Source organism: Ambystoma mexicanum, chromosome 10 (assembly GCF_040938575.1).
Source record: "Ambystoma mexicanum isolate Mex_15411 chromosome 10, UKY_AmexF1_1, whole genome shotgun sequence".
NCBI classification, from domain to species: domain Eukaryota; kingdom Metazoa; phylum Chordata; class Amphibia; order Caudata; family Ambystomatidae; genus Ambystoma; species Ambystoma mexicanum.
The window spans coordinates 1,698,370,085-1,699,523,517 of NC_090932.1; the positions used below are offsets into that span (position 1 = coordinate 1,698,370,085).

General features: G+C 48.5%; 1 protein-coding gene across 2 annotated transcripts; it reads left to right on the top strand.

Moving 5' to 3' along the window:
• Nucleotides 1-112,560: 112,560 nt before the first annotated feature.
• Nucleotides 112,561-604,882, top strand: SLC15A4 (solute carrier family 15 member 4). Of its 2 annotated transcripts, none has more exons than XM_069620125.1 (8): nucleotides 112,561-113,693; nucleotides 209,581-209,876; nucleotides 320,741-320,909; nucleotides 328,956-329,021; nucleotides 379,506-379,680; nucleotides 428,088-428,243; nucleotides 536,506-536,664; nucleotides 603,055-604,882. In XM_069620125.1, exons 1-8 carry the CDS (start codon nucleotides 113,097-113,099, stop codon nucleotides 603,201-603,203), a joined length of 1,767 nt encoding a protein of 588 aa, XP_069476226.1. In that variant the 5' UTR covers nucleotides 112,561-113,096; the 3' UTR covers nucleotides 603,204-604,882. The 2 variants fall into 2 exon arrangements, with proteins under 2 accessions (XP_069476226.1, XP_069476225.1); XM_069620124.1 differs by having other exon boundaries at nucleotides 112,563-113,693; nucleotides 320,738-320,909.
• The last annotated feature ends 548,551 nt before the right edge of the window (nucleotides 604,883-1,153,433 follow it).

The following is a 1,153,433-nucleotide window of genomic DNA, read 5'->3' on the forward strand; positions in this document are numbered from 1 at the left end:
GAGACACTCAGGGCACAAATAGAGAAAAGTAGTGAGAGCCTCAGGGGAGAAATGGAGAGAAGCACCGAGAGCCTGAGAGCACAAATGGAGAAAAGCACCGAGAGCCTGAGGGGGGAACTGAATGCGACGTCCAAAGACGTTTGTGCTGAACTTGCTGCTGTGCGCCGTGTGCTCTCGGAGCTCTCACAAACCCTCAGAGACATGCATGGACGCGAGCAGGCAGAGACGTCATCCGTGGCAAGTTCCGTCCAGGGCAGCCCCCAACGCAGATCTGGCAGGAACCTGCGCTCCACGGGCAGGGGTGCCCCTGATACCCGTAGAGGGGGCTTGCAATAGCGTCTACCCACGGGCAGCATGCATATTTGGACACTGGTGTTGGGGGGGGAGGAAGTAGGGTGGAGGGGGTGTGTTGGGCTTCACTGGGTGGCGGGTCCATAGGGTGTATGAATCAAATCACATTAACAATACAGCACTTCATTATCATCCAATGACATGTGTGGACATTGATATTTGCGTACGAGGCCTTCATAGGCGTACAGTCCACTATGTGCCTGTACTACACACACACAGTGCCACAGGTCCCCTTTCCGTGTAATAGGCACCATGCGTGGTTGCTAGAAGCATGCATCTATGATGCTCTGTCGGATTGCACGTGCATCCTGTGCCTCATGGACTCCTTGGGGTGCCTCCACATCCCCACCCTCATCATCATCATCTTCAGGTGCATGCAGTACAGCGTCAGGGGGCATGGGCACATTCCTACGTATGCACATGTTGTGCAGCATGACACATGCCATGACCATCTTAGAAACCCTCTCATGGCTGTACATGAGTGCCCCGCCAGACCTGCTGAGGCTGCGGAAACGAGCCTTCAGTAGGCCGAATGCCTGTTCAATGACCACACGGCTACGTGAGTGGGCATGGTTGTAGTCCTCCTCATGCTGGTTCTGTGGGTTCCGGATTGGTGTAAGGAGCCATCTCTTCAGTGGATACCCGGCATCACCTGTATGGGACGAATAAAGGGTGTCAGTGGAATGATAGTGCTAAGTAGCCCCCCCCCCCTCCTGCAAGGTCATTGACGCATCAAATGGGCCACGATGTCATGCATGGAATGAGACTCACCGAGTAGCCAGGATCTGTGCCCTGCGTGTCGCTCCATGTAGCGTGGTATTCTTGTGTTCCTCAGGACCATAGAATCATGGGTAGATCCTGGAAATCTGGCACAACAATGCGTAAAGATCTTGTTGGAGTCACACACCATTTGCACATTGATTGAATGAAATTGTTTCCGGTTGCGGTACTGGACCTCCATGGCATGTGGGACAACCAATTCAACATGGGTGCAGTCGATGGCACCAATGCAACCCGGGATGCCGCCAAGTGCATGGAATCCCACCTTTGCGTTGGTAATCTCCTGGTACGTGCGTGGTAGTGTGATGTGGTCGTCGGCGTGCTTCAGGAGGGCATCGTGCACTTGGGAGAGTGTCCGTGAGAACAGTGGCTGTGAAATGCCATGCAACTGTCCCACTGTGTGCTGGTAGGTGCCTGTGGCCAGGAAGTGGAGTACAGACACCACCTTCAGTAGGGGTGGGATGGCGGTTGGGCTATCTATCATGCTCACGAGGTCAGCATGTGTCATGTCCACAATGGCGATTATGGTGTCCCGGTCCAAACGGTAGAGGGTGTGGATCTGCTCAGCAGTGAGGTTGAACGGATCAGCTCGGAGGCGTGGGATTGCGGGCCGCCTGCGTGTTGGTAGTGGCAGTGCTTGTGGGCCTTGCTGACCCTGCCTTGCCCTCCTCCTCCTCCTTCTCCTCCGTCTCCCCTGTGCGCCCGGTTGTTGTACCTGTTGTTGTTCGTCGTCTTCTTGTAGTTGTAGCACTTGCAGTGCTATCTGGTGCCCCAGGCCCAACATCGCTAGTCCTGCCGGTAGCATTTTGGAGTGGGAGTGGTTGTGGGAGGGGTTTGGGTCTGCTATATATGTGCTGTCGGCCTGTATGGCCTCCACCTGTGCTGATTGAATGAATCTGTGGCGGATGCAATCCCTTCTGGCCGAGCACGTCCCGCACGTAAGGCTGCATTTGGCCGCATGGCATCTTGGGATTGGAATCATGTATCAAATCCCGATGGCAGTGTGATGTACTTTGACTGATTTTCATGCTATGCTCCCATTGTTACACATGCTATGATTGCAGCCGCTTACATACCTGTGAAGAGTCAGTGGTATGTAGGGCTCGATCGATGGCCGACCCTCATGCAGCACAGTATCGTACTTCACCGACGGGCGTGGCGTCCCATTTGTGATTGCAGCCAGTTAGCATTATGACACACAGCCGCACTACATTGATGTAATTGTGAATGCAAGCGTTCACAGAAGCCTTTTCGACGTAATGTTGCAAGTGAGGAATTCGAAGGCCAGGATTTTTGGTTGCGAAGTAGCGGTGAGGAGACGCCCACAGGTCTGCCTGGAAATGTAACGTTCTATTGTTGAATGTCCTTGGGACAGGGCCCATAACGAGCAAGCAATGAATGACATGAATTGAATGGGATGCGCAATAGCGTAGTGGACGATAAGGCAGGACGTTCCCAAGTCCATCTAGCTTCACGACACTACAGATCCGGCCAGGAGCACAGTGGTTTTTGCAGACTGCATTACGCACAGACGCGATGGAAGTTTCACATATTATGTGAGTGAATGTTCATGCGTTTTCATTGCGGGATGAGGGAATGATGAATGGATGCATGGACAGATGATTCCATTTAGGGTCTGCCATGTACATGTGTTTTTTGATTCAATCCCCTTCCCCTGCGCTATGTGATGCAAGGCTGCCATAGTGGGACTTACGTCTATCTGCCCTTGTCGGATCCTCCCTGTCTCGACGCGCCTTCATACACTTGTGTCTAGGCACGTTACTAATCCCATGTCATGGGTTCTATCTTGACGGACGCATGCACAGTAACCGACGTTGCCAATGGTGTATTAACCTCGATTGGTTTCGTTATGTATCGATACTGATTTAGGGGTGTGTATATTCCTTTGGAGTGGGCTAGCATGCATATGGGTGTGGATTTGGTGTGTTGAATGAAGATAGTGATGCATCATGTGTCCTGTAGTGCAATCGGTTAATTTGTGTTTCATTTTGGTGACAGGTATCTCCTGCCCTATTGCAGATGCCATCTGTACGCCACTCCTCCAGATGGATTTTACTCTCGACACCTGCAGCTTCGGGTGAATCAGTGGAGCACCATTACGATCTTATGGGACGATCGCCAATGGGCCACATGCCCTTACGCTGTTCTGGTGGCTAGGTGCAACATTTCGGCCTTTCAGCTGGACTAGTGCCTGCCTCATGGGACGGACCTGCGGTTCTTGCCGCTTCCATGTTGCCTTTTGGAACGTTGATGTTGGCCCTGTGTGCCATGATGGTACAGGGCGTCACACAAGTGGAAGCTGGTCAATTATTGCAGATGCAGCCCTCGGTGATGATGGATGTTTTGGTGTTATTTTACAAATTGCTGTGAGGCCTTTGTCATTTGGATGTGCATTTAAATTGTATTCCGATATTTGGCGTGTTGCGTTATTCTTTGCAGGTGATGTGGCGATTTTCGATTTGTGGCGGTATGTATTGCGAGATGATCTGCATTGTGTTCCGCCTTCTGAGTTGAGTTGTGTGGTACAGTACTGGCCGCTTTTGCCTACGTAGCACAGTGTGGTCACGGATAGGGGCTGCCATTGTGACTGTTTACATGATGTGCTGTTCAGGGGCGGGGGATTGGCTTTTGGCCGACTGGTGCCTGTCAGCCAGGTCGATTGATGGTATGATGGGATGTTCAGAATGTGGCTGGTCACAGGTGCCTGTGTTTGCGTGCGTTTGTTGGAGGGGGACTGGGGTCATGTCCATTGGAATAGCTTCTGTATTGATGCCATCTGTGCCCTGCAGCTCCCATCGGCCCCTCTTGGGATGTGCCTGGCTGCTCAGTCACTCTGCCAACTTGTGTGGTACATGCTTCTGCTGATGGTTGGTTTGTTTACTGGCAAGAGTACAGGGCTGGTGCAATCCCCCTCAGGATGCTGTTTTGGATGTTGCCTTGCGCTGGTGGCAAGCGATGGGGGACTACTGTTGTTTTGTGTCATGTGTTCTTGATTTCCATTTTGATGTCTTGTACCTTCACATGCCTGTGCTGCATCAGTACGGCTATGGTGACATGCCGTACATGGATGCCCACTCACGGGGCGCTTTGAACACCTGCATGCATTTCTACGTTGGCATGCATGGGTGAATTGTAGATTTCACTGGTTGCATGGTGTGAGTACATTGCGCCTGCCAGGAGTTGTGCAATGTGGCCAGGGAGTGGAGTACAGGCACTCAGTGGGCCATTTACGGTTGGTTCACGATGCCGTATTTCTCGCCATGGCGGGATGGTCCATTCCGCCATGCCTGATGGCGTTAGGTACATGTCCGCTAGGGTCGGAATTGGCGTACCGTTGCACCATGGTGGTGTTTGCGGTTTGGCATGGTGCGCGCGCGCGTGCTTAGTGCAGTTAGCGTTGGCGTTCACTACGGTGTCGCTAATGGCTTCGTACTTTGCGGTGACGGGTCATAGTCGCACCGAGCGCTTTTCGATGGCGGTATTGCTTTTCCGCCATCGTTTTCCCCTTTCCGCCAGGGTCGTAATGAGGGCCAATAACAAAAATGTCCAAAAACTCACTCAAAACTTCCTGCATAAAAAATTGAAATGCTGCAGGAGCATTACACAAACCAAAAGGCATAACCAAATATTCAAACAATCCAAACTTAGTTCGAAATGCAGTTGTCCACTCATCCCCTTCTTTGACCCGAATCAAATGATAAGCTCCACGTAAATCAAGCTTGGTGTAAACCACTGCTGTCTTTACTTGGTCCAACAGTCCAGAAATTAAAGGGAGTGGGTATCTGTTTTTAACTGTCACCTTATTCAATGCACGATAATCAATGCATGTTCTCAGCGTACCCTCTTTTTTTAGGCACAAAAAACAATGGGGATGAGACGGGTGATGTGGAATGTCTAATAAATCCTTTCTTTAACATATCATCCAAATACTCTCTCAAATGTTGATTTTCAGTTTCCGTTAATGCATATATTCTACTACATGGTAATTTAGCCCCAGGTTCCAACTCTATGACACAATCGTATGGTCTATGGGGGGGTAGTTGTTCCGCTCCTCCTTTATCGAACACATTCACATACTCTTGATATTGCACTGGAACCTGTACTCCCACCGCCCCCACTATTTGTACTGCTGGTGGTTGATCTGCCAAAAACAATGCAGGGCTCACTTCTTCTTCAATGTGACCCATACATTCAGTATTCTCAAAAAATATCTCTCTAGCTACCCAATCAATTCTTGGATTATGCTGAGTTAACCAAGGAATTCCTAAAATAAGACCGAACTGGGGAGCTGCGATGAGATCTAGTACAATATCCTCCACATGACCAGACTGACACCTCATTTCTAGGGGTTGAGTTTGCTGACAAATGGGTCCCGAAATCAAAGGTGACCCATCCACCGACTGTACCCCTTCCACTTGAGTCTTTTCCCTCAAAGGCAACCCTAGTCTTTTGGCCAAATCAATGTCAATAAAATTTCCAGTAGCCCCTGAATCTATCATGGCTGACACCATCTGTTTATTACAGGCAAAAATTAAAGTTACCAGTATATACAAATGAGAATTACCTTTTCGAGAAGTATTTGCTACCCACGTGGGGAACTTTTCTACCACTGAGCCCGACACCTTTGTTCCCCCTAAGGCCGGCCCAATCCTTTTCCCGACTCGCCCTTGCTCTTATCTCCACTCCCTACCTTCTTAGGAGTATTTGGACAAGTACGGATATAGTGTCCTGGTTGACCACAATACAAACATAAATTATTAGCCTTTCTCTGTTCCTTTTCTGTGGCCGATAATGGTCCCCTAACCCCTCCAATCTGCATAGGTTCCCCTTCACTGTTTCTGTTGTTCACCCTACCTCTATCTAATCGTACAAAAGGTACCACCTCTGATTTTTTCCTATCTCCCTTTCGCTCATTCATTCTATGATCCAACCTTAATGCTAAATCAATCATAGCTGTACATGTGTTGGGTTGAGGCTCTACCTGTGCCATGGCGTCTTTTAATTCTTCCTTCAATCCCTGATAGAATATAACTGTTTGTTTATTCTCTGGCCAATCTGTTTCAATTACCAGTCTATTAAAGTGGGTCACATACGAAACTAAATCTCTGGTACCCTGTTTTAGCGCCAATAACTCCTTGTCTTGCGCCAATGATACTTCCCTCCGATCAAATAATCTACTGAATTCAGCCTGAAAATTATCCCAATTATACAATAATTGATCATCTTTTTGTACCAAAGGCATCGCCCAAGCAGCTGCATCTCCTGTTAGGTATGAAATCACAAAAGCAGTTCTTGCTTGCGTAGTCTCAAAGGCCGATGGTTTACACAGAAAATGTAATCTACACTGGGTCAAAAACGTCATGTATTTCTTTGGGTCCCCAGAAAACCTTTCAGGCGATGCCAAAGGCACACTGCTGGGTGCTTGAACCACAACAGTGGGCGTTCTGTTTCCTGTTCCACCCGTAGACGACCCTGCTTCCTCCAGTGGAGTCCCTTGTGCTACTAATCCTTGCACTTGATTCTTCAAAGTGCTAGATTCCTGCCTTACATGTATCAATTCCACCTGAATATCTTGTAGTACCTTTAACACTTCTGCTAAAGAAGGAGGGTTATCCATTTGGCCTGGGTGGTTCAGTACTCCCGAATTCGGGGGCTGTTGATTCTGTCAAAATCTCTGAACTTAAGGGAGAGTGGGTTTCAATCCCCTCTCCCGAACCACAGAAGCCGAATGGATCGACCCCTCCCACCGTGGTTGGCACGGGCGCCTGACTATAGAATTACAGGTAGCCACGTGGCAGCCAATGGGGGGAAGACGGAGTTAGGGAAAGGGGATGGGACAAATAAAGGAAAGGAAGGGAAAACAAAAACATATACAAGCAAAGAACACCTAATTAATTGAAGGAACTCTTCAATAATTACTCCTGCAACCTGACCTGACTACTGTATTAATCGTAACATTACAAAACCTTGTGCATATACAAAAAACCATCTGCATTAGAAATCATAACTTGTCAACAGTGCGTGCATAATGAACAAGAAAGTATTGACCCACACAGATACTTCATAAATCATGAAACAATGTACTTGGAAGGCACCTAGTATCCATGTTAAAATGCCTTCTAGCAAAAATATCTCTCTTGTGTCCAGAACATAATATCTCTGGCAGAAACCTCCAAAACTAATTAGCTTCAAAAGATGGAGGCACCATTAGTGTGTACTTAACTTAGTATCCGGACTTTCTTCAATAAATCACCCGGACTCAAATGAAAGTTACATGGCATTTCAAAAATCACCGCCACAGCCCCGCGAAAACATAAATGCATTGAAAGTTAGTGTTTTTTCCCAAAATCACCGCCGCAGCCCGGCAAGTCAATACACCTAAGCACCACTTAACTTTATGGCCCGGGGAGTCATCCGTGACTGACCCGGACCTGCAGGGAATGAGGCAATAAGAAAAGTTTTCACCGCCGCAGCCCGGCAAGTAAATAAACATAGGCACCACTTAACTTTATGGCCCGGGAAGTCATCCGTGACAGACCCGGACCTGCAGTGAATTACGCAGTAAGAAAGTTTTCACCGCCGCAGCCCAGGAATCAAGATTACACACGGCATAGCTAGCGTGACTCCTTCACGCCTCTTCTAAGTGTTCTGCTTTGCTCCTGCCTGCTGCCGTCGCCGCCGCCCGTGCTCTCCAGTCATTAATCAACAGCACTGAAGCACGGGCGAGCGGCCGTTAAGAAGACCCGCACTAATTGCAGATCACTCGCAGCTGTGACCTAACGGCCCAAGAAACTACACTTTCCCCATGCCTACTGGGAAGTGTAGTTTATCTATGCCGTACCTGCTTTCTTTTACCCCACAATCCTTTATTCCTTACAGGTGGCACATCACATGTGTTCATTAAGAGACAAGTTCTCAAAGAATTGGGTTTCGTTTGTGCAAAATGCACTTGTTGATGCGGATATCTCAGTTGAGTTTTTGCTGACAAATCCTCTTAAAGCTAAAACGCAATTGTATCGTCATGATTTGATCACAACCCAACAGCTCCACACACGTTATGTTGATTATGATCCAAATGTGTTTCCTCGTAAGAAAATTAGACAAATGAGCGTTTATCTTATTAAATGTCCATCTGCCTTTGTTTGTGCTACCATGATGAGAATACGACTAAACTTGTGCCCGACAAATCAAATTTTAGCTAGACGAGGAATCATTTCGAAAAGTGAGGCTTTCTGTCGATTTTGTAATAATGAAAGTCAAGTAGAGACATTAAGTCATTTAATTGTTCAATGTATCTCTTTGAGCGGTTTGAGAGAACAATATTTTCGAAATTTAATGCAATTCTCATGTTTCCGTTTGTGTAATGAAATTTGGATTGCTTTGATTACAAGCGATAGAATTGCCATACATGTTGCATTAACTCAATTTGTACAAACTCTACTACCCTATGCTCCGGAGTCCAGCGAAATCTGAGTACTTCTTTAATATTTAGGTGGTACCAGAGATTATTTTATGTTAAATTAATAATGGTACCAAGATTGATTTTTTAAACTGAATAGCAATACAATTGTAAAACTGTTGTAGATTACAGATTGACTATAGGTGCTATTCTTTCATGATTGATGCTATAGGACTGAATTTTAAATTTGAATGCGATGTAATTTGAAGCAATGATTTTATGTGTTGTACGTTGTTACATGACATCAACTGTTGTGAAAAAATGTTGTTTTTATTGTTAATTTTATATAAATGTAATTTTCATAAATGATAATTTGAAAGGTTGAAATTTTCAGCCGTGTCAAATAAAAAAAAAAAAAAAAGGAAAAAAAAAGAAAATAAAAATTACAAGTTTGGATTTAATTGCTTTCTTTTTTCTCTCTTTTACTTCTCTGTTGCTAGCTCTGTAGTACAGTCTTTGTTTTATTTGCTTTCTTTTCTTTGCATTCTACAGTTTATTTTCCTCTTTATTCTGCTCCCTGTTCTTTCTGGAGTTCTAAGTCTCTTAAATACAGCGTTCTGCCGTTACCAAATATTGGGCCTCATTACGTGGTAGGCGGTAAGTAACAGCCCTTACCGGCATTGGAGCAATTAACGTGTCCGTGTAGTAACCAGCCCGCTAATTGCGTGCCATTACGAGTACGCGGGCACGAGCTTTGCGACATGCCGGTAAGGACATTACCGCCATGCCGCTAAAGACCCCAAAAGCGCCCTTACCGGCAGCAAAGAAAGCGCTGATAGCACTACTGCATCCATGGATCTGGCATTAGCGGTCATCGTTAAAAGCGGCCGCCGTTAATAGCGGTGACCGCTATTAGCGGTGACCGTAAATAAGCGGAACTGGAAGTATCATCATCACACAGGAGCGGGAAAGAGCATGGCCGCCAGCTTTAAAAACACAATCCAATGCCATCCTCAGCCCCCAGGACTTGCATCACCACTACAGCAGCCCCAACTTCATCCAACACCACATCAGAATGCCCAAGGCCCTGAAGCAAGGTGCTGCGCGCCAGAGCAAGGAACGTTTCTCAAATGAGGAACTAACTATCGGAGGTTGTGTTTGCGCAAGACATGCAGCGTCCCGCCCAGATAAAAAAGAAGGAGATCTGGGAGGAGGTGGCACGCAGAGTCAGTGTGGTGGGCTCCACCCCCGCACTGTAAAGGATGTGCGCAAGTGCTGGGATGACCTGTGCCTCCGTGTCCGGAGCATACTTGCAGCCAATAGGAGCCAGGGCATGGGGAGAGGTGGCGGAGGAGGCTCCCCGATCAAGATGACACACTGGGAGGAGACAAGTGCCAGCACCATTGGCATAGAGACAATCGAGGGAGTGGGAGAAATGGAGCGTGGTGTGCCGTCATCAGCAGATGGAGGTGAGTGTCCACACAAAAGCATGACGTCCCCTAAATGTGACACTGAAATCAGCCAATGCATGGGGCATCACACACACATGAACACAACCCTGCCCATATGCTGTGCACATCCCCATCACATCCCCATGCATGCATCCCCTCATACACGTGTCCCCCAGAAGTATGCCTGTGTGACCGACCCATATGACAAGCAACCTGTATGTCACAACTCAAAGTCCAAATGCACAGAACTGCAGCAATACCAACATATGCATCATGCTCGTTGAACCATCACCGATGCTGTTCCTCTCTTGGTCCCCCACAGGCTCACAAACTGACAGTGAGGACCATGACACACGCAGCACAGGCACCAACACCGATGAAAAAGGCCAGGGGCATGGAAGGAGGCACCAGGCCTAGCTGGACCGTCGCAGAGGCCCAAAGCCACTCATGTCGATACATCACCAATGCGTGAAAGGGCGACCGACAATGTAATGGCACCCACACCAGCCAGTCCAACCACACAAGAGCCACTGGCAGAAGACTCACTGGCCCTCATTACGACCCTGGCGGAAAGTGACTGACCGGACCGCCACAGCGTAAATAGCGTTTCCGCCATTGCACGATGGAGCAAAGTGCGGCCCATTCCGACCCATCGGGCACGAGCACCACGGCATGGCGGAAGTGCAAAGTCCGCGATGGCGGAAATGACCCCAAAACGGCCCACACCGCCGCCGTACGGCGCCCTAGGTGCAATACCGCCACCCATCTTAGCGGACACCGCAGTGAGCGCCAACCGGAAAGTACGGTGACCGGAAATATACGGAAACGGAAGTAAAAACATGGGCCCGGAACGGGAAACATCCCGCCGTACACCTATAAAACCACAAAATCCACACAACCACTAAAAACACTACCCTGAGACACACCCCAACCCGTCATCCACCCTAGCGAAACCAAGAAAAATGGGAAAAGTAGCGAAGAAAGCGTGCGACCGCAAGCGGCAGGTCCACTTCTCCCGTGAGGAACTCACCGTGCTAACAGAGACCCTCCAGGAGAATGCCGCCGCCGTCTTCTCCACGCAAATGACCAGGACGGCACTTGCGAACAAGAAGGCCATATGGGCTCTGGTGGCACAGCGGGTAAGTGCGGTGGGGACCGCACCCCGCAACCCACAGCAATGCAGAAAGCGATGGGACGACCTGCGGATACGCGTCCGTAGCATACTTTCTGCCAACCGCAACATTGCCACAGCCACCGGGGGAGGATCGGAATCACCCATCAAGTTGACCCCCTGGGAAGAAATCTGTGCCTCCACCATTGGAATGGAGAGTATAGAGGGAGTCGGAGGGATGGAGAAAGGAGTGCAGACATCCGAAGAATCAGGTAGGTGGCCCAAATAAAACAATGCCAAATCCACAATGTCCAATCATGTGAAGTACCATGTGTCCACATAGTGCAACAGAAACACATGGCCAGGAGAACGTCCACACACATTGGCCTGATAGCGCACTTTAAAACACACAATAAATACATAAATAATTAAAAACCCCAAAAACACCCACTACACGTGCAGCAGGCACACCCTAACTGCAGGCTGCCAAACAACTGCACCCTCACTCCACACACAAATGAAAGCACCTCCAAGGCCCCGACCCAAATCACCCTCAGGTACCACCCCAATGCATGTGATACATTGCCATTCCAATTCCCACAGACCCATTAATAACGCTCGCCCTCCTTTACTCCACCACAGGGTCCGATCCAAACGACGAGCTTCAGGACACCCCTACCAGCACACCTGCAAAGAGGGCCAAGACCAACGGCCAAAGACCCTCCACCTCAGCTGCACGCATCAAGACACGGCAGCAGCACAAATCAGGTGGCAGCACAGAGGAGGGAACATCAACAGGCACCCCAGCAGCCAGCATGCCCACAACAGCAGCACCACAGGTCCCCCCAATGGATGCCACAGAAGGCACTGCCTCTGGTGGCAGCAGCACCATAGGTGACACCCCATTAATGGCAGCATGCTCCGACACAGAAGACGGGGATGTCGAAGTCAGATCCATCCATGACCTGTCCCAATCCCCCTGTCTGTCCCATCCCGTACACCATGAGGATACCACGCAGGGGCACCCACAAGACGACGACTGGCCATCCCCCACAAGCCCTGTGGCAGGGCAACATGAGGCGAACAGCCACTCTGTGACACCACCGCAAATGGCCATGGCCCAGCAGAGGCAACAGTCCCTCGACCAGTTAATCGTGCAACAGCAGCAACTGGCCACGCTCCTCAAGGACCATGCCGATGAATGTGGGGGCACTAAGGCAGACATAGAAACATCAACTGAGACACTTAGGGCAGAAATGGAGAGAAGTACAGAGACACTAAGGGCACAAATGGAGAGTAGCACCGAGAGCCTGAGAGTCCAAAGGAGAGTAGCACCGAGAGCCTGAGAGTCCAAATGGAGAGAAGCACCGAGAGCCTGAGAGTCCAAATGGAGAGAAGCACCGAGAGCCTGAGGGGGGAACTGCATGCGACGTCCAAAGACGTATGTGCCGAACTTGCCGCAGTGCGCCGTGTGCTCACTGAGCTCTCACAAACCCTTAGGGACATGCATGGACGTGAGCAGGCAGAGACATCATCCGTTGCAAGTTCCGTCCAGGGCAGCCCCCAACGTAGATCTGGGAGGAACCTGCGCTCCACAGGCAGGGGTGCCCCTGATACCCGCAGAGGGGGCTTGCAATAGCGACTGCCCACTGACAATGAGCATCTTTGGACACTGGTGTTCGGGGGGGAGGTAGGAGGGTGGAGGGGGTGTGTTGGGCTCACTTGGGTGGCGGGTCGATAGGGTGTTTAACATGATATCACATATGCCATTAACAATGCACGATCAACCAATGAGATGTGTGGACAATGATCTTTGTGTACTAGGCCATCATAGGCGTACAGTCCATATTGTGCATGTACCAGACACACACAGTGCCACGAGTACCGTGTCCATGTATCAGCCACCAGGCGTGAGTGCTAGAAGCATGCATCAATGAGATGCTGACGAATGTCACGGCCCTCCTGTGCCTCGCAGACTCCTTGAGGTGCTGCCACATCCCCACCCTCATCATGACCATCTTCAGGTGCTTGCAGTTCTGCGTCAGGGGGCATGGGCACATTTCTACGTACGCACATGTTGTGTAGCATGACACATGCCATCACCATCTTTGCAACCTTCTCATGGCGGTACAGGAGTGCCCCGCCAGACCTGCTGAGGCAGCGGAAACGAGTCTTCAGTAGGCCGAATGCCTGTTCAATGACTACACGGGTACGTGAGTGGGCATGGTTGTAGTCCTCCTCATGCTGGTCCCGTGGGTTCCGGACTGGTGTGAGGAGCCATCTCTTCACTGGATATCCAGCATCACCTGTATGTGGACGATAAACGAATTATGTGGAATGCCATTGCTACGTACGCACACCCCCCCCCCTTCCTGCCAGGTCATTGCCGCATCACATACCCCACATCATCATGCATGAAATGAGACTCACCGAGTAGCCAGGATCTGTACCCTGCGTGTCGCTCCATGTAGCGTGGTATTGTAGAGTTCCTCAAGACCATAGAATCATGGGTTGATCCAGGGAATCGGGCACAACAATGTGTAATGATCCTGTTGGAGTCACACACCATTTGTACATTCAGAGAATGAAATTGTTTTCGGTTGCGGTACTGGGCCTCCATGGCATGTGGGACGACCAATTCCACATGGGTGCAGTCGATGGCACCAAGGCAACCCGGTATGCCGGCAAGTGCATGGAATCCCACTTTTGTGTTGGTAATTTCCTGCTCCGAGCGTGGTAGAGAGATGTAGTCGTCTGCGTGCTGCAGGAGGGCATCGAGCACTTGCAATAGTGTCCGTGAGAACAGTGGCTGAGAAATGCCATGCAACTGTCCGACTGTGTGCTGGTAGGTGCCTGTGGCCAGGAAGTGGAGTACAGACACCACCTTCAGTAGGGGTGGGATGGCGGTTGGGCTATCTATCATGCTGACAAGGTCAGCCTGTGTCATGTCCACAATGGCGGCTATGGTGTCCCGGTCCAAACGGTAGAGGGTGTGGATCTGCTCATCAGTGAGGTTGAACGGATGTGCTCGGAGGCGTGGGATTGCGGGCTGCCTGCGTGGTGGTAGTGGCTGTGCTGGCGGCCCTTGCTGGCCCTGCCTTGCCCTCCTCCTCCTCCTGCGTCTCCTCCGTGCGGCCGGTTGTAGTTGGTGTTCGTCTTCTTCTTGGAGTTGGAGTACTTGCAGTGCTATCAGGTCCCCCAGGGCCAACATCGCGAGTCCTGCCGGTAGCATTTCGGAGTGGGTGTGGTTGTGGGAGGAGACTGGGTGTGCAATTTATGTGTTTTCAGGCTGTATGGCCTCCACCTGTGGTGATTCATTCCACCTGTGCAAACTGCTCTCCCCTTTGGCCGAGCACGTCCCGCACACAACGCTGCAATTCGAGGAATGGCATCTTGCTATTACAATCATGTATTTGTACCCGATGGCCGTGTAACATTGGTTGATATGTTCATTCGGCTATGGTCCCATTGTTTCACATACAATCTTTGCAGTCGCGAACAGACTTGTGAAGGCTCAGTGGAACGTAGTACTCGAGTAACGGTGGACCCTCATGCATCACTGTACCGAGTTGCAACGACGGGCGGGGCGTCCCATTTGTGAGTGAAGGCAGTTGCCATTTTCACACACAGCCGCACTAGATGGATTAATTTGTGATTTCAAGCGGCCACAGATGCCTTTTCGACGTGATGTTGCAAATGAGGAATTCGAAGGGCGGCGCTTTCGGTTATCAGCTGGCGGCGAGGAGATGCCCACAGGTCTGACTGCAAATATAACGTTCTATTGTTCAATGTCCTTGGGACAGGGGCCATGGCGAGGATGCAATGATTGATATGAATAGTTTGGGATGCGCAATAGCGAAGTGGACGGTGAGGCCAGACGTTCCCAAATACATGTTACTTCACAACACTGGAATAACGGGCTGGGGCACAGTGGATTTTGCAGGCTGCATAACGCACAGACTCAATGGAAATTTCACATGTTATGTGAGTATGGAAACAGGCGTTTTCATTACGGGATGAGGGAAGGATGTATGGATGCATGGACAGATGATTTGATACAGAGTTTGCCATGTACAGGGCTTCTTGGAATCTATCCGCCTCCCCTGCGCTATGTGATGCAGGGCTGCCATAGTGGGACCAGCGTCTATCTGGCCTTGTTGAGCCCTCCCTGTCTCGACGCGCCCTCAGACACTTGTGTCCATGCACGTTACCAATCCCATCTGATGGATTCTGTTTTCACAGACGCATGCACAGGTACACTCGTTTGTGATGGTGTTTACACCTCGATATAGATAGTTATGAGTCGCAAGTGGTTTTGGGGTGGTGATGATCCTTTGGAGTGGGCTAGCATGCATATGGCTGTGGATTTAGTGTGATCATTGAAGTGAGTTGTTCGAATGTAGTTCTGATGGCCATTCTGTTCTTTTTCTTTTCTTTTGGTTGACAGGTATCTCCTCCCCTTTTGCCACTGCCATCTGTATGCCACTCCTGCAGATGGCTTTTACTCCCGACACCTGCTGCTTCGTGTTAATCAGTGGAGCAGCATTACGATCTTATGGGACGATCGCCAATGGGCCACATGCCCTTACGCAGTACTAGTGGCTCGGAGCAACATTTCGGCCTTTCAGATGGACTAGTGCCTCCCCATTGGGACGTCCCTGCGGTTCTGTGCGCTTCCATGTTGCCTTTTCGTACGTGAATGTGGCTCTGTGTACCATGAAGGAACAGGGCGTCACACAAGAAGTAGCTGGTCATTTCTTGCGGATGCAGCCCACAATGGTGAAATGTGTTTTGGAGTTCATGGCCTAATGGCTGTATGGGCTTGGTGATTTTGTTGTGCATTAAATTTCTATTCTGATATGGGCCGTGTAGCGTTCTTCTTTGCAAGTGATGTGGCATATTCCTATTTGGGGAGCGATGTATTGTGAGGAGATCTGCATTGGGTTCCAGCTTCGGAGTATAGTTGCGTGGTACTGTGCTGGGCGCGTTTGCCTACGAAGCCCAGTGAGGTCAGGGATGAGGGCTGCCAATATGACTGTTTGAATGATGTCATGCTTAGGGGCGGGGGATTAGGTTTTGTGTAACAGATGCCGGTCAGCCAGGTGGACTGGTGGAATGATGTGATTTTCGGAATATTGCTGGTCACAGGTGCCTGTGTTTGCGTGCGTTTCTTGGTGGGGGACTGTGGTCATGTCCATTGGAATGGCTTCTGTATTCGTGCCATCTGTGCCCTGCAGCTCCCATTGGCCCCTCTTGAGATTCTTTTGTTCGTTGGCATGCATGGGTGACTTGTACATTTCACTGGTTGCATTGTGACTTCATTGCACCTACGGGGAGTTGTACTATGTGGGCAGGGAGCGGTGCACAGGCACTCAGTGGGGCCGTTTACGGTTGATTCGCGATGCCGTACTTCTCACCATGGCGGAATGGTACTTTCCGCCGTGCTTGATGGCGTTAGGTACATGTCCGCTAGGGTCGGAATTCGCGTACCCTTGCGCCATGGTGGTATTTACGGTTTGGCATGGCGCGCGCGCGCGTACTTGGTGCAGTTAGCGTTGGCGTTCACTACGGTGTCGCTAATGGCATCGTACTTTGCGGTGACGGGTCATAGTCGCACCGAGCGCTATTCGATGGCGGTATTGCATTTCCGCCATCGTTTTTCGATTTCCGCAAGGGTCGTAATGAGGGCCACTGTCCGCTGCCAACAGCTCGGTTGGAGATGGAGCTGCCACGTCACCCCAGTCTGATGTAGAGGTACCATGCCATACACCTGTAGGACAGCGCACACCCAGGCCGCAGCTGTCAGCCCACCACAGCCCACGCCCCACATCCAATGCCAGCGGCCATGAGCTGTCTGATGGTGGATCATTGGCAGGGAGATGGAGTCCCATGGACAGGTCACCTGATGGCAGACACATGCCGCAAGCTGCGCCAAGACCAACCAAAGGCAGGGACAGAGACCAGGGAATCAGCCTCATCCAACAGTGCCAGGAGGAGCTCACTGTGCTGGCTGGACAGCCTTTGAGCGAGGGTGCCCTGGCGAGGGAGGAGTCTCGGGAATATGCTAAGGACATAAAAATCACTATTGAAACAAGTACAATACGCATTTGCAATGAGTTGGCAGCTGTGAGGCAGGTCCTCAGCTGCATCGTGGATGCAATGGAGAGCCAGCGTCTCGCACAGAGACTGGAGCAACCAAGCACCTCCTCCTCTGCCAGCTCCAGGCAGACCAGCCCCCTGCGCAGGTCCGCGCGGACCTTGCATCGGCCAGACTTGAAACCACCCAATGGTGGAATAGGACGTTGAAGTAGGGGCAGCCTGTCATTGGTGACTCTTGCACACTAATGCTGCACTGCCGTGCACGCCATGTTTGGGGGAGTTGTGGGGGGAGGTGGGAGAGGGTGTTTGGGGGAGTTATGGGGGGAGGTGGGAGAGGGTGTTTGGGAGAGTTGTGGGGGGAGGCGGGAGAGGGTGTTTGGGGGAGTTGTGGGGGGAGGTGGGAGAGGGTGTTTGGGGGAGTTGTGGGGGGAGGTGGGAGAGGCTGTTTGGGGTCGAAGGTTCATGCACTTCCTAATCACTTAATGGTTAATACACCCGTTGTGTCACGTACAATCACATGACTGGACATTGATTATTGTGTATGTGTGCTTTATTGGTGAACAGTGCACAGTGTTCATGTCCCCCAAACACCCAGTGTGCTGAGTCCCACATCCATTGCACCCACTTCATCCATGTGTTTTAGAAATATTGGTCTATCAGATGCTGGTGCACAGCACGTCCCTCCTGTGCATCGCCACCTGCCTGACGTGCAGCCCCATCTCCTCCCTCCTCATCCTCCTCGTCAGGCGGTTGCAGTTCAACGTCAGGGGGCAGAGGTACATTCCGTCTGATGCACATATTGTGCAGCATGACACATGCCATGATGATCTTGGACACCTTCTCATGCCCGTACAGGAGTGCTTCACCGGACCTGCTGAGGCAGCGAAACCGTGCCTTCAAAAGGCCAAATGCCTGCTCGATCACCACACGGGTACGGGTATGAGCACGATTGTAGTCCTCTTCGTGCCTGTTCTGCGGGTCCGGACATGGGTAAGGAGCCACCTCTTCAAGGCATAGCCAGCATCACCTGCATGGGTTCAACAATGGTTATGTGTAAATGATTTCATCAAAAGGAACCTGTACCTATGACACAAAAGCATGCATTGATTTCCTGTGCTCATTCCCATATACCTGCATGAATTGAGCTAATCAAAGTAACTGCAATGTGTGAAGTCACATGATTGACAGGTGTGCGTAGCATCATCTAGTGGATGCAGGAGTGTCCTATTCCTTGTGTGTGTTCATGCACTGTGGTTGCCCACGGCAGTTGTTGCCATGATCTAGGTGATGTGTAGTTAATCATATTCTTTGATCCTGTCACCGTTGAAGCCAGACTCTTGATGATCTGCCATTCCACGCTTGATGTCCCCATGCTGGCATGCTGCACTTATGTGGTAGTGTACGAGTGAAATTCTGTATATTGGCTTAATGTGATTCCTTTGTACGCACTAATGGACGCATGTCCGCTGTGATGCTGTTCATCGGTCATTTGCATTGGCCATACTAACAGCATGTCACTGCATTGTGTTGCAGGGGCTACGGTCTGATTATGTGCAGTGTACATGTGGATGGCTATGGAATGTTTGCAGTACTGGCTTGTTGTCATTGTTGTGCAACTTACGTCTTGCATTTTGGTTTCAGGTGTCAGGTCCAGTTTGGCCTGCTTTGGGCACAGTGTATTGGAGTATGGGCATTGTTCATTCTCTCACCTAATCTCAGCCAGATGAAGTATGCACCCCCGCCCCATCTCAGCCAACTGAAGTATGCATCTCTCCCCCCCATCTCAGCCAGGTGAAGTATGCATCTCCCCCCCCCCCCATCTCAGCCAGGTGAAGTATGCATCTCCCCGTCCCTAATCTCAGCCAGGTGAAGTATGTATTCCCCCCCCCATCATCTCCCCACATCACACTGCCATGTGCTTGCCATGCAACTCACCGAGTAGCCAGGAACGTTGTCCTGCATGTCGCTCCATGTATCGTGGTATCGTAGAGTTCCACAGAACCATTGAATCATGGGTTGATCCTGGAAATCGGGCACAACAATGTGTGATGATCTTGTTTGAGTCACATACCATTTGCACGTTGATGAGTGGTATAGCTTGCGGCTGCAGTACACTGCCTCCATGGCATGTGGGACCACCAATTCCACCTGGGGGCAGTCGAGGGCACCGATGCAACTTGGGATGCCTGCCAGTGAATGGAAGCCAACTTTGGTGTTGGAAATCTCCTGGGCAGTCCATAGTAGGGATATGTGGTCGCTTGTGTGCTTCAGGAGGGCATCGAGCACTTGGTTCAGCGTGCGTGAGAATAATGGTTGTGATATGCCATGCATCTGCCCTAACGTGTGCTGGTAGGTGCCTGTGGCCAGGAAGTGGAGCACAGACACCACCTTAAGTAGAGTGGGGACGGCGGTACAGATGTCTATAAGGCTGACAATGTCGTTGTGTATCATGTCCACAATAGTGGTGATGGTGTCCTGGTCTAGACGGTACAGGGTGTGGATTTCCTTATGGGTTAGGTTGAATGGACTGGCTCTGATTCGAGGGATTGGTATGACTGCCTGCACTGGTGGGGCATGCTGTGCCTGTCTCATCCTCCTTCTCCTCCTGCATCTCCTCTGTGCTGCCTATGGTTGTTGTTGTTGCTGGTGTAGCAATGCAAGCATGTCCTCCAGCGCCAGTAATGCTACTAGCATTGGAATCATTTTGGTGTGTGAATGGGTGTGGGAAGGGGTGTGGTGTGCTCCTTTTGTGCTGGCCCAGTGTACATTACCTCCACCTGTGCTGATTGTGTGCACCTGTGGCAGTTGAAAGCACTGCACATGGCCTTTTACGGGTGGTTCGCGATGCCATTTCCGCCATGCCGGTATCCACTTTTAGCGCCTTCTTCATGCCGCTATTTGCATTTCCGCCTGACTTGTGATGTTCTCCCGTTTACGCCATGCCGCTACTGCCGGCATGTAGGGTTGCGTGACCGCGCCCATGCCGCTATTAGAGGTACCGTCGTAATAGTCCAGAGAGGTTAACGATGCCGGTACCGGCATCGTTTTTCCCTTACCTCCTACCTCGTAATGAAGCCCATTGTCTTATTTATATGAGGGAACGACCACAGAACTAAGCAAGTTTGAAAAATGACCGCCGAGAGTCACTCGGTAATTGGCAGTGCAGCTTCTTTTCCGCTTACAGAATCAAAGTTTTTTTCCTTCCTCTAAACACCTCTGAATCTGATGCTGGCAAGTCAATATTACGGTCTCTCATTCACTTTCACAGCTCTGGATTCATGTACCTCCTCTGTGTCATCCCTTCTCAGCTTACTTGCTTTATAACTTATAATAATTAGGCATCTCCGGAGCCACTGGTGGTAATGGCTGAATGGCAGTTTCGAGGATTTGTTGTTGTGTAGTAGCGTGATCATGGCCCATATCAGATCTTAAATCAGCCACTAACTGAAGCAAAGCAGCCAGGGTCTCGTTGGGGTCCATGTTAAAGAAGGCTTCTGATTCTGTCAGAATTCCTCTTCACAAATTTGAACCTGTAGTGTAGAAGAAGAATTCTTCCCACCAATGTACTCCTTTGAATGTAAGAAATACACAGTGCAAAGGAATCAATTAATTGAAAGAATGGATAGCCCACAGAGACCACGTGGCTGTAGGAGGAAATATAACACAATTAGTACCAAAAGACTGATGATTGAAAATCACAATTCTAATCTAAACCCAATAACACTAACCTGAGTGAACCGAATAGGAGGAAAGTACTACCACGATCAGGTTAAGAAGAGAGCCCAGAGAAGTTCTGAAAAAACAATATTCACTATGAGTACAACTCTGTGCCTAAGAAAATAAAGATACTGAGCTAAATTAGCTTTACCACAAGAATTTCCTTACCAGGGAATATCCATGAGTGAATCCGTAGAATGAATGAGACGAGCGACCTTCAGCTATCCACGATAAGAAACGGTAATCTCACGGTGCGGGGAACAGTTCTTCCAAGAGTTCAAATTCCCGCGTTGCAGTAGAGGCTGTCCCACGGCGCAGCGGAGGCTGTCCCACAGAGCAGCGGTGGCTGTCCCACGGAGCAGCAGAGGCTGTCCCACAAAGCAGCAGAGGCTGTCCCACGGAGCAGCAGTGGCTGTGCCACGGCGCAGGAAAAGAATAACTTGTGAGTCACTCTAATCCAGGAATAGGAAAGTCAGCACAAAGTACTAGGAAGATACAAAAGCACACGAGACGTAAATTCAGAATCCAAAAAGATTAATCCATAAGCCGGTCCAAGTCCAAATATACCTTGCGTGCACCAAACAACAGTCAAGGAGATTGCGAAAACGAAATCCAGGTCACAGAAGCCAGAAATCAAGAAACCATGAAAAGCTATGAGGAGAAGTCGCCAAAACAGTAGGGTAATCCAAAGCCAAAAACAAGTACAATTCCGGGTCAAAACACGAGGAAAAATTGTAGAATTACGAGACAAGAAAACAGAACGCCAAAATGCTCAATCAGAAGCGCTGAGCAACTAAGGAGGAGGGGCTAAATACCCAAGTACACCTGATCAACATTGTGTTCGTGCACAAACGTTACCCCTCCGTAGCAACGTGTCACCAAGCTTCCATGGCAACCTCCAGGCTCCGCCACGGATCGCGTTTCTGGCAACCAAATGCCGTTGTCCCAGCGCTTTCCTTTGTTTGGCTTGTCTTGCTGCTGAAGGCACACGAAAACCTCTTCGCAACTTCCCATGCCTGACACAGACACGATAGTGTCAGATCGAGGATCTCAGTATACCTCTAAGTTCTGGAAAATTTTGTGTCGAGAGTTAGGAATAAAGAGGTCTCTCAGTTCTAGATCTCACCCACAGATCAACGGCCAGACGGAACGCCTAAACCAAACGTTGGAAGGGTACCTACGATGCTTTGTCTCCGCAGCTCAAGATGATTGGTTGGAATTGCTTCCATTGGCAGAATTCGCATACAACAACACGTTTCATTCTGCACTGAACTCCACTCCTTTTTATTGCTCCTATGGATATCACCCGTCATTCTTACCTTCCATCTTACCTCCTTCTTCGCAATGTCCAGGAGTCGACCAAATAGTTTGTGACATCCAGGAAGGACATAGATTGGCCCGCCACTCACTGAAAGCAGCCCAGGACCGGGCCAAGCGGTTTGCTGACCGTCAAAGGAGACATATACCTTCTCTCCAGGAGGGAGAATCGGTTTGGCTAGCTTCCCGTTTTCTTCCCAAACACTTAGTATCGTCCAAGTTGTCTCCCCGGTTTTTTGGTCCCTTCAAGATCCTCTCCTTAGTAGGATCATCTGCGGTTCGATTAGAACTGCCTCGCTCATGGTCACGTATTCACCCAGTTTTCCATGTCTCGCAGATTAAGCTGTACGTTCCTGACCGCTTTGCTCAGATACCCAAGAGTCACCCTCCTCCGATCAACACCGAGACAGGTCTAGAATATGAAGTGGCCAACATCTGCGATTCTAGATACAGACGAGGTCGCCTTCAGTTCCTTATAGACGGGAAAGGGTACTCACCCTCAGAAAGGACGTGGGAAGATGCTTCAGGGGTTCATGCCCCCAAACTGGTGAAAATTTTATTTCGATTCCATCCCGGCAAGCCGGGTTCGCCTCCCCTGAGGAGGGGTCATACTGTTACACACTATCATCGTTGGTCGTGGTGGCAAAGCAGGAGGATAGGAAGAGCCGCACATAATACTATTCTATCTCTTCCCAAAGCGTCAATCCCTACTTCAGAAAGCAACGGTCTAGTTGTTTCGCGTACGACGGATTCACTCACATCGGATCACGTGACAATGCACATGACGGCTCACATGACCCCAGATAAGGAAGGAAGAGCCACCAGCAGACGCGTCGCTACTGCCTTTACTGACGCTCCGTGAGTTTGTTACTAGGGTTCCTTCCACAGTGCTTATTGCTTTGCTTTTCCTTCGTTTCTCTAACACTGCCCTGTTCTTTCCTCCTAAAACACACAGACACCTCCCTCGCTCATTATTCATCTCCACCGATCTCTCGGATAGAGAGGTTCTTCCAGCAGCAGTGAATAATCCTATACTCCGACTATTCTTTAGCCCTTTACCACTCACTCGCTTAACCATCCTGCTCTTCTCCTTCTTTGTCCTCTTAGTTCCTCTGTTCTGATAAGAGCGAACGGATTCTTCAGATTGCCGGAAGCACATCAGAACATTCTTTCCTCACTAAGGACTTAAACCTTGATACATGGTACATTTCCCCGCTTACTTGCAAACCTCGCTCCTCACTGTAGCTTCCTGTACTGACGCTCACCTGTCTCTCTCTTTCTAAAAGAAAGGTCATCGACCCTCCCTGCGTTACAGACCGATTAGAGGAATCCTTTCTGACTCAACACTTCCTTCCGAAGAGTTCCGGCTATCCAGGGTTTTCTTCCCCAGGAGGGTTTCCCTGGGGGTTCCGCTTCCCTCCTCACTGAGATTACCTGCAGGGAGAGAGGGAGCGGGGCATCCAGGGAGATTTTCCGATATCTGCCTGTTGTCTCGATTGTGAACTGCAGTTGCCCAAGTTAGTGAACTCAATCATTGAATACTATACAAGTCGCCAGAGTTGACAACCACCCCGAAACCGATGATCTTGCCTCGCCTCCTGGCATGGCCCCACTGCCATCTCTGACCTCGCCCTCGGCTTCGGCGTCCACGGCCTGGGGAGAGCGGCTCCAGCCCGCGGACGCTCACCCCCGCGGTGCAGTCCAGAGGCGGAGCCTCGGCTGGGCCGGGAGGGAGGAGGGGCTTTCCCTCTGAGTGACACCTCGGCCCTAGCACTGGGCTTGAGCGATCTCCCGGACGAGCAAGCAACTCTAGCAGTAGGGGACTCCTCTAGCAAGGGGGGCGGAGTCCCACCATGACAGCAGCTAACATTAAAAACAGTGGGCAACAGTCAGAAAATGACAGCCCGAAAGGCAACACAATCTAAAGCACCGTATAGAAGAACAACCAAAAAATTTAAAAAACTGAGCGTCTCCAAGCCAGTTGCATCAATAACCACGCTCAAAGAGTACTTTGGCCGAAAAGGACGCCAGGTTGGGGCCACTCACCAAGACATTTCAAATGCAGAGTTACTGGTGATTGTAGAAGACACTGTAATGCACCTTGCAAATCTAAACATTCCCCCCATACCCCCTCCAAGCAAAGAATCCCTTTGCCCACAAAATAATCTTGACGCAGTGCCAAAGTTGACTAGCCCAAAAGCTCCACCAGACCAACCACGCCAACTGCCAGAAACAGGGAGTGAGCAAAATAAGACAAACACTCCCCTCCTAACAGAATCTGGAACATACCCAGAGAATCCCGAGACGCCCCCTTCGCTACAACCTAGCACAGGAGATATCAATGGCGCAGTCCCAACTGCAGGGACACCAGAACAGATGCATCCTCTAAAGAACACAAGCAACCAATTGGAATCCGACCGAGAAGAGAGGGCTCACAGAGAGAGACAGAAAATAACTTTTACATCTTTGAGGAGGCATCCACCTCCGACACACACCGCCTTTAGTTCACCATTACTTGAAGCAGCAGAGAAGAGAAAAAGCCCACACCAAGCGATGTCATCAAGCAACAGAGACACGAGTGTGCACACCCCTATGGCAAATAGATGTTTGAGTGAGATCTCAAACAAACCGATTCAGGACACTCCTCAAAAGAAAATGGACCTGATGACAATACTTTCTACAGTGACAATCGCTCTGGCCCCTTTTGGGAAATTGTATGAATCTCTTAACGACTCATAGAAAGACCAAAACACGCTCATAGCTTTTATGCACACCAAGCTTACCTACCTAGAGGGATTAGTGATGGCCAAGTCAAGAAACCCTCAGTGGTAGCTACTAACCACTAGAGAAGAAACACAAAATATCGCGAAACCAAGTACTGAGACCAACATTCGCGAAGACGAGCCCAAGGCAACACGATCCCAGCACACCCTAACAGAGGCTATACTAGCTACCACTTCGAGCCTCACACTCAAATCGGTGAACACCGAAACATTGCATTTATTGGGGAGCAACACCAGACCCCATATGGAAGATTCGCATTTGCCTACTGCCTCCCTACCTACGAACTCACAGACTGGTCTACCAGGCGGAAATCGGGCCAATTTGAGCGACAAAAAATGAAAAGGAGACGTAGCACAACCAGTGAATGAAAGCCCAAAACAGAAATCCACCTCTACAATCTTCACCTTCACGACTGATCACATCTTCCCCACATTCGACATCTTTACTCACAAGGGCCCAACCCAAAAGGATTCTAAGAAGAAGATGCCCCCAAGACAAAATAACTCAACTACTGACCACAGGGAGGCATTACCAGCCAGGAGAGGAGCGAGTAACGCAAAACCCACCTCCACTCATAAGGAAGGTTCCACAAGTTCAGGGGGAAACAGCATCTTGTTGGAGTTGATGGTGCGGGTGGGGGGAGGAGGTGGGGTGTGCATGGTCATTCCCTGATGCACCCGAAGGGAGGGAGGCAAGGGTGAGGGAAGCTGGCCAAGTCGGGGGAGTTAAAAGTTTTAAAATCAATAGTCATGTCGCTATGAACAGTACTGGACTTGGAAGTGCAAATAAAGATAATGATAGACATGGTAATTACGGATGGCACACAACACACCTATGGGCAAAGGACTGAAAATTAAGCTGTTAACTTGGAATGTAAGGGGGCTCAATAACCCGGGTAAGGCTAGGAAAGTGGGTGCATACGTGACAAGACACAGTTGTCATGCTGCAGCCATGGCGTCTGTGGACCAAGTGGAGAATGGGGTACCGTTCCATATAGAAACAGCGAATTGGGAAGCACATTTTGAACAACCAAAGTTGTGGTCTAGTCTTCTACCAACATGGCAGTCGACGCATGCAGAGTTCCTATAACAACATACGGAACGTTATGCACTGTGCGTCGTATCGTTTCCTCTAGGTACCCGCTGCTGCGTTCCCGCAGTTCCTCTGCTGTGCTCTTCAGCCTTTTTCCTTCTTTAGGGGCTGAGTTCCTTATCCCTTTACCCCCTGCCTCACTACCTTCTGCAGCTTAGCTATCGCTCGAACCTCCTTTCGAGTGCCTTTCAGCTTGCTCCTTTCTCTTCCAAGAACGCACCTTGTTGCTGTTTCTTCGGTGCTGCCGCTTTTCTGTTTCTTTATTTCCTTTCGGATGGACTCTTGCCGTCAATATTTTCCTGTGCTCCTGCACACACTAAAACCGCTCTGGTATTCTGCTTCATTCTGCTTCTTACCTGTGCCACTGTACTCTCTTACGCCGCTCTGGTGTTCTGCTTTCCATATTCTCCACTTTTCCACCGCAAGTAGAGCGCAGCTTCTCAACATCCTTATTTCCATACTCAGATCTAATTTACCTGGGTCCTGCTACGTGGGTTAGACGGTCTGCCCTTTCCAATAAAGGTGTTTTCCGATGTTTGGACTTCCTTACACAGAGCTACTTGGGTCTCCTTGTTGCCAGCTTCCAGTCTCATCAGAAGGCCAAGAAAGAGAAAGACAACTTAAAGCCGGAAGTCGGATGAACAAGAACATCCATAGGGTTTTTTTATGCTAAGAAACTTTTTCCCTGTGCCTGAGGCGGGCTCCCTGGTGTTCCCTTTGGCCAGGTATATTGTCCTGTCAAGGTGGCCTCCGGGGAGCCGTCCTTACTTACACGAGAAGAAATCAAGGGGCAAGAAGAACCAGGAAGAAAGGAAGCATCGAAGAAGAGAATCTTCCGAGACATTGGCCAGTTCCTCGACAGTTCCTCGACAGAAGGAGGTGAGCAGTGGTTATGGGAAGGTTCTTCGGTCAAGGCCAGTTTGGGCACAACCCGCAGATATTGATGCTCCAAGAAACACATGCATTAAAGAAAGTGAATGCTGACTTTATTACCAGTTGAGGCCGACCCCGCACAGGGGAGTCCTTACTCTTATACAACCATCAGTAGGCTTCCGGTACACAGACAGTAAAATAGATCCATTGGGACAACACGTGTTGGTATGGGGGGAAATAACTGGTCACTGAGTGGTTCTACGGACCCAACAAAATCGACGCGGAATTGTACAAGGCCGTATTAGATATGCTCATCCCACTAGATGAGACATGGGTGCTATGGGGAGGAGATTTTAACACAATACTCGACACAGCATTGGACAGGTCATCCGATACTCCCCAGATGCTCACGAAAGCTGCTAATACCCTCCATCAGATATTGTTACAGTTACCTTTGATTGATGCTTGGAGAACACTCCACCCCTTAGACAACCAATACTCATATTACTCTACGGTACATGACTCTGAGTCTCGGATCGACTATCTGTTCCTGACCACCTCACTCTCGAATGTGGTGTTGAGTTGTGATATTCATCCGCACACACTCTCGGATCACTCCCCGGTCTCTCTGTGTCTTGAACTTTGTGATGTCCCCCCACATGCTAAGCACTGGAGGATTCCATCTGCTATCCTTAAAGATCCCAATGTGTTTGAATCCCTACATACAGAGATTGCAGAGTTCTTCGATATTAACAAAGGCTTCGTTAACACTCACGCAACACTCTGGGAAACCTTCAAGGTCTGAGTTTGGGGTATCCTCATGGCCAAAACCACGGGGTTCCTTAAATCTGTTAGGAAGGAATTGAGCCAGGTAGAATCCCGGTTACGAGAGCATGAGAAGAGCTGTAGTATTACACATAACAAGGATACCATGGCAGACATGAATAAACTGTTAAGCGACTTCCACAAATTGGCTGACAGGGAATTGCAATACATGGCCACCCGAGCAGGAGCTTGCAGGTGACAAAGCGGGAAGATCCCTGTCTAACATGCTGAAAACAGAAATCTACTGAAACCCATCGCTAGTATCCAAACAGCAAATGGTGTGGTGGTGACTCAAGGGGAAGAAATAAACGATTCTACATGGAATTGTACTCCAATAGAGATGAGAGGACAGCTGGGGAGACGTCTGAATATCCACGTAGACTAGGGCTCCCTGTGCTCCCACCTGAGGCTAAATCCTTGCTGGATCTACCAATTACCAAGGAGGAGATAGTAGATGCTTTTAAGGCCTTAGCATCAGGGAAAGCCTCTGGATCCGAAGGCCTGGGTATTGAATTGTATAAGGAGTGCCACGGAGAGCTAGCCCCTATCTTGCTGAATGTGTGGGAAGAGGCTATGGACCGGGGCACACTCCCGGATTTGATGCGCAAACCCATAATAACTGTATTACTGAAACCACTTCGCCCCCCTCATAACATGTCCTCATATAGACCCCTTTCCTTGATCAACACAGATGCAAAGATATTCGCCAAAATACTTGCGACAAGCTTCTCCCCAATATGCCCAGGTTGGTCCACCCGGACCAATATGGTTTTATTTCTATGCAGTCTACAGCCCTCAATCTGCATAGGTTATTCGGGGTAATGGCACAGATATGCCCGAAGGGAAAGGCAGCGGTAGCTGCGTTAGACGCCAACAAGGCATTCGATTCTGTATCCTGGGAATATCTATTCTCTGAGCTTGAATGCTTCGGGCTGTGTTCATTATTCATAAGATGTGGCCGACTCCTCTACACCAACCCAGGAGCGGGAGTCCTCACAAACCATACCTTATCCATGCTTTTCCTTAAAGTAGGGGCACCAGACAGGGCTGTCCCCTTTCTCACATACTTTTTGCCCTAACAATCGAACCGATGGCAGCGTTTGTGCGCAAAAACCATGGACACAGGGGCGTCAGAATGACTGGCCCACCTCATATTATATCACTTTACGCGGACAACACTCTTCTTATATCCGAGACCCTGAAGTAAATTTAGAACTCATCATGGAAGACATACATGAGTTTGCACTGTATTCTGGATATAAAATCAATAACTCTAAATCAGAATTGTTCCCACTCACACCTGCTACCGAATGGCCATCAAATATTAGTGTATTCAAATGGACGCCTGTCTGGGTTCGCTATTTGGGCATAATCGTGTCCAGGGAAAGACAACCATTATATGCGGATAACCATGAAACTTTCCTACAGTTGCTAACTGTGAAACTCCAAATTTGGACCCACCTTCCCATCACTTTATACGGGTAGATAGCACTCTTTAAAATGGTGGTCCTTTGCAAACTTCTATACTACTTTAGCAATGTTCCCCTCTGGCCAGGAAGAGTATTTTTTACTAAACTTCAATCCTTGGCTACCTTATTTGTATGGGGTGGAGGAGCTGTGAGGATGAAATGGAACAAATGGGTGGAAACATACGCGAGCAGTGGCATCACTGCACCAGACTTCAAGCTTTACTACTTAACGGTACAAGCTGTTTGCCAAACACTGATATAATCAAGAAGATACCGCCACACATATCCCGATAGAAAGATATGCAGCATCCCCCACTGATCTCCGCTCTGTCATGTTCAGTACACGCCATAAAGACTCCTGGATTTGACCCCGTTAGTGTCACTGTCCATACTTGGTCCATGATATATAAGAGAATCAACATAGAGGTTCCTCAGGAGCCCAAAGCCCTGCTCTGGCGCTTCCCCGGAATCTCCCCCACATTCGATAAAGCCTTACAGAGAACCTGGGAGACCCAGATAAACAGTTGAAGATGCGGGACATGTACCCTGGTGGCAAATACGTAAGTATAGATGACTTTGTGAATACCATCGGGGGAGGGCAGCTGAAATTGCTCCAATATCATCATATGAGGGCCGCTTTCGATGTGAGATGGCTGATGTTCCCAGAAGAACCTATCATACACAAGTGCATATGAGCCATAGCATCCGGGGATGGTGCGAGGGCAGGGGTTTCCAAACTGTATGCCCTAGTACAAACACATTCCCAATCCCTGAACACATCAAAACAACATGGGAGTCAGACCTGGGTACGACATTAGGTGAAGAACAATGGCACAATATTGCCAACTAACAAAAACAGTCTCTCTAAACGCCAGCCTATGCATGATTCAGTTAAAAATCCTCAACCATCTGTACTACACCCCTGTTCAAATGGACAGTTTTACGGAGAACTGTTCGGAGGAATGCTTGAAATGTGGTGACCCACACGCAAATGCTTTTCATATGTATTGGGCATGTCCTCTGATTGCCGTGTTTTGGGGCAATTTTGCTGAGATTATTGAGAAAATAACACAAATTCTGGTCTCTCTCACTCCCCTGAAATATCTTTGTGGAGACATTGCTAAGGTGGCTGAGACCACGAGAAGGTGTTTCAATGTGACATGTGCTGTTGCCAAAAAATGTATACTGAAATGCTGGAAGACCACATATGACCCCCCGAACAGACGATTTCCTCTGAGAGTTGACATTTGTAAATGAATGTGAAGTACAATTTGTAATGACTATGCCTGTAACAAACCAACCAAAGATATATGGGCTCCTTTTAGAAGCTATCTATGTAAGAGGTTATCTGATAAGGACTTTTCCCCTGCCTCCTCGTCATGATTTCTTAATTCCTACATGTGTATATACTGTGTATATACTAATGGTACTACATTGCACTGTAAAGCATATTATTGAATTGTGTGAATATCGACATGACCATCAATAAACAAAGTTTGAAAAAATAAAAAAGTCTCTTGCCCTAGAGGGCCTGATGCTTTCCACAACAAACAAACATACAGTTCTGCTTCACGTATGCTTTGGGTGACGGCTTCACCCCTGAGTCTCCCTTTTGTGGGCATAACCCTTCAGACCTGACAGAGCCAAGTGTGACTAACATGTGGAGAATATAGTCACGTGGACATACAGGAGTATATATGGAACCTGATCAAACCACGTATAGCTCACTAATAGAGAATGTAGTGTAACACGGACAATGTAGAAACCACATTATAAGGTTTAGGAAAATTCCAGCAGGGCTCAAATTGATGAGCAGGAGACAAGCTGAGCAGATTCAGGCTGCACACAGAGCCAGCAGTGTGGGACATGACCCGCAGCCAAGGTCAAGAGATACGGAAGACATTCCAATCCCCAGACATCAAAGGGACCAGCTGCAGAAAAAGGGAATACATCCTCATAATTCAGAGCTGCAGAGCTCAATTCGGTGGTCTCTAAACACGTGATACACTGAAGCAGACAATGGACAGTGATCGGTGGTGAGAAAGGAGAGCTGATCACAGGCATACAGTCACGAACTGCAACAAGTATGCAACAAGTGTTGAGCCGAGCAGGAGAATATTCTAAGGCAAAGGTGGTGCACGCAAGTTACAATACAGACATATAGGCGTTCTCATCACCTTGAAAAAGTACACAGTGAGCTGAGAACCGTTTCGGGTCCCAGGCCTGGGGATGTCAGCTCCAGCCAATCACAGTTTAGTACCCTAGGGGTGAGTAGCAACGGGCAAGAACCAATGATAATTCCACAACACTGCAACAATGTTATAGTTAGTAAATTGAGGATGGAACAGGCTAGCCACCTGACATGGAAGAGCCAGTAGAATAACATATAAATGTACACATGTAAGTTATTATGCTCCTGACGGCCAATCCCATGCCACAATAGGTTTTTTGGAGAGAGGCCCAGGTATTGACGGAGCAGTGATGTGTTTCTAAGACAAAAGTGGCCTGCACGCCTTTTGCTGTGTGACATCCTGGAATTGTTTCTGAGTTCTTGTATCGATTCTTGTTGGTTTTTGCTGTAATAAACCACAGTTTGAACTTGACGTTGACTGAGCCTTCCGTGTATTTTGGGGGAGGGTGTTGGGCCCTCCAAGTCCGTGAACTTTGAGTATCCCTTTGGCATACCTGGGAGTTCTCCCCACCAAGTTGGTAGCAGAGAGGATGGTTGGCTGCACCAGCCTGGCACCAGGTCGTCTCCCCCGCTGGGGAACCTGAGAGGCTGCAGGTCTCAGATTCAGTCTGATCCTTGTTATCTCCACCAACCCCCTCCTCACCTGAAGTCTTTAAGGCTGAGGTACCGTCTGAATCAAAGTCCCAGGATTCATCCGTTGGTATCTCCTTTCTTCTCTGTCTCCAAAAGTCGCTGGGCTTCTTGTGCGTCCTTACCCCTGGTTTGGTGCGATGGGTATGGGCTCCACTAGAGGCCACTTTGCCTGAGATGCAATTTGCCTGGCAGTGGGGACCCCAGGGAGCCCACCCCAGACCAGGGAAAAAGCCTTGCCGAAAAAACCCTGGCAGGTTGTGATATCTTGCTGGAACTACTGATCCCAGAATGCACTGAGAAACTGAAGGAGTAGACAATGTTCACAATAGCTCCAAATAAATACTCCAGAGAGCAGCAGCTGGATGCAGGGAGTCCGGAGGGGCTAGGTTGCAGAAGAGTAGCAGGTACCTCGCAAGAACTGCGAGTAAGGAAAGAGGGAGTTTCCAAGAAGGTAAGCCAGTAGAGAGCATACAGAGGAACAGCTGTCCGAGAACGGCAGAAACGGAAAGGGGAAGCCGTTCGAAAAGCGGCCAAGAGAAAAAAAAAGGAAAAATACACGCGAGCGCTGGGAAACACTTTCCAAAGAACTGGAAGTTGCAACGCGAGTGCGTTAGCAACTTCCGGGAATATAAAGTCAAAAGACTAGAACGCGCATAGCGATTCCAGGGAAGGAGTCCGTCTTCTACCTTCTTTCCAGTCTCCATCTTGGGTATAGTCTCCACGGCGGGCGAGTTGTGACAGTATGACCCCTTTTCAGGCCTCCACCCCCTGGTTTTCCGGGATGGAGGTGATGGAATCTCCGTAGTAGACGAGGAGCAGAAATGTTCTTAACTGGTTCCCATGTGCATTCTGACCTTGGGTATCCTTTCCAAAAAACCAGGTATTGCAGTACACCTCTTTTGTATCTGGAATCCATAATGTCGGAAACTTCATATTCCTCAGTGGTCTTTGCGGTCTTTTGAGGGGATTTTTTCGTCTTTCGGGAATGAGGGTCCTCAATATATGGTTTAAGGAGTGAGGTATGAAAGACAGGATGAATTCTTTTGAGAATCGGGGGAAGGTCCAGTCTATAAGCCACAGGATTGATCTTGGCTGAGATACGAAAGGGCCCAAGATACCTGGGTGCAAACTTTCCTGGATGAACCCATCTGGGTAAATACTTGGTGGATAACCACACCTGCCTTCCTACTTCCCACTGAGGGTTTGGGCTTCTCTTTTGATCTGCCCATCTTTTACAGTCTTGTCGAGCTTTTGCGAGATTGGATTCTGATACTCGGTGCATCCTCTGTATGGTATCCAGTAGATGATCCACTGAGGGTGTGTTTGTAGGAGGGATACCAGAGAGAGGTATATGCTTTGGGTCATAACCATAGGTGCACTTGAAAGGACTCATACCTAGGGAGGTATGTCTTGTGTTGTTATAAGAGAACTCGGCCATGGGCAGAAGATGGAACCAGTCGTCTTGTTCTTGGTTACAAAAACACTGTATGTACTGTTCGAGAGAGGCGTTCAAACGTTCAGTTTGCCCATTGCTTTCCGGGTGGAACCCTGAGGAAAGAGATGTCCTGATTCCTAATGTTCTGCACAGAACGGCCCAGAATTTGGACGTGAATTGAGCACTTCTATCTGAGACTATATTGGTGGAAATCCCATGAAGCCTGACTATGTCCTTCAGAAAGACTTCTGCAGTCGTGCTGGCAGCAGGGAGTCCTTTAAGAGGAGAAAAGTGAGCCAGTTTACTAAAGGAATCGATTGTGACCATTATGGCGGTGTGTCCACAGGATTCCGGCAGCTCCACTATGAAATCCGTGGATATCTGCTGCCAAGGTCCTTCGGGCTGTTTTTCTTGTTGTAGGAGTCCTAGGGGTTTGTGGTAATCGTACTTGTTTTGAGCACACACAGGGCAGGCCTTTACATACTCCTTCACATCCTTAGCCAGGAAGGCCACCAAAATTGACGGGATGTTAACTCTAGTGTGGCTCTTTGGCCCTTGTGTCCAGCAGAAGGAATATCATGACACCAGGACATTGCTTGTACTTGGAGTTCTCGGGTTGGTACATACAAGGCTTCCTTTCTAAAGAGAAAGTTGCCCTTCCCCTTCAAATCCATTTCTGAGCTCCTATTGTTCTGTTGTTCCGCCTTAATCCGTCGCAAAAATGTGTTTATGGTGGCGATGAATGTCTTTCCTGCTAACATGAGTTCCTGTTCTGGTAGATCTCCTGATTCTTCACCCATACTCAGAGAAAGGGCATCTGCCAGAGTGTTGTCCTTTCCTGGGAGATAGGTGATCGCAAAGTCAAATTGTGAGAAGAAATACGCCCACCTGGCATGTCGTGAGTTGCAGCATTCCATCTTTTGAAGGACTTTAAGGTTTTTATGATCCGTACGGACCAAAAACGGAACTACAGAGCCTTGTAGAAGATGTCTCCATTCCTCGCACGCTTGTCGGATGGCCAGTTCCTTTTCTAACACAGAATAGTTGCATTCACTAGTGGTCAACGTGCGTGAAATATAAGAGACAGGATGTTCTAAGCCGTCTTCCTCCTTCTGTAGTAATGCTGCCCCGATAGCACCGAGGGAAGCATCAGTTTCCACTATGAACGGGTGTGTTTGATCTGGTTGTCTGAGGATCGGAGCTGTTACAAAGGATCTTTTCAAAAGTTGGAAGGCTTGTTCAGTGTCGGAATCCCAGAGGAATCTCACCCCTTTTTTCAGAAGATTGGTGATAGGAAGAATAATCTCAGAGAAATTGGGGATAAACTTTCTATAGAAATTCGCTAGTCCTAAGAATCGTTGGATTCCTTTGACATTAGAGGGTACAGGCCAATTTGTAATGGCATCCGTCTTGGCTGGATCCATCTGTATGTTATCTGCAGATAATGTAAAACCCAAATATGGTACTGTGGATGCCTCAAATATGCATTTTTCGGGTTTAGCTAGTAGACTATTTCTCCTTATACTTTGTAAGACTTCTGTTATCAAGACACGATGTTCAGCCAGAGTGGCGGAAAAGACAAGAATGTCGTCTAGGTAAACGACCACTGAGGAGGAGAGCATATCTGAAAACACATTGTCCATGAATCGTTGGAATTGTGCCAGTGCATTGACCGGTCCAAAAGGCATTACTCTATATTCGTAATGTCCTAGAGGTGTCCGGAAAGCCGTCTTCCACTCATCCCCTTTGCGGAGTCTTAAAAGGTGATAAGCTCCTCTCAAGTCTAGTTTGGTGAAGACCCGGGCACCCTGGACGGCTTCAATGATGTCCTTCATCAATGGCATAGGGTGTCTATCTCACACCGTAAGACTATTCAGACCTCTGTAATCTATACAGGGACGTAGTTCTGTTGTTCCTTTTTTGGGAATAAAAAAGAGAGAAGCTCCTGCTGAGGAAGATGACTCTCTAATGAGGCCGTTCTCTAGGTTGGTGGCAAGGTACTCTTTCAGAGCTTCCTTTTCAGGTAGTGACAACGGAAACATTCTCCCGAAAGGCACAACTGCTTCCGGTGTCAGATCGATCTTGCAATCTTCTCTGCGATGTGGTGGCAGAAGGCGGGGCTTTGTGTCTGTGAACACATCTATGAATTCCTGATATTGGGCTGGTATCATGTTGACACTGAAGGAAGGATGCAGTGTTGCTTGAATGACCGGGGTGATTTCTGTTGTTAAGCAATGTTGATCGCAGTACTTCTGATTTGAAGTCTACTGTGTTCAAACTCCAATCAATGTGGGGATTGTGCTTTCTCAACCAGGGAATTCCCAGTATTACCGGAAAATGTGCCGCCCTGATCAGATCGAATGAGAGGTATTCCTGATGATTAGCCATCTTTATGTTCAACTCCTGTGTTTTGTGGCTAATGGGGCCTGATGTTAGTGGGATACCATCGACTCCTTCCATCGGTATAGATCTGATCTTCGGGCGTCTGGGTAGGAGTTGTTCCTTGGCCCACTTGTCGTCCACAAAGTTGCCAGCCGCTCCACAGTCTAACATGGCTATGCACTCCACAGAACCTGTTGGTTCCCATTCTATTTGTACCTTGATCACCATAAGACTGCAACAGTCCAAAGCCAAAGGCTGTGCTAAGTGACAGGGATTTATGGTGTTCACCCCTTCCCTTTCCCTGTTTAAGGATGGGGTCCTTCGTTTCCCTGTCTTCTGGGGGGTACTTCAGGGCAATCTCTTAATAGATGGCTGTTTGACCCACAATACATACACAAGCCGAGGTCCTTTCTTCTCTTGCGTTCGCCGGTAGATAGAGGTCCTCGTGTCGATAGATAGGTTCTTCCCTGGATCTCTTTTCAGGTATCGAAGAGGGGTTTGGTCCTGATACAAAAGTGCGTGGTCTTCTTCTTTCTGCCTTCCTTTCTGCCATGCGGAACTCTACTTGTAAGACTAAGGAGACCAGGTCTTGGAAAGAATTAGGTCTGGCAACTCTCGCCAGTTCGTCTTTAATGTCTTCGTGGAGTCCTCTTCGGAATATAGTCTGTTGGGCAGTTTCGGGCCATCCAGCTTCTGCAGCTATCTTTTGAAATTTCACAAGGTACGTTTGGACATCAGATGACCCTTGTCGTATGTCGAGTAGATTTTCAAAGGCGGAATACAAGCCCTCCGGTCTCTTGAACCTTTCTTTTAGTCGTTGTGTGAATAGGCCGTAATCGATGAGAACCGGATCTGAAGAAGTAATAAAAGGCGTAGCTCATGCCAAGGCGTTGCCTGTCAGATTGGATATTAAGAGCCCAACCTTGGTTCTGTCTAACTCGTAGGTTCTGGGACGAAAGGTGAATTGGATTGTGCAGGCATCCAAGAATTCTTTTAATTTCTTTGGGTCTCCATCATATTTCCCACACGACAAGGGAAGAGGAGGTAGTTCTCCTCTGTTATCATCCCGTTGAGGTACCTGTTGTCCCACCTGTTGAACCTGTTGCTGTAATGCCGTATTGTCAGCTCTTAGAGACTGTACTTCAGCCGTCAGGGCCTGGATGGCATTTACCATTTCTTGGTCTTGTTCTAGGGAGGCCATTATCTCTGGGCGTTGCAATCTCTCAGATTCAGTCTGATCCTTGTTATCTCCACCAACCCCCTCCTCACCTGAAGTCTTTAAGGCTGAGGTACCGTCTGAATCAGAGTCCCAGGATTCATCCGTTGGTATCTCCTTTCTTCTCTGTCTCCAAAAGTCGCTGGGCTTCTTGTGCGTCCTTACCCCTGGTTTGGTGCGATGGGTATTGGCTCCACTAGAGGCCACTTTGCCTGAGATGCAATTTGCCTGGCAGTGGGGACCCCAGGGAGCCCACCCCAGACCAGGGAAAAAGCCTTGCCAAAAAAACCCTGGCAGATTGTGATATCTTGCTGGAACTACTGATCCCAGAATGCACTGAGAAACTGAAGGAGTAGACAATGTTCACAATAGCTCCAAATAAATACTCCAGAGAGCAGCAGCTGGATGCAGGGAGTCCGGAGGGGCTAGGTTACAGAAGAGTAGCAGGTACCTCGCAAGAACTGGAAAGAGGGAGTTTCCAAGAAGGTAAGCCAGTAGAGAGCATACAGAGGAACAGCCGTCCGAGAACGGCAGAAACGGAAAGGGGAAGCCGTTCGAAAAGCGGCCAAGAGAAAAAAAAAAGGAAAAATACACGCGAGCGCTGGGAAACACTTTCCAAATTACTGGAAGTTGCAACGCGAGTGTGTTAGCAACTTCCGGGAATATAAGGTCAAAAGACTAGAACGTGCACAGCGAGTCCGGGGAAGGAGTCCTTCTGCTACCTCCTTTTCAGTCTCCATCTTAGGTATAGTCTCCACGGCAGGCGAGCTGTGACAGTAGGACCCTCGCATATTTCGAGAAGACGGGAAACGCGTGCCTGTGAAAAGGCCGTCAGGAGCCAGTTGGAAATCATCCTGGCCGAAGTAAGTGAGGAGTCCAGGCAGACCAGGATGGGGAAGTGAGAACCTTCTGGAGGAGTCTGCAGCTGATCAGCACCAGCAGACCACGGAGTGTAAGTATTGACCCAGTCTAACGGCAACACCAAATCTCAACCTGAACTAGACATACCACTACTGCTAACGCCACTCATTAAACCTAATACAAAATGTCTACTTCTAGGCGATCGGAATCTAGGTTGTAATGATCCCCTAGACCACAAAGCAGAAGCACTATTGTCATAAATCACCAATGTATCAATTGAAAAGGATACGGTAACCAAAAAAGGATATAATTGGTAGGGCTCTTCCGGATCCTATTTTCACACAACTTGATTGTAGGTAGGTCAAATTAGACCTTCCAAATGATACAACTCTCTGACTGAATGAAACAGGCTGAGAGATGGATCACTGGAAAGGGCGTGGGAACTGTATAGGAAGTATGCCTAGGATAGATAAAGTATCATAAGAAACTGTCCCAAACTCAAATTACTAAGATAACACAGTATTAGCATTAATTCTGACGCTGACCTTATGGCAAAACTGAAGTAATCCACGAAAGTCTCTTGAAGAAAACCAGGAGTTGAACAAACGACAAAGGAAGGGAAGATTAGTAAGGGAGACTTATCCCGAACGGCACGAGGCTCTCGCTAGATACCGGGTTGGTACACCACAGGATAGCGTCCAAAGTACTGTGCACAATCACCTTCCAATAGTTCATGAAATACTTCCTTTCCCACGAAGAACAAAAATTAGAATTTCACCTGTTAACTGTCACAGGTACCAAAGGTTCAAAGTAGTTCAGAAAACCACGTGCAGGATTGCACGCGACAGCATACACGCAGCCAGGCCAGCCGCGCTTGGAGACAGCGTTTCCGTGTGGAGATTTAGCACGCAAACTGGATACACGCAGTCTAGGACAGCCACGCTTGAAAACAGCATCCGCGTATAGAGATTTAGCACGCGAACAGGATACACGCAGCTCAGAACAGCCGCGCTTGTAGACAGCGTCCGCGTGGAGATTTGGCACGCAAACAGGATACACGCAGCTGAGGACAGCCGCGCTTGCAGACAGCGTCCGCATGGAGATTTGGCACGCAAACAGGATACACGCAGCTGAGGACAGCCGCGCTTGCAGACAGTGTCCGCGTGGAGATTTGGCACACGAACAAGATACACGCAGCTCAGGACAGCAGCGCTTGCAGACAGCATCCGCGTGGAGATTTGGCACGCGAACAGGATACACGCAGCTCAGGAATTAGCGCATGGAGGAAAGCACGCTCCAAAGGCCAAAGAAGTTGCTGAAGGGAATGCAAGGACGCAGGTCCGGAGTTCAGCAACAGAACGCCAACAAAGAATTAATCAGAAGCAGCAATCGCCGTTTCCATGCTGCTTATGTACGTACTGCCGTGCTACACGTGATGGAACTAAGTCACGTGAATTTAACGACGTGAAGAATGCAGACGTCGTTTACCGGGCAATGCATCGAACAACCTCCATTTCGAATAGAATGGTCTGGCGGTTCTATGGGCGTAACTCATTTTGTATGGAGAGGTCGTTCCTGGTCCAGAGATATGTCCAGCAGGCATGACAGTGCCACCCCCCAAAGGAGCAGCCTCTCCCCTTTTCGAGTGGAATCGCCTTAATAAAACAGGAGCATGAATGTTAGACAGAGGTTCACAGGATCTATCCTCGGGAGCATAACCTTTCCAATCCACCAGATAATACGGCTTCCCAGACCATAGCCTCATGTCCAGTATGTCCTGTACTTCATATTCGTCTGACCCTTTCACAGAAATAGCAACAGGCCGTATAGGCAATCTAGCAGCATCAGAGCACGGTTTGATGAGTGACACGTGGAATACAGGGTGCACTCGCCACCGTTGTGGCAATGCCAGACGGACAGCAGCCGGATTTATAACGTGGAGCACTTCATATGGCCCGATGTATTTAGGCAACAATTTCTTTTTTCCGGGTATCCTCAAGTTTTTAGTGGACAGCCATACCTTCATACCTGCTTTGTAGACAGGTGCAGGGATTCTATGAGCATCGGCATAGGTCTTATCTCGTTTTTTAGCTTGCTCTAATTGCTGCTTAACTTTCGTCTGTAGACTCTTTAGATCTCTAATATTACGTCCTGCTGCAGGAGTATCCAAAGACAAACTGGAATCCAAAGGAATGGATCAGGGGTGTTGCCCATACAGAGCATAGAAAGGAGAAGTACCCATGGCACTATGCTAGGAATTATTGTAGGCGAACTCCATTGCTGGTAAGACATTGAGCCAGTCTGACTGAAACTGCAGGCACAAACTTCGCAGATATTGTTCCATAGTGCTATTGACTCTCTCAGTCTGTCCATCCGTTTGAGGGTGATAAGCACTAGACAACCTGTCATCAATTAGTAATGCCGAATTTCGTGCTCTCCAAAAACGTGACGCAAATTGTGAGCCCCTCTCAGTGATTATCACTGAAGGTAGCCCAAAAAAACGGAATATATGCCGGATTAATAGATCAGCCAGACCAGCAGCTGTTGGTAAACCAATACAGGGGATAAAAAGTGACAATTTTGTAAAGTAGTCCACCACAACCCATATGGTATCGTAGCCTTTGTTTCTTGGAAGTTCTACCACAAAATCCATTGATATCATGTCCCATGGTTTTTTAGGAACAGGTAGGGACTGGAGTAAACCTACTGGTTTGCCAGGAGTGTTCTTGCATTGACTGCATACAGAACATGTTGAAACATAATTTATAACATCTTGTGTTATAGACGGCCACCAACACCATCTTTTCAGCAACTCTAGGGTCTTCTTCTGTCCAGGATGGGCTGCAATCAAGGAATCATGACCCCAACTGAGGGCCTTGTTCCGAGTGGTAGAAGTTGGTAGATAGAGCACTCCTTGTTTGAAAGGCAAACCATTGTATATATCAATATTCAATTCCTGAATCAATTGTGGATTTAGTTTCACCCACTCCTGTAACTCGTTTTTTAGGGAAGGTTGTGCAGAACAACTACATATCACGTGATCTGCCAACAACTTATTTTGCACCGATGGTTCTTCCTTCACCTCTTCACCGATGCGAGACAAAGCATCCGACTTGACATGTTGTCTGGCAGGGCGATAAGTAATTCGGAAATCGTATTGAGCAAAAAAGACATGCCATCTGGCCTGTCTAGCTGTAAGACATTTCATAGTTTTGAATGTCTGAAGATTTCTATAATCCGAGTACACCAGCACCTGATGTTTGTCCCCAAGAAGATGATGTCGCCATTCTCGGCTAGCATCCTTGATTGCAAGTAATTCACGCTCAGTGACAGTATAGTTTTGTTCATATGAGGTAAGCTTATGTGAGAAGAAAGCGACTGGATGCTTCTCCTTGGTTTCTGCACAAACTTGCGAAAGTACAGCTCCTGTAGCGACACTGGAAGCATCTGCTTCAACGATAAACTGACAATCCGGATCAGGATGTTGAAGTACAGGTGCAGTGATAAATGCTTCCTTTAACATCTCAAAAGATGCTTGGGCATTCTGGTTCCAACAGAAGGGAACTTTGGAACTAGTTAAAGCTGTCAATGGGGCCACTGTTTTGGAGAAAGAACTAATAAATCTGCGATAAAAATTTGCAAACCCTAGGAATGACTGTAATGACTTGACATTGTGTGGAACGGGCCAATTCAATATGGCCTTCACTTTGGAACGACTCATTCGAACACCTTGATTGGTAATGTCGTAACCCAGAAATTCCACTTCTTGTGTATGAAAGACACATTTCTCGGCTTTAACAAAAAGCTTGTTCTCTCTCAGTCTTTGTAAGACAGCTAACACGTGTTTAACATGTTCTGGAAAAGACGATGAATATATCAAAATGTCATCCAAGTAAATCACCACGAATTGGTCCATCATATCTCTGAAGATATCGTTCATGAAGAACTGAAATGTGGCGGGAGCTTTACAAAGACCAAAAGGCATCACTGAATATTCATAAAAGCCGTACCGCGTCTTAAAAGCGGTCTTCCATTCCTCTCCTTCGCGAATGCGAACCAGATTGTAAGCACCGCGCAAGTCCAGTTTAGAGAAGTACTTGGAAGTTCCTAATTGATCTAACAGAACATTTATCAGTGGTAAAGGGTACTGATTCTTTATGGTGATGTCGTTAAGAGCCCTGTAATCAATGCAAGACCTTAAATCTCCTTCTTTCTTTGGAACAAAGAATAAAGGAGAGGCAGCCGGCGATTGTGATGGCCGTATAAATACCATATCAAGAGCTTTATCGATGTATTCTTTCAAGACAACATCTTCTTTGGGAGTCAAAGAATAGACTCGACCAGTAGGGATTTTAGCTCCAGGAATTAGTTCAATTGGACAATCATACTGCCTGTGTGGAGGCAGCTGTTCTGCCTGGCCTTTGTCAACCACATCAGCAAAATCTGTATATTCACTTGGTCTATGTGTACCGCTCTGATGTACCACACTAATAGTGGAACTTCCCTCCATAGAGGCCAAAATATATGATTTATTTGACACCACCTGACTGGTAAAGCAATGTTTATTGGAAAAAACGGAAGGATATTGGATCAATCCTGTAACCCAGTCAATGGCGGGATTATGAAGAGTCAACCAAGTAAGTCCAAGTAATATTTTGTATTGAGGAGCCGCAATGACATCTAAGACTATTTCCTCCGAATGACCATTTGATAAAGTCATCTGAATAGGTAAAGTCTCCTGAGTTACCATACCGGAAATCAAGACCGATCCATCCACAGTATTAACAGTTTCAGGTTTGTTCTTGTCTATAAGGGGTATAGAACATTTCTTGGCATATGTGATATCGATGTAATTATTAGTGGCTCCAGAATCAACCATAGCTTTGGAAACCAATTCTTGATCATCAAAACGTAAAGTCATCTCAACAGCTATAGGTGCGTGCGTTGGAAATGTAATGGAGTCCGATGTAACACTCGACACAGGGACTCCTGCTACTGTCGAGTTTTGGCGTTTCCCGAAGGCTTAATTGGTCTTTTAGGACATGCCGCCAGTAAATGCTCAGATGAACCGCAATACATACATAAATTATTTTTTCTTCGGTTCTCTCTTTCTGCTCTAGACAACTGGCCTCTCACCGCACCAATTTGCATTGGTTCAGGATCATTCGAAGAAGCTGCCGGTGTATCAGAACGAACCGGTGCATGAAGGAAAGGGTTTCTCTCTCCTTTGCGGGCATTTCTTCGAGCATCAATTTGTAAAATCAAATCAAGAAATTCTGAGAAACCTGTAGGAACCACTGGGACCGTGGACAAGGCATCTTTGAGTTCTTCTGAAAGACCCTTGTAGAAAACAGTCGTCTTCTTGTCTTCCGGCCATTGAGTTTCTGCTGTTAATTGGTTGAATCGGGCGATGAAAGCCAACAGAGGTTGAGTGCCTTGTTGTAGATTCAGCAACTCCAGATCTGTGGCTTGAGTAGCGTAGGGCATATCAAAGACTTTGTTCATAGCAGCCAAAAGATCATCGCAATCGTACAACAAGGGGCTATTTGAATCCAATAAAGGATTAGCCCAAGCAGCCGCTGTACCCCCCAAATGGGAAAGCACGAATGCTGCTTTAGTAGTTAGATCGGGAAACGAATTAGGTCGGCAAAGGAAATGAAGTCGGCACTGATTAACAAAAGTTCTATAGGTTTTAGGATCACCTGTGAACCTTTCCGGGGGAGCCAAGGGAAACTGTGTTGGCATAACCACTTTAAGAGTTTCCTGTGATAATGATGGTGTCGTAGTCCCAGATGCAGTGGCTACTGGAACCTGCGCTCCCTGAGGAGTGGCATGCATGGCATCTTGCATAACATCCATTCAATGCCGTAGCATGTCCTGTGCCGTAATCATTTAATTTCTCAAGTCAGTGATTAAAGGATCCGTACCCTCCATGACTTCTGATTCTGTCATAAATCACCAAAGTATCAATTGAAAAGGATACGGTAACCAAAAAAGGATATAATTGGTAGGGCTCTTCCGGATCCTATTTTCACACGACTTGATTGTAGGGAGGTCAAATTAGACCTTCCAAATGATACAACTCTCTGACTGATAAAACAGGCTGAGAGATGGATCACTGGAAAGGGCGTGGGAATTGTATAGGAAGTATGCCTAGGATAGATAAAGTATCATAAGAAACTGTCCCAAACTCAAATTACTAAGATAACACAGTATTAGCATTAATTCTGACACTGACCTTATGGCAAAACTGAAGTAATACACGAACGTCTCTTGAAGAAAACCAGGAGTTGAACAAATGACAAAGGAAGGGAAGATTAGTAAGGGAGATTTATCCCGAACGGCACGAGGCTCTCGCTAGATACCGGGTTGGTACACCACAGGATAGCGTCCAAAGAACTGTGTACAATCACCTTCCAATAGTTCATGAAATACTTCCTTTCCCACGTAGAACAAAAATTAGAATTTCACCTGTTAACTGTCACAGGTACCAAAGGTTCAAAGTAGTTCAGAAAACCACGTGCAGGATTGCACGCGACAGCATACACGCAGCCAGGCCAGCCGCGCTTGGAGACAGCGTTTCTGCGTGGAGATTTAGCACGCGAACTGGATACACGCAGCCCAGGACAGCCGCGCTTGAAAACAGCGTCCGCGTGTGGAGATTTGGCATGCGAACAGGATACACGCAGCCTAGGACAGCCACGCTTGATAACAGCGTTCGCGTGTAGAGATTTAGCATGCGAACAGGATACACGCAGCTCAGAACAGCAGCGCTTGTAGACAGCGCCCGCGTGGAGATTTGGCACGCGAACAGGATACACGCAGCTCAGAACAGCCGCGCTTGTAGACAGCGTCCGCGTGGAGATTTGGCACGCGAACAGGATACACGCAGCTCAGGACAGCTGCGCTTGCAGACAGCGTCCGCGTGGAGATTTGGCACGCGAACAGGATACACGCAGCTCAGGACAGCCTCGCTTGCAGACAGCGTCCGCGTGGAGATTTGGCACGCAAACAGGATACACACAGCTCAGGACAGCCGCGCTTGCAGACAGCATCCGCGTGGAGATTTGGCACGCGAACAGGATACACGCAGCTCAGGAGAGCCGCGCTTGCAGACAGCATCCGTGTGGAGATTTGGCACGCGAACAGGATACACGCAGCTCAGGACAGCAGCGCTTGCAGACAGCGTCTGCGTGGAGATTTGGCACGCGAACAGGATACACGCAGCTCAGGAATTAGCGTGTTGAGGAAAACACACTCCAAAAGGCCAAAGAAGTTGCTGAAGGGAATGCGAGGACGCAGGTCCGCAGTTCAGCAACAAAACGCCAATAAAGAATTAATCAGAAGCAGCGATCAGCGTTTCCACGCTGCTTATGTACGTACTGCCGTGATACACGTGATGGAACTAAGTCACATGAATTTAACAACGTGAAGAATGCAGACGTCGTTTACCGGTCAATGCATCGAACAACCTCCATTTCGAATAAAATGGTCTGGCGGTTCTATGGGCGTAACTCATTTTGTATGGAGAGGTCGTTCCTGGTCCAGAGATATGTCCAGCAGGCATGACACTATAGAGTGCACTCAAAGACATGGCATTCACACAACTTGTGAACGCCCCTACCCACACAAAAGGAAGATCACTAGATTGGATATTACCACTTAACACTACAGTCTCGATAGATTCCATTAACCCAATACCCTGGTCAGACCATCATAGTATAAACTTCACCATCCTATGCAACAAACCAGACCCACCAAAAACGGTTGTCGAAGAATCTTATGTAACAAGAAACATCCATATACTTACAGCAGAAAACCTCAACCCTCTATTAGCCACCTCCCTTAACAACAATATGATTACTGCTAAAGAACCCAGTGTTCTGGCGGACCATTACCATAACTGTCTCACCAGCACAATTGATACTCTAGCACCTTGCGTTAATAAAACCAAATGCAAGGACAAACAGTCCTCTTTCTGGTTCAATGAGGAACTAGTCTCACTTAGATGGATTAAAAGATCACTCGAACACTGGCTAAAGAAAACCCACACCCTAGAAGCCTTGGAAGCATTCAACTCCGCAAACAAAACCTACAAATTAGCCATCATTGCCCATAAAGCAGATGCCTTTAATGCCAGAATCAGGAATGCATCCTCCGACAGCAAAGAGCTATTTACCATACTCAAGGAGCTGGAGAACCCGATCCCCATAATTAACCCAGTGCAACCAAGCAAAGATTGGTGTACCACATTCCAAGATGCTCTTGCATGAAAAATCAAGCTACTACAAAACAAAATCATCTCTAAAAGAAATCTCCTGTCTGAGAAAACACTCCAAGGCTAACCAAATCACCACTAATCTAGAAAACACGACCCCTCCCTTCAACTTCACACCAGTTTCCCAGGATATAGTACTCAATACAATATCCAAACTTAAAGCCTCCAACTGCAAAGGAGATAACTTTCCAGCACAACTAATTAAACTCTGCGCCCCCACTCTCACACCTATAATTACTAATGCTTCTTTTCAGACCAATCAGGTCCCAGTCAGCATCAAAGCGGCTAGGGTCACCCCTGTACTAAAAATGCCCACTCTAGATCTACTAGTGCCCACGAACTACCGGCCCATAACGACTGTCCCATTCTTACTTAAAATCATCGACAAAATAGCCTACAACCAAATACAAACCCACCTCGAACAAAATAACCTGTTAGGAGCCAGACAATCAGGCTTTAGACCCAACCTTAGCACCGAAACAGCCCTCCTGGATCTGAAAATCCAACTGGACACCATTAGATACTCAGGAAAATTAGCCACCCTACTGCTACTGGACCTATCAGCAGCATTCGACCTGGTAGACCATGACAAACTATGTGAAACCCTAAAAAAAGATTTCAATTTCTCCAGTAACGCCACAAAATGGATCAAATTCTTTCTAACTGACCGGACATCCAGAGTTGCCATCGGAAACTTTGCAGCGGACCCCATAATAGTACCCATAGGAGTCCCCCAGGGATCCTGCCTCTCTCCCACCCTTTACAATGCATATACCAAACTCTATTCTCGGCCTTAGACGATATGGGTGTCATCTACACCAATTTTGCAGATGACACCCAGATCCTCATTCCCATTACTGGTGACTATACCCAAGACACCGTCACCATAAACAAAGTATATTCTATAATCCAAAACTGGATGGCCCTCAACAGCCTCTGCCTTAACGATGAGAAAACTGAGGTCCTCATTGTGAGCTCCCAAAATAGAATAAGCACCCTCCACCCGGACTACTCGCATATTAACATTGATGGTACACTGATCCCAGTACTTAACGCTTGGTGTCTACATAGATGCCAACCTTTCTATGCGCAAACAAATAGCAGCCCTCTCCTCGTCCACAGCCTATACAGCAAAACTCATCGCACTCAGCCGCTAATTGCTTACCCCCTCAAATTGCATCACATTGGCCAGAGCTCTGATTTTAACAAAATTGGATTATTGTAACATCCTCTTTCTGGGAACCTCCAAAACTAATTTAAACAAAATCCAACTATTACAGAACAAAGCCCTTAGAGAAGCACTAGGATTAAAGAAATCTGAACACATATACAGCATTAGAAGAGAAAACCACTGGCTGCCAATTGAAGCAAGAATCACATTCAAAACCCTTAGTATCGTATACAAATGTATCACCAACAAAGCGCCTAGCTATCTCAACAACTCCATTAAGAAAAAAATCTCCTGTAGGTCACGGAGATCTAACAAACTGGCCCTCCTAGAAGTTCCCCAATACAAATACAGCAGAGCCGGAGGAAGTAGCTTCAAAGTCTTAGCCCCATCGCACTGGAATGCACTACCCCTTAGCTTGAAAAATGAGGACTCCTTACCAAGATTCAAAAAAGCACTGAAAACTTGGTTATTCAATAAATATTAATCGCTTGAGTCCTACAGCTATACAGCTAGGGGTCTCCTTCAGAACTGCAAGTAGTGCTGAAACAAATTGAGAGTGGCTACCTGTCTAAATGTAACTCTGTATAAATAATTTGACTATTTGCTTGTGTAACCCTAGCTAAAAAATGCTTGATATGACTGTACTACAACACTGTATAATTTGTGACAACTCACCTGTATTTTCGCCGTGATACCCTCGGGTCTGGGCGAGTAACAAATGTAATAAATAAATAAATAAATAAATAAACTGTGGGTGTGAGGGTCGGCATTGAGTATTGTGGATTTTTGTTTAGTACCGTCTGTCACGCCGTCCATCCCGGGCTCGTCGCAGTCCACTTACCTGATGCGGCATGCCACGTCCTGGAGGATGTACCCCCGCTTTCGCCTGGGAAGTACTGGACGGTCTTGGGCACCAGGTGCTCCCGTGCCTTTGGGACGCGTAGCCTTGCGCCTGAGCGGACGGCCCCCGGCGCTTCCGGGTTCCCGGGGCGTGCCGTTCCGCGCGTGCGCGGTCGACCGCTTCCCGCTTTCTGCACATGCGCGGTGTTCGATGCACTCGGCTGTGACAGCTCTGCTGTCCAAGCCTCACCTTGGGCCTCCCAACGCCTGGGGAACAACACGGCTTGTGTTCCAAGCCTTACAGGTGTTGGGGGCCATATTTAAGGAGGCCGGCAGTTCGATCAAATTGCGTCTCAATGCGGTTTCATTCGGATTGTCGTTTTTCACTCCTGTATCAGCTTGTTCCTATTCCTGTCTGCCCTGCCCGCTCCCAGTTCCCTCCTTCTGTCCTTGGTCCTGTCCTTCCCTTCCTGGGTTGGGGGTCCTCCTGCTTCCTTGTTTCGGGCTTCCCTCCTCTCTTCCTGGGGTGGTTCCCCTCATTTTCTGGTTCTCTGGGTTCCTTGGTCCTTCCTGTGTCCATGCCTCTGGCCTGCTCCTTCATTGCTGTCTGCTATCATCCTGGAAGTTTACCACTGGAATTCGGCTCGCCTTCATCTTGATCCAGCTGTCATCAGAGAACTTGAACCTAAACACCAAGGCTCCCCCTGTCAGTGCTTGCACTGTCCTGACGCCACGCTAATCAGGGGAGAGCGCACCCGTGGCGTTGGGAGCTGATTCGCCTCTTTCCAGTTCCTATTTGGGCAGGAGTTGGGCTGGTTCCCCGCGTCACCCACCACACCTACTCAAGACTCCTGGCATTATGGCATCGTCTACAAAGTCAACTACTGGACGAACAGGTACGCTGCGCCCAAGTGACGCTATCTATAACACTGTCAGGTATTTTCAAGGTATTTTCTAGCATTGTCAAAGTTCACAGGGACAGGAGCAGAGGCAGATGTCCCTTTTCTATGTTTAGGGCACATTCGGGTTTTAATGGTAAACGGTTCTGGTGAATAAACTATTGACTCAAGGACACGGATGACAGAAGATATGTAAATTGTGGTTTTCCTGTCGGTTAGGCATTTTAGCTTGGGTCATAGATGACAGTATCTCAATAAGGGTTAGCAAAGGAGCTGGCCTAGATTGAGGAAGGTGAGTCGACTGATTAAGTCTCCTGGAGTGAGACGTTTTGCACGCTTAGTGACGCAGTGGGTAAAGTTCGATCACAAGAGACCATTGGTATAATCTGCCTGGAGGCGGAAAGACAGCTGTGGGTTTTTTGTGTGGTTTGGGAGTAACGGGATATAACAGTGTATGCGCGGTATTTGATTTTTTCTGCACTACCTTGGTCAGTAGATTGGTGACGTCACCCATAGGGTTAGAGCATAAGACAGTGAGGAGCTAGTTTTGGAAAACCAGGATTGGCAGACAAGGTGAAAAAGTGGTGGTGTGTGGAAGGCGCATACGCAAGATTGTGGGTCTTCCTGAGGAGGCAGTGGATGTGAAGGAGGTGCGGTGCGCGGAGCACGCCTGATAAATTGTGGAGCCAGAGAGGCTCGTAGAAACTGAAAATCATTGTAATTATATTGTACCTTTTTTCCCTAAACAGCGGATTGTCGAAACCCTCGACTTAAGGTCAGGTAAAGGCATGAAGGATGTATCAAGGGAGGTGCAGGGGAACACGCCCCTTCAGCACTTGTGTAAGACACTCCCGCCCTATAGGGAGGCGATCTTTAAATATAGCATAGAATGGTCCAAGAGTACCAAGGGAAAGTTAACTAAACCGTGGCACCTTGTGGAAGTTTCTCCAAAGTCATGCAGCAATCACTACTGACACACATACAGGGTGTTACTCACCGGTGGTGAGAGTACGTGAGACAGGAGACCAGGAGTGTGAGGTTAGATAGTTGCTTGAAGAACTTGGGTTGGAGCCTCCACCCGAGTCTCCTCTCTGTGAGGGATAATAGCTCTTTTTTATGATATGACCACTTGCTGGAGGTTGTACCAGATAAGGGGACCGATCACCCAAAAGAGCAGGGAGAACGCACCGCCACGGACCCAGCTGCAAAGAAAAGGATAAAAGGTGAGTATTAGCTAAGGCAAAACCCCCTTCCCCTATCTACTTGGAATACCTTAGCAGTCTCCCTTAATTCAGTAATATAGACTGGAAATGACCTAAAGAACAGAAGGAGATTAGGCTCTAGTCTAGGCAGACAGGGGATATGAGGTGTAAAGATATAGAAGCTGGATCTTACCAGTGGATTTAGAGTAGAACTATGGATATCAGTACAGAACACAACTTAAGGTATAAAACAACAAACAGGAATGGTTAAGAGGGAAGCTATACCCGAGCGGCACGAAGGTTGCACTGATTTCGGGATGGTGTACCAGAAGCAGAGCATCCTCATGTGCACTAGTCAACTTCGATATGGCAGAAATCCGTAAAAGCAAAAGTCAGAATTGGGTACAGAGAGTGTCTTATCAGTATTCACTAGGAGAAGTGGATTTAAGTTAGTCCAAGCTGCCAGGAGAGTAATAGGAGCTATGGTAGCAGAGAACAACAGCAGAAGCAAAGGTAAGGTAGTCCGTGAGCAATTTCAGCCAACTGGTACACAGGTGGGCAGTAACAAATACAAAACGTTACCAGAGGAGTCCGTGAGACAGGCAAGTATTCCGATGCACAGGTGGGTGGTATCAATGACAAAAATGTTTCCAGAGGAGTCTGTGAAACAGGCAAGGATCGATAGACAGACCAGTAGGAAACAAAGGCAGGGTAATCCAAAGAAGTCTGTTCAACAAACCAGGTCGGTACACAGCAGGTAAGGAATATTATGAGTACAGCAATGAAGACGTAACTTCAGGATTGCTGGCTATAACTCTAAACAGAAGCAGCGTTCTGAAGCCCGACACTGCTTAAAACAACAAGGAGGCGGCACTGCAGGAAACCGAGGCTCCGGCTAAGGCATCCAAACTACAGTATTGACTCAGGTTTTCTGGGTAATGTAGTTTGGAGCCGCTATTTTCCATGGCAGCTTCCATTGGGTATAGAAAGGAGCATGGCAGTGCCGTACCCCCTTATGTAACGCTACAACCTTCTTGTTCTTTGTGATTTGTGTATATAGGGGCTTCCACTAGCCCTATGTGCATGGGGGCCAGGGTGGCATTATGTGGACGCCGAAGTGGGCGGCGCAGCGAACGCCGGATTGTAACACAGGGTGCCTATAAGGGGAAGAAGTTAGCAAAAGGCATGGTCATATATGAACTGTGGCGCATGTTCCAGGAGGTCAAGGAGGACCAATAATATCCATCCCAATCCTTGAGAAAGGAATTTCTATTATTGGTAAAGGGTTCAAAGGGGCAGGCAAGAGAATGTGAGCACTGGTTTTCTGACATATTTCACATGTCTGAATAAAGTTTTTTTTATATCAGCATGGATACCTGCCATGGATATGTGCCTGGGTCTTAGATTGTCCTAAATGTCGCCATGTCAGATGAGAATATGCAATTTTTAGTACGACCTTTAGGTGTGTTTTAGGGATTACTAACTTTGTTTTACTGCCTTCTGTGGGTGTGTCCTTTATATGTCAGTAATCCTTGTTTTAGGAAGAAAAAAGGACTTCTCTTTTCTACTTCATCTCCTTCGGGAATTGCTTGTAGGAAAGCCTCATCGAGAGCTGGATCATTTCACAGAGCGAAGGCTAAGTCGGGACAGATGGTAAGCTCTCCTTCCCTTTTCTCTGCAGTCGAAAAAGGTTCATCAGCTTTCCCAAATGTTATAAATCACCATGTTGTCATAGTAGATGGCTCAGCATTCAAACACAGACCAGCTGTGGTCCAGGTGGAACTTGATTGTACATAGATACAAATGTACATGAACCAGTTTCTCTTGAGTATATACAGTGGTACATTAGACAGGACAGGAACAAGGATATGTGTTTACAAGACATATAGAAGGAGCAGACCCACCGGCCATCCTTGCATACCCAGGTGAGGCCCCCAACTGACACTCATGGAACATTCACTCACAAACCCACTCAACATTCTCCTGAGCTGCTCATCATTCATGCATCAACATTCTGATAGGAAGCACTCCTGGCCAGTGACAATACAAGACTTACAATACAACATCTCACTTTCATACCGAATCACAACACACAACACCAAAGCCCAAGATACCTCTCTCAGTATCTTCCAGCACACTCTCTTCAAAACGATGAAATAGAGCTTTCTCAAGAATTCCCTCTGCAATTTGTCCCCACAATGTACCTTAAACTGAATTTCACCATGGTTCTGTAAGAGAACCTTTATGTCTCCCTGGAAGTCGGGATCAATGATGCCTGCTGGAACGGCTAGACCAAACTTTCAGGCTAGGCAGGATTTTGGGGCCAATCTGATATAACACCCAAGAGGGGGTATTAAGACTAAATTTGTGGGAATCTTTCCTCTTTTCCCTGAAGGGATAGTAGCTTCTCTGCTGCTACAAATTTCAAAGCCTATTGATTCTTTTGTGGGTAAGGATGGGTCTGAGGCTCTATGACTAAGCTTCTAGAATTTTAGGGTACGCCAATTTGTTTCAATTGAGTCATATCCCACATCTGACACCACATGTAAGGAAGGCATGGCACCAACAGTACGACAGACACAAGTGACCACAGTTCAAGGGTGTTTATTGAATGGTATGATAAACGCCTATCTAAACGGGCATATGCTAAAACAATGATTGCCATTCCTTACCTCTAAATGCAAATAGTGTGGGAAAAAATGTTATGAAAAAGAAAGAAGGGCCCCGGGATCTAACCCAATGATATTTTTATTCCTAATAGGTCTGAGATGCTAACTGTAGAGATCAGACCCCATAACACTTAGTGGCGCAGGACCACAAAAACGTTTTGTTTTTAGCACTCTCAACATAAAAAAATAATAAAAACATTTGGATAATGCCCAATGAACGCGGGGGCCATATGGAATCCTGTTAACCACGCTTTTGCAACCAGCAGGGCCTTTACGACGACAAGTTGTCGAAACGCACAACTGTAACTGTAATATATGGACTTTGTAACTATCTGTTTGATGTAAGTGAACCAAATATATTTTTAGGTCAAGCGCAAATCGCCAGTACTAACCCACCATATGCAGTTCTCATAAGGAGAGGTTAAGGGGAGTCTCTCTCAGTGCTGACGTTGCAGCCAACCTACTTGACATACCCACAGCTAGAGCGCACTCAAATCATGGCTGTACCCCAACCTAATCCCAGTGTTCAAAATGATGTGTCAGGTTTTCAGGCTGTTGGACTTCCTTCACCACATTTATTAGCACGGGATAAGACGGTTTGTCAGTGGAAAGGTCTAGGGGACTTTCCTCCTTGCAATCCTCTTCGGTCTCGCCGTCTTCCGCCTCGTATTAAACTGCCATCTTGGAACTGCTGCCTCCTCGTGTGCTTTGCCTTGCTCAGTGTGCTATCGTGCTCCGCCTTTTATCCGTGTTGGGAAGTGTGATGGAAGTCAGGTGTGTGTAATGATCAGTAATTGCTTGACTCTGCCTGACCATTGCAGTGGGACATGTCAGTTATACGGCTCAGGTGAGAGTCTGTTTTCCCTCACAGTGAGTTGTCCGCGAGCAAGTGTTTATGTTAAAAAGGGGGGGATTGAGATCCTATGTATCCTACCAGGTAAGATGGGCTAAGGGTGTCACAGGGAAGAGGATACTGCATCTCGCCGTCCTGGGGCCCACTTCCACTCCCCGAAGACCCCCCCATCCAGTTAATCATCCCGCACTGGTCCACCCCCAGGAATTGGATCCAAATGTGATGGCCATGTCCTGGCCACCTGGATGACAGATCCCTGGGAACTAGTGGGAACCTTCAGGTGTCTCACAATGTCCTAGCAGGCGTTATAGATCCAGACTTTCGGGAAGTGTGAGAAACCGGAGGGTATTCTCCCAAGTAAACCTCAAGCATCCCTTATTCAGGTGTCCTGGGAAGGGCCAGTGCTCTCAGATCCCTACCCTGAGGGTGGACGAGCGAGGGAGGATCACCTGGGTAGGTGAGCCCGGGGTTGTGCTTGGGGAAATACCCCAGTTGAGATGCAGTGTTATACCCAAGAATAAGGTGAGGAGGACGGAATCCCTGAGGCTTTTGTAGGCTGTACCTCATCTGCCACCCTTCCATTCATCACGTCTCTCTTGCCAAAATCCAACAAACCCTCCATATATAACAAATCCCCTAGGATCTCAAACCCTGTTGCATTTAGAAACTACATCTCCCAGAATCCCTGTTTTCCTGTGTTCTACCCGAATACTCCAAGTCATTCTCCTTCCCGTCCCTCTGATTATTATTTCCTGCACTCCCAATCTGCTCAGACAAAACACTACCGTTCACACAACCCCCTGTTCATTTCATGATAATAATCCCGGTCATTTCCTTTTGTTTCACAGACCCTACCAATCTCAACCTTCTGAATTTACCGACCCCGCTAGGAAGAAGAATGTAATTCCTCATGTCACCCCCCACCTTTTCCGACACAAACACTTTTTCACACCGCAGAAAACAACGGACTGACACTAGAGTCTTTTACCTGACATGTCCCGACAAAAGAGTCAGGCAGCGTCAGGCAATTGAAAAGAATCATGCACACCTGATGGCCCTTTCTCTTCCCCACATGGATAAAAGGTGGAGCATGAGAGCGCACTGTAAGCAAGTCCAACCGCACAAGGTAGCAGCAATTCCAGGACGCAGCTCAAGAGGAGACCAAGGGCGGCAAATCCTAAAAGGACGACAAGGAGGCAGTTGCCATTGTCCTTTTCAGCCCAGAACTGCAAAGCCTCCGAAAGAAGCAACAGAAGAGCGGGATTTACAGCTGACGTTTGGAGTAGCAGATGTCAACGGTGCACAGGGGCCTCCCACATTGATAGCGCAAGCGGGGAGGCAAACTAGCTACCTTGGCACTATCCTTAACTCCAGAGATCAGAGAAGCCAATGGGTTCAGCACAGCCGGTGTGTCAGAGGAAGCTGATAGCAACCCAAACTGCGTTGAGCCCAAGGTTGCAAGTGGCAAAATTTTTGAATGCAAGGATTTGATGAACAAAGAACTTGTGTGTTTAGGAACTTTAAAGAAAGCCAGTTAAGGTCCAGGTGCAGAGGGGTCTGGCGCCACGTGGGTGCTCAGTTAAAAAACTCTGACCAGGACCTGTTTTGAAACTGCATGTACCAGAAGGCCCTGGGAGAGGGAGGCGTAAGGCATCAGAGTGGTCCTTGAGGGGTCACATAAAATCCCTTGTAAAATTGAAAGTCTCTGACTCATTGCTGAAAGAAAGCTAGGGGAAGGGAATCCCCGCTTTCTGAGAAGAGTGTGAGTAAAAGCATGAACTGTGTTAAAGATGGCTGTGTGGACCCGACGAAGGATGCCAAGGGGAAAGCTAAGAAGAATGAATCCTGCATTGTGTTAAATTAAAGTGAACAGTGAAATTGGCAATTGTGAACTCGACGGAGGGATGCCTGCAGAACGGGGCGAAGCATGATGCCTGATGAACATTGTGTTGACAAAGAGTGACCCGGACAGAGGGATGTCCATAGTGCACTGTTTAAAAAGACATTGAGATGTATGACTGCGAAAGGCGGAATTATCTTTGAATACAGATCATAGGGAACCCGACGGATAGAGACTAACATTCGAGAGGGGTCTGAGCCCAGAAGAGGGGGACCACTGGGGTGTAGAATCATCACCAAAAAAATGTTAAACAGACGAGAAGGGTCTGAGTCCGAAAGAGGCGGATCCAGGGATGAAAAGCCATCATCCACTGACACGTAAACATACCAGAGAAAATTGTTTAAAAGTGAAAGCCCGTAATGAACTCGATGGAGGGAGGTCCAAGTAGAAAGAGGGATCCGAGCCTGGCAGAGGGAGAGCCAAGGGGCGATGAACAATCGCCCAAGGTACAAGATTATCAAAGGAACATTTGTTTGTTTGTTGTTTTGGTGCAGCAGGCCTTCTAAGGCTAGAGGCTTTATAGAAAGGAGACTTGACCACTGAAGGTCCTGGTATCATTCAATGGAACTGTGACCATGTGCTAGCGAGGCCCAGGAGTGTGCTGTGCTCAGAAGTCCCGCTATGTCCCGTGCTTAAAACATGGGGAAGGGATACCCAGCTATACCATCCTGACTTATCATTTTGTGAACACTTCTTTCTTTTCTGATGAACATTATCCCACACTCTTTTTTTAAACATATTTGTAAGGATTGGCAATATTTTTTTTTTTACTAAAGGCCCTTTTTATTTGACAAGACGCCACTAGGGTTGCCTTATTATTATTTGATGGTCGTAGCTTGCTCCCATCTTGGATTAAGGTTTAGATTAGGTTTTTATCTTACCAATTGCAAAGTTTAATAAACACCCTTGAACTGTGATCACTTGTGTCTGTCTTTACTGTTGCCACCATGAGTTCCTTGCAGGAGACATAAAAGTTATTTTACAGAACCATGGCGAAACCCTGTTTGAAATACGTGGTGGGGACAAAATTGCAAAGGGAATTCTGAGAAAGCTCTATTTCCCCGTTTGAGGAAGAAACTGAAGCTGAGGAAACTGAGAGAGGTAACGTAGGCTTTGGAGAGGCCGATGAGACAGGTAACACCGGAGCAAAAGGGGAAGATGAACGTACCATCCTTCCCGATCTAGCCTCCACCCACAAAATGATCCAGTACTCACAGAGGCTTTCTTGCAAGTGATTCTTGAGGGAGAAGGACAAGAAAAGGGAAGTCCCTTTTTCTTCCTGAAACAGGGATTACTATATAGAAGGGAAACCTCCAGGGAAGGCTTAAGTAAGACTCAATTACTAATACCCAAAACCCATCGCAAGATCGTGCTAGAGATTGCACACTCTCACTTGACAGGGGGACACTTGGGACAATCTAAAACCCAAGCTCACATCAGTGGTAAATTCTATTGGCCGGGTGTCCATGCTGACATAAAGAACTTCATTCAGACATGCAAGATATGCCAAAAAACCAGCACACATATTCCCCTACCTGCCTCTCTAAACCCACTTCTGATAATAGAAGTTTCTTTCTCTAGAAATGGGATGGATATTATTGGGCAATGAATATGTTCTCATAATCGTTGATTACGCTACCCTGTACTGTAGGCGAGGCACAGTATCACAAGTATGACACTGGCACAAATGGTACAGTTTGCAAAGCCTTTATTGGAGTTTATTTCTTTTTACAGCCAAAATAATAGCTGTAGCTTCAGAAATAAAAGCATATTGTTAATTTGCATAGTGTGGACAAATATATACATAATACAAATAAAAACAATTGTGAAACTGATGTAACAACAGCAGTTATCTTATCTTAGCGGAACACCATTTTTTACAATGCCTTCCACAGTCATGTTTTTTTCAAAGAAAAGTTTAAAAAAGAACTTTTGACAGACATTGCAACCGTCCCGACTTAGGTGGGGGACTTCGGATTTTTAAGTGAAAAATATTGCTATTTTTCACGTTCTCTCACCTCTGTCCCGATCACTTGCGGTGTACCCCAGGGCTCATGTGTCCCCCCCACATTATACAATGTATTCACCAAGCCTTTGTTCAATGATCTGGACCAGCTGGGTATTACCTACACTAACTATGCAGATGATACTCCGATTCTCCTGCCACTTTCTGGGGATTATGGCAAAGATGTAGCATTGGTGAACAGGGTGTATCTCATCATCCAGGCATGGATGGCAACGCACGGCCTCTGCCTGAATGATGATAAAACAGAGCTCCTCATCCTGGGCACCCACCTAAACCTTAAGAAATTAGGCCATGGATATTCGTTGTTCGCCATTGATGGAAACATCATCAGGGTAGCCAAGGAGGTGAAAACCCTTGGCTTTTACCTTGACTCTACTATGTCCTTTGACAAACAGGTGAAATCCTTGGCCACTGCCACTGCTTAGACCTATAAGCTCATCAGGGCAGGTTGACCATTCCTTTCAAATGGCAGTTGCATGATCCTGGCAAGAGCACTGATACTCTCTAGGCCAGATTACTGTAACGCTCTCTACAGTGGCGCCAATAAGGCCATTATCCAGAGGTTACAAACACTCCAAAATAACGCCTTAAGAGCAGCACTTGGTGTGAATAAAAGAGAACATATTTCCGCAACTAGACGCCAATATAAGTGGCTTTCCACCCACAACTAAATTCTTCTAAAAACGGCCTCCCTTACCTATAAAGCATTAAACAATGCTGCCTCTAGCTACCTCATAGACAGACTCCACAGAAGAACGTCTATCAGACCGACTAGACCCAGCAACACAAACTGCTTCACTGTACCAAGATTCTGAATCACCAAGATTGGTGGCAATAGATTTCCCGTGAAAGCAACCAAACTATGGAACTCCTTGCCACACCAGTTTAGAGCAGATCAACCGTACTTACAATTTAGAAGTAATTACATTAAAATGCTCAATTCAACTGACCACTAGCTTGTGCTACTGCACTAGCCCCACCCAGGATTCCTTGGACTATCCCTTCCATCTCACCCTTGATTCTGTGCCTGTCGATCCTTCCTGTGCATAACCTGCTTTAATCTGTATATCTGTATAAATCTATTATTGAAAACCTACCTGTAACTATAGATGTCTCATTGTAACTATGCTTGTAACTTTGTAAGCTTTGCATCTTCTTACTGCTTTGCCCGTTACCCTTGGTTCTGGTGCACATTAGAAATAAATGAACTAACAAACAAACTAAAATAATTCTAGCCTCAATGTATTCCTATGATAAAATTTACATCTCCCGATTTCTCTGATGAAATCTCCCTCCCAGGTGAGTCAGAATGTTGGAATGTATGTTTTGAAAACAATATTTCTACCAATTACACCTGGGAAGAGATTTGTTGAAGTGCCTGAATTGCAGACTGCTCTCAAATACTGGCTTCTCCACTTAACTCAAGTGTGTGCTCCTGGTCAATTCAGATCTTCAACACATTTGTTCCAGAAAGTCATAATTCTATTAAAGACACAGAGGCAAAGGATTATGCTTCTTTTTCCATTTTACTACTTCAGCAGCAAATGTACAACCAATAAAACATGAAAACAAAACTCATAAAAACTACAAGAACCATCATTTTTGAGTCTTTGGTAGTTCTGTTCTTATTGGTCCTCAAACTGGCCACATGATAACCTTAACCAATCAGCATAGTCCTTCTCCTTAAACCACACTGTTCCTCTACTGCATTTCCTCTTTCTTTGCTTAGTCGAGAATTCGTCCAGTGAACTTTGCAATCCTGTCCATTCCCTGCAGATACGTCCTCAATTTCTGGATTGTTTGTTGTCCGCCACCGCACCTAATAGAAACATAAAGTAACCGGTGACTGTAAGTCGAAAGAGGGTGGGACAATCGTAAAATCAACCACAATTTCTATCTATTATCTTATTGTGCATTTAACAAATCTATATCACTTTAATGTATTGATCATAACCGTTTCAATACTTGCAGAAAAAACATGTAAAACATTCCATCACTTCTTACATTTCATTATTGTTATTACGATTGATAGGGTGGGATAATCCTTTCCCTCTATGTCTTTAATTGAATTATGACTTTCTGGAGCGAATGTGTTGAAAATCTGAATTCTATGTCAAGACCAGAGGCTCGGATTGTGCTTGTTCAAAGCTTACTCACCACGAGCGATGCCACACTTTCCGTTGGTTAGAAATGGAATGTTTTAAAAGTCGATTCATTCGACCAATCTGCCGACCTCCTAATGTCCTCCACTCTGGCTCCTATGTAGAATGCCTTGGTAACCATCGCTCCTCTTGCTGAGTGAGCCCCATATTTTACTACGTCAATGCCTGCCTGCTCCATCACCCATCTAAGCTATGGTAGCCGGTGTTATGGCCTTAAAAGGTAACTGAGATACTCCTGGAGGTCTCACTTCCCTTGTCATATCCATATATGCCGCTAGGCATCTGACTGGGCATAGTTTTGGTTGTCCCAGAAAAGATTTGTAAGATATGGACCTCAAACCTGTCTTAGTCCTCCTCATTATGAGGAGGGTTTCTCCGTTTGGTGATACACTCTTCCTGTTGATCTCTAGTGCTTTAACGTCTGATAACCTTTTACAAGCCAATAGACATAGTAGCATGGCTAGCTTGCCTGAAATATCCTTTCTGGATAGCTCCTGATTATCTGGTCATGAAAGAAATAATTTCAAAACTGTGTTGACATCCCACAATTGAGAATATTTTTCACTAGGGGGTCTATTCATCTTTACTCCCCTTACTAGGCTACAGATCAACGGATGTTCGCCTATCGCAATCCCTTCGATCATAGGGTGACCTGCCGATATCGCTCACCTGGCCGTATTGATTGTTCTGTATGCCTTCCCTTGGGCTGCCAACTGTGCTAAGAAATTGGCTACATGTACTACATCTGTTCCATCGGGATGAATACTCCTCTCCAAACACCAGCTACTCCATCTAGCCCATGCAGATTTATAGGCCCTGTTTGTTCCTGGTGCGCAGGAATCGTTAATTATGTTTTCAGCCTCATTCGATAGTCCTGGCCTAACCGAAGATCTCCTGAAATCGCCCATGCGATTAGGTTGAGTCTGCCTGACCTCACTAGTGGATGGCTGAGGTCCCTAGGGTCTTGAATAATGCATTTGTGACTGGGTAGTGCCACTGAGTTGTGGTGTGATAATTCCAATAGACTGGGGAACCACACCTGACCCCTTGTTACACTTCAGACTTCCCCGCGGGCATCCTTGCAAAATACAACTTCTTTACAGGCTCCTCTATGGTCCAGGTACAAGCTACCATGGCGTCTGTACAAACGTCGACGCACTCCAGGTCACCTGACACGTCTTGTACGTGGAAGACGTACAGCAAGCCACGCCCCTCTTACGACTATAAAACCACAGTCTTCCAAGGGGCTCATTGCTGCTAATTAGCGTTACCAGCTACACGCGGTTTTTGTACCGTTTCCTCTTCGTATTTCCTTACACAAATCCTTATCTGAACTCCTGGTTTTGACCCTTTGCCTGACTTTTGGATTGCCTCGTCTCATCCTTTATTCCTGTCGTGCTCATCTGGTCGTTGGACTCGGAACGCTACTGGATATGCCTCTCTTCTTTGGTGGTTCTTCCCAGCTGCCGCTCTGCTCTTCAATTGCCGTCTTCTATCCGGATCATCTCAACAGCTACTCAGCTATACTCGTGTACTCAGGTACATACCTATTGCCTTCCTTGGATATTGTCTTCTGTTGGATTCTGGGACATTGAGTGTCTTTTCTTGTGATTGCTCTTAAGTGCACATGAACGCCCTCCTGAACTGCACCAACCCGGCACTAGTGCGTCCCTCGTGCCGTTCGGGGTTACTTACCTGTACTAACTTCCCTGTTTGTTATTTTCTCCTGTCGTTGTCTTCAGAATCCTGGACTCCTCTTACTCTACTATCTTATTTCAGGTCAGTGATTATCAATCCTATAGCTATAGTGGTAAACCGATAACGAATTAGTTCAATTCCACTCATTTGTGTTATTCTTCATTTAGATCATTCCCGGGGAAATTCAACTCCACTCCAATATCTATATAGGTAGTTGTCCCATCATTTCATCTGTTCTAATTACTTGCATACTATCAACACTGTCTAATATCTTGGTATTCTTTTGCAGCATTGGTATTGGCGGTGTGTGTTCTCCCTGCTCTTTTATTCAATTGACATCTCTGCCTGTTCTAACTAAAACAGCAGAGAGGTACATTGTGGAAAAGAGCCCCTCTTTGAGGAAGCCTGAGTCTTGTACTCACGGGAGCTGGGATGGAAGGCTGAGTTTGGAATCTTATACCACCAACATCTCCAAGGTCATTATCTCTGTATCTTCGGCCTACTCGGAGTGGTGAGTAACACCCCTCCAATCCGGCGTAATTAGAACTAGCAATACTTTCTGCCGCTTCACCTGGGCTAGTGTCCTCGCTACCATGGAGAATGGAGGAAACGTGTAGTTTGTCTATTGGCCCTATGTTTGCAGGAAGGCGTCTTTCGCTTCTGCCTTTGGGTCCGGTCTCCAGCTGAAGAACCAGGTTAACTGTTTGTTCAGTCTTAATGCAAATATGTCGACCTGGCATGGTCCCCAATCGAGTCATTAGTTCTTGAAACACCTCCTAGTCCAGCTTCTAATCGCTGGCGTCCCTGAGGTATCTGGAGTTCCAATCGGCCACCATGTTCTGATGGCCCCGCAGGTACTCCGCTGTCACTGACACTTTCCTCTGAAGACGGAGTTCCCAGAAATCTTTTGCTAATTCTGCCAGTAGTCTGGTCTTGTCCTGCCCAGTCTGTTTATATACCTGACTGTCGAGACATTGTCCATCTTTAGCAGGACACAACATTGTGCCCTCTCTTGAGTCCAGCATTTCACTGCAAAGGACCCTGCTAGTAACTCCAGACAGTTGATGTGGAGAGTCGTCTCCTGATCCGACCACCTGCCCTGTTGACAGGTTCCCGCATCGGGCTCCCCAGCGTCATCTGCTGGCATCGGATTTGATGACCAGGTCCGTGGATGAGCCAAAAATGGCCCTCCCATTCCATGCATTCATGTGGTGTAACCACCATTCCAAATCTTCCCTCACTTCTTGGGAGATGGTAACATTTATTTCGTATGAAGCGCCTCTCCTAAGGTGTCTGATATTTAACCTCTGTAGTGCCCTGTAATATAGTGGTCCTGGAAATAACGCTTGGATCGATGACGCTAGTCGGCCCACTAACCTTGCGATGTCACTCAGTGACATTTCTCCTCTCGGTAAGGTGTGTCTTAAGTGCTTTTTGATGTTGTTCACCTTGGCAATGGGTAGGCTGAGAGAGCCCTGAATAGAGTCCATTATGAATCCCAGAAATTCCATTGGCTGTTTCGGAACTATTTTGGATTTCTCCCAATTTATTAGGAACCCCAGGTCTTCTAACAATTTTATTGTTGACTGCACCTGTACTTGTAGTGTTTCTTTCTCCGGACACATCAGACATATATCGTCTAAGTATTTCCTGACTCCTGCGGTGCGTCACAACTGGATTCAGTATCTTGGTAAAACACCATGGTGTGGATGCCAGGCCGAAGGGCAGACATCGAAACACCCATGTCTACTCTCCCCAGATGAACCTTAGGAATCTGCAATGTTCCTCTGCTATCCGTATAGTTAGATATGCGTCCTTTAGATCTATTGTGGCTAGCCAATCTCCTTGAATTAAGGTATCTTTTAACAGGTGTTTCCCTTCCATCTTGAAGTGCCTGTACACCACAAACTCGTTTAAACCATTCAAGTTTATAATTGATCTTATCTTGTGTTTCCCTTTCACAAGATGTCAGTACCTGTACTTGGGCTCACCATTGGAGGCTTGGAATGTCTCTTTTTTGTGGGTTCAGGCTTCCCGCATTTCTTAGAAGTGTGGGTCTCGTGGAGGTAAGGACGGGTTTCCTCCGAAGCCACTCTGTTGAGTAGTCAGTTGGGGGTTCCAGCCCCAGGTGGAGCGGTAACTCACTGAAGCACTAATCCCAAGGATGACTCTGTCTGACTGTAGTTCAACAAATCCAGGGAGAAGACAGGATCCACAGGAAGGATTAGGAGCAGTCTGAAGGCAACCGCGGTAAGCTCAAAGGATCCTGAAACCCAGGAAGGAGTAAGAGAGGTCTGAAAGCAACCGCGGCAAGTATGAAGGATCCGGAAGCCAGGAAGGAGTAAAAGTGGTCCGAAGGCAACCCGCGGCAGGACTGCAAGGAATCGGCGGAGGCCGAACACTCCAGGAAGTGGAGAGAAGGAAGGAACCACTGGACAACGGTTCCGAGGGTAAGCGAACAGGAATAAAGGGTAAAGCAGCATCCGAAGAGCTCAGAAACTACGGAGCGTTGAGACGTGCTGTACCACAGGGGCGGGTTGCTTATCAAGCTAGTGACGAAGTCCAAGGAGCTAGACCACAGATCTCACACGGCGCCCGCCATGTTCGAGGGCTTTGAAGACCGCCGTGGTACTGTGCAGGAGAGAGCAAGAAGACCAGAGGGGGCAGTACCGGGGTTTCATGACAGTATACCCCCTCCGAAACCTCGAACCCCCAGGCTTGCCAGGGTGTATCCGATGGAATCGTTGTATCAATCTAGGGGCATGAATGTTAGAGACAGGCTCCCAGGTACGATCCATAGGTGGGTATCCCTTCCACTCCACCAAATACTGTAAACGTCCTCTCCTGTGTCTAGAATCACAGATCCTGGAGACCTCGTATTCGATCTGGCCTTGGACGAGAGGATGAGGATGTCGAGGAGTGCTCTTGGTGGTCTAGTGGTAGGGTTTCAACAAGGATGCATGGAAAATGGGATGAATCTTGTTCCAAGCCGTGGGTAGACATAGTTGGTAGGCCACAGGATTGATAATCGTGAAGGGTCCGTAGTATCAGTGTGCCAGTTTGTTCGGTCTTAGGTGCCTGGGTAAATATCGGGAGGATAACCAGACATACGCATGTTTCTTCGCATCTCTCCTGGCCATGGTCAGGTGATTTTTGACGTCCTGATGTGTTGACACTAGTTGCGCAGTCCAAGAATCTACAGATAGAACAGGGCTTGTCGAAGGTAACACCAAAGGAAGCACAGATGGGTGGAATCCCTGGTTACAGAAGAAGGGGCTGGTCTTAATCGCTGCATGCTCAGAATTGTTGTAAGCAAATTCAGCAACCGGGATTAAAACAGACCAATCATTCCGCACCCTGGAGGCAAAGCATCTCAGGTATTCTTCAAGGGTTTGATTAACCCTTTCGGTGATGCCATTAGTCTGAGGATGGTATCCAGAGGGTAAGGCACATTGGATTCCTAGTGCCTTACTGTTACTCACGGTTGTGTTGGCCAGGCCGGGGCGTTGCTCCCACCTCGAATCAACAGACAGGAGGGAGCGAAGTTGAATAGTTCAGCCCAAGCTGGGGTGATCCCACTAGGGGTTTCCCAGAACCAGGCCTCCTCAACTTGAGGAGCTCTTTTAGGCAATACGGCCCTCTGTCTTAAGAAACCCAGACAGAGGAGTTGATTCCTCAAAAGAGCGGGGATGTCCACACTGCAGAACCAATGCTGTAAGAAAAAATGCAAGATATTAGATATCAGGATGATATAACCTCTTCAATAGGATACCCTAAAAGAGTGGCTCTACCTGGTAGGGTTGGACAGAACAACAGTAGGGTAGTGCCTTTTTAGAAGAGCTACAACTAAAAGAGAAAGGGAGATGGGTAAGGTCGTCTATCAAATAAGTCAGAAAGATAGTAACCAACACTGAATCAGCTTACCCAAGGTAGAAGAGTAAAAGGACTTAAAGAAACAATGGCGGTACAAAATAAAAAAAAGGAAGGGTTAGTAAGGGTACTACTTCCCGGACGGCACGAGGGACGACAACTAGAGTCGGGGTGGTGCACGAATCAGGGTAGCGTCCAGGAGTGCACGTTTGTTCCAAGAGTGTCTTTATCAAACAGCACAATCCAAATAAAGTATAGTTCCAAAGATGTAGGTATCCAAACAGAGCTGCTGCAGGGTTGGGTCATATAGTTACCACAGGAGAGGATGTCCAGGCAGGGGCGAGGAATTGGTTAGAGCGGAAGACAGTAGTTAGATGGAAGGAGAGTAGTGTACTGATCTAGATGAAGCGAAGTGGAATGGTTTCCCAGGTAGCAAGAACTTGTCCCCAAGAGCAGAGTAGGGAGCCAACCGCCAGAGGGAACAGGAGGAAACAAGATCAGAGCGTCCCGAGAGACGCAGGTAATTGAAAAGTGAGCAAAAGCTCTAATGCGTCAAAGATGCAAGTCCGGTTCGCCAAAACACAGAAGGAGCAGGCTGTAGCAAGTCGAGTAGGCAAGCAAAGTTCAAAATACAATAAATCAGCCCAAAACGAAGCAGGATACAAGAACGCTAATTAGAAGCGGTGTTTTCTGGGAAGCGAACGCTTATGTATGTTTGTTAAGGGGCAGAGTCTGCCTCGCTGCGTCCCGATCAGCTGACTGGGCACGTGACCTGTTCGAATCCTGGCCCGGGAAACGCTAAGTCTCCACGGCAACTGCCAATGCTGCAGGAACGAAGCGGCAAGTCACCCTTGCCTGCGGGGAGGAGACAGAGACGTAACACTTACAAAGATGTTTCCAAAATATCGAGATATACTGAGGCCCATGGTCTGAAATAATCTTAGAGGGAAGTCCATGCAATCGTAAAATGTGTGTCACAAAGATGACAGCCATCTCTGGTGCAGAAGGCAATTTCACCAACGGAGTAAAGTGGGCCATATGAGAGAAGAGGTCTATGGTGACCATTATGGCGGTGTATCCTCTGGAGTGAGGCAGGTCTACTATAAAGTCTGTGGCTATGGTTTCCCAGGGCCGGGATGGTAGGTCTGGCTGGAGGAGCAATCCTGCTGGTTTCCTGCTGTCGGTCTTGTTCTGATTACAGGTAGTACATGCCTGGATATATGTTTGAACGTCCTTGATCATTCTTGGCCACCAAAAGTTCCTGAATAGAGAGAAGGGTGCACCTGATTCTGTGGTGTCCGAAATGAAAGGTGTCATGGCAACAGTGTATTATTCGATTCCTCAATGGTTTTGTTGGAACGACTAGTTGTAAGCCTCAAAAAAGGTACTCGTCCCTGGTGTTTAGGGCCCATGGGTTGTTTTCCTAGAATTCCATCCAGAGATCTGAGGTTGCAGTCTCGGTCTTGAATGTGTCCAAGAGGCTATTAGCTTGGGCACTGAATACAGTGTTAGGGAACATCCTGGGAAGAGCGTGTGTTTCTTCTGGTGGATAATCTGGACGTCTGGATAGTGCATCTGCTATAACATTGGAGGTTCCTGGAATATGCTGGATACGGATCTGATATAGAGCAAAGAAGAAGGCCCATTGCGCCAGTCGGCTGTTTCTACATTCCATGGACTGAAGGACCTGTAGGTTTCTATGGTCTGTTCGTACCAACACAGAGTGAGTGGCACCCAGGAGTATATGGCGCCATTCCTTGAAAGCTTGGCGAATGGCAAGTAGTTCTTTCTCCAGGACTGAATAATGAGTCTCACAGGAAAGCAAGGTCTGGAACAGATAAGCTATGGGATGTTCCTGGCAATCAACAGCTTCTTGTTTTAGAACCGCCCCAATAGCATATTCTGAAGCATCTGTTTCCACTGAGAAGGGTCTTGTAGTATCCGGTTGGATCAAAATGGGTCCCTGTGTGAACTTCTCCTTCAGAGTTTGGAAGGCAGCTTCATGTAAGGAGGTCCACCGAAAGGAGGCGTTTTTCTTGAGTAAAGACACAATTGGTTGAACGATAGAGGAGAATGAGGGTACTAACTTTCTGTAGAAATTTGCACGACCCAGGAAGGATCGAATTTGTTTTACTGAGCACGGAAGTGGCCAGGAAGTGATGGCTTCAACCTTAGCTGGATCCATTGCCACCCCTTGGGGGTTTCAAGATGAAACCCAGGTAACATCCCGGGGAGACATGAAATATGCACCTTTCTGGTTTGGCTAACAATCGATACTCCCTTAGTCTTTGTAAAACTGATCAGACATGTTCTTGATGCAGGGCTGGATCATTTTAATACACCAGTATGTCATCCAAGTACACAATGACAAAAAGAAACAGCATGTCAGATAAGACCCTATCCATGAAGCGCTGGAAGATGGCAGGGGAATTGGCGAAGCCGAAGGGCATGACCAAGTATTCAAAATGTCCAAAGGGTGTTCGAAAAGCAGTCTTCCATTCATCGCCTTCTTTTATTCGGATTAAGTGATAGTCTCCTCGTAGGTCTAACTTGGTGAATATCACAGCACCCCGAAGTGCCTCTAGTATGTTTGATATAAGCGGCAAGGGATACCTGTCTTTCCGGGTACATTGATTCAGCCCTCTGTAGTCGAGACAGGGTTGTAGTTCCTTAGTGTCTTTTTTGGGCACGAAGAACAAGGAAGCTTGTGCTGGGGACTTAGATGGATGGATGGTTCTGTAGCAAGGTTGGTGTCCAAGTAGTCTCGTAGGGCCCTCTTTTACGGCTCTGATAGAATGAAATCCTGTCAAAGGGAATGATCGCATTCTCTTCAGTATCAATGGCACAGTCTTCAGGTCTCTGAGGAGGCAAATATTGTACTATGGCCGATGAAAAGACGTCCGAGAACTGGTGATAGGCTTCTGCTAACTGGTTGATGTTGGATACGGTAAGGGGGTGGTTAGATTTTCCGTTTTCCATAGATTCAGCTGACCGTGCTTTTTGGGAGAGGCAATGTGACAAACAGAATTTGGATCCTAGAAACTGTGTTCCGGCAGCCCAGTTCATATAGGGGTTATGTTTTTGTAGCCATGGCATGCCCAGGATCATTGGATAGTAGGCTGCCTTTATAATATTGAACCGTAGACTTTCCTGATGGTTGTGGATTGAGAGCAGGATTTCCATGGTTTGTTGGGTAATAGGTCCAGAAGATAGAGGGGAGCCATCGATTCCTTCGACTGCCTGTATGATATCCTTGGTTCTCTTGGGAATTTGTGCTTAAGGGCCCACTTATCGTCCATAAACATACCCATAGCTCCACAATCCACCAATGCCAGGACTGAATGTGATACTCCGGTGGTGGGAGTCAGGGTTACCTGAAGAACCACCAAAGTACATCTCGACAAAGGATCCAGGGAACGAGGGGCACGCCGGTTTTTCGGCCTCCCGAAGCTGGGTTCCGTTCAGGATCCGGAGCTGGCGTTTCCCGAACGCCTAGGTGGAGCTATAGGGCAATTCCTCACTAAGTGCTTGTCTGAGGCACAATACATGCATAGGCCGCTGTCAAATCTGCGATTTCTTTCTTGAGAGTTTAAGGGGCCTCTCATAGCGCCCAATTACATTGGTTCTGGCTCGGCAGAAAGGGGATCCCTGAAAACAAGAGCGGATGGTGGTGGTTTCGGAGGGGAGCTTCGTGATTTCTTCTTTTCAGCCTTTCTCTCCTGCATTCGGAAATCAATCTGTAGAGATAAATCCAAAAGAGCCTGGAAGGATCCTGGGCGGGCTATCCTGGCCAGCTCATCCTTCACCTCTTCATTCAGGCTGTGACGGAACAGGGTAAAACATACGTCTGGAGACCAGTCAGCTTCTTTGGCGAGCTGCTTAAATCGGGTGACTTATGACAACATGTCTTGGGTACCTTATTGGAACTCCAGCAACCTCTCTTGAGCAGAATATACCCGGTCTAGGTGGTCAACATGTCCTTGAAGGCTGAAATGAAGCCATGGTAATTGTCCAATAATGCATTCCCTGCGGACACCAGAGGAGTAGCCCAGGCTAGGGTATTTCCGGTGAGATGAGATATTACAAAACCCACCTTAGCCCTGGGAGTGGAGAAATAATATGGTTTGAATGTGAAATGTACCAGGCAAGAATCCAGGAAGGAGCAAAGTGTCTTAGGGGTGCCATCATATTTGTCCACAATGCCACCCACTGAGGCACTTTCCTGATAGGCTGAGTCCCGGAATAAAACCAGTTGTTTAAGGGCTGCATGTCCTGCCTTAGGGTTCTGGACCTCTGTGGATAATTCCTGCATTCCTCGTAAGAGATCTTGTAAAGCAGGATCCATCTCGGGCGTTATGCTATGTAGTGGGCATCTCAAACTGTCAGTACCTGTACTTGGGCTCACCTGTGGAGGCTAGGAATGTCTCTTCTTTGTGGGTTCAGGCTTCCTGCGTTTCTTAGAAGTGCGGGTCTCGTGGAGGTAAGGACGGGTTTCCTCCGACGCCACTCTGTCGAGTAGTCAGTTGGGGGCGCCAGCCCCAGGTTGAGCGGTAACTCTGAAAGCACTAATCCCAAGGATGACTCAGTCTGTCTGCAGTTCAACAAATCCACAGAGAAGATAGGATTCCCAGGAGGGATTAGGAGCAGACTGAAGGTGACCGCGGTAAGTTCAAAGGAACCCGGAAACCCAGGAAGGAGTAAGAGCGGTCCGAAGGCAACCACAGCAAGTATGAAGGATCCGGAAGCCCCGGAAGGAGTAGATGCGGTCCGAAGGCAACCGCGGCAGGACTGCAAGGAATCGGCAGAGGCCGAACACTCCAGGAAGGGTGGAGAGAAGGAAGGAACCACTGGACAACGTTTCCGAGGGTAAGCGAACAGGAACACGGTAAAGCAGCGTCCAAAGAGCTCAGAAACTATGGAGTGTTGAGACGCTCTCCATGTTGCCAGTTTCTACCCCTTACTCAGCCCCTTGATGGGAAGAAGGGGGTCTGTCTTCGATCCTCCTGATCTTGCCACTGCATTCTGTCCTGGTAGGATCTGTTAAAGTGGAATCGCCCAGCCGAGCGACCCATGCCTCGGCTGGCCCTCCCAAAAATCGGTCTCCCAAAAACTCTCTTGAGTGAGGCCTGTGCCTTATCCAGCATAGGAGTTAGCGAACTTTGTTAACTCTTTAATAAAGGAATCTCCGAAGAGTATTCCCTTTGCGGTCGACGCCGACTCAGAAGAAGCTAGTTCACTTAGCTTCGGGTCTATCTTTACCAGAAGAGACCTTCTTCTCTCTGTGGTGATCGCGTGGTTGGCGTTGCCCAACATACAGATTGCCCTCTGGGCCCACCCGATCAGAATCGCCGGGATCTACTGGCTCCCCTTTTCTCTAGCCTCTTTGCAAATCTGTAGAATCTTAGTGAGGGACCCTGTCATGTCCAGCATTCGGTCCTGGCATGATGGCCAGGACCTATCTAGACCTTTTCTCACGTCCTTGGTGTACTTGCTCATGAACGTGATCCTTTTGTCATCGATTTCGGGTGTATCCGCTGCACCCTCTGGGAGGTGAGGTCTAGGGCATTCCGCTCTCCTCTTACTCCCAGCTTTCTTAGCTAGGAGCGCCCTCAGGCGCTTTCTCAAGTAGGCCGCTATTTTCTTTGGCGGCTCCCATTCAGAGGACCTTGGGTGGATCAGTGCCTCAGGATCAAAATCATCACCTGCACCATCCTCCTCTGTCTCCTCCTTCCTCTTTTTCTTTGGTGCTTCATGGCCTTCTTCTGAAGAAGATATGGAATATACCTTTTCCTCTGAATATTCTTCCTCCCAGTCCTCCTCTCCCTCATCAGAGGTGTCTTAGGATTTGTCCTGTCACCTGCTAGGCTCCGCCTTTGCTCTTACTCTCCTACTCTTACCACCCTTCTTCTTTGGTGGCCTGCAGACTGCTTTTCTCCCCCCTTTTGTTTTCCCCTGTGCCTTTAGCCCTTTGATCTCCTCCAGGCCTTGTGAGAACTTGAGCCAGTCCTCCATCAGAATTATCTGCTGTGGCCCTTGTCCCAAAGAGGCCCCCAGGGCTTTTTGGAGGATCTGAGTCATCTACGCATGGCTCCTCTTCTGGCTAATGTTAGCCTTTCCCTCATCACTAGAGGAGCTCATGTCTGCACCGAACACTGGGGAGTTTTAGACTATTAGCCAGGAGTCTTTATAATCTCTTGGCGAATGAAAAAGAAAAATATATATTGTATTGATTGCCTGGCCTGTCGAGCAGCGGCTCGTCCCGCGCTGCAGGAGCAGCTCTCCCCTTCCAGCCAGCATGAAGGTAAGCCCGAGGGCTTCACTCTGATTGTGCGCGGCACGATCAGCTGCTAGCATATTCTCCGTTCGGAGCGTGCAGTTCCAGTGCTGTATTGAAGCGCCCCCATACGCACAGCATACTGAAGTGCATATCAACTCCATCAGCAGTTTTTCAGTGATTTTCGAATTTTGCATCTTCCGTAACCACGATGGTTACAGCATTCTAAGATGGCTGCCAGATGATTTGGGCGGCAACCCCCTACATCGCTGCTGATTGGCTACTCGCCCGCTTGATTTTCCAATCAGGCAACGCGGACAGGCGAAGCCGGCCTCCTCCACAAAGGCCAAGTAACTAAGGCTGCTGACTGAGCCGAGAGCTGCTCACCCTCTTTTAGTGTTGTTGGCTCTGCACCCTTTCGGCTACCTACAGCGCCCATAGCAGCCCTCGTCCTTGCAGTGCGCCGAAGGACTAACAATTACATGACCCCCTCCACCTTAACCACATCCTGGAAGTGATTGCCTGGTGAGACTTTTTCTTTGCTGAGTAACTACCCCCACATTAAGTGCTTACCCACGCTAACTTCCATCCAGTGCTATTTCACACTGTAACTGCTTTCTTACCATATCCCTTCCAACGTGACGTTGAGCCTCATCACACAACATGCTGTACTGCAACATGGAAGGTTGTAATGTATATTTTTTTATCTCACGCTATGGTTAGCCAGCCCCTCCTAGCTCATTAACCTATAGCACCAGCATTTGTGTACCAACTTTAGCGTGCTGTCGGAGCTCGACTCACAATACTACTTATACCTAGCCTGCCTGTTATTGTGATTTGCACCTAGCGTGCCTGCTATTGTGATCTGCACCTAGCGTGCCTGCTATTGTGATGTGCACCTAGCTTGCCTCTTATTGTGATTTGCACCTAGCGTACCTGTTATTGTGATCTGCACCTAGTCTGCCTGTTATTGTGACTTGCACCTGGCCTCCTTCCAGTTATAGTGAATTTGCACCTATCCCACCCTGCTACTGTGACTTGCACTTAGCCTGCCCTATTTCTGTGATCTGCACCCAGCCTGCCCAAGACTGTGAAGCATTCAGTGGTTCACGATTTCTTTCAGCCATGTTAGACTGGTTAATCTTCACCATGTTCCCATTCGGCATTGTTCCAAACAGTGTACTCTGTACTGGTAGTCACTTCCTGAGCCACAAAAACTGCCTCTTCAAACTGGCCTGCAACTGGCACCACCCTATTCCATGCCCTGCGGCCTTCTTACCTTCCATGCCACCTTTCCCACCCATTCTAGATTGTGCCCATGACACTACGCCTAATAGCACCCTTTGCCCAGAACCCAGTGCTACCATGCTTTCATCGGTTCACCCGCAGACCAATACCTCCTCAGAGAAGTACGGTACCCGTCCCATTCTAGGTAGACTAGACTCTATCGTCTGAGATCACGCACCGTAGCTCACCTCACCTCAGTCCTTAAGACACCCAACCAGCCCAAAGCCTACCTGTGTAACAACCAGCCCAGGCCAAAGCCTACCTGTGCAACAATTAGCCTAAAACACCCTCTGCTCCAACCACCGAACAAACACCCATTATACCATACAAACCAATGCCCACGACCGCTTCAACCTCTGATCAGGATCCACAGACCAAGCTTAAAGGTGCACTTATCAACGCTCGATCTCTAGGAGCCCATGCAATTGAGGTACATGATCGAATCATTGAACAACAACTAGATCTACTAGTAGTCACCAAATCTTGGCTTCACCAATCATCTGGACCTCTACTAACACTCGCCATCCCTCCAGAATACAGCATTCTCATAACAGATAGATCCCACAATCATGGTGGCGGTGTAGCCATCATAGCTAAAACTATTGAAGAAAAGATGCTCCACACTTGAGGAACTGCGCCACAACGTTTATTGTGGAAACTGAAATGTATTGATTATAATGCCCTTTTGGATAACACGTGTTTCGACACACCAGTGTCTTTTTCAAATCAGGGATGGTGATAAAACTAGTAAGTGTGTAGCCGAATTCACAGTGAAAACATGTATCAGAGATCATGATGAACCGTCAAACAGCCAGTGACTCTACCTTGGATTTCTTAGATCTCACCATATATGCGATGAATGGCAAATTACTGACAAAAACTTTCCGAAAACTAACTGAGGCAAATTCAACCCTCTTTGCAACTAGTTGTCATCAACGAACAGTAATAAAAACATGCCAAAGGGTGAATTTGTGAGAGCCCGTAGAAACTGTGGCAATACTAATGACTTTAATGAGGAATGTGATTTATTGAAACACAGATTTCATCAGAGAGGTTACAACGAGAAATATATAGACATGGCATATGCAAAAGTTGATACCATGAATAGGGATGTAACCCTAACACCTAAGAATCCTAATCGATCAGAGAAACTCAACAAAGTCAGCTTTATTACAACATTTTCACATGATAACTTTGAAATTAGAAAGATACTAAACAAGAATTGGCATTTGCTCAAACTGGATGATCATCTCAGAGATCATATCGATGAAAAACCCAAACTAATTTTCAAAAAAGCAAAATCTTTGAAAAATATACTCAGCCCATCCCTGCTCCCTGATTTGCCAATACCAAGCCAAGAACAATGGTTGCCGAAGAAACCGACAGGATTTAGGAAATGTGGATCGTGCAGCATGTGCAAATTAGCACACCACAACACAGAGACTTTTTCTGATTCAAGAGGAACTACTCTCAGGATCAAAGATACCATCAACTGTCGCAGCAAATACATAGTATGTGCCATAATATGCACATGTGCACGTGTATACATTGGGAGCACCATAAGAGAACTCAGGTGTAGAATACGTGAGCATATTTATACTATGAGCAAATCTGATTCCACACTACCACTTGCACAACATTGGCAAACTAACATCAATTGGATGATAAAATGAATGTGAGGTTCATTGGATTGAGGCAAGCCTCTCTAGGTGAGAGGGGCGGTAACAGAGAGATCCTCCTTCGCCAGATGGAAGCTCGCACAATTTGTAAATTTAGAGCAACAGAATTTGGCCTGAACCAAGACCATGAAATGGCGTACTTCCTCTGAGGGGGAAATAACATGAACTTTTTTAAGAAATGCATTCATGTGTTCTGTTGTTACTTTAACTGTACTACAATGCTATATGTTATTCCTTGTTCTCGACTAGCATTTATAATACTCAAGTATTTTGAACCTTTTGGCTGTGCAGTAAAATTGTCTATATGATTAATTTCATGTAATCTCGGGGATGCAAACACATGACTAGTGTGAATGGTACTGTGTTCAGCCGTGCCCCCATCACCTTTGTCACTTTGTCACTTCATCTACTACTGCAGCTTTGTTCTGCTCTCTGGCAATATACTTAGATATTTATTGACACATTATTTTGCCTTTCACCATCACTTTGCCCGATAACAACCGTTTATAGTATTTCACCTGACTTTGTTGATCATCTGTAGATTTCAGGTTTAACTTTCTTGTTTATTTCCAGCAATGCCGTCTCAGCATGCTAAAACTACAGCCCCATGGGGACCCTTTGTCTATTTCAACGATTCGCATTCACTTTACCATAATTTGAACTCATAATATGGCGCTCATCTATTTTGCCTGACTCTCCGAGTAGGACTTAATGGACATAGAAATAGGACTAGGGTTGCCTAGACAACCCTTGTAAACTTGGGAGAAACTGCTTTGCCGACCGACCCAGACGAAAGAAGATTGAGTACAAGCCGGAGGTAACCTGCAGCACAATTCTTTTGTGCTTTCAGCACTATTTTGTTGTGATGTTTCATCATTATGGAATCTAGCGCATTCTGTCCCACGGCTGCAATTCGAGCAATGTGCTGCCTGTGTTTGGATCAGAGTAAGCGCATATTTTATACACGTAACTACGGCGTTTTTGAACATACCATTATTTGGTCTACCAATACATTATTTGAATTGTTTTGTCGCGTTCCAGTTAAACGCTGTATAGCATATCAAGTATTTGGCCGTGTTTGGATCAGAGTAAGCGCATATTTTACACACGCAACTACGGCGTCTTTGGATTTAGCATTATTTGGTCTACGAGTACATTATTTGAATTGTTTTGCCGCGTTCCAGTCAAACGCTGTTCAGCGTATTAAGTATTCCACCATGCTAAACTTGTATAATCAAGGTCATTTTAATCTTGGGTAATTCACTATTGTAGGATTCTCTACTTAGACATATAGTTTCATTAATACGCAATGTAGGAGACTTTGATAATATTGGACTTTTTCAATGACGAGACACACGTATTTACTGTCTAAATGTGATATTTTGGCATGAATCTCAATAGGGGGATTTAACCCATGACTTTCTGTTCTACTGAATTGAAGACTTTTGATTTGGAGTTTAGGTAAGGCCTCCATGGGCACACTTCTACATCAATTACCTTAAGTAAGATTGACTTTTTTGTCTAAATAATGCTAGACACTGACCTATGAGTATGTACTAATGCATTGTTTTTTTTAGCTTTGTGCTTTCTTTTTTACTTACCTTGAACCACCTCCCCTTCATCCCTCCTTATTTCTCTGTGACTACTTCTAATTTAATTTAATTTTAAAATGTTTTGCTTAATTTTTTGCTTTCATGGTTTGATTCTATATTGGTTTGACTGTTCATCATGATCTCTGATACATGTTTTTCACTGTGAATTCGGCTACACACTTACTAGTTTTATCACCAGCCCTGATTTGAAAAAGACACTGGTGTGTCGAAACACGTGTTATCCAAAAGGGCATTATAATCAATACATTTCAGTTTCCACAATAAACGTTGTGGCGCAGTTCCTCAAGTGTGAAGCATCTTTTCTTCAACTGTTTTCTCAAGGGGTAGGGGTCAAAAGCCCCTTTTTTGCCCCACACCAACTGCGACACCTTTTTGAATTGTAATACTTAACCAGGCGCATGGAAACGTTTTTCGTAGTTGGTACAAAACAAAACCCCACCAGAGTGGCACAGCTAAAACTAGTCTGCACCTTAGATCCTGCCCCATCGAAGACATCGCAGGCCATGAACTATTACTAGTTAAACTTGCGGCTAATGATAAAACCATGATCAACTTCATAGTGATCTATAGATCTCCCAACCCTAATAGTCATCCAGAAACAGACATAACGCTGCTACACTCTCCACTTATCAAACCTAATACCAAACGTATCATCCTTGGAGACCTGAATCTAGGATTCAATGACAGCCATGACCCCAAAGCTGAAGCCTTTCATTCTGCACTTAAGGATATGAACTTCACACAACTGGTAAACGCCCTCACACATATAAAGGGGAGAACATTAGACTGGATCCTCTCTCTCAACACTATGATAGTTATTGAATCCATCTCACCCCTTGACTGGACGGACCACCGCAGCATTAAATTCATGCTTAACTCTTTAGAATCCCGCCCCCCTAAAACTAATGCAATGGACACTTATGAAGCCAGAAACACTCGTAAGCTCACACCTGATATTTTTGCCCCCATACTCAGTGAAGCGCTTGCTACTATCTGGGTCTCCACTGATAACCCATATATCATTGCTGACTCTTACCACAAATGTCTCACCGCCACTAACAACGCTGTTGCACGTTTAACAATAAAAACATGACGTGCTGATAAAAGAACCTGCTTCTGGTTTAACAAAGAGCTGGTCTTGCTTAGGAGAACTAAACGTGCCCTTGAACACGATTACAAAAAACACTCCACTACTGAATCAGCAAACGCCTTCCAGGCTGCAAATAAAATTTACAAAATAGCTATCATCAGGCATACAGCTAATGACTACAATACCCGCATCAGCAACGCATCATCGGACTCTAAAGAACTTTTTTCCATACTAAGAGAATTGGAAAATCCCACCCCGACATTAGTCACTACCAACTCGAGTAAAGAGTGGAGTACCACCATACAAGATGCCGTAGCTGCTAAGATTGCACTTTTGCAAAACAAAATAATAACCAAAAGACAACTACTAGCCGAAAAACAACACTCTTTCCAACTCCAATGAGAATTCCAATTTGGCATTCCACTTCACCCCAGTCACTCAAGAACTAGTGCTCAACACCATCACCAGGAACAAAGCCTCCAATTGTAAAGGAGACACCGTCCCAGGACAAGTAGTCAAATCTTGCGCTCACACCCTCACACCGATTATAACTAATTTTATTAATGCCTCCTTTAACTCTAACCTAGTACCAGCTAGTATTAAAGAAGCCTGGGTAACCCCCCCCTACTAAAAAAAACACTCTGGACCCAGCTGGGCCCACAAACTACTGTCCTATAACAACAGTACCTTTCCTGCTTAAAATACTAGATAAAATAGCCTACACACAAGTTCAAGCCCACTTGGAACAAAACCAGCTTCTTGGAACCAGGCAATCTGGTTTCAGGCCTAATGACAGCATGGAAACGGCCCTCCTGGACCTGAAAATCCAGATGGATTCTATCAGGGACTCAGGAAAGCTTTGCGTTCTCCTACTGCTGGACCTCTCTGCAGTGTTTGACCTTGTGGACCATGACAAACTATGCTCCACCCTAGCCAAGGACTTTAATTTCTCCAAAGATGCTACTACGTGGATTAAATCCTTTCTAGCTGAACGCACTTCCAGAGTCTCCATAGGGAAAGAAGCTGCAGACCCAATCGCAGTCCGCATTGGAGTTCCCCAACTCTCCTGCCTTTCACCAACCCTATACAACACTTACACAAAGCTCCTCTTCTCGGCCTTAGATGATATGAGTGTCATCTACACTACCTTCGCTGACGACACCCAGATCCTCATTCCTCTCTCAGGCAACTACTGCCAAGACACTTTGGCCATCAACAAAATCCATGCCATTATCCAAAACTGGATGGCCCTGAATAACCTTTGTCTCAACGATGAGGAAACAGGGATCCTCATTGTGGGGTCCCAAACCAAAATAGGCGCCCTCCACCCGGACTACTCCACTATCAACATTGATGGCACGAGGATCCCAGTACTCAAGCATGTCAAAACTTTAGGAGTTCACCTCGACGCTAACCTCACAATGGCCAAACACATAAGCATGCTCTCATCATCCTCTTCCTATACTGCTAAATTAATTGCACTAAGTCGCCAATTCCTTACACCAACTAATCGCATCACGCTGGCTAGGGCATTGATTTTATCAAAGCTAGATTGCTGTAATGTGTTGCTACTTGGAACTTCCATCTCCAACCTCAACAAATTACAAATAATACAAAACAAAGCATTACGGGCTGCGTTAGGAATAAAAAAATCAGATCATATCTCAAAGATTAGGAGAGATTCCCACTGGTTGCCGTTAAAGCCAGACTTATCTTCAAGACACTGTGCATCTCCCATAAATGCCTCTACAAAAAAGCACCCATCGATCTACACAAAGCCATAGCCAAAAAGGAAGCCACCAGGTCATTGAGATCCAATGACAACTTGCTCATGGCAATACCCCGCTACAAAAACACCAGAGCTGGGGGCAGCAGCTTCCAATACCTGGCCCCGAAACACTGGAACTTCCTCCCGCTCAGCATCAAAAAGAGGAATCCTTCCAAGGTTTTAAAAAACTGCTAAAAACCTGCATCCTGTTTTGCATGCACTATTTCTTTCTTTATTCTTATTTCTTTCTATCTGATTGACTGTACAATTTTATTGCAAGTACTTGACTATGTCATGCCTAAGTGTATCTGTAACCACGCCGTGATACCCCAGGGTCTGGGCATGTAAAAAGTGTAATAAATAAATATATATATATATATATATATATATATATATATATATATATATATATATATATATATATATATATATATATATATATATACCGTGGCCATGTAGTTATGGTTAAGTTGGTAGGAAGAGCACTAGTTGGGCAGCTTATAACTTTGCTCCCTCTGGACGAATCCTCACCAAACTTTGCAAAAAAAGTATATGGCCCACTCTGAATTCTTTTGCAAAGTTTGATGAGGATTCGTCCAGGGGGGGAAAAGTTATAGGGGGGTCCCAAAACTTTTTTTCCCCATAGACTGAATGGGAAAAAACTTTGCGCACGGCTACAGCCCGAACCGCTGGACGGATTTACACCAAATTTGCGACAGGAGCGGCAGCCTGGTCCCAAAAGCGTGCTTTTGCAAATTCAGTGTAAATCCGTCCAGTAGTTTTTTTAAAAATGACCAAACTGTAAGGCAAAAACATTAGTGATATCTGTGTTCGCTTCGCGGACGGACTTCCCTGTTCGCTCCGCGGACAGCACCCCGATTGGCCCATGGCCTTGCGTCATGTCTGCGGACATGTGACGTGTTCGCTGATTGGACGGCGAGGGGCGTGGAGCGCGTCAGATTTTCTGTGGCGCCCGCCATCTTGTATTCGCCGTCGACCGCGTACAGCGCGGTGAAAAGTGGATAAAAAATTGTATTTAGTGCCCTGTGTTGGTGTGTAAGAGTGTTTGGGGAGGGTGGGGGAGTATGAGATAGATTCAATGTTTTGTTTTTTTATGTGCTAGACGTTTTTGTTGCGTTCGATTTGTCCGCGGAGGACACGGCTGTTCTGACATTTTGTAAATAAACTAAATGGTGGGGTGTTCAGAGGACGGAGTATGTGTCATTTTTGTTTGCAAGGAAGGTAAAAATGAGTTATGAACACTCACGGTGTACTTAATTGTTCGTAAATACACAAACTGGGGGTGTCCTCAGGACGCTGTCCGTATTGTAATCTGTCTAATTGAATGCGTTCTAAGAACACTCGCTGTGTCCCGAAATGGTTGCAATTACACAAAATGGGGGTGTTCTGAGAACGTTGTTTGTATTGTGTCACAGCCCACAGATCCTTTCCCTGGGATCACCTCACCTGGATCTTCACTGTGGCTGGGTACCTTCTGTCTCCTTCTCCGCTCCTTCGGGGGTTTCTCTTCTTCGCCTTCCTTCTTTAGAGATCCTTTCCCCTTCTTACGTTCAAAGAGATAGGGACGGTCTCCTCCCGAGGCCACCTTGACCGTTGATGAAACAAAACAGTCAAGTGAACCCTGGGGAGCCCGCTCCTTCAAAACAGGGAAAAAGCCTGAAAGGCAGGAAAAACCCTGTGTAGCTGCAGATGATGATGGCCGGGTGGATTAGAAGGTCCAGAGGCTGGTATGGTCTTGCAACAACGATCTTGATTGTAACTCCAATGGATAGCGGCACAGTTACTGGGCTTTCCTTGGGAGGAATGAAAGAGCCCGGGAAGGAGAGGCAGAGGGTGAAGCCGCTGAAGAGGACTTCCGCAATACAAACGGAAGCGTCCAAGGAAGGACGAAGGAAAGATACACAAGAACAAACAGGGTAAGCAATGGAAAGGCTCTACCGGAGAACAGGTAAGATCAAGGAGAGCGAGAAGTCAGAACGAGAGAGAGAGCGAGAGATGATGAGCCAGAGTGAAAGAGAACGAGTGAGTATGAGCGAGAGAGAGTGAAAGAGAGCGAGTGAGTATGAGTGAGAGAGAGTGAGAGAGAGCGCGAGAACGGAGATGAAGTGAAAGTAACCCCGAGCGGGTGGGAGCCGACGAGTCAGAACCCAGCCGCGGGGAGAGACAGGTCTGCGGCAGCGCGAGGCTGACCACAGAAACAGAGCTAACCAAAGCCGGGAAAAGTAGACCGAATAGAATAGCAAGAAAGACAAGGGAGGAGAACTGATACCCGGCGAGATGGCTAGGGCAGCAGGGAAAAACAGGGAAGCAAAAGGGAAATGCTGAGAAAGGGGAAAAACTAGGAAGGCACTGGAGAGGAACAAAACGAAAGTCAGCGAAAGTGAGTTGCAACGCGACTCGCAGGGGGCGTGGCCTCCATATATGCCTGCAGCAAAACAAAGGCTGGACCGCTAGCGGACAAGCCGTAGAGACCTAATAGCGCCTCCATCTTGCCCATAGCTTCCATGGCCGCAGCGGTGTGACAGTATGCCCTCTCCTTATCCCTTCTCCTCCAGGTTTCTCTGGGTGAAGGCGATGGAACAGTCTAAGTAGACGTGGGGCGTGAATGTTACGTCTGGGTTCCCAAGATCGTTCTGCAGCAGAGTACCCTTTCCAATGGACCAAATACTGTACGGTGCCATGTCTGTAACGGGAATCCAACAGCCTCTCCACTTCATATTCTTCAGGGTCAGGATCCTCGATCCTTGAGGAGGAGAGTCCACGACGACTCATGGGATCGGGATGATAAGTTTTCAGAAGAGAGGTATGAAATACAGGGTGAATCTTCTTCAGACTAGGTGGTAGTCGTAAACGAAAGGCGACAGGGTTCACCTGAGACAGAATAGGGAATGGACCTATGAAACGGGCCGAGAATTTTCCTGGGTGAACCCAACGTGGGAGATATTTGGTTGATAACCACACCTTAGTTCCTACTGTCCACCTGGGATTAGGTGATCTCTTCTTATCGGCATATTTCTTGTAGCGGATCCTACTAGCCTCCAACTTCTGCACCGCCTCCTTTTGGATGGAACGAAGATCATGAAGGCGTTGATCAACCGAGGGCACAGTTGTAGGAGGTATTCCAAAAAAAGGTTTGTGTCTCGGATGATACCCGTAGGTAAAGAAGAAGGGACTAAATCCTGTAGCGGAATGTTGGGTATTATTGTAAGTGAATTCAGCCAATGCTAGATAGGACTGCCACATGTCCTGTTCCTGATGGCAGAAACAGCAGAGATATTGTTCGAGGGTGGCATTTAAACGTTCTGTTTGGCCGTTGCTCTGGGGATGGTAACGAGAAGATAAAGCTCTCTTTATTCCCAACGAGCTACATAACGCTGACCAAACACGAGAGGTGAATTGGGCCCCCCTATCAGACACGATGGTCCGGGGCAGGCCATGTAATCTCACCACATCTCTCAGGAATACTTCGGCCGCAGCAGGAGCAGAAGGCAGGCCAGGCAAGGGAGAGAAATGTGCCATCTTGCTCAGGGTGTCTACAGTCACCATGATAGCTGTGTACCCCCTAGAGGGGTGAAGATCTACAATAAAATCAGTAGAAATATGTTCCCAAGGTTGAGATGGTAGAGGTTCTTGTTGGAGCAGGCCTAAAGGTCAGTGAGTGGTTTGCTTGTTGGCTGCACATACTGGACAACCCGTCACATATGCTTTAATGTCTTTTATCATTGTCGGCCACCAGAAATATCTAGAAGCCAAATGTAGGGTTGCCCCTTGGCCCTTATGCCCAGCCGAAGGAAGGTCGTGGCACCAATACAAGGCTTGAGTTTGAAGTTCCTTAGACGGTAGATACAGTGCGCCCTGATGAAAGTACAACATACCCCTCTTAACCAGGAGTGGTTGGTACTCCGATGACACTTCGGAACGACTGGTAGCAAGCTCAACATCTTGCAAGAAGGAGCTAATCATTCCCAGGATTCTCTTGCCCACAAGTATTTCATCCTGGCCCTGATTCTCTTGGTACTCCAGACTCCGGGAAAGAGCATCCGCTAAGGCATTGTCCTTTCCGGGAAGGTATGTTATTTCAAAGTCAAATTGGGAAAAAAAATAGGCCCATCGAGCATGTCGGGAGTTACGACACTCCATCTGCTGCAAAACCTTCAGATTCCGGTGGTCTGTACGGACCAGAAAAGGATGGGCAGCTCCCTGTAATAAATGTCTCCATTCAATGCATGCCTGGCGGATCGCCAGTAGCTCTCGTTCCAATACTGAGTAATTCCTTTCACTTGGTGTAAGCGACCTGGAATAATATGCAACCGGATGTTCCACTCCATCCTTGCCAGTCTGTAGGAGGGCGGCTCCAATTGCCCCTCCGGAGGCGTCCGTCTCTACCACAAAGGGGAGAGATTGGTTAGGTTGCACTAGAATGGGAGCTGTCGTGAAGGTCTTCTTGAGTAACTGGAAGGCTTGATCGGCATCATTATCCCATTAAAACTTCTGACCCTTCTTAAGAAGACGTGTGATGGGCAAAACAATGTCAGAGAAATTAGGGATGAATCGTCGATAAAAGTTGGACAGACCCAAAAACCTCTGTATCTCCTTGGGACTCTTTGGAGTAGGCCATCTAAGGACTGCCCTTACCTTTTCGGGATCCATCTGTACCCCCTCCTTTGAGAGGATGAACCCTAAATATGACACTGAGGCAGCTTCGAAGACACACTTCTCTGGCTTAACCAGGAGCTGATTATCCCTTAACCTTTGGAGGACCTGAGTGACATGCCTTCGATGTTCTGAAAGGGAAGAAGAAAAGACCAAGATATCGTCCAGATAGACCACTACAGAGGCATATAACAAGTCCGAGAAAATCTTATCAACGAAACGCTGGAATACGGTGGGGGCGTTCACCAGACCAAAGGGCATGACTCTATATTCAAAATGCCCCAGAGGAGTCCGAAAGGCGGTCTTCCACTCATCCCCCTTCCTTATTCTCAGCAAGTGGTAGGCTCCCCGAAGATCTAGCTTGGTGAAGATAGAAGCTCCTTCAACAGCTTCAAGTACCTCCTTTATAAGGGGCATAGGTTATCTATCTCGAATAGTCAAGCTGTTCAATCCCCGGTAATCTATACACGGCCTGAGTTCCGCGGTACCCTTTTTGGGAATGAAGAACATTGAGGCCCCTGCTGGAGAATGAGATTCTTGGATCAAGCCGTTTTGTAGATTAGCATCTAGATATTCTTTCAGTGACCTTCTTTCTGGTAGGGACATAGGATACATGCGCCCAAAAGGAACCGATGCTTCAGGCTTCAGATCGATGGCACAGTCCTCTGCTCGATGTGGGGGTAGAGTACGGGGTAGTTTATCTTCAAAGATCTCGGCGTACTGCTGGTAATACGGAGGAATCGTCTGAACCACAGCCGAGGAGGTTGGAATTGTGACTCCCTTCCCCTCAAAAGGAGATGCCTGGGGTAGACACGAAGCCGAGCAATACGGCGACAGAAAACAGACGGTGTTGGCAGACCAGTCAATCCTGGGATTATGTTTGCGTAGCCAAGGTATGCCCAGGATGACAGGGAAGTGGGCAGCTCTAATTACATCAAAGGTAATCTGTTCTTGGTGCTGAAACAAAGACATGGTGGCTGGACCGGTCTCCTTGATGATGGGTCCGGATGAGAGAGGGGCTCCGTCTACACCCTCTACTGGCAAAGGACAGTCCTTTTGATGTAGGGGAATAGCCTGTTCTTGCGCCCACTCAATATCAATAAAGTTTCCTGCAGCACAGCAGTCCAACATAGCCAAGGTTTCTAGTGAAGTGAGAGATTCAAAAGTAAGATGAACCGTAAATACCATAAGTCTATGGTCCTCTCCCGACACGTCCTGTTGCCTAGAATTGCAGGGATTCTTCAGCACCGCCCGGTTCCTTTCCCTGCTCAAGACCGGGGTGATGCGTTTCCCGAGCGTCTCGGGGGTACCTCGGGGCAACTCCGAAGCAGATGCTTCGAGGATCCGCAGTACATGCACAGACCTTGGTCTCTGCGTCTCTTCCCTTCCTCGGGAGTCAACGGACCTCTAGTTGTTCCTATTTGCATAGGCTCTTCTGTCTGTGGTCTGGTAGGGAAGTTTGCCGTGGGGGTTCCTGCAGACTGATGAAGTCTAAACTTCCTTTTTTCTAACCTTCGCTCCTGCAATCTGTATTCCAACTGCAAAGACATCGTGACCAAATCTTGGAAGGAGGCAGGACGTGCCATCCGAGCAAGCTCGTCCTTGAGTTCATCATGTAAGCCTCGTCGGAAGAGGGTCTGCTGTACAGAATCCGGTCACCCCGCCTCCGTAGCCAATTTCATAAATGTGGAAGCATAAGTCTGGACTGCCCACAAGGTTGGAGACCAGAAAGCCTACCTTGGCTCTGTCGAGTTCATAAGCCTTAGGACGAAACGGAAAGTATATCATACAGGCATCCAAAAATTCTTTCAAGAGTTGAGGACTGCCATCATATTTCCCAAAGGAGAATGTCAGGGGAGGTAAGTCGCCTCGGAAATCCTCTCGAGCAGCTACCTGTTGGCGTAAGTTGATATTCTCTGTTCTGAGGCTCTGAACCTCTGCCTGGAGGCCTTGAATCGCTGTCACCATCTCCTGGTATTGCTCCAAGGAGGCCATAGTAGTTGGGTGGCGTTGCAAACTGTCACAGCCCACAGATCCTTTCCCTGGGATCACCTCACCTGGATCTTCACTGTGACTGGGCACCTTCTGTCTCCTTCTCCGCTCCTTCGGGGGTTTCTCTTCTTCGCCTTCCTTCTTTAGAGATCCTTTCCCCTTCTTACGTTCAAAGAGATAGGGGCGGTCTCCTCCCGAGGCCACCTTTACTGTTGATGAAACAAAACAGTCAAGTGAACCCTGGGGAGCCCGCTCCTTCAAAACAGGGAAAAAGCCTGAAAGGCAGAAAAAACCCTGTGTAGCTGCAGATGATGATGGCCGGGTGGATTAGAAGGTCCAGAGGCTGGTATGGTCTTGCAACAACGATCTTGATTGTAACTCCAATGGATAGAGGCACAGTTACTGGGCTTTCCTTGGGAGGAATGGAAGAGCCCGGGAAGGAGAGGCAGAGGGTGAAGCCGCTGAAGAGGACTTCCGCAATACAAACGGAAGCGTCCAAGGAAGGACGAAGGAAAGATACACAAGAACAAACAGGGTAAGCAATGGAAAGGCTCTACCGGAGAACAGGTAAGATCAAGGAGAGCGAGAAGTCAGAACGAGAGAGAGAGCGAGAGATGATGAGCCAGAGTGAAAGAGAACGAGTGAGTATGAGCGAGAGAGAGTGAGAGAGAGCGAGTGAGTATGAGTGAGAGAGAGTGAGAGAGAGAGAGCGCAAGAACGGAGATGAAGTGAAAGTAACCCCGAGCGGGTGGGAGCCGACGAGTCGGAACCCGGCCGCCGGGAGAGACAGGTCTGCGGCAGCGCGAGGCTGACCACAGAAACAGAGCTAACCAAAGCCGGAAAAAGTAGACTGAATGGAATAGCAAGAAAGACAAGGGAGGAGAACCGATACCCGGCGAGATGGCTAGGGCAGCAGGGAAAAACAGGGAAGCAAAAGGGGAAATGCTGAGAAAGGGGAAAAACTAGGAAGGCACTGAAGAGGAACAAAACGAAAGTCAGCGAAAGCGAGTTGCAACGCGACTCGCAGGGGGCGTGGCCTCCATATATGCCTGCAGCAAAACAAAGGCTGGACCGCTAGCGGACAAGCCGTAGAGACCTAATAGAGCCTCCATCTTGCCCATAGCTTCCATGGCCGCAGCGGTGTGACATATTGTTCGTTGTCAGGGTGAAAGTGTTTTAAGACCACTCCTTTTGTCCGCTAATAGTACAATTTCCTATGGGCGTCAACTGACTTTTTGTCCACTAAAGAAACAATAAATCCGGCTGGTGTGCGCCTACATTATGTGATAATCCTATGACTGGCGCTATTGACCTGGCTGACTTGCTTTTGCGACACTAAATCATATCTCCCGCCCCTAAGCCTGATATTATCAAAGCATTCATATTCCCCGCCTCTCTCCGTGACGTTACAGGGTGCGTCATCAAACGCCCCCAGTCCTCTCCAGTCCTAAGTGACTTTACACAGAACCCGGAAGACAACACATATTATTTCACAACACAGCGCGCCACAATTCAGAATATGAAACAGTGATTTAAAAGCAAACAGCAAGATTGTAAATTTTGTAAAGTACATTTATTTGACATCAAATGTTTAGAGAATATTCAGCAATTTGCATTTGTCTTTGTTGTCGATCCGTAAAAGTTCATATTGAGGCACGCGATGTTCCTTTGCGGTACAGAGGGTGTTAGATCAGCTTACAACTCAGTGCGCCACAATTCAGAATATGAAACTGTGGTTTAAAAGTAAACAGCAGGATTGTACATTTGGTAAAGTACATTTATTTCACATGAAATGTTTAGTGAATATTCAGCGATTTGCTATTGTCTCTGCTGTCGATCAGCAAAAGTTTATTTGGAGCCACGCGTTGTTCCTTTTCGGTAGATAGGCTGTTGGTTTATGATAAAAGCAGTAAATGGTCACTCTGATAATCGGAAGATTGCTCCAAAAACGAGCCATTAGACCACCCTATTGGTTGGTATGTTGTTTGTAGCCGCTAGTACTGCGTAAGGGCATATTGGTCCTTGGCGATTGTCCCATAAAATGGTGAGGGTCATGAAGTTGCATATATGGACCTGCACCTGGCAGTTGAAGACCCCATCCGCTGGAGTCTGTAAATCGTGACATAGGCAAAATGGGGCCACATACCTGTTTTAAAAAACATAAATTAGTCTCACCAGCCGATCTTCATTAAAAATCATCATTTTATTTATTAGGGCGTGAAACTATTTGCTATCGAAGATAGTGCAACGGAGTATGTTAATAATAAAATAATAATATTTTCCCATTCATATAGTGCTAATTATTAACCACGGTGTGTGGTGCTCATTTATCGACCACGGAAGGATGAAAGGCTGAGTTTGGCTTTGCCGGGATTCGAACTTGCGTTAGCAAGCTGTGCATGGATGTCAAAGCGAGCGTTGTACTCGCTCTGCCATTTGACAGGCTACAGTGAAGTGGCACAGCGAGTAGTGCGCTTGACCCCCTATAGACCGGTTAAATTATTTGTATTAACCCACCCTGTGTCGTCTGCCTTTTTCAGAGCCCTCTAAAAAACAGGGGATCAATTTGGCGGTGATAGTGCGCGGTAGAAAACATTATGCCACTTTCAACGAACAAGTTCAACTTGAGCAGTCTTTAATGCTACGCTATTGTAATTATATTTGGTATAAAATAATCTAAAGGGTTACTTACAGTACAATTGCAATTTCCATTGTCTACGAGTGGTGCAGTCCCAAAATACGAGTCTGTGTGTGCCAACGATCTTTCGCATAGTGATATAATATATAAAAGTGGTTTTGTTTCATAAATTTCATCCTTATCTTCTCTTACGTTTTAGCAACACTCCTTCAAGAGAAGTCTTTCATCACAATCTCTGTCTGTCAATGTCAAAACACGATACAACCTTATAGACCGCTTCGTGAGTCTCTGCGGGGCCCGAGACAAAAATGGAAGCAGCTGACCTTCACTGTGAACGAGCATAAATTCTTACTTTGCAACATTCTGTGTAAAGCCATCTGTGAGAAGTTGGTTTTTGCACGCCATGTTTGTATATTGTTTGCGTGATATTAAAAAAAGTTTGTTTAAGGGACGTTATGGTTCTAAGTACAGCCGAAAGACCCCTGAAAATCGCAAGTTATGGTAAGCTATAAAAAATAACTTGCGCCACCACCGTGCACTGCTAAGACTAACACCCAGGACATCAAAGATGACATCGCAAATGTCATTGATGAAATCACTGATGACATCACATGTGTATGTACTTTTCATGGAATTTGTGTACTAGGGATTTTTATTATAATGTTGCGAAAAAAGTGTCAAGGATATTGCAATAAATATACCATTATTAGTGCTTTGAACGATGCATTGATATAAATAGCATTGTATTATGGGATTCTATCTAGTATACTGAGCTACTAATGGAGAAACATTGCATTGTGTGCAGAGTACAAGATGAAAGTATAATATTTGTAATGTTAATATGTTGAATAACGAAATGATAATTGTCCTGAAATGTTAGAAAATTCACAAAATGGGGGTGTTCTGAGGACGTTATTCGTATTGTGTGATTGCTTAGCTGTATGCAATGAGGGAATGGCACAGAGAGTAAAGTGGACGCCGTCCGCGGACACCGCGGCTGTTCGTGGACAGGGCGTGCTACATCCGGGTTTTTCCAGGAAATCCAACATGGAAAGAAGACTGTACGGATCAGCCAATCATATGTTGAGGTTGTGGATTTGTGTTGAAAGAGACTGTGTGTGGTGAAGATGGCAGAAGTGGAGAAAGTCAGGGTGTTGGTGCTCAGAGATATGTTTGTGCATGGTTTACAGCAGTACGCTGAATGCAGGCATGTTGCAAAGAACTTTGATGTGAAAGGAGTGGAGGTGGTGTGGAGCACTGTGCCTGATTGCAATGTACAGGGAATTGTACAAGTTTGTGAGTATATGCCACGATGAACAGTCCGCATGTGGTAGTTTTGCTCTATGGTGCTTTTTTTTTAATTATTTATTTGTATTTAATCAAAATTAGATTTTTACAAGAGAAGAAGAAAACTTTCTTTGTTATCAACTGAAGAGAAAAAAAAAAGTCTACCGTTTCCTGTGTACACTGGTGCGCTCATACCGCTGGTTGATTGAGGGTTTCGATTGCTGAATTTTTTTGCAGAATTTTCTCCAAAGCAATGTCTATTAGCTTGGAAGCCGCTATTAGCCATCTAGTTTTGGCACCCGTGATCAAACGATTCCACCAGACATTGTTGTCGATGACATATGATGATTTGGACATAGGGCCGAGAAAGGCCTCTCTTTCGTGGTCAATTGAAGGGCAAGCCATGAAAAGATGTTTGATTGTTTCTGTGGATTGAGGATCTCCACAGTGTCTGCAGGATTTTTCTTTTGATGTGGCCCGAATTGCCAAGACTTCTTGAGTCGGTAGAAGATTTAAACAGGCTTTGAGTAGAGTTCTCATGAGGCGCTTAGTCGGATATTTCAGACAGTACTCCATTGGTTGCTTTAATTTGTTGTAAATTGGTGGCAGGTGGGTTAGTAACTTGTTCGTAGTTGAGTTGTTGTTTGTTTTTATCCAATCCAGCCATTCCATTTTAGATTTTATTCTCATGGGATTCTGAATTAGTTCCTCTTCTGAGCAGGCTATTTCTTGCAGCGTAAGCTTTTGTTTCTCAGCCCAGTTGGTAAGGGATTTGCTTGTTCCCTTCGATATTTCTTTAGAAATCATTTTATATATTTCCAAGCTGTCTTTGTTCCGCAGTTTCCTGTAGAGCTGAATCGTGCTTTGCGCAACTACAGCCTTCAGGGAGAGTAGGGCGAGTTTGCGCCTTATAGGAGCCACTGCTGTCGATTTGGGTAAGGCTAGAGTTGTTCTCCAGATGAAACCTACTAGCTTTGCCCATAGGGTCATAGGAATGGAAAGATTTGCGTCCATGCTGTATGTCAAGGCTGGAATTATTTTGGACTTATAAAATTAGATTGCAGAGAGAAGACTGAATTTACCATATTTTCTGTCCACTGCGCGTAGTTGTGCTGTTAAGTTTTTAGTTTTACACCACAGGATTTTCTGCATGCTAAGAGATTTTTTCGAACTGTCGATGGTTACTCCCAAATATTTGAATGAGGGTTCTATTTCGATTATTGATTGGTTCAAAAACCACTTCAACGATTCTTTTTTCTTACGACCTTGCTTTTGAAAAATCAATATTTTTGTTTTTGAGTTGTTAATCTCCAGATTGTTCTCCTTTGTGTACTTTTGCAGATTGTCCAGTTGTCGTTGGAGACCCACCTGGGTGTGGTCTAAAATGATGAGGTCGTCTGCATATAGGAGTCTGGCAACCATTGTGGTTCCTATTTTCGGAGGAAACGATCTAATTGGTTCTTGTGAAGTTTGGAAATCACCGAGAAAAGAGATAAAAAGAGCTGGAGCCAAAGGACAGCCTTGTTTGACTCCTCGATTGGACGGTATAGGATTGGAGAGTAGTCCACTGTTCTTTAGCCTAACTGATATATGAGTATCCGTGTGTAAAGCGATGATTTGGTCGAGAATCTGACTAGGGCAATTCCAGTTTTTCAGCTTGGCCCACAGTTTGGCTCTGTCTACTCTGTCAAAAGCCTGAGACAAGTCCACAAAGGCAAGGAAGATTCTCGGTGCTCCAAGCAAGACCTTTTCTTTTAAGATGCTTAGGATCATTAAGTTAGCCGCTGTGCTAGCATTTTTTTGGAAACCGGTTTGGAGAGGGTCCATTGCTGGCGATGTTGTTGTCCAGTTCCGAAAGTGGGTCAGGAGATAAGTGGCAAAAACTTTTCCGATAGTTGGAGGGGTCTTCTCTCATGCCCTTTTTGAATATCGGGACGATAATTGCTTGTGTCCAGGAGCTCGGAATTATCCTTCGTTCCTTGCAGTGTTTGAATATCAGGCTCAGGGCTGCTGACCACGCCTCTGGGTATTGCTTCAAGTCGGTGTTAGCTAGACCGTCCGGTCCAGGTGCGCGCAAAGGTTTCAGTTTCATGATAATTGACTTTATATCATCTGTATCGGATAGGTCGACCCAGTCGGATTTGGTTGGTGGATGTGCCCTCTCAGTATCTGAGGGAGGATGATCAAACAGTTTAGAGAAATGGTTAAACAAACATTCTTCCGGCACAGCATTTATCATTGACAGATTTGGATGAGATTTCATATCGTGGATCAGTTTCCAAAATTCTCGGGTTTTTTTGTTAGCTATGATCGTGATCATGCTTTCAGCATCAGCTTGATAGAGTAGTGATCTGTTGTTTCTTAGCCACTGTTTATATGCTCTGAGCTCCAGACGGTAAGATTCCCATATGCTAGGGGAGTTCATCGTAGTTGCGACTTTTTTTAGTTTTCTTAGGTGGCGGCGTCTGATCACTAAAGTCCGGTTGTAAGTATGGGTATAGTTCTCACTTCGGTTGTCTAACCTTTTCTGAGGTTTTTTGAACTGCAGGAGCAGAGGGATGTAGCTACTCCTGGATGTTGCATCATTGGGTTTAGTATCCATGATGAGAGTTTCATAATCGTTAGTCAAGCATTTGATGTCGTTGGCGTTCATGCGTAAACAAGAGAGCTGCGTGTTCACCTCAACCGGGACATTATAGAATTGCTGGTCATATCTCTTGGTTCTGCATGTGAGGTTTAACAGGTTGTGGTCACTGCTTTCCGTTCTGATTACTTCAAAAGACGCAATGCTTGAGTAAATATTTTCTGCAACAAAGATGTAATCAAGGGTTGCTGTAGATTGTTTGCGCTCCCATGTCGGAATAGTGAGATGATTATTGACATTTACGGCGTTAAGAAGGTTTTTAGAGTTCATTAGCGAAAGCCACAGAGTTCCTCTTTCTGATGCTGGCGTGGAATCAGTCGCTTTAAGGCAATTGCAGTTCAAATCTCCACAAACAAGAATATTAGAGGTTTTGTGTTCAATCATTATTTCGTCGATGGTATTGGCAGCTTCATCACAAAATTTAGCGGACGACATTCTTTGAGGATTCCAGTAGGTATTAATAATTGCCCAGATTTCGGAGTCATTTTCGTTGTTCGTTCTTACAAGCACTACCAAGAAAGCGTAAGTGGCTATGATTGTCTTGATGATTTGTAGATTAGACCCAGTCCGGATGGCTATCAGGAGGCCAGAAGATGGTCTGCCAAAAGGCCCCGTTAGCACCGGCGAGATCGCGATGTTATAGCCATCAAGTGCCGGTTTATTCAATAACGACGTTTCTTGGAGGCATATAATGTCATGGATTCCCAGGTTGTAGCTGCCAATTTTAGTTAGATGCATGTGGCCTCTAGTGTTCCATGACGCTATGGATAAAGTAGCATTCATATGGACTTCATTTCTGGATTCGGGTCGCCGACGTGGTGAATTGGCTCCCCTTGTTTGCTGCTATTTCTTTAGACCCGGAGTAAAGGCATTTCGGAGCCAGGACCACATATCCTTTGTTGATGTAGGGTATCGGTGTGTCGTAGACTGGTCTACGTCTTGTTTAGGTCGTAGATAATGTGCTGGAGATGGTGATCTTTGTTCGTTTCGGCGTGCTGACAATGTATGCGATGGCGAAGTTGATCTTATATGATAATTCCAATTTCTTGCATCATTCCTGTCTTCCTTTCTTTCATTAGCATAGCTGTAGTGTCTCGAATGAACAGTTCTAGATGGGACTATCCCCGACGTTCTAGTTTCATGATAGACTGGTTTATCCCAACGAGGCGGTGTTCTTCCCCGTCTTCTTGATCTATACAAATCTTCAGTCTGTGATTTATATCTATATTTTTTTACTGCCGGCGATTTATTGCTTTCCATCTGGCTCTTGGTGGTTTTTTGAGACGGGATCTCAGTAAGGATGAAGCCCTCTTAGGCCACTTTTGCGTAAGCTTCTTGGGGGATTGCTTGAAGCGCCAAATTCTTAATATGGAGATATGCTTTCGCTTGCTTGTTTCTGTGATACGGCTCTATGAGCGTAAAGTCGTCAGATTTTAGTGTGTTAAGTATGTCGACCTGTCTGAGAATTTTGAGGACAGTTCTTCTATTCAAGATCATGTAATGGTCTTCTGCCGATTTTTGTTCGATCGTGAATAGGCGCACTGAATCACGGATCTTGCCGTTGGTTCTTACTGAGGATTCATGTTGGTATTTGGTTTTCGCCACTTTTTCCTTGTAAGGAGACGATTTACTTGAGATGGTAGATTTAGTGGATTTTAATTTTTCATACAGTTGGTTGATACTCAAATCACCCGCCAGGTTAGGATCAGTCTCACCCTTGCCAATGTGGCTAGGTGCAGATATGTTTACTTCTTCTTTTCGTAGGGGCGATTGCGTTTCATGAGGATTTCTGTCGCTGTCTCCCGTCACAGTATCAAGATCAATAATTTCTGCTGGGTCCTCATATTGAGATACATCCATCAATGAACTTTGGCAGATGAAGTCCTCGACAGATCGAGGTGATTGGATAGTGTGGTAGGTGCCAGGTGAGCCATTTTCGTATGCCGTCACTTCATCTGTAGAGTAAATTCTGATCTCTTTAGAGATTCCCTTGAGAGAAGATGGTGGCTCTATTGTGGGTTCATTATATCTCTTGGACGAATCTAGTTGAGGACTTTTTGTTAACTTCAATAGAGGTTGATTTGACGTTGAGGATAATGTTTTTTTGGAATTGGCTTTTGTAAGTCCCGTTTTCGGTGGTGCAGTTTTTCTGTGGGGTGATTTACTTTTTTCGTTAAGAAAGAGCGGTGCTGTTTTCATAGGTTGTGTTTGTGGTGAAGTCTGAGTTTCTTTCTCATCCAGGGAGCTTTTTTCCGGGTTTGTAGTTTGTAGCAGTCTTAGTTTTTCTTCCAAAACTGATAATTTCAGGTCCCAGGTTTCTCTATGTTTCTTATTAGTTTGCTCCAAGGCGGTAATAAATCCTTCTACAAATATCAACTTTGTATGCATCATTGCTGAAACTGTGATGCTGTCCTTTAATGAGTCGTTAATATTTTCATAAAGCTTCCCAAAAGGAGCTAGGGATATTGTAATAGCCGACATGATGGTTGCTAAGTCGTTTTTTTTAAAGGAGAGTCTTTTGAATTTGGGGGGGTTATTTCACTAAGTCTCCTGTTCCTTGGCGGCGAACGTGGATGTGGTGAAGAGTGCAGCAATTGCTCTGGAGAGAGTAGATTTTCATCTGTTTGGGTAAACTGGTCTTGGTTTTTCGGTTTTTGCATTTGTTGTTCCAGCGGCAATTGCGACTCTAACTATGTCTCCGGAGGTTGCTGGTTGTTTGGGACTGAAGGAGACAGTGGAGCATTTTTGCTGACTGTTTTTTTTTTTAGATGCAATTCAGCGATTAGGGGCAGCAGTACGCCAGTTCGATCTTTCCCTTTTGGAGGTGTGAAAGATTTGATGTTATTTGCAGCCTCCGTTGTACCCAAGCTAGTCATGCTCGGTGGTGGTAATTGCACAGGTTTCAGGATGTCGGACATAGAGTGTAGGGTGGTTTCTTTTAGATTCGGTTTGGTTTTTTCCGCTTGGATTTATTCTGGACATTGTTTAAATTAGAATCGTTTTTGTTGGCACCTGAAGAATCCATTACTTTTTTGGGATACAAGGATGTTTTTCTTGCCTTGTTGGCAGGGGGGAGGTCCTGTATTGCTTCCAGGATTTCTGCATCCGAGAGTTCATTGACCTCATCCAATTTTCTTTTACATTGTTTTTTAAAAAAGTCTTTTAACGCCGATGATAGCAATGGGCAGGGTAGAATTTTTTTCCCTGTATCTTTTTTCTTATATTTCTTTTTAGGGTTTTGTGTTTTGAGTTGAACATCACGCTTTGGGTTCTTAGCGGCTATTTGGGATGCGGGAGATTCAGAGGCCGGTTCTTCCACAATTTCCTCAATATGTTAATTCAATGTGTTGACGTTGCAGGGTTTAGTTGTTCTAGGCTTAGAAAGGTTTTTGGGACTTGAATGGTTTCCGGGATTTTTTTCCCTTTGTGGACTTATTGAAGGTAAATGTTCGTTGGTTGCGTGAATTTGGGCCAGGATTCTGACCGGTAGCTGCGGACTGTTTTCATGATTGCTGATGGGCTCTGGTAAGTCAGTTGCAGGCTCATCCAATGCGGAGGAGATTGCCGCTGGAGTAGACAGAGCATTACCAGGGGCAGCGGCGGCGCAGCCAAGAGGAAAGGGTTTCGGCATCGGTACTTGAGGCTGCGTCTCTGGGTTTGTGTTCGTAGTTTCGCCTCCGTCGTCCTGTGGCCTCCCCCCCTCAAGACCGTCCACCCGGGCTGCGAGCACAGGGGTAGATGCCGGCGGTCCTCCGACCGCCGAATCGTCCGCACCTCTCGCCATCGTCGGAGCCTGGCGGGAAGGCTGGGCAGGCTGGACGCCGGTACGGGAAGGGGATGAGGGGGAAGAGCCCCGCAAGGCAGACGGCGAAGAAGTCGAGGAAGGCGCCGTGTCCTGGAAGCTCGGTGAAACCGAAGGGTTGCCAACACAGCGTCCCCTCCCAACTGGGGAGATGAAAGGATCCGAGGTAGGCGCGTCATGGTTAGTTGAAGGATGCGAGAAATTAGCTGCCTCCGCTTCTGTAGGTTCTGTAGGTTTTGCAGTACTGGATAACAGCTCCGTAGGCGTCAAACATGATACATGAAGAGAACGGTGGCCCCCACTGAAAGGGTTTTCGAAATCAAAACAGGTTTTCAGGGATGACGGGGTGCTACCAGAAAAATCGCTGACCAAAGGTGTCAGAGCAATGATCCTTGGGACCTTCGGTTTTGTAGCCGGATGTTTCATTGACGTGGCATCGACACATTTAAAGTTACTTCTTAGAAGTCTTTGCTCCACTGAGCAATCTGGCCGCACTTGTTGCGCTTCTTGCGGACATGTAGAGATCATTGAGCTTTCCTGTGAAGGGACTTCACATGAACCGCGAGGCTTCATTTTCGGAAGGTCGCAGAGCACTGACATGCCGCGGACTGCTGATGACTGCCTCTACCTCGCCTCTAGCTCCGCTCGCCGCTCTGCTCTGGAAACAGGTATTTAGTGGGTCCTCCCACTGTAGAAAGGATAGAGAGGGTAGAGAGACTGCTGATGACTGCCTCTACCTCGCCTCTAGCTCCGCTCGCCGCTCCGCTCTGCAAACAGGTATTTAGTGGGTCCTACCACTGTAGAAAGGATAGAGAGGGTAGAGAGACTGCTGATGACTGCCTCTACCTCGCCTCTAGCTCTGCTCGCCGCTCCGCTCTGGAAACAGGTATTTAGTGGGTCCTCCCACTGTAGAAAGGATAGAGAGGGTAGAGAGACTGCTGATGACTGCCTCTACCTCGCCTCTAGCTCCGCTCGCCGCTCCTCTCGCCGCTCCGCTCTGGAAACAGGTATTTAGTGGGTCCTCCCACTGTAGAAAGGATAGAGAGGGTAGAGAGACTGCTGATGACTGCCTCTACCTCGCCTCTAGCTCCGCTCGCCGCTCCGCTCTGGAAACAGGTATTTAGTGGGTCCTCCCACTGTAGAAAGGATAGAGAGGGTAGAGAGACTGCTGATGACTGCCTCTACCTCGCCTCTAGCTCCGCTTTCCATTTGGGCAACGTCAGTGACCCTACTTTGTTGGCTGATTTGGAACGCTTGGTTCAAGCTGTAATGAAGATCCTTCCAAATGCGAAAGTAATTTTTTCTGGATTACTACCTAGGGCAATATGGGGCAATAATTCAGTTTTTTGTCCTCAGCAAAACATTGCTAGGTGTGTCATCAACCGAGGCATGTGTGCCTTCATGGTTAGAGCTGGTATGTTCTTCTGTAACAATGAGAATATTGATGCCAGTAATGCTGTTAATTTTAAAGAAGATGGCATTTCGTTATCTTTTACGGGAAATGCCTTTCTTTTTGGAATGTAAGGGTTGCTTTGGAGAAGGTTATGTAAAGATTTTAGGAGTAAAGTAAGAAAAAAAACAAGAAAAAAAATACAAAATAACAGGTGTCTGTCAAGCATCTGTAAAAAAAAAACGGCTCTTTTCAGAGCCAACTTCAAAGGGGAAATGGGGCACAATATTTTAATTTACATTCACCACGCTCAGATTTTCGATGTGTCCGCGGACATGGCGGTAGCCCGCGGACATGAAAATCACTACGAGGGGATTAGTATGTTCTATGTTACATGTATATGAAGTCAGGGATATTATGGTTAAGTTGTGCTACTAAAAACCTATGAAATTCAGTGAAAAAACGTTGTTAAAGGGACGTTATGGTTCAAAGTAAAACCGAAAAACCCCTGAAATTCGGCAGTTATGGTAAGATAAGCAAACATAACTCGCGCCGCCACCGTTCACTGCTAACACTAACACCCAGGACATCAAATATGACATCACAAATGTCATTGATGACATCACTGATGACATCACATGTGCATTTACCTTTCATGAAAAGTCTGTACAAGGGATTCTTAGTGTAATGTTAATAAAAAAAGTGTCAAAGATTATTGGAATAAATATCAAGTGCTAATCAGTGCATTAAGCTATGCATTGATATAAATCGCATTCTATTATTAACTTCAATCCAGTATACTAAGGTACTCATGTAGAAACATAGGCATTGTGTGCAGCATACATGATGGAGGTGCAATATTCATAAGCTTGCCATGTTAAATATTGAAGTGATAACTGTTTTCATATTAGAGTTTTGCGTACAGTGAAACTTGTGATAAGTAGGTAATAAAACCCACTTACTACATAATTGCATTATTATACACAAATCACAAAGAGACAACACCACATACAAATATGAATATATACAAGGGAATTGAAGTAGGAAAAAGAAACAGCAATAGTAGCAGAAAGTGTTCATAACCTAACTGATTACCTTTATGGAGAGAAATGATTGCTCTGTTTCAAAACTGTTACTTACCCTATCTATATATATCACATGATGTGCCTGGACCCTAAGGAAAATAGTGTGAGTACAACAAATAAAAATATGAGCATATACAGGGAAAGTACAGTAATAAAAAAACATCAAAAGTATCAGAAAGTGCTGATAAATCTACTGATAATTTTATTGCACAAAAAGGATTGCTGTCTTTCAAGGTTGTGACTTCTCCTATGTATATTTTTCATATGATATGACTGGACCATAAGGGAATTATTCTAAGAACATACTTGAAGGATAAGTCTACGAATATAGTGTAATTTACAATTTTTAGTTCCTGACTGTTACTGAAGAAAATCATGTGGCCTAGATATGTCAGGAAAGGAAAAAAATGGAGAGCCAGCCACGTGATGTCATCAGTGATGTCATCTTTGATGTCCTGGGTGTTAGTGTTAGCAGTGCACGGTGGCGGCGCGAGTTATGGTTGCTTATCTTACCATAACTGCCAAATTTCAGGGGTTTTTCGGTTTTACTTTGAACCATAACGTCCCTTTAACAACGTTTTTTCACTTTTTCACTGAATCTATATATATATATATATATATATATATATATATATATATATATATATATATATATGATATATCAGGTTTTACCTGGGACTGTGCCCGTCACTGTTTTGTTGCAGTATCTCTCTCTGGCCTGCAGGGGCGGTGTGATCTGTATTCACAAAGTGCGATTAAACAGAAGGTTGCGTTTCCGAAGCAAACGTGTGGATTATGTCTCCTGATTACTGGAGTTCAACGATTGTACGGATATGCTTTCGGAGCGATCGCAATAACGTTATCTCACTTTCCTAATGGTCCGCGAAATGGTGGGAGCGCTGGAACTAAGTAGTCCATCGCACTCCCCCTTTCCGTGACCGTAGAGGCCTCTGTGCCTCTCTTCAGAGGTTGCGGTCGCTGGAGCACCAGCGCCGTCGCGACCGCAATTTAAAACATTCATACACTGCTGCGGATATGCTCCGCCAGTTGTCTACGTTGTGCGTGCACATGCAGGTTTGCTTTTCCACACACAGGGCCTCATTACGACTTTGGAGGCAGCCATGCCCTTAATAAGGGCATGGCTGCCTCCAAAATCGTGTCCGGGTCCCCTGAATCGGGAAATACGGGGAAATTCCGACTTTGGAGGGCCTGGTATTTCCTCATTCAGGGAACCTGGACATTCCCCATTCCCATTTGAGCCCCCATAGGGCTCAATGGGAATGGGGAGGGAGCTAACAACGGCCCGTTAATAACGGGCCCGTTGTTAGCTCCCTGCTCCACTCGCGGGACCCGCTCTGGACGTCTGGTAAAACCAGACGTCCAGAGCGGGTCCCGCGAGGGAACCTCGTAATAGGGGAGAATGGGATTAACAGCGCCAGCACCATTACTGGCGCCGTTAATCTCATTCCGCCCGCCTTGTAATGAGGTCCACAGTCTCTTCACATGCATTCAATAAGAAGAAATTAAAAGGGCACTTAACTTGCTGCTGAGTAGCAAAGAAAGAGGAAGTGAAGTAGAGGGACAGTGTGGTTTAAAGGGGACTATGTGTCAAGGAGTTCCCCCCTTCTCACCTGAGTTCGATCTTTGCTGGATTTCTTGGTCAATGCCTTCTTGCGAACTGATTGAGTCTTGAATAAAGCTGCACGAGTCTCTTCCGACTCCAGCGTGCGTTCAAGGTTCCGGGATGCAGGGATCCAGGAGTCCGGAAAAGTAACAGGGTGCGCAACAAGCACACGAGTCCAGGAACCAAGAAAGGTAGGAAAGGGACAAGGATGGGGTAAGCTGGAAGAAGCAGGGATACAATACCACGAGCTACGGAGCACACGTCTGCTCGCTACTTCGCAATAGCATTGAGACGCGGAGGGCCGCGGGGGCGTGGCACATTTATGGGACGTACAACGTCCGCTGTGAAGACTGGTGCGAGGCGTGTCATGTGACACGGCTATGTTGGAAGAAACAATGAATACAAGCCCCGTACCGATAAGGACCAGGCAGTCCAGAAGGGGCGCGTTCTGCGGGTCATGACACTATGCTGATTGGTTAATGTTAGGTGTGACCCTCCCATGTGTATTGCCCCTTTAAGGGGTTGTGTCCCCCCCAAGTGTATGGGCCATGTTTGCGTCATGGCCCAAGTTAATAAAGGGAGCTCCTGCAGGCACGTGAATCAGAACGGCTGCAGACTCCAGAAGAGGAGGTTCTGAGTCTGTCTCTCATTTCATGTATTCTGCAGGCCTACACGTGGAGGCCCAGGCCTGCAGGCCCTGATGCCGTGGGACCCTCGTGCCAGTACTGTGGCAGAGGTCCGCATGGTCAGGGGCCTGGCAGGCTGTGCCCCCACCCCAGGTGGTGCTGATGCCCCATAGCGCCAAGTGGTCTGCCGGATGTCCAGGGCAGGCCCCAACCCCCACAGGCACTGGGCCTGTGGGGTGCTGATGGAACCAGCACCCAGGGGCGTGTGATGTTTTCTGCAGGCCAGAAGGTGATGGGGGGCCTGCAGGGTGTGCTGGGCCAACAGGGCCCCCTTGCTCAGCGAGGCACAGTGCAGCAATGATGAGACGCGACCACTCTGGATGGTGCATGAACCCGGACTGCCATCCTAACGGCAGTTCCGGTGATTCCTTTATTTCCGGGTGCCACGTGACCCGGAAGTATCTGGGCACGTGACATCACAGGGCGCCTGCCGGATGTCCATGGCAGGCGACCCCCAACAGTTAAGGTTGTTATGTGGTCAGTTTGAGGACCAATAAGAACAAAACTACCAAAGACTCAAAAATTATGGTTATTGTAGTTTTTATGAGCTTTGTTTTTCATGTTTTATTGGTTGTACATTGTTGTGGCCTTAAAGGATGACAGGATGCTGTAAGGGGTTTCAACTGTCTTTATTGTAAGACAAACGGGTGGACCTTAAACTGCCTTAACTCGCGACAAACATTTACTCACAGTTCGGTTCAGTTCAACTTCATGGCTTCCCAGTTAACTTACTGTGGGAAGGGTGTGGACAATGATGGCACGCTGCAAGCTTCTAGGGCCCCCATGTAGCCTCCTGTGGCTGTGGACCTATGCCCTAGAAGCTGCGACTGCAGGCTGCTCAAAACCTCCTGTTATTGCCTCCTTATCAGGAGCAGCGCTGTGGCATGACCTGCTTGGTCTGCCGCTGCATCAACACTGGCGGGAACGTTTTCCCGTGGAGCGTGGGCTCGCAAGATCACGTTAAGCGGAGATCTCGTGAGAACACGCTCCCGCAATCACGTGATGTCCCCACACACCTCCTTTGCTGGGAAAAGGATGGATGGTCATTCCTTAACAAAGTCTGCAAACTTGCTGGGCTTCCTTCTCTCTCTCTGAGGTCTGCTTAGATCTGTATCTGGGGCAGGATTGCTGGAGTACTCTTGAGGAGGTGTGGGTGATTCGAGTTCTCCTTGTCTTGTTCTTCGCTGTGCCTCCCTGGGTGTAGTTCGAGAGTTAGGGCTTGAGAACTCATTGCCATGGTGTGGCTCCAAGGCATCTCTTTCTGAGAGGCGAGGGCTTTCGAATGTCCCCTGGCGGTCTTGATCTTCTCCGGTATCCCAGTGTGGTTGTTCCATGTCTTCCTTCCTGCGGTACATGGCCACTCTCTCTAGATTCCATTTCCTTCCGTCGCTGGTGCAAATGTGGTTTGACCCTCTCTCCATGACTTCTATGGGACTGCTGTATTTGGAGCCAGTCGAAGTGTCTTTGTGGGGAAGGCGTATTTTCACCAGGTCACCTCTGTTAACTGCTGTGTGTCGAGCGGCTCGACGCAAGTCCCCTTGGGTCTTCATGGCTTCTTTGTTGCGCTGCATGCAAAACGCTACGTCATCCATGTCCACGTCTTCGTCAGCCCTCACTTGATGGAGCCAGGGTGGTACCAGTGAGGATGCTGCCCTTCTCCCCCTCAGCAGATGGAATGGCGAACCACCTGTGACGGCGTTGGGGGTGTGGCGGTGGGCTGATACAGCTTCCTTGACTGTCTTGTACGGGTCTAGGCCCGAGGCATGAGCCAGTTGTAGCGCCCCTTTGATGAAGCGGTTTGCCCGCTCAACCAGGCCATTGGCCTGTGGGTGGTATAGGCCTGCTCTCCGCTGTCGAATGTTGTTGAGCTTGAGAAATTTCTCCATTTCTCGGGAGACTAGCTGGACTCCGTTGTCTGTGACGAGTTCTTCTGGTAGACCTTCCCGCTGGAATACGGCGGTGAGTGCTTCAATGACTGTGCTTGTGGTGATGTCTGAGGTGAAGTCAGTTTCCACCCATTTGGAGAAGTAGTCGACCATGACTATCCTGTATTTGTGTTCTGGGGCATGTTGTCCAGGGGCCCAATGAAATCCAAACCTAGTTTTCATCACACCCCTTTGGGGACTTCGGTGGGCAGCATGGGGGCTTACCTCACGGCTAGGCGCTTGTCACTGTTGGTGAACTTATAGCACCTTTCGACCATTTGTCTTATGTCCTGGTCCATGCCTGGCCACCAGTAGGTGTCGCGTATCCTGCGTCTGGTCATGTTGCATCCCAGGTGGCCTGAGTGTGCTCTGCACAGTATCACCTTGCGGATTCCGCTAGGCGGGATGATTTGATCGCCTCTGAGGATGAGACCGTTCATGGTGGTGATTTCCTCGTTCACTTTCCAGTAGGGATGAAGGCCTTCGGGGATCGCTCTCTCGTTGGGCCATCCTTCGCGAACCCAGGTACTAACGTGCTGTAGGGCATCGTCCTGTTCGAACTCCTCCTGCCAGTGGCGCTCACTCAGGTCCATGTACTCGCCGTTCCTTAAGTCACTGATGGAGGCTACGACACACTCATCTTCCAAGAATGTGGTACCGGGGGCGCTTTGGTTCAGGAGTCTGGACATGCAGTCCGCTTGTGTGTTTTTCCAACCCGCAATGTGGGCTATCTCGTATGTATATTCTTGAAGCTTTGCGGCGATCCTGGCCAGCCTCGGGGTGGCAGTCTGGGTGCCGCCCGGGCTCAACATGTGAATGAGTGGTTTGTGGTCGGTGATCAGCTTGAATCTCGTCCCCCATACGTACGATTTGAAGTAGTCGACGGCCCATGCGCATGCCAACATTTCTTTCTCAACTGTGGAGTAATTCTTCTCCGATAATGACAGCGCTTTGGATGCAAACGCCACAATATTCTCAGTGTCTCCCTTCTTCTGGGTCAAGGTGGCCCCCAGGCCATACTCGCTGGCGTCTGTGGTAATGCAGGTGTCCCATTCAGGGTTGTATGGTTTCAGGCACGTCGCGTGTAGAGTTCTATTTTTGATTTCACAGAAAGTTTCGTTCTGTTCCGGGCTCCAAGAGTAGGCTGCCCCCTTCTTCAGAAGCTCCCTCATGGGAGACTTGGTCTCGGAGAATCTAGGGACGAATTTGGCATAGTACTCCGCTAGGCCCAGGAATGAGCGTAACTCCTCTTTGGACATCGGAGCCGGGGCTTCTGTTATGGCCTGCATGAGGTTCTTCTTGGGACTGACGCCGTCACTTGAGATGCAGTACCCAAGGTATTCTACCTTGATCACTCCGAAGACGCATTTTTCATGGCGTAGGTGAATGGCCTCCTCTTGAAGCCTGCTCAAGACTGTCCTGAGTGCCTTGTCATGAGTCTCGTTGTCTTTGGCATACGCGAGGATATCATCTTGAAAGAAGGAAACATTCGTGAGTCCTTTAAGTAAGGAGTTCATCATCCTCTGAAATGCAGATGCTGTCGACTACAACCCAAATGGCACGCGGGTATATTGGAAGGTGCCGAAGGGAGTGATGAACGCTGTCAGGGGGCGGGAGGATTTGTGCAGGGGAATCTGGTGATAATGATCACGCATGTCCAGCTTAGAGAAGATTGCCGCCTCTTTCATCATGAGGACGATTTCGTTGATGCTGGGGAGTGGAAAGCTATCCGTGATTACCTCTAGATTGAGGCTTCTTAGCTCGATGCAGATCCTGAGGTCGTTGCTGGATTTCTTTTTGACCAAAACTACTGGACTCAGCCACTCTGAGGATTCCACGGTCTCGATGGTTCCTTCTTCGACCATCTTCCGAAGGTGGGCATCCAATGCGGGTCTCGCTGTGGCAGGTACTGCCCTGACTTTGTGTTTCACCGGGATCGCGTTGGGTTTCAGGCGAATCTTGTGGACAAAGTTTCTCACCTTCCCTGGGTTCTCAGAAAACAGGTTCGGGAACATCTCCTTGACATTTGGCGCTGCTCCTAAAGAGACCATGAGTACCTGTTCCGGAGTGCTGGGATCTAGTTTCATGCTGAGTTTGTGTTGATCGTCCCATCACAGCACGGCTGGGCCTTTGGGTGAGAAATACACTTTGGGTTGTGGTAGACCTCCCTTTGAAATCGATCTGGGCTTTGATGTAGCCTAAAAGGTCGACAGTTGCACCACCGAACACCGTCGGTTTTTGCCTGGTCGTTCTGATCTCTACTTTTGCTTGTCCCATCATCTCCTTGTATGTGTTGATGGGGAGGATAGTGAGGTCAGATCCCGAGTCTGCCATGACGCGCGTTTCCATTCCGTCAACCTTAATGGTGCAGTGCGCTTTTCCCTCCGGGCATGGGGGGCGCTGACCATGACGACCATGGGTCTGTCCTGTAGATCGTCATCATTGCTTGAAGCGCAGTCACCATCGACACGGGAAACAGTTTTCTCCCGCCATGTGCATGCCGGAGCCACGTGACCAATGCGTCCGCACTTAGAGCACTCCTTATTCCTGGCGGGGCAGTCGTGATCATTCGCCATGTGCTTGGTGCTGGCGCATCTATAGCATTTGGGTGCCTCCTTTTGCCTGGGACCTTTGTCTCTGGGGCCGTCGCGGGACTGCTTGTCTCTGCGCCCTCTCCATTGTAGTGCCGCAAGTCCGGGCACGGGCAGGTGACTTCCCGCCTCTTTGCGTCTGCTGGAGGTTTCTTCCTCCGCCCTGGCAATTTGGATGGCCTTGTCAAGGGTGACCTCCTTTTCTTGTATGAACTTGTCCTGCACTTTCCTAGAGTTAGTGTGAACGACGAGCATGTCGCAGATGACCTGTTCTGCGTTTTCGCCAAAGGCGCAAAGAGAAGTCAGCTCCCTCATCCTGGTGATGTAGTCGTCCACGGGTTCGCTCCCTTCTTGTTTGCGGGTGTAGAACCTCAGCCTGTGCAGTACAACGTTCTCCTTATATAGTGAACCTCTTCACAATGCGACGAGTCGCTTCCTTGTAGACGTCGTCATCGTCGTCATCATCGGTCGCAGGTATTGCCTTCAAACTTGCAAAAATGCGCTGACCTTCAACCCCCAATGCATTTAACAGCATCGCCCTCTTCCTGACGGGGGCATACCGCGTGCCGCCCACTGCTTCCAGATAGGTGGAGAAAAGGGGCTCCCACTACATCCATGGAATTGCTGGTGTCCCTGGTGAAGGGAGAAAGGCAGGGGGCGGTGTGGCGCCTTGCATGGTGGGTCCGTGGGTATTTTGATATCCTCGTCGCCAATTATGTTGTGGCCTTAAAGGACGACAGGATGCTGTAAGGGGTTCCAACTGTCTTTATTGTAAGACAAACGCGTGGACCTTAAACTGCCTTAACTCGGGACAAACATTTACTCACAGTTCAGTTCAGTTCAACTTCATGGCTTCCCAGTTAACTCACTGTGGGAAGGGTGTGCACAATGATTGCACGCTGCAAGCTTCTAGGGCCCCCATGTAGCCTCCTGTGGCTGTGGACTTATGCCCTAGAAGCTGTGACTGGAGGCTGCTTAAAACCTCCTGTTATTGCCTCCTTATCAGGAGCAGCGCTGTGGCATGACCTGCTTGGTCTGCCGCTGCATCAACACTGGCGGGAACGTTTTCCCGCGGAGCTTGGGCTCGCGAGATCACGTTATGCCGAGATCTCGCGAGAACACGCTCCCGCGATCACGTGATGTCCCCACATCCGAGCCTTCGGTCTTGACATAGAATTCCTTTTATGGCACTATGCTTGATCTGCCAAAATTAGAAGTCTATACAAGGTATTCAACCAGCACTGTTTGATACTTGAAAAAAGCCTCTGTAGAGATATCGCGAGACCCGTGAGTCTCGCGAGATCTCGCCCGCGGCCGGAAGTGCCGCCTCCACGCTCCGAGCGCGGATTACGTGAAGATTAGGAACGGAGCAGCAACGGGAGCAGGACGTGTCCTGTGTGCTCCTTCCAAGCACGGGCCCCAGAGCACACATAAAGACTTATGCAGCATGTGCTAGTTATGGCCACAGTTGTAGGGCCTGTTGCCCTTTGACATTATTCTTTAATGCAAGTAAAAGCAAAGTCATTGCATGCTGTGAAAATAAAGGCATCTAAGAAGATAAGACGCCTCCTGTCTTATGTGAAGATATTATACAACATAATTGGCGACGAGGATTACAGATAAAACCCGCGCAGAACCATGCAAGGAGCAACCCCACCACCGCCCTTCCTACAGACTCCAGGTAGACCTGCCATTCCGTGGCCACAATGGCAACCATTGTTCATGACGTATGTCGAGGCCTTGGGCGGTGCGGGCTACTCGGCGGCGAGACGCAAAGCAATGTTACTTAATGCCCTGGGCGTCGAAGGGCAGAGAGTGTTTGAATGTCTCACCCCGGGGCAAGTGGCTGCCGACAACGACAATGTTTTCAAGGAGGCTGTCAGGAAGATTGTTAAGAGGTTCGCCAGCAAAGAGAATACGGTCCTGCATAGAATCCGGTTCTACAGCCGCAAGCAAGAAGCCTCAGAACCCGTTGACGATTATGTTACCAAACTGCGTGAATTGGCGGCGCTTTGCAACTTTGGTAACAATGCAGAGAGCCTCATCTGCGACATGCTGGTAGTTCACACCAATAGCAGGAAAGTACAAGACAAGTTCATTTTGGAGAAGGAACTACTACTGGATAAAGCGATTGACATAGCGAGAGCAGTTGAGGAAACAGCCGGGAAAAGGAAAGAACTCGCTGGAAGCCACAGTCCCGCTGAAATACAAGCTGTGGTATTCCGACCGAGGAAAGAGAGGCAAGTACCTGACACGAGAGAAGGGAAATGGGTGAAGAAAGAACCTCTGAAATGCCACAGGTTCACAAGTACAAAACACCTGGCGTTCGACAGAGAGTGCCCAGCCAGAGACAAAGAGTGCTCAGTATGCAAAAAAATTGGTCATTTCTCGGGTGTGAGTCGTTGGCGCAACAAGAAAATCATGAGCGTAAACACTGACCACAACACGGAGAGGGAATCGTCATCTTAAGACGAAGGGAGACCTACAGTTATCATGGTGAACAGCCCACGGACCAGAAGAGAAAAACCCCATTGTGCCATCAAGATCAATGGGTTAGAAACAAGAGTCATGGCTGATTCAGGGTCGGATCTCACCATAATACCCTGCGTACGTACAAAGAGATGGTGGGGACAGAAAAGGTACAAGTGCTCACCACACGACACAGGCTAACGGTTTTTGGCGGGGCTTCAATAGACCTACTGGGATACATTAATGGAAAAGTGGAGTTTAAAGGAAGAGAGACCACCACCAAAGTCTACTTCAGTCAAGAAGGTCCGGCAGTATTAGGATGGGACGACCAGGCTAAACTGAAAATCAGACTGGACCCCAGCACGGAAGATCAGGTACTGTCGGTCAGTGGGAGCAGTGCGCCAGTATTAAAAGGAGATTATCCTAAGCTATTTTCGGAGGAGCCAGGGCACATCAAGGGCTTTGTGCACAAAATATTGCTCAAAGCCAATGCCGTTCCAGTCAAACACAAAGTAAGGCCAGTACCTGCAACTGCGAGAGACACACTCAAATGTCAATTAGACAAAATGAGGAAGGATGGCATCATCGAAGAAATCGAGGCCTCTGAGTGGCTCAGCCCAGTTGTACTTATTAAGAAACCGAACTCAAAAGAGCTAAGGGTCTGTATCGATCTTCGCAGCCTGAACGTAGAAGTTATCACGGACAGCTACCCACGGCCGAGCATTAATGAGTTGATCCTCATGATGAAAGAAGCCAAAATATTCTCTAAATTGGACATGAGGAACGCGTACCACCAAATACAACTGCACAAGGAGTCCAAACCTCTCACCACTTTCATAACCCCGTTTGGCACGTACCAGTTCACCAAGATGCCATTCGGCTTATCATCCGCTGCTTCAGCGTTTCAGCGAATGATGGACGCCCTGCTACAGAAGGTCAGAAATGTGGCTTACTTTCAGGACGACATTCTTGTCTATGCAGGGGATGAACAGACACACGACGCCACATTGAAGATAGTTCTCACCAAACTGCAAGAAGCCGGAGTGAGATTAAGATATGTAAAATGCGTATTCAAGGCGAAAGAAGTCGAGTATTTGGGGTACAAGATATCAGAGAAAGGCATAAATCCCAAACAAAATTTGATGCAGGCCATAACTAAAGCACCAGAGCCCACCAACAAAGACGAAGTAAGATCATTCCTCGGGTTGGCGGAATACTATGCCAAATTCATCCCCAAATTCTCAGAAACCTCAGCACCGCTCCGGGAACTCCTTAAAAAGGGATCGGAATACATGTGGCAAGAACCCCAGAAGAAAGCGGTGGAAAGCATAAAACAACATATGGTAGAAGCGCCATGCTTGCAACCGTTCAACCCCGAATGGGGTACGGTCATCACAACAGATGCCAGTGCATATGGACTAGGAGCTGTGTTAACTCAGAAGAAAGGCGACACGGAACGTGTGGTAGCTTTTGCCGCGAAAGCTTTATCATCAGCCGAACAAAACTACTCCACCATAGAGAAGGAGATGCTAGCGTGCGTATGGGCAGTGGAACATTTCAGAACATATGTGTGGGGCACAAAATTCAAATTAGTTACCGACCATAAACCCCTAATCCACATGCTCAGCCCAGGCGGCACCAAAGTGTCAACGCCCAGATTGGCACGCATAGCAGCCAAACTGCAGGAATACACTTTCGAAGTACAACACATTTCAGGATGGAAGAATTTGCAGGCAGATTGCATGTCAAGATTGCCAGAGGACAAGGATAAGGCCACTACCTTCCTGCAAGAAGAATGCATTGTAGCATCCATTACAGATCTCAAGACACCAGACTACCTAGAACTCAGTGAGAAACACTGGGGGGAAGAAGATAGAAAGGACCCGACCATGGCGAGAATTAGAGAGTGGATCAGGAGCGGGTGGCCAAATGAAAGGGCAGTTCCAGAAGGAATGAGACCTTATTGGAAAATAGCAGATGAAATTTCAGAGGCAGACGGAATAATCATGAAAACGGACCAAATAATCCCACCCACGGGCATGAGAAAAATCATTCTCTACAGAGCCCATGCGGGCCACTTGGGAAACACCATGACACGTCGAAGAGTGAGAGAAGCCTACTGGTGGCCGTCCATGGATCAAGAGATCCGCACCATGATCGAGAGATGCCATGAGTGTCTCAACAGTGACAAGCGTCTAAAGATAAGACAGGCGCCCCTGATCCCTACGGAAGTCCCAGAAGCGGTGTGGTGAAAAGTAGGTCTAGATTTCATAGGGCCATTGGAGGCGATGACGCCCGAACATCGGTACGGCATAGTGCTAGTGGACTACTTATCAAAGTGGGTCGAAGCCGAGTTTGTTCCCAACATCACCACTGCAACAGTAATTGAGGTCCTCACAGCCATCTTCCAGAGAGAAGGGCTCCCCGATGAGTTAGTAACGGACAACGGTGTACAACTGATCTACAGAGAAATGGAATTGTTCCTGAAGAAGCACCACATACACCAGAAGAAAGCAGCACTATATCATCCCCAAGCCAATGGGCTTGTCGAGAGAGCCAACAGATTTATCAAGGGGGCTATCCAATTAGCTACTGCATCAGGGATGGACCCTCTCAAAACCACAAAGGAGGCCATAGCAGCTCACAGGTTAACTCCCAACGGGATCACCCAAATTTCCCTGTTTCGCATGTTGAGAGGGAGGAGAGCTGCCTCCACATTAGTGCCACCATGGTTGGCCAAAGTAAGAGAAGACGAAGAAGTAGACATGTCGGAAGTGGTATGGAGAATAGAAACAGCAAAGCACGCATGAAAACATGGAGTGATAGAAGAAGAAGGACCAAACAAGGGTCAGATGTTAAAGAAGGATACTGGATCAAAATACGGCTACCGACCAAGGATCAACTCACGGGCTCACGGTTCAGCAGACCCGTAAAAGTGATTCACCGAGGATCCAACCATGTCCGCACTGAAGATGGATGCACATGGAACATGGAAAGAGTGGCCTTGTTTGAGAAGAGACAAGAGAGAGAGAAGACTGTCGAAAGATCGGAAGCCGAAGGAGAAATGAACCATGAGAGAGGGATAGAAAGGGAGCCGGCGGCCGATGGCAGAGAAAGAGAAGAAACCGAACTGGAAGCGGATGCACCCGCGGTAGAGCGAGAGGAGGAGCTGCAGGAGCTACACACTGAGAAAGGTGATCGCCACGGAGAGAACACAGAAGACCGGTGAGATACAATGACTATGTCTTACAATGAACTGCCTTTGCATTATCAGGGGGAGGTGTGTAGAGATATCGCGAGACCCGTGAGTCTCGCGAGATCTCGCCCGCGGCCGGAAGTGCCGCCTCCGCACTCCAAGCGCGGATTACGTGAAGATTAGGAACGGAGCAGCAACGGGAGCAGGGCGTGTCCTGTGTGCTCCTTCCAAGCACGGGCCCCAGAGCACACATAAAGACTTATGCAGCATGTGCTAGTTATGGCCACAGTTGTAGGGCCTGTTGCCCTTTGACATTATTCTTTAATGCACGTAAAAGCAAAGTCATTGCATGCTTTGAAAATAAAGGCATCTAAGAAGATAAGACGCCTTTTATGTGAAGATATTATACAACAGCCTCACTACTGATATTTGCACATAGGTATTAACACTGACAATTCATATACTAGATGTGCAGTTTGTCTCCCCCTCACTGGTGGAAACGTGTTTTAATGAGACCTTTGCCTTTCTATGATCTCATTTTCTGTAATATTACTGATGTTACTATTTATGCAAATGAGGGGGGCCCCCCCAGAGCCCACATATCTTTAATGCCCATCCTGCCCTTGAAAGGATCCCGGGGAGGCTGTGCACAGACATTGAAGACGGACTGCCCTCGGCTCGGCGGTCAAGTGCGTCACTGGCACTTCCGTAAACAGCGCATGCCGCACCACGTGCAGCTGTTGCATGTAGACGTCGATTACGAGCCAATCGCTCTCAAGGGACTGGGCGGTCGGCGCCCAATCCAGTGAGAGCTGGTGGGCGTGACTCCACGGGAAGTTCCAGTGATTGGCAATGTATACATAGAGATAGAAGAAGGACACACCGGGGCGTCTGCCCGCGTCTGTCGGGTTGGGGCACCATGTTGAAGTGAAACGTGGGCGGGCACAGAGCGAACGATATGAGTGAGTGGAACTATCGCGAGGTGACATCTAATTTCCCCTTCTGTAATATTTATTGAAGCCTGGTTTACTAAGATAACGTTGAAAGCCGTGTATTGAGAATACACCAGTCACTATTTCCGCGCCTACTATGAAGCCACTTGGTGCGCGGTTTCGGATTGCGTAGAGTCCGGAAGCGTGGGTCCTCGTTTCCGCATCTTTTTGGCTCTTCCCCGCCACCGCCTTTACCTGGGTCCCCTGTCTAAGATGGCGGCGCCCTTGCACCGCCCGGCCAGGCTCCGCCCCCTGGCCAGGCCCCGCCCCTCCCGGCCAGGCCCCGCCCCCCGGCTTCTGGCCCAGCTGAGTGCCAGGAAGTGTGAGCTGTGCTGGAGCTGCGGGAGGGAGCCCTGTGGCTGAGGTGCACCTGCTGAGGCCGGAGCGAGCTTCCCTCACCCTCCCTCTAGACTGCCCGCACTCACTGCTGGTGGGATTCCCTCCCTCCCCCCACCCTCCCAGGGGCCCACTCCAACATGCAGCTCTCCTAACCTGCCTCCTTCCACTTGCGCCAGCTAACCCCCTCCCTGAACACAGCCTTCAGGGTCCCTGCCTATTGTGCCCCTGGCAATTCCTCTTCCACAGGCTCCCTCCCCCACCCTGGTATCCATCCCTTCCACCCCTCCATAGCGCTTCACAGCTGAACAACTGTGACCCCACTCTTGAGGTCGACCTTCACAGTTCCTTACAACACTCTGTAGCCCCTCCAGTGGCTGGTTCCTCCCACATACCCTGGCCCACCCTTGAAACCCTTCTTCACGCTCCATTCTACTCACTCCTGTGGCCACTGCTTGAGCCGCCCCTTGCCCGCAGCCATGGAGCGCGCTTCAGATGAGCACACCCCTTTACTGGGTACTAATAGTGGCCGCTCGGGGTCTTCGTGGGGTGCTCCTTCCTCATCCTCTGGACCTGCTCTGGGCTTCACAGGGCGCCGCTTGGCTTGCGCCGCCGTGCTCCTGTCTGTGCTCTTGGAACGCACTGCCTTCTATGGCTTGACTGCCAACCTGGTGCTCTTCTTGAACTTGCCTCCTAACTCATGGGAAGGGACCAAGGCCAGCCAGGCTCTGCTGCTCTTCATGGGCCTCACCTATTTGGTGGCCCCGTTCGGAGGCTGGATTGCTGATGCCATTTTTAGTCGGTTTTGGACAATTCTACTAAGTATGGTGCTGTACCTGGTTGGCATGCTGGCCTTCCCACTCATGGCTGACTCAGAAAGCCGCCTGATCTTCTGTGGGGAAGTGCCCCTGACCCTTGTGGAGGACTGCTCAACCCCTAATGGTACTACCCCGCCTGCAGATTGCAATGGTGTGGGTGGTGGCTACTGCGCTACCACAGCCTGGATTGGTCTTGCCATAGTCGGCCTTGGAGTGGGTATTGTCAAGGCCAATATTACAGCCTTTGGAGCTGATCAGGTAAGAACTGACTCCCCTTTTATTTGTAAAGCACTCTGTTGCTTCCTGAAGCAAGGCCTGTGCTTAATATATACCCTGATAATAATTCATGCTGTCTAATAATCAGTCAGGCTGGTACAAGGCCCACCAAACTGTTGCTTAAACATTAGCTTAGTAAGTTATGCGTTATTTTTCCTTTTCTTTCAGTCAAGCTTATTTTAATTTCTATCCTTTTGTCCCCAATTGAGTTTCTTGCAGATATATCACAAGTATGGGGGCGACCTGCTAGCTGGATTTTAACGCAACCCCAGGTGTGCCCCTCTCTTCTGTCATTCTCACCAATTTTCATGACCACCATAATCAGACTTTGGGTAAACTTGTATTCACAGCATGGCCAGTAGAATAACGATTAGCGGGTAGCCGAGAAAGGCAAACACACAGGGTAAATAAAAGTAGTCTGAAGCAAGAAGCTGGGAATGGCATATGTTAGGGTTGCAGTTTACTAAAAAGAATTCAAAACATGCACGAAGAACATTTTCTGCATTTTCATCAGAATGAGAAATTCCCCATTGCGACATATCCTCTGCTTAAGTACCTGTCCCCTTTGCTAATTCATGTTGATGTTGACACCAGCCCCTTTCCTTCTTCCATCATCCTAAGGGGTTTTTGAATGTGTCTCACACAATGAGTCCCTGCTGTCGGTCTGCACCCTAGTCCTTACCCAGCCGAAGAACTCTCTACGGATCAGGGCTTGGCTACCTCTCCCACTACAGTAGGCTACCATTGGCTCGTCAACCCTAGGCTGATGGTGCTGCTTGTTCTAGTTTCGGAACCCTACTGCCCTTTAGGCTTCTGCAGTTACTTTTAAGTTTCATCTCCTTTGTGCAAAGCTGTAGTTTTGAGTGAAATCACTTCTCAAATCGGAAGCAATTCCGAAAACACAGTGGAGATTACCACTGGTGTTCAGCATTATATCTTGTTACAAAGAGTCGTTGTGGCTTGTTACTTGGAGGTCCACCCAGGTGTATGATTGTTCTCTTCACCAGCCAACGTTTGCTCCACGCTACTCCTGCTCGGGCCTTGATTCTGGGGTGACATCCATTCATTTTGATCTTGACAGAGTCTCATAGCAGAGAAACATGTTATTACTTCGCGTTACTATCAAGGGGTTTCCCATGTGCTTGCTGTTGCCCCTGTTTAGTTTCAGTGTTTACACAGACTAGTCCTAAAATGGTGTAATGCCTGTCTGATTTACTTATGCCTGGGCTTCTTGGCGCTAACAAAGGTGAATCATTGGGGCGCTCTGTGCGATTGTATGACTGCATAGGCTCGCTTACAGAGAGTCGTGTGGATGCCCTGACACTGCAGTGATTCTGGGAATGTATTCTGCATCGCAGTCGCATTGACTTGTTCCCTGGGTCTAGGGAATTTCAATCAAGTGATTGATGGCAGTTTTTGCGCTAATGCCTTAAGAAGCTATGGGTGTCGCTGGCATAAACATTTTAAATCCAACCTTTGGTAGAAGACTGTTCAAGACGTGAGTTTAGCTTCTGAACAGAACCAGGCTAAGGGAAGAATGCTGGGGTGGGAGGCAGAACGCCACATGTAAGATGTAAATGGAGGAATGGCTGCCTGCCAGCGGGTGAATGTTAAGGTCAACCCTCGCTGTCTCATTGTTGGTTCTGAATCTGCCATAGGAGATCCTCGTCCATGTGTTGGTTGCATGATCACTTTCAAGAAGTTGAACCACGTTTGGCGGGCTAGGTAACTGGCAAAAGTGGGGTCTGAAGTGATCACACCCTTGAGTGGTGGCACTTGTGCTTTTTTAAAACACTAGCACGTGGCCAGATGAGAGAACCGGTTTCAACACGTACAATATCTGGATGCTGCTTAGTGTTTCAGCCATTGCCAATATCTTGGAGTCACCTCTTCAGCATTGGACACAGTTTCTTCCAGGGTAACATGGCTGAGTTTAGTTAACCATAATTGCTCAGTACGCAATAAAGAATTTGTATTGTGGTCTTGGCCAGGTTGACTATTTGCCAGATTCTGCAAAGGGTCCCGAGGGTGGAGGGTGGAGTGGACATTTCCAGGAATTATCAGAAGACTTCCCTTGAGGATTTGGGCCTTCACATCTAAAAGCATAGCAGCTCTTTTTGATTGTCTGTTTGTTTCTTTGTTTGTTTCACAGCTCATTACTTTGTCTGTTAGGAGATGTGCCACACGCAGGATTGTGAGGGCCATGGACTGTGACGGATGTCTGTGACAGATGTCTGCAACGTCTGCTGCCCTGTCTGTCGGTGGACAGAGGGTACAGGAGCTAACAGAAGGCATCTGTCTTTGCTGATGCCATGCAGGACAACATGCAGTTGACCAGGCAGCACATCTGGGGGCCAGGGGGAGACGGAGAAATCCAGCTCTGTTGCCCCCACAGAGAGCTTGTTGGTCAGCACCCCAAGGCACCGCACAGCACACGTGCTAGCCCCAAAGGTGCTGGGCACACCAGCAAGGGATAGAGGCCACATAAGTGACTGGGCATGTGGTGTTAGGCACAAGGTGTGTGTTGGGGATGGTGTGGGGGAGGTGGGAGGGTGCTATGTGCAGTTCCACAATGATTATCAGTTCACTTGAAGCAATGCTTGGGCATTCCTTTTTTGTGTGCCTGTGTTTAATACTTGATGTGACAATCTGTACAGTGGTGCATGAATACTGCTCAGAAAAACCATACGTCCATCCCTGGCCTGTGCCCGCCCACTGTGTGGCAGGGCATCATCCACAGACAGGATGTCTGCCTCTTCAGGGGTTAGAGGGATCATATTCCTGAGGCACATGTTGTGCGGCATGGCACAGGCAAGCACACTTTCCCGCACCTTTTTTGGCTTATACATCAATGCTGCTCCAGTCCGGTCCTTGAAGCGGAAACGAGCCTTCAGGAGACGGAAGGTCCTCTCCATGCCTGGTCTGTAAGTGAACCTAATTGTAGGCCACCTTCTGTGGCGTCTGTGGATCCCATGCGGGTGTCATGAGCCGTGGTAGCTGGGGGTATCCAGAGTCCCCTGCAAGGACAAAGGTCACAGTTGTCGGTCACAGGGCATTTAGGATGTGCTGCCCTTTTACTGCGGCATGTTGATGGACATTCTGTGCATGCATTTGGACTGTCGTCCTACCACATGCCTTACTTTCACAGTACTTGAATGTGGGATATTCAGTATTCACATTGTTCTGTTACACCATGCACCAAGCTCACAGCCAACAGGTAACGATTACAGGGTCTATGATTGACATGGCAGAGTGCTGTGATGCCTGTTCAGGGTCTGTGCATTGCTCTCATCCACGTGCCATGATGGTTGTTTAGTTGTACCTCAGCAGGTTTCTGTTTCTGCATCCATTCAGTGATGGCATCCTCTACGAGGGTGCATGACGTGCCTACTGACAGTGTTACTGTACTTTGCTGCTCTGTTACACTTTGTGGTTCAAGGAGTATGGGTGTTGCATTGTGGTACCTGTAGTCGTGTGTGTTTCAACTGCGTATTTTGCAATGTGATGGAACATTGTCCATTATGTCTTCGTCCTGTGGTTTGTAGACTGTCATTAGTGCAGTCGGAGGGAAGGTCCTGCATGTACAGGGCCTTGACAGGGCATGCATTTTTCTGTTGTGACTATGCACCTCCTGCCCCCTTCGCCATTGCTGTACTGTAGTGCTGCACAATGAAATTGTGTGATGGCAGTAGTACTCGCCCACTATCCACGTTGTTTGGCCTCTGGGCCTCTCCATGTTTGCAGGCAGTGTACAGTTGCGCAGGACCATGGCATAGTGTGTGGAACCAGGGAAGCAGACACAGCAATATGTGATGTGATCTGGATTTTGAGGGAGTGAAAATGCTTCCTGTTGCACTATACATATTCCTGTGCCTGGGGGGGGAGGCATCAACGCCACACAGGTGCAGTCCAGGGCAGCAGTGACATTTGGCATGAGGGCAATTGTATAGACCTGTGCCTTCAAGGCTTTCTCCCGTGCTGGCGTGGTGGGGAGGAAGATATATTGGTCCAAATGGAGCAGGAAGGCTTCCAGCACCTGTACAAGCACATTCGTAAATGTGGGCTCCTCAATGCCTTACAGCATGCTCATGGAGTGCTGGAAGGTGCCAGTTCCCAGGAATTGCAAAATGCACCTGCTTCAGCAGCAGGGCCACAGCTCTCCTGATATCGTGTTCTCTTCTTGGATTAAGCTGTGCACTCATCTGCGGACTCCCTGTTCAGCCGGTGCAGGTTGACTAGATGGTTGTTAGTTATGGTCCATGGCGAGGGCCTGTCCCGGGTATGGGCGCTTGGCTTGCGTGGCGTCTCCTCCGCTTCGCTCCACCCAGTGCTGGTTTTCCTGCCTGTGTTGGTCCGTGAGCAGCTGCATGCCCCAGGTACAATGGCTAGCAGCAGCATTGTTTTGGAAGGTGTGCACCTTATGTAAAGCTCTTGAGTGGATTGGGTGCACCAGTGGCTTAATTTGTGGCACCAGTCTGCAAGGTGGAGGTAACAGCGCTGTGTTTTTTTGTGATATTTCCACCCAATTTTGGCAGTATTACCTCCATGAGCCAACTTCTCGTACAGCTTTTGTGCCATCAGCGGAATTAACGTTGATGGATGGTATTACCGTTGACTCATTTGGTGGGATGGTAATTGTTGCTGTAATTCCGTGACCACCACTTTTACCGTATACCATCCAATTCGTAATGACCCCCATTGTCTTGTTCAGGAATTTTAAAAACAGTGCAAAATATCCCTCTTTCAGGTTTGTAGTCTCTTGACTCTGGTACACAAGGGTTGCAACAAAATAAACTAAGTTCCATCTCTGTTATTCTAGTATTGTCCAACTTATAATCTGTTCTCTTCCCCCTTCTCGGGTCCTTGTTTTTCAGCCCCAGGTGGTCTATGAGCTTGGTCAGCCCTGTTTTGTCATTTTCTTCCCCCACGTAATCTGCATACCTTTTTTCCAGCGGCGGGATTCAGTATTGGCATCAGAGTGTCTGGTTCCTGCTGATCCTCACCCTTGTTCCCTCTTTGGGATGCACGGTCAGTGTTTCGACTTCTCTTCCTCCCAGTCAGGACTTTGGCATTTGAGCACTGAGATGACAGTACTTTGCGATGCTTCTCTGCTCGCTTCCTGTCTCGGTGACCTCTGTCGGTTTAGGGTCCTCACCATACAGCAGTGTACCTCGCTGAGCCCTTGCACCCACCCATTACGTTCTTGGTGAAGTTCTTGGCTCTCGGACAGGACTGCTGCTTTCCTTTGCATCTCTGCACGGCAGCCGTTCCATGGTATCTGGCGCAGTCTGTCTCTCTCAACTGACTACCTCCTGGCTGTAACTGCCTCTCAGGTGTAAAGACAAGAAGTTCATTGGTCGCCGGCCTCTTCAGCAGGTGAGAATGAATACAGGTCCGTAACCAAGCCATCCACCTTAACGGGGCTTTACACATTGTGAGTTATTATTATATGGGAATTGAGGATGTTAACTAACATTGAAGTCTGAGAAGGGACTGGGAGGTGGGATGGATCCGTGCATTGAGCATTCCTTCTCACCAGAGTGGAGGTGGGGGTCACCCCAGTGGGATGCTGCTTGCCTGATCCCTAGCGAGGGTATTGCATCGTGGTCTCACCTTCCTAGTCCCAAAGCGGGTTGCTCCGCCTTGGGGAGAAGGGACCAGTTACCTGGATTTGTCACAATATCTAATAAATAATGTGCCCATGCACAAGTGAAATTTGCTAAAACCATCCGCTATGTGCATCAATGGATTAGCCATTACCAACTGTATCGGACTGTTGCAGTAATTCACTCATCACCCAGTCAGTCAAACTCGCTCAACTTCGGAGGCACATGTTCACCGGTAGCTTTGTTCCATCCAGTACCGATTCCTTCAACTTCTTGGGAACCATCCTGACATTCTGTTGGATGCTGCATTGCCTTGTGTAGTGGAAGCTTTTGTGGAAAGCCAGGTTTCAGTAAGGCAAATTATGCTCTGCTGGTCTGTGCACTGTTTTGTCGCTATTCCAGCAGGCCGCCTTCACCAGGTGTCTGCTTTTAGGAGACTGAGTTGTTGGCAAAGAGTCTGGCTTTCCTTTCGCTTGGCCCGGTGAGCACAGCAGTCCCCAGTTTGGACCTTGGCAGCTCCTTCAGAGTGAGGCATGGAAGCATTATGTTTGCTTGGGGTTTAGGGTTTACCCCCACACCATTGGCACATTCTCTTTAACACTGCTTTACTCTTTCCCTCACTACTTGAGCACAGTTGGTAGACTGCGCGTTTTCACAGATGGCACATCACTTATCTGAGACTCAATGCCAGTTTAAGGGTCTTTCTTGATATGATATGATGTCATATGGCATTTGTAACGCGCCTATATACAAGTGGTTCAAGGTGCGACGAGGCAGGGAGGGGGGAAGAGGGGAGGACAGACAACGATCGTACTAGGCCAGGTGTCATTCAGACCGCGCAAGTGCAGGGGTAGGGGGAAGGGAAAAGTGCAGTACAAGGTAAGTAGAATAGAAATAAATAGATAAATAAATAAATAAATAGGGCCAGCTGGTGGCAAGTGCAAGGTAAGTGCAGACAAGTGCTGGGAAGGGGGGGCTGTAGGGATACAGAGAACAGTCCCGCAGTGCAGGGGTTGCCAGGGAGGCAGTGCAAGTGGAGAGTGGCAGGGCCCAGGACCGAGGTCGGTGAGAGTGGCCAAGTTTCAGATTCAGTGCAGAATTTTGTGAAGAATTAGCAGGGGAGAGGGAGAGAGAAAGCAGAAGCAAAGAGGAAGGTTTTGAGGTGCTTCCGGAACCGGAGATGGTTCTCCTCGAGTTTTAGGGAGGCAGGAAGGCTGTTCCAGAGGGAGGCTCCTGCCGCGGAGAGAGATCTACCCCCAGCTCGTTGCTTCGAGAAGCGGCTGACCCTGAGGGAGTTGGAGACGGATGAGCGAAGGGCTCGGGAAGGAAGATATTTAGGAATAGAGAGTTGCAGGTATTTAGGCCCCAGGCCCCAGAAGGCCTTGTGGACAATGCAGATGGTTTTGAACTTAATCCTCGCAGCCACTGGGAGCCAGTGTAGAGATTTCAGTCCTGGAGAGATACGGTCCCTTAGCTTGAGGCCAATGACAAGTCTCGCAGTTCTGTTCTGGATGAGTTGCAGAGGGCGGAGAGTGGAGGCAGGCAGATTAAGATAGAGACTGTTATAGTAGTCCAGCTTCGAGAGAATCAGGGCTCGGGAGACAGTGAGCTTCTGGGGGAAGGAGAGGAAGGGAAGAATACCTCTAAGGAGGTACAGCTGGTAGCGTGACTTCTTAGAGACGTCAGATATATGAGGAGAGAAGGAGAGTGTGGAGTCGAAGATGACCCCGAGGTTTTTTGCCTTGCAGGTAGGAGCAGGAAGAGGCCCAAGAGAGGCTGGCAAGAGAGCTGCAGGGAAGGAGGGAGTGGGTGTGCCGATGAGTAGAATCTCAGTCTTACTAGCATTAAGGCGGAGGTCGTTGGCAGCACACCATTCCTGGATAGCAGACAGACAGTCAGAGATGAGGGCAGGAGAGGAGGAGGCCGAGGGTAGCCTGAAAATGAGCTGGGTATCGTCCGCTTAGCACTGAAAGTTGGGGCAGAGGGCGGCGATGCAGTGGGCAAGAAGTGCCAGATACTGGTTGAAAAGCCAGGGAGAGAGATTAGATCCCTGGGGAACACCACAGGTGGAGAAAAAGATGTCAGAGGAAGAACCCAAGTTGGACCTGGGAGGGCCTGACCAGTGATACCCAGGTTATCGCGGAGACGGTTGAGCAGGATGGCATGGTTGACAGTGTCAAAGGCAGAAGAGAGATCGAGCAGAATGAGAACACACGGAGTGTTGGAGTCGAGGTTCAAGAGCAGGTCATCACGGATGTTCAGGAGAGCAGTTTCCGTGCTTCTGGCCGCTCTGAAGCCGGATTGGTGGTCATGAAGACTACCAACAGCTTCAGCATGGAGGTTAAGCTGGGAGATGGCCAGTTTCTCCAGGAGCTTGCCCAGGAAGGGAGTGATGGAGATTGGGCGATAGTTAGCCGGGCAGGAGGGGTCGGCAGAGGGTTTCTTAAGAAGAGGGTGCACAAGGGAGTGCTTGAGAGGGGATGGGGAAGACTCCAGAGGCGAAGGAGTGGTTGCAAAAGTCAGCCAGGGCAGGAGCCAGGGAGTCGATGTGGTCCTTGAAAGTTTTGGAGGAACAGGGGTGAACCTGTTTAGACGAGACTTTCATAGATCGGACTTGTCTGGAAACTTCGTCAGCAGAGAAAAGGGGAAAGGCAGAGAAGGAGGGAGGAGGGGTGGCTGCAGAAGGGCCGGAGGAAGAGCAGGGAAGCGAGGGAGGGAGGTGATAGGAGGAGAGTGAGGACAGGATGTCCTGAGTTTAAGAGATGAAGTGAGAGGCCAGTGCAGTACAGAGGGCCTGGGAGGGGACAGGAGAGGTAGAGACTGCAGCAGGGGTGGCAAGCTCCTTGCAGATTTTAAAGAGTTCGGCCGAATTGTTAGATGCCGCAGAGATGCGGGCTTGGATAAGGGCTCTCTTCTTGGTGAGAACGGAGAGACGGTATTGCCTTTGGAGCAGGCGGCAGGCCAGTTTGTCAGAGGATGAGCAAGAAGCACGCCATTTCCTCTCTGCCACCCTGCACTTGCGTTTTAGGGTGACGAGATCCGAATCATACCAGGAGTTACATTTGGCTTTGGGCTTCAGGCGGATTCTCATGACGGGGGCAAGGATATCAAGAGTATCAGAAATAGCAGAGTGGAGCAAGGAGAGGGCTGTGTCAGGGTGGGAGTCAGCCGAAGGGGGAGGGGAGAGAAGGTGGCAGCGAAAGCCTCAACTGACACGTGCTTCATGGGTCGGATGACCGAGAAGGTGGGTGGCAATGATGAGGGTGGCTTGGCCTGTGGGGTAGGGAGGGTGAGGTGGGAGGATAGGAGAAAGTGATCACTCCAGGAGAGAGGAGTGGAGAGAGGGACTGAGAGGGGAAGGTCAGAAGAGATCAGAGCATCAAGAGTGTGCCCTGCAGAATGAGTAGGCCCAGATGGGAGAATAGAGAGTGAGAGAGAGTCGCAGAGGTCACGAAAGAGTCCAGTGGGGGGACAGGAGGCATCTAGGTGGATGTTGAAGTCACCAAGAAGGAGGAGTTGAGTTGGGTGGTAGTGGACAGGAGTGAGGAGGAGAGGTCAGCCCACTCAGAGAGGAAGGAGGAAATTTGACCAGGTGGCCGATAGATAGTAGCACGGTAAGGGAATGGCTAGGAGAGAGAGAGAGTCGGCAGACAAGACATTCAAAAGAGGAATAGGAGTGACAGTGGCAGGAATCCACTCAGGGAAGATAAGGGCAACACCCCCCCCTGCACGGTTGGGCCTGGGCACGGAGAGGATCTTGTAACCGTCAGGTAGGAGTGTGTCAAAGCTGGTGACAGAGGTGGCTGTGAGCCATGTCTCAGTGAGACCGAGGACGTCAAGGTCCAGTTCCTCAAGAAGGTGACAGATATCAGAGGAATGCTTGATGGCAGAGCGAGAGTTAAGAGTGGCAATGTGGAGAAGGTTGCCATCCTTGAAGGACTTCCGGGGAGGGGTACAGATCAGAGGTACGCCCTGCGGAGGTGTAGAAGGAGGTGAAGAGGGGGCAGGGAGGGAGGGTAGAGGCAAGGTAGCCGAGGACGGAGGAGGGGGGACAGCAGGAGAGGAGAGGAAGTTGATGAGGCGAGGGAAGCGTCTATCAAAGAGGTGAAGGTTGGCCTGAGGGCCTTGGACCAAGACGCCCCATTAGCGTAGACATTAATGATGGCCTTAGAAGAGTGGAAGGGGGCCAAGAGGACATCCCAGCGGGTGCCACCATTAATGGGAGAAGAGGAAAAAGGAGAGAGCACAGAGACCATATGAAGGGTCCATAGGTCAGGCGAAGGCACAAAAAAGAGGATGTCAGTGAGAGTTTCCTTAGAGCAGGCACTAGTGTAGGTGTCAGCGATAGGGAGGCCTGGGTTGGAGACCAGGATGTCCTTTTTAAACTTTTTCCTACCGGATTTAGTGAGGAGAGCAGGATAGTCAATAGAGAAGCAGTTAGAGAAGATAGGCGAGATAGAGAGCACCATAGAGTAGGAGGGAGTGGGGGGGGGAGACAGACGATGTGAGAGCCTGCAGACAGGAAGAGAGCGGCAAGCACAAGTTTACCACATTTAAGAACAGCAACAGTAATGCGTTTTAGGTACACAGTGGAGAGTCCACCTAAGTTTGAGAATCCTGCGAGGGGAGAAAAACCCTAGTTTACCGCAACTGTGGAACACAGTGAGGTGAAGACACCATGCGAATGCAGTGGCCAGGCGTAGGTGGGGTGGGCAGGGAGAAGGAGGTGAAGGCAATTTGAACTTGCGTCTTGCGTCCCCTGCGGACACCTGCAGACACACGGGGAGCCGCAACTGTAGGAGTCGCCCTTGGCCTTGGGGCCCTTAGCCGCAGGGGGCTGCCCAGAAGGAGGTGGTTATAGGAAGAGGGAGGAGAGGAAGGGGAGGGGGTGGTGTGGGCAGGCAGGGAGGCGGGAGGGAGAGGAGAACCAGGAAGTGGGAGGGGAGGGGAGAGCAGGCACAACAACGCGCTCTGAGCGCAGATGTAATTTCACCATTTTTTTAAAAGGAGCACACAATGTACTCGCGGATGCCCGCTAGGTTCGGGCAGGGCTTCACAGGGCCTGCAATTCCCTCAGGGCTTCCGGCGACCGCTCTCCCAGGCTCAGCTGAACAAAGAAGCGAGCAGGGGGAGCGGGCGTCGAGTAGCTAAGAAGGGAGGCGGTCAGGCAGCCAATCAGAGTGGGTGGTGGGCGGGCTTGGAGGCGGGAGGGAGAGGAGAACCAGGAAGTGGGAGGGGAGGGGAGAGCAGGCACAACAACGCGCTCTGAGCGCAGATGTAATTTCACGATTTTTTTTAAAAGGAGCACACAATGTACTCACGGATGCCCGCTAGGGTCGGGCAGGGCTTCACAGGGCCTGCAATTCCCTCAGGGCTCCCGGCTCAGGCTCTCCCAGGCTCAGCTGAACAAAAGCTTGTGTGGACCCAAAGGTCGTACCTCTTGTCTCCCTTGGTATTGGCTTGCTAATCAACGCGTCCAATACTCTGGTTCGTGCTACCGAACAGTAACCCCACTGTGTAATGTCTGTTTTTTTTTTTTTCTAGAAGTGTTTCCCTAAGCTGTCGGCTACCTCTCTCCCTCAGGGACTTCCTAACTGTCTCTACTCTAATCAGTTATTGGTGTTCTAATGGGGCAATTGGGCAATAGTGCCTTACGCTTACTGATTTGGACTCGGCTAAGTACACTCACGTTTACAACCTCCTGCTACTCTTCCTGCCTCCTCCCTGAGATCCACTATCCCATTGATGGTTTATTCCTTCCTCTCACCTCCGCCCTTTGGCGTTACTTCTCCTCCCTGTTGCTATTACTCTCCTCCTCATTCTACTGCTCTCCTCCATCCGCTATTCCTGTCCTCACACCGCTGCGTACGCATACGCCCTCTGTCACAAAGTACCTTCCACTTCATATCCACTCCTTATAGTAACTACTGCCACACAAACATGCAAAATGACACGGCAAAAATGCTCTACTCTTTCCCCTTTGCTTGTCTCTTGGTCCTCCAACTCCACTTATCTCGCTCAGATAGCCTACAGGCTTCTTCTTCCTGTCCTCTTCCTTATTCTTCCCCCTCTCTGGATTGGCCAGCTGTTCTTGCCCAATCCTGCTGCTATGTTCCCTCCTGGTATATGCATGTGTGAGGCAGAGTAAAAGCATCATCCCCTTTTCCACGCAGGACCGTCAAAGGCCAGAGAAGTCCAAAGTTCCTGCCCATGGTTGGGAGTTTGGTAAGTAATGCGGGAGAGGGTGGGTGCGCGTTGCCCCCTTCTCTCATCATTCCTGCTTGTATTGGGAGTCTCTTCTATTGCGCGAGTGCTCGCTGGTGGGTTTCCACCTTTCTGCTGTGTGAGCCAGGATGTGGTGGCTGTGTGCCACGAATGTAGGTGATTTGACCAAATCCATGTTTTTGAAAGAGTGAAGTGACTGAATGTTTTTATTTTTATTTTTTTTTTACTGTGGGGGGGAGATCCCTACCTTTTATTAATATCTCTTACCCCAGTCCCACATATAGTTTATTTAAAATGTTTTTTTTCCAGTAAAAACATTTAAAAAACAATTTGGTCACTTGTACGGTATCGGTGTGCCACTGTGGAAGTCTCTTCACCCCGGGAGGACCATGCATCAACTGGGCATTGTTTGCTCGCTGGGCACGTGTCCTCTTTTGATTCTCTGTGTCTCGACGTCTACTCGCGGAACTGCCACTCGCACCTTTACTTTGCTGCTGTCTTCCCACACTGGCTTGGCAGATTTTGGATGAGATGGCGACCATCAGCACCTTCGGTAAGACTAGAGGCTGAAGTCTGCACACACATATACTGGCACAAGGAAGGTATGGGTGAACTGAGATCTCGTATGATGGGGCTGTCTTCCTCCTCTGAAGAACTCCCTGGTGTATCCCTCAGGTTTGACTGAGGAGACTTCTCGCCTGTGCCTGATAAGGCCAGCTTTCTGGCCTTGTTACAGTGTACACCTTGGTGGGCTAGGGGATGTTTGGAGCTTTCCTCTTGATTTCCTTTTGGAGGATGGAAATGGACATAAGCTTGTGCGATGGTGTTGGACAAGCCGACATTTTAGATTAACGTTTTCTATCTAATAGGTTTGGTCATAGGACTCCCAGTCTAACTGTTACACAGTCGCGGTTATGGTGATTGCGCCACAAAGAAAGAGTTCTCATCACCTGTCCCAGCACTACAGTCTCTGAAGATCTCCGCAATTATTATTAAAATCTTTCCGGCTCTGCCTGAGCTGTTTCTTTGGCATCTTTGTCCAAACGACCTCTCCGTCTTCACCCCCTACCTCCCCCCACCCCCCAAACAAGCATCTACTCCTTTCTTGTGATAATTATTCTCAACTCTGGAGAGACATTTGAATGGGCATCCATCTCATCGCATTATGGTGACCATCCAGTAAGAACTGCATGTCTGCCGGTTGCAAGGGACTGTGGCTGTGCATGGCTGAAGCGGTCTCCAGAACTACGGTGATGAACTCGAGTGGAGGTAAAAACATGGGCTCATTTTGCACTACTGACCAGCTAGCAGGACGCAGAGTTGTATTTTAGGGGGAAGAATGTTGAGTTGACCAAAGATCTCCATGTCTTGGGAAAACCGGCACTTGCTGCAAACAATTCGATCTGCAGAGGCTGTGTACTAATGGGAAATCGTAATCTAAATCTCCCAATACTAGGAATGACTCCCATTAAACTAAGGATAGGGCAGTATTTGGGTGTCTTCTTCATGGTCTGAGTTTCTAGCCTTTGCCATTCATCCCTTTTCAGCGACTTCTCCGCAAGGCTTGAAATTAGGATGTGTTGAGCAGATGCCTGGTTACCGGTCATCCCCTAAAGCAAATCTACCTTGTGTGAGATGCAAATTGTAAAAATAAGTGGATTGTACTTTCTGGTGATATCCTGTTGGACAACAATGTCCTTGGTTGAAACCATTATTAAATTGAATACATTGTGAGTATTGAAAATAACAGGAACAGTTATTTGTTATAGAGAACCCCATGCCCCCTTATGTTTTCATGAGATGAGACAGGCTGTGAAGACATTTTAAACATATGAACTATTCTAAAATAAAATAAGGCCCATCTCTCCCTGTATCGATGAAGTGCATGCTTGGGGATGCCCCCGCCTCCTGGGGGAGGAGTGGGGATATGGATCCTGTCGTGGGGAGGGGGCAGCCAGAGGGGCATCCCGCTTTGTGGGATGTCCCTCGAGCGCCCCCTGCGGGCGCTGGGAAATCCTCTTAGTGGTGTCAGCCCACATTGGCCCCCCTGCCCTTCTGTCGTGGGAGAGGTAACATACCCTGAGAACATAACCTACAAACCAATAATAGCCAGACGCTAGTTTACATTTTTGGAAATAATAGGTTACAATTTTATTGGAGCATACAACACAAGTGGCAGTCCCAGCCCTAAAGCATCATGGTTCACGACCATACTTTTCAAAAGTGGCCCAAAAGCGGGGAAAAGTTCTGGATGTTCTCGGTGTCACCTTCCTGCCCCATGCTGTCGCAAGGCACCGGACATACGCTCCAGATTTGTTCTGCAGAGTACTTCCACCTCGGGCCACTGAATTTTGCAGGTGAGGAATCTCAAGTGTCCATAAGGGACTCAGTGGTCGTCGTCCGACTTTGGCTCGAGTGCGGCCATGGGGGGGAAACCAGCCCACGGTTCAAGCCGCGGTGTTACTCTCCTCCCCGGCTAGGACTGCCCCGAAATCTTCCGCTGCCCCCCCATTCCCCCATGCCCTAGGCAAATTACCATCGCTCTAGCTGCACCCGGCCTTCAAGAGTGCCCCCAGGATGGCCGTGAGGAACAGGTCATTCCCTTTATCCGACAGATGCACTCCGTCCGTCGTATAGTGGTAAGGGAGCAAATTTAGTAAAGTGTGCCTATCTTTCGATACCCTTGTTGAGCCTGCACCTGGACTTCTCCATGGCCCTGTGCGAGTCCCCCCCCCCCCTCCCCCTGCGCCATTGCAGCCTGGGCACCATTTCCGAACAGATGACTTTGGTGCCTGGCAATTCCTGTGCCAGTGCGCGCAGGCCCACCTGGATCTGCACCCATAGTCGCTCCCTTCCCATGATGGTGAGGTCATCACCATCAGCACCCTGAGCTCAGGCCACCACTGTAACTGTCTGTGCACTGCTGGTAACCATGAGTGCCACCTCATCCCTGATGCCCCCAACCAGACAACATTGTTCTTATCCATTCCTAGGTGGTGGGACTAGAAAGAGACTGTGCTCCAGTCCCTCCCCACCTTTTATGTAGTCCCCTGGGCGTGCCGGAAGTGCTTGCCCGGGGACGCCCGCACCTCCTGGGGGAGGAGTGGGGAGATGGATCCTGTCGAGGGGAGGGGGCAGCCAGAAGGGCGTCCCGCTATGTGGGATGTCCCTCAAGCGCCCCCTGCAGGGGCTGGCACATTCTGTGAGCAGGCCAGCGAAGCTTGCATTTGAATGAGATGATCGACTAGACTGCCACAGACTTAAAGGGGGAGTTTCCATGAACGTACAAGAAAATCTACAAAAGCGGGCACTAAAACGCTGCCAAGTCCACCGAGTTGTAGTCCCGCGTGGAGAAAGTGGTTGTGGTTTAACCCCATTTTAAAGACATGCCGTGGGAGTAAAAAAGAGAAGCAGATTAGTGAGGCATGAGTGGCTGACCAGCACAAGGGTAAGGATATTTAAGCAGGTGTCAGGAATTGGGAGTGCCCTTTTTTAATTCTTTTTTTTTTTTGCATTTTTGGGTGAGGTCAGAGGTGGAGGATGACCAAGAGGAAGGAAGGTGCAGCGGGTTGTGTAGGAGATTGTTGGAGCAGGAGAGGTATTGGCGTAGTAGTGAAAGTGGTTCAGCAGTTTGAGTGTGCGTGTTTGTGTGGCCAGTGAGTAGAAGTTGGTGTAAGGAGTGACTGAATTTAATCGTAGAGTGGAAGGATGTTTATGTACTGTGGATGGTGGAATAGCAGGTGGGAGGGAAGCCGGAGCGGCAGCAGGTGGTGGGAGGAAAGCAGGAGCCGCAGCAGGTGGTGGAAAGGGAGCAGGAGCGGCAGCATGTAGTGGGAAGGGAGCAGGAGCGGCTGTCATGAACCGTCGTCTACGTCCTTTCTGGACCTCCTGGTCCCTGACTCGCAGGGGTTTGCATGCAGTTATCCTTCCAACATGGCCGCCTGGAACGGAATGCTCCGGATCAGTCTATGCGTTCCACGCTGCTCATCCTACAAAAGAGACACGCCCCCGCGCATCTCAAAGCTACCGCTACCTGTAGTCGGACGTTCCATCGGGGCTCTCGCTTGATTCCATGTTCCTAGTTCCTTGAATTCCCCTCTTGTTCCCTTCCCTCTCCAATCTCCTGGAAAACCTTCCGCACTTGAGTCACCGTCCTCGTGCCTCCGAGCGTACCTTAATTACTTCCTGGAATTACCCTGGACTTTGTGAACGCTCCTGGAAACTGAACCGCTACTCTCACGCTGGACGCCGAAGAGCGGCGTTCGGGTCTATACAAATCCCGGACCGTAAAGAAGAAATCCCAGAAGGTCGCAAGTACACAACAGAAACCGGTGAGAAGGGGAGAGACTTGTGACAGCGGCAGCAGGTGGTGGGATGGGAGCAGGAGCGGCAGCATGTAGTGGGAAGGGAGCAGGAGCGGCGGCAGCAGGTGGTGGAAAGGGAGCAGGAGCGGCAGCAGGTGGTGGAAAGGGAGCAGGAGCGGCAGCAGGTGGTGGAAAGGGGGCAGGAGCGGCAGCAGGTGGTGGAAAGGGAGCAGGAGCGGCAGCAGGTGGTGGAAAGGGAGCAGGAGCGGCAGCAGGTGGTGGAAAGGGAGCAGGAGCGGCAGCAGGTGGTGGAAAGGGAGCAGGAGCGGCAGCAGGTGGTGGGAAGGGAGCAGGAGCGGCAGCAGGTGGTGGGAAGGGAGCAGGAGCGGCAGCAGGTGGTGGGAAGGGAGCAGGAGCGGCAGCAGGTGGTGGGAAGGGAGCAGGAGCGGCAGCAGGTGGTGGGAAGGGTGCAGGAGCGGCAGCAGGTAGTGGGAAGGGAGCAGGAGCAGCAGCAGGTAGTGAGAAGGGAAAAGGAGCGGCAGGTGGTGGGAGGGAGAGCAGCAGCAGGTGGTGGGAGGGAGAGCAGCAGCAGGTGGTGGGAGGGAGAGCAGCAGCAGGTGGTGGGAAGGGGAGCAGGAGCAGGTGGTGGGAAGGGGAGCAGGAGCGGCAGCAGGTGGTGGGAAGGGAGCAGGAGCGGCAGCAGGTGGTGGGAGGGAGAGCAGCAGGTGGTGGGAGGGAGAGCAGCAGCAGGTGGTGGGAAGGGGAGCAGGAGCAGGTGGTGGGAAGGGAGCAGGAGCGGCAGCAGGTGGTGGGAGGGAGAGCGGCAGCAGCAGCAGGTGGTGGGAGGGAGAGCGGCAGCAGGTGGTGGGAGGGAGAGCGGCAGCAGCAGCAGGTGGTGGGAGGTAGAGCAGCAGCAGCAGGAGGTGGGAGGGAGAGCAGCAGGTGGTGGGAGGGAGAGCAGCGGCAGCAGGTGGTGGGAGGGAGAGCAGCGGCAGCAGGTGGTGGGAAGGGGAGCAGGAGCGGCAGCAGGTGGTGGGAAGGGGAGCAGGAGCGGCAGCAGGTGGTGGGAAGGGGAGCAGGAGCGGCAGCAGGTGGTGGGAAGGGGAGCAGGAGCGGCAGCAGGTGGTGGGAAAGGGAGCGGCAGCGGGTAGTGGGAAGGGGAGCAGGAGCGGCAGCGGGTGGTGGGAAGGGGAGCAGGAGCGGCAGCGGGTAGTGGGGAGAGAGCAGGAGCGGCAGCTGGTAGTGGGGAGAGAGCAGGAGCGGCAGCTGGTAGTGGGGAGAGAGCAGGAGCGGCAGCTGGTAGTGGGGAGGGAGAGCAGCGGCAGCAGCTGGTAGTGGGGAGGGAGAGCAGCGGCAGCAGCTGGTAGTGGGGAGGGAGAGCAGCGGGTGGTGGGAGGGGAGCTCTGTTGTGGGGGAGGCAAAGGAAAGTAGGTGGGCGGGAGAGCAGTAGTGAAGGAAAGTGGGTGGAGGTGAGATGTAGGCGGGATGGTAGAATTGAGGCAGGAATAAGGAGGTGGGGGTAGTAGCCACAGTAGATGGAAGTAGCTGGTCCTTCACGATTGCCAACATTGTGGAGTCCCACAGAGTGAAAGTGTGCCCCATCTCCCCATTGTAACACTACCCTTGTGTTGGAGCGAGGTTAGCTAGAAAACCCTGAGGGAGAAACATTAGACACTGGCCAGGGTTTACGGACTCTTGGGTTAGGGAGGAGCACTGTGGGCAGACTAGATTGAGAGAAGGACGGCCCAGGCCCCACATCAATACACACAAAAACCCTTGAACTGCCTGTGACTCTGTGATGTCTGTGGCATCTCTAACAGTACTAGGGAATGACCAATGCGATGTCAACATTGGGAATGTTTAATCGAGAACTGATTGAGGTCTGACAGTGACTTGATCCTGTCCTCAAAATTTGTGATGAACAAAATTGACTTTTTATGATTGTAACCAAATTGTGTCAAATATTGTACTTTGGGGATAACACTTTAAAGTTACTGGCCATGAACAAAAGCCATGGACTTGTATTAAATGCCTGAGATTTCAAGATTCTGTACCTTGTTACATTGGACATCTCCTTTCTCAGAGGACAGAGGCAATTAAATAGTTGGGCTTCTCGGGTCTTGAAATGAAATGTACTTTGCCAGTACATGTGATTCTACACATGGTGGTCGGTGTGGCTAGCCCTTTCTGACCCTCTGGAGATGCTGATCATGGTAATCTTGATGCATCAGGTCATCAGCCACTCTGAACAGGCCGTCCTTATAGATTTCTGATTGCTTTGCTGTGTGGCTGTTTGTACAGTGGAGCTTGTGTGGGTTTAAAGGAAGCAGATGGATCATTGAAGTCCTGGCCTGCACTTGGGTAAACTGCAAAACCTACTGCAGAGTTAAACATTGGTATCAACGCAGTGTTTATTAATCGGGGTAATCCATGAGCGAGAAGCGCATATGTTATGTTAAAGGATATTTATACCGTGCACTGCCCCACCGGAGTGGTGCTCTGGCAGATCTGAAAAGCAAGAGGGAAGGGTAAGTTAGTAGGACTGAGTGGGGGAAAGAGCAAGAGAGCTGTGATGTCCTGTTGGCAGCTTCAGTTCGGTTTACACTGTTCGCTGAGCTTTGGTGTGTTTTTTGGTGGCTAGCCTTCATTTGCTGTTTGAGGATACCTGTGGTTTGTTTTGTTGTTGCGGTGTAGTGAAGTGCTTTATCAGTTTGTGCTTTAGCGGTATGGTTGTGTGTAGTTCAGAGTTTGAGAGGTGTACGCAGAGGTGGGTGAGTTTTTTATTTTATTTTATTTTTTGTTTGTTGCAGTGCTCCAGATAAAAGTGGGAGTATTTTACTCCTTATTTTTTTAATTTGGGAGTAAAATGATTTTTTAGGGAGTAAAAACGTAAGTCCAATTTCCAATGAGTATTTTATAAGCAAGTAAAAATATTACTGTAAAACAGAAATGTTTTTGTAATATTTATTTCTTTGCACCTAGTTATTCCTGCAGATTAAAAGATACATGTTTACTATTTTAACTGCCTGATTGGAAGAAGTAGTTAGTTCCTGTGGCACTACGTGTACTACTGGTCCAAACATATCCCTGGAGCTGTGAGGGTGAAAGCAGGGGCGCAAGATTCCACATGTCTTTTCCAATTTTGTTGGGAGAATTTTTACTCCCCACTTTTATTTTTTGGGGAATATTTGCCAATTTTCAGAGGGTAAAAGAGGCCGATACACTCCTTATCTTATCTGTACGGCTGATTAACAGGGTTGGTTAGTGGCATAATTTTCTAGATCGAATGCATGCTAATATCCACAGTTCCATCTAGAAGTGACGCATGCTAATATTTACAGTTCTGTCTGGATGTGATGCAAGGCTGATCTCCGCAATTCTACCCCATACATAACTGCCCCAAATGTAAACTGCGGCTAAGCCAATTGGTTTGATGCAATGTTTGGTAACTGCACCCATTTAGGCTAGTTACAAAAAAAGTGGGGCAAATGCTGACTATGGCTGATAAGCAATAAGTAGGCTGAGTGCCTGAGAAATAATATGCTTTCTTTGGCTTGTATCAGTTTAGAATCATATGCTATGCGTAGGCCAACATCCAGTGAATGGTGCAGAGTATACATTTTGGGTTGTTTCTGAATTCGTAAAGGGTCTTGATGGGGGCGTTCCTTTAGGTCAGGAAAAGTCTTGTGTACGGTTACGCGTCCTCCTTCATGAGTCGACGTCCTCAGATTGTGTTTTTCTGCCATTGGTTTGGAAAACACACTCACTCACTCTCACTGTTCCAGATCCTGAAGTGTGGGCTCTACAACCAGTTTTCCTTGTTATTGTCCCTTCCCACTTAATAGTCTAAACTATTCATCCTTCACGCAATCCTTTTCTATATAGATCAGCTTCCTTCAACCTTACTGTGAATTATACCTACCACAGTTTATTGTACTTCATAATTTTGGGCTCAAGTTCATCATGTCTCCTCTTCCTTTACAGCTTACCTTATTGATGTACACACGCACAACTCTTAGTGCTGACAATCTGGCCTGGCCTAAACCAGTTATCTCCCCAGATACAGGGAGTGTTTCCTACAAAGAAATCTGGTGATTGCCAGCTTGAGCTCCTCTTAAGATCATCACGCAACCACACACCAACTACATCTAGACCATGCATCGTCCGGTCTAGATTGTGCCATCACATTAGAGCCTTGGAATTATGCTGGGTGGCACATTTCAGAAACGTCATGTTTATAGAGACCTAATCTGATTAAGAAACCATATGAACTAACCCTCATCCCAAGTGTTTTTAACCTTACAGAATTAGTTTGTCTGCTAGCTAAACCTCTTTCGTATTTCCTCCCAAAAATCCAAATACTGCAGAGCTGGAAGGTTTCACAATGTGTCCTATCTCTGACAAGGTCCAGGCACCCGAGGAAGACTACAGTGGTGATTTGTATGGTAGAAATATTGGATAACATTATTTTTAAATGACTCCTGTGGGATGGTGGGGGTGAGAACCTCATGGTCTCCCATACTTCACTTAGGGCTCCCTCACTATGCTCAGTCGCTTGTGCGATATGTTAATGTCCATCTGCTAACAATATTCACCAACAGTCACTTACCTGGACTCTTTTACAATGCAAGTTCCGCCTTTAGGATCTACCTGTCTCTCCAGCACCCCTCCACCATTAGCAGAAGTAATTGCGCTGAATGTTAGCTATTGCGTATGGTGGTGGCTCATACATTTCGGAGAAAGGGACCAGGCATCCCTTTGGTTTCTACGCTAGGTGAAAGACTCTAAGGTTTGATTATAAAACATACATCTTTCACCTAGTGTTGCACTCCTCTTTGACATCATGTTTATCATGTGAACTTTGCATGCACTGTGGCCCCTGGCTGGTATGGGAAGTTTGTGGCGTTGCCACTGTGCTGCTTATGAGAAGCGGGGTTCCCCCTGAGCAGGGTCCACAGGAGGACCCTCATATTTTTACACCAGTGCTGTGGTTGTGTAAACTTTGTGATGGACACAGATGGGGCTCTGTGCACAGTGTTCTCTAGTGCCATGATTGGTAAGAATGTGGGTTGTACTTTCATTTGACCCATGTTAAAAGTACACCATTTTGGGGTGGGTGGAGTTTAAGGATGTCTTTGGGGAATGTAAAATGTTCAAACCTGGCATTAATCAAGGAGGATATGGTGATGGCAAAATTGGCATTGTAGGTTATGTGTTCTATGACATTGGATACAATGACTGGAAATTAAATGAGGGCCAACGTTTATATGGTGGAATCTGCAGCACCCATTCTAGGATGGATTCAGCAAGGAGAGTTACAGATTAAGTTGCATCCTGGGGAAGATTACGTTTTCTGTATTGGGGTGGACAAGAGTAGTTGTATGATTAATGCCTACCCAACGTTGATTAAGAAGGAGCTGGGGTTGTTGGGCAAATTTGTGCATGAGATGGTTGGAGGGTGCTGTGCCCGTGAGAAACAAGGTGCGCAAGTTACCTGTCACAGTGAGGAAAGATTTGGATTTAAAATTAGAGGAGATGGATATCATAGAACCCATCGAGTTTGCAGAATGGATTTCTCCAATGGTTCTGACAAGGAAATCTGATGGAAGAATCAGGATACGCGTGGATTTGAGGCATGTGAATGAGTTTGTGGTGGCTGATTGTCATCCTTTACCTAATTTGCAAGATATGTTAACATTATTGGGCAAGGCAAGAGTTTTTTCAGCACCCTGGATATGGCGATGGAGTATCATCACTTGAAGTTGCATAAAGATTCAAACATCTACCAGCTTTCGTAACACCTAATGGGTTGTTACCTACGCTCACCTTTTATAAACAAAAGGTGGTAGCGGTCCTGACGTACGGAGCTGGGGCACTCCTAAATCCCTCTTGGGAAATATGGGTAGTCTGTGAAGCCTTTTTTTGGTGAAAGATCCTTAGACTACCAAATTCTTTGTCTGTATTCACAATAAGAAACAAACTAAGACTACAATCACTCGCATCAACAGTAATGTGGAAAACCAGCTCCCTCTTTTGAAAATGTCTTTTAGGTTCACCGCCTGCACCTTTTGAGATCCTAATGAACCCCCGGGACAACAAAAGAAAAGAATCTCCAGCTTTGGAAAACAAGATATAAAAACTTCCTAGAGATTTGCAGTATTACGATTGAAACACTTAAGGAATATCCAAACAAGGCAAAGAGGATCCTCCAAGAAAAGGACTGTGAATAAACCCTAGAAATGAAAAGGAACAACAACCTCTGCCCTAATATTATATGGGAACGAAAAACATTCAACGATCCATCTCCGTATGAGAAAATTCCCTTCTTCCCCCTGGGGGGGTGTGGGCGGAGGGAGGAGAGAGAGGAGAGAGGAGAGAGAAGAGAGATATTTTCGAAAAGCAGATTAAAATACAAGATGCAAGCTGTTGTTTCTGCAAAGATCCGGATTCCCTACAAACTATCAGACATTGGATTCTGAATTGTCTTCATCTGAGGGAACGAAAAGAAAAGGCTATGGGATGCTATGTTGTGTTGTGTGACTTGACCCGGGAAGAAGAATACTGGGAGAGACTATTAACAGTGGACAAAATTGGGCTGACCATTGAAGCATTAAAATTTGTAGAATCCCTGTTGATGGACCTACAGGTCTGCAGTCGAAGGCCCTAATGGTGGAGGGACTAATAGCCTAATTGACTAAAGACTGAAGTTAAGCAGGCTAATTTGGTATATGTTAAAGGTTGAAAACGTGATTAACCAATAAAACATAAAAAAACAAAAAAAACAATGGGTTGTACCAATTTAAGAGAATGCTCTTCCTTTTAGTGAGTGCCTCTTCCTTTTAGTGAGTGCCTCTTCCTTTTAGTGAGTGCCTCTTCTTTGTTCCAGGGAATAATGCTCTCTTAAGGGAATACAAGTGGTTGTAGCATTCCAGTATGAAGTGTTGATCTATGTTAAGAACGAGAAGGCGCATGATCTGACTCTGAAGGAGGTTTTAACGATTTTAGAAGGTAGCAGCATGACCCTTAAAGGGTAAAAAGGTATGTTTGTTGGGAATGAAGTAGAATATTTAGGATACTGCATTTCAGGGCACAGCATCAAAACAGAACAAAACAAAGCCATATTGATGCAGTATAAGGAGCACCCGCTCTCGTGAATGTAGAACAGTTGGTCATTTCTGGGGTTAGCCCAGTTTTAGTCGAGATTTGTGGATCTTTTTGCAGACAAAACAGAGCCCCTGAAGAGATTACTTGAGAAGGGTACAGTGTTTAAGTGGACTGAAGAGGAAGACCGATGTTTTCAAGATATTAAACAAGAAATTAAAATGGCTTTACCGCTCAAAAACTTTGAGAGCGGTAAAAGATGTGTGGAGTGTGAATGCGAGCAGTTAAGGTTTGGGTGCTACTCTATCCCAGAAGGATAATGGATAGTTACGAGTGGTAGCACACGCGTCTAAAACTTATTGGTGAGTGAAGGAAGTTTTCAGTTATTGAAAAGTAGACCCTGGCATGCAACTTGGCAGTGGAACATTATAGGATGTTTTTGTGTGGGACAGAATTCACTATCAAACTGATCACAAGCCACTGATACATTTATTGGCACCAGGAGGGGGTATGAACATATCGGCAAGACTTCAGAGACTTGTATACAAACTTCAAGGTTACACATAGAATACATTCCGGGTAGGGACAATGTGCATGCCGACTGTCGAGATTACCCATGGTGACATCTGAAGATATTAAAGAGGAGTGTGAAGTGGCTTGGATAGAAAATGAAGAGCAGATAAATATGGAAGTTGGGTGGCTTGGTGAGAAGGCAATTTCAAGAGATAAATGGCGTGAAGAAGGAAGGAAGGATGAGGCTTTGACGCAATCCAGGGATATTTTGTAAAGGGTTGGCTTTCAGAGAGAGCTTTGAGGGGTGACCTAAGCTCAACGAGGAACATTGCAGATGAAATTTGTGTTCAAGGTGATTGCGTAGTAAGAGGTGAGGTGTTCATTTCCCCCCCTTCCCCTCCCCATGTGATTGAGAGCGAGAATAATCAGAGTTGCGTATGAAGGCCATCTTGGCATTTTGGCTACCAAGAGAAGAATAAGGGCTGACGTTTGGTGGCCGAGTATGGATCTGAGATGGAAAAAGTTGTGAGATTATGCTTTCTGTGCTAAAACAGTGACATGGGCCTAACTACAAGAGCGAGTCCGATGACTCCTGTGGATTTGCCGGCAGGACCATGGAAAAAAATAGCAGTAGACATAGCAGGCTATTTCCAGCTATTTCCAGGTATTGCCAGAGGATTGCAGATGTTTGGTGTGCGTGATGGACTATTACTCAGTGATCGGTTGTTCAACCCACGAGGGAGGTGAATACTCTGAATGTTTTGACTTGCTCAGAGAAACTATTCGAGAGTGAAGGTGCACCAGAGAAGATTGTTGGACAACGGAGTGCAGTTTAAATTGCGTGAGATAGGACATTTTTGAGTGACCATGATGTGGACCTGGGTGTACATCCTTATATCCTCCTCAATCCAATGGTATGGTTGAAAGCTTTAACAGGAGAGTGAAGACGTTGGTCCAGATGTGTGTGCAGAATAACTGCAGCTTCAAGAGAGATGATTAAATTCCTTGTCGCTTACCGAACTACTCGCCACAGTCAGACGGAAGTCTCTCCTTTCCAATTAATGCGGGGTAGACTGTTCTGCAGTCGGTTGTGTACTGGATGGTTGAGAGATGAAGGTAGACAATACAGGTGGGACGAAGCAATGCAAAGAGTTATGTGAGAGAGTGAAAGTCAAACAGAGTGTGCAGAAGACGACGTAGCGATAAGGTGCCAAAATGCTGGGTATTGAAAAGGAGGTTGGGTTAGAATAAAGCTGCCAGGGAAAACTGTCAAGGGGTTGTCAAGGTTTTCAAGTCCCAAAAGAGTGGGCAAGTGTAGAGGTGTGTGCGTATATTTGGTAAATGGGGGGGGTGGTGGGGGGGAGGTGGAACATGAATAGGACTACATCTAGCAAGGGGCAAGGGTGAAAGTAGTACATGGGATGAAGGAATGTGTGGTCCATGGTAAGAGTCGGTGAACCCTCGCAGAGTCTGAGCAGAAGGACATTGATGTTGTTGATAAGGATTACGTACAAGGCAATGGTAGTGAGGGTGTGTCAGAGGAAGGGAGTGATTAACATGGATCTCAATCCAGTGGAAGATCAAGATCCTTGTTGAGGGGGTTTGCCTGTGAAGTTTAAAGATTATTGAAGTACTCGTTCTGTTCTTGTTGTCAATGAAAAAAGGAAGATGTGTTATATCTCTGGCTTGTGAAGGTCTCGCCTGCGCGAGCCACCGAACATTTGTGGAATGACGGTTGGGAGGCAGCACTTGTGAGACTCTCTTCTGCCGGCTTCCACCTCTGCTCCTTACTCTAAACTACTTAAATACACTTATCTTCGCTTATTCATTCACCTCCCCACACCGACCTATAAAAAGCACCCAGGGGACTGCATTGATTGCACCAAAACAAACGTTTGATAGGAAACCACACTTCAAAATAGGAGTGAAGGGGAAAACCACCACAACGCCTCAACATTCAGGGACAGAAAAGCAACGCCTTGAAAGAAGGGGAAAATCATTTCTAACATAATACAACCATCACAACCAGTCTTCTGCCAGCCACGCGCGAGAAATGGGCCCTGAACAAAAGGAGTCGGTCTCCTACAAACATTTCCTCCATTTCAGCAGCTCTTGGGAAAAGTGAGCACGAAAAGGGAAGATAGGAACGCAGGTCTCGTCACCAGAGAAAAGGGGGCGCGGGCGAGTACTAGTACGACCAGTCTGCAGTGGCAAAACAATAGCGCCCAGACTGCTGCTGCACGGCAGAGCACAAGTCTCTTGGGCAATAAATGCGGGTATGACACCTGGAAGTTTGGCTTTTCAAGCCCAGCTTTAGAGGGCGAAATGATGAAAATACTCTCCCATCCAACACTGACTTAAACCTATTGATTGACACAAACCTTCAGTGACTCCATGGCTAAGGCGATGGACACCATTGCCCCCCTGAAACTACGCAAAGACAAGCCAAAAGCTCATCTGAACTCATGGTTCACCCCTGGACTCAAATTACTCCGAAAAAAGAAAGCTAAGGCACAACTCGCATGGAAAACCAACCCCTCAGTGGAAAACAAATCCAACCTCACGAACATCTCCTCTCTATACAAAAGCGAGATAATTTGTACCAAAAAAGATGTATACAACACCAGGATTGCTCAGGCAGGGTCCTCCACTAAAGAATTATTCAAAATTCTGAAAGAACTAGAAAACCCTATTTCACCTCCAGACACCTGCTTGAAAGACAAATCCTGCTGCATCAGCATCCAAAACGCCCTCAACAACAAAATTACAGGACTCCAAACTAAAATAGAGGACAAACGCCAACAACTCTCCAATAACAAGGTCACCAACCCTAGCCCACCCACGGCCAACAATACTAGCTCTGGCTTCTCGTTTAAGAAAGTCACCACGGCTGAAGTCCAAAAAATCATCACCTCCTTAAAACCATCAAACTGCAAACGGGACAGCTGTCCCGCCCAGATCATAAAAGACACAGCTAGAGAGCTTTCCCCCTTCATCACCAAACTAATTAACCTATCCTTCATCAATAATTCAGTCCCCAGCAACCTAAAACAATCATAGGTTCTCCCACTCTTGAAAAAACAATCCCTCGACCCAGCCATACCCACCAACTACAGGCCCATCACCACAGTCCCATTCCTACTAAAAATCCTGGACAGAGTCGCCTACATCCAAATTCGGGAATACCTGGAATCCAACCAACTGCTAGGAATACCTCAATCTGGCTTCAGACCTCAACACGGAACAGAAACTGCCCTTGTTGATCTCAAAAGACAGATTGAGGAAATTAAAGACAAAGGCAATGCCGCAATTCTACTCCTCCTAGACCACTCAGTGGCCTTTGATTTGGTCAGCCACGAAATCCTCTGCAATCACCTAGCCACCGCAGCTCACTTCTCCTCTTCTGCCATCACCTGGATACAATCTTTCCTGGCAAATGGAACCATGCGGGTCTTCTCAACAACAGCAGCAGCAGACCCCATCCCCATCTCATGCGGGGTCCCACAGGGGTCCTGTGTATCCCCCACTTTGTACAACATATTTACAAAGCCTCTATTTGACCAACTGGACCGTCTGGGTGTCACCTACATGAATTACGCAATGACACCCAGATACTCCCCACCATCACAGGTAATTACCAAGCAGACGTCACCCAGATCAACAAAATATTCTCAATCATTCAGGCATGGATGGCCTCTCATGGCCTCTGCCTGAATGATGAGAAGACTGAGCTCCTCATCATCGGCTCCCCCAACAACCTAACTAAACTTAGTCCCAGCTACAATAACATCACGATCGATGGTCACACCATCCCTATTGCCAAAAGCGTGAAAACCCTTGGCTTCTACCTGGATGCCAGCACTAACCTCTCCAAACAAACCAATATGATTGCCTCAGCCTCTGCCTATACAGGCAAGCTCATCGGGGCCAGCAGACCTTTCTTATCATCCAACAGCTGCCTCACTCTCGCCAGAGTCCTCAAACAATCCAAGCTGGACTACTGCAACAGCCTGTACCTAGGTGCTAATCAATCTATAATTAACAAACTACAGGTACTACAAAATAACGCCCTGCGCGCAGCCCTAAACATTCCCAGGCGAGAGCATATCTCCACTGCCAGGAAAGCCTGCAAATGGCTCTCCATATGCCAGAAAATTGACTTGAAAACCATCTGCCTCACGTACAAGTCCCTTAATCACCTAGCACCACCATATCTAGCTAACAAATTCACCATGAAACCTGCCACCAGAACCACCAGATCCTCCAACACGCTATGTTTGACAGTGCCCAGATTCCACTTAAAAAGAGCCAGAGGAACCAGCTTCACAGTACATGCCTCCCACCTCTGGAACACCCTACCCCTCAACATCAAAACCATCGAGTCCTTCCAGATCTTCTGGAAGCAGGTTCTAAACTGGCTCCTGACCAAAGAGTAGTACTACTGACTCCTGACCTCACATCGCCCGCTTGGTAAACTGCTGCATGTATTGTTAATGACTGCATATTGAAATTGCACACTATATGTATATAATATAAGTATGTATGTATGTATTAATTATGTAACACATAGATATTTATCTATTATGTAACCATCTTCTTAAAGCGCCCATCTACCTCCTGGGTTTGGAGCGCTATACAAATAAATAAAACAAACAAATACGAAGATTCATCTTGCACCTAAGGAATAGTTGGTATTTGGAATATGAATCCAATACGATGGATAGCTGTCAAAACCACCGGTTACCCTTTAATAAAATTGGTAGGTTTTTGACCAGGGTCACACACTTAGCCTAGAGGGGAAGCCGGGATTTTAAGACCAGTCCTGGGTAAAGCATTTGATTGCACATCTTCTCAGGGTATTTGGAAAGAGTAGGTTTTTAATGTTTGACTTTCAAGAAGGTATTTTTGACAAACAATGCCCAGCAAAGCGAAAATCAAGCCACAGCATAACAGAAGGGAAGCTTGTAAAAAGGAGATGAGCCGGCCCGCCAAATGTTATTCTTATGCAGAATGGGGTAAAGTAGTACTGGCTGACTGGTGTGTCAACAACACCAAAGCTCGAAGTCGGCGCTTTTGGCAGGAAGGCAGTCAGGGCGCTGCCACATGGCTCGGGAGGTGGAATTGCAGTGATTTAGGTTGGCCGGGGCTAGCCATGGCTGGGCCCCATTAGTCTCCAAAAAGTGGTGCTGAGTCTGGGCTGTGCCGGGGCCCCCGGGCCCACCACATCACAGCGGGACACATTGTCCCGCCTCGGCCGCCATGTGAGATGCGCCCACCATTGAGTCAGGCAAGCTGACAGAAGTGCCAGCCAGACGCAGCATCGCTGTGGCTGGTGGCACATCTGTCAGTCACTGTAGCTTTCTCTGGCGACCCCCTTGCGCGAGGGGTCACCAGAGGAAGTTACTGTCCTTTTTGTTTCACCCTCCCCAGGTCACTGAGGCGTTTTTAACCCTCTGCGAACCTAGCGACGGCGTGACATATTTCGAGATTTATAAAAGATGGCTTGACGAGTGCACAAACCATAGTAAGGGGAGTACATAACATAGCATTTATAAAATTGTGTGCACTGTACTATGCAAGCCATCTTTTATTAACATAGAAGTATGCAACATATTTCTATATTTGTAAAAGATGGCTTGCATAGTACACAAACCATAGTAAGGTACAGACACCAATATATAAATGCTTACATACATTTATATATTGATTTGTGTACTTTACAGGCCAAGCCCATCATGCAAGCCACAACCCCAAATGAGGGCCCCCTCTCAATTTCTTACCCCACTTAAAACCCTGTGGTAAACGAAGGAGTGGCTGAAATACAATTTAGATGCATGCGTGTGGAGGGCCCTGCTACATGGCGTTTGGTTGGTAGTATTTGGGGCAGAAGGACAGGCTTTCCCCCACGGAAGCGGGTCGCAGGCCACTGAGAGCCTTTTTCATCTGCCAGGCATGGGCTTGGCTCCCACGACTCCACGGGGGGGGGGGGGCAGAGTCCAAGCAGTAGCACTACTCTGTTGAGCTGGGCATGCAGGAGGCCATTTGTGTTCCTTTTTCTGCTAGAGCGGTATGCGCTTTTGGTTATGGCACCTGCATGAAGGGCAGTGCCATTTCAGCTAACAAGGGGGGAGAATGTTTGCATTTAGTAGGGTTGTGGATTAGAAGGGAACAGGCTTCAGATCCCTGCAAGGCCAGCTCAACCTTTTGAGGTCAGAAAATGAGTACCAGTTTTGATTGGTTAATAATTTAATATAGTAATATATTTAAATGGGTCCTATATAAAGCGCTTTCGAGTAAAGGTAAAGCGCTACATAAAATAGATTAGTACGCTCAACACATGATGGTAAATAAACCCTCTGCATACCGCTCATCGATTCGGGTGAACGCTGTTTCATTACGCACCTAAATTACCCTAGGAAATAAGTGTACAGGTAAACGTCAGCTTGCCACAGGGCATTGCTGGTTGATGCTGTGAGGGCAAAGCTGGGGCACGGAAGAAGTATCGCATACAGGCCTATGGTGTCACATAGTTGTTTAGTAGGCAGACCCCCCCCAGTGCAAATAGCAGCAGAGCCCCATTATGCACACTGTTGAATGCATTTCATTCGGTATTTTGCCCAGTTTATTGATATATGGTGGGTCATTTTCAAATGCATAATCCCATGAAACGAGGCAAAGGGGCTTCCGGGTCATGCCACTTCCAGCACCAAATTGGTAAGCTTCAACATCTGGATGACCTTGCGGTGCTTCAGGACCGCGGAGAGACAGGAGTCCTTATTCTCCTTGATCTCTCCGACAGGCTTACGCAAGCAGATACATTGGGTCCCACCCTTGCATGGTTTTGTTCTGTGTCTGATGGGTCGTTCTCAAACAGTCTTGCCAGACCCGTCATTCTTCGAGAGTAGAGCTTTGCTGTGGAGTCCCTCAGGGGTCGGCTCTCTCCCCGTTCCTTTTTAATTTATATGTACGGCTCTGACCAACCTTATCACTGCATTCAGAGTTCTTTATTACTCCTATGCAGATGATACTCTGCTTATATTTCGGCTAGATTCCCTGCAGACTGCCCCTCCCGAGAGATTGCAAGACTGTTTTGAGAAAGTGGGAATCTGGAATCTGGGCAGCCAATTTGCAGCAATTAAATAGTAGTAAGACAGAGATGCTTGTGGTTGGATCTCATGAGAAAGAACTTTTTTTGAATTCTCGCTACTGGCCGGATTCTCTCGGGTCCCCGCCCATCTCCCTGTGATTCTGTAAAAAGTCTTGGAGTTAAACTGCTACCTAACGGGTCTCGAGAAGCCCAGATTTATGCCATTTGCAGTACTGGGTTCGGCAGATTAAAAGCCTTAAGAAAAATTCTCCCCTTGCCCCCTGCTGAAAATCGGACAACCCTGGTGACATCCACTGTAATCGGTTCACTGGACTATTGTAATGGCATCTATTTGGGACCACCCAAGTATCAGATTCAGTGTATGTAGGTTCTACAGAACGCTGCAGCACGCCTGGCGCTTGGGGCACCCCGCCTGACTCCTTCCTTGCCTCTGTTACGTCGCGGAGCACTGGTTCCCTGTGGCGGGTCGCATTGAGTTTAAGATCTTGTGTGTTGCTCACCGAGCCACCCACAATGTGGGCCCTCACTTGTTGAAAACTAAGCTGCAAATGTACAGCCCAACGAGACACTTGCACTCGGACCCTCATTAGCTTCTTAGGATCCTTGTATTATGTCGTAAAGTACTGGTGGCCGCTCTTTTTCTGTGGTGGCGCCCAGCCTATGGAATGCTCTTCCACTTGACCTAAGAATTCTGGCTGATTATTCTTCCTTTAGGAGAGCCTTGAAGACTCATTTGATCTTTTTCTCCCACGATGTTAAGACACCGGTATTTGTGTTTTTTTTTAGCCTGCCCCTCCCATCTCCGTTTAGTGCCTAGATGCCCTTCTGGGCCTTAGTTGCGCTCTATACATTTTAAATCTATATCTGGTTGGCTTGTCTCAGTCCGGGTGTGTGCCCTTTCCTGCGTCTCATTTATAAGGTGGTGTTTTCGTGAATTGGGATAGAAATAGACACCAATATAGAGACGTGCAGGGAGCCAAAAGCAGCTCCCGAAGGGGGTTGGGATGAAAACAACCAGGATCTAAAAGCGAAGTAGCATCCATACTCCCCCCCCCCCCCCCAGTGTTCAAGCCCGGCACATGGGGGACGCCACCCTGTCAAGGGGCAGGGGGGGCATCAAGCAAACCAGTCTCTGCTACACCCCATGCAGGAACTGACTAGCTCCCAGCACACAGTCCCACCCTACCCCCAATTCAAAACCCTGTCTAAAAGGTTAATATAGGGGACACCAACAGTAACGGTAGAATAGAAAGAGGTACAAATCGACGGAATGGCGGGGGTGCTGATGAGCCCAGCTGGGTGGCCTTCTCACATGGTTAAAAATTCTGGCGTCCAAAGGCCCTGTCCCAGGCGCACCGTCCAGCAGAGGAAGTTACATAACTAAACAACACAGTTAATCGGGGACCGTGCCAGGCAAAAGGTAGCTTAGGCGATTACAGGATTTCCAAAAGCCAAAATAGGACTACCGAAAAACAATTGGGGTTCAAAGCAGAAAGAGAAGGGACAGTCGGAGAATTATAGTCTGACTGCCAGGCCCAACTTCGCAGCAGGGGGGTCATACCCCAAAGAAAGATTTCTTCCAGAAGATCAGCCTGAGGGTTACAAAATCATAACTAAACACAAAAATTGGGTTTTTGGTTTACGGCCCCTTGGCCAAAGGCATAGCACAAGCACGGGTTGACACTGCTGGAAACCTTCCTCGCATGGCCTTCCTTAAAGAAAGCGGTCGCAGAGTTGAGCAATGAAAAGCTGATCGTTTGGTCAGATAATATGGTGGGATATTGCATCGGCAACAAAAGAACGTCGTGCCAATGAGGGCTGAAAGAGCTATGGGTAAGGAGCATAATGTCTCTGAACTGCAGCATAGGAATAAGCACGTTGCTGGAACAGGGAAGGTTGTTGCTGATGCTTTATCGCTTTCCAGATGATGCCAGAATTGCCAAAAGATGTTTGGGAGTGGCTGACTGGGAACTCATGAAAACAGCTGATTGGTACATGACGAGTGGCCGAGGCCAGTAGCAGAAATGAGTGGGCGACAAATGCACCTCCAGAGCAAGGTGCCTACCAAGGCCAACTCCCTGTGCGCCACTCGGAGGCCCCCACAAGGTTCTTTATGGAGCTGCCTAAAAGGACAGCCAAGCAATACAGTAAGTGCCTGGCTACAGCAAGAGAAATTAGAAATGTTGCGAGACATATGAGATGGAGAGTGACAAAGTTGTTACATGGGCGTGTAGCCAGAATAAAAAGAAAGCATGGGCTAGGAGGCACCTATAGACCATAGCATATGTTGTAAAATTGGTTGGGGGCACGTGGGAAGAACCATCCCACAGTGCACTGATAGATTATGCTTTGAAAGTGTGGGGTAAACTCGAGGGGCCAGCGAAAGACAAAAGACTGCTCCTGAAGTTTGAAAAGCTAAAAAGCAATAATGTTAAAACAGTATCGGGTAATAATGTCCCCATACTAAGGGCCTAATTCACAGAAGCGTATTATAATAGCAAAACCCCATTGGAAAACGTTCTGTGAATTGGGCCCATAATGTCTCCATACATAATATCGCAGGGAAAAGCCGATGGCAACATTATATATGGTGACATTTATGCATGGGGACGTGTTGCGGGGGTGTCCACCGCATGTTCAATGTAATAATGTCACTAATTCTTGCAGAGACATTACATGGAACCGTTAAAACGGGGTGGAATATGTTCACACGTATGAGCCCAAGTATTTAGGGCAGGGTTGCGCTGTCCTACTGTGGGGACCTCGGGGTTAGTGAGCGGATAGCATCTAATACAAGGGCCAATGATGGTTTGGCCATGTTAGAGGTGCGCATGGGGCAGGTCTGCATGACCATAGAGATGAGAAAAACAAATCAAGAAAAGGTAGGTCGATCAAGCGATACTGCAAAAGGATGGGTTCAAGCTGCGCGTGTAGGCACCGGAAATGATTTCCTTGCAACTCTTCCCCCGCTGCGGGACTAGTTCTTAGTACACAGGGATGGAAGGCTCTCTGCCATTTCCAGTTCCAGGCCACACTCAGAGAAAACTATGCCATGGCTGGCAGGGGCAGCACAGAATAGGGAATAGGAGCAGCCACAGCTGCAGGGAGTGGGGATGTAGGCCCACAAGGGATCAAGAAAATAGGGGGATAGACTTTGGGGTGGTTCAGGCGATACATGAGGCCAGGTCTAATTTAAACAACAGGGGGGGAAGGGGGGTCACCGTGTGAGCAAAGAAGGGCAACTTCCCATTCTTGGCCCTTCTGCACAAAAGTACAGAACTGTGATAACACTGCACACCTGTTTGTTGGGAAATAAACACAATACTCCTGTTGTGCCATTAGTATTATATTTAATAAAAAGCCACAGGTTTTTTATTGCCAACACAAACAAGAGGCTGCCGATTTTTTGTGTGTGTGCAGTTAGTTATATATACAAACTTTAAGCACATTTAATACACTTAAAATGTATCTAATTAAAATACAATTTACTGCTTTAAAATCATTTCATAACATTTAATTCTAACCTTTTTTCTTTCTTTTTTTGTATTTCTTTCTTATTAGTGGTTGGCTTACAATAAACCTTTCACTTGTTAAGTACATCCAAAAAAAAGGTACATTTATATAAAGACAAGGCCGGGAGATTTCCGTGCCCTAAAAAAACAGAAACGTCATCCACAGTACACAATACACGTTGGCCAACGTCAATTCCGAGCCAAAGCAACCTGGTGGGAGGCCCTATTTACTACCCCATCATAAACTCTGTTTAGAGGTTCAGTGAATCTCATTGGCCAATCCCTGGAAAATTCTATCCTTTTTAACTACTACATTACTTGACTAACATCCTTCACTGCCAAATATATTGTGCCCAGTTTATGTAATACTGTATAATGTTTCATGTCCCATAAAGATAGCGGTTCCACAACCTATGGCTGAACACCGATATTGGAAGAGATTGGGCCATCGACATTGGGCGTTGAGGCCTCCGATTGATTGATAGAACATTGGTATGGCAACATATACTGTTATATGGTGCCCTCTTCCAACTAAAGTTGGTTAACTGAAGCTCCTGTGAGTCCCGGGTGGTAAGAGGGGGGGAGGAGTGCCAGCAGCATAGTATGGACTGACGAACTGTGGGGCAAGAAGGGATGTTCCAACCCCCCCCCCCTTCCCACCCCACTGATGGACCTGCTCCCTTGGAAGGTGATTTTGTGACCCACCCGGTGGGAGGACAGCTGACAGGTTTGTGATCCCCATGTGCTCTCTGGGGACGCTGCACCACCCACTTAGCAAGCGGATGGAGTGAACAGTCCTGTGCCGGGGTGCATTGGATAGTGCCCCCCCCCCCTATTGTGCGGCACCTAGTATGGACAATCCCTAACGGCAATCACAAATGGAACAATTTAGAAAGGCGCAACAATTTATAAATGCGGTTCGGCATGTTCAGGTGTCTGCTGCGACCCCAAGTACCTCTGCCATTGAGGTATCTGCTTTGAACCCTACCCTGTTGGCTGTGAAAGACATTACTGATAATCTGGGTACGAAGATTGATGCTCTCACGTGCAAGGTTGAGATCTCAGCGGTACAGATAGAGAAGTTGTGTGGTCGCATGTCTGCTGCCGAACAGAGAATCTGAGACTTGGAGGACAAAATTGCTGGATTGCAGAAATAAGTTGCCCTCCTCCAATAGACCTTGAAAAGGGACATGGTGAAGAATGACAACCTTGAGGGTTGATCGCGGAGGAACAACTTGCGCATTCTGGGGTTGGCTGATTCAACCACCATTGATAACTTGGGAAAATTGCTCTTGGAGGTCTTGGATGGCCCGTTGGTCTCCAATATGTTCCTGGTGGTGCGCACACACCACTCCTTGGTGGTTAGACCACCACCAGGAGCCCCTGAGCGAGCTATCATATCCAGGATCTTCAATTTTAGGGACCGAGATGTGCTTCTTAAGGCGGCAAGGGAGAAGCGTGACCTGCGGCATTGGCTCAACGACGATCAGGATTTTCCCCAACTTTAGTCCACAAGTCCAGGAGCAGAGAAAGACATTTCAGGCAGTAAACATTCCGAGGTAGAGAGGTTTGGTATGCAATGCTGTTTCTGGCAAGTTGAGTGATTCACAATAATTCATTTTTTTTTTTTCCCCCTCACCGGAATCAGCTGAGCGATTTGTAGCTGGTCTACAAGACCCGGGTGGGGGGGGGGGGGCTCCCCGCATCGCTCACCCTGCTGATCGGGGACCAGTTATTGTTGTGACTTCTCTTTGGGTTTGTCCGGCTCCTTTGCATGGAGGGTGCCCGCACTGTGCCGGGTGACACTGGTGTTGCTTGGCCAACCTGGGAGGCTCATTATCGTGCTTGGTTGTCTGTCATCTGGAGCTCCACCAGCTGCGGTGGTTGCCCTGTTCTTTGCAGTAACTGCAAGTGGGTGGGATTTGTTGTGTTTAATGTTTGGGGTCAGGGATGGGATACTTGCCGGTCTATTTGCATTTCTGGCATGTGTGGGTGGGTGGGGTGGCAGGGGTTTGGGGTGCGGTTTTGTTGACAAGTACGAACAACACAGCCGTTTTAGTTCTGGTTTCACCTCAATGCTACAATCTGGTTATGTTTACTATTGGACCCATGAGCTATCTCGTGCCATGTTGATTTGAAAGCCATCTGTTGACCTTGTTACCTTGAGTGATGCATATAGTTGACCCTGGTTATACACCACAGAGTGTTTGTTTTGAGAATTTCTGAGGACCTTTGTGGCTTTGGGCATTGGCCATCTAGGTGTCTTAGAATGGCGTCTCCTCGTGACTCCTGTACAGCATCTAGAGACGGAGCCCCAATACACACTGAAAGTGTCCCAATGTGTCTGGAGTCTTCTAGAAAAAAGGTTGCCAAAAATTGAGTCTCCTTCTTGTGGTGATTTGTTTTAGCATGGTTCTTGCCCAAATTCTCACTCTTTCTAGCATCTGTAAGCTCCTCTTCTCGGAGTGCCAGCAATTCTCCCATGTTGTTGAATGTGTTCTTTGGCAGTCTCGCCTCTCCTCCCCACTTACATGCATGCATATCGTAAAGGCACAGTTTCCAACTGCTGGGTTTTTGCATTCATCTGCACTGTGCTTTGCAGAATGCCTAAGCCTTTTGCAACTTGGAGAATATAATTTACCAAGACCTGCATATGCAATCCCACTCCAGCTTTTCATAGCCAGCCCTCTATGCTACAATTCCCTCCCCACACCAACCACTTGCCATGGTTACTGCTCCAGTATCCGCTACGGAAGTGCTCTGTACATGGAAGATTGTGCAACCATCATGGAACATGCAAGACACCCTTCACCCCCTAACAAGCCCATCCCAGAGGCCTCCAGCTGAGCACGCTCTAGAGTCCGCCCCTATTCCAGTTCTCCTTCAACACTTTACATGTTCACTGCTAACTGTAAATATTGCCAGTCCCCACGACCTGGATAGTAGTAAGCCAGTAATGCATGTTTCCAGTCACAAAGATAGTAAGTAGTAAGCCAGTAGTAAATGGTACGTAACCCTCTGTGTCCATGCAAAGCCTGCCTGTAGCCTGTACTGATGTACGGTGCTCTGTTTCTTCCTGAAGGAAACCTCTTGCTCCATAAATACCCAAAGTCTGCAGAGTCTGCAGCAGTTAGTGGCGATCTCCATCGATATTGCCCTGCCCGTTGGACCCAGTGATTATCAAGACCTGGATTTGATGGACCTAGTGGCTGAAACGAGGGCCCGAACGCGACATCAAACGTGGATTCAAGCTTAGGCGATTGCTACAACATCTACGCCTGAAGGGAGGAACAAGCCCCAGTCATAATCGCTGTTTCAGAAAGTGAGGTGAGACTCCCCCACCCTCGCTCCTTTTACCTTGGCTCTTTACAAAATGTTACCCTTGGCACTAATTAAGAGGTCTATGACTTCCTGTTTCGATATAACAGACGAGGAGATGTTGAGAGTGGAGGAGGAGCAGGGGGAGATCTTTCTCTATCTCCCCAGAGAAGGGGCTACTACTATGGAAAGTTTAGTACCAAAGAACCAGTAATCACACTCCCAGTGGATCCAACAAGTCTGTGCAATAAATCCACAAATTGGTCAAATGTGTTGCAGTTGTGACCGGAGCCCCCTATTGATCCATCCAGGCCTCGACTAAACGCTCTGGATCAATCCGAGATTCTGTTAGCTGAGAAGGTGGCACGTGTGTCCCCCTCTCTCTCCGACAAAGTCTCCGAAGCGTCTAGGAACTCCCCACGGGTAAAACTCTCGGGGAGTGGTATGGACAAAATGACCAAGGCTATGTCTAGCTCCTTGCTGGCTCTAAGGTTATCGCAGGATAATGAACTTATTCAAGCCTCTCTAATAACAAGGCCAGCTGGAAACTGAGCAACCATTCTACACAGGTGTCGAACCTGTTAACAGAGCTAGCTTTTCCCATCACGCAAATGAGACAATGTCCAGCAGCCTCTAAGGCCCCTGCCCCTAAGGGGGAGGCTGTTCAGATGGATGAAATAACCGAGGTGGAGGACATGGCGCTCCGTGCTGTTAATTCATCTCCATTGGTGACAGTCTCTACCCGATGGCTGATCAACGCAGATTGATTTTTTTTTTTTTTTCCGCCCTTATCCTCAGCAATTACATCAAATTGTACGTATGAATCATCGAGATCCAGACTCAACAACTCGTCTTCTCTTCAAACATTTGGGCGCAAGATCTGCAAGGAGGGGGAGCTCTGATGCCTCAAATTCAATGTATGATTGTCAGCACTGTCAGTTTCTTTGGCTCCATTCATCAAATTGTATGAAGCAATCAATGAGGATTTTAAAGACCAAGCGACTCTCCTAGCGATGGTCCATTCAAAATTGATATACATGGAGTCATTTACGAAACCCAGTCCAAACTAGACTTCATCACGAAGCAGACCAATCAAAGAAATGGCAAAATAGATTGTGTGAAATAACGAGAGCTGATCGGGAGGACAGTACTGCAATGATGGAGGCAATTCTTGATTCCCAAAAATGGACTAGAGTAATGACTGACTCAAGAGGCAATCAGGAGTTTATACATGATGGCAATTGCGATAACATTCCTCTCAAAGGAGATGGGGGGTCAAAAACAAAAAACTCAACCCACACCTCCGGGACCTCTGTTCCACAAAGCAATAAACCGAAATTTGTGTCCAAACCGGGTTACAGGTCATAATGTGGAGGACCCAAAAGGAGATAGAATATGCATCAATAAGCCTGAAGGAAAAAATCAGGGCCCCCTTATAGTGACAGGCTATCCTGATGCTAACGATACAACTTATTTACTACCATCTCGAAAGAGCTTCACAGAGGGTCACCAACGGGAAGCTCCAGAGATAGCCCTAGTGGAGGATGCAGGTCCATTACAGGGCAACTCCACTAACCCAGAGTCGGTATTCTCCATTTTTGGAAATAAGTTTGAGGCAACGTGCTCTAAGCCTTCGATTCGACAACAAAAAAAGTACCTTCATCTAGGAAGTCCAAATCTAATGCCTCTAGAACCTTCGTAATTAATCTGAAGTCTCTCCAACAACCATCCAACTTTGTGATTTATGCCAGGGAACATTGCCAGTGCAAGAAGTGAGAAGTCATTCTCGATGAAAGAGGGCTGGTTACCCAGCCCAGAACTTACCCTCCGAGAGAGCTAAGGTTCTTGAGCTCTGAAAATGGAGGTTTCGAATCGACTTCTTCTCTGGAATTTTCAGTCTTCTCAATCGAATCGATGAGTCCCTTGAAAGGAGTCGGGAACTGGCTGGTACCCAGCAACAAGAGGATTTCCTCTCCAAGAATAAACAAGAGCCTCCTTTTGGCCGCGAAACAATTGGAGACCGGCACCACCCCACCACGAGAAGTGAACTTTTTAACAGTGGCCGAAAAAAGGTTGATGGGGTAAAGAAAATTGCTATACAAAGCCCCCCCACCGTGTCAAGCAGTGGTGACCAAACATACTGGAAACAAAAAAAGAAGAAATCGAAGGAAAAAGACCTAAACCAGAGACAACCATATCCCTAGAGTGCCGGACACAAGTAAAGGATGACTTGATTTTGAATAGACTTAATGTAATGATCCTACTGCATCCCATACCCACACTATGCTCAATAACCTCAGATGACATCTTGGAATTTGTTAAAGAAACCCGAACTGACTGCGTAGTGTTGCATGTACGATCGGAGATAATTAAAAAAAAGAAATGAAACTCTGTGGGAGGCGGTTTTAATGTTTCGGTCTCTTGGATTTCAGCTAACTCAAGAATTAAACTATGAAGGCCCCTGGCGTGGACCATAATATGAACAGAGATGTATTAAGGGGCAATCATAAAACAAAACTGGACAATTTAAGGGGGTTGAAAGAATACAGAGGACTTGCCACTCAAGTGGGCGAAACTGAAACTAACACAGATGACCATTTGTTCAGACAAGCAATTCCACTGAAAATCGCCCTTCCGAGGGCGTCAAAGGAAGACCGGATATGATGATCTCCACAATCCTGAAACATCAAACGAAGAAGATTGGACATGGATCCAGACAGCCCTAGCCCCTTTGAAATATAATTAACACAAGGATTCAGAGACGAGGCCCATACTGCAGATGGGCTCTTGGAACACTTGGGGATTTACTCACCTTCTCAACAAAGATGGTACAGATTGGTCCCCATTTCACGTTATATGGCTTCAAGAAACATGATTGCGAGAGCCCCCGAGGTGCAATGGCTACATTCCATTTTTAAATCCAGCACTTAAGGGTCGTAGTGGTAGACCTTTTTCGGGCTTGTTGACACTGATTAAAATATTCTGTGTGATGAAATACCTGAAACACACCACTCCCAACCCTTGGACCCAAATATTGACGGTTCAATGTATGTATGCAGATCCTACTCTGTCGACAATTATGGTCCTCATTAATGTGTATTAGAATCCGGGCAAGTCAGAAATGACCAGTTCTTGGGTGGGGTAATGAAGGGGATTGACTAAGCCAGGCTAGAGTGGGAGGACCCTTTTATTATACTTGGTGGGGATTTGAATATCAGATGTTTTGACATAGAAGTTCCTTCCGCCCAATCTCTGGGTAACTCACATGGCATCAGTTGATTAAGAGTTAACTCTTGGTGCCAAGAAAGGAGAGCTCCAGAATTACCGATGTTGACATCTCAGCTAAAGCCACATGGAGAGGGGGCTTAGCTAGGGCCCCCTCAGACTACTTTTTTGTTTCTAGTAATGTCCAGAGAGAAGTCAAATTGTTGGTAGTTTTGGACATGGAATCCAGTGATCAATCAGTCTTGCTGGGCATGTCCGTTTAAATGGAAGTGGGAGGCAAAATGCCGGAGGTCCAGGTCTCACAAGGGCGTAATAGGCTCTGTTTGAATTCACAGGTTGTCACAGAGATGACCATGGTCTTAAATTCGAGGCTGCAGTTAAAAGATGCAGACCTAAAGTACGCGCCCTTATTGGCCTAATACCAACAGCGATCGCAAAGTGGGTAAGCCAAAATTTGTTAGAAAACATAGGTTTGACGTAAAGCTGGTACAAGAATGCAAGAAATATAGAGCGGATATGAAAGCTGGAAGTCACACTCACTTGGTTAGTCTAATCCAACAACAAAACGCAAGCAACAATATAAGAACTGGCTACGGAGGTTCCGAGCAGAACGTATGCAAACTGAAGGTGAGAACATGCTTGAAGTTCTTAGTAAGAAGAATTCTAGGCTAACCTGGGAATGGATTAATAAGATGGGCACCAGTCAGGAAGCCTTACAGACCGTAATGGTTGATGAACAACAATGTCTTTTTGATACAGACCACCCCTGTACTGGAACTGTCTGATTCACCCCCCTGGGCCTCGGACCTGGACAAACAAATCTTAGATTTAATTATGAAATTAAGTACTTCCAGGGCACCCGGATCTGATGGCCTTTCCAACCACATCCTAAAACAAGCCCCCAGAGAGTGGGCTGAATCGGCCTATTCCTTATTTGGCAAATTTCAAGAGATGTTGTCCGCCTCATGGGGAAAAGGCTGGGGTTATACTGATATTTAAAAGGGGTCTTAGAACTGACCCCAACAATTACCACCTTATAACCTTACTTGTGACCGTAGGGAAAATCTTTGCATTGGTCTTATTAAAGTGCCTATCAAAAGGGGCTAGTGATTCAGGCCATAATGATCCCTGTCAAACGGGATTTGTTAAGTGGGATAGGCACCTCCTTGAACTTTTTCCTATTGAACCTGCTCAAGCTCCAGACCATCGGAGAAAAGACCAAGCTGTATATTGCGTTTGTGGATCTGGAGAAGGCAGTGTTATCAGGGAACACCTATGGGACAAGCTGAGGGACTGGAACTGCCCTGCAGACTCAATAGAGGCAATGAAAGAGCTGTATACAGGAACCTCGATCCAAGTCCGCTTGAATCAACAGGGGCTTCGGTCTGAATAAATTAAGATTGATAAGGGTCTAGAACAGGGATGCTCACTAGCACCTATCCTTTTTAACCTATATATTTTGGATATGGAGATATCCCAAAATATGGTTAGAGAATTTCCACCAAGATCAATGGGATGACAATACCATGGATCGTATACGCGAATGACCTCATCCTGATAGCTTGAACCCCTATAGGTCTACAAAGGCACTTAGAGCTCAAAGTATACATGTCCCCGAATGACTTAAAAGTAAATGTTAAAAAGTCAAAGATCATGGTAATGAACAACAAAGCAAGGAACCAAAAGCAGAAGTTCAGATGACGATTAAATCAAGAATCTCTAGAATGCATTGCCCCTATTATCTGTTATGGGAGTGTGTGTAAACCAGAGCTTGGCGGAAACCCTGTGGGCCAACCGGCGGTTTGGAAAACGTTCTATGATTCCCCGGATTACTTTTTACAACCAGACCGCTATTCCTATTCTCTCCTGTGGGGCAGAGTTGGGGCTCAATTTGCCATGGCAACTATGGGAAATCCTAGAGGGCGTGTTTTGGAAACGAGTTCTGCAGCTTCCTAGAAGCCTACCAATGGCCTGTATTAGATTTGCACTGGGCCTCCTGTCCTTCTATTCTGTATCGATTTGCAAGTCCTTAACTCTGTTTCGAACAATCCTAATGGCGCACACTACCATCCCCCCCCCCAGCTAACTATCCTGCGATATTGGAAGGAGAAAGGCGCAAACTGCTTGACAGAATGAAACTACTCTACGGCCCTTCTGATATCCAATCTAACGATGGTGAAAGAGAAACTCCAATGACAGGATTGGATATTAACACAGGAGAAACGAAATCCGCCATTTCTAATGAAGGACTACGTAGTGTAGCGTAAGGCATTAAAAGTGGTGCCCAATGTATTTGAGGAAATCCCCATGCCCAGTAATACGAGGGCTTTTTATAACCTGTACTTCGCTAATGAGATGATGGTGGCACGGAAACAAATGGCTCAGAGCGGAATTGCACGCAGGTTCTGCCAAATACTAGGAGAGTCGGAAACGTTCAAACATTTGATGAGCTCTTGTGTAGGACTAACGGAGCCCACACCAGCACTGGATGAACGGAGGCTGAAGATCCTAATGGGTACAAATCAATCGCTAGTATTCGCCGTGGTGACGTTTTTAAATTAACTTTTTACTGATAATTTGATGTGATGTAATTCAAGGAAAGAGCAGGCAGTCACGTGGGGGTAGGAATATGGATTACAAATGGTTCGTGACTGGCTGTCGAGGTGTGTGTATAACGTGAATGCTTGGAAACGTGTTCAAGGTTTGTCTAATAAAAATAACATGCATGAAATGTTCCTTCTATGTTCACGGCAGGGCGGGCGGGCGGGCACTTTTCTGAAAGTTCTGTTCTGCTCGTTGTCTGCATGTGCACAAGGTTTCCCCTGCCAGTGCCAGCATGTAGCAGAGCGGGTCTGCTGCAGAGCGGGTCTGCTGCAGAGCGGGCGGATCTGCTGCAGAGCGGATCTGCGTGGCTAATACTTGAACTATGGTCAACTGGGAGTATAACTTGCATATGTCTTTAAGCAAGCAGGAATGGATGAAAGGCTGAGTCGCCCCACTGTGGGTGCTTTCATCTCTTGGCCACATAATGCTGCTTCTGCGGCTGCTCATCTTGGCGCCGGACTGTCCTGCTGTGAAGTAGTGGGACACGCACCGCTCCTGGTTCATTAGGGGGCGGGGTGTAGGATGAACTCCAAACCCATGACATGACTTTCACGGCAAGAAATCCACACGCCAAATCCGCAGGTCCGTGCACCTTTGAGGTTTGCGGATCACGTGCCCCCGGATTGTCATACATGAAGAATGGGATTTGAGGGGGGCAGAGCGGTGGGGAAAAGGCGCCCCCAGTTGCCACGTGTCCTTACTTGCCTTTTGCTCAATATTCCTTATCGCTTGGTGCGACCTTGTGCCCGTCACTCGGAGTTTGAGTCATTTTGGGAGACAGCCCTCTTCACATGAGCCTTGATCCTTTGCTCTCTGCGGTGCACGCTGTGTGTGTGTTTAGGGCCCCCTTTACCCCGCCCCTGTTAGGGGTGACCAGTTCTCTGCACACCCTTTGGGATGTTGTCTGCTCGCTTCTATTGCAGGTACTCGCTGAGCTACCAGCGGCCACTCTGCTTTGGGCCTAACTTTACCGCCGTTCTCCCAGGGCTTCTGGTGCATCCTTGCCGTCTCGGGTCCACCTTGAGCTGAGGGCTTGCACAAATCTAGAAGATGCCCTTAACCCAGCTCCCCGAATGTGCCCTTTGCCACCCTCTACCTGCTGCTGCAATCTCTGCTGTGTGACCACGCCTCCTGGTGGTGTTGTGGTGTCGCAGCACCTCATCGCCTATGCAGATTTGCTGTGTAAGACAGATGGCGTCTCGCGATGAGGACTCGTCCTCCGTACAAGGGAATAGGATTGTTTCCACTAGGGTAGCCTCCTCAGGCAGCGTGCAAGCTTCAGGTTCCGGGGACTGACTCCCTTGACATCCAGTCAGTTTCAAGGAGTGCTCTTACAGGAGGTCAGAGGCCTGTTGCTTCTCAGCCTTGCAGAGGGCAATTCTAGGCGAGTGGGCTTCGGCTGTCCTTTGGTCCCCGGGCCCATAGGCACCATGTGAGAGCATCATCTCCCTCAAAACTATTCCAAATCCTTTCATAAAATAATTCTCCAGACTGATATCGCGAGAGATGTCCCTGGTGAAACGAGTGGTCCTGGCAGTTTCTCTTATGGCCACTGTAGCACCAGGCCCACCCGAGCCGTTACACCAGTGTTGGAGACCACCTGTTTGGTCCCTGTGCCTACTTCTTCTATACCACTCAGTGACCGGAGTTGGCACCTGGCCCCTCTGGAAATGCTAGAGTTGAACACATTCTCTAACCTATGTACATTACCCACTGTTGTAAGGGTGTTGAAGGAGGAACCTGACGCACAGGTGGCATGGTTTTGTGTATAAAGAAAAGGTCCTCACTGCCTATCTTCTAAGAGGGGTTTTCCTGTCTCAAAACTAATACTAAAGGGTCTCGTTGGAATGTCTGTCAAAGTAATCTCCCCGGTCCTGTGTCACAATCTACTTCTATCCCTCACACTACAATTAAAGGGTACACTAACAAAGTTCCTTCTTCAGGAGAATGGCTCCCTTCTCCTGCTTCTCAGATAGTGTCCATAGGATTCATCACATCTCGCTCTAGTTCAGAGCATGGATGGTCCTTGTTGGTGTAGGGCAGTCTGGTAGCGGGCCTGCTCTAGTTCCGAGCACGGATGGTCCTTGTTGGTGTAGGGCAGTCGGGTAGCGGGCTTGCTCTAGTTCCGAGCATGGATGGTCCTTGTTGGTGTAGGGCAGTCGGGTAGCGGGCCTGCTCTAGTTCCGAGCACGGATGGTCCTTGTTGGTGTAGGGCAGTCGGGTAGCGGGCTTGCTCTAGTTCCGAGCATGGATGGTCCTTGTTGGTGTAGGGCAGTCGGGTAGCGGGCCTGCTCTAGTTCCGAGCATGGATGGTCTTTGTTGGAGTAGGGCAGTCGGTAGCGGGCCTGCTCTAGTTCCGAGCATGGATGGTCTTTGTTGGAGTAGGGCAGTCGGGTAGCGGGCCTGCTCTAGTTCCGAGCGTGGATAGTCCTTGTTGGTGTAGGGCAGTCGGGTAGCGGGCCTGCTCTAGTTCCGAGAATGGATAGTCCTTGTTGGAGTAGGGCAGTCGGGTAGCGGGCCTGCTCTAGTTCCGAGCGTGGATAGTCCTTGTTGGTGTAGGGCAGTCGGGTAGCGGGCCTGCTCTAGTTCCGAGCGTGGATGGTCCTTGTTGGAGTAGGGCAGTCGGTAGCGGGCCTGCTCTAGTTCCGAGCGTGGATGGTCCTTGTTGGTGTAGGGCAGTCGGGTAGCGGGCCTGCTCTAGTTCCGAGCATGGATGGTCCTTGTTGGTGTAGGGCAGTCGGGTAGCGGGCCTGCTCTAGTTCCGAGCATGGATAGTCCTTGTTGGTGTAGGGCAGTCGGGTAGCGGGCCTGCTCTAGTTCCGAGCATGGATGGTCCTTGTTGGTGTAGGGCAGTCGGGTAGCGGGCCTGCTCTAGTTCCGAGCATGGATGGTCCTTGTTGGTGTAGGGCAGTCGGGTAGCGGGCCTGCTCTAGTTCCGAGCGTGGATGGTCCTTGTTGGTGTAGGGCAGTCGGGTAGCGGGCCTTCTCTAGTTCCGAGCGTGGATAGTCCTTGTTGGTGTAGGGCAGTCGGGTAGCGGGCCTGCTTTAGTTCCGAGCGTGGATGGTCCTTGTTGGTGTAGGGCAGTCGGGTAGCGGGCCTGCTCTAGTTCCGAGCGTGGATGGTCCTTGTTGGTGTAGGGCAGTCGGGTAGCGGGCCTGCTCTAGTTCCGAGCGTGGATGGTCCTTGTTGGTGTAGGGCAGTCGGGTAGCGGGCCTGCTCTAGTTCCGAGCATGGATGGTCCTTGTTGGTGTAGGGCAGTCGGGTAGCGGGCCTGCTCTAGTTCCGAGCATGGATAGTCCTTGTTGGAGTAGGTTCATCTGGTAGCGGGCCTGCTCTAGTTCCGAGCATGGATGGTCCTTGTTGGTGTAGGGCAGTGTGGTAGCGGGCCTGCTCTAGTTCCGAGCATGGATGGTCCTTGTTGGTGTAGGGCAGTCGGGTAGCAGGCCTGCTCTTGTTCCGAGCATGGATGGTCCTTGTTGGTGTAGGGCAGTCGGGTAGCGGGCCTGCTCTAGTTCCGAGCATGGATGGTCCTTGTTGGTGTAGGGCAGTCGGGTAGCGGGCCTGCTCTAGTTCCGAGCATGGATGGTCCTTGTTGGTGTAGGGCAGTCGGGTAGCGGGCCTGCTCTAGTTCCGAGCATGGATGGTCCTTGTTGGTGTAGGGCAGTCTGGTAGCGGGCCTGCTCTAGGGCAGTCGGGTAGCGGGCCTGCTCTAGGTCCGAGTGTGGATGGTATATTTGGATTCGTGTATTTATTTGTAGAACATGGGTGCCAATTTTGATCCGTAATACATTGGCACAGTTGCAGATGGCGCAGGCGACACCGACGCGAGAACACTTTATGTTGCTGTGGATCAGTGGCACATATACCAGGGACACAACAAAAGAACATTAATGTGCACCACAAGCCGCCCTACGGTAAAGTGGAGTACTCAAGTACTGCAGCACTGGAGTCTGCTCAGGTCCTCCATCTTGGCACTTACACGAAAGCAGGACAAGACCTGCCCTCGTAGAAGTGCTCTGGTGGGCATTGACCTCTACTGTAATCCTGGCTACCTTCCACTGGGGGGGCAGGAGATTGAGTAGTGCTCCCCCACTGGAGTTCCAGGGGTCGGGGCGCACTGCTGCTGCCGCTGCTGCTGCTCCAAGGCCTGTGCATCGCATCATCTCCCGCACGCTGTTTGTCCTGAACTCTGTTGCTTCCAGTGCGGTCACATGATGCTGAATCAGGGGCCATATTTAGGCGCAGTCACAGGACTGTCTGTCACTGGGACACAAGGCGAGTGAGGCAATGCCAGGGCTGAACAGGCCCTTTCTACAGTCTCTGTGCTCTCGGCCTCCTCAGACAATCGCAGTGTGTTTCCAGTTGCTTATTCCGGATCTGTGATTTGGTTATTTGAGGGTAAACCAGGCGAGGCGCCCTGTGACAGCTGCCTCGCAGTTTCCATAAAACGTGTGTTTAAATAGGGAAACGCATCCATCTGAGTAAATGTTCGTTCTATTACGTACTGGCTGTTCGTTGTTAGAACAGAACTAAAAAGAAAACCAGACCCATTTATGCCAACATTTCGGGCATTGAGCATTCAACCATTTTTTTAAAGGTTTTTTTTTAAAGGGGTCATTTCCCCCAGAATCCTGTAGTAGTATATACTGACTGTGTGACAGAGTAGTGGACCTGACGGGTTCGTGGTTTACGCAGGACTCCTATATATACTTTTTAAAGATGTCTTTAAAATTCAGCATGCAGCCTATTAACTTATTGAATACATAACTTCTATATGCTTTTATGAGCCTCAAAGGCACCTACAAAATGTACTGCTTAATGATTTTCCCCCAGATATGTCCATGGGTATTCTTTTTATTTTCTTCTTTAAATTAACAATGGACCACAGCAAGGTTGACATCTCCATCTCCAGAAGTCCTGGTATCATTACTTGATAACGTTTGATAGCGTGTGAGGCTAGGGAGATGAGCCCGCTCCACAACACCCTACCTAGGGGTCGAGGCATGTGGGGTCTCACTGGGAGAGACTTCCCCAAGCCTCCTGCCCTTTCGGAATAAGGACTCCTGTTCCTGTGAGGAACGCCCTAAGAAACCTTTCAACAGTACCTCTTGAAATGCATACAGTAAATAAATTCACAAAGAAACTACTAATGTGTGTGATTGTCGTCAAAGTGATTACTCCTTTCACCTCTTACTGAGATGATGATGAGGACAATCTGTGGCAGAGTATACCATACAGAAGCAAGAGAGGAAGGAATATGAGATTACGCCGGGGAAGTCCCACGGCTACGTGATGACCGAAAGGAGTCGAGATAATGCATGGACATTGAATGACTTGAATGAGAATCATTACTGGAGTGTTCATACTTACTACAGGATAAGAGAGGGAATAAACCCCCAAGACCAGAATGTTCATATTGACGTCAAGTCAAAGAAGGTCTTATCGGAGAGGAGAAATGTCATAGAAGAGAAAAGCCTGAAGAGAAAGTTGAAACGGAGAATAAGGGCCAAGGCCAAAGAAAAACTAGAGACTGGACTATATGCCAAAGGGCAGAGTCCTAAATGTTGGATAAAGTTACCTTGGCAAAATGGAAGGATAATTACAAGTAAAATAAGTCCAGAACAGAACATGAATGGAACCGACAATTGATGCATAAGAGAGAAGAATCAGAAGTTGAATAACTGTTGGGATGTCCCAGGGTAGGGAAGAGGTTCACGGTGCGCACGTCATATTAGAACAATGGTGAGGCTAGGTTACATGCAATGTTCACCTAATGTTGAAATTTAACATGTGTTCAGTGTAGGTAAATGGATTGGGATACATTTTACTTTGTGTTTTTAGTTTGGATTCATTTTAGATTTGCATCGCATAGCAACATGATGGAAGACATGGGGACACAATGTAATTGTGCAATGTACAACATGTAGTGCTTGGAGAGGGAAGCAAGGAGCTTAATGCATGAAAGAAAGAGAAGTCCGCAAAGGGGAAAGCCACTGTGAGGAGTGCAGTAGTCCTGAATAATGTACATGTGGGAATCGATAATGGTTTAGATTGGAGACTTGTTCTGGGATATCTTGCTCCACTTCTGTGGCTGCCCCTGACGCTGCATTGGCACCACACGGTGCAGCTATACCATCTTTGTGCCGGCGAGGGACCTATTTCATCATGGCCGCCATGTGGCATCATCAACAGCTGATTGCTCCTTCCGGGCTTGCCGGAGGAGGCTCGCAGTGATTGGCTGGCCATTGATTCATCCTCCCAAAGGGCCTCCTGAAAGGGTCTTATCCCCCTCCCCCTGTGTTACCCTTTCCGGCCCTGCACAGGCTGAGAAGGCCACTTCCAAACTTTTCGATTGAACAACCACGCTGATGTGACTACGGGGGACACATGCTCTGGCTAAGCAGCCTTTTTCCACTATTGTAATGCCTCTAGACCCCTTGTGGTCACTTCCCCTCAAACCCACGTCTTCACTAGCGTTCACTCGCACAACCCTGCCTGACCTGTCTTCTTGTTTCGACCGGATCTTTACACTGCACTGCACCTAACTTCCACCTCTTCACCGAGATGCCCTGCAGTTGCCTTCCTGCTAACTCTGTCTACCAAAACTGGCTGCCGATCTCCAGGATAGCATTCCATAATGCCCCCCTCACCACAGTATATGTAATGTGCACTGTGCCTAAGTGATCAATTTCTGCCCTTTGGTGTGCTGCAGACTGGCAGCTAGCCTTGGACCGCTCTTACCTTTCCACTGTAATTCGCCACCACCTGCATTGTTTTTCTTGTGCTTCCACTTATGCAACTATTATCTTTCTGCTGCATTTTAGTGCCTGCCTGAAAATCAATTTTAGGTGTGCCTTTTAATCTGCGCATCCACCATTTTTGCTGCATTTTAGTGCATTGTGGTAAATTTCAAATGTAGGTGTGCTTTTTAGATCTGTACATCCCCCCCTGTCTCCGTCGGCTGCTAGGCCGCCTGGTGACTTTGCACGTGCATTGTGCAGCCTCTCCATCTGTTACTCTTCTCCACTTCAATGGCACTTTCCATCTCTCCCATATACTCTGTTATTCTATCACCTATCTCCCTCTCTCATGAAGTCTGGAAGAAAAACGTTTTAAAAAGATCTCTTGGCCTCTAATCCTGGCCTTCCTATTGCTGGCCCCTACGTCAGTGCTACTTTCAGCCAGACTATCACTGATGGCCTTTTCTCTGTCACCTCTTCAGACCTATGGACCTATCACCTGATCGCTACCCTCTCCCTTTTTTCCTCTTCACCCATTAATGGCAGCACTAGATGGGAAGTACTCTTGACGCACATCTCATCAGCTACGTGCATGATTAATGTCTAGCACAATGGCACAGTCATGGTCAAGGGTCCTCAACCCAATCTTTCTCTTTGACCGGCACCTGCCAACCCTAATCAACTTCCTACCTTGCCCTACTACTGTCTTTCTGTCTCTCTGTCTCTCTGTGTCTCTCTCCACCTCCTTCGCCACCTCTGACGGGTGTACCACCTCCCTGTACTTCTCCTTGGAAAACCTTCAAAGGTGGAGACCGGCTACACTTATCCACTTTGAACGCTCGATCTGCTGCCAAACATTCTTCCGAAATCTGCCTCCTTCTCGAAGACTTTGATCTCAATGTCCTTTCTGTCACTGAGACGTGGTTCAATGCCTGCTCAGTCACTGCTTTTGACTCCCTTCTCCCTGACAGCTGCAAGATCCTCTCCACCTGGTGGTGGAGTAGACCTGATCTTCCCTGAGTGGGTCCCTAACTCTATCATACCCACCCACCCAGCCCTACTCCTGCTTTGAAAGTCTTGTCTACAAGCTTGCTGTCTCTCCGACACTCGCTCTCCCTACCATGCCACTCTCTATAGGCCCCCCTTGCTCTGTGTTCGTCTTACTTTCTGAATAGGCTGACTTCACCTCCTCCCTACTGACATCTACTTCTAAACTCGTCCTCCTTGGAGACTAGAACATTCACCTTGACTCCACTGTTCCTGCCTTGTCACTCTTGCGTGATCTCTGTACCTCTCTTACTCACTATTCTCCCCTCCGGCCCGACCCACTCTTCCGGATACACTCTTGATGCGTTCATCCCTGCTGATCTCCCGGTCTCCAACCCTCACACTACCCTTCTCTCCTGGTCTGACCACTCTCTCCTCTCTTCTTCTCATCTGGGACCTCTCGGTCCTCTGAATGAGCCTCCACCAGCACTGCCAGACTCCTTCAGGGTCATCCAACCGATGAAACAGTGTCAGCTGCTGCCTTTGCCGCCACCTTCATCCCTCCTCTTGACTCTCCCACTGGCTCTGTCCTTGCCAATCGTCATCTTACTATCACTAACACTCTTGAAATTCTTGCCCCCATCATGAGTATCCGCGGGAAACCTGCATCCAAGCATAACAGCTGGTACGACTCCAATCTAGTTGCTCTGAAACTTAAGTGCAGAGTCGCTGAACTGAAGTTGCAGACCTCGGGCTCATCCTCTGACAAACTGGCCCATCATCTCCTCCAAAGGCAATACTGTCTCTTTACATTCCAAGAAGAGGGCTCACAACAAGGCCCATATCTCGGGAGCCTCTAACAACATGGCTGAACTCTGCAAACTCTGTAAGGAACTAGCCAATCCATCTGAAGTCTCCACCTCGCCTCTTCCTTCTCAGGCCCTCTGTACTGCACTGGCCACCCATTTAACCTCAAACTCAGGACATTCTGAGTGGTCTCTTCTTCCCCTTCCTCTACTCCTCCCCCTGCCTCCCTTGGCCTCTCTTCCACCCCCACTGTGAGGAATTCGACCATCGACACGGGGAGTGTGCGCTCGCATGGGCTTTTTGATTTAAAAAAAATAAATAATGAAAATGAATGATGGGTGATCAACTTCCGAAAATGTGTGAGGCCATTCCGCACATTTTCCCTGCTCACTGCACACAACGCATAGTCACATGTACTCCAAGAGGACACAGCCTACAGGCGCCGTCCTCCCCGCCATGTTCAGCTGGAAAGCATCTCAAGAAGGGGGAAGGCACACCTTCCCCCGGCCATGGCAGCCTAATTAAAATATCAAAGGCCCATCGATCTGCCTCCCTATTGTCTAGTTCAGCTGGTGGCAGGTCATACTAATGAGAAATAATTATGGCAAGCCTGCGAATGGGCTTGGTCGCAGTACAGTCAACAGGAAAGCAGGGCTAACACCTCTTTGGTATGCAATGTGTCAACTAGAAGCTAGTTCCCACCCCTCTGTATGAAAGGCAGCGAATGACATGTCTGGGTCCACTATTTACCGTAGGCAACCCCTGCAGAGCAGACCCTTTCAGAGGGAGAAGTATCTGATTTAAGGGAGACAGAAAGTCTGCTCTCATTACAAAATTCAAGGGAGACCTGCACTTTGATCAAGAGTCACAGCGGGCTCAGTTAACCAGAGAGACACTTTGATCTACAACAGGCAGGAAGATGGGTGGGACTTGGGAGTATATTTTGTCACCCCTTACCTTTCCTGTTGCAGAGCACCCTGGTTTTGACCTCATGCAGATTGTTGGTGGGGATCCAGGATTGGTTAGTTAATGTAGGCTTAGCCTGCACCAATCACTGGGGCCCATCTGGCTTTAAAAGGGGCTGAACCCCTCACTTAGCAGATCATCCGACGACTTCAAAATGAGTTAGAAGGAGGACTCATTTGAGCCCTGGCTTAAGGTATAGTCTGCCATAAGTCTTCCGCCAGTGAAGGAAGGCCAGGATTTCCTAGAGGGAAGCAAGATCCTACCCTAAACATCTCCCAGGCAACAGAGGGCGATACCAGACTCAGAGGTCCCATCCAGCAGCTCCAGAACCGGTACCCAGCCAGCACACAGTGTGCCCTGCTAGGTTCTGCCAGCAAGCTTCCTAAGTGGGAATGGCCAGAGTCTCTGAACAAAGGACAAGGCTGTTGCCTGCAAATACTCTCCTCAACTTTGGGCCGTCCGCCTTGAAAGTACGCCACAAGCCCTGTGAAGAAGCTAGGAGGAGTGCCTCACAAGCATCAACCAGTGTCCATCTTTTAAGGACATTTACGAGGCATTGAAGTCCCCGAACCGCGACAGGCTGCCGCCTGACTCCTGTCACTCAAGCTGTCCGAGATGCCTCGACCAGCGTTCCAGAACCGCCAACCAGCAGAGAGAACGATTCTTGACCCGGAGCTGCTGTGTAGGCCAGCCTGCAGCTGTCCGTCCAGCCTGGCTTACCAAACTGCCTGCCGCCTGATACCCACAGCTGTCTCGTCCAGCCTGGGTTGCCAAACTGCCTGCCACCTGATACCCACAGGTGTCTCCCATCTTTAACTCTGTTGCAGGAGCTGCAAAGCGTCCTGGAACCGACTTGACACTGCCGAGCATCTAGAACATCTCTCCAGGACCAGGTACATTGTGATTGTGCCCCCCTGGTCCTTCTCCAAAGGCCCCTTTGACAGTTAAAAATTGCTCCCTTGGTGCTGAAACCAAATAACCTTGAACAGTAACACTGATTGCTTTACCGACTACCCTCTTGTCAGTATCCAGAGTGCATCCCTTTCCTTCGTGAAACGTCTGTCCTCTGCGTTCCTTTACAGGGTGGGTTTTATTTTGTAGAGTGCTAGATCTGTCTGTAGTAATAATAATAAAGTAGATATTTTAATACAACCTTAACTGGACAGTCCCTTTTATCATTGGGTAATTGTATTTTCGCTGTGTTGCAACTAACCAATGATCCACAACCTTGCTGAGATAAGCCAGCCGTTCCGTTCACGTTGCCAAAAATTGGACAAGGAGGTTTATAATGTACTTGTATTCCAATCTGTTCAGACCCCTTCTGGTGTACTAGAGGTGTGGGGCTGTTTGATGGTTTAGAAACCGATATTCATCCCTGGAGCACTGGTGCCCCGGAAGTTGATTCATCACACCCACCCCCTCTCTCCTCTTTCTCACCTATCACAATGGATGAGATCTCTAGAGTAGTCCGCTCTACGGGTGTCTTCCCTGTTCTTCCATAACCATTAAGGACAACATATCCCTCCTCGGTCCTGCAACCACTTCTTAGCATCAGACTCTTTCCCTTCTTCTCTCAAGCACTCCTTTGTGCACCCCCTCCTACAAAAAGCCTTCAGATGACCCCCCCCACCCCTGTGTCCAGCCAACTACAGCCCTATCTCTACTACACCTTTCCTTGGAAACTACTGGAGAAGTTGGTCTTCCCCCGACTGACCAAACACACAGCTCGTTGGCTGTTTACATGACCATCAATCTGGATTCCGAGCATCTACAGGCACATGCTCTCCTGAACACCCGTGAAGAACTACTTGCAAATCTGGACTCTAATAACTCCCCTGTTGTTCTCATTCTCCTTGACCTCTGGTCCGCTTTTGACTTTGTCAACCATTTTATCCTCATAAAGCGGCTAAACGATACTCTTGGTATCTCACACCGGATTGGTTGATCTCCTTCCTCACTGACCGCCCTTCCCAGGTCCTCCTGGGCTCCTTTTCCTCCTCCTCCACCACTCTCGCTACACGCAGTGTTCCCCAGGGCTCTATCCTCTCACCTTGGCTTTTCAACATCTACCTCGCACCTCTTTCTCACCTGATCTATACCTTCTCTCCTATTTTCCAGTGTTAGGCAGATGATGCACAGGTCTTCAAGCTCCCCTCTTCTTTCTCTGCCTCCTCTCATCTCGGACTGCCGGTCTGCTATTCACTCTTGGTGCAACTCCAATGTTCTCTGTCTTCATTTCAGTAAGACCGAGACCCTTCCTATGGGGATACCTGCTCCCCAATTTCCTCCTGTACTCTGCCGCCTTCTATGGACTCACTTCCCTCTCCTTCCACGGAGGCCTGAAACCTCAGGATCATCTTCGACTCCTCTCTCTCCTTTACTCCTCACTTCTTGGACCTTGCCAAGAAGGCCACTTGCAGGCATTCTCCCTTTCCTCACCTTCCCCCAGAAGCTTAATGTCTCTAGAGCCCTAGTCTTCTCCAGGCTGGATTACTGCAACAGCCTCTACCTCAACCTACCTCTTTCTCCATTCCGGCCTCTTCAACTAATCCAGAATGGGGTTGTGAGACTTATCCTTGGCCTCAAGCCCAGGGACCGTATCTCCCCAGCTCTAAAATCTCTTCACTTGCTCCCGGTGGCTGCAAGGATCAAATTCAAGACACTTTTGCATCATCCACAAGGCATCCTGGGGCCTGGGGCCCGGGGCCTCGCTACCTGCATCTCTCCTTCTAAATACTCTCCTTCCAGATCCCTTTTAATCTTCTGGCTCCAACTCTTTGCTGATCACACGTTTCTCTAAGCAGGGGGCTGGGGGCAGATCTTTCTCTCTCTCTTTCTCTTTCTTTTTCTCTCCTGTTGCCTCCCCAACGGGCACCTGTGGCACTCGAGACCTTAATCGCACGCCCACCCCACCCCCTTTTTCTCTTTTCCCCCTGGGGATTGCTGTTTGGTTTATTTTGTTCCCTTCCCTTTAGCCTTCTGACGCTTTGAAACGCTGTCTTGTTGTATAAGCGCCTTATAAATATCCAATAAATTAAATACATATTAGGGAAATATGGGGTTTGTTGCGAGTACATGGAAATATCGCAGATAGCACCCAACCCCATAGCCGGGTTTAGTGTAGACCACATAGAGTTTGGTTTGTAGAGGTGTACTTTACATGGCATGAAGGGTTTAATGAGCAGCCACGCATGGAGGCATGAAGCAAACCACGTTTGGGCAGCTTGGTTACTTGAGGCGGATTAAATGAAGTGCCATTGGGTCATTTGTTTACGATTAGATGGCTTTGTGGATATGGGAAAATATAAATCTTCCTAGGGGCACAGTCTTGTTCATTCTGGGCAAATGGTGAGATGAATTGGGGTTGTTAATAAAACATGTGGCAGGGGAGCTGGAGGGCAGAGTTTTCCAGTGTTTTAATGCGTTTTGATTGGGACCTTAAGAAGATGAGCATGATGTGTGCTGAAGGCTGTATGATCGGAGATGGTAGTTGCAAATAAGTTGGTGTGCAGGAATGCAGAAGGAGTAAACGTGAGCCGCCAGCATGCCTGTAATGATAAGATATGTATTGCTTGATCAAAAATATGGTTTTGTTTCTCTCCCTCCTCTGTTGGAAGGGTTCTTCTAAAAACATTGCACATCACAGGTATTGTACCAAAATGCTAAATTTCACACTGCACATTACACTGCAATTATATGTGAGGGGGTGGGGTTAGGGTAATACATATGAGGGGAGAATGGAGGTTTGAGGGGGGAACGCCCCCGCATATAATTGCGGTGACATAGAAAAAAAAAATAATTTTGACATTTTCGTGTTTGTGATTAACCCCCCCACCCCCAAATTGGGGATCTAAATTTAGGGGCGCTGAGCTCTATTTAGCTCCTGGTAAAGATAAGTGCTCCTTGTAATCACTTTAAAAGTCCAAGGCAGGAGCTGGTTTCAGCTCCTGCTGAATTAACCTCCTGGGAACCTGCATAAATCACACCTGTCAGCCTAATCGTTTCCCCACCCTTAAACTCCCGTGAGCCAAGACAAAAGTTGCTTCTAAATAAAACTGAGCAAGTTAGACTATTGCAACACTCTGTACTTAGGCACTAGCAAGCATAATTTAAATAAGTTACAAATGTTGCAAAATAACGCCCTTAGATCGGCCTTAAACATCCATCGCTCGAACCACATCTCCGAAGCCAGACGGGATGCTTGGTGGCTCCCTATCCAAGATAGGATCACTTTCAGGACGTTGATGATCACCCAATAAGTGCCTGGCTAATCTAGCCCCCAAATACTTAGCAGACAAATTCTCCAGAAAGCAATCCTCCAGACCCACCAGGACCTACTACTCTCACTGCTTAAACATCCTGAAGTTTAAACAACACAAAGCTGGTGGTTCTAGTTTCCCGGTCCTGGCAGCCAAGGTATGGAATTCTTTACCCCTAGAGCTCAGAATGGAACAATCTTTCCTCTCCTTCAAAAACAAGGTAACGACCTGGCTCTTCTCTGAGCTGCTCTAAGAACCTAGTTGCTCTTATCCTCCTTGAATGCCTAAACTGGCTCGCACATGCCCAAACAATTTGCCACCCCATTACCAGGACAGTCGCCTAGATCTGTAACACTGGACAATACTGGAGACTCATAACCTGCTGAAGTCTTGCGTCCTGATCTGTAACACTGTACAATACTGGAGACTGATAACCTGCTGAAGTCTTGCGTCCTGATCTGTAACACAGGACAGCTCTCCACCTCCTCCATTGCACTTTTTACTTGGCTACTCAGGTATAGCTGCCCCTGTTTCAGCATTGCACTGTACCGTTTTTGTAAGCCTTTTTTCCGACCATTTTGTTAATATGCATTGGTATGGTGTAACGATTTCCGTTTTATCAAGTAACAGCGCCCAGATACCCTGGGGTTCGGCGCGCTATATAAGCAAATAAACTAAACTAAGTGTGCCTCCAGAACCCAAAGCTTTAAAGATTCACACACCAAGAAAATATATAAATTATAGAACCAGCCTGTGCACAAGTGACACTTTCCTTTCTTGTATTAAACGTGTGTACAATTTCAAACGTTTTTCCTTCAGCCTTGATTTTAGAAGAAAGTTGTCAATTCCACTCCTTTTTTTTTTTTGTTTTTTTTCTTTTACAGGAAAGCAGTGACAGTACTGATATTTCCTGTAAAGCCATTTTTAGAATGCCTATTACATATTTTCTTGCAACACTTAGGCTGTAAAAGTATATTATAAACGGCTACACAAGACTATCCAATTACTTGCTGCAGGAAACACCACTGATTTTCTTTATTAAAGTTTGAGCGTACTATAGCTCTAAATGAAGAATAAAGATTTTAAAAAGCAGGTGTGGGTTTTTCTTTAAAATCTCTTCACTTACACGTTGACTTTTACATTATTGTAATACGCTGTGAGGCACGGATAATGCCAGTTACAGAATAGTTACAAACTATGCCTGAAATTACAGCTGGACAATTGCCTTAATGAGACCTTCCACTGTAACATTAAACAGAGTTTACTGATGAAGACGTCTAACATTTGGCATTTTGTTAAAGTGCTCTTTCTGAAAACATTCCTGCTGCTGGAAAACACACTTTGCAAAAAATGTCCTGTTTCCTTCTAATCTCTCCAAAATGTGCATTAAGTCTCATACATGTCAATAGAAATCTCAAGTCGGACCAGGACCTTAATGTTGGGGCAACACATGTGCAACAGGTTGCCGGCTATAAAAACTATTTCCCATGCAAGTATGCTGTATATGGCTCCTAAGAGAAACCACATTCGGCCAGATGCCTTTTCTAAATTACGGTTTACTAATGTTTTGGTGGTGTTTAATATTCTTTGTGGGTTAATGCACGCAATGCAGAGGTTTTAAATCTGTAAAATCTATGTATGATTTTGTTTTTTAAAAGGTTTTTTATTTGTAACGTGCTTACGACAGACTTAACCATATTGAGGTGCAGATGGAAAATACAGTTGCAAATAGTTAAGGTGTAGGGTGGGGTAGACATAGGGTGCAGGAACGGGAACAAGGTGGTAGCAGAGAAAGGGGCAGTAGCAGAAAGAAATATGTCAGTGAGGGGATAGTAAACAGAAACCGTGTTCTAGTGACCGTCATGGGTGTAGCGGCAGACATGAATAATGACCGTGTGAGGAAGCAATAGGGAGGCTGGCATAAGAGTAAATAAATGGGAAATAACTATGATATGAAGCTCAATTTCACAAGATCATAATAAGACAGTCGGTAACAGAGTGCAAAACAGAGCATTTTCAGGTGCTTATCACAAATTGGAAATTAAAAGAAAGTTTACCAATGTTTCAGGCTTTACAGAGTGAATACAAAGTAGCATCCCACAGCCATAAAGCTTTTTGTCTGATAACCTTTTGATGTCTGCAGAACGTTATTGAACAAATTTTTTATACGTACACCATCCTAAGAAAACCTTTTGAGACTAACAGCTCCTGGGTCAGATGAATAACTCCTGGTCCGAGGGAAATCGTTGACACCCAGGAGCTAGTTCCATCTCCTGCTTCTTGATTCTGAATTCCAACCCCTGCGCACTATTCACATGGATTCCACATCACGCACTTGGTTAAAGGTTTCTTTCCAAATGGGACAAGCGATACATTGAGTTGTTTTTAGATAATAAGGAGATTGTTTTTGTGAAAAGAAAGCATGTGGGGAAGGGGATTGTGTTTTCTCAATTCAATGTGCCCAACGGCGTCCAAAAATTTAGGGGGATTACATTTCCTTGTACAGGGTTAGCCAATGAGATTTTGAGGGTTGACTTTGTAACACAATGTGATTACGTACATTGTTCAAATGTGTGTAAAAGCTGCAATTTTGTTGAGCACTGAAAGGAACTGTTAGTTTTCAGCTTCACAAGGCTGACTAACCCTTTCCGGCCAACAACATGCTATAAACTTGCTTTCTCCAGCATGGGGTCTGGCATGGATTCACATGCTCATGAATATTCCCCGTCGTCAGGCTGGGAATCCTCGGTAAAGAAAAAACCAGTATCAGTTTCGTTTCTGATCTGTCTTTCGTAGTAATAACCAATCACTGGTCTCTGCGTCATACTGACCACAGCCAATGACTGCCCTCTACCTAAGCACCGCCTCTTGCAGCCATCTTCAGATTTTTACCGCACGTTCATGTGTTGGGATCCTCGTGCTATTGCTCTCGAGCGTTCGTGCTATTTTTCGCGCTTTTTCACAAAAAACTTCGATTCTTTCGGTCAAAAGAGCCTCAAGCTCCACCGATCCTACATCCGATCAACGGGGACCCGTGTCGGATTCATCTGTGCCCCTCAAGGGTGAAGATTTCGTCGAGCTACGCTTCGGAGGACTCCAGAAGCTTCTCAGGCCCGGTCTCGGAGATGGCCCAGGAGAAGGGAAGCTCGACGCCCGGAAAGCTGTTCAGGGTCTGCCCTGGATGCCAGCTGCAGAACGTCTTCAGGGAGGACGAACACTCTTTCTGCCTTTACTGCCTTCATGAGGACAAGATGCACGTGGAGAAGGACTGTGCGTTTTGCGGCAACATGTCGGAACGGACCATGAAGGACCGCCATCAACGTCTCGCCAACTGGCTGGAGGGTAAGAGCCCGTCTGGCGAGAAGAAGAAGAAATCCGAGCGGTCCGCTGGCACCAGGAGCGCCGAACGGTCGGGCTCTACGGGCGCCAGGCAGGGCGCACCCTCCCCGGCACCATCAACCACGAGCCAACGCTCTGGGTCGGGTAAGAGGAAGGCCGAGCACCCGGCGAAGCTCCTGGAGAGGCCCCGGTCGAGCTCTAAGGCAGAGGAGGAGCGTGGCAGTGCCCCCTCCCTCAAGGATAAGGCGGTGAGCGCACCTAAGGTGGTGAAGGCCTTGATCCATCCGACCAAGCCCTCTATCGAAACGGTCGCGGCGGCCCTGGCTCAGCCTGTGGTGGCTACACCAGTGGTGGCGACCTCAGGGCCCAGAATCTCCCTGCCTCCGCGGAGGGAGTCTTCCTTTGTGCCCATCGAAAGGACCCCCGTGAAACCCTCCATGGGGAAGAAGAAGGGGGGGCAGGGCGTCGTCGTAGATTCGGCCTCAACCTCAGAAGAGGAGCTGATCGAGGTCTTAAGCCACGGCCTAGGCGTGGAAGAAGGCCAGCCCGTCGGAATGGACCCCGACGCAGGTGACGACGACGACATCGTCGAGGATACCGACGGGGCCCCTGCTCGCCCGTCGGATTCCCCTCTGCCAGCGCCGCAAGACAACTCGGCGGCCATTTTGTTGGCCATACAGTCCTTATGCTCCGAGATAAGGACGAGGCTACCGTTACCGACGGAGGAACCTCTCCCGTCGGGGGATCCAGAACCGGGACCTTCTGGTGTTCCCCCCACCAAGAAAAGAAGGATCCATCCACCACCTCCTTTTCAACCGTCGCGCCCCGTCCAGCCCTCCTCCCCGTCCACCCGAGGGGATGATACGGGGACTGACACGGCAGCGACGGGTACGGACGACGAGGCATACGACGAGGATTTTCCGTCGTCGCCTCCCACCAGGGCTTCTCCGCCCGACGAGATCGGATCTTTCCACTCCATGATCTCCAGGGCTTCCGAGCTTTTCCAACTCTGCCCTGAGGAGAAGAAAAAGGAAGGCTTCCTTTATCAGCGGCGCGAGGCCAAGAGGAAGACGGTCCTCGCAGTGCCTCTGTTGGACGACATTTGGGATGAGGGCCTTTCCCTCCTCAAGAACCCTTCCACGACGCCAGCTAGAAGAGACCGGTACGAGAAAAAGTACCGGGTCCCGGACACGGCCCCCCTATGCCTCCGGGCGCAGCCTACCCCGGACTCCGTCGTCTCCGCGGCAGCCAGGAAGAAAGCGGGGGGGGGGTGCGGCCTCCACATCAACTGGATGCTATGGGACGTAGAGTCATCTCGTCGGCAGCGACGACGATTAAAGCGGCCAACGCCTTGGCTATCGTGGCCCGCTACGACAGGGAGCTCTGGTACAAGATAGCTCCCCTGCTGGATTTTCTGCCGGACGACAAGAGGGCGGAGGCCCTTGAGATCCTGCAGGAAGGTGAGGTGGCGTCGGACCACGCCATCACCGTGGCGACGGACATCGCCGACACTGGGTTCCGCCAGCTGGGCAACGGCGTTTGCCTTCGACGTCGTGGATGGCTCAAAGCTACAGACTTTCGGCAGGACGTCCAGACCAGAGTCCTGGACATGCCTTTCGACGGGAACAACCTGTTTGGGAAGACAGTGGACGATTCCCTTCAGGCCATCAAGGCGGATACTGAGACGGCCAGGGCCCTTGGAGTCCTGCAGCAACGACGAACGCCCTTTTGGAGCGGCGGAGGCAAGGGCGCCTCCAAAGGTTCCGGCGGCGGTTTCGCTTCCTACCGTCAAGCGGCCCGCTCGTCGTCGCAAGAGGCCTACAGAGGACGAGGCAAGTCTAGCGGACCCCGCCGTCGTCGCCAAGGAGGTCAAGGCGGCAAGGCCGCGTCCAAGCAGGATTGAACCGGCCGTGGGGTCGGGCCCCCACCGAAGCACCCCGGTGGGAGGCCGGCTGGCGGGCTTCGTCAGCGTGTGGGAGTCCATCTCCACCGACCGTTGGGTGCTGGACGCCCTGGCCCGGGGCCACGCGCTCGAGTTTCAAAGAAGGTGCCCGCGCGTCCCCCCCGTGGCCAGGAAGGAACTTCACGTCCCTCAACTTCTCCTGGAGGTAAAGGCGATGCTCAGAAAGGGCGCCATCGAACTCGTCCCAAAGAGGCTTCGGGGCTCCGGAGTCTACTCGCGATACTTCCTCGTGAAGAAGAAGACGGGAGGATGGCGCCCCATCCTAGACCTGCGACGTCTGAACAAGTTCATCAAGGCGCAGAAGTTCCGGATGGTCACCCTCCAGCACGTCCTGGGTCAGCTGGAGGAAGGAGACTTCCTATCGTCGTTGGATTTGGAGGATGCCTACTTCCACATTCCCATCCTAAAGGGGCACCGAAAATTCCTCAGATTCGTGGTCCAAGGGCGTCATTACCAGTTCAAAGCCCTCCCCTTCGGACTACGGTCGGCACCCAGGGTATTCACCAAGTGCCTCGCACCGGTGGCGGCGCAGCTGCGCCGCGAGGGGATTCACGTCTACCCCTACCTGGACGACTGGCTCATCCGCGCCAAGACGAGGGAGCTCGCCGTGGTCCACACGGCAAGGACCGTCCAACTCCTCACGGACCTGGGATTCTCCGTGAACTACGCCAAATCCCACCTGGTGCCCGCGCAAGTCGCACTGTTTCTGGGAGCGAGGCTCGACACAGTGTCCCTTCTGGCCTCCCCGTCGGAGGAGAGGACCAGGACCATCTTGGGCAAGGTGCAACGGATGTTGGTGGCCGACGCGGCCAAGGTGAGGTCCATCAAGTCCCTCCTCGGGATGATGTCTTCCTGCATCTACCTCATTCCCATGTGCAGGCTCCGGATGCGCCCGTTGTAAGAATTCCTGGATGCGCGCTGGATCCAGACGACGGGCAGCTTCGAGGAAAGGATCAAGCTCGACGAGAGTTTCCGACGAGCGATACGGTGGTGGGGCACCCGCGCGCATCTGAAGGCGGGCATGGACTTCCAGACCCCAGCCCACCAGGAGACTGTGACCACGGATGCCTCCCTGGAAGGGTGGGGAGCGCACACCGAAAATCTGCACGCAAGGGGACTCTGGCTCCCGACGGAGAAGTCCCTGCATATCAACGTCCTGGAGCTACGTGCAGTGTTTTGGGCCCTCAGGTCCTTCCTTCCGTCCCTCAAGGGCAAGGTGGTGAGGATCTTCACCGACAACACCACCACCATGTTTTACATCAGGAAACAGGGCGGAACCAGGTCCCCAGCGCTGTCCAAGGAGGCGCAGGACCTGTGGCATTGGGCCGTCGCCCAAGGGATTTTTCTGGTACCGTTTCATCTGGCAGGGATAAAAAACACCATCGCCGACTCACTCAGCAGGGAGCTGCGCTCGTGCCACGAGTGGGAACTACGGCAGGATCTGGTGGATCGCCTCTTCCGACGGTGGGGCACACCCCAGATCGACCTGTTCGCGACGGCAACGAACACCAAGTGCCGGAGGTTCGCCAGCAGGTTTCCCCAGACGAGGAGCATGGGCGATGCTTTCTCGTTCCCCTGGGAGGGCCTGTTCCTCTACGCGTTCCCTCCCTTGCCTCTGCTAATCCGGCTCGTCAACCAGCTCAAGAGGTCACGGTGCAGGATGATCCTCGTCGCACCTGCGTGGCCGAGGCAGATATGGTTCCCGGACCTTCTGGACTTGTCAGCGTCCCCGCCGATCAAGCTGCCGGCGGACGCGGATCTACTCTCCAGGGAAGGAGGCGCCATCCTCCACCACGACCCGAAGTCGCTGAACTTGCAGGCCTGGCTCCTGCAGCGCTAGAGTTTGGAGGATACGACATACCGGCCGATTGCAGAGAGGTTCTTGCAAAGGCCAGGGCGTCCTCGACTCTTAAATGCTACGGACACAAATGGAAGAGGTTCTCTGTCTGGTGCCACGCACAGAAGATTAACCCTCTACGGATTACGGCTCCCCAAGTACTGCCGTACCTGCTGACGCTGGCCAAAGCTGGTCTGGCACACGCGTCCATCAAGATTCATCTTGCTGCGATCTCCCGATACACCAGAACCACGGGGCGGACGTCCTTGTGGTCTCATCGTCTGGTGAAAGAGTTCATGAAGGGACTGTTCAGATCGTTCCCGCCGGTGAAGGCTCCGGCCCCGGCGTGGGAGCTCAACGTGGTGCTGACCAAGCTCATGGGACCTCCGTTCGAGCCTCTGCACTCGGCCCCGTTGAAGTTTCTATCGTGGAAAACAGCTTTTCTTGTGGCCATCACCTCCGCACGACGAGTGGGAGAGATCCAGGCCCTTTCCTGCAAGGCCCCGTACTTGACTTTCCACGACACGAGGGTAGTGCTCAGGACGCACCCCTCCTTCATGCCCAAGGTGCCGTCGGACTTCCATCTCAACGAACCCTTGGTGTTGCCTGTGTTCTTCCCGTCGCCTTCGTCGCCGGCTGAGAGGACTTTGCACTCGCTGGATGTGGCTAGAGCGCTGAAGTTCTACGTAGACCGCACGAAGTGTTTTCGGAAGACGTCACAACTCTTTGTGAACTTTGGACCTGTCAATAAGGGGAAGGCTCTCTCGAAGGCTTCCATTTCCAGATGGCTCTCCGGCTGTATCATGTACTGTCATCGGTTGGCAAACCGACCGCTGCCTGGCCGTCCGAGAGCCCATTCCACCAGAGCGATCGCAGCTACCACGGCGTTCCTATCTGGTGTGCCCCTGCTGGACATATGCAGGGCTGCTACGTGGAGGTCGACGCACACCTTCACGAAATTCTACTGCGTCGACCGGGATTCCAGGGAGGAGTCCAGGGTCGGCCAAGCAGTGCTGCGCAACCTGTTCGCCTGAGGTGAGCCTGGTGAGGAGGTAAGATGCTTAATGTTGAGTTTATGTGATGCTTAATGTTGAGCCTTTGCCACCTCCCGTGGTTGTGCATGTGTGTACTGCTATGTATTCTTTATTCATGAGCATGTGAATCCATGCCAGACCCCATGCTGGAGAAGGAACAAGTTACTTACCTGTAACTGTTGTTCTCCAGCATGGGTCTGGCATGGATTCACATGCGAACCCTCCCGCCTACCCCTCTGCGGCTCTTCACTTGGTCATACTGCCACTTCACGTGCTTCCAAATCTGAAGATGGCTGCCAGAGGCGGTGCTTAGGTAGAGGGCAGTCATTGGCTGTGGTCAGTATGACGCAGAGACCAGTGATTGGTTATTACTACGAAAGACAGATCAGAAACGAAACTGATACTGGTTTTTTCTTTACCGAGGATTCCCAGCCTGACGACGGGGAATATTCATGAGCATGTGAATCCATGCCAGACCCATGCTGGAGAACAACAGTTACAGGTAAGTAACTTGTTCCTTTCTGACTAGGTGCGTTTGCTCTCCGTTGGAGCTGTTCTTTTCGCATTGGATTTTGGAGTTCCCTTCCTACCCAACGCTGTAACAGAACTGTATGAACTGATCAGTTACCAGTAAGTACTTGAGGATAGTTAACTGAACTTTGTGAAAAAATAAATTCTCCTGGATTTGGTTGTTCTGATAGTGGTATGGTTAGAATAGGTTAGTTTGGACATTGGACAGATTCTGTTTGGACTCTCACTGACAAGCACATTAGCTAGTTTTGTTAGGTAGAGAAACCCCATGGTATAGGAAAGCTAAGCATGTATTCTTTGGTTTGATAAAACTTTCAGTGAGATGGACAATCAAGAGGCTGCATCCTTCTTCAGACCTGTGTACTGAATCAGTAATGATTCCCCCAGAATACCTGCCCTGGGACCCTTCTAATGTGACCAGGGAAAGGCAGATGCTTTCTGATCCTGACCTTGGGGGTGGTGTTCTGCAGGAGGATCACATGAGGCGGGAAGCAGGTCAGGGGGAATGCGGAAACCCCCTTATTTAACTTTTCCCCAAAGCCCCACTCTCTTCTTATGGCTTATTGTAAAACAACCTAGTTTTTTCCCTTCTGGACTTGAAGTCCCATCATTTCCTAAGTACTGGGACGAAAAAGAGGCACAATGTTGCAGGAATCAACAGTTCATTAATGCCGATGACCCACACCCGAGGTAGACTGAGAGGCTTAAAAGACCCCCTCACAAGCAGGCCATAGAGTTGACGACGTTGGTGAAGAGTAGAGGAAGTCGGAAGCAGAAGCAGTGTGGTTTGTGCTGGCATCCCAGGCAGATGCTGGAGGAGAGAGAAGACACTGGGACCATTGCCCTCTGCTTCCCAAGCTCTCTTCATTGTATTTCACTCAAGTTTCTCAGCAATTACTCAGTTCTCTATATTTCTTAATTCGTTTTTTTGTGTTTTGTATGAATAGCCTTTCTTTGGCTCCACTTTACACTGCTTTTCTTTATTTTGCTCACACTTCAATTTGTTCACCTTTTCTGCTGCACAATATCCTTCCTTGAGACTTGCAAGGGTTTGCCCATTGTTCAGAATTCTTCAAACACTTGTCTTTCCTTATACCCGGTCACTCTGATACAGTGCTTCACACCTTTGTTCGGCGACTTTCAACAGCGTGCTCTGCACACGACTACTCCGCTACACTGTATCCAGTCACTTGCGTTCACTCCCGCACTTGGTTTCTTAATTAACTGAAACTACTGGTCGCTCTGTGGGGTCTTGCTGCTTCTCTGCTTGCACACTTTCTTCCCTTGGGCACTTCGGGCCGTTTCTCCACCCAGGAGACAAGCACTCTGCAGCTGCCAGTTAGGGACCGCCTGCTCACACGGCCTCACTTCAATACTGCTGCCCGCTCACCAGAGACTCCATTCTCTCACCATGCTCCCGCAGATGACCTCGCTCTGCTTCACTATTGCTTCTTGGCGTTCCGGTTTTCTCCGCTCCATGACAGCCCGGCTTGGTTTACTTTCTACTCCTCTCCCAACACCTTCAGTTTGCACAGGACATTCTCCTTTAATACCGCTGCCAGTCAACGATACGTTGCAGGTGTGAGATATCTGTAACGCTCACCTGATTCCCGCAGAGGCGCCGGTCTTGACTGGGTGAATGCTGTATCTTCAAAGGTGATGTGTAACACACGGTTGGCTCTTTGGGCTGGACCTCTGTGCACTGTATGTCTGACTCGAAGAGTAAGATGTCTGCAGATAGAAAATATGGGATTAATGAACTGGGGTTATTGGGTGTCTCTCTCCTCTTCTCTTCTCCTGTAGAACCCCAAAGGTTAACGCCCTCACCTTAGGTAAGTGAACGGCGAGCTCTCCATCTGCCTCGGGGCAGGGTGCCGTAACCAGTTTCTTCACTGGATAAGGGTGCAGGCCTCTTGACCTCAGAGGACTGCTGTCCGTGGTTAACTGCACGAACGGTAAGTTCTGGGCACTTCAAATGTCTTAAAAGTCTTTTGTAATGATATCTCTTGTTTTGCAGGGTTCCGGCGATGGCGGATGGCGGGCTTATGAGAGTTGAGGATCGAACCCGCGTGAGGAATAGAAGCGCCTGGAAGCACGTAAGTAAGCGCTTGAAGCCTGCTTCACGATGCGCACTAACTGTCCCTTTTATCTTGCAGGTACAAGTTCGGAGCTTTAGAGAAGCTGAAGGGTGCTGGAATACCCACTGGATTCGGCGTGGGAAGGAGTAATGGCACGTGAGTAATAAAGTTGCCCAATGTCTTTAAACGCACCTTCTTTTGTCTTTCAGATGCGGGATGCAGCGCCGAAGGCCTCCGGAGCGTGCGAAGATCTGGTAAGCTTTTGTCTTTCAGATGCCGGAATGCAGTGCGAAGACCTCCGGAGCATGCGAAGAGTAGGTAAGCCTTTGTCTTTCAGATGCCGGAATGCAGCGCGAGGCGTTGGTGACAGCCGATGGACCAGGTAAGAGATGCGCGGCCACTGAAGACCGTAGTGCTAACCTGTTCTTTCTTTGTCTTTACAGGTGCTGCTGAAGACTGGATTCCAGGATGGTAAGCCTTTGTTCCCTTAGGCCCAGGATCAGAAGCAGAAGACTCGATGAGCGTTCTGCTGCAGAGAATGCAGAATAACTCAAAGCAAGATTCATCCATCGGGTGTGATTTAAATAGCCTCCTGTAGTGCTTAGGTGTCTCCTTCCACAGCCACGCCTAGGTAAGAAAAGAGTTCCTGCTTTCCAGAAGAGTTCCAGTGTTCTGAACCTAGGGAGTGGCTCCTGCCCCACCCAACAGGAAAAGTAGTCCCAAACAGAAGAGGATCAGGGGTTCAACTGGCAGGTAAGTAAGCAGCATGGTCTGCTGCAGGTAAGTCCACCCAAGCATTATGAGCCCGGCGCTTCCAGCGCTGGGACTGGGCATCTTTATGAGCCTGGTGCCACTGGCGCCAGGACAGGGTCCAAACGGTCCCAATTGGGACTGGCTGGCACTCGGAACCGGGGTTATGGGTCTGCTTCCAAGGGAGTCGGGCAAGTCCTGATCTTTTGGAAGTAGAGATCATGACAATATCGGACTCAATTGCCTGAAACTATTAACGGGACATGTTTGAGTCCTAGTATTCCTCCATAGCTCTCTTCCTTGTCTCAGACCATACTGGCATTTCCTAAGGGAACTATGCATTACTCTTTGAGGCTTCTTCCTCGTTCCAGTACTTGGTGTATTTTCAGAGGGTATGACAGGATAGGAATGGCAATATCCTACAAAGACTGAGGGAGAGCAGGGTTAATCACTGTCAGGAAAGGGGGCTGTTACCGTGTCTCGTCCTCTGGCACCCTCTTCCCAAGGTGATCCTACCTTACTAGTACACCCCCGGGTCGGGATCCAAAAGCAATGGCCCTTCCCTGGTCACCTGAGCAGAAGATCCCATGGGCAGTAGGTGGAAGAGTGCCTTTAGGTTTCTCACAGTAGATCGTAAAGTTGCAGGATTGAGAAAGCGAAGTAAGTATGGGGTTACAGGTGGGTCAAATGCAACACGCAGCAAGGTATCAGAGACAATCAGTGGATGCAAGTCGGTACACTGAAAAAGAGATGGGGGGGATGATCATACAAGCTATGGAGGGCAAGAAAGCAAGATAGGATAGGGCTGAGACAGACAATAGAATGGGAGAAAAGGTAGGAATGCAAACGCAGCACAGGCAGGGAATGCCAACTGGAGGTAAAGCTGCAGGAAAAAGGGAAGGAACAAGAGGTAGCATAGAGCAGAGAGTAAACATACAGACATGGAGCTGCAAGGATACAAGAGACGTGGTGAGGTAGTGGCTACGAGACTGGAAAGGAGGAAAGCTCTGGGGCAACGCGCTCGCCTTGGAAGCAAGAAGGCGCAGAGCAACACAGTTTCGATCCCCGGTCCGTGGTTCGTATCCTCTGGGTATTAATCACGTTATAAATGACCAATTACAATTACAAGTGAGGAGGGTTGCAGACAAGGTTAACAAGGCGAAGCACCGCACAGGGGAGAGTGGAATTGAATCAGAGGGAGCAGTTCGCCATTAGTGTAGGGCGGGGGCCAACCAGAGTGGAATCCAATAGCTGAGATTAGTGGTGCATGGTAAGAAGGAAGAAGGAAGAAGGAAGAAGGAAGAAGGAAGGGCAGGGCCAAGCATAATAGGTAGAAAGCTATCGTGGGAGCTGATTGGAGAAGGCTGCACCCGGCGGTGCGAGGAACAAAAGGAGAGTGGATAGACTGGGAGGGGGAGCAGGAAGAAACCACAGGAGATGTTATCGGAATTAAGCCGGGGGCACTAGGAGGTGCTTGAGGGGAGAAACTAGAAAAAAGGGGGGGAAATAGCAAAGCTCAGGAGGGGGCGCGCTGATTGGCATGAGCCAAGAATGGGCTGGGTGGGGGTGGAGGGGGGGTCTGGTCAATGCAGGAGGAGAGAAAAAATAATTTCAATATGGTCCTCTCGATGCCAGACAGGGAATAAAAGTCCTTGGTGTGGGCCTTGGCGGGGAACCGGCTTCATCTGCCGGCTGCCGTGGATTGTCCCAAAAAGGAGGTGGATGCTCAGTCGGCTGCGGTGTAAGCCGGCTGGTAAGAAAAAGCCCGAAGCAACCATACTCTCAACCAGTTGCCATAATTGCAGCAAGAGTTTTATGGTGCTAGGTATTAACAGAGGTTCAGCAGAACTAATGCCACCCCCCACCCCCCTAACCTCCTCCCTCTTTTTTTTTTTATGAAGTCCATGCTGTTTATGTTGGCAGTCCATTCCACAGGGCACTTTCTGGAACTGTCACTCCGGTGTGGGACACGATCGACTGGAAGGGAGCAACGTGCAACACATTTTCAAGGGTTGCCGTCATGCTGGTTGACATCCAATTGAGTTGTAACAGATTTCAGATCAGCTGTAACTGATCTTGGATGGCAAAGGGGAGAAGTGTACTTTAACTTCACAAAGAGCAGTCTTCGAATGGTGAAATTGGTTGCAAACAGTAGTGGAGCTGTTAATCGTAAAGAATAAAAGCGGTGGAACTTGGCTCCCGACTACTCTCTTCGACCACTAGTTATGCAGCAACAGGCATAATTAGCAACTATATTGCATAAGTGCTTCATTTCATTTACATGGAATTGTCCCGATTGCTTCTTCCAGTTCTTAGTCTCCTGATACATTGGCACCTTTGCGACAAGGAGAAGATGCATCAAACGATACTAGGCGCAAAAGCAAACTCGAGGGTAGCAGAGGGTGGAAGCATTCTGGGAGTGAGATGGAAGGCGAACGAAAAAGCAGGAAGCAAGAGTCATTCCTTAAGGACAGTCACTTAAGACACTATATATCAAAAGACTTGCACTCGGGAGTATACAGAACCTGAGCAAGGCTTAGATATCCGTGATCCACATTCCAACCAGAGGTGCAAGAAGGTCCTTGAATGGCTTAGGAGAAGAAATGGACCCATTATGGCGGAATGAAACTGGCATCTGCCTGTGTGGGAAGACTGAAGACCAGGTATGAGGTTCTGAGAGAAGGAAGACCACTCTGAAATGTAGCTCACAAATTAGATTTTCTGTCCCTAGTTTTAGTGCAGCACTGTAAAGACTGTAGGTGGGTGTCTGTACTCCTGCTCTCTATACGGCAGAGGAGAGGCACAAAGGACCCCAGCCAAGATTCTATATTGGTAGCAATGAACAAGCAATCGAGGCCTAGCTTCTCAGGAGGTGATTCTGGCTGGTTCTTAAGTACAGTGTAGTCCCCAAGCCCGCACAAAGGAATGTCCACACACTGTATTAGTTAATTCAGTTGTTAAATAATGTTCAATGTTATATACACTATCACGATAATACACTTTGTAAATGGTAAATATATACAGTTCTAGGTGGTTCCCCTATTACTCTGATTCCATTGAAATACCTCAACTGTACTCAATTCAAACAGCATACGTATCAACACAACAAAACGATATCAACCATTGATTTAGGAGGAAGACAAGTTGGTTAGACAATCGGCATACTACTGGCCCTGTTTACTAGGCACAGTTCTGTATGAGGATCCCCCCCCACCTGGGCAACCTGTAAATGACAATGCACTACAATTGTCTATTAAAGTCTTATCTTCTATAGTTCTGCAACCCAAATGTACCTTGTGTTGTAGAGTTCTTCGTTGGGGAATCGACGGGCCCTTCTTGAGTGCACTCCCTTTCAGGCAGGAACCACGGGTCGCCGAACTTCTGAGATGAAGGAAGGGTGAACGTTGTTGTGGAGGGAGCAGCTTCGATCATCGTGGTGCTCGTTGGCGAAAGCTTGTGAACGTCCTGTGAAGAGGCGTGTGGTGTGCCTCAAAAACAAGGCTTCATTGCTGCAAAGAGTCAGTGAAGAACTTTGGCCCAGCAAGGGCGTAAGGGCGTCGGGTCGTCGCGTCTGGCATCGGCGAGCAGGACAGGACCACGGCTGGCTTCAGTAGCTTCATTGGCGTCTCTGAGGTCTTTGGATGGCGGGAAGCCCACCGGCAGATTCTCCTGTCGTCAGCGGCCTTGACTTTCTCCGGCAGGATGAAAGCGGTCAACTAGGATGAACAAGGGAGTCCTTGGCTGAAATAGTCTTAGGCAAAGGGGAGCACTGCATCTCCGGTTGGCGATGGCGGTCGTGGACGGCTGTCTGGTGCTTTTCTTTGTTCTCCTCAGCGGTCCCCTTCTCCGGTCGGCAGCCTTTCGTAGGTCTGTCTACCAGGGAGCTTTGGCAAAGATCAGCTGGTGTATGATGGTCCCTCGTAGCTCTGGGAGAGGTCTCCTAGCCAGGTCCTCTCTTGGATCAGTTCTTGAAGGCACAGCAGCTTTCAGATTACACTGATGGGAACCGCGGTTCTCCTCCTCCTTCTTCCGGCTCGGCTTTGAGTAATCAAGTATCAAATTCAGCTTCTGAACGATTTCTAGCAGTGGGAGGCCCCCAGATATACTAGTTGATCTCCCATTCATTCTGCTGGGTCACACTCGGGCAACCAATCACTCAAAAGGGCATTCAGGCAATCAGTCAGCCAACCAGGCGCACAGTGCATTCAGGCCATTCTTCTCCATCCAGACACTCTCCACGGGATGTGGATTCAGACAAGTACCCAGCCATTCAGCACTACACACTGCATTCATACCAGTTTTGGGCAGGGCTGTCTTAGTTATTGTGTCAACCACCTGATATTAGACATCCATAACACAGAATGCGTATTCATCACACACTCCATTCACCCAGGTCCCACCCCACGGGCGTACCCACAACATAGTCATTGGGAAGGCTCCAGCCAGTCTGGCCTGGACGTCCCCACAACACCATATATGGGACTTCCACCCAACAGCCAGTCAGGGGGAAGGGACAGAGTCAGGCCACAGGGCCCATCTTGTTTCCTACCAGGAATCCACTGATTCTCATGACGGGGCATGAGCATCCCAAAATGGAGGACACTCAGGGCACCTGTCAATTCAGCAAAAGCTGCCACCAGCCCGTACCCTGCTCTGTGGGCCGTACTCTCACCCATGGGTGCCATAAGGGTATCACAAGGGTCTGCTCACCAAACCAAATACAGGAAGAGCCGCACCGCCAGGAGTCCCACGTGATCTCCTGCGTGGAAAACAAGATGGAGCTCACATAAGGCAATAATGGACAAGGATTTGGAGGCCCTGTCCCTCCGATGCATGTCCAGCATCACAAGCACCTCTTATCCGAATGGAGGGAAAGGTTCACCGCCCTGAATGTGAAATCCTATATTTAAAAACTTAGTGTGTGTAATCACAAATCTGTGTAGCACAAGTATTATCAGGTGTAAATATTATCCATAATAACTGCAGGTCAGTATTTTGTCTTTTAGTTTTACTGATCTACATTGTTATCGAGCTAAAGGATGTAGTTGATGTCTCTCTAGATGAGGAAACGAGTCCACTAAGGGTCTCCTGGCTTCTGTTTGTCCACAGGACTGTGCCCAGGTCCTATATTGCAGCTGCTCTTCGCATCCGCTGATTGGAGTTGGCTTCTGAACTTGCAAACTCACCTTTCTGGGCTCCTTGGGTTGCTTAGACCAATGCTCACCATTTGCTTTTCTTGTCAATAGTCACATGCTTTATAGACTGCTCTTTTCAGCTTGCAATGAACTCAATCACTGCTAGTTCCTTATACATTGGTGTTAGTCTGACCATCCTACATGGTGTCTGACTCTTAATACCATTTGCCCCACTATTAGCATATTTTTTTTAGTGCGCGGTATCTCTCACCAGAGCTGGTGCATTCAGTGTTCGCCGGCGGAGGTCAGTGGTATTTCATTTGTCATCTCGTATCCTACATGTTGTTGTTCTGGAAAAAAAAATGTGACTAACAAATAAAATGTGTCTGTTTCTACGGCTGCAGAGTACACCCCCCCTGCTCCCCCTCATCCTTCTTGTGCTTCTCTGGATACTGTGACGAATTGAGGGAATTTGTCCCTACTCCCCAAGAACAGAGATTTGACTTGAGGAGAAAGTTAAAATGTGCTATCTGGAAGAAAGGGAAATTCTTTTTTTTATTTTTAATATGGAAATCACTGATCCACTGTGACGATTTTGTTAAAGGAGTACTTGTCAAACAAGGGATCCACTACAGCGATTACCTTAAAGGAGTACTTTTCAAACGAGTACGGGAAGAGAGAAACTCGTACTGAAGCCGGGGAGGTCCCCTTGTAGCGTAATAGAAGCAGGAGGACACAGAGCCTGTAACATTCAGTTGCCTTGGACCTGCAAAGAAAACGCTGGAAGCCTGGTGTGCCCGTGAGACGGAAAGCAGTGATGACTGAGAGTTGGAGATTCAAAATCATCACGGTAGGCAGGCTGCCTGTGCAACGGCACTGAAACCCTGTGGGGTAGCCACAACAAATGTCACAGGTCTCTGTCAAGATATCGAGAAGCCAGAAGAAAGAGGGAGAGTAGTACGGCAAGGGGTCTAGCATGAACAAACCGAGAGGGAGAGGGAGAGCAGGAGAAGGTTCCTGGCCCGAAAAATCCCTCAGACGTTCCAAAACAGTACAGAAGGTAATGGGGAACCTGGGAAGCACTGGAGGCCAAAAGGGACTTATTATATGCTCAAAGAAACTTGTCTCAGTAGAAATGAGAAATGCTTGGAATCGAAGTTAAGAAACCTGAGTGGTCGTAATGAAAGTGGGGGGGGGGGTGGAGATCCCTCACAGGGAGACCAAGAAGACGAGGATACCCCTATCCTGGGAAGAGGGGGAAAGTTAACTCCAGGTAAAGAGCCAAAGCGTGCAATGCTACAAATAAAGAATATGGTGAACTGAAGGCCAAAATAAATAAACTGACCATGCCATGAAAAGCTCAACCCTTAAGTGTCAAGGGAACTGGAATCGCACAGTAAACTTTACTTCGACAGCTCATGCAAAGCCTATTAAGATTGATCCAAGGATACGACAAGAGTCAAGGAAACTGTAAGTAAAGTCCAGAATCTCTTGAGTGAGCTACACAACTTGATAAGAAAAGTTACGGAAGACTATTTAAAAATTGTACATTAACAAGACGCCTAGAGACTAAGAAGAAAAGTGTGTGCGAAGCACAGACCGGGAGAAGGGAGTCATTCTCCTGACCTTAGTTGAAGTTAGTGGTCGGGTCATTTGGCATTCGTTTTTGGACAGCAGACCTATTCCTGTATATTCAGATGACTACCTTAGTTATTCATATAGGTAGGGAATACCCCATAGCCATAGAGATGGTCAGGCATTCATATTATTTAACCAATACACCTTGCAAATGTACTCTGAGCCCGTGTTCTCCTTCTGATCCATCATACTACCTTGCTGCACCTTAAGGCACACATGTTCAAGAAGGCCTGCATCATCCGGAAAGCAGTCCTAACCAAATTACCACTCAAGACCTCACCAGAGTGGAGCTCTAATAGTTTGGTGGAAAAACGAGTAAACTGTCTCTCGGACAAGTTCCCTACATCTTGCCGTTCACTCTTCTCAGCCCTACTTCTCACCTTCCTGAGCTCCTACCTTTCTATGTGCCGCCTAACCATACCAGCAACCTCCATTACCCCAGCACCCTACGTGTACTCCCCCGGCTGCATCCCCTAAGCACTAGGGATGTAACGATATTGATTGTTCAGTGGTATAACCTGCTAGCAAAGTGACTGTATACCACAGCTCTCGCGACACTGAGCATGCTGCTTGAAAGTGACGGTATACCACAGGTCTTGCGACACTGAGCATGCTGCTTGAAAGTGACGCTATACCGCAGGTCTCGCAACACTGAGCATGCTGCTTGAAAGTGACGCTATACCGCAGGTCTCGCGACACTGAGCATGCTGCTTGAAAGGGACGGTATACCACAGCTCTCGCGACACTGAGCATGCTGCTTGAAAGTGACGGTATACCGCAGGTCTCGCGACACTGAGCATGCTGCTTGAAAGTGACGCTATACCGCAGGTCTCGCGACACTGAGCATGCTGCTTGAAAGTGACGCTATACCGCAGGTCTCGCAACACTGAGCATGCTGCTTGAAAGGGACGGTATACCGCAGCTCTCGCGACACTGAGCATGCTGCTTGAAAGGGACGCTATACCACAGCTCTCGCGACACTGAGCATGCTGCTTGAAAGTGACGCTATACCGCAGGTCTCGCAACACTGAGCATGCTGCTTGAAAGTGACGCTATACCGCAGGTCTCGCGACACTGAGCATGCTGCTTGAAAGGGACGGTATACCACAGCTCTCGCGACACTGAGCATGCTGCTTGAAAGTGACGGTATACCACAGGTCTCGCAACACTGAGCATGCTGCTTGAAAGGGACGGTATACCACAGGTCTCGCGACACTGAGCATGCTGCTTGAAAGTGACGCTATACCGCAGGTCTCGCGACACTGAGCATGCTGCTTGAAAGTGACGCTATACCGCAGGTCTCGCAACACTGAGCATGCTGCTTGAAAGGGACGGTATACCGCAGCTCTCGCGACACTGAGCATGCTGCTTGAAAGGGACGGTATACCACAGCTCTCGCGACACTGAGCATGCTGCTTGAAAGGGAAGGTATACCGCAGCTCTCGCGACACTGAGCATGCTGCTTGAAAGGGACGCTATACCACAGCTCTCGCGACACTGAGCATGCTGCTTGAAAGGGACGGTATACCACAGCTCTCGCGACACTGAGCATGCTGCTTGAAAGTGACGGTATACCACAGGTCTCGCAACACTGAGCATGCTGCTTGAAAGGGACGGTATACCACAGGTCTCGCGACACTGAGCATGCTGCTTGAAAGTGACGCTATACCGCAGGTCTCGCGACACTGAGCATGCTGCTTGAAAGTGACGCTATACCGCAGGTCTCGCAACACTGAGCATGCTGCTTGAAAGGGACGGTATACCGCAGCTCTCGCGACACTGAGCATGCTGCTTGAAAGGGACGGTATACCGCAGCTCTCGCGACACTGAGCATGCTGCTTGAAAGGGACGGTATACCACAGCTCTCGCGACACTGAGCATGCTGCTTGAAAGGGACGGTATACCGCAGCTCTCGCGACACTGAGCATGCTGCTTGAAAGGGACGGTATACCACAGCTCTCGCGACACTGAGCATGCTGCTTGAAAGGGACGGTATACCGCAGCTCTCGCGACACTGAGCATGCTGCTTGAAAGGGACGGTATACCACAGCTCTCGCGACACTGAGCATGCTGCTTGAAAGGGACGGTATACCACAGGTCTCGCGACACTGAGCATGCTGCTTGAAAGGGACGGTATACCGCAGCTCTCGCGACACTGAGCATGCTGCTTGAAAGTGACGGTATACCACAGGTCTCGCGACACTGAGCATGCTGCTTGAAAGTGACGCTATACCACAGGTCTCACGAGACGGAGCATTCATTTCTTAAAGAATCTGACAGTCATTTTTCTTTGTCTATTGGCTTGGAGCTTACGTGCACAGGCATGTGGTTGGCACTCCCAGATTTCAGGAACCCGTGTTTTGTACATTCTTTTGTGGTGCTTTGGATTCTTGTACAGCAGACCGTTCGCTTTTCGGGCTGCACATTCCTACATCAACGTTAATCATTTGTTGGTAATGGGTAAACCCTTCAGGGTTGCTTAGGATGTCTCTTTACAAGCAATGAAAGAGCTGTTGCCCCAATGGGACATGATTGGCATAGCTGCTTTTCTCAGCGCTTCTACCCGCGCGTTGTAGAAGTATCCACCTCAGAGGTTCATATTATCCAGCTCCATACTAATTTAGAGGGAAGGGTAAGGCACAGCCCAATAGCTTTCCTGAAACCAAATGGCTTGTCCAAGATCACACGGTGCCACTTCTCTAGTTAGGAAACATACACCCACCCAACCTGGCGCCATCACATTGCTTGTATGTCAAATGCATCACCAAACAGTACATGTTGTAAACAAGCTGAGGCCTCGGAGGGTATTCTACTCCTGCCTAGATCCGCTATTAAATGTGATTATTCAGATCTGTGTAAGTTTCTTAAATGAAGGGTGCATTACTCCATTTTGCATTTTTACTGGACCACTGCCCAGTTTCATGTGAAAGTTTTAAGATCAGAGGTGATGGCTGAAAGGTTTAGAATGAATCGCCAGAACATGTCTGAAATTGCTTGTGGTCTCGTGCAGAAGGGATGTGACCTTACAGGTCTGGCTGGACTGTCCTTTTTGGGGTGGGGCCAAGCCTGATTTGTATATGGTCTTCCCCTTCTGTAACGGTCTGGAGGTTGCCCAGAGCGATGCCAGAGGTTAAGATGCATTCTAAACCGTCCAGCCACACCTACTTTGTTTTACCGTGTCAATCTTCTGGCAAGTACCATTTATGTTTACAAAATTAAAAAAGTACATATGTTGTAAGGTTTTGCATATGTTTGTTTACTTAACGTCAGATAGCGTCAATTCATTTTGATCAAGTTGCCAAGCACTTGCTAGTAACCTTTTGCCCACATTGCAGGCCAGCTTCAGAATACTTTGCTTCCCCCAAACCTCGATGTTGGCACCACAAAGAATTGATGCCTGGCTTCCAAAGCTACATGGATAAAAACAAAGTCATATAGTGGCGTTCTTCTTCACACATGTAGTGAAACGATGAAACGTGCATTTCTGGTGTTCAAATATTTCTGAAGGCTTCTGTTTGTGAATTGTATTATTAACGCTTTTGGACAGTGTTCATATTCTGGTGGTGGTTGCGCTCTGTGTGAAAGCTCAATCATTAATTAATTAATTCATTCATTCATTGGGTGAAACCAGGGCAACTCTTTCCAAGTTGAGTATGTCACTGTGTACTTGCTTATGCATTTACAGTCCTTCTCATTCCCTGCAGTGATGGAGCCATGTGCAGTATCGGCTCGTTTTGGGAAGGCCTTGCAATGCTTCCTTGGTGGAGGTTCTAAACTCTGCGTAAAAAGGACCAACTTTACAGAAGGCTGACGCGAAGGAGGCCCGCCCCGCACCGCCCCTGCAGTGCCAGTCTTTTGCCCACCCCTCTTTCAGTTCTCGGGGTGGGTGTGCCCCCCTACCCGCCACGCCGCTAACCTCAACGGGCTCAGGCGCACCTCTGCCGCGCCCTCTAAAGACAGACATACATACATACGTACGTACAGGATGCACCCTAATGTACACGGCCTTGTGGGCGTAGTGCTTTAGGGGACCACAATCCCTTTTCTTTTCTAGTAAAGAACATTCTCTTCTGCAGTGCATCAGCACAGCTGACAGAACATCGCTCCCCTTTCACAAGTCTAGGGGGTCCCCCATCTGTGAAGTGGCGTGAAGTAAATGCAGGTCCTGGTTAGAAAAGCAAGACCTTCAGGGTCTACATACTGTCCCTCTTATGTACTGCACTCGGCCGCTTGCACTCTATGAATCCCAGACATACTCTACTCTACTGAGGATTCCCTACCTAGCCTAAAGGCTAAGGGAAGGCTCTCTAGCATGGGGGTAAAGTGGCGCTCCCTCTAACCAACCAACATTCAAATAAAGCCTCGCTTGCCCTACTCTACCAAGGATTCCCTACCTAGCTTAAAGGCTAAGGGAAGGCTGTCTAGCATGGGGGTAAACTGGCGCTCCCTCTAACCAACCACCATTCAAATAAAGCCTTGCTTGCCCTACTCTACCAAGGATTCCCTACCCAGCCTAAAGGCTAAGGGAAGGCTCTCTAGCATGGGGGTAAACTGGCGCTCCCTCTAACCAACCAACATTCAAATAAAGCCTCGCTTGCCCTACTCTACCGAGGATTCCCTACCTAGCCTCAAGGCTAAGGGAAGGCTCTCTAGCATGGGGGTAAACTGGCGCTCCCTCCAACCAACCAATATTCAAATAAAGCCTCGCTTGCCCTACTCTACCAAGGATTCCCTACCTAGCCTAAAGGCTAAGGGAAGGCTCTCTAGCATGGGGTTAAAGTGGCGCTCCCTCTAACCAACCAACATTCAAATAAAGCCTCGCTTGCCCTACTCTACCAAGGATTCCCTACCTAGCTTAAAGGCTAAGGGAAGGCTCTCTAGCATGGGGGTAAACTGGCGCTCCCTCTAACCAACCAACATTCAAATAAAGCCTTGCTTGCCCTACTCTACCAAGGATTCCCTACCTACCCTCAAGGCTAAGGGAAGGATCTCTAGCATGGGGGTAAACTGGCGCTCCCTCTAACCAACCAACAGTCAAATAAAGCCTTGCTTGCCATACTCTACCGAGGATTCCCTACCTAGCCTAAAGGCTAAGGGAAGGCTCTCTAGCATGGGGGTAAACTGGCGTTCCCTCTAACCAACCAACATTCAAATAAAGCCTTGCTTGTCCTACTCTACCGAGGATTCCCTACCTAGCCTAAAGGCTAAGGGAAGGCTCTCTAGCATGGGGGTAAACTGGCGTTCCCTCTAACCAACCAACATTCAAATAAAGCCTTACTTGCCCTACTCTACCGAGGATTCCCTACCTACCCTCAAGGCTAAGGGAAGGATCTCTAGCATGGGAGTAAACTGGCGCTCCCTCTAACCAACCAACATTCAAATAAAGCCTTGCTTGCCCTACTCTACCAAGGAATTCCCTACCTAGCCTAAAGGCAGGATCTCTAGCATGGGGGTAAACTGGCGCTCACTCTACCAACATTAAAATAAAGCCTTGCTTGCCCTACTCTACCGAGCATTCCCTACCTAGCCTAAAGGCTAAGGAAAGGATCTCTAGCATGGGGGTAAACTGGCGCTCCCTCCAACCAACCAACATTCAAATAAAGCCTTGCTTGCCCTACTCTACCAAGGAATTTCCTACCTACTGAACAGTTGTAATTACATTCTTTTGGCAGTCAACGTTACATTGAAGCTGCTTGCTTTGGTGTACATGAGTGTTCATATACAACACACGAGTGTATATGAACACTACCATTTATACCAAAGCGAGCAGAATGCAACGTTCAAGCTGCTCGCTTTAAATGGAAGTGTTTATATACACCATAAAGGTGTACATGAACACTTTCTTATACACCGCAGTAAGCAGCTTCAACATCCTGCAATGTTGAAGCTGCTCACTTTGGGGTATAGGAACTGTTAATCTGTGTTCTCGGCAGCATTTTCGTAAAAAATAACGAATCTGTCATTATTTTACAAAAATGCTGCCGAGATTGGCTTGCGCCCGTAACAGCTTAAAACAGGCGCAATCCTCACAGATCACTGTCGTGCTCGAAGAGGATGCCCAGGACCACTTGAGAATAGCAGTGGAGCCTGGGCGTCCTCTTTTGGCGCAGTGAATCGTGCTGTTTAGCACCTTCATTGCGCCAAGATGAGAATATGGGCCTCAGTCTTCAAAGCGAAAACATAATTAGTCCCACACGACCACTCTTTAAGGTAGATTTTTTATACTTGATGTACTGAATGTAATTGTATTCCCGGGTAGTATCAAGGAGGCGACTTCCCGCGAGAAACACAGTTGGTCACACACAACCTTCCATTGATGCAGTTTTCACTTGTAACTCTTGCAAGATGTTAAGTTTTTGGAATGTTTTCAGTAACGTTCCTTTTATACAATTAAGGACATGTGACCACTCCAGTAATAGGAACAGTGTTTGGATGTATTGGTCTTTAGTTCTCATGCGAACACTACAGCTTTCAGGATAGGCACGCGTGTTACATTTCCATTCTTAACAGTTTGTTTGAGAACAAATAACAACTTCTACTCACTTTTAACTATACACAAGCCACTTTGGAGCTGGTTACTGAGTGAATCTGAGTGCTGTGCTTCATTCACCGGCTTCAGGGACACTGCGGTTATGGGCTGCTTTGCTTCCCCGACTTCCTCAACCTCTGCTACTACTTTGGACTCACTTGGGACCCGCACCCTTCTCCAGCACAGGTCTCTGAGGTCCGGCCACAATTCCTTGAGACCTATTGAGACAAATTTGAAACACCTGAAAAGACAGCCTCCCTGATGATTGTTAGAGACATGAAAGCGCTTGGAGGAGAACAGCAACTTGAAATGCAGCAGGTATCTAACACTGGGAACCAGAGTGCGCGCCTCACCCACCCTCTGTTTTTCTACAAAATTGTCTCTGGTCCGACCACCTTAGTTGGGGGTCTCCTTCACTCTCGAGACCGTCGGCTTGCCTTCTGCTTCTGGCCTTGGGCTCCTGCACGGTCAGGGTTCTGCAATCACAGCAGCTTGAGTCACATGGGGGAAAACCTCTCCTACAGCATGTCTTCCTCTGCAAAGCCTCGGCAATTCAGGTTTTGAGAACAAAAGAATTGCCCGACTACTACATCTACATGCCGCTTCAGCCCTCTTCCTCGTCTCAGTACTTCTAGGATTCTGGGACATGTAGTCTGTTTTAACAAAGTGCATTTTGTATGCTTCTTGATTATTTATCAGGTTACATTTAATTCCCTCAATACATTTAACAGAGGGGCTGTAGGTTTTAACTTTTATAGAGGAAGATGGTTTAGAGAAGATTACATTTCTGCAATCCTTTGTAGTGCGTCTTTGGAATTGAGGAGAGCATTTAGGAAGGAACCAGGGAGGATAGCTCAGTGGCAACGTGCTCGCCTTGGAAGCAAGACAACACGAAGCAGCACAAATTCGATCCCCGGGTCCGTGCTTAGAAACCTATTTGGTATTTAAGCGCGTTATAAATATGCAACTAAGACAACAACAAAAAAATTACGTAACAGCGCCTCGATGCCCACGGGCTGTGTGAGCGCTTTAATAAATGTAAAAAAATAAAAATATATTTTTTTCTTTTAAATACCAAAAAGTGTCTTTCTTTTGGTATAATGTCCTTAGATTTAATGGAACATTGAGGGAAATTAAAATTACAATAAGCCATAACCTCTTTTGGTCCAGTGGTAAGACTCTCCCTATCAGAGGAAAAACACCTTGTCTTGTCCCACAGTCTCCTCACTATCCTGGGCCCTGTCTCCACCCAAGTGATCCTCCTGCAGTACAGTCTCGGGTGGATCGCTCAGGTGCAACATGCTCGCCTTGGAAGCAAGACAAGGAGCACCATAGGTTTGATCCCCCGGTCCGTGCTTAGAAACCTCTGGGTTTTGTATTGTAGTGTTGTATTGTTTATTTATTTATAGGGTTTGAAGTTTGTTGATGTTAGGTTTACTGGTGCCTAGGTACAGTGCATTGCAGTATCTAATTTGGAGAGGATGAGGGCTCGCGCTATGGTGGTACAGCTGTCTGTGGATAGGTATGGTTTACAGGCGTGAATACGTTTGCAGGTGTAACTGGTTGCTGAGGCTGTCGCATTTACTTGCTTGTCGAGGATGAGAGCTGAGTCTAAGTAGAATCCTAAGATTTTAACTTCCTTGGCTACCTTGATTTTGATGCCATCAATCGTGATGGAATTGTACAGATGGGGTGTTTTAAGTTTGCTGGTAGACCCGATGATTAAGAGCTCAGTCTTGTCGTCGTTAAGAAATAGGCCATGTGTGGCCATCCAGGTTTGGATGCTTTGGTAGATTTTATTTATGAGGCTGGTGTCCTTTTTCATAGTCACCCTGGATTGGGATAAGAATCTGGGTATCATCAGCGTAGTTGGTATGAGACCCCTAGTTTGTCCAATATATCAAAGAGAGGCTTTGTAAAAATATTGTACAAAGTGGGGGAAACACATGACCCTTGAGGGACTCCACAGGTGATGGGGACTGGATCCGCTGCTGATGTGGGTGAGAAGACTCTTATGGTTCTCTGGTCCAAGAATGAGTTTATCCACGCCGTGGCTTTTGTGGAGAAGTTGGCCGCCGATTTGAGGTGATTAGAGAGTACCTTGTGATCTACCAGGTCGAAGACAGCTGATAGGTCTAGGAGTAGGAGAATAGAGATGTTTCCTCTATCTTTGCGCTCGTCTAGTTGGTTTTTAAGATCAAGGAGAGCCGTTTCGGTTCCATGTCTCGGTCTAAATCCTGATTGTCTTGTCCCTAGTAGATTGTTGATCTCCAGATAGGATTGGATCTGTAGATATGCAGCTTTACCTAAGATTTTGAGGAGGAACGGGACAGTTGTTATGGGCCTATAGTTCGTTGGGACATTGGGGTCCAGGTTTGCTTTTTTTAAGAGCGGTATTCCATATAGTGAGGCCTGCTTCCACAATAGTGTTGGCTATGGTGGAGGCATTGAAGTCTTTTAGTTCCTTATAGCCTAAGTTAAAATTGCCTAGTAGAATGATTTGTGTTCCCAGTTTGGCATTGGTGTTTAAGAGGGTGGTTAAGTCTTCTTCAAAGGTGCCTAGTGGACCAGGGGGTCTGTAGATAAGGTGTACCGTGATAGTACGTGAGGCCGAGATTTCTAGTTTTAGGGAGAGTAGTTCAGCTGACGACATAGTAATGCTGTCTATTTCTTTGATGGTGAGATTGGCTTTTAGATAAGAGCTATGCCTCCTCCTTTAGAAGTTTCCCAATCTTTTCTGAAGATGGTAATTTTGGGGGTATCATAAGGGCAGGGCCAGCAGCTTTGTGTAGCCATGTTTCAGTAACTGCTAGGAAGTCGAGTTGGTTACAGGTGATGATGTCAGCAATTTCAGAGGCGTGGGCTGTTAGGGATCTGGCGTTGATGAGACCTCCCTTGAGGTTGTGTTATTTTAGTGTTATTGCTAATGTGGACCTTGTTGGGCAAGGTTTCAGAAGATTTGGTACATGTTATTTGATTGCAGCTAGGTTTCCTTTTGTGCGTGTTTAGCCTGGCATGTATTAGTTCCTTCTTAGGGTGGCTATGAGGTGGGTGTGCACATGGTGGTTTGGGAAGTCTAGTGCCTAGTCTAAGGCTCCTTAGTCCGGTACGCCAAGCCTGATTCAGTTGGGACTGGGTAAAGGGAGCAGGCTGTTGGGGTGGTAGCTGTGTCTTTCTATTAAGCACGTTATAAATAACCAATATCATATTGATACACCACCCCCAGGGTTGGGATCAGGATGTGTTTGCCTTCCCTTAGTCACCAGGGAGGACACTTAAGGAAGGGTTTCAGTGAGGGTTCTGCAGGATTATTCACAATTCTTTCTTGCAGTCTGGTGAGTAATATTTTCCCCAGATTTTAGCTGTGGTGCTAATTAGGGAAACAGATCAGTAAACACAAGTGAATGTTAATTGCCTGTGCTACTGGTACCCAATTTAAATGGCACCTATAGTTTTGTATGGACTGAAGAAAGGTCCATGTGTTTCCACTGCCACGCATTGGTGAAGATGAGCTAGTCATGACTGATTGCCATCCAGGATCTGGGCAAAGACTGACATGTGCCTCTCATCCAGACAACAATGGACTGCTGCTTCCAGCCCATGGGTTAGAACACTTCGCAGAACTACCTTCCGGTCCACTCTGGGCTCTGATCATATACAAATACTTATTCTTCCAATCCCATGAGGCATGGACGGGTGCTCAGGTGGAGGATCTAGTCCTCCGTAGTCTTGATTAGAATAGTTTAATGACACTTCTATGCTTGCTTTGTGATAGCTTGATAAAAGATGGCCTTGCAGCCGAACCCAGCTAAATGTGCCCGAACTAGGAGCTCTGCCCATTATTTGGGTAAGGTTAGGGGTCGAAGCAATCGGGAGATCTTTGGGATAAATGCTTAGAGTGACTAAGGGTTTCTCTACAACTAAACAGAATGTACCTTTATATTATTATGGTATTTGCTGGTCAAGTGGCACAGCGAGTAGAGCGCTCGCTGAAGAGCCTGCCAACCCAGGCAGGTTCGAATCCCAGCGGGGCCAAACTCAGCCTTTCATCCTTCCGAGGTCGATAAATGAGCAGAACACACCGTGGGTAATAATAAGCAGCGCTCAGATACCTGAGGGTTCGTAGCGCTATATAAATGCTAAATTATTATAATATTATTATTTAGTGCAGACCTACCTTCGAGAAGCAACAGAGCGCGTTACAGAGGTATTCAACCATACAGATACACAACAGAGCACTTTACAGCCTTTCCTGGAATGTTCTAAACAAAAGATGTTGGGATGGGCCAGATGAAGTCAAAGGGTTTCCTTTCTAATACGGATAGCGTGTGCCCTCAGTTTGCGATGCTCTGGCTCCACCGCAATGCTATAGTGCTCAGCAACTTCAGTAGTGCAGTCACAGGAATATAGTGCAAAGCCACTTATCTTGTGATCCTCAGTCTTGAGGGAACGGCTCCTTTGCTGCGTCTTGGCTCAATTTACAGTCGCGTGGAGTTGGTGCCCAGCTGTTTTTGCCTGCCACAATTCACTTTCACCAGGCTTTAATGCTGAGCCAGTAGGAGCGTGCAGTGCTCACTTCCTGTTCCGGGGTACGAAGCACAATTGATACTGTTCCATTTCACTCTTGAGGGATGTTCTGCCCTTCTCACTGTCCAGGACAATGGCCCTCCCACTATCCAGCTGCATCTGTCCCTTCAGCTCTTTCATTCGCGCCATCCTGGCGAGCTTGCCAAGCTTACCTATGCCCATTGAAGCTTCTAGCTCGCCCACTCTGTTGCTCTGCTGCATGTTGTCTCTCCTGCCCTTTCTAATACACTCGCTTTGGCCTTTTATAGTCTTCTACTCTGCATTCTGTAAGGACTCTTCTGATTGGTTCTTGCCTCTTCTGCAATGTTGGTCTATCTACATGCATCTTTGTGGTTGGCCACATCTGCTCCAAGTCTCTAGTGGCCCAGTCCTGGCTTTGCTCTCCTCTCCTGTGACGACACCACTCCCTGAATCCCTGTCTGCTCTGGGGGACATGAGTGCTCTCGGTTTTGAGTTTCCATCAGCCCATTCTTGGATGCGACATGGCAGCTTTACTGTGTACTTTCCATTGCTCTTTGAGTCCGCATCACTGTGGGGGCTTGTCCCGCACACCACCTTTACCCACACCCCGGCCCACAGGGATCACTTCTGGCTTAAGGGACCCTTCGCTATTTTTTCCCCAGGCACTCAATGTTTGTCTCATGTGGAACTTTCTGCTAGGCAGTCTTTGTGCGAGTCTCCTGGAATCCTCGCGTTGGAAGTCCAGGTCTTGGATCACTTGCTGTGCCAGTGGGATCTACTATCTCTGGTGGGTGAGGCCACCTTCCCAAGAGTGCATGTAGGCAATGGCGATAGGAGTTTGATAAGAGGGCAATGGTACAGCATCACATTCCAGCCTCCTGTGTCTAGGGCTACTCCTTCCCAATCAGGGTCTTACAGTGACTTCCCTACCTGTACCCCTCGTTGGTATCTCGCAGCTCTAGCTATTGTCCACTCCTCCCTCCCTCCTCCTCACATTGTCTAAGTGGTTGCCTGGAGTTTCCCAGCAACCTCTCCAGTCAGGTTACTTTTTTTCTTTTTAGGCCCCCCTGCCCTTTTCTGCGGGACATACGGGCATAGACTAAGCTCTCAGGCCGCATTAGGAGTTGTAGGCCCTGAAGAGCTAGTTGAATGCCCTTGAGCCTTTACTCGGTTTTTCGGCCCCATAACTCCTGGTCTGCTCCTCTGGCTAGGACTATAAAGGTGTATATAGTGTGCAGAGTGTCAGAATGCAATGTTCCAATTCTACAACCACGCGGCTCATTTCCAGAACTAGTTCTCTGCGACCGCCCTGACAGACTTATGTACTAAAGCTGCTTTGCTGGTCACAGGAAAACCTCATTGGGGACTAACTTTATACTTTCTAGAACAAAACTGGTTATAATAGCTTTGTACACACATTATCTGGTGTTCCGGGCCTGTAAACCTTGCTGTGATCAGGCCTTTAGGTCTGTCTTCAGGGCCCATGCCAACGGGTATGCTATACGCTTGCGCCAACAGAGGAGAGGGCCTTAATTACTGTTACAAAGCCTGTGCCTTAATGTTTAGTGTCTTCTTTAGACAACATTCCACCATTGCATGATTCTGAACTCCTCCTCTAATTCTTTTGTTTATACTTTGCTTTTGCCCATTTCTCTTTTTCACACTTTTGTATTTGTTTTTCTTTGAAATTCGGGGATGTTAATTTCAATCAAAAATGACTTACAACAACATATTTACACATTCTGGAATCATTCCCATGAAAGTTGCTTGTACAGTAGTACAAAGATGAGGGAACACTTTGAGGGTGTAATACGTGCGGAGGCAGTGGTGGGGTCAAGTAGGGCAAATGGTAGAGAGGATAGGGGAGCTCTCCTTTTAGTTAGTAAAGTTTAAGCCGTGCCTCCAAGCGATCCAAAGTTGGGCTAGTTTTGATTGTCATTTGCAGTGACTTTCATTGGTGGGGCACAGGGAGGGTATGGGACAGTGAGTTTGGGTGCAGGACCAGTAGGGAGATGTACAGGGGGCGCAGGGAGGGTATGGGACAGCGAGTTTGGGTGCAGGACCAGTAGGGAGGTGTACAGGGGGCGCAGGGAGGGTATGGGACAGCGAGTTTGGGTGCAGGACCAGTAGGGAGGTGTACAGGGGGCGCAGGGAGGGTATGGGACAGCGAGTTTGGGTGCAGGACCAGTAGGGAGATGTACAGGGGGCGCAGGGAGGGTATGGGACAGCGAGTTTGGGTGCAGGACCGGTAGGGAGGTGTACAGGGGGCACAGCGAGGGTATGGGACAGCGAGTTTGGGGGCAGGACCGGTAGGGAGATGTACAGGGGGCGCAGGGAGGGTATGGGACAGCGAGTTTGGGTGCAGGACCAGTAGGGAGGTGTACAGGGGGCGCAGGGAGGGTATGGGACAGCGAGTTTGGGTGCAGGACCAGTAGGGAGGTGTACAGGGGGCGCAGGGAGGGTATGGGACAGCGAGTTTGGGTGCAGGACCAGTAGGGAGATGTACAGGGGGCGCAGGGAGGGTATGGGACAGCGAGTTTGGGTGCAGGACCAGTAGGGAGATGTACAGGGGGCGCAGGGAGGGTATGGGACAGCGAGTTTGGGTGCAGGACCGGTAGGGAGGTGTACAGGGGGCACAGCGAGGGTATGGGACAGCGAGTTTGGGTGCAGGACCGGTAGGGAGATGTACAGGGGGCACAGGGAGGGTATGGGACAGCGAGTTTGGGTGCAGGACCGGTAGGGAGATGTACAGGGGGCACAGGGAGGGTATGGGACAGCGAGTTTGGGTGCAGGACCGGTAGGGAGATGTACAGGGGGCACAGGGAGGGTATGGGACAGCGAGTTTGGGTGCAGGACCGGTAGGGAGATGTACAGGGGGCACAGGGAGGGTATGGGACAGCGAGTTTGGGTGCAGGACCGGTAGGGAGGTGTACAGGGGGCACAGGGAGGGTATGGGACAGTGAGTTTGAGTGCAGAGGAGGATCTTTAGGAATAAGATGGTGTGTAAACTGAGATACAATCAGACCGGTACTGAGGAACCAGACCATTGATAGCTTTGTACACTAGGAGACGGAACTTGAAAAGAGAGTGGTTGTACATGGAGACCCAACCAGCATGATGTGGGGGGAGGATCTGGGTAGATTGTAGAAAGTCCTGGTAGCAAAGGTGAGGACTTTGGAGGAAGGAAAAGAGCAGGCCAAGGTGTAGGCTTGAGCATTAGTCCGCTGCGGAGTGGCGATTAGTTTTTGTAGAGTGGTTATTTAAAAAGGGCACATTTTCTGAATGTTGAAGTTAATGTGATCAGCAGGGGCAGTGATGAATTGTTGCAGTCGTAGATCACTATCAAAGAGGATCCCAATGAGCCTTGGGTCGGAGTGCAAGAAGGTCAGGCGGGAAGGAGAGAGGCGTGATGATGGTAGGGATGACATTGGAAGCTGAGAGTCAGAAGATGTTCCTTTTTGAGAGTTTAGCATGAGGTTGCGGAGAGCCACCCAGTGACAAATTGTGGTGAGACAGTCGTTATCTGTTCTAGAGGGCTGTGGTGAAGGAGGTCAATGAGAAAATGTGAGTCCTCAGCAAATAGGTGATAAGATCCAAAGGATGAGCAGTATTCCTAGTGCAGAGGTATAGAGGGAGGAGAACAGAAGCCCAAGGACTGACCCTGGGTGAGGTGGGGAATGGGGGCAGAGGGGACACCAACAAAGGGGTTGGGGTCAGAGATTTGCGAGTTCCAACAGATTTTGAAGGATTGACCTTCCAGGTAGCAGGCGATTCAGGCCAGAGCAGATTTGTGAAAGCCAAAGGCTCTGGCGAGTGAGGAGGAGAGAGGAGCGGTCGATTGTTGTCGGAAAAGTCCAAAAACATACCTATAGAATAGAGTTTGAAGTGTTATGCATTAGGGAGAAAGTTGGGTGCAGTCTCTGTGGAGTGTTTCCTATGGAGGCCAGATTGAAGTGGATTGCCAAGGCCATTATCCTCCAGTTACTTAGTGATCTGGTCGAGGGCTTCCTGCTGAAGTGCCTTTGAATAATCGGGAAGGGGAAACTGAGAAATAGTTTGCTGGGACGTTTGGGTTAGCAGAGGGTTTCTTCAATAGGGGTCAGGCAGTTGTAGATTTGAATGAGGGTGGAAGGTGCGAGGGAGACCAGCAGAGGGAGAGGTTAAAGAACTCAGATGAGGGAAAGTGATTGAGAGCATGTCTTTGACCATTTGGGAAGCAAATGGATCAATGGGCGCACACGATGGTTTGACACTGCGAATGATGGGTGCACTTTAATAGGGGAGAAGTAGTGCAGAGTAGAAGAGATTGGGAGAGTGGATGGATGGATGGTTGGAGGGATGGTAGAGAAAGGTGAGCTGCAAGTCTCACATTTTTGAAGAGAAGTAAAGTAATTAGCTGAAAGGGAGGAGGTGATGGATATTGGCTTGGGAAGTGTGAGCAAAGATTATATGGAAGAGAAAGGTTTGCAGGGGGTTTGCGAAGAGGTTAGGTTTGTGAAGTAGGAAGATTTGGCAGAGTCCAATGCAGAGTTCAGGGCAGCAGGGGAATATTTGTTGTCTAGAGGTAGGGTAAGGGTCTGTAACTTGTGAGTGGTGCAGGTGACAGTGCATGTTTGTGATCCAAGGCTGAGGACTGGGACGGGAAGGTGTGAACATGCGAGCAGAATAGCAGAAGTCCTAGAAAGCCTGGCCAATGGAAAGAAGGGAGGGTTCCTCGCATCGTGATATGGGACAAGAGTCCTTCCTGAATTTCCTCTGTCATTGAAGAGGGGAAATGAGGAATAAAAAGTGGCGGGACCAAGATGATCCGAGGGGGCAAGAGTGAAATTAGTGAGAGAGGCGAGGACAAGAGTTCTCACCAGAGTGGGTAGGCGTGGAGGGAGTGGTCAAATAGCAGGGAGTAAGTGTAAGGCATGTGGCTGAAGTCCCCATGCATGACTAGGGGGAGGGGGTGAAGGTAGTGACTCCGGGAGAGGGAGGAGGTGAATAGTGGGCTCATCGTTTTTACCAACCTATACAATACATTTAAAAAAAAATAATTAAAGGAAGAGTTTGTCAGACATTGGTAAAGGGGCATTGTTGAGATCCTTATTTATAAGGAACTGTTGGGGAGCAGAAGTCCCAGTCCCCTCAGCGATTTAGGACGAGACAATTGTAGAAGAAGATGTTGTAGGGGAGCTGGGATAATGGAGGGGGGCGGAGGGTCACCCATAGAAGCTGTATTTTAGTGGAAATGTAGTGAATTCTGGTATTCACGTCACGTGTCTCGGACTCCATTTTTGAAGTTAGACGTCATCTTAAAATTCAGGCCTCGCGCAATAGCTCTGTCAGTACGCTTAATCCCGTGCCAAGGGTTAGAAGGGTCTGCATGCGTTTTCTGCTTGCAGTCCCGGCAGCCCTGCAGAAGGTTAATTTATTGAAGACACACAGTTCTCCATTGTGTCTTATCATTGGTGCATGTAACCCAGAAGGAATGTGCCCTGCAATGTCAAGAGGGGGCCGGAATCGAGCTATCCCACGAGAAGGGGGGAAAGAGGGCTTCAGGCCTTCGCCAGCCCAGATCTTAAGTTATAGCGGGCCGGGCCCCCCTAGCCCAGGACACAAGCATTTGAGTGCACTGACCAGCCCAAGACCCCGGGCCAATCGATCGGGAAGGTGAGAGAGTGGTGATGGGCTGCCCCCACTATCGGTTCATGTGATTTGTGCTGCAAGGTGCCAGGGGAGAAGGTGACATTTAGACTGCGGGTGGGAAAGTTGTGGAGGCGCCGGCGTGTCTGAGATAGGGCATGGTTTCACGTAGTTGTGAGAAGTTATCATGACCTCGAAAGTAGCCACCTCACTCATGTCCTTGGTACCAGGTGCACCGTAGAACTATGAAAAAATGAATTGTGTAACTAAATTGCCAAGTTAGTCTTTTGACGGAATAAGATTCCCACGTGGAAGGAGATGGACAGAAGATGCTGGGCCCAATCATTTGGCATCCCGTATGGAGAAGGCTATATGGGTATAAGGTCGCACCAACCAGATACATGTATTTGTAACCTATGTGATGTACGTCACTTGTGACACTGTATCTTTAAAACCCCTTGCTAGTGCTGTTTATGTCAGAGCGCTCCCTGGCAGCAGAGTTCTTTGCTGGCATGTACTTGTTTTTTTAATGAGATTAAACCTTGCTCTCCTTTCGAGAGGTGTGCTTGGCCTTTTTTCCCCCTAGTGGTTTGTATTTTTCTGGTGTGAGTGTTAAGGGGCTACTCCCACATCACCACTCTTCCCAACAGGTTGGGGGAGAGGGGGTAGAAAGTATAATGGACACATTTAAGGAAGTGCTGGGGGTTGGTTTCCTGATGGGACCATGGACTTGAGCTCTTCCCTGCTCCATTTGGGCTATATGATTCAGTTCGTTCAGTGAATTATAGGATTACTCCATTTAACTGCGAGTCGATGTGAAGAGCTGCTTGTGTAGCAGTCATCAGGTTGAACCAGGTTTCTGTAACAGCAAGGAGTTAAAGCAGTGGTCAGGGATGTAGGTAGGCTTGTTGCAGAGGGGTTGTGCATTCCACAGGCCAAGTGAAGGAGAGCTAGGAGGTGGTATATGGAGCAGGTGTTGTGCAGCGGTTGAGCGGATAGATTAGGGTGGAGATCCTGGGAGCATGTGTCTTATTTGAGGGGGGACAGTGCAGGAGGGCGATGGGGAGGCCAGAGAGTGATGCAGAAGATGCACCGCGTTGAGGCTGAAGGCTAGGATAGAAGAGGAGGGGAAGAGCGAGTAGGAGTAGTTGAGCTAAAGCAAGATGCCTGATGATGAAATGGGCCATTGGGGGACAATGGAGAAATGTTGCATCCCAAGAGACATGGGTGAGCTGAAAAGGAAGGGGTGGATGGTTTGCTGAGAAGCAGCAGGTGTTAGTTCTCAGTTGGGCTCGAGTGGGGCTGTAAGTAACCAAAAGACAGTTAACCGGCCCAAATCCGCAATGCTCCTTGGTCATGAGGTCACGCAAGCCGTGTGGTGACTGTATAGTCAATGGGTGGAAGGATATCCATGTGTGGAAGTCCAGCTTGAGCAGGAGTTCTGGCACGAGGCACTTTCTGGCCCCAACAGACCCAAACAGGGAGCTGCCCTTTGCAGCTTTTTGTCCTTGGCTGGATGCACAGGCAAGACTGAATAAGGGGGGGGGCAGTGTGTCACATGTCCCTCTGGGAGCCAATCCCGGTGCTGCTGATGGCTTCCACACTTGAGGGGAGAGACCTGGGTCTTGTCAGTAAGCCCAGGGAGCTTTGCTTTGCAGGCAGGACCTTCGGTTGGTGCACAGGGTCCACTGGCAAAGCTTATTATGATGGCATTGGGGGTTTATTGTCCATTATCCTTCTTATGCACCCCCTTCTTCACTTCGGGCTGATAACCCCTTAGGCACTCCTCTCCTCCTGGGCTTTAATGTCTCAGTACAGTTGTTTTTCCTCTTGTTAGACTGCAGCATCCCTGTTCTAACACCATGGAAGTCTTCACTTGGATGCTTCTCCTTTGTTCTTTTCACTGTTTTCAGCTCTCTAGCCAATCAGTCTGGGCGGTGCAGCAGCAGGCGTGGGCAAGCTCTGTCAGGGCTGCACCAGGTGAATAGCAGTGGAGTTCTGAGCACCAGGCTGTATTGTGCCAATTGGCCAGCTGTATTGCGCCAATTGGCCATTGCTGCAGTTAGAGGACCTTGCCCTTGGCTCTGGGGCACTACCTTGCCAATGTTCACCTGCCGCAAGGTGGCTTCCTCTGGAGTGCGTGCAGGCAAACCTTGTTTTAGATTGGAATTTATCGGAGAAAAATAACTTTTAAAAACTAAGAGTAGCGTTTTCTAGCAACACTCGTTGGAAAGTAGCACTTGTGAGAAGCAATGGTGCACTCTGTGTGTAGTGTGATGGGCCACAGGACTTCCCAGCGAGCTAGACAAGGATGCGCCAGAGTGCTAGACAAGGATGCGCCAGAGTGCTAGACAAGGATGCGCCAGCGAGCTAGACAAGGATGCGCCAGAGTGCTAGACAAGGATGCGCCAGCGAGCTAGACAAGGATGCGCCAGCGAGCTAGACCAGGATGCGCCAGCGAGCTAGACTAGGATGCGCCAGCGAGCTAGACAAGGATGCGCCAGCGAGCTAGACAAGGATGCACCAGCGAGCTAGACAAGGATGCGCCAGCGAGCTAGACAAGGATGCGCCAGAGTGCTAGACAAGGATGCGCCAGAGTGCTAGACAAGAATGCGCCTCTTCACTTTTTGATTTCAGTTTTAAACAACTATAATAGTTTGCAAATTGTGTCTGAGCCCTGACCTAGAAATGCCTTTTGAATGGTGATGCCAACTCGTTTACATGGGGACGGAATTATATAACAGTGGACGGGCCAAGAAAGTGGGTGTTTAGTGATTGGCGCCTCCTTGTTGTGCTGACCTCTCAATATGGTCAGTCGATTGGCGCATGTTCCCATTTGATGAATTCTCTCGTCCGTCCCTTGTTTGAGCTGCACTGATTACAGAAAAGCGCTCATGTATAAGGGGCACTCCAACATGAGCGTCCTGCATCTTCATACCTGTTTCAAAGACTTGAAGGATCCTAGGGTGGTGATGAGAACATGCACAGATTAAGGGATGGCCACCATCCAAAAGGGAAAGGAGGTCTCTATACAGGAGCTTTAGCCTGGGGGGGGAGGCATGGATGTGCACCCCCTCAGCTGGACTGAGACTGAGGTGCCCTGTGATGTCAGCCCTTTCATCTGCTACTGGTGCCTTACGCTCCTTTTAGTGGTGGCTAAGAAGGAGGGACAGTCCTTGCCTGCGGTAAAGCAAGAGGTAGAAATTGCCAAAGGTTTTGTAAATTGAATCGCATGGATCAGATTTGTGAAAGGATCGGATAACCAATGAAATAGCCATACGCCTCCTGTCACAAAGCGGAAGCAGCAATAAGTGGACAAGAAGATTCACAAGTATAAAAGGGGTTTGATTAGTTTTTTTTTTTAAACGAACTTGAAGATGCAAATTTGCGTAAAGGAACTAGGGGTTCTTTCGTATAACAGACCCCGTTAATGTGTTTGCTGGTTTTATTGTTTTTCTGGTTTAAATTCGAGTTTGTTGTGCATGTTATTTTTTGGACTGTTGGCTGACTTTGAATTGATGACCATACAGTTTGCCTGAAAGATCTCGTCATCGGCTCTATCTGTTTGGACTTTTCCCTATAGGTGAAGGATCGCGGATCGGAAGCGACGCGCACATTCTTCAATTGGTTCTACTGGAGCATCAACCTTGGTGCCATAATTTCTCTGGGTGGGATCGGGTATGTGCAGCAGAACATCAGTTTCCTGATTGGCTACATCATCCCTGCGGTGTGCGTTGCTGTCTCCTTATTGGTCTTCCTGTGTGGCAAGATCTTCTTCATTACAAAGCGCCCTGATGGCAGTGTCTTCACGGAAATGTTCAGGATCTTGGGGTACACTTGTTGTGCACAGAAACCTTCCTCGCAGCCTGAGACCAGCGGGTATGTAAAAATGAGGGGTATGTAAAAATGAGCTTTGCCCTTTGTTTTCTTGTTGACGTATACTGATCTGAAGTCTTGGATGTGTGTATTGTTGACAATGTCCTATCTTCGTGTTTCTTTTTTTCTGCTTCTTCGTCACACACGTATGTTTCCATTTCTCTTGTATGTTTAATTTCTGTAAAGGGCCATTGTGGTGTGCTGGAGTAGTTCACATGTTGCTGAAAGTGGATCTTGAACTGCTGCTGGCAGAAGAGCTGCCCACTGGGGGTGGGGGTGTGTGTGTGTGTGTGTGTGTGTCTGTGTCCCTTATTCACCGACCGGCCAAGTCTCCTGAGGTGGTGTTTCACTCCTGTGGAGTCACAAGCAACCATCAATTCTTCCACTGCGTGGATCTGTTCCGTCTTCTACACAAGGGTTCCTGTTTCATGTTTCTTGCATTTGGTCTAAACTGTGCCTAGTTAATTTCTGCACCCAACGTCTCAATGGTTTATGGAGGGGGATTATCCTTGTGGTTTTATCCTTTGCTGTGTTGTCCAATGGACTCACCATATCGGCAGTTTGCGGGAGTTATTGGTTTCCCCTCAAAAGCAGCCAATCGCATGATGCAGCGGAATGGTCTTGCATTGTTTAACGATTCTGATCCAGATTTGCTTGACCTTTTAGACTTTGTGTAAGCAGCACAAGGGAGGTGCAAATCTAAGATCCCTTTGGTAGCTCCTGATTTGCTGCATTGCAAGTCTCGTGTCTGTCTCCTTTGGAGGGAATTGCTGCACCTCTTGAGCTGCTCCTTCCGCCCTTTGCTGTGCACGGGATACCTGTGTGGCAGTGCCCGGTAGCTCCGGATTTGCTGCATTGCAAGGCTCGTGTCTGTCTCCTTTGGAGAGAATTGCTGCACCTCTTGAGCTGCTCCTTCCGCCCTTTGCTGTGCACGGGATACCTGTGTGGCAGTGCCCGGTAGCTCCTGATTTGCTGCATTGCAAGGCTCGTGTCTGTCTCCTTTGGAGAGAATTGCTGCACCTCTTGAGCTGCTCCTTCCGCCCTTTGCTGTGCACGGGATACCAGTGTGGCAGTGCCCGGTAGCTCCTGATTTGCTGCATTGCAAGGCTCGTGTCTGTCTCCTTTGGAGAGAATTGCTACACCTCTTGAGCTGCTCCTTCCGCCCTTTGCTGTGCACGGGATACCAGTGTGGCAGCGCCCGGTAGCTCCTGATTTACTGCATTGCAAGTCTCGTGTCTGTCTCCTTTGGAGGGAATTGCTGCACCTCTTGAGCTGCTCCTTCCGCCCTTTGGTGTGCACGGGATACCTGTGTGGCAGCGCCCGGTAGCTCCTGATTTGCTGCATTGCAAGTCTCGTGTCTGTCTCCTTTGGAGAGAATTGCTGCTCCTTCCGCCCTTTGCTGTGCATGGGATACCAGTGTGGCAGCGCCCGGTAGCTCCTGATTTGCTGCATTGCAAGTCTCGTGTCTGTCTCCTTTGGAGAGAATTGCTGCACCTCTTGAGCTGCTCCTTCCGCCCTTTGCTGTGCACGGGATACCTGTGTGGCAGTGCCCGGTAGCTCCTGATTTGCTGCATTGCAAGTCTCGTGTCTGTCTCCTTTGGAGGGAATTGCTGCACCTCTTGAGCTGCTCCTTCCGCCCTTTGCTGTGCACGGGATACCAGTGTGGCAGCGCCCGGTAGCTCCTGATTTGCTGCATTGCAAGTCTCGTGTCTGTCTCCTTTGGAGAGAATTGCTGCACCTCTTGAGCTGCTCCTTCCGCCCTTTGCTGTGCACGGGATACCAGTGTGGCAGTGCCCGGTAGCTCCTGATTTACTGCATTGCAAGTCTCGTGTCTGTCTCCTTTGGAGAGATTTGCTGCACCTCTTGAGCTGCTCCTTCCGCCCTTTGGTGTGCACGGGATACCTGTGTGGCAGCGCCCGGTAGATCCTGATTTGCTGCATTGCAAGGCTCGTGTCTGTCTCCTTTGGAGAGAATTGCTGCACCTCTTGAGCTGCTCCTTCTGCCCTTTGCTGTGCACGGGATACCAGTGTGGCAGCGCCCGGTAGCTCCTGATTTGCTGCATTGCAAGTCTCGTGTCTGTCTCCTTTGGAGAGAATTGCTGCACCTCTTGAGCTGCTCCTTCCGCCCTTTGCTGTGCACGGGATACCTGTGTGGCAGTGCCCGGTAGCTCCTGATTTGCTGCATTTAAAGTCTCGTGTCTGTCTCCTTTGGAGGGAATTGCTGCACCTCTTGAGCTGCTCCTTCCGCCCTTTGCTGTGCACGGGATACCAGTGTGGCAGCGCCCGGTAGCTCCTGATTTGCTGCATTGCAAGTCTCGTGTCTGTCTCCTTTGGAGAGAATTGCTGCACCTCTTGAGCTGCTCCTTCTGCCCTTTGCTGTGCACGGGATACCTGTGTGGCAGCGCCCGGTAGATCCTGATTTGCTGCATTGCAAGGCTCGTGTCTGTCTCCTTTGGAGAGAATTGCTGCACCTCTTGAGCTGCTCCTTCTGCCCTTTGCTGTGCACGGGATACCTGTGTGGCAGTGCCCGGTAGCTCCTGATTTGCTGCATTGCAAGGCTCGTGTCTGTCTCCTTTGGAGAGAATTGCTGCACCTCTTGAGCTGCTCCTTCTGCCCTTTGCTGTGCACGGGATACCTGTGTGGCAGTGCCCGGTAGCTCCTGATTTGCTGCATTGCAAGGCTCGTGTCTGTCTCCTTTGGAGGGAATTGCTGCACCTCTTGAGCTGCTCCTCCCGCCCTTTGCTGTGCACGGGATACCTGTGTGGCAGTGCCCCAGCCTTGTGTTTGGCAGCATTCTTCCACTTGCGCTTTTCTTGCTCAACCTGTTTGTAGAGTTATTCTACATGTGTCCCAGGCGTGTTCTAAGCGTTCGATTGTTGCCTTCTCTGGCCTCTCTTTGCCCCTCTTTTTTCTTTACTTTTCTGCCTTCTTTGGCTTCCTTCTGACTTACTACGTTGTGGAGAGTTTCTAGATCCTCCTGTTCGGTTCAGAAACCTGACGGCATGAGGTGCCTTCAGAAAGATATCTTTACCCATGTTATAATTGCACCCAGCTTTGTGCCTTGGAGGTGATGGTGTTGGCATCTCCTTGCCCGTGGCTATTCTCCAGGCGTTACTCTACTCTGACAGCCTTGGCCACTTGGAGTGGCCCCTTCGACTCATTTTTTTTTTTTTATAAACTTTTTGTCCATGATGGGCCCTGTATGTCCCTGGGGGCTCACTTTTAGCTTGGGTGGTTTTTGGAGTCTGTTCGTCATTTTAAGGCGTTTTTTTTAGATTTTTGCTTCCACAAGACTTCTGCTCTTCTGCCCACTGTCTGCAAATTCAGCTCTCCGTGGAGTGGCGCCAGCTCGTCTTTTTTCCTTCGGCTGAAGGTATTTTCAGATGTTTTTCTCGAGTGGCGATATTCTGGGGTGGCCATTATTTATATATTTATACACAGAAATGGAGTTTATTTCTTAATTACGTTGTTGACTTGATAGCTACACTCGCACCTTCAAATACAACGTTTTGTGGGCAAGCAGGTGTATGCGGTTAAGGAAATGCTCTGTTTGCGTTGGCATGGAAACTGCCCCTTTCTCCTCCCTGCACCATTAAGCTGCTTTTATAATTCTCTCCGCAAATGTTGCCTAAAGCATTCTCCCCTTGGTGGGTGGCTGGGCTGAACCCGACCGCCTTTCATGTGTTCTCAGCGTTGTTTTCTATCCAAGTGCTCACTTTGTTTAAAACTAATAGTAATTCTGACTTCCTCTTGAGCTGATCTGCCTGCTGTCGGGTTTTCATTCCCTGGGAGTTATTTCTTTCCTAGGTTGTCGCATCTTTCCCCCATCTTGCCCTCTTGTAGTAGAAGCGCACACCTTCCTTCGCCTCTTGTGCACGACGAAGGCAGCCAAAGAGAGCCAACGCTGTTTGTTCTGTTCATTGGGAGGGCTCCGACATGACATGCACAGGCCAGCTGTGGAGCCACGCAGTTTAGTCCAGGAAGGCTTTATTGAACATATATACACTATATATATAAGACCCAGTTACTCTCAATATGTACAGTACCCGTTCAAATAGTCACAGTGCACATTACAGGTAAAGAGACGGCTACAGACCCACCAGCCATTCTGTCACTCCCAGCTCAGGCCCCCAGCTGACATCCATAGAACACTCGCCCACAACATTCCCTCAGCATTCTCCTGAGCTGTCCATCAGGCCTACATTAACATTCCATCAGCATGCATTGCTGGTCAGTGATGCAACACAAGACTGACTTACATTACATCATCTCGCTTCCATAAACATTCACACATCACACCACTGTTCTGGCTCCTTTACGTCTTTTCTCCATGTGAAACATCCCTAAATGAAATTAGATGCGAGGTATGGGCAGTTTCCCTGCAGCCTCTGAGGTTTCACAGACATCAAGTGCCGAATGCCCTCTAAGGTGAGAATTCGTGACGGGCCACTTTTTAATTGAATGCGTTGTAAACGTCTTAATTCTGGGGATTGCGGGCAGTGGATGCAGGTTTGACCAGGATGACTTTTTCTAGAAGTACTCATCTGATAATTGCGTCCACGCGAGTCCTGAGGTTCACACGTCACTAGACGAGGAACCGAGGGATCCCTATGGAATCTTGCGAGATGGGGCCCCTGTGCCTGTAGCTTTGCCAGTCACTGTGCTCCTTCCCATGCTTTGCTTTCCTGCCACCTCATTTGGGGGTGCTGAGGTTCACGCACCTACACGAGGAACCGAGGGGTCCCTATGGAATCTTGCGCGATGGGGCCCCTGTGCCTGTAGCTTTGCCAGTCACTGTGCTCCTTCCCATGCTTTGCTTTCCTGCCACCTCATTTGGGGGTGCTGAGGTTCACGCACCTACACGAGGAACCGAGGGGTCCCTATGGAATCTTGCGCGATGGGGCCCCTGTGCCTGTAGCTTTGCCAGTCACTGTGCTCCTTCCCATGCTGTGCTTTCCTGCCACCTCCTTGGGGAGTCATGAGCCGTACTCGGGTGCATGCGGAATGGGGCTAATTCTACTTCACTCGGCCACATGACTTGTTTGACAAGAAAGCTCAAATGGCCGTAGTGTGTGCACGGTGCAGTGTGTACCCACTAGTGCCAACTGAATTTAGAAGAGCACTTCAGGACGTCCAGTGGAGGGTGAGTAACCACGGACACTGGTGTACGCATTATAGGGAAGGGGGCCTCCATGAATTAAACTATTTACCATCATTCCCCCTACCACTCCATACACATATACATAAGCATGTCCATGTCTTTAAAGAAATGCATTTTAAAACGCTTGTTGTGCTTTGAAGGACATCCTGTGCACTGAGGCCTACACGTGTGTTGCAGGACACAGGACTGATCTATACCCGCTACCTTCAAAATAAACCAGCACTTCACGAGCAATAAACGCATTACTGGAAAAGCAAACTATAAAACTGTATTCCTCTCGAAGAACGCAGGAACGCGTGGCCTGGCGATGTGCTTTGGGGGCTGGCGAAGGGGTGCGAAGGCCTCTAGGTAAGAGTTGAAGGTAGTCGCCCTTCACCTGATGGAGGCGCACCTATAGGAGCTGTAAAGGTCTCCCTTCCTGGGCAATGGGGCAAAGAAGCTTGAGACGTCGCCACCCCATGGACTGAAGATGCGATGCTGCTGCGTTAGTGTAAGGGGCTGCAGCCTTTGGATATCCGGGATTCATCGAGAGAGCCAGAGGTTGCAGACCCCTGCTGTAATGTGCCCATGGCTCTCGTGCCTTCAGGGATTATGATAAGAGATTGGAGGGGAAAACTCAATCACGGGGCCTGTAAGGAAATCCCCTTGTCGCAGGACCCAGTGGGGTTATTACCCAGCCCTCGAGCCTTTCCCAGCCCGCCTTCATCCAGACACTGTCTAGGCCAGGACCAGGAACTCAATTCCCTTCAGATCCCATCCACATATCCCCTGCCGCGGAGGGACTACGCTGCAAACGCCTTGTAGAAAGGGCCATCTCTCTCTGTCTGAGCAGGGAACGCCTACCCCATCGCTGTTGGGGACCTGGGGGGGGGGGGGATTCTACTTTATCTGCCAGGTCACCTCTATGCCCCCACTACCCTGCCCTGTGCCAAAGGGGTAAATACTTGTGCCCCCATATTGGCCTTAGTTGAGGGGTACTTCAGTGGGTGTCTTCTCTCCTCCCCATTGTCTTCCAAGTTCCATGGTGGTAGTTACCAGGGTGCCACTGGAGCCTGCACCCTTGGGAGCAGCTGAGCACCACTGGAGCCTGCACCCTTGGGCGCCGCCTAGCACCACTGGAGCCTGCACCCTTGGGCGCCGCTGGGCACCACTGGAGCCTGCACCCTTGGGAGCCGATGAGCACCACTGGAGCCTGCACCCTTGGGCTGTGTTCCTCGCTCCTGCGCATGCCCTCGGGATCTGAATGTGCTCTGCTGCCAGGGCATACCCTTAAACAGCAGTAGGAAAACCTGCCCCTCGAGCACATCCTTCCCATCACTGATTTTATTTTAATTCCATTTACTTTGGAGGCAAAAGCTCAGCCAGTCCAGTGGCCCCTTACCCAACCCGTTCCTTGAAACGGGTATTTGCGTGTATTTGCTAGTGCCACGTGGCACAGCTCTTCTTGCATGCTCGACTGTGATGCACGACTTTATATGTTGCTCTGTGGGGCCTTTTGCGGGGTTCTCGTCCTTCTGGAAAGTCCCAGGGATCTAGACCGCGACACACGCTGCTATGCACTCGTTGACCAAGACTTGCATAGTGTGGCTCCGCCAAGACTCGCATTTAAAGGTGATCTGACCAAGACTTGCATAGTGTGGCTCCGCCAAGACTCACATTTAAAGGTGATCTGACCAAGACTTGCATAGTGTGGCTCCGCCAAGACTCACATTTAAAGGTGATCTGTAACTGAATCGGCATCAAGAATGTTAGTGACCTGATAGAGGTCACGTGTGGGACAGCAGCCTCAAATGCACCAACATGGTCACGTGTAGGGCAACAGCCTCAAGTGCACCAACATGCTGACCGAGGTACTGCAACACACGTACAAGCAAAATGCAAGCATCACACATTTGTATTACAGATAAGTGACGCATACATTGCTTTATTTGTATTTATTGAATAGCAGGTGTTCGTTTGAACAACGACGACGTGCAAAGTATATAATAAAGAGCGAAAGCAGTGCCAGGGTGAGGTGTCCAACACAGAGCCTCGCTTGGGATGGCTCGCTTGAGGTGCCCAACACAGAGCCTCGCCGCTTGGGATGGCTTGCTTGAGGTGCCCAACACATCCTCGCTTGGGATGGCTTGCATGAGGTGCCCAACACAGAGCGTCGCTTGGGATGGCTCGCTTGAGGTGCCCAACACAGAGCGTCGCTTGGGATGGCTCGCTTGAGGTGCCCAACCCAGAGCCTCGCTTGGGATGGCTCGCATGAGGTGCACAACCCAGAGCCTCGCTTGGGATGGCTCGCTTGAGGTGCCCAACACAGAGCCTCGCTTGGGATGGCTCGCTTGAGGTGCCCAACACAGAGCCTCGCTTGGGATGGCTCGCTTGAGGTGCCCAACACAGAGCCTCGCTTGGGATGGCTCGCTTGAGGTGCCCAACCCAGAGCCTCGCTTGGGATGGCTCGCATGAGGTGCACAACCCAGAGCCTCGCTTGGGATGGCTCGCTTGAGGTGCCCAACACAGAGCCTCGCTTGGGATGGCTCGCTTGAGGTGCCCAACACAGAGCCTCGCTTGGGATGGCTCGCTTGAGGTGCCCAACACAGAGCCTCGCTTGGGATGGCTCGCTTGAGGTGCCCAACACAGAGCCTCGCCGCTTGGGATGGCTTGCTTGAGGTGCCCAACACATCCTCGCTTGGGATGGCTTGCATGAGGTGCCCAACACAGAGCGTCGCTTGGGATGGCTCGCTTGAGGTGCCCAACACAGAGCGTCGCTTGGGATGGCTCGCTTGAGGTGCCCAACCCAGAGCCTCGCTTGGGATGGCTCGCTTGAGGTGCACAACCCAGAGCCTCGCTTGGGATGGCTCGCATGAGGTGCACAACCCAGAGCCTCGCTTGGGATGGCTCGCTTGAGGGGCACAACCCAGAGCCTCGCTTGGGATGGCTCGCATGAGGTGCACAACCCAGAGCCTCGCTTGGGATGGCTCGCTTGAGGTGCCCAACACAGAGCCTCGCCGCTTGGGATGGCTTGCTTGAGGTGCCCAACACATCCTCGCTTGGGATGGCTTGCATGAGGTGCCCAACACAGAGCGTCGCTTGGGATGGCTCGCTTGAGGTGCCCAACACAGAGCGTCGCTTGGGATGGCTCGCTTGAGGTGCCCAACCCAGAGCCTCGCTTGGGATGGCTCGCATGAGGTGCACAACCCAGAGCCTCGCTTGGGATGGCTCGCTTGAGGTGCCCAACACAGAGCCTCGCTTGGGATGGCTCGCTTGAGGTGCCCAACACAGAGCCTCGCTTGGGATGGCTCGCTTGAGGTGCCCAACACAGAGCCTCGCTTGGGATGGCTCGCTTGAGGTGCCCAACACAGAGCCTCGCCGCTTGGGATGGCTTGCTTGAGGTGCCCAACACATCCTCGCTTGGGATGGCTTGCATGAGGTGCCCAACACAGAGCGTCGCTTGGGATGGCTCGCTTGAGGTGCCCAACACAGAGCGTCGCTTGGGATGGCTCGCTTGAGGTGCCCAACACAGAGCCTCGCTTGGGATGGCTCGCTTGAGGTGCACAACCCAGAGCCTCGCTTGGGATGGCTCGCATGAGGTGCACAACCCAGAGCCTCGCTTGGGATGGCTCGCTTGAGGTGCACAACCCAGAGCCTCGCTTGGGATGGCTCGCATGAGGTGCACAACCCAGAGCCTCGCTTGGGATGGCTCGCATGAGGTGCCCAACCCAGAGCCTCGCTTGGGATGGCTCGCATGAGGTGCACAACCCAGAGCCTCGCTTGGGATGGCTCGCATGAGGTGCACAACCCAGAGCCTCGCTTGGGATGGCTCGCATGAGGTGCACAACCCAGAGCCTCGCTTGGGATGGCTCGCATGAGGTGCCCAACCCAGAGCCTCGCTTGGGATGGCTCGCTTGAGGTGCCCAACACAGAGCCTCGCTTGGGATGGCTCGCTTGAGGTGCCCAACACAGAGCCTCGCTTGGGATGGCTCGCTTGAGGTGCCCAACACAGAGCGTCGCTTGGGATGGCTCGCTTGAGGTGCCCAACACAGAGCCTCGCTTGGGATGGCTCGCTTGAGGTGCACAACCCAGAGCCTCGCTTGGGATGGCTCGCATGAGGTGCACAACCCAGAGCCTCGCTTGGGATGGCTCGCATGAGGTGCCCAACCCAGAGCCTCGCTTGGGATGGCTCGCTTGAGGTGCCCAACACAGAGCCTCGCTTGGGATGGCTCGCTTGAGGTGCCCAACACAGAGCCTCGCTTGGGATGGCTCGCTTGAGGTGCCCAACACAGAGCGTCGCTTGGGATGGCTCGCTTGAGGTGCCCAACACATCCTCGCTTGGGATGGCTCGCTTGAGGTGCCCAACACAGAGCCTCGCCGCTTGGGATGGCTCGCTTGAGGTGCCCAACACAGAGCCTCGCCGCTTGGGATGGCTCGCTTGAGGTGCCCAACACAGAGCCTCGCCGCTTGGGATGGCTCGCTTGAGGTGCCCAACACAGAGCCTCGCTTGGGATGGCTCGCTTGAGGTGCCCAACACAGAGCCTCGCTTGGGATGGCTCGCTTGAGGTGCCCAACACAGAGCCTCGCTTGGGATGGCTCGCTTGAGGTGCCCAACACAGAGCCTCGCTTGGGATGGCTCGCTTGAGGTGCCCAACACAGAGCCTCGCTTGGGATGGCTCGCTTGAGGTGCCCAACACATCCTCGCTTGGGATGGCTTGCATGAGGTGCCCAACACAGAGCGTCGCTTGGGATGGCTTGCTTGAGGTGCCCAACACAGAGCATCGCTTGGGATGGCTCGCTTGAGGTGCCCAACACAGAGCGTCGCTTGGGATAGCTCGCATGAGGTGCACAACCCAGAGCCTCGCTTGGGATGGCTCGCTTGAGGTGCCCAACACAGAGCCTCACTTGGGATGGCTCGCTTGAGGTGCCCAACACAGAGCCTCGCCGCTTGGGATGGCTTGCATGAGGTGCCCAACACAGAGCCTCACTTGGGATGGCTCGCTTGAGGTGCCCAACACAGAGCCTCACTTGGGATGGCTCGCTTGAGGTGCCCAACACAGAGCCTCGCCGCTTGGGATGGCTCGCTTGAGGTGCCCAACACATCCTCGCTTGGGATGGCTTGCATGAAGTGCCCAACACAGAGCGTCGCTTGGGATGGCTCGCTTGAGGTGCCCAACACAGAGCGTCGCTTGGGATGGCTCGCTTGAGGTGCCCAACACAGAGCCTCGCTTGGGATGGCTCGCATAAGGTGCCCAACACAGAGCCTCGCCGCTTGGGATGGCTCGCTTGTGGTGCACAACCCAGAGCCTCGCTTGGGATGGCTCGCATGAGGTGCCCTACCCAGAGCCTCGCTTGGGATGGCTTGCATGAGGTGCCCAACCCAAAGCCTCGCTTGGGATGGCTTGCATGAGGTGCCCAACACAGAGCGTCGCCTGGGATGGCTTGCATGAGGTGCCCAACACAGAGCGTCGCTTGAGATGGCTTGCATGAGGTGCCCAACCCAAAGCCTCGCTTGGGATGGCTTGCATGAGGTGCCCAACACAGAGCGTCGCTTGAGATGGCTTGCATGAGGTGCACAAGAGATGGCTTGGAACAAATGAGAGGGACTGGAGGGCATACCATTGGCCCCTTTTTAGCCAGTATCTCCACATTTACAGTACAGAGTGGTCTTGCGGGCAGAATACAAGAGAAGTGGGCCGGTGATTAGTTTGGATATGAGGGTCTGGAGCTGGGGGGGGGGAGGGGGTGGGCTCCTTCTGCTGCTAGCAGGTGTAGTTGGAGACACAGTTTGGAGAGCTGCACTGGAGAGAGCTGGCCTTGATATCTAGAGGAGAGCATGCTAGTGTAGTGGGGCAAGAAAAGGAGCAAAAGCAGCTGGAGGAGGGCAGATGGGCTGTGATGAGATGAGTGGAGAGTTCAGTGAGATGGAAGTCGGCCAGGTAGTGAGGAGCAAGACCATAGATTGATTTATAGCGGAGTATCGGGAATTCTCCATGGCTGGCTGTCCAGCCTGGCGATGGTAGGTAGAGGTGGAGTGAAATGCATGTATATTGCAAAATGGAGGAGTTCCGTGTAGCAAGAGTAGAGGGGTAGACTAGGAAAGGCCCGCACAGTCCAGTTTGTTGTGCAGAAGAGTAGAGGTAAGCATTGTACTTGCGTGCCGCTTCAGGCGAGGGTGGGGTTTTCCCATGTTGAGGCAATTGTACCCGACTTCAAAGGTTTCAAGTCTGTCAACGAAAACCCCAGTTTGTGAGTCTTGGGTGAAGGGTCGAGGACATCGTTGGGGGAAGAGATGGGAAGAGTGGCTTTGGCGTTGGGGGCAAATCGACAGAGGAATTCAGCATTTGGGTACACGAGCTTGAGGCAGCGAAGAGCCATCCAGTGGTGGATGGAAATCCAACCGTTGGAGATGATAGTGATGAATTAGGGGCCAAAGCATTGAGTGCCATGAGCAAAGATGCTACCGTTAAAGCTGAAAAAGGAAGGGAGTTTGTGGACGAGTGATGTGTTGTACAGGATGAAGGGAAGTGGCCCTAGGACTGACCTTGAGGAACACCCACTGTGCACGGTGGCGGGGGAGCGCTCGAATCCCATGAGAGAGGGGGGGGGGGTTAATTGACACCAAGGAGGGACGGCACTTAAAAAGAGGGTGGGGTGATCCATGGTGCTGAATGCAGCAAAGGGTCTAGAAGGATGACAGTGGAGGAAAGTTAACTGTAGGAAGTGGCAGAGCCATTGGTGATGTGGTTGAGCGCAGTAGACTTGTTTGGACCACAATCCTGATTGGAGGGGTTAGCTAATAAGTGTACCTCGAAATAGTTGTGTGTTTGAAGACAACTCTGGAAGATTGAGTGGTAGAAAAGAGAGGGATATATTGGTAGCACGAGGTGGTTCTTGGTTTCTTTAGGCAATGTAGCCCTGCAGGTGTTTGGTGGCAGACTGGGAACAGACCACGAGAGAGAGAGAGAGAGAGAGAGAGAGAGAGAGGGAGAGGGTGAGCGAGCAGGTGCATAACCATTTGTGGTGGAAAGGGGCGGGGGGGGGGGTCTATAGAAGCGCATGATGGGTTGGCAGAGGGAAGGATTCGTAGAAAATCAGTGGGTAGAGATGAGAGTCTGGGGATGATGGGAGAAGAGGGTGTTGCATATTTTGGGTTTTTTTTTTCAGCGGGAAGTAGGAGACGAGGAGACTCAAATGGATGCCCTTTTCCTGAACTTCCTGAACTTCCCCTGCTCTGTATTTTCTCGCCCCCTGGCATTTTGAGCGACGTGTGTGCTGCCTGTCTTTTTAGAGTATGGTCCCTGGCATCTTCCTTTCGCATTCCCCCCCACCCCCCTGACCCCCTCCTATTTGCTTGATCTTCGTCCAATTGGTTTTCTTTCTTACTTACCGGAAATGTTTAATTTGTCAGGAAATGTCCCTATTTGTTTTGTCCTCTTATTTATGTTGATGCATTTATTGAAACCATTTTATTTTGTGTGCAGATCTCCTAGTTTGTTTTTGAGTTCATTTTAATGTTTAATACTAATATGGTTCTTTAAATTGTTAACTTTCAATATGCTAGCAGCGTATATACCCTCGCTGTGCAATCCCTTTGAGGTGCTGTGTAATATTAAAACCAGACGTTGTCTTTCTATCTAAAGTCTTAGAACCTATGATTTGCTTACATGCGCTTTCTCTGCTCTTTCAATAGCCTGTTACTTTTTGGTTTAATAAGGAATGTTTCAATCGTACTTCAACTTATTAATCTTCATGAACTCTGACTGTTCTCACTTCATTTGCTCCATAAAGAATTTGTTCTGTTGCCTGCATAAGTTGAGATTTTGCTGCTTAGTCTCAATTTGTTAAGCTGAAACCTGTGCAGTTCCCTCTGGGACCACTGCAAAAGATTTAGGACTACAGGTGTTTGGCAGTAAACCCACTTGGTAGCAGTCTGTACCACACAGATTCACTTGGTAGCTGTGGCTGAGCAGTCAGACTTCCCTCAAGAAGAGTTAGGCAGTATGTGGAGTATACAAAATAGGGCAATGTACACAGTAGAACAAGCAGACACGGAACATAGCTTGGGTGTAAAGATATATAGTTATTTATTTATAAAAACACATCTATGAAAAACACACTGGCACTAATACGGCAAACAACTTCAATTACTATAAGTATCTCACTCCTCTAACAATAGTTCGACAAGTCTAGGTTCAACGGCACCACTTATTTGCAGACAGAGGTGAGTGCTTTAATCTAGATGGCACTCTAATATTCGTTAGAACGGGAGAGAAAAGGCAGGGTATGAAACCAACTCGGTACCCACTCTTTTACAAAGCAAATGCAAGGCAAGTAAGGCAGGGTCTACTGTGGATCACAAAGTTCAGAGGTCAGGCCCATTCGGAGAGAGGCAAGGCGATATGTCCCAAAAAGTATCACAGTGGAAATGCAGTTCGAGTCTTTGTAGCAAATTGTTACAGAAAGGTTGGACCAGTTTAGAACAAAAAGTTACGAAGGTCTGGAGGCGACCCAATGGAGAGGCAAGGATTAAGACACCTCACGCTAACCGTCACAAGGGAAGCCAGGCGCACACGGTACCTTGTATGTGGAGAGACCGCTCCGGCGGGGGCATATGTTCCTGGTGGTGGATGCAAGTCGGGGCTTTGCCAAGAGATGAGATGATCTCGTCGTCGAAGGAAAGTTGAAGATAGTTGCACCACCAGGGAAGAGACCAGCTGCGGAGTGCTCCGTCACAAGGCACCACCTTTTGGTCGCGGTACGGGCTAGTGGCTATCCGGTTGCCGGGGTGCTCAGCACGGGCAATTCGACCACTACGCCCTGGAAGCGAAGAAAAAGCAAAGGGACTGGTTGTTCCCACCAGTCAGGGGAAGAAGACTCTCCAGCCGGGAGATCTCCTCTGTCGTTGGGAAGTGGTGAGACGGTTCAGCAGGGCTCCACCGGAGGTTTCGTCGTTGCAGGTTGGCTCAGCTTTACCCTCGTCTGATTCTTTGGTCCTGTGACGACTTCTGAAGATCCAGTCCCAAAAGCCCTGCTTTTATACAGCAAACCCCAATTCATGCAGCCTAGCTGTCAATCAAAACACGCTAAGCGGTGAGCGGGGTGGCTCACCACTTGGGCCAATCACACCAGAGTGCAACTTGAGTTGGCAAGGCAACTCAGTCCAGGGTGCCTAAACCCCCCCCCCCCACACCCCCTGTGGTACCCAGACAGAATGGCACCACTTTGGAGGGTTTCTGTGCAGAAGCCCGCCAGAACTGGAACAAAGGGCTCAACTTTGGTTCGGAGTTACAGAGGTGAACACAGACGCCATTTTAAAAACCGAGTTCTGGCAGAAAATACTGACCGGTAGATTTATTTAAGACAAATAAACCGGCGGTATGTTAGAGACTAACAGGAAAAAGTATTAGCTTCCAACAATGGGAAGAATCCCATAGAATTATATTCGGGTCGAATATAACAAGTAGTTTCCACTGCCACCAGCCAAAACTCGACAAGGGGGGGACGGGACAGTGCCCCCTCGAATAAAAGACCCAGGGATAATCGAATTACCCCTACTAGTACGTCCACAATAGGATGGTTTGTACTAGTTCTGTTAGTAAATTTAGGTCTAGTAAAGCCAATGGCGACTTTACATGCCCTGGGAGACAGTAGTCACTCCCAGGGTATGGAGTCTATGGTAGCGATCCTCTAGGATGCCCCAGTGTTACGGCACGGAGGGTGCGGTGTGAAACACATGAGACCCTATGGAGTAAAAGACCCCATAGCCCATAGAACACATTGACATTCAAAGGAATTAACCACATTCATGTCCAAGAGTGGGAGAGAAGAGTCTCACTCTTGGCAGGATGGACAAAAACAAACTCCAGAAATCCAGCAAAGCTGCAGGGGGACTCGCTAGGTTAGGAAATGCAGCCTAAACAGAGAATTCTCCCTAACACTCTTGATCTTAGTTGCAGAATGCTTCCGATGGGGGCATGGCCAAATAATGATTTACTTTTTCAGTAGTGTTTGAGGTCCAAGTGCCTTGACATTAGAAGTTAGTCTATCGAAGGACAGCCTTTATGCATTTGTGATTAGGTAGGAAGTGTCCCCCATGGCCCTTGTATGTGCTGTGTTATGATGGGTTGGTTTGTTGGTCTTCTTACGGGGAGAGAAGTGTTATGATGGGTCTAGTGTCCTCGTGCGTGTAAGCTGATGGAATGTGGGAGTGTGGTGACGTGATGGGGTTCTTTCAGTGGCAGTTGAGATGGGTGCTTGCCGGATGGGATGCCGGTGCCCTCACACAAGGCTTACGTTGTACCTCGAATAAATACACATAAACGTACTGGAGGCTTGTGTACGACTCATCTTAATTCTTACACGCTGCTTGCTCTGTTTAGAGTGCTACCTTACTGTTGTCCTGCGTTTGTGGCTTCACACATTGGTAATGGAACATCATTTTGGCCTGCATAATAGATATTTCTCTGTTTGGTTCTAAGGTTGTTGTTTCTTCATCTTTCCATGATTTGGGGTTTTCATGTGATCAGCACTTCATGTGTTTCCATGGAGAAATGATCTTCCCGGTCTCTTCAGTTTCCACTTCCCTTATGGCCCACAGTACGCGTCATGCTGTCACTTCTCCCCCTGGACACTTTGCACATCCTCTTCCTCAGTGTGCGTCATGCCATCACTTCTCCCCCTGGACACTAGGCGCGTCCTCTTCTCCCAATGCACGTACTGCCTTCACTTCTCCCCCTGGACACTAGGCGCGTCCTCTTCTCCCAATGCACGTACTGCCATCACTTCTCCCCCTGGACACTAGGCGCGTCCTCTTCTCCCAATGCACGTACTGCCTTCACTTCTCCCCCTGGACACTAGGCGCGTCCTCTTCCTCAGTGCGCGTCATGCCATCACTTCTCCCCCTGGACACTAGGCGCGTCCTCTTCTCCCAATGCACGTACTGCCTTCACTTCTCCCCCTGGACACTAGGCGCGTCCTCTTCTCCCAATGCACGTCATGCCATCACTTCTCCCCCTGGACACTAGGCGCGTCCTCTTCTCCCAATGCACGTACTGCCTTCACTTCTCCCCCTGGACACTAGGCGCGTCCTCTTCTCCCAATGCACGTACTGCCATCACTTCTCCCCCTGGACACTAGGCGCGTCCTCTTCTCCCAATGCACGTACTGCCTTCACTTCTCCCCCTGGACACTAGGCGCGTCCTCTTCCTCAGTGCGCGTCATGCCATCACTTCTCCCCCTGGACACTAGGCGCGTCCTCTTCTCCCAATGCACGTACTGCCTTCACTTCTCCCCCTGGACACTAGGCGCGTCCTCTTCTCCCAATGCACGTACTGCCATCACTTCTCCCCCTGGACACTAGGCGCGTCCTCTTCTCCCAATGCACGTACTGCCTTCACTTCTCCCCCTGGACACTAGGCGCGTCCTCTTCCTCAGTGCGCGTCATGCCATCACTTCTCCCCCTGGACACTAGGCGCGTCCTCTTCTCCCAATGCACGTACTGCCTTCACTTCTCCCCCTGGACACTAGGCGCGTCCTCTTCTCCCAATGCACGTACTGCCATCACTTCTCCCCCTGGATACTAGGCGCCTCCTCTTCTCCCAATGCACGTACTGCCTTCACTTCTCCCCCTGGACACTAGGCGTGTCCTCTTCCTCAGTGCGCGTCATGCCATCACTTCTCCCCCTGGACACTAGGCGCGTCCTCTTCTCCCAATGCACCTACTGCCTTCACTTCTCCCCCTGGACACTAGGCGCGTCCTCTTCTCCCAATGCACGTCATGCCATCACTTCTCCCCCTGGACACTAGGCGCGTCCTCTTCTCCCAATGCACGTACTGCCTTCACTTCTCCCCCTGGACACTAGGCGCGTCCTCTTCTCCCAATGCACGTACTGCCATCACTTCTCCCCCTGGACACTAGGCGCGTCCTCTTCTCCCAATGCACGTACTGCCTTCACTTCTCCCCCTGGACACTAGGCGCGTCCTCTTCCTCAGTGCGCGTCATGCCATCACTTCTCCCCCTGGACACTAGGCGCGTCCTCTTCTCCCAATGCACGTACTGCCTTCACTTCTCCCCCTGGACACTAGGCGCGTCCTCTTATCCCAATGCACGTCATGCCATCACTTCTCCCCCTGGACACTAGGCGCGTCCTCTTCTCCCAATGCACGTACTGCCTTCACTTCTCCCCCTGGACACTAGGCGCGTCCTCTTCTCCCAATGCACGTACTGCCATCACTTCTCCCCCTGGACACTAGGCGCGTCCTCTTCTCCCAATGCACGTACTGCCTTCACTTCTCCCCCTGGACACTAGGCGCGTCCTCTTCCTCAGTGCGCGTCATGCCATCACTTCTCCCCCTGGACACTAGGCGCGTCCTCTTCTCCCAATGCACGTACTGCCTTCACTTCTCCCCCTGGACACTAGGCGCGTCCTCTTCTCCCAATGCACGTACTGCCATCACTTCTCCCCCTGGATACTAGGCGCCTCCTCTTCTCCCAATGCACGTACTGCCTTCACTTCTCCCCCTGGACACTAGGCGCGTCCTCTTCCTCAGTGCGCGTCATGCCATCACTTCTCCCCCTGGACACTAGGCGCGTCCTCTTCTCCCAATGCACGTACTGCCATCACTTCTCCCCCTGGACACTAGGCGCGTCCTCTTCTCCCAATGCACGTACTGCCTTCACTTCTCCCCCTGGACACTAGGCGTGTCCTCTTCCTCAGTGCGCGTCATGCCATCACTTCTCCCCCTGGACACTAGGCGCGTCCTCTTCTCCCAATGCACGTACTGCCTTCACTTCTCCCCCTGGACACTAGGCGCGTCCTCTTCTCCCAATGCACGTACTGCCATCACTTCTCCCCCTGGACACTAGGCGCGTCCTCTTCTCCCAATGCACGTACTGCCTTCACTTCTCCCCCTGGACACTAGGCGCGTCCTCTTCCTCAGTGCGCGTCATGCCATCACTTCTCCCCCTGGACACTAGGCGCGTCCTCTTCTCCCAATGCACGTACTGCCTTCACTTCTCCCCCTGGACACTAGGCGCGTCCTCTTCTCCCAATGCACGTACTGCCATCACTTCTCCCCCTGGACACTAGGCGCGTCCTCTTCTCCCAATGCACGTACTGCCTTCACTTCTCCCCCTGGACACTAGGCGCGTCCTCTTCTCCCAATGCACGTACTGCCTTCACTTCTCCCCCTGGACACTAGGCGCGTCCTCTTCTCCCAATGCACGTACTGCCATCACTTCTCCCCCTGGACACTAGGCGCGTCCTCTTCTCCCAATGCACGTACTGCCTTCACTTCTCCCCCTGGACACTAGGCGCGTCCTCTTCCTCAGTGCGCGTCATGCCATCACTTCTCCCCCTGGACACTAGGCGCGTCCTCTTCTCCCAATGCACGTACTGCCTTCACTTCTCCCCCTGGACACTAGGCGCGTCCTCTTCTCCCAATGCACGTACTGCCATCACTTCTCCCCCTGGACACTAGGCGCGTCCTCTTCTCCCAATGCACGTACTGCCTTCACTTCTCCCCCTGGACACTAGGCGCGTCCTCTTCCTCAGTGCGCGTCATGCCATCACTTCTCCCCCTGGACACTAGGCGCGTCCTCTTCTCCCAATGCACGTACTGCCATCACTTCTCCCCCTGGACACTAGGCGCGTCCTCTTCTCCCAATGCACGTACTGCCTTCACTTCTCCCCCTGGACACTAGGCGCGTCCTCTTCCTCAGTGCGCGTCATGCCATCACTTCTCCCCCTGGACACTAGGCGCGTCCTCTTCTCCCAATGCACGTACTGCCTTCACTTCTCCCCCTGGACACTAGGCGCGTCCTCTTCTCCCAATGCACGTCATGCCATCACTTCTCCCCCTGGACACTAGGCGCGTCCTCTTCTCCCAATGCACGTACTGCCTTCACTTCTCCCCCTGCACACTAGGCGCGTCCTCTTCTCCCAATGCACGTACTGCCATCACTTCTCCCCCTGGACACTAGGCGCGTCCTCTTCTCCCAATGCACGTACTGCCTTCACTTCTCCCCCTGGACACTAGGCGCGTCCTCTTCCTCAGTGCGCGTCATGCCATCACTTCTCCCCCTGGACACTAGGCGCGTCCTCTTCTCCCAATGCACGTACTGCCTTCACTTCTCCCCCTGGACACTAGGCGCGTCCTCTTCTCCCAATGCACGTACTGCCATCACTTCTCCCCCTGGATACTAGGCGCCTCCTCTTCTCCCAATGCACGTACTGCCTTCACTTCTCCCCCTGGACACTAGGCGCGTCCTCTTCCTCAGTGCGCGTCATGCCATCACTTCTCCCCCTGGACACTAGGCGCGTCCTCTTCTCCCAATGCACGTACTGCCATCACTTCTCCCCCTGGACACTAGGCGCATCCTCTTCTCCCAATGCACGTACTGCCTTCACTTCTCCCCCTGGACACTAGGCGTGTCCTCTTCCTCAGTGCGCGTCATGCCATCACTTCTCCCCCGGGACACTAGGCGCGTCCTCTTCTCCCAATGCACGTACTGCCTTCACTTCTCCCCCTGGACACTAGGCGCGTCCTCTTCTCCCAATGCACGTACTGCCATCACTTCTCCCCCTGGACACTAGGCGCGTCCTCTTCTCCCAATGCACGTACTGCCTTCACTTCTCCCCCTGGACACTAGGCGCGTCCTCTTCCTCAGTGCGCGTCATGCCATCACTTCTCCCCCTGGACACTAGGCGCGTCCTCTTCTCCCAATGCACGTACTGCCTTCACTTCTCCCCCTGGACACTAGGCGCGTCCTCTTCTCCCAATGCACGTACTGCCATCACTTCTCCCCCTGGACACTAGGCGCGTCCTCTTCTCCCAATGCACGTACTGCCTTCACTTCTCCCCCTGGACACTAGGCGCGTCCTCTTCTCCCAATGCACGTACTGCCTTCACTTCTCCCCCTGGACACTAGGCGCGTCCTCTTCTCCCAATGCACGTACTGCCATCACTTCTCCCCCTGGACACTAGGCGCGTCCTTTTCTCCCAATGCACGTACTGCCTTCACTTCTCCCCCTGGACACTAGGCGCGTCCTCTTCCTCAGTGCGCGTCATGCCATCACTTCTCCCCCTGGACACTAGGCGCGTCCTCTTCTCCCAATGCACGTACTGCCTTCACTTCTCCCCCTGGACACTAGGCGCGTCCTCTTCTCCCAATGCACGTACTGCCATCACTTCTCCCCCTGGACACTAGGCGCGTCCTCTTCTCAATGCACGTACTGCCTTCACTTCTCCCCCTGGACACTAGGCGCGTCCTCTTCCTCAGTGCGCGTCATGCCATCACTTCTCCCCCTGGACACTAGGCGCGTCCTCTTCTCCCAATGCACGTACTGCCATCACTTCTCCCCCTGGACACTAGGCGCGTCCTCTTCTCCCAATGCACGTACTGCCTTCACTTCTCCCCCTGGACACTAGGCGCGTCCTCTTCCTCAGTGCGCGTCATGCCATCACTTCTCCCCCTGGACACTAGGCGCGTCCTCTTCTCCCAATGCACGTACTGCCATCACTTCTCCCCCTGGACACTAGGCGCGTCCTCTTCTCCCAATGCACGTACTGCCTTCACTTCTCCCCCTGGACACTAGGCGCGTCCTCTTCCTCAGTGCGCGTCATGCCATCACTTCTCCCCCTGGACACTAGGCGCGTCCTCTTCTCCCAATGCACGTACTGCCTTCACTTCTCCCCCTGGACACTAGGCGCGTCCTCTTCCTCAGTGCGCGTCATGCCATCACTTCTCCCCCTGGACACTAGGCGCGTCCTCTTCTCCTAATGCACGTACTGCCTTCACTTCTCCCCCTGGACACTAGGCGCGTCCTCTTCCTCAGTGCGCGTCATGCCATCACTTCTCCCCCTGGACACTAGGCGCGTCCTCTTCTCCCAATGCACGTACTGCCTTCACTTCTCCCCCTGGACACTAGGCGCGTCCTCTTCTCCCAATGCACGTACTGCCTTCACTTCTCCCCCTGGACACTAGGCGCGTCCTCTTCTCCCAATGCACGTACTGCCTTCACTTCTCCCCCTGGACACTAGGCGTGTCCTCTTCCTCAGTGCGCGTCATGCCATCACTTCTCCCCCTGGACACTAGGCGCGTCCTCTTCTCCCAATGCACGTACTGCCTTCACTTCTCCCCCTGGACACTAGGCGCGTCCTCTTCCTCAGTGCGCGTCATGCCATCACTTCTCCCCCTGGACACTAGGCGCGTCCTCTTCTCCCAATGCACGTACTGCCTTCACTTCTCCCCCTGGACACTAGGCGCGTCCTCTTCTCCCAATGCACGTACTGCCTTCACTTCTCCCCCTGGACACTAGGCGCGTCCTCTTCTCCCAATGCACGTACTGCCTTCACTTCTCCCCCTGGACACTAGGCGTGTCCTCTTCCTCAGTGCGCGTCATGCCATCACTTCTCCCCCTGGACACTAGGCGCGTCCTCTTCTCCCAATGCACGTACTGCCTTCACTTCTCCCCCTGGACACTAGGCGCGTCCTCTTCTCCCAATGCACGTACTGCCATCACTTCTCCCCCTGGATACTAGGCGCGTCCTCTTCTCCCAATGCACGTACTGCCTTCACTTCTCCCCCTGGACACTAGGCGCGTCCTCTTCTCCCAATGCACGTACTGCCTTCACTTCTCCCCCTGGACACTAGGCGCGTCCTCTTCTCCCAATGCACGTACTGCCTTCACTTCTCCCCCTGGACACTAGGCGTGTCCTCTTCCTCAGTGCGCGTCATGCCATCACTTCTCCCCCTGGACACTAGGCGCGTCCTCTTCTCCCAATGCACGTACTGCCTTCACTTCTCCCCCTGGACACTAGGCGCGTCCTCTTCTCCCAATGCACGTACTGCCATCACTTCTCCCCCTGGATACTAGGCGCGTCCTCTTCTCCCAATGCACGTACTGCCTTCACTTCTCCCCCTGGACACTAGGCGCGTCCTCTTCTCCCAATGCACGTACTGCCTTCACTTCTCCCCCTGGACACTAGGCGCGTCCTCTTCTCCCAATGCACGTACTGCCTTCACTTCTCCCCCTGGACACTAGGCGTGTCCTCTTCCTCAGTGCGCGTCATGCCATCACTTCTCCCCCTGGACACTAGGCGCGTCCTCTTCTCCCAATGCACGTACTGCCTGGAGATTACGTTCTGGTTGCTCACCCTCTTCCATGTTTCTGATGTGAGCAAGTATTTATATTCCACTTCCAACACATCAAGTGTCTCAGATACTTGGGCGATTTATAGCTAAAATGCCCTTTCGATATGAAGACTTGAAGCCTTCCCCACTAATCCGTGTGTCGCATTTGCCACTCTGCATTTTATCTACTTTGTGGACCCTGGACACATGGTACACATGGTGAACCTTTTTATTTAAATGATGAGAGAAAATGCTTGGCTTGCTCTACTGCTATCGGGAATAGTCCCTGCCTAACGGACCTAAGTAAGGGTGCTCGTCTGTCAGTAAGAGTCCAAACAGAAATGTCCACTGTCCGAAACCTTACTTCTAACTTGCCGTGTCACTATGTAATCAGTAAAGATTGCCAGTTTGTATTCTCTCTGGCATGTTCCCTTTTGGGTTTCTCCAGGGTTTTCTCCACAAGAAAAACATATCTTTTTGTGTTCTTAAAATTAGTCAATAAGTAACATTGAGCCAAACTCTCACGAGGCTTCTCGTGAGCTCCTATGGCGTGTAGTACACATTTCCTATTCGTTTCCTGGTGTTTGCCTGACTTCCTGAGGACTTTACTGTCCGTCTATTTCCCTTCTGAACATAGTCTTACATGATTCTAGCTCTTGTTTTCAGATCTATGCTCTCCTTGTACTGAGATCTGCCTCTGTTAAGACTTGGTTTCCCTTGCTCCTCCTTTGCACTATAGTGGTTCCAATACTCCTGGGGCATTTCCACTGGTTTACCCCCCCTCTCTTGTTCTCTTCTAATGCTGGACTTTGTACTTGAACTTAAGCTGGAATGGCTTTCATTGCCTGTTCCTAGAATGTTCCAGTTTTTGATATTTGTAACATTTGGCAAAGTCCTGATTTCCTCCCAGTACACATACTCCTAGTTTATTAGGATTTCTATATTTGATTTCATGTTTAGTGTGTAGTGTTACCTCACCCTCTCTGGCTCTACCAAGTTACTTTCATTCCTGGGATTTAGATCCCTGGGATCTGTCATCAAGGCCGAGCGGCTTCTCTCTGGTTCTACTGCCATCTTCCTGACTCTGCACGGAGTCACTCTGAGCATCTGGTCACCTCGGGTTGTTCAGCGTTACTCATCCGTTGGGAGTTTTGCTTCTCCAGCTCCTATTGGTTTCAGAATCGTATGTCGGGCTCCTGGCCCACCACATATCTCCCGTGGTCATGCTTCCACGATGGATGGTCTCCTGGACTCTGTCGTGCTAGCGGATTCGCCCCTGCTTATAACGCCAATCTTACAGCGTTCGCGACTGGCGTGCTCCTCCGCTGACAACCGCGGACTCTGCAGTTCTTCACTGCTCTGCCCCTCCAAGGCATAGCAACGTCTGAGGACTTCCCCTCCTTATGACTCTCTCTCCTCTTTCTGAATCGATTTAGTCTATTACATATTCGTCAGAATGCAAATGGGTGGTCAGTTTGTCTTCAGATTTCATAGTCTAGCATTATCTGAAGTCAATAGAAAAGTAGACCTTTTGACTTCGCATGGAAGATTATCCCGTATGAGCAAATACAGTTGCTGGTATATCGATATCCTCATGGGAATGAGTCCTTGTCCCCTAGAGTGGAGTCGCTCCTAGTGAGGCCCCACTTGCCCAGGCCCCTAGGGAGGGTCTTGTGTAGTGGGCTCGTCTCCCTAGCCTCTGGCTCCCCCTTGGGGAGAAGGGATGAATACTATCAATTTGTCGCACTACACATAATCTCAAATTGTATGTTCAGTCTAACCATTAGTTCTCTGATCTATTGTTGATCTTTAGGAAAGAAGGTGGCCTTCAGAAAACCTAACGAATGAATGTGGCAAGAAACAATTGTGAATGATAATTCATCAGATAAGCAAGTCGGTACTGTATAAATATCATATTATGAATCCTAAATGATCCTGGTTATCCCTGCTCTTTGATGTATTTCTTCTTGCCCTATGTATCCTCCCAAGATATTAAGGAATGTGTGGGGTGATGATCGGTTATATCTGTCAGTGAGGTGTCATCCATTGCTTTAATTAAGCAGTTATAGGTTATATTGTTCAACTACTTCACTGTCTGAGCTGTTGAACTCCTTTACGCTGATGCATTCTCAATGTTTGATAACCTTCCCCTCCTACCAGGGATCTTACAAGCAATTAACTAATTGTTTCTCCTCCTCATGCATGTCTCTTCCTTTCCCGGTGTGTCTCTAATTTGGAAGCCTGTTGTGTAGTGCGTAGTCACTGTCACATGCTCTTGTTTGAGGCATTCCTACAGGCTGCTAAAAAGGGAACTAATGCATGCATATTGCGCTGTTGTTGCAATAATGTTCCAGGTCGAGCCACTTTACAACACCAAATATTTACTTAAGCACTTTTAATATTGCTGTTGAAATGTCTGTGAGGGAATGTGTTTGTGGCTGAAACTACCAGAAACCTCAAAAGGCTTATTCAGCACAAACCTGAAATCCGCACATGGAAGGGGACCTTTTTCTGAAAGCAGTCATGTGAGCCATCCACGCTGTAGTGACAGGGGAAAAAGCTTCAAACAAAGAACTTACTGGATTGACCTTTCGCATCGTTTACCTTGGTGTGTGGTCAATACCCTTAATAGTTTTTTCTGTCTTCATTAATGGATAGAGATGTAGTTTAAACATACAATATTGGTTAAGCTCTCCGAGTTTACATTTCTATGAGGACGTCTTGGGTGCGGTTCCTTCATTTGGTATGTTTTATGTTGATATATTTCTTGTTGTGACCTTAATTCGATAGCAACATTTTTGATTTACTTAAAACAGTAGGAAAATCTATTCTAATTAACAGATATGTTGTGCTTGCATACCAAATAACTTCTATTTGTAGCAATGCCGGAACAAGACCCAATTGTTGAATGTAGTTGAATAACTGATGACACAAAGATGATGTTTTTTAATCGCCAGTTCACACACGTGGAAACATGCTGTGGGCAGACATATGCATTGGATTCTGATCGATTTAACTTGCAGCTCTCATCCCAGGGTGGATTCTGGCACCTGAATAAATAACGATGCGGCTGGAGACTACTAAGCAAGCTCCACGGTGGTGTGCTGATGAGCTCTACAAAGCCCCCAACCTATCAAATCAGCCGTCTACCTGATGTTCTCGTATTGTTACAGAAGCGAAGCCCTCTGTGATGTGCCCTATTTATATATTGTTGATTTTCCCTGTGCCAACTGCAGTGTAGACATTATGCTGTGGGGCGCCAAGAAGGTGGGCGGGGGATCATTCCCATCTCTTGGCACATTCTGATCAGGGTAAGGGAAGGTGGCATGGGAGCAAGGGGCAACGTTCAATCAATCGCACTAGAGTAGGCTATAGCCTTCCAGCAGGGGAGTACTAAGAAGTGGGTTGGGTGGGCGAGGCAGGCGATGGCCTGGACACCAGGTGCAAAACTTAGTACAGATGGAACAGTGAGGTTGAGCAGCTGGTCAGAAGAACCCGCCCCGAGTGAGTACTTGTCCAGGCAAGGAGAGCCATTGTGGCAGGAAAGTTTGTTGGAAGAAGTTTTTATTTATATGCTGAATTTAACAAAACCTCTTTTGTTGTATGTTGACAAGGTAAGAATTGCACAGGCAGGCACCCTTGCGCTATTGCCATGATCTTGTCAAAATATGGGGACCTTTTCCACGCTGGGGCAGGAGGAGAGACATGGGGAGAGACGTAATAAAGAGAAGGTGGGTGGAGTTGAACAGAGGAGAATAGTGCAGGTGAAGACTGGAGCTTGAGCAGGCCTTGCAAATTATTATAAATCCCACTAGACCTACAGGGTGAGTTCCTTTAGTTTACATACTCCACCTTGGAGAAATGCACTCGACCCAAGGTGACAAAATATTTGCCAGTGCATTTTGTAAAATGGAGCACGTCGCCATGTGCACACTTCATATTTGGTGCAATGCTGCCAAGCATGCACAGTGAAACTTGCATTTTCCAGTTTCTGCAAACAAGGTGGGTTGGTAGTAAATGCAAAATAAGTGTCTAACTTCCCCATACTCGCCAGCAAGGTTGACTATCCTGCAATTGGTGCTCGCCCTTAATAAAAACTACTTGCCAATGCTAGTGGGCTAGTAGATTTTGCGAGCCCTGGGTTGAGGCTCTGACTGCAACCCTATAGCCCTAACATTGTTGACAGTTTAGGGTCAGTTTAGTAATTCCTTGAGGAAGATTAGATCGATAAGGCGTTTGCCTTTAGGCCATCCCAATAAGTTAGCCAAGTTATTAGACAGTAGAGATTACTGTTTACAAGAGTAACTTGGGCTAGGGAGGAGGTGCCAACAGACAGGGAGAGGGAAGGAGAGAGAGACTTAACATGCTCCTCCAAACACTCTTCTCCAGCACGGTGCAATTAATTAATCCATCCCTCTGTCAGATTACTGAAATCAACCTTTCTTATCAAACCAGTCTACTCATGTTGTCACAATTCCTGTTAGTACCCATTTAAAATGCCCATGGATTCTCTTGGAGAGTCAGTACATATTTGTGCCAATTTTCTAAGCAACAGACGAGCAGGGAAAAGTTCTTGCCTACTAGAAGTATTTTTGCACCTGCAATGAAATTCAAACACCAGACCATGGAAACAAGATGAGCATTCGTGGCTAACAATTCCATCTCCCACTGGTCATGGACGACAGAGAAGTACCTCCTGTTCTCTATGGAATGCCATTCATGCCAGACTCCATTCTGTAGTTGGAGATGTTTGTGTTTGAAGAACAAATGCAGTACTCTTTGTGAGTAGTAGATCCCACTTTTTGCGCATGTGAGGGTGTGCAGGAAACCAGGAACTATGTGATGCTAATTATCCACTGTACTGACCTCGCCAGAACTCCCAGAGTGAAGGGGATTTCAGCAAATATGGTTCAGTTTGGTTAGGGACGCTAAATAATGGCCATCTCAAGGTTAGAGATTTAAAGAGTAAAGTCCTACTTTATAATCTTTCACAAGTTAAAATAAAGCAGCAGTTCTCACATTTCACATCAATGGATTTTGTTTCCAGTGACACATCCACTTAAAAATACAAATGAGGTATTCTGAATATGGACCTTGTTGAGGCACCATGGATTTCGGAGTACACTTTGAGGACCTATGTTTTTATGTCTCTAAAAGTAAACATCCATAAATAACGTAGATGAAGATCCAATAACTTTCTGGTGGCCGTTTTCATGATGCAATCAATACCATGTCGGACACCATGGAAGTTATTGGTGCGTTTTGATCACATAAGGCCAGTCCTACTTTTTGGTCCCTCGAAACGTACACATGTCCACTTACTATTCGACTTGTTTACAGTTCTGCCAAGAATGGGCTGAAACATTAGCCTCTTTTCTTGGGGAAAGTGAAGTGGTGTTAGTAGAAGGAAACGCACTAGGACGAGAATGCAATCGGTGGCATAATGGTCTCTGTCGAAACTGAGGGAAAATACGTCCCATCAAGAGGCCATTCAGATAGGTGTTTAGATTTAATGTCATCAACGGTGAGTCCTGAGCCTTTGGCTGTTGTGATGAATCCAATGGAGTCATCACAGATTCCCCAGCGGTGAACTCCTCCCGTGTGGCCACGGGACGGAAGCCGCTACCTAATCCAGACCCTTGGGTTGCTATATGATGGAGGATAACTTGGGAGGAGACAGCTACCAAGGAAATGTCGTGACTTCATTGGTGAGACGCAGTATCCCCTGCTTCCTATAAGGAAGACCTCTAATTCCCAAGACCTTAAAGGTCTATTGTCAGCTGTTATTTCCCCCTTGTATAGGAAATAAAGAAACCTCTTGCCAATACTCTTTAGGTTAAACTCCTGCAAGTATCAAATCTGAGTTACTGCAAATAAATGAAGAACACACCAGTTCGAAAACAAATCTATAACAAGAGTTTATTCTCGCTTTAAGAAAATCCAAGTTCAGCTATGTCTGCGTACAGTCATGGAGAAATTGAGCAATTCACATGGGGGACAGGCAGCCTTAAGTACACTTCAAATTGGCTTTGGTTGCTGAAAAATAATACATAGTTTACGACCCAAGTAACGTGGGCATTTTCCATGGCGACACATGGTAATTCGCTCTGCGTCATCTCTGTACAATTTAAGTTCACCACATTCTCATCACAAGGAGGTAAGTAGGCATTCCTTGCGCTTCATTATCACTGTTTGTCTTACACCAAAAGGGCACTTTGCATTTCAGCTCGGTAGTTCAATTAACATTTCCTCTCTAAAATGTGCATGGTACATCATGTTTTCTAAGCATGAGTCGTGTGATTAGCTTCAGAAAGCAGAAGACAGGAAAGAGCATAAACTACCATTTATCTTTGTCAGTGTGGGCCTGTTCCAGGTTCGAGCCGGTAAATTCCATTAGCTAAGCATTCCTCACAGAGACAAGTTTGCCAGCCTTTCAGGCTGCGATCATTTTCTGCTTTCAAAAATGAAAATCCAGTAAGGGAGCAAATAAACCGGAATGGATGGAATATGAGTGACACACTTCAATATGTTTGCCTAGGCTAACACAGAATACCACAGAAGAGATGCATTTTCACAAACCCTACTTTTAGCCTAAGCTAACACATTGAAGTCATACATCATCAGAATCATATATATCGATAGCCATGAACTGTTTGATTTCCACATACTGCATGATCAAGGCATTAGTTCTATCAACAGGGGATAAGTTATAGGTTTCAATTTTTCCTGAGCACTAGAGCAGCAGTTCCCTAGTATGGACCCTAAAACTGGCAAACACTGTATGCAACAGAACAAGATGACTCCAATGAAAATGGCAAGTGCCGAAAATATCTTCCAACCAAAGGTTATAAACAGATTCCAAGCTCATGTCCCAATGTTCCAATCTCCTTCATCGACATGAATTTCAGAACTCTGTGTATGTTATCTTTTGATAGCTTGGAACACATTAGGGGAGGAGCCGGGTATGTAAATGCAACCTGCTGACCTGACCATTTTGCAAACTCCTCCACGCTCAGCTAACATGACATCTAAGACCAGTCTGTTCTGAAGAGCAACTAATCTAATAGCCTGTTGGTCTAACGTCATATTAAACATTATATCTGTGGTTTCATTAATGGTTTTCTCTAATACTCTGTTTTCTAATATCTCTGAGTTTATTATTTGTTCCCAAAATGGAATTGTGAATTTTGCTATGTCCCCTCATAACTGGAGAGCTGTCGTCATCGAACCCTCTCCTAGGGCGATGTTTCAGTATTTCTGCTGTTGATGTAATGTGTACTCCTGGCAGCAAGATCCCCAAGTCGCATGTTCCCTGCCAATCCTTGGGTAACCATGTATAGTTTCCCACAGACAAAGTAAATGAGTCCCCCGAAGTATAAGGGCCTTGTCTCGTTTATCAAAGTTGCAGTGTGCATACATTTGTCATATGTACCCATATCGTATTTATTTAAACAAAATGGTACTGTATCAGGATCATGGCTGATGGTGTAGGATGGTAGAGTTGCGTCCCTATTTCCTACTTGTGACATTCTAAATTATATCATTTATTGGTAGTGTCTAGATCTTTTATCTGTATATTTCGTAGAGGTAAGCCCTGAGGCGAAAGGGCAAGGTGATTCCTGTGTGGTTGTTTGGCGAGTGGCAGTGGCGAGGTGGGGCTCTTCCATCAAAATATAAACCCTTACAGAGCCCAATATGATCGCCGGCAACACAACCGTCCTATCCCCACGGACTCGAACGCAAACAAAGCGCTGCGCCAGGAATGAGGACGTTATGGCAGAGAGATGGAGACAATCCCAGGCTAGTCGCTGTTACTCCTGTGCCTCGACTCTGAAGAAAGATCTACTCGGGTACTTGACTATAATGATTACATTATTACTGCTGCTGGCGCGAATCATACCATTGCTCCTGAAATTGCTATTTATTTACAAGTCTTTCACAAGACGAATATTGACTTATCATGCACAGAAAACATTGCACTTACTTCACAGATTGATGCTGTGCTTGTACCGAGTGCATCGCGGCGGCTGTCAGGGCTCGACTCTGGCCTCCAGGGGGGGGGGGGTGACTCCCTTATGAGTGGAGCTGTGCCGGAGTGCCTGTGTACCTTGGCTGCGCGGGCTGTTGAACATGTCGGCGGGAGCGATGTACATGTGGCGGCCGGCTTGGTGGGAGTGGCTCATGCGGCTCGCCCGCCGGTTGTGCTTCCTGGTGTGGGCTGCGAGGCAGCCGGGGGGCCAGCAGCTCTTGAAGACGTGCATGAGCTCCGCAGTTTGATTACCGACTGCGTCCAACCGCGGGTCTTCAGTTTCGTGGCGGCTCGCCCGGCTGGTGTGGAGGCTGTGCTTGCCGTTGACGATTGGGGGGGGGGCCCATCCCCTTGGACTCCGGCTGCTCGAGCAGGGCTGCTGTGGTACCATTGCAGCCTCTGCCGGTTCCATTAGACCTCGCTGCTTCGAGTGAACAGCTAACTCAGGTAGAAACGTTCGGTACTGCACCCTTGTCGGATGACCATATTCCTGCATGTAAAGACGCACACGCCTTTCCCAATACTGCCTCAATAGACCTTTGTTCTGCCGTGATGCAGAACCCCGCACAGACATCAGCAGCCAGTTCAGAGCAGAGAAATTCTTTGGATGTGGTAAATACGGTGTTACAGAACCTGCTCCAAATAAATAAAGCACGTACTCCAAACCATCTACCTGAACTAATTTTAGAAAACAAGGGGGGCACCAGAATGTCCTTAAAGAGAAACAAAAACAGACTTTCGATCCCCAACCAGGATATCTGGCCAAGGGTCACATATAAACGCCCGAGACTAAGCGAAGGGCACTCTAATCAAGAGGTGACTCAGACTTCTCTGACGACTGTGCTTGACTCTCCAAAAAAGACTTTCCAGCAATCGGACCATTCATGTTTTAAATCAAAATGATGCATTAAACATATCTGACTTGAGACCCAGCGCTGTTTCAGTCTCAGATGATTCTTCAACATCAGACTCTTCATTTGTGGATCGGCCTTTCCCAAATGTAAGGAGGTCTAACATGGCTACGCTTCAACAAAAACAATTTACCAAAGACTCAATTCCTAGTCTACGGGCTTCAAAATCTACATGTGACCACGTGCCATTCAATGAACTACAAGCTCTGTTAACCTCTTCAATGGCTATCTCAATGGTGCCATTCACAAAACTATGAGTCCATCAATGACAGTACTAAGGATCTAATAACCCTGGTAGCATTAATGAATTCTAAATTGATACATCTGGAAGAATCGCAGTCAAAACAAATTAACAAGCAAGGAGAGGTATTTCACAAGATGACGACCTTACTCTCCTCTGTGAACGATCAAAAAAGAAGCGATGCACTTGACGAAAAACTATTGGCAGAGGTTGCAAAAGAGGCTTTGGCGCTATTCCGCCATAACCAGAGGCCACATCTCCGACATCTCAACCTCCAGGTGCAACGGTCTCAGATACTGACCGCCACAATCCAATTCAAGTATTGGCAAAAGACGTTCAGCCAACATGCACTGATCAAGACGGGGTCTCTGACGTCTTACAACTTAATCCTGCTCTGCCCACAGTGGGGACGGCCTCAAATGACGCTACTGGAAGGGCGCGAAAGTCGAAAGAAGGAAGAACTCCAAGTTTAGAAACTGACACTGGAAAGATGAAATCACCAGCTGCTTGCAGGTTGCCTACGAACAGCGGAACCATTATTTTTGATGATGTAGACACTACTGTCTCGCCGGGAACTGCGGCAGAGACTTCTTTGAACAGTGCCTTTCTTCAGGCAAGAAGCACTGCTAATTTGGCCCAACTTAGTGTGCAAGTTGCATCATCCTCATCACTCCCCAATGCTGTGGAAGTGGTTGTTGAATCCGCCCATCCCAAGACCGTTGATTTGTTTTCCTTCTTCAGTGGTGGCTCTCGCCCCACTCTGTTAACAACAAAACAGATACAGCCTCACAAACAACAAATAAAGAAACCCAAAAACCTTCCAGGGAGGAAGATGAATCGAGCGTGTGGGGCCCGAAAATATTTGCGGAACATTAAAGTGATCCAATATGTAGAGAAGGCGAAAGCACCCAATACCTGCCTTCCTTTAAAGACATCTGAGAACAAGACTACAACGATTGTTCCACCACCGATACTACCAGAAAAGGAAGTCATTCAGATCAACAATGCCTTGCAGGATAGTTCGGATGCATTATTGGACCTATCCGCGTACAACTATCCAGAATGTGAGGATAGTGAGAAGCAGCCCGCCAGGTCTACAGCGAAGGCTGCATCAGACAGTCCCAAACCACAGGAACCAATGAGAAAGGTTACACTTACCTTGCCAGTTGACAGCGGTGCCACGCTGCCTAGGAAAACCGCGTCACTTCCTCAGACGGGCTGACTAATGACAGAGATGTGATTAACAGCGAAAGAACATGCGCAATTATTGTTGAAAACGTTATTGACGTGGCAAACGACACTCTGCCGTTAAGTCCCGTGTTCCACACCCTACAAGAAAAAAGGGCCCTAATAAGGGCTAACCTACAGAGATCTACCTTGCCTATTACAAAGCCTGACCAACTGTCATCTGTTGGGGTAAGTGCTGGTTATGAGAAGTCTTCTAGTAATGATTTAATACCATCACTAAAACGTCCACCACATGGGAGCAAGGACAAATATGATACGGAGAGATCTGATAATTCCACCGTTACAACAAAGCCCCAGAAAAACAAAATTCATGAAATCAACATTCCTGTATCAAAGATCTTGATTGAGAGAATCGACTCTTGCGATAATTTGATCTTGAATTGCATAAACGTGATAAAACTTCTACACCACATTCCCCAATTACGTGCATTGAGTTCTCAGGACGTAAAAATTGTAGAGTTCCCTGATGAAAAACGGAACGATAAGGTGATTTTACATCTAGCATCAAACATAATTGCAGGAGCAATCCTAGAGGCCGCAGACGCCTTATTCTCATTGGGTTTTGAAGCCTACAGTTTCAATGAGTCAACTGGGAAACATGTCATGGAATCTGTCACCTGATCGATCCTCTCACACGAGGTAAGGATTGTTCGATCCAATCACTCAGAACGAGTGCTTTGCTAATTCATCTAACACCAAGAAGGCAGTTGATAAGCAGAACTTTGTTCCTCAGAAACCACATGGCATCTTAAAACTTGGGTTGCCGAAGGTTTTGTTTTCTGAAACCCACCTCGATGCTTTGAGTAGTAAAATGGATATCATTAGAATCACCATAAATGGAGGAATCAACTGCGAGACTGCTGTGAACACTCCATCAAGCACCCCGATTATTACGGATCAAATGGACAATTGGAACTGGCTCGCAAAATCCTTAAACAAAAATAGATTAAGGTAACGCCAGATAGAGGATCACAATCCATCATGTACATTTATATCATGGAACATGAGAGGATTTGTACATCTGCTTAATTCAAACTGGCTGCAGGGAATTCATGTAGCTTGCTTGCAAGAGACATGGATGAGTACCCTACCAGTGGTCTCTGAATTCGAAGGGGCCCTCAATCCTGCCATTACACTAGAAAAGGATCATCCTATGGCAGGGTTGGTGACTCATTAGGCGATCTTTGGGTTACCATCTCTTAAAATCGACAAACTACTCTTCTTGCATCCAGGTGTCCGAGATTGGGAAACACCATGAAATAAAGGCCTGCTATATATAAGGGCGGGCTCATCTTCTTTCATAGACCAAATCTCGACAATCATTGACGACTTGATGGAATCTACAATAAACGTAATAATTTGTGGTGACATTAACATAGACTTCTTTAAACCGCTAAAAGCACATAAAGCAAACCTTGTAAAAGAATGGCTGGAAGAACTAAAAGCTCGGGACTTAACAATGCTAAATGGATGTACTTGTGGAGATATTTCACCTGGTTCAACAAGGCGAGCTAACATCCACTATTGACTATATGTTTGCATCAGATGCCCTCCACTCCCTAGTCAAATCTTTAAAGGTGGTCCACATGTTTAACAGTGACCATGACATGCTTAAAATGGAGTTTTCAACTGTCAATAATAAGCCTGGTCTAGAGGGGCAACCACAGGTGTTGGTGGAATCCAGTAGAATAGGATTGCGGCTGAACACAAACGAAGTAGCGCACTTATCAGAGCAATTTCACAGAGACGGCACAACAGTGGAATATACACCGCTACTATCGGTGTATAAAGCAAAAAACATAGGCTCAGAAACTTGGCATTCAAAAACACCCATTACTTTGACCTAGGGGTGATGAAGAGGAAGCGACTGATGCGGTCGACGATCCGGAAAAATAAAATGCTCCCGCGCCATGTAAGAATAGCGGAAAACCAGCTGGCGAAACAAAACTACAAAAACTGGCTAAAAGGCCACAGGCACCTACTGGTACAACACGACGCAGAGAAGATGCTGATGTGCCTAAAAAACAAAAATAGTGGAGATTTTTGGCGCATTATTAACAATCTCGAAGCACCTCAAACGTCACTCCAAGCCTGTATGGTGACGGAAGCTGAATGGCAGACGCATTATGAGACTCTTTACAGCATACCGAACGTCACCCCAGTTCTATCTACCCTATTGGAATCATCTTGGGACACACAATCTTCAAAAGAAGACATTATGGCCATAATAAAAAAAGCTAACAATTCCAGGGCCCCTGGACCAGACGGTCTAACGAACTTCACAATCAAGCAACATCCTGAAATCTGGGCAGATGTGTGTCTGGAGTTGTTCGGAAGGATAAGAGAACAGCAGACTCCTAGGTCATGGAAATCGGCTATCATTGTGCCCATTTTTAAGAAGGTAAACAGAGCCTGCCCTAAAAACTACTGTCCGGTGGCACTGCTAGATGTTCTTGGTAAAATCTACGCTACAGTGCTACAAAGAAAACTGATTGAATGGACAAAAAAGGCAAATAGGATAGACACAAGACAAGCTGGGTGTCATGCCTGCGCCATGGGCGCATCCATTTACGCTCAATTTGGACTATAGGTTTATCATTTATTTACAACAGACTCTTGGATCCATCTATATTTACTTTGGGAACTTTGTTTCCCATTTGCGAGACTTTGGTGCTTTATTATTATTTCCAACAAACTACGCATACCATAATGCACCTGGCTACAAGCATCGATTCCTGGCTGTTCCTATTGGTTATCAAAGGAACTACACCCCCCAGAAGCCCTAGGGACTTGCCCTGCTTCCACCAGCCCAGGAACAGAAAGGGAGGTGGCCGATTGCCTGCAGGTGTGCTTCGCCAGGTGCAACCAATTAGCCTGCCCCTGTGCTGGGCAAGGCAGTAATAAAGGCTGCTGCCTGCAGTGGCTCAGCCTCTTGCATCTGAGAGTCCTTCCTCCACCTTTTGCATCTTCCTACGGATCTTGTATGCTGCTTACCTTCACTCCTGCTTGGACCCTGCCTTGTTGCTTGCTCCACCCTGCTGCCTCCAGTCATAGCCTTCCAGGCTCCCTGCCTCACAGCCCTGCTCCTCTGGGCTCTCCACATTGCAGCCAATCACGCTCTGCTGCCTTCCAGCCTCCGCCCTTGCCCTGCCGGGCTCTCCACATTGCAGCCGATCACGCTCTGCTGCCTTCCAGCCTCCGCCCTTGCCCTGCGGACCCTCTACATTGCAGCTGATCACGCTCTGCTGCTTTCCAGCCTCAGCCCTTGTCCTCTGGGCTCCCTGCCCTGCAGCCTGCCTCACTCCGGCTGCCTTCAGCCCTTGTCTTCTGGGCTCCCTGCTCTGCAGCCTGCCTCACTCCGGCTGCCTTAGCCCTTGTCCTCTGGGGCTCCCTGCTCTGCAGCCTACCTCACTCTGGCTACCTACAGCCCTTGTCCTCTGGGCCTTCCTACTTTGCAGCTTATCACGCTCCGCTGCCTACTACCTACCTTTTCCGCTGGGTTCTCGGCCTAGCAGCCCTCTACAGTCCTCTGCTACCTTCTACGTTCAGCGGCCCTGCCCCTCAGGGTTCACTCCTTACTGCCCGGTCCTTACGGGATCCTTGCCGTGCAGTCTGCTTTACTCTGCTGCCCTAAGCCCTTTTCCTCTGGGCGTTCTACCTTACAGTCCTACTCCTGTGGACTTACTCATTGCTTTCCTGCTCCTCTGAGCTCTCAACCTTGTTCCTTACTGTCCTCTGCTATCCTATCCTGTTACACGACTTTCCTTTCATTTCCTTCTGCTAGTTTGCTAGCCTTCTGCTTGTCTGTTGGTTCCCATCAGTCAACCTCTGCCCCTTCCCTTGTCCTGTTTCTACATTACAGACACCCAGAGCTGCTGTTCCAAGTCATGAGCAAACAGCGTGGGCCTCTGTTATAGCAAACTGTGCAGAAGGCTTGAGTATTTCCAAGGTTCGTGGAATACTCTTTTCCTATATCTGCATACACCCCAAGAGGGAATTCATTCTGTACCTTTTCCTTGCTACTCTTGCCTACTCTTGGTTCTCTTTCCTTTCAGCTGTGTGTGTGCTTCTCTGTCCACTTTATTTAGGCACAACCACCCAAACCCTTTTTGGGTGTCCTGTGCCACTCTTAATAGAGTGCCATCCCTGATAGAATGCAAGAGCCAAACATTTCTTGTTCCATAGGCCGGAAAGGCACACACAGACCAAAGATGCTTTCCTTTCGGGTTAAGAAACCTTTGCATAAACCTATGGTTTCCCTAAAGACAGCAAACAAGAACCTTAGTCTAAAGGACAGTCTCGCCTTAGTAAACAAAGATTTACAAGCACGGTACTATACTCACTGGCTAGCTGACCCTTCTTCCATGTACAATTATTATGACATTTGCGACTATGACCCGCAGTCCTTATCTGTTGCAGAGCTACAGCAAGATAATGAATTCTTACAGATCTTGTTAAACCAAACAGTGAAAAACACTCCTGCGTCTTCTGACAAGCCTTCTAACACCGCAACAGACAAGGGTATAGCACTCATTGTGGGAGACTCTAAACCAGAATACGCTGTTGCCAGAGTGATATGCGCAAGATCAGCTTGGCAAGCTCCCCAGAATGCTGGAAACCCTTATTTGACAGGACAAGGCAGTCATTATCCTGAGGTTTGTGCATCTGGTCCTGGGTACAAAAGACCTATCCTAACCATCGGTTGTCTTAATGCTTCCACAGTATCTACTAACCACAATAACCCTAAGGTCAGTCTTCCCATTGCTACAACCGAATTTTCTGCCACACCAGCTTCTGAAGCTTTAGATCAAACTAATGATACTTACCTGCTACACAAACAACTCCTACGCCTTAAAAGAAAGACCGAGGATCCTCAATGATGACTTTGTTTATTTGCATTATAAGAATCTTATGAAGGGACACAAGTCACCAGACCATCTGACACTATGTCCAACACCTGACATCTTATCTTTAGAGATCGACATGATAAGGCCTGGAATTGCCATACAGAAAAGTTTACAGACTTATACCAAGCAGATCGAAGACCTAAATATAGCTTATGTATCCCTTCTAAAGACTGACACAGCTCTTTCACCTTCCAGCCACAGAAACTCAGGTTGTTGTACTGACAGAAAAGAATTAACTCCTCCGGTGGGTCAAATCACGCACACAGCCATTACACCACAAAACAAGGGTGGTCTTCTGATTGGAAATCCCTCTGAGTCAAAGGATGGTTCCGCCCTCACCCTTGCCTATTGTCCAGTACTCACACTTACAACCTCTTCTGATATGACAATGGCAGCTGAAGAGACTGGCGCAGTTCACACCGAGCATGCTGAGTTGGCAAGCGGGGCTTGCCAAAGTGTGGCTGTGCTATCAGACAACACTCTTGAGCAATCAACATCTTCAGTTTCTTCGATACCCCCTGAATCGCCAGTGGTTGTGGTACCCGATCCACCAGTAGTTGCAACACCTGAACTGTCTGTAGCTGCTACAGCACCCGAACTTCCAACTGCAATTCATGATCTTCCTGCTGCTGTGGTTCCTAAACTCCCTGCCACATTTGAGACTCCTCAAGTCTCTGCTGCAAATCTTGAGGTTGCTATAGCTACTGTGATTCCTGAAGCTACTGCTAATTCTGATGCTCCCGATGCCCAGATTTCTACTTCCTTCGCAGCTGTGCTCGCTGCAGCAGAATCCTCTGCTACACAACCTGATCCCTCAGCACCTTCTCTTCCTGATCCTACATCCGCCATGTTAACTGTTGCAAAGTCAGCAAAGGGTTTTCCTGTTAAGACTACTGCTCCAGTTGTTCCTGCTGGTGTATCTATGGCACTAAGACTGCCAGACTCTACTCTACCAGTCTCGGGTGCGTTCCAGCCCGCTGGCTCTCTCATGACACCCACACACCCAGTTGCTACAGCCTTGATACTCTCTACAACCATTCAAGATCTCACTGCTGCTGTAACCTCTGATCTGTCTACTAATCATGGGAAAACCGCCGCTGTGACTCCTGAACTCTCTGCGGCTAACCCTAACGTTGTCATTGCTGCTCCCGATGTCTTGGAAAGCCTTCCTAAAGCTACCAACTCTGCTGTACCTATGGCTCCACTTTCCAGCACCATATTGTTGCCCGTCAAAGCAAAATCTATCATGGAGCCTGCAGCAGTTTTTCACAGTTCCTCTTTTCATGCACACACAGTTGGGGTCTGTGTTCCAAAGACTTCGTCTATTCTGATTGCTACATCAAAGGTTCTGAACATTGGTACTATCTCCGTCATTCAAGACTCTCACCTTGCAACCCGTTTCTGGTGCTTCAGGATGTGCCTTTTTGGATTAAGACTCTTGTACTTTGTGACAGACATTCTTCCTGTAGGTCGGTCTTCAGGGAGCCTGGAGAGGGGCCTGGGGAGGGGCATACTGTCATGCCTGCGCCATGGGCGCATCCATTTACGCTCAATTTGGACTATATGTTTATCATTTATTTACAACAGACTCTTGGATCCATCTATATTTACTTTGGGAACTTTATTTCCCATTTGCGAGACTTTGGTGCTTTATTATTATTTCCAACAAACTACGCATACCATAATGCACCTGGCTACAAGCATCGATTCCTGGCTGTTCCTATTGGTTATCAAAGGAACTACACCCCCCAGAAGCCCTAGGGACTTGCCCTGCTTTCACCAGCCCAGGAACAGAAAGGGAGGTGGCCGATTGCCTGCAGGTGTGCTTCGCCAGGTGCAACCAATTAGCCTGCCCCTGTGCTGGGCTAGGCAGTATAAAGGCTGCTGCCTGCAGTGGCTCAGTCTCTTGCATCTGAGAGTCCTTCCTCCACCTTTTGCATCTTCCTACGGATCTTGTATGCTGCTTACCTTCACTCCTGCTTGGACCCTGCCTTGTTGCTTGCTCCACCCTGCTGCCTCCAGTCATAGCCTTCCAGGCTCCCTGCCTCACAGCCCTGCTCCTCTGGGCTCTCCACACTGCAGCTGATCACGCTCTGCTGCCTTCCAGTCTCCACCCTTGCCCTGCTGGGCTCTCCACATTGCAGCCGATCACGCTCTGCTGCCTTCCAGCCTCCGCCCTTGCCCTGCCGGGCTCTCCACATTGCAGCCGATCACGCTCTGCTGCCTTCCAGTCTCTGCCCTTGCCCTGCCGGGCTCTCCACATTGCAGCCGATTATGCTCTGCTGCCCTCCAGCCTCCGCCCTTGCCCTGCCGGGCTCTCCACATTGCAGCCGATCACGCTCTGCTGCCTTTCAGCCTCCGCCCTTGCCCTGCCGGGCTCTCCAAATTGCAGCCGATCACGCTCTGCTGCCTTCCAGCCTCCGCCCTTGCCCTGCGGACCCTCTACATTGCAGCTGATCACGCTCTGCTGCTTTCCAGCCTCAGCCCTTGTCTTCTGGGCTCCCTGCTCTGCAGCCTGCCTCACTCTGGCTGCCTTAGCCCTTGTCCTCTGGGGCTCCCTGCTCTGCAGCCTACCTCACTCTGGCTACCTACAGCCCTTGTCCTCTGGGCCTTCCTACTTTGCAGCTTATCACGCTCCGCTGCCTACTACCTACCTTTTCCGCTGGGTTCTCGGCCTAGCAGCCCTCTACAGTCCTCTGCTACCTTCTACGTTCAGCGGCCCTGTCCCTCAGGGTTCACTCCTTACTGCCCGGTCCTTACGGGATCCTTGCCGTGCAGTCTGCTTTACTCTGCTGCCCTAAGCCCTTTTCCTCTGGGCGTTCTACCTTACAGTCCTACTACTGTGGGCTTACTCATTGCTTTCCTGCTCATCTGAGCTCTCAACCTTGTTCCTTACTGTCCTCTGCTATCCTATCCTGTTACACGACTTTCCTTTCATTTCCTTCTGCTAGTTTGCTATCACCTCCTTTCCTGGATTTGTCTGTAGTATCTTCTCTTGTACTGTTTGTAGACCCTTTTGTACAGAGCTTGTCTGTTGGTTCCCATCAGTCAACCTCTGCCCCTTCCCTTGTCCTGTTTCTACATTACAGACACCCAGAGCTGCTGTTCCAAGTCATGAGCAAACAGCGTGGGCCTCTGTTATAGCAAACTTTGCAGAAGGCTAGAGTATTTCCAAGGTTCGTGGAATACTCTTTTTTCCTATATCTGCATACACCCCAAGAGGGTATTAATGCTGTATCTTTTCCCTTGCTACTCTTGCTTACTCTTCGTTCTCTTTCCTTTCCGCTGTGTGTGTTCTTATCTGTCCACTTTATTTGGCACAACCACCCAAACCCTTTCTGGGTGTCCTGTGCCACTCTTAATAGAGTGCCACTCCTGACAGAGGGTTTGTCAAATACGTTGGATGTTCGTTGAATTTACTTATTCTGAACTTGTTGAAGATGGAGGCCTTTACGTACCAACACTAAAGTTTATCTTGCCTTTTATCAATTTCTCCCATGCATTTGAACCATTAACCGCGAAATGCTGTGGAATAAGCTGCAACTATGGGGCTGCCCACCTGGCTTGGTAAATGCAATTAAAGATCTACACACAGATACATCGATTCTTATACGACTGGACCAAGCAGGAACGCTGTCTAAAGAGATCAAGACGTATAAAGGAGTGAAGCAGGGTTGCTCTTTGGCTGCCGCTATATTTAGCCTTTTTATATCGGACATTTGAGATGCCATAAACTCTGTGCGATCTTTTCCTCCCAAACTCCATATGTCGCATATTAGCTGGCTGTTATACGCAGACGATTTGATTTATACTGGATTTAACAGCTATTGGCCTACAGAGAAAGTTAGATGCAGTACACAAATACGTGACCATGAATCAATTGGAGATTAATACCTCCAAATGCGAGATCATGGAGCTTAACAACTTGAGGACAGCTCGAAACAAGACCAAAAGCAAAACTAAATGGAAGCTGGGCCACGATTCGATAGGCGTGTCAAGCAGTGTGAAATATCTAGGCATGCGGATAAGCTCTTATATAAATGATGGCCCATGGATCATTGCAATCAGGAGGAAATGTCTTCAACTCGCCAACCAAGCGTTGCTTATAAACAAAAACATTTGGAAGGTTTTCGCTAATTCCAGTTCGAAACTTTTACCAACAAAAGGTTTCTCCAATCCTAACGTATGGAGCTAAAAATGCGCTGGGATGTCCCGAAACCTTATGGGCTACACTGGAGAACATGTTCTGCTCCAAAGCATTGAGCCTGCCAAAGGGGCTATCCACGGCATATATAAGAAACAAATTGGCACTAACTTCATTGCATGGCAGAATTTGTTGGAACCTCTTGTCTTTATTTCGTAAAGCACAGAAACACGAGAACATTCCGCAGTTTCAGATTCTACATGACATATCTTCTGAGGGTCATACCATGGTAGCAATGTGGGCCATACGCTGTGAAGACCTTCTCGTGGAATTCGATATTACCATGGAAACATTGCATGACAATCCGGATGCTGCAAAGTTAAAAATCTGGCATGCTGACTGGGCGGCGACATGCGCTCAAAGATCCGACAAGACACTGATGGCTGATGTACCGACTGAAGCGAGGGCATTTAATGTCCTACAAAGGTACATAGGCCTGTTCCCGAGTGCAAACGCAAGGAGAGTGTTCATGCTGTTCAGACTGAACGCCTTCAAAACTAGAGTGCGGCTCAAAGTATGGGATCGTAATGCATCCTTAGATACAGCGTGTAGGTTATGTGCATGTGAGGTAGAGACCCTCAAACATGTGGTATTGTTCTGTAGTAAATTGCGAGACGTGCGATCAATCCATCTGGGCTCATGGGCCGAGGACCATCCTTCACTATGTGCCGACGAATGGTGGGAGAAAATGTTCAACGGGATCGACATTAAGTTGATCCTCCCACTCGCATCTTTCTTAACCGTGATTGAGAACTTGTTGAAACCGGACTTACCTCAATCTTAATTACTGGGTTGTTAGAAAGATGTAACAGTTAATTTGGGTTTTGGCAGGATTGGGTGCAATCAATGAATTATGTGCAGGAATTGATGTTTCTAACAAACATTTTTTAAAGGTTTGTTTTTAAACCAATAAAAATATAATTAAAAAAAAAAGAGGCAACATTGGTTGTGCGTTTATTAGCAAACACAGAGCATCCTGGAGGCAGCAACACTTGTCGATCAAATTCATTGATGTTTGTCCCATCAAAGTTACCAGTGGTCCCATTGCAAGGCATAAAATAAGCAGTATCTCATCGTAACTTGCGATACAGTACCACCAAGTTGCGTTTATTTGTTCAATCGTGTCGCACACACTGCAATATGATTTTTAGAGCGGAGGCAGCACCTGCTTGCTTGTAGGGCTGCAGTATTGTTTTCACTGTGCTCCGAGCTTTCCCGTCGGAGGCAGAGGCTCTCGAGCTGGGTTGAAACATTATATCATCCATGTGCCCAGCCCGAGCCTCGCATACACGTTTCTGCCAGTGGAGAGTGATTCTAGAGGGATAGCAGACGGAGTTCGTGCATCTGCTGCTGTGTGGTAATGGAACTACTAAGGAAGAGGGCAGAGGCAAGCACATTGTATTATAGCAGCACTGGTGCTGTCTTTCTCTGTTCAGCGCCTGCTGATGAACGGGAACAGCCGCTCATCCGTGAACTTTGTGCATACGTTTCATTGCTTCAGTGAAGGGACCTACACATTCCGAGATCAAACACCCTTTCCTTGAGGGCTTAAACTCGAGGGTTGGCATTTGTGGGTATAACTTGTGGAAAATTCCACCTGAGGCTGAAAGTTCTACAGGGCACCAACAACATTAAAACACAGTTGGAGTTCAGGGCATTCATGTGTTTTGCAACAAAAGTGCCTGAACGTTTTTAAACTCTTCAAAGCACTTCCACTCTGCTCAAAGTAAGCAATATGCAGCGAAATGTAGCGGGCCTCGGGCAAATGGCCTGAAATAAAGCGGGTGATAGACTCGAGACTAGAGACCCAAAACACCAAATAGTAGCACTTTCTAGTCAAGACTCTGGGGCTGTCTGGACACAAGATTCAAGAACAGTGACACTCCACAGGTGGCGTTCATGGTCAGGAAATTGTGTGCGAGACCTGCAGGCACTGCACACAGAGACTGCCGTGGTTGTGCTAAGGCGTCTGACCTCTGTTCCCACATACTACTCCTCCAGGATGTCTACCATCCACTTTGAGTCGCCGGCTATCATTAAATATATGACTGCAGTTCTTGTGTGAACCATCGCTCAGCAATCTTTTGCCATTTGCGTAGTATTTGTGTGCACGCTCCAATAAACATTTCTGCACGTCCCTGTCCATTGGTGAAGCAGTTTGCACGGTCCACTCAGACCAAGAATCCTGGCATTGAAGAGTTCTAGCACTGCTTGCTGTTTTAGGAAGACCAAAGTGGCTGTATAACCAGATAGGGTGGTGTAAGCAAGATCCATCCAAGGGGAGGCAAAACTATGAGCACAGCAAACATGAATTCCTTTCAAAACATGCATGATGGATAATCACGTGATGAGAACGGCACAAAGCTGCAGCCAGAAAACTAAATATAATCCCATCAACCGGTAAGGTCCTATATATAGGAAACAAAGTGATTGATAAAGTATAGACATCAAATGGAAGAGCTGCTGTGGAACACACATGAGAGCCCACAATCCTCAGTCCCAACAAAAGTGCGAGCACCAGGATGTTCCCTATCGAGACAGTCATGAACCAAACGCCCATGCTTAAATGTGTGTGTGTGTGTGTCTTACGGATACACGTGGGACCTAGTACATTTCACAAATACGAAGAATATGCCAATTTTACATTCTGTGCAGAGAGAAAAGAATACCAACTTCTTGCACAATTATATATCGACTACGAGAGCTGTACATCACAGAACTGCTGCTTCATACGCGAATAACAAGTGCCCATTGCCTAGAGGTGAACAATAGTTTGGCTTTCAATGCAACATCCTAAATGTGGCAATCAAAAAACCGCATAGGCCTGAGAGCATTCAAATTAAATGCAGAGCATACAATGTGACTTTATGTGAACTGTATTTTTGCGATCACTTTGTGTAAATGAAGTTTTAAAAGGCAGGTTTTGGTATCAAAAGACTAACTCCACTGGGTAGCCTTGGCACAATGCTTTCTCTTCAGTTCCTTTCACAGCCAGTTACACGCTTTCTAGACCAAAGAGCAGGTATCCTGATAGTGTCCTAACATAGCGACAATTTATAAAAGACTGCATGTTTTATATACACAAACATTAACAGTTCCTTCCTTACAAACCGTCCCCATCTCTCCCTCTATACACTCTTTTACATGCGTGCAGTTACCGACCTCTCATTTCTAACAAACTTTCATATCCCATGTTCCACATGCAGCCTGTCCACTCTCACTTGCTATTTGATTAGTGTTTTTTTTATATTAAATGTTTTAAATGCCCGATTTCCCACAAGCAGTTAGCAGTCGACATTCACACTGGTTGATGTTTTGCATCTTGCAGTGTTGGTATTTACCCCCAGAGTGCTGCAAGCAGATACCCATAAAGGAGTTCATGTTTTCCTTCTGTTGTTCTTAGTCTACTGATAAAGAGAGTAAGAGACAGCCAGACTCACTCCAACGAGTGGGGGGTTGGAGGGGGGTGGATTGTGCTGACCCTCTATCTTACCTCGCAAGGGGCATCTGTCCCAAGAAAGTGAAAATGATGCGTGGCACTGTTGGTGGATAACTGCTTCCCCCAAGACACAGGATTACAATTTGTGTCTATTATTGGTACCGTTTTGTCCCAAGGTGAACTTATTGAGATGGAAATCGGGTTACTGTTGGGTTAGTTAGCGGGTCTACAGAGACTTCCTGCAAGAAATTCAGAATGCCTCGTAGTGCTAGTGACCATGAAAAGCAAAGCATTACAGAGGAAGTTCTGCTGCGGTTCAGGGGGCTAACTTTACTGGCGTTCACCCTCCACAGTCTGTACTAGAGTTTCTTCTGCTTTGCTGTACCAGGATTGGCTGTGTGATCTGACCTGACCAACCTCTGGCAGCCCTGGTGACTAAGTAGTACGAAATGTAGGCAACTCCTTTCAGGGCTGCCTGGGCACTCCATGATGCCCGGTATGGGAGGTTTCCCGCCCTGTTGGTGCTGTGCACTGCCATAACAGCACATACACCATCCATCAAGCTCTGACGTGGTACACATGAGCCTCAAGGGGGAAAATCAATGAGGCATGGACTGGGTGTGAAAAGGCTGGTGATAGAGAAAGTGGCTGTTGCAGGAGGCTTTAGGACCCAAGGAATCTGACTTGTCTGATATAAGGGTCCAAAATCTAAAAGACAATTCAAGATATGCTTTTGGACACTTCTCATTTGCTCCCATTATTATTTATTTAGGGTGGGGAGGGTATTGTGAACTGAGACCAGGCCTTAAACAGAGTATTTATTATCAGGATACCATTAGGGTAGCAGAGAATTAACCTTCCTTTCTGTCCTGATCGAAAACAGCAAGGCGTTGTCACTGCAAATAATTGCTAATCATTTAAGCTGGATTGCTAATCATTTTTCTTTTATTTAGCAATCTCGACTTATTAATTTTGCAAAACTAATTTATGCCTTGCATCATTTAATTTGCCAAAGAATAGAGCTGTAAAAGAAGCATAACAAGCAGTTGACAATGGTAGTTGATATATGTACCAACCTAAACCTTTCTCCCCATGCTGTGGGAGGTGAGAACATACCCAGCAATTTGTTCTGTTTAGGATAGCGTGTGTATCATTCATAATACGGATGAGGGGGTTGAGGTACCCCTCCCTGTGTTCGAGATCAAGGTGACGAAGCGTATGTGAGTGTATATAGAGAGGAGACCGGGTAGTGGAGCTGACCGTAGGTAAGAGGACGTGCGCTTTCCAAAAACCATAACACAAGTATCTGTATGATCATAATAGATGCTACAATAATTATGATTATGCATTTGTCTCTAGTGGACCATAGTCCTTTAGACCTGTACTTTCCAGTGGCAATATTTTCCATGTCCTCATTTATATGCGCCCCAAACAGTGGCATAGTCTTTCAGTGTCCGTTAAGAAGCCTCACTGAAACAGGCTCTATAAGTTCATCCGTAGGTGGCAACTAACATGGCCGATCTTTCTTGTAGTCTTCTCGTTCATGGCCCCGCTCTTTCTCCAAAACGAGCGTTGTCGCTTCTTTGGGGGGAATAGAGGGAACAATAGTTGGTTTCTTGTGGGTGCAGTAGTTATACCACACTTTCCCAACTACAAAATGACATCCTCTAGCTAATTCTGTGCTCAATGGTTGTACATGCTCACGCCAGGCACAGAGTGATCTGTGAACAAAGGATCAATATCCGAAGAAAGTGGTGGACAATCGGGCTGCTTAGGCTCAGGACCAGGACAGGTGCCGTCACTGAAAGTGTGAGGCACACACTTGGTTTCAAGATGCTTTCCTCCTTCTCCCATTTGTCATAGGGTAAAGGCAAATCACTCGTTTCAGGTGTGCTCCATGAATCCAGTGCCTCTTCCCCTCCACTCGGACAGCCGTCTGAGTAGCCAGTAGCACCAGATGGGGACCTTTCCAGCGAGCAGCACAACTGGATTTTTGCTCGTAGTCTTTCACCAGTATGTAATCACCAGACCGAATGCAGTGACAAGGGCCCATGCATATATCCGGCAGTGCTGCACGAACCTGTTGGTGAATCAAACACAGATTTTGAGTTAACTGGTCACAGTAATCGGACAATAGTGCTTTTGCGATATCTGACAATTTCTTAGGCCTGGGTGCGTTCCATACATTATTATCTGGTCTCCCCATCACTATTTCATAGGGAGAACGTCCTGCTTTTGCCTGAGCAGTAGTCCTCCTAGATAACAGTGCTAGTGGTAGGGCATTGGGACTTTTCAGTTTGCTCTCTGCACACACCTTCGCTAACTTGTTCTTGGGTATGCTGTTGTGGCATTTAATGAAACCCACACTCTGTGGATGCCTTGCAGAATGGAAACGGGTTGTAGCCCCTCAAATACCTGTAGTATGATAGCGGCAATAAAATGAGGTCCATTATCGGACCATATTACTCTTGGTAACCCAAATCTGGGAGAGTTTGTTTTATTATTTATAATGCGCAGTTATACCCCGGGGTATCAGGGCGCAGCATTTACAAGAATATGCAAAGCTTAGTTACAAAATATAAAATGTACATGTTTGCAGAGGGAGAATATACAAAGCAGAAGAGGAAAACAGTCAATATATACAAAGTAAAAAGTGGGCACACGAGGTGACACAGTGTGCGGATTGCATGAAGGGGTAGCCTTGGCACTTAGCTATCTTGGTGGTCCTTCAGTTTCAGCCACGAGACTACCTTAGAACGGTAATTCAGGTAAGGCATGTCTACTCTAAGGTTGGGAGGCAAAGAGTTCCATAATTTGGCTGCTTTTACCGGGAAGCTGTTACCTCCTATGGTGGCAAGTTTGAAGTTTGGGACAGAGAGGCAGTCTTTGTATGCAGTTCTGAGGGGTCTCGAGGAGGCTTGTCTATGGAATCTGTTAATCAAGTAGATCGGGGCGGCATTGTTAAGAGATTTGTAGGTAAGTGAAGCTGTTTTTAGGAGAATTTTAACATGACTTTTGCAGTGGACATGGCAGTATTATCTTTTAAAGGGAAAGCCTCAACCCATTTACTAAATGCACATATCACTACTAAGACATACTTGTAATTTTGGCATCGCTTCATCTCAATGAAGTCGAAATTAATCACATAGAATGGCATGGAAGGAGGTCCAAAACTACCCTTAGGTGCTGGTGTTCCCTTTCCAATGTTGTGTGTTGTAGACAGATCATACAGTTATGAACTAGTCATTCTGCAATTTTGGGAATGTTGTCATTATTCCATACTGAGTCTAGATGTTTACAGATACCTTTGGCACTGACGTGAGCTGGTCCATGTGCCATAGTAACAGCTCTTACATAAGTGTTGGGCAGCCCCCACCTCTGTTTCTTATGAGCAACCCTCACTATCCAACCCTGCTGGGCCAGAACCCCATAGTTCCATCTCCTCGGCTGTGGCTTCGACCTGAATTTCTTTCACGCTCCTAATGCCCTCTTCCATCATTCCCGTCTCAGCAACCCACCTAGCAGAGTTCAACACAGACATTTTTGATTGTGTCTCTGTGGCAGTTTGTTTGCCTATCTTGTCTGTGAATGCATTCCCCCTCCCAATATCGTCATTCGTCTCTGGTGTGCTGCGCATTTCATTATGGCCAATTGTTTAGGCAGAGCCAATGTTGATAATAGTTGCACTATGCAAGGACCATGTTGAATCTTAGTACCATGGGAAGTTAAAAATCCCCTCTCAGCCCATAATCACCCAAAGTTGTGAGCTACTCCAAAGGAGTACTGACTGTCAGTATAAACATTTACTCAGAGACCCGGGGATATCTCACACGCTCTAGGCAAAGTAATTATCTCTGCAGCCTGGACAGAGTTGTGAGGAATTCTCCTGCTTGCAATATTTGTGTCTATGGTGGTAATTACATAAGTGGCGGTAGAAGTGCCGTCTGGGAGCTTGAAACATGAACCATCACAAAATATTTCTCTATCCGGGGATGGTAAGGGTGTGTCACTTGGATCAATCCTCCCTTTGGTGTCTTGTTCAGTGACATAAAGACAGTCATGGGGGGGTTGTGTCATTAGTACTGTCCTCGTTTAGAGGAGGTGAAAGTTCTGCCGGATTCAAAGAACAGCATCCCTTAATTTTGATGTGGGGTGCAAATAATATTAGCTTGTATCTCGTGAGCCGGGCAGATGTGAGATGCTGAATTTGCGTTCTTTTCATTAGTACATCTACCGAGTGAGGCACCATCACGGTGAAGGAGTGAACCAAAACCATGTCTTCACTCTGTGTAACTGAGGCCGCGGCAGCAGCCGCAGCCTTGAGACCTTTCGGGAAAGTGCATGCAACCGGGTTTAACGTGGTGGGAAAAATAGCTGCATGGCCGGTTCCTTCCTCCATGTTCCTGTGTCAAAACAGCCAAAGCACATCCATCTCTCTCATGCACAAGCACACAATTCTTGCTATAATTTGGTGTGCCCTTAAACCTGTGCGGAAACACAGCACAGTTTTGAGCAGATCAAAAGCGTTTTGACAATCCGTATCCCAAGCTAGAAGTTACGCTACATCTTTCCTTGTCAACGTTAACAAAGGTGTAATCAAAAGTGAAAGCCCCAACTAGTTTTTGTGTATTTGGTATTGCCATATCAGAGATGCTTTGCATTCTCTCAGGCGCAAGGCGCCTTCCCTCCTTTGACAGGAGATAGCCAAAATAGGCGAGTAGAGTAAGAGTAGAAAATAAAAGTAGAAATTTGGCCAACGGGTGATCCTCTTTAGAAGAGCTTTAGACATTTCCAAAATAATTGATCATATGATGGCATGTGTCAAGCAACTTGAAACTAAGGAGGTCAAACAGGCTGTTTGCACCATTTCTCTTCTAGAGCCCAAAAGGTGTCTCAAAAACAAGAAAACCTCCTCTAAAGGGGATGACAAAAAGGCTTCTGGTTCAAAACCTTCCTCATCTACAAAAAAAATGCTACAGGTGTGACAGCTCCTCTCATTTAGTGAGTAATGCCTCATGTCCTGCAATCGATGCACAGTGTGCCAAGTGTGGCAGGAAAGGCCATTCACAAAATGTTGTCATAGTCCCAACAAAAAAGTAGTTAAGGAAATAAGTGGTAACCCAGAAAATGAAGCGTCAGAAGGACAATCCTCTGAGGAAGAATCTTCTGGTGTCACTTGGTCTGTATGCAAGGTTGGGTGCAACACTGATGAGAAGCAACAGGCCATAGTAATGATTAACAAAACTCCTGTGAAAATGCTTATTAATTCTGGTTCCGATTATACCATCATCAATAAGGAAACCTGGCAAACCAAATTTATCAAGGTCAGCCTAAGACCATCCCATGTTAGAGCCAGTGTCTATGGTGGCTCAAAGATTACTATGCTACGCTGGTTTCATGGAACAATTCAATGCAAAGGAAAATATACTAGAAATAAAGTATGTCTCTGACAGAGGTGGTTGTCGGTTTTGCCTGTACCAGCAACGAGATATGGGACTAACAATAAACCCGAAAGTTCTGGGCTGTGTTTCTTCATAGCCACCACACCAGAGGAAAACATGAGCAATGTATTTAGGAATGAACTTGGTTGCCTCAAAGGTACATATCATGCAATTAATTTGAAGAAAGGTGCTATTCCAGTCATTGCAAAGGCAAGGTGTGTCCCAATTGCATTAAGAGAGGAAGTCCTTGTAGAGATTAACAAGTTAATTGAGAATATCGTTCAACCCATAGAAGCATCGGAATGGTGCTCTCCAGTAGTAGTTGTGAGAAAACCCAATGGAAGTGCCAGTTTATGTGTAGACCTCGCGGTGCTCAGCAAGAGCGTGTTTGTAGATAGTTTTACTCTCCCAAACATTAGGGAAATGGTCTCCCTTATATAAGGAGCTAAAGATTTTCCCACCCTTGATGTAGTGTCAGCCTATCACCAAATTCTATTGCACCCCAAATCCAGAAGCCTAACTACATTCATTACACAAGATGGCACATTCCAGTTCAAAAGGATGCCATTTGGTTTGATATCTGCTGCAGCATTCTTTCAAAGGATGGTGAAAGAAACATTGGGTGACATCCCAGGGGTATTATTTGGCCAACAGGACATTTTGGTAATGGGGACAGAGATCATGATAAGCTCAAAATAGTGCTGAACAGGATAAATGATGCGGGGTCCACCCTACAAAAAACCAAGTGTTGTTTCAGAATGTCCCATATTGACTGTCTGGGTCACCGACTATAAGATAAAGCGATGTCTCCCAGGGAAGGGTTAGTTTCTTCAATCCTACAATCAAAGCCCCAAAAAACAGATAAGGGGCCATGTCATTTCTAGGATTAGTTGAGTATTACTCGAAGTTCATAGGAAACTTTTCAGATAAATGCTCTAACATTAGGAAGCTGTGCAAGAAGGGTCAACATTGTTAATGGAATACTGAGTGTGAGAGTTAATTTTCTATGATAAGAGTCTATTGTGAATGCTCCCATCCCCTCACCATTTGACCCTAGCAAAAAGACACTTACATCATGACAGACGCCAGCAGTACAGGATTAGGTGCTGTTCTCATGCAAGCCTCCAGACGTGGGGATAACATTGTAGCTTTTGCTTCTAGAGCACACGAGGTGGAACAGAGATGCCCTGTTATAGAAAATGGACTCTCTCCATTTCATGGCTTGTTAAACAATTCAGAACATTTATATCGGGCAGGAGGTTTTCCATCATCACCGACCATAACCATTAGTCTCTGTATTTATTTTGAAAGGTTTAGATAGTGTCTTGAGAAAAATAATGAATTGGGTCGCTTCAATACAAGGACATGACTTTCCCATTAGCCATGTGGCAGGTAAGGAAACTGTCATAGCAGATTATCGTTCAAGGTTTTCAATGTATGTGAAGTCGACCCAGAAGAACCAATACAAGAGCTGTTCTGGGTATGTGGTGATTCAATAACTCAGGATGAATGGAAACACAGTTGCAACAAGTAACCAAATGTGCACTCAATGATTGGACCGGTTGGTCACATGGACTAGAAGCATTTCATGAAATTAAAAATGAACTTTGCACTGAGGCCATAAACGTGGTAAGAGCAGGGAAAATCATTCCCCCAAGTGGTATAAGAAAAATAACAGAGGTAGCCCATGACAGCCACATGGGTATGTTGAGAACTAAAGGCATGCTCTGTGCAGACTATTGGTGGCCAGGGCTGGATTCAGAAGTAGAGAATCGTATTAGAAATTGCCCCACTTGCGGATCATCAGACAAGGTTCTGAAGACTTGTATACAACCCTTGAAATCAATAGAAATGCCCAACACACCTTTGGAAATGCATTGCTCAAGCTATCCTAGCTCCCCTAGCTTCCAGAGAAGGGAGAAAGAAGTATGTGATAGTCATTGTGGACCTCTACTCCAAATGGGTGGAGGTATAGATATATTCCAAAGGGAGGGCATACCAAAAAAATACTTATGGACAATGGGGTCCAATTTGCATCCAAGCTCATGAATTTTAAACAATATGGGGATTGAACACCATAAATCAATAATATTCCACCCCTCCATCAATGGTAACCGAGTGTTGATGAAAAGCATTCACGTGTCAATACGGGGTGGCAAGAATTGGGAGAATGACATCGAGAAGCTTTCTTTACCATACAGATGAATACCATGATCTTGGAGCCCTTTGGGTAACATGCATGCAATGGATGGGGATGCAGAACATCTGAGACAACATATAATAGGACCAACTCAGGAAGATGGCAAAGTTTACTGTAATCAATTGTCTAAAACAGGGAGTTACAAAGGACATCAACGGACGTTTCGCTTGAGCTCTCGGTTCATTACACGTAAAAACACATTTATATACTAAAACACGTGATGTCATACTACATGGCAAATGAGGAAAAACCTATGAGTGGTTGTGATAGGCTCATAGGGAACATCTAAGTAGTCTTTCTATAATGGATGGGATTGTGGTTGGATATCTACTGTCAGGTGGACAATTTATGCCCACCTCTAAAACATGTAATCTTCAATACTGTTAAGTACACAGTATATCATTGGCTCTCAACTATAAGGCCCTTCGTTATATGGCCCTCTATAATTGGTTGGCACGCTTGTGCCATGTCTGGAACATTTGGTTCAATTAGCAGCACGTGTGTTCAGACCTAGGTGCCAGCAGTTGGACATGACTTTGCCTCCATACCCAATTAGCCCAACGTCTCATCACCCATTCCTTCTGCCATGAAGATTGCCTTTGAACTAGGCCTTGCAGAGTATTCTCGTCGCTGTGGATATAAGGGAGTGCAAGCATGCACTATTCTGTTCTAGAACTTCAAGCTCAACTCTATTTTCACCCTTGGCTCACGTGACGGGAGACCACGGTTTGGTCCATTTTGCAGCATTTAAATGTCTTAAATTAATAAAACTTGGCACGCTTGGTGTTCTTTCTTTGCACCTTAAAGAGGGATGATTCAGCTTCTGATGTTCGATACCAGGCCAAACAGCCTCGCCATTCGTATTGACAATCTCGGCTAATTCTTGCTGCGACACAGTTCTTGGCTTTTCGTCTCCATGGGACCGGGCTTACTATGACACCGATATCCAGATTCTATAGAATGGCAGCTTCGCCTGCAGTCTATTCACTACATATAGCCAGATTCTAAGATTATGTAATCTTTTTGCGTTGCTGCATCTGTACAGTTAATGAACGACTCACATTTTCTGCAGTGTCACATACGTGCAAACATCTTTTTGCATATGAAAGCTTACTCGATTCTTTACTTCGCCATCAGTTTCTATAAGGTCCATGCATCCTCTTTAGCCAGTCATTTCAGGCGTCACGTTCATCTCTCGTGACGTTACCAGCTCCTCTTTCTCTCGTTTTTCATATTGCTTCAGGGAGTTCCTCCCTCAGATTGTCGTTTCTTCGGGAATACATTTGATAAGGTTTTCTCAGCAGGTACCTTCTTTCGAATATTCGCCATGCTATGGTCACAACTGCTGGTGTCAAGCATTTCCCAATCTCAGGTTTACAACATACAGGAGGTAGGAGGAGAGGGATTACCTGCAGAGGAATGTAGCTGGTCCTCTACAACCACATGCCACAACGGGGATAATCCAGTTTGAAGTGTGAAGGAGGAGGAAAGCTACAACACATGTATGCCCCACCCCCCCTAGTTGGGTAGAATGAAATTAATTGAATGGAGGGAAGTGGAACTAAAGAGAAGAATTCAGAAGAAAAGTGAAGCAGCAAAAGAATGGTATGATAAATGGTTCCACACAAGTGACTCTTGTTGAACATGGGGAACAAGTGTGGGTTCGCGGACTAGTGGCGGTGCTCAAAGGAGAGGGTAAATTATCTTGTCCGTTCAGGCTGGATCGCTGTTTAGATGTTGCAGTCATACTAGATGGTGGGCGAATCTGGAATAAAAGTGGAATAGCAACTCGACCCAATATGCATATAGAGGAAGGGAGGCATCTTCTATCTCATTCCTACTGTGAATGAAATGGCGGTTTTCATAATATTGATGTAAAAGTACACTTACCTTACATGGTCATTAATTACTATTGAGTAAGATGCATCTTAATGCCTGACTGATTCTAGCAAACTTGTTATGATCCATTTACCATGAATGGGCATAACCACCTTGGTAAATTGATTCTGTTTCCAACTGTATGCTGTGAGAAACCTGAGGGTCTTCTCACTTCTATTCCCTTTGGATCCTCTATGCAGGTGGCCAGGGAAAGGCCATCGCTTTTGGATCCTGCCCCTCGGGGCGTACACGCGAGGGAGGATTACCTGGATGGAGGGTCCTTGGGGACTGGACGTGAGAGACCCATGGGTGGGACACAGTATTCTCTATCCTCCCTTCAGAAAGAACCCGAAACGACCGAAGTGGTTATGGGATATTGTTAATCTGGTTCCCTGGTTTCTAAGAAGGGTAAACGACATTATCAAACCAGACATGTTAAACAGAGGAAGAGAAATAGTAGGGATAGGATAGTTCGTAACAAATCATGGTATCCCCCTTATCCTCATGATAACAATTTTAACCTTCTCCTGAACTTTATGTGCCATTTTAAGTGTTCCTCTTTATCCCCCCTTTAAAATACATTCAAGTACTGAGACAAAGAAGAGACAATGGAGAGTAGAAGATATTACTTCTCAACATTTTGGTACTGGGACGAAGAAGATGCATGAAGGTGAAAGGAAGCGCCCCCAATTTCAGCACGATCCTCCCCGCAATGAGAGACAATAAGGGACTCTCCCGTAATGGGAATAAGGCCAAGACAGAGTGCGGGTGAGCGTAAGTAGGAGTTTATCCAAAGAATAGGGCATGCAAAGAACTCTGCAACCTCCGAGAGCGCTCTGTCTGACAATAGCAAAGACAGGCGTATTTCTAATACAAAAAACGTCATCAGAACCTACACACTATAGGGGGCACAAGTTAATTGGGATTGGGTGGCGTCGACTAACTATAGGTGTTGCTGCAGCGTGGTTGGTCTTGGCGTGAGGACGTCACTGGTCAGCCTCGTGGGTTGGGTTGGGCCTGGCAGGCCAGCTTGAGGTCATCCGAGCGGTGTTGGTATGCTGGGGCAGCCTGTGACAAAGATGAATACCTTTCCTGACTCGTTTGCCCTAGGCCATGCACACTGCAGTTATTCAAGAAACGACATTTAAGTTCATCAATAAATCGCTCAGCAGTTTATCTTATAAAATAAATGCAACACATGAGGAATGCACCTCGTGAGAGGTCTGGTGGTTGTCGGTTGGGGTGAGATTTACCTGTGTCCTATTGACCGGTATTTTAGGTCGAGGGGCTGGGCTCTGGGGCCTGAGCCGAATGATACATGTCTGTCTGCTGCGTTAGAAGTTATTATATAAATGGGTCTCTGTGTCTTGTCCCAGCGTAGGGGGTCGTCTTTGCACGGGGTCATGATTCTTGGGGTGGTCTAGGGGGGTTGTGGGATTTACGAGAGGGTGCTGGTAGATCTGTGGATTCAAACGTGGGTTTATTACCGTGCTGTAAATAACACAGGTGGCGGGCTGTGGCCTTGGGTGCGGTACCGGGGCCTCTGACTCTCTGAAGCGGCTCCAGCTTGGTTGGGGGAGGTGAGGGAGCGCGGCACATGCCTTAGCTTCTTCATCTGGCAGGCTTCGTAGGGTGGGAGGGAGAGTGGCCTTGCATATATTCACCAGGGTTTTTTCCTCGTGCGTTGCCGACTTTTGAATGCAGAACTTTTATAATGTTTTGCCTTATTTTGATCTTATTTAAACACACATCTATATTTCAATTTCGTTACACATTTCTTTAATACATTCGGTCCGAGTACCTTTTCATTACATGGTATTATATCTACTACAGTGTTTAAGTATTTATATACATTCGACGGTGCATGAGGTAGAACTATATTATGGACCACAGAGAGTGACGGTTGCCACTATGGGTGACTTAAGAAGACATATAGGGGTTCATGTGTCTACATATGACTTAAAGACACTTTCTCTGTGATCTAGCAGCATTAGTACAGTCACAATGTGAAGTCATATAATATTTCACTTTTATGGCTACTTCATAGTTTGCAGATTCTGTTTAAGAAGAGTAGTTCACTAATACCACTACTTGAATTCATTTCTGCGTCGCCCTGGCCTCGCGGACCAGGTCACACGGGGTGCAGTATTACATTGTGGATAACAGACTGTTACAGTGTTAATATCTGGTGTTAGCTCGTACCCAACTTTCTCATGGGAACGCGCTCGCAGCGGAACTGCCATGGTGCTGCGGCGGCAGAGATGCATGAAAAGGCCCTCCAAAGGTGGGGGCCGCGCTACAGTGCGCTGAACTCACGCCATCTTTGCTAGACAAGATGGCTTCTAGGCCTAACTGAATTTTGGTATATGCAGGGAACGGATACGTGTGGGCAATGTCGTCGGCGGGTGAGCCCTCCTCCACCTGGGCCCGGGTGGCATGAGGGGACGCCCACCGAGTCATGGTCCTCACCTGGGGAGAAGGCTGCAGGTGAGGAGGGCCTCGCGGCCAGTCCTCCCCTACAAAGGTCAGGCATGTACTACTAATGAGTCGGGCAACAGTAATTGATGGGACGCACCTGCAATCCATTATTGAACTTCAGGTGTATAAAATGAGAGCATTGGAAGAGGAGAGCAGTGGAAGGAGCAGTTGTGCTGGAGCAGAAGTAGCCAAGACTTTGGAATGCCTGTTGAGTCCCTGGAGAGCCTGCCAGAGAAACAGTGCAGGTCGCAGAAGCCCCTAGAGAAAACGCAAACACGGCATCGGCGAGGCACAGCATGATCGCCGGGGAGTTCTGCGAGGAGCGCCCGGGAAGCAGGCTTTCCTGCAGAGTGGGAGAAGCCATGTGGAGGAGCGACAATGCCCGGGTAAATGGTGGGGACACTTTACTCACCAGGGGGGGGGGTGCTCCGAAAAACCCATGAACACCACAGCGGGATATGGAAACAAATGAACTTAAAACATATAGATACGAAATGAACGAATTGAATGAAGTTTCTCCTATTGAATACTGAATTGAGTGAAATAAGTGAAAGTAACTTAACGCCTTGAATGAACAAGAAAGGAGACATTTATTTAAGCAACAGTAACCCTTATTGAATACCGAAGTGAAAGAAATAAGCAAAGGTATACTTTATCAAGGGAAAGCCATATTTACAAGCAGTGCTGGGCATTGAGCCGGCTCTCGGCGGATCTGAGATCTGGCAGCAGATATGGAGCCGGATCTCGGGTTCCGGCCAGAGTCAGCCACCTAAGCCCATGAACCGCGCTGAAATACCTAAAATAAACCAAAAAAAGCACCAGCGACGGCAGTATTGCATTTTATCACGGCTTTGGCACTGGTGTCTAATGTACAATGCTCGCTACATGTACAACTGATTCCTTTCAGTTGTACATATAGCGAGCATTGTGCATTACACACCAGTGCCAAAGCCGGCAGTAAAAGGCAATGCTGCCGTCGCAGGCACTTTTTTTCTTTCTTTTTCTAAGTATTCCAGCATTGCTGGATGTCCACTACGAGCTCTGCCCCCTCTAGACCACGCCCTTCCCCAAATTTCTCCCCAGCCCTTGTTGTTGGATCCCCCACCACATTTTTTCCATTTCCACCACTGTTTACAAGTGAAAACAACATCTTTGGCAACTTCAACCACTGATCTTAATGCTGGAAACAACATTTGTGATAACGTGGTGAAGCTGTGGCTTACGAAGCTGCTTGTTGATCAAACAAACTTTGAAAGAAACGTGGAAGTACGCGGTTGCGTGACCTCAAGTGGGTGGACCATGTGGTCTGAAACTGCGCCAAGACCAGAACTTCTATATGATGAATTAAGACTTATTGAAGCAGAGGCTGGGTTCCTGATTGTGTGACCAGTAATGGGAGGAGCCTGTGGTCTAAAACTGCACCAAGACCAGGGAACCCCTACAAGCTGCCAAGGAAGTTTGCTGTGGTTAAAGAAGGAAAACAACAAATGGCGAACATCCGACTTGGGCAAGGGAGCCCTGTGTATTAAAGTCTTGATCTACACATAATGCTTCAAGATACTTCTTTTTGTGTTATATTTGAACATTGAACTTGGGGGAAGTAAACCCTAGACCCTTATCCTTGCAACCGTGTGGAACTTTGTCTTCAAGTCTAAACGAAGGTAAATTGAACATTGTGGTGAACTTATTAACATTGGGGAAAGAGAAACTGAAAAGTAAGTCAGAGCTTGAAAATGGCTGTTTTATTTTTAATCACTGTTTAGACTATTGTTCACATCCCTGCACATTGTTTTGTATTAGATGTGAGGGCAAGTATAGGTTTTGGACACAGACTTTCCTTAGCTTCTTTAGGTAGGGAGGTCCCACCTTAGCCTAGGGCAAGATGGGCCTTATTTCATCCTGACATTTTCTTAATAAAACATTGTTAACTGTGTCTCCGTCAATGATGCCAACCTCACAATGCATAAACATGTGCTTGCATGCCAGGTTTAAAGGTGCACCTTGTAACAAAATTTTATAACAAATATCAACAAACCTGTTTGTAGTCTCGGAGGAGATATGGAATCCTTCTTAAGGTTCCACTGTGCTATATATTGGTGCCCATCTCACCAGATGCTTCGATTTATTTGCAGCAGGAGGGCTTCATTCTTTTACAAAAAATAAATACTTCGAGGGGATTGTGTCCTCCAATGTATTCCACATCTATGACAGGTAATGGCCACAGCTGTGCTGCTTTGGAAATTTTTTGGCAGAGGGCGTCCTGCGTTGATGACATCGATCAGTTGTCCCTCAAGGGCCTCCGTCAAGGGTAGAAGTCACCTGATGTTATATATAGGATGCACAGTGCCCGTAGCCTCAGTTCCGTTTTTTCCGCAAACCTGTTTGCTTCGGAATCTCGGCACGTTCTATTCTTATTTCGTGTACAATGTCATCTTCTACTACCCGAAGTCGGGCTTCAAGAAATGTCGGGGCTGCGGTTCGAAGATGTCCGTCATGGACCCGCATGACATCTGCCTCTGGTGCCTCGGCGAAAGCCATACCACCGACGACTGCGAGGATTGCCAGTCCCTGATGTCTAAGGCCTTGTGGGAACATAAGGGGATATTGAAGGTAGGTAGGGTGTCTAAGCCCTGTAAATCGAAGTCCGCTGGGCTTTCGACCGATGACTCGAGGGGCAACTCTCCACGTCGGTGAAAATCCAGGGGGTCTCGGTCTGGGAGTGGTTCCCGCCATTCCTCTGCCTCGTCGAGGCATTCTAGGAAGCGCCGTCACCGGTCACCTTCCCTGTCCTCGTCGGAGGAGGACCCTGCCAGACGGTTGACTTGTCCCACCAAGTCTTCGTCGCTGGCCGAATGGAATGCATTCCACCAGCAGATGATGGCGATTTTCGAGTTGCAAGGCAAAGTTCCAGCCGCGCCTTCAAAAGGAGCTGGCGGTGAACAGGCTTGGTCCACCACTCGCACGCCTTCGGGCTCGGGCGGTCGGCATGATCATCTGGAGCCGTCGAGGTCCCATCATCGAGGCCATCGGAACCTGTGAAGCCTTCCAAGAAGGCGTCGATGCCATCGGCACTGTGTCCGTCGAGGGGCTCTCTCGAGGCTCTGGCCTCGAAGAAGTCTTCGGCGCCTCGGTCGACGCCGATTCCTTCAGCGCCCTCGACACTGTTTGTGGAGGAATTGACAGAGGTGCCGCTGAGGGCAGTGGAACCTCTGAGGAAGGCTGCCAGTAAGTCTGTGAGGCCTGTTTTTGAGCCTTTTTCTGTTCCTCCTCCTAGATTGGAGTTTTTCCAACCTTTACAAGATATTTCAGAGGTTGAGGAACTGTCTGAGGAGCTGGCCTTGCCTGTCTGTGCCTCCTTATGTCCCTGATGACCTTTTGTCTGGGTATAGCCAGATGAAGGAACTCTGTCAGTCATTGCATGACACTAGTGGCCTTGACACCTCTCCGGAGGTGGAGTTTGGCCGACCTGAGCCTGGAGCGCATGCGGATTCCTCCTATCAGCGTCTCATGTCAAGGGTGATGGAATACTTGGGGTGGTCTGCTCCACCTGTTGATTTTGCTCAGGATAATTTGACGGACATCCTGGATCAAGGTCCGCCCACTGACCCGGTGTTGCCATTTCTCATGGCTTTGCAAAGGAGGGTGGCGGCAACTTGGACTGCTCCGGAGAAACTACCGGCAGTTGGTAAATCACTTCCGAAAAAATACTGCCCATCCAGTAGGGACCCCTGCTACTTGTCGATGCACCCTTCTCCGGAGAGTTTGGTGGTGCATGCGGCTGCAGCCTCCTCGAAGCATGCTGCGTACCCTACCATCCCTCTCCGATAAGCGCTTTAATGGTTGGGCGAAGAAGGTATTTTCGGCTGGGGGTATGGCATTGAAGTTGGTCAACTCCACTTGTGCCTTAGCGAGATGTACCCACACTCTGTGGAACTGTGCGTATTTGGCGGCTGAGCATATTCCCGAAGGGGAAGAAAGGGATGGTTTTCTAGCCCTCGTGCAAGACGGCAAGGACGCCATGTGCGAATCCCTTCATTTGGGTTTGGACATGGCAGACTGTGTCAGCCGGTCCATGGTTGCGAGCACCGTAATGCACAGGTTTGCGTGGTTGCGGAAGTCAGGGTTTGCTCCGGATGTGCAAGCCCGTCTTCTGAACAAGCCCTTTGATGGTGTTCATCTATTTGGCAGCAAGACTGACGAGAGCCTTGAGAGGTTGCAGACCTCCAAAGCTGCAGCAAAGTCTTTGAGCGCTGTAGTACATCAACCTCCGCCTTTTTGTCCTAGGGGACAGCAATGGAGGGGAGGTTCCTTTCAGTACTACTCTTCCTTTGGTAGATCGAGAGGAGCTGCCAGTCAAAGGCGCCACCGTAGGAGTACCAGGGGTGGAAAGCAAGGTATTCGGGGTACCAAAGCCTCGGGGTACCAAAGCATATGATATGATATGGTATGATATCATATCATATCTGGCAGTTGCCTCTTTGCCCTCAGGCACTGCCGCAGCCGCGTCCGCTCAGTCATGAGGCCATGTCCCATGATTCACCGGGTGGGTGCAGACTTGTGCAGCATGTTGGAGAATGGCGGGCCATTACTTCAGATGTGTGGGTTCTGGAGATTATAGCCCACGGATACTGTCTTCCCTTCCGGCAGAGGCCTCACGACAATCCACCGGGGAAGCGCTCTATGAAGTGTCCGGATCCGCTACTTGCGCAGGAAATCCTATCTCTGCTGGAGAAAGGCGCAATAGAACTGGTGCCTGTAGCGGAGAGGAACAAGGGATGGTATTCCCCTTATTTTTTTATTCCGAAAAAAGACTGGGGATTGAGAGCCATCATGGACTTGCGTTGGTTGAACAAGCTCTTCAGGATGGACAAGTTCAAGATGGTAACACTTTCTTAAGTCCTCCAGGCCCTTCAACTTCAGGATTGGTTGGTGTCTCTAGACCTCAAGGACGCTTACTTTCATATGCTGATTCATCCCAAGCACAGGAAGTACCTGAGGTTCGCAGTTGGCGCCTTGCATTTTCAGTTTTGGGTCCTGCGTTCGGATTGACCTCCGCCCGAGGGTCTTCACCAAGCTGATGGTGGTAGTGGCAGCGTATCTCCGGAAAGGGGGGGATTCACGTCTACCTCTACTTGGACAATTGGTTGATCAGGGCGCGCTCTCACGAGCAAGCCCTGGATCATCTGTCCGTCACCTGCCACTCCCTTAACAAGCTGGGCTTCTCCCTCAATTTAAAGAAGTCACATTTGACCCCTACCCAGCGGCTCCAATACATCGGAGCAGGGCTCGACACATCCCTGGGGCAGTGTTTGCCTCCTCAAGTGAGGGCTCATCACATTCTGCAGATGGTAGTCAAGTTTCAACGTGCCCAGAGTCTCCCGGCGTTTGAATTCTTGAGGTTGCTATGTGTCATGGCATCCTGCATTTTCCTGGTGCCAGAGGCCAGGCTGCGGATGAGATCCCTGCAGTGGGCTCTCAAGATGCAGTGGTCGCAGTTCTCCGGCAGGATGTCGGATCCCGTTCAGATTCCGACCTCGGTCGCCTAGGATCTTCTATGGTGGGCCGACGAAGGCAATCTGATAAAGGGAGTACCATTTTGGCAACCGTGGCCGGAAGTGACAATCGTGACGGACACATCCCTCACGGGTTGGGGCGCTCATGCCAACGAGTTGACAGCCAGCGGACGTTGGTCTCTGTCAGTCCAGACTCCACATCAATCTGTTAGAGCTGAGGGCCGTCAGGTTAGCCCTGGAGGCTTTTCTGCCATCTGTGCGTGGGAAGAATGTCCTGATTATGACGGACAATACAGTGGCCATGCACTACCTAAAGAAAAAAGGGGGGTCAGGGTCACTCCCGTTTTGCAAGGAGACAATGCAGCTCTGGTTTAGGGCCATCCAGCAGGAAATTTTGATCTCGGCAGTTCATCTGGCCGGAAACGAAAATGCGGCGGCAGATGCTCTGAGCAGGCAGAGCACGGTCTCTCACGAGTCAGAGCTGGCTAAAGAAGTTCTTTTGGAGATCTTCACCCTTTGGGGAACCCCACAAGTGGATCTCTTCGGCCACCAGTGTCAACCGGAAGTGCAAGAGATTCTGCTCGCGGGAATTTCCCCCAAGAGGAGCCTTAGGGACGCGTTCGCAGTGGAGTGGTCCTTCCCACTGCTGTACGCGTTTCCTCCAGTCCCTGTCATTCCTCCAGTGTTGCAGAGGTTACGGGGGTTCGGTTCCTGACTGATCCTCATTGCTCCTGCTTGGGCCAGGAGAGCGTGGTACCCAGACCTTCTAGACATGTCCATCTGCCCTCTACGCCGTCTTCCCTTCCGAGACGATCTGCTCTCACGGTAGGGCTGTCGAGTTCTCCATCCGAGGTCAAGTCTCTCAGCCTTCATGCTTGGTATCTGAAATGTTGAGGTATAAGGATTGGGACCTCCCAGAAGACGTGATGGAGGTGTTGCTTTTGGATCAAAGGAGACAGTACCAGGGACCTGGTACTGAGGAGTTGCTTACCCCTCACTACTCTATATCAGAGCAAGGTTGGATATAATCCTAGTCACACATACATATAATTATCTAACAGTAGTCATTCGTGTCAGCCAGACAAAAGACCGAGGGTAGAGAGAGGAGGCATACCTGAGAATAATTTTAATTCAAAATTCAGAACATTAAAAAGCTACAAAATACAACATGTGTACAAATATAAACAGATACAAGTGGTGTGAAATAAATGGGAAACAAAACATATAAGGCAGGGCTTCAGGGGGCAGAGAGCCTTAGAGAGAAACAAAAACAGGTGAAATGGCTTAATACACCTTCATTTTCTAATACAAAAATGTTGCAAAATGGCAAAATTCAGCATTTGCTGAGATATAAAGTGTCGACATGTTTCGGCCAATCGTCATATGGGACATTTTCTCAAGTGTCCATACAGAATCTAGTTGTAGTGGCCATCATCAGGACAAGATATTTCTTCAAATACAGCCTTATAAGTGATTCGATGTGGGTATCATGCACATCTAAAAAATAATTCATATATATATAAAAATTAATCACAATGCATGAAAAACATTTACATATATCTTAAAACTAAGTAACAGTAACAATGTAACCTTTAATCTTAAAAACTACCCTATATAGGCTGTTTTAATAGCCCAGCATATTTTTGAAAACACACTCCAATAGTGTCATGTGCCCCGAACACATTCAAATACATGCGGTGCAACATGTCCCAGGAGTTTTCCAGTGGGAGCATGAATTTGTGTGACATAGAAAAAATGGATCCAACTCTTACCAGTAGCTACTGAGTAGAGTGTGATCAGTGGAAAAAACCATCCATGGCTCTTGTACAGACGAAAGTATAGCACGATCTACTTGCTACAATGGTCGTCCAGAGGATTCAAAGTACGCTCTACATGAACGAGAAAATTTATTCCCAGTGTAAGTTTCATTTTATATCATTTTGGGCCCAAATCTGTTTTTAATATAGTTTGAGGCAGTATGTGCTGTTGGCAGTCACTGAACCACAGGTTTACATAGGTTGACATATTTTCTTTCTAACCTAACCTGAGGACAACTAATTATAGGATATTTTAACGTAATTACTTCGATATTTATCATTTAAATGGTGTCAAAAAATGAAAAAACAATGAAAACACAAATGTATCACGGGTCAAAAGACTAATCATCTATCCTAACATGGCATCAGAGTTATTGTTTCAAAAAGTGGAGAAAAGAGAGGAGTCTGGCCCTTGTACAAGAAAAAATGTGTCGCAGTGCGCACCTTTGTTATTCCAGAACACAGTCGCCAGCGGTTTTCTAATGGGCTACGGGCACGGTTGTGTCAACGTAATGCAGCCAAGTGGAATTTATACCACGCAAGTCCGAGACAGTTAAACGGTTAGTTCGCAGAAAATCTGCAAGATGTAGAAAGAGAACTAATCAGCTTAGCAGCTCGGTAGGAATCGAGCACATAACTTTAAACACGGTAAAGGACCAACGCTTACCTTGGTATCCTGCAAGGGCCTATGGGTCCCCTTGTCATCACCGCTGTGTACCAAATGGTCAGAGCGGTGTTGCGGGAGGAGGCCTTTAAATACGTGTATCAATCACGTGATATTAGGTAGAACCTTTTTTTTCTTTAAAGGTACAGTGTGTGTCCCCATCTAATACGGGGGAAAAAACACAACCTGGACTGCAATTGTCCAAGTGTAGAAATGTTCCACAGAGATCTATACACACAAAGTAAATTAAAAAATAAATTAAAAAGAAAGCCCTTGGACGATGGAGTGTCCCAACAGGAAAAATATAACTCGGAACACGTGGTGTATACACGTGTTTGAAGGGAGCTGATGAAAAAATGAGTCCCGAGGAGAGGTCTGAGCGTATTAGCGTCAACCCCTCACAAGGTAATCAAATCACCCGGGGTCAGAAAAACGCACCGGGGTCGTAGAGTGTCCGATGGTGAAGTGTCTGTAGATTATTTATCACGTCACGTAATCAGGTTATTCCATTCCACCGAGGAGTTGAGCCCCTGATTAACCGTATTTAGCGTGTATATCAACCTTTGTTCAGCCCGGCTAAGAGACAAGTCTCTATTTCCTCCTCTTGGTGAGGAGGATATTTTTTGAATGACAAACCATTTGAAGTCCGTGTAATGGTGCTTAGCTATGGTGTAATGGGAGACCATGGGTTTATTCTCGGTTTTGTTCTTTAGGCATGACCTATGTTCGCAGATTCTAAGTCGAACAGGGCGGCTGGTTTTTCCTATATACAATAGGTTGCACGGACATTTAATTCCGTATATCAGCCAATCTGAAGCACAGTTGGAGAAAGATCTCAAATTCCAAACTTTGCCGTTTAGGTCAATGGACTTGCAATTGTCTGTTAGGTCACAAACTGAGCAGTGGCCACATTTAAAATGGCCCACTACAGGAGGAAGATTCCACAAAGTGGATTGTGCTGAAAGGGGGCGGGTGGCAGGGTACGTATGGACCAAAAATTCTTCAACGTTTTTTTGGCGCTTGAAAGCAAACCTCGGTTGTGGGGGACTAAACTCATCCGTAGTGGTGTTGCTTTTGGCCAGAAGGCCCGCAGCGAAATCCCTGTGCCGTTGGAGAAAGTTCTGTGACTGGTGCAGGGTACAGAATGTGGATCCTTTCCAATGTTCCATTCCTTTGGTTTTGTCTTTTTTGCTTTCTTTAGCCCACAAGGGCCTAAAAGTGGGTACCATTAAGGGTTACCTGGCGGAGCTGTCCATATTTAAGCGCTCGTCTGAGGAATGTTCTTATTTTAAGATTCCTTTTGATTTCCCAGTTTCTTAAAGGCATGGTCTAGTAAAAAATTTTTATTGCCCCTATGGGTCAGCCATGTTTTTTTAAGCCGAAGTGGCTCGATTTTAGAAATCTTTCCTATGGACCTTACCCGAGTTTTCGTCCATTAAACGCACGCGAAAACAAGCACCAGGGAGCCGCCATTTTCTGATAATCCTATCTTTTCCCCGATCGCCCTGGCTGACCTGCTTTTGCGGCACTAAATCAATTCCCCCGCCCCTGAGCCTGTCATCAGCAGACTCGTACCGCCCATTTCCCAATGCCAAAGCACGTCTCGTGTCAACATTCGCTGCGCTTCAGCTAATGACGTGTCGCCATGGAAATGGCAGGACGCCTCTCTCCTCAATAAGTATAAACAGACCGTTTCACAACACACAGCAGCCGATTTTCAATTCCATTCCTCTCTCTGTGTTACTTTGAGTATTCTGTGACTCGTTTCAGTGCTCTGGTCAGCTACCTTCGCCGCTTGTAGCCCGTGTGAACAGATACCAGTACCACCGCTATAAATTATTTTAGTTTAACACACAATGGCTACAATAATGCCCTGCATGTACGAGCCCGAGTATACCGAGGAGGAACTACTGGAAAGGGAAGCAGGCGAAAACGATGGGGATTCGGACGGCAGTTGGCAGGACGAATCAACAGATGAAGAGCCTGGGCCTAGTCGAATGGACGGCGTCTCCACCTGGTGCACATGCAATCGGTGCGAGCTAATGCCAACTGAGGACGAGAACTGTTGCTGCCGAGAAAACTCGGGATGCCTGGCCTACATTTCGGAAGGCGAGCCACGACCGCAATGCATCACCGAGCTGCCAGACTTCAGGGCAGCCTGCCTCACACGGGCCGTGTTGAGAATAATGATGGTGCTTATGCACGAACTTCGAGCAACTGTTCGTCCTCGTAATCCGAGTAACGAGTAAGTATACTCTGCTTGTCATGCCACTCCTATTTCATGGTCTTCTACTATATCCAAAATTACATCTACATATCATTGTAACGCATGTAAGTCGTTGAATAGTGTTCATTGTCTAGATAGCATTTGTCCGTGTAAAATGCCATTAGTTACAAGAATTGTCATTGACAACAAATGTATATTAAACTTATCTTGGTAATTTAAAAACAGTTTGTTTCATTCATTTTCACAGGTGGTACAGGCTGGTGGCCTATTGTTCCTTTACATGGTGGTTTCACGGGAGGCTTGGACACCGCGTTCGAAGAGTGATACCCGCCTGTGCCGTTCGTGCCATTAGAGAAACGTTCCTGCGTGACAGCGGTCAGTACAGGGGATTTTCTCTCGCTGTGCTGCAACCTGACCTGTATAATCTTTAAAGTCTTGTATTTTTGTGTCATGAAAATAAGATACAAAATAAAACACCACATATATTTTAACAACGGTTGTCTCGCTTTTTTAAATGAATCGAGTGTCTCTCCATTCAAGGATGGACGTCAGACATCTGTGCTCCGAATGGGTGAAGGTCTGGTTGCTGTGAAGCAGGGTGGTCACTATCTATCTAAGCTAACATAACATATTCTCGATAATGCATGCACTAAAACACACTTGTTCAAAGTCTTTCAGTAGGTTATGTCTCTATAAAAGTCACACATATATCTATACTAACATTTACCATTGGATTATACAGTCTTGACCACTATAATACACCGGTTGAAGTGTGGGTCTGTGCTCACAAGAATCTCCGGTATGTGGCATTTGTTATTGATAAGCAACGATATACTATCATTGATATAAAGGCGATATACTGTATATTGATATAAAGGCAGTTTGCTCCGGTGGATGCGCGCTGGCATTGGGGGCTGTCAGGGGCGCGAAAGGCCAAGGTGGCAAACTGCATGTACACTTCAAAAAATGTCCCACGCCAAGGGGCCATCGGTCACATGGCCTCCTCAGACCCCGTGTCTCCAGGCAGGCCTCCCCCTCAAGCAGGCCGCCCCCCTAATACCACGACATACACACGTCATTCATTCACAAACACACCCCAGTTTCTAATACTTTAAAAACCACTCGATATGTCTCATGAGAACATCTTTGTGCTTTGCAAGTCAACTCCTGAACGTGCTACCTGGGAACCACTGAGATCTATGCTAATCTGCTCGTCGTCGTGCTATCCGTGAACTTCTGTGACCGCTTCGAGCATACCCATCAGTGCGCTACCTGTGGCCATCCACCTATTCTCCCGCAACATACTGCTCTGCTTGCTGAATCCAACTGTTTGTTGGTCAAGCTAAGGCCATGTATCCTGGTCATATTTCGCAGATTTTTAAATTTCTATCTATTTTCGAGTAGAGTACACAATAGTGCTATGTTCATTGGTCTCATTGGTATTGACTTGAGTTTCCATTGCTGTGCTATCAATAGATCTATTTATTTTCATCTGTGTCTATTGTCATTGAATTGCATCCTTCGGGGATCCAGTCTATAATGTAAACATGTTTCCTTCTCGTGCAAGAAAGAACATCCAAGGGACGAGTCACATGTTCAGATTTCAGTCACATCAATTATACATTTCTGCAATTTATGCAAATACTAAGCAGCACATAATGAACTGGTATAGTTCCTGCGATCAAAACAAACCTTGCATTGATCATTGTATGATTCATTTACTTTTGTATCAAATCTTTACTCTTGAAGATTGTATAATAATGTTGATATTTACTTTTCAGATTTATCAACAATACCTGCCTGTTTGATTAGCGGTTGCCCTTCGAGGACCCATGCGAAATCTGAAGGAACTACAATGCATGTATTCCCGAAAACTGTTGATCGAATAAGAGAATGGGTTAGACATTGCGGATATCCACTGGATGAGCTGCACCTCCTCAGAGGTATTCTTCCCTTCCTCTCCTTCCCCCAGAAGCTCACTGTCTCCCGAGCCCTGGTTCTCTCGAAGCTGGACTACTGTAACAGCCTCTATCTTAATCTGCCTGCCTCCACTCTCCGCCCTCTGCAACTCATCCAGAACAGAACTGCGAGACTTGTCCTTGGCCTCAAGCCCGGGGACCGTATCTCTCCAGGACTGAAATCTCTACACTGGCTCCCAGTGGCTGCGAGGATAAAGTTCAAAACCCTCTGCATTGTCCACAAGGCCTTCTGGGGCCTGGGTCCTAAATACCTTCAACTCTCTCTTCCCAAATATCTTCCTTCCCGAGCCCTTCGCTCATCCGCCTCCAACTCCCTCAGGGTTAGCCGCTTCTCGAAGCAACGAGCTGGGGGTAGATCTCTCTCCGCGGCAGGGGCCTCCCTCTGGAACAGCCTTCCTGCCTCCCTGAAACTTGAGGAGAACCATCTCCGGTTCCGGAAGCACCTCAAAACCTTCCTCTTTGCTTCTGCTTTCCCTCTCCCTCTCCCCTGCTGAACTGCTAATTAATTTTCACTGAAACTGCACTGATCCTGCAACTGGACCACTCTAAACGGCCTCGGTCCTGGGCCCTACCACTCTCCACTTGCACTGATGCCCTGGAACCCCTTTGCACTGCGGGACTGTCTCTGTATCCCTACAGCCCCCCCCCCCCCCAGCACTTGTTCTGCACTTACCTCACACTTGCCACCAGCTGGCCCTATTTATTTATTTATTACGTACGCCACTTACCTTGTACTGCACTTTTCCCCCTCCCCTTCCCCTTGCACTTTTTCCCCCTCCCCTACCCCTGCACTTGCGCGATCTGAATGACACCTGGCCTAGTAGGATCGTTGTCTGTCTCCCCTTGTCCCCCCCTCCCTGCCTCGTCGCGCCTTGAAACACTTGTGTATAGGCGCGTTACAAATACCATATCATATCATAAAGTAGAGTCCAACAAGTCTTACAGGACAAGAGGGGTGATCGATACCGCATCTGCAGCCGGCACTTTTCCTTGGACATGTACACAACTTCTTGGGTAACCAAGAAGAATAAACGGCGAACGACACGGAAATTGCGCGAAAACGCTATTCCCACTCTATTCGTCCACATTCCGCCACCGGTGAGTCAAGTGTCCGGATTTAGCTTTCGGCCTTGCGGTAGTGTGTAGCCGAATGGATTAATTGGTATTGTAGGTGTTCTATCCCTTGTAATAATTTCGATATTGATATGAGTGTATCGTTTTTTTAATAATGACATTTATCAATATATTGTCAGAATGTACCAAAGTATTAACTGAAAAGGATACAATACTCAAAAGGATACAGGAGGTAGGGTCTTCCGGATCCCTGTTCACACGATTTGATAGTCGTGAAGTCAATTGAAGACCTTCCAAATGATACAACCCTCTGGCTGATAAAACAGGCAGAGCGATGGATCACTGGAAAGGGCGTGGGTAAGGTATAGAAAGCCAGCCTAGGACAAATTAAAGTATCATGAATAACTGCTCCAACCTGAGTATGATGAATTAGATAATGACAGGAATGTTCACACTGACCTTTCGATTTGGGTAGAATAATCCAGAAGTCTCTTGATGGGTTTGAATGAAGAACAAACGACAAGGAAGGGAAAATTAGTAAGGGAGTCTTATCCCGAACGGAACGAGGCTCACGCTAGATACGGGTTGAATTCACCACAGGATAGCGTCCAAAGTTCAGTTCAATGTCACCTTCCAATAATCCTTGAAAGGCTTCCTTCCCACTATAGGGATCAATCCTTCTGTTAATTCCACAGATGCAGGAGTTAGAAGTACACGCGGTTATAAACAGCCACGAAGAAAATAACGTTTGAAGACAACGTGCGCGTGTGGATTTACACGCGGGCAGGATTTACGCAGCCTTGGCCAGCCGCACTTGAAGACAGAAAGCGCGTGTGGATTTTACACGCGGGCAGGATTTACGCAGCCTTGGCCAGCCGCGCTTGAAGACAGAGAGCGCGTGTGGATTTTACACGCGGGCAGGATTCACGCAGCCTTGGCCAGCCGCACTTGAAGACAGAAAGCGCGTGTGGAGTATACACGCGGGCAGGATTTACGCAGCCTTGGCCAGCCGCGCTTGAAGACAGAGAGCGCGTGTGGAATTTTACACGCGGGCAGGATTTACGCAGCCTTGGCCAGCCGCGCTTGAAGGCAGAGAGCGCGTGTGGAATAACACGCGGGCGGTGTTCCCGCAGTCCGGAACAGCCGCGTTTAGAGACAGCGTGCGCGTGTGGAATTACACGCGGGCAGGATTTACGCAGTCCGGGCCAGCCGCGTATGAAGACAGAGTGTACGTGTGGATGTACACGCGGGCAGGGTTCCCGCAGTCCGGACCAGCCACGCTTGAAGACAGAGAACGCGTGTGAATTATCACGCGAAGGAATAGCTCCAGGAATCAGCGTGTGGCGGAACACACGCTATTGAAGGCCCAAAAGTAGCTGTAGAAATATGCCAGGATGCAGATCAGAGGTTCAGCTACACAACGCCAATAGATTCAATCAGAAGCAGCGAGTGAAGTTTCTACGCTGCTTAAATACGTAATACCGTAGTTCACGTGACGAAGCAAAAGTCACGTGAAGTTAGCGACGTGAAAAGTGCAAACGTCGTTTTCCCGGTAACGTATCGAATAACCTCCATTTGGAGTAGAACGGTCTAGCTGTTCTACGAGCGTAGCGTCCAGCATGCATGACAGTGCCATCCCCCAAAGGGACAACCTCTCCCCTTCTTGTGTGAAAGCGCTTCAATAAAGCAGGAGCATGAATATTAGAAAGAGATTCCCAGGACCTATCTTCGGGACCATAGCCCTTCCAATCCACCAGATAATATGGTCTACCAGAACGTAGTTTCATATCCAGTATGTCTTGTACCTCGTATTCATCAGAACCCCGCACAGAAATAGCAACAGGCCGTACAGGCAGTCTAGTAGCTTCAGAGAATGACTTAATGAGTGACACGTGGAATACAGGATGCACCCGCCATCGTTGTGGCAAAGCCAGACGTATAGCAGCAGGATTAAGAACTTGGAGCACTACATACGGACCGATGTATTTAGGCAACAATTTCTTTTTGCCTGGAATTCTTAAGTTCTTAGTGGATAGCCAGACTTTCATACCAGCCTTATAGACAGGTGCGGATACTCTATGAGCATCGGCATAGAACTTGTCACGTCGTTTAGCCTGCTCCAATTGCTGCTTCACCTTTCTTTGTAATCTCTTCAGACCACGAAAAGTACGGCCTGCGGCAGGCGTGTCCAAGGATAGACCAGAATCCAGAGGTATTGATCGGGGGTGTTGTCCATAGAGAGCATAGAACGGTGAAGTGCCTATGGCACTATGATAAGAGTTGTTATAGGCGAATTCAGCCGCCGGCAGTACCGTGAGCCAATCCGATTGGTATTGCAAACACAGACACCGCAGATATTGTTCCATAGTACAGTTGACCCTTTCAGTCTGTCCGTCAGTTTGAGGATGATATGCACTGGACATTCTATTATCAATCAGTAATGCAGATGTTAAAGCTCTCCAAAAGCGTGACGCAAACTGTGAGCCCCTGTCAGTAATGATTACTGATGGTAGACCAAAGAAACGAAATATATGTTGGATGAATAGTTCAGCCAGAACAGCAGCAGTTGGTAAACCAATACAGGGAATAAAAAGAGCCAATTTAGTGAAATAATCCACTACGACCCATATGGTATCATATCCCTGATTTGGGGGGAGTTCCACCACAAAGTCCATAGATATCATGTCCCATGGTTTGTTAGGGACAGGTAGGGACTGGAGTAAGCCCACTGGTTTACCAGGAGTATTTTTACATTGGATACATATAGAACAAGAAGATACATAGTTTATAACATCTTTTGCCATGGATGGCCACCAGCACCACCTTTTGAGCAGATCCAGTGTTTTCTTCCGTCCAGGATGGGCTGCAATCAAGGAATCATGATTCCATTTGAGGGCTTTATTCCGCATTGAAGGAGTTGGTAGATAAAGTACTCCTTGTGTGAATGGTAAACCGTTATGTACGTCCAGATTCATATCCTGGACTACTTGTGGATGAATTTTTACCCACTCTTGTACTTCGGTTTTTAGGGATGGTTGAACCGAACAACTACATATTACATGATCTGCCAACAGCTGAATCTGTACTTGTTTTTCTTCCTGCGCCTCTTCACTCATACGGGACAAAGCGTCCGACTTAACATGTTCTCGGGCAGGACGATAGGTGACCTGGAAATCGTATTGGGCAAAAAAGACATGCCATCTGGCCTGACGGGCCGTAAGGCATTTCATGGATTTGAATGCTTGGAGATTTCTATGGTCAGAGTACACCAACACCTGTTGTTTGGCCCCAAGAAGATGATGACGCCATTCTCGGAAAGCATCTTTGATAGCCAGTAGTTCCCGCTCAGTGACGGTGTAGTTCCGTTCATATGAGGTGAGTTTGCGAGAGAAGAAAGCCACTGGGTGTTCCTCCTTGGTTTCTGTGCAAACTTGTGAGAGTACTGCACCAATAGCGACACTGGATGCATCCGCTTCAACGACAAACTGGCGATCAGGATCCGGATGTTGAAGCACGGGTGCAGTGGTAAATGCTTCCTTCAGCTTTTCGAATGCTGCTTGGGCATGTTGGTTCCAACAGAAAGGAACTTTAGAACTAGTCAAAGCCGTCAAAGGAGCTACTGTTTTGGAAAAGGAATGGATAAATCTGCGATAGAAATTCGCAAAGCCTAAGAAAGACTGTAGTGACTTGACATTATGCGGAATCGGCCAATTCAAGACGGCCTTTACCTTGGAACGACTCATTCGAGCACCTAGATTGGTAATGTCGTAACCAAGGAATTCCACTTCCTGTGAATGAAAGACACATTTTTCGGCTTTCACATAAAGATGGTTCTCCCTGAGTCTTTGTAGGACTGTAGAAACATGTCTGACGTGTTCCGATAAAGATGATGAATAGACCAGAATGTCATCCAGATAGATAACCACAAATTGGTCCATTATGTCTCTGAATATATCATTCATGAAGAATTGAAATGTGGCGGGAGCATTGCACAGACCAAAAGGCATCACCAAATATTCGTAAAGACCATACCGTGTCTTAAAAGCGGTCTTCCATTCGTCGCCTTCACGAATGCGAACCAAATTGTATGCACCTCGCAAGTCCAATTTGGTGAAATAACTGGAAGTGCCTAATTGATCCAATAGAACGTTTATTAGTGGTAAGGGGTATTGGTTTTTGATGGTGATATCATTAAGTGCCCTGTAATCAATGCATGGTCTGAGATCTCCCTCTTTCTTAGGAACAAAGAATAGAGGAGATGCAGCAGGTGATTGTGAGGGCCGTATAAAGCCCATTGCTAGTGCTTTATCAATGTATTCTTTTAACACATCTTCTTTAGGTGTTAGTGAATAAACACGGCCTGTAGGAATTTTGGCACCAGGAATCAATTCGATAGGACAGTCGTACTGTCGATGAGGAGGTAATTGTTCTGCCTGGCCTTTATCAAAGACATCAGCATAATCAGCGTATTCGCATGGTATGATATTGTCGCATTGATGTACAACGCTGATAGTTGAATCCTCCACCATAGAGGCCAATATGTGTTGTTTATTTGACACCTCCTGACTGGTAAAGCAATGTTCATTGCAATGAACCGAAGGATATTGGAGCGATCCCGAAACCCAGTCAACAGCAGGATTGTGAAGGGTTAACCATGCAAGACCAAGTATGATCTCGTACTGTGGAGCAGCAATAACATCGAAGATGATTTCTTCTGAATGATTATTCGATAACGTCATCTGAACAGGTACCGTCTCCTGGGTTACCATACCAGAAGTCAAAACAGATCCGTCCACGGTGTTCACCGTTTCAGGTCTTTTTTTGTTTACAAGGGGTAAGGAACAGTTCTTGGCATAAGTGATGTCTATGTAATTGCTGGTGGCTCCAGAATCAACCATGGCCTTGGAAACCACTTCTCGCTCATCACAACGTAACGTCACCTGAACTATTACAGGTGCATGTTTAGGAATGGTACTGGAGTCCGATGAAACACTCGACATAGGGACTCCTGCTATTGTCGAGTTTTGGCGTTTCCCGCACGCTTGATGGGTTTTTTAGGACATGTTGCCAATAAATGCTCGGAAGAACCACAGTACATACATAAGTGGTTTTTTCTTCGGTTCTCCCGTTCTGCATTGGACAATCGGCCTCTCACGGCGCCAATCTGCATGGGTTCAGGGTCGTTAGAGATGACTGCTGGTGTCTCTGACCGCCCCGAGACTGGCATGAAGGGCTTTTTCTCTCCCTTTCGAGCATTCCTTCGGGCGTCGATTTGTAGAACCAAATCGAGCAACTCTGGAAAACCCGTAGGAACCACAGGAACTGTAGATAAGGCGTCTTTCAGTTCTTCAGAAAGACCCTTGTAGAAAACAGCCGTTTTCTTGCTGTCAGGCCATTGGGTTTCCGCCGTCAGTTGATTGAACCGGGCAACGTAAGACATAAGGGGTTGGCTGCCCTGTTGTAGGTTAAGCAACTCTAAATCTGTAGCTTGAGTAGAGTAACGCATGTCAAAGACTTTACTCATAGCAGTCAAGAGATCGTCACAATCGTACAACAAAGGTCTATTTGTTTCCAACAAAGGGTTAGCCCAAGCAGCAGCTGTGCCCCCTAAATGGGAAAGCACGAAGGCTGCTTTTGTGGTTAGATCAGGAAAAGATGTAGGACGGCAAAGAAAATGGAGTCGGCACTGATTTACAAAGGTTCTATAGGTTTTGGGATCACCCGTGAACCGTTCCGGAGGGGCCAAGGGAAACTGAGTGGGCATAACCACATTAATAGTTTCCTGTGGGGGTGCCGTAGTCCCAGATCCAGATGCAGTAGCCATCGGCGCCTGTGCTCCCTGAGGACTACCATGTAGGGCGTCTTGCATAACGTCCATACGGTGCCGTAACATGTCCTGTGCTGTAACCATTTCGTTTCTCAAATCGCTGATCAATTGTGTCAAAACAGCTAAAGGATCCGTACCCTCCATGGCTTCTGATTCTGTCAGAATGTACCAAAGTATTAACTGAAAAGGATACAATACTCCAAAGGATACAGGAGGTAGGGTCTTCCAGATCCCTGTTCACACGATTTGATAGTCGTGAAGTCAATTGAAGACCTTCCAAATGATACAACCCTCTGGCTGATAAAACAGGCAGAGCGATGGATCACTGGAAAGGGCGTGGGTAAGGTATAGAAAGCCAGCCTAGGACAAATTAAAGTATCATGAATAACTGCTCCAACCTGAGTATGATGAATTAGATAATGACAGGAATGTTCACACTGACCTTTCGATTTGGGTAGAATAATCCAGAAGTCTCTTGATGGGTTTGAATGAAGAACAAACGACAAGGAAGGGAAAATTAGTAAGGGAGTCTTATCCCGAACGGAACGAGGCTCACGCTAGATACGGGTTGAATTCACCACAGGATAGCGTCCAAAGTTCAGTTCAATGTCACCTTCCAATAATCCTTGAAAGGCTTCCTTCCCACTATAGGGATCAATCCTTCTGTTAATTCCACAGATGCAGGAGTTAGAAGTACACGCGGTTATAAACAGCCACGAAGAAAATAACGTTTGAAGACAACGTGCGCGTGTGGATTTTACACGCGGGCAGGATTCGCGCAGTCTGGGCCAGCCGCGTGTGAAGACAACGTGCGCGTGTGGATTTACACGCGGGCAGGATTTACGCAGCCTTGGCCAGCCGCACTTGAAGACAGAAAGCGCGTGTGGATTTTACACGCGGGCAGGATTTACGCAGCCTTGGCCAGCCGCGCTTGAAGACAGAAAGCGCGTGTGGAGTATACACGCGGGCAGGATTTATGCAGCCTTGGCCAGCCGCGCTTGAAGACAGAGAGCGCGTGTGGAATTTTACACGCGGGCAGGATTTACGCAGCCTTGGCCAGCCGCGCTTGAAGACAGAGAGCGCGTGTGGATTTTACACGCGGGCAGGATTTACGCAGCCTTGGCCAGCCGCGCTTGAAGGCAGAGAGCGCGTGTGGAATAACACGCGGGCGGTGTTCCCGCAGTCCGGAACAGCCGCGTTTAGAGACAGCGTGCGCGTGTGGATGTACACGCGGGCAGGATTCCCGCAGTCCGGGCCAGCCGCGTATGAAGACAGAGTGTACGTGTGGATGTACACGCGGGCAGGATTTACGCAGTCCGGGCCAGCCGCGTATGAAGACAGAGTGTACGTGTGGATGTACACGCGGGCAGGATTCCCGCAGTCCGGACCAGCCACGCTTGAAGACAGAGAACGCGTGTGAATTATCACGCGAAGGAATAGCTCCAGGAATCAGCGTGTGGCGGAACACACGCTATTGAAGGCCCAAAAGTAGCTGTAGAAATATGCCAGGATGCAGATCAGAGGTTCAGCTACACAACGCCAATAGATTCAATCAGAAGCAGCGAGTGAAGTTTCTACGCTGCTTAAATACGTAATACCGTAGTTCACGTGACGAAGCAAAAGTCACGTGAAGTTAGCGACGTGAAAAGTGCAAACGTCGTTTTCCCGGTAACGTATCGAATAACCTCCATTTGGAGTAGAACGGTCTAGCTGTTCTACGAGCGTAGCGTCCAGCATGCATGACAATATTCTTTTTCGATTTCATACAACTGTGCTGTATTGAGCATTTTTCAAGTATTCTGTCGGCTTACATGGCTATTTTTAATATTGGCATTGAATTATCGATCATTAATTGACCTTTACAACTTCTTGACTATCCCTTGAATCTGAAGCAAGAACATTCTACATCCTTGACGTGGTCGCAGTTATCAACCACTTCTAGCGCGTATCAGGTAATCTTACTAGGCTAATCCACTACAGACTTGTTTTATGCATGTCAAGTAATAGTTTTATTCTATCGTGTAATTATTTTACCAAATGTTTGGTTACTGCTTTCCAATTGATATACACCTTAGTTATCGTCCACTGGTGTTTGTTTTCAGTTATACTTAGTGTTATCCATACTAATGCAAGTACTGTCTTTCAGGGAGATGCTGAAGCATCCGCCACATCTACAACATTTCTTGATGTTTTTCAACATCAGGAGGTATGGATACTGACAGCTCCATCGAGCATCATCATCAGAGCTGGAATTCTTGTCGTTTGATTGTTCTACACAATGTTTCATTCGTGGTTAGCCGTTGATATGTACCTGTGCTGTCGACCGCAGGTGTGTTTTATGTTTTCACAATTGTAATCCTCACTAATGCAAGTACTATGTTTCAGGCAGTTGATGGAGCGTCAACCCCTGCACTTGATGCAGAGCCTGACATTCAAGTATACGAATCGGCGCAACAGCTTTCGGAAGTGCGCACTACATTTGCAACATCCATATATATTCTTCAGCAGCACGAGGTATGGATAATGACAGCTCCATCATGCGTGATCATATAACGTGATTCCATTTGCTATACTTTCTTCCCTATTAACGCAAGTGCTGTGTTTCAGGGAGACGACAAAGCTTCCACCACAATCACAACATCTCATTTAGATGATGCAGATGTAAAGGAATCGTTGAAATAAGTCGATGAAATGTGATCATATTTGGATTTTCCTTGATTCTTTTGGGACAATGCATCATTTGCGGTTATCTCTTTATATGTACCTGTGCCGTCGACCCCAAGTGTGTGTTGTGTTTCCAATATTGAAAAGCATACTAATGCATGTACTGTGTTTCAGGGAGATGCGGATGCCTCCTCTCCAATACAACCATTCATGGCAGTCCATGCAGAGCCAGAGGTATGGATACTGACAGTTCCATCGAAATAGATCATCACTGGTCGAATACTTGTCGTTTGATTGTTGCACACAATGTTTAAATCGTATTTGGCTATTGAGATGTACCTGTGTGTTCGTCCTCACGTGTTAACAATATTTTGATACATAGTAATGAAAGTACTATGTTTCAGGGAGACGATGGAGCCTCATTCCGTGCTGTCTATGCGGATACAGAAAATCTAGTCGTTGCAGCGCAAGAGGAAGGGAGGACATGCAGAAACGAATCGGAGCTACAGCGTGCAGAGGTTGAAGGTCGAGTCAAAAAAGTTGCAAAGAAAAAAAAACAAAAAAAGGTTAGTTACAAACAGTTCATAACTTTAAAAAAATGTTTGTTCTGGGGACTATTTTATGTTTTTTTTCCAGTCAATTGGACTACACTTTGGGCCTCATTACACGGATGGCGGTGAACCATGGCGCTATTAGCGCCATGGTTCATGCCGGTAAAATACCGGCACCGCCTTGGTGGAAAGGGGAATTACCGCCCTATTCCAAGGTTGGCGGGGCGGTAATTCCCCCTTCCACCATTGCCCTTCCCGATTCCCATTTTTGCCCCTTAGGGCTCTATGGGAATGGGGAAGGCGCTAATTACGGTACCGCAAATTGCGGTACCGTAATTAGCTCCCTGGTCCCTTTGCGGGTTGGATTTTTAACGCCTGCAAAAAGCAGGCGTTAAATCCCCCAACCCGCAAAGAGACCTCGTAGTAAGACGGTAAGGATTTACCGGTACCGGTAAAATACCGGTACCGGTAAACCCTTACCGCCATCCGTGTAATGAGGCCCTTTATCTTGTATTTAAACTGAACATCCCTTTTCCAATCTCTCCTCCAGTTACCCGTGGGTGTCAGAACTATACACACACAGACAGTGAAGCGAATGAGAGATGTGGCTTGCCAGACAATGTACACTGTGGAGGAACTATTAATTGAGGCGAGGCATGTTCAAGCTAGAGATGCTCATGTCCAATGGCCAGAACATGAATTAATTGTGTTTGGAGACTACAGCAAAGTTGCATTGGACCATAGCTACAGTGCGACCGCACCACCACAAGAAGATGTTATTGAATGTATTGAAGATAGCTCTGAAGTAGTTGCAGATCAATTTACACAATCTACACCCGCCAAAAATTTGCCACCAAAAAACCTGTCTACATTGTTGTGATCTCCCATCAATGTTGAAGTAATAGATGTTGAAATGACAGAGAATGAACCAGCCGCAGCATCCATAGACGCATCAGAACTTGATATCCGCGATATTACTTTCCAGTGTGTTGAAATCTCCACAACGTCAAAGGCCGAAACAACGTTGACGCAGGATGACAGTCTAATGAAAGAGAGCAAATACATTGCATTCGACAGTTGTTTGATGGAAATTAGAAGTATGCTGAAATGTGTGCATTCCATTAGAGGGAAAGTATGTGGGAAGCCATTGATTAATGTGACTCGTCAAATAAAAGGCAGTAACGTCAAAATAAATGCCGCCTGTAGATTAAATCATAGGTTCTCATGGTCTGCACAACCGATGCTGGGGAAACTGCCAGCAGGCAATCTACTGTGTGCAGCTGCATCACTTTTTAGTGGCTCCAGTTTTAGAAAGTTAGAGGCTTTCTTTCAGTTTGTGGGACTCCATTTCATTTCTAAAGCGCTGTACTACACATACCAAAGTGATTATCTGTTTCTGGCCATTAGTGATGCTTGGAAAATTGAACAATTGTCTCTAGCAAGTACATTCGAAGGCAAAGGTTTCAGGCTTGCCGGCGATGGACAGTGCCACAGCCCTGATTTTCTGCCAAGTACTGCACCTACCACTTTCAGGACATGGATAGTAAGAAAATTGTGAGTTCGGTGGTCGTGCAGGTAACACAATGTACATCCTCCGTGGCCATGGAGAAACTAGGTTTTATAAAATCAGTGGAATATCTACAATCGAGGGGAATGCACATCGACCTCATAGCCACGGATAGACACGTTTCAATTGCCAAGACAATGAGAGAGCAGTTCCCACATATTTAACATCAATTTGACGTATGGCATCTTGCTAAATCAATCAATAAGAAAATCTCGGCTGCAGGGAAAAAAAAAAAGGTTTTGAAAGTATTTTGCAGTGGTCACATTCTATCACCAATCATCTTTGGTGGAGCTCAAAAACTTGTGAAGGGTCAGTGGAAATACTACTTGAAAAATGGCGGTCACTGATGCACCACTGTACCAACGTTCACCGCTGGACAGCAAATGAACATTTCCACCAATGTGAACATGGCCCTTTGTCCCCAGAGGAGGCACGGAAGAAGTGGTTGATTCCATCTTCACCGACACACAAAGCCATTGAGAAGATTGTTTTCAACAAAACTCTATCAAGAGATTTGAGAGGACTGACAGAATTCTGTCACACAGGAGATTTGGAGGTGTTCCACAATATGTGCCTAAAGTACAGGCCAAAGCGCTTGCATTTTAGCTTTCAGGGCATGAAACATCGCACTCTACTAGCGGTCTTGGCCCATAACAGCAATGTCGGACGTGAACAATCTAGGACTAGGGGTAAAGTAAGGATGCCTCGCTACACTAAGGTGTTTTCAAAACGAAGTAAGCAATGGCTGATCAAACCAGTCTATGATGAAATGCAGTTCGACTTTGTGAAAGGCCTTATTGTTGCTGTGTTAGAGAACCACAGATCTGGAATTTTGGACGTTTCTGTGCAGAGCAGTGATCCATTGCCACCGAACATTGCGACTGTTCCATGCCCACCCGAAGCACAGCTGATTGTGAAGTACAAATCCCGGTTTAAATAATTGCAATACGATTGTCTTTTTGTAAATAAATGTTATTGTACAGTTTACCTGTAAACCTAACTCCTACCTTCACCATCATGGGTGGCGAACACGCTGGGTGTCGTCTTTGAATTCTCTCTATTCACCTCACATATGTGTATGTATATATTTTTCTCATGTCTCATCTCATGTAAATGTAAATGCTGCGCACTGTTAACGGAGGGGAGGCTTGCGTATTGCAAATAATAAAACAAACAAACAATAAATCTCACTTTTAACTCAACTCCTGTGGTACTTTATACTTTCCCTGACCTTCTGCCAAAAATTAAATGTCTCAATTTGGGCTGCAAAGCTCGCAGACAAAGGGGACAAAATTGGGGCACTTAGAACGCGCCAAGCGGGCCGTGGGATTTGGGAGAGAAGCCAGTTCGCATTTGCACATTGAGGCGCACTACATAGACGGATTCTAAACTTCAAGTTCTCACAGATGCCTATACTACGTGATGTTGCTAATAAAGAATGCAAAGGACAGCGCCCAGATGAGGCCCACAAGTCTCACTGGAAGTCTAAGGGTCTATTGTTTTTTGACCTTGAGACAGGGACCATGCCGAAAGAACTACATTTGAAGGGAGTGCGCAATAACGTAAGAGACGATAAGGCAGAAAATTCAGAAACTAGACCGAGTTTCATTTTATGTCAGTATACGAAAAATCGTCAAGAGCACGGTCCGTTTTACAGACTGCATTACGAGGAGACACAATGGAAATTTCAAATATAATGTAAGTAAATCTTTACACGGTTTTATACCGGAATGAAAATTTAATGAATGGATGCATGAATAAATGAATGAATGAAGAGCTAGGAAAAGCAAGTAAAACTGTTCGTAGTGGGCACATGAGCATGCAGGTCCACTGGTCTCACCGATCTCGGTCCTTGGCCCAGCCACTTTTCCCTGCACTGCCTACCTGCACTACGGGACTGTCTCTGTATCCTTCAGCCCCTTCTCCCGGCATTTACCTTGCACTTGCCACCAGCTGGCCCTATTATTTAATTTGTATTCAACTAACCATGTACAGCCCTTCCCCATGCGCGATCAGAAAGACACCTGGCCTAGTAGGATTGTTGTCTGTCTGCCCTTGTTCCCCACCTGCCTCGTCACGCCTAGAAACACTTGAGTATAGGCGCGTTACACATGCCATATCGTATATCATATCATTCCTCACGCATGTAGACTGTCGTTTATCATTGTGTGTTGGCCTCGATTTATCTCGTTACTTTTCGCATTGATTTTAGATACGAACATACTCCATTGAACTATCCATGCAAGCAAATAGTTTCTGATCGGCCGTAATAAATAAAATGAGTAATATTAATGAGGTTCGGCTAGCGAGACTAATTATCATTTTTTTGTTTTCATAACAGGTATTTGATCCCTTTCTGCCACTGCCCTCTGTTTCAGGCACCGGCGGATGGATTCTTCAGCAGACACCTGCAGCTTCGTGTCAACAACTGGAGCACGATCACCATATTATGGGACGATTGCCAAGGGCCCACATGCCCTTACGCTGTACTAGTGGCTAGTTGATGGAACAGCCTTGCGGTTCACCGTGCTTCCAAAGTGATTCTTTTTACGAAAATGAACACCCTGTGTACCATAAAGGAACAGCGCGTGACTCAAGATGAAACGGAACCGTTATTGCGGATACAGATTAAAGAAAATAAATGGCTTCCGGAGTTCATATGTCAATTGCTGAATATTCTCTAAACATTTAATGTCAAATAAATGTACTTTACCAAATGTACCGTGTTGCTGTTTCATTTTAAAGTACAGTTTCATATTCCGAATTGTGGCGCGCTGTGTTGTCAGTTGATCTGTGTTGGTTTCCGGGTTCTGTGTGGAGTCGCGTAGAAGACGACTGGGCGCTTGCCTACGCAGCACAGTAACGTCATGGGGAGAGGCAGGGAATATGAATGTTTTGATAATGTCAGGCTCAGGGGCGGGGGAATTGATTTAGAGCCGCAAAAGCAGGTCAGCTAGGGCGATCGGGGAAAAGATAGGATTATCAGAAAATGGCGGCTCCCTGGTGCTTGTTTTCGCATGCGTTTAATGGACGAAAAGTCGGGTAAGGTCCATAGGAAAGTTTTCTATAATCGAGCCACTTAGGCTTAAAAAAACATGGCCGACCCGTAGGGACAATAAACATTTTTACTAGACCATGCCTTTAAAGGACTAACTAATGTGTTTCCACCGTCGCCTTTCCAGGTGCCGGGATGGGATTTGAATTTGGTTTTAAAGTTCCTAATGGGAGCTCCGTTTGAGCCCTTACATTCTTGTCTGTTGTGACTGTTGTCCTTTAAAACTGTTTTTAGTTGCGGTTGTTTCCGCATGCAGATTGAGTGACTTGCAGGCACTTTCCGCCAAGCCACCCTTGACTGCTTTCCATAAGGACAGGGTTGTCCTACGGGTTTGGCCTTCTTTTCTCCCAATTTGAGCCAGAAGGTGATTCTTCCGGCATTTTATCCTCCTCCACATCCTAGTAAGGACAAGGAGAGGCTCCATAGGTTAGATCCTAGGAGAGCTTTGAGTTTCTATCTCTCACGGATGTGCCGGGTCAGAGTGTACAATCAGCTCTTTGTTGGTTATGCTGCAAGACGCTTGGGTCAGGCTGTTTCCAAGCAGAACTTGTCCAGATGTATCATTTGGGCGATCTCAGAGTGTTAACGTTTGGCGGGAAAGGACCCTCCAGTAGGCTTACGGGGTCACTCTACTAGGGGTGTGGCTGCCTCCACTGCTCTACAGAGGGGTGTTCCTATTCGCAATATTTGCGAAGCAGCCACATAGGCCTCTGTCCATACTTTCGTGAGACACTATTCCTTGGACTCCGTCCATGGGCAGGATTTGGCCTTTGGTAAGGCAGTCCTTTATTCAGCCATTTGATTGGGCATTCTAAAATTCTAAATTGTAAATTCTTTTCCCACCTCCATAAGTTGGTACTGCTTTGGGGGTCTGTCATAGAGGTGGAATACGTCGGAGGACACAATCCCCTCGAAGAACAAGTTACTTATCATATCTGGTAATGTTCTTTTCGATGGGATGTTCCTCCGACGTATTCCACATCGCCCTCCCAGCCTGCCCCTCTACTGAATTTCCTATGCGATTGCAGCTTACGTTTCCGCAAGGCTATCTGCAGTCATACTGGCACACGTTCTGGGGAAAAAACTACAACTGAGGTTACGGGCGCCGTGCGTCCTATATATAACTTTCGGTGACGTCGACCCTCGATGGACAACTCATCGACGCAGGACTCCCTCTGCCGAAAAGTTTCCGAAGCAGCACAGCTGTGGACATTACCTGTAATAGATGTGGAATACGTTGGAGGAACATCCCATCGAATGAACGTTACCAGATATGGTAAGTAACTTGTTATTCTTTTTTGGATAACTCAACTGGCTCCTGGAAGTCCCTGACTTCAGACCCCCATCAAATCATGAGTCTTTTGTCAAGTGATGTGCACATTTCAGAATAGTTCGGGCGTGCCGGAAGGAAATCGAATTTCTGCAGCCTTACAAGGATGCCGAATGCCGACCGGGTGGGGGGTGAAATGGCTATTAAACCTAACAATAGTAAGTCTGGGAGGTGATCTGTTGCTATTCCTGAAGAAAGCCAAGCTCAAGCTCCAGGAGGGGGACCTGCTGGGAATGCTGAGAAGTGTAGTGTCTCAGAGAGACAAAATCTTCCAAGAAGCAGGTAAACCCTAAAATGTGGAGAAGCCTATCACTTCCCTAAAGCCTCAGTAGATAAAATCTTCCCTTACTCACAACTTTGGTGGGTGTTGCGTTGTTGCTGGCACCTGCCATGGTCAATCACATTGTGTAACTTTCCTTTAGGAATCTGGTGCTGTGCAGCCAGGGATGTCCACCCAGTTTGTGAAGTGCTCTGTGGTTGTTTATGGTGGGTTCCAGGGAGTGTCGCCCATCCCACCCCCATTGCTCCCCAGTTATTGTGTGAAAGCAAAAAGAGAATATCGAGGCTGAGTACCACAAAAGGAAATACACCAAATGCGGGTTCAAAATATACACAGATCTTAATTCTACAACTTAAGTTTTCAAAGAACAAAGCAACAGATGGCTATCAGGCTCTCAGTACGACACAGCGAATACCAGCCCTGTTCGGTGTGTGCAGTGAGTGGGACTGTACATCAGAATATGCACTCTTTTTATACAGTTTCGTAACATGATGTTCAGCCCCTCTGTAAGTTAATAATTCCCAATCTAGGGTTCGTGCCGAGTTCACCTCTGACTTGCCTAACTATATGCATATGGATCACCTTCAGTTTACATGTTCAACAAGTCACAATAGCAACAATATATTCTTGGATCTAACATAACCCTTAGTACATATTTTAATACAATGCAGTATAACAAGTGTTCACGTTTAGTATTTACACAACATTGTGCTTAATATATGTTCACGGATTAGTATCGTTGGTACAGGTAATCCTCTATCCACAGGTCAACGAAGGACAAGGTCTCATTACATGACCCTAACATTTGGCCTGCGGGCAGTTTAATGTTACCAACGAAAGAACACTGTCCACCATTTTAGAACACAGGGTGACTTTGGAGCGAGAATCAAAATGGCGGATGAACCTAAGACTGATCTAAGGTCAAGACCTTGCATCGCGGATTTCCTCGCAGAGCGACTTGGCCTAGGCCAATATATATACAATCAAGAGGGTATAATACGATTTCCCGTTCGACAAACCCTCCTTTTGGCCTATGCCAAGCGCTAAACTACTTCTAGTCACTCTACGAATAACTCCACGTCTCAACGTCCATACACCCTGAATTACTATCGGAGATATCAATTGCCATTAGGTCAGTTAATAAGATTTCTTTCAACACATATTCATTGGAGTCCTTGTCTGGGGCATATGCCTTGTGTCCTAATGTACCCATCGCCTGTGCGCAACATCCCCCTAGCATTGAACATATACCAGGAAGACATTGTATACAACAACAAAGAAACACAACTCCTAAAATGATCAGCAAGACCAAGATCGCAAGAAGTCCCAGAAACGAGCACTAAGATCCCAGTTTCCCTCGGGAACATGCACTTTCTGAGCTTAAGACATGCAGATTCTGTATTGCCTTGAAGATAGTTGGGGAGGAATCTGGCGTGAAAACACAGCAAGCAGACCCCACTAATTTACATACCCCTCCACGTTCAGCCAGGATGACATCTAATGCCATCCTGTTCTGAAGTGCTCCTAACCTTATTGCTTTCTGTTCTAAAGTCATATTAAGGAGTATGTCAGTGGTCCGGTTGATGGTTCTCTCCAGTACTCTCGCTAGTCTCCTGATATCCTCGGAGTTCATTATTTGTCCCCAAAATGGAACAAAGGATTTTGCTACGTCTCCCAGAACTTGTGCTGGAGTGTCGCCATTCTCGTCACGCCGTGGACGAGACTTTGAAACTTCTACGGTACTAGCTATAAATACCCCAGTTAACAGGATCCCTAAATAACAAGTTCCCTGCCAGTCCCTGGGTAACCATGGACATGCTACATTACCGCAAACAAAGTAGACAGGTTCGTCTACATACAAAGGTTTGTCCTCCCCAGTCAAATTCGCAACGTTGGCGCACCCTTTAAAATCACCCATTGACTGAGTACCATTCCTCTGTATGCAGAAAGAAACTGAATCGGGGCTATGGTTAATAGTGTAAGAAGGAGGTGTGGCATCCTTATTGCCTATAGGAGCCATCTTGAAGGAGATCAAAGATTAAAGAGGACGGGACAGTGTATCAGAAGGCCTAATGGAAGCAACATTTGGCTTACTCCTATTTGCAAAGAGCGAGCAAACCAAGGGAGTCCGAACACGTTTTTCAAACTGATTCAAATTAGTCCCATCAAAGTTCCCTGAGATGCTATCGTTCCAGCGACCAAAGAATAGTGCTCTAAGAGAATCATAGCATGCAGTTGTCAAAGGTAGAGGATGAATATACAAACCTAGCCCCTTATCCCTGTTGCGGTAAATGTGAGCAGGCCCAACAATTAGATTTATTGAAGATGGCATGTGTAACATTCATGATGAGTAATAGTGTATTATTATGATATTTCTGTCTGTGCTGAGAGTCTCTAGGAGATAGAGTGTGCAGATGCACGAAAGGAGTAAAAACCATAGGTACATTTTCAGTCGTCAACAAATTCTCAAGCGGATGTATTTCTTCTAGATACCAGAAGCCTAAAACAACAACTATTATAAACCCAATTAACATTATTACAAAACAGCAGTACATTTTTGGGGCCCAAACAGTTAAAGGTTCATTTCCATAGCTGGTCACACAGTCTTTCCCCTTTTCCATACGAGTGGGAGCATTTGCAGGCATTATAGTCTTCAAACGAACGCACCAATGTTATTATCTGGCGACCTCCAGGCTGAGCGTTTTCTTAGTCCTTCCACAACCATAGCCAACAGAATCCCCTTTTCAAACAATTAATCGGGCCAGAAAAACAAGCCCTTGATGACTTTCTTCTCTGAGCGCACAGCCGAACTGTGCCGTAAGTCTATTTCCTTGGACGCAGATCGTACCTTGTGATCCCTGGTACTGATTGATCCGTGAACAATGTGTCGTCACTTCCCACTGGAAGTGGCGAATGAGCGTAAGCAAGGTAAGGGGCACAACTGGGGATTGCCTCCGGAAACAAAATGGTCGGAGAGTGTGGGGATATAATGGCTGTTTCCCCAGACCGCACAGGATCAGGAAGAATCTCTGATGCACACCCAATGCTGTTTACTGCTTCGGGATCGTTGGTTGCAGTACTGGTAAGGGGTTCTGTATCTTCTGTAGCGTGTGGCACTGGTTGTGGAATCCTCTTGGTGTGCGTCGCGTGGATCCAATTTTTCCGGCCTGCCACCCGCACCGCAGTCTGTGTGACCAGCAGGACTTGGAAGAGGCCCTGCCAACGAGGTGCAAGGCAAGAAGATCGCTCGAATGGCTTTACGAGGACCCACTCAACAGGCCGTGTGCTGTGACCATGGCCCTCGTATCGTATAGGTAAAGCCTATCGCACCTGGTGATAAATCAAATACACATTTTTAGTCAACTGGCTACAGTAAGCTGAAAGAAGTACATTCTCAACATTTTGCAAAGAACGACATTTCGGAACATTCCAGATATTAGCAGGCCTCCCCATAACCACATCAAAGGGAGAGAGCCCAGTCTTAGTTTGAGGGGGTCATCCGCATTGATAACCACACGATCGGTAAGGCGTCCGGCCACTTTAGTTTGGTGCCGGCACACGTCTTAGCGAGCTTGTTTTTTATGATGCCGTTGTGTCTTTCCACTAATCCGGCACTCTGAGCTTGTCTGGCCGAATGGAACCGTTTATCGATATGCAATCCCGCACATATCTGCAGAATTACAGCAGCGATAAAATGTAGACCATTGTCCGACCAGATGACTCTTGGTAACCCGAACCTTGGGAAGTACTCCTTTAACATAGTCTTTGCAGTTGTCATGGCTGTAGCGTCTTTAACAGGAAAAGCCTCAACCCATTTACTAAAAGCACAGATGACAACTAACACGTACTTTAGATTATTACATTGTTCCATCTCCATAAAATCAAAGTGGATAACCTCGAAGGGGACAGAAGGTGGACCAAAACTTCCCCTAGGAATTGATGTGCCCTTTCCCACATTATACTGCAAACAGATCATACATTCCTGAACAAAGCGTTCAGCTACTTTAGAGATTTTATCATTTACCCATACTTTTTCCAACATTTTTGTGATTTTACGAGCACATATATGTGTGGGACCATGAGCCATAGCAACCATCATCATAATGTATGCGTCAGAAAGTAGCCACTTCCCTTCAACTCTGTCCACCCAACACCCAACGTCAAGTTTTCCCAAGCCCTCAGCCCAATTCTTACTCTTCTAATATGGCATCGGCTTGGATATCCCTTACGGAATCAATACCCTCATCCATAGTACAGGCATGTGTGGCTTCCCTTGAAGTATACATGTCTGAAGAGAAATCAGTGGCAGTCTGTTTGGCTATCTGATCAGCAAAAGCGTTCCCTTTTCCTACATCTACAATCTTCTGATGCGCTGCACATTTTACGATCGTACGGCTACTCAGCGCTATTCAGCTAGCTATCAAGGAGCCATGCTTGATTTTTGTACCATGTAAAGTCAAGAACCCTCTTTCTGACCAAAGTCATCCGAAGTTGTGAACCACCCCAAAGGCATACTGGCTGTCAGTGTATATATTCACGGTAAACCCTTCGGAAAGTTCACAAGCTCGAGTCAATGCTATAATCTCTGCAGCCTGCGTGGTGTTATGCGTGATTCTCTTGGTTTCCACGACTGTGCTCAATGTAGTGATTGCATAAGCAGCTGTGGATGTACCATCCGGAAGTTTGAAACAGGAGCCATCGCAAAACAGCTCCCCTTGTGGATTGTTCAAAGGAGTATCTTTCAGATCAATTCTACCCGCTGTCTCTTGTTCGGTAGTGTAAAGGCAATCATGTGACTCTTCATCACTGCAAGCAGTACCTTGCGGGAAAGGTAAGAGTTCAGCTGAATTAAGAACACAACACCCCTAATTTGTATGTGTGGTGCAAACAAGATCAATTCATATCTCGTCAACCGTGGGGAAGTCCCAAAACCGGTGCCAAGTACAATGCAGTCTTGAGCAAATCAAATGCACGCTGGTGCTCCATGTTCCACGGCAATGGCAAAGAAATGCCCTTCTTCGTCAGAGCCAACATCGGCTTACTCACTAGTGAAAAGTTGGGGATCCACTTCCTACAGTAAGAAGCCATTCCTATCAAGACTTTAACTTCTTTCTATGTATTTGGGACAGACATGCTAGAAATGAGTTTTATCCGTTCAAGCATCAACCTTCTTCCCTCCTTTAACAGGAGATAGCCTAAATAGGCGACCTCCTGACAACAATATTGAAATTTTTTAAGCAAAGCTTTATGTCCATGTATATCCAAATGACTAAGCAACAACACAGTGCCCTCCTTACAAGCGCTCTCTGAGTCAGCAGCTAAAAGCAAGTCATCAACATATTGAAGTAGTGTACAATTAGAGGGCAACTCAAGGGTATCGAGCTGCTCTTTCAAAGCCCTACTATAAATGCTCAGACTTTCTATGTAACCTTGCGGTGCACAAGTGAAGGTAAACGAACATCCCCCTAAGGTGAACGAGAACAGATATCTACTGTCCTTGTGTATAGCAATACTAAAGAAAGCATTCTTTAGATCCATAACACTAAAGTAAGTAGCTGAAACCGGGATCATGGTTAATATCGTCGTCACATCAGCCACAATTGGAAACTGTGGGGCGACGATATTGTTAATTGCATGCAGATCAATTATAAAACGAAAAGGAATTGCATTATCGCCTTTTTTGTACACGGGCAAAATCGGGCTATTGCACAAACTACCTGCAATTTCCTCAATCACCCCTCGATGCACAAAGTCAGAGACGATGCATTTCAAAGCTTGCTCACCATCGACTGAAATCTTATACTGTGGAATACGTGGCAGCTTTACTCCATGTTTCAAGACAATTTTAACAGGCTCAATTTGCAAAACACTGACCTCATTGTCGTCAATTGCCCACAAACACTCCGGAACATCACTAAATTCTGGCGGCAAAGGTCTGGTCAAGAATTGAGAGACAGAAAGTTGCTGTGGTGAAATAGTCAAACACACTCCATTAGAAGAACAATTAATTACTGCATTTAATTCCTACAGCAGGTTCAACCCCAGCAAATTCTCTCCACAATTTGAAGTCAAAAGGAATGGACAATGGTCCGTAAAGGGACCCAAAGAAATGGGTACTGGCGAAGAAACCGGACAAACAACTGGTGTGCCAGAAAACCCTACAGAAACATTGGTTTGCCCTGACAGTGGAATGATTGGAACCCGAGAATGATCAATGGAACACTTCTGTGCCCCTGTATCTATCAAGAATAGATGTTTCCTATTTCCCACTTTCATTTCAACGTAGGGACCTTTCTGATTAACGGGAATAGGCATTGGTTCCAAACCCTGCTTTGGGCAATCCTAGCGAGACAGAATGTCGTCAAATGGAAGTTCTTCAGAGAGGTAAGCGGCAGAAGGATGATCAAAAATATTTCTAGTATCCACACCTGATGCCTGATTGTCCTGTGAAAAAGGTTGCTGTGAATCTTGTGAGAACTGACCTCTACCAGGGCCCCCTACACCCGGGTGACCTCTGGATTGTCTACCCATATTCCCAAATGTGTTATTTGACCTCTGTCGGAGGATCGGGCATTGTGCACGCCAATGACCCTCTTGCCTACAATAGGCACACTGGTTAATGTTTACAGGACCCAAGGGCACATTTCCCTGTGGAACATACTGACCTCTGAATTGTGCATTACCCCCTCTAGGTCCTCTAACAATTTGCTGTAATAATGCATTTGTCTTCAAATCGCCTTTCCTCTTTTCAACTCTTTCTTTTTCATGATTGACACAATTCTCGTAGTACTGAGCCTTGTGCAGTACTTCTGATTGAGACTTTGCTTGCCAAGCGCTCTCAGAAGACATAATTTGCGAGTGGATGTCAGGCAGTAATCCACGCACACATTTGTCTACGAATAATCTTTTCCCAGACTCTGTGCCTAAGTCTTGTCCACTGAAATCCGAAAATACCTGTTCGAACCGATTAAAGAACTCGGTAGCACCTTCAGACTTCCCTTGAACACAGGCAGTAAGCTTGTCCCAAATAATTCTCTTTTCGGGAATTATAGTTTTCAATTTCACAACTATTCTGTCAGGTAAAGTTAGTATCACCTGAGGCGGTCTTTCGACAGCTGGCCTTTCTCCATCAAGTCTAATTATGTTAGTCCATGTGTCTCTGAGTCCTGCTACATCGTCTATAGTTCTAATCTGTTTCCACAAATATACAGGCAGAAGCACAGGAAATAGTCTATCACTTAAGGTGTATATCGATGATTGCAAAACAGACTCTATTTCTTTGTAGAACCCTGTCGGATTCTTCCTAATGTCGGGAATGGACTGTTTGATGGTATTCACTTCCTTTCTCGAACGGGATGTGAACAAACTGCGACACACAGCGTACAGGAATTTCATAGGCCTGCGCACCCGTTCCGACATCTGCTGGAACCTCGACTTTTGGGACAAGTGTCAGAGGAACCTCTCTCATAGGCAACTGAGAAGTAGGCAACTCCGAACGCTTACTAAGCAACAGAGCCAAATTGAGCGCTAAAGCAGCCGAAGAAGTGTCAAACGAAAAAGCTCTCTTGTAAATACTCAATAACTCTGCGGGACAACACATCTTTCTTTTTACACACTCATCCTTTAGGTATTCTACCATTACCTTTAACACTTTCCTCTGCATTTCTGGCGTATACTGACTATACATGTTATATACTTCAATGGGAGTTATCGATAAATCTGAAATCCATCTAATCGCGTCTTTCGTGCAAATTTGCGCTGCCTCAAATATCGATTTACGGCAAGGAAGGAACCGTTTTTGTACGAACATAGTACCCAAACGATATTCATCTTCATTCTGTAACCTTTCCAGCTCCCTTCTATACTCAAGTACCCTCTCAACATGCTCTTGCACTTTTTCCGCGGTGTCTCTAGAAAATGCTGAAGTATTTAAATCCCTCAATCCTTGTGGAAGATCTATATCATTTAGTCTGTCGCACATTACACATAAATGAATCCCTAATCCCTCAATAAAAAGGTTTTTCTCAGGAAAACTGTCTGTATTATAACGTGTGGCAAACACTAGCCTGATCACCCTTCTCCATGCAATGCTTAGCCCACGCAATTAACTCACGTTTTTTCTGAGGAGACACAGTATTACGAGTGAGAACCCTCGATCCCGTTCGCAGATCTGCTACAAGCGGTGTAGAACCACTTGGACGAGGGAGAGTAGGCCAGTTCAACGGAGGTGTTGGAGGAGCAGCGACAAAAGGAGGACCAACAACTGGAGGAGGAGGAACAATCGGAGGAGCAGTAGGAGGAATAACAGCAGGAAGAGGAACATACAGAGGTGGCGCAGTGGCACCAGGCCTTCGTTCATTCAACAATTTATCGATAAGTTTGTCAGAAACATGAGTCTTTAGAAGGATAGATTTTCTGGATACCAAGTGAGAAAGCCCTATCCATCTTCCTAGCTGACTCAGATTGTTTATTTTGGTCCTAAGACAACGCTTTTTTGCCGTTCGTCTTATGACGGCGCGCATGCTTTTCTCTACTCTTAAGCTGCTGTAAAGCTTCTTTCTTCCAATTCTGTAATACATCAAATGCTGCAGGTCTAGCTTTTTTTCTTTAATAATATAGATTCTAAATACTCAATACGAGGGATTTCAAAACTACCATTTATTGGCCACTGAAGTTCAGAAGCATGTCTAGTTTGACTGTGCCAAATATTATTAAATACTATACTACCAATGCCGTGCTTACAGTACATAGTACACGCCGGCGACCCCTCCATTGGCACCGGTCGGCCAAATTCCTAAGATTGCATGTCACTGCGGAATAACGCCCTGAAGCAGGCAGACAATTTCCGAGGCATATCAGAATACTGGTGTTACCTGGTCAGTAATTGAACTCGCGAGTGCAATGTACCAAAACAAATTATCAGGATACTTCAGAATTGGGTCACGACTCACCTGATCAAATCCTAAGGAGGTCCGATCGGATTTCAAAATTTTCTAACAAAGTTTACCTTGTTTTTGGTGATTTCGGCAAATCTGCCCGCCTCGATATGTGGACCCTCGTCAAGATGCCGACTTGGACCGCGTGCTCACCGTCCAGGGATCGGGGTGTGCAGCACTGCTGAGGTGTCGCTTCTCTTTCAGGAAAGGGGCCCCTTTTACACTGTCCTATCCCAGTCCAATAGCCGCGTCAACCTTCAACGAGCTGGCATCAATCTTGAGGGTCCCTATTCGGGCACCATCTGTGAAAGCAAAAAGAGAATATCGAGGCGGAGTACCCCAAAAGGAAATACACCAAACGCGGGTTCAAAAGATACACAGATCTTTATTCTACAACTGAACAGTTTTCAAAGAACAACGCAACAGATGGCTATCAGGCCCTCAGTACAACACAGCGAATACCAGCCCTGTTCGGTGTGTGCAGGGACTGGGACTGTACATCAGAATATGTGCTCTTTTTATACACTTTCATAACCTGATGTTCACCCCCTCTGTACGTTAATTCCCAATCTAGGGTTCGTGCCGAGTTCACCTCTGACTCGCCCAACTATATGCATATGGATCACCTTCAGTTTACATGTTCAACAAGTCGCAATAGCAATAGTATATTCTTGGATCTAACATAAGCCTTAGTACATATGTTAATACAATGCAGTCCAACAAGTGTTCACGTTTTAACATTTACACAACATTGTGCTTAATATACGTTCACGGATTAGTATCGTTGGTACAGGTAATCCTCTATCCACAGGTCAACGAAGGACAAGATTTCATTACATGACCCTAACATTTGGCCTTCGGGCAGTTTAATGTTACCAACAGAAGAACACTGTCCACCATCTTGGAACACAGGGTGACTTTGGAGCGAGAATCAAAATGGCGGATGAACCTAAAATGGTGGCTAAGACTGATCTAAGGTTGGGACCTTGCATCACGGATTTCCTCGCAGAGCGACTTGGCCTAGGCCAATATATATATATATATATATATATATAATACAACCACAAGGGTATAATACGATTTCCCGTTCGACAATTGCTACTTCCACTATAATGGGTTGGTGCTGGACGACCTATACATCATAGATTTGGGGTTATGAAGAATAGGGAGTCTGCTCCATGTTTTGTTACACTAGCATATCCCCAGATGAGACACCTTGCCACCTCAGGACCATTTGATGTCACTTCAATTTAGAAAACTGTGGCAATGCCTCAATAGTTTTTCCAGTCAAGGTGAAGAACTCTAGCACTGCAGTGGGCTTACACTGGGTTCCCATTGCAAATGCCCCTTCAGCTACAAGGTTGACTCGTAGGGAAGGGGGAAACACGCCTACAATCCAGTGACGGTTTGCATCCATCTTCCACGCTCTGGAGAGACCCCAGGGTAATGCCGCCTTTTCAAGCTTAGATAGGCCCTGTCCAAAAAGCTTCTGAAGTCGAATTGGCAATGGAAGACTATTCCTCAACCACAATGGGAATCACTTGGGAGATGAGGAGAAACAGTGGGCCGAGTGAGGTGGAAATAACCAATCACTGATGGATGTGTGTGAGTGCACGGGACCACCCATCCAACGACAGCATGGGTGCCAGGAGTTGACTCATCACAGTGCACCCTAAACAGGTGATCCTAATCACTTGCTGTAGTGTGTACACACCATGCTACTGATCTTAGTGAGCAGAGGCGTCTCGAGGTTAGGTCAAGACCTTACAGGTGATCCTAATCACTTGCTGTAGTGTGTACACACCATGCTACTGATTTTAGTGAGCAGAGGCATCTCGAGGTTAGGTCAAGACCTTGGTGGACTGGAGGAAGATGTATAAGCTGAACAGTATAGCAGAGGGCCAGCCACGAAGGAAGTAGAGCATGCTGAGGCCATTGCCCAACCAAAGACAGAAAAAGTCAAGAGCCTGCTGTGGGCTATAGCCTCGGGCCTGCCAGAGGTTAGACCTTGAGCAGAAGAGAATACCACGGGCCTGCTGAGTGATATATCCCTGACACTGGCAAAGACCATACATTCATTTTGACATTTGTATAGCGCCTTTCACCATAATTATGGTCCCAATGTGCTGTTGCTTGAACCTCCTCTGAGGTACCGGAGTGCAACATTTTGGAGAAATGGGAGGTGCTATTATGCGTGTGTGCATTTCAGCCATTAAAGTTATGAGAGGGTGGCCAATCTTCTAGACACCCATGTCTGAATAGCGCGCAAATGGGTAGAGCTGAGGTATATTATGAGCTAAAGGGGGGTGGATTGAGTTTAAGGAGATAGTTATGTGGGCAGCTAGTTAGAACTTTTGTCAATAAAGGTAGCTTTAGTGTTATGGCCGAGGTGTTGTGCAATAGTGTTTGTACTTTATTTTTTTATTTAAATAGTACAGTTTACTAGTAAACTTTTCATTTATAGAAATTTTTGATTGCTTTCCTTTCTACGACTGTGTCATTTGGATCTATCTGTCACTGTAACTTAGTTTCTTCTATTTAGTGTCTTTATCTAGTTCCAATATGCTTCTGGGAAATTGAGTAATTGTGAAGATAAGTTTGTTTGATTTTTCCGTTGAGAATTAGTGCCTATCTTGCTTCCGAACCCATGGATTCTGAAGAGATGTTAAATAGGGCGCCAAATCGAGTTCTTTGAGGGGCTAGTTTTTCTCATTTCATGAAAAGATGGTATAGAGTTTCTGGTATTGTGTGCTCTTTACAAAAGCGGCAATATTGTTCTGTAAAAGCAATCGATCTCAAATTGGGTATGTAAGAGCGTGTTGGTATTGTATTAATACGTATTTTCATATATGTTGCTCTGTTCTTGTCTGGAAAGATCATCAAATAGTTGGTAACTCATTGATCACTTGTATGTACTATATATGTGTGTGTGCAGGGTGTGGAATGAGCCTGTGCCTTGCGCTAGGTTGCGACGGTGCGGTGTGAGAGAGGAGAAAATGAGTTGGATGAAATTCAGGATGTAGTCATTTGTACAGCTATGTACAATGAGCAGTGCTACGGTTCACAGACGTTCTAAGTGTCATGAAAACATAGTGCTCACCCTCTGAGAGGATCTTAGAGAGAGAATTTGCCATCCTTAGTTCCTTCTGGTGCGACCAAGTCCCCCTTTCATGTTTACTTGTGGTGGCATGGCCCAATCTCTTGTGCTTTTGAGTTACATACCGTGCTGACTGTGAGAAAGGAATCCGATGTGCCCAATTGTTCTCCTTCCGGTTGATCAGACTGAAAAGCAGAGGAAGCCCATTTCACCACTCTAGCGCTGGGACGAAGAGGAGTGTGTCAAGAGTCGAGCATGTCTCCTTAATCAAGGTCAGGCAGACCCAATTGAAAGAGCCCACCTGCAACCTGTTAATTGGTTACAGGTGTATAAAATGAGAAATAGAGAACACCAAAGAAAGCAACAGGGAGGCCTGTGTGGGAAAGACCAGCTGGGACCCTTCAGAAAAGGAGGCAGCCGTGGTCGGACTGTGGTTGGAGCCAGGTCACCGGTATATATCCCTTGAGGAATTGCAGGACCCAGAAGGATCAGGCTGTGTCATTGCCGCACGCCTGGGAACCTCTGTGACACTGAGCGAGCAGCAAGAGCGGCAAGAATGCCAGGAGAAGACCGGACGCTGCCCGCGTCGATGAAGCCTATAGAGTTGTGGATGTCCCGCTTTCAGAAGTGCAGAGGAAGCAGCGGAAGCCACCGAGAGGAGACGCCTGAAGACTGGGAGGATGCTCGCATACCGGGGCTTTCCTAATGGACCATAATTAACTGTCAGTAAAATGAAACAAAACAAATACCTATTGAATACCAAACTGAATGGAATTAAGTAAGGTGACTATATGCTGAATTCTGAACATATTGAACAACAAATTGAGTGAAACCAGGAGACTAAACATATTTTAGTATTAAATGGAATGAAACCTTGTGGGCAAAGCAGACAACCGAGATCTGCCCAAGCGCCTATGTCACAGTGAATGACAGGAAAGGGTGCAAGTGTGAGAGAACACTGTAAAAGGTGGGTAAGAAGTAAAATAACCCCCAAAGGGAATGCAGTGCGGCAAGGCCAAAGACTGGCAAGAGGTATGTGACATGTGATGGCAGCGCCATGAGGCTGACGTAGGAAAACCAGAGGCATGTAAAGCATCACATAAAGCCAAAGGTCGATAAAGCGGAACCAAACTTTAGGTGATTTGGCACAAGAACGGCTGCCAAAGAACCTGTGTGGGATGAAGAGCCCAGGGATCGTGGGTGCCGCGACATGTGAGCGGTGGACCGGGTGGTCTAACAACTGTGCCTAGACCGGTGAACCCTGAATGCCTAAAAACAAAGACATTGTGGAACAAACCCATAAGAGTACTGCACGTGAATGGATGAGGCCTACCGGAAGGCGGGTCAAGTGGACCTGGAGTGCTGTGAAACCTTCTGAAAGACAGGAGCAAGTAGAAGGGATGAAGAGGAAGTCTTGGGGAAGGGAACCCTGACACTTGAGAAACCATGTGTGTTGTCTGGAAAACAAAGCCTCAAGTTCTTTTGATTTTCTTTTTTTTCAAACTCTTTTTATTGGTGGCAACATAGGGATACATAGCACATTTCCGCCCGCACCACACATATACAAAACAAATTATAGACCTCATGGTCATGATATTTACATCGAATTAAATAGATTCATCATCATCAGAGGAAATATTACATAAGTAAGTTCTGAATGGGCCCCATATATCTTTGGGTTTGCAGGTTGAGGGTCGGGTCATTGCAAACTGTTCTTCTGATTCATTTACATGCGTTAATTCACAAAGAAATTCATACTGGGTGGGCCCTTGTTTTTCCATTTCAGTAGGATACATTTTTTAGCAATTGCACATGCAACATTAAACAATCTTCTAGTTTTCTCGGGACATTTGCCAATGTCCCCAAATAAGTATTTTTGGGGCTTCAAGTCTGGGGGAATCTGTGTAATTTCTTCCAACATCTCAGCAACCTCCTTCCAAAAGCTCGCCACCACCCGACACTCCCAATACATATGGAAGTCTCCTGCCCATGGCATATTACACTTGGGGCAAGCATCCGACACCTCAGAGGTAAATTTTGCAATTTTAATTGGGGTGTAATATAATCTGTTCAGTATTTTGAATTGGATTAACCGCAGGCCACGTTCAGGGAGACCTTCTTAGTCAATAAGCAATATCTATTCCATTTCTCGTCTTCAATGGGTACCTGTAAGTCCCTCTCCCATTTTTCTTTTATTTGGTTTATTGTGGGGGTGTGGGCTTGCACCGCTGTGTACAGTCTAGAAATTCCCAGGCCTCCTGCAGTGGTCACCAACTGTACACATGGGTGTGGCTGGGGTTCGTCAGGAAATAGCAGCCGCTTTCTCTGAAATGCTGACCGCATGCGGTAATATTGAAGTGTCCTGAGTGGCCCACCTCCCAACGCTCTCAATAGTTCCTCCAGGGACGCAAATTTACCATTTATGAACATATCTCCAATTTTCATTTCCATGTTGGGGTCCCAGGATTCCTGTATTGTGCTGTCATGCGTGGGGGGTATGCCTGGGTAATTCCAAAGAGGTATCTCTGGATTGTAGGGTGCTTCTAACTTCAGTCTTCTATATATGGCCTCCCATGCTTTAACCGTACAGCTAACTGGATTGTATTCGCACGTGTCCCTGTACTGTGTATCAAAAATTACTGATTGTATATTCGTGGGGTGTGTGGTGTATTCCTCTATCAGCGCATGGGGTGTCCCCTGCGTGGTATCATACCAATGTTTTGCAAATTGTGCTCGAGCCACATGGTAATATAGCTCAAAGTCGGGAGCTGCTATACCGCCAGTGGCGTATGACTCAGCCATCTTTTCCCAGCTTATTTTAGCAGTTTTGCCATTCCAAAAGAACGTCACCACTATGGAACGGAGCTTGGCGAAGAAGGTTCTAGCCGGCCATATGGGAATGTTAACAAACAGATAAAGCAGCTTGGGCAGGATTATCATTTTAAGGACCACCACCCTGCCATACAGTGATATCGGCAAACGCCCCCACATCTGGAGCTTCGTGGTGATGGTCTGCAGTGTGGCCTCATAATTGTCCAGGTATAGTGTGTTCCTATCCTTAGATACCAGGATCCCCAGGTACCTGATGTGTCGATCCGCCCATTTAAGTCCGTGCAGCACTTCAGGGCACTCGGTGGACGGCGTGAGTGGGAATATTTCGGACTTGGCTCTGTTCACCATGTACCCCGAGTGGGCCGAAAAGTCCTGTATCCCTGCCATTATGGGTGCTATATTTGTCTTGGGTTCGCGGATATATAATAGTGTGTCATCGGCATATAGTGAGATTAATTGGATGGACCCCTTTATATTTATGCCTTTGTCAACGTGTCTCAGTCTCACCGCAGCTGCCATAGGCTCTATAGTCGGTGCAAACAGCAGGGGCGAAAACAGACGGCCCTGCCTGGTGCCCCTGCCCAGTAATAATAGTTCAGAGATGGACCTATTGGTCAGAACTCGAGCCCCCGGTTCAGTGTATAGTAGTTTTACATATCTAATTAAATTGGGCCCCATCCCAAATGTCTCTAGTACCATAAGAAGGTAGACTCAGGACACTGAGTCAAAGGCTTTCTCAGGATATTGCAGCTGCGCTTCTCTTGGTGTCTATTTGTGCCATTAGACCGAAGAGCCTACGGAGATTCAGGGCTGTGGACCTGGCGGGAATGAATCCATTTTGATCGGGGTGTACCAGTCCGGGAACCGCTGGTAAGAGTCTATTGGCCATTACTTTTGCGAATATTTTAGCATCCGTGTTTGTGACGGGGGTCTGTAGGAAGCCACATCAAGAGGTGGGTGTCGCGGCTTGGAGAGCACCGTGATCACCGCCTCTCTCATGGATGGGGGTAGTATATTGCATTCGAGGGATTCCTCCAACACCTGGAGGAGAACCAGGATGAGCTCTTCCTGGAATTCCTTATAAAATTCTGCCCCTATCCCATTAGACCCTGGTGCCCTTTCTGATGACAACGTTTTGATAGCTTCCGTGACCTCATCTGCCGATATCTGCTGATCCAACGCTAGACGATCAACCTCTGGGAGTTGGTGAAGGTTGGAAGCCGCAAGATAGTTTTTAATGTCTGTGAGCGATTTTTTGTTTATCTTGGTTAGAGTATAGCTTGGTATAAAATTTGACAAATTCTTTGTTTATCTCATCTTCCCTTAAGAGTACCTCCCCCTGTGTTGTTTGTATACTAGTTATTTGGTTGGGTTGTTTATCATACTTGAGAAGATTAGAAAGTGTCCTGCCAGCCTTGTTACCCTCTCCGTACCTACCTGCGCGCATAGGGGCCGCCACGTATTGCACTTCTCTAGCGGCCAGCTTATCGAATTCCTGCAGGTGTGAGTGTATGTCCGCTAATAGTTCCCTATTCTGTGTTCAGGTATAGTTTTCCTCTAATACAGCCAATTTATTTTCAATGTCTGTTAATTCAACGTGCACGCTCTTTAGCATACCGATGGACTTGGACAGCAGTACCCCACTGATCCATACTTTAAAAGATTCCCACATAGTGGAGTATTTGCCCACCGTTCCCACATTATTGGTAACAGATTCTGCTATCTCAACATGTAGTGCTTCCACCACCCCAGGGTCACCCAGCATTCCACCTGGCATTCTCCATCTTTTAGCGGGACAAGGGGTGTCCTGAATCCTCAATTTTAACATCACTGGAGAGTGGTCCGAGAACGTACGGGGCAAGATTTCGCATTTCTGCAGCATAGAGGACATGACCGATGAAACAAACCAGTAATCAATCCTGGACTCTGAGTCATGAACAGAAGAATAATATGTATATCTCCTGTCTCCAGGGTGTATCACGCGCCATGCGGCCACCATTAACTATGAAAGAATGTCAATCAGGGTTGAGGCTGTTTTACTAGAGGCTCTAACGACCCTGGAAGACCTATCCATTACATGGTCCAGTGCCACCTTAAAGTCCCCTCCCCATATCACATTAGACAAACCATAGGCATTGATCATCTGGTATATATTCACATAGAATGCCGGGTCGTCTATATTAGGCCCGTATGTATTAACCAGAAGAAGTTGTTGTCCAGCGAGCCTGCCCCATACAACCACATATCTTCCCTGTTGATCCACCTTATGACCCTCCAGCCTGAACCCCAAGCTTGGGTGCATAAGAGTAATTACCTCTTTGGCCTGAGTAGAATAGTCTGTGTAGAAACGCTGGGTTCCCCATTTGGGCATCAGGTGTAGGTTACTGCTTCCCATTCTGTGTCTCTTGCAGCATCAGTATCTTAGGATCATGTCTAGAAACATAGTTAGCAATTTTTTTGACTTTCACCTGGTTATTCAGTTCCCTTACATTCTATGTAAGCAGTTTTATTCTCATCCCGTCGCCAATATTTTGTGATAACAAAGTTTCCCAAAGCCATGACCCATTAAAGTTGTGCCATCTGTACCAGCCGATCGGCGCTACTCCCAATGCGACCACTTTTTTTTAACATGAAACAAACTGTTAACCATAGTCAAACTATAACCTGGGTCACTCTTCTCCTGGTGACCAGAACTTCTCCCTTCAGTGAAATCGTTTCCACCATAAATCATCCCACTCCCCCATCCTCCCCTCACCCACCCACCCTCATCATCACCCCCAACTTGACGAAGTACCCAAAGTAACTTTTGGATCATTCTAGGGGTAGCCATGTTGCTTTACATGACCACCCAATCGCCTTCGCAACTCCGATAACCATATGGAGTGGAGCCATCTTGATCATTAAAGCGTCAGGACCGTAGCCCTGATGGTGTAGTAGTGTAGAAAGTGTTTTGACTAAATATGTACCTTAATCTTCTGGTCTGGGTCTGTCGTTTTGAGCCGGTCTATCTCCTCCAGGTGGGAGTGGTATGGAAGCCTCAATATATTGTGTGGCCTCAGCTGGGGACTTGAAGAAATGCGCCCTACCCGCATGCTGAATCCTCATTTCGGCGGGGAAAATTAGAGCGTATGGTATTTGCCGTTCTCTTAGGAGCCTTTTGACCGGTTTGTAGGATCTTCTACTTGCTTGAACCCCGGCCGAAAAGTCTGGGTATATATGTATCCGGTTTCCTTCATGTTGTAGTGTTCCAGCCTCCCTAGCCATACGCAGGATTAAGTCTCTGTCTCTATAATTAAGGAGTCTCGCAATTATTGTACGTGGTGGTGCACCGGGCTTGGGGCCCGGGGCCAGCGTGCGGTGTGCCCTCTCCACCAAGAAGTGCTCGGAGAATGCTTCCTGGCCGAACATAGTTTTAAGAAGCAGTTCAAGTTGTATTTCCATTTGGCCTTTTCCAAATGTTTCCGCCACGCCCACCACTCGGATGTTGTTTCGCCTCAATTTGGATTCGAGGTCTTCACATTTATTTTGCATTTTGGACATGGCCCCTTTGAGTTGGGTGATATCACGGCTATGGTGTGCGATTGTATCCTCGTTGATGCTTATTCTATGTTCTGTTTCTGTTACACGCTCACTCTTTTTTTCAACCCTGGCCTTTAGGGAGCCAATGGTGGACACTAAGTCATCCAGCTTTGTATTGACTGCCCGAAATCCATCTTGTACGATTGTCGTTAGTCTATCCTCTTTATCACCATTCTCTGGGTTCAGTGCTTCATTATTGTTAAGTATATCTGCAGCGGTGGTTTGTGTTTGGCTAGCATTGTATACGTCCATAGGGCCTTTTTTCTTGCTGTTGGGGGTTTTGCCCCTTTCCCTGTTTTTTGGGGTTCGCCCATGTCGCTGCACGTAGTATGCTCTTGCTATAATTCCCTTTTCCCTGGCCGTAGCCCGTGTTTTCCTCTTATGGGTATATCACAATGTTCCGCTGTGCCACCTGGATCCTGGTGTGTGGGCAGATGGCCTACCAATTCTGATGGACTGTGTCCTCCCACGTATTAATTTGTCAAACTTAATAGTGTAACTCTGAGGGTCCTACAAGAATTTCCAGTGTCCAGGTCAGCCAAACCGCCAGGGCGAGATTCCTACATGCCGTGCCCGTATGTTCAAGGTAGCATCTTGCCCAGATAACACCCACTGCTTAATCAATGGAAGATGGGGGGCCAAGTGTATCCGACGCGGCCCGCACTGCAGTGGTGGTTCAGCTTATGGGTGGCCTTCTGGTTTAACGGGAGCACCAACCTCCCTCCTTCCCACCATCTACCAGACAAACCTCTTTCTCCTGTAGTGTGTAGGTCGGGTGTGGGTCACGGGCCAAGTCCTGTATATAGGTTCACCACCAGCTCAGTTCTTGCCGCAGTATGCTCGTATATTTGATGTTCAGGGCCGCAGAGTCGCCAGCAGGGTCCAGTATTTTGACAGATGCCTGCTTACAAATGTGCCGCCCTCCCGTCTATATGGACAACCTAGGGTGGCGCCAGGCACGGTCCGCCGCCGACTTGGGGCGGGTGTGGGCCGCACCCCCCGCTAGGATTGCTGCGAGCGTTAGCCCGCAGCAGTTCGGATAATCGGACGTGGCCGAGTGTCCCACTGTCTGGTCTTTTCCGCAGCCGCTGTGCTGCAGCTCCCCTTACTTGGTGTATGGCGGGCCATGTCTTTGCTCCGCCCGGTCCCAGAATCTCTCGTGGAATCGCTGCTCCACCGGTCTCCGACGGGGCGCCGCAGGGTATGGAGTATCTCTGGGGTTCCGCAGCAGTCGCACTACGATGGTGCCGACGCGGTCTCCTCTTCTCGGCCGATGTGCCTTTCGGAGCTCTGTCACCAACCACAGGGCGCTGGCTGCACCCACTGGCCCCGCCTCTACCCGGCCCAGTGTAGGATTGCGACCGCAGCCTCCCGTTACCCCCTCGCGGAGCCTCTAGACGGATCGCGCCCACATTAGGGGTCGGCAGGACTGCAAGTCGTCAGAACTCCAGCGCCTCTAACCGCCAGAGCCTTGAGGCTCTACTCCAACCTCAAGAGGTAAATATACAAAAGCACACGTGGTTCTGGATGGTTGCGCTAGCCTAAATGCTCATATTGCATTAGCAAGGATAGGTTAACAGACTTCAATTCTATTACATATAGAAACACCCAAATTAGTTGATGCGCTTGGCTGACAGCAATTTACAGTGGAAAGTAGTGTTCTCATGGTTGGGGTGACTGTGTATATGGTACCCTCCGCCTTGATTGTACAGGCAAACTAGACTATTTTACTGCACAGTGGCTGCCTGGACAATTAAGGCGGAGGGTACCATGTACCGAGTCGCGCCCACCGTGAGAACACTACTTTCCACTGAAAAGATTTCTTAGCCTTACCAATCAGGCCTTTATAGCACCTAACTTTGCCTTGACAAAGACAGTTTGTCGAAACACGTGTTGGCTGTAGGGCTGTATTGTTGACTCACACCGAATTAAAATTGTTGTTAAGCAAGCGCATCAACGAATGTGTGTTGTTCTATATGTAACCGAAACCTGCTAACGCCGCCATCCAGAGCCACAGTGTGTTTTCCTGTAGATGTGGTGGCAAGTATAGGTTTTGGACGCAGGCTTCTAAGTTGAACTCTTTGACTCAGACTTTCCTTAGTTTCATTCATGTAGGGAAATCCCACCTTGGCATGGGCCAAGTTAGACCGTCTACTATCCTGACATTTTATTTTATAAAGTATTTTGCTTTGAACTACTTCATGATGCCTGCACACGTCACAGTATGGAACTGTGCTTTAGCTCTCCAGCTTGTGGGCTCTTGGAGAGTTATATATCAATCATTGCTATCTATGATCCTGAAACTGATCTGCTTATTTTTCAATGTGTGGTATTCGCGTGGCTGCGCCGCGTTTTCAGATGTCCGCCACTTTGTTGCCTTTTTGGGTATTCCTTTATTTTTAGAAATTTACAAATTTAACGGGACTGAATGTTTGGTCATCTGTACTATGGAGAGGTGGCTTCCCCCATCTACCCCCGAGGAGAAGGGATGGGGTATTACCCTCTTATAGGTCACCAGAGCTGCTTCAATTCAAAATATTCAGATGGTTGAGTAGAGCTTCTTTCAACCTTTTTGCTATTCCCTTCTTGAATCGGACCCATGGAGGGTTTAGTCCACTACATCGGTCATCTCCAGTGTTTCTGCTGTGTCCTCTTTGGCTTTTCTTACCTAATAGTCGGAAGAGTAAATCTTAGTGTTGAGCTGGGTTTTACGTGCCGTAATTTGCTTGTAAACCCTCCAACTCTTTCCTCTGCAGGCATTAACAGCCACTTCCTATCAGTTGGGGGCCTCTCCTATGCTCTTTGCTGTCCGAGATTCCTGAGGTCCAGAGCCAAGATCCCTTTTATGTCGAGACGCTTTTGCAGATCATCCTGTTGAATCTGAGAGCAAATCATACGTCTGTCATATGTACAGCTCAATCATTTCAAGGTATGGCAGTAAAAACAATGCAGTGCACCTTTGCAGCAGTTGATAAATCCATCCTTGTGGTGCCTTCCTGGTGCATGGCCCTTTTGACCTCTCTTGCTCCTGGAGGAGGACAGTGGGCCTGTGCCAGGTATAGCCATCCTGTTTTCTTGTAGCATGGAGTCCATAGGAGGGATGGATCGAAGAGTAGGTTGTTAGTTTCTAATGGAACCAGATGTAGCGTGATGCTCCTGACGTTTAATGTTAATGGTGCTTTTCAGAACAGACATACACTAGAAACTCTAGAAGGGAATATTTTCTCGTTTCTGCTGAGGTTATTCAGTGTTGGATAGTTAGCATTTTTTATTTTAAAATTAATATTACATATTTTATTTAGTGATCCAGCTGGCCAGTGTCCTACAACTTTTTAAAAAACATGTATACTATTTTCCGTTTGTTAATGTGTAGGAAATAAGATTAAAATCTTTCCAAGTACAATGAAATATCAGATAAAATCAAATTGGGTTGGATATAAACAAAGATTAGAAGAATCCAACCGACCTAAAGAGTAAATTGGGATCCAGCAGCTCACAGCCTTGGACTCTTAATGTGTGGGTGGGTTTTCTGGGCCGTCACTGAAACATTGCACTGCTATTGCACCATACAATATCCGAACTCCAGGAAACCAGAGCTAACTGGGGAGCTGGGATGCTGGGCACAGAGGCGTGCAGATCTGAAAGCCTTCTGACTAATAACTTGCGTGTGTCTTGAATGAGTCAGTGACCCAAAAGGGGAACTCTTCTGCCAACATTTCAGGTCTTGTGCCAACCCCCTCTCACCGGGGACACTTTCAGTTCCAGAATGACAGTGCTGAACTATGCATGATTCCAAGGTGGAGGCATGCAGTCAATGTTGGGGGGGAGGGGGTCACACTGGCTGTACACACACACACACACGTCATAGGTGGTAAAGAATAAGAGATACATAGTTATACATCAATGTGTAAGGGCAACTAAGCCCCCTATTTACGTGTCGCTGTCACAAGAAACACAAGTGTGTTTATTCAACAGATTAGTCACAGGACAAAAAAATCAAACTACATATGAAACAGGCAAACCAATACATCTAAATACAGCATGAAGTGGTTTTGCTAACTAGTGCACTATAAGTCACATATATTATGCAGAACTTTACGTTTCATACATTTTAAGACCGTACTATGGATCTCGGACACAAAATATGTCAATAACAATATTGGCAATTAGAATAAATATCCTAAAAGCATAATGACTCTTCGGGTGTCGTTGCTGAGAGATATATATTGGATTCAAAAGTGAACAAGGGTCAAATGGTTCACACACTAGTTTTGGTGATCAAAGATATGAACACGCCTTCCCCAGTGCGCACCGGACTCCTACAGTAAACCGCGTCTAAAAAGACTGTGTCCATGTGACCCCCTACACGCGCACATACGCATATACATATTTGTGTCGGTTGTTTTCACCACTCTTATTTGGTGCATATTTTGTTTGGAGGTTCGGTATGCATTTCTGATGGTTTATACAACACTGCACTTGGTGCTTCAGTGCATGCAACTCGTTTAATTGTGCTTAACTAGGTGCAGGGGCTTTCCTTGAGCCCTCTTGTGCTCCCGGACTTCTTTACTCCTCACCAGTCCTTTAATGTTGGCATCTTTGGGAACGTTTGTGTTGGTTTTTGCACGGACGGGGATGGGTGAGGCAATGGTATGCGTTTTGGTTTAATTTATTACATGAAGCTTACATAATTGCTTCCAGTATTGTGTCTGGAGACATTTATGCTGGAGTAATAGCATTGCCTCATTAATGATGGGTATTCTTGACACACATATATGCGGGTGTTGGGTGTCACATGGGCACCCACATGGACACTAGTTGGTCTACCTGGTCCTGTGTGCCCGGGCGGACTCGCGCCATCAGTTGACTGCACCTTCATCCTCTGCAGATGTGTTAACTTGTTTGCAACACATTTTAGAAAGAAAATACATTTGGCTGTTTTATATGTATTGTTTTGGCTCTTTAATAGGTAGTGTATTTTTTTTTTGTTCTGTGAATAGTTTGTTGAATAAACACACTTTGTTTCTTGTGACAGCGTACACTTATATAGGGGATTTAGTTGGCCTTACACATTGATTTATAACTATGTATCTCTTATTTTTTACCTGTGAAGTTGTGGTGTGTGTGTCTGTGTGTGTGTACAGCTAGTTTGTCCTGGACTTCATAGGGACTTCAGGACCCATGGTGTTTTTTTCTAGTTGGGGGATCACACAGACAGTTGAACGAGAGGTACATGTGTGGCCAGCCTGGTTCTCCCCAGCAACGTGTACTTAAAGCAAGCAGTTACCAGTATTTACTGATGGGGGAGGGGGGTGTTGGTGGTCACGGGGCCTGCAGATGCACTGACTGGAGTTAAAGGACTGACCATAGAGCCTTGTGCCCCCTACTTGCTGGCACCGGTGGTGGAGATTTGCTCGGCAGCAACTCATAGGACTTTTGGAAGGTGTAGGATCTTGGCCTGGGTGCTCTATCTGAGCCCTGCTGACCATGGGGAACTGGGTGTTCTTGCCACTCACACATAGCTTTGTACAGGTGGTCTCAGTCCAACATGTCGGAGAGAGCCCTACATTTCCGTGAGGTCATATTTCTGCCCAATCCAAGATAATTGATCCCGATTCCTCTTTTTTCCAAAGGAAGCTGCAGGCCAGCTGGCGACATAAGAAGCGTGCTCACCTGTTGCTTCTGGTGTGCTCTCCTAAACTTGCTTTGTATTTGACCCCGCCTCTTGCTTTACCTGTTGCCTATGTTCCCTCCTGGTTTAGTCCTTGCCCTGTGTCTTGGTCCCCTTTTAATCCTGCCCCGCCTCCTGTCTAGGTGATATTTGTCCTCCTGTGTGCACCTGTTCGTAGTTCTCCACGCCCCCTTTTGTATACTCTTGGTACCTGTTGCTGCCTAGTCTACCAAATCTCCCGAGTGCATGATGTTCATCGGAAGTGTTTTTTGTGCTTGTTTTGTCTGTCTGGCTGCACACTGCGCCTCTTTGATTTCCTTCTCCTTCGTCAGCGTCCTCTCATGTCTACAGTGCCTGACCTTGACACTGGTGTGGGGCCCATTACAGCAGAGTGAAGGCATATGCTACCAGACCAGTCAAATCCTCAGTGTAAAGAGATTTACTTTTAGTTTTAAGTTCTTTTTTGCCTGTTTCTTCAAAAGGTGTGCCTCTAAAATCTTATCTTGACTAAAGGGGTGCTACGTCGCCTGGCAAAGCAGATCCATGATTTGTGTAATCTGTGCAACACTGACCGTCCCCGTCTCTCTGATTCAGTCTTCTAGCAATTGCAGTGCCTTGAAGGCACCATGACACATTTGGGTTCGCAGCTGCCGTCTATGGATGGTCGTGTGGGCGCGCGCACACATACACAGACACAGACCCATACACACCCACGCCCATACACACACCCACGCCCATACACGCACACACACCCACGCTCATACACGCACACACACCCATACCCACCATGGATCCGGAAATGGATTGGGCTTGGCCCGGCTATCCCTACTCATGTAATGTGAAGTGTTGCCCCCACCCCTCCGCTATCGGAGCACTGATCACGCAGCCCCATCGTTAGAAGGTGAAAGCCACCATACAGTCTGTACTGACCCTGCGTGTCTTCTTCCAGCAGTGAAAACAATGGAGGCGGCCGGCGCACGCCCACGCCAAGCGTGCTGGATATGGCAAAGGCATCGTATGGAGGCCCGTTCCGGGAAGATAAAGTGGAGGACGTGAAGTCGCTGTGCACGATCATCCCAGTCTTTTTGGCCCTCATCCCCTACTGGACGGTGTATTTTCAGGTGCGCAAGTGATCATGGTTTGCCTGTAGTCCACATTGAGTCCCTCATCAATTCTCCAGTCTGGGGACCTCTGTGTCTGGTTAACATCCTAACGAGTCTGTCAAGTACAAAACAAGAGGGAACATTGAAGAAAAATAACCTACATATTGGATTGTTATTCATTTTTGGGTACTCTGCCATTTGTTTTGAGGTTCTGAAATTTGATACAATGGTACACTTTTAAACTGTAACATTTCAGCACAGCTTTGTACCTGAAATTAATTTAAATGGATTGGTTTGAAATTCACATTTTTTCTAAATGCCTTGTGGGCGCTGTCCGCTAAACTGTCCAACTTATAACTAGGGACAGCACTCTGCAGTTCATGGTTTCTACTGGTGCTGTTCAATAACTTAACATTTATTACCAAAGTAGAAATATGTTTATGGTATGGATAATGGTGTTTTTAAACTTCTATTTTGTTTCATTTGTTGAGGGGGGAAAATGTGTTCGCATCCAGGACAGTCCTGCATCGGGTTTCTTAAAATAGAGGGGAAAGTAACGAGTAACCGGCTGGTTACTGGTCAGTTAAAGTCCATGTTTACACTGCTGCAAGAGACCAGCTAGTCCTGCAGGGGCAGGGCTTTGTAGGCATATTGAGTACGATCCCTCTACACTGGGCGGAGTCTAAGGAATGAGTATTCGTGTTTTGGATGTGGGGTAGTGAGGTCCAGTGGTAAGGGCACAGATAAAGAAGGTACATTTGGGCTCGCCCGCTGCACTCCCCAACATCGCAGTTAGCCCAAGGGCAGTGTTGTTGGAGTTACTTATTTAAACTGTAGAGTTGTAAGCGCTTAAAGTGCTCCTTCAGTGAATGAAAACATTCCTAATTCAGGATCGAAAGAATTCCTGGTTTGTGATGTTAAAATCTCCTTATAGCTGCCCCTGCTGCTGCCGCCGCCGCCACCACCACCACCACCTTGAGTTTATAAACTAATTGTCCAAATACTGCCTTCCTGATGGCGTTTTAGGAAAAACAACCTGCATGTTTTTTGTGTGTGTGTGTGTATTTCTGAGGCTTGTGGAATCTGCTTGGATCACATGCTATGCATAGGCCGACATCTAGTGGAAGCTGCAGAGTATTACAGTTGTTGTTTTCGAAACTCGAAAAGGGACGTCGACAGGGTGTGCCAGTAATACTATCCCTAGTGTGTCATCCACTGTACCCATGGTCCTTCACGTGTCGAGGTCCCTCAGATTGTTTTATTTCCGCCATTGTGAGTGGTCGCTTCTCGCAGAGTTCAATTTCGGCTGACGCCATTTACTTATGAAAAGTTTAAATATAGTTACTCTTTCGAATGGATTGTGTCCTCCCACGTATTACTCAGCTTAGCTATTCCTTCTCTTCAGCTTTGCTGCTTTGGAAAAAAAAATCCACACCAGGGAGCACTGTGCTCGAGGTTGCGGTGTATTGATGTCGCTCAAGGGCAGCCGTCGAGCATCAGCGTAATCCGCAGTAAAAGGGCTTGAGCCGCGCCCGTTGGCTTCAGTTCTGTTTTTCCAACAAAGCTTTTGCTTCGTGTGTACAAAGATGGTCCTTCGGTTCGACAATGTCTTCATCTAACCAGTCTACCCCCAAAACTGGTTTGAAAAAGTGCCAGGAATACTGGAAGAAAATGTCAATTCGTGATCCCCATCGAGTTTGCCTCTGGTGCATGGGTCTGGACCATTGAGTTGACGAATGCGGTTCCTGTCAAGCCATGGCCAACAAAGCTCTCAAGGACGAAGAGGCAAATTGGCAGTGGCGGAGGAATCCTTGAAGTCCGCTTCGAGAAAAAAGAAAGACTCAGTTGAGTCTAGTAAATCCTGATGTAAATCGAAGAAATCTATGTCGAGGAGTCTGCCTTTTTGAAGAAGAGAACAAAGATTTACGACAAAGAAGTGGCGTCACTTATTTCCGTCGTCGTCGTCTGACACTGGGGTTATCAAATGTCCCACAAAGAATGATTCCCCTAAGAAATGGGAGGCCTTCAGAGCCTCTACGATGCAAATCTGTAGAGCGCGGCCCAGACCCCCTGGAAGAAATTGCGTGAAGGCCATGCCCTGGCTCACTCAAAGAGTGACAGAGGGAGGTCAGAGACTAGACGCTCTAAATCCAGTGAAAATTCATCGAGGGTGTCGTTGAGAGAAACCTCTCCGACACCTCACAAGAAGAGCAAAGCACTGGTGCATAAATCAGGCATATATCAGACAAAATGGCGTCGGGTACCAAACCGCCATCGAAGTCTGTGTCGAAGGTTTTCTCGATGCATCTGTTGAAGACCTACTCGTTGCCAGTGCCGAGGACAGCGTCGACCGTTAGCTTGACGGCGCTTACATCTAAAGCTCCTTCGAACGTGTCGAAGCCTGCGTTGACTAATTCGATGCATTTGTCGAGGTCAACGCCGATTCGGGCGCCCATATCGACGCCTTTGTCGAAGCCAAGATCTATTCCTTCACAAGCCACGGGTAACATTTTTCACCCTGTGCCTAGACAAGACTTTCAAGTCCATGGCTTCTATTTACGAAGAAAAATCTTCTGAGGAGGATATTTCCCCTGCTGGGGTAAAATATGGTACAAGGGAGGTTCCTAAGGAACTAATTGATCCTCACTCCAAAATGGCTGACCTCTATGAATGTCTGCAAACAGAGTGGTCTAGATGCATCTCCTGAATTGGATTTTGATAAACCCGAAACTTCTGACCATGCAGACTTGGGATATAGGAACCTTATGAATAGGGTGGTGGAATTCATGGGGTGGAATAGAAATTCCCCCGTTTATGAGCAAGACGACATGACAGACATTCTTAGTGGAGGTCCTCAAAAGGATCCTGTCCTTCCTTTTCACAGTGCCCTCCAGAAAAGGGTTATGGCCACATGGGGAAACCCTAGATTCTGGACCAGCGGTAAATTAAAAATTTGCAGGAAAATACAGACCCTCTTCTTCTGACCCTAAATACTTAACTAAACATCCTACCCCTGAGATTTTAGTAGTCCAGGCAGCCACTTCCACTTGCCAATCTGCATACCCTTCAATTCCCCAGATAGGAACGATAAGAAAATTGATGCCTGGTCTCACAAGATTTTCTCTTCGGGCAGCATGGTCTTAAAGTCAACAAATGTGACTTGCACCCTTGCAAGGTTCATATACACCCTGTGGGATTGTATTACTGTAGCGGCTGAACATATTCCTGAGGGCGAAGAGCAAGATGGTTTCCTTGCGATTGTGAAAGATGGAAAGGAGGCTATGGGGGAATGCCTTCACTGGACACTGCTGACGGCATCAGCAGGTCCATGGCTTCTAGCACTGTGCTACGCAGATTTGTGTGGCTGAGAAAGTCTGGTTTCGCACCGGATGTGCAGGCCAGACTTCTCAATATGCCATTTGACATCTCGAGGTTGTTCGACAGCAAGGCAGATGAAAGTTTGGAGAAGCTGCAGACCTCTAAGGCGGCGGCAAAGTCACTTGGCGCCTCCATACGACAACCTCAGCAACACCCCTAGTCAGGGCCATATTCCTGGAGGGGTCGTCCTTTTTGTTTTTATTCCTCATTTGGAAGAGGAAGAGGACAGACCAGTCAAAGAGGACAAAGGAAATGTCCTCGTGGTGGACGAGGAAAGGGTGCTAGATCAGCCCCAGCAGCAGAATCTGTCCCCTCAGCTGCTGCTACAGCCGCCGCAAAGCCACTCTGAGCTCTTGACCCACAAGACCCCAGTGGGAGGCAGGATCTCTCAGCACCTGAACGAATGGCGGGGCATTACTTCAGATGCTTGGGCACTGAAGACAGTAGCCTGGGGTTACTGTCTTCCCTTTCAAAAAAGGCCTCGGGATCATCCACCGGGATAAAACACTATCAGAATTCCAGATCCGCTCCTGTTGCACGTAATTTTAACCCTGCTAGAGAAAGGTGCAATAGAACATGTATCTGTAGCAGAGAGGAACAAGGGTTGGTATTCCCCATACTTTCTCATCCCAAAAAAGGATGGAGGATTGAGACCCATCTAAGACTTAAGAAACTTGAACAAGTCCCTCAGGAAGGACAAGTTAAAGATGGTAACCCTTTCTCGGATCCTTCAGGCTCTCCAACTCAAGACTGGTTGGTATCATTGGACCTTCAGAAGGCTTACTTTCATGTACCAATCCATCTCAAGCACAGGAAGAACCTGAGGTTCGCGATTGGCAATTCTCACCATCCGTTTTGAGTTCTGCCATTAGGGTTGACCTCCGTCCCGAGGGTTTTCACCAAGCTGATGCCAGTAGTGGCAGAGAGTCTCAGAAGAGGTGGGATTCATGTCTACCCTTACCTGGACGATTGGTTAATCAGGGCACGTTCACCCAAACAAGCCTAGGAACATCTGAACATGACCTGTCACTTCCTGCACAGACTGGGTTTCTCCCTCAATTACAAGAAGTCAAATATGATACCATTCCAAAGACTCAATTCATCAGAGCAGTCCTGGATACTTCCTCAGGCAAAGCCTCGCCTCCTGAGGTGAGAGCTCATCACATTCTGCAGATGGTAACAAAGTTCCAGAGTGCCCAGCGTCTACCGGCCTTCAATTTTCTGAGGTTGCTCGGTCTCATGACATCCTGCATTTTTCTGGTGGCAGAGGACAGATTGAGAATGAGATCTCTTCAATGGGCCCTCAAGACTCAATGGTCCCAGGTTTTCGGGGGATAGGTCAAGTCTTTTGTAAGTTCCGGCCAGTGTGGCTCAAGATCTTGTATGGTGGGCTTGCATGGAAAATGTCGTCAAGGGAGAATCTTTTTGGCAACCATGGCCAGAGATAACAGTAGTGATGGATGCCTCACTCATAGGGTGGGGAGCCCACATCAACGATCTGACAATCGCAGATCGTTGGTTTCCATCGGAGTCCAAACTACACATCAACCTTTTGGAGCTGAGGGCAATCAGACTAGCGCTGAAGGCCTTCCTGCCCTCTGTCCGGGGAAAGAACGTCCTGATAATGACAGACAACACAGTGGCAATGTACTACCTTAACAAGAGAGGAGGTGTAGGGTCACTACCACTGTGCAGAGAGGCAATGCAGCTCTGGTTCTGGGCAATGCAAGAAGGAATCCCTCTGTCAGCTGTTCACCTAGCCGGAGAGCAGAACACGGCGGCTCGGTCGCCCTGAGCAGGCAGAGCAGTTTCTCACAAGTGGGAACTAGCTCGGGAAGTCCTTCGCCCTTTGGGGAACCCTACAAGTGGATCTGTTCACGACCAGTGTTAACAGGAAGTGCAAACTGTACTGCTCAAGGGAATTTCCTCCAAGAGGAGCTCTAGGGTACACGTTCGTAGTGGACTGGGAATTTCCACTCCTCTACGCATTTCCTCCAGTCCCCGCGATTCCTCATGTAATCAGGAGGTTGAGAAAGTTCAGGAAAGCCATGATCTTAATTGCTACGGATTGGGCCAAGAGGACGTGTTACCCGGACCTTCTGGACATGTCCATCTGCCCTCCAATACGTCTTCCACAAAGAGAGGATCTTCTCTCGCAAGAGGAAGGTCGGGTTCTCCATCCAGAGGTCAATACACTCAGCCTTCACGCATGCTTTCTGAGAGGCTGAGACATACGGATTGGTACCTCCCGGATGACGTAATGGAGATTTTGCTTTCGGCCAGAAGGCCAGCAACAAAATCCTTGTATCGGTGTCGTTGGAACAAGTTCAGTAACTGTTGGAATGATAAGAATGTGGACCCATTCCTATGTAATACACCTATGGTACTTTCTTTCCTTTTACACTTGGCCAATCTGGGGCTTCAGGTTGGCACAATAAAAGGATATCTGACAGCGCTATCTATTTTTAAGCACTCATCAGAAGTGTCTTACTTCAAGATACCTTTGATTATCCAGTTCCTGAAAGGTCTCACTAATGTGTACCCTCCAGTCTTCAGGTAACTGTGTGGGATTAAAATTTAGTTATAAAGTTCCTTACATGTATTCCCTTTGAGCCCTTCCACCCTTGTCCACTAAGGCTCCTTACTTTAAAGACAATCCTTCTATTGGAAATTACATCAGCCTGCAGGCTGAGTGAGTTGCATGCTCTCTCTTGTAAGCCTCCTCCCACCATTTTTCATAAGGATAAAGTTATTCTTTGGGCCAAACCCTCGTTTTTACCTAAAATAGTCTGACATCTGTCACAAAAATCACTCTGCCTTCTTTTTATCCACTTCCTCTTGCAAGTAAGGAGGAAGAACGGCTGCGCAGACTGGATCCCAAAAGGGCTCTCAATTTTTATATAGCTAGATTGGCAAACTTTTGGCAAAGTGACCAACTTTTTGTCGGATATACTGGACATAAATTGGGCCTAGTAGTAACGAAACAGACCTTATTCAGATGGATAATTTTGGCAATTACTGAATGCTAAAGATTAGCTCGCAAGAGCCTCCAGATGGGCTAAGAGCTCATCAACTAGGGGCATGGCAACTTCCACGGCTCTCCAGAGGGGTGTCCCGGTACAAGATATTTGTGCGGCCGCCACCTGGTCGTCTATGCGCACTTTCGTGAAACGCTATCCTCTGGATTCCAACTCATCACAAAAAATATAAATTGGTTTTACGTACTCATCCTAGGTTCTCCCTTAAATTAATTTTTGAATTCCATGTCAACCAATCTGTTGAGCTTCAGGCTTTCTTTCAGTAACCCAACTAGCTCAGCTGAGATAAAACTCCACCCACTGGATGTGAGGAGGGCAGTCCTTTACTACATAAACAAGACCAGGCCGCTTAGGAAAACAGAGAACAGAGCAAGTTCCCTATTAGGGAACTCCCGTCTCCTGCACACTATCTGGGGCTTATGGAGCCAAAGTATTCAAAGAGTATCTAATAAAGGTATTTGGTATAGTTTTTGGTTAGACTTAAACCAAGCGTTAATTGAAGCAAGTGTTTTTTTTGCCTAACATAGTGAAAACATAGAGACAGTTATAGAATAGATAATGAATATCTTCTTTTAAAAATGAATATTGCAATTGAATGTAAATTATTACTATCAATTATTCAACTAATCTAGAACATTGTTTAACCTTTTTTAATAGTTTTAAAGTTTTGAATTGCATATAGCCCCTGAAGAAGAGAATAACTCTCGAAACGCGTTGGGCAATCCTGTTTGGACCAATAAATCCTGAACTAAAGATCACAAGTTGTCCTTTGTACTTAAGTGAATATCTATTCTATAACTGTCTCTATGTTTTAACTATGTTAGGCAAAAAAAACACTTGCTTCAATTAACACTTGGTTTAAGTCTAACCAAAAACTCATTATCAAACAAGACACTGCCTTTTACACCAAGAGCTCACTCTGCACGGAGCACTGGGGCTACTCTGGGTTTATCGCAAATGTCCCCTTAGACAGCATTTGCAAAGCAGCTACATAGAGCTCAGTACACACTTTCACTCAGCACTACTATATTGACACCCATTCCAGGGCAGATACACAGGTGGGACAATCGGTTCTAAAACATCTATTTGCCACTGCTCCTTCTCACGACCCACCCCCTTCTCCTAAAACTGCTCACTAATCTATGCATAGCATGTGATCTAAGCAGATCCACAAGCCTCAGAAGGGATACATTACTCACCGTAATCGTATTTCTGATGCTTGTATCTGCTTAGATTCACATGCACCCACCCTTCGTCCCCTGAGAGAATGTGCATAGATGTTATGAGCTTCTGTTATCTATCTGCTTGGATACACCTGTACTCATGCTACACTTCATGTAACCTAATGTCAGAACAAAACAATCTGAGGGACCTCGATGCATGAAGGACCATGGGTACAGTGGACGTCAAACTAGGGATACTATTCCTGGCACGCCCTGTCGACGTCTCTTTTCGAGTTTCGAAAACTTTAATATTCTGCAGCTTCCACTAGATGTCGGCGTATGCATAGCATGTGAATCTAAGCAGATACAAACATCAGAAATACGATTACTGGGAGTAATGTATTGTTTTATATATATCCTATTGCAAAATGTGTGCAATCAATTCAGAGAAAGCGTGATGTACCATGTGTTTTCAACCATTCCAGATGCAGACCACCTACGTCCTTCAAAGTCTTCACTTGAAGATCCCAGTGTTTGCCAATCCCGTTGCGGTGAGTTCAGCACCTTTCTTCGTTGTGATTTGATGGTGCCAATGAGGGTGGGGAATCTTTGTTTGACACATGCAGGACCATCGTATGCAGGATTCCTTCTTCCTAGTCTGTAATCTAGCAAGATTACTCTGTGCTGGCTGGATTCCAAATGTTAGTGTATGCTGTAATGAAAATGGAAAGCAGCTACTTTGAGGATTTTGTTGTTGCACCTGCATGACGGTAGTCCTTCATAAAACAGGTTGTTCTGCTACATCCCTGGATTTACCGGGAGCGAAACAACTGAAAACAAACATACAGCGATTTCTAAACACCGACGATGCTGAGGGTGGAACAGTTCTACATACTGTTAGAATGGATTTCTAAACTCTGGCCTGCTGGACAGATGTTTACGAGGCCATCCTTGTTAGTGGAACAGGAAACACTTCTGGGAAGATAGCCAGGCCAATTCCTGGTAGCTTGGAGAGCGGTCAAGGCTACGTCCAGGAGGGGTGAGAGTGATATGAGGGCTCCTGAGAGCACATACAGTGAAACACCTGGAATTAGAATTACACAGTAGTATACCAAAATATATTTGCATGCATGCCAGCAGTGATCCAATCGGGGACCACCGGGGTCCTCATGCTCACCATACACCCTGGCACCAGTAATGCGGATTGGGACCCGACAGTCCGAACTCACTTCCTGGGGGCCTACACATGACCTGCAGGGACCCACGAAAGAAGCAGCTTTCGTGGACAACTGCATACCCAAATAAAGAAGTCCAAGACCTGCAAGGCCAGGGGGGAAGGTCAAGTGACAAAATGGGCAAAGGAACAGACAAAAGACCTTGTGGCATAGCCATGTTGGGACACTAGCCACAGTCATCAGCAGAATGTGGTAAACGTGCTACTGCTAGGTATAAAGATACCAAAATACAAGAATAAACTACTGCTGCCATCAGTCTGCTCCGATTGCGCAGCACTGTGATGTACTTTGCACAATGATGAAATGTTACCACCAAGTGGAAACAAAGTCGAAAGACTAAGAGAAACAACGTTTCGCAGCTCCGACAGCCTGAAGGATGTGTCGGTTTCCCCATAACAACGAGCAAAAGCCAGTGCAGGGAAGTCAAAGGCTTCCCTGCACTAAGTAAAATTCAGGTCAGATTCAAAAATGAAAAGCAAAACGTTTGGAGGGCCATACAATTGGAGGGAAAGTTGGTATGAAGGAAGATCTTTCCTAACACATAGAATGCTTAGATGGTGTTAACTTGTGGTGTCTACACTCCAATCTATGACACCAGAACAACATCCGCAATTCTTTACAATGTGAGGCTGCCAAAATATAACTCGACCTATTTGTCAAATTAAACAGGTTGGGAGAATGCATATTAGGTTAAGCAAATGACTGCCAACATATCACAGTGGCCTATCCGGCTTTGCTGTTTAAAAATTGAATATTTCTATTTATTTGAAGAACGTGGATGCACATTTATAGATGGCAGAGGCGTTCCGGAAAGGCTGCCTGTACAGAAACACAAAGAAGGGAACAAAGGATGTGCAAATTTCTAAGGGTGCAACGCAAGTGGGACATTAACGGGTGAAAAAGCAACATGTAACTTGCGTGGATAACATTAGCCTGGGGGGGGCACGAGTGCTGCAAAAGAGTGCTGCACAAATATACAACATTGCATTATTACACAGCACTGGATGAAGTGGTGGGGTCTGGTGAAGAGGATGAGGGATTATGCTCCCTCTTTGGTCAGTAGGTGAAGTTTAAGCCAAGCTTTGAACAGATCCGGTGTCAATAGCATTGATTGTGGTGGGCAGTGGGTTCCAATGGAGCAAGGAGAGTATGGAGGAGGTACAGAGGAAGACGGATGTGTACATCTATACTGTCAGCCAGGTACTGAGGAGTAAGACAGTTGATGGCTTTGTTGACAAGGAAAGTGAACTTGTAAAGGGAGCGGTACCTGGAGATCCATCCAGCATGGAGTAGATTGGTAGAAGTGGGGGTTGATCTGGGTAGGTTGTAGAGCTTGCGGGTAGCAAAGTTAAGGACTTTGCCTAGAGAGAGGAAGGAATAGAGAAGGCTAAGGAGTAGGCATGATCAGAAGTCTCATTTGTTTAGCCCAAGTTAAGGAGATTAGAATTTTCGTAGTGTGGTGAGTAAACAAATTCACATTTTCAACAGAGGCAGTGATAGTGTTAAATTGTTGGAAGTTGGGGGGGATTTTTAGAAGAGGATCCCATGGTTGCCATTCCTGGATGAGGGAGCTAGAAGTTCAGGCAGAACAAGAGATTGGAGAGTTAGAGATGGCTTTGGAAGCTAGGAGAAAGATTACTTGCATTTTCGAAGAGTTCATGAGGCAGCGGAGCGCTATCTTGTGACTAATTGCAGCGAGACATCTGATCTGTTCCAAGATTGCTGGGCTGAGGAAAGGAGAAAATGATTTGAGTGCGGTCTGCAAAGAGGTGGTAGTGAAAGCATAGGGCAGAGGTCAAAGGAGAGGAGTTTAAGTTCCAGGAGATTTTAAAGGAACAACCATCCACTTAAGAATGATTTTGCAGAACTCAAGATTCTGAGTGAGGAGGAAGGGCAGAAGTGTCTTTGGTCCGAAAGCGTCAGCGGAGTGGGCTTACCAAGAATGCCAGATTAAAGTGGATCTCCTAGGGCAGGGGTTTGCTGCTCCTTCATCCCTCCTGCTGGTCTCTGTCTTGCACCTCCTCCTCTGACCTCACCTGAATGACTTGCATGTCTTGCTTCCTGTGGTTTGGTACTCTGTCCCATGCCAATCTGGCCCATCTTCCCCACACTGGATGTGTTGAAAGCAGTAAAGGTTACAAGTAGCCGGCCAAGGTCCACCTACTTACTCTGCGTGGACCCTACAAGGATAGTAATGGCTGCACAGGAAGTTGAATGTCCTCATTCGTGTTAGGGCGCCTTGTTCCTAGTCCCATGGCTGAGCGCTTGTGTACTTCTGTTACATCCATGTTGGTCTACGGGTACTCTGTGGTGGCTGTGAGTGCTCACTGTTATTACTCGGCAGCATTGCCAGGTTCCTCTGTCTGCCGTGCAAGAATGTTATTGCTGCCCTCCTCGCTCCACTGGTCTTTCTCTACTGGAAGTGGATCGCAAAACATTGGGTCGCTGTCTGCTGGTGCACGTGGCCTTTCTGTGGCTGGTGTGTGGTACTCGACAAAGTCTCTCACTTTGCTGTTTCTTGCGGCTTCTTTGCTCTAATGGTTGGTCACTAGAGAAAATGCAAAAAGACTGGCAAGCGGCTTGTCGCAGAGGTCTGGCATGAGACAAAGGTGGACTGCTGAGATAGACTGGCATGTAGGGGGCAGGAATTGAGGCCCTCAACTGTCACTGTCCACCTCAAGGGTAGGACTGGCTCTGTATCACATGTTACATACAACAATTAATGGTGCCTGTTTACCGGTCTTGATGATTCAGTCCACAAATGTAACGGAACAAGATAAAGATCAAGACCCATGTGTCATTGTGCAGGCGCCCCCTCCCGAGGGATGCCTCTGCCATTTGCAAATATTACAAGTCATTTCTGATTGAAATTGACATCCATGTTCTTCAAATAATTAAAAATGCAAAATTCAAATGAAGGTCGGGCGTGTGCATAGCCGACAATTTGATTTAGACAACTGTGCTTCCGCTGTTGCCTAGTCATTCCAAATGGCTGTGCAGTCATGGCCATGTCTTCAAGTTAACATCGGCATGTTCCTTCTACTGTCATGTTTTGGTTTTGGACCACACATCTTGTGTAATCTGGCGTGACTGTCATTAAATTGAAATTGTCAAGGAAGAATTTATTTGAAGAATGTCAAATAGCCATTGCTTTCTTGCCTTGCAAAAAGGCGCTTTACTGCAAAGTCGCTGTATAGTTTGAGTAAAAGAATAAGAAAGTGAGTGTATGGTTTGTTTTTGTATTCCTACTGTGACAAATGTGGTGATGTCAACACTTCTTCCCTTTGGAGAGCCCATTCTTTACTTGACGGAGAACGGAGGTCTATGCCAGATAGTTCTCATAGAGGAAGTGTCAAGGGTGAAATCCTTGTGAAAGGAAGATCTCTACTTAACAATCGGGGTATCCATACGGGATCTGCGTCTACCCATGATGCAACCTGCCACTCGGCCCTGTCTGTCCCCTTTGGTTCACACTTTTCTCCCGTTGGCTCTGGTTCTTACCCCACAGTAAAGGAGACTCAACCTTTAAGGAAGTTGCCTTGTTCCTTTCTACCTCACAGGTTAATAACGGGTTCTGATGACATCAACATGAATCCTTGTGACGTCATCATGTCATTTTTATAACTTTAAACCTACTGAAACCCCAGAACCAGATCTCCTCCGTACCATCAGCTTTTCTGTCACTGGGTATTGTGAGAAACCAAAGGGTGTCTCGCCCGCTAGTTCCAGGGATCTCTCTCTCTCTCAGGAGTCCAGGGCACGGCCATCGCCTTTGGATCCAGACCCCGGGTGTGGACCAGTGTGGGAGTATCACCTGGGTGAGGGGTCTTCGGGAAGTGGGATAGAGGCAGCCGATGGTGATGCATGGTATTCCCCTTTTTTTGTTAATCTACCCCATACTATTTTTTTAGGATTTTTCGAAGGCCCATCTCCATTTTACACCAACACTGGGACGAGGAAGAGGGTGACTGAGAGTAACCAAACTAACTCTCACATCATACCTGACATGTCCCATTAATCTGGTCAGACAAAGTCAGGTACGTAAGTGCATACACCAGATACCAATTGGCTCTACTCACATTAATAAAAGGCAACACCTCAAGACACACTCTGAGCAAGGCAGAACACAAGTACGAGCAGAACGTCTGGGACAAAGGCACACCTAATGGCGCAGAGCAACGGACATAGGGACGAGAGCAGCTGGCCAAAATCCCCAAGGATTCCCTACTGGAGGTTGTTGACTCCACACCGTGAAAGACACGCAGAGAAAGTCAGATCCCACAAGTGGAGATTGCATTGTGTTTCAAGGACTCCAGCGACCCTCCTGGGTGAACGGCAGAGTTGGGGAGATGAGGCCAAGCCTGTGGTACTAACCTGGTCTCGTTAATTGAAAGTAGAAAAACAAGAAAGAAGCGCATACAGTTGGTGATTTGGAAAGCGACCCGAGAGGCCGGTGTGTGTTAAAGTGAATGAAGTAGCAACATCATATCACAAGTGAAGGATGCACGAGTGTGGATGAGACGTGAAGAAAGGCAATCCTTTGAATGAACTTTGAAGTAAAAGGCAGCTGTGAGATGATTTTATTTATTTAATTCTTGTAAAGCGCTGTCTTCGACCGTAGGCCTCGGAGCGCTACAATATAACCAACAAATGAACATAGGACATAAAATGGACTGACAAATTTCAGGGATAAAACAGATCCAATTAAATGACAATCCTTAAGTTTGTGTTGGATGACCCACTACCAGCTCATTAGTTATTAAAAAAGGAAGGACGATTACGCCGGCCACAACCAATAACCATACAGTCTGACCAATTTGGGGACCACTCCTTGATCTGCACTTTTCACAGGAATCGAAGGTCCATAGTTCTAATACGACTTTCTCCGATTTTCGATCGTAGCCAAGCCAGCACTTTGTTCTTCTGCGCTTCTCTTGGTTCCGGTTTTTCTATTTTGTTAACATTAATGATGACAATATTTCTACGGTCTGTAGCCCGTTCCTTTAAAACAGGGTCCAAGATCTCTGGCATCGAGGATTTCCTAATACACAAGTCGCTATTCAATGAGGGACAGAACAGTTTTTTCATCAGCATCTTGGATTCCACAGATTTAAAAGAGTTTACGGTCACTTCACCGGTAGGAGTGATGGAATTATGCCGAGTGACTAGACTAGGGACCAGGCATTGGAGTACTTCGTTGGTAGCCACGATGTTAGTAGCATGATTTAGATCAGTCAGGCAGCTTGCATCCGCCTTGTTTGGAACTAACTGTATGCTACCGTTATCTGTTTCACTCTTTATCCAGCCCAGTGAGCTGCCAAATTGTCTTGTTGAAGGAATCAACCCATATCTGAAAGTCCATATTGCTTTCACAGTTTACTGAGTCACTTATAATTCTCTCCTTAACAATCCGAAAGTTACTGATGGCATTTGGTCCTTTGGCACCAAAATTAGGGTTCAGGCAGACTTGCACAATGAGCACGTCCATACTTTTGGAGATTGGGTGCATAGCATCATGAATTACGGAGGTTTGTTTGTTTGTTTGTTTTATTTGGTATAGCGCTCCAGACCCAGGGGTAAATGGGCGCTTAAGGATAGGTTACATAATTACAGTAAATAATCAGTTATACAGTTGTGGCGTTAAGATGCCAAATATAGAATGTACAGGCAGGTAGTAAGCACATTTCAAAGTATGTACAATATATACAGTTGGTACTGATCTTAGTCAATCTATTCAAAGTATGTACAGTAAATGCAGTTGGGACTAAACTTAGTTTATCTGAGGATTTCCTTCTTCAGAAGCCAACTAATGACTGATCTCCTGAACAGTTGGAAGGATTTGGTCAATTTAATACTCAGTGGCAAGGTGTTCCAGAGTTGAGGGGCAAGGACACTAAAGCTTGAGCCCCCCGCTCTTTTGGCGGAGAATCTGGGCACGGTGAGGCAGAGAGTATTGGATGATCTGGTGAGTCTTGAGTTAGGCTTGAAGGAGAGTTTGTTGGTGAGGTACGGGGGGGCAAGGTGATTTAAGGCTTTATAGGTGAGGCAGAGGGTTTTCAGGTCGATTTTTTGTTGGATAGATAACCATTTACAAGATATTCTTATGTGGGAGATGTGCTCTCTCCTGGGGATATTTAGTGCTGCTCTCAGCGCATTATTCTGGAGGATCTGAAGTTTCTTGATTATAGCTTGGTTGGCACCAAGGTAGAGGCTGTTGCAGTAATCAAGCTTAGATTGTATGAGGGCCCTCGCCAGAATGAGGCAGCTGTTTGTGGATAGAAAGGGTCTACAAGCCCTAATTAATTTTCCTGTGTAGGCGGTAGCTGAGGCGGTCATATTAACTTGTTTGGAGAGGTTGGTATTGGCGTCTAGGTAGAAGCCTAAGGTTTTCACATGATTTACAACTGGAATGATGTTGCCATCTATGATGAATTTGGAGTAGTCAGGGCTGAGTTTCTGGAGGTTATTGCGGGAACCGACCAGGAGGAGCTCGGTCTTCTCATCATTCAGGCAGAGGCCGTGTATGGCCATCCATGCCTGAATGATGGCGAAGATTTCGTTGATCCTGGTGGCGTCAGTGTTGTAGTTGCCAGTGATGGTGAGGAGTATCTGGGTGTCATCTGCGTAGTTAGTGTAGGTGACACCCAGATGGTCCAGTTTGTCAAAGAGGGGTTTAGTAAAGATATTGTAGAGGGTAGGGGAGACGCAGGACCCTTGTGGGACACCGCATGTGATGGGGATGGGGTCTGCTGCAGCCACAGATGAAAAAACCCTCATGGTTCTGTTGGCTAGGAAGGATTGTATCCAAGTGACAGCAGAGTGTGAGAAGTGGGCAGCAGAAGAGAGGTGGTTGCAGAGTATTTTGTGGTCGACCAGGTCAAAGGCTGCTGAGAGGTCTAGGAGGAGTAGGATGGCTGCTTTGTTGCTGTCCTTGATGTCATCAATCTGGCTTTTGAGGTCAACAAGGGCTGTTTCTGTTCCATGTTGAGGGCGAAAGCCAGATTGACGCAGGCCTAATAGATGATTGGTCTCCAGGTAATCTTGGATTTGTAGGTAGGCGACTCTGTCGAGGATTTTTAGCAGGAAAGGGACCGTAGTGATGGGTCTGTAATTAGTGGGTATGGCCGGGTCGAGAGATTGTTTTTTTAGGAGGGGGAGAACCCAGGAATGTTTCAGGTTGTTAGGTACAGAATTGGTCGAGAAAGATAAGTTTATTAGTTTGGAGATGAAGGGGGCTAGATCTCGTGCAGCATCTTTGATGATCTGGGCGGGGCAGCTGTCCCCTTTACAATTAGAAGGTTTGAGGGATGCTATGATTTTTTGGATTTCAGGTGTAGTGACCGGTTTGAAAGTAAAGCCGGAGGTGTTACGGGTCAGGGTGGGTACGTTAGGAATGAGGGCATTGCTGTTGGAGAGTTGTTGTCTTTTGGCTTCAATTTTGTTTTGGAGACCAGTAATTTTATTGGCGAGGGCATTTTGGATACTGGTGCACCAAGGCTTGTCCTTCACGCAGGTATCGGTAGGAGGGTTAGGGTTTTCTAGTTCCTTCAGGATGGTGAAGAGTTCTTTAGCCGACGATTGGGCATTATTTATTCTAGTGTTGTAGGTTTCTTTTTTGGTGCGGATTATCTCTTTCTTATAGAAGGAGGAGATGGTTTTGAGATTAGATTTATTTTCTGCAGTGGGGTTGGATTTCCATAAGGCTTCCATCTTGGCTTTCTTTTTTCTTATAGATTTGAGTTCTGGTGTGAACCAAGGGTTCAAGTGGGCTATGGGTTTACCTTTGCGTTCCTTTAGTGGTGCAATAGCATCAATGGCGCTGGTGAGGGCATCATTGTAGGTGTTGACTAGAAGGTTCAGGTCGGCGGTGGTAGGCAGTGTGTTTAGAGAGGGGAGGATCAGAGGTGTGAGGGTCTCCGCTGAGATGTTGCGCTTGTTTCTAGACAGGCAGGCTGGTGCACAGGGGCTCTGCTTGGGGTTGGGATTATTTAGGTTGATTTCAAATGATATGAGGGAGTGGTCAGTCCATACGAGTGGTTGTGGGGCTTTGCAGGTGATATTGCAGTTGTGGGCTGCGATCCAATCTATGGTTCTACCTTTCTGGTGGGTGGGTAGTGTAACGACTTGAATGAAGTCGTGCTCGGATAAGGCATTGGCCAGGGAGGCAGCTGGAGAGTCGTTAGGGTCATTAAATCCTAAATTGAAGTCTCCTAGAATGATATTTTGGGAGTGGGGTTTGGTATTCTCTGCTAAGAGAGTGGTAATGTCTTCCTCAAAGGATCCTGTGGGGCCTGGGGGTCTATATATTAGTTGCATGGTAATGGTACTCTTAGGGGTGGTTTGTACTTTGTAGGTGAGGTGCTCGCAGGACTTTAGCGGGGGGGAGGTGATATGTCTGAAGTCGAGTGAGGATTTGAAAATGATAGCTACCCCTCCTCCGCGAGCATTAGGTCTGTCTGCTCTGAGGATAGAGTAGTTGTCGGGGACGGCTAGTGTGAGGTAGGGTCCAGCTGCTTCATGTAACCAAGTTTCTGTAGTGGCAAGGAAGTCGAGGTCTCCTGATAGGATAATGTCAGCAATTTCGGTGGGGTGGGCTACTAGAGATCTAACATTGAGTAGTGCACCTTTTAGAGCAGTTGTGTTAGTGGTCTTAGCGCTTTCCTTAGTGGTTGAGGTCTTAGTCATAGGTTTGGTAGGCAGTTTGCTAGATGTGGTGGGGAGTCTATCGCCAAGTCTATTATTGCGGTCTTGGAGGGTGGGGTAGGTTGTGGGGCAGTGATCTAATGGGTTGGGAAGGAGAAAGTTGGAGGCAGTATGGTTGGCATTTGTTGAGTTGGTGCTGTTAGGTGGGATGTTGGCTGGTGTGGCCTTGCTTTTAGCGATGAGTTGTTGGTGAGGGGTGTGTGTGAAGGGTGGAAGGGAGGGGAGGAAGGGTGTGGGGCAGGGGATGGGGTGGTGCCTAGGGCAGCCTAGTTTGGCTAGTCCATTGTTGTATGGTATGTAGCTGTTGTTGCTACATGGCGTGTTATTGTTTAAGATGCAGAAAGGGAGCATGGTGAGTATGAGCCAATGGATCATAATTGGAATAGAGGAAAGCGTGGGCAGTTTGGTTGTTGACACAGTAAGATAGGCAGGGGCAGGGTTCGAGCTGGCTGGTGTGGTGCGGATGTGGGCAGTTTCAGTTAGAGCATAGGCGAGGTTACAGATTGAAGTTGCTGTTATAGTGCAGAAAGGGCGGTTTCAGTAATACAGCCACAGATGGCACAGGCTAAAATCGAGATTATAGCTAGGGTGCAAAAGGGCAGTTCAAATGAAGCAACACAGGTAGGCACAGGCTAAAATTGCGAATATAGCTGGGGTGCAAAAGGGCAGTTCAAATGAAGCAACACAGGTAGGCACAGGCTAAAATTGCGAATATAGCTGGGGTGCAAAAGGGCAGTTCAAATGAAGCAACACAGGTAGGCACAGATACGGCTCATCCGTGAAAATAGCTTGGACTGCTGTGGAAATGCCCATGAGCTTACCTTTACACCCAGCAGGGTGAAGGTGAGGGTGGTGCTGCTTCTGCAGCTCGGGGGGGGGAGCAAATAGCATATGAGCACTCACCAAAGGGGCTAGTGTTCAGATCATGTAGCTGTTCTTAATGCGCACAGTTAGGCGAACAGGGGGCAAACAGGGGCCTTTGTATGGCCTTCGTGTGGCTGCCGGCGCTTCCGCCTGCCGGCGGATGTGGGCGGTAGAAGTATGCGCTAGTTACCTAGCAACGAGGCAACAGCCTCGCTTTGGCGCCGCGCTGCGCCCGGCATCATTAGGTCAGGCAGTGCGGGTCAGGCAATGCGATAGCGCGTCGCTTGCTTAGTTAGGCCAATAGATACAAATTCTTCAGGCAACGTGTGGGCGAGTAGGTAGGGCCTTACCGGCTGGATGGCCCAAAGATGAACAACTGGGCCGCATGAAGGTGTTGGTCGCCGCACGATGGAGCTGGCTGCTGCTGGGTAGAAGATGTTGTGGGTGAGGAGGGGCTCCTGCCCTCTCCTCGAGGTGGCTGCTACGTGGATTGCTGAGGCTCCAGGGGCAAACAGGGGCCTTTGTATGGCCTTCGTGTGGCTGCCGGCGCTTCCGCCTGCCGGCGGATGTGGGCGGTAGAAGTATGCGGTAGGTAAGGCGGGGTTGAATTTCCAGAGGGTTATCAGATGTAAAGATCTCAAAGGATCCAATAATGTTGCTTTGTTGTTCCCTGTCGGACATGCAATCCTTTTTCACAGTCCGTCTAGTGGTCGCAGAAGCTAAGAGTTAACCGGGAGCATCAGGCATTGGTTCCTTTTTCTCATTTTTAGACGCCGTCTTCTCTGGAGACTTCTAACCTGAATATCAAGCATTCAGTTATCACCTGGTGTTGCGGGGCACAACTAGTCCATCCTGTGGTGATTGTAAAGGGGAACCTACTATATTGCTAACAGATTTAGAAGCCTCAATGCCCACAGTGGCATGACTTACCAGGGTTGGAACATACGTCTATTGGACTCTGTGCAATTTTGTGCACTCATGATCTGGTAACAGGCATTTTTAGTGTGGGGGAAAAGTTTACAAACACAGAGGGATCAACAGAAACTCCCCATTCCTACATGAGATGGAGGAAATTAGGGGACTGGGCATGGAAGAAAAAGAAAACTGACCGATTCCAAGTGTGGCTAAAGTGAGCCACCAAAAATCCCCAAACGCCACAAGAGCGCAGTCAACAGTAATCCCAGCTTCAGGTACAGGGACTTTGCCCTACCCTCTACTCTATCCCTTACCCTGCATGACGTGACACTGGAAGACGGGACTCGCCATAAGCTGGTGAGGAGTCGAAATCCAGACGCTGCCACCAGAACCTGTAAAGGGCTACCGAGCCCACCAGCAGCCCCTGCTACTGCCTAACCACTGCTCCTGGTCCAGGCTCCGATGAAGTTTCCTTGCAGGAATCTAAGTCCGAGAGCTCTTGGCAGCAGCAGTCACACAGCAGTCACATGCAGGTTTGCTCCAAAGCTTTAGAGGAAGGGGCCCAACGCCGTCAAGCTGCACCAATGTCAAATCATCATGATGGAAGGCGATCATCAGCAATACTAAGTAACAAAGTGGTCCGGCAAAAGGAACTAGCCCATTCAAAAGTCTCAGTGAAAGGTACATTGGTTGGAGCTATAAAGCGAAGTGAATTAAGCAAGAGTAAACGTGAACTCTGAATCGAAGTTGTCCTGCAGTGGTCTGTAAAAACCACGTACATTCGAAAGTCTTTGACATCCGGGTGGGGTCCTAACCCAATTGAGGGAGGCCCAAAGTATGATAAGTTTTGGGAAGGGAGCCCCGCCAAGTTTGGGTTGAATTGCGATGTGAGAGGTCTGTGCCCGGCAGAGGGGGACCTTTGTGAACTTTACATTGGAATACAATTTTGAGTTAAGAGTAAGACTTTAACGTGGAAGGCCAGGCGCGCCTCGATCCACGGTTGGAAACTGCTTAGAGTGTTAGAAACCGAGCCAGTGTGTAATCCTGCCTACAAGGGCAGCCTTACTCCGTGAGGTTTAACGTGAGGAGGAGAACTGGTTCTACTATCTTTATTCTTTTGAACACTGATTTTTCCTTTTCATACATTTCTTCTTTTTACACTTTTTGTACAAGCGATAGGGCAGGTATTAGGTTTTTGTTAGCATAGGCCATTTTGATTTGACAGACTCCACTAGAACTGTTTTATCGTTTGATGGTCGAGACTACTCCCATCTTAGTTATAGGGCAGAATACGAATTTCTTCAACCCCAAGATTTTCAATACAATTTTTACAAATTGTATCCATTGTGTCATTGTCATACTTGCGATACCATGCCTTGACTACATAATGGAGAAGGAGGGCAGGATATTCATACTTTGACAAGGAAGAGGAGGAATGGTGATAGTGAAGAACAAGACCGCCATACTGTGACCAGGAAGTCGCACGAAGCCCGTACTTACCTTGTGCCAAGCCAACTATGTGCTGTAGCTTTTCAAAGAACTCTTTCGCGCAGCGTGCGATAAAAAGCAATGATGGACTGACCAATGTGCCAGACGTTGGTGCGGGGAGCCGTGAGCAAAGGCTGAAGCTGCAGGTGATTACGGGTTACACAAGATGACAACACGCTGCCGGCCTCCCACTGCAGCAGGTATCTGCTGGAGGTATCCCGAACGGAAGAAAGGGCTGAGGGTAGCCTGCCACCACGTGAAAGAAACAAACTGACCCTTGGACAAGCAACGCCAACAGCTGCAGAGACAGACCCCGAGAAGACAAACAGCAGGACGCTGTGTGCAAATGGAAAACTAATGAAGACTAAGGAGGGTCAGTACTGCGGAACCGCTCAGAACTTCCCAAAACATCTGACGAGTCCCAAGCAGGCCAGAGGAGCGGCCAAGAACTACAAGGACCAGAATTCCTATACCTCAACAACAATGCAGGTAATCGGGATACTCTGGGTATGCTGTGACAAATGGGAGGGAGATTGAGAGGGGTCTGGGACCCTGAGTGAAGCAAAAACAGTTGATAAGGATACATGTTTGTCAGGAGACTAAAACAAGCTATTGTGTCACCACATTGCGAGTCTGGGTCCTGCACCCGTAGGAGAATTTGAGAACAAGAGGGTCTGGGACCCCGAGAGCAGCCGAGACAGTACATAAGGGAGAATATGCTTAGAAGTAGAGTAAAACGAGCTATTGCAACCACACATTGCGAGTCTGGGACCTGCGCCCACATGAGAAATTGAGAATAAGAGGGTCTTTAACCCTGAGAACAAAAGAGACCGATCAGAAGAAAGCCTGTGCTTGGAAGGAGAGTACACCAAGTTTATATAATACAGAACTGAGTCTGGGACTCACACCCACTGGAAATAAGAGTACAGTGTAGTGCATCCAAGAAGATGTGGGTCTGGGACCCATGGAGATAACGGATGGAAAAGTAGAACCAGAAGGAATCTGGGGGAAAGGAGCAAAACCCTAATCCTGGAGTTGAACATTGTGGAACGTTTATTTTGTTGTTTTGATCACTAGAGACACTGAGTACATTTCTTTCAACAAGAACTGCCATTACCACTTTGCTTTGTAAGAGAACGCCCTTACACATTTAGTTCAGGGTATTAGTGTTCGGGAGTCGGCCTTTGGCACACAATAGTGACGGGAGCTCTTTTACTTCTCATCCTGACGCTTTCATTAGTTTCCTTTGAGGTAGGACCCAGGCCAACTATGCGCTCTAGCTTTTCAAAGACCCCTTTCGCGCAAAGTGTGATTAAAAAGCAAGGATGGACTGACCAATGAGTCTCTTGGCTCAGACCCTTTTTTGGTTGATTAAGGTTTATACACAAAACTATGGCACTTCTGTATGCGGGCCTTACTTCTGCGTCCTAAAACCTTACATGGTTGAGTACAAATTGGAGCAGGAAGTGTTGGTGAAAAAAAGAAGGAACTGAAACCCTGTTTGTGTTCTACATGTACAGTCTTGGGAGGGGGGGATGGGGGAGGTTTAAATCCCCCCCCCACTCCTCTTTGAGCACTTTGTCATGCCCTATTTCCATGGAGCAAAGATTCCTACTGATCCTTCCTGAATTATAAATTCAAGTGTGTTACGGATTTTCTTTAGTATTTGAAAAGTATTTAATGGAAACACACTGGAAGCACCTGATTCATGTTTATCGTGGCCCATTCAGATGGCCCTTCCCCCAGCCCCCCCATTGACACCAGATCGATGAAAGCTCTCGAACTGCTTGACTGTTTGTTAGTCTTCAAGATGGCCGCCATCTGTGACATGTCTTGAGCCCATTCTGCTGAGCGGAAGAAAAGGTGCCATATGCAGGTGGCCTGCTGCTTTGGAACAGGAGCTCCCTGTAAGGAGACTTCAGAAATGAGTTGCTTAGTGACTGATGGGCACATGGGCTGTTAGGCAGAATTGTATGCAGTACCCTTTGGGAACACTACACACAATTAAGACTACAAGTGACAGTACAATTTCACCTTTGGTACAAACCTGTACTACAGTTATAGTGTTAGCAGTAGCGGAGCAGCCAGACTTATCTCAAGAGTAAGTGAGCAGCACACATAGTTACACAAAGGACCGCAATTGCTATGATTCAGGCAAACACTGACTCAAGGTTTCTAAGTAAAAGAATATATATTTATTCACTTATCAGTTGTATAACAGTTCCCCTTTCTAAGCAAGTCAAAAATCACAATCATAAATACACCACACCACTTCCCTTAAATTCCAGACATGTTAAGCTCACAAATTAAGTGGGAGCAAAATGGCACTCCAGCAATTTAAAAGGGAGGGAAAGACAATGTTATTAGGCAAAATCAACAGGCAAGTAATCAGGGCAATGGAACATGAGAGACTACAGTGAGGAGATCGGATAGAAAAGGCTTAGGGCCAAAGTCAATAGGACAATAGTTCGCTGTAATGTTCGTGGCACAGATTCCAGACGAGGTTGGTTGGTAGAAAAGTTAGTTCGAAGAGAAGGACAAGCCCTCGGATTGGAGAAAGATTTCAAACACTTTTCAAAACGGACAACCGGATTTGCACAGTACCCTAAAATGGAGAGGGAGCTGTAGCTGAGGCGGACGTTCCTTATGGTTCCTGCAGGCTCACGGTTCCTGAAGCGACTGTCGGACTGACACGAAGTAGGAAGACTGGAGGGTCCTGCGCCACCCAGGGAAGAAACCAGCAGCAGAGCAAAACAACAAATAAAAGGTGCGCTCCTTAAAACCCAAGCAGGGTCCGACCCTCCTGGCTATCCGGCCCACTGGAGCTCTGTACAGCGAATTCGACCAGAGGAGGGGTCCTGGCTTGCAGTTTGGGCAAACGGGTTTGTCCCACCAGTTTAAGGGAAGAAGTTTCCTGGAGGATCTTCTGTCAGATTTGAAGATTTGGACCTGCAGCAGAGCTTCACCGGGCGGTTTAGTCGTGGTAGGGGTCCTCTTCTTCCAGTTCCTCATTGGTTCTTTCGTTACAGTGGCGACTCTGCTCTTCCAGTCCCAGAGGCCTGCTTTTTATGCAGTTTTCCCCCATTCATACAGCCTGGCTGTCAATCACACAGCCAATTAGACAAGAATGCGACTTGGGTTGCTAAGGCAACCCATGGCAGGGGTCCGAAGATCCCTTCCTCACATCCTGCCCCTCTAGTCTATCAGGCGCCTTAAGGAGGGCTTCTGTGCAGAAGCCCGCGAAAAGACAGCGAACAAAGGAATCATCCCCCGTTTGGCACGCAGAGTAAAACACGGAGCCAAAATAAAATGTATTTGGTCAAGCGGGTTTATGTTCGAGGCTACTATAATAGCCTAAAACAATACCACGTTTATATAATATAATCGCGGTAGGAAAGTTAGGGTAGTTACCACTGCCACCAGCCAAGTCTTAATGTTAAGGGAGCGAAACAAGGCTCCAAGAGGCACGACAAAAAGGGATAAGAGTTAACCCTTTCCAATACTCCATGTAAGATGGGATGTACTGGGTTTGTGGTTTAAAGTGAGTATATAAAGTTAATGGCAACTTTACATGTTTCTGGGGGACAGGAGTCAGCCCCAGAAAAATGGAGTCAGTGGGAAGTCTCAAAGACAACCCTGTGTTACTGAACTGAAGGTGTTGTGTAATGCACACAAAAAGTGGTGCACATGGAGTATGTGAGGCTCTAGTGCCCAAAATCACACAAACGGTAAACAAAAAACGCACAGCAAAACACATGTAAGTGTGGGAAAAAGGCTCACACTCTTACCAGGTGAAAAAAATAAATCCTAGAAATCCAGCAAAGCTGGTGGAGGAAATCGGCCATTTATGAGATTTCTCTCCAACATGCGCACCCACCATTCACAGAGCGGACTGTCCCCATACCAGGGCTGCAGTGTAGGCATGAGAAGAACCAGGTCCGGTGGATTTGGAGTGCGTAAGACACTGCCTGTACTAACTCAAGCTTTGTTCTAGGGGCCAAATGACTTCATGAGGTGGAGCACGGGAGCCAGACTTTGTGGGTATCCTGGTGTGTTGGGGTGACGTTCTCTTTAAAATGGACATCCTTCCACTTTCATAGGAATCAATGAAGCAACGTAAAGACACATTGTTGCGGCTATTAGAATGCCACCCCGAGCTGTCCGAACCTTTAGAATGTTTTTTAGAAGTCCAGTCACTATAGTCAAAGGTGTACTTTAGTCTTAACTAAGAAGCTTCTGTTGAGGAAAAGGAAGTTTCTCCTGCAGAGACGGTGTCTTTTGGTAAGGTCAATAATCTGACGTTGTCGAGAGGAGTTGCCCGGGGGACTATCTGGGTGGAAGCCAGAGCCAGTCCTACCCCCAGAGGGGGATGATGGCAGTTGGGAAGGCCCCAGTTCCTGTCCTCTTCCCATGTTGCCTGCATGTACGAATGCTTGCCGGTGGTTCTCTTGTTGTTCTAGGCAACCACAGACCTCAAGTCAGAGTGGACCAGGCTCTGTATTCCAGTCTGGATGTTGTCCATCACTGGACATAGCTGCCATGCAAAGCAGCGTGGGATTCCTGCGGACGCGAGGAACGAGACATGTAGACAGTCGCCATCTGTGCATGACTCGCTCGGCAGCCATCCCCGAGCCCATTAAAACTCTGCCACGGGGCGGCAATTGGAAACCCCCAAAACCCTTCCGAAATGTTCCTCTGGCTTTGCTGTGGCCCCCTGAAAGGAACTGCAACATTTTTCCATGTGGGTTGCCATGACTCTGGCATGGTGGACTGGCATTTCAAAAACTGGGCTCCTTGGGGCCCCTCCCTTGTTATGGATTCAGATGCTTGTACTCCTAGGGCACGGAAACTGGGCAAGATTAGTTAGGGGTTCAATAAAAATGGTGGGAAGGATGGTGGGGATAAGAAGGGGGACAGGAAACTGGAAGATGTGGGTTGTTCGGCTGAGGTCCGAGGTGGGGGAAGCGGCAGACCAAGAGACGGATGGTGGAGTCTGTGGGCGATTTGGAGAAAACATGAGTTATTGGTTGGGGAGAGCATGTGGTGATGTATTGGGAGTGTGCTTGCAAGGTGGGTTAGTGACCGTGTTAGATTAAGTGTAGGGAGAAGTGGAGGGTGGGTGTAGGTGGCATGGAATGGTGTGGAGTGTGGAAGTGTAGTAGGACCGGGTAGGAGAGTGGAACGCCTTGGGGCCTGGAGGAGGAAATATCAGGAGAGAAGGCGGGATGGGGTTGGAAGGAGAAGTGTTGCAGAAGGAGGATAGAACAGCTGGGAGAGAAAAGGAGTGGACCATCAGGGCGTGAAAGGAAGAAGTGGGAGTGTCTGAAAGGCCCAACCCTCAGAGCTAACCTGAGCAGTCGAGTAGGATTAGCCTTGGAAGTCCCGTGGGGGTTTGGGGGATAGGCAGATAAGGTGATTGCATTTAGGCCACCACGGACCATGCACAGTAGAACATAGACAGTAGGGGCCAATGGGAGGGCAGTATACAGGCCTGCAGTTACTCGGGGACACCAGCCCTTGGCCATCCTGTGCTCCCGCCACAGAGCAAGCAGCAAGGCATCCTCCAGGTAGTAGGAGTGTTGGAAACTTCCACCCAGCTGTTCGGGAGGGAGCACCGCCGCAGTGTCCTCTGTTCAGATGTGGCGCCTGGAATCCTCCGATGCCGTCAGCCATGTGGCCCGGGAAAGCTTGGGTTCTAGCTGTAGTTTTCTTGTCTTCTTGCAAACTTTCTAGCAGTTGGGGGCCGCCAAATCGTGGGAGGTCACCACATTCAGGTTTTTGCAGGCTTGCACCTGGGCGATCACACAGGATGACCATTCAGCGTTGAATTCCACAAACACTGGTCAGACCGGTCTTGGTCCCGGTGGCCCCAGGCTTCCTGGGTTTAAGGTAGCCAACTGCATATTTGGGCACATGTTTTCTTTCACACAAGGACCTCAAGTTTGCCAGTGAAATCCCTTTAGGAATGCTACTGCAAGGAGCTCTGTAGTCTCATGCATTCAACAATGCCTGAACTTGCCAAGCTTCCTCGCTGCCACCCCTGTCCAGCGTGCACACAGCTATGCAATGTGATGGATAAGCAACCGAGTCAAGTAACAGAAATGCATGTAGCGCCTAGAGTTTCAATGCAGCGACCTGAAACGGTAGGACTGTGCGTCTCACTAAGATTTCCCAATTTCTGGAATCATTGGAATAGTTGTATTGTATGATATTCTGATTGCTTTAATAGGCCTCTCTATACAGGCCCCCCAAATTGATCAGGGGTTCTGTCCCCAAACTGCATACTGTGATGTTCTGTTTGCATTGATAGCCTTCTCTCCCACTATACAGTTCTCCCAAACTCATCAGGGGTTCTACCCCAAATTGTATTGTATGATATTCAGATTGCATTGGTGGGCCTCCCACCCACTATACAGGCCTGCTCCCAAACTGTACTGTATCCTATTCAGACTGCACTGATAGGCCTCTCTCTCACTATACAGGCCTGCTCCCAAACTGTACTGTATCCTATTCAGACTGCACTGATAGGCCTCTCTCTCACTATACAGGCCTGCTCCCAAACTGTACTGTATCCTATTCAGACTGCACTGATAGGCCTCTCTCTCACTATACAGGCCTGCTCCCAAACTCTACTGTATCCTATTCAGACTGCACTGATAGGCCTCTCTCTCACTATACAGGCCTGCTCCCAAACTCTACTGTATCCTATTCAGACTGCACTGATAGGCCTCTCTCTCACTATACAGGCCTGCTCCCAAACTCTACTGTATCCTATTCAGACTGCACTGATAGGCCTCTCTCTCACTATACAGGCCTGCTCCCAAACTCTACTGTATCCTATTCAGACTGCACTGATAGGCCTCTCTCTCACTATACAGGCCTGCTCCCAAACTCTACTGTATCCTATTCAGACTGCACTGATAGGCCTCTCTCTCACTATACAGGCCTGCTCCCAAACTCTACTGTATCCTATTCAGACTGCACTGATAGGCCTCTCTCTCACTATACAGGCCTGCTCCCAAACTCTACTGTATCCTATTCAGACTGCACTGATAGGCCTCTCTCTCACTATACAGGCCTGCTCCCAAACTCTACTGTATCCTATTCAGACTGCACTGATAGGCCTCTCTCTCACTATACAGGCCTGCTCCCAAACTCTACTGTATCCTATTCAGACTGCACTGATAGGCCTCTCTCTCACTATACAGGCCTGCTCCCAAACTCTACTGTATCCTATTCAGACTGCACTGATAGGCCTCTCTCTCACTATACAGGCCTGCTCCCAAACTCTACTGTATCCTATTCAGACTGCACTGATAGGCCTCTCTCTCACTATACAGGCCTGCTCCCAAACTCTACTGTATCCTATTCAGACTGCACTGATAGGCCTCTCTCTCACTATACAGGCCTGCTCCCAAACTCTACTGTATCCTATTCAGACTGCACTGATAGGCCTCTCTCTCACTATACAGGCCTGCTCCCAAACTCTACTGTATCCTATTCAGACTGCACTGATAGGCCTCTCTCTCACTATACAGGCCTGCTCCCAAACTCTATTGTATCCTATTCAGACTGCACTGATAGGCCTCTCTCTCACTATACAGGCCTGCTCCCAAACTCTACTGTATCCTATTCAGACTGCACTGATAGGCCTCTCTCTCACTATACAGGCCTGCTCCCAAACTCTACTGTATCCTATTCAGACTGCACTGATAGGCCTCTCTCTCACTATACAGGCCTGCTCCCAAACTCTACTGTATCCTATTCAGACTGCACTGATAGGCCTCTCTCTCACTATACAGGCCTGCTCCCAAACTCTACTGTATCCTATTCAGACTGCACTGATAGGCCTCCCACCCACTATACAGGCCTGCTCCCAAACTCTACTGTATCCTATTCAGACTGCACTGATAGGCCTCTCTCTCACTATACAGGCCTGCTCCCAAACTCTACTGTATCCTATTCAGACTGCACTGATAGGCCTCTCTCTCACTATACAGGCCTGCTCCCAAACTCTACTGTATCCTATTCAGACTGCACTGATAGGCCTCTCTCTCACTATACAGGCCTGCTCCCAAACTCTACTGTATCCTATTCAGACTGCACTGATAGGCCTCTCTCTCACTATACAGGCCTGCTCCCAAACTCTACTGTATCCTATTCAGACTGCACTGATAGGCCTCTCTCTCACTATACAGGCCTGCTCCCAAACTCTACTGTATCCTATTCAGACTGCACTGATAGGCCTCCCACCCACTATACAGGCCTGCTCCCAAACTCTACTGTATCCTATTCAGACTGCACTGATAGGCCTCTCTCTCACTATACAGGCCTGCTCCCAAACTCTACTGTATCCTATTCAGACTGCACTGATAGGCCTCTCTCTCACTATACAGGCCTGCTCCCAAACTCTACTGTATCCTATTCAGACTGCACTGATAGGCCTCTCTCTCACTATACAGGCCTGCTCCCAAACTCTACTGTATCCTATTCAGACTGCACTGATAGGCCTCTCTCTCACTATACAGGCCTGCTCCCAAACTCTACTGTATCCTATTCAGACTGCACTGATAGGCCTCTCTCTCACTATACAGGCCTGCTCCCAAACTCTACTGTATCCTATTCAGACTGCACTGATAGGCCTCTCTCTCACTATACAGGCCTGCTCCCAAACTCTACTGTATCCTATTCAGACTGCACTGATAGGCCTCCCACCCACTATACAGGCCTGCTCCCAAACTCTACTGTATCCTATTCAGACTGCACTGATAGGCCTCTCTCTCACTATACAGGCCTGCTCCCAAACTCTACTGTATCCTATTCAGACTGCACTGATAGGCCTCTCTCTCACTATACAGGCCTGCTCCCAAACTCTACTGTATCCTATTCAGACTGCACTGATAGGCCTCTCTCTCACTATACAGGCCTGCTCCCAAACTCTACTGTATCCTATTCAGACTGCACTGATAGGCCTCCCACCCACTATACAGGCCTGCTCCCAAACTGTATTGTATCATATTCAGATTGCACTGATAGGCCTCTCTCTCACTATACAGGCCTGCTCCCAAACTGCACTGTATCCTATTCAGACTGCACTGATAGGCCTCTCTCTCACTATACAGGCCTGCTCCCAAACTGCACTGTATCCTATTCAGACTGCACTGATAGGCCTCTCTCTCACTATACAGGCCTGCTCCCAAACTCTACTGTATCCTATTCAGACTGCACTGATAGGCCTCTCTCTCACTATACAGGCCTGCTCCCAAACTCTACTGTATCCTATTCAGACTGCACTGATAGGCCTCTCTCTCACTATACAGGCCTGCTCCCAAACTCTACTGTATCCTATTCAGACTGCACTGATAGGCCTCTCTCTCACTATACAGGCCTGCTCCCAAACTCTACTGTATCCTATTCAGACTGCACTGATAGGCCTCTCTCTCACTATACAGGTCTCCCAAACTTAGTTTAGTTGATTATTTGATAATGCGCACCAAAACCCAGGGGTAGCCGGGCGCAGCAGTAAAAGAATGCTTAAGCTTGGTTACATACAGTAAATGCATACATGTTATAACAGTATTTACAGTGCAGATATACATCAGATCACACAGGGGGGAAGGGGAAATCTGTTACAGTAGAGTACAAGTTTCAGAGTATTTACATACATACATAAATCCAGGGTCAAGGCCGGGGACCGATTAGTGGGTGTCATTAGTCTGGAGCCAACTTTTCACTTTACATCTGTATCTAGAGTAAGGTTGATCATCTCTTAGTGCAGACGGAAGTGCGTTCCAGGCCTGGGCAGTTCTAACTGGGAAACTTGGCGGGGGTTCTGTCCCCAAAATTGCATTGTTTGACATTCAGATTGCATAGTTAGGACTCTCTCCCAGTATACAGGTCTCCCAAGTCCATCAGGGGTTCTGTCCCGAAGTTGTATCAGATGATGTTCGGATTGCATTGAGGGACCTCCCTCCCACTGTACAGGTCTCCCAAAACAATTAGGGGTTCTATTCCAAAATTGCATTGTATGACAGTCAGATCGCTTTGATAAGTTGTATTATGTGATATTCAGATTGCATTGATGGGCCTCTCTCCCACTACACAGGTCTCCCAAATTTGGCATGGATTCTGTTCCCAGAGTATATCGTGATATTCGGATTGCATTGGGGGGCCTCTCTCCCACCGTGCAGGTCTCCCAACTTTAGCAGAGGCTCTGGTCCCAAACCGCATTGTGTGATATTCAGTTTACATTGATAGGCCTCTCTCCCACTATACAGGTCTCCCAACTTTAGCAGGGACTCCGCTCTGAATTTTTTTTTTGGGATTCATAAGGATTACAATACTCCTTAGGGTCCCTGCTACCATACAAAACTCCAGAACATTGTCAGAACTAGCCTCAAGCACAAACTTAGCTTAGCCACCTTAACATACTCCCAGAGAGGACTAAACCGTGATAGAATAGTCCCAACCGCCCTTATCCTTTCAGAGAGACCTACACAGACAGCACTGAACTTTGACCTACACCCCTGACAACAGTACGCCCAGCACCAAAACCCCACCAGACAGCGCTTGGAGGACACACACACCGACCCACCATAAAGAACAGACGGCACAAAAGCTCCCAAGCCTACCAATACAAGAAGAAATACCAGCACTCCCATCACAAGACACAGCAGCCAACCACTCACCGGCACCTCCGCACTGAGCACCAAAATGCCCCGGACCAGAAAGGGACGCCGAGAAAGGGCACAAGACAAGGCCACACTGGACACAGGCACACAAATCCAACCTACCACCGAAGCAACAACCTCAAATAGAAGAAACACAACGCCAAACACCAAAATGACCAGAACAAACCTCCAAAGGGAAGACTCCCTATATCTCACACCATACCTCGCAACAACCCCAGAACCAGGATACCCCAACGACACAGAGACATCAAGACATACAAAATCCCGAGACAACCAGAAAAAAGACAGGAACACCCAAGAAGACGGTGGCCAGAGTCCGAGCCCATCACCCCATACATCACAAGAACAGAAGGACACCCGCAACACCCGCGCCATACCGGACATAACGACAACGAAGATCTTAACCAACAACCCAAACATGAACCTAACTGACCAATTCAACGAAGAAGCCTTCACGGACCTTCACCAAACCAGCACAAACGTAGAAGCAACACCACTGAACAGCCAATCTTTCAATCTAGCAAACTGCCTCAATGAAGATGCAGCCTCCGCTGATCCTCATCCACCCCCAGTCAACGCCAACAATGATGCACCGCAGCCAAACAACCACAAACCAAAACAAGGTACAACCAACAAGCAAAACCACACCAATAAGATCCACTGCAAGCTCATCAATGCAAGAACAATGTCGAAACATGCCACTGAGATATGCGATCTGCTCTGCGACGGAGGGATCGACATCCTATTTGTAACAGAATCCTGGCTAGACGACAATTACAAGATCACCCTCAACAACTGCTTACCTGAATACTTCAAATGCGTCCAATCAAACAGAAAAAGCAAAAGAGGGGAGGGCTGGCAATCATTCACAAGGAACACCTGGATATCAAACTGGAAGACCCACTAATCATCGATAAATGCAAATCCCTAATCATACGTCTAGCAGTAACATCCAAAACAAACTTGAAATTCGTACTAATATATAGACCACCAACCTACGATGCAACCTTCGTAGACTCCTTCACAGAAGCAATCACCGTCCTAGCCATCAAACACAATCACCTGATAGTCCTAGGAGATTTTAACATCTGGTTTGAAGGAGAAAGCACAACCATACAAAAATCGCTAACCAGCCAACTAGCAGCAATGAACCTACAACAACTAGTCAAAGGAGCAATCCACTCGGCAGGGCATACACTTGACGCAATCTTCACTAACAAACTACTTCTCACCACGGCACCACTAATTCAAATACCCTGGAGCGACCACCTCACCATCCCCTTCGTAATCAAAATGACCAGGCCAACAATCAATCAACCAGACAAAACGACAACCATGAGAAGAAATTGGAGAACCATCAAAAACTCCAACCTGCATGAACTCCTGGAGCTTAACAAAACCACACCCAACATTAATGAAGATGATAACCTGGACAAAAAGGTAACCCTGCTGCATTCCTGGATTATAACTTCTATAGACAACATCGCCAAAGAAATACCCCTCGCTTCTTCTAATAAACGGTCTATGGCAAAATGGTTCACCCCATTACTTTGCACCATCAAAAGAAAAAACCGAAGACTAGAACTTGATTGGAGAAAACAGAACGATGCGGCGAACAAACTAAAATTCCTAAAACACAATCGGGCTTACAAAAAGGAAATACAAAAAGCAAAGAGGAAACACTACGACAACCGAATCTTCGAAGCACCAAACACCCAAAAAGAGCTCTGCAAAATCATAAACTAAATCAAAAACCCTCCAGGATGTAACAACACACCGACTCCGTCCGCGAAACTCTGCAACGACCTTGCAGACCACTTCAAAAACAAAATCGCCAACAAACCATTCAAAGCAGACCGTCTGATCTGACCACAACCCCAACCTACACCCAGGTGGAGCACCCAAACAAACTACAAAGCTTTACAAAAATATCAGTGGAGACATTCGTCAAACTGGTGAATGAAAGCAACAACTCGGGGTCCCCGGAAGACCCATGCCCACCAGAGATATACAAATCAATTCTTAAACAAGAAACGGCCATGGAATATCACAGGAATGTCCTCAACCACTCCATCGCAACTGGGAAAGTGCCACAAGCCTTCAAAACTGCATACATCAGGCCACTACTCAAAGATACAGCAGGAAACGTAGAGGACCTCTCCAACTACAGACCTATCTCAAACATCCCCTATACAGCCAAGCTGCTCGAAACGTACATATACAAAACGACCCAAGAGTTTATGGAAGAGCATGGCCTACTAGACCAGGCACAAGTTGGCTTCAGACCACTGAGAGGAACGGAATCGGCTCTACTCTCAATATGGGACGATCTAAAAATCAACACAGACTCGGACAACAGCACTGCCTTGATACTCCTAGATCTCTTGCAGCATTTGACAGTCGACCACAACACCCTCATAACGAGATTAGAAACACTTGGCATAACAGACACCGCCCTACTATGGATCAAATCTTTCCTAACAAACAGAACGGAAACTGTATGGATGAAACCCTTCAAATCCAGCCCGAGAAATTCCACCTGTGGAGTACCACAAGGATCATCCTTCTCCCCGCTACTATTCAACCTCTACCTGTATCTACTTATCAGAATCATCAAAAGCCACGGCCTCATCTGCTACAACTACGCTGACGATACTCAATCTTCAAAATACAAGACAACCCGGAAAGAAACTCAACGCTAGAAAACTGCCTCTGCAATGTATTCTTCTGGATGAACTCCAATTCCCTCAAAATCAACCCAGGCAAAACTGAAATAATGATGGTGAAGGCGAGCGTCCCCAGATAGCACGATCCTCCCCACAATGAGAGACAATAATGGACTCTCCCAAGATGGGAATAAGGCTAAGACAAAGTGCGGGTGAGCTTAATGGGAGTTTATATAAGTCAGAAATAGGGCATGCAGAGGACTCTGCAAACTCCGAGAGCGCTCTGTCTGACACTAGCAAAGACAGGCGTATATATTTACAAAAAGCGTCCTAAGAACCTACACACTATAGGGGGCACATGCTCGTGGGGATTGGGTGGCAACGACTAACTATAGGTGCATCTGTGATGTGTTATGCCGTGGTTGGTGGACGTCACTGGGTGCCAACGTGGGACGGGCAGGACAGCTGTGCTCATCCAGGCGGTGCTGCGGTGCCAGGCGTGGCCAGTGTCATTGATGAACGTTTTCCTTGGCTTTCTGCCCTAAGGGCCACGCACACCCCATTCATTCAATACCGCAATATTATCTTTCCCTGTAAATCCTACAATAGGTTATTCTACAGGTTAATGCAACACAGGAGGAATGCACCTAGAGTGGGGTCCTTTGGTGATACATCAATACATGGTTACCATCATCCTGTTGACCGGGTATCATAGGTCACGAGGTTGGGTCTCAGGGCAAGGGGTGAGCTGTCCAAGTTTTCATGTCTCGTTAGAAGTCATTATGAATGGGTTCCTACAGTGTTGCTATAATATTGGGTGTCCTAATTTTACAGGGGCCACTAACCTGGGGTGAGCTGGTGGGTCGTGGAGCCTAAGAAAGGGCACCTTTTGGCCTGCGTTTATGGCCGGGGTTTACTGCTGGGTTGTAAATAATTCAGGTGGCTGGTCGTGGCCATGGGAGCTGCGGGGGAACGTGAATGTTTGAAGCGGCTCCAGCCGAATTGGGGGAGGTGAGGCAGAGCAGCCCGGGCCTCTGCCTTTCATCTGGCAGGCCTCACTGGAGACGGAGGGGAAGTGGCCTTGGATATGCCCACAATGGTATTTTCCTTGTGCGTTTGCAGGTTATACAAAAAGACATAATAATTCATATACTGTACAATACTCCTTGAGCTTTTCCTTCAAAGCTTACATGTCTACATTGTTAGTGCCTTTACATGGCCATTTCAAATGGGTTACCTATACCAATGCTGCTATTAACTATATGCTAAGTATTTAACACCCATGACATTTTGTTACACTCTATGCATGCACGATAAGCGAGGTAGTATTAAGGTTGGTGGAGCACGCAGGAACAACTGGCCAATGATACTGATGGCAGTGACACATGGCGAGCTTGAACATTCGAATACATTCTATGCGTTTTCTCACACAATTTACATGAGCTCCCAATGCGGTTGCACTTGTTTTCCTTTGCACCCTGGCAGCATTAGTTCAGTTATGGCATAGGGCCTTGGAGTACATTCTTCTCGGAGAAACATATAACATAAAACCCCGGGACACTTCTACCATTTGCGCATAGCTACAGGGATATGGGTATTTCAACCAGAATGCCACATGAACACACATTCTGCCATCTTCATGGAGTTTACATATTTTATCACAAGGTCGTGGAGAAAAGAGTTTTATCACAGGCAGTTTGCAAATTGGTATTTAGGGTCTCTACTTCTGCCGGGGGACCATTTTACAGTTCTTTTCCACCCCGGCCCTGCTGGCCGGGTCATACTGTGGACAGTGATACACTGCGGAAGGTGAATGTTACAGTGTTTGTTTCGAGCACTAGCTCATGTCCGCCTGTTCGTGGGAACGGGCTCTCAGCGGATCTGCCAGGGAGCTGCGGCCGCGGGGACAAGTGAGAACTCCAAGGGTGGGGGGCCGCGCTGCGGCGCACAGGGGCTCATGTCATTCTGGTTTCACAAAATGGTTTCCAGGGCCTAGCTTAATACAGCACGTTTGGCCAATGTTTCAGCCAGTGGTTCACCCGCCACCTGGCCCCTGGTGGCAGGGGGGACCCCCGACGAGCCATGGACTCCACAAGGGGGGGACTGCAGGGGAGGGGGGTCTCTTGGACCTATCCTCCCATACATTTGTCACAAAGAATGGAGGAGAAAACCAATTCATCCCTTTGCCAAGGGAACTCGGGACTACCCCAGCACCCTCAGCGATTGTAAAAAACCTGGGGGTTCTGATGGACAATAATCTCACGCTAGAGCCACAAGTAAACGCTCTCCTCAAGAAATGCTTCTTCCTCCTGCGAGCAGCAAAGAGAATCTTACCGCTCTTATCGTTCACCAACAAAACGACCACCATCATCGCCCTCGTCATGTCCAAAGTAGACTACGCCAATAGCCTATACCTAGGCATGCCTGAACGACTCCTAAAAAAATTACAACGCATTCAAAACGCGGCAGCCAGACTACTTCTGAAACTACCCCGAAGAGAACACACTGCACTAGCGCTGAAAACACTACATTGGCTACCAATAAAACCACGAATAAAATTCAAAACAATGTGCATTACGCACAGAGCATTACACAACGAAGGCGCTAAATTCCTAAGAGGCAAACTTCGCCTACATCAACCAACAAGAACGTTCAGATCAAGCATTGATATCCACCTGGAACCGAAGCCATATTACAAAAGAAAACTTGGAGGAGCCTCCTTCTCTCACCAAGCCCTGAAAACCTGGAACGACCTTCCAAAGTACATACATAACACAAGAAACCACCTATTATTCAGGAAATTAGTCAAAACCTGGCTCTTCATGTCATAACTAGAAAGACTGGGCACAGGGGCACCGACATAACTAAAAACATCAATGAACGTAGAGCGACCGCGATACGCACTGATCAATCAATGGGAAAGGCTGAGATAAATATCCCACGGCATACTAAAGGACCAAACGGGAGACAGTCGCAATACGACCAAAGACAGTAAACATAGCAAACTAAGACAGAAAGACTAGAACTAATCATCTTAGAACAAAACATATAGAGGGAAAGGAAGCACTGTATCACGGGCCCAATGCAATGGGTGAGAAACAGAATGTTTCATCACTACACACGGTACACCGATACAAAGCAGGAAGCACAATGCCCCACCACACAAAACTACAACTAAACATCAGTCCCAAGGATGTTCACCCCATGGAAATCAAAGAACCAGTCAGGACAGAAGGATACGGACGTCTGAATACACAGGCTCACCAAGACGGATCCACTAGGACAACACTTCAACATGACCCCGATCCTGAACCACTCAAAGCCTTAACCAACCAAGGTCACACTAGATCACCTGAGAATAGATATCACCCACCCAGTCCCACACCTGAAGATTCGGTTCAGACGCACCCACCAATCCAAACTATACTCAATAGGATACAGTTGGATCAGCGCAACACCACAAAATCGAGTCGGCCCACGAGGAACCAGCAACATCCGAACCCACAGGTATACAACTCTAACAGAATCATAAGTCCTGAACCAGGATACAGACCCCACTAACCCAACCCTCAATCTTCTGCATACTTAAACCCACACAAAACCACACAACCATCTCTCCCAGCAATCCGCACCCACTTTACCACACCGCATCAACAACACATAAACTTCACCCACAGCACTCGAGGCCTTCATCCGATACTAGCACCAAAGCCCAGCACTCAGTGTATACCGAGCTGAAGCTGCCAACAGCACACCACTTCTCCCACTCTCCTTCTCCCCTCCTCCCGACTAACCCTACCCCACCCTTCCTGTTTACAGATCCGCCTGAGCGCTTGGGGACCAATTCCGTTGGTGATGGTGCGCTATACAAGTACCGCTAACATAACCTTTAATAAACGGGGAACTATTCCTATGGGTGTCAGGATGGGTTAATTCAAAGTGGGGCACGAGTATATCTAAGGGTTCACTGGTCAGTCTCCAGGATATAGCGCCCAGTGCTTCCAGTGTGTAGATCAGCCCATGCTTCAGGGTGCCTTCCCGATACCGCCTACTCCCTCCTACCAGCAGGCATGTCTTCTTGCCTCTCTAGGCTCCTGGTCAGGCTGGGATAGTGTGCCATTGGGTGAGCACACCCTCCTCATGTGGTAGGCGGGTACAGAGGTCGGTCAGGACACTTCTTTAATGATTGGCTCCTATCTGTGTCAGTCCCTGAACACTAGGTTTGCTGGAGGAGTGTTGGGGACCCCTTCTTGCTATTGCAGCACACCTGGCGTTCAGTTTCCCCCTAGTGTACAGTGATTCCTTGCATACATGACTTGGTCAAAGAGTTGCGTTACTAGTTTGTAGAAAGGAATGGGAGATCCTGGAGGAGAGACCTATTCTGCATCTCGCAACGATTTCATATCCAGTATTCCACATAGCGCTTCATGCCAGGCGCCGCCCTCTTCTGAGCATTTTAATGGCTCTTCTTGCCAAATGCATTGCCCTCCTCCAGTCTTGTGGTATTCAATGACCACCATTTATTATGTAGCGCCTATCTACAGCCTGGATGTGCTTAGTTAGCCTTATGGAATCAACTGGGAACATACCCATCCACCCGAAGTCTTGGTGCATGTAGAATGTGTATGAAGGAGCATGAAGACCCACCTGGAAGACTTGTGCATAATAGGTCGCACCTAGTTGCATAAAGCGATTGTTTGCATTTAACTTGCTGCATTCCCCGAGCAAGCTCCTGCTTACTGGGGAATACCTCCTACCCGGGAGTTGTGTGATCCCAATACACAATGAAGGATGAACGGCTGAGTCCACCCTGCCAGGACTGGAACTTGTGCAGTACATCTACTCCCCCCACCCCACCCCCCCTCTCGCCCCCCAACCTCTAGGGCGTGAGCGCTCCAGCCGTGAGGTCGCCACCTGGACATGGATCCCAGAGTGAGGCGGAGAAGTGCCCAGAGATGCCCATTGCTGGCTCTGAAGGGGCATTTCTCCTGTGATTAGGGGCTGCATCGCTAGATGCACCCCTCCTTTCTAGGGCTGGCGTTTGGGCGTGTACAGACCTGTCTGTGCAGCTGTGGGCCTCTTTGGGAAGTGAAACTCGCAGGCACGTTCGCACTGGTGCCAAAAGGCGCACCGTCCGAAGCTAAGCCGCCCCTCCTTTAGAGCGCTTTATAGTGTAATAAAACGAGCGCATTGGAGTGGATGCCCCCCGCAGAGCGAGGACTTCCTAAGGGGCTCCCGTTTCCCCAGATAGTGCCATGGTGAACATTCCTACCACTGCCAGGCCAATTTATATTTCATTTGGTGTCTCTTGTGTAATTTTTCTTTTTGTAGGTTCCTGATATGCCTGTAGATTATGTTTTAAATTAGTTTAGCATTGTTTATTTTAGGGAAGCAGAATATCAAGCCTACAGATGGCGCAGGTCTCCATGGCAACCTCTTCTATGGCCGAAACCCCACCCTCTGGCACCCCACCCCCGGGCCTTATTACCATTACCCCTGAAGGGCAAAGGCTTCATCCTCTGGGACTCTGTCCCACTGCACCACGAAGGCTTCATCCTCTGGGACTCCGTCCCACTGCACCACGAAGGCTTCATCCTCGGGGACTCCGTCCCACTGCACCACAAAGGCTTCATCCTCGGGGACTCCGTCCCACTGCACCACGAAGGCTTCATCCTCGGGGACTCCGTCCCACTGCACCACGAAGGCTTCATCCTCTGGGACTCCGTCCCACTGCACCATGAAGGCTTCATCCTCGGGGACTCCGTCCCCCTGCACCATGAAGGCTTCATCCTCGGGGAATCCGTCCCACTACACCTTTGCGCCTCTATCTGCCGATACGTCCTTCCACTACAACTTCAACACGCCATCCTCTGGAACGACTCTACACCTCCCCTCCCGTCCCCAACCAAGTAATACCTTGTTGAAGCTCCAGGCTGGGCATCTTGAAATGGAGTCTGTATTTGCTCAGATTCCTAGGGGTGGAGGGATTCCTCTGACTCTGCAGGTGTGGACCCTACTTCTGCCTGACCATCGCACCCCTAATTCTGCTACAAATGTGGGCGGATGCCTAGGACCGATGCACCCTCACGCTGCAGGACTTGATTATTTTTGGAAACCTGCCTCATTAAGGCTTTGCCACTGATTGGATGTAAATGTGGAGGTCCTTTGTGCCGCTGTAACCTTCTCAGCGGTTACAGGCTAATGTATAATGCTGTCTAGGACATAATCCCACATTTAATTAATACATTTTAGCAAACTGATTTTAGCACAGTGCTTATGGGACGAATCGACAGAATGAGGGAAATGACCAAGTAAGGATTCCATCTTGCCTCCCTTCACTTGAACCTCCCCAGTGTTTGTTGGCTATATGGGAATTGGACATGGCAATCGGGTACAGGGTCCCTTTAAAGGGGATGGCTTGGTTTCTGAACTGTATTTGATGCCACCACCTGATAAAGGCCACGACAAATGGAATCTTCCTTTCCATTCCAGGGAGGAACCTAATTACAGCCGGACAACAACCAAGGAATCCGCTGGAGAGTGAGAAACGCTGGCATGCGCAGACCTGCAGAGGCAGGAGTCGCGCCCTCACAGGAGGAGCTGATGGCCAAACATTGTGCGTGGTAGGTGGAGACCGAAGACAGCTTGCGGAGTCCTGCTGCTGCTTCCACTAAGGCGGTACCTCCGAGGAAGGAAGCAGAACCGAACGAAACTGGACATGCCATCGTGTTCTTCCCTACAGAGCACTGCCGCGATTGAGAAGGTATGCAGCAGTCTCTGAGGAGCAGCTGCGGTGTGATGAGGCTGCACTCCATCCCACATGGGGCTAACAACCCGAATACCCCAGTAGGGGGTGAGGGAAGTAACGAACCAAGACAAGCTTTGCAAGCCCACAACCCCTGATGGGTTGAGAATACAAATAACCCAGGAAGGGGAGAGAAAAGCAAAAACCACAGGCGGGATGACCAGACCTGCAGCCCACCCGGGCTGAGAAACTGACTACTTCTCAAAGGGGGTAAAAGGGAGAAATCAAACCCAGCGGAACAGGATTGGAGTCTTCACGAGGCTAAGACTGTGAACAACTCGGGGACAGCAACATTTTGTTGTTGTGAATATTGACCTAGCCAGGCCAAGAGTACACATTCCGGAGAAGACCTAAACCAGAGACTGTTCGGACTACTTTATAAGGCCATTGTCTGAACCAGAAGAACAGTGGAGAGACATTTGTATGTTTTCTTCTTTTTTTCTGTTGGAAGCATTCTGCGAAGCCAAGAGCTGGAAGAGAACATCTGAAGCCTACATTCTATGTCTTTGTTTCTTTGTGAGCCGGCCTTACGATACCCGTTGCCGTGTAGCATAGAGAATCTATTTGGAGACCGGGATTAGAAGAGGTTTTCTTTAATTTCTTTAAAAACCATCTGGATCAAATATTTCTTCTTGTCCATCCCCTATATCTAATTGACCACACTTAGTAGAATGTGAATCTGAGGATTTATATTCACATTTAGGCGATCCACCCTGGAAGTGCCAGCTGTTTTGGGCTGCTGTCCTGCGTTAGTGGTCCGAGCTAGGGTAGAGGAGTCCCTGCCAACTAGTATGGCACGCTCCATCAAGGCTTTTCAAATGTTGGAAAATAAAGTACCCATTCCACTTTAATTCTCCTCACAAGAATAGGCTGCTGGAGAGCGGCTGCCGGAGAGCGGCTGCTGGAGAGCGGCTGCTGGAGAGCAGCATGGAGGAGAACGGCTGCTGGAGAGCGGCTGCGGGAGAGCGGGTGCTGGAGAGCGGCATGGAGGAGAAAAAATGCACACTACCCTTTTTCATTTTTTTTTTTTTAAAGAAAACTGATGCAACGGAAGAAGGGACATCCGTCTGGGAAGGTGGACATGCAATGGCAGATGAAGCCTCCATAGGGTGTCTCACCTGCTAGTTCCCGGGGATCGATCTCTCTCAGGTGGCCAGGGCAAGGCCATCACCTTTGGATCTAGACCCTGGGGGTTAGGCAACCAATGGTGAGACAAGGTATTCCCCCACTATTTAGTTTATCCAACCCATCCTATGTTTTTAGATAGTCCAAGGTCCCAACTCCCCCCATGCAAAGACTGGGCTGAGGAACAAGGGTGACAGAGAGTAACAACAACATTAACCTTCACACATTGTACTGGACATGTCCCGCTAATCGGGTTAGGCAAAGTCAGGTACCTGATACCAATTGGCTCTCCTCACACGAATAAAAGGCAGAACCCCAAGACACATTCTGAGCAAGGTGGAACACGAGTACGAGCAGGGCTTACGGGACAAAGGCAAACTTGCTGGAGCAGAGTGACAGACCAAGGGACAAGAGTAGTGGGTCAAAAACTCAGTTCCCTACTGGAAGTTGTTGCTTCAGACAGGCCACGAAAGACATGTGGAGAATGCTAGATCCCACAAGTGAAGACTGCCTTGTGTTTCAAGGACGCCAACAACCCTCCCTGGTGAACGGCAGAGTTGGGGAGGCGAGGCCAAGCCTGTGGTGCTAACAATGACTCGGGAATTGCAACATCAAGAAAAGAATCAATCACCCGGTGAGTTGGCAAGCGACTTAAAAGACCGGTCTGTTAGAGTTTGAAGAAGCAATATTATAATCGCAAGTAATGGCTCCACGTGTGTGAATGAGATGCGAGAAAAGGCAGACCTGTGAATGGACTTTGAAATAAAAGACAGCTGATAAAATCAGCGATGCTAAGTAATGGAGTGGTCTGGTGAATAAGCCCACTCAAAAGTGTCAGTGAAAAGTATAGTGTTTGAAGCGGTAAAGCGAATGAACAGCAGACGTGACATAAAGAAGTTTAACTCCTAGAGAAGGGGAAGGTGAAAGTTGAACTGTAAACTTTGAGTCAAAGGGGTCCTGCAGTGGTTTGTAAAGAAAGCCACGCACATTCGAAAGGCTTCAACCTCCGAAAGTGGCTTTGCCTGACGGGGAGACCCGAAATAATTAGGTTTTGTTAGCATAGTTCATTTTGATTTGACACACTCCACTAGGACTGCATTATTTATTATTTGATGGTCGAGACTACTCCCATCTTAATTATAGGGCAAATACGTTTCTCCAACCTCAACAATTTCAATAAAGGTTTTAAAAACTGTACCCATTGTCTCAGTGTCATACTTGTGATACCATGCCTTCCCTACAGAAGATGGGCATGTACTAGCAGAAGCCTCCATTCAGAGCAATGTGTTGCCGGGAAGATGGGCATGCACTGGCAGATGAAGCCTGCATTCAGAGCAATGTGTTGCTGGGAACGTGGGCTTGCACTGGCAGATGAAGCCTCCGCATGCACTGGCAGATGAAGCCTGCATTCAGAGCAATGTGTTGCAGGGAAGATGGGCATGCACTGTCAGATGAAGCCTGCATTCAGAGCAATGTGTTGCTGGGAAGATGGCATGCACTGGCAGATGAAGCCTCCATTCAGAGCAATGTGTTGCTGGGAACGTGGGCATGCACTGGCAGATGAAGCCTTCGCATGCACTGGCAGATGAAGCCTGCATTCAGAGCAATTTGTTGCCTGGAACGTGGGCATGCACTGGCAGATGAAGCCTGCATTCAGAGCAATGTGTTGCCGGGAAGATGGGCATGCACTGGCAGATGAAGCCTGCATTCAGAGCAATGTGTTGCTGGGAACGTGGGCATGCACTGGCAGATGAAGCCTCCGCATGCACTGGCAGATGAAGCCTTCATTCAGAGCAATGTGTTGCTGGGAAGATGGCATGCACTGGCAGATGAAGCCTCCATTCAGAGCAATGTGTTGCTGGGAACGTGGGTTTGCACTGGCAGATGAAGCCTGCATTCAGAGCAATGTGTTGCCGGGAAGATGGGCATGCACTGGCAGATGAAGCCTGCATTCAGAGCAATGTGTTGCCGGGATGACGGTCATGCACTGGCAGATAAAGCCTGCATTCAGAGCAATGTGTTGCTGGGAACGTGGGCTTGCACTGGCAGATGAAGCCTCCGCATGCACTGGCAGATGAAGCCTGCATTCAGAGCAATGTGTTGGCGGGAAGATGGGCATGCACTGGCAGATGAAGCCTCCGCATGCACTGGCAGAGGAAGCCTCCATTCAGAGCAATTTGTTGCCGGGAACGTGAGCATGCACTGGCAGATGAAGCCTGCATTCAGAGCAATTTGTTGCCGGGAACGTGATCATGCACTGGCAGATGAAGCCTGCATTCAGAGCAATTTGTTGCCGGGAACATGAGCATGCACTGGCAGATGAAGCCTGCATTCAGAGCAATGTGTTGCCGGGAAGATGGGCATGCACTGGCAGATGGAGCCTCCATTCAGAGCAATTTGTTGCTGGGAATATGGTCATGCGCTGGCAGATGAAGCCTCCATTCAGAGCAATGTCTTGCTGGGAAGATGGCCATGCATTGGCAGATGAAGCCTGCATTCAGAGCAATGTGTTGCTGGGAACGTGGGCATGCACTGGCAGATGAAGCCTGCATTCAGAGCAATGTGTTGCTGGGAAGATGGGTATGCACTGGCAGATGAAGCCTGCATTCAGAGCAATGTGTTGCTGGGAACGCGGGCTTGCACTGGCAGATGAAGCCTCTGCATGCACTGGCAGATGAAGCCTGCATTCAGAGCAATGTGTTGCCGGGATGACGGCCATGCACTGGCAAATGAAGCCTGCATTCAGAGCAATGTGTTGCTGGGAACATGGGCTTGCACTGGCAGATGAAGCCTCTGCATGCACTGGCAGATGAAGCCTGCATCCAGAGCAATGTGTTGCTGGGAAGATGGCATGCACTGGCAGATGAAGCCTCCGCATGCACTGGCAGATGAAGCCTCCATTCAGAGCAATGTGTTGCTGGGAACGTGGGTTTGCACTGGCAGATGAAGCCTGCATTCAGAGCAATGTGTTGCCGGGAAGATGGGCATGCACTGGCAGATGAAGCCTGCATTCAGAGCAATGTGTTGCCGGGATGACGGTCATGCACTGGCAGATAAAGCCTGCATTCAGAGCAATGTGTTGCTGGGAACGTGGGCTTGCACTGGCAGATGAAGCCTCCGCATGCACTGGCAGATGAAGCCTGCATTCAGAGCAATGTGTTGCCGGGAAGATGGGCATGCACTGGCAGATGAAGCCTCCGCATGCACTGGCAGAGGAAGCCTCCATTCAGAGCAATTTGTTGCCGGGAACGTGAGCATGCACTGGCAGATGAAGCCTGCATTCAGAGCAATTTGTTGCCGGGAACGTGATCATGCACTGGCAGATGAAGCCTGCATTCAGAGCAATTTGTTGCCGGGAACATGAGCATGCACTGGCAGATGAAGCCTGCATTCAGAGCAATGTGTTGCCGGGAAGATGGGCATGCACTGGCAGATGGAGCCTCCATTCAGAGCAATTTGTTGCTGGGAATATGGTCATGCGCTGGCAGATGAAGCCTCCATTCAGAGCAATGTCTTGCTGGGAAGATGGCCATGCATTGGCAGATGAAGCCTGCATTCAGAGCAATGTGTTGCTGGGAACGTGGGCATGCACTGGCAGATGAAGCCTGCATTCAGAGCAATGTGTTGCTGGGAAGATGGGTATGCACTGGCAGATGAAGCCTGCATTCAGAGCAATGTGTTGCTGGGAACGCGGGCTTGCACTGGCAGATGAAGCCTCTGCATGCACTGGCAGATGAAGCCTGCATTCAGAGCAATGTGTTGCCGGGATGACGGCCATGCACTGGCAAATGAAGCCTCCGCATGCACTGGCAGAGGAAGCCTCCATTCAGAGCAATGTGTTGCTGGGAAGATGGCATGCACTGGCAGATGAAGCCTCCATTCAGAGCAATTTGGTTGTACCACCAGCTGCGGATGTTAATTGATGCTTGTGATGTATTGAGTTATGAACTTTAAAAAGGGTTTATGGGCTCATTTTGAAATATTTGAAAAGTTCACTCACATGTAATTTAGTGTGCATTTGGGGGTGTATGTATGTTCGTTCTGTGCGAAGTGTAGATGACTATTAATCGTGTGGGCATTTTCTGCAGGCCTGCAACCTTTGTCGTGGTGCACTTAGCACAGCCTAGAAAGCCTTGTGGTGTAAAAACGAGTATTTTGAGATCACGTTTAACCGTAATCCACACAGAAGTAGTTCTGGCAAAAAGGGGGAAGGGAGATTCCGCCATTCGACTGTGTGGAATGTGTAGAATTCCCGAAGAAGAGTCTATTGAGCATCTACTCAAGGTCTGCAAGGGTACCTGATGAAAGATGTGGCTTTGACTCCAAACATTATATTCCAGAAACCTTCTGGAATAGGATGATTTCTGGACACGCGCAGGGTCTGACAAGGTTTTAGAAACATGTAATATTGTCTTCTAAACAGCCACACAGGTTTCCTCTAGTTCTAGTTCTCTCCGTCTTTTTTTGTTGGTAATTCTTTGATTAGAAAGTATATGATTATGATTTAAGTGAGCAATTTGGGGAGAAGTGTGAGAGAAGTGATCCTTATTGAATCTGATCACATTTTAGATTGGAATGTGGAATTTGTTTTTTAAGAAATTTTAATTGCTTCTTATTAATGTTTCCTGTCTTGTTTTTTCCTTTTATTCTGGTTTTCGTTTAGTCGTATTTTTTTTTTTCATTTTTCCTTTTTCTTTTTATTTTTTTTACTGCTGTTTTAATGATTGTTTAATTTTAATCGCTTCATTTTCATTTTTTTTTCTCTTTGGTTGAATTTGAAGTTTTATTTTATTTATTTTTATTGATTTGCATTTATAAAGCGCACAGAGCTGCCCTGATGCATTGTGTCACTGTTACAGAAGGCTTGAACTTAACATAGGTGGGATGTAACACTCAGCAGCAATAGTACAATGACAGAGTAAGAGACAATGAGGTTATACGTTGCTGTGGTTACAGTGCAAGCATAACTCTGGATGTTGGCTTAGAAACATAAGCGGAATGGAAGGGTTTTTGTGAAAGGTGGTGTATGATTTTTCATTCCTTAGTGAGGTTGGCAGGACGTTCCAGTTTTTGGGTGTGAGGTGTTGTAAGCTGGATCCTCCAGCTCTAGTTCTTTTGAACGTGGGAACATAGATCTGGTTGGCGCGTTGTGCTCTGGTAGGTCTGATCGAGGCGTTGAGGGTGATTCTATCAGAGAAATAGGGTGGGGCATCTAATGTGAGGCACCTATGAGTGATGGCCATGGCTTTAAAGAGTATGCGTTCCTTTAGCGGTAGCCAATGGGCATTTTTCCTGGCTTGAGAGATGTGTTCCCTTTTGGGAATAGTCAGCGCTGCCCGGAGCGCGTTATTTTGTGTGATTTGGACTTTTTTTATGTTGTTGACAGAGGTGCCTTGGAAAAAGGCATTACAGTAGTCCAATTTGGTACCTATTGTAGTGGCAGTTTTTGGTGGAGAGGAAAGGCTTGACTGCGTTGATCACCTTGGTGGTGAGCGCTGAGGAGGAGGCTATGGCGTTGACCTGGCGGGACATGGATAGTGAGGCATCTAGGTGAACCCCTAGGGTTTTGACAGTCTTGGAAACTGTGATGATGGAGTTATCGATGTAAAAGTATTTATATTGTGGGCGGAGTTTGAGAGTTTCGCTGGTCCCTACTATGAGGATCTCGATTTTATCCCCATTTAGTCAGAGGCCGTTGGCAGCCATCCAGGTTTGGATGGCTGTGTAGATTTTGGTTAGGGCTGTCACATCTTCTTCATAGGTCCCTGTTAGTGGGAGTAGTACCTGCGTGTCGTCCGCGTAGTTGGTATACGCTATGTTGCGACAGTCGAGGTCATTGAAGAGTGGAAGGGTAAATATATTGTAGGGTGTAGGGGCGGTGCAGGAGCCCTGCGGGGCTCCGCAGTGGATGATAGTAGGGGTTGCCGAGGCAGTGCCTGAAAAGACCGTCATGAGTCTACCTTTTAGAAACGAGGCCACCCAGGCGATAGCATCTGGGGAGAAGTGTGCTTCATTTTTTAGGTGCATCCTTAGGATATCATGGTTGACAAGGTCAAAGGCGGCGGACAGATCCAGTAGGAGAAGCAATGCTGGTTTGCCTTTGTCCATTATGTCCCTAAGTTGTATTTTTAAGTCGAGTAGGGCTGACTCAGTCCCGTGACCTGGTCGGAAGCCTGACTGTCTTTTACATAGGATCTTGTTGTTTTCAAGATATTCCTGGATTTGTGTGTAGGCAACTTTATCCAGAATCTTGAGCAGGAACGGCACAGTGGTGATGGGCCTATAGTTTTTTTTTTTTAACTTCTTTTTATTGGTTTTACAACATAACATAACCCCCTTTCTTCCCTCTTCCCTCTTCCTCCCCCTTCCCTCTCCCCAAAGGCAGCCGCAGTGTGTTTATGGTCCGATGCCTCTTCGGGCCTGGCTCAAACAGATGTCGAGTTTATAGTGGGGGGCCGGTCTCTTGGCGACCTCCCTTCTTTCCCCGGGAGTTTCCTCTGCTTTCGTCCATGTGTGTATTCGCTGGCCTTTCCAGGTAGGATTGCATTGTTCAGTGTGTGCGTTGGTCCTGATCTCGTCTCCTTCTTCCCATTTCTTCCCTTTCTCTAAGTTATGTGGTGCCCCGTCGGCGTGGGCGGGCCAATTTCTTAATTTCCTGAGTCGCTTGGGTCGTCCGTGTCATCCCTGCTTCTGCTGCCAAACAGGTCCTGCACCAGAGAGTTCCATGCCAGTAGTCTGGTCCCACTGTTGCTCTCCCCCTTTTGCGTGGCTCTCGCCCAGACTGCTGTCTCTGCTATTGCCCATTTTTGTAGGTCGGCCCACCAGCCCTCCCTCGAGGGGCCTTCGCTCTTGTTCCATGCCATCGCTATGCGGCGCTTCGCTAATATTGTCATCAAGTCTTTCATTTTTGCCACATGTGACATCTGCCGGTGCCCCCTTGGGAACAGGCCCAATAAATATGTTGCTGGCGATCTTGCCGGCATATGTATATCTGCTGTCAGCGCCTTTTCTTTCACCATATTCCAGAAGTCTGTTATCTGCGGGCATGACCAGAACATGTGCACCATGTCGGCTTGTTCGTCTCCGCAGCGCGGGCAGCACCGGGTCTGTCCGTCTCCCATCCTCGACATTCTCTTGGGAGTTAGGTATGCTCTATGCACTATGTAGATTTGCAGTTGTCTAAACCTGGCGTTCCTGGACACCTTTTTTGTGTACGTGAGGACTTTGTTCCATTCCTCATCTTCGAAGGGTTGTTGTAGTTCTTCCTCCCATTTCGTTCGTGCTTTTAATGTCTTTTTGTTGGTGTATCCCAGTAGTTGCTCGTAGAGTCTGGACACAGTGTGTCCTCCCTCGGAAACATCATACCATGCATCTAGTTCTCCTTCGGTGTCCTCAGGCTCCGGCATGGTGTTCCACCTCTCCTTTATTGTCCGAACTAGGCTATTGTACAGGATGAATTGGCCCCTGTGTACATCTTGTTCATCCATCAGGGTCTGGAATTCAACCCATTGTCCGTCACGCCACAGGTCCCCTACTTGTGCTACTCCTCTGTCCTCCCATTGTGCTCTATACGTGGCCAGGCTGGCCACTCGGGTGTCTACCAGCCCCGCCAGTGGGATATGTCTTGAGCAGGGGTCTCGTATGCCTTGTGTCTTCCAGGCTCTTTTCCATAGTGTCCGGTCTAGTTGGGCTATATTGGGTAGGTCTTTGGCTTGGGCGGCTTTTATCCATAGCAGTTCTCTCAGGTGGTATCTCCGGAGTGTTGGTCCCATAAGTATTGTGTCTATCGAGGTCTCTTCACCCAGCCATCTCACCACAAATTGGAGTTGTGCTGCCAAGTAGTAGTATTCAAAATCTGGGAGTTTAATGCCCCCCCATTCGTAGCTTCTTTGTAGTGTGTCTAGTGCCACCTTGTTTCTCCCCCCTCCCCACAGGAAGGTTCTCGCCATGGTGTGTAGGTGTTTGAAGAAGGACCTTGGTATGTTATATGGGATGTTTGTAAAGTAATATAAGAGTCGGGGTAGGACCGTCATTTTTAGCAGTGCCGCCCGGCCTATCATGCCCAACGGCAACGTCTGCCAGAATTTCATGGCGTTTTCGATTTTGTCTAGGGCTACTTGTGTGTTACCTGCATGTGTTTCCATGGTGTCGTGGTAAATGTCCACTCCCAGGTATTTGAAGGTGTTCGGGGCCCATGTGATACCTAAGTGCGGCAATTGATCCGTCGGTATTGCGCGTAGGCCTGCCAGGGGAAACAGTAAGGATTTTTCCCTGTTGACCACTATTCCGGACAGCCTACCAAACGCGCGCAGCGCCTCCAGCAAGTCCTGCAGGTGGGTGCGTGGATTCTGTATGTAGAGGAGTATATCGTCTGCGTATATGGATATCTGGTGTATTTCCCCATCTATCTCTATGCCCATTTCCTTGTAGTGCATTCTTAGGAATACTGCGAACGGCTCCAGGGCCAAAATATATAACATTGGGGACAGGGGGCATCCCTGTTTTGTGCCTCGCTCTATGCTCCATTCCCTAGAGACTTGTCTACCCGTCTTGACTCTTGCTCTCGGGTCCTTGTATAGTAGTTCTATCCATCGTGTAAACCCTCGTCCGATCCCGTAATGGGTGAGCGTTTCCAGGAGCCAGTCCCATCCCACTGAGTCGAATGCTTTAATTGCATCTAGTGAGGCTACGGCACACTCCCCTCCCTCTTGGTTCGTTTTTTCTATAACATAATGGAGTCTGCGTAGGTTCCAGGACGTGTTTCGTTCTGGCACGTACCCTGTCTGGTCTGTGTGGATCAGGGTGGGTAGCACTCTTTTAAGGCGGTTAGCTAATGCCGCCGTCAGGATCTTAGAGTCCTGGTTTATTAGGGAGATCGGTCTGTAGGAGCCGCATTCGAAGGGCGGCTTACCTGGTTTAAGGATCGGGATTATTATAGATTCTGACATGCTATTCGGGAGTCTTCCTTTCTCATATGCTTCTTCTAGTGTTTCTAGCAGTCTCGGGGCTATGTCGTTTTTGTATTGTTTATAAAATTCCCCCGGGAGCCCATCTGGCCCCGGAGATTTCCCTGTCGGCAGCTGGGCGATCACGTCTGTTAGTTCCTCTACAGTGAGAGGGGCGTCTAACATTTGGGCCTGTTCCTCCGTCAATTGTGGGAGTCTGATTTCCGCGAGGGCTTCCTCTAGGTCCCCTTCTTCCGCCTCCCGGACCCTGGAGTATAAGTCCTCGTAAAATTGCGAGAACACCTCGTTTATTCCCTCTTGGGATCTAATCACCTCTCCCTGTCTATTTTGAATTTCATTAATCGGCTCCCGCCTAGTTTCCTGTTTGGTTAGCCAGGCCAGGAGCCTGCCAGGCTTGTCCCCCTCAGCATGTAGTTTCTGTATATATTTCCCATAGTCGAGCCGCCCTAATCTTTCCCAGGTCTCCGCACACTGTTGTCGCAGGGTGGTGAGGTTCTCTCGTTCCGCCCCTTTCTGCCCCACTTGTCCTTCGGCCTTCTCGATTTTCTTTTCTAGCTCATCTAGTTGTGCTAGGGTTTCTCGCCTGAGACCTCCCATTTTCCCCATCGCCTCACCTCTGACTACCACCTTAAAGGCCTCCCAGACCGTTCCTGTGCTTTCCACACTACCCACATTATGTTCGAAATAGTCTTCTATTACGTTTTGGATGTGTTCCTGGAAGCCTACGTCCGATAATGCCTCTGCCCTTAATCTCCACGTGGGTATAGGGGCTCTCCTGTGTGTGTGCGCCCATGTGATTCTCAGGGGGGCGTGGTCAGATAGGGTTCGCGCGTGTATGTGTGCCTCAGTAAATTCCCCTAGTGTCTCCTTGCCCGTAAACAGGTAGTCTATCCGTGTGAATGTCCCATGTGGGGCACTATAGTGCGTGTATCCCCTCTCTTCCCCATGTACCTTCCTCCAGATGTCTTCGAGGTCGAGTTGGTCTAGTGTCTGTCGTAGTGCTCTCGCTGGTGGCGCCGCTCTCTTGTACTTATTGTCCGACCTGTCCAGCCGGGGGTCCAATGTACAATTGTGATCGCCTGCCCAGATCATCGTTGCATTCCTGTACGGGGCCAGCCGGGACGGAAGCGTCCTGAAGAAGGCCGTGGCGTCATGGTTGGGAGCATAGGTATTCACCAGGCATATCTCCCGATTTTCTAGCATCCCGTGGACTACCAGGATTCTGCCTTCCACGTCTTTTTCCTGGTTGATGAGCTGGAATGGGACACCCGGGGCGACCCAGGTTATTACTCCCCTTGCGTAATTAGAATATGTTGCACTATACATCTGACCTCCCCATTTTTTCTTTATTTTAGCTTGTTTTTCGGCCGTCAGGTGCGTTTCCTGCAACAATGCAATGTGGGTCCTGGTTTTGTTCAACCAGGTATAAATTCTCAGCCTCTTGACATATGCATTCATCCCTCTGACGTTCCACGTGACAATCCTCAGGTCATCTCGGTCCTTGTGGGGATTAGCGCTCGCGGTCTGTTTTTTCCCATGGGCCCGCTCAGTGTCCTATTCTCTTGGTTTGCTCTTGTCGGGGATTTGTGTCCCTTTCTCTGGCTGTTGAGTTTTGAATCGTCTATTCGTCCGCTTTCTCGGGTTGGTTCTCTTGCTGTTGGCTGCACTCTGTTGTGGACGGTCTTACCTTGTGCTTTCCACCAGCTCTTTGTTTGTGGGTGCTGCTCCCTGAATTTGCTTTTCATGCCGATTCTTTGTGTGTGACAACTGTTGTTTCCTTTTCTGCTCTTCTTCTTTCCTTGCGGGCTTAGCCTTAACTTTCGAACTATTATAACTATTAACCTAAATAACATCAACAAACGCCCAGCCTCCCCCCATCTGCTCGGGCTCCACCGCTCTCCAGGTGCCGCGTCTTCCTCCTCGGGCATGCCTGTCGCGGCGTAGTGTCTTGAAACTGACACTATAGACTTTGTTTTTACTGGGGTTTCTCTGTGGGTCTTGGCGGTTCCACTTCCCCGAGTCTTGTGCTCCCTTTGTAAGTCTCTTTACTGTAGGCTTTTCAACTTGGAGGCTGTCGGTTTCCCCATTTCGTTATTTCCCGGTAGGGTGTCTCTACCGCCTTGTTCCCGTAGTGTTGGATTCGCATGTCATGTTCAGTTCTAGTCCCTGTTTTGCCGGGGGGGGTTTCTGTTTCGCTCATTTCTCTCTGCTAACTGCGGAATCCCTCGTTGGTTCATCCACTCCTGGGCGTCGGTCGTTGTCTCGAAGATCTGTGTCTTTCCGTCATGCAGTATTTTTAGTTTGGCTGGGTACAGCAGCATGAATTTCACCCCTGCCGCTCGAAGGCGCTCTTTGGTCTGCCAGAACTGGGCTCTCTGTCTTTGTACGAGAACCGTATAGTCTGGATATATTGTTATCCTGGCCCCGTTTCTTGTTATGTTCCCTCCTTCTCTTGAGAAAGTCAGGATTTTTTCCCTGTCCTTGAAGTTCATGATTTTTGCTATCATTGGTCTTGGTGGTGCTCCTGGGCGCGGTTTCCTAGTTAGCGCCCGGTGTGCCCTCTCTACTACGAAGCCTTGGGACAGGGTCTCAGCTCCCACTTCTTGGATCAGGAGGTTCTCTATGTAGTTCGTGGGGTCTCTACCTTCCTCCCCCTCTGGCAGCCCCACTATGCGTACGTTGTTGCGCCGGGCCCTGCCTTCTGCGTCTTCAGCTCTGCGTTCTAGTATATTGATTCTCTCCAGTGCCTCCGACATTTGTGTTCGCGAGGTGGTTACTTCCACTGAGTTGCTCTGTACTTGTTGTTCTACTGTTGTCATCCTCTCCGCCAGGTTCCTCGTATCTTGTCTGAGGAGTCCTACATCCACCATCACTGCGTCCAGTTTGCCTTCTATCGACGTCTTTAACGCCCCTATGGCTTCTAATATGCTGCCTTCCACTTGCCTGATCTCTCCTTGCGTGGCGTATGGCTCCGGCGTAGCTTTCTCCCCTGCCTCCGGTTGCTGGTCATCACTTTTGCGGGCAAATGTCTCCATGACTGTTTGTCTTCCTCTGCCGCTTTTTGGCTTGTCTGGCATGCTGGTACCTGCTACTCTTGGCTTGCAGTTAGGTCCTGCTTGGTCAGGGTCTGTTTGCGCTTCGGTGAGTTCTTACACGGTCCTCGCACTCACTTTCGCACTTTCCTGCGTGTGTTGGCTTTTAGTGAGCGTCTTCCTTCTGTTTCTTTTCCCCCGTTGTCCGTTTGCCGTGTCTCTCTGTAGTGTTCTCTTCCCGCACGCCTGTGGGTACTTGCAGTCTGTGTTTAGCGTGGGGCGGCTCTTCCCCTAGTCTCTGCCTTTGTTCTGGTGTTATGGCGGGGGGTCCATCGTGTCGGGTGGATTTGTGGCTCGTAGTTACTGTTGAGGTACTGCCTCGTGAGTTATGTTCTCTCACCCGCTTACTAGTGGTCTTTGGGGCAGCCGATTGGGCCGGGGTCTGGGTCTGTGTGTATTTTTTTTTTTTCCCCCACACCTCGTTATGTCGGTGGCTACCTCTCTCTTCTGTGCTGTCCTTGTTGGGCCTCTGCTCCCCTCGCAGGCTCCGCAGTCTGTCTCTTGTTTCCCCGGTCTTCGATCTGATGACTCGGCGCTGCCTCACCTCTCAGGATCTCTCGCTGCTCTGCCGGGTCTCCGCTGCTGCTGCTCACCTCCGCGTCGGCAGGGGAGGGCTCTTCTTCGGTCCGATCTGTGGGCCGCCTCTCATTCATGGGTCGCGACGTTTTTACCTTCTCCAGTTCGGTGCCACGCGATTTCTTGCAGTGCTCGGGCTCCTCCTTCGCCTGCTGCCGTCGGTACCTTGTCCTTCCGCCGCTCGGGGTGGTGCTCCGGTCCTGCTCGGGCCGGGTGTTGGTCCGCTGTCTCCCTCGGCTCCGCTCTGTACCGGCAGGGAAGGGCTCTTTTCGGTCTGGTCTGTAGACCGCCTCTCGTCCTCCGCTGCCTCGCCTCTTGGGATCTCTCGTTGCTCTGCTGGATCTCCGCTGCTGTAGTTCACCTCCACGTCTGCAGGGAAGGGCTCTTCTTCGGTCCGGTCTGTGAGCCGTCTTACGTTCTCCACTGCCTCGCCTCTCGGGTTCCCTCGTCGCTCTGCTGGGTCTCCGCTGCTGCTGCACACCTCCGCGTCGGCAGGGGAGGGCTCTTCTTCGGTCCGGTCTGTGGGCCGCCTCCCGTTCTTCACTACCTCGCCCCTCGGGCTCACCTCCGCGTCGGCAGGGAAGGGCTCTTCTTCGGTCCGGTCTGTGAGCCGTCTTACGTTCTCCACTGCCTCGCCTCTCGGGTTCCCTCGTCACTCTGCTGGGTCTCCGCTGCTGCTGCACACCTCCACGTCGGCAGGGAAGGGCTCTTCTTCGGTCCGGTCTGTGAGCCGTCTTACGTTCTCCACTGCCTCGCCTCTCGGGTTCCCTCGTCGCTCTGCTGGGTCTCCGCTGCTGCTGCACACCTCCGCGTCGACAGGGGAGGGCTCTTCTTCGGTCCGGTCTGTGGGCCGCCTCCCGTTCTTCACTACCTCGCCCCTCGGGCTCACCTCCGCGTCGGCAGGGAAGGGCTCTTCTTCGGTCCGGTCTGTGGGCTGCCTCACGTTCTCCACTGCCTCGCCTTTCGGGATCCCTCGTTGCTCTGCTGGGTCTCCGTTGCTGTTGCTCACCTCCGCGTCGGCAGGGAAGGGCTCTCCTTCAGTCCGATCTATGGGCCGCCTCCTGTTCTTGAGCCACGCCGTCTTTACCTTCTCCGGTTCGGTACCGCGTTGCTGCGTGCAATGTTGTCTCGGGTTCTTCCTCCACCTGCTGCGGTTGCTGCCTCGTGTTTCCGCCGCTCTGGTGGTACTCCGGTCCTGCCTGGGCTGGATGTTGGCCGGCTATCTCACCCGGCACCGCTCTTCTCCTTCGGTCTTTCTTCATGTGTTGGGACGCGGGTCGCTATTTCAGCGTTGTGCGCCCGCCATTTTGTTGGTGATGCCGCGCGTCTCTCCCTCTTCCCGTTTTCACTCTTCCGACCTCCGTTTTTCCTCGGGTCTTCTCCCGTGTGTGCCTTGGGTCTTCCGGTGCCTTTTCCTGGCGTTTGTTCGGTTTTCTATGCTGTATTTTCGCCTTTCTCAGGATCGTTAGTCGGATCTAGTGGGAGCCTCTCGGAGTCTGCTCACGCTTGCATGGCCGCCAAACCACGCCCCGTGATGGGCCTATAGTTATTAGCAACTTCTGGGTCAAGAGTAGGTTTTTTTTTTTAAGAAGGGGGCGTACCCAGGCTTCTTTTAGACTATCTGGAACTGTGTTGGCGTTGAAGGAAGCGTTAATGAAGGATTTGAGAAAGGGGGTGAGTGTTTTGGTGCAGTATTTAATGAGACTGGCTGGACAGGGGTCTCCTTTGAAATTGGATGGTTTGATCCTGTTCATTATCTCAGTGACTTCTTGTTCTGTTACTTCCCTGAATTTGAAAGGGGTTATGGGGGCTTTGGTGGGATGGGGCAATGGGCAGGAGGTGGGCGGGTGGACGGAGGTGGTGGTAGGTTCAAGATGTTGTGATAGGTTTTTGTGGTGCTCCTTGATTTTAGCTTGTAAGAGTTAGATTTTGGTCAATAGGGCAGATTGTATGGAGTTACACCAGGTTTGGTCTTTATCAATATCTTGTGATTTGGTAGCTGGTGTGGTGAGTTCTTTGAAGATGGTGAAGAGTTCTTTGGATTTGGAGCTTGCGTTAGCAATTCTTTCATTGTAGGAGGCTGACTTGGCTATGATTATGGACTTTTTATATTTAGAGGTGATTAATTTGTAGGGGGATAGTGTGGCTGGGGATGGTGCTTTCTGCCAGGAGTTCAATGCTTTTCTTTTCTGAGAGCGGAGTTAAGTTCCGAGGAGAACCAGGTGTTTGAGTGTTTCACTGTTTTGGCTTTCTTATTCTGTAAAGGGGCGATGGTGTCTATGGCAGAGCTTATGGTGCTCTTATAGATGTCTGCAAGCTCTGACGGGTTGGAGTATTTAAGGTCAGTTGTGGGGGTGCTGAGGTGTGGTGTGATCTTGTCTTTGGTAAGATTTCTGGCGCATCTTGCCAGGGCTGGGGGGATGGGGTTTGGCTTTTTGGTCTTAGATGCGGCTGGGATAAAGAAGTGAATGAGGTGGTGGTCTGACCAAGGAATCTGGGTGATGGAGCTTATGTCTATGTGGCAGTTGTGGTCGGCAACCCAATCAAGGATGCAGCCTTTGTTATGTGTGGGTGAGGTTATCTTTTGGTCAAAGCCTAGTTCTTTTAGGGCTAATGAGAGGGATTTGGCTGGCTTGTCCTTTTTGTCGTTGTAGCCTAGGTTAAGGTCACCTAGAAGGATGCTTTTGGAGGTGAGTTTAAGGTTTTCTGTTAGGGATGTAGGTGGTTCTCATGGAACTCCGATAGTGGGCCAGGTGGGCGGTAGACGAGGTTGATGGTGATGGTGGAGTTGGGGGGGGGGAGAGGGCGATTTTTGTAGCGAGGGATGTGTGGTATCACCCAGGTTGGATGGAATGTGTCTGGTCTTTCAGGATGAGTGCTATCCCACCTCCTACTGAGGAGAGGCGGTCTTGCCTGATGATGGAGTAGCCCTGTGGGATGGCAAGGTTGAGGGCTGGCCCTGCGGCGCTGTGTAGCCAGGTCTCGGTGATGGCTAGAATGTCAAGGTCCAGGTTGATAAGGAGTCCGTGAATTTCCGTGGCATGAGCAGGGATGGATCTAGCATTTGAGGGCACACTGTAGGGTCCGGGATGAGGAGGGGGTGGTGTTGTGAGGTTGGGTTGGGGTGCGCCAGGACTGGCGTGGGTAAGGATGGATTGGCCGAGAGGGTGGGCGTTTCTGTGGTTGTGGCTGAGATGGGTGATGGTCGGGTGTCTGGAGCGGAGTCCCAGGAGCTGGTTCCTGATGTTAGTGGGTCTAGTGTATGATGTTATGGTGGGTGGAGGATGGGTAGCTGTGATGCAGCTTTTAGTGAAGGACGGTAGAAAGTAAGTGGGGGGAATGTTGGAGAGGAAGATGAGAGGGTTGGATGGTGGGCTGGTTGCTTGCGGGTGACTCATGGTGAGCAGAGATAGAGGGCTGTGATTGGATGGCAATGCAGCTGGATAATGGAGGTGGCGGTCCGGAGGGGTGCAGCTAGGTGCAAGACTTGGCAATCAAGGCCATACAGTCAGGAGCAAAGTGCAACAAGCGCTGGCAGTGGGGTGCAGCTGGATGCAACACTCGGGAGTCAATGCAGCACAGGCGGGCTCAAAGTGCAGTTGTCAAGAGGGGTTAGGGTAGCAACTGTTGCCCAGGCACTATTAGTGTTGCATATGGGTAGGCTAAGAATGCATGAAGCTAATAACATAATAATGAGCATCAGATTTGATTCAATGTGGACAAATGAAATTATGGTGTTCCGATGCACCGAAAAGAGCCTGGTGGTGCTCCGGTGTGCTTGGCACAGGAGCTGGGTGATGCTTTCAGCCACCCTTGGCAGAGTCACGTCTTGCACCGTTGACCTGTTTGGGCTTGCTCTCCACATCACTGCTTGGAGGATGCTATCTAATGCTGGTGTTTGTGCTTCAGTTCCAGTTGCCTGCGGCCTGGCTGACCATGTTCGACGCAGTCCTCATCATCATCCTCATTCCCCTGAAGGATAAACTGGTGGACCCGCTTCTGAAGAAGAAAGGCCTGCTGCTCTCGTCTCTCAAGAGGATCGCCGTCGGCATGTTCTTCGTCATGTGCTCTGCCTTCGCTGCTGGTAAGGCCCGTGTCCTCGTTCTATAGCGCCTGTGCTTTTGCCTTGGGGCTGCCTGCCGTGAGGGGTTACTCTGAGACACTGTTATGAGTTTCATCCTACATAAAACATTGTTAAATCATTCAGATCAGTTTTGTAAACTCAACTGGAGTTATGTCTGTGGTGCACAGAAGAGAAACCTTTCACAGTGGGGGTAAGCGGGTGAAGCACCTTGTGGTATTATGAATGACTGCCAGAGCGTTGTTGAGGGTGGACATTCTAAAAGCAAGTCTGTGTAGGCAGGAACAGTGTGGCTCTGGAGGCTAGAGCCGTGTTTATGCCTCTGGAAAGATTCCACAAACTGAACCATCTAATGCAGTGCAGGGAGACGGCATGGATACCCTTCAGAAGTCACTCCAGCGGTGCAGGGAGACGGCATGGATACCCTTCAGAAGCCAGTCCAGCGGTGCAGGGAGACGGCATGGATACCCTTCAGAAGTCACTCCAGCGGTGCAGGGAGACGGCATGGATACCCTTCATAAGTAAGTCCAGCAGTGCAGGGAGATGGCATGGATACTGTTCATAAGTAAGTCCAGCAGTGCAGGGAGATGGCATGGATACTGTTCAGAAGTCAGTCCAGCAGTGCAGGGAGACGGCATGGATACTCTTCAGAAGCCAGTCTAGCATTGCAGGGAGACGCATGGTTACCCTTCAGAAGTCAGTCCAGCGGTGCAGGGAGACGGCATGGATACTCTTCAGAAGCCAGTCTAGCATTGCAGGGAGACGCATGGTTACCCTTCAGAAGTCAGTCCAGCAGTGCAGGGAGACGGCATGGATACTGTTCAGAAGTCAGTCCAGCGGTGCAGGGAGACGGCATGGATACTGTTCAGAAGTCAGTACAGCAGTGCAGGGAGACGGCATGGATACCGTTCAGAAGTCAGTCCAGCGGTGCAGGCAGACGGCATGGATACCGTTCAGAAGTCAGTCCAGCGGTGCAGGCAGACGGCATGGATACCGTTCAGAAGTCAGTCCAGCGGTGCAGGGAGACGGCATGGATACCGTTCAGAAGCCAGTCCAGCGGTGCAGGGAGACGGCATGGTTACTCTTCAGAAGCCAGTCCAGCATTGCAGGGAGACGGCATGGATACTGTTCAGAAGTCAGTCCAGCGGTACAGGGAGACGGCATGGATACTGTTCAGAAGTCAGTACAGCAGTGCAGGGAGACGGCATGGATACCGTTCAGAAGTCAGTCCAGCGGTGCAGGCAGACGGTATGGATACTCTTCAGAAGCCAGTCCAGCATTGCAGGGAGACGGCATGGATACCCTTCATAAGTAAGTCCAGCAGTGCAGGGAGACTGCATTGATACTGTTCAGAAGTCAGTACAGCAGTGCAGGGAGACGGCATGGATACTGTTCAGAAGTCAGTCCAGCGGTGCAGGCAGACGGCATGGATACTGTTCAGAAGTCAGTTCAGCGGTGCAGGGAGACGGCATGGATACCGTTCAGAAGTCAGTCCAGCGGTGCAGGGAGACGGCATGGATACCGTTCAGAAGTCAGTCCAGCGGTGCAGGGAGACGGCATGGATACCGTTCAGCAGTCAGTCCAGCTGTGCAGGGAGACGGCATGGATACCGTTCAGAAGTCAGTCCAGCATTGCAGGGAGACGGCATGGATACTCTTCATAAGTAAGTCCAGCAGTGCAGGGAGACGGCATGGATACTGTTCAGAAGTCAGTCCAGCGGTGCAGGGAGACGGCATGGATACTGTTCAGAAGTCAGTACAGCAGTGCAGGCAGATGGCATGGATACCGTTCAGAAGTCAGTCCAGCGGTGCAGAGAGACGGCATGGATACCGTTCAGAAGTCAGTCCAGCGGTGCAGGGAGACGGCATGGATACAGTTCAGAAGTCAGTCCAGCGGTGCAGGGAGACGGCATGGATACCGTTCAGAAGTCAGCCCAGCAGTGCCTCGCCATGTTTCCGCAGGACGGTAAGAAGAGTGGTGCTGGTCCATTACGAGGATGTGCTTCTGTGGGTTGGGGAATTTCCCATAGGTGTAGGGGCACCCTTTTGAGTTTAGGGCCTTGCTCTGTGAAACCTCTATCACTGCTGATAACTTTCAGGGCAGGGCTTATTTGTCCTGGTAATCTGTGGAGAAAAGGCCTGTCATGTTTTCTGCAATGGGTCATGGTATCTGGAACATGGTCGACACAAGTGGGTAGTTGAGGTTGCAGGCTGTCGAGCTGGCTTGGCCTGGTATGTTCTGGGGCGCCGGCCTGGCAGCTATTTGGAAGCTGGTGTACAGCCCTTTCTCCTAGACCAGCCTAGCATTTGTTATGGAGCTGCTACCAACAGGATGATTCTTGCAAGCAATGCATCAGCGCCACTTTCAGAGCACTCTCAATTGATGGTTTTGTTTTAGATATTTGTGAAGTGCATACTGTCTTTGTAATGGCTCCGTAGTGGGTTGGAAGGCCCTTTCGGAAGACAGTAGTGTGTGCAAACATGAAAATAAAAGAGCTTTTCGTTGCATGTGAACAGTAATTGGAATTGAGTTTCTATTTAGTTACTGGATGTCTGTTTGGCTGTCTTCTCAGCAAAGTACAGAAACAGTGCTGGCCAGTTTCATGGCGTTTCCTGAAAGATGCTTCTCTTTCACCTATCTGGAGGGTGGGCTTGGATATGTGTTCCCTGGAATCACCAGGGTGTAGGGTACCAGACTGTAAAGGTTTTCATTGGGGTTGGGAACTCTGGCAAAGCGCAGCACATGGTAGAATGTTCTATCTCACCACCTTGCGGTGTGGCAGCATGTTGTTGCCATGTTTCCTTTGGTATTTTAATCCTGGCATGCAGGTATAGTTACCTATGTACCTTCTAGTTTACATAGTTTTTGGATTACTAACTCCTCCTGGTACCTCTGCCCCGGCCTCCTTATGGGCCGTGCTGGGACTGTTGATAGCTTTGGCCGCCATTACCCTTGGCTGATTTGTCACCTGCAGGTCCATGCTTGGTCTTCTTACTGGCCTCCTGCCGCGACCATCAGTGTCCTCCCTCCCCTGGCTTATTTATGTTTGCAGGGAAGAGCCCCCATCCCACGCCTTCACTTCACAGCCAGTATTCAATTTCTTGTCTTTTTCTTATTATAGTCTTTCTTTTCTATTACTTTTTTCTGTCCTCTATAAAGTTTGTCACACAAGTCATTGTGTACCGTTTATACCAATAACCAGTGAAAAAGCCTGCGTAAACGGGCTAATGTGCGTATAGGAAGACATTTTCAGAGTGCAAATATATTCTGTGGTAAATTTTAACATTTATGTTAATAGAAAAAAATGTAAATTATCTTGTAGCCTTTTACGTAGAGGAGTAGTAAACTCAAAGTAAATCTCACAGAATCCGTCGAAAGTTCAACATAGGCCAATTGCTGTATCTGCTCCTCATTGTCTTCGATTCCATTTATGGGCTTTGGACTCAAATATATAATGCTGAGGGATGTCGGAGTAATACAATGCACGTGCCGCATGATCCAAAGTAGACATCAGATCATACAATAAAGTGAAGTAAAAGTTTAAAACGCGCATAAGAATATTGATATAATACCAAGATATATTGCAATTAATAATTATATAATACAAAAGTACATTGGAATCATTTTTTATTTTGTTAGGTAAATAGTGCTTAACTTGAAGAAGGCTGTTAAAGTTGCATCTCTGTCTTGGGCCTTTTCTGACGCTAATTGTATGTTAAGGTTATGTTGTGATGTGCTGAGGTAAAGTGCATTGCAGTAATCTAACTTTGAGGGTATAAAGAAGAGAATGAAGCATTCAGGTTATTCAGGTTAGCCGGTGAGCCTAGAAGGAGCAGCTCTGTCTTTCCATCATTAATACAGAGTCCGTGCTTCGCATCCAGGCTTGTATGATGGTGTAGATGTTGTTAAGAGTCTCACTGTCTGCAGTGTAGTCGCCGATGATGAGGATGAGTATCTGTCATCAGCGTAATTCGTGTAGGTGACACCCAGGTAATCAAGTTCATAAAAAAGGGGCTTGGTGACTACATTGTAGAGAGTGGGGGACCCGCAAGATCCCGGTGGCACACCGCAAGTGACGGGGGTTGGTAAGGCAGAAGCAGACAGTGCAGAGACCCTCATAGATCTGTTGTTAAGGAAGGACTTAATCCAAGCATTGGCTTGGTCTGAGAAGTTTGCAGCAGCAGACAAATGTTTGCATAATATTTTAGTGTCTACCAGATCAAAAGCTGCTGAGAGGTCGAGTAAGAGGAGCAGAGCTATTTTGCCTTTGTCTTTCAGTGTCTGGATTTGGTTCTTAAGGTCGATGAGGGCAGTTTTGGTTCCATGCCTAGGTCTGAAGCCGGATTATATCATGCCTAGAAGGTTGTTCGTTTCCAGATATTGTATCTGCAGGTACTCAGCGCGGTCCAAGTATTTTTAAAAGAAATGTGACCGTCGTAATGGGTCTATAGTTAGCCGGGTTGTTTGGGACAAAAGAAGGTTTTTTTTAACGGCTGGAGAACCCACTCATCTTGCAGGTTGTTTGGTACTGTGTTAGATTTAAATGAGGCATTGATAACAGATGTAATGAATGGGGCTACTTCCTTGGCAGCTTGCTTGATGAGGAGAGCAGGACATGGATCGCCTTAACAGTTCGAAGGTTTAGGTTTCTGAATGATAGTTTCCACCTCTTTAATAGAAAGTGGGGAGAAATTAAATTGCGGTTGAGTTCGGAGCAGTCACTGCTCTGGATGAGGGATTTCTTCATTATTATTTTATTTTGTAGCATGGAGATTTTATCTTGGAGTGCGTTTTGTCTCTTAGTGCACCATTGGGTGTCTTTAATGCATGTGTCTGCAGGCAGAGCAGGTGATTCTATCTCCTTCAGTATATTGAAAAGATTCTTGGTGTTGGACTCTGCTTTGGCTATACGATCATTAGAGTTGTATTTCTTGGCTTGGATTATGGCTATTTTGTAGTTAAAGGAGGCTGGGGAAAAGTTGGCTTTCTTTGCTGCAATGGGCGTGTTTTTCCATAGTGACTCAGACGTTCTCTTGATTTTCCCAAGTGATTTGAGATGGGGACTGTACCATGTATTGAGGTGGATGCGTGGTTTGGATTTGCATAGTTTCATGGGCGCTAGTGTATTGATCGCTTTGAGAATGGTGTGATTGTATAGGTCGACTAGTACGGTCGGGTCTGAAGATGATGTGGTAGAGTTGGTGATTGACTGTAGTAGTTGGTTGAGTTTGTCAAGTGTTAGATTAAGTTTGTTCCTAGTCATCGTGACTGGTGCTTGAGTCGTTTGTGGGGTAGGTGAAACGGTTTCATTTATGTTGAACCGGATGGGATGATGGTCGGTCCAAGCTCAGGTGGTGTTAGAGAGGGTCTCAATATTACAATTAAGGTCAGCTATCCAAACGAGGATTCAGCCTTTATTCTGAGTGGGAGTCAAAATACAGTGGGAAAAGCCTAGTTCGGACAAAGTGTCCTTCAAGGCGTAGGCTCTTTGATCATTAGGGTCATGTAGACCTAGATTAAGATCGCCCAATATGATGTGTGATTTATTTTTGGAATTCGATGATAATAGGTGTGAGATGTCGTTTTCAAATGAGGTAGTTGGACCTGGTGGGTGATAAACGAGGTGCAGAGTAATGGTGGTGGTAGGTTATGTGGAGACTTTGACACAAAAGTTCAGCTGAGGAAATGGGAAGATTAGTAATTTTTATGAAGCCTATTGATGTTTTGTGTATGAATGCCAGGCCTCCCCCTTTAGAGCTGCTGGCATCCCTGTCTTCGCAGATAATCGAGTAATTATCAGGAATGGCAAGGGCAAGTGAGGGGCCTGAGGCTGTATGCAACCAAGTTTCCATGATTGCAATGAAGTCGAGGTTGTGTGAGGTTATGATGTCTGCAATGTCTAAAGCATCTGCCTAAAGGGATCTGGCATTGATGAGGGCAGCTTTTATGGGTGGTAAAGTATTGAGTTGATCGTTGGGTGATTTCAGGCTGGTTTCTGAGGCATGTGAGGCTGCTGGGATGGCTGAAGTACTTTTTATAATGGTGGCTTGTACGTTTAGTTTGTGGCGATGACGTGTACATCTAGAACTAAGTTGATGGTTTCTATAGATAGTAGTACAGGGCTGGGTAGACAATGCAGTTAGTATGTATACTTGGTGTGGTGTATAATTAGGGGTAGCTGGGTGGACGGTGGAGTGTGAGGTTGTGTTGTTGGGAGGAAGGGCTTTCGGTGAATGTAGAGCTTTGTGTAAGGTGTCAGTACCCAGTGGCCTTGTCTTGAAGGGCGTAGTGAATGCATAGTCAAGACAAGGTGGTAAGAAGCTAGATGGTGGTAGGTTAGGTGATAATGTCAGCCAAATGGTGGGCGCCATGGGGTCGATAAGGGGATGCTTGTGTCTCACAGGATGGTAGAGTTGGATGAATACTGATATTGGTACAGCGCAGTAAAGCAGACGGCCCAGTATGCTTGTTAGTGATAGGTGGTGTTCTTTCATGGCTATGCTAGCTGTTCGTTGACCAAAGTTAAGATCAACACAGTGATAGCCCGATGCAATGAAGACGCTTTGAATGGTTGAATGGTTGTGACGATCAGTCTGGGACCTGAAGGGAAGCAGACATGTGACCACGGAGCTGTGAAGGAAGCCAGAAGGGCATCTGCATACTCCAGAGTGGAAAGTGGGTGAAAGAGCCATGTCACAGAAGCGCAAACCGGACTGGAGATGCTGGAGAGAACTGATGAGTCATCCCAAAGCTAGTGTGGACCATGTGGCGTTACAGCGACCACGCCAACAGAAATTTGAATGTGATACCATTGTTAAAACTACAAGAAGATTGTTTGAATGTAGAAAAGGCAAAGTACAAACCCTAATGAGCTACGGATGCATGAGAGCAAGTGTGGGGACACGTTTGAACAAACATTACCCCAGACATATATACCAAGCCAAGTATAGGCAGTGTTAGTGATGCAGAGGAATTATGAAACGTACAAGACGTCCTGGCAAGGAAAGGACACCAGGCAATTGAATCACAAGTGAAGTCCAGGCAGGGGAGTATACCAGGTGAATTGCAAAGCTACCAGAAATACTAAAGAAAGACAGTGTTTTCTAAACGAAGGCGAAATGTGTGTTAAAGAAAGACTGTTGCAGAACTTGTTTCCTAAACTGGAACCTTGTGAATCAAGGAGACACACATAGGAACTGTTAGTAAAAGAGACAATTGCCATCCTCTTTAAGAGTCCAGGGGAAGGGGACCACCCTCTGGATCCAAGGGTTTCCACCTTGGGGAACATTTTTGTTGGACATATTCTTATTTTCAGTTGTGAACACTTTTAGCCAAATAGCAAGTTGAAGACATTTTCTGAGGGCCAGGATGGGACATTTTGGACACAAGGTCGGCTTTTCCGTTTCTGATATCCTGACACAAATGGACCCTACGTTTTTGGTTTTTAGGTAGGGAACTCCTGTTTAGAATAGGGTCAGACAGGCATTTGCCCCAACCAATTTTCCTTTAAATAAGTTTTTAACCAGAAACATGACAAAGATAATTGTTGTGCTGGTGTTTCCAGGCAATCACTGAGTTGAAGAACTGCATGGGTCTTATTAAAGTTTTATATCTAGCAATAAAGGGGGGGGACAGAATAATTGGTGGGATCAGGGGGCATTAGGTATGAAACTTGATCCCAACAGCATGGAACAAGTGATGGGTGCATATTCTACACAAGAAGGTGCGCAAATGATACCCTGAAGCATTGTGAAAAAATTGGGAAGGTCAACGCTCATGCATGTAGGTTTGGTTTGGCGCTCCTAATAAGCCACATGGCAAGGGGAATACCAAGACCTCAGAGAGGTATTGTAATGAACTGTAGAGCTTAATAAAGGAGAATATCCCTGAACCTATCAACTTAGCAGAATGGTTGAGTCCCATTGTAGTTGCAGAAAAGAAAAACCAGACGGTCTAGAAATGTAAACCGAAGGTATCGTAACATGAACATGGTTTTCATCATGCTGTTGATCCTCTTCATCGCACACATGCTACACTGTGCGGGTTGGGTGTAGCTGTTTGCCATGGTAGGTCCATCTGCCACATACTGTCAGATTGATCTTTTAAGTCGGAAGTCCCAGTTAGGGCTTCTACGGGCACTTTGTGGGGCTTCACAACATATTGCTCTCCCCCACCCTGTAGTTTATTGGTGTCTTGATATATTTTTGGTGGCCAGAGGGACTTATCCTGAAGTCCCCCTACCATATTGTCCTTTTGTACCTTGTGTAAGGCTGTGGGTTGCTGCAAAAGTCCAGAAGGTGGTTGAAGTCTCTATTACCATCCAGTTCTTCAGGTAGGAACGTCAGAGGTGGCACCAGCTTGTTGTCTCTGTCCTGGGAATGCTTGCTGCTGCCTTCTTTTGTTCACCCTGCTGCTAGGAGCTGTTGTCTCAGGTTTCCTCTTCACCCTGAAGTCTCCCTCGCTGGATTTCACTCCTGGCTTGAAGGTAGAGATTCTAGGAGGAGCCTTTGTTTTTTTCCTTAGTTACTGGGGCCTACGTTGGCCCAGGGCTTTAGTCCTAAGAAACTGAATCCTGAAAACTGCATTTGTGGGAAAGAGATGTGCACTCACTGGGTTATTTTCAGGCACTGGAGATGGTTTTGCCAAAACAACTGACTGGAGCACCTACCTTTGCATTCTGGGTCGGGTGATTATTAGAGAGATTCACCCCCCAGGTGGTTTCCCTGGCCCGTGGTTGAGATATCTGGGAGGTGAGGTTTTGCTGTGATTCCCACACACTTCTTGTCAGGATTGTCCTGTTCCGCTGCGTCTTACTCTGGGGCCTGGGCCCATCTTCCGACCTCTGGAACAAGTCTCCTGTAGCCTTCCCGGGGGTTGCCCGTTGCAGAATCTGCCCCTGTGTTGATCAGTCGGACTACCCTATTACCCTAAAGCGGGTGGCCCTTTACCTTTCCCATTCATTCAAATAGAACTGTAAACGTACCTTGAACTTTCCAAAAATTGGGGCACTTGCCTGTCCCTGGCAATTTTTCCTTCAATCCCAAGGAGTTCGGTGAGTTCTGGACCAAATGGCATTTTTGGTATTTGCCTGTGATTTTCAGTTGATTTTTAAAGTCTTCATATGCATTTCTTCCATGGGACTAGGGACGATTCCAAGGAGATTGTCCCCTCTATAGAGGCGTACAAGTCACTATTAGTCCCCCCAAGACTCTAACACCTTTATGGGATATGTGGGAGCTAGGAGTTTTGAATACCCTAGGATCCCTTTTGTAATGGGAAACTCGACTTCTGGCCCAAATGATCCCTAGTTCGGAGAGAAGACCGTGCGGAGGGGGACCAACCAGCCCTTTGGAAGAGTGTCCTTGAAAGAATCCATCAGAAGAGCGGCTCCGCAAAGCCTGTAGAGTTCTGCGCAGGGTGCTCCAGCACAATTGGTGTGGTGAGGACGTGGCGATCTGCGCTACAGGGGTGCAGCAAGGTGCTGCGGACTGACAACTGGAGGAGTCATGCCCAGTTGCACAGACGCAAAGTACTTCAGAGCACCAACGAGTAAACCGAAAGAGAAGCCGCTGACTGGTCCCTGCACGGAATGAGTGGGCTAGTAGTCGCCAGCTGCTGATGCAGAGTACAGATGAAGAGTTACACCACATTTCTCCTGAGGAGGACCACTCGTCCGAAGCAGGTACGTGGTGGCTCCAGGGGACCGGGAAGCAGGTGGCAAAGCAAAGGAGAGGGAGAGAACCGAGAAGCATTTTTTAAAGACGTCCTGACCTCGTGACGAGCACCCTTTTACTTGGAGTAGGGTTGGAGTGGTAGATTTTGTGCAAGCTGAACATCTAACGTCATGTGTCCATCCATCTCCTGATTCTGACCTACACCAGTCTGCAAGTGTAACATTGTGACCATTTATAGAAACTTTAACTATATTTTTTCCCTTGATGTATGAACCAGTTACTGTTGCTAACATGTTTTATTAATTCATGGAAGCCTTTGGGTTGAATGTACAACTGTTTCATCAGATATGATGCGTGCCTGTGCATTAATACTTGTATAACGCCTTGGGAGTTCAAGTGAATATGGAGTACTGTTTTAGTCTTATGGGATTTATTGAATATTTGACACCGATTGGTAACTTACCACTGGCTGCAGTGCCTTCCATATATACCAGGGTTGGCATGAGTCTGTATGGCACTGTACTGTAGGATGCAGGCCCATGGGGACTTACCTGCTTGTTTGATCTGATAGTTCACTGGTTCTCACACGTTATTTTATGTTGGGTGCTTACTCTTGGTAAAGGATCCACAGACACTGGGGTTAGGAGAGTTCTTGTATAGACTTTACTGTTTTTATAATTTGCTGGAATACTGTGTATTAATACCCAAAGCACGTATTTGACCTGATAGTATTAAATGTGTTACTTTTCATTCACTCCCTGGGAAAGATGCTCAGCCATTCAGGTGGCTGGAAGCTCGGCCGAGAACACAGTGTACCCAGCCACCTGAGGCCCTTCCCTGGGTGCTTCTATCTTGATTGTTGGGTGGCACTAGGGTGCTACACCCTGTTGGCTCCTCACCAAGACTTCTTGCATCCTTACCACGCCGCCTACTTACCTGCTGAAGTGGTACTTTCTGGTCTGTTTGTGGTGCCCTGTTCCTTTCTCATCACTCACCTTTAAAATAGAAAATGCACTATAAATTCTATTTACTATGGCAGGGGCTATCTTGATTTTGTTTCTTTTTCATGGGAGATTGACCTCCCGCAGTACTATGCTGCGAGTCTGTCTCCCATGAAAATAAACATCTATTTGCACCCCTGACGGAGCCCCGGGTGGCTGGTAACACGTTGCTTGGGCTAGTCGGCAGTTACTGGTCGTGGATGCCTCACGATTTATTTATTGAATTGTGTCGTTTATAAAGCGCGCTGAACCGGGAGGCATCAAGGCGCTGTTACAGTTGCAGTTACACACATGTAGGGTTCATAGTCAGGACAGTAGATCTACAGTATTAGTTATAAACATGCAGTGTTCGAGGTCATAGCAGCGTGTAAACGTGAACCCAGACATCATTATGCGAATAGCCATGTTTTCTGTGATCTCCTGAACGCCCTATACGATTGTTCAGCTCTCGGGTAGGTGGGAGTATGTTCCATTGTTAAGCTGCAGTGGTGGGAAGTCTGAAGTTCGATTGTTGAAGTCTGTTGGTGTATGCCACTCGAAGGGGTCTGTCCGATTGGGCTCTGGAACTTTTCAGGAGGAGTAGGAGTGCATGTTTCCCCTCGTCTCTCTCGTCAAGCTGGTACTTCAGATCGAGCAGGGCAGATTCCATGCCATGGCCTGGGTGGAAGACAGACTGGCGACTTTCCAAGAAGTGTTGGATTTGGGTGTATGCTTCTCTGTCCAGGGTTTGCAGTAGAAAAGGGACTCTGGTGATGTGCCGATAGTTGTTGGGGACAAGAGGGGTCAAGCACAGGTTTTTGTTTTATTGAGGGGAGTCGCCAGGCTTCCTTGAGACTGGAGGTTACTCGACCAGAGGAGAAGGAGGTATTAATGAATCTACTGATGAAGGGGGCCAGAGCTTCGGGGCAGTCCTTGATAATGGAGGCTGGGACATTTCACCTTTTGCGAGGGTGATTTGTACAGTATATCAGAGTAGTCAGGGCCATTTTAAGCACTTTGGGGGCCGGTGGCACGGACACCTCTGGGGGCCCCCCCCTCCAACAGACCAAAGGAATTAAGGGATATAGAATATCTAGTGCGCCCCCACCCCGTGTGACAATAACGTCCCATAGCTTGATATGCTGCCCCGCAGAGATCAAGATAAGCCTGGCAATCCCCCTTTCAGATACCTTACCCTCTTCATTCATGTTGTGACAGAGTGATCAACAAGTAGCATTTCAAGGAGAACATTAGCAGTCCACGACAAGGGTACTTGTGTTCAAGCATAGGTACAGCAAACATTTCATCTATACCAGCCACGTGGAAGCTATACTGGACATAGTATAACTGCAGGACACCGATTTTATGACAAAGGTGCACATAATCCAGAATAGTCAAGACTCGGATTAGCTGCCTCAATGGGAAGCAAGGATAAAATTCCACATACCATAGCATAGAGAGTGGATGACGATTTGAAGATACCAGGAAGGTGTTTGTATCCAGACAGAGATTAGAAGTGGGACATGGTTTTCAAGCAGTGTTGCCATTCGAGAGCAAAGAAACAGGTGGCTGTGGTGTGTAATATATCAATGCTCACTATCATTATAGAGGAAGCAACACTATATATAACCAGTGAAACCATGAGGGAGTCTTTTTTAAAGATCGTACCCTAATAACGAAATCGCTCTGAGGGGCTGACAATTTTGAAAGGTATAGGGACTTGCAATTTTGACTGGTGATTAAATACAAGATTAAATGAGATGCCCAGGATCACACATTGATTAAGAGGTGAAGCTGGGATTTGTACCCACTCTGCAATTTTCTGCTATTTACAATTTCCTTTCTAGTTTTTACCCTGAACTAAAATAATCCCATTTTACAGAACTGACTTGGAAAATATGAAAATCACATAACCCAATATAAACATTTTAAAAAACAATGTTATAGAAACATATTATGCAAAATGGGAATGATTCTAGCTTCATTGTCTCCATCAAGCATATAAATATCACCATACTAATGATTATGATATTAAAAGATTTCAGACAGGTTTCTCTTTTGTTTTTTAAAGCTTTAAATACACCACAAACACAGGCTTGGGCAATGTCATTTAAAAACGTGCAGAAAAACCTTTGGATTGCACAAAAAAGCAAACTGTTTTGTTGTCAAATAAGCATACCTTAAAATATGCTTATACGAAGCCTGCAATATCTAGTCTGCTCCCTTCCGCCTAGAACTCCTTACACTCAAACGGCCTACATGGTAGGAAAGATCAGGTAATTGGCCAAACAAAGCCACCAGTATGTGAGAAGCAAAACTTTTCATAGAAGGCAGTACAGTACTGTCAGTGATGTGATTTGTCCAGGATCACTGTATCGTCTGCTGGCAAAGCCAGGTGCATCAGTGAGTGTCTGCCGGGTGTCCACTGAGGGCCTGTGTCATTTATATATAGCGATAGCGCTCTGTCGCAGGAATTCCAAATTTCTGTTGTAGTGTCTCGAATGAGAGAGAGGAACCGTCGGTTATGACATCACCTACTGTGGTTATCCCGGCCTCCACCCACCAAACCCGTGAAGCAAGTTTCTGCACTTCTGTGAGCATATAATTGTGCCACAGTGGTTGCGCCAGAGTTATCTTATTCCCCCAGCCTATGTGGGTATGTGCCTGCCTCCAAGTAACCGCGATATGTGCTAACATCGTTTGTGGAGGGGGTCTAGGGAGGGTTTGGTACAGTGTGCCGAGTGGCAGGGTATCTTGGGTGATGGACATCTCTGCTTTAATGTGTGGGAGCTCACGGTCCCCGTGGAGCAGATCATTGACCACTGTTATCTGGCTAGCCCAGTAATAGGACCTAAGATGCGGGACTCCAATACCCCCCTCCCAGATGGACCTTTGTAGTGTAGTTAACGCAATACGGTGTTGCCCGCCTTTCCATATCAGTTTCCTGAGGAGGCGTTACACTCGGATGAATTCTGAGTTAGGTATAGCAAGTGGGAGGTTCTGCCGCACGTACAGGAAGCGTGGGAGTGCCATCATCTTAAAGAGCGCTGCCCTACCCATAAGTGGGGGGAGGAGCATCCAATGTTTAACATCTTCCGCAAAGCGATCGGTTAATGGATGCAAGTTACGAGACACAAAGTCTACGAGGTGTCTGGAGACCCATATACCCAGGTATTGAAAACCCTCCCTCTCCACTCGATATGGGGCGTCTTGGGGAATTGGCAGGTCACCCCCTCCCTTTATTGGAAAAAGAACCGATTTTTCCCCAGTTTACTTTCAAACCACTGAAGTCACCAAAGGCCGTCAGCATCCGGGTTATTATCGGGCATGCCCGGTTTGGGTCACTCGGGTAGATTAATAGGTCATCCGCGTAGAACCCGGGCCATGTGGCAGTCTGTTGGAGCAACTGGGCCAGCGGGTCAATTGCTAAAGTAAAGAGGAGGGGGAGGGATAGAGGGCAGCCCTGCCACATGCCCCTGCCCAGCGGGAAGGTCCTGGAGGGGCAGCCATTTACCCTAACCTCTGCCTGTGGAGCTTCGTATAGAAATTGAACCCATCTGAGAAAAGTTTCTCCAATACCCATGTGCCTCATCGTCGTCCCATAGGTTTTCCCATATCACCAAATCAAACGCTTTCTTGAAGTTAATCGCAAGAAGGGCGAGTGGCGGATTGAGAATTGGGGCTCATTCCAGCAATAGGAGGAGTCGGCGTAGATTCATTCTTGTTGACCTATGTGGCATGAAGCCGCACTGATCAGGGTGGACTAAGGAGGATATGACCAACTGGAGCCCGGTAGCTAGTACTTTGGCTAGAATTGGGGGGTTGCTCTGTTTAGGAATAACCACGATGCTGGCCCTTCGCAGGTCCAGCGGAAGAGTGCCCTGTTCACTGGCTGCAAGGAACATTTTGGGGAGGGGGGCCGCCATCTTATTGTTGCCTAGCCTTTTCCATGTCTCGACCGGGAATCCGTTAGGACCCTGCGTTTTCCTGGATTGTCGCTGGGTCATGGCCTCTGCGATTTCGGTTTCGTCTAGCTCTCTAGCTCTCTATCAAGGTGCATTCTCTGCTGCTTTGACAACTGCGGGAGCACAATCTTGTCCAAGAAGGATGGATCTGTTGGGGATGTTTGGGGCCCTATAGAGATTGGCAAAAGCCTCTGCTATATCCGGGCCTGTTTGGGCCGGCCCATTCTGGCTGTCGACAGTCTGTGCCCCTCTTCACGGTTCTCCAACCAGGCCAATAGTTTGCCCGCCTTATCACCACATTCATAGATTCTAGTCCTTGACTGCATGTTTGCCTGTATTGCATTATCTAGTGCCGTATTGTGGAGGGATTCTCTAGCCTTCAGAAGAGAGCAATGTGTCTCCGGGGTAGCATCCGATCTAGTTTCCCCTTTCTCTACCTCTCCCTCTGCCACTTTCCTGTAGTGCTCTTTTCTTTTATTGCACGTCCAGGCAACCATTTCCCCTCTAAGCACTGTTTGTGCCTCCCACAGTATGACAGGGTCCTCTACAGTGCCCGCATTTATTTCAAAATATTCATTGGAATGCTCAGTAATATGTTCTATGAATTTGGGAAGACCCAAGTAGTAGTTGTTCAGCCTCCATGTCTTGGGAGGTAATGGCCGATCAGTGCGGAGCATCATCTCCAAAGGAGAATGATCGGAGATACCGCGGGCGAGCAGTTCTGCGTTGTTTACCCTGTATGCCTCGGAGGTCGGAAGAAAGAAATCTAGCCTGGATGAGGATGCAAGGAGAAGTCTTGATCCGTGGGATGGAGTTCCCTCCACACATCAATTAGGCCTAACGTGGATGTAAAGGTCGCCAGCTTTGTCGGTATATTTGGGTTGCCATTCCTGATGTGGGTCCGGTCTCTAGTTTAGTTTGTTTAGTATAAGGCGGCCTGGCCCTAGGGCAACTGGGCGCTTGCCATGGTTAATAGGTAGCAGGTAATATATACATGGTTGTTGTAATACAGGATAAACATTTCCTATGCATAGTTCTTGTAATACATGTTCACAGTTTGTGCAGTCCGTACTTCTGATGAAACTTCCTGGTCAGACGTGGTGCATGAATGTTCTCACTGGGCTCCCAGGATCTATCTTGCGGTCCAAATCCCTTCCAATCGACGAGATGATATAACTCGGACCTAGAGTATTTACAATCCAGAATACCGCTGACTTCGAATTCTGGTTCGCCGTTAAATAGCATGGGTTTTTGTGGTGTCCCAATCTGTGTACCGGGTTGCATTGGTTTTAAGAGGGACACATGAAATACCGGATGGATTTGTATATTAGGTGGTAAATCCAGTTTGACAGCTGCTGAGTTGATGATTGCCTTGATGGTTTAAGGTCCTAAGTATCGAGGATGAAGGGTCCGGGTTCCCTTGATGGGTACCAATCTAGCGGCCAACCAAACCTTGTCTCCTACTTGATAGTCAGGGGCTTTCTTTCGGTGTTGGTCGGTGAATTTCTTTTGTTTTTTCTTGGCCTGAATGACATGTTCCTTCTCCTTTTTGAAAGCCTGAGTGATAGTGGTTTGAAGAGTCTTCACTGCTGGGATTTCCAAGCTGGCTGGAAGGTCTAGTTCAGAGGTACGTGGGTGTGTGCCATAGAGGGTATAGAAGGGCATTTGTCCCGTGCTTGAATGCAAGGAATTGTTAGATACGTACTCGGCTATCCATAATAAGTCCTTCCAATTCATTTGTTCATGGTGCAGCATGCACCGTAAATATTGCTCAAGAGTCTGATTGGTCCTCTCGATTTGGCCACCGTTTGGGGATGGTGACTGGTAGATAACCGGACGTCAATCTGTGCCATTACCAACACTATCTCCAGAAGTTGGATACAAACTGGCTGCCTTGATCAGAGACCAGAACTGATGGGAAGCCATGTAGCTTAACAATGCCCTCCAGGAACACTTTTGCTAAAGTGGATGCGTCTGGGAGGCCTTTGAGAGGAATAAAGTGTGCCATCTTTGAGAATAAGTCCACGACTACCAGAATGGTATTAAACCCTTGACTGGGAGGTAGGTCAGTGATGAAGTCAAGGGAAAGAGTGTGCCATGGAGCAGGAAGAATGTCCAATGGTTGTAGGAGACCAGATGGTTTTTGTGATTTATTTTGTGCGCAGACACTGCAGGACTGAATATACTGGATGATGTCCTTACGCCAGGTAGGCCCCAAAAGTTCTGTTTCACTCTAGCTAGGGTTTTGGCGATCCCAGGGCGCCCTTCCATCAGTGAATCATGATAACCTGAAATAATATGTTGTTGTAATTCCTTCTTGGGTACATATAGACAATCCCTAAAAAAGGGTAAGTGGTCTTTGATGGAATATTGTTCTCCTTGAGTTTGCCATGCAAGGAAAGCATCAGGGTTCATTGTCCGTTGAATTTCATTTCGTAGTTCTGATTGTGTTAAGGCTGTCGTGATACCCAAGAGTTTGTCTTCAGGTATAATGAGTACTGGGTCTGGAGTTGTATATACCATTTCATTAATGCCCATACGAGATAATGCTTCAGCCTTTCCATTCCAGACCCCTGGTCGAAACGTGATTACATAATCCTATTCGGCGAAGAAAAGGGCCCACCGCAATTGGTGCGAGCACTGGGCCTTGGCTGTTTTAAGATTTTGCAGGTTTCGGTGGTCCGTGATAACTGTAATGGTGTGTCTGGCCCCCAGAAGATGGTGCCGCCAGGCTTTAAAGGTGGATTTGATAGCCAGGAGTTCTTTGTCAGTGATGGCGTAATTAATCTCCATAGGTGAGAACTTTTTCGACCAGAAGACCAAAGCATGTTGCTGGCCAGTTTCTGGGTCTCTCTGTGAAAGGACAGCCCCCATTGCCATACTGGAAGCATAAGTTTCCACGACGTAAGGGAGGTCTGGACAAGGACGTCGCAGGATTGGAGTGGAGGTAAACCTTTGTTTAAGTTCCTGAAAAGCTTTTTCTGCTTCTTTGGTCCAAGCGAACCTTTTAATGTTTTTTCGTAACAGTACTGTGATCGGGTGCACAACCTGAGAGAAGTCTGGGATGAACCGGCGCTAGAAGTTTGTAAAGCCCAGCATGCTTTGTACCCCTTTCAGAGACTTCGGTGATGGCCATTTCAAAATGGCGTCTAACTTGTGCACGTCCATTCTGATGCCTCCTGGAGTAAGGCTAAAACCAAGAAACTCTACTTCAGTGACCTGAAAAAAGCATTTCTCAAGCTTTGCATATAAGCGATGTTGTCGGAGCTTGGTGAGGACTGAACGATAGTGCCTGATATGTTCTTGTTTCGGGGCTGAGTACACTAAGATGCCGTCTATGTACACTAAGGCGCAGACGTCAATTAATTCTCTCAAGACGTCATTTATGAAATATTGAAACGCCGCGGGAACGTTGCATAACACGAAGGGCATGACTTGATATTCATACAAGCCTTATTTGGTACGGAAAGCGGTTTTCCACTCATCTCCGCTTCTGACTCGGACCAGGTGGTACGCTCCTCGAAGGTCCAATTTGGTATAAATCTGGACATCTTTGACTTGGTCTAGCATTTCAGGGATAAGTGGCAAGGGGTAGCTGTTCTTCACTGTGATCTGGTTTAATGCGCTGTAGTCAATACAAGTTCTCAAGTGCCCTTCTTTCTTCGGTACGAAGAACAAAGGACTGGCTGCCGGGGACTTTGATGGGCGGATAAATCCATTTGCAAGGTACTGGTCTAAATGGGATTTAAGATGAAGGTTTCCTGGTTCTGTAAGTGTAGATTCTGCCGCAAGGGATTTGTGCACCAGGAACAAGGTCAATCTGACAGTCATAATAGGGCCTGTGCAGCAGCAATGTGTTTGCTTGTTCCTTTCGGAATACATCCTGGAAATCGTGGTATTCACTTGGTAAGGTATTAGTTACTCCCAGGGTTGATACTGTCGCTCCGGGAGTCATGGAGATACAGAAGTCGGGTTTCTGCTCTTGATAATAGCAGGCAGGGGAGCAGTCGCTGGGGATGGTTAATTTCTGTGCCCGCCAGTCTATCAAAGGGTTGTGAGCAACTAACCATGGCATCCCTAGTATTAGACGGAACTGAGGTGCCTTGATGAGATCGAACAAAATAGACTCCTGATGTCCATCCTGGCACAGCAAGGTTACCCCGGCTGTGCACTGGGTTACTGGTCCGGAAGCGATTTCTGTCCCATCCACGTTGGTTACCTTGTCCATGGTCGGCTTGGAACATAAGGGAAGCCCCATCTCTGCTGCCAGCTCTTGATCAATATCATTTCCAACTGCTCCGATGTCGATGTATGTTTCAACGGCATGCATCCTTGACGACCGTTGGTGGTTAATTAAGATCACTGGTATTGCAAAGTGCGAGTTCAGGGACTCTTTCCTCTCACTCGACAAACTGACCTCTACGTTTGCCGAGCTTGGTAGTTTTCCGATTCCTTAACTTCATCCTTTTCTGTAGCCCCGACTATCCTCCTTGGGGGTTTTACTGGGCAGTCCTTCAGGAAATGTCCTGGTTTTCCACAATACAAACATAGTTGTTGTTTTCTTCTTTTATCCCGCTCTTGTTTTGTTAACAGAGGTTGTATCCCTCCGATCTGCATGTGTTCTACAGCGTTTTCTGGTACACGAGATGCCTTGGTCGAAACATACACTGTCCGAGGGTCCGCTTTGGACCGGTCTGCTTTTCTTTCCTGCAACCGGTGGTCTAGCTGCACAACCAAATTTATAAATTCGGTACAGTGTCTGGGGGGTGGGGAATCAACCACCTCGGCGAAGACATCCTTTAATTCTCCTCGTAAGCCTCAATGAAATAACGTGGTTCTTTTGTTTTCTGGCCACTTAGCTTCGGCAACCAGTCTATTGAAGGTAGTAATGTACGTTAACAAGTCCTGATTCCCCTGTCGGAGGGATAAGAGTTTGTTGTCTACTGCTTGTTCTTGGGTATGGCAAGCAAAACATTTTTCCATTTCTCTCTGGAACCCCCCAAAGTCATGTAACAGAGGATCATCATGGGTCACCAACGGCACCGACCAGTCCTCTGCGCTTCCACTCAGGTATGACAAAACAAAAGCTACCCGAGCTTGGTCGTTAGAAATGCTCCAGGGGAACTATTCCAGGTAACGTGATCTGTACTGGAGTGGGGGTAGTGGATGGTAAGGTGGGATTTTGCATCATTGGATTGCTCCCAGGCAGAGGAGTCTGTCCTGCCTGTGATTGCAAGAACTGCCTACCGATCTCCTCGGTGCGATCCTTGGTCACTACCAGGTCTCTCCGGAGGGCATTAGTCTCTTGTCGGGCAGAATTAACCTCGGCACGAAGTTCCCCTAACAATTGGGCCAATTTCCGATGTCTCCATGGAACCCAGGTGGATTAGTTATGGTAGGCTTTGCTTTCTGATGCGTTCACCTGTTGTCCACGGGGACGCCACCCACCCAGGTTGGTCGCTGGTATCCTTCTCAGTGGTTCCCAGATGTGGCCAGCGGGGAAGGTTCTGCCTGAAAATACAGGAGGGCTGTGTACAAGACTGGCCGACCGAGGTAAGTTTCCTCCCACCACCCTGTATGACTTCAGCCCCTCTGGGCCCTCTCCTCACCTTGTTGTAGAATTAGGCATGCTCCCCGTCCTGCCTTCTTGGCAGGGGCGCGTTGTCTTTCGTGGGCGTGTGCGGTCCAGTTACTTCACTGAGGCCGGACCTTTTGATGTCTTTCAGGTAGGTCTTATTGCTGTTTTTTAGTATTGTGTTGTTATTCCTGCATGCATTTCTTAGTTTAATAATGTCTTTTTCTCCCTTAGATATGCAGAGCTTCAGCGTGGTGAATTGGCTGAGTTGGGCCTCGCCGGTAAATGAGGGTGCGTAATGAGCGCTATGATGCGGTAAGTAAGCGCTATGCGCAGCGCTGCAATGTCTTGCCTTTGCTAACCTGTTTTCCTTCTTTTCTCGTAGGTCGCAGTGTTCTCCCTGCGTGTGTGGAATTCCAGAGCGATGCCGGCCGAGAGGCGACCAGCCAGGTAAGCCCTTTGAGCAATTAGTAGTTTTGTAATGTCTCTAATGGCTTCTTTAATGTTGTTGTTTCCTTCCTCTTTCAGGTCTTTCGGTCCGGGAGGCGTGCAGATCCAAAGGAAGCTGTTCACAGGAGCTGCGAGCGGATAAAGATGAAGACTGCAGGTAAGATGCTGCTGCTAATTATGTTCCTTTTGTCTCCTTGCAGGTTCTGTTTCTCCGATGCTCGTGGGTATAGCTGGACACAGTGAGCGTCACGTTGCAGACTGCAAAGTAACGCGAAGCGTGTTGTCTAGTTCGGGTGTGGTTTAAATAGCCTGCAGAATGTAGTCCAGGTAAAATAGTACCTAAGCCACCACACCCAAAACACTATGCCGCATAGCTTGGTTCCTGAGAGCCAAGCTATGTGGATGCCTCCATGTTGGCTGAAAGCCTCAAATAAAGTAGTTCCCTGAACACATGTCTTTCACAGTGTATGAGCCTGGTGCCATAGGTGCCAGGACTGGCCCCAAGAGGGCTTTGGAAGTGGATGCCAGGCCTTATTAGAGACCCGAGTCCTGATCCCACCTGGCAAATGGGTTTGCCAGTGCGCATCTGGGATGAGCGTTGTGACAGTATATTCAGTACAGAAATAGCAAGTAGGATATTTACAGTATAATTGCAACAGAAGAAGTTAATGCAGTTATGTTGGCTATGTAAGTCTATAAATATATATGTGCCGGTGTCTCAGGAGAATAATGGGTGCGGGATTAGGCATCATTGGCAATAAGCCAAGTTTTAGCATTTTGTCCATCGGTGGAAGCATGGTTCGGTTCTGAGTGCAAGTGGTAGGGAGTTCCAGAGTTTCGAGGCAAGCACTGGGAAGCTTAAGCCACCTGCTCTTTGGAGCTTATGTCTGGGAATATTTAAGCAATGGGTTTGGACTGATCTGGTTGGCCGAGATGAGATGTTAAGGGAGAAGTTGTCAGCAAGGTATTTGGGGGCTTGGTTAGACAGGCACTTGTGGGTGAGGGACAGTGTTTTGTACTCAATTCTTTGTGGTACAGATAGCCAATGGGTGGAAAGTCTCAGGTCTGAAATGTGTTCAGAATTTGGTATGTTCAGGGCTGCTCGGAGAGCATTATTTTGAACAACTTGGAGCTTGTCAATTTTCTTTTGGCTGGCGCCGAGATAGAGTGCATTGCAGTAGTCTACTTTGGAGAGCACTAAAGTTCTGGCAATGGTTGTGCAGTTGGATGTGGATAGATAGGGTCTGCAAGCGTTGATAAGCTTGCATGAGTAGGCAGTAGAGGATGAGATGGCATTGATGTGTCTAGTCAGGGTGAGCGAAGAGTCGAGGTATATACCTAGGGTTTTTACATGGTTAGATAAAGAGGTGTTGTTGCCGTCAAAGGTGAATGTTTGGTAAGGTTTGTCAAGGTTGTTGAGTCTGGATTGGGAAGCTAAGAGAAGAAGCTTTGTCTTGTCGTCATTGAGGCATAGTCCGTGCTTGGCCATCCATTCTTATATGATAGAATAGATGTTGTTAAGGACTTTGTCAGTGGAGTAGTCGCCTGTTAGAGGGATAAGTATTTGGGTGTCATCAGCATAGTTTGTGTAGATGACACCCACATGCTCCAGTATGTCGAATAGAGGTTTTGTAAACACATTGCATAGTGTGGGCGAGACACAGGATCCCTGTCGGACGCCACAGGTAACGGGGGCTGGTTCAGCGGCAGCATTGGGTGCGAAGACCCTCATGGATCTATTGTTAAGCATTTAATCCAGGTGTTAGCTTTGTCGGAGAAGTTGGCTGCAGAGGCTAGGTGTTGGCAAAGAATGTCATGATTTACTAAGTCGAATGCGGCTGATAAATCAAGAAGGAGTAGGAGGGCCAGTTTGCCATTGTCTTTTAATCTGTCCATTTGAGTCTTGAGGTCGACCATAGCGGTCTCTGTACCATGTTTAGGGCGGAAGCCAGATTGTCTTAGTCCAAGTAAGTTGTTTTTCTCTAGGTGGTTCTGGATCTGCAGGTAGGCTGCTCTGTCCAGAATTAAGAGGACGGTCACTGTTGTGCTGGGTCTGTAGTTAGTGGGAATGCTAGGGTCCAGTGTGGGTTTCTTGAGCAGTGGTAGGACCCAAGAGTCCTTAAGATTGTCAGGTACTATACTTGAGGTGAATGAGGAGTTTGAGTGAGGTGATGACAGGGTCTAGTTGTTTGGCCGCGTCTTTGATTACTGGGGCTTGGCAGGTGTCGCCTTGGCATTTGGACGGTTTCAAGGTGGATATTATGTCTTCGCCCTCTTTGGTGGTGATAGTTGAGAATTCGATTGAGATACTTTCATCTGTTTGTTTGGATGGAGGGGATGGGGTGAAGTTATTAGCAGTTATAAAGCTAGCTTTCTAAGTTTTTCGATTTTTGCTTGGAGCATGGCAATTTTGCCAAGGAGGCCTTTTTGTATATTTGTGCACCAAGAGATATCTTTAGTGCAAGTGTCAGGTATGGGTGATGGAGATTCAAGCTCTCTCAGGATATTAAAGAGTTCTTTTGTGTTAGATTTGGCCTTACTGATTCTCTCATTATACACATTATTTTTAGTTTGGACGATGGCTTGTTTGTAGTTGTTTGCGGCTGAGGTATAGGACATCTTCTTGATGATTGAGGGGGGAGTGTTTCCATACTGATTCGGCATGTCTCTTGTTTTTCCAAAGTGTTTAGTTCAGGGGTGAACCAAGAGTTGAGGTGAGCGCATGGTTTGGCTTTGCGTAATTTAAGCGGCGCAACAGTGTTTATGGCTTTGATGATGGTTGAGTTGTATAGGTCTACTAAATCTGAGGTGTTGGCAATAGCGGGTGTGAAGTCGATGATGGGTTGGAGCAATGGGATTAATTTCTCAGCTGTGATGTTTTTGCTATTTCTTGTAAATGCAGGTGGGGCATTGGTAGTCGGTGGTGAGGCATGTTTGTTTTTGTTGATGGTGAAGGTGATCAGGTGGTGGTCAGTCCAGGCATAGGGTGCGTTGGATAAAATGGTGGTATCGCAGTTGAGGTCCGCTAACCAGTCAAGGGTTCTCCCTTTGTTGTGTGTGGGTTGTGAGATGTGATAGCTAACACCATCTCAGAGCTAGGATTCACCTATCATGTTTGCTTTGTCATCTTTGGCGTCGTCGTAGCCGAGATTGAAATCGCCTAGAATGAGTATCTGTGAGTTGGGTTTGGTATTATTAGAAAGCAGGAGAGCGATGTCGTCATTGAAGGAGGAGATGGGACCAGGCGGTCTGTAAAGGAGGTGGATGGTGGTAGTATTTGTGTTGGTTGTGGATAGTTTGATGGTAATCAGTTCAGCAGATGGGAGTGTTTGGTTGGCTATGTGTCTGATATTAAGAGCGGTCTTTGCTATAAAAGCAACGCCACCGCCTTTAGCTGTTTATCCAGGCGGAATATGGAGTAATCCTTAGGGATGGCTAGCGCAAGGGCTGGTCCTGATGTTGCGCGGAGCCAGGCCTCAGTGATAGCTAGGAAGTCAAGGTCATTGGAGGTGATGTCAGATATGTCGAGAGCATGTGCGGTTAAGGATCTTTTGTTAATGAGGGCACCTTTGATAGTTTGGATGGTATTGCTCATTATATCATTGAAACCCCCCACTGCCACCAGGATCCACAAATCCATTTGTTGTTGCGGCAGCAAGGTGATCACGTCTCTCAAAAGACCCTCCCCCAGCCCGGGCGGGGAGTATATCGCCGGTATGGCTAATGTCTCTCCCCAAAGCGTGCCCTGCACCATCACTAACGGACCGCAGGGGTCCTGTTCCACTGCACGAAATTCGAACGGAAGACGCTTGTGGAGGGGGGTCAAGACTCCCCGGGATCCCATGGTGTAACCTGCATGAAACGCTAGGCGATAATTGGTTCTACAGAAGAACTGGCAGGTCAAGCCTGCTAGGTGGGTCTCAGTGAGGAGGGCCATGTCAGGGGAGCGCCTGTTAACGAATTGACCAATGAGGTGGCGTTTGATGTTCAAATGCTGTTTACGTTCCAGGTGAGAAGTTTAAGGGCCTTGTAGCGTTCAGTGGTTGTCATTGGAGTCCGTGCATTCTTCATGGAGGGTCTATAGTGGTTCTGTGTTGGCATTTATGTTGGAGAGGGTGAAGTGTTGTGCATGGTGAGCGACTGGTGCGTCTGTAAGTGGAGACACAACGGTTGCGCGAGATGGGAGGATGAGTAGCAAGTGCAGAGTGAGTGGTGGCATCTTGATTGGCAACAAACTTGTGTAACATCCCCAAAAGTAAACTGTGTAGAACAACTTATCTACCCCCCTCCCCATACTTCTCCCCAACCTGAAATATCTGTTGCTCGAACTCTACTGGCGAAAGAAAAACTATGCCGCCAGATCAACGTAAGTGGTTTAAACAATTTCTGATTTCCCACAGACTTACTGCTCCTACTGTGAGTCAAGTGTCTTGAGTCGGGGGTAGTGGTGTCTGCCAATGGCATGGCTTTATTGGCAAAGGGGACGTATGACCATCATGATCATCAGTCCGAGGCCAGGAGCGTCACCCTGTTGTTCAGGTCAGATGCATTGTTTCAGAGTGTTTTGCTGAGAAGAGATTGGCCTCGGAGTATGCCAATATTTCACATCTGTTCTTAAGTCAATCGAGTGCCATTCTTAAAGCTGCTAGGCAACTGCATCTCCGTCCGGTTCGTCTTGGATCCCCGGTATAGGCTGTCGGGCAGATCTTTCTCACCTCGGACGGGGTCCTGGTCTTCCCCTGGGTTTCGGGTTGGTCCTGATCCAGTCCCCGTCCATGTGGTTCTCTGCCCATTTCCAGGCTTCCTGTGGATCAGTGAAGTGAACGTGCTGGATCCTCAACTGGGCTGGGAAAAGTAGCCCATATTTCACATTCATGGAGTGAAGCTTCTTCTTTAAGTGTTAAAAGGATTGTCTGACCCTCTGGACCTCGCGGGTATAATCCGGAAAGAAGGCAATTCTGGTCCCTTTTGTTCGGGCCATTTGCAGAATAGCATCTCTGTCGCGGTAATTACTAGCAATGACCGTTCTAGGGGATGCACCTGGAGTCGGGCGACCCGCTAGTATTCGATGCGCCCGTTCGACTGAGAAGAAGTTTGAAAATGGTTTTGGTGCAAAGAGATAGCTCACTGCTCCAGGAAGAGTTCCATGCTAGGCTCCTCCGTCCCCTCCGGTAGGCCAAGGATGCAGATGTCATTACAACGGGATCTGCCTTCTCCCTTGTCGACCTTCATCTCCAGGGTCTTCAATCGGGTCAGCGCTTGTGACAGTTGTTGGTGCACCCCTCTGATATCGTCCTCCACCCTGGATACTCGTCGTTTCACTTCCCCCAGTCTGGGACGAGAGTTTCTGGAGATCGTGGCGAAGGAATGATGCCTCGGCAGAGATGCCGTCCATGCGAGAGTTGGCGATAGCGGCCATCACGTCTTTCAACTTCAACGACTCATCTAGTAGGGAGGAGTCCACTTGCGGTTCCGCGTCGACCGATACAGTGGGTGTACTTGTGGCGTACTGGTCCATGGTGCGTGGATGTTTTTTCACTCTTGTCCTTGCCCATGATGCTGCTCAGTACCGACCAGCCGTGCATTGGGAATTCGGAATGTGTATCCTGCTCCACTCCAAAATCTGAGCACCTGTGTTGATTGCGTTTCATGGTGCCCTGTATGGCGTCTTAGCTGTGGGTGGGTGCTGCACTGGTTTCCCTGAGCACTTCTATGTTGATCAGACCACTCTCTGCTGGCATGTGTAGAGTCACCATGTGCCCTGTGTGGTCATCACCCGCATGTGTGTGAGGCCGTCGCTCGTAGGGTTTAATGTTCTGGGGGCGCATCCGGGCCCCGCGGCTTGCAGCTGTCCCCTTGGGCAGACGCGGTGGGTCGAGGTAGATTTAGCCCCTTCACTCCCTTCGTGTCTGTTTTAATTCAAGAATTCAGTGTAGGTGGGAGGAAGTGTGGGGGGTGCCGCTGTGACTTCCGCCAGGTGGTAGGTGCTGTCAAAGGTCCTGCACATATGCCTAAATAATAGGCAATGCACCAGGTTGACCGCGTCCACCTGCCTCTCCCAACCGGTGAAGGTGGCTACCGCTGGGCCTTCTGGCAGTATTCGCGTTTCATACACTTGAATAGGGAGCAGTCGGGTGCAGCCAGGGGTGGGCTACAAGTGCGGGAACGGGAGGCACCCATATCATATATCTGCCAATTTGGAGTAATGTCTTTGTATCTGACTGCATCTCCTCCTCACACCCAGGTATAAGCCTGGGCGTTACACTCCTTTGCTGTTAATTTAACTGGGAGGAGGGCTTGTTGTTGCTTCCACTGAAGGCTTGTTGCTGCAGGGATTCCTCTCGCCCGCGCCGGCCGATATTCTTTCCAGATGTCCCCTGGGAGCCCGGGCCGCCCCCACCAATGTTGTGGCTGTCAGTGTCTCTTTTTTTTTTCAACCAACAGGTGCCACCATCCCTCCAGTCGGTGCAGTTCCCTTCTGGTTACAAGAAAGCAGATTTGTCTGCTAGCAGGGTTAGTGCGGGAGAAGAGAGTGCACACTCTCTTCGTTGATGCTTCTTTGCCTGGGGAGGTGGTAAGGCAGTGCATGGTAGGGGGGTCAGGCGCTGCGTTGCCGGCGAGGCCCTGCCTGCCCAGGGTGTATCGCAGCTGAGCACGTTGACAATGTCTGAGGAGGGGGAGGATGGGGTTACCAAACCCAGAGGTCATCCTAGACAGTGACCTCCTTATCCTCCTTATCTGCTGCAGATCCCTCTCGGGGGGCCTGTTGTACACATCCACAGGGTGTTTTCCACTAGGTCGTCCTCTCCCACGCGCCTTTACTTGAGTGCTCGGGGCGGTCTCGACAGTCTTTGGTCCTTCTCTTCACCTCAGGGCGGGTGTCTCTGGCGGCAGGCTGGGGTCCCAGGGAGAACCAGGCTTACCCCTCTGGTCTCTCAGGTCAGTTGGTTGGTAGGTTAGGGGGCTGCCGGCCCGCATGACGCAGTCATGCCGGTCCACCTCCCTGCTAGCGCACCTTGGTGCAGGCGGGTCCAGCAGGAGGCGGAACCACAGCTAGCAGCCACTCCAGCAGGGCTTTCTCCAGCGCTCGGCGGTCTCCCACGATTTGTTTCACCCCACCGCAGCACTCCAGCCCGCTGTGGTCCTCCAACGCTCGAAGATCTGATACCAGGGTGCCTGTGGAGGATTCCGACCCGCTGTGCCTCTTCTCCACTCCCGGCACTGATAATTGATGTTGAAGCGGGCGGATTACGTGGAGCGTCGGCTTCTTTGTTTACTGAAGGCAGTTCACCGTGGCCATTTTGTTGGGGTCTTCCACACCGGGCGGCACTCGGATCGGGATTGCTCCTCCGGGGTTGTCTCCCAAGTTCTCAATCTTTCGTCGTTTGATCAGCAGGCACTCATCTCTCTGCACATATGTTTGTATGGTGTTTCAAGCTGCCAAAACAGGCTATTTTTAGGATGATTGATGGCGGCAAACGGAGCGTTTCAGGAATCGCGTCTTCTCCACTGGCATGTTGGCCATGCCCTCCCCCACTCCGCAGAGGCTTAATATTGATGTTTGCGTTGTTCCTGCCCTAGATGCCCAGTAGTGATGTTTGCACCGTGCCTACACTAGATGCCCAATATTGATGTTTGCACTGCCCGAGAGGCTTAATATTGAGGTTTGCGTTGTGCCTGCCCCAGAGGCGTAATATTGATGTTTGCACTGTACCTGCCCTAGATGCCCACTACTGATGTTTGCGTTCTTACCTGCCCCAGGGGCCCAATATTGATGCTTGCATTTTGCCTGCCCCATCTTTTTGCCCTCGCATCTAACCATATAGAGGCCCACCATTAACATCTTCCTCCTGCCTACTCTGGTAACACCCTTACTGCTCTCATGGCTCACCAGACACCACCACGCTCAGAGAACATACCCCCCACACCCTTCCTACCCTCCTTCTTTTGTGCCCCCCCGCACAGCTTGATAGACACACCCTGTGTCACCCACCAGCCCACCCATCAGCGTATCCTCTAAGGCTATCCTCTACATACGCCCCCTGCCCCCTCATGCCCTGCTCTCCACAGACCTACCCACACAAGAAACCAACTTCTAGGAGTCCGCACCAACCTCAAACCACTTGCACACAACCCAAAGCTCACACCCCCCACCCACCACACTTGCGCTTAAGACACCCCCCTATGCTAAGGCATCCAAGGAACCATCTTCATCTAAAACAGTCACCTCGGCCAAAGTTAGCATGACCAATTTAGCACCCATACCAGAAAGCCCACACGCACCACTCAAATTAGCCTTGATCAACACTAGAAACCTCTTAGCCCACGCCACTGAGATTCACAACCTGCTCACTGATCTAGACCTAGGTATCCTCACCCTTACAGACACATGGCTGCATGAAGCATCAGGCCCCGCCATCTGCCTTGCACTACACCTGGTGTTGTCCTTATGGAACATGGTATACCCAACAAAGGCGGTGGAGTGGCGCTCATCGCCAAAGACTCCCTTACCATTAGACCGATCAGCTCATCAGTTGACGAGCCACTGATGCACTATCGGTCAAACTTACCCTCTCCCCCAACGAGACTATTACCATACATGCCATCTACCGCCCTCCGGGCCCCCTACTAGACTTTCAAGCAAACCTTCTCCACCAGCTAGGGGATTACTTGAAAAACAACAGCAAAACCATCCTCTTAGGTGACGCCAATCTTGGACTTGGAGACCCCAAGGACGAACGAAGCAGAGCCCTTGATAAAGCACTCCTTGACTTAGGCTTCATTCAAAGAGTCACCGACCCAACCAACATCAAAGGACGCATTCTGGATTGGATAGCAGGCCACAACTGTGCTGTGGATATCGGCTCAACCACCCCCTGCCCCCGGACCGACCATTTCCTCATACACTTCTATATCCCCACCAATCCTATATCCAAGCCTAGTAAACTTACTCCCCCGGCCATGACCAGATCATCCAGGCTCCTAACTAAAGAAAGGCTAACTCCCGCCTCTTAGAGGCTTCAGCCCCCTTTCGCCGCAGACCCTGCTACACTGGTAGACATGTACAACTCGACCATCAAAACAGCCACAGACGCCATTGCACCTCTAACCTAGAAAAAAGCCAAAACTAGGAAGCACTCTAACTCTTGGTTTAAAAAAAATAATTAATAAAAGCCCACCTCAAACGCTGCCCGAAGATCAAACACCACAGGCCCCAACACCCCACCCAGACAACAAAGAATCCTTCTCCTTCATACAAGTCACCAAAACTGAAGTCCTAGCCATCACGAAGCACATTAAACCCTCCTCATGTAAGGGAGATATCAGCCCTGCGTCACTTATAAAAGACTGTGCAGGACCCCTAGCACTGCTGTTCACAGCCTTCATAAATGCATCACTCTCCTCAGGCATCGCCCCCTCCCCCCCAAAGAAGCCTGGGATTGCCCGCTTCTTAAAAAGAAAAAAAAAAAAAAACTTTGCTTGACCCGGACATGCCACACAACTACAGACCCATAACCACTGTCCCATTCTTGCTCAAGATACTAGACAAGGCAGCATACCTCAAGATACCCAGGATGTTATTGTCTTCAAGGAATTGTTGTAAGAGGCAATCTGGTTTCCAGCCACACCACGGAACCGAGACTGCCCTACTCGATTTAAAAATTCAAATAGAGCAAACCATGGATAAAGGTAAACCTGCACTGCTCCTACTCCTTGATCTGTCTGCAGCCTTCGATCACGTAGATCACAAGACTCTATGCAGACACCAAGGAAGCAGCCCACTTCTCCCAACAAGCCACCTCCTGGATCGCCTCATTCTTGGAGGGAAGACGAGAGTGTTCTCGGACCAGGCATGCGCCTCCTCCACCCCATCCACAGCGGAGTCCCTCAGGGATCCTGTACCTCGTCCTACCTCTACACCATCTTTACCCTCCCTTCAATGACCTTGACGATCACAGCGTAGCATATACTAACTATGCCGATGATACACAAGTGCTTCTCCCATTCACTGGCTTGTACGAAGAAGACGCAGCCACACTCAGCAAGATCTACGCCGTCATCCCGGCCTGGAAGGCGGCTAACGATCTCTGTCTCAATGGAGACAAGACCGAAATACTACTAGTAGGGCCCAAACAAATCCTTGACAAGTTGGATAGTAAATACCCCTCGTTCAACATTGACAACACTAGCATCACCATATCGGCAGCAGCCAAAACCCTAGGAGTATACCTTGCACCCAACTCTATCCATGTCACGGCAAGTCCGCGCCATCGTCTCATCAGCCGCACTAACAAAGATCATTAACGCTGTCAAACCCTACCTCACCCCTAAAAACTGCATGTCCATTGCCACAGCCACTGTGGGGGCAAGGCTGGACTACTGCAACATCATCCAAGAACCCGAGGAAACTCCAAACCACACAGAACAATGCCCTCAGAAGAGGCATTTGCATTCCTAAGAGGGAGCACATACCACAAGCCAGGCGGGACGGCCATTGGCTCCCTGTTAAAGAACACATCCTCTTTAAAACCCTCTCCATCACGCATTCCTGCTCATCAAACACAGCACCCCCTACCTCTCAGAAACCATTCACTGCGCCACCTCTGAAAGACCCAAGCGTGCCCAGCACTGCAACCAACTTATAGTTCCGACCTTTAAAAGATACAGAGCAGGAGGCTCGAGCTTCACAGTACTAGCCCCAAAAAACTGGAACACGCTACCTCTGGCACTCAGGAAAGAAACCTCCCTCACAATCTTCCACAAGGCATTGAAAACCAACTCTTCCAATAACCTTTGTCTCATTACAACCAAATGTTTTTGCTAGTGCCTAACGCATCACACCTGCGCATCATTGCGAACACTGCGTTTGCTACTGCCAAACGTAGCACACATTCTTACTGTAAAGTGCTGTAAATCTATATGCAAATGTTGTTAGTTTAAGCAAGTATACTGTAACAGCGCCACGATGCCCAAGGGCCGATGTGCGCTTTATAAATGCAAATAAATAAATAACATTGACTATCGCCTTTCCTCTGTGCACGTCGCCTTTTAAATCGCCCCATTTAAACACCGAGGTCGGCGTAGAAAGGGAACCATCTGGGCCTTGCACGTTAAGAGGCGAACTGACGAATGCATGATTTCTCAGGAGTGGTACATTTCCATCTTAACACGCCTGTGATTAATGGAAGCACTCCAGGCCACAGAGTAATGTAATGGCCTGGCGCTTCGGAGAGCCAATGATTGCACGGCCGCCGCTGATTGGCCCTAATGAGCATCTGCTCTGTTTACACCCTGCACTTTATTGTGAATTCTCAGCAGCGGTATTTAAACTTGCCCAAGTGGAAAATAAACCTATTTTGATTAGCAAGTATTCGATCCAGTCCTTCCCTGGAGTTTGCCTGCCAGACACTCTGTCAAGAGGTCTGTGTGTGTGTGTGCGCGCGCGGAAACTGTAACCCACGAGAAAACGATTGATTTTAAATAGCAATTTTTCTATTTTTTTTTTTTTTTTTAAAAAGCAATTGTAGATGTATTCATTTAATACAAGGTGCATTAAGTTTCAAGAACATGACACGACATAACTGGCGTATTTGTGGAGCGCACATTCACCCCCACAGGGGTATCTTGGCGTTGTAGATCATTGTTAATCAACTCGGTGCCTCTGGTTTTATCGACCTCGGAAGGATGAAGGGCTGAGTGGGCTTGCCAGGATTCGAACCTGTGACCATGAGTTCAAACAGACCCTTATAGTGGCCTTAAACCTTTACCTTGCCAAGAGCTACCTGCAGTTAAGGGCCGATAGGTGGGTGCTGCTGGCCGGTGCTGCTGGGGTGCACATGTATGAGAATTTGTACCAAGATTTTTTTTGGGCCCTTTATTTCCTCTTTATGAGAAAAAGGAATAATAACATGTGATTTGCCATAATATTAATAACTCCAAAAACCTCTAATTATTTTGTATTGGCTGTCGCCTAAAAATGCTCAAGCACATCGCAATGTAGGCAACCTATGGCGACATTCAGTGTGAAGGCTGTCCATGCCATTTATCCGGCAGCGCTCAGCAATCTGGTGTGACGCTTGAAACCGCAGCAGCACCCGGGCGCTGTCACACAGGGCCAAGGGTTTCATTTCATGGAGTTGGTCTCAGAAAGGCAGATTGGCTGAGATGGGCAATCCCATTGGCTGATGGTGCAGATACTCTCCTGGCCATAGTGTTTGCCCCTAACTGCACACCTGATATGGCAGAAGTACATTCAGGACAGTAGACTCAGCCACAGGAGTCACTTCGCCCGTCACAAGGACACCATCTGTAAAAGGAATAACTGGTTCCCCCCAGTTTTTAACGGGGGACCGGTAATGGAGATGGGGAGTAATGATTAAAAAAACAAAGTATATACCGGCTACCCCTCCCTTCTAGCACCTTCTTGTTTGCAACATGGGTAGAAGACTCTTAAGCACATGGTGATTAGGCATCCACTGGTCCTGACTCGCACATCATATCATGGAGTCTGATTGTTTTTAATAACAATCAAATAACATTACAAACATAAAAGGAACGTGTAACGGAAACCCAGGGCCTCATTGCGACCCTGCCGGTCCGGAAACAACGGTGGCGGTAAAATCACTGCCACCGTTGTTTCCCGACCGGCTGATCAGGAGTCCTGCAGGCGGGAGGTGTCACTCCTGCCAGGTCTGACCTGGGGGGTTTAACACCACCCGCCTGCAGGCGGAAATGGAAAAACTGGCTCCGTCGTAGACCGAGCCGGTGTTTCCATTGTCCCCATCACCATGGAGTCCTATGGGACTCCATGGGAAAGGGGACTTACACAATTCCACCACTGGAATTCCTGGGTCACCAGGGTCGTAATGACCCGGTGATTCAGAGAATCACGGAGGCGGAATGGTAATACGAGTCCGGCGGTAACCTGCCAGTTTTCTGGCTCGGTTACCCCTGAGCTCGTAATGAGGCCCACAATCTTTTAAGCAATTATTGATGGGGTTAGTAAAGGTGCTCAACCAATGAATACTTCAAATATATCAGAAAGATCAAGTGGCCTGTTTAACACATGAGACAATGCTGGTGTCTCTACTCCTGTGGAAACTGAGTTCAACACGTAATTCATTACATAGTAGTCCATCTACTCATATGTTTCACCAATGCTTCTATACAGAAGAGTAATGATGTATGAAAAACATGCCTCTCTTCTCTGGATTGTGAGAAATCTGAGGGTATCCTCACTCCTGCTCCTCCTGGATCCTCTTCTCAGGTGGCCAGGGAAAGGCCATCGCTCTTAGAGCCCGATCCTGTGGGTGCAAAAGCAAGGAAGGATCACCTGGGTGGAGGGTCCATAGGGATTGGGAGAGGGGTTCCCACAGGAAACATGGTATTCCCCTTTCCCTATTGAAGACCAACCTAACCCTCCCCCAGCCTTTATGCACTACTGTAAGCCAGCTCCCTTAATTTTCCATCTGACCGTACTGGGACGAGTAAAAGATGACTGAGAGTAATGAACACATTTCACCACTGTAGTACTGGGATGAAGAAGATGCCTGCAGTGTACTCTGAGAGTCGGGCATGTCCTTTTAATTATAGTCCGGCAAGCCCAATTGAGAATCCACACCTGCAACCGGTCAAGTATTTGCAGGTGTATAAATGGAGAACCAGAGAACAGCGGAGAGAGCATCAGGGAGGCCTGTGTGGGAGAGACCAGCAGGGGACCCTTTCTGAGAGGAGGCAGCCGTGGTGAAACCTGAGAACAATGCGCAGGACCTGTTGTTAGGGAGAATTCTCATCTATGGCTAATTTCCCTCACCTAGTGAGTCCCCCAGCAGCTTTGCTGGACTTCTGGAGTTTTATTTTTTCTTCACTTGGTAAGAGTGATAGCTTTCCCCCACTCTTATCTGTGTTTTGCTATGTGTTTCTACCTGTTTTTTGTGATTGTGGACTCTGAAGTACACCACTTCAGTAGCCCTCTTCTTTTTGTGTGTCACACAGCACCTTCAGTGCCGTGGCACAGGGTTGTCTTTGAGACTTCCCTTGACTCCATTTCTGAGGTGAATACCGTCCCCCAGAAAAGGGTAAAGTTACCATTAACTTTACCTAGTCAATCTACCACAGATCCAGTAGACCCCATCTTCCATGGAGCACTAGAAAGGGTTAATTTGTATCCCTTTTTATCTGTACCTCCTAGAGCATTGTTTCGCTCTTTTAACATTCAGACTTGGCTGGTGGCAGTGGTATAAACCCTAACGTTTCTACCGCGATTATATTAGATAAACGTGGTACTGTTCTTGGCTATTATATTAGCCTCGAACATAAACCTGCTTGACCAAAGCGTCTTTCTTTTGGCTCCGGTTGGGTTTATTCGCCATTTCTTTTTGTTAAAGTCCTTCTTGTGTTTTACTTTGCGCGGCAAACCAGGTTCGCCTTCTTTGTTCACTGTCTTTTGACGGGCTTCTGCTCAGAAGCCCTCCTCAAGGCACCTGGGTGTCTAGGTGCGCTGAATGTGAGGGAGGGGTGTAGTCACCCCCTGCACAGGGTATCCTAGGAAACCCAAGTCACACTTTGTCATGATTGGCCAGGGTCGTTGTCCGGGCTGGACAACCCCCCCTGCTGGGTGATTGACAGCCAGGCTGTGTGAATGGGGTTTTTTCGCATAAAAGGCAAGGCTCTTGGGCTAGAAGTCAGAGAGTCGCCACTGGAACTACAAGGAACCGAATAGCAGCGGAAAGAACGACGGCTGCTGCAACTACCCTGTCCCGGTGAAGCCCTGCTGTAGTCCTGAGCTATCTCCCCTTCAACGACTTAGAGAAGATCCAGTCCGGAGTCTTCTTCCCTTGAGCTTGGTGGGGATAACCAGCTCATCTTCTACAGCCAGAGAATCCTCTTCCTTGGTTGAAATCGCTGCACACTGCTGTAGTGGTCCGGATAGCCACCTGAAGAGCCTCTCCTGTTTTTTAAGGAGCACACCTTTTATTCTTCGTCGCTGCTGCCGGCTTCATCCCTGTGTGGTGCAGACCCCCTTCAGACGTCCTCCTTCACAACGAAGCTCCAGGAATCGTGTGTCTGCGGGAAACCAACAGGAACAACTGCCAGGGCACCAGCTACAGCATGGGAACAAGGTACTGTGTTCTACTTGAGGAAACTGGGTGAATCCCTTTTCTTCATTTCCAAGGCTTGCCCTGGTCTTCCCTCCTTCTTATAACTTTTGCTTCCGAACATTGACTATATCGAAGTAACTTTGACTACGTTGAATCGTGAACTGTCTATGTGATCTTCGGCAACAGGCCCTGGTGTCTTTCGACCCCGACTCCGGCCCTTTGACTTTTGAACTCCTGTCTCTTGAGCGTTTCTTGATTCTGCCTGCCTAACCAAAATATTGCCTCTGATTTCTGCCTCCAACTCCCTCTGGATATCTCAGGTGCGAAGTGTGTTTTTGCCCCGGTAGCATTTTAAGTCACGGATACGCGTTTATTTAGTAGACTGAACTGTCAAAATGTGATCGCAATCGTATTCACGGTAACGTGTTTAGTTCGTAACACCGGTTCATTCAAACACAGGGTACTTACCTTGAGACTTACTGTACAAAGTGAATTGGTTAGTTGTAGTATATTTAACGTGTGGTTTTTATTGCAGTTTTTATAGAAGTGTGTGTTTATAATGAATGGTTTAAAAATAAATGTACTTATATTTTTTTACCTGAAACCTTGAGCCAGTGTTTTCTTGAGTCACAGTAATTGTGGTCCCTTTGTGTAATCTCTGCTACTGCTCAGATACTCTTGAGATAAGCCTGGCTGCTCCGCCACTGCTACCACTCTGACATAGTAGTACAGGCTTGCCCCAAAGGTAAAACTTGTATTGCCATTTGTAGTCTTAATTGTGTGTAGTGGTCTCTATTGGCACTGCACAGGATTCTACCTAAAACCTGTGGCGCCGAAGGCCGAGGCTAGCCCACTGACCTCTGATACAGAAGGAAGCTGCATGAGACGCAGGGGAGGAACGCTGAGTAACAGTGAGTGTCAGGGAAATCCACTCAGCTGTGGTGCTCCTAGCCGGCTGCGCACAAGTAACTAAGTGAATGGACACTTGAAACTAATTAGAATTATGCCTTTTGAATACCGAACTGAATGAAAACTTCATATTAAGCATGTTAAATTGAATGCAACTTTATGGGCAAAGTAAATAGCAGATGACAGCCAAAGGAAAAGTGCCCATGTGAAAGAAACACAGAAAAGAGCGCAAGTCTGCAAGAGTCCTGTGAGGAATTTGACTATCTGCACGGTGGGTGTGCACTTGCCTGTGCTTTTTTGAAATTTTATATGAAATAGAATGATGGTAGATGTGTGGGACTGATCTGTACATATTTTCCTATGCTCTCTCCATGACGAATGCATAGACCCGTATACTCTGGGTGGACACAGCCTACAGGCGCCGCCTTCCCTGTCAAGTTTAGTTGAAATGTGACAGCCAGGAGTACATCCAGGCATCTTAAAAAGGGGGAGGAGGCAAAACATTCCCCTTGCCATGGCCAGCCTAATTAAATTACAAAGGCTCCATGGATCACCCCTATCCTTTGTTGGCCCTGTGGGATGGTGGCAGCAATTAAACATAATTAGCATACTAATAGAGTATACGTCAAACGAGCACACATGGGGCCTAGCTACTGTGGCTAACAAAAGACGGGAAAATCCCCAACAATATTTGACATGCCACTGTGTCAACCTGAAGCTGGCTCTCACCCCTCAGTATCACGAGCAGTGAAGTGTCATGTCTGGTACATGTGTTTACAGTAGGAAACCCTGCAGGGGGACCAGATTCAGAGGGTTGGAGTATGCGATTTGATGGAGATAGAAAGTTTGATCTCACCACAACTTCAAGGGAGACCGGTCTTTAATCAGGAACCACAGAGAGTCAATTTAACCAGACAGATCATTTGATCCACAATAGACAGGAAGATGGGTGGGATTTAGTACATGTTTTCACCCCTTTACCTTTCCTGTTGCAAAGCACTCTGGTTATGACCTCATGCATGACAGAAGATTGTTGGTGGGGACCCAGGATTGGTTCATTTAGGTAGGCGTAGCCTACTCCATTCACTGGGGCCCATTTGGCTTTAAGAGGCCTCTCCCACACAGGCCTCCCTGTTGGCTCCTCTGCTGTTATTTCGCTCTCCCTTTATACACCTATAAAACTTGACAGGTTGCAGGTGTGGATTCTCACTTGGGCTTGCCTGACTATAGTTAAAGGGACATGCCTGACCTTTTTAAAGCACTCTACAGACCTCTTCTTCATCCCAGTACTTAAGTGGTGAAATTAGGTTTTAGTGTACATCACTGTTAGTCGCTGCTTCCTCGTCCCAGTACTCTGAGTGAAAATGTGGTGAAAGGAGGGGAAGGTTTTACAATAGCCTGTATAGGCCGGTCGAGGGTTAGGTTGGTTTTCAATAAGGCAAGGGGGGGCTGGTGGGGGTCCCATGTCTCGCCTTTCTCATCCTTCACCCTTCTCTTCTTCACCCTCTTTCTGGTGCTTCTGGATTGGGAACGTTTCCTGTCATTTTCTTAGTCAATGGAACAGGGATAGAGGGTTCTTCATGAAAGGGAAATGCAGAACATCGCATCTCACCTGTGGACATCTCTTCCCCCATGGCCCCAAGGACCCTCTACCGAGGTGATCCTCCCTCGCTTCTCCACCCACAGGATCAGGATCCAAAAACGATGGCCTTTCTCTGGCCACCTGAGAAGAGGACCCAAGCGGACTGGATGTGAGGACACTCTCTGGTTTCTCACAACTGTCATAATCTATCTGCTGTAGAACTGCAATTTTACTGCAACTTGTGAACTGCCAAAGGGAAACCTTTTTATGAAAGGTTTTGTGTAACAGAATCCTGTGCTAGCTGCAGACTAAACCTGTGATATTCAGGGCACACCTTGCAGTCTAAAGCACACAGTCTTTACTATATGGAAACTACTGGTCAAAGTAGCGCACCTCTTTCCATTGAAATGTAGCCCTTTTCTACTCCGTCAATTCATATTACCATCAGACACTCCAGATAGTGATCGCCCAGAATCTAGGTATCCTGCCTGGCAGGAACACTAACACCTCAAAGGGTTTGACGATTGATGCCAGAAGACGGGGTTTGACGGTTGATGCTAGAAGGTGGGGGTTTGACGATTGATGCCAGAAGACGGGGTTTGACGATTGATGGTAGAAGGTGGGGGTTTGATGATCGATGCCAGAAGGCGGGTTTGAAAACGTGAAGTCCTCTGTGCTCCACAGGAAAAAGGACCATTTGCAAAGCCAGAAGACCAACCCACAAAAGGTTATGTACAGAAGCGCAATGTGTTGTGCGTTAGGCTCCCGGATATGCGGCCTGCCGGCTGCAATGGGGATCATCCAGGAGCCGCAGCAGGTAAGTGGAATGGGTGGGGCTGTGCATGGAAAAGGGGCGTGCCACCCCCCAAAAAGAGTGGTGGGGCTGGTACAAACAACCCCACCAACTACCTGTGCAGTGGTTGCCTTCACAGGCTGGATTTTGCATACTTGGTCTTTCGTTCCTGGCATAGAGACCCCAATCAGAACTGAGTTGGCTGGGCAGAAAATGGCAGGAGCAAAGCGATGCGAGACTGTCCCTCCAGGAAGGAACACGAGCAGTCTAAATGTCACACTGGTACATTTATCTTGGTTATTCTCAGTTATGCGCTGAACCACATGGCGTAGACTTGATGAACACTGGGGTTAACTCTACAACACCAAGTGATGGTTGCTGAGTACTGACACAAGCGCACAGTCCATTCCCTTTGCGGTTGCAGACCCAAGTACAGTTCAGGAGTGCTCTAAATATTTGGACATGCCACAGCTCCCTGTCATGACATGAAACTAAAGGAGCCCTCCAAATCACCTTGAAACACATGTGCATAGGCGCATTATAAATGGCTTATCTTATCATATATCACCATACCTTGGCCCTCTTAAGAGATCCTTTCTTTGGTTTTCAGAAATCCTTTACAATGTGTCTTCAGTGTCCATCAGTGGAACAAAATCTTGCAAAATATGTGAGGCCCAGGATCCTGATCTAAGGCTGCCAAGAAGATGTGAGCATGAAGTAGTAGTAAGAACTGAAGCGTTGGGCTCTGGTGACGACATCTTGGCTTGATCACAGGATCTCAGCATGAGCCTAGATCCCTCAGAGCCTTGTTCAGACAAAGAGTAGACCATTCATGGAGATTTGAGGGAGCAAGTAACATGGCATCGACTGTGAGGAACTCTACCATCCGCACGGTGGGTGTGTGCTTGCCTGGGCTTTTTGCCTTTATCATTAAATGGAATGATGGTAGTCCAACCTCAAGAAAATATGTGGGGCTAATACACACACATTTTCCTATGCTCACTGCACAAAAAACTCCAGTCCCCCCGTTATAATTATTTGGGATATGACAGCCGGGGTACACGATGCATCTCAAGAAGAGGGAACACCAAATCTTCCCCTGCCATAGCCAGCCTGATTAACTAACAAGTGCTCCATGGATCCACCCGGGTCTTTTGTTGGGCCCTGCAGCTGGTGGCAGTGATTAACATACTGAGAGTGTACTTCAAACAGGCCCACAGGGGGGCTGGCTTCAGAGGATAACAAAGGAGACAGGGCCTGCTACCTTTTTTTTATATTTTTGCCAGGAACTTGAGGTTGGTCACCTTAAGTTACCTGGGGATCCCAGATGTGGACCCCTGGCTCACTGTGCTTAGAGAGGCACAACCACCCCTCACTGATGAGGCCTAACCAGGCTGAAACACGTGTTTGGGGTTGCTATTGGTAATCTTGTTCAAAGGAGGTTTGCCTGGCATTTCGGTGCTGGACTGCCCTTGTGGGAGGGACAAAGACTTGTATGCCTCCTTTGTAAAAAGTACAGTGAGGAAAAAGCGATGGCTGCGGACTCAGAGCAGGTTATCATGTCATGTTCTTTCTAGAAAGGGTGCCTGATAGTTTTTTTGTAAATGAGACGGGAATCCCCCAACAACTTTTCATATGCAACTGTGTCAACCTGAAGCCAGCTCCCACCCTCCGTATCAATTGACAGTGAACTGTCATGTGTGGAACTGCGTGTTTACAGTAGTCGTCCCGCAGGGGGATCCCATTCATAAGGTAGGATAATGTGGTTTGCAAGAGCAAGACAGTCTAGTCTCGCTGTAGCTTCAAGGGTGACCTGCCGCTTTAATCGGGAACCACAGAGAGCTCCATTAACCAGATAGACCCTTTGATCCACAACAGACAGGAAGATGGGTGGGACTTAGAATCACATGTTTTCATTCCTTTACCTTTTATTTTGCAAAGCACTCCGGTTATGACCTCAGGCATACAGGAGATTGTTGTTGGGGATCCAGGATTGGTTCATTAACGTAGGCTTAGACTACACCAATCCCTGTGGTCCGTTTGGCTTTAAAAGAGAGCTGACCACTTCACTTGGCAGATCATCTGAAGACTTTGCAAGGGGTAGCAAGAAGAACTCATTATTGGACCCTGGCTGAAGTTAGTCTGCCTTGGATATTCCGCCAGTGAAGGAAGGCCAGGACCTCCAAGAGGGAAGCAAGATCCCTCCCCTAAACATCTCCCAGGGAACAGAGGAAAAAACGGAACTCGGGGGACTTTCCAGCCGCTCCAGAACCAGCACCCAGCCAGCACGCAGCGTGCCCTGCTAGGCTCTGCAGCAAGCTTCCTGGACAGGGAGTGCCAGAAGGTCTCTGAACCTACAACCAAGGACAAGGCTGTGGCCTGCAACACACTCCTCCGCTATGGGCCGTCTGCCTTAAAGGATGACACAAACCCAGGGAAGAAGCTGGGAGAAGTGCATCAAGAAGCATCTACCGGCGGCAGCCTTAAGGGATGTTTTTGAGCCAGTCTAGTACCTTGAGCTGCAATGCTGACTGGTTTCAATCCACAGTCGCTTAAAGACATTCGAGAAATCTCGACCAGTGCTTCAGAACCAGCATTGAGACAGCGATTCCTGATCCTGGGCTGCCGTGTAGTCCAGCCTCGCTTGCCGAACAGATTGCCACCGGATGCCTGCAGCGGGCTCCCATCTTGAACTCTGTCACAGAAGCTGCAAAGCACCCTGAAACGGACTCAACCCTGTCAAACACCAAGAAATTCTATAAACACAAGGTACATTGTGGTTCTGTCCCCCTGGTCCTTCTCCGAAGGCCCCTAGTGACACTTTGTGACCCATTGCTCCTTTTGTGCTGAGGCCAAGTATCCTTGAACAGTTCAGATTATTACTTTACCGACTACCACAGGGACGTCATTTAGGGGTTGCAACTGCTATAACTGAGGTCTCCCTTGCTACCCCTAAAAAAAAAAAAAAAAATTTAAAGAAGAAAAGTGTTTTTTTTTAAATGTTATTTAAATGCAAGCTCCTGGGCTGTGGCCAGCGCCATGTGGCTCTTTGCTTCTGGAGTGGCTAGTTGTCTTGTTAAGGCCTCTTAAAATAAGATGAACAGGGTTTCCACAAGTCTAACACTCTCAGCACTGTCCCTAAATAAGAAAAAATAGGAATACCAAATAATGTGGCTTTCTGGAATTCTATACAATAATTGCTAGACTCATGAAAGGTTTATTTCAGGCACACTTCAGGGGTTGAGTCACTGAATTAGTCTGTTCTTAAACACCTTAACGCAGCCTTTAGTCCATCTGAGGTCGATGAATGAATAGCAACACGGGGTGGGTGATATTGGGTGTATATTTCTTCTATGTAAAGTGCTTAAGCGTAAGTGCTATAGAATAACAGTTCATTATCATTTGGCCATGGGCGCCTGCTTGCATTCACAGTAATTCGGTAATATGGCCCATACACACTGATCTTAACAATACATATGGCGATCCATTCTTAAATGGCATGTATGTCACATTATAGTGATATCGTAACCACATTTTCCGTAGTGTACTTGGGAAGAATGCTGCGTGATGCCATTTCCTGTTTTGTTAAGGGGTGAAAGGTCGCATTCCATTGCTTCCCGCGAAATCACTTCAGAGTGGGTTCAAATGACATCACTGTCATCAGAGGTCAAGGGTCGTGTGATGTCACTTCCGCTACCCCTGGCATTTTGGTGAAATTACGTCCCTGGACTACCCTCTTGTCAGTATCCAAAGTGCATCCCTTTTCCGTCTTTGAAACTGTCTTTTCTCGGCATTCCTCTACAGGGTGGGTTGTATTTTGTAGTGTTGCTAGAACTGTCTGTTGTGATTAATAATAAAGTAGATATTTTTATACAACCTTGACTGAACAGTCCCATTCATTAGGTAATGATTGTATTTTCGCTGTGTTGCAACTAACCAACGATCCACGACCTTGTGGAGATGAGCCTGCCGTTCCTTCCACGTTACCAAAATTGGACAAGGGGGTATATAATCTGCTTGTTTTCCAATCTGTTCCAATCTGTTTGGGTCCCTTCTGGTGCCCTAGATGTGTGGGGCTGATTGATGGTTTAGAAACAGATATTCGTCCCTGGACCACTGGTGCCCTGGAAGTTGATTCGTCACACACATTGGCATGACCTGGAATGAAGCTGGATGCTGACATAATCTGGAGAGACTAGTGATTGTTTCCATGGTTGCAGAGTTTGTGTAGTTGCACGTCTTTCTTCCAACCTTTATAGCGAGGCCTTCTTCTAAATATATTTTCATGTAGGAAACTGAAATGAATGGACCCAGGGAAAGCTCATGCAGACCAGATCACCCAGAAACCAGTATTGAGGGTTTGCAACACTTTTGCATACGTTTCTTGAAAGAGCTGCTGTAGATCAAGTTGAGCTTTACATTGCTTAACGTTTCCTTTGGTGGCTAATCTTAGTAAATGATTACTCTGAATGGTGTAAAGGCCAGAGGGCCAATCCTGCATTTCCACGTTACTTTTAGAGCACTCTGTTGCTTTACTCACCAGTACCCTGTGTCGGCCTTAATAAAGCAAGCGGTGTATACATGGTAGCATCTAGTAAGGAACTGGCAGCTACCTGGGCAAACTGGCTAGGTGTATGTACACGGTAGCACCTAGTAGGGAACTGGCGGCTACCTGGGCAAACTGGCGGCTACCTGGGCAAACTGGCTAGGTGTATGTACACGGTAGCACCTGTACACGGTAGCACCTAGTAAGGAACTGGCGGCTACCTGGGCAAACTGTCAAGGTGTATGTACACGGTAGCACCTAGTAAGGAACTGGCAGCAACCTGGGCAAACTGTCTAGGTGTATGTACACGGTAGCACTTGTACACGGTAGCACCGAGTAAGGAACTGGAAGCTACCTGGGCAAACTGGCTAGGTGTATGTACACGGTAGCACCCAGTAAGGAACTGGCAGCTACCTGGGCAAACTGGCTAGGTGTATGTACACGGTAGCACCTGTACACGGTAGCACCTAGTAAGGAACTGGCGGCTACCTGGGCAAACTGTCTAGGTGTATGTACACGGTAGCACCCAGTAAGGAACTGGCGGCTACCTGGGCAAACCGGCTAGGTGTATGTACACGGTAGCACCCAGTAAGGAACTGGCGGCTACCTGGGCAAACTGGCTAGGTGTATGTACACGGTAGCACCTAGTAAGGAACTGGCGGTTACCTGGGCAAACTGGCTAGGTGTATGTACATGGTAGCACCTAGTAAGGGACTTGCAGCTACATGGGCAAACTGGCTAGGTGTATGTACACGGTAGCACCTAGTAAGGAACTGGCGGTTACCTGGGCAAACTGGCTAGGTGTATGTACATGGTAGCACCTAGTAAGGGACTTGCGGCTACCTGGGCAAACTGGCTAGGTGTATGTACACAGTAGCACCCAGTAAGGAACTGGCGGTTACCTGGGCAAACTGGCTAGGTGTATGTACATGGTAGCACCTAGTAAGGGACTTGCAGCTACATGGGCAAACTGGCTAGGTGTATGTACACGGTAGAACCTAGTAAGAAACTGGCAGCTACCTGGGCAAACTGTCTAGGTGTATGTACACGGTAGCACCCAGTAAGGAACTGGCAGCTACCTGGGCAAACTGTCTAGGTGTATGTACACGGTAGCACCCAGTAAGGAACTGGCAGCTACCTGGGCAAACTGTCTAGGTGTATGTACACGGTAGCACCTGGTATGGAACTGGCGGCTACCCGGGCAAACTGGCGGCTACCTGGGCAAACTGGCTAGGTGTATGTACACGGTAGCACCTAGTAAGGAACTGGCAGCTACCTGGGCAAACTGGCTAGGTGTATGTACACGGTAGCACCCAGTAAGGAACTGGCTGCTACCTGGGCAAACTGTCTAGGTGTATGCACACGGTAGCACCTGTACACGGTAGCACCCAGTAAGGAACTGGCGGCTACCTAGGCAACTGGCGGCTACCTGGGCAAACTGTCTAGGTGTATGTACACGGAAGCACCCAGTAGGGAACTGGCGGCTACCTGGGCAAACTGGCTAGGCGTATGTACACGGTAGCACCCAGTAAGGAACTGGCGGCTACCTGGGCAAACTGTCTAGGTGTATGCACACGGTAGCACCTGTACACGGTAGCACCCAGTAAGGAACTGGCGGCTACCTAGGCAACTGGCGGCTACCTGGGCAAACTGTCTAGGTGTATGTACACGGTAGCACCCAGTAGGGAACTGGCGGCTACCTGGGCAAACTGGCTAGGCGTATGTACACGGTAGCACCCAGTAAGGAACTGGCGGCTACCTGGGCAAACTGTCTAGGCGTATGTACACGGTAGCACCCAGTAAGGAACTGGCGGCTACCTGGGCAAACTGTCTAGGCGTATGTACACGGTAGCACCCAGTAAGGAACTGGCGGCTACCTGGGCAAACTGTCTAGGTGTATGTACACAGTAGCACCTGTACACGGTAGCACCTAGTAAGGAACTGGCGGCTACCTGGGCAAACTGTCTAGCTGTATGTACACGGTAGCACCCAGTAAGGAACTGGCGGCTACCTGGGCAAACTGTCTAGGTGTATGTACACGGTAGCACCCAGTAAGGAACTGGCAGCTACCTGGGCAAACTGGCTAGGTGTATGTACACGGTAGCACCCAGTAGGGAACTGGCAGCTACCTGGGCAAACTGGCTAGGTGTATGTACACAGTAGCACCTGTACACGGTAGCACCTAGTAAGGAACTGGCGGCTACCTGGGCAAACTGTCTAGGTGTATGTACACGGTAGCACCCCTTAAGGAACTGGCGGCTACCTGGGCAAACTGGCTAGGTGTATGTACACGGTAGCACCCAGTAAGGAACTGGCGGCTACCTGGGCAAACTGTCTAGGTGTATGTACACGGTAGCACCCAGTAAGGAACTGGCGGCTACCTGGGCAAACTGGCTAGGTGTATGTACACGGTAGCACCCAGTAGGGAACTGGCAGCTACCTGGGCAAACTGGCTAGGGGTATGTACACGGTAGCACCTAGCACCTAGTAGGGAACTGGCGGCTACCTGGGCAAACTGGCGGCTACCTGGGCAAACTGGCTAGGTGTATGTACACGGTAGCACCTAGTAAGGAACTTGCAGCTACCTGGGCAAATTGGCTAGGTGTATGTACACGGTAGCACCCAGTAAGGAACTGGCAGCTATCTGGGAAAACTGTTCAGCTCGTGGTGTGCAAATTCTGGTTCTAGTCTTGATAAAACTGCTCCCGAATACACACGCTTGCAGACTTCTTGCATTTCCTCATTTCCATAATACTAGTTAAAAAAAAGTGTAACCTGTTAGTTTCTTTTTTGCTTTTACCAGTGAACACCAATAACGGATCCTTGATTTTGTGGTGTTATTGGTCAAGCAGGTCAAGGTAGAGTGTGGCCAGCTAATTTTCTTTGGACACCTACCAAACGTGGGTGGGAGATGACTGCATTGTGCATATGTAGTGAGATATGTAGGGTATGTGGCAAGCTTTTCAGATTGTGTGTAGGCCAGAGCAGTAGTGGGTGATGGTCCCAGTAGCTCACACTTAGAGTGAGAATTCCTTTCACAGTAGATCTGCTCCTAGAAATGGCACGGGCAAATTGTGGGGGCCCCTTTGATATGCATGCAGATTTATCAATACTCGCACTGGGGTGCCTCTCGAATCTTGATTCAATTATGTTGATGTATTCATTGAGCTCTATTTTGGTTTATTCATTCGGGGAGCTCTATTTTGGTTTATTCATTCGGGGAGCTCTATTTTGGTTTATTCATTCTTTGAACTCTATTTTGGTTTATTCATTCATTGAGCTCTATTTTGGTTTATTCATTAGGGGAGCTCTATTTTGGTTTCATTTGGTGAGCTCTATTTTGGTTTATTCATTTGGTGAGCTCTATTTTGGTTTATTCATTCGGGGAGCTCTATTTTGGTTTATTCATTCAGGGAGCTCTATTTTGGTTTATTCATTCAGGGAGCTCTATTTTGGTATATTCATTCAGGGAGCTCTATTTTGGTTTATTCATTCATTGAGCTCTATTTTTGTTTATTCATTCATTGAGCTCTATTTTGGTTTATTCACTGATTGAGCTCTATTTTGGTTTATTCATTCATTGAGGTCTATTTTGGTTTATTCATTCATTGAGCTCTATTTTGGTTTATTCATTAATTGAGCTCTATTTTGGTTTATTCATTCGGGGAGCTCTCTATTTTGGTTTATTCATTCCTTGAGCTCTATTTTGGTTTATTCATTCAGTGAGCTCTATTTTGGTTTATTCATTCGGGGAGTTCTATTTTGGTTTATTCATTTGGTGAGCTCTATTTTGGTTCATTCATTGAGCTCTATTTTGGTTTATTCATTCATTGAGCTCTATTTTGGTTTATTCATTTGGTGAGCTCTATTTTGGTTTATTCATTCATTGAGCTCTATTTTGGTTTATTCATTCATTGAGCTCTATTTTGGTTGATTCATTCATTTGCATCCAAGCCACACAGTTACGTGAGAGGCTGTATGAGAAACCAGGTTAATATGTGACATGTTTACTTTTTAAAACGGACACCCTGTGCCAGGGTCAACTAGTGCGAAAAGGACCTCTCGACTCTTTCGAAACAGACACCACAAAGCAACCACACACACTGCTCCGGCTTCATATGCTGTAGTCTTCCCCCACATACCTGGAGTATATATGGCGAGACTGCAACACAACACAACACATTTCTGGTCTTGGCCCTACCATTGCTTAGAAGTGTGTTTAAAAGACTTATAATTAGTATGCCCAGATGAAGATTGATGCGTGAAATGGTTGGACACTGTCGACTCTGTCTGTTGGGCAACTTATTTTTGTTCGTGCAGCAAATGCGCCAGACCTGTAACCCCCACGGGACGTTCTTTTCCATTCACTGGATGCAAGCCCTCCCGCCTCACTTCATTTCTTGTGCCACATGACCCCGATGTGTGGGGCATCCAAACCATTTAGAAGTCATTTGTAGCCATTTTAAAATGTATTTTTTTTTTTAAAAAAAAATTAAGTGCTGGAGTTGGCTGCATGAGTTGGTCAAATTGCGCATTATGAACTAATGGTTTCAAGTAGCAGCAAAGGTAATTTGTGAGTAATGAGTCCCGTTGTGTAATCACTTCTAGGCTGAGGTGCTTAATGGAATGAACTCTCTGAAGCGTGCAGCCGAATAAGCTTTTTTTGTCACGTCAGCAGATAAATGTGCTCCCGAATAGGGAGGGCAGGAGTTCAGCCTAGATGGCGTGTAAATGAGCCGGGCTGCGTGGCGTACACAACAGCATGCGTGTCCTCGGCGTGTTAACACGATCTCATCCTGCACTGTGTAATCCTGACTTTCTTACTCTTCCAACAGGAATTCTGGAGAGCAAGAGGCTTGACATTGTTCGCGTGGATGAAGTCATCCAGACTATTGGAAACAATACCTACTTTGCTGCCAACTTGTCCATCTGGTGGCAGATCCCTCAGTATGTGCTGATCGGCTTCAGCGAAGTCTTTGCCAGCATAGCAGGTAAGGCTCTCTTCTCTTCACCCAAGGGAATGCTGCTTGCTTCTTTCCAGTGCCGGCTTCTCAATCGAGATTCGGTCATTGCCATCTGTGGGCCATTGAGCAGGGGTACACCTTTGCTATTTGTTGGCCAATAATCTGAGATTCGGTCATTTCCATCTGTGGGCCATTGAGCAGGGGTTTGTGCCCCAATAATCCGAGATTTGGTCATTGCCATCTGTGGGCCATTGAGCAGGGGTTTGTGCCCCAATAATCCGAGATTTGGTCATTGCCATCTGCGGGCCATTGAGTAGGGTTACACCTTTGCTATTTGCATAGCTCCCCACCTCTGCCTTGTATGGGGAGAACGGGAAGTTCCATGTTTGAAGAATGTGATCCTATATCCTTTCATAACTTAGTTTATGGTACCTACATTTAGAAGTATTCGGCACAGAGAGACTCTGCATTACTGTACTCCTCCCCCACCTCCACTGGCCCTAGAGTGGTTTTCAAGGCATTTACTTATGCATTATTGTCGTCGTCCTAAGGCTAGCATTGACATTCCTACTCGTCATGATAATCGGGGCTGAAATCCCTCAAAGGATCTGTTTGACCGTTTGCCTGCTCAGGGATCCATTTTATGCACCAGCTGAAATGTTTTAGAGAAGACTCTCAAATGCAGGTCTGTTAGGTCGGCCCTAAACCGAACACTCCTGGGCAGTGTAGCGATTAGCGCCAGAGCAATTTGGAGACCTCATGCTTTGGTAACGTGCCAGCTCTGGGAGTTGGACCCAGATTTGCCAGCACCTCAATCTGCTGTGCTGTGATTATCAAGGATAAGGGTCAGATTACTCTATCCAAGCGGTAGTTTTCCGCATCCTGCTGTCTCAGGGAGGTTGCCCTTGCTACCAATGCTCCTTGAATTGGATGGTCAGACTGGTCCGTCTGCTACGCATGTCTCTACTTCCTGGAAGCATGCTATATCTGGACTGGACGATCTGTAGCGATCAAGAGTAGCATGTGACTGTTGTCATCTTCTCCATGAAGATGGGCCTGTACGGAACTTCCTGGCCTCTGAATGCCACCAGAACCGTGTTAGTTGCCGCTAGTCCAGAGTTCCCTAGCCTTCACAGTGTCCTTAAGAGTCTTGGCTGAACAGGTCCCCTGGTGGAAAGCTGATGCTCTAGGTTCCCTGCACGCGGCTTGTTGCTTAAACGCTGCTACTGTTACAGCAAAACACCCTACTCTTGTGTTTCTGGCAGGTGCACAGAAATACCTGGCTGATATTTTAGTCTGTCTTGTCTTTGCTTTTTGCGTCTTGACTTGCCGACACTGGATATGTCCAGTTAGTACCTTTTGGCATCTGTGAAACATGTGGCTGCCTCACTGCTAGGACCATACTAATCGGCTGTAGATGTTGTGGTGATGTCTTGAAGTGACTGCTGTTGACCCCATGTTAAGGATCTGGTCTGTGGCTCCTTTCCTGTAGAAGGGGCTATGAGTGACCCTGTTTGGGTTGTCCTGGCTTGGCCTAGACCACACCTAAGTGACTATGGTCATGAATTGGGCATACGTGTATCACCTGCTTCACTTATGTCATGCAGTGCTGACACATCAGTCGGCAGAACCTCCCATACTATTCCGTGAGCATAAGCCATCACGGAGACCATCTCCTCTTCACCTGCCGAAAGTCGAGGTCATTGCTACGGCATCTAAATCTCTCTTCTGGCTTTGGACTTCATGGCCCACTTCTTTTCATCTTCACTTCAACCAGGGCTTGGGAGGGGGACGAAACCATGTTATTTGACATATATATGCAGCTGCTGGGCAGTAGCATCCCACACGCCGGTACACAGAGGAACTCTGCTTAATGTGTAAAGAAATAAAAGGCCAAGGCCCACTTTATTTCTAGTTTGTCTGTGACACATCGGGAGGGCAGCTCCCTGCCACTGTTGCCACTATCACAACTGTTGCTGACAGTCTCAACATATTCGGGGTTAAAGCTGTAACTCATACCAGTCTATTGGGGTTGGTGGATGCTAGAACTATCGCAGATATGCGGTTTTACAAATACCAATCAACAGAACCCAAAATAACATAACATGCTAGTGTTGTCATGAAATGCCAAATGGTGAAGTGCTTCTATAACGCATGATCAACTTCAACCCTTTGCTGAGGTTCTTTAGTTGGCAGCTGGAACGTATTGACCGTGTAGTGTAGCCACAGGAGACCGCAAACCTGCTTTCTTCATATGGCAAATTGATGTACAAATCAGGTACTCATTACTCGGCATATCAACTTTCTGGTCAAACATCGATGCAAGATCTTCCTGCGTTTATTAGCAGTCAGGACACGCACTGCTCCTCGGCAATGTCCTTTCCTCAGGCGTTGCCGCAGTGTTGGTGCTGATAGCTGTTCTGAAGTCAAGCCACGCTGCTGTTGCAGTGTTTCCGGTTGCTGCAGGAGTGGATCTGCAACCTAACTGAGGCAGTGGGCAGGCATAACCAACCCTGGCCGGTACCCAGCACGGTCACCTTCCAGCTCATTCATGAAGATGGATAACTGGGACTGCCAGTGTAGCTCATCGTGTTTGAGCTTCAGTGAGCCGGCCCAGCTAGCAGAGACGCATGGCCAGTCCACGCTGTTGAGTGCCACTAACCGACTGCCAGATGAAATATAAAGTGGCCAAAACACTGCATCATAATCAAACTGTCTGAGACCAAAAGTGCTCTGGCTGGAAAATGTGTGCCAGGACTGGTCCCTGGCATAGCCCCCACATGTTAGGCACTCTGTTGCATCCTAAGAGGTTGCACTTGGCGGAGGACCCCTCCCCGAGGAACTCAAAAACTGCATGTTCTTGGTGGATGGCACAACTCGCCCACCATTTTAATACACAATGTTTCTTTTGTTGCAGCAATTGGATGTTTTTTGTTCTTTCTCGAGTTGTACATCCGGCGCATAATCTGCAGGTGTACGCAGCTACACGTAGTCCTCTATTAACCAGGGCAGCAAAGACCCACGACTTACTGTCCTGGGAACACACAATAAACCAGTGGCTACTCTGCTTCCCTGGTCCGCTGTAGTTTAGCGGCGCATAATCTGCAGGTGTACGTAGCTGCACGTAGTCCTCTATTAATCTGGGCAGCATGTTTCCTTTGAGACACACAACTTCCCCTCTACTCCTGTCCTGGGAACACACAATAAACCAGTGGCTACTCTGCTTCCCTGGTCCGCTGTACTTTAGCGGCGCATAATCTGCAGGTGTACGTAGCTGCACATAGTCCTCTATTAATCTGGGCAGCATGTTCCCTTCGAGACACACAACTTCCCCTCTCCTCCTGTCCTGGGAACACACAGTAAACCAGTGGCTACTCTGCTTCCCTGGTCCGCTGTACTTTAGCGGCGCATAATCTGCAGGTGTACGTAGCTGCACGTAGTCCTCTATTAATCTGGGCAGCATGTTCCCTTCGAGACACACGACTTCCCCTCTACTCCTGTCCTGGGAACACAGAATAAGCCAGTGGCTACTCTGCTTCCCTTGTTCGCTGTACTTTAGGGAGCGCTGAAGAACTTTTTATCTTTCAGCTTCTCTGGATTTTTTGGAGCCGCTGCGTTGATAGCCAGCCCTTCTCTGGGGTGGATTTTCACTGTTCTTGTGTTGGGTTTTCTGGTTCATTGCTTTTATATTGCAATTTGAACCCTATTTATTTTGAAGGTTGCTGGATTTGATCTGTTAATAAGAATTCTCAGCTTCCCATTGCTCTTTGAGGTTGGATTACGCACTTGAAAGTGTTTAAATATAGTTGGTTGAAGATAGTCCTTTTGTGGGGAAAAAACACGTATGTGGCCAGCATCTGCAGGCTGCGGTCCAAGACATGCACCACGAGAGGGGCCTTCAAGCGATGATACCCATGCATGTTTGGGCACACGATAGATGTGTTCAGGGGGGTGGGGTCAACTCTCTGGGAATCATCATACAATGGTAAGAGAAGCCCAAGCACCTTTATACTAGCCTTCTGTAGCCAGGCCCCGTGTTTCTGCTACTGAAGTGTCCCCTTTTATTTAGTTACTCATTATTTGGACCCCCAAATGCTTCCAGCAGCCCATGCCTAAATGCTGGTAAAGCATCATGGAAGAGGTAGTCCAAAACATTAGGAAGGCAACAGTATAAGTAACTAGGCATATTTTAGCTAGTTTGCACCAACTCAACCATGTATGTGTATGTATGTATGTATGTATGTATGTATGTATAAGTATTTATAGAGTGCGACAAAGACCCTAAGCATCAAGACGCTAGGGCAGAACCACCAGAGAGGAGAGCAAAGCAGCCCACTTAGAGCAGACAAGTTTTTTGGCTGCTAGCAGAAAGTGGATAGGGCCCGAGTTCCTGACATGCAGAGGAAGAGCATTCCACAAAGCCGGAGCCAACACTGAAAAAGATGAGCCTCCCACACGAGAGCGTCGAATGCGAGGGGCAGTCAGCAGAAACTGACTGGCCGAACGGAGGTCTCTCTTAGGTTGGTAGAGAGACAACTTCGACTGAAAAAACAGAGTGAATAGCGCAATGGACTGTACAAAGGACCTTGAACTTAATCCGAGTTCTAACGGGCAGCCAATGAAGAAGATGAAGTAAGTCCTGAGAGTGGGAAAGTCTAGGGGTGCTGAGAGTCAACCTAGCCGCCACATTCTGGAGGATCTGAAGTTGTTGGATCATTACCTCTGGCTGGCCCAGATAGATGCCATTACAGTAATCAATTGCACCCATAATAGCAGCAGTAACAATTTTGCTCCTGGCTTCGTTGGAAAGTAATGGGAGCACCTTCTTCAGAACTCGTAGTTTCTCAAAGCCACTCCGGCAAACCAGAGATTTGCACCTCTCTAGAGCCTGACGTCATGATCTTCATTCAAAGACTTTTAACAACAGTAGTGTATTTTGGGCAGGGTCCCAGGCAAATAGGCCAGTAGTCAGAAGTCCAACTATTGGATGCCTGGCCAATCACTAGTATATTGGTCTTTTCTCCGTTCAACTTAAGCCAGTTTTCGGACATCCAATGACAAACCACTGAGAGGCAAGTTCTCAGAAGTTCAAAGGAGCTCTGCATGCATGAAAAAATGCACACCAAAGCTGGCAATAAGCCTGGCCATGACAACCAGGTATAGGTTAAAAAGCATAGGGGAGAGAGCTGATCCCTGAGTGACTACACAGTCAAATGCCATAAGGGTGGGAAGTAACAGGAGGGAGAAACACCACTTTTGTGCGGCCAGACAGGAAAGAAGAGAACCATTTCAGGGGCACTCTTAAAAAACCAGCATCCACCAGACACTTTAACAATTTCTGATGGTCGATAGTATCAAAGGCCGCGGAGAGATCGAGTAAGATAAGAATACTGTCTCTCCGCGGTCTTGTGCCAGTGCAATGTTATCGTGGAGTGCGATCATAACTGATTCTGTACCCCTCCCAGGTCGAAAGCCCGCCTGGAATGGGTGGAGAATGTCACTGGCCACAAGATGGGTAAGAAAGCTGGGGGGGTAACAATGGATTCCACCAGTTTAGTCAGAGTGTGGAGAAGGGAAATTGGGTGGTAATTTTCTGTTGCTGACGGGTGCAGGTGAGGCTTCTTAAGCAGCGGGGAGACCACAGCATGCTTGAGAGAGGGGGCAATGAATCCAGTAGTACATGCAAATTGACACGCCTCAGTGAGCAAAGGAACCAAATTCGAGGAAGGATCCTGCAGAATGTACAGGGGAATAGGGTCCACGGGTGAAGCAGATTTAAATTGTAGCAACGCGTCGGTTACTAAAGCTTCCGTAATAGTAACAAAGATAAACGGGCTAGAGCATTTGGCAACCGGACAATTCAAAGATTCAGAAGTGCCAGGTTAAATACCCCTCTCAGTACATAGCTTTTCTCTTATAGTGCACATTTTATTGTGGAAGAGTAAGGCAATCTTGGGTAGAGTTACAGAACGTGTTCATCTGTGCTGCCCATCACCGCTGCCACCCCTCTGTGTCTTTGCTACTTAGTAATTTACACACTAATTGGGGTGGAAGGGTTGGAAAAGTGCAAATCAATCCCGCCCCTATTGGCATAAATTACTCTGCATTTGTCCATTTTTCCCCCTCACAGTTGCTAGTTAATAAACTGAAGGAAATGAGTCTCTTTGAGTGAATACCCGGGTACCCTGGACTCTGCACATGCATCTTTGTCTCAAAACTCTAACTCTGGCACAATTTTCCATCCCATCCACTAGAGGGCTGTGGGCCACATATTGCCAGTGTACCGATTGTCTGACTAAAAGTACTGACATTACTACAGTAGTGCTTAATGTTTCTATTTACCACAGTACAATACCTTAATATCTACACCCCCGAAACAAATGTCAGAATATAGAGATTGTAAATAAGAGGTTCTCTCTGTGTCCAGGAAATCTTTGGTCTCGGAACTCAAACTAGTAACTAATACAGAAATGTAGAAAAGCATATTTGCCACTTTGCAGCATTTCCGAAAGTGCAAAGATCATAGTTCCAAATGTTTTTTTACTGGGTTCAGTTTTTAAAAAACTGTTACTCTAGCAATTTCTTTTTACTGAAACACTTTTGTTTGGACCACATTTTATATCTATACCCCTTATGAATGCAAAGACCTCAGGATTCCCAACTTTTTCAGTACAGCAACAAAACATAGTAACGGATCGCATAACACAGCTCTGGTCTAAACTCATTATTTAGCACCTTAAGGAAAGCGTGATCCAGACCCAGGGATGAGATGGATTTACTACAATGTTCTTAGTCCAACAGATATAGCCCCTAACTTGCTGTCGTATGGCGCAGCACTCGTGTGGATATTGCGCATTGATTGCTCTGCTAGGACAATCTGCCCCCCAAGAATATTGCGCCCTGATCGCGCACTGGCAGGTTGTTGAGATCTAGTGTATAACAAACACCCCATGATGTGGGAAGCCTTTCTTTTATACTCTTGCCTTCTGATTCCTTGGGCTGGGAGGATAGCTCTGAGGCAACACTCTTGTCTTAGAAACAAAACCATGCAGATCAGCACAGGATCGGTACCCGGTCCACACTGAGAGGCTGGTCTCTGGAATTTTTTATTTTTGTTACTTTTCTAGGTTTGGCTTACTTGGCAGGGAAAGCTTTAAAAAAGGCAAGCAACCATCTTGAAGTCAGGCAAAAGGGACTCAATACTTCTGCGCTACTCACTTTGCGTTCCCACTTTTGGTGCCCAGCAGACCTCTGCAAAGCATCTTGGCCGGCTGCCGCTCTGCTCTGCTTCCTCTGTTCCTCAACATAATGGATAATGGGCCCACGTCTTCCCATTTTTGTCTCATGGATGGTACCATGTGACCTCCATAGGGTGTGAATTGATTTGGGGTTTTTCTGTTATTTGTTTGTTGGTTTGAGGCTCTTATCAGAGTAGTCTTCCTTGGATCGACATTATGGGAGTAAACGCTAGGCATGGCGGCGAAGCTTATGGTTGTCTAGCACAGAGCACTGCTGCTCTGCAACTCTTATTTTTTGACTGCAGGGTATCTGGAAGCATACTTGGTACACATGTCTATTCGCTGTGCAGGTGTGACCGCTAGACTTAATGCGAAAGCCAGTTTTTCCCCGTAATCGCCACTGAAGGCTCCATGTTCTGATTGCTGTCTTCCGCTGAAGTGCTTTTGGCTTGCATATCCTAACTGTAAAGGAATACTGAGACTTATGTTGTAACCATGCAGCGTGCGTGAGTATGCTTCCGGGTGGAGACTCTTGAAACGAGGCATGCAGCAAATTCCTTGCTCTCAATTCTGCCCTGCTTTTTAAAACTAATAGTGCTGTGTCTGAAGGCATCATCTGTCAACCAGCGACTCTAGTATTAGAGAACAGATATCCCCTAGTGCCATAAGAGCCAGGTTACATTGGCATATGCCCAGAGCTAGACTCTTGCAAGGGCCATCACTTGGTAGTCTGACTGTGATAACCATGGCACAGGAGGGGCATGTCTAGATAAGGAGGGTGAAGACCTGGTCCCACAATCGGAATTCTGTGTTCTACTGCACCTTTTGGTAATGAGGACATAGAAATACATTGTTGGCTTTACTGTGATCTGGGCACTGTGGTTTGTCCAAAGGACCTGGATATGGTGATGACATTTCTTTTTAGTTTTTTAAAAAAAGTTTACATTTTTTTAAACATATTTTTATTAGTATGTCAACAAATACAGTTCATCGCACTATTTTACAGGGTTATTTAGGTAATTCATAAATATTTTGTTTAACTACATTTTGTTAAATATACAATTTTAAGTAAACTTTACAATCAAATGTACCCCCTTAGACACACTAAAAAACTTTCCATTTATGTAAGCAGTACAATAAAAATCTAACCGCAATTTCTTTTAGGACACATACACAGATACTAGACTTCACACAGACAAACACCAGACTAATCCACTAATAAAGAAGATAAGGAAGAAAGAGAACAAAAAGTAGAAAGAGAAGAGAGAGGAGAGAAAAAAGAAAAAAAATATAGGGAAAGAATCCCACTCCGCAGTACTATCCACATCTTAGATATTCAGTCATATAAGGTATTGAATGGCCCCCATACCGAAATGTATTCCTCCTCTTTCTCCTTTGCCTTGAATGAGAGTTTTTCATAATTGGATAAGGTCTGTAATTCCACTAACCAGTCTTCCACTGAAGGCTTCCTCCTAGTTTTCAAGACCCGGAGAAGAATCTCATTGCTACTAACCTAACCTTATTGATCCAATTGTTGTATTTTATAGAATTTTCTACATCTATCCCGATGCAGAAGTAAGATAATATTAACCGCTGATCTCTTGGACAGCTCCAAAAAAAGGTGTAACAGGGTACTCCTGTCATTTCCACAGCCCAAGCATAAATCGTCCATTTGCAGTTTACATTTATACATCTTAATCGGTGTCCGGTATACCCTACCTATTTTCTGTCTACTCCCAATTTGGCACTCACTCTAAGTATACCCTTCCAATCTTCATCCGTAAAGTCTATATTTACTTACACTCACCATGCTTCTCTGTTTTCCCCAAGCCTCAACATGTCTATTTTCCAATTGCATAAAGTTCATGTATGTACGTGCATTATACTCCTGTCCCGAAAGTAACTGACACAAATCAGGTTCAACTCCCATGGAATCATTGAACATATTTTTTCTGAGGTTAATTAATGAGACTAAATCAACGCATCTGCTTCTTTCTCTTGCACGCAGATCATATTTTCTCTGCATTTCCTCAAATGACAATAGACGATCGCCATGAAGTATATCTCCCAGAGTCCAAATACCCCTCTTGACCCAACTATGTCAGTTAAGGCGTCTATTCTTGAGTTGCAGCGCCTCATTATACCATAGTTAAGCATCCTCACTAAATCCATTTTCTGTTTATTCTCCCCAAACCACATCCAAAAAACTTGTCTAGTAGCCATTATTGATTTCGGTTTCAATCTATTGGCCGACAATTCCCCCATAGTATAGAGGCTTTTCAAATGCTATGGACTGCAAATATTCCTTTCCATGCGCAACCAAAGTGCTCCTTTAAAATCACCGTCTTTATAATGGTAGGAGCCTTTCTTAAGCAAAAATGCCTTACAGTATTTTAGCAAGTCTGGATAACCAAATCCACCCTCTTCAGCCTTTTACTCAAACCCAATAAAAAACATTTCAAAACTTTATCAATCTGTAATATCTGCTTTTTGCTAATTAATAACAGAATAGACTGGATAATATAGAGCACTTTTGACAGTAAGACTATCTTAATGGCATTGATTTATGCCCATAAAGAAAGTTTAAATCCTTCCCATCTTCTTATAGAGTAAGTAATTTTGTCTAATACCTTATCTATGTTGTTGCATAATTTTTTAAAAATCACCTATGATGTGTATACCAGGGTATTTAACACCATCAGGGGACCATTTACAATTCCACAATTTTAGAATGTTTTTGCTATGAATTTTCAACAGCGGAAAAATCTCAGTCTTGTCCCAGTTCACTCTCTGACCAGATAGCCTACCTACTTCCTCAAACATCTGTTCTACTAATAATCCACATACTTCCGGGTTTGACAACAGGACTACCATGTCATCTGCATAGCATACAATTGTAACCTCTATCTTCCCAACACACAATCCCTTAATTTTTTCACATTGCTTAATATAAGCAGCTAGTTGTTCAAGTGCTACGTCAAATAAAAATGGAGACGGAGGGCATCCTTGTCTCATGCCTTTAGTAAGTGAAAAAGACCCAGAGTTCAAACCATTCAGTCACTCTTGCTTTGACCTCATGGTGAATACATTCGATCTTTCTCATAGAAATTGGCCCAAAACCCATTATCTAAAAATCTCCAATTAACCCTATCAAACGCTTTTTCTGCATCAATAAAACCCTATGATTCCCTTTCAGTCTTTATTGTAATGCATCCCAATAACATTTAATACAGTCCTAATGTTGTCATGTCCACATCGCCTTGGAATGAAGCTCACCTGAGACTCATCCACCAAATTCCCCAAATTCCCCATAAGCCGATTTGCCCAGATTTTTGTAAATATCTTAAAGTCCACATTTAGCAATTAAATTGGTCTATAGTTCCCACACTTTTTGTGATCTTTACCAGGTTTTGGAATAACAATAATTATGGCGTCTGTCATTGATCCACATATTGTTTCTGTCATTAAAAAAATAATTAAAAAGTACATAAAATTGTCGACGGTTGACTTGCACATTTTTTATAAAACTCTGAGATGATCCCGCCTGGCCCCAGTGTTTTCCCATCTTTCATTTGTAAGATGGCAGTATTAACTTCTGCAGTATATAACAAGAATGCCACTGAAAACAGCTACCCGCCTCTACACATGCTGGGTGTACCTGGTTGCAGTCATATTGGTCAAAATGATCCAAATAGGACAAGGGAAAGGAATAGAGAGTATTAACTTCTGCTACATCTGTCATAGATGCAAGTAATAATTTTTTATCCCATTTCAATCCTGTCAGTTACTTTATTAAAAAAAAAGTCTGCAGATCTGTATTATTAGGATGCAGATCTTCCTTGCATAGTTTTTCATAAAAGGATCTAAATGTTTCACAGATATCTGCACTTCTGTGAAACGATTCTCCTTCCTCATTTTCAATAGATGAAATACAAGTATCAGTCATTAGACCATCAAGCTTATTTGCTAAAAGTTTACCATTTTTGTCACCATATTCCCAATATAATTGCTTTGTATAAAACAACCCCTTTCCTGCATATGTCTGCTCTTGATTCCTCAATTCTTCCTCTAGTCTTTTTAATTTAGACTTATTTTTTAATTCTGATTCTACTTGCACATCAACAATTTTTTAACAGTCCCATACTATCTTTACATCTGCCGAACCGGTATTTTACTTAAAATATTCCATTATGAAATCATCTAGACCTTTACCTATTATTGAATCTGTAATGGTATTCGCTTGCATTCTCCACCTGTTATTTTTCCTACATATACTATTCAAATTAATATTTAGGTTATTAACGCATGGTCTAAAATACTTCTCTCCCTAATACTAGAACAAGACGTCTGAGCAACTAGTTTGTCACTAATCAAAACAATATCTATCTGTGAGTTTGAATTATGAACCATTGAGTAAAATGAGTATTCTCTATCTCTTTGATGAAGTACCCTCCAGATGGCTACAAGATTGTACTTAAAAGCAAACTGTTTCAATTCTTCACTAAGTGTTTGACCATTGTACCTGCAATCTGATCTCCTGTCCGGTTTACTATTCATCACTAAGTTGAAGTCTCCACCCACAATGATAACTTCTCCCTCCATCTCATTCAAACGACTATCCATCTACTAAAAAAAGTTTATATTTGGTGTGCATGTAGCATATACTGTCCCGACAGTTATTTTCTTCCCATTATATATCACATCAATTAATAGAATGTCCTTCTTGATCTTTTACTGTCTTTTCTATATTAATTGGTAATCCTCTTCTGAACAATATGCTAGTTCCCCTAGATTTAGAGTCATAATAATTTGAAACCACTTGCGGATATCTATGATTAGACATGTAATCCCCAATTTGTTCATCTAAATGTGTCTCTTGAAGCAATATCACATAACCTCTTCTCCATATTCGTGCCAAAACTTTCCGCCGTTTGATCACACATCCAATGCCTTTAACGTTCCACGAAACAAAGTTTAACAGATTAATATTTCACTATAGAAGTATTAATATCCTTATCTGCAGATATGAAATTACCTTTAATAGGCTTATACTTTCTATCTTTAGAATCAATCGTGAGACAAAAGTATCCGACAAGAAGTGGGAGATGGAGAAAGAAGGGAATGAAAGGAAAGAAAAGAGGAAATTAAGAGTGAAGTAAAAAAACAACACCCACACACACACACAAAACAATAAACACGCATAAATATTTATCTGTTCCAACAACCGTCAGACTTGTAATAATCAGCTTTATATACATCCAAACATATATCCCGATTATACTCACCAGTCGCCCCAGACCAGTTTTAACACACATTAAACTTTAATTCCTTTCCTTACTTCTAAGCAAAAACATCTTTAAATCTACCCCCTATTTAAGTATTTATCTCTTAAAAACTTTTTACCTATCTTATCTATTCTATACATTTAATTAATAGGCCATGCCTAGCTGCAGATCATTAAAAACACACATCTGCACTCCATCGGCTCCCCTATTAGACCACTTACACTTTCCATTTCCCATTTGCATTAGGCAGTTAAACCACTATTTCCTTTTTCCAAAAAACTCAGTTGCCTACCAATAATAGCAGCTTTCCAAAACCACCTTGTATAGAATTGTTGCATATTGATTTATGCACCAGATCATTTTGCAATATCATTCTGCAGACGATAGCTAGTCGGCATATTGCTAAATGTCTCCCAGCTACCCTATCCATAGCACCTAGAATAGTTCACTCTTCATAACCCTTAATGTCATCAATGTTTTTAGCCAATACCCTCCATCCACTCCTATACCACACATGTTCTTTTAAAGCTCACTCAAACCCTAAATTGTCAGCACTATCCTTTATAGCCTCTGCAATGTTAGTATACTATAAAAAGTAAACTGCGGTCTCTTACCAAACTAAGAGAAGAGTATACACTTTCGCTTTCTAACATGGCATAAGTTTGTGAGAAAATTAAAATCATTCCTGTCTAAGTCACTTCACAATAAATAGTATGCACCTTCAATGTAGAGCATAGATCACACGTTTTTAGAATAATAAACATTCATAGGGTCCATCCAATATCCTATCTTCTACAAAGGCCCATCATTAGAATTATGTATAGATAAAAACATTCGATGGACTTTACCTCATATAGGTTTCATAAAACCATTTAGGAATCAGTTTATACAACCAACCACAGTGAGTCATATTCGATCATCTATTACCATTACTTACATGTTTTTATTCTATATCTACCACATTAAGGTATCATTCCTAAGTTCTCAATGGAACATATCTTCCAAGGAAAGGCATAAGATCAGATGTCACCTGCACCAGATACACCAGGCCCAGCATGGGTAAGACGAGACTGAGAACTTCCATGGTGAGCGGGAATTACTATCCCAAATGAAAACTGTCCCCTTGAGTCATCTGTACAAGTTGTATTCAGCAAGTTCAAATTTAATATCTGCTCTCTGATACCATGTGGGCCAGTTAAATTCACACTTCAGAGCATCTTATATGACAAAACTGTGCATTCATAATGTCATTTTATCAAACTCGGACCTAGATCATAAAATGTAGTATCCCATTGTTAGTATGCTCTACTCATCCTTCACCAATATACGCCTATCCTGGATTTAAACATTAAGATCTCAAGCCATGTCGCATTTTGTTGCTTGTCTAGTTCCCTGTTAGTTCTGTAGTGATTTCGTATATCTCATCCATAGTTCTCTCCTTACAGAGACTGCGAGCTAGTCACACAACAGATGTTAGTTAATTAACTGCCCGTTCATGGCACATCACCAATTAATTCAGCACGTCTTTCCTCCCATCCAAACAGTATAAAGTACTGGTCCAACACGATCCGACCGACATATCAGTTGACTGCCCTTTAATTGAGCGGATTCAAAGAGTATTGCAACACTGATCACAGGCAGTCAATTTATGCAGACCTATCATGGAATGCAGTCCCAAATCTCTGTAGCATTTACCTTTTCCTTTGAATTCCACATTGAAGATGCGCGTTGACGTCCTCTCCTCATCGCATCCAAGCCATACAGAGACAATATAGAGCCACACTATCACTGTGAATCATGCAAACATTCACAAAGAGAGTCCAGGGACCCCCGTTTCACTATGCTAATGGATCAAGCCATATCCTTATAAACAGCAACAATCGTGTACCATTTGCCCGTTTTCCATCTCAGGGATCATTCTCACGTTGCAACCTCATCACGTGTACAGTATTATGAGGGTAAGGTGCTTTTTTCCAAATCACTCTATATGCAGAGCTGGGAAGATAAATCGTACACGTATAATGCCGTATACTTTCAATTACGTTTGTAAAGTTCTAAACAGTTACAGTAACGGCAAAAAAGGCGGCGGCCATCTTAATCATTAAATATTCCAATTAAATAAATACTGAAGTGCAAGAAACAAAAAAAACATTGAAATGAACCATAACAATTCTGAAAAAGGAAAAGGGGTTCAGTTTGTTTTCCAATCCATAGTCAATGCAGCTCAGATCTTCCTTTCGTCTTTGTATTTGTAGATTTATAATCTGATGAAGTTCCCTCCATTGGATCCAAATCCAAATCTGTCACAAATGCTTCTGCTGACTTACATTCACTAAATGTATGCAACTGTCCTTCAACCACAACTTTTAAGATGGCTGAATAAACCATGTAATATTTTAAGCCTTTTTCCCGTGCCTTTACTTTTGCCTTATCAAACGCTTTCCTTTTTTCCAGGACATCCTTACTCAAATCCACAAATACCATAATTTTCTTTCTTGCCCAAGCAAGATCATTTAGTTCACTGGCTTTTTTTATAATGGGTTCTTTCACTGGTAATCTCAAGAACTTTACAATAATGTGTCTTGGTCTCTCACCTAATGAGGGTTTAGGTCCAACTGCCTGATGCGCGCTCTCTCTCAATTTCCAAGTTGACAGCAAAGTCCAGCTTCAGTATATTTGGTAAATTATTTTGCAGAAAGTTAATTGTGTTGTCCCTCTCTGCATTTTCTGGAACGCCACCCAGACGGAGATTATTTCTTCGGGAAAAATGTTCCTGCTGTGACAGTTTAAAAGTGATCTGTTTATTAATTGTTTTTAAGCCTCTAATCTGATCCATTAACTTCAGAGTCCTTTCATTTACAGCACCCGGATGTATTTCAGCTGAGTTCACCCTCCTGGTCACTGCTTCAAATTTCTCTTCTAACTTAGAGAGCTGCCTTTATCTCGGCTATATCCAATGTCATTTTGCTAAGCAAATCCAAGAGTTTATCCTCTGTTCTCTTCCTTGTCTTCCTGTCGCGCACCTTTCTGCCTCTTGGCTGGTTGTGCAGATTCAGGGGTACCTGGCACAGACATTTTAAAGTAAGGAGATCAGCTGAGGCCTAGGGAAGGAGCACAGCAACCAACCTGCCATTTCCTGGAGCTGCCAGTTCTACAATCCAAATTGGTGATGACATTTCTAAGGAGTGTTTAATTAAATAGGAACATTGCCTATTTGTTCCCTGCCTATGTAAATAACTAAGGTGCACATCAGTCTCTGGTAAATCTCCAAATTAATAATTCCGCTGTCCAAAAACTAAGCCTAACTGACCCTGCCACTACTCTAACAAACGAAGGTCAGGAGGATGCTTCCCGTCTCCTGATTCTCTTCGAGCAATGTTTCTCCTTCTGAGTTCATGCTAAAGGAATATTCTTAAGCACTCCCTTGCCATCCTCTCCGAGTTCTCGTAATTCTATCACCAGGACTTTATGCTTTTCCTTCGCGCTATGGGTTGTTCTCCAGGAACTCCCATTTGCACTTTGTGTTATCCTTTGGTTCGGGCTAGCAGGTCTTTCTTATGAGTGGTGTGCTGTATGTCTCCTCTACCCCCTTACTTGCTGGGGTTTCTTTTGTGTATCTTTTCTCTTGTGGTTGTCTCTGGACTTTACATCATAGGCTTCTTTTTTGGGTATGTCCCATTCTCTGTTTTTCAAAGCTGGCAATACTTTCCCTCCTTGCCAGGGTGTTGGTTGCCAGATACTAATGATCTGTTTCTCAGATTCAATTGTGATTTGGTTTCTCATATTATTAAAGTTCACCTTCATCAACTTTACGTTAAATTCTTCGTCAATTTAACCGGTAGAGTTTCTCTTATTGAATACTGGTTCCCTGGCTGCCTACCATTCTCTCTGCTACCTCTGGTCTTACTGGGGAACTTCTCTGGGGCCTGCACTTGCTCGTGATCTTCTCGTTCGTTTTGCCTTTCGTCTGTTTGTTTCCACTGATTCGTCAATCGCGAACCTCTCTCGCTCGGCGTCTTGTTATTACTGCTGCTAAGATGCTTGTTTTCTGAATCCTCAGTCTGATGATTTTGGCGTTGTTGGACATGCATACAGCCCACTGCGAAGTCGTCATGGTCATGCGACCCCTGGGATAGGTATCCCCCTCTCTACCATCTATTGCTGCGGACACTTTTGAAAGTTGCAGGCTTACTGTCTTTCCTTGACTACTCCTCTCTGAGGCGATGAGCCTTCAGGGGGCCTCCCCTGCTTACATATGCATCTCCCTCACCTTGCCTTTGCATGTCCCCCTTTTACAGTTCTCGTCCTAGTTGAGTGGATGTTTATCTTCAAAGAGACAGAACCCCTTTCCCGGTAGCAAAATATTTTAGCTTTGCCTTCAGGCAAGTGTCCAGATTTTACATTGTTCTTCAGGTCAGACAGTCCCATGAATATCCCTATGGGGCTCACCTCTCTAGCCTCCCTTGGGGAGAAGGGACGTATTCCCTTGATTCGTCGCATCACTAGGACATATTGGGCCATTAAAGATCATTTGCATTTCTAGGAGGTCGACAGGATGGTGAGGTGGTGGCATGAGAGCAGAAACCAGACATTAAGAGCGTAGGGCCACTATTACAATGTGTAATGCTGTGACGAAAGCACGAGAGGGGGGGGGCTTGGTGGTCTGTTGGGATAGACTAGAAGGGTGGGGCTGACAACTTAGGAAGGCTCCTTCAGTCACTATTGGGTAGGGATGAAGTCTCGTTTTGAAGAGTTCCAGTGGCTTTAATGGGCAGGATAGGAGCATTTCAGGGGGGTGGGAGCTGAGAGAGGGAGCCAGATGGGAACCAGATTGGTTACAATCTGGAGGCCTGGATCCCCAGGACTGTTGGGATACAGGGAGAGTCAGAGAGGCAAGTCTTGAGTATGAGAATACAGTGAATTGCTGACAACCATGTAGTGGGGGGAACCATGTGTGGATTTTAAGAGGAGGAGCAGGAACTTGAAGTGAGCAAGTTTGCCCACAGAACCATCCAGCATATTGTCAATGCAAAGAAATGGCGGAGGATCTGGGTGGACGTTGAACCTTTGAGGGGTAGACAGGAGTATATATGTATGTTGGTTTTCTCCAGCATGGGGTCTGGCATGGATTCACATGCTCATGAATATTCCCCTTCATCAGGCTGGGAATCCTCGGTAAAGAAAAAATCAGTATCAGTTTCGTTTCTGATCTGTCTTTCTTAGTAGGAACCAATCACTGATCTCTGGGTCATACTGCCCCCCAGCCAATGACTGCCCTCTCCCTAAGCCCTGCCTCAGGCAGCCATCCTCAGATTTTTACAGCACGCTGAAGTGTTGGGAGTCCTCGTGTTTAGCTCTCGAGTTCTTTTACTGTGTTTTCACGCTTTTCCAGGAGAATTTTTCATTTTTTCGGTTTAATCGAGCCTCAAGCTCTACCGTTTATGCTTCCGATAACGGGGACCCGTTTCGGAATTCTTCTACGCCCCTCAAGGGTGAAGTTTTCGTCGAGTTTACACTTCTTGGAGGATTCCGGAAGATCTGCGGCCTACCTCAACGGACATGGCCCAGGACAAGGGGAGCTCGACTCCCGGATCCAAGCTGTTCAAGAACTGCCCTGGATGCGGATTATATAACGTTTTCAAGGAGGACGAGCATTCGCGATGCCTCTACTGCCTTGGAGAAGGACTGTGCGTTCTGCAAGAACCTTTTGGAACGGACCAAACAAGATCGTCTTTCCTGCCTCGCCACCTGGTTGGAGAAGGGCACAGCAAATGAGAAGGCGAAGAAGAAGTCTGAGCGGGTTTCTAAGTCCTTTGAGGGCGCCCTGGCGACGGGGGCCCAACAGAAGGCCAAGCACCACGAGTCCGCGCGCTCCAGGAGCACCGAAAGGTCAGGCTCTTCGGTTGCCAAGCAGGGCGCTACTTCCCCGGCACGTTCGACCACGAGCCAGCGCTCTGGTTCGGGGAAGAGGAAGTCTGAGAACCCGGGTAGGCTGCTGGAGCTGACCTGGTCAAACTCGAAGAGGGAGCGAGGTGCTGACCCTCCCACCCAAGGCGAAGGCCCAGGACGCACCTAAGGTGGTGAGGGCTTTGATCCACCCGGCAAAGGCCTCTATCGAAGTCGTTGCTGCGACCCTGGCAGAGCCGGCTGAGACAACGCCAATGGAAACGGCCTCTGTATCCCTGCCGCCGCAGAGGGAATCCTCTTTCCAGCCCATCGCTAAAACCCCCGTGAAGCTCCCAGCTGAAAAAGAGGGGGGGGGCCGGTGGCCATTACAGACTCGGAATCAGCCTCTGAGGAGGAACTGGTGGAGACCGAGAAGGGTCTCAACGAAAGGTCCATAGGCCTCAATGAGAGGTACAGAAACCTCAACGAGAGGTTTGAGAAGGTTCGATCCCAGGGGACGGTCCCTGCTGACGTGATCGAAGATAGCGACGACGAACGGGGCCCAATGGAGCGGCCATCCCGTCCGTCGCAGCCATTGCCCGAGCTCCAGGATAGCTCGGTGGCCATTTTGTTGGCAATCCAATCCTTATGTACCGAGATAAGGACGAGATTACCACGCACCCCGACGGAGAAGCCAGAACCAGGGCCGTCGGGAAGCCCTCCGAACAAGCGGAGGAGAGTCCACCCCACTCCGCCCTTCGTTCCTGCCAGACCGGTGGACCCCTCATCCCCCTCGCCGGGAGAGGATACGGCGATGGATACGGCGACGGGGACAGACGATGACGGCGGCGATGACACAGCGGACATCCCGTCATCACCCCCCCTCCCCACGGGCGTCCCCAGCCGACGAGGTTGGCGCTTTGCACACCATGATAACCAGGGCCTCTGAGCTCTTCCAGCTCTGTCCTGAAGAACAGAAAAAGGAGGGGTTTCTGTACCAACGACGAGAGGCTAAGAGGAAGACGGTCCTCGCGGTGCCTTTACTCGACGACATCTGGGACGAGGGGCTTGCTGTCCTCGAGAACCCTGCCACGACACCCGCCAAGAGAGACAGGTACGAGAAGAAGCACCGAGTCCCCGATGTCTCCCCCTTGTACCTCAGGGCCCAGCCCAGACCGGACTCGGTCGTCTCGGCAGTGGCTAAGAAGAAGGCAGCAGGCACGGCGGCTTCAACTTCCACTTCCCCGCCGCACAGCGAGGGCAAGAAGCTGGACTCCTTGTCGGCGGCGACGACGATTAAGGCAGCCAATGCCTTGGCGATCATGGCCCGCTACGACAGGGAGCTCTGGTTCAAGATAGCTCCCCTGCTAGATTTCCTGCTTGATGACAAAAGGGCGGAGGCCCTAAAAATTCTGCAGGTGGGCGAGGTGGTGTCGGATCACGCCATAACGGTGGCGACGGACATCGCCGATACCGGATTTCGCCAACTGGGCAACGGCGTGTGCCTCCGACGACGGGGATGGCTCAAGGCGACAGACTTTCGCCAGGACGTCCAGAACAGAGTGTTGGACATGCCGTTCGACGGCAACAACCTCTTTGGTAAGGCGGTGGATGAGTCTCTACAGGCCATCAAGACTGACTCTGAGACGGCCCGGGCCCTTGGGGTGCTTCAGCAGCGACGGCCCTTTCGGAGCCCCGGAGCCAGACAGGGTGCCTCCAAAGGATCCAGCGGTGGCTCCTCCGCTTACCGCCAGGCGGCCCTCTCCTCTTCCCAGGAGGCCTACAGAGGTCACGGCAAACAAGGGGGATCCCGCCGTCATCCAAGGCGGAAAGACCTCCTCCAAACAAGACTGACCCGGCCGTGTCGTCGGGCCCCCACCGAAGCACCCCGGTGGGAGTCCGGCTGACAAAGTTCGTCAGCGTGTGGGAGTCAATCTCCACTGACCGTTGGGTGCTGGACACCCTGGCCAACGGGCACTCGCTAGAATTCCAAAAGAAGTGCCCTTGCATTCCTCCCGTGGCCAGGAAGGTGAATCACGTCCCTCAACTGCTGTTGGAAGCAAAGGCGATGCTCAAAAAAGGTGCCATCGAGCTCGTCCCCAGGAGGCTCCGGGGCTCCGGAGTGTACTCAAGGTACTTCCTCTCCAGAAAGAAGACAGGCGGTTGGCGCCCCATCCTGGACCTGCGTCGGTTAAACAAATGCATCAAGGCGCAGAAATTCAGGATGGTCACCCTCCAGCACGTGCTGGGACAGTTGGAGGAGGGCGACTTCCTATCGTCGTTGGACCTGGAGGATGCTTACTTCCACATCCCCATTCTAAAGAGGCACAGGAAGTTCCTCAGGTTCGTGGTTCAGGGACGCCACTACCAATTCAGAGCCCTACCGTTCGGATTAAAGTCGGCACCCAGGGTTTTCACCAAGTGCCTGGCACCAGTGGTGGCGCGGCTGCGCCTGCAGGGGATCCACGTCTACCCCTACCTGGATGACTGGCTAATCCGGGCAAGGTCGAGGGAACTCGCCGCCGATCATACGGCGAGGACCGTCCGGTTGCTCACGGAGCTGGGGTTCGCCATCAACTACCCCAAATCCCACCTGGTTCCATCGCAAGTAGCACTGTTTTTGGGGGCGAAGCTCGATACAGTGGAGCAATTGGCCTATCCTTCAGAGGAGAGGACCAAGACCATCCTGGGCAAGGTGCGGTGCCCGTTAGCCACGGACGTGGCCAGGGTGAGGTCCATCAAGTCCCTTCTCGGGATGATGTCCTCATGCATCTACCTTGTGCCCCTTTGCAGACTTCAGATGCGTCCGCTACAGGAGTTCCTCGACGCCCGCTGGTTTCAGGCGAGGGGCTGCTTCGAGGACAGGATCCCCCTCAACGAGGAGTTCCGTCGGGCGATCCTATGGTGGGGCACCCGGGCTCACCTCTCGACGGGCACAGACTTTCAAACCCCGGCGTTTCAAGAGACAGTGACTAGGTACGCTCTGGAGGGTTGGGGGGCCCACACCGGAGATCTTTACGCAAGAGGCCTTTGGCTCCCGGAGGAGAGGTCTCTTCACATCAACATCTTGGAGCTCCGAGCAGTGTTCTGGGCGCTCAAGTCATTCCTCCCGTCCCTCAAGGACAAAGTGGTGAGGATCTTCACAGACAACACCACCACGATGTTCTACATACGGAAGCAGGGGGGCACCAGATCCCCAGCCCTATCCAAGGAGGCCCAGGATCTGTGGCACTTGGCCGTCGCCCAGGGGATGTTTCTGGTTCCCTTCCACCTGGCAGGAATAAAAAACACCATCGCCGATCACTCAGCAGGGAGCTTCGCTCGTGCCATGAGTGGGAACTGCGCCATGATCAAGTGAATCGACTCTTCCAACGATGGGGCAAACCCCAGATCGACCTGTTCGCGACGGCGACGAACTCCAAGTGCCAGAGGTTCGCCAGCAGGTTCCCACAGCCGAGGAGCATGGGCGATGCTTTCTCGTTCCCTTGGGACGGCCTGTTTCTATACGCGTTCCCTCCATTGCCGTTGCTGCTCCGCCTCATCAACCAGCTCAAGAAGTCCAGGTGCAGGATGATCCTTGTCGCACCGGCGTGGCCGAGGCAGATCTGGTTCACGGACCTTCTGGACTTGTCAACGTCCCCGCCAGTCAGGCTGACGGCGGACGCGGATCTTCTCTCCAGTGAAGGAGGCGCCATTCTCCACCACGACCCACAGTCGCTGAACTTGCTGGCCTTTGCTCCTGCAGCACTAGAGTTTGGAGGGTACGATATCCCGGCTGATTGCAGAGAGGTTCTTGCAAAGGCCAGGGCGTCCTCAACTCTCAAGTGTTACGGTCATAAATGGAAGAGGTTCTCTGTCTGGTGCCGTGAACAGAAGATTAACCCTCTGCGAATTACGGCCCTTCAAGTGCTGCCGTACCTGTTGTCGCTGGCCAAGGCTGGACTGGCTCACGCCTCCATAAAAATAAATCTGGCTGCCATCTCCCGATATACCAGGACGACGGGACGGGCGTCCTTGTGGTCTCATCGCCTGGTGAAGGAATTTATGAAGGGACTTTTCCGATCATTCCCGCCGGTGAATGCTCCTGCCCCGCCGTGGGAGCTTAATGTGACCAGGCTCATGGGGGCCCCATTCAAACATATGCATTCGGCGCCTTTGAAGTTCCTGTCATGGAAGACAGCGTACCTCGTGGCCATCACCTCTGCACGACGAGTGGGAGAGATTCAGGCCCTATCTTGAAAGCCTCCATACTTGACTTTTCATGACACGAAGGTGGTGCTGAGGACGCACCCTCCTTCATGCCGAAGGTGCCGTCGGACTTCCACCTCAACGAGCCCTTGGTGTTACTAGTTTTCTTTCCGTCGCTTTCGATGCCAGCGAGAGGACTTTGCACTCGCCGGATGTAGCTAGAGCGCTGACGTTCTACGTGGACCGCGACGTCACAACTGTTTGTGAACTTTGGGTCTGTGAATCAAAGGGAAGGCTCTCTCGAAGACCTCCATTTCCAGATGGCTCTCCGGCTGCATCATGCATTGTCACTGGTTGGCAAACCGGCCGCTGCTCGGCTGTCCGAGAACCCATTCGACCAGAGTGATCGCTGCTACCACGGCGTTCCTGTCTGGTGTGCCCCTGCTGGACATCTGCAGGGCTGCTACGTGGAGGCAGACGCACACCTTCACAAGATTCTACTGCGTCGATCGAGACTCCAGGGAGGAGTCCAGGGTTGGCCAAGCAGTGCTGCGCAACCTGTTCGCTTAAGGTGAGCCTGGTGAGGAGGTAAGAGATGCTTAATGTTGAGTTGTTTTATTCCTTAATGTTGAGCCTGTTGCCACCTCCCGTGGTTGTGCATGTGTGTACTGCTATGTATCCTTTTATTCATGAGCATGTGAATCCATGCCAGACCCCATGCTGGAGAAGGAACAAGTTACTTTCCTGTAACTGTTCTCCAGCATGGGTCTGGCATGGATTCGCATGCGAACCCTCCCACCTACCCCTCTGCGGCTCTTCACTTGGTCATACTGCCACTTTATGTGCTACCAAATCTGAGGATGGCTGCCAGAGGCGGGGCTTAGGGAGAGGGCAGTCATTGGCTGGGGGCAGTACGACCCAGAGATCAGTGATTGGTTACTACTAAGAAAGACAGTTCAGAAACGAAACTGAAACTGTTTTTTTTCATTTTGCAAGGATTCCCAGCCTGACGACGGGGAATATTCATGAGCATCTGAATCCATGCCAGACCAATGCTGGAGAACAACAGTTACAGTTAAGTAACTTGTTCCTTATAAAGCGCACTGTTTCATCTGTAAGGTATCTTGGTGCTATCGAGAATAACCTATCAAAGAAACCAATTGACAAGCTGCTATATTAGATGGACGAACCTGCACTTTCCAGTAACCTTTTAAAGCTTTCCTGAATGGCAGTATTTTATTGATTTGTCTAAATTATTCTAGAAATCTGTGGTTTTTAGCCTAAAGGTGTTGCCTGCTATTATTGCTTTACGATACTTAAGGGACAAGATAGTGTACGTCCTCATCAGGCATCGTGGGTGGTAATACTCTATCCGGGAACAGGTTTTTGTGATAACCATGTATTATTTTATGGGTCGAGTACATGCTTTGAAATACAATCCTTTGCTTCACTGTAGCCGAGACAGCGAGCCTGGCACAGGGGCTACATCCTCCTATTGTGTCAGACCGACTGGAAGTCTTGCAGCTGCATTTTGTACCTTTTGGAATCTAGAGAGATTGTTGGGGCGAAGGCCAATATAGGTGCAGTTCCTGAAATGCAATCGGGAAGTAATACATACTTTGATAGTATCTTGATGATTGGATGAAAGGTGATATATGATATGATATGGCATTTATAACGCGCCAATACACAAGTGTTTCGAGGTGAGGTAATGCTCTGCTTCATTTTCAACATTGCAGATACTTGCTGTGAAAGGTGACTACCATGCCAAGCTTTCTCACATGAGAAGGGTCGGCTCAACTCCCAACGATTTTGGCCCAAACGTGTAATCCCAGGGAGAAATGTTAAGCAATCAGTTGGGGTTTTGGTTTTGGTTGGATTGATTTTAAAATAGTTATCATTCAATTCCTAATAGCTAACATGCAGTTTTTAACATTGCTGGCTGTGATATTTATTCCTCCAGAAAACTTAGACTAGCCGAGTATCGTTAGAATAATAAACGAGTAATATCCCCTGACTACGAATGATGTAGCTTTGTACAATAGTCTGGTTTGCTGAGCTTTAGAGTCTTAGTCGAGTGGTCTGAATGGTGCAGTTGGATTTTCTAAGGTGAAGGAGCTTGGCTGCAGTGGCCATGATGAACTAAGAGTATTCGCTCACTGTCGGACAACCACAGGGTTACACGCCGTATGTAAGAAGGCCAAGAAGTGCGGTTGGAGACCGTGGGAGAAGGATCGGAGAACTTTGTGTTGGAGTCTGGTAGAAAGATGGCATCCATCTTTGACGAGTTGTGCATGTTGCAGCGTGCAGTCATTCAGTGGCGGATGAAGGGAAGGAAGGCGTTTCAGCGGATACGTACTCAGTGCTGGCTGGGAGTGCAGTCTGTAGGTGGGACACTGCTTGTGAAGCTCTCTCATGTACAGGCACGACTGCCCACCAGTCTAAGGTTCTTGTCGATTCTTTGTTCTCGTTCTACAGACTAGCGAGCAAGTGGAGCAGCAGCCTTGGGAAGAAAGCTACTTTTCTGGCAACCAGTGCGAGTTGTGCTTGTTCCCAGGAAAGGCCTTGATGATTGGGTGTCAGAGGGATTGCTTCTCAGTCCTGTTCCCAAATGTGTAGTCCTGGGTAACATGACAAACAACGGTTCTGTAAGTTGATTTGCAAAAGGGATAATAAAACTCCTGAATCTGGTTTATACCCTTGATGCTCTGATTAAATGAGGCAGGGTGTCTTAAAGTTAGAAGCAATATTTTTAAGGTGCAATGAATCTTGTGCAGTCATCACTGAACCTCAGCCAGAGATCTCCTCCCATGTGGCCAAGGGACGGCCGTCGTTCCCTGACCCTGGGGATGCTATTATGAGGTAGAATCACATTATGTTTTAAAATGTATTTTTATTGCGCCGAACAGCCTGCGGGCATCGAGGGGCGTACATTTAGACGCTGACATACAACATTTTATAGGACATCGGATTTCTGATTCTGCTTCTAAACTAATTGATTTTATTTTGAAAATACTAGTTTTTAGTTTTTTTCTGAAGATCATGTAGTTTTCCTCTAGTCTTAGTTCAATCGCTAATCCATTCCAAGTCTGGGCTGCTTTTACGGGGAAGGATCGCCCTAACCCATTAGCTCTTTTAGCTTTGATGCACTCTGACCCTTTGATCTTAGAGAGCTACTCCGGTGGTGTGCAAAGGGCGATCTGTTCCTTAAGGTAGGCGGGTGCCTGTCCAAATAGGCAGCGATGTACCAAGGTCCTAGTTTTGAATGTGATCCTGTCTTCTAGTGTTAGCCAGTAAAGTGCTTTCCTATTTGCTGTAATATGATCTCTTCTGACCTTCTGTCTAACAAATCTTACCGCGTTGTTTTGGCTAGTTTGGCACCTAGTTATGCAGCCTTTACTTGCTCCTAACAGTAGGTCATTTCCATAGTATAATCTGGAGAGAATCATGGCTCTTTCAATGGTTGTGCTGTTCTTTTCGCTTGGGTACAGTGTGATATGTTTGAATAGCCTCAGATAGTACTGGCATTATTTTTGTTCGGATTGGTGACATGCGCGTCTGCAACCAGAGATGTCTCTTAAGTATATCCCCAATGTTTTACTTTTTGTGAGACCTGGATGAGGGAGTTTTTGACTTTAAAAGTTATGAATTCCTGATTTAGCTTGGCACGTGCTAGATAAGATTCGAAAATCAGCTTGATTTTGCTCCCGTTCAGGCACATCCAGTTGTCTTTCATCCAGGCCTCTATGGTATTATGTTTGTCACCCTGCTGTTATCGGTGTTGTGACAACCACTCCGCTCTACCGCCAGCGGAGTGTCAGCTGTATAGTTGGTAAAGTAGGCTCCACTTTCGTCAAGCACTGTGCAGAGACACCTCAGATATAAGTTAAAGAGAATGGGGGATAAACTTGCCCCTTGCGGTAGACCACAAATGATAAGAATTGAGCCAGAGAATTGCCCCCCCACCCCCCCTCACCCTCAATGGATTTTGGATCTACATTCCAGTAGGACGGAGATCACCCATCTGATAGCTCCTTTGGAACAGTTACCCAAGTGTGCTAAGGCCCATTGTTGATGATCCAGCATATTGAACGTGGCTGATAAATCCAATGACATGTACATGCTCTCTTTACCCTTGTCCAGAATACTGAACATGTGTGTTTGGAGGCCCATCAAGGTCGGTTCGGTACTATGGGACCTTCTGAAACCAGATTGCTGTTTATGAAGGAAGTCATTTGTTTCTACACATGTTTGTAGCTGGGAGGCCGCCACCTTGTCCATAGTTTTCAGAAGAAAATTGCAATTACTGATTGGGTGAAGATGGCCAGGGTCCTTCTGGTCCAGACCTGGTTCTTTTCACCAGTAGTGTGACTGTAACTTTTTTAATGGCCCCTGTGATCCTGCCGACTCTGAAGGATGCATTCACCATCCTTGTGAGAAAAGGGCAAAACATTTCCTTATTATCTAGAATCAGTTTGGGTGGCAATAGGTTTTCGGCACAGGATGTCTGTCTCATAGTAGACAGGAGGGTTGGCATGTCCTTTGTGATGATGGGGTTGAAGGCAAATGTGTTTGTCGCTTTTTGCGTCAGATTTTGTTGTCCGGGCCAGGCCACCTGAGTAACACTTATCACCTATCTAGCCTTCAGAATGTTGTTGTTAAACGCCTCCTCAAACCTTTCGCAGTCTTCTTGAGATGGTTGAAAGGGGGGTGGGGGGGCGACGACAAGGCCTTTGGTTTTCTATAGATTTCAGGATCTGAAATAATTTGTTTGTTGAGTTAGAGGCTGATGAGATCTGTTCATTAAAGACGTTTTTCTTTGCCTCTTCAATGTTTTCTTTATTTTGTTTCTCTAACTCCTTCCATTTGATCTTATTGGATATTTCTAAAGCACACCAGACAGAATAAACCATGTATGGATGCAGATGTAGACTATTAGATGGAGTTTCAGAGTATTGATTCATAGTGCATCGTTTAAATATAAAAATAACCTAAAAGAAGGTTTTCAGGGTCTTTCTGAATAGTATTAAAGATAGAGGACCTAATCTCCAACGGTAATTGGTTCCATAATTTCGCACCAAACACACCACATCTTCTGTCTCCCCCAAAGACCAGATTAGACCTTGGCACACAGATCAGGAATTGGTCTATAGAGCGGAGATCTCTGCGTGGACAATAGCGAATTATCTTATCCACAAGGTACCCCGGAAGCAGTTCCATCAAACTCTTGTAGACAAGACATGGCACTTTAAATTTAATTCTGTCCTCTACCTTTAGCCAGTGTATGGATCTTCGAAAGGCAGATGTACAATCCCTTCTATTCAGTTGTCCAATTAGCCTGACTGCCGCGTTTTGAGCTCTCTGCAATCTGGCTATCTGTTTGACTGGGGCTCCTGCTAACAGGCTGTTACAGTAGTCGAGGCGGGGGGCTAGTCATGCCTCCCACCACTACTGCCTGGTCTTCAACCGGAATAAAAGGAAGTACATTACGCAACACCCGGATTGCGTACAAAACTGCTTTAACTTTGGCCCCCTCCTGGGCCTCACTACTGAGGTTTGATTGCCATATACATCTCAGATTTCTGATCCTTTCCTGGTTCTCTTCTTACCCGTCTAGCCGCACATTTGCCGTATCCTGGGGGGGCAACACTTCTCCCCCTTTTCCTCTCGGTCACGGAGTTCCACAAGGCTCTGTTCCTGGTCCTTTTCTTTTTTCTCTATATACTTCCTTTCTTGCTCCTGTCATCTCTTCTTTCGGAGTGTCACATCACTTCTATGCAGATGACACTCGGCTCTTTCTCGACCTTCACACCAGACATTCACGCCACTCTTTCCTCCTTACTTACTACCATTAAGTCATGGATGCCCTCTCATTTTCTCACCTTACATGTCGGAAAGACGCAAGTAATTTTCTTTCCTACTTCCACTCTATCACCTCCTTCTCCTCCTTTTAATCTCTTTCGCCCCTCTACTCTGCTGATCTCCCCTACTGCCCGTAATCTTGGTCTCTATCTTGACACTAACCTCTCCTTTGGCCATCATATCTCTTTAACCTCTCACGCTTTCCACCATCACCTCTTTAATATCTGCAAAATTCGTCCCTTTCTGACTTTTCATGCCACTAAGCTCTTAGTCTCGTCCCTAATTTTTTCTCGACTTTTCTACTGCTCTGTTCTACTCTTTTGTCTCCCTCGCACTGGCTTGGCTCCACTCAAATCAATTCATCATTCCTCCATCTGCTCGCTTTGCATATTATCCTATCGTGACTCCATCTCTTTTTCTCTTGAATCTCTTGGATGGCTCTCCTTTCATTCTCAGCTGAAATTCTATTTCCTCTGTTCCTTGCCCTGATTCCCTCGCTTCTCTTCTTTCATTCTATTCTCCTTCTCATCCTCTTCGCTCTGCTGGACTCTTTTTACTCCCTGTTCCACGTGCCCCTTGTGCTCAATCTCGCTTTCGATCTTTTCAACTGCTGGCTCCTCTCCACTGGAACCTTCTTCCACGATCCCTTGATCCATAACCCTCTTACTCTCTCTTTCGCTCCTCCCTAAAATGTCACTTCCTTCAGTCTCCTGTTTGATTGCTATTGTCTGATCCCGAACACAATTGTTTACGCTGATTTTAATGTACTGTTCACTGCTTCTTTGTGAAGTGCTTTGGTAAAAAGCGCTATATAAAATTCAATAAAATACAAAATACAAATCTTATTATATTGCAATTGTTCCCCCAAAATCAATGGGGGTGGTTTCTGTCTCTCTGATACCATTTTACCATTGGGCTAAACTGTATCAACTCAGTCTTAGCACCATTAAGCTGGAGTTGGCTATCTGCCATCCACCCGTTACGCTTGTTAACTGTTGGGTGTCCTGACCCACGTTTGGACTATTATGCTGCAACATTTGGTGCTGTGGCCTTAGGAAATCCAAGAGGGCGGAAAAGCCCACATTTGCGCCAGAATCCTAGAGAACCGTGCAGTTTTGCGCACAGCAAAGTGGTCCCCTGACCTGCCACCCACCAGTGCGAGCGTGAGGGGCCAGGAGTGCCCTGAGTGAAATGTGTGCCAAAGGAAAAACAGCAGTGCCAGTGGCTAATAAAAAAAGCGCTTTGAAATTACCTTTTGTTTCTCTGAAATGCAAGCTAAAAATGGCTATTTTAAACATCACAAGATATTCAAAAATCTCAATGAACACCAGCAGGCATTTGGCAGAATGTATTCCTGTGTGCATACTAAATTTGGAAAGAGAAAGAGCCCAAAACAATGTTCATAACAAAACTGGCTGAGCTGTGGGTGTCAGCAGCTGAAGTGAAATTGGACTGAAAGACACTAAAATCTAAATTTTTAAAATAAATGAGTGACCTACTGTTGAGCGTCACATAGTTTGCAACTGTTGAAATGTCATAGTTTTGAACTTAGAATCAGCGTTCTAGCTGCATGTGTAAAAATTGTCAGTTTGATTTGAATGTAGAAAACTGGGAACTAATGTGATATTTAGCTGAAGCCTGGCTTGAAGAGAGTGAATTCTGCCCTGCAACTACCCCCGACAGGAGTGAAACTTGCTCAGCCACTCTTCCCAGGCCTGGCTGCATTCTGCTGCCCCTGCCAAAAGGAGATGACACCTCTCTGATTGAAATAGGGGAGGAGCACCTGGGGACTACAGGAAACTAAACAAAGGACTGTCCCTGGCTCGGGCAAATGTTATATTAGGGGGGTCGTAAATCGGAGGGGCACTGCATCTGTGAGCAAGCTGAGCTTGGGGGAAGTGAATAAACCAGAAATTCCACGATGTGCTTTGGAAAACCACACCCCTTTGGGGCCAGAGCATGATTTTAAAAAGATGGATAATGCATAGTGCGGACTTGTAAAAAATTATATAAATATCATTCTTGTGATTTTTCTGTGCACATTTTAAGAGGTGTTAGGACCCTGTGGTATGTTCTTGGGGATAGTAGCGGAAAAAAGGTTGTTACTCCAAATGTATGCATGTTAAAAATCTGACACTTTATCATCTGAAACCCATATCCCTGGTGCACATTTGTGTAAAATCTGGAAAGGTTTAGGGGTCGTTATCTGGATGAAAAGGGGAGAATTCTGTCATAAGTGGACACAACATCTTACAAAGACCTGGATCGGATGGTTTGGTGCTACAGAAAATATATTAACTGGACATATAATATTAGAAAAATGGTACATAGATAAATATGTATTTGGATCAGAAATAGATTTGTGTGCAATTTGACAATGGGAAGATCCTCTGACCATAAACCTACCTCATCACTCTGACTCACAACCCAGTTCCCCCAATCAAGGGAAAGAGGAGGAACTGGCCAATGATAAGTTGAGAGGCTTGGGCATAGAAGATGAGCCGACCCTCCCACTTTCTAAACACATAAAAAGAGCCACTGGAAGCCAGATAGGACTTTTCTCTTTTTTTCACTTTCTGCGGAGCATTTTGACAGACAACTCCACATCCTGATTTCAGACTTCACATCCAGAAACTCCAAGAACTCTAGAACCCAACAGCTGAACTCCTATCAGCAGGCCTTCAAAACCTAGCAACCAAACTATTCAGACAGCCAGGCTGAGCTGTCTGATTCTGGCTAAAACCCTGTGCCAGAAACACCCAGAAATCAGAGCTGTACCCTGAACCAGAGACCAGACCGCCGTGCAGTGCCAAGAACTTTTGTCAGAACCAGAGATCCAGACCGCTGTGCAGTGCCGCTAGGAGAGCTGACCCAGATTGCTGTGAGCAGAACCAGGCCGAGATCGTCGGTGGCGAGAGAACTGCCAGGAGTTCAGTCCAACCGGTTGACCCGATCCGTGACAAAGTCGCATTCCTGTCCAAAATCTAGTGTGAGTACCCAGCTAGCACTGTGCCAAAACCAATCTTAGTTTAAAATAATCTAATCCAAACTATTTTAACCTATTAGAACTGCCTCCTAGAATCGTGTCATTCTGTCATCTTTAAAACTGAAAACTCATCTGTCATTCTGAAACTGTGATTTCATTTCTGAAAAACTACCTTCACAAAATCGTCCGTATCTCCGGAACCGTTTGTGCTATGAGCAAGTTTTGATTGTCATCTTAAAATTAAGATTCTAAGCTTTCCAACGAACCTAAAACCGACTTACTACCCCTTATAGTGCCTCCGTAATTGCGCTCGACGCACGCGACTAAATTGCCGCGATTTGACATTTTGCTTCATTTTAGCCACGGGTAAAAATATTTGTCTTTGCCTCCGTCCCTGAAATCTATTTTCAACCTAATAACCATCCCTGAATCATTGATGGGGCTGGCCTGAGCTGATTCAAAGTATCGATCACCTACCCTGAACCCCCTATAGGGAATTAAAAGCATGTTTCGCATATTTCTCACTTAATTGCAACCACATCAAAGTATATTGCCTGTGTTTAAAACTCCTACCTGTTTTCCTCTAAGCTTGCTAGGGGGGAACTGAATTATATTTTATTGCATTCCTGAGAACTGTGTGCTTAAATTCCATCTCTTCACATTGCATAAAGGGGGGAGTGAATTGCTACCAGGGGGAAAAGTGATTACATTGTTTTGGTTGAAATCATATCAAGTTTATTTTCTGTACTGCATTTCATTCATCATTGCATTGTCTTTGAAGCCATATGAGCATTCTCAGCTACTTTATCCTCTCTATATCAACTTCTAAGCCATTAAAAAGGATGTACCACTATAACATTATTCATTGTTGATCAACATCATATTCTCAAGTGTGATATCAAATATTAATTTATTATAAAAGTGTGATATAGTTTTAATTTTCAAATAAACCTTTTAATTTGCAAAACAAACCTACTTCTTGGCTCAGTGGGGTCAGGGGGATTCTAAGAGAGGGGTGTTATATAAGGGTTGTCATCCAGAGTAAACGAACTGGACATAAAAATACATCAATAAGGGCTTCCATCAGCATCCCAGACTGGGCATTGACTTAGCTGTAGTGTTGAATTGAAGTCGCTTACATAACACACAGGTTGATCTTGTCAAAAGTTTCCTCCATAATATTTATCTCAATGTAAACCTGAGTATCATCTGCATAAGGGTGAAACCGGAGACCATACCCGAAATATCTCAAATGCAGGGCGAAAATATAAATTGAAAATCAGCAGAGATAGGGATGACCCTTGGGTACCCTACAGTCCAAGGAAATCCATTCCGAAGTAAAACCTTCAAGCACCACTCTTTGCATCCTATCTTTTAGAAATGATCCAAACCATTATTTTACTAGTTGCCATGCCTCCCTAACCTTCATGATACATTGTATCATGATGTGGTGTTCCACCGTATTGAATGCCGCGGACAGGTCCAACATTAGTAGGACCGTAGAACCTTCCTTGTCTGCAGCCTTCAACAGGTCCTCATGTACATCCATAAGTGCTGACTCCGTCCCATGATTGGGACGATATCCAGATTGAAGTTTGTCTAGTAGATTTTCTTTATCTACAAATGCCAGGAACTGTATGCAAACTACCTTTTCCAGTATCTTGGTTGGCCAAATTAGATTGGCAACTGGCTGCTATTCTTTGTGTTTCTGCATCCAAATTAGACTTTAACAACAGTTTTACTAACACCTTTTTAAGGGCTTGGGGGACCTGACCCTGCTGTAACAATTTATTTACAAATAGTGTCATGAATGGTGTTAAGTTATTAGCCAGGCGTTTAGCTGTACAGGATGGCATTGTACACGACAAGTCATTTGTGGATTTCGGTTGTAACAGTAGTGAGTAGATAGTTTCCTCATCTACCGATTGAAACTGGAAACTCTCTTCCATTTCCTCCCCCACTTCATCTCCTTCATTCTCAGTCTCCCACAACTTCACAGTTCTCCTCTTGGCAATGGCTTATCCACCTGTTTTCCATTGTTCTCTTCTCTTTTTAATTTAGTTGTCTCTGAGCTGAACCATTTTTGGTGATTTGCATTGGCCCTTGCTAATTTGGCTTTAATTGGGGCCTTCTGGTCAACTCTTGTATTTGTGTGTTGTATATTTGTACTATTCTCCAGCATTGGGTCTGGCATGGATTCACATGCTCATGAATATTCCCCGTCGTCCGGCTGGGAATCCTCAGTAAAGAAAAAATCAGTTTCGTTTCTGATCGGTCTTTCTTAGTAGCAACCAATCACTGATCTCTGGGTCATACTGCCCCCAGCCAATGACTGCCCTCTCCCTAAGCCCCGCCTCTGGCAGCCATCCTCAGATTTTTACCGCACGCTCAAGTGTTGGGAGTCTCGTGCTTTAGCTCTTGAGTTTTTTGCTGCGTGTTCACGCTTTTTCAGGAGATTTTCTAATTTTTTCGATTTAATCGAGCCTCAAGCTCCACCGTTTCTACTTCCGACAACGGGGACCCGTTTTGGAATTCTTCTACGCCCCTCAAGGGTGAAGTTTTTGTCGAGTTTACACTTCTTGGAGGATTCCGGAAGATCTGCGGCCTACCTCAATGGACATGGCCCAGGACAAGAGAAGCTCGACGCCCAGATTCAAGCTGTTCAGGTGCTGCCCTGGATGCGGATTGCAAAACGTTTTCAAGGAGGACGAGCATTCGTGATGTCTCTACTGCCTTCATGAGGACAAGACGCATGTGGAGAAGGACTGTGCGTTCTGCAAGAACCTTTCGGAACGGACCAAACAAGATCGTCGTTCCCGCCTCGCCGCCTGGCTGGAGAAGGGCACAGCAGGTGAGAAGGCAAAGAAAAAGTCTGAGCAGGCTTCTAAGTCCTGTGAGGGCGCCCCGGCAACAGGGGCCCAACAGAAGGCCAAGCACCGCGAATCCGCGGGCACCGGGAGCGCTGAAAGGTCGGGCTCTACGGCTGCCAGGCAGGGCGCTACTTCCCCGGCACGTTGGACCACGAGCCAGCGCTCTGGTTCGGGGAAGAGGAAGTCTGAGAATCCGGGGAAGCCGCTGGAGCAGACTCGGTCGATCTCAAAGGGGGAGCGAGGCGCTGACTCTCCCCCCAAGGTGAAGGCCCAGGATGCACCTAAGGTGGTGAGGGCTTTGATCCAGCCGGCAAAGGCCTCTATCGAAGTGGTCGCTGCGACCCTGGTGAAGCCGGCTGAGACTACGCCAGTGGAAACAGCCTCTGGGCCCAGAGTATCCCGGCCACCGCGGAAGGAATCCTCTTCCCAGCCCATCGTTAAGGCCCCCGTGAAATCCCCGGCGGAAAAAGAGAGTGGGGGCGGGGGCCATTACAGACTCGGAATCAGCCTCTGAGGAGGAGCTGGTGGAAACCGAGAAGGGCCTCAACAAAAGGTCCATAGGCCTCCAACGAAAGGTTCGAGAAGGTTCGATCCCAGGGGGCGGTCCCTGCTGACGTGATCGAAGATAACGACGATGACGACGAAGAGGGCCCAGTGGAGCGGCCATCCCGTCCGTTGCAGCCATTACCCGAGCCCCAGGATAGCTCGGCGGCCATTTTGTTGGCAATCAAATCCTTATGTACCGAGATAAGGACGAGATTACCACGCACCCCGATGGAGAATCCAGAACCGGGCCCGTCGGGAGGACCCTAGAGAGGATTCGGCGACGGATACAGCGACGGGGACGGACGATGACGGCGGCGGCGATGACACAGCGGACAACCCGTCATTACCCCCACCCCCACCGCGGGCATCTCCAGCCGACAAAATTGGCTCTTTCCACGCCATGATAACCAGGGCATCCGAGCTCTTCCAGCTCTGGCCTGAAGAACAGAAAAAGGAGGGGTTTCTGTACCAAGGACGAGAGGCCAAGAGGAAGACCGCCCTTGCGGTGCCTTTGCTCGACGACATCTGGGACGACGGGGTTACTATCAAGAACCCTTCCACGACACCCGCCAAGAGGGACAGGTACGAGAGGAAGTACCGAGTCCCCGATGCTGCCCCCTTGTGCCTCAGGGATCAGCCACGCTGGAGAAGAAGGCAGCGGGTGCGGCGGCTTCAACTTTCACTTCCCCGCCCGACGGCGAGGGCAAGAAGTTGGACTCTATGGGACAATGAGTCATCTCATCGACAACGATTAAGGTGGCCAATGCCTTAGCGATCGTGGCCCGCTACGACAGGGAGCTCTGGTTCAAGATAGCTCCCCTGCTACACTTCCTACCTGACGACAAGAGGGCAGAGGCCCTAGAAATTCTGCAGGAAGGCGAGGTGGCATCGGAGCATGCCATAACGGTGGCAACGGACATTGCCGATACCGGATTTCGCCAACTGGGCAACAGAGTTTGCCTCCGACGACGAGGATGGCTCAAGGCGACAGACTTTCGCCAGGACGTCCAGACCAGAGTGTTGGACATGCCGTTTGACGGCAACAACCTTTTTGGTAAGGCAGTGAACGCGTCTCTACAGGCCATCAAGACTGACTCTGAGACGGCCCGGGCCCTTGGGGTGCTTCAACAGCGACGGCCCTTTTGGAGCTCCGGAGGCAGACAGGGTACCTCCAAAGGATCCAGCGGTGGCTCCTCCACTTTCTGCCAGGCGGCCCGCTCCTCTTCCCAGGAGGCCTACAGAGGTCGCGGCAAGCAAGGTGGATCCCGCCGTCGTCGCCAAGGAGGTCAAGGCGGCAAGGCCCCCTCCAAGCAAGACTGACCCGGCCGTGTTGTCGGGCCCCCACCGAAGCACCCCGGTGGGAGGCCGGCTGACGAATTTTGTCAGCGTGTGGGAGTCCATCTCCACCGACCGTTGGGTGTTGGACACCCTGGACAACGGGCACTCGCTGGAATTCCAAAAGGAAGTGCCCTCGCATTCCTCCCGTGGCCAGGAAGGAGAATCGCGTCCCTCAACTGCTGTTGGAGGTAAAGGCGATGCTCAAGAGTGCCATCGAGCTCGTTCCCAGGAGGCTCCGGGGCTCCGGAGTGTACTCAAGGCACTTCCTCTTCAGAAAGAAGACAGGCGGTTGGCGCCCCATCCTGGACCTGCGTCGGTTAAACAAATACATCAAGGCGCAGAAATTCAGGATGGTCACCCTCCAGCACGTGCTGGGACAGCTGGAGGAAGGTGACTTCCTATCGTCGTCGGACCTGGAGGATGCTTACTTCCACATCCCCATTCTAAAGAGGCACAGGAAGTTCCTCAGGTTCGTGGTTCATGGACGCCACTACCAATTCAGAGCCCTAGCGTTCGGATTAAAGTCGGCACCCAGGGTTTTCACCAAGTGCCTGGCACCAGTGGTGGCGTGGCTGCGCCTGCAGGGGATCCACGTCAACCCCTACCTGGACGACTGGTTAATCCTGGCAAGGACCAGGGAACTCGCCGTCGAACCTACGGCGAGGACCGTCCGGTTACTCACAGAGCTGGGGTTCGCCATCAACTACCCCAAATCCCACCTGGTTCCATCGCAAGTAGCACTGTTTCTGGGAGCGAAGCTCGATACAGTGGGGCAATTGGCCTATCCTTCAGAGGAGAGGACCAAGACCATCCTGGGCAAGGTGCGGCTACTGTTAGCCACGGACGTGGCCAGGGTGAGGTCCATCAAGTTCCTTCTCGGGATGATGTCCTCATGCATCTACCTTGTACCCCTTTGCAGACTTCGGATGCGTCCGCTACAGGAGTTCCTCGACGCCCTCTGGGGGCGACGGGCTGCTTCGAGGACAGGATCCCTCTCGACGAGTTCTGTCGGGAGATCCTATGGTGGGGCACCCGTGCTCACCTCACTACAGGCACGGACTTTCAAACCCCGGCGTTCAGGAGACGGTGACGACAGACGCCTCTCTGGAGGGTTGGGGGGCCCACACCAGAGATCTCCACGCAAGAGGTCTTTGGCTCCCGGAGGAGAGGTCTCTCCACATCAACATTCTGGAGCTCCGAGCCGTGTTCTGGGCTCAAGTCGTTCCCTCCGTCCCTCAAGGACAAGGTGGTGAGGATCTTCACTGACAACACCACCACAAGGTTCTACATACGGAAGCAAGGGGGCACCAGATCCCCAGCCCTATCCAAGGAGGCCCAGGATCTGTGGCACTGGGCCGTCGCCCAGGGGATGTTTCTGGTTCCCTTCCACTTGGCAGGAATAAAAAACACCATCGCCGACTCACTTAGCAGGGAGCCGCGCTCGTGCCACGAGTGGGAACTGCGACAGGATCAAGTGGTTCGGCTCTTCCAACGATGGGACAAACCCCAGATCGACCTGTTCGCGACGGCGACAAACTCCAAGTGCCAGAGGTTCGCCAGCAGGTTCCCACAGCCGAGGAGCATGGGCGATGCTTTCTCGTTCCCCTGGGACGGCCTGTTGCTATACGCGTTCCCTCCTTTGCTGCTCCGCCTCATCAACCAGCTCAAGAAGTCAAGGTGCAGGATGATCCTCGTCGCACCGGCGTGGCTGAGGCAGATCTGGTTCCCGGACCTTCTGGACTTGTCAACGTCCCCACCAGTCAAGCAGCCGGTGGATGCGGATCTTCTCTCCAAAGAAGGAGGTGCCATTCTCCATCACGACCCACAGTCGCTGAACTTGCAGGCCTGGCTCCTGCAGCACTAGAGTTTGGAGGGTACGATATACCAGCTGATTGCAGAGAGGTTCTTGCAAAAGCCAGGGCGTCCTCGACTCAAGTGTTACGGTCATAAATGGAAGAGGTTCTCTGTCTGGTGCCGTGCACAGAAGATTAACCCTCTGCGGATTACGGCCCCTCAAGTACTGCCGTACCTACTGTCGCTGGCCAAAGCTGGACTGGCTCACGCCTCCATCAAAATACATCTGGCTGCCATCTCCCGATATCCCAGGACTACGGGACGGGCGTCCTTGTGGTCTCATCGCCTGGTGAAGGAATTCATGAAGGGACTGTTCCGATCATTCCCGCCGGAGAAGGCTACTGCCCCGGCGTGGGAGCTTAATGTGGTGCTGACCAGGCTCATGGGGGCCCCATTCGAGCCTATGCATTCGGCGCCTTTGAAGTTCCTGTCATGGAAGACAGCGTTCCTCGTGGCCATCACCTCCGCACGACGAGTGGGAGAGATCCAGGCCCGATCTTGCAAGCCTTCATACTTGACTTTTCATGACACGAGGGTGGTGCTGAGGACGCACCCCTCCTTTATGCCCTAGGTGCCGTCGGACTTCCACCTCAACGAGCCCTTGGTGTTACCAGTTTTCTTCCCGTCGCCTTCGACGCCGGCCGAGAGGACTTTGCACTCGCTGGATGTAGCTAGAGCGCTGAAGTTCTACGCAGACCGCACATAGAGTTTTCGGAAGACGTCACAACTGTTTGTAAACTTTGGGTCCGTGAATCAAGGGAAGGCTCTCTCGAAGACTTCCATTTCCAGATGGCTCTCCGGCTGCATCATGCAATGTCACCGGTTGGCACACCAACCGCTGCCCGGCCGTACGAGAGCCCATTCGACCAGAGTGATCGCTGCTACCATGGCGTTCCTGTCTGGTGTGCCCCTGGTGTGCCCCTGGTGTGCCCCTGCTGGACATCTGCAGGGCTGCTACATGGAGGTTGACGCACACCTTCACAAGATTCTACTGCACCGATCGGGACTCCAGGGAGGAGTCCAGGGTCGGCCAAGCAGTGTTGAGTTTTGGATGTAATGCTTAATGTTGAGCCTTTGCCACTTCCCGTGGTTTTGCATGTGTATACTGCTATGTATTCTTTTATTCTTGAGCATATGAATCCATGCCAGACCCCATGCTGGAGAAGGAACAAGTTACTTACCTGTAACTGTTGTTCTCCAGCATGGGTATGGCATGGATTCACATGTGAACCCTCCCACCTACCCCTCTGCGGCTCTTCACTTGGTCATACTGCCACTTGGCGTGCTACCAAATCTGAGGATGGCTGCCAGAGGCGGGGCTTAGGGAGAGGGCAGTCATTGGCTGGGGGCAGCATGACCCAGAGATCAGTGATTGGTTACTACTAAGAAAGACAGATCAGAAACTAAACTGATACTGATTTTTTCTTTAACAAGGATTCCCAGCCTGACGACGGGCAATATTCATGAGCATGTGAATCCATGCCAGACCCATGCTGGAGAACAACAGTTACAGGTAAGTAACTTGTTCCCTTTGTCACAAGTGTCGGTCTCCGAAATAACTAACATGATCTTTCCGAAGCACTGCTCTAGCAGGTCTGGTGTGATTCTTTTATTTTTTTTTAGTATTTTTTTTTTTAGTTTAAAGTTTCTTCCGGATATCCTTTTTATGATAATCTTTTCTTTTTGGTATTAGTTTTTTGTGGTCATATTGCGATGTCTAAATTACAAGTTATCTCCCAGTCCAATTGGTTGCCTTTCACTGTGGTGGGTTCTCTGTTGACAGCTATAAGGTCAATGGCATTTAAACCTTTCTCGTGTATCGGTGCTGCTCTGCCCTTGTCATTTCCCCTCCATCTATTTAAGTCCCCAGGAGAAGTGTTCCTTCGTTCGGGCCCTTAAGGTTATTTAGCAATTGAATGATTTCATCGTTGAAGTCTGATATTAGTGAAGGATGTCTATATAGCACAATGATATTGAGACAGCTATTATTTGACGGTGTGTGTTTGAGAAGAAGGATTTTGCATCCTTGGCATAAAATGGGTGATGGAAACATGTAGGTTATCTCTTGCTATGATTGCGCACACCCCCCCCCCCCCTCCATGTGCTTGCTCTCTGTTCTTACAATAAATTGTAAAGCCTTCGGGGACTGCTATGTCTATGGTGGGTCCACATGGGTCCTGCAGCCATGTTTCTATAAGGCATAGGATATTTATGTTTTCCTCAATAAAATAGTTGTGTATACATTGTGCATGATTATTTAAGGACCTGGTGTTACGTAGGGCTCTGCCGAATAGCATATTTAGTATTCGGCCAAATACCGAATAGTTTGTCAGCTATTCGGCCGAAGCCGAGTATGAGGCCTAATAGTTGCTTTATTTAATAAATCGTGTTCCAAACTTGCAAAAACACACTTATGAAAAAAAGCACCATCTCCTCTACCTATTGTGAATTCTTAATCTTGCTCTATGGGCATTGTCCATAGAAACAAATACGGCTCACTTTTCAATTACCCTCGTCACTCCTTCCCGCCAATATACAAACCTATGCACCATATCATTCCTGATAAAATATCAGATAAGGTTAAACTCAGGACTTAAGGGAGGACTATGATGTACGCAATGGGAAGTGACATGACAGTGAAATATGCACATTGTATTTTCCAACTGAAGAAAGTGCACATTGCATATGAACAATCACCAAAAGAAAAGATTTTCCTGTATTGTTGCAGGCTAAGTATAAAAAGTGAGCACCTTTTATGTCTAAGAATCTGTAACAAAACATGCCCTAAAGAACATATTACAAAATGAGAGGTTTTACAGCTGTGTGATAGCAATTTATCTGGTCTTGTGGCTAAGTGTCTGGTCTAATTCTATTCAGTTTTGAAAACTGGAATCTATATTTGCCTTTCTAAGTTCTTGTTGCATTGTATTCAAATGAGAATGACACAGTATTCGGCAACAGCCGAATAGCAAGAAACTATTTGGCCGGAGCTGAATAGCTTTTTTTCAGCCGGAATTCGTCCGAATACTTACTCAAAGCCAAGGTTCGGTACACCCCTAGTGTTAAAGGCATGGTCTAGTAAAAATGTTTATTATCCCTACTGGTCGGCCATGTTTTTTTAAGCCTAAGTGGCTCGATTTTAGAAAACTTTCCTATGGACCTTACCCGAGTTTTCGTCCATTAAACGCACGTGAAAACAGGCACCAGGGAGCCGCCATTTTGTGATAATCCTATCACTTGCCGCATCGCCCTGGCTGACCTGCTTCTGCGGCACTAAATCAATTCCCCCGCCCCTGAGCCTGACATTATCCAAACATTCATATTCCCCGCCTCTCTCCGTGACGTTACTGTGCTGCGTAGGCAAACGCGCCCAGTCGTCTTCTACGCGACTCCACACAGAACCCCGAAACCAACACAGACCATCTCACAACACAGCGCGCCACAATTCGGAATATGAAACTGTACTTTAAAATCAAACAGCAACACTGTACATTTGGTAAAGTACATTTATTTGACATTAAATGTTTAGAGAATATTCCGCAATTGCCATATGAACTCCGAAAGCCATTTATTTTCTTTTATCTGTATCCGCCATGGTACACAGGGTGTTGCTTTTCGTTAAAAGAAGCACTTTGGAAGCACGGTGAACCGCAAGGCTGTTCCATCAACTAGGCACTAGTCCATCATAAAGGCTGATAAGTTGCTTCTAGCCACTAGTACAGCGTAAGGGCATGTGGGCCCTTGGCGATCGTCCCATAAAATTGTCAGTGTGCTCCAGTTGTTCACACGAAGCTGCAGGTGTCTACTGTAAAAGCCATCTGCTGGTGTCTCAAACCGATGGCAGTAGCAGAAGGGGAGCAAATACCTGTTATGAAAACAAAAAAATTATAATTAGTCTCGCCAGCCGATCTTCATTAATATTACTCATTTTATTTATTACAGCCGATCAGAAACTATTTGCTTGCAAGGATAGTTCAATGGAGTATGTTCGGCTCTAAAATCAATGCGAAAAGTAACGAAATAAATCGAGGCCAACACACAATGATAAACGACAGTTAATCTACATGTGTGAGGAATGATATGATATATGATATGGCATTTGTAACGTGCCTATACTCAAGTGTTTTAAGGCGCGACGAGGCAGGTGGGGAACAAGGGCAGACAGACAACGATCCTACTAGGCCAGGTGTCTTTCTGATCGCGCATGGGGAAGGGAGGGGGGGGGGTAAAAGTGCTGTACTTGGTTAGTTGAATACAAATTAAATAAAAGGGCCAGCTGGTGGCAAGTGTAAGGTAAATGCCGGGAGAAGGGGCTGCAGGATACAGAGACAGTCCCGTAGTGCAGGTAGGCAGTGCAGGGAAAAGTGGCTGGGCCAAGGACCGAAATCGGTGAGACCAGTGGACCTGCATGCCCATGTGTCCACTACGAACACGTTTTCCTTGCTTTTCCTAGCTCTTCATTCATTCATTTATTCATGCATCTATTCATTAAATCTTCATTCCGGTATAAAAGCGTGTAAAGATTTACTTACATTATATTTGAAATTTCCATTGTGTCTCTTCGTAATGCAGTCTGTAAAACGGACCGTGCTCTTGACAACGATTTTTCGTATACTGAACTGAAATGAAACTCGGTCTAGTTTCTGAATTTTCTGCCTTATCGTCTTTTAAGTTATTACGCACCCCCTTCAAATGTAGTTCTTTCGGCATGGTCCCTGTCTCAAGGTCAAAAAACAATAGACCCTTATACTTCCAGTGCGACTCGTGGGCCTCATCTGGGCGCCAGCTGAAAATCAAAGCCGCTGTCCTTCGAATTCTTTATTTGCAACATCACGTAGTATAGGCCTCTGTGAGAACTTGAAGTTTAGAATCCCTCTATGTAGTGCGCCTCAATGTGCAAATGCGAACTGGCTTCTCTCCCAAAGCCCACGGCCCGCTTGGTGCGTTCTAAGTGCCCCAATTTTGTCCCCGTTGTCTGCGAGCTTTGCAGCCCAAATTGAGGCATTTAATTTTTGGCGGAAGGTCAGGGAAAGTATAAAGTACCACAGGAGTTGAGTTAAAAGTGAGATTTATTGTTTTTGTTTGTTTTATTATTTGCAATACGCAAGCCTCCCCTCTGTTAACAGTGCGCAACAGTGCGCAGCATTTACATTTACATGAGACGAGACATGAGAAAAATATATACATACACATATATGAGGTGAATATAGAGAATTCAAAGATGACACCCAGCTTGTTCGCCACCCATGATGGTGAAGGTAGGGGTTAGGGTTAGGGTTACAGGTACACTGTACAATAACATTTATTTACAAAAAGACAATCGTATTGCAATTATTTAAACCGGGATTTGTACTTCACAACCGGCTGTGCTTCGGGTGGGCATGGCACAGTTGCAATGGATCACTGCTCTGCACAGAAATGTCCAAAATTCCATATCTGTGCTTCTCTAACACAGCAACAATAAGGCCTTTCACAAAGTCGAACTGCATTTCATCATAGACTGGTTTGATCACCCATTGCTTACTTCGTTTTGAAAACACCTTAGTGTAGCGAGGCATCCTTACTTTACCCCTAGTCCTAGATTGTTCACGTCCGACATTGCTGTTATGGGCCAAGACCGCTAGTAGAGTGCGATGTTTCATGCCCCGAAAGCTAAAATGCAAGCGCTTTGGCCTGTTCTTTAGGCACATATTGAGGAACACCTCCAAATCTCCTGTGTGACAGAATTCTGTCAGTCCTCTCAAATCTCTTGATAGAGTTTTGTCGAAAACAATCTTCTCAATGGCTTTGTGTGTCGGTGAAGATGGAATCAACCACTTCTTCTTCCGTGCCTCCTCTGGGGAGAAAGGCCCATGTTCACATTGGTGGAAATGTTGATTTGCTGTCCAGCGGTGAACGTTGGTACAGTGGTGCATCAGTGACCGCCATTTTTCAAGTAGTATTTCTACTGACTCTTCACAAGTTTTTGAGCTCCACCAAAGATGGTTGGTGATAGAATGGGACCACTGCAAAATACTTTCAAAACCTTTTTTTTTCCCCTGCAGCCGAGATTTTCTTATTGATTGATTTAGCAAGATGCCATACGTCAAATTGATGTTTAATATGTGGGAACTGCTCTCTCATTGTCTTGGCAATTGAAACGTGTCTGTCCGTGGCTATGAGGTCGATGTGCATTCCCCTTGATTGTAGATATTCCACTGATTTTATAAATCCTAGTTTCTCCATGGCCACTGACGATGTACGTTGTGTTACCTGCACGACCACCGAACTCACAATTTTCTTACTATCCATGTCCTTAAAGTGGTAGGTGCAGTACTTGTCAGAAAATACAGGGCTGTCGCACTGTCCATCGCCGGCTAGCCTGAATCGTTTGCCTTCGAATGTACTTGCTAGAGACAATTGTTCAATTTTCCAAGCATCACTAATGGCCGGAAACAGATAATCACGTTGGTATATGTAGTACAGCGCTTTATAAATGAAATGAAGTCCCACAAACTGAAAGTAAGCCTCTAACTTTCTAAAACTGGAGCCACTAAAAAGTGATGCAGCTGCACACAGTAGATTGCCTGCTGGCAGTTTCCCCAGCATCGGTTGTGCAGACCATGAGAACCTATGATTTAATCTACAGGCGGCATTTATTTTGATATTACTGCCTTTTATTTGACGAGTCACATTAATCAATGGCTTCCCACATACTTTCCCTCTAATGGAATGCACAAATTTCAGCATACTTATAATTTCCATCAAACAACTGTCGAATACAATGTATTTGCTCTCTTTCATTAGACTGTCTTCCTGCGTCAACGTTGTTTCGGCCTGTGTCGTTGCGGAGATTTCAACACATTGGAAAGTAATATCGCTGATATCAAGTTCTGATGCGTCTATGGATGCTGCGGCTGGTTCATTCTGTCATTTCGACATCTATTACTTCGACATTGATGGGAGAACACAACAATGTGGACAGGGTTTTGGGTGGCAAATTGTTGGCGGGTGTAGATTGTGTGAATTGATCTGCAACTACTTCAGAGCTATCTTCAATACATTCAATAACATCTTCTTGTGGTGGTGCGGTCGCACAGTAGCAATGGTCCAATGCAACTTTGCTGTAGTCTACAAACACAGTTAATTCATGTTTGGCCATTGGACATGAGCATCTCGAGCCTGAACACGCCTCGCCTCAATTAATAGTTCCTCCATAGTGTACATGGTCTGGCAAGCAACATCTCTCATTCGCTTCACTGTTTGTGTATGTATAGTTCTGACACCCACGGGTAAGTGGAGGAGAGATTGGAAAATTGATGTTCAGTTTAAACACAAGATAAAGTGTAGTCCAATTGACTGGAAAAAAACATAAAATATTCCCCAGCACAAACATTTTTTTAAAGTTATGAACTGTTTGTAACTAACCTTTTTTTGTTTTTTTGTCTTTGCAACTTTTTTGACTCGACCTTCAACATCTGCACACTGTAGCTCCGATTCGTTTCCGCATGTCCTCCCTTCCTCTTGCGCTGCAACGACTATATTTTCTGTATCCGCATAGACAGCACGGAATGAGGCTCCATCGTCTCCCTGAAACATAGTACTTTCATTACTATGTATCAAAATATTGTTAGCATAAAACACACGTGAGGACGAACACATGGGTACATCTCAATAGCCAAACACGATTTAAACATTGTGTGCAACAATCAAACGACAAGTATTCGACCAGTGATGATCTATTTCGATGGAGCTGTCAGTATCCAGACCTCTGGCTCTGCATGGACTGCCATGAATGGTTGTATTGGAGAGGAGGCATCCGCATCTCCCTGAAACACAGTACTTGCATTAGTATGGTTTTCAATATTGGAAACATAACACACACTTGGGGTCGACGGCACAGGTACATATAAAGAGATAACCACAAATGATGCATTGTCTAAAACAATCAAGGAAAATATAAGTATGCAGATTTCATCGACTATTTTCTCCGATTCCTTTACATCTGCATCATCAAAATGGGATGTTGTGATTGTAATGGAAGCTCCGTCGTCTCCCTGAAACACAGTACTTGCATTAGTATGGTTTTCAATATTGGAAACATAACACACACTTGGGGGCCGAACGCACAGGTACATATAAAGAGATAACTACAAATGATGCATTGTCTAAAAGAATCAAGGAAAATCTAAATATCTAAATTGGATGTTGTGATTGTAGTGGAAGCTTCGTCGTCTCCCTGAAACACAGCACTTGTGTTAATAGGGAAGAAAGTATAGCAAATGGAATCGCGTTATATGATCACGCATGATGGAGCTGTCCGTATCCATACCTCGTGCTGCTGAAGAATATCTATGGATGTTGCAAATGTAGTGCGCACTTCCGAAAGCTGTTGCGCCGATTCGTATATGCATGGTCCTGCTTCCACTTCCCCCTGGAATTACTTGAATGTCAGGCTCCGCATCAAGTGCAGGGGTTGACGCTCCATCAACTGCCTGAAACATAGTACTTGCATTAGTGAGGATTACAATAGTGAAAACATAACACACCTGGGGTCGACAGCACAGTTGCACATCAACGGCTAACCACAAATGAAACATTGTGTAGAACAATCAAACGACAAGAATTCCAGCTCTGATGATGACGCTCGATGGAGCCGTCAGTATCCATACCTCCTGCTGGTGAAGAACATCTAGAAATGTTGTAGATGTGGCGGACGCTTCAGCATCTCCCTGAAAGACAGTACTTGCATTAGTATGGATAACACTAATTATAACTGAAAACAAACACCAGTGGACGATAACTAAGGTGTATATCAATTGGAAAGCACTAACCAAACATTCGGTAAAATGATTACACGATAAAATAAAAATATTACTTGACATGCATAAAACAAGTCTGTAGCGGATTAGCCTAGTAAGATTACCTGATACACGCTAGAAGTGGTTGATAACTGCGACCACGTCAAGGATGTAGAATGTTCTTGCTTCAGATTCAAGGGATAGTCAAGAAGTTGTAAAGGTAAATTAATGATTGATAATGAAATGCCAATATTAAAAATAGCCATGTAAGGCGACAGAATACTTGAAAAATGCTCAATACAGCACAGTCCCTGTTCCTATATATATATATATATATATATATATATATATATATATATATATATATATATATATATATAGCGTTTGTGGGTTATGAAATCGAAAAAGAATTTATTGATAAATGCCATTATTCAAAAAACTATACACTCATATCAATATCGAAATTATTACAACGGATAGAACACCTACAATATCAATTAATCCATTCGACTACCTACACACTACCGCAAGGCATAAAGCTAAATCCGGACACTTGACTCACCGGAGGCGGAATGTGGACGAATAGAGTGGGAATAGCGTTTTCGAGCAATTTCCGTGTCGTTCGCCGTTTATTCTTCTTTGTTACCCAAGATGTTGTGTACATGTCCAAGGAAAAGTGCCGGCTGCAGATGCGGTATCGATCATCCCTCTTGTCCTGTAAGACTTGTTGGACTCTACTTTCCAGCTCATCCAGTGGATATCCGCAATGTCTGACCCATTCTCTTATTCGATCAACAGTTTTCGGGAATACATGCATTGTAGTGCCTTCAGATTTCGCATGGGTCTTCGAAGGGCAACCGCTAATCGAACAGGCAGGCATTGTTGATAAATCTGAAAAGTAAATATCGACATTATTATACAATCTTCAAGAATAAAGATTTGATACTAAAGTAAATGAATCATACAATGATCAATGCAAGGTTTGTTTTGGTCGCAGGAACTATACCAGTTCATTATGTGCGGCTTAGTATTTGCATAAGTTGCAGAAATGTATAATTGATGTGACTGAAATCTGAACATGTGACTCGTCCCTTGGATGTTCTGTCTGGCACGAGAAGGAAACATGCTTACATTATAGACTGGACCCCCGAAGGATGCAATTCGATGACAATAGACACAGATGAAAATAAATAGATCTATTGATAGCACAGCAATGGAAACTCAAGTCAATATTTATTTATTTATTTATTCGCATTTGTTGAGCTCACAGGCAGCCCGGAGAGCATTGTGACGCTTGTTACAGATATGAAAATGACGTGTTGTACATACAGTGAATTCATTACTTAGTTGCAAGAGAAGTGTAGTAGCTACAGGAGAGGAGGAGAAAAGAGTAAACGACACAAAGGAAGAGGAATTAGTTAAACTAGGTGGTTTTCAATTTTTTTCGGAAGGCAGTGAGAGAGGTTTCTGCTCTGAGCGTGCTAGGTAGTGCATTCCATAGCTTAGGGGCAATGTAGGGGAAACTTATTCCACCTGCTCTAGCTCGTTTGATGCGTGGGACCCTAAATTGGTTGGTGTGGCATTGCCTAGTTGGTCTGGTGGAGTGAGATCTGGCTAGCGTATCAGACAGGTATGAGGGTGCAGACAGGTTGATACATTTGTGTGCGGTGGTAAGTATTTTGAATGCAATGCGCTCTTTGACAGGTAGCCAGTGTGCTGCCTTTCTGGCCTGCACGATGTGGTCCCTTTTTGGTATATTGGGAGCTGCTCTTAGTGCATTATTCTGTGTTGTTTGGAGTTTATATAGAGATTGGAGTTGGAGGTGCCAGCCAATAGCGCATTACAATAATCTAGTTTGGCTCCAATGGTGGCTCTGGCAATAGAAAGGCAGTTATCTTTGGTTAGGAAAGGTTTGATGGCATTAATGAGCTTAGTGCTCAGGGCGGAGGCAGAAACAATGGAGTTGACTTTCTTGTCCATGGAGAGTGAGGCGTCAATGTGGACTCCTAGTGTTTTAACAGATGGTAGAACTGGGATGACACAATTGTCTATGCAGAAGTTGGTGCAGAGTGGGTCGAGGTTCGTGAGAGTGGATTTTTGACCAAGGTTGAGAATTTGTCTTATCTCCGTTAAGACATAGGCCGTTCGTGGCCATCCATGCTTGGATGGTGGCGTATATATTCTGGAGGGTGGATGCGTCTTGGTGGTAGAGTCCTGTGAGCGGGAGGAGCACTTGGGTATCGTCAGAGTAGTTGGTGTATGTGATCCCAATAGCAATGAGACCAATGAACATAGCACTATTGTGTACTCTACTCGCAAATAGATAGAAATTTAAAAATCTGCAAAATATGACTAGGATACATGGCCTTACCTTGACCAACAAACAGTTGGATTCAGCATGCAGAGCAGTATGTTGCAGGAGAATAGGTGGGTGGCCACAGGTAGCACACTGATGGGTTTGCTCTAAGCGGTCACAGAAGTTCACGGATAGCACGACGACGAGCAGATTAGCGTAGATCTCAGTGGTTGCCAGGTAGCACGTTCAGGAGTTGACTTGCAAAGCTCAAAGATGTTCTCATGAGACATATCAAGTGGTTGATAAAGTATTAGAAACAGGGGTACGTTTGTGAATGAATGACGTATGTATGTCGTGGACTTAGGGTGGCGGCCTGTTTGAAGGGGAGGCCTGGCTGGAGACATGGGGTCTGAGGAGGCCATGTGACCGATGGCCCCTTGGCGTGGGATACCTTTTGAAGTGTACATGCTGTTTGGCACCTTGGCCGTTTGCGCCCCTGACAGCGCGCATCCCTGGTGCGAACCGCCTTTGATAGAGGGGGTGGGATGGATGGGCCTGGGGCGTGCAGATAAGGCACAGGAAGACTGCTGAATGGAGACACACTTATGTGGATTGCAGGGGGGCGGCCTGCTTCAAGGGGAGGCCTGCTGGAGACACTGGGTCTGAGGAGGCCATGTGAGCAATGGCCCCTTGGCATGGGATACCTTTTGAAGTGTACATGCAGTTTGGCACCTTGGCCTTTCGCGCCCCTGACAGCCCCCCATGCCAGCGCTCATTCACTGGCGCGAACCGCCTTTGATAGTATATCGTTGCTTATCAATAACAAATGCCACATACCGGAGATTCTTGTGAGCACAGACCCACACTTCAACCGGTGTATTATAGTGGTCAAGACCTTAAGGCCTGTATAATCCAATGGTAATTGTTAGTATAGATATATGTGTGACTTTTATAGAGACATAACCTACTGAAAGACTTTGAACAAGTGTTATTTAGTGCATGCATTATCGAGAATATGTTATGTTAGCTTAGATAGATAGTGACCACCCTGCTTCACAGCGACCAGACCTTCACCCATTCGGAGCCCAGATGTCTGACGTCCATCCTTGAATGGAGACACAATTGATTCATTTAAAAATTTAAAAAATCGAAACAACCGTTGTTAAAATATATGTGGTGTTTTATTTTGTATCTTATTTTCATGACACAAAAATACAAGACTTTAAAGATTATACAGGTCAGGTTGCAGCACAGCGAGAGAAAATCCCCTGTACTGACCGCTGTCACTTGGGAATGTTTCTCTAATGGCACGAACGGCACAGGCGGGTATCACTCTTCGAACGCGGTGTCCAAGCCTCCCGTGTAAAGGAACGATAGGCCTCCAGCCTGTACCACCTGTGAAAAGGAATGAAACAAACTGTTTTTAAATGACCAAGATAAGTTTAATAAACGTTTGTTGTCAATGACAATTCTTGTAACTAATGGCATTCTGCACGGACAAATGCTATCTAGACAATGCACACTATTGAACGACTTACATGCATTACAATGATATGTAGATGTAATTTTGGATATAGTAGAAGAACATGAAATAGGAGTGGCATGACAAGCAGAGTATACTTACTCGTTACTCGGATTACGAGGACGAACAGTTGCGCGAAGTTCGTGCATAAGCACCATCATTATCCGCAACACGGCCCGTGTGAGGCAGGCTGCCCTGAAGTCTGGCAGCTCGGTGATGCATTGCGGTCGTGGCTCGCCTTCCGAAATGTAGGCCAGGCATCCCGAGTTTTCTCGGCAGCAGAAGTTCTCCTCCTCGGTTGCCATTAGCTCGCACCGATTGCATGTGCACCAGGTGGAGACGCCGTCCATGCGACTAGGCCCAGGCTCTTCATCTGTTGATTCGTCCTGCCAACTGCCGTCCGAATCCCCATCGTTTTCGCGTGCTTCCCTTTCCAGTAGTTCCTCCTCGGTATACTCAGGCTCGTACATGTAGGGCATTATTGTAGCCATTGTGTGGTAAACAAATTAAAATAATTTACCGAGATGGTAGAGGTGTTCACACGTGCTACAAGCGGTGAAGGTAGCTGACCAGAGCACAGAAACGAGTCACAAAATACTCAAAGTAACACAGAGAGAGGAAACGAATCGAAAATCTGCTGCTGTGTGTTGTGAAACGGTCTGTTTATACTTATTGAGGAAAGAGGCTTCATGCCATTTCCATGGCGACACGTCATTAGCTGAAGCGCAGCGAATGTTGACACAAGACGTGCTTTGGCGTTGGAAAATGGGCGGTACGAGTCTGCTGATGACAGGCTCAGGGGTGGGGGATATGATTTAGTGCCGCAAAAGCAGGTCAGCCAGGGCGATGGGGGAAATGATAGGATTATCACAAAATGTCAGCTCCCTGGTGCCTGTTTTCGCGTGCGTTTAATGGACGAAAACTCGGGTAAGGTCCATAGGAAAGTTTTCTAAAATCGAGCCACTTAGGCTTAAAAAAACATGGCCGACCCGTAGGGACAATAACATTTATTACTAGACCATGCCTTTTAAGTAGCTCATTTAATCTCCGGGGTGTTATTTACCCTATTTTTTGGCATCTCTTCCTGTGTGTTCATTGATTATCAAGGAATTCATTTGTGGATTTAATTTAGTAATTCCAAGGGACATCTATTTACGGCCCCTTCAGTCTGTGTCTGAGCAGTTTTTTTCCCCATCTGTCCTGACCACTGTTTGCTCTGCTGAGTGATGTTGTGTCTATTTTGCTGTCACCTGATAGGAAAGCACACCTTTCCATTAGTGCAGATTGCTCGTACTCCTGTACCGTGCCCAAACGTGTTAATCTTTCCAAGTCAGTCAAGAATTTCAAATTCTTTAGATAACCGATAACTAACTTCTTCTGTGCTCTCGCTGCAAATCGCCCAACACACTTAGGGCCTCATTACGACCCTGGCGGAAGACCATGGTGCTGTTAGCACCATGGTCCATGCCGGTAAATTACCAACTCCGCCACAGAGAAAGGGGGAATTACCACCCCATTACAAGGTTGGCGGGGCGGTAATTCCCCCTTCCTCCATGGCCCTTTCGCATTCCCATTTTTGCCCCATAGGGCTCAATGGGAATGGGGAAGGCGCTACGTACGGTGCCGCAAATTGCGGCACAGTAATTCGCACCAAGGTCCCTTTGCGGGTCCCTACTTTAACGGCTGGTCTACACCAGCCGTTAAGGTCGGGTCCCGCAAAGGGACCTCGTAATTAGGCGCTAATAGGTTAACGGCGCCACAGCCTTTTACCCCGCCGTTAACCCATTAGCGCCTGGGTCGTAATGAGGCCCTAAATAATGTACAGTCAACAATATTTCCAAACTGCTGCGCTCTAGTTGTGAATGCACAGCTTTGTCCACGATTTCAGCAATAAATCAGTAGAATCTCCCTGATGGGTCAGTCAAATCATACAATTCCGTTCCCCTGCCTGTGACCAATTTAAATTGCACTAGCACTCTCTAGTAACTCTTTTGGAAATATGCAAATAGTTTCCCCCGTGCTTACAAAAATAAACTAACCTCATGAGAAGAGACGGCTGTCAGGGGAGGATGGTGACCCCATCAAGAGAGCTGGGATATTCTTCCCTTTCCAGAGAGAAAGATCCCACAATTTCTAAACTCTTAATGGCTAGTTATCACTATAAAAATCTCTCCCATTGTAAAACACAAAATACCTCTCCTGAAAAACACTCTAGGCAAAATACCATTCACACATCATATATACATAATGCACACATAACATCGCCTGTATCTGTGCTAACCAGAAATCCTAAACAAAATCACCTTGGAAGTCCTATAAATCTTATGGACTCCAACGCCCATAAAGCCTCAAGTTCTAAGACGAGGGAGAAGGAGTTAATGTGGATCAAAGGAAACCCTAAGCTGAACATGTGGGCTATTTGTGATGAGGTCAAAGTGTGTGGGACATTTTAAAAATGGTGTCCGCATTGGAGGAAAAGTCAAAAGCAGAAAGGAAGAAAAAGCAGAACCGAGGGAGAAGGCGGCGGCAGCAGCAGCAGTGGAACGGACCGTGCTGGAGAAGGCAGGTGCTTTCAGACTGCTGCCCCCAAGCAGTAGTCAACGGCTTGGCATGAGGCCACAGAAGACACAGCAGGCACCGTAGGAGAGCTGCTGAGAAGCTGGCAGCAACAGCAAAGTTACCGGGAGCTCTCCCGTGTCCAGAAGCAGCAGGCTTAACGGCGGGTGAAAGTGGAGCTGAGAGAAGGTCTGCAGAGTGGGAAACGCTGTCCCAGAGTAAAAGCTTCACGGCAGTAACCGGCCACAGATCAGGTATGCTACCAGACACCGGTGAGTCTTCCCAGAGATGTTGGGGGCCACGGGACATACCGACAGTCATGTGAGCCATTAGGAACTTATTTTGAATACCGACCGAGTAGAATACAAAACAGAATTTGCCCATATTCTCATCTATGCAATGTCAATATAGGAAAGATTGGTGCAAGTTTTGCCAAAAGCCAATTAATTACTAGTGAAGGAGTTAGGACCGAACTTTATCAAGTCTCCATATATGAGATATCAATGTGGGGAAAGTTGGAACAAGTAGTAACTTAAGCCAAGAAAGTATAGACAGTGAAGCGATAAAACTGCTATACTGAAAGACAGTCCTGGTGAACAAAGGGCATCAGACAGTGAGCATCTGCGGAGAAGATACGTGCAGAGAAGCATGCCAGGGGATCGGCAAGCCCCAGATAGGGACTCCTGGCAGGGGAGTACACTAGTGAAATACACAGAGGAATAAGACATTGTGGGCAGATGCCTAGCAGGAGAGTATATCAGGTGGTCTGACAAGCCTACTAAAGGATTATACCAGGAAGTCCACAGAAGTAAGAAAGAAATGTACTTATTTCTGCAGAACACCTGGCAAAACAAGTGAATAAAAGACTCTAGAAAGACTAAGAAAACGGGCAAGCGGAAGCTGTGAAATTGAACAACCCCCTGCCCCTGTTAACATCAAAATACCTGGTGGAAGGATATAAGCAAGGATTCTTGATTGATGAATACATCAGGTAGTCCTCTAAAATATTAAAGTGTTTATAAGAGAACCCTAGATGGAACATCTCATTGTGAATAAGACCCCTTTGGTTTGTGAACTCAGTGCCCAGAAACCTAGATTGGGCTGAATGGTCTGGAACATATTGTTTGTGCAGAAACGTCCTGAACCGGGTATAAGGAACCAAATAAGTGGCTGTTTGAAAGACACTTTTGCCATCTTTAAGGAGCTATTGTTTGAAGAGACACGTTTGCCATCCTACCTGAGACATCAAGGGACGGGAACCACGCTATGGGTCCAAGGATTGTTTTTGTTGTATTTATCTACTTGTTTTGAACACTTTTACGAAACCTACATTGGGGACACTTTCCTTACACCCTTAGTTGCTCACTTCTGGTGTGAGGGTCTGATTAGTATGTTTTAGATACAAGAACAGTGTATCTAATTTTGACGAAAAGACACAGGCTGATCTTTAGTTTTAGTTTCCTAGGTAGGAAAACTCTCTTTAAGCTAGAGGCAGAGAGGCCTTTGTCCCACCTTTTTATTTCAATAAAGATGTCCGATGTTTAAAATAATAGCACTTTCTGGCTGCCTCTCCTTATTGACCCCCTCACATAGGTGACCAATGTGGTTTGAATCAGCTAAGGACATTTACAGTAATCTGTGAAAATACTGCAGAAATTACTGGAAATCTGAATATGACGAGTTTTTTGCAACAACTTTGTGTAAATAAATGCGGGGGCTCCCCGCACCCTTTGCCCTCACCCACTTTCCCCCGTTTTAATGTATACGCCAACACAACTTCCAATCTATATTTTCACATAAAGTAGTGAGAAGCATTCAATATTTTTGGATTTACAGTAATGGGGTGATGCATTTAACAGCACAGAGCCCCTGGGAGACTGTGTGGGAAGCCTTGTATACCCCAAACAGAGGCAATATTGGGGTTATCCTATGCAAGGTTAAGTTGAAATCCAATGTGCTGAGGCTCAGGTCGTGCAAGATCTCTGAGGAGTTAGGTCTACCACCATTCTACATACCACCTCTGGAATATTGTGGCCTGCTCTGGTGAGGCACTTTGATTATTGGATTCTCCTCAGGTGGCCACATTACCAGGAGGAGGGTGGCCATTTCGGGACCGTGCAGTCATTCGCATCTGCTGTCTTGCATGAATTTGGGTTCCTCACGTTTACTAATTTAAGGGTACATAACCCGGAGTAAAGACTGGACACTGTTACATGAGCGGAACCTTGAGTATCCTGAAGCTAGCGCATAGAAGTCAACAGACTGGCCCACTATGGCGAAGAATTCCTGTAGAGCTAGCAGCAGAATGCAACACCAAGGGGAATAGCCACTGCTCTGCTTACAGGCGGACCCTGGAAGCCCATCGGCAGACTGAGATGACCGGGCGGCCCTTGGCCTCTTCGGCTTTTTAGAATTCAAATATGCGAGATGTTCTACACTTTGATTGGGACCCAAGTGCTGTATTTGTGCCTCGGAAAGCAATATGGCTTCGCAGGTCTTCTCAATTTTGTTAGAGATTGCCAAAGAGTAGAGCGATTGAGCATGTTTCATGTTGTGTGATCGCTATGTTACAAGGACTCGTAGAGTGCTGGCAAAGTGTTGGGGTCTACTTGAAAGAATTTAATAATCCGAAAATATATTCTTCTAACAATGGGTAATCATTGGTGAGACAGTTCATAGAACTCCTTGCCAGGAGTGGGGGCGCTACCACTCACTGTAAGCCTCAATGAAAGGAGGAGCCTGTGGAGTTGAGTACGGAGTGTTGTCCTACACATCTTGCTGTGAATTGGGTGGAGGAACAGGAGGTGCATAAACATTTCCTTGAGTGTTCCAGGGGAGTGTATGGTGCCCCCCAAGTAATGCAGTGAAAGGACAGTGGCAAATCCATGCAGACCTGCTCGGACACGCGTGTGCACTGTAGCTGGGCGACACTCTGGGAAGGCTGAAGACCAGCTCAGCCAGTGATCCACATAAATAAGTGCAGCAGAAAGTGGAGGTTCAGGCGAGCGGCTGAAGAGCATATCCCACTCCTCCAGTGTTTATTAAGATTCAGAAACCTATTTCAACAGTGTGTAGATGTTGTATGTCCTAAATGTCTGCACACCTCCGTATTGACGTTTTCCAAAGCATGGTTACTTGGGCGCGTTGATGTGACCATGCACAGACTTGGCGAGCTGTCAAGCATCTTACGAGAAATTGTACGGTTGATGAATCTGGGCTCCTGCCTCAGGACCTGCACGGCCCTGATAATGTGGCCAAGCCGACTTTCCCCAAAGTGAATCTGCAGCAATTCCTATAAACCTCTTCTGCTAATTGATGCTGGAAATGGAAAGGGCAGCCATGCTGATAGAGGGGCTTGCGTGGATCTGAGGCTCAGGGTGGACATGTATGGGGTGGGGGAGCTAGGGTGCAGAGAGATGCCTAGACTCCTCTTGGGTGAACTAATTACAACCTAAGCGTTCAACTGAAATGTGCATTAATATGGAATCCTACATGGCCTGCTGCGATCCTCTAGCAAATTTTCTAAAATGTTATGATTCACTTTAAGTGAAAATGATCAACTGTCAGAGTTATTTAAAATCAGTGTGTTGCCGCAGAGGTGGTATAATGTTGATCCTTATAAATAAATCAGATTTACCATTACATATTGAATTATTGCAGGTCCAACATTTATTCCATAAAGCCGCTCCAGTGAAGTCGGACTGTGACTGATGCCATGTGGGTCACTGACGTCCAGGTAGCCTTCTCTGGACAGCTGGACATCCGGGTGCGGATCTTGCGCAGAGCACATTGGTTATCCGGGAGCCTTGCCCTACTAGGCATTGGTTACCCGGGAGCCTTTCTCTACTAGGCATTGGTTATCCGGGGTCCTTGCTGTACTAGGCATTGGTTACCCGGGGTCCTTGCTCTACTAGGCATTGCTTATCCTGGAGCCTTTCTCTACTTGCCATTGCTTATCTGGAGCCTTTCTCTACTAGCATTGGTTATCTGGGATCCTTGCTCTACTAGGCATTGGTTATCTTGGAGCCTTTCTCTACTAGGCATTGGTTATCGGGGAGCCTTTCTCTACTAGGCATTGGTTATCCGGGGTCCTTGCTCTACTAGGCATTGGTTATCTAGGGTCCTTGCTCTACTAAGCATTGGTTGTCTGGGAGCCTTTCTCTACTAGACATTGGTTATCTGGGAGCCTTGCTCTACTAGGCATTGGTTACCCGGGAGCCTTTCTCTACTAGGCATTGGTTATCCGGGGTCCTTGCTGTACTAGGCATTGGTTACCCGGGGTCCTTGCTCTACTAGGCATTGCTTATCCTGGAGCCTTTCTCTACGTGCCATTGCTTATCTGGAGCCTTTCTCTACTAGCATTGGTTATCTGGGATCCTTGCTCTACTAGGCATTGGTTATCTTGGAGCCTTTCTCTACTAGGCATTGGTTATCTGGGAGCCTTTCTCTACTAGGCATTGGTTATCCGGGGTCCTTGCTCTACTAGGCATTGGTTATCTAGGGTCCTTGCTCTACTAAGCATTGGTTGTCTGGGAGCCTTTCTCTACTAGGCATTGCTTATCCGGTAGCCTTTCTTTACTTGGCATTGGTTCTCCGGCAGCCTTTCTCTAAGCATTGGTCACCCGGGAGCCTTGCTCTACTAGGCAATGGTTATCTGGGATCCTTGCTCTACTAGGCATTGGTTATCCGGGAGCCTTGCTCTACTAGCCATTGGCTATCTGGGAGCCTTTCTCTACTAGGCATTGGTCATCCGGGAGCCTTTCTCTTCTAGGCAACGCTGATATGGCGTTATAAATGCCATATCATACCATATACTAGGTATTGGTTATCTGGGAGCTGTTCCCTACTAGGTGTTGGTTATCCGGGAGCCTTTATCTACTAGGCATTGGTTATCCGGGAGCCTTGCTCCACTAGGCATTGGTTACCCAGGAGCCTTGCTCTACTAGGCATTGGTTACCCGGGAGCCTTGCTCTACTTGGCATTGGTTATCCGGGGTCCCTGCTGTACTAGGCATTGGTTATCCGGGGTCCTTGCTCTACTAGGCATTGCTTATCCTGGAGCCTTTCTCTACTTGCCATTGCTTATCTGGAGCCTTTCTCTACTAGCATTGGTTATCTGGGATCCTTGCTCTACTAGGCATTGGTTATCTGGGAGCCTTTCTCTACTAGGCATTGCTTATCCGGTAGCCTTTCTTTACTTGCCATTGCTTATCCGGAGCCTTTCTCTACTAGCATTGGTTATCTGGGAGCCTTTCTCTACTAGGCATTGGTTATCTGGGAGCCTTTCTCTACTAGGCATTGCTTATCCGGTAGCCTTTCTTTACTTGCCATTGCTTATCCGGAGCCTTTCTCTACTAGCATTGGTTATCTGAGATCCTTGCTCTACTAGGCATTGGTTATCCGGGAGCCTTGCTCTACTAGGCATTGGTTACTCGGGAGCCTTGCTCTACTAGGCATTGGTTACTCGGGGGGGGGGGGGGGGGCTTGCTCTACTAGGCATTGGTTACCCGGGAGCCTTGCTCTACTAGGCATAGGTTACTCGGGGGGGGGGGGGGGGGGAGGGCCTTGCTCTACTAGGCATTGGTTATCCGGTAGCCTTTCTTTACTTGGCATTGGTTCTCCGGCAGCCTTTCTCTGCTAAGCATTGGTCACCCGGGAGCCTTGCTCTACTAGGCATTGGTTATCTGGGAGCCTTTCTCTACTAGGCATTGGTCATCCGGGAGCCTTTCTCTTCTAGGCAACGCTGATATGGCGTTATAAATGCCATATCATATCATATACTAGGCATTGGTTATCTGGGAGCTTTTCCCTACTAGGCGTTGGTTATCCGGGAGCCTTTATCTACTAGGCATTGGTTATCCGGGAGCCTTTCTCTACTAGGCATTGGTTATCCGGGAGCCTTGCTCTACTAGGCATTGGTTATCTGGGAGCCTTGCTCTACTAGGCATTGGTTATCCGGGAGCCCTGCTCTACTAGGCATTGGTTATCTGGGAGCCTTGCTCTACTAGGCATCGGTTATCAGGGAGCCTTGTTCCATTAGGCATTGGTTATCCGGGAGCCTTGCTCTACTAGGCATTGGTTATCTGGGAGCCTTGCTCTACTAGGCATTGGTTATCCGGGAGCCTTGCTCTACTAGGCATTGGTTATCCGGAGCCTTGCTCTACTAGGCATTGGTTATCTGGGAGCCTTGCTCTACTAGGCATTGGTTATCCGGGAGCCTTGCTCTACTAGGCATTGGTTATCTGGGAGCCTTGCTCTACTAGGCATTGGTTATCCGGTGTCCTTGCTGTACTAGGCATTGGTTACTCGGGGGGCCTTGCTCTACTAGGCATTGGTTACTCGGGGGGCCTTGCTCTACTAGGCATTGGTTACTCGGGGGGCCTTGCTCTACTAGGCATTGGCTACTCGGAGGGCCTTGCTCTACTAGGCATTGGTTACTCGGGGGGACTTGCTCTACTAGGTATTGGTTACTCGGGGGGCCTTGCTCTACTAGGCATTGGTTACTCGGTGGGGGGGGGGCTTGCTCTACTAGGCATTGGTTATCTGGGAACCTTTCTCTACTAGGCATTGTTTATCCCGGAGCCTTTCCCTACTAGGATTGTGATCCTGTTTCCTGCTGGATAATGAGAGCCTGGGAAAGTACTAGCCTTATTGGTGGCATTGACCCCACTGTGCGGCATGCTACCATCGATTTATATGCCCTCTCAGTAAATTGATTTTCTAAACCGTGCGGATGCAAGTGGTGGTTTGATGAATGTTCCAAGGATGTGAAGCAGGTCTTAATGGTTGGTCCTAAATATATATGAAAGAAAGACTGTGCATTGTAGAAAAGATGGTTTCCCCAAGACAGACCCTTTTGCACAGTAATAGCTAACGAGAACCTTGTAGTATTGTAGAGTCTGGGAACAGTTATACATGCCTGGCACGGCTAGTCTTTATTTATTTTTATTTTTTTCTCCGTTATTGTGAATGGCTCTTGTCTGTTGGGGGAAGTGGAGTTTGGGCGCAGGTTCATTTAGTTGGCCATGTAACTACGGCAAGGAATTCCCTTTCGCAATGCAAAGGCAGGTAAAGCCTTGGGCTTTGATACAGTGCTACTCCATGTAGGTACATTTGTCAACTGGGATTTGGCGACCTAAAACCATTCCGCCTGCTAAATCCAGCTTTAACTGACAGCCATGATAGGTTTATTGGCATTGTCCTATCTTATCGTGCATTTGTCTAACACCTGCTGCCATAAATTGTAGCTTTGAAGCGCTTTGCCTGTCCGAGAGGCGAAGGCGGAGTATGGTACAACACGCAGTAGTGGCAGGGAGAAGCAAAGACGGGGAAATAGTTGGGATGTGGGGGGAGGATAGAAGATGTTCAGGAAGGCATGGGAAGGAAAAGGTGGGAGGGCGAGGTTTATTATGGGATTGAACTGGGGGAGAAGCACCAAAAGGAGAGATGCCCAAAGAGATGTTCGGAGCATGGTGAGCCTGGCCGTGTTGAAGCCATGCCCAAGAAAACACATACAACAAAGCCCTTTGATTTACTTCCATAGGCCCCCAACATTTGGGAGGGGTTGTGCGTCAGAAATCTGAATTTGACAAGTTTAAAAAAAAAAGCTGGCCGAAAAGCAAACAAATCAACCTCCGAGCTCGAAATTAAAATTGGATAAGTAGGGGTAAAAGCAGCTCCCCGGTAGTCAGCTACGACCACTGACCAGTAGCGAACACTAGGGAATGAGGAGCTATTACATAGCGCCTTGCAGATCTAACAGCGTTGTAAGATGGAGACATATCATTTTGGAATTATTTATGACCCCCTTCTGCTTTAAATGTCGTATAGCTGTGTCCTAATGTTTATTTATAGATTGCAACAAATATGAGGTGCATTCACATAGATGTGTTTGTTGGGCACCAGTTGGTCTGGGAAGCCAAAATTAGCGCCTGCTACCTGTGGGTGTTGTGGCGGGTCGGAAGGACGAGTCCGACACACTCTGAACTTGTTAACTTTCTTTTATTAAACTTAGAAAAGGCCTATCTCGCCCTATTGCTAGAGTAATTTCCCTGCCTTATCAGGATCTCCAAATTAAATGTCCTCAGCCCTAAACCCAACTCTACGTGACCCTACCACTAATACAAACCACTAAAGTGGGGCAACAGAATGTCTCCTCTCCTGGTCGTTTTCATTTCCATTTGTGCCTTCTTGGCTGCGGCTTTCTCACAGGGGTTTTATCTTGGCTGTTTATTTTGTCAATAAGCTAAATATCTGTTTTAGAAATGTTGGTTATGCTGATCTTCTCTTATGCGCTCTGTTTCCTTCATGAGCTCTTGTAGCTCATCCCAACTGGTTATTGGTCTTTTACACTTTTTAGGGTTATGCTTGTAGCAATTCTCCTGAAGATACCGTCTCAGTCTTTACTTTGCTTTCAGGTTTCTCACATTCTTGAGATCCAACCTTTCTTAGGTTTTGTAATATTTTATCTGTTAGGAACCCCCCTCTCCTTTGTTTTCTCTGCTGATTTCTTTCTCTTGTTGTTTAATTCACTTGGCAAATTCAAATCATAATTCTCATTACGCCTGTATCTGGAGTGTCCTCCCCACTATACAACATTAATCTCCTGTGGTAGTTTCCCCTCTTTCCGAGGTATACGTTTCCATCTTTCCTTTATTTCCCACTCAAACTTGTTTGTCAAGCGCTTTATCTGTTCCTTGCATATCAACTTATTTGCGTTTCCTGTTTGAATGTTGTCCTCAGACCGTTCATGCGTTTCTCGCCTTACAATAGGTTTCCCTGGCGGCCTCCCGCCTCTCCCGTTCGCCCCTTGTACATTTGCCTGTCCAGGGAGATTTCGCGGGAATCAGTGCTCTCGGGTAACCAGCTTTGCATTCTTACTTCTTGGTCTCTGGTTTCACCAATGCTCCTTTACTCACGCCTGTCGGCTGCTGTTGCCGAGGGACACTGGCGGGTGGGACCTGTTTGCGTCTGCTGCAATGGCCTCAGCGTTGTTCGATGAGTGTTAGGCCCATGAGAGGATGGTCATAGTCATGGCACCACGTCAGACAGGTCTTCTCTCTTGGTCCTCACAATGGCTTTCCTGTGGTTTGCCACGCCGGCCCTCTGGCATCCGTAGCTGGCGTTTGCTTTTGGAACTGCTGCAGGTTCAGCAGCTTCCTCCTGGACGTCTATCCAAGGCGTGAGTACATCAGGGGTCTTTTCCTGCGTACTGTACTGTGTCTCCTTGTGATGCACTCATCCCAGTTATATACAGATCTCTTCTTAAAGAGATATTTTTTATGGAAGATAGTCCCATATATGCTGATATAGGGTGTGTGGTCTAGAGAGTTCCTTGTGGGAATGAGTCCTTGTCCCCCAAGGAGGTCCCCCTCCCACCAAGCTCCCACTTGTCCCGATCACTGTGGAGGTCCTTGCAGAGCGGGTTTATCTCCCTAACCTCAAAGTGGGTGGTTCGCCCCTGGGGAAAAGTGACAAATACCTTTTGATTAATCAGTGTCCAGCTAACCAGGCTCTTCTAGGCTACACACAGGAGCTTAATGGCTCCCGTTACGAAGCCGGCAACCTCTTATTTTCTTAGTTTTTTTCATTTGTCATCGTTTCCACAAGGTTTTTTCATTTGATATACTTGACCAAAACACTAGGTTTGTGCTTGTGGGTAGAGTCAAAAGCTGGTCTTTGCCTCAGCACTGGTCGGGCTTGTGAGCCAAGGCATGTGGAAACAATACCCAAGACAGCAGTCAAAGCCCATCTACTTACTCCCCTAAGTGTATGTCGTGTTAAGTGAAGAAGGTGCTGGATTTAGCACATAGTGAGTATTAAGTGGTAAAAAGCACAGCGGACCAGTCACTCATTCTGGAAAAATACAATTGGGGGTTTGACCAACTACTCCATCGACATTTCATGGAGCTCAGCACCGACTTGGAGAAAATCCAAACGGAATAGGTTTGGTGTAGCTCTGAAACCCTATATCGGTTAGACTAAAAAAAAAACACATTAATGTATAACCGCATTCCCTCTCATAGGACGCAGCTCTGCAGGTCTCGGGGGTGTCCAGAATCCCATGGCCCACAGAACTTTAGGAGAGCAATAGATGTTTGAGGGCATAACCGCAATCCCCATTGATGCAACATTTAAGGGCAAGGAATCGGAAAAGAATATAGCAACAACTGAGCAGATTGTGCTGTTTAAATGGGGTAATTAATGGGCCCAGTGAACTGTGTTGTGATCACAAAGTTGTTGTGTTCCCAAATACATCTTTATAGTTACCCTTGTATTCAACAGATTTAATCTTTCTTAATATGCCTGACACTGTTGTCTGCTTTTTGGTTCTTTTGTTTATTCCAATTGTGTTGAGAGTGTGGGCATTGCTACTGTCATTGTGGTCGTAGCTACCAAGAGCAAGCTAATAAGCCCCGGCGCAGCCGTCCTTCAGGGCCCCAGGCTACATTACCCAGAAGCCTGTGCCTCATTGCTAGGTGCATACTGCACGCAGGGCTGGCTTCATAAGACACACCTCCCACTGGGCCAGGTGCTGGCTATTGATAGGTGGAGGGCGTCCCTGAAGCTCCTGGAGAAACGTGGATCGTTTGTTTATTTTGGCCGCTGAGAAAGCGGTGAGCCTTCTGAACAATGCTTCCCGGGCTGCAGCGGTGATGCTTCCCGGGCTGCAGCGGTGAGACGGGAGAGTTGCTGTGAACTGGTGCAGTGCTGGAGTCGGAGTTGGATATTGCCTGACAACGTTTGCTCGGGAGTCCTCATGAGGCTCCTGAATAAGTGGCCTTGTTGAATGCTAAGCATATTCTCAGAATGCGCGGGGCATTAAGTCGTCATGGGGCAATGTTAGGAAATAGAAATAAGTGACTGTGTTACGAAAGCCAAGTTGATGTGCAGCACACAAGTGACATGTTGGTAAACCCTTCGGGAAGCTTTGTATCTTGCGCAGGTTCCGTTGCAGCAAAGTGATGGTTGCCTCCGTGTGTGAGAGGAACACATGGAGGGGGAGGACACAAGGTGTACTGAGCGATGTGCTAAATGCTGATCAAGACATTCATGTGTTATCCTTTCACCAATTCATCGTGTTTCCATTGTCCATGCCACGGTTATGTTTTATGTTGCTTGCGTGGGGTGTGTGGTCAAATACCGCCAGGATTGGACACGAGAGGTTGTAATTGAAGTCAAGTCTGTGAAGAGATGTCGGTGTTTAAAGTACATGAGATAAGGGCGTGTGCAGGCTGTCACAGAGTCACAAATAAGAGTGATTGTGTGTCTAAGGATATTCTTTCCCTAATTCTCCCGCATCCTATCCAACTTGCTACCCTAATCCTCCTTCCGGTTTCCCTACAATCCCCTTAACCATCTACAACCTCTCCCTCATCCCCCTCGCCCTCCCACTGGTTGCCTCGCTGTGGGGTCGTATACATTTCGGCTTCTGTGGTTCGGGAGCGGGTATCAATATCCTTCCTTTCTACGGGTTGTGACAAATTGCAGCTATATTGATGACTGCAAACGAGGTGAGGTTTTTTCTGAGGAACTGAAAGTGAGGAGCTTTGGAACATTCTCTTGGCAGGTGTGACACTTGGGGCCCCTCTGTTCTGCCAAAATATATTGGGCATTCAGATGGCTGAATTTATTGGCGTGTTGACTCACCGAATATGCTATGTAAAACGTTTAAACGGAATCTCTTGTTCACAAAATACATGAAATATATGACACTGTTGTCTGGCAGGTGGTCATTGGCATCCTGCTGGCACCGCCTAGACCTGCAGTCTTAGCGTTTAGAGCGAAGACTGATTTCTCGCTGTCTGTTTCTAATGAATTCCTCATAGTTCATGCTTTATAAATCATTCTACCCCTCCACTCACTACCTCACTGCCCAGTGTAGGGTAAAGAACAGGAATTGGCCGATGCACCAAGCAACTGCTCAAAATGCCAAGTCTGCCTGGACGCAGACTTTCTACAAGCACTGCTGAGGTTTGTTGCACTAAGTGTATGGTTGATGGGCATTGCCATTGAATTATGCGGTGATAACCGCTGCGATTACTGAGTTCAGAAGCAGTAGGAATGCAGCTTCTTCGGAATTGGCTGCTGGTGTAGATTGTTGCTTTGCTGTTAGCCAGTCAGGCATGAGAGTATCCGGGCAATCATCGATGGCCCCACAGGAATCTGAATCCGTTCCCACCCCAGTATTGACACCCTCACCTGCTGCTTTTATCCACTGCTACACTTTTACGATTGGCCCCACTCACCTGCTGCGATCTGTTTCTCTGGCCTGTCTCGCAATCAGAGCCTTACGCTCTACTTTTCTACATCCCTGTCTTTTCTGCCAATCTAGTGGCATGGTCATCAAGAATACACTTCCTTTGCAAAGCCACCACGTGTGCCCCTTGCTTGGCGGCCACATTGGAATGGCCCTTTTTCATTTATTTTTTATTCACTAAAACACTGCCCCAGTGGCACCCAGTGGCACCCAGGCCAGTGGCTGGTTACATGCAACATTATTTTCCCACCCCCTAAGCTTTGCTCTGGGTCCATGAGTCAGGCCTCCCCTTGGGGCTCTTTAGCCACAATATTTCATGGGGGTCCAAGCAGTAATGCTTAATGAATTGAAGCTTGTAGAAATTCTTTGATTCAATGCAATGCTCTCTGTTAAATGGTGCAAGGTCAGGATTGTATTTTGCATTTAAATGTCAATTATTTAATGTTAAGCATGCAAAACAGAATATTCCGAGAAACCTGCTGTAATGAAAGGATAAGGTAATTCAATGGAGCTACGGTATTTATGCTGAAACGGAATTTGCAGACTTGTACAACATTAATTTTACTATTCTGCAAGAAAATTAGAGAATAGATGCAAATAATCTGTTAGTTAAATATTTTACTATGCCTACACTTCATTAGATTTCCATTACCAGTAAAATGACACACCAACCTTTTCATTTTTCATGCACCCTCGATATTGTCAACTTTAAACTCTGGAAGGTTTGACGAATGGACAGAGTTCGTCCCTTCTCCCCAAGGTGTAGCACCTCCTGTGATGCTACGGAGGTAAACCCACCTGCGGGACCCTCCCTAGGGGTAGAGGCACGTGGGACCTCACCAGGAGAGGGACAAGGACTCCCCAAGGCTGGATAGATTGTAGCCGAAATGGGATGCTCAAAAGAACCCGAAGATATAAAGTTTCAAGAATTGGACAAGGAAGCACCTAACCAATGCGATTATCTTATGCGAGACGGGCATATCCCTTTAGATAAAAGTGGCCAATCTAATGAAACAAGGAGGTTGACAAGTCCTCTGTGAGAAGGCACCGAGAAGCAGACACACATGAGTACGTACGTAGGTGTGGGGGATCTCCCCTACTACGTCACACCTAAGGAAGACTGAAAGCCTGCAAGTTTCGAACTCGCCAGAGAACGCAGTGCAGGACGCCCGTGACATTAAGAACCTGAAAGAGAAGCCAGCAAAGAAAGAGCCGGCAAAGAAATGGTGGCGAGACCTTGTACAAGCAGCCGTGGTGGATCGTCCTTCCACAAGTGTGATGCTGGAAATGCATCTGAGGGACAGGGCCTCTGAATCCTTGTCCTTTACTGCTTTTTATTGTGTGTTCTGTCATGTTTTCTGCCCAGGAGTCCATGTGGGACTCCTGGCAGTGCAGCTCTCTCTTTTGGTTTGGTGAACAGACCCATGGGATACCCTTATGGCACCCATGGGTAGGGGTACAACCCTGTGCCCCTAGTGTATTTTTTTGGGCACCTGTGGGTGGCCCCAGAGCAGGGTATGGGCTGGTGGCAGCTCCATGCTGAATTTGACAGGTGCTCTGGGTGTCCTCCATTTTGGGATACCCCAGCCCTGCCATTGGGATCAGTTGATTCCTGATAGAAAACAAGATGGCCCCTGTGGCCTCTTGCTTTCTATTGCCTGTTATCTTGTTTTCCCAAAGTCCTGGGAAGCCCCGACTCTGTCCCTTCCCCCTGACTGGCTGTTGGGTGGAAGTTCCATATATGGTGTTGTTGTGAAGGCCCAGCTAGACTGACTGTATGTTGTGGGTACCTCCTGTGGGTGGGACCTGGGTGAATGGAGTGTGTGACCAATATACACTCCTTGTTGTGGTTGTCTGGTTTCTGGCATGAGAGACAAAGACTGAGACAGCCCTGCCCGAAACTGGCCTGAATGCAGTGTGTAGTGTTGAATGGCTGGGTACTTGTCCCAATCCACATTCCTTGTTGTGAGTGTCTGAAAGGGAGGAGTGTGGCCTGAATGCACTGTGTGCCTGATTGGCTGACTGACTGCATGAATGCCCTTCTGTATGATTGGCTGCTGAGTGTGTGCCAGCAGTGTGGATGAGAGGCAGAATAGTATATCTGGGGACCTCTCACCACTGGTAATGGGTCAGAAACGTCAGGAATGTTCAGGAATGTTCAGGAACGTTCAGAAGCATCCTGGAGCTGAGTCTCCACTCTAAGAGTAACTGGAACTGCTGATCCTCGACGTCCAGCTGGAAGAAGAAGACTTGCTGTGGCATTGGCTTCGACCGATCCGAAGGCTGCCGAAATCGTCGAAGGCTGACCCGAGAGAGGACCTGGTAAGGCGCCCTCTTCCCGTGCTCCGAGGGACCATCGAGCACCGCTCCATCTTCGCCGAAGCGCCCTGGAAGACAGACCCTTGAAAGGCTGTCGACCCGAGACGGGACCGCCGAGGAGATCGAAGTGAAACACCCGGACATCGCCGCCGTCGAAGTCCATTGCCGTCGACCAGGGTTCGCAGGTTTGTGTAACCGCTGGAGGCCCGTCGAAGTTGTGTTGCCCAGCCGTGGGAACCACTTGACGCCGTGCCGCCAACGACCGGAGCCGTCCGCTCCTTTGCCTAAGAACATTCGAATCGAAGGACTCCCTCGTCCGCACCGTCGACCGCTTTATCCTGCCGGAGAAAGTCGAGGACGACCAACGCGCCGAGGAGAAACCTGCCGGTGGGTTTCCCGCCACCCGAAGACCACAAAGACTCGAACGACTCGACGCCCTTGCTGGGCCTCCGTCTCCACAATCTTTGCGGTCCAGAACTATTGTCACCGAGGTGCCCCGCACGCCTCTGCCTTGCAGGATGCCGACGCGCCGACCAGCACCGCTCGGACGAAGCTGCCGCCTCATCGACGCCGTTCTACTCTGTTTATCGACGGACGTTCGACGCCCCGTGCCTCCCGCTTGAAAGGGAAGGCATTCAAGAAGGGCCGTCGATTCCCCGTCGCCGAACGCCGAGTTTCTCGACGTTTCTCGACGATCCGTGACTCCCGCTTGAAAGGGGGTCGCTCAAGAAGGATCTGTCGACGCCTCTTCGAAGAACTCGACTCCACCAGGTACATTGGGGGGGTAAAAACATTATCGGAGGGAATAAGACTTGCAGAACAATATATGGACTGGGCTTGTGCTATATCTTTATTTTACAGGTTGCCCAGGTGGGGGGGATCTCCACACAGAACTGTGTCTAGTGGTAGGGGCCAGTATTCTGCCTATTGCTCAACCATCTTATTTTCTCTCCTCTCTCTATTGCTGGTTTCACTCTATTGATCTGTGTGACATTGTTACAGTATTGTTCATGTACTTTAATGAGGTCTAATACAAAGGGTGGTACCACTTTAGAATTGTATATATTTGCCATTGTTGATTTTCCTGAGTACAAAGTGAGTTATTATGATAAGTGTACATAACCTTGAATATTGATTATATAAAGACTGTGTTCTAACCAATACAGAGTGTGGACATTCCTTTGTGGGGGCTTGGGGACTACACTCTACTTAAGAACCAGCCTGCATCACCTCCTGAGAAGCTAGGCCTTGATTGCTCGACCATTGCTACCGTAATAGAGAATCTTGGCTGGGGTCTTCTGTGCCTCTCCTCTACCATATAGAGAGCAGAAGTACAGACACCCCCCACCGGTCTTTTTTCACAACAAACTATTGCGGAGACCACCAGTAAAAGCGAGTCGATAGATGTCCAGTCACACTGTCCAATACCGGGACACTTCAAAGAAGCAAAGGAAGGCATAGAGAGAAATGCCAGCGAACGAAACAAGCAGTGATCTGTGAGCCGAGGAGAGGTGCCCGACCAATGAAGCTACCAAGGACATCTCCCATCAGGAGCAAAGGTAACGGGAAGCACAGGAGGCACCCAGTTCATCGTTGTGCTGCATGAACCAATAGTTTCTGACAAATGTGAGACTGGCTGTATTTGGAAACAAATGAACTTCACTCGTATTGATACTAGAAAGGAACCTTTGAAAAGCTAAAAAAAAATGCAATGGGTTGAAATACCCTGGGGAAAGTAACTAACACCTTTGCAGATTTAAAAAAAAAAAAAGATAACTGAAATTTAAACCCTTGGTATTTTTAACATAAGTGTTTTCTCTAGCAGCAATTTGGGATCTCTGGAGGCCTTAGACATCCTGAATTTAAAAGTGGAAACATCTAATTGATGTCACTATTTCTTAGTGAACACATTACACTCGGGTGTTCAGAGGCTGAAGCTCGTTCCCGAGAAACAGTGACAGTGTTACTTTGTTGCTCCAGCATTTAAAAAAGAAACAGAATTCCTGTACCTAAGCATCTAAAACAATTGTAACCAAGTCAACCCCATAAAAAACACGTTTGTGTCTAGGGTTAAGTTGGGAACCAATAGTGTTATGTCAAGGCATCATAAAGTAGACGCAGGTAACCGGTTCAAGAGTGGTCCTTAATAGTTTTATTAACTTACAAGGCGGGATGGTGTTAGGGCTAACTTGCCGTATGCTAAGGTGGGAGTTCCCTACCTAATGAAAGCTAAGGATAATCTGCGGCAGGAAGTCGAAATCAAATGACTGTCTGTGTCCAGAACCTTTACTTGCCCTCACAACTAACTGTATACAATGCGTAGGGATGTCGGCATCAAAATTAATAGTGTTCAACATAAAGTCCTGAACTTCTTCCAGCTCTTGGCCTGTAATCAGTGTTTCCTTCCCCAAGAGTCCCAGTTCTTTTGACATCAGTACTTTTTAACTGGTTTACATATTGTTCTGTTTCTTGACTTCACAATCACATAAGCGGCTGTTGCAAAACACAAGCTTTTTTTATGGCTACATTATTTGTCGCGTTCCATAAAGGGGGCACTCCGTCTAGGCACAGTTGTCGGTCCACCCGTTACAGGTCCCGCAACCGATGACCTCTTCTTGACTGATTTCCATTAACAATTGGCCACTGCCTTCCTTTGACAGTGAAGCCTATTTCTTTCCTCAGTGTCGCACTCTACAGTGGCATGAGTGGCCGCAATGCACTTTGTTACACTTTCTGTATTCTCCTAGATCTTGCTGATACAGGTTTCCTCTCAACCTGCAGTTTGTTAAACTGTTTAGCTTCATCAATACTTGATTTCTCAACTCATACCCTTCTTGGTATTCGCTTGGCTTTGCCAACACTTGTAGCTCAGACAGTTCATTCTGTGACGTCTGCTGCATGCACCACTTTCCTTTCACTGCGTTCATGAGTGCTCAAAGGTTGTTTGCGCCATTCAAAAGTGCTTATAATGTCTTTCAAATTAGTGTTCAAAAGTACTTCTTTCGGCAGTCAAAAGTACTTGTAACAACTTTGTTTCATCAGTATTCAAAAGTGCTTGTTTCAATTTCTCTGAGGGCTCCGGTATGAGAGGCTCCCTGATTTCACTCACCGGTTGCCTACGGCAGCTCTCTTTGGTTTCTTTCCACTGCTTGTTCTGCTTTCCGCCTTCCACTAGCTATGCGCTTCCCTCGCAGTAGCCACAGAGATCACTGCTCGCTCTCCTGTTAACCGACGGGGGCTGTAGTGCTTTGGTGCCCCACAGTTCCTGCTGCGTGCACCCGACAAGGAGTGCGGCATGACCTCCAGACCCTTTCGCGGCCGGCTGCAGCATCCCTTTCATCTCCTCTTTCGCTCAAGCACGTTTGCTTTGCTCCAGCCCACTTCTCCTTGTGCCGTGCGTCAATCATTTTTATACCTTTTAGGATTGGTAAATGACTGCAGGTGTGGGTCATTAAGGTCAATTGCCCGACTATGGTGAAAGCAGTTAGATGGACATGCAGGCCTGTTCCACTGGTACACCTTCATAGCCCTCTTCGTCTCAGTAGCAGTGGTGTTGGGGGCTATTTGAATTAAGAAAGTAAGTGTGTATAACTTTCTTGTCTCCTCCTCGTCTTGGTATGTGACTGATCAATATAAGGCTGATATGCGTTTCTCACCCAAATGAGGATGTGTCCTCCTAGTTGGTCTCATCCTTGTCCCAGTGTTGAGGTGGTGTTTCTGTGGGACATTTTGGAGGAAAGGAAAGGCTGACAGTAGCCTACGAATTCTTGGGGGAATAAATGGTTCATTCTGAAAAGGGAATGGGGTATACCATGTTTCACCTCAGGACATCCTCTTCCCCAGGCCTCATGTTCCCTCCACCCAGGTGGTGCTCCCTTTCATCTCCACCCCCAGGGTCAGGATCCAATGGCGATGGGCCTCTCCCTGGCCAACTGAGAGGAGGATCCCGGGGGAAAAGAAGTGACGCCCTCAGGTTCTTCAGTTACCAGTAGTGTCCAACATTTCAGATTCCAGCCTGTCCTACAGCAAGAGAACTATGTGTGGTGTAAATATTGTCCTCTCATGCCTACACTTCGCTGTTTCAGAGAAAACAGTGTTTTGTTCCTATTTGAGTTCGAGATCTGCTTTTGAGAAGGGGGAGTTGGGCTTCAAGTTAATTATAATTTCATACCTTTTTGAATTCAGCAATGTCCATTTGTGTGACTATATTGTGGGATGTTTTATTCTGTTGTCTAGACTAGTTATTCATATTTGTTCTGTGTATGGATGTTTCTCCAAATTGGAATGAAAACATTAGTGAGACACTAGCAGGTAGCACATTTTTGTAGACTAGGTGCCTGCATCCAGTTAAAGATTGTGGGTGACGTACCTAGCATTTTAAGTGGGAAACAACCTTCAATTCCTTAATTATTTGTTTGTTTTTCTTTTTTTGTGTGCGTTTTATTTGAGTTTAAGTAAAACAAAATATTCAGATTAAAAACAGCCTGGTTCTTGCGCCAGATTGTGATGGGTTTATTGTGCTGTGGGGTATTATTAGATCAGGGATATTTCTCTGTTTCTCCAGCATGGGGTCTGGCATGGATTCACATGCTCATGAATATTCCCCGTCGTCGGGCTGGGAATCCTCGGTAAAGAAAAATCAGTATCAGTTTCGTTTCTGATCTGTCTTTCGTAGTAGTAACCAATCACTGATCTCTGCGTCATACTGACCACAGCCAATGACTGCCATCTCCCTAAGCCCCGCCTCTGGCAGCCATCTTCAGATTTTTACTGCACGTTCAAGTGTTGGGATCCTCGTGCTATTGCTCTCGAGCTTTAGTGCCTTTTTTCACGCTTTTTCTTAGGAAAATGTTCTCTTTTTCGGTCAAAAGAGCCTCAAGCTCCACCGTTTCTCTATCCGATCAACGGGGACCCGTGTCGGATTCTTCTACGCCCTTCAAGGGTGAAGATTTCGTAGAGCCACGCTTTTGGAGGACTCCAGAAGTTTCTCAGGCCCATCTCGATCATGGCCCAGGAGAAGGGGAGCTCGACCCCCGGAAAGCTGTTCAGGGTCTGCCTTGGATGCCAGCTTCAGAATGTCTTTAAGGAGGACGAACACTCCCTTTGCCTCTACTGCCTGCATGAGGACAAGACGCACGAGGAGAAGGACTGTGCGTTTTGCGGCAATATGTCAGAGCGGACTATGAAGGACTGCCATCTGCGTCTCGCCAACTGGCTGGAAGGGAAGAGCCCGTCAGGCGAGAAGAAGTCGTCCGAGCGGTCTTCTAAGACCTTTGAGGGCGCCCCGGCGACGGGGGTCCAACAGAAGGCCAAGCACCGCGAGTCCGCTGGCACCGGGAGCGCTGAACGGTCGGGCTCTACGGGCGCCAGGCAGGGCGCATTCTCCCCGGCGCCATCAACCACGAGCCAACGCTCTGGCTCGGGTAAGAGGAAGGCCGAGCACCCGGCGAAGCTCCTGGAGAGACCCCGGTCGAGCTCGAAGGCCCCATCAGAGGGGGAGCGAGGCGGTGACCCTCCCCCCAAGGAGAAGGCAGTGAACGCACCTAAGGTGGTGAAAGCCTTGATCCACCCGGCCAAGGCCTCTATCGAGACAGTCGCGGCGGCCCTGGCTCAGCCTGTGGAGGCTACACCAGTGGTGGCGACCTCGGGGCCCAGAGTCTCCCTGCCACCACAGAGGGAGTCCTCTTTCATGCCCATCGACAGGACCCCCGTGAAACCTCCGACGGAGAAGAAAAAGGGGGGGCAGGAGGTCGTTGTGGATTCGGCCTCAACCTCTGAGGAGGAGCTGATCGAAGTCTTAGGCCACGGCGTTGGCATGGAAGAAGACCAGCCCGTCGGGAGGGACCCCGACGTAGGAGACGACGAGAACGTCGAGGGTGCCGACAGGGCTCCTGACTGCCCGTCGGAATCCCCTCAACCAGTGCCGCAAGACAACTCGGCGGCCATTTTGTTGGCTATACAGTCCTTATGCTCGGAGATAAGGACGAGATTGCCGTTACCGCCAACGGAGGAACCGCTCCCGACGGGGGACCCGGAGCCAGGCCCTTCTGGGACCCCTCCTCCTATGAGAAGAAGGATTCATCCTCCACCTCCTTTTCAACCATCGCGCCCTGCTCAGCCCTCCTCCCCGTCCACGACCCGTGGGGATGATACGGGGACTGACACGGCCGCGACGGGTACAGACGACGAGGTTTACGACGAGTATCTCCCGTCGTCACCTCCTCCCCAGGCTTCCCCGCCCGACAAGATTGGATCGTTTCACGCCATGATCGCCAGGGCATCCGAGCTTTTCCAGCACTGCCCCGAAGAGAAGAAGGAGGAAGGTTTCCTTTATCAACGGCGCGAGACCAAGAGGAAGACGGTCCTCGATGTACCTCTACTCGACGATATCTGGGATGAGGGTCTCACCCTCCTCAAGAACCCATCCACAAGGCCTGCGAGAAGGGATCGGTATGAGAAGAAGTACCGGGTCCCGGACGCGGCCCCCTTGTGCCTTCGGGCACAGCTGACCCCGGACTCGGTCGTCTCCGCGGCGGCCAGGAAGAAAGCGGGGGGGGGGCCTCGGACTCTACGTCAACCTCCCCGCCAGACGGCGAGGGAAAGAAATTGGACACGATGGGACGCAGAGTCATCTCATCGGCAGCGACGACAATTAAGGCTGCCAACGCCTTGGCTATCGTAGCCCGCTATGACAGGGAGTTGTGGTACAAAATCGCCCCCCCTGCTGGACTTCCTACCAGACGACAAGAGGGCGGACTCCCTAGAGATCTTGCAGGAAGGAGAAGTGCCGTCGGACCACGCCATTACGATATCGACGGACATCGCTGACACTGGATTTCGCCAGTTGGGCAACGGCGTGTGCCTTAGGCGGCGTGGATGGCTCAAGGCAACTGACTTCCGTCAGGACGTGCAGACCAGAGTCTTGGACATGCCGTTCGACGGGAGCAACCTGTTTGGGAAAACAGTGGACGATTCCCTACAAGCCATCAAGATGGACACGGAAACGGCCTGGGCTCTTGGTGTTCTCCAGCAACGACGGCCGCCCTTTCGGAGCGGCGGAGGCAAGCAAGGTTCCGCCAAAGGTTCCGGTGGCAGATTTTCCACCTATCGTCAAGCGGCCCGTTCGTCGTCGCAGGAAGCCTACAGGGGACGAGGCAAGTCGGGCGGACCCTGCCGTCGTCGCCAAGGAGGACAAGGCAGCAAAGCCTCGTCGAAGCAGGACTGAACCGGCCGTGGGATCGGGCCCGCACCGAAGCACCCCGGTGGGAGGCCGGCTGGCGAGCTTTGTCAGCGTGTGGGAGTCCATCTCCACCGACCGTTGGGTGCTGGACGCCCTGGCCCAGGGTCACACGCTCGAGTTTCTAAAGAAGTGCCCGCACGTCCCCCCCGTGGCCAGGAAGGAACATCACGTCCTTCACCGTCTCTTGGAGGTAAAGGCGATGCTCAAGAAAGGCTCCATCGAGCTCGTCCCAAAGAGGCTTCGGGGCTCCGGAGTTTACTCAAGATACTTCCTCGTGAAGAAGACGGGAGGATGGCGTCCCTTCCTGGACCTACGACGACTGAACAAATTCATCAAGGCACAGAAGTTCCGGATGGTCACCCTCCAGCACGTCCTGGGCCAACTGGAGGAGGGCGATTTCCTGTCGTCGTTGGATTTGGAGGATGCCTACTTCCATATCCCCATCCTAAAGGGACACCGAAAGTTCCTCAGATTCGTGGTCCAAGGGCGTCACTATCCATTCAGAGCCCTTCCCTTCGGATTGAGGTCGGCACCCAGGGTGTTCACCAAGTGCCTCGCACCGGTGGCGGCGCGGCTGCGCATGGAGGGGATCCACGTCTACCCCTACCTGGACGACTGGCTCATCCGAGCAAAGACGAAGGAGCTCGCCGCGGAGCACACGGCGAGGACCGTCCAACTACTCACAGACCTGGGATTCTCCATAAACTATGCCAAGTCCCACCTGGTGCCCGCGCAAGACGCACTGTTTCTGGGAGCGAAGCTCGACACAGTGTCGCTTCTGGCCTCTCCGTCAGAGGAAAGGACGAGGGCCATCTTGGGCAAGGTGCAGCGGGTGCTGGTTGCGGACGCGGCCATGGTGAGGTCCATCAAGTCCCTCCTCGGAATGATGTCTTCTTGCATTTATCTCATCCGCCTGTGCAGGCTTCGGATGCGCCCGTTACAGGAGTTCCTGGATGCTCGCTGGATCCAGACAACGGGCAGCTTCGAGGACAGGATCTCACTCGACGAGAGCTTCCGACAAGCGATGCGCGTGGGTTCCCCACCACCGGATCTGACGGCAGGCATGGACTTCCGGGCCACCAGGAGACAGTGACCACGGATGCCTCCCTGGAAGGGTGGGGAGCGCACACCGAAAACCTGTACGCGAGGGGCCTTTGGCTGCCGGCAGAGAAGTCCCTCCATATCAACGTCCTGGAACTCCGTGCAGTGTTTTGGGCCCTCAGGTCCTTTCTTCCGTCCCTCAAGGGCAAGGTGGTGAGGATCTTCACTGACAACACCACCACCATGTTCTACATCAGGAAGCAGGGCGGTACCAGATCCCCAGCCCTGTCCAAGGAGGCGCAGGATCTGTGGCATTGGGCCGTCACCCAAGGGATGTTTCTGGTGCCGTTTCATCTGGCAGGAATAAAAAACACCATCGCCGACTCGCTCAGCAGAGAGCTGCGCTCGTGCCACGAGTGGGAACTACGGCAGGATCTAGTGGACCGCCTCTTCCGACGGTGGGGCACACCCCAGATCGATCTGTTCGCGACAGCGACGAACTCCAAGTGCCGGAGGTTCGCCAGCAGGTTTCCCCAGCCGAGGAGCATGGGCGATGCTTTCTCGTTCCCCTGGGAGGGCCTATTCCCATTGCCGCTGCTGATCCGGCTCATCAACCAGCTCAAGAGGTCACAGTGCAGGATGATACTCGTCGCACCTGCGTGGCGGTGGCAGATATGGTTCCCGGACCTTCTGGACTTGTCAGCGTCCCCGTCAATCAAGCTGCCAGTGGACACGGATCTTCTCTCCAGGGAAGGAGGTGCCATCCTCCATCACGACCCGAAGCGCTGAACTTGCAGGCCTGGCTCCTGCAGCGCTAGAGTTTGGAGGTTACGACATACCGGCCGACTGCAGAGAGGTTCTTGCAAAGGCCAGGGCGTCCTCAACTCTTAAATGCTACGGACACAAATGGAAGAGGTTCTCTGTCTGGTGCCACGCACAGAAGATTAACCCTCTACGGATTACGGCTCCTCAAGTACTGCCGTACCTGCTGACGCTGGCCAAGTCTGGACTGGCGCACGCTTCCATCAAGGTTCATCTTGCTGCGATCTCCCGATACACCAGATCCACGGGACGGACGTCTTTGTGGTCTCATCGTCTGGTGAAAGAATTCATGAAGGGACTGTTCAGATCGTTCCCGCCGGTGAAGGCCCTGGCCCCGACGTGGGAGCTCAACGTGGTGCTGACCAAGCTCATGGGACCTCCGTTCGAGCCTCTGCACTCAGCTCCGTTGAAGTTATTGTCGTGGAAAACAGCGTTTCTTGTGGCCATCGCCTCCGCACGACGGGTGGGAGAGATCCAGGCCCTTTCCTGCAAGCCCCCGTATTTGACTTTTCACGACACGAGGGTAGTGCTTAGGACGCACCCCTCCTTCATGCCAAGGTGCCGTCGGACTCCCACCTCAACGAACCCTTGGTGTTGCCTGTTTTCTTTCCGTCGCCTTCGTCGCCGGCTGAAAGGACTTTGCACTCGCTGGATGTGGCTAGAGCGCTGAAGTTCTACGTGGACCGCACTAAGAGTTTTCGGAAGACGTCACAACTTTTTGTGAACTTTGGACCTGTCAATCAGGGGAAGGCTCTCTCGAAGGCTTCCATTTCCAGATGGCTTTCCGGCTGTATCATGTACTGTCATCGGTTGGCAAACCGACCGCTGCCTGGCCGTCCGAGAGCCCATTCCACCAGAGCGATCGCAGCTACCACGGCGTTCCTATCTGGTGTGCCCTTGCTGGACATCTGCAGGGCTGCTACGTGGAGGTCGACGCACACCTTCACGAAATTCTACTGCGTCGATCGGGATTCCAGGGTCGGCCAAGCAGTGCTTCGCAACCTGTTCGCCGAAGGTGAGTCTTGTGAGGAGGTAAGAATTGCTTAATGTTGAGTTTTGGATGTAATGCTTAATGTTGAGCCTTTGCCACCTCCCGTGGTTGTGCATGTGTGTACTGCTATGTATTCCTGAGCATGTGAATCCATGCCAGACCCCATGTTGGAGAAGGAACAAGTTACTTACCTGTAACTGTTGTTCTCCAGCATGGGTCTGGCATGGACTCACATGCGAACCCTCCCGCCTACCCCTCTGCGGCTCTTCACTTGGTCATACTGCCACTTCACGCGCTACCAAATCTGAAGATGGCTGCCAGAGGCGGGGCTTAGGGAGATGGCAGTCATTGGCTGTGGTCAGTATGACACAGAGATCAGTGATTGGTTACTACTGCGAAAGACAGATCAGAAACGAAACTGATACTGATTTTTTTTCTTTACCGAGGATTCCCAGCCTGACGATGGGGAATATTCATGAGCATGTGAATCCATGCCAGACCCATGCTGGAGAACAACAGTTACAGGTAAGTAACTTGTTCCAAACTAATTAATCATTAGCAATATAAATCTAGTCTATAGAAGTCTTTAAAGGCTGTAGCTGCTTGTTGGCTAGTGTACTTTAGCATGCATGTACTCTTTTTCCATAGGGGAAAACGCACATTTTCAGGTGCTTTTTGTTTGCAGCATTAATGAGGGGATTATTTTAACTTGTAATGATACACACACAACACCAAGAAAGTTTTTAAAAGGGTTGGAAAACAAAAATGTTCACTGAAATGTGAAAGTGGAAAAGTCCATTTGAGCCAAATCACACATTCCGCAACGCCACCTAGTAGTCATCACTGGAAATTCACCTCCAGTTCCGAACCACATCAACAAGGCATTGTGGGTATGCAAATTAGCCCAAATGCAAACCTTTTTCTCCAGGAAATTCTGTCTTTTAGAGGGCAGTGCTGCTTTATACATAACCTTGCAAAATGTCTGTCTTGGGTTGATTACGCTGTCGGGACAACTACTTACCTGATTTCACTCATCAGTGCAGTATAGTCCCGACAGCGTGAGAATTGACTCAAATGGACTGCTCTACATACGTACGTACGTATGCATGTATGTATGTATATATATATAGATATATAATTTCTGAGGCTTGTGGAATCTGCTTGGATCACATGCTGTGCATAGGCCGACATCTAGTGGAAGCTGCAGAGTATTAGTTTGTTTTTCGAAACTCGAAAAAGGGGCGTTGAACTAGAGCGTGCCAGTAATACTATCCCTAGTGTGACGCAGGATCTGCACCCAACGCCCACATGGTGACAGCATCCAGGCTTGCTCCACTGTTGCCAGGCATCACGCCTGCTTCTGCGCAGGATCTGCACATAACGGCCACATGGGGACAGCATCCAGGCTTGCCCCGCTGTTGCCAGGCATCACGCCTGCTTCTGCCCAGGATCTGCACCTAAAGCCCACATGGGGACAGCAGCCAGGCTTGTTCCACTGTTGCCAGGCATCACGCCTGCTTCTGCCCAGGATCTGCATCTAAAGCCCACATGGGCACAAGAACCAGGCTTGTTCCGCTTTTGCCAGGCATCACGCCTGCTTCTGCCCAGGATCTGCACATAACGGCCACATAGGGACAGCATCCAGGTTTGTTCCGTTGTTGCCAGGCATCACGCCTTCTTCTGCGCAGGATCTGCACCTAAAGCCCACATGGGGACAGCAGCCAGGCTTGCTCCGCTGTTGCCAGGCATCACGCCTGCTTCTGCCCAGGATCTGCACCTAAAACCCACATGGGGACAGGAACCAGGCTTGCTCCGCTGTTGCCAGGCATCACGCCTGCTTCTGCCCAGGATCTGCACCTAAAGCCCACATGGGGACAGCATCCAGGCTTGCTCCGCTGTTGCCAGGCATCGCGCCTGCTTCTGCCCAGGATCTGCACCTAAAGCCCACATGGGGACAGCATCCAGGCTTGCTCCGCTGTTGCCAGGCATCGCGCCTGCTTCTGCGCAGGATCTGCACCTAACGCCCACATGGGGACAGCATCCAGGCTTGCTCCGCTGTTGCCAGGCATCGCGCCTGCTTCTACGCAGGATCTGCATCTAAAGCCGACATGGGGACAGGAACCAGGCTTGCCCCGCTGTTGCCAGGCATCACGCCTGCTTCTGCCCAGGATCTGCACCTAAAACCCACATGGGGACAGCATCCAGGCTTGCTCCGCTGTTGCCAGGCATCGCGCCTGCTTCTACGCAGGATCTGCATCTAAAGCCGACATGGGGACAGGAACCAGGCTTGCTCCCCTGTTGCAGGCATCACGCCTGCTTCTACGCAGGATCTGCATCTAAAGCCGACATGGGGACAGGAACCAGGCTTGCTCCCCTGTTGCCAGGCATCACGCCTGCTTCTGCCCAGGATCTGCACATAACGGCCACATAGGGACAGCATCCAGGCTTGCTCCGCTGTGGCCAGACATCACGCCTGCTTCTGCCCAGGATCTGCACATAACCGCCACATAGGGACAGCATCCAGGCTTGTTCCGCTGTTGCCAGGCATCGCGCCTGCTTCTGCGCAGGATCTGCACCTAAAGCCCACATGGGCACAAGAACCAGGCTTGTTCCGCTGTTGCCAGGCATCACGCCTGCTTATGCGCAGGATCTGCACCTAAAGCCCACATAGGGACAGCATCCAGGCTTGTTCCGCTGTGGCCAGATATCACGCCTGCTTCTGCCCAGGATCTGCACATAACGGCCACATAGGGACAGCATCCAGGCTTGTTCCGCTGTTGCCAGGCATCACGCCTGCTTCTGCCCAGGATCTGCACCTAAAGCCCACATGGGGACAGCATCCAGGCTTGCCCCGCTGTTGCCAGGCATCACGCCTGCTTCTGCCCAGGATCTGCACCTAAAGCCCACATGACGACAGCATCCAGGCTTGCTCCGCTGTTGCCAGGCATCACGCCTGCTTCTGCCCAGGATCTGCTGTTGCCAGGCATCACGCCTTCTTCTGCGCAGGATCTGCACCTAAAGCCCACATGGGGACAGCATCCAGGCTTGTTCCGCTGTTGTCAGGCATCACGGCTGCTTCTGCCCAGGATCTGCACCTAAAGCCCACATGGGGACAGGAACCAGGCTTGCTCCGCTGTTGCCAGGCATCGCGCCTGCTTCTACGCAGGATCTGCACCTAAAGCCCACATGGGGACAGTATCCAGGCTTGTTCCGCTGTTGCCAGGCATCGCGCCTGCTTCTGCCCAGGATCTGCACCTAAAGCCCACATGGGGACAGCATGCAGGCTTGCTCCGCTGTTGCCAGGCATCGCGCCTGCTTCTGCCCAGGATCTGCACCTAAAGCCCACATGGGGACAGGAGCCAGGCTTGCTCCCCTGTTGCCAGGCATCGCGCCTGCTTCTGCGCAGGATCTGCACCTAAAGCCCACATGGGGACAGGAGCCAGGCTTGCTCCCCTGTTGCCAGGCATCGCGCCTGCTTCTGCGCAGGATCTGCACCTAAAGCCCACATGGGGACAGGAGCCAGGCTTGCTCCCCTGTTGCCAGGCATCGCGCCTGCTTCTGCGCAGGATCTGCACCTAAAGCCCACATGGGGACAGGAGCCAGGCTTGCTCCCCTGTTGCCTGCATCGCGACTGCTTCCAGCGCTTTCCAGCTAAGATTTTGGAATTGGTTGTTAAACCTGATTTAGGGGCTCTCTTGCTTCATCTTGAAAATGCTCACACTTCATGTTCAGGTTGTAAATCGTTGGATCGAAGCCCCCCAGCACTGTTTAAGCGGCTGCTCCGCCCCCCTGATTGCATTTCATTTTTCAGAAAAGTTCGCTCTTCGAGTGCACATGATTTCTCGCAGCCCAGCTCTTGCTGGCAGCTTGGAAAAGTGTCTGGAATTTAGATTCCTTTTATTTGAAGGTAGTTATTTGCGTTGAGCTAAGAATCCCAACACCGTTATCTGGGCGGTGATTGACCAATGGGGGAAGAGCATTCCGGGATGGACGGCGTCTCTATTTAATGATGCCATGCTCTTGACCGTGCTGATGGCGAGCTCCGAAGCGGGTGCGGGTCTGCTGATGAGCGAGCCTAATCCTCGAGTTATTGATCACTGCATCGGGCGCACCTATGGGCACATCTCCCAGGCTGTCCATAGGTGATAGTGGGCGCTTAGGTGGGGGGGGCGCATCTATTCAGCACCCCTGTCCCCCAGGGCGCACCCTGGTCCCCGGGGTGCACCCTGCTGGTCATTTCCTTGGTTAGGCCCCGTGGTCTTGAATGTTCTGGACATCTGTTTGACCTGCCCAATATCCGCTCCGTTTTGGCTCTTGCCTTGTGTTTGCTGACTTCCCAGTCTCTGCTTCTTTGCATAAGTGCTGTCCATGGCACCAGTGTTTGAGTCTTTGACCTGTTTTGCGAGCAGGTCCCTGCCGCTGTTTAGGCCTTGCTTTTCTGCGACCTGCCGTATCCTGTGGTTGTGGGGGGAGAGAGGAGGTCCATCTCCTCCGGCAGCCCCGGCTGCCCCTGGAGGCTCCTGGAAGGGTAAGGAAAGCCTCACGGTGGAGGGCAAAACGTTTCAGGCAGCTGTGAGGACGACATTAAGACCCAGTAACACGGAACAGATGGGCAGTGCTCGGCGTTCAGGCGCAAAGGGCTGGCGAAGCCAACGGGAGCATGGTGAGAGGGACAGAAAGGATGGAGTAGCAAGAGTCCAAGAGTGAAAAGCAGGGAACCAGGGCAGCACTGCACGCCACGCGCTGCCCCCATCCCTGCAGCAGTCGGAGGGCCCAGCCCCTCTCCTCCCCCCCAGTGGGATTTACCCCCAGGGCAAATGAAATGAAGGGTAACAGTCCCATATTCCCAGCCAGGGCTTCCTCCCAGGAGCATTGCCCTGCTGCACGGCGGGCATCGGGCAAGTGGGACACGTGCGTCACCACCGTGGCGAGCATAAAGCGCAGGCCGGTAGGAATTACCTAATCTGGAGGGGACTCCAGGTGCAACTGCCGGGCCCGGGGTTACATGCGCAGCGTTCATGCAAGTCTGAAAATACATCCCAGGCGGGTCATGCGCGAGTGTTGAACCCACATGCCTGCTCCCATCCAAGAATTGCTCCTGTAATCCAGAATGCTCATTATGACGACACGACTGCCGCACTGCAGGGGTGCATGGATGAGCAGGGGCTGAGCAGCCTACTCAGCCCCACGCTACCACTAAACGAGCAGTGATCCCAGCGGCACAGCTCGACAGGTGTACGTACAATGGTTACAAAATAAAATAATGTCCAAACAAAGTTCATTACAAATATGAGGCCTCATACGGGTCCGGCGGTAACCGCTGCTGGTGCTACCGGCTGGTTGCCGCCGGACCCGTAAAAAGGCACCGGCGCCTGACTTCCAAGAGCCACCGACTCATTACGAGTCTGGTAAAGCCGGGAAGTCGGGCACTAGTAAATTTGTTAATCCCCACTCCAATAGATTCCCATAGGACTCTATGGGAGTGGGACACGGAAGCACCGTTGCCAACATAAAGGGTTTGCCTGCCGTGTCCGCTGAGCCTGTCCCGAATCAAGGGTGCCGGCAAACTTGTCATGAGGCCCATAGATTTTTTTATCAAACAATACGGGCACTTGCCCTCTGTGTAGCTGTAAAAAGGCGACTACTACTAAGGTTTCAGAAGCATCGCCGGCTGGGCCTGGACACCGGCCTGGTTACTGGGGCCTAAGGTTTCAGAAGCATCGCCGGCTGGACCTGGACACAGCTAAGGACAGGCCTGGTTACTGGGGCCTAAGGTTTCAGAAGCATCGCTCGCTGGACCTGGACACAGCTAAGGACAGGCCTGGTTACTGGGGCCTAAGGTTTCAGAAGCATCGCCGGCTGGGCCTGGACACCGGCCTGGTTACAGAGGCCTAAGGTTTCAGAAGCATCGCCGGTTGGGCCTGGACACCGGCCTGGTTACTGGGGCCTAAGGTTTCAGAAGCATCGCTGGCTGGACCTGGACACAGCTAAGGACAGGCCTGGTTACTGGGGCCTAAGGTTTCAGAAGCATCGCTGGCTGGACCTGGACACAGCTAAGGACAGGCCTGGTTACTGGGGCCTAAGGTTTCAGAAGCATCGCTGGCTGGACCTGGACACAGCTAAGGACAGGCCTGGTTACTGGGGCCTAAGGTTTCAGAAGCATCACTGGCTGGACCTGGACACAGCTAAGGACAGGCCTGGTTACTGGGGCCTAAGGTTTCAGAAGCATCGTTCGCTGGGCCTGGACACAGCTAAGGACAGGCCTGGTTACTGGGGCCTAAGGTTTCAGAAGCATCGCTGGCTGGACCTGGACACAGCTAAGGACAGGCCTGGTTACTGGGGCCTAAGGTTTCAGAAGCATCGCTGGCTGGACCTGGACACAGCTAAGGACAGGCCTGGTTACTGGGGCCTAAGGTTTCAGAAGCATCGCTGGCTGGACCTGGACACAGCTAAGGACAGGCCTGGTTACTGGGGCCTAAGGTTTCAGAAGCATCACTGGCTGGACCTGGACACAGCTAAGGACAGGCCTGGTTACTGGGGCCTAAGGTTTCAGAAGCATCGTTCGCTGGGCCTGGACACAGCTAAGGACAGGCCTGGTTACTGGGGCCTGGTTACTGGGGCCTAAGGTTTCAGAAGCATCGCTGGCTGGACCTGGACACCGGCCTGGTTACTGGGGCCTAAGGTTTCAGAAGCATCGCTGGCTGGACCTGGACACCGGCCTGGTTACTGGGGCCTAAGGTTTCAGAAGCATCGCTTGCTGGACCTGGACATAGCTAAGGACAGGCCTGGTTACTGGGGCCTAAGGTTTCAGAAGCATCGCTCGCTGGACCTGGACACAGCTAAGGACAGGCCTGGTTACTGGGGCCTAAGGTTTCAGAAGCATCGCTTGCTGGACCTGGACACCGGCCTGGTTACTGGGGCTTAAGGTTTCAGAAGCATCGCTGGCTGGACCTGGACACAGCTAAGGACAGGCCTGGTTACTGGGGCCTAAGGTTTCAGAAGCATCGCTTGCTGGACCTGGACACCGGCATCGTTACTGGGGCATAAGGTTTCAGAAGCATCGCTTGCTGGACCTGGACACCGGCCTTGTTACTGGGGCCTAAGGTTTCAGAAGCATCGCCGGCTGGTCCTGGACACCGGCCTGGTTACTGGGGCCTAAGGTTTCAGAAGCATCGCTTGCTGGGCCTGGACACCGGCCTGGTTACTGGGGCCTAAGGTTTCAGAAGCATCGACGGCTGGGCCTGGACACAGCTAAGGACAGGCCTGGTTACTGGGGCCTAAGGTTTCAGAAGCATCGCCGGCTGGGCCTGGATACAGCTAAGGACAGGCCTGGTTACTGGGGCCTAAGGTTTCAGAAGCATCGCTTGCTGGACCTGGACACCGGCCTGGTTACTGGGGCCTAAGGTTTCAGAAGCATCGCTGGCTGGACCTGGACACCAGCCTGGTTACTGGGGCCTAAGGTTTCAGAAGCATCGCCGGCTGGGCCTGGATACAGCTAAGGACAGGCCTGGTTACTGGGGCATAAGGTTTCAGAAGCATTGCTTGCTGGACCTGGACACCGGCCTGGTTACTGGGGCCTAAGGTTACAGAAGCATTGCCGGCTGGGCCTGGACACCGGCCTGGTTACTGGGGCCTAAGGTTTCAGAAGCATCGCTTGCTGGACCTGGACACAGCGAAGGACAGGCCTGGTTACTGGGGCCTAAGGTTTCAGAAGCTTCGCTTGCTGGACCTGGACACAGCGAAGGACCGGCCTGGTTACTGGGGCCTAAGGTTTCAGAAGCATCGCTTGCTGGACCTGGACACCGCCCTGGTTATTGGGGCCTAAGGTTTCAGAAGCATCGCCGGCTGGGCCTGGACACCGGCCTGGTTACTGGGGCCTAAGGTTTCAGAAGCATTGCTTGCTGGACCTGGACACCGGCCTGGTTACTGGGGCCTAAGGTTTCAGAAGCATCGCCGGCTGGGCCTGGACACCGGCCTGGTTACTGGGGCCTATGGATCAGTGGCACTTTGATTCTTGGGGCACAACAGTACGCAGCAAGTTCTCCCCATTTCATAACCTTTTTATTTTCCATTTTTGTGCCCATTGAATGTATCCTGTGCTTATGTTAGTCCAACATGTTAATACGTGCCGGTCGTATTAATCGGATCTTGATGTATATTTGGCATAATATTTTCTTTTAGATAATTTGTGATTTTATGAATTGATATTTTAGTGTGTCTTTGCGCTGACTGGTGTGTTTAGCGGAGCAATTAATGAGTTCCTTGTTTTACATTCAAGTATGTATATATACATTGTACGAATTTTTGTGATGTACATGTTTTGCAAATTACATCTTTGCTGCTCTGTTACCTGGAGTGTGCACTGATAATTGGAATGTATTCGTCTTACAATCTGTAAATTGATTGCACACGTATGTTGTATATATCTGCTCCTCTTTCCAACGGCTTAACTGATGAATTGTATTTTGCAAACTTTTAATAGCTTTGTGCCGAATAAAAGTGACTAGCTGCCAAACAATTGTAAAATAAAAATAAAAACTACCCAGGAAATAAAACACTGAAGGGAGACTTTTGTGAAAGGGCACTCTGGGTAGAAGAGCGGTGTTCAAGCTATTGGCAGCAATGTCACTGTTTTTTTTTTTTATTTTTAAAACATATCTTTATTAGTTTGCATGAATACATCGAGAATTAACCTTGAAACATAGTTAACAAACCCTTCTACCCCCCCCTTCCCTCCCCCCGGTGTCGGAGAGCTCTAATTGTCTCTGGCTTTTATTAGGCATTGAAAATGTCTGAGACTTTAATATTATGGGGGCACCACTGTTCCATAAAGTCTGACTGGAGGTATTGCAGGGTCCCTTCCCATTCTTTTCCGAATTTGTGTCCGGAACCTTGTATTTTGTGGGTGATTTTCTCCATTGTAATGTGGGCCCATACTTTTTGCAGCCATGTGAATTTCAGTGGAGTATCCTTGCTCTTCCACTTCTGTGCTATGGTGGTCCATGCAGCGATGAGTAGACCTGTGAATGCTCTCCATTGTGATCTACTGTATAGTCTTGCAGTGTCATCCCTGAGTCCACATAGCCAGACCTCTTCCCCAAGCAGCCCCACATCCGGGAATACTTTGCCCAAATCGTTTCTAATTTCTTCCCAGAATGGTTTAATACCCTCACAGTCCCACCAAATATGTCTCCAGGTACCCACTTCATCACATCCTCTCCAGCATAGATTTGACACGTTTGGGTACATGGAGTGGAGTCTCTCTGGGGTGTAGTGCCATTGAGTCATAACTTTGACCCACATCTCCCTGGTTTGTGCCGAGCGGGTCATCTTGGGGATCTGCTTCTATAGGTCCTCCCATTGTCTATCCGTTGGTTCTTTCCCTAATGTTCTGCCCCACTTTATTCTATAGGACCATTTAATGTCTTCCCCTTGTGTGTTTATGAATTTATATAGAGTTGCCACCCACTTTTTTTCCCCCGTGTTGGATATGAGGTATGTCTCAAAGGCAGTGAGATCTCTGGTTGCTGCTTCCGTGATATTCGGGGAACTTAGCCAGTGTTTCAGCTGCTCATATCTATATCTCTCACCTTTTGGGGGGTTTGAGCCCGTAAAAAAGGATTCCAGTGGGATAATTTCCTTGTCTGCAAACATTTCCCCTATTTTGGTTATGCCCTCCTCTTCCCATCTGTCAAATGCCCCTAGTTCCGTCCCCGGGGGAAATTGTGGATTTCTACAAATGGGTGTAAAGGGTCCCAGTTCCGTGGTCATAATACCTGTTCGTGTTTGGCGGTCCCATGCTTTTAGCGTGGTCCTCATAATTTCGCTAATCCTCAGGTTTTCATGTCTGTGTTGCCTCTGTTTCCAAAGGAGTTCAACCAGTGGGGTCCTAGCTACCGCCCTATCTTGCTTGGCCCATATCTGCTGCGGGTTCTCCCTTACCCATTCCCTCAGGACTTTGAGCTGTGCCGCCTGATAATATTTTTTAAAATGTGGGAGCGCCATCCCCCCATCCCTGGTTGGGGCCGTTAGGACCATTTTTGCTATCCTGGGGGTTTTCCCTTTCCATATAAAGGATGATATTAATTTGGTCAGGGTCTTGAAAAAGGTGTCGGGGACTCCCACCGGGATAGCCTGGAAATAGTATAGGACCCTTGGGCGGATCGACATTTTGATAGTTTGTATTCTGCCCCACCACGAAATCTGTAGCGGGTTCCATCTTGCTAGTTCCTTTCTAATGTTTGCGATTAGTGATGGGTAGTTTTCCCCGTAGAATAACTCGATGTTATGTGGAACCACAATTCCCAGATATTTTATGCTACTTTTTACTATTTTGAGGTCCTGCAAATTGGCTTCCCTTTCTATGTTTGCGGTGTCTCCTGCCAGGATTAGGATCTCTGATTTTTTCCTATTGATTTTTAGACCCGAGATGGTTCCATAGTGTTCTAATTCCCTCACCGCTACTGCTAAGGTTAATTCGGGGTCCTCTAGGGTTATTAGCATGTCATCCGCGTAGGCGATCACTTTATGTTGCTGTCCCGCCATGTCTATCCCTTTGATGTTGGTTGACTCCCGTATTTTTATTAGGAGTGGTTCCAAAAATAGAGCATAGAGTAAGGGTGAGAGGGGGCATCCCTGTTTCGTGCCTCTTGATATAATTACCTTATCCGTAACCTCGCCGTTAATGATAATTCTACTGGATGGGGAGTTATAGTTCGCTCGGATGCTCGCAATGTACTGTTCCCCAAACCCCATGCACTTCAAGATTTTGAACAGGAGAGACCATTCGACTCGGTCAAAGGCCTTCTCGGCGTCTACAGACAGAAGAATCGCAGGGGTGTGGGATATGCCTATTTTTTCCACCAGGTGGGCGAGTCTCCTTGTATTGTCATGCGTTTGTCTGCCGGGAACGAAGCCTGATTGGTCTTCGCCGATTAGTTTCGGGAGTAGCTGGGACAATCTTGTGGCCAATATCTTAGTGTAGATTTTTGCATCTAAGTTAATCAGGGAGATTGGTCTATATGACGCCGGATTCGTTGGATCCTTACCTGGTTTGAGGAAAACGAATACTTTCGCTTCGTTCATTGTGGGAGTTAAATTGCCATTCTCTCTAAAGGAGTTTAAGAGCCTGGTTAATATCGGGGTCAGAATATTTTTTATAGAATTGGGCCGTAAACCCATCTGGGCCTGGGGCTTTGTTAACTGGGAGTTCCTTTATTGCTTTCCTGATTTCCTCTTCACTAATAGGGGACTCTAACGTTTGTTTCTCTTCTTCTGAAATTTTCGGTATCTGTAGGGCCTCTAAATATGAGTCTTGGGCGGATGTGTCTGGGCGTTCTGTGGAGTAGAGAGTTTGATAGAATTGTCTCAGTGTTTCCCCCATGTCATGTGTGCGTGTATGAATGTCCCCCTTCGCATCGCGAATGGCCTTGATCGTTGTTTCTTTCTGCTTTGTCCTGAGCTGTCTCGCCAAGAGTCTATCCGCTTTGTTTGCTTTAATGTAATATCTCTGTTTCAGATAGAGTAGGTTTTTTTCTGCGCCTCTCGTCCGTAGCATCTCCAGTTGGCCCTGTGTGTGTTTTAGTGATTTTTTCAGTATCTTCGTGGGGTGTGTTAGCATTTTTTCTTGAATGTCCTCTATCGCCTTTTCCAATTCCCTTTCCCACTGAAACCTTTGTTTGTCTCTCGTAGATTTCAGCGCAATCATCTTTCCCCGCAGTACTGCTTTGAACGCGTCCCAGACTGCGCTCAATGCTACCTCCCCTGTGTCGTTTTGTATAAAGTACTCTTCAATCGCTTCCCTGATTGACTCCCCGGTTACAGGGTCCTGAATCAGATCCTGCGGTAGCTTCCATCTCCACAGCCCATTCTTTCTCCCTGGGAAAGTCACGTCTAGCCAAAGGGGGGCATGGTCTGAGAGGGCTATTGCTCCCTTGTCTACATCTTGTATTTTTCCCAGCAGGCCCACCGACACCCAGAAATAGTCTATCCTGGACATGGTGTTATGGACATGTGAGAAGTGGGTGTAACCCCTTTGTTCGCCTTTTCTCTCCCTCCATACATCATTTAGGGCCAATTGGTCCATTTGTTGTCGCAGGCGCTTTGTAGGTGCCCCCTGGCCTTGTGTTTTACCTGTACTCCTATCTAATTGTGGGTTCCACGCCATGTTAAGGTCCCCTCCCAGGATCACATCCCCCCTCGCGAAGACCTCCAGTTTTGACAGAGTGTCCCTGAGGAAGCCATCCTGCCCCTGATTGGGTGCGTATATCGAGGCTAGTGTGATGAGAGATCCCTCGATTTCTGCATTGGCGAAGGCGTATCTGCCTTCTTTATCTACCGTTATGTCCAGAAGTTTGAAATCTTTCCCTTCCTTCGCCGCAATCAGGACCCCTGCCTTTTTTTCCTTTGCCGTCGCTTGTGCCCATATTTTGTAACCTTTTATCCTTGTTTTCTGTTTATCCCTTGTTCTGATATGGGTTTCTTGAAGGAGTAGGATGTCGGCCTTCCCCCTTTTGAACTGTTGCTCCAGTTTCGCTCTTTTCGTTGGGTGGTTCATCCCCCTAATATTGTACGAAAAGTGGCGTATCATCCCCATGCTGTATTGTTCAAGTGCCGTTGCTTCGGTGCGCCTGTGATGCATGATTCATTAATCAGAGTTCTCCGACTTTTCCCCCTCCCTTGAACTCCCTCGCCCCCCCAAACATTAACTTTAATCCCCAACGAAAACTGTCCCCCGAGTAGGGCAAAGGTTCCTATTGACGCTAGGGCGTTGCGCCCTTCGCTCCCTGCCCTCCCATCTCTCAGGGGGTATGTGGTGGGGATTCCTAAACCCCATTGTTCCATTGGAGCTTACCGAGTTCCAAGCCGCCTGGGCTCAGCCAGACCGCCTTTAGTGTATTGTCCGTTCGGCGCAGCATCCGCGCCCCCCCCACCAGGTTCCGGCGTCTCCATACCCAAATCCGTTCCCTCAGATATACTTTTATTGAGTTCTTCAAGGTATTTTCCTCCTTGTCTCCCTCCCCGTCATTGCCTTTTTCTGTTTGGCTGTTTCCCAGCCCATTAGCCTTTTCGTTCGCTCACTCCTGTTAGCTGCTTCCCCCCGCTCCGTCTCCCCTTCTGGTAGCCCCAAGGTGCTTAGGCCTTCTTCCAATGTTGTCACTCTCCTCTGTTTCCCTTCCCAGGAGAATAGGAGTCCGAATGGGAACGTCCATTTGTAGCGGATTTGTTTTTCCGTTAGCACTTTCACCAATGGGGCCATTGCTCTTCTTTTTTGGAGGGTAACGAGAGCCAGATCCTGGTACAGTTGGATATCTTGCCCATTCATTTTGATATGTTCCATTTCCCTGGCCCTTCTGAGAATCTGTTCTTTCTGCGGTTAAGATGAGAGGGCCACTAGGACATCGCGTGGTCTTTCCCCTGGGGCCCCCGTTCTTTTTGGTCCAACCCTATGGACTCTGTCAACTCCGATGTCTTCTGTTTCTTGTACCCCCAGAATGTCTCTAAACACTTCCTTTACCGCCACTTTCAGATCTTTGTCTAGTACTGTCTCCGCCATGTTCTTGATTCTGATGTTGGAGCGTCTTGAGCGGTTCTCCAAATCTTCACATTGTAGTTCAATGTTATGTGTGAGCGTCGCCAATTGTTCTTGTGTCTCGCTAATCTGTCTCGTGTCTTCTTCAAGACCTTGTACTGCTTTCTCCGCCACGTCGGTTCTCTCTTCGAGGTTATTTATGTCTATTCTCATGTCTTGCACCACTTGTTTTAGTTCATCCTTCATGGTCGCAAACTGCTCTTGGACTGTTGACATGAGATTTTCCTGCAGGTTCATGAGCCAGCTTTGCATGTCTCCCTTAGTCAGTGGTTGTTGACTCTGGGAGATAGCCTCTGCATCGCCCATCGGTTCTCCCTGAGTTCTCCCCCTTGATTGCGTTGACCCTTCTGTTGACCACAGTTGTAGTATATCTGCACCTTGTTTCGACGTTTGGGGTGTCTGTGGGGTGGGGTTCCCCTTACCTTTTGCTCTTGACATTGTATTGTGCTTCGTTGGGGTGCCTGTGGGGGGCCGTTGCGTCGTCGTGTCCCCCTATTGTGCTGTTGTGGGTGGGGGGGAAACCCTGGCTTGGTGTGGTATCTGCTCCTTCCCACGTCGGCCCGTCGGAGGATTCTCTAGTGGCTGATTGTGGTTACTTTTCGGGTTTTCCCCCCCGAGACCCCCACCCCGGTTGTTGTGCCCTCTTGGGTCGGGCTTTGTGGGTGGTCGGTCGTACGAGCCCTTCCGCCGGCCTAGGCCTTGGTGGGCCTTTGTTGTGGAAGATCCCTTCTTTTGGGCCCCGGGGGAAGCCCAGTCCATGTAAGGGCGGATGGGAGGTTTATTTGTGCCCCCCTCCCCGGGCCGGCTCACCTCTATTTTTTCGGCTTCTGTTCAGGGCGGCCCCCGCTCCTCCTCTCCAGCGGTCCGCCCCGTTCACCTTGACGTCGCTTCTCTCCTGGGGCCCCCGGAGCGAGGCCCCGCTCTGCCTCCGAGATTGTAGTTCGCGGGCCGCTTCCCTGCGTAGCTTTGCCCTGCGTGCCGATCCTCTGCGCGGGAGAGCCAGGTCCCACTCGACCCCGGTGGGGGAGGGGGCGGCCGCGCTTTCTCCTCGTTTCCTTCTTCGCGCGCCCGCTCAATCGGTGCTCCAGCTCTCCCGGGGGGAGAAGGCGGGGAGGCCTTCAGCTGTCCGTGGGGGATGCGGGGGGGGGGGCGCGAAGCCGGCCGCTGCTGCTGTGGGTAGTGCTTTAAATTGGCGGCCCTGGCGGAGCGTCGATTATGTGCGACTGTTCTCGCCGGCGGCCATCTTGGATCTCCGCAATGTCACTGTTTAAGGATATGTCTTTGAAGAAAAGGGTAGAGAAATGGAGCTTAAATGTCACTATGGTCCCAAAAAGTGGACCAGTGGAACAGGACCTCGTCATAGTCTCTTGATTCTTCTCCTCTGCATTCAACGAGATGTTAGCCGATGCAATCCCACTGGCGTTCTCGGTTTGAAGGTGCAGGATCCCAAATTCGAGAAAGTGAGACATTGGCTCAGAAAGGTTCGGAACTGCGGTCTAGTCTGCAGCGAGACGGTTGATCAACTGGCTCAGTGTTTGAGACGTCAGTGTTTGAGACGGCAAGTTTGATGCCTTCCAGCAGTCAATTCCTCCCATGATGGTGAGCATTTGATCGGGTCTCTACAAGACCAGCCACTTCAGTGGGTTCACCCGTCCTCTGGATGGCTCTGAATGCAGCAAGTTGTTTGAAGATGTGTGGAGGGGCAAGAGTAGGAGCACATGTGGCGTGGCAGCTCAAAGCGTGCCTAGTGTGGTGGATCCGACTTGAAGATGTATTGAGGTGCAGCTTCTGGACTTCTGGATTGCTGCGAGCCCCAATCCAGGGACTCTGGAACAAGTTAATCTTTCTGTTTTGCACTCCCATTCCAGGCAGCCTGGTTGACACCGACAGGGGATCATACACCTCCACTCAACAGGGTCCTGGTTCCAGTGCCGCAAGAAGTGAAGCGTGGGTTCACAGCAGTTTACCCCAATGTTCCATGGTTTCCGTGGAGATAGTTCGGAGACAGAGCTTTTCTCTTCCTCTGATGCCTTTTGGTTTTCCCTGGCAGAGGACCTCGGGATTGACTGTATTCCCAACTGAGGACCATTGCGTTCCTCTTGTTCTTATGAGAGTCCAGAGATGACTCAAAGAAAGGGGGGTGCCTCTGCTTTTTTCGGGGGATTAGTCCAAAGCAAGCCTGCTGTAAGGGTTCCAATCCAGGCTTTTTGCCTTCTAACATTGTGGGTGGAGTAATTTGTGGGGGTGGGCGGCAGGAAGAGATAGTGCCTGAACAGAAGCAAAGATGGTGGAACACTGCTCTCAGGCCACCTTTGCCGCATGGCCACTCTAGCTCTGCACCCCTCCCATTACTGCTGACTTGAAAGGGACTCCATTGGTCGGCACCATGGTGTGAGTCTGGCTTTGCCTGTTCTGCCCTTGAAGCATCAGTTCCCCAGAGACCTCCGAGGGGAGTTGGGGGGGGGGGGGCGGGGGGGTCTGGTGGGGGGGGGGTCCTGTTGCTTGGGACGAAGGTGCTGCCCTTCCTCCACAGGCATTAAACAATCCGCATCATGGCGGTTTCTCGACAAAGCAGATGTGGAAACCGTCAGATCTGACAGCAATAAACACCAGCCCAGTCACAGCTGGGCCCCGCTCACAGAGCTGATACCAGTGGGATATCCAGTGGCTGTGACTATCATTTAGTGCTCTTAGTCTCTTTCTGCAACCGAGCATGGCTGACTTACCTGCCACCAGACTGACTAAGACATGCACATGTTCGGTTTGGGAACTAGTGAATATGATTAACGTGCAACCTCTGCCTGCAGGATCTTTCATTGCAGCAGCTGTCAGGAATGCAGGCAGCCTTTAAGCCTGCCTTGTGCCATTGCAGGGCTGGTGCTGAAGGTGTCTGATTAGCCTGGCCTAGGTACGTATTTGCACTTTCCTTTTGAGATGGAGTATTTTTGAACGGGGGTCTGATTTGTAAACTTTCCTTTCAGAACATTATTACGTGCATTATTTTAAATGTATAAAAAAATATCTTGGCCTATTCCACCCTTACCAGATGACCCTTCACGCATCATGAACACACAAGTGTCGCTCAAGAGCTATATGGAACCTTTAACAGTGTGATGCTCCATGTGTCTGCTTACCATATGTACTGCTGAAATAAAACGGCGGTAATCTTGAAAATGGCAGAGTGCAGCTCAGTGTGCCACTCTGTCAGCGGAGCATAGCCATGCCAATTTGCACATTGCAAAGGCATTTTCCAAAGGCTCCTTTTACAGGTGGCGGGTATGGAGTGCACAACAGGGTTCGGTTGGAGGGAGGGCTACAGGATGTCTATTAAACTGGCAGGAGGGAAATCTAATCAGCACAGTGGAGGTTCCTGAAAGGGGCTGTCAGGAATTAGAGTGGACGCGGATGCAGGCCAGATGCAGAGGACATATGCTAAGAGTCTGCTTACAAGTACGTTCATTGTGCTCCGGTTGGTCGGTCAGCAGAATGCGACCTCTCAGTGTCAACAAAAGCATCCCTCACTTGGAACTGCACGAGTGTCCAAAAGCAAAGTTCTTCAGTCCTGGCGAAGCTGCTGTCATGAGCTCCCCCAGCAGCTTGGCGCAACAACACCGACGTGGAGAGTCTGTGCAGGGCGCCCCAAACGGAACAAAGGCGAGCCACGCACCTTCTTTCACGATTCAATCCCTCCGGGCCCTCTGCCTTTCAGCCAGCTCTCAGTCCCTGGGGCCTGCTTCATGCATCAATCTCGTCTGTAGATTGATGTAGAGGGGGGAGGGGAGGTTGGGAGGCTCTCGAGTTTTAGTAGAGTCTGTTGCCTGGAATCATGTCCAGTGTTGTCTGGAAGCCAGCCTTTCAAAAAGCCCTGAATCGTAGGTGGACAGGGTGTGTATGGGTCTGTTGCTAGATTTATCCCCCACTCCCTTTTCAGGGTCCTTGTTCTACAACCCAGAAGCTCATTCCTCCAACCCCTAAGCTACATGCTCCCCCTTTTCAGGTTCAGGGCTCGTCTCTCTCGACGGCACCATCTCATCTATATCGGAATCAGGGGTACCTTCTTTCTTTTAGATCTTATCCTCCTTCCACCACCTGTCGTAGTGTTTGCTTCACCTCTCCTTCATTCTTTTCCTCTCAACATCTTCTCTGGGATCCCTCTCACGCCACCTTTTTCCTGCTTACCCCCTTTACCACCAGCTCCTTTAGGCACCTCTTTCTCTGGGCGCTGCTTGCCTTATCTTCTCCAGCTCCTCTGATCACCACCTCCGTATCTGCAGTTCTTTGAGAACCTCTGCCTTTTCCTCAGCTCCTCAGCACTGCCTCCCTCTTTCGTCTTTGCTGTGGCTTGTGGTCTACATTGCCGTGGCCTGTGGTGGTCGTCCTGGTTTGCAGGACGAGGCAGGCTTGCAACTGATACCTGAGCAGCCTTGCATTGGTGTTTCTCTGCAGGTTTGGCTGGTAGGTATTCGCTTTCGGCAGGATTTACTCCCACTCCCCCTCACTCCCACACTGTTAGCAAGTATTCTTTATTTGGGTTGGTGGCGTCCTCTCCCACCAGGGTCTTGCCTTGACTTCACGTTCTCTGCTGTTGGCATCGTACAGCATGGCCCATGCCAGCCTCTGCGGCTAGGCTCGTAGTAGGCCTCGCACTGTAACCTGTCCCTTTAACCTGGCTTCTCCTTTGCTTTGCCCACCTATGATCGCCGACTCCCTTTCTCGCTCCCAGTCTCTGCTTAACCTTCATATCTTACAGTTTCTATCTTCTCCTTCTTGACCTTCTCTCACTGTTTGCACAGTCTCTAACTCTTAGTACTGCACCGCCTCTCCCAGGGTCACTGGCATATCCCCCGTGACATCAGGAGGCTTCTGCTTGGTTTTTATGCCTGTGCTGATGGAATGATCACGGTAGTGAGGGCTCTGATTCGTAGCTGGGCCACCCCATTAGCTGCTTCTAGCACGATTTGGCCTTTTCACCTACTTCCCATTAGTGTGGCCGCCATGCATGGTCCCATGCAGGTGTGCATATTTCAATATCGAAGTTGGGCTTTGTGGGCCTATGCTACAAATAACCTTTCTGCCATATAGGACCATATAGGTGGTATTAAAAAGGTGACTTGTGTACAAGGAACTCTGGCCTCCCTGCAGTTGAGTATTTTTGTGCTCCGTAGCCATCCCTGCAGGATTGTTCACGGTGTACGGTTTTGGGGTCTACAATATGATTTCTGTTTAGCTGGCCGTTAGCTTTGTGGCTGGAACGTGCACCGGCTTCTTACCAGCAATACTCGCCTGCACCTGAGCACTGTTGATGCAAGGCATGTAAAATAGATATTCTCGCCATACGTCTGGCTTTGGGACTGAGAGAAGACTGGTTCTCCCTTGTTTGAGCTGGCTTTTTCACTACTTCAGATATTGAGTGTGATGGGGGAGCTGGTGGATCCTCCTTATACCGCTGACGAGGGTCGCGGCACATGCTGGTGGTCCCCCAGATCTGCAGAGTTCACCAGCACTACTCCCTGCCTAATGAACAGTTCACCTTGTGTGACCGGGTCTGTAACCTGGCCCTGTCAAGAGGGGTATAAGGACCCATCTCAGCCTGGGGTGGGAGGCCTACCAAGCCAGAGCCAGTCTTACCCCAGAGGGGGAAGAGGGCAATTGGGAAGGCTTCTGTTCCTATCCCTTCTCCCTATGCCTTGATTTATTAGCGTGGTACTGATCACCCCATACCTGTTTTACACAATGCTGTCCAGCTTTACGTTGTCTTGTAGGGCACTACAAGTCCCAGGGTGCCAAGTGGGGAAGGAACAACTATGCGGCCAGACAGGAAGGGAAGGAAGGGAACGTGGGAGGGAGCGAGGGGGCAAGGGAGCAGAGAGCTATTGTCTTCTGGAACAATCCAGCACATCACCAACACTACAGGACCCAGGCAAATGCAACATCTGAACTGTGCATAGAGCATTTGCACCTCCTATAGTGCTCACAGTCCGAACAAAGCAGACTTGTTACTTACGACTGGGCCGCTGAGTAGGCCCCATACTGCTCCGGCGTACCCTCATGTGAACTGGGACATTGACTATGGTGAAAGCGAGCCGCCATGGTCAAACACTGGCGGACCTGCGTATGGAAAGGAGTATGGCTTCCGACCCCTTTTATGCTGTTAACCACTTGTAACCCCTTCTGGAAGTAGAAGATGGGAAATGATTCGCCTGGGAAATGAGCATGGGATAGCCAGTGGAGGAAGGTGAGGATGATAAAAGGGGCCACAGAAAGTTGTGGGTTGTTGGCGTGAGGTCAGAGGAGGCGGCAGATCAAAGTGCCAGAAGGTGGAAGGACGATCTAAATCCAGCGCGCCCTTGAGCCCGGGACGTAAGCCATCGACCTCTGGCGAGGGCTCGTTCGATGACATTTCATCAAAGACTCCTTCGAGTCGAGGGTCTAGCCCTTCGAGGGCATTGTCTGCAAAACAGACTCCATCGACACCATTGGTTTCAAGGCAGTAGCCGTCGTTGCTGTTGAGGTCGTCAATGTCTCCAGTGTCAAACGTCAATGCCAATGATGGCGAAGAAACAGTCGACGACAGGCTTGATGCCATCGATGCCTTTAGCAAAGCAGGTGGAGAAAACCTAGAAAATATTTCTTCAAATCTTTATCTTCAATATATGAAGAGCATGAGCCTTCTAATGCGGATGGTACCCTTAACATGCCAGAGGCCCTGGTGTCAGAAGAGTCCAGGTTGAAGGACTTATGAGACCCTCCCGACAGCCAGTGGTGTGGATTCATAGCCTGAATTTGAATTTGCAAAACTAGACCCTTCAAACCATGCAGACGCCTCCTATAGGGAACTCATGATGAGGGTGGATGACTTTCTAGGCTGGAGCAGGCCTGCTCTCCCATTTGAGCAGGACAATTTGACAGATATCGTGGACCAGGGGCCACCAAAGGATCCTTTCCTTCCTTTTCACACTACCCTTCAGAAAAGGGTTAAGACAAATTGGGAGGCTCCTGAGACAATTGCTGCAGTGAACAGGAACCTCACCAAAAAGTATAGGCCATCTGGCAGTGACCCCAAATATTTTCCAAACCCCCCCACGCCAGAGAGCCTGGTGGTTCAGGCAGCAATGTCATCGTCCAAACGGGCTGCATTTCCCATTTTCCTTCCTGACAGAGACAATCAGCAAGTGGATGCTTGGGCAAGAAAGATTTTTTTCAGCGCGAAGCATGACTTTAGAATCTGCCAACACCAAAATTCACTTTCACCCTGTGGGATGGTATAGTAATGGCGGCGGACCACATTCCCACCGGGGAGTAAAGAGACCGGTTCCTGGCTATCATTAATGATGGATAAAAGGCAATGTGTGAGTGCCTACAGTCAGGACTGGATACTACTGACAGCATCAATCGATCCAGGGTGACAAGGTACCGTACTACGCAGATTTGCATTGAGAAATTCAGGATTTGTACTGGACATGCAGTCCAGACTTCTCAATATGTCTTTTGACGGCTCTCAGCTGTTTGGTAGCAAGGCTGACGAAAACCTGGAAAAGCTGCAGGCCTCTAAGGCGGCGGCAAAATCACTTAGCGTTGCAATCAGACATCCACAACAATCTTACCCCAGTGGATCTTCTTGGATGTTTAGGTCCTTTCGCTTCTATTCGTCAGTTGTTAGAGCAAGGGGACGGGCTAGTCATAGAGGCCAAAGAAGATTCCCTCGTGGTGGACGAGGGAGAGGTACTAAGTATGCCAAAACAGCAGTTGCTTTACCATCAGACACTGTGCCAGCCACCTCAGAAGCTCTGAGGTCTTAATCCACAAGACCCTAGAGGGAGGCAGACTGTCTCAGCATCTGCAAGAATGGCAGGTCATTACTTCAGATGCTTGGGCATTAGAAACTGTAGCCCAGGGTTACTGTCTCCCATTCATAAAAAGACCTCTGAATCATCTACCGGTGAACTACTCACTCAAAACTCCAGATCCCTTCCTTATACAGGAAATGTTGAGGCTGCTAGAGAAAGGTGCTAAAGACCCAGTACCTGTAGCAGAATACAACACAGGGTGGTATTCCCCACACTTTCTAATCCCAACGAAGGATGGGGGATTGAGACCCATCTTGGACTTGAGATGCTTGAACATGTTCCTCGGGAAGGACAAGTTCAAGAAGGTGACCCATTATCAGATCTTTCAGGCCCTCAAGCTCCAGGATTGGATGGTGCCATTGGATCTTCAGGATACTTATTTTCATGTGCCTTGGACATTCAGAATACTTACTTTCATGTGCCTAACCATCACAAGCACAGAAAGTACCTGAGGTTTGCTGTTGGCGGTTTTCATGATCAGTTTCTAGTTCTGCCATTCGGGCTGACCTCATCCGAGGGTTTTCACCAAGTTATGGTGGTTGTGGCAGTGCATCTCAGGAGAGGGGTGATTTACATCTACCCCTACCGGACGATTGGCTGATCATGGCACGTTGTCTCAAACAAGCCCTGGAACATCTCAGCATAACCTGCCACTCTCCACAGATTGGGGTTCTCCCTCAATTTAAAGAAGTCCCACATGATGTCATCACAAAGACTCAATTTCATCAGACCAGTCCTGGATTCATCCTTTGGAAAAGCCTCGCCACCCGAGGTAAGGGCTCAACACATTCTGCAGAGGGTCACCAAATTCCAGAGTGCCCAGCGTCTTTCGGCCTTCGACTTTCTAAGGTTGCTTGGCCTCATGGCATCCTGCATTTTTCTGGTGCCAGAGGCTCGCCCGAGTACGAGATCCCTCCAGTGGGCTCTCAGAACTTGGTGGTCTGAATTCTACGGCAAGATGTCAGACATTCTTCAGGTTCCGAGCGGAGTCGCGCAAGGTGGTGGGCCTGCAAGGAAAACATTCTGGAGGGAGAACCTTTTTGACAGCCATTGGCAGAGATAACTGTAGTGACAGATGCCTCACTCACAGGGTGGGGGAGCACACGCCATTGATCTGGCAATCAGCTGTGGTTGGTCTCCATCGGAGGCCAAACTACACATCAACCTTTTGAAGCTGAGGGTGATGAGACTAGCGCTAATGGCTTTTCTGCCTTCTGTATGAGGAAAACATTTCCTGATAATGACAGACAACACATTGGCTATGTATTAGCTCAAAAAGAGAGGCGGTGTATGGTCACTGCCACTGTGCAGAGAGGCGATGCAGCTCTGGTTCTGGGCAATTCAAGAAGGAATCTCTCGATCAGCAGTCCTCCTAGCCAGTGAGGAGAACACAGCCGTGGACGCTATGAGCAGGCAGAGCACAGTCTACCACGAGTCAGAGTTAGCTCAGGAAGTCCTTTAAGAGATTTTCACCGTTTGGGGAACCCCTTGGGTAGATCTGTTCGCGACCGGTGTCAACCGAAAGTGCAAACTGTTCTGTTGCAGGAAACCTTCCCCAAGAGGAGCTCTAGGAGACGGGTTTGGAGTGGACTGGGAGTTTCCACTCCTGTGCGCATTTCCTCTAGTCCGCATCATTCCTCACATGATCAGGAGGTTGAGAATATTTGGGAAATTCATGATCCTAATTCCTCCGAATTGGGTAGGGGGACATGGTACCCAGACCTTCTGGACATGTCCATCTGCCCTTCAATTCGTCTTTCACAAAGAGAGGACCTTGTGTGTACCAGAAGGTTTCTTTGCGCAAGGGAGTGCAGAAGACTATGGTGGAAGTGAACAATGTTAGCAGCAGGCAGCCTGGGTGTATGCATCAACTGTATGATTTCTTTGGAGTTAGTAATATGCGAAGTGTGCTGCGTGTCCCCAATATTTAGTGAAAAGTGTGCAGTAAGTGGGGTAGTGCAGAAAACAAAAAAACACTTTGCAGTGTACACAGTGGCAGGCATCCTACTGTTGTGCATCCATTGTGTGTATGATATGCAATTGTATTCTCCACCATTCGTAATGCGCATACATACATGTCTAGCAAAGCACAACGAGGCAAAGGAAGGCAAACCGAGGGGAGACGGAGACAATGAACGTAGTAGACCGAGTGTGATTTAGATCGCCCAAGTGCATGGGTGGAGGGAGGGGAAGGTACAGTACATGGGAAGACGGAACAAATGACAATAAGTAAAAATATGGGCCAATTGTGCCAAATGTACCGATAGGTGCACACACAAGGTGGTGGATGCACTGTTAGGCATACAGGAAACAGTCCTCATGTGCGGGGTTTGCTAGAGAGCCAGTGTAGGGGTTTGCCTGGCAGGGGGAGGTGACATGGGTTGGACATCAGAGTCGTCAGGTAAGTAGTGCAGATTAAGTGTACGTCGTGCAGTTAACCGGGGAGATGAGCAGAAACACCAGACGCAAAGTGAAAGACTTTGAGGTGCTTCTGGAATCGTCGATGATGCCCCTCAAGTGTCAAGGAGGCAGGGGGCATGTTGTGGAGGGGGGCCTCAGGTGAAAAAAGTACATCTACCAACAGTTTTTTTTTTGCCGAAGCTCGTGACACTGAGGGAGTTGGAAACGGATGAGCTGAGAGCTCGCCCACGCAGATATATAGGGAGTTACATTTGAAGGTATTGTGGTCTCAGGAGTCAGAAGGCCTTCTGCATAATGCAGAGTTTTCTCACTTTACTCCTCGCAGCCATTGGGAGCTATTGGCGACATTTCAGTGCAGGAGAGATACCATCCCAAGGCGCACACTCCTCTTCTGGATGCGTTGCAGAGGGCGGAGAGTACAAGGGTGCTGATTTAAAAAGAGCCTGCTGTAATAGTGCAGCCTAGACAGAAGTGCAGCTGTGCAGACGATTATCTTTTGGAAAGTTCCGTTCGCTGAGTACGATACATTCAATGCTGCTATTACTGCCATTTTTGTACAATTTATGTAGAAGGTGAGTTAGTGGGAAAAACTTTTTGTAGCATTTTGGGAAGCAAAGCAAGGAGTTCCTCTGTTGATATTACACTGTATGGTATGGGGCAATGAGAACGTTGAAAGCACATATCACTAACCTGCCACTTTATGGTAGGGGATGGGGGAAAAACACAGTGTGCCTCTAAAGACCGTAATGGACGCTCAGTGTCAGATACCATGCGCAGAGGCACTTTTAAGAGCCGCACCTTATAACAAAGTGCCCCTACCCTGGTTGCACGTTATGCCCCCACGCTCACACGCAGCACGAAAGCCATATCCGGGCATTTTCAGGAAGGCAGCGATGGAAATGGGACTATGCAGCCATAGGGAACGCACAATAAGATTTCTGTGTATGCAGAGGACTGTTGTACAGAACTGAAACTGTTACATGGAGAGCTCTTCAATGTCATTGGTGGAAGCACGTGGAACTTTTTAACAGTACGCAATGACGGCGTGCTGCAAAGAACAAACTTGAAATGGAAGAACGAATGTTTCTGCTTCATTGGGACATGGCCCTCGCTGTCCTTGGGGAAACGCATGTGCGCTTAATCCCCTTTGCCGCTAGTTACCCATGCGATTGGGACAATGGGGAATATTGCAGCTGCAGTTCCATGTGTTGCAACAAGGTCTGTTTATAATTTTGTCCATTATCGGGGTACTCAGCCGGAGTATCATTGTTGCTATTAGTTGCAGACACACTGTAGCACATCAGGTTTGGTCTATCATTGCTGAGAGGGCAAACCTATGTGGCCTGCTACTTTCTTCAGCAAATCTGCAAACTGATTGCACAGCACCTCTAGGGTGTGCCCTTTTGATTGTTGCAAACCATAATAAATGTGCAATGGCACATTGTGGTGTCTAAGTGTGTACTTTCCCGAAAAACACTCCGTAGTTTGCTCAACCCTGCACTTCCCACTCTTTGAGGGTCTGGCGCCTGTCCCCGAAATAAGGCCTCACGCCCAGTGTGGGTGCGATCGCATGGTGACGTCGCTACTGTTCTCCTTTGGGACGGCTGTCCGCTGCATGCGTTTTGCACCAAATACGTTGTGCGCACGTGCATGGGTGTCCTATGCCCACCGTTGCTTTTTCTCTACTGACTAAAAGTGTGCCACACGTGTGCCCACAATTTTGGGAGACGCTGGGTATTTATAAGTTACAGCAGGTGGGATGTTTATCTGCATAGCTAACTGTAGGCTGTGGGTGGATACCCCTGCCTAATTAACGTTCCTTTGTATGCTGCATAGTGGCTATGTCCACAGGACACAGAGGGACACATACACATGCGTGCACGTCCACTGCACAAAAAAGTTTTGAGTGTACACGCATTGCTTGGTGGTGGACAACATGCAGACGTGCAGAGCATGCTTGCGGCATATGGATATCTCCTTTGTCATTGCGGATAGGTCGGGCAGCTGCAGTGTACGTAGGATACCTACCTTTTTCTTACTTATGGTCATTGCAATGAGGACTGTGTGCCGCTGAGTTAGAACCCCTTTTCAGGTACAAAAAAAATAACCACTCAAACAGTCAGCAACATTCTCATTACTATTGTTTCCTTGTACACATGCATATACCCTATTTGGAAAGGAAGGGGTAGCAGAAGTACTTATTGTGGGGAAATGGGGATTTGCACACTTTGGTTGTGAGAGGAGGAAGAGATTGATGTAGTACCGTAATGTCTCCCATGAAATGCTTTGTGAGGGAATGGCGAGCTCCGACATGGGGAAGGAGTACACACGCAGGTGTGGCAGTGCTGTTATTTTGTCCAAATGATATCCTTGGTATGCACCCTTTAAAGCAGCACAATTGTTCACCAATTCCTCCAGTTTGACTTCCCTGCTGTCCATTTCCCTATGCATAGAGTTTCTTTCCTTTCCTATGCCCGTATGCTGTTGTGGAAGGGTTGCCGCTTGTACTGCCTTAGTTTCCTTTCCAATATGTTGTTTTACTGAAAAGAAAATGTGTTTGATGTACATGCAGCAATATATATTACATATTGTACAGTTCACAGCAATGTGCGTACCAATGAAGTTACTATAGAAAGTACTTGCGTCATGAGGGAAATTTTCTTCCTGCCACTTTAAGGTGCTTCGCATTGCTGCATTACACCAAGACACGTTATGCTTCCGTGCCATTGCTTACTGCAGCACCGGTGCAATTATTTAACATACTTTAGAGTCCTTACTAAATTGTACTGACTTTCCAATAGTTACTGTGGTTGTTCGTTTTTTGTTCCCCTTTAAAGTAGCAGTGTGGTAAGATTGGCATTGCCGCGCCCACTGTAAATTGTGTATAAATTGTATATCCTACCACCTCTATGCTCAGTTATATCGACAACTTGTAAACTATGTATATGCACCTATAATTTATACTCTGATGTATTGGTCCTAATGCTTCCAACACTGTAACCTCGTTGGATTAATTTACTGCGTGCTCTGTAACTTAAGTTGTATACACCCCTCTTGTTGCTTGGCGCCCTGCTACCCATGGGTTCTGTCACGGCTTCAGCTTCCAGGCTCAGGAGTGGCACGAACCAACCTACCCCTCCAGGGTCTTGGCGCCTGCAAGTTAAACTTACACAAGCTTCTGCGACCCAGGCGGGGAAAGAGGGTTAGGATCTCGATGGTTGGATAGGTTCCGTAGCAAGGGTAACCAGTGAGAGGACTAGGAAAGGGGAGGTAGTTAGGGAAGGGGACATATGATAACACAATGCAACAGTTGCGTATTCACACACATTCACAATATGTACAATCCCCCCCCCCCCACACCCCACAACAAGGGCTAGAACCAGAAAGAGACTTATCTCAGGGGGTGAGTGCTGGCCTCCTGCCTGCGCACTCTCAGGTCCAGAATCCGGAGCAGTGTTATTGCTGAAAAGAGAGTGGGAATTACCATCTGCGTGTTACATCACACACCAAACGTTACATTCACTCTCGCACTAGAGGTTAATGCACCCTTAACGTGCTCGAGTAGTTAGGTACATGCAGCTGTTAACATTCCTCCTTTACGAGCAGATTACAGCCGCGCGTGGCTCCGCGTCCGCTATTGCCCAAAAATATAATTGCCACTAAAGGGCTCCTGCGTAGCAACAACTCGTGTTGTATGTCACACTGAATAAGTTGTAGCCTCTCAGGTAGCCGCGTAATCATGAACGGCTGTTAGTGGGTTAAAACATGCTTGACTACGTGCTGCATGGTTCCTATAGTTTGCGCGTAGGTCAGATTTGCAGACACTATGGCGTTAGTATTCAAGGCTTTTCACTTAGCTTGCTGGAGCAGGGGGGGAACATGAGAAAGTTGGGCAGAGCCCCCCTGCGCGTACCCCTGACCGCAGCTGCTGGTGGAATCCTCTGACTCTCTACGGTTCAACAAAGCGCTGCGCGCCTTCCCCCAGACCCGCTTACGCTGCCTGTGGCTTGCGGTACTTATCTGAAGGGCTTGAGGGGCCCAGGTGGAGGATGAGTAGGGCGTGGCCCCTCGTGAGCTTCCCCTTGCTCGGAGCTCCGGAGAACACGTATTCTCTGGTTGCTGTCCTGAGCACAAGCCCCGTGCTCTCGATGATCTCTTGCGCATGCGCACGCGTGCCCCGCCCGACGTGGGCTGCAATATGTAGTTCTTGGGCCGGGGGTGCTTGGGAGATGTAGTCCGTGGGCTGTTTTTCCTGCAGAAAGGACATAATAGTCTTTTGTATGGCAGTATTCTGTTTTTAGAGGCATGTGTCTTCATGGTGCTGGTTGCCATTAGTTTCTGAGCCCTTCCCAGCACCGGAATACTATGTTTGTCACCGTGCCCCATGACAGGTTAGATGCGCTTTACAAATAATAAAAACAAACAAACATTGGTGAAGGCAGACGTTCCTTCTGTTGATGCATTACGTTATGGTGTACTCCTTATGCCTTTGACCTGTTTGCTTCAAAAGTGCACAATTTGCAAATATACTGTGTTTTCCCTGACAATTTTTGCGCATGATGCCATTTGTCTGTTAGTTGCGTTTGGTGATTGTTACCACTAGGTAACAGAGCACCTGCCTTCCTCAGCCGGTTGGATGCCACCCGATCTCTGCAAACACACACTGTCCGCAACTACTGTCTGCATTAACCTGGTGCCAGCAGTTGCACAATGTTGCACAGTCCTTCTTTACCCACCAAGGGTATCCAGCTAAAAACCAATGAAATTTACTGACACAAAACGTTGTTAAAGTGACATTATGGTTACAGGTATGCAAAGAATGCATAGAAAAACAAATAGTATAGCTTTTGTGCCCCACCTGGGGGAGGGCGGACATGGGGTTTAATGGCCTTCCAGCCCGAGCATTGGTCTGCCCAAGTGAAGCAGGGATTGTGTATTCTCACCCGCTGTTCCAGCCACCTGATTGGCTTAGCACCCTGCCCCTTTCTTTCAAACATCGGACATCTGGGACTCTTTAAGAACAATGGCAGCCAATTCTAAATAAGGCACATGCATATTAATCAACTTTCAGCAAATCACAATGTTAGTCTCGTACAAAAAGAAGGGATAGTAACACATTACTAGGGTGCGTGTGTTTCATTCCCTGTCATTCCCTGTCATCCATCCATCCATCCATCCCTCCCTCCCTCCCTCCCTCCCTCCCTCCCTCCCTCCCTCCCTCCCTCCCTCCCTCCCTCGTAAGCTTTGGTCCATCTTCAAGTCCTTTCATGCATCTCTCAGCACTCTCCTCTTATTCGTTCATCACTCCTCCTCATCATTCCTGCATACTCCCTCCATCCTCGCATCCGTGCCCACCTCTCCTGCACCCTCTTTCCCCTCCTGCTTTCAGCTTCACAAATACCTGCTCTACCCAAGTGTCCGAGCAGGAGCTCCTAAAATGGCCAAAACCATTGACTTTGCCCACGTTTGTCTGAACGCTGGATCGATCATTGGGCTGTGCTTGTCCTGCTCCAAAGGCCCAGGCTCAGAAAGGAAGAGTGAAACAGAAGAACCGAACCGGACTGGACTGCAGTGCAGGGGGGTGTGACTGGGGAGGTGGACAAATCGAGAGTGAGATGCAACGGGGGAGACATAAATAGAAAGTCAAAGGCATTGATAACTATGCCAACAAGAGGGGGGCCCATGGAGTGAGTAATAGAAATGGGTTTGCGGGCCAGGCATCCCATCCCGACTAAGCCCTGACCCACGGATATTCTGTACTTTCCATTTAAGACACTGCACTTCACAAAGCACCAAAACGAATGCTTCTCTGGAATTGAGAACTGCAATGTTTTAGTTTCTTTGATCCACACCTTCTTAAGGTGCCTCTTCATTGGCTTTCGTAAGCCTTCTTCTCCTGGACGTCCGTGATGATCTTCCCTTGCAGCGTCGATCAGATCAGCCCGCGTCTTTCTCTTGGCCCTGCAGGAGTGATCACCTGGCACCACTGGGGTGCACCGCAATCTGTAAAGGTGGCTGCTAATGCCCCCTGGTTTTGGGTCTTCGCATCCCCATTGGGCCTGGTCTGGGGGAACCGAGAGGGCCCCCCTTTTCACTCTCGCATGGGCTATCAAGACTTTGCTGCTGGAGTATTTCAGCCCCAGTGCCTACCATGGCAGCCTGTTGTGTGACTCTTCATATGCATGCCATGCTTTGCTGAAATTGTGATGCTGCGCCCTTTCTAGTCCAGCTGTGTTCAGTGCCATTGTCAGCCAGCATTAGTAGCACTGCCTCTATGGCACTTTGAAGTCCGCCTGTGACATGTCCTCTCACCACGAGAGCTCCAGCTTTAACTGAACTGTTCAATGTAGATTTGGGGAGCATGGAGCCACTTTGCAGATAACCCCTCAGCCATGCCCTCATCCCACGGTACCAATGGTGACTCAAGCGAGCGGTCCATTTGCTGTTCTGAGACCTGGGTTTAACCGTGTGATGGCTTCATGAAGTGATTTCCTTGCCTGCTTGGTGCCAGTCAGTGGCCTTCTAACTCGCGTCTCCTTTTCTTCCTTCCAGGCCTGGAATTTGCATATTCCGCAGCCCCCAAGTGCATGCAGAGCGCCATCATGGGTCTCTTCTTCTTCTTCTCCGGGGTCGGGTCCTTCGTGGGCTCTGGGCTCCTGGCGCTGGTCTCCATCGACGCGATTGGATGGATGAGTAGCCACGAAGACTCTGGTAAGGCATGGCTACTCAGGTGGGCTGGGAGCAAAACTGTGGGGCAGTGGGTGGGCGGCACAATGAATACCTCTCTAATTCAGGAGGGCAATATAGGTTCTGTGCGATTTAATATCGATCATATAACGACGCAAAATAACGCTTTTAAAAAAGTTATCCATTTTTTTTTACATTTTGGAGAACCCCTGTTTCCCTTTTTGAAAGCCCACCACAAACCTCTCCCTGCCTGTTCAACTCCATAACTCCACCCCGCATATATGTTTAACCAAAGAATGATTATTGTTCGTTTCGTTAAGAATTGATTAGTTATTTTGGATTCGTTTAAATAACTGCATACCAAAATATGTACTCTAAGCGCTAGAGGTGGGTATTGCAGGGTGTTGCGACCTTGCTCGTGCATGTCAGGCATCGGCTTTCACCAGTGGTGCAACATCCAGAGGAGAGTAACTGTTGAGGAGAGAAAGTTAATCAACTCATTGCTCTTCACAAGATGGCTGCCTTACATCCACTCATATCACAAACACGGAAGGACTCCTCTTAGTGCTTACCTTTCAAAACGTACAGCCAGTCACCCCGCAGAAGAGCTAAGCTTACCCTGCAGGGCTTACTGGAACTCGCACCTTAGGTTGTGGTGGCGTGCCGCCTGTCTAACACGGATAGACGAGAAATGCTACTAATCGGCTTGCCTTCTCTATACTTCTATTGAAATATTTATTCCAAAAAGTTGTCAAGAAAAAGGTCTACTTCAGCTTGATCCACTGATGAATTGATAAAGACAATATTGGGCCTCATTACGAGTTTGGAGGTAGCCATGGCTGCCCCCAAACTCTGGTCCGGGTTCCCTGAATGGGGCAATACCGGGCCATTCCGACCTTGGAAGGCCTGGTATTTCTCCATTCAGAGAACCCAGACCCGGTCCATCCCATCCCCATTCGATCCGCCGTAGGGCTCAATGGGAATGGGGAGCATGCTAACAGGCCCGTTAATGACGGGCCCATTGTTGGCATGCTAGGCCGCTCGCGGGACCATCAAAGGACGTCTGGTAAAATCAGGCGTCCTGAGAGGGTCCCGTAAGCGGACCTCGTAATGGGGCGGTAAGGGGTTAACGGCTCTGGCACCTTTACCAGCGCCATTAAGCCCTAACCACCCACCTCATAATGAGGCCCAATCTTTTTTGTGTGATTTTGTTAAAAATATTACATTCAGGCATGGATTTTACCAAATATGTATTCCACCCTCAACTGACTTTGTATGACACTTCACATAATTAAAAATTGAATTTTGTAATGGATTCTTTTCCTCCCACAGATTCCTCATCTATGACAACCCCATTCCAATGCAGCTATTCTCTGAAAACTGTTCCTTCGCCAGGGGCCGTGTCAGGGCTACATGTCGGCTCTGTCCAAAGCCTCTACACGCCCCATGCTGGACACGACGTCTGGGTCAGTCTATATAATGGTGCCGCAACCTGTGACCTCGGTGCCTTTTTTGTGCACTATGTTCACTACTTGGGAACACGGTTGTCGAGCTTCTACTTTTTTTAAATGCTGCCATGCCTACTCAGTGGAAGGCCTCGGCTTCAAGTCATGTGCGGATTGGGATCAGCAGATGTCTGCCTCGGATCCACACCAGATTTGTCTATACTACTTGGGCGAGGACCATGACACCCAAGGTTGCGGGTCCTTGCAGTCCATGCACCCGAAGGCAGTCCAGGAAAGAGCAGCAAAGAGCTTCACATTCCTGCACAAGCTGAAGGGTGAGGCTCTGCAGGGTCGGTCGGTCAAGCTCGCACAGCACGGAATGGCGCGCCGAAGAAAAAGCAGCTCCCCGCAAGGAATAGGAAAATAAGCATCGAAAGAGGTCCCGGTCCCTGAGTGAGTCCTCACACCAGCAGTAGTCTTCCTCTTCAAAGAAGAGTGACTGTTCCCCGGAGTCCCCCTGAATGTCCAGTGCAGGTAACCTTTTTGACCCATTCGTCCACATCAGAGGAATGGGAGAACTTTCACCTGAAGATGTTGGACATCTTCGGCATGGCAGGGTCCCTCCGTGTCTGTTGGCGAACAGCAGGGGGAACCACTCACTCATGCCTAAATGCTTGACTCATGACAAAGAAGGTAACCAGGTCCCCTTTGGACGTGAAACCATTGGTTCCAGAGAGGTGAGTGACTTCCTGGAAGACTTCTACAGGGAAAGTGAAGGCCTGCAATGGGCCAGTGGCCTCGACATCTCCTCAGAGATGGACATTTTACCAGCTCCCACTCCAGGAAAGCCTCAAGTTACCTTCCAGTGTTTGACGATTAAGGTGGCCAGTACTTTGGCACTATCTGCTCAGTACAAACTTTGTGATATTCTGGTCCAAGCCCCCAAGAAAGAGGCACTACCTCCCTTCAATGTGGCAGTTGAAGCCCCTGTATTGGAGGTTGTGGGAGACACCAGCCTCTGTTCTGGCAGTGAACAGGGATAGGATTATGAAACTCTGCCCTTCTCTGTCAGGCCTTTCTTACCTCCCATGCTTCGCCTGATAGTTTGGTGGTTCAGGCTGTGACGGCTAATCTGAAGATTATTTCTTCTTTCCTGACCCTTCCAGCAGACAGGGAGAGTAAGAGGTGTGATGCATGCGATAAGCAGGGTATTTGTGTCTGGCAGTCGTGCACTGTGGGCTGTGAATGCACCATGGCAACGTTCTCCTTCTCCTTTGGACAGTGGTGGCTAATGCAGGCGAGTATGTCCCAGAGGGAGAGATGAGGTATGGTTTCCTATTCTTAGTCTCTGATGGCAAAGAGGCTGCACGCCAGATCCTGCAATTCGGATTGGACACGGCAGACTGCGTGGCAGGTCTGTGGCCACTAGCACAGTGGTCAGACACCACTCGTGACTGAGGACGTTGGGGTTTGCAGAAGACCTCCACACCAGGCTGTCGGACATACCTTTCGATGGCCAAAACCTTTTTGGAGCGAAGGCTGACTCCTTCCAGAAAGTCCAGTCGTCTAAGGCAATTGCTAAATCCTTGGGGCTAGCAGTGGGGCAAGGGATAGGGTGGTGTCTTGGGCATGCGAGTTTGGCTAGCCATCCATGTAGGCTATGTAACTATTACCGCTGCAAGGCACATTCTCCAGCGTGATGCAGAAAGGGAACATAAGAGCGAACAAGTTGTGCATGGTCTGGCTATGGGGGTATGTATTGCTGGAGGCTTAAGTTGTAGAGCAAGTTGAATGAGCAGCCCAGGCAGAGGCTTGCAAATAGCTAGTTGGGTCCGGATAGGGGGCAGACCTATAGGGCAGTATCTAGGCTCAGAGTAATACCCTCAAGCTAAGGTGCAGTGGGTACCAGCCAGAGGTTGAACAAACCACCACCACATTTGGTAACTGAAAACTTTGCTTTGTAAGGCATACAAGACCCTTGGGGTAGAAGACCTTTTGTATTAGGTACCTTGATTTGAATTGTATCCATTCCGCAACTCGAAACCAGTGCCATTTTAAATAATCGGCCAATGTCTGTGCCTTTTTTGTGGTACACATTGAGGATGCAGGTCGAACTTTTTTCAACTGATCTTTTTAATTAACATAATTTGATTATTGTTAACGACTATATTGGGGACATTCTACAACTAAACCCTGACTTCTCAATGGTTGAACTCTTCCCCTTCCAGCCTGCCCAGGCTAGCACTGCCTCCCCTTCTCTCAAGAGAGCATCAGCAGCCAAGTCTGCTTCTTCTGGGTGAAAGAAACAGAGTTTACCGCAGTCCCTTTTATACTCCTGAAGCTTTCCTGTTGTTTCTTTGCGGCTCCCTGATCAGTTATTGCACAGGCTACTGTGTCTTCTTCCCTGGGCAATCACTGGTAGTCTATTAGCCTGGTTGAAGTATTGGTTAATTACTTTATTGGTACCCTTACCTTTGCGGATCTGTGATGTTCCGAAAGCATCCATGGCTTGCAGCACCACCTTGGAAGTAGTATGATCTGTGACCATGGCTCTGCATTTTCCCATGTTCTCTCTGACTTAGGTGGTTTGCCGTCCCGGTCCTTGGACTGCTGTTTCTTTGTGAGGTGTTCTAGGAACTGAAATCCTCTGGTTGATTGCCCTAGGAAGAATCTCCCTAGGGCTACTGGTGTGGGTGCACAAGGTAAGCACACCTCTTCTGACCAGCTTTGGGCTGCTGGGCAATGTAGTCTGCAGCATTGTCAGTAACTGTATGTGGCAAAATGGATTCAGGAAAATGCTCAAGCACATTTCCTTTCAGGGTGGGAGGGGCATAAGGCTCCATTGAGACAACCTCAAATTACCCTATTCCTGCGGTTGGAGGTCTGCTTCAGCCCACAATAGAATTTTGAGAAGCTTGTCTCTAGGAGGTAGTCTATGGTGAAACTCCCTGAAGTATGTTGCCACAAGGGTTACTGTAGTTTGTATTCATTTATTCGATCTGGGAGACATTTGCTGCTGTGACGGCCCTCACAGAGGGACCACTTGCATTCTGGGTTATGTAAGGAACTCATGGTGGCAACAAGTGAGACTGTCAGAATTCCGGGAACCTGGTTCCGCGTTGACCCGTCGTGAAGAATATATTTCTTCCTACCAATGTGATTCTCAGGAGTACGAAAGGACAGTCTAAGAATCCAATTGATCGGAAGATGGTGTAGAGTCGTTGGGATCGTAGAGCTGAGCGGCCCGCAACTTCCCGGTAGATGATGGTTCCAGGTTCCAGCCAACGACTGCAGAATATTATACTGATTACAATCAAATACACCCCTTTCAAGAGAACACGTAACAAAATCTCAACAGACTAACCTGCAGAAAACGGTTTAACCAGAAGTGTTTCATGCAAGAATGTCCTCTATACTGGGGTACTCTGGAGACCAGAAGAAGAGAAAAGACAATCAGTACCAGAGAATGAGTGGAAGAAAAAATGGTAAGGAAAGGTAGGTTTCTTACCCTTTTTTCCCTGGAGGTGAACGTCCCTGGCAAAGTCCTTCTTCTTTCCTGTAGGAACAGTGTGATGGTATCTGCCCTCTGTTCGGTGGACCAAACAATCCAAGGTGTAAGAAGTCACTAGTCCAGCAACCACCTATTCCCGCCGGCACGAGGACGCCTAAAAGGTGCTCAGGAAGTCTCTAGTCCAGCACCAAGCCTGTACCCGCCGGCACGAGGACGCCTACAGCACCCTGGGGAAGGACAGGGAAGGAATTGGAGAGGGAAAAGGAAGGAAGGAAAGAACGAAGGTAAGAGGTCTCCCAAGCTTCGAGGTCCGATTTCGACAAAACCAAATCACTAGGCAAGAATAATCCATAAACAATCCGAGGTCAAGATACAAGAACAGGTAAGGATAATCCAAGAGCAATCCAGTAAACGTAATCCGAGATCAAACAAAACCACAAAATCTGAGCAAGAAAAAACCGCTGTCACTATTGGATCAGAAGCAGCGAGAAGTGGGCGCCAGATCATTAAGTACTTGAAGTACCGGCACCAAGATGGTCACGTGACCCAACACGTTTTCTATCACGTGGAAGATGCTGCGTCCACTGACGTAGTCTCCATGGCAACTTCCACGTGAGGCGTCGGGAACGCAGTTCCCGACGCAAATGTGTTCCGTGCGTAGAGCGTGGATACCGCAAGCCCGCCTTCTGTATGGTGGTATAACGGGACAGAAGCTTTTGGTGAGGATGAGACAAGTGAACCGCAGGGGTGATACAAGACCTGGAGCGTTTTCTGACAGTATCCTCCCCCAAAGGACCCCCATGCCCCCGAGAGGCCAAAAATTGGGAAACCAACAACGGGGCATGCACATTCTGCTCCGGTTCCCATGTCCGATCTTCCGGACCGTAACCCTTCCAGTCCACTAAGAAATACCTGGTACCACGAGAAACCCTGGTATCAAGAATGGAATTGACCTCATACTCCTCCACCCCTTGAACCAATATCGGAGACGGAGAAGCCGGTATCCTGGTGCTGTCTACACAAGGCTTAACCATGGACACATGGAAAACCGGATGTATCTTCCAAGAGTGCGGAAGTTCTAATTTGACCACCAATGGACTCAAGACGTCCTTTATAACATAAGGACCTACAAAACGTGGCAACAAGCATCGTCGACCTGGAATGCGTAGGTTCTTAGTGGACAACCATACCCGTGTCCCTGGAATGTAGACGGGTGCAGGACGGCGATTCCGATCCGCGTACTTCTTCGCCTGTTCTTGTGCTTGTTTCAGATGTTCCAGCACCCTATCACGGACCAGAGACAAATCTTTGATACAAGATTGAACTGCCGGACAATCCTCAGGTAGATTCCAATCAAGAGGAAGGGTGCGTGGGTGTTGCCCATACAAGGCATAGAATGGCGATGTTCCCGTTGATGAATGGCTGGAATTATTATACGCGAATTCCGCCAAAGGAAGAACTGCTAGCCAGGATTCCTGATGTTGAAGGATGAGACACCTGAGGTACTGCTCCATGGTAGCGTTAACCCGCTCTGTTTGACCATCCGTCTGGGGATGGAACGCTGTGGAACACCGTTCATCTACCCCCAAAGAGAACATTAGATGTCTCCAAAAACGCGACGTGAACTGGGACCCCCTGTCAGAAACCACAATCTCAGGCAACCCAAAAAACCTGAAAACATGTCGCAAGAACAACTCTGCCAGCTTAGCAGCTGATGGCAGGCCTTGGCAAGGCACAAAGAGAGACATTTTAGAAAAGCTGTCAACCACCACCCATATGGTATCAAACCCATCAATCAAAGGCAACTCCACCACAAAGTCCATGGTAATCATCGCCCAAGGTCTGGCTGGCACTGGTAATGGTTGTAATAACCCCATAGGTTTCGCTGAATGGGACTTACACTGGGCACAGATGGCGCAGGTCAAGATATATTGCGAGACGTCTCTTCGCATGGAAGGCCACCAACACCAGCGTTTGAGGAGTTCAAGAGTTTTCTGGGAACCAGGATGCGCTGCGATAGCAGCGTCATGACACAAAGAAATAGCTGTACACCGGGTATCCTGATCAGGCATATAAACTCGACCCTGGACATAAGGAAGACCATGCAGAATATCCATGTTATAGTCTGCCAGTTCTGTGGGCTCTTTATCAACCCAGTTCTGGAGCGTTGACTTCAAAGTGGGTTGTAGAACACAACTACAGACCACTTGTGTAGGTAATAACAAAGACCCATCCTGTGGACGTGAACCATCATTACCCAGGCTTCTGGATAGCGCGTCCGCCTTGGAATTCAAGACACCTGGGCGGTAAGTCAAACTAAAGTTGTACATGGAAAAGAATTCATGCCAACGGGCATGTCTCGCAGTGGTGCACGTCAGGGACTGCAACGCCAACAGGTTTGTGTGGTCAGTAAAAACCTGGACCGGTAATTCCGTCCCAAGGAGATGATGACGCCAGATCATAAATGCGTCTCTTACGGCCAACAATTCCCGTTCAGTAACGGTGTAGTTACGTTCATAGGGCGTTAATTTGCGCGAATGGTAGGCGACTGGATGCAACTCCTTGGTATCAGCGCAGGTTTGGGACAAGACAGCCCCTACCGCAACATCCGAAGCATCAGCTTCGACAACGAATGGACGTTTGACATTTGGGTGTAGCAACACCGGGGCTGTAGTGAACGCGGCTTTTAAAGACTCAAACGCTATTTGGGCGTTATCGTTCCATAAATAAGGTTTCTTGTTACTGGTCAATTCGGTGAGGGGTGCAGCAATCGAAGAGAATTGTCTAATGAACCGCCTGTAAAAGTTCGAAAACCCCAGAAATGATTGTAACTCTTTCCTTGAAGTTGGTACAGGCCAGTTTAAGACAGCTTTCACCTTATTGCTACTCATCTGCACTCCTTTATTGGTGATGTCATATCCAAGGAACTCGACCTCACTCGCATGGAATACACATTTTTCCAGTTTGACAAAAAGACGATGCTCCCGCAAGCGTTGTAAGACTTGTGAAACATGACGTACATGATCTTCCATGGATGGAGAATAGATGAGTATATCATCTAAATAGACAATAACGAATCTGTCGATCATGTCGCGTAGAACGTCGTTGATGAAATTCTGGAATGTGGCCGGGGCATTGCAAAGCCCGAATGGCATCACCAAATACTCGAATAGGCCATATCGTGTCTTAAAGGCTGTTTTCCACTCATCCCCTCGACGTATCCGGACCAAATTGTACGCACCCCTTAGATCTAATTTGGTGAAGAATTCTGAAGACCCTAACTGATCCAGCAAGACAGAAATCAACGGGATCGGATATTGATTACGGATAGTACCTGCATTGAGTTCCCGATAATCAATACAAGGTCTTAAGTCCCCCTCCTTCTTGGGTACAAAAAAGAGCGGTGAAGCAAATGGAGAGTGAGAAGGCCGAATGAAACCTAACTCGAGGGCTTTATCCAAATATTCTTTAAGGACGACTTCTTCCTTTTGTGTAAGGGAATAGATACGTCCCGAAGGTGTCTTGGCATCCGGTTTGAGAACAATGGGGCAATCATAGGGCCGATGAGGCGGCAGGATCTCTGCTTTCCCCTTGTCAAAGACGTCCTTATAACTTGTGTATTCGACAGGTAATACGGTGTTAACAACAGCTCCGATTGTAACCACAGAGTTCAACAACGCCCGACTAGGAGCTTCAGGTACTTCATACATGGACTCTAGGGAACTGCAGGATCGAGGGCGTTGCTGAGCACTGAAAGCGATAACCCCGGTCTCCCAGTTAACGACCGGGTTATGAAGCTTGAGCCACGGTAAACCCAGGATGAGTTTGTATTGCGGTGCCATAATGACGTCAAACGTGATGATTTCCGAATGCTCGGCGCCAATAGTTAACAACAACGGAATGGTATGTTCAGTAACAAGCCCCGAAAGTAGGGTTGAACCGTCAACCGCATTGACTACCTCCGGAACACTTTTTGACAACAAGGGAATACCCCATTTCCGAACGTATTGGGCATCAATGTAGTTACCGGTTGCCCCTGAGTCAAGAACAGCTGCAGAACTCCAAGGAGTGACCTGATCGTAACTCAACATGACGTCAATGTAAAAAGGCGTGGACAACGAGGAACCCTGCAGGGAAGAGCTCGGCGTAGGGGTTCCTTCTACGACCGGGCCTTGGCGTTTCCCGACTTGCGGGGTCTCTTTGGACATGCACTAAGCAGATGAGTAGAGGAACCACAATAAAAGCACAGATTGTTCCGTCTACGATGTTCTCGTTCTTCTGTCGTTAGCGGGCCCCTAACTGCCCCAATTTGCATAGGCTCGTCACCGCCAGAAACAGGGATTGGGGATATAGTGGTATTGACCGTAATCATTCTCTTCTCCCCCTTTCTTTCGGTACGTCGGGCATCAATCTGGAGTACTAGATCCAAGAAATCAGAAAAGGACGTAGGAACCACCGGAACCGTAGCTATGGTATCCTTTAACGTATCCGACAGTCCTTTATAGAACAGAGCGGCTTTCTTATCTTCCGGCCAACCAGTTTCAGCCACCAACTGATTGAACTTAGCCAAATACGATAATAAAGGAGTGTCCCCCTGACGGAGATTCAGCAATTCCAGATCCGTGGCCTGAGTCTTGTAGCGAGTATCAAACACCCTCGTCATAGCACTGATCAATGCATCGCAGTCGAACAACAGCGGACTGCCTTGTTCCAACAAAGGATTCGCCCAAACCGCGGCCATACCTCCAAGGTTAGATAAGACAAAGGCTGCTTTAGTAGTCGCATCAGGAAACGAGGTAGGCCGACACAAGAAATGCAGTCTGCATTGGTTAATGAATGTCCGAAAGGATTTTGGATCCCCAGTAAACCTTTCTGGGGGAGCAAGCGGGAACTGAGCGGCCATGTACACATGCGTAGAATCAGGTCTGACCGAAGGCCCTGCCTGACCTGAAGCGGAAGCGGAGGCCAAAGATGGTATTCCTGTAACCACTTCCCTGATACCAGCTTGCATTTCATCAATGCGCCGGTGGGTGTCAGCCTGGGTGGCCGTCATATCGGCACGTAGGTCGGCCACTAACTGAACCAAAACGGCCAACGGGTCATTCGCGGCATCCATAATAAGGCTTCTGATTCTGTCAGAATTCCGGGAACCTGGTTCCGCGTTGACCCGTCGTGAAGAATATATTTCTTCCTACCAATGTGATTCTCAGGAGTACGAAAGGACAGTCTAAGAATCCAATTGATCGGAAGATGGTGTAGAGTCGTTGGGATCGTAGAGCTGAGCGGCCCGCAACTTCCCGGTAGATGATGGTTCCAGGTTCCAGCCAACGACTGCAGAATATTATACTGATTACAATCAAATACACCCCTTTCAAGAGAACACGTAACAAAATCTCAACAGACTAACCTGCAGAAAACGGTTTAACCAGAAGTGTTTCATGCAAGAATGTCCTCTATACTGGGGTACTCTGGAGACCAGAAGAAGAGAAAAGACAATCAGTACCAGAGAATGAGTGGAAGAAAAAATGGTAAGGAAAGGTAGGTTTCTTACCCTTTTTTCCCTGGAGGTGAACGTCCCTGGCAAAGTCCTTCTTCTTTCCTGTAGGAACAGTGTGATGGTATCTGCCCTCTGTTCGGTGGACCAAACAATCCAAGGTGTAAGAAGTCACTAGTCCAGCAACCACCTATTCCCGCCGGCACGAGGACGCCTAAAAGGTGCTCAGGAAGTCTCTAGTCCAGCACCAAGCCTGTACCCGCCGGCACGAGGACGCCTACAGCACCCTGGGGAAGGACAGGGAAGGAATTGGAGAGGGAAAAGGAAGGAAGGAAAGAACGAAGGTAAGAGGTCTCCCAAGCTTCGAGGTCCGATTTCGACAAAACCAAATCACTAGGCAAGAATAATCCATAAACAATCCGAGGTCAAGATACAAGAACAGGTAAGGATAATCCAAGAGCAATCCAGTAAACGTAATCCGAGATCAAACAAAACCACAAAATCTGAGCAAGAAAAAAACGCTGTCACTATTGGATCAGAAGCAGCGAGAAGTGGGCGCCAGATCATTAAGTACTTGAAGTACCGGCACCAAGATGGTCACGTGACCCAACACGTTTTCTATCACGTGGAAGATGCTGCGTCCACTGACGTAGTCTCCATGGCAACTTCCACGTGAGGCGTCGGGAACGCAGTTCCCGACGCAAATGTGTTCCGTGCGTAGAGCGTGGATACCGCATGCCCGCCTTCTGTATGGTGGTATAACGGGACAGAAGCTTTTGGTGAGGATGAGACAAGTGAACCGCAGGGGTGATACAAGACCTGGAGCGTTTTCTGACAGAGACAGACACAAGTGATCACAGTTCAAGGTTGTTTATTAAACTGTTTGCAGGTTGGGAAAATGCCTAATCTAAACCTAAATTGAAGATGGGAGCAAGCGTTGAACAGCAAGTGAAAATAAGGCAGTCCTACTGGCGTTGTGTAAAATAAAAATGGCCTATTTTGCAATGTTTTTTCAAACTGTTCATAGTGGACATCCCTCGGTCGGATTAACGTCTGTCAATGCACTGTTTCTTGGGACTTAAGACTTTGCCCCTTCTCACTGGCATTCCACGGTCAGGTTCACTCTTGCCTTCGCTTTTACTCACTGGCATCCCTCGGTCGGGTTCATTGTGTGTCTTGATTAGGGTGATGGTGGCTCACATCTCTTGACTTTCAATTATTGCGAGATTTACATCCCTTACCTTCTCACAGTTTGTAGATCAAAGTCTTTCAATTGTATGGGGATTTCACTAGACCTCCTGTATGACCACTTTGACCTCTTTTGGCAACTCTCCTATGGTCTTTTGTAACCGGTAGTTTTGCTCAGATGGGGATCGATCAGAGTCTCTTGAGTTGGCACCCACGTGGTGCCGGTTTCCCTCTACAGCTGGTCTCCCCTCAACACTTTTCACAGTTTATGCAACTTGTTTCATACTTGCCATTTTGCGCTTCTCATTCAACAAAGCCTGGTTCTTATCGGTTCTCCCCTCGACTCACCGGCTGTGATGAACTGCCTGGCTTTTGGCTTCAGTGTAGTCAAGGCTGGTACTACGGTTGCGGGAGCTTCCCTCGCTCCTGCTTCTCGGCGTAGGCTTTCCCCATGTGCCGTTGACATCTGCTGCATGACACTTGAGCTATTGTTCGCGTTCTTATACTCTCTCTCTCAAAGGGTCCACGGCCTGAGATGAAAAGGGCAAGGTCGCTTCTCTCCACGCCACCCTCTCATTTCCCTCCGCCTTTCTCCTTCTCTTGAACTGCTGTGCCTGGTTAGCTGTCTCGTTGTGCTGTCTGCCGTGCTTGTATTGTGCTCTCGCTCCACCTTTTATCCCTGTGGGGAAATGGAAGGCTGTCATGTGTGTGTGTGTGATTTAAGTCAATTGCTTGACTTTGCCTGACCCTTTTTTTTTTATTTATTTTGGTTTTTAGCAAACATAAACAATAACAGTCTGCTTTCATCAAGCAGGAAACAAACGTTACGCAGTACGTTCACAGCATATGCAACTTTCACAGAGGTCGCTTGTCGGACAGTCATTGATAGGATTCATCAGCATCAGATTTTATTTCGCCGGGTGTACGTGATGAGTTGCGGGAGGCGAGCTGTATTGACGATATCTCTTGTGGGATCAGGATTGAGAACTCACAGAATCAGGGGCAGAGAGTAAGTAGTTGACATAGGGGGCCCAGATATCAGGCGGTCGCGCATGTAGAGGAAGGGTCCGAGTGAATTCAGTATCTAGGTCTTGACAGTATAAAATATCTTTCTTCCATGTTGTAAAGGAGGGAAGGGGACCTCGGCCCCATGCCAAGGCTATCCTTCTACGGGCGAGCACCAGGAGCAATAAAGCTAATTTCCGGATTGGGGTTTGGAGGTGTTTTGTCGCAGATAAAAGTGCGATGGTCGGGTCGGGGCCTAGTGTTTCACCTATTACGTCACTTGAATGCTGTAGAACTGAGGACCAAAAGCGGGCTATTCCTGGGCAGTGCCACGCTAAATGGATGAAGTCAGCAGCGGGGGCGCCGCATCTTTCACATTGATCTGATGTTCCGGGGTGATGTCGATGTCTCTTTTGGGGTGTGTAGTATGTTTGGTGGACAAAGTTAAAATGGATCTGCTTGAAGCGGGTGTTCAGGGCAACTTTTTGAGTCTGTCGGAGGATATATGCCCAATCGTCGTCGGGAATTGTGGTGTGAAGGGCCGCTTCCCATCTCTGCTTTGCCTTTCTGGTGGTCCCCGATGTGTCAGCGGGCAGTGAGCTGTAAATTGTGGATACTAGCCTCCCCTCGCCCCTCGCCTGGATCACATTGTGAAGTAGGGTCCATGTTGGCGGTTGTTTGGGGAATGTTGGGAAGTGTGCCTGTAGGGTGTGCCGTAACCTAAAATAGAGAAAAATATCCAGTGAGGTGGTGCCGCCCCTCTCCCTGATCGCCTGTGGGGTTAGGAACATCCCCTCTGGAAAGAGGTCTCCGATTGAGCGAATATTAGTTTTATCAAGCCATATTAGAAAAACCTTCTCATTGGTCAGGGGGATGCCCGGGACAAATTTGATGGGTAGTAGAGGGGAGTATCTCGTTTGTATTTCGTATTTACGTGCAATTTTCCCCCAGATGGCATATGAAGACAAAACTGTGTTCAGTGTGTTGTAAGGAACCGGGAGATTGCTCAGGATGACCGCTGTTAAGAGGTCTGGGGAGGCCAGGGCGCGTTCGACTTGTACATGTGGGCGGACGTAGTCAGTGGCATACCAGTGGCTCAAAAATTGGGCTTGTGCGGCCCAGTAGTACTTCTCGATATCGGGAAGTGCCAGGCCCCCCTGTGTTATTGGTAAGGTCAGTGTGGTATATGCAACTCTAGCGGGTTTCCCAGCCCAAACTAGATCTAGAATAAGGCTTCTGATTTTCTGAAGAAATGATCGTGGGAGTATCAGGGGTATGTTCGTAAACAGATAGGAGTTTAGGGAGAATTATCATCTTAGTTAGTGAGACTCTCCCCCAGAGCGTTAAGGGAAGCGATTTCCAACGTTGGATGCGCTCCTGAAGGGAACGAAGTACCTGCCCATAGTTATCCTTGAAGATCTCCTCGTGCTGAAGTGACATGAGAATGCCAAGGTAGCGAACCCCGGTGCTTTCCCATTGAAATCCGTGATCATCCCGAAATCTGGAGGTGGCTTTTGTAAGCGGGAATATAACCGACTTAGAGTGGTTTATTTTGAGGCCAGAAATGCCGCTAAATCGGATCACCTCACGCATGATTGGGTTAAGGTTGATTTGGGGGTCTTTAACGAACAGCATCACGTCGTCTGCATATAGGGAGACGATCAGTTTATGTGGGCCGAGGGTGATGCCTCTGTTGGCTCGATGTGTTCTTAGCCTGGACGCCAAAGGTTCCATGACCAAGGCAAATATGAGGGCCGAAAGAGGACATCCCCGTCTAGTACCTCGTTCTAATTTGATGCCTGGGGATCTTGCAGTGCCGAGGGTAATGTAGGAGCGGGGGTCCTTATACAGCAGTGAGACCAATTCAATAAAGCGTTTTCCCAGCCCCATTTGCGTGAGTGTTGCAAAGAGATACGGCCATTCGACAGAGTCGAAGGCCTTCTCAGCGTCTAACAAAACTGCAGTAGCTTGGTGTGTGGGGTCAAGTGCTGCAATGACTCCAAACAGTCTGCGGATACCATATGTGGTGTTACGACCCGGTATAAAGCCGGCCTGGTCACCCAGGACTAGTGCGGGCATGAGGGGGAGGAGACGTTTTGCTAGGATCTTGGCCAGGATTTTGTTGTCAAGGTTAATAAGTGATATCGGCCTATATGAGGCGCAGTCGTCCTGGGGCTTGCCTGCTTTGTGGAGAAGGACTACATTGGCTTTACGGAGGGTGGGTGGGAGAATTCCTCGCTCTAAGGCCTCATCATACACTTGGAGGAGTAGCGGGGCCAGCGTGGATATGTGCGCTTTGTAAAATTCGCCGGTGAGACCATCAGGGCCGGGGGCTTTGGTGTTTGGGAGAGATTTTATTGCCTCAGTGATTTCCTCTTGCGTGATGGGGTTATTCAGTGGTTCTCGGAGGTCATGTATCACCCAGTACAGTTCGGAGTCGTTGAGATAGTTCTGAAGCTCTTCGGGGTTTGTAGTGATTCGAGAACTATACAGTTCCTGATAGAATTTATGGAATATGGTCACCATTTCCTCGTCAGTATATGCCAGGTTCCCTTGCGTGTCTTTGATGCATTCTACTCTAGGGAGTGCCTGATCCAATCTCAGAAGGTGAGCGAGGAGCGCCCCAGGTTTCTGTCCCTCCCCGTATTGTCTGATCTTATGCTTGCGCCCCAGGAATTTCAGTTCACGGTCGGCTGTCTCATGAAATTTTGACAATTCCACTCGTAGCTCGGCCTGGGTTTGTGCGTCCGGGGATGTTGTTAATTTGTTTTCGAGGTTTTTAAGGCGTTGTTCACTATTTGTCAGTTCACGCCTGATCAGCTTCAGGATGCTATTTTCTCTGGCCATGCATTGGCCTCTCACGTAGCATTTTAGAGTTTCCCATAAGGTTCCAGCTGAGTCCACTGACCCCTGGTTTATTTCAAGAAAGGTGGTGATATCTTGTTGAAGGTCGTCTGCAAAGACCTGGTCAGAAAGCGAGCCCGTCTTGAATCGCCAGCCCACGGGTATCCTCGGGGTCGTGGATAGTGTAAACTCAAGTGTGACCATGGAATGGTCGGAGAGCGAGCGTGGCAGAATAAGGCAGGGGCCCCAACTGTATGGACTGTGGATGGAGACTAGTAGATAGTCGATGCGGGAGCTGGTATTGTGCACCGCTGAGTGGAAGGTGTAGTCTCGGGAGTTCGGATGTAAGTGTCTCCATATGTCAAACAGCTCATAGGACTGACGAATCTCTGTGACCTGGCGGCTGGCCTTGGAAATACTGTTGCCTGAACCATGTGATTTGTCGAACTGGGGGGCCAGGGGGGTGTTAAGATCTGTACCCCAAATGATTGTGGCAGAGGTGTGGGCGCCCAAGTTTGACATGACCCAGTTAAAGGAATTCGGTCCGTCTACATTGGGGGCATAGGTGTTCACCAGAATTATTTCTTTCCCAGCAAGTAGGCCCCGCACCAACAGAGATCTACCCTCCTCATCTTTCTTGGAGCTGATCAGGCTGAAGTTGGCTTTCTTGTCGATCAATATCGCGACTCCTCTCGCATATGAAGAGTACGAGGAAAAGTATCTATGACAGCCCCATGAGCGGGCCCAATGTTGCTCTCTCGATGGCGTGAGGTGAGTTTCTTGCAGCATGACGATATTGATTTTGTGGCGCCTTAAATATTGCAGAACTTTCCGGAGTTTGGAGGGCTGGTTGCCTCCTCTGATGTTCCAGGTTGCGACTTTAAGTGTGCCCATCTTGCAGCAGTGGAGATGTGGAACCCGGTGCCACACTGATCAAGTGGATCGGATAGTGTTCAAAAGCGTAGAGGGGCTGATTGTGCAACATAGGTTTTGGACAAGTGATCCGCGATCGTCGCATGCTCGAACGTAACTGGTCAACGGGGGCCAACTTAGTAACTTTGAAATCCCATCCCTGCGTAGGCAACCCCCAACAGGCCCACGCTGTGTATACCCTCCCTTGCATAGCCAATCCAAAATTGGACCAGGTCAACGGAGGTCCCTCCCTTGAGAACAGCTCTGAAAACATTGCAGTGCTGGGGGCGCTAGTAGCCCACCAAGAGGGTGCCGGGCCCCCAGTAACGACAGTAGTTCATCCCTGTGGTGATCATTGTGTATTAAAGATAAGGGTGTAAAGGAGCTCGTCACTCATGTGTGAGATTCTGTGTCACGGAGGGTTTCTTCTCGCACGATCTTCACGCCTAGGTCTCGGATTGTTGCCAGTGGTCTTGCAGCCAGCCCGATCTAGATACTCACTGGCCTCGTCTGGGGAGTTGAAAAATTGCGCCTTTCCTTCGCGTTGAATACGGAGTTTCGCCGGATATAGCATGTAATAGAGGATCTGATTGTCCTGTAGGCGTCGTTTGATGGATAAGTAAGATCTTCTTTGCGCTTGGACTGCTTGAGAGAAGTCGGGGAAAAAACTGGACGCCGTCATATTGCAGATTCCCTTTGATTCTGGCCGCTTGTAACACTGCATCGCGATCTTTGTAATTCAGCAGCCTTGCTATTATCGGTCTTGGGGGCATGCCAGGTGCCGGTCTTGTATTTGGTACTCTGTGCGCTCTTTCTATGACAAACAGCTGCGATAGGGTCTCCTTCCCGAACAGGGTTATGCACATTTGTTCGACGAAATCTTCCATCTTGCCTGTGATTTGTTCTTCTCTAATTCCTGTGATCCTGACATTGTTCCTCCGAGAACGGCCCTCTAAATCTTCGTTTTTGGCGCTCACAACCTTCATCTGGGTTTCAAGTGCTTGGACCCGAGTGGTCAGGGCCGCGGTCCCATCATCCAGGTCGGACACACGTTGTTCTACGTTGTCGAGCCTGTCGGCATGTTTATCGAGTCTATGTTGGAGTTGGTCCACTTTGGTCGACAGGGTGTCTAATTTCCATCCCAACCCGCTGATACCGGTCTTCAGATCCATCAGGATCTCCCTGATGTCTTGGTGGGGTGTCTGGTCTTCGGAGGCTCCAATGTCCTGTGTAGGGGATGCAGATCTGCTATTGGATGCAGTTTTATGTTGAGAGTTGGCCTCAAAGTGTAGCTTCTTCTGGGTTTTGTCTAGTTTTCCCATGGTGGCCAGTGAGAATATTGGATACCAAAGAAGAGGTATGGTGAGCCAGGGAGGAGAAAGCGTCCGGTTGGACTCCGAGTTTGGGGGAACCAGCTGGTTCAGCTGCGGTTTGCCTGACGTTGTCGTGCCAGTGGAGCGTGGCCTCGGAGCTCACGCAGGATGCGGCTTCAGGGAGCACACTTCAGTGTTCATTCACGGACAAAATGGAGCTCTAAGTGAAGTTTTCCTTCTCCCACTATTTACTTTGGGAGGGGGTATGGGGGACAGGCTTGCCTCCCAAATCGCGCCAGCGGGCGGAGACCCTCGGTTCCTCCTCTGGAGTGTGGTATCGCCAGGATCTTCGGCTGGTACAAATCAGGATGGTCCTGGAGGAGTTGCAGCTCAGGCATTCAAACGCGGGCCTCAGCGCTGTCCCCGGCTCCCAGGTTCCTCTCGGAGTCGCACGCAGAGGGCGAGCCGGCCAGAGAGGTCTCGCCGGGGCTACTCCGCGGGGGATCACTCCGCCACCTCAGCGTCCTCACGTCCGGACGCCTGACACAGAAGGTGCTGGTGTGGGGCGAGGAGAGCGAGGGCTACCACGCCCGGATGATATGTTACCCCGCCCGCCTCCGGCTGCGTCCCCCTACCTGGACTCCGCAGGACTTCGGGCCGCTGCGGGGACGGAGACCGCCCGGTCTCTAGGACGCCGTCGCGCCCACGTCCACCCGCCCTCCTCTGCGGCTCGGCGCGCAGCTCCGATCGTCTGCTGCGTATGCTGGCGCGGATACACGGGAAGACACCCCTCGCTTCTGGCGGCGATAGGCAGGCCCCAGACCGCAGGCAGGAGACCTCGGGCATCAGCTATCGGTTTGGCATGGGAGTCACACCAAGATGTTCCGCAGGGTGTCGGGAGTGTGCACAGCTGCAAACTGGATAGGTTTAGCGACCACAGGGGCTACGATGGATCAGGATTCATTGGAGCCCAACGGAGCTCTCTTAGGAGGCGGCCATCTTGGGTGGCCCTCTAGCGCCCTCTCGACTTTGCCTGACCCTTGTGTCAGGACATGTCAGGTAAACAGTTTTACTATAAGTCTGTCTTTTGGGTGGTAAAACAGTGTTCATGTCGGAAAGGGGACGGGTTGGAGTGTCAGATTGTCCTACAGGGTAGGATGGGGGAAACAGTGTTATATGGACTTAGAACCCTCGGTTTAGAGGGGTTTTGAAATGGACGGGAATGACCGGGGGTTTTATTATAAAATAAACAAGGAGGATTGTGGGAATGGTAGTGTTTTATCTGGGCAGGTTGGGAGTGCGGGAAATAATAGAGGGACGGGAAAAAGACTGACTGGGAGTTTTTGGGAAAGATATAGGAAGACAGGAGTTCGGAGAGAGGTAGGTTCCAGATGTATCGGGGTTTGGGCTCCTAGTAGGTTTACCAGAGGGGTAGTGGCGATTAGATTTTATTAAGGACACTTCTTTGCGTGGAAGGGAGGTAGAAGTGGAATAACCAAGGAAAACCTCAGGGACTTTGTCCCCCTCGCCATCCTCCTCGCTATAATACAGCGCCTCACCTTGGATATTCCCCGTAGCATAACCCTGGTTTCCCCCGCCCAGGTGATCCTCCCCCACTGGTCCACTCCCAGGAACTGGATCGAACAGCGCTGGCTGTGTCCTGGCCCCCTGGATAAGGGATTCCCGGGCTCTACCTGGGAGAATACCCTCAGGTTTCTCAGTTACGACTTTTGTGGATTGGCCTTCCCATTGTGTAGCTGTGAGCGCATTGAGGTGTGTGTTCACACAAGTCGTACTGTCATTTGCATTATTTTGATTACACCAGGGAGACTCTCTTGCAGCTGGGACTAGCCCTAAAGAGCTGCTACTTCTGTTCTGGGATAGGACTTTATGGATTGTCATTCGTAAAGGGTAGTTGCGTGTGGATGAAGCCATGTGGTATGTTGGTCCCACTTTGTGGTTGGACTGGGGTTGGACTTTGTTGCACATTCCCTATCATTTTTGTGGTGGGGTAGATCTCTGCTGCTGGGTTGGGGATGCTATTGTATTTTCTGGGGATGCTGCATGTCCGTCAGTCCTCTTGTTGATTCGTTGAGTTACCAGCTTGGGTTTGCCTCGTTGCAGTGCTTCCAATCGGAGGATCTCCATTCATGACTATCTTTCAGTATCCCACGTTCATTCACATGCATGTGGTCCGATAGGCGAAGTCTCTCACTGATTTCATAATCGTGTGCATTGTGCACCCGTGGTGTTCCTGAGCAAGCTTTGGCTATCTCTTGGTGAATGCTTGGTGAGGGCTGTTCCTGAACAAGGCTAGAACTTGTAAACATGTTAGTTTTCCTTGAGAGCCCTAGGGTGGGAAAGGTGTTGGGTTTGAAATATCTGAATGTTCCTAATGAGGCTGGATTTTAAGCAGTAAAATGTGCAGCTGTCCCTGTTTCGAGAGGTTTATGCAGTTGTGTATTTCAACTGAAGAAACTTGATTGTGTAGTTTCCTGTGACGGCACTTGGAACTGTCTTGTAGAAGTACACACACACTCATGCTCTCAGTTGCAGATTGTGAGTTCGCAGTGACAATGAACTCATTTTATTTAACGCCTGCTTATTACTTTAATCACCTCAATTTTCCAATGTAAATTGGAAACAATTGACATAATTACCCTTTTACTTTATCGTCTTGTTATATTCGCCACATTCCATGTTAAGTTGTATAGACCTTGCAAGGTGTATTCACCTATGTGTAAAACTGCGGGCACAACGGCATAACCCTGATGGCGGTGTGTTCGTCAGAGTGGGGTCACGGTGGTGGTCCACGATCATCCCAGCGGCTTGGCCTCTTCCGTGCTCAAGGATATGTTCTTGCTGCATATTGAAACATTGTTTCTGAAGAAGCAGGTTGCTAATCCAGCATTTGGTCTTTGCTTGCTGCAATAGATGCTTTTTTATATCCATCCTCCCCGAGCAGGGGCAGTCGGCGAGCTGCGGCTTATAACTGCACTATAACCATGGCCACGTCTGGGCTCATGATGGTAAGATCTCTGCAGCAAAAGGATATCCTGCAGGCCGGCGCAGTCTGCTGTCGGGAGTGGCGGGCAGAGGTGATCTGAATCCCGATCACATATCCGATTAGTAATAGATATCCTGGGAGTGCGGTGCGGCTTCTGCTCCTCTTCCTGGTGTTTCAATGCGACCATACGTGCAATTTTTATCAATGGACACAGCAGCGGATCTGAAGAGTTTTGTATTCAAAGAGATATCATTATAGACTTCACATAGGCCACGCGTGATTCAATTTGGAGAAGGCTGTTAAAATGATCCTATTTCCTTCTATTGTTTTGCTTGGCCATCATTGGCCCTCCAGAGAGAAAGTGGAGCGCTATGAAGGTGCATATCTAATGGATTGAGGGCGCAGTGCCATGGCATGGCCTGAGATGTTGCCCGGAGCCAGCCCTATCAGCTTTTGCCAGATGTACAAGTCATCAAATGTTTCTATCTCTGTAATGCTAGCTGGCGTCCCTCATGAGCCATCATTCAAACTTTTAACACTCAGCAAGCTCCGGTCCTGTCAGGATAAATGAGATCTAATCAAGAGCGCCAGTAGCTGGCGTCTAGGGAGAGTCAGACAACCATTCACAAAATCTTGTGCCTTGCGTTCTAATGAGGGAATGTCTCTCATGTCGATTCCTCTTGAATAATCATATTGCATCAGTGGTAATGCTATGCTTCTCTGAAAGGCAAAGGAGGGGTCTTTGAAGACTAAAGCAGAATAGAGTGTTGTCTGCCCTGTAACAAGTTATGTCCTTAGCTTCGGACCCGCCAAGTTTCACCTGCATGTTCTGTAATGTTACTACTTAGTTGCATGCTCCTATCCCTCTCCCTGCTTGCCAGCCTTCACCCCATCTTGGTATTTGTATTTTTTTGTAACAGGATTGTCAATTCCGAAAAAGAAGTCACTTACAGAAACACATTTACAGATGGCGGGGGCGTTCCCACGAAGGGTGCCTGTACAATAGCACAAAGAAGAGAACAAGTGGTGAGCCACTTTGAGGGTGTAGAACGTGGGACATATTCCAAGCGACCAAACAGAGAACATATATATATATATATATATATATATATATATATATATATATATATACACATATACACACATATATATATATATATATATACACACATATACATACATATATATATTATATATATATATGTATATGTGTGTATATATGTATGTGTGTGTATATATATATATGTATATGTGTATATATATATATGTGTGTGTGTGTATGTAGCATGGGATCTGCCTAGAATCGCATGCTTTGCATAGGCCGACATCTAGTGGTTAGTGCAGAGTATTGCATGGCTTGTTTTCGTAGTTCAAAACGGGACATCGACAGGGTGTGTCTCTAATACTATCCTAGTGTGATGTGTACTGTACCCATGGTCCTTCACGTGTCAAGGACCTCATTGGTTTTCTTCTGCCATCATAGTCGATCATAGTATGGAGTTCCTACTTTAAAGCTAGAGCTGCCCGTGAATGTCTCGTTGAGACCGAGGACATCGAGGTAAAGTTCCTCCAGAAGGTGGCAGATGTCGGAGGAGTGTTTGACAGCTGAACGAGAGTTTAGAGTGGCAATAAGGAGAAGGTTGCCATCCTTGAAAGACTTCCGGAGAGGGGTACAAATCAGAGGTACCCCCAGCAGAGGTGTAGAAAAAGCCCGAGGGGGGGGGGGCAGAAAAGGAAAGGGGAGAGGTCAATGTAGCCAAGGAGGAGACAGCAGGGGAAGGCAAGGAAGCCGTGGAGGGAAGAGAGGGGACAGCAGGAGAGGAAAAGAAATTGATGAGGCGCGGGAAGTGTCTAGCGAAGAGAAGGTTAGCCTGAGGGCCTTGGACCAAGATGGTGCCATTCACATAAACATTAATAATGACCTTAGAGGAGTGGAAGGAGGCCAGGAGGGCGTCCCAACGGGTGCCACCATTAATGGGAGAGGAAGAGAAGCGAGAGAGCACAGAGACGATATGTAGAGTCCATAGGTCTGCCGAGGGAACGACAGAGGATGTTGGTGAAAGCTTGCCTGGAGGAGACACTGGTATAGATGTCAGCAATAGTGAGGCCTGGGTTTGAGACCAGGATGTCCTTTTTAAACTTCTTCATAACAGATTTAGTGAGGAGAGCAGGATAGTCCATAGAGAAGCAGTTGGAGAAGATACAAGAGAGTAGGTAGGGAGAGGTGAGAAGAGGCAGGGGGAGGGAAGGGGAGAACACTAGGGAATGACACGGGGCAGGTTGCAAGCAGACGAGACCGAGTGAGACTAGACAAGTTGACAATAGGACAAGACGACTGACACTTAGATTTTAATGACTATCACAATGCAACTTTTTAAAAAAACAGGAGAAAAATGCACCTAAGTTTGAGAGTCCTAAATATAGGGGAAAAGGCCTAGGTTTCACAATGCAATTTCAAACACTATCACAATGCAATTTTACAAACAGGAGAAAACGCACCGAAGTTTGAGAGTATGCCACATGGTCAGGTGTGCAGGGTAGAGTGAGGTTCCAAACCTAATCCGGGCCATCCTACCTGCATTGGACTTTACTGATTCACGGTGCATCACCCTTTCTGAACTCTCATGTTGGACTTCCTTTACATCTTGTACTCTTGGTGGTCCTGAATCATGTTGTTGCCATCCTCATTGTGTATCCTGGCTTGCAACATTGTGTTACTACTGACTTCTGCAATTGTATTCACTCTCCTCTCTTGCTTCTCCACTCTTTTTGACTGCTTACTCTCTGTTCTCTCCTCCTCTCCCTTTTCCTATCTTCTCCCCTTACTTTCTTCTATGCACTTACTATATCAGAATTGTTCCTGGCCCTAGTATGATAGCAACCTCGTCTGTCTCCTCCCCTTCCCCTTACGTCCCCCCCACCCTCTCTCCAGCACTATCTTAAATGTCGTCAGGCCTAGTACGATAGTCGCTTTTTTTATTCCTCCCCTCCCTTTATGGACTTTCATATCTTATCCTACCATATCATATCAAGTAGGTCTCGCTCCTCTAGGGGCATAAACATCGCAGCGGGTTACTGTGTCTGAGTGGGAATGCCTGATGCACCCATGTATCGTTGGATAGCTTGTGCCATTCGCAGAAGAATAAGAGCAGCCCCCCTCCCGCTTTTGGGACACTCGCGCTCTGGGTACTCTCCACCTGCTGCGCTCTGTTGTCTGTAAGCTTCCCTTCCTCTGCGACCTCTGGGAAAGTTTGCTCTGGACGGTAAGAATGTATCCTGTTGTCTATTCTCCCAGTACTGGGCTCGGGACCTTTGGGGTCTACGATGCATCCCAAAGCGACGGACGTTCGACCAGATGTCGTCCGGTCCCTGTGAAAACCGGTCCCGGGAAGATCTTGCTGATGGAGCTTTGAGTCTTCTCAAAGGCTGAGTATGTTCCCACAAACTGAGCCATCTCCTTAGGGACGGCCTCTCCGAAGAGCAAGCCCTTTGCTCCTTCCCCTGCTTCGTATGAAGCCAAATCACTGAGTTTGCTATCTAGTTTCAGCAGCACTCCTCTGCTCCTTTCCGACGAGAGAGTGCAGTTGGAATTGCCCGTTGTGCCCAACTCCCTAGGGCCTGTAAGTCTACTGGCATTCTGTATCTTTGGCCCTTTCGGGTAGATCCATGATTTTAGCGAGAGGACCTGCCAGATCCAACAGCTTGTCCTGCCAGCCTCTCCAAGCCCGGTCTCCACCTTTCCTAATGTCTTTAGCTGTCTTGATGATGAAGGTTACCATTTTCGGGTCCAGATCCAGACTGTCCATTCCTTTGCCTGGGAGATCAGGCCTAGGACATTCTGCTGTCATTTGGCAATGCACCTCCCTGTTCAATGGTTTCCTGATATGTTTGGACATATACCTCGCCGCTCTGGGTGATGGCACCCATTCGGTGGAATTAGGGTGTTGAATTGCTTCTGGGACGAACATGTCACCCAAACTCTCTTCCTCTTCTGGAGGAGGGTTGTCGATATTAGGCTCAAGAAGGGCCTCCTCTTTTTTTCTTTACCTCCTTCGTCAGGTGAATAATCACCTTAATCTTGCTTCCTTTCATTGTTCAACCCTGGGGTAGGAGGTCGAGAATCTGGCACTGTCACCTGCAGCACAAAGGCTTTCTTTAGCCTACTGACAGGATCGACCGCCTCTTGGGGTCTAATGTCTACCCCTTCTTTGTGGCACGTGGTGGTCAAAGAGGATGTCCGTTTGTCCCAGGACTCTTTTAAAGCTAAGGGATAAATCCTTGTCCCCCTCTGTGGGCTCTTCTACCCACTTCTCAGAACTCCACTCTGGGGAGGTGCTCTGTGACACTTTAGGGCCTTCATAGTGTGCCATTCTGTGTGGTTGAACTTGCAAGCTGCTATGGAACTCAGCTTGTGCAGCGGCCTCTAGAGTATTTTAATGCTAGTTTTATATTTCTCTTTTCTTTTTTTTTCTTGGTTGCAATTCAAATGCTGCGTTTTCGTGCTGTGTGTGCTCCGGAGCTGTTATCTTGAGGAATGAGGGCTGGAGGCTGCCGGGAGCGACGCAGCGCGTCGTTTGCCCACAGGGTCCCAGTGCCCTGCTGCTCTTGCGTTCTTGTTGCAGCCGTAGAAACAAATAATCTTTTATGTGATCGAGAGAGTGGGCGGGACCGATTGCCAACTGAGAGCGTGGCTCCGGCCCCGGCCTCACCTTGAAAATCAAACGCTAACTATGCACGCGTGCGCTGACAGGAACACTGAAAAGATATATTTATAAGCTCGAAACTCTGACTGGCATACATAACGCTAATGCTTACTCATGATTTCTGAGTAAAGCGCTCTATAAAACTTTCTATCAAGGGATATTAGGACTTGAAATATATTGGGAAAGATTCACTTATCTCAGTGCAGCAACAAAGAAAGAGGAAAGGACCCGAGAGAGAGGTCTACTTCTACACAGGGACATGCTCTGATAGGTTCATGAGAGCAGCCTCAGGACTACCAGATGCAAGAGGCTCATGGGATTTGTAGTTTTATGCAACCTTTTGAAACTGAGACCTTTTTGGTTTCCTAAGCTCCAGAAGATCTTCTAAGTAAACAAAACATGTGTTGAGTTTAAAACATTATAACATTTGAAGTGCAGTGACGGAGTAATAAAGAAACGCATAATGCTCGCCTCCTGCCTTGACATAGAATAGGGTTTGTCTTTTGTTAAATATGCTTGTATTATCATTTTGTATAGAAATACTGCTGTTCGGTGCTGATTCCTGTATGTTCTATTAATTCGTACCACCTGACCTTTTTCTGCATATAAGTGTAATTCCCTTTGGTCTTGGAGCTGCGGGACACCTGCTTTTTCAGTTTTCTCACAGAAACCTCTGAGAAATGCGAGCTGGAATCAAAGGTTAACCCCAAGTACTAATAGGGGTCCCTGGAGAACAACCCCTAAAGAGAAAGGAAAGCCCAAAGACCTGGTGAAGAACTCATACAGAGGTTGGCAAGAGAGTACTTAAGAATATCCTATTAGCAAGGAGACAATCGGGAGAAGGGAGGCCTTCTCCTGATCTTAGTTTGTAAGAATGATGGTATGTCAGTAAGTCTTAGTTTTTGGACAGTGGACTTATTCATTTGGACATTTCCTGAAGACTGACGAACACTGTAGTTATTTACACAGGCAGGAAACACCCACATAGAAAAATGGAAAGAACACTCATTAGAAATGTTATCAGCGCGTCCTTCTGGCCGCCACACCTGCCATGCCCCCATTTCTGCTATTTTAATTGATTGAAGTGTGAGCGATACAGAAATGGGCTGCAGTGAAGCCGATCATGCCCCACTGGTGCTCTGGTTTCACTCGAATGGTCTGCTCCGCCTTCATCGCTGACTAGCTGGAGTCTGCGGGACGTGTGGAGCCCTGGATTTGTGTGCTTGAGTAAATAGCATTAATTTGCAGATCTCGCTCGTTGCCAATCAAACCTAAGCAGATGCTGCTCATCAGATGAATACGCTCACATCTTATGATTCTAGTCGCTGAGCGTGAATTCCTTCAGGCGTTTCATCAAGTTTGCATGAATTGTAATAAATGATCTGTGTGCATCAATATTACTCAAAACTCAAATATATTGTGTCTTCCAGCAATTATGCCTGAGAATAGAATGGACGCTTCTGGGTGCCCGCTGAAATAAATGAGTTTCCTCTGCTTGCTGTGACCGCTGATTTATTGACTAGAACGTTACTTTATATAGAGTGCCATAATTAAGTTTCCAAGCTGTGTAGCTTTATCAAGCATTCTAAACTAACCTCCATCCAGGTGGCAAGTGTTTTTGATGAGTATATATTTAATTTTGAAATAAGTTTGATGCTTCCGTCAGTGGCGCCTTGCATCCTGTTCTTGGTACTGATTTCACACCACGGACACACTGCGCACAGCATTGCTCTACTGATGTACCCCAAAAATCAAGTGCAAAGGGCAGGAAGAACCCTGCGATAACAGTGTGTTAAATTCAGTGCACATTCTTTTTTTAAATAATCGGCTTAACTTGTTCTAATCCCTCCCTGCCAGCTCTCTTTTTGTTACTTTATGCAATTACCCATGTTTTACTAGCGCCCTCTGCTGACTCTTCTACGTTTCATCTTCAATATTGAAATATTCAGAAGACCTTTGCTCAATCCTCTTCTCTCTCTGTCAAAGCCATCTCCTTACCCAGATCAATACTCCTAAATGTCTCTCCTTCTTATTTCTCTTGCTAATCACATGGCCGCCCACTCCGATTCCGTGCCTGCGTCTCTTATTAGAGAGATTATTGCACGGAGCGCGCCTCGGCTCTCTCCTCCATTATTACTCCTGTAATTGGTGTCCCTGTTGCATTTGCAATCAGGACTATTGCTGAATTCCTTCAAAGTAGCACCAGGAAGCCCTCATTTGACAATCATTGCTGATCGCCATCTTTGGATTTTTGCTTTTTCCTTATTGACCAATGCTGCTTGAATTGTTCACCTGCCATTGCCTGTTTCTCTCCTTGTTTTCATCAGGGCCACTCTGGCAAGACTACACCTCTTTCCGATTTCCTACATCAAGCTCGTGTTGCTTAACTTTCCTCTTCCCTAATTTTATTTCATTTCTGCAGCTTTTGATTTTGGATTTCCGGGCACTTGCTTCCGTGGATATTTATAGAGCTGTTGGGCGTGGCTTTCTTTGTATCGGCCTACTTTCCATATGGGACCCCTCAAGAGTCAGTTCTAGGTCCACTTTTCTTTCCCATATGTTCTATTCCATTGTCTTCGATCATTGTTTCTTGGGGTTTTGATTCTTTCCCTTACATTGGTGAAACTTAACATTTTTTACTTTTCCTTCTTTTTCAGATTATTTTCATCACTATCTTTGGAGAGTCTCTCTAGAATCACAAATTGCATGAGACATGCCATTGGGAGAGTGGTGCAGGCCTTACAAGGCAAAACCTGATGTCCACCCTGCTCTCCTTCCACTGGCTTCTAGCAGACTGCGCCCATGTCCTTTTCCTACATAACCTCTCTGTTGCGGTCAGTCGTTCGGCTGGTCCAGAATGTCTCGGTCGGTGGAGCTGAATTTCTTGGACGGTCGCTGCCTCTCCTGGTTATGAGTGGCAAGAACTTTTGGTAAAGAGAAAAGGCTGCTTGGGACACTCATTTCACCTTCCTTAGGATGTTGGTTGGCAGTCTGGCTGCTGCCTCAAACCTCACTCAAATGTTCTCAGGTCCTTTTCTCCCAAACCTCTTGGAACTCTGCCCAATGGTATTAATGGCCGATATTTTTCAGGCAGAGGCAAGAATCTCTGGGTTTTTCTCCCAGAAATGTAACCCAGTTTCTCCCACAAATGTCAAACTCCTCCCACAGTGTACACAGCCACAGGCAAAATAAACCACCACCCTTCTGCCCGTGTGGACATCGCTCACCTGGAGTTGAAGCAGCTTCATAACTTCAGTTTCAGAATGATTCTGAAAGTGTAGTGGTACTCTTACATCCCATCCCCTTTCCTCCATACTTTATCGGCGTCCCTCGCTAGGGACGGGAACGGAACCTTTTCTTTCCCCTTTAAATTTAATTTAGTGCTGGGGCCCCGCCCTGGGAGCATATGCTCCCCTGGCTCCGCCCACCGGCGCCACACCTCAGTTATCTTTTCTGCGGCGACAAGAGCAAACCTGCCTCACCGTCGCTGTGGTTGAGGCCTTTGTGTGGCCCATAATCTCATGCGCGATAAGTCTTCACTAGGAATATTTGTCCCAATAATTGTTGTCTTTAATTCCTCTCTTCTGTAGGACACCATCCAGCTGTGCCTCGGCCCTCCCCGGCGCATGTTGGCCGCAATGGGTTTTAGTAGGTGCTCAGCCTGTGATGATTCTTTCCCTATGTCAGACCTGCACGTGCTCTGTCTCTGGTGCCGAGGTGATGACCCATAACTGGGGAGTTTGTACAGCGTGCAACGCACTTAAACCCTGGTCACTGAAGACCCGGCTGGCGAGGTGGAGAGAGCTGTTTGACAGATCTCCTCTGGACCATATAAAGGAGTGCGTAAGGAGAAAGACAAGACCAGTATCTTGTTTTTTTTCTAAAGCACCCCGCCAAGGCGACTCCTTCCCCGGGAAGTGACCTATTGGGAGGGGCCTAGTAGGCTCTGTTACCAGCAAGGGTACCAAGTACCTGCCTCGCAGCCGAGGGGTCCACGGATCCTCCCAGTCCCTTAACTGAGGGGAAATGCGGCTCTGATGCCAGGCCAGTTCCCGAGGGGCTCTGCTCAGATACCAGGATTATGCCTGAGGGGGCGGCTAAACACGATGATAAAGGCACTACCAGCGCCATGTCCGAAAGCAAACGGCTTGCCAGGTCTACACCCAAGTCCAAGCCTACACGATCAGACCAACAGGCGGAGGCCGAAGCCAGTACATCCATGGACTCGCAGGCTATACGTGGGGCGGAACACGACAGAATGGCTGCGCAACCAGTCAAAATGGCAGCACATTCAGAAGCGCGCCATTCAAGTGAACCCCAGAGGCCCGTTTTCACTTTAATGGTGGAATGGTCTCCCATGGCCACGTGCAGGTCACATGGTGCACCTCCTACCGAATCTCATCAGGGCGAGTGCGCAACACGGATGCAGGCTATGTCCGGAGCAGACACAGTGCAGGGAGAACTCAGCTGTACATGCTGATCCAGACGGCTGTACCAGTGCAGGATTATGCCTCTTCAGCATGTGAAGAACTTTTTTTGACAAATTCCTCACGCTCATGAAATTGCCACAAATGGGCAACATACTCTAGGGACTCCTTCAGGACAAGACCTCGCCTATGCTCCCTCAGCCGCCAACTCCTGTACAACCACTGCCTCCAGTACACCCACTGCCTCCAGTACACCCATTGGCTCTGGTAGTCACTGGCTCCAAGTACCTCGTGTACTTGTCACAGTTCATGGGGACCCCGGCCCATGCTCAGCCCAGCAGCATGGCCCAGTCTCCACCTCCTGCAGACACGCAGGACACAGCGGACCAGGCCGACACAGATGATGTTGAGGAGGAGCAAGACTCTTCCTCCTCCGCAAGTGCTTTCCATGACAGATTAGCCAGACTGGCGGAGTATCTGGGAATTCCTCGGCCACAAAAGGAGCAGCTTGGGGGCTAGGGGAAGGGACCTGGCTTAGGTATTAACCATCTGCTCATTCACCAGATTGTGTATACTGCTACAAAAGAACGTGGAGGCCCTGGCTAAGAAGGTCTGGACTAAACCCCATTCCACTCAGCGAACCAACAAGCAGCTGGATCAAAAATACAGGCAGGCAGAAGGTGATTCTCTCCTCCTGTCCGTACACCCAGACGCACTCGTCGGTCATTGCGGCAGCGTCATTGTACGCCAAACTGCAGAATTCCACATCAGCATCCACTTTGGCCCTCTTAGGCAAGGTGGAAAAGGTCCTAGAGGCCTATGGGAGAAAAGTGTACTCAAAGCAACTCTCCACCTACATCAAGCCAATGCAGACGCCATGCTAGCTGACGCACATCAAACTATAGATGGAGATTGCTGAATTCCTACCAGACCTGACGGTTCAGACAGGCTTGTTTCAAGGCCGGTCTTGCAGAAGCAAATTGGTGGCACCTGACTTATTGAAGTCCTCCATGGCTCATATTGATACAGCCGGAAGGGCCATCTGTGTGGCTATGGACACGAGGCGGATGGCATGGCTCAAGGCCACCAGTTTCAATCCGGGCGTACAAGACTGTGTCCTCGACCTCCCATTTGAAGGAGGTGACTTGTTCCACTCTTCCACTGATGAAGAGTTGGATATGAAAAAGAACAGCTCTCAGACAGCCAAATCACTGGCAATACTTGCAAATCTGGCTTCTAAGAGCTTTGGGCTGGGCCAGTCACGCTCTGATAGAGGTCGTACCTTTGGCGGTTTTAGGGGCTTCCAGGACCGCTGTACTAGACGGCCCAACATGACCCCCAGCCAACACTGGCAACGAACAGCAGAAACCTACGCACAAAGGCACCTTCCAGTCCCACCTCCCAAGCACCAGCCTCCGGGGGAAAGAAGCAATGACGGGGTCATCCAGACCCACAGCTCTCCGGTGGGGGGCAGGCTTGCTCTTCACTTTCGGCCCTGGCGGACACGGTTCGCGGACCCGTGGATACTCTGTGACAGCCCAGGGCTTCTGCCTTCCCCTACCACAAGTCCACCCTTCCTCCACCCCTCCAATAGATTGGGACGCCATCTCCCCTTGCAGAGATCCACTCTCTCGTAGTGAGCGAGGCAGTGGAGGAAGTCCCTCTCCACCCACCCCTCGCAGAGAGGCTTGGTGTTTTACTCTCATATTTTTGCAATACAGAAGAAGAACCAGGCTTGCGAGTAGTCCTAGATCTGTCCTTAAACCTTTATCTACCCCTCCAAAAGTTCAAGGTGGTTACGCCAGCACTGATAGCGGAGTCTGTGTGTGGGGGAAACTGGACGATTTTGAAGCCCCATCACTCCTTCTTATGGTTTCAGATCATGGGCTCGCACTTCCAATACAAAGTCCTTCCGTTTGGGCTCAATTCACCCCCAAGGGTGTTTGAGACTCATGAATCCGGTGGCGACACTATTCTGGTCAGAAGGCCACCATGTATACCCATACTTCGACGACTAGTTGGTTTGCGCGAGTCGCCAGCGGAAGTCGACAATACAGCAGCCAGCCTAATGCATACGCTCTACGAACTGGGGTTCCCCATCAAGAAGTCCCAACTCCAGCATACACAGTCCTTGACCTTCTTGGGTCTCAAATGGGATACAAAAGCAGAGATGATGTTCCCCAACGCGGACAAGGTTGCAGTGATCAAAGCTGCAATGCAGCATTTCCTCAACAGGACGGTGACCCAACACTTGCTAGGGATTATGGCAGCCTGCCTCCTGGCAGTGCCTCACACCACTCTCAAAATGAGGAGGCTGCAATTAAAATTTTCAGCCTCATGGAGCTAGGAAGCTGGGTTTTAAGCAGCATTAGTCACAATAACAACGCATCTTCACCAGGACCTACTAGAGTGGAGGATGGACACCAATCTCATGGCGGGCAAACCATTCCGATCACCTTGACCAGCATAGTCCATTACAATAGGTTCCTAACTCGAGACTTGGGGAGACACCCTGGGCAACCACAGTGTGCATGGCCTATGGTCTTGACAGGACCATGACGAGCACATCAATTGGCTTGAAATGATGGCTATATCGCTAGCTCTAAAAGCTTTCCTCACGGTTATCCACAACGCCCAGTCTGCATTCAGACAGACCGCTCTACCTGCATTTACTACCTCAACAAATAGGGGTCACCAGATCGCCACCCATGTGCCAGCTAACTGTCGATATATGGGAATGGGCCTTACCGAACAACATATGGCTTTCGGCAATCCACCTTCTATGGGAGTCCATCCTAGAGGAGGGCAGCCTCAACAGATTGGTGGTCGACAACTACAAGTGGCAGCTGAATGGTGGCAATGCCAGATAGACCTATTCACCACCATGCACAACAGGAGGTGGATGGGACGGGGCAGAGGATCACTGGGGGATGCCTTGCAACTTGAGTGGAATGGCATGTGGGTGTGCGCATTCCCGCCAACTGTCCTGATCCACAAGGTCACAGAGGCACATCAACTACGCCTCCTTTTGATAGCGCCATGATGGCCTGCCAGACCCTGGTTCTCAAAGCTCCTGCAACTGTCGAATCAACCATCTGCTCCCCTCCCAGTGAGGACAGATTCACTATTATCCCAGCGAGGGGGTCAGTAGTGCACTCCTCCAAAAGAAATTAGCCATAGCAGCCTGGTTCCTGAGCATATAACCTTGCAGCAACTCCATTGAACGCAGGACAACCTGGAGATCATCCAAAGAGCAATAAACGCTTCTAATAGGAGCCAGTACAGAAGCAAATGGACCAGGTTCTGCCTGTGGGCCAAGGAAAGGGGCTTAGACCCTTTGGGGCGCACCCTCAATCACGTCCTATCATTCTCCACACATCTGGCACAGTCAGGGGTGCAGGTTGACGCATGACATACCTACCTGGCAGCCATAGGTGCATACAAATATTTGGGCGATGCCTTTTGACTGCAGGGTTGGAGGTGAACAAAATGTTATCTGGCAGGACTAACCAGGTTGTACTCCCCTGTCAAATGCCTGCATCTGGTCTGGGACATCAACGTGGTTCTGGGCGCCCTGGCCCATAAACCATTCGTAGATATCAGACTGGTCATTATTAAGACCATGCTCCTGCTAGGCCTTACCTCGGCACGCAGGATCAGTGGCATCAGAACCATATACTGCTTTTCATTGGGACCAGGTGGTGCTCCGGACACACCCCTCATTTCTCCCAAAGGTAGTGTCGTCCTTTCACCTCAATGAAGAAATAGTCCTTCCAACATTCTTTCCAAATCCGAAAGATGAAGCAGAAAAGGTGTTGTAAGTGACTTCAATCCAGCAATCCAACGAAGTCCATGCCTAGTCTGGGATGCCCAATGGAAGCCCTTATTTATATATTTTTATGTCAAGTTCTTAAATCTGGATGATGAACCCTTATATAACACCCCTCTCTTTGAATCCCCCCGACCTCACTTGAGCCAAGAAGTAGGTTTGTTTTCCAAATTAAAAGGTTTATTGGAAAAATTAAACAATATATATATATCACACTTTTATGAATAAATTAATATTTGATAACACAATTATGAATATAATAGTGATCAACAATGGGTAATATTACAATAGCACAATTATTTTATCACTTAGGAGTTGGTATAGAAAGAATAAGGTAGCAGAGAATGCTTTGTATGGTTTCAAGGAAATGCAAGATGGGAAAGAATGCAACACATACATAAACTTGATATGAATTCAATCAGAGATAATATGATCACTTTTTCCCTTGTGACAACTCACTCCCCCCCTTAGGCAATATAAAGAGATGGAAAGGAGAGCACACAGTTTTCAGGAATACAATCAAAATGCAGTTCAAATTCCAGCCCCCCACCCCCCTATCAAGCTTAGAGAAAACCGGTATGCTTTTAAACAAGCAAAAATACTTTTAAATGTGATTGCAATGAAGTGAAAATTATACTAAAATGATTTTAATTCAGTAAAGGAAATTCAGGGTAGGTGATAGGGTAGGTAGGTGATATTGACTTTGATTTGGGACAGGTCAACAATAGCAATGATTCATGAGTGATTATCAGGTTGAAAACGAATTCCAGCAGTGGAAAGCAAGAAGCAGCTATTTTTACAAGTGGTGAAATTGAGCCAAATTGTAATTCGCTGCACTTTTTCCGAGTGCGTAAAGCGCGATTTCAGAAAAACTGGAAAGCTGAGGATCTTAGCTTTAAAATGACAGTCAAATCTTGCTTGCGGTTCAAAAGATACGGATGTTTTTGTGGAGGTAGATTTTCAGAAATTAAGTCAAGATTTCAGGATGACAGATGACACTTTTACAGCTTTGAAATCACAGAATGGACACACGATTTCTATGCAAGTCTGGTCAGGTTGAAATGGTTTAAATAAGATTATTTTAGACTAAAAGATTGGTCTTGTACAGTTCTTAGACTGGATACTCATTCCTAGTTTTGGACTGGAATTGGAATGGGCCTGGGACTGCACTCTCGCCACCGGACGGTCAGGCACTGGTTCTGCTCACAGCGCGCTCTCTGGTCTGCTATCGGCACTGCACAGCGGTCTGGTCTGGTCGGTCTGGATACAGCACTGCTCTCTGGGTCTGGTTCTGACACAAAGTTCTAGCCAGAAGCAAAACAGCTCGCCCGGCTGATGAATAGTTTAGTTAGGTTGCTGGATTCTGGGGCCCCTGAAAAGAATTCAGCTTTTGGGTTTGGCCCCTGCTTAAGGTTCTAGACCTGGGTTCTAGAGTCTGGTCTCTGGATCTATCTGGAATCTGGAGTCTCTGGAGTCTTTGTCTGGATCTGGAGTCTTTTGGCAAGGTGCTGTCAAGAAATCGATTGAAGAGTGGAAAATGAATCCCTATCTGGGTCTCAGCAGTCTCTTTTTATGTCTTTTGAAAGTGGGTGGGAAGGCTGACTTTCTATGCCCAACCGTCTGAGGATTTGATAGGTTAAAGGATTTACTGTCCTCTGACTGGAGAATGGAGTAGTGAGTCAGAATGAGTCATCAGGTATCATCTTTATGGCTGACGGAAAGAACACTCCCCCTTGCATTTACTTAGAAAACAATTTTTCATAACCAGACATGCTTCCCAGATACACAGGTTCTTGAAATTACATGTACACATCACAGATTAATTAAGACAGGTCTCTGTTCAACCCTGATCTTTCTAAGAGTTTGGGTTCAGAAATGACAACTTATTCGCGATTTTCGTGGGTTTCGCAATATTGGGTTCGCACCCAACTTTACACAGAGGTACACACCCTCTCTGCGCATATTACAGTAAGTTTTCATTTTTTTAGCATAAACACAGCAGTGACAATATTAATAATTACGGGGCTTGGCCTCAGAACATCCCACAGCGTCCAGCTTCGTCTTAAACCGTGAGTGCATTTTTCATATTAAGAATCCCCAAATTGTACATTTTTGTCCGCTTGATACAATATTTTATAAGCAATTTAATAAAACATACATTTGCTCTCAATGGAATTCACATCTCAGTCTGGTCTGCCCCTAGAAGCTTGGTGAGTCAGAAGGTCACATGTTTTGTCTTCCTGCCAGAGCACTGGTGACAGTTACACCTCAAATCAGCATATCCTATTCATCTGAAGGCCCCGGGAAAATCTCCTACCTCTTAATCAACAGGACCTTGTGATTTCCTGTGCTATTGCTGAGAAGACTAGGTGTGAAGAGTTCTCGTAGACAAGCAAGTCTTTTGAAGTCTCAGCTAACTCCGGTTACTGTTTAGCTTCTGAAATACAGGTCTCCTGTCAGAATTTATATCACCAGCGTCGGTCAGTGGCAAGCACCGGTATTGCACCCATTTTTGACAGCTGTCTATCTTTAAAAGGGGATTTTACTTTGATAGCATATGATTCTTGCTGATATTGTATTGATGTGGATCCTTGCAGTAGAGTAATGTAGAACACCCAACAAGAAGTTGTATCCTTTTGGTGGTTTTGTGAGCCGTGATTTTAGCAATTTTGACGATCAAGAAAATGAATTCCCAAACAGCTCTGGGTTGCTTTTGGCAATTAATTATTGCTATTCCCAAATGTTTTCAGGCTACTATGTGTGTAGCCCAATGGTGGTTCTAGGCAGTGATCTCCTGTGTTCACTGACATGGCAAAAGTGGGTGGCAGCCTATTTTTCCGATTTTTACTGTGCATTTTTGGATGATTTCTGGTGAGCAGCATGCTTTCCGGTGGCCACTCTAATGTTTCTGCTGCCAGCGATGTTGTAGGGCTTGGATGCGTGGGTGAAAACATCCCACAAGCCCCCCTCTTGCGATGGCCATTCTGAGCTTTCATCGATGGAACTTCGCAAGACTGGGATGTCCGCCCCATCATCTTCTGATTCTGCAGATGGCAAAGTTCAGCATCTTTTCCTCCATCAGGGTGGATCAATCGGTTCTCCTCGCCGGTCCTGATGGGAGTATTGGGCGGTACTCCGGGCCCCTCGGATCTTTGCTCCCAGTCCCCGGGTCGTCCTCCTTGGGCAGTCTCCATGGTTTCATCTCTCCTAGGATGACAAAGCAAAAGCGGCAAACATATTCGTAGACATTTCCCCACCACTATTAATGTAGTGGGGTGAACATATACATTTTTTTTTATCAGGAGACATTTGCATTCTTATTACGGTATTTCATACACTATATGTGGAATATTTTAGGGTTGGAAATGTATTATTCTGGAGCGGCCCCCTCTGGGGTTCCAGAGGACTGCTCCAGTTGCTGCAGAGTGTGCCTGGGATGGCAACACTTTAGCTGATTAATGTGGACCCACTTATCTTCCCCCTCTGCCAAACTGCCTTTTGGGGTGCGGATCTTGTAGGCGACTGGTGAGATCTTGTCTACAATTTCAAAAGGTCCCTTCCAAGTAGGCAGAAATTTCCACTGTTTGGCCTGGTTCCTTTGGAAATTGTACAGATAAACCCGGTCTCCTACATTGTATTCCTTTCTGGTGGTCTTCAGGTCATAGTGGGTCTTCATGCTATCGGCTGATCTTTCTAGATTTCGCTGAGCATAGGCAAAAGCATGTTGAAGGTGTTTCCTTAAATTCTCAACATACTCATGAGTTGTGGAGGCATTGATCAATGTCTGCTCTTGGGTCCTGTATAACAGATGATGGGGAAGCACCATCCTGCGTCCAGTTATCAACTGAAATGGTGACATTTTAGTTGCAGATGAAGGGGTAGATCTGATGGCCATTAGGACAAGAGGTAATCGGATATCCCAACTTGGCCCAGAATCTGCCACAAACTTTTTTAATATGCTCACAATGGTTTTGTTGTAACGTTCTACTGCTCCCGAAGAGGCTGGTCGGTAAGCATTGTGTAGCTTCCTTTTAACCCCAAGTATCTCCCACATCTTTGTCATTACTTCACTGGTGAAATGGCTACCCCTTTCTGACTCAATCCTTTGGGGTAGCCCAAAACGCGAAAAGATATGGTTGATCATCAGGGCAGCTGCTGTTTCTGCCTTGCGGTTTGGGGCCGGGAGACATTCCACCCATTTAGTAAATAAGCATGTCACAGTCAACATGTACTTCTCCAGCATGGGGTCTGGCATGGATTCACATGCTCATGAATATTCCCCGTCGTCAGGCTGGGAATCCTCGGTAAAGAAAAAACCAGTATCAGTTTCGTTTCTGATCTGTCTTTCGTAGTAATAACCAATCACTGGTCTCTGCGTCATACTGACCACAGCCAATGACTGCCCTCTACCTAAGCACCGCCTCTGGCAGCCATCTTCAGATTTTTACCGCACGTTCATGTGTTGGGATCCTCGTGCTATTGCTCTCGAGCGTTAGTGCTATTTTTTCGCGCTTTTTACAAAAAACTTCGATTCTTTCGGTTAAAAGAGCCTCAAGCTCCACCGATCCTACATCCGATCAACGGGGACCCGTGTCGGATTCATCTGTGCCCCTCAAGGGTGAAGATTTCGTCGAGCTACACTTCGGAGGACTCCAGAAGCTTCTCAGGCCCTGTCTCGGAGATGGCCCAGGAGAAGGGAAGCTCGACGCCCGGAAAGCTGTTCAGGGTCTGCCCTGGATGCCAGCTGCAGAACGTCTTCAAGGAGGACGAACACTCTTTCTGCCTTTACTGCCTTCATGAGGACAAGACGCACGTGGAGAAGGACTGTGCGTTTTGCGGCAACATGTCGGAACGGACCATGAAGGACCGCCATCAACGTCTCGCCAACTGGCTGGAGGGTAAGAGCCCGTCTGGCGAGAAGAAGAAGAAATCCGAGCGGTCTTCTAAGACCTTTGAGGGCGCCCCGGCGACGGGGGCCCAACATAAGGCCAAGCACCGCGAGTCCGCTGGCACCGGGAGCGCCGAACAGTCGGGCTCTGCGGGCGCCAGGCAGGGCGCACCCTCCCCGGCACCATCAACCACGAGCCAACGCTCTGGGTCGGGTAAGAGGAAGGCCGAGCACCCGGCGAAGCTCCTGGAGAGGCCCCGGTCGAGCTCTAAGGCAGAGGAGGAGCGTGGCAGTGCCCCCTCCCTCAAGGATAAGGCGGTGAGCGCACCTAAGGTGGTGAAGGCCTTGATCCATCCGGCCAAGCCCTCTATCGAAACGGTCGCGGCGGCCCTGGCTCAGCCTGTGGTGGCTGCACCAGTGGTGGCGACCTCAGGGCCCCAAATCTCCCTGCCTCCTCGGAGGGAGTCTTCCTTTGTGCCCATCGATAGGACCCCCGTGAAACCCTCCGTGGGGAAGAAGAAGGGGGGGCAGGGCGTCGTCGTAGAGTCGGCCTCAACCTCAGAAGAGGAACTGATCGAGGTCTTAAGCCACGGCCTAGGCGTGGAAGAAGGCCAGCCCGTCGGAATGGACCCCGACGCAGGTGACGACGACGACATCGTCGAGGAGACCGACGGGGCCCCTGCTCGCCCGTCGGATTCCCCTCTGCCAGCGCCGCAAGACAACTCGGCGGCCATTTTGTTGGCCATACAGTCCTTATGCTCCGAGATAAGGACGAGGCTACCGTTACCGACGGAGGAACCTCTCCCGTCGGGGGATCCAGAACCGGGACCTTCTGGTGTTCCCCCTACCAAGAAAAGAAGGATCCATCCACCACCTCCTTTTCAACCGTCGCGCCCCTTCCAGCCCTCCTCCCCGTCCACCCGAGGGGATGATACGGGGACTGACACGGCAGCGACGGGTACGGACGACGAGGATTTTCCGTCGTCGCCTCCCACCAGGGCCTCTCCGCCCGACGAGATCGGATCTTTCCACTCCATGATCTCCAGGGCTTCCGAGCTTTTCCAACTCTGCCCTGAGGAGAAGAAAAAGGAAGGCTTCCTTTATCAGCGGCGCGAGGCCAAGAGGAAGACGGTCCTCGCAGTGCCTCTGTTGGACGACATTTGGGATGAGGGCCTTTCCCTCCTCAAGAACCCTTCCACGACGCCAGCTAGAAGAGACCGGTACGAGAAAAAGTACCGGGTCCCGGACACGGCCCCCCTATGCCTCCGGGCGCAGCCTACCCCGGACTCCGTCGTCTCCGCGGCAGCCAGGAAGAAAGCGGGGGGGGTGCGGCCTCCACATCGACTTCCCCGCCGGACGGCGAGGGAAAGAAATTGGATACTATGGGGCGTAGAGTCATCTCGTCGGCAGCGACGACGATTAAAGCGGCCAACGCCTTGGCTATCGTGGCCCGCTACGACAGGGAGCTCTGGTACAAGATGGCTCCTCTGCTGGATTTTCTGCCGGACGACAAGAGGGCGGAGGCCCTTGAGATCCTGCAGGAAGGTGAGGTGGCCTCGGACCACGCCATCACCGTGGCGACGGACATCGCCGACACTGGATTCCGCCAGCTGGGCAACGGTGTTGGCCTTCGACGTCGTGGATGGCTCAAAGCTACGGACTTCCGGCAGGACGTCCAGACCAGAGTCCTGGACATGCCCTTCGACGGGAACAACCTGTTTGGGAAGACAGTGGACGATTCCCTTCAGGCCATCAAGGCGGATACTGAGACGGCCCGGGCCCTTGGAGTCCTGCAACGACGGACGCCCTTTCGGAGCGGCGGAGGCAAGGGCGCCTCCAAAGGTTCCGGCGGCGGTTTCGCTTCCTACCGTCAAGCGGCCCGCTCGTCGTCGCAAGAGGCCTACAGAGGACGAGGCAAGTCTAGCGGACCCCGCCGTCGTCGCCAAGGAGGTCAAGGCGGCAAGGCCGCGTCCAAGCAGGATTGAACCGGCCTTGGGGTCGGGCCCCCACCGAAGCACCCCGGTGGGAGGCCGGCTGGCGGGCTTCGTCAGCGTGTGGGAGTCCATCTCCACCGACCGTTGGGTGCTGGACGCCCTGGCCCGGGGCCACGCGCTCGAGTTTCAAAGAAGGTGCCCGCGCGTCCCCCCCGTGGCCAGGAAAGAACTTCACGTCCCTCAACTTCTCCTGGAGGTAAAGGCGATGCTCAGAAAGGGCGCCATCGAACTCGTCCCAAAGAGGCTTCGGGGCTCCGGAGTCTACTCGAGATACTTCCTCGTGAAGAAGAAGACGGGAGGATGGCGCCCCATCCTGGACCTGCGACGTCTGAACAAGTTCATCAAGGCGCAGAAGTTCCGGATGGTCACCCTCCAGCACGTCCTGGGTCAGCTGGAGGAAGGAGACTTCCTATCGTCATTGGATTTGGAGGATGCCTACTTCCACATTCCCATCCTAAAGGGGCACCGCAAATTCCTCAGATTCGTGGTCCAAGGGCGTCATTACCAGTTCAAAGCCCTTCCCTTCGGACTACGGTCGGCACCCAGGGTATTCACCAAGTGCCTTGCACCGGTGGCGGCGCAGCTGCGCCGCGAGGGGATCCACGTCTACCCCTACCTGGACGACTGGCTCATCCGCGCCAAGACGAGGGAGCTCGCCGTGGTCCACACGGCAAGGACCGTCCAACTCCTCACGGACCTGGGATTCTCCGTGAACTACGCCAAATCCCACCTGGTGCCCGCGCAAGTCGCACTGTTTCTGGGAGCGAGGCTCGACACAGTGTCCCTTCTGGCCTCCCCGTCGGAGGAGAGGACCAGGACCATCTTGGGCAAGGTGCAACGGATGTTGGTGGCCGACGCGGCCAAAGTGAGGTCCATCAAGTCCCTCCTCGGGATGATGTCTTCCTGCATCTACCTCATTCCCATGTGCAGGCTCCGGATGCGCCCGTTGCAAGAATTCCTGGATGCGCGCTGGATCCAGACGACGGGCAGCTTCGAGGAAAGGATCAAGCTCGACGAGAGTTTCCGACGAGCGATACGGTGGTGGGGCACCCGCGCGCATCTGACGGCGGGCATGGACTTCCAGACCCCAGCCCACCAGGAGACTGTGACCACGGATGCCTCCCTGGAAGGGTGGGGAGCGCACACCGAAAATCTGCACGCAAGGGGACTCTGGCTCCCGACGGAGAAGTCCCTACATATCAACGTCCTGGAGCTCCGTGCAGTGTTTTGGGCCCTCAGGTCCTTCCTTCCGTCCCTCAAGGGCAAGGTGGTGAGGATCTTCACCGACAACACCACCACCATGTTTTACATCAGGAAACAGGGCGGAACCAGGTCCCCAGCGCTGTCCAAGGAGGCGCAGGACCTGTGGCATTGGGCCGTCGCCCAAGGGATTTTTCTGGTGCCGTTTCATCTGGCAGGGATAAAAAACACCATCGCCGACTCACTCAGCAGGGAGCTGCGCTCGTGCCACGAGTGGGAACTACGGCAGGATCTGGTGGATCGCCTCTTCCGACGGTGGGGCACACCCCAGATCGACCTGTTCGCGACGGCGACGAACGCCAAGTGCCGGAGATTCGCCAGCAGGTTTCCCCAGACGAGGAGCATGGGCGATGCTTTCTCGTTCCCCTGGGAGGGCCTGTTCCTCTACGCGTTCCCTCCCTTGCCTCTGCTAATCCGGCTCGTCAACCAGCTCAAGAGGTCACGGTGCAGGATGATCCTCGTCGCACCTGCGTGGCCGAGGCAGATATGGTTCCCGGACCTTCTGGACTTGTCAGCGTCCCCGCCGATCAAGCTGCCGGCGGACGCGGATCTACTCTCCAGGGAAGGAGGCGCCATCCTCCACCACGACCCGAAGTCGCTGAACTTGCAGGCCTGGCTCCTGCAGCACTAGAGTTTGGAGGATACGACATACCGGCCGATTGCAGAGAGGTTCTTGCAAAGGCCAGGGCGTCCTCGACTCTTAAATGCTATGGACACAAATGGAAGAGGTTCTCTGTCTGGTGCCACGCACAGAAGATTAACCCTCTACGGATTACGGCTCCCCAAGTACTGCCGTACCTGCTGACGCTGGCCAAAGCTGGTCTGGCACATGCGTCCATCAAGATTCATCTTGCTGCGATCTCCCGATACACCAGAACCACGGGCCGGACGTCCTTGTGGTCTCATCGTCTGGTGAAAGAGTTCATGAAGGGACTGTTCAGATCGTTCCCGCCGGTGAAGGCTCCGGCCCCGGCGTGGGAGCTCAACGTGGTGCTGACCAAGCTCATGGGACCTCCGTTCGAGCCTCTGCACTCGGCCCCGTTGAAGTTTCTATCGTGGAAAACAGCTTTTCTTGTGGCCATCACCTCCGCACGACGAGTGGGAGAGATCCAGGCCCTTTCCTGCAAGGCCCCGTACTTGACTTTCCACGACACGAGGGTAGTGCTCAGGACGCACCCCTCCTTCATGCCCAAGGTACCGTCGGACTTCCATCTCAACGAACCCTTGGTGTTACCTGTGTTCTTCCCGTCGCCTTCGTCGCCGGCTGAGAGGACTTTGCACTCGCTGGATGTAGCTAGAGCGCTGAAGTTCTACGTGGACCGCACGAAGGGTTTTCGGAAGACGTCACAACTCTTTGTGAACTTTGGACCTGTCAATCAGGGGAAGGCTCTCTCGAAGGCTTCCATCTCCAGATGGCTCTCCGGCTGTATCATGTGCTGTCACCGGTTGGCAAACCGACCGCTGCCTGGCCGTCCGAGAGCCCATTCCACCAGAGCGATCGCAGCTACCACGGCGTTCCTATCTGGTGTGCCCCTGCTGGACATATGCAGGGCTGCTACGTGGAGGTCGACGCACACCTTCACGAAATTCTACTGCGTCGACCGGGATTCCAGGGAGGAGTCCAGGGTCGGCCAAGCAGTGCTGCGCAACCTGTTCGCCTGAGGTGAGCCTGGTGAGGAGGTAAGATGCTTAATGTTGAGTTGATGTGATGCTTAATGTTGAGCCTTTGCCACCTCCCGTGGTTGTGCATGTGTGTACTGCTATGTATTCTTTATTCATGAGCATGTGAATCCATGCCAGACCCCATGCTGGAGAAGGAACAAGTTACTTACCTGTAACTGTTGTTCTCCAGCATGGGTCTGGCATGGATTCACATGCGAACCCTCCCGCCTACCCCTCTGCGGCTCTTCACTTGGTCATACTGCCACTTCACGTGCTTCCAAATCTGAAGATGGCTGCCAGAGGCGGTGCTTAGGTAGAGGGCAGTCATTGGCTGTGGTCAGTATGACGCAGAGACCAGTGATTGGTTATTACTACGAAAGACAGATCAGAAACAAAACTGATACTGGTTTTTTCTTTACCGAGGATTCCCAGCCTGACGACGGGGAATATTCATGAGCATGTGAATCCATGCCAGACCCATGCTGGAGAACAACAGTTACAGGTAAGTAACTTGTTCCTTATTCCCCCTAGAGGAGCGAATCACGGGCCCGATATAGTCGACTTGTAAATCTGACTATGGCAGTGTCATCCCCCTCTTTTGGAGAGGCACACGGTGTGTGAGGGATGTTGGCTGAAATTGTGCACACACAAGACACCCCTTCAAGTATTGGTCGAGGTCCTGCCCCATGTGTGGCCAGTATGCAACCTCTCAAGATTTCAAGTGTTGTCAGAAACCCCCTATGACCGGCTGTGGCCGCATCATGGGCGTGACTTAACATCAGGCTTCGGAATGAGGTACGAACCACCCACTGATCATGACCAGCTTGGGATTTCCTTACCGACAAACAGTCTTGGATTCGGAACATTTTTGGACATTTCATCAACACTCTGAGGTCCTCTTTCCCAATGTAATCGGTATCTGTCAGGAGAAAGTTCTCAGGGTCCTCAATATGTTGGTAAAACTTACCAATTTTTGGATCCCCCTTCTGAGCCGTAATCAAATCAGCATCTGGGGTCTCCTTACTCCATTGTGCAGTTGAAAGATTATTGTGAGCATTTGTCTGGGACCTAGTGATAGCAGTGACCTGGATTTCCTCCAACAGGGACTCAATCTCTATTAGATTCCCTTGGATGGCCCCGGTTTTGGCCAGCTGAATAGCTAAGTCATTTCCAGTTTTGTCTGGTCCCTCTACTTTGGAATGACCCTTGATCTTTTTCCAGTAGATGGTCATCCCATTCGAGGTGACCAGATCATCAATATTTTGGATTAACTTCCCATGTTTCAAGGGTTTGTTATTAGCACATAACATGCCTCTGGTTTTCCAATTAACCAGGTGCTCCACGAACCCGTTCCGTACATAATCCGAATCTGTGATTATGACCAGTTTGTGGAGTTGATGTTGGACAGCAGTGAGGATGGCTTGATGCACAGCCATCAACTCTGCCACCTGACTACTTCGGGGACCAATCTTGTACCCAGCGGAGGGTTCTGGGGACTCATTCACCCATTCATTCCCTACGCCGGCCACAAGTTCTTTTTCCCCGTTGTTGTCAACATGGTAAGAGCATCCATCCACATAGACAGTGGGCATTCCGTCACACTTGTCTTCTTCAAAGACTTTGTGTGGGGAATTAAGGTATGCCTCCATGTTGTCCTTGATTTTTAGACTTTCGTCCTCGAGACAGTTTTCTCTGGCACAATCATGCAAGTCAGCCAGACCTTGCGCGAGGGGACACTTGTTTTGGCCATATCTGACCTCCACAGGAAAGCCTTGCATTGACAGATTCCAGGAAGTAATTTGGGAATTACTCACATTTCAAGCCAGAATTCTGTCACTTTGGAGATATTGCAGGGGCTGGTGTGGAGTCTCCACTATGATGTGTTCCCCCTGGATAAACGGGCAGTAATTCTTCAATGCCCACACCATTGCCAGGAGTGCCTTCTCACAATCGTTGAATTTTTCCTCCACAGAGGATAAAGTTTTGCTCGCATAGGAGATTACTTTATTGACCTTGTCCTGCTTTTGATATAACACTGCAGTCAAGCATGTATTGGAGAACCCTGTCTCCAAGAAAAACTCCTTGTTTCTGACAGGGTAAGCTAGGCAAGGCACTTGTGAGAGGCTTCTTTTGAGTAGTCTCACTGCCTCAGCTTGTTATGGACCCCATTCCCACTTGGGCCCCCCTTCAAAAGATGAATCAGGGGTCTAGTGATCTCTGGTTAGCCCTCAATGAACTTTCTGCTGTAATTAATCAGTCCAAGGAGGCTCCTTAGTTCCCGCAGAGTTGTAGGGTCTTTCAGTTTCTGAAGTGCTTCCACTTTCTTTTCCTGGGGACAGAGACCCTGAGGAGTAATCTCATGCCCCAAGAAATTAACACGGGTTCTACACCACTGTGCTTTCTGAAAGGAAAGTTTTGCTCCAGCGGCCCTGAACTGTGTCAGAACATAACGGATCTCCGCTATGTGTTCCTCCACAGTTGAATTTTTGATGAGGACATCATCTACATAAGCCAGGTTACCCCTCGCACCCAGGTCGGGCATGGCCATGGCCTTGTGTAGGAAAATGTTGAATTCATTGCCGGAGTTGAGGTATCCGAAGGGAGTCCGGGTCCATGTGTACTGCTGGCCCCCAAAGGTAAAAGCCAGCTTGTATTGGTCCTCTCTACTGACCGGCACCATCCAGTATTAATTGGTCAGGTCTATTGCAGTGAATACCTGTTTCTCCAGCATGGGGTCTGGCATGGATTCACATGCTTATGAATATTCCCCGTCGTCAGGCTGGGAATCCTCGGTAAAGAAAAAACCAGTATCAGTTTCGTTTCTGATCTGTCTTTCGTAGTAGTAACCAATCACTGGTCTCTGCGTCATACTGACCACAGCCAATGACTGCCCTCTACCTAAGCCCCGCCTCTGGCAGCCATCTTCAGATTTTTACCGCACGTTCATGTGTTGGGATCCTCGTGCTATTGCTCTCGAGCGTTAGTGCTATTTTTTCACGTTTTTTCTCAAAAACCTTGTTTTTTTTCGGTCAAAAGAGCCTCAAGCTCCACCGACTCTCCATCCGATCAACGGGGACCCGTGTCGGAGGATTGGTCTACGCCCCTCAAGGGTGAAGATTCGTCGAGCTACGCTTTTGGAGGACTCCAGAAGTTTCTCAGGCCCATCTCGGTCATGGCCCAGGAGAAGGGAAGCTCGACGCCCGGAAAGCTGTTCAGGGTCTGCCCTGGATGCCAGCTGCAGAATGTCTTTAAGGAAGACAAACACTCCTTTTGTCTTTACTGCCTACATGAAGACAAGACGCACGTGGAGAAGGACTGTGCGTTTTGCGGCAACATGTTGGAGCGGGCCATGAAGGACCGCCATCAACGTCTCGCCAACTGGCTGGAAGGGAAGAGCCCGTCCGGCGAGAAGAAGAGGAAGAAATCCGAGCGGTCTTCTAAGACCTTTGAGGACGCCCCGGCGACGGGGGTCCGACATAAGGCCAAGCACCGCGAGTCCGCTGGCACCGGGAGCGCCGAACGGTCGGGCTCTACGGGCACCAGGCAGGGCGCACCCTCCCCGGCACCATCAACCACGAGCCAACGCTCTGGGTCGGGTAAGAGGAAGGCCGAGCACCCGGCGAAGCTCCTGGAGAGGCCCCGGTCGAGCTCGAAGGCGGAGGGGGAGCGAGGCAGTGCCCCCCCCCTCAAGGAGAAGGCGGTGAGCGCACCAAGGGTGGTGAAAGCCTTAATCCATCCGGCCAAGGCCTCTATCGAGAAAGTCGCAGCGGCCCTGGCTCAGCCTGTGGAGGCTACGCCGGTGGTGGCGACCTCGGGGCTCAGTCTCCCTGCCACCGCGGAGGGAGTCCTCTTTTATGCCCATCGACAGGACCCCCGTGAAACCTCCGACGGAGAAGAAAAAGGGGGGGCAGGAGGTCGCCGTGGATTCGGCCTCAACCTCTGAGGAAGAACTGATCGAGGTCTTAAGCCACGGCGTTGGCGTGGAAGAAGACCAGCCCGTTGGGAGGGATCCCGACGCAGGAGACGACGACATCGTCGAGGGTACCGACGGGGCCCCTGACCTCCCGTCGGATTCCCCTCTGCCAGTGCCGCAAGACAACTCGGCGGCCATTTTGTTGGCTATACAGTCCTTATGCTCAGAGATAAGGACGAGACTGCCGTTACCAGTGGAGGAACCACTCCCGTCGGGGGACCCGGAACCAGGCCCTTCGGGCAGCCCCCCTCCTAAGAAAAGAAGGATTCACCCTCCACCTCCTTTTCAGCCGTCGCGCCCCGTTCAGCCCTCCTCCCCGTCCACGACTCGAGGGGATGATACGGGAACTGACACAGCCGCAACGGGTACGGACGACGAGGTGTACGACGAGGATCTGCCGTCGTCTCCTCCCACCCGGGCTTCCCCGCCCGACGAGATTGGATCTTTTCACTCCATGATCGCCAGGGCATCCGAGCTCTTCCAGCTCTGCCCTGAGGAGAAGAAGGAAGGTTTCCTTTATCAGCGGCGCGAGGCCAAGAGGAAGACGGTCCTCGCGGTACCTCTACTGGACGATATTTGGGATGAGGGCCTCGCCCTCCTCAAGAACCCATCCACGACGCCGGCTAGAAGAGACCGGTACGAGAAGAAGTACCGGGTCCCGGACGCGGCCCCCTTGTGCCTCCGGGCGCAGCCTACCCCGGACTCCGTTGTCTCCGCGGCAGCCAGGAAGAAAGCGGGGGTGGGGGGGGGTTTGCGGCCTCCACGTCACCTTCCCCGCCGGACGGCGAGGGAAAGAAATTGGACACGATGGGGCGCAGGGTCATCTCGTCTGCAGCGACGACGATTAAGGCGGCTAACGCCTTGGCTATCGTAGCCCGGTACGACAGGGAGCTGTGGTACAAGCTGGCTCCCCTGCTGGACTTCCTACCGGACGACAAGAGGGCGGATGCCCTGGAGATCTTGCAGGAAGGTGAGGTGGCGTCGGACCACGCCATCACTATTGCGACGGACATCGCCGACACTGGATTTTGCCAGTTGGGCAACGGCGTGTGCCTTAGGCGGCGTGGATGGCTCAAGGCTACTGACTTCCGTCAAGATGTACAGACCAGAGTCCTGGACATGCCGTTCGATGGGAACAACCTGTTTGGGAAAACAGTGGACGATTCCCTAAAAGCCATTAAAGCGGACACGGAGACAGCCCGGGCTCTCGGGGTTCTCCAGCAACGGCGGCCGCCCTTTTGGAGCGGTGGAGGCAAGGGTGCCTCCAAAGGTTCCGGCGGCGGATTTTCCACCTACCGTCAAGCGGCCCGTTCGTCGTCTCAAGAAGCTTACAGGGGACGAGGCAAGTCAGGCGGACCCCGCCGTCGTCGCCAAGGAGGCCAAGGCGGCAAAGCCTCGTCTAAGCAGGATTGAACCGGCCGTGGGGTCGGGCCCCCACCGAAGCACCCCGGTGGGAGGCCGACTGGCGAGCTTCGTCAGCGTGTGGGAGTCCATCTCCACCGACCGTTGGGTGCTGGACGCCCTAGCCCAGGGCCACGCGCTCGAGTTTCAAAGAAGGTGCCCGCGCGTCCCCCCTGTGGCCAGGAAAGAGCTTCACGTCCCTCAGCTTCTCCGGGAGGTAAGGGCGATGCTAAGGAAGGGCGCCATCGAACTCGTCCCAAGGAGGCTTCGGGGCTCCGGAGTTTACTCAAGATACTTCCTCGTGAAGAAGAAGACGGGAGGATGGCGCCCCATCCTAGACCTACGACGGGTGAACAAGTTCATCAAGGCTCAGAAGTTCCGGATGGTCACCCTCCAGCACGTCCTGGGTCAGCTGGAGGAGGGCGACTTCCTGTCGTCGTTGGATTTGGAGGATGCCTACTTCCATATTCCTATCCTAAAGGGGCACCGAAAATTCCTCAGGTTCGTGGTCCAAGGGCGTCACTACCAGTTCAGAGCCCTTCCCTTCGGTCTACGGTCGGCACCCAGGGTATTCACCAAGTGCCTTGCACCAGTGGCGGCGCAGCTGCGCCGAGAGGGGATCCACGTCTACCCCTACCTGGACGACTGGCTCATCCGAGCCAAGACGAGGGAGCTCGCTGTGGAGCACACGGCAAGGACGGTCCAACTTCTCACGGACCTGGGATTCTCCGTGAACTACGCCAAGTCCCACCTGGTACCCGCGCAAAACGCACTGTTTCTGGGAGCGAAGCTCGACAGTGTCCCTTCTGGCCTCCCCGTCGGAGGAAAGGACCAGGTCCATCCTGGGCAAGGTACAGCGGATGTTGGTTTCCGACGCGGCCAAGGTGAGGTCCATCAAGTCCCTCCTTGGAATGATGTCTTCTTGCATCTACCTCATTCCCATGTGCAGGCTCCGGATGCGCCCGTTGCAGGAGTTCCTGGACGCGCGCTGGATCCAAACGACGGGCGGCTTCGAGGAGAGGATCACACTCGACGAGAGTTTCCGCCGAGCGATCCGGTGGTGGGGCACCCGCGCGCATCTGACGGCGGGCATGGACTTCCAGACCACCAGGAGACAGTGACCACGGATGCCTCCCTGGAAGGGTGGGGAGCACACACCGAAAATCTGCACGCGAGAGGCCTCTGGCTCCCGACGGAGAAGTCCCTCCATATCAACGTCCTGGAGCTCCGTGCAGTGTTCTGGGCCTTCAGGTCCTTCCTTCCGTCCCTCAAGGGCAAGGGGGTGAGGATCTTCACCGACAACACTACCACCATGTTTTACATCAGGAAACAGGGCGGAACCAGGTCCCCAGCACTGTCCAAGGAGGCGCAGGACCTGTGGCATTGGGCCGTCGCCCAAAGGATGTTTCTGGTGCCGTTTCATCTGGCAGGGATAAAAAACACCATCGCCGACTCACTCAGCAGGGAGCTGCGCTCGTGCCACGAGTGGGAACTACGGCAGGATCTAGTGGATCGCCTCTTCCGACGGTGGGGCACACCCCAGGTCGACCTGTTCGCGACGGCGATGAACTCCAAGTGCCGGAGGTTCGCCAGCAGGTTTCCCCAGCCGAGGAGCATGGGCGATGCTTTCTCTTTCCCCTGGGCGGGCCTGTTCCTATACGTGTTCCCTCCATTGCCACTACTGATCCGGCTCATCAACCAGCTCAAGAGGTCACGGTGCAGGATGATCCTCGTCGCACCTGCATGGCCGAGGCAGATATGGTTCCCGGACCTTCTGGACTTGTCAGCGTCCCCGTCAATCAAGCTGCCAGTGGACGCGGATCTGCTCTCCAGGGAAGGGGGTGCCATCCTCCACCACGACCCGAAGTCGCTGAACTTGCAGGCCTGGCTCCTGCAGCGCTAGAGTTTGGGGGATACGACATACCGGCCGACTGCAGAGAGGTTCTTGCAAAGGCCAGGGCGTCCTCGACTCTTAAATGCTACGGACACAAATGGAAGAGGTTCTCTGTCTGGTGCCACGCACAGAAGATTAACCCTCTAAGGATTACGGCTCCCCAAGTACTGCCGTACCTGTTGACGCTGGCCAAAGCTGGACTGGCACACGCGTCCATCAAGATTCATCTTGCTGCGATCTCCCGATACACTAGAACCACGGGGCGGACGTCCTTGTGGTCTCATCGTCTGGTGAAAGAGTTCATGAAGGGACTGTTCAGATCGTTCCCGCCGGTGAAGGCTCCGGCCCCGGCGTGGGAGCTCAACGTGGTGCTGACCAAGCTCATGGGACCTCCGTTCGAGCCTCTGCACTCGGCCCCGTTGAAGTTCCTGTCGTGGAAAACAGCGTTTCTTGTGGCCATCACCTCCGCACGACGGGTGGGAGAGATCCAGGCCCTTTCCTGTAAGGCCCCGTACTTGATTTTTCACGACACGAGGGTGGTGCTCAGGACGCACCCCTCCTTCATGCCCAAGGTGCCGTCGGACTTCCATCTCAACGAACCCTTGGTGTTGCCTGTGTTTTTCCCGTCGCCTTCGTCGCCGGCGGAGAGGACTTTGCACTCGCTGGATGTGGCTAGAGCGCTGAAGTTCTACGTGGATCGCACAAAGTGTTTTCGGAAGACGTCACAACTCTTTGTGAACTTTGGACCTGTCAATCAGGGGAAGGCTCTCTCGAAGGCTTCCATTTCCAGATGGCTCTCCGGCTGTATCATGTACTGTCACCGGTTGGCAAACCGACCGCTGCCTGGCCGTCCGAGAGCACATTCCACCAGAGCGATCGCAGCTACCACGGCGTTCCTATCTGGTGTGCCCCTGCTGGACATTTGCAGGGCTGCTACGTGGAGGTCGACGCACACCTTCACGAAATTCTACTGCGTCGATCGGGATTCCAGGGAGGAGTCCAGGGTCGGCCAAGCAGTGCTGCGCAACCTGTTCGCCTGAGGTGAGCCTGGTGAGGAGGTAAGATTGCTTAATGTTGAGTTTGATGTGATGCTTAATGTTGAGCCTTTGCCACCTCCCGTGGTTGTGCATGTGGGTACTGCTATGTATTCTTTATTCATGAGCATGTGAATCCATGCCAGACCCCATGCTGGAGAAGGAACAAGTTACTTACCTGTAACTGTTGTTCTCCAGCATGGGTCTGGCATGGATTCACATGCGAACTCTCCCGCCTACCCCTCTGCGGCTCTTCACTTGGTCATACTGCCACTTCACGTGCTTCCAAATCTGAAGATGGCTGCCAGAGGCGGGGCTTAGGTAGAGGGCAGTCATTGGCTGTGGTCAGTATGACGCAGAGACCAGTGATTGGTTACTACTACGAAAGACAGATCAGAAACGAAGCTGATACTGGTTTTTTCTTTACCGAGGATTCCCAGCCTGACGACAGGGAATATTCATGAGCATGTGAATCCATGCCAGACCCATGCTGGAGAACAACAGTTACAGGTAAGTAACTTGTTCCGACCCCTGGATCTGGGCCAGCCCTTGGTCAATGTAGGGAAGAGGCCATCGGGAAGTATGGACCAGTTTGTTGAGATCCCTACGGTCGGCGCAGAGTCTCCACTGGCCGTTTGGCTTCAATATCCCCAGCACCGGATTATTGAAGGTGCTGTGGACTGGACGGATTATCCCCCGGGACTACAGGTTCTTAATTATTTCAGTAAGGGACTCCATGGATACGAGAGGCAAGCGATATTGCTTCACAAACACTGGAGTCATGCCAGGGTCCGTGGGAATTGTTGTTGTGTGGATGTCGGTGCGACCACAGACATATGAGTCCACCGCAAAGATCTTGGAAATCCAAGGAAACTTGTTTCAACTTTTGCTTCTGCTCCAGAGTCACACAGGCATCAGCTAGGTTGAGACTCTCTTCAACTATCTGCCTGAAGCATGGAAAGACTTCTGGTTTTGCTATCTCAGCGGCCTCCTCCAGCTGGGTGGAGAAGTCCCTGGTCAGAGTGCTGATTTGGACTGGAGGCTTCAGGTGGGAAAGGCAGCCCTCATGGACCTGGAAAATCACCTCATCCCTCCTGAAGTCACAAGTCACATCTTCCTTACCATAAGGGCAGGAAGTATACACCAGGAAGTTCCCCCCATGCCGGATAAAGATCCTGTCTGGTGTTGTGTTGTCATCACTTGTCAAAACAGTCCTTGGGGATTGGTCCTAACAGTTCATTTCCTAGATCAATGGAAAAATGTCGGTCATCAACCGCCATTCCAATAATGGTGCCTGCGGCTAGAGTAATACTCTTTAAGTCGCTGTTATCCACCTCTATTGGAATGGTGTCATGTTCTATATTGACTAATGGTGTTGGGTTTACCCCCAACCCTTGCTGTTGAAGAGAAGCATTTAGATGGATATAAGCATCTGGGTTTTTCAATGTTTGTCCTCTTTTAACTTTCACTTCCAGGGAGAATTGTCTGGTCCTTTCTGGGATGGTGACTTCCTCTTTAATCTGAATTTCAACTGCATAAGGTAGCAATTGAGCTGACCTAAATGCTTTTTCTGGATCATCAAAGCCCATGGGAATATCCGCTAATCGGGACCAAGCTTTGAAGTTTATTAGGTCCAAACTAATGGCAAAGCGATTGAGAATGTCACTGCCTAAGTAAAAGGCGGCAGTGACGTCTCGCACGACCCAACAATTATGGACTATGCTCTTGTTGCCAATGGAGATTTTGAGCATACACCTGCTTGGCAGGAGATGTTTGGAATTGGGTGTTTCCAGATCCATTTCCCATTTGTCTATCAGTTTGAATGTGGGAATGGCTGGATCTTTTGGTAGTTGGCGGAACATGGCTTCGCTGATGAAGCTCTTACCATTGTTCACGCACACTCGGGCGAGAACAGAGTTCTTCCCATCATTTAACTGAACAGGGATGAACAACTGCTCTCCAATTTGTTGAATATCAGCCAGGCTCTCAGCTGATTTCACTTCTTTATAGACTATAGGACTGGGAATGTCTGATTGTGGATTGGTAAAGAATTTCAGAGTGTTTCCTTCCAGTGTGAAATACCACCTTAAACTGGAAGGAAGGTTGATTTTCAGAAATAGAGAGGACCCCCCATCACCAGTCTGTTGTCCTACTGCTATTACTGTCACGTCTGTCACTTTTGGTTGTCCTGGAAGTGAAATTCTACTTGGTCAGATTTTTGTTCAACCATGTGGCATGTGCCGTTTAAACTAACATGGTTGACACTCTGTTTTAATTTTATTGGTCGGCTAGTCTGGGTCAGAGGACCTTGTTTACGCAATCTATTAGGGGTGACAACCTTCTCAGGAGGTCATTCCCTAGTAAACAAGGGGTGCCCTCTGGAGTCACTACTCTGACCGGATGTTTCACCTTGTGTCGCCCAATTTTAATGTCCAAATCTGCAGTCCCCTCGACGGGAATTTCCTTCCCGTCAAAGTCCTGAAGTTGTCCAGGAAGAGAGGTGAGAGGAATCTGGTAATTCTCCCCCCTTCCTGCATTTAGTTCGTCAAAGGCCCTTCTGGACAGAAGGATAGCTTGGGATCCAGTGTCCAACAGTGCCAAAATTGTACCCTGCCCCTGTACTTGTACCGGGGCATAGCATCTTCCCTCCTTCTCCGCAATGGGGCACAGATTATGCACATTTTTGGGCAACTGGTGGGCTAATTTCCTGGTTTTGGACATTGAAAGAGAAGAGATTTGGACAGAATTCTGTGGAGAGTCTTGGGAATCAAAGAAAAAGTTGGCAACTGGAGATAGGAGACGTTTTGAGTTCCCCTGGTTCCGGTTCTGGGCCACACCCCTGACCCCCCTTTTTGGAGGCAGTCACCAGGATGGGTTTGAACCAGGGGATTTTCTGACTGTTGGTTCTGGGATTGGATGATGGGCGGCGCTAGCTCAGTCCCCACATCTACCCAGTCTGGATATGAATCCCTTTGGACCCATTTTTCTTTGGGAGGAGTTCCCCCATTTCTGAAGGAGAAGATCCTCTGAGGATCCCTCTCCCTCAAATTGGAAGATCTGTACCTCCTCCTCAAAGTGGGTCTGTTTGGGTCCTTTGTTTCTCCTACCTCCTCTCTGCTCCTTGGGTGGCAGACTTTCAGGGGTAGGAGATTTTGTTTCCGGTTCCTGGGTTTCCAGGGGCTGTTTACAAGTGGGGAAGGAAGCTTCCTCCAAGGCTTTACACCCCCCTTCCCCTTGTGCCTCCTTCCTGGGAACCGGTGGGTTATCGGGGTGCTGCCCCCGTCATTGTTCTGGAGCACCAGGCCCAGAGTTTGGGGGATTCTGCGCCGGCATGCTCATCTGGGGGGGTTCTGCTGAGCCCTCAGCATGCGACCCAGATCCTGTGCCATATTTTGGACCTGGCGCTCTAACTGTGAAACCCGCTCAGGCTGATACAGGGTTCTGTTTTCTCCCCTGGGCTGATCCCGGGAAGGGTAGCTATCCCTTCTCTGGTAGTACCCGGGGTTGGGAAGATTTGGGTACCCCTCCACCCTTGGCCTCCCCTCTCCCGGATTAGGTGGTCTGGGCTCAGGGAAGTGGGGAAAGAAGGATGGATGATTTTGGGGATGGAAGTTGGGTGGATACCTGGGGAAAAAAGTTCTGCCAAGGATTTGGTAAATTTCTGCCCTCCTGTGGGAAGTTAGGAGGGAAGTTCCCTGGGTTAGGTGCTTGGCCGGATCCCCCCCCTTGGGCTGGAGGAGGCCACACATAACCTAGGATGGGTCGGTTTCCCTTGTAGCGGGGACTTGCATAGTCAGGGGAGTGAGGGATCCCGTCTGTGGGACTACCTCCTTGACTCCGTCTGTGACTGGCCCGAGGGCCTTCTGGGCTTGGAATTATTCTGTGCAGGCAAGTTTTTAGCCCCCCCCATCTCCAAATCTAAAATGGGGGCAACCGTTACCTCTGCCACCTTAGCAGCAGCAGGGGTGCTGGTCGGTTTGGGGTTTTTCTAAGCATTACTTTTATTTTCTATGGGCTTCTGCACCTTATAGATTCGGGTGGCCTGTTCAATGACCCAGTCTAGTGACCTTTTCTCATGAAAATCTCTCACTAGCTAGGTCATGATGTATTTGGGCAAGGCATGGAAAAACGTATTTACAAACTCTTTACTGTCTGTGCGCACCCTTTTGGTAGTCTGCGCAAAAGCACGCTTCAACTCCTGCACACATTCTTGTGGGGCCTGATCCTCCCCACATTGCAAATTGTAGGCTGCCTTGCGATCCTCTTGGGGATTTCGGTGAACAGAAAAGTGTTTCAAGATGGCTGCCCTATATGTGGACCATCTTGAATGGTTTTGGTCCTCCAGCCCCGCAAAGAAACTGGAGTATTTTGGGGAGAATGTCCATTTTACGTATTGAATGCAGCTACTGCTGTTTCAAATGGAAAGTCTCCATTTGCTCAAAGAGCTCCAAGTGTTCCCAAACAGAATACTTGGAGTTCTTATGATAAGGAGTTATGACGCTCCTTATTGCTTTGATCTGTTTTAAGGGGTCCTTAAGCAAGGCCCTTTTTGCCTTATTGGCCTTATTGGCCTTCTTGGTTCGGGTAACCCTGGTCCATTCATCCTCTGACTCAGAAGCACTGCTCCCAGAGGTGCCCGTCTAATCTTCCAGGTTTTCCCAGATTCTCTGAGCCTGGGAATGGCTGGCAGAATGTGGGGTCCTAGTCTCTTGTGTCCTGGGATGCGCAGAGGAGTCTTCAGATTCCTCCTTGCTGCCCGGATTAGATGGGTACCCCCCCCCCACTGACCTAACTGGGCGGAGGTTTTCAGAATGCCCTTAGAGGGCCTACTCTCTCAGGGCTCCCCATTAAATTGCACTGTACTTGGGTGCCCATACCCGGATGCCCGCCCATCCATTCCTGGGAGGTACTGGCCTATGAGCCCCATACTTCTGACTGGATAGTAATCTGCCATCCCCGTGGCCCTGGGCTCATGTGCGCCAGGGGACATGGGGGTGGCAGAGTCCAGGGACTGGGAGAGATGGAGGCCTCTGGTTCTAGGGCTCCTGAGGTTATGCTCAGGTGTTTCCCTTTCCCAGCGAACCTCATCTCTATCAGCCCCTGCTCCCTGTTGCCCTGCCAGAGCCTGTGCTTTCAGTTCCTCAATCAAGGCCTTACTAGACTCTATCAATCTCTCCTGCATGGATACCTGCTGCTGGAGCCCATCATTGTGCTGACAGAGATCCTCATTCTCTCTCTGTGCTTCCTGGTTTGTCCTGGAGTACTGGGCCAGTCTTTGCTGCAGGAGGGTTACCTCCCGGGTACCGTCCCTACTGGCCTGCTCCTTTCTTGCCAGACCATCTTCCACCCTCCTGGTGTGCTCTAACAAGTTCTGATGCTCTTTTTGGAAGTCACCCAGTCCCCAGAGGGCCAGGTGATTTTCTTCCATTTTCTTTTTTTAAGTGGCAGACTTCCTGGCCTAAGGTATCCCTTTCCTGAGTAAGAGCCTGCATCTGTGCCGCCAGGCCGTCCCTCTGCCTTTGAAAGGCACCAGCTTTCTGGTGCTCTTCATCAAACTCTGCCTGGGTTTCCAGGTCTTTCAAAATCAATGTATTGCTCTCTGCCTTCTCCCTATCTAGGTGACTTTGCAGGGTGACTACCTGCTCTGCGCATGCCCTGTTGAAGTCCAGTTGTTGCCCCAGCTTTTTCTGGCTCTGCAGTGGGGAGTCCAAACCTTTTTGGTACTCCTTCTGCAAGGCCAAAAATCTGGTATCCTGGTCTGCCTTTTCCTGTTGCAAGATATCCATGTCCTCTTTTATTTTAATGATATACTATCTACTATCATTTTCTGACTCCTGGCTCCTGTGCAGCCTCTGCTCAGAAGAGTCCAGGTCAGATTGGGCCTTCTCTAATGCCATCAGTTGCCTATTTGCCAGATCTTGGCTTTCAGCACATTTGTCCTGTATGGCCCCCATATATAAATATAAATATGCTGCTATCCTGACAATCGTGTCGTGCTCATCCTTGGCTTTAGGGGCCATATATAGTTCACTCAGGTCCACGTGTAAGGGGCCCTGATCTCTCCAGATATCTAACTCAGTTGCAGTGACCTGTTGTGTGATTGCCTGCACCCACACCTTCTGATCCTGTTCCGTCCATTCGCCTCTCACAAATAGCTTATGTAAGAGGTGCTCTCTGGCTATTTTGATATCTACCATATGTCGTCATTCTGGAAATTGATTTCCTTCCTGGCTTACAGAAGTTTGTATTTTATTTTGCAAAACAGACCGTTTCTTGAGAGTGTTCCTTTTTTTGAGGGGTGCTTTTACAGCGTAACGCAGCGTGTTGATCCAACAGGATTTATGTATCCTATCAGTTAGCACACTGTATTAAGCTTCACAAGTGGTAGACATCCCGTTACAAGCCCCCACTCTGTAAGTGACTTCAATCCAGCATCCAACTAAGTCAATGCCTAGTCTGGGATGCCCAATGGAAGCCCTTATTTATATATTTTTATGTCAAGTTCTTAAATCTGGATGATGAACCCTTATATAACGCCCCTCTCTTTTAATCCCCCTGACCTCACTGAGCCAAGAAGTAGGTTTCTTTTGCAAATTAAAAGGTTTATTGGAAAAATGAAACAAGCAAGCTTAGAGAAAACCGGTATGTTTTTAAATAGGCAAAAATACTTTTAAATGTGATTGCAATTAGGTGAAAATTATGCTAAAATTATTTTAATTCACTAAAGGAAATTGGTAGGTGATAGTGACTTTGAATTGGGACAGGTCAACACTAGCAATGATTCATGAGTGATTATCAGGTTTAAAACGAATTCCAGCAGTGGAAAGCAAGAAGCAGCTATTTTTACAAGTGGTGAAATTGAGCCAAATTGCAATTCGCTGCACTTTTTCCGAGTGCGTAAAGCGCGATTACGGAAAAACTATAAGGAGTTGGAATGTCGTTTTGGGTTTGTTGGAAAGCTGAGGATCTTAGCATTAAAATGACTGTTAAATCTCGCGGTTCAAAAGATATGGATGTTTTTGTGGAGGTAGAGTTTCAGAAATGAAGTCAAGATTTCAGGATGACAGATGACACTTTTACAGCTTTGAAATCACAGAATGGACACACTATTTCTATGCAAGTCTGGTCAGGTTGAAATGGTTTAAATATTATTTTAGACTAATAGATTGGTCTTGTACAGTTCTTAGACTGGATACTCGCTCCTAGTTTTGGACTGGAATGGGCCTGGGACTGCACACTCGCCACCGGACGGTCAGGCACTGGTTCTACTCACAGCGCGCTCTCTGGTCTGCTATCGGCACTGCACAGCGGTCTGGTCTGGTCGGTCTGGATACAGGACTGCTCTCTGGGTCTGGTTCTGGCACAGAGTTCTAGCCAGAAGCAAAACAGCTCGCCCGGCTGTTGAATAGTTTAGTTAGGTTGCTGGATTCTGGGGCCACTGAAAACAGTTCAGCTTTTGGGTTTGGCCCCTGCTTAAGGTTCTAGAGCTGGGTTCTAGAGTCTGGTCTCCGGATCTATCTGGAGTCTCTGGAGTCTTTGTCTGGATCTGGAGTCTTCTGGCAAGTTGCTGCGCAAGAAATCGATTGAAGAGTGGAAAATGAATCCCTATCTGTGTCTCAGCAGTCTCTTTTTATGTCTTTTGAAAGTGGGTGGGAAGGCTGACTTTCTATGCCCAAACCTCTGAGGATTTGATAGGGTAAAGGATTTACTGTCCTCTGACTGGAGAACGGAGTAGTGAGTCAGAAGGAGTCATCAGGTATCGTCTTTATGGCTGACGGAAAGAATACTCCCCCTTGCATTTAATTAGAAAACAATTTTTCATAGCCAGACATGCTTCCCAGATACACAAGTTGTTGAAATTACATGTACACATCACAGATTAATTAAGACAGGTCTCTGTTTAACCCTGATCTGTCTAAGAGCTTGGGTTCAGAAATTACAACTTATTCGCGATTTTCGTGGGTTTCGCAATATTGGGTTCACACCAAACCTTACACAGAGGTACACACCCTCTCTGCGCATATTACAGTAAGTTTTCATTTTTCTAGCATAAACACAGCAGTGACAATATTAATAATTACGGGGCTTGGCCTCAGAACATCCCACAGCGTCCAGCTTAGTCTTAAACCGTGAGTGCATTTTTCATATTAAGAATCCCCAAATTGTACATTTTTGTCAGCTTGATACAATATTTTATAAGCAATTTAATAAAACATACATTTGCTCTCAATGGAATTCACATCTCAGTCTGGTCCGCCCCTAGAAGCTTGGTGAGTCAGAAGGTCACACCTCTTGCCTTCCTGCCAGAGCACTGTTGACAGTTACACCTCAAATCAGCATATCCTCTTCATCTGAAGGCCCCCATTGTTCCTTTCTCCAGGCTGCAGGGAACCTCTCCTCCCTCTTAATCAACAGGACCATATGATTTTGTGTGCTGTTGCTGAGAAGACTAGGTGTTAAGAGTTCTCATAGACAAGCAAGTCTTTTGAAGTCTCAGCTAACTCAGGTTACTGTTTAGCTTCTGAAATACAGGTGTCCTGTCAGAATTTAGATCACCAGCGCCGGTCAGTGGCAAGCACCAGTATTGCACCCATTTTTGACGGCTGTCTATCTTTAAAAGGGGATTTTACTTTGATAGCATATGATTCTTGCTGATATTGTATTGATGTGGATCCTTTCAGTAGAGTAATGTAGAACACCCAACAAGAAGTTGTATCCTTTTGGTGGTTTTGTGAGCCATGATTTTAGCAATTTTGACGATCAAGAAAATGAATTTCTGAACAGCTCTGGGTTGCTTTTGGCAATTGGTTATTGCTGTTCCCAAATGGTTTCAGGCTACTGTGTGTGTAGCCCAATGGTGGTTCTAGGCAGTGATCTCCTGTGTTCACCGACATGGCAAAAGTGGGTGGCAGCCTATTGTTCAGATTTTTACTGTGCATTTTTGTGATTTCTGGCTAGCAGCCTGCTTTCCGGTGGCCACTCAAATGTTTCTGCTGCCAGCGATGTTGTAGTCCTTGGATGCGTGGGTGAAAACATCCCACAGTGTTGCCTTGTCTTGATGTCAGGAGAGCACTGAGATTCTACCTGGACAGGACAAATGGCCTCCGCAAGTTGGATGCATTGTTTATCACCTTCGGCGGATCAAAACAAGGGTGTCGGGCTTCAAAAGCCTTGATAGCTCGGTGGATGGTTATGACCATTCACGAAGCCTATGAAGGGCAGCGCATGAGGTTACCAGCCTACGTGCATGCTCCTGCGGTCAGAGCCAAGGCAACAGCAGTGGCCTTCCAAAGACACGTGCCATAGCAAACTAACAGCAGAGCGGCCACTTGGGCTACCCTCGCAGCCTTCTGCAAACATTATTGCTTCAACACCAGTGCGAGATCATACACAGCCTTTGGCCAAGCGGTCCTAAAAAATGTAAGGTATGTAGCGTCTCTCTTCCCAGGGGCTTAAATCAGTGGTAATCACCCATACAGTAGCGAGGAAAAGGAGACGGGACGTAGGATTAATTATAAGTTGCTTAATGTAATGACTAACGTACCTCTAGTCCATTGTCCCTGCTCCTCATACGTCCTACCATCCCCCTAAAAGGCAGTGCTATTAGGCAAATGCAATATAGCTGACGCGACTGAGGTGTGGCACCAGTGGGCGTAATCAGGGGAGCGCATGCTCCCAGGGCCACGCCCCAATTCATTTTAAAGGGGAAAGACGCTTTTTCAATGAAAAAGGTTCCGTTCCCGTCTGTAGTGAGGGACGTCCATACAATATGGAGGAAAGAGGACAATGGACTTGGGAGTACATTAGTCACTACGGTGAGTAACTTATCATTTTTTTACATGAAGTGAGGGGCAGGAAAGCTAAAAGGTGAAAGTGCCCCATGAAGCTGGCCTGAAAGAGTGCCAGGCTGTGGGAAGGTGAGGAGAAGCATGCCGAGTGCATGAGTAGGGCTATTGGGTGGACAGTACATAAACACAGACATGTCCAATATCTGTTGTAGGAATTCAACCTTGTTCTTGGTTTGATCATTCTTTGCTTACATTTGATATTCGAGTGGGCTCTCTGACTACAACCAAGTCTAACCGCACGTTTATGCGCAGTCGTGATTTAAGAAACATCTTCGCCATTGTGCCTTTTCTTACAGATCTTAATGTTGGTTTTAAAGAAGACTCAAGGCCTGATTTTGTTCTCAATGCTGTTTATACACAGTTATCTACTGCACTGGGCGTTCCTTCCCCTTTGGTCACAAGGAAAGGGCGTCCACGTACACTGCAAAAAGCTTGGTTCACTGAATATTTGAATAGTCTCAGGACAATTAAGCGGAAAGCTGAACATGGAAAGGCATCTTAAATGGCAAAAGAATGTACTTTATGTGCATTGTGCAGGCAAAGAACAGTTGTGAACAGTTCTCTGTGCTGCGTGAACTTGAGACACTTCTTTCCAATAATAACTTGCCTGAGTACTGGGTGGTGTTCTTGCATTGAAGACCAACTTCATGGCACTTCAGAATAAATGCAATGTTGACACTTGTTTCTAGAGTCATCTTCTATTTTTGAAAGTGCAGACACTGCTCCTCTTTCATTTCATTTTAGAGAAGTTAATGAACACGAGGTTGCAGAAGCCCTGGAGATTCTGAAACCTACCACCTGCTCTGCACATTTTTGTCCAGCTTTTTGAATTAAGGAATGTGCCCCTCCCTTTACTACAATGCGGTGTGCTTTTGCCAACTCTTCTTTTAGGAACAACTTTCTTCCCACTTTGCTTAAATATGGTTGCTTAACGCCACTTCAGAAAAAAATGCTTTTTTGGATGCAACTGATTGGGTCAATTATAGGACGATCACTAATCCAATTTTTTTTTCTTAAGCTTCCTGATTATTTGGCATGCAAGCAAATGCAGGGTTATATTGATGGACACAACATTTTGGGGTTACACCAGTCTGCTTACTGGAAGTCTCAAGGAACTGAAACCGCCGAGCTTGATCTTCAGTCGGCAATTCTTCAGCTGTTCGATCATGCCAAGGCAGGTCATCTTGTTTTTCTTGACCGGTCGGCTGCCTTTGATCTTGTAGACTTTGAGATCATGGGTGACTGATTAATCAAGGTCGGCATGTTTAGTCCTGAAGCTTCTAGATGGATAATTGCCTTTCTGAAGGATTGAGCAGCCTGGGTGGTGCTTGGACAGATTTCCTCTCCCAAACTTCCTCATGATTGTGGTGTTCCTCAGGGCTCCACTACGGCATCACTGCTTTTTAATATCTTAATGAAACCACTTGATGATCTTTTGGATCCTGATGTGGCGTTTGAGAATTTTCCATATGGCGCCCAGATGTTAATGGGATTGTCAGGCAACTATGAAACTGACTCCACAGCACTGAACCAGGTCTTTTCGAAGGTACAGATGTGGATGAATGCTAATGGCATGCGTCTCCAGGAGGAAAAACGGAATGACTTTTACTTGCAACTGCAATTAGGGCGAGATCTTTTGGGGAAAGGTACGATTCCTTCACTGTTGAGGTTTGTTCTAGCCAGGCCTTGCGCAATGCGAAATCCCTTGGTGTCACTCTTTACACCACCATGTCTATGGCCACCATTCGTTTTTATAGTTATTAGCTCTGACTTTTAAGAAAATTAAGTCCTTTGTTGTAAAAATTGAGACCTCCAGGACTCAGCGCCATTAGGTTTGATTTTAACGAACAATCAAACAAAGAATTGCCCTCTCTTAAATTGATTACACGTGTTTCGGCTCGCCAGAGCCTTCCTCAAATCAGGGCCGTGGATAACTTGAAAAATCCATATGACTGTTGTCAGGTACGTAATAGTGGGGTCAAATCCCCAAGTTTAATAATCCTTCTATTTAGAAGCCGACGTGTGCGATTCTAAACAGAAGGATTATTGAACTTGGGGATTTGATATGCTCGCCTGGTTTGATGCTTGTGCCTCGTTTGATGCTTGTTCCCGCTATGGAGGGATGGACTCTTGTTTCTTGTGCTCTTTGAATGATATGCTCGCCTGGTTTGGTGCTTGTTCCCACTATGGAGGGATGGACTCTTGTTTCTTGTGCTCTTTGAATGATCTGCTCGCCTGGTTTGGTGCTTGTTCCCACTATGGAGGGATGGACTCTTGTTTCTTGTGCTCTTTGAATGATCTGCTCGCCTGGTTTGGTGCTTGTTCCTACTATGGAGGGATGGACTCTTGTTTCTTGTGCTCTTTGAATGATATGCTCGCCTGGTTTGATGCTTGTTCCCGCTATGGAGGGATGGACTCTTGTTTCTTGTGCTCTTTGAATGATATGCTCGCCTGGTTTGGTGCTTGTTCCCACTATGGAGGGATGGACTCTTGTTTCTTGTGCTCTTTGAATGATCTGCTCGCCTGGTTTGGTGCTTGTTCCCACTATGGAGGGATGGACTCTTGTTTCTTGTGCTCTTTGAATGATCTGCTCGCCTGGTTTGGTGCTTGTTCCGACTATGGAGGGATGGACTCTTGTTTCTTGTGCTCTTTGAATGATCTGCTCGCCTGGTTTGGTGCTTGTTCCCGCTATGGAGGGATGGACTCTTGTTTCTTGTGCTCTTTGAATGATCTGCTTGCCTGGTTTGGTGCTTGTTCCCGCTATGGAGGGATGGACTCTTGTTTCTTCTTCTTATCTGCTCCGAGGTCTTTCTCAGGTTTTTAGCACATTACAAGAAAATAAACAATTGCATAAAATAAATAATTAAATCTCTAAAATTGTACTAGTGCAATTGCGCATTGCCAAACCTGTTCATCACGTTCATGTGTGCCTTCTGACCCCCCCCCCCCCGTGCCCCCCCTGCACCTGTCCTACCCGTTTGAGAAATAACCGTATGTAAATTGCTAATCTGTACATCATATCTCTGGATGCCCCCTTCCCATGCGCCACTGCATCGCCCTCGCAATACCCGACTTGGCCTCATCAATGCAACCCTTGTGCACGTGTAGAGGGGGTAGCCTGTCACGAGAGCCTGTCACGAGCTTGCCTCCGCTACTTGCGCTGTTTCTCCTTCTGCGACACTTCTGGTAGAAGTCAGGCCAAGCCATCAAACCAAAGCAAAATCCACTGACTGCCCTTGTGATGTCTCGCACTCTCGGATAACACATGTTTATAAGCGTTTTAAAAACAAAAAAATACAAAAGTTGTGATTTCTGCAAAGAATCGCATTGACCCAGCGCCCCTCGTGTCAAAGCGGTATTAGCATGACGATACACATGCGAACATGCATTGATAAATTCCCCAACCTTTTCTTCGTCGTAATATTGCTTTCTCTCCAGGCATGTGCCAGTCTGCACAGCTCCACAAAGAGACACTGGCTTCTCAGCTCCCTTTTCCCCCCCCCAATCTTTTTCCAGAATTTTATTTCTGCATTTGTCCCGATAGATGATGAGGATTGGTTATTTATAACGCGCTTATTACCCAGAGGTTTCTAAGCGCTGATCCGGGGATCGAACCTGTGGTGCTTTGCGTCAGTCTTGCTTCCAAGACGAGCGTGTTGGCCGTGACCTATCCCCTCGAGATCCTGAGGCCTAAACATATACATTCCTATGATGACACAGCATGAAAAGAAATGACTACTTTTTAAATGCTATCCTGCACGGTAAATGGCTTCCAAATGTATGCTATGTTTTAAATGTGTGGTGGTGAGGAACTGAGTTTTTTAAATATAATAAATTCATCTAATAGCAGCTTTGCTTTCCTGCATGGAGTCTACACAGCTTGTAGGAAGGTCGTTTTTCTGAGTGATCTCTTTTCTCCGCCTCCTCTTATAATAAGTTTAGTTATGGCCCTGGCCCAGGTACTCCAGTGGCGGCGCGCTGGAAGCCTGCCATGAGCTATTGTTCCTTGCACGGGTAGCAATACTCTGAATGCATTTACTAATGGAAACTTAACCTCCCAGCATTCAGGGCACACTCTTGAACAGGCCTGGGTGTCCTTCGAGGAAGCAACCTCGAGGAAGAGGAGCGGCATCCAAGGCCCATCTCCCAATGCGCTCAGCTGGTAGGGCCTGTATCTGCTCCTCTCTAAAGCAGGGCTGGGCACTATGGTATTAGCAAGGTCCGATGGGGGAGGGCTTGATTTGATACTTATTTAGTGCCTCTGATATCCTTTAGCTGTGGCGCAGAGGGGCGGTACAGATGAGGTCGCAGTTGTTTATAAATCCCAGACCTACTCAAGACCACACTAAAGTGCAAACGGAGCGGTGTATATGGGGGTAACCGTGGAGGAGGGAGTTCCGGAGTGCGAGAAGTAGGATTCCCTCGAGTGATTGGAGATGTTCGTTGAAGAGTAGGGCCTTCCAGAACTTCCTGAAGTGTAGGATGGCCGGAGCCACGCTTATCTGCATTGCTAACTTGGCAGTTCTTTTCCAGTCTGGCAATGTCCTGCCTTCTGGTGGTCCAGTGGCCTCCAGAGGGTGAGTATATCTCTGGGGTTGAGTGCTGTTTGGATGCGTCTGCTTTGTTGGTCATGCTGGCTGTATTGAGCATGATGTGTGCTTGACGGTTTCGCCGGTCTGAAACCAGCATGTCTTCTCGCTTTACAGGGCTGCCTTGAGATGGATGGAACTTTCTTGATTACACCCCCATTTATACTGGTGTCTCCTCTTGGTTTCTCTGCAGGTAACATCAACCACTGCTTCCTGAACAAGTACTTTTTCCTGCTGGCGGGCATTCAGGCGGTGACCCTCGTACTCTTCCTCATCGTGTCGGTTCGATTTGATCGCCAGAAGTCCCGAGTAAGCAGACACTCCCCGAATGGAAGGTCCTGACCCTAAATCCCAAAGCACATCCACGCAGTCAGAGACTGATGCTTCATTGGTGAAGTAAGGACTGGCAGCAGAGTCTCAGTGTGCATTTTTGAGACATGTTTTCTGGGTCTAATGCTCTGCGCTTTCCCGTAGAGCTGCGCTCCTCTCACCCCCTTCTTACTGGCTCTCTGCCTCACCTGCGCAGTGATGATTCACGCCACGGCCCTTCATAGGGCGCATCCCTGTGTCTAGTGTATGCTGGAGGACCCTACGGCCGCTAACCATGTTCTGCCTCTACTTGTTGGAGAGGTCTGAATTTGAATTCATACAGTTTGTAAAGCAGGAGTAACCGGTTGGATTGCTTTGAGGAACAGATAGTACCGGAGATTACTTGCATTTGGAAATAGTCTGGGATTCCAACTGATCTCCTTGCGTGGTCTATATTTTTAGGCAATCAAAGATCCTTCTTAGGAGGTGAGTTGGTCTACAATTTCTTTCTAGTCACCACACCACTCCATACAGAGTTCTCAAATTGTGTGCATGCACACACATGCACGAATTGTGCAGTGGGTGTCGGCAAAGGAGAGATTGATGGCTGTAGATAGGGAGGGTCAGGTGGGCCACATTGTGGAACTGTTGCGGCCCACTGGCCTTGTATGTACACCTGAAGCAACCTTTAGACATTGATTTTTTGTGAGTCCTCTTGTGTCCAGGTGCCTCCATCCTACACACACAGACACGCGCACACACACACTCACACACACGCTTCATTACCCACATTCATCTCAGTGTTTCTATAGCAGTGTTAGTTCTATGTTCTTAAGTTGAGAGACTGTTTAGCTCATGTTATAAAGGGGAGTTGCTACTATTGGAGGAGGCAGGCTTTAGGCACATACACCTATTTTAATGTAAACTATTTCATTGTTATTGTATGGTGTTCTTATATACCTATAGGATGTTAGTCTTCTTTAATTTAAGGTGACTTGAAATTATTTTCTGCAAGTTTTTCAAAAGGAATCACTGTGTGTGTGGGGGGGTGATAAGACCATAGGTCTCTGAATGTGAACACATTTGTTCTTTAATGACCATGGACACCTGCGGTCACCATTAAGACATTGAAGTAATAACGTGCAATATTTGGCCCTGCGCCGCCCCCCCGACTGTTTCTGCATCAGGGGTCTGTTCATGGCACTTTGAGCGGGACTCAGGGGCCAATTCCCAGGAAACTGCACGGTTCATCGGCACTCTTTGGGGTACCTCTGAGGCCACTTGGGGAGACCTAGAAGCAGACTTTGGCACGTTGCAAAAAAATGAGGTCTAGCACGTTGCAAAAAAATGAGGTCTAAAAAAATGAGTAATATTGTAAAATAACGTACTGATTTAATCAACTTTTAAAGTGTTTACTGGCATCGAAAGGGTGCTTCATTGGCGGTCTGCATTTTTTAAAAGATATGTTTTGTTGCTTATGTTTTAATCAGCTGAAGAAATAAATTAATGTGTCAAATGTGTTTTTCTGTCTAAATTTGCAAAGTGCATCACTGATCTGGGAGCGCGCTAAAAAGACATTCGAGGATTGTGTGATTTGGAAAAATGAAACCTTTTGTTTTGTAAACTGTATTTATTCACTTGGTGAATTTTCTTTTTAGAAGGGGCGTTAACCAATAGGAGATCTTATTTTCAAATAAAATCTTTGAAACGAACGTGTTGTTTCTTTGCTACTGTTTCTTTGCACTCTGTTTTTGTTTGACGAGAGGGTAACCTGTGACCAAGCTTTTGAAAATAAATAGAATTCCTGGTTCACTTGGTTTGCATACATAGGGCCTCAGTATAAGTTTGGCGGTCTGGAAATACTGGTGCCGGTAGCAACTATCGGCTTACTTTGCGGACCCCCAAACTGTGAGACCTGCCGGGAATTCAGGTCCCTACTGGCAGTGTTATCCCTGAACACCCGGCACCGGTTCTCAACGGTGCTGGTGCCACAGTGTCCCCATCCCGTGGACTCCTATCTGACTCCACGGGAATGAGAAGTTACTGTTCCACTGCTCATGGCGGTAGAACCGGTGTTACGGGTTCGACGGTAGCCTGCCGACTCGTAATGAGTGGTTTTCCCGAATCTGTCTGGCATTTGTAGGTATTTCCCAGTATTCTAATAGTGCGGTGTTTGGTGCACTTGGTTTATTAACATCAAGCCCTTAGACGATTGCACCCACAGACTCTAAACTCCATTAAATGGTGGTCTTGCGATAACATTTGCTTCAAAGTTATCAAGACTAACGTGGTCCGATAATGATCAAACTCCTTCACACACTGTTTACAAAACCACCAAGTTTGTTAACCTCTCCAATGTGCTAGGGAGCAGGCTGGAAGTGGTTTGCCTCAAAGCTCTGTAAAACTGGTAAACTTTCCGGTAGCCCCCCATCTAACCACAGTCAAGGAACCGGTTTTTGCAGTCGACTGCTTTACCATATTTTACTGTGACAAGTTTGAGGCAGGTAGAGTGTGGGGTGGGGAGAGGGTATGAAATATGGGTTGGGGGAGGCGGAGAGGGAATTGGGAAAAGAGCAGAAAATGAGCTACGGTGGGGTTTGGCCACCCATGAAAAATCCCTGTGGAGAAAATTCAGCAGAAGGTCCTCTGCTGCAGTTACTGTGGGTAAATCCAACTGCTCTTGCTCAACACAGATCATATGCACCATGTTGGGCACCTCTTCTAGGCTGAGCTTCAGAATCCAAGCAGATGTTCAGCGGTGTATTCTTCCAGTCCAATAATGGGAGGAAAGATGCGTAACTTAAACTTTGTGAGCTTGCTTAAATCAAGTTTTCCATTACTTCTCACAGTTCTACTGATCAGCTGTTTACAGGCTCTGTGTGCCACGTGTTTGGCTTCTAAAAGCCCTTCCGATTGACATAGGTTCTTACTCTACCCTGGTTTTCTGATTTCTTTCGTGGCTTGGCACAGCAGTTGAAGGTCTCCTTGTCTTGTCCTGCAGCAACAAATGGTGCATCCTCTCACCCACTCAGTTTCCAGTACATGATCACACAAGTGCCACCACTTTTCTGTTAGCAATGACCATATAGGCTGGTCTTATTTAAACCTAAAGCCATACTCTGATCACACTGTATCATGTTGTAGTCGACGGTTATGTTAGTGGGATTTGTACTGCTCAGCACTGCCATTTGCATGGTCTGGCAGATCTGAAAATAAGAGGGTAAGTGAATTATTAGTGGGAATAGAGGGAGGATGTTGGTAATTTCAGTTCAGAAAAAACAGTTACAGTGTGTGTGTGGTTGCAGAGCGTTTTGAAGTAGACCCTTTTCTTGACTGGTAGTGAGTGTAGTGATATTAATGCTTATGTAATGTGTTCAAGGGGATTGGGTCCTCCGACGTATTCCATATCTATGACAGGTAATGTCCACAGCTGTGCTGCTTCGGAAAATCTTTGGCGTCCTGCGTCGATGCGCCGTCCCCGAGGACCTCCTCCGACGGCCGACGTCACCCGATGTGATAAGTAGGACGCACGACGCCCATAGCCTCAGTTCCGTTTTTTTCTCGAACGTGTTCGCTTCGTGAATCTCGGTACGCCTCGTCTCTTTGGAGTTTGCTGTTTTCAATTCTCGGTTTGTTGAACCTGTTTGGTTTTCTGTGAAGACCTGTTCGTGGCGATGTCTACTTTGTCTTCAACCCCGCGTCCGGGCTTCAAGAAGCGCGGGGACTGTGAGCCCAAGATGTCGGTCACGGACTCGCACAACGCCTGCCTCTGGTGCCTTGGGGAGGCCCACGATACGGACGACTGTGTCGACTGCCAGTCGCTCACGGCAAAGGCCTTGCGGGAACGCAAGAAGAAGCTGTCGGTAGGCCGGGTGTCTAAGCCCCGGAAGTCGAGGTCTGCTGGGCTTTCGACGGATGACTCGAGGGGCGACTCTCCGCGTCGTCGTCGGAAGTCCAGTGGGTCTCCTTCCAGGAGTCGGTCTCGCCACTCCTCCGCCTCTTCGAGGCATTCCCGGAAAGCGCCGGCATCGGTCGCCTTCCCGTCCTCTTCCGAGGACTCCGCCCATCGGCGGGTCGCTTATCCCTCCATGCAAGCGACACCGGAGGAATGGGCTTCCTTCGGGAAGCAGATGCTAGCGATTCTTGAATCGCAGGGCGCCGGTCCGTCCGCGCCTCCGAGAGGGGTCAAGAGACACCGCTCGTACGCCTTCTGGCTCGGGTGGTCGGCACGGCTCGCGGGAGAGGTCCCGCTCGGACAAGGGTAGCCGTTCTCGCCATGCCCGTTCCAGGTCCCGGTCCTCGACGCGCTCAACACCGCGTGATCCTGTGCCGTCTTCGAGGAAGACGTCGATGCCTGTGGTGCCGAGGTAGTCGACGAGTTCTCTCGAGGCTCCGCCTCCGAGGGGGTCGTCGACGCCATCGGTGCCTAGGTCGTCGAGAGACACGCTATGAGGTCTGTGTCGACGCCGCCGATGCTGGCGGCGCTGCAGCTGACGTCGACGCTGATTTGCTTGACGTCAACACCTTTTCTGTCGACGCCGACGCCGACTCGTTTGGCGCCCTCGACGCCTTTCGAGGCGGTGGTGTCGAAGGGGCTCCATGGCACGGGATTAGCCCCTAGGAAGGCTCTGGCTAAGGTCAGGCACTGCTTTGGTGCCCGGGGGTCTTCCTCTGCCCGCCTGGAGTACATTTCAGAGGGTGATGAAGGCTCTGATGATGGCTTGGTTCCAGTTCCGGTTCCAGATGAGCTTATCTCGGGCCATAGCCAGTTTGACCTGAGGCAGTCGCTGCTTGATGCCATTGGACTGGGCACCTCTCCGGAGGTGGAGTTTGGTAGGCCAGAGCCTGGCACTCATGCCGATTCTTCATATCGGTGCCTTATGTCTCGGGTCACCGAGTACTTGGGTTGGTGTGCTCCCCCAGGGGAGTTCGTTCAGGAGGAGCTCATGGACATCCTTGATCTTGGTCCCCCCACTGACCCGGTTCTGCCGTTTCATATGGCTATGCAGAGAAGGGTGGCGGCGGCTTGGACTGCTCCGGAGAGTCTCCCGGCAGTGGGCAAACTTTGTCACGAAAATACCATCCAGCCAGTAGCGACCCCTGCTACTTGTCTAGGCACCCCACTCCGGAGAGTTTGGTGGTGCAGGCGGCTACGGCCCCGGCAAAGCAGGCGTCGTATCCTACCATCCCTCCGGATAGGGACGACAAACGTTTTGACGGCTGGGCGAAGAAAGTGTTTTCTTCAGGGGGTATGGCGCTTCAGGCGGCCAACTCCATATGTGCCTTGTCTCGTTTCACACACACTCTGTGGAACTGTGTTGCTTTAGCGGCTGAACATATTCCCGAAGGGGACGAACGGGATGGTTTCCTTGCTATAGTTCAGGATGGCAAGGATGCCATGTGTGAGGCCGTTCCGTCGGGTTTGGACTTGGCAGATTGTGTCAGCCGGTCCATGGCGGCGAGCACCGTAATGCGCAGGTTTGCGTGGTTGCGGAAGCCTAGGTTCGCTCCTGATGTGCAGTCCCGGCTCCTCAACATGCCCTTTGCCGGTGAACACCTTTTTGGCAGCAAGGCTGATGAGAGCCTTGGGAGGTTGCAGACCTCCAAAGCTGCAGCGAAGTCGTTGGGTGCTGCAGTTCGCCAACCTCCGCCTTTTCGTCCTAGGGGACAGCAATGGAGGGGAGGTTCCTTTCGCTATTACTCATCCTTCAGTAAAGCGAGGGGAGCTAGCAGTCAGAGGCCATCGTAAGAGTGCCAGAGGTGGAAACAAAGGTACTCGAGGTGCCAAGGCCGCTCGGGCAGTTGCCTCTTTGCCCTCAGGCAACGCTGCAGCCGCTACCACTCAGTCATGAGGCCAGGTCCCATGGTTCGCCGGTTGGGGGGAAGGCTGGTGCAGCATCTTGTAGAGTGGCAAGCCATTACTTCGGATGTGTGGGTTCTGGAGATCATAACCCACGGCTACTGTCTTCCTTTTCGGCAGAGGCCGCACGACAGTCCACCAGGGAACCTCTCTTTGAAGAGTCTGGATCCGCTCCTTGCGCAGGAAATTCAAGCCCTGCTGGAGAATGGCGCCATAGAACTGGTGCCCGTAGCGGAGAGGAACAAGGGATGGTATTCCCCTTATTTTTTGATTTCGAAGAAAGACGGGGGATTGAGACCCATCATGGACTTGCGCGGTTTGAACAAACTCCTCAGGAAGGACAAGTTCAAGATGGTGACTCTTTCTCAAGTCCTCCAGGCCCTTCAACTTCAGGACCGGTTGGTGTCTCTGGACCTCAAAGATGCTTAGTTCCATGTGCCGATTCATCCCAGGCACAAGAAGTTCCTGAGGTTGGCGGTTGGGGACTCGCACTTTCAGTTTCGGGTCCTGCCGTTCGGATTGACCTCCGCCCCGAGGGTTTTCACCAAGCTCATGGTGGTGGTGGCAGCGCATCTCAGGAAAGGGGGGATTCACGTCTTCCCCTACCTGGACGATTGGTTGATCATGGGGAGCTCTCCCGAGCAAGTCTTGGATCATCTGTCCGTCACCTGCCACTCCCTTCACAGGCTGGGCTTCTCCCTCAATTTCAAAATGTCCCATTTGACACCAACACAGCGGCTCCAGTTCATCGGAACAGTGCTCGACACGTCCCTGGGGCAGTGTTTTCCTCCCCAGGTGAGGGCTCTTCACATTCAGCAGATGGTGACCAAGTTTCAATTTGCCCAGGATCTCCCAGCGTCCGAGTTCCTGAGACTGCTCGGCCTCATGGCATCCTGCATTCTTCTGGTGCCAGAGGCTCGTCTGCGGATGAGATCTTTGCAGTGGGCTCTCAAGCTCCAATGGTCTCAGTCCTCCGGCAGGCTGTCGGACCCTGTTCAGGTGCTGCCCTCGGTAGCCCAGGACCTTCTGTGGTGGGCCGTCGAAAGCAATCTGATGAAGGGGGCCCCATTTTGGCTGCCCTGGCCGGAGGTGACGATCGTGACGGACGCATCCCTCACGGGATGGGGAGCTCATGCCAACGAGTTGACAGTCAGCAGTCGTTGGTCTCCGTCGGAGTCCAGACTCCAAATCAATCTGTTGGAGCTGAGGGCCGTCAGGCTAGCCCTGAAGGCTTTTCTGCCAACTGCGCATGGAAAGAGTGTCCTGATTCTAACTGACAACACGGTGGCCATGCACTACCTCAACAAAAAGGGGGGTGGGAGCAGGGTCACTTCCGCTGTGCAGGGATGCGATGCAGCTCGAGTTCTGGGCCATCCAGCAGGAAGTTTCGATCTTGGCTGTTCATCTGGCCGGAGACGACAAAGAGACGGCGGACGCTCTGAGCAGGCAGAGCACGATCTCTCGCGAGTGGGAGCTGGCTGAGGAGATTCTCCTGGAGATCTTCGCCCTTTGGGGGACCCCTCAAGTGGATATCTTCGCCTCCAGTGTCAACTGGAAGTGCGAAAGGTTTTGCTTGCGGTAATTTCCTCCAAAAGGAGCCCTAGGAGACGCGTTCGTGGTGGAGTGGTCATTCCCACTGCTGTACGCGTTTCCTCCAGTCCCCGTCATCCCGCAAGTACATCAGAGGTTACGGATGTTCGGTTCCCGGATGATCCTCATTGCTCCGGCGTGGGCCCGGAGGACGTGGTACCCGGACCTTCTCGACTTGTCCATCTGCCCTCCACGTCGTCTTCCCTACCGAGACGATCTGCTCTCATGGGAGGGGGGTCAGGCTCTCCATCCAGAGGTCAGATCCCTCAACCTTCACGCTTGGCTTCTGAAAGGTTGAGGTATAAGGATTGGGACCTCCCTGAAGACGTGATGGAGGTGTTGCTCTCGGCCAGGCGGCCAACAACAAAGTTTCTGTGCCGTTGGAGAAAGTTCTGCGACTGGTGCAGAGTTAAGAATGTGGATCCTTTTGAATGTGACATTCCCATGGTTCTGTCTTTTTTGCTTTCTTTGGCCCACAGGGGCTTGCAAGTGGGGACCATTAAAGGTTACCTGGCGGCGCTGTCCATATTTAAGTGGTCTTCTCAAGAGTGTTCCTAATTTAGGATTCCTTTAATTTCGCAGTTTTTGAAAGGGCTCACTAATGTGTTCCCTCTGTCACCTTTTCTGGTGCCCGGTTGGGATTTGAACCTTGTTCTTAAGGTTGTCATGGGTGCTCCGTTTGAGCCTTTACATGCTTGCCCTTTGAGGCTGTTAACTCTGAAAACTGTATTTTTGGTTGCGGTTACTTCCGCTCGCAGAGTGAGTAAGTTACAGGCTCTTTCAGTTAAGCCACCCTTCACTGTGTTTCATAAGGACAGGGTTGTCCTTAGAGTTTGTCCTTCTTTTCTTCCGAAGGTGGTTTCGGAATTTCATTTGAGCCAGAAGGTTGTTCTTCCGGTGTTCTATCCTCCTCCACATCCTGGTAAGGAAGAGGAGAGGCTCCATAGGCTTGATCCTAGGAGAGCGTTGAGCTTTTATATTTCGCGCATGTCCCGGGTCAGAGTGGACGATCAACTTTTCAGTGGTTACGCTGGAAAGCGCTTGGGACAAGCTGTGACGAAACACTCTGTCTCGTGTGATTATTTTAGCTATCTCCGAGTGTTACTGCTTGGCGGGTAAGGATCCTCCGGCTGGCTTGCGGGCCCATTCTACCAGGGGAGTGGCTGCGTCTGCTGCCCTGCAGAGGGAGGTTCCTATTTGTCACATCTGTGATGCAGCCACCTGGGCTTCAGTACGTACTTTTGTATGTCACTACTCCCTCGATTCCATCAGAGGGCAAGATCTGGCCTTTGGCAAGGCGGTTCTCTATTCCGCAATTTGATTGGGCATGCTTAATTTGTATTCTAAATTCTTTCCCACCTCCTTGTTTGGTACTGCTTTGGGAGTCTGTCATAGAAATGGAATATGTCGGAGGGCCCAATCCCCTCGAAGAACAAGTTACTTTCATACCTGGTAACGTTCTTTCGATGGGATGGTCCGACAACGTATTCCATATCGCTCCCTCCCTGCCTTCCCGGCTGCAGAATTTCTTTTGTGATTGCAGCTTGCGTTCCGCAAGGCCTTGTGTGTCTGACTGGCAGAAAACTGGTGGCACACGTTCTGGGAAAAAACTATAACTGAGGCTATGGGCGTCGTGCGTCCTACTTATCACATCGGGTGACGTCGGCCGTCGGAGGAGGTCCTCGGGGACGGCTCATCAACGTCATCGACGCTGGACGCAGACGCCATAGATTTTCTGAAGGAGCACAGCTGTGGACATTACCTGTCATAGATATGAAATAATTCGTCGGACTATCCCATCAAAAGAACGTTACCAGGTAAGAAAGTAACTTGTTCTTCTCTCTGGTTTTGAGTCTTGGGAGTCTTGCTGCTACATTCTGGATTTGCTGTCGTTTTTTTCACCTGTGTGTACGGTTTTTGGGAGATGGAAAGAAAGGATCCTCAGGTGAGACGCAGTATTGCCCCTTTCCATTTCATCATGAACCCTTGTCCCCCAAAACCTTTATGGCACATTGTCACCCTATTTCCTGTGGACAGAATACCATTTTGAAAAATGATAAACCTAGAAGAAGGATGAGAAAGAATGGGGTGCCCTTGGGCGAGACATGGTATCCCCCTTTTCCTAGTAAGGACCAACCCAACTCTTCCCCCATCTTCATGGGCTGTTAAAAGCCAGTTTCCATCTTTTCTCCACTTTTGACATGTGACAATACTGGGACGAAGAAGGGGCAACACAGAGCAGCCAAGAGCACATCTTTTTACCACTCTGGTACTAAGAAGAAGATGCCTACCAAAAGCTGTAAAGGTCGGGCATGTAATTATGGTCCAGCAGGGCTGATGGGACATCCACACCTGCAGCCTGTCATGGGGCTGCAGGTGTATAAAAGGAGACCAGCCTGGCAATATGAGAGGGAGCAGGGAAACCTCAATTTGAAGGAGCGACCGCAGCAGCAGGAAGACTGGTGAAGGTGTGGCGTGGGAGCTGGGACTCTGTGGAGCCAACCGAACACTAAGAAGGGAGCTTTGTGTAGAGGCGGTCCCTTTCATATGCTTCCAGGATGCTAGTTTCCCTGTGTTTGATCATCGACAGAGGGGTGCCTGAGGGGAGGAGTAGGACCCCTGAAGTGAGGAGCAGGCGGCCGAATTATCCATGCTGCTGGGAAGCCTTCACTCGCGACTGGTCAGTTTCTAAGCATTGAGAAACGCGGTGCGCAAACGTTTGGTTGTTAAAGAAATACATTGCATCGGAGTGGTCGCGTACTTGCTGAAAAACATTTTCGAAGTTCTCTGATCCAAGCCATTGTTAGACAGTGAAATATTGTGAATACTTTGTATCAGAGTGGTTGCGTGTGGGAGGAAACACGTTCTCGAAAGTGCACAACCCTTAGTTTGAAGTGAATTAAAGGAATAATACCCAACGTGTTGAATGGAAAGTGTGCTCTAAGCATAACCTGTATTATTTTTTTAATACTGAAACAAATGAAAACGTTAACCAATACAACCAACACATATTGAATGCCGAACTGAATGGACACCTTATTAACTGTTGCATATTAAGTTCAAAAGTGAAACTGAACTTTACATTCAAGGAAACGCCATCAAATGCTGAATCTTAAACAAAACTTTAAAAACGAGTGAAAACAATAAATACTTCTTTTAGAATGATGTGAAAACTACATATCAATTTTAAAGCAGAATTAATTAAGGCTTTAAAGTTTATTCTAACACTGCTGCAATTTCTATATGAAAAAGTAACCATACCAGTAAGGCGCAAGAGCAACAAAGAACTTTCAAAAGACAAAAGGATAATTTAATGCTTAAAATAAGTCTTGGGGAAGGGCATCCTGAGACTTGAACCATTCATTGCCTTGGAATTGGATTTTCAAGGTTCTTTTGTGCTTGAAACTGTTCTTGATGAAGGGAACCATGAGTTAAAACTCAAGAGGCAATTTTGAAACTCTTCATTTTGAACTGCTTTATGCATTGGGAAGGGAGCTGAAAGGAAGCTGCAAGCTGGAAGAGGCTTACTTGGGGAAGGGAGATGAAAGGAAGCTGCGAGCTGGAAGTGGCTCACTTGGGGAAGGGAGCTGAATGGAAGCTGCGAGCTGGAAGAGGCTCGCTTGGTGAGCTGAAAGGAAGATGCGAGCTGGAAGAGGCTCACTTGGGGGAAGGGAGCTGAACAGAAGCTGCAAGCTGGAAGAGGCTCACTTGGGGAAGGGAGCTGAACGGAAGCTGCAAGCTGGAAGTGGCTCACTTGGGGGGGCAAGGGAGCTGAAAGGAAGCTGCGAGCTGGAAGAGGCTCACTTCGGGGGGGAGCTGAAAGGAAGCTGCGAGCTGGAAGAGGCTCACTTGGGGGGAAGGGAGCTGAAAGGAAGCTGGAAGAGGCTCACTTGGGAAAGGGATCCGAAAGGAAGCTTCGAGCTGGAAGAGGCTCACTTGGGAAAGGGAGCCGAAAAGGAAGCTGCGAGCTGGAAGTGGCTCACTTGGGGGGAAGGGAGCTGAAAGGAAGCTGAGAGCTGGAAGTGGCTCACTTAGGGGGAAGGAAGCTGAGAGCTGGAAGTGACTCACTTGGGGAAGGGAGCTGGAAGGGAGCTGCGAGCTGTAAGGGGCTCGCTTGGTGAGCTGAAAGGAAGATGCGAGCTGGAAGAGGCTCACTTGGGGGAAGGGAGCTGAACAGAAGCTGCAAGCTGGAAGAGGCTCACTTGGGGAAGGGAGCTGAAAGGAAGCTGCAAGCTGGAAGAGGCTCACTTGGGGAAGGGAGCTGAACGGAAGCTGCAAGCTGGAAGGGGCTCACTTGGGAAGGGAGCTGAAAGGAAGCTGTGAGCTGGAAGAGGCTCACTTGGGGGGGGAAGGGAGCTGGAAGAGGCTCACTTGGGGAAGGGAGCTGAAAGGAAGCTGCGAGCTGGAAGAGGCTCACTTGGGGGGGGGGGCTGAAAGGAAGCTGTGAGCTGGAAGAGGCTCACTTGGGGGAAGGAAGCTGGAAGAGGCTCACTTGGGGAAATGAGCTGAAAGGGAGTTGAAAGGAAGCTGCGAGCTGGAAGAGGTTCACTTGGGGGGGGGGGCTGAAAGGAAGCTGTGAACTGTAAGGGGCTCACTTGGGGAAGGGAGCTGAACGGAAGCTGCTACCTGGAAGAGGCTCACTTGGGGAAGGGAGCTGAAAGGAAGCTGTGAGCTGGAAGAGGCTCACTTGGGGGAGGGGGGAAGGGAGCTGGAAGAGGCTCACTTGGGGAAGGGAGCTGAAAGGAAGCTGTGAGCTGGAAGAGGCTCACTTGGGGGGTGGGGGGGGTTGAAAGGAAGCTGCACGCTGGAAGAGGCTCACTTGGGGGGAAGGGAGCTGAAAGGAAGCTGCAAGCTGTAAGAGGCTCACTTGGGGAAGGGAGCTGGAAGGCAGTTGTGAGCTGTAAGGCTCACTTGGGGGGGAAGGGAGCTGAAAGGAAGCTGCAAGCTGGAAGTGGCTCACTTGGGGGGCAAGGGAGCTGAAAGGAAGCTGCGAGCTGGAAGAGGCTCACTTGGGGGGAAGGGAGCTGAAAGGAAGCTGGAAGACGCTCACTTGGGAAAGGGATCCGAAAGGAAGCTGCGAGCTGGAAGTGGCTCGCTTGGGGAAGGGAGCTGAAAGGAAGCTGCGAGCTGGAAGAGGCTCACTTAGGGGGAAGGCAGCTGAAAAGAAGCTGAGAGCGGCTCACTTGGGGGGAAGGAAGCTGAGAGCTGGAAGTGACTCACTTGGGGAAGGGAGCTGAAAGGCAGCTGCGAGCTGTAAGGGGCTCAGAACCTTGTTGGCCACTCTTTCATTTGGTTGCTGACCTCTGTGAGAAACCTGAGGGTATTATCACTCCTCCGCCCCTGGGATCCACTGCACAGGTGGACAGGGAAAGGCCACCGCGTTTGGATCCTGACCCTGAGGGTGGATAAGCGCGGGAGAATCACCTGGGTGGAGGACCCTTGGGGTTTGGGAGTGGGGTACCTCCAGGGGAGACATGGTAACCCCCTTTCACTTTAAACAGTCAACCCAACCTCCCCCATGCCTTTATGGGCCATTACAGATAACCTCCCTTAATTTCCTTTGTCCTTTAACAGTACTGTGATGAGGAAGACTAGGAGTAATGACTACTAACAACTCCCATTTCACTGGGACGAGGAAGATGTCTGCTAAAAGCTATACAGTCAGGCATATCTTCTTAATCATAGTCAGGCAGAAATGGACAATCGTACACACATGCAGCCTATTGATCGACTACCAAGAATGAGAAACCAAGAAGTGAAGGGAGAGAGACCTGGGGAACTATCGAGACAGAGAGCAGCAGGAAACCCCGGAAGACTGGAGGCAGCCGTGGTGGGACCAGAGGTGGAGCCGCGATGCTAGCAGACATCCTCAGAACTGTGGGTAGCCTCTGATGCGAAGTGGGAGCACACCAAGCTGTGGCGAAGCCAGAGCGAAGAGGACGCTGTGTCCATCCTTGCAGAAGCAGAGCTATCGCATGCGCTCGCCGAGCTTCAGTCCACAGGCGAGCAGGGCTCGTGGAAACGGAAGCGGCAACCGGAGTGGAGGAGAAAAGCAGTGAGTCACCGGAGGAGGAAGCAGATGACCAGTGAGTACTGGGAAAGCCAATCTGAGACGGGGGCACTCTGGGCGGCCTGCAAAATCGTAGAGCAGCACCGAAGGAATGACTGCTTCAGTTACAGATGAATTTGTGATACTAAGTGAATGCAAGAAAGGCAAGTTGCGCGAGTCACAGTAACTGCCAATATTGAATAAGGAACTGAAAGAGTAGCAAATCCAGTCGAATTAAGGAAGTCAAGTCTCAGACTATTTGTTAAATTATGAACTGATTGAACCCTAAAGGACAGTATCTCACATACTTGAAAGAGGCTTAGCACGAAGGGGGGAAAAAGTGTCACCAAAGGTGAAGTGTGAATAAGACCCTGAAATACAATGATACATTTGGGGTCTTATTCATGGAACATTTTCTTATGGGATTACGCCATTATAAAACACTTCCATGAATCAGGCCCTCAATGTGTACAAAACAAGGATGCCAAGAACTGTCTTAGAGATATATGGTACTCTATGGAAAGCCTAAAAGGCTGACGAAAGGAAGCCAAGTTATGGAAACTCAAACACAGAGGTAAAATACTGAGGATCATATGTATTAGTAGGAGAACTAAGGGTCTCTGGTTGCGTGACCTGCGTTGGGTAGATCATGTGGCCTGACAACTGCACCCCGATCAGAGATCCCCAATGTGTTGGACAAAGTCAAGATAAATATGCAAAGTGTCGAGAAGGAAAACTACCATTTGTTGTTTTTTTTTTTTAAAACCTTTGGCGAAGAAACCCTGAGCTGTGAAGAATTGTTGGAAATTACCTTGAGGACGGAGCCAACTTGAAAACTGTTGTGAACTGGTTTGTACTTGGGGAGGGGGAGCTGAAGAAGTAGGCACGAGCTGGAAATAGCTTAGAACTTAACTTTTGGAACACTGTTCAGTTTATGGTTGACATCTCTACGCATTGTTTTGCTTTAGGTGTGAGGGCCATAACAGGTTTTGGACACGGACAGACTTTAACTTAAAACTCTTTGACTGTGACTTTCCTTGGTTTCATTCAGGTAGGGAAATCCCACCTAGTATAGGGCAAGTTAGGCATTACACCATCCTGACATTTAAGTTAATAAGTATTTTGAGGGGATGGGGTCCTCCGACGTATTCCATATCTATGACAGTAATCACCACAGCTGTGCTGCTTCAGAAAATCTTTCTGCGTCCTGCATCGATGACGTCGATACGCCGCCCTCGAGGACCTCCTCCGACGGCCGTCGTCACTGGATGTTATAAGTAGGACGTATGACGCCCGTAGCCTCAGTTCTGTTTTTTCCGCGAACGTGTTCGCTTCAGGAATCTCGGCGCGCCGCGACTCTTTGGAGTTTCTGTTTCTCGGTTCTTCGAACCTGTTTGTTTTGAGAAGTTTCTTCTTCGTGAAGGATGTTTACCTTGTCTTCCACCCCGTGTCCGGGATTTAAGAAGTGCGGGGACTGTGGGTCCAAGATGTCGGTTACGGACTCGCACGACGCCTGCCTCTGGTGCCTCGGGGAGGCCCATGACACGGATGACTGTGTCGACTGCCAGTCGCTCACGTATAAAGCCTTGCAGGAGTGCAAGAAGTTATTGGTAGGTAAGGTGTCTAAGCCACAGAAGTTGAGGTCTGCGGGGCTTTCGACGGACGATTCGAGAGGCGACTCTCTGCGTCGTCGTCAGAAGTCCAGTGGGTCTCGGTCCCGCCACTCCTCTGCCTCTTTGAGGCACTCCCGGAAGTGCCGTCATCGGTCGTCTTCCCCGTCCTCTTCTGAAGACTCCGCCCGTCGGCGGGTCGCTTACCCTACCAAGCAGGCGACGCCGGAGGAATGGGCTTCCTTCGGGAAGAAAATGTTAGCGATTCTAGAATCGCAGGGCACCGGTCCGTCCGCGCATCCGAGTGGGGTCGGTCGTGATCGGTCGAGAGACACCGCTCGCATGCCTTCGGGCTCGGGTGGTCGGCACGATTCGCGGGTGAGGTCCCGCTCGGACAAGGGGAATCGTTCTCGTCATGCCCAGTCCAGGTCCCGGTCCTCGACTCGCTCGAGACCATGTGAACCTGTGATGTCTTCGAGGAAGATGTCAACGCCAGTGGCGTCGAGGTCGTCGACGGACTCTTTCGGGTCTCCGCCTCCGAAGAAGTCGTCAGCGCCATCGGGGCTCCGGCCTCGAGGCCTGTGTCGACGCCATCGATGCTGTCGGCGCCACGTTCGGCGTCAACGCCGATTCACTCGATGCCCTCGACACCTTTCGAGGTTGTGTCGACAGGGGTACCCGAGGCTCGGTGGAACCCCCTAGAAAGGCTCTGGCCAAGGTAAAGCATGGCTTTGGTTCACATTCTGTGCCTTCTTACCGCCATCTTGAGTTTATTTCAGAGGTGGATGAGGGCTCTGATGATGGCATGGTTTCTAATACGGTGCCAGACGAGATTCTCTTGGGCCATAGCCAATTTGAGGACCTGAGGCAGTCTCTCCACGATGCTAGTGGGCTGGACACCTCTCCGGAGGTGGAGTTTTGTAGGCCTGATCCTGGCACTCATGCCGACTCCTTATGCCGGTGCCTTATGTCGAGGGTCACCGAGTACTTGGGCTGGCCTGCTCCCCCGGGGGAGTTTCTTCAGGATGACCTTACGGATATCCTCGACCTTGGTCCACCAACTGACCTGGTACTGCCGTTTCATATGGCTCTACAGAGGAGGGTGGCGGCGGCTTGGTCTGCTCCGGAGAGTCTCCCGGCAGTGGGCAAGTCTTTGCTGCGAAAATACCGCCCAGCCAGTAGCGACCCCTGCTACTTGTCCAAGCACCCCACTCCGGATAGTTTGGTGGTGCAGGCAGCTACGGCCCCGGCAAAGCAGGCGTTGTATCCTACCATCCCTCCTGATGGGGACGACAAGCGTTTTGACGGCTGGGCGAAGAAAGTGTTTTCTTCAGGGGGTATGGCGCGTCAGGCGGCAAACTCTGTATGTGCCTTGTCACGTTTCACGCACACTCTGTGGAACTGTGTTTCCTTAGCGGCTTAACATATTCCCGAAGGGGACAAACGGGATGGTTTCCTTGCCATGGTTCAGGATGGCAAGGATGCCATGTGTGAGGCCGTTCAGTCGGGTTTGGACATGGCAGATTGCGTCAGCCGGTCTATGGTGGCGAGCACCGTGATACGCAGGTTTGCGTGGTTGTGGAAGTCTGGGTTTGCTCCTGATGTGCAGGCCCGGCTCTTCAACATGCCCTTTGACGGGGAACATCTTTTTGGCAGCAAGGCTGACGAGAGCCTTGAGAGGTTGCAGACCTCAAAAGCTGCAGCGAAGTCATTGGGCGCTGCAGTTTGAAAACCTCCACCTTTTCGTCCTAGGGGACAGCAATGGAGGGGAGGTTCCTTTCGTAATTACTCCTCCTTTGGTAAAGCGAGAGGAGCTGCCAGTCAAAGGGGCCACCGTAGGAGTGCCAAAGGTGGAAAACAAGGTACTCGAGGTTCCAAGGCCGCTCGGGCTGTTGCCTCTTTGCCCTCCGGCAACGCCGCAGCCGCTTCAGCTCAGTCATGAGGCCATGTCCCATGGTTCACCAGTTGGGGGCGGGGAGAGGCTGGCGGAGCATCTTGCAGAGTGACGCGCCATTACTTCAGATGTGTGGGTTCTGGAGATCATAACTCACGGCTACTGTCTTCCTTTCCGGCAGAGGCCTCAAGACAATCCACCGGGGAATCTCTTTGCAGAGTCCAGATCCGCTCCTTGCGCAGGAAATTCAATCCCTGCTGCAGAAAGGCACCATAGAACTGGTGCCTGTAGCGGAGAGGAACAAGGGATGGTATTCCCCTTATTTTTTGATTTCCAAGAAAGACGGGGGATTGAGACCCATCATGGACTTGCGCGGTTTGAACAAACTCTTCAGGAAGGACAAGTTCAAGATGGTTACTCGCTCTCAAGTCCTCCAGACCCTTCAACTTCAGGAATGGTTGGTGTCTCTCGACCTCAAGGACGCTTATTTTCATGTGCCGATACATCCAAAGCACATGAAGTACCTGAGGTTCGCGGTTGGCGACTCGCACTTTCAGTTTCTGGTCCTGCTGTTCGGATTGACCTCCGCCCGAGCGTCTTCACCAAGCTCATGGTAGTGGTGGCAGTACACCTCAGGAAAGGGGGGATTCACGTCTACCCCTACCTGGACGATTGGTTGATCAGGGCACGCCTCCCGAGCAAGTCCTGGATCATCTGTCAGTCACCTGCCACTCCCTCCACAAGCTGGGCTTCTCCTTCAACTTGAAGTCCCATTTGACACCAACTCAGATGCTCCAGTACATCGGAACAGTGCTCAACACGTCCATGGGGCAGTGTTTTCCTCCCCAGTTGAGGGCTCATCACATTCAGCAGATGGTGCACAAGTTTCAGCTTGGCCAGAGTCTCCCAGCGTTAGAGTTCTTGCGATTGCTCGGCCTCATGGCATCCTGCATTCTTCTGGTGCCAGAGGCTCGTCTGCGGATGAGATCTTTGCAATGGGCTCTCAAGCTCCAGTGGTCTCAGTCCTCCGGCAGGATGTCGGACCCTGTTCAGGTGCCGTCCTCGGTCGCCCAGGACCTTCTGTGCTGGGCCGTCGAAGACAATCTGATGAAGGGGGCTCCATTTTTGCTACCCTGGCCGGAGGTGACGATCATGACGGACGCATCCCTCACGGGATGGGGAGCTCATGCCAACGAGTTGACAGTCAGCGGTCTTTGGTCTCCGTCGGAGTCCAGACTCCATATCAATCTGTTGGAGCTGAGGGCCGTCAGGCTAGCCCTGTGCGAGGGAAGAATGTCCTGATCCTGACGGACAACACGGTGGCCATGCACTACCTCAACAAAAACGGGGGGCAGGGTCACTTCCTCTGTGCAGGGAGGCGATGCAGCTCTGGTTCTGGGCAATCCAGCAGGAGGTTTCAATCTCGGCAGTTCATCTGGCCGGAGACGAAAACGAGACGGCGGACGCTCTGAGCAGGCAGAGCGCGATCTCTCACGAGTGGGAGTTGGCTCAGGAGATTCTCCTGGAGATCTTTGCCCTTTGGGGGACCCCTCAAGTGAATCTCTTCGCCTCCAGTGTCAAACGGAAGTGCGAGAGGGTCTGCTTGCGGGAATTTCCTCCGAAAGGAGCCTTAGGGGACTCGTTCGTGGTGGAGTGGTAATTCCCACTGCTGTACGTGTTTCCTCCAGTCCCCGTCATTCCGCAAGTGCTGCAAAGGTTACGGAGATTCAGTTCCCGCGTGATCCTCATTGCTCCGTCGTGGGCCCGGAGGACGTGGTACCCGGACCTTCTCTACTTGTCCATCTGCCCGCCACGTCGTCTTCCCTACCGAGATGATCTGCTCTCACGGGAGGGGGGGGTCAGGTTCTCCATCCAGAGGTCAGATCCCTCAACCTTCACGCTTGGTTTCTGAAAGGTTGAGGTATAAGGATTGGGACCTCCCTGAAGAAGTGATGGAGGTGTTGCTCTCGGCCAGACGGCCAGCAACAAAGTCCCTGTACCGTTGGCGTAAGTTCTGCGACTGGTGCAGGGTTAAGAATGTGGATCCTTTTTCATGTGACATTCCTGTAGTTCTGTCTTTTTTGCTTTCTTTGGCCCACAGGAGCCTGCAAGTGGGTACCGTTAAAGGTTACCTGGCGGCGCTGTCCATATTTAAGCGCTCGTCTGAAGAGTGTTCCTATTTTAAAATTCCTTTCATTTCTCAGTTTCTGAAAGGGCTCACTAATGTGTTCCCTCCGTCACCTTTCCAGGTGCCCGGTTGGGATTTGAACCTTGTTCTCAAGTTTCTGATGGGTGCTCTGTTTGAGCCTTTGCATTCATGCCCTTTGAGACTGTTAACTCTTAAAACTGTATTTTTGGTTGCGGTCACTTCTGCTCGCAGAGTGAGTGAGTTACAGGCACTTTCAGTTAAGCCACCCTTCACTGTGTTTCATAAGGACAGGGTTGTCCTTAGAGTTCGTCCTTCCTTTCTTCCGAAGGTGGTGTCGGAATTTCATTTAGTCCAGAAGGTTGTTCTTCCGGCGTTTTATCCTCCTCCATATCCTGGTAAGGAAGAGGAAAGGCTCCATAGGCTTGATCCTAGGAGAGCGTTACGCTTTTATATTTCACGCATGTCCCGGGTCAGAGTGGACGATCAACTCTTCATTGGTTACGCTGGAAAGCGTTTGGGACAGGCTGTGACGAAACAGACTTTGTCTCGCTGGATTATTTTGGCTATCTCTGAGTGTTGCCGCTTGGGGGGTAAGGACCCACCGGTCAGCTTACGGGCCCATTCTACCAGGGGTATGGCTGCCTCTACTGCCCTAGAGAGGGGTGTTCCTATTCGTAACATCTGTGATGCAGCCACCTGGGCTTCGGTACATACTTTTGTACGTCACTACTCCCTCGATTCAATCCGGGGGCAGGATCTGGCCTTTGGCAAGGCGGTCCTTTACTCCGCAATTTGATTGGGCATTCTAAATTTCTGTTTTCTAAATTCTTTTCCCACCGCCTTGCATTGGTACTGCTTTGGGAGTCTGTCATAGATATGGAATACGTCGGAGGACCCAATCCCCTCGAAGAACAAGTTACTCTCTTACCTGGTAATGTTCTTTCGATGGATGGTCCGACTACGTATTCCATATCGCTCCCTCCCTGCCTTCCCCGCTACAGAATTTCTTATGCGATTGAAGCTTACGTTTCCGCAAGGCTTTGTGTGGTCAGACTGGCAGAAGACTGGTGCCACATGTTCTGGGAAAAAACTACAACTGAGGCTACGGGCGTCGTGCGTCCTACTTGTAACATCCAGTGACGTCGGCCGTCAGAGGAGGTCCGCGAGGGCGGTGTATTGACATCATCGACGCAGGACGCAGGACGCAGACGCCGAAAGATTTTCTGAAGCAGCACAGCTGTGGTGATTACTGTCATAGATATGGAATACGCCGTCGGACCATCCCATCGAAGGAACGTTACCAGGTAAGAGAGTAACTTGTTCTTTTGTGGATATTGAATCTGTTGTCTGTGTCATACTTCATGGTGCCTTTACACATCCCTACACATTGTATAGATTAGCTGTGAGGGCCAGTATAGGTTTTGGACACAGATTCTTCAGTTGAACTCTTTGACTCAGACTATCCTTAGGTTTATTTAGGTAGGGAATCCCACCTTAGCATAGGGCAAGTTAGGCTTTACACCATACTGACAATTCAGAATCTGTTGGCTGTCTTGCTTTATGAGGCCTTCACACCACTTTGGAGGCTTTGGGTCCGTTTCCCAGTTCCGTTTTCGATGGTAAGGGCTGTTGGATAGAAGGGTTGTTGGGTGTCATCATGATTTCACTTTTATCCAGGCAGACATTAAAGTTGTTATTGCTCATCCATAAATTGATTTGCAAGAGGAAATTGACGAGGGATTGTCTGTCTTTGCTAGTGTCGGTTTTGTAGATGATTTGAGGGAATTACTTGTTACAACTATGCAGTGTCCTTTGATTTTCATGAAAGGTGCCATCTTAGATGTTGAAGAGTAGTGGTGAGAGGGTTGAGCCTTGTGGAACACAATGTCTGGATTCATTTTTAAGTTCTCTCAGGTGGAGAGTAGTGCGGATTCTGTCACTCGCATTGGTCTGAAACAGACTTGTGCCTGGTCTAGTAAATGACTGGTTTCCAGATATTAGGAATTGTTTATGCGTAGGTTTCTAGCAGTTTGGCCCGGGTAAGGGATGTTTGATATTGGTTGGTAGTTGGTGGGGTTGTCTGTGCTTTCTGTGGGGTCTATGTGAAGGTTTAATGTAGGCTGATTTTAAGCTTCATGATTGTGGGGAGTGACAAACTTTTGGACTGGAAAGGCGCTGGTTGGATTTGATAGTCCAGTATTTGTTTGTAGCAGTTTGCACAAAAAATTAGATGGTCCAGGTTGTTGGTGTGTTAAACATGAGATTTTTAGGTTTATTCCTTGTTATAATCAGCACCAATGAAAGACATCATTGGATGTAAATGTAATATTCATAACATGATGATATGTTACACAGCCGACGCGCGTTTCAACCTAAGTCTTTTTCAAGGCCAATTGGGTTTGGTGGTTGAGTTTCCAGGTGGAATGGGCTGGTCCTCCCAAGTGTGGGTGCCAGAGGGCTGAATAGCCGTACTTGGCCGGGTTCGGCAATGCTGTTGTGTGGAGTCGTGGATCGGCTATATGATTTTAAGCTTCTGCAGAGGGTATCTGTTTCCAGCAACTCGTTCATGAGCTTGCACGACTATTGTGCAGGGGTTACTTTGCTGAGGCTGTAATTGTGGATGTCCAGTGGACAGGGCCCTGCTGAGGTGCTGGCCTTGTTGCTTTCCTTCACCATTTTAGTACATTCTTCTGTGATGATCTCTGCTAAGCCCTTTAGCCTTGTGGTTGCTTCTGTGGATGTCGGGTATTGTGTTGGTAGGGCGATTTGCACTTGGTTTCCATTGTTATTTTTTTTATTATTATGATATTTATTGAATGTGTACCTAGCTTTGAAAAGCAATGGAGATCTTTACAAGGTATACAACAGTACAGATGCATAACGGAGCACTTTTCCGAGGTATACAGAACAAATATATAGCGAGGGGTATGATACAGAGGAGGGATATAGCTGTACCGGATGGTGGGGGAAGAAGGGTGGACGGCGTCTAGCGAGTCTGGTGGCGTGGGGGTGACACGATGGCCTAGGGGTTGAGGAGAAGAAACTCCTTGAAGAGGTGGATCTTGGGTTATTTTCTGAATTGTTGGAAAGTGGGGGAGATTCTGATGCTGACACTGAGGAGGCTCCATGGTCCTGGGGTGCAGACAGAGAAGCCTTGTTTTCTGGTCTTTTTTTAATATTTTATTTTTATTTTTTTTTTTACAGCAGCGAATTTCAAGTCTGCACGTGTTCTGGCTTCTGGTGTTGTGCTGTCTGCCGGACATGCTGAGTTTCCCTGCAAGGTAGCTGGGTGAATTGAGGGCGACTGCAGCAACACTTAAATGTGATTTGTGCATGTAGTGGGAACCAGTGAAGGTCACCGAGGGCTGTTGAGATGTGGTTTTATCTGCGTAGACCCTTGATGAGGCATGTGGCCGCGTGTAGGACACTTCTCAGGGGCACAAGGGAGGATGACTGGAGGCCTTTGAGGAGGGCATTGCCCCATCCAGGTGGGATAGGACCAGTGCTTGAACAGTGGATCTGAAGCTGTTTGGAGGGAGGAAGAGCTTGACTCTACTGTCCTTTGATCCATTGATTTACTTTGGTTTGCTAGTTGAGTGGGGGGGGGCCTTATTAGTTGCCAGTTCATTATTGAGGTTGAGTATGTTGCGTCTAGGATCGATGTCGTTTTCAGGAGTGCACATATTTATGTTGTGTTGCCAGTCATTGGTGATAAAAGGTGCTTTCAGGTGTGTCGCATCTCTTCTTGTCTTTTGAGCTTTTTCTGGTCCATTGATGGTGGTTGCCTTTTCTCTCCTGGTGTGGGTGTAATAATTTACGTTGCTCAGTTGTGAGGCTTTGTAGGAGGTTCCGCATTAGATTTCCAGGGTATTTGATGAAGCTCGACAAAGTAGTCGGTTGTGTTGATTGTCTTTCTTCACTGGTACTTGCACCTTTATGTGGAGTTTTCATCTGCGGTATTTCCATGAGAGGCATTTTGACACGGTTCGTTTGATTGGCTTACTTGGAGATGTGCTCTGAGCGGGCTGCCGCTGTGTTTTAGGACATTGGATGCATGCAATCTTTCTTGTGTGCTTGTCAGTTATGCCGGTTACTGAGGACTTGCTGTTCTACATCGGTGGGTGCCGTGCCATTCAGTTCACCAATTGTGGCACTCTGTGTCTTTTCAGCTTGTCAGCAGTTTAATATCCATGAAGATCTCAGGGAGCCCTTATCAAAGAGTTGTTCTAGAGTTGATCTCTGCAGATCCGTTGAGCCTTGTGGTTGCTTGTGGGGATGCGTTGAGTGTTGTCAGTGGGCATCTGTAAGGCTGCGATATGTGATCACGCCCATGCCATCTGGAAACCCTGTTCCTGGAATACTAGTTTCAGGTCAGACACCCTGTTTCGGCAAAGTATTCTGGTGAACATTTTTGGTTTAGGTGTGTTGGGCCTTTGCCCATCCATATGACCTCTACAATCCCCACTGTTGTCAAGGTGCTTGGATATTTCCCACAAGTATGGAGAAAAGGGGACAGGACGTAGGCGCTTCAGTGACTACGGCACTCCAGGCCATTGGCCAGTTCCCTCCATAAGGCGTACTCTTCAGACCCCTTGCATGATATTTTTAGGCAATTTAGTTTGGGTTATTAGGTGTTGGTTGCGACACCTACAAGCCTAAACTATTGCATTGGAGTACAGAATGGGAGACCTGGCATATGAGGAGGGACACAAAGCTCACGGGTCTTTGGTTATTTGATTCACACCCCCCATTGACTGCCCATGGCCATGCTAAACCCTATTTCCATTCCCACCCACTTCCTACCCCTCACCGCTCCAAACACCACCTGGTGGGATCTCGAAGTGCCTGCCAGTGTTTTTTCAAAGCAATCTTCAGAAAGTTAATGACTTAATTGGAGCTGTAAACGTGCTACTGGTATAATAACAATGTCTTATCCAGGTGTGCCTTAAGCCACTCGATTTATAAACCCACTACATGTCGTTCATTGAAGTCCGTTTAAAAACAAGCATTGGCACAGCCAACAGTTTTGGCTTGTGTATGCATTAGACATTTGCCAGACAGTGCTATCAGGTGCCCAGGTACTCGCACCGTTTTGCACCTGCGAACGTCAATGGGTAGTTAATACCAATACGCCTTTCCCCGCCTACACAAAAGGCCAAACTGTGGGCATTGCCAATGCTTGTTTACGCTGCTGTGGTCCTGTCCATAAGTGGCTATTTCCTACAAGTATGCAAGGAAGGGCTCTATGGACTAGGAGTACAGCATTCCTTATGGCGGGGAACGTGTTGCTTCCGGACACTAGATGCTTGGGTATGCGAGCTCCTTGACGAGGATGGCTAGTGCCTCTGTCTTTCCTTATGCCAGGTCCTGCCAATGCTCTGCTCAGCTTTAGCTGCAGCACACCCTGTCAAAGAACTTCGAAGACTCCTGGCATCTTCTGATATAATGGCATACTGGGGCCTGAGATCAAACTCGGGATACAGTTATTCCAAGTGCTAATGCTTTGGGGCTTGAACTCTCAGAGCACAGCACTGTTGTGAGTGTACTGTGCCTTGCCACTGCAGATGAACACATGGTATAGTCAACTGTTATTGAATGCCAATGGGCTAACCTAAGTTCCCCGAGCAGAGACCACGATTGGATGGGGGTCTTCTCAGTGCCTGGGAGTAGCCATGGGGCTCTCAATGTAAGCAGCTACTGAGCATGTTGCGAGTGAAGGTGCTGCCCCATAAGGCCATATAAACATTCAGGTGATAGTCAAGGCAGAGTTAAACATTAAAAGGAGCCATTTATTTGCTTTCTTTGTTTTATATATGTTGGTAGTGTGGTCCCTCCCCCTCGCCTGGTGTTTGTGTGACCCTTAACCCCCAATTTGGGCTGATTGACTGGGTTCGGGAGTAAGCCTTCTCTTTCCCTGTTATTCACTTAAATTCCACAGAGACCGTCTCGTTCATATTCGGCATAAATAAAACGGGGCGTGCTGGCAGACGTCACCTTTAAAAGTCATGGAGAATGCAAGTGTTTTTATTGGTGCAATTTACATCATGTATTGCCTGTTTTTATTCAGTTTTATTACCAATGATGTTCCTGTACAGCAGGACGAACTGAGAATTTTAGTCGATTTCATTAGAGTCCCTCATCAATAAACAAAGGTCCATCAAATTGCCGTAAAAAGAAAACCATTGTAAAAATGCTTCTACATTCTGAAAGCAATGGCAGAGCATTATTTCGCTACCCACAATGTGAGGGTTCCTCAGAATGTTAAGATTCCCCTTGAGGAATGTGAGAGGAACAACCGCAAGCACATTCGGTGTCGATCCGTCCGCCACCCACCGAACAGTAGTGCCCGTGACCGTCACCGGGGCAGATGGGGACATGCAGTGTATGCAGACCAGGCCAGGCCAGGCCAGACCAGGCGGGGAACTGCTTGGTGAGGGGCTCCTAATGTAATATATCTCCTGTACTTTACACAGCCATTATTTAATAAGTGAAGAGTATGGGGCGCTTCTACGTGGAGGCGAAGCAAGTTCTGACAGCATAGTGGCCCATATGGGGGACATCAAAGGATCAGTCTGACCCTAACAGAATTAAATGGCGTCTTGCTCCCTCGACTCCGTAGAAATGTTTTGTCCATGCAAGGACCAGTAAATAATGGAGCGCTGTAGTGCTGTGCTTCCTCCACACGTGCCAGTAGGATGCTTTGCCAACATAGTCTCTCCAGCATCAATGGCTGTGTTGGGGATCCTGGCCAATCTGGCTGGAGGGAGGTGCCATCCATGAAGAAGTTTGATGGCATGTAGTTTGCGGGCTGGTCCGAGGTCTTCAATATCTGAACATGAACCCAGGGTCCTCTTCCCAATCCACTCCAGCCCCCTCCAATCTCAGAATCTGCCTTACACTCTGTGTTTTCTCATGTATACATATCTGACCCCTACTGGTCCTGTGCTGGTCTAAGGTCCGGTCAGACCCAGTGTGTTGAGAGTATGTCTAAATCTTGACGAAGCCCCCCTTGGGCTGCAAATAAAGTAATGGTGAAGGTTTTCCAAGAAACCAGTCAAGCTAGAAATATCAAAAACTGCCAGCCTTGCACAACCCTCCCACCCTCTCTAAACTCGCCAGGGACCAGCGTTGAAAATGGATTGTGTTATGGAGTATAACCACAGAAGTGCTGGGTGGAAGGTTTTGAATAAATCTGTACCACTGGCATTGCTCTGGGCAACCTTCAGCACCACTGCTTTTTTAGCCCGTCTGCGCCTTTGCAAAAGGGCTCCAGCCATATGCAAATCAGTCAGGTACTGCCACCAATGGTAGCAGCCCAGCCCGAACTGCTAGACCAGGTCCCCTCTGCTTGGAAACACAAGCAACCCCAGACATGTCTGAGGATGCTTGTGTTCTCGTGCAGAAGGGATGTGGTCTGGCAGTTCGTTCTGGACTGACCCTCTTGGGGTGGGGCCCAGCCGGATTTGCATATGGTCTTTTCACTTTTGTAATGGCTTGGCAGGCTAAGAACGATGGTCTGGAGGGCTGCCCAGAGCAATGCCAGAGGTTAAGATTCATTCTAAACTTTCCAGCCATCACCTCTTTTGTTTTTGCTTTGTCACCCCCCAGTGGGACGGGTATGCCCAAACCTGGGTCCTGTGCCTGTTGGGCCTAGAGACCCAAGCTACCCCTCACTGATGATGCAAAACAAGGCTGAAACATGTTTGGGGATGCTTGTGGTCTCGTGCAGAAGGGATGTGGCCTAGCAGTCAAAGTTGGACTGCCCCTTTTGGGGTGGGGCCAAGCCTGATTTGCAAATGGTCTTTCCCCTTCTGTAATGGCTTGGCAGGCAAAGTATGATGGTCTGGAGGGTTGCCCAGAGCAATGCCAGAGGTTAAGATTCATTCTAAACCTTCCAGCCATCACCTCTTTGTTGTGTTATGGAGTGCCTTTATAAATGAGTTTTCACATCACAAGCAAAACCGAATGTCGGTGCTCTCTGAACTCTACAGCAGTCTCAAACACCACCACTCTTGGAACGCAAGCTGAATCCCACAGCCGCTCGCCAACCGAGATTGGTTTTAGGTGACCCACTGTTTGGAAGTGGTGTTCCTTTAAATGGACTGGCGGCAGTCAAAACTGGGCGGCTTCTTACTAGGATTCCAAGTCGGGGAAGCTTCTTGTGCCCTGTGGGGGCAGGAGAATTACTGTTTGGTTGGCCATTCTGGGATGCTTCACATCTTGAAGAAATTCAAGAGAAGTGTTTTTTATTTCCAAATGATAGCTGCTTGGCAATCTGAATTGGGGGCTTTTGTAAAGGGAACCAGAATTCGGGGGTGGTTGGGAGTGGGGGGATTCCTTTAGAGGTCTACAGTCCGACCCCCAGATCCAGCAGTTTGCCTGAAATCTATCTTCACCTCCTAGTCCATACTGGGCATCCCCGCCCCCGGCAGGGTAGTTTCGCCACTGCGTGGGGTAAAAAGGCGGCCTATAGGAAGCCTGGATAGGAACCCAGGGATGCTGGGAGCACACGGATCATCCCTGTCCACTGATCTCCTCCTAAACATTGACCAGGCCAGTAACCATTTCCCTCCCGGACCTACTATGAAAACATCAGGACGCATGTTGTGTTGCCAACATTACTGTCAAGTTCTACGGAAAGTTCTTGCGCCCAACCCACTTGGCAGCCCCGCTCGCCTGTATTTAATGCTGGCAAGCTACACAAGTGGGGTGCCAAAGAGGGGGCCCACGCCTTTGTTGTCAGCACTGGCACAGTCTGCTCACCACAAGACCATGTACTTGATGGTGGTGTCTACGCAGCGCGGCTTCGCCAGAAGATCCCTGTTAGAGGCGAATCAGAAGCTTCCCCAAAATCTCCTTCAGAGGGGCCCAAAAGCCTCCCCCCCCCCCCCATCCCTGCGCGTTCAGTGGGTGGCATTCTGTGAAATATGGGTTATGAAGGAACTCTGAGAAATGGGTAAGAGCTTGTAATGCTACCAGTTTAGCGGAGTCCACTCTGCAGGTGGTGATTGGCACCCGTGGTTTGGCAGCTTTTCATATTCTACCCAAAGTAAAAGTCACCATGTACCTAGCGGTACCCAAAAGGGGTCAAATGTGCCATGGGTCGGAGCTTGGCCTTTCTGAGTGACTGCATTCTGAATACACCCCGCTATTGCAATATTGCCACCCCACATTACGGCCACAGCCAGAAGTCCAGCTGGGTATGGCTTTACTGTTCAGTCCAGTAACTCGAAGGTGCGCAGCCGGGGCCCTGTCCCCCTGGGGACGGGGACCAAAGCCCACCCTGCCTCCATCTGGTCATTCTTTTCTCAGAACGGCGGAGCCGCCGTGGCTTGCAATCTTCTGGTGTTGCCATTGCTGGGTGTCTGCCTTTTTTGGCATGGCCTTCCTTCCCTTCGGCCAATCACGCTTTGAGGTCTTCATGCACTCAAGGTGCGCCGCCATTCATGACTTGAGCATCGCCCCTGTGTTTGCACGAGAGGCCAGCCCAAGGCGAGAAGACCCCCAGCCATGCAGGGGCCCACATCAGCAGGGGCCTTGTGGGGTCCCCCCAGGGTGGGGCGGCCGCCATTCATGACTTGAGCATCGCCGCTGTGTTTGCACGAGAGGCCAGCCCAAGGCGAGAAGACCCCCAGCCATGCAGGGGCCCACATCAGCAGGGGCCTTGTGGGGTCCCCCCAGGGTGGGGCGGCCGCCATTCATGACTTGAGCATCGCCGCTGTGTTTGCACGAGAGGCCAGCCCAAGGCGAGAAGACCCCCAGCCATGCAGGGGCCCACATCAGCAGGGGCCTTGTGGGGTCCCCTCAGGGTGGGGCTGCCGCCGAGGCGAGAAGGCCCCCAGCCATGCAGTGGGCCACATCAGCAGGGGCCTTGTGGGGTCCCCCCAGGGTGGGGCTGCCGCCATTCATGACTTGAGCATAGCCGTTGTGTTTGCACGGGAGGCCAGCCCAAGGCGAGAAGGCCCCCAGCCATGCAGTGGCCCACATCAGCAGGGGCCTTGTGGGGTCCCCTCAGGGTGGGGCTGCCGCCAAGGCGAGAAGGCCCACATCAGCAGGGGGTTTGTGGGTCCCCCCGGGTGGGGCGGCCGCCATTCATGACTTGATCATCGCCGTTGTGTTTGCACTGGCGGCCAGCCCAAGGCGAGAAGGCCCCCAGCCATGCAGTGGGCCACATCAGCAGGGGCCTTGTGGGGTCCCCCCAGGGTGGGGCGGCCGCCATTCATGACTTGAGCATCGCCGTTGTGTTTGCACTGGAGGCCAGCCCAAGGCGAGAAGGCCCCCAGCCATGCAGTGGGCCACATCAGCAGGGGCCTTGTGGGGGGCCCCCAGGAGGGGCTGCCACCATTTCTATAGGGACTATACGCTTATATATTCTGTACGGCGTTATTAGATTAAGTCGTTTGCTCTTATTAAGTGAATTTGAGATGACGGTATCATTAAAACAATAATACAAAAATCCAATGAACACGTTTACTTATATTTGGAACAGTTATCCAATGTGTGCATACAATGTACATGTCTGATCAGCAGCAGTGGGGGGGCACGGAGGGGGGGGGGGTCGATACCTAGCGAAATGATGCAATATCGGTCTTTTTTGGACGGAGTCCTCGTAGCTGCAGCAGGACGCATTTTAGACGCTAGACCCGAGGCGCAGTCAGTAGCAGGACTTCCAGGTAAACTTCTCCAGTCGTCCAAGGGTAACCTGCTTAATAGTGGGATTTACAGTCTTTTCCAAAGGCATTTCAATGCAATGACTCAAGATTAGGTGCACAGAAAGATTGCGACAGCCACACATGTCGCCGTCACTTGCGAGTCATTTCCCTTCCCACGCCGCTAGTGGGGAGGGCTAGACACGCAACCTCGCAATTATGCCTCCGTCTTGTAAATTATGCATGCAGTCGGGATAAAAGCATTATCTGGAGGAGGCGGCCTAAATTTCACATGCATCATCACCGACTATTTAATTGCTTCATATGGCATCCCATTCTATGCCCCCAGGAGCTGTGCCCGAGGCTCTGTGGAGGCCTGCGGTGGCGCCCTCTATCTCGCCTTCCTGCAACGTGATCCGTTCTCACGGTTTTTATAGAATAGTTCTGCAATTCTATACCAGTAAACGGGCTTACACTGCACATGGCAGAAATGGAGAAGTAACTGCAACTTTTTCAACCCCAAAGGCGTTGGGCAAGGATGTCATGTAGCATGCGTGCGCATGGCCTTGAGGCCCACCTAATGGGTGCTTCTTTGCTCGCCCCCAAGGCGTTGGGCAAGGATGTCATGTAGCATGCGTGCACATGGCCTTGAGGCCCACCTAATGGGTGCATCTTTGCTCGCCCCCAAGGCGTTGGGCAAGGATGTCATGTAGCATGCGTGCACATGGCCTTGAGGCCCACGTAATGGGTGCATCTTTGCTCGCCCCCAAGGCGTTGGGCAAGGATGTCATGTAGCATGCGTGCACATGGCCTTGAGGCCCACCTAATGGGTGCTTCTTTGCTCGCCCCCAAGGCGTTGGGCAAGGATGTCATGTAGCATGCGTGCACATGGCCTTGAGGCCCACCTAATGGGTGCTTCTTTGCTCGCCCCCAAGGCGTTGGGCAAGGATGTCATGTAGCATGCGTGCACATGGCCTTGAGGCCCACCTAATGGGTGCTTCTTTGCTCGCCCCCAAGGCGTTGGGCAAGGATGTCATGTAGCATGCGTGCACATGGCCTTGAGGCCCACCTAATGGGTGCTTCTTTGCTCACCCCCAAGGCGTTGGGCAAGGATGTCATGTAGCATGCGTGCACATGGCCTTGAGGCCCACCTAATGGGTGCTTCTTTGCTCACCCCCAAGGCGTTGGGCAAGGATGTCATGTAGCATGCGTGCACATGGCCTTGAGGCCCACCTAATGGGTGCTTCTTTGCTCACCCCCAAGGCGTTGGGCAAGGATGTCATGTAGCATGCGTGCACATGGCCTTGAGGCCCACCTAATGGGTTCTTCTTTGCTCACCCACACATGGGAAGCAGACCTGTAGCTTTTTTATGCCGTGTGGACGACGCTGTCCTAACTAAGGGCACTCTAGCGTCCACGCAGCCTTCGGTTGATGGCTATATAGAATGTTCTACTCTGGACACATGACCATTGACACAGCCAAGCCTCACGTCATGACATATAGTCCAGGGGCAAAACGAGGAAGACACAACGGCATCTTCTCCAGAGTAGCATATTTGACTACTTGTGTGTCTGTTTTATGGACAGCGACACACTCCAGGACTTTGTGTACGACGGAGTATTTTACACGGGTATTAAGACAACAGGAAACCTTGGTAGGTACACAATTTTGCCCACCTTGAAAAGCTGTGGAGAAAAGGCGTGCAGCAGTACCTGCTCTATAGCCGCTTCGAGTGTATGGGTATATGCTGGGTGTTGCCACCCAGCATATACCCATATACTGTAGGATTGTTACTGGGTTACATGACCCCCTTCTACCGGATCCTTTGCATTTCAGGGGATGTCCTGAAACTGGACGGTTGAAATAAGATCAACCGGCTCATATGAATAAGGTCGCACTGCAGGAGTAAGGGTTTGCCTGGATCTTCCATGGCATATCCAGGATAACTCCCAAGACTAAGCCCTTGCCCTGCTGCGCGTCCCACAGTACAGTATGCTATGCTTGCTTTGTTGTGCTATATCATTGTCTTTTGTACATGTACACTAGGCAGTATTACTTATGATGTGTGAATTCACGCAGGGCTATTATTTCCATAACTAGGCAGACCCCAAAGCTGCTATTAGCAACTGCCCTTGCTTGCATCGCTTGCATCTCCTGCGTCACTTGAGTTCTGCTCCTCTGCTGCACCTCAGGCATCCACTCGCCATCGCCTACAGACTAACTTGCTGCCCTTGGTAATTCTCCAAACTGCTATTGTCAGTTTTCTCTTGTAAAGCAGAGACTTGATTATGCAATATTATATGGGTCCAATGCCCCTGGAATCGCAAATCTCCCACACAGCTCTTTGAGGCCATGATGGTGCTGGTGGAGTGCTTTAACATATGTAGGCATATGTGCAGGGATTTACCGATGCTTTCTGCACACATCCGGTTCAGCGGAGTTGCCTTCGCGTGGCCACATAAGTGAACACCTTTTCACGCCACTCTGAAGTCTTTAATACATTACTGGTAAATAGTAAACTGTGTACCCAAGTAAAAGGTGGCACCCAAGGCATTATCAGTTGGAAACCTCACCAGTCAGCTCCCAGACTCTGAATGCTGTTCACAAGCATGATAAAGGCTGCGCCCTGGAGCCTGCACCTGCCCTGTGACTGCCACGTGACTGCTACATGCCTGGTATTGTGCCACACTGGCTCCAGAGTGGTGGGGCATCTGCTGGTGCTCTACCTATGCCTGTGGCATTCCCACAGCGTCTGGTTCAGTACAGCCGAATCCAACCCATTGACCTTCAATGTAATACATACTCCCTCAATTCAATTTCTTCCCCATTGTGGCTGACATGTGAGGGCGGGACATCGGACTCCAGTGCTCCTGTTTTTATGTGGACTGTTTAGCGTGTACCGCCCTGTGACATCGGGGCAAATTTCCTGTGATATTCCTTCCAAGATGACCTTCGTGTGCCAGGTCTATAATTTTCTTCCTTAAAGTAACTGGTGGAATTATGTGGTCACCCCTAAACACACACATGGTATCCTCTGAAATGTCTTTCCTAATTTGCTCATAATCTTTCAGGGTGTGGTCAACATTTGTCCATCCCGCCTGTACCGCCTGGCGCAGTAGACCTTGCTCCATATCCTCTGCAGACGCTTCGGCCACTCGTCTCTCCTTATACTAGGTTCAGTATGTGCAATAATGCATCCCATGTCATTCTCATCAATACACTGTTCTTCCTGTTCCCCATCGTCCCAAGGCACCCTAGAGAAACAATCTGCCACTATATTAGACTTACCAGGCGTATACACAGTCTTAATATTAAATTGCATCACATCTAAAATCCATCTGGGAATCCTGGGAGATACTAAATGTGGTTTCTTGGAATTCAAAACATGAATCAATGGTTTGTGATCCATCTTGAGAACTATTGGAAGGCCCCATATCAGGCCTCTAACATTTTCGAGAATCCACCTTACTCCAAGGGCTTCCTTTTCTATAGTAGAGTAGTTCAGTTCTGCACCCTTCAAAACATATGAAGCAAAAGCGATTGGTACTGTACCACACTTTTGAACTTGTTCCAAAACCCCGCCCAGCCCAACATTGCTGGCATCAACTGATATTATGTTGCAGGCTGTACTGTTAAACATTTTCAGTGTTGGTGCATTATTTATGCTCCTCTTGATATGTTCCAGTTCTTCTTGGCATGCTTCGGACCATAAAAATCTTATTGACTTTTTCATGAGCTCTCTCCTGTGCAGTGTTTTGTCTGTGAAATGCGATATGAATTTTGACTGGTACTCTGCTAGTCCCAGGAAACTGCATAACTGGTCCTTGTTTGACGGAGCAGGCATGTTCGATATGCTTTCCACCAGTCTTCTCTTTGGGCTGATCCCCTCCGAATTAATGTTATGACCCAAGTATGTTACTTCTCTCAACTTGATCTTACACTTGTCTTTCTTAAGAGTGAGGCCTTTCTCTTGTATAACTTGTAGCAACCCTAACAGTTTGGCATTGTGCTCGCTCCTCCTCCATCATAGTTGCAATCAGGATATCATCCTGAAAATAATATACACCCTCAAGGCCTCCGAAAAGCTGTTGCATTAGCCTTTGGAAAACTGTTGTGGCTGATGCCAAGATGAAAGGCATGCGCCTATACCTCAAGGCTCGCAACAGTGTTACAAATGATGTTAAATGTTTTTAATCTTCATCCAGGACTACCTGATGGTATTCTGATGATAGATCAAGGGTTGTAAAATATGTGGCAGGCTTCATGGTCATCAGCATGATATGATATAATAGGTTATTTATAACCTGCTTAATACTCAGAGGTTTCTAAGTGCGGACCCTGGGATCGAACCTGTGTTGCTCTGTGCCATCTTGCTTCCAAGATGAGCATGTTGCCACTGAGCTATCCTCCCAAGCATCTCTCCTATATTCGGTAATGGATGCCTGTCAATCCATATATTTGCCTTTAAATCTCATAGGTCGACACACATTCTTATAGAATTGTCAGGTTTGCGCACTATTACTATTGGGGATAGCCACACGGCACACTCAATAGGCTCAATAATTTTTTGTTCACATAACTTCAGCAATTCCTTTTGTAATGCATCCCTTGTTCCTATTGGGATGTTTCTCACTCTGTGTGCGACGGGTTTGGCACCTCTCTTCAAAACAATCCTATGTTTGAAGCACTTGAGCATCCCAATGTTATCGTTAAATACTAAAGGCAATCTCTTGGCCAAACCTTCATTTGTGTCATAATCCTCAGTTGATACACATAGTATAGGAATGATCTCTCCCGGATGTATTGTTATCTGGAGCGCTGCTTGTTCCCACCAAATGAATACAGGCGATGCATTTTGGCACACATTCCAGTACGTTTCTTTTCCTTCAAAACTTAAGTGGACCCCCGTGTAACCAATAATATTGAAAGGGCTTTTGCCATAACCAGTGGCTCTAACATTGGTTGTCTACATGAATCCTCTTAAAACTGCAATATAGGTATCTACCGATTCCCCTTTATTTTGCTACCAGGAGAAGAAATGATACCTCTCAAGTACCACATTTGTTTTATTCACAAAATGTCTGGATAGTTTGTGGAGAGCATTTTCATAACGTCTGTTACTGCTACTGCTAGCAGAGTCTCCTGACCCCTCATCAACGTTGTTTTGATCAGGCAGGATGCGAAAGATCCGAAGTACTTTGGCCCCTGTAGAGTTTAAGAAAGTGGCCTCTTTAAAGTCATCATTGAATTTCGCCCCTCCATTTGCTCTCAGGTATACCTGGAAAGTGTCCACCCATTGTTCCCAGGGAGTCATAGGATTACCTGGGTTTGCCACGAATGGGCATGGAGCAGGAGTGTTCTGCATGTTTCTGTTGGTTATATGCTAACTATTCTTTATTGCGCAGTCTGTGTCTCTGTTTCTTGCTGACTGTACTTTGTTTCTGTATGCCTGGTGCTTGATTTATTACTTTTGAATGCTCAATGTCTTATTCTCTGGATGGCATTTATTATTTTTTTTTTTGGTATACACTCTTTTCTGCTGTGTATTGAGGATTGGTTCCATGAATCTCTCTGATGACAACGTGGCGTTTTAGGCAACTGTTTATTATTTTTTCTGCCTATTTGTCCACTTATTCCTGCCAAATAACGTTGCTAGACTGCTTTTCTCTTTTTTTCTTGATCTTTGCAGCCGTGCTTTGTGACACCGGAAAGATTGGCTGTATTTTCACTGTGTTGACACGGAGATGCCTAGTAAACGAGCAAAATGGCCATCACGTTGGTGACATTTCTTAAGGTCCTTTTTTCAAAAGCTTAGGATGAACGTTGTGCGCGCGCCGCATTAGCGTCGAGATATGCTCCTTTCACGGTAGGTATTTTTCATGGGTATACTGTTTATTTTGTCGCGGTCCACCCTTCCACTGTCCCCCTCAACGGGTACCTGTGTTGGTGGGACGCCTCTCTGGCCTGTTGAGGTAGTTAACGCTGTGGTACCTCATTTGGCACACTTATGGAACGAGTGTGGGTCGGACCGCCTTCTTCTGGGGGCTCACGATCCTCGTCACAAATTGCTGTGGTGCGTTTCCCAAATGACAAGACAAATGATTTGGAAGTACTTAATTTATTTAAGAGCGCCCCCAGGTGGGTGCACTCTCCATAACGGCAGGTGATAAACTCCTGACACCGCTCTCGAACCTTACTGTGTTCAAGAACGGTGTCAAGATTACATCACAACAGTTGCTGTTGCAATGCTGGGCCATTACCATGTTCCGACACAGGCGTACCTGTGGGCATAATGGCGGTTGCCATGGCGCCTGTGCAGTCACACCTATTGGTAATGCGACCAGAGTCCACGTAACTGACTGCAGCAGCATGTTGTGCGGCACGACACACCTGAGATAAAGAAAATATAACAAATTGTGCTTTTGTATCGCGCTTCAGGCTGGAGACCAGCCTCTAAGTGCAGGAGCAGGTTTCAAACCTTTGATGCTCTGCGCTGTCTTGCTTCCAAGACAAATACTTTATGCCTGAGCCTCTTGGCCTCAGACGACCAAAGCACTGGTTTTTCAAATAGTGTTCGCGTTGGAGCTGGCACTCTACAGCCTTTCGGTGAGTCTTGCATATCATTTGTTCATCGTTTACTGCACAACTCTGTGTATCCAGACCCTTGCCTGACTACTGGCCTTTATTTGCCTGGCCCGTTGACCTCCTCAAGAACCGCTGTTTAACCAGACCCACGCGTGCTTGTTGGACTGCTTCACGTGTCTGTTTTATTCTGTCGTTCTGACTTCGACCTGCTCCGTGGTTTCTACATGCTGCTAGTCTTGAGTAATTTTTAGAGAGAAGTAATCAACTGACTGGGTCGTAAAAATACCTAATCATATAAAGAAAGACTAATGGGTGTACGACTTGGCCATACTCCTGACACACAGAGGAGGCGCTAGTGTAGTCTTCAAGGCAATCAAGCTGCTAGCAGACTGGGGACAGGTCACCACAGAGAAAATAGTGTGGCATTGGTCACACTAGAAGGTTAGGCTAAACGATGCCAGAGATCGTCTCGAAGACCTATCATTCTGATTTGATGGCAGTCACTGAATGCTCTGCTCCATGTGCTAATTAAGCATTAAACCCCATTACTGCAAATTGTTATGTGCCCAAAAGCCCCACTTATGGCCATAGGGACAAAAAGTTGAACAAGCCATTCTAGCTTGGCCACTGAAGAGAAGACGTTCTGTGGCACAAAGTCCCTCTTCAGTTTCAGTGTGCAGAGGACCAGACAAATAAGTCATTGTTAAGCTCTGCCCCTCACCTCCATGATGTTAGTACGACAGTGAAATAGTCATATGTATGACACCATGTTTTGTCCCGATGCCTCATCGAGTGTATGAGAGACACTATGCACTCCGACAACTGTATCGAATGTACCTTCGTACTGAGACAGTAGAAAGATGTCGCCACACCGCAATGAACATTAAAGACTTGTAAAGAACATCTAACAGCTGCAGAGTGACGTCTTGAAGTAAATACACATGGACACACTGAAACTATCTATGAATATTCAAAAGAAAAAAAGATCTAACTGCAGTAACAAGAGAAACGTAATCAAGTCTGAAGATCTCTATTTATTTAAATTTGTAGCGCGCACGGCAGCCCTCAGGCATCGAGGCGCTATATCAGAGTTTAAGAAGGCTTGATTAAGGGTTACAAAGAAGCCGCCCAGTATTACTTGTTACAGAAAAATTCAGAGATAGTGTTTACAGCGTAACACAGAGTACATGCAGGTGCAAATAGTCCTGGAGTCCAGGTTGAAGTCAGACAAAGAGGTTCGTTTTGATGGCTTTGCGAAAGGCAGAGTGGGATTCAATGGACCTGATGTGGGGCGGTAAGGAGTTCCAGAGTCGGGCGCCGACTCCAGGGAAGCTGGCGCCGCCTGCTCGGGCCTTGCAGGTTCTAGGGACAGCTAGGAAGTTTGAGTAATGGGATCTGGAAGGTCTAAGGGAGGCGGGTTTGGTGATTCTGCATGACAAGTAGGGTGGGTTAAGGTCGTGAAGGCACTTGTGAGTCAGAGACAGGGCTTTGAATGTGATCCTCTCCTTGACTGGGAGCCAGTGGACCTGTCTTCCAAGTACCGAAATGTGTTCTTTACGCGTGAGGCCGGTGGAGGCTCTAAGCGCGTTGTTTTGAACGATTTGGAGTTTGGCGACATTCTTGGCAGAAGTGCCGATGAGAAGTGCTCATGAGTATCAAAGAAACCAGCGAGAAGAGGCAAAGTAAATGTATATATGCGGAAACGCAAGGTAGAGGAGACATATAGAAGCTTGCTATGATATAACCCATAATGTGGCTATGGGGAAAAAGATAGATGTCGGACTTGTATTGAATTTAACCGAGCTACCTTGGAAATAGACCAAGGCTCCAGAGATGAGAGACACTGGAAGAACAGCTTTGGGTGAAGGACAGAAAGCTGCCTCTTGGCTTGGGATCAAGGATGTTGATCAAGAAATAATTGCAAGGCACAACGGAATTAAGAGGATAAGCCATGGATGGTTCTATGTCCATTCCTCCCTGATTTTCAATTTTTGTGCTGAAAAAATGCATTGCATTTTCTTTTTATTTATTTGGGGGGTCCCTCCAATCCTTTCTCCCCTATTATTTGTACCCTATACCACACCCCAACCTAACCCTTATATGCCCTTACCCCCCTCCATATTTTTCGGCAAAACATTTTCGGCAAAATGTGCCGTGAAAAAAAAACGGTTGATGGATGAACGTCGTAACGCCATGGACATGACACACATATTTATCTTCGATTAGCAAGCTGACCTTGAAATTTGCATGGATAATTGACACGTTAGCACTTAATATTGTCAATGAATTCAAATATCTGGGTCAAAACATTAATAATAATTTGTCAGATCAACTGTATAAAGCAGAGCTTAAATTTAAAATGCAAATATTAACGTCTCAGGCAAAATCAATTCAAAATAAGTTTGGAAAGTTCTCAAATTGTCCTGCTCTAAATTTCTATAAACAAAAGGTTATTCTGGTAATTACATATGGAGCGCAGGCGACACTCCCTGAGAACCATCCCAAATAGGATCAACTAGAAGGTGTATACTGGAAAAGGATATTATCATTACCAAATGGCATGCCAATTGCAATCATTCATTATGAACTTGCAACACAAACAAGTCCCAGTTTCACTGCACCAAGTGTAGCAAAATAAAAATCGGGAGTCCAAGTGATTTGTATGAAAGAACAGCCTTTTAAGTCCAAGGTTTAGTACAAACAACAGCCTAACACGTGTTTCGAGCCTTCCACGGCTCTTCATCTGAGGCTTGATAGGGATAGAGCCTGAAATTTAAGCTGAAGGGACAATGCCCAAAAAGTACTCTGAAGGCTTCGCAATTGCGGTTAAAGCTGGTCGGCTGTTTAGATAGACTGAAAGATCAATGCACATTGATTTTTCCTGCAGTCCGGGGAATCCAGCAGAGGAAGAGAGGCTCTCGACGTGAAGGAAGGTTCGAGTTACTGCACTACCCAGGGATGAAACCAGCCGCAGTGCTGCCCAACGAAAAAAAGGTATGCTCCTTTAAATCGCGATCCGGGTGGATGGCTGCCTGGCTATCCGGCCTCCAAGTGCTGGGCACTGGCGATTCGACCAGGGCAGGTCAGAGGAAGCGATTAGTGAACTGGTTGGTCCCACCAGCTCAAGGGAAGAAGGCTCTTGCGAAGATCTCCTTTCGTCGTGTGGAAGAAAAGTGGTGAGACGCTGCAGCAGGGCTTCTCCGGGGGTGCAGGTGCTGAAGATGTCCGTGGCTTCTCTCCCCTTCGGTTCCGTAGGTACAGTGGCGACGTCTTGCCCTTCCAGTCCTCAGGACCCTGCTTTTATGCAAAAAGAACCCCAATCATACAGCCTAGCTGTCACTCACACAGTGGAGTGGTCATCTTGGCAGGGGATCCTCCAGCCTATCAGGATAGAGTGCGACATGGGTTGCGGAGGCAACCCTGTCCAGGGGGCCTACTCCCCCTCCCACACAATGGACCCATCCAAGACTCGGTAGCGCCAAAAGGAGGGCTTCTTGGCAGAAGCCCGCCAAAAAGACAAACAAAGGATCCCGACCTGGATCAGGAGTTTTAGAGTAAGACACGAGAAAGAGTTTATATTAAAGTTCTGGCAAATAAAACCTACCAGGATAAAGTTAATCATAAAATAAACCGGCTGTATGTTAGAGGCTGTCAGAAAAAGTGGTAGCCTCAAACAATGGGAAAATCCCATAGGAAAATATTTGCGGTCGAATATTTATGGTAGTAACCACTGCCACCAGCCAGAAACTTTAGAGAGAGGGACTTTACGGTACCCCCTCGAAAATGAACCTAACGGAAAAACTATTAACCCTTTCCAGTACCTCCATAGTAAGATGGTTTGTACTGGTTAAGTTCATAAGATTTGACTAGTAAAGTCAATGGGGACTTTACATGCCCTGGGAGACAGTAGTCCGTCCCAGGGTATGGAGTCTATGTTTGGGGGTCGCTACGACACCCCATGTGTCACTGCACTGAGGGTGCTGTGTAACACATGTGAATAAAGTTGGTTCCTATGGGGGAGAGAAAGTCCCATAGGCATTAAACAAATAAATAGCCTAGAACACACATAGCAAAAGTGCCTAAGAGTGGGGAAAAAGACTCGCTCTTAGCAGGTAAAAAGAAACAAACCCTTCAAGTGCAGCAAAGCTGCTGGGGGACTCTATAGGTAAGGGAAATTAGCCATAGAATGAGAATTCTCCCTAACACTCGCCCCTCTCCCCCCCAGACTAAGGGACAGGAGGATCTAATCCACCCCTGGATGAGTCTCTTACCTCTAGTCGGTTATAAACGTCCTAGAGAGACCATCAGCATTTTGGTGGTTACATCCTGACATGTGCTCAATGGTAAAATCAAACTCTTGGAGGCAGATTGACCATTTTAGCAGTTTTGTGTTTTCCCCTTTCATTTGCATCAACTATCTCAAGGGTTGGTGGTCTGTGTGAATGACAAAAGTAGATCCATACAAGTATGGTCTAAACTTCTTCAAAGCCCACACAATGGCAAAACACTCTCTCTCAATAGTTGCCCACCTTGTTTCAGGTTCCTTCAGTTTCCTACTGATAAAGCAAATGGGGTGTTCCCTACCTTTCTCATCCAGTTGACTAAGGACTGCACCTATACCTATATTGGAAGCATCTGTTTATACAATGAAGGGTTGGTGGTAGTCAGGATCTCTGAGAACTGGAGCTTGACAAAGGGCTTTCTTTAGGCTTTCAAAGGCCTGATTGCACTCCTCATTCCATTTGATTTTTTTAGGGATCTTAGGAGAAGAGATTACATTCAGTGGAGAAGCTATGGACCCATAGTTCTCAATGAAATTCCTTTAATACCCAGTGAGGCCTGGGAAGGCTCTCACCTGGTTTTGAGTAGAAGGGGTACACACCCTGCCACAGCCCATCCTGTCACTGACCCATACACCTTGTGCCACTGCAGACACCCACCCACAAATGGAACACTGCCCTCCCAATGCACGAGATGCCTGTAAATGAGACGTTGTGCATTGACTACTTCAGTACAGTGGAGTCACTCTGCCATGTGTGCACATCACTGCACTATGACATGCTCACAATCCAATGTCACCCGCAGGGCACAGTACACATGCACATAAATGTGTAGGCCAATATCCAGTTGGGGACATCCACTGTGATGCCCAATGAACACTTCAAACCACTGCATGGCACATATGCATGAATGAACAATGATACAAGATAGCACAGCATCAGATTAAGACATGATACCACAAACACTGACATGTCCCCCCATCTTCATCCCATGTAGGTGATGCTGGATATGCACTCATGCCATGGATGATGACACCTGTACGGAGACCAAGGAACAGGCATGAAGAGGCATACAATAGGGCACATGTCCGCACACGTGGAATGATTGAGAGGACATTCGGACTGCTGAAGGCCCGTTTCCACTGTCTGAGCAGATCTGGGGGATCACTGCTGTACAGCCCAGTGAAGACGGGTAAAATCACGCTCTTATGTGCCATGCTGCACAATCTGTGCCTGGCAGGAACATCCCAATGCCCCCAGACGCAGATGAAGAAGATGGGGATGGAGAAGTGTTTGGAGATGGGGATGGAGATGGGGATGGGGATGGGATGGAGATGGGGATGAGGATGGGGTGGCACCACCTCCCCCTGGGGGTGCACTTGATGGCCAAAGAGCACGGGATGAGCTGATTGGCATTTACTTTTGAGACACAGCACATTCACAGCAATGCATAGAGTGATGACAATAAATGATTTGTTGTACTGCAAATGAAATGATAGATGTCCACACATGTATGTTTTGCTTTCAAATGATGATATATTGATGAATTCACAACAGGGAAGGAGATTAAATGGTTAGGGAAGCTGTACACCCGAGCCCACCCACCACCCAAACGTACCCACCCCCACCCAGGCCCCAATGTTCAAACACCCAAAACAACCTCCCCCACCACCCAAACGTACCCACCCCTCACACCCTTCAAGTCCACGTGTGTCCTGCAGTGCCCCACACACATATCATCACTTCCGTGTGCGTTTCTGTGCCTGTGCATCCTTGCCCGAGAGCCCCGTTAGCTGACTTGAGCGCCTCCTTGGACTGGCAGTAGTGGAGCTTGATGGGGTGGTGGTATTCGATGGCACAGAATCCGGTATGGATGGCATCCATGCAAGATTTGCCTGTTGCCCAATCAACGTGGCCTCAATGAGCCTGGAGGTGTTTTCGTTACCCTCCCGCACATGGCGTGCCAGGGTGACTATTGTGCTTGCAAAGCGTCCAATAGACCTTGAGAGGCGACGCACTGACGTGCTATAGCACTCCCTCTGCAGCCTAGATTCTTCAAGCTGCCTCTCCACCAGCTGGGTGATGGTTGCCTGCTGCTCCTCCATCCGCTGCATGCGGGAATTCAGCTCTGTCATGGATGGGGTGGGTGACCTCATGGGACTTCTGAGTGAAGTGGTGCTAAACTCCAGCTGATGGAAGGAACCCAGGTCATCAAATGTGGGCGTCTCCCCCTGTGGCCCAGTATCAGAGTGCTCTACCGGGGCACTGTTGTCACTACAGGCCGCCTCCTCTGCAGTGCAGCTGCCTTCTGTGTTGGTTTGGGTGGGCATGGTGGGTTCCCGTGGCACCTGTCTTGCCTCAGGCAGCGTTGAGATGGTGGGGATGTCGGTGGTGGTGGCCGGCACATCTGTTGCAGTTGGTAGTGGGGGCTGAGATGCCGAACTGCTGGAAGCATCCTCTTGTGTGGGGGCGGTGGCTTGGGCATGTGCCGGTGCTGATTGCCTGGCCTGTTGTGCAGTGTCACTGTCACTGGATGCGGCTGTGGGGACACAGAGGATATGCAATTAGTGTTGTGGTGGTGGTTGATGGGTGCATCACATGCATCCTACAGGTTGGTCATTGTATAGTGTTCGTTACATGCATCTGATTGCTGGGGGTATGCATTGTTGTGATATTGGGTGCCATACAGATCTTGATGGGTCCTTTGGGCCAGTCATGCACTGCCTGGGGGGGCATGGGGGGTTATTAATGGGTCCTTTGGCACTGTAATGCCATCAACATATTCTCATATGGCATTCATGTTTGACCACTTACCAGCATCTGCAGGTGGGCTCACTCCTGCCTCAGCCTCCCCGATCCAATGAATGCCCTCAAGGTGGAGGACACTGCTGCAACGCTCCTCCCATGCTTGCAGCCTCAGTGGGGAAGGGGGTCCTACACCTGTCCCACTGCTGTGTTGGCGGTGTGTGGAGATGAGGTTATGAACCCTCCGCCTGAGGTCGTCCCACCGCTTGTGGCAGTCCTTGACGCTCCTCACTGTCACGCCCACAGCGGTGCACTTGCGTGCTGCTTCTGCCCACACTTCCTTCCTCCGCTGCTGTGTGGCACGCCGTTGATCGGCACTGAACAGCATCTCTGCATGCTCCACTATGTGCTCCACGAGCACAGTTAGCTCCGCCTCACTGAAGCGCTGTTTGTGCTGCCTCTGCGCTGGAATCCTGACAGCCATGCTGGTGGTCCCTTTTGCCTTCTCACAGTATGGATTGTGCATGTGCTGACTCTGGATGGCAATGGATTGTGCTTTATATGATGGCAGCCTCTCTGTTTCCGGTTTTTGGGATCATGGTATTTCCGGTTCTGTTTCCGTGGCGGCGGAGGCGGACACGGGTTTGGCACTACTTGTGGCAGCGCGATGTCCATTTCCGTGACGGCGGTAACAACGTTTCCACGTCCGTGTGGTGCGCGCGACCGACAGCAAGTAATCAGACGGTCTTTCCGCAACCTTGCAGACACGGAAACTTTATTACCGCCATCACAGAATCACCGCGATCCGAAGCTGCCAGGTTGTAATGAGGCCCATAAGCTTTTAGACGGTTGATGTGAAAGACTCTAGGAGCCTCCTTAGGATTGCCTAAGTCTACCAGATAGTTCACCTCTCCAAGTTTTCCCACAACCTTGAAGGGTCCCATCCATTTGTCCTGCAAGGCCCTCTGCCTTGTTGGGACCATAACAAGAACTAGCTGGTCTTGAGCAAACTCAACCATGTTGGCCTTTTGGTCATGCCAATGCTTGACCAGAGCCTGACCTGCTTTCAAGTTATCACTTGCCTCAGCCATCGTGTGTGACATTCTCCTCCAGGGTCCTATCACATAGTCAGTGACTCTGACTGGTGTGGGGGAAGGAGCACTCTCCAACCCTTCCTTGATCAGGGCCAACGGACCTCTCACCGGATGGCCATAGAGAAGTTCGAAGGGACTGTAACCCACTCCCTCCTGAGTGACTTCTCTATATGCAAAGAGAAGGCATGGCAGTAGAAGATCCCACTTTTTCTTAAGAGGGTCTTCTGAAGCTCCTATCATGCTCTTCATGGTTCTGTTAAACCTTTCTACCAATCCATTTGTCTAAGGGTGGTATGCCGTTGAGAACGTGTAGGTAACTCCACAGTTTTTCCACATCCCACTTCATGTAGTGGGACATACAATTTTACCCCCTGTCAGATATTACCTCTTTAGGAAACCCAACCTGGGTAAAAATACCAAGGAGGGCCTTAGCTACAGCCTGAGCTGTAACAGTCCTCATAGGAATTGCTTCAGGGAACCTAGTAGCATGTATACTACAACAAGTATAAACCTGTTGCCTGAAGAAGTTGGAGGATCAAGGGGACCAACAATGTTGATTCCTACCCTCTCAAATGGTACTCCCACCACAGGGAGAGGCACTAAAGGTTCCACGTTCTTGGAACCACTTTTATCAGAAGTTTGGCAAGTGTGGCAACTCTTGCAATACTAATCTACCTCAGCCCCCATTTTAGGCCAATAAAAGTAGAGAGCGAGCCTTTCCTTGGTCTTCTTGAAACTCAAGTGACCAGCCAAAGGTATCTCATCGGCTAGTTGCAAGAATTGGAGTCGGTTCGCGTGGGGCACTACAAGTCTCTTGTAGTCTCCAGGGGTTGACTCTGTTGGTTCACTATAGAAGAGGCCATCTTCCCAGTGTAACCTATACTTCCCAGGTTCTTACCCTTCGACCTGAGAAGCTGCCTGGTGGCTAAGACCTTCCAGAGTTGGACATTCTCTTTGTCCCTTACTGAAGTCTGCCAGTTGGGGTCCACCTTCTGCCAGTAAAGACTGCAGCTCAGGATGGTCCACAGGGTCAAGATCTCCAATGAGTTCCTGGCCTCCTACTAGATCTGAGTCCTCATGCTCTAGTTCAACCACACAGGGTTGTACCTCACTCTCAGCCTCAGCTGGAGGAGGAATCACAGGTGTGATTTTTGACAAAATAGGAGATTTCCTTGTTGGCAGTACTGGAGTGTTCTCTGCTGGTTTCTTCTTTGAAGTATTGGGTTTCCCCTTTGCTTCTGGTTGCTTGGAAATAGAAGTTAGTAACTCCAGTGGAGTAGGAGTGATCTCTGTTCCTATCATCTCCTCAGGAGAGCCTCTTAAGGTCCTCTCCCTTGCAGGTCTGGTAAGCTCCTGTAATCTCTTACTAGGAGGTCTGGGAGTACTTGACACTACTCCCAGGTCTTTCAGATCATTGCCCAACAGCACCCTTCCTGGTACTTCAGATTGTACACTCACAGGTATCCTGACAGTCATTTCATTGCACTGGATGAGAGCTGGTAATTGGGGAAGCATCTGCACAGGCCCTCCGGCCAACTTGGTGAGGCGTTTGGGTGCCTTAGCAACATCCTCCACCTTGAAAAAAGATTCATCCACCACAGTTATGCTGGCCCCAGTGTCTCTAATGGCAGGGGTCTCCTGACCATTGACTAGGACACTGTCTTTATAATACTCTTTAGTATTAGGAAGAATAGAATTATACACATCTAAATTCTGTTGTTCCCACAACCCTAGGGATACTAAAGATACACTAGCTGAGACTCCAATGGGCTCTTCAGCTAGTAGTTGAAAGTTTCGACTGACCATCGGTACTTCCTCCTCTGTAGCGAAGGCTAAGGATACAGTGTGGACCCCTGAAGGTTTACCCTTACATCTGGGATCCCCTTTCACGTGATCAGTAGAGCCACAAACATAACATTTCCTGAATGTCTTTATGAGTGGTGACTTGTTCTGACCTCCTGGTCTGGGACCAGAAGGTACACTAGCCTGATTAGGTTTCCCTTGTGGCTTACCCGTAGGATTTTGTTTGGGACCCTCTTTGGAATTGGAATTAGTTGAATTCTCTTTGTTATCTTTCTTAGGCTGATTTGGCAACCCACAAGTCAGCAGCCTTAGCTAGCTTCTTAGAATCCAATTCTTTTGAATCAGCCAAGTGCTGTCTGAGCTCAGGAGAGCAGGCATCATAGATAGACTCCATCATGACAAGATTTCTCATTCCTTCATAAGTGTTAACTCTGTAACACTTAATCCATCCCTATAAGTTCTTCAAACATTCATTCACCCAAGTAGCCCAAGGGGTACTATCATGCTTTTTGAGGGTCCTAAACCTCTTATGGTACTGGGAAGGAGTCTTCCCAAATCTAGCTATTAAAGCTAGTTTTACACATTCATAATCCATCCTATCCGCCTCCCCCAACTCCATTACCACCTCCGATGCAACAGGAGGGAGCCTAGAGAATAACCAGGGGATCAACTGATTCCCTGTGATATCCTGGAGCCCATGATCATATTCAAACATAGAAAGCCAATCTAATACATCCAACTTTGGTTCATACATACCCACAATCTCTTTAGGCATCAGGGATTTTTTTGGACTGGAAGATCTAGAGGATTCGGGGAGAGAAGCATTTTCCAAAGACAATTTCTTCATCTCAAGCTCATGGTTGAGCTCCATTTCTTTGAGCCTTCGTTCTTGATGCCTCTGTTCAGTTTGGGCACTAACTCTTTTGAATTCTAGTTAGTCTCATTTTTTCTAGTGAGATAAATTCAGGACTTAATGTGGGACCTGGTAAGGGTCCAGTAGCCACAGGCTGAGGCCTTTGAGTAGGCAGAGGGCCAGAGGGGGTGACATTGGTATCCTCCTCTTCCTCATCTTCCTCATCTGTCTCAACAATAACATTTTCAACATTATCCTCATTACTGTTTGCTACATTTGCTGTAGTAGTGGGCACTACAGCACCACTATCCAGACTTTGTTTCTCTAACAGTCTATCAATCATTTCTTGTTTCTTGCCTTTGACAGGAAGACCTTTCTGTCTGCACAAATCTTTAAGATAATCAGCAGTTTTTGTAAGGAGGGTCTCCTGACTATAACTGTCCATACTTGACTTTGTTCAAATAAACTTTTTGTGATTCTTAACCTTGTGGTCAATTGAACCAAGGTACTAGTAGCACACTAAAATGTAAATCCAATACTTTTATCCTCACCGCTGTACACCAGTGTTAGGCAGAATCCTATGCAGTTCCCATAGGGAGCACTACAGAAGATTAAGACTACAGGTATGGGCAAGAAAAATCCCCTTTGGTATCAGTCTGTACCACAAAGATTTAGTTGGTAGCTGTGGCTAAGCAGTCAGACTTATCTCAAGAGGGAGATGAGCAGTATATGTGGTTTACACAATAGGTATCACAGCACTATGGCACAAGGAAACACTGACCAAAGCTTTGTATCAAAAAGAGAATATATATATATTTCTGAGGCTTGTGGAATCTGCTTAGATCACATGCTGTGCATAGGCCGACAACTAGTGGAAGCTGCGGAGTATTAGTTTGTTTTTCAAAACTCAAAAAAGGGCGTCGACACAGGGCATGCCAGTAATACTATCCCTAGTGTGACGTCCACTGTACCCATGATCCCTCACGCGTCTAGGACCCTCAGATTGTTTTTTTCCGCCATTCTGGTCGGAAGCATTTCGCGGAGTTCCCTGGCCTTAGCCATACTTTTGCAAAATATTGTTAAATTTACCCATTTCTCCACCCCAACGTTGAGTCACCGAACTTCCACACTCGACGCCGTCCCGGAGAAGAATTCGACCGTCGACAGCTGCACAATGGATTTGGGCCTAGGAAGGCCTCTGGCCTCGGCCCGGGCCTTGGAAGGCCACTGGCCTTCGCCCTGCAAGTAGGGAGAGTGGGGGGGTGGACATACTCTGCACTCTTTTGGAATATAGCTACATTCTTATATATTCCTACACTTACAAGCCCGCTGCCATAAGGTTCGTATGGAGGGTACCCCTTTCCATTTCTGCCCCAAGTGCAACCGTAAATACCTTTGGGTCGACAGGCATGCCACGTGCAATCTCTGCTTGCCGAGGGACCACCCCGAGCCGAACTGCAGAGCGTGTAGTAGATTTAAACCCAAAACACTTAAGGACCATTCGATCAAGCGTTGGGCCCACCACCCCAGGCGTCAAGAGGCCATGGCAGCGGAGGGCGCCTTCAGCGATGGCAGCGACGCCGTGCTTTCGGACAGCGAGGGCATTATGGCGTCGAAAGACAGCCGAGCGCAAGTCCCCGACCTCGGAAGGTCGTCCGGCAGGGCGGCTATAGGGGAAGACCCCCGGCGACACAAGCGCTTCCCACAGCACTTCCACAAAAGACATGAAGTCCAACCGGGACTCGATGCACACGTCGACTTCTCGGAAAGAGACACATAGAGAACGGTCCGAATTGGCGTCCTCTGGGCGTTCTCAATCACGATCGCTGCATGACTCCAGGCAATCATCCACTGTTGCCAAGAGTGCCTCGCTCCCCAAGGTAACGGAAGTTCGATCGTCGGAGGACGAAGCCGACTTCCATCCCCAGACCGCACTCCAGGAGTCGGTGCCCACAGACCACGTTACGGCGGCTCGCAAACCCCTCCCTCCACACTCGAAGGATAGGGACACTACCCCAGAACCTCGACGCCAGGCGTCGAAAGGCTCCGTAGGGGCGAAAAAACAGGGAAAACACTCTTCTACTCACGGGGAGGGGGAAAAACAACAAAGGAAGCAGCCTCTGCCTACTTCCACACCTTTTAGACACTCCACTCCTCAAAAACAGACAGACAAGTACAAGTCTTCTGCTATCACAAAAACCCCTGCTCAGACCACCAAGTCTAGTCAGGATAAGTCAGAAAAACTTCCAGAAAGGGTCATCCCCAGTTCGAGAGAATGGTCTAGTGATGACATAGACAGGGTCATGTCAAGGATGTCTTCATTGGCAGATTTTTACGCAAAAAACCCTGAACACTTTCTCTCATATACTCCCGATGGGTCAGCACCCTCAGGCTCTAAGGATCCTATACCTCCAAGTAAAAAGTCCCGGTTTGAAACACCAACACGGTCTCCGGTCCCCTTCTATGTACCGCCCTAGTCTCAGTATCAAGGAGAGACCTCCTTTTGTTAGGATCCAGATTTGGGCATTTTGGAAGAACAAACTGGTACGGGCTACTATGGGGATGATGAGGACCAAGAAGAGGTTGAGGACGACCTGGAAACCTACAGAGTAGATTCCCCGGTAGAGAAGGAACCCCAGTTACCGACTCCCCTGTCGACAACTAACCTCTCCTGAATTAAGTGCTGTCTCGAGCAGCTGAACATTTCCACATTGACACCCAGGGTGCTCAAGAGGAGAGGGACTTCGCCGAAGAGTTAGTGGGAGAAAGGAGGCCTGTTGTTCAGGCCATCCCTATCCTGAAGTCTATTCAAGGGAGAATAGACCCTTCACTCGTAAATCCTAACCTCACCAGAGCAGTGAACCCCAGTATTGAGAAACTTTTCAGGGCAGCCCAATCAGACCCACTGTATATAAGGGGGCATCTGAAGCCGGACTCCCTAGTTGTTACAAACACCCTGTCATCGTCCGAAGCTCCTCCCGACAAGGCGAGAAAGAAACTGTATGGGTTGGGCAGGAAAGTTGCCTCCACTTCCGCATACCAGGCAAGGATTGCCAACTCCACCACCCTGTTGGCCAGCTACAACTGCCATCAATGGGAAGAAGTAGGGGCACTCATAGACTCCGCCCCAGAACCCTTAAAGAGCCAGTTGGCACGAGTTTTGGCGGAGGGAAGAGCCGTGTCCGGTTGCATTCTAAAGGCAACCTTTGATGCCGCGGATAACGCCGGCAGATTGATAGCAGAAGGAACTGTTATCAAGAGACACGCTTGGTTAAGGCAGTCTGGATTCAAGGCTGAAACCCAGGCATCATTGTTAGATAAAGCAGTGGAGCCGGATCTGTTTGGTAAGGCGGTCAAGGATGCGCTGAAAAATGCCAAGGACGAGTATGAAACACTCAAATCCCTAGGCCAACTAACCAATAAACCCCCTAATCGGAGAGGGAATGGCAATTTTCGTCGCCCACGCGCCAAAATTCCCAGAGAGGATCTAACTATTCCCAGGGGCAGGGTACACCGTAGAGCAATAATAACCAACAGTCTACCCAGGGTTACGGCAGCAGTAATAAGAGAGGACGTGGGAAAGGTAGAGCCAGCCCCAGTAGAGGAGGTAGCACGCCTCCACCAAAACGGTGACGCTCAGTTCAGGGTCCCTTCTCATGCAACCCCAGTAGGGGGACGCATTTCCAACTTCACCCAAGCTTGGGAAGGGATCACTTCAGACAGATGGGTGCTGTCCACAGTATCCGCAGGGTACTGCATAGAGCTGTTAGAGCGTCCCCGAAACCATCCTCCACGACAAAGAATACATTCTTTGGACCACCAGAAGATCCTCCTCGAGGAGATCGTCAATCTGCTAGCAAAGGACGCGATAGAACTCGTCCCGGGACACTAGGTAAACAAGGGTATTTATTCAACTTACTTCCTTGTGCCAAAAAAAGATTTGACAATGCGCCCAGTATTGGATTTACGGCCTGCAAACAAGTATGTCAAGCCCCAAAAGTTTCACATGACTACTCTCCAGGAGGTAATCCCCCTCCTAAAAAAGGGGGATTACATGGAAGATGCCTATTTTCATATTTCCATGTTCCCAGCGCACAGAAAGTACATGCGCTTCAAGGTGGACAGTCGGCACTACCAGTTCAAGGTACTGCCCTTCGGGATAGCTTCGGCTCCAAGGGTATTCACCAAGGTACTGGCGGTGGCGGCAGCACACCTACGCAGGGAGGCAATCCCGGTGTACCCTTACCTGGACGACTGGCTCATCACGGGGGAGACCCCAGTAATTTGCAGAGCAAACATTCAAAGGACAATCGACCTCCTTTTAGAATTGGGTTTCTCAATAAATGAGAAAAAGTGAAGTCTCGTGCCAAGCACATCCAAACATTCCTCGGAGCTATCCTAGACACTCAGGAGGGGTTGACCTTTCCTTCCCAGGAAAGAATTCAGAATATACTGCTGCAAATTCCGCAATATCAGTCCGGTCGCCAGTTAACGGTACGCAAAGCTATGCGTTTGCTGGGCATGATGGCGTCATGTATTTACCTGGTCCCCCACGCGCGCCTGCGTCCCATGCAAGAATGGTTGGCAAAACAGTGGTCTCAGGCAAGTGGTCAGTGGGACGATCTAGTGGTCGTTTTGCCAACACTTGTACAAAGCCTTCACTGGTGGACAAGAGAGAATCTGTCCAAGGGGAAACCCTTTTACGATCCCGAGATACAGGCGGTAGTCACAACCGATGCATGCCTGACGGGGTGGGGAGCTCACCATCTCCACCACACAGCTCAGGGTCTCTGGTTGCACTCAGTGGCCAAGAATCACATCAACCTGTTAGAGCTTCTGGCAGTATTCAGAGCACTTCAAGCGTTCGAGCCCTACCTGTTAAATATGTCTGTGCAAATCCGGACGGACAGCACTACATCCATGTTCTACTTGAACAAGCAAGGAGGGACTCGGTCGCCAAATCTGTCCAAGCTTGCCCAGAAAATCTGGATATGGGCACTCAGACGGAACATCTTCCTGTCATCGCAACATGTTCCAGGGGATCTCAATTCCCTAGCGGATGCTCTGAGCAGAGACCCCCTCCCAGAGGAACACGAATGGTGTCTACACAGAGAAATCATAGAAGATATCTTCTCTCAGTGGGGTTTCCTCACTATAGACCTATTCGCCACAAGCGAAAACAGACAATGCCCAGAATTTGCATCCAGGTTCCCCCAACCAGACTCCCAGGGGAACGCCCTGTGGATGAACTGGTCAGGGATGTTTGCGTACGCGTTTCCACCAACTCCTCTAATCAGGAAGGTGGTCAACAAGATGAACAGAGAATCGATGACGCTCGTCCTAATTGCTCCCATATGGGCAAGACAACCGTGGTTCCCACACTTACGCAGATTGGCAGTGTGCGAGCCCATCTAACCTCCAGGCTGGTACAACCTACTGTCCCAGCACCAAGGTCAAACAGTGCATCCTCAACCCAGCTCAATGAACCTGGCAGCATGGATCCTGAGGTCATAGAGTTCGGACATCTCAAATTACCACAGAGGTGTATGGACATCCTAAAGGAATCTAGAAAACCTAACACAAGGCACTGCTACTTTGACAAATGGAAGAGATTCGTTATCTGGTGCCAGAATAAACAAATCAACCCAGTTGATTGCACTCCTTTCACTATTGTTACATACATGCTCCACCTGCTGGACGCAGGACTGTTTTTTAACTCACTGAAGGTACACCTGGCAGCTCTGTCAGCATATACCACTTCCCATAACAAGGTGTTGTGGTGGAAAGTATCAGTAGTTAAAGCCTTCATGGAAGGAGTAAAGAGACTTCACCCTCCTATTTCTAACCCACCACCAGGATGGGACCTTAACGTGGTGCTATCTAAGCTCATGGGCCCCCCCCCATTCGAGCACATGCACAAAAGCAGTCTCAAACACCTGACTTACAAAACGGCCTTCTTAGTAGCAATTACATCTATAAGAAGAGTCAGTGAAATTCAGGCTCTGTCAGTGCAAGATCCCTTCTTTACTGTCCATAAAGATAAACTGGTTTTACGCACACACCCTAGGTTTTCACCTAAGTTTATTTCAAAATTCCATGTGAACCAGTCCATCGAGCTTCCGGCTTTCTTTCAAGACCCACAAAGCTCGGCTGAGGTGAAACTAAACACACTAGAAGTGGATTATTAACTGTATCGAGCTGTGTTACTCACTTTCTGAAAAAAACTCTGCCTTTCACGCCTAGGGCCCAGTCTACAAGAGGCATTGGGGCCACTCTGGCTTTCATTGCAAATGTACCCCTTGACACCATTTGCAAATCTGCTACTTGGAGCTCTATTCACAATTTTACTCAGCACTACTGCATTGACACTCATTTCAAGACAGATACACAAGTGGGACAAGCGGTTCTAAGACATTTATTTGCTCATGACCCTTCTCACATCCCACCTCCTTCTTCAGGTACTGCTCGCGAATCTATGCACAGCATGTGATCTAAGCAGATTCCAAAAGCCTCAGAAGGGATACATTACTCACCGTAATCGTATTTCTGATGCTTGTATCTGCTTAGATTCACATCCAACCCACCTTTCCTCCCCTCTGAGAGTAGCGCACGGATGCTTGTAGTCTTACCTTTCTATCTATCTGCTTGGATTATCTGTACTCACGCTACACCTCATGCTACCTCATGTCAGAAAAAATACAATCTGAGGGTCCTAGACGCGTGAGGGATCATGGGTACAGTGGACGTCACACTAGGGATAGTACTACTGGCACGCCCTGTGTCGACGCCCTTTTTCGAGTTTCGAAAAACAAACTGTAATACTCCGCAGCTTCCACTAGATGTCGGCCTATGCACAGCATGTGAATCTAAGCAGATACAAGCATCAGAAATAAGATTACGGTGAGTAATGTATCCCATATATTTATTTTATGCACATCTAGTTCAACACCTCAATCACAGTTGATAAAGCAAGTTAAGTTTAGTCAAGGAAAGTATATACAACTCCTTAGTCAATTGTAGATAAGTTTGCGCTAGAGTGAAAACTGAGCAAAACGGCACAGTGACCAACTGCAAATGGCACTCTAGCAATTTAGCGAAAGGGAGGGAAAGTACAAGTTAAACCAAAATATCTTCAGCCACCCCCTAGCAACACTTCCCTGAAGTTTTGTGAACAAGTAATTCACAGTAACACTTTAGCAGAAAGATATGTACTTGACAACTGAGCAAATTGGCACTTCACAAGTTTAAACAGTAGGAAGGAAGAGGGGTTTAGAAGATTTAGGTGCATCAACACATTTCTCATTGAGAATCAATCTAGTGAGAGCATATCTAAAAAATCAGCCAGAGTCAATAGGCCTGAGCCAGAGTCAGTGGTACAGGACCAAGAACTTGGGGGCAAAACATTTTCTTGTAGCTGCAGTGAAGTCTTTGGTTAACAAATATTGAAAAGGTAGATGCAAGGCGAAAGACAATGTTAGACGAAAGGGCGGCCAACCCAACAAGTAGCTAAAGGATTTAAAACACATTTAGGGCTACCACGCAGAAATGGAGGCCCAGCGGAACAAAGTACCTTTGAATGAAGAAGTGGCTTCTGCGGTGGCGGTTGTTCTTGGTAGTTCCTGCAGTTCGGGGGATCCAGCAGAGGAAGAGATGCTCTCGTCATGGAGGAAGGTTCGAGTTACTGCACTACCCAGGGATGAAACCAGCTGCGGTGCTGCCCAATGAAAAAAAAGGTACACTCATTTAAATCGCGATCCTGGTGGATGGCTGCCTGGCTATCCGGCCTCCAAGTGCTGGGCACTGGTGATTCGACCAAGGCAGGTCAGAGGAAGCGATTGGTGAACTGGTTGGTCCCACCAGCTCAAGGGAAGAAGGCTCTTCCGAAGAAGATCTCCTCTCGTCGTGTGGAAGAAAAGTGGTGAGACGCTGCAGCAGGGCTTCACCGGTAGTTCAGTAGTTGCAGATGTCTGCAATGATGCAGATGATGGCTTCTCTCCTCTTCGGCTTCTTAGTTCCAGTGGCGACGTCTTGCTCTTTCAGTCCTCAGGGTCCTGCTTTTATGCAAAAAGAACCCCATTCATACAGCCTAGCTGCCACTCACACAGTGGAGTGGTCATCTTGGCGGGAGACCCTCCAGCCTATCAGGGCAGAGTGCGACTTGGGTTGCGGAGGCAACCCTGTCCAGGGGTCCTACTCCCTTCCCACACAATGGACCCACCCCAGACTCAGTGGAGCCAAAAGGAGGGCTTCTTGGCAGAAGCCCGCCAAAAAGACGAACAAAGGAGCCCCGACCTGGGTTAGGAGTTTTAGAGTAAGACACAAGAAAGAGTTTATATTAAAGTTCTGGCAAATAAAACCTACTGGGGTAAAGTTAATCATAAAATAAACCCACTGTATGTTAGAGGCTGTCAGAAAAAGTGGTAGCCTCGAACAATGGGAAAATCCCATAGGAAAATATTTGCGGTCGAATATTTATGGTAGTAACCACTGCCACCAGCCAGAAACCTTAGAGAGAGGGACTTTATGGTACCCCCTCGAAAATGACCCTAAGGGAAAAACTATTAACCCTTTCCAGTACTTGCATAGTAAGATGGTTTGTACTGGTTTAGTTCATAAGATTTGACTAGTAAAGTCAATGGGGACTTCACATGCCCTGGGAGACAGTAGTCCGTCCCAGGGTATGGAGTCTATGTTTCGGGGTCGCTACAACACCCCTGTGTCACTGCACTGAGGGTGCTGTGTAACACATGTGAACAATGATGGTTCCTATGGGGGAGAGAAAATCCCATAGGCATTGAACACAAAAATAGCCTAGAACACACATAGCAGAAATGCCTAAGAGTGGGAAAAAGAGTCTCACTCTTAGCAGGTAAAAAGAAACAAACCCTTCAAGTCCAGCAAAGCTGCTGGGGGACTCTATAGGTAAGGGAAATTAGCCATAGAATGAGAATACTCCCTAACACCTGCACTGCCCCCCTCACAATCCTTGCATTTGGGGCTGTTCTGTATCCATACAGCCTCCTACAAGCACTTGACACCTGATGTCTGTACTTACCCTTGCACCTGCCACCAGCTGGCCGCACTTCTTATTGTTCTTATTTATTGTTTATTTACTGTTATCCTATGTAGTGCACTTCCCCTCCCCCTTTTTCCCTTACCCCTTCTCCTGCACTTGCACAATCTCAATGTCACCTGGCCTAGTAAGATCGTTGTCTGTCGTTATTCTGTTCCCCTCCCTTGCCTTGTTGCGCCTTGAAACACTTGTGTATAGGCGCGTTATAAATGCCATATCACATCATTATAATTCAGCGCATAATAAAAGCTTCCAGATTTTATTGCATACGTGGCTGGTGAGAGGAGGATGCAGGAGGCGACGAGGTCGAAGGATCAGTAGGGAGCCAATACAGCATCTACGGCATTCAGGCAGCCACCAGGCCCAGGGCCAAACTGGCAATTATTAGCTCTGAAGACCTGTATTCTGATTGGCTGTCAGGATGGCAATGCTCCACTCAAACACAAATGAACATCATTAAACTAACCATTAGGCAACGCAAATCTCTCCATAGCTGTATAGCATTAGTGAAGCATGTGCTTCCAGGTGGCTGTCGGAAACCTTTTAATATCAACAAAATTGTGATATGTTATCCATTTGTACCACAAGGGCACAGCGCAGTTAATGCCAGATGGCAACTTGGCGCTACAAGATTTCCAGAGAAGCTACATTAGCACAACACCAACTCTCAAAAAAGCAGAGTTTTCGGTGAACATCGAAACTGCAGAAGCACCACAGTAGACCGCAGTACAATAGGGAAGGCATTCCACAGCTTGGCAGCTGCCAATCAAAAGGATTGCCCACCAATTCTGATGTACCGAAATCTGGGCACAGAGATGAGAAATCTGTCTCCAGAGCAGAAGGAACAGCGGGGTACATACGGGCGGAACTTATTCTGCAATTCCAGTCCCACCTCATGAAAAGCCAGATGAACTAGGCACATAGCTTTGAAGTACACCCGTTTAGCCACTGGGAGCCAATGAGAAGGGCACAGAGAACCGGGCACATGTGATCTCTAAATGGAGAATTGGTCGCCCACCGTGCCGCAGCATTCTGCAGGCATTGAAGCAAAAAAGCAGGTTGTGCCAGATACAGGAGGTTGCAGTAATCAATCAAACTAAGGACCGAGGCTGCAACAACAGACGTACGAAGGTGCTGGGGCATGAACTGCAAAACCCTTCTAAGAAGCTTCAGCTGAAAGTGGCCAGCTTGACATACTGAGCCGACCTGAGTAGCCATAGACAGGGATGCAGAGAATTCTGAGGTTTCTGACAGCTGCAACGGGGACGGGGAGAGGTTCAAAAGAAAAAGGCCAAAAAGAGGGGGTCCAAAAAGAAGCTGGAGAAGCAGAACCAACCACCATGACCTCAGATTTACCTCCATTCAATCTGAGCCAGTTGCAGCCCATCCATCTTCCCACGGCCTCCAGACAGTCCTTAAACTGAGTAGCATGGGAAGGATAGAGAAGATCAAGGCAAACTATGATCTCCGTATCATCTGCATACGATTAACACCTGAAGCCGTGGGAGCGGATAAGAGCAACAAGCTGTTGAATGTAGATATTGAACAGGGTGGGAGAAAGGGTAGAGCCCTGAGGAACGCCCGAGGTCAGAGACACCACAGAAGAATAAAAAGGAGGAGGAGAGACAGACAGAGAGCGGTTTGAAAGAAAGTAATGAAACCAAGCTAGAAGGGTACCAGAAATCCCATCTGCAGAGGGTCGACTGAGCAGGATAGAGTGGTCCATAGTGTCAAACGCCACCCACAGGTCTAAAAGAATCAAGGCTGCCACTCCACCCTGATCAGAAATAAGAGTCAGAGCATCCAGCACGGAAACCAATACTGTCTCAGTGTCCCGACCTGGCAGAAACCATGACTGGAAGGCATCAAAAAGGCCAGAGTCTTCACAAAACCTCACCAAAAGGGGGGGCAAACAATAGCTCCATCGACTTCATAAAAAAGGAAAGAGTGTTATGGGACGGAAGTTAGCTGAGGTCAAGGGATTCAGGGAGGGTGTCTTAAGTCGCGGAATGAGCAAAGCATGCTTCAGATCCGAAGGAATCTCGCCCACAGAACCGGAAAGATTAATGGCAGAGGCAACACTAGTCACAATGGATGGGAGAATTTCCTTTACAATGTGATGTGTATAGGCGCGTTACAAATGCCATATCATAAGTGTAGGGGAATAGCATCAATAGGAGAGGTAGGTGTCATGCCAACAGAATCTCAGAAGTAGAAAAGGGCGGAAAGGGTTCCATGGCGACCCCAAGTTAGCTGAGGGCGGGGGAGTCCACGGTGGCACCGAGAGGTACAGATGATCCACTGATTCACTGGTGCCACCTCTAGCTTGCGAATTCTGTTAGTCACTTTAGCTTTGCACATCGGTTCGTCCAACATTTAAGCTCGAAAGAGCTGCATCCAATGCCAGCATTACTGCGTTGCATTGCACCACCAGGGTGTTTCATCTGCTTCATACACAGTTTAAAGCCAAACATTAAGTAATTGTAGCTGTATACCAAAGCCGCTTTCTTAATTAAGAGCCTTCCATGTGCCATGTGCAGCCAGGGCACCGTCCAGTGCAGACTACCAATGGCACATTTAGTAAAATCTCTTTATTTTATTGGTCGCTAAGAGTTTAGGGTAAAAGTATTTGCATGTTTTGACATGCTGTATTATAACCAAAGCCATGACAAGCCTGATTTGCATATGGCCTTTCCCCTTTGGTAATGGCTTTGCAGGTGAAGAGCGATGGTCTGGAGGGTTGCCCAGAGCAATGCCAGAGGTTAAGATTCATTCTAAACCTTCCCGCCATCACCTCTTTGGTTTTGCTTATAATATTCCCCCACCATTGCAGTGGTGATTTTAATAATTCTCGATTCTTTACATGTTTTGTTGAGTCTATCAGACGCCACCCCTTTTGAACCTAGTGAGCCAATATAGGCCTTTCCACACTCCATAAAACCTGTCTTGGCCATCATTGACCACTTCACTCAACCTTAATTCCTGCCTTGTGGAGCCTTACCCCTTTCCCTGCTCCCACTACCCATTCCTCTTCTGCACCCTACTTTTCACTGGGGCTGAGGGGGCGGAGGGGTCTTCTCTGTGCGCCGGTCTGTTTATTTCCTACTAGGTTCAAACTTTAAAATGTATTGAAATGACAGAAACCTGTCGTGTAGGCAAGGCCAGAACTTTCGGTAGGGCCAAGGTGAAAGCCAGTATTATGATACACCTGGGCCGTACCTGATATCATGAGGCCATAGGGCGCTGGTTCCAAAGCCACAGGGCTGCTCGGGACTCCCATTTCAAGCATCTTACCACTGCAGTTGCCCTCATGATGAGGTACGGATTTCGGATCTGCCACAAAGCTGGCCTCCCCACAGCATGCCGCTACCACCACCAGCACCACCACCTCATGGCATTGAAGCACTGCAGGTTCCGGGTCTCCACGCGGCACAGCTGCAGAGCCTACAGTGTATACTGGCATTAGTCGCGATCAGAGGCAACGCATCAGTGTTCTTTGACGGCAGCATAGAATGGGTACCGCTGGATTGAAGCGAAGGCGGGTAAGCATAAATGCATCCATGTTTTTCAACCTGAGTGTACTTCCTTGAGGGGGGAACTCTTTGTTTCTACTAGATGGAGCTAGGAAAACAATGAGGGAAAGTGACCATAATCGCAAACGCTTTGAGATCTCGAGGTCTTGAGAATCCTCGGGTGAGTCAGAAGCAGCCAGAGTAGATTGGGCCGATCCTTGACACTTCTTCCTCTACTGCATCAGGAGAAGGCATGGGGAGGGAGCAAATGAAGTAGGGGACTTGACATGATTAACCTTGTTGGGGTTGATCTCAATTTCCCTTGCGTTCCTTCTTCATCTTTATTCCACTATCGCAGGCCCTAGGCGATGGTATCTGGCACGTGATCGTAAGGGAATGGAAAGAGGCAGATAATACCCTCTGGCATACCCAACTTGATAGCGTGAACCTCAGTATCTTCTGAGGATGACAGACAAGCATATCATGTGCAGCTCAAGGAAGACGTGCGCTGGAAAAATCATTCATGGGTTCTGGCAAGCTGCAAATTCTGGGCCCTAGGGCTTCAACTTACTACTAGAGGCCCTAGAATAAGAAGCTGATTGTACCATTTATACTGATCCCGAAGCAGGTCTATTGGAATTGGGACCTAGCCTTGGAGAGTGAGCCAGTGACCGCACTGAGGCAGAAGGGTCAGTCTTTTACAAGCGACTGGAAAGCTGGGCCGTCTCAAAGGACTTGCTGAGCTCCTTTTCTTTGCTAGTAATATGTTAGGTCAGCACACTGACAACTCATAAAGCATGTCTGAGGGTCATCAATGATGTACAAGGTGTCGAGAAAAAACAAGGTCGTCGCCATCCCGCATACAGTCCCATCAGAGCTTCATACTTCAGTTTCATCAACCAGACAACCTTATCCACCTAAAACACCCCCTGCCAATACCACCAAGCGGTCCACCACAGCTGCAGGCCCTACCACCTCTTGCGCTTGCCTGTCCGTCATCACATTGGGGGAGATGCAGTGGGAGAGCAGCAGATGTACCTCGGCTATCTCTGTTGTAAAAAAGAATATAGTTTTCAGCAATTTATTTACCCCCTTCCTCCTTTCTCATAGAGAGACGCCTCTGCTCAAACACCCAGAACAACAAGACACTCTACTGACAAGAATAGAGGTAGTACTGAAGGACACAATAGAAGGAGTTGTCACTTTCAAGTCCAATGTACTGCTCCTAATCCACCCAGTTCCTGAAACAATCAAGAGAATGGTGACCCATCTTCGACTTGAAAAGATTCAACAAATGTGTCAAGGATATCATTTTCCAGATGTTTACATTAGAAGAGATTCTTCTAGGAAACAAGGGGGATTATCTCTGCACACTGGACATGCAGGATGCACACCTTCCATGGCATCATGGCTAGCTGCGATCACAGGGTGCACCTATACACAAGCTTATGTTGAGATGCAGTCTCCTTAGTGGCGGATTTATTACAAGGGTGGACAATATAAGTCAAAACAGGGTCTTCTAAAACAATTGTAAGGTCTGGATGGCTTTCTTCAAGGGGGATCATGTCCCGTTCCCTCGGAGAACCTTTTCTTGACCAATGCCTCTTCCATGGGATGTGAGGCTCATAGGTGTTACTGGCCTCACTAACAAGTATCCCTGTCTGTACAGACCAGGAAGGTTTGCTGCACCTTTTCCTGGCATTGTTGGCTAAGGGGTGACACTAGCCCATCTCCTTGGTCTGACCTATATGTTGGCTTTCCAGAGTACTCTACCCAAAGCCTCACTATGGTGTTAAGTCTTGGGAATAGACTGGTCAGTGGACAGTGGAAGCATGGAGTAGCAGAGATGGATCCATGGTGTCTTAGTAATAGACTGGTCAGTGGAAGCATGGAGAAGCAGAGATTGGTCCATGGTGTCTTAGTAATAGACTGGTCAGTGGAAGCATGGAGAAGCAGAGATGGATCCATGGTGTGAAGTCTTGGGAATAGACTGGTCGGTGGAAGCATGGAGAAGCAGAGATGGATCCATGGTGTGAAGTCTTGGGAATAGACTGGTCAGTGGACAGTGAAAGCATGGAGAAGCAGAGATGGATCCATGGTGTCTTAGTAATAGACTGGTCAGTGGAAGCATGGTGAAACAGAGATTGGTCCATGGTGGGAAGTCTTGGGAATAGACTGGTCAGTGGACAGTGGAAGCATGGAGAAGCAGAGATGGATCCATGGTGTCTTGGGAATAGACTGGTCGGTGGAAGCATGGAGAAGCAGAGCTGGGTCCTTGTCGTATGGCCTTCACTAGCCTCGCTTCTGTTTTCCCCACTTGTCAGAACTTGCAATAATCTCCTTGAGACTGTCTCGTTCCTATTCCCATTGACTAGTCCTGCCTAGAAACTGCTGGGCCTACAGAGCCTTATTTTTCTTTCAGCCTAAAAGATGGTTCTGTACCCTCACCTCAGTCTTTCCTTTACTCCTGATGTTTCACTGCATCCAACCTCCTCCGCACCCTCTTCATTCCCATCTACACTACTGCATCACACTCTCTCCTTGGTGGTACTCCTCTGTTTCACTTCTGCCTTCTGATGTTACCACCTACTCCTTGGGTCCCATCTCCTACACCGTGATTCTTAGTACCTTCCCTTGACTATAATTCCCGAGTCATGATATCACCTCCTCCCTTGCAAGACCTCCCCTCCCTTAGTGTCAGAAGCTGACTACTTCCTCTCTTTCCTAAGCCATGTTATCTCATTGTTCTCTCTCAACCTGTGTTTTTTTACCCTCCTCGTTCATGCCCTTTACTGGCGCCTCTCCAATCTACTCATTCTCATGATAGTCTTGTGTCTCCAGTACTCTCCACCTTTCTCCCCACAAGGAGCAACCCGCGGTGGATGCCTGTAGACAGTGTTCCCCCGCCCGCTGGGTGGGGCTTCCAACGAGGGTCTGCACTTGGGGCTGGTGATTGGGTGAGAGCTGAGATTGTGTGTTCCCACTGAGAGGGCCTCTGGCTGGTGATTGGGCGAGAGCTGAGATTGCGTGTTCCCACTGAGAGGGCCTGGGGCTGGTGATTGGGCGAGAGCTGAGATTGCGTGTTCCCACTGAGAGGACCTGGGGCTGGTGATTGGGCGAGAGCTGAGATTGCGTGTTCCCACTGAGAGGACCTGGGGCTGGTGATTGGGCGAGAGCTGAGATTGCGTATTCCCACTGAGAGGGCCTGTGGCTGGTTATTGGGCAAGAGCTGAGATTGCGTGTTCCCACTGAGAGGACATGGGGCTGGTGATTGGGCGAGAGCTGAGATTGCGTGTTCCCACTGAGAAGACCTGGGGCTGGTGATTGGGCGAGAGCTGAGATTGCGTGTTCCCACTGAGAGGGCCTGTGGCCGGTGATTGGGCGAGAGCTGAGATTGCGTGTTCCCACTGAGAGGACCTGTGGCTGGTGATTGGGCGAGAGCTGAGATTGCGTGTTCCCACTGAGAGGACCTGGGGCTGGTGATTGGGCGAGAGCTGAGATTGCGTGTTCCCACTGAGAGGACCTGGGGCTGGTGATTGGGCGAGAGCTGAGATGGCGTGTTCCCACCGAGAGGACCTGGGGCTGGTGATTGGGCGAGAGCTGAGATTGCGTGTTCCCACCGAGAGGACCTGGGGCTGGTGATTGGGCGAGAGCTGAGATTGCGTGTTCCCACTGAGAGGGCCTTTTGGCTGGTGATTGGGCGAGAGCTGAGATTGCGTGTTCCCACTGAGAGGGCCTGGGGCTGGTGATTGGGCGAGAGCTGAGATTGCGTGTTCCCACTGAGAGGACCTGGGGCTGGTGATTGGGCGAGAGCTGAGATTGCGTGTTCCCACTGAGAGGACCTGAGGCTGGTGATTGGGCGAGAGCTGAGATTGCGTGTTTCCACTGAGAGGACGTGGGGCTGGTGATTGGGCGAGAGCTGAGATTGCGTGTTCCCACTGAGAGAGTCTGTGGCTGGTGATTGGGCGAGAGCTGAGATTGCGTGTTCCCACTGAGAGGACGTGGGGCTGGTGATTGGGCGAGAGCTGAGATTGCGTGTTCCCACCGAGAGGGTCTGGGGCTGGTGATTGGGCGAGAGCTGAGATTGCGTGTTCCCACCGAGAGGACCTGGGGCTGGTGATTGGGCGAGAGCTGAGATTGCGTGTTCCCAATGAGAGCACCTGGGGCTGGTGATTGGGCGAGAGCTGAGATTGCGTGTTCCCACTGAGAGGGCCTGGGGCTGGTGATTGGGCGAGAGCTGAGATTGCGTGTTACCACTGAGATGACTTGGGGCTGGTGATTGGGCGAGAGCTGAGATTGCGAGTTCCCACTGAGAGGGCCTGTGGCTGGTGATTGGGCGAGAGCTGAGATTGCGTGTTACCACTGAGATGGCCTGGGGCTGGTGATTGGGCGAGAGCTGAGATTGCGAGTTCCCACTGAGAGGGCCTGTGGCTGGTGATTGGGCGAGAGCTGAGATTGCGTGTTCCCACCGAGAGGACCTGGGGCAGGTGATTGGGCGAGAGCTGAGATTGCGTGTTCCCACCGAGAGGGCCTGGGGCTGGTGATTGGGCGAGAGCTGAGATTGCGTGTTCCCACCGAGTGGGCCTGGGGCTGGTGATTGGGCGAGAGCTGAGATTGCGTGTTCCCACCGAGAGGGCCTGGGGCTGGTGATTGGGCGAGAGCTGAGATTGCGTGTTCCCACCGAGAGGGCCTGGGGCTGGTGATTGGGCGAGAGCTGAGATTGCGTTTTCCCACCGAGAGGGCCTGGGGCTGGTGATTGGGCGAGAGCTGAGATTGCGTGTTCCCACCGAGAGGGCCTGGGGCTGGTGATAGGGCGAGAGCTGAGATTCCATGTTCCCACCAAGGGGACCTGGGGCTGGTGATTGGGCGAGAGCTGAGATTGCGTGTTCCCACCGAGAAAGCCTGGGGCTGGTGATAGGGCGAGAGCTGAGATTGCGTTTTCCCACCGAGAGGGCCTGGGGCTGGTGATTGGGCGAGAGCTGAGATTGCGTGTTCCCACCGAGAGGGCCTGGGGCTGGTGATTGGGCGAGAGCTGAGATTGCATTTTCCCACCTAGAGGGCCTGGGGCTGGTGATTGGGCGAGAGCTGAGATTGCGTTTTCCCACCTAGAGGGCCTGGGGCTGGTGATTGGGCGAGAGCTGAGATTGCGTGTTCCCACCGAGAGGGCCTGGGGCTGGTGATTGGGCGAGAGCTGAGATTGCGTGTTCCTGCCGAGAGGGCCTGGGGCTGGTGATTGGGCGAGAGCTGAGATTGCGTGTTCCCGCTGAGAGGACCTGGGGCTGGTGATTGGGCGAGAGCTGAGATTGCGTGTTCCCACCGAGAGGGCCTGGGGCTGGTGATTGGGCGAGAGCTGAGATTGCGTTTTCCCACCGAGAGGGCCTGGGGCTGGTGATTGGGCGAGAGCTGAGATTGCGTGTTCCCACCGAGAGGGCCTGGGGCTGGTGATAGGGCGAGAGCTGAGATTCCATGTTCCCACCAAGGGGACCTGGGGCTGGTGATTGGGCGAGAGCTGAGATTGCGTGTTCCCACCGAGAAAGCCTGGGGCTGGTGATAGGGCGAGAGCTGAGATTGCGTTTTCCCACCGAGAGGGCCTGGGGCTGGTGATTGGGCGAGAGCTGAGATTGCGTGTTCCCACCGAGAGGGCCTGGGGCTGGTGATTGGGCGAGAGCTGAGATTGCATTTTCCCACCTAGAGGGCCTGGGGCTGGTGATTGGGCGAGAGCTGAGATTGCGTTTTCCCACCTAGAGGGCCTGGGGCTGGTGATTGGGCGAGAGCTGAGATTGCGTGTTCCCACCGAGAGGGCCTGGGGCTGGTGATTGGGCGAGAGCTGAGATTGCGTGTTCCCGCTGAGAGGGCCTGGGGCTGGTGATTGGGCGAGAGCTGAGATTGCGTGTTCCCACCGAGAGGGCCTGGGGCTGGTGATTGGGCGAGAGCTGAGATTGCGTGTTCCCGCTGAGAGGGCCTGGGGCTGGTGATTGGGCGAGAGCTGAGATTGCGTGTTCCCACCGAGAGGGCCTGGGGCTGGTGATTGGGCGAGAGCTGAGATTGCGTGTTCCCGCTGAGAGGGCCTGGGGCTGGTGATTGGGCGAGAGCTGAGATTGCGTGTTCCCGCTGAGAGGGCCTGGGGCTGTTTCAGGCTCATAGGGCTGGACAAAGTGTCGAGATGCACGTCCATATGAATGTGGTCCTCTGGCTCTCGCTGGGGCTGGCTGCGCATGCGAGTTGGAAGTTGGAAACCCCCGGGTCTGGCTTCCCCCACACTTTGCTTCAGGGGTTTCACTGCGCATGTGAGGACATTGAAACATTGTATCCCTGGCATGAGCCTCCTTTGGTGGGGAGCGATGCTTCCGTTTCCCACTGAACCTTCAGTGTGTGGGAAGTCAAGACTGGCGCATGATGCCACTGTCGTGAAGAATTCACCAGTCTGCAAATAATCCTTTCACGGGGCAGGTTGGTAATCACCTTTACCAGCAAGTGGCAGCAGACAGCACACGAAACGCCCAATCCCTGTCCCCCCTCCCCCCGTGCGGAACTCGCTACAGTGACCCCCGCCGCCTCTGCATTACATAGGTTTTATATGAACACATAGCATGGTCGACGTCTATGGAAGATGTACCAATTACAAACATTTTACGGTGACGCAAATTCAAGGTTGCAGTGTGCCTACAACATGTTCCACGTGCGTCTCACAAGATGGGGCATGAACACCAACTAGAATCTCATATCTTGGGGAGCAAACTTTTCAACAAGCAGCACATATATTCAAATACATGCTTAGCAAGTCCGCATGTTCTGCTTCGGCCACAGCTCGCAGGGCAGTGCCTGCCCGTCTAATGTTGCTAATTCTACGCGCAGAAGCCGTCTCGTCTGGCGCGGCATAGCTCTGAAACTTAACTCGCTTGCCTGTGCCAGACAGGAAACGTGTCCCAATTGGATAGACTGTGAAGTGGAGCTGCTTCTTGCAGCATAATTATAATTGGTTATTTATAATGTGCTTAATACCCAGAGGTTTCCTGTGTTACACCGCATCACTTGCTTCCAAGGCGAGCACGTTGCCCTTGAGCTATCCTCCTGAGACCTGGGGTTTAGCTAAAGACAAGCACAGAACACCACCGGGTTAGGCTTGTTCGAGGCCATTGTAGCATGATTCAAAATGGACAAACATTAGCATAGGCTAGGCATTTACACTGATAGTATATGCCTAGGTTTCTCGCCACACCACCATTGCGTGAAAAGAAACCTTTGGGGGAAAGCTGCCTATTTTGCTTTCAGATTTTTGGGTGTGCTCATGGGGACCTTTAGGCTCCCTTCATATGGCAAAGGGTGTGCCGTTATTTCTCTGCAAGGTCTGAGAAGGGGTTTTGTCTGGATCTACACTGTCGGGGAGGGTTTCACACTTCCTAGTGGGGACCCTGGGAATGGGGTCACTATGATCCCTCCATCTCCATTTCAGAGGAAGGATGCTATCTCACAGTCTTCTCAATGTGGGTTTTATGCTGCCACATTCCCTGTTCTCATCAGAAGCAGGATGCTGCCACATTCCCTGTTCTCATCGGAATCAGGGTGCTGCCACATTCCCTGTTCTCATCAGAAGCAGGATGCTGCCACAGGCTCTGTTCTCATCAGAAGCAGGGTGCTGCCACATTCCCTGTTCTCATCAGAAGCAGGATGCTGCCACATTCCCTGTTCTCATCAGAAGCAGGATGCTGCCACATTCCCTGTTCTCATCGGAATCAGGGTGCTGCCACATTCCCTGTTCTCATCAGAAGCAGGATGCTGCCACAGGCTCTGTTCTCATCAGAAGCAGGGTGCGGCCACATTCCCTGTTCTCATCAGAAGCAGGATGCTGCCACAGGCTCTGTTCTCATCAGAAGCAGGGTGCTGCCACATTCCCTGTTCTCATCAGAAGCAGGATGCTGCCACAGGCTCTGTTCTCATCAGAAGCAGGGTGCTGCCACATTCCCTGTTCTCATCAGAAGCAGGATGCTGCCACAGGCTCTGTTCTCATCAGAAGCAGGGTGCTGCCACATTCCCTGTTCTCATCAGAAGCAGGATGCTGCCACATTCCCTGTTCTCATCAGAAGCAGGGTGCTGCCACATTCCCTGTTCTCATCAGAAGCAGGATGCTGCCACATTCCCTGTTCTCATCAGAAGCAGGATGCTGCCACATTCCCTGTTCTCATCAGAAGCAGGGTGCTGCCACATTCCCTGTTCTCATCAGAAGCAGGATGCTGCCACAGGCTCTGTTCTCATCAGAAGCAGGATGCTGCCACAGGCTCTGTTTTCATCAGAAGCAGGATGCTGCCACATTCCCTGTTCTCATCAGAAGCAGGATGCTGCCACAGGCTCTGTTCTCATCAGAAGCAGGATGCTGCCACATTCCCTGTTCTCATCAGAAGCAGGATGCTGCCACAGGCTCTGTTCTCATCAGAAGCAGGATGCTGCCACATTCCCTGTTCTCATCAGAAGCAGGATGCTGCCACATTCCCTGTTCTCATCAGAAGCAGGATGCTGCCACAGGCTCTGTTCTCATCAGAAGCAGGATGCTGCCACATTCCCTGTTCTCATCAGAAGCAGGATGCTGCCACATTCCCTGTTCTCATCAGAAGCAGGATGCTGCCACAGGCTCTGTTCTCATCAGAAGCAGGATGCTGCCACATTCCCTGTTCTCATCAGAAGCAGGATGCTGCCACATTCCCTGTTCTCATCAGAAGCAGGATGCTGCCACATTCCCTGTTCTCATCAGAAGCAGGATGCTGCCACAGGCTCTGTTCTCATCAGAAGCAGGATGCTGCCACAGGCTCTGTTCTCATCAGAAGCAGGATGCTGCCACATTCCCTGTTCTCATCAGAAGCAGGATGCTGCCACAGGCTCTGTTCTCATCAGAAGCAGGATGCTGCCACATTCCCTGTTCTCATCAGAAGCAGGATGCTGCCACATTCCCTGTTCTCATCAGAAGCAGGATGCTGCCACAGGCTCTGTTCTCATCAGAAGCAGGATGCTGCCACATTCCCTGTTCTCATCAGAAGCAGGATGCTGCCACATTCCCTGTTCTCATCAGAAGCAGGATGCTGCCACAGGCTCTGTTCTCATCAGAAGCAGGATGCTGCCACATTCCCTGTTCTCATCAGAAGCAGGATGCTGCCACAATCCCTGTTCTCATCAGAAGCAGGATGCTGCCACAGGCTCTGTTCTCATCAGAAGCAGGATGCTGCCACATTCCCTGTTCTCATCAGAAGCAGGATGCTGCCACATTCCCTGTTCTCATCAGAAGCAGGATGCTGCCACAGGCTCTGTGTGGTGGCATTCGGAGGGACGGTGCGGTTGCACCTGCAGTCCCACATCTGATCAGATGGAAGGGGCTACCAGATACTTTTATCCATGGGCACAGCCTGCTGCCACACTCTTCTGCTCTCAGTTTATCAAGTTTATGAATGGGCACAACATGCTTCCACATTCTTGTGCTCTCACTTCTCTGAGCTGCCCGGTGCTCATTCCCCAATGTCACTTTACCTTACCCATCACTGGACCGGAAGCGAATAGCCAAGACAGGCTGCTGACGTTGCTCATCACATAAGGCTGGTTGGCTGGCAGCCATGGCAAGGCCAGGCACACACCAGGACCCACTATAGGCTGGGTCTGCGGCTCAGTAGACTAATATGTCTACCACTGGATTCGTGTTTGACGGCATCGACATATATTGCAATTCAGGCAGGTCCATTGAATCACTTATCCCTCGGAGGTCACTAGCTTGACAGTGGGAGCAGGGGTGCTACCTTGTGACCCCTGCTTTTAGGCTGCATGCCTAGTGGTCAGGCCCGAACATAAAACCAGAGGCCTAACGGAAAGACGTCTTGATAAAACAACAAGGTCAGCACCAGTTTACTCATCCCGGGTAGGCTGGAGTCCTGGTAGATCTCTCCTGGGAGGGCTAGAGTCGGAATATTAGCAGCAGGTCACTCATCCCAGGTAGGCTGGAGTCCTGGTAGAGCTCTCCTGGGAGGGCTAGAGTCGGAACGTTACCAGCAGGTCGCTCATCCCAGGTAGGCTGGAGTCCTGGTAGAGCTCTCCTGGGAGGCCTAGAATAGGAACATTAGCAGCAGGTCACTCATCCCAGGTAGGCTGGAGTCCTGGTAGAGCTCTCCTGGGAGGCCTAGAATAGGAACATTAGCAGCAGGTCACTCATCCCAGGTAGGCTGGAGTCCTGGTAGAGCTCTCCTGGGAGGCCTAGAGGAGCGTCTCCTGCTGAATGACTTTTTGCAATCTTAGAAAAGGACCAAGTGTACTGTGCTTGCTGTACATGTAACTTTTTAGGCAATGCTGGATGGGTTGCTCCCGAGTACTGACCCCGTGATCACTTTGTTGCAGCAATTGCGCCCAAGCTAATTAGAGGTATTCATGCAACTAGGAAAGTACAGTATGAATCTAGTCTTTATTTGGGACACGCACACTGCTTGCAAGTTGCCAAACCTTGTATTTGAGTTCATAGTTGGCATTATCTGTACTTTCTTGGAAAGTTATGGTCTGTTTCTTGAGATTTATTCTGCGTAACTCGACCCTTTCAATGGTTTCCAGCTTCTCTTAGCAAAGACAGAAGTTCCAATTAGTTGCTGAACCACAGTGGTCGGCATTTTCAGGTGTATTGCAGTATTGTTTACCTAGTACGGCTTCTAAAACCAAGGTTAGCATGTTAGCTGTGTTACGGGTTTTAAAACACGATACACTCCAGCCAGGGACTTCTTCCCCTGACAGTGAAGGAGGCGCACAATAAAACACACCCTTTTATTTTTATTTGAACCCTGGGTTCTTTTTTGAGAAGGCTCCCAACCAGTCTCACACCAACCTTAACAAATACCCTGTGTCGCAATGGACCATGAACCAGGCTGGTGTGGAACAATGAAATATTTATTTATTTTTAGAATTCAACTGAACAATCGGAGCAAAACTAAATTTAGGGCAGCAGCCGCCGTGGTGTGGCAATACAAATGCAAAACCTTATAACAGTTAATTCAACTTCTAACACAATATACATAAACCTTAAAAGGAAATGGAAACAAAATCACTTTCCTTCACAATTATAGATGGCACATCGGTTAAGCACTCCCCCTGCAATACTTCCCCCAAACACCTGCTGACTAAATTCTGTGTGGATGGAAAGCAGTGACAAGAAGTCAGAAAGAAGAGGGACAAATTGGATTGAAGATTCAGCCCACCACCCCAGTATGGGAGGCAAGAAACGAAAATGAAAACCCTGAAAAAGTAGCAAAATGTCATACTCAGATTTTACTTGTTACTTATAGATCAGAGTTGCAGTTGGATAGCTTGGACAGAAATTTGTGTGGCTGCACTAAAGAAGCAAGGGAGCTTACAGGCTACTGAGCAGGTTGCTAAAACAACGTGAACACAGGTGAGAAAAACAATTTTTGGGAAGCAAAACAATGCAACAAAAATCACACGTGGCAGAATTGCAATTTCTGATTTCACACAGGCTTTAAACTAGCAAACAGCTGTACAGGAGGGTGGAGCGTCCTCTGATGGGCCCATAGGTCAGAGCTCACCCTCGGGTACCTGTATGACAAGATACCTGCACCTTGAGGAGGATGGGGTGCAGGATTCTCTTACTCCGACACAATTCAATAAGGACAACTCAATGGTTTGGCAAAGGGAAGTCCGTTTAATGACAAGTACAAAAAATGGAAAAACAAATGGATGTCAGCAGTGTTGCGATCGCCTGTCTAGCTTCAACTCCCAAATTCTTCATGCAAACAGTAACTTTTATAGTAAATTCTCATCATCGTTGACGTGTAACACTTATAGGTTTGACATGCAATTCTATTGGTTGGAAAAGGTAACTTAAGTATAGGTGCTATATCTGTATATGGTAACAGAGCGTGAGGATTGGATAACTCATCGGGTGGGCGTCTACGCCCACCCCTCTACATCTCCCGTGATAGACGTCACTACAACTACATCGTCTTATTGGTTCTACAAGCTATAGGACCCTGGATTATTTGGTCCATTGTGATTGGGTAGGTTACACCCCTTGTCCCGGGAGGATAGCTCAGCGGCAGAGTGTGCGTCTTGGAAGCAAGACGACACGAAGCAACACAGGTTCGATCCCCGGGTCCGCGCTTAGAAACCTCTGGGTGTTTAAGCGCGTTATAAATACGTAACTAAGACAAAAAAACACAATTACGCAACTAAGAAAAACAAACAGCGCCTCGATGCCTGCGGGCTGTGTGAGCGCTTTATAAATGTAAAAAAATAAATAAAAGCATAAGACTCCAGTTTAATTAGCAGAATGCAGAATGGACACCCAGATGCGGAGTGCCCCTAGATTCACCCTGCCTCCCTTCCATTAATCAGTACTTTTAGGGCTATGTGTCAATTAGTTGGTAGAGGATGGCCTCGAAACTGTAGTTTCTTATCAGGGAAAGTTATGGCATCCTCGGGTTCTGGGTGACATCAGACGTTGGTACCTCTTCGTCCTTGGCTGGTCACGTGTCTGTTCACCGTGAATCTGCTTCATTTTCCTTGTATTTGTGTATTTGATTCTCCCGTAGCCTTGCCACTTGCCTGGAGCCTCTTTATCTCGACCTTCAATGGCTGGCTGGTATGCTCTGAAGTTTCGATTCTCTGAGGCTGCCGCTCTCCTCCCTTCCTTAGGATGACCTTGAATTCCCAGGCATTGAGCTGCTTCTTCCAGAGTTTTGATTCTGCTCCTTCCTTTGGCTTTGGCTGGAATATGAATCTTGGCCTTGTTAGCCCTTTGCTGCCTGGGTTTAATTCTGCTTTTTCAAAATGGAATCGTACTTATTTAATGTGCTTCGTTGACGTAGATATATATAGTTGGCGCTTGCCGCTCTATTCTTCTACTAAGCATTGCAAGCAGTACCGTTTTCTTAACTTCGTGCGTCCCAAGCCTATTTACAAGCGTTAGCTGGTTGAAGACTTCCATCTTGCTTCACAACTCTGTTTCCTTAAGTCTCTTTATGTATCAACATCGTTTCTTCTTACACGTCCATTACATCGTTATTCTTTGTATTTCGCCCTTGTGTCATCTTTCGTTCATCGTTTATGTTCATCTGTACGTCTGTCTGGGCTCTTATGTCATCACCATTTGCCCTCCATTAAGACTCTTTGGGTCTCTTCGGGGACAGTTTGTAAGTAGTCTTCATTTCGTGTCAGCTGCTGGTATGGTTGTCTCAGTGGGTACCGAGCTGCCCATGGTTGTGTGGTTATAGGCATTTCAACAGGTATTTCTCTTCTGATGGGCACCTGGCATAGGCTCAGTGCAGCTCTCTGTTGGTTCAATTGCTCCTCGTACGTCACGTACCTTGGCGAGTCTGTTCCTGGTACCTCAAACTGCGGGGCTGGGGTGTATGCTATGTCTGGACCTCCTCTACACTCCCCCCTCTGGTCGGTTCATCAACCACTTCTGCATCCTCCTTTGGGTTTGTCTTATTTCGCTCTTCTGCTTCTTGTTCATCTTCTTCTGGATTTGTACACAATGGTGTGAACGTATTTATCTTTGGAGTCCATATTTCTATTACTCCTTTCAAACTTCCTGCTGTTTTTACATGTTCGTCTTTGTTCCAGGTCATGAGCTGACATTGTCCATTTGGGCTGCAATATATCCACTTCCCTTCGTACCTTCGTCGTTTTCTGGGATACACAAACTTTGTTCCTTCTGGTGCAAATTCGCTAGCCCTCACACAGTCTCTTATTTCTTCATCAGTCAGGTCTCTGGGCTTCCATCCTGGTTTGACATAGACCACGATCTTCATTCCAATGGCTTTCTTCGCAGTCTTCCGGCATTGTGTGATGATTATCTTGATAACACAAAATCCTAGTAGTATCATTTCTAGCAGGGCTCCCACAATTTTGAATATGTCTGCCATCCATTGTGGGACCCATAGAAATAGTGTTCCAAACCAGCTGTTGTCATCAACCTCATTGGTTTCATTGATCATCTGGTTCTGTAGGTTTGTCAGCATACTTATGGCTTCTGATAAAGTTCCATTTTCTTCATCATGCGAAGGTATACACGTGCAACATGATTCTCCAATTTTTGCGCAAACACCTCCATCCATCGCTTTGATCATGTCTAGTACATATCTGTTCTGGAGGGTCATCAATCGGATTGCTCTCAATTCTTCTTTGATTGTGTTGAATCCTTTTACGGTGGTGTTGATGGTCTGCAATAACTCCCATCTGGTTATCTGCAACCATTTCATATTTACTCCAACTTGGATATGTGGCAAGAGTATTGTTGTGAATACTGATGAGGTGAGGATAAACAGCCTGTGTTCGTATGGGAGTGCATAAAATGCTTCTTCCGATTTGGCAGAAAAGTATTTTTCCCTCTTCATTCGGGATACCAGTTCCACAGACTTCCTCTTCCTTAGGTGAGCATCTGCTTTCGGGAAACTGTCCATAGTCAGGTCACTTTTCGGGATTACTAGTGCAGGAACGTGGACGTTCACTATTGTGCATATGCCTCCCCAGTTTTTCGGCAGCCTTATGTCTGCTTTGGATCCACATGCCCAGTAATGGTCCATAATGACTGCGGTTCTCTAAGTCATTCCTGGAGCTTCAAAGATTCGTCCGCAGTTTTGATTCTCTCCCATCTTCCTCGTGCCATTGTTCCTGAAGCACAATGTTGGGCTTTCCAGTGGCACTATCTGCAGTGGTCCTCCTCTGTCTTCGGTCCACGTTAGCAACTTCACCAACATTGGCCATCGAGGTTTCACAGTTTTTGTGAGTTTTCTATTGCTTTCTTGCAGGCTCCATGGACCATCCATGCTCGGCATATCACTACTCTTTCTCCCATCCATTTGGAGAAAGCACTGTTCCCCAAATCTGCATCTGGCCTCTATTCTTCCAAATTTGGGCTTCTTCTGGAGTTTTTCCTTGGACGTTTAGTCTCAGGTTGATCTCCCATCTTGTTCCTGCTCCTTGCGCTACTGGCTTTGCATACCTGATCACGTGATTCCTGGTATGGGCTCTGTTTCTTGTCTTAATGTCCTGGACATAGTCATCTTCATCGGGATATGCCGTTTCTGTTGCCCATATCAGTGAGGCATCACTTCCCATAAACTGTCCTCTGGTGTTGCACATTGCTTCGTGTGACAAACAGTGTGCTGTTGGGACATCAATTTCTTCAGCTATGAAGATCTTGGATTTTCCCATGCTGTACGGTGGGAGTGCACAGACGTAGCATTCTCCTTCAGCCTTACTTCTTCCGACCTCTTTCATGTGTTGGTACCAAATGTTATTTCCTAGATGTGCTGTGCTGTTCAGTTCATTGTTATCTTTATGTGGGCATGTGGGCCTCTCTTGATTCTTAGTGTCTTTCTGTAGTTAGCCATAACTACATCTGTAAATGCGTTGGTGCGACTTTTCCTTGCTAGAGGACTCTCAGGCATGCTCGTCGGTGAAGCAGGTTTCATTGTCTGTATCGCTGTGGTAAGAGGCGGTGTTGCATTTCTCTTCCTCTTGTATTTTTTCATAGAGTGCCTTTATCCATCATCCATTTGGCATCGGCCCAACGTAGGGTCGTATCGTGGGCCTGGTGTTTGCCGTTTTCGTTGGAACTGGTATGCTTGTCACTCTAGTCTCTGTAGTTTTATTTTTCATCTTCTCGCGTAGTTCGTTTGCTTTAGCTATAATCGGGAATAAATGATCTATCAGCATTTGTGTCTTTGCAGTAAATTCTCTTGTAGCTGCCTCCATCTTCTTGAGGGCTTTTGTTATGTCTTGCTTAGTTGGTCTTTCGCTTGATTCTTCTTGGTCACTTCCACTATTTTCTGGGACTGATTGTTTGGTAGGCAGTCTCATACTTTCTGTTGCCATCATTTGGGGTTCTGGAGCCATTGACACTTGCCCTTGTTCGTGTGCATTCAGCGTGTGTGTGTGAGTAGTTGTCAGTGCTACATTTTCATTCATTTCGCACTGACCCTGTCTCCAGATTTTCTCTTCATTCGTTACCTCGAGTGTGTATGAATCACTGCTAATTACATTCATTTTAGGTCATTTACTTTATCATCAGATTTTCTTGGGACTGGAATTACTATATAGGGTCTAGGTGCCTTTGTGGGACACATACGTACCTTATCCGGTAGGTGCACTGAAATTGGGACACTTCATGCACCAATGAAAAATTCAGTTCTGATTGTTAATGACAGAAAAACAATTCTAATTACTATGCATATACACATGATTGATCGGTACGACAGCTGGCAGCATTTCCACCCAGGAAGTGGGGGCGCCCAACTGTTTGTGGGAGGACCAAGTTACTGTTCTGGGCCCCCAATTCAATCATGAGTCAATTGTCAGTGTTTATTTTTTTTCTCTCACTTACTCCATTCTTGTTTCTCAAAAGATTTGTATCATAGTGTCAAGTGCTTCTCTATTGTCCCCCTCTTGTGGTGGACGATTGTCTCTGGTTATGTGAAAGTTCTCATACTGGATTATGGAAAAAGATTAGACTAACACCTTTGGTAAATCACATTCATTATGCATATTCAAAATAGGTAAGTTCCCAATGCACTCCCCGAATCTGCTTTAGTCCTGAGGACATGCTGGTACCTGTTCAAATAAATTAAACCAAAAATAAAAATGAAAACAAAAAATAAAAATAAATAAAACGGTGAAGTTCTCTTCTCTGCTCTTCTCGATCTGCCCCACAGCGGAAAGATGAACTGTGGAGCATGATCCCATGGAGGAGTGTTCCCATGTGTGCAACATTAGCTGGATCTCTGATGAAGGTGATGACGTCAACCTCGGTAGGTCACCCCACCATTTCTGGATAGTCAGTGACTAGTCAGAATAGGACATTCTGAGCCAGCCAGATGTCCTCGGGTGACAGGGACATTGTCCTGCTTTGCAGGTTTCTAGATAATAGGCCTTTCTTTTGACGTGAACAGTCTTTACACTTTCCTGCTGCGTGGATTGCCACTATGTAGTTGAGCTTGATCCAAAGTTGGTTCAAATTTTCAGTGTTTCTTGGATCTCTAATGTACGTGAGTGTGTCTGTGGTTCTCCCAACAGGCCCTGGGCACTCCTCTATGATATGAAAGAAAAGCGTGTACGTGAGTTCATCTATGATCACCTGTGGTGGAAGCATTTGTGTCCTTATCACTGTATTCGGGTAACACAGCGAAGGCTTCCGCGATGACAGTCAGTAGTTACCGGATTACTTTCTTGTTAGCAGGATCTCGAACAAAATCTGTGACACAGGTCACTCTCCCTATAAGTGACGGATAAGATAATACCGCTAACTAGAAGTAGGTGAGTACATCCCATGTGAGATTTCTGCTGGGAGATATCATGAATTCTGCAAAGCAAAGTCTTGGTGTTGGTTGCTTCAGGACCTGTTTTATGCTCTTACACGGAAAGTCTTTGCTCACAGTCTCTCAGAGTTTTGTTTTCCAATAATGCTTAAGTATGACTTGATTCAAAAGTTCGTATTATCTGTGTGTTGTGGCTTAGATGCGCAATTCTCTTCTTCACCCTGCAACTAAGATGCACAGAGTGTCCATTATGTCCTTATCCCCATTTTTGCTTAGTGGAAATGTCCAGTTTAAAGCCACAATTTTCAAACAAAGTTCTTTTGTCTTGGCTTTGCTGCTCATGCGTCCTTCTTCCTCATCATGGATCTCGCCTGCATATGCTGAGGTTCTTCCCCGTTGTCTGTGATTTCTTCACGGTGGGGTGTAGCTAGAGGGATCTCACCGATATAGGGTTTAATGTCATTAAGGAAGGTCCATGCTCCCCTGCCTTGCAATTTAACTGCTGACGGAGTGCAGTCCTCGACGATGAAAGGGCCGTTGAATCTTTGCTCATCCCACCTTTTTTGAGTGTGGTTCTTTACCAACACGGCATCACCAGGGAAGATGATTGGCACACATAGACCTTGATCTGTGTCTGTTTCAGCACCTCCTGCTGCGTCTCGTGTTGTGCTGCACCCTTTTCGTTGTCGCTGTACTTCGTCTGAAACGATACTAAGGCTTGATGTCATGCAGTTCAGGTATTCCGACAATTCGGTTCCCAGGACCTCTCGAGTTGACTGGGCATCACATCTAGCTCTATTTCGTGGGGTAAGGCGGGTGTTCATTCTTCTTCCTGTGACTATCTCGTGCGGTGTCAGATGATGGTCGGAGCCTGGTTGGTTCCGAAGAGCATACAATGCCAGTGGAAGGCAGTGCAGCCATCCTCTCTTTAGAGTAAGCTTCAATTTGGCTATCCTTTCCTCTAGCAAGCCGTTGAGCCTCTCACTAATACCATTACCTTTCGGATGATGCGCAGAGGAGAACTTGTGCTTTATACCAAGCAGCAAGCTAATCTGCTCAAAGACAGAGTTTACAAAATGAACCCCATTGTCTGATCTCATCACCTCGCACACCCCCCATCTAGGGAACACTTCCCTCACCAGGAATTTGGCAGCACAGGTTGAGTCTGGGTGTGTACAGGGACCTGCTTCTATCCATCTAGAGAATGGACACACCACTACAATTAAATACCTGTACCCGTTACACACTTAAATCATGTCGACATAATCGATATGTAAGTGCTGAAAAGGCCCATTTGGCCGGAGGATGACTCCTCTCATTACTTTTAATGTGTGCCCAGCGGTGAATTGCTGGCAGATTATGCAGTTCACCAAAAGAGAATGCAACATGCTCCGCTAAATTCTGTATAAACCAGTCTTCTGCGAGCGTTGCAGCTAAATTTTCTTTTGTCATGTGCAATGGGTAATGTAGTTGTTCCAATGCTATTTTTAGTAGGGCTACAGGCATTACTGGTTTACCAGTGCTGTCTTGCCGCCACAACCCATCTGAGGGGTTTAAAGAACACCCTCAATGCTTCCACAGGTTCTTTTTGTCCTGTGGTGCCTCCCCTTGAATCTCCATCAGTTGAGACTGCCCCATATTACTGAAGGCTTCTGGGGTGGCTCGAGCTACCATCATTCGTTCATGGGTGCGTGCCACTTCTACTTCCATGATCATTTCATTCTTGGATGCCACACGCTTGGCTTCCGTGTCTGCTGCGTAATTTCCGTGTGACACAAAATCTGACCCGTGAGTATCGGCGGCGCATTTCACAACCGCTATACCCACTGGGAGCTGCAGTGCCTTTATCAGCCTGTCCAATAAGGCTGCATGCTGCACTGGCGTGCCGTCCGCTCGGAGGTAACCCCTCCTTTTCCAGCACGCTAAACCTGCGTGTACTGTGGATGTCACATAGGCGGAGTCGCTGTACACCGTTACTTCCTGATCTGCGTGATTCTCAATGGCGAGTATCAACGCCAATAGTTCTGCCGCCTGTGTTGAATAATGAGATGGTATTCGTGCACTGACGAGTATTTGAAATTCTCCATTTGCTATGTGTTTCATTACGGCAATGCCTGTGTATATTTGCCCATCTTCTTGGTCGATTCTCGAAGAACCGTCAATGAAAACGATCTCACCCCCCGCCAGGGCATTTTCCTTCACCCTGGGGATTTCATCATAGAATTCATCATAGTTTGCGCAATCATGTAACGTCTCACCTTCAGTGACTGGCTCAGCTATGAACGTAGCTGGGTTTACAGTTTTACATCAAATTATTTTGATCGATGGATTAGATATATCACTTCATAGGCAGATGCCCTCTGTGATGTCAATGTGCATTTTGGTTTCTTCAAGATGGCGAATAATGAGTGCTCGACGTATAACGTCATGGAGCATCCCATTACAATGGTTGTGTCATGCATGCTGGACGTGGTCCTACCTCTTACGCTCATAGAACAGCTAGACCGTTCTATTCCAAATGGCAGTTGTTCGATACGTTGCCAGGAAAACGACGTCTGCACTTTTCACGTCGCTAACTTCACGTGTATTCTGCTTCGTCACGTGAACTACGGCATTACGTATATAAGCAGCGTGGAAACTTCACTCGCTGCTTCTGATCGAATCATTTGGCGTTGTGCAGCTTAAACCTCCGATCTGCATCCTTGCAGGTTTCGTCAGCTGCTTTTTGGGGCCTTCTATAGCGTGTTTTCCGCCACATGCTGATTCCTGGAGCTGTTTGTTCGCGTGTCCTTCCACACGCGCACGTTGTCTTCACATGTGGCTGTCCTGGGCTGCGTGAATCCTGTTCGCGTGCAAATCCACAAGCGCACGCTATCTTCAAGCGCGGCTGGCCTGGACTGCGTGAATCCTGTTTGCGTGTAAATCCACACGCGCACGTTGTCTTCAAACGCGGCTGGCCTGGGCTGCGTGAATCCTGTTCGCGTGCAAATCCACAAGCGCACGCTATCTTCAAGCGCTGCTGGCCTGGACTGCGTGAATCCTGTTCGCGTGTAAATCCACACGCACACGTTGTCTTCAAACGCGGCTGGCCTGGGCTGCGTGAATCCTGTTTGTGTGCAAATCCACAAGCGCACGCTATCTTCAAGCGCGGCTGGCCTGGACTGCATGAATCCTGTTCGCGTGTAAATCCACACGCGCACGTTGTCTTCAAACGCGGCTGGCCTGGGCTGCGTGAATCCTGTTTGCGTGCAAATCCACAAGCGCTCGCTATCTTCAAGCGCGGCTGGCCTGGACTGCATGAATCCTGTTCAGCGTGTAAAACCACACGCGCACGTTGTCTTCAAGCGCTGCTGGCCTGGACTGCGTGAATCCTGTTCGCGTGTAAATCCACACGCTCACGTTGTCTTCAAGCGCTGCTGGCCTGGACTGCGTGAATCCTATTTGCGTGTATTCCGCACGCGCACGCTATTTTCTTCACGGCTGTTCAGAACCGCGAGTACTTTGTTATACCATAAAAGGGGCGCTATTTCCAACTCCTGCACCTGTGATATTAACAGGGGGATTGATTCATTTCTATACTTTCTCTACGTGGGAAGGAAGCTTTTCAAGGATTATTGGAAGGTGACAGTGAACAGTACTTTGGACGCTATCCTGTGGTGCTTCAACCCGGTATCTAGCGTGAGCCTCGTTCCGTTCGGGATAAGTCTCCCTTACTAATCTTCCCTTCCTTGTCGTTTGTTCTACTTCTGGATTTTCCTCAAGAGAATTCTGCCGGATTCTCCTGCCCTAGACTTAAGGTCAGTGTGTGCATTAATGTCAATTTCTGTTCTATCACAGTCATTTTGGGGCAGTTCCTTATGATACTTTATTTTGTTCTAGGCTGACTTCCTATACCTTACCCACGCCCTTTCCAGTGATCCATCTCTCTGCCTGTTTTGTCAGTCAGAGAGTTGTATTATTTGGAAGGTCTAAACTTGACTTCACAACTATCAAAACGTGAACAAGGATCCGGAAGACCCTACCATCTGTATCCTTTTGAGTACCGTATCCTTTTCAGTCTATACTTTGGTGCTTTCTGACAGAATCAGAAGTCATGGAGGGTACGGATCCTTTAGCCGTTTTGACTCAGTTGATCAGCGATTTGAGAAATGAAATGGTTACGGCACAGGACATGTTACGGCACCGTATGGACGTTATGCAAGACGCCATGCACGCCAGTCCTCAGGGAGCACAGGTTCCAATGGCCACTGCATCTGGATCTGGGACTATGACACCCCCACAGGAAACTATTAATGTGGTTATGCCCACTCAGTTTCCCTTGGCCCCCCCGGAACGGTTCACTGGTGATCCCAAAACCTATAGAACCTTCGTTAATCAGTGCCGACTCCATTTTCTTTGTCGTCCTACATCTTTTCCTGACCTAACCACAAAAGCAGCATTCGTGCTTTCCCATTTAGGGGGTACAGCTGCTGTTTGGGCTAACCCTTTGTTGGAAACAAATAGCCCTTTGTTATACGACTGTGACGATCTCTTGGCTGCTATGAGTAAAGTCTTTGACATGCGTTATGCTACTCAAGCCATGGATCTGGAGTTACTTAATCTACAGCAAGGCAATCAACCTCTTTTGCCTTACATTGCCCGATTCAATCAACTAACAGCCGAAACTCAATGGCCTGACGGAAAGAAAACGGCTGTTTTCTACAAGGGTCTTTCGGAAGAACTGAAAGATGCCTTATCTACAGTTCCGGTGGTTCCTACGGGATTCACAGAGTTGCTCGATTTGGTTCTACAAATCGATGCCCGACGAAATGCTCGGAAAGGAGAGAAAAAGCCCTTCATGCAAGCCTCGGTTCGTTCAGAGACACCGATAGTCCTCTCGAACGACCCTGAACCAATGCAGATTGGCACCGTGAGAGGCCGGTTGTCCAATGCAGAACGAGAGAACCGAAGAAAGAACCATTTATGTATGTATTGCGGTTCATCCGAGCATTTATTAGCGACGTGTCCTAAGAAACCCGTCAAGCGTTCGGGAAACGCCAAAACTCGACAGTAGCAGGAGTCCCTGTGTCGAGTGTTTCATCGGACTCCAGTACCATTCCTAATCACGCACCCATAACTGTTGAGGTGACGTTACGTTGTGATGACCGAGAATTGGTTTCCAAGGCCATGGTTGATTCCGGAGCCACCAACAATTACATAGACATCACATATGCCAAGAACTGTTCCATTCCCCTTGTAAACAAGAACATACCTGAAACGGTTAATACCGTGGACGGATCTGTTTTGACTTCTGGTATGGTAATCCAGGAGACGGTATCTGTTCAGATGACATTATCGAATAATCATTCGGAAGAAATCGTCTTTGATGTCATAGCTGCTCCGCAGTACGAAATCATACTTGGTCTTGCCTGGTTAACCCTTCATAATCCCGCCGTTGACTGGGTTTCGGGATTGCTCCAGTATCCTTCAATTCTTTGCAATGAACATTGCTTTATCAGTCAGGAGGTGTCAAACAAGCAACACATGTTGGCCTCTATGGGGGGAGTTCCAACTATTAGCGTGGTACATCAAAGCGATACTACCATACCATGCGAATACGCTGAGTACGCTGACGTCTTTGATAAAGGCCAGGCAGAACAATTGCCCCCACATCGACAGTATGACTGTCCAATTGAATTGATTCCTGGAGCTAAAATTCCTACAGGTCGTTTATATTCACTGACTCCAAAAGAAGACGTGGTGTTGAAAGAATACATTGATAAAGCTTTAGCGATGGGTTTCATACGGCCATCGCAATCACCTGCTGCGTCTCCTCTATTCTTTGTTCCGAAGAAAGAGGGAGATCTAAGGCCTTGCATTGATTACAGGGCACTTAATGACATCACCATAACGAATCAATATCCCTTACCACTGATAAAAGTTCTATTGGATCAATTAGGTACTTCCAGGTACTTCACCAAATTGGACTTGCGAGGAGCATACAATTTAGTTCGCATTCGTGAGGGCGACGAATGGAAGACCGCTTTTAAGACACGGTATGGTCTTTACGAGTATTTGGTGATGCCTTTTGGTCTGTGCAATGCTCCCGCCACATTTCAATTCTTCATGAATGATATATTCAGGGATATAATGGACCAATTCGTGGTGATTTATTTGGATGATATCCTGATCTATTCGTCATCTTTTTCAGAACACGTCAAACACGTTTCTACAGTCTTACAAAGACTCAGGGAGAACCTTCTTTTTGTGAAAGCCGAGAAATGCGTCTTTCATTCACAGGAAGTGGAATTCCTGGGTTATGACATTACCAATCTTGGTGCTCGAATGAGCCGTTCCAAAGTGAAGGCCATATTGAATTGGCCTATCCCGCACAATGTCAAGTCATTACAGTCTTTCCTAGGCTTTGCGAATTTTTATCGCAGATTTATACATTCCTTCTCCAAAACAGTAGCTCCTTTGACGGCTTTAACTAGTTCCAAAGTTCCTTTCTGTTGGAACCAAAATGCCCAAGCATCATTCGAAAAGTTAAAGGAAGCATTTACCACTGCACCCGTGCTTCAACATCCAGATCCAGATCGCCAGTTTATCGTTGAAGCGGATGCATCCGGTGTCGCTACTGGAGCGGTACTCTCACAAGTTTGCACAGAAACCAAGGAGGAGCACCCAGTGGCTTTCTTCTTTCGCACACTTACCCCATATGAACGGAATTACACCGTCACAGAGCGGGAATTGCTGGCTATCAAGGATGCCTTCCGAGAATGGCGTCATCATCTTCTGGGGGCCAAACATCAGGTGTTGGTGTACTCTGACCATAGAAATCTTCAAGCATTCAAATCTATGAAATGCCTTACGGCCCGACAGGCCAGATGGCATGTCTTTTTTGCCCAATACGATTTCCAGGTCACATATCGTCCTGCCAGAGAACACGTTAAGTCGGACGCGTTGTCTCGTATGGGTGAAGAGGCGAAAGAAGAAGCACAAGTGCAAAATCGATTGTTGGCAGATCATGTAATATGTAGTTGTTCTGTTCAACCATCCTTAAAAACCGAAGTACAAGAGTGTGTGAGAAATCATCCACAAGTTATCCAGGATATGAATCTGGACGTACATAACGGTCTGCCTTTCACACAAGGAGTGCTCTACCTACAAACGTCTTCGACGCGGAATAAGGCCCTCAAGTGGAATCATGATTCCTTGATCGCAGCCCATCCTGGACGGAAGAAAACACTAGAACTGCTCAAAAGATGGTGCTGGTGGCCATCCATGTCAAAAGATGTCATAGATCATGTATCGACTTGTTCTGTATGCATCCAATGCAAAAACACTCCTGGTAAACCAGTGGGCTTACTCCAGTCCCTACCTGTCCCTAACAAACCATGGGACATGATATCTATGGACTTTGTGGTAGAACTCCCACAAAACCAGGAGTACGATACCATATGGGTTGTAGTGGATTACTTCACTAAATTGGCTCTTTATATTCCCTGTATTGGTTTACCAACCGCTGCTGTTCTGGCTGACCTATTCATTCAACATGTATTTCGTTTCTTTGGTCTACCGTCAGTAATCATTACGGACAGGGGCTCACAGTTTGCGTCACGCTTTTGGAGAGCACTAACATCAGCATTACTGATCGATGACAGAATGTCCAGTGCTTATCACCCTCAAACTGATGGACAGACCGAAAGAGTCAATAGCACTATGGAACAATATCTGCGGTGTTTGTGTCTGCAGTTCCAATCAGATTGGCTCAAGGTCCTGCCGGCAGCAGAATTCGCCTATAACAACTCCTATCATAGTGCCATAGGCACTTCACCTTTCTATGCTCTTTATGGACAACACCCCCGATCAATACCTTTGGATTCCAGCTTGTCTTTGGATACTCCTGCCGCAGGCCGTACTTTTCGTGATCTGAAGAACCTACAGAGGAAAGTGAAGCAGCAATTGGAGCAAGCTAAAAGACGCGACAAGTTCTATGCCGATGCTCATAGAATACCCGCACCTGTCTACAAGGCTGGTATGAAAGTATGGTTGTCCACTAAGAACTTGAGAATTCCAGGCAAAAAGAAATTATTGCCTAAATACATTGGTCCATATGCAGTGCTCCAAGTAATTAATCCAGCTGCTGTCCGTCTAGCTTTGCCACAACGATGGCGAGTGCATCCCGTATTCCACGTGTCACTCATTAAGCCGTGTTCTGAAGCTACCAGATTGCCTGTACGGCCTGTTGCCATTTCTGTGCGGGGTTCAGATGAATACGAGGTACAAGACATACTAGATATGAGACTACGTGCTGGTAGGCCGTTTTATCTGGTGGATTGGAAGGGCTATGGTCCCGAAGATAGGTCCTGGGAACCTCTTTCCAATATTCATGCTCCTGCTTTATTGAAGCGTTTTCATTCAAGAAGGGGAGAGGTTGCCCCTTTGGGGGATGGCACTGTCATGCATGCTGGACGTGGTCCTACCTCTTACGCTCATAGAACAGCTAGACCGTTCTATTCCAAATGGCGGTTGTTCGATACGTTGCCAGGAAAACGACGTCTGCACTTTTCACGTCGCTAACTTCACGTGTATTCTGCTTCATCACGTGAACTACGGCATTACGTATATAAGCAGCGTGGAAACTTCACTCGCTGCTTCTGATCGAATCATTTGGCGTTGTGCAGCTTAAACCTCCGATCTGCATCCTTGCAGGTTTCTTCAGCTTCTTTTTGGGGCCTTCTATAGCGTGTTTTCCGCCACACGCTGATTCCTGGAGCTGTTTGTTCGCGTGTCCTTCCACACGCGCACGTTGTCTTCACACGCGGCTGTCCTGGGCTGCGTGAATCCTGTTCGCGTGCAAATCCACAAGCGCATGCTATCTTCAAGCGCGGCTGGCCTGGACTGCGTGAATCCTGTTCGCGTGTAAATCCACACGCGCACGTTGTCTTCAAACGCGGCTGGCCTGGACTGCATGAATCCTGTTCGCGTGTAAATCCACACGCTCACGTTGTCTTCAAGCGCTGCTGGCCTGGACTGCGTGAATCCTATTCACGTGTATTCGCACGCGCACGCTATTTTCTTCGCGGCTGTTCAGAACCGCGTGTACTTTGTTATACCATAAAAGGGGCGCTATTTCCAACTCCTGCACCTGTGATATTAACAGGGGGATTGATTCATTTCTATACTTTCTCTACGTGGGAAGGAAGCTTTTCAAGGATTATTGGAAGGTGACAGTGAACAGTACTTTGGACGCTATCGTGTGGTGCTTCAACCCGGTATCTAGCGTGAGCCTCGTTCCGTTCGGGATAAGTCTCCCTCACTAATCTTCCCTTCCTTGTCGTTTGTTCTACTTCTGGATTTTCCTCAAGAGACTTCTGCCGGATTCTTCTGCCCTAGACTTAAGGTCAGTGTGTGCATTAATGTCAATTTCTGTTCTATCACAGTCATTTTGGGGCAGTTCCTTATGATACTTTATTTTGTTCTAGGCTGACTTCCTATACCTTACCCACGCCCTTTCCAGTGATCCATCTCTCTGCCTGTTTTGTCAGTCAGAGAGTTGTATCATTTGGAAGGTCTAAACTTGACTTCACAACTATCAAAACGTGAACAGGGATCCGGAAGACCCTACCATCTGTATCCTTTTGAGTACCGTATCCTTTTCAGTCTATACTTTGGTGCTTTCTGACAGGTTGTCACCTTCTCTATGGTGAATGCCGCGGCAGCTAAGCTAAGCGGCAGCTAAGCTTTGTTCGCATGGGAACTGGCCTCTCATCACTGGGTCCAGATTTCACTATAATAGGCCAGGGGCTTGTACCCCAACAAGGTTTTTTGAGTGAGCACTGCCGTCATAACTCTGCCATCTGTGTGCGAGAACAGGTAGAATTCCTCTGCATAATTAGGAATCCAGAGAACTGGATCCGTGCAAATTGCTCTCTTGAGTTCTGCAAACCTTTTGTCCATTGCCTCAGTCCATTCAATCTGTTCCTTTTTCGCTTGGGCCTTCTTTAGGGCCTGGAGTAAGGGCTTGGTATACGAGCTGTAATCGAAGACCCATGCTCTAACATAATTGCACAGGCCTAAGAAGCTCTGCATTTTCTTTATCGTGAGTGGCTTAGCCGTGCTCATGATGGCTTCAGCCCTTTCTGGGGTCACCTTTTTTCCTTCATGCGAAATTAACAGGCCTATGTACAGCACCTCTTGTTGACAGTATTGCAGCTTTTCCTTATCAACCTTGTATCCTTTATCTGCCAATATGGTCAGTAGCTGGACTGAATCGTGCCTGCATTGCTCTTCAGTGGTGCTGCAGATCAGAATGTCATCTACATACTGCAAAACACTGTCTACTGCAATATTGCTTAGGTCCATTTGCAGGACTCTGTTGAAAATAGACGGGGACTCACAATACCCCTGTGGCAATCTCATGCTCTTCAGGCGCATTTGTCTGAAAGTGAATGACGTTAGGTCTTGTGAGCCACGGTGTAACGGGATTGAGAATCACTGTGAAGTATTTTGCCTCGATCGGTATGTTACATAAGATCGCAGATGGATTAGGGACTATAGGGAACTCGGCTAAACAATATCATTTAATGCTCTTAAATCTTGGATTAAACGCCAAGGTCCTCCTTTTGATTTCTTGACGGGATGAATCACCGTATTACAGGGTGATTCTGACGTCACTAGGATGCCCTGATCCATCATGGCGGAGATTGTCTTCACAATCCCTTAATCCGCTTCTCTGGACATGGGATATTGTCTGGCTCTTGGTAAAATTGCTCCTGGTTTTAGTTTAATTTTCACTTCCTCTTCCCCTTTCCGGAGGCCTACATCATAGGGCCCTGTAGTCCATACTGAGACAGGCACCTGGGCCATATCGTCATCAAAGTATGCAGGACGGATCAATGCTAACATCATTCTCTGTGGTACTTCTCGTTTGATCATTTTCACCCAGAATATGAGACTTACTTCCACCCTCGTCTCTTCTAAGTTAGGGTGTTCTTCGAACAGATCGTCATCAGTGACGTCAGTCACTCGATACCCTTCTTCAATGGCGATAATTGCCTGCCTTCGTTGTCGAACCCTAGGACCATTGCTACCTTCCCCTGTACTGCTGCAAAATGCATCGTTAAGGGAAATCCTTGTCCCCCTTTTTCAAGCATGGGTATTCTTGGTCTGAATAGAAACTCGTCAGGGGTTCTCATGGTCCTATCTGCAAGAGCCGGCAGCCCTGCCAAAAGCACACGTATGCCATATGCGAAGACTTCTGGTTCTAACGGTATAGCTCTCATGGCTATATGTCCAGAGTATGCTGTAATCATTTCGCACATGTTTGAATAATGCATTCCTGGAGTGGAGCATACTATGCCCTTCTCCATGAACGATATAGTCATATTCAACTTTGTCATTAAATCTCGACCCAAAATGTTTACTGGGGTCTGACGTGAATATAATAAAGGTACATTCATCTCACAATCTCCTACAGAGACTGGGAGATTGTCCATGAAGGGAACTCTGCTGTGAGCTCCATTAAAACGCTTGAGCATCTATGGCCTGGTCGGACAAGGAAAACTTGCCTTCTCGTATGCACGAGCGTGTTGCACCCGTGTCAATTAAGAAGGAATATTCTTTCCCCCCTATGACGACATTTACCATTGGTTCCCTGTTAGGGTCTGGTGTCACTGATAGGATAGAACACATCAGGGTTCCCACCAAGCTGTCCTATTTCATGTATAAGTTCGGTCCACTGTATGCTTGTGTATTTTCTCCATTCCCAGGGTTGCCTCCCCTTCCAGAGTTTGTGCCCTGAGACCTTTGCGGTGGTGCCTGTTGGGATTGCCCTTGTGGCGGGTTCCCCATGTTCGTTGGTTGGACCCCTTGTTGCGCACCTTGCTGCAAGCCTGGTGCTTGCTGCTGTACTGTGATTTCGTGCACCACCCTGTTGTGGGATAGTAGGTGGATTCACTGTGCCTGCTCCCATTTCTTGTCCATTTTGCCACATGCCTTGGCTTCTGCACGCGTGTGCCACATGCCCTGTCATAGCCCAACCACTGCCAGTATGTTGGCTGTGTGGTATCTGTCCATATGACATATCTGGATTGCCCATCTGCACGTTTTGAAAGAAAGCCTCTTTGATTATTCTGGAAACCTCCCCGATTACTCTGCCATCCTCTTCCTCCGAATCCTCTTCCCCTCAGGTAAAATCCCGCGTTACCCTGGTTATTCTGCGACAGAGTTTCTTTTGCACCCGTTTCATTTCCTCACCCTTACGAGTTGCCTCCTTTTTTTCGATTCTTTTCTTGCAATAATCTACAGTAATGTGCAATAGTCAACTGTATTTCGGCTCATGGTTTAGCTTCTACTCCTACCAATTTCTTGAGCTGTTTTTGCACCGATTCTGGTAACCCTTGGCACAATATCTAGTAGAACACTAGAATAGATTTCATCCAAGATTCATGTGTTTCGAGCACCCACGCATCCTGAAAATTCTGGATATAAATCAACGGATCTTCTGACTCTTTCATTTTTCGAGTCATTATAGCTCCCATATCGGAAGTGTCTGGGTACAGCACTCGTAGCGCTTTCCACACTGCTGCTCTACAGTTATTAAATGGTGCTCCGTCGTGGGTAGTGTTAATTATGATTATCCCAGGGTACCCTGCTCTTTTCCACACATCGTCTGCTCTCTCACCAAGTATAGCGATTAGTAAGTCCTCAATGTCCCCTATAGCTAATGTGACACCCCCTGTCATTTTCTCTAACTCGTGTGTCCACTTCCCGGCTCCCGATGTCAGCATTGGAAGCTTGTTTTTCAGGTTCTCTCGATCCATGTGTGGCCATGGAATATATTGTGGTCTTATTCCCCCTTTTTTCTAGCAGTGGGAATTGGAATGCACAGTCTTCCTTCTCCTTCCCCATGGCTCTCCTGTCTATTGCTGGAGTAGGATTTCCGCATCGCCGTCTACCTGGCAATGTCCTCAATCTGACTACATAGGCAGGTGCTGACATCCCCCTCTGACCGTGGGGTGTTCCTTCGTCGTCCAGGCTGTGCGGCCGACTCTGATGCCCTAGATGCAGACTCACTGGAGTCTGACCATCGTACCCCTTTGTCCCTTGGGAGCCGCTTCTCGCGCCATCTCCCTTCTTCATTTATCTCGTCCTCCGTTTCCCCTCCGGAGTCGGACATTGATTGTTCCGAATTCACACAACTCCTTGCATCATCATCGTTCTTACTAATTTCTAGCCTGTCCAGGGACAATCTCCCGCTCCCACTACTTCGGGTGACCTCCTCTGTATCATATAACTGAGTGCTCTCCAAGCGCTCGTCTTCCCTTTCTCGGTGGGATGTTGGCTCCAACCCCATTTCCTCATATATTTTATCGATTGTTTCCCCGATGCTTCTAGTGTCGAAGTCATCTTCAATATTTGCCCCACTCGTGCCCGGTACTGAGTCGTACGCGGGAAATAATTCTTCAATAACTTCCCATTCTACAACAGGATTGGGTTTTTTGACTTCCCGCTCCAAACATTCAAGATCGCGTGCCCTCTGTCTACGCTTACGTTCTATATCATCGTCAACTTCCTTGCGTCTCCTCGCATCTTCTCTAGTCCTTTCTTCTTCCCTTTTTCTTTCATTCCTACGTTCATTTACCCTTCTAACTTCCTCATCCTTTCGCCTCTATCCTTTTTTCACGTACTCTTTGCTCTTCTTCCAAACTTTGCTGATTCTGTCTGTAGTGGTCATAGGCTGCCTTCTGTTTGCGAATGAGCTGTTTTTCTTGCTCTTCGCGATATAGCTGTTCTCGCCTCAGCCTATATTTCCTTTTTATCCTTTCGTCCCTTATTTCCTTCTCCTTTTCTTTCTCCCTTCTTTGCGTCTCATCAGACTTCTCTCCCGGTCTCACATCATCACCTCCTTTCCCATCGAGTTTCAATAATATCTGTCCTCCCATCCATTCGTCTTTTGCAAATGCTATCTCATCAGTTCTGTCTTCACTTCCTTTCCACTTCTTTCCTTCTCTCTCTTTATCGAGAGGTGCACCAATCTGTGCCTGGACCTTCCTTTCACCATTGCGTCTCTCCTTGTCCCTCGGGACAGTGGAGGTAACATTAACTTCCTGATTCATCCCCATAATTTCATCACTATTATAAGTAGGTGACTCATATGTGGGGTTGCTATACCCGGTGGCTGCCTAAAGCTCTTTTAACGGGTAGAGTCCCTCTGACTTCCCTCGATCTCTGGCTCAGGCGGGGCTGGTGGCGTGGTAGTCGTCTCACCTCCCTCTGTGCATACGTTTAATATCCAGTCTACGGGTGGCTCCTCCTCCTTCGGCTGTTCGAACATTTTCCAAAGTTCTAGAACAGCGAGGGGTTTCTCTAGTTTTTTACCTGTATATAGTCGTCATGTGTTGTAGGACGGCTTTGGATAGTGGCCTGTTCTGTGGCCACTGCATAAACATCCTGTGGGCGGTACCCTTAACCCACTCAGCACTATATTCCTTAAGCTTGGGTGCATGTTTAGGCAATTGCTTACATAAGTGGGCAAGTGGTGTAATATCCTCCATGCTTGAATTATGTTTTCAACAATATTTTCATGGACTTTCAATACTCCCAACAATACGAGCGAGCACCAAATACCGCAAGCTACAATCCAATCTTTTCCCTCCAAAATTTTATATCATCAATTTATTAAAGACCATCAATCCATGTGCGATTCCCTCTCAGTTACAGAATCTCGTAAAACCCAAACTTCATTTCAACAATCAATGATACAGTTCCCTACATTTGACATATAGCAGAACACACATGACAGACACTTGACAGACCAGACAGACACCAGCAGGACACATATATCTCTGCCTTCTAATCAATAACCCGACATGGAGTTTAAACAAACACCTTTTATGACGTCTTTAATCGTCATAGTAGCCTAATTTTTCCCTATTATGTGGGACTATGAGTTCACGTTTCTTCTGACCGCTATATTAAAGCGCAAGAACAAAGCGAATCCTCTTACTTTTTTATCTCAGGTGTCCTTCCTGGTATCCTCAGTTTTCTCTCGGGTGTCCTCCGGGTAACCTCTGTTTTTCTCTCGGTTATCTATCCCGGTAACCACTGTTTTTCTCTCGGGCATCTATCTCGATGACCACTGTTTTTCTCTCGGGTATCTATCCCGGTAACCACTGTTTTTCTCTATTTTATAAACGAGTCATTATCCATATATATATATATATATATATATATATATATATATATATATATATATATATAATATATACAGTCTTCTCTACTTCTGATTATTTTATTTTCTGCCACCCTCTGTTACCTTTTTTTCCCTTACTTGTTCTAATGCCTACAAAACTTTTGCCAAAATATTGAATCTTTTTCGTTCACTCACCGCTCGCATGGTTCCTCTGGATCTTCGGGATCACTTGCCCCTCCATTACCACCTCTCTGGTCTTTTCGTCTGATCGGCTGCCCGTAGGAATGAGAAAGGTTATGCTCTGTAAGGCAGGTTCCTTCAGACCCACTGCAGATTTTATAGACTTACACTATCATTGTCTACGGGAAGCTTCTCAGTCTACTCAGCCGAATGGCGAGGGACTTGTGATATTGCCGAAAACCTAGAGTTACTTCGTGCTGCCGGTCAATAGGTGTCTTATCAATAGTTAATCAATACTCGATGGTCATAACTGTCCTCTGCTACCAAGTGTACAGGAGGGTGGAGCGTCCTCTGACAGGCCCATAGGTCAGAGCTCACCCTCGGGTACCTGTAAGACAAGATAGCTGCACCTTGAGGAGGATGGGGTGCAGTATTCTCTTACTCTGACACAATTCAATAAGGACAACTCAATGGTTTGGCAAAGTGAAGTCCGTTTAATGACAAGTACAAAAAACGGGGAAACAAATGGAAATCAGCAGTGTTGCGATCGCCTGCCTCGCTTCAACTCCCAAATTCTTCATGCAAACAGTAACTTTTATAGTAAATTCTCGTCATCGTTGACGTGTAACACTCATAGGTTTGACATGCAATTCTATTGGTTGGAAAAGGTAACTTAAGTATAGGTGCTATATCTGTATATGGTAACAGAACATGAGGATTGGATAACTCTCATCGGGCGGGCGTCTACGCCCATCCCTCTACATCTCCCGTGATAGACGTCACTACAACGTCTTATTGGTTCTAAAAGCTATAGGACCCTAGATTATTTGGTCCATTCTGATTGGGTAGGTTAGACCCCTAAGCATAAATCTCCACTTTAATTAGCAGCATGCAGAATGGACACCCAGATGCGGAGTGCCCCTAGATTCACCCTGCCTCCCTTCCATCAATCAGTACTTTTAGGGCTATGTGTCAATTAGTTGGCTGAGGATGGCCTCGAAACTGTAGTTTCTTATCAGGAAAAGTTATGGCATCCTCGGGTTCTGTGGTACCTCTTCGCCCTTCGCTGGTTACATGTCTGTTCACCGTGAATCTGCTTCATTTTCCTTGTATTCGTGTATTTGATTCTCCCGTAGCATCGCCACCTGCCTCGCGCCTCTATATCTCGACCTTCAATGGCTGGCTGGTATGCTCTGAAGTTTCGATTCTCTGAGGCTGCCGCTCTGCTAACTTCCTTAAATTGGCCTCGAATTCCCAGGCATTGAGCTGCTTCTTCCTGAGTTTCGATTCTGCTCCTTCCTTTGGCTTTGGCTGGAATATGAATCTTGGCCTTGTTAGCCCTTTGCTGCCCGAGTTTAATTCTGCTTTTACAAAATGGTGTCACACTTATTTAATGTGCTTCGTTGAGGTAGATATATATAGTTGGTGCTTGCCGCTCTATTCTTCTACTAAGCATTGCAAGCAGTACCGTTTTCGTAGCTTCGTGCGTCCCAAGCCTATTTACAAGCGTTAGCTGGTTGAAGACTTCAATCTTGCTTCACAGCTACGTTTCCTTACGTCTCTTTATGTATCAACATCGTTTCTTCTTACACATCCATTACATCGTTATTCTTTGTATTTCTCCCTTGTGTGTCATCTTTCGTTCGTCGTTTATGTTCATCTGTACGTCTGTCTGGGCTCCTATGTCATCACCATTTGCCCTCAATTAAGACTCTTTGAGTCCAGTTTGTAAGTAGTCTTCATTTCATGTCAGCTGCTGGTATGGTTGTCTCAGTGGGTACCGAGCTGCCCATGGTTGTCTGGTTATAGGCACTTCAACAGGTATTGCTCTTCTGATGGGCACTGGGCATAGGCTCAGTGCAGCTCTCTGTTGGTTCAATTGCTCCTTGTACGTCACGTACCTTGGCGAATCTGTTCCTGGTACCTCAAACTGCGTGGCTGGGGTGTATGCTATGTCTGGGCCCGCCTCTACACAGCTAAGAAAATGGGCTTAGCAATCGAAATCGGAAATCGGTTTTTGGGATGGGAAACAAAGGTACAGAACAGATAGAATACTAATATGGGTTTTATTATGGGAAAGGCAAATCAGATTTGAAAGACAAGCAAAATACACAGGCAAAATTGGTTTTCTTAACACAATGATCAGTTCTACTGAAACTATATTTTAAGGCTATAATTAGTAAAAATACTCGACAGAATTGTTACTTTCGAAATGCAACAATAATGAATGTGAGTTTTCAATGGGGAATTAATTTATTCCAAATGATACTAGGGACTTACACAGGTAACTGACGGAAATGGAAAAGAAATATGCTAAGAAATATAGACTAAACAGATTCTTCTAGTGAAAGGGTAAACAGAGGCTACTGACCATTTGGGCAATGACTTGGGTTTTTATGGGATTTTTATAGGATTTGAACAGAATGCAAGGTAACAGAGTGGGATATTCAGTTTTTGGGTACTGGGTGATGTGATATTTACAAGGGACACTTGAGTTTGGTAATTTGGACAGCCAGCAGGTTTTCTAGATGGCGGGGCCATGGATCTGGTCACGGTTATAGGTCAAAGGGTCGACAACTAAAGCATCGAATGGTCAAAGGGTCGACACTAAAGGACTGAAAACAAAAGGATCGAAAAAAAATTCATTTTTTTTTTACATTTATTTTTTGGGGGGGTCCCCCCAACCCTGTTTTATGTGGTAAAAATCACTTTTTTTCCCTAAACGAACCCCCCCCCCCCCCCCCCAAAAAATGTAATTTAAAAAAAATCGATCCTTTTGTTTTCGGTCCTTTGGTGTCGATCCTCTGACCATTCGACCCTTTGTAGTCGACCCTTTGACCGGACACCTCTGGTTACGTGTAGCGGGGTCAAGAGATCTGGTTACTGGGTACGCCGGGCTCTCCTGGTTGCGAACAGCTGGGCAAAGTCTGGTCACTGTGGACAGGCGGATGGGTCAGCTGGGCAAAGAGTCTGGTCACTGGATTTCCTAAAGGGGATCAGTTGCCTTTCCTTCTTACTCTCTGGATTATTGGGATGGATGTGGCTCTGTATAGGTCATTCTGCCTGGATCTGGGTCAGCTATCTCTGGCCAGGTTCTGGAATCTTGGAATCTTGCATGGTGAATTTTGAATGTTGAATCTCCTGTGTCTCCTTAACTACCCCTCATATAGGCAGAGTGATGTCATACAATTTACAATCTGGGGTGTGGGGGGAGTACTCTGAAGGTATTCCTATCCTAGGATAGGCCAGCCTATTGGTCCTCCCACCTTCCTCTGGGCTGATTGGTTCAAAGGAAGTGACCACAGCCTATGTGTGTGCATTTTATGACTCCCCTCTGTCTCAAAAGCCTAATTTTTCACAAAAGGAGTTATGGAATACAACTTCATTTTTACAATAGTCACCATCATGAAAAATAGATGTACAGATTCCATATTTCACAAGGAATTGGCCAGTCCGAAAGCCAATTCTGTGTGATGTTGCTTTGTCCTTAGGTACCATTTCCCCGTTTTCAGGAGAAACATAATTTGGCGAATGGCTAGACATATGCATAATAGTATTTGGCATATTTCCCCCAAGTTTAATGTCTATGCCATTTATGTTTCCCCCAGAATTGCATTTTCCCTGCCATTTCGGTTCACCACATGCTAGAGAGATGCACATAGTCTTATTGTGCTTGTCCAAAAATCACATTAAAACTGTCACATTGCTGCTTGTCCACGTGTCAGAGTGAAGGGAGGGCCATCCGGTCCCCCGTGGCTGCGCAGGGGCTTTTCAAGGGTGCATGGAGGTAAGATAAGTATTTTTTATTTTAAATTAAATTTGTATATATGTGCATTTAAATTAAATTAGTATGTGTATGTATGTATGAATGCATGCGTGCATGTTGGTGTTTGTGTCAATGCTGCGTTTGTTTTTATGTATGCATGCATGCATGTATGGAGATGTGTAACTGGTGGATGAATGCATGGGTGAAAGTGTTTTATGTGAATGTGTGTTCAGGCCCATCCCTAAATTTAGCCGCCCTGGGGACCACTTCATTAAGGGGTGGGTTCATGGCATCAGAGGTGCACCTACGATAAAATGTCGGGGGAAGGGAGACTAACACTTCAAATGTTGGGAGAGGCGCTAACATCAGAGGATGTGTGGGAGAGGCAAACCTCCTTGTGTGGGGGCATCTAACATCTTTTCACATTCGAATGAGACTATTCTGGTGAAGCTTCAATGTTACAAGCAGCTACCTCTCGCCTTCATTTCTGAAACGTCACACTTAAGGTCTGCTGTGAGAATGAGATGTCTCATGTCACCACTTCCCTTCTAATCACCCCACATCACAATTTCAATTACCTAAAGATTTATGAATATGAATGCAGGTGCTAACAGTAAAATGTTTTATGTTCGTATTTGCAGGGCTTTTGTTAACAGTGAAGCTAAGGCACCTTTTAACTTTTGTGTCCTGTTCGGTCTGACCACAGTTCTGTCGGTCAACCCGGCAGGGGCTGGATGACCGTTTTGAAAGCGGATAGTGAGTAGGGCCAATAAACCCATTGCGCTTTCGGTCAACCCCCTGAGGGATGGCATCAGGGCCTTTCACACTTTTACAGTTGAAATGGGCCCCCAAGTAGCTGCCCCCATGTTGGCAGTCTTATGACACAGACACCTACTGATATTCTGCAGTTTTGAACCTCCTTGCTGCATTATTTTGACTTTATTATTGATTTAAGCACTCCACAGGTGCCTTGCACCATTCTTTCAATCAGTAAGGGGTGCCCCAAACATCAAAAAGAAATGGGACCCCACCAGCCCTCACACATCTTTAGCCAGCCCTGCTTCCATTCCCTCTGAATTCCCTGAGCCCAGCTAGGACGCTGAAACGCTAGTTCATCTTCCCTTTGGCCACTAGCCGTACTGTTCACCCCAATTCAGAGGCTGTTTACTTTCATAATGCTATGCTAATCTCTGGAGAGGCGGGCCAACTAAAAGCTGAGACCAGAAATTAAGACTTTGGCTTCATCAAGGTGAGTCTGTTGATATCGCATGGATAGGTTTTTGTGCTCTGCATGTTTGATACTGATGCTGCTCCTTAACGAGTGCTACTGGCTGGTGACACATCGAAAGAGGACTTCTGCCTCAAAGTGGCCAGGGGCTGGCGCCGCACATGGAGCCAGGTCGAGTTATCAAAGCCCAACATTTCAGGAAGTGGCTAGGGCCCGATCTGCTCAATGGTGTTGCACCACTGCATGGCATTCTTTTTGTTTCGGTTATTAGGTGTGCCACCAATAAGCCAAAACTATTGCTTTAGCGAACAGACAGTGGTGGAAATAGTCTTTTTTTCTGGGGCATCCCTCCTACCGCAGTGAAAGAGGCCGGGCCCAGCGACGGGAGGATTAGGAGGGTGTAGGGCAGGTATTTTAGCCACCCCAGGAACATTTGCCTCTTCCACTCGAAGGATTTATCGTCAGCAAAGTTCAAAATCTGCACCCCTTTTAAACCTAAAAAATCCACATCAATATTTCCAGTACAGTGCAACATTGACAAGGGATTTCACAAGGCTCCCGCTCAGACCATCAAGTGGTTTTGTTGGGAAATATCTCACTTTGGAACCTAGCGGCCACGGTTTAAATCCCTGCCCAACGTAGTTTAAAGCACGAAAACACTAGAACATTCTAAAATAAACATAGAGTGCACAGATTTCCCAGATTGTGGAGCTGTAGTTCCAATCTGGTGAGTAATTATTTGCCAGATCCTGTGTCTGGGAAGATCCCTCCCAATGATAGCATTGTGTACAGATAGGAGGAAATGCAATATGAGGAGGGGCTTGTAGATGTTGTTTAGTTATTTGCCCACCCATTGACTTCTCGTGGCCATGATAATCCCTATGGCAATTCTCTCCCAGTTCCTGCCCTCCCCACCCAAAACACCTCCTCACTGGAACTATTCGAGCTAGCTTTAAACATGCCTTGCCATCAAACGGTGGCCTCAATGTGCCTGCAAGTGTCTTCTCAAAGCAGTCTTCTGAGAGTTCATGACTTCATTGGAGTTGTAAACACGGAACTGGTGTAATAAAAATGTCTTAATCAAGTCTGCCTTTGGCCACTCGATTTAGAAACACCCTGTGTGTCTTTCGATGAAGTCCTGTTAAAAACAAGCATTGGCAAAGCCAACAGTTTTGGCTTGTGTATAAGTATTAGGCATTTGCCAGGCACTGCTATTAGCTGCTCAGGTACTCAAACCATTTTGCACCGGCACTATCAATGGCCAGCTAATGCCAATACAGAAGTGCCTTTCCCATGCCTGCACGAATGCCCAAACTGTTAGCATTGCCAATGCTCGTTTTGCTTTACCCTTGATGCACAGGACTATGCATCATTGTTAAAGCAAACATACTACTTGGCTAAATTGGCCCACATTGAATGTAGGCCAGTCTAGCCAGTAATAACACGTATGGTACACAGTCAGCCCTGATATACTTTCTGTGGCATGGCATTTTTACTGGCTGGGAGTCCGTACATGGTAACAATTGTATATATTCACAATGGTTCAAAGGAAATGATCTAAAGACCCCTCGGCTAGTAACAAAGAAAATTGGAAAAAGCTAGATCAGACATACAGAGAAAAACTTACATTGGCAAACAAAAACTATTACAACAACCAAATCAACTCAGCAGCCAATTCAACAGGTAACCTTTTGCAAATTCTCAAATCAGTGGACAAACCTGCCACCTTATCCCCTCCATTCCAGCCGCCTCAAAGAGACTGTAAAATGGTACAAACAGCATTTCATAACAGTCTTGAAGGCCCGAGAGAAAATCCGAACATGTTCCACATCCAACCTATCTTCATGTCAACCCAATCACGAAATCAAGCATGTTCATCCAGCTCTAAGCAAATCCCAATTCACCCAAACCAGAGTAAAAGAAATAAGCAAAGTCCTCGCATCCACTAAGTGCACCTCCTGTGCCGAAAATATTATTCCTCCCAAAATGACTCTCCACAATCCCGAGCTTTTTGCCCCATTTCCATGTAGAATAGCAAACTCCTCCTTTAGAGTCCGCAAGGTACCGACATCCATTAAGACAGTGACAGTGACACCACTGGTAAAGAAACCCGGCCTAGACCAACGCGACCCAGTCAATCTTCGGCCCATTACGAACTGCAACTTTCTCCTCAGGATTCTAGATAAGGTTGCTACAGGCCAGCTGCAGAAATATATTGATCTGAACAACTTACTGCACATCCAACGTCTCAGAGAGGCCCATAGTACAGAATCAGCCCTACTGGACCTCCAGTCCAAAATGCTGGAGGTGATAGACAAGGGCAAATCTGGACTATTAATCTTGCTGGACTTCTCGGAAGCTTTTGATCTGCTAGATCACCAGAAGCTTCGAGAGGCCCTGGAGAAATCAGGCAACTGTTCCTCAGATGCCATTGAATTGATAGCTTCCTTCCTGGGAAATAGGAGCTCCAGGATCCAATGGGGGCAATCACTCATCGGCCTCTCAGCAGGTAGACTGTGGAGTCCCTCAAGGTGCCAGTTTTTCACCACTGCTATTTAACATCTATATGCGCTGCCTCTGCACCCTCCTAACCAACTTGGGCATATTCTTCACAAACCTCGCAGACGACACGCAATTGGTTTTTAGAACTTACTGGCTGCCACACCACGGACAATGATAGGCTCAATTCAGTCTATAACTCCATTGAGGCCTGGATGATATCCAACTGGATGTGCCTCGATGGAGGGAAAACTGAACTAATGGTTTTCGGATCCCCCCCAAGCAAGAGCAAAATTAGATCCAGCATATGCAACCTTCCACATTAAAGACTCACCAGTAGCGGTCTCAGAAAAAGTGAAGACTCTAGGCATTTACCTACAGGCCTCACTAGGAGCAGAAGCACAGGTGGCATATTTTAAAAAGACATGTCAATACCGTCAAAGACTGCTAAACAAGACGGCTCCAATATCACGAGAACCATCATACTATCCAGACTCGATTATGGCAATTCCCTTATGCTAGGTGCCACCAGAAAATGCCACAAACAATGCCAAACCATCCAAAATAATGCCGTAAGAACAATCGCAGGCAAATCCTCTAGAGACCACATTTCAGATGAAAACCTTCCACTGGCTCTCGATTGAGGACCACATCTCCTTTAAATCCATGTCCCCTGTCCAACACTGTCTATATGGATCCGCCCCCGATTATCTCAAAAACAAATTAGACCCTACATACCCAACAGAACATTAAGATCAGGAAACAAAGGGCTGATCCAAACCGGATAAGTAAACAAATCCAATGCCTTGGGCCGAGCCTTTCCCAGTCTAGCCACATCTAAATGGAAGAGACTCCCACTTGATCTTCGCCTTGAGCCCAATTATCTAATATTCAGAAAAAACCTGAAAACGGCTCTTTTCAAGTAACCATCCTGACCCATTTCTGACCAGTCACCTGACTGATGCGACCTGCTTGTCCCGTCAATTTTGTGTTGTCCTACGTCTCTTTGTTAGCGCCCTGATGCTTATGGGCTGTGGCGCTGTATAAATAAACAATTTAAATTAAATTAAAATAAATATTGATGCAGCCTGCATGGATTTACATGAGAACAACCAGCATGAATATATTTTTATACTGGCATATCCCGCATGGAAAGGCGGCATGAAATACGTTGAAAAATGTTCCTGTGCACGGTTTGTGATTTGCAACTATTGGGATTTCCCATGTGCTTCCATACAAAACCAATTGCAAACTGTATGGAATTCTGCCCAATTTTGCAAAGAAAGTGCTGTAAGATGCATAATTATAACCCAATGTTTCAAACATTTTCTTGGGAGTGAGAGCCCCACCTCCAGCAAGCCTTGTTTGGTTTGGGCTCCCTCACTCTGCTCTGCTGATCCTGCCTAATTGGCACACACTTGTAAGCCTCTTAAGTTCAGAAATGTACCAGCCTCCACTGTACATCATCTGTCACTGTGTTTCACGTGTGTTTTAATGCACACACAGGGGCAGGGTGCTCCTTAATGATATGGCATTTATAACGCACCTGTACTCAAGTGATTCTAGGCGCGACAAGGCAAGGAGGGGGAAACAAAAGAGTAGGACAAAACACAGATCTTATTAGGCCTTGTGCCATTCAGATCACGCAAGAGCAGGGAAGGGGGAGGGGAGAAGTGCCGAGGGTGGGGTAGGATGCAGAAGTGCAGGAACAAAGGAGAAACAAGAGTGCAGCCAACGGGTGGCAAGTGTGGGCACTCATAAGTGCAGCCAACGGGTGGAGAATAAGTGCAAGAGAGGGACTGTAGGGTTACAGATACACACCACAGGTGCAGGGGAGCCAAGAGGCAGTGCAGGATTGCAGCAGGAAAGAGCTTGACCAGGTGACCAGTGCATGGATCAGGCAGGTGATCGCAAGGGAGAGGAAGAGAGAAGGCAGAAGCAAAGAGCCAGGTCTTGAGTTGCTTCCAGAACCAGTGATGGTTCTGCTCAAGTTTCAGCGAGGCATGGAGGCTGTTTTCAGAGGGAAGCCCCAGCTGAAGAAAGAGATCTGCCCTCAACTCGTTGCTTGGAAAAGTGACTGACCCTCAGAGAGTTGGAGGTGGCGCAGTGGAGAGCTCATGCCATCCTATATATATTTATGCATATGATACAAAAGTTAGTCTGGCATGAACCTTTCTTCAGTATAGAAATCTAACTTTGCTGTAGTTGGTTTGAAGTTGTATTAATAAACCATATTTGGGATCCTGCACACAAACTCAAAGGGAGATTTCTCGAGTCTCCTGCTTGCAGAGGTGCCGCCGCTGGCTGAGGGCAAAAACCTGTAAGGGGGCCTCACCAAATGTTTTGCCCGGGCCTCAGAACATCTTTTGGCACCCAGGCTGTGTGTAGGGGAAGCTTGTACTCACCGTTCTGCGCCCGTTGCTGTTTGTAAGGGAAGCCTGCTCTCACCCTGCTGCGCCCGTTGCTGCGTGTAAGGGAGCTTACTCTCACTGTGCTGCGTCCGTTGCTGTGTGTGTGTGTAGGGGAAGCTTGCTCTCACCGTGCTGCGCCCGTTGCTGCGTCTAAGGGAGCTTTGCTCTCTCCGTGCTGCGCCCGTGGCTGTGTGTGTAGGGGAAGCTTGCTCTCATCGTGCTGCATCTGTTGCTGTGTGTAAGGGAAGCTTGCTGTCACCATGCTGTGCCTGTTGCTGTGTGTAAGGGAAGCTTGCTCTCATCGTGCTGCGCCCGTTGCTGCGTGTATGGGAGCTTGCTCTCACCGTGCTGCGTGTAAGGGAGCTTGCTCTCACCGTGCTGCGCTCGTTGCTGCATGTATGGGAGCTTGCTCTCACCGTGCTGCGCCCATTGCTGCGTGTAAGGGAAGCTTGCTCTCACCGTGCTGCGTCCGTTGCTGTGTGTGTGTAGGGGAAGCTTGCTCTCACCGTGCTGCGCCCGATGCTACGTGTAAGGGAGCTTGCTCTCACCGTGCTGCGCTCGTTGCTGCGTGTAAGGGAGCTTGCTCTCACCGTGCTGCGCTCGTTGCTGCGTGTATGGGAGCTTGCTCTCACCGTGCCGTGCCCGTTGCTGCGTGTAAGGCAGCTTGTGCTCACTGTGCTGCGCCCGTTGCTGCGTGTAAGGGAAGCTTTCTCTCACCGTGCTGCGTCCGTTGCTGTGTGTGTGTAGGGGAAGCTTGCTCTCACCGTGCTGCACCCGTTGCTGCGTGTAAGGGAGCTTGCGCTCACTGTGCTGCGCCCGTTGCTGCGTGTAAGGCAGCTTGCTCTCACTGTGCTGCGCCCGTTGCTGCGTGTAAGGGAAGCTTTCTCTCACCGTGCTGCGTCCGTTTGCTGTGTGTGTGTAGGGGAAGCTTGCTCTCACCGTGCTACACCCGTTGCTGCGTGTAAGGGAGCTTGCTCTCACTGTGCTGCACCCGTTGCTACGTGTAAGGGAGCTTGCTCTCACCGTGCTGTGCCTGTTGCTGTGTGTAAGGGAAGCTTGCTCTCATCGTGCTGCGCCCGTTGCTGCGTGTATGGGAGCTTGCTCTCACCGTGCTGCGTGTAAGGGAGCTTGCTCTCACCGTGCTGCACCCGTTGCTGCGTGTAAGGCAGCTTGCTCTCACCGTGCTGCGCCCGTTGCTGCGTGTAAGGGAGCTTGCTCGCTCCATGCTGCGCCCTTTGCTGTGTGTGTAGGGGAAGCTTGCTCTCATCGTGCTGCATCTGTTGCTGTGTGTAAGGGAAGCTTGTTGTCACCATGCTGTGCCCATTGCTGCGTGTAAGGGAAGCTTGCTCTCACTGTGCTGCACCCGTTGCTGCGTGTAAGGGAAGCATTCTCTCACCGTGCTGTGTCCGTTGCTGTGTGTGTGTAGGGGAAGCTTGCTCTCACCGTGCTGCGCCCGTTGCTGCGTGTAAGGCAGCTTGCTCTCTCCATGCTGCGCCTGTTGCTGTGTGTGTAGGGGAAGCTTGCTCTCATCGTGCTGCATCTGTTGCTGTGTGTAAGGGAAGCTTGCTGTCACTGTGCTGCGCCCGTTGCTGTGTGTAAGGCAGCTTGCTCTCACTGTGCTGCATCTGTTGCTGTGTGTAAGGCAGCTTGCTCTCACTGTGCTGTGCCCGTTGCTGCGTGTAAGGCAGCTTGCTCTCACTGTGCTGCGCCCGTTGCTGCGTGTAAGGCAGCTTGCTCTCACTGTGCTGCGCCCGTTGCTGCGTGTAAGGGAAGCTTGCTGTCACCATGCTGTGCCTGTTGCTGTGTGTAAGGGAAGCTTGCTCTCATCGTGCTGCGCCCGTTGCTGCGTGTATGGGAGCTTGCTCTCACCGTGCTGCGTGTAAGGGAGCTTGCTCTCACCGTGCTGCACCCGTTGCTGCGTGTAAGGGAGCTTGCTCTCACTGTGCTGCGCCCGTTGCTGCGTGTAAGGCAGCTTGCTCTCACTGTGCTGCATCTGTTGCTGCGTGTAAGGGAGCTTGCTCTCACTGTGCTGCGCCCGTTGCTGCGTGTAAGGCAGCTTGCTCTCACTGTGCTGCGCCCGTTGCTGCGTGTAAGGGAAGCTTTCTCTCACCGTGCCTGTTTGAGCAGGAAGGTCACACTAGCCCTGACCATTCTGTATTGTGTTTGCAACCTTGGAGTAGCACTGCACATGTTGCGCCTGCTTGTGAGCAAAGCTTCCGCTGGCACTGTCCATGCGGACACCAGTGGGTTTTAAGCGAAGCATGCGCACGCCATTGCCATCTTTTTGAGGTAAGGGTGCCTCCGTCCCGCCTATGGCCTGCCTGCTCCTGTTCTGTTTGTGAGGGAGGTCTGCCCAGGAAGTAAGTAACTGTGCCTGCTGTCTTTGTGTGGAGGTGCGCTTGCTCGCCTGGGAGGAGCTGCCATGCCAGCACTGACTCCTACGGATGTGTGTTAGGGAGATTGGCAGTGCTGCTCACGGGGTTGTTCTTTCTGAGTGTGTTTTGGAATCTGTGAATGCTGCGCCTGTTCTTTGTGTGTAGGTCGCTGGCTCTGGTGTTGCCCATGTTCTGGATGTTGGAGCGCCGTGACCTGCATGTGAATAGCGTGTTCACTGTCTCTGCCCAATCCGTGCCCGGCCTCACAGAATTGCGTCCACATGGCCCTCATTCATGACACGCAACCAACTGAGAGGTAACGGGGGGTGGGGGGGGGGGGCTTTTTTGGCTACAGCAGCCTGTGATCGTGATGGGCCGGACATGCATGGGACGAGGAGGAGAATCATTGGAGGGGACAGGACAGAGGCTGTAGTTGGGACACTTGGTTGGTGGTATTGTGGGGTGGCAAGAAGCCTTGCACCGGCCCTGCCCACAGGGGTAAGCGTGCACTCTACACACACACCCACACCTGTTATGCTAGTGCATCTCCCAGCGGCTACATGTCCACGGTGAAGCACTAGGCGCTGGAATACCCACCTGGGGGTGGGGGTGCAGATCTCTCACTTCCCCCTGTCCAGGGGAAGCTCAGCAGAGCACAGCTCATGGTAATGAGGCAGCAGGGCCGAGCCCTCCCCGTCAGCCCGAGCCGCCTTTCCTCCTGTGACGGCTCCTGGGAGCGCCTTCGCCGGATTACCATGAAGACGCATGTATGACCGGCCACCAGAGGAGCCTGTCCTTCCGGCCGGGACTCGGCGGCCAAGCCTCAACCTTTGGAGCTCCAGTGCGCGTCGCAGACGGGGCTCTAATCAATTAGGAGCAGGGCCGGGGTTACAAATCATTAAAGGCGCCACGATGCGGCCTTCAAGGGGCGGCGCCGGGAGTCGCTTTATACAATGGGCCTCTGTACCCTGGGCAGGGGTGGACATAGGCCTCTGTACCCTGGGCAGAGGTGGACATAGGCATCTGCACCCTGGGCAGGGGTGGACATAGGCCTCTGTACCCTGGGCAGGGGTGGACATAGGCATCTGCACCCTGGGCAGGGGTGGACTGGCCCACAGGGAACTTGGGAGATTTCCCAATAGGCATCTGCACCCTGGGCAGAGGTGGACTGGTCTATAGGGAACTTGGGAGATTTTCCAGTGGGCATCTGCACCCTGGGCAGGGGTGGACATAGGCCTCTGCACCCTGGGCAGGGGTGGACATAGGCCTCTGTACCCTGGGCAGGGGTGGACATAGGCATCTGCACCCTGGGCAGGGGTGGACATAGGCCTCTGTACCCTGGGCAGGGGTGGACATAGGCCTCTGCACCCTGGGCAGAGGTGGACATAGGCATCTGCACCCTGGGCAGGGGTGGACATAGGCCTCTGTACCCTGGGCAGGGGTGGACATAGGCATCTGCACCCTGGGCAGGGGTGGACTGGCCCACAGGGAACTTGGGAGATTTCCCAATAGGCATCTGCACCCTGGGCAGAGGTGGACTGGCCTATAGGGAACTTGGGAGATTTTCCAGTGGGCATCTGCAACCTGGGCAGGGGTGGACATAGGCCTATGCACCCTGGGCAGGGGTGGACATAGGCCTCTGTACCCTGGGCAGGGGTGGACATAGGCATCTGCACCCTGGGCAGGGGTGGACATAGGCCTCTGTACCCTGGGCAGGGGTGGACATAGGCCTCTGTACCCTGGGCAGGGGTGGACATAGGCATCTGCACCCTGGGCAGGGGTGGACTGGCCCACAGGGAACTTGGGAGATTTCCCAATAGGCATCTGCACCCTGGGCAGAGGTGGACTGGTCTATAGGGAACTTGGGAGATTTTCCAGTGGGCATCTGCACCCTGGGCAGGGGTGGACATAGGCCTCTGCACCCTGGGCAGGGGTGGACATAGGCCTCTGTACCCTGGGCAGGGGTGGACATAGGCATCTGCACCCTGGGCAGGGGTGGACATAGGCCTCTGTACCCTGGGCAGGGGTGGACATAGGCCTCTGCACCCTGGGCAGAGGTGGACATAGGCATCTGCACCCTGGGCAGGGGTGGACATAGGCCTCTGTACCCTGGGCAGGGGTGGACATAGGCATCTGCACCCTGGGCAGGGGTGGACTGGCCCACAGGGAACTTGGGAGATTTCCCAATAGGCATCTGCACCCTGGGCAGAGGTGGACTGGCCTATAGGGAACTTGGGAGATTTTCCAGTGGGCATCTGCAACCTGGGCAGGGGTGGACATAGGCCTATGCACCCTGGGCAGGGGTGGACATAGGCCTCTGTACCCTGGGCAGGGGTGGACATAGGCATCTGCACCCTGGGCAGGGGTGGACATAGGCCTCTGTACCCTGGGCAGGGGTGGACATAGGCCTCTGTACCCTGGGCAGGGGTGGACATAGGCATCTGCACCCTGGGCAGGGGTGGACTGGCCCACAGGGAACTTGGGAGATTTCCCAATAGGCATCTGCACCCTGGGCAGAGGTGGACTGGTCTATAGGGAACTTGGGAGATTTTCCAGTGGGCATCTGCACCCTGGGCAGGGGTGGACATAGGCCTCTGCACCCTGGGCAGGGGTGGACATAGGCCTCTGTACCCTGGGCAGGGGTGGACATAGGCATCTGCACCCTGGGCAGGGGTGGACATAGGCCTCTGTACCCTGGGCAGGGGTGGACATAGGCCTCTGCACCCTGGGCAGAGGTGGACATAGGCATCTGCACCCTGGGCAGGGGTGGACATAGGCCTCTGTACCCTGGGCAGGGGTGGACATAGGCATCTGCACCCTGGGCAGGGGTGGACTGGCCCACAGGGAACTTGGGAGATTTCCCAATAGGCATCTGCACCCTGGGCAGAGGTGGACTGGCCTATAGGGAACTTGGGAGATTTTCCAGTGGGCATCTGCAACCTGGGCAGGGGTGGACATAGGCCTCTGCACCCTGGGCAGGGGTGGACATAGGCCTCTGTACCCTGGGCAGGGGTGGACATAGGCATCTGCACCCTGGGCAGGGGTGGACATAGGCCTCTGTACCCTGGGCAGGGGTGGACATAGGCCTCTGCACCCTGGGCAGGGGTGGACATAGGCCTCTGTACCCTGGGCAGGGGTGGACTGGCCCACAGGGAACTTGGGAGATTTCCCAATAGGCATCTGCACCCTGGGCAGAGGTGGACTGGCCTATAGGGAACTTGGGAGATTTTCCAGTGGGCATCTGCACCCTGGGCAGGGGTGGACTGGCCAACAGGGAACTCGGGAGATCTCCCAATAGGCTTCTGCACCCTGGGCAGGGGTGGACTGGCCCACAGGCAACTCGGGAGATCTCTCAATAGGCTTCTGCACCCTGGGCAGGGGTGGACTGGCCCACAGGGAACTCGGGAGACCTCTCAATAGGCTTCTGCACCCTGGGCTGCAGAAGCCTATTGAGAGATCTCCCGAGTTCCCTGTAGGCCAGACCACCCCTGCCCAGGGCGCGATGGCGGTGTTAAGTTTAGTTTAGTTTATTATTTATAATGCGCAGTTATACCCAGGGGTATCAGGGCGCAGCATGTACAAGAATATGCGAAACTTGGTTACAAGGTGTAAAAAGTACAAATTGGCGTAGGGAGAATGTACAGAACAGCAGAGAAAACAATCAATATATACAATATATACACAATAGGAGTGGCAAGCATACAAGTGCGGATCACATGGGGAGTAACCTTGGCATTTAGTTGTCTGTCTTAAATAAAGCGGGCGTACCCGCATACCCAGAATCAGAGGTGCCAGGAACCCGATCAAGCAAGACCTGCGCCCTGCTTATTATTCACAGGTACGAGAGGCCGAGGCCTGCCAGCGGGGTCCCGGGGGCACGATAGCGACCATCACACTGGCGACGAGGCTACTGGGTAGGGGGGTCCATATTCCGATGCCAGAATCGGCGTCTGCATCACTGTTCCCACGTCTACCAGGAGCGCTACCCACGCAGGAACGTTCAATCCGCCGCTCTGTGCCACTGATGGCTGCGGCCCTACACATGGAGGGCGCTCGGGGGCCATCCAGAAAATCTTTAGAGCCCACAAGGGCAGAAAATCAAGCTAAAGAGGCCACAGGGGCCACCAGGAAGGGACTTTCTCAAAAGAAAAAAGCGCTTGTCGGAAGACTTTGCATGACTGCACCCTCTAGTACAGAGGAATGTTTCTGTCTCTTTCCTGCTGGTACCATAGGAGGAGAGGGCACGTCATGGTCCACCCCATGCCCATCTGAAGCAGTGCCAACCCTCACCACCAAGGAACACACCACAGCCCGAAGCAGATCAAGCGCTTCTGTGCTCCACCTCATCAGCAGATTTACGACCTTCCCACCAGTGGTAGGTGCCTATGCGGTCTGCGGACATGAGTAACCCCGGGGATGGCGCTCAAGGGGCGAATGCACCCCCACAAATCAGGAGGACGCCCAGACAACAAGGCACACTGGCCCCCATGCCAGAGTTCGACGCTGTGGGCGCTACTTCGACATTGGATAGACAATATTATTTCATGGACATGCACATGCAATACAATACAACACCCGTAGTGAGATGGGTACCAGAAAGGACATGAATAAAACCACGGCATGGGTGGATGCACCTGTGTGTGCATCCTCTTTCCGTGTGTACTGTGGTGTGCCATGTCCCTCCTGATGTGGCATGTGTGGCAGCAGAACCTAGCATGCTTACAGACCATCAAATCAGTGCGCAAATCCTCAGTGGTCCGTAGACACTCCAGGAGGCAAGCAGGGTGGAACGAGTCTCGGCATCATCTGATGTAGCTCTATAGAGTCAGGACACAGCTGAGATGAAAACCAAGTTATTATTAGAGAAAGACAAACAGCAGAATACAGTAATACAGAATGACAAGGGACAGGTGTTGGAGAGCTCTCCTGATGTTCAATCAGAGCTCATCTTCTATAGCCTGGCAAGTTTCCATGACATTTGTAGACATTTGCTAATACCAGGAAGCAGACATCTGTGAAGAAACCTGGCAGTTAAATGCACGGTGCAGTTTGTAGCAAGATCAGTATGCAACTTTGGCGTAAACACCGGAATACTCTTTATAAGGTGGTATTTGTACACAGCTATGGAAAGGTACGGGGAGCTGGTGTCTCGTGGGTCCCGAGAGCAGCATTAGGTCGTGGCCTGCTGAGCCAAGACGGAGTGTGGATATGCCAGGAGAGCCGGGTGTAGGAAGAGGCCTCAGGCTAAGCCATGGTGAAGGATCTGGGGGCCTCTCAGGGAAGGGTGATTGCTAGGCGGTAGAATCAGGACAATCCTGCCACATTACAAGATAGTACACATGGACTGGGGATGTTCTAAAGGAAACTGGGTGCAGGGATACCACATCTCTCCCCACTCCCAGTTCCCAGGGACCCCTTTGAAGGGGCACCTTAGGGACCCTTGGATGTGGAAACAAGGCACAGTCACCACACTCGAATAGATACGCCAGACACGAGGTTCCGTTCCCAAAATCTAGAGTTTATTGCAATACAAAGAAGTCCCAGTTGGCCAAATGGTCCCACGCCCCGCGACGTGTGTCCTCGGGGGACGCAAGAGAGAGTGAAACATACTTCAGTTACATATATACAAACCGAGCACCTTAAAATCAGCAATGACACTATGACACATTTGATGCAGCCCCCAATTCATTTCCCTTTGAATTAGAGTCAATGATTGACCAGTGTGACAAACATGACACCTTAGACCACCATATTTAGTAACAGTTTGCAATCTTCAATTTTACAGACACCATTCTTTATTTGCGAGAACACAGCGTTTCTGTTTTTCATGGGAAAGCTGCGCGTAGGAGACTGGCACATATCAGACCTAACTATCTCTTAGTTTCGATTCTCGCTCTTGAGGTCAGCCCGCTCTCCGCGGCCTCACTGGGCGCAGAAAGGGGGGCCGTAAAGAAGATCATAATTCAACTCTTTAAATGCTAGTTTCGTACATTGCTATTCTTTCAGGGGACTCGCTGGCATTCGTATACTGATTAAATGCCTTGCTCCCTGTCTTCAAGGATATGTGAGGGAGGGAATCGGGCATTTCTGTCTGGCTCTCCAGTGTAATGTTTCAACATGTTTCTTAGCCTGGGACCATTGAAGCGAAATAATATCTATAGCAAAGCAGTTATACATGAGGCAAAGTGGCAACGTTAGAGAGAGCAGAGAGAGAGAACAAAATGGTCATCTCAAAATGGCTTCACTCTAGTTGAACTAATAGCTACGTAATAGCTAATGAATATATATTAACACTGTAAATGAGGCGGTTGGTCTTCAGGCAATCAATTATTCATTTCTGGACCCTCAAGGGGTGTTTGGTTTTTCTGGACTGACAAACCCTCCTCTTGGCCGTAAGCCAAACGTCTCATCCATACATTGCATCCTCCTCCGACCAAGTATTTGGATTACATTCGGAATCTGATTCAAATTCTGACTCATGTACATTTGTTGTCTCCTCGTTATTATTATCAATATCAATTGCCATGAATTCTTTAATGGTTTCAGATTCGTTACTATGGCGAGTGTTTGATTTAGTAATGTTTTTTCGTTACATCATTTGTACACACTCTTCGCTAATTTCACTACATACTATGGGGAGACAATGTATGCAACAACAACATGTCACGAATATTCCTAGGATTGCTACTAGGATTGCAAATAGCTTCCATCCCCAGGACCGCAACACTTCCCAGAACCAGGAGCTTATGTTCAATTCCCAGCCACCTTCAGGGGGGGGGGGTGGAGATCAGAGCTTAACACATGCAATTTTCTTATCGCCTCAAAAATCGTTGGGGAGGAGTCACTTACAAATACGCAACACGCTGATCCCACGATTTTGCAAACACCGCCGCGATCAACTAAGATTATATCAAGGGCCATTCTATTTTGCAGTGACATTAATCTAATTCCTTTTTCCTCGAGAGTCATATTATATAATATGTCGGTTGTTCCATTTATTGTTTCTTCTAATATCCTAGACAGTCGTCCTATGTCGTAAGAGTTTATCGCTTGGCCCCAAAATGGTACAAATGATTTAGCTATGTCTTCTGCAATCAACCCGTTCCCACTATTCCGGCGAGGTCGTGACCTGGTGAGCTTGGCTATATCCGCTGTTTTTGAAAGGAACACCCCAGGAAACAGGAAACCTAAATACCACGTGCCTCTCCAGTTCCTAGGTAACCAAGGATATACTTTTTCTCCACATATGAAGTACAGAGGATCTCCCACATATATTGGTTCCACTTCTTTATCAAGGAATGCTATGTTCCTGCATCTGGTAAATGTTCCTACCTGGAAAGAACCCTTTTTCTTTAAACAGATAGGGACAGAATGAGGGTTATAATTCACTGTATATGAAGGGGGTTCCACATCTGTATTCCCCTGTGGGTTCATGTGGAACGTGATTACAGAAGTTTTATAAGGTACAGACAATCTATCCTGTGGCATTATTGCTGGTGTAATTCGTCTTTTATGGAATATGGAGCAACCCACCGGTTTCATAATCACTTCCTCGAATTCATTCACATTTGTTTTATCTAGTTGACCAGTTTCACTTTTGTTCCATTTCCCATAATATAGGGCACTCAGAGAAGCATAACATGCAGAGGTTAAGGGCAGCGGCTGTACATACCATCCTATTCCCTGACCACCATGCTGCGGCAGGTGGGCACAAACCCAACAATTCTTTTTTCTTAGGATTGGGTGTGTCATATTCATTATTAACAGCAATGTGTTGTTCCCATATCCTTCCCTATGTCTCTCTTCCGTTGGGGACAAGGTATAGGAAATCACATGGACTGGGCTTTCTGTTGTGGAAATGTTCATAATGGGCAAAAGTACTTCAAGAGGGTGCATTTCCTGTAGGTACCATAAGACTGATATGGTCAACACTGGGGCTAATATACTCATTATGCACATTACTATGGTTAGACCCAGCATACAATTCTTTTTACCATGTCCTTTTTCCGCCTTTCTATATACTACGTTTAATTCTCTATCAGCATTGGTGCAGGAGGGGGCATTTGCTGGTTCCGACATTTCTTCTCTTCCTTCTTCTTCTGCTGTGCTCGTCGTGAATATCTCTTGTTCATGTGCTTCCCAGGATGTTGACAGAGTTCAATCAATGTGTATAATCTTTTTATGCCAGTTTGCTATCTGCCTAGATTGCTTTTTCATTTGGCAAGGCCTTCGTACATTTTCACATTGCCCTATAGTTTCAGAGCAGCTGCCTTTGTACCACGTGCGCCCCGCTTGTTCACTCTGGTTCCTGACACATGGATTTAGCACCGAGGAGTTGCATTTCGTGAGCTGTCTAACTTGCACTACTCTTACGCCACCCTCCTCGAGGCCTCCAGTTCCCAACTCATCCGAAAATAGGAAATGGAGGCAAGAAATTCACCAAGAGATGAAAATGTGATCACTCCATTTTTCTGCTCTACAGGTTGTACCGATTTGCTCCTGGTATCGTATGATCGACAAATAGTGCGGGTGCACTTCCGGTCTCAAGCTTGGAGTCAGCCTGGGGCACAATGGCAGATGATGATGGGTGCCCAGGCGACAATGCAGGCTGTGGCGCAGCAGAAGATGGTGGGTGCCACAGAGGTATGCGCTTGATGTCGGCCAGCAGAGATGCAGAATCTGCTGGACAACATTGAGGCACTCTTTGCTCTTCCGTTTTTATGGCAATCTCATCAGGCTCTGTTTCACGATCAGGCAACTTCTGTGGCAAAGGACTGGCAAACTTTTTGTTTCTGGAACCGCTGCTGTCTCCTTCTGGTCTTTGTCCCAATCAGTTGACGTGTCGAATGGCAATGGGACTTTCTTGGCATGCGTGGCATGAAACCACACCTTGCGTCCATCCACGTGTATCGCTGTCTGCGTGGTCAGGAGTATTTGATACGGCCCACGCCACCTGGGTGCCAGTGATGTTTTCCGTTTGTAGTTTCTGACTAATACCCAGGTTCCTGGCTCCAATGCATGTCCTGGCCCAGTATACCGCACCTGTAATGCCTCCTGCACCTGCTGATGAATCAAACGCAGTTTTTTTACTAACAGATTACAATAAATGCTGAGTACAGGGTATTCTACCTCTCTCATTCTCCTAGGCTGGGGTGCGCACCACACATTCGCCAGTCTTCACATTATGATTTCATAGGGGGAGAGCCCAGTTCTGACCTGCACTGACGTTCGCATACACAGTAATGCTATTGGTAATGCATCTACCCAACTTAGTTTGCTGCCTGCACAGATCTTACTGATTTTGGACTTCAAGTTTCTGTTATGCCGTTCAATAAGACCGGCCGAACTCGGATGTCTCGAACAATGGAATCTTTTATCGAGCTGTAATCCTGCACAAATCTGCAGTATCACTGCACCTACAAAGTGTGGACCATTGTCCGACCATATGACACGGGGCAGACCAAAGCGACAGAAATACTCTTTTAGCATTACTTTCGCCGTGCTCATGGCTGTGCAGTCTTCCAATGGATATGCTTCCACCCATTTGCTGAATGCACATATGATCACCAAAACATACTTCAGATTTTGGCATCTCTCCATTTCTATGAAGTCAAAGTGAATCACTTCGAATGGCATAGAGGGAGGTCCAAAACTTCCTGTTGGAGTCACCGTTCCCTTTCCCACATTGTGCTGTAGGCATGTAATGCAGTTTTGCACCAGCCTCTCGGCATTCTATTTTATGAGTGGATTTTCCCAGACTGTGGCTAAATGTTGGACTATTTTCTTTGCACAGATGTGTGTGGGACTGTGATCCATTGTAATCATCGCATTTACATAAGCATTTGGCAACATCCAATTCCCGCTTTTCTTGTCCACCCAGCAACCCTCCAAATCCAGTTCTGCAGAGCCCTTGGCCCATCCCTGTATTTCGTCGGCAGTAGCTTCCGCCTGCATTTCTTTAGCAGTCACAATTCCATTTTCTATCATGCAGGGCACTTCCTCCGATTGTACTGTCAACATTTTTGTAATCAAATCAGTGGCAGTCTGTTTCGCAATTTTGTCTGCAAATGCGTTTCCTTTTCCCACTTTACATGTCACCTTTTTATGCGCCTTGCATTTCACTATTGCCAGGTTCTTTGGACACGTAAGTGCAGACAGTAATCGCACAATCAGAGGACCATGTTGAATTCTAGCCCCATGGGATGTTAAGAAACCTCTCTCGGCCCATAATCGGCCAAAGTTATGGACTGCGCCAAAGGCGTACTGGCTATCAGTATAGATATTTACGCTCAAGTTCTCTGAAATTTCACAATCTCTTGTTAAGGCAATTATCTCTGCTGCTTGGGCAGAGTTATAAGGAATTCTTTTACTCTCCATGACACTTTTTAATGTCGTAACAGCATATGTGGCAGTTGATGTGCCGTCAGTTAGTTTAAAACAGGAGCTGTCACAACACAGTTCCCCTTCTGGTTCTTTTAGTAGTGGTTCACTCAGATCAATTCTCCCTTTTGTTTCTTCCTAAGTAACCATTAGGCAATCATGGGGAGGCAATTCAGTCCCACCACTGTTTTCCCCGGGCATTGACATTAATTCTGCTGGATTCAAAGCGCTACACCTCATAATTTGGATGTGGGGCACGAACAATACAATTTCATATCTAGTCAATCTAGCAGAGGTGAGGTGTTGCGTCTGTGTTCTATTAAGTAGAACATCTATGCCATGTGGCACCATCAAAATTTCAGGTGTGCCCCAAAACCATCCCTTCTGTTTGTTTCACTGACACAGCAGCTGCTGCAACAGCTCGCAAACATCGTGGTAGTGCGCGCGCTACAGGGTCCAGCGCAGAAGAAAAATAGCTGCACGGCCTATTTCTTTCACCTTGTTCCTGTGTTAAGACAGACAACGCGCTGAAGTGGGAGAATGGAACAACAGGCTCCCACCATGCCCCTCTCGCACTTGGCCTAGAGGATCACGGCCTAGGCACCCGCCACGAGATGAGTTTGCCCATCTACCAGATGGCCAAATACCTTGGTACAGGAACCTACGGATGTGCCCACCTACCTGCCCTACCTGCCCAGCAGCTCGCCCTACCCAGGCCGACACCTGCAACATGGATCAACTCGACTAAACCAACACATCGTTAGAGATGCCATGACGACCTAGCCAACGGTCACACCTGTACGACCATGCACACTGGACACTCCTACACCAACCTACACGAAGAATATACTCAACGCTATGACGTAGGTGACTAACACATCCACGGACGTGCATCTTTATTATTTTTCACATAGGCTTTTGAGATGCAGAAACGCAAGACGCACGATGAACTTATCTAAATGGCTTGCTTACACTTCACATAAACCCTATAACCTAAAGCGCCTGTGCACTCAACGGCTCCATTTATGCACCTGATTCAAGTAGGCCGCAAGCAAGAGCTTCCATGAACATTAAAAGGAACAAGAGTCCGGTTGCTGATCCTGCAGAATGAGCTCGGCGAAAAGCAGACAGCCAAGCCACAATGTTGCAATCTCGCACGCCGCACACCAACGTCAAGGTCGCACCTGCAAATTAAACAAGGCACACAGTGGGAAAAACAATATTAATTGTGCAGAATTCCGCCTCAAACACGGTCCAACCTCACGTGACCAAGCCAAACCTGAAAGGATGCCAAGGCTAGGAGAACGGAGGCGCCTGGATCCCTCGTTACAAGACACAGGCAGATACAAATAAAAGACTCAATGGACATCTGCAACAGTGGGAGTAGTCGGCCTTCCAGCCTATGAATAAATCCTCACATTGTCTACACGTACCCATAGTGAAACATTGTTGCAAATGACAGGTACACCGCGAGCTGGGAACGGCGATGGTCCCAGGCTGGGAGGCTCACGAGCGCACCAATCAGAACGTGGGGCTCTTATCACTGACGCCATTAACATTGACCAATCCTCAGGGGTCTTCATGTAACAATTCTCATGTATCTAATTGCAGGGACAACCCAGGTATACCACCTGACTGACCCTCAGCCACTAATACCCTTCTCTATATGTATGCTATACTAACCCTACCACTCAAGTAACCAATCCAGAGTGGAGATAGGTTTTTTTGCTAACTTTTCGAGGTGACGCAAGTAGCACGTCATACCAAGGTGAAAAGGGCCTGCGAGCCCCACGATTGTGTGTGTGTCAGGACGGACGCGTACGATCCTTGACCCATCCCTGCCGTTTGTATAATAAACAGCAGAACCACCTTGCTTCTTGTGTGTGCCTCATACTCATTTTTGTGATACGCGGGAGGAGTTGGGGCCTCCCTGCCCGGAGGTCCGCGGACGGCCCAGCCGACCCCGGCAGAATTTCCCCCCGACAAGTTGGAGGCACTGCTGAGATCTGTTTAAGGTCTGCTTTTATTTTATTTTTCCGAGTGCTCCCGCTGCGAGGAGGCCCGGCGGCGCGGCCCCCTCTGCCGCTGCCCCCTTCTGAGGACTACAGGACCATCGCGGAACTGCGAGAAGACCGGACAGCGCAATCCGGATATTGGCCTTCGGGAGCCGGTTGAGAAGTATCCCGCCCGCGGTTGGCGAGTGTCCAGACGTGGTCCAGACGAGGGGAGGTGGCGAGCCGCTTGGAGGGGTGCACGCAGTCGAGCGGCCCCGCATCAAGAGAACTTGGTGAGTATGCCACACCCAACAAGCAATGTGAAATTGTGAGGGAGGGGGGAGGAATTAAATAAGGGAGGAGGGAGGTGTTGCACAGGTGCGCGGCGAAGGTTTGACAATTTAGTGTTGGCTATGAAATGAATGGTAGCCGAACGAGTGCGAGAACAGTCGGCTACGCTACGCGAAAGAGGGGGGCGGAGCACGAAAACATCACGTGCGGCCGCTCGTTGACACTGATTGGCCTAGGTCGCGACTACGTGTACGGGTGTGTGTGTGTGCGGTTTCCTACGATTTGGTGATTATTGATCAATGAGTAGATGAGGATCCCTATTGATCGAGCAAGAAACTCGATAGGTAGATGACGTTTCCCTGTAGGCGGTAGCTAGTTGGTTGCCCAATACGGAAGATAATTGGCTGGTTAAGCCCTCCTGTCGAGGGGCGTATCACACGCGAGGCGACGCAGCGTGCGCAGTCCGATTATATATTGTTAATTACCTTGTTCCAGGCGTGACAGGAAGACAGCTGTGGGGTTAACGGGGGTAGAGTGCAAGTGTATTAAGAACTGACTAATAGTTTGAAGAGATCGGTGACATCACCAGTAGGGCTTTCATAGGATATCCCGAGCACAAGGCATCTCTCTTTCGGAGGGTGGTGGGGAAGAGAGTTGTGGTAAGGGAGTGGAAACAGAGATAAACGGTAACGAGTTGATTGGGGAAAAGGCGAAACGGGCAAGTATAGAAGAGGGAGGAGGAGCAAATGAAAATAGGACAACTGTATAAGAACGTCACAAGGGGTACGCAGCCGTAGGGGGCTACGTGCGCCTCGGCCGCAGGGGGACGTAAGGGTGTTCTGTAAAGGAAGACAAGAAAGAAAAGAATATACAAATGTAAATACTATATTTTAATAATTTTCCTTAGCGGACTATCGCAAGTCCCAAACTCACGGGGCCAGGTAAAGGTAAAAGGTTGTGTATTGTAGGTGTTAGTAAAATAACAGCTACAAAATAGGGGAAGGATAGCAAGTGGAGCGCTGCTATGTCACACGGAGCAGGATCGGGAGGGTGGGGGAACACCCTCACTACCCCACTACAGCACATATGCAAAACACTGTCACCCCATCGGGAGAAATTGATAAAGTATAGCATTGAATGGACACAGGGGACGGACAACAAAATGACAACACCATGGCCGCCTAATGGTAGCTTCGATTCATATACCCAACATTCACTATTAAACCATCTGCATAATACATACAAGGGGAAGAAGTTGACACACCATGTGGAGGTGTTTAACTTATGGCGGATGTTCCAAGGGTCCCGACCAGGACCAAATGGAATGTTCACTGTGGGGGAAACACCGGAAGAAAAAGAGATTAAGGAGGAAGGAGAGAATGGGGAGAAGGAGAGTGAAGGCCCAAAGAACACAGGGAACGGACAAGAGGGAGGAGAAAAGAATAACAACCCAAAAGAAAATGAACTAAAAAAGGAACAGAGCGACGATATAACCCTAGCAAAGGTAGTGAAAACAGAGGGAGGGGGGTTGTACCCTTTAAGAGAACTAGGAGAAATAGGAAGAGAACAACTAAGGGCGGCTGAGGGGTACTCGAACCCGACATACAGCCCGCCACCATATGCAGTGACAGGTGTCCACAAGGGAGGGGAGCGGACTGGTACGACGGGATCAGCCTATAGGAAGATGCCAGAGGGGGAGGGGAGGACTGGAGAAGAGCAAACTGAGGAAATAGGACATGACGAATGGGTAGCTGCACAGATACTATTAAAATTACGAGGTACATTAACAGGAGAAGAGGGGGAAGTAGTGAGGAAGATGGACGAGGATAATACCAGGGAGAGTGAAATAAGGGGAGAAGAGCTGATAAGACAAAAGGAAGAGGTTTTGGAGGAACGGCTAGCAGAGCTAAGGGATGAGCAGAATGAACTAATCAAACAGCTCGAGAGGGAGGAAAGAGAGAGAGCACGGGAAAGGAAAGAAGGTAAGAACGAGTTGGAAAGAATAAGGGAACGAAATGAGCAGCAAAGGAGAGAAGCCGAAAGGGTAAAAGCAGCAGCAGAAAGGGTATCATGAGCAGTACTACGAGAGAGGAAAAAGGAAGAAGAGGAGAAAGAAAAAGAAATGGCAATGTGGAAGAAGAGATTACTATCAGAAACGACCAGGAAATACGAAGAAGGGAGGGTGATAGAGAGTATATTAGAACGGGAGAGGGTGAGACGGGAAAGGAAGGAAGAGGATGAAAGGGTATTGGGAAAGATGAGTAGTGAAGTAATGGAGGAATTAAAAAGGAAAAGGGAGGAAATTGGTAGAGAGATGGAGGAGAGAAATGGAGGGGAAAGAGAAGATAGGAGAGGAGAGATTGAAGAAAGGAGGTCTGTATATAGAGATACAGAAGTAGCAACAACATCAGCACAAGGGGGAGCGGGTAGTAAGGGAAAAAGGGGAGAGACAGACCTAATAGACTTAAAAACAGTAACTATCAAGGGGAGGAAGACAGAGTGGGGGCAGCCACATACAGATGACTTTTGTAGTGAGGAAGAAGAAGGAATGGAGAAGGAAGGAAGAAATAGTGACAGGGAAAGCCTAGATAAACTATACACCACTCGGACCAATACAGACTCACCATGGATATGTATGAGAAAGGATGAACTGGAGAAAAGTGAGGAGGAAGAGCGAGGAATAGCAAAAAGACAGATACCTGAAGCCACACCCTCACCATCCTACCCTCAGTCAACCACCCCACGCTCACTACGTACAACTAAACTGGCGCCTTTCACAAACGAGATGACACCTTATGTAGGTAGGCTTAGAGACCTCCCTAGACATAGGCAGGAAGGACGAATACACACGCCCACATTAAATACAGGAGATGATGAAAGAAGGGGGAAAGATGGAGAAGAAAGAATTACGAGTAGGGGAACTACGGACGGAATAGACGATATAAGAGAGAGGGAAGAAGAGGAGGGGTGTGGGGACTCAATTTTATGGAACCCAAGGGAGATAACGAGACACAACTTAATGCCACTTCTGGAGAGGGGAGGGGTGAGACCACAATACGTCCCTTGGAAGCATGTAGACAAAGAAAATGTAAAGTGCAGGCTCCCATCATTAAGTGGAGGTGCAGGTAAATGGATATATGAAATGGAAAAACACACCGCAGGACAGAAACTGGCAGTGGGGGATGTAAATGGCCTTCTAATATCCATATTAGGGGATGCAGCGGATGACATTTGGAAAAGAGCGGGATTCACTGGGGTAACAATAACCAACACATCACACGATGGGGCACCATTCGCAAACTGCAGACATGCATTATGGCAGGCACTAAGGGTACAGTACCCAGACACATCAGACATAGGAGCAATTACCTCACGCAAGATGCGTGAGAACGAAGATCCTGTTGATTATATCCAGGAAATTCAAGAGAAGTGGCACATGGAAACTAGAGAACAATGGGACAAAACACCAGCAATATTCTATCATATACTAGTACAAGGGCTCCCAGAAGGAGTTCAGAAACAACTGAAGAAAGTGGTGGGAATGGAAGCAAAAGCATGGCCAGAAATACAACTGACAATAGTGCATCATTGCAGGACATGGCAAGGAAAAATGAAACAAAAGGAAGAGGACAGGAAAACGGAAGAGGCTAAACTAGTACAGAAAAAACTTACTAAATACACAATGGAAGGGGCACTAATAACTACACCTGCAACAATGACCCAAAGCCCCACACAAGTAGTGGCTGCACAAGACCCCTCCCAAATACAACCCTCCCAGACTATAACACAACAGATGTCGCCACTCCAACCATACACGACCAACTTGGGAGGAGGATACTCAATGCCAGGAGCTGGGTATTATAATTACAATAGGGGAAGAGGAGGAATAATGAGAGGGAGAGGATACGGATATAACACACAACAACAGGTGGGAGGACTTAGAAATTCATACCCCACCGGTCAACCAGTATACCAGGACAACACAGGAAGCTTTCCATGGCAGAGTAGGGAACCACCAGTGTGTTGGATTTGTGGATTAGTAGGGCACATGTCACGCACGTGTAGAGTAAGACCAGGAACACCATCATGGAGCGAGCAGGGACAACTAAGGCCCACACAGGAACAGCAGGGGATACAGCAACAGCAGACGTTGCAACAGGGAAATGACCAGCAACAACTAGTAACACAACAACAGCCACAGGCATTCTCACAGCCACAACAACAGGTAGCGACAATACAACAACCCCAAGCACAACAAACACAACTGGGTAGGGTGACAGTACTAGGACACAACCCTTACACAGGAAACGGTCAATCGTTGTACCCTCAATAGGACAGCCCACAGACGTCTTGGTGTGTCCCATCCTGTCAGTAACCCCTAATAGTGCGGAGGAACCACGCATAGAGGTAACGATAGGTGACAAAAAGTTATCATTCCTTGTTGATACCGGGGCGACCCGGTCTTGCATAAGGGAAGGTAAGTTTAAGATGTCAGGCGAAGCCATGAACACCCAAGGATTCTCTGGGGCTAGGGGGTTGGTTCACTTTACTGATAACGTTCCCTTATCAATAGGGGATTACGACATGTCAGTCCCACTTTTATATTCTAGGGCCCCACCAGTAAATATACTGGGGAGAGACATCATGAACAGGTTGAATATGACGATCTCCTTTACGGAAAATGGCATAATTTGCTCTACTCCAGGGATCAACATGCTCACAGCACGACAAATCATGCAAGCATACTGCGGACAGACAGCGATTAGGGCTGAGCCAGTTGATGGCGAACTATTCCAGTACGGGACAGACATGGCATTTGCCTGGATGCCAGGGATAGAAGGAAAGATCTGGAGGAGGCCAGCAGCCTATTTGTTCAGACCAGAAACTCCAGCCAATGAACCAGAAGGAAAGGTGATTTCAGTGAACATAGAGAGCATCATAGCAACAGCTGATTACATTGCAGTGCATGCCCAAGACAGCGAAAGAAGAGCATGGAGAGCAGTAATAGCACTAGCAGAGGGATGTAGACTCACCCAGGTGTCAGACGAGGAGCTCTTCTCAGAAGAAAAGGAGGAAGGTGAAATGGTGTTTATGATGAGTGTGGAGATATGGCTAAGAGTGGCGTATAAACAAGTGGCACAAAAAATTGCAATGGCACTTGAGGCACCCGCATCCACCCCAGTTCCTTTCTTTGAGGAGGATATGACAAAGGTACCCACATCGCTATGGACTACTAGCCCCTATGACGTAGGATGTATAAAAAGTATAGGGGGTGTAAGGATAAAATTGAAAAAAGGTGCAATACTCCCCAGAGTAAAACAGTACCCACTATCAAAAGAGGCAGATGAGGGCATATATGAAACCATAACGGCCCTCATAAATAATGGCATACTGGTCCCATCAGAATCACCATGTAACACAGCTGTATACCCAGTGCGCAAGGCTAAAGGGGGGTCTTGGCGCTTCATACAGGACCTCAGGCCCTTGAACAACATAGTAGAAGCGGAATATCCCGTAGCTGCAAACCCGGCCACAATATTGTGTGGAATTCCAGCAGAAGCATCACCATTTACAGTGATCGACCTTAAAAATGCTTTTTTCTCAATACCATTGCACCCAGACTCACAAGATTTGACAAGCTTCACGTACAGAAACACAAAGTGGAAACACACTAGATTGCCACAAGGATACTGCGAGTCACCCTCAATATTCAACAGAGTAATACAGATGGATTTGGGTAACATTGAAGTAGAAAGCACAGTGTTGCAGTATGTAGACGACATAATAATTTGCAGCACAAACGAAAAAAGATGCAGAGAGGACTCATTAAAGATGCTGACAATATTGGCTGAAAAAGGTTACAAGGTAGACATGGAAAAGTTACAGTACTGTCAGGAACAGGTACTTTACATTGGTCAGCTCATATCCCAACATGGAAGAAAGATTGCACCACAAAGAGCACAGGCCATTTCAAAAATGCCATTGCCACAAACAGTGAGGGAACTGCAGCAGTTCCTAGGTCTGTGCAACTACTGTAGAGCATGGGTATTTGATTACAGCTCATACATAGGACCCCTGCTTGAGGGGTTAAAAGAAGCTAACAAAGGGGAGAAACAGTTGGGGTGGACAATGGAAATGAAAGAGGCTTTTGACGAACTGAAAGATGCGATATCAACTGCTCCAGTACTGGCCACCCCAGATTATGAGCGACAATTTTTCATATTTTCACATTGCGACTCAGCAGTAATGAAAGCAGTGTTGGCTCAAAAAACAAGCATGGGCTACAAACCAGTAGCGTTTTACAGCGGCCACTTAGATCCTGTAATGTTGGGTCATTTCCCTTGCGAACAAGGTCTCGCCGCAGCTGCTTTTGCGGTAGAAAAAGCGTCAGCAATCACCATGGGGTGCCCAACCACACTATTTGTGGAACATGCACTATTTGCAATATTGAATAAACCCAAGTCCACCCTAACCACGCAGAGGGCATCAGGTTATGAGATCATCTTATCTAGAGCTGAACTATCAATTGTTAGATGTAGCACGGTCAACCCTGCAAGGTTTTTAGCAGAAGTAATTGAGGAAGGAGATTATGCACACGATTGTACGCAAACCACTGAAATGTACTCATGTGCTAGAAAAGTTGAAGAAAACGCACTAGAGGGAGGTGAGCTCCTGTTCATTGATGGGTCATCAACAATTGACCAAAAAGATGGGATAAGGAGGACTGGGGCAGCGGTGGTGAAAATGATGGAGGTACCGGTGTGTGTGGCAATGAAATGTGTGCAATTACCGCAGCATTACTCTGCTCAAGCGGCAGAGCTAATTGCTCTGATCTTGGCGTTGAAGGAAAGCTTTAATAAACGAGTGACCATATATTCTGACAGCGCATATGTTACGTCCACTGTCCACTCAGGGCTGTCAAAATGGAAAAGAAGAGGGTTTAGAAGAGCTGACGGCACTCCAGTGCAACATGCTCTTTTATTGGCGGAACTAATTGAAGTAATAAACAACCCCCAGGAATTAGCCTTGGTCAAGTGTACCGCACACACCAATGGAGAAGATCATGTCTCAAGAGGGAATGCAGCGGCAGACGCACATGCGAAGTATGCTGCATACTTTGGTGAGATATGGAAACCCCCAGAGTCAGACAGAGGGAGAGGGAGGGGAATGGCTAAGGAGATGTTGATTAGAGAAGGGTACACCCATCTCCCAGCCACACAGATAATGGAGCTACAAGTGGCTGCACCAATGGCAGAAAAAGAAATATGGGTAAAAAGAGGATGCACAATGTCACCAACTGACGCACTATGGCGCCAGGGTAACACTGAAAAAATTGTAATACCACTGGCACTATTGAATACCGCCCTGAGCCAACTACACCACCCAGCCCATACAGGCAAGGAAGTCATTGCAGCACGAATTAGGGAAGACTGGTTTTGCCCCGAGTTAAATTCTCATGTGTCAAATTTTATAAGTAACTGTCTCACATGTCAACAGTTTACGGCCGGTCACACTCTGAAGGTGATAAAAGGTACTATACCCCGGCCAGAGGGACCCTTCCGACATCTCCATATTGACTATGTTGATATGATCAACGTATGTCAAGGAAACAGGTATATGATTGTAGTAGTATGCCCATTTTCGAGGTGGATTGAAGCAGGGCCATGTTCACACCCAGATGCATTCAGAGCAGCTAAATTCCTAGTGAGGGAGGTCTTCCCCAGGTGGGGGGTGTGCGAGGTACTGCGGTCAGATAATGGCCCACATTTCGCAAACGAAATGTTCCAGCACACCAAGTCCTTATTGAGCATCAAGCATAAATTTGCATGTGCATACCACCCACAGGCCAATGGTATATGCGAACGCCTGAACGGCCTACTAAAGGAGGCGATTGCAAAAATACAGCAAACAACAAAGAAGAGTTGGTTGTATTGCCTTCCGCTAGCCCTATTTGAGCTAAGGAATAGACCAGGTTCCGACCACCACCTCACCCCTCACGAGGTGGTTACCGGACGTCAAATGCGCCTTCCTCTGACACCAACATCAAGAGCATTCACAGACCACGATAGTACTGCCACTGTTTTTGGTGATGAAATGTACCAATATGTGTCTTCTTTGATTACTAGTGTAGTGTTTGTGTCTCAACAGCTCGAGCGCACACGGGGCGGGTCTAACAGTGATCAACAAGAAGACGCGGATAAAGAATTGGAAAAGGAAAGACTGTGTAAAATTGCTAAAGGTGACCACGTGCTACTCCGCAATTTCAACAGGAAGTGGAACAGCCCACGCTTCACTGGCCCCCATCTGGTAGAGGAGATATCAACGAGAGCAGTAAAACTACAGGACAAACATGCCTGGAATCACCTACATGACGTAAAGATCTACAAACTCCAGACCCGCCCCAGCGCCACCGACAGGGCCATCGGAAGAACAAAAACAGCGTCACCAACAGAGGAAGAGACTTCTGCCATTGCTGACGGCTTAAGTGTCCCCATACCCTGTCAACCCCCACCCCCAGATCCCCCAGAGACAACTATTGGACCCACCCACCCCATGGTCACACGATCAAAGAGTAAAGAGACTTCCGCCAGCTAAGCCCCAAATTCTCTGCCCATTGACCCCCTACCCACTGCAGTAACGACCGAACTGAAGGACATTGTTTTGCACATATACACACGTAAACACTTGAATGTTCTCTTTTTCTTTTCTCTCGCACATGCAGGTACTGCGTATTATTGTACTGTTAAGAAAGTAGCTAACTAACAAATTCACTGCCTAGGAGTAGATGGTACCCTCAGATGATAACTACCCAGAAGAATTGTCACACCAATTTGTATATGAAGTAAGAAGGCCAACGTACCTGAACAAAAGGAGGGTACGTGTCTACTACACAGCATTCCTCTTGGCCATAGAATATTCAATGCCCCACCTCCACCCATACTTGCCTGCCCTAAGAGATAGATCGCTTAGAGTGGCGTGGGAACAGCTCTTCGCCTGGGCACTGAATGACTATCTGATAGGGAGGGCTTAAAAAACAACCACTAACCTTAATAACAAGCATATTGAGAATTTTCAGGCGGGCAACTTTAACATCGCAAGAATAAGCTGCCGGACTGCAGCAAGGTAAGAGCAAAATGCCGGTGAAATTAGCCTTTGTAATAAAATTGATAGGGATTTTGATGATCACCGGGTTCTTGGCTGCCTCTGTATGGCAGTACAGCTATGCTATGAATATTGTTGCTGTACCCAAACCTAATATACCCCCACCCCCAGCTGCAACAGGTGTTACGTCAGGTTGTATTAGTATAATCCCACACAAAGAAAATAGAGTTAAACGCAGCACATACTCAGATAATAAAGGTATTGACAACTACATACAAGATTCAGCACACATCTCAAACAACATGTGGTATCAACACATGACCCACATAGGCAAGCAGACAACAGAAGACAGCTGCTACGTTTGCTCATTAATCCCATATGCCATGAGCGCTTCTCGAACATTCGTTGCTACAGAAATAGATGAAAAGACAGCACGATGCATAATATACCTGGCACTGTTCCAAACGAAAGGAAGATTTCAAGGGACAGTGGTGCAATTGGTATGGAAAACACGAGACACATATCCATATGAAAACAACTTCCTCAAGACTTATTTAAGTTACCACAAGAAAAGTTTACATACTGAAGCCTTCAGATACATGACAAGTGGTCCTGAAAAAGGAGAAACAAAGAAGGTAACACTACAGTACCTACCATGTGATTGGTATGCCACTGAAGTTCCTGGTAAAACAGGATGTTGGGAGAGGCCACTGGTGACGATAACAGGGAAGGTGTACTTGGACAACAAATGGGAGATAGGAGTGGTTGGCAGCAACATGATAACAAAAGAAACTATTTCAACTATCGATGGACACAACCACAGATGTTGGACGACTTGGATCAAGTACGTACCCATGCTCACGTGGATAGAGAAGGATGAAGACCCAATAATAATACTGCCGCTAACTGCGCCTAAGGTATGCTACCAACATAAAGGAGAGGTGGACGTAGGATATAACACCAACTGTGCAAGCGTGATGGAGCTACCTGAGGGGGGAGCAGGAACAGCAGTAATAATGGACCATTACTGGGCCTGCGGAGAAAAGGCATACCACACGCTGCCCCCCCTGTGGAATGGTATATGCACAATAGTGCACGTTAATGTACCATCACTAGTGGTACCCCAGACACACGTGAATATGGCCAACTTCCCCAAAATGGATGAAGGGAACGAGAGGAAGAAGAGATCTGTACAACCTCAGAAGGGGCCAGAGAACAAAACCAACAGCAATAATACTGTCCTGAATAGAAAGAAAAGACAAGGAGAACCTCTGACAGGAAATTACCTATGGGGTAGATCAGAAACAGCACTCACCTCAATTCCGCTAGAACACAGACTATTTAGCAGAGCAGCAATGTTCTTCTCCTCAATAATACATCCGGGATTACAGGCTTACGCAAATGCAAAATGGCTCCAGATAACTAGATGGGAACTAATGATGACCATCAATTCTACAGTGAATGGATTCAACGCAATAAAAGAGGAACTGCGCGCAGTGAGGATGGTGGCACTTCAGAACAGATATGTACTGGACCTCCTCACAGCAATGGAAGGAGGAGTTTGCGCAAAGATAGGACAATCATGCTGTACATTCATCCCTGCCAATGATGCTGACAACGGTACACTGACAGAAGCAGTTTCACAATTGGCCCAGATGCACTCTAAAATGATGGATGAAAGTAAAGGTGTAACAAAGGATGGAAGCTGGTTTTCAATATTATGGTCATGGATGCCATCATGGCTGTCAGATGGACTGAAGGTTATAGTTGGATGTACTATTTTGGCTGGAGCTACACTGATCCTAATAAGATTTTGGAAAGCCCGGAAGGCACGCACCAAAGACGAAATGATTGAAATGGCCGGTATGCACCCCTTGATGCCAGCAGATGACGGCCAACACACAGGCATGATAATACAAGAGAGAGAGAAGTTGCGCAATCAGATCACCACCAACCACCTGGACCCACCACCTGTGAAGCTCGAAAACCCAAGAAACCCAAGGAGCTACATAGGGAAATGGGTATACTGCACTCCTGGAGGAACCTGTGAATACATGTATTGGTCATTTGAGGACCATGTTAACCACTATGGACATTTGGGAGGAATAACTAAAATATGGAGAGTGAGAGGAGATAAAGAAAAGGATATGTTTGTGGTCGACAAGTCGACCAGAGGGGGGACTGAAGTGGGAGAATGGAACAACAGGCTCCCACCAATCCCCTCTCGCGCTTGGCCTAGAGGATCACGGCCTAGGCACCCGCCACGAGATGAGTTTGCCCATCTACCAGACGACCAAATACCTTGGTACAGGAACCTACGGATGTGCCCACCTACCTGCCCTACCTGCCCAGCAGCTCACCCTACCCAGGCCGACACCTGCAACATGGATCAACTCGACTAAACCAACACATCGTTAGAGATGCCATGACGACCTAGCCAACGGTCACACCTGTACGACCATGCACACTGGACACTCCTGCACCAATCTACACGAAGAATATACTCAACGCTATGACGTAGGTGACGAACACATCCACGGACGTGCATCTTTATTATTTTTCACATAGGCTTTTGAGATGCAGAAACGCAAGACACACGATGAACTTATCTAAATGGCTTGCTTACGCTTCACATAAACCCTATAACCTAAAGCGCCTGTGCACTCAACGGCTCCATTTATGCACCTGATTCAAGTAGGCCGCAAGCAAGAGCTTCCATGAACATTAAAAGGAACAAGAGTCCGGTTGCTGATCCTGCAGAATGAGCTCGGCGAAAAGCAGACAGCCAAGCCACAATGTTGCAATCTCGCACGCCGCACACCAACGTCAAGGTCGCACCTGCAAATTAAACAAGGCACACAGTGGGAAAAACAATATTAATTGTGCAGAATTCGGCCTCAAACACGGTCCCACCTCACGTGACCAAGCCAAACCTGAAGGGATGCCAAGGCTAGGAGAACGGAGGCGCCTGGATCCCTCGTTACAAGACACAGGCAGATACAAATAAAAGACTCAATGGACATCTGCGACAGTGGGAGTAGTCGGCCTTCCAGCCTATGAATAAATCCTCACATTGTCTACACGTACCCATAGTGAAACATTGTTGCAAATGACAGGTACACCGCAAGCTGGGAACGGCGATGGTCCCAGGCTGGGAGGCTCACGAGCGCACCAATCAGAACATGGGGCTCTTATCACTGACGCCATTAACATTGACCAATCCTCAGGGGTCTTCATGTAACAATTCTCATGTATCTAATTGCAGGGACAACCCAGGTATACCACCTGACTGACCCTCAGCCACTAATACCCTTCTCTATATGTATGCTATACTAACCCTACCACTCAAGTAACCAATCCAGAGTGGAGATAGGTTTTTTTGCTAACTTTTCGAGGTGACGCAAGTAGCGCGTCATACCAAGGTAAAAAGGGCCTGCGAGCCCCACGATTGTGTGTGTGTCAGGACGGACGCGTACGATCCTTGACCCATCCCTGTCGTTTGTATAATAAACAGCAGAACCACCTTGCTTCTTGTGTGTGCCTCATACTCATTTTTGTGATACGCGGGAGGAGTTGGGGCCTCCCTGCCCGGAGGTCCGCGGACGGCCCAGCCGACCCCGGCAGAATTTCCCCCCGACAGCGCATCCTTCGTTCTCATGCACAAATAGCCTAAAAACCTTTTCATAATTCAGTGTGCCCAAAACTGGAGCAGAACTCAAAATGGTTTTTAGCGAATCAATGCTTTCTGACATTCTTCATTCCACTGCAAAGGCATCACAGCATCCTTTTTTGTCAATTCCACCATGGTTTCACAATTAAAGCGAAGTTCATAACCCATTGACGGCAATAAGAAGCCATCCCTATTATCGCACTCACACCTTTCTGTGTTGTTGGAATAGGCATACCAGAAATACTCTTTATCCTCTCCGGCGTTAATCTTCTCCCTTCCTTTGAAAGTAGGTAACCCAAATAAGCTACTTCTTTCTGACAGTACTTTCTGACAGTACTGGAATTTCTTTAAGCTCGCCTTATGGCCATGCGTAGCGAGATGAGTCAATAATAGAACAATACCTTTTCTACATATCTCCTCCGTGTCAGCAGCGACTAGTAAATCGTCAATGTATTGTAGCAACACACAGTCTGCTGGTAATTCTAACATGTCTAGCTGCTCTTTCAACGCTCTACTGTATATGCTCGGACTTTCAGTATAGCCTTGTGGAGTGCGTGTAAATGTGAATGATCGTCCTCCTAGAGTGAAAGCAAATAAATATCTGCTTTCTTTGTGTACTAGAATGCTGAAGAAAGCGTTTTTTAAATCGATAACACTAAAGTATTCTGCTGACGCAGGGATCATTGTCAAAATCGTAGTGACATCTGGCACTAACGGGAATTGGGGGTCTACCATTTTGTTCAGTGCACGGAGATCAATTATGAAATAGTATGTTACCCCCTTTCTTGTACACGGGAAGAATGGGACTGTTACATACACTACCTGTAATCTCTTCAATCATTCCCAATTTCACCAAATCAGAAACAATGCTTTTCAATCCTTTTTCTCCTTCTGCTGAAATTTTATACTGCGGAATACGTGGTAGCGTTATTCCTTCTTTTAATGTAATTTTTAGTCGCTCTATTTTCAAGCATCCCACATCATTGTCATTCACGGCCCAAATGCAAGTTGGTACCTTATTCATATCCCCTGATAAAGGTTCTGTCACAAATTCAGAAGTCGGCATAGGCTGGGGAGAAATAGTCAAAAATACCCCATCTGGTGTACAATGAATAACTGCGCTTAGTTTTTTCAATAGATTCAATCCTAAAAGATTTTCCCCACAATGCTCTGTTAAAAGAAATGGACAATGTTCAGTAAAAGGCCCTATTATCACTGTAACTGATTTGGACTCGGGGTTTATTACTGGGGTACCTGCGAACCCTACTGAAATATTCTGTCGCCCTGACAAAGGTATGTCTGGAGCCAAGTGATTTATGCCCCCGTGTCTACGAGGAATATATGCTCTTCATTCCCGATTTTCATCTCTGTAAAGACTGGTAGGGGGTGTCTGTACTTCCGCTCTCTATATGGTAGAGGAGAGGCACAGAGGGCCCCAGCCAAGATTCTCTATTATTGGTACGTGGTCGAGCAATCAAGGCCTAGCTTCTCAGGAGGTGATGCAGGCTGGTTCTTAAGTACAGTGTAGTCCCCGAACCCCCACAAAGGAATGTCCACACACTGTATTGCTGAAAACACAGTCTTTATATAATTAATATTCAAAGGTATGTACACGATCACAATAACGCACTTTGTACTTGGAAGCCACTAATGTTATCGAATCTCATTAAAGTGCATCAACTGTACGGTTAAAATGTCACACAGATCAATAACGAGTAAACCAGCAATAGAGATGGGCAGGAACGTAAGATGGTTGAAACAATAGGCAGAATGCTGACCCCTACCACAAGGCACAGTTCTGTGTGGAGATCCCCCACCTGGGCAACCTGTAAATAAAGATATATCGCACAAGCCCAGTCCATATGTTCAATAGTCTCACTTCTTCCTATTAAGGTTTTACCCCCCCAATGTACCTGGTGGAGTAGAGTTCTCCGACGATGCACCGACCGATCCTTCTTGAGTGCCTCCCTTTCAGGCGGGAGCCACGGATCGTCGAGAGGTGTCGGGGAACTTGGCGTTCGGTGTCGGGGAATCGACGGCCCTTCTTGAGTGCCCTCCCTTTAAGGCGTGAGTCACGGGTCGTCGAACGTCCGACGGTGAACAGGGTGAACTACGGCAGGGAAGTGACAGCTTCGTTCCTAGCGGTGCTCGTCGATGACAGAGCATCGGCGTCCTGCAAGGAAGAGGCGTGCGGGGCACCTCAGTGACGATAGTTCTGGACCGCAAAGAGATGATGAAGAACTGTGGCCCAGCAAGGGCGTCGGGTCGTCGGCGTCTCTGCCGTCTGTAGGTGGCGGGAAACCCACCGGTGGATGATCCTCGGCCCGTCGACGGTCGGGCCTTCTCCAGTGGGAGACAAGCGGATGCCGATGCAGACGAGAGCGTCCGATGATCAATGGAAGTTCTTAGGCAAACGGGAGCACAGCGGCTCCGGTCGGCGATGGCGGTCGTCGACAGTGGCGGACAACAGTCCGTGGGCTTCTCCTTGGAGTTCCGCAGCAGTCCCCGTATCGGGTCGGCAGCCTGTCGAAGGTCTGTCTACCAGGGAGCGTTGGCAAAGATCAGCTGTGCACGATGGTCCCTCGTAGCTCGGGAAGAGGGCGCCTTACCAGGTCCTCTCTGGGCCAGTCCTTGGAGGCACAGCAGCTTTCGGATTGTGAAGGAGAGCAACAGCAATTCTTCTCGTCCAGTAGGGCTTCAAGGTCAAGCGTCAGTTAATCCAGTTACTGGTCGTAGTGGACTTCAGCTTCTGAACACGATTCCTAGCAGTGAGAGGTCCCCAGATATACTGTTGATCTCCCATTCATTCCGATGGGTCACACTCAAGCATCCAATCACGACTACGGGCATTCATGCAGGCAGGCAGCTAATCAGGCACACGAGGTATTCAGGCCATTCACTTCTCTCCAGACACTCACAACAAGTTATGTGTATTGGGACAAGTACCGAGCCATTCAACACTCCAAGCTGCATTCATACCGGTTTGGGCAGGGTTGTCTCAGTCATTGTGTCAACCACCAGATACTAGACACCCACAACACAGAATGCATATTCGTCACACACTCTATTCACCCAGGTCCCACCCACAGGGGGCACCCACAACATACATCACCGGGAAGGCTCCAGCTAGTCTGGCCGGGCCTTCACAACAACACCATTTATGGCATTTCCACCCAACCGCCAGTCAGGGGGAAGGGACAGAGTCAGGGCTTCCCAGGACTTTGGGAAAACAAGGTAATGGGTAATAGAAAGCAAGAGGCCACTGGGGCCATCTTGTTTTCCATCAGGAATCAACTGATCCCAATGGCAGGGCCGGGGTATCCCAAAATGGAGGATACTCCGCGCAACTTGCAAATTCAGCATGGAGCTGCCACCAGCCCATACCCTGCTCTGTGGGCCACCCACAGGTGCCCAAAAACATACACTAGGGGCACAGGGTTGTACCCCCACCCATGGGTGCCATAAGGGTATCCCACGGGTCCGTTCACCAAACCAAAAGAAAGAGAGCTGCACCGCCAGGAGTCCCACATGAACTCCTGCGTGGAAAACACGACAGAACACACGATGAAAAGCAGTAAAGGACAAGGATACGGAGGCCCTGTCCCTACGATGCATTTCCAGCATCACAATCTCTACGTAGCGTCCTTTCTGATTCACGGGAATTGACACTGGTTCCGACCCCTGTCCTGGGCTGTCCTATTGGGGTAACAACACATCATCTGATGTGTGGTCACCACTGTTATTATAATATGCACCTGTCTGGTTATCAAAAATGTTCCCCCCTCTCCCTCTACTTCCCGTCTGTACACCCTGCTGATTTTGACTTTGAGTAGTTTGATTTGGAGCCTGGCCTTGATTCTGTGCACCATTCCCATGATTATTTGGGTGCTGCTGCATATGATTTCTGTTGTGACCATTTGTTCCCATGTGCCCTCTGAGAGGCCTTCTCTGACTATACCCTCCTCTATTTTACAAATGCGGACATTGTGCCCGCCAGTGTCATTCCTCTCTGCAGTATGCACTTTGGTTTAATCCCAAAAGCCCTCCATGCATATTCAAATTTCCCCGACTGTGTGCATTTCCCCTTCCCCTGTTGTGTCCTGCTACCTGCTGGAGTAGCACCCCTACTATCGTCCGCAGAGCTTCTATTCTTATGTGTTGTGAAAGATAGACCCCCTCCTTCAAAATACTGAAGCCAGGAATAGGAGATTTTCTTTCTTACAAAATGACATTTTAAACACAAGTTTTAATTTTGGTTGCATTTTCGCAGCACGTTTTAGTTGAGATGAGGGTGTGAGGGAGTGCTAGCATGTAGGAGAGAGTGCTAGGACTTGAAGAGCTGCGTCAGGAGGCAAGCAGTGTTGGTTGAGGGGTTTCTGGCAGTCTGGTATCGCTCAAGTTAAGGCGTGACAGAGAGGAGAGTACTCCCCTGCCATGCCCCAGTGCATCATTTTCTGGAACATACTATAATATGCAATTGTCCCTGATGAGTCTTTGTTTGATGTATTTGCTATGATTTTCTATTGAATGACACAATTAAATTCAATAGGTTGTTGCTGGTAGGAAATGTGTTTGCTACTAAATAGCGGTAAGAAAAACATACCATTCTGCATACTCACACTCAAACTCTGAACTAAACACAACTGCACCTCTACCGCATCACTAACCGCACACACTTTACAACACCCAACATGAAACAAAACCATACACAATCATACCTCAACACCACATAACGACTAGCAACCGAAAAAGCACCAATGCTTAGTGACCAGTTTCTCTGAACTGAAGCTGCCAACAGTACATCGAAGCTCTCTTGGTCTTCTCCCTCGAAATCCCACTAACAAACCCCAAACCTTCCTTCCATTGCAGATACCCCAGAGCGCCAAGGGACCATACAAGTGGCAGCCTTGCGTAGTATAAGATCTATTAACATTAACAATAAATGTGGCCTGATATTTTCAATAAAAGATGCGTGTGTGTTCTTGGCGGATCCTATTGCCTGTGCTGTCCATCTATCAAACCATGATTGAGGCTTTTTGGAATATCTCATAATGCAAACTGAATTACTTCAAGGGATACCTCATTTTAGCAGGTAAGGCATAGTGAAATTAAGTGATTTGATCATGAACACACACTTTTGTTAAGTGGCAAAGCAAGAATTTCAGCCTACCCTGAAATTTAGATACATGGCCACGCATCTTCCGAGCTCAAGTTAGTGCAAATATGTGTTGAAGTTTGATTTTGAATACCTAAAATAACTCAATTGTATACAGATTACTTTAAAAAAAAATGCACAAGTCACATGATAAACCAACATGACAATATATTCATCATTGTAGATGAAGAGTAAGGGGGCATTGGGGTTTAAACCCTAAATTGCACATAGGGGACCACTCCTGTTTGCACTTTTTTTTTGCAAAAGGGCCATTTATTAATTTGTATTGTTTCCATTAAGTACTGGAAAAGCAAATAGTTAAACACAGGCAAAAATCACCTTTGCTCTTCACTTTTCCAGTACATGTCTGGAAAAGTGTAAATCACTTCCACAATTGATTGTGGGAGCCATCCACAATGGATTCCTTTGGAATCTGCCCACTTTTATCAGGTGTAAATGTCAGGTGGATTCCATAGCAATCCATTGGTTTCAAACCAATGTAAAAATATGTGCTTGTGGAAACCAATTGGATTTGGCAGGGTGACCTTGTCAGGTCTGATCTGTTCTCCAACTTTGCCTGCCAAATCATACAAAGTCCTGCAGCTCATAAAAAGTGGCAATAAATGTATTTAGTGCCTCTTCTTCCACTCTGCTTGACCCCCTACGATTTGTAACTTTATTTCCCCATCCTGAATGGAAACCTACAAGCTCCAGCATAGAAAGTAATGAGATTTGAGGGCGTTGTGAGCCCGAGCAAGATGGCCATGGGCTGCCGAAGCTCCCGCAGAGACAGAATTAACCGTCAAAATATCCCGCTTCAGAACGCACTGTTTGCCCAGGTGCAGATTAAGTATGTGATCGCTTGCACAAAAGATTAAACACTGAAAGTATAGAAGCCTTACATAAACAAGAACCATTGCGTTGGCACTCGCCATAACTGACAACCTGTGCTGGAAAAATCTCTCGCAGTGCCCACATAGACATCGCTTGCCACCGCTGGTGAAGATGCAGCACTCCAGAGAATCTCCCACTTCCCACGCGAACCGAAGGAATTGCATGAAAGAGGGACGTTACCACTCGACTCCGGGATGCGAACTACAAACAAATAACCTTGCAACATCCAACGAACACCAGCATCGAAAGCCGACCGCTGGGGGAACTTCCAGTCTCATATGAAACAGACACAATACCCACACTGGATGCAGAGCATGGCTGTAGGAGAACGCAGTGACAATCAGGGAAGAACTAATTAACAATTCAACGTTCAGCCTGAAGTGTTAGAGTACATAGTTTATGACACACAAAACACATCTGGAAACCCACTGTATTAACGTGGGATTGCTTGTTCATTGTACAGTTAATGTATTACCTCAGAAAATCCTCACTACAGATTGCCCTCACCTAGTGTGGGGAATCTTTCCTTAGGTGTAGAGATGGGGCGCCGTCCATCCAGACGGGCAGGGCAAAAGGGGAAATACTGCCCATAGTTTTGCAATATCTGGAGTAATTAAAAGAACCTCTTGGTGATGGTGAGGGTGAAGCGGTGTCTCAAGCACTGGGGCCACAGTTCTATGAGGAACTATTTCCCATGGGTCATAGACCCTTCATTCTTTAATCGACCTTCGGAGAAGTGTGTGTGCCTCACGTTGTAGATCACTTGCTTAGATTTAAAAACAAAACATATAAGAACTGACACAGGTACAGTACAATGCATTCAATCAAAACATCATAAAAAGCCTCTTCTAATGAGGCCTAATAATTGATATGGTAGTGTGGGTTCAATTATCCAGCCCTACAGTGGTCTTTTTTGGGAAGTGAACTGTAGACCATAACCAATTTCAGAGTTCAGATACAGATGTCCACATTTGTGCAAAGTTTTTGGAGAATGCGTTCTCCATTACACGAGCATAGTTCCTTGTTGGTATCCCAGCTTGTTCTTCAGAATATCCTGCTTAAAAAGCTCGACCGGTTTCGATGATTTCCTAGTTTATCATCCTCTTCAGGGCCGGTTACTTATAGTCTGTCTTACGAAAGATCAGCATTTCAGGGGAACCATCACCCCGTCTACCTAAGGAGAGACCAAAGGCTGCTTTTTGTATGGGCTTGTGAGGTTTTTCTTCTTTTTGTACTTATTTTCATACATTTGATTGTTCACATTGAGTAATAACTTCTAGTTTACTATGGAAGAACATAACAGGGTTAGGTCAGTTGCCCACATGACCCCTACAGTCTACATTATCATTCTCATAGCGCGTACGCGGCCATTATGTGAGATTACCTTATCCCGCAGACCTGATGGTGAAGGACTGCATACTTAAAATGGCTGTTTAGTCTACACCTAAGGACAGATTCCCCACGCTAGGCGAGAGCAATCTGTAGTGAGGATTTTCTGAGGTAATACATTAACTGTACAATGAACAAGCAATCCCACGTTGATACAGTGTGGAGGAGAATGCGACCATCACTGAGACCTGGGAAATCATCCACCAGACCCAGCACCGATATCAACAGGAAAGCGGGGACTGCGGGACAGATGGAAACAGGCGAACGGCCACACTACTGGCAAGGCACCTGAGGAGACATTTCTGCACGATCGTGGGCACCACCCTCCTGCTACATGGACCATAGTGCTCCTCAGACATCAGGAGGATCGCAGAGGACCCCGGACAGAGAGAGAGAGAGAGAACAATGAGTACACCCACAACGAGGGGGGCACGCAGACCGCGCCAGAAAGATGGACCCATCATACCATTAAGCTAGAATCTGTGGGATTTTGTCCTCGCTCCTCTTTTCATTTTGGGAACACTACTGACACTAATACACATGCGCATTCCCCGCTAACATGAAAAGGCACATATGCGGCTAATATAAACATCTCTGGGGAACCTCCTCCCTGGTGCACCACTGATGGGAATATTCCCTCGCATCCACCAAGGAACAGGAACCCGGGCAACACCACTAGATGTGGACCCTCCCTAAGACCGCAACAGAAAGAGGTGGATCCCCAAGCGGACTACCGTATGCCTAAGGGCACCAGATGCTGATCAGTGACACACAATTTACAGTGGAGTTCAGTGGGGTCACCCCGAGTATAAATGCGACCTAAATAGATACCCCCCTATGCAAATAAAGGAGCAAACCACAACTCAATGACAAAAGTGGGGGCATGCTGCTAAGAGACCAAATCCAAGGTGTCGAAAACACACCCAGCTCTGGCAACCCACCACAACGATCTAACAGGAATAAACCTGAGATGGATGTCCAGACTCATCTCCAGACCATATCGGCTGAAATGAAGATTATTGTCCAACGAACTGAGGAAATTAATGTGACCGTTCAAGACATTAAGCGGGACTTCCAGGACATTCAGTCTCGCCTAACTGCACAAGACTAGAGAGCAACGGATAACAAACAACTCATCAGTGCAGTTGAGGACAACCATGCTACGACAGCAACGGACCTGGATGGGGTCATAAGAGAAGTGCAAAGGCTAGGAGAAAGAATTGAGGATCAGGAAAACATCCCGCTGAAATAACCTCCGCCTGATCGGCCTCCCGGAAAACTCGGAAGGACCAGACTTGGAATCCTTTGTATCCAACTTCTTCCGAGACACGCTGCACATAGACCACACATGAGATCTTTTGATTGAGAGAGTTCATCAGCTCCCTATAACCAAACCGCCCCTGGGGCATCGCCTGCGCATAATAACAATGCGGCTTCTAAACTTTCAACACAAGATGGGCATTCTGAAAGCCTACAGAGCTGTGACCCCAATATGCATTAAGGAAGCCGACATCAGAATTTACGACGACTACCCAATGGAGGTGTCCAGACGACGATAGGCTTCAGCCCAATCTTTGAAGCATCAAGTCCACTGAACATATGCACTACCTCAAGTTCCCAGCAATATGGTGAATTCAATTAGATAGGCAATGACACTCCCTTGACGATCCGGAGATGGCTTGGCACATCCTGCAACAACGACATTTAGTGATAACATACTTTGAGCAGCTGGCTATAGAGACTAAAACTAGACCACTCCTCCTCAGGTCGACGGCGATCAACGAGGAAATGGAAAAAAGCAGGCAAAGGGCCTTAGGGCCAGTCCCCTGAACGAAAAAAAAAAAACAATGGGATGAGCATGGAGACATTCTACCTCAGCTGAATAGATATGGTAACAATCCATATCATCAAGGGTAAACCCCTACTCCAACGAAATCTCCATACACCTAGGGGATTGCGGGCCAGAAAACAATGAGCACTCCACTGCTGGGAACCCGCAGAAAGTAAGCAAGATGATGGTTATTACACAATGAGCATCACAAAATCTTATACTCAAGGCAGAGACTGCACATCAGGCGCTCTTGTCAATGACAAAGGAAGGGTATCACAACTTTGCAATATTCATCACCCACAGCCAGCAATTGGCCCCGGCAGGTGAACTATGTCCATGGAATTACCACAATATGTGGGGAAGGGTAGCGTCCCTCGGGTCAGCACCCGCAAACCCCAAATTTGGGCTGGTTGGCCTAGTATTGGGAAGGTGTTCTATGGACGGCCTTCCCAATGTTTCAATTTATATATTTGTTTATGTTTAATCCTATGTGTTGATAATAGGCTGGGGATTACAGCTAATGACGTGCTTGATCACTGCAAACCCAATAATACAGTAACTCTGGGTGAACACTACATGGCTCGGAGACAGGACTACCCATATTAAAGTGAAATGGCTCCGCTCACGCTGATAACTCTCAGCATACAGGGATTGGGTCACCCAATTAAGCATAGACGAATGCTGAACCACATTAGTGACCTTCAAGGAGATAATATATTCCTGCAACAAACTCACCTAAACAAAAATGAATCCGAAAAATTAGAACACGGATGGTTGGGAATGGCAGCACATTCACCATGCCAAGGAAAAAGGGGGGGTCTCCATCTTAATACATAAACTGGTCCCGTTCCATGTACAGAGCATCGGCAGCGATGGGGAAGGAAGATATGTCTTGCTCCAAGGTAGGGTACACAAACATCCCATCACATTACTAAATATATATGCCCCACGACCAATACCCCGTACTTCTTTACCCGCACATTTACAAAATGCGCACGATATATGGAGAACATCAACATTGTGGGCGGAGATCAAAACGTTGCCCTAGACCCCATCAAATATCGGCAGAGCTCCGCACCCGAAAACCCCACCAATCCAAGAAAACTAATAGCAATTCAAGCAATAATTAATGACTTACGATTAAGAGACATATGGAGACATCTACAGGAAAACCACCACGACTATACATTCTACTCCCACAGGCACCACATTTACTCTCAAATAGACTGTTGGATGATCCCCGCCAAAGCACTACATATCGCCACGGACTGTAAATCCTCCCAACCACTCTCTCAGACCATGCCCCTGTACTCCTGTGCATAGCAATCCCAGACACAATCCGCAGAACCCCAGCATGGCTTCTTAATCTACGCATGCTTAGTTACCCAGATCAAAACGCACACTTACAGGGAGACTTAGACCTATTCTGGGAATCAAACCTCACCCCGGGATACTGACCGTATAAGTGCTGGGACACTTTCAAAGCATAGCTTAGAGGCCAATGCATATCCCAATGGTTGTACAAACTGAAGGCCTCGGGAGAGACTGAAGCCCAACTGATGGAAGAACTCTGAAAAACAGAGCAAAGACCCAAACAGACCTGAGACAAACAACTCCAATCCAATCTCAAAAAAATGAGAGCAGAGATTCAACAACTCTCTGCCACAAAGGGACAGAAATCCTTTACGAGCTGGTCACAGGCATATTATCTGGAGAGCTATCGACCGCTACACATGATGGCACTAGCACTGAAACGGCACAAATAACTATATCCATTAGAGATGCTGGTGGACAAATATTGGTCAGAGATGACTGTATAAACACTTGTTTCACGGAATACTATCGAGAGCTGTATACGGCATCCGATTCTTGCTCCACTCAAAACATGTCGGCATTCCTTGATTCTGTAACCCTGTCCCAGATAGCCCTTGACTGGGTGGACAAACTTGATGCCCCCATTACATCCTCAGAAATAATGTGTGCGATCTCCTCACTATCCCTAGGGAAGGCTTTGGGACCCAGCGGGATCCCGATTGATTTTTTATAAATCCATGAGCGAAGAGATGGTACACAAACTAGAGGCAATATTTGAAGAGGCAAAAGACTGAGGACAATTATGACAATCAATGCTGTCAGCAACTATAATAGTCTTTCATAAAGGAGGTCGAGATCCAGAGATCTGCAGCTCGTAACGGCCAATATTGCTGATCAATTTGGACACCAAGATATTAGAAAAATGCCTAGCACAATGGATAGAAGTGATTCTCCCATACCTTGAAATACTTGTGTGTAGGCGCGTTATAAATGCCATATCATATCATACCATATCATATCATAAGGCTCAAACAAGATTTGTTTGCAATAGATACTCAGGCGACAACATACGCTGACTATTACATATACTAGCCAGGGACAGGGACCCGGAAGACATGATCCTCACCATAGATGCGGAAAAAGCGTTTGACAAAGTACAGTGTGAATTCATGTTCCTCACCCTGTCCAGATATGGCTTTCCCTCACACCTCCTAGGGCAGATCACATTACTATATACCGGCCCCACAGCCTCAGTAGTCACCAACGGCATAGCCTCCCCCTGTTCAATCTACAGTCGGGAACACGTCAGGGATGCCCACTATCGCCCCTTCTATATGCGCTCTCCATTGAACCAATGGCTATTAAATTGCGTACTGACACCAGATGGACGGGTATCTATCAAGGCACGGAAGAACACCTTGTCTCTGTTAGGCAGAATCCCGTGCAGTGCCCTTGGGGACCACTACACACAATTAAGACTACAGGTGGTGATACAAGTTTTACATTTGGTACAAGCCTGTACTACTAAGTTATAGTGGTAGCAGTAGCGGAACAGCCAGGCTTATCTCAAGAGAATATGAGCAGTAGCAGAGATTACACAAAGGGACCACAATTACTGTGACTCAAGCAAACACTGACACAAGGTTTCAGGTAGAAAATTATAAGTACATTTATTTTTAAACCATTCGTTATAAACACAACACTTCTATTAAACTTCAATAAAAACCACACGTTAAATATACTACAACTAACCAATTCACTTTGTACAGTAAGTCTCAAGGTAAGTACCCTGTTTTGGCATGAACCGGTGTTGGGCACAAAAACACATTACCGCGGATACGATTGCGATCACTTTTTGACAGTTCAGTTTACTAAACAAACGCGTATCCGTGACATGAAATGCTACCGGGGCAAAAACACACTTAGCACCTGAGATACCCAGAGGGAGTTGGAGGCAAAAATCACAGGCAATATTTTGGTTAGGCAGGCAGAATCAAGAAACTCAGAGACAGAAGTTCAAAAGTCAAAGAGCCGGAGCCAGGGTCGAAAGACACCGGGGCCAGTTGCCGAAGATCACACGGTCTAACAGTTCACGATTCATCTGAGCCAAAATTACTTCGATATTGTCAATGTACGGAAGCAAAAGTTGTAAGAAGGAGGGAAGACAAGGTCAAGCCTTGGAAATGAAGAAAAAGGGATTCACCCAGTTTCCTCAACAGAACACAGTACCTTGTTCCAATGGTGCAGCTGGTGCCCTGGCAGTTGTTCCAGTTGGTTTCCCGCAGACGAACGGTTCCTGGAGCTTCGTCGAGAAGGGAGGACGTCTGAAGGAGGTCTGCACCACACAGGGATGAGGCCGGCAGCAGCGACCCAGAATAAAAGGTGTGCTCCTTAAAAACAGCAGAGGCTCTTCAGATGGCTATCCGGACCACTACAGCAGTGTGCACCGATTTCGACCACGGAAGAGGATTCTCTGGCTGTAGAAGATGAGCTTGTTATCCCCACCAAGCTCAAGGGAAGAAGACTCCGGACTGGATCTCCTCTGAGTCGATGAAGGGCAGTTAGCTCAGGACTGCAGCAGGGCTTCACTGGGATGGGGTAGTTGCAGCAGCCGTCGTTCTCTCCGCTTCTCTTTGGTTCCTTGTAGTTCCAGTGGCGACTCTCTGACTTCTAGCCCAAGAGACCTGCCTTTTATGCGAAAAACCTCACGCAGCCTGGCTGTCAATCACCCAGCAGGGGGGTTATCCAGCCGGAAAACTACCCTGGCCAATCATGACAAAGTGCGACTTGGGTTTCCTAGGATACCCTGTGCAGGGGGTGACTACACCCCTCCCTCACATTCAGTCCACCTAGACACCCAGGCACCTTGAGGAGGGCTCTGGGCAGAAGCCCGCCAAAAGACAGTGAACAAAGAAGGCAAACCTAGTTTGCTGCGCAAAATAAAACACAAGAAGGACTTTAACAAAAAGAAATGGTGAATAAACCCAACCGGAGCCAAAAGAAAGACGATTTGGTCCAGCAGGTTTTTTGTTCGAGGCTAATATAATAGCCAAGAACAGTACCACGTATATCTAATATAATCGCGGTAGAAAAGTTAGGGTAGATAACACTGCCACCTGCCAAGTCTAAATGTTAAAAGAGTCAAACAATGCTCTAGGAGGTACAGATAAAAAGGGAAATGAGTTAACCCTTTCCAGTACTCCATGGAAGATGGTGTGTACTGGATCTCTGGTAGATTGACTAAGTAAAGTTAATGGTAACTTTACCCTTTTCTGGGGGACAGTAGTCGCCTCAGAAATGGAGTCGAGGGAAGTCTCAAAGACAACCCTGTGCCACGGCACTGAATGTGCTGTGTGACACACACAAAGAAGGGGGCTACTGAAGTGGTGTACTTCAGAGTCCACAATCACAAAAACAGATGGAAACACATAGCAAAACACAGGTAAGAGTGGGGGAAAAGCTCTCGCTCTTACCAGGTGGTAAAAATAAACTCCAGAAGTCCAGCAAAGCTGCTGGGGGACTCACTAGGTGAGGGAAATTAGCCATAAATGAGAATTCTCCCTAACAGTCTCCCTATACGCGGTAGATCTGCTCTTATGTCTAAGTAATGGCCCTACATCCCTACCATACATACAGACTTTACTACAAGTATTTGCCGCAATGGCGGGCTACAAGATAAACTGGAGCAAATCTGAGGTGCTGCCCCTAAGGCGAGATATCCCCTCGGACCTCGAAGGAGTTGCTCCATTCACACTTCAAGCGCATCATTTCAAATACCTGCGGATTAACATTAGCGCGGCCCTAGACACCCTCCGAGATCTGAACTATCCTAAGGTCCTAGAAAAGATCAGGGCAGAGCTGGAAAGGTGGGGTTCTCTAGCCTTCGCCCTGACAGGCAGGATCAATGCCTTAAAGATGAACTCACTACCCAGATTAGTTTACATCGCAATGATGCTGCCTGTCAGTCCCTCACCCAAAATGCTCAAAGAACTAGACAGGGCTATTGCTAAATTCATATCTAGAGGGAAAAAAGGCACAAATCCGCTTCCGGGTACTACAGGTGGCAAAAACTGATGGTGGATTGGCAGTGCCATCATTAAGAGCGGATTTCCAGGCAGCTCAGGTTTCCTGGGTACATCGCTAGCTGGATATAAGTGATGATACAAACTGGAGGGCCATGGAACTGACCCTGATGTCCCCTATAGAAATAATGGCCATTCCACCGACTAAACTCTGACCACGACTCAAATAACACCTGATCCTAGGACTAAAGCTTAGACAATGGCATAAGCTACGAACCGCACAAGGGGTCCCAATACAAAAAGCTCCATCGTGGTCAAGCATCCGGGCGGTACTGGCGTATGGGCTTAAGCAAAAGATACACCCCAGACAAGATGTAGAATGGACAAACGTGAGGATTATGGACATGTGCGAGGGGAAAAATCTGCTACAATTTCAAGCAGCACAACACATATTGGGCCTGGAACAGGGTGACTGGCTCCGCTACCACACAATACAAACCACAATCATCAAACGCACAACGGCAGAAACTTGCCAGACCCCTCTTACCCCCTGGTAATTGGAAATGGATCAACATCTTACTTCCTTCCCACACCTTTGAACATTTTATAATATGTCGACACCCAACAACTTGAGTAGGAACCACGGTCTGGCGACAGCATGGATCGAAGACCTGGGTATACCGATCTACATGACAACGAATGGCACCCAGACGCACTGACGCACAGACTTATGGGACTAATACACTTTACAGCACGCAAACTACTGATCATTCACTGCAAGGCTGCCACACCACCCACCACAGCAGAATGGGCCACACTCCTCTCGAAAACATGTCTATTAGAATGCGCCGCTTTCAAACAACAACCAAGAATGGATGCTGCAAGTGGGGGAATGATATTGGGAATTGTTAGAACCATACATATGAGCAACCCCCCTACCTTCTAATTCTTTTCTATTCTCCCCACTGCCCGCCATCTCCTCCCTCACACCATAGAGGGGAATTAGCACTGGTAAAAAGGGAGAGACACCCAGACGAGAGGGGGCACTAACCAATGGCGACCAAGAAGAAGAGGGTCACCATTCAGCTCTCATACTAATGACGTCACTATAAAGGGTTTGTGATTACCACGCTGGCTGAAACCTAGGGAACGAGAGCATGTCAAGGGGGGCAGTGGGGAAGGAGGGGAGATGGCCTGTTTAGCCACTAGGCTATTGGGAAAGTTTCAACGTTTAAGAGTTACTGAAACATGTAAAGTCTGAAAACTGGGCTTGCGCCGATGCTGTAAATAGCTATGTATGTCTGTGAAGATTCTCAAAATAAAAAACAGATTTTACAACAAAAAAAGAAATTAATGGGAATTTACTAAATTTCTCATACAGACACAAAGTGAAATGAAATGCATGACAAGGTAATGGTTTCACACAACTTGTTCTGTATCCCCTTAATTACTCCTCCCCAACAATTCCCATTCTCCACGTAGAATGAGGAAGAACGAGGAATAATGTGGGTGTGTCTAGGGATGGGCTGCGTGAGGAAATCGCACGCCCAGCAATGTGCGAAACCAAGCGCATTCAGGGATTTACCCGCACCGCATCACATCTGTGAAATGGGCACGCAAAGCTCCCGTTCGCACCGCCACATGAAGGCATGTGCAATGCCCCATTCGTATAGGAATCACTGCACAAAGATAAGGCCTGATCGGGGAATTTAGGGTGCGTGCACGCAGTTGGGGTGCCTTTCGCTGTTAAGGGATGCACTGTGGTTTACGGGGTCGGCACGCAGATTGACCGGAGAATTACCTCAGTTTCAGAAAATGGTACGCCTGTTGTTGGGGTGCTGGTAACATTTCCAGGGGAACCTACTGTGAGAAACCTGAAGGTGTCTCACCTGCTCGTCCCCGTGGATCTCTCTCTCAGGTGGCCAGGGCACGGCTGTTGCCTTTGGATCCAGACCCTGGGGTTAGACCAGTGCAGGAAGATCACCTCGGTGAGTGGTCCTCGGGGAGTGGGAGTGAAACATTGGATGGTGAGATGCGGTGTCCCTCTCTTCCCTGTAACACCTTTATCCCATCCTACCCGATGGGATATTTAGAAACTCATCCCACCCCTTCCTTTTCCTGCACAAACACTTTTACACGGACAGCCTGCTGTGGGAGAAAACAGACGCACACCGAGCCGTGTACATACATGTCCCAATACTATGGTCAGGTGAGGTCAGGCGATTATCAACAATCGCATAAGAAAAACCTTTCAGTCCATCCCACAAAAGAGCAATGGCAAAAAGGTTCACCCCACTACTAGGCGCCATGAAAAGGAAAAAAAACGAAAACTAGAACTAGAATGGAGGATCAAAGACTGCGGAAAAAAATTCTAACTTCAACAACATACCCGGTAATACAAAAAGGAAATACAAAACGCAAGTAGGAAATTCTACGAACAACAGAATCCTCAAAGCACCAAACACCCAAAAAGAACTGTTTAAAATCGTGAGCGAAATTAAAAATCCTCCCGGCTGCAACAACACTCCAATACCATCGAAAAAATTATGCAATGACCTTGCAGACCACTTCAAAAATAAAATCATGACCATCCAACAGACCATTCAAAACAGACCATGCAACCACTACACTGAAGACACCCACCGATGCAAGGAACACCAGAACAAACTCCGAAACTTCCCACACATATCAGTGGAAACTTTCATCAAACTCGTAAATCAAAGCAACTAATCTGGCTCCCCCGTGGATCCCTGCCCCGCTGACATCTACAAATCAATCCTCTCACAAGGAACACCGATGGAATACTATAGGAACGTCCTCAACCAATCAGTCTCGACAGGAAGAGTGCCTCAAGCCTTCAAATCAGCATACATCAAACAACTCCTCAAAGATACAACAGGAAACGTAGAGGGCCTCTCCAACTACAGACCCATCTCCAACATCCCCTACCCAGCTAATCTCCCGGAAACACACATATATAGAACAACCCAAGATTTCATAGAAGAACATCACCTATTAAACCGGGCACAAGTAGGCTTCAGACCGATGAGAGGAACAGAAACAGCACTTATTTCAATCTGGGATGATCTAAAAACTAACACAGACTCAAACAACAGCATCTCTCTGATACTTTTACACCTCTCTGCAGCATACGACATCCTCATGAGACTGGAAGAATTCAGAATGACTGACAACGCCTTACTTTGGGTCAGATCCTTCCTAATGAATAGAAGAGAAACAATATGGATGAAGCCCAACAAATCAAGCCCTCGAGAATCATCATGCAGAGTCCCACAAGGATCCTCCTTCTTGCCACTACTATTCAACATCTACCTGTCACAGCTAATTAACATCATCGAAAGACATGGCCTCACCTGCTACAACTACGCTGACGACACACAAATAATCTACAAAATACAAGATTTACAGTAAGACAACGCAACACTAGCGAACTGCCTTCGTGAAATATACAACTGGATGAACGTAAACTACCTTAAACTCAACCCAGGCAAAGCAGAAATAATGATCATCACAAAAAACGGAGAAGACAACCTCTACATCCCGTGACCAACCGAACTTGGCGAAACGCAAGCACCATCATCGACTGTAAAAAACCTGGGAGTCCTGATGGACAACAAACTCACGCTAGAGCCACAAGTAAACGCCCTAATCAAGAAATCTTTAAGAGGATCCTACCATTCCTCTCATTCACCAACAAAACTACTGCCATCATCGCCCTCATCATATCCAGACTAGGCTACGCCAACAGCCTATATCTAGGCCTCCCTGAACTACTCCTAAATAAACTCCAACGCATACAAAATGCGGCAGCCAGACTGCACCTTAAACTACCTAGAAGAGAACACATCACACCAGCGCTGAAAACGCTACACTGGCTACCCATCAAACTGCAGATCAAGTTCAAATCAATGTGCATAACCCACAGAGCAATCCACGACCAAGGTGCAGAGTTCCTCAGAAGAAAAGTAAACATACATCACACTGCAAAGCCACTCAGATCCAGCAGTGACATCTGCTTGGAGCCTAAATCATACAACAAGAGGAAACTCAGAGATCCTCTTTTTCTCACCTCGCCCCAAAAACCTGGAACGAACTACCAAAGAACATACGGAACACAAGAGATCACCTACAATTCAGGAAACTCCTCAAATCATGTCTCTTCAACCCATAACCAGAAAGAATGCTGATAAGGACATACACAGAGGAACTAGGCTGAGTGAAGAACCTACCCTGACTCCCTAAATCATCAACCCTTATAAAATAAGGACATACAGATCTGTAACATATACACTTATCAATAAAAAAACAAACCCCAGATCAATCAGGAGAGCATGGTATGACCCAGCCATAGCACCTGGCATCCCTCGAAGGCACAGGCAGCAATTGACCACTGACGGTAATAGATGGGAAGGAGCGGGGATTGATAATATAACTCCACTACCTAAGCGGGTATTATGCTCACCTCCTGGGTGTATTAAGGTCAAACTTAGATAGAGGACAGCCTCAACCCTGAAACTAGGTAGTCAGGAGAAGGAAGAGAAGATTATACCACCCAAGGGACCACCATCAGTAAATATATAGCAAGGAGATTGTTAGGGATAATATAACACCACTATCGAACTAGGGGAAAATGCTCACCGAACCTCGGGTACTTAGCCAATTAATCTGCTGGAACCAGCCACGGTATCACCACTGAAACTAGACAATCAGTAAACCAAGAGAAAGACTATACCAACCCAGTCTGACAGCCTGTAACATAAACTAGACTACAGGCAGTATGAGACATACAACCCACTAACCAAAACCTAAAATTTCTGCATACTTAATTCACACAAAAACCCACACATCCACCTCTCTCACAGCAAACTTCACAGACTTCACCACAACAACAAGCAATCAACACATAGATCGCAACAACAGCACACGAGGACCCGCTTTGATCCTATATGCACACCCAAGCTCAGCGCACAGTGAAAACCGAACTGAAGCTGCCAACAGTACACCAACTCGCACGCCCTCTTCACCCACTAACCCACCCCCACCTTTTTTCTTTACAAATCCACTTGAGCGCCTGGAGACCAACTCTGTCGGTGACGGTGCACTATATAAATACCTTTAACATTAACAATCACTCACACCTGACTTCCATTAAACTTCCCCACATGGATAAAAGGCGGAGCACGAGAGCACACTCTGAGCCACGTAAAACACACAAAGGTACATCAGTTTCGAGTTGGCAGTTGAAGGAGGGGAGAAATACGGCCAGGCATGAGAGGTTCGTGAGAGGGGCAACACCCTTGACCTTTTTGACAGGAAGCTGTTACTTTCAAGAATCCTTCAAGGCAGAAAACGTAAAACGAGGAAACAAGGCTGAAGAATCCTGCATTGTGTGTCGGAGATATCGAGGGTCCTGCCACATAACTGACCAAGGTGGGGAGTAGCAGCAGATGCTGTGGTATTGTCCTTGGCTCCAAGAACAAAGATGCGACAGAGAACAACACAGCCGGTAAATTGGGGAGTCCGATGCCAGACAGGTGTGTGTTGAAGTCAAGGTTGCAAGCGGCAACATTGTAAGGTAAGCGGTGGAAGGAACACTGTTAAATGCTTGTTATGAAAGACTTGAGTGTAGCTAAATTCCTGGTGAATATTTGAACATTAGAAGAAAAGATACGATACCATTAACAGAGTGGTCCGGCACTGTGAATGTGCTCAGTCGAAAGTCTCTGTATGGTATCCTGACAATAGGAAACAAAAGTAGAAGACTGATGTGAAGTGTAAATTGTGTGAAGTAAATCAAAGTGGTCCTGTGACTGATTAAGCAAAACCCAACCCACATTCGAAAGTCTTTGATTCTGGTATCAAAAGGGCATCTGAGCATGACCTATTTACTAGGCCCCTTTTCAACCTTCTTGACACCCTGGGTATCTCATATACTAACTACGCTGATGACACCCAGGTGCTCATCCCCCTCACAGGTGACTATGAGGCAGATAGGATATCCCTCAACTCCATCTACTGTACTATCCAAGCCTGGATGGCTGAAAATTGGCTATGCCTAAACAGTGACAAAACCGAGCTTCTGCTCGTTGGGTCACCTACCATCCTGGGCAACCTCAACAAGAAATATCGCTCCTTCACCATCGATAATATACCCATCGCTGTGTCCCATACAGTAAAAACTCTGGGTGTCTACCTTGACTCTAATCTCACCATGAATAGACAGGTTAACGCCATTGCTGCCTCTTCAGCATACTACTCAAAACTGCTCAACGCAGTAAGACCCTTCCTAACGACACAGAACTGCCTTACCATCGCTAGAGCCACTATCGGCTCAAGACTGGACTACTGTAATGCTCTCCTCGGAGGCACCTCCAGCAAAAACATCGCCAAACTCCAACTTGTCCAGAACAATGCCCTTAGGGCTGCCACGGGATTCCCAAAAAAGGACCACATATCAGACCTAAGGAGACAGGTTCACTGGCTTCCTGTCAAACAAAGAATCATCTTTAAAATCCTCTCCATCACTCACAAATGCCTCCATGATCTGGCACCCCCCTACCTCGCCCAGCGCATCGCCTTCCCCACTTCCACAAAGCCATCCAGGCTAGCCTACACCAACTTGATCACCAAGCCCAAAACCTGCAGAGTGCGTGCAGGGGGCTCCAGCTTCCCAGCCATCGCTGCCACCCACTGGAACGCACTACCTTCACACCTCTGGGTAATCGACTCTCACCTAGCTTTCCGCAAGGCCATTAAAACTAGCCTGTTTGTCTAAAAGACAGGCGCCGCTTTCCCATCTGTACTCTGTAACCTAGCACATATGTTGTAACCAAGTAACCGCATGTCCTAATGTACACATGACTACGTACACTTTCATGTAAACAGCGCCTCAATGCCTTGGGGCTGTAGTGCGCTTTACAAATGTAAAAAATAAAAATAAAATAAAATAAAATGGTCCGAGCCAAAACAAGGGAGACCAAGTTGTGAATATTGTGGAAAAAGGGATCTGAGCCAGATGAGGGGGATCCATGATCCGAGACCGAACAAGGGAGACCAAATTGTGAACATTGTAGAAAAGGGGTCTGAGCCCGGACAAGGGTGACCCGTGGTTTGAGCCCAATGGGGGGCGACCAGTTGTGAACTTATGAAACTAAAACCCTGACAAAGGAAAGCAACTTTTGTGGTTTGTTTGCTGCATCAGGCCCTCTGCAATAAGAGTCTGTAAGTGCGAGAGAGACTTTGGTGGAAGGCCCTGTTGTCTATGTGTTGAACTGTTACCTTGTGGCCTAGAAGCCAGAGTGCGTAGGAAGCCCGCATGCTCCACCTTGTGCTATGCTGAAAACGTGGGGAAGGGAAGATAACTATCCTGACATATCATTTCTCGAACACTTTTCTTTTGCACACATTGTTATCCCACACCATTTTGGATTTAGAAGTAAAGATTGACAATAGGTTTATTAGTATAGGCACTTTTATTTTGACAGACTCCACTAGGACTGTGGTATTATTATTTGATGGTCGTAGCTAGCTCCCATATTTAGATTTAGGGTTAGATTAGGTGTTTTACCAACCCATTGAAGTTCAATAAAAAACCCTTGAACTGTAATCACTTGTGTCTGTCGTCACTGTTTGATACCGTGCCTTTCTTAGACTACGCAGTGTCGCCTGGGTGCTGGCTTGATTGTGGGGGACTTCCCGCCGTATTACCGGGGTGCATAACTTTGTGGCCAAGGAGCGCGTAAAGGTAGGTATATGTGGCTGGATGTTCTTTGCGTGGGGGCATTTTGTGGACACTCAGGCCGCAACGGGCGCATAGGGTTAAATTGCTGCTTAAATTTCATGAATATGCAGAGTACGTACAGGAACATTTGCGTGTAGGTACATGCAATGTCGTTCTCAGCATGGGAACTTTGCCGGATAAATTTACACTTTTCTTTGAATGGGCCCATGATGTATTCTGTTTGCAGGCAAACTCTGTTTAGTTACTCAAACAGTATGAGGTTATCAAGTCAGTACTAGAATGATAGAATCCTGGCAGAGTTGACTAGGCTTCCACAAAGACAAAGATACATTCAATTTAGGTCAGAGCCCCACTGGTAAGTATGCATGAGAAGATCTGAAACTGGTCCATACATGTCACCTTAGCCTTATCATTTTCTGGTAGGGCTTTGTTGTATCAACTCAGTGAGGTGCAGCTTGATTCCCTATGCGCATAAAGCAGGTACCCACATCTGGGCATATACAAGGTCACTTAGAGAGAAAACCTGAAGCCAACATGCATTGGCAAAGCCAACAGCTTGGGCTTTTGATTAAGCATGGGTGGACATTTGCCAGGCACTGCCATAAGGGTACCACCTGGCCATAATATAGGAACAGCTAGAGTACCTAGCATATGATGGCATTGCCTGGCAAATGCCTGTCTAATACCTATACCAAAGCCAAAACTGTTGACCTTGTGATTGCTTGTTTAAGAGAGGACTTCAGTGCAAGGAACAGAGGCGTTGACAACGATATTGCTTATAAAATCACCCGGCTCAGGACACACATTTTTACTACACTTGGAGCTCATTTACAGAGGCAATTAGGTAATTAAACACTCACATGCTTAGATATAACAATGGCAGGCCCTATACAGCAACACGCTTGGTGTTACTTTGCGATGGAGCTTGTTCAAAGAGTTCCAGAAAGGTTACGTGTTGATGGCCAGGGACAGGTAGTTAATGGTAATGCCATAGGCATTAACATAGCCATGGGTAGTGTGAGAAACCTGAAGGTGTCTCACCCACTGGTCCCCGGGGATCTGTCATCCAGGTGCCCCAGACAGAGCCATCGCTTTTGGATCCAGTTCCTGGGACTGGACCAGTGCAGGAGGATCACATGGGTGACTGGTCTTCGGGGAGTGGGACACCGGATGGCGAGATGTGGTATCCCCTTTCTTGTAACACCTTTACCCCATCCTACCACTTAGAATACTTAGGAGCTCAAACCCCCCCTTTCACAACACGGACACTTTCTCAAGGACAACTCGGTAGGAGAGAAAACAGACTAGCACCTGAGCCGTATAGCTGACATGTCCCAATACAATGGTCGGGTAATTACTGACCATCACACACAGCTGACTTCCATTACATTTCCGCACACGGATAAAAGGCTGAACATGAGAGCACACTCTGAGCGAGGCAAAGCACACGAGGAAGTAGCAGTACCAAGATGGCAGTTTAATATGAGGGGAAAGATGGCAAAACAGAAGGGGGTCGCAAGGAGGGGAGTGCCCTTGACCTTTTCGGCAAGGAACCGTTACTTCCCAGAAACCTCGAGAATAGAAAGCGTAAGTCCAGGAAACCAGGCTGAAGAATCCTGCATTGTGTGTCGGAGGTAGCTGACGCTCTCCCGTGTCGATAATCAAGGCAGAGAGAAACGCATGCTGCCGTGTTACTGTCCTTGGCTCCAACAACAAAGCAGAACCAGTGAAATCAACACAGCCAGTGAGTTGGGGAGGCTGATACCAGACCTGTCTGTGTTGAAGCCAAGGTTGCAAGCAGCAACATTGTACGGTGAACGCTGAAGCGAACAGTGTATGAAGTGCATGTGATAACCAACGCGAGTAAAATTGGACAACAGATGAGTAATTGAACTTTGAAACCAAGATATGATACCTTAGACTGAGTGGTACAGCACTGCGTAAATGCTCATTCAAAGGTCTATGTAAGGTATCCAACTGAGAGGTGGTAAAAGGGAAAGATTGACAAACGATTGTGAATCGAAGTGGTCCTGCAACTGTCACGACCCTCGCCCAAAACCACCTCTGGCAAACCCATTGGCCAGGTGGAGTCAGGACTCGGGCCTCTAGAGCCTGGCATCCTCTTCAAAAGCCCTCATGGGGCCAGTCCTAGCGCCTATGGCGCCAGGCTCATACACCATGAAAAACAATGTGCTTGGGAACTACTTTATTGTATTGTCAGCCAACATGGAGGCATCCACATAGCTTGGTTCTTAGCGGTCTAGTGTTTTGGGTGTGGTAGCCTAGGGACTACTTTACCTGGACTATTTTGTTGTGGCTATTTAAACCACACCCGAGCAAGACAACACGCTTCACGTTACTTTGCAGCTTGCAACGTGACGCTCACCGTGTCCAGCTATTCCCTCGAACCTCGGAGAAGCAGAACCTGCAAGGACACAAAAGGAACATCATTAGCAGCAGCATCTTACCTGCAGTCTTCATCTTTAAACACTCGCAGCTACTGAGAACAGCTTCCTCGAATCTGCACGCCTCCTGGACAGAACGACCTGAAAGAGGAAGATAGAGGCAACATTAAAGAAAGCCATAGAGACATTTACAAATTACGAACTGCTCAAAAGGCTTACCTGGCTGGTCGCTTCTCGGCTGGCACCACTCCGGACATTCCACTCGCGCTGAAGAACACTGCGACCTACAAGGAAGGAAAACACAGGTTAGCAAAGGCAAAACTTCGCAACGCTGCGCACAGCGCTTACTTACCGCATCATAGCACTCTTAATGCGCCATGATTTACCAGCGGGGCTCAACCAAGCCAGTTCGCCGCGCTGAAGCTCTGCATACCTAAGGGAGAAAAAACAGACATTTTAAACAAAGAAAGGCATGCAGGAGAGCAACAAAACTAAAGAACAGCAATAAGACCTACCTGAACAATCAAACGGGCCGGTGTCAATGAAGTAACTGGACCGCACTCGCCCATGAAAGACAACGCGCCCCTGCAAAGAAGGCAGGACGGAGAGCACGCCTAATTCTACCACAAGGTAGAACCTTCCCCACAGACCACATCAGGGCAAAGCTGAGAAGCATACCAGCGAGTAACCCAGCTGGGTGGCGTCCCTGTGGATATCAGGTGAGCGTAACAGCAACGTGTCAAGCAAAATCCTGTGCACAATCAAAAGTCTTTGATGTTAATAGAGTAAAGAAAGTTCATGATAAAGTAGATCAAGTTGGTCCGAGCAATAACGAGGGAGATCAGCTGAGAGCTTTTGAATAAAGCAAGTTTGTGTTAAAGTAAATTGAAATTGGTCTGAGACCAGCAGAAGGAGACTGATTGAACATTGTGTTGAAATGGATCTGAGCCTGGCAGAGGGGGATCCCTGGTGAACCGTGAATCACCCGAGAAATTGGATACATGAAATTCCTATGAACATTGTGTTAAAAGGATCAGAGCCCTTCTAAGGGGGATCCGGGGTGAACCGTGAATCACCCGAGAAATTGGATACATGAAATTCCTACGAACATTGTGTTAAAGAGGGTCTGAGCTCAGCTGAGGGGGATCGGAGGTGAATAGTGAATCACCAGAAAAATTGAGTGCGTGTGAAATCCTGACAGGAAAAGAACGTATTGTTTGTCGCATCAGGCCCTCTGAAAGAAGAGACTTTGAAAGGCAAAGAGACTTGGGCACGGAAAGGCCCTGATGCTAATGTTTGAACTGCACCCTCGTGCTAGAAAAGCCAGAGACTATGCTAAGCTCGATTCTGCCGCCTTGTCCGATGCAGAACACATGGGAAACGGAGGCCAACAGCCTGAATATCATGACATTTCATTTCTTGAACACTTCGTTCTTTTACATAACATTATTTCCCACACTATTTGTATTTAGAGGCAAGGATTGGCAATAGGTTTATTAGTATAGGCCCCTTTTATTTTGACAAGACACCACTAGGACTGCACTATTTACATTTGATGGTTGTAGCTTGCTCCCATCTGTAGATTTAGGATTAGATTAGGTGTTTTTCAAACCCTTTTTGAAGTTCAATAAACACCCTTGAACTATGGTCACTTGTTTCTGTCTTACTGTTGATAGCATGCCTTCCTTACAGTAGTCATTGGGTGTTTAAATGACCAAACACACCTATAGGATGTGGGTTTCTCTTCACATTTTATCTCCATCCTTTCTGTTTCCCACTGCATGAATTCTGGTTTTACCTAATAGGCAAAAGTATCTGAATCAATTATAACCACCGGCATTGCTCATGCCAGCATTCCATACCATTGTTTGCAAATCAGCCTTGGCCCTGTCATTAATGTGAGAAGCTCTTCCCAAACTGTGAGACCACAAGGCCTAGAAATGCCTGTGGTGGCTTGTGGTCCAGAGGGGACATGGCCTAGCATTTGAGAGTGAACTGCAACTTTGTTGGCAGGACCAAGAGACATTTACTAATAGCTTGTCCCGTTTTGTAATGCGCACACTACAGAATGATGGCATGGACTGTTGCTCAAAGCAAAGGTAGTGGTAATGTTCAAAGCCTTGCATCTATCACTTTTTTATTTTGCTACACTCTCCCCTACAGAATTACCTTTTTGTTACTACTAACCTTATCCTTTCACTGATAATCAAGTAGCTAATGCAGTACAATAAATACTTTGACATTCATTTGTAAGGGCCCCCAATGAGCTGATGCACCCTCTGCAGAAATCTGTGTTCAAGCAACATTACCTGCCATTTATTGTTTGATATAGTTAACCATTTTATTAAGCATGATATGAAAAACCAATATATTCCCACAAAAGTAAACATACTTTAAATTACACAAACCAACATTGTGATTTTAGGTTTAGGTTTGAGAAAATAGTTGTAGGCAGCCTGCTTGAAAAAGTGTGCTACCTCACTCAGAGGTGTGAATGGCCCTCAATGTCCCTGGTCATTTGTGCTTTCATGGCTGTGTGGCATAAATCATTGTCTAGGGCTAGAAAACAAATCTTGGCCGGGCCTCCTACTGTGCGGACCCTCAGAATGATGTCTCTGAGGTTGTTGCAGTACATTTAGAGTGAAATCCACTCCCCCAAACCTCCACTCCCTCGGATTCAGGTGTATACCTCCGCTGGCATGGCCTCTTTATAGGGAGACCACATGGGCATGGGGGGCCTGACCCTTCTGCTGGAGCAGGGCCTGTATCATGGACAATATTATTCAGTTTACGGAACTAACTGGTAGACTGTAGAAACTCATACAGGATGACTGGATGGCAAGAACGAAGGAACTCAACCCCATGTCCTGAGATGGTTCTTGGCTCTACGACCCTACTCCATTAAAGCTGAGAATCAGGCTGGGGCCAAGCAAGCAAATGTAGATCTCCTGTCTCGCCTCCTCAGGTTTGTGAGAGCCAGTGGAAAGTGCCTGAAAGGAGGGCGACTGGCGAGACGGTTTGATTGCCGGGGGAGTAGTAGTGTGAAGGGGGGACTATTAGTGTGGGGGAGGGAGTTATAACATTGCAGGGTGCAGACAAGTAGTAGAGGTGTAAAACCAGATATTATGCTTGCCTGTAATGTTATCATTAGTAATTCATTTCATTCCTATTAGTGACATTAGTCATCCATTCTCCATGTTGCTATGTTTCATTGAAAGACATTTGTATGCATTTGCTAGAGAAATAGGCCTTGTTATATGAAGAGGCCTTGTTTAGACATTATGTTATTATGTATGCAATTAGACCCATGCATGAATGTGCAACTTAGAATAATGTATATGAGTCCACATTATGTCGTACTTGGGTTTGAGAGAATGCGCTAAACGCTAGAATGAATGCATGAGGCCTATGTCATTCTGAAGCCATTTCACAGAGAGACACTGCAAGCTATTATTTGTGCGCGGAAAAGTTGTTATGGTAGACTCTGAATCAAAGAATGTCAACATATTAGGTCCCCTTTGGCTGAGGAGAAGCGAATGAGACGGGCTGGTTTATACAGGCCCTGGGCCTGCTCTGAGACAGAGAGAAAGGTGGGAGGCATTTGAATGGAGTAAGGCAGTTGCACCATTTTCGGTTGAGCAAGCTTATAGCTGAAGACTTTAGCTGGATGGGAGGATGGTATGTTTATAGATAGGGGAGACGCAGTTTGAAAGCAGTATGAACTGGTCTGTAATGTCACAGTGACAAGAGAACATAGTGGGCATTACAAACATATGCACAGCCAGTTTGATGCTTGCTAGAATAAGGAATGCTGGCTTGACAGAGAGAATGCATGCTTGCAGAAGAGTATGTTACCATAGAGATATATGTACATCATTTGACACTATATTTGTGAAGCAAGATTTGATTAGTGGTGAGAAGTGTTTTTGTTGCAGCAGAATAAGAAGCTTTCGGAGAAGCGTTTCGGAAGCATTTTGGGATGCAAGAAGAAGCTTTTAGAGAATCGGTAGATCTGCAGCTTGGAAGAGCAGACTGATTGAGAGGGGAGAGCAGAGTTCGAATCGATCTAGCAGGGAGCTTTGGCAGGAGACTAGACACTGCGGGGCCAAGAAAGGGGCCTGTACGAGGTGGTGCAGGGAGCCCTGGCTGGCAGAGGGAGCTGTAAAGGAGAAAGAGGCCCGGTTCAAGGCTTGAGATAAGCCCAATGCAGATCGGTGGGGGCTGCCTGCAGTTCATGCAGAAAGGGGAGTAAAGGCCTGTTGAGTGGGAAGCTGTGTTGTTGAGATTTGCACACACACATTAGATGGGGTGTTCACATTTTGAGGGAAGGGGAGATCAGACAGGCAGATTGTCTTATGAGAGAGAGAGCTGATGTGCGATGTGTGGTGATGAGAGAGAGAAATGCTGACGCTTGCCAATTTTGTTATTAGGCTGCATTTGTTGTTATTAGGTATGCATTGTTATGAGCATTATAGATCCAGGAGGGATAATTGTTTAGAATTCTCGCTTTAGAAGCCTGAAAGGCTTGCATTGCATTGTAGATTTGCACCCATAGCAGAAAGGGTGCAAATTCGGTTTTGCTAGTATTGTTTATTATGCACACAGCTGTGCATGAATAAAGGTGTTTTTATTGTTGAATCGATTCATGCGTTTTCTTTGTGTCTTATGTTATTTCATCTTGTGTATATTCTTAGCATTAGGGTATGTTTGGGTGTCCATAGCATAGCAATTTGGTAGTAACATAGTGCACAACTGCCCTGAAATATACTTGCAGGGGGGGCAGAGTGCTCCACCCCCCTGAGGTAGAGTTGCAGTTCCACAGAGGGAGACAGGAGAGTAGCAAGGAGAGAGAGTGGGGTAGAGTATCTGGAAAGCACATTCCCCGAACATTTTCAGCACTAACATCGGTAGTGTTGGACCAGATAAGAAAGTTCTGAAGGGAGCTTAGATGCAGAAGGCAATTGCCTTTAAGCCCCCCTTTACAGCAAGGTAGTGACTAGACAGTAGGGGGGTCAATGGTCTCGACTAACATGGGCACTAGGGACAGCTGGGACAGGGTGGGGCAATGATAAAACTAGAAGAGAGTGAGTGCTGGCATTGGTGCCCTGCCCTCAGAAGTTGGGGTGTTCCTTGAGCCATCTGTGACACCCTGTTCCTCAACCTCTCTCCCAAAGCCCTGATCTCCTTTGCCTGCTGACTGCTGGTTCAACCTGGCAGATCTCTGCTCCCTGCCTGTGTCCTCCTCTCCCCCAAACAAAAACTTTGCAGTCATGTCAGAGCAGAGGGGACTGGTGCAGAGTCAGATTCACTGATTGCCAGTGCACACCAACTGTAACTTGGCTCACAATAGGGCCAAACGTGCCCTGCCACTTAACAGGTTCAAATAAAGAGGCATTGTGAGGCATGCACAGTCCCCCATTCTGACTACCCAGAATGCCGTCCCGCTCATTCAGACAAAATACTGAACTAAGATGGCTGCAGTGGAGCTGGAAGATAGGGTTCCAAGCGGACCCCCTCTTCCAGTTCCATGGCTGCCTGGGAAGCTGGAGCGGTGGTGGTGGTTGAACTGCCAGCAAAAGAATACGGTGAGTGGGGTAGGAGGGTGGCGAGTGGAGGGAACAGTGACTGAGGGGGAGCGGGAGGGGGAGGGGAAGATGGTGAGGTGGGGGAGCAGCCATCAGGCTGCTTTGAACGCTGGCCTGGATGGTGGGATTTTGCCTGCAATCTGCAATACGAGCAACCTGATTGGTTGGCTCCCCCGCCCCAAGTGCTTATTGAAAATCCAAAACTCAGCGATTTCAACGGCCCACAACAGACAACCATAATTTCGCCCATAAATACCCAAATGTCTGCCCTTGCCCTGCCCAAGGTAAAAAAAAAAGGGTATGTGTATACACACACACACACACACACACACACACACATGCATACACATACTATTTCTCTCCATCTCTCTTTCTCTCCTTTTCTCTCGCTGTCGCTCTTTCTCTCACACTTTCATTCTCTTTTTTTCTCTTTCTCTTGCTCTCATTCGTTCCTTCTCTCTCTTTCGGTGTCTCTTTTGCTGTCTCTTTTGCTCTTTCTCTCACCCTCTTTCTGTCTCTGTCACTCTTTCTATCTTTCTCGACCTCTCTTTCGTTCTTTGTCTCACTATTTCTCCCTGTCACTCTTTCTTTCTTTTTCTTTCTCGCTCTCTCGCTCTCTCTCTCTCTGTCTCGTTCTATTTCTCTCTCTCCCTCTCTCTGTCCCACTCTTACTGTGTGATGCCGAATAGACATCAGTTATTATGGGGGAAATCTGCAAAATAATCTCGCTTACACTCCAGTAGCAGCATCTTGAATTATTTTCAACTGGGGAAACATAAATAATCCTGCTTTGTTAATATTTAAAACAACTAAACACATTTGTTCGGTGTAAATATTAGATAATCCTCTATTTCGTGCGTTAACAGAACTTGCACAGTTTGCATTATACCTCCCGCAGTGACAGCCGATCATTTGCCAGGGAACACATATTGTAATGAAGTACTGAAGACGTGATAGGAGGCCAGGCTGCAGCCTAAGTGTTTGATCACATGACCTCATAGGTCTAGATGCAAACATTTGGCTTTCAAGAAGGCTCTGTTTTGTAGAGATGAGAAATCGGAACAAAGTATCCTGACAAATAAATGGTTGTGGCTTTATTTGTGCACGCGCAATGGAAAGCAACACATATATGAATGCAAAGTAATGTAAGCCCAAAACATGCCCACTTGCTTTTACAAATGAACTACCAAGTGTTCACGGTCACCTGAGTGTAGTCATTATTTACGTGAAAACTGTTTATTAAAGAAACATGGCTGCCAAGTGGCCCCATGTACTGCCTGACACCTTGGGCCAAGCCTGGGTTTTCTCTTTGCATGTTGGGGATTTTTTTTTAACCCATTCTTATATGGGGAAAGAGAAGTACAGGACTCAGCGTGCAACAGGAAACGCCTGAACGGGCTCACGTGTACTGTATGGGATCAAGCCAAGCGTCGGGGATTTTAATTTATTTCAAATAAATGAGGGCCCAACAGCTTCAGGTGCGGCTGTGATTCTGACGAATCTTAACAGTTTTAATAAAAGCCGATTTGGGGTTTCAGGTTCTCTGGTAGCCACCTGTCTTTGTTCTGCTATGCAGAGGCAAAACCCCCTGACGTCCCGCCCCCCCCCACTGCGTTATCTAGGATTTGGTCACATGGTGGAGCCGATGGTATGCATACATACATTTCTAGAGGAAGCATCAGTCCTCACAAAGTTAAGGTTCTGTCACTTTAAATGTGCATTTGCTGCCCAAACGTAGACCTTTTCGAGGGGACTTCATTAATCACAGACATGGTATGTGTTAGTGTATATGCCTATCGATTAAAGAGGCCCAGGGTGATGCTCATGTTATGCAACCTCTGACCAAACAACCTTAATCTCCCCTTAACATGTGCATTGTAACCTCTGTTCTAATCTATACACCACACAGCTGCCTCCCCTGACCAAAGTCCTCTGCGTATATTGCCCTACATGCATTCTTCCCAATCTGTATCGTGTATTGATCACTTGATCAGATATGTGAACTGCACCAAACATTGCATCATAGGGCATCGGGTGCATCCTCTGACAAACTGGCCTGCCGCCTGCTCCAAAGGCAATACAGACCCTCTGCCCGGCCGCCTGCTCCAAAGGCAATACAGACCCTCTGCCCGGCCGTCTGCTCCATAGGCAATACAGACTCTCTGGCCTGCCGTCTGCTCCAAAGGCAATACAGACCCTCTGCCCGGCTGTCTGCTCCAAAGGCAATACAGACTCTCTGCCCGGCCGCCTGCTCCAAAGGCAATACAGACCCTCTGCCCGGCCGCCTGCTCCAAAGGCAATACAGACTCTCTGCCCGGTCGCCTGCTCCAAAGGCAATACAGACTCTCTGCCCGGCCGCCTGCTCCAAAGGCAATACAGACCCTCTGCCCGGCCGCCTGCTCCAAAGGCAATACAGACTCTCTGCCCGGTCGCCTGCTCCAAAGGCAATACAGACCCTCTGCCCGGCCGCCTGCTCCAAAGGCAATACAGACCCTCTGCCCGGCCGTCTGCTCCATAGGCAATACAGACTCTCTGGCCTGCCGTCTGCTCCAAAGGCAATACAGACCCTCTGCCCGGCCGCCTGCTCCAAAGGCAATACAGACCCTCTGCCCGGCCGCCTGCTCCAAAGGCAATACAGACTCTCTGCCCGGTCGCCTGCTCCAAAGGCAATACAGACCCTCTGCCCGGCCGTCTGCTCCATAGGCAATACAGACTCTCTGGCCTGCCGTCTGCTCCAAAGGCAATACAGACCCTCTGCCCGGCCGCCTGCTCCAAAGGCAATACAGACTCTCTGCCCGGCCGCCTGCTCCAAAGGCAATACAGACCCTCTGCCCGGCCGCCTGCTCCAAAGGCAATACAGACTCTCTGCCCGGTCGCCTGCTCCAAAGGCAATATAGACTCTCTGCCCGGCCGCCTGCTCCAAAGGCATTACAGACCCTCTGCCCGGCCGCCTGCTCCAAAGGCAATACAGACCCTCTGCCCGGCCGCCTGCTCCAAAGGCAATACAGACTCTCTGTCCGGCTGCCTGCTCCAAAGAGCAATACAGACCCTCTGCCCGGCCGCCTGTTCCAAAGGCAATACAGACCCTCTGCCCGGCCGCCTGCTCCAAAGGCAATACAGACCCGGCCGCCTGCTCCAAAGGCAATACAGACCCTCTGCCCGGCCGCCTGCTCCAAAGGCAATACAGACCCTCTGCCCGGCCGCCTGCTCCAAAGGCAATACAGACCCTCTGCCCGGCCGCCTGCTCCATAGGCAATACAGACGCTCTGCCCGGCCGCCTGCTCCAAAGGCAATACAGACCCTCTGCCCGGCCGCCTGCTCCAAAGGCAATACAGACCCTCTGCCCGGCCGCCTGCTCCAAAGGCAATACAGACCCTCTGCCCGGCCGCCTGCTCCAAAGGCAATACAGACCCTCTGCCCGGCCGCCTGCTCCAAAGGCAATACAGACCCTCTGCCCGGCCGCCTGCTCCAAAGGCAATACAGACCCTCTGCCCGGCCGCCTGCTCCAAAGGCAATGCAGACCCTCTGCCCGGCCGCCTGCTCCAAAGGCAATGCAGACCCTCTGCCCGGCCGCCTGCTCCAAAGGCAATGCAGACCCTCTGCCCGGCCGCCTGCTCCAAAGGCAATGCAGACCCTCTGCCCGGCCGCCTTCTCCAAAGGCAATACAGACCCTCTGCCCGGCCGCCTGCTCCAAAGGCAATACAGACCCTCTGCCCGGCCGCCTGCTCCAAAGGCAATACAGACCCTCTGCCCGGCCGCCTGCTCCATAGGCAATACAGACCCTCTGCCCGGCCGCCTGCTCCATAGGCAATACAGACCCTCTGCCCGGCCACCTCCAGACCCTCTGCTCCAAAGGCAATACAGACTCTCTGGCCTGTCGCCTGCTCCAAAGGCAATACAGACCCTCTGCCCGGCCGCCTGCTCCAAAGGCAATGCAGACTCTCTGGCCTGCCGCCTGCTCCATAGGCAATACAGACCCTCTGCCCGGCCGCCTGCTCCAAAGGCAATACAGAATCTCTGCCCGGCCGCCTGCTCCAAAGGCAATGCAGACTCTCTGCCTGGCCGCCTGCTCCAAAGGCAATACAGACCCTCTGCCCGGCCGCCTGCTCCAAAGGCAATACAGAATCTCTGCCCGGCTGCCTGCTCCAAGTCAATACAGAATCTCTGCCCGGCCGCCTGCTTCAAAGGCAATACAGACCCTCTGCCCGGCCACCTGCTCCAAAGGCAATACAGACCCTCTGCCCGGCCGCCTGCTCCAAAGGCAATACAAACCCTCTGCCTGGCCGCCTGCTCCAAAGGCAATACAGAATCTCTGCCCTGCCTCTTGCTCCAAAGGCAATGCAGACTCTCTGGCCTGCCGCCTGCTCCATAGGCAATACAGACCCTCTGCCCGGCCGCCTGCTCCAAAGGCAATACAGAATCTCTGCCCGGCCGCCTGCTCCAAAGGCAATGCAGACTCTCTGCCCGGCCGCCTGCTCCAAAGGCAATACAGACCCTCTGCCCGGCCGCCTGCTCAAAAGGCAATACAGAATCTCTGCCCGGCCGCCTGCTCCAAGGCAATACAGAATCTCTGCCCGGCCGCCTGCTTCAAAGGCAATACAGACCCTCTGCCCGGCCACCTGCTCCAAAGGCAATACAGACCCTCTGCCCGGCCGCCTGCTCCAAAGGCAATACAAACCCTCTGCCTGGCCGCCTGCTCCAAAGGCAATACAGAATCTCTGCCCTGCCTCTTGCTCCAAAGGCAATACAGACTCTGTCCAGCCGCCTGCTCCAAAGGCAATACAGACTCTGCCAAGGCAATACAGACTCTCTGTCTGGCCACCTCCCCCAAAGGCAATACAGACCCTCTGCCCGGCCGCCTGCTCCAAAGGCAATACAAACCCTCTGCCTGGCCACCTGCTCCAAAGGCAATACAGAATCTCTGTCCTGCCTCCTGCTCCAAAGGCAATACAGACCCTCTGCCCTGCCTCCTGCTCCATAGGCAATACAGACTCTCTGTCCGGCCTCCTGCTCCAAAGGCAATCCAGACTCTTTGTCCTGTCCAAGAAGGGAGTCCGCATCTGCGGCCTCTAACAACACGGCCCAACAACACGGCCCAACTCTTTAAAATCTAAAAAGGAGCAGGCCAACCCTTATGCTGTCCTTATGCTGTCCTGATTGCACTTCCTCATTCCCTCTCCTTGGCACTTCCTTCTCCCCATGCACTTTGCACTGTGCACTTGCATGATATGAATGACAGAAGGCCTAGCGTCTTGTCCTCTTTTTGTCTTCCCTCCATTGCCTCGTCACGCCTAGAAACACTTGTGTACAGGCGTGTTATAAACGACATGACATATATCAATGCATTTTTGCATCCGTGCTTGTGCCCCAAAACTACATCACATCAATGCATTTCTGTTGTTAGCATACATAAGCAGGTTTTCTCAGCAAGCATCATTTTAAAATGGGCCCCTGCACACCTTCTGCCAGACTTGCATGACATGGGGCCACTGCAACTATGTACATGTTATATATGTATTTATATACAGGAGGAACAATGTTATTTTGATCACAAAAGGACGTACAATAGATAAGAAATTATGACGTATCGAAAATATGAAGCTTCCCGAAAATAAACACCAAACCTTTAGGGCATATCATTAGAAAGGAGCCAATTTAAAACCTTTCACTGAGTGGCAGAGTTTGTTTTGGAAGCGCGCCCAGATTGCTACCCAGTACTTTTTACAGAAGTTCATCAAATGCACCCTTCACCTCTGTATCACCCACAGAGTTGAGGGTGAGACCCAGCGGAAGCCCCGTTGAGTTTCCCCCCACAGGAGGGAGAGGGTGTGGCCAGCAGCGGCTGGAGGCCCTGTGCACAGAGGGAACGTCCCCAGACTAGGGGAAAAGTGTGAAAACTCTGAGGCGGCAATGGTGGGTGGGGGTGGCGCCTGTCCACCTGCGTATACCCTCGGCGTGTGCCCTGCCTGCGGGGGCGCTGTGTCCACAGTTGGATTTGCTATGGTCTATTCTTTGTTGTTAGTGTTTGTGTACACAGTAACACATGTGTAGGTTTAGCAGCACTACCAAGCAATCAGTGGCCAACACGCAACATTCTACATGTCCTTGGTGCTCCTAGAGAAAACAGATCCTTGGTTTTAATCTGAGCGTTCCCCTGAACGAGAAAGAAGTTTATTTTGAATGACAAAACGGTGTATTTTCGTCAAAAGAAGCTCTTAAAAAAGGAAATTATTGAATTCTACTAACACTGGAAAGTGTCTCTTTTTAAAATGTTAGAAGCCAAGGCCAAGGCACAGAGCCCAGGAATGCACTCGCCGACGAAGCCTGTTCAGACCCTGGCTGTATGATTCGTTCTCAAACCCAATCATTATAGTTCTTCACATGATGCGAGTGTAGACATGACGCTCCATAACACATCTAAATGAGTGTGGACATGACGCTCCATAGCACATCTCAATGAGTGTAGACATGACGCTCCATAGAACATCTCAATGAGTGTAGACATGACGCTCCATAGCTCATCTCAATGAGAGTAGACATGACGCTCCATGGCACATCTCAAGGAGTGTAGACATGACGCTCCATAGCACATCTGAATGAGTGAAGGCATGACGCTCCATAGCACATCTCAATGAGAGTAGACATGACGCTCCATAGCACATCTGAATGAGTGAAGGCATGACGCTCCATAGCACATCTCAATGAGTGTAGAGATGGCGCTCCATTGCACATCTCAATGAGTGTAGACATGACGCTCCATAGCGCATCTCAAAGAGAGTAGACATGACGCTCCATAGCACATCTCAATGAGTGTAGACATGACGATCCATAGCACATCTCAATGAGAGTAGACATGACGCTCCATAGCACATCTCAATGAGCGTAGAGATGACGCTCCATAGCTCATCTCAATGAGAGTAGACATGACGCTCCATAGCACATCTCAATGAGCGCAGAGATGACGCTCCATAGCACATCTCAATGAGAGTAGGCATGACGCTCCATAGCACATCTCAATGAGCGTAGACGTGACGCTCCATAGCACATCTCAATGAGCGGAGACATGCCGCTCCATAGCACATCTCAATGAGCGGAGACGTGCCGCTCCATAGCACATCTCAATGAGCGGAGACATGCCGCTCCATAGCACATCTCAATGAGCGGAGACGTGCCGCCCCATACCACATCTCAATGAGAGTAGACATGCCGCTCCATAGCACATCTCAATGAGCGTGGACATGACGCTCCATAGCACATCTCAATGAGTGTAGACATGACGCTCCATAGCACATCTCAATGAGAGTAGACATGACGCCCCATAGCACATCTCAATGGGTGTAGAGATGACGCTCCATAGCACATCTCAATGAGTGTAGACATGACGCTCCATAACACATCTAAATGAGTGTGGACATGACGCTCCATAGAACATCTCAATGAGTGTAGACATGACGCTCCATAGCTCATCTCAATGAGAGTAGACATGACGCTCCATGGCACATCTCAAGGAGTGTAGACATGACGCTCCATAGCACATCTGAATGAGTGAAGGCATGACGCTCCATGGCACATCTCAAGGAGTGTAGACATGACGCTCCATAGCACATCTGAATGAGTGAAGGCATGACGCTCCATAGCACATCTCAATGAGAGTAGACATGACGCTCCATAGCACATCTGAATGAGTGTAGACTTGACGCTCCATAGCACATCTCAATGAGTGTAGACTTGACGCTCCATAGCACATCTCAATGAGTGTAGACATGACGCTCCATAGCACATCTCAATGAGTGTAGACATGACGCTCCATAGCACATCTCAATGAGTGAAGACATGACGCTCCATAGCACATCCCAATGAGTGTAGACATGACGCTCCATAGCACATATCAATGAGTGTAGACATGACGCTCCATAGCACATCTCAAAGAGAGTAGACATGACGCTCCATAGCACATCTCAATGAGTGTAGACATGACGCTCCATAGCACATCTCAATGAGAGTAGACATGACGCTCCATAACACATCTCAATGAGCGTAGAGATGACGCTCCATAGCTCATCTCAATGAGCGTAGACATGACGCTCCATAGCACATCTCAATGAGCGTAGACATGCCGCTCCATAGCACATCTCAATGAGCGTAGACATGCCGCTCCATAGCACATCTCAATGAGCTGAGACATGCCGCTCCATAGCACATCTCAATGAGCGGAGACGTGCCGCCCCATACCACATCTCAATGAGAGTAGACATGCCGCTCCATAGCACATCTCAATGAGCGTGGACATGACGCTCCATAGCACATCTCAATGAGTGTAGACATGACGCTCCATAGCACATCTCAATGAGAGTAGACATGACGCCCCATAGCACATCTCAATGGGTGTAGAGATGACGCTCCATAGCACATCTCAATGAGCGGAGACATGCCGCTCCACAGCACATCTCAATGAGCGGAGACATGCCGCCCCATACGGCATCTCAATGAGAGTAGACATGACGCTCCATAGCACATCTCAATGAGCGTGGACATGACGCTCCATAGCACATCTCAATGAGTGTAGACATGACGCCCCATAGCACATCTCGTTGGGTGTAGACATGACGCTCCATAGCACATCTCAATGGGTGTAGACATGACGCCCCATAGCACATCTCAATGGGTGTAGAGATGACGCTCCATAGCACATCTCAATGAGTGTAGAGATGTCTACATCTCAATGAGTGTAGACATGACGCCCCATAGCACATCTCAATGGGTGTAGACATGTCGCTCCATAGCACATCTCAATGGGTGTAGACATGACGCCCCATAGCACATCTCAATGGGTGTAGAGATGACGCTCCATAGCACATCTCAATGAGTGTAGAGATGGCGCTCCATTGCACATCTCAATGAGTGTAGACATGACGCTCCATAGCACATCTCAATGAGTGTAGACATGACGCTCCATAGCACATCTCAATGAGTGTAGACATGACGCTCCATAGCACATCTCAATGAGTGTAGACATGACGTTCCATAGCACATATCAATGAGTGTAGACATGACGCTCCATAGCACATCTCAATGAGAGTAGACATGACGCTCCATAGCAAATCTCAATGGGTGTAGACATGACGCTCCATAGCACATCTATATCGGTGTAGACATGACGCTCCATAGCTCATCTCAAAGAGTGTAGACATGACGCTCCATAGCACATCTCAATGAGTGTAGACATGACGCTCCATAGCACATCTCAATGAGAGTAGACATGACGCTCCATAGCACATCTCAATGAGTGTAGGGATGACGCTCCATTGCACATCTCAATGAGTGTAGACATGACGCTCCATAGCACATCTCAATGAGTGTAGACATGACGCTCCATAGTACATCTCAATGAGAGTAGACATGACGCTCCATAGCACATCTCAATGAATGTAAACATGACGCTCCATAGCACATCTCAATGGGTGTAGACATGACGCTCCATAGCACATATCAATGAGTGTAGACATGACGCTCCATAGCACATCTCAATCGGTGTAGATATGACGCTCCATAGCTCATCTCAAGGAGTGTAGACATGACGCTCCATAGCACATCTCAATGAGTGTAGACATGACGCTCCATAGCACATCTCAATAAGAGTAGACATGACGCTCCATAGCACATCTCAATAAGTGTAGACATGACGCTCCATAGCACATCTCAATGAGAGTAGACATGACGCTCCATAGCACATCTCAATAAGTGTAGAGATGACGCTCCATTGCAGATCTCAATGAGTGTAGACATGACGCTCCATAGCACTTCTCAATGAGTGTAGGCATGACGCTCCATAGCACATCTCAATGAGAGTAGACATGAGGCTCCATAGCACATCTCAATGAGAGTAGACATGACGCTCCATAGCACATGTCAATGAGTGTAGACATGACGCTCCATAGCACATCTCAATGAGAGTAGACATGACGCTCCATAGCACATCTCAATGAGTGTAGAGATGACGCTCCATTGCACATCTCAATGAGTGTAGACATGACGCTCCATAGCACATCTCAATGAGTGTAGACATGACGCTCCATAGCTCAGAGTAGACATGACGCTCCATAGCACATCTCAGTGAGTGTAGACATGGCGCTCCATAGCACATCTCAATGAGAGTAGACATGACGCTCGATAGCACATCTCAATGAGTGTAGAGATGACGCTCCATTGCACATCTCAATGAGTGTAGACATGACGCTCCATAGCACATCTCAATGAGTGTAGACATGACGCTCCATAGCACATCTCAATGAGTGTAGAGATGACGCTCCATTGCACATCTCAATGAGTGTAGACATGACGCTCCATAGCACATCTCAGTGAGTGTAGACATGACGCTCCATAGCACATCTCAATGAGAGTAGACATGACGCTCCATAGCACATCTCAGTGAGTGTAGACATGACGCTCCATAGCACATATCAATGAGTGTAGACATGACGCTCCATAGCACATCTCAGTGAGTGTGGACATGACGCTCCATAGCACATCTCAATGAGTGTAGACCTGACGCTCCATAGCAAATCTCAGTGAGTGTAGACATGATGCTCCAATGCACATCCCAGTGAGTGTAGACATGCCGCCCCTTACCACATCTCAATGAGAGTAGACATGACGCTCCATAGCACATCTCAATGAGTGTACACATGACGCTCCATACCACATCTCAATGAGTGTAGACATGACGCTCCATAGCACATCTCAATGAGTGTACACATGACGCTCCATAGCACATCTCAATGAGAGTAGACATGACGCTCCATAGCACATCTCAATGAGAGTAGACATGACGCTCCATAGCACATCTCAATGAGTGTAGACATGACGCTCCACAGCACATCTCAATGAGTGTAGACATGACGCTCCATAGCTCATCTCAATGAGTGTAGACATGACGCTCCATAGCACATCTCAATGAGCGAAGACATGACGCTACACAGCACATCTCAATGAGCGGAGACATGCCGCCCCATACCACATCTCAATGAGAGTAGACATGACGCTCCATAGCACATCTCAATGAGTGTAGACATGACGCTCCATAGCACATCTGAATGAGCGTAGAGATGGCGCTCCATTGCACATCTCAATGGGTGTAGACATGACGCTCCATAGCACATCTCAATGAGTGTAGACATGACGATCCATAGCACATCTCAATGAGAGTAGACATGACGCTCCATAGCACATCTCAATGAGCGTAGAGATGACGCTCCATAGCTCATCTCAATGAGCGTAGACATGACGCTCCATAGCACATCTCAATGAGCGTAGACATGACGCTCCATAGCACATCTCAATGAGCGTAGACATGACGCTCCATAGCACATCTCAATGAGAGTAGACATGACGCTCCATAGCACATCTCAATGAGCGTAGAGATGACGCTCCATTGCACATACCAATGAGCGTAGACATGACGCTCAATAGCACATCTCAATGAGCGTAGACATGACGCTCCATAGCACATCTCAATGAGAGTAGACATGACGCTCCATAGCACATCTCAATGAGCGTAGACATGAAGCTCCATAGCACATCTCAATGAGCGTAGACATGACGCTCCATAGCACATCTCAATGAGCGTAGACATGCCGCTCCATAGCACATCTCAATGAGCGTAGACATGCCGCTCCATAGCAAATCTCATTGAGCGGAGACATGCCGCTCCATAGCACATCTCAATGAGCGGAGACATGCCGCCCCATACCACATCTCAATGAGAGTAGACATGACACTCCATAGCACATCTCAATGAGCGTGGACATGACGCTCCATAGCACATCTCAATGAGTGTAGACATGACGCCCCATAGCACATCTCAATGGGTGTGGACATGACGCTCCATAGCACATCTCAATGGGTGTAGACATGACGCCCCATAGCACATCTCAATGGGTGTAGAGATGACGCTCCATAGCACATCTCAATGAGTGTAGAGATGGCGCTCCATTGCACATCTCAATGAGTGTAGACATGACGCTACATAGCACATCTCAATGAGTGTAGACATGACGCTCCATAGCACATCTCAATGAGTGTAGTCATGACGCTCCATAGCACATCTCAATGAGTGTAGACATGACGCTCCATAGCACATCTCAATGAGAGTAGACATGACGCTCCATAGCAAATCTCAATGGGTGTAGACATGACGCTCCATAGCACATCTCAATCGGTGTAGACATGACGCTCCATAGCTCATCTCAAAGAGTGTAGACATGACGCTCCATAGCACATCTCAATGAGTGTAGACATGACGCTCCATAGCACATCTCAATGAGAGTAGACATGACGCTTCATAGCACATCTCAATGAGTGTAGGGATGACGCTCCATTGCACATCTCAATGAGTGTAGACATGACGCTCCATAGCACATCTCAATGAGTGTAGACATGACGCTCCATAGCACATCTCAATGAGAGTAGACATGACGCTCCATAGCACATCTCAATGAGTGTAGACATGACGCTCCATAGCACATCTCAATGGGTGTAGACATGATGCTCCATAGCACATATCAATGAGTGTAGACATGACGCTCCATAGCACATCTCAATCGGTGTAGACATGACGCTCCATAGCACATCTCAATGAGAGTAGACATGACGCTCCATAGCACATCTCAATAAGTGTAGACATGACGCTCCATTGCACATCTCAATGAGTGTAGACATGACGCTCCATAGCACTTCTCAATGAGTGTAAGCATGACGCTCCATAGCACATCTCAATGAGAGTAGACATGACGCTCCATAGCACATCTCAATGAGAGTAGACATGACGCTCCATAGCACATGTCAATGAGTGTAGACATGACGCTCCATAGCACATCTCAATGAGAGTAGACATGACGCTCCATAGCACATCTCAATGAGTGTAGAGATGACGCTCCATTGCATATCTCAATGAGTGTAGACATGACGCTCCATAGCACATCTCAATGAGTGTAGAGATGACGCTCCATTGCACATCTCAATGAGAGTAGACATGACGCTCCATAGCCCATCTCGGTGAGTGTAGACATGACGCGCCATAGCACATCTCAATGAGAGTAGACATGACGCTCCATAGCACATCTCGGTGAGTGTAGACATGACGCTCCATAGCACATATCAATGAGTGTAGACATGACGCTCCATAGCACATCTCAGTGAGTGTAGATATGACGCTCCATAGCACATCTCAATGAGTGTAGACATGACGCTCCATAGCAAATCTCAGTGAGTGTAGACATGACGCTCCATAGCACATCTCAATGAGAGTAGACATGACGCTCCATAGCACATCTCAATGAGTGTAGACATGACGCTCCATAGCACATCTCAATGGGTGTAGACATGACGCTCCATAGCACATATCAATGAGTGTAGACATGACGCTCCATAGCACATCTCAATCGGTGTAGACATGACGCTCCATAGCACATCTCAATGAGAGTAGACATAACGCTCCATAGCACATCTCAATAAGTGTAGACATGACGCTCCATAGCACATGTCAATGAGTGTAGACATGACGCTCCATAGCACATCTCAATGAGAGTAGACATGACGCTCCATAGCACATCTCAATGAGTGTAGAGATGACGCTCCATTGCATATCTCAATGAGTGTAGACATGACGCTCCATAGCAGATCTCAATGAGTGTAGAGGTGACGCTCCATTGCACATCTCAATGAGAGTAGACATGACGCTCCATAGCCCATTTCGGTGAGTGTAGACATGACGCTCCATAGCACATTTCAATGAGTGTAGACATGACGCTCCATAGCAAATCTCAGTGAGTGTAGACATGACGCTCCATAGCACATCCCAGTGAGTGTAGACATGCCGCCCCATACCACATCTCAATGAGAGTAGACATGCCGCTCCATAGCACATCTCAATGAGTGTACACATGACGCTCCATAACACATCTCAATGAGTGTAGACATGACGCTCCATAGCACATCTCAATGAGTGTACACATGACGCTCCATACCACATCTCAATGAGTGTAGACATGACGCTCCATAGCACATCTCAATGAGTGTACACATGACGCTCCATACCACATCTCAATGAGTGTAGACATGACGCTCCATAGCACATCTCAATGAGTGTAGACATGACGCTCCATAGCACATCTCAATGAGAGTAGACATGACGCTCCATAGCACATCTCAATGAGTGTAGACATGACGCTCCATAGCACATCTCAATGAGAGTAGACATGACGCTCCATATCACATCTCAATGAGTGTAGACATGATGCTCCATAGCACATCTCAATGAGTGTAGACATGACGCTCCACAGCACATCTCAATGAGTGTAGACATGACGCTCCATAGCTCATCTCAACGAGTGTAGACAAGACGCTCCATAGCACATCTCAATGAGTGAAGACATGACGCTACACAGCACATCTCAATGAGCGGAGACATGCCGCCCCATACCACATCTCAATGAGAGTAGACATGACGCTCCATAGCACATCTCAATGAGTGTAGACATGACGCTCCATAGCACATCTGAATGAGCGTAGAGATGGCGCTCCATTGCACATCTCAATGAGTGTAGACATGACGCTCCATAGCACATCTCAATGAGTGTAGACATGACGCTCCATAGCACATCTCAATGAGTGTAGACATGATGCTCCATAGCACATCTCAATGAGAGTAGACATGACGCTCCATAGCACATCTCAATGAGTGTAGACATGACGCTCCCTAGCACATCTCAATGAGTGTAGACATGACGCTCCAGAGCACATCTCAATGAGTGTAGACATGACGCTCCAGAGCACATCTCAATGAGTGTAGACATGACGCTCCATAGCACATCTCAATGAGTGTAGACATGACGCTCCATAGCACATCTCAATGAGTGTAGACATGACGTTCCATAGCACATCTCAATCGGTGTAGACATGACGCTCCATAGCTCATCTCAAAGAGTGTAGACATGACGCTCCATAGCACATCTCAATGAGTGTAGACATGACGCTCCATAGCACATCTCAATGAGAGTAGACATGACGCTCCATAGCACATCTCAATGGCAGTAGGGATGACGCTCCATTGCACATCTCAATGAGTGTAGACATGACGCTCCATAGCACATCTCAATGAGTGTAGACATGACGCTCCATAGCACATCTCAATGAGAGTAGACACGACGCTCCATAGCACATCTCAATGAGTGTAGACATGACGCTCCATAGCACATCTCAATGGGTGTAGACACGACGCTCCATAGCACATATCAATGAATGTAGACATGACGCTCCATAGCACATCTCAATCGGTGTAGACATGACGCTCCATAGCTCATCTCAAGGAGTGTAGACATGACGCTCCATAGCACATCTCAATCGGTGTAGACATGACGCTCCATAGCTCATCTCAAGGAGTGTAGACATGAGGCTCCATAGCACATCTCAATGAATGTAGACATGACGCTCCATAGCACATCTCAATCGGTGTAGACATGACGCTCCATAGCTCATCTCAAGGAGTGTAGACATGACGCTCCATAGCACATCTCAATCGGTGTAGACATGACGCTCCATAGCTTATCTCAAGGAGTGTAGACATGAGGCTCCATAGCACATCTCAATGAGTGTAGACATGATGCTCCATAGCACATCTCAATGAGAGTAGACATGACGCTCCATAGCACATCTCAATGAGAGTAGACATGACGCTCCATAGCACATCTCAATGAGTGTAGAGATGACGCTCCATTGCACATCTCAATGAGTGTAGACATGACGCTCCATAGCACATCTCAATGAGTGTAGACATGACGCTCCATAGCACATCTCAATGAGAGTAGACATGACGCTCCATAGCACATGTCAATGAGTGTAGACATGACGCTCCATAGCACATCTCAATGAGAGTAGACATGACGCTCCATAGCACATCTCAATGAGTGTAGAGATGACGCTCCATTGCACATCTCAATGAGTGTAGACATGACGCTCCATAGCACATCTCAATGAGTGTAGATGACGCTCCATAGCACATCTCAATGAGTGTAGATGACGCTCCATAGCACATATCAATGTGTAGACATGACGCTCCATAGCACATCTCAGTGAGTGTAGACATGACGCTCCATAGCAAATCTCAGTGAGTGTAGACATGACGCTCCATAGCACATCCCAGTGAGTGTAGACATGCCACCCCATACCACATCTCAATGAGAGTAGACATGACGCTCCATAGCACATCTCAATGAGTGTAGACATGACGCTCCATAGCACATCTCAATGAGTGTAGACATGACGCTCCATAGCACATCTCAATCGGTGTAGACATGACGCTCCACAGCACATCTCAATGAGTGTAGACATGACGCTCCACAGCACATCTCAATGAGTGTAGACATGACGCTCCATAGCTCATCTCAATGAGTGTAGACATGACGCTCCATAGCACATCTCGATGAGTGAAGACATGACGCTACACAGCACATCTCAATGAGTGTACACATGACGCTACATAGCACATCTCAATCAGTGTAGACATGACGCTGCATAGCACATCTCAATGAGTGTAGACATGACGCTCCATAGCACATCTCAATGAGTGTAGACATGACGCTCCATAGCACATCTCAATGAGAGTAGACATGACGCTCCATAGGACATCTCAATGAGTGTAGACATGACGCTCCATAGCACATCTCAATGAGAGTAGACATGACGCTCCATAGCACATCTCAATGAGTGTAGACATGACGCTCTATTGCACATCTCAATGAGTGTAGACATGACGCTCCATAGCACATCTCAATGAGTGTAGACATGACCCTCCATAGAACATCTCAATGAGTGAAGACATGACGCTCCATAGCGCATCTCAATGAGTGTAGACATGACGCTACATAGCGCATCTCAATGAGTGTAGAAATGACGCTCCATAGCGCATCTCAATGAGTGAAGACATGACACTACATAGCGCATCTCAATGAGTGTAGACATGACGCTCCATAGCGCATCTCAATGAGTGTAGACATGACGCTCCATAACGCATCTCAATGAGTGTAGACATGTGTAGACATGACGCTCCATAGCGCATCTCAATGAGTGTAGACATGACGCTCCATAGCGCATCTCAATGAGTGTAGACATGACGCTCCATAGCGCATCTCAATGAGTGTAGACATGACGCTCCATTGCGCATCTAAATGAGTGTAGACATGACGCTCCATAGCGCATCTCAATGAGTGTAGACATGACGCTCCATAGGACATCTCAATGAGTGTAGACATGACGCTCCATAGGACATCTCAATGAGTGTAGACATGACGCTCCATTGGACATCTCAATGAGTGTAGACATGATGCTCCATTGCACATCTCAATGAGTGTAGACATGACGCTCCATAGGACATCTCAATGAGTGTAGACATGACGCTCCATAGCACATCTCAATGAGTGTAGACATGACGCTCCATTGCACAACTCAATGAGTGTAGACATGACGCTCCATAGCACATCTCAATGAGAGTAGACATGACGCTCCATAGCACATCTCAATGAGAGTAGACATGACGCTCCATAGCACATCTCAATGAGAGTAGAGATGACGCTCCATAGCACATCTCAATGAGTGTAGAGATGACGCTCGATTGCACATCTCAATGAGCGTAGACAAGACGCTCGATAGCACATCTCAATGAGTGTAGAGATGACGCTCCATAGCACATCTCAATGAGAGTAGACATGACGCTCCATAGCACATCTCAATGAGTGTAGAGATGACGCTCCATTGCACATCTCAATGAGTGTAGAAATGCGCTCCATAGCACATCTCAATGAGTGTAGACATGACGCTCCATAGCACATCTCAATGAGAGTAGACATGATGCTCCATAGCACATCTCAATGATTGTAAACATGACGCTCCATAGCACATCTCAATGAGTGTAGACATGACGCTACATAGCACAACTCAATCAGAGTAGACATGACGCTCCATAGCACATATCAATGAGTGTAGACATGACGCTCCATAGCACATCTCAATGAGTGAAGACATGACGCTCCATAGCACATCTCAATGAGTGTAGACATGACGCTCCATAGCACATCTCAATGAGTGTAGACATGACGCTCCATAGCACATCTCAATGAGTGTAGACATGCCGCCCCATACCACATCTCAATGCGAGTAGACATGACGCTCCATAGCACATCTCAATGAGTGTAGACATGACGCTCCATAGCACATGTCAATGAGTGTAGACATGAGGTTCCATAGCACATCTCAATGAGAGTAGACATGACGCTCCATAGCACATCTCAATGAGTGTAGAGATGACGCTCCATTGCACATCTCAATGAGTGTAGACATGACGCTCCATAGCACATCTCAATGCGTGTAGACATGACGCTCCATAGCTCAGAATAGACATGACACTCCATAGCACATCTCAGTGAGTGTAGACATGACGCTCCATAGCACATCTCAATGAGAGTAGACATGACGCTCGATAGCACATCTCAATGAGTGTAGAGATGACGCTCCATAGCACATCTCAATGAGAGTAGACATGACGCTCCATAGCACATCTCAATGAGTGTAGATATGACTCTCCATTGCACATCTCAATGAGTGTAGACATGACGCTCCATAGCACATCTCAATGAGTGTAGACATGACGCTCCATAGCACATCTCAATGAGAGTAGACATGACGCTCCATAGCACATCTCAATGATTGTAAACATGACGCTCCATAGCACATCTCAATGAGTGTAGACATGACGCTCCATAGCACATCTCAATGAGAGTAGACATGACGCTCCATTGCACATCTCAATGAGTGTAGACATGACGCTCCATAGCACATATCAATGAGTGTAGACATGACGCTCCATAGCACATCTCAATGAGTGAAGACATGACGCTCCATAGCACATCTCAATGAGTGTAGACATGACGCTCCATAGCACATCTCAATGAGTGTTGACATGACGCTCCATAGCACATCTCAATGAGCGTAGACATGACGCTCCATAGCACATCTCAATGAGAGTAGACATGACGCTCCATAGCACATCTCAATGAGTGTAGACATGACGCTCCATAGCACATCTCAATGAGTGTAGACATGACGCTCCATAGCACATCTCAATGAGTGTAGACATGACACTCCATAGCACATCTCAATGAGTGTAGACATGCCGCCCCATACCACATCTCAATGAGTGTAGACATGACGGTCCATAGCACATCTCAATGAGTGTAGACATGAGGCTCCATAGCACATCTCAATGAGAGTAGACATGACGCTCCATAGCACATCTCAATGAGTGTAGAGATGACGCTCCATTGCACATCTCAATGAGTGTAGACATGACGCTCCATAGCACATCTCAATGAGTGTAGACATGACGCTCCATAGCACATCTCAATGAGTGTAGACATGACGCTCCATAGCACATCTCAATGAGAGTAGACATGACGCTTCATAGCACATCTCAATGAGTGTAGGGATGACGCTCCATTGCACATCTCAATGAGTGTAGACATGACGCTCCATAGCACATCTCAATGAGTGTAGACATGACGCTCCATAGCACATCTCAATGAGAGTAGACATGACGCTCCATAGCACATCTCAATGAGTGTAGACATGACGCTCCATAGCACATCTCAATGGGTGTAGACATGATGCTCCATAGCACATATCAATGAGTGTAGACATGACGCTCCATAGCACATCTCAATCGGTGTAGACATGACGCTCCATAGCACATCTCAATGAGAGTAGACATGACGCTCCATAGCACATCTCAATAAGTGTAGACATGACGCTCCATTGCACATCTCAATGAGTGTAGACATGACGCTCCATAGCACTTCTCAATGAGTGTAAGCATGACGCTCCATAGCACATCTCAATGAGAGTAGACATGACGCTCCATAGCACATCTCAATGAGAGTAGACATGACGCTCCATAGCACATGTCAATGAGTGTAGACATGACGCTCCATAGCACATCTCAATGAGAGTAGACATGACGCTCCATAGCACATCTCAATGAGTGTAGAGATGACTCTCCATTGCATATCTCAATGAGTGTAGACATGACGCTCCATAGCACATCTCAATGAGTGTAGAGATGACGCTCCATTGCACATCTCAATGAGAGTAGACATGACGCTCCATAGCCCATCTCGGTGAGTGTAGACATGACGCGCCATAGCACATCTCAATGAGAGTAGACATGACACTCCATAGCACATCTCGGTGAGTGTAGACATGACGCTCCATAGCACATATCAATGAGTGTAGACATGACGCTCCATAGCACATCTCAGTGAGTGTAGACATGACGCTCCATAGCACATCTCAATGAGTGTAGACATGACGCTCCATAGCAAATCTCAGTGAGTGTAGACATGACGCTCCATAGCACATCTCAATGAGAGTAGACATGACGCTCCATAGCACATCTCAATGAGTGTAGACATGACGCTCCATAGCACATCTCAATGGGTGTAGACATGACGCTCCATAGCACATATCAATGAGTGTAGACATGACGCTCCATAGCACATCTCAATCGGAGTAGACATGACGCTCCATAGCACATCTCAATGAGAGTAGACATGACGCTCCATAGCACATCTCAATAAGTGTAGACATGACGCTCCATAGCACATGTCAATGAGTGTAGACATGACGCTCCATAGCACATCTCAATGAGAGTAGACATGACGCTCCATAGCACATCTCAATGAGTGTAGAGATGACGCTCCATTGCATATCTCAATGAGTGTAGACATGACGCTCCATAGCAGATCTCAATGAGTGTAGAGGTGACGCTCCATTGCACATCTCAATGAGAGTAGACATGACGCTCCATAGCCCATTTCGGTGAGTGTAGACATGACGCGCCATAGCACATCTCAATGAGAGTAGACATGACGCTCCATAGCACATCTCGGTGAGTGTAGACATGACGCTCCATAGCACATATCAATGAGTGTAGACATGACGCTCCATAGCACATCTCAGTGAGTGTAGACATGACGCTCCATAGCACATCTCAATGAGTGTAGACATGACGCTCCATAGCAAATCTCAGTGAGTGTAGACATGACGCTCCATAGCACATCCCAGTGAGTGTAGACATGCCGCCCCATACCACATCTCAATGAGAGTAGACATGACGCTCCATAGCACATCTCAATGAGTGTACACATGACGCTCCATAACACATCTCAATGAGTGTAGACATGACGCTCCATAGCACATCTCAATGAGTGTACACATGACGCTCCATACCACATCTCAATGAGTGTAGACATGACGCTCCATAGCACATCTCAATGAGTGTACACATGACGCTCCATAGCACATCTCAATGAGTGTAGACATGACGCTCCATAGCACATCTCAATGAGTGTAGACATGACGCTCCATAGCACATCTCAATGAGAGTAGACATGACGCTCCATAGCACATCTCAATGAGTGTAGACATGACGCTCCATAGCACATCTCAATGAGAGTAGACATGACGCTCCATATCACATCTCAATGAGTGTAGACATGATGCTCCATAGCACATCTCAATGAGTGTAGACATGACGCTCCACAGCACATCTCAATGAGTGTAGACATGACGTTCCATAGCTCATCTCAACGAGTGTAGACAAGACGCTCCATAGCACATCTCAATGAGCGGAGACATGCCGCCCCATACCACATCTTAATGAGAGTAGACATGACGCTCCATAGCACATCTCAATGAGTGTAGACATGACGCTCCATAGCACATCTGAATGAGCGTAGAGATGGCGCTCCATTGCACATCTCAAAGAGTGTAGACATGACGCTCCATAGCACATCTCAATGAGTGTAGACATGACGCTCCATAGCACATCTCAATGAGTGTAGACATGATGCTGCATAGCACATCTCAATGAGAGTAGACATGACGCTCCATAGCACATCTCAATGAGTGTAGACATGACGCTCCCTAGCACATCTCAGTGAGTGTAGACATGACGCTCCATAGCACATCTCAATGAGTGTAGACATGACGCTCCAGAGCACATCTCAATGAGTGTAGACATGACGCTCCATAGCACATCTCAATGAGTGTAGACATGACGCTCCATAGCACATCTCAATGAGTGTAGACATGACGTTCCATAGCACATCTCAATCGGTGTAGACATGACGCTCCATAGCTCATCTCAAAGAGTGTAGACATGACGCTCCATAGCACATCTCAATGAGTGTAGACATGACGCTCCATAGCACATCTCAATGAGAGTAGACATGACGCTCCATAGCACATCTCAATGGCAGTAGGGATGACGCTCCATTGCACATCTCAATGAGTGTAGACATGACGCTCCATAGCACATCTCAATGAGTGTAGACATGACGCTCCATAGCACATCTCAATGAGAGTAGACACGACGCTCCATAGCACATCTCAATGAGTGTAGACATGACGCTCCATAGCACATCTCAATGGGTGTAGACACGACGCTCCATAGCACATATCAATGAATGTAGACATGACGCTCCATAGCACATCTCAATCGGTGTAGACATGACGCTCCATAGCTCATCTCAAGGAGTGTAGACATGACGCTCCATAGCACATCTCAATCGGTGTAGACATGACGCTCCATAGCTCATCTCAAGGAGTGTAGACATGAGGCTCCATAGCACATCTCAATGAATGTAGACATGACGCTCCATAGCACATCTCAATCGGTGTAGACATGACGCTCCATAGCTCATCTCAAGGAGTGTAGACATGACGCTCCATAGCACATCTCAATCAGTGTAGACATGACGCTCCATAGCTTATCTCAAGGAGTGTAGACATGAGGCTCCATAGCACATCTCAATGAGTGTAGACATGATGCTCCATAGCACATCTCAATGAGAGTAGACATGACGCTCCATAGCACATCTCAATGAGAGTAGACATGACGCTCCATAGCACATCTCAATGAGTGTAGAGATGACGCTCCATTGCACATCTCAATGAGTGTAGACATGACGCTCCATAGCACATCTCAATGAGTGTAGACATGACGCTCCATAGCACATCTCAATGAGAGTAGACATGACGCTCCATAGCACATGTCAATGAGTGTAGACATGACGCTCCATAGCACATCTCAATGAGAGTAGACATGACGCTCCATAGCACATCTCAATGAGTGTAGAGATGACGCTCCATTGCACATCTCAATGAGTGTAGACATGACGCTCCATAGCACATCTCAATGAGTGTAGATGACGCTCCATAGCACATATCAATGTGTAGACATGACGCTCCATAGCACATCTCAGTGAGTGTAGACATGACGCTCCATAGCACATCTCAGTGAGTGTAGACATGACGCTCCATAGCAAATCTCAGTGAGTGTAGACATGACGCTCCATAGCACATCCCAGTGAGTGTAGACATGCCACCCCATACCACATCTCAATGAGAGTAGACATGACGCTCCATAGCACATCTCAATGAGTGTAGACATGACGCTCCATAGCACATCTCAATGAGTGTAGACATGACGCTCCATAGCACATCTCAATCGGTGTAGACATGACGCTCCACAGCACATCTCAATGAGTGTAGACATGACGCTCCATAGCTCATCTCAATGAGTGTAGACATGACGCTCCATAGCACATCTCGATGAGTGAAGACATGACGCTACACAGCACATCTCAATGAGTGTACACATGACGCTACATAGCACATCTCAATCAGTGTAGACATGACGCTCCATAGCACATCTCAATGAGTGTAGACATGACGCTCCATAGCACATCTCAATGAGTGTAGACATGACGCTCCATAGCACATCTCAATGAGAGTAGACATGACGCTCCATAGCACATCTCAATGAGTGTAGACATGACGCTCCATAGCACATCTCAATGAGAGTAGACATGACGCTCCATAGCACATCTCAATGAGTGTAGACATGACGCTCTATTGCACATCTCAATGAGTGTAGACATGACGCTCCATAGCACATCTCAATGAGTGTAGACATGATGCTCCATAGTTCATCTCAATGAGTGTAGACATGACCCTCCATAGCACATCTCAATGAGAGTAGACATGACGCTCCATAGCACATCTCAATGAGTGTAGACATGACGCTCCATAGCACATCTCAATGAGAGTAGACATGACGCTCCATATCACATCTCAATGAGTGTAGACATGATGCTCCATAGCACATCTCAATGAGTGTAGACATGACGCTCCACAGCACATCTCAATGAGTGTAGACATGACGCTCCATAGCTCATCTCAACGAGTGTAGACAAGACGCTCCATAGCACATCTCAATGAGTGAAGACATGACGCTACACAGCACATCTCAATGAGCGGAGACATGCCGCCCCATACCACATCTTAATGAGAGTAGACATGACGCTCCATAGCACATCTCAATGAGTGTAGACATGACGCTCCATAGCACATCTGAATGAGCGTAGAGATGGCGCTCCATTGCACATCTCAATGAGTGTAGACATGACGCTCCATAGCACATCTCAATGAGTGTAGACATGACGCTCCATAGCACATCTCAATGAGTGTAGACATGATGCTGCATAGCACATCTCAATGAGAGTAGACATGACGCTCCATAGCACATCTCAATGAGTGTAGACATGACGCTCCCTAGCACATCTCAGTGAGTGTAGACATGACGCTCCAGAGCACATCTCAATGAGTGTAGACATGACGCTCCAGAGCACATCTCAATGAGTGTAGACATGACGCTCCATAGCACATCCAATGAGTGTAGACATGACGCTCCATAGCACATCTCAATGAGTGTAGACATGACGTTCCATAGCACATCTCAATCGGTGTAGACATGACGCTCCATAGCTCATCTCAAAGAGTGTAGACATGACGCTCCATAGCACATCTCAATGAGTGTAGACATGACGCTCCATAGCACATCTCAATGAGAGTAGACATGACGCTCCATAGCACATCTCAATGGCAGTAGGGATGACGCTCCATTGCACATCTCAATGAGTGTAGACATGACGCTCCATAGCACATCTCAATGAGTGTAGACATGACGCTCCATAGCACATCTCAATGAGAGTAGACACGACGCTCCATAGCACATCTCAATGAGTGTAGACATGACGCTCCATAGCACATCTCAATGGGTGTAGACACGACGCTCCATAGCACATATCAATGAATGTAGACATGACGCTCCATAGCACATCTCAATCGGTGTAGACATGACGCTCCATAGCTCATCTCAAGGAGTGTAGACATGACGCTCCATAGCACATCTCAATCGGTGTAGACATGACGCTCCATAGCTCATCTCAAGGAGTGTAGACATGAGGCTCCATAGCACATCTCAATGAATGTAGACATGACGCTCCATAGCACATCTCAATCGGTGTAGACATGACGCTCCATAGCTCATCTCAAGGAGTGTAGACATGACGCTCCATAGCACATCTCAATCAGTGTAGACATGACGCTCCATAGCTTATCTCAAGGAGTGTAGACATGAGGCTCCATAGCACATCTCAATGAGTGTAGACATGATGCTCCATAGCACATCTCAATGAGAGTAGACATGACGCTCCATAGCACATCTCAATGAGAGTAGACATGACGCTCCATAGCACATCTCAATGAGTGTAGAGATGACGCTCCATTGCACATCTCAATGAGTGTAGACATGACGCTCCATAGCACATCTCAATGAGTGTAGACATGACGCTCCATAGCACATCTCAATGAGAGTAGACATGACGCTCCATAGCACATGTCAATGAGTGTAGACATGACGCTCCATAGCACATCTCAATGAGAGTAGACATGACGCTCCATAGCACATCTCAATGAGTGTAGAGATGACGCTCCATTGCACATCTCAATGAGTGTAGACATGACGCTCCATAGCACATCTCAATGAGTGTAGATGACGCTCCATAGCACATATCAATGTGTAGACATGACGCTCCATAGCACATCTCAGTGAGTGTAGACATGACGCTCCATAGCACATCTCAGTGAGTGTAGACATGACGCTCCATAGCAAATCTCAGTGAGTGTAGACATGACGCTCCATAGCACATCCCAGTGAGTGTAGACATGCCACCCCATACCACATCTCAATGAGAGTAGACATGACGCTCCATAGCACATCTCAATGAGTGTAGACATGACGCTCCATAGCACATCTCAATGAGTGTAGACATGACGCTCCATAGCACATCTCAATCGGTGTAGACATGACGCTCCACAGCACATCTCAATGAGTGTAGACATGACGCTCCATAGCTCATCTCAATGAGTGTAGACATGACGCTCCATAGCACATCTCGATGAGTGAAGACATGACGCTACACAGCACATCTCAATGAGTGTACACATGACGCTACATAGCACATCTCAATCAGTGTAGACATGACGCTCCATAGCACATCTCAATGAGTGTAGACATGACGCTCCATAGCACATCTCAATGAGTGTAGACATGACGCTCCATAGCACATCTCAATGAGAGTAGACATGACGCTCCATAGCACATCTCAATGAGTGTAGACATGACGCTCCATAGCACATCTCAATGAGAGTAGACATGACGCTCCATAGCACATCTCAATGAGTGTAGACATGACGCTCTATTGCACATCTCAATGAGTGTAGACATGACGCTCCATAGCACATCTCAATGAGTGTAGACATGATGCTCCATAGTTCATCTCAATGAGTGTAGACATGACCCTCCATAGAACATCTCAATGAGTGAAGACATGACGCTCCATAGCGCATCTCAATGAGTGTAGACATGACGCTACATAGCGCATCTCAATGAGTGTAGAAATGACGCTCCATAGCGCATCTCAATGAGTGAAGACATGACACTACATAGCGCATCTCAATGAGTGTAGACATGACGCTCCATAGCGCATCTCAATGAGTGTAGACATGACGCTCCATAACGCATCTCAATGAGTGTAGACATGTGTAGACATGACGCTCCATAGCGCATCTCAATGAGTGTAGACATGACGCTCCATAGCGCATCTCAATGAGTGTAGACATGACGCTCCATAGCGCATCTCAATGAGTGTAGACATGACGCTCCATTGCGCATCTCAATGAGTGTAGACATGACGCTCCATAGCGCATCTCAATGAGTGTAGACATGACGCTCCATAGGACATCTCAATGAGTGTAGACATGACGCTCCATAGGACATCTCAATGAGTGTAGACATGACGCTCCATTGCACATCTCAATGAGTGTAGACATGATGCTCCATTGCACATCTCAATGAGTGTAGACATGACGCTCCATAGGACATCTCAATGAGTGTAGACATGACGCTCCATAGCACATCTCAATGAGTGTAGACATGACGCTCCATTGCACAACTCAATGAGTGTAGACATGACGCTCCATAGCACATCTCAATGAGAGTAGACATGACGCTCCATAGCACATCTCAATGAGTGTAGAGATGACGCTCCATTGCACATCTCAATGAGTGTAGAAATGCGCTCCATAGCACATCTCAATGAGTGTAGACATGACGCTCCATAGCACATCTCAATGAGAGTAGACATGATGCTCCATAGCACATCTCAATGATTGTAAACATGACGCTCCATAGCACATCTCAATGAGGTATAGACATGACGCTCCATAGCACATCTCAATGAGAGTAGACATGACGCTCCATAGCACATATCAATGAGTGTAGACATGACGCTCCATAGCACATCTCAATGAGTGAAGACATGACGCTCCATAGCACATCTCAATGAGTGTAGACATGACGCTCCATAGCACATCTCAATGAGTGTAGACATGACGCTCCATAGCACATCTCAATGAGTGTAGACATGACGCTCCATAGCACATCTCAATGAGTGTAGACATGCCGCCCCATACCACATCTCAATGCGAGTAGACATGACGCTCCATAGCACATCTCAATGAGTGTAGACATGACGCTCCATAGCACATGTCAATGAGTGTAGACATGAGGTTCCATAGCACATCTCAATGAGAGTAGACATGACGCTCCATAGCACATCTCAATGAGTGTAGAGATGACGCTCCATTGCACATCTCAATGAGTGTAGACATGACGCTCCATAGCACATCTCAATGCGTGTAGACATGACGCTCCATAGCTCAGAATAGACATGACACTCCATAGCACATCTCAGTGAGTGTAGACATGACGCTCCATAGCACATCTCAATGAGAGTAGACATGACGCTCGATAGCACATCTCAATGAGTGTAGAGATGACGCTCCATAGCACATCTCAATGAGAGTAGACATGACGCTCCATAGCACATCTCAATGAGTGTAGATATGACTCTCCATTGCACATCTCAATGAGTGTAGACATGACGCTCCATAGCACATCTCAATGAGTGTAGACATGACGCTCCATAGCACATCTCAATGAGAGTAGACATGACGCTCCATAGCACATCTCAATGATTGTAAACATGACGCTCCATAGCACATCTCAATGAGTGTAGACATGACGCTCCATAGCACATCTCAATGAGAGTAGACATGACGCTCCATTGCACATCTCAATGAGTGTAGACATGACGCTCCATAGCACATATCAATGAGTGTAGACATGACGCTCCATAGCACATCTCAATGAGTGAAGACATGACGCTCCATAGCACATCTCAATGAGTGTAGACATGACGCTCCATAGCACATCTCAATGAGTGTTGACATGACGCTCCATAGCACATCTCAATGAGCGTAGACATGACGCTCCATAGCACATCTCAATGAGAGTAGACATGACGCTCCATAGCACATCTCAATGAGCGTAGACATGACGCTCCATAGCACATCTCAATGAGTGTAGACATGACGCTCCATAGCACATCTCAATGAGTGTAGACATGACGCTCCATAGCACATCTCAATGAGTGTAGACATGCCGCCCCATACCACATCTCAATGAGTGTAGACATGACGGTCCATAGCACATCTCAATGAGTGTAGACATGAGGCTCCATAGCACATCTCAATGAGAGTAGACATGACGCTCCATAGCACATCTCAATGAGTGTAGAGATGACGCTCCATTGCACATCTCAATGAGTGTAGACATGACGCTCCATAGCACATCTCAATGAGTGAAGACATGACGCTCCATAGCACATCTCAATGAGTTTAGACATGACGCTCCATAGCACATCTCAATGAGTGTAGACATAACGCTCCATAGCACATCTCAATGAGTGTAGACATGACGCTCCATAGCACATCCCAATGAGTGTAGACATGACGCTCCATAGCACATCACAATGAGTGTAGACATGACGCTCCATAGCACATCCCAATGAGTGTAGACATGACGCTCCATAGCACATCTCAATGAGAGTAGACATGACGCTCCATAGCACATCTCAATGAGTGTAGACATGACGCTCCATAGCACATCTCAATGAGAGTAGACATGACGCTCCATAGCACATCTCAATGAGTGTAGAGATGAGGCTCCATTGCACATCTCAATGAGTGTAGACATGACGCTCCATAGCACATCTCAATGAGTGTAGACATGACGTTCCATAGCACATCTCAATGAGAGTAGACATGACGCTCCATAGCACATCTCAATGAGTGTAGACATGACGCTCCATAGCACATCTCAATGAGTGTAGACATGCCGCTCCATAGCAAATCTCAATGAGTGTAGACATGACGCTCCATGGCACATCTCAATGAGTGTAGACATGCTACCCCATACCACATCTCAATGCGAGTAGACATGACGCTCCATAGCACATCTCAATGAGTGTAGACATGATGCTCCATAGCACATCTCAATGAGTGTAGACATGACGCTCCATAGCACATCTCAATGAGTGTAGACATGACGCTCCATAGCCCATCTCAATGAGAGTAGACATGACGCTCCATAGCACATCTCAATGAGTGTAGAGATGAGGCTCCATAGCACATCTCAATGAGTGTAGACATGACGCTCCATAGCACATCTCAATGAGTGTAGACAGGACGCTCCATAGCACATGTCAATGAGTGTAGACATGACGCTCCATAGCACATCTCAATGAGAGTAGGGATGACGCTCCATAGCGTGTAGACATGACGCTCCATAGCACATCTAAATGAGAGTAGAGATGACGCTCCATAGCACATCTCAATGAGTGTAGAGAGGACGCTCCATTGCACATCTCAATGAGTGTAGACATGACGCTCCATAGCAAATCTCAGTGAGTGTAGACATGACGCTCCATAGCACATCCCAGTGAGTGTAGACATGCCACCCCATACCACATCTCAATGAGAGTAGACATGACGCTCCATAGCACATCTCAATGAGTGTAGACATGACGCTCCATAGCACATCTCAATGAGTGTAGACATGACGCTCCATAGCACATCTCAATCGGTGTAGACATGACGCTCCACAGCACATCTCAATGAGTGTAGACATGACGCTCCACAGCACATCTCAATGAGTGTAGACATGACGCTCCATAGCTCATCTCAATGAGTGTAGACATGACGCTCCATAGCACATCTTGATGAGTGAAGACATGACGCTACACAGCACATCTCAATGAGTGTACACATGACGCTACATAGCACATCTCAATCAGTGTAGACATGACGCTCCATAGCACATCTCAATGAGTGTAGACATGACGCTCCATAGCACATCTCAATGAGTGTAGACATGACGCTCCATAGCACATCTCAATGAGAGTAGACATGACGCTCCATAGCACATCTCAATGAGTGTAGACATGACGCTCCATAGCACATCTCAATGAGAGTAGACATGACGCTCCATAGCACATCTCAATGAGTGTAGACATGACGCTCTATTGCACATCTCAATGAGTGTAGACATGACGCTCCATAGCACATCTCAATGAGTGTAGACATGATGCTCCATAGTTCATCTCAATGAGTGTAGACATGACCCTCCATAGAACATCTCAATGAGTGAAGACATGACGCTCCATAGCGCATCTCAATGAGTGTAGACATGACGCTACATAGCGCATCTCAATGAGTGTAGAAATGACGCTCCATAGCGCATCTCAATGAGTGAAGACATGACACTACATAGCGCATCTCAATGAGTGTAGACATGACGCTCCATAGCGCATCTCAATGAGTGTAGACATGACGCTCCATAACGCATCTCAATGAGTGTAGACATGTGTAGACATGACGCTCCATAGCGCATCTCAATGAGTGTAGACATGACGCTCCATAGCGCATCTCAATGAGTGTAGACATGACGCTCCATAGCGCATCTCAATGAGTGTAGACATGACGCTCCATTGCGCATCTCAATGAGTGTAGACATGACGCTCCATAGCGCATCTCAATGAGTGTAGACATGACGCTCCATAGGACATCTCAATGAGTGTAGACATGACGCTCCATAGGACATCTCAATGAGTGTAGACATGATGCTCCATTGCACATCTCAATGAGTGTAGACATGATGCTCCATTGCACATCTCAATGAGTGTAGACATGACGCTCCATAGGACATCTCAATGAGTGTAGACATGACGCTCCATAGCACATCTCAATGAGTGTAGACATGACGCTCCATTGCACAACTCAATGAGTGTAGACATGACGCTCCATAGCACATCTCAATGAGAGTAGACATGACGCTCCATAGCACATCTCAATGAGAGTAGACATGACGCTCCATAGCACATCTCAATGAGAGTAGAGATGACGCTCCATAGCACATCTCAATGAGTGTAGAGATGACGCTCGATTGCACATCTCAATGAGCGTAGACATGACGCTCGATAGCACATCTCAATGAGTGTAGAGATGACGCTCCATAGCACATCTCAATGAGAGTAGACATGACGCTCCATAGCACATCTCAATGAGTGTAGAGATGACGCTCCATTGCACATCTCAATGAGTGTAGAAATGCGCTCCATAGCACATCTCAATGAGTGTAGACATGACGCTCCATAGCACATCTCAATGAGAGTAGACATGATGCTCCATAGCACATCTCAATGATTGTAAACATGACGCTCCATAGCACATCTCAATGAGTGTAGACATGACGCTCCATAGCACATCTCAATGAGAGTAGACATGACGCTCCATAGCACATATCAATGAGTGTAGACATGACGCTCCATAGCACATCTCAATGAGTGAAGACATGACGCTCCATAGCACATCTCAATGAGTGTAGACATGACGCTCCATAGCACATCTCAATGAGTGTAGACATGACGCTCCATAGCACATCTCAATGAGTGTAGACATGACGCTCCATAGCACATCTCAATGAGTGTAGACATGCCGCCCCATACCACATCTCAATGCGAGTAGACATGACGCTCCATAGCACATCTCAATGAGTGTAGACATGACGCTCCATAGCACATGTCAATGAGTGTAGACATGAGGTTCCATAGCACATCTCAATGAGAGTAGACATGACGCTCCATAGCACATCTCAATGAGTGTAGAGATGACGCTCCATTGCACATCTCAATGAGTGTAGACATGACGCTCCATAGCACATCTCAATGTGTGTAGACATGACGCTCCATAGCTCAGAATAGACATGACACTCCATAGCACATCTCAGTGAGTGTAGACATGACGCTCCATAGCACATCTCAATGAGAGTAGACATGACGCTCGATAGCACATCTCAATGAGTGTAGAGATGACGCTCCATAGCACATCTCAATGAGAGTAGACATGACGCTCCATAGCACATCTCAATGAGTGTAGATATGACTCTCCATTGCACATCTCAATGAGTGTAGACATGACGCTCCATAGCACATCTCAATGAGTGTAGACATGACGCTCCATAGCACATCTCAATGAGAGTAGACATGACGCTCCATAGCACATCTCAATGAGTGTAGACATGACGCTCCATAGCACATCTCAATGGGTGTAGACATGACGCTCCATAGCACATATCAATGAGTGTAGACATGACGCTCCATAGCACATCTCAATCGGAGTAGACATGACGCTCCATAGCACATCTCAATGAGAGTAGACATGACGCTCCATAGCACATCTCAATAAGTGTAGACATGACGCTCCATAGCACATGTCAATGAGTGTAGACATGACGCTCCATAGCACATCTCAATGAGAGTAGACATGACGCTCCATAGCACATCTCAATGAGTGTAGAGATGACGCTCCATTGCATATCTCAATGAGTGTAGACATGACGCTCCATAGCAGATCTCAATGAGTGTAGAGGTGACGCTCCATTGCACATCTCAATGAGAGTAGACATGACGCTCCATAGCCCATTTCGGTGAGTGTAGACATGACGCGCCATAGCACATCTCAATGAGAGTAGACATGACGCTCCATAGCACATCTCGGTGAGTGTAGACATGACGCTCCATAGCACATATCAATGAGTGTAGACATGACGCTCCATAGCACATCTCAGTGAGTGTAGACATGACGCTCCATAGCACATCTCAATGAGTGTAGACATGACGCTCCATAGCAAATCTCAGTGAGTGTAGACATGACGCTCCATAGCACATCCCAGTGAGTGTAGACATGCCGCCCCATACCACATCTCAATGAGAGTAGACATGACGCTCCATAGCACATCTCAATGAGTGTACACATGACGCTCCATAACACATCTCAATGAGTGTAGACATGACGCTCCATAGCACATCTCAATGAGTGTACACATGACGCTCCATACCACATCTCAATGAGTGTAGACATGACGCTCCATAGCACATCTCAATGAGTGTACACATGACGCTCCATAGCACATCTCAATGAGTGTAGACATGACGCTCCATAGCACATCTCAATGAGTGTAGACATGACGCTCCATAGCACATCTCAATGAGAGTAGACATGACGCTCCATAGCACATCTCAATGAGTGTAGACATGACGCTCCATAGCACATCTCAATGAGAGTAGACATGACGCTCCATATCACATCTCAATGAGTGTAGACATGATGCTCCATAGCACATCTCAATGAGTGTAGACATGACGCTCCACAGCACATCTCAATGAGTGTAGACATGACGTTCCATAGCTCATCTCAACGAGTGTAGACAAGACGCTCCATAGCACATCTCAATGAGCGGAGACATGCCGCCCCATACCACATCTTAATGAGAGTAGACATGACGCTCCATAGCACATCTCAATGAGTGTAGACATGATGCTCCATAGCACATCTGAATGAGCGTAGAGATGGCGCTCCATTGCACATCTCAAAGAGTGTAGACATGACGCTCCATAGCACATCTCAATGAGTGTAGACATGACGCTCCATAGCACATCTCAATGAGTGTAGACATGATGCTGCATAGCACATCTCAATGAGAGTAGACATGACGCTCCATAGCACATCTCAATGAGTGTAGACATGACGCTCCCTAGCACATCTCAGTGAGTGTAGACATGACGCTCCAGAGCACATCTCAATGAGTGTAGACATGACGCTCCAGAGCACATCTCAATGAGTGTAGACATGACGCTCCATAGCACATCTCAATGAGTGTAGACATGACGCTCCATAGCACATCTCAATGAGTGTAGACATGACGTTCCATAGCACATCTCAATCGGTGTAGACATGACGCTCCATAGCTCATCTCAAAGAGTGTAGACATGACGCTCCATAGCACATCTCAATGAGTGTAGACATGGCGCTCCATAGCACATCTCAATGAGAGTAGACATGACGCTCCATAGCACATCTCAATGGCAGTAGGGATGACGCTCCATTGCACATCTCAATGAGTGTAGACATGACGCTCCATAGCACATCTCAATGAGTGTAGACATGACGCTCCATAGCACATCTCAATGAGAGTAGACACGACGCTCCATAGCACATCTCAATGAGTGTAGACATGACGCTCCATAGCACATCTCAATGGGTGTAGACACGACGCTCCATAGCACATATCAATGAATGTAGACATGACGCTCCATAGCACATCTCAATCGGTGTAGACATGACGCTCCATAGCTCATCTCAAGGAGTGTAGACATGACGCTCCATAGCACATCTCAATCGGTGTAGACATGACGCTCCATAGCTCATCTCAAGGAGTGTAGACATGAGGCTCCATAGCACATCTCAATGAATGTAGACATGACGCTCCATAGCACATCTCAATCGGTGTAGACATGACGCTCCATAGCTCATCTCAAGGAGTGTAGACATGACGCTCCATAGCACATCTCAATCAGTGTAGACATGACGCTCCATAGCTTATCTCAAGGAGTGTAGACATGAGGCTCCATAGCACATCTCAATGAGTGTAGACATGATGCTCCATAGCACATCTCAATGAGAGTAGACATGACGCTCCATAGCACATCTCAATGAGAGTAGACATGACGCTCCATAGCACATCTCAATGAGTGTAGAGATGACGCTCCATTGCACATCTCAATGAGTGTAGACATGACGCTCCATAGCACATCTCAATGAGTGTAGACATGACGCTCCATAGCACATCTCAATGAGAGTAGACATGACGCTCCATAGCACATGTCAATGAGTGTAGACATGACGCTCCATAGCACATCTCAATGAGAGTAGACATGACGCTCCATAGCACATCTCAATGAGTGTAGAGATGACGCTCCATTGCACATCTCAATGAGTGTAGACATGACGCTCCATAGCACATCTCAATGAGTGTAGATGACGCTCCATAGCACATATCAATGTGTAGACATGACGCTCCATAGCACATCTCAGTGAGTGTAGACATGACGCTCCATAGCACATCTCAGTGAGTGTAGACATGACGCTCCATAGCAAATCTCAGTGAGTGTAGACATGACGCTCCATAGCACATCCCAGTGAGTGTAGACATGCCACCCCATACCACATCTCAATGAGAGTAGACATGACGCTCCATAGCACATCTCAATGAGTGTAGACATGACGCTCCATAGCACATCTCAATGAGTGTAGACATGACGCTCCATAGCACATCTCAATCGGTGTAGACATGACGCTCCACAGCACATCTCAATGAGTGTAGACATGACGCTCCATAGCTCATCTCAATGAGTGTAGACATGACGCTCCATAGCACATCTCGATGAGTGAAGACATGACGCTACACAGCACATCTCAATGAGTGTACACATGACGCTACATAGCACATCTCAATCAGTGTAGACATGACGCTCCATAGCACATCTCAATGAGTGTAGACATGACGCTCCATAGCACATCTCAATGAGTGTAGACATGACGCTCCATAGCACATCTCAATGAGAGTAGACATGACGCTCCATAGCACATCTCAATGAGTGTAGACATGACGCTCCATAGCACATCTCAATGAGAGTAGACATGACGCTCCATAGCACATCTCAATGAGTGTAGACATGACGCTCTATTGCACATCTCAATGAGTGTAGACATGACGCTCCATAGCACATCTCAATGAGTGTAGACATGATGCTCCATAGTTCATCTCAATGAGTGTAGACATGACCCTCCATAGCACATCTCAATGAGAGTAGACATGACGCTCCATAGCACATCTCAATGAGTGTAGACATGACGCTCCATAGCACATCTCAATGAGAGTAGACATGACGCTCCATATCACATCTCAATGAGTGTAGACATGATGCTCCATAGCACATCTCAATGAGTGTAGACATGACGCTCCACAGCACATCTCAATGAGTGTAGACATGACGCTCCATAGCTCATCTCAACGAGTGTAGACAAGACGCTCCATAGCACATCTCAATGAGTGAAGACATGACGCTACACAGCACATCTCAATGAGCGGAGACATGCCGCCCCATACCACATCTTAATGAGAGTAGACATGACGCTCCATAGCACATCTCAATGAGTGTAGACATGACGCTCCATAGCACATCTGAATGAGCGTAGAGATGGCGCTCCATTGCACATCTCAATGAGTGTAGACATGACGCTCCATAGCACATCTCAATGAGTGTAGACATGACGCTCCATAGCACATCTCAATGAGTGTAGACATGATGCTGCATAGCACATCTCAATGAGAGTAGACATGACGCTCCATAGCACATCTCAATGAGTGTAGACATGACGCTCCCTAGCACATCTCAGTGAGTGTAGACATGACGCTCCAGAGCACATCTCAATGAGTGTAGACATGACGCTCCAGAGCACATCTCAATGAGTGTAGACATGACGCTCCATAGCACATCCAATGAGTGTAGACATGACGCTCCATAGCACATCTCAATGAGTGTAGACATGACGTTCCATAGCACATCTCAATCGGTGTAGACATGACGCTCCATAGCTCATCTCAAAGAGTGTAGACATGACGCTCCATAGCACATCTCAATGAGTGTAGACATGACGCTCCATAGCACATCTCAATGAGAGTAGACATGACGCTCCATAGCACATCTCAATGGCAGTAGGGATGACGCTCCATTGCACATCTCAATGAGTGTAGACATGACGCTCCATAGCACATCTCAATGAGTGTAGACATGACGCTCCATAGCACATCTCAATGAGAGTAGACACGACGCTCCATAGCACATCTCAATGAGTGTAGACATGACGCTCCATAGCACATCTCAATGGGTGTAGACACGACGCTCCATAGCACATATCAATGAATGTAGACATGACGCTCCATAGCACATCTCAATCGGTGTAGACATGACGCTCCATAGCTCATCTCAAGGAGTGTAGACATGACGCTCCATAGCACATCTCAATCGGTGTAGACATGACGCTCCATAGCTCATCTCAAGGAGTGTAGACATGAGGCTCCATAGCACATCTCAATGAATGTAGACATGACGCTCCATAGCACATCTCAATCGGTGTAGACATGACGCTCCATAGCTCATCTCAAGGAGTGTAGACATGACGCTCCATAGCACATCTCAATCAGTGTAGACATGACGCTCCATAGCTTATCTCAAGGAGTGTAGACATGAGGCTCCATAGCACATCTCAATGAGTGTAGACATGATGCTCCATAGCACATCTCAATGAGAGTAGACATGACGCTCCATAGCACATCTCAATGAGAGTAGACATGACGCTCCATAGCACATCTCAATGAGTGTAGAGATGACGCTCCATTGCACATCTCAATGAGTGTAGACATGACGCTCCATAGCACATCTCAATGAGTGTAGACATGACGCTCCATAGCACATCTCAATGAGAGTAGACATGACGCTCCATAGCACATGTCAATGAGTGTAGACATGACGCTCCATAGCACATCTCAATGAGAGTAGACATGACGCTCCATAGCACATCTCAATGAGTGTAGAGATGACGCTCCATTGCACATCTCAATGAGTGTAGACATGACGCTCCATAGCACATCTCAATGAGTGTAGATGACGCTCCATAGCACATATCAATGTGTAGACATGACGCTCCATAGCACATCTCAGTGAGTGTAGACATGACGCTCCATAGCACATCTCAGTGAGTGTAGACATGACGCTCCATAGCAAATCTCAGTGAGTGTAGACATGACGCTCCATAGCACATCCCAGTGAGTGTAGACATGCCACCCCATACCACATCTCAATGAGAGTAGACATGACGCTCCATAGCACATCTCAATGAGTGTAGACATGACGCTCCATAGCACATCTCAATGAGTGTAGACATGACGCTCCATAGCACATCTCAATCGGTGTAGACATGACGCTCCACAGCACATCTCAATGAGTGTAGACATGACGCTCCATAGCTCATCTCAATGAGTGTAGACATGACGCTCCATAGCACATCTCGATGAGTGAAGACATGACGCTACACAGCACATCTCAATGAGTGTACACATGACGCTACATAGCACATCTCAATCAGTGTAGACATGACGCTCCATAGCACATCTCAATGAGTGTAGACATGACGCTCCATAGCACATCTCAATGAGTGTAGACATGACGCTCCATAGCACATCTCAATGAGAGTAGACATGACGCTCCATAGCACATCTCAATGAGTGTAGACATGACGCTCCATAGCACATCTCAATGAGAGTAGACATGACGCTCCATAGCACATCTCAATGAGTGTAGACATGACGCTCTATTGCACATCTCAATGAGTGTAGACATGACGCTCCATAGCACATCTCAATGAGTGTAGACATGATGCTCCATAGTTCATCTCAATGAGTGTAGACATGACCCTCCATAGAACATCTCAATGAGTGAAGACATGACGCTCCATAGCGCATCTCAATGAGTGTAGACATGACGCTACATAGCGCATCTCAATGAGTGTAGAAATGACGCTCCATAGCGCATCTCAATGAGTGAAGACATGACACTACATAGCGCATCTCAATGAGTGTAGACATGACGCTCCATAGCGCATCTCAATGAGTGTAGACATGACGCTCCATAACGCATCTCAATGAGTGTAGACATGTGTAGACATGACGCTCCATAGCGCATCTCAATGAGTGTAGACATGACGCTCCATAGCGCATCTCAATGAGTGTAGACATGACGCTCCATAGCGCATCTCAATGAGTGTAGACATGACGCTCCATTGCGCATCTCAATGAGTGTAGACATGACGCTCCATAGCGCATCTCAATGAGTGTAGACATGACGCTCCATAGGACATCTCAATGAGTGTAGACATGACGCTCCATAGGACATCTCAATGAGTGTAGACATGACGCTCCATTGCACATCTCAATGAGTGTAGACATGATGCTCCATTGCACATCTCAATGAGTGTAGACATGACGCTCCATAGGACATCTCAATGAGTGTAGACATGACGCTCCATAGCACATCTCAATGAGTGTAGACATGACGCTCCATTGCACAACTCAATGAGTGTAGACATGACGCTCCATAGCACATCTCAATGAGAGTAGACATGACGCTCCATAGCACATCTCAATGAGTGTAGAGATGACGCTCCATTGCACATCTCAATGAGTGTAGAAATGCGCTCCATAGCACATCTCAATGAGTGTAGACATGACGCTCCATAGCACATCTCAATGAGAGTAGACATGATGCTCCATAGCACATCTCAATGATTGTAAACATGACGCTCCATAGCACATCTCAATGAGGTATAGACATGACGCTCCATAGCACATCTCAATGAGAGTAGACATGACGCTCCATAGCACATATCAATGAGTGTAGACATGACGCTCCATAGCACATCTCAATGAGTGAAGACATGACGCTCCATAGCACATCTCAATGAGTGTAGACATGACGCTCCATAGCACATCTCAATGAGTGTAGACATGACGCTCCATAGCACATCTCAATGAGTGTAGACATGACGCTCCATAGCACATCTCAATGAGTGTAGACATGCCGCCCCATACCACATCTCAATGCGAGTAGACATGACGCTCCATAGCACATCTCAATGAGTGTAGACATGACGCTCCATAGCACATGTCAATGAGTGTAGACATGAGGTTCCATAGCACATCTCAATGAGAGTAGACATGACGCTCCATAGCACATCTCAATGAGTGTAGAGATGACGCTCCATTGCACATCTCAATGAGTGTAGACATGACGCTCCATAGCACATCTCAATGCGTGTAGACATGACGCTCCATAGCTCAGAATAGACATGACACTCCATAGCACATCTCAGTGAGTGTAGACATGACGCTCCATAGCACATCTCAATGAGAGTAGACATGACGCTCGATAGCACATCTCAATGAGTGTAGAGATGACGCTCCATAGCACATCTCAATGAGAGTAGACATGACGCTCCATAGCACATCTCAATGAGTGTAGATATGACTCTCCATTGCACATCTCAATGAGTGTAGACATGACGCTCCATAGCACATCTCAATGAGTGTAGACATGACGCTCCATAGCACATCTCAATGAGAGTAGACATGACGCTCCATAGCACATCTCAATGATTGTAAACATGACGCTCCATAGCACATCTCAATGAGTGTAGACATGACGCTCCATAGCACATCTCAATGAGAGTAGACATGACGCTCCATTGCACATCTCAATGAGTGTAGACATGACGCTCCATAGCACATATCAATGAGTGTAGACATGACGCTCCATAGCACATCTCAATGAGTGAAGACATGACGCTCCATAGCACATCTCAATGAGTGTAGACATGACGCTCCATAGCACATCTCAATGAGTGTTGACATGACGCTCCATAGCACATCTCAATGAGCGTAGACATGACGCTCCATAGCACATCTCAATGAGAGTAGACATGACGCTCCATAGCACATCTCAATGAGCGTAGACATGACGCTCCATAGCACATCTCAATGAGTGTAGACATGACGCTCCATAGCACATCTCAATGAGTGTAGACATGACGCTCCATAGCACATCTCAATGAGTGTAGACATGCCGCCCCATACCACATCTCAATGAGTGTAGACATGACGGTCCATAGCACATCTCAATGAGTGTAGACATGAGGCTCCATAGCACATCTCAATGAGAGTAGACATGACGCTCCATAGCACATCTCAATGAGTGTAGAGATGACGCTCCATTGCACATCTCAATGAGTGTAGACATGACGCTCCATAGCACATCTCAATGAGTGAAGACATGACGCTCCATAGCACATCTCAATGAGTTTAGACATGACGCTCCATAGCACATCTCAATGAGTGTAGACATAACGCTCCATAGCACATCTCAATGAGTGTAGACATGACGCTCCATAGCACATCTCAATGAGTGTAGACATGCCGCCCCATACCACATCTCAATGCGAGTAGACATGACGCTCCATAGCACATCACAATGAGTGTAGACATGACGCTCCATAGCACATCCCAATGAGTGTAGACATGACGCTCCATAGCACATCTCAATGAGAGTAGACATGACGCTCCATAGCACATCTCAATGAGTGTAGACATGACGCTCCATAGCACATCTCAATGAGAGTAGACATGACGCTCCATAGCACATCTCAATGAGTGTAGAGATGAGGCTCCATTGCACATCTCAATGAGTGTAGACATGACGCTCCATAGCACATCTCAATGAGTGTAGACATGACGTTCCATAGCACATCTCAATGAGAGTAGACATGACGCTCCATAGCACATCTCAATGAGTGTAGACATGACGCTCCATAGCACATCTCAATGAGTGTAGACATGCCGCTCCATAGCAAATCTCAATGAGTGTAGACATGACGCTCCATGGCACATCTCAATGAGTGTAGACATGCTACCCCATACCACATCTCAATGCGAGTAGACATGACGCTCCATAGCACATCTCAATGAGTGTAGACATGATGCTCCATAGCACATCTCAATGAGTGTAGACATGACGCTCCATAGCACATCTCAATGAGTGTAGACATGACGCTCCATAGCCCATCTCAATGAGAGTAGACATGACGCTCCATAGCACATCTCAATGAGTGTAGAGATGAGGCTCCATAGCACATCTCAATGAGTGTAGACATGACGCTCCATAGCACATCTCAATGAGTGTAGACAGGACGCTCCATAGCACATGTCAATGAGTGTAGACATGACGCTCCATAGCACATCTCAATGAGAGTAGGGATGACGCTCCATAGCGTGTAGACATGACGCTCCATAGCACATCTAAATGAGAGTAGAGATGACGCTCCATAGCACATCTCAATGAGTGTAGAGAGGACGCTCCATTGCACATCTCAATGAGTGTAGACATGACGCTCCATAGCAAATCTCAGTGAGTGTAGACATGACGCTCCATAGCACATCCCAGTGAGTGTAGACATGCCACCCCATACCACATCTCAATGAGAGTAGACATGACGCTCCATAGCACATCTCAATGAGTGTAGACATGACGCTCCATAGCACATCTCAATGAGTGTAGACATGACGCTCCATAGCACATCTCAATCGGTGTAGACATGACGCTCCACAGCACATCTCAATGAGTGTAGACATGACGCTCCACAGCACATCTCAATGAGTGTAGACATGACGCTCCATAGCTCATCTCAATGAGTGTAGACATGACGCTCCATAGCACATCTTGATGAGTGAAGACATGACGCTACACAGCACATCTCAATGAGTGTACACATGACGCTACATAGCACATCTCAATCAGTGTAGACATGACGCTCCATAGCACATCTCAATGAGTGTAGACATGACGCTCCATAGCACATCTCAATGAGTGTAGACATGACGCTCCATAGCACATCTCAATGAGAGTAGACATGACGCTCCATAGCACATCTCAATGAGTGTAGACATGACGCTCCATAGCACATCTCAATGAGAGTAGACATGACGCTCCATAGCACATCTCAATGAGTGTAGACATGACGCTCTATTGCACATCTCAATGAGTGTAGACATGACGCTCCATAGCACATCTCAATGAGTGTAGACATGATGCTCCATAGTTCATCTCAATGAGTGTAGACATGACCCTCCATAGAACATCTCAATGAGTGAAGAGATGACGCTCCATAGCGCATCTCAATGAGTGTAGACATGACGCTACATAGCGCATCTCAATGAGTGTAGAAATGACGCTCCATAGCGCATCTCAATGAGTGAAGACATGACACTACATAGCGCATCTCAATGAGTGTAGACATGACGCTCCATAGCGCATCTCAATGAGTGTAGACATGACGCTCCATAACGCATCTCAATGAGTGTAGACATGTGTAGACATGACGCTCCATAGCGCATCTCAATGAGTGTAGACATGACGCTCCATAGCGCATCTCAATGAGTGTAGACATGACGCTCCATAGCGCATCTCAATGAGTGTAGACATGACGCTCCATTGCGCATCTCAATGAGTGTAGACATGACGCTCCATAGCGCATCTCAATGAGTGTAGACATGACGCTCCATAGGACATCTCAATGAGTGTAGACATGACGCTCCATAGGACATCTCAATGAGTGTAGACATGATGCTCCATTGCACATCTCAATGAGTGTAGACATGATGCTCCATTGCACATCTCAATGAGTGTAGACATGACGCTCCATAGGACATCTCAATGAGTGTAGACATGACGCTCTATAGCACATCTCAATGAGTGTAGACATGACGCTCCATTGCACAACTCAATGAGTGTAGACATGACGCTCCATAGCACATCTCAATGAGAGTAGACATGACGCTCCATAGCACATCTCAATGAGAGTAGACATGACGCTCCATAGCACATCTCAATGAGAGTAGAGATGACGCTCCATAGCACATCTCAATGAGTGTAGAGATGACGCTCGATTGCACATCTCAATGAGCGTAGACATGACGCTCGATAGCACATCTCAATGAGTGTAGAGATGACGCTCCATAGCACATCTCAATGAGAGTAGACATGACGCTCCATAGCACATCTCAATGAGTGTAGAGATGACGCTCCATTGCACATCTCAATGAGTGTAGAAATGCGCTCCATAGCACATCTCAATGAGTGTAGACATGACGCTCCATAGCACATCTCAATGAGAGTAGACATGATGCTCCATAGCACATCTCAATGATTGTAAACATGACGCTCCATAGCACATCTCAATGAGTGTAGACATGACGCTCCATAGCACATCTCAATGAGAGTAGACATGACGCTCCATAGCACATATCAATGAGTGTAGACATGACGCTCCATAGCACATCTCAATGAGTGAAGACATGACGCTCCATAGCACATCTCAATGAGTGTAGACATGACGCTCCATAGCACATCTCAATGAGTGTAGACATGACGCTCCATAGCACATCTCAATGAGTGTAGACATGACGCTCCATAGCACATCTCAATGAGTGTAGACATGCCGCCCCATACCACATCTCAATGCGAGTAGACATGACGCTCCATAGCACATCTCAATGAGTGTAGACATGACGCTCCATAGCACATGTCAATGAGTGTAGACATGAGGTTCCATAGCACATCTCAATGAGAGTAGACATGACGCTCCATAGCACATCTCAATGAGTGTAGAGATGACGCTCCATTGCACATCTCAATGAGTGTAGACATGACGCTCCATAGCACATCTCAATGTGTGTAGACATGACGCTCCATAGCTCAGAATAGACATGACACTCCATAGCACATCTCAGTGAGTGTAGACATGACGCTCCATAGCACATCTCAATGAGAGTAGACATGACGCTCGATAGCACATCTCAATGAGTGTAGAGATGACGCTCCATAGCACATCTCAATGAGAGTAGACATGACGCTCCATAGCACATCTCAATGAGTGTAGATATGACTCTCCATTGCACATCTCAATGAGTGTAGACATGACGCTCCATAGCACATCTCAATGAGTGTAGACATGACGCTCCATAGCACATCTCAATGAGAGTAGACATGACGCTCCATAGCACATCTCAATGAGTGTAGACATGACGCTCCATAGCACATCTCAATGGGTGTAGACATGACGCTCCATAGCACATATCAATGAGTGTAGACATGACGCTCCATAGCACATCTCAATCGGAGTAGACATGACGCTCCATAGCACATCTCAATGAGAGTAGACATGACGCTCCATAGCACATCTCAATAAGTGTAGACATGACGCTCCATAGCACATGTCAATGAGTGTAGACATGACGCTCCATAGCACATCTCAATGAGAGTAGACATGACGCTCCATAGCACATCTCAATGAGTGTAGAGATGACGCTCCATTGCATATCTCAATGAGTGTAGACATGACGCTCCATAGCAGATCTCAATGAGTGTAGAGGTGACGCTCCATTGCACATCTCAATGAGAGTAGACATGACGCTCCATAGCCCATTTCGGTGAGTGTAGACATGACGCGCCATAGCACATCTCAATGAGAGTAGACATGACGCTCCATAGCACATCTCGGTGAGTGTAGACATGACGCTCCATAGCACATATCAATGAGTGTAGACATGACGCTCCATAGCACATCTCAGTGAGTGTAGACATGACGCTCCATAGCACATCTCAATGAGTGTAGACATGACGCTCCATAGCAAATCTCAGTGAGTGTAGACATGACGCTCCATAGCACATCCCAGTGAGTGTAGACATGCCGCCCCATACCACATCTCAATGAGAGTAGACATGACGCTCCATAGCACATCTCAATGAGTGTACACATGACGCTCCATAACACATCTCAATGAGTGTAGACATGACGCTCCATAGCACATCTCAATGAGTGTACACATGACGCTCCATACCACATCTCAATGAGTGTAGACATGACGCTCCATAGCACATCTCAATGAGTGTACACATGACGCTCCATAGCACATCTCAATGAGTGTAGACATGACGCTCCATAGCACATCTCAATGAGTGTAGACATGACGCTCCATAGCACATCTCAATGAGAGTAGACATGACGCTCCATAGCACATCTCAATGAGTGTAGACATGACGCTCCATAGCACATCTCAATGAGAGTAGACATGACGCTCCATATCACATCTCAATGAGTGTAGACATGATGCTCCATAGCACATCTCAATGAGTGTAGACATGACGCTCCACAGCACATCTCAATGAGTGTAGACATGACGTTCCATAGCTCATCTCAACGAGTGTAGACAAGACGCTCCATAGCACATCTCAATGAGCGGAGACATGCCGCCCCATACCACATCTTAATGAGAGTAGACATGACGCTCCATAGCACATCTCAATGAGTGTAGACATGACGCTCCATAGCACATCTGAATGAGCGTAGAGATGGCGCTCCATTGCACATCTCAAAGAGTGTAGACATGACGCTCCATAGCACATCTCAATGAGTGTAGACATGACGCTCCATAGCACATCTCAATGAGTGTAGACATGATGCTGCATAGCACATCTCAATGAGAGTAGACATGACGCTCCATAGCACATCTCAATGAGTGTAGACATGACGCTCCCTAGCACATCTCAGTGAGTGTAGACATGACGCTCCAGAGCACATCTCAATGAGTGTAGACATGACGCTCCAGAGCACATCTCAATGAGTGTAGACATGACGCTCCATAGCACATCTCAATGAGTGTAGACATGACGCTCCATAGCACATCTCAATGAGTGTAGAGATGACGTTCCATAGCACATCTCAATCGGTGTAGACATGACGCTCCATAGCTCATCTCAAAGAGTGTAGACATGACGCTCCATAGCACATCTCAATGAGTGTAGACATGGCGCTCCATAGCACATCTCAATGAGAGTAGACATGACGCTCCATAGCACATCTCAATGGCAGTAGGGATGACGCTCCATTGCACATCTCAATGAGTGTAGACATGACGCTCCATAGCACATCTCAATGAGTGTAGACATGACGCTCCATAGCACATCTCAATGAGAGTAGACACGACGCTCCATAGCACATCTCAATGAGTGTAGACATGACGCTCCATAGCACATCTCAATGGGTGTAGACACGACGCTCCATAGCACATATCAATGAATGTAGACATGACGCTCCATAGCACATCTCAATCGGTGTAGACATGACGCTCCATAGCTCATCTCAAGGAGTGTAGACATGACGCTCCATAGCACATCTCAATCGGTGTAGACATGACGCTCCATAGCTCATCTCAAGGAGTGTAGACATGAGGCTCCATAGCACATCTCAATGAATGTAGACATGACGCTCCATAGCACATCTCAATCGGTGTAGACATGACGCTCCATAGCTCATCTCAAGGAGTGTAGACATGACGCTCCATAGCACATCTCAATCAGTGTAGACATGACGCTCCATAGCTTATCTCAAGGAGTGTAGACATGAGGCTCCATAGCACATCTCAATGAGTGTAGACATGATGCTCCATAGCACATCTCAATGAGAGTAGACATGACGCTCCATAGCACATCTCAATGAGAGTAGACATGACGCTCCATAGCACATCTCAATGAGTGTAGAGATGACGCTCCATTGCACATCTCAATGAGTGTAGACATGACGCTCCATAGCACATCTCAATGAGTGTAGACATGACGCTCCATAGCACATCTCAATGAGAGTAGACATGACGCTCCATAGCACATGTCAATGAGTGTAGACATGACGCTCCATAGCACATCTCAATGAGAGTAGACATGACGCTCCATAGCACATCTCAATGAGTGTAGAGATGACGCTCCATTGCACATCTCAATGAGTGTAGACATGACGCTCCATAGCACATCTCAATGAGTGTAGATGACGCTCCATAGCACATATCAATGTGTAGACATGACGCTCCATAGCACATCTCAGTGAGTGTAGACATGACGCTCCATAGCACATCTCAGTGAGTGTAGACATGACGCTCCATAGCAAATCTCAGTGAGTGTAGACATGACGCTCCATAGCACATCCCAGTGAGTGTAGACATGCCACCCCATACCACATCTCAATGAGAGTAGACATGACGCTCCATAGCACATCTCAATGAGTGTAGACATGACGCTCCATAGCACATCTCAATGAGTGTAGACATGACGCTCCATAGCACATCTCAATCGGTGTAGACATGACGCTCCACAGCACATCTCAATGAGTGTAGACATGACGCTCCATAGCTCATCTCAATGAGTGTAGACATGACGCTCCATAGCACATCTCGATGAGTGAAGACATGACGCTACACAGCACATCTCAATGAGTGTACACATGACGCTACATAGCACATCTCAATCAGTGTAGACATGACGCTCCATAGCACATCTCAATGAGTGTAGACATGACGCTCCATAGCACATCTCAATGAGTGTAGACATGACGCTCCATAGCACATCTCAATGAGAGTAGACATGACGCTCCATAGCACATCTCAATGAGTGTAGACATGACGCTCCATAGCACATCTCAATGAGAGTAGACATGACGCTCCATAGCACATCTCAATGAGTGTAGACATGACGCTCTATTGCACATCTCAATGAGTGTAGACATGACGCTCCATAGCACATCTCAATGAGTGTAGACATGATGCTCCATAGTTCATCTCAATGAGTGTAGACATGACCCTCCATAGCACATCTCAATGAGAGTAGACATGACGCTCCATAGCACATCTCAATGAGTGTAGACATGACGCTCCATAGCACATCTCAATGAGAGTAGACATGACGCTCCATATCACATCTCAATGAGTGTAGACATGATGCTCCATAGCACATCTCAATGAGTGTAGACATGACGCTCCACAGCACATCTCAATGAGTGTAGACATGACGCTCCATAGCTCATCTCAACGAGTGTAGACAAGACGCTCCATAGCACATCTCAATGAGTGAAGACATGACGCTACACAGCACATCTCAATGAGCGGAGACATGCCGCCCCATACCACATCTTAATGAGAGTAGACATGACGCTCCATAGCACATCTCAATGAGTGTAGACATGACGCTCCATAGCACATCTGAATGAGCGTAGAGATGGCGCTCCATTGCACATCTCAATGAGTGTAGACATGACGCTCCATAGCACATCTCAATGAGTGTAGACATGACGCTCCATAGCACATCTCAATGAGTGTAGACATGATGCTGCATAGCACATCTCAATGAGAGTAGACATGACGCTCCATAGCACATCTCAATGAGTGTAGACATGACGCTCCCTAGCACATCTCAGTGAGTGTAGACATGACGCTCCAGAGCACATCTCAATGAGTGTAGACATGACGCTCCAGAGCACATCTCAATGAGTGTAGACATGACGCTCCATAGCACATCCAATGAGTGTAGACATGACGCTCCATAGCACATCTCAATGAGTGTAGACATGACGTTCCATAGCACATCTCAATCGGTGTAGACATGACGCTCCATAGCTCATCTCAAAGAGTGTAGACATGACGCTCCATAGCACATCTCAATGAGTGTAGACATGACGCTCCATAGCACATCTCAATGAGAGTAGACATGACGCTCCATAGCACATCTCAATGGCAGTAGGGATGACGCTCCATTGCACATCTCAATGAGTGTAGACATGACGCTCCATAGCACATCTCAATGAGTGTAGACATGACGCTCCATAGCACATCTCAATGAGAGTAGACACGACGCTCCATAGCACATCTCAATGAGTGTAGACATGACGCTCCATAGCACATCTCAATGGGTGTAGACACGACGCTCCATAGCACATATCAATGAATGTAGACATGACGCTCCATAGCACATCTCAATCGGTGTAGACATGACGCTCCATAGCTCATCTCAAGGAGTGTAGACATGACGCTCCATAGCACATCTCAATCGGTGTAGACATGACGCTCCATAGCTCATCTCAAGGAGTGTAGACATGAGGCTCCATAGCACATCTCAATGAATGTAGACATGACGCTCCATAGCACATCTCAATCGGTGTAGACATGACGCTCCATAGCTCATCTCAAGGAGTGTAGACATGACGCTCCATAGCACATCTCAATCAGTGTAGACATGACGCTCCATAGCTTATCTCAAGGAGTGTAGACATGAGGCTCCATAGCACATCTCAATGAGTGTAGACATGATGCTCCATAGCACATCTCAATGAGAGTAGACATGACGCTCCATAGCACATCTCAATGAGAGTAGACATGACGCTCCATAGCACATCTCAATGAGTGTAGAGATGACGCTCCATTGCACATCTCAATGAGTGTAGACATGACGCTCCATAGCACATCTCAATGAGTGTAGACATGACGCTCCATAGCACATCTCAATGAGAGTAGACATGACGCTCCATAGCACATGTCAATGAGTGTAGACATGACGCTCCATAGCACATCTCAATGAGAGTAGACATGACGCTCCATAGCACATCTCAATGAGTGTAGAGATGACGCTCCATTGCACATCTCAATGAGTGTAGACATGACGCTCCATAGCACATCTCAATGAGTGTAGATGACGCTCCATAGCACATATCAATGTGTAGACATGACGCTCCATAGCACATCTCAGTGAGTGTAGACATGACGCTCCATAGCACATCTCAGTGAGTGTAGACATGACGCTCCATAGCAAATCTCAGTGAGTGTAGACATGACGCTCCATAGCACATCCCAGTGAGTGTAGACATGCCACCCCATACCACATCTCAATGAGAGTAGACATGACGCTCCATAGCACATCTCAATGAGTGTAGACATGACGCTCCATAGCACATCTCAATGAGTGTAGACATGACGCTCCATAGCACATCTCAATCGGTGTAGACATGACGCTCCACAGCACATCTCAATGAGTGTAGACATGACGCTCCATAGCTCATCTCAATGAGTGTAGACATGACGCTCCATAGCACATCTCGATGAGTGAAGACATGACGCTACACAGCACATCTCAATGAGTGTACACATGACGCTACATAGCACATCTCAATCAGTGTAGACATGACGCTCCATAGCACATCTCAATGAGTGTAGACATGACGCTCCATAGCACATCTCAATGAGTGTAGACATGACGCTCCATAGCACATCTCAATGAGAGTAGACATGACGCTCCATAGCACATCTCAATGAGTGTAGACATGACGCTCCATAGCACATCTCAATGAGAGTAGACATGACGCTCCATAGCACATCTCAATGAGTGTAGACATGACGCTCTATTGCACATCTCAATGAGTGTAGACATGACGCTCCATAGCACATCTCAATGAGTGTAGACATGATGCTCCATAGTTCATCTCAATGAGTGTAGACATGACCCTCCATAGAACATCTCAATGAGTGAAGACATGACGCTCCATAGCGCATCTCAATGAGTGTAGACATGACGCTACATAGCGCATCTCAATGAGTGTAGAAATGACGCTCCATAGCGCATCTCAATGAGTGAAGACATGACACTACATAGCGCATCTCAATGAGTGTAGACATGACGCTCCATAGCGCATCTCAATGAGTGTAGACATGACGCTCCATAACGCATCTCAATGAGTGTAGACATGTGTAGACATGACGCTCCATAGCGCATCTCAATGAGTGTAGACATGACGCTCCATAGCGCATCTCAATGAGTGTAGACATGACGCTCCATAGCGCATCTCAATGAGTGTAGACATGACGCTCCATTGCGCATCTCAATGAGTGTAGACATGACGCTCCATAGCGCATCTCAATGAGTGTAGACATGACGCTCCATAGGACATCTCAATGAGTGTAGACATGACGCTCCATAGGACATCTCAATGAGTGTAGACATGACGCTCCATTGCACATCTCAATGAGTGTAGACATGATGCTCCATTGCACATCTCAATGAGTGTAGACATGACGCTCCATAGGACATCTCAATGAGTGTAGACATGACGCTCCATAGCACATCTCAATGAGTGTAGACATGACGCTCCATTGCACAACTCAATGAGTGTAGACATGACGCTCCATAGCACATCTCAATGAGAGTAGACATGACGCTCCATAGCACATCTCAATGAGTGTAGAGATGACGCTCCATTGCACATCTCAATGAGTGTAGAAATGCGCTCCATAGCACATCTCAATGAGTGTAGACATGACGCTCCATAGCACATCTCAATGAGAGTAGACATGATGCTCCATAGCACATCTCAATGATTGTAAACATGACGCTCCATAGCACATCTCAATGAGGTATAGACATGACGCTCCATAGCACATCTCAATGAGAGTAGACATGACGCTCCATAGCACATATCAATGAGTGTAGACATGACGCTCCATAGCACATCTCAATGAGTGAAGACATGACGCTCCATAGCACATCTCAATGAGTGTAGACATGACGCTCCATAGCACATCTCAATGAGTGTAGACATGACGCTCCATAGCACATCTCAATGAGTGTAGACATGACGCTCCATAGCACATCTCAATGAGTGTAGACATGCCGCCCCATACCACATCTCAATGCGAGTAGACATGACGCTCCATAGCACATCTCAATGAGTGTAGACATGACGCTCCATAGCACATGTCAATGAGTGTAGACATGAGGTTCCATAGCACATCTCAATGAGAGTAGACATGACGCTCCATAGCACATCTCAATGAGTGTAGAGATGACGCTCCATTGCACATCTCAATGAGTGTAGACATGACGCTCCATAGCACATCTCAATGCGTGTAGACATGACGCTCCATAGCTCAGAATAGACATGACACTCCATAGCACATCTCAGTGAGTGTAGACATGACGCTCCATAGCACATCTCAATGAGAGTAGACATGACGCTCGATAGCACATCTCAATGAGTGTAGAGATGACGCTCCATAGCACATCTCAATGAGAGTAGACATGACGCTCCATAGCACATCTCAATGAGTGTAGATATGACTCTCCATTGCACATCTCAATGAGTGTAGACATGACGCTCCATAGCACATCTCAATGAGTGTAGACATGACGCTCCATAGCACATCTCAATGAGAGTAGACATGACGCTCCATAGCACATCTCAATGATTGTAAACATGACGCTCCATAGCACATCTCAATGAGTGTAGACATGACGCTCCATAGCACATCTCAATGAGAGTAGACATGACGCTCCATTGCACATCTCAATGAGTGTAGACATGACGCTCCATAGCACATATCAATGAGTGTAGACATGACGCTCCATAGCACATCTCAATGAGTGAAGACATGACGCTCCATAGCACATCTCAATGAGTGTAGACATGACGCTCCATAGCACATCTCAATGAGTGTTGACATGACGCTCCATAGCACATCTCAATGAGCGTAGACATGACGCTCCATAGCACATCTCAATGAGAGTAGACATGACGCTCCATAGCACATCTCAATGAGCGTAGACATGACGCTCCATAGCACATCTCAATGAGTGTAGACATGACGCTCCATAGCACATCTCAATGAGTGTAGACATGACGCTCCATAGCACATCTCAATGAGTGTAGACATGCCGCCCCATACCACATCTCAATGAGTGTAGACATGACGGTCCATAGCACATCTCAATGAGTGTAGACATGAGGCTCCATAGCACATCTCAATGAGAGTAGACATGACGCTCCATAGCACATCTCAATGAGTGTAGAGATGACGCTCCATTGCACATCTCAATGAGTGTAGACATGACGCTCCATAGCACATCTCAATGAGTGAAGACATGACGCTCCATAGCACATCTCAATGAGTTTAGACATGACGCTCCATAGCACATCTCAATGAGTGTAGACATAACGCTCCATAGCACATCTCAATGAGTGTAGACATGACGCTCCATAGCACATCCCAATGAGTGTAGACATGACGCTCCATAGCACATCACAATGAGTGTAGACATGACGCTCCATAGCACATCCCAATGAGTGTAGACATGACGCTCCATAGCACATCTCAATGAGAGTAGACATGACGCTCCATAGCACATCTCAATGAGTGTAGACATGACGCTCCATAGCACATCTCAATGAGAGTAGACATGACGCTCCATAGCACATCTCAATGAGTGTAGAGATGAGGCTCCATTGCACATCTCAATGAGTGTAGACATGACGCTCCATAGCACATCTCAATGAGTGTAGACATGACGTTCCATAGCACATCTCAATGAGAGTAGACATGACGCTCCATAGCACATCTCAATGAGTGTAGACATGACGCTCCATAGCACATCTCAATGAGTGTAGACATGCCGCTCCATAGCAAATCTCAATGAGTGTAGACATGACGCTCCATGGCACATCTCAATGAGTGTAGACATGCTACCCCATACCACATCTCAATGCGAGTAGACATGACGCTCCATAGCACATCTCAATGAGTGTAGACATGATGCTCCATAGCACATCTCAATGAGTGTAGACATGACGCTCCATAGCACATCTCAATGAGTGTAGACATGACGCTCCATAGCCCATCTCAATGAGAGTAGACATGACGCTCCATAGCACATCTCAATGAGTGTAGAGATGAGGCTCCATAGCACATCTCAATGAGTGTAGACATGACGCTCCATAGCACATCTCAATGAGTGTAGACAGGACGCTCCATAGCACATGTCAATGAGTGTAGACATGACGCTCCATAGCACATCTCAATGAGAGTAGGGATGACGCTCCATAGCGTGTAGACATGACGCTCCATAGCACATCTAAATGAGAGTAGAGATGACGCTCCATAGCACATCTCAATGAGTGTAGAGAGGACGCTCCATTGCACATCTCAATGAGTGTAGACATGACGCTCCATAGCAAATCTCAGTGAGTGTAGACATGACGCTCCATAGCACATCCCAGTGAGTGTAGACATGCCACCCCATACCACATCTCAATGAGAGTAGACATGACGCTCCATAGCACATCTCAATGAGTGTAGACATGACGCTCCATAGCACATCTCAATGAGTGTAGACATGACGCTCCATAGCACATCTCAATCGGTGTAGACATGACGCTCCACAGCACATCTCAATGAGTGTAGACATGACGCTCCACAGCACATCTCAATGAGTGTAGACATGACGCTCCATAGCTCATCTCAATGAGTGTAGACATGACGCTCCATAGCACATCTTGATGAGTGAAGACATGACGCTACACAGCACATCTCAATGAGTGTACACATGACGCTACATAGCACATCTCAATCAGTGTAGACATGACGCTCCATAGCACATCTCAATGAGTGTAGACATGACGCTCCATAGCACATCTCAATGAGTGTAGACATGACGCTCCATAGCACATCTCAATGAGAGTAGACATGACGCTCCATAGCACATCTCAATGAGTGTAGACATGACGCTCCATAGCACATCTCAATGAGAGTAGACATGACGCTCCATAGCACATCTCAATGAGTGTAGACATGACGCTCTATTGCACATCTCAATGAGTGTAGACATGACGCTCCATAGCACATCTCAATGAGTGTAGACATGATGCTCCATAGTTCATCTCAATGAGTGTAGACATGACCCTCCATAGAACATCTCAATGAGTGAAGACATGACGCTCCATAGCGCATCTCAATGAGTGTAGACATGACGCTACATAGCGCATCTCAATGAGTGTAGAAATGACGCTCCATAGCGCATCTCAATGAGTGAAGACATGACACTACATAGCGCATCTCAATGAGTGTAGACATGACGCTCCATAGCGCATCTCAATGAGTGTAGACATGACGCTCCATAACGCATCTCAATGAGTGTAGACATGTGTAGACATGACGCTCCATAGCGCATCTCAATGAGTGTAGACATGACGCTCCATAGCGCATCTCAATGAGTGTAGACATGACGCTCCATAGCGCATCTCAATGAGTGTAGACATGACGCTCCATTGCGCATCTCAATGAGTGTAGACATGACGCTCCATAGCGCATCTCAATGAGTGTAGACATGACGCTCCATAGGACATCTCAATGAGTGTAGACATGACGCTCCATAGGACATCTCAATGAGTGTAGACATGATGCTCCATTGCACATCTCAATGAGTGTAGACATGATGCTCCATTGCACATCTCAATGAGTGTAGACATGACGCTCCATAGGACATCTCAATGAGTGTAGACATGACGCTCCATAGCACATCTCAATGAGTGTAGACATGACGCTCCATTGCACAACTCAATGAGTGTAGACATGACGCTCCATAGCACATCTCAATGAGAGTAGACATGACGCTCCATAGCACATCTCAATGAGAGTAGACATGACGCTCCATAGCACATCTCAATGAGAGTAGAGATGACGCTCCATAGCACATCTCAATGAGTGTAGAGATGACGCTCGATTGCACATCTCAATGAGCGTAGACATGACGCTCGATAGCACATCTCAATGAGTGTAGAGATGACGCTCCATAGCACATCTCAATGAGAGTAGACATGACGCTCCATAGCACATCTCAATGAGTGTAGAGATGACGCTCCATTGCACATCTCAATGAGTGTAGAAATGCGCTCCATAGCACATCTCAATGAGTGTAGACATGACGCTCCATAGCACATCTCAATGAGAGTAGACATGATGCTCCATAGCACATCTCAATGATTGTAAACATGACGCTCCATAGCACATCTCAATGAGTGTAGACATGACGCTCCATAGCACATCTCAATGAGAGTAGACATGACGCTCCATAGCACATATCAATGAGTGTAGACATGACGCTCCATAGCACATCTCAATGAGTGAAGACATGACGCTCCATAGCACATCTCAATGAGTGTAGACATGACGCTCCATAGCACATCTCAATGAGTGTAGACATGACGCTCCATAGCACATCTCAATGAGTGTAGACATGACGCTCCATAGCACATCTCAATGAGTGTAGACATGCCGCCCCATACCACATCTCAATGCGAGTAGACATGACGCTCCATAGCACATCTCAATGAGTGTAGACATGACGCTCCATAGCACATGTCAATGAGTGTAGACATGAGGTTCCATAGCACATCTCAATGAGAGTAGACATGACGCTCCATAGCACATCTCAATGAGTGTAGAGATGACGCTCCATTGCACATCTCAATGAGTGTAGACATGACGCTCCATAGCACATCTCAATGTCTGTAGACATGACGCTCCATAGCTCAGAATAGACATGACACTCCATAGCACATCTCAGTGAGTGTAGACATGACGCTCCATAGCACATCTCAATGAGAGTAGACATGACGCTCGATAGCACATCTCAATGAGTGTAGAGATGACGCTCCATAGCACATCTCAATGAGAGTAGACATGACGCTCCATAGCACATCTCAATGAGTGTAGATATGACTCTCCATTGCACATCTCAATGAGTGTAGACATGACGCTCCATAGCACATCTCAATGAGTGTAGACATGACGCTCCATAGCACATCTCAATGAGAGTAGACATGACGCTCCATAGCACATCTCAATGATTGTAAACATGACGCTCCATAGCACATCTCAATGAGTGTAGACATGACGCTCCATAGCACATCTCAATGAGAGTAGACATGACGCTCCATTGCACATCTCAATGAGTGTAGACATGACGGTCCATAGCACATCTCAATGAGTGTAGACATGAGGCTCCATAGCACATCTCAATGAGAGTAGACATGATGCTCCATAGCACATCTCAATGAGTGTAGAGATGACGCTCCATTGCACATCTCAATGAGTGTAGACATGACGCTCCATAGCACATCTCAATGAGTGTAGACATGACGCTCCATAGCACATCTCAATGAGTGTAGACATGACGCTCCATAGCACATCTCAATGAGAGTAGACATGACGCTTCATAGCACATCTCAATGAGTGTAGGGATGACGCTCCATTGCACATCTCAATGAGTGTAGACATGACGCTCCATAGCACATCTCAATGAGTGTAGACATGACGCTCCATAGCACATCTCAATGAGAGTAGACATGACGCTCCACAGCACATCTCAATGAGTGTAGACATGACGCTCCATAGCACATCTCAATGGGTGTAGACATGATGCTCCATAGCACATATCAATGAGTGTAGACATGACGCTCCATAGCACATCTCAATCGGTGTAGACATGACGCTCCATATCACATCTCAATGAGAGTAGACATGACGCTCCATAGCACATCTCAATGAGTGTAGACATGACGCTCCATTGCACATCTCAATGAGTGTAGACATGACGCTCCATAGCACTTCTCAATGAGTGTAAGCATGACGCTCCATAGCACATCTCAATGAGAGTAGACATGACGCTCCATAGCACATCTCAATGAGAGTAGACATGACGCTCCATAGCACATGTCAATGAGTGTAGACATGACGCTCCATAGCACATCTCAATGAGAGTAGACATGACGCTCCATAGCACATCTCAATGAGTGTAGAGATGACGCTCCATTGCATATCTCAATGAGTGTAGACATGACGCTCCATAGCACATCTCAATGAGTGTAGAGATGACGCTCCATTGCACATCTCAATGAGAGTAGACATGACGCTCCATAGCCCATCTCGGTGAGTGTAGACATGACGCGCCATAGCACATCTCAATGAGAGTAGACATGACGCTCCATAGCACATCTCGGTGAGTGTAGACATGACGCTCCATAGCACATATCAATGAGTGTAGACATGACGCTCCATAGCACATCTCAGTGAGTGTAGACATGACGCTCCATAGCACATCTCAATGAGTGTAGACATGACGCTCCATAGCAAATCTCAGTGAGTGTAGACATGACGCTCCATAGCACATCTCAATGAGAGTAGACATGACGCTCCATAGCACATCTCAATGAGTGTAGACATGACGCTCCATAGCACATCTCAATGGGTGTAGACATGACGCTCCATAGCACATATCAATGAGTGTAGACATGACGCTCCATAGCACATCTCAATCGGTGTAGACATGACGCTCCATAGCACATCTCAATGAGAGTAGACATGACGCTCCATAGCACATCTCAATAAGTGTAGACATGACGCTCCATAGCACATGTCAATGAGTGTAGACATGACGCTCCATAGCACATCTCAATGAGAGTAGACATGACGCTCCATAGCACATCTCAATGAGTGTAGAGATGACGCTCCATTGCAAATCTCAATGAGTGTAGACATGACGCTCCATAGCAGATCTCAATGAGTGTAGAGGTGACGCTCCATTGCACATCTCAATGAGAGTAGACATGACGCTCCATAGCCCATTTCGGTGAGTGTAGACATGACGCGCCATAGCACATCTCAATGAGAGTAGACATGACGCTCCATAGCACATCTCGGTGAGTGTAGACATGACGCTCCCTAGCACATATCAATGAGTGTAGACATGACGCTCCATAGCACATCTCAGTGAGTGTAGACATGACGCTCCATAGCACATCTCAATGAGTGTAGACATGACGCTCCAGAGCAAATCTCAGTGAGTGTAGACATGACGCTCCATAGCACATCCCAGTGAGTGTAGACATGCCGCCCCATACCACATCTCAATGAGAGTAGACATGACGCTCCATAGCACATCTCAATGAGTGTACACATGACGCTCCATAACACATCTCAATGAGTGTAGACATGACGCTCCATAGCACATCTCAATGAGTGTACACATGACGCTCCATACCACATCTCAATGAGTGTAGACATGACGCTCCATAGCACATCTCAATGAGTGTACACATGACGCTCCATACCACATCTCAATGAGTGTAGACATGACGCTCCATAGCACATCTCAATGAGTGTAGACATGACGCTCCATAGCACATCTCAATGAGAGTAGACATGACGCTCCATAGCACATCTCAATGAGTGTAGACATGACGCTCCATAGCACATCTCAATGAGAGTAGACATGACGCTCCATATCACATCTCAATGAGTGTAGACATGATGCTCCATAGCACATCTCAATGAGTGTAGACATGACGCTCCACAGCACATCTCAATGAGTGTAGACATGACGCTCCATAGCTCATCTCAACGAGTGTAGACAAGACGCTCCATAGCACATCTCAATGAGTGAAGACATGACGCTACACAGCACATCTCAATGAGCGGAGACATGCCGCCCCATACCACATCTTAATGAGAGTAGACATGACGCTCCATAGCACATCTCAATGAGTGTAGACATGACGCTCCATAGCACATCTGAATGAGCGTAGAGATGGCGCTCCATTGCACATCTCAATGAGTGTAGACATGACGCTCCATAGCACATCTCAATGAGTGTAGACATGACGCTCCATAGCACATCTCAATGAATGTAGACATGATGCTCCATAGCACATCTCAATGAGAGTAGACATGACGCTCCATAGCACATCTCAATGAGTGTAGACATGACGCTCCCTAGCACATCTCAATGAGTGTAGACATGACGCTCCAGAGCACATCTCAATGAGTGTAGACATGACGCTCCAGAGCACATCTCAATGAGTGTAGACATGACGCTCCATAGCACATCTCAATGAGTGTAGACATGACGCTCCATAGCACATCTCAATGAGTGTAGACATGACGTTCCATAGCACATCTCAATCGGTGTAGACATGACGCTCCATAGCTCATCTCAAAGAGTGTAGACATGACGCTCCATAGCACATCTCAATGAGTGTAGACATGACGCTCCATAGCACATCTCAATGAGAGTAGACATGACGCTCCATAGCACATCTCAATGGCAGTAGGGATGACGCTCCATTGCACATCTCAATGAGTGTAGACATGACGCTCCATAGCACATCTCAATGAGTGTAGACATGACGCTCCATAGCACATCTCAATGAGAGTAGACACGACGCTCCATAGCACATCTCAATGAGTGTAGACATGACGCTCCATAGCACATCTCAATGGGTGTAGACACGACGCTCCATAGCACATATCAATGAATGTGGACATGACGCTCCATAGCACATCTCAATCGGTGTAGACATGACGCTCCATAGCTCATCTCAAGGAGTGTAGAAATGACGCTCCATAGCACATCTCAATCGGTGTAGACATGACGCTCCATAGCTCATCTCAAGGAGTGTAGACATGAGGCTCCATAGCACATCTCAATGAATGTAGACATGACGCTCCATAGCACATCTCAATCGGTGTAGACATGACGCTCCATAGCTCATCTCAAGGAGTGTAGACATGACGCTCCATAGCACATCTCAATCGGTGTAGACATGACGCTCCATAGCTTATCTCAAGGAGTGTAGACATGAGGCTCCATAGCACATCTCAATGAATGTAGACATGACGCTCCATAGCACATCTCAATCGGTGTAGACATGACGCTCCATAGCTCATCTCAAGGAGTGTAGACATGACGCTCCATAGCACATCTCAATCGGTGTAGACATGACGCTCCATAGCTTATCTCAAGGAGTGTAGACATGAGGCTCCATAGCACATCTCAATGAGTGTAGACATGATGCTCCATAGCACATCTCAATGAGAGTAGACATGACGCTCCATAGCACATGTCAATGAGTGTAGACATGACGCTCCATAGCACATCTCAATGAGAGTAGACATGACGCTCCATAGCACATCTCAATGAGTGTAGAGATGACGCTCCATTGCACATCTCAATGAGTGTAGACATGACGCTCCATAGCACATCTCAATGAGTGTAGATGACGCTCCATAGCACATATCAATGTGTAGACATGACGCTCCATAGCACATCTCAGTGAGTGTAGACATGACGCTCCATAGCACATCTCAGTGAGTGTAGACATGACACTCCATAGCAAATCTCAGTGAGTGTAGACATGACGCTCCATAGCACATCCCAGTGAGTGTAGACATGCCACCCCATACCACATCTCAATGAGAGTAGACATGACGCTCCATAGCACATCTCAATGAGTGTAGACATGACGCTCCATAGCACATCTCAATGAGTGTAGACATGACGCTCCATAGCACATCTCAATCGGTGTAGACATGACGCTCCACAGCACATCTCAATGAGTGTAGACATGACGCTCCATAGCTCATCTCAATGAGTGTAGACATGACGCTCCATAGCACATCTCGATGAGTGAAGACATGACGCTACACAGCACATCTCAATGAGTGTACACATGACGCTACATAGCACATCTCAATCAGTGTAGACATGACGCTCCATAGCACATCTCAATGAGTGTAGACATGACGCTCCATAGCACATCTCAATGAGTGTAGACATGACGCTCCATAGCACATCTCAATGAGAGTAGACATGACGCTCCATAGCACATCTCAATGAGTGTAGACATGACGCTCCATAGCACATCTCAATGAGAGTAGACATGACGCTCCATAGCACATCTCAATGAGTGTAGACATGACGCTCTATTGCACATCTCAATGAGTGTAGACATGACGCTCCATAGCACATCTCAATGAGTGTAGACATGATGCTCCATAGTTCATCTCAATGAGTGTAGACATGGCCCTCCATAGAACATCTCAATGAGTGAAGACATGACGCTCCATAGCGCATCTCAAATAGTGTAGACATGACGCTACATAGCGCATCTCAATGAGTGTAGAAATGACGCTCCATAGCGCATCTCAATGAGTGAAGACATGACACTACATAGCGCATCTCAATGAGTGTAGACATGACGCTCCATAGCGCATCTCAATGAGTGTAGACATGACGCTCCATAACGCATCTCAATGAGTGTAGACATGTGTAGACATGACGCTCCATAGCGCATCTCAATGAGTGTAGACATGACGCTCCATAGCGCATCTCAATGAGTGTAGACATGACGCTCCATAGCGCATCTCAATGAGTGTAGACATGACGCTCCATTGCGCATCTCAATGAGTGTAGACATGACGCTCCATAGCGCATCTCAATGAGTGTAGACATGACGCTCCATAGGACATCTCAATGAGTGTAGACATGACGCTCCATAGGACATCTCAATGAGTGTAGACATGACGCTCCATTGCACATCTCAATGAGTGTAGACATGATGCTCCATTGCACATCTCAATGAGTGTAGACATGACGCTCCATAGGACATCTCAATGAGTGTAGACATGACGCTCCATAGCACATCTCAATGAGTGTAGACATGACGCTCCATTGCACAACTCAATGAGTGTAGACATGACGCTCCATAGCACATCTCAATGAGAGTAGACATGACGCTCCATAGCACATCTCAATGAGAGTAGACATGACGCTCCATAGCACATCTCAATGAGAGTAGAGATGACGCTCCATAGCACATCTCAATGAGTGTAGAGATGACGCTCGATTGCACATCTCAATGAGCGTAGACATGACGCTCGATAGCACATCTCAATGAGTGTAGAGATGACGCTCCATAGCACATCTCAATGAGAGTAGACATGACGCTCCATAGCACATCTCAATGAGTGTAGAGATGACGCTCCATTGCACATCTCAATGAGTGTAGACATGACGCTCCATAGCACATCTCAATCGGTGTAGACATGACGCTCCATAGCACATCTCAATGAGAGTAGACATGACGCTCCATAGCACATCTCAATAAGTGTAGACATGACGCTCCATAGCACATGTCAATGAGTGTAGACATGACGCTCCATAGCACATCTCAATGAGAGTAGACATGACGCTCCATAGCACATCTCAATGAGTGTAGAGATGACGCTCCATTGCATATCTCAATGAGTGTAGACATGACGCTCCATAGCAGATCTCAATGAGTGTAGAGGTGACGCTCCATTGCACATCTCAATGAGAGTAGACATGACGCTCCATAGCCCATTTCGGTGAGTGTAGACATGACGCGCCATAGCACATCTCAATGAGAGTAGACATGACGCTCCATAGCACATCTCGGTGAGTGTAGACATGACGCTCCATAGCACATATCAATGAGTGTAGACATGACGCTCCATAGCACATCTCAGTGAGTGTAGACATGACGCTCCATAGCACATCTCAATGAGTGTAGACATGACGCTCCAGAGCAAATCTCAGTGAGTGTAGACATGACGCTCCATAGCACATCCCAGTGAGTGTAGACATGCCGCCCCATACCACATCTCAATGAGAGTAGACATGACGCTCCATAGCACATCTCAATGAGTGTACACATGACGCTCCATAACACATCTCAATGAGTGTAGACATGACGCTCCATAGCACATCTCAATGAGTGTACACATGACGCTCCATACCACATCTCAATGAGTGTAGACATGACGCTCCATAGCACATCTCAATGAGTGTACACATGACGCTCCATACCACATCTCAATGAGTGTAGACATGACGCTCCATAGCACATCTCAATGAGTGTAGACATGACGCTCCATAGCACATCTCAATGAGAGTAGACATGACGCTCCATAGCACATCTCAATGAGTGTAGACATGACGCTCCATAGCACATCTCAATGAGAGTAGACATGACGCTCCATATCACATCTCAATGAGTGTAGACATGATGCTCCATAGCACATCTCAATGAGTGTAGACATGACGCTCCACAGCACATCTCAATGAGTGTAGACATGACGCTCCATAGCTCATCTCAACGAGTGTAGACAAGACGCTCCATAGCACATCTCAATGAGTGAAGACATGACGCTACACAGCACATCTCAATGAGCGGAGACATGCCGCCCCATACCACATCTTAATGAGAGTAGACATGACGCTCCATAGCACATCTCAATGAGTGTAGACATGACGCTCCATAGCACATCTGAATGAGCGTAGAGATGGCGCTCCATTGCACATCTCAATGAGTGTAGACATGACGCTCCATAGCACATCTCAATGAGTGTAGACATGACGCTCCATAGCACATCTCAATGAATGTAGACATGATGCTCCATAGCACATCTCAATGAGAGTAGACATGACGCTCCATAGCACATCTCAATGAGTGTAGACATGACGCTCCCTAGCACATCTCAATGAGTGTAGACATGACGCTCCAGAGCACATCTCAATGAGTGTAGACATGACGCTCCAGAGCACATCTCAATGAGTGTAGACATGACGCTCCATAGCACATCTCAATGAGTGTAGACATGACGCTCCATAGCACATCTCAATGAGTGTAGACATGACGTTCCATAGCACATCTCAATCGGTGTAGACATGACGCTCCATAGCTCATCTCAAAGAGTGTAGACATGACGCTCCATAGCACATCTCAATGAGTGTAGACATGACGCTCCATAGCACATCTCAATGAGAGTAGACATGACGCTCCATAGCACATCTCAATGGCAGTAGGGATGACGCTCCATTGCACATCTCAATGAGTGTAGACATGACGCTCCATAGCACATCTCAATGAGTGTAGACATGACGCTCCATAGCACATCTCAATGAGAGTAGACACGACGCTCCATAGCACATCTCAATGAGTGTAGACATGACGCTCCATAGCACATCTCAATGGGTGTAGACACGACGCTCCATAGCACATATCAATGAATGTAGACATGACGCTCCATAGCACATCTCAATCGGTGTAGACATGACGCTCCATAGCTCATCTCAAGGAGTGTAGAAATGACGCTCCATAGCACATCTCAATCGGTGTAGACATGACGCTCCATAGCTCATCTCAAGGAGTGTAGACATGAGGCTCCATAGCACATCTCAATGAATGTAGACATGACGCTCCATAGCACATCTCAATCGGTGTAGACATGACGCTCCATAGCTCATCTCAAGGAGTGTAGACATGACGCTCCATAGCACATCTCAATCGGTGTAGACATGACGCTCCATAGCTTATCTCAAGGAGTGTAGACATGAGGCTCCATAGCACATCTCAATGAATGTAGACATGACGCTCCATAGCACATCTCAATCGGTGTAGACATGACGCTCCATAGCTCATCTCAAGGAGTGTAGACATGACGCTCCATAGCACATCTCAATCGGTGTAGACATGACGCTCCATAGCTTATCTCAAGGAGTGTAGACATGAGGCTCCATAGCACATCTCAATGAGTGTAGACATGATGCTCCATAGCACATCTCAATGAGAGTAGACATGACGCTCCATAGCACATGTCAATGAGTGTAGACATGACGCTCCATAGCACATCTCAATGAGAGTAGACATGACGCTCCATAGCACATCTCAATGAGTGTAGAGATGACGCTCCATTGCACATCTCAATGAGTGTAGACATGACGCTCCATAGCACATCTCAATGAGTGTAGATGACGCTCCATAGCACATATCAATGTGTAGACATGACGCTCCATAGCACATCTCAGTGAGTGTAGACATGACGCTCCATAGCACATCTCAGTGAGTGTAGACATGACACTCCATAGCAAATCTCAGTGAGTATAGACATGACGCTCCATAGCACATCCCAGTGAGTGTAGACATGCCACCCCATACCACATCTCAATGAGAGTAGACATGACGCTCCATAGCACATCTCAATGAGTGTAGACATGACGCTCCATAGCACATCTCAATGAGTGTAGACATGACGCTCCATAGCACATCTCAATCGGTGTAGACATGACGCTCCACAGCACATCTCAATGAGTGTAGACATGACGCTCCATAGCTCATCTCAATGAGTGTAGACATGACGCTCCATAGCACATCTCGATGAGTGAAGACATGACGCTACACAGCACATCTCAATGAGTGTACACATGACGCTACATAGCACATCTCAATCAGTGTAGACATGACGCTCCATAGCACATCTCAATGAGTGTAGACATGACGCTCCATAGCACATCTCAATGAGTGTAGACATGACGCTCCATAGCACATCTCAATGAGAGTAGACATGACGCTCCATAGCACATCTCAATGAGTGTAGACATGACGCTCCATAGCACATCTCAATGAGAGTAGACATGACGCTCCATAGCACATCTCAATGAGTGTAGACATGACGCTCTATTGCACATCTCAATGAGTGTAGACATGACGCTCCATAGCACATCTCAATGAGTGTAGACATGATGCTCCATAGTTCATCTCAATGAGTGTAGACATGGCCCTCCATAGAACATCTCAATGAGTGAAGACATGACGCTCCATAGCGCATCTCAAATAGTGTAGACATGACGCTACATAGCGCATCTCAATGAGTGTAGAAATGACGCTCCATAGCGCATCTCAATGAGTGAAGACATGACACTACATAGCGCATCTCAATGAGTGTAGACATGACGCTCCATAGCGCATCTCAATGAGTGTAGACATGACGCTCCATAACGCATCTCAATGAGTGTAGACATGTGTAGACATGACGCTCCATAGCGCATCTCAATGAGTGTAGACATGACGCTCCATAGCGCATCTCAATGAGTGTAGACATGACGCTCCATAGCGCATCTCAATGAGTGTAGACATGACGCTCCATTGCGCATCTCAATGAGTGTAGACATGACGCTCCATAGCGCATCTCAATGAGTGTAGACATGACGCTCCATAGGACATCTCAATGAGTGTAGACATGACGCTCCATAGGACATCTCAATGAGTGTAGACATGACGCTCCATTGCACATCTCAATGAGTGTAGACATGATGCTCCATTGCACATCTCAATGAGTGTAGACATGACGCTCCATAGGACATCTCAATGAGTGTAGACATGACGCTCCATAGCACATCTCAATGAGTGTAGACATGACGCTCCATTGCACAACTCAATGAGTGTAGACATGACGCTCCATAGCACATCTCAATGAGAGTAGACATGACGCTCCATAGCACATCTCAATGAGAGTAGACATGACGCTCCATAGCACATCTCAATGAGAGTAGAGATGACGCTCCATAGCACATCTCAATGAGTGTAGAGATGACGCTCGATTGCACATCTCAATGAGCGTAGACATGACGCTCGATAGCACATCTCAATGAGTGTAGAGATGACGCTCCATAGCACATCTCAATGAGAGTAGACATGACGCTCCATAGCACATCTCAATGAGTGTAGAGATGACGCTCCATTGCACATCTCAATGAGTGTAGAAATGCGCTCCATAGCACATCTCAATGAGTGTAGACATGACGCTCCAAAGCACATCTCAATGAGAGTAGACATGATGCTCCATAGCACATCTCAATGATTGTAAACATGACGCTCCATAGCACATCTCAATGAGTGTAGACATGACGCTCCATAGCACATCTCAATGAGAGTAGACATGACGCTCCATAGCACATATCAATGAGTGTAGACATGACGCTCCATAGCACATCTCAATGAGTGAAGACATGACGCTCCATAGCACATCTCAATGAGTGTAGACATGACGCTCCATAGCACATCTCAATGAGTGTAGACATGACGCTCCATAGCACATCTCAATGAGTGTAGACATGACGCTCCATAGCACATCTCAATGAGTGTAGACATGCCGCCCCATACCACATCTCAATGCGAGTAGACATGACGCTCCATAGCACATCTCAATGAGTGTAGACATGACGCTCCATAGCACATGTCAATGAGTGTAGACATGAGGTTCCATAGCACATCTCAATGAGAGTAGACATGACGCTCCATAGCACATCTCAATGAGTGTAGAGATGACGCTCCATTGCACATCTCAATGAGTGTAGACATGACGCTCCATAGCACATCTCAATGCGTGTAGACATGACGCTCCATAGCTCAGAATAGACATGACACTCCATAGCACATCTCAGTGAGTGTAGACATGACGCTCCATAGCACATCTCAATGAGAGTAGACATGACGCTCGATAGCACAAGTCAATGAGTGTAGAGATGACGCTCCATAGCACATCTCAATGAGAGTAGACATGACGCTCCATAGCACATCTCAATGAGTGTAGATATGACTCTCCATTGCACATCTCAATGAGTGTAGACATGACGCTCCATAGCACATCTCAATGAGTGTAGACATGACGCTCCATAGCACATCTCAATGAGAGTAGACATGACGCTCCATAGCACATCTCAATGATTGTAAACATGACGCTCCATAGCACATCTCAATGAGTGTAGACATGACGCTCCATAGCACATCTCAAAGAGAGTAGACATGACGCTCCATTGCACATCTCAATGAGTGTAGACATGACGCTCCATAGCACATATCAATGAGTGTAGACATGACGCTCCATAGCACATCTCAATGAGTGAAGACATGACGCTCCATAGCACATCTCAATGAGTGTAGACATGACGCTCCATAGCACATCTCAAAGAGTGTTGACATGACGCTCCATAGCACATCTCAATGAGCGTAGACATGACGCTCCATAGCACATCTCAATGAGAGTAGACATGACGCTCCATAGCACATCTCAATGAGCGTAGACATGACGCTCCATAGCACATCTCAATGAGTGTAGACATGACGCTCCATAGCACATCTCAATGAGTGTAGACATGACGCTCCATAGCACATCTCAATGAGTGTAGACATGCCGCCCCATACCACATCTCAATGAGTGTAGACATGACGGTCCATAGCACATCTCAATGAGTGTAGACATGAGGCTCCATAGCACATCTCAATGAGAGTAGACATGACGCTCCATAGCACATCTCAATGAGTGTAGAGATGACGCTCCATTGCACATCTCAATGAGTGTAGACATGACGCTCCATAGCACATGTCAATGAGTGTAGACATGACGCTCCATAGCACATCTCAATGAGTGAAGACATGACGCTCCATAGCACATCTCAATGAGTTTAGACATGACGCTCCATAGCACATCTCAATGAGTGTAGACATAACGCTCCATAGCACATCTCAATGAGTGTAGACATGACGCTCCATAGCACATCCCAATGAGTGTAGACATGACGCTCCATAGCACATCACAATGAGTGTAGACATGACGCTCCATAGCACATCCCAATGAGTGTAGACATGACGCTCCATAGCACATCTCAATGAGAGTAGACATGACGCTCCATAGCACATCTCAATGAGTGTAGACATGACGCTCCATAGCACATCTCAATGAGAGTAGACATGACGCTCCATAGCACATCTCAATGAGTGTAGAGATGAGGCTCCATTGCACATCTCAATGAGTGTAGACATGACGCTCCATAGCACATCTCAATGAGTGTAGACATGACGCTCCATAGCACATCTCAATGAGAGTAGACATGACGCTCCATAGCACATCTCAATGAGTGTAGACATGACGCTCCATAGCACATCTCAATGAGTGTAGACATGCCGCTCCATAGCAAATCTCAATGAGTGTAGACATGACGCTCCATAGCACATCTCAATGAGTGTAGACATGCTACCCCATACCACATCTCAATGCGAGTAGACATGACGCTCCATAGCACATCTCAATGAGTGTAGACATGACGCTCCATAGCACATCTCAATGAGTGTAGACATGACGCTCCATAGCACATCTCAATGAGTGTAGACATGACGCTCCATAGCCCATCTCAATGAGAGTAGACATGACGCTCCATAGCACATCTCAATGAGTGTAGAGATGAGGCTCCATAGCACATCTCAATGAGTGTAGACATGACGCTCCATAGCACATCTCAATGAGTGTAGACAGGACGCTCCATAGCACATGTCAATGAGTGTAGACATGACGCTCCATAGCACATCTCAATGAGAGTAGACATGACGCTCCATAGCACATCTCAATGAGTGTAGAGATGAGGCTCCATTGCACATCTCAATGAGCGTAGACATGACGCTCCATAGCACATCTCAATGAGTGTAGACATGACGCTCCATAGCACATCTCAATGAGAGTAGGGATGACGCTCCATAGCGTGTAGACATGACGCTCCATAGCACATCTAAATGAGAGTAGAGATGACGCTCCATAGCACATCTCAATGAGTGTAGAGAGGACGCTCCATTGCACATCTCAATGAGTGTAGACATGACGCTCCATAGCACATCTCAATGAGTGTAGACATGACGCTCCCTAGCACATCTCAATGAGTGTAGACATGACTCTCCATAGCACATCTCAATGAGTGTAGACATGACGCTCCATAGCACATCTCAATGAGTGTAGACATGACGCTCCCTAGCACATCTCAATGAGAGTAGACATGACGCTCCATAGCACACCTCAATGAGTATACACATGACGCTCCATAGCACATCTCAATGAGTGTAGACATGACGCTCCATAGCACATCTCAATGAGTGTAGACATGACGCTCCATAGCACATCTCAATGAGAGTAGGGATGACGCTCCATAGCGTGTAGACATGACGCTCCATAGCACATCTAAATGAGAGTAGAGATGACGCTCCATAGCACATCTCAATGAGTGTAGAGAGGACGCTCCATTGCACATCTCAATGAGTGTAGACATAATGCTCCATAGCACATCTCAATGAGTGTAGACATGACGCTCCATAGCACATCTCAATGAGTGTAGAGATGACGCTTCACAGCACATCTCAATGAATGTAGACATGACGCTCCACAGCACATCTCAATGAATGTAGACATGACGCTCCATAGCACATCTCAATGAGTGTAGACATGACGCTCCATAGCACATCTCAATGAGTGTAGACATGACGCTCCATAGCACATCTCAATGAGAGTAGACATGACGCTCCATAGCACACCTCAATGAGTATACACATGACGCTCCATAGGACATCTCAATGAGTGTAGACATGACGCTCCATAGGACATCTCAATGAGTGTAGACATGACGCTCCATTGCACATCTCAATGAGTGTAGACATGATGCTCCATTGCACATCTCAATGAGTGTAGACATGACGCTCCATAGGACATCTCAATGAGTGTAGACATGACGCTCCATAGCACATCTCAATGAGTGTAGACATGACGCTCCATTGCACAACTCAATGAGTGTAGACATGACGCTCCATAGCACATCTCAATGAGAGTAGACATGACGCTCCATAGCACATCTCAATGAGAGTAGACATGACGCTCCATAGCACATCTCAATGAGAGTAGAGATGACGCTCCATAGCACATCTCAATGAGTGTAGAGATGACGCTCGATTGCACATCTCAATGAGCGTAGACATGACGCTCGATAGCACATCTCAATGAGTGTAGAGATGACGCTCCATAGCACATCTCAATGAGAGTAGACATGACGCTCCATAGCACATCTCAATGAGTGTAGAGATGACGCTCCATTGCACATCTCAATGAGTGTAGAAATGCGCTCCATAGCACATCTCAATGAGTGTAGACATGACGCTCCAAAGCACATCTCAATGAGAGTAGACATGATGCTCCATAGCACATCTCAATGATTGTAAACATGACGCTCCATAGCACATCTCAATGAGTGTAGACATGACGCTCCATAGCACATCTCAATGAGAGTAGACATGACGCTCCATAGCACATATCAATGAGTGTAGACATGACGCTCCATAGCACATCTCAATGAGTGAAGACATGACGCTCCATAGCACATCTCAATGAGTGTAGACATGATGCTCCATAGCACATCTCAATGAGTGTAGACATGACGCTCCATAGCACATCTCAATGAGTGTAGACATGACGCTCCATAGCACATCTCAATGAGTGTAGACATGCCGCCCCATACCACATCTCAATGCGAGTAGACATGACGCTCCATAGCACATCTCAATGAGTGTAGACATGACGCTCCATAGCACATGTCAATGAGTGTAGACATGAGGTTCCATAGCACATCTCAATGAGAGTAGACATGACGCTCCATAGCACATCTCAATGAGTGTAGAGATGACGCTCCATTGCACATCTCAATGAGTGTAGACATGACGCTCCATAGCACATCTCAATGCGTGTAGACATGACGCTCCATAGCTCAGAATAGACATGACACTCCATAGCACATCTCAGTGAGTGTAGACATGACGCTCCATAGCACATCTCAATGAGAGTAGACATGACGCTCGATAGCACATCTCAATGAGTGTAGAGATGACGCTCCATAGCACATCTCAATGAGAGTAGACATGACGCTCCATAGCACATCTCAATGAGTGTAGATATGACTCTCCATTGCACATCTCAATGAGTGTAGACATGACGCTCCATAGCACATCTCAATGAGTGTAGACATGACGCTCCATAGCACATCTCAATGAGAGTAGACATGACGCTCCATAGCACATCTCAATGATTGTAAACATGACGCTCCATAGCACATCTCAATGAGTGTAGACATGACGCTCCATAGCACATCTCAATGAGAGTAGACATGACGCTCCATTGCACATCTCAATGAGTGTAGACATGACGCTCCATAGCACATATCAATGAGTGTAGACATGACGCTCCATAGCACATCTCAATGAGTGAAGACATGACGCTCCATAGCACATCTCAATGAGTGTAGACATGACGCTCCATAGCACATCTCAAAGAGTGTTGACATGACGCTCCATAGCACATCTCAATGAGCGTAGACATGACGCTCCATAGCACATCTCAATGAGAGTAGACATGACGCTCCATAGCACATCTCAATGAGCGTAGACATGACGCTCCATAGCACATCTCAATGAGTGTAGACATGACGCTCCATAGCACATCTCAATGAGTGTAGACATGACGCTCCATAGCACATCTCAATGAGTGTAGACATGCCGCCCCATACCACATCTCAATGAGTGTAGACATGACGGTCCATAGCACATCTCAATGAGTGTAGACATGAGGCTCCATAGCACATCTCAATGAGAGTAGACATGACGCTCCATAGCACATCTCAATGAGTGTAGAGATGACGCTCCATTGCACATCTCAATGAGTGTAGACATGACGCTCCATAGCACATGTCAATGAGTGTAGACATGACGCTCCATAGCACATCTCAATGAGTGAAGACATGACGCTCCATAGCACATCTCAATGAGTTTAGACATGACGCTCCATAGCACATCTCAATGAGTGTAGACATAACGCTCCATAGCACATCTCAATGAGTGTAGACATGACGCTCCATAGCACATCCCAATGAGTGTAGACATGACGCTCCATAGCACATCACAATGAGTGTAGACATGACGCTCCATAGCACATCCCAATGAGTGTAGACATGACGCTCCATAGCACATCTCAATGAGAGTAGACATGACGCTCCATAGCACATCTCAATGAGTGTAGACATGACGCTCCATAGCACATCTCAATGAGAGTAGACATGACGCTCCATAGCACATCTCAATGAGTGTAGAGATGAGGCTCCATTGCACATCTCAATGAGTGTAGACATGACGCTCCATAGCACATCTCAATGAGTGTAGACATGACGCTCCATAGCACATCTCAATGAGAGTAGACATGACGCTCCATAGCACATCTCAATGAGTGTAGACATGACGCTCCATAGCACATCTCAATGAGTGTAGACATGCCGCTCCATAGCAAATCTCAATGAGTGTAGACATGACGCTCCATAGCACATCTCAATGAGTGTAGACATGCTACCCCATACCACATCTCAATGCGAGTAGACATGACGCTCCATAGCACATCTCAATGAGTGTAGACATGACGCTCCATAGCACATCTCAATGAGTGTAGACATGACGCTCCATAGCACATCTCAATGAGTGTAGACATGACGCTCCATAGCCCATCTCAATGAGAGTAGACATGACGCTCCATAGCACATCTCAATGAGTGTAGAGATGAGGCTCCATAGCACATCTCAATGAGTGTAGACATGACGCTCCATAGCACATCTCAATGAGTGTAGACAGGACGCTCCATAGCACATGTCAATGAGTGTAGACATGACGCTCCATAGCACATCTCAATGAGAGTAGACATGACGCTCCATAGCACATCTCAATGAGTGTAGAGATGAGGCTCCATTGCACATCTCAATGAGTGTAGACATGACGCTCCATAGCACATCTCAATGAGTGTAGACATGACGCTCCATAGCACATCTCAATGAGAGTAGGGATGACGCTCCATAGCGTGTAGACATGACGCTCCATAGCACATCTAAATGAGAGTAGAGATGACGCTCCATAGCACATCTCAATGAGTGTAGAGAGGACGCTCCATTGCACATCTCAATGAGTGTAGACATGACGCTCCATAGCACATCTCAATGAGTGTAGACATGACGCTCCCTAGCACATCTCAATGAGTGTAGACATGACTCTCCATAGCACATCTCAATGAGTGTAGACATGACGCTCCATAGCACATCTCAATGAGTGTAGACATGACGCTCCATAGCACATCTCAATGAGAGTAGACATGACGCTCCATAGCACACCTCAATGAGTATACACATGACGCTCCATAGCACATCTCAATGAGTGTAGACATGACGCTCCATAGCACATCTCAATGAGTGTAGACATGACGCTCCATAGCACATCTCAATGAGTGTAGACATGACGCTCCATAGCACATCTCAATGAGTGTAGACATGACGCTCCATAGCACATCTCAATGAGAGTAGGGATGACGCTCCATAGCGTGTAGACATGACGCTCCATAGCACATCTAAATGAGAGTAGAGATGACGCTCCATAGCACATCTCAATGAGTGTAGAGAGGACGCTCCATTGCACATCTCTATGAGTGTAGACATAATGCTCCATAGCACATCTCAATGAGTGTAGACATGACGCTCCATAGCACATCTCAATGAGTGTAGAGATGACGCTTCACAGCACATCTCAATGAATGTAGACATGACGCTCCACAGCACATCTCAATGAATGTAGACATGACGCTCCATAGCACATCTCAATGAGTGTAGACATGACGCTCCATAGCACATCTCAATGAGTGTAGACATGACGCTCCATAGCACATCTCAATGAGAGTAGACATGACGCTCCATAGCACACCTCAATGAGTATACACATGACGCTCCATAGCACATCTCAATGAGTGTAGACATGACGCTCCATAGCACATCTCAATGAGTGTAGACATGACGCTCCATAGCACATCTCAATGAGTGTAGACATGACGCTCCACAGCACATCTCAATGAATGTAGACATGACGCTCCATAGCACATCTCAATGAGTGTAGACATGACGCTCCATAGCACATATCAATGAGTGTAGACATGACGCTCCCTAGCACATCTCAATGAGTGTAGACATGACGCTCCAGAGCACATCTCAATGAGTGTAGACATGACGCTCCATAGCTCATCTCAACGAGTGTAGACAAGACGCTCCATAGCACATCTCAATGAGTGTAGAGATGACGCTTCACAGCACATCTCAATGAATGTAGACATGACGCTCCACAGCACATCTCAATGAATGTAGACATGACGCTCCATAGCACATCTCAATGAGTGTAGACTTGACGCTCCATAGCACATCTCAATGAGTGTAGACATGACGCTCCATAGCACATCTCAATGAGAGTAGACATGACGCTCCACAGCACATCTCAATGAATGCAGACATGACGCTCCACAGCACATCTCAATGAATGTAGACATGACGCTCCATAGCACATCTCAATGAGTGTAGACTTGACGCTCCATAGCACATCTCAATGAGTGTAGAGATGACGCTTCACAGCACATCTCAATGAATGTAGACATGACGCTCCACAGCACATCTCAATGAATGTAGACATGACGCTCCATAGCACATCTCAATGAGTGTAGACATGACGCTCCATAGCACATCTCAATGAGTGTAGACATGACGCTCCATAGCACATCTCAATGAGAGTAGACATGACGCTCCATAGCACACCTCAATGAGTATACACATGACGCTCCATAGCACATCTCAATGAGTGTAGACATGACGCTCCATAGCACATCTCAATGAGTGTAGACATGACGCTCCACAGCACATCTCAATGAATGTAGACATGACGCTCCATAGCACATCTCAATGAGTGTAGACATGACGCTCCTACAGCAACACCATTAGCAACTGAGTGCCAGAAACACCAGTGTTGTATCGACTAGACAGATCTGAAGTCAACCAGACCACATTCTAAGTCACCCTTTCTTACTAACCCACACTACAAAACAGTGAATGTAAAAAACCAATGTATGTGGTTGATTATCAAGCCTGTTAGACTTAATTGATCACAGTTTTTTTAGGCAAATCAAAAGGTCTTTGTCAATAGCTGTGTGAGCTATATTTTAAACCACAATGTTCAAATAAATGTAAATTGTATCGCATACATTCTGGGTGTTCTCATATGTACAGACTAACCAACAGAGATCTGTGAAAAACGTGTGCTGGGTCCATAACCGGCCAGTGTGATACAGGTGGGGTAGCCTAAGTCCTTCCTTTTTTTTTCTGTAAACCCCTCATGACTTAGGCTCCCTGACCAAAAAAGAGGGACACTCTACCCCTTGATTTCATTATTGCATTGCATAACATCAAAGAGTACTTTGGTAGCATAAATACCAGAGATTGTGATATTTAACAAATAGGCCTATAAGAGATATTTTTCTTTCAATCGCTAAGTACCTAATGCACAGAAGGGTTGGATTCTTATTGAAAAAGTCTTTACAGCACAGATCCTAGAATTAAAAGGTTTATAACCAAGAGCCATATATCCCAATTGGAACAGGCTCAGGATACACCTGTTATTCCATTGGAGGCCACCCTGGGCACTGGTGGGTTTAGGAGCCTCGCAGAAGTTTAGAAGAGGATGGTGTTGGGCTCAGGGTAAGGATGCCAGTGCGCATACACAGACATCTTTGGAGCATTATATATATATATATATATATATATATATATATACACATATACAGGATTGGTGTGAGGCAGCACTTCTCAGCAGAGCTGCTGTATTTCATTTGGGAATTTACAGCAGTTTCCATACAGGTTGCAATTCTCTGAGTGACACATTAGGGTAAGGGGCGCTGATCCGGAACACTGAACTTATATTGGGGTCCTCTGCACTTGGCACGCTCACCTGCAGTTAGGAAGAGCTTCTGCGCATGCAAGGCGTCCATACTCCTCTGGGCTGGTTATTGCTTTCAAGCATCAGAGGCTGGTAAGTCGTAGCAAGTTTGCTGTGCTCTTTGGACGTTACTGCAACCTTTCATAACTGCAGCTCCGCAGTAACTGCTGTCCACCTGGTAATGAACAGGTGACTTTCAGCCCCATCTAAGGTTTCAAACCAAAGACTTTTATTTTATAGAGTAAGAGAAAACCAAGTAGGATAATTTGCCTTAAGAGAGGCTGAGCTTTCAAAGACCATGAAACAGTGAAAGGCAAGTTGTCAGGCACGAGAAATCAGTCTCTTGATAGGACTGTGAATTTGAGTCCAAAGGACTTGACCCATCTCAGGTTGAGGTCACAGATACACTTTTCACCTGAAGTCACTAGGTATGAGTTACCCACAGTTTGCTGTCTCCCCAGATCCTGGAATCCCTTCTCTTGGTGGTGAAGGCACGCCCCTGAACGCTCACACCAGAGAGAATGCAACCCGCTAGGGAAGAAAGGGCCCAAGTCCATCTTGTAAGGATAACAAGTTTAATCTCACACGCAGATGAGAGCAACAGCAAAGAACGCTGCTGCTAAGAATGTTCTGCCAAAGAGACACAAGGGCAGAAACATTTCAAGCAAAACATTATCATAATGACGCAAAACATACAGTGACGACCTGCGCGGCTGATTGGATGTATCCTCTACAGGTACCACCTTTATCCACAAGGGATGGCAGTTTATTGTTCCCAGCCCAGTCCGACCGTCCAGCATCACGTGTGTGCTGCAGGACTCATCTTCTTCTCCCGCCAAAGGTTAGAAAACAAATGAATTATACTCCTACTGTACAGCTTGTTCTATCGCTCATACTGTGCACCTGGCAGGCCTTAAGACAGACATACAGGAGGTTCTGGGGCACTCAAACCTGCACACACACATTTTCCTCACTCCCTCCGTGCCATCAAGTACCCCGCCCTCGTTTTTAACTATAATGTATTCCTCCCAGCACCTTGCAATAAAAATCACATGATTTTCACTGAACTATGTGCCCTGTCCATCCTCTTTGAACATTTCAGGACTTGTTACTTTGGGGTTGGTGGTCAAAGGGCACCTGGTGCCATGGAATTCGGGGATCTTAGGGTTCAGTCAGTGATACGGCCTATAACTCGTGGTCACTCGGGAATGGGCCGGGTCGTGCATTGGCCAAAGTGAGATACCATGCCCACCAGGTGCCGGCCCCTGATTGCAGCCTTGTAGGCCACATTCCTCTTAGCTGAAAGGCACATCTTTGCAGCACTTTCAAGAACAATGAATATATGGTGTGGCGGGTGGGGGTGCAAACTGTCCTCATGGGAGCACGGGCATGACTGGAGATTTCTGTGGCCTCGTGGATTTGGCACTAGTGCATGTAATGCCGCATTTACTGAGCAAGCCTTCTCTTCTAGCTATGATTATTAATACCTATGCAACATAGCGATGCCGCCCGCACCTTGTGCCACACCATATGAATACACTATGATTGGTTATATTAGCATGGGTTCCTGCTAGATGGGTTGGAGTCCATATCACTGACCCACTAGCCCCCCTGGCTCATCACAGCAACTCAAATGCATATCCCCATACTTTAAAGTGCCTGGGGGGGCTGCCCCCTTCCCAACAGTGGCTAGCGAGTGTAACCCCTACTGACACTTGGCTTTCAGGTGACAGTGGATTTCTTTCACAGTCTCTTCAAGGTCAGTTGTCAGATGAGTGCCATTCTTACCCTCTACCCAAGGGTGATGTGACAGCAGCCAGCAGTCCAGGTCTTTCCAGAGTGGAATGAGCACCCCTCAGGCTACTTTTAGTTCTCATATGCTTGAAGTGTTTGTGGTCCTTTGCTTTGGAAGCACACCTCTGAGCACTTCTGGTTTTGTGTTGAATAAACCTGTCTGTTTTCTCAGCCCAATGGCTAGGACCCAGAATCAGACTAATCTTGGCTCGGGCTTTCCCGCTGTGCTTGGTCTCTCCGTTTATTCCCTATCACACAAACAGGCTTCTCTTCAGCAGATGTTAATCAGTGTCTTTGGTGGACTTGTACATCTAACCAGAGTGTGAACCAGGGCTCCCGGCTATGCTCATCTTTCAGTGTTCTCTTAGTCTCTGTCTCTCTTTAGGTTTTTGCCCTTCCAGGTTCCTGACCCAGGACCAAACGCCTTCCTTCATACTCATTTGCCGGGTCTCTCGCCTAAACCCCGGCCTGGGCCCCACCAGTCTCACATCCTGGCTCGCAGCACTCCTTCCAGTCACGTCCCTTGGAGATTTGCCAGTGTTCATTTCCGTATCCATCCAGGATCCACCCTGCATGCTTTCCTTGCTACTATTCCTGGCACCCATCCACGCCTACCCAAAACTCCTTCGCCTCACTTCTCCTTCCTTTTCTTTCCAGATCTTTCCTTGCTCCAAATGCCTTACTTTCTTCTTTCCTTCCCCCTGCTCTCTCACCTGCTGCCCCTCCCCCATCACATTATTTTCCCTTCTCCATCCTTCCTGCTTTTGTGTCTTTGTCTCTGCACTTATCCGCAGTGCTCCTCTGTCTCCATACTCCCTCCCGGGCGCCCTCTGCCAGACCTCCTTCATAGCTGAGCACTGCCTTTATGGGGGATATCACTGCAGGTACAGTGGCCTGTGCAGGGTCACTGACTGCAATGCAGGATGCTTTGGTGGGCCTTGGTTATTCCTCCCACCCAGGTGTAGCTTCTGAGGTCGGGTTAGTTGAGCACTGCCTTTATGGGGGGTGTTGATTGCACTGCAGGGTCACTGGCTGCAATGCAGGATGCCTTGGTGGGCCTTGGTTATTCCTCCCACCCAGGTGTAGCTTCTGAGGTCGGGTTAGTTGAGCACTGCCTTTATGGGGGATGTTGATAGCACTGCAGGGTCACTGGCTGCAATGCAGGGAGGCTTGGTGGGCCTTGGTTATTCCTCCCACCCAGGTGTAGCTTCTGAGGTCGGGTTAGTTGAGCACTGCCTTTATGGGGGATGTTGATAGCACTGCAGGGTCACTGGCTGCAATGCAGGATGCCTTGGTGGGCCTTGGTTATTCCTCCCACCCAGGTGTAGCTTCTGAGGTCGGGTTAGTTGAGCACTGCCTTTATGGGGGATGTTGATAGCACTGCAGGGTCACTGGCTGCAATGCAGGATGCCTTGGTGGGCCTTGGTTATTCCTCCCACCCAGGTGTAGCTTCTGAGGTCGGGTTAGTTGAGCACTGCCTTTATGGGGGGTGTTGATTGCACTGCAGGGTCACTGGCTGCAATGCAGGGAGGCTTGGTGGGCCTTGGTTATTCCTCCCAGGTGTAGCTTCTGAGGTCGGGTTACTTGAGCACTGCCTTTATGGGGGATGTTGATAGCACTGCAGGGTCACTGGCTGCAATGCAGGGAGGCTTGGTGGGCCTTGGTTATTCCTCCCACCCAGGTGTAGCTTCTGAGGTCGGGTTAGTTGAGCACTGCCTTTATGGGGGATGTTGATAGCACTGCAGGGTCACTGGCTGCAATGCAGGATGCCTTGGTGGGCCTTGGTTATTCCTCCCAGGTGTAGCTTCTGAGGTCGGGTTACTTGAGCACTGCCTTTATGGGGGATGTTGATAGCACTGCAGGGTCACTGGCTGCAATGCAGGGAGGCTTGGTGGGCCTTGGTTATTCCTCCCACCCAGGTGTAGCTTCTGAGGTCGGGTTAGTTGAGCACTGCCTTTATGGGGGGTGTTGATTGCACTGCAGGTTCACTGGCTGCAATGCAGGATGCCTTGGTGGGCCTTGGTTATTCCTCCCAGGTGTAGCTTCTGAGGTCGGGTTAGTTGAGCACTGGACTGAATCTATGAATGGGCCGACCGCCATTTCAGAATTGGGTTGACTTGCCTCCCTGGCCCCAGGGTCCCTCTCCCGCCACCTCTTGGCTTTGGGGATGGGCCCCATCACACTGCACGTCTGAGAGGAGCTGTAGTGCTTTGAATGGGACAGTATCAGCTCTTCATGAATGAGTAATGAATGAACGCATTCTATCTACCGCTGTGTGCTCGCCACCCGTATCCACACAGCGAGCTTTCTTCAAGCTTTGTCTGCACAATGTATCCAGAACAACTTGAAGATCGTATTCGAAAATATGTATCAGACAAATTGACAATCCTTGAGTATTCCACAAAAGGGCACCAGGGTTCAAATATGAAAGTGTATCTTTTTGAAGATATAATTGCACACAACATAATAAAACAACTTCGCTGCTCACCTCCCACACTCTTAGTAAATGGAAATCCCTCCACGAGAGGCGTAGGAACAAGTGCCTAGAGTGAGAGCTGTGCATCGTGCAAGCAGCACGCATGCGCCATGCGCTGCACATGGCGCCAGCCTCGCAGCTAGATATGCGCCTTATCACTGATAGGGGTCACCGACGGTGAACTTGTGCTCACAGCCATTTTCCACCAATTACTGCTTGCCAGTAAATCGGAGCTCAGAGAAAAATATGAAAGAATAAACGTGTAATTGCGAGCATAGCCAGGAAGGTGATGCGCACTGACCCCCTGGTAGGGCACGATGGGGGTGGGGGAGGGGCTAAGTGGTGCTGGCAGGGGCCACTTCAGAAAATAGGTGGAGCAAACATTGCTCCGCCCCCAATGTTCTTACACCCCGCCCCATGGTATGGTGGGGGCTATCAAATAGTACATTTTAAAGTGCACTATGCAGAGAGGCGAGGGAAGTCTTTCTTGAAAGTAGCAGCTTTAAAGTTTTACTGCATTTGTTCAAGTATGTTTCTCTGCACAACGCAGCCCACTTTAACACTGCCAGCTTCGGCAAAGGCTTCCCTCACCTCTCTGCCTAACAAAACACAAGTGTGCACATCCAGGGGTGCAGTTAGGCTAAAGTTTAGGCAGGGTCTAAGCCTTCAAATGTTGGGAGAGGGGCTAACTTCAGAGATGGTTGGGGAGTGGCAATCTTATTTGTGAAGGGGCATCTAACTTCTTTACACAAGCTAATGAGACTATTCTAGTGTAGCTTCAATGTTACAAGCAGTTAACTTTCTCCTTTACGTCTGGAAACACCCACGTAAGGACTGCTGTGAGAATGAGCAGTCTCGTGTCCCGCTTACCCTTCCAATCACTCTCCTGGCATGTAAGTACTAATCCCACATCCCGATTTCAATTGCCTAAAAATGTATGCATATGAAAGCAGGTGCTAACAGTGAAATGCTCTACATAGCTAATGTTTCCACAAAGCACTTCAAGGGGTCAGACCTCGAGTCCTCCTCATTTCATAACATATCCCCAAACCGTTCAAGAAGACGATCACGCAAGACTCAGGTGCTTCCCGCCTGCACCCGACTGTCAGCACCATCACTCCTGATGCACGCCACAATGCCTTTAAATTCCATACAAAGCTTACATTAGATGGCAAAACCACAACTTCTAAGAATAATCAAATAAAAACAGCTTGCAAGTGGGGAAGCAAGTTCAAGTAGACTCAGCGCTGCAGCCTGTGCCAAGACAGTTGTTTATTCATGTTAAAAGTGCTGCATTCAGAACAGTGGTGGTAGTGGAAAAAAGGAGCTAGTGGTACTCTGCATCCGAAAAGGAGGGAGTGGGGTGTTGGGAGACAGGGGAGGGTAGGAGTGTGCTGAATGGGGTTTGACCTTTAGTTTTCCATCTACAATGTCTCTTGTTGCTCTGTGGCTAGACTAGACATTGCCTGGCATAATAAGCAAGCACTGGCAAAGCCGAATGTTTAGGCTTTTGTGCAAGTATGGGACAGGCACCGATATAATGGTATACCCTTGCAATAAGATGGCAACGCAGTGATTACCCAGGCATATGATGGCACTAACTGGCAAATGCCTTTCTAACCCAAAATTCTTGGCTTTGTGATTGCTTGTTTTTAAAGGGAGTTCAGTGCATGGAACGGATCTAAATCAAGTGGCTGAAACCAAACTTGGATGAGGCTTTTTTTAATTACACCAGAAGCCATCTGCAACTGTAATTAAGCTATTAACTCTCAGCAAACTGCTTAGAAATACCCTTGGAAGGCTAATGATTGATGTCAATGCTTGATAAAGCTAGCTCAAAGAGATCCTATGAGGATGTGTTTTGGGAGGGGCAGGTAGTGGGTGGGATCGGCCATTGGAATTAGCATGGCCATGGGCAGTCAAAATACCCTCAAGCTGTGCCTCCCTCCTCAAAAGTCATCTCCCTACTAAGTATACTCCAGTTCAATAGTTTCGGCTTACAGCCAAAATTAAAAATAGAAAGAAGGAAAGAAGCCTCTGGTCCTTGGCTGCTCTGGTGAACTCTCCTCTGGTCTGTGGCTCCCTTGCAAGTTGGACCTCTGGTCCCTCCTCCCTTTGGTGAATCAGTGGAAAAAACAAGGAGCAAAACGCTGCAATTGTCTGTCAATCACACAGAGAAGTACCTTAGCTCCCCGAAACCCACATAACCATTGCTCCACACAGCTGACAAAATATCTAAAATGTTCACTGTGCACAGCCATATCGTTCAAGATCTGCACACATCAATGTTGTAACAAAGCAATCTTGGCCTGATCCCTCTGCTACTGCATTAGCCCCCTACCCTATTTCCTGCAGATCCTGCCGCCCCTAGAAAGTGAGAGAATGGCAGATGGTGAGCAATGAAAGACTAAATATCCCAGCATAACGCGGCATCGCAGAGTGTGGGGCAGTACCCTGGACGGCCCAAGCAACCCCAGGGGCTGGGAGCAACAGGGGAGAAAATGGAATGTTGGTTCAACCACAGTTAGTCCGCTATACTAGAATCACTGGTGCACCGACTGGCTGGTGAGACTCTGTCTGCCTGTCAAATCAAGTGATGCAAGACTGGGGAGGGCCAGTGCAGCAATAATGCACTTCTATAATGACAATATTGGAGCCACTAGCAGAGGAGCACCAGGGTACACCAATTTATCCCTGCACTTATTAAAACTGTCCTATTGTAAGGGTTTAAACGTAATCACTTAAAAGAGTTCCAATTTTTGCAGTTGAAGTCAGGGTGAGGTTACATTATTTGCCCAGGATGACACACTTACGCTAAACAGCGAAGCAGGGATTTTAACCCACTCTGCTATTTGGGCACAGCCACCTTCTTTCAAGCTTTACTTGGAACAAATATTTTAGTTTTGGGTGTCAAGGCCTACAATAATACTATCCTATAGAGATTACCTGCAAAATACACACATTGCACAGTAAAGCATCATGACAACATGTACATCCTTACAGCAGCAGGTTGGGCCAAAATAGTGTCAGTGTACTTTTATTTTCCACATCCTGAAAGCAAAACTATAAGACGCAAAAGGCAAAATCTCTATTTACCCACTTTATTTGCTGCGCTTTAAGACACACAATAAAATAAAGTCAGTTAGGTTTGGAGATTCGTCACAAACCTCCAGCGTGTTGTTAAGGACATCAAAGCAAACTTAACTTGTTAGCAAATCAAGCTATTAGACATTATGGTTATGAACAAATATTACAAAGGGTGCTTTATTGTGTTGCTCACTTTAACTGTCACAGATTTGCAAGGTGACTGCTGGTCTTTCAGTTGAAAATTCACCATCATGCATAAGGAAGGCTCTGCTGCTGATGACAAGTTCATTGGGCACTGGCTGCAGAGCTGGGGGCGCAGCCTGTGTATCTCGAGGATGGGGTTGGGGGGGGGGCTGTGACTCAGGGAAACGGGCAGTACTTGATCATCCGAGCTGAGCAGATAGTAGATTTGCCTCTGAAGAAATAAAATGCGCCCAGAAGCAGGTTCCTGATCCTTTCAACTGTTAAAGGCTCAGCAGGGAAGCCATACCCACAGCTCACATTTGGGTGGGGGGGCGACGCTGGAGCCCGATTAGCTCAATGACGTTGCGCCTGGTGCAGTACACAGTGCCGAGCAGGACTCTGGGAGTGCCAAAAGCAGAATCCTACACTGGCATCTGCTGCAGCTTGGTATTAAGGCACAGCATGTGGTTTGATACTTGTGCCATTTGCATGGTCTCTTGGCCTCCTGGCCTACCTGAAAGAGGGCAGATGGCCAGGGTTACTGCCAGCTCTGCTGCTGTATTGATGCTTGCAGTTTAGTAGCACCTAGGTGCAGTGTTCGTGTTTGTTTGTGAGAGTTCTGTGTCAAGGGCAGTGAGGTGTTTGCCTTGTGTGCTGCTGGTGGTGCTAGGAAGAGTTGCCAGCACATTGGTTGGAGAGTGTGAGAGAGACAGGGCGGTTAGGCGGATGTGGGAGGAGCTTTTTGCATGGGCACTGAACGACTATTTGATCCGCAGGGCTTAAGTAACAAATACTAACAGTAACAAAGCAATATTTTAGAGAATTTCAGGCGGGCACCTATATCATCTCAACCAAATAGCTGCCGGACAGCAGCAAAAGGTACGATCAACATGCCAGTGGTTGCTACGACTGTGATTAAAATGTTGAGGGTGTTCTTGACCACTGGGATGATAACTGCCACTGTCTGGCAGGCCTACTATGCTTTGCATTCACCCGCAACACCCAATACTAACATTTACCCCACTTCAGCAGCAAAGTGTACTGTGTCAGGTGGTATGCGTAGCACGGGGCAAAAAATCAGAAGAGGTAAATGTAGTGTTTCCCTTGATGTACATGGGGTCGACACATACCTTACAGAGTCTGCACACTTCTCTAACAACATGTGGTATAAACACATGTTCAAAATTGGTAAGGATATGACAAAGGATAACTGTTATGTTTGCTTGTTGATCCCATATGCCATGAGCGCCACCAGAACATTGGTGGCCACTGAAGTACCAGCGTCCACAGCAGAGAGCCTCCTATGTCTAGCACTGTTCCAGAGACGATGCCGATTCCAAGGCAAAATGGCAACACTAAGGTGGAAATCAAGGTCCACATACCCATACGAAGATAACTTCATCAAAACACTACCTATGTTTGACAATTATTGGGAACTCACTGAAGGACTACAGCACATAACAGACGGGCAAGATAAAGGAGAAACAGAAGTAACACTGGACTACCTGCCATGTAAATGGAATGCAAGAGAAATAGGGGGAGACCCTGGGTGCTGGGAAAGACCACTGATGCTAATCTATGTTAAGGTGTACACAAAGAACGGCTAGGTAGATGGAGTTTAGTGGGAAGCAAAATATTAATGTTAGCAAAGTCTCCGGTAGCAACGATGCAAGAAGAAAATGACAAGTGCTACAAGGAGTGGGCAAGGAGTGCAGGACTGCTCACATGGCTGGACAAGGAGGAGGAGCCGATAACAATAATACCTGATGGGTCCCCCACACTGTGTTACCAGCATGTTGGAGAGGTTGATGTAGGACTGAATGAAGGATGCAAAAGGACAGTGAAGCTTCCTGAGGGGGGTGCTGGAACAGCAGTACTAATGTACTACTACTGGGCCTGCGGAGCTAAAACATATCACAGCTTACCACAATCATGGGTTGGAGTGTGTACTCTGGTACACATCAATGTACTCTCTCTGGTAGTACCACAGAAACACATCAAGATGGAAGACTTCCCCAAAATGGACAAAGGTAACAAAAGAAGAAAAGGGTCTTTGGGACTAATTGGCAGCCCACCCCAAGAAGCCACCCCCACAGAAAAGACACTGATGAGAATAAAAAGACAAGGAGAGCCACTCACAGGAAATTACCTCTGGGGTAAATCAGAAACAGCACTCAGCGACATTCCAGCACCTCACAGACTAGTATAGACATGGTAGAGATGCCATGTTCTATTCGTCGATAATACATCCGGCGGTACAAGCATATGCAAATGCGAAGTGGCTGCAAATCACCAGGTGGGAGCTGATGATGACAATAAACTCTAAAGTAAACTAATTCAATGCCATCAAAGAAGAGTTAAGAGCAATACGTATGGTAGCTTTACAGAATAGGTACATCCTGGACCTTCTCATCACTATGGAAGGAGGAGTTTGTGCAATAATCAGCAGTTCCTGCTGTACATTAATTCCCACAAATTATGAAGATAATGGCACACTATCAGAAGCGGCATCACAACTGGCCAAGATGCACGCGAAGATGGAAGATGAAGCAAAGGGAACCAAGAAAGATGGAAGCTGGTTTTCATACATCTGGTCGTGGATGCCATCATGGCTAGCGGACGGTCTTAATGTACTAGCGGGATGCATAATATTGGGAATGGTGTCGCTAATGGGGATAAAGCTCTGGATGAAAAGGTCAAAATGTACAGCTGAAGAAATGATCAGTATGCACATGCTCATGCCTGCAGAAGATGAACCTTAAACGGAAGTGATCCTCAAGGAACGTGAACGGCTGCGCCAGCAGATAGTAGAAGCAGACTTATATCCACCATCCATAAAAGTTGAAAATCCACAAAATCCAAAATCATACGTTGGGAATTGGGTCTATTGTAAGACCGGTGGTGGGTGCGTATACATATATTGGTCATTTGAGGATCACATCAACCACTACGGACACCTGGCGGGGATAACGAAGGTATGGCGCCTGCGTGACAATAACAGAGTGGATAATTTTGTGGTTGACAAGTCGACCAGAGGGGGAACTGAAGAGGGAAAATGGGACGTCCCTTCCCCATGCCAACATACAAACTATGGCCAACGATGTCACAACCCAAGTACCCTCAGTGGGATGAGTTTGCACCTCTGTCCACTACCTCGGATGTCAACATCCACCGTGACCATGCCTCACCTGCGAAACCTGGCCGCATCCCACCCAGAGTACGAGGTGGGAACCAAGATGGAGCTGAGGCCGATCGCATGGACAAGCTTGACTAAAACATCTTACAACCTAAGCCGCCATTGTTAGAGATGACACAATGACATAGCTGCAACAGACAGAAGCACATGTGCTGTCACGCACTTGGATCAGACAAGCACCAAAACACATGAAGAACACGCTCAGTGCAATGACATAGCGGACCGTGCACACTCACAGACGTACATCGTTATTATTGTTCACATAGGCCAGCAATCGCTTCCCAGAAATGCAAGACACCAGAAGAGTTAGTGTATATGCTTGCAGAGACTTCATGCTACTAACCCTGAAGACCAGACCCTATAAGTGGACCGATGCGCAAGGAACCATACCGCACCCCCACAACCCAATCCTCATGGACCTTATGCCACAACATGCAACCAAGCCGAAGTAGGCCGCAAACCAGAGTCGACAGACCCAGAGCAATTCATACAGAGCTACAAGCTGCTGAGCATGCAGAACAGCCTTGGCTGAAGCCCTCGCAGCCAAGGTTGTGATGTTGCACTTCACATTCCGTGCTCTCCGAGCCGAGGTGACACCTGACACTGCTGCAGCTACCCGGAGCAAAATACTAATCAAATCCCCATAATTCTGCCTCAGCTGCGGTCTCTCAACACGTGACTCGGCCGATCTGGTAAAGAAGCTCTGGTGTCCTACGGCTGGGACACAGCTTGCAACAAAGTTGGAACAACTCAGACACGGCGGCGATGGGAAAGGAGCGCTCTAATGGCAAGTAACAGGACCTGTCCATTGTCGTCCACTGACACATAGTCACACATTGTTGCTAACACCAGGTACATCGCGGACTGGGAACGACGATGGTCCAGGCTTAGGGGCTCGCTGATGGACCAATCAGGGCATGGGGGCTAACCACTGACGACATTACAACACAACCAATCACTAATTCTCTCCATGTAACCTTTTAGAAGTAGCGACTTTTAGGGACGACCTAAGCGGACCACCTGACTTCTACTCTACCAATAACAGTTTTCACTATACAGGTCTATATTCACCCTACCACTCGGGGAACCAACCCGGAGTGGCAGTAGGTTTGGGGAGAGCTTTCATAGATGACGCACATTGTTACGTCACTCACACGCAAAAGGGGCCTGCAAGCCCGGTTACACTGAGAAGTTGCTTGGAACCGTAACTATTGCTCTTGTGTGGGCCTCCTACTTCTTTGGGACGTGGAAGGAGTTAGGACCTTTCAAGAGCTGGAGGTCCGCGGACTCCGGGTACGGCTCTGCCGACCACCAGAAATTACTCTAACATATGTTTCTTTGCGGCCCCACCACCCCAAGCCCCCAAATGAGCTCCTGTGTTCCTTCAAAGCGAGTTAACTGTAATGAAGGGCATTACGGCCTCCGCTATAGTGAAAGTGTGCTATGCCACATGTGGATTAAAAAAAGCGATTTTGAGGTGCGCGTGAGATTTCACTATCATGTTGCTTAAGCACTTAGTTTACACACACGTTCACATTTGAATATATATTTGTGATGGGTCCTTTAATATGTTTTGCACGTTTGGTGCATATTACAATCCTGTTTATTAAACACATACAACAAACTTAAATATATTGCAATGTGTGGGCGTGACCTTGTGACCTTGTGAACGTGTGGGCGGGGCATTCTTGCGTTCCAGAGATTATTTTTGATAACTTGCATGGGAGAAAAAGAGTAGGCTCCAAAGCAACATGTGAGAGAGAATTATTATCATGAATACCATGGTAGTTCAACAGGTTCGAGCAACTGCTGCGCAGAACTCACTGCACCTCACTGGGAAAAGACCAGTACCAAAGCTTAAGGTGAAATGTCTGTGCAATGACATGGCACACAATGTGGAGCAACCAGGTTCACAAAGCTTAACGGACACAACAGCTAATCTTAAAGGCACCGTATTCTGTTTGCACCAAAGGAAGGACGTTCAGCTAATCAGGTGGCTGGAAGAGGGGGCAAGAATACACTATACACTGTCTGCTTTTTCCAGCCACCCGACACACCTCCAAAGGTGTCGCCATCTTGATTGGGGAGAGGCAACAGGGATCTTCTCCATGTTGCTTCCCCACCTCCTGACCCTCCCACCGCCCAAAACAAAACATACCCTTTCCCCACCCCGCGGTCCCCATTTACCTGCTTCGCCAGGTCTTTGAGCTCCGGTCCCAGCGCTCCTCCTGCCCACGGCCACCGTAGACTTGAAAAGGGACTTGGTCCCCTTTCCTATGGCAGCAGCCATCTTTTTATTTTTGTTTTCCTGGGAGATTTGCGTCATGCAATACACACAGCACATTTCCCGAAGAAAAGAAAGGAAACTATTTGCACCCTGGGCAAAACAAAAGTGCCTATTTAGAAAATATAGCATTTGGAGGGAAAGTCATTTTGTGTAGATACTTCATATTGTCAATGTGTTTATCTAAAAAAGAAAAAAAAACATTTATTAGATCTATTTTTGAGCAAATAAAAGAAAAACAATGATATTTCTCTGTTTAGAAACTGTGTGAGCTGCTGGAAAATATATATTCATAATGAACTTGAGCCAAGGTAGCGCGCATGTCTGTTTTATTCGCTTCCGTTTTGTCTTTCTCTGGGTATATATTTAAAGGTGATTGTGAATTTCACAAAGGAATAGTTCAAGTGATCAAATGATCCATACAGCCTGTGAAAAATGTGACCTAGTCCCGGACCCTTCACCCTGCCTGGGACCAAGATATTAAAGTCACTTCGTAGCCTGGACTCTGCTTCATTAAGATCATATTTGACTGTACAGCGAGAGTCCTTCAACACCCAACAAAGTTGCAAAAACACTTGCCAAGGTAGCACGTTTGCTTATTCTCCTACCAAGCTCTCTCCAGGCAATGAGCAGCCCCCCCCCCCAACCCCCTCACACGCCGCGTCAGGATCTCTTAAGGGATTTTGAATCCCAGAAGCAGACACATTTGGGCCACTCAAACCCTCCAGCCAAAGAGATGGGGGGGGGGGGTCCAAGAATCTCATGTCACACCATACTCCATGCCAAGCTTTGGTACCGTCCCTTTTCCGCTGTATCCTTGCGGGAATAGGAATAATAAGCAAGTGCCATTGCAAGAGTCCACGATAAGAGTACTTGTGTTCTAGCATAGGTACAGGACACATTTTAACATCAACAGCCATGACGAAGGTCTACCGGCTGGAGAGCTGACTAGGTAACAGCAGATAGCTACACAAGGGAAGTGTTTGCCTCTGACTTGAGCACAGCCTGCACTTTGCAAGTTCAAATGCTGTGTTGGGGCCGGCTTAGACTTTCATCCTTAAATAAAGCACCATTGACAAATGGGGTAATGCTAACACCTATCATTACTGCGCTTAGAAGCTGGAGGAGTCTGGCATACGGTGCTAAGAACACTCTTATTATTTTAGGGCAGATGCAGGACACAGCTAGGAGCCATGTGAAATAGGCACACACACCCTGCATAGACACAGAACTCTTATTGGACATAATGGGGAACGTATATTGGCTGTACTGTAAATGCAAGACACAGATCAGACTCTGATTAGCAGACTCACAGAATGCATGAGTGCTCAAGCATGGATAGAGAAGAAAGACTGGAAGCAACGCATAGATTAGAGGTTTCCAGGAAGGCGCACAGATCTGAACAAAGACTGAGACTAGAAGAGGGCCAGTGTGTTCAAGTGGTGATTCCAATGTGTTCAAGGCAACGCATGGATTTGTGGCGTGCAGTACAGCAATGCTAACTCGTATTAGATATGAAGCAACACTGTGGTGAGTTAAACCACAAGTGAGACTCATTTTTGGGACTGTACCCTTATAACTAAACCATTTTGGGAAGCTGACATTTTTTAAATATTTCGGGTCTGGAAATTCTGGCGGGCTAAACACTATACGATTAAATGAGCTGCCAAGATGGAACTCTTTGGTTAAGTTGTGTACCTGGGGTTTCTTATCCTGCCTACAATGTTGGCTCTTGTCTGCTCTGTTACTCTGTTCTTCTCATTCAGCAAGGTCCAACTATTTGTACATGTTTGACTTTTATGAGCTATAATACTACCCTGTTTTGTAGACCTGACTTGGAAAGTAATGTTGGGGAGCGGGGACGATCGTCCCAGGCTCACAAGAAGTGCTGGATAAGGCAGAGGCATGACATTGTGTTGTAGGTGCTTGGGGAGGTTTTAGGGGGCAGGGGGTGTCGATAGAAGATGCAGTATTGATAGCTTATCACATGTTTGGGTGTAGATTGTGCTGGGGGTGAAACACCATCTTAGAAAACATTAGCAATTTTGAAATCGAGGCTTAGCGCCGCATTGCAGCCAGGGCAGTATGCCTGGGCCCAAAACATAGAAATAAGTGTGTGGGTTCGGGTTGCATCATAGGCAGCAGTGAAAAAGACCTCTCATTGTTTCACACTATTAGCACATGTATCCCAGAAGGAAAGCGTCCTGCAAGGTCATGTGGGGGCCAAGAGCTCCCAGTGAAATGTTATCCCGTGAGAAGGAGGGCACGAGCCTCCGACCTTTACCAGTCCAACCCTGTTATAGTGCCCAGATGCCCCCATCCAAAGACCCCAGCATGCCAGTGTACCAGCCAGCCACAGACCATCGACCACAAAACTGTTAGACGGCCAATCCATCAGGAAGATCACAGCAAAAAGGTGGGTTCACTACATCCTGAAACCCTGTGATTTGTGCTGCGGGGGCTGGGGGGAGGGGAAAGTAACAAACCTAATATCAGGGTGGGAAGATTTGGGAAGGCGCTGTCGTGTCTAGGATCGAGCTGGGGTTTGCAAGTTATCGTGACCTCCAAAATATCCACTGCGCTCATGTCTGCAGTACCAGGTGCACATTACGCCACAGATTGGGAATGCAATGATTTGTGCTGGTAATTGCCAATTAAGAGCTGCGCGTTTGATGACGTGCAAAGAAGAATCCCCACGTGGAAGAAGACGAACGGGAGAAGCTGGAACCAATGGCCTGGCATCCCTTATAGAGCAGGCAGTATATGTATAGGGTCGCACCAACCAGCTCCTGCAAAGTGTAACCTATGTGATGCTCGTCACCTGCGACGATTCAGACTCTGATGTCTGCTGTGAATCTCTCAGTGCGCTCCGTGTTAGCAGAGTGTTTGCTAGCATGTATTTTTCTTGGGTGTGATTAACCCTTCTTCTCCTTGCAAAAGGTGTGCTGGGTGTTTTTCCTTAGTGGGTTGAATTTTTTTTTGTGTGTGCGTTGGAGGTTTGCCAGAGAAATTGGTGACCCCAATGTGATATCCTGATTTTTCCACGAGAGATGGAGGATTCTAGGCCGCACAACTAGAGGGGCCGCGCCCACTTGCAGTGACCAGTCCCAGCGTCCAACCCATATTGGTGTACAGGAAACGTTTTCACAGAATTCCTGTCTTCTGTTTGAAGCGGGCGCAGCTCCTAGGATGGTGCAGGCCATTAATGCCTGTGATGGAGGAGCGCGGGTGAACACGCACATCTGAATACACATGCGGTTGAGAACAACAGGGGAAGACTTTGTGAGGGGATTGGGGAAACGGGGAAGAGATGTGTGGATGTGGGAGTGAATTGAGGGAGAGAAGGTGAGACAGTACTGCTGAGCGAGGTGTTGAGTGAGAGACCCCATGGCAGTTATATGTTTTTTCATTATTATTATATATGAGAAGATAAACATAGAAGTAGAATTCTTTCCGAGTTAGGGGAGAAGATGGCGCCATATTTTGAATAAAGTGAAAAGAATACAAACGTAGAGGCTCTGTATAATTAGAGGACTTGAATTCCTGTGCCCAGTATTTTCCAGGTGGGGGAACAAGATGAAGTAGCGCCCTACACCAGTCGCCCCTATTTGCGTTCCCTTCCCCTCTCTTTCTTCCTCACTCCACACCCATACGCCCTCTCTGCACACACAGCACCCACACTGTCCTCTCACAGGCCCTCCTTGGCCTCCTCTTACCACAATAAATACATTGAAAAACACTAAAACAACAAACTAAAAGAATAATCTAAAACAACAACCACTACTTCATCACTTTCAACCCGTTGCACCATCCATCTCACGTGTTGAAACAACATATCACTGCAGATATACAGGAAGAATGCTTTGTCCCCAATCTGCAAGAGACACTGGTTAAAATGGTGATCAATTGCACTACATGTCAAACTTACAGTACTGGCCACACCCTAAGATCTATCCGAGGTACCCTACCCCGCCTGATTGGGCTATTCCATGAGTTTCACATTGATTATACAGACATGGGGGAGAGGTGTAATGGGTGTCATTATATGATCGGAATCGTGTGTTCCTTTTCCCGATGGGTGGAGGCCGGTCCTAGTGCACGTCCAGATGGTAAGTGTGCTGCCAGGCTTTTGGTAAGGGAGGTTTGCCCTTGATGGGGAGCGCGGGATGTATTAAGGTCCGGCAATGGCACCCAGTTATTTGATGAGCTGTTCGAGGCAATAACAGCATTACTGGGCATCAAGCATCGGATGTGTACGATTTACCACTCCTAGGGCAAAGGGGTTGTAGAACAGATCAATAGTCTATTGAAGAGTAAACTTTGAAAGCTGTGCCCCACGCTAAAGAAAAACTGGCTTCACTGCTTGCTCCTAGTATTGTGAATCATGCAGACAGAACCCTGTAAGGATCAGCCTGTACCTCCCCGTGAGGTTGTAACGGGGTGGTGAATGCATACGCCCCTAAAGCCTCAGATGCTCAGAGGTCTGCGTCCGTTCTAGGGGATGAGTTCAGAGATGATCTTTCTGCCTTAAAAAAAGCAATAAAAGGTATCTCTCAACAGAGAGCGCCAGCGCGGTCTGAATATCCCCCGAGCGCTGCAACAGATCCACTAACGTCACCGCCTCTACAGCTGTTCCCAGGCAATTCAATTTTTGTTAGAAACCTCGCACGCAGGTTGAGTGAGCCTAGGTACAATGGCCCTTTCACAGTCATCTATGCGCTATTAGCATTATTGACTCAAAAACATTTGACCTAAAACATTTGATTGCATTTTCTTTACCTTTTTTGGTCAAATTTAATTAAAAATATATATAGGGTTGGTTAAGGGTATAGATTAGGTTGAGGGTAAGTGTTTGAGGGTTGCGGGGGGGTGTCCCCCTGCATTTTACACCAAAAAAAAGGTCAGATAAATTCTATCAAAGGTGATTAGTTCAAATATTTTAGGTCACATAGACACAAGCCACCTATGCCACTCCTCTTGCGGTGAACGTTCGAGGTGAAGGTTCGAGAGCTGTGGTTTTTGAACACATCTTTTGGATGTGCAGAAGGCCCCCCATGCCGAACGCCCAGCTTAGGTTGAGTAGATATAAGAGGTCTATGAAGTGTGCCACAAACTGATCTGTTCATCCAACCCATACCTATGAGCATATGTATATAGCTATAACCTGCCACAAAACATTGCTTTATGGCACCAATATTAATGTGTTTCTGCAACCTAGCTACCTCCACAAAATATGAACGCAGCTACGCACAATTTGCACTTTCTTTTCACCTCCTCCTTTGCTTCTCTCTCTTCTCCCATGATGAAAATGGAAATGCATATAAATACTTTCTGAGCACGGGCATACCATCGTTCTCGTGAGCATTCGACATTAACCATGTCTGCTTCTACCTATATCTGTGTTATGCATTGTGGAGCTGGACTGGTTGCCGATTCTATGTTCGGATTGGGAATTTATTTAGGATACAGTTTTATATGGGAGAGCATATAAAAGGGGGTGCAGGAGAATGCAAATGGACAGGGCATTGTGAATGTCTCATCACTAAATGCCAATATTTCTTCACTGAATGGGGAAATGGGGAAGAGCAACGCCACTGTTATTAACATGAATGTCACCCAGAGAGAAATGAGACCTTTTACTAAATTTACAATGTCGCTATTATTCCCCAATATATTTCCTAACATAATATAACTGCAAACTTGACTGCATGTAAACGTTCTAAAAGGCAAGTGATGAGAAACAAATATGACAAGTATAGAGGTTTAGGTTTGGATATAATAGAAGATGTGCACCACCCAGAATTGGGTAATATCTGCTACGCAGACATGAACTCGTTGGATAAAAGAGGGTTAATGGGAGCAGTTACATTTGTTCCTTGATACAACACGCGTCGGGGGCCCACAAGGTATTGATGCCGCAAGGAATGCTGCTTTTGGAGGCTCAATGTTTGGTGCATCTGACGTCATGCAGACTGCGAAGCACCTTTCAGGCACGAAGCATACAACTCGTGATGATGGACCCGAATGATCAGCAGTGTGCACAGAGCCCCAAACGCCTTCAGTGTCTACAAAGGCCATACCTGAAGTTGGAAAATGTAACGTTTGTGGCACACAGATGGCAAGGGACTACAATGAGCGGTATGGCAGAGGCCCTGTGGAATTTGGAGAAGTTATCCAGAAGGTGAACAATGTGTGCCGAGAGTACTGGAGTAAGCACGTGGCAGAACTCAGATGGATTGAAGCAGTGGAAAAGCCCATGAAGGTGCAGAAGGAAGATGTATATGAAGTGTGCTTCTACAACGAAGGAAGCGTTTTTGTGGGAGCCAACAGCAAATGAACCAAGACATTATACATCTCAGACCTCAAGAAAGGGACAGCTGTGGTGATGGACAATTACTGGGTCTGTGGCCATCAAGTGTTTCTGCACCTCCCACCACTATGGAGGGGCACCTGCCGCTAGCTGTGCTGTACTCTGCTCTCCTTGCGGTCCCTGAAGAACACTTGCCCCAACAACAGCACCAGTGCGGTCTCCACCATGGTTCTGCCGCCACTCCCCATATTCTGTATTCTTCCAGAGAAGAAGAAAAAGGAAATACTTTGCAGAAAGCAGAGATCCAATTACTTGTCTCAAGACTCATTATAGTTGCTCAATGAAATACCAGACCCCCGCTACACCCGAACACTTCCCCGGACTGTACAGCAAAGAACAGACATTTTTTGCATCAGTATTAGTGCCAGGAGTACAGGCAGCTGCCAATGCTAAGTGGCTTCAAATAGTTTGCTGGGAGGCCATACAGTTAGAAAGTGACACTGAACTAGGACTGAATGCGAGAAAGGCTGAGATGCGAGCAATCGGGTTAATGACATTGCAGAATCGCTATGTATTGGACTTGCTTATGGCAATGGAAGGAGGCGTTTGTAAAAAAATCAGAGATTCATGTTGCACATACACCCCGCCAAAGAACGCTGCCAATGGGTCTCTTACACAAATAATAGAGGCCCTGCACACTCCCAGCAGCCACATGCAAACAGAGGCCGGCATACAAAGAAGTGACTGGTTTGATTACCTTTTTTCTGGGCACCATCATGGTTGGGGCAATTGTCAAAATACTGGTACCGGTGATGGTGTTCATGTTGGTGTACTTCTGCAAATGCCAGATGGGACTTTGATGCTGTGCCAAAGCAATGCATAGCAGCGCAATGATGATGGTTTCAATTGGGGTACATGGTGCACCTCTCGGTACAAAAGACAGCCAGTTACAAACCGATGACCCAAGTATGCTCCGCATGGTTAGGGTAGAGCAGCGCCTTCACCCGCAGGCACGGTTACCATTCCCCCACCAGACCCCTAGAACTATGATGAACACTGGAAAGACCTTGCAGGAGATGGGAGGTGCATATACCTCACATGTACCCCAGAGCAATATGCACAAGCAGGGGAAAGTTTACGATCTGTGTGAAAGGCATGGGTGCTCAAGAAGGTAACATGGCCTTAGTAGGAAGCTGAGAGGTTGGAGAGGGAGAAAATGGTGAAGGACGACAGAGAAAGACTTACATGACAGTTCATTAATGAGGGATTAATGAAAGGGGGGAATGTTGGGGAGCAGGGATGATCGTCCCGGGCCCCTAAGAGGTTTCAGATGAGGCAGGGGCATCAGAGTGTGTTGCAGGTGCTTGGGTAAGTTATAGTGGGGAGAGGGTATCAATAGAAGATGCAGTATAGGTAGAGTATCATATGTTTGGGTGTAGATTGCACCTGGGATGAAGCGCCATCTTAGAAACAGTTGTCAATTTGAAATCGAGGCATAGCGCCCCGCTGCAGCCAGGGCAGCAGAACCGGACCCAAAACATAGAAATAAGTGTGTGCATGTGGGTTTGGGTTGCAGCATAGGCAGCAGTGTGAAAGACCAAACACGCAGAGATTCACAGACCTCTCATTGTTTCACACTATTAGCACATGCATCCCAGAAGGAATGTGCCCCGCAAGGCCATGGGGGGGCCGAGAGCTCTGTGTGAAAAGTGCCCCACGAGAAGAAGGGCATGAGCCTCTGACCTTTAGCAGTCCAAACCCTAAGTTATAGTGCCCAGATGCCCGTGTCCCATAACCCCAGTATTCCAGTGTCCCATTCAGCCCCAGACCACTGACCATACAGATCACCAATCTATCAGCAAGATCACAGCAGAAAGGTGGATTCACCATATCGTGGACCCCTGTAAATTGTGCTTCCAGGTGCCGAGGGGAAGTAACAAACCTAAAACCAGGGTGGGAAGATGCTGATGTGTCTGAGAACGAGCTGCGGTTTGCAAGTTATTGTGACCTCGAAAATATCCTCTGCGCCCATGTCTGCAGTACCAGGTGCACATTAGGCCACAGGTAGGGGATGCAATGATTTGTGCTGGTAATTGCCAATTAGGAGCTTCTCGCCTGATGATGTGCACAGAAGAACCCCCACGTGGAAGAAGACGGACGGGAGAAGCTGGGACCAATGGCCTGGCATCGTATATTGAGCAGGCGGTTTATATACATACATATATATATATATATATATATAGGGTCGCACCAACCAGCTACTGCAAAAACTCTGTATGTGCATTGGAGGTTTGCCAGACAGTACACAAATGACGCAATAACCCAAAATGGCAAAATTGAAAAAAATGAAGCACATTAGTCAAAAGAATGATTCAAACTCTATTTTCTCCATAATTGAAGTATAGAAATGCTGGCAAATGAATTGATATGAGACTCAAAAAAATCTCTTTGGGCTTTTGCTACAGTATTTAAATGCTTTAAAAACAACCAGCGAAAGAAACTGCATGGTAACGGCACCTGTGTATAGTCATTTTTGACACATTCGTGCATTTTGCAAATCATGATATGAAGAATAACATTTAGAATCGCATTTGTTTGAAATAAGCAGACTTGAATATTAACTTGCCAGAGTCCTGTGGCATTTGTTCGGCTTCCTTCTGTCTGGGGCCTCTTCGACTGGATTGGCCTACAAGAAGGTAAAGATCTGGCAATTGGTTAGCAGTGCTGCCAGAATGCGAGATGGTCAACCTGCTCAGACCGCACAATGCAGTGAGGTCAGGAGATCTCCTTAGGATCACAGTATCATTTGGTGGCATACCTGGAATCTGGGCTTTAGCACCTCTCCGGACTAATGCTTTATGATCTTTTCATTGGGGGTGACTGCCCTATTTTGTATCATTGTCATTTGGAGAGGCCCAACCCTAGACCTGCACAAGATCGTGCTGTGTTATCCTTTGTAGAGCTGTCTGGTGCAGGCACTTTGTTCTGGAGCACAGTTGGTGTTTTGAGCACGAGGATATATATATATATATATATATATATATATATACATATATATATATACACATATATTACACGGCCACGGTAGTTATGGTTAAGTTGCTGTTTCCATAGGAAGAGCACTTTTTGGGCGGCCTATAACTGCTCCCCCTGGACGAATATATGGGTCACTCTGAATTCTTTTGCAAAGTTTGGAGATGTTTGGGGAAGGGGGGCAAAGTTATAGGGGGGTCCCAAAACATCTTTTTCCCCATACACTGAATGGGGGGAAAACTTTGCGCACGGCTACAGGTGAAACGGCTAGACTGATTTGCACCAAATTAGTGCAGGGGCAGAGGCTTGGACTCGAAAGCGTGCTTTAGTAAATTTGGTGACAATCCATCTAGTACTTTACTTTAAAACGACCAAAAAATATGTCTGAATAAATTATTGATATCCATGTCCACTCCGCGGTCACATTTCCCTGTTCGCTCCACGGACATGATATCGATTGGCCAGGGGGGATGGCGTCTACACCGCAGACATGCGATGTGTGCGCCGATTGGCTACAGCGACACGTGATGTACGTCACAATGTGTGGATGCGCCCGACATCTTGGATCCGAAGACGGCGCGCTACTTACGAGAGGGAAATGCTGTTTTCAAAACTGTTTTGCTCTGCTATAGTGCATGGGGAGGATCACAGAGTAAGAGACGGATGAAATACTATACTTGTTTGGCCGGCAATTGTTGATTACATATTCTGCATTGACGCCTTGTTCAGGATGTTTGTACGTGGAGAACATAAGGGATCTAATAAGGCTACTATTTGAGTCTGTGCTGTGTACAGGCACCTTGAAAATGTTTGCAGGACATGCGTGGCGTTAATGACCATTAATTTTGAGTGTATTTCCCAATTACATTACATTTTCCTATGGGTGTGTTATTCCTTAGTACACCACCATGGTCGTGACATGCTGCAGTGGTTGTGGCCGGAGCCTCTATAACCTGCATTAGCGCCTTCTTCAGGATGTTTGTACGTGCAGAAAATGAAGGATCTAATAAGGCTACTATTTGAGTCCGTGCTGTGTACAGGCACCTTGAAAATGTTTGTAGGACATGCGTGGCGTTAGTGATCATTAATTTTAAGTGTATTTCCCAATTACACTACAGTTTGCTATGGGTGTGTTATTGCTTAGTACGCCACCATGGTCGTGACATGCTGCAGTGGTTGTGGACAGGGCCTAGAGTCTTGGATGCATGGCCGTAGGCTGTAGGCCGAAGGCCATATTTCCATGACTGTAGGACCTGTCCACAACCACCGCTGCATGTCACGACCATGGCTACACGTGTAGTATTTATTATCGCTTATATGGCTGAGGGGAGAGTGTACACTGTTGGGTGCATGGCCAAAGGCCATGCACCCTACAAGAACGTTGTAAGCACTGGAGTTATAAGGCAGTGCACATCAACACATTGCAATAATATGTATGTACAAACAGGTAGGAGTGCAGTGTCTGGCCAGAATAAGTGAAGCATAGAACACCTATCAATACACCCATACTACTGTACATCACCTGGGTGATTGTGGCCAGGATGTAGAGTTTTGCTTCCATGGCTGCAGCACGTAGCCCATACATCATTGTCGTGACACCTTAGGCCCCGCCCAGAAACACCACTTCATATTACTGCAGTGCATGCACTCGTCCTATAGGTTAGCATGTCAGATGGTTCTGGGGAGGGTGCACAGTGTTGGCTGCATGGCCGAAGCCGATGCACCCAGTAACTACCTTGTTAGCGGTGGAGGCATAAGCCATTGTACACGTATACATTCAAAAGTACGTGGACATATATTGTAACCTCTAGGTCCTAGCGGCACCCACTGCAGCACATTAGAGAGGGACGTTACTGACTGTGTTGCTTTGGTGGAGTGGCTGTTCCATAGAAAGAACTGTTTTTGGCTGCCTTATAACTGTCGTACCCTTGGACTAATCGTCGCCAAAGTTTGGGAAAAAATATATCGCCTACTCTGCCTTCGGTTGGAAAGTTTAGTTATGTTTGGTGCAGGGGGGTGAAAGTTATAAGGGGGAGGGGTTCTCAAAACGTCTGTTTTACCCTTAAACTGAACAGGGGCGGGGGGAAGGTCATGCTCATGACCATGTGGCTCTTTCCCAGATTGTTTGCAAAATAGCGTGCAGTAAGGTACCTTTGTTCGGTGACCCCCTCTCTTCTACTAATGTTTTCGTGTGCGCGGATACCGCCAGAAACTGTTTCAAAACAAGACAGCATTATAATTGTCACACTCTAGTAATAGTATTTCAGAAGATGACATTTCAGGGGGCCAAATGAGCTGTGGCAGCACAAAGTGAAAAAGTGCAGTTTTCTTCTCTGCAAAATTATACATTTAAATGGAAGTTCATGCTCACTGGACCACGACCAAAGTTATAAGGGGGAGGTGTTCTCAAAACGTCTTTTTTCCCCTCATACTGAACGGGGGACAAAAGCCGTGCTCACGACCATGTGGCTCTTTCCCAGATTGTTTGCAAAATAGCGTGCAGTAAGGTACCTTTGTTCGGTGGCCCCCTCTCTTCTACTAATGTTTTTGTGTGCGCGGATACTGCCAGAAACTGCTCCAAAACAAGACAGCATTACAATTCTCACACTCAAGTAATAGTATTTCACAAGGTGACATTTCAGTGGTCCCAATGAGCTGTGGCAGCACAAAGTGAAAAAGTGCAGTTTTCTTCTCTGCAAAATGATACGTTTAAATGGAAGTTCATGCTCACTGCACCACGACCAATTATAGTGTGTGAATTAAAATGTCTTTTGCACTAATATTTCCCTCAGATTGGCCTCTACAGTTTTGAGAACTAAGGCTATCATCTGCACTGTTTGCTTGAAACAGCGCTTCGGAAGCTGTATGTGAGTACACGTTGTTATAATTAGTTTTCATTATGTTGCTTCAAAGCAAGAATGTATTTGCCTTCTGAGTGAAGGCCACACGAGTTGCTTTTTTGGTTGACTGCTCAGTACGCCCGCGCATCCGAGTGAAAGTAAAGGGGCAATTGTATTTTGACCTTGAGCCCAAGACAAACTTGCGCACTATTCACGGAATGAAAGGGTAAAAAAAACTGCAATTGATAAGATTATGTATTAAAAAGTTTGTAAGTGACATGCATATCAGTTAACGAAGAATCTTCGCTGCAAACACATTCGTGACTGATTTGCCGAAAAAGAAAGGAGGCTGTAAATATTTTGTAAGTTTACTTTGGCCCACTGTACAGCAAACTGTGCTTCAATTTTACATAACTGCACATCTAATTGTGCTAATATAGTTAACGTATTATTTTTCTGCCTTTGTACAATTTTCCTGTAATGTTGCAGAGTGCACACGTTGCCCATTTGCAGGGTATGACTGCACTCAACCATTTTTAGTATTTATGTTCCTAATTTGCAATGCTTAGTTTGTCCACATAGGTTTGTGTATAACTTTGGACGTTTTTTTGGTCTTCTTTGAAATGACGAGACTTAATTTTTTAAAAATTTTTTATTTGTCCATTTTTTTTTCATACCTACATTATCGTCTTTCTGTGTACTTGGAATTTTATTTTCTCTTACGGCGCATGCAAAATCTCGCCATTTCTAACCTCCACCTATAGGTACATTTGGACATTAGTAACATATTACTAAAATGTCAAATTTGAGCACCTACTTTTGTGTTCCACTTTGCACAGTTTCGATTTCATCTTTTAAAAAATGGTGGTACAGGTTGGTTACCGACACTTAATTTTTGTAACTTTTCCCGATTAGGTCTATTTTGCCATACTGTGCACGCCATGGATTACACATCCCGAGTGTGATCCTTACTGCCAAAGTTGCCTGGGATTACAACAAGTACACCTCTTTTTTAGTAGCACACGTTACTGCATTTGTAATTTAGACTATTGCTGGCAAAGATTATTGCGCCTATGTACTTTACAGAGAAATAAGGAGTGCGTCAAGTGTATTCAAGTTTTATTTTTTTCCCAATTATACTGTGAAAGGTCGTTGTTAACACATTATTCACTTCGTGTACGGGCATCTTTATTTTTTGCCACGGCAGGCAATAAGGTAATATGCGACCGGCATTGAGCAAAAAGGCATCAAACGGTAATATGACTGACTGTATGTGTTGCAACAATTTTTTTTCTCGTCTGTTATGTGCTAGATAGAAACACACTTTCTTATGCTTTTGCATTACACCACTGCTGCTGTTTCTTAGGGAGGAAGGGTGCATTTAGCTGATGTCTTTTTCAGATAAGTACAACTTTCCCTACCAACATATAATGTGTAGTGCATTCGCAGTCGCTGCATACCAGTACATATTGGCATTGTTTAAGGCAAATGTTGAAGGTATACGTTCCTACATGAATATATAAAATATATTTCCACATTACTCAACAGGCATACTTCGTTCAGGTAAGTGTGTACTGCTTGTGGGACATGTCACGGTGCTGTACGACAGTATATTTTCATGTGGCATTCTTCGGAAGCTATATATTGTTAACCAAACAACCCTTCCTAAAGGAACCTTTTGGTTATGTTGCACTACTGAAAATCTGTGCCATGCAGTACAACATTTTTTTCTTAGGTACTCACTATATGTAAATTGTACTACTAAAAACCTGTACAATTCACTATAAAAAAAACTTTGTTGAAGGGACGTTATGGTTAAGTTGCCCTAACAAAGACCTGTACACTTCACTATAAAAATACTTTCCACCTTCCTTTATGCCTCAAATTAAAACTGAAAAACCCCTGAAATTCGACAGTTATGGTAAACTAAGCCCCCAACCCTGCCACCGCCCTTGTGCACTGCTAACACTAACACCCAGACCATGAAAGATGTCATCTTTGATATGATATTTGTGATGTCATCTTTGATGTCCTGGGTGTTAGTCTTAGCAATGCACGTAGATGGTGCGAGTTATGGTTGCTTAGCTTATTATAATGGGGGAATGTGCAGTGGTGTTTGGTTGCACTATGAAGTATAACATTCTTTTAGTGAATTTCTTTTACTGAATGCACATATATATGTATGGCAGGGAAGGAAAAGAAAGGGGCTAAAGAAGTGATGTCATCGTTGATGTCATCATTGCCATTTGAGATGACATCTTTCATGGTCTGGGTGTTAGTGTTAGCAGTGCACAGGGTTGGGGGCTTAGTTTACCATAACTGTCGAATTTCAGGGGTTTTTCGGTTTTAATTCGAAGCATAAAGGGGAGGTGGAAAGTATTTTTGTAGTGAAGTGTACAGGACTTTGTTAGGGCAACTTAACCATAACGTCCCCTCAACAAAGTTTTTTTTTAGTGATATATATATATATATATTCAGTGAAAAACGTTGTTAGAGGGACGTTATGGTTAAGTTGCGCTACTAAAAACCTATGAAATTCAGTGAAAAAACTTTGTTAAAGGGACATTATGGTTCCAAGTAAAACCAAAAAACCCTTGAAATTCGCCAGTTATGGTAAGCTAAGCAACCATAACTCGGGCCACCACCGTGCACTGCTAAGCCTAACACCCAGGACATCAAAGATGACATCACAAATGTCATTGATGACATCACTGATGACATCACATGTCTGACGCCCCCTTTTTTCCTTTCCTGACATATCTAGGCCACATGATTTTCTTCAGTAACAGTCAGGAACTAAAAATTGTAAATGTACTATATTTGTAGACTTATCCTTCAAGTATGTTCTTACTATAATTCCCTTATGGTCCAGTCATATCATATGAAACATATACATAGGGGAAGACACAACCTTGAAAGACAGCAATCCTTTTTGTGCATTAAAATTATCAGTAGAGTTATCAGCACTTTCTGATACTTTTGATGTTTTTTTATTACTGTACTTTCCCTGTATATGCTCCTCTTTTTATATGTTGTACTCACACTATTTTCCTTAGGGTCCAGACACATCATGTGATATATATAGATAGGGTAAGTAACAGCTTTGAAACAGAGCAATCATTTCTCTCCATAAAGGTAATCAGTTAGGTTATGAACACTTTCTGCTACTATTGCTGTTTCTTTTTCCTACGTCAATTCCCTTGTATATATTCATATTTGTATGTGATGTTGTCTCTATGTGATTTGTGTATAATAATGCAATTATGTAGTAAGTGGGTTTTATTACCTACTTATCACAAGTTTCACTGTACGCAAAACTCTAATATGAAAACAGTTATCATTTCACTATTCAACATGGCAATCTTATGAATATTGCACCTCCATCATGTATGCTGCACACAATGCCTATGTTTCTACATGAGTACCTTAGTCTACTGGATGGAACTTCATAATAGAATGCTATTTATATCAATGCATAGCTTAATGCACTGATTAGCACTTGATATTTATTCCAATAATCTTTGACACTTTTTTTATTAACATTACACTAAGAATCCCTAATACAGACTTTTCATGAAAGGTAAATGCACATGTGATGTCATCAGTGATGTCATCAATGACATTTGTGATATCATCTTTGATGTCCTGGGTGTTAGGCTTAGCAGTGCACGGTGGTGGCGCGAGTTATGGTTGGTTAGCTTACCATAACTGGCGAATTTCAAGGGTTTTTCGGTTTTACTTGGAACCATAACGTCCCTTTAACAAAGTTTTTTCACTGAATTTCATAGGTTTTTAGTAGCACAACTTAACCATAACATCCCTTTAACAAAGTTTTTTCACTGAATTTCATAGGTTTTTAGTAGCGCAACTTAACCATAACGTCCCTTTACCAACGTTTTTTACCGAATTTCATAGGTTTTTAATAGCGCAACTACCATAACGTCTCTTTAACAAAGTGTTTTAACAGAATTTCATTGGTTTCTATTAGTGCAACTTTACCATAACGTCCCTTTAACAACGTTTTTTCATTGAATTTCATAGTTTTTTATTAGTGCAACTTAACCATAACGTCCCTTTAACACATTTTTTTAATTGAATTTCATAGTTTTTTATTAGTGCAACGTAACCATAATGTCCTTTTCAATGGATGAAGACCACTAGCATCCTAGGTTCTCAAAGTGGGAACCCGCGGTGGTAAAAAAAGATGTTTCTTCCCAAACCGGAACGCCTGCGGCGTCCCGGTGTAGGAAGGAAAATCTTTTACCAAGATGAACACCATGGAAAGAGAAGGTGGGGTGTATAAAGAGAACACAACAGGGCATGGGTAGGGGGGACCAGGAGGGAGACACAGGGCATGAGAGAGGGGTGGGGGTAACAGGAGAGAGACACGGGGCATGAGCGGGCGGTGGGGGGGAACAGGAGGGAGACACAGGGAATAAGCGGGGGTGGGGGGCAACAGCAGGGAGACACGGGGCATGAGCGGGGTGTGGGGGGAACATGAGGGAGACACGGGGTATGAGAGCGGGTGGGGGGTAACAGAAGAGAGACACGGGGCATGAGCGAGGGGTGGGGGCAACAGGAGGGAGACACGGGGCATGACCGGGGGTGGGGGGCAACAGGAGAGACACAGGGAATGACCGGGGGGTGGGGGGGCAACATGAGAGAGACACGGGGCATGAGCGGGGGGTGAGGGGAAACAGCAGGGAGACCAGGGGCATGAGCAGGGGGCAAGGGGAACACGAGGGAGACACGGGGCATGAGAGGGGGGTCAGGGGGTAACAGGAGAGAGACACGGGGCATGAGCAGGGGATGGGGCAACAGCAGGGAGACACGGGGCATAAGCGGGGGTTGGGGGGCAACAGCAGGGAGACACAGGGCATGAGAGTGGGCGGGGGTAACAGGAGAGAGACACGGGGCGTGAGCGGGGGGTGGGGGGCAACAAGAGCGAGACACGGGACATGAGAGGGGGGTGGGGGGTAACAGGAGAGAGACATGGGGCATGAGAGGGGGGTGGGGGGTAACAGGAGAGAGACACAGGGCATGAGCATGGGGTGGGGGGCAACAGCAGGGAGACATGGGGCATAAGCGGGGGTTGGGGGGCAACAGCAGGGAGACACGGGGCATGAGCCAAAGAGATGGGGGGGGGGGTCCAAGAATCTCATGTCACACCATACTCCATGCCAAGCTTTGGTACCGTCCCTTTTCCGCTGTATCCTTGCGGGAATAGGAATAATAAGCAAGTGCCATTGCAAGAGTCCACGATAAGAGTACTTGTGTTCTAGCATAGGTACAGGACACATTTTAACATCAACAGCCATGACGAAGGTCTACCGGCTGGAGAGCTGACTAGGTAACAGCAGATAGCTACACAAGGGAAGTGTTTGCCTCTGACTTGAGCACAGCCTGCACTTTGCAAGTTCAAATGCTGTGTTGGGGCCGGCTTAGACTTTCATCCTTAAATAAAGCACCATTGACAAATGGGGTAATGCTAACACCTATCATTACTGCGCTTAGAAGCTGGAGGAGTCTGGCATACGGTGCTAAGAACACTCTTATTATTTTAGGGCAGATGCAGGACACAGCTAGGAGCCATGTGAAATAGGCACACACACCCTGCATAGACACAGAACTCTTATTGGACATAATGGGGAACGTATATTGGCTGTACTGTAAATGCAAGACACAGATCAGACTCTGATTAGCAGACTCACAGAATGCATGAGTGCTCAAGCATGGATAGAGAAGAAAGACTGGAAGCAACGCATAGATTAGAGGTTTCCAGGAAGGCGCACAGATCTGAACAAAGACTGAGACTAGAAGAGGGCCAGTGTGTTCAAGTGGTGATTCCAATGTGTTCAAGGCAACGCATGGATTTGTGGCGTGCAGTACAGCAATGCTAACTCGTATTAGATATGAAGCAACACTGTGGTGAGTTAAACCACAAGTGAGACTCATTTTTGGGACTGTACCCTTATAACTAAACCATTTTGGGAAGCTGACATTTTTTAAATATTTCGGGTCTGGAAATTCTGGCGGGCTAAACACTATACGATTAAATGAGCTGCCAAGATGGAACTCTTTGGTTAAGTTGTGTACCTGGGGTTTCTTATCCTGCCTACAATGTTGGCTCTTGTCTGCTCTGTTACTCTGTTCTTCTCATTCAGCAAGGTCCAACTATTTGTACATGTTTGACTTTTATGAGCTATAATACTACCCTGTTTTGTAGACCTGACTTGGAAAGTAATGTTGGGGAGCGGGGACGATCGTCCCAGGCTCACAAGAAGTGCTGGATAAGGCAGAGGCATGACATTGTGTTGTAGGTGCTTGGGGAGGTTTTAGGGGGCAGGGGGTGTCGATAGAAGATGCAGTATTGATAGCTTATCACATGTTTGGGTGTAGATTGTGCTGGGGGTGAAACACCATCTTAGAAAACATTAGCAATTTTGAAATCGAGGCTTAGCGCCGCATTGCAGCCAGGGCAGTATGCCTGGGCCCAAAACATAGAAATAAGTGTGTGGGTTCGGGTTGCATCATAGGCAGCAGTGAAAAAGACCTCTCATTGTTTCACACTATTAGCACATGTATCCCAGAAGGAAAGCGTCCTGCAAGGTCATGTGGGGGCCAAGAGCTCCCAGTGAAATGTTATCCCGTGAGAAGGAGGGCACGAGCCTCCGACCTTTACCAGTCCAACCCTGTTATAGTGCCCAGATGCCCCCATCCAAAGACCCCAGCATGCCAGTGTACCAGCCAGCCACAGACCATCGACCACAAAACTGTTAGACGGCCAATCCATCAGGAAGATCACAGCAAAAAGGTGGGTTCACTACATCCTGAAACCCTGTGATTTGTGCTGCGGGGGCTGGGGGGAGGGGAAAGTAACAAACCTAATATCAGGGTGGGAAGATTTGGGAAGGCGCTGTCGTGTCTAGGATCGAGCTGGGGTTTGCAAGTTATCGTGACCTCCAAAATATCCACTGCGCTCATGTCTGCAGTACCAGGTGCACATTACGCCACAGATTGGGAATGCAATGATTTGTGCTGGTAATTGCCAATTAAGAGCTGCGCGTTTGATGACGTGCAAAGAAGAATCCCCACGTGGAAGAAGACGAACGGGAGAAGCTGGAACCAATGGCCTGGCATCCCTTATAGAGCAGGCAGTATATGTATAGGGTCGCACCAACCAGCTCCTGCAAAGTGTAACCTATGTGATGCTCGTCACCTGCGACGATTCAGACTCTGATGTCTGCTGTGAATCTCTCAGTGCGCTCCGTGTTAGCAGAGTGTTTGCTGGCATGTATTTTTCTTGGGTGTGATTAACCCTTCTTCTCCTTGCAAAAGGTGTGCTGGGTGTTTTTCCTTAGTGGGTTGAATTTTTTTTTGTGTGTGCGTTGGAGGTTTGCCAGAGAAATTGGTGACCCCAATGTGATATCCTGATTTTTCCACGAGAGATGGAGGATTCTAGGCCGCACAACTAGAGGGGCCGCGCCCACTTGCAGTGACCAGTCCCAGCGTCCAACCCATATTGGTGTACAGGAAACGTTTTCACAGAATTCCTGTCTTCTGTTTGAAGCGGGCGCAGCTCCTAGGATGGTGCAGGCCATTAATGCCTGTGATGGAGGAGCGCGGGTGAACACGCACATCTGAATACACATGCGGTTGAGAACAACAGGGGAAGACTTTGTGAGGGGATTGGGGAAACGGGGAAGAGATGTGTGGATGTGGGAGTGAATTGAGGGAGAGAAGGTGAGACAGTACTGCTGAGCGAGGTGTTGAGTGAGAGACCCCATGGCAGTTATATGTTTTTTCATTATTATTATATATGAGAAGATAAACATAGAAGTAGAATTCTTTCCGAGTTAGGGGAGAAGATGGCGCCATATTTTGAATAAAGTGAAGAGAATACAAACGTAGAGGCTCTGTATAATTAGAGGACTTGAATTCCTGTGCCCAGTATTTTCCAGGTGGGGGAACAAGATGAAGTAGCGCCCTACACCAGTCGCCCCTATTTGCGTTCCCTTCCCCTCTCTTTCTTCCTCACTCCACACCCATACGCCCTCTCTGCACACACAGCACCCACACTGTCCTCTCACAGGCCCTCCTTGGCCTCCTCTTACCACAATAAATACATTGAAAAACACTAAAACAACAAACTAAAAGAATAATCTAAAACAACAACCACTACTTCATCACTTTCAACCCGTTGCACCATCCATCTCACGTGTTGAAACAACATATCACTGCAGATATACAGGAAGAATGCTTTGTCCCCAATCTGCAAGAGACACTGGTTAAAATGGTGATCAATTGCACTACATGTCAAACTTACAGTACTGGCCACACCCTAAGATCTATCCGAGGTACCCTACCCCGCCTGATTGGGCTATTCCATGAGTTTCACATTGATTATACAGACATGGGGGAGAGGTGTAATGGGTGTCATTATATGATCGGAATCGTGTGTTCCTTTTCCCGATGGGTGGAGGCCGGTCCTAGTGCACGTCCAGATGGTAAGTGTGCTGCCAGGCTTTTGGTAAGGGAGGTTTGCCCTTGATGGGGAGCGCGGGATGTATTAAGGTCCGGCAATGGCACCCAGTTATTTGATGAGCTGTTCGAGGCAATAACAGCATTACTGGGCATCAAGCATCGGATGTGTACGATTTACCACTCCTAGGGCAAAGGGGTTGTAGAACAGATCAATAGTCTATTGAAGAGTAAACTTTGAAAGCTGTGCCCCACGCTAAAGAAAAACTGGCTTCACTGCTTGCTCCTAGTATTGTGAATCATGCAGACAGAACCCTGTAAGGATCAGCCTGTACCTCCCCGTGAGGTTGTAACGGGGTGGTGAATGCATACGCCCCTAAAGCCTCAGATGCTCAGAGGTCTGCGTCCGTTCTAGGGGATGAGTTCAGAGATGATCTTTCTGCCTTAAAAAAAGCAATAAAAGGTATCTCTCAACAGAGAGCGCCAGCGCGGTCTGAATATCCCCCGAGCGCTGCAACAGATCCACTAACGTCACCGCCTCTACAGCTGTTCCCAGGCAATTCAATTTTTGTTAGAAACCTCGCCCGCAGGTTGAGTGAGCCTAGGTACAATGGCCCTTTCACAGTCATCTATGCGCTATTAGCATTATTGACTCAAAAACATTTGACCTAAAACATTTGATTGCATTTTCTTTACCTTTTTTGGTCAAATTTAATTAAAAATATATATAGGGTTGGTTAAGGGTATAGATTAGGTTGAGGGTAAGTGTTTGAGGGTTGCGGGGGGGTGTCCCCCTGCATTTTACACCAAAAGAAAGGTCAGATAAATTCTATCAAAGGTGATTAGTTCAAATATTTTAGGTCACATAGACACAAGCCACCTATGCCACTCCTCTTGCGGTGAACGTTCGAGGTGAAGGTTCGAGAGCTGTGGTTTTTGAACACATCTTTTGGATGTGCAGAAGGCCCCCCATGCCGAACGCCCAGCTTAGGTTGAGTAGATATAAGAGGTCTATGAAGTGTGCCACAAACTGATCTGTTCATCCAACCCATACCTATGAGCATATGTATATAGCTATAACCTGCCACAAAACATTGCTTTATGGCACCAATATTAATGTGTTTCTGCAACCTAGCTACCTCCACAAAATATGAACGCAGCTACGCACAATTTGCACTTTCTTTTCACCTCCTCCTTTGCTTCTCTCTCTTCTCCCATGATGAAAATGGAAATGCATATAAATACTTTCTGAGCACGGGCATACCATCGTTCTCGTGAGCATTCGACATTAACCATGTCTGCTTCTACCTATATCTGTGTTATGCATTGTGGAGCTGGACTGGTTGCCGATTCTATGTTCGGATTGGGAATTTATTTAGGATACAGTTTTATATGGGAGAGCATATAAAAGGGGGTGCAGGAGAATGCAAATGGACAGGGCATTGTGAATGTCTCATCACTAAATGCCAATATTTCTTCACTGAATGGGGAAATGGGGAAGAGCAACGCCACTGTTATTAACATGAATGTCACCCAGAGAGAAATGAGACCTTTTACTAAATTTACAATGTCGCTATTATTCCCCAATATATTTCCTAACATAATATAACTGCAAACTTGACTGCATGTAAACGTTCTAAAAGGCAAGTGATGAGAAACAAATATGACAAGTATAGAGGTTTAGGTTTGGATATAATAGAAGATGTGCACCACCCAGAATTGGGTAATATGAACTCGTTGGGAAAAGAGGGTTAATGGGAGCAGTTACATTTGTTCCTTGATACAACACGCGTCGGGGGCCCACAAGGTATTGATGCCGCAAGGAATGCTGCTTTTGGAGGCTCAATGTTTGGTGCATCTGACGTCATGCAGACTGCGAAGCACCTTTCAGGCACGAAGCATACAACTCGTGATGATGGACCCGAATGATCAGCAGTGTGCACAGAGCCCCAAACGCCTTCAGTGTCTACAAAGGCCATACCTGAAGTTGGAAAATGTAACGTTTGTGGCACACAGATGGCAAGGGACTACAATGAGCGGTATGGCAGAGGCCCTGTGGAATTTGGAGAAGTTATCCAGAAGGTGAACAATGTGTGCCGAGAGTACTGGAGTAAGCACGTGGCAGAACTCAGATGGATTGAAGCAGTGGAAAAGCCCATGAAGGTGCAGAAGGAAGATGTATATGAAGTGTGCTTCTACAACGAAGGAAGCGTTTTTGTGGGAGCCAACAGCAAATGAACCAAGACATTATACATCTCAGACCTCAAGAAAGGGACAGCTGTGGTGATGGACAATTACTGGGTCTGTGGCCATCAAGTGTTTCTGCACCTCCCACCACTATGGAGGGGCACCTGCCGCTAGCTGTGCTGTACTCTGCTCTCCTTGCGGTCCCTGAAGAACACTTGCCCCAACAACAGCACCAGTGCGGTCTCCACCATGGTTCTGCCGCCACTCCCCATATTCTGTATTCTTCCAGAGAAGAAGAAAAAGGAAATACTTTGCAGAAAGCAGAGATCCAATTACTTGTCTCAAGACTCATTATAGTTGCTCAATGAAATACCAGACCCCCGCTACACCCGAACACTTCCCCGGACTGTACAGCAAAGAACAGACATTTTTTGCATCAGTATTAGTGCCAGGAGTACAGGCAGCTGCCAATGCTAAGTGGCTTCAAATAGTTTGCTGGGAGGCCATACAGTTAGAAAGTGACACTGAACTAGGACTGAATGCGAGAAAGGCTGAGATGCGAGCAATCGGGTTAATGACATTGCAGAATCGCTATGTATTGGACTTGCTTATGGCAATGGAAGGAGGCGTTTGTAAAAAAATCAGAGATTCATGTTGCACATACACCCCGCCAAAGAACGCTGCCAATGGGTCTCTTACACAAATAATAGAGGCCCTGCACACTCCCAGCAGCCACATGCAAACAGAGGCCGGCATACAAAGAAGTGACTGGTTTGATTACCTTTTTTCTGGGCACCATCATGGTTGGGGCAATTGTCAAAATACTGGTACCGGTGATGGTGTTCATGTTGGTGTACTTCTGCAAATGCCAGATGGGACTTTGATGCTGTGCCAAAGCAATGCATAGCAGCGCAATGATGATGGTTTCAATTGGGGTACATGGTGCACCTCTCGGTACAAAAGACAGCCAGTTACAAACCGATGACCCAAGTATGCTCCGCATGGTTAGGGTAGAGCAGCGCCTTCACCCGCAGGCACGGTTACCATTCCCCCACCAGACCCCTAGAACTATGATGAACACTGGAAAGACCTTGCAGGAGATGGGAGGTGCATATACCTCACATGTACCCCAGAGCAATATGCACAAGCAGGGGAAAGTTTACGATCTGTGTGAAAGGCATGGGTGCTCAAGAAGGTAACATGGCCTTAGTAGGAAGCTGAGAGGTTGGAGAGGGAGAAAATGGTGAAGGACGACAGAGAAAGACTTACATGACAGTTCATTAATGAGGGATTAATGAAAGGGGGGAATGTTGGGGAGCAGGGATGATCGTCCCGGGCCCCTAAGAGGTTTCAGATGAGGCAGGGGCATCAGAGTGTGTTGCAGGTGCTTGGGTAAGTTATAGTGGGGAGAGGGTATCAATAGAAGATGCAGTATAGGTAGAGTATCATATGTTTGGGTGTAGATTGCACCTGGGATGAAGCGCCATCTTAGAAACAGTTGTCAATTTGAAATCGAGGCATAGCGCCCCGCTGCAGCCAAGGCAGCAGAACCGGACCCAAAACATAGAAATAAGTGTGTGCATGTGGGTTTGGGTTGCAGCATAGGCAGCAGTGTGAAAGACCAAACACGCAGAGATTCACAGACCTCTCATTGTTTCACACTATTAGCACATGCATCCCAGAAGGAATGTGCCCCGCAAGGCCATGGGGGGGCCGAGAGCTCTGTGTGAAAAGTGCCCCACGAGAAGAAGGGCATGAGCCTCTGACCTTTAGCAGTCCAAACCCTAAGTTATAGTGCCCAGATGCCCGTGTCCCATAACCCCAGTATTCCAGTGTCCCATTCAGCCCCAGACCACTGACCATACAGATCACCAATCTATCAGCAAGATCACAGCAGAAAGGTGGATTCACCATATCGTGGACCCCTGTAAATTGTGCTTCCAGGTGCCGAGGGGAAGTAACAAACCTAAAACCAGGGTGGGAAGATGCTGATGTGTCTGAGAACGAGCTGCGGTTTGCAAGTTATTGTGACCTCGAAAATATCCTCTGCGCCCATGTCTGCAGTACCAGGTGCACATTAGGCCACAGGTAGGGGATGCAATGATTTGTGCTGGTAATTGCCAATTAGGAGCTTCTCGCCTGATGATGTGCACAGAAGAACCCCCACGTGGAAGAAGACGGACGGGAGAAGCTGGGACCAATGGCCTGGCATCGTATATGGAGCAGGCGGTTTATATACATACGTATATATATATATAGGGTCGCACCAACCGGCTACTGCAAAAACTCTGTATGTGCATTGGAGGTTTGCCAGACAGTACACAAATGACGCAATAACCCAAAATGGCAAAATTTAAAAAAATGAAGCACATTAGTCAAAAGAATGATTCAAACTCTATTTTCTCCATAATTGAAGTATAGAAATGCTGGCAAATGAATTGATGTGAGACTCAAAAAAATCTCTTTGGGCTTTTGCTACAATATTTAAATGCTTTAAAAACAACCAGCGAAAGAAACTGCATGGTAACGGCACCTGTGTATAGTCATTTTTGACACAGTCGGGCATTTTGTAACTCATGATATGAAGAACAACATTTAGAATCGCATTTGTGTGAAATAAGCAGACTTGAATATTAACTTGCCAGAGTCCTGTGGCATTTGTTCGGCTTCCTTCTGTCTGGGGCCTCTTCGACTGGATTGGCCTACAAGAAGGTAAAGATCTGGCAATTGGTTAGCAGTGCTGCCAGAATGCGAGATGGTCAACCTGCTCAGACCGCACAATGCAGTGAGGTCAGGAGATCTCCTTAGGATCACAGTATCATTTGGTGGCATACCTGGAATCTGGGCTTTAGCACCTCTCCGGACTAATGCTTTATGATCTTTCATTGGGGGTGACTGCCCTATTTTGTATCATTGTCATTTGGAGAGGCCCAACCCTAGACCTGCACAAGATCGTGCTGTGTTATCCTTTGTAGAGCTGTCTGGTGCAGGCACTTTGTTCTGGAGCACAGTTGGTTTTTTGAGCACGAGGATATATATATATATATATATATACACATATATTACACGGCCACGGTAGTGGCCGTGTAGTTATGGTTAAGTTGCTGTTTCCATAGGAAGAGCACTTTTTGGGCGGCCTATAACTCTGCTCCCCCTGGGTGAATATATGGGTCACTCTGAATTCTTTTGCAAAGTTTGGAGATGTTTGGGGCAGGGGGGGGGAAAGTTATAGGGGGGTCCCAAAACATATTTTTTCCCCATAGACTGAATGGGGGGAAAACTTTGCGCACGGCTACAGGTGAAACGGCTAGACTGATTTGCACCAAATTAGTGCCAGGGGCAGAGGCTTGGACTCGAAAGCGTGCTTTAGTAAATTTGGTGACAATCCATCTAGTACTTTACTTTAAAATGACCAAAAAATATGTCTGAATAAATTAGTGGTATCCATGTCCACTCCGCGGTCACATTTCCCTGTTCGCTCCACGGACATGATACCGATTGGCCAGGGGGTGTGGCGTCTACACCGCGGACATGCGATGTGTGCGCCGATTGGCTACAGCGACACGTGATGTACGTCACAATGTGTGGATGCGCCCGACATCATGGATCCGAAGACGGCGCGCTACTTACGAGAGGGGAAATGCTGTTTTCAAAACTGTTTTGCTCTGCTATAGTGCATGGGGAGGATCACAGAGTAAGAGACGGATGAAATACTGTACTTGTTTGGCCGGCAATTGTTGATTACATATTCTGCATTGACGCCTTGTTCAGGATGTTTGTACGTGGAGAACATGAGGGATCTAATAAGGCTACTATTTGAGTCTGTGCTGTGTACAGGCACCTTGAAAATGTTTGCAGGACACGCGTGGCGTTAATGACCATTAATTTTGAGTGTATTTCCCAATTACATTACATTTTCCTATGTGTGTGTTATTCCTTAGTACACCACCATGGTCGTGACATGCGGCAGTGGTTGTGGCCGGAGCCTATATAACCTGCATTAGCGCCTTCTTCAGGATGTTTGTACGTGCAGAAAATGAAGGATCTAATAAGGCTACTATTTGAGTCCGTGCTGTGTACAGGCACCTTGAAAATGTTTGCAGGACATGCGTGGCGTTAGTGATCATTAATTTTAAGTGTATTTCCCAATTACACTACAGTTTGCTATGGGTGTGTTATTGCTTAGTACGCCACCATGGTCGTGACATGCTGCAGTGGTTGTGGACAGGGCCTAGAGTCTTGGATGCATGGCCGTAGTCATATTTCCATGACTGTAGGAGCTGCCCACAACCACCGCTGCATGTCACGACCTACAAGAACGTTGTAAGCACTGGAGTTATAAGGCAGTGCACATCAACACATTGCAATAATATGTATGTACAAACAGGTAGGAGTGCAGAGTCTGGCCAGAATAAGTGAAGCATAGAACACCTATCAATACACCCATACTACTGTACATCACTGGGGTGATTGTGGCCAGGATGTAGAGTTTTGCTTCCATGGCTGCAGCACGTAGCCCATACATCATTGTCGTAACACCTTAGGCCCTGCCCAGAAACACCACTTCATATTACTGCAGTGCATACACTCGTCCTATAGGTTAGCATGTCAGATGGTTCTGGGGAGGGTGCACAGTGTTGGCTGCATGGCCGAAGCCGATGCACCCAGTAACTACCTTGTTAGCGGTGGAGGCATAAGCTATTGTACACGTATACATTCAAAAGTACGTGGACATATATTGTAACCTCTAGGTCCTAGCGGCACCCACTGCAGCACATTAGAGAGGGACGTTACTGACTGTGTTGCTTTGGTGGAGTGGCTGTTCCATAGAAAGAACTGTTTTTGGCTGCCTTATAACTGTCGTACCCTTGGACTAATCGTCGCCAAAGTTTGGGAAAAAATATATCGCCTACTCTGCCTTTGGTTGGAAAGTTTAGTTATGTTTGGTGCAGGGGGGTGAAAGTTATAAGGGGGAGGGGTTCTCAAAACGTCTGTTTTACCCTTAAACTGAACGGGGGCGGGGGAAGGTCGTGCTCATGACCATGTGGCTCTTTCCCAGATTGTTTGCAAAATAGCGTGCAGTAAGGTACCTTTGTTCGGTGACCCCCTCTCTTCTACTAATGTTTTTGTGTGCGCGGATACCGCCAGAAACTGTTTCAAAACAAGACAGCATTATAATTGTCACACTCTAGTAATAGTATTTCAGAAGGTGACATTTCAGGGGGCCAAATGAGCTGTGGCAGCACAAAGTGAAAAAGTGCAGTTTTCTTCTCTGCAAAATTATACGTTTAAATGGAAGTTCATGCTCACTGCACCACAACCAGTTATAGTGTGTGAATTAAAATGTCTTTTGCACTAATATTTCCCTCAGATTGGCCTCTACAGTTTTGAGAACTAAGGCTATCATCTGCACTGTTTGCTTGAAACAGCGCTTCGGAAGCTCTATGGGAGTACACGTTGTTATAATTAGTTTTCATTATGTTGCTTCAAAGCAAGAATGTATTTGCCTTCTGAGTGAAGGCCACACGAGTTGCTTTTTTGGTTGACTGCTCAGTACGCCCGCGCATCCGAGTGAAAGTAAAGGGGCAATTGTTTTTTGACCTTGAGCCCAAGACAAACTTGCGCACTATTCACGGAATGAAAGGGTAAAAAAAAAACGCAATTGATAAGATTATGTATTAAAAAGTTTGTAAGTGACATGCATATCAGTCAACGAAGAATCTTCGCTGCAAACACATTCGTGACTGATTTGCCGAAAAAGAAAGGAGGCTGTAAATATTTTGTAAGTTTACTTTGGCCCACTGTACAGCAAACCGTGCTTCAATTTTACATAACTGCACATCTAATTGTGCTAATATAGTTAACGTATTATTTTTCTGCCTTTGTACAATTTTCCTGTAATGTTGCAGAGTGCACACGTTGCCCATTTGCAGGGTATGACTGCACTCAACCATTTTTAGTATTTATGTTCCTAATTTGCAATGCTTAGTTTGTCCACATAGGTTTGTGTATAACATTGGGTGTTTTTTTGGTCTTCTTTGAAATGACGAGACGTAATTTTTTTTTTATTTGTCCATTTTTTGTTTCATACCTACATTATCGTCTTTCTGTGTACTTGGAATTTTATTTTCTCTTACGGCGCATGCAAAATCTCGCCATTTCTAACCTCCACCTATAGGTACATTTGGACATTAGTAACATATTACTAAAATGTCAAATTTGAGCACCTACTTTTGTGTTCCACTTTGCACAGTTTCGATTTCATCTTTTAAAAAATGGTGGTACAGGTTGGTTACCGACACTTAATTTTTGTAACTTTTCCCGATTAGGTATATTTTGCCATACTGTGCACGCCATGGATTACACATCCCGAGTGTGATCCTTACTGCCAAAGTCGCCTGGGATTACAACAAGTACACCTCTTTTTTAGTAGCACACGTTACTGCATTTGTAATTTAGACTATTGCTGGCAAAGATTATTGCGCCTATGTACTTTACAGAGAAATAAGGAGTGCGTCAAGTGTATTCAAGTTTTATTTTTTTCCCAATTATACTGTGAAAGGTCGTTGTTAACACATTATTAACTTCGTGTACGGGTATCTTTATTTTTTGCCACGGCAGGCAATAAGGTAATATGCGACCGGCATTCAGCAAAAAGGCATCAAACGGTAATATGACTGACTGTATGTGTTGCAACCATTTTTTTTCCCGTCTGTTATGTGCTAGATAGCAACACACTTTCTTATGCTTTTGCATTACACCACTGCTGCTGTTTCTTAGGGAGGAAGGGTGCATTTAGCTGATGTCTTTTTCAGATAAGTACAACTTTCCCTACCAACATATAATGTGTAGTGCATTCGCAGTCGCTGCATACCAGTACATATTGGCATTGTTTAAGGCAAATGTTGAAGGTATACGTTCCTACATGAATATATAAAATATATTTCCACATTACTCAACAGGCATACTTCGTTCAGGTAAGTGTGTACTGCTTGTGGGACATGTCACGGTGCTGTACGACAGTATATTTTCATGTGGCATTCTTCGGAAGCTATATATTGTTAACCAAACAACCCTTCCTAAAGGAACCTTTTGGTTATGTTGCACTACTGAAAATCTGTGCCATGCAGTACATTTTTTTCTTAGGTACTCACTATATGTAAATCGTACTACTAAAAACCTGTACAATTCACTATAAAAAAAACTTTGTTGAAGGGACGTTATGGTTAAGTTGCCCTAACAAAGACCTGTACACTTCACTACAAAAATACTTTCCACCTTCCTTTATGCCTCAAATTAAAACTGAAAAACCCCTGAAATTCGACAGTTATGGTAAATTAAGCCCCCAACCCTGCCACCGCCCTTGTGCACTGCTAACACTAACACCCAGACCATGAAAGATGTCATCTTTGATATGATATTTGTGATGTCATCTTTGATGTCCTGGGTGTTAGTCTTAGCAATGCACGTAGATGGTGCGAGTTATGGTTGCTTAGCTTATTATAATGGGGGAATGTGCAGTGGTGTTTGGTTGCACTGTGAAGTATAACATTCTTTTAGTGAATTTCTTTTACTGAATGCACATATATATGTATGGCAGGGAAGGAAAAGAAAGGGGCTAAAGAAGTGATGTCATCGTTGATGTCATCATTGCCATTTGAGATGACATCTTTCATGGTCTGGGTGTTAGTGTTAGCAGTGCACAGGGGCGGTGGCAGGGTTGGGGGCTTAGTTTACCATAACTGTCGAATTTCAGTGGTTTTTCGGTTTTAATTCGAAGCATAAAGGGGAGGTGGAAAGTATTTTTGTAGTGAAGTGTACAGGACTTTGTTAGGGCAACTTAACCATAACGTCCCCTCAACAAAATTTTTTTTTAGTGATATATATATATATATATATATATATATATATATATATATATATTCAGTGAAAAAACGTTGTTAAAGGGACGTTATGGTTAAGTTGCGCTACTAAAAACCTATGAAATTCAGTGAAAAAACTTTGTTAAAGGGACGTTATGGTTCCAAGTAAAACCAAAAAACCCTTGAAATTCGCCAGTTATGGTAAGCTAAGCAACCATAACTCGGGCCACCACCGTGCACTGCTAAGCCTAACACCCAGGACATCAAAGATGACATCACAAATGGGGGAGGGTGGGGGGTAACAGGAGAGAGACACAGGGAATGAGCAGAGGGTGCGGGCTACAGCAGAGACATAGGTCATGAGCGGGGGGTGGGGGGCAACTGCAGGGAGTCACGGGACATGACCGGGGGGTGGGGGGGAACAGGAGAGAGACACGGGGCATGAGCGGGGGGCAACAGCAGGGAGACACAGGATATGAGCTGGGGGTGGGGGGCAACAGCAGGGAGACACGAGGCATGAGCGGGGCGGGGGGGATCCCGAGGGAGACACGGGGCATGAGCGGGGGGTGGGGGGTAACAGGAGAGAGACACGGGGCATGACCGGGGGGTGGGGGCAACGGCAGGGAGACACGGGGCATGACCGGAGGGTGGGGGGCAACAGGAGAGAGACACGGGGCATGAGAGGGGGGTGGGGGGTAACAGGAGAGAGACACTGGGCATGAGCGGGGGGTGGGGGGCAACAGCAGGGAGACACGGGGCATGAGCGGGGGTGGGGGACAACAGGAGAGAGACACGGGGCATGAGCGGGGGTTGGGGGGCAACAGCAGGGAGACACGGGGCATAAGCGGGGGTTGAGGGGCAACAGCAGGGAGACACAGGGCATGAGAGGGGGCGGGGGTAACAGGAGAGAGACACAGGGCGTGAGCGGGGGGTGGGGGGCAACAGGAGCGAGACACGGGACATGAGAGGGGGTGGGGGGTAACAGGAGAGAGACATGGGGCATGAGAGGGGGGTGGGGGGTAACAGGAGAGAGACACAGGGCATGAGCATGGGGTGGGGGGCAACAGCAGGGAGACACGGCACGGGGCATGAGCAGAGGGTGGGGGGCAACAGCAGGGAGATATGGGGCATGAGCGGGGGGTGGGGGGAACATGAGGGAGACGCGGGAGGTGGCGGGTAACAGGAGAGAGACACGGGGCATGAGCAGGGGGTGCGGGCTACAGCAGAGACATGGGTCATGAGCAGGGGGTGGGGGGCAACAGCAGGGAGACACGGGGCATGACCGGAGGGTGGGGGGCAACAGGAGAGAGACACAGGGCATGAGCGGGGGTGGGGGGCAACAGCAGGGAGACACGGGGCATGAGCAGGGGGTGGGGGGCAACAACAGGGAGACACGGGGCATGAGCGGGGGCTGGGGGGGAACACGAGGGAGACATGGGTCATGAGCGGGGGTTGGGGGGCAACAGCAGGGAGACACGGGGCATGACCGGAGGGTGGGGGGCAACAGGAGAGAGACACAGGGCATGAGCGGGGGCGGGGGCAACAGCAGGGAGACACGGGGCATGAGCGGGGGGGTGGTGGGGCAACAGCAGGGAGACACGGGGCATGAGCGGGGTGGGGGATAAGAGGAGAGAGACACGGGGCATGAGCGGGGGTGGGGGCAACAGGAGGGAGACACGGGGCATGAGCGGGGGTGGGGGGCAACAGCCAGGAGACACGGGGCATGAGCGGGTGGTGGGGGGAACACAAGGGAGACATGGGGCATGAGCAGGGATTGGGGGGTAACAGTAGAGAGACACGGGGCATGAGCGGGAGGTGGGGGGCAACAGCAGGGAGACACGGGGCATGAGCGGGGGGTGGGGGGAACACCAGAGAGACACAGGGTATGAGAGTGGGGTGGGGGGGCAACAGGAGAGAGACACGGGGCATGAGCAGGTGGTGGGGGCAACAGCAGGGAGACACGGGGCATGACCGGGGAGTGGGGGGCAACAAAAGGAAGACATGGGGCATGGCCGGGGGTGGCAGCAACAGGAGAGAGACACGAGGCATGAGAGGGGGGTGGGGGTAACAGGAGAGAGACATGGGGCATGAGCGGGGGGCAACAGCAGGGAGACACGGGGCATGACCAGGGGGTGGGGGGCAACAGGAGAGAGAGACAGGGCATGAGAGGGGGGTGGGGGTAACAGGAGAGAGACACGGCATGAGCGGGGGGTGGGGGGTAACAAGAGAGAGACACACAGGGCATGAGCGGGGGGTGGGGGGCAACAGCAGGGAGACACGGGGCATGAGCAGGGGGTGAGGGGAACAAGAGGGAAACACGGGGCATGAGCGGGGGGTGAGGGGCAACAGCAGGGAGACACAGGGCTTGAGCGGGCGGTGGGGGGAACACGAGGGAGCCACGGGGCATCAGCGAGGGGTGGGGGGTAACAGGAGTGAGACACGGGCATGAGCGGGGGTGGGGGGCAACAGGAGGGAGACACAGAGCATGAACGCGGGTGGGGGGCAACCGCAGGGAGACACGGGGCATGAGCGGGGGGGGGAACACGAGGGAGACATGGGGCATGAGAGGGGGTGGGAGGGTAACAGGAGAGAGACAGAGAGCATGAGCAGGGGGTGGTGGGCAACAGCTGGGCGACACGGAGCATGACCGGGGGGTGGAGGGCAACAGCATGGAGACACGGGGTATGACCGGGGGGTGGGGGGCAACAGGAGAGAGACACGGGGCATGAGCAGGGGGTGGGGGGCAAAAGCAGGGAGACATGGGGCATGAGCGGGGCCGGGGGGAAAACGAGGGAGACACGGGGCATGAGCAGGGGGTGGGGGGAACAGGAGGGAGACACGGGGCATGAGCGGGGGTGGGGGGAACAGGGGAGACACGGGGCATGAGCGGTGGTGGGGGAAAACAAGAGGGAGACACGGGGCATGAGCGGGGGGTGGGGGGGAACAGGGGAGACACGGTAATGAATGGGGGTGGGGGGAACACAAGGGAGACACGGGCATGAGCAGGGGGTGGGGGGGAACAGGGGAGACACAGGTAATGAGCGGGGGTGGGGTGGTACAGGAGGGAGACACGTGTAATGAGCGGGGGGTGGGGGGGTACAGGAGGGAGACACGGGCATGAGCAGGGGGTGGGGGGAACACGAGGGAGACACAGGGCATGAGCAGGGGGTGGGGGGACAGGGGAGACACGGGGCATGAGCGGGGGGTGGGGGGTAACAGGGGAGACACGGTAATGAACGGAGGTGGGGGGAACACGAGGGAGACACGGGCATGAGCAGGGGGTGGGGGTGAACAGGGGAGACACAGGTAATGAGCGGGGGTGGGGGGGTACAGGAGGGAGACACGTGTAATGAGCGGGGGGTGGGGGGTACAGTTGGGAGATACGGTAATGAGCGGGGGTGGGGGGGTACAGGAGGGAGACACGGGCATGAGCGGGGGGTGGGGGGAACACTAGGGAGACACAGGGCATGAGCAGGGGGTGGGGGGACAGGGGAGACACGGGTAATGAGCGGGGGTGGGGGGGTACAGGAGGGAGACACGTGTAATGAGCGGGGGGTGGGGGGGTACAGGTGGGAGACACGGGTTAAGAGCGGGGATGGGGGGGTACAGGAGGGAGACACGGGGCATGAGCGGGGGTGGGGTGGAACAAGGGAGACACGGGTAATGAGCAGGGGGTGGGGGGTACAGGAGGGAGACATGGGTAATGAGCGGGGGGTGGGGCGTACAGGAGGGAGACACGGGTAATGAGCGGGGGTGGGGAGAACGGGATATCCGCTCCTTGGTCCTCCGCAGGCCACCGTGTACCGATGGCGTGTCTCCTGTAAGTCTGCAGCAGCCTGGGATGTTCAGGAAGTGTAATCCACATGAGCCTCACACAGCCCCATTGGAGGCCCTGCTGTCCTCTGATCTTATCGCATCAGAATTTTCGCTTGTTACATTGTGATAATTACTTGTGAAGTCTGAAGTCCCTGCAGAGCTTGCCACAGATGCCAGTATACGAACAATAAACTAAGATGGCGGGCGTCTCTGAAAATAAGACGCACTGCACGCTTCACTACAGCCAATGGGAGAGCACGTCAGATGTCCGCGGACATCACGCAAGTCGCTTGCCCAATCCCCGTCCTGTCCGCAGAGTGAACAGGGAAGTGTGTCCGCAAAGCAGACACAGATCTCACTAATTTTTTTCACTTACATTTTTGTCTTTCTTGGGGTTTTCGGTCTTACTTGTAATCATAGTATGGATAGGTTGTTGTTAGTGCAAAGTAACTTCTATGTTCCTGTAACAAAAATTTTTGCACTGAAGTTGCTAGGATGTTCTTAAGGCAACTGAAGCATAACGTCCCTTCACCAATGTTTTTTCACTGAATGTGATAGGTTTTTAGTAGGCCACTGTAACCGGACCTTTCCTTTAGCAAAGTTTTTTCAGTAAAGGGGATAGGTTCGTATCAGTGCAACTTAACCATAATGTCCCTTTAACAATGTTTTTTGTTAGTGAATTTCATACCTTTTAAGTAGGGCACTGTAACCAGAACTTTACTTTAGCATAGTGTTTTCTGTAAACATGATAGGTTTTTGGTACTGTAACTGAGCCAAAACATCCCGTTAACCACGGGTTGTCACTGATTCCTTGGCTGCCCTCATGATGAACTTGTGGAAAGGCCAAATTCTACGGTGTATGTATCCATTTGTGCTACCCCTTACTTTTCCCAATAGTGTTGGTGTATCTTAGCAATTACAGATGTATTTGTACAGCGCACTATCACCACCGGAGTGGTCCCCTGGTGCCCTGGTGGCTCTGAAAAAGGGAGAGGGGGGCTGGGTTAGTGGGAATGAGCTGGAGAAGTGCAAGAGAGCAGTGATGTGCTGTTGGCAGCCTCAGCCCGGTAGGTCCGTTGGCTGGGCTAGGGGTGTTTTTCGGTTGGTAGTCGTTGTATGCTGTTGTGCAAGTCTATGTGTGATTTGTTTTGTTGTTGCAGTGTAGTGAAGTTTGTGCGGTTTGCTGCGTTTAAGGCTTGTGGTTGTGTTTGGATTGAGATTGAGAGGTGTATGCAGAGGGGTGAAATTGTTAGTGGGTTGGTTATTGATTCATGATTGCACGCATGGTCTAGGCTTGGTCTAGGCTTGGTCTAGGCTTGTTGTAGGCTTGGCAGGAGAGTGGTATATCAATCATTGAATAACATCTCTATTTAGATGCGAAACCGGCTACGTTGAGGATTCCAACTAAGTGCGTCATACGCTGACATTTACAATTCTGTCTAGATATGGCGCATGCTAAGCTTAGGAGTTCCCTCTATGTGTGCATATGCTAACATTCACAATTCTATCTAGATGTGACGCAGGCTACGTTGAGGATTCAAACTAAGTGCGGCATATTCTGACATTTACAATTCTATCTAGATGTGGCACATGCTAAGCTTAGGAGTTCCCTCTATGTGTGCACATGCTGACATTCACAACTCTATCTAGATGCGAGGCAGGCTACATCGAGGACTTCAACCAAGTGTGGCTTATGCTGACATTTACAATTCCATCCAGATGTGGCGCTTGCTAACGATTATTACACCTGTCAAAGGTGACATAGGCTGGTCTTGACTGTTCTCTATGGGTTAGTAAACATTGGCACTAGTTAACATTGGCTGTGTGGACCTATCAATGATATACAAAGCACTATACAATGCCAAGCAGCATAACATAACAGTATGTTAGTGCGTAGCGTAGTGCAACATTTATGATAGTCGACATTATGGAGGGGTAAGTAGAGTGGCGAGGGCTTTCTGGAGTAGAGTGATTGCTCTACCCCCCACCCATGCCACACTTAGAGTTTTGTTGGTGTCTGTTAGCTGCTGGCTTCCTTTGCTTCCCCTGCGGACACCGGCAGACATCTTGGAGCCACCAGTGCTGGGGCCGCCCTTTGCCTTAGGGCCCTTAGCTGCAGGTCTGCCAGGCAGAGGCTGCCTTGGTTGGGTCAATGAAGGCCAGACAGTCAGCCAATCACAGGGGAGGGAGGCGGGGGGAGGGAAGCCATGGGGACGGGATCAGAGCAGTTCGAGGGGGTTTGGGGGTTCCCAAGGCCACATAGGTCAAGGAATGGGTAATGAGTCCCTCCAGCTCACCTGGGGTCGCCGTGCTGGTAATGGCGTTCTCCCAGGTGAAGCTGCAGGCCCAGGCACACAGCAAGGCCCGAGTGGTAAATGTTGGAGAGTATCTGAGTGGTTTCTCTTTTTGTGTTAACATTGCATGGTGAATCTGTGCCACACAGTACTGGCTGAGATGAGTACAGATGAGAAATATGGACGTTTCCTATGGAGACTGCACCTGGGTGGCATATGTGCAATCACACTGCAGGTATCCATAGGACTCCATTAGTGGCCGCATGTCTGCATCTTATAATACACTTTTAATTCGTTGTGGGAGCCCACTTGCATCCGTTGTACAGCGATACACATGCGTAGGGCATGCTCTGTGTGCTGGTAACACCGTCCCTGTCGCCAGCCCTACGGATTCATACGATAGGCTGCTGCAGTTCAAATACTCCTGCTGACTACGTGGGTGGCTGTTCAAACCTACCAATGTATGGCTGCAACACGCCTGGCTGTATGAGGCCCACTGGTAAACAAGGAACAGCAACCTCCAGTGTAACGAGGGCGTGTTAAATGTTGCATTGTTTTGATTGATGTGCTGCTTGCCTTTCCATAACCCGTGAAACAGACACACAGTCTCTGCACTGAGCACTGTGACGGAAAGTGTCAAGGGGTCGCCTGCGGGTCGTACAGTTGAAGAAAACATGTAACTGCAGGTGTGAAAGTTTGTAGTGAGTCTGCAAAATGGCAAAGCTAGTGCGGCTTTGTCAAGCACATACTAGTACATGTAAAGGCAAATAGGCAAACAGCAGAATATTCAGAGTGCGAACAATGTCAGTGGCGGTTTGAAAAGTACTGTAGCCACATGGGTCGTGCTGAATAATTATCTTCCTCCTCCATGTAATGAAGCTGTGTTTCACGTTGTTGTAAGCATTCTTGTATTTTAGAATGCATGCATCTCTGTGAATGCTAGAATGCTAGTCCTACGTCTAATGGCGTAGCATGAAGTGTTTGTACTGCATGTGACGACAACTGAAATGGAAGCACAAGGGCCCAGTGGGCAGCGTACTGCCTTCGAACAATGTAGTAGGGTAATTTCATGTACAGCATTTTCCACATCTGCTGCTGCCAACAATAGGGGCACTCCTTTAGGGCAACAGAGCTCTAAAACATCCTTGCAGAGCATATGCCACGCTACAGACCCTTACCCGGAAAAGGGCATTGCATTGTGCATGTACTGCAACGCGCTACTCTACAGAGGGAAGTTACTCAGAAGTGTGTGGGAAGGGTCCGTCTGGGAGCATGACAATGACTGGTGCCTATGTAGGTGAGGGTCACCCAATATTTCCCTCTCTCTGCACGTCCCTTATGTTATTCATGCAGGTGCTGCCCCTTCTGTACCAGGCCTTGCCTGCCATTCCTTCTGTGGCATGTGTTAGAAGACAAAAATAAATATAAAGGAACTGGGAAAGGAAAAAAGGGAAATAAAGAAAGCTCTTTTCAGAGTTGAAAAATTGAATTGCCAATGAACAGAGGCAGGGCGCGGTGGACTGTATACACTCCACACAATGTGTGTAAAATAAAGGGAGGTGCGGCTCTGTGCAAAACACTGTCGTGGAATGGGGTGGAACGAGGTTCGCTGTAGAAAAGGGTTTCTTTATGTGTTGCAGAGCGTTTTGAAGAGTTTAAGTATGCAACACTTAATTCAAAAATTCTTTCACTACTTTCAAGAAGGGCATCAAGGCAATTTAAATAGGGCATGCAGAAATCGGGATGGCAGGAACAGTAAGATGAACGTTATTGGTGGGAAAAACTGTTCGTGCTGTGAAACGTCATATTCCCATGTATGAAGTACGCCATTGGCACATGTCGTAGAAAGGCACAAATAGACTTCTTCACAATTTACTGCGCTTTCTCCATTTGCAGACCAAATGAAAAATAACGCAGCCACATCGGTGTCACCGTAATGCGATAGAAAGTTATGCAGGAGATCGGAAACAGACACATGCCCTGGGCAAGTACCTCCTTCATCGTAAACGGCACTGAACCCTGTGTAACATGCTGTGCAATTTTCCCTCCACAATGAAGAACAATAATGTCGGCATGATCGCTCGTCACCAAAGTGTCACACAGACAAACCAAAATCAGTCACTTCATTGTAGGTACTCCATAGCACTACACATTCACATGATAGATTCCAAAATGAGCAGCCACTGCACAGTGTTTTCTATTCACTTCAATGTATTTAGAACTCCCCCAAAACTGTATGCTGTGGCTCGTAAAACACACAGCCATAACCGCACCCTCTACATTTCTGTCGACAAGTGCACTTTGTACCACAGTCTGTGCATACAAACCGCACCCAGAAACCTTATTGACTAATCCCGTAGCCTCTGCAGGCCCATTTTTATGGCCGTCATCTACAAAAGGGGTGTATGTAACACGTGTAACCCTGCAAGTATCGCAATGTCCGCAACCTTTTCGTGCTGTGCGGGAGTGGGGGAATACATTCAACCATGGTAAGGGACATCGTTAGTTGTGGCCGCTCTGAAAAGAGCCTTTTTTTGTTTGTTTTTGTTTAAAGGTACTTCCATAGAAACACATTTTTTTGCGGTTTTTATACGTATGTTTGTGTTTTGTACGTCAGCTCACATTCTTACATTAGGGTCTTCAGTGCAGCCTGTAGATTGTGAAACAAAATATCATTGCCACTGGTCGACAAAGACATGCCATTTGCTTTGAAAAGGTGTATATTTCGAAAACCAATGTTGTCATTCTCACAGGAGAACATCCCAGCAGCACTCAAGAAGTCACACATGCTTCTGTTGATGAGACCCCTTCCAACCTCTGGCTGGGGAAAGGAATCATTGGAATAGTGCCACACTATTCTCAGTGGTATACATGAGAAAAACACCTTGGCAGTGGGAAAAAAGCGCTGCACTGCTTTCCTCATCTTCAGTTGACGGAAAACATGCAAACAAGGCATGGAACCCAAAAAGAAAGCTCCAAAGTGCACGACCACAACATGTACAGTTGCAGAAGTGGCCATCCGTCGACATTCTGCAAGCACACCGCCGAAACAGCACGCTTCCACACTGCACCACAAAGCCTCCACTGCTTCCAAATCGAAATTGGCACAAAAGCCTTTTTGGAGGGCATACAGGAACAGATCTTCCACAAAGGGATCACCCACGATGAAAACTGTGCATCTTGCTATGTTTGCCAGCCGCACTACACAATGATTGGACAATCCCGACAGTCCCATTTCCATTGGCCAGCAAGGTGAGGAGCGCGGAATGTGGCACATGCTCTTACCAAAGTACCGTGAGGGCTGCGCCCCAGTAAAGCAGGAGGAGTCCTTCTTCCTATTGCTGCCCTTTCCTGTGAGGCACACCCTGAGCACCTGATTGGACAATCCCCTCAGTCTCATTTCCAATGGACAGCATGGTGAGAAGCGCAGAATGTGGCACTTACGCTTCCCCAAGTACCGCGAGGGCTGCGCCCTAGTAAAGCAGGAGGAGTCCTTCTTCCCCGCGCACTATTTTTTGTCCATCACTACCTCTTTGGGGACTGTTAAATAGTCAGACACGCATCCACCAATTAATTCAAGACATTAGTATCTTACACTATCACTTCTGTACAACATTTCATATGTACCTTTGTACATTAAGCCTCCAATATGCGTGTCATTGTAAAGCACGTCCAATAGAAAGTTCAGTAAAATAATGCAAAATGTGGGCATCAACATTCATCCACATGAGCACACATCACCACAAAGTGGAGGTATGAATATTATTCCTGCAAAATGTGTACAACTCTGTTAAAAGTATTTGTGTGCATGGTCTGTGCCTCTGAACGCCCATTACGTTTTAAAATAATTTACTGTTTTTTTCTCCCATCACTGCCATGAAGTGACACGTCAATTGCATATGCTTGCAACGTTTCCATTTACCCATATCACCCATTGTAATATCGCAATAGGAACTCTCTTCTTTCCTTCCGACAATAGTACGCATTTTTTTCCCCCACTTACCAATGTTTTACAGAAATTGTAAAAATGTGGCTTCAAAACGTGCACTGAATGTATATTAGCAACATAAAGCAAGGTCCGAAAACCTCACTGTCTCCACAGCTGTGGTTCTCTGTAGGTTGCACTATTTCAACAGCCTCGGTCAAAATTTGCCTGCTTCTACTCTACACCCTCTGCAACTCATCCAGGAGAGGGCTGTGCAGCTTGTCCTTGGCCTCAAGGCCAGGGATGGTATCTCTCCGGGACTGAAATGTCTGCACTGGCTCCCAGTACCTGCGAGCAATAAGGTGAAAACCCTCTTCATAATGCACAAGGCCTTCTGGGCTCCGGGGCTTCAATACCTGCAACTGTCACTGCGTAAATATGTGCATGCTCCACCTCTTCCCTCATCTGCCTCCAACTCCCTCAGGATCAGTCGCTTCTGCAAGCAATCACTTGGTGGTAGATCTCTTTCTTCTGCTGGGACCTCCCTCTGGAACAGCCTCCCTGCCTTCCTTAAACTTGAGGAGAACCATCGCCAGTTCCGGAAGCAACTGAAAATCTTTCTCTTTGCCTCTGCTTTTGCTCCTCATCTCCCCTGCTGACTTATTGCCTGAAATTGATTCTGCACTGGCCACCCTCTGATCTCGGCCCAGATCCACCTCCCCCCGCCAGTTGCACCCCTGCAGTGCCTTTGGGGCAAACCCTTCACTTGGAGACTGTTTTCTGTATCCCTAACAGTTCCACCACCTCCTGATATCTGCACTTATCCTTGCACTTGCCACCATAGGGCCGTATTTTCACTTCTTCTAATTTCTTCTTCTTCCCATGTACTGCACTTTTGCCTCCCCCTCCCCATGCACTTGGGCAATCTGAGTGGCAACTGGCCTAGTAGGTTTATTGTCTTTGTATCGCCTCTGTTCCCCCTCCCTTGCCTCGTTGCACCTTGCACAACTAGTGTATAGGCACATCGTAAATGTCATATCATACAATTTGACCTCCTATCATATAATACCCACATTGCATTCATAACAACAGGATGCCTGCCACTTACCTTGTGCACTTCATAGGCTTTTTTTCTGCAGTAACCCACTTACGGCAATCGTTAAAAACCTTATTGCACAAAAGCACCATTGAATGCAAGCTACCAACTACAAACAAGTACATGCAGTGGATGCATGCAAACAGGATGCCTGCCCCTTACCTTGCACACTTCCACCATAGGCTTCTGCACTTCTTTGTACAAAGAGACCTTCTGCCACTGGCTTTGCTTACACACCACAACCACAAACCTTATTGAGCAAGGCCTTAACCTCCCAGTCTCATTTCCATGGCTCCCATCCTGCAAATGGCCGGATGTGGCACGTGTAATTCTGAAACTACCACAGAATCTGCTGAGTTTTTGTGCTATGGGGGGGTTGAAACAGGGTAGAGGTTTGGGTCTTTAGTACTGTGTCTGAAAAGAGGTGCTTTTTTCTTTTCTTTTGATGCATTTCTGTTTGCTTCTCCTCCTGACATTTCTACCGACTGAAGGTGAATGCCTCTCTTACATTTCTACAGGATTCTCTGCAACGCTTCGTGAATAGTGGCAAACAAAACAGCATTGCCAATGGAGGTAAGCAAATGCCATTTCCTTGAAACCACTGCAAATCTTGCTCGTTAATACTGTCATAGTCAGTGCAGAACATCCCAGGACTGCACATAAAGTCACACATGCATCTGTTTATGAAACACCTCCCGACCTCTGGCTGTGGACACATTTTTCCCTTTCCACTCCAGCCATGCATGCAAGGCACTAGGCCGTCACCACATAGAACAAACCATAGTACACACTATGTTTAAATGCTCATGTCATGTGCACTGCACTCCCCATCTGAAATTGAGCCTGCCAGCTTTCACCCTGGGCACATATTTGCATGCATTGCAAATGTTCTCATACCTACACCTGTACACTCCCTCAAAACTACAATATGCTAGTTTTTTTTCCTTCCACACGGCGTGTATTGATATGTTCTTACTGTACTGTTATGTTGTTTCTCGCCTATACTCTGTATGTAACCCAAGCTTAAGTAACCTTGTACCTGCTGCGCCCGGCTACCCCTGGGTTTTGTGCGCATTATCAAATAAACAATACAATACAATACAATACAATAATGCTGCGTTGGATGTGCTAAACGGTATGTAGGAGGCTGTGTACATTAGCCATAGTTTACATGTGTGCTGCTGAGCACGTCCTTTTATGCTGCAATATCTTAAGGCACTCCCTAAAGCAAGGGGTTTATAAGGGGCAAATCATATGAAATGCACATGGTGGCATGTGGCGCCCCATTATGCAACAGGAGCAATGATGTACACCGTATGCTAATGTACGCATATCAGCTCACTTCTGCTGGTCTACCAAGTCTACAATGTCCTCCACAACCACTGTGTAAAAGTCACCAACGTCAAATGCAAGCAGAGTGACAACTGCATGGCTGCATTATGTTGTGGTGGCTGTGATGAAGGCCTAGGCTGTTGGGTGCAGGCGTGGTGAACGGTATGTAGGAGGCTGTGTAAATTGGGCATATTTTACATGTCTGCTGCTGAGCATGTCCTTTCATTCTGCAATATCTTACAGCACTTCCTAAAGCAAGGGTCTTATAAGGGCCTAACCATAGCAAAGGAATTATGTATACCATATGCTAATGTACACATGGCCACTCACTTCTGCTGTTCTACCAAGTCTACAATGTCCTCCACAACCGTTGCGTAAAAGTCACCAACCTCAAATTTATGCAAAGTGACAACTGCATGGCTGCATTATATTGTGGTGGCTGTGATGAAGGCCTAAGCTGTTGGGTGCATGGCCCACGGCCTATGGCCTTCAGCCAGGCATACAACAGTCTAGGCCTTGCCCATGCCCACCACAACATAAAAGAGCCATGCAGGCGAACATGCAGGCATGTGCCACAATTCAGAAAGGCAACATAGGCACCAGCACTTCTACCCAACCTCTGCACCCTAAAGCAGGGATGCAAGGAGACATGTTCCACTTACCATAATGCACAAACATACCACAGTGTTTGGCACTGCTACCCACTTCTATTCAGAAAGCATTGTAATAATGCCAATCAAACAACACAATCTTCACAACATTGGTCCTGCTTCCAACACTCTACTACGTGCATAGAAGCAATACTGCATAATGCACTGCAACACTTACTAATCTGCGCTATGCAGACTTCCCAAGCACATATGAGAACCAGTTCAACCGTAACTTCGTTTATATGTACACTATTCCTATAGTGCACCCAGTGGACAAACCGTACAGCTGCTCACTGCAGCCTCTCCACCCACACACTGACAACTGTACAATGTGCTAACAATCACCACACCCACGCAACCAACAATATCGGCAATGCAGCCAAATCACAAACACAAAGGAACAATGTGGCACCTAATTGCAACCAGTGGACATAGATTTTCAACCAGTGGACATATTTTTATGTGCAACGACTCCAGCCATGCATCAAAGGGGCTACGGATTTACCTTCCACAACACACCATAGTACACGCTATGTTTAAAGGTTCATGTCATGTGGAATGCACTCCCCTTCTGCAATTCAGCCTGCCACAACTCATCACAGAAAGAGATTGCTGCTGGAGCTGTCATGCCATAACGAAAGCTGCCTGCAATCACCATACAAGGTTGTTGCTTGCTGAGGTAGCCTCGAATTGGCGTAGTGTGCACGGAGACCGCTGGCACACCACCGTCACCAATGAGATATATCACATGAACCACTTCTCAGTCTCCCACCCTTTCCATCCCTTCTTCCCACCACCAGATACTGCCAACTATGTTTTCCAGGCCCTTTCGCTGCTGCATTGTCCTCGGATACAACATGCTGGCGTTATCGGCAACTATTGATGCACAACATGTCACTGCACACACCAGTGCAATCAAAACTTTGGCCGTGCCGCGAACAGGGAAATGGGATGCTGAAGCGGAGGCAGATATGACTACTTTTAGTTGCCACACTGTTACATACAAGAGGCCCAGCCATGAACACAATGCCTTAGGGGCATGGTACACACAACACAACGCCATACTCCGATACACCATGGCAGCGTTTCCCAAACACTTTGATGCACAGAGTGCTTCTCTCCAGCCAACCACCGGCTGTGTCCAAACTTCGTCGACAGCATGGCGTCCTGCAAGCCAATGAGCCTTCTGTCCACGGAGCGAACAGAGAAATGGGTCCGCGGAGCGGAGCCAGATATCACTAATTTTCTGAGATGTACATTTCAGTTCTATGCAAAATAAAGTACTGGTCAGATTTACACCAAACACACAAAAGCACACTTTCTGGCCCAAAACCCCCTCCTGCCGCAAATTTGGTGAAAATCCGTCCAGCCATTCGGCCTGTAGCCTTGCGCAGTTTTTCCCCATTGAGTCTATGGAGAAAAATAAATGTTGGGACCCCTCTATAAATCCCCCCCTGCACAAAACCTCACCAAACTTGCCGAAAAAATTCAGAGCGGGCCATATCATTTTTTTGCGAAGTTTGGTGAGGATTCCTCCAGGGGGAGCGAAGCTGCTGGAAAAAGTGGTCTTCCTATGAGTTTAGCAACTTAACCATAACTGCACGGCGGCTATCGCAGACGGTGTCATATACACTCAAGTTAAGCTACCTCAGGGAGAAGAAAGACTGAGTCTGCCTTCACAGGATCGGGTCTTGTTATTCGGCTTTGTGCACGGAGTGCTTAACACACTGAGCTATCTTCTGAACCACATATCAGTCAATATGGATTTCAACGTTGGTTGTTAGATGTGATCAATAAAGGATGGGGAATATATTGATAGACACAATGTGCTGTAGGGAACACACACACTCTACACTCTCCAGTGAAGAGAGAACACACTGCAGAAAGAATTAATCGGAAGAGGCAGTGCAATAGGTTTTCAGCAGAATTATCACCAAGCGCGTTTACCATTACTGCCACTCTGTCCAGCTGATTTACTGCTGCAGTGGAGGTGGTGGCAAGAGACTGTAGCATTTTGCAGATTTGGCACCTGCTGGAGGTAAATCCTTCACTTCACCTATAAACTTTGAATTTGGTGGTGCAGAACATTTGGTGGTAATTAATTTACCACCACAAAAGTGGTGGTAATGGAATTACTGCCAACAATTGCCAGATCACTGTACTTGCAATAAGGCCCCAAACCATCATGTTATATATGTTTTGTAAAAAATATTAGCCAGCTTTTTTCCAATAGGTAGCCAGGTGGGGGCATCGGCCCCTTCCCCCTCTTCCACCACCCTGTCCCTCCATGGAGGATCATTAGTTCCTATCCTGATGTTGTATTTTATTGCACAGAAACCTTTGTAGATGTGGAAGTAGGTTTATTTATGAAGCCCCCGGAGAGCTGCCTCCAAGGTGTACCAGCAAACACAATGGTTCTGGAATGGGTACATTCCAGAACCATTAGATCTTGAATGCCACACGCTACGCAGTGGCACTACATAGCGTGTGGAACCTATAAATAACATCCCCCTTCCTTATATTATTAATGTTTAATTAATAGTGAGATGCAGTGCACATAACCATAAAATGACCAAAAAGTCCTGGAACTATAATAAAGGCTATACAAATTCAGGACATAGTAGAACACTAGTAATATATGTAGTCATCTTTAAAATTTAGAATAATTCTGCGGTTTCTTTTAGATAATCCACTGCAGGCGGGTACACTGCTACATCCTGTCTCTTCGACATACATCCCTTGACTTTTGTCCTGCACTCCATAGTCAATGGCATCCCTTACAACATATTTAGTAGAGTTACTGGTGCTGAGGCATTCAGTATCATTTTGCACCCAAACAATGTCATCAATAGACCACATCTTGCCATCCTCCAACATAACTGATTTTTCAGAACAGCTCTGCACCCTCTGTGGTGGTCTTAATCTGGATTCAAATAAGAGGAAGAGTGGGCACTACTTGTTAGTTAATAAGGTAGTCTGCACTTGGTGAGGTATTTAGTCCTGTCGCCAGATTCCTCCCCGTTGCTTAGGGAGGTAAAAAATGTTAATGTAATATTGACTGGTTAATTGTCACCAGTCTACTGGAAGGACTCGTGTGGATATCCCACTAAATTTGTTTTTTTTATTTTTTTAAAAAAATATATTTGATTTCCTCTATAATTCTTGAGAAAATGTTGATAATTCCGATGAATTTATGGTAAAAATATTTTTATTCAACCATTTGTATTTTTGTGAGGCCTTTAGCAAACATTATACTGTTCAATGCATTTCGGTCAATGATAGACCTTCATCAGGAACTGTTAATAATAAAGAAAAAAATAAATAAATGATTAACTAAGGTTTTTGTGTAATTTTACCTTAACAAAAGAAATAATTATATATTCTGAATTGTGCTTAAAGTCAGCTCTACTATGCATATTATGAAAAGGGTACCTGTGTAAAACGTTGCTTTAAATCTTTGGCCTGATTTACTATGTTTCCTTATTGGTAATTCCAATTTCTCTTCACTCAGGCACGTTTATTTATGTTAGCCGTTGCATGTCTTTTAATGTCACTTCTTTAACTTCCTGGTAATATAAACAGTGACCAAAGTATGTTCAAATTCTAACAAATATTATGTATAAATTATTCTATCGGTTAGAGTTCACCCTCCCCACAGGGGGAGTCTTACCTGTTGTGTAAACCAAAGTAATAGCATCCGGGCACCTTGCTCGCGTGAAAACGCGTTGCTGGTTGTCCCGTTTGCTTTTATATTGAAAAAATGGCGCCGGCACGCAACGCGGTGACGTCATCAACGTGATGACGTCATCGCGCGCCGGCGGCCATTTTGAATTGGTCAAAAATCGTTGTTAGATCATTGTAAATAGTTCTACTCATGTATTATCTACACATATGTAAAGCTCTTTAAATGAAAACTTCTCATTGCTAAACTCCAAGGAAACCTCCTAAAATTCAACATGCTTGATAGTTCGATATGAAAATAAACACAAATTAAAGACATGATCTAGTGACTGTATAGACTATGGTTACTCCACTTAGAGTGATGCATATATTTTCTAAGTAATTAGAGCACAACAATATACATTTGATGTTTTTCAATATAAACTGCTAGTGATATAAATGGGTTACTTGCTTATTAGAACTCTATTGCCATATGATTCAGCCTTCTACACATATTATTAAACATGTTACAGTTAACAGCATACTTACGTTCTAAAATGCAAAGTATAATTTCAACTTTATAATTGCCTTTAAAGAAAACATACAAAATTACATTCCTCATTGAGACCATCCGGCTGCATGGAGTTGAGTTTTTCAATCCAGAGAGTTTCTTTCTGGTTTAAGAGTCTGTTAATATCCACTCTCTGTCCTTGGGAAACTTCAAGTACATCCAAAATTTGAAATTTCAATTGTGCTATCTGGTGCTGAGCTTCTTTGAAATGTCTCGCTACTGGAGATTTGGTGTTGCCTGTGCGAATATTAGAACGATGTTCATTCCATCTGATTTTCGCTTTGCGAGCAGTCTGTCCCACATAAAATTTGCCACATGGGCACTTAATACTATATATGACGTTCATAGTATCACATGTTGCAAATTTTTTCAAGTAGATTTTGCGACCTGTTTTTGGGTGGAATACAACATCCCCCTTCTGGACCATGTTACAATTTGAACAATTTAAACATGGATAAGTTCCCTTCTTTGTAGTTCTTTGTTTTTGTTCTTGAGAGTCACTACGTATAAGCATATCCTTAATGTTCTTACTTCTGGTATAAGCAAACATTGGTGGAGTAGTGTAAAGATATCCCAATGTTCTGTCTTCTGATAAGAAATGCCAATGTTTCAAGACAAATTTCTTGACTTTGTTACTTTCTAAAGAGTATTTAGTAACATAGATAAGCGGAGTTTCTTTGGTTATTGGTGTTTTTGCAAGGATCTCTTGTCTGTTGATTGTGGTCACTTTAGGAATGGATTTGTTAATCTCTTGTGTTGAATACCCTCTTTGTAAAAATCTCATTGCCATCTCTTTAATTTGTTTTTCACATTCCACTTCATCTTGCACTATCTTCTTAACTCTTAACATTTGGCTGTAAGGGAGACTGGTAAGAGTGTTCTGAGGGTGAAAACTTAAACGATGTAATAAGTTGTTGCGATCACTGGATTTACGATATAAAGTAGTGACAAGCTTAGAATCTTGATTTGACACAGTGACGTCCAAAAAACTCACTTCCTTTGTGCTATGAGTTGTCGTAAATTGTATATGTGTGTCAATGGTGTTGAGAAATCCTGTGAATTGTATGAACTGTTCTTCACTTCCCTGCCAGATTCCGAATACATCATCGATGTATCTTCCCCAGTATTGAAGATGTTGTTTCCAGGTATCATGATTTAATATATGTTCTGTTTCAAATTGTACATGAAGCTATTAGCATAGCTTGGCGCCATTGTGGCTCCCATGGAGGTGCCGCTTGTCTGCAAATAATATTGATCACGATATCTGAAGTATGAATTTTGTGAGATGAAATCCAGAAGAATCATTAAAAATTCTTTTGATGCTTCTACCCCTCTGGTGTTTAATAAGAGCCATTCCACTGCTTCCTGTCCTTGGTTATGTGGAATTGAGGTATATAAGCTACGTACATCTGCAGTAAATAAGATGAGGTTATCATTCGTGGATATGTTGGTAAGGATATTCAGAAAATGAGTAGTGTCCTTGATGTAAGTATTAGTATTTTGTATTATCGGTTGCAAAAAATAATCCAAGTATGTTCCTAGAGGTTGTAAAATACTGTTGGTAGCTGATACGATTGGTCTACCTGGTGGTTTTATTAGTGTTTTATGAATCTTAGGAATAGTGTAAAACACTGGTGTTCTTGGACTCGTAATGGTTAAGAAACGTCTAGTCTTTTCTGTAATCCATTTGTTACTCTCCGCTAGATCTAATATGTATTCCAAATTCTGTTGAATCTCATCAATGGGATCTTTATCTATAGGTTGATATACTGACCTATCCATAAGTTGTTGCATACATTCTTGATGATAATCTTCCGTGTCTTGGATTACCATCGCTCCTCCTTTGTCAGCAGGTTTAAATGTTATGTTTTTGTTTGAGAATAATCTGCGAATGGTGCTCAGATCTTGTTTGCTAAAGTTGCCGTGTCGTGGTGGTTTATATGAAAGCTTCTTCAAATCAGTAGTAACCATTCTTTGAAACAGATCGATTATAGGATAATTAACAGGGGGTATGAAAGTACTCTTGGGTTTAAATTCTTTGTACTCAATTTCTGGTATTGACTGCTCTATGTTATCTTCTTCAATTGTTGCAAAAAATGCTTTTAGTCTAAGCTTTCTTGAAAATTTGAAGAGTTCTATTTTCTTTTCAAAAAGAGTAGAATGATACGTTGGGACAAAGTTAAGTCCTTTCTGTAGTAGAGCTTTTTCTTCTTTAGACAAATGATATTTAGACAAATTGACTACTAGGTTTTCCTGGGATTCAATCGTGTATGTGGACGCTGTTGATTTCTGTCTGCGTCCCCTCCTTGTCCTCTTCCGCGTTGGCCTCTGTCTAAATAAGTACCTCTAAAGTTAATGCCTCTTCCTGTTGGGCGTTGATCGCCTGTACTAGTACCTTCACCTGCGTCTTGTCGCTCAGCGTTCGACAACTCTGGTCCACTTGTATCTGGATCTGATGAACTTGTGGAATTTCTTGGAGTTGATCTCTGATTGAATTTGTTCATCCAAGTATAAACCTCATCATTCAAATAATCGTACGTGTCTCTACGATATTTCCGCAATTTCTTAGTTTCTAATTCCGTTCGATATTCAGCAAGATTGTTGTTAATATCTTCTAAAATCTTGTCTAAATCGGTAACGCTTAATGCTTCAGTCAATTCTGTTTGAATTTCTTGAATTTCTGATGCCAATTTATCAAGTTCTTTGGAAAGCTCCTGTATTGTTAATAATATTAGATCTAGAGAGCATCTGTTCAAAATTTGTTCCCATTTTTTTACAAATTCATGACTCTCCTTACATAGGGTAGGTCTCGGAGGAATCCTCAAACCTCTCGGAATTCTTTGTGCTCTATAGTACTTGGTAAGTGTAACAGCATGTAATTTCCTGTTTATCTCTTTACGTATAAGGCGTTCCAGTGTTTTAATTCTTGTATTAGGATCTATTGTACTAGAACTTCCTCCAGTATCTTTTATAGAACTGAGAATAGCATTGGCCTCTTCGGGAGTAAAACCCAATATTTCTGCTTTCTTGTTCGTTAAACCACTTAATTCTTCATATGACATTCTTATTCTCACTTTGAAAGTTCAGTGTGCCTCTCACTCGTTATGCAAATCAAATTGACAATGTCCAAATAAGAGGAAGAGTGGGCACTACTTGTTAGTTAATAAGGTAGTCTGCACTACGTTGATGACATCACCGCGTTGCGTGCCGGCACCATTTTTTCAATATAAAAGCAAACGGGACAACCAGAAACGCGTTTTCACGCGAGCAAGGTGCCCGGATGCTATTACTTTGGTTTACACAACAGGTAAGACTCCCCCTGTGGGGAGGGTGAACTCTAACCGATAGAATAATTTATACATAATATTTGTTAGAATTTGAACATACTTTGGTCACTGTTTATATTACCAGGAAGTTAAAGAAGTGACATTAAAAGACATGCAACGGCTAACATAAATAAACGTGCCTGAGTGAAGAGAAATTGGAATTACCAATAAGGAAGCATAGTAAATCAGGCCAAAGATTTAAAGCAACGTTTTACACAGGTACCCTTTTCATAATATGCATAGTAGAGCTGACTTTAAGCACAATTCAGAATATATAATTATTTCTTTTGTTAAGGTAAAATTACACAAAAACCTTAGTTAATCATTTATTTATTTTTTTCTTTATTATTAACAGTTCCTGATGAAGGTCTATCATTGACCGAAATGCATTGAACAGTATAATGTTTGCTAAAGGCCTCACAAAAATACAAATGGTTGAATAAAAATATTTTTACCATAAATTCATCGGAATTATCAACATTTTCTCAAGAATTATTGAAGAAATCAAATATACTTTTTTTAAAAAAAAAAAAAAAAAAAAAAAAAAAAGAAATTTAGTGGGATATCCACACGAGTCCTTCCAGTAGACTGGTGACAATTAACCAGTCAATATTATCTTAATCTGGATTCACCCTTCATTGTCTTTTTTGGTTCCTTGACACAGACCAAATCACCTTTCTTGAATGTTTTCTCAATAACTCCTTTCTTGCAATCATAGTATTCTTTGTACTTTTCTTGTTTCTCACCAACTCTCTTTATGATCTGTTCTATATCCAAATGTACATCTCCAGCTTTGGAAAATATCCAAGCAGGTCTCAAACGATTGAACGCTTTCCTGCCGCTCATCATGGTAAAGGGTTCAATTTCCGTGGCAGTATGTGGTGTGGTCCTATACATGCAAAGGGCTTCTTTGAGGGCTTCCTTCCATGGAAGTGAGTTTGAAACAGCTAATTGGACCACTCCCTTCACAAACTTGTTCATCCTCTCAACAGGTCCGTTCACAATAGGATGCTACAACAATGTTTTTATGTGGTTTATTGCTCTTTCTTTAAGAAATTGTTGGAATTCCAGCGAGGTGAACTTGGGTCCATTATCTGACACTATTTCCTTTGGGTCCCCTTCTCTGTTAAAAATGTCACTTAGAAAGTTCAGGATTTTTCTGGTAGAGACATTCTCTTCAACAATTCCCCACCCCACCCACTTAGAAGTGTAATCTACTAAAACCACAATGTATATTTTAACAACCTCCAAATGTTTGTATGGTCACATGATGTCTATAGCTAATTTGCACCAGACTTTGTCGGGAATTTCCACGGGCTGCAGCAGTGTCTTTCCCACCATCTTAGTTTTGTCACTCGTGGCACATGCAGCACAATTTCTAACACTTTCTTCAACTTCTCTCCACAAACCTGGCCACCAGTATGAACTTCTTACTCTTCTCTTAGTCAAATTTCCACCCAAATGTCCTTCATGGGCTAAGCCAATTATCTTACTTCTCAGTCTCACTGGAGGAATTACTCAGAACCTCTATATATGTATTCTGGGTCTATCCAAATCTCATCTTTGACTTGGGCATAATCTCCAATACTTTGATCATACTCGTGCCAGTCATTCTTGATTGCCTCTCTGATGTACTCCTGTTCCTGATCAACATCAGCTATGCTCCTTCAATCCTCTTTAGACACACCTGAATTTATGGTGGCAATGATGTCCTCATCTCCTAACTGTAAGTCTATTTCAGCATCCTCCATTTCCTCACTGGTCCTGATACATTCCTCTGGTAATCTGGATAGACAATCAGCCACAGAATTTAATTTACCCGGGGTGTAACAAATGCAGAATTTGTACTGCATTATGTCCAGAATCCACTGTCTGATTCTAGGTGAGATTAAATGTGGCGTTTTGGATTGCAACACATGTACAAGAGGCTTGTGGTCAGTCTTGAGAACGATGGGTAGTCCCCATACTAGGTTTCTAAAATGTTCCAATATCCATTTCACTCCCAGAGCTTGTCTCTCAATCGTTGAATAGTTCAATTCCGCATCTCTTAAAACTCTTGATGCAAATGCTATTGTCACCAATCCCTTGTCTTGTAATTGTTCTAATACACCTCCCAAACCAATTTTACTAGCATCAACTGAAATAATAGTTTTGGCCTTACAATCAAACATGCCTAGCGTTGGGGCTCCATTAATCATTGTTTTAATTTGCTCAAATTCAGATTTGCATTCCTCTGACCATATGTATTTCGCAGATTTCTTTAAAAGTTGTCTTATATTTTTTGTTTTGTTGGTGTAATCATTCACAAACTTGGAATAATATTCTGTCATGCCCATAAAACTTCTTAGTTGATCCTTATTCTTAGGTTCGCTGATGCCCAAGATGGTATCTTTCAATTCTTTTTTTGGACTGATTCCCTCAGCATCAATTGAATGACCCAAATATGACACTCAGTTGCACTTTATCTTACACTTTTCAAGTGTCAAAGTGAGGCCACTTTTTGGGATTACCTGCAACACACCCACCAATTTTGCATCATGCGCCTCTTCCGTGTTTACAGAAACCAAAATGTCATCCTGGAAGCAGTATATGCCTTCAAGATCATCAAATAGCGATGACATCAGTCTCTGAAACACCGCTGCAGCAGAGGCAAGGCCAAACGGCATTCTCTTAAACATAAATGCACCTAGTGGAGTGACAAATTAGGTTAGACTTTTAGACTCTGTTTCCAAGGCTATCTGGTGGTAGGCCGAGGACAAATCTAGGGTGCTGAAAAACCTGGCAGGTTTCATGGCTGTTAGCAACTCCCCTATATTAGGAAGCCGGTGTATGTCTATCCATATACTTTTGTTGAGGTCCCTGAGGTTCACACACATTCTTATGGATCCATCAGGTTTTTTAACTAATACTATAGGGGCCAACCATTCCAAACTTTCAATAGGTTCAATTATATTTTGCTTCACACAAACGGGTAAGTTCTTTCTGAAGAGCATCCTTTGTGCCGATGGGAACTCCCCTTACCTTGTGTGCAATAGGCTTTGCCCCCTTCTTGAGAATTATTCTGTGTTGGAACCCCTCTAAAAGTCCGTTTTTTGTCACTGAAAACTATGGGAAACTGCTTAGCCAACATAGCTTTGATGTCGTTATTGTCTTTGAAAATACTGAGAATGGGAACCTCTTCACCTGGATGCATTCTTACACGTATGGCAGCTTGTTCTTCCCATCCAACCACGGATAAACCATTTTTTGCCAAATACAGTTTGCAATATGTTTCCCTTTCACGGAATCGCAACTTTACCCATGTACAACCAAGGATTTCAATGGGGGTTTTGCCATAACCCGTTGCTCTAACTCTTGTACCTTGTAATTTTTTCATGTTAACAGATAATACCTTGACAAAAGTCTCAATATCAACCATGGTATAAGGAGACCCAGTATCCACCATTATGGGTAAGGATATGCCATTAATTTTCATGTCAACCCATGGTCCACCTTTTCTTCCTATTGCAGTAACAGTGAGTATTGGCACATGTTGTGTGTCCTCCCCAATGATTGTCATCATGTTGTCAGGTTCGTTACTTTAATCAACCACACTTACTGTATCTCTATGTGGTCTATTAGATTGGTATCTGTTAAACCTTCCACCTCTTCCACTGACGTTTCTGCACACTTTAGCAAAATGACCAGTATGGCCACATTTCTAGCATTCCACAGCTGCAGCAGGGCATTCCTTCTCAGTGTCATTGTGTTTATACCAACCACATTTTTGACATCAGTTCTGGGTTGAACTTCTGCATCCACCGTTGTCTCTACCTATTCTTGAGTTATTTCTGGAGTTGTTGATTGACATTCTCCTTACCATTGCTACAAGGGACTCTTCTGAGTCTCGTCTTGCTTCTTCCTGGACCATCTTGATTTCCTTATCTTCAGGTTCTCCCTCATACCCAATTCCATAGTTCTGGCAATCTCTACAGCCTGTTCCAAAGATGGGTCTTTAATTTGCCATAGTCTCTGCTGAATGCGAGAATCTGACACATTCAACACTAATTGGTCCCTTAAATATTCATCATAAACTCCAGTAAACTTGCATGTAGACATGAGACCTCTCTGGGCCGCTATATAAGCGTCTATGGATTCTCCTTTCATCTGGCGTCTTGAAAAAAACGTGTATCTTTCCAATACAATGTTGGTTTTATTACCAAAATGCTTCGCCAACTTCCCCAATGCGCTTTCAAATGTGCGATTATTATCGCCAGCACCACTCTCTGTCTCTTCTGAATCCGGAAGCGCTCTGAAAATTCTTAATCCCTCTGCCCCAATACAGTTCAGTAGGGTGGCTTCTTTAAGGTCATCATTATACTTGCTGCCTCCCACAGCCCTTAGGTACACCTGGAAACCGTCCACCCACTGTTCCCATGGGCAAGTGGGGTTACCAGGTAATGGAAGGAACTGTATCGGGGCTGTAACATGCTGCTTCTCCTCTACTGGTGGTTAATTTGCAAGACTTTTGGCTTGGTTGCTTTTGTGATACAGATTTGTGACAATTTTCCTTATTCAACCCTGTAGCCTGATTTGCATTAACCTGGGGCTGAACTTAAGCAGAGGAGAAGAAAAAAAAGAATACTTTATATATATATGTTTTAAATCCCAGCAGGTGGCGCTAATGCTTCACTGTATAATCAAGTGTCAATATGATATATCCCGCTTCATGCTTCTAGGCACTCTCACATATGTCCCATGGATGTGTTTACTTGCACCTTTTTATATACTACACCACACATTCCTTCCATGCAGCAACCGGCTGCTAACGTGTGTTTTTCACTTTGTTCACAACTTTGTATGCCTTGCAACACAGCTTTTCCTGTTCCGTATTATGGTTACCATAGTAACCTCTATATACATCTGATCCGACCCCAAAATGGCCGCTGCACTGAGGCACGCCTTAGGGTCTTTTTTTATAGTTTCCAACAGTCCTTTCGGAGTTCGTAAAATGCAATGATCCCCGCGGAGCACCGGGCTGGGGTAAACTTGTTTAAACTTGCTCTCTACTCACTGGTGCTCCCGACAGTCTCGGCTGCGTTTCTCCAACACTAAATGTCGTTTGTGGAGTTTCGGACCGCACTTCTTCCCGCCGTGGCGCCGCACCGCAATTCCCTTCGGTGTCGTCCTATGGCGTGGCAGCAATGGCAAGCTGGGTTCTGGGGGGCTTCCTTATAATGAGGTAACTCGTCGCCAATTGTTGTATTTTACTGCACAGAAACCTTTGTAGATGTGGAAGTAGATTTATTTATGAAGCCCCCGGAGAGCTGCCTCCAAGGTGTACCAGCCAACACAATGGTTCTGGAATGGCTACATTCCACAACCATTACATCTTGATTCCACACGCTACGCAGTGGCACCACATAGCGTGTGGAACCTATACATAACACCTGACATGCCCCATGGCGGCCATGATGAGCTGCTGGCAGTAAGAAGGCGTTTCCATGTGGAGCACATCAGGCGCCTGCCTGGAAGCAGAGCAAAGCCTGGGGTCGGGCCTCAGTGAGCCATTCTCTGACATGCCCCATGGCGGCCATGATGAGCTGCTGGCAGTAAGAAGGCGTTTCCATGTGGAGCACATCAGGCGCCTGCCTGGAAGCAGAGCAAAGCCTGGGGTCAGGCCTCAGTGAGCCATTCTCTGACATGCCCCATGGCGGCCATGATGAACTGCTGGCAGTAAGAAGGCGTTTCCATGTGGAGCACATCAGGCGCCTGCCTGGAAGCAGAGCAAAGCCTGGGGTCAGGCCTCAGTGAGCCGTTCTCTGACATGCCCCATGGCGGCCATGATGAGTTGGTGCAGTAAGAAGGCGTTTCCATGTGGAGCACATCAGGCGCCTGCCTGGAAGCAGAGCAGAGCCTGGGGTCAGGCCTCAGTGAGCCATTCTCTGACATGACCCATGGCGGCCATGATGAGTTGGTAGCAGTAAGAAGGCGTTTCCATGTGGAGCACATCAGGCGCCTGCCTGGAAGCAGAGCAGAGCCTGGGGTCAGGCCTCAGTGAGCCATTCTCTGACATGACCCATGGCGACCATGATGAGTTGGTAGCAGTAAGAAGGCGTTTCCATGTGGAGCACATCAGGCGCCTGCCTGGAAGCAGAGCAAAGCCTGGGGTCAGGCCTCAGTGAGCCATTCTCTGACATGCCCCATGGCAGCCATGATGGGTTGCTGGCAGTAAGAAGGCGTTTCCATGTGGAGCACATCAGGCGCCTGCCTGGAAGCAGAGCAAAGCCTGGGGTCAGGCCTCAGTGAGCCATTCTCTGACATGCTCCATGGCGGCCATGATGAGCTGGTGGCAGTAAGAAGGCGTTTCCATGTGGAGCACATCAGGCGCCTGCCTGGAAGCAGAGCAAAGCCTGGGGTCAGACCTCAGTGAGCCATTCTCTGACATGCCCCATGGCGGCCATGATGAGCTGCTGGCAGTAAGAAGGCGTTTCCATGTGGAGCACATCAGGCGCCTGCCTGGAAGCAGAGCAAAGCCTGGGGTCAGGCCTCAGTGAGCCATTCTCTGACATGCCCCATGGCGGCCATGATGAGCTGCTTGCAGTAAGAAGGCGTTTCCATGTGGAGCACATCAGGCGCCTGCCTGGAAGCAGAGCAAAGCCTGGGGTCAGGCCTCAGTGAGCCATTCTCTGACATGCCCCATGGCGGCCATGATGAGCTGCTGGCACTAAGAAGGCGTTTCCATGTGGAGCACATCAGGCGCCTGCCTGGAAGCAGCGCAAAGCCTGGGGTCAGGGCTCAGTGAGCCATTCTCTGACATGCCCCATGGCGGCCATGATGAGCTGGTGGCAGTAAGAAGGCGTTTCCATGTGGAGCACATCAGGCGCCTGCCTGGAAGCAGAGCAAAGCCTGGGGTCAGGCCTCAGTGAGCCGTTCTCTGACATGCCCCATGGCGGCCATGATGAGCTGCTGGCAGTAAGAAGGCGTTTCCATGTGGAGCACATCAGGCGCCTGCCTGGAAGCAGAGCAAAGCCTGGGGTCAGGCCTCAGTGAGCCATTCTCTGACATGCCCCATGGCGGGCATGATGAGCTGCTGGCAGTAAGAAGGCGTTTCCATGTGGAGCACATCAGGCGCCTGCCTGGAAGCAGAGCAAAGCCTGGGGTCAGGCCTCAGTGAGCCGTTCTCTGATGCCCCATGGCAGCCATGATGAGCTGCTGGCAATAAGAAGGCGTTTCCATGTGGAGCTCATCAGGCGCCTGCCTGGAAGCAGAGCAAAGCCTGGGGTCAGGCCTCAGTGAGCAATTCTCTGACATGCCCCATGGCGGCCATGATGAGCTGCTGGCAGTAAGAAGGCGTTTCCATGTGGAGCACATCAGGCGCCTGCCTGGAAGCAGAGCAAAGCCTGGGGTCAGGCCTCAGTGAGCCGTTCTCTGATGCCCCATGGCGGCCATGATGAGCTGCTGGCAATAAGAAGGCGTTTCCATGTGGAGCACATCAGGCGCCTGCCTGGAAGCAGAGCAAAGCCTGGGGTCAGGCCTCAGTGAGCCGTTCTCTGACATGCCCCATGGCGGCCATGATGAGCTGCTGGCAGTAAGAAGGCGTTTCCATGTGGAGCACATCAGGAGCCTGCCTGGAAGCAGAGCAAAGCCTGGGGTCAGGCCTCAGTGAGCCATTCTCTGACATGCCCCATGGCGGCCATGATGAACTGCTGGCAGTAAGAAGGCGTTTCCATGTGGAGCACATCAGGCGCCTGCCTGGAAGCAGAGCAAAGCCTGGGGTCAGGCCTCAGTGAGCCATTCTCTGACATGACCCATGGCGGCCATGATGAGTTGGTGCAGTAAGAAGGCGTTTCCATGTGGAGCACATCAGGCGCCTGCCTGGAAGCAGAGCAAAGCCTGGGGTCAGGCCTCAGTGAGCCATTCTCTGACATGACCCATGGCGGCCATGATGAGCTGCTGGCAGTAAGAAGGCGTTTCCATGTGGAGCACATCAGGAGCCTGCCTGGAAGCAGAGCAAAGCCTGGGGTCAGGCCTCAGTGAGCCATTCTCTGACATGCCCCATGGCGGCCATGATGAACTGCTGGCAGTAAGAAGGCGTTTCCATGTGGAGCACATCAGGCGCCTGCCTGGAAGCAGAGCAAAGCCTGGGGTCAGGCCTCAGTGAGCCATTCTCTGACATGACCCATGGCGGCCATGATGAGTTGGTGCAGTAAGAAGGCGTTTCCATGTGGAGCACATCAGGCGCCTGCCTGGAAGCAGAGCAAAGCCTGGGGTCAGGCCTCAGTGAGCGATTCTCTGACATGACCCATGGCGGCCATGATGAGTTGGTAGCAGTAAGAAGGCGTTTCCATGTGGAGCACACCAGCCGCCTGCCTGGAAGCAGAGCAAAGCCTGGGGTCAGGCCTCAGTGAGCCATTCTCTGACATGCTCCATGGCGACCATGATGAGTTGGTAGCAGTAAGAAGGCGTTTCCATGTGGAGCACATCAGGCGCCTGCCTGGAAGCAGAGCAAAGCCTGGGGTCAGGCCTCAGTGAGCCATTCTCTGACATGCCCCATGGCGGCCATGATGGGCTGCTGGCAGTAAGAAGGCGTTTCCATGTGGAGCACATCAGGAGCCTGCCTGGAAGCAGAGCAAAGCCTGGGGTCAGGCCTCAGTGAGCCATTCTCTGACATGCCCCATGGCGGCCATGATGAGCTGCTGGCAGTAAGAAGGCGTTTCCATGTGGAGCACATCAGGCGCCTGCCTGGAAGCAGAGCAAAGCCTGGGGTCGGGCCTCAGTGAGCCATTCTCTGACATGCCCCATGGCGGCCATGATGAGCTGCTGGCAGTAAGAAGGCGTTTCCATGTGGAGCACATCAGGCGCCTGCCTGGAAGCAGAGCAAAGCCTGGGGTCAGGCCTCAGTGAGCCGTTCTCTGACATGCCCCATGGCGGCCATGATGAGCTGCTGGCAGTAAGAAGGCGTTTCCATGTGGAGCACATCAGGCGCCTGCCTGGAAGCAGAGCAAAGCCTGGGGTCAGGCCTCAGTGAGCCGTTCTCTGATGCCCCATGGCGGCCATGATGAGCTGCTGGCAATAAGAAGGCGTTTCCATGTGGAGCACATCAGGCGCCTGCCTGGAAGCAGAGCAAAGCCTGGGGTCAGGCCTCAGTGAGCCATTCTCTGACATGCCCCATGGCGGCCATGATGAGCTGCTGGCAGTAAGAAGGCGTTTCCATGTGGAGCACATCAGGCGCCTGCCTGGAAGCAGAGCAAAGCCTGGGGTCAGGCCTCAGTGAGCCGTTCTCTGATGCCCCATGGCGGCCATGATGAGCTGCTGGCAATAAGAAGGCGTTTCCATGTGGAGCACATCAGGCGCCTGTCTGGAAGCAGAGCAAAGCCTGGGGTCAGGCCTCAGTGAGCCATTCTCTGACATGCCCCATGGCGGCCATGATGAGCTGCTGGCAGTAAGAAGGCGTTCCCATGTGGAGCACATCAGGCGCCTGCCTGGAAGCAGAGCAAAGCCTGGGGTCAGGGCTCAGTGAGCCGTTCTCTGATGCCCCATGGCGGCCATGATGAGCTGCTGGCAATAAGAAGGTGTTTCCATGTGGAGCACATCAGGCACCTGCCTGGAAGCAGAGCAAAGCCTGGGGTCAGGCCTCAGTGAGCCGTTCTCTGATGCCCCATGGCAGCCATGATGAGCTGCTAGCGGTAAGAAGGCGTTTCCACGTGGAGCACATCAGGCGCCTGCCTGGAAGCAGAGCAAAGCCTGGGGTCAGGCCTCAATGAGCCGTTCTCTGACATGCCCCATGGCGGCCATGATGAGTTGGTGCAGTAAGAAGCCGTTTCCATGTGGAGCACATCAGGCGCCTGCCCAGAAGCAGAGCAAAGCCTGGGGTCAGGCCTCAGTGAGCCATTCTCTGACATGCCCCATGGCGGCCATGATGGGCTGCTGGCAGTAAGAAGGCGTTTCCATGTAGAGCACATCAGGCGCCTGCCTGGAAGCAGAGCAAAGCCTGGGGTCAGACCTCAGTGAGCCATTCTCTGACATGCCCCATGGCGGCCATGATGAGCTGCTGGCAGTAAGAAGGCGTTTCCATGTGGAGCACATCAGGCGCCTGCCTGGAAGCAGTGCAAAGCCTGGGGTCAGGCCTCAGTGAGCCATTCTCTGACATGCCCCATGGCGGCCATGATGAGCTGGTGGCAGTAAGAAGGCGTTTCCATGTGGAGCACATCAGGCGCCTGCCTGGAAGCAGAGCAAAGCCTGGGGTCAGGCCTCAGTGAGCCGTTCTCTGATGCCCCATGGCGGCCATGATGAGCTGCTGGCAATAAGAAGGCGTTTCCATGTGGAGCTCATCAGGCGCCTGCCTGGAAGCAGAGCAAAGCCTGGGGTCAGGCCTCAGTGAGCCATTCTCTGACATGCCCCAGGGCGGCCATGATGAGCTGCTGGCAGTAAGAAGGCGTTTCCATGTGGAGCACATCAGGCGCCTGCCTGGAAGCAGAGCAAAGCCTGGGGTCAGGCCTCAGTGAGCCGTTCTCTGATGCCCCATAGCGGCCATGATGAGCTGCTGGCAATAAGAAGGCGTTTCCATGTGGAGCACATCAGGCGCCTGCCTGGAAGCAGAGCAAAGCCTGGGGTCAGGCCTCAGTGAGCCGTTCTCTGACATGCCCCATGGCGGCCATGATGAGTTGGTGCAGTAAGAAGGCGTTTCCATGTGGAGCACATCAGGCGCCTGCCTGGAAGCAGAGCAGAGCCTGGGGTCAGGCCTCAGTGAGCCATTCTCTGACATGACCCATGGCGGCCATGATGAGTTGGTAGCAGTAAGAAGGCGTTTCCATGTGGAGCACATCAGGCGCCTGCCTGGAAGCAGAGCAAAGCCTGGGGTCAGGCCTCAGTGAGCCATTCTCTGACATGCTCCATGGCGACCATGATGAGTTGGTAGCAGTAAGAAGGCGTTTCCATGTGGAGCACATCAGGCGTCTGCCTGGAAGCAGAGCAAAGCCTGGGGTCAGGCCTCAGTGAGCCATTCTCTGACATGCCCCATGGCGGCCATGATGGGCTGCTGGCAGTAAGAAGGCGTTTCCATGTGGAGCACATCAGGCGCCTGCCTGGAAGCAGAGCAAAGCCTGGGGTCAGGCCTCAGTGAGCCATTCTCTGACATGCTCCATGGCGGCCATGATGAGCTGGTGGCAGTAAGAAGGCGTTTCCATGTGGAGCACATCAGGCGCCTGCCTGGAAGCAGAGCAAAGCCTGGGGTCAGGCCTCAGTGAGCCATTCTCTGACATGCCCCATGGCGGCCATGATGAGCTGCTGGCAGTAAGAAGGCGTTTCCATGTGGAGCACATCAGGCGCCTGCCTGGAAGCAGAGCAAAGCCTGGGGTCAGGCCTCAGTGAGCCATTCTCTGACATGCCCCATGGCGGCCATGATGAGCTGCTTGCAGTAAGAAGGCGTTTCCATGTGGAGCACATCAGGCGCCTGCCTGGAAGCAGAGCAAAGCCTGGGGTCAGGCCTCAGTGAGCCATTCTCTGACATGCCCCATGGCGGCCATGATGAGCTGCTGGCACTAAGAAGGCGTTTCCATGTGGAGCACATCAGGCGCCTGCCTGGAAGCAGAGCAAAGCCTGGGGTCAGGGCTCAGTGAGCCATTCTCTGACATGCCCCATGGCGGCCATGATGAGCTGGTGGCAGTAAGAAGGCGTTTCCATGTGGAGCACATCAGGCGCCTGCCTGGAAGCAGAGCAAAGCCTGGGGTCAGGCCTCAGTGAGCCGTTCTCTGACATGCCCCATGGCGGCCATGATGAGCTGCTGGCAGTAAGAAGGCGTTTCCATGTGGAGCACATCAGGCGCCTGCCTGGAAGCAGAGCAAAGCCTGGGGTCAGGCCTCAGTGAGCCATTCTCTGACATGCCCCATGGCGGGCATGATGAGCTGCTGGCAGTAAGAAGGCGTTTCCATGTGGAGCACATCAGGCGCCTGCCTGGAAGCAGAGCAAAGCCTGGGGTCAGGCCTCAGTGAGCCGTTCTCTGATGCCCCATGGCAGCCATGATGCTCTGCTGGCAATAAGAAGGCGTTTCCATGTGGAGCTCATCAGGCGCCTGCCTTGAAGCAGAGCAAAGCCTGGGGTCAGGCCTCAGTGAGCAATTCTCTGACATGCCCCATGGCGGCCATGATGAGCTGCTGGCAGTAAGAAGGCGTTTCCATGTGGAGCACATCAGGCGCCTGCCTGGAAGCAGAGCAAAGCCTGGGGTCAGGCCTCAGTGAGCCGTTCTCTGATGCCCCATGGCGGCCATGATGAGCTGCTGGCAATAAGAAGGCGTTTCCATGTGGAGCACATCAGGCGCCTGCCTGGAAGCAGAGCAAAGCCTGGGGTCAGGCCTCAGTGAGCCGTTCTCTGATGCCCCATGGCAGCCATGATGAGCTGCTAGCGGTAAGAAGGCATTTCCATGTGGAGCACATCAGGCGCCTGCCTGGAAGCAGAGCAAAGCCTGGGGTCAGGCCTCAGTGAGCCGTTCTCTGACATGCCCCATGGCGGCCATGATGAGCTGCTGGCAGTAAGAAGGCGTTTCCATGTGGAGCACATCAGGCGCCTGCCTGGAAGCAGAGCAAAGCCTGGGGTCAGGCCTCAGTGAGCCGTTCTCTGATGCCCCATGGCGGCCATGATGAGCTGCTGGCAATAAGAAGGCGTTTCCATGTGGAGCACATCAGGCGCCTGCCTGGAAGCAGAGCAAAGCCTGGGGTCAGGCCTCAGTGAGCCATTCTCTGACATGCCCCATGGCGGCCATGATGAGCTGCTGGCAGTAAGAAGGCGTTTCCATGTGGAGCACATCAGGCGCCTGCCTGGAAGCAGAGCAAACCCTGGGGTCAGGCCTCAGTGAGCCGTTCTCTGATGCCCCATGGCGGCCATGATGAGCTGCTGGCAATAAGAAGGCGTTTCCATGTGGAGCACATCAGGCGCCTGTCTGGAAGCAGAGCAAAGCCTGGGGTCAGGCCTCAGTGAGCCATTCTCTGACATGCCCCATGGCGGCCATGATGAGCTGCTGGCAGTAAGAAGGCGTTCCCATGTGGAGCACATCAGGCGCCTGCCTGGAAGCAGAGCAAAGCCTGGGGTCAGGGCTCAGTGAGCCGTTCTCTGATGCCCCATGGCGGCCATGATGAGCTGCTGGCAATAAGAAGGTGTTTCCATGTGGAGCACATCAGGCACCTGCCTGGAAGCAGAGCAAAGCCTGGGGTCAGGCCTCAGTGAGCCGTTCTCTGATGCCCCATGGCAGCCATGATGAGCTGCTAGCGGTAAGAAGGCGTTTCCATGTGGAGCACATCAGGCGCCTGCCTGGAAGCAGAGCAAAGCCTGGGGTCAGGCCTCAGTGAGCCGTTCTCTGATGCCCCATGGCGGCCATGATGAGCTGCTGGCAATAAGAAGGCGTTTCCATGTGGAGCACATCAGGCGCCTGCCTGGAAGCAGAGCAAAGCCTGGGGTCAGGCCTCAGTGAGCCGTTCTCTGATGCCCCATGGCAGCCATGATGAGCTGCTAGCGGTAAGAAGGCGTTTCCATGTGGAGCACATCAGACGCCTGCCTGGAAGCAGAGCAAAGCCTGGGGTCAGGCCTCAATGAGCCGTTCTCTGACATGACCCATGGCGGCCATGATGAGTTGGTGCAGTATGAAGCCGTTTCCATGTGGAGCACATCAGGCGCCTGCCCAGAAGCAGAGCAAAGCCTGGGGTCAGGCCTCAGTGAGCCATTCTCTGACATGCCCCATGGCGGCCATGATGGGCTGCTGGCAGTAAGAAGGCGTTTCCATGTAGAGCACATCAGGCGCCTGCCTGGAAGCAGAGCAAAGCCTGGGGTCAGACCTCAGTGAGCCATTCTCTGACATGCCCCATGGCGGCCATGATGAGCTGCTGGCAGTAAGAAGGCGTTTCCATGTGGAGCACATCAGGCGCCTGCCTGGAAGCAGTGCAAAGCCTGGGGTCAGGCCTCAGTGAGCCATTCTCTGACATGCCCCATGGCGGCCATGATGAGCTGGTGGCAGTAAGAAGGCGTTTCCATGTGGAGCACATCAGGCGCCTGCCTGGAAGCAGAGCAAAGCCTGGGGTCAGGCCTCAGTGAGCCGTTCTCTGATGCCCCATAGCGGCCATGATGAGCTGCTGGCAATAAGAAGGCGTTTCCATGTGGAGCACATCAGGCGCCTGCCTGGAAGCAGAGCAAAGCCTGGGGTCAGGCCTCAGTGAGCCGTTCTCTGACATGCCCCATGGCGGCCATGATGAGTTGGTGCAGTAAGAAGGCGTTTCCATGTGGAGCACATCAGGCGCCTGCCTGGAAGCAGAGCAGAGCCTGGGGTCAGGCCTCAGTGAGCCATTCTCTGACATGACCCATGGCGGCCATGATGAGTTGGTAGCAGTAAGAAGGCGTTTCCATGTGGAGCACATCAGGCGCCTGCCTGGAAGCAGAGCAAAGCCTGGGGTCAGGCCTCAGTGAGCCATTCTCTGACATGCTCCATGGTGACCATGATGAGTTGGTAGCAGTAAGAAGGCGTTTCCATGTGGAGCACATCAGGCGCCTGCCTGGAAGCAGAGCAAAGCCTGGGGTCAGGCCTCAGTGAGCCATTCTCTGACATGCCCCATGGCGGCCATGATGGGCTGCTGGCAGTAAGAAGGCGTTTCCATGTGGAGCACATCAGGCGCCTGCCTGGAAGCAGAGCAAAGCCTGGGGTCAACCAGTGGACATATTTTTATGTGCAACGACTCCAGCCATGCATCAAAGGGGCTACGGATTTACCTTCCACAACACACCATAGTACACGCTATGTTTAAAGGTTCATGTCATGTGGAATGCACTCCCCTTCTGCAATTCAGCCTGCCACAACTCATCACAGAAAGAGATTGCTGCTGGAGCTGTCATGCCATAACGAAAGCTGCCTGCAATCACCATACAAGGTTGTTGCTTGCTGAGGTAGCCTCGAATTGGCGTAGTGTGCACGGAGACCGCTGGCACACCACCGTCACCAATGAGATATATCACATGAAGCACTTCTCAGTCTCCCACCCTTTCCATCCCTTCTTCCCACCACCAGATACTGCCAACTATGTTTTCCAGGCCCTTTCGCTGCTGCATTGTCCTCGGATACAACATGCGGGCGTTATCGACAACTATTGACGCACAACACGTCACTGCACACACCAGTGCAATCAAAACTTTGGCCGTGCGGCGAACAGGGAAATGGGATGCCGGAGCGGAGGCAGATATGACTACTTTTAGTTGCCACACTGTTACATACAAGAGGCCCAGCCATGAACACAATGCCTTAGGGGCTTGGTACACACAACACAACACCATACTCCGATACACCATGGCGGCATTTCCCAAACACTTTGATGCACAGAGTGCTTCTCTCCAGCCAACCACCGGCTGTGTCCAAACTTCGTCGACAGCATGGCGTCCTGCAAGCCAATGAGCCTTCTATCCGCGGAGCGAACAGAGAAATGGGTCCGCGGAGCGGAGCCAGATATCACTAATTTTTTGAGATGTACATTTCAGTTCTATGCAAAATAAAGTACTGGTCAGATTTACACCAAACACACAAAAGCACACTTTCTGGCCCAAAACCCCCTCCTGCCGCAAATTTGGTGAAAATCCGTCCAGCCATTCGGCCTGTAGCCTTGCGCAGTTTTTCCCCATTGAGTCTATGGAGAAAAATAAATGTTCGGACCCCTCTATAACTCCCCCCCTGCACAAAACCTCACCAAACTTGCCGAAAAAATTCAGAGCGGGCCATATCATTTTTTTGCGAAGTTTGGTGAGGATTCCTCCAGGGGGAGCGAAGCTGCCGGAAAAAGTGGTCTTCCTATGAGTTTAGCAACTTAACCATAACTGCACGGCGGCTATCGCAGACCGTGTCATATACACTCAAGTTAAGCTACCTCAGGGAGAAGAAAGACTGAGTCTGCCTTCACAGGATCGGGTCTTGTTATTCGGCTTTGTGCACGGAGTGCTTAACACACTGAGCTATCTTCTGAACCACATATCAGTCAATATGGATTTCAACTTTGGTTGTTAGATGTGATCAATAAAGGATGGGGAATATATTGATAGACACAATGTGCTGTAGGGAACACACACACTCTACACTCTCCAGTGAAGAGAGAACACACTGCAGAAAGAATTAATCGGAAGAGGCAGTGCAATAGGTTTTCAGCAGAATTATCACCAAGCGCGTTTACCATTACTGCCACTCTGTCCAGCTGATTTACTGCTGCAGTGGAGGTGGTGGCAAGAGACTGTAGCATTTTGCAGATTTGGCACCTGCTGGAGGTAAATCCTTCACTTCACCTATAAACTTTGAATTTGGTGGTGCAGAACATTTGGTGGTAATTAATTTACCACCACAAAAGTGGTGGTAATGGAATTACTGCCAACAATTGCCAGATCACTGTACTTGCAATAAGGCCCCAAACCATCATGTTATATATGTTTTGTAAAAAATATTAGCCAGCTTTTTTCCAATAGGTAGCCAGGTGGGGGCATCGGCCCCTTCCCCCTCTTCCACCACCCTGTCCCTCCATGGAGGATCATTAGTTCCTATCCTGATGTTGTATTTTATTGCACAGAAACCTTTGTAGATGTGGAAGTAGGTTTATTTATGAAGCCCCCGGAGAGCTGCCTCCAAGGTGTACCAGCAAACACAATGGTTCTGGAATGGGTACATTCCAGAACCATTAGATCTTGAATTCCACACGCTACGCAGTGGCACTACATAGCGTGTGGAACCTATAAATAACATCCCCCTTCCTTATATTATTAATGTTTAATTAATAGTGAGATGCAGTGCACATAACCATAAAATGACCAAAAAGTCCTGGAACTATAATAAAGGATATACAAATTCAGGACATAGTAGAACACTAGTAATATATGTAGTCATCTTTAAAATTTAGAATAATTCTGCGGTTTCTTTTAGATAATCCACTGCAGGCGGGTACACTGCTACATCCTGTCTCTTCGACATACATCCCTTGACTTTTGTCCTGCACTCCATAGTCAATGGCATCCCTTACAACATATTTAGTAGAGTTACTGGTGCTGAGGCATTCAGTATCATTTTGCACCCAAACAATGTCATCAATAGACCACATCTTGCCATCCTCCAACATAACTGATTTTTCAGAACAGCTCTGCACCCTCTGTGGTGGTCTTAATCTGGATTCAAATAAGAGGAAGAGTGGGCACTACTTGTTAGTTAATAAGGTAGTCTGCACTTGGTGAGGTATTTAGTCCTGTCGCCAGATTCCTCCCCGTTGCTTAGGGAGGTAAAAAATGTTAATGTAATATTGACTGGTTAATTGTCACCAGTCTACTGGAAGGACTCGTGTGGATATCCCACTAAATTTCTTTTTTTTAAATTTTTTTTAAAAAAATATATTTGATTTCTTCAATAATTCTTGAGAAAATGTTGATAATTCCGATGAATTTATGGTAAAAATATTTTTATTCAACCATTTGTATTTTTGTGAGGCCTTTAGCAAACATTATACTGTTCAATGCATTTCGGTCAATGATAGACCTTCATCAGGAACTGTTAATAATAAAGAAAAAAATAAATAAATGATTAACTAAGGTTTTTGTGTAATTTTACCTTAACAAAAGAAATAATTATATATTCTGAATTGTGCTTAAAGTCAGCTCTACTATGCATATTATGAAAAGGGTACCTGTGTAAAACGTTGCTTTAAATCTTTGGCCTGATTTACTATGTTTCCTTATTGGTAATTCCAATTTCTCTTCACTCAGGCACGTTTATTTATGTTAGCCGTTGCATGTCTTTTAATGTCACTTCTTTAACTTCCTGGTAATATAAACAGTGACCAAAGTATGTTCAAATTCTAACAAATATTATGTATAAATTATTCTATCGGTTAGAGTTCACCCTCCCCACAGGGGGAGTCTTACCTGTTGTGTAAACCAAAGTAATAGCATCCGGGCACCTTGCTCGCGTGAAAACGCGTTGCTGGTTGTCCCGTTTGCTTTTATATTGAAAAAATGGCGCCGGCACGCAACGCGGTGACGTCATCAACGTGATGACGTCATCGCGCGCCGGCGGCCATTTTGAATTGGTCAAAAATCGTTGTTAGATCATTGTAAATAGTTATACTCATGTATTATCTACACATATGTAAAGCTCTTTAAATGAAAACTTCTCATTGCTAAACTCCAAGGAAACCTCCTAAAATTCAACATGCTTGATAGTTCGATATGAAAATAAACACAAATTAAAGACATGATCTAGTGACTGTATAGACTATGGTTACTCCACTTAGAGTGATGCATATATTTTCTAAGTAATTAGAGCACAACAATATACATTTGATGTTTTTCAATATAAACTGCTAGTGATATAAATGGGTTACTTGCTTATTAGAACTCTATTGCCATATGATTCAGCCTTCTACACATATTATTAAACATGTTACAGTTAACAGCATACTTACGTTCTAAAATGCAAAGTATAATTTCAACTTTATAATTGCCTTTAAAGAAAACATACAAAATTACATTCCTCATTGAGACCATCCGGCTGCATGGAGTTGAGTTTTTCAATCCAGAGAGTTTCTTTCTGGTTTAAGAGTCTGTTAATATCCACTCTCTGTCCTTGGGAAACTTCAAGTACATCCAAAATTTGAAATTTCAATTGTGCCATCTGGTGCTGAGCTTCTTTGAAATGTCTCGCTACTGGAGATTTGGTGTTGCCTGTGCGAATATTAGAACGATGTTCATTCCATCTGATTTTCGCTTTGCGAGCAGTCTGTCCCACATAAAATTTGCCACATGGGCACTTAATACTATATATGACGTTCATAGTATCACATGTTGCAAATTTTTTCAAGTAGATTTTGCGACCTGTTTTTGGGTGGAATACAACATCCCCCTTCTGGACCATGTTACAATTTGAACAATTTAAACATGGATAAGTTCCCTTCTTTGTAGTTCTTTGTTTTTGTTCTTGAGAGTCACTACGTATAAGCATATCCTTAATGTTCTTACTTCTGGTATAAGCAAACATTGGTGGAGTAGTGTAAAGATATCCCAATATTCTGTCTTCTGATAAGAAATGCCAATGTTTCAAGACAAATTTCTTGACTTTGTTACTTTCTAAAGAGTATTTAGTAACATAGATAAGCGGAGTTTCTTTGGTTATTGGTGTTTTTGCAAGGATCTCTTGTCTGTTGATTGTGGTCACTTTAGGAATGGATTTGTTAATCTCTTGTGTTGAATACCCTCTTTGTAAAAATCTCATTGCCATCTCTTTAATTTGTTTTTCACATTCCACTTCATCTTGCACTATCTTCTTAACTCTTAACATTTGGCTGTAAGGGAGACTGGTAAGAGTGTTCTGAGGGTGAAAACTTAAACGATGTAATAAGTTGTTGCGATCACTGGATTTACGATATAAAGTAGTGACAAGCTTAGAATCTTGATTTGACACAGTGACGTCCAAAAAACTCACTTCCTTTGTGCTATGAGTTGTCGTAAATTGTATATGTGTGTCAATGGTGTTGAGAAATCCTGTGAATTGTATGAACTGTTCTTCACTTCCCTGCCAGATTCCGAATACATCATTGATGTATCTTCCCCAGTATTGAAGATGTTGTTTCCAGGTATCATGATTTAATATATGTTCTGTTTCAAATTGTACATGAAGCTATTAGCATAGCTTGGCGCCATTGTGGCTCCCATGGAGGTGCCGCTTGTCTGCAAATAATATTGATCACGATATCTGAAGTATGAATTTTGTGAGATGAAATCCAGAAGAATCATTAAAAATTCTTTTGATGCTTCTACCCCTCTGGTGTTTAATAAGAGCCATTCCACTGCATCCTGTCCTTGGTTATGTGGAATTGAGGTATATAAGCTACGTACATCTGCAGTAAATAAGATGAGGTTATCATTCGTGGATATGTTGGTAAGGATATTCAGAAAATGAGTAGTGTCCTTGATGTAAGTATTAGTATTTTGTATTATCGGTTGCAAAAAATAATCCAAGTATGTTCCTAGAGGTTGTAAAATACTGTTGGTAGCTGATACGATTGGTCTACCTGGTGGTTTTATTAGTGTTTTATGAATCTTAGGAATAGTGTAAAACACTGGTGTTCTTGGACTCGTAATGTTTAAGAAACGTCTAGTCTTTTCTGTAATCCATTTGTTACTCTCCGCTAGATCTAATATGTATTCCAAATTCTGTTGAATCTCATCAATGGGATCTTTATCTATAGGTTGATATACTGACCTATCCATAAGTTGTTGCATACATTCTTGATGATAAACTTCCGTGTCTTGGATTACCATCGCTCCTCCTTTGTCAGCAGGTTTAAATGTTATGTTTTTGTTTGAGAATAATCTGCGAATGGTGCTCAGATCTTGTTTGCTAAAGTTGCCGTGTCGTGGTGGTTTATATGAAAGCTTCTTCAAATCAGTAGTAACCATTCTTTGAAACAGATCGATTATAGGATAATTAACAGGGGGTATGAAAGTACTCTTGGGTTTAAATTCTTTGTACTCAATTTCTGGTATTGACTGCTCTATGTTATCTTCTTCAATTGTTGCAAAAAATGCTTTTAGTCTAAGCTTTCTTGAAAATTTGAAGAGTTCTATTTTCTTTTCAAAAAGTGTAGAATGATACGTTGGGACAAAGTTAAGTCCTTTCTGTAGTAGAGCGTTTTCTTCTTTAGACAAATGATATTTAGACAAATTGACTACTAGGTTTTCCTGGGATTCAATCGTGTATGTGGACGCTGTTGATTTCTGTCTGCGTCCCCTCCTTGTCCTCTTCCGCGTTGGCCTCTGTTTAAATAAGTACCTCTAAAGTTAATGCCTCTTCCTGTTGGACGTTGATCGCCTGTACTAGTACCTTCACCTGCGTCTTGTCGCTCAGCGTTCGACAACTCTGGTCCACTTGTATCTGGATCTGATGAACTTGTGGAATTTCTTGGAGTTGATCTCTGATTGAATTTGTTCATCCAAGTATAAACCTCATCATTCAAATAATCGTACGTGTCTCTACGATATTTCCGCAATTTCTTAGTTTCTAATTCCGTTCGATATTCAGCAAGATTGTTGTTAATATCTTCTAAAATCTTGTCTAAATCGGTAACACTTAATGCTTCAGTCAATTCTGTTTGAATTTCTTGAATTTCTGATGCCAATTTATCAAGTTCTTTGGAAAGCTCCTGTATTGTTAATAATATTAGATCTAGAGAGCATCTGTTCAAAATTTGTTCCCATTTTTTTACAAATTCATGACTCTCCGTACATAGGGTAGGTCTCGGAGGAATCCTCAAACCTCTCGGAATTCTTTGTGCTCTATAGTACTTGGTAAGTGTAACAGCATGTAATTTCCTGTTTATCTCTTTACGTATAAGGCGTTCCAGTGTTTTAATTCTTGTATTAGGATCTATTGTACTAGAACTTCCTCCAGTATCTTTTATAGAACTGAGAATAGCATTGGCCTCTTCGGGAGTAAAACCCAATATTTCTGCTTTCTTGTTCGTTAAACCACTTAATTCTTCATATGACATTCTTATTCTCACTTTGAAAGTTCAGTGTGCCTCTCACTCGTTATGCAAATCAAATTGACAATGTCCAAATAAGAGGAAGAGTGGGCACTACTTGTTAGTTAATAAGGTAGTCTGCACTACGTTGATGACGTCACCGCGTTGCGTGCCGGCACCATTTTTTCAATATAAAAGCAAACGGGACAACCAGCAACGCGTTTTCACGTGAGCAAGGTGCCCGGATGCTATTACTTTGGTTTACACAACAGGTAAGACTCCCCCTGTGGGGAGGGTGAACTCTAACCGATAGAATAATTTATACATAATATTTGTTAGAATTTGAACATACTTTGGTCACTGTTTATATTACCAGGAAGTTAAAGAAGTGACATTAAAAGACATGCAACGGCTAACATAAATAAACGTGCCTGAGTGAAGAGAAATTGGAATTACCAATAAGGAAGCATAGTAAATCAGGCCAAAGATTTAAAGCAACGTTTTACACAGGTACCCTTTTCATAATATGCATAGTAGAGCTGACTTTAAGCACAATTCAGAATATATAATTATTTCTTTTGTTAAGGTAAAATTACACAAAAACCTTAGTTGATCATTTATTTATTTTTTTCTTTATTATTAACAGTTCCTGATGAAGGTCTATCATTGACCGAAATGCATTGAACAGTATAATGTTTGCTAAAGGCCTCACAAAAATACAAATGGTTGAATAAAAATATTTTTACCATAAATTCATCGGAATTATCAACATTTTCTCAAGAATTATTGAAGAAATGAAATATATTTTTTTAAAAAAAATAAAAAAAAATAAAAAAAAAAGAAATTTAGTGGGATATCCACACGAGTCCTTCCAGTAGACTGGTGACAATTAACCAGTCAATATTATCTTAATCTGGATTCACCCTTCATTGTCTTTTTTGGTTCCTTGACACAGACCAAATCACCTTTCTTGAATGTTTTCTCAATAACTCCTTTCTTGCAATCATAGTATTCTTTGTACTTTTCTTGTTTCTCACCAACTCTCTTTATGATCTGTTCTATATCCAAATGTACATCTCCAGCTTTGGAAAATATCCAAGCAGGTCTCAAACGATTGAACGCTTTCCTGCCGCTCATCATGGTAAAGGGTTCAATTTCCGTGGCAGTATGTGGTGTGGTCCTATACATGCAAAGGGCTTCTTTGAGGGCTTCCTTCCATGGAAGTGAGTTTGAAACAGCTAATTGGACCACTCCCTTCACAAACTTGTTCATCCTCTCAACAGGTCCGTTCACAATAGGATGCTACAACAATGTTTTTATGTGGTTTATTGCTCTTTCTTTAAGAAATTGTTGGAATTCCAGCGAGGTGAACTTGGGTCCATTATCTGACACTATTTCCTTTGGGTCCCCTTCTCTGTTAAAAATGTCACTTAGAAAGTTCAGGATTTTTCTGGTAGAGACATTCTCTTCAACAATTCCCCACCCCACCCACTTAGAAGTGTAATCTACTAAAACCACAATGTATATTTTAACAACCTCCAAATGTTTGTATGGTCACATGATGTCTATAGCTAATTTGCACCAGACTTTGTCGGGAATTTCCACGGGCTGCAGCAGTGTCTTTCCCACCATCTTAGTTTTGTCACTCGTGGCACATGCAACACAATTTCTAACACTTTCTTCAACTTCTCTCCACAAACCTGGCCACCAGTATGAACTTCTTACTCTTCTCTTAGTCAAATTTCCACCCAAATGTCCTTCACGGGCTAAGCCAATTATCTTACTTCTCAGTCTCACTGGAGGAATTACTCGGAACCTCTATATATGTATTCTGGGTCTATCCAAATCTCATCTTTGACTTGGGCATAATCTCCAATACTTTGATCATACTCGTGCCAGTCATTCTTGATTGCCTCTCTGATGTACTCCTGTTCCTGATCAACATCAGCTATGCTCCTTCAATCCTCTTTAGACACACCTGAATTTATGGTGGCAATGATGTCCTCATCTCCTAACTGTAAGTCTATTTCAGCATCCTCCATTTCCTCACTGGTCCTGATACATTCCTCTGGTAATCTGGATAGACAATCAGCCACAGAATTTAATTTACCCGGGGTGTAACAAATGCAGAATTTGTACTGCATTATGTCCAGAATCCACTGTCTGATTCTAGGTGAGATTAAATGTGGCGTTTTGGATTGCAACACATGTACAAGAGGCTTGTGGTCAGTCTTGAGAACGATGGGTAGTCCCCATACTAGGTTTCTAAAATGTTCCAATATCCATTTCACTCCCAGAGCTTGTCTCTCAATCGTTGAATAGTTCAATTCCGCATCTCTTAAAACTCTTGATGCAAATGCTATTGTCACCAATCCCTTGTCTTGTAATTGTTCTAATACACCTCCCAAACCAATTTTACTAGCATCAACTGAAATAATAGTTTTGGCCTTACAATCAAACATGCCTAGCGTTGGGGCTCCATTAATCATTGTTTTAATTTGCTCAAATTCAGATTTGCATTCCTCTGACCATATGTATTTCGCAGATTTCTTTAAAAGTTGTCTTATATTTTTTGTTTTGTTGGTGTAATTATTCACAAACTTGGAATAATATTCTGTCATGCCCATAAAACTTCTTAGTTGATCCTTATTCTTAGGTTCGCTGATGCCCAAGATGGTATCTTTCAATTCTTTTTTTGGACTGATTCTCTCAGCATCAATTGAATGACCCAAATATGACACTCAGTTGCACTTTATCTTACACTTTTCAAGTGTCAAAGTGAGGCCACTTTTTGGGATTACCTGCAACACACCCACCAATTTTGCATCATGCGCCTCTTCCGTGTTTACAGAAACCAAAATGTCATCCTGGAAGCAGTATATGCCTTCAAGATCATCAAATAGCGATGACATCAGTCTCTGAAACACCGCTGCAGCAGAGGCAAGGCCAAACGGCATTCTCTTAAACGTAAATGCACCTAGTGGAGTGACAAATTAGGTTAGACTTTTAGACTCTGTTTCCAAGGCTATCTGGTGGTAGGCCGAGGACAAGTCTAGGGTGCTGAAAAACCTGGCAGGTTTCATGGCTGTTAGCAACTCCCCTATATTAGGAAGCCGGTGTATGTCTATCCATATACTTTTGTTGAGGTCCCTGAGGTTCACACACATTCTTATGGATCCATCAGGTTTTTTAACTAATACTATAGGGGCCAACCATTCCAAACTTTCAATAGGTTCAATTATATTTTGCTTCACACAAACGGGTAAGTTCTTTCTGAAGAGCATCCTTTGTGCCGATGGGAACTCCCCTTACCTTGTGTGCAATAGGCTTTGCCCCCTTCTTGAGAATTATTCTGTGTTGGAACCCCTCTAAAAGTCCGTTTTTTGTCACTGAAAACTATGGGAAACTGCTTAGCCAACATAGCTTTGATGTCGTTATTGTCTTTGAAAATACTGAGAATGGGAACCTCTTCACCTGGATGCATTCTTACACGTATGGCAGCTTGTTCTTCCCATCCAACCACGGATAAACCATTTTTTGCCAAATACAGTTTGCAATATGTTTCCCTTTCACGGAATCGCAACTTTACCCATGTACAACCAAGGATTTCAATGGGGGTTTTGCCATAACCCGTTGCTCTAACTCTTGTACCTTGTAATTTTTTCATGTTAACAGATAATACCTTGACAAAAGTCTCAATATCAACCATGGTATAAGGAGACCCAGTATCCACCATTATGGGTAAGGATATGCCATTAATTTTCATGTCAACCCATGGTCCACCTTTTCTTCCTATTGCAGTAACAGTGAGTATTGGCACATGTTGTGTGTCCTCCCCAATGATTGTCATCATGTTGTCAGGTTCGTTACTTTAATCAACCACACTTACTGTATCTCTATGTGGTCTATTAGATTGGTATCTGTTAAACCTTCCACCTCTTCCACTGACGTTTCTGCACACTTTAGCAAAATGACCAGTATGGCCACATTTCTAGCATTCCACAGCTGCAGCAGGGCATTCCTTCTCAGTGTCATTGTGTTTATACCAACCACATTTTTGACATCAGTTCTGGGTTGAACTTCTGCATCCACCGTTGTCTCTACCTATTCTTGAGTTATTTCTGGAGTTGTTGATTGACATTCTCCTTACCATTGCTACAAGGGACTCTTCTGAGTCTCGTCTTGCTTCTTCCTGGACCATCTTGATTTCCTTATCTTCAGGTTCTCCCTCATACCCAATTCCATAGTTCTGGCAATCTCTACAGCCTGTTCCAAAGATGGGTCTTTAATTTGCCATAGTCTCTGCTGAATGCGAGAATCTGACACATTCAACACTAATTGGTCCCTTAAATATTCATCATAAACTCCAGTAAACTTGCATGTAGACATGAGACCTCTCTGGGCCGCTATATAAGCGTCTATGGATTCTCCTTTCATCTGGCGTCTTGAAAAAAACGTGTATCTTTCCAATACAATGTTGGTTTTATTACCAAAATGCTTCGCCAACTTCCCCAATGCGCTTTCAAATGTGCGATTATTATCGCCAGCACCACTCTCTGTCTCTTCTGAATCCGGAAGCGCTCTGAAAATTCTTAATCCCTCTGCCCCAATACAGTTCAGTAGGGTGGCTTCTTTAAGGTCATCATTATACTTGCTGCCTCCCACAGCCCTTAGGTACACCTGGAAACCGTCCACCCACTGTTCCCATGGGCAAGTGGGGTTACCAGGTAATGGAAGGAACTGTATCGGGGCTGTAACATGCTGCTTCTCCTCTACTGGTGGTTAATTTGCAAGAGTTTTGGCTTGGTTGCTTTTGTGATACAGATTTGTGACAATTTTCCTTATTCAACCCTGTAGCCTGATTTGCATTAACCTGGGGCTGAACTTAAGCAGAGGAGAAGAAAAAAAAGAATACTTTATATATATATGTTTTAAATCCCAGCAGGTGGCGCTAATGCTTCACTGTATAATCAAGTGTCAATATGATATATCCCGCTTCATGCTTCTAGGCACTCTCACATATGTCCCATGGATGTGTTTACTTGCACCTTTTTATATACTACGCCACACATTCCTTCCATGCAGCAACCGGCTGCTAACGTGTGTTTTTCACTTTGTTCACAACTTTGTATGCCTTGCAACACAGCTTTTCCTGTTCCGTATTATGGTTACCATAGTAACCTCTATATACATCTGATCCGACCCCAAAATGGCCGCTGCACTGAGGCACGCCTTAGGGTCTTTTTTTATAGTTTCCAACAGTCCTTTCGGAGTTCGTAAAATGCAATGATCCCCGCGGAGCACCGGGCTGGGGTAAACTTGTTTAAACTTGCTCTCTACTCACTGGTGCTCCCGACAGTCTCGGCTGCGTTTCTCCAACACTAAATGTCGTTTGTGGAGTTTCGGACCGCACTTCTTCCCGCCGTGGCGCCGCACCGCAATTCCCTTCGGTGTCGTCCTATGGCGTGGCAGCAATGGCAAGCTGGGTTCTGGGGGGCTTCCTTATAATGAGGTAACTCGTCGCCAATTGTTGTATTTTACTGCACAGAAACCTTTGTAGATGTGGAAGTAGATTTATTTATGAAGCCCCCGGAGAGCTGCCTCCAAGGTGTACCAGCCAACACAATGGTTCTGGAATGGCTACATTCCACAACCATTACATCTTGATTCCACACGCTACGCAGTGGCACCACATAGCGTGTGGAACCTATACATAACACCTGACATGCCCCATGGCGGCCATGATGAGCTGCTGGCAGTAAGAAGGCGTTTCCATGTGGAGCACATCAGGCGCCTGCCTGGAAGCAGAGCAAAGCCTGGGGTCGGGCTTCAGTGAGCCATTCTCTGACATGCCCCATGGCGGCCATGATGAGCTGCTGGCAGTAAGAAGGCGTTTCCATGTGGAGAACATCAGGAGCCTGCCTGGAAGCAGAGCAAAGCCTGGGGTCAGGCCTCAGTGAGCCATTCTCTGACATGCCCCATGGCGGCCATGATGAACTGCTGGCAGTAAGAAGGCGTTTCCATGTGGAGCACATCAGGCGCCTGCCTGGAAGCAGAGCAAAGCCTGGGGTCAGGCCTCAGTGAGCCGTTCTCTGACATGCCCCATGGCGGCCATGATGAGTTGGTGCAGTAAGAAGGCGTTTCCATGTGGAGCACATCAGGCGCCTGCCTGGAAGCAGAGCAGAGCCTGGGGTCAGGCCTCAGTGAGCCATTCTCTGACATGACCCATGGCGGCCATGATGAGTTGGTAGCAGTAAGAAGGCGTTTCCATGTGGAGCACATCAGCCGCCTGCCTGGAAGCAGAGCAAAGCCTGGGGTCAGGCCTCAGTGAGCCATTCTCTGACATGCTCCATGGCGACCATGATGAGTTGGTAGCAGTAAGAAGGCGTTTCCATGTGGAGCACATCAGGCGCCTGCCTGGAAGCAGAGCAAAGCCTGGGGTCAGGCCTCAGTGAGCCATTCTCTGACATGCCCCATGGCGGCCATGATGAGCTGCTGGCAGTAAGAAGGCGTTTCCATGTGGAGCACATCAGGAGCCTGCCTGGAAGCAGAGCAAAGCCTGGGGTCAGGCCTCAGTGAGCCATTCTCTGACATGCCCCATGGCGGCCATGATGAACTGCTGGCAGTAAGAAGGCGTTTCCATGTGGAGCACATCAGGCGCCTGCCTGGAAGCAGAGCAAAGCCTGGGGTCAAGCCTCAGTGAGCCATTCTCTGACATGACCCATGGCGGCCATGATGAGTTGGTGCAGTAAGAAGGCGTTTCCATGTGGAGCACATCAGGCGCCTGCCTGGAAGCAGAGCAAAGCCTGGGGTCAGGCCTCAGTGAGCCATTCTCTGACATGACCCATGGCGGCCATGATGAGCTGCTGGCAGTAAGAAGGCGTTTCCATGTGGAGCACATCAGGCGCCTGCCTGGAAGCAGAGCAAAGCCTGGGGTCAGGCCTCAGTGAGCCATTCTCTGACATGCCCCATGGCGGCCATGATGGGCTGCTGGCAGTAAGAAGGCGTTTCCATGTGGAGCACATCAGGCGCCTGCCTGGAAGCAGAGCAAAGCCTGGGGTCAGGCCTCAGTGAGCCATTCTCTGACATGCCCCATGGCGGCCATGATGAGTTGGTAGCAGTAAGAAGGCGTTTCCATGTGGAGCACATCAGCCGCCTGCCTGGAAGCAGAGCAAAGCCTGGGGTCAGGCCTCAGTGAGCCATTCTCTGACATGCTCCATGGCGACCATGATGAGTTGGTAGCAGTAAGAAGGCGTTTCCATGTGGAGCACATCAGGCGCCTGCCTGGAAGCAGAGCAAAGCCTGGGGTCAGGCCTCAGTGAGCCATTCTCTGACATGCCCCATGGCGGCCATGATGGGCTGCTGGCAGTAAGAAGGCGTTTCCATGTGGAGCACATCAGGAGCCTGCCTGGAAGCAGAGCAAAGCCTGGGGTCAGGCCTCAGTGAGCCATTCTCTGACATGCCCCATGGCGGCCATGATGAGCTGCTGGCAGTAAGAAGGCGTTTCCATGTGGAGCACATCAGGCGCCTGCCTGGAAGCAGAGCAAAGCCTGGGGTCGGGCCTCAGTGAGCCATTCTCTGACATGCCCCATGGCGGCCATGATGAGCTGCTGGCAGTAAGAAGGCGTTTCCATGTGGAGCACATCAGGCGCCTGCCTGGAAGCAGAGCAAAGCCTGGGGTCAGGCCTCAGTGAGCCATTCTCTGACATGCCCCATGGCGGCCATGATGAACTGCTGGCAGTAAGAAGGCGTTTCCATGTGGAGCACATCAGGCGCCTGCCTGGAAGCAGAGCAAAGCCTGGGGTCAGGCCTCAGTGAGCCGTTCTCTGACATGCCCCATGGCGGCCATGATGAGTTGGTGCAGTAAGAAGGCGTTTCCATGTGGAGCACATCAGGCGCCTGCCTGGAAGCAGAGCAGAGCCTGGGGTCAGGCCTCAGTGAGCCATTCTCTGACATGACCCATGGCGGCCATGATGAGTTGGTAGCAGTAAGAAGGCGTTTCCATGTGGAGCACATCAGGCGCCTGCCTGGAAGCAGAGCAGAGCCTGGGGTCAGGCCTCAGTGAGCCATTCTCTGACATGACCCATGGCGACCATGATGAGTTGGTAGCAGTAAGAAGGCGTTTCCATGTGGAGCACATCAGGCGCCTGCCTGGAAGCAGAGCAAAGCCTGGGGTCAGGCCTCAGTGAGCCATTCTCTGACATGCCCCATGGCGGCCATGATGGGCTGCTGGCAGTAAGAAGGCGTTTCCATGTGGAGCACATCAGGCGCCTGCCTGGAAGCAGAGAAAAGCCTGGGGTCAGGCCTCAGTGAGCCATTCTCTGACATGCTCCATGGCGGCCATGATGAGCTGGTGGCAGTAAGAAGGCGTTTCCATGTGGAGCACATCAGGCGCCTGCCTGGAAGCAGAGCAAAGCCTGGGGTCAGGCCTCAGTGAGCCATTCTCTGACATGCCCCATGGCGGCCATGATGAGCTGCTGGCAGTAAGAAGGCGTTTCCATGTGGAGCACATCAGGCGCCTGCCTGGAAGCAGAGCAAAGCCTGGGGTCAGGCCTCAGTGAGCCATTCTCTGACATGCCCCATGGCGGCCATGATGAGCTGCTTGCAGTAAGAAGGCGTTTCCATGTGGAGCACATCAGGCGCCTGCCTGGAAGCAGAGCAAAGCCTGGGGTCAGGCCTCAGTGAGCCATTCTCTGACATGCCCCATGGCGGCCATGATGAGCTGCTGGCACTAAGAAGGCGTTTCCATGTGGAGCACATCAGGCGCCTGCCTGGAAGCAGAGCAAAGCCTGGGGTCAGGGCTCAGTGAGCCATTCTCTGACATGCCCCATGGCGGCCATGATGAGCTGGTGGCAGTAAGAAGGCGTTTCCATGTGGAGCACATCAGGCGCCTGCCTGGAAGCAGAGCAAAGCCTGGGGTCAGGCCTCAGTGAGCCGTTCTCTGACATGCCCCATGGCGGCCATGATGAGCTGCTGGCAGTAAGAAGGCGTTTCCATGTGGAGCACATCAGGCGCCTGCCTGGAAGCAGAGCAAAGCCTGGGGTCAGGCCTCAGTGAGCCATTCTCTGACATGCCCCATGGCGGGCATGATGAGCTGCTGGCAGTAAGAAGGCGTTTCCATGTGGAGCACATCAGGCGCCTGCCTGGAAGCAGAGCAAAGCCTGGGGTCAGGCCTCAGTGAGCCGTTCTCTGATGCCCCATGGCAGCCATGATGAGCTGCTGGCAATAAGAAGGCGTTTCCATGTGGAGCTCATCAGGCGCCTGCCTGGAAGCAGAGCAAAGCCTGGGGTCAGGCCTCAGTGAGCAATTCTCTGACATGCCCCATGGCGGCCATGATGAGCTGCTGGCAGTAAGAAGGCGTTTCCATGTGGAGCACATCAGGCGCCTGCCTGGAAGCAGAGCAAAGCCTGGGGTCAGGCCTCAGTGAGCCGTTCTCTGATGCCCCATGGCGGCCATGATGAGCTGCTGGCAATAAGAAGGCGTTTCCATGTGGAGCACATCAGGCGCCTGCCTGGAAGCAGAGCAAAGCCTGGGGTCAGGCCTCAGTGAGCCGTTCTCTGATGCCCCATGGCAGCCATGATGAGCTGCTAGCGGTAAGAAGGCGTTTCCATGTGGAGCACATCAGGCGCCTGCCTGGAAGCAGAGCAAAGCCTGGGGTCAGGCCTCAGTGAGCCGTTCTCTGACATGCCCCATGGCGGCCATGATGAGCTGCTGGCAGTAAGAAGGCGTTTCCATGTGGAGCACATCAGGCGCCTGCCTGGAAGCAGAGCAAAGCCTGGGGTCGGGCCTCAGTGAGCCATTCTCTGACATGCCCCATGGCGGCCATGATGAGCTGCTGGCAGTAAGAAGGCGTTTCCATGTGGAGCACATCAGGCGCCTGCCTGGAAGCAGAGCAAAGCCTGGGGTCAGGCCTCAGTGAGCCATTCTCTGACATGCCCCATGGCGGCCATGATGAACTGCTGGCAGTAAGAAGGCGTTTCCATGTGGAGCACATCAGGCGCCTGCCTGGAAGCAGAGCAAAGCCTGGGGTCAGGCCTCAGTGAGCCGTTCTCTGACATGCCCCATGGCGGCCATGATGAGTTGGTGCAGTAAGAAGGCGTTTCCATGTGGAGCACATCAGGCGCCTGCCTGGAAGCAGAGCAGAGCCTGGGGTCAGGCCTCAGTGAGCCATTCTCTGACATGACCCATGGCGGCCATGATGAGTTGGTAGCAGTAAGAAGGCGTTTCCATGTGGAGCACATCAGGCGCCTGCCTGGAAGCAGAGCAGAGCCTGGGGTCAGGCCTCAGTGAGCCATTCTCTGACATGACCCATGGCGACCATGATGAGTTGGTAGCAGTAAGAAGGCTTTTCCATGTGGAGCACATCAGGCGCCTGCCTGGAAGCAGAGCAAAGCCTGGGGTCAGGCCTCAGTGAGCCATTCTCTGACATGCCCCATGGCGGCCATGATGGGCTGCTGGCAGTAAGAAGGCGTTTCCATGTGGAGCACATCAGGCGCCTGCCTGGAAGCAGAGCAAAGCCTGGGGTCAGGCCTCAGTGAGCCATTCTCTGACATGCTCCATGGCGGCCATGATGAGCTGGTGGCAGTAAGAAGGCGTTTCCATGTGGAGCACATCAGGCGCCTGCCTGGAAGCAGAGCAAAGCCTGGGGTCAGGCCTCAGTGAGCCATTCTCTGACATGCCCCATGGCGGCCATGATGAGCTGCTGGCAGTAAGAAGGCGTTTCCATGTGGAGCACATCAGGCGCCTGCCTGGAAGCAGAGCAAAGCCTGGGGTCAGGCCTCAGTGAGCCATTCTCTGACATGCCCCATGGCGGCCATGATGAGCTGCTTGCAATAAGAAGGCGTTTCCATGTGGAGCACATCAGGCGCCTGCCTGGAAGCAGAGCAAAGCCTGGGGTCAGGCCTCAGTGAGCCATTCTCTGACATGCCCCATGGCGGCCATGATGAGCTGCTGGCACTAAGAAGGCGTTTCCATGTGGAGCACATCAGGCGCCTGCCTGGAAGCAGAGCAAAGCCTGGGGTCAGGCCTCAGTGAGCCGTTCTCTGACATGCCCCATGGCGGCCATGATGAGCTGCTGGCAGTAAGAAGGCGTTTCCATGTGGAGCACATCAGGCGCCTGCCTGGAAGCAGAGCAAAGCCTGGGGTCAGGCCTCAGTGAGCCGTTCTCTGATGCCCCATGGCAGCCATGATGAGCTGCTGGCAATAAGAAGGCGTTTCCATGTGGAGCTCATCAGGCGCCTGCCTGGAAGCAGAGCAAAGCCTGGGGTCAGGCCTCAGTGAGCAATTCTCTGACATGCCCCATGGCGGCCATGATGAGCTGCTGGCAGTAAGAAGGCGTTTCCATGTGGAGCACATCAGGCGCCTGCCTGGAAGCAGAGCAAAGCCTGGGGTCAGGCCTCAGTGAGCCGTTCTCTGATGCCCCATGGCGGCCATGATGAGCTGCTGGCAATAAGAAGGCGTTTCCATGTGGAGCACATCAGGCGCCTGCCTGGAAGCAGAGCAAAGCCTGGGGTCAGGCCTCAGTGAGCCGTTCTCTGATGCCCCATGGCAGCCATGATGAGCTGCTAGCGGTAAGAAGGCGTTTCCATGTGGAGCACATCAGGCGCCTGCCTGGAAGCAGAGCAAAGCCTGGGGTCAGGCCTCAGTGAGCCGTTCTCTGACATGCCCCATGGCGGCCATGATGAGCTGCTGGCAGTAAGAAGGCGTTTCCATGTGGAGCACATCAGGCGCCTGCCTGGAAGCAGAGCAAAGCCTGGGGTCAGGCCTCAGTGAGCCGTTCTCTGATGCCCCATGGCGGCCATGATGAGCTGCTGGCAATAAGAAGGCGTTTCCATGTGGAGCACATCAGGCGCCTGCCTGGAAGCAGAGCAAAGCCTGGGGTCAGGCCTCAGTGAGCCATTCTCTGACATGCCCCATGGCGGATGAGCTGCTGGCAGTAAGAAGGCGTTTCCATGTGGAGCACATCAGGCGCCTGCCTGGAAGCAGAGCAAAGCCTGGGGTCAGGCCTCAGTGAGCCGTTCTCTGATGCCCCATGGCGGCCATGATGAGCTGCTGGCAATAAGAAGGCGTTTCCATGTGGAGCACATCAGGCGCCTGTCTGGAAGCAGAGCAATGCCTGGGGTCAGGCCTCAGTGAGCCATTTTCTGACATGCCCCATGGCGGCCATGATGAGCTGCTGGCAGTAAGAAGGCGTTCCCATGTGGAGCACATCAGGCGCCTGCCTGGAAGCAGAGCAAAGCCTGGGGTCAGGGCTCAGTGAGCCGTTCTCTGATGCCCCATGGCGGCCATGATGAGCTGCTGGCAATAAGAAGGTGTTTCCATGTGGAGCACATCAGGCACCTGCCTGGAAGCAGAGCAAAGCCTGGGGTCAGGCCTCAGTGAGCCGTTCTCTGATGCCCCATGGCAGCCATGATGAGCTGCTAGCGGTAAGAAGGCGTTTCCATGTGGAGCACATCAGGCGCCTGCCTGGAAGCAGAGCAAAGCCTGGGGTCAGGCCTCAGTGAGCCGTTCTCTGATGCCCCATGGCGGCCATGATGAGCTGCTGGCAATAAGAAGGCGTTTCCATGTGGAGCACATCAGGCGCCTGCCTGGAAGCAGAGCAAAGCCTGGGGTCAGGCCTCAGTGAGCCGTTCTCTGATGCCCCATGGCAGCCATGATGAGCTGCTAGCGGTAAGAAGGCGTTTCCATGTGGAGCACATCAGACGCCTGCCTGGAAGCAGAGCAAAGCCTGGGGTCAGGCCTCAATGAGCCGTTCTCTGACATGCCCCATGGCGGCCATGATGAGTTGGTGCAGTAAGAAGCCGTTTCCATGTGGAGCACATCAGGCGCCTGCCCAGAAGCAGAGCAAAGCCTGGGGTCAGGCCTCAGTGAGCCATTCTCTGACATGCCCCATGGCGGCCATGATGGGCTGCTGGCAGTAAGAAGGCGTTTCCATGTAGAGCACATCAGGCGCCTGCCTGGAAGCAGAGCAAAGCCTGGGGTCAGACCTCAGTGAGCCATTCTCTGACATGCCCCATGGCGGCCATGATGAGCTGCTGGCAGTAAGAAGGCGTTTCCATGTGGAGCACATCAGGCGCCTGCCTGGAAGCAGTGCAAAGCCTGGGGTCAGGCCTCAGTGAGCCATTCTCTGACATGCCCCATGGCGGCCATGATGAGCTGGTGGCAGTAAGAAGGCGTTTCCATGTGGAGCACATCTGGCACCTGCCTGGAAGCAGAGCAGAGCCTGGGGTCAGGCCTCAGTGAGCCGTTCTCTGATGCCCCATGGCGGCCATGATGAGCTGCTGGCAATAAGAAGGCGTTTCCATGTGGAGCTCATCAGGCGCCTGCCTGGAAGCAGAGCAAAGCCTGGGGTCAGGCCTCAGTGAGCCATTCTCTGACATGCCCCAGGGCGGCCATGATGAGCTGCTGGCAGTAAGAAGGCGTTTCCATGTGGAGCACATCAGGCGCCTGCCTGGAAGCAGAGCAAAGCCTGGGGTCAGGCCTCAGTGAGCCGTTCTCTGATGCCCCATAGCGGCCATGATGAGCTGCTGGCAATAAGAAGGCGTTTCCATGTGGAGCACATCAGGCGCCTGCCTGGAAGCAGAGCAAAGCCTGGGGTCAGGCCTCAGTGAGCCGTTCTCTGACATGCCCCATGGCGGCCATGATGAGTTGGTGCAGTAAGAAGGCGTTTCCATGTGGAGCACATCAGGCGCCTGCCTGGAAGCAGAGCAGAGCCTGGGGTCAGGCCTCAGTGAGCCATTCTCTGACATGACCCATGGCGGCCATGATGAGTTGGTAGCAGTAAGAAGGCGTTTCCATGTGGAGCACATCAGGCGCCTGCCTGGAAGCAGAGCAAAGCCTGGGGTCAGGCCTCAGTGAGCCATTCTCTGACATGCTCCATGGTGACCATGATGAGTTGGTAGCAGTAAGAAGGCGTTTCCATGTGGAGCACATCAGGCGACTGCCTGGAAGCAGAGCAAAGCCTGGGGTCAGGCCTCAGTGAGCCATTCTCTGACATGCCCCATGGCAGCCATGATGGGCTGCTGGCAGTAAGAAGGCGTTTCCATGTGGAGCACATCAGGCGCCTGCCTGGAAGCAGAGCAAAGCCTGGGGTCAACCAGTGGACATATTTTTATGTGCAACGACTCCAGCCATGCATCAAAGGGGCTACGGATTTACCTTCCACAACACACCATAGTACACGCTATGTTTAAAGGTTCATGTCATGTGGAATGCACTCCCCTTCTGCAATTCAGCCTGCCACAACTCATCACAGAAAGAGATTGCTGCTGGAGCTGTCATGCCATAACGAAAGCTGCCTGCAATCACCATACAAGGTTGTTGCTTGCTGAGGTAGCCTCGAATTGGCGTAGTGTGCACGGAGACCGCTGGCACACCACCGTCACCAATGAGATATATCACATGAAGCACTTCTCAGTCTCCCACCCTTTCCATCCCTTCTTCCCACCACCAGATACTGCCAACTATGTTTTCCAGGCCCTTTCGCTGCTGCATTGTCCTCGGATACAACATGCTGGCGTTATCGACAACTATTGACGCACAACACGTCACTGCACACACCAGTGCAATCAAAACTTTGGCGTGCGGCGAACAGGGAAATGGGATGCCGGAGCGGAGGCAGATATGACTACTTTTAGTTGCCACACTGTTACATACAAGAGGCCCAGCCATGAACACAATGCCTTAGGGGCTTGGTACACACAACACAACACCATACTCCGATACACCATGGCGGCATTTCCCAAACACTTTGATGCACAGAGTGCTTCTCTCCAGCCAACCACCGGCTGTGTCCAAACTTCGTCGACAGCATGGCGTCCTGCAAGCCAATGAGCCTTCTATCCGCGGAGCGAACAGAGAAATGGGTCCGCGGAGCGGAGCCAGATATCACTAATTTTTTGAGATGTACATTTCAGTTCTATGCAAAATAAAGTACTAGTCAGATTTACACCAAACACACAAAAGCACACTTTCTGGCCCAAAACCCCCTCCTGCCGCAAATTTGGTGAAAATCCGTCCAGCCATTCGGCCTGTAGCCTTGCGCAGTTTTTCCCCATGGAGTCTATGGAGAAAAATAAATGTTCGGACCCCTCTATAACTCCCCCCTGCACAAAACCTCACCAAACTTGCCGAAAAAATTCAGAGCGGGCCATATCATTTTTTTGCGAAGTTTGGTGAGGATTCCTCCAGGGGGAGCGAAGCTGCCGGAAAAAGTGGTCTTCCTATGAGTTTAGCAACTTAACCATAACTGCACGGCGGCTATCGCAGACCGTGTCATATACACTCAAGTTAAGCTACCTCAGGGAGAAGAAAGACTGAGTCTGCCTTCCCAGGATCGGGTCTTGTTATTCGGCTTTGTGCACGGAGTGCTTAACACACTGAGCTATCTTCTGAACCACATATCAGTCAATATGGATTTCAACTTTGGTTGTTAGATGTGATCAATAAAGGATGGGGAATATATTGATAGACACAATGTGCTGTAGGGAACACACACACTCTACACTCTCCAGTGAAGAGAGAACACACTGCAGAAAGAATTAATCGGAAGAGGCAGTGCAATAGGTTTTCAGCAGAATTATCACCAAGCGCGTTTACCATTACTGCCACTCTGTCCAGCTGATTTACTGCTGCAGTGGAGGTGGTGGCAAGAGACTGTAGCATTTTGCAGATTTGGCACCTGCTGGAGGTAAATCCTTCACTTCACCTATAAACTTTGAATTTGGTGGTGCAGAACATTTGGTGGTAATTAATTTACCACCACAAAAGTGGTGGTAATGGAATTACTGCCAACAATTGCCAGATCACTGTACTTGCAATAAGGCCCCAAACCATCATGTTATATATGTTTTGTAAAAAATATTAGCCAGCTTTTTTCCAATAGGTAGCCAGGTGGGGGCATCGGCCCCTTCCCCCTCTTCCACCACCCTGTCCCTCCATGGAGGATCATTAGTTCCTATCCTGATGTTGTATTTTATTGCACAGAAACCTTTGTAGATGTGGAAGTAGGTTTATTTATGAAGCCCCCGGAGAGCTGCCTCCAAGGTGTACCAGCAAACACAATGGTTCTGGAATGGGTACATTCCAGAACCATTAGATCTTGAATTCCACACGCTACGCAGTGGCACTACATAGCGTGTGGAACCTATAAATAACATCCCCCTTCCTTATATTATTAATGTTTAATTAATAGTGAGATGCAGTGCACATAACCATAAAATGACCAAAAAGTCCTGGAACTATAATAAAGGATATACAAATTCAGGACATAGTAGAACACTAGTAATATATGTAGTCATCTTTAAAATTTAGAATAATTCTGCGGTTTCTTTTAGATAATCCACTGCAGGCGGGTACACTGCTACATCCTGTCTCTTCGACATACATCCCTTGACTTTTGTCCTGCACTCCATAGTCAATGGCATCCCTTACAACATATTTAGTAGAGTTACTGGTGCTGAGGCATTCAGTATCATTTTGCACCCAAACAATGTCATCAATAGACCACATCTTGCCATCCTCCAACATAACTGATTTTTCAGAACAGCTCTGCACCCTCTGTGGTGGTCTTAATCTGGATTCAAATAAGAGGAAGAGTGGGCACTACTTGTTAGTTAATAAGGTAGTCTGCACTTGGTGAGGTATTTAGTCCTGTCGCCAGATTCCTCCCTGTTGCTTAGGGAGGTAAAAAATGTTAATGTAATATTGACTGGTTAATTGTCACCAGTCTACTGGAAGGACTCGTGTGGATATCCCACTAAATTTCTTTTTTTTATTTTTTTTAAAAAATATATTTGATTTCTTCAATAATTCTTGAGAAAATGTTGATAATTCCGATGAATTTATGGTAAAAATATTTTTATTCAACCATTTGTATTTTTGTGAGGCCTTTAGCAAACATTATACTGTTCAATGCATTTCGGTCAATGATAGACCTTCATCAGGAACTGTTAATAATAAAGAAAAAAATAAATAAATGATTAACTAAGGTTTTTGTGTAATTTTACCTTAACAAAAGAAATAATTATATATTCTGAATTGTGCTTAAAGTCAGCTCTACTATGCATATTATGAAAAGGGTACCTGTGTAAAACGTTGCTTTAAATCTTTGGCCTGATTTACTATGTTTCCTTATTGGTAATTCCAATTTCTCTTCACTCAGGCACGTTTATTTATGTTAGCCGTTGCATGTCTTTTAATGTCACTTCTTTAACTTCCTGGTAATATAAACAGTGACCAAAGTATGTTCAAATTCTAACAAATATTATGTATAAATTATTCTATCGGTTAGAGTTCACCCTCCCCACAGGGGGAGTCTTACCTGTTGTGTAAACCAAAGTAATAGCATCCGGGCACCTTGCTCGCGTGAAAACGCGTTGCTGGTTGTCCCGTTTGCTTTTATATTGAAAAAATGGCGCCGGCACGCAACGCGGTGACGTCATCAACGTGATGACGTCATCGCGCGCCGGCGGCCATTTTGAATTGGTCAAAAATCGTTGTTAGATCATTGTAAATAGTTATACTCATGTATTATCTACACATATGTAAAGCTCTTTAAATGAAAACTTCTCATTGCTAAACTCCAAGGAAACCTCCTAAAATTCAACATGCTTGATAGTTCGATATGAAAATAAACACAAATTAAAGACATGATCTAGTGACTGTATAGACTATGGTTACTCCACTTAGAGTGATGCATATATTTTCTAAGTAATTAGAGCACAACAATATACATTTGATGTTTTTCAATATAAACTGCTAGTGATATAAATGGGTTACTTGCTTATTAGAACTCTATTGCCATATGATTCAGCCTTCTACACATATTATTAAACATGTTACAGTTAACAGCATACTTAAGTTCTAAAATGCAAAGTATAATTTCAACTTTATAATTGCCTTTAAAGAAAACATACAAAATTACATTCCTCATTGAGACCATCCGGCTGCATGGAGTTGAGTTTTTCAATTCAGAGAGTTTCTTTCTGGTTTAAGAGTCTGTTAATATCCACTCTCTGTCCTTGGGAAACTTCAAGTACATCCAAAATTTGAAATTTCAATTGTGCTATCTGGTGCTGAGCTTCTTTGAAATGTCTCGCTACTGGAGATTTGGTGTTGCCTGTGCGAATATTAGAACGATGTTCATTCCATCTGATTTTCGCTTTGCGAGCAGTCTGTCTGTAATGATTTTGCACTAACCTGTCTCGTGCAGCAATTTACGAGGCAATTGGGGAGTCCCCTGAGGACCCTAACACCTCCCTCCTCCCTAATTAGGGAACCGAAGGGGTGTGCAAGGGATCCCAGGGAAACCCTCCTGGGGGAAAAAACCCTGCTGGAACGGATGCGAAGCTGGATCGGTCGCGTCTCCGCTAGCTGCAGCTCCTCACGAATTGCGGGATTAACCGGGTCTGGTCACTGTACCTCGGTGAAGTCCTGATTGAAAATAAGTGAACGAGAGTTGAGAGAAGGAACTAGGTTCAAGAGGAATCAATATCTTGATTGGGTAAGTACCTATGTTGTCTGGAAGATGGGGACTGTGGGCGGCGGAACGGGAAGGCTGGGCAGAATGGTAAGGCTGTAGGAAAGAGTAGAAAAGAAAGGTAAGTATAGGTATGAGGTATAGAATAGTAACTCCCTAGTTGCGAACTCACGTAGCGTCTGTAGAGAGTAGCGACGCTCTGGGCTTCGGCTCTGCTGGACCATATCCGGAATCCATGAGAAAACGCGATGACGTCAGAGGACATCTGACTCGCGAACGTGAAAACACTGCACCGTAACCCAGAGGATGAGAGGCCATCTTGGAAGAGGGAAAAGCGGCGAGCGCCCGCAATCTCCAGCGTTGCCACAGGGAACGCCGGTGCCAGCTAGCCGTGACAGTATGCCCCCTTCCGAGGGCAACACCTCCTGGTTTGCCCGGATGATACCTGTGAAAACGGCGAACCAGTAAGGGGGCGTGAACTGATGAAGCTGGTTCCCACGTACGGTCGGCCACCGAGTAACCCTTCCAGTGGATCAAATATTGAAGTCGACCGCGATGATAACGGGAATCACAAATGCCCGAGACTTCGAACTCCGGACCTTCCGTAGTAGCTACTGGAGGCGGGTCGGACCTTGTAGATCGGCCAAAACGATCCGATCTGTGAAGTTTGAGTTGCGAAACATGAAAAACTGGGTAAATCCTGGACCAAGAAGGTGGGAGCTGTAACTCGAAAGCCAAAGGACCTTTTGCTCTTAATACTGTAAAAGGTCCAAAATATTTCGGAGACAATTTAGAGGGAACCAGATGTCTGGGCAGAAACTTTGCTGAGAGCCAGACCAAATTCCCCGGAACAATCACAGGAGCCGATGAACGATGCAAGTCAGCATAACGTTTAGAATGCTCCTGAGCTTCTAGTAATGCGGTTCTGGCCAAAAGATGTCCCTGTTGAATATCGCCCATTAGGGCGTCCACATCTGGAAAGGCCGAAGCTCTGAGAAGAGACGATGAATAGCAAGAAGGATCGTACCCATAGGTACAACGAAAGGGACTGGTTTTGATAGACGCATGAGGAGCATTATTGTAGGCAAACTCTGCCAAGGGTAACAAATCCTTCCAATTGTCCTGTGCCGCTGATACAAAACAGCGCAGATACGTCTCCAGAGTCTGATTTAAACGTTCAGTCTGCCCATTAGTTTGAGGATGGTATCCCGAACTCAAGGCTCTCTTTATGCCTAAAGCAGAGCAGACTTGTTGCCAATATCGTGAAATATATTGGGAACCTCGATCTGACACTATGCTGTCAGGAAGACCATGCCGGGAAAAGATGGAGTCTATGAACTGTCTTGCCATCTGTGGTGCTGTCGGTACTGAGGGTAGGGATTGGAAATGAGCCAATTTGGTGAAATAATCCACTGTCACCATAATGGTTGTATGATCTTTAGACACAGGTAAGTCAACTATAAAATCTGTGGAAATCAATTGCCACGGACGAGTAGGTATTTGGACTAGAGCCAGCTTTCCCAATGGTTTACTGCGAGGAACCTTGACTTGCAAACAGACTACACAGGAAGAGACGTAATCAGTCACGTCCTTTCTTAAGGTTTCCCACCAAAAATGTCTCAGTATGAGTTCTTGGGTACTGGCTATTCCACGATGTCCAGCCACCATAGAATCGTGGCACATGTGCATGACTTCCGTTCGGAGCTGGAGTGAGGGAATGTACACCAGATGACCCCGGTAGAAACATCCGTCTTCGAGACTTAGTCCCCATTTGTCTGCCTGACCTCTAATGGAGTCCATTAAGACTAGAGTTTGGGCTGCTACAGAGTGGAGAAAGTCCTGAACCATAGATATGAACGTAGCATGAGGAAACAATCTCTCGGTCTGAAAACCAGATTTGCAATCAGGATCTCTACGTGATAGAGCATCAGCTTGAAGATTGATTTTACCAGGAATAATAGTGAAAGTGATATTGTAGGGAGAGAAAAAATGGGCCCATCTTGCTTGCCGGCTGTTACGTGTCTCCGCGTACTGTAAACTCTTGAGATTCTGATGGTCGGTGCGGACCTCAATGGGATGTTGGGAACCCAACAGGAGATGTCTCCATTCCTGGAAGGCCCGTTTTATAGCCAGCAACTCTTTCTCTAACACTGTGTAATTGATCTCAGAGGGAGAAAAAGTCTTGGACAGAAAAGCCACAGGGTGTTCTGGTCCTTGAGTAAAAGCTTGTTTAAGCACCGCACCCAATGCAAAATGGGAGGCATCAGTTTCTACTATAAACGGTAAGTTTTGATCCGGGATTCGTAAGAGAGGAGCAGAAGTAAAGAGTGTCTTTAAAGTATCAAAGGCTGACTGGGCGTCCTCTGTCCAACAAAAGGGCTTTCCTTTCTTGAGTAGTCTTGTAAGGGGCAGAACGATTGATGAGAATCCAGCTATAAATTTCCTATAGAAATTCGAAAACCCCAGAAATCTCTGTAGTTCCTTGACAGAACTAGGGGAGGACCATTCCAGAATAGCGGTCACCTTACGAGGATCCATGGATATTCCAGTAGGGGACAAAACGAACCCCAGGTAAGTGACTGTAGTCTGATGGAATATACACTTTTCAGGCTTGCAATAGAGGTGGTTACTCCGTAATCGGTGTAATACCTGACATACGTGTCGGTGATGTTCTTTTGGATTCCTGGAAAATACCAATATGTCGTCAAGGTACACCACTACCGTATGAAGAAGGAGGTCTGAGAATATATGATCAATGAACCTTTGAAACACTGCCGGGGCATTCGCGAGTCCGAAGGGCATTACTCGGTATTCGAAATGTCCAAAAGGGGTACGAAATGCGGTCTTCCACTCATCCCCTTCCTTAACTCTAATGAGGTGATATGCCCCTCTGAGGTCCAACTTTGTGTAAATAGTTGCCCCTTTTACTGCTTCTAGGATGTCCGGTATCAATGGCATTGGGTATCGATCGGGAATCGTGATCTTGTTAAGTCCCCTATAATCAATGCAGGGACGTAATTCATCCGTGTCCTTCTTAGCTATGAAGAATAACGATGCGCCTGCAGGGGAAGTCGATTCCGTAATCAAACCGTTTCTGAGGTGGGTATCCAAATACTGCCTTGGACTAATTTTTCCTTCTCGGAAAGGATGTACATCTTTCCAAAGGGGAGTGGTTGAGAGGAGTCTAGCCGGATGATACAATCATCACTTCGATGAGGTGGAAGTTCCGAAAATTGGGAAGACGAGAAAATGTCCTGAAACTCTTCGTACTCAGGAGGAACAAGAGTAAGCAAGTCTACAATCCTTTGAGAGGCCACAGGGTTCGATGAAGGAGCACAAAATCCCACTGACCCTTCAGTAAGACAGTGACGGGTACAATATTCTGATCCCAAAAAAATGGAACCGGCTGCCCAATTTATGTATGGGTTATGTAGTTTTAACCAGGGCAAGCCCAGAATGACAGGGTAGTGAGCTGCTTTTATTATATCAAATACGGCTTCCTCCCTATGTGAACCAAGGAGCATCGTCAAAGTGTGAGTCTGTTCTCGGATAGGTCCCGATATTAGTGGGGTTCCGTCTACGCCCTCAACTGGTATCGCGATAGCTTTGGGAGTACGGGGAATATTCATTTTCCTTGCCCAAAAATCGTCCATGAACAAACCAGCTGCTCCACAGTCGACCAAGGCTGGGACAGAAACAATGTTTTCATCTGGCAAAGAAAAAGTTACACGCAAGACTACCATGTCCAGCGAAGGAGACAACTTTATAGGAGATTGGGAACCGGTATCAGTTACCCCGACCGTAGGTCCCCTTACGGTTGAGGTCTGGCGTTTCCCGAACGAAATGGTTTTCTGAGAGGAGCGACTGGGCACTCGTGCACGATATGGTCAGAAGAACCACAATACATACAGAGTCCTCGGGATCTTCTACGGGCGCGTTCCTCTTGAGTTAGAGGACCCCGTGTGGTGCCTAACTGCATAGGTTCGTCTGCAGTAGCTGTTTTGGAGAAGGATACTAATTCAGGCGCAGGGCGATGGCTTCTCCCTTTCCTCTTCTCTGCGTGCCTTTCTTGCAGTCTATAGTCCAGCTGCATAGTCAATGAGACAAGTTCAGCTAAGGTGTTTGGTCTCGGAACTCGAGCCAATTCATCCTTCAACTCCTCGTTAACCCCTCTCCTAAATAATGTAATAAGTGCATCATCGGCCCAGGATGTGCCTAGGGCCATTTGTTTAAAGCGGGTAACATATTCTAAGATTCCTAAAGATCCTTGCTTGAAATCTAGGAGTTTCTCTTGAGAGGAGACATTGTATTCTCTCTGTGAAAACATAGCTTTTAGACTTGCCGTAAAAGCAGGCACCGAATCCAATATGGCATTATTGGAAGTGACAATAGGGGTGGCCCATGCCAGCGCGGGGCCCGTGAGATGAGTAATCATGTATCCCACTCTATCTCTGTCTGAGGGAAAGAATGACGTCTTAAAAGCAAATTGCACCGTACAAGCATCCAAGAATTCCCTTAAAGAATGCGGGTTTCCGTCATATTTCCCGCCTGGCAGAGGACCAGGAGGAATTTCTGAACTAGTGGGGGCTTTATTTAGCATTTGCTGTTTAAGGATTGCATTTTCATGCTTTAAGGCTTGTACCTCGTGGGACAATCCTTGTACTGCGGTCGTCAACTGCTGCACTTGATCTAAGGCTGCTTGCAAAGTTGTCATGATGTGCATATAGGTATTCCTCTTCAATTATTGTTTCTTTTTCTTTTTTGGGCGTCGCTAGCTGTAATGATTTTGCACTAACCTGTCTCGTGCAGCAATTTACGAGGCAATTGGGGAGTCCCCTGAGGACCCTAACACCTCCCTCCTCCCTAATTAGGGAACCGAAGGGGTGTGCAAGGGATCCCAGGGAAACCCTCCTGGGGGAAAAAACCCTGCTGGAACGGATGCGAAGCTGGATCGGTCGCGTCTCCGCTAGCTGCAGCTCCTCACGAATTGCGGGATTAACCGGGTCTGGTCACTGTACCTCGGTGAAGTCCTGATTGAAAATAAGTGAACGAGAGTTGAGAGAAGGAACTAGGTTCAAGAGGAATCAATATCTTGATTGGGTAAGTACCTATGTTGTCTGGAAGATGGGGACTGTGGGCGGCGGAACGGGAAGGCTGGGCAGAATGGTAAGGCTGTAGGAAAGAGTAGAAAAGAAAGGTAAGTATAGGTATGAGCTATAGAATAGTAACTCCCTAGTTGCGAACTCACGTAGCGTCTGTAGAGAGTAGCGACGCTCTGGGCTTCGGCTCTGCTGGACCATATCCGGAATCCATGAGAAAACGCGATGACGTCAGAGGACATCTGACTCGCGAACGTGAAAACACTGCACCGTAACCCAGAGGATGAGAGGCCATCTTGGAAGGGGGAAAAGCGGCGAGCGCCCGCAATCTCCAGCGTTGCCACAGGGAACGCCGGTGCCAGCTAGCCGTGACACTGTCCCACATAAAATTTGCCACATGGGCACTTAATACTATATATGACGTTCATAGTATCACATGTTGCAAATTTTTTCAAGTAGATTTTGCGACCTGTTTTTGGGTGGAATACAACATCCCCCTTCTGGACCATGTTACAATTTGAACAATTTAAACATGGATAAGTTCCCTTCTTTGTAGTTCTTTGTTTTTGTTCTTGAGAGTCACTACGTATAAGCATATCCTTAATGTTCTTACTTCTGGTATAAGCAAACATTGGTGGAGTAGTGTAAAGATATCCCAATGTTCTGTCTTCTGATAAGAAATGCCAATGTTTCAAGACAAATTTCTTGACTTTGTTACTTTCTAAAGAGTATTTAGTAACATAGATAAGCGGAGTTTCTTTGGTTATTGGTGTTTTTGCAAGGATCTCTTGTCTGTTGATTGTGGTCACTTTAGGAATGGATTTGTTAATCTCTTGTGTTGAATACCCTCTTTGTAAAAATCTCATTGCCATCTCTTTAATTTGTTTTTCACATTCCACTTCATCTTGCACTATCTTCTTAACTCTTAACATTTGGCTGTAAGGGAGACTGGTAAGAGTGTTCTGAGGGTGAAAACTTAAACGATGTAATAAGTTGTTGCGATCACTGGATTTACGATATAAAGTAGTGACAAGCTTAGAATCTTGATTTGACACAGTGACGTCCAAAAAACTCACTTCCTTTGTGCTATGAGTTGTCGTAAATTGTATATGTGTGTCAATGGTGTTGAGAAATCCTGTGAATTGTATGAACTGTTCTTCACTTCCCTGCCAGATTCCGAATACATCATCGATGTATCTTCCCCAGTATTGAAGATGTTTTTTCCAGGTATCATGATTTAATATATGTTCTGTTTCAAATTGTACATGAAGCTATTAGCATAGCTTGGCGCCATTGTGGCTCCCATGGAGGTGCCGCTTGTCTGCAAATAATATTGATCACGATATCTGAAGTATGAATTTTGTGAGATGAAATCCAGAAGAATCATTAAAAATTCTTTTGATGCTTCTACTCCTCTGGTGTTTAATAAGAGCCATTCCACTGCTTCTTGTCCTTGGTTATGTGGAATTGAGGTATATAAGCTACGTACATCTGCAGTAAATAAGATGAGGTTATCATTCGTGGATATGTTGGTAAGGATATTCAGAAAATGAGTAGTGTCCTTGATGTAAGTATTAGTATTTTGTATTATCGGTTGCAAAAAATAATCCAAGTATGTTCCTAGAGGTTGTAAAATACTGTTGGTAGCTGATACGATTGGTCTACCTGGTGGTTTTATTAGTGTTTTATGAATCTTAGGAATAGTGTAAAACACTGGTGTTCTTGGACTCGTAATGGTTAAGAAACGTCTAGTCTTTTCTGTAATCCATTTGTTACTCTCCGCTAGATCTAATATGTATTCCAAATTCTGTTGAATCTCATCAATGGGATCTTTATCTATAGGTTGATATACTGACCTATCCATAAGTTGTTGCATACATTCTTGATGATAATCTTCCGTGTCTTGGATTACCATCGCTCCTCCTTTGTCAGCAGGTTTAAATGTTATGTTTTTGTTTGAGAATAATCTGCGAATGGTGCTCAGATCTTGTTTGCTAAAGTTGCCGTGTCGTGGTGGTTTATATGAAAGCTTCTTCAAATCAGTAGTAACCATTCTTTGAAACAGATCGATTATAGGATAATTAACAGGGGGTATGAAAGTACTCTTGGGTTTAAATTCTTTGTACTCAATTTCTGGTATTGACTGCTCTATGTTATCTTCTTCAATTGTTGCAAAAAATGCTTTTAGTCTAAGCTTTCTTGAAAATTTGAAGAGTTCTATTTTCTTTTCAAAAAGAGTAGAATGATACGTTGGGACAAAGTTAAGTCCTTTCTGTAGTAGAGCGTTTTCTTCTTTAGACAAATGATATTTAGACAAATTGACTACTAGGTTTTCCTGGGATTCAATCGTGTATGTGGACGCTGTTGATTTCTGTCTGCGTCCCCTCCTTGTCCTCTTCCGCGTTGGCCTCTGTCTAAATAAGTACCTCTAAAGTTAATGCCTCTTCCTGTTGGGCGTTGATCGCCTGTACTAGTACCTTCACCTGCGTCTTGTCGCTCAGCGTTCGACAACTCTGGTCCACTTGTATCTGGATCTGATGAACTTGTGGAATTTCTTGGAGTTGATCTCTGATTGAATTTGTTCATCCAAGTATAAACCTCATCATTCAAATAATCGTACGTGTCTCTACGATATTTCCGCAATTTCTTAGTTTCTAATTCCGTTCGATATTCAGCAAGATTGTTGTTAATATCTTCTAAAATCTTGTCTAAATCGGTAACACTTAATGCTTCAGTCAATTCTGTTTGAATTTCTTGAATTTCTGATGCCAATTTATCAAGTTCTTTGGAAAGCTCCTGTATTGTTAATAATATTAGATCTAGAGAGCATCTGTTCAAAATGTGTTCCCATTTTTTTACAAATTCATGACTCTCCTTACATAGGGTAGGTCTCGGAGGAATCCTCAAACCTCTCGGAATTCTTTGTGCTCTATAGTACTTGGTAAGTGTAACAGCATGTAATTTCCTGTTTATCTCTTTACGTACAAGGCGTTCCAGTGTTTTAATTCTTGTATTAGGATCTATTGTACTAGAACTTCCTCCAGTATCTTTTATAGAACTGAGAATAGCATTGGCCTCTTCGGGAGTAAAACCCAATATTTCTGCTTTCTTGTTCGTTAAACCACTTAATTCTTCATATGACATTCTTATTCTCACTTTGAAAGTTCAGTGTGCCTCTCACTCGTTATGCAAATCAAATTGACAATGTCCAAATAAGAGGAAGAGTGGGCACTACTTGTTAGTTAATAAGGTAGTCTGCACTACGTTGATGACGTCACCGCGTTGCGTGCCGGCACCATTTTTTCAATATAAAAGCAAACGGGAAAGCCAGCAACGCGTTTTCACGCGAGCAAGGTGCCCGGATGCTATTACTTTGGTTTACACAACAGGTAAGACTCCCCCTGTGGGGAGGGTGAACTCTAACCGATAGAATAATTTATACATAATATTTGTTAGAATTTGAACATACTTTGGTCACTGTTTATATTACCAGGAAGTTAAAGAAGTGACATTAAAAGACATGCAACGGCTAACATAAATAAACCTGCCTGAGTGAAGAGAAATTGGAATTACCAATAAGGAAGCATAGTAAATCAGGCCAAAGATTTAAAGCAACGTTTTACACAGGTACCCTTTTCATAATATGCATAGTAGAGCTGACTTTAAGCACAATTCAGAATATATAATTATTTCTTTTGTTAAGGTAAAATTACACAAAAACCTTAGTTGATCATTTATTTATTTTTTTCTTTATTATTAACAGTTCCTGATGAAGGTCTATCATTGACCGAAATGCATTGAACAGTATAATGTTTGCTAAAGGCCTCACAAAAATACAAATGGTTGAATAAAAATATTTTTACCATAAATTCATCGGAATTATCAACATTTTCTCAAGAATTATTGAAGAAATGAAATATATTTTTTTAAAAAAAATAAAAAAAAATAAAAAAAAAAGAAATTTAGTGGGATATCCACACGAGTCCTTCCAGTAGACTGGTGACAATTAACCAGTCAATATTATCTTAATCTGGATTCACCCTTCATTGTCTTTTTTGGTTCCTTGACACAGACCAAATCACCTTTCTTGAATGTTTTCTCAATAACTCCTTTCTTGCAATCATAGTATTCTTTGTACTTTTCTTGTTTCTCACCAACTCTCTTTATGATCTGTTCTATATCCAAATGTACATCTCCAGCTTTGGAAAATATCCAAGCAGGTCTCAAACGATTGAACGCTTTCCTGCCGCTCATCATGGTAAAGGGTTCAATTTCCGTGGCAGTATGTGGTGTGGTCCTATACATGCAAAGGGCTTCTTTGAGGGCTTCCTTCCATGGAAGTGAGTTTGAAACAGCTAATTGGACCACTCCCTTCACAAACTTGTTCATCCTCTCAACAGGTCCGTTCACAATAGGATGCTACAACAATGTTTTTATGTGGTTTATTGCTCTTTCTTTAAGAAATTGTTGGAATTCCAGCGAGGTGAACTTGGGTCCATTATCTGACACTATTTCCTTTGGGTCCCCTTCTCTGTTAAAAATGTCACTTAGAAAGTTCAGGATTTTTCTGGTAGAGACATTCTCTTCAACAATTCCCCACCCCACCCACTTAGAAGTGTAATCTACTAAAACCACAATGTATATTTTAACAACCTCCAAATGTTTGTATGGTCACATGATGTCTATAGCTAATTTGCACCAGACTTTGTCGGGAATTTCCACGGGCTGCAGCAGTGTCTTTCCCACCATCTTAGTTTTGTCACTCGTGGCACATGCAGCACAATTTCTAACACTTTCTTCAACTTCTCTCCACAAACCTGGCCACCAGTATGAACTTCTTACTCTTCTCTTAGTCAAATTTCCACCCAAATGTCCTTCATGGGCTAAGCCAATTATCTTACTTCTCAGTCTCACTGGAGGAATTACTCGGAACCTCTATATATGTATTCTGGGTCTATCCAAATCTCATCTTTGACTTGGGCATAATCTCCAATACTTTGATCATACTCGTGCCAGTCATTCTTGATTGCCTCTCTGATGTACTCCTGTTCCTGATCAACATCAGCTATGCTCCTTCAATCCTCTTTAGACACACCTGAATTTATGGTGGCAATGATGTCCTCATCTCCTAACTGTAAGTCTATTTCAGCATCCTCCATTTCCTCACTGGTCCTGATACATTCCTCTGGTAATCTGGATAGACAATCAGCCACAGAATTTAATTTACCCGGGGTGTAACAAATGCAGAATTTGTACTGCATTATGTCCAGAATCCACTGTCTGATTCTAGGTGAGATTAAATGTGGCGTTTTGGATTGCAACACATGTACAAGAGGCTTGTGGTCAGTCTTGAGAACGATGGGTAGTCCCCATACTAGGTTTCTAAAATGTTCCAATATCCATTTCACTCCCAGAGCTTGTCTCTCAATCGTTGAATAGTTCAATTCCGCATCTCTTAAAACTCTTGATGCAAATGCTATTGTCACCAATCCCTTGTCTTGTAATTGTTCTAATACACCTCCCAAACCAATTTTACTAGCATCAACTGAAATAATAGTTTTGGCCTTACAATCAAACATGCCTAGCGTTGGGGCTCCATTAATCATTGTTTTAATTTGCTCAAATTCAGATTTGCATTCCTCTGACCATATGTATTTCGCAGATTTCTTTAAAAGTTGTCTTATATTTTTTGTTTTGTTGGTGTAATCATTCACAAACTTGGAATAATATTCTGTCATGCCCATAAAACTTCTTAGTTGATCCTTATTCTTAGGTTCGCTGATGCCCAAGATGGTATCTTTCAATTCTTTTTTTGGACTGATTCCCTCGGCATCAATTGAATGACCCAAATATGACACTCAGTTGCACTTTATCTTACACTTTTCAAGTGTCAAAGTGAGGCCACTTTTTGGGATTACCTGCAACACACCCACCAATTTTGCATCATGCGCCTCTTCCGTGTTTACAGAAACCAAAATGTCATCCTGGAAGCAGTATATGCCTTCAAGATCATCAAATAGCGATGACATCAGTCTCTGAAACACCGCTGCAGCAGAGGCAAGGCCAAACGGCATTCTCTTAAACATAAATGCACCTAGTGGAGTGACAAATTAGGTTAGACTTTTAGACTCTGTTTCCAAGGCTATCTGGTGGTAGGCCGAGGACAAATCTAGGGTGCTGAAAAACCTGGCAGGTTTCATGGCTGTTAGCAACTCCCCTATATTAGGAAGCCGGTGTATGTCTATCCATATACTTTTGTTGAGGTCCCTGAGGTTCACACACATTCTTATGGATCCATCAGGTTTTTTAACTAATACTATAGGGGCCAACCATTCCAAACTTTCAATAGGTTCAATTATATTTTGCTTCACACAAACGGGTAAGTTCTTTCTGAAGAGCATCCTTTGTGCCGATGGGAACTCCCCTTACCTTGTGTGCAATAGGCTTTGCCCCCTTCTTGAGAATTATTCTGTGTTGGAACCCCTCTAAAAGTCCGTTTTTTGTCACTGAAAACTATGGGAAACTGCTTAGCCAACATAGCTTTGATGTCGTTATTGTCTTTGAAAATACTGAGAATGGGAACCTCTTCACCTGGATGCATTCTTACACGTATGGCAGCTTGTTCTTCCCATCCAACCACGGATAAACCATTTTTTGCCAAATACAGTTTGCAATATGTTTCCCTTTCACGGAATCGCAACTTTACCCATGTACAACCAAGGATTTCAATGGGGGTTTTGCCATAACCCGTTGCTCTAACTCTTGTACCTTGTAATTTTTTCATGTTAACAGATAATACCTTGACAAAAGTCTCAATATCAACCATGGTATAAGGAGACCCAGTATCCACCATTATGGGTAAGGATATGCCATTAATTTTCATGTCAACCCATGGTCCACCTTTTCTTCCTATTGCAGTAACAGTGAGTATTGGCACATGTTGTGTGTCCTCCCCAATGATTGTCATCATGTTGTCAGGTTCGTTACTTTAATCAACCACACTTACTGTATCTCTATGTGGTCTATTAGATTGGTATCTGTTAAACCTTCCACCTCTTCCACTGACGTTTCTGCACACTTTAGCAAAATGACCAGTATGGCCACATTTCTAGCATTCCACAGCTGCAGCAGGGCATTCCTTCTCAGTGTCATTGTGTTTATACCAACCACATTTTTGACATCAGTTCTGGGTTGAACTTCTGCATCCACCGTTGTCTCTACCTATTCTTGAGTTATTTCTGGAGTTGTTGATTGACATTCTCCTTACCATTGCTACAAGGGACTCTTCTGAGTCTCGTCTTGCTTCTTCCTGGACCATCTTGATTTCCTTATCTTCAGGTTCTCCCTCATACCCAATTCCATAGTTCTGGCAATCTCTACAGCCTGTTCCAAAGATGGGTCTTTAATTTGCCATAGTCTCTGCTGAATGCGAGAATCTGACACATTCAACACTAATTGGTCCCTTAAATATTCATCATAAACTCCAGTAAACTTGCATGTAGACATGAGACCTCTCTGGGCCGCTATATAAGCGTCTATGGATTCTCCTTTCATCTGGCGTCTTGAAAAAAACGTGTATCTTTCCAATACAATGTTGGTTTTATTACCAAAATGCTTCGCCAACTTCCCCAATGCGCTTTCAAATGTGCGATTATTATCGCCAGCACCACTCTCTGTCTCTTCTGAATCCGGAAGCGCTCTGAAAATTCTTAATCCCTCTGCCCCAATACAGTTCAGTAGGGTGGCTTCTTTAAGGTCATCATTATACTTGCTGCCTCCCACAGCCCTTAGGTACACCTGGAAACCGTCCACCCACTGTTCCCATGGGCAAGTGGGGTTACCAGGTAATGGAAGGAACTGTATCGGGGCTGTAACATGCTGCTTCTCCTCTACTGGTGGTTAATTTGCAAGAGTTTTGGCTTGGTTGCTTTTGTGATACAGATTTGTGACAATTTTCCTTATTCAACCCTGTAGCCTGATTTGCATTAACCTGGGGCTGAACTTAAGCAGAGGAGAAGAAAAAAAAGAATACTTTATATATATATGTTTTAAATCCCAGCAGGTGGCGCTAATGCTTCACTGTATAATCAAGTGTCAATATGATATATCCCGCTTCATGCTTCTAGGCACTCTCACATATGTCCCATGGATGTGTTTACTTGCACCTTTTTATATACTACGCCACACATTCCTTCCATGCAGCAACCGGCTGCTAACGTGTGTTTTTCACTTTGTTCACAACTTTGTATGCCTTGCAACACAGCTTTTCCTGTTCCGTATTATGGTTACCATAGTAACCTCTATATACATCTGATCCGACCCCAAAATGGCCGCTGCACTGAGGCACGCCTTAGGGTCTTTTTTTATAGTTTCCAACAGTCCTTTCGGAGTTCGTAAAATGCAATGATCCCCGCGGAGCACCGGGCTGGGGTAAACTTGTTTAAACTTGCTCTCTACTCACTGGTGCTCCCGACAGTCTCGGCTGCGTTTCTCCAACACTAAATGTCGTTTGTGGAGTTTCGGACCGCACTTCTTCCCGCCGTGGCGCCGCACCGCAATTCCCTTCGGTGTCGTCCTATGGCGTGGCAGCAATGGCAAGCTGGGTTCTGGGGGGCTTCCTTATAATGAGGTAACTCGTCGCCAATTGTTGTATTTTACTGCACAGAAACCTTTGTAGATGTGGAAGTAGATTTATTTATGAAGCCCCCGGAGAGCTGCCTCCAAGGTGTACCAGCCAACACAATGGTTCTGGAATGGCTACATTCCACAACCATTACATCTTGATTCCACACGCTACGCAGGGGCACCACATAGCGTGTGGAACCTATACATAACACCTGACATGCCCCATGGCGGCCATGATGAGCTGCTGGCAGTAAGAAGGCGTTTCCATGTGGAGCACATCAGGCGCCTGCCTGGAAGCAGAGCAAAGCCTGGGGTCGGGCTTCAGTGAGCCATTCTCTGACATGCCCCATGGCGGCCATGATGAGCTGCTGGCAGTAAGAAGGCGTTTCCATGTGGAGCACATCAGGAGCCTGCCTGGAAGCAGAGCAAAGCCTGGGGTCAGGCCTCAGTGAGCCATTCTCTGACATGCCCCATGGCGGCCATGATGAACTGCTGGCAGTAAGAAGGCGTTTCCATGTGGAGCACATCAGGCGCCTGCCTGGAAGCAGAGCAAAGCCTGGGGTCAGGCCTCAGTGAGCCGTTCTCTGACATGCCCCATGGCGGCCATGATGAGTTGGTGCAGTAAGAAGGCGTTTCCATGTGGAGCACATCAGGCGCCTGCCTGGAAGCAGAGCAGAGCCTGGGGTCAGGCCTCAGTGAGCCATTCTCTGACATGACCCATGGCGGCCATGATGAGTTGGTAGCAGTAAGAAGGCGTTTCCATGTGGAGCACATCAGCCGCCTGCCTGGAAGCAGAGCAAAGCCTGGGGTCAGGCCTCAGTGAGCCATTCTCTGACATGCTCCATGGCGACCATGATGAGTTGGTAGCAGTAAGAAGGCGTTTCCATGTGGAGCACATCAGCCGCCTGCCTGGAAGCAGAGCAAAGCCTGGGGTCAGGCCTCAGTGAGCGATTCTCTGACATGCCCCATGGCGGCCATGATGGGCTGCTGGCAGTAAGAAGGCGTTTCCATGTGGAACACATCAGGAGCCTGCCTGGAAGCAGAGCAAAGCCTGGGGTCAGGCCTCAGTGAGCCATTCTCTGACATGCCCCATGGCGGCCATGATGAGCTGCTGGCAGTAAGAAGGCGTTTCCATGTGGAGCACATCAGGCGCCTGCCTGGAAGCAGAGCAAAGCCTGGGGTCGGGCCTCAGTGAGCCATTCTCTGACATGCCCCATGGCGGCCATGATGAGCTGCTGGCAGTAAGAAGGCGTTTCCATGTGGAGCACATCAGGCGCCTGCCTGGAAGCAGAGCAAAGCCTGGGGTCAGGCCTCAGTGAGCCATTCTCTGACATGCCCCATGGCGGCCATGATGAACTGCTGGCAGTAAGAAGACGTTTCCATGTGGAGCACATCAGGCGCCTGCCTGGAAGCAGAGCAAAGCCTGGGGTCAGAACTCAGTGAGCCGTTCTCTGACATGCCCCATGGCGGCCATGATGAGTTGGTGCAGTAAGAAGGCGTTTCCATGTGGAGCACATCAGGCGCCTGCCTGAAGGCAGAGCAGAGCCTGGGGTCAGGCCTCAGTGAGCCATTCTCTGACATGACCCATGGCGGCCATGATGAGTTGGTAGCAGTAAGAAGGCGTTTCCATGTGGAGCACATCAGGCGCCTGCCTGGAAGCAGAGCAAAGCCTGGGGTCAGGCCTCAGTGAGCCATTCTCTGACATGCTCCATGGCGACCATGATGAGTTGGTAGCAGTAAGAAGGCGTTTCCATGTGGAGCACATCAGGCGCCTGCCTGGAAGCAGAGCAAAGCCTGGGGTCAGGCCTCAGTGAGCCATTCTCTGACATGCCCCATGGCGGCCATGATGGGCTGCTGGCAGTAAGAAGGCGTTTCCATGTGGAGCACATCAGGCGCCTGCCTGGAAGCAGAGCAAAGCCTGGGGTCAGGCCTCAGTGAGCCATTCTCTGACATGCTCCATGGCGGCCATGATGAGCTGGTGGCAGTAAGAAGGCGTTTCCATGTGGAGCACATCAGGCGCCTGCCTGGAAGCAGAGCAAAGCCTGGGGTCAGGCCTCAGTGAGCCATTCTCTGACATGCCCCATGGCGGCCATGATGAGCTGCTGGCAGTAAGAAGGCGTTTCCATGTGGAGCACATCAGGCGCCTGCCTGGAAGCAGAGCAAAGCCTGGGGTCAGGCCTCAGTGAGCCATTCTCTGACATGCCCCATGGCGGCCATGATGAGCTGCTTGCAGTAAGAAGGCGTTTCCATGTGGAGCACATCAGGCGCCTGCCTGAAAGCAGAGCAAAGCCTGGGGTCAGGCCTCAGTGAGCCATTCTCTGACATGCCCCATGGCGGCCATGATGAGCTGCTGGCACTAAGAAGGCGTTTCCATGTGGAGCACATCAGGCGCCTCTGCCTGGAAGCAGAGCAAAGCCTGGGGTCAGGGCTCAGTGAGCCATTCTCTGACATGCCCCATGGCGGCCATGATGAGCTGGTGGCAGTAAGAAGGCGTTTCCATGTGGAGCACATCAGGCGCCTGCCTGGAAGCAGAGCAAAGCCTGGGGTCAGGCCTCAGTGAGCCGTTCTCTGACATGCCCCATGGCGGCCATGATGAGCTGCTGGGAGTAAGAAGGCGTTTCCATGTGGAGCACATCAGGCGCCTGCCTGGAAGCAGAGCAAAGCCTGGGGTCAGGCCTCAGTGAGCCATTCTCTGACATGCCCCATGGCGGGCATGATGAGCTGCTGGCAGTAAGAAGGCGTTTCCATGTGGAGCACATCAGGCGCCTGCCTGGAAGCAGAGCAAAGCCTGGGGTCAGGCCTCAGTGAGCCGTTCTCTGATGCCCCATGGCGGCCATGATGAGCTGCTGGCAATAAGAAGGCGTTTCCATGTGGAGCACATCAGGCGCCTGCCTGGAAGCAGAGCAAAGCCTGGGGTCAGGCCTCAGTGAGCCGTTCTCTGATGCCCCATGGCAGCCATGATGAGCTGCTAGCGGTAAGAAGGCGTTTCCATGTGGAGCACATCAGGCGCCTGCCTGGAAGCAGAGCAAAGCCTGGGGTCAGGCCTCAGTGAGCCGTTCTCTGACATGCCCCATGGCGGCCATGATGAGCTGCTGGCAGTAAGAAGGCGTTTCCATGTGGAGCACATCAGGCGCCTGCCTGCAAGCAGAGCAAAGCCTGGGGTCAGGCCTCAGTGAGCCATTCTCTGACATGCCCCATGGCGGGCATGATGAGCTGCTGGCAGTAAGAAGGCGTTTCCATGTGGAGCACATCAGGCGCCTGCCTGGAAGCAGACCAAAGCCTGGGGTCAGGCCTCAGTGAGCCGTTCTCTGATGCCCCATGGCGGCCATGATGAGCTGCTGGCAATAAGAAGGCGTTTCCATGTGGAGCACATCAGGCGCCTGCCTGGAAGCAGAGCAAAGCCTGGGGTTAGGCCTCAGTGAGCCATTCTCTGACATGCCCCATGGCGGCCATGATGAGCTGCTGGCAGTAAGAAGGCGTTTCCATGTGGAGCACATCAGGTGCCTGCCTGGAAGCAGAGCAAAGCCTGGGGTCAGGCCTCAGTGAGCCGTTCTCTGATGCCCCATGGCGGCCATGATGAGCTGCTGGCAATAAGAAGGCGTTTCCATGTGGAGCACATCAGGCGCCTGTCTGGAAGCAGAGCAAAGCCTGGGGTCAGGCCTCAGTGAGCCATTCTCTGACATGCCCCATGGCGGCCATGATGAGCTGCTGGCAGTAAGAAGGCGTTCCCATGTGGAGCACATCAGGCGCCTGCCTGGAAGCAGAGCAAAGCCTGGGGTCAGGGCTCAGTGAGCCGTTCTCTGATGCCCCATGGCGGCCATGATGAGCTGCTGGCAATAAGAAGGCGTTTCCATGTGGAGCACATCAGGCACCTGCCTGGAAGCAGAGCAAAGCCTGGGGTCAGGCCTCAGTGAGCCGTTCTCTGATGCCCCATGGCAGCCATGATGAGCTGCTAGCGGTAAGAAGGCGTTTCCATGTGGAGCACATCAGGCGCCTGCCTGGAAGCAGAGCAAAGCCTGGGGTCAGGCCTCAGTGAGCCGTTCTCTGATGCCCCATGGCGGCCATGATGAGCTGCTGGCAATAAGAAGGCGTTTCCATGTGGAGCACATCAGGCGCCTGCCTGGAAGCAGAGCAAAGCCTGGGGTCAGGCCTCAGTGAGCCGTTCTCTCATGCCCCATGGCAGCCATGATGAGCTGCTAGCGGTAAGAAGGCGTTTCCATGTGGAGCACATCAGACGCCTGCCTGGAAGCAGAGCAAAGCCTGGGGTCAGGCCTCAATGAGCCGTTCTCTGACATGCCCCATGGCGGCCATGATGAGTTGGTGCAGTAAGAAGCCGTTTCCATGTGGAGCACATCAGGCGCCTGCCCAGAAGCAGAGCAAAGCCTGGGGTCAGGCCTCAGTGAGCCATTCTCTGACATGCCCCATGGCGTCCATGATGGGCTGCTGGCAGTAAGAAGGCGTTTCCATGTAGAGCACATCAGGCGCCTGCCTGGAAGCAGAGCAAAGCCTGGGGTCAGACCTCAGTGAGCCATTCTCTGACATGCCCCATGGCGGCCATGATGAGCTGCTGGCAGTAAGAAGGCGTTTCCATGTGGAGCACATCAGGCGCCTGCCTGGAAGCAGTGCAAAGCCTGGGGTCAGGCCTCAGTGAGCCATTCTCTGACATGCCCCATGGCGGCCATGATGAGCTGGTGGCAGTAAGAAGGCGTTTCCATGTGGAGCACATCAGGCGCCTGCCTGGAAGCACAGCAAAGCCTGGGGTCAGGCCTCAGTGAGCCGTTCTCTGATGCCCCATGGCGGCCATGATGAGCTGCTGGCAATAAGAAGGCGTTTCCATGTGGAGCTCATCAGGCGCCTGCCTGGAAGCAGAGCAAAGCCTGGGGTCAGGCCTCAGTGAGCCATTCTCTGACATGCCCCAGGGCGGCCATGATGAGCTGCTGGCAGTAAGAAGGCGTTTCCATGTGGAGCACATCAGGCGCCTGCCTGGAAGCAGAGCAAAGCCTGGGGTCAGGCCTCAGTGAGCCGTTCTCTGATGCCCCATAGCGGCCATGATGAGCTGCTGGCAATAAGAAGGCGTTTCCATGTGGACCACATCAGGCGCCTGCCTGGAAGCAGAGCAAAGCCTGGGGTCAGGCCTCAGTGAGCCGTTCTCTGATGCCCCATGGCAGCCATGATGAGCTGCTAGCGGTAAGAAGGCGTTTCCATGTGGAGCACATCAGGCGCCTGCCTGGAAGCAGAGCAAAGCCTGGGGTCAGGCCTCAGTGAGCCGTTCTCTGACATGCCCCATGGCGGCCATGATGAGCTGCTGGCAGTAAGAAGGCATTTCCATGTGGAGCACATCAGGCGCCTGCCTGGAAGCAGAGCAAAGCCTGGGGTCAGGCCTCAGTGAGCCATTCTCTGACATGCCCCATGGCGGGCATGATGAGCTGCTGGCAGTAAGAAGGCGATTCCATGTGGAGCACATCAGGCGCCTGCCTGGAAGCAGAGCAAAGCCTGGGGTCAGGCCTCAGTGAGCCGTTCTCTGATGCCCCATGGCGGCCATGATGAGCTGCTGGCAATAGGGCGTTTCCATGTGGAGCACATCAGGCGCCTGCCTGGAAGCAGAGCAAAGCCTGGGGTCAGGCCTCAGTGAGCCATTCTCTGACATGCCCCATGGCGGCCATGATGAGCTGCTGGCAGTAAGAAGGCGTTTCCATGTGGAGCACATCAGGCGCCTGCCTGGAAGCAGAGCAAAGCCTGGGGTCAGGCCTCAGTGAGCCGTTCTCTGATGCCCCATGGCGGCCATGATGAGCTGCTGGCAATAAGAAGGCGTTTCCATGTGGAGCACATCAGGCGCCTGCCTGGAAGCAGAGCAAAGCCTGGGGTCAGGCCTCAGTGAGCCATTCTCTGACATGCCCCATGGCGGCAATGATGAGCTGCTGGCAGTAAGAAGGCGTTTCCATGTGGAGCACATCAGGCACCTGCCTGGAAGCAGAGCAAAGCCTGGGGTCAGGCCTCAGTGAGCCGTTCTCTGATGCCCCATGGCGGCCATGATGAGCTGCTGGCAATAAGAAGGCGTTTCCATGTGGAGCACATCAGGCGCCTGCCTGGAAGCAGAGCAAAGCCTGGGGTCAGGCCTCAGTGAGCCGTTCTCTGATGCCCCATGGCAGCCATGATGAGCTGCTAGCGGTAAGAAGGCGTTTCCATGTGGAGCACATCAGGCGCCTGCCTGGAAGCAGAGCAAAGCCTGGGGTCAGGCCTCAGTGAGCCATTCTCTGACATGCCCCATGGCGGCCATGATGAGCTGCTGGCAGTAAGAAGGCGTTTCCATGTGGAGCACATCAGGCGCCTGCCTGGAAGCAGAGCAAAGCCTGGGGTCAGGCCTCAGTGAGCCATTCTCTGACATGCCCCATGGCGGGCATGATGAGCTGCTGGCAGTAAGAAGGCGTTTCCATGTGGAGCACATCAGGCGCCTGCCTGGAAGCAGAGCAAAGCCTGGGGTCAGGCCTCAGTGAGCCGTTCTCTGACATGCCCCATGGCGGCCATGATGAGCTGCTGGCAGTAAGAAGGCATTTCCATGTGGAGCACATCAGGCGCCTGCCTGGAAGCAGAGCAAAGCCTGGGGTCAGGCCTCAGTGAGCCATTCTCTGACATGCCCCATGGCGGCCATGATGAGCTGCTGGCAGTAAGAAGGCATTTCCATGTGGAGCACATCAGGCACCTGCCTGGAAGCAGAGCAAAGCCTGGGGTCAGGCCTCAGTGAGCCGTTCTCTGATGCCCCATGGCGGACATGATGAGCTGCTGGCAGTAAGAAGGCGTTTCCATGTGGAGCACATCAGGCGCCTGCCTGGAAGCAGAGCAAAGCCTGGGGTCAGGGCTCAGTGAGCCATTCTCTGCCATGCCCCATGGCGGTCATGATGGGCTGCTGGCAGTAAGAAGGTGTTTCCATGTGGAGCACATCAGGCGCCTGCCTAGAAGCAGAGCAAAGCCAAGGGTCAGGCCTCAGTGAGCCGTTCTCGGATGCCCCATGGCAGCCATGATGAGCTGCTAGCGGTAAGAAGGCGTTTCCATGTGGAGCACATCAGGCGCCTGCCTGGAAGCAGAGCAATGCCTGGGGTCAGGCCTCAGTGAGCCATTCTCTGACATGCCCCATGGCGGGCATGTTGAGCTGCTGGCAGTAAGAAGGCGTTTCCATGTGGAGCACATCAGGCACCTGCCTGGAAGCAGAGCAAAACCTGGGGTCAGGCCTCAGTGAGCCGTTCTCTGATGCCCCATGGCGGCCATGATGAGCTGCTGGCAGTAAGAAGGCGTTTCCATGTGGAGCACATCAGGCGCCTGCCTGGAAGCAGAGCAAAGCCTGGGGTCAGGCCTCAGTGAGCCATTCTCTGCCATGCCCCATGGCGGTCATGATGGGCTGCTGGCAGTAAGAAGGCGTTTCCATGTGGAGCACATCAGGCGCCTGCCTAGAAGCAGAGCAAAGCCTGGGGTCAGGCCTCAGTGAGCCGTTCTCGGATGCCCCATGGCAGCCATGATGAGCTGCTAGCGGTAAGAAGGCGTTTCCATGTGGAGCACATCAGGCGCCTGCCTGGAAGCAGAGCAATGCCTGGGGTCGGGCATCAGTGAGCCGTTCCCTGACATGCCCCATGGCGGCCATGATGAGCTGCTGGCAGTAAGAAGGCGTTTCCATGTGGAGCACATCAGGCACCTGCCTGGAAGCAGAGCAAAGCCTGGGGTCAGGCCTCAGTGAGCCGTTCTCTGATGCCCCATGGCGGCCATGATGAGCTGCTGGCAGTAAGAAGGCGTTTCCATGTGGAGCACATCAGGCGCCTGCCTGGAAGCAGAGCAAAGCCTGGGGTCAGGCCTCAGTGAGCCGTTCTCTGATGCCCCATGGCGGCCATGATGAGCTGCTGGCAATAAGAAGGCGTTTCCATGTGGAGCACATCAGGCGCCTGCCTGGAAGCAGAGCAAAGCCTGGGGTCAGGCCTCAGTGAGCCGTTCTCGGATGCCCCATGGCAGCCATGATGAGCTGCTAGCGGTAAGAAGGCGTTTCCATGTGGAGCAGATCAGGCGCCTGCCTGGAAGCAGAGCAAAGCCTGGGGTCAGGCCTCAGTGAGCCATTCCCTGACATGCCCCATGGCGGCCATGATGAGTTGGTGGCACTAAGAAGGCGGTTCCATGTGGAGCACGTCATGAGCCTGCCTGGAAGCAGAGCAAAGCCTGCGGTCAGGCCTCAGTGAGCCGTTCTCTGACATGCCTCATGGCGGCCATGATGAGCTGCTGGCAATAAGAAGGCGTTTCCATGTGGAGCACATCAGGCGCCTGCCTGGAAGCAGAGCAAAGCCTGGGTCAGGCTTCAGTGAGCCATTCCCTGACATGCCCCATGGCGGCCATGATGAGTTGGTGGCACTAAGAAGGCGGTTCCATGTGGAGCACGTCATGAGCCTGCCTGGAAGCAGAGCAAAGCCTGCGGTCAGGCCTCAGTGAGCCATTCTCTGACATGTCCCATGGCGGCCATGATGAGTTGGTGCAGTAAGAAGGCATTTCCATGTGGAGCACATCAGGCGCCTGCCTGGAAGCAGAGCAAAGCCTGGGGTCAGGCCTCAGTGAGCCGTTCTCTGACATGCCCCATGGTGGCCATGATGAGCTGCTGGCAGTAAGAAGCCGTTTCCATGTGGAGCACATCAGGCGCCTGCCTGGAAGCAGAGCAAAGCCTGGGGTCAGGCCTCAGTGAGCCATTCTCTGACATGCATGGCGGCCATGATGAGCTGCTCGCAGTAAGAAGGCGTTTCCATGTGGAGCACATCAGGCGCCTGCCTGGAAGCAGACCAAAGCCTGGGGTCAGGCCTCAGTGAGCCATTCCCTGACATGCCCCATGGCAGCCATGATGTGCTGCTGGCAGTAAGAAGGCGTTTCCATGTGGAGCACATCAGGCGCCTGGCTGGTAGCAGAGCAAAGCCTGGGGTCAGGCCTCAGTGAGCCATTCTCTGACATGCCCCATGGCGGCCATGATGAGCTGGTGGCAGTAAGAAGGCGTTTCCATGTGGAGCACATCAGGCGCCTGCCTGGAAGCAGAGCAAAGCCTGGGGTCAGGCCTCAGTGAGCCATTCTCTGACATGCTCCATGGCGGCCATGATGAGCTGCTGCCAGTAAGAAGGCGTTTCCATGTGGAGCACATCAGGCGCCTGCCTGGAAGCAGAGCAAATCCTGGGGTCAGGCCTCAGTGAGCCGTTGTCTGACATGCCCCATGGCGGCCATGATGAGCTGCTGGCAATAAGAAGACGTTTCCATGTGGAGCACATCAGGCGCCTGCCTGGAAGCAGAGCAAAGCCTGGGGTCAGGCCTCAGTGAGCCATTCCCTGACATGCCCCATGGCAGCCATGATGAGCTGCTGGCAGTAAGAAGGCGTTTCCATGTGGAGCACATCAGGCGCCTGCCTGGAAGCAGAGCAAAGCCTGGGGTCAGGCCTCAGTGAGCCATTCTCTGACATGCACCATGGCAGCCATGATGAGCTGCTGGCAGTAAGAAGGCATTTCCATGTGGAGCACATCAGGCGCCTGCCTGGAAGCAGAGCAAAGCCTGGGGTCAGGCCTCAGTGAGCCGTTCTCTGACATGCCCCATGGTGGCCATGATGAGCTGCTGGCAGTAAGAAGGCGTTTCCATGTGGAGCACATCAGGCGCCTGCCTGGAAGCAGAGCAAAGCCTGGGGTCAGGCCTCAGTGAGCCATTCTCTGACATGCATGGCGGCCATGATGAGCTGCTGGCAGTAAGAAGGTGTTTCCATGTGGAGCACATCAGGCGCCTGCCTGGAAGCAGACCAAAGCCTGGGGTCAGGCCTCAGTGAGCCATTCCCTGACATGCCCCATGGCAGCCATGATGTGCTGCTGGCAGTAAGAAGGCGTTTCCATGTGGAGCACATCAGGCGCCTGGCTGGTAGCAGAGCAAAGCCTGGGGTCAGGCCTCAGTGAGCCATTCTCTGACATGCCCCATGGCGGCCATGATGAGCTGGTGGCAGTAAGAAGGCGTTTCCATGTGGAGCACATCAGGCGCCTGCCTGGAAGCAGAGCAAAGCCTGGGGTCAGGCCTCAGTGAGCCATTCTCTGACATGCTCCATGGCGGCCATGATGAGCTGCTGCCAGTAAGAAGGCGTTTCCATGTGGAGCACATCAGGCGCCTGCCTGGAAGCAGAGCAAAGCCTGGGGTTAGGCCTCAGTGAGCCATTCTCTGAAATGCCCCATGTCGGCTATGATGAGTTGGTGGCACTAAGAAGGCGGTTCCATGTGGAGAACGTCATGAGCCTGCCTGGAAGCAGAGCAAAGCCTGCGGTCAGGCCTCAGTGAGCCATTCTCTGACATGCCCCATGGCGGCCATGATGAGCTGCTGGCAGTAAGAAGGCGTTTCCATGTGGAGCACATCAGGCGCCTGCCTGGAAGCAGAGCAAAGCCTGGGGTCAGGCCTCAGTGAGCCGTTCTCTGACATGCCCCATGGCGGCCATGATGAGCTGCTGGCAATAAGAAGACGTTTCCATGTGGAGCACATCAGGCGCCTGCCTGGAAGCAGAGCAAAGCCTGCGGTCAGGCCTCAGTGAGCCATTCCCTGACATGCCCCATGGCGGCCATGATGAGCTGCTGGCAGTAAGAAGGCGTTTCCATGTGGAGCACATCAGGCGCCTGCCTGGAAGCAGAGCAAAGCCTGGGGTCAGGCCTCAGTGAGCCATTCTCTGACATGCACCATGGCAGCCATGATGAGCTGCTGGCAGTAAGAAGGCATTTCCATGTGGAGCACATTAGGCGCCTGCCTGGAAGCAGAGCAAAGCCTGGGGGTCAGGCCTCAGTGAGCCATTCTCTGACATGCCCCATGGCGGCCATGATGGGCTGCTGGCAGTAAGAAGGCGTTTCCATGTGGAGCACATCAGGCGCCTGCCTGGAAGCAGAGCAAAGCCTGGGGTTCAGGCCTCAGTGAGCCGTTCTCTGACATGCTCCATGGCGGCCATGATGAGCTGCTGCCAGTAATAAGGCGTTTCCATGTGGAGCACATCAGGCGCCTGCCTGGAAGCAGAGCAAAGCCTGGGGTCGGGCCTCAGTGAGCCATTCTCTGACATGCCCCATGGCGGCCATGATGAGTTGGTGGCAGTAAGAAGGCGTTTCCATGTGGAGCACATCAGGCGCCTGCCTGGAAGCAGAGCAGAGCCTGGGGTCAGGCCTCAGTGAGCCATTCTCTGACATGACCCATGGCGGCCATGATGAGTTGGTAGCAGTAAGAAGGCGTTTCCATGTGGAGCACATCAGGCGCCTGCCTGGAAGCAGAGCAAAGCCTGGGGGTCAGGCCTCAGTGAGCCATTCTCTGACATGCCCCATGGCGGCCATGATGGGCTGCTGGCAGTAAGAAGGCGTTTCCATGTGGAGCACATCAGGCGCCTGCCTGGAAGCAGAGCAAAGCCTGGGGTCAGGCCTCAATGAGCCGTTCTCTGACATGCCCCATGGCGGCCATGATGAGCTGCTGGCAGTAAGAAGGCGTTTCCATGTGGAGCACATCAGGCGCCTGCCTGGAAGCAGAGCAAAGCCTGGGGTCAGGCCTCAGTGAGCCGTTCTCTGATGCCCCATGGCAGCCATGATGAGCTGCTAGCGGTAAGAAGGCGTTTCCATGTGGAGCACATCAGGCGCCTGCCTGGAAGCAGAGCAAAGCCTGGGGTCAGGCCTCAGTGAGCCATTCCCTGACATGCCCCGTGGCGGCCATGATGTGCTGCTGGCAGTAAGAAGGCGTTTCCATGTGGAGCACATCAGGCGCCTGGCTGGTAGCAGAGCAAAGCCTGGGGTCAGGCCTCAGTGAGCCATTCTCTGACATGCCCCATGGCGGCCATGATGAGCTGGTGGCAGTAAGAAGGCGTTTCCATGTGGAGCACATCAGGCGCCTGCCTGGAAGCAGAGCAAAGCCTGGGGTCAGGCCTCAGTGAGCCATTCTCTGACATGCTCCATGGCGGCCATGATGAGCTGCTGCCAGTAAGAAGGCGTTTCCATGTGGAGCACATCAGGCGCCTGCCTGGAAGCAGAGCAAAGCCTGGGGTCAGGCCTCAGTGAGCCATTCTCTGACATGCCCCATGGCGGCCATGATGAGCTGCTGGCAGTAAGAAGGCGTTTCCATGTGGAGCACATCAGGCGCTTGCCTCGAAGCAGAGAAAAGCCTGGGGTCAGGCCTCAGTGAGCCATTCTCTGACATGCTCCATGGCGGCCATGATGAGTTGGTGCAGTAAGAAGGCGTTTCCATGTGGAGCACATCAGGCGCCTGCCTGGAAGCAGAGCAGAGCCTGGGGTCAGGCCTCAGTGAGCCATTCTCTGACATGACCCATGGCGGCCATGATGAGTTGGTAGCAGTAAGAAGGCGTTTCCATGTGGAGCACATCAGGCGCCTGCCTGGAAGCAGAGCAAAGCCTGGGGGTCAGGCCTCAGTGAGCCATTCCCTGACATGCCCCATGGCGGCCATGATGAGCTGCTGGCAGTAAGAAGGTGTTTCCATGTGGAGCACATCAGGCGCCTGCCTGGAAGCAGACCAAAGCCTGGGGTCAGGCCTCAGTGAGCCATTCCCTGACATGCCCCATGGCAGCCATGATGTGCTGCTGGCAGTAAGAAGGCGTTTCCATGTGGAGCACATCAGGCGCCTGGCTGGTAGCAGAGCAAAGCCTGGGGTCAGGCCTCAGTGAGCCATTCTCTGACATGCCCCATGGCGGCCATGATGAGCTGGTGGCAGTAAGAAGGCGTTTCCATGTGGAGCACATCAGGCGCCTGCCTGGAAGCAGAGCAAAGCCTGGGGTCAGGCCTCAGTGAGCCATTCTCTGACATGCTCCATGGCGGCCATGATGAGCTGCTGCCAGTAAGAAGGCGTTTCCATGTGGAGCACATCAGGCGCCTGCCTGGAAGCAGAGCAAAGCCTGGGGTTAGGCCTCAGTGAGCCATTCTCTGACATGCCCCATGTCGGCTATGATGAGTTGGTGGCACTAAGAAGGCGGTTCCATGTGGAGCACGTCATGAGCCTGCCTGGAAGCAGAGCAAAGCCTGCGGTCAGGCCTCAGTGAGCCATTCTCTGACATGCCCCATGGCGGCCATGATGAGCTGCTGGCAGTAAGAAGGCGTTTCCATGTGGAGCACATCAGGCGCCTGCCTGGAAGCAGAGCAAAGCCTGGGGTCAGGCCTCAGTGAGCCGTTCTCTGACATGCCCCATGGCGGCCATGATGAGCTGCTGGCAATAAGAAGACGTTTCCATGTGGAGCACATCAGGCGCCTGCCTGGAAGCAGAGCAAAGCCTGGGGTCAGGCCTCAGTGAGCCATTCCCTGACATGCCCCATGGCGGCCATGATGAGCTGCTGGCAGTAAGAAGGCGTTTCCATGTGGAGCACATCAGGCGCCTGCCTGGAAGCAGAGCAAAGCCTGGGGTCAGGCCTCAGTGAGCCATTCTCTGACATGCACCATGGCAGCCATGATGAGCTGCTGGCAGTAAGAAGGCATTTCCATGTGGAGCACATTAGGCGCCTGCCTGGAAGCAGAGCAAAGCCTGGGGGTCAGGCCTCAGTGAGCCATTCTCTGACATGCCCCATGGCGGCCATGATGGGCTGCTGGCAGTAAGAAGGCGTTTCCATGTGGAGCACATCAGGCGCCTGCCTGGAAGCAGAGCAAAGCCTGGGGTTCAGGCCTCAGTGAGCCGTTCTCTGACATGCTCCATGGCGGCCATGATGAGCTGCTGCCAGTAAGAAGGCGTTTCCATGTGGAGCACATCAGGCGCCTGCCTGGAAGCAGAGCAAAGCCTGGGGTCGGGCCTCAGTGAGCCATTCTCTGACATGCCCCATGGCGGCCATGATGAGTTGGTGGCAGTAAGAAGGCGTTTCCATGTGGAGCACATCAGGCGCCTGCCTGGAAGCAGAGCAGAGCCTGGGGTCAGGCCTCAGTGAGCCATTCTCTGACATGACCCATGGCGGCCATGATGAGTTGGTAGCAGTAAGAAGGCGTTTCCATGTGGAGCACATCAGGCGCCTGCCTGGAAGCAGAGCAAAGCCTGGGGGTCAGGCCTCAGTGAGCCATTCTCTGACATGCCCCATGGCGGCCATGATGGGCTGCTGGCAGTAAGAAGGCGTTTCCATGTGGAGCACATCAGGCGCCTGCCTGGAAGCAGAGCAAAGCCTGGGGTCAGGCCTCAATGAGCCGTTCTCTGACATGCCCCATGGCGGCCATGATGAGCTGCTGGCAGTAAGAAGGCGTTTCCATGTGGAGCACATCAGGCGCCTGCCTGGAGGCAGAGCAAAGCCTGGGGTCAGGCCTCAGTGAGCCGTTCTCTGATGCCCCATGGCAGCCATGATGAGCTGCTAGCGGTAAGAAGGCGTTTCCATGTGGAGCACATCAGGCGCCTGCCTGGAAGCAGAGCAAAGCCTGGGGTCAGGCCTCAGTGAGCCATTCCCTGACATGCCCCGTGGCGGCCATGATGTGCTGCTGGCAGTAAGAAGGCGTTTCCATGTGGAGCACATCAGGCGCCTGGCTGGTAGCAGAGCAAAGCCTGGGGTCAGGCCTCAGTGAGCCATTCTCTGACATGCCCCATGGCGGCCATGATGAGCTGGTGGCAGTAAGAAGGCGTTTCCATGTGGAGCACATCAGGCGCCTGCCTGGAAGCAGAGCAAAGCCTGGGGTCAGGCCTCAGTGAGCCATTCTCTGTCATGCTCCATGGCGGCCATGATGAGCTGCTGCCAGTAAGAAGGCGTTTCCATGTGGAGCACATCAGGCGCCTGCCTGGAAGCAGAGCAAAGCCTGGGGTCAGGCCTCAGTGAGCCATTCTCTGACATGCCCCATGGCGGCCATGATGAGCTGCTGGCAGTAAGAAGGCGTTTCCATGTGGAGCACATCAGGCGCTTGCCTCGAAGCAGAGAAAAGCCTGGGGTCAGGCCTCAGTGAGCCATTCTCTGACATGCTCCATGGCGGCCATGATGAGTTGGTGCAGTAAGAAGGCGTTTCCATGTGGAGCACATCAGGCGCCTGCCTGGAAGCAGAGCAGAGCCTGGGGTCAGGCCGCAGTGAGCCATTCTCTGACATGACCCATGGCGGCCATGATGAGTTGGTAGCAGTAAGAAGGCGTTTCCATGTGGAGCACATCAGGCGCCTGCCTGGAAGCAGAGCAAAGCCTGGGGGTCAGGCCTCAGTGAGCCATTCCCTGACATGCCCCATGGCGGCCATGATGAGTTGGTGGCACTAAGAAGGCGTTTCCATGTGGAGCACGTCATGAGCCTGCCTGGAAGCAGAGCAAAGCCTGTGGTCAGGCCTCAGTGAGCCATTCTCTGACATGCCCCATGGCGGCCATGATGAGCTGCTGGCAGTAAGAAGGCGTTTCCATGTGGAGCACATCAGGCGCCTGTCTGGAAGCAGAGCAAAGCCTGGGGTTGGGCCTCAATGAGCCATTCTCTGACATGCCCCATGGCGGCCATGATGAGCTGCTGGCAGTAAGAAGGCGTTTCCATGTGGAGCACATCAGGCGCCTGTCTGGAAGCAGAGCAAAGCCTGGGGTCAGGCCTCAGTGAGCCATTCTCTGACATCCCCCATGGCGGCCATGATGGGCTGCTGGCAGTAAGAAGGCGTTTCCATGTGGAGCACATCAGGCGCCTGCCTGGAAGCAGAGCAAAGCCTGGGGTCAGGCCTCAGTGAGCCGTTCTCTGACATGCCTCATGGCGGCCATGATGAGCTGCTGGCAATAAGAAGGCGTTTCCATGTGGAGCACATCAGGCGCCTGCCTGGAAGCAGAGCAAAGCCTGGGGTCAGGCCTCAGTGAGCCATTCCCTGACATGCCCCATGGCGGCCATGATGAGTTGGTGGCACTAAGAAGGCGGTTCCATGTGGAGCACGTCATGAGCCTGCCTGGAAGCAGAGCAAAGCCTGCGGTCAGGCCTCAGTGAGCCATTCTCTGACATGCCCCAGGGCGGCCATGATAAGCTGCTGGCAGTAAGAAGGTGTTTCCATGTGGAGCACATCAGGTGCCTGACTGGAAGCAGAGCAAAGCCTGCGGTCAGGCCTCAGTGAGCCATTCTCTGACATGCCCCATGGCGGCCATGATGAGTTGGTGCAGTAAGAAGGCATTTCCATGTGGAGCACATCAGGCGCCTGCCTGGAAGCAGAGCAAAGCCTGGGGTTCAGGCCTCAGTGAGCCATTCTCTGACATGCCCCATGGCGGCCATGATGAGTTTCTGGCAGTAAGAAGGCATTTCCATGTGGAGCACATCAGGCGCCTGCCTGGAAGCAGAGCAAAGCCTGGGGTCAGGCCTCAGTGAGCCGTTCTCTGACATGCCCCATGGTGGCCATGATGAGCTGCTGGCAGTAAGAAGGCGTTTCCATGTGGAGCACATCAGGCGCCTGCCTGGAAGCAGAGCAAAGCCTGGGGTCAGACCTCAGTGAGCCATTCTCTGACTTGCCCCATGGCGGCCATGATGAGCTGCTGGCAGTAAGAAGGCGTTTCCATGTGGAGCACATCAGGCGCCTGCCTGGAAGCAGACCAAAGCCTGGGGTCAGGCCTCAGTGAGCCATTCCCTGACATGCCCCATGGCGGCCATGATGTGCTGCTGGCAGTAAGAAGGCGTTTCCATGTGGAGCACATCAGGCGCCTGCTTGGAAGCAGAGCAAAGCCTGGGGTCAGGCCTCAGTGAGCCGTTCTCTGACATGCCCCATGGCGGCCATGATGAGCTGCTGGCAATAAGAAGACGTTTCCATGTGGAGCACATAAGGCGCCTGTCTGGAAGCAGAGCAAAGCCTGGGGTCAGGCCTCAGTGAGCCGTTCCCTGACATGCCCCATGGCGGCCATGATGAGCTGCTGGCAGTAAGAAGGCGTTTCCATGTGGAGCACATCAGGCGCCTGCCTGGAAGCAGAGCAAAGCCTGGGGTCAGGCCTCAGTGAGCCATTCTCTGACATGCACCATGGCAGCCATGATGAGCTGCTGGCAGTAAGAAGGCGTTTCCATGTGGAGCACATCAGGCGCCTGCCTGGAAGCAGAGCAAAGCCTGGGGGTCAGGCCTCAGTGAGCCATTCTCTGACATGCCCCATGGCGGCCATGATGGGCTGCTGGCAGTAAGAAGGCGTTTCCATGTGGAGCACATCAGGCGCCTGCCTGGAAGCAGAGCAAAGCCTGGGGTTCAGGCCTCAGTGAGCTGTTCTCTGACATGCTCCATGGCGGCCATGATGAGCTGCTGCCAGTAAGAAGGCGTTTCCATGTGGAGCACATCAGGCGCCTGCCTGGAAGCAGAGCAAAGCCTGGGGTCGGGCCTCAGTGAGCCATTCTCTGACATGCCCCATGGCGGCCATGATGAGTTGGTGGCAGTAAGAAGGCGTTTCCATGTGGAGCACATCAGGCGCCTGCCTGGAAGCAGAGCAGAGCCTGGGGTCAGGCCTCAGTGAGCCATTCTCTGACATGACCCATGGCGGCCGTGATGAGTTGGTAGCAGTAAGAAGGCATTTCCATGTGGAGCACATCAGGCGCCTGCCTGGAAGCAGAGCAAAGCCTGGGGGTCAGGCCTCAGTGAGCCATTCTCTGACATGCCCCATGGCGGCCATGATGGGCTGCTGGCAGTAAGAAGGCGTTTCCATGTGGAGCACATCAGGCGCCTGCCTGGAAGCAGAGCAAAGCCTGGGGTCAGGCCTCAATGAGCCGTTCTCTGACATGCCCCATGGCGGCCATGATGAGCTGCTGGCAGTAAGAAGGCGTTTCCATGTGGAGCACATCAGGCACCTGCCTGGAAGCAGAGCAAAGCCTGGGGTCAGGCCTCAGTGAGCCGTTCTCTGATGCCCCATGGCAGTCATGATGAGCTGCTAGCGGTAAGAAGGCGTTTCCATGTGGAGCACATCAGGCGCCTGCCTGGAAGCAGAGCAAAGGCTGGGGTCAGGCCTCAGTGAGCCATTCCCTGACATGCCCCGTGGCGGCCATGATGTGCTGCTGGCAGTAAGAAGGCGTTTCCATGTGGAGCACATCAGGCGCCTGGCTGGTAGCAGAGCAAAGCCTGGGGTCAGGCCTCAGTGAGCCATTCTCTGACATGCCCCATGGCGGCCATGATGAGCTGGTGGCAGTAAGAAGGCGTTTCCATGTGGAGCACATCAGGCGCCTGCCTGGAAGCAGAGCAAAGCCTGGGGTCAGGCCTCAGTGAGCCATTCTCTGACATGCTCCATGGCGGCCATGATGAGCTGCTGCCAGTAAGAAGGCGTTTCCATGTGTAGCACATCAGGCGCCTGCCTGGAAGCAGAGCGAAGCCTGGGGTCAGGCCTCAGTGAGCCATTCTCTAACATGCTCCATGACGGCCATGATGAGCTGCTGGCAGTAAGAAGGCATTTCCATGTGGAGCACATCAGGCGCCTGCCTGGAAGCAGAGCAAAGCCTGGGGTCAGGCCTCAGTGAGCCATTCTCTGACATGCCCCATGGCGGCCATGATGAGCTGCTGGCAGTAAGAAGGCATTTCCATGTGGAGCACATCAGGCACCTGCCTGGAAGCAGAGCAAAGCCTGGGGTCAGGCCTCAGTGAGCCGTTCTCTGATGCCCCATGGCGGACATGATGAGCTGCTGGCAGTAAGAAGGCGTTTCCATGTGGAGCACATCAGGCGCCTGCCTGGAAGCAGAGCAAAGCCTGGGGTCAGGGCTCAGTGAGCCATTCTCTGCCATGCCCCATGGCGGTCATGATGGGCTGCTGGCAGTAAGAAGGTGTTTCCATGTGGAGCACATCAGGCGCCTGCCTAGAAGCAGAGCAAAGCCTGGGGTCAGGCCTCAGTGAGCCGTTCTCGGATGCCCCATGGCAGCCATGATGAGCTGCTAGCGGTAAGAAGGCGTTTCCATGTGGAGCACATCAGGCGCCTGCCTGGAAGCAGAGCAATGCCTGGGGTCAGGCCTCAGTGAGCCATTCTCTGACATGCCCCATGGCGGGCATGTTGAGCTGCTGGCAGTAAGAAGGCGTTTCCATGTGGAGCACATCAGGCACCTGCCTGGAAGCAGAGCAAAACCTGGGGTCAGGCCTCAGTGAGCCGTTCTCTGATGCCCCATGGCGGCCATGATGAGCTGCTGGCAGTAAGAAGGCGTTTCCATGTGGAGCACATCAGGCGCCTGCCTGGAAGCAGAGCAAAGCCTGGGGTCAGGCCTCAGTGAGCCATTCTCTGCCATGCCCCATGGCGGTCATGATGGGCTGCTGGCAGTAAGAAGGCGTTTCCGTGTGGAGCACATCAGGCGCCTGCCTAGAAGCAGAGCAAAGCCTGGGGTCAGGCCTCAGTGAGCCGTTCTCTGACATGCCCCATGGTGGCCATGATGAGCTGCTGGCAGTAAGAAGCCGTTTCCATGTGGAGCACATCAGGCGCCTGCCTGGAAGCAGAGCAAAGCCTGGGGTCAGGCCTCAGTGAGCCATTCTCTGACATGCATGGCGGCCATGATGAGCTGCTCGCAGTAAGAAGGCGTTTCCATGTGGAGCACATCAGGCGCCTGCCTGGAAGCAGACCAAAGCCTGGGGTCAGGCCTCAGTGAGCCATTCCCTGACATGCCCCATGGCAGCCATGATGTGCTGCTGGCAGTAAGAAGGCGTTTCCATGTGGAGCACATCAGGCGCCTGGCTGGTAGCAGAGCAAAGCCTGGGGTCAGGCCTCAGTGAGCCATTCTCTGACATGCCCCATGGCGGCCATGATGAGCTGGTGGCAGTAAGAAGGCGTTTCCATGTGGAGCACATCAGGCGCCTGCCTGGAAGCAGAGCAAAGCCTGGGGTCAGGCCTCAGTGAGCCATTCTCTGACATGCTCCATGGTGGCCATGATGAGCTGCTGCCAGTAAGAAGGCGTTTCCATGTGGAGCACATCAGGCGCCTGCCTGGAAGCAGAGCAAATGCTGGGGTCAGGCCTCAGTGAGCCGTTGTCTGACATGCCCCATGGCGGCCATGATGAGCTGCTGGCAATAAGAAGACGTTTCCATGTGGAGCACATCAGGCGCCTGCCTGGAAGCAGAGCAAAGCCTGGGGTCAGGCCTCAGTGAGCCATTCCCTGACATGCCCCATGGCAGCCATGATGAGCTGCTGGCAGTAAGAAGGCGTTTCCATGTGGAGCACATCAGGCGCCTGCCTGGAAGCAGAGCAAAGCCTGGGGTCAGGCCTCAGTGAGCCATTCTCTGACATGCACCATGGCAGCCATGATGAGCTGCTGGCAGTAAGAAGGCATTTCCATGTGGAGCACATCAGGCGCCTGCCTGGAAGCAGAGCAAAGCCTGGGGTCAGGCCTCAGTGAGCCGTTCTCTGACATGCCCCATGGTGGCCATGATGAGCTGCTGGCAGTAAGAAGGCGTTTCCATGTGGAGCACATCAGGCGCCTGCCTGGAAGCAGAGCAAAGCCTGGGGTCAGGCCTCAGTGAGCCATTCTCTGACATGCATGGCGGCCATGATGAGCTGCTGGCAGTAAGAAGGTGTTTCCATGTGGAGCACATCAGGCGCCTGCCTGGAAGCAGACCAAAGCCTGGGGTCAGGCCTCAGTGAGCCATTCCCTGACATGCCCCATGGCAGCCATGATGTGCTGCTGGCAGTAAGAAGGCGTTTCCATGTGGAGCACATCAGGCGCCTGGCTGGTAGCAGAGCAAAGCCTGGGGTCAGGCCTCAGTGAGCCATTCTCTGACATGCCCCATGGCGGCCATGATGAGCTGGTGGCAGTAAGAAGGCGTTTCCATGTGGAGCACATCAGGCGCCTGCCTGGAAGCAGAGCAAAGCCTGGGGTCAGGCCTCAGTGAGCCATTCTCTGACATGCTCCATGGCGGCCATGATGAGCTGCTGCCAGTAAGAAGGCGTTTCCATGTGGAGCACATCAGGCGCCTGCCTGGAAGCAGAGCAAAGCCTGGGGTTAGGCCTCAGTGAGCCATTCTCTGACATGCCCCATGTCGGCTATGATGAGTTGGTGGCACTAAGAAGGCGGTTCCATGTGGAGCACGTCATGAGCCTGCCTGGAAGCAGAGCAAAGCCTGCGGTCAGGCCTCAGTGAGCCATTCTCTGACATGCCCCATGGCGGCCATGATGAGCTGCTGGCAGTAAGAAGGCGTTTCCATGTGGAGCACATCAGGCGCCTGCCTGGAAGCAGAGCAAAGCCTGGGGTCAGGCCTCAGTGAGCCGTTCTCTGACATGCCCCATGGCGGCCATGATGAGCTGCTGGCAATAAGAAGACGTTTCCATGTGGAGCACATCAGGCGCCTGCCTGGAAGCAGAGCAAAGCCTGGGGTCAGGCCTCAGTGAGCCATTCCCTGACATGCCCCATGGCGGCCATGATGAGCTGCTGGCAGTAAGAAGGCGTTTCCATGTGGAGCACATCAGGCGTCTGCCTGGAAGCAGAGCAAAGCCTGGGGTCAGGCCTCAGTGAGCCATTCTCTGACATGCACCATGGCAGCCATGATGAGCTGCTGGCAGTAAGAAGGCATTTCCATGTGGAGCACATTAGGCGCCTGCCTGGAAGCAGAGCAAAGCCTGGGGGTCAGGCCTCAGTGAGCCATTCTCTGACATGCCCCATGGCGGCCATGATGGGCTGCTGGCAGTAAGAAGGCGTTTCCATGTCGAGCACATCAGGCGCCTGCCTGGAAGCAGAGCAAAGCCTGGGGTTCAGGCCTCAGTGAGCCGTTCTCTGACATGCTCCATGGCGGCCATGATGAGCTGCTGCCAGTAAGAAGGCGTTTCCATGTGGAGCACATCAGGCGCTTGCCTCGAAGCAGAGAAAAGCCTGGGGTCAGGCCTCAGTGAGCCATTCTCTGACATGCTCCATGGCGGCCATGATGAGTTGGTGCAGTAAGAAGGCGTTTCCATGTGGAGCACATCAGGCGCCTGCCTGGAAGCAGAGCAGAGCCTGGGGTCAGGCCTCAGTGAGCCATTCTCTGACATGACCCATGGCGGCCATGATGAGTTGGTAGCAGTAAGAAGGCGTTTCCATGTGGAGCACATCAGGCGCCTGCCTGGAAGCAGAGCAAAGCCTGGGGGTCAGGCCTCAGTGAGCCATTCCCTGACATGCCCCATGGCGGCCATGATGAGCTGCTGGCAGTAAGAAGGTGTTTCCATGTGGAGCACATCAGGCGCCTGCCTGGAAGCAGACCAAAGCCTGGGGTCAGGCCTCAGTGAGCCATTCCCTGACATGCCCCATGGCAGCCATGATGTGCTGCTGGCAGTAAGAAGCCGTTTCCATGTGGAGCACATCAGGCGCCTGGCTGGTAGCAGAGCAAAGCCTGGGGTCAGGCCTCAGTGAGCCATTCTCTGACATGCCCCATGGCGGCCATGATGAGCTGGTGGCAGTAAGAAGGCGTTTCCATGTGGAGCACATCAGGCGCCTGCCTGGAAGCAGAGCAAAGCCTGGGGTCAGGCCTCAGTGAGCCATTCTCTGACATGCTCCATGGCGGCCATGATGAGCTGCTGCCAGTAAGAAGGCGTTTCCATGTGGAGCACATCAGGCGCCTGCCTGGAAGCAGAGCAAAGCCTGGGGTTAGGCCTCAGTGAGCCATTCTCTGACATGCCCCATGTCGGCTATGATGAGTTGGTGGCACTAAGAAGGCGGTTCCATGTGGAGCACGTCATGAGCCTGCCTGGAAGCAGAGCAAAGCCTGCGGTCAGGCCTCAGTGAGCCATTCTCTGACATGCCCCATGGCGGCCATGATGAGCTGCTGGCAGTAAGAAGGCGTTTCCATGTGGAGCACATCAGGCGCCTGCCTGGAAGCAGAGCAAAGCCTGGGGTCAGGCCTCAGTGAGCCGTTCTCTGACATGCCCCATGGCGGCCATGATGAGCTGCTGGCAATAAGAAGACGTTTCCATGTGGAGCACATCAGGCGCCTGCCTGGAAGCAGAGCAAAGCCTGGGGTCAGGCCTCAGTGAGCCATTCCCTGACATGCCCCATGGCGGCCATGATGAGCTGCTGGCAGTAAGAAGGCGTTTCCATGTGGAGCACATCAGGCGCCTGCCTGGAAGCAGAGCAAAGCCTGGGGTCAGGCCTCAGTGAGCCATTCTCTGACATGCACCATGGCAGCCATGATGAGCTGCTGGCAGTAAGAAGGCATTTCCATGTGGAGCACATTAGGCGCCTGCCTGGAAGCAGAGCAAAGCCTGGGGGTCAGGCCTCAGTGAGCCATTCTCTGACATGCCCCATGGCGGCCATGATGGGCTGCTGGCAGTAAGAAGGCGTTTCCATGTGGAGCACATCAGGCGCCTGCCTGGAAGCAGAGCAAAGCCTGGGGTTCAGGCCTCAGTGAGCCGTTCTCTGACATGCTCCATGGCGGCCATGATGAGCTGCTGCCAGTAAGAAGGCGTTTCCATGTGGAGCACATCAGGCGCCTGCCTGGAAGCAGAGCAAAGCCTGGGGTCGGGCCTCAGTGAGCCATTCTCTGACATGCCCCATGGCGGCCATGATGAGTTGGTGGCAGTAAGAAGGCGTTTCCATGTGGAGCACATCAGGCGCCTGCCTGGAAGCAGAGCAGAGCCTGGGGTCAGGCCTCAGTGAGCCATTCTCTGACATGACCCATGGCGGCCATGATGAGTTGGTAGCAGTAAGAAGGCGTTTCCATGTGGAGCACATCAGGCGCCTGCCTGGAAGCAGAGCAAAGCCTGGGGGTCAGGCCTCAGTGAGCCATTCTCTGACATGCCCCATGGCGGCCATGATGGGCTGCTGGCAGTAAGAAGGCGTTTCCATGTGGAGCACATCAGGCGCCTGCCTGGAAGCAGAGCAAAGCCTGGGGTCAGGCCTCAATGAGCCGTTCTCTGACATGCCCCATGGCGGCCATGATGAGCTGCTGGCAGTAAGAAGGCGTTTCCATGTGGAGCACATCAGGCGCCTGCCTGGAAGCAGAGCAAAGCCTGGGGTCAGGCCACAGTGAGCCGTTCTCTGATGCCCCATGGCAGCCATGATGAGCTGCTAGCGGTAAGAAGGCGTTTCCATGTGGAGCACATCAGGCGCCTGCCTGGAAGCAGAGCAAAGCCTGGGGTCAGGCCTCAGTGAGCCATTCTCTGACATGACCCATGGCGGCCATGATGAGTTGGTAGCAGTAAGAAGGCGTTTCCATGTGGAGCACATCAGGCGCCTGCCTGGAAGCAGAGCAAAGCCTGGGGGTCAGGCCTCAGTGAGCCATTCTCTGACATGCCCCATGGCGGCCATGATGGGCTGCTGGCAGTAAGAAGGCGTTTCCATGTGGAGCACATCAGGCGCCTGCCTGGAAGCAGAGCAAAGCCTGGGGTCAGGCCTCAATGAGCCGTTCTCTGACATGCCCCATGGCGGCCATGATGAGCTGCTGGCAGTAAGAAGGCGTTTCCATGTGGAGCACATCAGGCGCCTGCCTGGAGGCAGAGCAAAGCCTGGGGTCAGGCCTCAGTGAGCCGTTCTCTGATGCCCCATGGCAGCCATGATGAGCTGCTAGCGGTAAGAAGGCGTTTCCATGTGGAGCACATCAGGCGCCTGCCTGGAAGCAGAGCAAAGCCTGGGGTCAGGCCTCAGTGAGCCATTCCCTGACATGCCCCGTGGCGGCCATGATGTGCTGCTGGCAGTAAGAAGGCGTTTCCATGTGGAGCACATCAGGCGCCTGGCTGGTAGCAGAGCAAAGCCTGGGGTCAGGCCTCAGTGAGCCATTCTCTGACATGCCCCATGGCGGCCATGATGAGCTGGTGGCAGTAAGAAGGCGTTTCCATGTGGAGCACATCAGGCGCCTGCCTGGAAGCAGAGCAAAGCCTGGGGTCAGGCCTCAGTGAGCCATTCTCTGTCATGCTCCATGGCGGCCATGATGAGCTGCTGCCAGTAAGAAGGCGTTTCCATGTGGAGCACATCAGGCGCCTGCCTGGAAGCAGAGCAAAGCCTGGGGTCAGGCCTCAGTGAGCCATTCTCTGACATGCCCCATGGCGGCCATGATGAGCTGCTGGCAGTAAGAAGGCGTTTCCATGTGGAGCACATCAGGCGCTTGCCTCGAAGCAGAGAAAAGCCTGGGGTCAGGCCTCAGTGAGCCATTCTCTGACATGCTCCATGGCGGCCATGATGAGTTGGTGCAGTAAGAAGGCGTTTCCATGTGGAGCACATCAGGCGCCTGCCTGGAAGCAGAGCAGAGCCTGGGGTCAGGCCGCAGTGAGCCATTCTCTGACATGACCCATGGCGGCCATGATGAGTTGGTAGCAGTAAGAAGGCGTTTCCATGTGGAGCACATCAGGCGCCTGCCTGGAAGCAGAGCAAAGCCTGGGGGTCAGGCCTCAGTGAGCCATTCCCTGACATGCCCCATGGCGGCCATGATGAGTTGGTGGCACTAAGAAGGCGTTTCCATGTGGAGCACGTCATGAGCCTGCCTGGAAGCAGAGCAAAGCCTGTGGTCAGGCCTCAGTGAGCCATTCTCTGACATGCCCCATGGCGGCCATGATGAGCTGCTGGCAGTAAGAAGGCGTTTCCATGTGGAGCACATCAGGCGCCTGTCTGGAAGCAGAGCAAAGCCTGGGGTTGGGCCTCAATGAGCCATTCTCTGACATGCCCCATGGCGGCCATGATGAGCTGCTGGCAGTAAGAAGGCGTTTCCATGTGGAGCACATCAGGCGCCTGTCTGGAAGCAGAGCAAAGCCTGGGGTCAGGCCTCAGTGAGCCATTCTCTGACATCCCCCATGGCGGCCATGATGGGCTGCTGGCAGTAAGAAGGCGTTTCCATGTGGAGCACATCAGGCGCCTGCCTGGAAGCAGAGCAAAGCCTGGGGTCAGGCCTCAGTGAGCCGTTCTCTGACATGCCTCATGGCGGCCATGATGAGCTGCTGGCAATAAGAAGGCGTTTCCATGTGGAGCACATCAGGCGCCTGCCTGGAAGCAGAGCAAAGCCTGGGGTCAGGCCTCAGTGAGCCATTCCCTGACATGCCCCATGGCGGCCATGATGAGTTGGTGGCACTAAGAAGGCGGTTCCATGTGGAGCACGTCATGAGCCTGCCTGGAAGCAGAGCAAAGCCTGCGGTCAGGCCTCAGTGAGCCATTCTCTGACATGCCCCAGGGCGGCCATGATAAGCTGCTGGCAGTAAGAAGGTGTTTCCATGTGGAGCACATCAGGTGCCTGACTGGAAGCAGAGCAAAGCCTGCGGTCAGGCCTCAGTGAGCCATTCTCTGACATGCCCCATGGCGGCCATGATGAGTTGGTGCAGTAAGAAGGCATTTCCATGTGGAGCACATCAGGCGCCTGCCTGGAAGCAGAGCAAAGCCTGGGGTTCAGGCCTCAGTGAGCCATTCTCTGACATGCCCCATGGCGGCCATGATGAGTTGCTGGCAGTAAGAAGGCATTTCCATGTGGAGCACATCAGGCGCCTGCCTGGAAGCAGAGCAAAGCCTGGGGTCAGGCCTCAGTGAGCCGTTCTCTGACATGCCCCATGGTGGCCATGATGAGCTGCTGGCAGTAAGAAGGCGTTTCCATGTGGAGCACATCAGGCGCCTGCCTGGAAGCAGAGCAAAGCCTGGGGTCAGACCTCAGTGAGCCATTCTCTGACTTGCCCCATGGCGGCCATGATGAGCTGCTGGCAGTAAGAAGGCGTTTCCATGTGGAGCACATCAGGCGCCTGCCTGGAAGCAGACCAAAGCCTGGGGTCAGGCCTCAGTGAGCCATTCCCTGACATGCCCCATGACGGCCATGATGTGCTGCTGGCAGTAAGAAGGCGTTTCCATGTGGAGCACATCAGGCGCCTGCCTGGAAGCAGAGCAAAGCCTGGGGTCAGGCCTCAGTGAGCCGTTCTCTGACATGCCCCATGGCGGCCATGATGAGCTGCTGGCAATAAGAAGACGTTTCCATGTGGAGCACATAAGGCGCCTGTCTGGAAGCAGAGCAAAGCCTGGGGTCAGGCCTCAGTGAGCCGTTCCCTGACATGCCCCATGGCGGCCATGATGAGCTGCTGGCAGTAAGAAGGCGTTTCCATGTGGAGCACATCAGGCGCCTGCCTGGAAGCAGAGCAAAGCCTGGGGTCAGGCCTCAGTGAGCCATTCTCTGACATGCACCATGGCAGCCATGATGAGCTGCTGGCAGTAAGAAGGCGTTTCCATGTGGAGCACATCAGGCGCCTGCCTGGAAGCAGAGCAAAGCCTGGGGGTCAGGCCTCAGTGAGCCATTCTCTGACATGCCCCATGGCGGCCATGATGGGCTGCTGGCAGTAAGAAGGCGTTTCCATGTGGAGCACATCAGGCGCCTGCCTGGAAGCAGAGCAAAGCCTGGGGTTCAGGCCTCAGTGAGCTGTTCTCTGACATGCTCCATGGCGGCCATGATGAGCTGCTGCCAGTAAGAAGGCGTTTCCATGTGGAGCACATCAGGCGCCTGCCTGGAAGCAGAGCAAAGCCTGGGGTCGGGCCTCAGTGAGCCATTCTCTGACATGCCCCATGGCGGCCATGATGAGTTGGTGGCAGTAAGAAGGCGTTTCCATGTGGAGCACATCAGGCGCCTGCCTGGAAGCAGAGCAGAGCCTGGGGTCAGGCCTCAGTGAGCCATTCTCTGACATGACCCATGGCGGCCGTGATGAGTTGGTAGCAGTAAGAAGGCGTTTCCATGTGGAGCACATCAGGCGCCTGCCTGGAAGCAGAGCAAAGCCTGGGGGTCAGGCCTCAGTGAGCCATTCTCTGACATGCCCCATGGCGGCCATGATGGGCTGCTGTCAGTAAGAAGGCGTTTCCATGTGGAGCACATCAGGCGCCTGCCTGGAAGCAGAGCAAAGCCTGGGGTCAGGCCTCAATGAGCCGTTCTCTGACATGCCCCATGGCGGCCATGATGAGCTGCTGGCAGTAAGAAGGCGTTTCCATGTGGAGCACATCAGGCACCTGCCTGGAAGCAGAGCAAAGCCTGGGGTCAGGCCTCAGTGAGCCGTTCTCTGATGCCCCATGGCAGTCATGATGAGCTGCTAGCGGTAAGAAGGCGTTTCCATGTGGAGCACATCAGGCGCCTGCCTGGAAGCAGAGCAAAGGCTGGGGTCAGGCCTCAGTGAGCCATTCCCTGACATGCCCCGTGGCGGCCATGATGTGCTGCTGGCAGTAAGAAGGCGTTTCCATGTGGAGCACATCAGGCGCCTGGCTGGTAGCAGAGCAAAGCCTGGGGTCAGGCCTCAGTGAGCCATTCTCTGACATGCCCCATGGCGGCCATGATGAGCTGGTGGCAGTAAGAAGGCGTTTCCATGTGGAGCACATCAGGCGCCTGCCTGGAAGCAGAGCAAAGCCTGGGGTCAGGCCTCAGTGAGCCATTCTCTGACATGCTCCATGGCGGCCATGATGAGCTGCTGCCAGTAAGAAGGCATTTCCATGTGTAGCACATCAGGCGCCTGCCTGGAAGCAGAGCGAAGCCTGGGGTCAGGCCTCAGTGAGCCATTCTCTAACATGCTCCATGACGGCCATGATGAGCTGCTGGCAGTAAGAAGGCATTTCCATGTGGAGCACATCAGGCGCCTACCTGGAAGCAGAGCAAAACCTGGGGTCAGGCCTCAGTGAGCCATTCTCTGACATGCCCCATGGCGGCCATGATGAGCTGCTGGCAGTAAGAAGGCATTTCCATGTGGAGCACATCAGGCACCTGCCTGGAAGCAGAGCAAAGCCTGGGGTCAGGCCTCAGTGAGCCGTTCTCTGATGCCCCATGGCGGACATGATGAGCTGCTGGCAGTAAGAAGGCGTTTCCATGTGGAGCACATCAGGCGCCTGCCTGGAAGCAGAGCAAAGCCTGGGGTCAGGGCTCAGTGAGCCATTCTCTGCCATGCCCCATGGCGGTCATGATGGGCTGCTGGCAGTAAGAAGGTGTTTCCATGTGGAGCACATCAGGCGCCTGCCTAGAAGCAGAGCAAAGCCTGGGGTCAGGCCTCAGTGAGCCGTTCTCGGATGCCCCATGGCAGCCATGATGAGCTGCTAGCGGTAAGAAGGCGTTTCCATGTGGAGCACATCAGGCGCCTGCCTGGAAGCAGAGCAATGCCTGGGGTCAGGCCTCAGTGAGCCATTCTCTGACATGCCCCATGGCGGGCATGTTGAGCTGCTGGCAGTAAGAAGGCGTTTCCATGTGGAGCACATCAGGCACCTGCCTGGAAGCAGAGCAAAACCTGGGGTCAGGCCTCAGTGAGCCGTTCTCTGATGCCCCATGGCGGCCATGATGAGCTGCTGGCAGTAAGAAGGCGTTTCCATGTGGAGCACATCAGGCACCTGCCTGGAAGCAGAGCAAAGCCTGGGGTCAGGCCTCAGTGAGCCATTCTCTGCCATGCCCCATGGCGGTCATGATGGGCTGCTGGCAGTAAGAAGGCGTTTCCATGTGGAGCACATCAGGCGCCTGCCTAGAAGCAGAGCAAAGCCTGGGGTCAGGCCTCAGTGAGCCGTTCTCTGACATGCCCCATGGTGGCCATGATGAGCTGCTGGCAGTAAGAAGCCGTTTCCATGTGGAGCACATCAGGCGCCTGCCTGGAAGCAGAGCAAAGCCTGGGGTCAGGCCTCAGTGAGCCATTCTCTGACATGCATGGCGGCCATGATGAGCTGCTCGCAGTAAGAAGGCGTTTCCATGTGGAGCACATCAGGCGCCTGCCTGGAAGCAGACCAAAGCCTGGGGTCAGGCCTCAGTGAGCCATTCCCTGACATGCCCCATGGCAGCCATGATGTGCTGCTGGCAGTAAGAAGGCGTTTCCATGTGGAGCACATCAGGCGCCTGGCTGGTAGCAGAGCAAAGCCTGGGGTCAGGCCTCAGTGAGCCATTCTCTGACATGCCCCATGGCGGCCATGATGAGCTGGTGGCAGTAAGAAGGCGTTTCCATGTGGAGCACATCAGGCGCCTGCCTGGAAGCAGAGCAAAGCCTGGGGTCAGGCCTCAGTGAGCCATTCTCTGACATGCTCCATGGCGGCCATGATGAGCTGCTGCCAGTAAGAAGGCGTTTCCATGTGGAGCACATCAGGCGCCTGCCTGGAAGCAGAGCAAATCCTGGGGTCAGGCCTCAGTGAGCCGTTGTCTGACATGCCCCATGGCGGCCATGATGAGCTGCTGGCAATAAGAAGACGTTTCCATGTGGAGCACATCAGGCGCCTGCCTGGAAGCAGAGCAAAGCCTGGGGTCAGGCCTCAGTGAGCCATTCCCTGACATGCCCCATGGCAGCCATGATGAGCTGCTGGCAGTAAGAAGGCGTTTCCATGTGGAGCACATCAGGCGCCTGCCTGGAAGCAGAGCAAAGCCTGGGGTCAGGCCTCAGTGAGCCATTCTCTGACATGCACCATGGCAGCCATGATGAGCTGCTGGCAGTAAGAAGGCATTTCCATGTGGAGCACATCAGGCGCCTGCCTGGAAGCAGAGCAAAGCCTGGGGTCAGGCCTCAGTGAGCCGTTCTCTGACATGCCCCATGGTGGCCATGATGAGCTGCTGGCAGTAAGAAGGCGTTTCCATGTGGAGCACATCAGGCGCCTGCCTGGAAGCAGAGCAAAGCCTGGGGTCAGGCCTCAGTGAGCCATTCTCTGACATGCATGGCGGCCATGATGAGCTGCTGGCAGTAAGAAGGTGTTTCCATGTGGAGCACATCAGGCGCCTGCCTGGAAGCAGACCAAAGCCTGGAGTCAGGCCTCAGTGAGCCATTCCCTGACATGCCCCATGGCAGCCATGATGTGCTGCTGGCAGTAAGAAGGCGTTTCCATGTGGAGCACATCAGGCGCCTGGCTGGTAGCAGAGCAAAGCCTGGGGTCAGGCCTCAGTGAGCCATTCTCTGACATGCCCCATGGCGGCCATGATGAGCTGGTGGCAGTAAGAAGGCGTTTCCATGTGGAGCACATCAGGCGCCTGCCTGGAAGCAGAGCAAAGCCTGGGGTCAGGCCTCAGTGAGCCATTCTCTGACATGCTCCATGGCGGCCATGATGAGCTGCTGCCAGTAAGAAGGCGTTTCCATGTGGAGCACATCAGGCGCCTGCCTGGAAGCAGAGCAAAGCCTGGGGTTAGGCCTCAGTGAGCCATTCTCTGACATGCCCCATGTCGGCTATGATGAGTTGGTGGCACTAAGAAGGCGGTTCCATGTGGAGCACGTCATGAGCCTGCCTGGAAGCAGAGCAAAGCCTGCGGTCAGGCCTCAGTGAGCCATTCCCTGACATGCCCCATGGCGGCCATGATGAGCTGCTGGCAGTAAGAAGGCGTTTCCATGTGGAGCACATCAGGCGCCTGCCTGGAAGCAGAGCAAAGCCTGGGGTCAGGCCTCAGTGAGCCGTTCTCTGACATGCCCCATGGCGGCCATGATGAGCTGCTGGCAATAAGAAGACGTTTCCATGTGGAGCACATCAGGCGCCTGCCTGGAAGCAGAGCAAAGCCTGGGGTCAGGCCTCAGTGAGCCATTCCCTGACATGCCCCATGGCGGCCATGATGAGCTGCTGGCAGTAAGAAGGCGTTTCCATGTGGAGCACATCAGGCGTCTGCCTGGAAGCAGAGCAAAGCCTGGGGTCAGGCCTCAGTGAGCCATTCTCTGACATGCACCATGGCAGCCATGATGAGCTGCTGGCAGTAAGAAGGCATTTCCATGTGGAGCACATTAGGCGCCTGCCTGGAAGCAGAGCAAAGCCTGGGGGTCAGGCCTCAGTGAGCCATTCTCTGACATGCCCCATGGCGGCCATGATGGGCTGCTGGCAGTAAGAAGGCGTTTCCATGTCGAGCACATCAGGCGCCTGCCTGGAAGCAGAGCAAAGCCTGGGGTTCAGGCCTCAGTGAGCCGTTCTCTGACATGCTCCATGGCGGCCATGATGAGCTGCTGCCAGTAAGAAGGCGTTTCCATGTGGAGCACATCAGGCGCTTGCCTCGAAGCAGAGAAAAGCCTGGGGTCAGGCCTCAGTGAGCCATTCTCTGACATGCTCCATGGCGGCCATGATGAGTTGGTGCAGTAAGAAGGCGTTTCCATGTGGAGCACATCAGGCGCCTGCCTGGAAGCAGAGCAGAGCCTGGGGTCAGGCCTCAGTGAGCCATTCTCTGACATGACCCATGGCGGCCATGATGAGTTGGTAGCAGTAAGAAGGCGTTTCCATGTGGAGCACATCAGGCGCCTGCCTGGAAGCAGAGCAAAGCCTGGGGGTCAGGCCTCAGTGAGCCATTCCCTGACATGCCCCATGGCGGCCATGATGAGCTGCTGGCAGTAAGAAGGTGTTTCCATGTGGAGCACATCAGGCGCCTGCCTGGAAGCAGACCAAAGCCTGGGGTCAGGCCTCAGTGAGCCATTCCCTGACATGCCCCATGGCAGCCATGATGTGCTGCTGGCAGTAAGAAGCCGTTTCCATGTGGAGCACATCAGGCGCCTGGCTGGTAGCAGAGCAAAGCCTGGGGTCAGGCCTCAGTGAGCCATTCTCTGACATGCCCCATGGCGGCCATGATGAGCTGGTGGCAGTAAGAAGGCGTTTCCATGTGGAGCACATCAGGCGCCTGCCTGGAAGCAGAGCAAAGCCTGGGGTCAGGCCTCAGTGAGCCATTCTCTGACATGCTCCATGGCGGCCATGATGAGCTGCTGCCAGTAAGAAGGCGTTTCCATGTGGAGCACATCAGGCGCCTGCCTGGAAGCAGAGCAAAGCCTGGGGTTAGGCCTCAGTGAGCCATTCTCTGACATGCCCCATGTCGGCTATGATGAGTTGGTGGCACTAAGAAGGCGGTTCCATGTGGAGCACGTCATGAGCCTGCCTGGAAGCAGAGCAAAGCCTGCGGTCAGGCCTCAGTGAGCCATTCTCTGACATGCCCCATGGCGGCCATGATGAGCTGCTGGCAGTAAGAAGGCGTTTCCATGTGGAGCACATCAGGCGCCTGCCTGGAAGCAGAGCAAAGCCTGGGGTCAGGCCTCAGTGAGCCGTTCTCTGACATGCCCCATGGCGGCCATGATGAGCTGCTGGCAATAAGAAGACGTTTCCATGTGGAGCACATCAGGCGCCTGCCTGGAAGCAGAGCAAAGCCTGGGGTCAGGCCTCAGTGAGCCATTCCCTGACATGCCCCATGGCGGCCATGATGAGCTGCTGGCAGTAAGAAGGCGTTTCCATGTGGAGCACATCAGGCGCCTGCCTGGAAGCAGAGCAAAGCCTGGGGTCAGGCCTCAGTGAGCCATTCTCTGACATGCACCATGGCAGCCATGATGAGCTGCTGGCAGTAAGAAGGCATTTCCATGTGGAGCACATTAGGCGCCTGCCTGGAAGCAGAGCAAAGCCTGGGGGTCAGGCCTCAGTGAGCCATTCTCTGACATGCCCCATGGCGGCCATGATGGGCTGCTGGCAGTAAGAAGGCGTTTCCATGTGGAGCACATCAGGCGCCTGCCTGGAAGCAGAGCAAAGCCTGGGGTTCAGGCCTCAGTGAGCCGTTCTCTGACATGCTCCATGGCGGCCATGATGAGCTGCTGCCAGTAAGAAGGCGTTTCCATGTGGAGCACATCAGGCGCCTGCCTGGAAGCAGAGCAAAGCCTGGGGTCGGGCCTCAGTGAGCCATTCTCTGACATGCCCCATGGCGGCCATGATGAGTTGGTGGCAGTAAGAAGGCGTTTCCATGTGGAGCACATCAGGCGCCTGCCTGGAAGCAGAGCAGAGCCTGGGGTCAGGCCTCAGTGAGCCATTCTCTGACATGACCCATGGCGGCCATGATGAGTTGGTAGCAGTAAGAAGGCGTTTCCATGTGGAGCACATCAGGCGCCTGCCTGGAAGCAGAGCAAAGCCTGGGGGTCAGGCCTCAGTGAGCCATTCTCTGACATGCCCCATGGCGGCCATGATGGGCTGCTGGCAGTAAGAAGGCGTTTCCATGTGGAGCACATCAGGCGCCTGCCTGGAAGCAGAGCAAAGCCTGGGGTCAGGCCTCAATGAGCCGTTCTCTGACATGCCCCATGGCGGCCATGATGAGCTGCTGGCAGTAAGAAGGCGTTTCCATGTGGAGCACATCAGGCGCCTGCCTGGAAGCAGAGCAAAGCCTGGGGTCAGGCCACAGTGAGCCGTTCTCTGATGCCCCATGGCAGCCATGATGAGCTGCTAGCGGTAAGAAGGCGTTTCCATGTGGAGCACATCAGGCGCCTGCCTGGAAGCAGAGCAAAGCCTGGGGTCAGGCCTCAGTGAGCCATTCTCTGACATGACCCATGGCGGCCATGATGAGTTGGTAGCAGTAAGAAGGCGTTTCCATGTGGAGCACATCAGGCGCCTGCCTGGAAGCAGAGCAAAGCCTGGGGGTCAGGCCTCAGTGAGCCATTCTCTGACATGCCCCATGGCGGCCATGATGGGCTGCTGGCAGTAAGAAGGCGTTTCCATGTGGAGCACATCAGGCGCCTGCCTGGAAGCAGAGCAAAGCCTGGGGTCAGGCCTCAATGAGCCGTTCTCTGACATGCCCCATGGCGGCCATGATGAGCTGCTGGCAGTAAGAAGGCGTTTCCATGTGGAGCACATCAGGCGCCTGCCTGGAGGCAGAGCAAAGCCTGGGGTCAGGCCTCAGTGAGCCGTTCTCTGATGCCCCATGGCAGCCATGATGAGCTGCTAGCGGTAAGAAGGCGTTTCCATGTGGAGCACATCAGGCGCCTGCCTGGAAGCAGAGCAAAGCCTGGGGTCAGGCCTCAGTGAGCCATTCCCTGACATGCCCCGTGGCGGCCATGATGTGCTGCTGGCAGTAAGAAGGCGTTTCCATGTGGAGCACATCAGGCGCCTGGCTGGTAGCAGAGCAAAGCCTGGGGTCAGGCCTCAGTGAGCCATTCTCTGACATGCCCCATGGCGGCCATGATGAGCTGGTGGCAGTAAGAAGGCGTTTCCATGTGGAGCACATCAGGCGCCTGCCTGGAAGCAGAGCAAAGCCTGGGGTCAGGCCTCAGTGAGCCATTCTCTGTCATGCTCCATGGCGGCCATGATGAGCTGCTGCCAGTAAGAAGGCGTTTCCATGTGGAGCACATCAGGCGCCTGCCTGGAAGCAGAGCAAAGCCTGGGGTCAGGCCTCAGTGAGCCATTCTCTGACATGCCCCATGGCGGCCATGATGAGCTGCTGGCAGTAAGAAGGCGTTTCCATGTGGAGCACATCAGGCGCTTGCCTCGAAGCAGAGAAAAGCCTGGGGTCAGGCCTCAGTGAGCCATTCTCTGACATGCTCCATGGCGGCCATGATGAGTTGGTGCAGTAAGAAGGCGTTTCCATGTGGAGCACATCAGGCGCCTGCCTGGAAGCAGAGCAGAGCCTGGGGTCAGGCCGCAGTGAGCCATTCTCTGACATGACCCATGGCGGCCATGATGAGTTGGTAGCAGTAAGAAGGCGTTTCCATGTGGAGCACATCAGGCGCCTGCCTGGAAGCAGAGCAAAGCCTGGGGGTCAGGCCTCAGTGAGCCATTCCCTGACATGCCCCATGGCGGCCATGATGAGTTGGTGGCACTAAGAAGGCGTTTCCATGTGGAGCACGTCATGAGCCTGCCTGGAAGCAGAGCAAAGCCTGTGGTCAGGCCTCAGTGAGCCATTCTCTGACATGCCCCATGGCGGCCATGATGAGCTGCTGGCAGTAAGAAGGCGTTTCCATGTGGAGCACATCAGGCGCCTGTCTGGAAGCAGAGCAAAGCCTGGGGTTGGGCCTCAATGAGCCATTCTCTGACATGCCCCATGGCGGCCATGATGAGCTGCTGGCAGTAAGAAGGCGTTTCCATGTGGAGCACATCAGGCGCCTGTCTGGAAGCAGAGCAAAGCCTGGGGTCAGGCCTCAGTGAGCCATTCTCTGACATCCCCCATGGCGGCCATGATGGGCTGCTGGCAGTAAGAAGGCGTTTCCATGTGGAGCACATCAGGCGCCTGCCTGGAAGCAGAGCAAAGCCTGGGGTCAGGCCTCAGTGAGCCGTTCTCTGACATGCCTCATGGCGGCCATGATGAGCTGCTGGCAATAAGAAGGCGTTTCCATGTGGAGCACATCAGGCGCCTGCCTGGAAGCAGAGCAAAGCCTGGGGTCAGGCCTCAGTGAGCCATTCCCTGACATGCCCCATGGCGGCCATGATGAGTTGGTGGCACTAAGAAGGCGGTTCCATGTGGAGCACGTCATGAGCCTGCCTGGAAGCAGAGCAAAGCCTGCGGTCAGGCCTCAGTGAGCCATTCTCTGACATGCCCCAGGGCGGCCATGATAAGCTGCTGGCAGTAAGAAGGTGTTTCCATGTGGAGCACATCAGGTGCCTGACTGGAAGCAGAGCAAAGCCTGCGGTCAGGCCTCAGTGAGCCATTCTCTGACATGCCCCATGGCGGCCATGATGAGTTGGTGCAGTAAGAAGGCATTTCCATGTGGAGCACATCAGGCGCCTGCCTGGAAGCAGAGCAAAGCCTGGGGTTCAGGCCTCAGTGAGCCATTCTCTGACATGCCCCATGGCGGCCATGATGAGTTGCTGGCAGTAAGAAGGCATTTCCATGTGGAGCACATCAGGCGCCTGCCTGGAAGCAGAGCAAAGCCTGGGGTCAGGCCTCAGTGAGCCGTTCTCTGACATGCCCCATGGTGGCCATGATGAGCTGCTGGCAGTAAGAAGGCGTTTCCATGTGGAGCACATCAGGCGCCTGCCTGGAAGCAGAGCAAAGCCTGGGGTCAGACCTCAGTGAGCCATTCTCTGACTTGCCCCATGGCGGCCATGATGAGCTGCTGGCAGTAAGAAGGCGTTTCCATGTGGAGCACATCAGGCGCCTGCCTGGAAGCAGACCAAAGCCTGGGGTCAGGCCTCAGTGAGCCATTCCCTGACATGCCCCATGACGGCCATGATGTGCTGCTGGCAGTAAGAAGGCGTTTCCATGTGGAGCACATCAGGCGCCTGCCTGGAAGCAGAGCAAAGCCTGGGGTCAGGCCTCAGTGAGCCGTTCTCTGACATGCCCCATGGCGGCCATGATGAGCTGCTGGCAATAAGAAGACGTTTCCATGTGGAGCACATAAGGCGCCTGTCTGGAAGCAGAGCAAAGCCTGGGGTCAGGCCTCAGTGAGCCGTTCCCTGACATGCCCCATGGCGGCCATGATGAGCTGCTGGCAGTAAGAAGGCGTTTCCATGTGGAGCACATCAGGCGCCTGCCTGGAAGCAGAGCAAAGCCTGGGGTCAGGCCTCAGTGAGCCATTCTCTGACATGCACCATGGCAGCCATGATGAGCTGCTGGCAGTAAGAAGGCGTTTCCATGTGGAGCACATCAGGCGCCTGCCTGGAAGCAGAGCAAAGCCTGGGGGTCAGGCCTCAGTGAGCCATTCTCTGACATGCCCCATGGCGGCCATGATGGGCTGCTGGCAGTAAGAAGGCGTTTCCATGTGGAGCACATCAGGCGCCTGCCTGGAAGCAGAGCAAAGCCTGGGGTTCAGGCCTCAGTGAGCTGTTCTCTGACATGCTCCATGGCGGCCATGATGAGCTGCTGCCAGTAAGAAGGCGTTTCCATGTGGAGCACATCAGGCGCCTGCCTGGAAGCAGAGCAAAGCCTGGGGTCGGGCCTCAGTGAGCCATTCTCTGACATGCCCCATGGCGGCCATGATGAGTTGGTGGCAGTAAGAAGGCGTTTCCATGTGGAGCACATCAGGCGCCTGCCTGGAAGCAGAGCAGAGCCTGGGGTCAGGCCTCAGTGAGCCATTCTCTGACATGACCCATGGCGGCCGTGATGAGTTGGTAGCAGTAAGAAGGCGTTTCCATGTGGAGCACATCAGGCGCCTGCCTGGAAGCAGAGCAAAGCCTGGGGGTCAGGCCTCAGTGAGCCATTCTCTGACATGCCCCATGGCGGCCATGATGGGCTGCTGTCAGTAAGAAGGCGTTTCCATGTGGAGCACATCAGGCGCCTGCCTGGAAGCAGAGCAAAGCCTGGGGTCAGGCCTCAATGAGCCGTTCTCTGACATGCCCCATGGCGGCCATGATGAGCTGCTGGCAGTAAGAAGGCGTTTCCATGTGGAGCACATCAGGCACCTGCCTGGAAGCAGAGCAAAGCCTGGGGTCAGGCCTCAGTGAGCCGTTCTCTGATGCCCCATGGCAGTCATGATGAGCTGCTAGCGGTAAGAAGGCGTTTCCATGTGGAGCACATCAGGCGCCTGCCTGGAAGCAGAGCAAAGGCTGGGGTCAGGCCTCAGTGAGCCATTCCCTGACATGCCCCGTGGCGGCCATGATGTGCTGCTGGCAGTAAGAAGGCGTTTCCATGTGGAGCACATCAGGCGCCTGGCTGGTAGCAGAGCAAAGCCTGGGGTCAGGCCTCAGTGAGCCATTCTCTGACATGCCCCATGGCGGCCATGATGAGCTGGTGGCAGTAAGAAGGCGTTTCCATGTGGAGCACATCAGGCGCCTGCCTGGAAGCAGAGCAAAGCCTGGGGTCAGGCCTCAGTGAGCCATTCTCTGACATGCTCCATGGCGGCCATGATGAGCTGCTGCCAGTAAGAAGGCATTTCCATGTGTAGCACATCAGGCGCCTGCCTGGAAGCAGAGCGAAGCCTGGGGTCAGGCCTCAGTGAGCCATTCTCTAACATGCTCCATGACGGCCATGATGAGCTGCTGGCAGTAAGAAGGCATTTCCATGTGGAGCACATCAGGCGCCTGCCTGGAAGCAGAGCAAAACCTGGGGTCAGGCCTCAGTGAGCCATTCTCTGACATGCCCCATGGCGGCCATGATGAGCTGCTGGCAGTAAGAAGGCATTTCCATGTGGAGCACATCAGGCACCTGCCTGGAAGCAGAGCAAAGCCTGGGGTCAGGCCTCAGTGAGCCGTTCTCTGATGCCCCATGGCGGACATGATGAGCTGCTGGCAGTAAGAAGGCGTTTCCATGTGGAGCACATCAGGCGCCTGCCTGGAAGCAGAGCAAAGCCTGGGGTCAGGGCTCAGTGAGCCATTCTCTGCCATGCCCCATGGCGGTCATGATGGGCTGCTGGCAGTAAGAAGGTGTTTCCATGTGGAGCACATCAGGCGCCTGCCTAGAAGCAGAGCAAAGCCTGGGGTCAGGCCTCAGTGAGCCGTTCTCGGATGCCCCATGGCAGCCATGATGAGCTGCTAGCGGTAAGAAGGCGTTTCCATGTGGAGCACATCAGGCGCCTGCCTGGAAGCAGAGCAATGCCTGGGGTCAGGCCTCAGTGAGCCATTCTCTGACATGCCCCATGGCGGGCATGTTGAGCTGCTGGCAGTAAGAAGGCGTTTCCATGTGGAGCACATCAGGCACCTGCCTGGAAGCAGAGCAAAACCTGGGGTCAGGCCTCAGTGAGCCGTTCTCTGATGCCCCATGGCGGCCATGATGAGCTGCTGGCAGTAAGAAGGCGTTTCCATGTGGAGCACATCAGGCACCTGCCTGGAAGCAGAGCAAAGCCTGGGGTCAGGCCTCAGTGAGCCATTCTCTGCCATGCCCCATGGCGGTCATGATGGGCTGCTGGCAGTAAGAAGGCGTTTCCATGTGGAGCACATCAGGCGCCTGCCTAGAAGCAGAGCAAAGCCTGGGGTCAGGCCTCAGTGAGCCGTTCTCTGACATGCCCCATGGTGGCCATGATGAGCTGCTGGCAGTAAGAAGCCGTTTCCATGTGGAGCACATCAGGCGCCTGCCTGGAAGCAGAGCAAAGCCTGGGGTCAGGCCTCAGTGAGCCATTCTCTGACATGCATGGCGGCCATGATGAGCTGCTCGCAGTAAGAAGGCGTTTCCATGTGGAGCACATCAGGCGCCTGCCTGGAAGCAGACCAAAGCCTGGGGTCAGGCCTCAGTGAGCCATTCCCTGACATGCCCCATGGCAGCCATGATGTGCTGCTGGCAGTAAGAAGGCGTTTCCATGTGGAGCACATCAGGCGCCTGGCTGGTAGCAGAGCAAAGCCTGGGGTCAGGCCTCAGTGAGCCATTCTCTGACATGCCCCATGGCGGCCATGATGAGCTGGTGGCAGTAAGAAGGCGTTTCCATGTGGAGCACATCAGGCGCCTGCCTGGAAGCAGAGCAAAGCCTGGGGTCAGGCCTCAGTGAGCCATTCTCTGACATGCTCCATGGCGGCCATGATGAGCTGCTGCCAGTAAGAAGGCGTTTCCATGTGGAGCACATCAGGCGCCTGCCTGGAAGCAGAGCAAATCCTGGGGTCAGGCCTCAGTGAGCCGTTGTCTGACATGCCCCATGGCGGCCATGATGAGCTGCTGGCAATAAGAAGACGTTTCCATGTGGAGCACATCAGGCGCCTGCCTGGAAGCAGAGCAAAGCCTGGGGTCAGGCCTCAGTGAGCCATTCCCTGACATGCCCCATGGCAGCCATGATGAGCTGCTGGCAGTAAGAAGGCGTTTCCATGTGGAGCACATCAGGCGCCTGCCTGGAAGCAGAGCAAAGCCTGGGGTCAGGCCTCAGTGAGCCATTCTCTGACATGCACCATGGCAGCCATGATGAGCTGCTGGCAGTAAGAAGGCATTTCCATGTGGAGCACATCAGGCGCCTGCCTGGAAGCAGAGCAAAGCCTGGGGTCAGGCCTCAGTGAGCCGTTCTCTGACATGCCCCATGGTGGCCATGATGAGCTGCTGGCAGTAAGAAGGCGTTTCCATGTGGAGCACATCAGGCGCCTGCCTGGAAGCAGAGCAAAGCCTGGGGTCAGGCCTCAGTGAGCCATTCTCTGACATGCATGGCGGCCATGATGAGCTGCTGGCAGTAAGAAGGTGTTTCCATGTGGAGCACATCAGGCGCCTGCCTGGAAGCAGACCAAAGCCTGGAGTCAGGCCTCAGTGAGCCATTCCCTGACATGCCCCATGGCAGCCATGATGTGCTGCTGGCAGTAAGAAGGCGTTTCCATGTGGAGCACATCAGGCGCCTGGCTGGTAGCAGAGCAAAGCCTGGGGTCAGGCCTCAGTGAGCCATTCTCTGACATGCCCCATGGCGGCCATGATGAGCTGGTGGCAGTAAGAAGGCGTTTCCATGTGGAGCACATCAGGCGCCTGCCTGGAAGCAGAGCAAAGCCTGGGGTCAGGCCTCAGTGAGCCATTCTCTGACATGCTCCATGGCGGCCATGATGAGCTGCTGCCAGTAAGAAGGCGTTTCCATGTGGAGCACATCAGGCGCCTGCCTGGAAGCAGAGCAAAGCCTGGGGTTAGGCCTCAGTGAGCCATTCTCTGACATGCCCCATGTCGGCTATGATGAGTTGGTGGCACTAAGAAGGCGGTTCCATGTGGAGCACGTCATGAGCCTGCCTGGAAGCAGAGCAAAGCCTGCGGTCAGGCCTCAGTGAGCCATTCCCTGACATGCCCCATGGCGGCCATGATGAGCTGCTGGCAGTAAGAAGGCGTTTCCATGTGGAGCACATCAGGCGCCTGCCTGGAAGCAGAGCAAAGCCTGGGGTCAGGCCTCAGTGAGCCGTTCTCTGACATGCCCCATGGCGGCCATGATGAGCTGCTGGCAATAAGAAGACGTTTCCATGTGGAGCACATCAGGCGCCTGCCTGGAAGCAGAGCAAAGCCTGGGGTCAGGCCTCAGTGAGCCATTCCCTGACATGCCCCATGGCGGCCATGATGAGCTGCTGGCAGTAAGAAGGCGTTTCCATGTGGAGCACATCAGGCGTCTGCCTGGAAGCAGAGCAAAGCCTGGGGTCAGGCCTCAGTGAGCCATTCTCTGACATGCACCATGGCAGCCATGATGAGCTGCTGGCAGTAAGAAGGCATTTCCATGTGGAGCACATTAGGCGCCTGCCTGGAAGCAGAGCAAAGCCTGGGGGTCAGGCCTCAGTGAGCCATTCTCTGACATGCCCCATGGCGGCCATGATGGGCTGCTGGCAGTAAGAAGGCGTTTCCATGTGGAGCACATCAGGCGCCTGCCTGGAAGCAGAGCAAAGCCTGGGGTTCAGGCCTCAGTGAGCCGTTCTCTGACATGCTCCATGGCGGCCATGATGAGCTGCTGCCAGTAAGAAGGCGTTTCCATGTGGAGCACATCAGGCGCTTGCCTCGAAGCAGAGAAAAGCCTGGGGTCAGGCCTCAGTGAGCCATTCTCTGACATGCTCCATGGCGGCCATGATGAGTTGGTGCAGTAAGAAGGCGTTTCCATGTGGAGCACATCAGGCGCCTGCCTGGAAGCAGAGCAGAGCCTGGGGTCAGGCCTCAGTGAGCCATTCTCTGACATGACCCATGGCGGCCATGATGAGTTGGTAGCAGTAAGAAGGCGTTTCCATGTGGAGCACATCAGGCGCCTGCCTGGAAGCAGAGCAAAGCCTGGGGGTCAGGCCTCAGTGAGCCATTCCCTGACATGCCCCATGGCGGCCATGATGAGCTGCTGGCAGTAAGAAGGTGTTTCCATGTGGAGCACATCAGGCGCCTGCCTGGAAGCAGACCAAAGCCTGGGGTCAGGCCTCAGTGAGCCATTCCCTGACATGCCCCATGGCAGCCATGATGTGCTGCTGGCAGTAAGAAGGCGTTTCCATGTGGAGCACATCAGGCGCCTGGCTGGTAGCAGAGCAAAGCCTGGGGTCAGGCCTCAGTGAGCCATTCTCTGACATGCCCCATGGCGGCCATGATGAGCTGGTGGCAATAAGAAGGCGTTTCCATGTGGAGCACATCAGGCGCCTGCCTGGAAGCAGAGCAAAGCCTGGGGTCAGGCCTCAGTGAGCCATTCTCTGACATGCTCCATGGCGGCCATGATGAGCTGCTGCCAGTAAGAAGGCGTTTCCATGTGGAGCACATCAGGCGCCTGCCTGGAAGCAGAGCAAAGCCTGGGGTTAGGCCTCAGTGAGCCATTCTCTGACATGCCCCATGTCGGCTATGATGAGTTGGTGGCACTAAGAAGGCGGTTCCATGTGGAGCACGTCATGAGCCTGCCTGGAAGCAGAGCAAAGCCTGCGGTCAGGCCTCAGTGAGCCATTCTCTGACATGCCCCATGGCGGCCATGATGAGCTGCTGGCAGTAAGAAGGCGTTTCCATGTGGAGCACATCAGGCGCCTGCCTGGAAGCAGAGCAAAGCCTGGGGTCAGGCCTCAGTGAGCCGTTCTCTGACATGCCCCATGGCGGCCATGATGAGCTGCTGGCAATAAGAAGACGTTTCCATGTGGAGCACATCAGGCGCCTGCCTGGAAGCAGAGCAAAGCCTGGGGTCAGGCCTCAGTGAGCCATTCCCTGACATGCCCCATGGCGGCCATGATGAGCTGCTGGCAGTAAGAAGGCGTTTCCATGTGGAGCACATCAGGCGCCTGCCTAGAAGCAGAGCAAAGCCTGGGGTCAGGCCTCAGTGAGCCATTCTCTGACATGCACCATGGCAGCCATGATGAGCTGCTGGCAGTAAGAAGGCATTTCCATGTGGAGCACATTAGGCGCCTGCCTGGAAGCAGAGCAAAGCCTGGGGGTCAGGCCTCAGTGAGCCATTCTCTGACATGCCCCATGGCGGCCATGATGGGCTGCTGGCAGTAAGAAGGCGTTTCCATGTGGAGCACATCAGGCGCCTGCCTGGAAGCAGAGCAAAGCCTGGGGTTCAGGCCTCAGTGAGCCGTTCTCTGACATGCTCCATGGCGGCCATGATGAGCTGCTGCCAGTAAGAAGGCGTTTCCATGTGGAGCACATCAGGCGCCTGCCTGGAAGCAGAGCAAAGCCTGGGGTCGGGCCTCAGTGAGCCATTCTCTGACATGCCCCATGGCGGCCATGATGAGTTGGTGGCAGTAAGAAGGCGTTTCCATGTGGAGCACATCAGGCGCCTGCCTGGAAGCAGAGCAGAGCCTGGGGTCAGGCCTCAGTGAGCCATTCTCTGACATGACCCATGGCGGCCATGATGAGTTGGTAGCAGTAAGAAGGCGTTTCCATGTGGAGCACATCAGGCGCCTGCCTGGAAGCAGAGCAAAGCCTGGGGGTCAGGCCTCAGTGAGCCATTCTCTGACATGCCCCATGGCGGCCATGATGGGCTGCTGGCAGTAAGAAGGCGTTTCCATGTGGAGCACATCAGGCGCCTGCCTGGAAGCAGAGCAAAGCCTGGGGTCAGGCCTCAATGAGCCGTTCTCTGACATGCCCCATGGCGGCCATGATGAGCTGCTGGCAGTAAGAAGGCGTTTCCATGTGGAGCACATCAGGCGCCTGCCTGGAAGCAGAGCAAAGCCTGGGGTCAGGCCACAGTGAGCCGTTCTCTGATGCCCCATGGCAGCCATGATGAGCTGCTAGCGGTAAGAAGGCGTTTCCATGTGGAGCACATCAGGCGCCTGCCTGGAAGCAGAGCAAAGCCTGGGGTCAGGCCTCAGTGAGCCATTCCCTGACATGCCCCGTGGCGGCCATGATGTGCTGCTGGCAGTAAGAAGGCGTTTCCATGTGGAGCACATCAGGCGCCTGGCTGGTAGCAGAGCAAAGCCTGGGGTCAGGCCTCAGTGAGCCATTCTCTGACATGCCCCATGGCGGCCATGATGAGCTGGTGGCAGTAAGAAGGCGTTTCCATGTGGAGCACATCAGGCGCCTGCCTGGAAGCAGAGCAAAGCCTGGGGTCAGGCCTCAGTGAGCCATTCTCTGACATGCTCCATGGCGGCCATGATGAGCTGCTGCCAGTAAGAAGGCGTTTCCATGTGGAGCACATCAGGTGCCTGCCTGGAAGCAGAGCAAAGCCTGGGGTCAGGCCTCAGTGAGCCATTCTCTGACATGCCCCATGGCGGCCATGATGAGCTGCTGGCAGTAAGAAGGCGTTTCCATGTGGAGCACATCAGGCGCTTGCCTCGAAGCAGAGAAAAGCCTGGGGTCAGGCCTCAGTGAGCCATTCTCTGACATGCTCCATGGCGGCCATGATGAGTTGGTGCAGTAAGAAGGCGTTTCCATGTGGAGCACATCAGGCGCCTGCCTGGAAGCAGAGCAGAGCCTGGGGTCAGGCCTCAGTGAGCCATTCTCTGACATGACCCATGGCGGCCATGATGAGTTGGTAGCAGTAAGAAGGCGTTTCCATGTGGAGCACATCAGGCGCCTGCCTGGAAGCAGAGCAAAGCCTGGGGGTCAGGCCTCAGTGAGCCATTCCCTGACATGCCCCATGGCGGCCATGATGAGTTGGTGGCACTAAGAAGGCGTTTCCATGTGGAGCACGTCATGAGCCTGCCTGGAAGCAGAGCAAAGCCTGTGGTCAGGCCTCAGTGAGCCATTCTCTGACATGCCCCATGGCGGCCATGATGAGCTGCTGGCAGTAAGAAGGCGTTTCCATGTGGAGCACATCAGGCGCCTGTCTGGAAGCAGAGCAAAGCCTGGGGTTGGGCCTCAATGAGCCATTCTCTGACGTGCCCCATGGCGGCCATGATGAGCTGCTGGCAGTAAGAAGGCGTTTCCATGTGGAGCACATCAGGCGCCTGTCTGGAAGCAGAGCAAAGCCTGGGGTCAGGCCTCAGTGAGCCATTCTCTGACATCCCCCATGGCGGCCATGATGGGCTGCTGGCAGTAAGAAGGCGTTTCCATGTGGAGCACATCAGGCGCCTGCCTGGAAGCAGAGCAAAGCCTGGGGTCAGGCCTCAGTGAGCCGTTCTCTGACATGCCTCATGGCGGCCATGATGAGCTGCTGGCAATAAGAAGGCGTTTCCATGTGGAGCACATCAGGCGCCTGCCTGGAAGCAGAGCAAAGCCTGGGGTCAGGCCTCAGTGAGCCATTCCCTGACATGCCCCATGGCGGCCATGATGAGTTGGTGGCACTAAGAAGGCGGTTCCATGTGGAGCACGTCATGAGCCTGCCTGGAAGCAGAGCAAAGCCTGCGGTCAGGCCTCAGTGAGCCATTCTCTGACATGCCCCAGGGCGGCCATGATAAGCTGCTGGCAGTAAGAAGGTGTTTCCATGTGGAGCACATCAGGTGCCTGACTGGAAGCAGAGCAAAGCCTGCGGTCAGGCCTCAGTGAGCCATTCTCTGACATGCCCCATGGCGGCCATGATGAGTTGGTGCAGTAAGAAGGCATTTCCATGTGGAGCACATCAGGCGCCTGCCTGGAAGCAGAGCAAAGCCTGGGGTTCAGGCCTCAGTGAGCCATTCTCTGACATGCCCCATGGCGGCCATGATGAGTTGCTGGCAGTAAGAAGGCATTTCCATGTGGAGCACATCAGGCGCCTGCCTGGAAGCAGAGCAAAGCCTGGGGTCAGGCCTCAGTGAGCCGTTCTCTGACATGCCCCATGGTGGCCATGATGAGCTGCTGGCAGTAAGAAGGCGTTTCCATGTGGAGCACATCAGGCGCCTGCCTGGAAGCAGAGCAAAGCCTGGGGTCAGACCTCAGTGAGCCATTCTCTGACTTGCCCCATGGCGGCCATGATGAGCTGCTGGCAGTAAGAAGGCGTTTCCATGTGGAGCACATCAGGCGCCTGCCTGGAAGCAGACCAAAGCCTGGGGTCAGGCCTCAGTGAGCCATTCCCTGACATGCCCCATGGCGGCCATGATGTGCTGCTGGCAGTAAGAAGGCGTTTCCATGTGGAGCACATCAGGCGCCTGCCTGGAAGCAGAGCAAAGCCTGGGGTCAGGCCTCAGTGAGCCGTTCTCTGACATGCCCCATGGCGGCCATGATGAGCTGCTGGCAATAAGAAGACGTTTCCATGTGGAGCACATAAGGCGCCTGTCTGGAAGCAGAGCAAAGCCTGGGGTCAGGCCTCAGTGAGCCGTTCCCTGACATGCCCCATGGCGGCCATGATGAGCTGCTGGCAGTAAGAAGGCGTTTCCATGTGGAGCACATCAGGCGCCTGCCTGGAAGCAGAGCAAAGCCTGGGGTTAGGCCTCAGTGAGCCATTCTCTGACATGCACCATGGCAGCCATGATGAGCTGCTGGCAGTAAGAAGGCGTTTCCATGTGGAGCACATCAGGCGCCTGCCTGGAAGCAGAGCAAAGCCTGGGGGTCAGGCCTCAGTGAGCCATTCTCTGACATGCCCCATGGCGGCCATGATGGGCTGCTGGCAGTAAGAAGGCGTTTCCATGTGGAGCACATCAGGCGCCTGCCTGGAAGCAGAGCAAAGCCTGGGGTTCAGGCCTCAGTGAGCTGTTCTCTGACATGCTCCATGGCGGCCATGATGAGCTGCTGCCAGTAAGAAGGCGTTTCCATGTGGAGCACATCAGGCGCCTGCCTGAAGGCAGAGCAAAGCCTGGGGTCGGGCCTCAGTGAGCCATTCTCTGACATGCCCCATGGCGGCCATGATGAGTTGGTGGCAGTAAGAAGGCGTTTCCATGTGGAGCACATCAGGCGCCTGCCTGGAAGCAGAGCAGAGCCTGGGGTCAGGCCTCAGTGAGCCATTCTCTGACATGACCCATGGCGGCCGTGATGAGTTGGTAGCAGTAAGAAGGCGTTTCCATGTGGAGCACATCAGGCGCCTGCCTGGAAGCAGAGCAAAGCCTGGGGGTCAGGCCTCAGTGAGCCATTCTCTGACATGCCCCATGGCGGCCATGATGGGCTGCTGGCAGTAAGAAGGCGTTTCCATGTGGAGCACATCAGGCGCCTGCCTGGAAGCAGAGCAAAGCCTGGGGTCAGGCCTCAATGAGCCGTTCTCTGACATGCCCCATGGCGGCCATGATGAGCTGCTGGCAGTAAGAAGGCGTTTCCATGTGGAGCACATCAGGCACCTGCCTGGAAGCAGAGCAAAGCCTGGGGTCAGGCCTCAGTGAGCCGTTCTCTGATGCCCCATGGCAGTCATGATGAGCTGCTAGCGGTAAGAAGGCGTTTCCATGTGGAGCACATCAGGCGCCTGCCTGGAAGCAGAGCAAAGCCTGGGGTCAGGCCTCAGTGAGCCATTCTCTGACATGCCCCATGGCAGCCATGATGAGCTGGTGGCAGTAAGAAGGCGTTTCCATGTGGAGCACATCAGGCGCCTGCCTGGAAGCAGAGCAAAGCCTGGGGTCAGGCCTCAGTGAGCCATTCTCTGACATGCTCCATGGCGGCCATGATGAGCTGCTGCCAGTAAGAAGGCGTTTCCATGTGTAGCACATCAGGCGCCTGCCTGGAAGCAGAGCGAAGCCTGGGGTCAGGCCTCAGTGAGCCATTCTCTGACATGCTCCATGGCGGCCATGATGAGCTGCTGGCAGTAAGAAGGCGTTTCCATGTGGAGCACATCAGGCGCCTGCCTGGAAGCAGAGCAAAGCCTGGGGTCGGGCCTCAGTGAGCCATTCTCTGACATGCCCCATGGCGGCCATGATGGGCTGCTGGCAGTAAGAAGGCGTTTCCATGTGGAGCACATCAGGCGCCTGCCTGGAAGCAGAGCAAAGCCTGGGGTCGGGCCTCAGTGAGCCATTCTCTGACATGCCACATGGCGGCCATGATGGGCTGCTGGCAGTAAGAAGGCGTTTCCATGTGGAGCACATCAGGCACCTGCCTGGAAGCAGAGCAAAGCCTGGGGTCAGGCCTCAGTGAGCCATTCTCTGACATGCCCCATGGCGGCCATGATGAGTTGGTGGCAGTAAGAAGGCGTTTCCACGTGGAGCACATCAGGCGCCTGCCTGGAAGCAGAGCAAAGCCTGGGGTCAGGCCTCAGTGAGCCGTTCTCTGATGCCTCATGGCGGCCATGATGTGCTGCTGGCAGTAAGAAGGCGTTTCCATGTGGAGCACATCAGGCGTCTGGCTGGTAGCAGAGCAAAGCCTGGGGTCAGGCCTCAGTGAGCCATTCTCTGACATGCCCCATGGCGGCCATGATGAGCTGCTGGCAGTAAGAAGGTGTTTCCATGTGGAGCACATCAGGCGCCTGCCTGGAAGCAGAGCAAAGCCTGGGGTCAGGCCTCAGTGAGCCATTCTCTGACATGCCCCATGGCGGCCATGATGAGTTGGTGGCACTAAGAAGGCGTTTCCATGTGGAGCACATCAGGCGCCTGCCTGGAAGCAGAGCAAAGCCTGGGGTCGGGCCTCAGTGAGCCATTCTCTGACATGCCCCATGGCGGCCATGATGGGCTGCTGGCAGTAAGAAGGCGTTTCCATGTGGAGCACATCAGGCACCTGCCTGGAAGCAGAGCAAAGCCTGGGGTCAGGCCTCAGTGAGCCATTCTCTGACATGCCCCATGGCGGCCATGATGAGTTGGTGGCAGTAAGAAGGCGTTTCCACGTGGAGCACATCAGGCGCCTGCCTGGAAGCAGAGCAAAGCCTGGGGTCAGGCCTCAGTGAGCCGTTCTCTGATGCCCCATGGCGGCCATGATGTGCTGCTGGCAGTAAGAAGGCGTTTCCATGTGGAGCACATCAGGCGTCTGGCTGGTAGCAGAGCAAAGCCTGGGGTCAGGCCTCAGTGAGCCATTCTCTGACATGCCCCATGGCGGCCATGATGAGCTGCTGGCAGTAAGAAGGCGTTTCCATGTGGAGCACATCAGGCGCCTGCCTGGAAGCAGAGCAAAGCCTGGGGTCGGGCCTCAGTGAGCCATTCTCTGACATGCCCCATGGCGGCCATGATGGGCTGCTGGCAGTAAGAAGGCGTTTCCATGTGGAGCACATCAGGCACCTGCCTGGAAGCAGAGCAAAGCCTGGGGTCAGGCCTCAGTGAGCCATTCTCTGACATGCCCCATGGCGGCCATGATGAGTTGGTGGCAGTAAGAAGGCGTTTCCACGTGGAGCACATCAGGCGCCTGCCTGGAAGCAGAGCAAAGCCTGGGGTCAGGCCTCAGTGAGCCGTTCTCTGATGCCCCATGGCGGCCATGATGTGCTGCTGGCAGTAAGAAGGCGTTTCCATGTGGAGCACATCAGGCGCCTGCCTGGAAGCAGAGCAAAGCCTGGGGTCAGGCCTCAGTGAGCCATTCTCTGACATGCCCCATGGCGGCCATGATGAGTTGGTGGCACTAAGAAGGCGTTTCCATGTGGAGCACATCAGGCGCCTGCCTGGAAGCAGAGCAAAGCCTGGGGTCAGGCCTCAGTGAGCCATTCTCTGACATGCCCCATGGCGGCCATGATGAGTTGGTGGCACTAAGAAGGCGTTTCCATGTGGAGCACATCAGGCGCCTGCCTGGAAGCAGAGCAAAGCCTGGGGTCAGGCCTCAGTGAGCCGTTCTCAGCTTTACTGAAGGCCCACAGGAGGCAGTGCCTCGGAAGAGGGCAAGGGGTTAAGTGCACACTGAGATGGCTTCATTTATTTATGGGTTTAATAAACAGGCTGCGGGCACAGAAGGTCCTCGAGCTCTGCACAAACGTTAAACAGGACTATGTAGAGTTGAAGCACAATCTTCAGGCATTTAGAAGAAGTAATACTATTAACCTTAGGGAAAGGGACTGGCTGTCTGTGTGTGTCCTATTCTGAGTGATTATTCAGCACACACCTTCATGGCAGTAATGCACAGGTAAGTGAGGGGGGGGCGGTGGAGGATGAAGGAAGGAAAGTTACCGGGCTTCAGAGTGGGGAGGGAACCTGGATGCCAATCTCAGGGGGTTGTGGCTTCAGGACGGCGAGACAGGGTCAGGGGGGCTTGGAAGAGAAAGCGGGTGCACGGTGGCAGAAGAGCGCTCTGAAAAGAAGTGTTATGAGCTGTTTTCTCAGATGTAGGAGGGTGGGCGTGAATCAGATATTACGGGTTATTTTGGGGTGGGAAGATGGACGTGGATGAGGTTTTCCAATCTGACGGTGTAGACCTAGAGTGTTCGCCTACTGGACATCTCTTCCCCCTCACCCGCACCCCTCTCTCTCCCTCTAACTACCTCCCTCTGCCTCCCTATCGCTCTTCCTCTCTCCCGCTCACTCTCTTCCTCTCTCTCTTCTCCTCCCTCTTCCTTCCTCTCCCCCTTCCTCTCCCTCCTTCTATCTTCCTTTCTCTGCTTCTCCCTCCTTCTCCCTCCCTCTCTTCCTCCCCTTTCTCTCCATCTCCCCCCTCTCTCTCTCCCTCACACTTTCTCTCCCGCCCCTCTCTCTATCTCTCTCGTTCCCTCTCTCTCTCTCTTGCTCTATCCCTCTGTTCCTCCTATGTCTTCTCTGTCTTTCTCATTCTCTCTATCGGAAATTCCTTTTCTCTATCTTTCTCCTCTCTCTTCCTCATCAACATCCACCTCACTCTCTCCCCTGCTTCCTCTCTCTCCCTCACTTCCTCTCCCGCCCCTCCTTCTATCTCTCTCTCTCTTCCTCTTGCTTCCTCCCTCTTTCTCTCCCTCTCTTTCACTCCCTCTCTCTTTTCCTCTCTCTTTCTCTCTCTTCCTGTCTTGCTCTCTCTCTCTCCCTCACTCTCTTCCTCCCCCTTTCTCTCCCTCTCTCCCGCTCCCTCTCTCTCTTTTTCTCTCTCTCTCTTTCTCTCTCTCCCTGTCTTTCTCTCTCTGTCCCTCACTTTCTCTCCCGCCCCCTCTTTCTCTCTTCCTCCCGCTCCCTCTCTCTCTGTCTGTCCCTCACTTTCTCTCCAGCTCTGTCCCTCTCTTCCTCCCCCCTCTCTCCCTCTCTCTCTCCCTCACTTTCTCTCCCGCTTTGTCCCTCTATTCCTCCCCTTTCTCTCCCTCTCTGCCGCTCCCTCTCTCTCTTCCTCTCTCTCTCGCTCTCTCTCTCCCCCCTCTCTCTCTTTCTCTTTCTCTCTCTCCTTGTCTTTCTCTCTCTCTCCCTCACTTTCTCTCCCACTCTGTCCCTCTCTTCCTCCCCCTCTCTCTCACTCTCTCTCGTCCTCACTTTCTCTACCGCCCCCACCCTCTACCTCTCTTTCTTTGTCTCATTTTTGCTCCTGGAGATCCCTTTCTCTCTCTCCTTGTCTTTCTCTCTCTCTCCCTCACTTTCTCTCCCACTCTGTCCCTCTCTTCCTCCCCCTCTCTCTCACTCTCTCTCGTCCTCACTTTCTCTACCGCCCCCACCCTCTACCTCTCTTTCTTTGTCTCATTTTTGCTCCTGGAGATCCCTTTCTCTCTCTCCTTGTCTTTCTCTCTCTCTCCCTCACTTTCTCTGCCACTCTGTCCCTCTCTTCCTCCCCCTCTCTCTCACTCTCTCTCGTCCTCACTTTCTCTACCGCCCCCACCCTCTACCTCTCTTTCTTTGTCTCATTTTTGCTCCTGGAGATCCCTTTCTCTCTCTCCTTGTCTTTCTCTCTCTCTCCCTCACTTTCTCTGCCACTCTGTCCCTCTCTTCCTCCCCCTCTCTCTCACTCTCTCTCGTCCTCACTTTCTCTACCGCCCCCACCCTCTACCTCTCTTTCTTTGTCTCATTTTTGCTCCTGGAGATCCCTTTCTCTCTCTCCTTGTCTTTCTCTCTCTCTCCCTCACTTTCTCTGCCACTCTGTCCCTCTCTTCCTCCCCCTCTCTCTCACTCTCTCTCGTCCTCACTTTCTCTACCGCCCCCACCCTCTACCTCTCTTTCTTTGTCTCATTTTTGCTCCTGGAGATCCCTTTCTCTCTCTCCTTGTCTTTCTCTCTCCCTCACTTTCTCTCCCACTCTGTCCCTCTCTTCCTCCCCCTCTCTCTCACTCTCTCTCGTCCTCACTTTCTCTACCGCCCCCACCCTCTACCTCTCTTTCTTTGTCTCATTTTTGCTCCTGGAGATCCATATATATATCTCTTTTATATCCCTCTTACTCTTTCTCGCTTTCTCTCCCACTCTGTCCCTCTCTTCCTCCCCCTCTCTCTCACTCTCTCTCGTCCTCACTTTCTCTACCGCCCCCACCCTCTACCTCTCTTTCTTTGTCTCATTTTTGCTCCTGGAGATCCCTTTCGCTCTCTCCTTGTCTTTCTCTCTCCCTCACTTTCTCTCCCACTCTGTCCCTCTCTTCCTCCCCCTCTCTCTCACTCTCTCGTCCTCACTTTCTCTACCGCCCCCACCCTCTACCTCTCTTTCTTTGTCTCATTTTTGCTCCTGGAGATCCCTTTCTCTCTCTCCTTGTCTTTCTCTCTCTCTCCCTCACTTTCTCTGCCACTCTGTCCCTCTCTTCCTCCCCCTCTCTCTCACTCTCTCTCGTCCTCACTTTCTCTACCGCCCCCACCCTCTACCTCTCTTTCTTTGTCTCATTTTTGCTCCTGGAGATCCATATATATATCTCTCTTTTATATCCCTCTTACTCTTTCTCGCTTTCTGTGAAGGATTGCCATCGGGCAAGAGCATAAAAGCCCTCACTTTTTTGAGTTTTATTAATAATAAAATGATGTGGGAATCGATTTCAGAAAAGGCGGTCTGCTAACCAGAACCCCCCTTTCATTAAACTCCATGCCAAAGCATACCATACCGTTGTGCCCTGCTGCATTAGTGTCCCTGATATTCAGCTCCGCCTCTGCAGTGGGACAGAGCAGGTTCAGCGGTCATAGGTGCCCTGTTTGACAGCTGTCGTTGACCGAAAATTCGCTGCAGACAAAGGTTACATTTAAATCCGCACCTCGGATCCAAAACCCTAATAATTATGATACAGGTTCGTCTTGAAATATAAGCCATAACTAGATTTTGGTATGGTGGATGATTATTCACATGATTATTAAAGCCATATCTAATTTACAGCATACCATTGTCTTCCCTGTGAGCTCAGACTAGCCATGAGAGCTTTCTGGATGTCTGCATTCCAGTGAATGAGACAAAAGGCAGGGTGCCTGCTTCTGTGACTCTCTGGGAGGATGGGCAACTCCTCCCTGACAGGCCCGGTAGCTCCCACTTGAAGATCCCCTGAGGGCCTGGCTTCAAAGATACACTTCCAATGCAAAGAACTACCTCATGCTAGGGGTTGCAGAAGAGCCTTTGAAGCTCCAGGTTTGGGAAGGGGGTGGAGTTAGGACAGCCAGAGAGCATAGATGGGCTAGTGCGGTGGTGACAGGGATTGAGGAAGGGTTCCTCCATTTTGCGTGTCTGTCGGCATTTTCCCCCTACCTGGCCAGACCACTTCCTGAAGAACAAAACACTCTGTGTATGACATCATGAGTCAAGGGTCAACTGTCTAAAGGACCCTTGCTTTCGTCCAATCCCCTGTGGCCTTTTACCTATAACATGGAGGGTCTATCACTCCTTTTTTGATTCACTTTTGGACCTTCAAGGACATCAGGAAGAATTAATTTGGACCTTGTTGGGAGAGCGGACCACTCCAGAGCCCTCGGATTAGGTAATGATGGGTGTTCCATGGCACATGATATTCGTGCTCCCTACACATCCCAATGGCACATTGGGAGTGAATATTCTGAGGACCAATACTCACCTTGCCTTGGATAGCCCTGCAGTGGGTCTCACAGCATCCAAAGCAGCCAAGTTTCCTGTTTTCTTCACTCAAACAGAATTTGAACCTTGTTTGAAGCTTTCAAAGTACCAGGAAGCATGGTGCGGCCTTTGGCACTCACCTTCGAACTTCAAACCACTGCTTGCATACATTGAATCGGTTCACTGCTGAATCACTCCAGCAGAACCTGGTACCTGTCCGGCTAGAGTACCAGCTCACTGGTCAGGTGATTTTGAACCACTGCCTCTTCGAACCAGGGATTGAACAGCCAGTACTTTGCATCGCATCTCGACTGAAACTGCTGGAGCACTGTGTTACTCAATGACCTGAGCCAGCGGTACTCGTAATTTTTATCCATGCTCGATCATCGTACCACTTCTGGTGATCCTTTCGACTTACATCTCTCGATGTCGCCTACAAACCACACGGAGCACTCGCTCCAATGCGACTCGATGTCAACTCACCGCCTGGAGGGAATGTGACTTGCTGCCTTCCAACCTGTTCCAACATGCAAGCATCTCATCTCAAAGCTTGGGTCCAAACTGACAAACTGCCGAAGAACTGGAATCGGGCACAATTGAGAGCCTGCGTCACATTGGTCCATTTTCAGGTGCATTAGTGACTGGTTAAAGACTTTGTTGCATTCTTTTCCTGAAGAAAATATCCTTCGAGTGAGCAATGTTACAATTCTTTCCTTTACCACCCTGCTAAAGTATCCAGAGTGCCTACACATACCTGTTCTGTGTTTTCTGTCTTCTTTTACAGGAGGTGTAGTTGATAGTATTTTTTGATAGTTGTATGATTGACTTGTTTTATATTTTTACAGAACCTTGATTGTACATTCATTTATTTTGTTGTGTTATTGCAGTTTATTATTTTTATTTTAGTTTATTTTAGTTTATAGTGTCTTTTGATAGTTAGTAGTATGATTGACTTGTTTTATATTTTTATAGAAACTTGATTGAACATTAATTTATTTTGGAACTGTTGTGTTATTGCTGTTTAGTATGCTACTGTTTCACATTCACAACCCATCTACGAGGATAGACTTCCCTTGAACCACATTACCACAAAAGGTGAAGGATGTATATTTCTTGGTTATGCCTGTTTGACCTTTATAATTGGGATCACTGTTGGTTTGAAGAGGTGTGAGGGCTCAGTACGGTGTTTAGCGACTACTCACCCTTGTACTCCTGCGGGGAAGTAGTTATTTCATCACACTATCTCTCTCTCTCTCTCTCTCTCTCTCTCCCTCTCCCTCTCCAACCTCTCTCTCCTGAACATACATAGCTCTCTCTCACCCCATCTCTATCTTTATCTCTATGTCTCCCTCCCTCTCTCTGTTTATCTTCTCTCTCCTTGACATCCATTGCATGCTCTCACACTCTCTCACTCCTGGTTGTCAATCGCTCTCTTGTTCTCTACATCCTTCATGCACTCTCGTGGACATTCAGATCCCCCTCTTATTTCCCCCTCTCTCTTTGTATTTTGCTCTCTCTACTGGACAGCCACCACTGTGTCTCACCCGCTCTCTTTCTCCCTCACAGTCTTTCTCTTCATCTTTCTTCCGCTCTGTCCTGGATATCCATCTCTCTTTATCTTTCTCTCTCCTGGACATTGTGATGATCCCCGAGGTCTCGTCACTTCTCCCCCTTTCCTATGAGGTTGAGAGGTGAGGCTGTTACCCAATAATCACCCTAGAGCTGGTAAAAAGCAGGAGGACCTCATAGGGAGAGACTCCCCTCATGGGGACTCTCATCTGCTAAAAGTCCTCCGTAAACCATTGCCCACAGAAGCCTTGCCATTGTTGACTCTGTAGGGTACAATATAGCCCCTGAATGCCAGAAATAAAGAGGCCAGAGCGATTGTGAAGTACCTTTGAAGCCTAAAGCCAGCACAGAAATGGTGATATCAGACCTGAGGCCCACTGAACAAAAAACAGGCCTAAATCTCAAAGGAAAAAAAGTGGGCTTAAATCCCAAAAGTGCGAATATATTTGCAATGCATTTCAGCAAGGAAAAGAAAGACACGTTGCTGACAATGCTGTTTTACTAAATCCATGGAAAGCTGCACTTTCTACTTAAAGAGACAGATAGCAGTGTGTACAATATCTTTATGCAACATGAGACTGTTATCCCGAAACCTTAATTGAAACCAAGCTTCTTGCATTTATAAGAAATAAAAGAACTTCCTTTTTGTTTTTTATCATCCTAAATGACAGTATTGAGAGAGAAGTGCCTACTGGGTTTCAAGGTGAACATGAATTTCTCATATAACTGCCCTATACATATGGACAATACAGAAGTGATACTCATGTCGTTTGCAACTGTGAGATGAAAGAAGTACATTACACATGGCTATAAGGTCCAGTTGCCTTATAAAATGTCATGTAAAATGCATTGTGTGTGAGTTAAAAGACATTTATTGCAGAATTATACATGTAGCCGGTAATTTCTCCTGAAATGAAACTTTAACCTCAAAGACCTTTCCTCTGCTAGTCCTGGAGAGGGAAGTCTGGTTGTCAACAATCAATCAGGTCCATTGCTTAAAAATATAAAGAAATACATTGCCCTTGATGGAAACCACGGTGGAAAGAGATAAAGCCCTGCCTTTCATTTCAGCAGAAGTGACCTTGACGTCACAACTCCCATAAATGGTGCATTAAAGTGGCAGCCAGAGCCATTACAAGGCCAAGAAGGGATAGGCTAAGATCAACATGAGCCAGCATCTGACTGGTCACATGCTTAAGGGGAAATGCAACTTAAGAGAAAAAAAGGGGGGGTCCAGAGTGAGTGAGGCATGTGAGGCTGGAGTTTAGTTAATAGAAAAATGCATTTGATTGCATAAAATATGCAGCACGTATGCCATAAGGCTCATTCTAGACTTTTATTAAAGCTGGCAGTAATCCCCTTTGAACCATGCCACAACTATATTGGTGTGATTAACATAGCAGAAGTTATAAAGGAACATTTGATTTGGGCCTTCCCATGACTCTGAGAGTTTTGAAATTTGGTTTGAGGGTGAAGGACAAAATTAACATGGGAACTATGAAGTGGCATATTTTTCAATGATACGGCTCCTGAGTAAACAAAGAAAAACTGTATCTCTGCTCAGGAAGGGCATGCTGACGTCAGATTAGCATCATCTGATGTGCCTTAAAATGTAATTCTTAAAAATCTATCCATACATGTAAAGATTTGAAAAATTAGGGTACTTGCCATGTTGATAGATGTTCATAGTTTGCACATACCAAACCCACATGTCAGTTTGGGATGACAAAGCTTTCTCCTTCCACAGCTTTCCTAACTCACCACCCCTCATCTCCTTGTCCTATTAGTACACAGGTGGGAGGTGGGCAGAGAAAACCAACCAATCCTTTCCACAGGAATCATGACAAGTTTGTGATGTCATTTGCCCTATAAGTAAATGAGTTTGCTTAAGAACTGGGCTTTTTCACTTTTTCCGGGAGGTAACCTGTTGCTGAACTCTTGTGAGAAACACCCAAGCAGAGAGGCCCCAAATCTTGCATTGGAGACAGGGACCAGGAGACATAGAAACTGACTGGGACCCCTTGGAGGAGCCAGAGGGGACAATCCTTGGCTGACACCCTTGCTGTCCCAGAGGTGCCCTGCTGTTCCCAGATGCCCATTACAAGGCCTCTCCTGTAACTAAAACTATCCCAAATCCATAGATTTGTAGGCCCTGCCTTTTCAAGTATTGTTTTAGTGATTTCCCCCTAGAAAAATATTTGCCTGTGTAGATCCTTAGCGTATTTAATTAAAGTAAATCAATGAATTCCCCTATAGAAATCACTGGGATGTGTTTTGCTCGCATTCTAAACTAACAAGCTCTTCCCAGTGTGTTTTGAGCCGGTATAGACATAAAGATTTGATTGACTATTTATAAGAAACCCTCTGACTTCGGTACAGAGTGGGGCGTGGGTCCTGAATCCAAAATAATGAATCCCAAAACCATGTTTCCACATGAGTGTGCAGGGTGCAAGACAAAATTCCCCATTGATCCCCTGAATTGTAGATCAAAAGTGTGAAGCCTTGTATTTCCTTTGTATATGTGGTGGGAAAAACAAAATTGCCTTTTTGTACCCATTGTGCTCGGACCCAAACCACAAAGCCCTGGCTGGTGTTTTTAGGTCTGGCAAAACAGATGTTCCCATTGCTTTTCTTTCCCTAATGTTGCATCTGTGGCAATAAGTGAAAAATGATTCTTCCCCTTCAATCCCTTTTCCAAAGAGTGCATTTCTATCAGAACCCAAAAACGATTTTGCCATGTTGTTCCCACTCTCTGCCACTGCCCTTCAATTCATAGGGGCCAAGTCTAATTGATGTTTGGAGGGTGGAGGTTGCTGGGAAAAAAAGTATTATAACCAAATCAGCAATCACTGTCTGTCTTGAATTGTTATTTTTTTGTATTTGTGGGTGATTTGAAAAGAAATCTGCGGGAAATTGTGACTGCATATCTCAATATTATCTCTGTGTTGGTGCCGTTACGGAAATCATTTTTATTCTTGGGTTGCCACAGCATTGGCGGTTGATGTTAGTCTCTATGTCAAATTTGGTTAAAATAAATTAATAAATCTATATTCTTACTACACACCTGCCTGGTACCTATTCCATTGTGGCACTGGGTATTTGTTGGGGTTGGGTGTGAGACGGGTTGGAGGCCTCACCAAATAGAACCTGAATCAAAATTATAGTGATTTGTTGTACTTCACCTTGATTGGGGGGAAAGGAACTCCCTGAGTTGAGTCTGACCACATAATAAACCGCAACAACTCCTTCCCTTTCCTCACGAGAGAATAATACTGTGTGTTATTGTGAAGTTTCTTCTTTCCCACCTATAAATCCTAATAGCACTGAGATGAAGGAGGAGCAAAGAAACAAACAGATTAATATTGGGAGGAATCATCGAAGAACTGTGACGAGATGTCCACATGAAGGCATGAAGATCACCTCAGAGACATTGGCGGCCAAAGTTGACACTACGTTGGGGCGGGCCTTGCTGTATAAAGTAAGCATCAAACAAGGAATAAAGAGAGAGGGGAGGAGGTCGAGCTGTGAACGAAGCCAAGGCATGTATCCTGCAGGATGCGGGAAGTTCAAACCAGCGCTGCCCAAACTGATGAGAGACAGTCTCTGAAGGAGAAGCGGAAGGGAGCCTCATGAGCCAAAGGCAAACCGACTCGCCAGAGAAGCTTGAAGGGTCTAGCAGCAGCGTGACCTCCTTGAGGAGGACCGGGCGGTCCAAAAAACACAACGAGACTGCTGCTGCCGTGTTTCTGTGGAGTCACAACGACCAAAGGAGAGGAAAGCCGGAAAACGCATTAAATGCATGTGAAGCCCTATGCAACATGAGACCTCTGGAAGAACCGACAGGGAACGGGTGTTGCAAGAAAGCTGGGTTGGCTCCAGGGAGCCCATAGAGTGAACTCCTTCACCACAGAAGTGATAACCAGAGAACCAAGAGCCACAAAGTACTTGGGAATGATCTCCCTCATCACAGTAGTGATACCCAAAGAACCAAGAGTCAAGTATTTCCCGGGAGTAAACTACCTCATCACAGTAGTGATACTTAGAGAAACAAGAGCAATTCATTCTTCGGGGGTGAAATACCTCATCACAATAATGATACACAGAGATCCAAGAGTCAGGTCTTCACTGGGGGTGATCTCCCTCAAAGAAGTGTGAAGATAAAAAGCCACAAAGTAAAAGAGTGCCTCAGGAGTGAGCTCCCGCATCACAGTCAGAACATTAAAACATATGAGAGACACCAGCAGGATAAAGAACTGTCTGAAAGTGATTTTCCCAGTAAAGTATTGGCAACCAGGAGAAGAGTGAATTGGAGGAACTAAAGACACATTTCAAAACTTGTGAGGAGAACCACCAAGTACCAGTCTACGGAAGGTTTCCAGGTGGAGCAGGAGAAGTGAGTCATTCTGCTGGTCTAGGTCCAGTTGGTAAATCAGTTGCTTTTGCAAGAGACTGCTTTTGAGTCAACCTGAGACTGAAGTACTTCCCCAGGAGAATGGAGCCATTCTCCTGATGGTTTAATAAGAAATGTATTGCATTCTTTTTGGTTTACTTTCTTAGTGGCAGGGATAGAGAAGTTGGTTTGGACAGAGGACGGTATACAAGTTTCTTTTGACTTACATTCTGATGGGCACCCAAGTTATTCTAGGTTGGGGCAGGGACCCCCCCACCTAGAAGTAGGGAGAGATGGGTTTGTTACTTCATTTAATAAAAGTCTATAGCCAAAATGATATCACCTTGTCAGCCACACACATCATCCATATCGCCCTCTGTCTCTTTTCCCTCTATATATTTCTCTCTCTTCTCTTCCTCTATAGCTTTCATTCTTATCTCTCTCTCTCTCTGGACATCCAGCTCTCTCTCTCTCTCTTTGCTGTTCTCTATCTTCGACCTACATATCACGTGCTTTGTGCCCCCCTCTGTCTCTTTATCTCTCTCTCTCTCTCCTTGACCTCCATTTCTTTTTTCTATCTCCTCCACGTCTCTCTTTCTCTCTCTCTCTCTGTCTTTCTCTCTCTCTCCTGAACATCCCCATCCCTCTCTATCTCTCTCTCCCTCTTGTTCTTCTCTCTATCCCCGTATTTCTCTCCCTTTTTCTCTTTCTCTCCCCCTTTCCCTTTACCCCCTCTTTATCTCTCTCCCTCTCCCTTCACCCTCTATATCTTTAGCAATTTTTCTCTTCACCCCTCTCCATGTTCCTCTCTATCTACCCTGGATATCCATATCTCTTTCTCTCTTCACCCTTTCTCTCTCTCTAATGCTGTTCCTATCTCTCTCTCTCTCTCTCTCCCTTTCTCTCTCTCTCTCTCTCTCTCCCTCTCTCTCCCTCTCTCTCTCTCTCTCTCTCTCTCTCCCTCTCTCTCTCTCTCTCTCCCTCCCTCTCTCTCTCTCACTCTCTCTTTCTTTCTGCTACCCCCTGTATCTCTCTCCCTCAGTCTTTCTCTTTTTCATTCTCACTTATCCTGGACATCCATCTCCTCCTCCCCTCTTTCGTCATACATTGCATTATATACTTAAAGGTTGAACAGCTAAATCTCAAATTCAGGCCACATAGGCCTGCAGCCATAAATGGAGCATTCCTATATACTTTGACAGAAGCTTTATTTCAAAAAATGTCCTTCAAAGCGTTGACACTTTCTCTTTGACAAGTGAACAATATACAGAACATTGATGAAGCTTTCAGAATGTATGATAGGGTTAATGTGTTTCCCGGAAGTGACAAAAATCTTGGGCATTTGAAACATTCTTTTTTTTCAATACGAAAAGCACAAGCTAAATCTGGCCTAAGCACCAGGCCTCACTTCTAAATTGTTCTGTTTACACATTGGTTTTCAAACGAAATTAATTCTCTGCTAAACATAATGAGTGCAAAGCCATGTTATCATTGTTTGTTATTAAAATATAATAGCAGATCACACAGTTACTCAAAACATAAGAACAGTAATTGTTGAACACGAGAGGTGCATTTTGAAAAGATTGCATTGCACATTGCAATACAAACACAGCAACTGGACTGGAAAATCAGGATTTATTTTGCTTTGTACACATGCACATCTCAGCCTACTTAGGTAAACAAAACGGAAGGTGTTCATGCCAATGTAAATAAAACACCAACCAAGTGCTAGTGCTTAATTGTGACAAACTAGTAGCTGAAAATGTTTCGGATAAAGAACTGATATCTTGTACCATTTGACAAAGGCTCGTATTGATCAAAACAATGGCAGTAAAAATGTACATTATCAATCATGACAAGTTGGCTTCATTTCAAATGTAAACAAACTTGATGGTCAGTATTACCATGCCTATGGATTACATTAATGATATTGTAATCTATTTTGATTGACTTGACTAACAGGGAAACCAGGGAGAGACTCATTCTTTATAAACCTGCTATGAACCATGAAAGGGCAAAGTCTGGTGGACAACTGCTAACCCACAAGACTTGACCCTCCCCTTGTAAGGAAGCAAGCAGACACTTTAAAGACTAAGCCAAGACTGTAATTCTAATCTATAAACATAACAATTGTTATTTAGCCAATTCTTCCAAATTCTGATTTTCTTATCCTTGCTTCAATAATCTGGAGGCAGAGCTAAATTACAACACTGAACTGCCTTGGAAACTAACTACAAACACCTTTCAGCTGCCTTCCCCAAGACAATGGGCCTCATTACACGTGTGCCTGTCCAGTAACAACGGTGCCGGTAAGCATACTGAAATATGGAGTTTGTGGGCTGGCGGTGCCACTGTAAGCTAGCCATGATGGTCAGACATGTGAATGGCTGCTGGAAGGTGGTCAAGAGTGCGCAAGTGCAAGAGACTCATTATTTGTCCAGCTAGACTGAATTTTTGTCAAAGGTCATAGCTGCATTCTGATGCAGGAGACTCGTGCATTCTGATGCAGGAGACTCGTTGTATCCAGCTCCACTGAATTTTTGCCATAGGTCATAGCTGCATTCTGATGTCAGAGATGTTGTGCTTCATGTATTAGTTGTGTGTATGTAGGCAAACGTGTGCAAGTGTGTGATCATGTGACCAGTTGCTTGACTACTGTGACGAATCCAGGGTATCGTCGCTGCGTCCATGGGAATGACCCTTCTCATGAGGCCAGGGAGGTGAGGCCACTACATAATAGTTCCCCTGCGGGTGGTACTTACCGGGTGGATCTCATGGGAGGGAAATCCTCCTGTGGGACCAGTGATGACCATATTTGGAGAAAACTGTATCCCCGCCAGCCAGTTAACCCTGGACCCCCTTCGTATAACCTTACCAACAGGCCCTACCCCTAAAAGGGTCATGAGTTATAGTCACCCTACCATTTGCTAGAAGGTACTGGGATTATGAAGTGAACAGCGGACCCAAGGGAGACCAAGGATAGAAATATTGAGATGTGGAAGAAGGTGTCCTGTCAATTGGTCGACTGCAATTTGGTCGACTGCAATTTGGTCGACACCATTTGGTCGAATGCCAAATGGTCGAATTTTTTTTTTTAATGTATATATATTTTTTGTGGGTTTTCGTGTGGGGAAAAAAAAAAAAGAAAAAAAAGGGGGTTGGGGGGGGACCCCCCCCCAAAAAAAAAAAAGGGGTAAAAAAAAAAAAAAAATTCGACCATTTGGCATTCGACCAAATGGTGTCGACCAATTGTCCTGTCGACCAAATGTTTTCGACCAATTGACTGGTAACCGTGGAAGAATAGGAAGGAGTTGAATGATATACTATTGACAACCACTGAGACGAAGAAGATGCACAGAGCAATGCAGAGTGCTCCACAAAACCAAAATGAGTGGTCTAGACAACTTGGACTAAGTACTGAGATGAAGAGAAAGAGTGGAGGCATGATGAGTATTCAAAAGAACCACAATGAACAGTCAAGTTGTTGCTGACTGCTCATTGGCCAATGTAGAGTAGAAAAGGGGGAAAGACTCCGGAAGCAGTTGTCTAATCCTCCCTGGAGGAGCTACTGGAGCCAGCACGGTGCAGAAAGGTAGAAGAAAGCAGACCGGGACACCAAGATGGGAGCTGGAAGGACCAGGGCCAATTCAGAGTGGAAGCATCAGAAGGCGAGCTGGCAGAGAGAAGCTCCCTGCGTTCCTGAAGCCTGGGAAGCATGTGAAGGGAAGACCGTGCTGACCAGAGGAAGATTGGGACAGTGGTTTGCCCGGGTGGACCAGAGCCCACTACAAGGCTCCCTAAAGGTAGGGGGAGCACTTGGGCTGACTGTTGGGAAACTAAGATGGTGCAATGAGCATCTTCAAAATCACAGTCCCTGGCAGGCAAGTGTACCAGATCGGTCCCACAACAAGAGAAGCTTGACGGTCTGGGACCCAAGTAAAGGAACATGAGTCATCTTCCTTGTGGCACTATTTGGGAGGAAAGGGCCCAAAGTGTTCGAAGGCAAAGAAGAGGGGTCTGGGACCCACCATTATGTGAGAACAACACAAGTCATCTTCCTCATGGTGGTTCTTGGGAGAAGAGGGATCCAAGTACCCGCACGCAAAGAAGAGGGGTCTGGGACACACTACACGAAAACCACAAAAGATCTGCCTCGTGGTGGTACTTGGGAGAAGAGGCCCTGAGTATCTGAACATAAAGAAGAGGGGTCTGAGTCCCACTCATATGAGAAGAAGGGAAACCACAAAAGCAATTTAATAAAGGCCACACTTGGCAGGCAAGTGACGCAAGATGGCCTAAATAGAAAGAGAAAGAAGTAGAGGTCTGTGACCTATGAGAGAATTGCCAAGAGAAGGAACCAGGGCAAGGGAGCCATTGCCCCTGGTTGTTGTGTTGCACGAAACAGAGAATTGTCTAGAGAAGGGACGAGGGCGAGGGAATCATTGCCCCAGGTTGTTGTGTTGCAAGAAACAGAGAATTGTCTAGAAGAGTGACGAGGGCGAGGGAGTCATTGCCAATGGTTGTTGTGTTACAAGAAACAGAGAATTGTCAAGAGAAGGATCCAGGGCAAGGGAGCCATTGCCCCTAGTTGTTTTGAATCTATAAATATCTAAGAACATTATGGAACTTTGTTTTACATTTAAGAACTTTGGGTTTGGAACTTAGGTACTTATTAGTGGGTTCTCTTGAAAAGAGGAACACGACCCGCAGAAGGGAGACATTGTTCCAGGACAACTCTTACCCTTCTTTGATTGGATCATGTACAGAGTATAAAGTTACCAACACATATGGAATTAGGCACTTAAAGCATTGAAGGTGTCCCATATCGATTGGTATTCTTCAGTCAGTTCCCTTCTTATATGTAACACTTTTTCTCCATCTGACTAGAGTAACATACATGGGGTCCATTCTCCAAGCTGAGGTCTCCCATTTCTTTTCCACTTTCTAAGAGTCCGTTTCTTGGCCAACAGTAAAGCTTTATATATCCAAATTGTGGTTCCTGCAGAAAACCTTAATTCATTCGGAAAAAGACCCAGTGCACAGAGGAACGGGCTACGTGGTAAAGTAGATTGAACCACTTATTCCATTCAGGAGAGGACGTCATCCCAACATTGACAGACATTTCACAACACCAGAACATTTGAGTATTTCAACGACAACTCTTTTTTACGAACCAACAAGTATCTGACTGCAAATGTTTACACGCTTTCATCCTCCACGGCGACTAGCATAGACAACGGAGGATTCTCTGTTGAGTGTTTAGGCTGTTCTTAGTTAACTGCCCATAAAAGCCATGGACTTTTTGACAGAGATTTTAACCCTTTCCGCGTAATGTGTTATCCAGAGGTTGATCTGCATGACCTTGCCTGTCCCTGCTCTGTATAACATCTCCTTTCTCCTGACTTGCCAATCCACAGCATCGCAATTGTGAGCATGATTTTAGGTTTACTGGGTATCAATGGCTACCAAAACATTGCTGATTGGTTGCAGGTAGTTTTCATATTTTAGAAGTGAATTTAAGAGTAAGATGTTAGATAGGTCGCTACTCAACTACTTTATCATTAATATTAGTGCCTGCATATTGTTTGAATATTCAATTTATAATGCTCACATTGGGCCTCATTACGAGGTGGGCGGTAAGGGATTACCGGCACCGGTAAGGGCACCGGTGCCAGTAATCCCTTACCGCCCTACTACGGGTTCCCTTTGCGGGTCCTCCCTTAATGCCTGGTTTTTCCTGGCGTTAAGGAAGGGACCCGCAAAGGGACTCTGGGGCTAATAATGGTACCGCAATTTGCGGTACCGTTATAAGCACCTTCCCATTCCCATTGAGCCCTATGGGGGCTCAATGGGAATGGGGAATGGCCCTGGTGAATGGGGAATTACCGGTCCCGCCAACCTTGGAATGGACCGGTAATTGTTCCTTTCACCAGGGCGGAGTCGGAACGAGTTTGGAGGCAGCCATGGCGGTAATAGTGCCATGGCTACTTCCAAACTCGTAATGAGGCCCATTATCTGGACATGAGAATAAATATACATAAATGCTAATCAAGAGTGTGAGATCATTATTAATGTGTTTCTATTTGTCAACATAAAACACTATATTTCAAGTGCAAACACTTGTTGGTTTAGTGATAAAACTGTGTAGGGACGATAGTGGGAACATCTAAAGTTTATCACACACTCAAAGGTAATAGGCATTGATATACAGTTTCACCCAGAAAGTGGACATACGACAATATTGCTATCTATTAGAAAGCAAGCATGTCACGTGGCCAGAAGTAGTAGTTTCTCTTGCACCGACGCGCAGAGACCCAACTTTCTCCAGAGCCTTGCTTCGGGTACAGCACTATCCCCTGCTGCAAAACCTGCCACAGCCCCAGGTGGGCATTTAGACCACCTTTGGGGTAGACCTTAGGCTGTGGCATGCAGGGTCAATGTAAATCATGCGCTTGTGTAGGATGAATGTATGGCGTCAGAAGTGGTGTAGGTAGTGTAAGGAACTCATGGTGGCAAACACAGGTGATCACAGTTCAGGGGTGTTCATTAAATTGTGAATGCAGGGTGGGAAAATGCCTAAGCTAAACCTAAATCTAAGATGGGAGCAAGCGTCGACCATGAAAAATAAGGCTGTCCTCGTGGCGTCTTGTCAAAGTACAAAGGCTGATACTAAAAAAAAAACTATTGCCAAATCCTTACAACTAATTCTAGAAAAAGTGTGGGACAGGGTTTTCAATAAAGAAGTGTTCACAAATAATAAGTCAGGCCAGGGGTCTCACTTGCTGATGTTTTCAGCACAGGACAAGGTGGGTGTCCTGTGCACAGCACACACTCGAGTTTTCCCAGCACGAGCCGACAGTTCCGCTCCAGCTCTCAGGTTCTTCGATGGTTAAAGTCTCTTTTCAATAAAAAGTGTCTTTCCTTCGAGGGCCTGATAGTTTCAACAAACAAACACAAGGTTCTGTTCCTTGAATGCTTTTGGGTGATGGCTTCAACCCTGGCCCCCCTGTTCCGGGTGCAGACCCCTCACAGTCATACTCGACAACTCAATTAAACAGTTCCTTTCATACAGTAGTTAGGGTGATGACTTTCCACCCCTGGATCTCCCTCCTTCGGGTTCAGACCCCTTTTCAATTGCCAGCTTCCCTCTTTCGGGTTCACTCTTGCCAACTGTTGCAAACCAGATCACTGTGGACATCCCTCCACCGGGTTCACTCCTATCAACCTTAACAACGTACTGTTTGTGCACTTTTCACACGATGTGGGATTCTTTTCCCTTAGTTTCCCATTCCTCTGCTAGTCAAAGACTTTCGCCTATACGGAGGTTTTGACAAGACCCCCTATGACCACTTTGACCCCTTTCTACCTTTTCCTAAGGCCTTCTGGTTATTGTAGTTCAATAGCAGGGTAATCGCCTAGTGTTTTTCAAGTGTACACCCATGTGGTGTTTGATTCTGATACGTTGGCTTTCCCCTTTTCTTATATTAACAGTTCTTTGTTTATTCAAAGTTCAATTAGCCGCTTGCTACTTTCGTTCAACACAGTTCGGTTTCTTTATCAGATCTCCCCACGACTCATCGGCTGTGATGAACTGCTTTGCTTTCTTGTCTGTAGAGTCAAGGCCGATACCATTGGGTCATGCGTCTCTCCTCGGCTTGGCTGTCAGTGGAGGAGGCGCCCGGGTACCGTTGACATCTGCTGCACCACACGCTGATTATTGTCTGCGGCTTTACGATTCCTTCTCTTGAGGCTTCATGGGTCTCTGTCAATAAGGGCAAGGTCACTTCTCCCCTTGTTATCGTCTCTTCTTGCGCCGTCTTTCTCCTTCTCTTGAACCGCCGTGCTTAGATAGCTCTCACATTGTGCGGTCTGTCTTGCTTGTAGTGTGCTGACGTGTTCCACCTTTTATCCCTGTGGGGAAGGGACAGGGCTGTCAGATGTGTGCAATTCTGGTCAATTGCCTGACTTTGCCTGACCCTTGTATTAGGACATGTCAGGTAAACGGCTCTGGTGTTAGTCCGTTGTCTTTCGTGTTGTGCAAAAGTGTTTGAGTCAGAAAAGAGGGGGGGGCAGTGTTTTGGAATATCCTATGTGGTAGGATGGGGAAAAGGTGTTTAAAGAAAGGGGATACCGCGTCTCACCCGTCAGTGTCCCACTCCCACTCCCCAAGGACTGCCCATCCAGGTGATCCTCCCGCACTGGTCCACCCCCAGGAACTGGATCCAATAGCGATGGCATTGTCCTGGACACCTGGATGACAGATCCCCGGGGACTGGACAGGGAGACACCTTCAGGTTTCTCACAGTATGGAGACCCTTTCCACAATGTGACGGGGAGATTGAAACCTTGCAGCAGTGCTAATTGTGCTTCTGCTTTGTATGTGCTGCAGGTTTGCATTATAAAATTCTGTCTAAAGAAGCTCTTCACCCCATCTTGATAATGCCAATGCCCAGTGGTTAAAGAGGTTAAGAAATGGAGGGGTGAGGCACTAATGAGTCGCAAAATGTTGTTTGGTGACAGAGCTGAAAAGTGTCTGGCTGAGACTTAGCGCCTCCTCACAGGTTGGACGGAGCATCAAAAATGCGGCATTAACGCTATTGCTGCCACATTACTGCTCCGACCAATCCCGAGTTTGGGCAGAAAGCTGGAGGTTTACCTCCAGCTTTGAGCTTTCTGCTCATTTTCAGCACTATTTCCGCCGGCAGTAATAGCACAAAAAAGCCCCGTAGAGTCCTATGGACTCTTAACAAAATGGGGAATTACAGCCTTTCCACAACTTGGCAACTGGCGCTAATAGCGCCAGACCGAGTTGTGGTAATGCTATTTACATTGGCGGTATCCTGGCACAATTACCTCCGGGAGACCGCCAAGGCTGGGATGAGGGCCTAAGACAGGAACTTTAAAAAAAACCTGTTGCCGAAGTAACAAAAGGAGAGGCCTAACAGACAATGTTGAGTTTCCGTATTGGGCATGAAAAAGAGTAAAATCTATTTAAAATGTGTATTAAATATAAAGTGTATGCTAGAAATCTTTTATAGTTTATTTTTTATTTGTTTTGGGAAGAACATTGTGTCATTTCAAACAGAAGTAACTTACAAAATATCAATAACCGTGACAGGATGGCAGTCATAGTGCAAAGCGCATGTACATAAAATCATTGTTGGATTGGGTGATGTGTACCAGGTGGTGAAGGGGCAGAGTGGGAGTACATTTCCGGGACAGGCACTGGGGGCCTAGTAACATATTTTTAAGATTGAGAGCCTGAGGCCAGTAGTACCATATGTATGAATTATACAGCGTATTCTTTAGGTCAGAATGCTGGAGAGGTGGGCTGGGCAGTTAGTTTGGATTGGAGCCTGGGGTTATTTGGGAGTCTACTTCCCTCGCTAGCAGAGGGAGTTTGGGCTCTGAAGGGATGGATTTGATGGTCGGGAGGGCATGCCAGCGGAGTGGGGTAAGTAGGGAAACAGAGGCCAAGCTGGAGGAGCCACAGGAATTTGGGGGAGTCAGGGGAGCGGAGTGTCGATAGGGAGAGTAGTGACCTCAGCGTACCCGGTATAATTTATTAGTAGTAAAACAAATTAGTTAAATACTAATGTTTACATTTAAAAATTAAATTGAAATAGGTCAATGAAGGTGCTAAACCCTCCTATTTTGAAGGAAAGAAAACCATGGTTAATTTCTTTTAATGAATCTTATATTTTCAGATCTGAAGCTGCTGTGAACGAGCGTGCTTACGCAGTGCGGCTTGACGCGATCTCTAGCTTCTTTCCTCTAAGCAGAGGAGGAAGTTTGCTGCAGTCTGTCGCTGATGTACCGTGGAGGCCCACCGTTCGAAGCCCGCACTGAGAGCTTGGAGGTACGCTGCATATACAAACCTTGATCCACAGTCATACCTCTCAACCATTTCTGTCGCAAAGGCGGGTGAAAACACCTGATGTTGTTTTTGGCGGGTGAGACCTCATTGAAATGAATGGGCGTGCAGGAGGCTTGACGGGTGAGTCAGCTCTTTACAGGGCGGGTGACACCCGCCAAAAGCGTGTGAGTTGAGAGCTATGTGCACAGCTGACTGAGGGCGGCACACTTTGTATGGGGGGGATGTAAAGGGCCGCTTGGGGGTCTGTTTCATAAGCAAGTATCGGCGAAGCTTAAGTGAGTGGAGCACAGTGGAGCACAGCCTTTGCTCGCTCGTGCTCCTGTAGGGGTCTTTGGTGGATCCGGTGAGTCCGGTGAGTCTGCCTCATTTGGCTTCTCACCGCTGGTTTCCTATTTTTATACTGGTTCACATAAAAAACTGCTTACAATACCGCTTACAATACTCACAAATTCCTAAACCCGCATAAACGGGTGAAAAGAGTGCAGGGGGCAAGTTCCTCCGATATGGAAGAAAACTGCAACTTGAGGAGCACGCGTTCACTGAGGGGGGCGGAGGCTGGTTGCTCTCCTTCTCCGTTGAAGTTATCCATGCTGGAGAACAGTAGGAATTTAAGGGGAGCAAAAGGCAACACTAGAGGCAAGCAAATTCAACTTAATATGAAATTTGCTTTGAAGCAAAGTACTTTGAGTGACGTCCCTCTTACTGCAGGCGTGACCCCTGTTACCCCCTTAGTATTCTTTGTATCGACGTTTCCCTTCCCTCTTAATCCTCCCCTTCCCCCCAATCCCTTTTGAGAGCTACTGCCCCTACTAGGTCGGTTTTGTTGGCTGGCGAGGTGACACAATGGCACAACAGATTTTTTATAGCCAGTGAGCTGATGAAATCAGTCCTATCAGCGCCAAAGAAGACGAGGTGTGAGCTTAAGCAGATTCCAGAGGTGGCAAATATATCAGATACGGGGCCTGTGCTTGAATCTCATGTTGAGCTTGCTGTTGAGGGGCAGCGTAGAGTAGAAGCACAGGTCCATCTTAGCCATGAGGCCGGGGGGAGCGACGAATGTTGATACATCGAGGAACCGGACCCAAAAACCTGAGAATGAGAATGATATAAACAGCAAATGTATCGATGATGGCAATGCACAGAGGCGGTCAAGCTGCTTCAACGTCTCTATATCCCCTAACTTGCGTCCGACAGGATCAGAGTGGAAGCGGGATAGCCCGGATAGGGAGATTCCCGTAGATGGCTTAAGATTCATGGACCGAAATGAGGCTCAGTGGTAGAAGGGAGAACAGGATTTAACCGACTTTGAAATCCTTGAGCGTGTGGAACCTTCTGGAAATGGAGGGTTCAAGCCCGCAAAATGGGCTTGTTTGTTTGTTTGTTTGTTTGTTTATTTATTTATATGGCGCTCCATACCCAGGGGCAGCAGGGCGCAGGCAGAAAGGATATGCGAGGCTTACAATGTTACAGAAATATACAGTTGAGATTAAATTATAGACATGCAGTTAAGGATTACAGGAATAGGAGATATACAAAGTCTTCACACATAAAAATATCAATATCTATACAAAGGAGTGAGATATACAGATATGTACAGGGGCTGTTTGTGGAGAGAGCAGGTCTCAGCCAGAAAGTATCAAAATCTATACATAGGTGTAAAATGTACAATTATATACAGGGGTTGTTGGAGTTCAAATGACTGATGAGATTTCTTCTAAAGTGCAAATAGGGTTGATCGGCTCTAAGGTTGTGTGGCAAAGAGTTCCAAAGTGTAGCAGCGTTCACAGGGAAGCTGTTGCCTCCAATGGTGGAGAGTTTGAATCTGGGAATTATCAGACAGTTGGAATTGATAGTTCTTGTTTGTCTAATGGATGACTTTCTCTTTACTTTGTCTATAGGATAACTGGGGGCAGCATTGTTGAGGGCTTTATGGGTTAGGGAGGCCAACTTTAGTTTGATTTTGTTGTCGGTGGAGAGCCATTTGTGTTGGCGACTGGTAGTGGAGATGTGTTCTCTTTTATAGATGCCGAGGGCAGCTCTCAAGGCATTATTTTGTAGGATTTGTAGTCTATGGGTAATGGCTTTGTAAGCACCGCTATATAGGGCATTGCAATAATCGAGTCTGGAGAGTATGAGTGCTCTTGCCAGGATCATGCAGCTATCATTGGACAGGAATTGTCTACCTGCTCTTATTAATTTGCAGGTATACGCAGTGGTGGATGCTAGTGCGCTGACCTGTTTCGTAAATGACATGGTGGCCTCCAGGGAAAAGCCGAGAGTTTTTACCTCCCTGGATACTTTGATGATATTGCCGTCTATGTTGAATTCGGCATATTCAAGGCCTAATTTGTTGATATTAGCAGGGGTACTCAGGATGATGAGCTCAGTTTTGTCATCATTCAGGCATTGGCCATGAGATGCCATCCATGCCTGGATGATGAGAAACACCCTATTCACCAACTCTCTGTCCTTACTGTGATCCCCTGAAAGTGGGAGGAAAATCTGAGTGTCATCTGCATAGTTGGTGTAGGTGACACCCAGATGGTCCAGATCGTCGAACAGAGGTTTGGTGAAAATGTTGTATAATGTGGGGGAGACGCATGAGCCCTGCGGGACTCCGCAGGTAGTAGGAGAGGGGTCTGCAGCTGCTGATGGGGAGAAGACTCTCATTGTTCTCTCACTCAGAAAGGATTCAATCCATCTAATGGCTTCTGGGGAGAAATGAGCCGCTGAATCCAGGTGTCTGCAAAGGACCTTATGGTCGACAAGGTCGAATGCCGCGGAGAGGTCGAGTAAGAGGAGGAGTGCTGTCTTTCCCTTGTCCCTTAGATCATCGATTTGGGTCTTCAAGTCTATGAGGGCTGTTTCCGTGCCGTGTAGTGGGCGGAAACCCGATTGTCTGGAGCCTAGTAATTTGTGTTGTTCTAGGTATTTTTGGATCTGGACGTAGGCCACTTTGTCCAAGATTTTCAGTAGAAAGGGTACCGTGGTGATGGGGCGGTAGTTAGTGGGGATGAGAGGATCAAGCGTCTGCTTTTTAAGGAGGGGGGGCACCCAGGATTGTTTTAAGTTGGAAGGGATGCTACCTGAGGAAAAAGATGTGTTTATAAATTTGGAAATGAAGGGCGATAGGTCTCTGGCTCCGTCCTTGATTATGTGAGCAGGGCAGATGTCGCCTTTGCAGTTTGAGGGTTTGAGAGAAAGTATGATTTTCTCGACCTCCAAGGTGGTCGTTTTAGAGAAGGAGAATGAATTAGTGTGTGTGCTTGGTAAAGCATTAGGCGGAGGTGTAGGTGGCTTAGTGAGATTTAAGGAGTCTTTTTTTAGTTGAATTTTATTTTGTAGGGTGTTTATTTTATTTGCTAGAGCCTGTTGGATGTCCGCGCACCAGGTCTGGTCCTTGGTGCAAGTGTCGGGTGTGGCAATAGGCGACTCAAGTTCCTTCAATATGGAGAAGAGCTCCTTCATGCTTGAATTGGAATTGGCAATGCCGTTGTTGTAGGAGTTCCGTTTAGCTAGACAGATTTCAGCTTTGTATTGACGCGAAATCGTATCTAGAGTGGCTTTCTTTTCACTGGAAGGGCATAGTTTCCAAGCCGATTCACATTTTCTCTTTTTTAGGCGGAGGGCTTTGAGTTCAGGTGTGAACCATTTATTTAAGTGGGTTTTGGGCTTGCTGGTGCGAAGTTTAAGTGGGGAAATTTTGTCCATGGTATTTAACATAATTTTGTTGTATTCGTGGACTAGTGTGTTGGGATCTAGATTGTTTGGTAATGCGTTTAACGTTGGAAGGATGGCTGGGATGATTCTTTCTACTGTTATATTTTTCCTGTTTCTTGTTAGGCAGGGTGGTGCCAATGACACAGTTGTGGTAGGTGGTCTGGAGGTCAGTAGATTGAATGAGACCAAGGAGTGGTCAGTCCAAGGTAATGGTGCGATGGAGGAGATGACCGCTGAGCAATTGGCATCAGCAACCCAATCAAAGGCTTGTAACATTGGCAAACAGCAGAAAAACTCTGTCAACTCCAATGAAACAATTGGAGAAAACTACATCACACCCTTGTGACCAACGGGGGAGACAAAATATGCATAAGGCAAGAGGGGACCCACCCGAAGCCCAAATAGTGCACAAGGAGAACTGCGAGAAAAGAGATGCCTATGAGAGGCTGGTAAACTCAATTAACAACAAGCTCTTAAACTATAAAAATTATCGTACCAGTACTCCAGACCCGAGCAGAGGGACTATAACCACAGCAAAAGAACAAGAGAAAATGATGGAAAGATGATTGAAATCAGACATTTCAAGGATTGAGTAGAGGATTGACCTGGTGGAGAGGTGTTGGGTTACTCCTATTTATTCGCTTAGCAGAGACAGATAGAGAGAGAGAGAGAGAGAGAGAGAGAGAGAGAGAGAGAGAGAGAGAGAGAGAGAGCAGAGGATCAACACTAGCAGATCCAACTAAACAAACAGCCAATACCTCAAACGCCACAGGTAGTGGAGCTGGTAGCCTCCTACACAGAAGGCGTGACTGGCTCGTGTGTCCGACATTATCCTCAATATACCCTTTTCCAGGTTTAGGAAACACAGAGGCGCAGGTGGAAACCAATGTGAGAAAGAAGGAAAAGTGGGGCTCATCTGCCAAGGACGTGTCAACTAAAAAGAACAGAGACCACTCCAAATGTTTGTCTCTGGAAAGGCTGTTGGACAGGAACGACAACGTAATCCTCAACCGGATGAGCTTTGTTGAGCGCACTCATTGTATACCTACCTTAAGACAAGTTGGTTCAAATGATTTTAAAGTGATTGAGTTTGTAGATGAGCTAAATGTGGATCACGTGTATCCCTACATCCTTTCCTCTATTGTTAAGCAAAGGATGCTGGAGGCAGCAGGTAGCTTTCTAATGTTGGGGTTTGCCCTAACAACAATTAGAATCCCTGACAATCCGGGAAGAGATTTGGGTGTTCACGCACTGCGTTCAACAAAGGTACATTCCCCAGTGTCGACTGAAGTAGAAGTATGCGTGCAAGAAGTTGCAAAGTCAACCCAGGTGGGTATAGAACCAGAAAGAGATACCCCGAATCGAGACCTCACAAGGAAAGAGAACCTACCCTGAATAGAGACCTCACAAGGAAAGAGAACCTACCCTGAATAGAGACTTCGCAAAGAAAGAGAACCTACCCTGAATAGAGACCTCACAAGGAAAGAGAACCTACCCTGAATAGAGACCTCGCAAAGAAAGAGAACCTAACCTGAATAGAGACCTTGCAAGGAAAGAGAACCTATCTATGGCAGTCAACTGTAAAAGGTCTCATAGTGGTGAAAGGACAGTGACCATAAACCAAATTGAGGGCTTAACTCCTTCAGAGAGGAGAGGCCAGGCCTGGATGAAACGTATGTTCTCATGAGCCCTACATATTTTGAATGGCCACTTTGAAGCGGATATTCCAGTCAACGCAACTTGGGCTCGAGAAGAACAATCAGCATTAATAGACTATGGGCCTCATCAGGAGTTAGGTGGTAGTCCTTAAATGATGCAGTAACGCTATTACCGCTGCGTTTAAGGGTAATCCCAATCACGAGTCTGGCAGCATTTACCCCGAGCTCTAAGCCCATTTCCAGGCGCAATAAGCGCGGTGCTATTAGCGCGTGCTAATTGCTCTGAAAATGCCCCATTGGATCCAATGGGAAATGGGGAATACCCATTACCGGCCAAACCTTGACCCGGCACTAATAGCGCTGGACCGGTTGGCAGTAACGGTATTAGCCTGGGCGGTATATACCGCCCAACTTGTGATGAGGCCCTATGTCTTTGTGTCTAGACCTAAGTTGGCCTTTGTGCATAACTTCCGTGTAGTTCGTACCATTGATAGGGATCATGATTTGCTAATGATGTCCTGGGCAGTGGAAGATGTTCAAAGGGAGAGTGTCATGGACATGTCATTCGAGGTCAATAGGGGTGGAAACCAGCTAGAAAAAGAGGAACAAAAATGTAGAGCTTCTGACCAGGTTATACCTCAAAAAACTTAGAAGGGGATCTGGGGAAAATGTAAAGAACTTAGTGGAATACCAGCTAATACTGTCAAGCTTTATGAGCACTAAAAAGGGCAGGGTAGGTCCTGTCTAGGAATGTTGACACTTGTGTGGTGGTGAACTAAGAGATCACACATGAGGAGAGGAATAAGGGTGGCAAAAGTACTTGAGGAACCAGCCTAAACAATAACATTGAAGAACATTATGAGAGAATGCAAATCATGGGTTCCATGGCACAACGGGGAAATGGTGCAGCAAGATGCTGAAAACATGCTAAGGGCCCTACACAAAAATAAAAGTGTTGAGATTTGGGGGTTATTGAAGATGTTAGATTCCCCACAATTAGTGGTCCAGATGAACACGCTATCAGAGGCCTCTTGGGTGGCCCACTTTGGCCAACTCTACCGGCTGGAATTGGACAAGAGTCTAGATTGGAGGGAATATTGTGAGAGGGGGGGTTGATGCCACACAGCATTGAAGGTATCCTGGCCCGGACGGGATAACCAACACAAGGCTGAAAGAATCTCCGGCCAATGGTCCAGATTTCTCCATATCTTGTTTGGGAAGATTGACGAGCTAAGCATCTTACCTGACTCCTGGAAGAACGTGGTGGTTATACCAATATTTAAGAGGGGCAATAGGTACGATCCTAAGAACTCTCGCCCTATTGCCATTCTGGATGTGACTAGTAAAATCTTTTCATCTGCACTCTTACAGGTGGGCCAGAAGGAACAAAGAAAGGACATCTACCAAACTGTTTTTGTGGAGGGGGTAGGAAAGAGTGCCCACCTAATTATATTAAACATCTTTAAGAAGAGGGTCACGGAAGGCGAAGGAAAAATACATCTAGCCTTTGTGGACTTAGTCCAGGCATTCGAGCGAGTAGCCAGGACAAAGCTGTGGGATAAACTGTCTATAAGAACTGGAACTGCCTGGATCACTATTGGAACCACTCAAAGCATTGCACAGCAATTCCAACTGCATAGGGGCTGAAACAGGGCTGCCTGTGGGCCCGGCTCTTTTCAATCTTTTCCTGGAAGACTTTGAAGGTGCTCTAGGCCAGGCAAAATGGTTTCCACCTTTTATGTGCAGATGACATAGCATTGCTGGACCAAACGGAAGTGGAGGCTGCAAGGCCAGCTTAACAAACTGCAGGAATAAGGCAAGACAAACAATCTCCTGGTAGATATTGGGAAGCCCAAAATCTGACGTCTGAAAAAGCTAAAGGGTAGACAATTAACATGCTCTACATGGCAATTGGGAACTGAGAAAATAGAAGCAGTCAAGGTGTACAAATAGCTGGGAGTCTAAATGAATACAAGTAAAGAAGAGAGTCCAGTCGAGGAATCCCTGCGTAGCAGAACCTTGGTGCTAGCAAACCAAGCTGGCATGATTGAAAGGACGTTCGGGAGGTTCTCCTTACTGCCAGTCTTAGAATTCTATAAATCATACGTGAAATTATCTTTGTCACATGCAGTGGATCCACTGTTGGGCATCAGGGAACACCTGTGTCCACTTCTGGAGGGGGTCTTCTGAAAAAGGGGTTTGAGAGTTCGAAAGTCGACCCCAATTCAGGTTTTGTGAAAGGAACAGGGCTTGCCTTCCTTGGGGGCTACCGTGCACTGGGGCAAAGCTATCAGTGTACACAGTAAATGCATCTTGGAAGACCCAGTGAAGATACTTGAGATTTACAAAAAAGGAAATGGACAACAGTAGCAATAAACAGATAAGACCATGGGTAGCATCAGGTAAAGACAGTCTGGAAAGTGTGAATGTATCAGAGGACACCCTAAAAAGAACTCCAGACAAAGTAAAAACCAGACTCTGGGAACAAGACTGGATAACAACCCGGGTGTGCTTGGCTCCATTTCTCTGCAAAACTAGGTTTGGGCTCCCAGCTAAACAGGCAGAGAGCCAAGAAGATGGGCAGGTTGGGGGAGGAAGAGTGAAGGTGACTGGGGGGCTGTATATTAGGGCAGTGAGGGGTGGGGCAAGTGGTTGGGTAGCAGTGTGATTTAAGGAGGGTGTTTGACTGCTGAACTGGGGATTAAAGAAACACTGCCCCCACTTGTATCCTAGCGAGAGATCGAGCGGAGATGGCAGAGGCGAGGTGTGGGGCACCAGGCCTGGCAGTGCCATGAGGGGCAAGCCAGGTTTCAGTGAAGACCACAGTATGGGGCTTTTTGAAATGGAAATGTAGGCGAAGATTCTCTGCAAAGTGATTGGCTATTCCACAACTAAAACTCATAGGGAGTGAGAGCAGAGTGTTTAAGGGGGCCTGGAGTGCAGGGGGTGGCGGTGGACCAGTGTCTCGGTCATGGAGAACAGACTCCACTTCCATCGCATTCTTCTCCTCTCTCTCATCTTGAATCGAGGGCCTGCCGTGGCCCCTGCTGCTCCCGCTTATGCCTGCTGAAGGCTGAGAAACCCCCTCCCCCCCAGAGGTTAAGCTCACGGGCAGGTCTGTTTGCTGCTCCAAAGCTAAGGCCACTGCCCAAGGCAGGAGGGCACGAGCAATCTCATATTAGCCTTGGAAGGAAATTGTTTTCCGGCTCCTCAAGCAAGGTACAAACGAGTGAATTAAAGCTTGCACACAGATTTCTGCAGCAGGTGCATCAACCGACTGAGTACCATTACACATTTCATTCAAAGTACATATTCTGCAGCTTCAGCTACTGGAGTGTAAGCAAAATAAATAAGATAGGAAAGTGTAATTCTGGAGAGGAGAGTATAGTAAAATCAAAAAATGATAGAGGCAAGACTTTGAATTAATCATTACCACTATCATTGCTCTGGGCGGCCCCTATGCCATAATAATTTAGTGTCTGTGCCATTACAGAAGGGGAGAATGCAATGGTAAAATGTGAATCATGAACACTACAAGAGGGTCCTGGAACAAAAGGGGATTATACCAGGCCAGTCATATACCCAAAAAAGCCAGCCGAAATTAACGCGAGTTTGATCTAGTCTAGTGTGTCCCCCTGAAGAAAGTTCCTAATCGAAGGGAACGGAAACATGTTTGGCTTAAAGGTCTGTCAAAAATAAATGACATATTTATCTGGAGATATTTTTAATTGTTGAGAATCATTTTGCAGTTGTTCACACATTCTTACTACTGTGGTGAAGGTTGTTCACACATTGTTACTGGCTGTGGTGAATGTGAAGGTTGTTCACACATTCTTACTGGCTGTGGTGAATGTGAAGGTTGTTCCCACATTGTTACTGGCTCTGGTGAATGTGAAGGTTGTTCCCACATTGTTACTGGCTGTGGTGAATGTGAAGGTTGTTCTCACATTGTTACTGGGTGTGGTGAATGTGAAGGTTGTTCCCACATTGTTACTGGTTGTGGTGAATGTGAAGGTTGTTATCACATTGTTACTGGGTGTGGTGAATGTGAAGGTTGATCCCACATTGTTACTGGCTGTGGTGAATGTGAAGGTTGTTCTCACATTGTTACTGGGTGTGGTGAATGTGAAGGTTGTTCCCACATTGTTACTGGCTGTGGTGAATGTGAAGGTTGTTATCACATTGTTACTGGGTGTGGTGAATGTGAAGGTTGTTCCCACATTGTTACTGGCTGTGGTGAATCTGAAGGTTGTTCCCACATTGTTACTGGCTGTGGTGAATGTGAAGGTTGTTCCCACATTGTTACTGGCTGTGGTGAATGTGAAGGTTGTTCTCACATTGTTACTGGGTGTGGTGAATGTGAAGGTTGTTCCCACATTGTTACTGGCTGTGGTGAATGTGAAGGTTGTTCTCAAATTGTTACTGGCTGTGGTGAATGTGAAGGTTGTTCAAACATTGTTACTGGCTGTGGTGAATGTGAAGGTTGCTCTCACATTTTTACTGGCTGTGGTGAATGTGAAGGTTGTTCACACATTCTTACTGGCTGTGGTGAATGTGAAGGTTGTTCACACAATGTTACTGTCTGTGGTGAATGTGAAGGTTGTTCACATGTTCTTACTGGCTGTAGTGAATTTGAAGGATGTTCACACATTGTTACTGGCTGTGGTGAATGTGAATACGGTATTTTAGGAGAAAATCCTAACATTATAATTATGTGGTATGACTTTTCCAATAAGTGTTCCCATGTTGCAAAAGGATTGTTTTTCATATATTTTTTTTACATTCACATATTTCAATAAAGTATGTTTTTCAGTATTATTCTTGACTAGAAGTCAGTGTGGTGGATTTAGTCAATTTCTGATGATTTTCTTTGGGTATAGGATAGGCTGACTATTCAAGAGATTTCACAGTGTTGTTGTTATGATGCTTGTAAAGACTGGAGGGAGGGATCTGTACTTCTGCCACTATATAGTTGGGGTAGAGGTACAGAGCACCCCAGCCAATGTTTTCTAATGGTAGCTATGGACGAGCAAACAAGGCTGAGACTCAAAGGCAGTGTGGCAGGCTAGTTTTTAGGTACAGTGAAAGCCCAGGCTCCCCACAAAGGAATGTACACACACTATCTTAGGTGAGAACACCATCCTTTTATTAAAGGATACAAGTCAGGTAGATATACACAAATATATACAAATAAACACAAATAAATAAGACTCACTTTGTACTAGAATTCTAAACAGGCAAAGTAACTTAAGATATATGTATTTGCCCGCCCGCCCACTCCTTTGGTGCTAATATCAGTGTTCATCGTTGCCGGTGATGCCTGAGGCCCCCTCCAGCCCTAGGCAATCCATTAGCGCTGAGGGCACTATGACCTATAACATTTGGCCTGGGCAAAGCCCAGGCGAAGTCAGGGCAAGTCAGACCTCGCTGTCTGTGACTGTCCGCGGAAGGACACAGCCTATTGCAAAGGTTTGTACTTCAATGGCGGGCCTATCTTTTTAACCGGACAAATGTTGCACTTGACTACTCCACCAGTCCCCCTAATGCCAGCAGAACCAGCTACTTGATCTGCTGGTCCCCATTACTGTTCCATCTCTGCGCTTGGCTCACTGTTACTCCTTTTTTCTATACTATTTGCTCTTCTATACTAAGCTCATGCCGTCTGCATCTCTCTTAACTGTTAGTCAATCTAACTCATCTCGAAACTATGCTAATCCTAGTTATCCACCCTGTACCTTTAACGCTGCTCCTACTAACTTGGGGCTATGGAAAGTCAGATCCTTATTTAACAAATCCTCCTCGGTACTCGACCTATTTCTGCAACAGAATGTAATACTTTGCACTTTGTTTCTTCATGTATTTCTGTTTTAGCCTCTGACCCTCTCCTCTGATGAAGCAGCGTCTAATCTCTCTTCTTCTCTTTCTTCCTCACTCGATTGCCTCTATCCTACCTCTGTTTTCTACCCCTCGCGTAAGTCCCCACAACCTTGGCTTTCCACACAGATCTGCGCTATGCGACGTGCTCTTCGCCATCTTGAAATACATTGGCTGAAGTCCAAGGCTGCAGGAGACTATAGTTCTTATTCTTCCTATCTTGCTCTCTATGATGACTGTCTCCTTTCAGCTAAACACTCCTATTCCTCTGATCTCCTCCACACCCAGTCACCCACCCCAGACGTCTCTTTCAAACTCTTTTGCGTCTTCTTTCTCCCCTACCGCTGACCATTCTATTAATTATTCTCTGTCTGCTTCAGACTTGGCCTCTTATTTTTCCTCCAAGGTGATTTCCCTTCGGTTGTTATGCTCACCTGGTATCCACGGGGACGCCACTCAGCCGGGTTGGTTGCTGGTATCCTCTTCCCAGTTTTTTTCCAGGTATGGCCTGCGAGAAAGATTCTGCCTTGTTGTGGAATTAGGCGTGCTCTCCGTCCTGCCTCTTGGCAAGGGCGCATTGTCTGTGTTGGCGTGTGCGGCCAAGTTACTTCACTGGCGTGGGCCCGTTTGGTGTCTCTCAGGTAGGTCTTTATGCAGCTTTTGTATAGCGTTGTTATTCTTGCATGCCCTTCTTTGTTTGAATAATGTCTTTTTTTCTCCCTTAGGTGTGCGGAGCTTCAGCGTGGCGAATCGGCTGAGTTGGGCCTCGCCAGTAAATGATGGCGCGTGATGTGCGCTACGATGTGGTAAGTTAGCGATATGTGCAGCACTGCATTATCTTGCCTTTGCTAACCTGTTTTCTTCCTTTCTTGCAGGTCGCAGTGTTTTCCCAGCGTCTGTGGAATTCCGGAACGATGCCGGCCGGGAGGCGACCAGCCAGGTAAGCTTCTTGTGCAGTGTGTGGTTTTGCAATGTCTAATATGCCTTCTTTAATATTGTCTTTTCCCGTCCTCTTTCAGGTCTTTCTGTCCGGGTGGCATGTGGATCCAGAGGAAGATGTTCACTGGAGCTGCGAGCGGATAATAAGATGGAGATTGCAGGTAAGATGCTGCTAACGATGTTCCTTTTGTCTCCTTGAAGGTTTGCTTCTACGAGGCTCGTGGGTATCACAGGACACGGTGAGCCTCACGTTGCAGACTGCAAAGTAACGCAAAGCGTGCTTTCCTGTTCGGGTGTGGTTTAAATAGCCTCAACAAAGTAGTCCAGGTAAAGTAATCCCTAGGCCACCACACCCAAAACACTAGACCGCATAGCTTGGTTCCTAGAGCCAAGCTATGTGGATGCCTCCATGTTGGCTGAAGGCTCCAAATGAAAGTAGTAGTTCCCTGCACACATGTTCTTTGAGGTGCATGAGCCTGGTGCCATAGGCGCCAGGACTGGCCCCAAGAGAGCCTTGTGAGTGAATGCCAGGCCTTCAAGGCCCTGATGGAGACCCGAGCCTTGATTACACCTGGCAAGTGGGCTTGCCAGTGGGGGTCTGGGGTAAGGGTCGTGACAGCACCCCCCTCCCGAAGGCCCCTCCCATGGTGTTCCTTCTGTCCGGCCCAGGTTTATTTGGGAAGTTCTGATATCCCTTCCAATCGATGAGATAGTATAATTTGGACGTAGTGTACTTAGAATCCAGGATATCTTTGACTTTGAATTCTGGTTCTCCGTCAACAAGTATGGGTTTTGGTGGTGTCATAACCCGTGTACCGAGTTGCATCGGTTTCAAGAGGGACACATTGAATACCGGGTGGATTTGCAGATTGGGTGGTAATTTCAGTTTGACGGCTGCTGGGTTGATAATCGCCTTGATGGTATAGGGTCCTAAATATCGAGGATGAAAGGTCTGGGTTCCCTTGATGGGTACAAATCTAGTGGCTAACCAAACCTTGTCTTCTACTTGATAGTCAGGAGCTTTTCTTCGGTGTTGATCGGCGAATTTCTTTTGTCTGTCCTTGGCGTTAATGAGATGTTCTTTCACCCTTTTAAAAACCTGGGGGATGGTTGTGTGAAGAGTCTTCACTGCTGGCATTTCCAAGGTGGCTAGAAGGTCTAGTTCGGAAGCACGTGGGTGTCTGCCATAAAGAGTGTAGAAGGGCGTTTGTCCGGTGCTAGAATGCAAGGAATTGTTATATGCATATTCTGCTATCCATAGTAAGTATTATACTGTTGATGATTGTTAAAGGTTGAATTCGAGTTTCTGTCACTAACCTGGATTGATGGCTGTCCTCTGGAGCAGAAATGGACGAATGCAAGTATCTCCCTGAAACCCCTGCTCCCCGTACTCCTATGGATACAGGAAACCGGAGAGGGAGAGACAGGAACCCCAGGGAAACCCTCGGGGGGAAGAAAACCCTGGGTATTCTTGAGAGTGCTTCTGGAGGATTGGCTCATCTCTGGATGGCTGGTGGTGCAGGAATCACGATGTCTATAGAATAAGGAATGTACAGGCAAGAAAATGGAAGAGATAGACTATCTCAAGAAGGAACTCAATTGAAGGAGAATTACACTTACAGTAGTTCAAATCAACACAGGAATCTTTGTTTAGAGAATACCGGTCTTGCTAGCAGGCAAGGAGGTTCACCTAGCGGATGCGAGGGAGATTCCTAATAAAGTTCAAGGATATCACAAGGATGAGAGAGAGAAAGCCAAAGAGGATTGGGGGTGGTTAGTGCGGAGAAACAGGACTCACTCTGTCTAAACGGAAGGTTGGCCCAAAGAAGGATTTGGATCGGAGAAGAGGCAGCCGCGAAGACAGAGGACTGCAGGACCGCTGAGCCCGGTAGGGAAACCACCGCTCATGGGGGGATGTCCGAAGGGTTGCTAAGTAGGAAGGAGGACAGCAAAGAAGGATTAAGGTAGATCTATAGGAATTTCATACAAAGATTTAGGCAAATAGAGTAGCAAACTTATTAAACATCTTGAAAAACAGAAGCGACGCACAGGAGAGAGGAGTTTCGGTCCTTAAATGTAGTCATGTGATCTTCTGATCGCATACAATGAAGAGGTGCAACAGCTAGACCGTTGCTTCTCCTGTGCCCGTAGTGCATCGCCATCTTGGAATATTCGCGAAAAGCGGAACCGCATACCGACCATTGCCATCTCAATTGTCATTGCTAGAAAGGTGTAACAGTATGCCCCCTCCGTAAAGGAGGCAAACCCGGTTTGCGCGGGTGAAGTTGAAAAAATCGCTGCACCAAGCGTGGGGCGTGAACCCCCGAAGCAGGTTCCCAACTCCTGTCTGCAGGGGAGTAGCCCTTCCAATATATTAGAAACTGGAGTTTACCTTGATGATACCAAGAGTCACAAAAGCTGGCTACTTCGAATTCAGCTCCAGACTTGGTCAAGACAGGAGGAGGAAAAGGCTTGGTAGATCGTTGAAAACGATCTTGTACTGCCAATTTAATTTGGGACACGTGAAAAACCGGATGGATGCGAAGCCAGGAGGGGGGTAGAGACAAACGGACCGCAGAGGCACCCACTCGATCAATCACTGACTAGGGTCCAAAGAATCTAGGGGATATCTTAGAAGGGACCAGATGATTAGGGAGAAATCGGGATGCCAGCCAGACCTTATCCCCTTTGCCACAGGATGGTAAATCTCGGCGATGTCTGTCGGCATACTTTTTTGCCCGGTCCTGTGCTGCTTGAAGGGACAAGCGAGCCATCCGATGGCCCCTTTGGATGTCCGCTAGAAGGCTGTCAACACCCGAGAATCTCGAGGAAGACAAGGAGATCGCAGGAATGAATGAGGGATGAAATCCATAAGAGCAATGGAAAGGACTAGTGTTCAGAGCCGAGTGTTTGGCATTGTTGTAGGCATATTCTGCTAAAGGTAAGAGATCTACCCAATTGTCTTGAGCTGCCGAAACAAAACAGCGTAAATAGCCTTCCAAGGTCTGATTTAATCACTCCATCTGCCCGTTGGTCTGGGGATGATACCCGGAGCTAAGGGCCCTCTTGATACCCAGAACCTGGCATACTCTCTTCCAAAATTGAGAAGTGTACTGGGGACCCCTGGCAGAGACAATTGTATCAGGAAGACCGTGTCGAGAAAATATTTCAGAAATGAAGACTTTGGACATCTGGGCAGTTCCTGGGATTTTAAGCAGTGGACTAAAATGGGCAAACTTTGTGAAGTAATCTATGGTGACCATGATTGTAGTATATTGAGAGGAAGGTGGAAGGTCCACTATAAAGTCAGTAGACATAATTTGCCAACGTATTTCAGGGATGGGCATTCGGGTGAGTAGTCCAAAAGGAGGATCTCGTTCTGTTTTATATTGAAGGCATACACAGCATGCTTTGACATAGTTGATGACATTCGACTGGAGAGTAGGCCACCAAAATTGGCGTCTGACAAGATCGAGAGTGGTCTGAATACCTCGATGTCCGCTGCTAAAGAGTCATGGCACATCTGAAGAACCTCCATTTGTAGAGAAGGAGTGGGAACCAACACCTGGTCTGCATGAAAATATAGATTCTGGTTCTTGTTAAGGTGGTAAGTGGTAGCTAACTCTTCACATTGCCGTAGATGGCGAGCAGTATCCTGTTTAAGAATTTGAAGGAAATCCGAGATAATAGAAACAAATCGGGCTCGAGGGAACATCCTTTCAGAACAGAATTTTGAAGATTGAGGGTCGTTGCGAGACAAAGCGTCTGCCCGTAAGTTTAGATTCCCAAGCAGAAAGGTGACCTCGATTTTATAGGGTAAAAAGAAATGGGCCCATCGTGCTAGTCTGCTGTTCATCGTATGGGCTTGTTGTAACACCTTGAGGTTCTGATGATCAGTGAGCACCTCTACTGGAAAGGGGGACCCCAGTAAGAGGTGTCTCCATTCTTCAAAGGCCTTTTTGATTGCTAGTAGTTCCTTTTCTAGTACGGAATAATGTTCTTCAGAGGAGGTGAAGGACTTGGACAAGTAGGCTACTAGTCTTTCCTCCCCTTGTTCTACCCATTGTAAGAGAACTGCGCCTAACGCATGGTGTGAGGCATCCGTCTCCACGATGAAAGATTGTGTCTGATCGGGAGTAATTAGTATAGAAGCAGAAGTGAACAGGCCTTTCAAAGTCTCAAATGCTTGTTGGGCAGATACATCCAAATGAAATGTGACTCCCTTCTTTAGAAGTCTAGTAATAGGTAGAATAGTTTCGGAATAACACGGGATGAATTTTTTATAGAAATTCACAAACCCTAAAAATCGTTGAACCTCTTTAACTGTTGTCAGGGTTGGCCAATCCACGACTGCTGAAACTTTTCTTGGGTCCATGGAGATGCCGTGGGCTGAGAGGATGAAGCCAAGGTAGGTGATTTGTGTTTTATGGAATTCACACTTTTTGGCTTTGCAGTATAATTGATTTGACTGTAACCGATCCAGGACGAGATTGACATGATGTATATGGTCACTCTTGTTCGCGGAAAAAATCAGGATGTCGTCTAAATAAACAATAACGAAATGTAGAAGAATATCTGCAAACAAATGATCCATAAATCTCTGAAAAATGGCGGGTGCGTTTACCAATCCGAAGGGCATTACTTGGTATTAGAAATGACCAAAGGGAGTTCGGAAAGCTGTTTTCCACTCATCTCCTTGTGCAATCCGAAATAAGTGATATGCTCCCCGAAGGTCTAACTTGGTATATAATTTGGCACCTCGAACAGCCTCCAAGATGTCTTTGATCAGGGGCATAGGGTATTTGTCGGGAATGGTGATCCTATTGAGTCCCCGATAGTCAATACAGGGGTGGAGCTCCTCTGAATCCTTCTTTGGTATAAAGAACAGAGAGGCACCTGCTGGGGATTTGGACTCTGTGATCAAGCCATGTTGCAGGTTAGAGTGGAGGTAATCTTTGAGGGCTGCCTTTTCTTTTTGGGACAAAACATACATCCTCCCGAACTGGAGAGGCTGGTCCGGGAGCAGAGAGATATGACAATCGTCCCTACGATGAGGAGGTAAAGTGGGAAAAAGCGGGTTTGAGAAAACCCTATTTTAATGTCGATGACAAGGAGGAATCAGTTGTAGCTGGCCGATAGAAGATATACCCGTAGCATTATTCTTTTCAGAAGGGGTCTGTATTCCCACCGCATCTTGGCTCAGGCAGTGACCGATACAGTATTCTGAACCCAGGAATAAAGTACCTGCCTTCCAATTGATAAAGGGGTTGTGAGTGCGTAACCAGGGAAGTCCTAAAATCACAGGTAAATGGGCTGTCTTTATGATATCGAACACTAGTTGTTCTTTATGGGAAGCAATCAAGCACGTAACCGGTTTGGTCTGCTCTCGAATAGGACCGGAGATCAAGGGGTTCCCATCGACTCCTTGACTCGGAGTGGCACAACATTTGTTGGTTCTAGCGATCCCATTGGTAGCTGCCCATTGATCATCCAAGAAGTTTCCAGGCGTGTCGCAATCCAGCAGTGCCGGAATCCCCGGGATAATTCGATCAGGCAGGATGATGGTCAAGGAAAGGACTACCATAGAGTGTTGAATAACAGATGGCTCTAAAGATAATCCTACTCTAAGAGGGGAACTCTGAACCAAATCCCTTGCCGTGGATCTCTATAGGGTAGGGATTTGGCGTTTCCCGGAACAGTGGATCTTGGTCAGCGAGGAGGGACAATGGGACAATCGCGTAAAATATGAGTGGAAGAGCCACAATACATACACAGTCCTAATGACTTCCTTCGGTCTCTTTCTTGATTCGACAAAGGACCTTTGACTGTTCCGATCTGCATAGGTTCTTCGGCTGGTGCGGTATTACTCATACTGGGAGCCGCTTCGGTTTGAGAACGACTACCCTTATATCTCTTCTTCTCAAGAGTCTGTTCTTGTATTCTATAGTCAATTTGCATTGCCAGGGTGATCATTTCAGCGAGGTTAGCAGGCCGGGGAACCTTAGAAATCTCGTCCTTAAGCTCCTCCGAAAGACCTTGGTGGAATAGAGTAACTAATCCATCATCGGGCTATCCAGTTTCTGAAGATAACTGTTTAAAGAGGGTAATATAGGACATCAAATCCTTATTGCCCTGTCGGAGGTCCAGAGGTCTCTCCTGAGGGGTTACAGAAATTTCCTGATGACTGAACATGGATCTCAGGCAATTGACAAAAGCGGGATGCAAATCCAATATGGCATCGCCAGATGTGACTAAGGCGGTGGCCCACGCTAAGGCAGGGCCTGTCAAATGAGAAATAAGAAAGCCTACTTTATCCTTATCTGAAGGAAAAAACCGGGGTTTAAACGTAAACTAGACTGTACAGCTGTCTAGGAACTCCTTTAATTTATGTGGATTCCCATCAAACTTGCCCGTGCTTAATGCTAGAGGGGGTGTCTCAGAAAAGGGCAGAGTCATCTGTTGTCTAAGTTGGGCATTATCTTGTTTAAGATTCTGCATCTCCAATGACATGGATAGCATTGCCGCCATTAGTTGTTGCATTTGCTGCTCCATGATGAAGCCGCCAACCCAGGTAAGCCTTTTTTATGGCGTCGCTTACTATTATACTGTTGATGATTGTTATAGGTTGAATTCGAGTTTCTGTCACTAACCTGGATTGATGGCTGTCCTCTGGAGCAGAAAGGGACGACTGCAAGGATCTCCCTGAAACCCCTGCTCCCCTACTCCTATGGATACAGGAAACCGGAGAGGGAGAGACAGGAACCCCAGGGAAACCCTCGGGAGGGAAGAAAACCCTGTGTATTCTTGAGAGTGCTTCTGGAGGATTGGCTCGTCTCTGGATGGCTGGTGGTGCAGGAATCACGATGTCTATAGAATAAGGAATGTACAGGTAAGAAAATGGAAGAGATAGACTGTCTCAAGAAGGAACTCAATTGAAGGAGAATTACACTTACAGTAGTTCAAATCAACACAGGAATCTGTGTTTAGAGAATACCGGTCTTGCTAACAGGCAAGGAGGTTGACCCAGCAGATGCGAGGGAGATTCATAATAAAGTTCAAGGATATCACAAGGATGAGAGAGAGAAAGCCAAAGAGGATTGGGGTGGTTAGTGCGGAGAAACAGGACTCACTCTGTCTAAACGATGGTTGGCCCAAAGAAGGATTTGGATCGGAGAAGAGGCAGCCGCGAAGACAGAGGACTGCGGACCGCTGAGCCCGGTAGGGAAACCACCGCTCGAGGAGGGATGTCCGAAGGGTTGCTAAGTAGGAAGGAGGACAGCAAAGAAGGATTAAGGTAGATCTATAGGAATTTCGTACAAAGTTTTAGGCAAATAGAGTAGCGAACTTACGAAGCGTCTTGAAAAACAGAAGCGACGCATAGGAGAGAGGAGTTTTGGTCCTTAAATGTAGTCATGTGATCTTCTGATCGCGTACAATGAAGACGTGCAACAGCTAGACCATCGCTTCTCCTGTGCCCGTAGTGCATCGCCATCTTGGAATATCTGCAAAAAGCGGAACCGCATAACGACCATTGCCGTCTCAATTGCCATCTCTGGAAAGGTGTAACAGTAAGTCCTTCCAATTCCTTTCTTCGTGGTGCAGCATGCACCGTAAATATTGCTCGAGAGTTTGATTGGTCCTCTCGGTTTGGCCGTCCGTTTGGGGATGGTGACTGGTGGATAGCCGGATGTTGATTTGCGCCATTGCACAACGCTTCCTCCAGAAGTTGGACACAAACTGGCTGCCTCGATCAGAGACCAGAACTGATGGGAAGCCATGTAGTTTAACAATGCCTTCCAGGAACACTTTTCCTAAACTGGATGCATCTGGGAGACCCTTGAGAGGAATGAAGTGTGCCATCTTCGAGAACAAGTCCACGACTACTAGGATGGTGTTGAACCCTTGACTGGGAGGCAGGTCAGTGATGAAATCAAGGGGAAGGGTGTGCCATGGAGCAGGAGGAATGTCCAATGGTTGTAGGAGACCAGCTGGTTTCTGTTTTTGCGATTTATTTTGTGCACAGACACCGCAGGACTGAATGTACTGGATGATGTCCTTACGCTAGGTAGGCCACCAAAAGTTCTGTTTCACCTTGGCTAGGGTTTTGGCGATTCCAGGGTGCCCTTCAATCAGTGAAACATGATAATCTGAAATAATATGTTGTTGTAGTTCTTTCTTGGGTACATATAGACGGTCCCTAAAAAAGGGCAAGCAGTCCTTAATGGAGTATTGTTCTCCCTGAGTATGCCATGCAAGTAAAGCATCGGGGTTCATTGCCCGTTGAATTTCATTTCGGAGTTCTGTTTGCGTTAAGGAGGCCGTGAGACCCAAGAGTTTGTCTTCAGGTAAAATGGGTACTGGGTCTGGAGTTGTATATACCATTTCATCAATGCCCATAAGAGATAAGGCATCAGCCTTTCCATTCCGGACTCCTGGTCGAAACGTGATTTCATAGTCGTATTTGGCGAAGAAAAGGGCCCACCGTAGTTGGCGCGAGGACTGGGCCTTGGCTGTTTTGAGATATTGCAGGTTTCGGTGGTCCGTGATAACTGTAATAGTGTGTTTGGCCCCCAGGAGGTAGTGTCGCCAGGCCTTAAAGGCTGATTTGATAGCCAGGAGTTCTTTGTCGGTGATGGCATAATTAATCTCCAGAGGTGAGAACTTTTTCGACCAGAAGGCCACAGGATGTAGCTGGCCAGTTTCTGGGTCTCTCTGTGAAAGGACAGCCCCCATTGCCATAATGGAAGCATTGGTTTCTCCAACATAAGGGAGGTCTGGACGCGGTTGACGCAGGATCGGAGCGGAGGTGAACCTTCATTTTAGTTCTTGAAAAGCTTTTTCTGCTTCTTCGGTCCAAGCAAACTTTTTTTTTTTTTTGTAATAGTACTGTGATTGGGTGTACAATCTGAGAGAAGTCTGGGATGAACCGGCGGTAGAAGTTCGCAAAACCCAGCATGCTTTGAACCCCTTTTAGAGACATCGGTGATGGCCATTTCAAAATGGTGTCTACCTTGTGCACGTCCATTCTGATGCCTCCTGGAGTGAGGATAAAACCAAGGAACACCACTTCGGTGACGTGAAAAAAGCATTTTTCAAGCTGTGCAAATAAATGATGTTGACGGAGCTTGGTGAGAACAGAACGAACGTGCTTGATATGGTCTTGCTTCGAGGCTGAGCACACTAAGATGTCATCGATGTAAACCAAGGCGCAAACCTCAATTAATTCTCTCAAGACGTCATTCATGAAATATTAGAATGCCGCGGGAACGTTGCATAGCTCAAAGGGCATGGCTTTATATTCATATAAGCCGTATTTGGTACGGAAAGTGGTTTTCCACTCATTTCTGCTTCTAACTCGGACCAGGTGGTACGCTCCTCGAAGGTCCAATTTGGTATAAATCTGGGCATCTTTGACTTGGTCTAGCATTTCAGGGATGAGTGGCAAGGGGTAGCGGTTCTTCACAGTGATCTGATTTAATGCGCGGTAATCAATACAGGTCCTCAAGTCCCCTTCTTTCTTCAGTACGAAGAACAAATGACTGGCTGCCGGGGTCTTAGACGGGAGGATAAATCCGTTTGCAAGGTACTGGTCTAGATCGGATTTCAGGTGGAGGTTTTCTGGTTCTGTGAGTGCAAAGATCCTGCCGCAAGGGATTTGTGCACCTGGATGAAGGTCGATCTGGCAGCCATAGGCTCTGTGCAGTGGTAATGTGTTTGCTTGGTCTTTTCGGAACACATCCTGGAAATTGTGGTATTCACTTGGTAAGGTATTAGTTACTGCCAGAGTTGATACTGTCACTCTGTGAGCCATGGGGGTACAGAAGTCGGGTTTCTGCTCTTGGTAATAGCAGGCAGGGGAGCAGTCGCCGGGGAAGGTTAATTTCCATGCCCGCCAGTCTATCAAAGGGTTGTGAGCAACTAACCAAGGCATCCCTAATATTAGCCGGAACTGAGGTGCCTTGATGAGATCGAACGAAATGGACTCCCGGTGTCCATCCTGACATAGCAAGGTTACCCCGGCTGTGCACTGGGTTACTGGTCCGGAAGCGATTTCTGTCCCATCCATGGTGCTTACCTTGTCCATGGTCAGCTTGGAACATAAGGGAAGCCCCATCTCTGCTGCCAGTTCTTGATCAATATAATTCCCAACTGCTCCACTGTCTATGTATGCCTCAACGGCATGCATCCTAGACGACCGTTGGTGGTTAATTAAGATCATTGGTATCGCAAAGTGCGAGGTCCGTGACTCTTTCTTCTCACTCGACAAACTGACCTCTACGTTTGCCGAGCTTGGTAGTTTTCAGACTCCTTAACCTCATCCTTCTCTGTGGCCCGACTGTTCTCCTTGGGGGTTTAACTGGGCAGTCCTTAAGGAAATATCCTGGTTTTCCACAATACAAACAAAGTTGTTGTTGTCTTCTTTTATCCCGTTCTTGTTTTGTTAATGGAGGTCGTATCCCTCCCAGTTGCATGGGTTCTACATTGTTTTCTGGCACACGTCTGGCTTGGTCGAACATACACAGCCCGAGTGTCCATTTTAGACCGATCTGCTTTTCGATCCTGCAACCGGTGGTCCAGTTGCACAACCAAATTTATGAATTCGGTACAGTCTCTGGGGGGATCAACCACCTGGGCTAGGACGTCCTTTAATTCGCCTCGTAAGCCTCAATGAAATAGCGTGGTTCTTTTGTTTTCTGGCCACCTAGCTTCAGCAACCAGTCTATTGAAGGTAGCAATGTACGTTAACAAGTCATGATTCCCCTGTCGGAGAGATAAGAGTGCATTGTCTACTGCTTGTTCTTGGGTATGGCAAGCAAAAAGTTTTTCCATTTCTCTCTGGAACCCCCCAAAGTCATGTAACAGAGGATCATCATGGGTCACCAACGGCACCGACCAATCTGCTGCACTACCACTCAGGTATGATAAGACAAAAGCTACCCGAGCTTGGTCGTTTGGAAATGCTCCAGGCCTACAAAGAAAGTGAAGGCGACACTGATTTATGAATGCTGCATACTTCCTCTGGTCGCCTGAGAACCATTCTGGTGGTGCCAGGGGAACTGTCCCAGGTAGCGTAATTTGTACTGGAGTGGGGGTAATGGATGGTAAAGTGGGGTCGTGTACCAATGGATTGTTCCCGGGCAGAGGTGTCTGTCCTGCCTGTGATTGCAATAACTGCCTACCAATCTCTTCAGTGCGATCCTTGGTCACTACTAGGTCATTCCGGAGAGCATTAGTCTCTTGCCGGGTAGAATGAACCTCGGCACGAAGTTGTCCCAACAATTGAGCCAATTGGTTGATTTCCGATGTCTCCATGGCACCCAGGTGGATTAGTTATGGTACGCTTTGCATTCTGTTACGCTCACCTGGTATCCACGGGGACGCCTCTCAGCCGGGTTGGGTGCTGGTATCCTCTTCCCAGTTTTTTCCCAGGTATGGCCTGCGGGTAAGATTCCGCCTTGTTGTGGAATTAGGCATGCTCTCCGTCCTGCCTTCTTGGCAGGGGCGCGTTGTCTGTGTGGGCGTGTGCGGCCAAGTTACTTCACTGGCGCGGGCCCGTTTGGTGTCTCCCAGGTAGGTCTTTCTGCAGCTTTTGTATAGCGTTGTTATTCTTGTATGCCCTTCTTTTTTTTAATAATGTCTTTTTATTCTCCCTTAGGTTTGCGGAGCTTCAGCGTGGCGAACTGGCTTAGTTGGGCCTCACTGGTAAATGATGGCGCGTGATGTGCGCTACGGTGCGGTAAGTAAGCGCTATGTGCAGCGCTGCATTATCTTGCCTTTGCTAACCTGTTTTCTTCCTTTCTTGCAGGTTGCAGTGTTTTCCCAGTGTGTGTGGAATTCCGGAACGATGCCGGCCGGGAGGCGACCAGCCTGGTAAGCTTCTTGTGCAGTGTGTGGTTTTGCAATGTCTAATATGCCTTCTTTAATATTGTCCTTTCCCTTCCTCTTTCAGGTCTTTCAGTCCGAGTAGCATGTGGATCCAGAGGAAGCTGTTCACTGGCGCTGCGAGCGGATAATAAGATGGAGATTGCAGGTAAGATGCTGCTAACAATGTTCCTTTTGTCTCCTTGAATGTTTGCTTCTACGTGGCTCGTGGGTATCACAGGACACGGTGAGCCTCACGTTGCAGACTGCAAAGTAACGCAAAGCGTGCTTTCCTGTTCGGGTGTGGTTTAAATAGCCTAAACAAAGTAGTCCAGGCAAGTAGTCCCTAGGCCACCACACCCAAAACACTAGACCGCATAGCTTGGTTCCTAGGAGCCAAGCTATATGGATGCCTCCATGTTGGCTGAAGGCCACAAATGAAAAAAGTAGTTCCCCTTTACACAAGTTCTTCAAGGTGCATGAGCCTGGTGCCATAGGCTCCAGGACTGGCCCCAAGAGAGCCTTGTGAGTGGATGCCAGGCCTTCAAGGCCCTGATGGAGACCCGAGCCCTGATTCCACCTGGCAAGTGGGCTTGCCAATGGGGGTCTCAGGTGAGGGTCGTGACATTGGTCTGCTATTGCGTCTTCTACTTTGCAATCATCCCCCATTCCCTCTATCTTGTCGCCGATAGAGACAATTTCCTGCTTCACTCCCATTCTCAATGAGGAGACTTTGCTCCTGTTGGCTCAGGCTCACCCAACCACATCTCCATCTGAACCCATAACCTTTGGCACTTATTGCTAGTCTATCCTTCTCTTCTGTCCTTTCCCATGTCGTTGTTCAATATCTGTCACTCGACCTCAACTTTTCCTTCTTCATTTTACACATGCCTCATTTATACCTATTTTAAAGAAACCTTCTGCTGATCCTCCTCTAGCATCTAATTTCTGTCCTATCTCACTATTGCCTTTTCTCTCCAAAATACCTGAGCGCGTGGTTTACTCTCAAATCTCTACTTTTGTCTCACTTAATTCTATTAAGCCTCGCTGTCAATCAGGGTTTCACCATTTATTTCTACTGAGACGGCTCTTCTTTCTGTACTAGACTCTTCACTATCTGCACGCTCTTTGAAGCATTTCCCTCTCCTTCTCTTACTAGACCTATCTGCAGCTTTTGACACTGTCGATCGCTCTCTCTTGCTGGCTTCTCTTTCTTCTTTTGGCTTTACTGGATCTGTTCTTTCCTGGTTTAGGTCATAAATGTCCCAGAGGTCATTCTCAGTCTCCTGGGCGGGGGCCTCCTCCGACACACTCCCGTGTGTATGTTGCATTCCCCAGGATTCAGTACCTGGTCCTTTTCTTTTCTCTCTTTATACTTCCCCACTGGCCGAAATGATTTCTTCCTTTGGCCTATATCATCACTTTTAAGCTGACGACACTCAGCTTTTTCTGTGTTTTTCATCTTTTTCTCTGGATATCCACAACACACTTTCTACTTGTCTCCTTCTCATCAAATCTTGAATGTCGGCACACTTTCTGGTATCCAATGCCGCTAAAACGGAGGTACTTTTCTTTTCTGACAATACTATCCCATCCCCACTCTGTCCTTCTCTTATTTCATTTCCGCCTTCTCAGCTGCCAATCTCTTCCACAGCTGCAACTGGGAGTTTATTTGGACTCCTAGCTATCCTTTAAACACCACATTTCTTTATCCTTGCACTTGTTGCTTTCACCTGCGCAATATTCAGAAAACACGCTCTTTCTTGACTTTCGACGCCACTAAACTCTTGATATCTTCATTCATCTTTTCTCGTCTCTTCTACTGGTCTTTGGCACACTTTGGTCCGCCGCTCACCCGTCTTGCCCCCTTGAAATCAGTTTTTAATGCTTCCATTGGTATACTTCTTCTTCTAGTTTCTCGTGACTCTATTTCATCTCTTTCTCAACTTGGCTGGCTCTCTTTTCAGTTCCGTCTTAGATTTTACTTTCTGTGTCTGATTTTCAAATCTCTTTATGGCCTTGCTCCCGAATACCTTACTTGCTTAGTCTCATTCTACACCCCATCCTGTCCACTCCACTCTTGTTCTTCTTGTCGTTCCTTGTCCTCCATGTACCCAGTCTCACTTTCGTTCACCCTCGTTGCTCGCTCCTCTACGTTGGAATGCTCTTCCGCTCTCCCTTCGCACTAACTCTGTTTACTCTCTATTTTGTAACTTTCTGAAATCTTACTTCAATCTGGTTAACATTCTTGATTGTGTTTTTTAATTCTCATTTATGTTGTACCGTTTGATGAATGTACAGGAATTTGGTGTAAAGCATTATATGATATCGAAATAAAATACAAAAAAATACAAATATGTACAGTTCTATGCGGCACCACTGTTGCCTTTACATTCAATTGCAATGCACCAACTGCTGACAGTTATTAAAAAGCATTAAAAATGATTAGACAAGGGTTAACTTCATTCAACAAGACTGTCGATAGGCAGGTGATCATTAGAACATAGGTAGAATGATTTCTTTAGTATAAAAATGCAATACTTTGTGAGATGGTGGAGTTTCTCCGTTTCACTCGAAGAGGCCCCTCCAGGATGGCCCCCACTTGGAAGAAGGAGCCACTGGGATGGCGGGGTCGAGCAGGAGACGGGACTAAGCAGTGTCGGAAAGGCAGCAGTGCAGGTCTGCCACAGTTGTCTCCGATATCGGGTTGTTACGATGGCTGTGGATGTCCCACAAAGATGAAACCTGCTGTGGACCTTGACAAGGCTTGGCAGAAGAAGATACGACCCTTGGTGGCCATGGTTGACTTTCGGCGGTGACGGGTGCAGTGGCAGAAGTAGGTATCAGGTTTTGAGATTTTGCGGTTTACTGCCTTTTGGTTCTTCTGTGCTAAAGCCGCAGCACAGACCTCAGGATGGCTTCTGGTGACCTAAACACAACCACTGGACTGGACTGCAGACCCACACCAAGTCTTGACACTCCGGACATCTTCTTTGGATTTTGGTGATGAGAAACCCACCAGCAGACACTCCTCTACAAACAGCGACCCTGGATCTTCTCTTGTGTGGAAAAGTGGATAGATGTCGTGGCAGAGGTGCCCAATGGAGGACTGTTCAGGTATTTTGAACTTTCGGAGGTCCATGTGTCTGACACCACTATGCCAGGGTACCCCCTCTTTGGGCGATACTCAGCAGCTTGGCTTCCAGTTGTCACAAACACGCCTCCGGACCCTGGGTTACACAGATGGACTTCTTGGCTTCAAGATATCCAGGCACTCCTCTTCTGGTCCCACGAATATCCCTTCTCCGGATAGCAGGCACACAGGACTGGCTTCCAGGACACTCCGGGTGAAGAGCAACAGTTACATGATGTTCCCTTGTAGCTACGGGAAGAGGTCACCTCTCCAGGTCCTCTCTGGTTCAGTCCTTGAGTCAGCAAGGCAGCCTTTGGATTACTTGAAGAGTTGCAGCCAAGACTTCTTCCTCCAGCTGGACTCATGATACAAGCTTAAGATGACTTCAGCTTCTGTTTCAGGTTTCTTGTTTCAGCTTCTGAGAAGAAGGTGAGTGTGAGGTCCCCTGTTATACAAAACACTCCCCATTCCCTGAGGCTGGCCAGTTCTCAGACAACCAATCACATACAAGTGCATTCATGCAGGCAGCACCCAATCAGGCTTACAGTCACTCTGTTGCAATAGTGAATACTCTTAGACTTTGGGACACAGGCCTTTTTCCAGTTCTTGTGTCTACTTGCTTGAGGCCATTCAGGTGATGGATAGTGTGTTTAGCGTTGCCTTTTCCAATTAACACTTATGGGAGGACTTTCGACTCTGATGTTTAAAGAAGCTGTCAGGGTGGTGAGTTTTCCCCTGATGAAGGCGTTGTGAACAACCTTACGTTGAAACTGGTTGGGTTTGGTTCATTCCAGGGCCCTCAAATCCTCCCTGCCTGGGAACTCTGGTCTGTTCATCTGGAAATATGTATCCATGAAGTTCCATTAAGAGGAAAAGAAATATGCTTTCCGTTGTTGGTCTTTTGTAATGTCATTTTATCAACTGTGGATGAACCTGGATGTGTTTGGATGGTATGGCTGAAACACTGTGTTGTATATTGAATATCAATTTTAGTAATGTTTGATTAGCTCATTGCTCTCTTTAGTAATGGGCGGTTCATTTATTTACATTTTTTGTCTTCTCTAAACAAATTGTTTGATTATTTCTTGCTGACAAGAATTGTATACAAAACAAAGGGAGGGGGTCTGGGAGTCTTGCTACCAGCAGGAACACAGCCCTTTGACCTGTTATTGGGTGGATGGCCCCTGGGAGAGTCTGAACCAAGTCTTTATCTCACTGTCCCTTTCACAGAGGAGAAATATCCCTCCATATCAGTCTTTGTCCTACCAGGGGCAGTCCAGCAGCGAAATGCTAGGCATGACAAGAATTGTATGACTACCTTTCTGTCGTTTTATGAAATAAGAACTTTTTTAATAAAAAGACAGTTTTTTTGGAATAATTATGACTTAGAATTTCTTTTCAGTATCTGTCACAGGCATTCAGGCCATTCACCTAAAACCAGACACCCACAACACAGGATGTGAATTGGGGGCTACTCCCCAGCCTCTAAGTGCATCACTGTGCATTCATTCCAGTTTCAGTCAGGGCTGTCTCAGGCATTGTGTCACACAAACAAAACCAGACGGCCACAACACAGAATGCATATTGAATACTGTTGTCTTGGCTGATGCGTATTGGTTTCAGTTTCTCTCTCTAAGTGACTATGTATATGTTCAGATATCGCTGTTTGCGTGCTACCCCCAGGTAATGAAGCAGAACCTCTCAGATTAAGTCCAACACCCGCTATCTGAACATGCCAAGTGTAGGAGGGCAAGAATGGACCAGCCTCAGATCCTCTTCTCATGGGTATTTATCAGTGGGGTTCTGATCTTGTCTGTGTGAAGCCGAACCTGCCCGGCAAGAACTTGTCATGATTTGGACTGATAATACTGACTTGATCACCTCCTACTCTTTGAGTAACTATCAGCAGAGTCTGTATGCAAATAGAATCTATCAATGTTTGGAAACCTATCATGTAACTCCTTGGTATGTAGGGCACTCCTACAACCACACTCAATGGAAATTGCCCCCCTTGCCCCGATTGCATCACAGATCCACTCAGGTTAAAATTCCTAGAGGCGGGCCTTTGGAGCAGGTGGTCTCCCAAAGGCCTGTGCCTTTGTGAGGCCAGTAGAGCTCCCACAGACCCTTGGTTGTCAATGTTTATTCAAGCTTTTGAGTCAGTCATTCAACAAGTTCCACTACACCCTCAGGCCCCACCGGCCCTTCAGAGGGACAGGCCTCCCCTTCAGAGGTACAGGCCTCCACCTTCAGAGGGACATGCCTCCCCAACAGTCGATTCAGGGGTGGACGCCTGTTATATAGTTTCCAGGGATGCACACCTGTGATAGCTGAGTTAATGTTCGAATAATTGTGCAATGTTCTCATTGTAGAATGACACTGCCCCCAGCTTGGAACCTTGAGTCCTTCCCTGGCCCAGTGACCCCGGAAGCGCTAAGCCGCAGTGAAACTTATGGCCCAAGCAGGCGGAATATGGGAGGGCAGCAGTCACTTTGAATTGCTCTCAGCCCTGCAGACTGATTTGCTTTTATTGGACCATAACACATATTTTTATAGGCTTTTCTGCTAGGAAATGAGCCAAGTATCAGGGGTTGAGGACACACTGAACCAGCCTGCACATTCAATATCGAAAAATGCTACAAATTCGATTAAAATACAAATTTTGAGAAGACTGTCAAACAAAATGACAGTATTAAATCAAAGAAATTGCAGAACCCAGTCATTGTTTGCTGTTTTGCTATCAGTGTGGGGGCAGCAGCAAATGAAGGTAGTGCAGAGGGTGCGGTGCGCGGGGTCGCGGAGCCACTCACTGTCGCTAGGCGGTTGCAGAGCAGACTTGATGTCTCTCTTTAAGTGAAACTGACCGAGTCACCTGAAAATACTTGAACACACTACTCTTCTCCGATATGGGACTGTCTCTTGTGGTGTCCCTGGCTCTTGATTGTCTGAACCCCAGTTTAAAGTCTGCAAGGCACCCCTCTCTCAAATCCTAGTTATCCAACTGTTAACACATGTGGGCCAAGAAAGCGACTGGGGACTGGATGTGTGCAGGGGTCGAAGTGTACAAAAATAAGTGGTGAAACTAGGTTCCCGTGCCTCACCCCTTTCTTCTCCCCCTCCAACTCCTTGCTCCCCACTGACCCCCATATTCTCACCTACCAATTAAAACTCCTTCCTTTCCTCCACTCCACCCCATAACGCTGTGTTTTACAACAGTTCTATCAAGACTGAAGAAAACACTGTCAAACAATATGCATTTCAATGGCCATTAGTTTCAGTCATTGTCCCCCACAGCGTGCAGCTTTATGCAGCTCCCCCAGTGCAAACACACATCATCCGCGCCTCTTAAGGGACATGCCCAGGGCTACAGCCACATACACCCCACCCACAAGGCCCATCCCTCTCACCATTACTCTTCAACATATACATGACCCCCTCACCGATCTCATCAAAAGACAATGACTAACCTGCTACAACTATGCAGACAACAACATCAACACTAGTTGAGAACAAGAGCCAGCCCTTACCAGCTGCCTGATGGGAATAAACAAGCGGATTGCCCTTACCAGCTGCCTGACGGGAATAAACGAGCAGATGAGCACCAACGGCCTCAAGCTCAACCCACATCAACACTAGTGGAGAACAAGAGCCAGCCCTTACCAGCTGCCTGACGGGAATAAACGAGCAGATAGCCCTTACCAGCTGCATGACGGGAATGAACGAGCGGATGAGCACCAACGGCCTCAAGCTCCACCCACATCAACACTAGTGGAGAACAAGAGCCAGCCCTTACCAGCTGCCTGACAGGAATAAACAAGCGGATTGCCCTTACCAGCTGCCTGACGGGAATAAACGAGCGGATGAGCACCAACGGCCTCAAGCTCAACCCACATCAACACTAGTGGAGAACAAGAGCCAGCCCTTACCAGCTGCCTGATGGGAATAAACAAGCGGATTGCCTTTACCAGCTGCCTGACGGGAATAAACGAGCGGATGAGCACCAACGGCCTCAAGCTCAACCCACATCAACACTAGTGGAGAACAAGAACCAGCCCTTACCAGCTGCCTGACGGGAATAAACAAGCGGATTGCCCTTGCCAGCTGCCTGACGGGAATAAACAAGCGGATGAGCACCAACGGCCTCAAGCTCAACCCACATCAACACTAGTGGAGAACAAGAGCCAGCCCTTACCAGCTGCCTCAATGGAATAAACGAGCGGATAGCCCTTACCAGCTGCCCGACGGGAATAAACGAGCGGATTGCCCTTGCCAGCTGCCTGACGGGAATAAACAAGCGGATGAGCACCAACGGCCTCAAGCTCAACCCACATCAACACTAGTGGAGAACAAGAGCCAGCCCTTACCAGCTGCCTCAATGGAATAAACGAGCGGATAGCCCTTACCAGCTGCCCGACGGGAATAAACGAGCAGATAGCCCTTACCAGCTGCCTCAATGGAATAAACGAGCGGATAGCCCTTACCAGCTGCCCGACGGGAATAAACGAGCAGATAGCCCTTACCAGCTGCCTGACGGGAATAAACGAGCGAATGAGCACCAACGACCTCAAGCTCAAACCATATCAACACTAGTGGAGAACAAGAGCCAGCCCTTAACAGCTGCCCGACGGGAATAAATGAGCAGATGAGCATCAACGGCCTCAAGCTCAACCCGGACAAAACAGAAATCATGATCACAACCAACCACCCGCCCAGCCAACACCACAGCCCGTGGCCTCCCAAAATTGGAAACCGACCGGAACCTTCCAAAGTGGCGTTAATGGACAACGATCTAACGCTCGAACTACAATGGCTGTGGCATCAGTCATTCTATTGGGATCCTTGGTCCAATGGTTATGCGGATACTTGCACCCAATGCCGAGACAGCCTAGCAGAATTACATGTGTAGGGTTACACGTGGAATGATTACTATAACACATAGCGGTGGCATACACAACACTTGTGCAGGCGTGCTATAAATGACTTCTCACATCATACACAACATTCTGGAATGGTGTACAAATAGTAAAAATTTGGAGTTTGGAAAATACCAGCCACACATGGCATAGTCTCTTAGCGCCACCAATGTTACCTCCTAACATACCCATATGTAGAATGTGTCCTACCTAATTGAGTAGGCATCATAGGTTGTGAGATCCATCAAAACAAGTCCACTTACATTGGTCACTTCACAAGCAGGTAAGCACATGCATGTGAATAATTCAGAGCATCTTCATGTTAAAAAATGTGGACATCATTTCAGATTTATTTTTAAGGATTTTTGTTACTAGCTAAAAAAAAGTTAACGTTTGTAAAGGTTGAGAATGCGAATGTTGAGATGTAACACATGATTAAACATTAGACTGATGTATCCAATATAGTTGGGAGCATACCTCACACTGTCAGGGTCTGGGTCAGTGCTCTGGGGAACCATGAAGAGGTAAGCACTAAACTCTGAAGACCCGAGCCACCGGGGGCAAGGGGTACCCGGTGGCAGGGTGCTTAGAAGGCCATAGTGCTACATGACACACACCCTAAGGTCTAATACATGGCTAGGCCTAAGAATTGCAGGGGAGAGAGAGAGGGCATATGATCACTGGGCCACAGAGACATCATTTCATGCATTAAGAAACTATAATGACCTGAAGGCTATAGAGGACTCAATCAAGGTTTCAGGTCCTCTACTAGTGGGGGCATCCTTCGCTGACCCCGGGGTGTGCACTGTCTATGCCGAGTCTAGTCCGAGGCCCGAGGGGACGGTCTCTAAACCAGGCAGAGCGTGAGGCAAAGAAAAGAATAATAATAGACCAATACAGTCTCAATACCTGATACCAGGAGTCGGGAGGGGGCCGAGACATTTTGTAGCATAACGGGTCTTCAGTGAGAAAGAACCGTTGCCAGAACTCGGAGGTCAATGTCTGCAACCCTTCACCCTCCCCATGGCAGAAGCGCTTGCGTGTCCTATCACTGATCCTGGACTAAAGGAAAAAACCTACTGGCGCGCCCTAACATATCCGCTTTGAGGCGCCGGCTTGCTTTCAAGTAAAGGACCCTAGATTCCTGATACTGGGGGAGCAGAGCTGCCCAAGAGGGATATGAGGAGGCTTGAAAGGACTAGGCCCTGACAGACTCACGAATAGAGGACAAAAGGTAACATCAGCACAAAAGAAGAAGGCACGCCTTCATTACAGGTATTGGAAGTGAGGACAACCTTAACGCAGACCCCCCACCCGTCCCCCGCCTCCCTTCATGTCATGCATGATGTTATTTGTGATGTCATTGCTGATGCCATCTGTGATATCATCCATGTGCTCATGGGTTCCAAGACCTGCTGAATGTCATGTCTTTTTTTGCGATAAGTTGTTTCACATGAATTGTCTCTTAACTACAATTGTGTACTGAATTCAGAATTTCAAGTGGTTTCTAATGGTATATATTAGCTCACCCATAGGAGTAAATAACCATGGCCCACTGGCCACGGCCACCAGCTTTGGCTCTGACCATTTCCCAGCTATTACATCAAGAAACTGTAGCCCACTGGCCATGGCCCATATCCCTTTTAGTAGTAATTTACTATGACCCACTGGCCGTGACCTTTGGCCAGTGTCTGCTGTCATCTGCCTTGTCCTCAGGGGACTTTGGACCAATTTGGGTAAAATACATCCTATGGATACAGACGGAAACCCATGGTCGACTGGCCATGGCCTTCAATCATTGCAGCTTGCTGCTTACTACCTATGAGAGTAAAGATCTGTGGCTCACTGGCCAGTGTTATCAACCTTTTTCAGATTCCATCTCTTTCTTTCCCACAGGATATTGGCCGGATAATTTCCCGCTGGAGCGTAGCTACGTATAGACTTCTATTCCTGCTAGAACGGTTCCCTCGGAAACGCAACACAGCGTCTTTTGATTATCGCGGAAAGATAAAATGCCTTAAAGTTAAAATGTCTTCCACAACCCTCCTTTAAGTGCAGAAGGGCACACCTCCTCCTTTTTTTGTTCTCCCACCTTCGACCCCCACCTAATTTCATTTTCCCAACTTTTTCCCACAGGACGCACTTTACTTCCCGCTTGATTCTCGCTATTTACCCAACGATCTGACTGCAAAGGTCCTCTCTATCCCTCCCAATAATGTCAAACTCATCATTTGGAACTCTTGTACCCGCCTTGTGTTCACCCAGATATCAATCCCCCTCCAAATATAATGTGCAGCTTTTTTCTTGTTTCTGTTCCCACAAAATGACTGCGGGAACAGCTCACATCAAGCAAAATAGATGGATTTTTAGTTCTGAAAAGTGTCAGTGCTGCAATGCACCATGGGAGATATATACAACTCTTTTTGTAATTAAAAAAAAGACTACTAGCCGAACTGACATTGAATCACCAAAAGGCCCATCTGCACCAGTTTGTGTCCAGCTTGTTTCTTATGTTCTGTTCTGTCATGTTACTTTGCATTTGTATAGCGCCTTATGTATCTTTGGTATGATCTCAAAGCGCTGGTAGGTTGAACGCCCTCGGGAACCGCAGTTCAAGTCAGTTGAGAGAGAGAGTCGTAAAATGCGTGGGCGCAGCAGGTATGTGTGCAGCCGGTGTGGTTGTTGCATGCTAGCTGCTTCTTAGCGGTAGGTGTGGTGCTGAGGAGATCAGTTGAATGAGTTCAGTCTGGAGGGTGGACACCCAGACTGAGTTCTGGCTGTGTTAGGCCTGAGGAGACGCCTGAGCTAGCCGGTGTGTGCTGGCTAGCCGTGTTTTATTAGTATGATGGGTGGTTTGGTGGGTCATGTTAGTATGAGAACAGCTTTACCGAATGTGTCATAGTACTGCTGTGTTCTAGTTGAATGGCGGTGTATAGGAGGGAGTAAGCGTAGTGGTGTGATGTGGTTTAAACCCGCGCTTTTCACCTAGGACAAAATGAATGGGCTTGGTCCCCAAAACAGCTTTTTTTTTAAATGCTTAATAACTTTTAAACTGTTGGATGAATTCTCCAGTTTACGTTGGGCAGCTCCAGACAGGATTTTGGGAAAACTTTAGCCACGTGAGTATAACGAGGCAAATGATAGTAGGAATAGGGTGTTCATAGTTTTCCCCTTAACTACAGGGCATTGACAACATGTTCATAATATCAGAAAGGTTGCACTAACATTCTGTTTTGATGATCCCAGCATCTGTAATTAGGTAGCGTTGGTCTAATGCAGCGTGTTAGTCTAATGTGTTGCTGTAATTCACATGCCATGCTTACATGCTTGCATGCATGTGGCTTCTGGGTGAGCACACGGAGTCCATGCATTCATGCTCCTCCCATGGACTCCAAGTGATACCTATAGAGACTGGGGAAGAGTGATTTGCAGAGAGCGGGCGCCTTCTTGTTTGTGATAGATGGTTTGTCATGGACGGAAGCAAATGTGGATCGATACTTGAAGAATAACATTGATTTCTGGACACTTGGAATATTTCTTCACTGAATATTGCACGAGCTAATGAACCATACAGTCTCGGTCTCTGCTGAAATAGGGTTTTATGTTTTTGTAGAACGTGGTGCAATCAATTTCCTTGGCGTTTCAGATACTTCCCCCTTCACCTTTGAAAATGTCTAATTTAACTCATAGTACAGAATTGTGCGTACACTTGACAGAACCCTTTACATCTGTTTTCTAAAAGAACACGAGAACCCTGACAGGGGCTCATGGCGGAACATGCAGCCGCTCCCGTCCATACAGCAAGGCTTCTTTTTGTAACTTATCCCCTCGTGCCACCTTACTCGCTAGATGCCGTCTGCACCTCTACTCCCCACCACCCGGTACAGCGGTAGCCCTCCTCTGTCCCCCTCTGTATCTTACCCCTGCTGTATATATGTTCTGTTGTTACCTCGTCTACACCCCTGAAAAGTGCTCCGTTATGCATCTGTACTGTTCTACACCCCTGTAAAGTGCACCGTTATGCATCTGTACTGTTCTACACCCCTGTAAAGTGCTCTGTTATGCATCTGTACTGTTCTACACCTCTGTAAAGTGATCCGTTATGCATCTGTACTGTTGTATACCCTTGTAAAGCACTCCGTTATGCATCTGCACTGTTGTATACCCTTGTAAAGCACTCCGTTATGCATCTGCACTGTTGTATACCTCTGTAAAGCACTCCGTTATGCATCTGTACTGTTGTATACCTCTGTAAAGTGATCCGTTATGCATCTGTACTGTTGTATACCCTTGTAAAGCACTCCGTTATGCATCTGCACTGTTGTATACCCTTGTAAAGCACTCCGTTATGCATCTGTACTGTTGTATACCTCTGTAAAGTGCTCCGTTATGCATCTGTACTGTTGTATACCCTTGTAAAGCACTCCGTTATGCATCTGCACTGTTGTATACCCTTGTAAAGTACTCTGTTATGCATCTGTACTGTTGTATACCTCTGTAAAGTGCTCCGTTATGCATCTGCACTGTTGTTTACCTCTGTAAAGTGCTCCGTTATGCATCTGTACTGGTGTATACCTTTGTAAAGTGCTCCATTATGCATCTGTACTGTTGCACATCTCTGTAAAGTGCTCTGTTATGCATCTGTATTGGTGTACACCTCTGTACAGCACTCCGTTATGCATCTGTACTGTTGTATGCATCTGTACTGTTGTATACCTCTGTAAAGTGCTCTGTTATGCATCTGCACTGTTGTTTACCTCTGTAAAGCACTCTGTTATGCATCTGTACTGTTGTATACCTCTGTAAAGTGCTCCGTTATGCATCTGTACTGTTGTATACCCTTGTAAAGCACTCCGTTATGCATCTGCACTGTTGTATACCTCTGTAAAGTGCTCCGTTATGCATCTGTACTGTTGTATCCTTTGTAAAGTGCTCTGTTATGCATCTGTACTGTTGTATACCCTTGTAAAGCACTCCGTTATGCATCTGCACTGTTGTATACCTCTGTAAAGTGCTCCGTTATGCATCTGTACTGTTGTATACCTTTGTAAAGTGCTCTGTTATGCATCTGTACTGTTGTATACCCTTGTAAAGCTCTCCGTTATGCATCTGCACAGTTGTTTACCTCTGTAAAGCACTCCGTTATACATCTGTACTGTTGTATACCTCTGTAAAGTGCTCCGTTATGCATCTGTACTGTTGTACACCCTTGTAAAGCACTCTGTTATGCATCTGCACTGTTGTTTACCGCTGTAAAGCACTCCGTTATGCATCTGCACTGTTGTTTACCTCTGTAAAGCACTCTGTTATGCATCTGCACTGTTGTTTACCTCTGTAAAGCGCTCCGTTATGCATCTGTACTGGTGTATACCTCTGTAAAGCGCTCCGTTATGCATCTGTACTGTTGTTTAACTCTGTAAAGCGCTCCGTTATGCATCTGTACTGGTGTATACCTCTGTAAAGTACTCCATTATGCATCTGTACTGTTGTATACCTCTGTAAAGTGCTCCGTTTTGCATCTGTACTGTTGTTTACCTCTGTAAAGCGCTCTGTTATGCATCTGTACTGGTGTATACCTCTGTAAAGTGCTCCTTTATGCATCTGTACTGTTGTATACCCTTGTAAAGCACTCCGTTATGCATCTGCACTGTTGTTTACCTCTGCAAAGCGCTCCGTTATGCATCTGCACTGTTGTTTACATCTGTAAAGCGCTCCGTTATGCATCTGTACTGGTGTATACCTCTGTAAAGTGCTCCGTTATGCATCTGTACTGGTGCATACCTCTGTAAAGCGCTCCGTTATGCATATGTACTGTTGTATACCTCTGTAAAGCGCCCCGTTATGCATCTGTACTGTTGTTTAACTCTGTAAAGCGCTCCGTTATGCATCTGTACTGGTGTATACCTGTGTAAAGTGCTCCATTATGCATCTGTACTGTTGTTTACCTCTGTAAAGTGTTCAGTTATGCATCTGTACTGGTGTATACCTCTGTAAAGTGCTCCGTTATGCATCTGTACTGTTGTATACCCTTGTAAAGCACTCCGTTATGCATCTGCACTGTTGTTTACCTCTGCAAAGCGCTCCGTTATGCATCTGTACTGGTGTATACCTCTGTAAACCGCTCCGTTATGCATCTGTACTGGTGTATACCTCTGTAAAGCGCTCCGTTATGCATCTGTACTGTTGTATACCTCTGTAAAGCGCTCCGTTATGCATCTGTACTGTTGTTTAACTCTGTAAAGCGCTCCGTTATGCATCTGTACTGGTGTATACCTCTGTAAAGCGCTCCGTTATGCATCTGTTCTGTTGTTTACCTCTGTAAAGCTCTCTGTTATGCATCTGTACTGGTGTATACTTCTGTAAAGTGCTCCGTTATGCATCTGTACTGTTGTATACCCTTGTAAAGCACTCCGTTATGCATCTGCACTGTTGTTTACCTCTGCAAAGCGCTCTGTTATGCATCTGCACTGTTGTTTACCTCTGCAAAGTGCTCTGTTATTCATCTGCACTGTTGTTTACCTCTGCAAAGTGCTCCGTCATGCATCTGTACTGTTGTTTACCTCTGTAAAGTGCTCCGTTATGCATCTGTACTGGTGTATACCTCTGTAAAGTGCTCCGTTATGCATCTGTACTGTTGTATACCCTTGTAAAGCGCTCCGTTATGCATCTGCACTGTTGTTTACCTCTGCAAAGCGCTCCGTTATGCATCTGCACTGTTGTTTACCTCTGCAAAGCGCTCCGTTATGCATCTGTACTGGTGTATACCTCTGTAAAGCGCTCCGTTATGCATCTGTACTGGTGTAGACCTCTGTAAAGCGCTCCGTTATGCATCTGTACTGTTGTATACCTCTGTAAAGCGCTCCGTTATGCATCTGTACTGTTGTTTAACTCTGTAAAGCGCTCCGTTATGCATCTGTACTGTTGTTTACCTCTGCAAAGCGCTCCGTTATGCTCTGTTATGCATCTGCACTGTTGTTTACCTCTGCAAAGCGCTCTGTTATTCATCTGAACTGTTGTATACCTCTGTAAAGCGCTCCGTTATGCATCTGTACTGTTGTTTACCTCTGTAAAGTGCTCCGTTATGCATCTGTACTGGTGTATACCTCTGTAAAGTGCTCCGTTATGCATCTGTACTGTTGTATACCCTTGTAAAGCGCTCCGTTATGCATCTGCACTGTTGTTTACCTCTGCAAAGCGCTCCGTTATGCATCTGCACTGTTGTTTACCTCTGTAAAGCGCTCTGTTATGCATCTGTACTGGTGTATACCTCTGTAAAGCGCTCCGTTATGCATCTGTACTGGTGTATACCTCTGTAAAGCGCACCGTTATGCATCTGTACTGTTGTATACCTCTGTAAAGCGCTCCATTATGCATCTGTACTGTTGTTTAACTCTGTAAAGCGCTCTGTTATGCATCTGTACTGGTGTATACCTCTGTAAAGCGCTCCGTTATGCATCTGTACTGGTGTATACCTCTGTAAAGCACACTGTTATGCATCTGTACTGTTGTATACCTCTGTAAAGCGCTCCATTATGCATCTGTACTGTTTAACTCTGTAAAGCGCTCCGTTATGCATCTGCACTGTTGTTTACCTCTGTAAAGCGCTCTGTTATGCATCTGTACTGGTGTATACCTCTGTAAAGCGCTCCGTTATGCATCTGTACTGGTGTATACCTCTGTAAAGCGCACCATTATGCATCTGTACTGTTGTATACCTCTGTAAAGCGCTCCATTATGCATCTGTACTGTTGTTTAACTCTGTAAAGCGCTCTGTTATGCATCTGTACTGGTGTATACCTCTGTAAAGCGCTCCGTTATGCATCTGTACTGGTGTATACCTCTGTAAAGCGCACTGTTATGCATCTGTACTGTTGTATACCTCTGTAAAGCGCTCCATTATGCATCTGTACTGTTTAACTCTGTAAAGCGCTCCGTTATGCATCTGTACTGTTGTTTAACTCTGTAAAGCGCTCCGTTATGCATCTGCACTGTTGTATACCTCTGTAATGCATCTGTACTGTTGTTTACCTCTGTAAAGCGCTCTGTTATGCATCTGTACTGGTGTATACCTCTGTAAAGCGCTCCGTTATGCATCTGTACTGTTGTATACCCTTGTAAAGCTCTCCGTTATGCATCTGCACTGTTGTTTACCTCTGCAAAGCGCTCTGTTATGCATCTGTACTGTTGTTTACCTCTGCAAAGTGCTCTGTTATTCATCTGCACTGTTGTTTACCTCTGCAAAGCGCTCTGTTATGCATCTGTACTGTTGTTTACCTCTGCAAAGCGCTCCGTTATGCTCTGTTATGCATCTGCACTGTTGTTTACCTCTGCAAAGCGCTCTGTTATTCATCTGAACTGTTGTATACCTCTGTAAAGCGCTCCGTTATGCATCTGTACTGTTGTTTACCTCTGTAAAAAACTCCGTTATGCATCTGTACTGGTGTATACCTCTGTAAAGTACTCCGTTATGCATCTGTACTGTTGTATACCCTTGTAAAGCGCTCCGTTATGCATCTGCACTGTTGTTTACCTCTGCAAAGCGCTCCGTTATGCATCTGCACTGTTGTTTACCTCTGTAAAGCGCTCTGTTATGCATCTGTACTGGTGTATACCTCTGTAAAGCGCTCCGTTATGCATCTGTACTGGTGTATACCTCTGTAAAGCGCACCGTTATGCATCTGTACTGTTGTATACCTCTGTAAAGCGCTCCATTATGCATCTGTACTGTTGTTTAACTCTGTAAAGCGCTCTGTTATGCATCTGTACTGGTGTATACCTCTGTAAAGCGCTCCGTTATGCATCTGTACTGGTGTATACCTCTGTAAAGCACACTGTTATGCATCTGTACTGTTGTATACCTCTGTAAAGCGCTCCATTATGCATATGTACTGTTTAACTCTGTAAAGCGCTCCGTTATGCATCTGCACTGTTGTTTACCTCTGTAAAGCGCTCTGTTATGCATCTGTACTGGTGTATACCTCTGTAAAGCGCTCCGTTATGCATCTGTACTGGTGTATACCTCTGTAAAGCGCACTGTTATGCATCTGTACTGTTGTATACCTCTGTAAAGCGCTCCATTATGCATCTGTACTGTTTAACTCTGTAAAGCGCTCCGTTATGCATCTGTACTGTTGTTTAACTCTGTAAAGCGCTCCATTATGCATCTGCACTGTTGTATACCTCTGTAATGCATCTGTACTGTTGTTTACCTCTGTAAAGCGCTCTGTTATGCATCTGTACTGGTGTATACCTCTGTAAAGCGCTCCGTTATACATCTGTACTGTTGTATACCCTTGTAAAGCTCTCCGTTATGCATCTGCACTGTTGTTTACCTCTGCAAAGCGCTCTGTTATGCATCTGTACTGTTGTTTACCTCTGCAAAGTGCTCTGTTATTCATCTGCACTGTTGTTTACCTCTGCAAAGCGCTCTGTTATGCATCTGTACTGTTGTTTACCTCTGCAAAGCGCTCTGTTATTCATCTGCACTGTTGTTTACCTCTGCAAAGCTCTCCGTTATGCATCTGTACTGGTGTATACCTCTGTAAAGCGCACCGTTATGCATCTGTACTGTTGTATACCCTTGTAAAGCGCTCTGTTATGCATCTGTACTGTTGTTTACCTCTGCAAAGTGCTCTGTTATTCATCTGCACTGTTGTTTACCTCTGCAAAGTGCTCTGTTATTCATCTGCACTGTTGTTTACCTCTGCAAAGCGCTCCGTTATGCATCTGTACTGGTGTATACCTCTGTAAACCGCTCCGTTATGCATCTGTACTGGTGTATACCTCTGTAAAGCGCTCCGTTATGCATCTGTACTGTTGTATACCTCTGTAAAGCGCTCCGTTATGCATCTGTACTGTTGTTTAACTCTGTAAAGCACTCCGTTATGCATCTGTACTGGTGTATACCTCTGTAAAGCGCTCCGTTATGCATCTGTACTGTTGTTTACCTCTGTAAAGCGCTCTGTTATGCATCTGTACTGGTGTATACCTCTGTAAAGTGCTCTGTTATGCATCTGTACTGTTGTATACCCTTGTAAAGCACTCCGTTATGCATCTGCACTGTTGTTTACCTCTGCAAAGCGCTCTGTTATGCATCTGCACTGTTGTTTACCTCTGCAAAGTGCTCTGTTATTCATCTGCACTGTTGTTTACCTCTGCAAAGTGCTCCGTCATGCATCTGTACTGTTGTTTACCTCTGTAAAGTGCTCCGTTATGCATCTGTACTGTTGTATACCCTTGTAAAGCGCTCCGTTATGCATCTGCACTGTTGTTTACCTCTGCAAAGCGCTCCGTTATGCATCTGCACTGTTGTTTACCTCTGCAAAGCGCTCCGTTATGCATCTGTACTGGTGTATACCTCTGTAAAGCGCTCCGTTATGCATCTTTACTGGTGTAGACCTCTGTAAAGCGCGCCGTTATGCATCTGTACTGTTGTATACCTCTGTAAAGCGCTCCGTTATGCATCTGTACTGTTGTTTAACTCTGTAAAGCGCTCCGTTATGCATCTGTACTGTTGTATACCCTTGTAAAGCACTCCGTTATGCATCTGCACTGTTGTATACCCTTGTAAAGCACTCTGTTATGCATCTGTACTGTTGTATACCTCTGTAAAGTGCTCCGTTATGCATCTGCACTGTTGTTTACCTCTGTAAAGTGCTCCGTTATGCATCTGTACTGGTGTATACCTTTGTAAAGTGCTCCATTATGCATCTGTACTGTTGCACATCTCTGTAAAGTGCTCTGTTATGCATCTGTATTGGTGTACACCTCTGTACAGCACTCCGTTATGCATCTGTACTGTTGTATGCATCTGTACTGTTGTATACCTCTGTAAAGTGCTCTGTTATGCATCTGCACTGTTGTTTACCTCTGTAAAGCACTCTGTTATGCATCTGTACTGTTGTATACCTCTGTAAAGTGCTCCGTTATGCATCTGTACTGTTGTATACCCTTGTAAAGCACTCCGTTATGCATCTGCACTGTTGTATACCTCTGTAAAGTGCTCCATTATGCATCTGCACTGTTGTATACCTCTGTAAAGTGCTCCGTTATTCATCTGTACTGTTGTATCCTTTGTAAAGTGCTCTGTTATGCATCTGTACTGTTGTATACCCTTGTAAAGCACTCCGTTATGCATCTGCACTGTTGTATACCTCTGTAAAGTGCTCCGTTATGCATCTGTACTGTTGTATACCTTTGTAAAGTGCTCTGTTATGCATCTGTACTGTTGTATACCCTTATAAAGCTCTCCGTTATGCATCTGCACTGTTGTTTACCTCTGTAAAGCACTCCGTTATGCATCTGTACTGTTGTATACCTCTGTAAAGTGCTCCGTTATGCATCTGTACTGTTGTACACCCTTGTAAAGCACTCTGTTATGCATCTGCACTGTTGTTTACCGCTGTAAAGCACTCCGTTATGCATCTGCACTGTTGTTTACCTCTGTAAAGCACTCTGTTATGCATCTGCACTGTTGTTTACCTCTGTAAAGCGCTCCGTTATGCATCTGTACTGGTGTATACCTCTGTAAAGCGCTCCGTTATGCATCTGTACTGTTGTTTAACTCTGTAAAGCGCTCCGTTATGCATCTGTACTGGTGTATACCTCTGTAAAGTGCTCCATTATGCATCTGTACTGTTGTATACCTCTGTAATGTGCTCCGTTTTGCATCTGTACTGTTGTTTACCTCTGTAAAGCGCTCTGTTATGCATCTGTACTGGTGTATACCTCTGTAAAGTGCTCCTTTATGCATCTGTACTGTTGTATACCCTTGTAAAGCACTCCGTTATGCATCTGCACTGTTGTTTACCTCTGCAAAGCGCTCCGTTATGCATCTGCACTGTTGTTTACATCTGTAAAGCGCTCCGTTATGCATCTGTACTGGTGTATACCTCTGTAAAGCGCTCCGTTATGCATCTGTACTGGTGCATACCTCTGTAAAGCGCTCCGTTATGCATATGTACTGTTGTATACCTCTGTAAAGCGCCCCGTTATGCATCTGTACTGTTGTTTAACTCTGTAAAGCGCTCCGTTATGCATCTGTACTGGTGTATACCTGTGTAAAGTGCTCCATTATGCATCTGTACTGTTGTTTACCTCTGTAAAGTGTTCAGTTATGCATCTGTACTGGTGTATACCTCTGTAAAGTGCTCCGTTATGCATCTGTACTGTTGTATACCCTTGTAAAGCACTCCGTTATGCATCTGCACTGTTGTTTACCTCTGCAAAGCGCTCCGTTATGCATCTGTACTGGTGTATACTTCTGTAAACCGCTCCGTTATGCATCTGTACTGGTGTATACCTCTGTAAAGCGCTCCGTTATGCATCTGTACTGTTGTATACCTCTGTAAAGCGCTCCGTTATGCATCTGTACTGTTGTTTAACTCTGTAAAGCGCTCCGTTATGCATCTGTACTGGTGTATACCTCTGTAAAGCGCTCCGTTATGCATCTGTTCTGTTGTTTACCTCTATAAAGCGCTCTGTTATGCATCTGTACTGGTGTATACCTCTGTAAAGTGCTCCGTTATGCATCTGTACTGTTGTATACCCTTGTAAAGCACTCCGTTATGCATCTGCACTGTTGTTTACCTCTGCAAAGCGCTCTGTTATGCATCTGCACTGTTGTTTACCTCTGCAAAGTGCTCTGTTATTCATCTGCACTGTTGTTTACCTCTGCAAAGTGCTCCGTCATGCATCTGTACTGTTGTTTACCTCTGTAAAGTGCTCCGTTATGCATCTGTACTGGTGTATACCTCTGTAAAGTGCTCCGTTATGCATCTGTACTGTTGTATACCCTTGTAAAGCGCTCCGTTATGCATCTGCACTGTTGTTTACCTCTGCAAAGCGCTCCGTTATGCATCTGCACTGTTGTTTACCTCTGCAAAGCGCTCCGTTATGCATCTGTACTGGTGTATACCTCTGTAAAGCGCTCCGTTATGCATCTGTACTGGTGTAGACCTCTGTAAAGCGCTCCGTTATGCATCTGTACTGTTGTATACCTCTGTAAAGCGCTCCGTTATGCATCTGTACTGTTGTTTAACTCTGCAAAGCGCTCTGTTATGCATCTGTACTGTTGTATACCTCTGTAAAGTGCTCCGTTATGCATCTGCACTGGTGTATACCTCTGTAAAGTGCTCCGTTATGCATCTGTACTGTTGTATACCCTTGTAAAGCGCTCCGTTATGCATCTGCACTGTTGTTTACCTCTGCAAAGCGCTCCGTTATGCATCTGCACTGTTGTTTACCTCTGTAAAGCGCTCTGTTATGCATCTGTACTGGTGTATACCTCTGTAAAGCGCTCCGTTATGCATCTGCACTGTTGTTTACCTCTGTAAAGCGCTCTGTTATGCATCTGTACTGTTGTTTACCTCTGCAAAGCGCTCTGTTATGCATCTGCACTGTTGTTTACCTCTGCAAAGTGCTCTGTTATTCATCTGCACTGTTGTTTACCTCTGCAAAGCGCTCTGTTATGCATCTGCACTGTTGTTTACCTCTGCAAAGCGCTCTGTTATTCATCTGAACTGTTGTTTACCTCTGCAAAGCGCTCTGTTATGCATCTGTACTGTTGTATACCTCTGTAAAGCGCTCCGTTATGCATCTGCACTGTTGTTTACCTCTGTAAAGCGCTCTGTTATGCATCTGTACTGTTGTTTACCTCTGCAAAGCGCTCTGTTATGCATCTGCACTGTTGTTTACCTCTGCAAAGTGCTCTGTTATTCATCTGCACTGTTGTTTACCTCTGCAAAGCGCTCTGTTATGCATCTGCACTGTTGTTTACCTCTGCAAAGCGCTCTGTTATTCATCTGAACTGTTGTTTACCTCTGCAAAGCGCTCTGTTATGCATCTGTACTGTTGTATACCTCTGTAAAGCGCTCCGTTATGCATCTGTACTGTTGTTTACCTCTGTAAAGTGCTCCGTTATGCATCTGCACTGTTGTATACCTCTGTAAAGTGCTCCGTTATGCATCTGTACTGTTGTATACCTTTGTAAAGTGCTCTGTTATGCATCTGTACTGTTGTATACCCTTGTAAAGCTCTCCGTTATGCATCTGCACAGTTGTTTACCTCTGTAAAGCACTCCGTTATACATCTGTACTGTTGTATACCTCTGTAAAGTGCTCCGTTATGCATCTGTACTGTTGTACACCCTTGTAAAGCACTCTGTTATGCATCTGCACTGTTGTTTACCGCTGTAAAGCACTCCGTTATGCATCTGCACTGTTGTTTACCTCTGTAAAGCACTCTGTTATGCATCTGCACTGTTGTTTACCTCTGTAAAGCGCTCCGTTATGCATCTGTACTGGTGTATACCTCTGTAAAGCGCTCCGTTATGCATCTGTACTGTTGTTTAACTCTGTAAAGCGCTCCGTTATGCATCTGTACTGGTGTATACCTCTGTAAAGTACTCCATTATGCATCTGTACTGTTGTATACCTCTGTAAAGTGCTCCGTTTTGCATCTGTACTGTTGTTTACCTCTGTAAAGCGCTCTGTTATGCATCTGTACTGGTGTATACCTCTGTAAAGTGCTCCTTTATGCATCTGTACTGTTGTATACCCTTGTAAAGCACTCCGTTATGCATCTGCACTGTTGTTTACCTCTGCAAAGCGCTCCGTTATGCATCTGCACTGTTGTTTACATCTGTAAAGCGCTCCGTTATGCATCTGTACTGGTGTATACCTCTGTAAAGTGCTCCGTTATGCATCTGTACTGGTGCATACCTCTGTAAAGCGCTCCGTTATGCATATGTACTGTTGTATACCTCTGTAAAGCGCCCCGTTATGCATCTGTACTGTTGTTTAACTCTGTAAAGCGCTCCGTTATGCATCTGTACTGGTGTATACCTGTGTAAAGTGCTCCATTATGCATCTGTACTGTTGTTTACCTCTGTAAAGTGTTCAGTTATGCATCTGTACTGGTGTATACCTCTGTAAAGTGCTCCGTTATGCATCTGTACTGTTGTATACCCTTGTAAAGCACTCCGTTATGCATCTGCACTGTTGTTTACCTCTGCAAAGCGCTCCGTTATGCATCTGTACTGGTGTATACCTCTGTAAACCGCTCCGTTATGCATCTGTACTGGTGTATACCTCTGTAAAGCGCTCCGTTATGCATCTGTACTGTTGTATACCTCTGTAAAGCGCTCCGTTATGCATCTGTACTGTTGTTTAACTCTGTAAAGCGCTCCGTTATGCATCTGTACTGGTGTATACCTCTGTAAAGCGCTCCGTTATGCATCTGTTCTGTTGTTTACCTCTGTAAAGCTCTCTGTTATGCATCTGTACTGGTGTATACTTCTGTAAAGTGCTCCGTTATGCATCTGTACTGTTGTATACCCTTGTAAAGCACTCCGTTATGCATCTGCACTGTTGTTTACCTCTGCAAAGCGCTCTGTTATGCATCTGCACTGTTGTTTACCTCTGCAAAGTGCTCTGTTATTCATCTGCACTGTTGTTTACCTCTGCAAAGTGCTCCGTCATGCATCTGTACTGTTGTTTACCTCTGTAAAGTGCTCCGTTATGCATCTGTACTGGTGTATACCTCTGTAAAGTGCTCCGTTATGCATCTGTACTGTTGTATACCCTTGTAAAGCGCTCCGTTATGCATCTGCACTGTTGTTTACCTCTGCAAAGCGCTCCGTTATGCATCTGCACTGTTGTTTACCTCTGCAAAGCGCTCCGTTATGCATCTGTACTGGTGTATACCTCTGTAAAGCGCTCCGTTATGCATCTGTACTGGTGTAGACCTCTGTAAAGCGCTCCGTTATGCATCTGTACTGTTGTATACCTCTGTAAAGCGCTCCGTTATGCATCTGTACTGTTGTTTAACTCTGTAAAGCGCTCCGTTATGCATCTGTACTGTTGTTTACCTCTGCAAAGCGCTCCGTTATGCTCTGTTATGCATCTGCACTGTTGTTTACCTCTGCAAAGCGCTCTGTTATTCATCTGAACTGTTGTATACCTCTGTAAAGCGCTCCGTTATGCATCTGTACTGTTGTTTACCTCTGTAAAGTGCTCCGTTATGCATCTGTACTGGTGTATACCTCTGTAAAGTGCTCCGTTATGCATCTGTACTGTTGTATACCCTTGTAAAGCGCTCCGTTATGCATCTGCACTGTTGTTTACCTCTGCAAAGCGCTCCGTTATGCATCTGCACTGTTGTTTACCTCTGTAAAGCGCTCTGTTATGCATCTGTACTGGTGTATACCTCTGTAAAGCGCTCCGTTATGCATCTGTACTGGTGTATACCTCTGTAAAGCGCACCGTTATGCATCTGTACTGTTGTATACCTCTGTAAAGCGCTCCATTATGCATCTGTACTGTTGTTTAACTCTGTAAAGCGCTCTGTTATGCATCTGTACTGGTGTATACCTCTGTAAAGCGCTCCGTTATGCATCTGTACTGGTGTATACCTCTGTAAAGCACACTGTTATGCATCTGTACTGTTGTATACCTCTGTAAAGCGCTCCATTATGCATCTGTACTGTTTAACTCTGTAAAGCGCTCCGTTATGCATCTGCACTGTTGTTTACCTCTGTAAAGCGCTCTGTTATGCATCTGTACTGGTGTATACCTCTGTAAAGCGCTCCGTTATGCATCTGTACTGGTGTATACCTCTATAAAGCGCACCGTTATGCATCTGTACTGTTGTATACCTCTGTAAAGCGCTCCATTATGCATCTGTACTGTTGTTTAACTCTGTAAAGCGCTCTGTTATGCATCTGTACTGGTGTATACCTCTGTAAAGCGCTCCGTTATGCATCTGTACTGGTGTATACCTCTGTAAAGCGCACTGTTATGCATCTGTACTGTTGTATACCTCTGTAAAGCGCTCCATTATGCATCTGTACTGTTTAACTCTGTAAAGCGCTCCGTTATGCATCTGCACTGTTGTATACCTCTGTAATGCATCTGTACTGTTGTTTACCTCTGTAAAGCGCTCTGTTATGCATCTGTACTGGTGTATACCTCTGTAAAGCGCTCCGTTATGCATCTGTACTGTTGTATACCCTTGTAAAGCTCTCCGTTATGCATCTGCACTGTTGTTTACCTCTGCAAAGCGCTCTGTTATGCATCTGTACTGTTGTTTACCTCTGCAAAGTGCTCTGTTATTCATCTGCACTGTTGTTTACCTCTGCAAAGCGCTCTGTTATGCATCTGTACTGTTGTTTACCTCTGCAAAGCGCTCCGTTATGCTCTGTTATGCATCTGCACTGTTGTTTACCTCTGCAAAGCGCTCTGTTATTCATCTGAACTGTTGTATACCTCTGTAAAGCGCTCCGTTATGCATCTGTACTGTTGTTTACCTCTGTAAAAAACTCCGTTATGCATCTGTACTGGTGTATACCTCTGTAAAGTACTCCGTTATGCATCTGTACTGTTGTATACCCTTGTAAAGCGCTCCGTTATGCATCTGCACTGTTGTTTACCTCTGCAAAGCGCTCCGTTATGCATCTGCACTGTTGTTTACCTCTGTAAAGCGCTCTGTTATGCATCTGTACTGGTGTATACCTCTGTAAAGCGCTCCGTTATGCATCTGTACTGGTGTATACCTCTGTAAAGCGCACCGTTATGCATCTGTACTGTTGTATACCTCTGTAAAGCGCTCCATTATGCATCTGTACTGTTGTTTAACTCTGTAAAGCGCTCTGTTATGCATCTGTACTGGTGTATACCTCTGTAAAGCGCTCCGTTATGCATCTGTACTGGTGTATACCTCTGTAAAGCACACTGTTATGCATCTGTACTGTTGTATACCTCTGTAAAGCGCTCCATTATGCATCTGTACTGTTTAACTCTGTAAAGCGCTCCGTTATGCATCTGCACTGTTGTTTACCTCTGTAAAGCGCTCTGTTATGCATCTGTACTGGTGTATACCTCTGTAAAGCGCTCCGTTATGCATCTGTACTGGTGTATACCTCTGTAAAGCGCACTGTTATGCATCTGTACTGTTGTATACCTCTGTAAAGCGCTCCATTATGCATCTGTACTGTTTAACTCTGTAAAGCGCTCCGTTATGCATCTGTACTGTTGTTTAACTCTGTAAAGCGCTCCATTATGCATCTGCACTGTTGTATACCTCTGTAATGCATCTGTACTGTTGTTTACCTCTGTAAAGCGCTCTGTTATGCATCTGTACTGGTGTATACCTCTGTAAAGCGCTCCGTTATACATCTGTACTGTTGTATACCCTTGTAAAGCTCTCCGTTATGCATCTGCACTGTTGTTTACCTCTGCAAAGCGCTCTGTTATGCATCTGTACTGTTGTTTACCTCTGCAAAGTGCTCTGTTATTCATCTGCACTGTTGTTTACCTCTGCAAAGCGCTCTGTTATGCATCTGTACTGTTGTTTACCTCTGTAAAGCGCTCCATTATGCATCTGTACTGTTGTTTAACTCTGTAAAGCGCTCTGTTATGCATCTGTACTGGTGTATACCTCTGTAAAGCGCTCCGTTATGCATCTGTACTGGTGTATACCTCTGTAAAGCACACTGTTATGCATCTGTACTGTTGTATACCTCTGTAAAGCGCTCCATTATGCATCTGTACTGTTTAACTCTGTAAAGCGCTCCGTTATGCATCTGCACTGTTGTTTACCTCTGTAAAGCGCTATGTTATGCATCTGTACTGGTGTATACCTCTGTAAAGCGCTCCGTTATGCATCTGTACTGGTGTATACCTCTGTAAAGCGCACCGTTATGCATCTGTACTGTTGTATACCTCTGTAAAGCGCTCCATTATGCATCTGTACTGTTGTTTAACTCTGTAAAGCGCTCTGTTATGCATCTGTACTGGTGTATACCTCTGTAAAGCGCTCCGTTATGCATCTGTACTGGTGTATACCTCTGTAAAGCGCACTGTTATGCATCTGTACTGTTGTATACCTCTGTAAAGCGCTCCATTATGCATCTGTACTGTTTAACTCTGTAAAGCGCTCCGTTATGCATCTGTACTGTTGTTTAACTCTGTAAAGCGCTCCGTTATGCATCTGCACTGTTGTATACCTCTGTAATGCATCTGTACTGTTGTTTACCTCTGTAAAGCGCTCTGTTATGCATCTGTACTGGTGTATACCTCTGTAAAGCGCTCCGTTATGCATCTGTACTGTTGTATACCCTTGTAAAGCTCTCCGTTATGCATCTGCACTGTTGTTTACCTCTGCAAAGCGCTCTGTTATGCATCTGTACTGTTGTTTACCTCTGCAAAGTGCTCTGTTATTCATCTGCACTGTTGTTTACCTCTGCAAAGCGCTCTGTTATGCATCTGTACTGTTGTTTACCTCTGCAAAGCGCTCCGTTATGCTCTGTTATGCATCTGCACTGTTGTTTACCTCTGCAAAGCGCTCTGTTATTCATCTGAACTGTTGTATACCTCTGTAAAGCGCTCCGTTATGCATCTGTACTGTTGTTTACCTCTGTAAAAAACTCCGTTATGCATCTGTACTGGTGTATACCTCTGTAAAGTACTCCGTTATGCATCTGTACTGTTGTATACCCTTGTAAAGCGCTCCGTTATGCATCTGCACTGTTGTTTACCTCTGCAAAGCGCTCCGTTATGCATCTGCACTGTTGTTTACCTCTGTAAAGCGCTCTGTTATGCATCTGTACTGGTGTATACCTCTGTAAAGCGCTCCGTTATGCATCTGTACTGGTGTATACCTCTGTAAAGCGCACCGTTATGCATCTGTACTGTTGTATACCTCTGTAAAGCGCTCCATTATGCATCTGTACTGTTGTTTAACTCTGTAAAGCGCTCTGTTATGCATCTGTACTGGTGTATACCTCTGTAAAGCGCTCCGTTATGCATCTGTACTGGTGTATACCTCTGTAAAGCACACTGTTATGCATCTGTACTGTTGTATACCTGTGTAAAGCGCTCCATTATGCATCTGTACTGTTTAACTCTGTAAAGCGCTCCGTTATGCATCTGCACTGTTGTTTACCTCTGTAAAGCGCTCTGTTATGCATCTGTACTGGTGTATACCTCTGTAAAGCGCTCCGTTATGCATCTGTACTGGTGTATACCTCTGTAAAGCGCACTGTTATGCATCTGTACTGTTGTATACCTCTGTAAAGCGCTCCATTATGCATCTGTACTGTTTAACTCTGTAAAGCGCTCCGTTATGCATCTGTACTGTTGTTTAACTCTGTAAAGCGCTCCATTATGCATCTGCACTGTTGTATACCTCTGTAATGCATCTGTACTGTTGTTTACCTCTGTAAAGCGCTCTGTTATGCATCTGTACTGGTGTATACCTCTGTAAAGCGCTCCGTTATACATCTGTACTGTTGTATACCCTTGTAAAGCTCTCCGTTATGCATCTGCACTGTTGTTTACCTCTGCAAAGCGCTCTGTTATGCATCTGTACTGTTGTTTACCTCTGCAAAGTGCTCTGTTATTCATCTGCACTGTTGTTTACCTCTGCAAAGCGCTCTGTTATGCATCTGTACTGTTGTTTACCTCTGCAAAGCGCTCTGTTATTCATCTGCACTGTTGTTTACCTCTGCAAAGCGCTCCGTTATGCATCTGTACTGGTGTATACCTCTGTAAACCGCTCCGTTATGCATCTGTACTGGTGTATACCTCTGTAAAGCGCTCCGTTATGCATCTGTACTGTTGTATACCTCTGTAAAGCGCTCCGTTATGCATCTGTACTGTTGTTTAACTCTGTAAAGCACTCCGTTATGCATCTGTACTGGTGTATACCTCTGTAAAGCGCTCCGTTATGCATCTGTACTGTTGTTTACCTCTGTAAAGCGCTCTGTTATGCATCTGTACTGGTGTATACCTCTGTAAAGTGCTCCGTTATGCATCTGTACTGTTGTATACCCTTGTAAAGCACTCCGTTATGCATCTGCACTGTTGTTTACCTCTGCAAAGCGCTCTGTTATGCATCTGCACTGTTGTTTACCTCTGCAAAGTGCTCTGTTATTCATCTGCACTGTTGTTTACCTCTGCAAAGTGCTCCGTCATGCATCTGTACTGTTGTTTACCTCTGTAAAGTGCTCCGTTATGCATCTGTACTGTTGTATACCCTTGTAAAGCGCTCCGTTATGCATCTGCACTGTTGTTTACCTCTGCAAAGCGCTCCGTTATGCATCTGCACTGTTGTTTACCTCTGCAAAGCGCTCCGTTATGCATCTGTACTGGTGTATACCTCTGTAAAGCGCTCCGTTATGCATCTTTACTGGTGTAGACCTCTGTAAAGCGCGCCGTTATGCATCTGTACTGTTGTATACCTCTGTAAAGCGCTCCGTTATGCATCTGTACTGTTGTTTAACTCTGTAAAGCGCTCCGTTATGCATCTGTACTGTTGTATACCCTTGTAAAGCACTCCGTTATGCATCTGCACTGTTGTATACCCTTGTAAAGCACTCTGTTATGCATCTGTACTGTTGTATACCTCTGTAAAGTGCTCCGTTATGCATCTGCACTGTTGTTTACCTCTGTAAAGTGCTCCGTTATGCATCTGTACTGGTGTATACCTTTGTAAAGTGCTCCATTATGCATCTGTACTGTTGCACATCTCTGTAAAGTGCTCTGTTATGCATCTGTATTGGTGTACACCTCTGTACAGCACTCCGTTATGCATCTGTACTGTTGTATGCATCTGTACTGTTGTATACCTCTGTAAAGTGCTCTGTTATGCATCTGCACTGTTGTTTACCTCTGTAAAGCACTCTGTTATGCATCTGTACTGTTGTATACCTCTGTAAAGTGCTCCGTTATGCATCTGTACTGTTGTATACCCTTGTAAAGCACTCCGTTATGCATCTGCACTGTTGTATACCTCTGTAAAGTGCTCCATTATGCATCTGCACTGTTGTATACCTCTGTAACGTGCTCCGTTATTCATCTGTACTGTTGTATCCTTTGTAAAGTGCTCTGTTATGCATCTGTACTGTTGTATACCCTTGTAAAGCACTCCGTTATGCATCTGCACTGTTGTATACCTCTGTAAAGTGCTCCGTTATGCATCTGTACTGTTGTATACCTTTGTAAAGTGCTCTGTTATGCATCTGTACTGTTGTATACCCTTGTAAAGCTCTCCGTTATGCATCTGCACTGTTGTTTACCTCTGTAAAGCACTCCGTTATGCATCTGTACTGTTGTATACCTCTGTAAAGTGCTCCGTTATGCATCTGTACTGTTGTACACCCTTGTAAAGCACTCTGTTATGCATCTGCACTGTTGTTTACCGCTGTAAAGCACTCCGTTATGCATCTGCACTGTTGTTTACCTCTGTAAAGCACTCTGTTATGCATCTGCACTGTTGTTTACCTCTGTAAAGCGCTCCGTTATGCATCTGTACTGGTGTATACCTCTGTAAAGCGCTCCGTTATGCATCTGTACTGTTGTTTAACTCTGTAAAGCGCTCCGTTATGCATCTGTACTGGTGTATACCTCTGTAAAGTGCTCCATTATGCTTCTGTACTGTTGTATACCTCTGTAATGTGCTCCGTTTTGCATCTGTACTGTTGTTTACCTCTGTAAAGCGCTCTGTTATGCATCTGTACTGGTGTATACCTCTGTAAAGTGCTCCTTTATGCATCTGTACTGTTGTATACCCTTGTAAAGCACTCCGTTATGCATCTGCACTGTTGTTTACCTCTGCAAAGCGCTCCGTTATGCATCTGCACTGTTGTTTACATCTGTAAAGCGCTCCGTTATGCATCTGTACTGGTGTATACCTCTGTAAAGCGCTCCGTTATGCATCTGTACTGGTGCATACCTCTGTAAAGCGCTCCGTTATGCATATGTACTGTTGTATACCTCTGTAAAGCGCCCCGTTATGCATCTGTACTGTTGTTTAACTCTGTAAAGCGCTCCGTTATGCATCTGTACTGGTGTATACCTGTGTAAAGTGCTCCATTATGCATCTGTACTGTTGTTTACCTCTGTAAAGTGTTCAGTTATGCATCTGTACTGGTGTATACCTCTGTAAAGTGCTCCGTTATGCATCTGTACTGTTGTATACCCTTGTAAAGCACTCCGTTATGCATCTGCACTGTTGTTTACCTCTGCAAAGCGCTCCGTTATGCATCTGTACTGGTGTATACCTCTGTAAACCGCTCCGTTATGCATCTGTACTGGTGTATACCTCTGTAAAGCGCTCCGTTATGCATCTGTACTGTTGTATACCTCTGTAAAGCGCTCCGTTATGCATCTGTACTGTTGTTTAACTCTGTAAAGCGCTCCGTTATGCATCTGTACTGGTGTATACCTCTGTAAAGCGCTCCGTTATGCATCTGTTCTGTTGTTTACCTCTATAAAGCGCTCTGTTATGCATCTGTACTGGTGTATACCTCTGTAAAGTGCTCCGTTATGCATCTGTACTGTTGTATACCCTTGTAAAGCACTCCGTTATGCATCTGCACTGTTGTTTACCTCTGCAAAGCGCTCTGTTATGCATCTGCACTGTTGTTTACCTCTGCAAAGTGCTCTGTTATTCATCTGCACTGTTGTTTACCTCTGCAAAGTGCTCCGTCATGCATCTGTACTGTTGTTTACCTCTGTAAAGTGCTCCGTTATGCATCTGTACTGGTGTATACCTCTGTAAAGTGCTCCGTTATGCATCTGTACTGTTGTATACCCTTGTAAAGCGCTCCGTTATGCATCTGCACTGTTGTTTACCTCTGCAAAGCGCTCCGTTATGCATCTGCACTGTTGTTTACCTCTGCAAAGCGCTCCGTTATGCATCTGTACTGGTGTATACCTCTGTAAAGCGCTCCGTTATGCATCTGTACTGGTGTAGACCTCTGTAAAGCGCTCCGTTATGCATCTGTACTGTTGTATACCTCTGTAAAGCGCTCCGTTATGCATCTGTACTGTTGTTTAACTCTGCAAAGCGCTCTGTTATGCATCTGTACTGTTGTATACCTCTGTAAAGTGCTCCGTTATGCATCTGCACTGGTGTATACCTCTGTAAAGTGCTCCGTTATGCATCTGTACTGTTGTATACCCTTGTAAAGCGCTCCGTTATGCATCTGCACTGTTGTTTACCTCTGCAAAGCGCTCCGTTATGCATCTGCACTGTTGTTTACCTCTGTAAAGCGCTCTGTTATGCATCTGTACTGGTGTATACCTCTGTAAAGCGCTCCGTTATGCATCTGCACTGTTGTTTACCTCTGTAAAGCGCTCTGTTATGCATCTGTACTGTTGTTTACCTCTGCAAAGCGCTCTGTTATGCATCTGCACTGTTGTTTACCTCTGCAAAGTGCTCTGTTATTCATCTGCACTGTTGTTTACCTCTGCAAAGCGCTCTGTTATGCATCTGCACTGTTGTTTACCTCTGCAAAGCGCTCTGTTATTCATCTGAACTGTTGTTTACCTCTGCAAAGCGCTCTGTTATGCATCTGTACTGTTGTATACCTCTGTAAAGCGCTCCGTTATGCATCTGTACTGTTGTTTACCTCTGTAAAGTGCTCCGTTATGCATCTGCACTGGTGTATACCTCTGTAAAGTGCTCCGTTATGCATCTGTACTGTTGTATACCCTTGTAAAGCGCTCCGTTATGCATCTGCACTGTTGTTTACCTCTGCAAAGCGCTCCGTTATGCATCTGCACTGTTGTTTACCTCTGTAAAGCGCTCTGTTATGCATCTGTACTGGTGTATACCTCTGTAAAGCGCTCCGTTATGCATCTGTACTGGTGTATACCTCTGTAAAGCGCACCGTTATGCATCTGTACTGTTGTATACCTCTGTAAAGCGCTCCATTATGCATCTGTACTGTTGTTTAACTCTGTAAAGCGCTCTATTATGCATCTGTACTGGTGTATACCTCTGTAAAGCGCTCCGTTATGCATCTGTACTGGTGTATACCTCTGTAAAGCGCACTGTTATGCATCTGTACTGTTGTATACCTCTGTAAAGCGCTCCATTATGCATCTGTACTGTTTAACTCTGTAAAGCGCTCCGTTATGCATCTGTACTGTTGTTTAACACTGTAAAGCGCTCCGTTATGCATCTGCACTGTTGTATACCTCTGTAATGCATCTGTACTGTTGTTTACCTCTGTAAAGCGCTCTGTTATGCATCTGTACTGGTGTATACTTCTGTAAAGCGCTCCGTTATGCATCTGTACTGTTGTATACCCTTGTAAAGCTCTCCGTTATGCATCTGCACTGTTGTTTACCTCTGCAAAGCGCTCTGTTATGCATCTGCACTGTTGTTTACCTCTGCAAAGTGCTCTGTTATTCATCTGCACTGTTGTTTACCTCTGCAAAGCGCTCTGTTATGCATCTGTACTGTTGTTTACCTCTGCAAAGCGCTCTGTTATTCATCTGCACTGTTGTTTACCTCTGCAAAGCTCTCCGTTATGCATCTGTACTGGTGTATACCTCTGTAAAGCGCACCGTTATGCATCTGTACTGTTGTATACCCTTGTAAAGCGCTCTGTTATGCATCTGTACTGTTGTTTACCTCTGCAAAGTGCTCTGTTATTCATCTGCACTGTTGTTTACCTCTGCAAAGTGCTCTGTTATTCATCTGCACTGTTGTTTACCTCTGCAAAGTGCTCTGTTATTCATCTGCACTGTTGTTTACCTCTGCTTTTTGAAGCTAGGTCTGCACTCAATAAATACCATAATTAATCAGAATAATAATAATGCTAAGAGTGGACCTTTATCTGTACCCTCACTCTTCAATGTGAACTTAAACACCAAAATATCAGATTCTGTGGATGGAGCGTGACCATGGCATAGGCCATATCTAGCATGTCAGCTTGAATGTGGATAAGAGAAAACCCCTGGGCTGCTTCGTACATTCATACTGAGGAATTTGGTTGAATTGTGTTTGTTGGAAATGTGCAGCGTAAAACCATTTAAATACAATCTGATCACCAGCACAATACTTATGTTAGTATTTATTTATTTATTTACGTTGACATGTGTAGAGCGCGCGACACTCAGGGGCATGTGGGCACTGGACACATTAAAGACGGGATACAAACAGACGGTGCGATTGCTTACACATATGCCAGGTTGCTGATTACAGAGAAGCATGAAACCCGCCGGTGCTATCATTTGCACACAGGAAGGTTTTACACAGAGTACAGTATGATAGCGTCCTGGGGTGAAGGATCTTGCGTGACTCGCCATGTTTTGAGGCCTTTGCGGAAGGACCAGAAGGATGAGTCTGACCTTAGTGATAGCGGGAGAGCGCTACCACTCGGAAGCTGCGACACGCTGCCTTTTGCTACTTGAATCTGGGGATGGAGAGGTGGTGGAGTGGGTAGCCCGAGGGAGTCTGTTCGATAGTGTTTTGATGACGTTTCTAGATAAGTATGTGGGGGTAGTGTTTCACGGGCATTTGTGCGTTAATGAGAGAGTTTTGAACACAATGCAGTCGCGCAGCGGCAGCGTCTGGCAGAAGAAATGTGCTCTTTTTTGGAATGTTAGTTCACAATACTTGTGCTGGCTTCCATGACTTCCCCATAGAGTGCAGTGGGAGCAGTCAATGGACCTTCAGATCATTTTGTAGACCATCTAACGCTTTTCTTCGTCCCACCTTATACCACACGCTGCAAGGAGCAGACTCTACTCCTGTCTGCAAGGTCTGGTAAAACAGCAGCCCTCCAGCACATCCTCGTATCTCAGGGCAGATCTTGTTATCAGCAAACCGAGCAGGCAGGACATCTACCCCTGGGGCCCCCTCCTGGATACCCATCCTCCAAGTTCCCTCGCTGCAGCTCACCTACAAGCACGCGCACAGAGCCGGGGTAGTTCCGCTCCACGCGCAGCAACACTTCAGGTTCCACATCTTTGTCTCCTTGTGGTATCTCCCCGCCTACCCCTCTTACATGACCTTGTACCCTGAGGCCGCCAATGCTAGGCAGAAGTTCACAGCCCTCCTCTGACACTAGCACACCTGTGAGTGCTTGCGAGGTGTTTCTGTTAAGTTAAATAGGTTCCACTCAAGTCTCGAGTTCTCATTTACCCCTGACCATGGAGGTCCCATTGGAGACCTTCCTGGGTTCTGTACTGCTTGGACTTCCTGCTCCCACGAGCTCTGTCCCTGCACCTCGGTTAGGTTTGCTTGCTTGCCTGCTTTCCTTTTTGTGCTCCAATGGGAAGTCTGAATAAGTCGAGAAGCAAGCACACCGCGTGCAGGTAATGCAGGCAGGCACATTAGTGAGGACATACAGGTCGGGTCCTCTCCACATTTCAACTAATGCACTTGAACCTTCAGGTTCTAGCACTACACAGGTGAAAGCGGTGCCCTGTCCGAGAAGCCACTCACTATCCCCATGCAGGCCACACTCCAGCTGAGGGGTCATCTGTGCCATGCGATGCACCCGGAAAGCAGGTGCCCTGCCCTGCCAGTGCTGATAGTAGGCACCCCATCTCTGGGGGCTAAAGAAGGACAATGAGAGCCGAGTGGAGCAGGGAGCGAGCACTCCACCCAGGCGCAGACTTCAGGAGAGCAGGCAGCGCGCGCGCTCGATGGCGGAGGATGCGCGCCGCCGGCTGCAGATTGCCCTCAGGAGGAGACGCTTCTCGAGTGAAGGACGCAGAGAGTAACAATTAATTACACTCAGGCTGTGAGGGGAATTAGTGGCAATTAAGAGCCTGTTAGCAGGAAACATAAAAGCAAACAGCAGACGAGGTTCACAAGCCAGGCCGAGGGTGAATTTGGAAGCCGTTTACTTGAGGTGCGTAAAGTCATGTACAGAGCAAGAGGTCATAATAAAATGCACGCCTGTGACTCACCTGTGCATGAGCCCATTGCCTTTTCATTATACGTCTGTTCTGAGGACTCCACTTCCCTGCTACAGAACTATCTAATGCCCCCATGCCCCGTGTGGAGGTCATCCACTGCCCCATGCCCTTGTGGAGGTGGAGTGCAGGAGGTCCAGTTCGCAAAACCTGGGGGGCCTCCTCACAATTCTGGCCCAGCGGAGCGGGACAACCTTGAAGGACATGTACAGCCCGTTTAATCTACGCAAGGATGGGATTAAGTTTGCACAAACGTGGTCAGCAAGCAGGGAAGCTCGGGCCATTGAAAGGGGTGTGGGGGGGGGTGATACACAGAGCAGAGGGGAGGGTATTTGCATTGCATTCCTTTTCGACTGCACTTTACGCCAAAGAGTTTAACAAAAATTATATGATGTATGTTGGGTCCAGCCTCCGCGGCTCGGCGCGCGGGGAGACTGGGCCCGTGTGATGCTAGGCTGCGCGGCCTGTGTCGCAGCTCCTGCCGGAGCGAAAGAAACCACGTGTGCACACAGTGCGTAGGTTGGCCCGGAAATGCCTCTCGAGCTCGGGGCTTTTATTAGGGCGCCGGCGTCACCGCGTAGCGGGACGCAGGGCGGATGCAACATTCCTCCTTTATTTCAAATAAGGTTAACATTAAACACACATGTGATCAGAACATTTAAATTAAACTAAAAATAAACTGTTCATGTACGGGGACCCTCTTTTCTCACAGTCTGCAGGGGGCCGACTACCATACATAGTCTCTAAGCCTGGCCGGCGGTCTCGTGGCAGTTCTCAAACCATACCGCCCTCCTCTGGGGCTGACCGCCACTGTCCCATTGGGTGGCTCACCTTCTCTGTCCGGCTCTCCCATGTCCGGCTCGCTCCCCTGCTCCCACGTCCTGTCACCCGCTGCTGCCTCGTCCTGGAGGGCCATGGGCTCTTCTTCGTTGGTGGACTGGGATGTTTCATCTTCCTGGTAGCCTTCGCCATCGGTCCGCAGGTTGCGTGGCACCACCTTGAACCACGACGCATTCCGCGTCACCTGGCGGGATCCTCTTGTCACTGTCACCATGGTCCCATGCCTTCCACTGACGGTCCATGGGAGCTCTTTGTATCTGGTGTCTAGTTTGGACCTTGTCGGATTTCGCAGCATGACCACCTGTGGTGAGGGCAGGTTGCAGTTTGTGTAGCGTTGCCTCCATGCTGGCAGCCCTGGTGTGTGCCAGTTCTCTTTTTCGACCCAATTCGAGAATCCGTTGGAGGGAGATGCCTTTCTCACCAAGCACCAGCCGCCTCAGCTTTTCCGATTGGATGCCATTGATGATTTGCCTCCGGATTTCTCTTTCGACGTTTGTGAATTCACAGGACATGGCTAACTGTCTCAAAGGTTCCTCTTCTGCCTGAATGGTGGTGCAGAATATGAAGGTCTCATAGTGCGGGTTTAATTGAGGGAGGAAATGCGCCATCAGGGCATCTTTTGCACTTATGTATGCGTCCTGGCCATCATCCACGTTTAAGGAGTTGAAAATGCGTAGTACCTCATCACCCACGTTTAGCAGCAAGTGCGACCTCATCTTCCTGGCAGTTGTGATGTCCTTGCACTCCATCGCCATTTCGAATTTCTGGATCCATAGCTGCCATCTGGGGCCAACTGACGATGGGTCTGTGAAGGGGTCAAACGGCTGAATGAGTCCTGAGGAGTTCCCTTGCGGGCGAGCCTGTGGTGAGGACATTGACAGGTTTGCCGCCAATCTCGATGGTGTGCTCGGCCTGGGGGTGGATGTTCCAGTCGCCATGCCTCGGTCTGCTTGCCTCACCTCGGTGCAGGTCCCTGGGCGATCCCTCCGAGGGTCAAGAGGGGCAGTAGCAGTGAGATCCGTGGCCCACCCCGTGCAGCCCTGGGCAATGTAGCTCAGCTTTAGGCCTCCTGCGCCAGTTCCTGGGGCCTCCGATCCTTGGGGGGCAGATGTAAGGTCGTGGTGCCTCCCCGCCCTCGTAGGCCGCCTCCTGTCAGTTGGGCCAGGTTGATGCCAGGAGGGGAAGTTTTCCCCTGGTAGAGAAAAAAAAAATTTGCATGACCACCTAGTTGCCCACGTGGTGGTTGGACGGTTTCGCCCTCCTCTTTGCACTCATGTGTGCATTGGTACTCGTCCTCCTCTCAGTGCGCTCCGGGTCGACCTCATCCGGTGTCTTGCTGGGGTGGTGTGGGATCAATGACTTTATCACAGTGCTGTACATGAGGTCGGCAGGCGGGGCACCTGTCATGCTGTGAGGGGTGACCCTGTAGTTCCGCAGAAAACGGTACAGGTCAACTTGCCACGGGCTGGCATTTGCCTTTGACACTCTCAAAACTTTGTTTAGGGTCCTCATGAACCGCTCCACATCGCCGTTCGCTTGGGGCCATCTCGGCATGATGTGATGGTACTTGAAGTTCAGCTCTTGCAAATATTGTTTGAATTCCTCCCCTTGGAAGGGGGCCCCATTGTCGCTCTTGATCGTGGTGGGAAGACCATGTGTGGCAAACATCTTCTCGATGGCAGGGATGACCACCTCCGTCGCTGTGGATTCCACTATCTCAACCTCGGGGTATCGGGAGTGGTCGTCAATAACAACCAAGAGATACAGGCCTTCTCATAGTTTACCGAAATCAATGTTAATCACATCCCACCGGCCGTGACCACGCTCCGCTGACTGAATGGGTTCGGGATCAGGCGGGGCCCCGGTTATCTGGCAGGGCAGGCATGTGCTTATCAGATGTTTGACCTTCTCGTCAATCTGTGGGAACCACACCTGATGCCTGATCCGAGCTTTTGTCTGTGCCATCCCTTGATGCCCTTCGTGGGCCAGTGCCACTATCCTATCTTGTATGCTTGGTGGGATGACAATCCGATTTCCCCGGAGCAGCAGCCCGCTTTCTGTGATCGACAGGTCTTGTCTCACGGTGAACATGCCGGAGAGAAAAATCTTCGCTTCCACTGTGCTGTTGTGGGTGTTTTTCATGAATGTCTTCCAGTCGCCGGAGATGATGGCGTCCTTCACCAGGTCACAGCACTGGTCTTTGTGGGTCTCAGATTCAATGTCCTCGATGCTGACAGCCTTTGGCCTCATGGCTCGCACCACCTGGCATATGTGCTCCTCGGTCTCTTCGGCCAGTTGGACTTCTTGTGATGTGGCCGCACGTGGGTGCCTTGAGAAGAAGTCCGTCGGGTTACCACTTCCCGGCTGGTAGGCCAGTTCAAAATTGAACTGCTGGAGGTGCAGCAACCATTTGGTGATCCGTGCCGGTGGGTGTGATGACGTGCCCATGAAGATTGGTAGGAGGGGTTTGTGATCTGTGATCGCCGTGAATTTCCGACCATAGAGGTATAGGTGAAAGTGGCGACACCCCCATAGCACGGCAATGGCCTCCTTCTCGATATGAGAGTACCGATGTTCCATCATCGTCAGAGCTCTTGACGCGTATGCGATGGGCCTCTTCTCCCCCTCTTTGGTGATCTGCATGAGGATGGCCCCTAGCCCTACGGGGCTCGCATCCACGAACAGTTCCGTCGGAAGTTCGCTTTCATAGAACGCCATTTTCGTGTCGGCGGACAGGGACTCCTTAATGTTGTCGAACGCCTTCTGGCACTCCTGCCCCCATTCCCATTTGACGTTTAGTTTGGTCAGCTCACGTAGGGGCTCCGAGAGAGTGGCCAGATTTCGGATGAACCTACCGCAGTAGGTGGCCATGCCCAGAAAGCTGTGCACTTCAGTGGGTGTCATTGGCGGGCTTGCCGCTTGGATGTCTGCGACCTTCTGGGGGTCAGGAGAGATGCCCGTACTGCTGAATTTGTACCCAAAGAATGTGATTTCAGACTTGAAAAAGTCACATTTTTCCTTGTGTATGGTCAATCCAGCGTCTTCCAGCCTGCCCAGTAGGGTCCGGAGCCTCTTGAGATGTTCTTCCCTGTCCGGTGCGTGGATTAGGATATCGTCGCTCACGTTGAGGACACCAGGTATGTCTCGGATGACTTCTTGGATGGTTTGTTGGAAAACTTCAGCCGCAGACGATATCCCAAAGCTCAGGCGTTTGTACCTCCGCAATCCCAGATGTGTTGAGAAGGTTGTGATGTAACGAGAGTCTCTGTGCAGTTTTAACTGGTGGTACCCTGCTTTCAGATCGACTTTGGAGAACACTCGTGACCCTGTCAGGTCAGCCACGATTTCGTCAAGCGTGGGTGTGATGTGGCGCTCCCGCTTGATGGCGGTGTTCGGGAGATGCATGTCTATGCAAATCCGGACTTTCCCGGGTTGTTTGGGCTTTCTTGTTACTACCATCGGGGAGACCCATGGTGTCGGCTCGGTCACCTCCTCTATTATTCCGGCTTCTTCCAACGCTTTGAGTTCGTTCTCCACTTGTTCTCGCATGTGGAACGGTGTTCTCCTGTGTCTCACTGCTTTCGGCTGTACCGATTCATTAATGTGAAGTCTGATGGTCTTCCCTTTCAGACACCCTATCCCCTTTTGCAGTTTGGGGTAGTGCTTCAAGATGTTCTCGTCCTATTGCACTTCATCGACTTGGCAGATGAACTTGACCAGACCCAGATCCTCGGCTGCGTCCCCACTGAAAAGGTATTCGATCCCCGCCTTCACGACGTAGATCTTTGACAATAGCCTGTTTTCGCCGTGGACTAGGGTGGTACGGAATCTGCAGACGACTGGTAGGGGCTTCCTGCTGCCGTACGCAAACAGCAGTGTGTCTGTGTCTTTCAGGTCCGGTTGTGGTCGTAATGTCTGGAACATGCTTGTGGGCATAACATTAACGGATGCTCCCGTGTTGATGGTCATCCACACTTGCTGATTTTGAAGGTTGACTAAGCATTTTTGCCTTCGGAGGTTCTTTCTCTGTGGTGTCTGCCCCAGATCCAATGCAGATACTAGGTAGACCTTCCTCCCTTTTCTCCCTTGTTCCTTACCGGCGTCACGTTGCGTGCCTGAGACATCATCGCCTTCTTCCTCGGTCGAGGAGTTGGCCACTTCGACCCTTCTTGCGCTGGCCTGCTTCTTCTTTTTGGTCCCACTCCTTTCTTGAGGATTCTGTGGGGGCTGTGTCGTGGCGCCTACTGACCGGCAGACCTTCGCATAGTGGTCTTTCCTACCACATGCTCCGCAAGTTGTTCCTTGCGCGGGGCAGTTTCGCCGTCCATGTCGTGGTCCTCCGCACCATCCACACTCTGTGGGCCCCGGGACACGTGGTTGCCACCTGTTTTGGGGCGTAGCTGCCACCGGCCTCGTCTCTCGTGAATTGTCTGTAAGTGACATGGGACACCAGAGCTGTGGTGAGGGCAGGTTGCAGTTTGTGTAGCGTTGCCCCCATGCTGGCAGCCCTGGTGTGTGCCAGTTCTCTTTGTCGACCCAATTCGAGAATCCGTTGGAGGGAGATGCCTTTCTCACCAAGCACCAGCCGCCTCAGCTTTTCTGATTGGATGCCATTGATGATTTGCCTCCGGATTTGTCTTTCGACGTTTGTGAATTCACAGGACATGGCTAACTTTCTCAAACGTGTGTGGTAGGCGTCCAGTGTTTCCTCTTCTGCCTGAATGGTGGTGCAGAATATGAAGGTCTCATAGTCCGGGTTTAATTGAGGGAGGAAATGCCCCGTCAGGGCATCTTTTGCACTTATGTATGCGTCCTGGCCATCATCCACGTTTAAGGAGTTGAAAATGCGTAGTACCTCATCTCCCACGTTTAGCAGCAAGTGCGACCTCATCTTCCTGGCAGTTGTGATGTCCTTGCACTCCATCCCCATTTCGAATTTCTGGATCAATAGCTGCCATCTGGGGCCAACTGACAATGGGTCTGTGAAGGGGTCAAATGGCTGAATGAGTCCTGAGGAGCTCCCTTGCGGGCGAGCCTGTGGTGAGGACATTGACAGGTTTGCCGCCAATCTCGATGGTATGCTGGGCTTGGGGGGGATGTTCCAGTCGCCATGCTGCGGTCTGCTTGCTTCCCTCCGAGAGTCAAGAGGGGCAGCAGCAGTGAGATCCGGCGCTCACCCCGTGCACACGTGCAGCCCTGGGCAATGTAGCTCAGCCTTAGGCCTCCTGCGCCAGTTCCTGGGGCCTCCGATCCTTGGGGGGCAGATGTAAGGTTGTGGTGCCTCCCCGCCCTCGTAGGCCGCCTCCTGTCAGTTGTGTCAGGTTGATGCCAGGAGGGGAAGTTTTCCCCTGGTAGAGAAAAACAAAAATCTTTTTTTTTTTTTTGTGGGTGGGGGTCACGTGCGTGTGCCCCCCACCGGGTGTCCAAAAATTGATGGGCCCCGGCCGTGGGCCATCTGTAGCCTGTCGAGTGCCGAGCATGTGTGTGTCGAGCAGTTCACCTCGTCGCCATTGTTGGGTCCAGCCTCCGCGGCTCGGCGCGCGGGGAGACTGGGCCGTGTGATGCTAGGCCGCGCGGCCTGTGTCGCAGCTCCTGCCGGAGCAAAAGAAACCACGCGTGCACACAAAGCGTAGGTTGGCCCGGAACTGCCTCCCGAGCTTGGGGGCAGGGCTTTTATTAGGGCGCCCTGCGTCACCGCGTAGCGGGATGCAGGGCGGATGCAACAATGTAAACTGAAATCACGTGGCTGGACATTAAGATGCGAGTAGATCGGTCTTAAGGGGACTGTGAAACACAGAAAAGGAGGAGCTGGATCAGAAGTCAAGGGGGGGCGGAGGAGGGAGTATTCCAGTGTCAAAAGAAATGAAATCGAGATTAAGAGTGGGGTGGGGGGTAGACATAGGGTGACCAGTGTTTAAAACTAAAAAAAACGGGACAGGCCGCTGACATAGACGTAGAACTACAGCTTCACGTGTAACCAGTCCTACCTCTCTCTATGTGTGAGGCCTGTCCCGTTTCATGCTGATCGAGTGAGGAGAGTGCCCGGTGTCCTCAGACTATTTTAAGTTTTAAAAACCCATCTTCGATTTGTGGATCGGGTGGATACCATCCCGATTTTTAGCCAAACCGATGGAAAAATCATGACATCGGGCCAAAAAACGGGATGGTATCTTGCTGATCCCCAAATCCCAGGGCAGGGTTTTTAAACTTTAAAAAGTCTCAGGACCTCGGAATGGAAGCACAATTACCCAGACAGTCCCAGCAAAACCGGGATGTCTGGTCACCCTGGGTAGACAGTGAGAAGAAATTGAGACTCAGAGCGTAGAGAGCTGGTAGGTTTGTAGAAAGAAAAGAGGGAGGAAAGAGAGGGAGGTGCCAGACGGCGGCTGCTTTTGAAAACAATAGAAAGTGAAACAGCAGACAGGATTCCAAGGGGATTGAAGAGCAGGAGCAGTAGAATCGGGGTCCACGGGAGTCAAAAAAGAATTCTGATGGCCTCTTTGTTCCCACTGTGCTCTGACCAGAACCACAGAGCCCTGCCTGTTCTCTTTAGGTGTGGCAAAATGATGTTCCCACTGTGTTCCCACTCTCTGCCACTGGCCTTTAATTCAGAGGGGCCAAGTCTAATTGATGTTTGGAGGGTGGGGGTTGCTGGGAGAAAAGTATAGTAACCAAATCAGCAATCACTGTGTGTCTTGAATTATTCTTTTCCTATATTGGTGAGTGATTTAAAAAGAAATAATTGTGCTGCATATCTCAGTATTATCTCTGTGTTGGCGCCTTTACGGAAGTCATTTTTGTTCTTGTGTTGGTACAGTATTGGTGGCTGATGTTAGTCTATTTGTCAGACTTGGGTTAAATAAATTAATAAATCTATATTCTGAATATGCACCGGCCTGGTTGTTAGTCCATTGTGGCACCGGGTACTTGTTGGGGGTTCGGTGCAGGACGGGTTGGAGGCCTTACCAAACTGAACCTTAACAAAACAAATAGTGCTTTATTGTGAGCCACATTTATTGAGGGGAAATGAACTCTCTGAGTTGAGTGTGACCATGCAATAAACCACAACACATCTAATCCCTGCTGTGAGGGAAGGGCAACTTGAACTGATACAGTTTTCAGGTCTTTGTCGATCTCCAGTGAAGTCTAAAGTACTGATTTAGAGCCTTCACTTTTCATGGGACATTGGGATCCTTGGGTCACATCCTCCAACACGTTTCTGCATTCATATTTAAAGTGCGTGGGGGTCATGGCCAAGTGTATAACATTGAGTCTTTGTGGGTAAACACAAAGCATGTTCCCATTGATGCAAGACAAAGAAACCAACTGTGTGTTTGCTCATGACCTTAGCATGACCTTGGCATGACCTTAGCATCCTCTCATACATCCTTGTGGAAGCCACAGTTTGGCTTCAGAGGTCTGATAGATTGTTTAGTGTGTGACACTGCAGGTATCTCTTCACAGGAGAGCCACAGGCTGTACTCCAAAAGCAAGAACACAAATTACCAACCAGGTAGTCTGCACACTGTCAGTTATGGAAGGGGACACACCTGCAACACAATGGATATCTTTGGTAATCCTGTCCGTCAGAAGCCTAAAGAATCTGTGGTGCAAATCTGTAGTACTACCAAGTCAGATCTCTGTGGCTCAGAATCCACAGAGCGGTAAGAGTAGGAGCTGGGTTTATCTTGAGGGCACATGGATGTCTAAAAGCAAGGGCAGAGCCATGCGCAGCTCCCTGCACATGTATACAGTTGGGACACTGCCCACTGATATGCTTCCTGTGTCCGTTCTATGTAAAGACTGTGGGTTCACAAGGTCATTGTCTAGCAACATGCAATCTGTCTTCAGCTAGAGCCCGCTTAGTGTCACTCTACCTGCTGGGACGTGGTTCTCTTAGTTTAAGGCAACCTTCCTGTCGTTTCAGCTGTAGATATATCTCTTCACTGTTGTTACACATTTGTTTATATATATATTTATGTGCACAGAAGGCCCAGGTAGGAGTTGTTTTATTTCTCCAATTGAGGGCTGCACCCTCAAACTAGGAACTGGGCTCCAGTAACCCAGGGGACAACCACCAGCTGGATTACTGTGCTGGCAGTGGACGTGTCCTTGGTTTGTCTTATTGCTACTTCTATCCCTCTTGACCCCTGAAATGGCTGGCCTGTGCTTTCTGATGTGTGGACTGCATGCTCTGCATGATGTGGCTGCCTCTGCTGGCCAGCTGCACAAAGAATTGTGTGCACTGCCTGTGCTGCATCATCAGACCATTGCTTATGCGCTGCGCCTGCTCTGACATATATGCGCTCTCTGCTCTACACATTCAATCCCATGACCGGGTGGGCAGCCTGTGCTCAACACATCCTGTGTGTGGACTCACTTGGCTGTGTGAGTGGCTCGCCAAGTGGGTGTGCTCCTCAGTTTGCCATTCAAACCAGCGTGTATGTGGGCTGGCTGTGCAGTGTGAATGAACCCTTGTGTCAGTGGGTTGGCTGTGCAGTGCACTAGACCAATCCTAAGTGAGGATTGTTTATGCTTGTGTTTGAACCCATTGTCTTTCTATGTGTGATGCCTGCACTGTTCGCTTGGCCCATCCGTGTTGCCTGATGTGCCTGTGGGATGAAATAGCCCCTGGATGCCATAAATAAAAGGCCAGAGTCAGTGGGGGACATCCCCCTAAGTAAAAGGCCTGCGCTGAAATCATGTGGGACATGAGGCTATTGGAAGCAATGTAAAGAGGAATACAATTTTGTATCAAAACGTCAAGGCACTTAAAGATGCCAACTGCCTGGCATAAGGGAAAGACACATTGCAATGTTTCAGAAATTCTTGGAGAGCTGCAATAACATTCTCAGAAACAACAGTCCCCAAAACCCTCAGTGGGATGTCAGCATTGTGTGCAGCACTTGCAGTGAAGCAGATTGCCTTCTCTCATGAACGTTAAATAAAAGGAGTGATTCAACTTTCCCTTTAAAACTTAAAATATGCTCATCAAAATGTGTGCAAGACTATCAAAGATGAACTTTGTTTCTGTCTATCATGAGACCATCACAGAGGAAACAGCAGTGTACAGACTCTTTAAGGGGACACTGAACTGCAGTAAAATGAAGGCCTTTCACTGCTGAAATCAACCAAAATCACATTTCGATTTTGCCTCTGAAGTGACACTCTGCACAGCCAGATGTGCATCCAAGCCTTTAAAATGTAATCATGATGCCCTCATTTAACCCCTGTATGCAGGGAACAATTTTGCAGTGACACTTCTACATATTAAAATTGTGTGCCTTTCAAGAGTCCATGTTAAAGTGAAATGTGAGTTAAAAGGCAATTTTGTCTCAGTGGGGGCAGGCCATGGGGTTTTCTTTACTTGTGATTTCTACATATGTGAAACTAGATTCTAAGGCCCCTGTTGTCATGGGGATTTAGGCCTGGCTCACTTCAAACAGGAGGCCCTTCCTTTAAAAATAGAACTTAAAGATACTCATTGTGTGGACAAGATAAAGGCAGTTCTGTTCTCCCGCTTTTATGACCCAGGTCACTCAGGCCACAATAAAACCTCCATTAGCTGGCCATTTGCTCTTGGAATCTGTAAGCTAATCTCAACACAGGACCCCTCTTGACGCCACAGCCTGATACAGACAATTTGAAGGGTGAGGGCCAGGGTTTAGGAGGGGTTGGACTGTCCATTGTGTAAAATAGGTGTTGCGCTCACCTGGTCTCTGAGGGGACGTTGGTGTACAGTTGGAGCCCTCCCTGGATTAGGCCCCCCTGGATCAGTTCTCTCTCCCAGCTGCTGTCAAGTAGACTGCTCTGGATGCTGGCACTGCCCCTGCGAGAACACGAGAGGCAATGATAAGGGTGTGGTTGTATCGTGACTTCCCTCGAACATTTCGTGCCAAAATGAGGTGAGTAAGCATTTACCCATATAAGCTCACCTGATGTCTTGTGAGGATGAGCTCTCCGTCCTGCTTCTCATCAGCAGGGGTGCTTCAAGTGGACCTAGTTGCTTCACTGGTCCATGGATGTGGCGGCCCAGGCCGGGGGCGACCGAACCACTTTGAAGGTAGGAGTTCTTTGTAATGATTATTGTTCGTATTTGTAGTCTTTTCACATGATTAATATTCATATCCTTAGTAATGTCTCTTTCTTCCCAATAGATGATGAAGGCCTGGCGGAGCCGCGATGCGGGTGTTCCCAAATAGATGGTAAATTGGAGTCTTAAGGTAAGCGTGATGGATATATGGCGCGCGACCTTAGAGAATGTCTTTGTGAGGTTTCTAACCTTAGTTGTTCTTTTCCCCTGCAGGTATAGCCCGGAGGCGCTTGGAGAGGAGCAGAGGTGCAAAGACCTGTCGACAGATGATGGATGCCTGCAACCGCGAGGATGCTGACCGTGTAGAACTCTCCTGTATCGGTATCCGAGCAGCGGATCAGGTAAGACGCGCTGCCGGCTGATGTATTACTGGAGCCAGGTAAGTGCGCTCTAGTCGGTGATGGATGGAGTCGCTGCAAGCGGGTAAGAGGTGCTTCAGGCATAGGTAGAATGCGCTCCGGGCGAGGAGTTCACTAGAAACAGGTAAGGTGCGCCTCAGCGATGGTTTTGCTGGTTCTGATGGAAACAGGTAAGATGCGCCTCAGCGATGGTTTTGCTGGTCTTGCTGGAAAACAGGTAAGGTGCGCCTCCGCGATGGTTCTGCTGGTCTTGCTGGAAAACAGGTAAAATGCTTCTTCAGGCAGCAGTGAGCGTTACGCTGCATGAGCAGATTAACGCGAAGCGCTGGCATGCAGGCGGGACAGGCTTTAATAGCCTGGTCCCGGCCACACCCCCTTGCTCTGCTAGATGGTTCCACCCTGCCACTCCCAGATGATGCTGCACGTGCAGCTCCATGTATTCCTACGGCCACGCCCGGCCCAGATGCACGTGCAGGCTCATTAAGAGATGGAATAACACATGTCCAAGGAAAGAATTGTGCAGAGCACACTTTCTAATGACCCTGGTGCCAAAGGTGCCAGGACTGGGTCCAACTGGACCCTTTAGGGGATGATAACTGTGGTTCTTGTCCAGTGGCCATGACAATAGGAGAAATGGTTTTCATCATTTAAAATTGGTAATATTTGTCATACAATAGTCATTTTGCGCCTTGAAACACTTGTGTATAGGCGCGTTACAAATGCCATATCATATCATATCATATCATATCATGGTGGGATTTCTGAAAAGGTGTCAGCTACCCTCTTCTGATCATCCCATTTTGTGGGCCCAACATACCATAAGTTATTAATAAAAACTGAATGTGGCCCTCTGTATGAATGTGAGCACTATAAAAAGTTGCTTAAAACACGCAAAATATGATTCATAAACTGCCCACCAAGGGCCATATTTTTCAGTGATATAATTCTGGAGTAAATGAAGAATAACTGTATTTTTGCACCAGTATATCACACAGACATCAGATGAGGCTTATGTGAGTTACCGAAAAATATAGTGTTAAAAAATGCCTTCATATATGTCAAAATATGGAGATTAAGGGCACTTGTCTATGTCCTCGAACCAGTCCAAGCCTCCCTGTTGAAGGAAGATGATGGATTGGTTTACCCCCCTGGTGTCCCAAAGCACTCCCACATTTTCTGGACCTATCAACATGCAGGTGGGTGTGGGGTAGTGAACATTAACCTATCCCTTCTGTGGGAACTATGACACATTAGTGATGTAATTTGCCCTACAACTAAGCAATCCCGCTTCAGATCAAGACACTTGCCCCTAACCTCTGAGATGAGCTGCTGCCGAACTCTGGAGCAACATCCCAGCACTAACATTGAGGTATAATCTTGCAGAGGAGCCAGAAGACTTAGTAGCCAACTTGGAACCCCTTGGAGGAAAGAGGAAATCCTTGACTGACCCCATTGGCTGTCCCATCAGTGGAGCTCTGAGGCCCCCTGATGTCCAGTCCAGACATCTCCTGTAAGTAAACTACTGTAAGTAAACTAAACCCCAGAAACCATAGAGTGTGCAGGCCCAGTATTCTTGTGGCATTGCATTAGATAATTCCCTCTTTCAAAATCCCCATTTGCCTGTATTTCAGTCATTGCCCCATTGAACAATCCCCATTTGCCTGTGTAAATCCTTAGTGTATTTTCCTAATCAAATCAATTAATTTCCCCATTTACTTCACGGGATTTGTATTGTTGGAATTCGGAAACCAACCATCTTTTCCCAGTGTAGTGTGAATTCGTATAGTCATAAAGTGTTGCCAAAAAGAATTAATCCCTTTGTGATGTGAGAAACACATTTTGCCCTGTGTTTCAATGGTGCCCTGCTAAACAAATTTCCATCTGCAGCTGTATTTTCCCACTGCACTGTCATCCTAACCAAAACCGATTTTCCTCTTTTGAGCTACCCCCTTTCCCATGGTTTGCCTGTCATTTTAAGCATCTGTAAAAATGAATTCCATTTGCATTTTTTTTACCCATTTAAAGTGTGCCCAACATCCCAAAACACGATTTCCCCCTTCTGTTCTTCTTTCCCCATTGTGAGGTAAAAACGAATTTCCATTTGCCTTTTCATTGCCTTTGCCCATGTGTTCAATATCCTAAAACCGATGTCCCTTGTGTGCTGACTAGTATTTTCTAAAGCCCTGCCTGTCTTTTTAAGTATAAGCAAGCAAATTCCCTGGCCTTCTACTTTTTTCCCATATTGTTACTGTGGGCACCATGCCAAAACCAATTTCCACCCTGTATTCCTACTCCCGGCCACTGCCTTCCATTCAAAGGAATCAAGTCCAATTGATGTTGGGGGTTGATGGTCACAGGGCGAGTGCTTAACTATTGTTCTATCATTGTGTTGAATTGTTCTTCTGTTTTGTCATTAAAAAGGAAGGATTTGTGACAGTATATCGTAACCTGGTCGCTTTACCGAAGTCATTGCATTTTTGTGTTGCCACAACATTGGTGGCTGATGTAAGATGCTTATTCTAATTTGACATTAAATAATAAATTAATACATATCTTAGTGATGCACTCCGGCCTGGTTCCTGGTCCATTGTGACACGGGGTGTTTGTAGAGGTTGGGTGTGAGACGGGTTGGAGGCCTTCTTAAGAAAGGATCCGTATTGTAGAAATAAAAAGCCTTTTTACTGTGCGCCACATTTCTAGTAGGGGAAGGAGGTCCCTGACTTGCGTGTGCCGTGTAATAATTTGCAACATGCCGGCTGATCGACACATTGTGTGTGGGCTGCCGGCATTGTGCAATTCACTCATGGTGCATGTGGACAGTCTGTATTGTTTAATGGACCCTTCATGTGTGTGGGATGCCTGTGCTGTGCGATGTATTCATCCTGTGTGTGGGTTGCCTGCTCTGGGGGATGGACCCATACTGTAATTGAGATGCATGTGCTTTGTGATGGTGTGCACTAGCTGTGCTAAGTGACAGTCTTATCCTGTGTCTCGGCTGCCTATGCTGTGTGGTGGACTCATGCTATTTGTGGGTTGCCTGTGCTGTGTGGTGGGTTTCCTGTGCTGCGGGATGGAGCCATGCTATTTGTGGGTTGCCTGTGCTGTGAGATGGGCCCTTCCCATATGTGGGTTGCCTGTGCTGTGTGATGGACCCATGCTATTTGTGAGCTGCCTGTGCTGTGGGATGGTCCCATGCTATGTGTGGGTTGCCTGTGCTGTGTGGTGGACCCATGCTATGTGTGAGCTGCCTATGCTGTGGAATGGACCCATGCTATTTGAGGGTTGCCTATGGTGTGTGGTGGTCCTGTGCTATTTGTGGGTTGCCTGTGCTGTGTGGTGAACTCATGCTATTTGTGTGTTGCCTGTGCTGTGTGGTGGACCCGTGCTATTTGTGGGTTGCCTGTGCTGTGTGGTGACCTGTGCTATTTGTGGGTTGCCTGTGCTGTGGAATGGACCCATGCTCTTTGTGTGTTGCCTTTGCTCTGTGGTGGACCTGTGCTGTTTGTGGGTTGCCTGTGCTGCGGAATGGCGTAATGCTATTTTTGGTTTGCCTGTGCTGTGTGGTGGATCGGTGCTATTTGTGGGGTGCTTCTTCTGTGTCATGGACTCATGCTATTTGTGGGTTGCCTGTGCTGTGGGGTGGACCTGTGCGATTTGTGGTTTGCCTGTACCGCAGGATGGACCAATGCTTTTTGTGGGTTGCCTGTGCTGCCGGGTGGACTCATGCTATTTGTGGGTTGCCTGTGCTGTGTGGTGGAACCATGCTATGTGTGAGCTGCCTGTGCAGTGTGGTGGACCCGTGCTACTTGTGGGTTGCCTCTTCTTTTTCATGGGCTCATGCTATTTGTGGGTTGCCTGTGATGTGTGGTGAACCCATGCTATGTGTGAGCTGCCTGTGCTATGGGATGGACCCATGCTATTTGTGGGTTGCCTGTGATGTGTGGTGAACCCATGCTATGTGTGAGCTGCCTGTGCTATGGGATAGACCGATGCTATTTGTGGGTTGCCTGTGCTGTGTGGTGGACCCATGCTATGTGTGAGCTGCCTATGCTGTGGAATGGACCCATGCTATTTGAGGGTTGCCTATGGTGTGTGGTGGTCCTGTGCTATTTGTGGGTTGCCTGTGCTGTGTGGTGAACTCATGCTATTTGTGTGTTGCCTGTGCTGTGTGGTGGACCCGTGCTATTTGTGGGTTGCCTGTGCTGTGTGGTGACCTGTGCTATTTGTGGGTTGCCTGTGCTGTGGAATGGACCCATGCTCTTTGTGTGTTGCCTTTGCTCTGTGGTGGACCTGTGCTGTTTGTGGGTTGCCTGTGCTGCGGAATGGCGTAATGCTATTTTTGGTTTGCCTGTGCTGTGTGGTGGATCGGTGCTATTTGTGGGGTGCCCCTTCTGTGTCATGGACTCATGCTATTTGTGGGTTGCCTGTGCTATGGGATAGACCCATGCTATTTGTGGGTTGCCTGTGCTGTGTGGTGAACCCATGCTATGTGTGAGCTGCCTGTGCTATGGGATGGACCCATGCTATTTGTGGGTTCCCTGTGCTGTGTGGTGGATCCATGCTGTGTGAGCTGCCTGTGCTGTGGACCTGTGCTATTTGTGGATTGCCTTTGCTGCGGGATGGACCCGTGCTATGTGTGAGCTGCCTGTGCTATGGGATGGACCCATGCTATTTGTGGGTTCCCTGTGCTGTGTGGTGGATCCATGCTGTGTGAGCTGCCTGTGCTGTGGACCTGTGCTATGTGTGAGCTGCCTGTGCTATGGGATGGACCCATGCTATTTGTGGGTTGCCTGTGATGTGTGGTGGACCCATGCTATGTGTGAGCTGCCTGTGCTGTGGACCTGTGCTATTTGTGGATTGCCTTTGCTGCGGGATGGACCCGTGCTATGTGGCGCCTGCTTGTGCATAAGCTCAGGACAGCCTGTGGGGGTTCCTCGCATCCCAGTCCTGCCACTTGTATAAATGTTTTGCTCGTCTCTGCTCTGCTGCCCCGGATTATCTAACAGTTACTAACTGTCCTCGCTCCGATAAGGCCCTGAAATATCCCAATCAGAAACGGCGCGCCTCCTGGGAGAGTGCAATTAGTCACTCTATCCACCTCGTTGCGGACTACACACTGTGAAATTGGAAAGTCACAATTCCCTGAGAGCAGCCAAGATTAGTGAAGACACATTTCTGAGAACGTCCGTCCGGTTTATTTAAATCTTACAGAAGAAGGCGCCTGATCAGAAATGCATCCCTGGAAGAGGCGCGGGTTCCAGGCTGCAGCGCTGCTCGTGGGCTTAAGCGCCACTGCTTCAAGGCACCCGTGAATACTCTGCAGGCAAAGCACATGCCAACGGATCCTTCTGGCGAGTCCCTGCAGCACATGCTCACTTAACAGGCCAGCTTTTTACTTTATTCTTTACCGTAACCCGTTTCCGTTTTCGTTTTTTTTCTCCACTCACCCTGATGCTTTCCCGGAAATTCTATTTTTTTTTTTAGAACTCCAAATTATATTCATGTAATCACTACTTGATCCCAATCTCAGCAGGATACCATTCAAGGATGGCTAAAGGACAGTCACCTTTACAGCCTCACACCCCCCCTGGCCCCCGACTGCCAAGTCACTTGGCATCACTATAGACAGCCCCCCCTCCTTCCCCCAACAACATATGAACAGAAAGGACCAAACCCCCTGGTACCAGCTAGCCCCCCTTAGGAAAATAAAACCTTTCCTTCCACCCCAGAACTTCAGATCCACAGTCCAGGCCCGGGCAATATCCCTGATCGATGAGCGTTCCGGCGACACAACCAGCCAAGCTGCCCTAGCATGGCTCGTACCACGAAGCAAGAAATGCAACCCTATTTCGCCCCGGCCAGACTAATGCGCTAGCATTCTACCTGTCTATGTGAATTAGGCCTTTATGTGCCTGCGTAGCGCTGTGATTGTCCGCATTACCCATAAGGCAACCATTGATCGCACACAGGACATCCTAGCTCAAAATGCCAGACTCGGTGGGTGTCTTTCTCCAGGAGCCCGGCCATCACTAGGCTTGATGCTAAATTATCAGGCCAGGAAAAAACAGGAAGCAGGCCTTCTCGGTCTGCGCTCTTACCTACCGGAACAACCTCCCGCTGGCGATCCGGAGCACGCCAACGCCCTCAAAGTTCAGAAAGCTACTCAAGGTCGTATGTTTCACCCCTTACCTAGGTGCCACCTAGGCTCCTGGTGTTCCTGCTTTGCATCCAATCCCCTGTGTGCCATCGCATGCCACACACTGTAACTATGCTGCCACGCCTCATCTGTTACCCTCGATGACCCGTACAGCCCTGTGTTGCCTCCTTCCTGGAGTCACAGTACACATAACTCAAAAATACAAATACTCTTAAAGTGGTATTGCTTGAATCACACTTCTTCTTTAGTTTAGACTTTCACAAAGAGCCTTGATTGGTTTAGAGCCGAGGTTATTGCGTGTGTTGGCATTTTGGGATGGCTCTTACACTGGTGCAGCTGGTGAGCTAGTGCCAGCCAGTAACATGCCATGACCAGGAAAGCTTCCTGTGATAGGAGAATAATATAGGACCAAATTGATGGGCCAATCATTACTGCCTTTCTAGCCCTGTGGAAGTGGCTATAGACTTGCATTCTCCAGAGTCTGCCCCCTCCCAGTCATCACTTTCTGACCGCTCTACCACCCCGGGGCTCTGGGGGGTCTGACGCTTCCTTTCTCTGCAGTTTCTGGATCTGCTTTGGAACCAAGAGAAGGTTCAACACGGTCTGGTTGTTTTGGGGCAAATTCTGTCACACATAATGTATGACACCGAACCTAGCAGTATCAAAGAGCATCCCCTGCTCTGCTCCAGATCAACCCAGCTAAACTGGCCAGGAACCTTCTGGAAGAAATGCCAGAGAAAATGAGGGTGCCACAGAGAGCAGACCCCAAGGAGCGAGAGAAAGAGAGAAAACAATAGGGAAGCAAAATTGATCATACAGTCAAAGCCATTCCCCTCACAACCGGGCAATCTTACATTTAAAGACACTAACTTGAAGGACGTACATGGTAAGCCACTACGGTGAATCCAGGAATTACCGAGCAAACATGGCGGAGTAGGAAACAGAACTTATGAGAGCCAAGGAGTCCAGAACACAAGATTCCCTGGATGAAGACGGTCCTTCAGGATAAAATACATCACAAATAAAAATGTCCCACTACCTGGCCCATCGTAAAGACCTGGACCCCAAAACAATTAAGCAATAACACCCAATCCGGTGGCGCAATGCCAGAGCCAGAAAATCTGCTGCCCAGGCTCACTCACCGCTCTTGGCCTTTTCTTCTCGCTTGACTCTTCTGATGACTGGAAGCAAGGAGTAAGTTATGCATAGCATAGACAGTGAACAAAGATTAGAAGCTACCAGGAAGGGGTGCATATGCAGACTGAGATTAGAAGAGGGACATGGTCTCCAAGTAGTGCTTTCATTGGAGAGCAAAGGATCAAGTGTCTGCAGTGTGCAATATTGATATTTTATTTCTATCGCGCTCGTACACAAGTGTTTCAGAGCGCGACCAGGCAAGGAAGGGGAACAGGAGAGAACAAAACAGCGATCTTACTAGGCCCAGTGACATTGAGAACGCGCAAGTGCATGGGGGAGAAGGAGGGGAAAAGTGCATGGAAGGGGGGAGAAGTGGAAAGTGCGGAGCAGAGGAGAAACAAATAAATACAAATAAATAAATAATAAGGGCAACAAACAGTGGTAGTGCAGCCAGCAATTTGCAAGTGCTAGGTGTAAGGCAGCAGGCAGGGTAGGTCTGATAAGTGCAGGAAGAAAAAGGGAGGGCACTGTACAGACCCCAGTGCAAGGGATGTCCTCGGAGGAAGTGCGGGATGCTCGCAGGGTGAGCAGGTACCTGGGTACGGAGGACAGAGAGTGGCCTGGTGCACGGTGCGAAGAGAGAACAGATCTGCAGGGGAAAGGGGGCGTAAAGGCAGAAGCAAAGAGGAAGGTCTTGAGGTGCTTCCGAACCGGAGATGGTTCTCCTCAAGTTTTAGAGTGGCAGAAAGGCTGTTCCAGAATGAAGCCCCAGCCAAAGACAGAGATCTACCCCCATCTTGTTTCTTTGAAAAACGACTGACCCTGAAGGAGTTGGAGGTAGAGGAGCGAAAAGCCCGAGAGTGGAGGTATTTGTGGAGGGATAGCTGAAGGTATTTTGGACCCAGGCCCCAGAAAGCCTTGTGGACAATACATGGGGTTTTGAATTTGATCCTTACATCCACTGGGAGCCAATGGAGAGATACGATCCCAGGGCTTGAGGCCAAGGACAGGTCTCACAGTCCTGTTCTGGATTAGTTGCAGAGGGCGGAGAGTAGAGGCAGGTAGATTTAGAAAGAGGCTGTTACAATAGTCAAGTTAGAGAGAGCCAGAGCTTGGGATACCATGAGCTTCTGGGGGAAGGAGAGGAAAGGCAGAGTACCTCTGAGGGGGTTCAGTAGGAAATTTGACTTTTTAGAGACCTCAGAGATGTGGGTGGAGAAGGAAAGGGTGGAGTCAAAGATGACCCTGAGGTTCTTAGCCTCTCAGGTGGGGGTAGGAGGAGGGCCAAGGGAGGCCGGCCAGAGAGTGAGGGGAAAGGATGGTGAAGGTGTGCCGATAAGGAGGATCTCCGTCTTGCTGGAATTCAAAGATTATTGGTGGCACACCAATCTTGAATGGCAGTTAGGCAATCAGAGATAAGAGAGGGAGAGGAGGTGGCAGAGGGCAGCCTGAAAATGAGTTGAGTGTCATCAGCGTAGCACTGAAAATGTGAGCAGAACGTGGCAATGCAGTTGGTGAGAGTTGCCAGGTATTGGTTGAAAAGCCAGGGCGAGAGGTTAGACCCCTGGGGAACACCACAGGTAGAGAGGAAGATAGATGAAAGGAAGGACCCAAGTTGGAACTGGGAGGGATGATCTGAGAGGAGAGAGGTCAGCCAGGCCAGAGCCTGATCAGTGATAACCAGGGTTTCATGGAGACAGTTGAGCAGGATGGTATGGTTGACCGAGTTGAAGGCAGAAGAGGGATCGAGGAGGATGAGGACAGAGGGAATGTTAGAGTCAAGGTTGGAGAGTAGATCTTCACGGATGTTCAGGAGAGTAGTTTCCGTGCTTTTGGCAGCTCTGAAGCCAGACTGGGGGTCATGGAGACAGCCAACAGAATTGGAATGAAGGTTAAGCTGAGAGATGGCCAACTTTTCCAGGAGTTTGCTCAGAAAGGGAGTAATGGAAATTGGGCGATAGCTGGACAAGAAGGATCAGCTGTGGGTTTCTTGAAAAGAGAATGCACAAAGGAGTGCTTCAGAGGGCAGGGGAAGGATCCCGAGGCAAAGGAATGGTTGCAAAAATCATGCATATGTGGGCTACAGTACCCCCACTGCACCTTAGAAGGAGATTGCAAGTCACCAAGGGGTTCTGTGACCAAACAGAGGAGCGACTCCAAAGGCACAGTTCCTGTATAAGGGCACAGAACTCTGGAGGAACTTGCAATATCCTTGTTTACGTGCATTAGGGGGTATTATATTCCTTACACTACACAGCCACACACTATCATCTCCTTCACTACCCAGCCTCCTGCTTAATCTCAGGTAAGGGATCTTCCATTTGCTGGTCCATATAACCGATGGAGAATGTGTTTGATTTGAAAAATCTAATATGCAGATGTGAATGTGTTTTAGTAAAATAGTTTAGGCAGTTTAATAAAGTGCATGCAAACAACATTTTCATCTTGTGCTTTAAAATAGGTAAAAACATGCAGCTTTGTGTTAAACTCCTGCAGTGCACACTTTAAACAATCTACCATACGCAGTTCATTTTCAAAAGTGCCTGTAAAATTTCACCTAAAAATATTTTGCAAGCAAGGAATTTGGTTTAGTGCTGCAGTGACCGCTGGCATTCTGCTCTGTTCTGGCTCAAGCAGCGGGCATTGTGATGTCAGGGGTGGTGAGCAGTGTGATGTGGTGGTGCACATGGTGCAGGAGGGCATCCAACACCTGGGCCAACACTGCACAGAATGTGGGCTGTGCCATGCCGTGCATCATGGCCAAGGAATGCTGGATGGTGCTTGTACCTAGAAATTGTAGTATTAACAATAGCTTCAGCACTGGAGGCACAGCTGTATGGATGTTAATCCTGCTCCCTATGTCATCCTGGATTGTGGTGAGCAGCTCTGTGATGGTCTCCTGTTCAGGCGGTACAGTGTCACCAACTGGGTGTCAGTGAGGGACCAGGGTGAGGGCCTGTCCCTGGGGTTAGGTGCACACCTTTCTTGTGCTCTTCTCCTTCTCCTCCTCCTACTCCTCTCCCCCCAACCCTGTTCTCCCTGTGCCCTGGCCTGCTCCTACTGACTCTCTGCTTCCAGACACAGCATGAGCAACTGCCTGTGCCAAGACACAGTGGCTAATGGCAGTGTCATGTGGAAAACAGAGTTTGGGGTAGGGGTGTGCCTTATGTAGCTGTTTGGAGTGCATTGGGTGCCACTATTATATATCAATGCTCACTATTATTACAGAACAAGCAACACTATAGCAACACTATAGCCAGTGATACCATGAGTGAGGCTTTTTTGAAGAGCATACCCTGTGAACGAAACCACTCTAAAGTGTGCCAGTTCTGAAAGGCTTAGGGACTGGCGATTTTGTCAAGTTAGATATTACGAGATTAAATGAGATGTCCAGGATTATACATTGGTAAAGAGGCGATGTGTAGTAACGGAGACCTCCAGTACTCAAGGTAAGTTCATAGAGTCTTTATTGTCCTTGTCCTGTACTCCATCAACAAGACACAGGGATGTTAGGGGACACAGGATCACAAGGGAAACACCGGGCTCACCCCCACACCCATCTTCTCAGCTCTCAGCTTTCTCTCTCTCACCAACCGTCACCCAGCAGAACACTTTCACTACAACATTCCAGTAGCAGATGACCTCACACACATTGCTACTATGCAAGCCAGATTACAACACTATGCTGCGATTTTTGCACCCTCTCTGCAATTTAAGCACTTTACCCCTTTCTTAAATAATCACATTTTACAGAAATGACTTGGAAAGTGCAAAAATAACTTAACCCAACATGACAATTTTTAAAAACAAAATGTTATGGAAGCATATTATGCAACATTGGAATGATTGAATCTTCATTGCCTCCATCATCAGGGGAAGTACGTAAATACTAGCATGCTTAGGAATGTGAAATTAAAAGATTTTATCTGGGTTTTTATTTTGTATTTTAAAGCTTTAAATATGCCCAAATCACAAGGTTTGCTATTTATAAATATGCAGAAAAAAATCTGAATTGTACAAAAAAGCAAACAGTTTTTTGTGTCAAATGAGCAGTCCTTTAAATGTGCTCGCCAGAGGCCTGCAATATCTGTGTGCTTTTAATGCAACCACTTTCTGGTGCAGGCACATTGATGATCATAGCACATGTTGTGCTGCAAAACAAATAAACTATATAAACATGGAGGCTCATCAACTCCAGACGTAGGAAAGGCTGAGTCGGCCTTGCTGGGGTTAGGTACCGTAATCCTGCAGATGAGCACAGATCTCAGCAATGAGTGTTTTACACACTGAGGTGTCTTCCGAACCATCGCGGCACTTAGGTCATACAGAAGTGGTGCCATAGGGAGCACACAAACTACGTAGAACACAGGAAACACAGAAAGCAATACATGATGAATTGATCAGAGCAGAAGGCATAAAATATCCTAAAATTTGATGAATTATGGGAACTGATTTCTTTACCGCAGGCAGCTTTGTGGGGCACCCCTCCTAGGTGGGGGCGCAGGGCAAGCGCCCCTGTTGCCCTCCCATAAAGACGTCTCTGGGTTACATTCGAATTGATTGTAGTGTTGGACTATATTGCGGCGGCCCTAGCAGAGGACAGACCTGGCGCGTCAGGACGGTGAAAAGATATGATAGGTTATTTATAACGCACTTAATACCCAGGGGTTTCTAAGCGCGGACCCGGGGATCGAACCTGTGTTGCTCTGTGTCGTCTTGCTTCCAAGGGGAGCACATTGCCGCTGAGCTATCCTCCTGAGATGGAATGGTGTAGGCAGGCAGGGTGACCGGCAGGCTAGATGAGCGCAGACAGGTTCAGGTGCCAGCTCTGTACTGCCAACACGTTTCTTGCTTGGAAGAGCTTTATCAAGACAGAGTACAGGATTGAAAAAAAAGAATGTTTACCACAATAGTGCGTAAGAGCGAGCAAGTCTGGCCTTCTGTGGCGAGGCACTGGAGCTTGACTGCTGTTTCTGGAGAGACCGCATTCATGGTAGCACCGAGATGATATTTCAATATCCATCTAGTCGCGTGGCGTGGAAGTGTGCGCACGTGTAGTTTGCTGTGGTCTGTGGTGGCTCAGGGAAAGACAACTTAGCGTTGCCACAAATGGTGAGGCCGAAGATTGTTGAACTAGTAAACATTTGTGTCTTCGGAGCGCTATACTTCCCTGTACTTCGCCCATATGGCCACACCAACTAGCCCTAAGCACAATGTTAGGAGTACCTCAACTTGCAGCATAAAAACTGAAGCTCAACCTTCGGGTTCCGGCTGTCTTGCTGCATTTAGTGCAATAATTTGAGGGCACCTCTATAGAAAACACGCCCCGTTCGGACACAACACTTAAGAAAACGTACTCTCTAGTTTTAGACGAGTCCGTTCTAAGAATGTGCCAGGAATGATATGATGACCGCTTTCTCCTCTCCCCGGAAGGCGACATACTCTGGCACGTGAGGATGCCTCTGCCCCCTAAAACCGCCACAACCTCACAACACTCATCTACAATTACACTGGGTCAGTACAAAACCCCTCTGAATAATGTGGACTATAGACTCTGGGTGCCCCTCTATGACAGCTCTACCTCTTCTCCTCCAATCTATTGTGCGATTGTATGACAACATCAAAGAATCTCTTCAACATAACTCATAATAAAAACAACTCAACACAGCTAGGGGCCAAGAGTCGTTGGCCACTAGAAACTGTTTAGAAGAAGAGATAATGACCCAAGATCTTCCCTGGAATAATTGCAATGAGCCTGCGGGTCTTACTGGACTTGCTGCTGCCTCACGCAACATTAACTATAGTCTGAGTTATTCTCCTGCTCTTCTTGACTCTGTGCACTCGGGAAAGAAGAGCCCATTGCACAACGGCCCAGATTGCACCACTACAATGGATGATACAGACAAATCCACAGCTCTAACTACCAGATCAAGGAAAAAGTCTTAAAGGGCAACGAAAAAACTAAAAATCTATTTCAATCTAATTTGAACCACACTCGGTCGTCAAGAAAATCTCTCAGAGCGATTTCACTCAGAGCAATTATTTCAGTGAAGAAATAATCGACTAGAACAATCAGTCCTCGGAGGGTGAAGTAACTATAGAGCGCTCACCTCACCCAATCACGATCCCTGTTCCCCTGGTCAATGGTATGTTATGTTAAGGTGTTTTATACGAAGCACTACAACCCCCTGCATGGTCCCTTTGCACTCTGGTGGATCTATAAAGCAAGAGGGTGAGGTGTGGGGGGTAAGTCAGTATGACTGAGTGGGACAAAAGAGCGAGAGAGCGGTGATGTGCTGTTGGCAGCTTCAGTTCGGTTTACACCATTCGCTGAGCCTAGCTGTGCATTATCAGTCAGTATCCGCCATGTGCTGTTGTACGAGGCTACGTGTGGTTTGTTTCGTTGTTGCGGTGGTTGAAGGGCGTGCAGTTTGTGACGCTGTAGAGGTATGGTTGTGTTTAGTTCAGAGTTTGAGAGGTGTATGCACAGGGATGGGGTTGGTTCGTGGCAATACCTTTTCGTACCCCCTCAGTTTGGCTGACTGCGGTACATATCCCTTGCAATGTCAGACATTGTGCAGTGCTTCAATTCCCACTCCTATGTCCTGTCCAGGGGTGTGCGTCATTAACAGGGCTGTTTAGTGGTGGTATCCTATACACCCCCGTGTTCAGATGAATGGATGTCCACATCACTTTACCCCCTAGCACACCCCGATGTGTAGCAACCATCGCCTCCGCAGGTCCCTCGAGGAGGGGGCATCTCTTCCCTGCGCTCTCCAGCTCCCTGTACCCCGTGATCCATCTGTCTGTTCGCCATTCTCTCACCTTTAACTCTTATGCCCTCTATAAGTGGTTTGAATAGGTCGGTCCCATCTCTCTCCTTTATTTCTGGTAGGGCCCCTATATTGGAAAGGTTGCACCTGGGCCTCCCTCTCATTCAGAGGCCTCTCTGCTTCCTTGCACTTCCCTGTGGTCTGTCCTAGCCCCCTGTCTTTTCCAGGTGTGTGTTAATTCCATGGGTCTTGGGTGTTGCTCATTCGTTTTCATCCCCTTCTGCGTTGAAGGGCAGGTTTTTAGATGTTTTGATTCTTCATGGTTCGTCATTCTCTGGGGAGGGAGTTCCAAGGTTGAACAGCTAGGCTTGATCCACTGAGTTTTTTCCTGGTGTACGGTTTAAGTTCCTGGCAGATGTGTTCCGGTTGGCTGGTAAATGGTGATTTTCTTTTGTATGAATTCTGCTCCTTGGCTGTCGATCGCACTGTGTGTTTTGCACATTGTTTCGAATGTAATTCGTTTTTTGACTGGCAGCCAGTGTAGCATCTTTAGTGCTGGGGTGATGTGGTGCCTTTGTGAGAGTTTCAGAGTTTGAGGGTTTGAGGAGAAGTCTGATTGCTGTGTTCTGTATACGTTGCAGTTTCCTCAGTAGATAATCCTGCATTCTGAGGTATATGCTGTTGGCGTAATCTATCCTGGACATGATGAGAGAGATGATGACCAGTGTTTTGTACATGAAGGAGAGGAATGGTACAATCTTTTTGATCGTGTGTAGGTGGAAGAAGCATTTCTTGTTTTTCATGTTGACAATTTTGGATGGTGTCGGTGCTGTTCCTAGTTCTGTGGGCCATGGGTTGTACTGGTTGCTTTCCTAGTTTTTGGATATAATCATGATTTCCGTCTTGCCTGGGTTGACTTTGAGACTGTTAGTGTTCATCCATTCGTTGAGTTCTCTGAGACAGACTATTAGCGTTGAGTTCTTCTCTTGTACATCTTCCATTTTACAGATGATTTGGGTGTCATCTGCGTAGTTGTAGCAGGTGAGGCCGTGCCTTTTAATGAGGTTGATTAGTGGAGTCATGTAGATGTTGAAAAGGAGTGGGGATAGGGAGGATCCTTGTAGTACTCCACTGGTGGAGTCCCGCGGTGCGGATTTGAATTTTTTCATCCATACGGTTTCTGTTGTTTCAGACAAGAAGCATTTAATCCAGACCAGCACCGTGTTTGCGACTTCTATTTCTCAGTCCTTTGATGAGGATGTTATGGTTCAGTGTGTCCAACACTGCAGAGAGGTTGAGTAGTATCAATGCTGAGTTTGTGTTGAAGTCTGTGTTGGTCTTTAGGTTTTCCCAAATAGAGAGAAGCTCTGTCTCTGTCCCTCTCATGGGTCTGAACCCGACTTGCGCCTGGTCCAATAGTTGGTGGTTTTCTACATGTTCCAGTGTTTGTTTGTAGACATGGGTCTCTAATAGTTTTGCTGGCTAAGGGATGTTTGACATCGGTCTGTAGTTAGAGAGGTCTTCCACATCACCCGTTGTATCCTTGAGAAGTGGATTGATGTACACAGATTTGAAAGCCTGTGGTATTCTCCTTGTTGAGAATGATAAATTGAAGAGGTTTATATGGCATTCCGATAGTGTGTCCTGTGCAAGGATGGATTTATAGATGTCAGGTGGGCAGGCAGGGGTCCAACGGGGGGCGCGGGGTGTGTGCTTTACTGCTTTGTTTCATCAGTTTGAGGAATTTCTCTTTTGACACTTGGACAAAGCTTTGCAGTTTGTTCTGTGATCCTGGGATAGGTGGGGGATGGTGCGTGGTCTGGTTGATTGGTCTACTTTGTATGATCCGATGTATCTCGGAGATTTTATTTTTAAAGTGGTCTGTGAGGTCATCACATACTTTTTGTGAAGGTACCAGAGTGTTGTATCCAGGGGTGGTTCTCGTCTCATTTATGATGTTGCATAGTTATTTCTGTGTGTTGGTGGCTTGTGTGATTCGGTCGTGGCAGTATTTCTTTTTGGCTTTGAGAGTTTCCTTTTTGTATGCTCGGATATGTTTTTGATAATTTATTCTTTTTGCCTGGTCATAGTTTTTCCTCCATTCCAGTTCAAGTTTCTGGCTTTTTGTTTTCATTGTACTGAGGTGAGGTGTAAACCATCTTGCCGCTGCTTTCTTTCGTGATGGGATGAAGGGTTTTTCTGGGGAGATGCTGTCTATTGTTTTGGCATCCATTTGTAGATTAAGTCTGCTTTTTCGCATAGGTTAGTTCCGTCCCGGGTTGTGCTCAATGGTTTCGAGGATTCCAGTTGTTTTTTAGGGTAGTGCTTTAGATGGTATTCCAGTTTCTTTGCCAGATCGGAGGGAACCTTTGTGGCTGTTTGGGTGCTTTGGATGGTAGCTGGATCACGAATGCTATGATGAGGTGGTTGCTCCATAGTATTTATATTTGCTGGAATATGCTGCTGTGGAGGATATGGCATTTACCTGGTGGGAAATGGAGAGGGTTGCGTCTAGGTAGACTCTTATGGTTTTCACGGCAGGTGAAACAGGGATCTTAGTACCATCAATGTTGAAGGCTGTGCAGCCCAGGTCAAGTTTGTTTAGCACAGAATGGGTCCCAACTATTAGAAGTTATGTCTTCTCATCATTAAGGCAGAGGCTTTCATAACTCTACCTTCTAGGAAGGAGAAAATCCATTCTCCTGCTTCAGCAGCAAAGACGGCAGCAGAGGTGAGATGGTGGCATAGTATACTGTAGTCTACTAAGTCGAAAGCCATGGACAGGTCTAAAAGGAGCAGTTAGGCAGGCTTGCCCTTGTCCCTGTTCTCGTCCATTTGATTTTTGAGATCGAGGAGTGCCGACTTCATGCCATGGCTGGGGCGGAATCCCAACTGGTGGACACCAAGGATGTGGTTTGATTCTAGATGGCGTTGGATCTGGACATAGGCAGCTCTGTGAAGTATTTTTGTTTGGAATGGTGCTGTGGTGAAAGGTCTGTAGTAGTTCAGTATAGCTGGGTGAAGAGTGTTTTTTATAGTAGCCTGTTACCTAAAGAAGCATCGATGTATTCTGTGATGATGAGGGCTAGTGTGTCTGTGCAGTCTTTGATAAGTGAGGCTATACAGACATCTTCTTCACAGCTCAACGGCTTAAGGCTTTTCAAGATGTGTAGGGTGTCCTGAGTGGATATTTAGTTAAAGCTGAACCGCATGGTGTCGGGGGGGGGTGGAGCGTGGTGGCGTGGTTGACTCGTGTGTCCTGGTGGGAGTGGTTAAGGCTGAATTGTTTGGAGAGTATTTTCTTCTGTAGCATGTCAATTGTTTTGTTGCAGCATAGCATTCGGTATGCTCGTACACCAGGCAAAGTCTTTATTCTGGGTGGAGACTTGGGGGTCTGGAGTTGCCAACTCTGAGGATGGTGAACAGCTCCAGCGTGTCTGAGTTGGCATTGGCTAGTCTAGTGTTGAAGGTAGATGCCTCAGCTGTAATGATGGCTTGTTTGTATTATTTAGCCAGGCTGGTGAATTTATGTTTGAGAGCTTCAGTGGGGGTGTTTTTCCAACAAGACTCTGCAGATCTTTTTTTAGACCTCAGGTCCGCCAGCTCTTGGGAGTACCAAGAGTTAGCGTGAGTTGTGGGCTTTTCTTTTTTAGGGTTTAGAGGGGCAATAGCGTTGACAGCAGCAGTTAGTGTGCAGGTGTAAAGATCAGCTAGAATTTGTGGATCTGGTGCATTAATGGATTCAAGTTTAAGCTGGTCAAGGAGAGAAGTCAAAGGTTCACTTTGGTGAGTTTCCTGGAGCTGAGGGCCAGTGACGGCGGTAGCCGCTTTGTGGGGGGTTTAGTGTGCCCAGCCAGAGGGATTGAGAAGGTAATTATCTGATGGTCCGACCAAGGACAAGGCGTGTTTGCTTCAATGGAGATATTGGAATTGCGGTCAGCTAACCAGTCAAGAGCTCGTCCTTTTATGTGTGTGCGGTTGTTGCTGCGTTGACAGAAGCCTAGGGCAGATAGCGAATTGGAGAGAGAGGAGGCACGTAGGTCAGTGTTGTGGTTAAGACAGAGATTTAGATCTCCCAGGAGGGTCACAGGTGAGGAGAGCTTTAAGTTGTGACCTAGCGTTGGAACAAGGTTGTCCTCGAAGGAGTTGATGGTGCGTGGTGGGCGATAGACAACATGGATAGTAATGATATTGGTGGGGGTGGTGGTCAATTATAGTGAGAGGATGTTGCAAGGTTTGTTAAGCGAAGCATTAAGTTGCCCAATGTGTATGTGGTCTTTGGCTATTAAAGTGGTTCCACCACTTCTGGAGTTAGGTGTATCACTCCTGAAAATAGTGTAGCCAGGGGGAATGGCTAGTGATAAGGCCGGACCTGAAGCTGCGTGTAACCATGTTTCTGTGATTGCTAGGGCATACAGTTTGTTAACGGATCGGAGGACATGGACGTCCAAGGCATGGGCAGGGAGTGAGTGTGCGTTGATCAGGGCCAGGTTGAGAGCAAGTTTGGAGGGGTTGTTGGTCCCTAGGTTTGTTTTAGGCAAGGCTGCGGTAATGAGGGCAGTAGTGTTGGTGGGCCGATTAGTGGGGGCAATAGTTATATTCAAGGGGTATACCCTCGGTGATTATGCAACAAGGGGGGGCAGTGTCTGAACTAATTGGGCTGGCAACTGAATGCATAGCAGTCGGATGGCTGTTGGCAGTGTTGAGGGGAGTGCATAAGGTATGGTAGTGGGAGTGATGGCGTGAGTGGGCAAGCTATTCCTGATAGAAGTTTTGTAGTGGGTGACGGAGGTAGATATACTTAAGTTAGTATAAGTAGCTGAGGCTGTGGTATGTATTACAACATTAGTGGCAGAGTCAGGGGGAGTGGGGAGCAGAACACTAGATGTACTCATAGTAGAGTTAATGGCGTGCCTAGCAAAGTTTGTACTTGTAGTGGCATAGTGTGTAGCGGGTGTCCTTATGGACTTGGCAGGATTGGGTGTAGTGGCATTAGGGTGGATCTCTGCATTTGTGGTGGCATCGTGGAAGGTGGGTGGAATGACTGCATACATAGTATGAGTGGGGTCAGCAGAGTGAACAGCATTTGCAAGCGGGCTAGGGAACAAATAAACATTTGCAATGGGCCTAGGGCACAAATCAAGATTTGCGGTAGGGCTAGGGCATGGGCACAAATCAACATTTGCAGTAGGGCTAGGGCATGGGCACAAATCAACATTTGCGTTAGGGCTAGGGCACAAATCAACATTTGCGGTAGGGCTAGGGTACAGGCACAAATCAACATTTGCGGTAGGGCTAGGGCACAAATCAACATTTGCGGTAGGGCTGGGCACAAATCAACATTTGCAGTAGGACTAGGGCACAAATAAACACTTGTGGTAGGGCTAGGGCATGAATCAACATTTGCGGAGGGCTAGGGCATACATCAACATTTGCGGCAGGGCTAGGGCACAAATCAACATTTGCGGTAGGGCTAGGGCACAAATCCACATTTGCAATAGGGATGGGGCACAAATCCACATTTGCGGTAGGGCTAGGGTGGCACAAATCACATTTGTGGCAGGGCTAGGGCATAAATCAACATTTGCGGCAGGGCTAGGGCACAAATCTGTATGGGTACAGATACAGATCCCAGTGCCAGGGGTGGCCCGGAGGCAGTGCAGGAGAGAGGCAGGAGGGGCAGGTACCTGGGCCCGAAGGACAGAGTGTGGCCACGTGCACGGTGCCAAGAGAGATAAACAGATAAGCAGGGGAGAAGAGGGGCAAAGACAGAAGCAAAGAGGAAGGTCTTGAGGTGCTTCCGGAACTGAAGATGGTTCTCCTCAAGTTTCAGGGTGGCCGGGGGGCTGTTCCAAAGGGAGGCCCCAGCCGAATACAGAGATCTGCCCCAGCTCGTTTCTTTGAAAAACGCCCTACCCTCAGGGAATTAGACGTAGAGGAGCGAATGCCTCGAGAAGGGATGTATTTACAGAGGGATAGTTGAAGTTATTTCGGTCCCAGGCCCCAGAAGCCTTGTGGACAATGCAGAGGGTTTTAAATTTAGTCCTTGCATCCACTGGGAGCCAATGAAGGGATTTCAGAGCTGGAGAGATACGATCCCAGGGCTTGAGGCCGAGGACAAGTCTTGCAGTCCTGTTCTGGATAAGTTATAAAGGGCAGAGGGTGGAGGCAGGTAGATGTAGATTTAGAAAGAGGCTGTTACAATAGTCCAACCTGGAGAGAACCAGAGTGTGGGAGACTGTGAGCTTCTGGGGGAAGGAGAGGAAAGGCAGAGTACCTCTAAGGAGGTGAAGTAAGAAGTTTGACTTTTTAGAGACGTCAGAGGTGTGTGCCGAGAAGGAAAGTGTGGAGTCAAAGATTATCCCGAGGTTCTTAGCCTCTCAAGTAGGGGTAGGAGGAGGGCCAAGGGAGGCCGGCCAGAGCGTGAGGGGAAAGGATGGTGAAGGTGTTGCAATGAAGAGGATCTCAGTTTTGTTGGCATTTAGACAAAGATCGTTGGCAGCACACCAATTTTGGATGGAGGATAGGCAATCAGAGATGAGGGAAGACAAGGAGGTGGCTGAAGGCAGCATGAAAATGAGTTGGGTGTCATCAGCATAGCACTGGAAATTTGAGCAGAAAATGTAAATGCAGTAGGCGAGAGTTGCCAGGTATTGGTTGAAAATCCAGGGTGAGAGGTTAGACCCCTTGGGAACACCACAGGTAGAGAGGGAGTTCGCGGATAGGAAGGACCCAATTGTTACCTGGGAGGGTCGATCAGAAAGGAAAGAGGTCAGCCAGGCCAGAGCCTGATGGGTGATACCCAGGTTGTCACAGAGACAATTGAGTGGGATGTCATGGTTGACCGTGTTGAAAGCAGAGGAGAGATCAAGAAGGATGAGGACGGAGGGAATGTTAGAGTCAAGGTTAGAGAGCAGGTCTTCACAGATGTTCAGGAGAGCTGTTTCCGGGCTTCTGGCAGCTCTGAATCCAGATTGGTGGTCATGGAGAGAGCCAACAGTGTCTGAAAGAAGGTTAAGATGGGAGATGGCCAGTTTTTCCAGGAGCGTTCCAAAAAATGGAGTAATAGAAATTGGGCGGTAGTTAGCCAAGAGGGATCCGCTGTGGGTTTCTTGAGGAGGGGGTGCACAAGGGAGTGCTTAATGGAGGAAGGGAAAGATCCAGAGGCAAAAGAATGGTTGCAGAAATCGGCAAGGGCCGGACCGAGGGTATCAATGTGGTCCTTAATGGTTTTTGAGGAACAGGGGTGGACCTGTTTTAATGAGGCTTTCATAGATCGGACTTGTCTAGCAACCTCATCTGGGGAGAAAAGAGGAAAGGAGGAGAAAGGGGGGGGGGCTGAAGGAGGGTCACAAGCCGGGAGGGAGAGGGGCGAGGTACATATCCCTTGGTGGAGGAGAGGGTGGACAAGATGTCCTGGGTTTTAGAATGAAAGTGAGTGGCAAGGGCATTGCAAAGAGCCTGGGAGGCAAGAGGGGGGTAGAGACTGCAGCAGGGTTGGTCAGCTCCTTGCAGATTTTAAAGAGTTCGGCCGAGTTGTTAGATGCCACAGAGACGCGGGCTTGAATGTGAGATCTCTTCTTGGAGCGGACAGAGAGATGATATTGCCTTTGGAGCAGGCAGCAGGCCAGTTTGTCAGAGGATGAACAGGAAGCCCTCCATTTTCTCTCAGCCACCCTACACTTGTATTTGAGCGTAGATAGGTGAGAGTCGTGCCAGGAAATACACTTGGCTTTGGACTTCAAATGGATCTTCATGACAGGGGCAAGAACATCAAGAGTAGAAGAGATAGAGGAGTAGAGCAGGGACAGGGTGTGAGTTAGCCTGGGGAGGGGGAGAAGGTGTCAGCGAAAGCCTCAATTGACACGCGCTTCATGGGCCGGATGCCCGAGAAGGTGGGTGGCAATCTTGGGGGAGGTTTGACTTGGGGGGAGGAGATAGACAGATGGGAGGAGAGGAGGCAATGATCACTCCAGGATAGAGGTGTGGTGAGGGGAGTAGAGAGGAGAGGGCAGAGAAGATCAAGACATCAAGTGTGTGACCAGCAGAGTGAGTCGGGCCAGAGGGGAGGATAGAGAGGGAAAGTGAGTTGCAGAGGTCACGAAAGAGAGCAGATGAAGAACAGGGAGAATCCAGATGGATGTTGAGATTACCAGGAAGGAGGAGTTGAGTGGTTGAGGCCAGGGGGGAGGAGGCGAGGTCTGCCCATTTGGAGAGAAAAGCTTTCAATATACGCAAAGACTCTTGATCCTCCACCAAATTTCTTTTTTGTGGATATCAAGAATGTCGTTGTTGACAATTCCTCCAAGAGTCTTGTCAAGTTCGCCAGCTTTAATGAAATGGGAGGATAGCTCAGGGGCAACGTGCTCGCCTTGGAAGCAAGACGACAAAGAGCAATTCCCGGGTCTGGGTTTAAGCGCGTTAGAAATAACCTATCATAACATATCAAACCCAATTGATAGAATTGTTTCAGATTCTGATGAAATAAATAATCCAAATAGAACCAAAAAGAAACTTTAAAAAAAGACTGAATATGATACAACTGAATATATTTTCTTTAGATACAGAGCATGCAAACATTTTGAGAGATCGTAAGAAATAATCCAGATACATACATCCTTTCCCATGTAATATGGTTAGGGACCACTATCTTAGATTCAAACTGATTTTGGTCCCACCTTTGGAATGCAGTCCTATGTAGAGTTTGTGGATCTCTGGATGCACTGGAGCCAATTAAACATTTCACCTTATTCTGTGCAGGAACCAGGCATTTAAGGTGTATCTCTTTTGAAATATTCATAACACTTAACCATTTCCACTTTGGGGAGGGATAATGGCGCAGACCCATGACTGGCGATAGCATTGCACTGCTACTTGCAATGAATACGTTCTTAAAATCAGTCTATGAATGATCAGAGGTTACGCCTCTTGTTATCAGGCTATGGTTTCGCCCTTCCTGAAAGAATCTAATCTAGACCCTGAAAACCTTCAGAATTACCGGCCAGTGGCTGGTCTTCCATGGCCCGGCAAAGTATTAGAGAAGATCGTCGCGGTTTGGTTACAGCAATGTCCTGAAGGAGAGTCGCTATTAGACCCGCTTCAATCAGGATTCCAGGCAAGGTTCGGCACAGAGACCGCTCTACGGTCTGTTTGGGACGGTCTCTTGCAAGTGGCAGACCAAGCGGAATTATGCCTGTTGGTCATGTTGGACCTTTCTGATGCCTTTGATACAGTGGATCACCGATCTTACTTAATTGGCTCAGAAAGATCGGGAATGTATCAGAAGCAGCCATTAAATGGATCGATTAATTTGTAATGGACCACCAGCAACACGTGAGGCTGGGAAGGGGGTTATCTCCGACCCTCTACCCCTTAGGCATCCATAGTAACTTAGCTCTGTCCCCCCGTCCCAGCTGTACAGTCTTCAACGTCTGCACCTCAATACGATTCAGTTCGTCCAGTGCGTTATATAAATACCTCCAATCAAATCAAATCAAATCAAATCAAATCAAATCAAATCAAATCAAAGGTCCCCAGAATACAAAAGCAGAAACACCAAACGGCACAAATGACATAACAAGCTTTAGAAATGCCAACATGCAGGTAGCAAGCTACTAGCCAGCCATAAAACAGTTCAACATTGCCAGCATGCAGGCAGCAAGCTACTAGCCAGCCATAAAACAGTTAATCATTGCCAGCATGCAGGCAGCAAGCCACTAGCCAGCCATAAAACAGTTCATCATTGCCAGCATGCAGGCAGCAAGCTACTAGCCAGCCATAAAACAGTTCATCATTGCCAGCATGCAGGCAGCAAGCTACTAGCCAGCCATAAAACAGTTCATCATTGCCAGCATGCAGGCAGCAAGCTACTAGCCAGCCATAAAACAGTTCATCATTGCCAGCATGCAGGCAGCAAGCTACTAGCCAGCCATAAAACAGTTCATCATTGCCAGCATGCAGGCAGCAAGCTACTAGCCAGCCATAAAACAGTTCATCATTGCCAGCATGCAGGCAGCAAGCTACTAGCCAGCCATAAAACAGTTCATCATTGCCAACATGCAGGCAGCAAGCTACTAGCCAGCCATAAAACAGTTCATCATTGCCAGCATGCAGGCAGCAAGCTACTAGCCAGCCATAAAACAGTTCAACATTGCCAGCATGCAGGCAGCAAGCTACTAGCCAGCCATAAAACAGTTAATCATTGCCAGCATGCAGGCAGCAAGCCACTAGCCAGCCATAAAACAGTTCATCATTGCCAGCATGCAGGCAGCAAGCTACTAGCCAGCCATAAAACAGTTCATCATTGCCAGCATGCAGGCAGCAAGCTACTAGCCAGCCATAAAACAGTTCATCATTGCCAGCATGCAGGCAGCAAGCTACTAGCCAGCCATAAAACAGTTCATCATTGCCAGCATGCAGGCAGCAAGCTACTAGCCAGCCATAAAACAGTTCATCATTGCCAGCATGCAGGCAGCAAGCTACTAGCCAGCCATAAAACAGTTCATCATTGCCAGCATGCAGGCAGCAAGCTACTAGCCAGCCATAAAACAGTTCATCATTGCCAACATGCAGGCAGCAAGCTACTAGCCAGCCATAAAACAGTTCATCATTGCCAGCATGCAGGCAGCAAGCTACTAGCCAGCCATAAAACAGTTCATCATTGCCAGAATGCAGGCAGCAAGCTACTAGCCAGCCATAAAACAGTTCATCATTGCCAGCATGCAGGCAGCAAGCTACTAGCCAGCCATAAAACAGTTAATCATTGCCAGAATGCAGGCAGCAAGCTACTAGCCAGCCATAAAACAGTTAATCATTGCCAGCATGCAGGCAGCAAGCTACTAGCCAGCCATAAAACAGTTAATCATTGCCAGCATGCAGGCAGCAAGCTACTAGCCAGCCATAAAACAGTTAATCATTGCCAGAATGCAGGCAGCAAGCTACTAGCCAGCCATAAAACAGTTAATCATTGCCAGCATGCAGGCAGCAAGCTACTAGCCAGCCATAAAACAGTTAATCATTGCCAGCATGCAGGCAGCAAGCTACTAGCCACCCATAAAACAGTTCAACATTGCCAACATGCAGGCAGCAAGCTACTAGCCACCCATAAAACAGTTCAACATTGCCAACATGCAGGCAGCAAGCTACTAGCCAGTCATAAAAGAGCCCATCATTACCTCAATTCTACACATACACACAGCACCTCATGCCTAACCCAAATGAGTCAAACACCACTGGTCAAGGCCACAGAGGAAAGCGTGCTAATGATGAGAGAGCCCTGGGGCAATATCCTAAGGCAGCTCGTGCCGCCACAGTGACGCAGAAGTAAAGACCCCCTGCCGGAAGCTCACTGCAGCTTTGCTTATAGCAGGTTTTGCCTTTTCTTAAATTAAAATGAATATAAAATACTATGAAATGCAAACCACTAGTTACAGGCCTTGTCAACCCCAGAATGGCGGCTTGTCACCATTAGGACCCCAGGTTTTCATCCAGGGTCACCAGTAGGACCCCAGGCTTTCATCCAGGATCACCAGTAGGACCCCAGGCTTTCATCCAGGGTCACCATGAAGAACCCAGGCTTTCATCCAGTGTCACCAGTAGGCCCCCAGGCTTTCATCCAGGGTCACCAGGAGGACCCCAGCCTTTCATCCAGGGTCACCATGAAGACCCCAGGCTTTCATCCAGGGTCACCAGTAGGACCCCAGGCTTTCAACCAGTGTCACCAGTAGGACCTCAGGCTTTCATCCAGGGTCACCATGAAGACCTCAGGCTTTCATCCAGTGTCACCAGGAGGACCCCAGGCTTTCATCCAGGGTCACCAGTAGGACCCCATGCTTTCATCCAGGGTCACCATGAAGACCCCAGGCTTTCATCCAGGGTAACCATGATGACCCCAGGCTTTCATCCAGGGTCACCAGTAGGACCCCAGCCTTTCATCCAGGGTCACCAGGAGGACCCCAGGCTTTCATCCAGTGTCACCAGGAGGACCCCAGGCTTTCATCCAGGGTCACCATGAAGACCCCAGGCTTTCATCCAGGGTCACCATGAAGACCCCAGGCTTTCATCCAGTGTCACCAGAAGGTCCCCAAGCTTTCATCCAGGGTCACCAGGAGGACCCCAGCCTTTCATCCAGGGTCACCATGAAGACCCCAGGCTTTCATCCAGGGTCACCAGTAGGACCCCAGGCTTTCATCCAGTGTCACCAGTAGGACCTCAGGCTTTCATCCAGGGTCACCATGAAGACCTCAGGCTTTCATCCAGTGTCACCAGGAGGACCCCAAGCTTTCATCCAGGGTCACCAGTAGGACCCCATGCTTTCATCCAGGGTCACCATGAAGACCCCAGACTTTCATCCAGGGTAACCATGATGACCCCAGGCTCTCATCCAGGGTCACCAGTAGGACCTCAGCCTTTCATCCAGGGTCACCAGGAGAACCCCAGGCTTTCATCCAGTGTCACCAGGAGGACCCCAGGCTTTCATCCAGGGTCACCAGTAGGACCCCAGGCTTTCATCCAGGGTCAGCAGAAGGACCCCAGGCTTTCATCCAGGGTCACCATGAAGACCCCAGGCTTTCATCCAGTGTCACCAGAAGGTCCCCAAGCTTTCATCCAGGGTCACCAGGAGGACCGCAGCCTTTCATCCAGGGTCACCATGAAGACCCTAGGCTTTCATCCAGGGTCACCAGTAGGTCCCCAGGCTTGCATCCAGTGTCACCAGTAGGACCCCAGGCTTTCATCCGGGGTCACCATGAAGACCTCAGGCATTCATCAAGTGTCACCAGGAGGACCCCAAGCTTTCATCCAGGGTCACCAGTAGGAGCCCAGGCTTTCATCCAGGGTCACCATGAAGACCCCAGGCTTTCAACCAGGGTAACCATGATGACCCCTGGCTTTCATCCAGGGTCACCAGTAGGACCCCATCCTTTCATCCAGGGTCACCAGGAGGACCCCAGGCTTTCATCCAGTGTCACCAGGAGGACCCCAGGCTTTCATCCAGGGTCACCAGTAGGACCCCAGGCTTTCATCCAGGGTCAGCAGAAGGACCCCAGGCTTTCATCCAGGGTCACCATGAAGACCCCAGGCTTTCATCCAGTGTCACCAGTAGGACCCCAGGCGTTCATCCAGTGTCACCGGGAGGACCCCAAGCTTTCATCCAGGGTCACCATGAAGACCCCAGGCTTTCATCCAGTGTCACCAGTAGGACCCCAGGCGTTCATCCAGTGTCACCGGGAGGACCCCAAGCTTTCATCCAGGGTCACCAGGAGGACGCCAGGCTTTCAGCCAGGGTCACCATAGAGGACCCCAGGCTTTCCTCCAGGGTTACCATTAGGACCCCAGGCTTTCATCAAGGTTCACCAGGAGGACCCCACGCTTTCATCCAGTGTCACCAGGTGGACCCCAAGCTTTCATCCAGGGTCACCAGTAGGAGCCCAGGCTTTCATCCAGGGTCACCATGAAGACCCCAGGCTTTCATCCAGGGCAACCATGATGACCCCAGGCTTTCATCCAGGGTCACCAGTAGGACCCCATCCTTTCATCCAGGGTCACCAGGAGGACCCCAGGCTTTCATCCAGTGTCACCAGGAGGACCCCAGGCTTTCATCCAGGGTCACCAGTAGGACACCAGGCTTTCATCCAGTGTCACCAGTAGGACCCCAGGCGTTCATCCAGTGCAAAGGGTGCATTTTGTGCTTGAAGACGGAACATTGTCCAGCTTTTCCCCTATCCTACTTCTACCCTGAAGGCTAGGTGTAAGATGTATTTGTTTCTCTAACTACCAAGCCCATTCAGATTTATTCTGTCTTCTCTGTATAAAACATGTAGATTTACAGAGTGTATTTAAATGTTTTTCAGCAGCACCTTTTTTGGGTTAAGCACTTTAGAATAATGAAGTGCTGCAGTGAATGCTAAAAAGAAAGTGACGGATCAAAATCCTCCCTCGTGAAGAAAGTTCTCAAGAAATTACATGAACAGAAACATGTCGAGGCATACTACCAGTGATTAGATCTACTGGTCTATGTATTTAGGTCGTCATTGTCCGATATTTCTCCTCTCCTGTATATACTACATTAATGTGTTAATAGGAGCTGTGTACCTAGTGCATTGAACGACTAGAGATGAATTGTTACAATTTAATTGTGAGCATTTAGGTTGGTGTCACTTGCACTTTATTTTTTACTTGGTTTTAACATGTGTATGATTTTTATGATTTTTTTTTTACTAATAAAATTTGTATTTTGTGCTAATATTTAGCTTGCTGCTGATTACTTTTTCTCTACCTTGTGCTTTTATATTTTGTCTCTATAATCCCTTCTTGAAGGTAGAGGTCTTTTTACTACCTTAGGGAGTAATTGTTTCAAAGGGTTTCCTTCCTATATATGATGTTTACAGTGGCAGCTGTGTCACAGGAAACCTAATAAGAGTTTAGAAACCTAAAGCTGTTCTGTCGGTCGAGTCTGTGTTTCCAGCTTGAATTACACTGTCTATTAGTCTAGCTTCTCCCCATTGGAGTACATTTGTTGTCCCCTTCTACTGGCTACTTTTTTCTTCTCTTTTGTTCTTCAAAATGGCAGATGATAGAACTGTTTCGTATAGTGATGACTATGCCACTGCCCTCATGAACGCTATTTCAATTATCAATAGCAGCACTTTGGGTGAAAATAATGATAAAAGTACTGAGTGGGACGAAGTAGTGCAATTAAAAAAAAGACTCATCGGCACCGAATTACATGGAGCCATCATGCTCGAGTACTTAAAGAATAAATCTTTACCACAAGAACTGATAGTCCCCAATGAGCCAAGGCTTTTTTTAGACAACCCTAAATTTAAACTCCAACTGGAGCTATATATCAAATCGGTGTGGAAGGGACTGGTTAATCCTTATCATTGACACTGCCAAAGAGACTGCTGTTAAAATAGAAATTGATCTAAAAAAAATCGAAGAAGACATTAAAAAACTTACCTCCCTTGATACATTCAAAAAAAGATTAGAAGAGATTGAGAAAGAGATGAAAGATTTTAAGGAAATTAATACTCTAGACCGAATTTCTAGACTCAAAAAAGATCTAGCGAGATTTTCTCATCAGAGATCCTTTCCATACACTAAAGAAGGATACCAAACCGCGGCTCATCAACATAGTGGTCAGAATAATCAATCACGAAGAGTCCGTTTCCGCGGTACATTTTATAGTAGCAGTAACGATAGTAGCACAAATGATCCAGATGATCCCACTGTAGGAAGTTCCAATGGACCACCAAAAAGAGGGAGAGGCAATGCCAATTTCAGACCCACGCGAGGAAATCGGAACAATTCCCCGAGACCTTTTTTATACCAGGGCCCGTCCAGAGGAACCTGGAATGACAATTACAAACAAACACGGAGCGTGAAACTCTTTTAGTCAATTTGTCAAATTATGTTCTTACAGATAATGAACGGTCCGTCCTAGAGAAAGGCCTGGGCTTTGTTATCACCAAGATGCATAATTCGTTCGAGTTCCGTGCCGATTTCCACAAGTTAATGCGAAAAATTCATATTAAGGAGTTCTTCGCTAATCCATCTAATGAAGTTGCCCCTAATAGCATGGTTAACCATACTGACCTCCGCCCTCCTTCGGTCTTCTACCCCCCTGCTCATTCCTTTTCCCCTAAATCTTTGGTGTGTGAAAAGCGAGTCTTGTCGGAAGTTGCCAAACTCGAACATACTAATACCAGAGTATTCCACAATCTCTCCAAACAAGAATCCTTGGCCTTGAATAACCTGGCCACTAATGAGTCCATTATGATCAAGAAAGCTGACAAGGGAGGGAGTATAGTGGTCCTGAATCGGATCGACTACGTCAATGAATGTAATCGACAACTTTTGAATGAGGCCTACTATAAAAAACTCAATGGGGACCCGACTTCAGAATTAGCCTCTCTCATTGATCTCAAAGTCCCGAAAGCTAAAGCGAGAGAATGGATCAGCCCTCAAGAGAGTGCTTTTTTGATTAATAAGAGTCCTAGTATTCCTTGTTTATATTGCCTCCCTAAGATTCATAAAACTCTTGTGAACCCACCGGTTAGGCCTATTGTTGCGGGTATTAATTCCATTCTTGAACCCCTCTCCATCTTTGCCGATCACTACCTTAAAGGGTATGTATCGCTGATGAAATCTTATCTAAAAGACACTAAAGACGTTATCAACAAGTTTGAAGATATGGAATTCAACCAAGAAACTCAACTTATGTTGACCCTCGATATAGTGTCTTTATACACTAATATTCCACAACAGGATACTCGGGAGAAAATTGAAGAACTTCTCATGACTCGACTTGATGCTGATCCAGTCCCCACGTCTTTCATAATGTGGTGCATCTCTTTGGCTCTTACAAAAAACTTTTTTGAGTTTGCTGGTGTTTTTTATCAACAAATAGAGGGGACCGCCATGGGGGCCACTATGGCCCCCAGTTTGGCAAACCTCTATGTTGAATTTTTTGAGAAATAATTTATTTTTGCAGTTAACTCTTTTAGTAATAACATCAAAACCTGGTCACGCTATATTGACGATGTACTCGTGATATGGGAAGGTACACGTGAAACTGCTGTTGCCTTTTTAAACTGGCTTAATAGTGTCAATAGACATCTTCAATTTACTTTAACCATCGAACAAGAGGCAATTAACTTTCTTGACTTGACCCTATACCATGAAAATGGCAAAATTAGAGTTCGGCCTTTTCATAAAGAGACTGAGAAGAATTCTCTCTTGCACTACCAGTCACACCACATTAAACACCTGAGAGATAACTTGCCCTTTGGGCAATTCCTCAGGTTAAAACGTAATAGTTCCAGCAGAGAGTCTTATGAACAAGAAGCTCAACACCTTAAAGGTAAACTCTCGAATAGAGGTTACCCTAAGAGACTTATTAAAAAAGCGGCTAAACACCCCTTCAACAACAACAGATCAGCTCTTCTGGAGGCAAAACCCAAAAAGAATTTGGGTGATTGAATAGTGTGTGTGAACACCTTTACCAACCATAGTTTAGCCATTCGCAGGATTACCTCTAAACAATGGAAAGTGCTTAAAACAACTAACAGGGTAATTCATAGAATTTCGCAGAAAAGTGTCGCAAGCGGCTGGCGCAGAGTGTCCGCGTGCGATTGTCTGCGCCAGGCACGTGCGCTAAAACCGATTTCCGCGCACAGCGTATTCATGGATTTCAGGCTCCCAAACCAGCCGTGGCGCAGAGTATCGCAGCGACCCTGCAGCAGCGCCAGTAACGCCCCCAAAAACGCCCTCGCGCAAGGAAAAGCCATCAAAATCGCTAAATCATCGCAAAGGGCTGCGCTAACCCTGGACCAGTCTACAGGGCTGCCAAACAAGGAACGCAAAGCGGGTAACGTGCATATCAGGGGTACGCGTGAAGTTATACACGCGATTAGCCAGGGTACGTGTATTACAGGGGTACGGGAAGTTCTACACGCGATTGGCCAGGGTACGTGTATTACAGGGGTACGCGTGAAGTTTTACACACGATTAGCCAGGGCACGTGTATCACAGGGGTGCGCAGGAATTATCACACGCGATTTGGCTGGGTACGTGTATTACAGGGGTACACGGGAAGTTCTACACGCGATTCGGCTGGGTACGTGTATTACAGGGGTGCGCGGGAATTCTGACATGCGATTTGGCCAGGTACGTGTATTACAGGGGTGCGCGGGAATTATCACACGCGATTTGGCTTGGTACGTGTATTACAGGGGTGCGTGGGAAGTTCTACACGCGATTGGCCAGGGTACGTGTATTAGAGGGGTACGTGGGAATTATCACATGCGATTTGGCTGGGTACGTGTATTACAGGGGTACACGGGAAGTTCTACACGCGATTCGGCTGGGTACGTGTATTACAGGGGTGCGCAGGAATTCTCACATGCGATTTGGCCAGGTACGTGTATTACAGGGGTGTGCGGGAATTATCACACGCGATTAGGCTGGGTGGGTCCTCACAGGTGTTCCCTGTACACCCTCCACGGCCCCTGCAGGCAGCCCACAAAACAGGGGACTACCCTGCACACCTGCTCATGTCCCCCTGCACCCCCACCCCCCAGCAGTGCAGGGGCAGCCTCCACCAGGCCCCCACCCATGTCTCCCAACACCCCCACCCCCCAGCAGTGCAGGGGCAGCCTCCACCAGGCCCCCACTCATGTCTCCAACCACCCCCACCCCCCAGCATCCAGGGGCACCCTCCACCAGGCCCCCACCCATGTCTCCCACCACCCCCAAACCCCAGCCACCAGGGGCACCCTCCACCAGGCCCCCACTCATGTCTCCCACCACCCCCACACCCCAGCATCCAGGGGCACCCTCCACCAGGCCGCCACCCATGTCTCCCACCACCCCCACCCCCCAGCATCCAGGGGCACCCTCCACCAGGCCCCCACCCATGTCTCCCACCACCCCCAACCCCCAGCCACCAGGGGCACCCTCCACCAGGCCCCCACTCATGTCTTCCACCACCCCCACACCCCAGCATCCAGGGGCACCCTCCACCAGGCCGCCACCCATGTCTCCCACCACCCCCACCCCCCAGCATCCAGGGGCACCCTCCACCAGGCTCCCACCCATGTCTCCCACCACCCCCACCCCCCAGCAGTGCAGGGGCACCCTCCACCAGGCCCCCACCCATGTCCCCTATCACCCCCACCCCCCAGCAGTGCAGGGGCACCCTCCATCAGGCCCCCACCCATGTCCCCTATCACCCCCACCCCTCTGCCACCAGGGGCACCCTCCACCAGGCCCCCATCCATGTCTCCCACCACCCCCACCCCCCAGCAGTGCAGGGGCACCCTCCACCAGGCCCCCACTCATGTCCCCTATCACCCCCACCCCCCTGCCACCAGGGGCACCCTCCACCAGGCCCCCACCCATGTCTCCCAGCACCCCCACCCCCCAGCAGTGCAGGGGCACCCTCCACCAGGCCCCCACTCATGTCTCCCAGCGTGCTACGTGTATTTCAGGGGTGCGCGGGAAGTCCCACTCGCGAATAGCCTGGGCGCGTGTATTTCAGGGGTGCGCGGGAAGTTCCACACGCGAATAGCCTGGTCGCATGCATTTCAGGGGTGCGCGGGAAGTTTTACACGCGACTTCAGCAGGGTACGTGTATTTCAGGTATGCGCGGGAATTCTCACACGCGATTTGGCTTGGTACGTGTATTACAGGGGTGCGTGGGAAGTTCTACATGCGATTGGCCAGGGTACGTGTATTACAGGGGTACGTGGGAATTATCACATGCGATTTGGCTGGGTACGTGTATTACAGGGGTACACGGGAAGTTCTACACGCGATTCGGCTGGGTACGTGTATTACAGGGGTGCGCGGGAATTCTCACATGCGATTTGGCCAGGTACGTGTATTACAGGGGTGTGCGGGAATTATCACACGCGATTAGGCTGGGTGGGTCCTCACAGGTGTTCCCTGTACACCCTCCACGGCCCCTGCAGGCAGCCCACAAAACAGGGGACTACCCTGCACACCTGCTCATGTCCCCCTGCACCCCCACCCCCCAGCAGTGCAGGGGCAGCCTCCACCAGGCCCCCACCCATGTCTCCCAACACCCCCACCCCCCAGCAGTGCAGGGGCAGCCTCCACCAGGCCCCCACTCATGTCTCCAACCACCCCCACCCCCCAGCATCCAGGGGGCCCCTCCACCAGGCCCCCACCCATGTCTCCCACCACCCCCAGCCACCAGGGGCACCCTCCACCAGGCCCCCACTCATGTCTCCCACCACCCCCACACCCCAGCATCCAGGGGCACCCTCCACCAGGCCGCCACCCATGTCTCCCACCACCCCCACCCCCCAGCATCCAGGGGCACCCTCCACCAGGCCCCCACCCATGTCTCCCACCACCCCCAACCCCCAGCCACCAGGGGCACCCTCCACCAGGCCCCCACTCATGTCTCCCACCACCCCCACACCCCAGCATCCAGGGGCACCCTCCACCAGGCCGCCACCCATGTCTCCCACCACCCCCACCCCCCAGCATCCAGGGGCACCCTCCACCAGGCTCCCACCCATGTCTCCCACCACCCCCACCCCCCAGCAGTGCAGGGGCACCCTCCACCAGGCCCCCACCCATGTCCCCTATCACCCCCACCCCCCAGCAGTGCAGGGGCACCCTCCATCAGGCCCCCACTCATGTCCCCTATCACCCCCACCCCCCAGCCACCATGGGCAGCCTCCACCAGGCCCCCACTCATGTCTCCCTGCACCCCCATACCCCAGCCACCAGGGGCAGCCTCCACCAGGCCCCCACTCATGTCTCCCTGCACCCCCATACCCCAGCCACCAGGGGCAGCCTCCACCAGGCCCCCACTCATGTCTCCCACCACCCCCACACCCCAGCCACCAGGGGCACCCTCCACCAGGCCCCCACTCATGTCTCCCACCACCCCCACCCCCCAGCAGTGCAGGGGCAGCAGGCAGTCGGGCAGCAGCAGGTGGGAGCGTGCTCGGGCTCTGGGGGGCAGTAGTTCGGCCTTCCGGGCAGGAGCGTGGTATTCCGTGTGCGTACGCGTGGCCAGCTTGGTACGGAGTGATTTTGCACGTGAAAATCCTGCACGTCAGCGTGAAAACTGAGGAAAGGCCCTCAGCGCGTAAGCGCGTCTGTGACCCGCACAGGTGTTTCCCACACAGCACGTGATGACAGAGCACACGTGGAAAGACTGCACGTCAGAGTGTAATCGCGTGTGATTGGTGGAAATGGCCCTACACGCAGAAGTGACAAAGCGTGTGATTGGTGGAAATGGCCCTAGACGCAGAAGTGACAAAGCGTGTAATTGGTGGAAATGGCCCTACACGCAGAAGTGACAAAGCATGTAATAGGTGGAAATGGCCCTAGCGCGTACACGCCGCGTAAGTGACGCTGGACGTGTGGGCCTGTATAAAAGGTACGTGTAGAACACGTTTTCCTTGTACGTGCTTTTCGTGGAGAGCGAGTGGGTGAATTCTGTACTTCTTGTCGTTTCACACGCGATTTACTTCACGGCGTTTCTAGTTCGTATTCCCTGTTACCTCTGACAGCTTTTTCTCTTTTTTCTCCTTTACTGGTTTACCTGGGCCTGTTCCCTCAAACAGTGTTCCCTTCTACTGTTGTCCTGTCTCCTCAGACAGCGGACAAATCTTCTTTTGGCGGGGGTGTTGCCAACCAAACGTGCTCCTTTTACACGCTCGTTTACCTGGCAGACGGTGAGTCACGCACGTATCTAACATCTGTGCTAGCCCCGTGTGTAGCCTACCCCTTCAGAGGTCATTCTAGGCTGCGTGTGACACGCATACGTTCATTCTTGTGTTTCTGGGTGCCACAGCGTAGTGCAGGTTTTTCTTTCTGCACACGTGGTCTAGGAGGGGTTGCGTGCACGTCATCTCCCTTTTTTGGGCCTCCTGTGCGTTGCGTGACCCGTCATCTTTCCCCAGGGGTTACATTCAGCCTTGCTAGAGCACTAGGGTACAATTACCATCTGGTACCCAACCCCTTTGACCCCCAATTGCCCAGGACAATAGTCTACATCCACTCCCATACGCACATTAACATCAGTGCCATGGCTGGGAGGCGAGGATTCCGTAAGGGTGGCAAAGGTGGAAGAGCCACAAGTGGTGGCCGTGGTGGATCCGGTAGGGGACGTAGTCGTAACTTGCAGGGTGAGCCTGTCCCCCCATGTGTGGAGGACCAGTCACGGGCACCCATAATCCCCCCCCCCTCCCATTGAGGCTGATGTGGCTGACACCATCCATGCTCAGCCCTTGTTGGACCAGCCCATTGTGGCACCAGACCTGGCTGACTCCATGGCTGACTTCCAGGTCAGCAGGGCTACGACACGTGCGCTGGTGCACGTTGATGCCATCATGCCACGTGGATCTGGGGCAGCAAGGTCATCTGCTGCACCAAGTAGGCAGGGCGGAGAGGCTGCAGGGGCAGCTGCGGCTCCATCCACCCCAGCCCCCACACACCCATCCAGGACAGTGTCGGTCCTAGTCCATGCTGCTGACATTCCCCCTGACACCATCACACTAGAGCTAATGCCTGCACCAACTCCCATGCTGAGTGTGCAATCCCACACTCCTGATACAGAGTCCACCAGGGCTCCTGCCCCTAGTGTCCAGAGTGGCGCAGGACACTCAGGATCACCACCACCTTCCAAGCGGAAGAGGAAGAGTGCTCGTCCGGCACAGGCTGATGCCCCAGACACGGCTACACAGTCCGGCCCGTCCAGGAAGCCCAGCTTCACGGATGACGAACTGAATGCACTTGTCGAGTATGTGTCCGGACATGACAACGAGATGGTCATTGTTGCAGGATCCAAGACCACACCTGCACAACGCCAGGCACACTGGCAGACCGTTGCGGACATCGTAAGTGCCCTTGGAATTGTGAGGCGCACAGCCAATGATTGCTATAAGCGCTGGAATGACCTAAAGCGCAGGGCAAAGAGTAAGCTGGCCTCAAGTCATGCCGCAACTCTAGTGACTGGAGGTGGGTCTCCAGTAGTAGACATGGAACTCACTCCACATGAGTCAGTCGCTGGGACCTACGTCACGGAGGAACAGATCCAAGGCGTGGGAGATCTGGCTGATTACGAGGCATTGTCCAGTGAGTGCACATGCATGTGTGTGTCATCCATGTGCATGGTGTGTGTGTGAGGGCTTCTGTTCGGGTGCCAGGTGAGAGTGTGTGCGCCTGAGTCGTATGGGTCAGCCATGTGCTTCATGCAATCCTTCCTGCGCAGCTGCAATCCTTCCTGCGCAGCTGCATTTGGCCATAGCAGTATCCCTTCTGCCAACAGTAGACATCTAGCCCAACTGCACGCCAGTTGCCCTTGAAGTGTCACCTTGCCACAACATATTTGCTTCATTTTCACTGTTCATTCAGTCAGTTTGTTTGCATTCCACCACTTTCACTAGGCATGTCGCTGTCCACTAGTCACATGTCTGACATGGGTATGGTAAAGTGGAGTGACTTTGTTACCTGGATATCATTTGTACACACATGTCCCTGTGCAATTGGACCATTTCAGACTGGCAGCTCCAGGTGAAAAATCTGACCTGTTAGAATTAGAAAAGCTATTACATGCGGGAACTGGACTGAATGAATAGGTGCTGCCCTCCTCTCCATCTTCACTCAATAGCAATGGTACATGCCATCTGTGTGATGGCATGTGTGTTTCACCTGCCAATCACAGGCCAATGTGTGATGCCACTGCCAGGCAGCATGCAGAAAATGTGTTCATCTTCCATCTTGGTGTCATCAGTGTGTGCCATTTGCCTGGACTTCATACGCAGTGAGGGTGCATGCATGGGAGGGTTTTAGTCATGTGGGACATGTGTCAATCAAGTACTGGTTCTCTTGCTTCTCAGCCCTCAATGTGTGCCATGGTGCTAATGCCTGTTTCCATTTATTTGTTTTCATGTCTTTGCAGGGGAAGACGCACCTGATACTGCTGGGGTTGTGGAGATGGTGCAGACCCAGGAGGGGTCCGAGGGCCGACCAACCACCAGTGAGGGACGTGGTGTGGTGGTGGGGGAGAACCCACAAGTGCTGCAGGTCGTGCTCTCAAGGGGTGTCTCTGGCTGCACCTCCCCCGAGCTGTACTCAGGTGTTGATTCGGATGAGACCTACGTGCCGTCGCAGGTGAGTGTTCCAGGGAGGGATTCTGTTCTGTCTCACCCACCTGCACCAGGGTCAGAACCCTCCATGGGGATGTCAGTGTTGGCAGCTACGCCTTCGGTGGTTACGGATGCAGGGTCACACTCCGCGACATCTGATCCTGTTCCTGGGCCAGCAGATCAGAGGGGGAATGCAGTCCTGCAGCCTCAGGCAGTGCCGGCACAGCAAGGCGCAGTTTGCCTTGCCCCAGACAGGTGTGGTGCCCGCCGACGTGGTGGCCGTACGCCACCCGGCAATACCGCATGGGAGCAATCCATTTACGGTATGGCAACCCAACAGGCTGCATCATCCGAGATGATGGCTCAGGCCATGGATAGGGTGGCCACTTCCATTGTCCCCCCAGAAAGGCTGATGGAGCGACTAGAGCAGGCAACCGACTCCATCTGCCAGTCACACAGGGAGGACATGTTGGGGTCCAACAGGGACAGGCGGGCGGCACTGGCGACTCTGCAGGAGGCCATCTCCATTGAGTCCCAGGGCCACAGGGAAGCCCTGAGGCAGGAGCTCCTTCACCTCAGGACGACTCTTGTTGAGCTTGAGGCTTCAACACACCAAAGGACAGAACAGCAGCTGGAGCGTCTCACCCGTACGCTCTCAGCTGAGATGCAGGCAACGAGGGCGGAGGTCCGGGCATCCCGTGAGTTGTTGCATGGGGACCTCCGCACACTCATCCTCCAGAACCAGACCTACCACACCCGCATGCTTGCAGCCATGGAGGAGCAGACTAGGGCCTTGCGTGGGCTGCCTCCCATAGTGCAACCACCTCCGGATGCAGCTGCACAGGGTGATAATAGCGACAGCAGTGATACTCCCACAATAGGGTAGCCGTGTGGGCCATGAGCCCATGGAGGTGTTTTATCTTCCCAGGATCCACGCAGGTGGGTTCTGGTGTGCATCCTGTCCTCGGACCTCCTGGGTGGCCTCCCCAACCCCCCCGGGCCCATCAATGGCCATTTTTGATTGTTTCTTATTTTTATTTTTATTTTGATTTCTTTTATTCCCTATTTTTTTGGGACGATCTGTTGGCTTCCGTGGTTCCTGTGGGCATACGCTGCATTGTGGCTGGGCACATGCAGGCTTGTAATGTATTTGGTTCAGATGCTTGGGTTTGAGTCACACACACCCCTCCTGCTTCCCGTTTCCATGGGCTTGCAAAGGGTGTGCCCAAGTGACAGTGAATTACACAGTGACGTTGGACTCCCATGAGCTGTGTGGCCAGTCTGTAGTCAATACTGTGTATACATTCATAGTGCATATTGCTGTTGTGTTGTACACTGCATGTTGCATTGATGTGTAACTCTTCTTCTGTGTCTACCTCCCAATTTGCAGGTCCCTTCCTCATGTCTACACAAGGACCTCTAGTCTGGAGATGGGGTCCATGTTGGCAGCAGTGCACCTACAACTCTACATGGCGACAACACTGCACAGTTGGTAGTGGTGGGAGTGCAGGCATTTCCAGGTGGTGAGACTACTAATATGTAACATTTGTGATGTCATGTTAATGGTACTACGTGCTCAAGTATGTTGTTGGTCCGGCATTGCTGTGAGCATTTCAGGTGTTGCAGGTTTCTAATAGTGCCACTGTACATAGTGAGACTGATGTCATGTTGTGGGGATTACTTTGTTCACCTGCAATTAGCATGACATGGCACGGTGTGTCGTGTGGCGGTGCTGGGGTTGGGTTGGCTGACATGGCACTGTCCTCTTGTTGCATTTTGCAAGTGGGTATTCATTTTAGCTGCTTCAATGTGTAACTTCACAAAACTGCATTGGTGGTGTCTGTGTGGGTAGGGATGCACACATTGTGACACTTCCAGGTGAACAATCTCAGGCTGATATGGTTTTGACGGTTCATTCTCCAGACATTCAGGATCAGTGTCAGGTTGAGTCATCATTGATTGTCAGATGGAATGTGCCAGGGCAGTGTGCACTCCACAGGGGTGTGATTTCTATGTGAAGTAATTAGCCACTAGCTGTGTACGGGCTGCCTCCCCCCGTGCCCTTTCCCCTCCCATGCGCAGCGGCTGTGCATGTGGTTGGGGATGTGGGGCCACCACCATGTCCATGGCCAGGCCCCGGCGTGTTGCAACGTTGTGCAGGACACATGCTGCCACTATGATCCTGCACACTACTGGGGGAGCGTATAACAGCTGCCCGCCAGAACGGTCAAGGGAGCGAAAGCGTGACTTTAGCACTCCGAATGTGCGCTCCACTATGCCCCTGGTTGTAATGTGGGCTGTGTTATATCTTACCTGGGGTGGCGTGGTGGGGTTCCGAATTGGCGTCATCATGTGGGGGCTGAGAGGGTAGGCACTGTCCCCTGTGGAGGTGGTGATTGGTATCATTGGTGGGGTTGTGACCTTGCTCAGTATCCAACATGCATGCATGTGCAGTGGCATACATACTCACCAAGCAGCCATGTATCGCCATGCCGCCCAGCTTCTAGGTCCCGGCTTAGGGTGGACATTCGGTAAATGAAGCTGTCGTGGGTGGAGCCGGGATAGTTGGCATATACTGAGGTGATGATTCCCTTGGCATTACATGCTACCTGCACGTTGATGGAATGCCAGTGCTTGCGGTTCCTATAGATGTGCTCAGATGCCCTGGGGGGACGTAGAGCCACATGGGTGCAGTCGATGGCACCTAGCACTTTGGGGAATCGTGCCACAGCGTAAAAATCCAGGGCGGCAGCATGCCTTTCTGCAGGTGTTCTGGGCAGGTATATGTGCCTGCGGACTGATGGCCGTGCAGTGATGATGTTCAAGACCTGGTGTAGGCAGCGTGACTGGGTGGCCTGTGACACCCCACCCACTATGGCACTTGTCCGCTGAAATGATCCAGTGGCTAAGAAGTGCAGTACATTGAGGACCTTCTCCAGGGGGCTGAGTGCTTGGGAGCACAGGGTGGGTGATGTGAGGTCATCCTCCCACTCACTCACCAGGTCCAGTATAATGTGTGGTGGAAACCTGTACCTCCCATACACCTGGTCATCAGGCATCCCGAAAAGGCTGGTTCTGGGTGTGAATATTCTGGCCCTGACTATCCTCCTCCTCCTCCTTTGGTAGCCCACTGCCACTGCTGCTAGGAACGGTATGTTCATCCTGGCGTCTGAGCTTGTTATTGTTAAAGTGCGCAAATTTATGCTTTGCGCGTGTTCTAGGCGAGCGTGTGACCCGCGCACCCCTGGAATCCAGTTCCCAGTCCAATAGCGTGTGGAAATTCACACGCACCACGGGATACAGCGTGTGACCCGCGCACCCCTGGAATCCAGTTCCCAGTCCAATAGCGTGTGGAAATTCACACGCACCACGGGATACAGGTTCGCTGACGTACTTGCGTGTGTAGGTGCCCGCGCACCCATTAAATACACGTACATAGGCCAATCGCGTGTACGCGCACTTTTGTCCAATTACACGCGATGCCACTCTGACATGCAGTATCTCCACGTGTGCCCCGTCATCACGTGCTGAGCGGGGAACACCCGTGCGGGTCACGTCACAGACGCGCTTACGCGCTGAGGGACTCTGGTCCAATAGAATCGCGTATGCGTGCTGACGCGCTTACGCGCTAAGGGCCTTTCCTCGGATTTCACGCTGACGTGCAGGATTTTCACGTGCCAAATCACTCCGTATCAAGCTGGCCACGTGAAAACACACGGAAAGACCACGCTCCTGCCCAGAAGGCCGAGTTACTGCCCCCCGTGCCCCGAGCAGCCTCCCACGTGCCATCTGCTGCTGCCTGCCTGCCTGCCTGCCTGCTGCCACCGTGCCCTGCCATTTGGTGCCTGCACATCAGCCATCTGCAGGGGTCCAGTTGCTGTGTCCACCCCTGCTGGAACTGAAGACTCCCGACTGGGATTACATCGCTCCACAGCCCAGCCCCAGGACCCAGTTGCCCACCCACACCTGCCTCTGGGGTTGCCATGTCGGGCACTACCACATCTGGCACCAGTGGCAACCCCAGGCCAGAGGGGCAGAGGGGCACCAGCTTCACTGTCACCGAAGTTAGTGTCCTGGTGGAGCATGTCCTGGGGCAGTATGATGCCCTCTTTGGATCGTCCCGCGCCAGCAAGGAAGGACGGCAGAGGATCTGGGCCGACTGTGTGGTTGCCATCAACGCGGAGGGGGTGGCAACCCGCGACGTCCTGAAGATCAAGAAGCGCTGGGAGGACTTGAGGTCCAGGACCCTTGTGAAGGCCCGGCGCCTCGTGGAGGGGGGCCGGGGCCGCGTGAGTTCCATCCAGATGAGGGTCCTGGAACGCGTACGCCCAGCGCTCCACGCCCAGATCCTTGAGAGGGAGGCCCGTCTGGAGTTGAGCGGTAAGTGTCCATGCATTACTGTGTGAGACAGGGCATGTTGCGGTGTGCTGGTTCTATGATACTTGCCTGTATGTGTGCCATAGGCCATGTATGCATGTATGTGTGCAGGGACATCATGGTAATGCATGTGCGACCAGTGATGTGTGACCCACATGGTTGTTGCATGTGTTCAAATGCCGCATGGGGAGCCCTATGCAGATTTTGAACATGAGAGCATGCCAGTCTCTGTACCTGGACATGGGTGGGGGTGAGGGATGGGTGCTGATGCCAGGTACATATATGGTAGCCATGTCTGTGTGCCTGACCTGCGTGTCTGTGACTTGTGCATGCCATGGATGCATGACACATGTGTGTGACAATGCACAGATTCAGTAAAGCAGCCAAATTACCCTTGTATCCGCTGTGTTTGGTGTGTTTGGGGCCAGATGGATGTGACTGAGGTGAAGTGTGTGCATGTGATAGGCATGAGCCATGATGCATGTGAGTTACATATCATTGAATGTTCCAAGAGTCCATTGGACATGCATGGAAATGTCCATGGCATGCACCATGCCTGTTACTGTGTGTGTTTTGCCTGGACTGACCCATGTGTTGTGGAGGGACATGATGGAAGTGTACTTTGACAGTGGTGCTCATCTGCTATTGCTTCCTGTCTAGGGGACCATTGTACAGTGCCCTGATGCTTGTGTTCTTTGTCTCCCTCTACGCAGCAGCTAGTGAAGAGGAGGGCGGAGACGGCGCTGTGGAGCAAGGCGGCGGGGATGCCCCCACGGCTGCAGCGGAAGGGGTGGGTGAGCCCCCACAGGGGCCTGCTACGGTGGGAGACGGTGAGGAGCCATCCAGGTTGGTGGTTTGCACAGAGGAGGAGGAGGCCGCCACTGGGGCACACATGGGGCCTGGTGGGGGCATCCCTGCTGGTGCAAGTGGTGCAGTCCAGGGCCAGGGGCAGGAGGCAGCACAGGTCACCGTGGAGGGGCCTGTGCATGTCGCTGTCCCTGACCCTGTGAGTGCACCACCATGCACCAGCAGGGATGCCCCGTCCCAGGCCTGTCCGCAGGTAGAGGGGATGTCCATGTCACCTGACTCCCCTCCACCTGCGGACGTGGGAACCCCTGGCCGTGCGGAGAAGGTCCTGATTGGGGTCGCGATGCGCACGGCTGTGATTCGTGATGCCGTGCTTGCTTCCCGGGAGGAGCACGCACGGCATCACGAAGTGCACCGTGCCGACGTGGCCCAATTGGGATCGGCCATATTCGGGGGTTTCCTGCATGTGTTGGCCAATGTGGCGGCCCTCTCCTCCTCTGTGCAGGCTATCCACCAGTCGTTCTCCTTGCCGTCTTCCAGCCCAGATGCCACCAGGGCCCCCTGTGGACCTGCCCCGACCAATGCAGCCAGCTCGGTGGGGATCCCATCCCTGCCACAGTCGGGAGTCAGTGATCCAGCAGGGGTGGACACCAGAGCAACTGGACCCCAGCAGATGGAGGATGTGACGGCATCATCGGGCAGGGCACGAGCACGATGGCGTCGGTGGTTTCCATCAGCCTGGATGCCGTCGTGCTGGCACAGGCAGTTGCGTCGGAGGCAGCAGCAGGCTCACCGTGGGAGGCATCATGGCTCGGGGCCATCAACATCAGGGGTGCAGGCATCGGCCGGAGGGCAGGAGAACCCTGGAATGGGAGTGGCTTCCGTGTGGGAGCGGTTGTGCCAGCGGATAGGTGCGGAGCGGCAGCGGGCAGAGGAGGAACGGCTCACGATGGTCAGGGCGGAGGACTCCATGCGGAGGGCGCTGAGGCGGGCTGAGTGCCTCGAGGGTCTTCGCAGGGAGTTTGAGCTTGACACTGCGTTAACCCTGCGGGACCTCGGGGCCAGGGAACATGCCCGCCTCCAAGCCATTGACCAGGAGTTCGATGATGCCCTGGCCCATGACAACAACCAGTGAGCCGTCCAAATAGCCCGCTGCCTTTGTTTATAGTTGTATAGTTAGGGTTAGGTTTCCTTTGTTTTTTTGATTTTTTTTGGTAGCGATTGGACAATGCACCACTTTTTTGTATATAGTTCAGTTTTTAGTTAGTAGTCATAGTTAGGTTTAATTTGGTTGGGCTCATGGACCCAGGATGATCTTCTTCATGGTTCTTCGTTGGCTTATTTTTATTTTTCTGATTATTTTCTTGGACATTCATCTTGTTTTGTTTGATTTGCTTTGTGTTTTTTCTTATTTCATTTCCATTCTACTTGCTGTTCAATACATTATTTTTTTTATTCTTCAATGTGTCGTATCATCTCATTGCTTTCAGGCATGTCATGTTGGGTGTTTTGTCATTCACTTGCAGCCATTGTGTGTGACAGACATGTGTTCAATTGCATTATTTAAATTGGGGGTGTAACATGTAATTGCCTTTGATATGTGGGTGGGTGTGATAGTTGGTTGGGCCTTTTGGCAGGGGAGGATGGGCATTACGGACATGATTGGGGAATGTTGGGACCCAGGTGCAGGGGGGCATGGATTGGACATGGGTGGGGGCCTGCTGGCAGGTGCCCCACAGTGCTGGGGGGTGGGGGTGGTGGGAGACATGAGTGGGGGCCTGGTGGAGGGTGCCCCTGGTGGCTGGGGGGTGGGGGTGGTGGGAGACATGAGTGGGGGCCTGGTGGAGGGTGACCCTGCACTGCTGGGGTTTGGGGGTGGTGGGAGACATGAGTGGGGGCCTGGTGGAGGGTGACCCTGGTGGCTGGGGTGTGGGGGTGGTGGGAGACATGAGTGGGGGCCTGGTGGAGGGTGCCCCTGGTGGCTGGGGGGTGGGGGTGGTGGGAGACATGAGTGGGGGCCTGGTGGAGGGTGACCCTGCACTGCTGGGGTGTGGGGGTGGTGGGTGACATGAGTGGGGGCCTGGTGGAGGCTGCCCCTGCACTGCTGGGGTGTGGGGGTGGTGGGTGACATGAGTGGGGGCCTGGTGGAGGCTGCCCCTGCACTGCTGGGGTGTGGGGGTGGTGGGTGACATGAGTGGGGGCCTGGTGGAGGCTGCCCCTGCACTGCTGGGGTGTGGGGGTTGTGGGTGACATGAGTGGGGGCCTGGTGGAGGCTGCCCCTGCACTGCTGGGGTGTGGGGGTGGTGGGTGACATGAGTGGGGGCCTGGTGGAGGCTGCCCCTGCACTGCTGGGGTGTGGGGGTGGTGGGAGACATGAGTGGGGGCCTGGTGGAGGGTGACCCTGGTGGCTGGGGGGTGGGGGTGGTGGGAGACATGAGTGGGGGCCTGGTGGAGGGTGCCCCTGGTGGCTGGGGGGTGGGGGTGGTGGGAGACATGAGTGGGGGCCTGGTGGAGGGTGACCCTGCACTGCTGGGGTTTGAGGGTGGTGGGAGACATGAGTGGGGGCCTGGTGGAGGGTGACCCTGGTGGCTGGGGTGTGGGGGTGGTGGGAGACATGAGTGGGGGCCTGGTGGAGGGTGCCCCTGGTGGCTGGGGGGTGGGGGGGGTGGGAGACATGAGTGGGGGCCTGGTGGAGGGTGACCCTGGTGGCTGGGGTGTGGGGGTGGTGGGAGACATGAGTGGGGGCCTGGTGGAGGGTGCCCCTGGTGGCTGGGGGGTGGGGGTGGTGGGAGACATGAGTGGGGGCCTGGTTGAGGGTGACCCTGCACTGCTGGGGTTTGGGGGTGGTGGGAGACATGAGTGGGGGCCTGGTGGAGGGTGACCCTGGTGGCTGGGGGGTGGGGGTGGTGGGAGACATGAGTGGGGGCCTGGTGGAGGGTGCCCCTGGTGGCTGGGGGGTGGGGGTGGTGGGAGACATGAGTGGGGGCCTGGTGGAGGGTGACCCTGCACTGCTGGGGTTTGGGGGTGGTGGGAGACATGAGTGGGGGCCTTGTGGAGGGTGACCCTGGTGGCTGGGGTGTGGGGGTGGTGGGAGACATGAGTGGGGGCCTGGTGGAGGGTGCCCCTGGTGGCTGGGGGGTGGGGGTGGTGGGAGACATGAGTGGGGGCCTGGTGGAGGGTGACCCTGCACTGCTGGGGTTTGGGGGTGGTGGGAGACATGAGTGGGGGCCTGGTGGAGGGTGACCCTGGTGGCTGGGTGTGGGGGTGGTGGGAGACATGAGTGGGGGCCTGGTGGAGGGTGCCCCTGGTGGCTGGGGGGTGGGGGTGGTGGGAGACATGAGTGGGGGCCTGGTGGAGGGTGACCCTGCACTGCTGGGGTTTGGGGGTGGTGGGAGACATGAGTGGGGGCCTGGTGGAGGGTGACCCTGGTGGCTGGGGTGTGGGGGTGGTGGGAGACATGAGTGGGGGCCTGGTGGAGGGTGCCCCTGGTGGCTGGGGGGTGGGGGTGGTGGGAGACATGAGTGGGGGCCTGGTGGAGGGTGACCCTGGTGGCTGGGGTGTGGGGGTGGTGGGAGACATGAGTGGGGGCCTGGTGGAGGGTGCCCCTGGTGGCTGGGGGGTGGGGGTGCAGGGAGACATGAGTGGGGGCCTGGTGGAGGGTGACCCTGCACTGCTGGGGTTTGGGGGTGGTGGGAGACATGAGTGGGGGCCTGGTGGAGGGTGACCCTGGTGGCTGGGGTGTGGGGGTGGTGGGAGACATGAGTGGGGGCCTGGTGGAGGGTGCCCCTGGTGGCTGGGGGGTGGGGGTGGTGGGAGACATGAGTGGGGGCCTGGTGGAGGGTGACCCTGCACTGCTGGGGTTTGGGGGTGGTGGGAGACATGAGTGGGGGCCTGGTGGAGGGTGACCCTGGTGGCTGGGGTGTGGGGGTGGTGGGAGACATGAGTGGGGGCCTGGTGGAGGCTGCCCCTGCACTGCTGGGGTGTGGGGGTGGTGGGTGACATGAGTGGGGGCCTGGTGGAGGGTGCCCCTGCACTGCTGGGGGGTGGGGGTGCAAGGGGACATGAGTTGGTGTTCATTAGTTCAAGGAGACATGTGCCTTTGCTGGGGGGCATGCCCATGGTGGGTGGGCTGCCTGCGGGACATGACCAGGGATGCAGGGTAGTCCCCTGTGGTGTGGGCTGCCTGCAGGGGCCGTGGAGGGTGTACAGGGTACACCTGGGAGGACCCACACTGTCAAATCACATGTGGAACTTCCCGCGCACCCCTGAAATACACGCGCCCAGGCTATTCGCGTGTGGAACTTCCCGCGCACCCCTGAAATACACGCGCCCAGGCTATTCGCGTGTGGAACTTCCCGCGCACCCCTGAAATACACGCGCCCAGGCTATTCGCGTGTGGAACTTCCCGCGCACCCCTGAAAAACACGCGCCCAGGCTATTCGCGTGTGGAACTTCCCGCGCACCCCTGAAATACACGCGCCCAGGCTATTCGCGTGTGGAACTTCCCGCGCACCCCTGAAATACACGCGCCCCGGCTATTCGCGTGTGGAACTTCCCGCGCACCCCTGAAATACACGCGCCCAGGCTATTCGCGTGTGGAACTTCCCGCGCACCCCTGAAATACATGCGCCCAGGCTATTCGCGTGTGGAACTTCCCGCGCACCCCTGAAATACACGCGCCCAGGCTATTCGCGTGTGGAACTTCACGCGCACCCCTGGAATACACGTAGCCCGCTCCCCCAGGCCCGATCGCGTGAGGAACTTCACGCGAACCCCTGGAATACATGTAGCCCGCTACCCCAGGCCCGATCGCGTGAGGAACTTCACGCGAACCCCTGTAATACACGTAGCCCGCTCCCCCAGGCCCGATCGCGTGTGAAACTTCACGCGAACCCCTGAAATACACGTAGCCCGCTCCCCCAGGCCCGATCGCGTGAGGAACTTCACGCGAACCCCTGTAATACACGTAGCCCGCTCCCCCAGGCCCGATCGCGTCTGAAACTTCACGCGAACCCCTGAAATACACGTAGCACGCTCCCCCAGGCCCGATCGCGTGAGGAACTTCACGCGAACCCCTGTGATGCACGTACCCTGCTGAAATCGCGTGTTAGACTTCCCGCGCACCCCGGTATACACGCACACGTATTTTTTGTCAGCGGGTGTCCGTGTTTGTAGGTACCCCTTTGCACGTCATTTTTCCTGGAGGGCCACAGTATGGGACATTCATCATGGCAGTATATAGGTGCTATTTGTTGGCGCACCTTTTGGCGCACATTTCTTACAGCCGCAGAGACGCTACCGCCTGCTTTCTTGTGGCAGTCGTGTTTGTGCCTGTGCGCTGGTTTGAGCGTGCGCTTTTTTGCCCTATTCTATTCCATGAATACGTGTTTTAGGCGAGCGTGTGGGCGTTCCGCGCACTTGTGCCCTGTACTTCCCCAGTGACGCCCACGTTTTGGCAAGTTGTTCCCCATTCCGAGTGTTACGCCCGTGTTCCGCCTACTTTTGTTGCGTGCGCCGCGCTATGTGCGAATTTCGCTGTGGCCTGTGCGATTTTCGCTGTGATCTGGCGCACGCTGTTAGATGGCCTGTGCGCCAACGTGCGCCGCGCACTTTTTTATCGCACATCCGCTGGTTTTCTCGCGCACGGACTTCCATGAATCGACGTGCGCTGCTTTTCGTCCGATTTTCGCAATTGCACTGCGATTTTCGCTATTCCACTGCGATTCGCACGTTTTTGCCCACTTGCGCCGCGCTAATTATTCCATGAATCGGCCTGTAAGTCTGACCCCGGTATTCCTCTTTTTGCCTATACTAAATCTACCTCTATAGGAAATCTAGTTAGCCAAAGCAGATTTCACAACCCTTCTGTGCCGAAGACCAGTATTACTAGTCAATGGGGCCTTCCTCCCATCACAGGTCATTATCCTTGCGGACAATGTGTTGCTTGTAAAACTACATCCAAATCCCATGAAGTCAAGAAAGGCTGCGATATAATCTGGACTCAGAAATCTTTTTCTAATTGCAATACTGACCATGTAGTATACATGGTCACATGCCCTTGTGGTCTCCACTATATCGGAAAGACCAATCGGAAAATCAAAATTCGAATTAATGAACATAAAAGTTGCATTAAGAATAAAACCCTCCAGGCACCCATGGTAAAACACTTCGTTGATAAAGCCCACGACTTTGACAGCTTTACTTGGACAGTATTGCTGGTGGTTAGAGCTGATACTTTAGCTATTCAGAATTCGGAACTTCTACAAAAAGAACAACAGCTTATTTTCCAAACCCGTAGTGATCTTCACGGGCTTAATGACGCAATTGAGTGGCATAAAATTAAATAAGTTTAGTCAGTGTGTGTATTCTGTCAACATTGGGTTTTTCCAATGCTGACTGCGTCTCATGCCATATGCTCTTTCAACACTAGGGGTCTGAGTTCCAGTTATAAACCTAGCTTGTCCATAGACACTAACAAAGGACTTTGTTTACTTCCTGTGGGGACCTCTCCATGATGGCAAAGTAGTTTGCTTCTCTCTCCCGTGGGCTGCTTGGTAAAATCTTTTTTAAAAACACACGCGATTCCCTGCTACGGGCTCTAGGGGCTGTTTTCACTCCACCTCCGAAGACCAACCCTTTCGGACCTAACTCCCTGCTTATCGCGGGACGCGCCAGACACGCGTTTGATTCACGTGAGTGCAGGTAAGCACTATTACGCGGTACATTTCATCTTGCAGACGTTTGTTCTTTTTCGTACCGTTTTACTCGGCATGAGCCACTGACGTTTTGCGAATCAGCTTCCCGTTGTCATTTGGCACACCAGATTGTCCATTCTTTCAAAGTTCTGCTTTTCTAACCCCATTTTTACTTTTTATATTTTTTCTCTGTAGCGGATTCTATCCCTCATTCTGGCTCTGTCTATTCCTCTCTAACCCGGATGGAGAGTAGTGAAAAGTACAACGTTCTGAATGCGTTTCCTGCCTAGACTATATCTATTTTGTCCTGGCGTCAATTGCCTTACCTGACGGTAAGAGACACTTTTGAGTCTCCTTTCTTTGTGTTCTCTTCACGGCTGCTCTGAGCCTCCATGGTACTAAGGGTTCTGTTTAGTGTTTACAGTCACAATCCTTTGGGAATCTTTTTAACCCCATTCTGGGGGGTACTTGTGTGATTTGCTCTTCCCTTTTCTAATCTAATCCTGATACTATTTGTAAGTTGACATATGTGTGGTCTAGATGTCAACACTGACTCATTTCTGACAGTTAGCTGATGTGGGATCTAAAGAGTAGGTTTTGATATGATGTGTATTTCTCTCCACATAATTTGAATCTGCAAAGGGTGCATTTTGTGCTTGAAGACAGAACATTGTCCAGCTTTCTCCCTATCCTACTTCTTCCCTAAAGGCTAGGTATAAGATCTATTTGTTTCTCTAACTACCAAGCCCATTCAGATTTATTCTGTCTTCTCTGAGTGTTTTTAAATGTTTTTCAGCAGCACCATTTTTGGGTTAAGCACTTTAGAATAATAAAAAAGAAATGCTAAAAAGAAAGTGACGGATCAAAATACTCCCTCCTGAAGAAAGTTCTCAAGAAATTACATGAACTGAAACATTTCGAGGCATACTACCAGTGATTAGATCTGCTGGTCTATGTATTTGGGTCGGCATTGTCCGATATTTCTCCTCTCCTGTATATACTACATTAATGTGTTAATAGGAGCTGTGTACCTAGTCCATTGAACGACTAGAGATGAATTGTTACAATTTAATTGTGAGCATTTAGGTTGGTGTCACTTGCACTTTATTTTTTACTTGGTTTTAACATGTGCATGTTTTTTATGATTTTTTTTACTAATAAAATGTGTATTTTGTGATAATATTTAGCTTGCTGCTGATTACTTTTTCTTTACCCTGTGCTTTTGTATTTTGTCTCTATAATCCCTTCTTGAAGGTAGAGGTCTTTTTACTACCTTAGGGAGTAATTGTTTCGAAGGGTTTCCTTCCTATATATGATGTTTACAGTGGCAGCTGTGTCACAGGAAACTTAATAAGAGTTTAGAAACCTAAAGCTGTTCTGTCGGTCGAGTCTGTGTTTCCAGCTTGAATTACACTGTCTATTAGTCTAGCTTCTCCCCATTGGAGTACATTTGTTGTCCCCTTTAACTGTCTACTTTTTTCTTCTCTTTTGTTCTTCAAAATGGCAGATGATAGAACTGTTTCGTATAGTGATGACTATGCCACTGCCCTCATGAACGCTATTTCAATTATCAATAGCAGCACTTTGGGTGAAAATAATGATAAAAGTACTGAGTGGGACGAAGTAGTGCAATTAACAAAAAGACTCATCCGCACCGAATTACATGGAGCCATCATGCTCGAGTACTTAAAAAATAAATCTTTACCACAAGAACTGATAGTCCCCAATGAGCCAAGGCTTTTTTTAGACAACCCTAAATTTAAACTCCAATGGAGCTATATATCAAATCGGTGCGGAAGGGACTAGTTAATCCTTATCATTGACACTGCCAAGGTGACTGCTGCTAAAATAGAAATTGACCTAAAAAAAATCGAAGAAGACATTAAAAAACTTACCTCCCTTGATACATACAAAAAAAGATTAGAAGAGATTGAGAAAGAGATGAAAGATTTTAAGGAAATTAATACTCTAGACCGAATTTCTAGACTCAAAAAAGATCTAGTGAGATTTTCTCATCAGAGATCCTTTCCATACACTAAAGAAGGATACCAAACCGCGGCTCATCAACATAGTGGTCAGAATAATCAATCACAAAGAGTCCGTTTCCGCGGTACATCTTATAGTAGCAGTAACGATAGTAGCACAAATGATCCAGATGATCCCACTGTAGGAAGTTCCAATGGACCACCAAAAAGAGGGAGAGGCAATGCCAATTTCAGACCCACGCGAGGAAATCGGAACAATTCCCAGAGACCTTTTTTATACCAGGACCCGTCCAGAGGAACCTGGAACGACAATTAGAAACAAACACGGAGCGGGAATCGCTTTTAGTCAATTTGTCGAATTATGTTCTTACAGATAATGAACGGTCCATCCTAGAGAAAGGCCTGGGCTTTGTTATCACCAATATGCATAATTCGTTCGAGTTCCGTACCGATTTCCACAAGTTAATGCGCAAAATTCATATTAAGGAGTTCTTTGCTAATCCATCTAATGAAGTTGCCCCTAATAGCATGGTTAACCATACTGGCCTCCGCCCTCCTTCGGTCTTCTACCCCCCTGCTCATTCCTTTTCCCCTGAATTTTCGGTGTTTGAAAAGCGAGTCTTGGCGGAAGTTGCCAAACTCGAACATACTAATACCAGAGCATTCCACAATCTCTCCAAACAAGAATCCTTGGCCTTGAATAACCTGGCCACTAATGAGTCCATTATGATCAAGAAAGCTGACAAGGGAGGGAGTATAGTGGTCCTGAATCGGATCGACTACGTCAATGAATGTAATCGACAACTTTTGAATGAGGCCTACTATAAAAAACTCAGTGGGGACCCGACTTCAGAATTAGCCTCTCTCATTGATCTCAAAGTCCCGAAAGCTAAAGCGAGAGAATGGATCAGCCCTCAAGAGAGTGCTTTTTTGATTAATAAGAGTCCTAGTATTCCTTGTTTATATTGCCTCCCTAAGATTCATAAAAC

Excerpts from the sequence above, each read along its gene's own strand:
- SLC15A4 (XM_069620124.1), top strand. The coding sequence starts at position 113,097 with ATGGAGCGCGCTTCAGATGAGCACACCCCTTTACTGGGTACTAATAGT. Across the intron at positions 113,694-209,580 it reads CAGCCTTTGGAGCTGATCAG|GTGAAGGATCGCGGATCGGA; the intron begins GTAAGAACTGAC and ends TTTTCCCTATAG. Across the intron at positions 209,877-320,737 it reads TCGCAGCCTGAGACCAGCGG|CAGTGAAAACAATGGAGGCG; the intron begins GTATGTAAAAAT and ends GTCTTCTTCCAG.